The 1,153,433-nt window shown below is 38.9% G+C and overlaps 9 protein-coding genes, 2 long non-coding RNA genes, 1 other non-coding gene and 1 pseudogene across 18 annotated transcripts in view; 6 read left to right on the top strand and 7 right to left on the bottom strand.

Annotated features, from left to right (window-relative positions):
- LMNTD1 (lamin tail domain containing 1) overlaps positions 1-90,909 on the bottom strand; it is a 423,286-nt gene extending 332,377 nt beyond the window's left edge. Inside the window, exons 1-2 of the mRNA XM_057557559.1 lie at positions 90,899-90,909; positions 66,688-66,747 (exon numbers count right to left, since the gene is read on the bottom strand). Of these exons, the coding sequence (XP_057413542.1) occupies positions 66,688-66,690 (3 nt within the window). The 5' untranslated portion in view covers positions 66,691-66,747; positions 90,899-90,909. The remainder of the gene's footprint in view (positions 1-66,687; positions 66,748-90,898) is intronic.
- LOC130709202 (cleavage and polyadenylation specificity factor subunit 6-like) lies at positions 88,409-90,790 on the bottom strand. The gene is made up of 2 exons (XM_057556490.1): positions 89,722-90,790; positions 88,409-88,535 (listed from the first exon to the last, which is right to left on the bottom strand). The coding sequence occupies exon 1, from the start codon at positions 90,477-90,479 to the stop codon at positions 89,943-89,945; it is 537 nt and encodes a 178-aa protein (XP_057412473.1). The 5' UTR covers positions 90,480-90,790; the 3' UTR covers positions 88,409-88,535; positions 89,722-89,942.
- RASSF8 (Ras association domain family member 8) lies at positions 90,649-219,559 on the top strand. 2 transcript variants are annotated; one of them, XM_057556488.1, is made up of 5 exons: positions 90,649-90,789; positions 203,442-203,647; positions 213,628-214,517; positions 216,814-216,958; positions 217,592-219,559. In XM_057556488.1, the coding sequence occupies exons 2-5, from the start codon at positions 203,545-203,547 to the stop codon at positions 217,711-217,713; spliced, it is 1,260 nt and encodes a 419-aa protein (XP_057412471.1). In that variant the 5' UTR covers positions 90,649-90,789; positions 203,442-203,544; the 3' UTR covers positions 217,714-219,559. The 2 variants fall into 2 exon arrangements, with proteins under 2 accessions (XP_057412471.1, XP_057412472.1); XM_057556489.1 differs by lacking the exon at positions 90,649-90,789 and adding an exon at positions 132,072-132,138.
- On the bottom strand, positions 128,452-130,730 carry LOC130709291 (developmental pluripotency-associated protein 3-like). The gene is made up of 3 exons (XM_057557558.1): positions 130,313-130,730; positions 129,827-129,940; positions 128,452-128,591 (listed from the first exon to the last, which is right to left on the bottom strand). The coding sequence occupies exons 1-3, from the start codon at positions 130,728-130,730 to the stop codon at positions 128,452-128,454; spliced, it is 672 nt and encodes a 223-aa protein (XP_057413541.1).
- A 23,023-nt stretch (positions 219,560-242,582) lies between the features above and the next one.
- On the top strand, positions 242,583-342,571 carry LOC103017622 (uncharacterized). Of its 2 annotated transcripts, none has more exons than XR_003621735.2 (4): positions 242,583-242,651; positions 243,702-243,778; positions 247,551-247,617; positions 342,341-342,571. It is a non-coding gene; the product is annotated as an uncharacterized LOC103017622 (long non-coding RNA). The 2 variants fall into 2 exon arrangements; XR_452219.2 differs by lacking the exon at positions 342,341-342,571 and adding an exon at positions 250,266-251,533.
- BHLHE41 (basic helix-loop-helix family member e41) lies at positions 255,878-260,724 on the bottom strand. Its single transcript, XM_057556726.1, has 5 exons — positions 260,284-260,724; positions 260,085-260,148; positions 259,634-259,741; positions 259,197-259,308; positions 255,878-258,733 (listed from the first exon to the last, which is right to left on the bottom strand). Exons 1-5 carry the CDS (start codon positions 260,343-260,345, stop codon positions 257,628-257,630), a joined length of 1,452 nt encoding a protein of 483 aa, XP_057412709.1. The 5' UTR covers positions 260,346-260,724; the 3' UTR covers positions 255,878-257,627.
- On the bottom strand, positions 335,308-348,000 carry LOC130709228 (uncharacterized). The gene is made up of 3 exons (XR_009009733.1): positions 347,802-348,000; positions 338,232-338,348; positions 335,308-335,719 (listed from the first exon to the last, which is right to left on the bottom strand). It is a non-coding gene; the product is annotated as an uncharacterized LOC130709228 (long non-coding RNA).
- Positions 347,183-387,339, top strand: SSPN (sarcospan). The gene is made up of 3 exons (XM_057556727.1): positions 347,183-347,720; positions 377,255-377,341; positions 383,211-387,339. The coding sequence occupies exons 1-3, from the start codon at positions 347,442-347,444 to the stop codon at positions 383,574-383,576; spliced, it is 732 nt and encodes a 243-aa protein (XP_057412710.1). The 5' UTR covers positions 347,183-347,441; the 3' UTR covers positions 383,577-387,339.
- Positions 387,340-460,716: 73,377 nt separating this feature from the next.
- Positions 460,717-460,823, top strand: LOC130709309 (U6 spliceosomal RNA). The gene has a single exon (XR_009009832.1). It is a non-coding gene; the product is annotated as a U6 spliceosomal RNA (small nuclear RNA).
- Positions 460,824-474,697: 13,874 nt separating this feature from the next.
- On the bottom strand, positions 474,698-995,837 carry ITPR2 (inositol 1,4,5-trisphosphate receptor type 2). Of its 3 annotated transcripts, XM_007194867.3 has the most exons (57): positions 995,419-995,835; positions 955,306-955,376; positions 893,501-893,616; positions 892,626-892,712; positions 890,500-890,658; positions 884,712-884,810; positions 884,357-884,440; positions 883,915-884,061; positions 879,616-879,711; positions 866,718-866,762; positions 854,765-854,916; positions 849,305-849,404; positions 848,614-848,774; positions 834,268-834,409; positions 832,019-832,180; positions 827,364-827,536; positions 826,336-826,455; positions 826,034-826,219; positions 824,638-824,889; positions 818,707-818,851; positions 816,986-817,136; positions 790,072-790,265; positions 786,452-786,581; positions 781,325-781,382; positions 779,732-779,897; positions 778,498-778,671; positions 753,071-753,160; positions 752,825-752,950; positions 747,864-747,986; positions 747,017-747,217; positions 744,438-744,689; positions 741,657-741,782; positions 722,219-722,347; positions 720,711-720,831; positions 706,545-706,735; positions 701,121-701,263; positions 696,240-696,348; positions 645,062-645,170; positions 644,117-644,304; positions 639,430-639,613; positions 638,470-638,726; positions 628,749-628,949; positions 626,717-626,827; positions 622,624-622,719; positions 621,027-621,149; positions 588,375-588,482; positions 583,897-584,089; positions 580,983-581,108; positions 573,679-573,854; positions 561,320-561,484; positions 557,915-558,110; positions 553,571-553,663; positions 543,424-543,554; positions 542,158-542,323; positions 531,112-531,272; positions 479,582-479,743; positions 474,698-478,858 (listed from the first exon to the last, which is right to left on the bottom strand). In XM_007194867.3, the coding sequence occupies exons 1-57, from the start codon at positions 995,508-995,510 to the stop codon at positions 478,772-478,774; spliced, it is 8,106 nt and encodes a 2,701-aa protein (XP_007194929.2). In that variant the 5' UTR covers positions 995,511-995,835; the 3' UTR covers positions 474,698-478,771. The 3 variants fall into 3 exon arrangements, with proteins under 3 accessions (XP_007194929.2, XP_057411877.1, XP_007194930.2); XM_057555894.1 differs by lacking the exons at positions 474,698-478,858; positions 479,582-479,743 and adding an exon at positions 527,058-527,857 and having other exon boundaries at positions 995,419-995,837; XM_007194868.3 differs by lacking the exons at positions 474,698-478,858; positions 479,582-479,743 and adding an exon at positions 529,533-530,989 and having other exon boundaries at positions 995,419-995,837.
- A 41,864-nt stretch (positions 995,838-1,037,701) lies between these two features.
- On the top strand, positions 1,037,702-1,038,658 carry LOC103018918 (heterogeneous nuclear ribonucleoprotein A1-like; annotated as a pseudogene).
- Positions 1,038,659-1,085,591: 46,933 nt separating this feature from the next.
- INTS13 (integrator complex subunit 13) lies at positions 1,085,592-1,120,341 on the bottom strand. Its single transcript, XM_007194870.3, has 17 exons — positions 1,119,823-1,120,341; positions 1,118,608-1,118,843; positions 1,115,805-1,115,879; positions 1,109,481-1,109,683; positions 1,109,006-1,109,086; positions 1,107,460-1,107,550; positions 1,105,956-1,106,084; positions 1,104,379-1,104,463; positions 1,100,331-1,100,420; positions 1,100,034-1,100,123; positions 1,098,734-1,098,912; positions 1,097,449-1,097,619; positions 1,097,033-1,097,187; positions 1,096,496-1,096,726; positions 1,093,022-1,093,161; positions 1,087,395-1,087,530; positions 1,085,592-1,086,568 (listed from the first exon to the last, which is right to left on the bottom strand). The coding sequence occupies exons 2-17, from the start codon at positions 1,118,830-1,118,832 to the stop codon at positions 1,086,529-1,086,531; spliced, it is 2,121 nt and encodes a 706-aa protein (XP_007194932.1). The 5' UTR covers positions 1,118,833-1,118,843; positions 1,119,823-1,120,341; the 3' UTR covers positions 1,085,592-1,086,528.
- A 143-nt stretch (positions 1,120,342-1,120,484) lies between these two features.
- On the top strand, positions 1,120,485-1,153,179 carry FGFR1OP2 (FGFR1 oncogene partner 2). 3 transcript variants are annotated; one of them, XM_007194872.2, is made up of 7 exons: positions 1,120,486-1,120,741; positions 1,134,020-1,134,156; positions 1,136,316-1,136,433; positions 1,144,285-1,144,427; positions 1,146,794-1,146,907; positions 1,149,374-1,149,487; positions 1,151,156-1,153,179. In XM_007194872.2, the coding sequence occupies exons 2-7, from the start codon at positions 1,134,022-1,134,024 to the stop codon at positions 1,151,291-1,151,293; spliced, it is 762 nt and encodes a 253-aa protein (XP_007194934.1). In that variant the 5' UTR covers positions 1,120,486-1,120,741; positions 1,134,020-1,134,021; the 3' UTR covers positions 1,151,294-1,153,179. The 3 variants fall into 3 exon arrangements, with proteins under 3 accessions (XP_007194935.1, XP_007194934.1, XP_057413313.1); XM_057557330.1 differs by lacking the exon at positions 1,120,486-1,120,741 and adding an exon at positions 1,120,765-1,120,895; XM_007194873.2 differs by lacking the exon at positions 1,146,794-1,146,907 and having other exon boundaries at positions 1,120,485-1,120,741.
- Positions 1,153,180-1,153,433: the final 254 nt, after the last annotated feature.

Here is a 1,153,433-nt window from a genome sequence, read left to right as displayed (position 1 = left end):
TGGTCTTTAGACTGCCCCCTCAGCCTCCTGGCCAGTGAGACAACACAGCCTGGGAAACAGAACAACCACCTAAGGCAGGGATAGAATGTACACCTTGTCCCTTTCTAAACCTGTGGCCAGCGTGTAGCCTCTTCTCCCAATATCCTCATTCCAGACATGTCTAGTTGGTGTTGCCATGGCAGACACTGCCAGTCAAGCACAGCATTCTTTGTGATGGAACCCAGACACAGCCTGCCATCTTACCCTCAACCCTGGGCTCCAAGCAGCCCCCTGTATTTATTCAGAGTTGGCATATAACGTGTTTGATGCTCCTGGCCTAAGAACACCTCAAAGGTGATGGGACCAAGGCAGAGCCCCAAGCATAGACATACATGGGTGTAGTCGAAAGGAAGGACTCAGGTTCCCGTGCTAGAGAGCCAGGGTCTTTGAGGGCCTATGTGTACCCACCAGATGAGGATCAGATTGCATATTCTATTGGGAAAAAGTGTGCTGACATAGATGCTGACAGAATAAGAAAGGCAGAAAACAAAACCAAGTGTTGGGTTTGGGACTGTCATATGAGAAATGCAGAATAAAACAAACAAAAAAAATTATTAAAAAAAAAGAAAGAAAGAAATTCTGGCCAAAGTAAGGACATGTTAAAGAAATGGGAAAAATTGCCTTAATTCATCTATTATAAGTCCAATTTTAGGAAGAATAAGAAAAGGATATTATTCTTGCGAGTCCCAGAAAAAAAAAAAAAGTCTAAGAAATGAATTTATGAATCAAACTTTTTAAGAAAATAAATTGAGTATGAAAAACTAAGATTTGCTTTGAAGCTTGATCGATTGAATTTTACTGGTGCTCTCTTTTTATAGCAAATTATGTAACTGACATTAAAATACTGAATTAATATCCACCAAAAAAAACTATTAGAACTAATAAATGAATTCAGTAAAGTTGCAGGATACAAAAATAATATACGGATGCAATTGTAAATGGGATTGTTTTCTTCATTTCTCTTTGTGATGGTTCATTATTAGTACATAGAAATGCAACAGTATTGCATTTGGAAGAAACAATATCGTTAAAGTGTCAATATTCCTCAGAGCAATCTACAGATTCAATGCAATCCCTATCAAAACACCAATGGCATTTTTTGCAGAACTAAAACAAATAACCCTAAAATTTGTATGGGTCCACAAAGGACCCCAAATAGCCAAAACAATCTTAAGAAAAAAGAATAAGTCTGGAGATACCACATTCCCTGATTTTGAACTATAATACAAAGTTACAATAATCAAAACATTATGATACTGGCACAAAAACAGACACATGGATCAATGAAACAGAATAGAGAGCTCAGAAATGAATCCACACTTACATGGTCAATTAATTTATGACAATGGAGGTAAGAATATCCAATGGGAAAAAGACAGTCTCTTCAATAAGTGATGTTGGGAAAACTGGATAGCTACATTCAAAAAAATGAAACTGGACTTCTTTCTTACACCATATACAAAAATAAACTCAAAATGGATTAAAGACTGAAATGTTAGACCTGAAACCATAAAACTTCTAGAAGAAAATATAGGCAGTAATCTCTTTGACACTGGTCTTAGCAACATATTTTTGGATATGCCTCTTCAGGCAAGGGAAACAAAAGCAAAATTAAGCACATGGGACTACACCAAACTAAAAAGCTTTCACACAGGGAAGGAAACCAGCAACCAAAATGAAAGGCAATCTACTGAACCAGAGAATATCTGCAAATGATATATCCAGTAAGGGGTTGATATCCAAAATATATAAAGGATTCATACAACTCAATATCAAAAAAACCAAACAACCTGATTTTAAAATGGGTACAGGACCTGAATAGACATTTTTCCAAGGGAAATATACAGATGGCCAACAGACACATGAAAATGTGCTCAGTGTCACTAATCATCAGGGAAATGCAAATCAAAATCACAATGAGATACCACCTCACACCTATCAGGATGGCTATTATCAAAAAGACAAGAAACGACAAGTGTTAGTGAGGATGTGGAGAAAAGGGACCTCTCATGCACTGTTTGTAGGAATATAAATTGGTGCAGTCACTATGGAAAAGGGTATAAAGTTTCCTAAAAAAAAAATTAAAAATAGAACTACTATATGGTCCAGCAATTCCACTACTGGGTTTTCATCTGAAGAAATGAAAACACAATTTGAAAAGATATAGGTACCCCTATGTTCATTGCAAAACTATTTACAATAGCCAAGATATGGAAGCAACTTAAGTGTCCATTGATAGATGAATGGATAAAAATGTGGTATATATATATATATATATATATATATATATATATATATATATATACAATGGACTATTACTCGGTCATTAAAATGATAAAATCTTGCCCTTTGCAGCAATATGGATGGACCTAGAGAGTATTATGTGAAGTGAAATAAGTTAGACAGAGAAAGGCAAACACTGTATAATTTCACTTATACGTGGAATCTAAAAAGCAAAACAAATGAACAATCAAAACAAAACTGAAACAGACTCACATATATAGAGAACAAACAGTTGGTTACCAGAGGGGATTGGGTTCAGGGACAGATGAAATAGGTGAAGGAGATTAAGAGGTACAAACTTCCAGCTATAAAATAAATAAGTCACAGGGATGTGATGCATAGTATAGGGAATATAGTCAATAATATTGTAACAACTTTGGTGACAGGTGGGAACTAGATTTATTATTATCATTTCATAATATTTAAAAATATTGAATCACTATGTAATATACCTGAAACTAATGTAATATGTATATTAATTATAATTCAATTAAAAGTAATAAAATAATTCATATTCACTTGACATTAGTTCAGTCAAATAGCTCTGTTGGTAACTCTTATGATAAAGACAACTAATAATAAAATAATGATAGAATTGAGAAATACATACTGTGGTCCATGTATCATTTTTTCAATACTATAATAAGTGCTAGAGGTAGACTAAGATCCAGGATCCTGGAGCCAAACTGTATAGGTTCAAATACCGACTCTGTCACTTACTAGCTATGTGACCTCAGGCAATTTACCTAACCACTCTGTGTCTCAATTTCCTCATTTTTAAATATGGATAATAATAGTATCTACCCCATAGGGTTTTTATAAAGATTACATTAGTTAATAAATGTAAAAACTTAGAACAATGCCTTCCACATATTTGGCATTATTTAAGTATTTGCTGTTGTTCTTTGAAATTTATATTAGAAAAGATATGTGATTGATCATGACATTCATTTCTGGTTTTAATAATACTTATAAAACTAGGAATAGAAAAAAAGTGTTCTTAACTTGAAGTACTGGTTAAGAATGCTCTGGTGGAAAGTAACAGAAAACTCTGTGAATGGTGGTTTAAGCTATAATAACATTTTTGTATTTATTTTACAGGAATTTCAGAAGCAGACAGTCTCAGAACTGGGTCAGTGAGCTAAAAATATAACTCGGCACTCAGGTTCATTCCAGTCTTGTGTTTTGACCATGCTTAGCTGTCAGCTCTTCATTCTCATGCTGGTTGCTTATTATCAGGAGGGCTGCCACAGCTCTAGGCTTCAAGACTGGATGTAGGAAAAGGAGAACTGCCAACAAGCTCTGCACTCACACACGCACTGATACCTAACCCTTAAGAGGATTCAAATGATCTCTCTCTTAAGATGCCAGCAGACTTCCCCTTAACAGAGGAAGTAAGTAACTGGCTCTCCAGCATCCATAGTTAGAGGTTACAGAATGGCTTTGAGGGTAGCCCACCAGCACTTTCAGTTACTTTGATGAAGACAACCTATCAGAAACCAACAACAAATGTCACACATAAGATGTGACTCTTGAAGAATTCTGATTAAAGCTCAGAACAAGAAAAGTCTGCTTATACACAGCTATTATTCAATGTTTTTATGGATGCCCTAGCCAGTGGTCATAAACCAAGAAAATCAAAGACAATCAATTGAAAATTTTAGATTTAAAATGAAATAAAGGGACTTCCTTGGAAGTCCAGGGGTTAAGAATCCACCTTCCAATGCAGGGGACGCTGGTTCGCTCCCTGGTCAGGGAACTAAGATCCCACCTGCCGTGGGGCAACTAAGCCCACGCACCACAACTACTGAGCTGGCGTGCTCTAGAGCCCGCACGCCACAACTAGAGAGAAGCCTGCGTGCCACAATGAAGAGCCGGTGTGCTGCAACTAAGACCAGATGCAGCCAAACAAATTAAATAAATACTTTTAAAAAATGAAATAAAATTAAAATTCAGTTCCTCAGTTTCACTAACAACATTTCAAGTGACCAATGGCCTCATGTCACTAGTGGTTACCATACTGGACAACACAGAGAACATTTCCATCATCTCCGAAAGTTTGATTTGACATTGCTGCAGTTTAGAGGGAAAGTTGTCAGTACCCACAAACCTTTAAAATGTGAACGTTAGTTGAATGCACAATTGCACTACTGACAATAGTCTGTCCTGCCGAAATACACAATTGCACAAAACTGTGTGTATAAAATTGTAATATTATTAGCAGTACTCCCACACTGGAAGTGATATGTGTCCATCAGCAGAGGGGGGATTTAATAAATTATACTACATTCAGATTATAACATATTATGCAGATATTTGAAAAAATGATACAGATCTATATATACTCACAAGGAAGGATGCTTGCCATATATTGCTGAGTGAATCACGCAAGTTACACCCATACACTACAATCCCATTTTGATTTCAAATATATTGTACGTAAATTTGTATAAAATTGTATACATATAATTGCACATGTTTCCGGATCAGGACTATGGGGAAGTGAGTGAAATGCCTAGGGCATAAAATTCTCAGTATCTCTGTAAATTTTAGACCCTAGATGCCTCACTCACCATAACCTAGTCCTGGCCCTGATATGTTTGCATGTATATAGAAAACTCTTGGAGAATAATCACACATGAATAAAGGAGTATTTTCATTCTAACAGTTTTCACTTCTATATTATTTGATTTTTTAAGGAAGGGTGTGACCTGAAGCAAGTTGTTTATTAAAGCCTATACCTAAGGGAACAGTAGAGACCAAAACAGCAGTGAAAGACCTGCTCTAGTCTGGGGCCCGTTACAGACTAGCAACATGTTAATATTTGAGCTGGTTTTCATGTTGAGTTCCACATAATTTCTGAAGATTTTCATTTGACCCTTTGAACAGAGGAAATACTACCAGCATTTTTATTATGTAAATAATCGTTTGCTTCTATTTGTATTTTTTCATGTTATATTCTCAATGCTTATTAGTAATAGCTCTTCCATACCACAGTTTCTGTATAATTACCATGTAATCAGCCAAGCAAAATTTTAATGACTTTTTAACAACACAGAATGTGGTCAATCATTTGCCGAATTATTACAGTAGCTCAAGTCGCTGGTCTATGTATCAATACCAAAAATGCTGCTAATCATGGAGTTTCCAACATGAATTGAGTGGCTTCAGTCTTTTTCATTCAATGTCTATTTATATTTTCTTCTGATCAATGTTCATGCCTTTGTTGTGTTTTTTCAATTTTTGAGCTTTCAATGATTATTTTAAATGAGACTTGATAATCTTATTTTTTCAGGTGAGCATACTTGCTGTAACCTGTTACCTTTCGTAATTAAAGCTAACAATGGGCTTAGCTTTGTTTTAGTATGTATATTTTTCACAAAAGACAAAGAGTAGGAAGTGTGCCCTGTGTTTATACTGACAATGAATTGACACAATCCTCTCAATATTTATATATTATCTCCATATGGTGTGAAATATTTCCATTGTGTTTTGTTGTTTTTCAAAGATGGGATGAATGGTTCCTTTTCTGTTTTGAAACCTTTCAAATCTGCCCATAAAAAGTCCAACCCATAATTCCACAAACATTCAGATTCACAATTATAAGTTAGTAAATGACTAAAATAAATAACAAAACATATTTCAAAGTACCAGTCACCTGGGTTTTATTTTTCCCCAAGTGTAATTTTAAAAGACAGATGCAGTGTCCTCAAAACCACTGCCATGATGCCAGCATTTCACAACAGTCAATTTATGGAAGAGTTAAAGCTATCTATGTCAGCCAGCTGTTTGGGTTCCATGATGTCCATTTTTCCTAATGACTACATCAACTCTGTAATGGGAAAATACTGATAGTTACTTAGAAATTAAAGTTAATTTATAATTAACTATAATTTTAACCAAAGTTCCACTTCAACAGGGTTAGTGTTTGTTATTTCTTTAAAGAGTAAACAAACTAATTAATATCTTAATATGATATAAACAGACTCATGTATTTGAATGCATATCTGTTTGTAAATTTTAGCTACATTTCCTAGTTGAAGGAAGAGCAAAGACACTTTTAAGGAAAAAGAATTAACTGTTTTTTAAATTAGTAATCATGGGGCTTCCCTGGTGGCACAGTGGTTAAGAATCTGCCTGCCAATGCAGGGGACGTGGGTTCAATCCCTGGTCCAGGAAGATCCCACATGCCAGGGAGCAACTAAGCCTGTGCACCACAACTACTGAGCTTGCTCTCTAGAGCCCACAAGCCACAACTACTGAGCGCGCCTAGAGCCCGTGCTCCACAACAAGAGAAGCCACCACAATGAAAAGCCCATGCACAGCAACGAAGACCCAATGCAGCAAAAAAATAAATAAATAAATAAAAATTAAAAAAAAAAATTAGTAATCACATTCTATTTCACTCCGGAGGTTCTTTTAGGCTAGATTAAACTGCATGAAAAATAGCATTGATTTGGTTCCTAATATTCACAGTTGCCCTTGAGAAATTGAAATCTTTTAAGATCCTTCAGCAGTCCAATATTCACTTCTATTTTTATAATCACATGGAAGCATTGTCAATAACCTTTACCGAACATTTTAGATGTTTCCTTCTGGACCTCAGTTTACATACTTATAAATTTAAAATTAGAAAGTTGAAAGGAGTAATCTCTATAGTCCTAACATTCTATAATCCTATCTAAATTTTGAAATGGTCTAATAAAAACATATTCTTGCTTTGTGTGCTATTTGATGTGCATACACTTTTTTCTTTTAAAATTTCTGCCTAATCATCACATTTCTCTGCCACTTTTAAAATAGCTACTTATTGCTACCACTATCTGAATTACATGTATTAATAAGATAACTTATTTGTAAGGGACAGAACGTACTACCATGTTAGTTGAAGCAAAAGCAAAAATGATGACTCACATATCTGGGAGATTCAAGGGCTTTGGGTAGAACAGAATCCAAGTGTTCAAACATCCTCAGGTATTTGCCTCTCTCCATGTCTAAGTTCTTCTTCGTTTTTGGTTTATTTCCAGGCATATATTTTATGTGTAACATTAAAAATAATTACCATTAGCTTCATTCATCTTTACATCCCATGAATTCAGCAACCCCATTGTTGCAAAAGTGCATATCTTTCCTGGCAGCTCCAGAAGCCCTGAGATGGACTCTAATTGGCCTGACTTGGGTCAGGTAGCCAAATCTGAAGCAATCCCAGTGGTCAAGAGGATTTGTATTCTCATTGGCCAGGCCTGGAACATGTACCCCACCCCTGATGTCAAGTATATAGTCACCTGATTGGAACCATGTGGACTCAGAGTGCAGGGGTGATCCCCAAAAGGACAGACATGTTATATTTAAGAAGAAGGAACACTGAGCAAGCAAAACACCAGGTGTCCACTGTGCTAACTCCTGATAGCATTCCATCAACCTGAGTCCCTAAACAACACACTCTAGTATTCAATCTATTTGTGCAGCTGTTAATGCAGCTGAGTCCAGAATGTTTACTTTATGGCACTGACTTGATATTTTCCATAGTATGGTACATTACATGCAGTGATGAAACATTAAGAAAACAAGTATGGAATTTAATATGATAATAAATAGATCAGCAAACATTATTCTTTTGTTCACTTTCCAAGTTCTAAGATTTGAGTCCCAGTAAATTTCCTACTCATTCTCAACTTGCTTTATTACGAAGCTTTTCAAAGGACAAACACTGTTTAGTATACTTGCTACCATATTCTCTTCAAGGATCTTCTTTATGAAATCTACGTATAGCATCTACCTACTTATAATAAAATCCTTACATTATTATCAACTAAAGAGCCTTGTATAAGGCTCAAGACTCAGCAGCTAGAGTCTAATGTGCTTAGCACTTCTTTAAAAATTGACTTGGGGCAACTGGACCTTCTGAGTAAGTTTCTTTTTAAAATATTTGAAATTGTCAGTAACAAAAACAAATTTAGCACCCTGATTCAAAGTCATACTTGTACTTTCCTAGGCATTTTAATTGTATATAATTGATCATCTTCATGATTTATCCAAAATATTTTTACTATAAGGTAATAAGTTCTTTAGAGAACTCTTCACCTAAGTGGGTCTCCTCAGACAAGATCTACTGCATTTGTGAACAGTATCATTTCAGATGCAAATGAAAATAGATTGGAGTCTAATGTGACTCACAGAGCCAGATATTCTGAGCCTCCAAATAATTTTATGTTGATTAAGCAACACTGGATACCTTTATGCCATTAGGGGACTAATTTACCATGCTTGTCAGCATAAACAACAATTAACATTTTTTTCCCCTCTTTCTTTTTTTAAAGAGCATGACATTTATTTCTCCTGGCAGTTAACCAGGTTCTGAGTGGGTGAATTTTTGCTTCTTAGGGTAAATTATGCAAAGGCATTCAATAAGTCAATGGTTCTAATTTGAAATATTTGTAGTGCTGGATAAAAGCCAGCCACCTCCTTTTCATGGAACTGTAATACTTTTAGGGAAGCAATGGTAACAGCCATCATTTGCTTTTAAATATATAACTTTTTAATATTTGGTTATAAAGATTGCAGGGAGACCTGATCAACTGATTATGGAGAAGGCTCTTGGGGCCTTCCAATGGGAGAAATCGTAGCAGAAGTGTCTAGCTCCATCACATGAGGGAAAATCTAATGGCAATAGCCAGAAAGCAACCATGATCCCTTCTCCGGGGGAATAAGAGGAAATTGTTGCTGAGAGAGACTAAAGTACCGATGGACTCACTATTCAAGCAAAACTACAAGTCGTGGGCAGCGGGCCATGCTTTGATTTTCCAGCCTATCCCTAGTTTATTCCTTTGGTGGGATCTTCCTAGATGCCACATATCCTGGGTGTGGTATCCACGGTCAGGGTGACTGATCCATGTAGTGGGAAGTAAGAAAGGGCAGAAATGTTCCATTTTGCAGACTGGCTAGACAGGATCTGATTCCAGTGGGCAGCAGCTCAGAGTGTGACCTGGGAATCCATCCACAGTGAAAGGATGAAAGAGCAAATATAATGCTTTTGAGATGGACTTCTGGGCCAGACGGACTTAAGCTCCAAGGTTGGCTTTACAACTCACCAACCTAGCTGAGTGACTAGGGAAGTTGTCTTGTGTTTCCACGCCCCTCTTTCCTCATCTAGAAAGCGGAGATAATAATAGTATCATCTTGTAGCAGTATTGTATGTTCCTGGCATATAATTAAGTATTCAGTCTAGAGTAGGGATAGAACAGTAGCCCAGTGGACTGACAATGATGTTGGGAAAGCTGATTGACAGGGGAGGGGAGGAGTAGAAGAAGGAAATGGAGTGTCCCTTTATTGAAGTCAGCCACACTGTCACAGCAGTCAGGGAACGGGCATCTGTCCACACCCACACTGGGCAGCCTGTTAGCCATCTTCCTAAAAATGGAACGTGTGGTTGCAGTACCAGAACCACACGTACCACGGAACCAACTTCAAGAGTCCTACAGCAAAGTTTAATCATCGTTAAAAAATAAAATAAGTAAGCTTTCTTGTTTGAAAATAATTTCCCTAATCATCTGGTCTGTCTCCCTTTCACTAGGCAGAGTTCAATTTAAACATCCCAAACTATATAACATGACTTTAATTTCAAGTATTTGTAGAGAAATAATTTTAATAAATTAAAATTAATAATTTTCTATTAATAAACTCTATGAATAAACTATTTCAGCAGCTCACAATCTTTACATCAAAAAGATGAAAAAATCTGATTGGCTATATACTGACCATTTCCAGTGTGTGATGACTTTCTGTCTCTAATGATCAGTTCTTATTCATTCTGAAGGGTTTACTTCCAGATCAGTACATTGAATCCTTAATGTAAAAAAATATCTAATATTTTGAGAAGTTAAAGAGTTCCACATAAAATATCATATTTAGAGCATTCAGATTTGAAACTGTGGATGTGGATTTCAGTTCCAACTTCCCACTACAGTTCAGATTTACTCTCATAAAAGACAGTCTCCAGTACTCCCCTCCTTTACATCTCTTGCTTTCATTGTCCTCAGCCCGGCTGCACATTAGACTCACCCAGAGAGCATGTTAAAAATTTCTGAGGCTGGGGCCCCACCCCCAGAAATTCTGGGGTGTGACTTGCCATCGGTTTGCTCCTTAAAATTCTCAGGTGATTCTAGCACCGCTGAGAGCCACTGCTCTCTGTGGAATTATATTTGCAAAGGCAGGAAGTACTCTTCTCTCTTTCTTCTGTCCTTAAGTTTCACAACTTAGTCATTTTTCTAAAAGATTATGATATGAACATTATCTCTTTAATTAAGAGTACTTAGATGATTGCATAATGAGTCCGTCTGTTCGTCTGAGTGATTTAGAGATGAATGATAAAGTATCTCCTACAGTTACTATGAAACAGTCTCATAAATTGTATTTTTAAATTATTGAAATTATGTTCACCAGCTAACGAACTTTTTTTTTTTTGCTATAAACTAAGCAGATAAGAATTTCTATAAAAGTAATTAATGAGTCTTTTCACCTTCCATAGAGATATGTCTTCTCTATTTCTAACAAGGTTACCACCAGTCTCCCAGGCATCTATGCCTTGAACCTTGCGTCTCTACTGCAGTGCCTCGTAGAGGGCAAAAAAGGAGCTCCGTTTATTTTCAGTTTATAAATAAAATGTCCCATTTGGTGGTGGAGGTTTGGGTAATTGATGCCTCTTTCTGCTTCACAATGACCTTCACCTGTGATCCTATTTGTGCAACTCTGTCCCTGCCGTCTCTGGGGCTGTCTGGATTCCTGCCTCTCCATGTTGTTCCCTGGCCCTTCATTTAATAAATATTCCTGAGGCACTTAATATGTGCCAGGCACTATTTAAATCTGTGGGCCTGTGGCAGTGAGCAAGGCAGGCCAGAAGAGCCAGTTCTCTTGTGGAGATTACATTCCAGAAGGAGAGACAGAGAATAGAGAACAAATAAATAAATAAGAAAATGTACTCTGTGCAGTACAGAGAATATTGCAATCTCATGTTCCATAGAACACACTTTGGAAAATTCTGGTCTATTATGTGCATCTAAGAAAAGTTTCCCCCTCCCTGGTTATCACAAACTCTAAAATGACTGAGTTATTTTCTCCCAAGAAAACTTTCATTTCCCCTTACCGACAAACTCCTATAGCATTAGGTCTAGCTTAACTGTTTCCAGAATTTCATCTGTTGAAAGCTCACTCTGAGTATTTCATCTTGAAGGTCAGTAGAGGAATGTTGAGAAGCACATGGCCATAACACTTCAGATGAACTTACTCTTGCTTTGGAACTCCTAATATATTGATTTTTTTCCTCTTGTTTCTTTGTCCTTTTCTGTCGGCTTTGACTCTAAATTTTCTTCATATTTTAGCTCTTACAGTGATCAAAGATGAGATTGTCCAGCTCCTTCCATCAACCTGGTTATTCTTTCTCTTAACTCGGCTCCTGAATTTAGTTTTCCCCCGGGGCTGTTTACTCTACTCTTCTCAAGTTTTGTTGACAGGCCTGGTGACTCTCCAGTATCAGGACTAAGCAAAAACATGTGCCACTCTCAACTCTGTTGGCACAGTAATTATTCAACAAACATTTATTGACCATCTACTGTGTTCTAAGATCCATATGATACACAAGGGTTACAAAGATGAACAAGATATGGCCCCTCTTCTAAAGTTAAGGGTCCTGTGGAAGAGTCAGGTACTTAAGCCAACACAGGATAAGGTCTGTGGTCAGTGAGCTAAACAGAAACTATTAAAGTGGAGAATCATAACACATAAAAACCTGAAGTGTATATTTTTAACTTAGACCTTTAAATATACATTCACTCGTCCAACTTTAACACAGAGGGTCAAGTCCTTTTGTTCGATTGCTGATTGGAATTTTGCATTGTCTTTCTTGTGGAGCCATAACACATCATCTATCATTTCTATTTTCAGATTATTTAAAATAGAGTAAAAATGTAACAACACTGTAGAAGTATTGGAGTCCTAAAACCATGTAGACTTTTGTGATTTTTTTCCCTGTCTTTTACAGTTGTCTTGCTCAAAATCTATTCTGACAGCACTTGTTTTAACATCTTATTTTTATAGTCTTTCCAAAGCATTCAAATAAGTTTACAAGAAATAATAACTCTTTCACTCCACACTTAAAATCTCATCAGTTTAGTATTTAATTAAATTACATGTTTTAAAATATCAAGTATAATGGACATAGTCAGGTTTGAATACACACACAACTGAATCTCGTTAAGCACACACCCCACTTGGAGAGAGGCAAAGGCATGAGTACAAGAAAGGGACACCCCCAGCTGGGAGCATCCAGTGCGCCTTCAGTATCAAATAGTATATTTTCCAGACAGCAGGGAATTCTCTGGTTAATCTGGTAAATTGCTTAAGAGGTCTACTCATATTATATGACTGCAATACAATATAAATGGTTTAATAAAAGCTATGCAAAATGTTATGTTTTATCTTAAAAGGGTCCTTCCCTGTTACCCAGAATAAATGTTAATTTGGAACTTTTTCTTTTTAGGGGGTGTCTTTGATTATTTTAATTTATCTTTGGAATAAGCAATAGAATTGCACACTTCAAAATTTCTAAAGTAAAAAAAAAAAAAAAAGTTAAAAGTATCTCTGCTATACCTGTTCCCCAGCCACCAGCCCTCTTTCCCAGAGGCAGCCAATGTTACCAGTTCCTCTTGTGTCCCTATAGAGGTTTTTAAAATAAGTATTAAAATGCATCCAACACATAATCATATACATTTTCTTTCCTTTTTATAAAAATACAAAATGCTAGCATACTGGCTCTGCCACTTCAAGGATGAGTTTTGACATTTTCCTTCACTCTTTGGGAGTCAGAATTTTCAGCAAGCAAGTCAAGAACTTGTCAGATGCTCTGTATTTGGCTGACTAAGGCTTCCAGAAGATGGCCAGATTATATCCCCATTACTACTATATCTTGATTCTCTGCCAGTTTTGTAAAATATATCAAGAACACATCATCTGTTGCCTCTGTAAAGCCAGTTCAACATCATTTCTGCCTCTTTCATCCACTTGTAAGGTATATATTTTGTGGATATCCTTAAAGGTGTATTTTCTTGACATATCAAACTATTATACACTCCCTCCTATCAGATTTTTAGTAATTATTTATTTGGTGCATGAGATAAACTGTTTCATAAAAGTATTTCCAACAAGTCTTAGTACTTCCCATATGTGTATACATTTTGCAACGTGCATTCGTTTTATTTACAATCCATGTGTTTTACATGTGTTTTGGTATTTGAATTTCTAAGTAATATTTTCAGTCTTTTAAAATTATTTTCTCATGTGAATCCCTGAGAAGCTCCCTCAGTCTTGTTTTTCTTTCCATATCCTATCTTTTCTCCTCCAAAGAAATCAGCATCATGGCTTTATCTGGGAATTTATTTTGCTTTCTCTACATTTTCAATGTAGAACCTTCTTGAACAGGTCAGCTAACCTCTGGGAAAACATGTTTGTTCTTCCCCATTTTGCAATATGCATCTCACTCTAGCCAAGAGCCTATCTTTCCAGGATATTAAGTCATGGTCCAGGTATCTAAGCCCATTTCATGAATACTAACTACATTGCCAGTAGTTCCCTTCCCAGAGATTCCTTTATCTTTCACATGTCCTACTCCAATGAAAAAGAAACAATGGAAACATGACCTACACTTCACTAGTTTCCTGCCTAAAAATTCAGTCCCTAAAGATGTTTCCCTCTTCTTTTGCTAGTGTCTTTTTTCTGTTCAAGATTGAACAACTTGCCAACTTGCCAGATTTGTTAATTAATTCATTAATTTACCCAACAAATATTTGTTTAGTAGCCAGGGGCTGAGTTGTTAAAATTTAACTTATTAAAGTTTATAGTAATTTATTACTGTATGGCCATAGTATCTATAATTTTAATTGGTAAGTATTACATAAAGGTATGTTACAAAATATGTGGGAGTATATGGATGGCCCAACAGGCACATGAAAAGATGCTCAACATCACTAATTATGAGAAAAATGCAAATCAAAACTACAGCAAAGTACCACTTCACACCGCTCTTAATGGCCATCATGAAAAAGTCTACAAACAATAAATGCTGGAGAGGGTGTGGAGAAAAGGGAACCCTCTTGCACTGTTGGTAGGAATGTAAATTGGTGCAGCTGCTATGGAGAACAGTATGGAGGCTCCTTAAAAAACTAAAAATAGAGTTACCATAAGATCTAGCAATCCCACTCCTGGGCATATATCTGGAGAAAACTATAATTTGAAAAGATACATGCACCCCAATGTTCATAGCAGCACTATTTACAATAGCCAAGACATGGAAGCAACCTAAATGCCCATCGACAGATGGATGGATAAAGAAGATGTGATATATATATATACATATATATATATATATATATATATATATATACACACACACACACACACAATGGAATATTACTCAACCTTAAAAAAGAATGAAATAATGCCATTTGCAGCAACATGGATGGACCTAGAGATTATCATAGTAAATGAAGACAGAGAAAGACAAATACCATATATCACTTATATGTGGAATCTAAAAAATGATACAAATAAACTTATTTACAGAACAGAAATTGACTCACAGATATAGAAAACAAACTTATGGTTACCAAAGGGGAAGGGGGGAGGGATAATTGGGAATTTGGGATTAACATATACACATTACTATATGTAAAATAGATAACCAACAAGGACTTACTGTATAGCATGGGGAACTATATTAAATACCTTGTAATAACCTATAATAGAAAAGAATCTGAAAAATAGTCATATATATGTATATGTGAACTGAATCACTTTGCTGTACACCTGAAACATTGTAAATCAACAATACTTCAAATTTTAAAAAAGATATGGGAGCAGCAAGGAAGAAGACACTAACTCTGGTGGGTAGCAGAGTAGTAGAAGCAAGTTAGAAGGCTTTACAGAAGAGGATATCTGGAACTTTAGAAATTAGTAGGAGTCTGCCAGGCAGGCAAGGGAGAAAAGTACATAGAGCAGACAGAAGATTTTGTGCAAAAGCAAAGAGGTATGAATACACATGTAAAGCCTAAACTAAGGCAACATCAGTAGTAATGAAGAGGTGAATACAGGGTTGGGAGACAGTTTAGAGTTAAAATCTATAGGGTTCTCTGGCCATTAGGATATGGGAAATAAGAGAAGGGTAGTATTCAAGAATGACTCTCAGTTTGGTTATGGGTAGACTAATGGATGGTGAAGTCTGAGATTAGGAATTCAGGAGATGGGAACAGCTTTGGGGGTTGGATTGATAATAATGAATGCAATTTTGCACAGGTAGGTTTTGAGGTGGCTGTAGGCTATTCAAGCAGAGGTGCCGTATAAGCTATAAAAAGTGTTGGTCTGAGCCCAAGAGAGAAAACTGACTAAAACATAAATATGGGCAATTGTTAAGATCATGGGAGCAAATTTTGCTATGGATTGAGAAATCAATGAGACAAAAATAAGTGGGATGTCAAACACTTTCAAATAAGAGGTAAATTTGGGAACATTTTTTAAAAATCCATTGATCTGTCTTAACAGGCTAATAATGGGAATGTGTATATATATATATATATACACACACACACACACACATATATGGATATATATATATGGAGAGAGATATATTAGTAAATAGAAATAGGTAGTAATAATAACAGAAAAAATATTAGAGCAATAGAAAAAATATATTGTAATGCAATGAAAGTTGTCCTTCAGGCCAAGAACACCAGCTCCAGAACACTTTGCTATTTATGACCCTAGTTCTGAATCATTGTTTTCAACCTTTTTTTGGCAATATCCCCACCAGATTCTCCCTGGAAATTAAAGACTAAAATCAAATTCACTTCATATACCTCCAACTGAATTGACCAAATCTTTGTACCCATTCGCTAATATAACACATGGTCTGTAACTTCCAGTTACTGCTATGGTGATGACCTAGCAACTGCCGACTTTAGTTGGATTTGTACACTGAATATTTATGAATGCCAAAGGAATAATTGGGAAAATGTGACAAACAAGTTCTATTACCATAACAGACTATTCATTTACCCTATAACTCAGTTGCAAAAGTTATAAGTTATTTAGCATTTTGAGTTCCACACTGAATTCAATATTAACTAAGGAAGTTTAATATGTCCTCAATATGTCACTCTACTAGCTGGAAGTATCACTCTCTTTGCAAATATTTTAACACAAATATAGAGTGGCCTAATTCATGAAGATGAAAAATTGTAAAACAAAAAACAAAAAACCAAGAGTTTCTGGAAATTCCAACACAGACACCGAAAACCATATATGGGAGAAGGAATTTAGTCAAAGCAGAATTGCAAAATATTATGTTGAAAGTAAACATGTCTCTGTTTCATGAGAGAAGCACACCCACAGGGTAAACTGGTATGAATGAAAGTTTCCTTTTGTTCAGTTCAGACTTTACAGAATTGCCAGGGGTATGACAGAAAGCTAAGCTTTTAGATTCCTTCCACTTCTCCATTTTCAAGGGCAAACCAGACCTGTTGAATGTTTTGGTCTCACACAATTTCTACCCCCATACTCATTTACAGAATGGAAATGAGAAAAGACATTCTAATACAAGTTACATGACGGTAGCATTGTTTTTAGTTTAAAATTGTATCTCCAGTACGTAGGTCAGCACCTGGTCCATTGCAGCTGGTCAAATATTTGTTAAATTAAATAAATGCATTCTGTTATCTATACCCAACTCCATTTAACTGTCACAGACTTTGACTATCACAAGAAGAAGTACTTTCCCATATCTCCTTCGCAAATCTACTGAAAGATCTTCAATCAATGTAGCAACAGCTATTAGAGGAGCAGTTCTTCCTCTAGTCTAACCTATCAAGAGGCCACTGTGATGCCTTCATATTCTTCGGAATTTTAAGGAAAAAAATTACATTAAAATGTAGATCTAACAGATACATGTATGAATTGTAAAAATCTTCATTTGAAACACTAATGACAATAATAGTAAAGGCAGCTATAACTTGCAAATTCTGCTTCAATATTCTGATTTATTTTAAGTAGCTAATGAACTCTGGGCACGGAACAGTGCTGACCCAGTTTCTTTTGCCTCATATAACTTCAGTCAATTGTTGGCATCTCTACTGCATTTCTCTTTATAATCCAGGACAGAGGTCATGTTTAAATTACATACCAATCTTCCCTCTTTACTTCCTTCATGGTACTTTATCTCCTTCAGAGATCATTTATTTATCATCTGCTACATGTTAGGTCTTGGAAATACAAAAGCAAATAATACTTAGACTCTCCTCTCAAATAGTATATAAACCAATGGAGTAAATCAACAGTTATAATATTTACAAAATGTACTGTGGTTGCCTATAGGAAAGGCAGGTAACCCTGACTTCCCAAAAAGAGGCAGCACATGGCCTGAGTCTTGAATGACAAGTAGAAGTGACCCAAGGAAGTAGCATGTGAAAAGGCATGGAATCAAGGTAAACCATAGCACATTCAGGAAGCTTTAAGTAGTTCTTTAAAGATAACATTGATAGTGTGATACTACACATTAAGCCTCTCTGCCATCCTAAGGAGTTCAGCTTTAACCTGAACCCTCTATATAACCATTGAAAAATTTTAGTTGAGAATAACATTTCCATAATAGAAAAAGTTCTGTGATGACACAATTGAAAGTACTGAAGGCAGAGCAAGAATGCAGGCAGAAAAACAGGTTAGGAAAAGCCATTATAGTACATTAGAAAAGAAATGATATCGGAACTATGGTATTGACAGAAGGGAAGTTTAGTTTAAAGTACGCTAACCAGTTAGGAAGAGATTACCACAATCCTCCAGGGAAGAAATGCTGTTGTCCTGAAACAAGGCTGAGGCAATAGAGATGAAAAAATAAATAAACAAATAAAGATGGATTTAAGAGATTTGATGTCTCTTAATTTCTATACAACATGTCTATTGTTTTGAATTTCTCCTTAGAATCTAAGTATATGTAAGTAAAACCTTTTCACTTTCTTGTTCCATGCACTGGATAAAATCGTCTAATGTTATTTTCATTTGTGGTTATTTGACATTAAGAACTAAATATAAGTATATCTTTAAACATACCTTTTATCTACTCTTCCCTGGAAGTACATGTTGTAAAAGAATTTAATAACCAATCAGAACCCTAGTGAGTTGGCTTCTTAAATGGATGAAAGCAGTTGATAGAAGAAAGAGCTTGAAGAGTGATCCTGTTAAAATGTAAGTTAAATTATCTCACTCTCACTTAAGATCTTTTAGTGTCTTTCTACCTTGCTCTGTTAAAAGTCAGTCTTTATAATGACCCACAAGGCCCTACAAGAGCAGGCTCTCGCCTCTCTGATCTCAGTTCTTCAAGTCCGTTCCCTGCCCTCATTTTTTTTTTTTTAATTTATTTTTGGCTGTGTTGCTGTGGGCGGGCTTTCTCTAGTTGCAGCAAGCGAGGGCTGCTCTTCGTAGCGGTGCGCAGGCTTCTCATTGCGGTGGCTTCTCTTGTTGCGGATCATGAGCTCTAGACACATGGGCTTCAGTAGTTGTGGTGCGCAGGCTCAGTAGTTGTGGCTTGCGGGCTTAGTTGCTCCGTGGCATGTGGGATCTTCCTGGACCAGGGCTTGAACCCGTGTCCCCTGCATTGGCAGGCGGATTCTTAACAACTGAGCCACCAGGGAAGCCCTCCCCACCCCCATTTTGGGGCAGATGTGCTGGCCTTCTCGCTGTTCCTAGGTCTCCAGGTACGCTTGCACATTGAGCACTTGCTCCTCTTGCTTCCCGGTTATCCTCCTGGCTTGTTCCCTCACCTCCTTCAGATATTTTCCTTTCCTTATCATTTTATTTAAAAATAAAATATCCCTCCCACTCAGCACTCTCTGTTCGATCTACATTTCCCATGGCACTCACCACAATCTAATAGACTTTTATTTCACTTATTGTTCAGTATCTGTCTCCCACTTTCCCACAGCTAGAAAATAAGTTCCTCGTGGGCAGGGATTTTTTAATGTTTTTCTGAACCTCCAATGCCTAAAACAGTACCAGGCACATGGTAAAAGACTGAATGGGGCTTCCCTGGTGGCACAGTGGTTGAGAATCTGCCTGCTAATGCAGGGTACACGGGTTCAAGCCCTGGTCTGGGAAGATCCCACATGCCGCGGAGCAACTAAGCCCATGAGCCACAACTACTGAGCCTGCGCATCTGGAGCCTGTGCTCCGCAACAAGAGAGGCCGCGATAATGAGAGGCCCGTGCACCGCGATGAAGAGTGGCCCCCGCTCGCCGCAAGAAGAGAAAGCCCTCGCACAGAAACGAAGACCCAACACAGCCAAAAATAAATAAATAAATTTAAAACAAAAAACAAAAAAACTCTGGCAATAAGATATTTTTAAAAATAAAAAAAAAAAGACTGAATGAATAAACTTCTAGTCTAACATAACTGTCAATCGTGGTGTTCCAAAGACCTAACGGATTGACCAGCAAAATCATTACTATGGAAAGAACCCTGCAGTTAGTTACTGTTTTTTCCATCAGGAAGTCACTAGCAAAGTCAGATATGTCTGAACTGTTTCCATCAACACAGAAGTTCATATAAGGCACTATAATTAGAACTTGGATCATAAGAATAATTAAGTTATAAACAGTTTTCACCTGGCATTTAATGACTATAAAACTGTGTTAAATTCTTTAACATAATATAAAATTTGTGCTTATTCATAATTGTACCTTTCTATTCTATCTGAGAGCAACAAAACACTCATTGTTCACTACTATTGAGGAAGGTTTTTGTTGAAAGTGATTCCACTGCCTTCAGCTTTGTACTTAGACATTGTAGGATCTTCACTTGGAGGTGAACATATCAGCCAAAGCAATCCTCATAATTAACAAAACTAAATTATTGGGTGATGCATACAAAACTGGGTTGTTGTTGTTTTTTTTTTTAATTCATTGTTTGGCTGTGTTGGGTCTTTGTTGCTGAGCGCAGGCTTTCTCTAGTTGCGGCGAGCGGGGGCTCCTCTTTGCTGCGGTGCGCGGGCTTCTCATTGCGGTGGCTTCCCGTGTAGCGGATCACGGGATCCAGGCATGTGGGCTCAGTAGTTGTGCCTCGTGGGCTCTAGAGCGCAGGCTCAGTAGTTGTGGCGCACGGGCCTAGTTGCTCCGCGGCATGTGGGATCTCCCCGGACCAGGGCTCGAACCCGTGTCCCCTGCACTGGCAGGTGGATTCTTATCCACTGCGCCACCAGGGAAGCCTGGGTTTTTTTTTTTAATAGTTAATTTTTGGAAGGTTTTTATTGCTATTTCATTTTATAATTATAAATGATTGCTCACTGTAAAAAAAAAATACACATGTAGATAGAGTTTAAAATAAGTTCACCTTCACTCTTCTTAATTCCATGGTCCTCCCCAGAAGTTAACAAATGTTAGCAGTTTAGTATGTATTTTTCCATGCTTCTTTCTATGCATTTATACAAATATGCACATCCAGAGTTTTAGTTTTGGAAGATTCAAATATATATTCCTTCCTCCCTCCCTCCCTCCCTCCCTCCTTCCTTCCTTTCTTTCTCTCTTTCTCTCTCTCTTTCTTTCTTTCTGTTTTCCTTACCTAACATTGTGTTTTGGACATTTGTCTGGGTTTATCCTATTTTCCTGGATTAACTATTAACAGTGCCCTTTTTCACTATCAAAAGTAGCCTAGTTTGGACAATAAGTTGTATGGTCCTAATATAAAGTTGTCTGATTAATGAATTCATAGCAGTCTATAAAACCATAATTTTTGTCATCATTACCCTATAAATGAACATTTAGTTATCACCTCTTTTGGTATTATGAACAAGGTTGCAATGAAACTCATACACATATAACTTACTGCATGTATATGAATACTTCTATAGGATAAATTCTTTATGTCCAGTTGTGAGATTAGAGGGTATATACATTTACAGGGTTTATATACTGTCAAATTGTTTTCTAAAAAGCTATACTATTCTATACTTCTATCAATAGCAGCCATGTCCCTACACTGTCACCAACCAGCTCTGGATATTAGACATTTTGGGGGCTAGTTCAATGGGCAATATATCATATCGCATTCATTACAGTTGATTACAGTTGAGGTTCAATTTTTTTCAGATTACCTCATATATTTTGCCCATTTTTCAATGGGATTATTTTTCCTTGTATTAATTTGTAGGTATTCTTCTATATTAAGTATGACATAATATATAAGTTGTAAATATATTCTCCCAGTAGTTCACTTATTTTCCCAATAGCATGGAAATAAATTTTTTTTCTACAGCTCTACTCACCAATATTTTGATTCTCCAAAAATGGTTAAAATACATATAACAAAACATAGTGTCAAATTTTCTCATCTTCCAAAGTTAAAAGTATGTGTGTATATCCACACATATATATACATATATATATCCCAACGGTACACAAGTATTGTGAACTATGGACAGGTATGCTCTGCCACTGAATATGTTGTGAGTCATTGTATTTGTATATATTATTTCTCCAAATTTTACATTCTTTATTTTTCCAAAAATAAATACTTTATTTACAATTTTGAGTGCAACAAACACATATGTATTGAATGTAAATCACTTTAGCTCCTACACATAAAATCTCATCTCATTAGAGGAAGCAAAACTTAATCAGATTCTTTGCATTTTTCATGCTTTTACTATATTTCCTAATTTTATTTTCAACAAATTTCATCAGGGTTGAATTAACCTTCAGTTCAAGGTCACAACGAATTGCATTGTATGTCATCCTAGCATAAAGATGACAACTGAAGTGTTACTCATATCATTTTTCTCAATAATTCATGAAGAATTGGAGATAACAGGCTTCCTCACCTAGAGAAAATGTTTAATGGTTTCCAGAGTAACAGAGAACAAGCAATATAAATAAATGAATAAACAAACAAATAAACATATATATACATATATTTATATTTTTATATATAATATATGCATAAACAAACACTCTTTCAATACTTTGTGGGCACAAGATTCCCCCAAACACTTTCTCAGATGCATACATGCTGTTTGCGTGTTGATTGTCAAATAATCCTTCCTTTGTGTTTGTATGAAAAAGCTATTTAATAAGATATTGTCTTTTCTCTAAATAAACACACTGTTCATTAATTAACAAAAATTCAATATAAAAATAGAAATTAGCAGCAGGAATTCTGATTAACATAATATTCAAACTTTAGATATAATAGGCTTTGTGTTTTATCAAAATCCCATTGCAAGTAACAACAGGCATTAAAGTTGGATTCCAGTATTTTTATTATAATCTGATTTATGTCTAACAAGGCCTTATCGTTTCCACATACCACCCCTTTCACCAAGTGACATAAAGGCAAAATCTGGGCTGTTCAAATGATACCACCGAACAGCAACTGGAAATAACTGATCTCTCCCTATTTAGGGTCAACTTAATTAGCTGCGGTAAATTAGTTGAACTGGAATTTTCAGGCCTAATTTATCTATGTGTACAGACATATTCTCAAACAAGACTTCCAAATTATTAGATAAAAATTCTTTTTACAGTAATTGTGCACCTCTGTCCACTTCGCATAAGATCACCTGCAGTAATTTATGACATTCTTCGAACTCTCAAGACTGTCCACAGGGTTTCACTAATGACAGTCTAAATGTGAGGAATAAAACTCGGTTTTCCTGCCATTTGACCCTGTGCAATTGTTATAATCCCCTTGGCTCTGATTCAAGTTGTAATCATTATATTAGATGTGATTGGAAAGGCAGTATCTTGCTGGCTCATTCTGCTGAGTATTTCAAAGCATTGTCATCAGAGTAGAGCTTTAATGGTAATCAGAGTCCATCTTAAAGGGTTTAAGTAAAAATTTTTAAAAAGCAAAAGATCTTTTTTTTATCCCTTAGAATACTGAAGCATTAGTCACATCCAACCCCACCTAAACCCCAATTTGACAGAACTCAGCTTGTTTTCTGCCAGATCTGATCACTTTTTACAGAACGCAGTTCTCACAAAAGAAATCATTCACATGTTTTACAACTAGATATTGATTTGAAGGTTTTTAATAGCCTGCAATTAAGGTGAAGATTTGGCATACTTGATTGATCCTCTCCATCACCACTTATTAATAGTTGTATATTGAAATTGGAATCAGTAGATTGAATGGTTTTTCCTTTATGCCATCTGCTGATACTGAACGAGGAAATGTTCTAATGCTGCCCTTCATTTCTGACAATGAATGAGCCTGTGAATCATTTAAGCAAATCAGCACACTATTGCTGCCCACAGTGAATCCTTGCGAGGGATTTGGAGCTGGAAAACAATGGATTAAATTTCAATTCTACCACTTATTAATTATGTGACCTAGGCAAATTACCTCCATTCTCCAAGTCTCATAAAAATGAAGATCATAATACCTACCTCATTAAGTTGTTATGAGAATAAAATGTTAAATGTTCAGCAGCATGCCTGGCACTTTTTAAGCATTCAAAAAAGTGATATTATTGTTATACCTTTTCTTTGGTGGATTATTTTATAATAAATCACGCTAATCCTTCATATCTTTAAAAACCATGGTAGAAATTTAACTGTCATACCAATTTGCACCTTTAAAATTAGGAAAATTTTAAAGTTGGCTAGGGTATCTTTTGAAATGAGTACTTTTACACATTGCTAGTAAAAGTACATGTGGGTATGTTCCTTCTGGAAAACAATTTGGCAAATGTATCAAAAATTTTAAATATGTTCACATACTTCAGGTCAGTATTTCCTTTCCTAATAATCTATCCTAAGGTTTTAGACATAAAGATGTTCACTGAAGAATCATTTATAACACAAAAAGTCAGAACCAATTTATATATTCACTAGTTATGAATTATGGCTCAAAGATAGGCACAAAAGGAGTTCAACTAAAACTCTAGTCATTATATATAAAGTAAACATAAGAAGACTTTGAAAGGTAGAGGGGAGGCAGACCAGCTCAGGACCTGGGGAAAGACACTGAAGTGAGTTCCCCGGGTTTTCTTTTTGCTAGAGAAGCAGTCACCTGTAAGTGCCAACGGGCACCCACAAGGAGGAGGAAAAAAAGCCCCAAGAAGAGACAATTCTCTCTAACCAAAGGACTAGGAAAGGAGTAGCCAAGCAAGATAGAAAACATTTAGACTATAATTGCCACTACCCCAGCCACCTTGGCCTGAGGGAGAGAGGCGCCTCATTACTGCTCCCCACATGGTCTCTACCATCAGTGCTATGGGGGAGAGGTGCCTTGCTACCACAAAGTGGAGGTGGCAGTCCAAATGGCCTCTGCTGACACCACCCCAGTGGTGACAGAAAAATGTGCAGCCCCACTCCCAACAGTGTCAGCAAAGGCTGAGAGGGGATTATAGATTTGCTGGGCACACCTTCTCCCTTAGTGGAGTCAAGAATCTCATCCCAGCCTGACAATAACGATGCCCCTCCCTCACAATGTCAGTAGAGATCACAGGTGGAGCCTGAATCCTCTGCCCACCTATCAGTTATAGGACTACCCCCGCCCACTCTGTCCCCTGGGTGTCAATAGAGACCAAGTGGGTAATCTAGACATCTACCACCACTTGGCAGTGAGGAGGCAGCTTCCCAACCACTTCCCCTCTGGAACAGTGTCAGATAAAGTCTCCTAAACCAGAAGATTTCAGTAAGATCCAGAGTTTCATAACATAATATTGCAAATGTCTAGGATACAATTGAATGTCACTTGTCATACAAGAAGCAGCAAAATCTCAACTTGAAGGAGAAAAAAACAATAAACAGATGCCAACACTGAGATAACACAGATGTTGGAATTATCTGACAAAGACTTTATAGCAGCCATATAGCTTCAACAATTATGAATATGCTTGAAAAAAATGAAAACAATAGAAACTTGCAGTTTTTATAATGATGATATAAATTAGAAACAAATGGAAATTTTAGAATTGAAAAATGCAATAAACAAAAAAAGAAAAGAAAAACTCAATGGATAAGCCCAACAGGAGAATGGAGAGGACGGAGAAAAAAATCAGTAAACTTGAAGATAGAACAATAGAAATAACCCAATCTGAACAACAGAGAGAAAATGGACTAGAAAAAAACCAAACAAACAAGGACAGAGACTGGGGGACTACAACAAAAGAGCTAACATTTGTGTCATTGGAGTTCCAGAAGGACAGGAGAAAGAAGCAGGGCTGAAAAAGCATTTTTAGATAATGGCTGAAAATTACCCAAATTTGGCACAATGCATACATATTCAAAACACTGAGCAAACTCCAAAGAGAAACTCAAAGAATTCTGCAATAACACACATCTTAGTCAGACTTTTGAAAACCAAAGGCAAAGAAAAAAATCTTCAGAGCAGCAATAGACAAATGATGCCTTACCTACAGGGGAAAAACAATTCAAATGACAGAATTTCTCACCAGAAGCCACGAGGGCTTGTAGGAAGTGGCACAACATTTTTCAGGTGCTGAAAGTAAACACCCATCAACCTAGAATTCTACATCCAACAAAAGTATCCTTCAGTAATGAAGAGGAAATCAAGACATTATAAGAGGAAGTAAAACAAAGAGAATTTGTCTACCAATAGACTTACTCTAAAAGAATGACTAAAGGAAGTTCCTGAAACAGAAAGTAAACAATAAAAGAAGGACTCTTGGAACTTCATTGTACACTTTTGTGTTCTGTCTCCATTTTCCATGAGTATGGATAATTTAACCAAAATTTTTTTTAATGTTAACAATAATAACAACAACAGCACTTATTTTCCTTTTACTATTTCAGTTAATAGCAAATTATTTCATCTATTAAAATATTCATTTGCCCTTTTTCTTCTATTTTTCTGTGTATTTATCTTCTATCTCTTTAACTTGGCAATAGGAGCCCCATGACCAATATTCAATTTTTCATTTCTTTCTCATCTCTCACACAGCATCTGCTAAAGTCATTTGTACCTAGTAAATAAGAAAAAATATTGCTAAATTATTAGACAGCTGACTCTAGTATATTGAGATTTTAGAGATAGGAATCAATACATTCATTTAAGAATAGCATTTCTATTTCCATGACATGGAGTCTGGAAATAGTCAGATTCAACAGTAGACCACTTAGAAAATATACTTTGTTCTATTGTGTTGAATTTTAAGTGTTTTCATTTGTACAATTTCCACCAAATGTTAGATTAGAAGAAAAAAATTATTTGGGAGTATACATGATCTTTTAACCAACTTCTCTCTTTATAATAAAGACATTTGAAGCAATTTGATATTAATCTGAGAGAAGGAAAACTTAGATTGAAAATAATCATAATGGTAACAATAGCTAATATTTATTGAGCATTAACTCTATGTCAGGCATAGTTCCAAGTACTTTATGTTCATTAGTTCATTAAATTATCCCCCAAATCCTAAGAGATAAGTAGTATTGTTGGCCTCCTTTTATAGATTATTAAACAGAGGCTTACAGAGTTTAAGCAACTACCCCCAATTCATAAAGTTAATAAATATCAGACAAAGATTCAAACCCAGGTTTGTTTGATTCCAGATACTGAACTTTAAACCATAAAGCTATATATCTTCAATCTGCCAAGAATATACTGTCTTTGAAAATCATACAGTTCAATCAATTCCCTCTTTCCTGGAATAAAGCTGATTAAAGATTTAGAGCAGTTGATGAGTTATAAAACAAGGAATATTTTCTCCCCCTGTTTTGCAGATGAAAAATGATATATTTTGGAGAGGTGCTTTTCCTAAGCTTCATTACTTCAGTGACTTTGGACCAGGAAAGACAATTCCACTCCATTCCAACCCTTTAGGTAAATTTAACCACCTCACTGAGTCACACTGGTCTCTCCTAAAGAATGACTCCAATATTGGCATTACTCTTCTGGAACTTCTCAGACCAGCATCCACTATATTTAGAGCTCCACTCTCCTGATGCCACCTTGCCCCCCTTATTTTGGGTTCTTATCAAACTCTTTCTCTTAATGGAGTCTTTTGCTTGGTGACTCAATTTAGACTAGGACACACAAGAGTGTGTTCAGTCCTCTGGCCCTATATGCTAATACTTCTGATAAATGACACCTCACTTGCCTCCCATCTCTGGACCCAGGGACCCTACCTTCACCAAACTATCTCCCGTCCTCACAAACACACACACATACAGAGGAGGGAAGGAAGGTGTGGCAAGAGAAGCAGGTTATGCTGATGGAAGCAAGCAACATGTACTTCCCTCCATTTACAGAGATTTAGGCATTATTTAATAGGCATAAATCTTAGATAGAAGAGCCTGAAAGAATTTCCTGACCGCTGCCAAGGGAGTTCAGGGAAATCACGGAACAAAAAGGAGTCTTTAAAAATCCAGTAAAATTCCGCATATTTATCTGAGAAAAAAATCTCCAGGGAAGAAGTTCTTCAACTTCTCTGTGTCACTCATTTAAGGTCTGATAATGTATTTTGCAGAAAGAATAGGCCAAGGGAAGGCAGTTTCCAGTCAACAAAATCATACTGAGACACCAGGGGGCATGGAAATGTGAAGTGGATGAAACCAGAGGAAATAAAATGTAGGATTTGTTGGCAGTGTTTGTTGAAGAAGGAAGAGGAGAAAGAGGAGACACAAGGAAGGAAGGGAGGGGGGGAAAAAAGACCTATTCAGCCTGGTGAGGAAGAAATGAATTTTTTGTCAAAAATATTTTCATTGCTGAAATTCCATTAATTCCATTAATGTCTCTAGCACACTAGAATATTCTTCCTTTCTCTTTTTGCCCAAATATTTTCTTTCTACTCTGTGAATCTCACCTCTTCCTTCAGACTTCAATGATCAGGGCTTTCCTTCACCGTGATATTTACACTCTATATTTATGGCCTTTGACTCTTCCTGCCTAAACTTCAGCAGTTGCCCACTGCCTGGTTCATCACCCCAACCCCACCGCCCATCCACCTCCCGAGCTTGGCTGCCTCTGGCACAGCTCCTGTGGCTCCACTCACCCCGCTCACAAAATGTCATCAAGTCCAAATCTGCCTGGCAGATAAGGCCTTCCACTATTGGGCTTCAGCCCATGCTTCCAACCAACCTTATTTTTCAGTTCTTTGCTTCTTATTAATAAAGTTTTGAGGGCAAACAGGTGGTAATATCCACTGAGTCCCAACTGCAAACATGTATCTTGCTATCAGGAAAGTTATAAAGGAAATAGCAGAGGTAGCCTCTCCCCAGAGAAACTCAAAGCCAAATGAAGACAAAATTAACTTCAGCAATGAACTTAAGAGTTATATTTAAGATGCACTTGCACTTATCAGACACTTTCTAAGGAGGATCTGAAGAAGGGCAGGAGCCAAAACACATAAAGCATTTATGAGGTGACATTAGAAGCATATATATGTGAGGGCTGAGTATAGGTAATACTGTTCATTAAGTTTGTTACAAAATTAATGGGGGAAATAAGATCTTTCAAATATATCTTTATTCATTTACAATCTTCTTTAATTCTGATCAACTCAGGGCTGGACGAATGTGCCCTCTTCTTTAAGGGGCAGATTTGGGTAGACAAGAAATACGAGATTCTGATCATGCTGAACCACGTTATTTGCTGTTATAGAGTTAGACTGCAATTTCCAAATAGACTTTCAAAATAATGAGGGGGGAGGGGCCCATCAAACCAACATTTGCATGAGCCTTGAGGGAACTCAGTTACCAAAGGCCCTGTCAGATCTGTTATTGAACTAGTCAGTCAAAGAAATTTACTCTGATGAACAAAAATAGGCATTTTTCACAATCACCATTACTTAAAGATGCAAATGCTTTGTGAAAAATAGTACCTAAACTCAGCTGTGATTTAACATTACCTACTCCCATAATGAGTGTTCAAAAGGATGACTCAATAGATCCTCCAGTAGAACATGTAATTGCTTTTAATAATCTAGGGGATTCTTTAATTATGTGAATTAAAATCAAAATTGAGAAGTAAAAATTATAGCTTCTTTCGCTGGAGGGCTAACTGTATACCACCAAAGAATGTACTCACAGCAAACAAATTTTCATTGGTTTGCATAAACCAGACATTATATCTGAATCAAAAATGAATAATTCAAGAAAGGAAATACGGACTTGTTTCACATTCAAATGTTGATATATGCTTGTGACATTAAGAAACTGACTATTGGTTTGGCTTATTTTGTATTCATGATAAAATTTTAAAATCCTGTGACAATATAATTTATCCTCTCCCATAAATATTAGATTTTTCAATTTTGGAGCTAAAGCAAGAAAGAATCTCTGCTTTTCATTTGTTTGCTTGCTTTTTACATAACTCTAAAGCAGTTCAAAAAATTTTTTTAATTTTAAAAATATTTTTAAAGATATAAAATTATCTGTTGTCATTTAGATTAAAAAAACATTGTTTGAACTAAAGTCAAACTCATTTGTGTATATATCATTATCTTCATGTGATCTTATATTTCTTTTTTAAAAGCGGGCATTTTCTACTCTTGTAACATGAGTATATTCAACAAGCTACCAAAGAGAGTTGGTTTTATAACTCAGATGGCAATAGCATTGACTGAATTTCATCCCTCCTACCCTAAATCCTTCTGACAGATCATGTGGTTTAATTTAAATCATCTGACAGATCATGTGGTTTCCTTTATCTGTACCCATAGATCACTATGACTTAAAAGAATGGATTCATGGTTTTCTGGGGGTTTTTTTGGGAAGTTGCTAAGCATAATTACAGAGTAGCAAAGAAAACACACCAAGAGCATCACTACAGATTTAGTGACCATCTCTTGAGACACTGATCATATTCTGCCTGGTGTTGCCATTATTTTGCTTAAACAAGCGGTCCCCTACTTCTGGCCCAAAGGCGGTAGAGAGTGGAACTTGGGCTCAGTCTGTGTGCCTCCAATGCTCATAGTGGTTTAGACATCACAACGTCCCTGTGAGCTGCTTATCTATTGGATATTTCACCAAGAAATGCCTCAAGGGATGAGTGGAGATGAGACACCTGGTGCTGCCAATTCCTGAGCCTTCTTGTGGTCATGCAATGTAATTTGATTTGATTCTTGACTTTCTCCACTACCAGCTTAGGATTCAAACTTCTCACGTCTTCCAAGTCCTCCGAATTTCTATGTAAGTTTCAAAATCAGATTGGGATTTTGATTCGGAGAGCACCAAACCTATATAAGAACCGCAGGAGAATAGACATCCTAACCATATTGAATCTTCTGACCCCTGAACAAGCCATGTGGCTGCCAGGGTCTTGGTGCTCCAGCCTGGTGTCAGGCCTGAGCCTCTGAGGTGGGAGAGCTTAGTTCAGGACACTGGACCACCAGAGACCTCCCAGCCCAACGTAATATCAATCAGCAAGAGCTCTCCCAGAGATCTCCATTTCAATGCTAAGACCCAGCTCTACCCAACGGCCAGCAAACTCCAGTGCTGGACACCCCATGCCAAACAACTAGCAAGACAGGAACACAACCCCACCCATTAGCAGACAGACTGCCTAAAATCATACTAAGTTCACAGACAGCCAAAATCATACCACCGGACGTGATCCTGCCCACCAGAAAGACAAGATCCAGACTCATCCACCAGAACACAGGCACCAGTCCCTCCCACAAGAAAGCTGACACAAGCCACTGAACCAACTTCACCCACTGGGGGCAGACACCAAAAACAACGGGAACTATGAACCTGCAGCCCGTGAAAAGGAGACCCCAAACACATTAAGTTAAACAAAATGAGAAGACAGAGAAATATGCAGCAGATGAAGGAGCAAGGTAAAAACCCACGAGACAAAACAAATGAAGAGGAAATAGGCAGTCTACCTGGAAAAGAACTCAGAGTAAAGATAGCAAAGATGATTCAAAATCTTGGAAATAGAATGGAGAATATACAAGAAACATTTAACAAGGACTTAGAAGAACTAAAGAGCAAACAATGATGAACAACACAATAAATGAAACTTAAAATACTCTAGAAAGAATCAGTAGCAGAATAACTGAGGCAGAAGAACGGATAAGTGACCTGGAAGATAAAATAGTGGAAATAACTACCACAGAGCAGAATAAAGAAAAAAGAATGAAAATACTTGAGGACAGTCTCAGAGACCTCTAGGACAACATTAAATGCACCAACATTCGACTTATAGGGGTGACAGAAGAAGAAGAGAAAAAGAAAGGGTCTGAGAAAATATTTGAAGAGATTAGAGTTGAAAATTTCCCTAACATGGGAAAGGAAATAGTCCATCAAGTCCAGGAGGCGCAGAGAGTCCCATACAGGATAAATCCAAGGAGAAACGTGCCAAGACATATATTAATGAAACTATCAAAATTTAAATACAAAGAAAAAGTATTAAACGCAGCAAGGGAAAAGCAACAAATTACATACAAGGGAATCCCCATAAGGTTAACAGCTGATCTTTCAGCAGAAACTCGGCAAGCCAGAAGGGAGTGGCAGGACATATTTAAAATGATGAAAGGGAAAAACCTAAAACCAAGATTTGCTATCCAGCAAAGATCTCATTCAGATTCGATGGGGAAATTAAAACCTTTACAGGCAAGCAAAAGTTAAGAGAATACAGCACCACCAAACCAGCTTTACAACACATGCTAAAGGAACTTCTCTAGGCAGGAAACACATGAGAAGGAGAAGACCTATAAAAACAAACCCAAAACAATTAAGAAAATGGTAATAGGAACATACATATCAATAATTGCCTTAAATGTACATGGATTGAATGCTCCAACCAAAGACACAGACTGGCTGAATGGATACAAAAACAAGACCCATATATATGCTGTCTACAAGAGACCCACTTCAGACCTAGGGACACATACAGACTGAAAGTGAGAGGATGGAAAAAAGATATTTAGTTCAAATGGAAATCAAAAGAAAGCTGGAGTAGCAATTCTCATATCAGACAAAATAGACTTTAAAATAAAAACTATTACAAGAGACAAAGAAGAACACTATATAATGATCAAGGGATCAATCCAAGAAGTAGATATAACAATTGTAAATATTTATGCACCCAACATAGGAGCACCTCAATACATAAGGCAAATGCTAACAGCCATAAAAGGGGAAATCGATAGTAACACAGTAACAGTAGGGGACTTAAACACCCCACTTTCCACAAAGGACAGATCATCCGAAATGAGAATAAATAAGGAAACACAAGCTTTAAATGACACATTAGACAAGATGGACTTAATTGATATTTATAGGACATTCCATCCAAAAACAACAGAATATGCTTTCTTCTCAAGTGCTCATGGAACATTCTGCAGGATAGATCATATCTTGGGTCACAAATTAAGCCTTGGTAAATTTAAGAAAATTGAAGTCGTATCAGGTATCTTTTCCGACCAAAACGCTATGAGACTAGATATCAATTACAGGAAAAAATCTGTAAAAAATACAAACACTTGGAGGCTAAACAATACGCTACTAAATAACCAAGAGATCACTGAAGAAATCAAAGAGGAAATCAAAAAATACCTAGAAACAAATGACAATGAAAACACGATGACCCAAAACCTATGGGATGCAGCAAAAGCAGTTCTAAGGGGGAAGTTTATAGCAATACAATCCTACCTCAAGAAACAAAAATATCTCAAATAAACAACCTAACCTTACACCTAAAGCAATTAGAGAAAAAAAAAAACACCCCAAAGTCAGCAGAAGGAAAGAAATCATAAAGATCAGGTCAGAAATAAATGAAAAAGAAATGAAGGAAATGATAGCAAAGATCAATAAAACTAAAAGCTGGCTCTTTGAGAAGATGAACAAAATTGATAAACCATTAGCTAGACTCATCAAGAAAAAAAGGGAAAAGACTCAAATCAATAGAATTAGAAACGAAAAAGCAGTAACTACTGACACTGCAGAAATACAAAGGATCATGAGAGATTACTACAAGCAACTCTATGCCAATAAAATGGACAACCTGGAAAAAAGGGACAAATGCTTAGAAAAGCAGAACCTTCCAAGACTGAACCAGGAAGAAATAGAAAATATAAACAGACCTATCACAAGCACTGAAATTGAAACTGTGATTAAAAATCTTCCAACAAACAAAAGTCCAGGACCAGATGGCTTCACAGGTGAATTCTATCAAACATTTAGAGAAGAGCTAAGACCTATCCTTCTTAAACTCTTCCAAAATACAGCAGAGGGAGGAACACTCCCAAACTCATTCTATGAGGCCACCAACACCCTGATACCAAAACCAGACAAAGATGTCACAAAGAAAGAAAACTACAGGCCAATATCACTGATGAACATAGATGCAAAAATCCTCAACAAAATACTAGCAAACAGAATCCAACAGCACATTAAAAGGATCATACACCGTGATCAAGTGGGGTTTATCCCAGGAATGCAAGGATTCTTCAATATACTCAAATCAATCAATGTGATACACCATATTAACAAATTGAAGGAGAAAAACCATATGATCATCTCAATAGATGCAGAAAAAGCTTTTGACAAAATTCAACACCCAATTATGATAAAAACTCTCCAGAAAGTAGGCATAGAGGGAACCCTACCTCAACATAATAAAGGCCATATATGACAAACCCACAGCCAACATCATTTTCAATGGTGAAAAACTGAAACCATTTCCTCTAAGATCAGGAAGAAGACAAGGTTGCCCACTCTCAACACTATTATTCAACATAGTTTTGGAAGTTTTAGCCACAGCAATCAGAGAAGAAGTAAAAGGAATCCAAACCGGAAAAGAAGAAGTAAAATTGTAACTGTTTGCAGATGACATGATACTATACATAGAGAATCCTAAAGATGCTACCAGAAAACTACTAGAGCTAATCAATGAATTTGGTAGAGTAACAGGATACAAAATTAATGCACAGAAATCTCTTGCATTCCTATACAGTAATGATGAAAATTCTGAAAGAGAAAGTAGGGAAACACTCCCATCTACCACTGCAACAAAAAGAATAGAATACTTAGGAATAAACCTACCTAAGGAGACAAAAGACCTTATGCAGAAAACTAAAAGACACTGATGAAAGAAATTAAAGACGATACAAACAGGTGGAGAGATATACCATGTTCTTGGATTGGAAGAATCAACACTGTGAAAATGACTATACTACCCAAAGCAACCTACAGATTCAATGCAATCCCTATCAAACTACCAATGGCATTTTTCACAGAACTAGAACAAAAAATTTCACAATTTGTATGGAAACACAAAAGACCCCAAATCGGCAAAGCAACCTTGAGAAAGAAAAACGGAGCTGGAGGAATCAGGGTCCCTGACGTCAGACTATGGTTGAAAGCTACAGTAATCGAGGCAGTATGTTTCTGGCACAAAAACAGAAATATAGATCAATGGAACAAGATAGAAATCCCAGAGATAAACCCACATATATATGGTCACCTTATTTTTGATAAAGGAGGCAAGAATATACAATGGAGAAAAGACAGCCTCTTCAACAAGTGGTGCTGGGAAAAGTGGACAGCTACATGTAAAAGAATGAAATTGGAAAACTTCCTAATGCCATACACAAAAATAAACTCAAAATGGATTAAAGACCTAAATGTAATTAAGGCCAGACACTCTAAAACTCTTAGAGGAAAACATAGGCAGAACACTCTATGACATAAATCACAGCAAGATCCTTTTTGACCCAGCTCCTAGAGAAATGGAAATAAAAACAAAAATAAACAAATGGGACCTAATGAAACTTAAAAGTTTTGCACCACAAAGGAAACCATAAACAAGACGAAAAGACAACCCTCAGAATGGGAGAAAATATTTGCAAATGAATCAATGGACAAAGGATTAATGTCCAAAATATATAAACAGCTCATGCAGCTCAATATTAAAAAAACAAACAACCCAATCAAAATATGGGCAGGAGACCTAAATAGACATTTCTCCAAAGAAGATATACAGATTGCCAACAAACACATGAAAGGATGCTCAACATCATTAATCATTAGAGAAATGCAAATCAAAACTACAATGAGGTATCACCTGACACCGGTCAGAATGGCCATCCTCAAAAAATCTACAAACAATAAATGCTAGAGAGTGTGTGGAAAAAAGGGAACCCTCTTAAACTGCTGGTGGGAATGTAAATTGATACATCCACTATGGAGAACAGTATGGAGGTTCCTTAAAACACTAAAAATAGAACTACCGTATGACCCAGCAACACTACTACTGCATATACCCTGAGAAAACCATAATTCAAAAAGAGTCATGTACCACAATGTTCATTGCAGCACTATTTACAATAGCCGAGGCATGGAAGCAACCTAAGTGTCCATCGACAGATGAATGGATAAAGAAGATGTGGCACATATATACAATGGACTATTACTCAGCCATAAAAAGAAATGAAATTGAGTTATTTGTAGTGAGGTGGACGGCCTAGAGTCTGTCATACAGAGTGAAGTAAGTCAGAAAGAGAAAAACAAATACCGTATGCTAACACATATATATGGAATCTAAAAAAAAAAAAAAAAAAAAAAGTTCTGATGAACCTATGGCCAGGACAGGAATAAAGATGCAGACGTGGAGAATGGACTTGAGGACAAGGGGAGGGGTAAGGGTAAGCTGGGACAAAGTGAGAGAGTAGCACTGATATATTTACACTACCAAATGTAAAATAGATAGCTAGTAGGAAGCAGCTGCATAGCACAGGGAGATCAGCTCTGTGCTCTGTGACTATCTAGAGGGGTGGGATAGGGAGGGTGGGAGGGAGACGCAAGAAGGAGGGGATATGGGGATATATGTATACATATAGCTGATCCACTTTGTTATACAGCAGAAACTAACACAACATTGTAAAGCAATTATACTCCAATAAAGATGTTAAAAAAAACAAAACAAAAACAAAAACAAGGTGTCCCCAACCCCCAGGCCACACAGCAGGAGGCGAGGTGAGCAGCGGGTGAGCGAAGCTTCATCTGTATTTACAGCCGCTCCCCGTCACTCGCATTACCGCCTGAGGTCCGCCTCCTGTCAGATGAGTGGCGGCATTAGATTCTCATAGGAGTGCGAACCCTACTGTGAACCGTGCATGCAAGGGATCTAGGCTGCGCGCTCCTTATGAGAATCTAACGCCTGACGCTCTGAGGTGGAGCTGAGGCGGTGATGCTAGCGCTGGGGAGCAGCTGCAAATACAGATCATCATTAGCAGAGAGGTTTGACTGCACAGAGACCATAATAAATCAACTGCTTGCAGACTCATATCAAAACACTATCAGTGAGTGGTAAGTGAAAACAAGCTCAGGGCTATCACTGATTCTGCATTATGGTGAGTTGTATAATCATTTCATTATATATTACGATGTAATAATAATAGAAATAAAGTGCACAATAAATGTAATGCACTTGAATTATCCCAAAAACATCCCCCTCACCTGGTCTGTGGAAAAATTGTCTTCCACGAAACCAGTCCCTGGTGCCAAAAAGGTTGGGGACCGCTGGTTTAAACACAGGCAAGTTGTGCCTTATTCATCTTTCTATCCTGCACAGTGCCTAGCTATGCAACACTGCAGGATCTCACTAAATATTTGTCAAATTTCTGACCAAATAAATGAATAACTAATGACTGCCGCCTTATTTCTATTCAGAAAAGAGTGAAACAAACCCACCTGTATGCCTTTCCCAGATGAAATGAAGAACTAGATTCTAATGGAAGTAGTTTGGGTCTCAGTATGGCTAACCAAGGTCCTTCTTAATTAACTTTATGCTCAAAATCACACATTGAAAAGAGAAAAAAATATGAGTGTGCCTCTTAAATTTCTTAGAAGCCTTCTATTATCCTGATGAAGAATGAATGACAAAATTTGGAGGATTTTCAGAGTTGAGGGTCTTGGGAAGAGTTGTTTTGTTTTAGCATTAAAGTGCATTCTCTAATCCCTTCTTTACACACACACACATACATACACACGTGCAAAGAAGATGTCACATCTGAAGAAGTTTGGGTACCTCCTAATTACAGCCTAGCCCTTAAATGTTAACGCTTCCTAGAGTTCCGTCGTTGGTTCAACTCTCTTTCTACTCTTCATGCTCTCATTAAAGCCCTTAGTGACCCCAGTGGACCTGTCCCTCTAGCCCCATCCTCTACTATTCTCCTCCTCCTAATATTTACTCATGGTTCATAGATATTCATAGCTCTCCAATTAGCACATCTCATTCTGTGTCTTTCCACCTTTGCTCATGTTATTCCTTCTGCCTGACTTGCCTTCTAAACTCCCCAACCTCACTTCTTTTCCCCTTCCCCACCCCAGTCTCCCTTAGCCTGCAACCTCCTTTTCACACTATAAACACAGTTTAGGCATTATCATCATCCAACAGCATCCATCCACCCATCCATCACTGGGCTAAATGCAGTGCCCTTCGTCTAGATTCCTAGAGCATCCTGAGAACAACTCCATCATAGCCTTTGCCATATTTTTCAAAGTGTCCATTTTATGTTCCTGTCTCCCCCATCAGACCTTGATTTACTTGAACGAAGAGACTGTTTCTTCTTCATCTTGGTATCTCCAGCACCTCATTTGATGCCAGCACCTGTGGATGTTCAGTAATGATGTGCTGAGCTGATCAGAACTGAAATAAACTAAACTGAGGTTTAGTTTAAACCCTAATGCCCTTAATTTTCATTTTGGAGAAAAAAAATAATCCTCTACCTTTGTATTCTTAAACTGGGAAAATTGGTTTTCTCCTTCCTTTTTAAACACTATTTTCCCTTTTAGAATATGATTCTTCAAGACTTAAGACTTTCCAGAGGAGGTAAGAATTTAGTAAAATGTTCTATAGAGGTTTGATATTTCTCTAAATCTGTTTTATTCTCCAAGCCATTTCAAACTAGAAAATGATTCTTGGTATCAGTAACTGGAAAAAAAAGAGCAGTCCAAGTCTTTAACACCAAGCACTTGAGGAGTGTAGTGAAAAACACCAGAGACTATGGGCCATGTGGGTGGACTCAGCATGGCCTGAGTGCTCTGACTCCTGGAGAAGCCCCCTTTAGGGCACTGTCCCACCAGCTCTTGACGAGATAGTTTTGAGCCTTTAGTTAACTGAGTGGAAAAAGACGTCACATTTTTGCGGGGAATGGGGAGAATGCCACCATCAGATTTTTTAGGACCATCTTAGGTGAAGTGTGCTGTGAGAATTCATCTTTGGAAAGCACACAGAGGGTTCTGCCATCAGGCTTTTTAGAACACCCCCAAATCCACTGTAGGTAGCACTTAGGAAATTAGGAAACGGTGGAGACTGTCTATCATTCCCTTGATTGCTCCAGGGAAGATTTATGCTTTTTTTAAAAAATGAAGAAAAGAAAAAGAAAAAGAAGGGTGGGGAGGAGAAGAGACCATTGTTGGCATCCCAGGTTTTTTTTAAAGCTGTATATGGTCTCACTGAGCAAATAAAATAATTCCAGGCAATGTAGTCTTTTATGTAGAGGCCAGCAAACTCAAATGAACCCATGCACAAGGTAGCAGGTAGACTGAGCACTGCGCCATGCATTCCAAGCAAGGAATGTAATGTTCAATGAAACTTGGCTCAAATATCCCTACATTAACTATTTTATTGGGTAGAGTATTTATACACACTCTGGTGAAAAATCTTGTCTTACAGCTTTCCATTGACCTTTTCAGATAATATAATCTCTGGTTCCTCTGAGCCTGGATTAAGAATTTTAATTTTGCAATTCAACCAATCTTAGAATTGCTGTCATCAAAGATACTAAATTTTTTTAATATGGTGGTAGAAAAGAGACATGTTCTGCTTTCACTTCAAGCTACATTACAGAACCAAAAATACACCTTCTCCCTAGTTCAAAGAAAGAGCCCTAGACTAAGTACAAACCCATAACGTGTCCTTGGCTTAGTACCAGTGGAAAGTGTAATACACTAAGCTACATAAATATACTCCACCAATGTGTTAATAAATTAATGACTTGAGAAATACATATTTAGACTTCATATGACTAGGAGTGATTCCAGAGTTTGAAATATCTTATTGAAACATTTGGCTATAAAAAAATAACAGAAAATATTTACTATGAGAACATATTTCTCATCATCTTGTGGATACTTTGGTATTAGATAGAAAGTCTAAAAATTCCTAATCTCTTTTGCTTTCTTATAAAAACCTTATGGTTAGCATATCTTTTTAAGATAGCAGAAAAAGACTTACAATACGCTTATGGCAAAACTAAAACAGCTTATTATCTATTTCAAAAGATACTAGTATAATAAAATACACATACATATAAAACTTCTTTGTCTATTTCCTAAAATCAAAATATTATGAAAGAAAGAGTTCAGGATCTTGAAAATTAGTCAAGGCACTCAACAGCAAAATTCTAAGTGTACAAATGTTCAGCAGGGAAATATGTTCAAAATAGATAAAAAGTAGTTTTCCAGTAATGTTGACAATGCAAGATTATTGTGATATTTGCAAAAGAGAATTTCAACAAAAGAAGACTTGCATATTTAATTCACTAGCTTTAATTTCTCCCTGAATATAATGGAGATTAAATTCATTTGCATCAGATTTTGGTGTTAATGCTGAAGAATTTATTAGCCCCTTTTCCAGCACTGTGTTAGAAGTACTTACTTTCTTTCCTCTAGATGTTCTAAGATTTTAACCTCATGGGAGTCAGGAAGTTTCAACAGAATATCAGTGTAAAATCGCCAATCTCAGGCTTGGATTCCTGGGGCAGCTGCAGCCAGATTTGTTGTGTGTTGTCCTAGGCACCGGCTGTGCTGATAGTTGCAGGGGGAATGTCCTCTATTTATCTAGGCATGGTGAACTGCATTAGGTATGAGTAAATAACAGCCAAGGTCTAATAGCCACTGCATTCAAAACATTTACTGTATGAAAGTTTGTGCTTGACTGGCTCAAGTGTGCTTATTATAATAGACTAAGAAAAAAAAATGCAGATGGTATATGGTTACAAAAACATGGTGGCAATTGAAAAATCTGTAGCCTTTCTTTAGTCTGAAGATCACTACCCACCTCCCTGACTACCATTGTCTTTGTTCTAAGAAGGATGACCATGTTAAGATCAAAGTTCTGGGCCTGTAAGATGCATCATGTAAAAGGCAGTCTTCTTGGTTGTCTATAAAATGACAAAGAAAACACGAATATAAATTAGTCCTTTGTTTCTTATAAGAAAAACAGTAGCTGTCTATAATTAAGGACCATATGTTTTCATTTAAGCTTGAAAAATCTAAATTTATAACTTCTTAATAAAAAAATTCCAGCTTTGGCTAACACCCCTGTTTTAAAACAATTTCATCACATAACTGGCACAATTTTAGATTGGCTAGTTTCTGCCCAGTTTTCTGCAAATATTCAAAAGCAGCAGTAACATTTCCTTTCTTAATGCAAAGGACTCGGTCAAGGTCTTTCATCAAATCATTGAATCTATTTATCCAAATGTATCTGTCCAGATTCTGGTCTCTTAACACATTTGAATCTAAGCCACTCAGAGATCTGACATGTTTTATGTTTGCATATCAGATTATTCTGCTGTGCTGTTAAAAGTACATCTTCAGTGAAATGAAATTGGATGATTTCTAGTCTTTTATGTTCAAACTTTTTATGTTTTAGAATTCTCCAAGGAAATTGGTATCATTTTCAATGGTAGTGCATTTCATGGCTTATAGGCCTCAAGATCTGGAGTTCTTTCTTAATGATTTCTGCAGTAATGACTGAGGCCTTTTACTGTCATGTACACAGGAAACGCAGTTGGTTTGGGGATGGGAGAGAGAACAAGTCATGACAGGTAAAAACAAATTGGAAGAGAAATACTAGCAATGTTGTTAGAAGCAGAAACTTTCTAATTTTCTGTTGTTATTGAGCCGAAAGTGATATGACCTAATGAAAGCAACAAATCTCGGTGCGACATAAACATGGGGACTAAAAACATAAAAGGGGGAAAATAAGAAGTCCTTCTAATGAGGTTGCAATATGATGAGATATCATCATTTTCAAAAGAAGCTGAACTTCTGAAGAAGCACACAGCAGTCCCACCACTGGTGTTCCCATGGGAAGTTGTTTTGGGAAAGAAGGAAAAGGAAAACTGGCAATATTCTAGCAATGTGAGGCTCCTGTGTTATGTACTCAGGAGATTTAACTGAACAGAAGGATGACAGAGTAGAGGTAGAGGTTTTCATATCTACCTTTATTAGCTTAAGAAATTTAACATTTAGATTCACTATCCATGTTTATGTGTTATTTTCACCATGTTATTATAAATATAAATATTATAAATATAAATATAAATATAAATATTATAAATATTATAAATATATTATAAATATAAATATAAATATTATAAATATTATAAATATATTATAAATATAAATATAAATATATTAAATAAATATATTAAATATAAATATATTATTTATTATAAATATAATTATATTTATTATTATATTATTATTATAAATATAAATATATTATAAATATAAATATGAATATTATAAATATAAATATAAATATTATAAATATAAATATAAATATATGAGAGATACATTCTCCGAGATGTACACCAAACTCTTAATGGTGACTATTTCTGAAGAGTGATGTCGTACGGAATGGGATGGGGGAGGACTTTCACTTTTTAATTTGTATGATTCTGCAGTTTAATTTTTTATGTGTGTATTTTTTACCTGTTTCCTTTGTAATTCATAAGCAGAAACTATGATATACCCTATGTTTTAACCCAACCTGTCCTGGCCATCCATGCTAAGAATTAATTTATTCTGAGCTAGACCCTTGTGGTAAGTTTAATAACTAAAACCTCTTAGCTTTAGTTATGTAGTGAGTTTTTCTCTATCACAAATACTTTTAAAGTGAAATTCTAACGTAATATGAACAGGTAATATTGTTTCTAATGTTACTGCCTTTTTTTAGGAATAAAAATGCAGCACACCACTTGACTCAATCACTGCCTGCCAGGGGATACATGATCACAACTCAGGGTTTACCAATTTCCCCAGGAGCATGCCATGAGCAGGGAAACTTGGGGACTTCTTTTGCTTTCCACGTTTGCACTTCCCAGTGGACACAAGTAATGGAAAATACATGTAAGTGGGAACAGAGCCTAAAGGACTCACAACTGACACTACTCAAGGTACAGCATGAGCCAAGGGTTAGAGTTGCATGACCAGCCACTTCTATCTTGGCACCCCCATCTAAATCCTATCACCCCTCAAAAAATCATCATCAACGTATCTTCCATTTTGGTGCCAGCCATACTGGTAGTCATTTCATATGCATGTCATATACATTGTGTCTAAAAACAGGACTTCCCTGGCGGTCCAGTGGTTAGGACACTGCTTTCACTGTGGAAGGCCTGGGTTCAATCCTTGGTCTGGGAAATAAGACTCCCACAAGCTGCGGGGTGGGGCCAAAAAAAACCGTAATTCACCAAACTCTCATCCTTCACAAAATGTTGCAGATTAGATTCTCCAGGAAACAGACCCTAAAACAGAAAGCTGTGCACTGGATGTTACAAGGTGTGTTCTTGGGGTCAATATTTGTACAGATGTTAAGGAATTAGGTAGGATTGGGCAGAGGGAGCAATTGGGCTGCAATGAAGTCCCAACAGAGCCTCACCCAGTCCTACAGGGGAGCTCTGCAGCTGGGATGGCCCTGCAAAGCTGTCCGGAGTTGAAGCAAGGTCCCCCTTGGAAACCAGTGTTTAGATGCAGGCAGGGGCAGCACCTTGGGTAAAGTGGCTCTTTTCAGCCCAGTGCAGTGACCAGAGAGGGACGTTCACTCAGCTGCGAGAAGTCAGCATCATACTGCCAGCAGCAGGAGGCGGGAGTGCTTCCATCCTGAAGGGTGGATGGGAGCAGTGGTCACAGCAATCAGCGTACTAAATACATCAGCCTCTTTCTACAATAGAATGTTGGAACGTATCTGTAAGACTGAGAAGTTGGCACTTATTAACTGAGATTTATTCTGTCTGGCTCATTTGTACACTCTTAATGGGCCACCATGCATAAATATTCTCTAGTTCATTCATTAATTCATTTAATTTCATTCAATTAAAAAACTGTAGGTTGAGTACCTACAGTACGCAAAGCACTGCTTAGCTCTGGTGATACAAGAATGAACAAGGCAAAGTGCAGAAGAATGATAATCACGTTATGAAGTATTTATTGAGTTTTTACCTTGAGGCAGGCTCTGTGCATCTCATTTAATTTTCTAACAACTTTGTAAAATTAAATTCTATTTTCATCTCCATTTTGCTAGTTGGGGAGACTCAAAATTGGAGGGGTTTAGTAACTTTTCCAAGGTCACTCAGCTAATAAGGTGTGGAACAGGGTTTGAGCCCAAAGAGAGTAATTCCAGAACTGGAGCCCCTAGCCTTTCCATGAGGGAAAAGTAACATAGAAAGACTATGTCAGTGTAAAGTGATAAGCGCTGAATGGTAACAGAGGAAGACAATCTCGGTATAAAGTGGTAAGAGCTGAGGAAGAGTGTTAAGCAAGAATGTGCAGGAAAGAGCAGTCCAGCCTGGAGAGCTGGGGTGATGATTAGGATCATCAGAGCGAATAAGGGTTAAAGAGCTTTCCAGGCAGATGGACCACCACAAACAAGACAAGGACTTAAGGTAGAATTACAAGTAGTTCAAGGTTACTAGAGCATAAAAATGCAAAGCGGGGAGCGGCAGTAGGTGAAATGGAGGTGGAAATGGGGCCAGGTCAAGGTGAGTCGGCTGTGCCCTGCTCAAGAATGTCTACTTAGGGACTTCCATGGTGGTCCGGTGGTTAAGACTCCACGCTTCCACTGCAAGGGGCACCGATGGGGGAACGAAGATCCCGCATGTCCACGGCGCGGCCAAAAAACAAAACAAAACAAAAAAAAAGAATGTCTGCTTAATCCTAGAGGACAGAAAGCTATTCAAAGGTTTAAAATAAGGAAGAACAAGGTGGGATTTGTGTTTCAAAAGATCTCTCTACTTAGTGGAGGACGTAGGGTGCAGTGCCATACTGAAGATGGTGAATTAGCTGTGGGGGGAGGGAGGAGAGAGAGAGCACCGATGGCTGGAAGCTGACCGGGTCCTTGGTGGTGTTGCTGACTCACACAAGGAATCAGAAGGAGCCTTCGGTGGGGAGAGGGAGGGTTGCACTGCGATGAGGAAAGGCTAGAGGGCAGATGTTTAATTCAGGTTAGCACTGTGTTTAAGGAGGTTACGGAACATACAAATATATATGTCCAGTGGGCAGCTGGATATTCAAATTGGAAGTGCAGATGAGAGATGGGGGCCGGATGTAGTTGAGAGACTTATTAGAGTGTAAGTGGTAGTTAAAACTGCAGAGCTAAAATGACACTGTGGAGGTTTTCTACACTGAGAGCAGAAGATAAGGACAGTAGTAGACTAAGGACCAAATCTTCGAGAAGGGCAAGAGGAGGAGAGTTTACAAAGGAGGTGAAAGGGTTTGAGAGGGCAGAGGACTGCCCAGTGTCAGAAAGAAAGAGAGAGAGAGCGCTTTCCAACAAAGAGAGTAGTTCCAGTGTCAAAGGCATGTGATAAATCAGTTACGTCAAGTACTGGAAAGTGTTTATGGGGCTTGGCAATATGCCAGCATTGCTGACTTTTCCAAGAGCACTTCCTGGAAGTGGAGACGGTAGGAATCGAGTACCCTGAGGTGGAAAGGTGAATAGGAAGTAAAAGGGGAGAGCTACATGGCATTGACAATTCGTTCAAGAAGGTTGAGGGAAATGAGTGCAAGATGGGAGCTACAGGGAACCCAGTGTAAGAGGGTTCTTGCTTTTCTGTTTTGTTTTGTTTTGTTTTTTTTTTTAACATTTCCTAGCTATCTAATATATGTCAGACACTAGGAAGATAATTTTATCTTGAGATCTGGTTCCTGCCTTCAAGTTACTCATAATCCAGTGCAGGAGACAGAAACATGAATAGCCACAGAAAAATGTGATGAGAGTGGTGATAGCAGTGTGATGGAAGAACCAGGGGAAGAGGGGGGAGAAAGCCCCTGTGTCTGCTTAGAGGTCAGGAAGCAGGTGAATCAGCAGAAGAGCAGCAGATCATCAGCAGAAAGTGGAACAGCTGTGGGACAGCACGGCGCAGTGTAAAAGATGGGAACGTTTGCTGAAATGAATGTTCCGTGTGACTGAGTGCAGGAGAACGGTAGAGGCAAGAGATGACACTAGGAAGGTAAGACTGAGTTCCATTTACCGAGGGCTTTGTTTGCCGCATTAAAGAATTTAACCCTTTTCTAAGTAATGGGGGAGCTGACTGAAGGGCTTTAAGCAGACCAAGTACTATGAACACTAGTGTTTTACAAGACCCTGAGAGAAAAGAGGGTGGCTTGGAGGAAGCAACTCTGGAATTAGGAAGACAAGTTATGAAACCACTGCCGTTTATGCTGGGGGAGTGACTAATGTAGCCAGCACGGAAGTGAAGAGGAGGGACAGATTTGAAGGAAAATAAGAGACAGAATGCACAAAATATGATTATACTTATGTGGGGTGTCAAAAAGGAACAGTAAATGATCCTTCCAGATTTCTGAATTGGTGGCTGGATAGATGTAGAACCTATAATGAGAAAGTTTTAACGTTTATAAAATATAATGAGTTTGATCCTGAGATGCCCGTGTGATAGCCAAGAGCACAAATATCCAAGTACCCACATTATAATGTTGAATTAAAATAAAAGGATAGGCAATTATCTGTAAGCTATGGTTGCAACCACATACACCATGTGGAACTGGGACATGAGTTGTGCAGATGGTGGAAACGTGAGGATTCTCCCCCTCTATTTTCTAAAATGTAATTATATTATTTTTACAGCAAAAAGAAAGTCCATCTGTGCTCGGCACAGCTAAGAAATATATAAAGCACATTCAATAGATATGATTCTATTCCACGGGAGCCTATAAATCTTTTCTACTCTAATGACCTTCACCTCAGTGTACTTTGGAAACCAGGCCCTGAAGCTTTTCCCTCACTCACTGGAACAGCTAAGCCTCTGGAATCTTAAATCCTGTGTTCCACCCTCAGACCACAGCTGCCTATCTTTCTAGCTCCTTCATGCCTATCATTCCCATGATACTTGCTTTTCAACTTCATCAAAAGCTCCAGTTCCTTACAACCTCAACTTGACATCTCCAAATCTTTGACTCCTCTTTTCCAACTAGGATGACTGATATAACTCTTTTTTATATTTCCTTGTCTAAATTCCAAAGCCTTGTTCATTCTCCCCCCCCCCCCGAGATGCATTATATTGGGAGGACATCTAATCTTATAGACATACTAAGATATTAAACCCCAATCAGGAGGCAACTTTGACCACTACTTACGGCAGAGATTGGTAATTGCCTATCCCATATCCTTCTTCCTTCCTATTAGAATCCAATTTTCTTCAGCATGACAATGTGCATAGCCAAAGATTATACTTCTCAGATTCCCTTACAAATAGAGGTAACCAATGAGATATATGCAGTAGTCATCTGGGTAGGGGTCCCAGAAAGATCTTTAAAGGGAGCTGACTCATCTGGGAGGTCTGCTTCCTTTTGTCCTTTCCCCTTTCTTCCCTCTTCATTACTGAGATATAATGGCTGGAACTTCAGCAGCAATTTTACAACCATGAGGAAACCTTTAAAAAGTCTCTGCATGCTAAAGATAGTGGGACAGAAACATAGAAGGAGACTGAGGGCATTGACAATATTGGATAGTTACTATATAGCCCTGGACTTCCTGCTTGCAGACTTTTGTTTGTTTGTTTTATGTCAAAGAAAATAAACACCTATCTTTTAAAGGTCACTATTATCAAGTAATTGTTACTAATGATTCGACAATTCCTAATAGACACACTACTTCATTCATTCATTCATTCATTGACTACCATGCATTTGCTGACTGCCTGTTCTGACTTCAGCATTATTTGAGAAGTTTGGGTAAAAACAGAAAAAAGTATAAGAATAGTCTTAGAGTATAAGTAAATCCCTATTTCTTCTGTTTAAGGGAAGACAGACATATCTTAAAAATCAAGATGAACTTCATGGCAATCTAGATTTTTCAAACACACTAAAAACAATAAGCACTGTGCATTATCAAAGATGGCAGAAGGGAGAAGTGGGACATAGTGATTGAGAAAGAAGGTGATGAGGCTTGCACTGAACCTGAAAGAAAGGAGAAGGAGGGGGTGGTGGGGTAAGGTCAAACCATTCCTTCTCAGGCTGGAAGGAAAATCATGAGCAATGGATCAGGAAGGAAAACATAAAGCATAATTTCAGGAGGTACTAAGAACTACAGTCTGGCTGGACTCATTCCGCTGTGAGCCCTCAGGTAAAACGGCCATCCTCTCTGTTCTGGAGCTTTCCCCCTTGCAAAACCACATGTTTATAACATGCTTAGAGGTTGTTGGGTGAACTTGGTACAACACTGTCCATGGCACAGGGTTTTTATTACTGTACCACACTTACCTTTCTTCATAAGGTTGCTATAAGATTAACAACTTTACACGGGATTAACATTTCACAGACCTTCATGTCTTCATGTCCTAAGTTGTCTGCTAATGCCTATGGGGTTTCTGCTAAACGAAATCACTCTTCAAGGTGTACTTTGTGGGGTCCTCCCTGGTATGGCCTCCTTTGCTCAGTGCGTGTGCCTTACTATGTCTCTGTCCTGTTGCACTGTATTGGCTAATGTATCATGTTGTCACTAAAGGTTTTGTTGTAATCTTTTACCAAACAATGTCATAAGCAGAATACACTCATCTTTCTATGGTCACAGTTCAGAAAGCTACACTGCTATTTAGTCACTTAAGTGACCTGTAGGCAATGTTTAACCATCTGTGTACCACTGATATAAGACAGTACAAAAACCGACTACAGTAAAAACGAATACATTTCCATTTCCTCCTTTTCTCTCCAGTACGGATCCTAACTTGTCTCTAAGTCTTTAGTTAACTGACCCTGCTCCTCAATTCTTTCTCTTCTCGTGACTCAGTTCCTCTCTGTTCAAGTCTTTAATAATATTAAATGGCGTTTTTCAGATTTCTTCTACAGCCATTTAGTATTTCAGCATAAGGCTAATCTTTCAGTAACTCAATGCCTTGAGTAAAGGCCTTAACCTGCACAAACACTTAACCTGCTTCAATTTGACAATCTGACTTCATTTTCTAAAACCTGGTACTGTTTAAGACAAAAGTATCATGGGCTGTGTGCTGGGCATGCCAGAGACCAAACTTACTTAACCTGTGGAAGAATCATCTTTGGGGAGGCTCTTGGGAGATGGGAGAACACAGATCTTCATCCATCCTGGCTCCAAGATAAGGACCGATGTGCCCTCACACTGACCTTTTTTTTTTTTTTTTTTTTTTTTCCTCCTGACCTGGGAGCAAGTGGCAAAGATTAGGGTCCTCCTCTCTAACTGGAAGGCACTAAAGCCGATCTTATTCACCTTGAGGAGCAATCATTTAGGTAATGGCATTCTTTTCAGATGTCCCCCATGAAAAACCAGCATGAAGGGTCTTAAGTTCTTGGATAAGTTTACCAGCTTCAATGTTAGATATGATGGAAAAATCCTGTAGACAACATTTAAAGGCAAACTCTTTTGAGTTTGGATTACAACATTATTCAATTGTATTCCGCATATTCCTATTCAAGTTCCTGCTACAAATGAAAAGTTAACTATTCTATTGTAATGGAAGCCCATACCAGCTGTGAGAGGAAAATTCACCACTTTCTACCAGGAAGATTAGAGGCTGTTTCTAGCAAGGCAAAAACCAGTTATTAAAGTTTTCTGGTTAAAGACTGTGTGTGTTACTGGGGATGTGTAAGCCATTAGCTCCTGCCATCACACACAGGATACATAAAGTGCACTGTAGAAGGTGGGCAGAAGCATAAGTACAGCCCTATTTATCCACCCCTAAATTCATTTCCTTGCCTTTTGTCTTGCTAACATCTACCCCAAGACACCCCAAATGAGGCACAAGGAACTTCAAACCCCTTTTCACAGAGAGGCAATGTGAATTCAGGATCTGCCCAAAGTGCTTCTATCACCTACTGGCTGTGGATCACGAGCAAGTCACATAAACTCTTTGAGCAGCAATTTCTCATTCTACAAAACAGTGTGATTAATACCTACTGTGCAGGTTATTGGGATATTCAGCAATAATATACTTAAAGTATCTGGCACATAGGCAGCTTTCAATACATGATAAACATTGCTGTAAATATATAACAAATCTCCATGTTTTCCCCAAAATACACAAACACACACACACACAAAAACACACACACACAAACACACACACAACAAGGGTGGGGAGAGAAGAGAAGGGGAGAGAAGGGGGCAATAATTCTACGCTGTTGAGAAAGGAGAAGCCTATAGAAACATAGTTTTGTTATTTTATCATTTCACCATTTCAGGTTTAGTATAGAATTTACCTGAGCTATGGATTTTACACTGAGTCGGCTTCCATCCGGAGGGATATATTACTTTAATTTCCCAGAGAGCGGGCGAGAAATTTTCTTCCAGGGAGAGGGAGTGGGAGAGATTGCCCATCCGTCATAACCTCCCAGAGACTGACAAGTCTGAGTCCACCCGACCTCATTTTGCAAGAGCTTTGGTAATCCACCCACAGAATGGAAAGAAGTGGGAGGGGGAGATAACATTCTCTCCCTCGTTCCTCGTTCCTGCTTACCACCCCCCCCCCCCCCCCCCGCCGACCATATATACACATCGTTCTCCATAACACTATCTGCCTTTCCAAGGCAGATGAACACTGCAGGGAAACAGCAGGGAACTCCTTTCTCAAAGTACTACGGCCAACACCTGCCATTTCGCCATGACGCTGAGGGTCTATAGTGGATGCAGATCCCCCTGCAGGCTGGGCCTCTCATTCCCTCCACTGCTGGGACAGTTGTCTGCTGGCTGCTTCACACTCCACTCCCTCCCCAGGAACGGCTCTCAACCAAAAGGAGCTGCCTTGCTCTCCTCGGGCAGCCTGCACCCCGTGACCACTTGAGGTTGGGATACTAAGGCCCTGCACTGTTGCCTCAATCCAGGAAGGGGATCTCAGCTCTAGAACTTCACACGGGGTCTGCTGGGGCCTCTGTTGCAACTGCATCACAGTCTGCCCCCTCCGAGTGGATGCTGACTCTTCCCTGTTCCCTCACTCCCTGATAGGTGTTCCTAGGAGCTCTCGCCAATTAACTCCCTGCACGCATACCTCCATCTCGGAGCCTATGTAAGAAAATCAAGCTACAATGATTTTGTAGACTGTCCATGTCCTTTGACGATGAAGGACAGAATCTGGTAGGACCATCCTGCCGTTGAGGCTCCTGACAATCCACTAAGCACGTGCACAGCTGCTCAGCGAGAACCCAGAGGGTGCAGGGGGGTGCGTGCTCAGAGTACCTGCCCACCAAAGGCTGACTGGAAACCTGCGTTTACCACAGACGCAGCCTGGGGGGGGGGAAGATAAGCACCTGGTTCTAGAGCCAGCTGCCTGGGTAGAATCCCACCTCTTTGCCACTTGCTTGGGCATATGACCTTGAGCAAATTCCTTAATCTCTGTGAAATTTGAATATATAATAGTACCTATAAGTTGAATATATAATAGTATCTACCTCATACAAATATATTTAATATTTATATTATATCATACATATATATATATGAATCAAACAGCGCCTACCTTATAAGGCTGTTTAGGAGGATTAACTGAGTCAACATATGTAAAGAGCTTAAATTAGTCCCGGCACACGGTATATATTCAGTAAATGCTAGCTGTCATAAAACATTTGGATAGTCCATGTGTGTATCTTTATTTAGGAACACCTAGGTTACCAGAGCACTTGCACATTTTTATCTCCATCCTTCAAGACAGTAAATTTCTTGAGAGCCAAGATAATGTATTTAATGATTAAGTAAATACTTATCCACACATTCATACATTTATACACATCTATGTATATGTAAATGCACATGTTTATATGTAGAGTACGTGTATGTGTCAAGCTACCTAAAACTCTATTTGTTTTATGTTTATAAGAATCTGAGATTGTAATGACCTTGGGCAGAGTAGCTAGAAAGGACAAAAGTACAGCTCCATTGAGCTCTCCAGGGGTCCACACTCTCCCCTGGGGCTCTGATCCCTCACTTTGAGAAGGCTTCTCTCTAGCAAATAAAGGAATACATTAGAAGACAGGACCCTAGATCTTGGCCTGAACTGCTCAGGCCCATATCTAAAGATGTACCATGGAGACAAAGGGTTATTCTGCTTATTTGGTGCCTGGAATTGTGATGGTTAATAACCGTTTTGATTTGTAGGGTAGTAACTCTGACAGGTTATACTCATGAAAAGCTTGAAACAGAGATGATAATACCTGTGGGTGTCAAAATTTAATCTTTCTTAAGTTCACTTAAAGCACCCCGAGGTCAACAAGTTGGTGGGTGACACTGAGTTAACAGAAAGTTCTTTAGCCAAACAGTTTCTAAAAACATCAATCCATTCTAAAAATAGGGAATCCCTATTACACATAGCATGCCTATTTGGTGCTATTTTTTAACCATTTAGGGAGACATTACAGTAACATCATAAAAATTCTAAGTTGGAGAAGACGCAGAAGGTATGTAGTTTAACCTCCTTCAGAAGTGAAAAAAAACAAGACTTGGAAAGATTACATGACTTGTCCAAGGTCACAGAATTTTTTTAATGTTTTATGAATTCTGAATATCAAGCAAAAACCAGATAATTAAATACTTAACCACTTGTGTGTATCTTTTTTTTAAAATCAGTTTTATTTATTTATTTATTTATTGTTATGTTGGGTCTTTGTTGCTGCGCGCCGGCTTCCTCTAGTTGCGGAGAGCGGGGGCTACTCTTCATTGTGGTGCACAGGCTTCTTATTGCGGTGGCTTCTCTTGTTGCAGAGCACAGGCTCTAGGCATGTGGGATTCAGTAGCTGCAGCACGCGGGCTTGGTAGTTGTGGCTCGTGGGCTCTAGAGAGCAGGCTCAGTAGTTGTGGCACACAGGCTTAGTTGCTCTGCGGCATGTGGGATCTCCCCAGACCAGGGCTCAAACCTGTGTCCCCTGCAATAGCAGGCAGATTCTTAACCACTGCACCACCAGGGAAGTCCCCACTTGTGTGTATCTTAAGTGATGCAATTGAAGGCAGGGCTAAAAAGAGTCCAAGGGGAATCTGAGCTTACATCAGTGCTGTAGGATGCAAAAGAGAAGCCCACTCTGGCTCTTGAGACAATGATTGGACACCTGCCCAGGGTTCTACACTGTGTGCTTCTGGACCACATGTGCATAGAAAGCAGAGGACAATGATCAACTGACATTCATTGTCCAAACAATTCAGAATCCATCCAGAGGCTAGCTGAAAACTGGCTTAAGAAATAACAATGCCATGAGCATTGTTATCAAATACAAGAAACAATAACAATAATGAACATTAGTAGGGTGTTTTACAGATTACAAAGTATTTTCAAACACAACCCTTTCCATCTTCATAATGGAAAGCCACCAGACGAGTAGCCTTGCTGTTGTTATTATTACTACTACCTCCAAACCAGGAGACTCAGGTTGGTGGAGAGAACTTCTCCTGTCACTCATCTGAGCCAGGACTCACGTGCAGTTTTCACTCCAAGCCCTGGGCACACTCCCCGAGTCAAAGATGCTGATACTCAACAGTTTGATGCTCTCTGCTGAGCTCTTGCATCACACACAGTTGAGTATGTAAGGTAAAAAGTGGACTCAGAGATATGAGCCACTTACTCCATACAGAAGATTACCTCTCTGCCAGAACAAGGACACTCACTCAGTATCAAAAGTGTGTGTGAAGGACCAAATCTCTGATTCTTTAGAGACTACCTGATTTAAGCCGTTGAACTGGAATGCATTCAGTGTGTACCTATGGAACTTTTGTACTCTTATACTTAATAAGTTCAGCCTTTGTTTCCTGTGAGACCAAAACCACTCAGACTCTTTCCTCAAGAACTTTTCTGAACTAAGTATCACACAGACTTCTTCAGTATGTGAAGATGAAGGGATTCAGAGTAACGGGTAGGGCAACTGAATAATGATCCTCTTAGAATTGTGAGCAGGAAAATGGAAGAATTTTATCACCTGTAATTGCTTTCATGATTGAATCTCCTTGTGCCCTACCTTACCCCATGAACATTCACTATTTTTACTGCCTGACCTAAGCACAGATGTATCTGAGAAAGCAGCCATGACCGTGATTTTCAAGTATGTTTTTAAAAAAACCTCACAAATGTGCAGGCTGCTGAAAAAAGAGCTGAAAGGAAGATTGTTATGTTCACCTAAATGTTGCACTGAGGTGTATGAGGACTAAACCAAAGAAAAATGATGGCTATCATATTCCACAAGGGAAATGTGGGTTAAATATTCTTTGTTTAATATTCTACTTAAGTTTTCTTGAACAGATAAAGCCTTTTTCACTGCTTAAACTGCATTACTAGAGCCTACAGGGAGGCTCAAACCTAAATTTGTTAATAGAATATACTCAGAGCTTAAATGGGTGTATATGATTTGGGGAAGCATGTATTTGGTTACTGCTAGATGGATCTCACATTTGCTCCAATTTGATTTGCGAGAGGCTATTCTTAAATTGTTCTACTTATTAGTTATTCTGATCTCTAGGGTGCCCATTTATGGAATGCTGGAGGGGCGCATAACATTAGGAGCAGATTTTTCTTAAAGCAAAGTGGGAAATCTGCATGAACTTTTTAAACATAACTTTGAATGCACTCCAATCTGGAACACATAATTATTTCACGCTGACTGAAATCAAGAAGTAAATATGTGACTATACTCACAGATGTAATTACAGATTACAACCTGTGCCTCATCTTTGCCATCTACTCAAAGATACTCTGCTGGATTTCTTAAAATGATGACTCCTTTTCTCTGTAATTTAATGGAATTTTGAGTATAATGTAACACTCTGCCATTTCTAGGCAATTTATGATGCCTGGCGACATTGGTTAGAAGTTGAGGAACATTTCTAATGACACAAAAATATTTTCACAAGCACACACAAACATTTTTTTCTCTCCTATTTATTTAATTGTCCTTTTAAAACCAGGAGAATAGGAATAGTCTACAGTAACTCCTGGATTCCTTTTCAGAAGTGTGACTAAATACTGAAACTCATCATTTGATAAATACAGTTTGAATTATTTTTCCATAAATGCATGATAACCTATGTTTGTCAGAAAGAAACCCATTTGCCACTTTCCTGTCCATTAACTCAGTCTCTGAGATATTGCTTCAGATTTTCCCTTTGTAGCTGGCATCTTTCCACCTAGAAAAACATCATATCATTTGTGAATTTGAAGTTTTCACTCATTTATAAAAATTTTAAATAAAGCCAATTCTAGTCCTGATCCCAGGTAATCCTACTAATTGTAATTCTATTTATTTAGAAAATACTTATTTATGCTTTTGTTTTAGGTCTCCAAACTAGTCATTTATCCATGACAGAATTTGTTCTTCAATCCTTTGATAACTTTTAAAAAGAAAAGTCTTCCTCAAAAACTTTGCCCTGACCAAATGCTTGCTTATCTCCTTAGAGGAAAATAAACCTTTCCCCCAATAAATTATGTTTCTTGTCATTTAATGAATCTCTACTTAATCTTGGCTTCCAACTGCATTCCAGGTATAGAAATAAAGCATTCTAGGCTGTAGTTTCTATTTCAGTAACCCTTCCAATGAATGGAGGCCATTCTGGAAATCCATCAAGAATGTCCTAGCATCGCACTACAACTGGGAAACCTTTTCTTACCTTTTCTCCATGTACACTAATCCTTACATTTTAACACCCAAATTAACTTTTGTCTCCTCTGTGAAGTTTTCTGTGATTCATTCTATTCCTATTTGAGAAGTAACTCATCCTGCTTGCATGAGCAAAACCAACTATATTTGAGAATCAGTGACTAGAAACACTTTATCCTCAGAGTCCCGAGGGATAGAAAACTGGTTGGATGGGCTCATAGAGACATTTTAAGGTGAGTAAGCGGAATAGTAGGAGAGTTTTTGTTGAACAGCTTTGACCACTTCATTGCACAGTGGCTTTGGAGTCAAACAAATCTAGGATGGACGCAGCTAAATGAATACAAATTTATTACTTCTATCGATATAAGGCTATTCATGTACTCTATTTCTTCTTGAGTGAGGTTTGCTGGTTTGCACCTCTTCAGGAATTTGTCAATTTTATGTGTTGTTTATAATATACCCTCATCATCCTTTAAATGTTGGGGCTGATAAAAAACAAAATTAAGGATAGATTCATTGAATGTGTAAGAAATAAAATTTAATTTGTTGGATTTGTAGTGAGGTTCCCTTTTTCATTTGTAATATTGCTCATTAGTATTTTCTCTCTCTTTTTTTTTTTTCCTATTCTGTCTGGATAAAGTTTTGTCAAGTTTATTAATCTTTTCAAATAACCAGTTTTTAATTTAACTGATTTTTTCCTATTGTTTTTCTGTTTACTCTTTCATTGATTTCTGCTCTGATCTTCATTATTACCTTCCTTCTGCTTATTTTGAGTTAAATTTGCTTCTCTTTTCCTAGTTTTATTGAGATCCTTGTTTTGAGACCTTTCTTCTTATCTAATATAAGCATTTAATGTTATAAATTTGTTTCTAAAACTGCTTTGACTTCATCCCACAAGTTTTTATATATACATTGTATTTTCATTTTCATTCTGTTCAAAACAGTTTCTAAATTTTCTTGTGATTTCTTCTTTTACCCATAGATCTAGAATGTGTCATTTGGGGATATTTGGGGATTTTCCAGATAACTTTGTAATTGATGTGTTGTTTAATTCCTGCTCTCCATCTGGTCCTGAGTTTGAAGTTGTGACTTTATCTCCTCTCTAGGCTATGATGATGAGTCCCTAGTACTATTTGACCCCTGAAATGTGTCCTCCAGCTTTATGCCCCACCCTTTTGCCCTTCAGTAGTCCCCGTGGGGCTCATCTGGATGTGTCTGACTCCTCATCTTCTACATGATGTGATAGAGGAATCACAAGCAATGATAAATTTCATAGGAAGTCAAATGTGGATCAATTAAAAGACTACCAAAGTGCATTAAGGGTTTGGAAAAGATTAGACAAATAATATACAGACTGAATTTCTCAAGAAATACTCATTAACTGAGGAATAGGGCACTGAAAATGTATAATGGGGTTTTACTCAAACTTGAGAATTAACAGAGTTGATAAAATCAAGGTACAAAGGGCTTTCAATCGTTAGTAAGACCCTTCTTTGACATAACTCCACAATTCTGTCAAAATCATCTTCCCATTTTTTCTATTTGCTTCTTAGTACAGATATCAAATGATTGGTGTGAATTAGATACTCTATTTGATACCAGAGTCACAACAGAGAATATTATCAGGTTCAGGAAAGGTGTAACCCTCATTCTTCGTCAATGATTATAATCACAGCTGACATTGGCAATTCCTCTAACATCCAGATAATATCAACTTATTATTTACAATTATAGCTATACAATACAACCTAACCTATTTCCCAACTTTTCAAAACTTAAATTCATGTTACTAATGTTTCAGGTGTGAGAATTATAACAAGGAGAAGGTTTTTTTTTTTTAATTACAAAGAGTTCTTATTTTTTAGAGATACATACTGAAATATCTGCCCATAAAATATTTTTATAAAAATATAAATTTGGAACTACCCTGGTGGCACAGTGGTTAAGAATCCACCTGCCAATGCAGGAGAGACAGGTTCAATCCCTTGTCCAGGAAGATCCCACATGCCGTGGAGCAACTAAGCCTGTGCGCCACAACTACTGAGCCTGCGCTCTAGGGCCCGTGAGCCACAATTACTGAGCCCGTGTGCCACAACTACTGAAGCCCACATGCCTAGAGCCCATGCTCCACAACAAGGGAAGCCACCGCAATGAGAAGCCCGCGCACCTCAACGAAGAGTAGCCCCCGCCCACCACAACTAGAGAAACCCCGTGCGCAGCAACAAAGACCCAACGCAGCCAAAAATAAGTAAATAAAAATAAATAAATCTATTAAAAAATATATATATAAATTTAACTACTTCTTTATTGAAAGAGAATATACCTGAAAATTTTTTCAATTACTCTCAAATGAAGAGTATGTGATAGAATTTTAATATATCAGTACATGTGGAAAAACAGCTCAAACATATAGGATCTCATGTCTATATCCTCTCCATATAAAGTCTTCAGACAGACATCTCAGACAATGATGTACAAACAAACCAATTCATAAAACCAACTCCTCATATTTTGAGGAAAGTCATAATTGATCTCCATGGAAGCCAGGCCCTATAAAGTATACTCTTTTTATGGCGTCTGGAGCAAATCACCAACAAGCAAGGGATATGTTTAAACAGGCAATTTTAAAAACTTGAGGATGTCACTTAATTTGATTACAGACAAAGCTGGGGCCTACCTTAGGTTGGCCCCCCTCAGTGTTTCCTAACTCATGATTCCCCTTTTAAGACGGCCTGAAAAAAGGAAAAATCGACCAGACCTGATTAATAAGGTGTGTCTACATGCACAAATGAAAAAGGTAACTTCTGAGCTGAATTTTGTCTCTCTCTACTCAAAAAGCACAGGGTCCTTACTCATTTGTAAAAGTAATATTTATTTCTATTACTGTGTATTTATTAATATAAATACATCACCAACTGTATTTATAGAGTTTAAACCAGCATAGTTCAAACACTACGAAGGTGCCAGGCATTTCCATCAATACTTTTGTGGTCATTGATTTTTTTAAATCAGCAAATTAGTTTCTGATGCTGCTGAAGGTGACCAATATAATTTGCTTTTTTGGATTAATGCTACGACACTATCTGGTATCACTAACTGAAAGAGGATTGATTACACTATGTTAAACGTTTTTGGATGTAAGTTTTAAAGTTTTATAATCACAAAATATGTCCTAGAGATAAAAAATCAGATTCCATTTTATAATCAACATGCCTTGGGACACTTGGCTGAACCAGAAAAAGGATAAGGCAAAGCAGAAGGAAAAAAGAAAACAAATGGAAGGCTAACATTGAGGTTTTATCTCTCAGGAAGGACAAAAACCAGTCCTATAATCAAAACTTGTGGTTATTTATTATCAACATGGCAGAGAGACTGAATTTAAAAAAATCTTTCCATCTGTCCACACTCTGTGTGCTGCTGCTCTGAGGAAAAATAAATATATCCTAGGTTGACACCAAGAATACTGGGTTTACTATTAGTAATGTTCTCACTAAGGTGCCTCAATCAACCCTTCTGCAGTCTAAAAAAATATAAATATATCCTGGGTTGACACCAAGAATACTGGGTTTACCATTAGTAATGTTCTCACTAAGGTGCCTCAATCAACCCTTTTGCAGTCTAAAAAAATATAAATATATCCTGGGTTGACACCAAGAATACTGGGTTTACCATTAGTAATGTTCTCACTAAGGTGCCTCAATCAACCCTTCTGCAGTCTAAAAAATGTAAATAAATATTGGATGACGGATTGTGAATTGATCAGGAGCTTTGATGTCATGTTTAGCATTTGGGTTTTTGTTTTGTTTTGTTTTGTTTTGTTTGTTTGTTTGGTCCTGTTCTGCAACTCTTAACGGCTAGAATTCCATTTCAATCACAACAGGAACTAAAGATTTCTGAACACTATACAGTCCCAGTTTTTAAAATGAAGCCTGAAATATCACTTAGAACAATGGCTGGGGAAGAAAACAACCATAAAGTTTGTTTTGTTTGACAGTGACTGACAATGATATTATTGTCCACACATATATGTCTGTAAATACTGTTGTGCATCATGCAGCTCTTTCCCCTGGAGTATAATCCAGCCCTGGAAATAGTAGATCAACCCGTCACCATGGATACTGAAAAATCTGGCCAAGTGACCTAAAATGTAGATTGTGAGTAAAATTGTGTTGGTATCTGTTGCTGCAACTGATGTCAGTGCTCTTTCTCATTAGGAAGAGTAGCCCTGAAAAGGGGCCCAGTGTTTCCGGAGATCCCCATCCCCATGGGTCCTGCTCTCATCCTTTACCTGCCTTGGCTCCACAGGTTCTGCTGTTCACCCACACACGAATCCAATGGTACCACTGCTAGTGCCAACTATTTGTCTCTGAGATACTCACATCTGGCCTCTAAAGATTTATTAGTTTCTTTATCTCAACCAAGTGTGAACAATCTCTTTTACATTTGTTTTGGCTGAAACAAAATGCATGATCCAGAAAACTAAGAGGAAAACAATGAATTTAAAAACAAACTTCAATTCGAGTTCTTGTTCTACCTCTAACTCACTACAGACCTTAAGTAGTTACCTGACTCTTCATTATTCATTCAACCAACATTTGCTGAGGGCTTACTGTGCCAGATATGCTTAGGCAACAGGTATGCAAAGAAAAATGGGAAACAATTCTTGTTCTCAAGGAGCTCGCAATGAAAAAGAGAAGACTGACACACACGCCAGTGTTCACAATGCTGGGTGAGACAGATCATGATAGGAGGAAACAGAGGAGAAAGAGGGTCATCTCACCAGACTGGGAAGGTCATGATGGGCTTCCAAGAGGAGTAGAGTCTGAAGAGAGGCCTGAAGGATGAGTGAGAGAAGTCCAGTCCACGGGAGAAGGAGAGGAGAGGAGGGTGCAGAAGGAGGAAAGGGTAAAATGATAATGGACTTGGAAAGGAGAAAATGTTATCCTGGCACACTACTTGACCCAGCATGAAAAAGTGTCATAATAATATAAATGCCTTTAGTTAGCTTTTAAAGCCAAACTGTAGATAAAAGTATTGTCGATGGTTTCAAAAACAGTTAATAACATTTCAGTGTTAACACTATTTAACCGTATAAAAGAAAATTATTACATTTACCTTATGACCTAGTTATTCCACTGCTGGGTATTTACCGGAGAGGACTGAAAATGTATGTCCTCACAGAGACTAAGATAAAGATGTTCTTAGCAGCTTTATTCATATTAGCCCAAACTGGAAACAACTCAAATGTCTATTAACAGTGCAATGAATAAACAAAGTGTGTATATTTATACAATGCAATACTTTTCAGCAGTTAAAAAAAAATGCAGCAACATGGATGAATCTCACAGACGTTATACTAAGAGGAAAGAAGCCAGACACACACACACACACAAAATCCACTTTGATTTTATTTATGTAATTTCTAGAAGAGGAAAATCTATTCCATAATGGAAAAGGTCAGATAAACTGTTGCCTCTGGAAGGGGCAGAGGACTGACTAGGAAGGAGCGCAGGGGTCATTTCTCAGGTGATGAAAATGCTAGAGATGTGGGTTACACAGGTGTAGGCACTGATTAAAACTCATTGAATTGCACAGGTAAGACTTATGGCTTTCACTGTATGTTTTTGATATAAAAAATGAGAACAAACACTAATTAGTAATTTTGCTTTTTTTCAGCGGTATAAATTAGCCATTCTGAGGCTACCTCCTGTATATTCCAGGCTTGAGCAAAATTCTGGGCTTCTGAAAATAATGGGAGCCAGATTTTCCATTGTTGAGGAATGGGATAACCAACACAGAAAGTAAGAAGACTCTGCTGTGCAATACAGCAGCTATTAGCCACATATGGCTCCTGAACCCTTGAAATGTGGCTAAACCAAATTGAAGATGTGCTGTAAGCATCAAATATACACTAGCTTAGGAAGAACTTACTACAAGGGGGAAAAAAGTACAATATCTCACTAATAACGTCTTATTTGATTATAGGTTGAAATGGTAAAAATTAGGATACATTGTGTTAAACAAATACTTTATTAAAATAGATTTAAATTGTTTCTTTACTTTTTTAAACATGGCAACTAGAAAGTTTATAATTACATATGTGGCTCACATTTGTACCCATTGCACAGTACTAAACTATAATGTAGCTTGTGGTGTTGGACTGGAATTGCAGCTATCATATTCCAATATGTGAACTCATAGTTTGATCGATCTATCTATCTATCTATCTATCTATCTATCTATCTACCTATCTTTTTTCCTCTGAAAGGGCCTGGAAATAATGCCATACGAGTAGAAATGAGCACACTTAGCACTCAGGTCTTGGTATCATTCTCTATCAAAACGAAATATAGCTGCTTGGAGAAATGGCTGATGTCAGGGTTGGGGCAGAGAAAGTACAAGATGAGCTTGGAATATCATACTTCACAAAAAAGTAAAGGATTTTTCAAAAAATAATGGGGTATGTAAAAATGACACAGAAGGACTACTGGGGCTTCCCCTAGCCAAATCTAGGATAATTTGAGCATCAAAATAAATGATGATAGTAATGGATCATAACCTATTTAATAAAATAAGAATCTGTGAGTCCCTATCCAAATAAATAAATAAATAAGAAGGGCCAGTGCTTCCTTATAGTAGAATATCAACTAATAAAGAAAAACAATCATGGAGACAGAAGATCAACAATGGATACTAAAACTAGTTGGGTAAAAGTTTTATGAGAAATAACGTTATTTACCTATTTTCAAAGTGTCTCCCCATATATTAATTTCAAAGAAAAAAATATACATTTAGTTTAGAAGAATAATTTTTCAAAAAGACTCATGCACCCCAATGTTCACTGCAGCACTATTTACAATAGCCAGGATGTGGAAGGAACCTAAATGCCCATCGACAGACGAATGGATAAAGAAGATGTGGCACATATATACAAAGGAGTATTAGCCATAAAAAGGAACAAAATTGGGTCATTTGTAGAGACACGGATGTCATACAGAGTGAAGTTAAGTCAGAAAGAGAAAAAAAATCATATATTAACGCATATATGTGGAATCTAGAAAAATGGTACAGCTGAACCGCTTTGCAAGGCAGAAATAGAGACACAGATGTAGGGAACAAACGTATGGACACCAAGGGGGGGAAAGTGGAGGGGGCGTGGTGGGATGAATTGGGAGATTGGGATTGACATATATACACTAATATGTATAAAATAGATAACTAATAAGAACCTGCTGTATAAAAAATAAATAAATAAAATTCAAATAAAAAAGAATAATTTTTGAACTTTACAATTGAAAAAATTATCAAGATAAACCCAGAATTAATTATACAATCTTGCTGCCTTTGAGTTTTTAAATATCACTGAGAGATTAAAACTATCCCCCCACCCCAAATCTGATGAAGGAAAATTAACCTTATCTAAGTGTGGTTTATGACTCACCCTTAGAGTCATCTGAATTCTTTTTACAAAATCTTTATAAGATATAAGAGGCAGAAAGCCTTCAAGCCTTCATATCCCAAGGAACATGGCAGCAGTGGGTGCAACTAAAAATATTATTTACAGAACTAATTAGCAAATTTAATCAGGAAACAAGTGAGAATAAGAATACATAAAATTACAATGTAATTTTTCATAGATATACTTCTTATTGTCATTTTTTAAAATGATATAATTTTAAGTAGTGTCAGAAATCTTTTGTAAACCTTGCACTGACACTTCTAAAAAATACTTCATGTAATTTTGAAAACAATAATGATTACAAGGTTAAAAAAATTTTATAGTGACAGGTCAAAAAATAGGAAATTACCTATAAAATTAGATATTCTATTTTTTTTTTTTTTTTTTGGTCACACAGCATGGCTTGTGGGATCTTAGTTCCCCGACCAGGGATTGAACCTGAACCTGGGCCCCAGGTTTTGCCACAAAGGCATGAAACTAGAAATCAACTACAAGAAAAAAACTGCAAAAAAACACCAACATATGGAGTCTAAACAATATATTACTAAACAACCAATGGGTCATTGACAAAATCAAGAGGAAACAAAAAATCCTGGAGGAAAATGAAAATGGAAACACAATGATCCAAAATCTACGGGGTGCAGCAAAAGCAGTTTTAAGAGGGAAGTTTGCAGCAATACAAGCATACTTCAGGACATAAGAAAAATAGCAAATAAACAATCTAAACTTAAACCTAAAGGAATTAGAAAAAGGAGAACAAACAAAACCCAAAGTTAGAAGAAGGAAAGAAATCATAAAGAGCAGAAACAAGTGAAATAGAGACTAAGATAGGGCCCAAATAGATAAAATCAGAAATGAAAGAGAAGTTACAACTGACACCAGAGAGATACATAGGCTCATAAAAGATTATTATGAACAATTATATGGTAATAAAATGGACAACCTAGAAGAAATGGATTAATTCCTGGAAACATACAATCTCACAAGACTGACTTAGGAAAAAATAGAAAATATGAACAGCATCATAAGAGATTACTATGAACAATTATATGCCAATAAAACAGACAACCTAAAAGAAATGGAGAAATTCCTTGTAGCATACAATATCCCAAGACTGACTTAAGAAAAAATGGAAAATATGAGTAGACCAATTACCAGTAATGAAACTGAATCAGTGATTAAAAAAAACAAAAACAAAAAAACTCCCAACAAAAATGTTCAGGTCCAGATGGCCTTGCAGGTGAATTTACCAAGCATTTAAAAATGAGTTCATACCTATCCTTCTCAAACTACTTCAAAAAAAAAAAAAAATTGAAGAGGAAGGACTGTTTCCAAACTCATTCTATGAGGTCAGCATCACCCTGATACCAAAACAAATACACCACACAAAAAAAGAAAGAAAATTACAAGCCAATAGCACTGATGAATACAGAAGCAAAAAATCCTCAACAAAATACTAGGAAAGTGAATTCAGCAGTACATTAAAATGATCATACACTATGATCAAGTGGGATTTATCCACAAATCAATATCCACAAATCAATCTATGTGATACACCACATTAACAAATTGAAGAATAAAAATCACATGATTATCTCAATAGATGAAGAAAAAGCTTTGGACAAAATTCAACATCAATTTTATGATAAAAACTCTCAACAATGTAGGCATACAAGGAACATACCTCAACATAACAAAGGTCATATATGACAAACCCACTGCCAACATCATACTCAATGACGAAAAGCTGAAATCATTTCCTCTAAGATCAAGAATAAGACAAGGATGCCCACTCTCACCACTTTTACTCAACATAGTATTGGAAGTCCTAGCCACAGCAATCAGACAAGAAAAAGCAATAAAAAGAATCCAAATTGGAAAGGAGGAAGTAAAACTGTCACTGTTTACAGATGACATGATACTATATAGAGAAAATTCTAAAGATGGCACCCCAAAACTAGTAGAACTCATCAATAAATTCAGTAAAGTTGCAGGATACAAAATTAATATACAGAAATCTGTGGCATTTCTATACACTAATAATGAACTATTGGAAAGAGAAATTAAGAAAACAATCTCATTTACAATTGCATCAAAAAGAATAAAATTCCTAGGAGTAAATCTAACCACTGAGGTAAAAGACTTGTACTCTGAAAACTATCAGACATTGATGAAAGAAACTGAAGAGGATACAAACAAATGGAAAGATACACTGTGCTCATGGATTGGAAGAATTAATATTGTTAAAGTGACTATACTACCCTATGTTATCTACAGACTCAACGCAATCCCAATGGCATTTTTCACAGAACTAGAACAAACAATTCTAAAATTTGTGTGGAAACACAAAAGATCTCTAATAGCCAAAGCGACCTTGAGAAAGAACAATGCTGGAGGTATCACAATCCCTGGTTTCAAACTACACTACAAAGTTACAATAATCAAAACAGTATGGTACTGGCAGAAAAACAGACACATAGATCAATGGAAGAGAAGAGAGACCCCAGAAATAAACTGAAGTTCATATGGTCAATTAATCTACAACAAAGGAGGCAACAATATACAACTGGGAAAAGACAGACTCTTAAATAAATGTTGTTGGGAAAACGGGACAGCTACATGCAAAAGCATCAAACTGGGCTACTTTTCACACCATATACAAAAATAAACTCAAGATGGATTAAAGACTTAAATGTAAGACCTGAAACCATAAAAGTCCTTTTAAAAAAAAACCATAGTCAGTAATATCTTTGACATTGGATTTAGCAATGTATTTTTTTTATCTGTCTCCTCAGGCAAGCAAAACAAAAGCAAAAATAAACAAATGGGACAATATCAAACTAAAAGCTTTTGCTTAGTGAAAGTAATCACCAATAAAATGAAAAGGCAGCCTACTGAGTGTAAGAAGATACTTGCAATGATATATGTGATAATGGGTAATATCTGAAATACACAAAGAATCCATACAACTCAATATCAAACAAACCAGCAACCTGATTCAAAAATGGGCAGAGGACCTGACGACATTTTTCCAAAGGAGATATGCAAATGGCCAACAGACATATGAAAAGATGCTCAACGTCTCAAATCATCAGGGAAATACAAGTCAAAACCACAATGAGATACCATCTCACACCTGTCAGAATGGTTATCATCCAAAAAAGACAACAAATAACAAGTGTTGGCGAAGATATGGTGGAAAAGGAATCCTGTGCACTGTAAATTGATGCAGCCACTATGGAAAACAGTATGCAGTTTCCTCAACAAATTAAAAATAAAACTACCATATGATCCAGAAATTTCACTTCTGGGTATTTTCCCAAAGAAAACAAAAACAGTAATTCCAAAAGATATATGCACCCCAATGTTCATTGCAGCATCATTTAAAATAGCCAAGATATGGAAGCAACCTAAGTGTCCATGGATGGATGAATGGATAAAGAAGATGTGATACACACACACACACACACACACACACACACACACACACACACAATGGAATATTACTCAGCCATTAAAAATGAAATCTTGTCATTTGTGACAACATGGATGACTCTAGAGGGCATTTTGCTGAGTGAAATAAATCAGACAGGAAAAGAAAAATACTGTCTGATCTCACTTATATGTGGACGCTAAAAAACAAAACAAACAAACAAAGCAAAATGAAAACAGACACATAGATACAGAGAACAGATGTATGGTTGCTAGAGCAGAGGCAGGTGGAGGGTTGGGTGAAACAGGTGAAGGGAATTAACAGTATAAATCTCTAGTTATAAAATGAATAACCCACAGGGATATAATATACAGCATAAGGAATATGATCAATAATACTGTAGTAACTTTGAATGGGGACAGATGGTACTTGACTTACCGTGGTGTTCATTTTGTAATGTATATGCAAATGTCAAATTACAATGCAGTATACCTGAAACTAACACAATATTTTACATCAACTATATTTAAATTTTTAAAAAGATAACTTCTTTTCAAAAAAGTTTAGTTGCTTACAACAGAGGGCCTACAGAATCTGTATCAAAATGAAATACAAAAACTTACCATGTTAGACCTGTGGCAGGTTCGGCCATGAAGAGGAAGCTGCTTGCTTTCCAGAGTTCTCTGTAAAAGCAAAAGAATGTCCATGATATCTAGTAGTTGACTCCAAGGGAGCTTAAAAAGACAAAAGGAAACTTCTTTATGAAAGGGTTAAGTGCTATCATCAGGAATGCGGGTAGGAGTACAGGAATAAAATTTGAATAAATAAATAAATGGAAAGAAAAACTGGCAGAGACTATGCATCTTTGAACTTCAAATTAACGTTTGTCATAAGCTTCAAAAGAGTCCTAAATTCTTCACTGTCCAAAACCTCTTGGCCATCACTAAAACACTTCATGAGGATGGTGAAGTAATATATTTCACAGGTTCTGTAACCCTTAGAAGACCAAGAAAGAACAAACCATCCTGATCTTTAGGTAAATAGGCCATCATCTGCAAGGAGAACATAATCAGATTTATTTGATTGTCAAACCCTTCAGAGCTGCAAATAATTTACTGTGTTTTATTAAATTTATTTTCCGCATATTTTGAAAAGAAGAAAATAGTACACTGGCATGTGTGTGTTTGTGCTTCTGTGTCTATGTGGAAAATAGCAAGGTTGGCTAAAGAAAGAAGAGCATAAAAGACTTTTTTTTGCAAAATCAACTGAAGGTATCTACAGTGACTACTTTAAAAGTATGACCATCTTTAAAAAAATTTTTTAACAGTTTAAAACATTATGAAAGAGAAAGAAAATTCAGACCAAGGGAAAAAGAGATAATGTAAGCATGCCAACTCTGAGAATTGTCAGAGTTGCCACGGTTATTTCAAATCTGCTTTGAGCTTCCTAGCAGCCAGGACAATGGGCTCACTAAATTACAAAGCTTTGTTACTGGAATAAGGAAATATACTAGTTCCTCAGAAAAAGAAAGGCTTTCCTTGATTTTAAATTCCAAAGGTATTTCTCATGTGAAGAAAAAGAATACGGTATAATGTAGTACATACTGACTTCAATTGGATTTTTATTGTTAACATCAAATGATTGTTTAAAGCACTGCTGCTTAGTGAAGGCATTTCTGGGAGGGCTAAGGAATCCCCACTAAGCATACAGCCCTCCCATGCTCTAGAAATATCACTGTTCTCTGGAGAACACATTAGGATCTTTATGGTACACCTAAATGAATATATTTTTCCACTTGATTGTACCCTGTCATATAAACATAATCAATAGAATCAACTGCCACAAAATTCATTGATTCGTTTTTTAGATGAACACAGGAACTAAGGCTCTGAAAGTTGGAAAGGATTTTAGAGAGCTCTTAGTCCAATAATAAATTATAGCAGCTAATGTCACAAAAGGCATCTCCGACAATCTGTATAGGAACTTGGCATGCACGCTGTCATGGACAGTTGGATCACGCTCTCACAAGACCATCTACTCCACTGCTGTAGACAGTTGTTTTATTATGTTATGCTGAAAACTACTGGGCTGTAATTTCCACCCGCTTTTAAAGTCTGTCCTCCAGATCAACTGAGCAGCTCTCAAGTATCAGAAGACACTTTTGCTTTACCACTTCCATCTTACCTTCCCTAAGCTAAACATCTTCAGTTTATGCTATTCGTCCATTTTAAATGATGCTGATTACTTTAAAAGTCATATAACACTTTAAATTTTTTTCAGTGCTTTGTATACATGACCTCATTTTTACCCTTATGAGATACCTCTGAATGCTCTACAACAGGTATTTTAATCATGAGAACACTAACTGGCCCCTAGATCATACCACTGGTTTATGGCAGAATGTATACTAGAAGCTTGGTCTCTTCATTTTCTTCCTATCTCTGTGTTTAAACGATCATTTATAAACTACACTGAACACTCATTAACCGCAGTGAATATTCAAGAGAAGAAAGTTCTGAAGACATTTTACTCATGTTAAGAAAATAATCAGGAAGACTCATTTATGGTAACTAATACTTGTAAATTTACAATTTTTCCAAGTGTTAAGAATTTTATATAGGTGTTTGGAACTTCTGAAAGAGATATTTTTAAAGTTTTTCTCTCATTTTTAGCTAGAATTTTGACGAAACTATAGGTCTGAGTTCAGGTTCAGGTTTAGGTTTGAGTTCAGGTTTAAGTGTGCTGATCATCCCAACCATAAGATAATAAAACTAATATAAACCCTATGGTTTGCCAAATAAAAATAGAATTCTTTGAGTAATAAAAATGTGTGAAGGTTCTAGGACTTTATGTACTTCAGTCAGCTCAGATACCATTTTCCTGCTTTTTTTTTTCCGATATTCATCTTCATCCACTCAATTATTGAGTTCCTGGGCATCTTCTGCTTCCTCTTTTGTGTTCCTAGCAAGAATTATCGGAATTCAAACATTTTCGCTTAAACAGCAACAACAAAAATCCACTGAACACATAAAACTTCACCTGTTGGGGTAAAATCCTCAAGGGCCCTAGAACTATATATATGGTACTCAATTAAAGACACAGACGCAGCAGTAGTTAATGGTCTGTAATTAAAATCTCAGCTTTAAAATGTGCCTCCAGGGGCATTTCAACAAAGTCCAACTTAAAAAACTTTCACTGTGCCAAGGAGGTGCTCTATTAAGCACGAGCACATTGGAAAGTCACGTGGTGAGAGCCCTCCATGAGGGACAGCCCACCCTCATCCACTGTAGGAGGCCGTGTGCACCGCTGCGGGAACTCCCGGAGCACAAGCTGACACCGCAGCGACAGGGCGGAAGGAGAACTGAAGAGGCTCTGCACGTCTACGGACACGGAGCATAAACCTCTGATGATGTGATGACTTGGGACTCATAGCAGGTTGAACTACTGGAAATATTAGTCTGGTTGCACACTGTTTAAGTAGAATGAGGCTGCTCTTTAGTGCTTTTTTTCCTTTCCAAATGTGTCCAAATGTCAATTTGAGCCATTTTCCTCAGGAACAAACTAAATGGCCAGCAGAATATAGAAAACGAAAACTAGTCAAAATGGCCACAGACAGAAGCAGACTCGGAAGCCACGTGTGAAATTTAGATCAACCAGCCTCTCCTCGGGATACTGACCCGGCCACCAGCCAGGCCCACTTCCAGTGTTTAGTCTTGCAGGCAATCCCCTGTTGCTGGGCACCAGTAATTCAAGTTACCATGCTACCAAAATACGGTATTGGTTCTTTCATCTTGCATCTTCCTGGGATTCTTTACTACTCCCCAGTCTTTGTCATGCTTTCTTTCTAGAAGCAACAAAATCATATATATATATTTGGCCGCGCAGTGTGGCGCGCGGGATCTTAGTTCCCTAACCAGGGATCAAACCCGTGCCCTCTGCAGTGGAAGCGCCAGAGTCTTAACCACCAGACTGCCAGGGAAGTACCAACAGAATCGTTGAAACGGAGCAGGCTTTAGAGGGAAAGAGTCTGCATTTATGCTAGGTTCACCTACCTATAGGGAGAGGATATTTATTCCAGGCTCCTGATGTTTTTCCTTGCATCTAGAGAGACCTCAGTTCATGTAACATTCCCAACCTCTTTACTCTTTCACCACTCTGCCTCAGAGAACGAAAAGCAAATTATTTGAATGGTAAATTTGAAAAGAGTACATAGGGCTTGCAAAGCTCAGCCCCTGCCATGCTCTCCTTCCTTGAGGAATGGCTACCATAATGCCCATACTCATGTCTTATCTTCCATGTTGGAAATTTTCCAAGGGGAGGGCCCCACAGGAGGAAACATGTCCACCTGGCCTGGCCCGATAGACCGGTCTGTTTCGGAGCAGCAGCATTGGGAAGCCCACCGTTGCTGCAACTCCTAAGCCACATCATCCCTCCCAGCCTTAATCAGTAATAAGTATGGTATTCTGATCTCCATCTTTCTCCTTGTCTATCTCTTAAGTGGCTTAGAACTCAGGACCGTTTTTTAACTGTGTTGACCTTGCAAAGCTATTTTACTATAGTCATCATTATCCACTCATATTTGTCAAGTTTTTGAACACCTTGTTCCTCTTCTGGATGTTATTTTACCTACCTGGCAGGAATGTGAATGTAAAGTGCCTAGCACAGGGCTTGGCATTCAATTAAAGTTTACCTTCCTTTGCTTTTCTTAATTTTAATTTAGTCATCACCTGTTGTCTTAATTCCTTCTTCCCTTTAATTTCCTCCAATAAATTGGCTTCTTCTATCTCTCATCATTGTCTTCCACACTTTCGTATTTCTTCTTTCTGTCTTTAGACACTGCCCTAAATCAACCTAAATTTAGTTCTTAAAGTGTGGTCCCAGAACCAGCAGCGTCAGGATCTTTTGGGAATTTGGTGGAAAGGAAACTCTCAGGCCCTATCCCAGATCTACTGAATCAGAAACTGTTGGTGTGGGCTAGAAATTTGTATTTTTATAAGCCCTCCAGGTAATTCTGATGCATGGTCAAGGTTCAGAAGCAGAGGCCAACATTATTCAGTTTCTGCTCAGTTTCATGATTTGTCTCTGCCCAGATACTTTTCTTTTTGTGCCTTACTCTCTTTGTGATTACCAACCATTTTGTTTGGTATCATTATCAATTGTTTCATACCTGAAAGCCCTGATACCCTCCATCTCCATCCAGAAAGGGGGGGGAAAAGGGTGACCATTTGGCCCTCAAATGATTTAAAATTAAGATCTATGGGTCTCTTTTATACAGATTTTTTTTGTCCACCCCAAATTATTATACCTAACTTATTGAAAATTCGGGCAACTCAGTTTGTTTTAATTTAGTTTACCAAGTTTTCATTTTCAAAGCCACTGTATAACATAAACCCACTCACAAATCTGCAAGCCTTTGCTCTGTGTTTTGTTTTTAACGGATAAATAGATAAATCTCCTAGCACAGGAAACTACAGGTAGCACTGAAAAAAACTGGTTTTCACAGCACTGGTTTCCGAACAACTTGAAAAGCATCAAGCAATTCAATTATCCTAAAATTGTCATCCAATTTGCTTCTCTGTGGGAAAGCTAGTATTCTTATGTCATGAAGACCAAGAAATTATTTGCTTTCTGGAATATGTGAATATTTTCCTTCCTACCACTGCCGAATCTTTGAAAGAATATCTAGGGGCAGCAAGGATGGGATGGGGATTGGGACCAGAGGCAAGGGGAGAAGAGGTAAAATGGGAGCTGAGAAAACAAAAGATGTTTTTCATTTCAAATGACCCCCAAATGTCACAATTTAATTTGATGAATAAGTTTTTAAATTATCCTTTAGTAAATTTTAGCTAAGTCTAGGTACTTCAAATAATTGAATGGTTCAGGTACTTATTAACTTCCCTCCTACCATTCCTCAAATGTTGATGCAAATTAATTTTCAATCAACAAAATTTATAGACATTCATGAGTCTATAATAAATTACTGTTAATGTGCAACATTTTGGGGAAATGTCATACTTTCTCATGCCATTCATTATGACGCATTTTGAGGGGAAGCAAGTCATTCACTTAAATTGTAATGAAAAGCATTTAGTATTTATTAGTGTGTAGGAGTCTTGTTCTCAAAGGGGCATTTCACAGCTATTATTCATTCAATCTCAGTTTCCCTGGGAGGGAGGGAAAGGGTGCCCAGTGAGCCAAAGTCAATGAGTTGAGTCATTGTTCAGCTCCATTCCAAAGGACTACTCAGTTTCAACTAAACCCCTTAGGTTCAAGTTAAGATTCTCTGGCTAAGACTTTTCTCTGTGATCTACTCCCACTGGAAACAGCTCAGACATCACTTATCTGGTCTCTGATCACCTTCCACCTACATGACCCTGGGACACATACATGGACAAGAAACCTTGAGGAACAAGAGCCTTCCAGGATAAAGCAGCTGCATCTTCAGATTTCTTCTGAGATTCCCATAGTCCCCATGACAGCCAGATCTTACACCTTATTTTCAATATTCCAAGATCTTTCATTTGGTGATAGTGATGATAGAAGTCCTCCTTTCTGATTTTATCTTCATTGATCTCTATCTTTTGTACTTCCTTCACCTTACAGAAATGACACTTCGGTCTCATTTCTTTCTTAAGTCTTCTTTCTAATCCTAGCTGGTCAAGTTCCCTCTGGTTTCCCTTGCTCTACCAACCAGTCTGGACTCCAGGACAAGTGGTTTCAACACTGTCTTCTTGAACAGTCATTCCACGTGTTACCTTTTCTGGAGTCTTTCATGTTAATCTTAGCTTCTTTCAACTTCTTTTCCATCTCCACACCTAAGCTACCAAACTTTTGGGAAAGACTTCAAAACCATATCAAATACTTTTCCTCAGCAGTCCTTTCAGACTCTCCAGTAGACTTTGTACAGCTTCACGCACGATGGTTACTGGTTTATCCTCCTGAAATGCCCCGTTGTTATTCCAGCTTCCTTATTCTATGTAGTTAACCTTGCCACTTAATGTTATCATGCCCTTTTTGGCCTCAAATTTTCAAATTTTCTTTGTGTGTCCACTCTTACCTTCCTCACTGTTTCAGAGGGAGCTGTGCCCCTTCTATATTCTACTTAGGCATCCCTTCAACCTTTTCTCTATTCCTTTCCTCAGCTCTCTGTCTCCTCTCTTCATCTCCATCTCTTGAATGCTTCTGTTAGGCCTACAAACACTCTCAGTATTCTATGAAAAACAGCAAGCAAGCAAGCAGACAAATGTTGGCCTCCTTTCCAGGGCAAATCTGTTTGCTCCTGGACCTCTTGAAAACTGGCAAATGCCACATTGTTTCCTAGAAATCGCTTTCTCGGGGGCCACCAATGACCTCTAGTCACCAAATCCAGTGAACTGTTTTATCTTCAGTTTACCTGATCTCTCTGACATGTCTGCTGTCACCAACTCACTCCTTGCTTGGCTTTTGGAACACCCACCATGTTCTACCTGTGCCTTCTTTCCTCCCTTCAGGGATTCCTTCCTCTCCCAACTTATCAAAGTCATCTTCCACAGGTGCTTTCTCCAGACCTCTTTTCTCGAATCTCTTCTTGACTTCCTCAACTCCCACATTTTAAACTACTGCTTCTTGTGGACCATTCCAAAAATCTAAATTCCAACTGCCATTGGACATTTCTATCTTGAACATTCTAGAGGAAGGTTTGCAAAACTAATTCTATAAAGGACAGCTAGTAAATGTGTTAGGCTTTGCAGGCTGTACGGTCTCTGTCATGACTGCTGAACTCTCGCTGTTGCGGTGTGAAAGCAGCCACAACACATAAATGGAAGGGCATGTCTGTGTTTCAATAAAACTTTATTTATAGACACTAATATTTGAATTTCATAAAATTTTCATGTATTACGAAATACTCTTCTTCTTCAGAATTTTAAAAAATCATTTAAAAATGGAGAAGTCTTTCTTAGCTCTTAATAAAGCAGGCAGCAGGCTGGATTTGGCCCTCTGACCAGCTGACCCATCCCAGAGGCACTGCCACGGTCACATGCCCCTCAGCCATTTACTCCTCCCTCCCCATCGTTTCCTCTTTAAGGCTGTCTTTATTTTTGCTTTAAGTGAAGAGTTGTGTGCTGTGTAATTTCCTGCAGGTACAGACTTCTTCTAGAGTGGGCTTGGGAAAAACAAATATTAATAAAGTATTCCCATGTCCAGATAAGGAAGTGGAGGCCCAGCTTGGATCTGTCATAGAGTTGAGTAGCACTAAAGCCAGCATTAGAAGACTCTTTGGACCAAGACTCTAGATGAATTGTCACACAGCGGTCAGTTACTATAATGTGGGTTTATATATATATATATATATATTTTTTTTTTTTTTTAAAGCAACTTCAATTTTTTTTATTTATTTATTTAATTTTATTTATTTTTTGGCTGCGTTGGGTCTTCGCTGCTGTGTGTGGGCTTTTCCTAGTTGTGGCGAGCGGGGGCTACTCTTCGTTGTGGTGCATGGGCTTCTCATTGCAGTGGCTTCTCTTGTTGCAGAGCACAGGCTCTAGGTGCGCAGGCTTCAGTAGTTGTGGTGCGTGGGCTCAGTAGTTGTGGCTTGTGGGCTCTACAGCGCAGGCTCAGTAGCTGTGACACATGGGCTTAGTTGCTCCGCGGCATGTTCTTCCCGGGCCAGGGATCTTCCCGGGCCAGGGATCGAACCCGTGTCCCCTGCATTGGCAGGCAGATTCTTAACCACTGCACCACCAGGGAAGTCCCTGTGGGTTTATATTTTTAAACACAGAAACCGAGAAGTAGAAAACCTAAGAACCTTGATTCTTTTCAGACCTATGATCCATATCGCATTTTGTCCCACACTGCATTCTATCCATATTGCATTCTATCCCCCTTACAGAATGCTATAAGCACGTTCTCTCATCTGATGGCTGGTTATGTCAGGCAGCCAGGAACTGGTGGAAGAGGGGAAGGAATGTTTACTAGAGCAAAGTTCCACAGATGTCAGTTTAAGGTTGAAGTAGACATCATCGTATGCATAAAGAAGATCTAGATTACAATTATCATAATCTTGATACTGGCAGACAGAGTTAAAGTCCAGTATTGCATTTAAAGGAAAAAAAAGTGGGACTTCCCTGGCGATCCAGTGGTTAAGACTCCCCGCTTCAACTGCAGGGGGCGCGGGTTTGATCCCTGGTCCAGGAACTAAGATCTTGCAAACTGTGCAGCGTGGCCAAACAAAACAAAAGAAAATTTTTAAAAAATAAAGTGAGATGAATTTGCTACTAGTTAAAAATATGTACAGAGAGAATGGATTATTTTCCTGTAGCTAATGCCTATTTTATCCTCTTAAATGTTTTGTCTCAGAATTCACCCAGAGTTCTGAGTTCTATGAAGAATACTGTAATATTCATTTAGTTTTTTTAATGTTATTAAGGTCGTAGATTCTTTCGTAACCCCTTTTCCTACCTCTCCCGTTTTAGGATTTTGAGGAATGAATTCATCCCTACTTCGTTCAGGGCTTAGATGTTTGTTTTTTTAGCCATGGACCAATTTGGCACTATTTATTTTAACTCTCATATTTTAGATTATCTTGTTAATATATATTCTAATGGAAGAACTTTATGAAAAACCTAAATTACAAATGTTACTTTACTTTGTGAGAAAAACGAAGCCACCAACAAATACACAAAAATATTCAGCAAAGAAGTACCATTAGATACACCAATTGTGGTATAAAAAATAAACCATGAATATGTGTGTGATTCTACCCTCATTCCAATTTATAATTTTTTTTTGAAATTCAATGATGTTAACCTTGCTTTATTCTTCTTTCACTATTGTATTATAACGTGACCCTGGAAGAATTTTGTTTCCTGAGACTGCATTTGATCATAAGCAGAATTTGGCCCTAATTAAAATGGGATTATTATGGGATACTATATCAAACAAATGTGCTTCTGAGGTGGGTATTCTTTTACTTGTTTTCCTTTAATAGATATAATGCAAGCCAGAACATATTACCCCTTTCAAATAACAACTCTTTGGAAAACATGTCTGGCTTTGGTAAACAGACTTTTATGTTTGAATCGAGGATTAAATTAGCCTTATCCATTTCTTAATATATAGAGAAATACACTAGCAGAATCAAAAAAAAATGTCTAGAGTTTTGTTTTTGGAAGAAAATTACTTTTTGCTTATGTAGTTTTTGATTATTCGGTATATTTTGGTAAAATACTTTACAATAGGACATCTTGTAAAATAATTTTTGTAGTAGTTTTATAGAGTAGGCTAAGCTGCTGTAAGATAAAGAGCCCCAAAATGCAGTGGCTCAAAGAACAATGAAGTTCATTTGTCTCCCAGGTAACAGTGCAAGACAAGTGTCCCAGCTTGGTGGGCAGCTCTGCTCCAGCCAGTCACTGGAGACCCAGGCTGGCAATAACTCTGCCATCCACAGTTGGCTTGCAGGGTTGCTCTGGTCCAGGTGGCTACGTGGGGGAAAGAGAGGGAGTCTCAGGCCAGGGAGATCCTCTGAAGCAGATAAGGCAGAAGTTTCTCGAATCACTTGTACTCGTATTCCATTGGCAAGTACCTACTCTCATGGCCACACCTAGCTACAAGGCAGACTGGAAAATACAGTCTCTCCATGTGCCCAGGAAGAGGGGAAAAACAGAAACGGTGTACAACTGCAGTCTCCGCGTATCTCTGGTTATGAAAAATTATGAATTACCAACAATATGCATCTCAAGGTCTCTAGAACGTTATACAAAACACAATAAAATGTAAGAAATAAACAGGTTAATTTTCTTCTATTATGAAAATATTCAACAAGGTAAAAACCAAGTCAGCTCTCTTTGATTTTATGTCACCACGTCAAAAAGATTTTTTTTGTACCAAACACAGAGAGGAAATAATCAACTTAAAATAAATCATGTTCTAAAAGCTGGGAATTCATTTTCTCATAGAAACAATGTTCTAAAAATGGCCAGGTTCCAAAATTACTTCAAAAGGGCTCATTTACCTCCTGTGGTACATCTGCATTGAAAAGGCAGTGGAACGCAACACGGTAGTGTAGCACTCAAAACGTGAGCTAGAAATAATTTTTTTAAATATTTTTAACATGGAAATTAAGTTTAATTAGAGAAGGACGAGGTGAGGGCCGTGGGGAGTGGGAAATGAATACTTTAATGCAAAGTCAAAGCGAACTTTCAGACGTATTCTGGCAGTGGTTCTTTAGTTTGAAAACACACCAAAATGTGTTTTCCTCCTTCGAGGTTAATCATAAGCAAAATGAATATGCTTATCAGCCATGCATTACAGGTAGATTTTTGGAACAAAATGGGAGGGAGAATATAATGAACAGAGGTGTAGGAGGAGAGAAGTCTATAAGGTAACCAAGAAAGAGAAGGGAAGGGAGGAAGAATCTCATATGCTCATGTCTCTAGTCTACAAGGTATAAAGAAAGAGCTAAACAGAGGGAAAGACAAAGATGAGGGTGGAGAAAAGGAACCAAGACTGACATAGGCATGATCTCTCAGGGGGGAAGGATGGGGACAACTTGGGATTGAGTTTTCCCTGACCCCATCTCCAGGAATTTGATTACTGCCTGCAGTGAGGGTCTCAGATTAGAAGAGGCAGCATGCAAGCAACCATGGCTAGAGAAAGAATGTTCGCCATCTAAGAGGAATTTAGGGAGTGACTGACTTCTATTTCACTTTTTGTTAATTGGCACAAGGAGAGTTCGTGGTTTAAAATTAAGAAAAGGAAAACATATCAAAATGAAAATTAGAAGAATCTTCATGGCAGAAAAGATACATCTGAACAGGGCCCTGATGAAGACACTCCTTTGCATCTTTGAAGTACACATTTGTTTTCTTCTTTGTAGCTGTTCTATTTCATTACAACTTAATAGTTCCCCTACTGCGTGCAGCATGACTTCTGAAATGCTTGATCTTGAGTAAAAAGGCAATTTTGAGCAGCTTGATCTGGGGGTAAGTCCTGTGTCTTAAGTACAGTGGAAGGCTGTTCCCGGTGAGCCTGACTGACTGCTCACAGCCCATTGATTGCGGAGCTCACCAAGGGATGTGGTTTCTCTCACTTGACAACCACACGTACTATAATCAGAGAGACATGACATGGGGCTCCTCTGAAATTGCCTCGAATTGCCTTCCAAGCAGTACTTGGTCTAACAGTGGCTCTGGCAATAAGGAACCATCGCCATGGGTATCGAAAGCCCACCCAGCCTTTTTGAAGCCCGAATATGAAAAAATCATTTCTTTAACTTCTGAAAATGGAAGCACCATTTGAAAATAAATACAAATTCTCAAATTGGCTGCAAACTAATCAAATGCCTTTTGTGGTTTCAGAGAATATGAAGACAACCCCAAACATGTTAACACAATTTCACAAATTTCTCTTATCCCAGCTTACTGTTGTCTTAAGTATTTTGCAGAGAGATACAAGTTTATGAGACAAGGAATCGAATGAAGTTTAATAAATATAAGTGTTTGTTTGTATTCCATCTTGAGTCTTAACCCTGAGCCTAATTAGCTGCGTTATCTTGAGCAGGTCCTCAGACATCTCTGGATTTGATTCCTCAACCGGAAATCGAAGGGATTGGATGAGATGAGCTCTAAGACCCCTTCCAGCTCGGCAGGCAGTAATTCAAGTTTTTTCAGCTTCAGTTGTGCCGTGACAGGGGACTTTACTGGGTTTTGGGAAGATGGAGCTACTGCTTCACGCCTATACAATACTGCCCTGAACAGACATGTCACAGCTGCTCTGGTTCCTTCTGACAGAGGCTGCTTGGATGGGCATGAAGCCAGTGAAATTCCAGCAATAAAGACTTTTGGAAAAGCTGCCATGTGACTCTTAAGGTTTTCCACTATAACCTGAAGACCCTCAGCCAACTTTACAAAGTGATGAACAGGCATTCCCAGTCAACACAAAGAAACCCTTCAACCACGGCTCAGCCCCTCCCTGCCACTGGAGCTCTCACTCAGAACGCTAATGCCAAAATACTGGTTTACCAGTATTTTTCATTTGCAGTAATAACCTCTGAGTGAGGAGGTTTATCAGCAGAATGGACCCAAAACAAAAACAAATAAGCGCATGAAGAAACTTTTCTGTCTCATGTTGGCCCACCTGGCACCGGTGCTCATTTCTGAATCGTCACCAGGGCATCAGTGCCCTCCCTCCCGCTCCTGAGAAGCTGGGTTTCTGGTCTCACACTTGACTCCCTGTCCCACCATGAGACAGATTCGGGAAAGCATCTCACTAAAAGATCAGGCCTCTGACATGAAACTTCTGATTTCAATAGTAAGAGTAAGGATAAAGGCTACCTTGAACTGGGGCCTACTCTAGGTCAGATCACTCTATTTGGTAAACATTCTTTTTTTTTTTGAATTTTATTTATTTTTTTATACAGCAAGTTCTTATTAGTTGCCTATTTTATACGTATTAGTGTATGTAGGTCAATCCCAATCTCCCAGTTCATCCCACCACCACCACCACCGTCACCACCACAGGCAGAAACTGAGGCCCAGACAGATAAAATAAATTGCCCAAAGTCAGCCCCACCGGCCCCACCCTAGATGCTAATCCACTCACGTCACAGTTTACCTGGAGCCATCTACAGGGCTCTGTCCTCTGGGGTGGGTGAGAGTAGCCAGGAGGATGAAGAAGGACTGACAACCAGCATCAGAAGACTTCAATATATTTCATTCTCAAAGAGTCTATCCTTTTGATAATTGTCCTCATTCAGGCTCCGGTCTCTGAAGGGAGCTCTGAAAAGTACATTAATTTGCTTTTCATTTATCTAACAAAGACTCACTCAAGCACCTCTTACATGCACGGTAACTACTGAACTGGCTGCTGGAGAGAAGGTCTGAAACGAGAGGAGGGCACGCCAAGATGCTGTGCTCGCCCTAGGAGGATCAGAGTCCTGTACGCAGCCTGTCAGCCCTCCTTTAAAGCCATGTAACCTCCCAACGCATCTTCTCTTCTGCCTGTGTTACCTTCTGCCAACATTAAGAAATTAGAATTATTAAATAATTCTAATTAATAAATAAATAATTAAGAATTATTTTCTCTCAATTTTAGAAATTTGAATTTTAATCTTTCATGTGAATTTTTCACTATCTCTAAAATATACCCTAAGGATGTCCTTGAGTGCTCACAGTAAACTATTTGTTATGTGCAAAGTAGTTCTTCCCCCAAATCACCACTTCTTCCCTTTTCCAACTCCAGCCTATTAGAAAAACAGAAATTAAAATCACCTGCCTTGACTGACACTGCCATGGGGTCTCCAACGTTTTCCTTTTTCTGCATAACACCCAGGCCTGGGGGTTGATTGCCAAGGACTGGAATTTTAGCTCCCATATTTCATTTTGTCTTGCTTGTTTTGCTTTTGTTTTTAATAACTCTTTTTTATCCCCTTATTTGCTTCTACATGAAATGGCCAGACAGAACTAGACCCCTTACCTACATGGACCCCCAGAGTACAATCACAATTATTCTTTTATTACAGGAGTAGGGAAACTGACATGCTACTCATCTTTGATTAAGTTCTGACACTTGGTTCTAATAAACAGTGGTTTTTGTTTTAACCAACACTTCGCTAGGGAACAGCAGGTGCTAAAATTAAAACACAGAACCAGAAAAACATCTCTGCCCTGAGGAGAATCAAAAGATTTCCTTCTTTTGACTTACTCTCTGAAGCTACCCGGGGCTGAATTGATTATCTACTTCTGTCTAGAATCACTGAAGTATTATGCAGTTTTTTCTGCAGTTTGACATGCTGTCGTGACCCCTATTAGTATGTGGACATCCCAGTTTTGAGGGCAACAAGTAACACGAGGCTATTTCTTCAAAGGGCATCCACTCTTCGTCCGTTTATTTGTTATAAAGCTCTAGTGGCCCATACTGCTCACAGGATAATGACTTTTTTGGAAACCAATGCTTAGAAATCAATATATAAATTGAATGCTACGAGTGAAGTCACAGAATAAGGTAAAAAATAACAAAATCATATTCACTGAATATTACGTTCGTGGTACAAATTAAGCCTAACTCAATTTTTTTTTCCTGGATTTTTTAGTTGGATTTTTTTTTTTTAATTTATTTTTGGCTGTGTTGGGTCTTCGTTTCTGTGAGAGGGCTTTCTCTAGTTGCGGCAAGTGGGGGCCACTCTTCATCGCGGTGCGTGGGCCTCTCACTATCGCGGCCTCTCTTGTTGCAGAGCACAGGCTCCAGACACGCAGGCTCAGTCGTTGTGGCTCACGGGCCTAGTTGCTCCGCGGCATGTGGGATCTTCCCGGACCAGGGCTCGAACCCGTGTCCCCTGCATTGGGAGGCAGACTCTCAACCACTGCGTCACCAGGGAAGCCCTTTAGTTGGATTTTTGAACTGCTGTTTGGGTCATTATTAGAAGCTGGAACAAGCCTATTCTGCCATGTCTCTTCTCTTTCAGTGACACCAATTATTTCAATTTATGATGCATACATTCAAAATATTAGAGCTAGATGTGACATATAAGGTAATTCTAGAAGCCCTTGCTGTAAGAACAATGCAGCCCCACCTGGATGTCCGGCCCTCTTGGAATAAACACATGGAGGGTACACAGGGAACAGTGGAAGAGGAAAGACCTCTGTCAGACCACGCTTCCACCTTAGAAAGGCCCAGGAAGGCAAAGGGACTCACCCAGGGTGAAAAAGCTTATTAAGCAGAAGAACTAGCACTCACTGGGCTATTTCCTAGGATGGTCCCTTACCTGGTAAAGGACACGTAAGACCAGGAATGTCCTTGAGAATACACACTGTTGTCTTCGCCATAGTTCACCTGTGGGTTATGTGCCCAATTTGCTTGTAAACTGACTTGGAAACATCAGTCATTCTCAAATAGTAGGTTAACTTATTTTGCTGGGTGAGCAGTCCCTGACGAGGAAGCTGTGACGCTGCTGGGGCTGCCTGATCTTCACTCCGCAGCCCTCACCCTCAGCACGCTCCGGGCACCAGGTGGAAGGAACCCGCCTAACCCAGGCCTCAATTTGCAATTCCATTCTAATCTTTGCACCTGAACCTTTGCCAGTTCTATGCTTCATTCTCTCAGCCCTTTTTGAGTCTTGCCTCACTCTAATTACAGTGGTAAAGAGTACGGATTTTGAAGTCAGACTTCCTGGGTTTGGATCCCAGCTCTGCCGCTATCTAATGATGGACTCGAGTAAATTACTTAATCTCTCTCTGTTTTGGCTTCCTAATCTATAAAATGGGTATAACAGTATACCCGATAGAGTTGTTGTATTTAAAAAGTTATTATATGAGAGGTATTTAGAACAATGTTTGGCACAGAGTATACTGAATCGGAATATTATAATTACTGGCTTTGTTTAAAGTATATTCTCACCTACAAGCCTGTAGATGATGATGATAATAATAGTAATAATAATGGCAACAACAACACTTATGTACCAGGCACTGTGCTGAACGGTTTACACACATTATTCCAGTTAATCACAGTAAGTCTTCACATGCTACTAATATCATCCTCTTCTCTTCTACCCCTTATTTTTTGCAGATAAGGAAACTAAGGTCTCAAGTAGTAAGAAGCAGAGTCAGGACTTGAACAAAAATCTGTCTTGGTATCTTCCCAATCTTTCTGAGAAAAGAGCCTTAGAGTTCTTTTAAAGTTCTTTTACTTAAATGGGTTGCCTTACCTCCCATACAGGTCAGGAAGACTGGAATTCCTACAGAGGCTGAAGGGCAGCAGCAGGAAGGGAAGGGTCTCTCCTGGAAGATGTCAGGCATAAGACGATGACACCATTAATGTCTTAACCAGCCCACCCTGCCTTCCACCGTGTCACACGGCACCCATGTGGGCTGTACTGCTGAGGCCACCCGGACCCCTTACTTATTTGAGTACAGTATTAGAAAATGTTCTGATTCCAGCCAAAGTGGTACTATTTGTAATCTCAATGTCAGTAGTTCTGGGGAGTCATTTATTTCTACCCCAGCCTTAGGGTAAAGGGAACATCTCTTCCTTTCCCAGATTAGAAAAAAAAAAAAAAAAATTATGATTTTCCTCCCTTCCTTCAGAGCCTGTAATAGCCAGTATTTTGCACTCTTGCCTCACACTCACCTATTCTCAGTTGTCAGTGTATCTTCCATTAGTCTAAACTGGTGTCTTCAGCGGAAGGTCTGGGGCTGAAGGACCAGGGGAGAGAGAGAAGGAAAGTGCCCAAGTTTGCTAGAGGAACACCATGCACAGCCTTGTCCCTGCTCCTGTACCACCTGCCCACATGTGTACCTCCTCTGGGGCTCTCTGCCCCCTTCACTCCCACACTGTACCCCAGAGCCTTCACCCAGCACCTCCCAGGACGGCCTTTGGGTGCTCCCCTGAAATGCAGGTGAATCAACAGCATGGCCTCTGTATTTCCCAAAGACCCACCCGTGGCACCCACGCTACACCTGGCTCATGGGGCTACATTTAGGAAGGGGAATAGCATGGGAAGGATTTTTACTCTATTCCCTTTCCCCACACCCACCATCATACTTAGCCGTCAAACTGTTAGAAGGTGTTGCAAAGCTGAAGTTGAATGTTTGTTATATTAAGAGTGGTGGAAAAAAGAATCTGAGAAAGAAAAAAATAATAATATATATATATAAAAAACTGAATCACTTTGCTGTACACCTGAAACTAACACAAAATTGTAAATCAACTATAATTAAAAAAAAAAAAAGAGTGGCGGAAAAGCTATTTGAAGACAGACAAACACAGCTCCAGCGGCCAGGGGAAATAGAAACCCTAGTGGGCAGCTGAGAGACTGACAGAGGAAAGATAAGCAAGCAAGTACATTTCTAGGGCCAGTGGAAGAGGACAAAGGGGGAGGTTAGCAAGTGGCCTCAGACATAAGCATTAACCCAAAGGTCCCCTTGTCCCATCCCAGCCTGTCTGGATCTATCTCAAATTTTCCTAACATCCTTAGTTCCTTCCTTACTGGGCACTTCGCCTCAGTCCCTGAAGCCACCACCAGCTGCCACTGCTTGGCACGAAATGTAGGTGAGGAGAGAGGGAGTTCCCAAGCCTGTGCTGGAAGAAGAGATGGGCTCCTCACATCCCTAGTTGTGTTCTGAGCATACTTTCCTTTAGAGACAAGGCCACACGTGGTGCTTGGTCTCCGCAGTACTTTTAGTAGTATGCTTCGGTTGTTACAGGATCCTTAAGGGTTGGGTGCGGAGCTCTAACCTATCCATATATGATGTGTCATGGGTACTGTCGGTACCCTTCTCAGATCCCTTCCTTGGGCCAGTATTTGCATCCCTAGCTGCTGTGAGTGTTCGCTGCTAAATGCAGCTGCCTCTTTCTCAGAGAACCACCTTTGCCCATGGGGGGAATGGGAGGTGCCTTGCCTTAGGGGTTACCACCAACCTACAGCCAATGAGTGACTGATAATAGGAGTGCAAAAGGCCAGTCTCTTTGCCCCAAGGGACCAACTCTGTGGCCCAATTCCTGCTCTAGAGTTCCCCACAGGATCATGCTAAAGCTGGTCTCCAGCTGAGGCCTTGTCTTGTCTTTGCTTTTATCCCTCGTACCCTATGCTACCTCCCTCGTTCCCCTTCTCCTGAGGCACACCCTCAATAAGTCACTTGCACAAGAATGCCTGTCTCAGGCTCTGCTTCCAGAGAACCTGATCTAAGATACATGCTCATTTCATGTTTATTAGAGGTCCTTTATTGTCACCAGAGCAATATATCTCTGAGGAAACCAAGGCTGAGAAGAGGAGCAGCTTGACAGGACCCTAAGGCAAATTTGGACATACAACACAACTCAATTTATAATATTCCTGGGCCTACGCCTAAATGAAGATTTACTTATTCATACTCTAAGGTAATTTTTCTCTTTCTACAGAATATGAGTTATTATACTTATTAAAAGAATTAAATGTGTAGCATTTATTATTAATCAATACATTTGTTATAATTCTTTCAAATGTGGCTGATGATTCTAAATTATTTTATAATAATTATTCTTACTATGATCATATAAATCTCACATTTTAAATCAGTTGTTGGGTTGTTTTCCCTTCAAGAACTATAAACTCTGTTACTGTGGATGATTGGGTCCCTGATAACGAGGCTGTGGTTAATCCAGCAGTGTTATAAACAGATCAGATTTCCAGTTTGCAATTAATAAAAATATAATTAAACACATAAAGGCAAAGCAGAAGATAATTTAATCTTTCTGCTATGATTCAGGAGTCATATTGGGGACATATTATAAACCTCAATTATAGCATTGGAGAAGTGTAGGGAGATTGGTGAGTGGCATTCAGGTGGAAAGAATGCCAGACAGTCCAGATTTTACTGCACGTATTTACAAAGATGCAACTTCTTAACATCAGGCACCACATTCACTGTTTTTCCCCAGTATTCGGATCCTAGTATAGGCTCTTGTGGAGTCCCCCATAGTTAATCTCAGCTGACTAAATTCATTCTTCTAGCCTACAATTAAAAAACCAAGACTTTCATTTTCATAGGATTATCCTCTCAAAATACGTCTGCCTAAATAAGAAGTCAATCATATTTTAAATCCTATTTCTGAATATATTTGTATTTATTCCTTTTGGTATAACCTGTTATAGTTTCCATTTATAGCTTATGCTTTATTTTCTTTCTATACTGTACTTCGCTATTTAACAAAATAAAATTTTCATCACCCTCCTGCTCCATCAAATTACTGGAGGGTCCTTTAAGGAGTTATTTATGACTTGGTCTCTAAACGTTTTATTATTTTTTTTAACAAGAAACTATCATTAAATTAAAAATTCCTACAGATCTGAGAACTGTTGGTTGTTTCTAAAAAGGCTCTTTATGTGGGTCAAATAAATCACAATATTTATAGATCTTTGCAGTGTTTCAGTATGTGTACAAGATTTTTACTAGGAATGGTGAAGAAAACCACATTTAATTGCTTTCTACACACGTATACTGAAGAGAAGAGGAGAGATGATTTTTTTTTTCCTTCCAAACTTGTCAGTAACAGTGACTAAATGCAGGCTTGGTAAGATAGGCTGAATAACTTTAAATGATCCCATTTGTACAAATTTTAGTACATGACTTCAGGCTTCAAGGTAGCCTTGATATCACAAGATTGTTGCTGTAACTCCAGCTATTACATCTGTGTTTCAGGCAAAAATAGTGCTTGAGTCAGCCCTGCTCATAAATGAGGACACACAAATGAATTTTCCTGAAAGGCCCATATCCACACGGTCAATACTTAGTAACCCCTATCTGCAAGGAAGGTTGTGAAAGAAAACTTCTCACTGGGCACAAAATCAGGTTTCTATTACTAAGAAAGAAGTGGAGAAAGGGAATGAGATAGGTAACTAGCATTATCTACTTAATTTTCTCTTTTAGCATCTCTTTCCTCAGATGGCCTGTGAGGTCATATTAATATTAATTTTGTCATATTAATTCTTGTAAGCCCAGAACTAGCACAATACCATATTTATTATGTTTATAAATTAATGACGAAAATGGAACTCTCAGCTCATTATAGGTTAGAAGGAAGAAGATCCAAGGCAAGTATAACAGATGAGTAGGTGACATGAGTTTACTGCATTTATACTATCATTCATTCATTTAATTGTTATTTCAACTACTATTAATTGAGTTCCCAGTCTGAGCCAGACCCTGTGTCAGGCATGGGGGATATAGCAATAAATACAACAGAGCCCCTGGCTTTAAGAAGGGGGTGGGGGTGGGGCGAAGTTGGAGGAGGATAGCCAGGGCTCCACTGGTAAACAAGCAATTTCAGGGTCACATGGTAAGAGAACTGAGGAGTGGTCCTGAACCACCATTTGAGGTTAGTAAGCTGTAAGTAGTCTGGGTGAAACACAGAGCGGGGAAAGAAGCAGCGAAAGAGAAGGGAAGATAGGTGGGACTAGCCAATAAAGAAATGTGTAAGTTATACTCAGAAGTCCATAATTTACTCCTTCCAGCACACATACCTACTTGTTTCTGACAAAATTTGTTTCTCCCTTGGACTTCCTCATGAACGGATTTCCCGACACGTGGCCCTTAACGGATCTGACCCACTGACAAGCTTCTTCTGGCCTAAACTGTAGTCACAACTGTGTTCCATGGGCCTTATCTGAGCATGGTACAACTGTTCTTCCCAGCATCCCATCTTACAAGGTGGTGTTTCCTGGTGGACCTGTTTGGGAAGTGCTGGTCCAGATACATAGTTCTCAAGCTTAGCAATATGATTCCACTGACACAATAAAGAAAAAGTTGCCAGGGATTTCCAGAGAAAGGAATTTATCCCCAGGTAGAGCAGATGGGAACTTGGTTTCTTAGTGTGTTAACATGTTGGGTTTCAGTTACATGGGTCACCAGAGGGTTATAGGGTTAATTGAACTAATGAGTCACCACTTCAGCAATGACACAGTCAAAAAAGTTATCCAAATGACAATTTCACTAGTAATGAAGACAACATCTTTTCTTCCTGCAAATAATTCAATTCAGTTCATAACATATATGGCTAGAGATGTATCTACATCAATTCCTATTTTCTTCGCCTAGCTTAGAGAAAGAGACATCCTCCTAACAATGAAGCAGAAGTCACAAAGAGAGCGAGAGATTTAAAGATGCTATGCTGTGGCCTTGAAGATGGAAGAAGAGGTCACAAGCCAAGGGATGCAGAAGCTGGAAAAGGCAAGGAAATGGATTCTCCCCTAGAGCCTCCAGAAGGAAAACAGCCCCCACCTTGATTTTAGGATTTCTGATCTCTAAAACTGTTAGATAACACATTCTTATTGTTATTAGCCACTAAGTTTGTGGTAACTTGCTTATAGTTAGCAGTAGGAAACTGATAATACATTCAATATGTCTCTAGGGGCTGATCCCGCTTGTTCATTCTCTTTGCTCTCCATGTATGTCTCTCTCCCTCCGGATTCTCCTCTTTTCTGAATCCATCCTCTCAGATTCTTTTCTTGAAAATCAAATCTGATTACGTTATAGGGCTTGAAGTGCATGAATACTCACTCATCTAGTTAGGTTACTTTCAGGGAATATAATTAGAAAGCAGAAGTAAGGGTTGTTTACAAATCCTGCCAAGGACATTTGGTGTGATCTCAGGAAGGCTTAACAGGGATGTGATTATGGCTAAGAAAGCTCAAAACAAATTATACTATATGCTGAAGAAAGAATGCATTAACCACATGGGGCTGAGGTAGGGAAGAGATTTTTCTGGGTTTATCCGGGCTGGACAGAGGTAACTTCACTGACTTCTGCAGCCACCAGTAAGGCACACTCTGATTTGGAGGTGGGGATACCTCACCAGGTACCTGGATCCTAGTAAGTGCTTCCCCTCAATAGTGGACACAGATATTTAATCATAGCAAATTTCATCTTGATTTAAATGCTGGTGACATGAAAGGTAGCTGTCATGAGTCAGTCAACTTGTTCACCTCCGGATGCATGATAAAGTCGAGGTCAGGACCCTCCTGGTGACCAACAGAAACTAGATTAAGGTTCTTCTACTTGGTAAGATCCTGAGTCCTGGTTTAACAATAGCCACACTCCTTCCTGTTATCACTCATCCCTGTTTCAAGACCTCCATAAAAGAAGGATGACTATGGCTGATTCATTTTGTTGTGCAGTGGAGGCTAACACAACATTGTAAAGCAACCATACTCCAATAAAAATTAATAATAATAATAAAAAAAGAAGGATGACTATCACAGCAAAAAAAGGGAGGAAGGTCCTAAAAAAGACGGAGGGGTCAACATTGGCAAATGCCACAAAGGGCACCAGAAGATGGGTACTGAATTTTTCCATTAGATTTGGCAATTAGGCAGTGACTGATGTTACCCAGTGGAGTTAAAAGTTGACAAGGGAATGAGAACTTAGGAAATGTTAACATTAAGGCTGGAAAACTCCTCAGGGAAGAGGATCCATGCCCTACAGAGTCCCTTAAAAAGTTCCCTCGGGCTTTACACTTGAGTCATAGAGAACTTTTCTTGTCCCCAAATCCTCCAAATGTTGATTAGCCTAAGTTGAGTCTTACCATCCCTCTCCTCAGTTCACCTCTGAGGTAGAGGAACTAATGAGCTGTGCAATAACTAAAGGGCAAAATAAAAAGAGGAAGAAACAAAAAGCCTACAAACCCAAACTCCAAACAAAACAAATCAAGCCCGGAGTAAGACGAGCGGTAACAAGTTGTGCTTCAAATGTAATATTTCCGTTTCGATGATTAAAAAAGCAAAAAAGCAAAAAAAAAAAAAAAACCCCAAAAACCGAGTGTCTGGAGAATCAAAAGGGACATTTTATAATTGGAATGCTTCCTTGCACCTCATCCATTATTCATCCTCATCCCATTTCCCTACAAACTGATAGCTGTTCCTGAGTTGTGGGCTTGTGTGAGCACAAGTCTGGCCCAAAAACTGGATTCTGTCTGGTGGCTAGAGTAATTTTGCATGCCGTAAAAAAGAGGTGGAATGGTGAAAACAACACACACATCTGCGTTTCCACATAAAAGCATTGCTTTCCTTCATTGACAATTTGCTATATTTAAAGGTAGATGCGTGTGCATATGCGTGTGCGTGCGTGTGTGTGCGTGTTGTGTATGTGGTGGAGTGGGGAGCGGTTTTCTGAATCTGAGCCCAGCTCGTTCTAAACTTGGTTACTCACGTCTGATTCATTCGCTGTGTTTTTCGTCTCCTGTCTCTGTCACTGCCTGCTGCTGAGAAGGGGGTCGCTGAATCATTGCCACTCCAGATGAAAAGCAATTCAAACCCAGTCCTGAGGGGATGGAAGGGCCTTTTTTTTTTTTTTTTTTAAGCGTCCGCAGAAAAAGCCTCCTACTTTCCCGGGTGACGGTGGAGGGCAGTTTTGCAAGTCTCATCCCCGGGCTATGGAAGATTTTGCTCTGTGAGAGTCAGCGAGGCACCGGTCATCTCACCATTTCTGGCTTTCGGGTCCACGGGCCTCGGCTGGCTGAGGGTGTGCGACCGGCCGGGCGGCGTGGGGGCAGTGCCAGGGGGTATGGGGCGGGGAACCGAGAGCCCGAGCGGCCGCGCCGCGCTCCCCGCCGCTTTAAAAGCTCCCACAATGCAGCGCTGGCGTCCCAGTTCCGTTACACTGTCTCCCGGCGCGGGCGAACCGGCGAGGCGCGGGCGGGGGAGCAGGGAGGCGGCGGCTGTAACCCGAGCGCCCGGCCGAGGGGGGCGCCCCCGCGCCGCCGCTCTCGCGCGCTCAGCCGGCGGCCCGGCGAAGGGGCGGAGCCGCCAGCCGCCCGGCCCGGCCCCCAGCCCGGCCCCCCGCCCAGAGGCACCGGCCGCGGGAGCGAGCCGGGCACGGACTCCGCCGCCTACGCTCGCCCGGCGTCCCGCACCGCGCCCGGCGCCCCGCTCCTTGCCCAGCCTCGCCTGCCCGCCAGCCCGCGGCATCGGCGCAGCGCTGGAAGCGGCTCCCGCCGGCGGTGCCGCGGCTGCCCGCGCGCTCGCACACCCAGGCACCCCCGCCCGGGGCGTCCGCGCTCACCTAGCGCCGGCCAGGAGGTGCGCGGAGAGGGCGCGCCGGGGAGCTGGGGCCTCCCGCCGGTGCGGGGCGCGCGGCCGGAGGAGCGCCGGGGAGCGAGGCGCGCCGGGCTGCGTGGCCGGGGACCGGCGCTGGGCGGCCGCCGGGCGCCGCCGCGTCCCCAGCGCTCCGGCCGGCCCCGCGGGGCGGCCTGCGGGGGCGGCGCAGTTGCGAAACTGAGTAAGTATTAACTTTACTAGGCGGCCGAGATCTCTGGGCAGCGTCCGGGAGCCCTCCCTCCTCCTCCTGGAGCCTCCGGGCTCCCCCTTCCCCGCCCCTCTCTCTGCACCTCGGATTTCTTCGTCCGATCTGCCCCCGCCCCGCCGCCGCCGCCGCCGCCGCCGCCGCCGCCGCCGCGGGCTCCAGCTTCCTCCAGTTCACCTTTTCCCCGCTGTCTCCCCTTTGCGCGTTCTCCTCGCCGCACACACGCGCTTTGACCGAGAGTACGAGCTTGTTTCCAGCCTCTGTTTCCTCCTAGTGTCCTTGGCCGGGGAGTTTAGAGGCCACTTTTGTTGGAAAGGGAAATGTATGTCTGGCTTCTTTAATATTTTTCGCTCCAAATGGAAATCGGATGCTCGCTTGCCGAGCGACTGCTTGGTGAACGCTGATTTTTTTCCTCTGAAAAGATGATTGGTTTACAGGTTTTAAAATGTTGTTTGAACGATTAACCATCCTCCGTGCCTGTTTCCCCTTGCCGCCAACCCGTCTGGGGAGGGGAGTCCAGAAGAGGGGACTTTCAAAGTAATTCCGTTTAGCAAACTAGAAACTTTGAGAGGGTACGTCGCGGAAAGCTTAGTAAGATTGAAGCCGAAGGGACGTGAGCCTTGAATGTGGGGTCCTCGTGTAGCACAGGATCTTTCACGCCGAGTACCTGGGCTAGTAATCGAGCGTTACGTTGTTATTTTAGCATCCTAGAGCCGCCTGGTTGCTGAACCACTACTTTCTCAGCATCAAACGGCATCTTGAGCAGTGCAAGCGCTGCATATAATTGCGGGTCAGTATTGCCCCTGATCTTTAGGCATTTAGACGGGAAATAGATGCAGGGCATGTTTCATAGCAGACTTAAACCCGTCAGGTTAACCCTGTCAATACATCAAAGCATTGCGTTAAAAAAATTCCTCCAGCCTGGTGACACAGAGGGACGAACATTTATGGATTTTCCAGTGTAATGTGTCTCAGCAATTCTTCGTTAGATCTCTTTTGTCTGCAGGAAGCACCTTTAAATATGGATAGATTTCCAATTTTCTGTCGGTGGGATTAACCACCCATTCTGGTAGGAGGCCCCAGGTAATCTTTTATTTTTATTTATTTATTTATTTTTAGATTTATTTGTTTTATTTATTTATTTTTGGCTGCGTTGGGTCTTCGTTGCTGCCTGCGGGCTTTCTCTAGTTGTGGTGAGTGGGGGGCTACTCTTCGTTGCTGTGCGGGTGCTTCTCATTGCAGTGGCTCCTCTTGTTGAGCTCTGGGCGCACAGGCTTCAGTAGTTGTGGCACGTGGGCTCAGTAGTTGTGGCTCGCGGGCTCTAGAGCGTAGGCTCAGTAGTTGTGGCTCAGGGGCTTAGTTGCTCTGAGGCATGTGGGATCTTACCCAACCAAGGCTCGAACCTGAGTCCCCTGCATTGGCAGGCAGATTCTTAACCACTGTGCCACCAGGGAAGTCCCAGTCCTTTATTTTTTTAATCTTCATTTTTCTTAAGTCTTTCATCTCTGGGTTGCCAGGAGTTGGCAGTCATGTTGTGAAGGAACAGAAAAATGGGAAGCTTTCTTAATGGATTTTCAGCATCCCGTCTTTTGCCTGGGTGAGGCAGTAGTGAATGCCAGCTAGCCCTCTGCAGGGAGAGGTACTGCGTGCACACAGGAATCAGGAGGCAGGACAGAGCAGTATTGTTTTGGAGGATGGTTTGTGTGAGATTTTATCTTTTAGCTGGCATATCAATTGTACTTTTAATTCTATTTATCCCCATGGGGAACTATCCCAAACTATAAATATTATATGTGACCATACCCCACTTAAAGAAGACTGAACATAATTTGATGATTGGACTTTTGAAGGATCAGACCCAACAAAAATATAATTTGTACTGTAGATGGTAAAACCTTTCAAAAATCCTCCCCTTCCTCATTTTCTCTCCTTTTAAGAGTCTTAAGACGGTACTCTCGATACACAGTTGGCAGTAATGCATTGAATTCTTTCTAGGTTCATTGATAAGACCTAATTTGGGGGCTTCAGTAGCTGAGGGGGACATCAGAGAGCTCAGAGAGGGAGGAAATCATGGGACTGTGCAGAGAGGAAAGGCATTTCAGTTTGCTAAAGTGTCAGCATGCTGCAGGGAAAAGCAGTTAAAAAGAAGTGAGAATATTTAGATTGTTTTTAGTGTGCATGTTTCCTGAATTTGGCATTCGGTTGAGATATTTAGGAATTGCAGATTTTAAATTCTGTGAGGTTGTGGTATCATTTCTTTTTGCCTAGTATTTTATTTTTATTAAGGTTTCAATTTTTTAATGTGAATCTCAATGCTTGGCTTTTGTAGCCTCTGTACTGGGTGGCTTGAATAATTTTTGACTTGAATGTCTTGGTCATTTTGAGAAATGATGAGTGTTTCAGAGTTTCTTACTCATTAATTGGTCTGTCTTATGTTGGTGTAGGTAATGAGAGTAAAAATGTTGTTCAGTGTTGAATATTGTTGCTCTTTCCATTATGGTTGATTCCTGGCATAATGGCTTTGCTCATTTATTGTAAACCATTAAGGTCCTAGATATCTTGCTGGTGTTCAAAACATAGCAAAACTCTTTGCGGGTAGCAGTGGAGTGGAGATGGGAGTGGGATAGGAAAACATTGTGCATCATAACTCTGAGGATTGGATTTTAAAAATAATGTATCACCTGTTTTCTCTCCTGCTAGCTTGCTCCAACCCGAAAGAGATTTCAAACTTCAAAGCTTTCTGCAAAATGGGGATATTATTACTAAGAGTGATGCTGTGACAAGTAGAACACCTAACATGGTGCCTGGCCCGTCTTAGCCAGTAAATGGCAGCATCTGTGACTTCTTGAAAAATGAGCTCATGATTACGCAACCTTTCAGACTGTTCCTCCTCAGCTTTTCATCTCATCCATCTAATGAGTGGCTCAGGCCAGAAGGCTGGAGTTATCTTCCATTCCGTGTTCTGTTCTGTCATCCCCCACCCAACCAGTCTGTCACAAAGTCCTGTCTACTTTTCAGGCATAATCTCTTTCAAACCTGATTTTCTTTCAAACCTGATTTTCAGTCTCCACTATGCTCGCATCCTAGTTCAAGCCCCCATCCTCTTTCCCACTGCAGAGGCGTCTGGCTCACGCTCTGCCCCTCCTTCCCGTCCCTCTTCCACCAGCAGCCAGAAGGAGAAAAAAGAAGTCACTTGCTGTTTGAAGTCTTCAGAGTTCTTATTCTTGGGATAAAATACAAAATCTTCAACATTCCCACAAAGTCCTGTATCATTTGGTCCCGTCCCCCATTTTCATCTCTGGCCAGCCACGTGATCCAGCTCTCTAGCAGACTCACCTCAGGGCTCCTGCTGGTGGTCTATTTCAGGACCACCTCCTTGAGTAATTTCTCATCCTTGGGTGCTGGTTCAGGTATCCTCTATAAAAGTCTTCCCTGAGAAGGCCACCCGTATCGTCATGCCACTTAGAACCCCTTGATTGTCTCCCTCATAGCAGTTATCTTTTCCTTTTAAATATTTACCACAGTTTATAATTATGTATTATTTGTTTAATGTTTCTCTCTTGCCCCTGAGGGCAGAAATAATGCCTGGTTTATTCACCAGTCTATACCCAGTGCCTGGTGTGTATATAGTAAATGCTCAATAAATAGTTATTGTTGTAATGAATAAGATAGTAATACGACTTGTGATTTTGTATATTGATTGCCTTCTTTATCACCGTTAAATCTGCTTCTCCTAACACAAAAGCCAGACTGGCTGTCTCCTACACTCTTTCTTTGTTGGTTTTATGTATAACATGAAATATCCTTTGCAGATACCAGGTAAAATGTGAACACATTGGAGCTCTGTGGAAAATTCATAAATAAATTGAGACACCTTTTAATTGGTGTTACCCTTGTGATTTTCTGTTGTAGATAATCCTTTTTCTAAGTACATCATTAAAGGAATTATGGTTTTTTCATCAGCACAGGATTACTGAAAGAAAAAAAAACTTACCATGTCACATTATTTTGCACATGTCATATGATAACATGTTAGTCAGCAGCTGTGGTTGCACCAGTGCTCAAATTCAAAGGAAGAAAGGGCAAACTGGAGTAGAAAAAGGAGAGTTTTAGTTCTAAGGATGTTTAGTACTGTCCAGCTATTGCCGTGACTTGCATAAATAACTAGTGTCGCTTGGCCATTTAGTTAAGGTAGAGAGGTAGTTGCTTAAAAATGGGAGCCACCTAGAGGTCTGGAAGTTCTTTTTCCCTCTCACTAAAGCATTCCTTGCTTTAGCCAAAAAAGTCTCATGACTTTCCAAGGCCAAGGAAGGCTTAAAGCTTTGAGTGTTTTTGTCATGTGGTTGCTCTTTACAAAATACTAGCTTGATGTACTATAACTCTTAAGTACTTGTGTCTTTATTAATGTTTCTGGCCTCTACTTCTTACATAATCACCCACATTTTCTTTTGACTTTAGTTCTTTAGGGCTTTAGTTTCCTCTTAGAACTTTCCCTCACACCCTAGAATGAAGTAATTCCAATTCTTTTCTAGTTTGGTATCTGGTGGGTCACCAAGGGTACAGGGAACTTGGGAGTTGATTGTAGGATTTATTTCTTTGCACTCAACCTCTAGGTTTCCCCAACATGTTACACGTCTTTGTGGTTTGGACCCTGAGTTTTTGCCAGCCAGAAGCTGGATGCCCTTGGGTTGGGAGAGCAGAGCAGGGAGGGTTAGAGCATTTTTAACCCCCTCTTATGTGCCAGGTTCTGGGCTAGGTGCTCTCACAAAAGAGGAGTAGTTCACCTGGTCAACATCATGAAGAGGACTCTTAAGCTTTTCATACATTTGCTTCGCTCAAGGAAGTTGTCCCTGTTGCTTCCTCATTTCCCCACCTTTTATTTGCTAGTCGGGAAGGCATGACAAGTAGAGATGTCCTCTCTAGCCAGACCCTTTGCCTCACCTTGGTACTTATGTAGACCTGATTTTCCTTGTATAAAAATACTGGGAGTGGGGCCGGAGAGGGGTACATCATGTGATTTGCCTTTGTGGGAGGTCTTTGCGCCCCCAGGACGTTTGCATCAGGACTAGCCACCGTATGGCCGAGAAGAAAGTTCTGGTTGGGAGCCCTTGTTATTCTTTCCCTCATGTATACAATGCTTACTGGCTACTTTGGGTGACCTTGAACAAGTTTCCTGGAGCTTTTCAGCACCAATCATATTTATTGCCTATTTATTTCACAGCCTTGCTATAGGATTTAGAAGACTTATTTTGGGCAATTTTTTTTTTTTTTGTCACATTCAGATATATCACAAATCTCATTACAGTTAACTCCAGTGCTGTCCAAGTTTTATGCATTGAGAAAGATATTTTCTTATTCAGCAGTATATGTTTTATTCTTTGTTTTGATAAGAAATCAGATATAAATACAGGTTGTAACAAGAGGAGAATTGTGACAATTTTCTACCAGGTCTTATTCATGTGGGTGATATATTTTGTCACTCTTGTTAACTGTCATAGACTTCTGAGTGCTAAGTCATGTTTATCTTTAATTATAGTAGTTTTATTATTGGAAGATCACTTTAAGTTATTCTTCCAGATATAAGTATATACACTGAAAAAATTAGGGTTCTCCTAATGGGTAGATACTGGACAGAAACGTAAGTTCTTACTTTTTTTTTTTGATTCAGATATTTACTGAGCAGCTAAGGAGATACGAAGGTGATTAAAACATGGTCAAATGGACTTCCCTGGTGGTCCACTGGTTAAGACTCCGCACTTCCAATGCAGGGGGCGCGGGTTGATCCCTTATCGGAGAAGTAAGATCCCGCATGACCCGCAGCACGGCCAAAAAAAAAAATGGTCAAAGGGGTGAGGCAAATGCACAAGTAATAGAAAGCAAGTATAAGGCTCACAGAATCGAAATGGGAGTTTAGTTCCACAACCAGGGATTGAACCCAGGCAGGCCCTGAGCAGTGAGAGCGGAAGTCCTAACTACTGGACCGCCAGGGAATTCCCCAGTAAGCTCTTACTTTTATTTTTGCTTAAAATATTTGAATAGATCTATAATCTCTGAACCTAGCTCGTGCCCTCCATTGTAATTTGTCTAGTCTTGATTACCTGTCTCTTCTCCTGTTATATTCTACTGAGTACGGACATACAGTGCATATTTGAAAGAGTGCACTTAAGTTAAAAGCCTGGCTAGACCTGGGTAGCCTTAGGGAAGTTATGATACCAGCCCAGCCTCATGTTTCCTGATCTTTAAATGGGGCTACTAATTTGTCACTCAGGGCTAGTTTGGAATAAAAGAGGTGTCTGTGTGTGTCTCTGTATGGAAATGAATGTATATGAAGTGTCTCAGTGAGGAGTTAGCACCTTTCCCTCACCCAGCTCCAGTGAGCTCTGTCTGAACTGGGAGTCTGAACAGGCCTCAGGGCTCTTTGTGTGTCCAGACCGATGGGCTGGGAGCACCTGAGTTAGAGAAAGCACTGTCAGTGTAGATCATCCAAGGGTGGGAGTAGAACGCTTGCTGGTTGACATGGAGGACCCTCCCCACTCACCACAGTCTGGAGGTGTCTATCTCCAAGGCCTTTCTCCATTGGTAATGCTTCCTCTCATTGAATTTCAATCTCACCTTCCCTTGGCTCCTGACCCTCAGCGTGGAAAGAACACGCTGAGGTCTCTCTTGACATTGCTGCTCCTTCTAGCTGTCTCCTCTCTCAGCCAACTTCCTACAGGAGCCGTCTACGCTTAATACTTCTGCCACATCACCTGCCAACTCGCTCTCCAAAGGTACCATTTCTTAGAAACACGTCTTGCCACAGGTACCAATACCTTAATTGCCAGAATCAATGGAAGCTTCTCACCCCAATATGACCAAAGCTTTTTTAGCATGTTCATGCTGTTGAGCAATCTCCCTCTGTCTTTTGTTTTTTTTCTTTTTTTTTTTGGCTGCGTAGGGTCTTTGTTGCTGAGCGCGGGCTTTCTCTAGTTGCTCTCTCTAGTTGCGGCGAGCAGGGGCTACTCTTTGTTGCGGTTCACGGGCTTCTCATTGCAGTGGCTTCTCTTGTTGCAGAGCACGGGCTCTAGGCGCACAGGCTTCAGTAGTTGCAGCACGCGGACTCAGTAGTTGTAGCACGCGGGCCCTAGAGCCCGCAGGCTTCAGTAGTTGCAGTGTGAGGGCTCAGTAGTTGTAGCGTGCAGGCTCTAGGGCGTGCAGGCTTCAGTAGTTGCAGCTTGAGGGCTCAGTAGTTGCAGCGTGCAGGCTCTAGGGCGTGCGGGCTTCAGTAGTTGTGGCTCGCAGGCTGTAGGACTCAAGCTCAGTAGTTGTGGTGCACGGGCTTAGTTGCTCTGCAACATGTGGGATCTTTCCGGACCAGGGATCGAACCCATGTCTCCTTCATTGGCAGGCAGATTCTTAACCTTGCGCCACCAGGGAAGTGCCTCCCTCTGTCTTGAAATTTCTCCTTGACTTCCTTGTCACCACTCTTTCTTTGTTCATTCATTCATTCAAAATAAACTGCATGCCCTTCCATGCATGGGGCTGTAACAGCACAAAACACATAGAACTCCTGTTCTCAGGGAAAGCATACTCTATTACGGGGAGTTAGATAATAAATGAATGAGTAATTTTACATTCTTTATCTAATGATAAATGTTTTGGAGGAAAAATATATAGCAAGGTGGAGGAATTGAGAATGCTGGGGGTGGGAGTGGAGGTGTGATTTGGTATTGGATGGGCAGGAAGTCCTCACTGAGGAGAGCACATTTGAGTAGAGATGGTAATGACGCAAAGGAGCCAACTCTGTAGCTGTCTGGAGGAAGACACTCGAGGTCGAGGGGTCAGTGAGTGCAGAGGCCCTGGAGCAGGCGCATACGGGTGTGTGCGCGTCAGAGCAGCCAGACCAGTTGCAGGAGATGAAGTAAAAGAGGTAATGGGGACCCCTACACTAGGGCCTTATTGGCTGTGACAAGGATCTTGGTTTTTACTCTTGAGTGAGAAGGCTGTTAAGGGTCTTGAACAGAGGAATGAATGAATTGGAGAATAACGTGGAGTAGTTGGCAAGAGTATGACTTCTGGAGCTGGCTGTCTGGGTTAAGATCTCAGCTCTACACTTACTGGCTCTGTGACCCTGCAGTAGTCCAGTAACTTCTCTGGGCCTCATCGGTAAAATGGGAGTAGGAACGATACCTATCTCCCAGTGTTGTGAGGTTTCAATGAGTTAATATTTGTAAGGAACAGAGCATGGCAGATCATAAGTATTATAAAAGTGCTTATTAAATAAAATTAGTAAAATTGAAAAGGTTCACATTGCTGTCATGTGGAAAGGGCTTGTCAAGGGAAATTAAGAATAGAAGTTGGAAACCAAAACATGGAAACAGCCTGAGTGCTCATCAGTGGATGAATGGATAAAGGAAATGTAGTATATATATACAGTGGAATATTATTATGCCAGGAAAAAGAAGGAATCCCGTCATTTGCCACAAACATGGATGGACCTTGAGGACATTATGCTAAGTGAAATAAGTTAGAGTAAGACAAATACTGTATGATCTCACTTATATGTGCAGTCTTTAAAAATTGCACAAATGAGGCGTGGGGATGGAGAGGTGGGGGGGTAAAATGGGAGAAGGGGGTCATAAGGTACAAGCTTACATTATAAGTCCTGGGGATGTCATGTACGGTATGGTGACTTAATAAAAAGGGAAGAAAAAAAAAAAGAGTTGAAGCAGGAAGACCAGTTAGGATATGATTGCAATAATTCAGGCAAGGGATGGAGTAGATAAAGTGCTAGTGGTGGAGGTGGGAGAATCGTCACATAGTGGTGTGTTTGGAAATGGGGATGACCTATTGGCTGGAGGGTGAGATCTGCTTTTCCTTCCCTCTCTGCTCTTTCAGACTAAGCCTTCTTTGCTGCCTCCTCTCCCTTTTGACTAGAGGCTCTCAAACACAGGTACCATTTGGAAATAGATTGGTTGTCATAGAGTCTAGGTTGTGGGTATTTCTGGTGGTCAGTGGGCAAGGGCTGAGCCAGGGGTCCTCGGCATCCTTCGTGGTGAAGACTTGTCCCTTGTACTTGGCCAGTAGCATGCTGGTTGAGAAGTGCTGCTTGAGACCTTCCCTCCCTGCCCCCCAGGTCCAGGATTTCTTAACCCATTGTTCTATGTGGGCAGCAGAGGGCCTATAAGCTGCCTGGAATATTTTCCAAAATGTTTTTTGTTTATATGCCCTGTACTCTGACTTCCAGACCCCTCTCCACTGAACCGTACAGCAATCCCTTTGGATCAGCGTGCCTCCTGGCTTCTTCCTTGATTTCCTACCTGGGTTTTTGGCATCATCATCCACTTTATTCCTAATCTTGACCTTCCTGTGCCACCTCACCTTGACTAATTCATCTGGTTGTGATTGTACCTTCTGGATAGCTCAGGAAATCTTTTCCATTTCTCCATCGTTCACTACCCTAATTTAACATCTCTCATTTAGACTGTTGCCGCTTCACTGGTCTCCCCACCCGAGACCCATCTTCTGCATGTGGCCAGATGAGCTTTCAGATACACAAATCTCACTGACTTGCTAAAAACTCAACTCCATCACTGCCTACAAGGTTGAGTTCTGACTCTGTTGCAGCCCACAGGAAATTTGGCTCTGCTCCCCTGCCCTGTGGCTGCCCTCCCTCCCTGCTTGGCTGCCCTCCAGCTCTCCCTCCCTCCCCATCCTCATGTGCCAGGCTCTAGCAGAACTAAATTAATACATTGATGCTGAAACATCTAAACATGCTATTTGATCACACGAAAAAAATGGTTCAACCTCTCCCTTACGTACCAAAATACCCTATAGCTCTAAAACCCAGCCTGGCTAACCTTTATATTTTGGCGTGTTTTCTTCCTGGTGCTTTTTTTTCCTTTTGGTATTCCAAAAGGAAATACCCTATAGCTCTAAAACCCAGCCTGTTCCTGAATGAGGTGGTCACTCCCGTAGGAGTCCATCTTGCTTTCCTTCTCCACCATGTGCATGTATATTTCTCTTCCTTTGCATTGTAATTTCAGATGCTCTCTACTTCAAACAGCTGAGCTTCCGAGAGGCTCTTCTTAAGCTCATTTGTTCACAGGTTCAAAGTGACTAAGAAGACTCTAAGCTTGCAGTTCCCTGATCCAGTTCAAGGAGTCTAAGTTTGTTCTTTGAAGCTTTGCAACCAGTCATGCCTTTGCTGCTGGATGTTTTGTGTGGCATCTCTTTCTAAAGTGGAGCAGCTTTGTCTACATTAAAAATCTCTTGAGACAGGTAGCTCCTTCATGGTCTCTTTGGAGCCCTAGGGACCTCTTTAGTAGCCCTTGGTGTCCAAGGTCACTTGTCACCTCTTCATTTGTAGGAGCCTTCAGTGGGCTCAGTCCTGGCTGTGCTCAGCCTTTCTGTTCTAGAACAGTTTCCTGGCCTCCTGAACTAACTTTGGACCAAGTTTCCACCTTTGGTTCTGATCATCCTGTTGTACTCAGGATGGAAAAACTTTGGAAGATCTCTCTTCTGTTTGGCTAATTGTTATTGCTAGCTTATCATAGGTATAGGTTAGCTTTTCTCACCCTCGCCTCATTCATCCTTTGCTCTCAGGGCTTCTCCCCAGTCTTCATTCCATATGCAAAAGGAAAAAAGAAAAATATTTTTCACCATTCTCAACTATCTTTATTAGCTCTCCTTTTGTGTCTGTCATAATTGTGTCTCTTTTTTTATTAGCACTTTAAACATGTACTGTACTTTTGCATTATCAGATATGATGGGGTTAATAATGTTTGTAAAATTATTTAAAACGTGTTTTAAGTACAGCAAACACCTTCATTCATAGACTAACGAACATGAAGGCACCCACCCAGGCCAAGTTTTCAGAGTTTGGCTCTGGGGCCGGTATTTGTTCCCATCTGTATACTTGTGATTTGAAAGCTTAGGAGTGGAGGAGTTGAGATTTGTTTCACGTCACCTTTCCTGCTAGACTGTGGGTCTCCTGAAAGCAAGATCCGTATTCAATGATCCCCCAACTGTAAGCTCTTTAATGAGAGGAACTTGTCTGATTCTCATTAGATCCTTGGGACTTGGCACTGTTAGTTGTTGGATGAATTCAGTACAGTGGCTAGTATTTATACCCTCAAGGGGAACCGTGCTAAACTGCCTCTAAGCATTTAGCTGTGCAGACTAAATGAAGAGTTGGAATATAGCTGACTGAAACATTCATTTTACATGGGTGATTGAGGTGGTACTGAAATCTAGCTTGGTAAGAATGAAGGTTTTCCTTGGCTTTTGAAAACACTTCAACAAATAATAAGTACCTACTGTGTTCAGAAGTAAGGGTCTGTAGAGGGTACGAGGAAGGGTGATGTGGGTCTGTGGTTTGGGGAATCTTATTATGAACAATGAGGGTATGATAAGTAGGTAAGTGATTACATATGGCAGCGTATGTTGTGAGATAAATATTATCAATATATAAAGCAGAGTAGGAGGAGAGCGTGGCTAAATGACTTAAAGGGTAAAGGTATTCACTACCGCAGTATTTGTAATAATAAACATTGGAAACATCTAAATGGTTGATAGCAGGGCACTGATACAGGCGCCAGGTAGACTGCTATACAGCCATTAAAAGTATTTATGAAGCGTTTATAGTAATTTGGGTAAATGCATATGCTTTTTGTTAGGTGAAATGACAGAATATAAACTTATATATATGGTGTGACCATAATTTAAAAAATAATTTTTAAACAAGAATACCAAAAGGAAAAAAAAGCACCAGGAAGAAAACACGCCAAAATATAAACATTTCATCTGACTTCAAGTATATTATATGTGTGTGTGTGTATACGTGTACAATTGCGTGTACATATATACACATTTACACATCATAAATTATATTTCTTTGAATTTTCATACACTGAGCATACCCATGCAACAAGTGCCCAGATTGAGAAATGGGATATTATCCTCATTTCCACAAGCCCCCTCATGCTCCTGACTTCTAAGGGCATTCCACAGTTCTGACTGCTTTTTGTTCCTTATATAAATGGAATTGTACAACGTGTACTCTTTAGTGTTTGATTTTTCACGCTCAGTATTGTGTGATTCATCCATATTGTGTACAGTTGTAGATTGTTCATTCATATTATTTATTATGGATGACTTTTAATCTTACTCTTTCATCTTTTTATGTTTTCCAGAATTTCCTATAATGAGTATGTATTTTATAATCAGAAAAAGATAGTACTTGTTTTTTTAAAGAGGCAAAGGCAAGTTTACTTATAAAGCGCTTGGGTAGATTAGGTTAGACCATGGGACGTGTGGAGGAGAGTTGAGAACTTGAGAACGTCGGTTGAGGTTGTCCTGAAACAGATGTGGTGCAGTGCAATGTGAAGTGAGCGTCCAGAGGCCCAGATTCTATCTGTTTTGTCATTTAGTGGTCATGGGACTGTGGGCACATCCTTTAATCCCTTTAACCCTCCGTTTGCTCATCCATCAGTCAGCTGGGTGTGATGGTATCTCCCTTACTGGTCATGAGGATTAACTGGAGATCATATGATGAGTCTCTGAGGTGGTCTGCCGGATGGCGAAGTCCTTCATTTAAAATTTGGAGTTAGAGAGGGTGGATGCCTAGGGAGGGAACTCCTGTCCAGTTGCCATTAATTTTCTCTAGGAAGTGAGGGGTGAGGATTATTTGCAAATGAAAGTACGTAGCTTTGAGGTGGGAGTTTGAGCGTAGCAGAGAAGCTTTGGGGTAGCCAAAGCCCCTGAGTCCTCGGTGAGCTGGCGGTTCCAGGGAAAACGGAGGGCGAGCTCAGCAGTGTTGAGGGCCCAGCCACGGTGGGAGCATAAACGTGCATGTAGTGTGTGAGTTTTTCCTCCAGAAGATGTGTTTATCACGTTTTATCTGGGCTAATATTAAAGTGATTCTTCCTGGGGCTTCCCTGGTGGCGCAGTGGTTGGGAGTCTGCCTGCTGGTGCGGGGGACGCGGGTTCGGGCCCTGGTCTGGGAGGATCCCACGTGCCGCGGAGCGGCTGGGCCCGTGAGCCACAATTACTGAGCCTGCGCGTCTGGAGCTGTGCTCCGCAACAGGAGGGGCCGCGATGGTGAGAGGCCCGCGCACCGTGATGAGGAGTGGCCCCCGCTTGCCACAACTAGAGAAGGCCCTAGCACAGAAACGAAGACCCAACATAGCAATCAATCAATCAATCAATTAATCAATAAAAAAATAAACCTTAAAAAAAAAAAAAGAAAAGCACGTTGGCGACTGTTTGAATTATGAGCTGAATTAGCCACTTTAAAAAAAAAAAAAAGTGATTCTTCCTGGTCATACAAGTAGAGGAGGTAGAAAAGAGAAGGAGGAGGAAAGCCCACCTCACACATAAGAAATGCCACGACTGATCCACAGAGAGAGCGCGGTAGAGTCCATGGTGATTTAGGACTTAGGAGATCTTTCTCCGAGGGTATTTACACTAAAAGGGAGGGCTAAGATTTTAGTCTAGCCCGCAAAACAGGCAGGGAACTTTTATTAATACAGGTGTACCTCAGGAATATTGCAGGTTCGGTTCCAGACCACCGCAGTAGAGCAAGTCATACCAGTTTTTTGGTTTCCCAGTGCATTTCAAGTTATGTTTACACTATACTGTAGTCTATTAAGTGTGCAATAGTATATGTCTAAAATGACAGTGTACATACCTTAATTAAAAAATACTTTATTGCTAAAAAAAATGCTAACCATCATATGAGCCTTCAGCGAGTCGTAATCTTTTTGCTGATAGAGGGTCTTGCCTCCATGTTGACGGCTGCTGACTGATCAGGGTGGTGATTGCAAAGGCTGGGGTGGCCGTGGCAGTTCTTAAAATAAGACAACAGTGAAGTCTGCTTCATTGATTGACTCTTCTTTTCACAAATGGTTTCTCTGTGACGTGCAATGCTGTGTGTTAGCATTTTCCCCACTGTAGAACTTCTTTCAGAATTGGAGTCAATCCTCTCACCTTGCTTCTGCTTTATCAACTAAGTTGATATACCAACCTAAACCCTGTGTTGTCATTTCAGCAATCTCCACTGCGTCTTCACCAGGAGGAGATTTCATTTCAAGAAACCACTTTCTTTGCTTGTCCTCAAGAAGCAACTCCCTACCCATTCAAGTTTGGTCATGAGATTGCAGCAATTCAGTTATATCTTCAGGCTCCACTTCTAATTTTAGTTCTCTTGCTATTTCCCCCACATCTGCAGTTATTTCCTTCACTGAAGTTTCGAATCCCTCAAAGTCATTTATGAGGCTTGGAATCAACTTCTTTCAGACTCCTGTGAATGGATATTTTGACCTCTTCCCATGAATCACGAATGTTCTTAGTGGCATCCAGAATGGTAATTCCTTTCCAGAAAGTTTTCAATTTATTTTTCCTAGATTCATCTGAGGAATCACTATCTATGCGATCTGTAGCCATATGAAATGTATTTCTTAAATCATAAAACTTAAAAACCAAAGTTACTCCACGATCCATGGGCTGCAGAACGGACGTTGTGTTAGCAGGCGTGAAAACAACATTAATCTCATTGTCTATCTCCATCAGAGCTCTCAGATGACCAGGTGCACTGTCAATGAACAGTCATATTTTTAAAGTAATCTCTTTTTTTCCTCTGAGCAGTAGGTCTCAAGAGTAGGCTGAAAATACTCAGTAAACCGTGTTGTAAACTGGTTGTGCTGTCATCCAGGCTTTGTTGTTCCCTTTATAGAGCACAGGTAGAGTGGATTTAGTATAATTCCGAAGGGTCCTAGGATTTTCAGAATAGTAAAGGAACATTGGCTTCAACTTAAAGTCACCAGCTGCATTAGCCCCTAACAAGAGGACCAGCCTGTCCTTTGAACCTTTGAAGCCAGGCACTGACTCCTCCTCCTTAGCGATGTGGAAGTCCTCGATGGCATCTTTTTCTAACAGAAGGCTGTTTCATCCACATTGAAAATCTGTTGTTTAGTGAAGCTACTTTCATGAATTATCTGAGCTAGATCTTCTGGATAACTTGCTGCAGCTTCTACATCAGCACTTGCTGCTTCACCTTGCCTTTTTATGTTATGAGGTTCTTTCCTTCAACCTCATGAACCAACCTCTCATAGCTTCCAACTTTTCTTCTGCAGCTTCCTCACCTCTCTCAGCCTTCACTGAATTGAAGAGAGTTAGGGCCTTGCTCTGGATCAGGCTTTGGCTTGATGGAATGTTGTGGCTGGTTTGATCTTCTAACCAGATCACTACAACTTTCTCCATATCAGCAATAAGGCTGTTTCACTTTCTTATCATTTCTCTGTTCACTGGAGTAGCACTTTTAATTTCCTTCAAGAACTTTTCCTTTGCATTCACAACTTGGCTGTTTGGCCTAAGAGGCTTAATTTTTGGCCCATCTCTGCTTTCAGCATACCTTCCTTACTGAGCTTAATCATTTCTAGCTTTGGATTTAAAGTGAGAGACATGCGATTCTTCCTTTCACGTGAACACTTAGAGGCTATTGTATAGTTATCAACTGGCTTAATTTTTTTTTAACATGTTTATTGGAGTATAATTGCTTTACAACGGTGTGTTAGTTTCTGCTTTATAACAGAGTGAATCAGTTATAGATATACATATATCCCCATATCTCTTCCATCTTGCGTCTCCCTCCCTCCCACCCTCCCTATCCCACCCCTCTAGGTGGTCACAAAGCACCAAGCTGATCTCCCTGTGCTATGCGGCTGCTTCCCACTCGCTATCTATTTTGCATTTGGTAGTGTATATATGTCCATGCCACTGTCTCACTTTGTCCCAGCTTACCCTTCCCTCTCCCCGTGTCCTCAAGTCCATTCTCTAGTAGGTCTGCATCTTTATTCCCTTCTTGCCCCTAGGTTCTTCATGACCTTTTTTTTTTTTTTTTTTTTTAGATTCCATATATGTGTTAGCATACGGCGTTTGTTTTTCTTTTTCTGACTTACTTCATTCTGTATGACAGACTCTAGGTCCATCCACCTCACTACAAATAACTCCATTTCGTTTCTTTTTATGGCTGAGTAATATTCCATTGTATATATGTGCCACATCTTCTTTATCCATTCATCTGTCAATGGACACTTAGGTTGCTTCCATGTCCTGGCTATTGTAAATAGAGCTGCAATGAACATTGTGGTACATGACTCTTTTTGAATTATGGTTTTCTCAGGGTATGTGCCCAGTAGTGGGATTGCTGGGTTGTATGGTAGTTCTATTTTTAGTTTTTTAAGGAACCTCCATACTGTTCTCCATAGTGGCTGTATCAATTTACATTCCTACCAACAGTGCAAGAGGGTTCCCTTTCCTCCACACCCTCTCCAGCATTTATTGTTTGCAGATTTTTTTGATGATGGCCATTCTGACTGCTGTGAGGTGATACCTCATTATAGTTTTGATTTGCATTTCTCTAATGATTAGTGATGTTGAGCATCCTTTCATGTGTTTGTTGACAATCTGTATATCTTCTTTGGAGAAATGTCTGTTTAGGTCTTCTGCCTATTTTTGGATTGGGTTGTTTGGTTTTTTGATATTGAGCTGCATGACCTGCTTATAAATTTTGGAGATTAATCTTTTGTCAGTTGCTTCGTTTGCAAATATTTTCTCCCATTCTGATGGTTGTCTTTTCGTCTTCTTTATGGTTTCCTTTGCTGTGCAAAAGCTTTTAAGTTTCATTAGGTCCCATTTGTTTATTTTTGTTTTTATTTCCATTTCTCTAGGAGGTGGGTCAAAAAGGATCTTGCTGTGATTTATGTCATAGAGTGTTCTGCTTATGTTTTCCTCTAAGAGTTTTATAGTGTCTGGTCTTACATTTAAGTCTTTAATCTATTTTGAGTTTATTTTTGTGTATGGTGTTAGGGTATGTTCTAATTTTATTCTTTTACATGTAGCTGTCCAGTTTTCCCAGCACCACTTATTGAAGAGGCTGTCTTTTCTCCATTGTATATTCTTGCCTCCTTTATCAAAGATAAGGTGACCATATGTGCGTGGGTTTATTTCTGGGCTTTCTATCCTGTTCTGTTGATCTATATTTCTGTTTTTGTGCCAGTACCATACTGTCTTGATTACTGTAGCTTTGGAGTATAGTCTTAAGTCAGGGAGCCTGATTCCCCCAGCTCCGTTTTTCTTTCTCAAGATTGCTTTGGCTATTCGGGGTGTTTTGTGTTTCCATATAGATTGTGAAATTTTTTGTTCTAGTTCTGTGAAAAATGAACTGGCTTAATTTTAATATTGTTGTGGCTCAGGAAATAGGGAGACCCAAGGAGAGAGAGAGAAACAGGGGAAAGGCCAGTGGGTGGAGCAGTCAGAACACACACATTTATCTATTAAGTTCTCTGTCTTTTATTAGTGGGGTTCATGGTGCCCCAAAACAATTATAATAGTAACATCAGAGATAGCTAATCAGAGATCACTGTGACAAATATGGTAATAGTGAAAAAGTTTGAAATATTGTGAAAATTATGTAAAAGCGACACAGACACATGAAGCAAGTGCTGTTGGAAAAATGGCACCCATAAGCTTGTTCAACACAAGATTGCCACGTGCCTTCAATTTGTAAAAAATGCATTATCTGTGCAGCTCAATCAAGTGAAGGGCAGTAAGATGAAGTGTGCCTGTATTATGTTTTCTGGCTGTGAGAGTCCTAAAATCACTAGCAAGTTTAGCTATTTTAGATCCCTTCAAGTAGAATGGGGCTTGAAGGGCTAGCCTGGAGCCCTATTCATGGGTGGTATTGTTTCTATGGGAGTGGTACTCAGGTCCGGTGAAAACTTCTGGAGATGCACTCCAGCTTGTCGGCCTCTTCCAAGGAAAGCAGTGGGTGAGCAACTCATCCTGAACCCATTGTAGAAGGTTAGCTATTTGTAGATAAATGAGGTTGGTAGCTTGTGAGACACCTTTACTCATTGTTGATCCCTTCAGATAGTATCTTTTGAATGCCTTCGGGCTGGCTATGCAAAAGTAAAAAAGAACCAGTCTTATCTTTTAGATTCTTTTTATCTGGTCTGGGCATTTAAAGAAGTAATTTTTGGAATGTGATAATGGATGAAATGGAGATGTAGGTTCCTGGGGTGGTGTTGGAAGTGAGTGCCACTGGAAAGGTGTTCCAAAGTCTGCGTTGAGGAAATTGGGGGAGGTTTAAGAGGAAAATTCACTCTTGAGCTAAGACTTGAGGATGAAAAGGCGTTTTCTCCCCTGTATACTCCATACAGATAGAATAGTAGGTATGAAGGCACAGTGTGGGACGGAGAACATGGTCTGTTGGAGAACTGCAAATAGTCTTGGTGTCACTAAAGTTAGATGTGCAGTGTTGGGTGGGGAATGGCAGGAGCTGAGCATAAGAGTAATTTATCCCCCTGGGGAAAGGATATCCCCTTGCCCTAAAGTCTGTTTAGCTTTTTGTTGATGCCAACATTGGTTATGAGAAACACAGTTTTTCCATCTCTGTCCTGAATTAAGAGTTCTACCTCTTCAGACTTTTACATTGGGAAATGTTGAGATTGCTTCATAATTAGCTGGGGCTCAGTGCCTTCCAATTCAGTGTAGAGATCACCTTACTTATATTCAGTCCACAAACATTCATGAAGCACATGTTAAGTCAAAGGAATTCTCCTTGCTGTGGTTGGTAATACAGAGACAGGAAATGGCCTCTGCCTTTCAAGAAACTTATAGTCCAGTTAGCAAAGCAAGACTTGAACTTTCAAAAGCCCTCTTATGATAACAAAGATAATAGCAAAAGGAAAGAGGAAGGGCTGGTTCCTTAAAACAGTGGGAAGCAGAGAAATCTATTTAGAAGACAGTGCACTCTGATCAAGGACTGAAGGACCAAAAGAAAGGTGGTGGGTCGACAGTGGTGTGAAGGTGGGCCTAGGTGATCGGGGACTGGAAAGAGGCCCCCCAGCTAGAGGAGCTCAGTGGAGACCAGCCCAGGAGCACGGGTGTTCGGAGTGCCCTTGGGAGGTGGTGTGCTGTCTGGAGTCACTCAGTGTGGGTGTGTGGCTGGGAGTAAAGAGAAGCGGGGCTGGAAATGTGGCCGGGCCCCAGCAGTGGGGGTCTTACCTAATGCACTGAGGGATCTGGACTTCATTCCAAGCTTTTAGGAACAAGTCTTCTATGGGTCTTCCCTCCGTCCCAGACCATCACTGTCTCTAGTCTCCTTCCACCTGCTGTGTTCAGAACAATACACCTTGGGACTTCCATGGCAGTCCAGTGGTTAAGGCTCCACGTGCTCCCGTGGCAGGGGGCACGGGTTCAGTCCCTGGTTGGGGGCACGGGTTCGGTCCCTGGTTGGGGAGCTAAGATCCCGCACGCCACAGGGCGTGGCCAAAAAAACCCAATACACCTAATCCTGACACCACGTGACAGGGACTCTCCTGGTTTTGCACAGATTACCAGGAAAGTTGTGATTTTGGTTTAGAATCTTAGGATGTTTCCCTGGTCAAAAGCTTAATCCCTCAGTGTTGGTTCTCCTCACCTTAGATTTTTGAAGCCCATAGTTCAGTTTTTCAACCAGTTTTGTGTCCATTATATAATTTGTTAACAGTTATAGGAAATAGTCAGATCAGACCATTTATAGTTAAGGAAATCTGTTCAGAAAGCCTAAATGAGTAGGCCAAGATGATTCAGCAATGAAAGTTCGAGGAGCGATTAGAAACAGCGAGTTCACGGCCCTGTTTGGTCCAGGGTTCCTTCCATTAAGTCATTATGCCATGGCCTTCCACTCCACGATTCTGACTGCTGATGAATACATGCCTGCCGTGTTGTTATGGCATCGCCGAGATGTTTGCATGGATTCATCCCGTTGGGTGTGAGTTAAGTATTTCGAAATTGGCTGAGATAATGGGTTACATCCATAATCATTACACAGACAGAAATCAACTGGCTTATATGGGAGTTTGCCCATAACCTTCTTATTATTTATTTTTTCTCTATTTAAGGAGAAGCCTAACTTCTTAGTAAGCCTCTATCATTCAACTGATAATTTTGATTTTTTTTTTTCTGGAAATAATCCACCCAAATCATCGGAGTTTTTATTCTTAATCTCATATATTTAGCAGGAAAATTGTTTTCCCGTCTTTCAGATATTTAGCAAGCTAACAGACTTAAGTGTGTACTACTTTTGTGAATCATTTTTAAGCAATAGGACTTGCCAAGTTAAGTACACAACTTAAAATATTTGTAAGACAAAAAAAATGGAGAATCTTGCTTTATAAATACACTCTTTGATTTTGTCAAGAGCAACAGGGTTGGCCTCTTAAAAGTCACGATTGAGAACAAATAGGTTGTGAGGCAGCTATGGTATGGGCAAAGATACTAGTTTTTATAATGAAGGACCACTGACATCGAATACTAAATCTGTAGACGTCCTATAGAGATGTGGTGATGTTGACCCTGGGAGAGACTTGGGAGGTCATTGTACCATATTCTCTTTCAGAAGAGCAGCCCCTGAAGAAGAGGCATGAAAGGTCACGTAGTTAGTGGTAGATGTGGGACTAGGATTTGCCACGCTTACCTGTTCAGATCCTCAGTGCTCCCGGTTACCAGGAGGACCAGGCCTAAACTCCCCCGCCTGGCCCTTCTGCCTCTGAAGGGATTGTGGGAGGTGAAGGCATTTCCTCAAGTCTGATAACAAAGGCACAGAAGAGAGAACAGATAAAAGTAAGTACATGTTGATCAGCACTGAGTGAATGCAATTAGATGGCATTATATTAATGACAATAAATTTTCAGGCCTGTCTCGGAAATGAAGATGGAACTCTTCTGACATACTATTAAAATAAAATAAAATAGACTCTAGTTGAGTATGCAGAGGCTTCTGAGCTTCCAATAGAGAGAGCTGATCTGGAACACTTGGTTCGATTCTAAGGTCAAATCAAGTTATTTTTAAGCTCCTAAATGGGATGAGGCCTAAATATAATACCCGTATATGTCTGGCAGCCAGACTGGCCAACCTCTCCTGTCTAGTAAGAGCACCTGCAGTGGTGGTCGCAAAACCTCCAGGCTCCCTCATTCCTATCTTTATGAATTCTTATTTAATATTATATTAATTATATATGTACTATGTATAGTTTTGCTAATAATGATATTAATTGTGTTAATAGACAATAAATATTGCTTATTTCATTTGCAGTCCAGAATGTTTTAGATTTTAGACAGAAACCTGTGTGCCTGCATGTATTTGGTGGGGAGGGGGTTCAAAAGCAACAGGATGAGGGTCTTAAAAAGGCAGGCACGTGGATAAAATCAACATCCAGGAAAGAGGCAGGGCAACGACTAGGCCAGCATCCTTCAGTTTCAAAGTATAATCAATAAGGTTGGAATAATATTGCACACGATTATGGTGCCTTATGGTTTTCAGGTTATTTTCACATCTTTTAAATTATTTGATTGTCACAGCAAACCTGTGAGAATGGTAGGCTAAAACATCGTTCACATTCTCCATGTCAAGTCATAGAAAGACTGTGCGTTGTCCAATATAGCAGCTATCCAAAACATTCTTCCTCAGTCAGTTTGGTCTTGCCCAACTCCGAGGTGTCTTTTTTGAGGGAATAGGTAGGTGATGGTATCTACCAAAGAAGCTTGAAGCAGTGGGAGTTCCCTGTTCTCTTACAACCTCACTATCAGGTAAAAGCAAGTTTTGACTAAACTACTACACATGCAGATGATTTTTAGGTAAACGTTTGCTGCCAAGTGGCACAAAACAGTTGATACAGCCTGGCTTATAAGCTCCGAGCTTTGTGTTTTCAGGTGTTCTTGTACAGCTTTCGAGGAATGCTTACTCAAAGCAGACAACACAGCATGGCAGAGGAGATTCTTGGTCTTTCAGTTACCATCAGAGGCTTAGGCTTTATCAGATTATTATAGCCTGTTCATTCAAGGGTGGAGTGTCTCTAAAATATTTGAGCAAGCTCACTTACTTGAATCCTTTAATTACACCAATGTGATCCTCTTTCTAACACTCATCATGCTAATTAGCAAGCTGCTGATTCCACCAAAGAAAATCCATCCAGTAGGTAATGAGCAAAGTGTCCCCAGAGCATTTGTCTGTTGTAACCACCTCTCACGTATGGGCTTCCTGGTTGGAGCCCACCAGACCTGCCCTGGACAGTGCACTCCTACTCCCATCAAGGTTAGTGCCTAGCCTAAGCACTGTCACAGACTATCACAGGCTGTTCGCTGAAATGGTTCCAAAAGTGTATTATAGATGTTCAGACACATCTAGGCTGTTGAGGTATCTTGGAAGGTTACATTACTATTTGTGTACTCTTTTCAATAAAATAGAGAAATGTGCTTGTTAGCAGGGACATTAATTTGATTAGAGAATAGTCTTGACAAAATGTGGAAAGTGGGTTTTGCCCAAATTAATGCAGCATGTGTAGGACATGTGTGTATTATATCTGCTTAGTGCTTGTTTGCGTTATATCAACTTCATACAGCCTAAAGACAGTGAATCTCAGGTGTAATTTTCTAAGAAAAAATGAGGGCTAAAGATTTAAACATTTCTATTACTACTGAGGTAAAGCTAAGGTTTTCACACCCACCCAAACACTTTAAACAAGGTACAGCCTGGTGAATGCTCTGTGCAAATATTTACACATTCAAGTATGTGGTAGATGCAGTTTGGTAGTTAAACTTGATATAGATGATTTTGGGGGATAGGTTGGATACATTACCTGTGGAATAGATGTGAGACGATGGCATGCATGTATTTTTTTTTCTAAATTTTCATTCAAATTTTGCCTATATGTAGCTATAATCTATAGCTATCCCCCAAACTAAAAGTATATTGAATTTTCCACTCTGCTTACCAACATATGGTGGTAGTTAACACATGTGGTAGTAGCTGAAGAACAATTAATAGATAAGCTTGTCCTGGAAGCAGGTAAAGAAGAGAGTCAGGTGGCGGGGAGCTCTAGCAGCTGGCCCAGGCAGGATGATAAGTCAGAGAGAAAGAATGAGAGCCCTGCCCTCCCAGAAGCGAAGGAGAATGCCTCAAGAACAAAGAGCTGGCCCGCAGTATTGAAGCTGAAGATGGAAGCCAAGTAGGATAAGGGCTTGACTTTTCGCAATGAGGAGATCCTTTGTGATCTTCCCACAGAAGAGCGAGGTAGCATTGAGTTGAGGAGTCTGAGGAAATGTAGGCTGATTTTTAAATAATAATGGTCATTTTATTTATAATGTATCTGATGTGCCTGGTCCTAAGCACTTTGTATGCATTAATTCATTTAAATCTCACAACCACCTTACAGAATCTGTACTTTTCTCCTCCCATTTTAGTCTATGCAAAAATTGAGGCACAGAATAATTTGCCCAAACTCATGTGGGTGGGAAGAGTGGGGCAGAGCTAGGATTTTAACCCAAGTGTGGCTCTGCCACTGTAGATTTTAACCACTGTTCCCTGCTGAAGCTTCGCTGCAGAGGAGAGAGGTCTGTACTTGTGTGTTCTTTGTCCCGTGTTGGGTGATGGTGACACAGAGACAGTCCCTCGCATTGCAGAAATCTTACAAGGCTTGTTGGGAGGATGGGTCAACAACACATGTAGTTTCCATTGCTGTGGTGGAGTCAGGACACAGGAAGGCAGGGGCCAGTTTTCGTTGTTGGAGGTGGGAGAGGAGAATGAGGAAAGGCCTTTTGGAGAAGATGACCCTTAAACTGAGGTTCACACTGGCACACTTCAGAGTGGTGGTTTAAAAAAACCAGGTATGAGAAGCTGGATTTCATTCTTAGGTCTCCTTCTTTGTGTTTTTATCAGATTTTCTAAGTACCCTTCCCCCATGGTTGAAAACCGATTTAAGCAAACATGCCATGTCTTTAAGTCTCCAGCGAGTTTGTCATAACAAGGTATTCAACCCACAAATGTGAACGTTTTGTTGTTGTTATTTGTTTTGGCTAGGTGGGTCAGTATGCTCTATTACTCATAATTATATGCAGCATTCTCTTTAGAGAAAGAAAAACCAAAGACTTCCCTCGCGTATTCTATTTTAAGAAAAAAGCAAACACATATACACTGTAACATGGTCAGTATTTTTGGTTAAAAAATGCAGCAACCGTTATGCTTTCTGTAATGGGTGGGAAAGACTCTTCTTCCATAATCATTTCCATGCTTTCATTAAAAGCACCTTACGAGAAATAAAATTGTTGCCTAAATGAGGAGAATGGGGAAATCAGCAAAAAAATAGTTCTGGAAATCTTGCCGGCCCTTCTGAGTGACTTTCCTTCTGTGCCACAGGTGCCCTCTCTCCATTATGTGGTTATGTGATATAACTGAGTTTATTCTTTCTCATTTATATAGTTTTGTTATCTATTCTTTAAAAGCAAGCAAATTATAACTTTTTTAAACTCAATAAATTCCATAAAACAAAGTTGGGTTTTTTTTTTTAATTTTTTTTTACTGAAGTATGGTTGATTTACAAAAGTTGTTTTACTACGATGGCTCACTATTGTTTTTACTTTAGGGTTTATTGACCTAAATAATAGTAAGAACCATGAACTAAATGGTTATCATATGTGCAGGGTCCTTTACCCACATTTTCATTAATCTTCACAATTCTGCAAGGTAAATTTACTCATTTAACAAATGAGAAAATAGCTTTGGAGAGATTTCTTAAACTACGGAAAGTTAACTAAACGCCCCGTGGGGGAAGCTGGTCTGAGAGAAGGAGGCCAACACATGGAGAAGCAGCAGAGGTGAGGGAGAGCCTGCAGTGGGCGAAGGATGAGAGCTCTGATGGACCGGCTGGCAGACGGGCTGGCTGGCGCTGGGGGCTCTGGGTGCCCGGTGCCCCGGCCTTGCGTAAGTTAGCCTTCTCTATGTGGGTGCGTGTTTATTTGCAGACACTTTATGGCAGGCATTTGCACTCATTACAGCAGTCAGGCAGGTGACATTAAGGGGAAGAGCGGGTTTGGTGTCAAGATGAGTGGTTAGGACCGTGGCAAATTAGAGAGCACGCGACTTACCTGAGGAGGGCGGTTACCCCCTGCCCCAGCTCCAGCTGGTTACTGCCCTTAGGACGTGTGGCGGAACCAGTGTTCGACAGATCTTCAGGTTTTTTTCAGAGAAGCCATATGTCTGGAATTTTGGGGGTGATTTCCATCCTTAAAAAAAGAAAACCACTACTTTGCCCCCCCCCCCAAAAAGCCCCACGAACTAGAAGGTGGCTTTGTGCTTTGCAGGTTTGATCACTGGCCTCCCGTTAGCTGGTGGGAGTGGGGCGGAGGCAGCACTGAGCTCCTAGGCTTGTGCGAGAGGGCTCCTTAGCTACCTGAGGAGCCTTTGCAGCCGCTGCCCGGGCTGAGCCAGGGCAAGGGCGGTACTTATAAATGTCCTCATTTAATTTTTGCACCACAGGGGATGTAAATGTTGGACTGTCAGGATTATCTCGTTGCAAGAATAATTTAAATTCAAGCTAATTTTTAAAAAAGATTCATGGAATGAGATATTTCAATTCAGTGAATTTTTTAGATGACGTAAATTCCTTTAAAACTCATTTTAAGAACGAAGGATATCAAACTGCCTACTTTAACAAACAGTATATTAAACATAATATTTGGGAGGGGGTGTTGAAGGACATTATTAGCATATTATCCTATAAATTTAGATTTTTGTCCAGTAGAAGATAAGCAGTGGATGAGCACTTTTTAATGTCTCTACGGGCAGTATAAGGAAATACTGAGGCAGTTGCTTTATTAAAAGACAAAAGATGTATATTGTTAGGGTGAATTCTGTCCTGGATCAGTCCTGCTTCACTCTTGTTTTGGCATAATAATAGGACCTTTTGTCCTGGATGATAAATTATTTGGTCACCCTATATAACATTAATGTGTTTTTTAGTTGCTGGTCCCTTTCTCATAACGGTGGAATGAGGCAAGGGTGCTGGATGGCTTTGCTGCTTCTTGTAAAATTAATCATTGAAGCAAAGGCGTCTTCACCTCAGAGTGACTCTGTCAGCCTTCCCTGAAGGATCTTTGCTGTTGCTGTCAGGGTTTTACTTGTCAACACCATTTAAAGCATGATTGATTATTTCTACATCGTAGCTTTCAAAGGCATCCTCCTTGTTAACTTTAACCTACTCTCACATCTGTATCACATTTAATTTGTGGTATGTGATGGCCGCATAGTCAAGGATCTATACTAAAAATTCTTCATAATCATCCTTAAAGGACACTTAGCAAAAGATAATAAAACATTGATTTTAGAAAAGCACATTTCTGGGCAAACATCTTTTATTGTATAAAATTGGAGATACTGGGTGCTGCTTTCTGGATGTATCACTTTTTTTCAGAAATCATTTTTATAGTGAATCACATGCTGAATAATATGATATCCCACATCTCTTTCAACTTGGAATAAATATATAGTAAGTATGTTAATCAAGTTTGTGAATGAAAAAGTTTGAAGATGTAGATAAAATCTGAAAATGACAGATTGAGAATTCAGAAAGATTTTAATGGCTTAAAATAAGGGCTGAAACATTAAAAGACTAAATTTAATGGGTCAGAATATGAATTTCTGCATTTAGATTCAAAATAATAGCAGTTATGCAAGTACAGGAATGAGGAAACTTATCTCAGCACAGCTCATATGCAGAAGACCTAAAGGGTTTTTTTGAACATGGGCTCAGTATAAGCTAATAGGAAGTATTGACTGTTTAAAAGCACACTCAGCCATAAAAAGAAATGAAATGGAGGTATTTGTAGTGAGGTGGATGGAGTTAGAGTCTGTCATACAGAGTGAAGTAAGTCAGAAAGAGAAAAACAAATACAGTATGCTAACACATATATATGGAATCTAAGGAAAAGAAAACAAAAAGGTCATGAAGAACCTAGTGGCAAGACGGGAATAAAGACACAGACCTACTAGAGAATGGACTTGAGGATATGGGGAGGGGGAAGGGTAAGCTGTGACAAAGTGAGAGAGTGGCATAGACATATATACACTACCAAACGTAAAATAGATAGCTAGTGGGAAGCAACCGCATAGCACAGGGAGATCAGCTCTGTGCTTTGTGACCACCTAGAGGGGTGGGATAGGGAGGGTGGGAGGGAGGGAGATGCAAGAGGGAAGAGATTGGGAACATATGTATATGTATAACTGATTAACTTTTTTATAAAGCAGAAACTAACACACCATTGTAAAGCAATTATACTCCAATAAAGATGTTAAAAAAATAAAAAATAAAATAAATAAATAAATAAAAAATAAATTAAAAAAATAAAAGTTAGCACAAACTTTCATTTCTGGTGGTTTGTGAGACTAGATCCTCTAAACTACTCTTCCACCACAAACTAAAAATAAAAATGCTAGGTAAATTGTATAAAATATGGCTTTAAATGGCGAGAAAGAAACATTGGCCTGAAAGTGAAAGTGAGAACTCAGAGAGGTAAGCAAAACATCCAATATGAGAACACGTGCTGAATTCAGCAAATGTGTGCTTTGATTTCCTTGGTCTCCTATTGCTTTGGAGACAGGAGACAAAGCGCAGAGTCCGTGCTAGGGAAAAAAGTGTAATAGAAGATGTCTCCACATAAATGCGGGACCACCTAAAGGCTACTTCCATAGTGTAGTGTTAAAACTAGAAATACTACTTTTCCCCTGACGTCCTCCCAGCCCCCAGCAACTCTAAGGAAAACTGCCTATCTGATATTTCATAACCAATAACCAACGTTCATGCAGGTTTACAGTCCTAATTCAGACCTACCTGGATGGGCCAAAAAAGGGGCAAATTCATATAGTTGTAAAGTGGTTCCAGCACAGTACCTCAAGGCAGAAGCAGGTGCAGATTCTTTCCGGAGGAATCTTGCTTTAACCCAGGCGTCAAAGAGTTCAAAATATATCACTACAAGAAAATTTAACTCAGAGTCAAAATCATAAAACAGACAAGTAAAGCAAAGTATCATGAATAGAACGAGCCAAAATAGTAGGAACAGAATTAGACACGTAGTGATCTCAGATAGAGTTGTCAGACAGAGAATGTAGAATAACTTTGTCTTAAAGAAATGAGAAGGTTAAAAATGTGAGTAAATAGCAAGTGAATATAAAAACGACAAAGGAGGTCTGAAAAAACTAAATAGAGCTTTGAGCAATTAAATATATAATTGGAATTTAAAAATCAACGAACAAGCTTAATGGTAAATTTGACATAGGCAAAGAGAGAATTAGTCAACTGTAAGACAGTGCTGAGCTTTTCGACTGTGACCTATAGTAAGGAATTCATTTACTGACGTGCATACATATGACACATGTGTGTAATTTAAGCCAAAGTTTTGAGAAACCGATCATATCCTCCTAAGGGTAGTGTTCTGTGCTATTTTTTTCTTTCTAATTTACTCTTTTTCATTAAAAAAAAAAAAGTTGGATTTAATCTAGGAAATGTTATGAACCACAATGGTCATGACCAAAGTTTTGAAGATAACTGATTTTAATAAAGTTGAAAATATGGATACTCTACAACCTAGCATATGGCCACCACTGTTCATAGACAAAACATCGATTGTATAAAACATAACTATGGTGTGGTGTTTTTTTTTTTTGTTTTTTTTTTTTTGACCTCGTTGCGCGGCTTGTGGGGATCTTAGTTTCCCAACCAGGGACTGAATCCAGGTCCTCAGCAGTGAAAGTGCGGAGTCCTAACCACTGGACCGCCAGGGAATTCCCTACGGTGTGGTTTATACAGTGGAGTACTGTAGGACTGGGGTGATACTGAAAAGGATGAACAACCAGTACAGCATGGGCTCCACCCCATCAGAGTGGATACTGCCGGGAAACAGCCAGCCTCAGCCCACACCTGTGCCTGTCGGCCCTTTGCCCAGCTTTGAAAAATGAATGCATAACTGATTCAGACATCAACATAATGTTGAGTGGAAAAAGCAGGTTGCAAAAAGATCATATATAGTCTGATTCCATTTATATGAGGTTCAGAGATTTGAGCAAACTAAATAGTATATTGTTCAGGGATACAAACATGTGATTAGACTGTTTTTTAAAAGGCAAGTGTACACACAGAATTTAGGAGAGTTATTACCTGTTAGCAGAGGATGAGGGAGTGGATAAGGAAGAGTCAAAAGGAGCTTCAGAGGTATTAGTAATTTAGTTTTTCTTTGTAAAATTGGTTGTGGATACACGAGTGTTCCTTTGTAATTCTTTATATTTTGTACCTGTTTAACATTCAGTGAAAATAATTTAATTTTAAAAAAAGCCAAGGAGGGATCAACACAGGTAATAAATCTTTTGTGCTGATCAGGCCATTTTGGGAAAGGCAGCTTTAGTTTTGGGGGCCAAATTTTATGAACATTAACAAACTGGAATATGTCCAGAGGAAAACATCCACGGTAGTGGTATAAACCTGGTCTTGAGCCTTTCATTTTTCAGATGCAGATCACGTGGGTTCTGAGTGTGAGGAGTTTTGATTTCCCCCAGTCTGTTGGCTGGTAGAAGTGGGACGTGAACTCTGGTCTGTAAACTCTCAGGGTAATGTGCTTTTGCTGCACTGTGCAGAAAGGCGTTCCAAAAAAAAAGTCCCACAGTTGTTCTGTAGTTTGCTAAAGGTTTTGTGTTTTCCTGTCAAATGCTGTAACTGTAGACCCTGTGGCATGTTATAATATACCAAATAACAGCTCAGAAACGGGATCTTTCATTGCTGGGTCAGGCAAGCCCTCTGCCGTCCATAGCTCCTGAGGGCAGCTCTAGACTCAGGTTGTGTCCGTCGCAGGGACACACATGCGGGTAATTTAGTTTGGTGCCTTTTGGGGGAGAGGCAGGCTCAGTCCAGGGGTTGCTCTTTGGCTGTGCAGGGAATCAGTTTGACCAGGGCCTTAGCTAGATTAAAAACATGGAGGGCTGGGCAGATTGTGGCCTTTGTCTAGGTAATGATTACTTGAAGTAAAGGAGTAAATTAGCAATTACTGAGTGTCTGCAATGTGCCAGCTGTTGTTGGGCATTTAAGACAATTTTTTTAGAGCAGTTTTAGGTTTGCAGTAAAACTAAGGGGGAGTTAAGATTTCCCATTTACCCGCTGCCCCCCTCACACGCATTAACCTCCCCATTATCAACATTCCTCACCAGAGTGGTACATTTGTTACAACTGATTAACCTACAATAACACATCTTTATCACCCAAAGCCGGTAGTTTACATTACAGTTCACGTTTGGTATTGTACATTCTGTCTGTTTGGACAGACGTATCCAAATGACATACAAATAATGATATGTATCCACCGTTACAGCCTCATACAAAGTATTTTCACTGCCCTAAAAATCGTCTGTGCTCTGCCTGTTCATCCCTCCCTCTCTCCTAACCCCTGGCATCTCCTAATCTTTTTACTGTCTCCATAGTTTTGCCTTTTCTTCAATGTCATATACTTGGAATTATACAGTGTATAGCCTTTTCAGATTGGCTCTTTCACTTAGTAATAGGCATTTATGTTTCTTCTGTGTCTTTTCATGGCTCATTAGCTCATTTCTTTTTAGTGCTGAATAATATTCCATTGTCTGGATGTCGTTTATTTATCCGTTCATCTATTGGAGGACGTCGTGGTTGCTTTCAAGTTTTGGCAGTTATGAATAAAGCTGCTGCAAATATCCACGTGCAGGTTTTGTGTGGACATAAGTTTTTAACTCCTTTGGGTAAATACCAAGGAGAGCAGTTGCTGGACTGTATGGTAAGAGTATGTCTAGTTTTGAAGAAACCACCAAACTGGCTTCCAGAGTGACTGTGTCACCTTGCATTCCACCAGCAATGAATGAGTTCCTGCTGCTCCACAGTCTTACCATCATCTGGTGTTGTCAGTGTTCCGGATTTGGGCCATTCTAATAGGTGTGTAGTGGATCCCATTGTATTAATTTGCATCTCCCTGATGACATATGCTGTCGAGCATCTTTTCATACGTTTGTTAGTCATTTTCACATAAAAGTATTCTGTTCCATTGGGAAGAAAGTGGCCTTACCCCATCTTATTGATGTGGAACTTAGGGAAGGATGGCTGAAATCGGTATTTGGGGGAGAGAAAGCCTTCCTGTCAGGAGAGCCAGCTGCCAAGTCCTGGCTAGAGGCAGTGTTTGGGGGAGGTTAGGAGCACAGACTGCAGTAGCAGGGCTGGGCACATGTACAGACGCTCTGCTGTTTGCTGGCCGGGGGACCTGGGTCGTAAGTTATCTAACTACCTCAAGTCTCTTGCCTCATCAGAAAACGAGGGATTGTTACGAGAAGTAAATGAATTAATATGCATAAAGTACTTAGAACAGTGGCCTGGCACATAGAAAAGGCTATAAACTGAAGCGTTTAGAGAAATGTTTTCCTAACTCTGGCTTATGGCAAGCAGTTCTGCTGGTCTCTGCGGCCCTGTAGCAGAGCCTGCCCTCAGTCTGAAAGGGGTGAGGTAGCTACATCCAGTCTGGTTTCTCCAGCATCCCATGTTGGGTTCTCCCCGCACCGAGAAGGTAGGAGTGGCCTTGATGATTTACATACGTCAGATCATCCTCCTCCAGGATCCTGCGTCTTCCAGGGCCGATGAGATGTTGCCAATTAAAAGACAACACAGCTGCACTTAGTCCTAAGAGGTTGCTCTGCAGATGAGAAACCGAGGCTCAAGGAGGTTATGACTGCTCCAAAGTCGCTTCAGCAGAGCTGGGATTAGGACGTGGTCTGTGCTACCTCCAGAACGTGTAGAGGACAAGGCCAGTTTTCTCTGTGGAGCCGTGATCCACAGTGCGGATGACCTCATGTTTCTTGGGTCAGCTGGACCATTGAGACTCCTGGGTTCCACATGCCCTTTGGGGCCTACGAGGTGCAGGCTGTGCCGGCTTCTGAGTCACGCCAGGGCAACTTGCCTCCTCTGCGAGTACCTCTGCTGCCCGCTCCTCTTAACCCAGTTTCTTTCTAAATTGTGCGGAGATTAGACATCCATTGGCTTCTTCCGTGAGTTTCCCTCGTGCCTGACCTATCGTATCCTGTGGTCATTGGCTTCTCACGATCCTGATGAAGTTCTTTGTTACTTGCTGCCACTTCTCTTGGCTTTAATAATTTTCCCTTCTTTACTGCCTTTTCCCCCCTTGTGACCCTTGTATGTTTCTGCCATTTTTCCTGTACCTGGGGGTCCATCACTAGGCAGTGAGCTGGTACGAAGTGGAACATGGTATGAACCGAATCAACGATATGTCATGTGATCTGTGCAGTCTTGCCTCTCAGCTTTCTTTTGATGAGCCTGGAGCCAAAGAGGACATTATTAACACAGCATTACAGTCAATACCATATGCTTTCAGCAAGGGGAGAGAGTACACCAGAAATGGACCAAAAACTGTGGGAGACTGTAATTCCAGAAATGATCTAAGGGCATCCCTTCCTTAAAACACTAAGGCAGGAAATGATAAGATTTCAGAAATAGGTAAAGTGTGATCTGAACAAGTGCCTGGCATAAGTAGTGTTTAAACATAAAGATGCTCTTTTCTTCAGCTTAAGGTAGCTTTGTTGCTTATGCTTTTCTTTTCACTGAAATGAATACATTTATTCAAGATTAACATAATATTGAAATAGTGCAATTTAGGAAATTAGATAATTGTTTAAAGCATGCTTGAACATGCCAACATACTACAGTAATTTTCAATTTTAATAGTAGAATATTCCTTGCTCTCTATTTTTTGCCTTTTAAACATATGCTAAAAATTTTCTACCAACTCTCGTTTTAAATGGAGAATGAAAATCATTGTCACTTGAAATTGGTGTTATTTAAAAAAGAAATCCCTCATATTTGAACTCACTCTTCTTTATGGCAGGGTCTCTTTAAAATTAGTTCTTTTGAGACCATTAGGAAAAAAAATGGGAGAAAGTTGAAAACGTCCATGCCGAGAACCTTATAGTCAGAACTGTCGGGTCTTTAAAAGCAGTCTTGGGACTTTTCTTGTTGTTTGGTAACAGTATTGAATAGATGGTTAATTGATAGCAATAAAGCTGGATAATCAAATCTGATAAGCTAAGAAGAGGTTAACTAGAGCAATCTGTAGTATTTAGAAAAATTTCCAGGGTGATTGGGGAGTGGTGGCTGAAATCAACATTTGAGATTTCATTTGTGTTAATACAAAAATAAAAAGCCACAAGTTTGTTTGCTAATTAACAATTGTTTTCTTTCATTTAAAAAATAACCCCCCTCCCGCCTACCCCCCACCCTGATCCAGTCCTTCCTTGTAGGGAGAAAAGGAAGAGAGAAATTTGTCAGCCAGCTGCCTGCATTGCCACCTCAGGAAATAGCATGTCAAATTCCTGCTTTCTCTAGACCCTCCTCCTGGCCTTCCCTTCATCCTCGTTTATTGAGTGTGCCAGATTTGGTGCTAGGTGCTGGGACTATAAAGAAGAAATGAGACATAATTCCATGGTGCAGTAGGGGAGTGGGTCTAACAACACAGAACAGCGTGGAAACATCCGAAGAATCCTTTCAGTACGTTTAGAGAAATTGTATCTGCTGAAGGGCTGTTCACAACCTTATCGGGGTTTTGTTGTGTTTTTTAATCTTTGTAGTTTACTTCATTTAAGTTAAAAGCCAGTTAACTTCTTTGAGTTTTTCCCAATCTCAGAAGGCAGCTCTTTCAGAGGGGTATAGCGATTCCGCCTAAATTCTTCTGCAAACTCACTGTGCCTTTGCAGAGCCTTGTACTTTCTGAGCAGCAGTAAAGACAGCTTTATGATGTCTCCTTTGCAGAAGGAGCCTGCGTCTGCTTCCTTTTCTATTCTTCAGGTCTTTTCCCTTCCTAACATTTCTATCAGTTTGAAGTTTTCTCTTAAAACTTTGGCCCAGCCATGTGCTCTGTCCTAATCACTGGACCACACCAAGGATCATACTGTTCCTTTCTTTAATATGTCCCAGTATCACATTTGTCTGATAAGTGTTCTATAGGGAAACACAGCTTCTGTTGGTGTGGTTATGTTTGTCATTTAATCTATATGCATTTAACAGTGTTTTTGGGTTTTGGCCAACTCCAATTGGAGTAAAAGATCTTCAGTAAAGACACCTAGATAATTTGGTGAATACTTTATCCAAACTCTGTTGTTCATCTTCTGAAAACAACTCTCTGGTGTGTGGGATATGAACATGTTATCCAGGGGAAAGTAATCATTGGATAGCTTGTCTGGTAAAGTTTATAAAATGCATTTCGCAAATTGACCTAAAGAAAAATGATTGCTCGTCTATTTAAAAAAGAATTGATCATGTCCTTTGCTTGTCGTATCCTTCTCCTTTGTTATTCTTCTGAGTTCCTGTATGGCATTTAATAACAAATCAGAAGACTAAAATAACAAGGATGCATTTGAATTCCTGTGGTTTATGGATCAGTTTATTAGGCCAGAAAGGGAAGGGGCAATAGAGTGTGAACACTTATTGGGACCTGCTTGGGTTATGTGAACTAACCTGGGATGGGAGTCTGGTAGGAAAAAGCAGGATCTTTGAAATCAAGTGCACCTGAGTTCAAATCAGGGCTCCACCACTTACTAGCTGTGTGAACCTGGAAAGGTACCAAATCTTTCTGAAATCTTAGTTTCCTCATCTGCCAAATGGGGACTGTAGGATTTACCCTCACAGAGTTGTGAATAGTGGCTGGATTGTACAGTGTGTGGCCAGGCACTTATTTACTGTGTGCCTACTATTACTTCTAAAAAGGCAGGGACTGTGTTCAAATCAAGTCATCTAATCTTTCTGAATCTCAGCTTTGTCATCTGGGGACTTCTAACATATTAATATGAAAAAGCTCAGAAAATTTACAGCATAATACAAGTATAATGACTTATTTCATAAAGGCTCCCTGAATACGCACCAGGATATGAACTCTACTATAGGTTTTCTTTTTCAAGTCTCTTTGGTGCTTCCAAAACATTTATTTGGTATTATTATTACTAGATATTAGTTACATCTCACAAATATTGCACAGTTGATAGAAAGGAATACATATCTTATTTACCTTTATAATTTCTCCTGTGTTTTAAATATAGTAAGGGCTTAGTAAATGTTTATTAAAAGTGAATTTTTTTTTTGTTATTACCATTGCCCTCTGCTTTACAAACTAATGTAGCTGATAGCATCATAATGGATTCATTTCCACTGAAAATCTACCTCATTGTCTCTGTAGTCATTTTATGGTTTTAACATTACATATGGAATATGTAAAACCCAAGATACTTTTCTTATTACCATCGTATGTTGCTCTTAGCAGAGCTGAATTATATTCAGAGATGTACGATATCTGTGAGTTTTGGTATCGAAGAAGAAAAAAAAAACTTTGTTCCTACCCTTCTTTCCAATTTTTGTATTTGTGGTTTTAATTTTTGTGAATACTTATGAAAATGTGCTATCGCATTTTATTTACAGTTGGATATTTAGAGTTGAATATTTAGATGGTTTTCTCTTCTCAATAAGAAAGAAATGTGCTTTTTGAACTTTTCTGGCATCTTGGAGAGTAGAGAGTAGCTTCCTCCAAACCTTTAGGCTTTTTCTTATATCACCCGTGAGACTTGAACAGCCAGAGCAATAAACTCTTTTCTGGTTTCTACAGTAATAAAAATGACCCTATTGTCCATTGATTATCCATCCTGGTGGGCCTAGTTTGGAGGAAGAGAATATATCCAACAATTAATCAGCAGTCATTAAGAGACATCTACAAGCAAATGAAGGGCCTGCATTCTTTACTGATGAAAAAAAAAGAAAGAAAAAAAGGCAACACCTCTTGAAACTGGAATTTACTTTGCTCTTGAGTTGTTCTTAATCATTCTGTTTTTCTTGTGCTCAGTGTATAGGAGTTGCAATAACCTGATATTGTGTTCATTTACGTCACCAGCTTCTGTCTGCATTCTTATAAACTAATTTAAATAAAGGCTGTGTGGGTGACAGTAGAAATATTGTCTATAGCTGCAAACAAGTTGCCCTGAACTTAGGGACTTAAAACAATAAACATTTTTAATCTCACCTAGGTTCTCTGGATTAGAAATCCAGGAATGTCCTAGGTGGCCAGCTCTGGCTCAGGATCTTTCATAAGGTTGCAGCCCAGATTTCCTCCCGTGTTGTAAGTAGTCCACAGGAAGTCTTGACTGGGGCTAGAAGATCCACTCCCAAGGTGGTTTGCTCACAAGCCTGGCAAATTTGAACTGTTTATTGGCAGGAGGCCTCTCTGTTCCTTACCACGTGGATTTCTCCATAGGGCTGCTTGAATGTCTGTATAACATAAATAAGTGATCAAAGAGAGCAACATGGAAGCTGCGTTGTCTTTTATGACCTAGTCTGGAAGTCACACATCATTTCCACAATATCCTACTGGCTCTACAAGTTAACTCCGCTCATGTGGGAGGAGAATACACAAGGATACGAAGACCAGGAGGCAGGGATATTTGGGGGTTATCTGGGAGGCTGGCTACCAAAGTAGGAGAATGTCTGATCCTTACACATATTTAGAGGTGTCCAGTGGATGTTTAAATAACCTTAATTTTAACTTTAACAAAAATAATATAATTATTGGAATGTAGAGGTTTCCAATTTTTATCCCTTTTTCCCCAAATTGCACATGTTGGTATAAGTTGATTATTGGTCCATTTCAATTGCTTATATAATAGATACCTATTTTTCAGAGATGTAGTCATAGAATTATATCTAGGTAAAAGAAATCGTTTAGCTAGGCAGGGCTTTCACTGATGATAAGCTCAGCACCTCTCAACAACCCGTTACCATTCTGTAAAACCCTCTGAATTCCTCAAGCCCTCAGTTGACATTTACTGAGCACCTCTGATGTGCTAGGCAGTATCAGTGCAAAAGGTCTCTGCCCTCAAGCAGAGCCAACAGTTTGTTATAATCTGTGCTAAATATTACAGTAGGGATACATAGTGGAGATGGTGAGGTCGGTTGTTGAAGGTCATGGGCTCTGAAGGTCGGTTTGCCTGAGTTCAGCTCCTGGCTCCCCTACTTACTAGCTGTATGACCTTGGACCAGTTATTGAACCTTTCTATCGAGTTTTCTCTCCTGGTCTTCCCTTCTTACAGCCTGCCCGCCTCATCAGGCTGTGAGGATTTAGGAAGCAGTGCCAGTGAGTAGCGTTAGCCAGCCACTTGGGAGTACCTGGAATGATCAGTTTGGATGGGGGAAGGTTCCAGGCGCTGGGAGACTTTTGGGTAGTCTCTTGGAGGGTGAGTTGGTGGGGCCTCGGCACGGGACACCAGCATGAAGGAGGGCTAGAGGCCGAGAGGCTGAGCCATGGGTGAGGCTGGGCATGTCATGTGGTGGCTTCGGGAGGGTGTCTGGAAATGAGCTAGCGGCATCCTCTGCGAGGACGCAGAGAGGCTCATGTAGAGCACCGGGACGTGGTCCACTCTCTGAGAGCACCCCAGTTTAAATCTCAGCTTTCTTACCGCCTCTGTGAGTACTCTCAACAGTTGCCAGATCTTATGTCTGTATTTGCAGTGAGGAAAATATTGTCACTACAGTTACGGGCCAAACAAAAGAAGTTTGAACTTCTTTGGTGGAGGCTTTTAAAAACAGTAGAATGATAGGATTTGCTCTTTTCTTGTTTGCTTTTTTAAAGTGGTCTGGCTGAAGGGTGGACGATGGGTTGAATAGTTAGGATGGTTGCAGTAATTGGTGGGGAGACGACTGAGACCTCACTGGGGACCAGAGAGGTGAGGAGCGGTCTATCAGAGCTGAGTGCTGAGGACTGAGGCCTTCCTGTCTGGTTTGGCATTTCCCACCTTCCCAGGCCACCGGCAGGACTGGGACACGTGCCATCCTATCCTAAAGAGCCTCGACTCATCCAGAATTTTACAGTTATAAAGATCTGAAAAGGAGAGATTTTAATGTCAGCATATATGTAAGTTAGTGTCATTTTGAACTATATATGAGGGAATAAGCACCGTAATCATCTTGGCCTTTAAGTGTCTGACTCTAGTAGTGATAACGTTATTTTATGGACAAAAGAAGATAACGATTATGTCAATTCCAGAAACTACTTTTCAGGTGCCCACTTCCCATTTCCAAAAAACTTTCTTGAAAACAAAATTAAAAAGAGTGGTGAGGCTTTAAAGAAGAAAAGATGGGTAGGAAAAGAAATTTTGAATTCGATAAATAAGAATCCCTTTGCCAACCAAACTGGATTCCAGATAGCTTCTAGGCCCGAGGTGGGAATCAGCGTGGTTGGTCTATTTCGCCTCTTCTCACATGGTTCTGAATTCGTCACCCAGTCCTCTCTCCCAGCAGAGTTGACCCTTCCTCACGTTTTGGATGATATAATGGTCCGTGGACAGGCTCTTTTACCAAAGGTGCATCAGCTTCAAATGTGTGTCTGTCTTCTAGCTTCTTTAGGAGGTAGGTCTAGTTGAAGCCAGATGGCTCTAACCCATCTGATAGAAGAGGATGAAACAGGAATTCTATGGTATCTAGTTGGCTTAAAGCCTATTCATTTTCATTAGAAAAATATTTTAATGTGACTGCTACTCTCTCTCTTTTAAAACTTGGAAGCACACACTAATGCACTTTTGCACCTGCAGCTATAACACCACAGAAAAAGTAATCTGGAAATGAATGGCATTTTTATAACAACTATTAACTTATATGAAGTACTTGTCTAGTAACCAGATTTGGAAACAGTGTCTCCATCCAGGGCTGTAGAAGCTGAGCAGGGAGAACCCGGCTCTGGAAGGGAAAACTTTGGACTGACTTCCTGCTTCCTCAGTTGTATTTGAAATGTATATATGTATATATTTTTCTTTCTTTTTTTTTTTCCGAAACAGCACATCAAAACTTTTTGTTACAATTCAACATGCTGTTCTAACAGTGCTGTGGCCAAGTCACCCAACGTTTTCTTCACTTTCCTTCCACACAAGTTAATTTGTTTCACAAAGTGAACTAAAGTATATTCAAGTCATTCAAATGCAAGCTACATAGATTCCTTATAAGTTACTGTATTAAGGTAGAAAAGAGATGCAAGAAAAAAAGACATCACAGAATTTATAGGTTATCAAAATATTGGTGCACAGTCTTTCCCAAGCTGCTTCATAATGATCCTAAAATTACCAGCAAGAAAAAATAGTACAAGAATAAGGTTTATGGCTCCTTCAACTCTGTGTCTGTCATAATAATACCTGTAATACTTATTGTTGTAATAATTCTCATAATTATCCTCAGAAGACTTCCCTGGTGACACAGTGGTTAAGAACCCGCCTGCCAATGCAGGGGACATGGGTTTGAGCCCTGGTCCAGGAAGATCCCACATACCACGGAGCAGCTAAGCCCATGCACCACAACTGCTGAGATTGCGCTCTACAACCCACAAGCCACAACTACTGAGCCCGTGCGCCACAACTACTGAAGCCCACGTGCCTAGAGCCCGTGCTCCGCAATAAGAGAAGCCACTGCAATGAGAAGCCCGTGCACCACAATGAAGAGTAGCCCCCTGCTCGCCGCAACTAGAGAAAGCCCGCGCGCAGCAACGAAGGCCCAATGCAACCAAAAATAATTAATTAATTAATTAATTAATTAAAAAAAAATTATCCTCAGAAGGATCTCTACGAAACCGGCAAAAACGACAGCTACATCTAAATCTTTGCTCTCTTGATCGAGTCTCAGTGTCATTCTGCTGTCGTTCTCTTTGAGAGTCAGACCAAGGAACTCCTTTGCCATAGCGTTTTTTAATAGATTGGATCAGCCCCTCCGTCTTATCTCTCCGATCAGTTAACACGGTCCTCACCCCTCTCCTATAGCGTATGTTTTCACCAAGTAACCGCCCAGTTGGTGGAGGTAGACATTCTGGTAGAATGAATGACAATTTGGTACTAGGGTTGAGCGTCAAGTTACAGAGGTTCTTTATTAACACTTCAGACATAGGTTGAGAGGCAACTGGAATTGCCTGGGAGTTTTCATCAATGGACATTTGAGGAGACTCCAGGAGCCAGGTTGGGTTAACCTCAGATGAATCCATTGGGAGTCTTGTCACAGCTTGAAGCTCCTCCTAGACCTTTGGGTTCCAGTGGAAGGTGATGCTTTAGACTCAAATTGCTACAAAGTAGCCTGGAAGAACTATAGAGTTAAGAAAGAGGGAGAAAAATCCAAGCTGACACACCATGGTGAGAGAAGAATCCAACCAATGTATATATTTTCTGATAGCTTGCATCAGATTTGGGGTCCACCAGTTCTTTCTCCTTACATTATTTTTTTTTTTTTTTAGTATTTATTTATTTGATTGTGCCGGGTCTTAGTTGTGGCTCGCAGGCTCCTTAGTTGTGGCATGTGGACTCTTAGTTGTGGCATGCATGTGGGATCTAGTTCCCTGACCGGGGATCAAACCCAGGCCCCCTGCATTGGGAACATGGAGTCTTAACCACTGCGCCACCAGGGAAATCCCCTTATGCTATTTCTGATTTGATATTTCATGTTATTTCATAGCTAAGAACTTAAGGATTGTTAACTTTTGGGGGTGGTATTTCCTATTCATAATAAAAGTAGTTCAGTGTCTTGGTATATTAAAAAAATATGGTTAATGGAAGATGGTCTTGTTACTAAAGTAAACCTTTCTATAAATAAATGCAGAAACATCTGCATTAAGGGCATAGTCTGAATGTGGCAGACATAAGAATTGCGTCAATTCCTGTCTTGTGGCCAAGATTTCTTTCTTCGGCTTTCTTTATAACTAATGTCATGGCAGAGTTTCACATTCTCACAGTATCATGCAATAGAATGGTCAAAAGAACTGGTGCCAAGTTACCCTCTTTCTTAGGTTAGCCAATGGTTGTCAGTTGTACTCACCAAGGAAGAATGCGGCATGTTTTTGTTTTTGTTTTTTAAGACTGAAAACCTGAGTTCTCTTCAACTTCAACTTCATTTTTAGGCCCTGGCTTTAGGCAATTTTCCAAATGTCTAACTGCTAAACTGCTTTCAAGAAATTATTGTGGTATTGCAGGGAACTTTGGTCAGGAGAAAAAGAAGGCACAAAGTCTTTCCTAGAACACCATGGGCCCATCAAATGACCTTTTAAAGAAACAACTGAAATTCCTTTTTCAAAGGCACAAAAATACTAATTCAAACCAAACCAAACAAATCTACCCCACAAGTACTGCAATTCAAATGACTAGCGGAGAGGGCCCAAGAGGGGAGGAAAAATTCTGTTTGGAAAAACCATTTGAAACTAAAAGCTTGTGTATTTTGCTCTTTGATTAGAAGTTAAAATGGGGTGATTTAGCATTTCTAAGATAAAAATTAGCCAGGACTGTAAGGACACTGTGTACCTTTTCAGGTGCCTGTGTAGCTCCTCCTAGAATACCTGTCTGGTGCTCTACCCTTCCTCAAGACTACCTCACACTGCTCCCACCTGGGCACTCCAGCACGGCAAGGTGAGTCTGAAAATTTGTACTCTTCCATACATCCTAGAAGAGTATCACTTACAGTGACGTTTTTAAGAAAACTTTTCAAAGTCTTGGGAGACTTTCAGAGATTGTGTTCACTGTTGAATCATCATTTGTAAACCCTTTATTTAAATAAGTACAAAGTGTAGTTAGCAGTAGTTGCCACTAGGTTACAAATTCAAGATTCAAATTTGGGGTCTGAGGCAAAATTTTGCAAACTGGTTTTATCACCAGTCTTGGGCTTCCTGAGCACTGTTCTACTAATGCTTTAAATCGGCAGCCTCTTTTAAAACAGTGGAGTATTTCTAACAGTGAAAGGTTAGAAGGTCTTGGTAAGTCTGAAATATATCCTGTAGTTTGAGCTTCCGTCTCTGTAACAGTGTCAATAATTGGCTTCATTAAATAAAGGGGGCACAAAATCCCTTGAGGTGGGAATATACAACTAAATTATTCTCCACTTGCTTTTTGTATGCTTGATGTGTATAGTCTCTTGTCTCTTGAACATTAAAGTGACTTATTGGTCTCAGGAGGGGAAATAATTTGACCTTGTTTGCAGTAAGTGAATGACTTATGAATAAACTGTTCACATTTTACAGGTGAATAAACTCTTTAAGGGCACCAACCACTGTGCTGTCACATAAATTCCTTAGTCCCTCACTTGCCAAAGTTATGTGCTTGCATTTTTGCCCAGATGATGAATTTTGAAGGTCTCACATACATTAATTTCCCCTTAGAGCCTTCTAGTAATTGCTAGACTCTGTGGAAGGAGCGGATTCCTAAAAACACAAGTTCATATCCTCACTGGTTCAGTTCTCCTGTGGACTCTGCTACATTGCTCGGGCATTAGGGAAAACCATGACTAAAAGTCTCCAAGTGTTGAGAATAAAAGATAGCCTGATTCTAATAAGGTGATTTCATTACATCCATGTGAGAGCTGAAAACTCCTCGTTGAGCCCTGCTATTTGTAGTGCCCTGCTATTTATAATACAGTCAAAAGAAGAAAAGCATAAGGAAAAAATGTATTATGTAGCTCCATTGACCAAAGTTCTCTCCATGATTGGATAGTCACTTAAATTTTAGTTTTAGCTTCCATTATTGATGAAGCTGTTCTGCAGATCTTTCTTTTACACATTAATTATTTTCTATATAGGAGGCATTATATGTAAGTTACACCAAGAAGGAACTGTGTTTCAGCTTTAAGTGTAGGGATTGTGTACATTTGGATTTGAACACTTCAGTTATTTTGTTTCTCTTGGAACACTAGTACTTATTTACTCATACAGGTAGGAGAGAGAGATATGAGTTACTTGGAGTTTACTGCTGAGGAGTTTTCATTTTTTGCTGTTCTCAAATGCTCAGTAACAGTCTGATTCGTGACTTCAAGGGCAAAGAGACTCCTTTAGCGTTTAGCATACTGCTCTCTTTTTCTTTTTTAAATAAAGCTTTGTTTGAACTTACGAAACTTTTTTGCCTATGCTGGATACTGAGCCGGTTTACTCATACCAACAGGGTATATGAGTTCCCTAAGCCTTTCCAAAGGAAGCATGTAATTTTTAGTTATGTTAACTTTGGTGAGCAGCAAAACCAGCTTTGAAATTCTTAGTATTGCTACATTGTAAAACTACCTTTATTTTTTTTTTAAGGAGCTACTTTAAATTTTTACTGTCTTAAAATCAGAATATCTGTACTAAATCACATTTCTCCATAGTGATGCAATTATTCCCAAGCCATTATTCTCTTAGAGAATGAGGATAGAGAATAATTCGCACTGTTATTTATCACAAGGCATTTTTGTTAGGTTTATAAAATTGAAGCTGTGTGAGAGTATAAAATTGAAGCTGTGTGAGAGCAAACCATAAAGCCCATGTTTTGTGTAAAAGACAGATTAGGTAAAACAAGTTTAAATTTTACAGATTGCTTATTTGTTTCTCTTTCTCTCATAAATAGGACTGCAATATTCTCCCACCCTCCTTTTCTGGTACTTTCCTGTAAAAAGCATTAGTGAGGGGAAAATAATGGTAAACAAGGCTTAGTTCTATAATCTTCTTTGAAAACTGCCTTGCAAGTGATTTCCCATAGTTTCTGTAATGAAGCATATGGTGGTAATACACCCTGTGCCTCTGGTAACGGGGAGTAGTTTCAGAGTACTCTCAACATTTTATATTTTAAGCTTTGTATGTGTATTTTCAGGTTAGGTTTTCTGTCCCGTGTAGATTTAATGGAATTTATTTTTATATGCTTGTTCTTGGTTTTAAGGGTTTAGATGGGGGCATTTCTGAATAAAACTTGTGAAGAGCTGTTTATTGTTGTTATAAGTAATCCATGCATACAGATATTAGGAGGCTTGAAATGGCCTTGTGGAGAAAACAACTTGATAGAAGGGGGGATATTTTCTGTAATTTAAGTTGTCATAGTAACCTGCATCAAGACATGTACTTGGAATCCAGGCCTGAAGAATTTCAGTGACAATAAACATTCCAGTTGCATTCATCATCTTTTTTTTTCTCTCTAAGAAAGAAGCCATCTATTGTGACCTAATTATTTCATTTCTGTTTTTAGAAAATGGGTAGCAGTTTGCATTTTTTAGCGCTTTGAAACTTCCCTGGTAGAGTAAAAATGAAAAATTTAGCTGTTTATATTGGAAGTTGATATATTATATATTAAGTTGATAATGTATCTCAAACTATTTCAGATGGTAAGACAGATTCAGTATAATGGTTACTTAATGAAATATGAAAGAAACAGGATTTGATGAGGACTTGAAGAGATTGCCACAAACATTTATTAACATGCAAGTCTTAATATTAACAGTATTAGAATCTGGTTTTCATGGAGCTCTGATCTGGGAATGTTATGAATTTCCTAATACCAAATTGTTAATATTTTATTTTATGGCATCTTGTACTGTAGTCTTAATAAGCATGAATGTATTTTAATAAAAAGGATGAAGTATCATTTTTATTAGCAGAATAAGTTTACTTTGAGAAATTTGTATCCAGACATTATCTTTAGATCTGCTGTCTTTTACAAGGAACAGTACAATGTTATTTCTAAAGAGAAAACTTTTTAGGGTTTGCTTCTCTCTTGCCTTCTGCAAGATACTGATTGCTAACCAAGATTATTTGGAGTTAAAAATGTTCTCCTGAAGCAAGGAACATTAAGAGAAATAGTGAGTTAAGGATGTGTGCATCCACTCATTTTAGGAAACTTGGAAAATAAATTGGAAGTGTTTGTGGCTAGTCTAATTTTATAAATATATACAAAATTAGCAGTTATGGGATATAACTGTAGTTATCTGTAAATGAAAAGTAATAATACTTTTGTAGATCTTTTCCACATACGTTTGAGAAACTTAATCAAATGGATGATTTTTTTAAAAACATAAATCAATAAAATTTGAATTCTAAAATATAGAAAGGTAGATTTAGAAATCCTAGATAATTACTCTGAAAATGTGAAGGAAAATAAAATCACCCATTATCTCACAGTTTAGAGATATTTACTCTTTCTATTTTATGGGAAGTATCTATAATTTTATAAACAAAATCGGGATCCAGCTATTAATAGCCAAAATACTAATAATGGTGAAACACAAAAATTTTACCTCCTGTTAGAATTAGCAACATACCAGCTGTCGTCACTACTATCTAAAATAGCTTTGAAATATCTAGTTAGTGTATTAAGAAAAGAAAAAGGAGTAAGAGAAAGAACTATTGGAAAGGAGGATAACATTATTTGTAGATAATGAAAAAAATCACAAAGACGGTCAACTAAAAATAATAGAATGCAGTAAAGTTCCATTGTAAATAATGGAAATATCATGATCTATATAGTAATAATAACTAGTTCCAAAATGTGAGAAAGAAGGAGCCCATTCATAGTAGCAACAGAAAGTATGCTGAGGATTAAACTTTGTGAGAAATGCGAATGGTATTTAGGAAGAAAACCATTAAACTTTTCTCTCAGGGTGCAGAGACTCAGTATGGAAGACAATTCATTAATTATTTTCGATCTCTTTATATTGACTTGTAAGTTTAATATAATCAAAATCTCAGCAGGAAATTTTCACAGGTCAGTGATTCTGAATTTCGTATTTATAAAATAATAGCCAAAAAATATTTATATAAAGATAGTAATTAAAATGGGAGATTGGGATGGACATATATACACTAATGTATAAAATGGATAACTAATAAGAACCTACTGTATAAAAAAATGAATAAAATTCAAAAATTCAAAGAAAAAAAAAGGATCCCAAATAAAATAATCCCAAAGAATTCCACAGAAAGATGCATTACAGTCAAGTTATCAGAAGTCAAAGACAGAATTTTTTTATTGAAGTATAGTTGATTTAGAATATTATGTTAGTTTCAGATGTACGATATAGTGATTCAATTTTTTTATAGATTACACTCCATTTAAAGCTATTAAAAAATATTGGCTGTATTCTCCATCGGTAAAAAATAATAATAATAATAAAAATAATATGATGTTGATAAAGTAGACAAATACTTGAAACAGAATAGAAAGCCCAGAAGAATGTTTTATTGATTAAAAATTATATTATAAATATAAAAATGTAGTAATAAATATACTAGAAGAGAATGTTCATAAATATCTGATTTTGGGTTTAGGGAAAGATAAACTAAAATACAGATGCAAAGATTTAAAAAGGAATGATTCATATATGTAATTACATTAAAAATAAAATAATTAAAATTCGCATATGTCAAATCACAAAAAGTATTCTATATACATGTATATATATATTATCATATATATAACTAGAGTTAATACCCATATGTAAAGAACTACTTCAGATCAATAAGAAAATAATCAACACCTAATTTAAAAAATTAGTTTGTAGCTCTGTTTTTAGCTTTTTAAGGAACCTCCATACTGTTCTCCATAGTGGCTGTACAAATTTACATTCCCACCAACAGTGTAGGAGGGTTCCCTTTTCTCCACACCCTCTCCAGCATTTACTGTTTGTAGACTTTTTGATGATGGCAATTCTGACTCGTGTGAAGTGATATCTCACTGTAGTTTTGATTTGCATTTCCCTAATAATTCGCGATGTTGAGCATCTTTTCTTGTGCCTCGTGGCCATCTGTATGTCTTCTTTGGAGTCTGGGATTGACATGTATACACTGCTATATTTAAAATAGGTAACCGACAAGGACCTGCTGTATAGTACAGGGAACTCTGCTCAGTATTCTGTAATAACCTAAATGGGAAAAGAATTTGAAAAAGAACAGATATATGTATATGTATAACTGAATCATTTTGCTGTACACCTGCTACTAACACAACATTGCTAATCAACTATACTCCAGTATAAAAGAAAAAGAAAAAGAAAAATTAGTTAGTAGTTCCTAGTAGTTTAAAAAATAATACAAACAGACGTAGATCTAAAGATTTGTTTAATTTTAATATCATATTTAGTATATCACATTATTAAAGATTAAAAAAAATGTACATGACATATATATGAGTGACCTGTACATAAAATGTAACATAAGCAGACATATGTAATTCGTAACGTTGGCAGTGGGAGAAGTAAGAAAGATCAAAATGCTCATGTAATGCACCTAGAAGGTAGACTAGTACTCTGTAGCCAATAATGGAATCTATCTGTCTGTCTGTCTACCTACTTCTTTATCTGTAGATAGTTTTTTTTTTACTATTTAATGAATGGAAAAATGATAGTAATCTAAAAAGTGACAACATAAGGATGTAATATAAATTATAATCTTGTATTTTTTAACTGTATTTATGCAGAAAATAAACAAGGAGGTAATATACAAAAGTGTTGATGATTATCTCCAAGTGGGTAGAATTATAGGAAAATAATAATTATTATTAATATTACATTATTATTACAGATTCTCTAAAACAAATGTATTTATATTCAGAAATTTGAAAGTAGATTTTTTTTTAAAAATCTAAGATTGACCAGATGTCTAAGATTTCCTCATATGCCTTATTGAAAAAAAATTACCATAAAGATATATTTATTGAGATGGACTATACACAGAATCAAGTAATGAATCAAGATCATCAGTCTCTGGGCAGGGTTGAACAGTCTGCATTCCCAGGCTGCCATTCATATTAGACTGTGGTATATACCTGTGTATCGGGATCGTGTTCCCTGGAAGGGTGGGGTCCAGCATCCCTGGGAATGATAAAGAGCAGGGTGTCCCTAGGTTTAAGTCTTAGCCCTTTCCCTGTGCCTGTTATATCAAGTGTCACAGCTGCTTAAATGTTCAAATATTGATTGCCAGTGACATTGAATCAAAGTCTTTATAGATTAAATGAGAGAATTAGGACATTTATTTTAATTCCATAGATATTTTGATTTATTATTTATCTCTGCTCCACTTCCCCATTGACTCCACTGTTTTGTTTACAATGATTATATCTGGGCAGGAAATTTAAGGAATTTTTAGGAAATAACCAGTCTCCCTTCTATCCCGTCTCCGCTTTCAGAGATACTGTGCCTCTCAAGTCTTAAGTATTATTTTGTTTAATTTACTTGTGCTGTTTTTCCTGAATATGGCTCTTAATGGTGACCTTGTTTTTTTCAGTAATGCTAATGGATTTGTGGGCACCACAGCCCCTTTGTGACTAAGGATTAACGTCTGTATTTAAAACGATTACTAACTTAAAGTAATCCAGTAAGTTTAAAATGTATAGAAAGGTATAAAATGCAAAATAAGGTTACCTCCTTTCATTTTTCAGCCTTCAATCAAAGGTAACCATTGTTAACAGTTTCTTGGGTATCTTCATGTACAAAGAACATGTATTTATGTTTTTTTAAATTTATAGCTCTGTGTGTGTGTGTGTGTGTGTGTGTGTGTGTGTGTGTGTGTGTGTGTGTTACACAAGATTCTTTGCAGGTTGACTCCTTTAATTGCCAGAATAATCTTAAAGGCAGATATGATTATCAGATTACACGTTGAATTGGTCAGAGTTCAGTGAATATTTATTGCTGGTTTGCATTCTTCCATGTGTCTGCGTTTGTAAAAATGAGGTTAGTATGTAATTACGTGAGACTGTGATCACATCTCCTCCTTATTGCACCGGTGACTATCATTTTAGTAGAGTCATTCTCTATGACCTGGTTTCTATCCCAGTAAATTGAGACAGTGCCTACATCTACCTGAATGCAATAGGGAGAATATACAAAATCATTTTTTGTTTTTAAGATCTACTAAGGTAGTAATAATGTTATAACCCTCTTTCTAATTTTGCAAAGGCAGTTTCTTTTATCTAAAGTGGATTTCGTGAAAGTTATAGAAGAGGATGGAGTTCATGGTTTCTGCTTTTAAGGAACATATAGTCTCATCAAGTAAAAAAGGTTCACATCAGATGGGAAAAACAAAGTTTTTACTGCCAAGTAATACCATGTTATATCAACAGCTGAACTTATACACTCCGTCTCTTTCACTCCTCCTCTCTTTCACATTTCAGCTGGAGTGTACTTGCTTCTTAGAAATTTAGGGAAACTTATCCTGAACCTCCAGTTTCAAAACTTATGAAAATCTCCCCGTGATCTTGCTCAGTCTAGAGTCCTGTGTCAAGTGAGTATCCCTTCATCTGTCTGACTTGCCTCTGTGTGTGGTCTTCACTTTTGCCCAGTGTTAAACCTGCTTCTTTTAAAAGTGGTTTCTATTTCAAACACACACACAAAACCCCACTTAGTGGTTCCACTAAAGACCAAAGAGTTAGAGGAAAGAGACTCACTTTGCAAGAAAGGTACCCTTGGTAGTCTTCCTGGCCCCTCACTTCATCCTTATCCCTTCCTTCCAGGATATCCCAAAGAGCTGTGTCTGTAGTTTCAAAAATTGCCACATATCATCAGGATTCATCAATCTGGGTCCCAATCAGCTTAACCCATTGTTAACTGTGTGACCTTGAATTCTCTAAACTGCAGTTTTCTCACTTGAATGTTGGGTAAGAGTAAATTATATACGTAAAGGACTTTGTATGTAAAAAATTCAATGAATGATAGCTGTCATCATTTTTATTAAAATAGTGCCATTTTTCCCAAATGCTTCAGTCTTGTTTCAGACACAGGCTAGATATATTTTTATGTAAGTAGACTTTCACTCTTTTATACTTAAGGAGACTATATAATTGTTCAGACCAGACACTTTGGAGACTGAAACATGGTACTGTTGGTAATTATGCTGTGATAACAATGTAAACCATTGCTGTTCCAGGCAAACCCGGATGAGTGGTCACTCTGGGTATACCTATATCCCTAGTGCCTGATTTGTGGTGCAGGCTCAGAGGACTCGGGCCATTGTCCACGGAGTGAGAGGGGGGACATGGGACAAGTAAGGTCACATTTATCTTTCTGAGCTTATCAGAAATCATTAAATCATTAAATTGAGGTTAACAATAACTATCTCACAGGGTGGCTGTAAAGATGAAATGAAATTGTGATCTCATAAAGCATGGAGTACATCTGGAAATTGGATACCTGTTAAATCCCCTCGCCATCTGTGCAAATTACCTTAGTGGCACTGATGGATAAGTTTTGTGTATAGATGTTTCTGCTGCGTTATGCATTTACCTCTCATACTTCCTTTCTGTTTCTTTTGACCGGACATTGTAGGTGGCAGTCATAACTGACTGCACACATGGTTCCACAGTTTACAGCGGAGGTTTAGTCTATATTGTTTCAATTAAGCACTTTTTGACATTGAAAGGCATGAATTGCGGTGTTCAGTAACCACACCTACTTTCTCTGTGGTATGCTTTTTTTTCTTTTGTGCTTCCTATTTTTTGGATGAATCATAATCTAAATAGGGGAAATTTTTTTTGGTAAATATCTGTTAAGCATGAATGTTTATATGCATTTAATAGGCGTTGTGTGAATCAAAAGCACTTGTTTTGGACATCAAATGTAGAGATGTATTTCTTCTTTTGGGAAAAAATCTGTTAGCTCAACCTTGAAAATTGATAGAATATACATAATATATGTACCAAATTTGATTTTCTTACACTAATTTATAAATAACACAAATCTGGGTACTTTCCTGGTGGTCAGTGGTTAAGAATCTGCCTTCCAATGCAGGGGACGAGGGTTCGATCCCTGGCTGGGGAGCTAAGATTCCACATGCCGCGGGGCAACTAAGCCCGCATGCCGCAACTACTGAGCTGGAGCGCCCTGGAGCCCGCCCACCACAACTAGAGAGAAGCCCAGGAGCTTCAGCGAAAGATCCCATGTGCCACAACTAAGACCGACGCAGCCAAATAAATAATCAATATGCAATAAAAATAAAAATAACACAAATCTGGAGGAAGTCGTAGACCTTAAGGTTTGGATCTTTTGCAGAAGGATAAGAGCCTTTCACCATAATTTTCCATAGTTGTTCATTTCATTAGCAATTCTTTTCGACATGGTACTGCCCAGTCCTTTGGCTTACGGAGAGTCTACTGGGGGATAGACAGGTGGTGAATGGTTATGGTCATGTTATAAATTACACAACAGTGGAATGAAGGAGGTGCTATGGGAGCACATGGGGAAGTACTGTAACTGCAGAGGTTAAGGAGAGATGCTTGTGGAGATCATTTGAGCTGAGTATTTAAAAGTGAGTAGGTCTTTAGGGAGGCAGCAGAAGGCCTTCTAAAATAGCCTGGGAAATAGCATATGCAAAATCTAGAAAGGCACATAAGGAGCATGATGTGTTTGGGGATAAACAAGTACATCTTGGTGTGAATATGAATATGGATGGGAAGGAGATGGCTGATTTTAAAAAATAGATTCATATTCTAGTTTGATAGAAACAAGCTTTTCTTTTAGGGGCTCTGGGCTTTATGGTAGTTGAAAGGATCAAAATTATTTATAAGTAAACAAAGTTCTAGTTGGAGGGTAAGTAGAAATATTGATGGTTTGGAGTAACCTAAACTTCAGATATCTCTGTAAGGAGAAAATTTATTCACACTTTTTATTCTTGATAATTTCTTTATAGTCTCAAGAAATTAAATATTTAATATATCTTTATTCTTCAAAAGGATATTGCTACTTTAAAATATTCTCACTTTAAAAGATAGGTATAAATAGATAACATTCAAAGCTACACTGTTTCCAGGCCATTGATTTAATGTTCCTTTCACTTTAACATTTTCTCCTGTTAGCTGCTCCAGCCACTGGACAGTTTCACTGTGCAGATTCTTTGCGAACTTTGCCTTGTCAGAATGGGAATTGTGTGACGGATGAAACGATTAAAGACTGTACTTTTTTGATACAACAAATAATACTGCTTTCAGAAAATCAGGCTGGTATTAACTGCCGTTTCTATTCCATTTTGCTTTCAAGGATCATTTGAATGTATACTCTCTATCTTTCCATTATATCAAAGAGCAGAAATATAAATAGTGACTTTTACTATTAACCAAGTAGTCATTTCTTGTAGTAGTGTTCTATTTATAGCCTCATGTGGAAAGCAAAACAGTGTCATATGGGTGACTTTACCTTAGTTCTGGCGCCATCTTGCCGGCGTCACTTTGTATTTTCCCTGTGAAGCACCATGGCATCTTGCAAGCGTATACACAAAATCTTAATGTTATTTTTTACTTGGAAGGTACTTTGAAGATTCAGATTTGAGGTTGAAGAAAGGAAGACGCATTTGGGGACTGATCTGCTGCCTCTAGACTTCTTCTCTAGGGTAAAAATTCACTGTTCTTCTCTGTGGTCCCAGTGCTGCCTAGCCGGTAGATAAAGATCGGTCAAATAGGTAAATACATCTCTTTGTTTGCAGAGCCTGAATTACAACCCAGATCATTTGATTCCCAATCAGTCCAGTGTTCTTCCCTGCACACTGGTACTTCCCCATACTGCAAAATGGGTTTACATAGTAGCAGATTCCCAAGGTTTCAAGTTATGTGTCATGTGTAGTTGCCAGCTATTATAATCCCACCGCCATCTCACAAGAAAGCCAAGCTCACCAGCATGTTAGGGCAAGGGGACTATCTGGGCTAAGAACCGATGGATATACTAGGATATTCTTGAATAAATTTTACTCCCTTGCTCAAGATGGATGGCACTTTGTGCTTTTCAGCATGTTGCTCACACTTCTTTTGACCAAACTATGAATCAGCAGATGCTATAGGATTGTAGGCTTTGTTTCTAGAGTAGTGTGTCTAAGCAGGAGAGGTTCCTCTACCAAGAGTGTTTGGGACATTTGCGATGCCATTTGTGAGGACATTCAATCACTGGTTGCTACAGTGATGGAAGAGGTACTACCAGCAGTTAGTGAATGGGTGACAGAGAGGCCAGCCATCCTATCATGCACAGGTCAGTCCCACACAAAAACTTAAAAATGGCCCACTGTGCTTTACCAGTGAAAGTCCACAACTGGACATAACATTTTACACACATACACAAAGCACTTTTGCATTGTCTTAAAATACAATTAGTTTTCCAGGAATGAAACTATTATGCAAATTAAGGGAAAACGTACTTAATGCAGAACTTGTCCCCTGACTTAAAAAACTGTGTCCTAGACAGCAGTGCCCCTTGTAGTATTCGAGTTTCCTATCAACGTACCTGTTAGCAGGTACCTGTTTGATAAGTGCAGGTGCTGCACTTATAACTGTTGCAGTCACGATATAGGTGTGAGTATCATCCCTCAGTGCCCGTGGGGGGTTGGTTGCAGGACACACCTCATATACCAGAATTTGAGGATGTTGGAGTCCCATAGTTGGCCTTCTGTATCCATAGTTCTGCATCCACAGATTCAACCAGCTGTGGATCGTGTAGTACTGTAGTATTTATTGAAAAAAAATCTGCATATAAGTGGACCCACACAGTCAAACTCATGCTGTTCAAGGGTCAACTGTACTATTTATTGAAAAAAAATCTGCATATAAGTGGACCCACACAGTCAAACTCATGCTGTTCAAGGGTCAACTGTACTTCATTATGTCTTGTCATTTACATATTTAAGTTCATGTCTCTGTTTGTTTTCTTTTATTTCTCTTCTTTCTGGCTTCTGTGTTGGGAATGGGAGATTTGGAGGTGGAGGAAGTGCGGGTGGAAGCGGTGAGACTCGTCAGGAGGCTATTGGAGTAACTCAGGAGAGAGTATGGTAGGGTGGGTAGAGGTGGAGCCAGCAGGATTTCCTGACAGATTGGATGATGGGTAGTGAGAGAGAGGAGTCAAGATTAACTGTAGGCCTTTTGGCCTAAGCACCTAAAAGGGTGCATCCTGGGTGGTTTGAACTGAGATGAAAGTGTGTGGGTGCAACAGATTAGGGAGGTAAGATCAAGAGTTCCTTTTGAGGCATGTTGAGTTCAAGTTGCCTACTGGACGTCGAAGTGCCAATGTTGAGTTGGCATCTGAATGTGAGGCTGAGGTGAGCTAAAAATGTAAATGTGGGAATTGTCAAGTATATGGCATTTCAAGTTGTGGTAAGTTGAATGAGATCGCCCAGGGTGTGAATATGGATAGAAAGAGTAGAGGACCAAGGACAGATGTGGGACACTCAGACAGTGGGAAAGCATAGAGAAGAGGAGGTTGAGACGGGACACCAGTGAAGACAGAGGAAAACCAGGAGAGCGCAGTGTCCTAGCTGCCAAAAGCATAAAGTGTATTGGGAGGAGGGGGGTAAACTGACTCTGGATTTAGCGCCATGAAGGTGATCGGTGACCTTGATGAAGGGGTTTGGTGGAGTATGGGGGTAAGAGCCTGACAGTAACGAGCTCAGTAGAGTGGGAGGTAGGAAAATGAAAAGGGACAAGAAATGAAGGATAGGTAGTGGGGAAAGTGGGATCAGAAGAAAGCTGTTTTTGTTTTTTGTTGTTGCTGTTTTTAAGATGGTAAGGTAGCTACTGGTTTATTCTCTGATCCAGTATAAAAATCAATGGACAGAGTGGTGATGTTGGAGCAGAGATGGGCGGGCCGGCACCCTGGTCCCCCACGGGGCTCTTGTGGCTGTAGCGCTCGTTTTCTAGGCAGCTGATTGCCATAACCCTGGAAGAGCTAACTAATACCTAACAGATTTTGAGGCCCAGGGGCCAGAGGCTTTCTCACTCACTAGTGTTTCTTTTTTGTTTAGGAGAGTTGGTCAGCCACCAAACAAGAGCTTAGATTTTCGCCAGAAACTAAATTAGAAATTAGTGGAAAATTAGAAGGGAAGGTAGAACCAGTCGCTTCTCCTTAGGCAGCGACCAGAGAGCAGCTAAAGTTTTTCCTTCCGGTCCACTGGGACCATCTTAACTGTTTCAACTTGCAGGCAGAATGGTGCAAGGTCTTTACAATAAGTAAAGTGAGGCACCTAGGAGGGCACAAAATGTAAGGAGGCAGTCACTCTCAGCGTCGTGCAGGTAGTATTGGCACTTGACAGTGATGCCTCCTTACGTTTTGTGCCTTGCTTGCCACCCCTGAATTCCCCCAGCCCTGAGAATGGGCACTGTGATTTGTTTAAGGGACAGTAGGAAAGCTCTTTGCCCTAATTATCTCTTCTCATACTACCAATTGGAGATGAAGTTAATGTGCTTTAGTTAGTCAGATATTCCTCTTCCCCCTTAATGTCTAGTCGACTTCAACCACTGGAACCAACATAAAGAGAACTTGATGAAGAAGAAGAGTGTTTCTGGGCTGCAAAATTCTATTGTTGGTGATGGCAGAGCAGGAGATAGTTGATTGGAGCCTTTGGATAGACAAGGGGCAACATAAGGGACTGTTGGGTCCCTACGAGGCCAGGGTACAGGGACTGGGAATACAAGGGAGACTGGTTAGAATCAATCCTGTTTATGAAGACTGGAATAGATTAGTCAGATATTTCCCAGATGAGCAATATTATTTTTGATACTGGTAGTTACTCTCCTAGGCCCTTGCTTCCTCCTTACGTCCAATCCCACAAGCATCTGAGTCAAATATATGTGATGACATGATTAATTAACTAATAAATGGAGATGACCCATGAACTTCTGTTTAAATCTAGTGTCTTTAAAGGTTTTGTTGTCATACGTGTAGCAATAGTAGGCCTTTAGGTGATGCTTTTTGAAACAAGTATAGAGTCTGCTTAATTGTTTATTTTATTAGATGGTAGAGTATATATTAATTCAGGGTTGCAGACTGCCTAGATTCAGGTCTTGGCTTTTCCCCTAATGAGGTGTGTGATCTTGGGCAAGTTTTATAACTTCCCTGTGGCATGGTTTCCTCTTCTAAAAAGTAGGGACAATAATAGTACCAGTCTCTTAAGATTATTATGAGAATTAAATAAATTGATACATTCAAAGCACTTAGCACTTGTTAATACTTTAACAAAAGCTGTCAGGCATTTAATATTTTAAAAGTGAGGAAACTCAATCTCCGCTTCTTCCCCAAATAGCATTATAACCGGCAATGAACGCTTGAGTGTTGGCTCTGTGAACTGTAGTTATTTAGCCTTTTTTCAATGGCTGTAAACAGCTTCTTGTATTTCTGAAGATGGAGGAATAGAAGATGTCTTCCCATCTGGCCTCATGTCTATATGTCACTCTTGACACCTAAACATAACTGGGCTCGTATATTATTTTGTTATTTATTTATATCTTTACTAATCACGTGAGTGAGTTGGATTTTTAAAAATTGGTGGGGACTATGTTTAGTATCCAGATTTGTTTCTTCTTGGGCGTTCTTTATCCGTGATACTGCATTTCATGTGAGTTTGTCCATCTTCATGCTCTGTCCCTCCACCCAAATTTATAGAATCAAATTAAAGAAAACTATCTCCAGAATTTAAAAAAAGTTGAGATTTCCGTGCAGTCAGTAGCCTGTTATCCACAGGGCCTGTGTTGGCATAGGCTCGCCCTCAGGGAGCTTGGCAGTTGTGCCCAGTAATGAGAGCAGACTTATTCTTGTGTGGTGTGCCCACGGCACTGCCCTCCCAGCTTCTCTCCTGTTCCCAGTAATCCAAGTCTGTTTCATAAACCCATGGTAAGATGTGGCTTCTCTAGCAGCAGTCACCTGGTGGGGCAGCATTTTAGTGTTCGTATAACACTTTGAAGTAGAAGAGTCTAGTTTGATGCTCACAGCAAACTAAAGAGGGAAATAGTCTTATCAGTATTCTGCAGGTGGAGAAATGAGCATCCATGAGTTTAAGGAAGTTCAGGGTTAAAAGGTTAAAATAAGCAGTGAACCCAGGTCTGCTGACTCTTTAAATCCTATGTCCTTCCATTTTCATTGCTTTCCAATCAGATTCACTCAGGCTCAGTAAAATCATATACTGTAATAAGACCTGGAGTAGTAGCCAACCCTATTAATTAGCAATCATCATCATGGAGTCAGAATTTCAAGCAATATTGTCATATTTGACACTGTTTTTAGCTGTTGAGAACTACTTTTTATAATAAAAGGATCTAGTTTCCTTTTAGTGATATTGTTCATTCTCCTGGTTATATATCATAAGCATTTTCTATCTAGCTTTACATTTTTAAAGGTCTTTTTTTCATATATATATATATATATATATATATATATATATATATATATATATATATACTTTGTCGTTAAAGTAGATTTCATGTTGATTGAAGTCTGTTTTCTTTCACTGCCGCTGGGGTTGAGTAGGCCTAGATTAAGACTCTGAAATTCTTGGAAGAGTGTGATTACCGGTTCCTATCCCGTACTTGGTAGGTAGGTGAGTGGTCCCAGGAAGAGTAAAAAGGTTCTATTTTTGTGACCATTATTTTCCTAAACCTCATTCTGAGTAAATGGCACATGCCTATATTGCGTGGACAGACCTCAGACCTGTAGCGCTGGTCCGGGGAGTATGAGAGGGTGGCCCTGGCCCCTCGCTGCTTCGTGGAGTTGTGTCCCTGTGCCCTGCGTGAGCTGCCGGTGCCTCTGCTCAGCAGGTGCAACCACAGCTGGCTGGAGCCGTAAATCCAGTGACTTGCCGAGTGAGAGCTCACTCACCACAGCAGCGGATCTGGGCAGGGACCTGCCTTTCAAGATCACATTCAGTGATCAGTCACTAATGAGCCCTGAAAGACTCCAAACTCCTGTACTGTTACACATAGTAGCTATTTTAAAGTAATGACTGCATGCCAGGTTGTATTTAAGTCTTCATGTTCATTGTAACTTAGCTCTGACAAATTTAAGGATGATTATTCCCGTGTTAGAGCCAAGGAAGCTAGTCAATCTGTCGAAGGTCATACACCTAATATGTGGAGAGGTCAGGATTTGAACCCAGGGCTGTCTGACCACTAAAATGTGTTCTTAACCCCCAGCTTCCATAGGAGGGGTGGTGAAATATGTCATGTGTGTATGCTGCCTGTGTTCCTAGCAGACATAATTAATTGATTGTGGTATGTGTTTGTGCTGAGCCTGATAATCCTTTTCAGCATTGCATCCTTGGCATCTGTAGTCCAGCAGCCTTAGAAGGCAAGGTAAAACACATGTGCTCTCCTTAACTGCAAATGTGCCTGTATTAACTTTCTCCTAAATTCCAGTGGTGTGTTGAAATTGGGCTGATTTTGCTTTTGGGAAATAATAAATAAGGTAGATAATTGCTGTATTTTATAGGAAGAGCAAACACGCAGTATTTTTCTATAGAAGTCTTGATTGAAGTGGAAAATTGAATTTAATACAGGTTAAATTCCATTTGAAATAACATAAAATCATCTCCATGTCAAAAAAAATGTAAGACAAGTTGATTACTGATTTATGCTTATTTATTTGAAATTTTTCTCAAATGGATATTTGAAATAAAAGAGCAAATTTTGACAGTGTTCATGGAGTTTGTTATCATGAAATTACATTTTTTTTTTTTTTTTTTTACAATCAGCAAAAACTGGCTGTGGAGTCTTCATTAAATTTTAATCATCGATCAAAGTACTAATCCTTTAAGAATTGAATTTAATACTCTGTGTTTCAGTTAAAATTGTGGAAATTATTAGGATTACAGCTTTAGTTAGTTAGTCCTTTTTCCTTTCGACCTTACTACTACTTCAGCTGAAGATAGTGTTTTCTTTTTTAAATTCCACATACGATCAGATAGACATTCCAGTGTCTCTTCTGACCCCTTGATATAAAGGGGCTCCACCCACTGCGGGATTATTGAAGAGCATCTTTTTTTTTTTTTTAATAAATTTATTTTATTTATTTATTTTTGGCTGCGTTGGGTCTTTGTTGCTGTGCGTGGGCTTTCTCTGGTTGCGGCGAGCGGGGGCTACTCTTCTTTGTGGTGCATGGGCTTCTCATTGTGGTGGCTTCTCTTGTGGGGGAGCACGGGCTCTAGGCATGCGGGCTTCAGTAGTTGTGGCACGAGGGCTCAGTAGTTGTGGCTCACGGGCTCTAGAGCGCATGCTCAGTAGTTGTGGCTCATGGACTTAGTTGCCCTGTGGCATGTGAGATCTTCCCGGACCAGGGCTCGAACCCGTGTCCCCTGCATTGGCAGGCGGTTTCTTAACCACTGCGCTACCAGGGAAACCCCTGAAGAGCATCTTGTCACAGGATTTTCAGGGTCAGAGTTTTTGAGCCAAAGACCAGTAATACCTACAATATTAAATTGTCATTCCTGTCTGCTGCTTGGTGTTCACATTTCTAGAAAATGCACTCTTCATTTTTCTCCTCTGAAATCTGAGACACAAAACTGAGAAATAGAAAATAATTTGTCAAAATATGTATTCATAGATAGGCCATTCTACCAGCAAAGAGATTACGGTGAGATTTTATCCAAATTCATGTGTAAGGTCATGGAAAATTGCTTATCTTTTGTGCGTATCTTTAAAGTTAAGTAACATTATACTTTGTTACCGATCTCAGTTTGCAGAGAAATGAAAATTTTCCGTATTTATTTTCATAGTGATGTTGTTAGGAGAAGAGAATATATAATACCTAAAGTTAGATGATCCATTATTGTGTTAATACGAAATGCTGATTTGAATGTGCTTTTTGGAAAAATGAATGAGATTAAGAGAAATAACTCATTAGTTGTGTTTCTTTAGTCACTCTGCTTGTTCTCAGTAATACCATTTCTGGGTTTTTTTTTTTCTTTTTTTTTAAATTTTATTTATTTTTTTGGCTGTGTTGGGTCTTCGTTGCTGTGCGCGGGCTTTCTCTAGTTGCGGTGAGCGGGGGCTACTCTCTGTTGTGGTGCGCGGGCTTCTCATTGCGGTGGCTTCTCTTGTTGCGGAGCACGGGCTCTAGGCGTGTGGGCTTCAGTAGTTGCGGCACGTGGGCTCAGTAGTTGTGGCTCACGGGCTTTAGAGCGCAGGCTCAGTAGTTGTGGTGCACGGTCTTAGTTGCTCCGCGGCATGTGGGATCTTCCCGGACCAGGGATCGAGCCCGTGTCCCCTGCGTTGGCAGGCAGATTCTTATCCACTGTGCCACCAGGGAAGTCCCTACCGTTTCTGTTTTTTCTTTATTGATAAGGTTCTAGCTCTTCATACTTTAAAAACAGAAGATAGTACTTCTCTGTAACACTGTGACCACAGACCCCACTAACTCTAACTAATGGTTACTTTGAAGTGCTGGTGGCCAGTTGGAGTTTATAATTTGTTACCAAATTACTATTATCTTTATTTTCATCCTGTATTTTGCCTGTCAGGCAGTCATACTTTCCAAAATTGTAGAGTCAGAACCTTCAACTGAAGAGTTTGTTTAACTAGAGACTGGAGGAGCCTATTTATCCTTGAAACACATGAGAAATTCATTCATTTTCTTTTGTTTTAAACTTTTAAAAGCCTGGAAGCTATTAAGGGCTGTTTTGGGGTTTGTTTGTTTGATTGACTGGTATTTTTGTTTTGTTTCATTTTGGGATTTTATGACACTCCCTGGTTCTAATGTCTAACCAGTGCTTTTTCTTTGCTTCATGTATAGTGTTCCTTTAGATAAAGAACTAAAGAACTAGTTTCTTGCTAATTTTAACATATCTCAATAATCTTGGACCATGGCTTGCATGTCCAGGATTTTTCATGCAGTGTTACCTTAATTAATCTGCATATTCTTGCTGTCTGTTCCAGAGGGTTGCAGTTTGGGATTTGAGGGGTGGCACAGGGTGGGTGGTTAGAAACGAAGGTGGGCTTTTTTAATGTGTTAATATTTTATTGAGGTATAAGTGACACATAACATTATGTTAGCTTTGGGTGTACAACATAATGATTTGATATTTGTATGTACTGTGAAATAGTCACTATGGTAAGTTAACACCACCTCCTTAACAAAATTTTTTTTTTCTTGAAATGAGGACTTTTTTTTTTTTGAGATGAGGACTTTCAAGGTCTCTCTTAGCAACTTTCAAATATGCCGTACACTATTATTAACTATAGTCACCATACCATACATTATATACCCATGCTTATTTATTTCATAGCTGGAAGTTTGTGCCTTTTGACCCCCTTCACCCATTTTGCCCACCCCTCCACCTCCTGCCTCTGGCAACCACCAATCTGTTCTCTGTATCTATAAACTTGGAGTTTTGTTGTTATTCCACATAAAAGTGAGATCATATGATATGTCTTTTTCTCACTTATTTCACTTAGCAGAATGCCATCGGGTGCCTCCATGTTGTTGCAAATGGCAAGATTTCCTTCCTTTTTATGGCTGAATAATATTCGTGTGTATGTATGGTGTGTGTACATACCACATTTTCTTTACCTATTCATCCATCGGAGGACCTTTAGGTTGTTTCCATTTCTTGGCTATCATAAGTACTGCTACAATGAACATAAGGGTGCGTATATCTTTTTGAGTTAGTGTTTTTTCTTCTTCGGATGAATACCCAGAAGTGGAACTGCTGGATTATATGTACTTCTATTTTTAATTTTTTAAGGAACCTCTGTTTTCCACCAAATTTACATTTCCACCTGCAGTGCACCAGGGTTCCTTTTTTTCCATATCCTCACCAACACTTGTTATTTGTTGTCGTTTTATAATAACCATTCTGACAAGTGTGAGGTGATATTGTGATTTCCATTTGTATTTCCCTGATGATTAGTGCTGTTGAACATCTTTTCATGTGCCTATTGGCAGTCTGCATATTTCTTTGGAAAAGTGCCTACTCATGTCCACTGCACAGTTTTTAATTGGGTTGCTTGGTTTTTTGTTTCCGAATTTTGGTTTTGGTTTTTGGGGGTTTTTTTTTGTTTGTTTTTTGGATATTGAGTTGTATGAGTTCTTTATATATTTTGGATATTAGCCCCTTATCAGAGGCATATCATTTGCAAATATATTCTCACATTCAGTAGGTTGCCTTTTAATTTTGTTGAGTTTCCTTTGCTGTGCAGAAGCTTTTTAGTTTGATGTAGCCTTACTTGTTTATTTTTTGCTCTTGTTTCCTTTGCTTTTGGAGTCAGATTCAAAAAAATTATCATCAAAACCAATGTCAAGGAGCTTACTGCCTATGTTTTCTTCTAGGGATTTTACGGTTTTAGGTCTTTCATTCAAGTCTTTAATCCACTTTTAGTTAATTTTTGTGTATGGTGTGAGATAGTAGTCTGGTTTCATTCTTTTGCATGTGGCTGTCCAGTTTTCCCAAAACCATTTTTTGAACAAACTGTCCTACTTCCATCATATATTCTTGGCTCCTTCATCGTAAATAAATTGACCAATTATGCAAAGGTTTATTTCTGGGCTCTCCCTTCTGCTTCATTGACCTATGTATCTGTTTTTAGTTCAGTACCATACTGTTTCGATTACTATAGCTTTATAGTATAGTTTGAAATCAGGGAGTGTGATGTCTCCAGCTTTGTTCTTCTTTCTCAAGAATGCTTTGACTATGTGGGGTCTTTTGTGGTTTCATACAAATTTTAGGATTGTTTACTTCTATTTCTATGAAAAATACCATTGGGGTTTTGATAAGGATTGCATTTACAGGAATCACTACTAGTATGGAAATTTTAACAATCTTTATTCTTCCAATACAGGAGCACAGAATATCTTTTCATTTATTGTGTCTTCTTCAATTTTTCATCAATGTCATATAGTTTTCAGTGTACAGTCTTTCACCTCCTTGGTTAAATTTATTCCTTTTCTTTTTGATGTAGTTGTAAATGGGATTATTTTCTTAACTTCTCTTTCTGATAGTTCGTTAGGAGAGATCTTTTTTGTTGATATTATTATTATCTACATGTAAGAGTCTTTGAGAAAGACATTTATTAATTTGCTAAGTTCTGTGCATGTTTTATATTGAATGAGAAGATTGTTTTTAGATAATTAAAGTATAAAAATGAGCAAACTTTTTCATAATTTGTTTCTGATAAAGTTATTTGCTAGCAGTTGTTCATGTCAGCCCACTTAATAAGGTGTGAAAATATTTTCTTTTTCCCTTTTTTCTTGCTCTATGCTGTTTGATTTGAATCTGCCCTATTATATAAATGTTTATTTATATTTTTTACTCATATGAACAAGACAGAATAAGTAATGAAAATATTATCTGAAGGTCATTCATTAGATGAGGCCATTTCTTTTTTTATTCCATTTCTAGTGGTTTGTAAAATTGACTTGATTCTTTTATTTCTGTGCTATACACAAACTAGGCAAGTATTTTCTTCATGAAAGTTCTGGCTTCACATTTTTCATATTTTTTACTGGATTTTTTTTTCCTATAGATGAATAGTATTAAATGAGAAAACATCCTTACTTGTTTTTCTTTGGTTTTTCATGTGGTACTGAAAGCTATATAGGATTACATAAATAAAATATATTTTTTTAAAAACAACTTTTTCTAATTTTTAAAAAAATTACATCAGTGTAGCTAATTGTTAGTAGGAATATTTATCCTGAGATACACAAAGAATTGGAAAACAATGCTTTCTATTGCTGGATAAGCCTGGGTCCGGTCAGGAGAGAGGCACCACATGGTCATTTGAACAGGGGAAGTTTAAAAGAAAAGACTGTAAATATAACAGGGGCTTGGAACTGAGAGATAGATGAGGTAAAGAGAACTCTGTAGAATACAGAATAGCAGATAAAATATGATCTTAATAACCACTAGCCCGAAGGCTAAGTTGGACTACCCAGAGGCCCCTTGGGACTGAGGTTCAGACTTTGTTGCAGAGAACCTGGCTGTGGTTCACTGCATGGCAGAAAAGTCACTGTGGTGCCTCGTTGATGGAAGTAAACAGAAATCCTCCCCCGGAACTTGCTGAGGAGGTGTCTTAACAGAGGCGCTCCGCATAAAACCAGCCAACACTGGTGCTGGGGAAGCTGCTGCTTCTACTGGCCTCTCTGCCTGCAAGATCTGGGCACTGGGGAGACTGCATTTGCTGCAGGACTGTACACTGAGGCAGCCACCTGTGCCCCATGCCCTGCCAGAGGAACTGCTGCTGAGCCGGTAGGAAGCAAGGAAAGACTTCTCTCCTAGAACCTTTGGAGGGAGCATGGCTCAGCTGATACGTTGATTTTGGTGCAAAATCAAAACTGATTTTGGACTTCTGACCCCCAGAACTGTAAGAGAAAATTCTTTGTTGTTCACTTAGTGCATGGACTGAGTGTTTGTTTCCCCCTAAAATTGATGTGTTGAGATCTCACCCCAATGTAATGGTATTTGGAGGTGAGACCTTTGGGAGTTAATTAGGTTTAGATGAGGTCATGAGGGTAGAGCTCTTATGATGGATTAGTGGTTGTATAAGAAGAGACCAGAGAGCTAGTTATCTTTCTCTCGGTCATGTGAGGATATAACAAGAACGTGACCATCTACAAACCAGGAAGTGGGCCCTCATTAGACAACAGATCTGCTGGCATCTTGATCTTGGACCTCCCAGCCTCCAGAACTGTGAGAAATAAATGTTTATTGTTTAAGTCATCCAGTCTATGGTATTTTCTTACAGCAGCCTGAACTAAAATACTAAGTAATGAAACAAATGTAAAAATAAAATGTAGATATAAGATAAATCAACCATAAGAGAAAATATTTTACAAAGAGAATGACAATTATATTTTAAAAGACAGTATTGTATTTAGTGATAGGAGATAATGAGACAAGCATTTTCCTACACTGCAAGATGGAACAAGATTATGGAGCTAAATATTAGAAAGTATTTTCAAAGAATGTTTAAGGTAAAAAATATGACTACCACATAATCCTAAGTAAAAACAGGATTGATTTTTTTTAACATTATGAACCAAATTTGAAGTATCTAGTTATCTATTCATAGAAAAAGAAATGTGAAATAAAAAGCAGCCTGTGGAGCAAATTTGCCTTTATTTAATCCTTGCTTTTCCACTTCTTAGCTATGCAACCTTGGGCAAATCAGTGAAACTTCCTGGGCCTCTGTTTCCATCTATAAAATGAGCGTGATAAAGCAACCTATGCAACTTATAGAGGACTAAATGTGCTAATATTTTCTGAGTGCTCAAAACAATGACTAGCGTATTCTAAGTGTGCAGTATACATTACTTAGGTTTTTGTTTGTGTATAATATATAATGGAATAAAAATTTTTTAATCTAGGAGAGTTCTTCACCTGATTACTTCAAAAGCCATTTCCTTCTTCCTGCACTTGAAATATAGATACTGAAGAAAGGCTCCACTTCCAGAATGGCAGACCGGCCCCACAGCAAAACAAGCATAACTGGTAGAAACTATTAAAAAATAAAAATTACACACCATCCAAAGTGAAAATAAATAAAGAAACACAAGCTTTAAATGATACATTAAACAAGATGGACTTAATTGATATTTATAGGATATTCCATCCAAAAACAACAGAATACACTTTCTTCTCAAGTGCTCAAGGAACATTCTCCAGGATAGATCATATCTTGGGTCACAAATCAAGCCTTGGTAAATTTAAAACACTTGAAATTGTATCAAGTATCTTTTCCCACCACAATGCTATGAGACTAGATAATAATGACAGGGAAAAAATCTGTAAAAAATACAAACACGTGGAGGCTAAACAATACACTACTAAATAACCAAGAGATCACTGAAGAAATCAAAGAGGAAATCAAAAAATACCTAGAAACATAATGACAATGAAAACACGACGACCCAAAGCCTATGGGATGCAGCAAAAGCAGTTCTAAGAGAGAAGTTTATAGCAATACAGTCCTACCTCAAGAAATAAGAAACATCTCAAATAAACAACCTAATCTTACACCTAAAGCAATTAAAGAAAGAAGAACCAAAAAACCCCAGAGTTAGCAGAAGGAAAGAAATCATAAAGATCAGATCGGAAATAAATGAAAAAGAAGTGAAGGAAATGATACCAAAGATCAATAAAACTAAAAGCTGGTTCTTTGAGAAGATAAACAAAATTGATAAACCACTAGCCAGACTCATCAAGAAAAAAAGGGAGAAGACTCAAATCAATAGAATTAGAAATGAAAAAGGAGAAGTAACAACTGACACTGCAGAAATACAAAGGATCATGAGAGATTACTACAAGCAATTGTATGCCAATAAAATGGACAACCTGGAAGAAATGGACAAATTCTTAGAAAAGCACAACCTTCTGAGACTGAACCAGGAAGAAATAGAAAATATGAACAGACCCATCACAAGCACTGAAATTGAGACAGTGATAAAAAATCTTCCAACAAACAAAAGCCCAGGACCAGATGGCTTCACAGGTGAATTCTATCAAACATTTAGAGAAGAGCTAAGACCTATCCTTCTCAAACTCTTCCAAAATACAGCAGAGGGAGGAACACTCCCAAACTCATTCTACGAGGCCACCATCACCCTGATACCAAAACCAGACAAAGATGTCACAAAGAGAGACAACTACAGGCCAATATCACTGATGAGCATAGATGCAAAAATCCTCAACAAAATACTAGCAAACAGAATCCAAGAGCACATTAAAAGGATCATACACCATGATCAAGTGGGGTTTATCCCAGGAATGCAAGGATTCTTCAGTATATGCAAATCAATCAATGTGATACACCATATTAACAAATTGAAGGAGAAAAACCGTATGATCATCTCAATAGATGAAGAAAAAGCTTTTGACAAAATTCAACACCTATTTTATGGTAAAAACCCTCCAGAAAGTAGGCATAGAGGGAACTTACCTCAACATAATAAAGGCCATATATGACAGACCCACAGCCAACATTGTTCTCAATGGTGAAAAACTGAAACCACTTCCTCTAAGATCAGGAACAAGACAAGGTTGTCCAGTCTCACCACTATTATTCAACATAGTTTTGGAAGTGTTAGCCACAGCAGTCAGAGAAGAAAAAGAAATAAAAGGGATCCAAATCGGAAAAGAAGAAGTAAAGCTGTCACTGTTTGCAGATGACATGATACTATACATAGAGAATCCTAAAGATGCTACCAGAAAACTACTAGAGCTAATCAATGAATTTGGTAAAGTAGCAGGATACAAAATTAATGAACAGAAATCCCTTGCATTCCTCTACACTAATGATGAAAAATCTGAAAGAGAAATTAAGGAAACACTCCCATTTACTATTGCAACAAAAAGAATAAAATACCTAGGGATAAACCTACCTAAGGAGACAAAAGACCTATATGCAGAAAACTATAAGACACTGATGAAAGAAATTAAAGATGATACAAACAGATAGAGAGATATACCATGTTCTTGGATTGGAAGAATCAACATTGTGAAAATGACTATAGTACCCAAAGCAATCTACAGATTCAGTGCAATCCCTATCAAACTACCAATGGCATTTTTCACATAACCGGAACAAAAAATTTCACAATTTGTATGGAAACACAAAAGACCCCGAATAGCCAAAGCAATCTTGAGAAAGAAAAATGGAACTGGAGGAATCAGGCTCCCAGACTTCAGACTATACTACAAAGCTACAGTAATCAAGACAGTATGGTACTGGCACAAAAACAAAAATATATATCAGTGGAACAGGATAGAAAGCCCAGAGATAAACCCACGCACCTATGGTCACCTTATTTTTGATAAAGGAGGCAAGAATATACAATGGAGAAAAGACAGCCTCTTCAATAAGTGGTCCTGGAAAAACTGGACAGCTACATGTAAAAGAATGAAATTAGAACATTCCCTAACACCATACACAAAAATAATCTCAAAATGGATTAAAGACCTAAGTGTAAGGCCAGACACTATAAAACTCTTAGAGGAAAACATACAAAGAACACTCTGTGACATAAATCACAGCAAGATCCTTTTTGACCCACCTCCTAGAGAAGTGGAAATAAAAACAAAAGTAAACAAATGGGACCTAATGAAACTTAAAAGCTTTTGCATAGCAAAGGAAACCATAAGCAAGACGAAAAGACAACCTTCAGAATGGGAGACAGTATTTGCAAGTGAAGCAAATGACAAAGGATTAATCTCCAAAATTTACAAGCAGCTCATGCAGCTCAATATCAAAACAACAAACAACCCAATACAAAAATGAGCAGAAGACCTAAATAGACATTTCTCCAAAGAAGATATACAGATTGCTAACAAACACATGAAAGAATGCTCAACATCATTAATCATTAGAGGAATGCAAATCAAAACTACAATGAGATATCACCTCACACCAGTCAGAATGGCCATTATCAAAAAATCTACAAACAATAAATGCTGGAGAGGATGTGGAGAAAAGGGAACCCTCTTGCACTGTTGGTGGGGATGTAAATCAATACAGCCACTATGGAGAACAGTATGGAGGTTCCTTAAAAAACTAAAAATAGAACTACCATATGACCCAGCAATCCCACTACTGGGCATATACCCTGAGAAAACCATAATTCAAAAAGAGTCATGTACCACAGTGTTCATTGCAGCTCTATTTACAATAGCCAGGACATGGAAGCAACCTAAATGTCCGTCGACAGATGAATGGATAAAGAAGATGTGGCACATATATACAATGGAATATTACTCAGCCATAAAAAGAAATGAAATGGAGGTATTTGTAATGAGGTGGATGGAGTTAGAGTCTGTCATACAGAGTGAAGTAAGTCAGAAAGAGAAAAACAAATACAGTATGCTAACACATATATACGGAATCTAAGGAAAAAAAAAAAAAAGGCCATGAAGAACCTAGTGGCAAGACGGGAATAAAGGCACAGACCTACTAGAGACTGGACTTGAGGATATGGGGAGGGGGTGGGGTGAGATATGACAGGGTGAGAGAGTGTCATGGACATACATACACTACCAAATGTAAAATAGATAGCTAGTGGGAAGCAGCCACATAGCACAGGGAGATCAGCTCGGTGCTTTGTGACCACCTAGAGGGGTGGGATGGGGAGGGTGGGAGGGAGGGAGATGCAAGAGGGAAGAGATATGGGAACATATTGTATGTGTATAACTGATTAACTTTTTTATAAAGCAGAAGCTAACACACCATTGTAAGGCAATTATACTTCAATAAAGATGTTTAAAAAAAAAGAAAGAAGATGTGGCACATATATACAATGGAATATTACTTAGCCATAAAAAGAAACGAAATTGAGTTATTTGTAGTGAGGTGGATGGACCTAGGGTCTGTCATACAGAGTGAAGTAAGTCAGAAAGAGAAAAACAAATACAGTATGCTAACACATATATATGAAATCTAAAAAAAAAAAATGGTTCTGAAGAACCTAGGGGCAGGACAGGAATAAAGATGCAGACGTAGAGAATGGACTTGAGGACACGGGGAGGGGGAAGGGTAAGCTGGGACGAAGTGAGAGAGTTGCACTGACATATATACACTACTAAGTGTAAAATAGATAGCTAGTGGGAAGCAGCCACATAGCACAAGGAGATCAACTTGGTGCTTTGTGGCCACCTAGAGGGGTGGGATAGGGAGGGTGGGAGAGAGACGCAAGAGGGAGGGGATATGGGGATATATGTATATGTATAAGTATTCACTTTGTTATAAAGCAGAAACTAGCACACCATTGTAAAGCAATTATACTCCAGTAAAGATTTTAAAAAAATAAAGAACTGCCAAATCTCTCCAAAAATAAATAAATAAATAAAATAAAAATTAAAGTCACTGGGTATTGCCCCACAGATATATACCAAATGAAGAAACATTTATCCAAGAAACTCTGCTAACATTTGGTAAGAACACCAGTATGTCAGCAAAGCCTTGACCTGCTCCTACCTTCCACCACTGCCACCAGCTCAGCATTAAAATAGCTCTACTTTCAATAGGTGTGGCTACGAAAATGGGCTCCCTCTCCTTTCATCTCCCAATGAAAGGATACCATGTCTTACCAGGAGGGTAGGCTGCCAGCACCTCTCTTCCCCTCCCACACCGAGTTACAGAGGCTAGATTCCTGGTGAGTGCAGCCAAGAGGTCAGGAGCTCCATCACCCTGCCCCTACTGATAGAATGGAGATTCCATTGCAGGTATGGTGAGCCTAGAATACTGGGGCTCCAGTTGCTCTCACTCTGTCTTGCTTCAAGGGCAGAAGTTCCCCACTGGGAGAGGCAAGCCAAGGAGACCAGAGACTACTGCTTCCACTCAGCCCCTGGAGCAGTGTCTCAGAGATTTTGCCTAGGGGAAGGGGCAGCTATAACAACAGAGAGCTTCAAAGCTCTCCCCAAAGGAACTGATTCGAAACAGCGTGTGGGGAAGTTTAAGTTTCAGGACGCTGTCAAAAACAATGGAAATCTCTGGAGTAAGCAAAAAAAAAAAAAAGGAGCGTGGTAGACCCTCTTAGTAAAAGCAGAATGCTAAACCATAGGCCAGCTACTTCACAAAAGAGAACCAGGGAAAGAGCTAAGAAAAGCCTTCCTGAAGTCAGAAAAAAAACCTCAAAGACTGGCCAAAAAAACTGCTACTACCCACACTTAATTGCATCAGACTGTGAAACAACCTATGCCCCAGAACATTGTTTACAACAGTAGAGCAATCAGCCAGCAATTCCTTAAGCCAAAGAGCTAAGTAGATACCTTAATAGAGATAAGGGAAAGAGGTGGGCAAAGAGAGCCCTGCTAACATGACACTGTCATTCCCTGGTGACTGTGTGCGTGCCCAAGACTGTACCTCTGAGGAGCAGCAGTGGAGGCTTCACACTGCAGGGGAAATGGACTTTCTGAAACAATTTAGTCAAGTCACTAAACAAACAGCAACCAACAACAAAGAAGTCCCAGAGAGAAGGGGACCGAAACCAGAGTTCATACAATATATTATGTCCAGTTTTCAGCAAAAAACTATGAGACATGAAAAGAAATAAGAACTTGTGGTTCATACAGTTGGGGGGGGGTGGGTGGGAAGCAGGTAACAGAAACTGCCTGTGAGAGGACTCAGATGTTGAATTTAACAGGAAAAGACCTCAAAGCAGCTATTGTAAAGTTATTCAAATCAGTAAAGGAAACTATGCTTAAAGAAGTAGAGGAAGCTATGATGACACTGTCTCATTAAATTGAGAGAATGAAGAAATTATCAATATGGAAATTATAAAAGAGAGCCAAATGGAAATTCTAAAGTACGATAAAAAGTACAGTAACCAAAATGAAAAATTCACTAGAGGGGCTCAACAGTTGGTTTGAACTGGCTGAAGCAACTAATGAACTCGAAGATGGATTGACAGAAGATCATGCAATCCAAAAAAAAAATAGAATAAAGAATGAAGAAAAATGGACAGAGTCTCAGAGAATGGCACTATTGGGGCACCAACATAGGTGTAATGGGAGTACTAGAAGGACAGAGGAAAGACAGAAGAGCAGAAAAAAAAATGGAATTAAATAATAGCTGAAAATATCCGAAGTTTGATGAAGAACATTAACCTATACATCCAAAAAGATTGATGAACAAAAAGAGATGCACACTCAGACACATCATTATAAAATGCAGAAAGACAAAGAGAAAATCTAAAAGCAGTGAAAAGAAAAACAACCCCTCACTTAGAATGGAATCTCATTAAGATTAATAGCTTACTTCTCATCAGAAACAATGGGGGTCAGAAGGATGATAAAGAAAAAATTGTCAATCCAGAATCTTATGTCCTGTAGAACTGTCTTTCAAAAATAAAGTTGAAATTGACATTTTCAGATTAACAAAATTCAAGAGAATTTTTGCTTACAGATTCGCCTTGCAAGTAATCCTTGCAAGAATTAAAAAAGGAAGTTCTTTTTTTAAAAAAAATTAGTAATAACATGAGATTTACACTCAACAAACTTCCAAGTGTACATTACAGTATTGTTAACTATAAGTACAATGTTATACAGTAGATCGATAGAATTTTTTCATCTTGCATGACTGAAATTTTATACCTGTTGAACAGCAATTCCACATTGCCCCCCAACCCCATCCCCTGGCAACCACCATTCTCTGCTTCTATTTGACTACTTTACTTCCTCATATAAGTAGAATCCTGCAGAATTTGTCCTTCTGTGACTGCCTCATTTCACTTAATAATGTCCTCCAGGTTCATCCGTGTTGTAACATGACAGGATTTCTTTCTTTTTTTATGGTAGAATAATATTTGGTTGCATGTATATGCTACATTTTCTTTATGCATTCATCCATTCATGGGCATTTAGATTATTCCAGCTCTTGGCTATTGTGAATAGTGTTGCAGTGGATGTAGGGGTACCAATATCTCTTTGGGATCCTGACTTCAGTTATTTTGGATGAATACCCAGAAGTGGGATTGCTGGATCATATGGTAGTTCTATTTTTAATTTTTGGAGGAACCTCCATACTGTTTTTCATAGAGCCTGCACCATTTCACGGCAGTGCACCCGCCAACAGTGTACAACAGTTGCAGTTTCTCCGCGTCCTCACCAACACTTCCTGTTTTTCTTTTGTTTCAATAATCGCCATCCTAAGAGTTGTGAGGTGATGTCTCATTGTGTGAGAGGAAATGTCTCATTTCTATGATTAGTGATGAGCATTTTTTCATGTATCTGTTGGCCATATGTATGTCCTCTTTGGAAAAATATCTATTCAAATTTTTTGCCCAGTTTTAAATTAGATTATTGCATTGTTTTTGTTTTTTGTTTTTGTTTGTTTTTGGTGAGTTGTAAGAGTTCCTTATAAATTATGGACATTAAAATCTTATCACATATATGGTTTACAAATATTTTTTCCCATTCTGTAGGTTGCCCTTTCACTCTGTTGACTTTTTCCTTTATTGTGCAGAGCTTTTTATTTTTATGTACTCCCACTTGTCTGTTTTTGCTTTTGTTGCCTGTGATTTTGGTGCCATATCTAAATTATTGCCAAGCCTAATGTCATGAAACTTCCATCATGTTACCTTCTAAGAATTTTACAGTTTCAGGTCTTACATTTACATCTTTAATTCACTTTGAGTTGATTTTTGTGTATGTTGTAAATTGGGGGTCCAATTTCATTTTTTTACTTGTGGATATATTATACTATGTTTTTAAAATCACAAAGTGTGATGCCTCCATCTTTGTTCTTCTTTCTCAAGATTTTTTTTTGGGGGGGGTGCTATTTTTGGTTATTTGTAGTTCCATATGAATTTTAGGATTTTTTTCTCTATTTCTGTAAAAAATGTCATTGAGATTTTGATAGGGATTGCATTGAATGTATAGATCACTTTTGATAGTTTGGACATTTTAACAATACTAAGTATACCAGTACATGAGCATGGGATGTCTTCCCATTTGTGTATTCTTTAATTTCTTTCATCAGTGTTTTGTCATTTTCAGTATGCAAGTCTTTCACCTCCTTGGTTAGGTTAATTCCTAAATATTTTATTCTTTAATGCTATTGTAAATGGGATTGTTTTCTTAATTTCTTTTTATGGATAGTTTATTGTTAGTATATAGAAAACTGATTTTTGTGTGTTGGTTTTGTATCCTGCAACTTTACTGAATTAATCTGTTAGTTGTTACAGATTTTTTTGTATGTGTGGATTCTTTAGGGTTTTCTACATATAAGATAATAACATCTGCAAACAGATAAGTTTACTTCTTCCCTCCTGATTTGGATGCCTTTTATTTCTTTTTCTTGCCTAATTTCTCTAGCTAGGAATTCCAGTACTATGTTGAATAGAAGTGGCAAGAGTGAGAGTCTGCCTTATTCTCAATCTTAGAGCAAAAGCTTTCAGCTTTTCACTTTTGAGGATGATGATAGATAGGCTTTTCATATATGGCCTTTATAAATTGAGGTAATGTTCTTTACTCCTAGTTTGTTGAGAGTGTTTATTATGAAAGGGTGTTGAATTTTGTCAAATGCTTTTTTACATTTACATTGATTGAGATGATCATGTGATGATGTGGTACATATATACAATGGAATATTACTCAGCCATAAAAAGGAACGAAATTGGGTCATTTGTAGAAACGTGGATGGATCTAGAGACTCATACAGAGTGAAGTAAGTCAGAAAGAGAAAAATATCGTATATTAATGCATATATGTGGAACCTAGAAAAATGGTACAGATGAACCGATTTGCAGGGCAGAAATTGAGACACACATGTAGAGGATAAACGTATGGACACCGAGGGGGTGTGTGTGATGAATTGGGAGATTGGGATTGACATATATACACTATTATATATAAAATGGATAACTAATAAGAACCTGCTGTATAAAAAAATAAATAAAATTCAAAAAAATAAAATAACAAATATATTTTATTTATTTATTTATTTTTGTCTGCTTTGGGTCTTCATTGCTGCGCACAGGCTTTCTCTAGTTGCGGCGAGCAGGGGCTACTCTTCATTGCAGTGCACAGGCTTGTACTGTGGTGGCTTCTCTTATTGCAGAGCACGGGCTCTAGGCATGCGGGCTTCAGTAGTTGTGGCTCACGGGCTCTAGAGTGCAGGCTCAGTAGTTGTGGCGCATGGACTTAGTTGCTCTGCAGCATGAGGGATCTTCCCAGACCAGGGCTCAAATGCGTGTCTCCTGCATTGGCAGGTGGACTCTCAACCACTGCGCCACCAGGGAAGTCCCGATCATGTGATTTTTGTCTTTCACTCTGATAATGTGGGATGTCATATTAATTGGTTTTTGTATTCTGAATCATCCTTGCAAAGATAAATCGCACTTGGTCATAGTGTATGATCCTTTTAATGTGCTTCTGAATTTGGATTGCTTGTATATTATTGAGGATTTTTGCATCTACATTCATCAGGGATATTGGTGTATAATTTTCTTTTCTTATACTATCTTTGTCTGGCTTTGGTATCGGGTGATTCTGGCCTGAAAATAAGTTTGGATGTGTTCCCTCCTCTTCAATTTTTTTGCAAGAGTTTGAGAGGGATTTGCATTAATTCTGCTTTAAATGTTTGGTAGAATTCATCAGTGTAGCCATACTCTGCATGGTTTTTTTTCTTGGGAGATTTTTGATTACTGATTCATCTTCTTATTAATTATTCATCTGCTTGGATTTTCTCTCTTCATGATTCATTCTTGGTAGGTTGTAAATTTCTAGGAATTTTTCCATCTCTTCTAGGTTGTCCAGTTTGTTGGCATATAATTTTTTGTAGTAATCTTTTATCCCTTGCATTTCTTTGGTATCAGTTGTGATTTCTTCCCATAATTTCTAATTTTATTTATTTGAGTCTTCTCTCTTTGCTTAGTCTAGCTAAAGTTTTATTTATTTTGTTAATCTTTAAAAAACCTTTTTATTGATTTTTTTTCTTTTGCTTTTCTGTTCTCTATTTTTTTATTTCTGCTCTAATGTTTATTAATTCCCTCCTTCTGCTAAATTTGCACCTAGTTTATTCTTCTTTTTCTGGTTCCTTGAGATATAAAGTTAGGTTGTTTATTTGAGATTTTTTTTTTTAATATAGGTATTTACTGCTGTAAACAATCCCCTTAGTACTGAGTTTACTGATCCATAAATTTTGCTATATTGTGGTTTTTATTTGTCTCAAGATGTTTTCTAATTTCTCTTTTGCTTTTTGACCCACTGGTTAAACTTCCACATATTTCTGGATTTTCCAGTTTTCCTTCTGCTGTTGATCTCTAATTTCATTACATTGTGGTTAGAAGAGATACTTGTTATGACTTCAGTCTTAAATTTGATAAGATTTTTTGTTGTTGTTACAGAATATTTTATCTATCCTGGAGAATGTTTTATGTGCACTTGAGAAGAATATATATTCTACTGTTGTGGGGTGGAATGTTCTGTATGTCTTTAGGTCCATTTGCTCTGTGGTGTTGTTCAAGTTCTCTGTTTCCTAATTGATCTACTCTGAATGATCCACCCATTGTTGAAAGTGGGGTATTGCCGTCCCCTATTATTATTATTGTATTGCTGTCTGTTTTTCCCTTCAGTTCTGTCAGTGTTTTCTTCATATATTTAGATGTTGTGGTTTTGAGTTCATGTATGTTTATAATTGTTTTGTCTTCCTGGTGGATTTGACCCATTATCATTATATAATGACCTTGACTCTAAAAATATTGGCAGATGATTGTACATGTATTTGATTAATGTCAAATATGTAAAATGTTTGTCATGTTTTATGGTTCACTGCCTAACCCACTTTTACAATTAACCAGCCAATTACCATTCTCAAGTGTAGTAGGTAGGAGGCTTCTGCTGTGGGGTTCTGCCTTGAAGCTAAGAACTTCCTGGAGATTGGGTTTGAAAGTCATTAAATCATTAATAAAATTAAACATTTATTAAGCATCTGTTGTATGTTAGGCCTATCAACATGTATCTCGTAGCTGATACCGTGCCAATGACTTTGGTCACTCAGGGAGAGGGTATAAATGAGTGGCATAGAGGACAGAGCCGGAAGTTCGGTAGTTAACATTAACCTGAAAAAGAGCAGCCCACGATGATGACTAATGGAGAATGACCAAATGGATGGGAGAATCTGTGGAAAGTAGGGTGTAAGAAATCAGGACAAGAGAGTGTTTGCAAAAGAATGGTCAACAGTACTAATGCTGTAGACATGTCAAAGAAGGTACAAGGAAAGAGTAAACTGAGTATGAAAATATGGCCCACAAAGCATGAGATTCTTGGGAAACTTATTGGGAATATTTCATTGGTAAACAGAGGACAGGTTATAGTGGATTTTGTAAGCTGAATGGAAATGAATTATAATTATAAAAACTTGAACCATGTATAAATTTAATATTTTGCATATTTGAAAATGTTTCATTCAGAACTTCGTTCCCTTTCCTCATATTCTATGGGATTATAGGTGATTTTATTTTCTTGGAGCCTTTCTTCATTTTTTGAATATTCTGTAATGAACATATTTTGCCTTTGTAGTTGGGAAAGAAAGTTATGTATCCAAAAGATAAAATGATGTGCAATAGCCTTATTTGCCAATATGTTGGAATATGAAAGAATGTTTTCTAAACAAGTATTTCCCAAACTGCTAAGGACTTCTGGGCTACTAAAGACCCTTTTCTTTGTAATTTCCTTTAGTGCTACATGGAATAAGAAAAATTGTGTTTTGGAAAGTTCTAAACCCCTGGGTAATCATAAGGGTCTATGCTGAATTGCCTCTTGGCTGCTGTAATCCACATACATGAAATTATAGAAAACCTATTCTATCCCTTGAATTTTATTTCTACCTGTAGCTATAGTAGAGTGGCAGCAAATGGAGAGAACGGGGGCCCTTACCTAATGGGATTGAAACAAAAGAGGTTGAAACTTTCTGTTGTCAGCTCTTTCTTGTATTACATGTGAGATGGGGTGTGTGGGGAAGAGTGTTTACTGACCACATATTTTGTGCAAGACACTATGACGAAGCCAGGGTCTTTTTCTCTCCAGTTTGATTGTAAATATATGTTTGTTGAACCCTGAAAGAGCCCTGGCTAATTTGCTTTTTCCTGAAAGCCAGATTTGGTAGATAAAATTTAAGTTTGACATGCAAAACTAGATTTAAAAAACAACATAAATCTTTACTGCAGCCTTTAGCTGAAAATGTTCAGGAATGGTTATAATACACAGTAAAAATTCTTGAAATCTCTTTCATCCAGTTCTGTGCATTTTCTCTCACTAGCATGGTAGCCTTCCACAAATCTTACTTCTCCCAAGAATTGCATCCCCTCCACCCATCCCTCATTGCTTGACTCAACCCTGTTATGTAGATCATGTTAGCCTCTCAGGCTATTTTCACTTCTGTTCTCCAGTACGAGTATGTCTGCATTAAGGGGCAAGGTGGGGGGGGGTGGTTACATCCTCAGATATGGTTCGGGTGGGGAGAGAAGAATGTTGCAAACGTGTGTTTTTTTTTTTTTTTAATTATATCCTTATAACAAATACACAACAAGTGGCAAGTGCTTCACAAACCCTGCTTTTCATCTCTCTGGGGAAGGGTGACCTCTGCTGGCTAAAACAATAAGCCCCAAATTCAAGAGCTAAAGCTTGAGATATCTCATTTCTGCTCAAATTGTGTGCATATGTTCATGTTTTGTCATTTTTTGTAATGTCCCATGTACTCATTCCAAGTAAATCAATGTCTCTGCCACCATTTTTAAATGCTGCATCTTTTGTTACTTATCACCTGTGTTCTGTATTCATGCTTGGCCTTAATTAAAGATCCAAAATATTTCCTTAACAGAATATTTCTTAACAAGACTATCTCCTTGGTACTCTTTTATATAATTAAAACTTAAAACTTTTCTATTAGTTTTAAGTTCTTATTGTTAGTGATGATTCTAATTAGAAAAACAATTTTACCTAATGGTTAAAGAAACTATCAATCTGAAATTATGCTGTCTGATTTATACTCCTGGCTTCTGTTTATCTTTGAATCAACCCTCTAACCAATATTTAATTGGGTTGCTTCCTCAGAGATACTTATCCTTAACTTGTTTAGTCCATCAGTAAATGGGAACCAAATTGTCAATTTTGTTTTCAGGTCAGTCTTCATTGGTTTGGTTATTTTACCTCACTTTGTTTTTTTAAAAAAAAAAAAAGGATTTAGGGTAACAAAGGCCTATTATTAAAAAAGGTAAAAATTATTTTGAAAGAAAAATGAGGCAAAAGAAAAATAAGGCAAAAGAGATAAAAGTATCTTTCTCTTGGGGTACAGATTGTACTACTGTATGTCTAAATTTTCTCAAAGTTAATTTTAACTCATTTGTTTTTTAATAGGTAATTGATAAATGTTATAGTGATTATTATAGTTACAATTAATGATAAAGTAATTCTTGGTAGTTTTTCCCCACGATCAAAAGAATGCTTTATTCGGGAGAAAAGAAAAAGCTGTCTTGTTCAGGAGCCATGATTTTCAGAATTGTTGTGTGACAGTTTAGACCTGCATTGTTTCTCATGCCTTATAACCCTGAGTAATGGGGCTGTAAGAAGCAGAAGTGAATCCATTCCACATAATTTTACTTGTTTTCAAAAAACTTTCTATGAGGCTCTGTAGGACGACTTTTTAAAACCGCTTGTCTAGATAGGATGGATTCTATTCTTTTGTAATCCATTATTGAGTTTTTGTCTATCATACACAGAATTATCAGCCTGTGATCCTCTGCAGAACGGTTACTCACTCCATAGGCATTTTTGCTGAGGTGTTTGGTGTGAAACAAAAAATTCCCATGTTACTCTAAATGTAGTAGAAAAGTGTATTCTAATCGACAATATTTAACCTCTTTTGTAAATTAAATAGCTATCTTTGAATTTCTCTTTTTTCCTAGAATTAGATTTTAATAGATAAGCAACTTCAGATTAACATCTAGAACAAAGTTAGGACTCAAAAAGCGTTTTTTTACACATACTGTACCAGCAAGTGGTTAGTTTTCAAGGTCAATTGTGCATCACAAAATATCAAAACTAGCACAAAGAAAGCAATTAAGTCAAAAGCCAGACTGTGCTTAATTACTACATTTCTTGGACCATTAACCACTACTCTATTGATAATATAAGACATCTTAATTTCACAGATACAAATGATGCACTATTTTAATATATTATTTCCTATAGAAACATAGTATTTCAATGTCCTATAGTAACAAAACAATACAGATACTGTGTAGTTGGTTACAGAAAGAATGTACTAATTACCCAGTATTTGCAAATATGTTTTACAGAGTATCAGTACCATGGAGATGATCTATAAAGTACAAATATACTATAGCATATGTAGAAAGCATACATCCAAGTACTGTGTTTACAGAATTTTAAAATAAACATAATTGTATTTTAATCAGTATTGTTTCCTATCTTTATCAAAAATATTCACTGTTGAAACATACCGTTAGAAAATCCTCAATGCTCCTTAATGTAAAGAAGAAAAAAATAGCTTATTTGCTACCATACCTCTTATGGCTGCACTTCATATCATCAAGGTTATCTTACATTTCATCATCTAGTCAGGGGTCTACAAACTGTTTTTGTAGAGGGCCAGGCAGTAAATATCTTAGGCTTTGCTGGCCATGTGGTAAAACTACTCAACTCCCACACTGTAGCACATCGAAGCCATAGACAGCAGGTAAATGAATGAGCGTGACTCTGTTTCAGTAAAACTTTACTTACAGAAACAAGCAGCAGGCTATACATAGCTTGCCGACCCCTGCAACATGATCATAGAGATAGCAAGTTGAAGCAGTATAAATATCTGATTTCTAACCTGCTTGACTGCTGCTGCTTCCACTATAAATAAAGATTCTTTACAGTGATATAATGCCTGACAAAACAATGCAGTAAACTTTCTTTCATAACCAGTATCTTGACTTGCAAACTTTTTTCTTCTATTTTTTGAGGTATTTGGGAGTTTATGATATTCTGCCACTCCATTAATGAAGCATTTTACAATGCCAGGGTCTCTTTCATATTATTTTTATCTTGCCAGCGTTACAATCTCCATACCTCAGGTGTAGATTTGGGGAGTTTCATTGTGCTAGATTTCTGGGTTACTTTGATTTTGCCAACTGCCAAACCTTTAAAATGTCAGCACTCCAAGGTACTGAAATTTGGTTAGGTTTTTTCCTTTTCCTTTTCCTTTTCAACTGTATCACTTACTTGGGTTCTCAGAGTATATTTTGGCTCTGTGTTACACTTGGGACCCATCGTTACTCATCAAGATGTTGTGAAGTCAATATAGATTTCTTGAGCTGGATTACCCACCTTTTCTTATACCTCTGTCATGGTGCTTAATAGAGGTACAAACCAGATTTGAGCCAGGCTTAGGGAATGGTAGGATTTGATGGCAGTGGGCCAGGTGCACTGGCATGACAAACAATTGATTGAGAAACTTTAAAGTAACAGACTGGAAAACAAGTGTCTGCTTCTAAAGGTGCTTGTTAAGTCTGAGCAATCAGTTGGGGTAGGAGAACTTGAGAGAAGAGGGTTTACTAGAGATTTCAGTATCAGCTATACACGTAAAATTACAGCTATTCCCATCATTATTGAAAATATTTCTTATTTAGCGAAATTCACAAAATATGAAAAAATGCTTTAATGGTTTGATCTGACCTATGTTTTACTTATAAATATGTTCCAGATAAATTTACCAAAATATCTTGTTTCTCATCATCATATGCTATTTTAATGAAATGTATGTGTGTGTGTGTTTAGCTTAAATTTATGTGCATGATACAGCAACCTACAGCACATGAAGGAAACTTCCCATATCCCAGGAGAGCAAGTGACTAAAATATGGTCTTGGGAAACTTGGAAATTTTATATCTGGAAAACTCTGGATTAGAAATTTTTCCATTGAGCTTGCTTCACTGAAAAGATCCTTCCTCTAAGATAGTCTGTAGCACTTTTTTTAGCTCACTTCATCCATTTTTTTCGTGATGATTTACTCATTTACTTTCACATATAAAACTTCTAAATGTCTTTTGGAAAATTTGTGGAAATACTATGTTTGTTGTTGCTTCATTTTTCCTAAAAGGAAGTGGGAGAAATTTGAGTCATTAATATAAAACAGTTCTACTGTGTCTGTACGCTTTTAGATTCACAGCAGGTTGTTCAGAATCATCTAGGTAAAGAACTTTGGAATGTTTATTCAAAACAAACTTCTAGCACTGTTTGTATAGAGAAGTATATCCCAAAGTCAAGTTCGAGGACTCATGGGAAACTTTCACGGCTTAGTCAAAGGTTCCCTTGGGATAGATGAATTTTTAGAAAGAAGAACAATAACAAAAAAGAATTTGGAAATTGCTACACTGGTGTGAAGCAAAGATTTTGAAGAAAATATTTTCTGGCAGTTTTTATATTATATTTACCTGTGTTTATAGCCTAAGAGAATTTTTCATCCATAAAACCTCCAAATCTATTAAAAGTAAAAGGGGCTAGATAGGTTTCATTAGTATGTGCAATGCCAATTTCTTTACTCCTCTATGATTATTTAAAACATGATTAGTAATGGGAATATCAGCTGAGAAGTTCTGATAATGTTTGAAATGCCTGGGGTGCCAAAATAATTAAACAGCATATGTACATACTCTGGCCCTGTTCCAAAACCAGGGATGACGTGTCTAACATTAATCCTGTGTGTGTACAAAAGCTGCTAGAGTAAACATCTGGAATCTTTTACTACCAAAACTAAAATATTACCTAATCAGTTAAAAGAGCTTCTTACCCACAGATGTCCTACAGAGAGCAATTGTTGTGTGTGATCTTATATTAAAACAGACATGTTAGGAACTAAATATATCAGATACTTTAGCCATCCTTGAGATGTGACTTTTCCTCTAAGGTAAAAATAAGGGCAGGTTAAATGTTGCTAAAGAGTTCAGTTCAACCCCCAAATACTCCATAATAAGACAGAACAGGATAAGTTGGAAATCAAATTCTTACCAAAACTGTGTGGCTCAGCTCCCAGGCGGCTACAGAATCTGTTGGAGCTCCTTTGATCGAAAGCGTTTGGTATCTGTTCACATAAATACTGAAGCTCTAAGTAAAACTTGTGATCTTTCAGGTTGCAACAGAAGAACCACAAATTGTTTGTAGCATTTTTTGGCTTTACAACATAAAACAACAAGAATAGTGAGCTTTTCCATATCCTTTTATATTTTTTTCCACTATATTCCTTCTTAACCTAAGGAATGCTTTTAGTAAGTTATTATCACACTCTTTCATCCTAAAGCACATTAAAATTTTCCAGAATACAAATGGTTTCTCTAGAAAAATCACATTAATTATCCAGATTCTTATTTTAGAGGGAAAATGGTTAACAGAAGGAAGGGCTGTTGGTTTTCTTATGGTAGATATAATATGAAAGTGAATATTACCCACCCTCATAGAAATAAACTTAAAGGGTCATTAGGTTTTGTTTTGTTTCGTTTAAGGGTATTTCTTTGTGGAGGTGAAAGCTGTTTCTTTGCCTTTAATATGCAAACCTGCCTGATCCCTGTGGGTTTTGCCACCCTCCAGGTAAAGATTAACAGCAAGGACTGGAGTCAGACTCAGTTTAAATCCCAGCTCCATCTTGTACTAACTGTACTGTATTAATGAATTAACCTTTCAAAGCCTCTACATCCCCGCTTGTAAAATGGACATGATGATAACATTTCCTCGGTGTTCTGAGTTTACATATGTCCTGGCCTAGAGGAAGCGCTCAGCATCTGCTGGTGCTTCTTTGCTACCACCACCTCATCAAGCGGGGACCAGAGGGTTCCTGGCGCTCACCTGGTGAGGTGGGTAGGAAGGAGGAAGATGTGCTAAGCAGAGAAAACCGTACCTGGTGGGGCAGGGAGATACAGCTGCCTCACAAAGGGGAAGTGTAGTTAAGGAAGGGGCTGCAGTGACATTGGCAATGGTAGGAACATGGACTTTATCCTAAAGTCAGTGAGAAACATTCATGGATTTGAGCAAGAGAGGCCCAGGTATATATTCAGAGTGAAGGAAGGAAGGAATCAATGAGGAAATGAACCAGGTTGCTTTTGGATGCATTTTGCCTGAAAAAAGGCTAAAATGAAGAGGTTGTCGTGATAGCTGGTGTTTTTTTTGTTTTTTTGTTTTTTGGCTGTGCCACACAGCATGTGGGATCCTAGTTCCCCAACCAGGGATAGAACCCCTCGCCCCCTGCAGAGGAAGCACAGGGTCTTAACCACTGGACCTCCAGGGAAGTCTGATATCTGCTATTTAGACTGAGATTGAGCCCTTATCATTAGTGGAATGAGGTATGGATGGCTTTATATTTTCATGCTTTCAGTATTTTCTGCTTTTTTCCCCCCTCCCATGACCATTTTTTTTTTTTTTAAAGAAATGTTAAGTATATGAAAAAGCTCTTTTTCAACCCAGGTGATTTATTCTTAAGCAACTGTGAAGATAGGGATGGACTATCATTAAACTGTACAACTTAACTAAGCAAGAGTAAAACTGGCAGACAGTCATGCCCACACAAGAGGGGTCAGTGCCTTGGTACAGCCTAGAAAAGAAGTTCATTAACCTTACCTCTAGAAGTTAATAATTTTTATTAATGATATTGGACAATTGGAAAAATGCCCATTAAAGTTTATAGGGAAACAATGGAGTTATCTCATAAATCTCAAAAATAGGATAAAGTTCATAGCGACTAATGCACATAGAAATTAAAGCCAAACTGTTTCAATAAATAGAAAGTACCTGGAAAGGTAAAAGCAGTCTACAACAAACCAATTAGAACAATTGTATAGCTTGTTGGTGAATCTGCTATATGGTATTTTTAGTTAGATGGACTTTAAAGCAATTCTTAATCCAATATCACAAATTTTAATGGGTACATTATGTAGAAAAGACATAATAAATAATTTGCTGTATTTGGACCTTATCCCACCCTTGTTTGATTTCTCCTCCCTTTCCCCTCTGCATTTTAATAAGGAAGCGGGAAGTTTTTCAGAGTTCCCTGATTTTGAAATACGGACAGTAAATGCTGGAGACAAGGAGTTACTTAGCCTGTCAGAAAAAAATAATGAATAATCTTTTTAAGAAGATTATTTGTTTGATCATTTCCACTCAAAAGTTTTAGTTTTTGAAGTAGTAAGAGTGATAAAAATCCTAGGTAGGGCATGGGGCTATTTCCTCCTGCCCCTGTGGACACATCTCCTCCATCCCCCGCCCCAGCCCTTGGCCACTGTGTGTCCTGGCCCTGTGGTGTAGGGGCTGGAAAACAGACAGAGAAACCCTGACCCAGATGATCTCTAGGTCCTTTCAAGTGCTAGAAGTCTGCATCCTTTCAAATGCATGTAATTGCTACTAAAGAACTACTGTGGGGGAGACTATCCTAAAACAAAAAGGGGAGAAGCAGTTGAGCCTGGTGATGTAGCATGTATGTTTCAGTGAGTTCTGAATATCTCTCTGAAGTGGAGCATGTTAAAGCAGACTAGTTAGGAGATAGGGAATTTGGTGTCGTCTAGCACTGTTTTCCTCAGAGTTTGTTAAATTACCGTCTTTTAATAGGCAGCAAGGAGAAATAGGAAGGAAACAAGGCAAAAAGCCATTTCAGCCTTCAAATTAATTTAATATGGAAAAGAGCAGAACGTTCTGATTTGTATACCTACATTTAACTTGGGTAACATCAGATATCTTCATTAAAAGGTTTCTGTGGTCTCCATGGTGTTTCTTTCTTCTTGCTTCTGTACCCACATTTTGACAAGAGTTAGAAACAACTGGCTTAATGAATTTTTAAATCAGTGGTGATAGAAACCGTCTGAATATTCTTTGTAAATCATACCTCTGTGATTGCAGTGCGTGTCAGAGGGAAATCTATGACTCAGTGTATAGATTCATCTCAAACCTTTTGACAAGGACTTCTCTTTTCTGAAGTGGAAAATTGTAACTGAGGAATTAATAGAAAATTATTTAGCAAAAATTTAAGTTCAGCTGTTATTGGAAACTTGATACTTTCAAGATTTATTATTTTTTAGAAACTTCATATATTTGCTACTTAGAACAACTTTTCTTTTTTTAGAGTAGGAATTCTTAGTTTTATTTTTATTTTAAAAGAGCTAACATGGCTGTGAAACTAGTCTTTAACATAGCCCAGAAGGTTGGTAATTGGAATTTTTAAAACGTGTGTGTATGTGTGTGATTGGGTAGTATCTAATTGATCAGAAGTTGATTTTTTCCCCCTGTATATCTTGGAGTTTATCTAATTTTTCTATCAGCATCATCTATTACTTGTCTAATGATTTTTTTAAATCCCTTTTTAATAAAAATTGTTTGAGAAAGTTTGCCCAGTGACATTACAACTTTATAAACTGAATTTGGACTCTAATTGTTGTGCACCAAGGGCAGGACAGTAGAAGAGGTTGCCGTGGTGCAGGCAGTAGTGCGGTTGTCTAGAGAATTTAGAAACAAACAATAATGAAACTAAGATTCCTAAAAGCCATTCTTCCTTTTATTGTCACCATGTTTCAGAGATTCTAAACAATATCAGTGATGAAATACTCTCCCTCACCTCGGTGAATCACTGCTTCCACCAACCCCACTCCTTACCCTCTTTGGTATGCTCTTAAAAATGTGAGCTCTTTAAAAGCACATTTAAAATTTCATGTAAGTTACTTTGTATAGTTTTTGTATGTTGTATACTTTGGGGGGGTATTTTTAGAAGTAGGGTAGAGTTTATAATTTTTTACTACCAAGATCCTATTTTATTTTCTCTTTTGTCAAAGTCTTCATCCCACTTTTAAACATTACCAAATTGTATTTGATTAGTAAATGTCTTGTTTTTTTTAATTAGACTTATAACCAGCAGTCAGGTTAGCATTGAAATGACAAGTTTAGCACAATAAATTTAGGTAATTGTTTTCAAAAGCAAATCTGTTTCATAGCATGGACAGCGTTTGTATGGCTGGTGGACCTCCATGACTGCTTCAGTGGGCGTCTCTACAACTTGTGCGTGTGTTGGGGGAGTGAGGATGTGTGTGCGTGCACACGTTCATGAACACACATTAAGAGAGAAGGAAACGGGATGCAGGGGGAAGAGCTTCAGAGGAGTGGCTGTGTCCTGAAATCAAGAGCTGCCTCTAAAGGTCACCACTTTCCCAAGAGTCAGAGACTAAAGGAAAGTAATGGCCCAGCCAACCTCAGTGTGAAACAATTTAGTTTTTAAAAGAGAGAGAGAAGCAGGTATGTATTAAACCAAGCCCAGCTCAGTTCTTGACCTGAACTTGAGTGCCTGTGATGTGTGTACACTTACAGTCTCACTTCCTCTTTGGGATATTGTCATTCCACCCTACATGCCTCCACTGTCAGTTAACATACTGAGTTGTGATTGTCTGTAAACAGGCTTTATGTAGTATATGCGCTTGGGATGAACTAATTCCACTGTAATAAAATAGTTTGCTCTCTGAATAATGTCTTCCCTACTGTTATACTTTTATTCTTAGAAGTGAAGTTTTGTTTCAGGATCAGAGTCTCAAAGGAGAACATCCTAAGCCCTTTTGGAAATAGAACTGACTAGAAGTAAAAAAAAAAAAAAAAAAGCAATGAAGACCACAAAGACAAATAAGCTAAAATACGTGGTTTTGACAGTTTCCTGAAAGTATTTAACATTCTCAATTGATTATGAGCACCGCAGATCCTGCATAATTAGTTATGTATTTTTATACTTTGTGTTTAGAACCCCAGCTTCTGAGGCATGTTGTTGGAAAGCCCAAAACTATAGAACTGTATATTTGGCTTTTAAATACATCTTCAGTGTACACTTTCATCATTGTTACCCAGGGCATGTCAGAAAAAAAATTACTAGTATAACCTACTCTTTAATTCCCAAGGTTAATTTGGGAAAATACTTCAAAATGCTTTGTTCTTTAAAAGATTTTTAAAAAAACAAAAAAAAAACACCACCATTTAAAAGGGAACACATTTAATTTGCTTCATTTCCAACCAGATATAATTAGTGCTCAGTGAAGCCTCAGCTCCCAGCACACAAAACTGGGACATTGCTTTGTCTCTTGTTAATTTTATTTAATTTGACTTTCGTGTCTTCACAATGAACTTATTGGCCTGATAAATTACTCCTTTGTTTCCAAAGACAAATCCTTCCCATCACTCAGGTCTCTGTCAGTCTTTCCTACTTAGAGATTTTTGGAACATTCACAGATGTTTATTCTTCCTACATAATTGTAGGACTTCCCCCCCCCCCCACCCTGAGAAAATGTTTACATTCTTCAAGTTTGTTTTTGAGTTGTCTTTTCTTTTAAAAACGACTTTAATGACACTCACTGTGTGAGGCGTTAGAATCACAGGACTGAAAGGGGCATCATGGGTGTTCCTCGTGACTGAGCTGGAAACAGGATCCAAGGCTGGGGGCTCCTGTGAGGCTCCTCCTCTCGTGAAACTGAGCGTCCTGCTCAGGGTCAGGCTCCGAAGGGTCAAGAAGGGGACCTGCACCGCATTTCTGGAAGAATTAGTTTTGCTAAGTGGATAGGTCAGGCTCCAAAGGGTCAAGAAGGGGACCTGCACCGCATTTCTGGAAGAATTAGTTTTGCTAAGTGGATAGGTCAGCCTCCATTCCTTGGGTTTTCTTAGGCAGGTGTGAAGTGGCCTCTTTGTTCATCTGCTGCTTATACTTCCCCTGTGATGAATCTGGGGAGACGATAGGGGTCTGAGTGGATAGCGTTTTATGGTAGATTCCTACTGGGGCCGGAGGCAGAGGACTGAAGATGGGAGACCTGAGTTCTTCACTTATTTAACTTAACTCCTGAGCAGATCAGTTAGCCAGCTGTTTTGTTGTTTTGTTTTGTCTTTGGTGGTAGGAGGGGGTGTAACAAAATGACAGTGATCACTGCCTTGCCTAATTTTATAAATTATCTAACACTTATCAACACTGTTTGAATTTTTCAGGGTAAAAAACAGAAAGTGTTATCTCGGGGTTGTAATGATTCTCACACTGTGGTCAACTGTGGAAAACTTCATGGTCTGTAAGCAGCGCTAGTAATTGATGATTTCCATGTCATCTTCCCCTGGTTTTTGTAATACTGTGATTTTCACGTTAGTGCTCCTAGCCTTCAAAGGAATCTGCCTGTGACCTGGGAGTTGAAGGGGTGACTTTTTCTTTTACTTGTTATTTAGTTCTTGAGTGGATTTATTTAAATAAAAGATTATAACTACTGGCTTAATTTAGAGAAAACACCTGATTTGCCTAGATTTAAGGAGTAACTACAAAAAGAAAAAGAGTATTTGTTGTCTGTGTTTTTTCTGTATAATCGCGTGTTACTGAATGTCTGACCCTGGTGGTATCAGGATTAACAAAGAGCATGAGAATCGCATCGTGTGTTTAAAATTAAATCATTATTTTGTTTCCTTGACTTTGATCATTCTCTCCACAAATTTGAGTATTGGATTCATTTAAACAGTGGCCTTTTTGTTTTGTTTTTGGTAAGAGTCTCATTGTTTTTGCTTTTTTAGTTATTGTTGAATAATAACTTTAAACATATTGGTATTCTTGATTTTAAAAGAAAAGAAATTAAGACATTGTTTCTCTCCATAATGTAAGATTTTTTCGTTCAGTAGCTAAGCACAAATGATTGTTTCCTTGGATTTGAATCAAAATTAGCAACTTCATCGTCATTTTGCCACTACTAGGTAAAGCTTGAGCAGTGGGAAAACTTTCAAAAGGAGTCCAAGTTTATGCTTCTACTAGTGCCTCAGTTGACTGGCTATAGATGCCTCTTGACGGTGAAAACATCTATCCTGTGTTACAATGTGGAAACCTCCTTAATGCCCTCCCCGCCACCTCTTCAGCAGTAAATTCCTTAGGCCTTGAATCCTTGATTCCCATTTTATTAATGAGGTAACTGCTGACTCTTTATTGGACTTTGACTTTTATTGTTTCCTGAGCACTGAATATATAGAACTAACATGTATATTTTATTTCATCTTTTAGACCGTGATTTACATAGTTTTATTCTGTGTGATTTTTTTCATAGTCTAAAATTTTATAATTTACTTAATCTATCTTCTCTCCTGAATATATTGTTATCCATCACATTGAACACAAACCATGAGTTTTCTTGCATTAGTTTTCATAGATACGGCTTTCAGAGTATTTCATTGTTTAGTTTGTTCCTTAGAGGTCTGTACTATTTTGCTTCTTTGGGAACTCAGTTAGATTAATATTATTATAGATTTGTGGGCATTTAGGCAATCAGAAATGCATAAATCTCCTGGCTTTGACATTGGATGATTGTATAATTTGAACAGTTATCTACTGGGTAATTCATTAATTAATGAGCCTGCAGTATGTTCACAAAATTAATAGTTAGAAAGAAGGGGGAACCCTCATTTCTAGGTAAAACTATAGTTAAGGAGAGAGAGAGTGTGTATGTGTGTATGTGGGTGCTTGTGTGTAGGTATATACATATACATAATATAGATACACATACATATACATAAATATATATGCATGCATATGTGTATACACAGATACATATATTAAAATACTAAATTGCAAGTCTAGATCAGTCTTAAAATGGAAGCATAAGACAACCTGATATAAATCTGTACAATAATACTAAAGAGATACTATTTAAGGGCATAATTAGAGTATATATGAGTGAGTTTTACAGCTTTATGCCACCTCTCTGATACTTTGATGTGTTAGATCTGTCTTCTCAGCTTTAGATGCAAATTTCTAATTTTGCTGGATGCTCTACAGAAATATTTATTGCTCTTACAAATTCAAAATATCCAAAACTTAATTAATAACTTTTCATTTATGGCAGAATCATACTAGGAAAATGAACAGTGAATGTTTTGGAACTTTTAGAGTCTAGTGTTAAAAATGAGATGAGGTATATGTTTATTTAATTCTATCATGAAATAATATAATTATAAGTCAAAAAAAGTTTATCTTTTCCCCACCTAAAGAAGCTAAACATAGCAATTTAAGAACTCGTTGACTGAGAAAACAAATAACATAATTGAAGGAAGAATTGGGTAAAGAGCATATGTTGTGTTCACTCTGTATATTCCCAGGCTATGAAGCAGGAGAGGATATTAATACAGTCTACCTATGGGTTTATTTATCTTCATAATCTTAGACAAGTTATTCAGATAGGTAATTTATAAACCAGAATCTGAAAATGGCTTGAGAAATCTGTGCTCTTTACTTTTATCAATTCCTTTGTTTTGATTTCATTAGATTCCTTACATTCTTTTTATTAAAAACCCTCTTAGTTTGTAGGGTGGTGCTTGTGTTTCTTCTTGACTGGTGACATTTGGCCTATTTTGATTAATTTGTTTTTAGAGAGGGAAAAGCTTTGCTTAAGTGATAAGGTGTTGAGAAAGAGCTGTGTCAGGAGAGTTTTATACTACACTGATTTTTTTTCCCATTTCTGAACATTAGACATTATTTTTTGCAATCATTTTTCTATCTACTCTTTCATAAGTATGATTTACTTGCATATTTCCTTTCACTGAGTATTTAAAAATTAATATCCCTAAAATTATTTAAATTAAATGTTTTATTTGAGAAGTCACAAATTGTAGATTAAAACAATAGTATTCCTTCTCTAGGTATTGCCTTGGGATATATTAAAGAATTTTACAATGTGGTTTAATATTCACAGTAGCGTCATTAATGGTAAGGTTTAACCGTTATTCCAGAGTTTAAATCAATAGGGCTTTACTTGGCTTAAAATACTTGAATGCCAATTTTATCACCTCTCAGTTCACACTTACACTTTCTCACTAGAACTGTGCTTTTTCTCCCCAATAAAATGTAAACTGTAGTCTCTGTGCTGTGCAGTTAGCACCTGTGTTGTACAACAAACACATATGTTGCATCCACTATGTGTCAGTCACTGTGCTGAAGTGTTCAAGGGGGTAGAAGGAGAATCAGAGGAGTTAGGCAGATAAGCACTTTGAGAGTTGCCATGGTAAAACCAAAACAGTGATTTGGAAGCACGGGGAAGAGTGGACACCTCCCGGGGCTTCCCTGGTGGCACAGTGGTTGAGAGTCTGCCTGCCAATGCAGGGGACACGGGTTCGGGCCCTGGTCTGGGAGGATCCCACATGCCGCGGAGCAACTGGGCCCGTGGGCCACAATTACTGAGCCTGCGCGTCTGGAGCCTGTGCTCCGCAACAAAAGAGGCCGCGATGGTGAGAAGCCCGCGCACCGCGATGAAGAGTGGTCCCCACTTGCCGCAACTGGAGAAAGCCCTCGCACAGAAACGAAGACTCAACACAGTCATAAATAAATAAATAAATAAATAAAAGAACGTGAATTTCTTTAAAAAAAAGAAAAAAAAGAAAAAGAAGCACAAGAGTGGACACCTCCAGATCAGAACAGGGGCCGAAAGACTGGGGAAAGATGCCTGGAAGGAGATTAAAATGAGCTTCAAGGATATGCAGGAATCAGAAGCATTTTCCAAGGAAGGAGAGCAGCATATGCAGGGCAAAGATACTTGAGAGAATGACGTCTCCAAAGAACTGAAATGTCTTGGCACAAGGGCGAAGGGGAGCTGGGAGAGTTGCGACATGACCAAGAGGCGGTACCCTGAGGGCAGTGACGAGCCATTAGAGGGCTCTAAGCACGAGTATGGAATCAAATTTGTGTTTAAGAAAGATCTTCTGGGTTTTTTAGTTTTGTTTTGTTTTTTATTTCTGAGGTATACATTTTAAAGTAATAACTAGAATTATGACTTATAACATTATACCAGAGCATATAAGATTTTTAGAAATTTCATGTAACGTCTGAAACATTTATATTAACATATTTCCATACAAATAACCCAAAGAAAGTTTAGTATTAGTTGTTTTCTTGTTTGTTTGTTTGTACTACAGGTTCTTATCAAAAAAAAAAAAAGAAAAAAGTAAAAGAATGAAAGAAGATATACCATATAAACTGTAACAAAAAGAAATTCAATATAGCTATAATAATATCAGGCATAGAAGACTTTACTGCAAGAATTATTGAAAAATATGAAAAAGATATTTCATAATGAAAAAGGATCAAACAGGAAGCCAAAACAATCCTAAACATGTATGCCCTTAATGATACAACTTCAAAATATATAAAAATTGACATAATTAATTATGATTGTGGATTTGTCTATTTCTCATTTTAATCCTGTCATTTATATTCTAGATCTTGATCTGGGTAGTAATTGCATTTAACATTTGTGTACTGTATATATGTTATATGTCAATAAAAAAGTTTATTAAAAAAAAAAAAGATCTTCTGTAGCAATAATGTATAAAGTGGATGTGCAGGGGGAGAGACAGGAGGAAGGCAGAGGGGCCATTTGGCAGGCAGTTGCAGACTGGAGCAGCTCCACTCCAAGCTACGCAGCATTGTTTGTAATAGCCCCAAATTGGAAACAACCATCTGTCCATCGACAGAAGACAGATGAATAAATTGTGGTATATTTGTACAACGGGGAATCCCTACTGCAGTGAGAAAGAATGAAGTACGTGCTATGAACAGCAATGTGGATGAAGATCAGCAAGCACACCGTCACCAAAGAAACCAGCCACCACTTCATACGATGGAGTCCATTTACACAAAATCCCAAACCAGGCAGAACTAGTCTGTGACGATAGAGGTCCTTTCAGGGAGGGGTCAGGACTAGGAGAGGGCTTCTTCTTGATCTTGGAAGTGATTAGACAAGTGTGTTTGCCTTGTGAAAATTCATCACACTTAAAATTGCTGAATTTTTCTGTAGTATGTTATACTTTAATTAAACTGCTTCTTCAAAAATCCACTTTTCTCAACTGCAGTACCGTTCCCAGCTCCCTCCTAAGTAGTGACTTATATTACCTTGCTGCTACTTCCCTCCCGCTTTGCATCTCACTGAGGCAGGGGGTGGGTTTTAGTGACTGCTGGAGTAGTCTTTGGCCACATTTTTTTGACCCATTTTGTTCCATGGGGTGATACTTCTGCAAGAGACCTTCACCAGGATAACTGCTGGATTAGCAGTGCTTGAGCTTTGCTCTCTACTCTGAACATGTAGGGCTTGATGAAATATAAACACATTGTGGAAATCAGATATACTAATGAAATGCAAATAAATTTATTTGAACATAAAACACTAGGGGCCTTTTCCCCCTTAAACAAGCAGTTTAACTTGGAAAGTGTACTAGGATTTTAAACAGTTAATTGCTTTAGTTGCTGCACCCTACAGTTGAGCCATTTATATTTATTCATGTGCTCAAGGTTAAATGTATAGCTTTCCTCATTGCATCTGACTGCTGATCGACCAGTCACAGCCATCTTCACCCTGACACTGTAGTTTCAGTAAAGGGCAGGGACTAGACCTAAGCCCAGTTCTCTAAATAGAATATTGTCAAGCAGAGGACCAGCATCACTAATGATGTTTACAATAAATATCAGGTCTTTTGCCCTGAAATTTCACAGTGCATGTCTCAAAATTAGCATCTGTCTTTTCGAATAATATTGAATGCTCATATAGCAACACAACACTTCCTGGATTATTTGAAGCCCAAAACTTCCCCAGCTTAAATGCAAAGCAGCACAGAGTATCTCTTTAAGGAGAGTGGCAGCTAAAGACAATGTGAAGAATAAAGTGTGGAAAATTATGGAATAGCATTATTTGTTTCATTACACAGAATAATTAAACTCTCAATTAGAATTTCGCTACATGGAAAATACCTATTAACAGGCATACCTCGTTTTATTGCCCTTTCTAGATATTGTGTTTTTTTACAAATTGAAGTTTTGTGGCAACCCCAGATCGAGCAAGTCTATTGCCACCATTTTCCCAACAGCATCTGCTTACTTTGTGTCCGTATGTCACATTTTGGTAATTCTCGCAATATTTCAAACTTTTGCATTATTATTATATTTGCTATGGTGGTCGGTGATCTTTGATCTTGCTATTACAAAAAGATTAGACTCACCGAAGGCTCAGATGGTGGTTAGCATTTTTTAGCAATGAACTATTTTTTAAGTAAGGTATGTACATTGTTTTTTTGGAGATAATGCTATTACACACTTAATAGATGACAATATAATAAAACTTTTATATGCACTGGGAAACCAAAAAAATTGGTGAGACTCACTTTATTGAGATATTTACTTTATTGCAGTGGTCTGGAACCAAACCCACAATATCTGTGAGGTATGCCTGTACTTTAAAATATCACCAAAAGATGCAGCAATTTTTGCATATCATCTAGGGATTTCATTATTTAACTGACTTACATTTTCTTCAGGAAATACGTAGAGTAAGCAGAATTATTTTTGGCTCTTAAAGATTAAGGGAAAACTACCTTTTCAAATTGTTTGAATGGATACATTTGAAATTTTCTGTGAGTTGAAGTAGTTCTAGTTTAACAAAGATTCTTAGGGATCATGCATGTTTAATTTTGCCAAATATAATTTCTGCCTTCCATACTCTTAAGGCATTTAGTACTTTAATCAACTGGTCACAGGAGAAGAAGGTACAGAAAAGCCAGGGAGCCATGGGTGGCGTGAGACAGTGGACACTTGGTTGGTACGAAGGGGTGTCATAAAAGTGATGGAAACAAACTAAGACCGACACACAGAAGTGAACAATTCAGTCTAGTCAAGGCCTCCAGCAGCCCCTACAGTCCCTCACTGTCAGCCAGGTCCCGATGGCAGTGAGTGGAGAGCCATTGAAGCGTTCTGAGCAGGAGTGTGGAATCCAATTTGTATTTAAGAAAGACCAACTGTTACCCTTTCTATACTGTGTTAATTAACTCTTAAAACTGAAGTTAGTAGAAAGGTTTATAGTCAAGCAGCCACTTTGACAGTCAGTCAAAGAAAGTTGGGTGCTCACTTTTCCTTAATTTTATATGTTTATTTTATTACTATTTCCTCCCCAAAGTATTTTATTTTGGCTTTGAAATGTTTACATACTAATTTAGCTTAGAAATATATACCTGAAAAGGAACATGTTTGATGTATAAAGTTTGCCTATTTAAAGTCACCCTCGTAGTCATTAGTCAAGACAATGTTTTGTTGAAAAGTTTGTGAGCTTAATTCATCATAACTGTAAAAATGGGCTTGTCAGAATTAATGGGCTTGATATTTATGATATTATGAGTGAGAAGTCTGTAGATGAAAAATACATTTATTTTTATCTTCTGTTAAGTAAAACAGTGGGTTTCATTGTAGAATGCCATAAATACTAAATTAAGGAAATAGATTCCTTATACCTGAATGGAGGCTATAAAGTTTTGAACATAATTTTTTTTTTTTAATTTATTTATGGCTGTGTTGGGTCTTCGTTTCTGTGCGAGGGCTTTCTCTAGTTGCGGCAAGCGGGGGCCACTCTTCATCGCGGTGCGCGGGCCTCTCATTATCGCGGCCTCTCTTGTTGCGGAGCACAGGCTCCAGACGCGCAGGCTCAGTAATTGTGGCTCACGGGCCTAGTTGCTCCGCGGCATGTGGGATCTTCCCAGACCAGGGCTCGAACCCGTGTCCCCTGCATTGGCAGGCAGATTCTCAACCACTGCGCCACCAGGGAAGCCCTTGAACATAATTTAATATCACTTGCCGGCTGAGTGACTCTGGCCGAGTTACTGATTCCTCTATACCCCAGTTTCCTCACTTGTTTCATGATAATTCATGTCACACAGAGCTATAGATGAGTATCAGAAGGATTAAATAAAATTTTATACATACACGTATATTATAATATATAAAATACATATAAATATATATATACACAGTTAACTTTGCATCTGTCACATAGTAGAATTCAGTACGTGTTAGCTGTTTATTATTGTTGTTGCTAGATTAAGTAAAAAAAACATGTTTTCATTTGAAGGGTTTGGTTTACAATCAAGGTACCAAAGTGTATCTGCTCTCGGAGCAATAACACAAATCTATTTGTACTTACATCTATCTTTTAAAATGTCACCAAGTTTTCAGTAATTTTTTTGAGTAGAAATACATTATAACATTATTGCTAACTGGCAGTTTTCCAATGAATTTATTATGAAAGAGAGCCATGAAATAGCATACATAGTAAAAAGCACGATTTAATTGATGCCAGAATTCAGGGTTTTTCACATTAAGACTTGGAGAGTGTGATATCTTTCCCAGTCCTGGGAGCTCAACAGGAGTTAAACCATCACAGAACTTGGCACTACACATATGCCTCCAGCTTTTATGGCTAAAGGGCCATAAGGTAGACTGGGACACCAACAGAAGATGTAATTGCAAAACAGATGGCTTTTTATGTTCCTTTTTTAAAATAATACTGCAGCAAGAAATGGAACCCAATGGTATATTATTTTTGTATTTTTTACTTAGATTTTGTACCAGTAAAATCAAGTTGTAAGGTCCACCTTCCATGAACATTTAAGAGAATTATCAAGAACAAGCAACACATAGTTTTTTCATGCCAGTGTTCCTATGTCAGTGGCAACCCCCATTTTATGGTCCGTTTTCATTAGAGTTCTTTACAAGAGCAGCTCCCTCAACATCTTCTGTACTGGGCATTTAATTAAGTTTAATCATTTAATTTCAGTTTTCAGAATAATCTAAATTAGTATTATTCCAAAGATTGGCTAACATCCATCCATGTGACCTTGATCGAATGATGAAATTTGGCTAGACCTCAGCCTTCTGTTTTCAGTGAAATGATTATACTAGTTGTTGGCCAGCAGGTTGCTAGCTCCGAAAGGAAAGATATCTTATCCATTTGGTGTCAGTGAACTCTATGAAATGAGTGACCTTTATCTGTCTGGAGAAAGTACCATCATGTGCCTGTCCCTCCTTGACATCTCTAGGTGTAAGGAATCCACAGCTTCCTTTGAACTTTCACCACATAGAGCCAAATTATTTTTGAGTGATTTTGGTAGGCTTGTGACTTGGAAAGAAGAATACGGCAAGGCTGGAATAGCAGAAAAAAAGAAGAAAGATGCACGTGTTATGGTTAGTAGCATTCGTGTGGAGTGGTGGCATTCCAGTTAAAGCTGACTCAGGGTTACTACCACTAGAGAGATTTTGACCATCATGAATTGGCTTACAATGAGGGCTGTAGGGGCTTTTGGAGGCCCTGACCTAGACTGAATTGTTCATTTTTATGTGTTGGTCTTGGTTCATTTCCATCACTTTTATGACATCCCTTCAGACCCACCGAGTGGCCATTGTCTCATGCCACCCTCCCCGGCCTCTCCATGCCTTGTTCTCCTGTGACCCTTTTCAAGGTATGAATTTCCAGGTTAAATTCCCAAGCAAAACACTTCCTTTATCAGTGTTCTGTCAGCCAGAACTCAAAGAAGAATTCAATCTAATAACCATGTCCTTGTATTTCCATGGGGTATCAGAATGATTTTACAAATGGTAACCATTTTGAGGGGACTAGGGAATAAATGACTTTTTGGTGGTGTCAGTTAGTATTAGATTAGTAAAAAGAATTATTTCGAAGAAGAACTTGCTTTTGAGATTAGCTTTGGTTACTGGAAATATATCTCTCTATTCTCTAAAATGGGTAACTGTAAAGATTTTGCTTTTTCTTAAGTTATCATTATTACATAGAAATCCTGTATTTCTGCTCAGAGCTTTAATTGACAGGTCAAAATTTACTCAGATTGTTAGTTCAGAAATAAGTACTGTCCTGACGAAGTACTGTACTGCCAAAAGATTTTTGATACTGCTCTGTGACCTGTTGGTTTACACCTCTGGGTTTGGAGGAAGTCTCCATTTCAAAATCATAGATATAGGTTTTACATTATACGTGATTTAGAAAAATATAATTGTCTGTAAGCTATCTGGAGATGAGCTTTGAATAAGAAACTCAACTGAAAGTAATGGCTCTTCTAACACTAAATTTGATGCTAAATAAAAAAACTAAAGTTACTAGTCATATTTATTTTAAAAGTTTACTTTTTTAAAAAAGATGGTTCTTAGTAGAAGGATCAATATTTTCATATCAATAACTTTAACTTGCTTTGTATCACGTTTATACCAGATGCAATTGAAATTTTTTAATACGGGTGCTAATCCCAATGATCATTTCTAATCTCCATTTAAAAACTTTGAGAGTGTTGGCTTCTCTTAGGTACACGGTGTCATAATCTAAAATGTCTTTATTTTCAGGTGCTCTTATTAAAATAAAAATAATGTTTCCAAAGTGTTGCTTTTCTGTTGATTTTTTTTCCTTCAGGAAAAGAAGTTTCTAATTTTTGAGTTATAATTTTTACTTCCATACACAGAGCAAACTTTTATTGAATTTACACTTTGAGCCAAGCCCCGCACTAGGTACCTTTTTTTAAAAGGCATTCTCTTTCTCACACGTGCCACTTGAAAAGTTATGCATCTTAAGTAATAGACTCAGGATTTGAACCTTGGTAAATGCTATGTCCACTAAATCGATGGTCCCTTGGAAAAAATGGCTTATTCCAGGAAGTAGTTTTTAATGATGCGAACTTAAAGAAAATGCCGGAAATCTCTAAGAAGCTTTGCTTAATATTAAAGGCAAGAGTTTAAAATTAACACAAATATGCAAACATATTTTATTTAGGCCTCTGTAAAATAAATATGGACATAATTTTCCAAAACTGGAGGAATAATTTGTTGGCACTGAAAAATGAATCTGACTATGAGACACTCATTTTGCTGGCATGAGCATTTATTTATCATAGGTTCTGTGAATTTAAGCTGTAGTTTCTTAGCACGATTCAGTTGGTTTACCTCTTCTCTTTCTCCTGGAATGGCAAGTTTATACCTACTGTCTGATTGTTGTTTATTAATAGAAATAAATTTCCAGGAGGTGATAGATGAGTTCTCTTAGTATAATTTAGGACATTTTAAAAACACTTATTTAGGTACAGTGAATCCTTTTGGAGAAGCCTGCCTTACTCATTCCTTAGTTTCTTTATTCACCCCAGTTTTGAATATATGCCGCCAAATTGCAAGGTTCGTGACCTTGGGAGAGTTAGTTATTTAAGCTCTCTGAGACTCACTTTTCTCACCTTTAAAATGAGGCCAGTGATACCTAACTCACTGAATTGTGCTGTGAGGAATAAATGAGACACGATACACTGTGCTTGGCAGATGGTCGGTGTTCGTGCCATTCCTCGCCATGGTTGCGGAGTGGTCATGTGCACATGTAATATTTGGGAAATGTTAGATCGTTGCATGTGTTTGAATGCTGTGATCTGAGGACGATGAGTAATAGAGGAAAGAGCATGGGTTTATTGGATTTAATAGTTAATATGCACATACTGCTTAGCTTTGAGAACTTCTAAAAACATACTATTAAAGAAAAATCCTATGATTTAGACAGGTCCCTGAAAAGAAAAATATAAAACCCATTTTTAGAAGAGATGGCTTTATCGTGGCAATGAAGACTTTTTGTATAAGCAAAAGAGAAAGCTAGGGTTCTATTAAATATTCTCATTTGTTCTATATTGTTCCTGCAAGTAAAACTTCAAACAGTGTATCCATCACCACTTCTGAGTGCCTCAAAATACATTAAAGGGTTGGTAGAAATCTTATATTTACATATAGGCAAATTTTCTAAAAGTTAGAAGTTTGCATCCTATAGTATAAAATATATTTTATAGGCATTGTGCCCCCTTCCACTCCCCACCCGCCATGCTAAGTCACTGAGTAAGTTTAACAGAGTTTGACCAGTTTCTCTGCCCTGGGGTATCAGAACCTTTATCTTGCTGCGCATTGTCTCCCAGAGATGACATGTTATGAAATGTTTCTCAAAATTGTTGGACTGGGGAACCTTATTTCCCCATGGTGCATCTCTCAGGACTGCTGTTCTCAAGAATTCATTTTGGGAGGCTCTTATTTTTATTACTAAGGTCATCTTCCTTAGCACCGCTTTTGACATTGTGTACCTTTTTGTAACAACCCATTTCTGTGACACCATTTGCAGAACTGCGTTATAGCAAAATAATGGTCTTGATAAAAGCAACTTAACGTTTAACTGAGTTTCCAAAATACAGAACAAGAGTGTCAAACATGCATAACCTGAACATTGCAGTTCAGGGGCAGGTAACCTATGACTGGCGTCTGAGGCAGTTTTCCAAAAACCATTACCTGTATCTGCCAAATTCTGGTTTCTCATCGCCTCTTTTTTTCCTAATGTGTTTTCACTCTCCCTCTTCTCCTCCCACGTTGTGCTTCATCCTGTCATGCTCTCCAGGTTGTTTTTCATCTTCAGGCAGCAGGTACCCATAGACATTTTTTTCCTTACATCAGTAATATTTAAACATTAAAAAGTTAATACTTTTTTAGTTGGTAGCAGTTATTCTACATAACTTCATTTAATTCCCACATCAAATTAGTTTTAGAATGAGATAATGTAAACTCCCTTTAGTAGTTGTTTTTTTTTTTTTACCAGTTTTCTACACAAAGGATCATTTTAGTGTCTGATTATTAGTAGTTCTAATAAGTACTATTCAGAATGTATCGTGTTCATTGTGTGAATCTCTTTCTCTGTGATGCAGAAAGAACTGGGGCTAGCATTAATATTTGACTTAATTAAAGTAACTAGCTTGATTGTGAAGATTTTATTATAACCCAGTTTATCTGTATACTGTTTTTACAAAGAATTCTTTGATATGCAATAACGTCAGAGCTTGAGCGAAACTAACAATGAAGGAAATGTTAAAATTGGCAATAAGCCACCTGTATGCTTGTGTGTAGCGTCCAGGGAATGATGGGATTTGCTCAGGAGCTTGATGATTGCCATCATAAGGAAGTTATACCATTTAGAGGTACACAGTCAATTCTCGTCATTTGCAAGAGCCTTTGGTCACAACAGTTTCATCAACTGATCAATATATCACTTTGTCTTATGTGTTTTTCCATTTAAAGACACTTCATTTAATATACGTTGTTGATTCACTAACATTGAATTCACAGCCAGCAGCGCTATAACACATGCCTGAACAAAGCTTATTTTTCTCCAAGTCACCTCACAGCCTTCTTGCCCTTAGGAACCCTAGACAGCACTTCAGCACAGTACTTGGGAACTGGTTTTAACAGTGAAGTCACCAACAAAAACTACAAAAATGCAAAGCATGGCACTAAATAGACTGAGGAAAGACACTTGTTGACAGCATGGAAGCTGAAGCAAGACAGAGCACTCATTTTGTCCAGTCTCAGCTGGGAATGTATAGGTCAGGCAACTCCAATTTTTCATGTCTGTGAATGGCCATGAAAGTGCCACAAGTATTGATTTGGGGGTTACAAATAAATTTTAGTGAGTGGGTGAATTCACAAATAAGGAATCCACAAATAATGAGGATTGAATAAATTACTTTACTAAAGCACTGGTCTTGGGGGAACATGTCTCCACAAATTCAGGTGCTTAATTCCAATAGACATTTTTTAAAATTGAAGTATAGTTGATTTACAATATTGTGTTAGTTTAAGGTGGACAGCAAAGTGATTCAGTTATTTTCTTTTCAGATTATATTCCGTTATAGGTTATTATAAGTTACTGAATATAGTTCCTTGCTCTATACAGTAAATCCTTGTTGCTTATCTATTTTATGTATAGTAGTTTGTATCTTTTTTTTTTTTTTTTTTTTGTGACCGCACCACGTTGCATGAGGCATCTTAGTTCCCCGACCAGGGATTGAACCCATGCCCCCTGCAGTGGAAGCGTGGAGTCCTAACCACTGGACCGCCAGGGAATTCCCAGTAGTTTGTATCTGTTAATCCCATACTCCTAATTTGTCCCTCCCTCCCTTCCTCTCCCCTTTGGTAACCATAAGTTTGGTTTCTATGTCTGTGAGTCTGTTTCTATTTTGTATGTAGACTCATTTGTATTATTTTTTAGATTCCACATATAAGTGATATCATATAGTATTTGTCTTTCTCTGTCTGACTTCCTTCACTAAGTATAATATTCTCTAGGTCCATCCATGTTGCTGCAAATGGCAATTTCATTCTTTTTTATGGCTGAGTAATATTCCGTTGTATATATGTATACCATATCTTCTTAAGCCAGTCATCTGTTGATGGGCATTTGGGTTGTTTCTATGTCTTGGTTATTGTAAATAGTGCTGCAGTGAACATTAAGGTGCATGTATCTTTTCGAATTAGCATTTTCATTTTTTCCAGATATATACCCAGAAGTGGGATTGCTGGATCTTATGGTAACTCTATTTTGTTTTTTAAGGAACCTTCGTACTCTTTTCCATAGTGGCTGTACCAATTTACATTCCCACCGACAGTGTATGAGGGTTCCCTTTTTTCCACACCCTCTCCAGCATTTATTATTTATAGACCTTTTGATGATAGCTATCCTGACTGGTGTGAGGCAATACCCTGTTGTGGTTTGGGCTTGCATTTCTCAAATAATTAGCTGTGTTGAACATCTCTTCCTGTGCCTGTGGTCCATCTGTATGCTTTCTTTGGAGAAATAGCTATTTAGGTCTTCTGCCCATTTTTTGATTGTGTTGTTTGTTTTTTTCATATTGAGTTGTACGAGCTGTTTGTACATTTTGGAAATTAACCCCTTGTCGGTTGCATCATTTTCAGATATTTTCTCCCAGTCTGTAGGTTGTCTTTTTCTTTTGTTCATGGTTTCCTTTGCTGTGCAAAAGCTTTTAAAAGTTTGATTAGGGTTCTATTTGTTTATTTTTGCTTTTATTTCTTTTGCCTTGGGAGGCTGATCTAAGAAAATACTGCTACAGTTTGTTGCAGAGAATATTTTGCTTATGTTCTCTTCTAGGAGTTTTATGATGTCATGTCTTATATTTAGGTGTTTAAACCATTTTGAGTTTAGTTTTGTATATGGTGTGAGGGAATGTTCTAATTTCATTGATTTATGTGTAACTGTCTGGCTTTCCCAGCACCACTTGTTGAAGAGACTGTCTTTTCTCCATTGTATATTCTTGCCTCCTTTGTCATAGATTAATTGACTGTAAGTGCATGGGTCCAATAGACTTTTAAGATAATAAATGATTCTTGGCTAAAAGAACACTTGTTCCCCAGTAGCATGTTACTGTATAAACCTAATTCTTCCTTATAAAAATTATTAAAATAATAGTGGTTTGAGTATAGAAACCTCACAATGACAATAACTGAACTCTGTTAATACCCTTGCAGTAGAACCTTACTTCTACCTACAAAATAGGTAGGTTTCCATGGAAAAATGTATTCCAAATTCCAACTGAGATGCCAAAGCCCTTCTGCTTCCTGAGTCCTTAGTTCCAATGATGACCAATCCACCACACGCACCTACAGTGTAGGCCTTGCATTTTCCCCTCTCGTCTAGTTCTGAGGCTGGGAGCAGAGCTTAGGAATCAGACTCGGAGGGTATAAAGGAAAGAACAGGGTCACAGCTTCTAAAAGAGAGTACTAGGGGCTTCTGCTGGGAAGACACATTCTTCAAATGACTTTCATGAATAACCCTGATCATAAGGGAAGGGAGGGATGATTGTCAGTGCAGCCCCAAACTTGACAGAAGCCATATTCTAAACAAAGTGGCCCTCCTATAATAAAATTTTGGACCATGTGGTTCATTGATCTGATCCATGAAGGCATTTCTTACCCTCCTTAAGGATTCAACTTTGAAAGATATTGTTAGTGGTGTTTAAAACGCAGATGCTGATCTTCTCTGTGATGAGCCGTGGTAGGAAGTCTCTGATCAAGAGGATAAATACCCTGCAAGTTTATATTAACTAAGCAGTATTATTCTCAGTGTTTTCCCACAGCATTACTATACTCTAATATTTAACAGATGTATATGTGTTTTATGTTCATTTGTATTCACTTAATGATTAAAAGTTCAAGGTGAAATGGTGATAATGCAGATAGGAAAATATGTGATGGTATACTAAAACCTTAATGGAACTTAATAATGAGCCTCATAAGTTTCTTTGAAATAATAGGTTTCTTGGGGGGTGGGGAGAACTTTTAATGAGATCTGCTGTCTTTTAATAATCTGCTGTGTTAGGTTTCCCAAGTTTAGTATCTTTTTTAAAATAATGGTGTTTACTTTTTTATTTTAATTTTTTAAATTTTTGTACAATTTTAAAGGTTACTTTCCATCCACAGTTATTACAAAATATTGGCTATATTCCCCGTGTTGTACAACACATCCTTGAGCCTATCTTACACTCCATAGTTTGTACTGACCACTCCCCCATTCCTATATTGCCCCCCACCAACTGGTAACCACTAGTTTGTTCTCTGTATCTGTGAGTCTCCTTCTTTTTTTGTTATATTCACTAGTTTATTGTATTTTTTAGATTCCACATATAAGTGATATCATATAGTATTTGTGTTTCTCTGACTTATTTCACTTAGCATAATACCCTCCAAGTCCATCCATGTTGCTGCAAATGCCAGAAGTTCGTTGTTTTTTATGGCTCAGTAGTAGTCCACTGGATATGTATACCACATCTTCTTTATCCATTTATCTGTTGATAGACACTTAGGTTGCTTCCATATCTTGGCTATTGTAAATAATGCTGCTATGAATATTGGGGTGCATGTATCTTTTCGAATTAGTGTTTTTGGTTTTTTTGGATGTATACCCAGAAGTGGAATTGCTGAGTCATATGGTAGTTCTATTTTTAGTTTTTTTGAAAAACCTCCATACCGTTTTCCACCGTGGCTGCACCAGTTTACTTTCCTACCGACAGTGTAGGAGGGTTCCCTTTTCTCCACGTTCTCACCAACAATTTGTTACTTGTGTTCTTTTTGATGATAGACATTCTGACAGGTGTGAGGTGATATCTCATTGTGGTTTTGATTTGCATTTCCCTGATGATTAGTGATGTCGAACATCTTTTCATGGGCCTGTTGGCCATCTGCATTTCCTCTTTGGAAGAATGTCTATTCAGTTCTTCTGCCCACTTTTTAATTGGGTGGTTTGTTTTTTTGATGTTGAGTTGTATGAGCTATTTATATATGTTGGATATTAATCCTTTATGTCATATCATTTGCAAATATTTTCTCCCATTCAGTAAGTTGTCTTTTTGTTTTGTCAGTGGTTTCCTTTGCTGTGTGAAAACTTTTAAGTTGAAAGGTCCAAGTTTAATCTTTTAATGAAACATAAGGGACTATGTATTAAATAAATTTTAATTCAGCTTTAAAAATTCAGCTGTTTTTCTTTTTAATAAAACAATTTAATTTTAATATATTAATTTAACACAATATATTAATGTTTGACCGTTTTTTCATCTTAACTTATCCCAAGGAAGAATAATACATATTCTATTTTTAGTAAATAGAGTGCCTAGCAGAGAAGGAAACAAATCTTATTTTAAGTCAGAACTCTTAATGTTTCCTTTCCTTAAATGTTCTCTAAATGGATTAGGAGCAGTAGCATATAAACCTCTTATTTGACACTTGGAGTGCACACCAGCCTATATAATGCTCGAAGAAGTCTGGCAGCAAAGGAACTTTTTAAACTTTGTTTACTGGATTTCTTACATTTCCTCGGCCTTGGAGCCCTTTTTCCCAGAAATTTAACATCTTACAGTATTTCCTAACTGAGGAACACAGTTTGGGAATCAGCTTGCTGGGGGCAGATGGTCCTTCCTCTGGGCATAAAGGGGGTTAGTGAAGCCGCCTTGGCGCTGCAGTGGAAGCAGAGAGAGCTGAAGCGGCACTCTGGGAAATTACAGCATGACAAAAAGGTTTCTTTTAAGACTTATTTATTATTTATTTGTTTGTTTTATTTATTTTTGGCTGCATCGGGTCTTAGCTGAGGCATGTGGGACCTTTCGTTTTGGCGTGGGAGCTTCTCTCTAGTTGTGACGTGTGGGTTCCAGGGTGCATGGGCTTTGTAGTTTGCAGCATGTAGGCTCTCTAGTTGAGGCGCACAGGCTCAGTAGTTGTGGCATGTGGGCTTAGTTGCCCCACAGCATGCGGGATCTTAGTTCCCCAACCAGGGATCAAACCCATGTCCACTACATTGCAAGGTAGATTCTTTACCACTGGGCCATCAGGGAACTCCCAACAAAAAGTATTTTTGTACCTTCCCTAGAAAAAGTAATTAGGTTTATTCTCGTTCATCTCACATGTGTTCTGACTCATCTACCCAGGTGACCAGGTACCCTAGAACTGTCTTAGGTCCTTTAACAGAATGTAAAAGGACTAACTTACTATTTGTAGTAAATACTATTTTATAGGAAAAGTTTGTATTGTTTTTTAAATAAGTTTTTAAATAATCAATTTATACTGAAATGCCAGTGCCATTGTAAACCGTTAAACAAATTAAATGTTTTCTTTAATTAAATCAATGTTTATTACCTCTCATAAACTTTAACATTATTTTTTAAAAACAGCAAAGAAATAGGAAGATCACAGGACAATGGACAAACAAATCATAGATTGATTAAAGATTTATTAACACAGGAAGTGTTGAGATTTTAAAAACCCACAGAAAAAAGAATTGTGTGTAATTGATTTTTAGTAGGCTAATAATAACATTCTAATCAATAGAAAAAAATCAAGGCATATTGTTTGACCATATGAGAATGCAGAATTTTCTGCTTCACCTATAATGCAGCTAAACAAAATATCAAACACTGGGGAAACACAGCAAGTTAAAAAAAAGTTTATATTATTAGAATAACTCTTAAATTTAAGACAGTTAGAAAATGAATGCATATTTGCAGTGCTGGACACCCTATGCCAAACAACAAGCAAGACAGGAACACAACCCCATCCATTACCAGGGAGGCTGCCTAAAATCATAATAAGGCCACAGACACCCCAAAACACACCACCAGATGTGGACCTGCCCACCAGAAAGACAAGATCCAGCCTTATCCACCAGAACACAGGCACTAGTCCCCTCCACCAGGAAGCCTACACAACCCACTGAACCAACCTTAGCCACTGGGGACAGACACCAAAAACAATGGGAACTACGAACCTGCAGGCTGTGAAAACGAGACCCCAAACACCGTAAAGTAAGATGAATGAGAAGACAGAGAAACACAGCAGATGAAGGAGCAAGGCAAAAACCCACCAGACCTAACAAATGAGGAGGAAATAGGCAGTCTACCTAAAAAAGAATTCAGAATAATGATAGTAAACATGATCCAAAATCTTGCAAACAGAATGGAGAAACTACAAGAAACGTTTAACAACCACCTAGAAAAACTAAAGAGCAAACAAACTGTGATGAACAACACAATAAATGAAATTTAAAATTCTCTACAAGGAATCAATAGGAGAATAACTGAGGCAGAAGAATGGATAAGTGACCTGGAAGATAAAATAGTGGAAATAACTACTGCAGACCAGAATAAAGAAAAAAGAATGAAAAGAATTGAGGACACTCTCAGAGACCTCTGGCACAACATTAAACGCACCAACATTCGAATTATAGGGGTCCCAGAAGAAAAAGAGAAAAAGAAAGGGACTGAGAAAATATTTGAAGAGATTATAGTTGAAAACTTCCCTAATATGGGAAAGGAAATAGTTAATCCAGTCCAGGAAGCAGAGAGTCCCATACAGGATAAATCCAAGGAGAAACACGCCAAGACACATATTAATCCAACTATCAAAAATTCAATACAAAGAAAAAATATTAAAAGCAGCAAGGGGGAAATAACACACAAGGGAATCCCCATAAGGTTAACAGCTGATTTTTCAGCAGAAACTCTGCAAGCCAGAAGGGAGTGGCAGGACATATTTAAAGTGATGAAGGAGAAAAACCTACAACCAAGATTACTGTACCCAGCAAGGATCTCATTCAGATTTGGTGGAGAAATTAAAATCTTTACAGACAAGCAAAACCTAAGAGAATTCAGCACCACCAAACCAGCTTTACAACAAATGCTAAAGGAACTTCTCTAGGCAGGAAACACAAGAGAAGGAAAAGACCTACAATAACAAACCCAAAACAATTAAGAAGATGGTAATAGGAACATACATCTCGATAATTACCTTAAATGTACATGGATTAAATGCTCCAACCAAAAGACATAGACTGGCTGAATAGATACAAAAACAAGACCCGTATATATGCTGTCTACAAGAGACCCACCTCAGACCTAGGGACACATACAGACTGAAAGTGAGGGGATGGAAAAAGATATTCCATGCAAATGTAAATCAAAAGAAAGTGGGAGTAGCAATTGTCATATCAGAGAAAATAGACTTTAAAACAAAGACTATTACAAGAGACAAAGAAGGACACTACATAATGATCAAGGGATCAATCCAAGAAGAAGAGATAACAATTGTAAATATTTATGCAACCAACATAGGAGCACCTCAATACAAAAGGCAAATACTAACAGCCATAAAAAGGGAAATCGACAGTAACACAATCATAGTAGGGAACTTTAACACCCCACTTTCACCAATGGACAGATCATCCAAAATGAAAATAAATAACGAAACACAAGCTTTAAATGATACATTAAACAAGATGGACTTAATTGATATTTATAGGACATTCCATCCAAAAACAACAGAATACACATTCTTCTCAAGTGCTCATGGAACATTCTCCAGGATCATATCTTGGGTCACAAATCAAGCCTTGGTAAATTTAAGAAAATTGAAATCATATCAAGTATCTTTTCCAACCACAACACTGTGAGACTAGGTATCAATTACAGGAAAAAAATCTGTAAAAAATACAAACACATGGAGGCTAAACAATGCACTACTTAATAACCAAGAGGTCACTGAAGAAATCAAAGAGGAAATCAAAAAATACCTAGAAACAAATGACAATGAAAACATGACGACCCAAAACCTATGGGATGCAGCAAAAGCAGTTCTAAGAGGGAAGTTTATAGCATACAATCGTACGTTAAGAGACAAGAAACGTCTCAAATAAACAACCTAACCTTACACCTAAAGCAATTAGACAAAGAATAACAAAAATCCCCAAAGTTAGCAGAAGGAAAGAAATCAAAGATCAGATCAAAAATAAATGAAAAAGAAATGAAGGAAACAGTTGCAAAGATCAATAAAACCAAAAGCTGGTTGTTTGAGAAGATAAACAAAATTGATAAACCATTAGTCAGACTCGTCAAGAAAAAAAGGGAGAAGACTCAAATCAATAGAATTAGAAATGAAAAAGGAGAAGTAACAACTGACACTGCAGAAATACAAAGGATCATGAGAGATTACTACAAGCAACTCTATGCCAATAAAATGGATAACCTGGAAGAAATGGACAAATTCTTAGAAATGCACAACCTTCCGAGGCTGAACCAGGAAGAAATAGAAAATATGACCAGACCAATTACAAGCACTGAAATTGAAACTGTGATTAAAAATCTTCCAACAAACAAAAGCCCAGGACCAGATGGCTTCACAGGCGAATTATATCACACATTTAGAGAAGAGCTAACACCTATCCTTCTCAAACTCTTCCAAAATATAGCAGAGGGAGGAACACTCCCAAACTCATTCTATGAGGCCACCATCACCCTGATACCAAAACCAGAGAAAGATGTCACAAAGAAAGAAAACTAAGGGCCAATATCACTGAGGAACATAGACGCAAAAATCCTCAACAAAATACTAGCAAACAGGATCCAAGAGCATATTAAAAGGATCATACACCATGATCAAGTGGGGTTTATCCCAGGAATGCAAGGATTCTTCAGTATATGCAAATCAATCAGTGTGATACACCATATTAACAAATTGAAGGAGAAAAACCATATGATCATCTCAATAGATGCAGAGAAAGCTTTCGACAAAATTCAACACCCATTTATGATAAAAACCCTCCAGAAAGTAGGCACAGAGGGAACTTTCCTCAACGTAATAAAGGCCATATATGACAAACCCACAGCCAACATTGTTCCCAATGGTGAAAAACTGAAACCATTTCCACTAAGGTCAGGAACAAGACAAGGTTGTCCAGTCTCACCACTATTATTCAACATAGTTTTGGAAGTTTTAGCCACAGCAGTCAGAGAAGAAAAAGAAATAAAAGGGATCCAAATCGGAAAAGAAGAAGTAAAGCTGTCACTGTTTGCAGATGACATGATACTATACATAGAGAATCCTAAAGATGCTACCAGAAAACTACTAGAGCTAATCAATGAATTTGGTAAAGTAGCAGGATACAAAGTTAATGCATAGAAATCTCTTGCATTCCTATACACTAATGATGAAAAATCTGAAAGTGAAATTAAGAAAACACTCCCATTTACCATTGCAACAAAAAGAATAAAATATCTAGGAATAAACCTACCTAAGGAGACAAAAGACCTGTATGCAGAAATTTATAAGACACTAATGAAAGAAATTAAAGATGATACAAACAGATGGAGAGATATACCATGTTCTTGGATTGGAAGAATCAACACTGTGAAAATGACTATACTACCCAAAGCAATCTACAGATTCAATGCAATCCCTATCAAACTACCACTGGCATTTTTCACAGAACTAGAACAAAAAATTTCACAATTTGTATGGAAACACAAAAGACCCCGAATAGCCAAAGCAATCTTGAGAAAGAAAAATAGAGCTGGAGGAATCAGGCTCCCTGACTTCAGACTATACTACGACTTCAGACTATACTACTACAGACTAAAGCTACAGTAATCAAGACAGTATGGTACTGGCACAAAAACAGAAATATAGATCAGTGGAACAGGATAGAAAGCCCAGAGATAAACCCACGCACCTATGGTCACCTTATTTTTGATAAAGAAGACAAGAATATACAATGGAGAAAAGGCAGCCTCTTCAGTAAATGGTGCTGGGAAAACTGGACAGCTACATGTAAAAGAATGAAATTATAACACTCCCTAACACCATACACAAAAATAAACTCAAAATGGATTAAAGACCTAAATGTAAGGCCAGACACTGTCAAACTCTTAGAGGAAAACATAGGCAGAACACTCTATGACATAAATCACAGCAAGATCCTTTTTGACCCACCTCCTAGAGAAATGGAAATAAAAACAAAAATAAACAAATGGAACTTAATGAAACTTAAAAGCTTTTGCACAGCAGAGGAAACCATAAACAAGACGAAAAGACAACCCTCAGAATGGGAGAAAATATTTGCAAATGAAGCAACTGACAAAGGATTAATCTCCAAAATTTACAAGCAGCTCATGGAGCTCAATATCAAAAGAACGAACAACCCAATCCAAAAATGGGCAGGAGACCTAAATAGACATTTCTCCAAAGAAGATATACAGATTGCCAACAGACACATGAAAGAATGCTCAAAATCATTAATCATTAGAGGAATGCAAATCAAAACTACAATGAGATATCATCTCACACCGGTCCGAATGGCCATATCAAAAAATCTACAAACAATAAATGCTGGAGAGGGTGTGGAGGAAAGGGGACCCTCCTGCACTGTTGGTGGAAATGTAAATTGATACAGCCACTATGGAGAACAGTATGGAAGTTCCTTAAAAAACTAAAAATAGAACTACCATACGACCCAGCAATCCCACTACTGGGCATATACCCTGAGAAAACCATAATTCAAAAAGAGTCATGTACCAAAATGTTCATTGCAGCTCTATTTACAATAGCCAGGACATGGTAGCAACCTAAGTGTCCATCAGCAGATGAATGGATAAAGAAGATGTGGCACATATATACAATAGAATATTACTCAGCCATAAAAAGAAACGAGATTGAGTTATTTGTAGTGACGTGGATGGGCCTAGAGTCTGTCATACAGAGTGAAGTAAGTCAGAAAGAGAAAAACAAATACAGTATGCTAACACATATATATGGAATCTAAAAAAAAAAAAATGGTCATGAAGAACCTAGGGGCAGGACAGGAATAAAGACACAGACCTACTAGAGAATGGACTTGAGGATACGGGGAGAGGGAAGGGTAAGCTGGGACAAAGTGAGAGAGTGGCATGGACATATATACACTACCAAACGTAAAATAGATAGCTAGTGGGAAGCAGCCGCAAAGCACAGGGAGATCATCTTGGTGCTGTGTGACCACCTAGAGGGGTGGGATAGGGAAGGTGGGAGGGAGGAAGACGCAAGAGGGAAGAGATATGGGGACATAGGTATATGTATAACTGATTCACTTTGTTATAAAGCAGAAACTAACACACCATTGTAAAGCAGTTATACTCCAATAAAGATGTTTAAAAAAAAAAAAGTTGAAGACAGTTATCAAATTCCAGTTAAATAAATGGGTAGAGGACAAGCAGTTCATAAATGGGGAAGTTGTCAGCCAACGAAAGAATTAATTTCCTTCAGCTAATATTTTCTGCATACCTGTGCCTTATGCTGAATTTGGTGTTGGAGTTTCAGTGGTGAAGACAACACTCTTGGTCCCTTGGCCAAGAGAGCGAGACAAGGGACACGGAACAAACAGATGCTGGCAAGGCTGCGGAAACTGGTTCAATTATTTGTGATTCCTAAAATGACCAAAAAACTTTTTTTCTTTTTTTTAACCTCAGAAATTATCCTAATGAAGTAATTTTTGTAAAAAAATAGTTTGTATGTTGAGCAATAGGGCTTGGTCAAGTAAATAAGATTTCTTTGGTCAATGGAGAGTGACTTTATGATTAATATTCTAATTGTGGAAATAGCAGTACCATGCGGTGTCATGAGAGGTGGCCATGGTTGTATTCACACTGCTAAGTTCAGTTCTGTGAATAAGTAAGCCCATGGTCATTAATGGTAGTAGGACTATGATATATTAAAATTTGTTTCGGTAACATTTACTTACTAGAAGAAATGGTAAGATTTGTTTTATTAAAAATGTTTTTTCCTCTTTTTAGCTGACTACACAGACTCTGCCTTTTCCGTGTTTTCGTGGCCAGAGACATGACCTGACGCCTTGATGACCAGTCTCAGGGCCCTTGGGTGACTGGCTGGGGCACCATGGAACTTAAAGTATGGGTGGACGGAGTTCAGAGGATTGTTTGTGGGGTCACCGAAGTCACAACTTGCCAGGAAGTTGTCATAGCCTTAGCTCAAGCGATAGGTAAGTGAACTCTCGGGGTGTCTGAGATAAAGTGGTTTATGCTTATGCTTCCTGTTGTTTTTGTTTGTTTTAAATATAGATGTCCTGTGGTTTTTGTTCATTTGGTTCCATAATACATCTCTCAGGCACACTTTTACTTATTACTGTCCCCTGCCTCCAGCTTAGGTCAGTCTGTGAAGGTACTTGTTCTCTGCCTCACCGAGATTTTACCGATCTTGAGTCTAGAGTCTGCACTGTCTTCTCCTCACCTGTTGTTTATCCTAAACAATGATTTATGGAACTAAAAATGTTTTCTTGAGCCAAAACATAGATTTCAAGTTCCCAGACTCTTCATTAGGCAAAATCCGATTTTTTATTCTGAATACTTTCAGAAAAGAAATTTGCAACAAATTAAATGACATGGTTCTTCATTAGAAAGATAATGTGTACTTTTTAAATCTTACACAGTGAAGATGAAGTAGTCAAATCCATGCTTACTGGCTCCATCTTATTCACTTATCCCGTTGCAACTTTTCTTATTTACTCTCAGTTTATCTTTATGATATTTTATGCATGCTTGTTAGTTGCCGTAATTCCGTTTGGAACATGATGAGGGCATAAACACCTACATCAGTAAAGCCAGTAATTTGGGCTAAAGTTTGTATTTGCATCTTAAATCCATCACTTAGCAAACATGTGGAGTTGACCCTTGAACAACACAAGTTTTAACTGCGAGGGTCCACTTATATGGGGTTTTTTCCCAATAGTAAATCCTACAGTACTGCACGATTCAAGGTTCATTGAATCCACAAGGAACTGCAGATAGAGAGGGCCGGCTGACCATAAGTTATATGCAGATTTTCAACTGTGTGGAGAGTTGGCGCCCCTAACGCCTGCGTTGTTCAAGGGTCAGCTGTATTGAGGAGGAAACTGTGTGTTCACCATGCTAGGTGCTCAGTGCCTCTTTGTCTTTGAGCTCCTCATCAAAAGTTTGTTTTTATATAGTGCTAGTTTATATTGGAAGCGTGTCAGGTTAGCTCAGGATGGAGACGAGTCACTGTCACGATGGCACCTTAGCATTTTGTAGAGGTGCTTGTGCCCCTGCATTGTGGCAAGTGCACTGTTTGAAGTTGGCAATAGCCCTATACAAAGGCAGAGGCTTTCTTTTAATACTAACATCTTTTGATTTTTCCTGAAATACTATGTAGCACACTCAAATATTAAAACAATGCTGAGAATCCTAGGCTTTCACATCCCATGAAATTTTCTTGCGTTTGGCACTGGTATTATATTTGTGGACTTAAGTTTAATTATTAAAGAGGAGGAAATTAAGGCATTTAATTTTACTTCATATTCTTTGCAACCAACTTATTTAGTCATTGCCCCTTTTGAAAGCCTCACATAATTTATTTGAATTAAAATATTAAGCATTGTTGGGTTTTTTCTGCTTAGTGAAAACTAAAATTAGCAAGTGTCAAATCTAAGATTCTTTGTTATATTTGAGAATCAAGCCATGGACAGTGGTTAAAAAAACGAGTAGTTTTTAGAAAAGTCAAGGTAGTTGAAGAGTGCAGTAAGCTGCATCTGTCCATATGGTAACCATGTTCTCTACACAGAATTTCAAGGAGAAACTGTCCAGATGTACCAGGTGTGTGTTTATCCGTTTGGACTAAAGAGTGTACTTCTTTGTGGCCAAGCTATTGATAAAAAGAAGCTTTAACTGAACCTGCCCCCCCCCCATATTTGCTTTCTCAATAACTCAGTCCAGAACTGCTTTGAAAAGTTGACAACTTGAGTACAGATGCTTTACGATATTTCTCCAAACCTGGCTAAACAACTCTCTTGCTGAATCATAAATACTTCATTGAATTCAGAATTCACCTGAGAGATGATTCAACTGGCAACCAGCGAGCGCTGTTGATCCTTGCTTCTGTTGTGCCGTAAAATTTTCTCAGCCTCAGATTCGTATGCTTCTAATAGACACTTAAATATTTATCTCCATTGTCACGGAAGTTATTGGTATTCCGAGTCTAAACACTAAAGGAAAATGTTCTAGTATTTTGACCTTATTTATACTGTAAGAAATGATAGAGGGTTTATTAATCAGGGAAAATTGCTGCTGTAACAAACACCTGCAGAATCTCTGTGGCTTCACACAGTAAAAGGTTTAGTTACACTAATAGCAGCATATGGACTGACTGAGCGAAACTGCAGATGTTTCTAAAAAATTTGGAGTGACGCAACATATAGAATAGCTTCTTAAGTTAAAGTCCACATATTTGCCCATGGGGGAGGCACTATATATATGATTAGGGATTATTGAGTTTTTCTGGGTAGCTAAAATTGCTTTCAGGAAACCATCAGGATATAAAGACATGTATACATATTGGCAGTCTGCAAATATATATGACAGCTAACATTTTCTGACTCAATGCTACTAATCACTCAAATCAAGTTAGAAAAGAGCTAAAGACAGAACATAATTTGATAAAAGATTTTGAATGTTAGCTACTAGTATAGAAGGAAATCCTTTCTCCTCTGATCTTTGACTACCTTGACAGGTTATATTTAGGTGGTAGAAATAGAACATATTCCCAAATTATAAGAAACAGTAACTAAAAGTGAAACGATGATTGACACACTCAGTTGGCATGAAGTGGTTAAACTGCCCAGCAGGAACGCACTGTTTGGATCCTGTACACCCTGGACTTTCTGAAACATTCCCAATTTTAAATATTCGACCTTGTTTTTCCCATAAACTATCCCAGAAATGCCATTATTTCAAAATAGAGCTCAAACTACTTCTCAAATCTGTATGTGAAACAGAAAGTCTTAAACAATTCATCTGTCTCAAGTTAAGTTGAGAAAATGCGTTTGCTTTTACAAAATCACAAACGAAAAATATGAAAAGAATGTACTTCTGCCCTCAAGTAGCTTAGAACTTAAAGTACAGCTAACAAAAGATTAGAGAGGAAAAAAAGAGGAGGAAGAAATCAAGGAGACTGAGGGAAAGGTTTTCTGATTCACACTGCTTTGTTTCCTGGTGCCATTTAAAGTACTGAAGATTCAGAATTTTTCTCTGTTCCCACTTCTGATGATCTTGTCCCATATCTTTTTCAACCGGGGCCAGAGCTAGCATTTAATACAACAAATTGATTGGGGCTGGGGCCCAAGATGGCGTGGATTGTTCTAAAAAGCCATGTTTCATAGAGTTTGCCCCAACAAAATCAGTTTTCAAACAAACACAGTTTATGCTGATCTCTGGTTTTATTATTTGTTAATATTTCTTTCTCTTCTCTGGAAGTCTCTTCAAAGTAGGGGTCCTGCTTATGTATCTTTTTTATTCCATTGCTTTGCCTAAAGTAGTAGGTACTCTACAAAACATAGTTTCTAGAACAGTGCTTCCCCATAGAACTTTCTGCAAGGATGGTAATGTTCTGTATCTGTGCCGTCCAGTACAGTAGCCACTAGCCACATGTAGCTATTACCTACTTGAAGTGTGGCTAGTGTAACTGAGGAAATGAATTTTTAATTAAAGTTTAAATGTGGCTCGTGGCTAATAGCTATTGTAGTGAACAGCGCAGTTCTAGAAGATAACTAACTGGTATCTCAGACTTAAAACGTCCAAACCCAAGCTTCGTGTCCCAGCTGTTCCCATCCTCAGATTTCCTCCCCCTCATCTGAACAAGTGGGAACTATTGCTTTTAATTGATTAGATCTAAAACTTTTGTGTGATCTTTGGTCCTTTTCTTGCTCTAATACCTTACAACTAATCCATCAGTAAATCCTCCCTGTGCTGTCTTCAGTATATATCCAGAATCTTGTTGCTTGTCTCCACAGCCTCTGTTACGACCTTCATGTAAGCCACCATCGTTTCTCACTTAGATTTTCGCACTGGCCTTCCAACTCCTTTCCCTGTATCATCCTGGTCTCCTGCAGCCTAGTCTCGACAGATGTATGTTGAAGTAATACTTTGAAACTGTGCATCGTCATCACTCTTGTGCTCAAAACCCCTTAGTGGTTTCCGGACTCACTCAGAAAATGTTAAAGTCCATGCGATGGTCTTCAGGCCCCTTAAATGAATCCCTGCTTTACCTCCAACCTCATCTCCTCCCACTCACTTTTGATTGCTTCCTCTTAAATGTGTCGGAGACAGTTCCGCCTTAGTCTTTGCACCTGTTCTTCTGTCTGCTGAGAATACTGTGCGCCCAGCGCTCTTCCAGATTCACTCCCTTGGCTCACTGCTCCCTGACCGCCTGCGCGTGCACACACGCACACATACTCCCCACCCGCCATACTCTGTTTTTCTCTATCGTGCTCCCCCCACACCGCCCCTGCGACGTATTACATACAGGCCACAATCCGTTATCCACATTTTGGAAACCTAAAAAATTTGAAAGCTTAAAGTTTATCATACTTAATTTGTTAGCCGTATCTGGCATGGCTTGAACTCATTTGGTAGTAAAAAACTGATCTGATTTGATGTGAGGCTGAGGCTGCTTTTAATCTATATTTATTCCATTTGGTATGAAATTGATATATTTTACTTTAGAATTTTCAATGTGTTTGACTACAGACCTGCAGGATAGCACTATGCTACCTTCCTATAATCCAAAAAATTCTGAATGTTTAGCATATCTGACCTTAAAGCTGTTGGTTAATGGACAGTAGACATACATTCTTTCCTTAGCGTGTTGTGTATTGCCTGCCACTCTTTTGTTATTGCTTATTCTCGTAGCTTAAAACCATGTCTAGCATGTAGTAGATACTCAATACCTACTTGTGAATAAATGAACGAATTATTTTAAGTTTCTCTGAATTACAGGCTGAACTTGGTGATGTCCCATTCGTCTCTAAGATTAAATGATCCTTTAGAAGATAAAGAAAATAATATATTTTATATTGTCACATTTAACTCTGAATTTCATATATAAATTATCAATTTTAGAAATTTATAAATTGGTTAATTTTGTATCTGTTTACAAGTAGTACTATCCATTGTAGACTATTTTGAAATTTAGCAAAACACAAAGAAGGTAAAAGAATCACTCATGACCTTGCTTCCTAGAAGTAAACACTATAAGCAATGCTTTTTATGTACCTACAGATGAGTTTTTTAAAAAAAGATTTCACTCTAATGCTTCATAGTTTTAAAGTCCCCCTTTTCATTACTGAATTGGGAATTAAATTTTCCACATCATTTAACAGTCTCACAGCAGTCTTATGAGGAAGGTCCTGTTATGATCCCTATTTCAGAGATGATGGAACAGAGGCACAGAGATGTTAAATGACATGCCCAAGCACCCGTAGCTGGTAAGGAGGGTCCTTGGGATTCAAACCAGTAGTCTGATTCAGGAACCCTGCTCTTAACTACTATTATACTATGTTATTTATATCCCCTATAATCTCAATGGACAACTGTTAGAAAATATAGTTACAGACTGAATTACATTGAAACAAAAACTAAAAATCCTTAGTACTAAAATATACTGCTTTTTTATAGCCAAGGTCATCTTTTACAATTTTGATATTTATAGCAGTAGTATAGTATATCATCCATAATTCTAAGTATCATCCATAATTCTAAATATCTTCTATATTTTCCACATCCATTAAAGATTATTTTAATGAATGTGGACACATGTAATTCACAACATGCATCAGTGAGGATGGGTAAGATTATGTTGCATTAATAATCCCCCAAACCTTAGTGGTTTATAATGATGTGTTAGCTATTATTTTGGTTAATATTATTTATGTAAAGTAACCAGCACAAAGCCTAGCAAAGAGTGGGCATATTAAATGTTAATCATTATGAAATCAATAAATGTTTTCATTATTTTTAGTCATAGTAAATTTATAATAAAATCCTAAGTATACTGTGAATGATTTAACTATGAGTTGAATGCACAGCTAGCTGACAGGTTATACTCAAAGATATTCTTGTACCACTGTCATCATAAGATAAATACTCTATGGTAAGAGTTATCTTAATAGCTACACACAGGACTTACAGAAAGTTCATTGACAAATTTTCAGAATAGTTGTACATCATTGGGAAATTGCTTTAAAATATAAATATAAATATATATATATATATATATATATGTATGCATCAAAAGCATTTAACAGACTATAAAATGTTACAATGTAAGTTCTGTTACAGAGAGCAATGTTTATTGTAAGAATTCTAAGTCATTATGGAATGAATTAGTTTTATTCACTAGATTCTGCATAAGATTGCAAAATGTTTGTAGCTCAAGGAGAAAAGTATCTATTATCAGAAAAACTGAGTGGGGTAGGATAGGTTATTCACCATAGATAAAGAATAAGTCAGGTGTTAACTGGCATTATTTACAATATGTCCAGAAACAGGAGGATATGTTAGCATTAAATTCGTGAGAGGTTAATGCCAGCTCTCTGTCATGTCCTTTTGAAGAACATAGAGTGTTCATCTTTGGGGTAAGGAGGATTTCATACTGAAGAAAAGATCAAATGTCAGTTAAAACTAAAATTTCTGAAGAGCATTCATGATCAGGGTGTCTAATAGAATATATTCCCAGGGCCTGACACTATTTCTGACAAATGTTTGTTCATTATATATTTGTTGAATACATAACAAGAAGTTACACTTTTAAATGATGATTTTATTTTTTTGGCTCTAAGGAGAAATTTCCTAAAATTGTAAAAACATGGTTACAGTTTTTTAAATGGTTGAAATAAGAGCATAATGTTTCTGGGTGACTCATATTTGAGTATTCGAGTTTTGGTGTATATTTCTAAAACTTCATATTACTTCACAGTCAAATATTCCACTTTAAGTTAGGTGAAAGTAGTCTGTTATCTCCTTTTTTTTTAATTTTTTTTAACGTCTTTATTGGAGTATAATTTCTTTACAATGGTGTGCTAGTTTCTGCTTTATAACAAAGTGAATCATTTATACATATACATATATCCCCACATCTCCTCCCTCTGGCGTCTCCCTCCCACCCTCCCTATCTCACCCCTCTAGGTGGTCACAAAGCACCGAGCTGATCTCCCTGTGCTATGTGGCTGCTTCCCATTAGCTATGTATTGTACATTTATATCAGTCGTCCAGTGAGATTCCACTGATGCACTAAAATCTCTTTGTGATTTTCCTCATTATATGAAGTTAATGATTCTTGGGATTACACTCAATTGCTTCAGCTCTTCAGAAGTATAGTCAATATTTTATTTATCATTACAAATTGTGGCATACAGGCCTCGGTAGCCAAAACAGTTTAAACTACAAATGCCATAGATAGATAGATAGATAGATAGATAGATAGATAGATAGATAGATGGATGTTCCTTTTTATTAGTCTTAGGGCTACATCAAGATAGTATGCAAGGTAGAACTAAATGTATCCACTTAATAAACTGCAGTAAAAGAAGTTTTGCAGGAGGAATTGGAATCTGTCTAAATGAAGTATTCAGGTTCTGTAGGGCCTTGCCAAGTATAGGCATTCAAATTCCAATGATTGTGGAATTTAACTCTTACATAAGCTATCTAAAACCCAATTTCTGTAATAAAATCAAAGTATTAATTCATTTACTTTTTAAAAAAGCTTTTTTATATTGCTGGATTCTTTTTTTTTCTTTTTTTTGCCTAATTGCACTAAATATGCATTATTTAACAAAAAGGAAACGCTAGCAGTAAAAGCAATCCTAAATAATCTACCAAGACATTCTCATAGAGTAGCAGTACCATTAAGCATTGGAAAAATCAGCTTTATATTTATTATGACTAAATTAGAGTCCTTAAAATTTTTAATTTCACTCATATAATGTAATGATTCAGTTTTCTTTTTAAAGATGCTTCATGGCCTGGTAGGATTAGAGAGGGCTCTACTGGTCTAGTCCAACCCTTCATATTTACTGATGAGGACACAGGGTCCAGGTAGCAGGAGTGAGATCCTAAAAGTAGTTGATAGACAGCAGAGCCAGGAACACAAAGTGCTGTGATCTTTGAAGCAGTGTGTACATCTGGAACGAGTTTAACCTTGAAGATTTGTTGGGTGGTTTTTCTTGGTATAATTACAATAATTTTTAACTTGAAAATCTTAAGAAACATTTTTTTATTCCAAGAAGCCAAATCCAGTGTGCTTAATAAGGCTTTGCATTCCCCTTGTTTGCCCAGGTATTTTGATAATAGCAACAACTAATACTTGTATAGCACTTTTCAATGTTATAAAACATTTTTATATTTTATATCTCACTTAACTCTTACAACATTGTCAGGTAAGAAAATACAAGTCTCACTCTATAGATGAAGAAATCAGAGCTGAAGGAAGTTTAATAATTTGTGCAAATCATGTAAATATATGGCAGAGCCAGATCTGAAAACAGGCCTTCTGACTCCAGAGAGCCCTTATTCTTTCTTTCCACTCTGTCCAGCTTTACGTAGCTGGGAGTTGCTGCAAGTTGATTAAGGATTCCTTTAGTCAGATTGTTGTCGTGTCATGTCACTATTTAAAGCAGGTCTCTGGCCAGCCCTTTTGTCATGTGAATAACAGTGTTTTCAATTAATGATGGCTGCCATGTATTGAAAACCTGCTACGGGCCAGGCAGTGTGGCAGGTGCTTATTAGCCCTGATTCTGACTCTCAGAACCTATGAGGTACTGCCACTCTCCCCACTTTAGAAGTGAAGTTAGGCTACTTATCCAGCAAGTAATTTACCCGAACTTAAAACTCTAGTCTGTTTGCTTTCAAAGCTTCAACTTTTCAGCTGCACCCAAGATTGAGGTTTCCTTAAAGACGAACATACACATATGCTTAGAGCAGTATCACTCTTCATCTGCTACTTTTGAATAGCACAAGTGGGTGTTCATAGTACATATCCAGATTTCCATTTATTGGCCCAGTAATTGAGGAGATACTACTATTGGTTCAGAAGCTCATGAAATTAAAAAAGAAGACAGGGAAGACAAATCAGTAGCTGTATATGCCAATATGATAATTACTAGATGGCAAGGTGAGTTTTTTTCTTTGTAATAATATTAACTACTAATGGACACTTTTTTAAAATTGAGATGTAATTGACATATAACCTTACATTAGTTTCAGATGTCTAGTGGACACTCTTAACAAAATTAATATTTTCCATCTGACCCACACACCTTAAATGGAAATATTTAGGAAGTGTATTCAAGCTAATGACATTATATTGTCTTCTGAATCTTTATCTTCCATAATTCCTGTTAGATTCAGGATATTTTTAACATAAATGTAATTTTATTCTACTTTTGTTTTTTAATAATATCATTTTTGCCTTTTTAATGTTTTTTAAAAGACTCTTTGAAGCTATTACTTATCAAAACTGAACAAGACTTCTCTTCAGGCCCCACTCTTTATATGAGACTATTTTGAGGGTTGTTTTCACTGAGGTGATTTTTATATTTGCCACAGGTATGCAGGAAGGTATGGGCAAGGAAAGGCCTACCCAGCACCTGTAGCTGAGTAGCAGGCCCTCCACTGTCTCCATGTCTCCTTTCAGGAGGAGAGACGGAGGCTCCAACCTTCCCAAGTCCTGATGTGCAGAGAAATCAGAGGGATTCCTCAAGTGGAAGTCTGCTCAAGTTCTGAAGTCCTGCCTGGTTCCTGGGACCAGGCCCTCCTGGCTTCCAGCAGGACACTCTGTGCCCTCCTTAGTTTCAGCTGGAGGTCTTGCCGCAAACAGGGTCTAGGCAGTCAGGCATTTGACAAGAGGGTAGATTAAGATTCCCACTGAGGTTTAAGGTGTAAAGATGAGTTGCTAAGCGAGTCTGAAGAGTGTATGCAGTTCACATCCCATAGTTTTATGTGTTACGTATCTTAAGGAGTTCAGTATCCTCAAGTGAAAGTTTTAAAGACATCATGGGCTGGACTTTGATGCTAATTAAGAAGACACAGTTATCAAATAGTGTCCTATGTCTGGAGGCATTATTTTAGCTGTTGCGTATCCCTTTTTGACAATTTATTCTTATCTTTTTTTATCTAGGTCGAACTGGAAGGTACACGCTTATAGAAAAATGGAGAGATACTGAAAGACACTTAGCACCTCATGAAAATCCTATCATATCCTTAAACAAATGGGGGCAGTACGCTAGTGACGTACAGCTGATTTTACGTCGAACGGGGCCGTCTCTCAGTGAGCGGCCCACGTCGGATGGTGTGGCTCGAGTTCCTGAAAGAACTTTATGCAGGCAGAGTTTGCCCCCCTTAGCTAAACTGAGGCCTCAGATTGACAAAGCAATCAAAAGGAGAGAGCCTAAAAGGAAATCGTTAACATTTACAGGAGGTGCCAAAGGATTAATGGACATTTTTGGAAAAGGTAAAGAAACTGAATTTAAGCAAAAGGTGCTGAATAACTGCAAAACAACAGCAGATGAGTTAAAGAAGCTGATCCGTTTGCAGACAGAGAAGCTCCAATCCATTGAGAAAGAGCTAGAATCAAATGAAATAGAAATACGATTTTGGGAGCAAAAATATAATTCTAGCCTTGAAGAGGAAATTGTCCGCCTGGAGCAAAAGATCAAAAGAAACGATGTAGAAATTGAAGAGGAAGAATTTTGGGAAAATGAATTACAGATTGAACAGGAAAATGAAAAACAGCTGAAAGATCAACTTCAAGAAATAAGACAGAAAATAACAGAATGTGAGAGCAAATTAAAGGACTATTTGGGTCAAATCCAGACTATGGAAAGTGGTCTTGAAGCAGAAAAATTGCAACGGGAAGTTCAAGAGGCACAGGTCAATGAAGAAGAGGTTAAAGGAAAGATCGGTAAGGTCAGAGGGGAAATTGACATTCAAGGCCAGCAGAGTCTGAGGCTGGAAAATGGTATTAAAGCTGTGGAAAGATCTCTTGGACAAGCCACCAAACGATTACAGGTAAGAACACTTTTATTAGAATGTTTCATCTATTTAAAAGAATTAAATATTTGGAATCTAAAAAACTGAACTCTTTTTCTTTCCTCATGAAAGCTTCTTAAACTCTGTATTTCTCCAAATCACTGTAGGTTTGCTCTTAATTTTCCAAAATGATAGTGCCTTTATTTTCATCACTGGTCATGGAAAAGAATCTGAAAATAGAAAATGTTCAATAAAACACAGAAAGTTGACTGGAAATATATATATTAAAAAAAGAATTAAATATATTTTGGCATCTTCTTTACTGATTGTTCATTTTCTCTTACATTTAAAGTTAGAAACTTACTTTGGTTTATCATTTTCTTAGCATTTCTGTGACTTATGACAAAGCTAAGATATGAGACCAAAACAAAGATGAGAGCTGAAGCCACACGGCTCCTTTTCCACGGAAGAAGCTTTCTTACTGTGGCAGTGATAGCATTAGGTAATCAGATACAGGAGATGAGAATCTCAGAGCTGGAATGGACACTAATGATGAGATAGTGAATCTGACCTTCTCCTTTTAGCGATAGGGAAACCAAAGCTGAAAGAGATTACCAAGGACTGGTTCACCGAGGATTGTGCGGCTAGCTGGCTGCTTATCTATCACGTCTCCTTTGTTGCTAACCCCACCTCCTTCCCTCTCCCGTAACTGTCCTTTGCTTCCCTGAGGAGAGGGGCAGGTCCCTCTCTGATTTTTCCCCATCTCTAGTGGGTACGAGAACATTTCTGTTTCACACTTACTCCATGATCACTCAGCTTATATTTCTTGGATACCCATTCTTGAAAAGACAGTGTGGTAATGTTAATGGGAGTCGCAAAGAGCTATCAGTTTCTAACAGCTGAAATGAAAAAGAGACACAATTGATTATAATACGGCTACTTATATTTAAGTAAAGTTAAATAGTATTCAATAAAGCTGTTTAAAAATATTAAATAAATTTAAATTTCTGTTTTAGTCACATGTGGCCATATTTCAGGTGCTCAGTAGCACACATGTGCAGTGGCTGCTGAATTGGACTGTGCTGGTTTAGAAGCTGCGTGATCGTGGATCAAAGAGTAAACCGTGAGGCTCACTGGTTAGAAATTCAGAGTGTACGTAGTAACAGCATCTCCAAATAGTGCCCGTGCGCACTGGAGTTTGAGAAGAGCTGCTGTAGAGTAGGAACAGTTCCACAAGCAGAGAAAGCTGACGTTTCAGGAAGAACTGATGTGACTTCCTTTCTCTGCCACTAACTATAGTGAGAGGTAGAACTACCACCAGAATTTGCAAAGTCAGGAATTTCTCATATAATAGAAGGTTGTTAACGTGTGATTTGTCAGCATTTTACTATTTGGATTCATTTCAACACAAAACGAGTGCAGTTGGAAATTGTATTGCCTTGATATTACAGGAAACACTAATTTGTGACAGTTGTTACTAATAAACCCCGCTACCTGTGAAAAGTATCTAATAGTCAAACTACTAACATATCTCCAAGTACCCCCTACACTCAAGGTAGCGAAAAACCCCTCCTTTCTATTTTCTGTTCCCTAACTTTACCACATCCTCTGACACAACCAGCTTGGATGAGGCCTTGCCACTTTTTCTTATAGTGCCCTAAAGGAGAGAAAGAGAAGAAAGTCCATTTGACAATAGAATGCCTCTCCTTGCTTTTGGAGCTTTCTGGCTGTCCAAACTTGGTCTCCTTACTTTAGCGCTCCTCAGTTCTCAGATCTGCTCATCAAGGATTAAAAAACCCCATAGTGGGAATCTTACTCTCCTTGCTTTCCTTGCTATAATATAAATCTCAATAATGGATCCCATGAAAACTTAAACAGTTTAAAAAAAACAAGAACCCTGAATCTCATGGACCAAATGACTATTAATTTTGCAGTCAGTTATGAAGTAGATAATAAGGAAGTTTAATTGTGAACAGCTTAGCAAGCTTGCTGTAAACACCAGGATGGATGGAATCCAGTGTTTTATTCATGAAAGTTCATAGACATATATTTATTTCATCAGGTGCATAGTATACTCCTAACGGAGGAAAGCATGACATTTAAGAGGACAGACTGAATAAGTTGTTGTCCTTTATTTGCTTAACTTTTGGCCCATGCCACAGAGTGAAAGTGACCTCCTTAGCCCATTACGTCGATATAAACCAGGTTTGTTAAATGCGTTCTTGTGAAAGGTGTCCCACATTCAACCCTTGTAGCAGGTGGGCTGTCACCAGGATGTCTGTAGCTGGCCAATAGTGAATCCTCAAATTTTAGAAAGCATTTTACTCCCATCTAGGACAAAGAACAAGAATTGGAGCAGCTGACCAAGGAGCTGCGGCAAGTCAACCTCCAGCAGTTTATCCAGCAGACAGGGACGAAAGTCACCGTTTTGCCAGCGGAGCCCATCGAAGTGGAGGCCTCGCATGCAGACCTAGAAAGGGGTAAGATTTGAGAAATCGCTTTTTAAAAAACTTTACTCTGTTAACTTGGAATAAACTGCTTACATTCGGTTAAAATGTTCTCCTACCATTCAAAGCTAATTCTTGGGCCACTTAAAAAAATTTTTGATGTACTTACTGTTTCTGGGGAAAATCAATAATATTTAGGTTATTTATTTACTTAGATGACCAGATATCCTATCATTAGTTTTAAACTGCTTCCTTACAAACTTTTCCTGAAATGTGTGAGTCGTAGTCTATTAATTGAGTTTTAGCTTCTCTCTTTTCCTAATACCCCTTCTTCCTCTCCTAAAAGTCTTTGTTATTAATTTGTGCTGATATTAAAAGACACTTCTAAATCTGTATATGCATATAATCTGAACAACCCAGAAAGAGAAGCTAAATGTTCACCTTTTAAGAAAAGATCATGAACTGTTCAAATCACTGAAAACTATTTTATCAACTGAGAGGGTCAAGCCAGACGTAACCTCTCCTCTCACCCAGGACCCACAGGGGGTTGCAATCATTACTGTATATTATTTGGTTCTTGAGAGCAGGAAAAGTTCTAATTTTTCATATTGCTAAGTACTCCAGGTTACTGCGAACATCAAATGACTTTCTCTGTTTCCTGTTTAGAGGCACCATTCCAGTCGGGGTCTCTGAAGCGACCTGGGTCCTCTCGGCAGCTCCCCAGTAATCTTCGTATTCTACAGAATCCTATCTCGTCTGGTTTTAATCCTGAAGGCATATATGTATAACATTATCTGTCTTCAGGGGAGAGACCCAGTAAAGGTACCAAGGACAGTGAAAATTCCTTCTTTGATTTTGTGCCAATGATGAACAGAGGATATATTTCACAAGCCACCGTATCTTTTTTCTGTCCTAAATTGCATACCACTTGGAGCCATACCCTGTGCACTGATGCTAAAGAACAAAGAAACTGTGTTTTCACACATCCACAGTGTTGATGCTTTTGTCCAGCAGCTGTAATGCAAAGCCTTCATTTTTATTTGTAGCATTTTGAGAGCATTAGGAAGGTATTATACTGTGTGTATACATAAATAAAACCGTGACTTCAGAATGAAGAGAAATATGTGACTGGCTTAGTTTATTTATTCCATGTAATCAATTAAGGAGTGAATGTTGATGTTTTAATATTTTTTATTAATACTTATCCTGTGACTGAGTTACATTGCATATTGTGTGATGATGACTTTGTGTGCATGTTGCCAGACTCCACGCGTTGCTGAATTACAGCTACACAAGTGTCATGGGGGCTCCGCCATGGAAACTGACTCCAGAAGAACTGACTTGCATTTACCTTGTGAACCCATCCTAGCCACTGCTTAATTAGGTGAGATAATTCAGGTTTTCTTTTTAATCTGGTGTTTAATCTTTCCTTTACAATATTTCTAGCATATGAATGAACCACATACAAGAACAGAAATATTTTCATGAAGTAAATTACATGTTTAAAAGGTTCGCAGTGCTTCAGACACTGTTGAACAAAAATGTAATTGTTGAATATCTATCCAAACAGGCATGGGGTTTCCTGATACACTACGTGTTTTGTTTCTGCCCTGCCTCATTATTTTAGTCTCGTGGAACCTCAGAGTCGCCATCATACATAAATTAGAGATGTCTTTAAAAAAAAAAAAAAAAAAGAGAGATGTCCAAGGATATCTTCAGGCAGGTTGCTTTAAGTGATATTTTTTTATTTTAAAATAACCCACTTTATATGTATGATCTATTGGTGTAAGCACCCATGGATAAGTTATTGCTTGCACATAATTTACTGTGTACATTATGAACTATTGCAATTTTTCCAGTCACTTAAATAGAAAGTAGATTGGAGTTAGTTACTTTTTACCAAGGAAATAAAGTTAAATTCAGTGTTCGTTTTTATTAATTTTCAGCTTGACTTTTGCAGGACATTAATCTCCATTTGTACATATATTTTCTTGTTTATAAAACCAAAAATGAGTCAGCACCCCTCCCATGAGTACTGACTTAACTAAGATGCACAAGATCATCTAGATGGATGTGGTCAGATACTTCTTAGCCATTTTTACATTCCCTGTGATCAGAATTTGGTACAATATAATTAGGACTTTAATCTAAAATTTAAAGTAGTTTTTTATTCTGAGGAAAACATATTGTCTGTATTATTTACATGCAACAAAATAAAAGTGGATTAGTATATTAATGCCATGGTAACAATAAAAAGGTGTAAGTTATATCCTATGCATGAGGGCAACTTTTGATGTTTTAAATGCATTTGACTTATTCTTGGTTTAATGAATGCTGAGAATGCTGCTATATTTAGGTTTCCAATGAAAATTTTTAAGAATGGCTATGACAATATATAGAAGCTTCTAGAGGACTGAAAGTAATAATGCATAGTTGCCTTTTCTAGTCTAGCTAAATGGCAGACCTCAACTAAAAATATATTCTTTGGGTTCTTGGAATTATCGAGTTGACCTTGCCATTATATTGTTTTGCAAAAAAAAACTTGAGAAATAAATGATTCTTATCTAATAACCACAATCTATACATTTGCTCTCAGTTTATAATAGTTATTTCATATCCATATATATTTAAAAATTAGAATTAAAAAATCAAAATAATTTGTAGATTTTGTGACAATAATGGTTTATGTATGCCTGATATATGCCTTATTTTTAAAGGGTTCCATTCTATACTGGGTCATTTTGTTATTGTTGTTCAGAGAAATTGAGATCTTATTCACAAAGAAGAACATTTTTATAAGTTGATCACATTCTATTTAAATCAAAATGTTAAACCTAGGTATATTAGACTTCGCAATTTTTAATTGCAATGATGCCTGGGCATGCCGTGAAAAACACAAAGTATCCAACTTAATTGTTGTAAATTATTATCAGCATTAACCTAATAACTTTAAAGAAAGACTGGTAGTAGGGTTCTGACAACTTCATCTGAATTTTCAAGCTGCCAAATAATCTTCACAGACCTAACTACAGATAGAAATACTGTTTCCTAGATGAGAAGAGTATATAAATGTGAATTTGATTAATACAATGAGCAGCTGTACTTTTTAATCAGTTATATTATCAACACTTCTGGAAGCACATCTCTAAGAAATATTTTCTAAGTATTTTTTTAAAATAGAGGAAAGAAAACTCATTTCCCTAAACATCTTAAAAATATCTTAGTCTATTTCTGATTATTTTTATCTATTGTGAATACAAATGAGTTAGATTAAGTGCCACATCTCTGGATACATTTCAGAGGGGAAGTGGGCGATGGTACACAAAAATACCAAATAGAAAATTTTGCATCTGGGGGAATATTCAGGTTCTGAATACTAAATTAGATTGTAAGTTTTTACAATTATTATTACACTGAAAGTTGTTTTATTGTGATTTTCTACGAGTATTAAACACATTAGAAGATTTTTTTTTTCTTACCAAGGAATAATTGGAAATAGTATTGGTATATTTGACCCTTTTGAGTGTTTGTCATCCTCAGCGGATGATCCGTAGTGGTGGCTTGCCTCAATCCTTTTGTTGTTCTTATGAGATATTTTGGTTTTTTAGCTTTTTTTTTTTTTTTTTTTTTTCCTGATGCACAGGGTATTTATACGTGAGACTTCGATTGGTGTTAATAGGAGTTACCCATTTAAATCCCTCAGCCATCACTGAGCTAGTCATCAGTTTCTGTAGTTCAAATTAATCAAACTAGAGCTAAAACAAGACTAATACAGTAAAAATGTAAAAGTTACGGTGTGAAATGTGAATTTTAACCATGTTTAAGAAGAACAAATAAGCACTTGCTTCCAGAACATAAATACATTTTGCACCTGTGTTAAAAGAAAATTTTCTTTGTGAATAAGAGCAAAGTGGCCTTTAGGGAAAAGAAACTTCATTTAAAACCATTTCTGTGAACATCTTTCCAAGTTACAACTATAATAATGGATTGAGGAGACAATATGGAAAAAGCAGAAACTCTTGATTTCAGGTGCGCAAAGGGCATGGGCAGATGGACGGTTCCTTGTGTGCATTGCCTTTGAAAAATTGGGCCTTAACTTATATGTAAATAACGATGCTGTGTTCACATCCCTCTTCTACCTAAAGTTGTCTTTATTAGTCCATATTGTATTAAATTTAGCTCATAAGTATTACTTTTATATTATGTCAGTTTTTTTAAGTTGCATGTTTATACTGTTTGCTACAGTATATTTCAGTTTTGGTTGAAGGCCGTCAGCTGCACGGAGAAGACAGAACAATCACTATTTATTCAGTATTGCTGCTTTACATTTCCAGAGTAAGCTTTTGATGCCAGGGCAGTGACTGCTTGAAAGCTGCAGGAGCTCTATTCCAATGCATTTTATATATTTTTAGAAACCAAATAAATGCAGATAACTATTTAGTATACTAATTATATTAAACCAGCAGAAATATAAAGGCAATAAAGTATATACATATATATATGGGGGGAGGGAAAAGATTAAAAATAGGTTTACAGCCAGACATGGTGATAGCCCTAAATGTATTCCTCAATCTGTCTTTCTTTATTGCCCCGAAGAGGATTTGAGTTGCTGCAGCTTTAAACAGAAAAATGCCATGTTCACTAACTGTGGACAAATAAATATGCTTTTAGTACTGCTTTGCTTATGTACAAGTAAAATATCTGTAATCTGTATTATATGTAATTGTTCTTTTCTTTTGACTTTCATTTCAAAATGTATATTTTCTGATTATTATCATGAGCTGTAAAACAAAGGATCAATATCTGATATTCTCCCAAATAATAAATTTTCAGGATTCACTGGGGCATTACAATTGCTGGTTTGTTTCTTACGTATGTAATATTTTTAAATGTAATTTTTTTTCCGTTAAAAGATGCCCAAGAGAAAAGGTCTGCATATCAGTGACACAGAATTACATTTTTCTAAAAGTAATGTTAATTATAAGTAAAGAATTATCTTTTGCTGCCAAGGCAGCTGCTTCATCTGAGTGACACTGAATTAAGAAACTAATATGCCTCCCTTTTATTTCAAAAGTAAAAGAAAAAATTATTTAGTATTGAAGCTCTGTATTCCCAGATCTCTTTAAACCCACAAGCGAGAGGAAGAGCAGGAACAGTTCAGTCCTTCCCACCTGCCGGGCACAATAGGAGGTGCATTCTTCCATCCAGGAACTTCTCCCAAATCACGTAACTGATAAGTAGCCCTTAGGGTCCTTGAATTTAGTCCTTTTGGATACCAAGGTACTGTCCTGTATTCCACAATAAAGCTGAGTAATAAGCTTTACAATGCCCAGCTTCTACATCTTAACCACTTTTCAATGTGGAAGTATATAAATTATCTTTGTATTTTTTACCAGTAGAAGTTCGATCTTGTTCATGAAATTATACATATGAATAATAGGATGTTATAAAAGCGAAGAGAAAATGAGAAACATTAACTCAAAATGTAAATTATTCTATGTCCTAGTTTGGACTTTTAGAATTGTAATTTCCATCCTGTCTTCCTCACCTGCTGCCCATTCCATGTGTTTGTGCTCGCCTCCCTGAAGAAAGACCAACGGCGTTCTATAAAATGGGCATAAACATGCTGGGCACATTCATGCTTTCTGCAGACATTCAGAGAGCCTCTCTTGCTGGCCAGACACTGGACTGAAGTTAATATGATTTGTTTTGCACCTCAGGGAGGTTTACAGTCTAGCGACCACCATTAAAGGAGGGCTTCACCCCAGCCCAGGGTGTTGGCAAGCCCTGGAGAAGGGGATATAAACTGGAGAGGGCTGCCGGCACAGACAAGAAGATAGAAAGATGAAGAGGCTGGGAGGGCTAAAAGAGAAGGTAACCATCGATCATGAAAGGCCTTGGTTGCCATGTAAGAGTCTAGACTTTATCCTTAGAGCCACAGAGGAGTTTTAAGCATGGAAATGAAACGATCAGATTAGCATATTAGGAAGATCCTTCTGACTGGCATCATGAAGAACCGCCTGAAGAAGGGTCAAGACTAGAGGCACGAAGGACAGCGTACAAGGTCTGCGGGAGTCTGGGCCAGAGGTGGTGGTAACCTGAACTAAGTAGGCTGTTGGTGTTTCTTCAGTAACAAGTTCTTATTGAGCACCTACAGTGCGCCCAGAGAAGAGGAGAGCCAAAGAGATCATAGACATCTGAAGCAGACAGTAGCAAAAGGATATGATGTTTAAATGGTGGAGGAGGAAAAAAAGAATCCAAGAAACCCCAGATGTTTGACAGCTCTCCACAGCCTTAAATGAAATGGTGGAAACGGTGCCGTGGGTCTCAATGAGTAGTCACAGATACTCTGTTCTGTGTGCTGGGTGGCAAAAGATTGGGACAGAAGGAAGGGAAGGGAGAGGATAAAGACACAGAAAATATGTATTTGAGAGGGGGGCCTTCAAACGAGTCTCCCCCTTGTAGATAGCCCCTGCAGGCTTTCCTGCAAGAAAACTGTGGTTTGGGGGAAAAGCTCTTTGCAGCACCAAATTTAAACACCCCAGTCTCTTAATCTGGTGTGTTGGAATCCTGTTTTCCCAGCATTATACTTAACTTTGTGTTCTATTGATATATCTGCCACTTTCCTTCATCTGCCATGAGTGTGTGTCCACGATGACAGAAAGGTCTGACTGTGGTCCAGAATGAAAGGAAGCGAAGGGAGAACGGACCATACAGACCCACCTTCGTTTATGCCAAGCCAATATTTACAAGTTTCCTGCAACTGCCCAAAGCGTGAAAATCAAATAAGTGAATTGGAATACTTGTTATCATGCTGGTTTTAAAGAACAACGCAAATCACAGACACTTCAAGCAAAGAACACAATGAGCTAACATGCCGTGCAGCCACAAGCAGCAAGCAGAAGGAGGCTGGGGAGAGCAGGGGCACGTGCAGGATACACCAGGAGCCGCCCTCTCAGCCCAGAGGGCCGCAGCGTGGCAGTCAGTGAGCACCGCCTGACGGCTTCCACACCATCCCCACCAAACCCCAAGGACTGGACCCACACGGGCCACCTCGGGCTAAAAAGGTCTCCCTTTGATTGAGCCAAAATAGATTTCCTTATAATTTCCAACTTTCCTTAAGATCTCACAGAAGAAACAATTTTTCACCAATATGACAGCACTGCAGAAATTTGAAGGCATCTCTTATGCCATCTAGTGTTCTCTTTCCCGGGCTAAATATTCCCAGTTCTTTCAAATAAGTATAATTTCCAGTCTCCACACTTGAGAATGTGTCAGCTAGGACTGATCACGAAACTCCATCTGTGATTTGACCAGGTCAACGTGCAGGAACTTGATTCATTGTTATGAAGCCTAAAACTAAACAGGGTGGGTGGGAGTGTGGGCGGTTGGTTAGTTTTTTGTGGACTCCATCCCGTTATTGGGTCATTGAGCGGATAGTTCACTGAAATCCTGTCTTTTTCACATTTTCTGCTGTTAGTGAAATCGTTCCTAATTTGTATGTGTGGAATTGAGTTTTGGGATGCAGGTGCAGCATCCTAATTGATCAAAATACTTATCATCTCTAAACACTCAAAGTAATAAATCCCAGAAGGAAGAAGTGAGCTTTAACGTCAGATCAATCATGAGGTTACTTTTGTGGAGGGCAGAGTCCTGCCGGAGCACATTGGAGGTGAGCAGGAAAATCAGGACAGGCTCCATGGAGGAAGTAGCTTAGGCTCTGGAAGAGTTAGTAGGCTTTCACTCAGTTGTGTTTATTGAGTTTCTACTATGTGGTGGTCACTGGAGATACAGTAGTGAACAAAAAAGACCAAAATCCCTCCTCACGTGGAACTTGTATTCTAGAGGAAAAGACAGAGGAACAAAGAAGTAAAATATTTAGTATTTTTGATTGTGATAAGATCAAAGGAGGGGAAAAAAAAGCAGCAAAGAGCGATAGGAAGTGCCAAAGGTTGAGAAAAGACTGCAAGTTTATGTAGGTGGCCTCAGAAATCCTCTCTTAAAAGGTGACATTGGGCTTCCCTGGTGGTGCAGTGGTTGACAGTCCGCCTGCCAATGCAGGGGACACGGGTTCGAGCCCTGGTCTGGGAAGATCCCACGTGCCGCGGAGCAACTAGGCCCGTGAGCCACAACTACTGAGCCTGCGCGTCTGGAGCCTGTGCTCCGCAACAAGAGAGGCCACGACAGTGAGAGGCCCGCACACCGCGATGAAGAGCGGCCCCTGCTTGCCGCAACTAGAGAAAGCCCTCGCACAGAAACGAAGACCCAACACAGCCATAAATAAATAAATAAATAAATAAATTTATTTTAAAAAAAGCGACATGCCTGCAGACATGAAAAGGAGGTACCTGGGTCACGCAGCCCACGTTCGGCTCCTGTAAGCGGAGTCCCAGGTGCCCGAAGAGCCTGCGGAGTCCAGCTTTCTGTGTCCAAGCAACTGACTCGGAATATACAGTCCTTTTCTGGCCGTGAGCTGATGGCCCCTTCTCCCAATCATTCATTCGGTCGATCCTCTCAAATCTAATAAAGTGAAGGGAGAAGATATTTTTAAATGTTTAAAATTCAAATTGAATTAACCTTAATCCTTCCCAAATTAAAATTAAATTCATAGACTTCTACGAATAGATTCAAACCCGACCTACTCTTTTTTCCAAATAGTGACTAAAGGAATACCTTTGATCTAAAGAAGCTTTGTTTTGTTAGACATCCTCTCCAAATTTAACGCAGCTTTATAACCTAAAGATATGTGTTTTTCGATGCAAGATCTTACACAAAAACAAGCCATTGTCAGGTGCCCTACCACATATTGATCAGTCTATGTTTATGGACGGCATCTGTAACTTGAGTCCATGGACTCATAGGAAAGGTTTCAGAGGTTCCTTGTACAGAGACTCCTAATATGGACATTTGGGAGGTCGTGGAAAAGTAGAGAGTACGCTGAGTTGAGGTAAGATGAGGAGGGAGTGATAGGAGTTGGGGCCATATTGTGAAGGACATTGAGTCTCATCAGGTAGGCAACGGAGAGCCAAACAGGGTCAAAGGAGCCTTAAGATTAGTTTGCTTTTTAGAGAGCTTACTCTCGCAATCTTGGAGTGATCGGGGTGCAGTGGGAAGAGATTGGTCTTAGGGGAACCTCGTGGAAGGCAGTTGTAATAGACCTGCTTAAATATCTTCTGTGAAAACTGTCCTGAATATCCACCCCCTCCAAACTCCAATAAATAGCATTGACAGTTCTTCACCTTGTGTCACCATTTTGCCCTGAACATAACGCCTACTACAGCCCATGAAAAAATCCCAGGTGGACATAAGTGGGAAATCCCTAGACTCTGCAGTGCAAGGACCGATATGGAGAAATTGCCATTCAAATGACGGCACAGCAAAGATTTCAAGGCCTGGCATCTGGCCCAAGACCCAGTCAAGTTGACCCATAAAAGTAACCATCAGAGTACGTGTGTGTGTGTGTGTGTGCGTGTGTATTTAGATTATAATACATACAATAGCAGCCAAATAAAAACCTTTCTTCTTACTGAATACCACTGTGTACAAACTCTCCAGTATGTCTCAAGTAAACCACTGGACTCGCTATTGCTATTTGACCATATCTCTCTTGCCAAGAGCTCTGACACCAAATAAACGTATAAGATTTAAAGAAAACAGTGTCTCAGTCCTTTACATAGTCCTCCCTAAGCAAACACTCTTGGCGAGCTCCCCTCTGCAGTGTGGTAAATGGAACTTCAAGTGAAGCTACCAAATAGAACTTTAAGCAAATTCTTGAAATCCTGTTTGCTAGGAACCAGTTCTATCTAACCATAAATCTCTTGTTGCCTTGACTGTTTCTTCTTTTATGACACAAGCAAATAAAGATAGAATGCTTCCAAACCAGATTTTCACTTCTTTTCACTTGCTCTTGCCTCAAAATTATATCCTTGATTCTTACAAATCAACAAACAGTGGCATGTTTTTCAGGTCCGTTTAGGGCACTGGGGAGCTGGTAGACATCGTTCTGGAATTCCACTACTTTGTGATATCTTTCACGGGGGTGGGATCCATGGGAAAGGAGCTATTGAGAGGGTGGTGACTCAAGTTTTGTACTTGTCCTGTTGAGATGCTGGTAGAATCCACATTGATGTTTCCAGACAGCATTTGAATATGCAGGTGTGAAGCTTGAGCAGGAAACAAAGCTGAAGATGGACATACAGAAACTATCTGCACTGAGGCAACAGTTGAAAATGCAAGAGACCGCCCCCCTCCCAAAAAAAAATACAAATATATTTTTAAAGGAAGAAGTAAGTTTCTCAAGGAGAAGTGTACATTATCGCTATGCAGTATGGTCAGAGGACCAGCAGCCTCGATGTCTCCTAGGAACTGTTTAGAAATGCAGTCTCCAGCCACACTCCAGACTCCGTGAGTTAGAATTTGTATGTTAGTGAGATCCCCACGTTATTCACATGCACGTCTGCATTGGAGGAGTCCTGGAGTGCACCCAGGAGAGGGCCAAAGGCAGGAGCTGGAGGAACAGCTGCATTTATGAGGCTGACAGACAGAAGGGACTTGAAAGCAAGACCAGGAGAATCAGAAGCTGAAAACATCGAGAGAAAGGTCTAAGAGCAGATGATAGAACACCAGTCTAGACGAATTATACTTGGGTAAGAGGGCGATATGAGGACAAAGTTAACCAGTGCCTTTTAGTTTTTAGTTTCTTTCGTTTTTGTCTTTAGCAACTCCAGATTTTCTAGAGAATATTAACAGCATCACCTTTCTCTGCTCTTCTGGCCTCCATGCCCAGAAAGGATGAAAAGATCACCAAGTATCCAAATATCTGGGCTCTTCTTAACTCTTAGGGTGGCAAATTGCTTTTTGTATGTGGGTGATTTAGGGTAAGTGAAGAGAATTTTGAGATGGGAGTAGACGGCCCTGCAAACAGTATGATTTAAAGGTAACAGGCCAACAAAACAATTAGACTGGCTTGGGCCTGAGGAGCGAGGGTTGAATAGGGAGGAATAACCAACACCTGGAGATGGGATCAACCAAGACGGAGAGGCCATGAGGTTTGCGGGCCGCAGGGCCATCTGCAGGGCTTCTGAGGCTTCAGGGCAGCTGGGACGCGCCCGCGTGGAGGCGGGGAGGGCAGAGCTGCTAGCACAGGCTCCCGCTTTCCAGCACTTCTCCCGCAACGGGGACTGAGGACCAAGCCCCTCACCTCTTCCCCTGAATTGTGTGGTCCAGGGCTTCTTGTGCTATCCAGAGGGGTGGAAAAAAGGAGGGTAGGGAAAATGCCAAAAATTGACTGATATAGTATGTAATTAAGAAAAAGAACAATGTGATATTTATTTAACTTTTACTGTTTTGGAGAAATTTATGCCTGTTTCATTTAGTTTACCCTCTATTGCCACCAGAGTTGCTTTTTTTCTGAGAGACTTTATTGGAAGTGGTTTCTCACAGATTAACAGTCAATAACTCCTAAAACATAAGATGAGGGTCCAGTCTCGCTACTCCGTGTGACTGGACGGAACCTCTCTGGCTAAAACTTAACCCCCTCCCACACCCTCACTGCAGGGTGTCCTTAGACATCAGGCTGCCCACTGTGCTTAAAGACTGACCCTGCATGAAGACCCCTCTGTCTCCAATCGTCACATCTGCCCTACTGGCTTTAGCTAAAAAACTTGACCTAACATACTCCCTTCCTTGTCCCCCCCCATCAATTAGGTTCACCTATTATATGCTAATAGCATCCTTTACTTCCTATCACAGAAGTTATCATAATTAGATAGTGATTTGTCTGATTATTTAATATCTATCTCCTATAGATCATTTAATGTCTATCTTACTATCCTGTAAGCACCACAAGGGCAGGGACCGTGTCTCTTTTGTTACCCCTCTATTTCCAGTACCTATCACAGGCCCCGGCACATGAGATATAGTCAATAAATATTAATGGAATGAAAAGATGAATGAATTTCATCTTGCCTATGAGAAGATGGACTCATTAGCCAAGTCAAATCACTAGCAAGTGAAATACAGAAGCATGGATCTGTTCCCACTGGTCCCACCACCTACCCGTCCTCCACACCAGAAGGCACCTCATCTCGCTCTAGACTTCAGTCTCCTGGCAGTAGCACTGGTGCTGGATGAGGTGGTGAGGGGGAAGCAGGCACAGAGGTAGCTCTGGACTGGTCCCTTCTCACTTGCCCTTTCTCTGTTTGTTCACCAATTTCAGTATATACTCTATGAATATTAACTCGGCACCTACCGAAAATAGTCTGCCTGTTTGCAGAAGGTCTTAGCATATGTGGCCCAATGGCCTTAACCCTCATGTGGAAGGTCATATTGAAATATCCAAAACCATGACCTCTCACTTCTCCTCCACCTTTATCTATATCATGGACTTGTTGACTGGGGGAAAAAAAAAAGCACAACCTAAAATTTGAGAATTATGTTTTATTCGGTGAACTTTCTGAGGACTAAAGCCCGAGAGGCAGCCTCTCAGATAACGCTGAAGGACGGCTCCCAAGAGGTCAGGGAGGAGCCAGGGTGTATAGTTTTTGCAACAAAAACCCAGGTAGTTGGAACATCAAAAGATTACTGTTAAGAAAACCAGACACCTCAAGTTAATGAAGTTAGTACTTTTCTGTGTATGGGAAGGTGCAAGAGTTTGGGCTCATTGAAATCATTCCTTTGATATGCACCTGAACTATCTATCTAGAGAGTATCCTGCTTTGTTCCATCCTGAATCCCCTCAGGGTGCACAGTCGTGGGCGGCTGCAGTGGCTGAAGGCTTGATGGCTGCAACATCGTTTGTTTACTGATACGGCAGGAGACATTCTTCATCCACGGACTCTGGTACATGAACACTCAAGTAAATATATTGTACTCGTACAGTATTTCTCCAATGGACAGGATCACCTCTCATTCCTAATGCAGCAATTCCGTCTCTGTTCCAGATACCTGGGTTATATAACCTGAGGCTGGTCCTTGATCCACCAAGCAAGCTCGAGGTCCATTTCCAAAGCCCAGATGTCCTTTGCCTCAAATTCCTCTCTCTTGCCCAGAGCTACATTCCTCAACATGTCTACTCCGTCTGCTATATCTGCTTACCTCCCCCTCTCTCTTCCATGCCCATGGTTCCCTCTTATTAAAATATTTCATGGGAGTTTGGGATTAGCAGAAGCAAACTATTATATATAGAATAGATGAACAACAAGGTCCTACTGTATATCACAGCGAACTATATTCAATATCCTATGATAAACCATAATGGAAAAGAATATAAAAAAATGCATATATCTGTGTAACTGAACCACTTTGCTGTACAGCAGAAATTAACATAACATTGTAAATCAACTATATTTCAATGAAATAAAATAAAATAAAATATTTGTTCAAAACTCCATTAGGCTTAATATCTCTAAGATAAAGAGAATAAACACATTCTTGCCTAAATGGAAATTAGTTTAACTACATTTCTTCACCTTATAATGTCATTGAAGCAAATTCTCAACGTTTGAATGGCTCGAAGTGCTTTTTAATGATTCTTTTACTTGGTTGTTCTATTTATCACGACTCAGAGAAAATGCATTTTCCATACATTTTCCTTCACCTCTGTTGACTGTTCATTGGGTTAAGAAAAAGACTAACTTTCTCCAAACCAGCCTGCAGCACCGAGAACACGTGTAGAAAGAGTGGGGAATTTTGCCTGCGGGGAGCACGTAGTTAAAGCCTGACACTACGTCTTTCCTGTTCCAGTTGCTCCTGGAGTGTGATGATGGATCACAGCCTGATTTAAGAGGGGCTCCCACCTTCCAGGGGGACGCAGTGCGCCACAGCCGTGCTCTCCCTGCCTGTTCGCCGGTGCCCCCTGCAGGAGGACTCTGTTTTGGCTTTACTGTATCCGAATCTCCCTCAAGTTACGCTCCTGCAGTCTTCACACAACTGGAAGCTTGATCTCGTGTCATTGTGAATATTAGCTGTATTTGCCCCACAAATTCCCATCTGTTTAAGGTTGGGGATTTGTTTTCATGCTGCAAAATTTCACTTAAAAAATTCTACCTACACAGAAACTCTGGTGCTTGGCAGGTTTTCAAATTGGGGGGAAGTCCTGACATGGATATTCATGTTCAGATTTTAATTTATTTTTAAAATCCCTTGGCATATAAAAATAATTACCTTCTTGTTTTCCCTTTGTTCTAGATCTTTACCCCAAGTCTCTATTTTTATTTGGTCTTCCATACTGAAGAGGAAATACTTGGAACAGGCTGAGCTGAAGAGTAGAAAGGGTTGTAGTGAGAGAGAAATTAGGCTCTAGGCCTCATTTTCTGCAAATGACTGTGATGCCTTGAAAAGCCATCTCGCTCCTCTGGACTTTGGCATTATCTTCTGTAAAATTAAAGGACTGACCAGAATGATTCCCATGATTTCTTCCAGCTCTGAAAATTAGTCACCTTATGCTTACTCCTGGATTATGCTTCTCTGTCAATATTCATCACTTTTTTAAAAAGTCATATAATTACTTTTATCTCCTACCTTTTAATGGTCATATTTATGGCTCTGTTGCATTTGCTGTCTTCTCTTAAACAGAGATCAATGATTTTACGTAAAGATCTTTCAAGAAAAACAATGACACAGTCATTGTGGTCATCTTTTTAAATTAAAAAAAAAAAGGTTTTTTTTTCACCATCCCCTTTCCAAATTACGTATTACTTAGCTGTTTCTTTACTCAGTAGATTCTTTAGTATCCAGCATCAGTCTCTGAATCAGGGATAATTTTTAATGATCTTTTATCATCCAACAATAAAAACATTTATTGAGCACCTAATATGAGTCAGACACTCTGCCAGATGCTATGAATACAAAGACAGACTAACCCTGGACCCTGTAAATTAAAGGCTAAGAGGAAATGACCCTGTATGTTTAGAGGTTAATGTGCTGCTATCTACTCTTCATCATTCCTGCTCTATCCCAAAACTCACTTCAAAGATGTGACACTGGAACTACACTCCCTGATGTGGACAGATAATCTCAGGCAGAGAAACACGATCTTCATACATAAAATATGGCTTCTGTCGTATCCATGTGGCAAATGAAAATTCTTACATGATTGCCACAGCTTCTTTATCTCTAAAATACGAAAGTTTTTTGTGTGGACTTAGGGCAGGGATTGGACTCCATGATTCTAAGATTCATTCTAATTCTTATGGGCCTGTGGTTTGGACTTATAGCTTAATTATACAGTGCTTTCAATAATTGATGAGGCAAGACTTTACTTCTTCATAAAGTCTAGCAGAAATGAAGCCAAATCCATGGAATCTTCCACTGTAGGAAAACCAAATACATATCTACAGTGGTGGACCAATTGGTCCAGGTCACAAGATCAGTGAAATAAAAACTTACTCCATTAAAACAGGAGCACATGCATTCAAAAACAAATCTCACATCTGGCTGGTTGTGAAGATCATTATCATCATCTTTAAAAAAAAAAAAAAGGTGAAATAAACAAAGTTGAAGGGATCCATGGCCAAAATACCTGCACTACAAGAAATGTTAAAGGAAGTCCTTTGGGCAGAAAGAAAATGATACCAGTTGGAAATATGGATCTACACAAAGGAATAAAGAGCTCTACTTGGATACCAATTTCATTAGCTGGTATTCAGCCTCTACCATGTGAGAGGCAGCAAATGAAGAAATGGTAGAAACACATAGAAGGTCTGGTAGAAACATACGCTGATCATTCAGAGAAGGAAGAGCTGATAACTCCACACCCAGGGAAGAAAACAGGAGAAAGAAATTTCTTGGAGGAGGAGAAGAAATAATTTAAAAATTCTAATGGGCTAATGCCAATGAGTGTTGGACATCAAGGAAAAAAATCAAACCACATTCAAGATACCCTTGGAGAGGGTAGGGAACCAAGCTATGTCTTTAAGAGATTTTTGTCTAAATTGAGTAAGATAAAATTTCATTACTAGACTAGAAAAAGATTTAAAACTGGCCCTTCTACTGTTTCTTCATAATTTCGTAGCTATTGTTCTGATTTCCAAACCAGATGGGTCTTGGAAGGCAGGAACTTTGCCTTCTACCTCTGGACTCCCTCACCCTCAGCACGGGCTCTAAGCCTGGTACTCAAAGAACAAGTGCATTTTGATTGAATCCTTGATTTCATAAATTTTCAACTAAAATTTGGCCCTGCTACCAGGCATATTTAGTCACATTTTGAAAGGTTACGCTGAAAAAACACTCTTACTAGTCTATTCCTTAATATTATGAAGTTTAAAAAATTAACTTGGGTTTCCCTGGTGGCGCAGTGGTTGAGAATCTGCCTGCCAATGCAGGGGACACGGATTCGAGCCCTGGTCTGGGAAGATCCCACATGCCACGGAGCAACTGGGCCCGTGAGCCACAACTACTGAGCCTGCGTGTCTGGAGCCTGTGCTCCGCAACAAGAGAGGCCCTGATAGTGAGAGGCCCGCACACCACGATGAAGAGTGGCCCCCGCTCACCACAACTAGAGAAAGCCCTTGCACAGAAACGAAGACCCAACACAGCCACAAATAAATAAATAAATAAATAAATAAATAAATAAATAAAGGAATTCCTTTAAAAAAAAAATTAAGTTTGCCTGTTGTCACAATTATTTCTTTACAGCAAATACCCTCCTAGTCTTTTAGAGCATGCCCCAGTCGATGTAGTAAACCTTCTCTCACAATCCCTACAGTAATCATCTTTATCCCCACCTCAGAATGATGGCTCTGAATGAAACCACGGCACCACACCCCGCTCCCCCATCCCACCTTCCCCCCATCCCCCCGGGCCAGGGCCCAGGCACGAGGCTCCAGCCACAGAATCCCACTTCAGCTGTCCCTGCCTCCAAGTGACTGTTGACTGGTGATTGTACACTCAGAAAAGTCTCTCCACATTCTCCCAAAGACCCTGAATTACACATTCCCATTTGGAAATAATGGAAGTCCAAACAAGCAAAACAGATTTTGGGTGTACATTTGTGGAACTGATTCAAGTTACAAGAGGCCAGATTCATGGGCCTGCAACCTGTACAAGGTCCTGAACTCAGAGGGGCCCTCCCTGTGCTTGGTTTAATGCTCTGCTGTCACTGTCATGAAATTCTTGATAATTTGATTTTTGACCTTGTGAATTGTAAGTGAAGTTAGGTGCGACAGTGGAGCGAGCACAGGAGCAGAGGAGATAAAACATGCGTGTCCATCATTCCTTAGCTCCCCATCTGCAGAAAGCATTCTCCACATCCCATGAACACGGAATTCCAGTGGGCCCACAACACCAGGAAGTTCAGGGACATTCAAAGCTAGTAAAAGATAAGTGTACTACATCTTTTTTTTTTTAAGTCTTTATTGAATTTGTTACAATATTGCTTCCGTTTTATGTTTCAGTTTTTTGGCCGCAAGGCATGTGGGATCCTAGCTCCCCTCCCAGGGATTGAACCCGCATCCCCTGCATTGGAAAGTGAAGTCTTAACCACTGGACCTCCAGGGAAGTCCCCAAGTGTTCTACATCTATGATTGAGTAAATGCGGGCACTGAGAGCCCCGAGAGGCCATTCTTTCCTTTGGAACCATAACTTGCTCCTAATGCAAATAGAAGGCAAAAGTGTTTTAAGAAACAGAAATGACCAAGAAACCCTATCATATTCTTTCCTCCTCCTGTTACCTAGCCAAGCACTTATGCTGCGTATTTTGACATAGAAGAAAAGGGAAAGATCGGGCAACCCATAGTCCCTTTTCCATTCAGTCCTTACTTACACATCAGTAAGCCAAAGGCAGAGAATGTTGGTTGAATGTGCATGAATCAGGAAGCGAAATAAAAACATTTGAAGTACTTTTGTTTACCATTTCCATTGGTCTGGGAAGAACAAAATACATAAGTGTGTATGAGCTACAAAATATGAATTGTAAAGTTTCAGTAATTTCACAGTGTGAGTTAATTTGCACTTAATACAATTATATTTGTTCTTATATTTGCACTTAAAATTTGCATTGCGCAATATAAAAATGAATGATAAAATTCATTCAACTAATTAAAAATTTCAAAAAAATTTACATTATTTACATTAAATAGCAAATAAAAACCACCATAACAAGTCGAGGGAGAGGTTGAAAAAGAAAGGAAAAAGTATTTTGGTACATATTTTAGTACTTTTAATGGCTCTCTTGTCCTGTTTTTTAAACAGAGGATCCCACATTTTCATTTATCAGTGGGCGCTGCAAATTATGTAGCCAGCCCTGAAGTGGGAAGAGCAGAAAATGATGATGAGAACGTCAAACTCTAAGCAATGACAGGAAAACATTTAAACGACTTTTTCTTCAAACAATTACAAAAAAGTGTTATAACTACTCGTTCTAATAGAATGATATACTTTAAAAAGTTCTCAATTATCTGCATCATTTAAACACAGCACCTTTGTTTATTTCCTATGCATTTGGCAGCGGGCTTCTGGTTATTCCAACCCAGTGTGTGTAGTAACAAGGAGTTCTACACTAGGGGGCAGCAGCTACCGTCCATCAACCTTCTGGGGCTCCAACGCCGCAGGATTAGGGTAATTCCTTACTTGAAGAGACCCGGAGAAAATGAAGATACTCACTACCGAAGAAGCTGGTTGTTTATCTTTATATTAATTTGCCTTGCTGCATTGGATTTGAAAGCGTATGGGCCTCTTACTCCAAGGACTTAAAGTGTTTCTTTGCCAAAAAAAGAAATAATAGTAAACGTATTTTATTTGCTGACACTCCCTGACTCATTTCTAATGTAACAAAGTAACAGTAGTTTGAAAGTTTTAAACTTAGTTTCTCTGTAAAGCCTAACAGCCATTAGTCATTTTTATCCACTATGGATTTGATCAAAAGGAACAGCTCATTTCACTGAGGCCACTTAGCAGCTGTCAAGTGATAATTTTGTAACTCATGAAGGGTGTGCAGATTTCAGAGGGAAACTGACAAGACAAGGGATTAGTAAACCATTACAAAGTCCACACTCACTCAACTTGCCTTGAATCATTGAAGAATTAGAATGTCCTAAATAGAAACAAGAATCTAAAGTCCATATTTTTGAAGGAAATAATTTGCAAAGATGACTATATTTGCCCGGATATGGAAAGTTATTCAGTTAGCCTGAAGTGAGAGTGGCATTGCCCTACAGATGAGTTGGCTCAAACATATATATTGTATTCAATTGCTCCAACAAGATTTCCCAAATAAAAATTTTATAAAAAGTGGATTGAAAGTTCAATGAAGCAATATACTAGGAAACAACTGTTGGGTATTCCAGACTCTTTGGCAAGACTTAGTAAAAAAAAAAAAAAAAAGGATCCCAGCTTATTACAAACCTCCAGGGAGGTGCTTCTCAAGGAAGGCGGTTCTACCCACAAGGGGCATTTGGAAATTTGCAGGGGTGTTTCCAGTGGTCCCAGTGATCAGAGGCACCATGTAATACAGGGAAGAGCAGGGATGGTAAACCTTCCACACGTACAGAGCAGCTGCAAACAATGAAAAAGTATCATCACATGTGTCTCACAGCTTTTAACACCCTGCCTTAAATTTACTGGTGAAAAAGTTGTGTATAATTTTATGAGCCTAGAAACTAAGTCTCTGAAGATCATGTCACCAGCAGCATCTCGGCTTGTGGAACTGAGTCCTCAATAAAGTGCACTGGCAACAGTTTGTGGCAGTAACTCTTGATTCATGTTGATTCTATGTGTACATTTAAATATACCTTTTCAGTCTTCATTCATAATATCAAATATAAGAAGAATCAACTTGCAGATTTTCCTACATCTCTTAAATTCCAACATTTTATCAGTGTAAGTATCTGACTACTTCATTATGTTTTATAGTAGAGCTATATTTATGTATTTTCATATATATATTTCTTTCCTTTTATTTCTCCTTTATATTACAGTGAAGGTATTATATATTTTTTTAATTATGTGTATTATAGACTATATTTTCTATGGATTTTGTTTCAGGGTAGTAAAGGAGGATAACAAAATATTTGTTATAAAAAAGAGGCTTTGAGTCTCATAGTTTGAGATCCAAGGCTCTAAGGGTTCCCCTTCCATGTGTAGCTACCTCACCATCCCTCCCTCCCTCCCCACCCTACCCTTGATGTTTTCACAGAAGGGAGTAGTCAGTAACAAGAAATGGTTAGTAGCTAGCCCATGAACAGATTTTTTTCTGATTAATAATTTTTTAAACCAACAGTTGTAAATTAAGCATTCTCATATGATATGATATAAATATAGTATTGTGAAAAGTACATATTAATTAATTAATTTTGTTCATTAAGTATTACTAAGTACCTACCAGGTGTTAAGGCATTTTGCTGTTAAACAGATAGTGTCTAAATAGCAACAAAATCATTGCTACCCTAAAGAAAAGCTCTTTCTGGAAAAACAAAACAAAACAAAAAAAATGGATTTAAAAGGATATTACTATAGGTGACAAAACAATTGACTGGGTGAAATTTTCCTCTGGATATTTTGGAAGCATTTAATTTGTATCCTATGCATATCAGGCAGGTTAGATCTCAATAAGCCAAAATCAGAATAGACATGCAAGAAAAAAATAAGGATAAAACTTTAATAAGATTTCACATTAGGGGGATAAAGCAATTTTTAAGGGAAAAAACTCATTAATAAAATGAGGATACATTATTTTTGACACAAATATACGTTTTTTAGAGTCAGAATTACATGACTGTAAAATTAGTCCAGTTTTTAAAGTTCTTTTATATGACTGTTTGGAATCAAATTCTTTATGGTAAATTTAGTGATAGAAAGAAGTAGTCTTCAGCAATTATTAGAGACAAATTAAATGTTACTATGGGGTTTTGTTTTTTTTTTTTTTTTGGTCCCTCTGACTTGTTGCTAAAATCAGGTATGGGCTAGCAAAGGGCAAAACAAGCCTAGGGAAGGGTGGCTGTGTGGCTAGGGGCAAGTTGCTTAACCTCTGGGTTTCCTTATGTGGTAGCACCTACCTCATAAATTTAATAAATTAGTACATGTTACGTGCTTAGCAGAGTGCCCAGCATATATAGTAAGAGACACATAGGAAATAGCCACTGTCATATCTCTTGTCCACACCAGAAACATGAAGACTGTTCGTGGGAACAATTGCCTAACTCAGGAAGAGTCATCATGACCTGACTAGACTCAGGTGACTTGCCTAGCAGCTTAGGGCTCCAGGTATGAGATGTCAATCAGTCTGAATGTAATTAAGGGTGTTTGACAGCCCGGGAGTCCTAGGATGTTCCTGACTAAGCGATATTCAACTGTGCTAGTTAGAAAAATGGAAGATCTGTGTGGATTTTAGATATTGGAGTTTGTTACCCAGCAACAGACTGAAGTTCCAAAGAAATTCTGAATTATCTCGTTAGTGAGGCAACTTCCTGTTAGGTGGCTATTGACTCTGACTGCAGTGAACCCAAGAACTCATGATCCTCTGACCCAGAAAGACACTCACGTGAGAACTGATGAGATGGCAAGACACCAAGAAAACTAGTTTTACAACCTATCCAGTGGCTGCCGGTTGTTCACATTGTCTGGGGAGCAGGAAGAACAGGGCCATTGCACCTCACAGGGCATAGAGTTCACGTGTGGGAATGGGCTGCAGAGCCCTGTGCAGCGCTGTGGACCCACAAAGGGCCCAACGCAGCTGGGTTATGCCGGCCCATCATCCCCAGTGGAGACCACATCTGTCTTCCGTCCTTCCGGGCTTCCCACAGCAGTTCATGGCCACAGAACTCACCCAGAAAGAAATGCAAATACAGGAGGTTTTAGATTATGTCATTTAATCCTTATAGCTATTCTAGCTCATTAAAATCATCCTTTTTACAGGCAAGGAGACACAGGATTAGAGAAGTAACACCTAAGGTCATGATGCTGATAAGTGAGACTCAAACCAGACTGCTTCACTTCAGGGTCCATGCTCTTGACCTCTATGCTAGACTGCCTCCTAAGAACCAACTACAGCTAATGTTTGTTTGGCATTTGAACGTTCACGGAGCTCCAAACACTCGTGGAGCTTATACCATCACCATTTCTTTACACAGATAAGGAAACAGACAGAAAGACGTGTGAGCGATTTTCCCAAGTTTATGCATTTAGGTAGTGGAGCCAGGATTTGCGCCCCAGGCTTCTTGAATCTCAGCAGAATTTACAATTCAAATGCTCAAATGGAAAGGGGTGAGCTATGCCGAGCACCCAGCTTAAGGGGAAAGAGTTCTGAGGCCAAGACCTTAGCCTATTTTTGCCTTTGCTTTGCCTGTCCAGACAACACGTTTACATGGATAGAATTACCTGATGATAATCTGTATCCTGATTACTGCATTTGTACATTCTAGAAACATTACTTTTCTCTAGATGATATGTAGGATTTGTATAATCTGGAAATGTCTTGTCTATTGAAGATGGGTATTGAAGAGAGCACTTTTAGATTTAAGCAATATCCTTAAAGTAACATGTCAGGAATACTCCGCTCCACATGGAAATCCTTCCAGGGTGAGTGAGCAAGTACTATCGGTCCAAGATGCCAAGACTCAGAAGAAGGTCACAAGATGAGACTCTTCCACCGCACCCCCAGGACAAAAATCTCTGAATTGGGGGGGTGGGGGGTGGAAATGCCATTTTCAGACTCATTCCACTACTGTGATCTAATAACCTACTGCTTACTATGGATTTCAGAAGGTCTGGTGAGGGGAGAGTTGCTGAATCCATAGGGGATTGTCCAGCAGGAGAAAGGAAATAACCAGTAGCAATCTCTGTTAAAGTTGACTCCCCTGAGCTGTCCTTGAGCCTCTGTGGTGCCTGGTCTCATAACACTGGCAGACACCACAAGGAAGCTTTGTGAGCTCCAGGAGGTCTGCAATCATAGGGACCTTAGTGCCTAAAGGAAAAAGAGAGTTACGAGCATCAGTTACCTCATACCCATTTCACTACATTTTTCTCCCTACAGGGTACTGAATATATTCATCTGGAGAACTATTTTTTTCAGCTATAAAACATGATACAATGTTTCACCAGTTTATCTCTTTAGGCTCTATTGTAAAACTTATTTAACGTTATCTAGTTAATTTATTATCAACTTATAATAAATGTAGAGTATACTATTCTCTCAAGATAAAACTTCCTCAAAAATATTTTCAACCCATGAAGTAAAAGGTAATGCAATGCTTTTCTCAACTGTGTAATAAATTGTCAATACCACCCAATTTTACCTATTTCCAATATTAGAGACATTAAAACTTTAGAAGGGCCATTCATTTTATGAATGAATGAGTGAATGGACGAATTAACTAATTTAAAAACAATATTTACTGAATGCTAGGCATGGTGCTAGGTACTAGGGATATCCAGATTAATAATGAACCAAAACCCAATAGCCCACCTGGTCAATGTAATCAATATAATTTCATGAGCAGGAATGAGAAAGGTAAGTACATCAGAAGTATTCTAAGTGAAGACATTTGGGGAAAATTCAAAGATAGACTTTAGGAGACATTATTTTTGCCCTATTCTGGTTCCATTACTTTGTTCTCTGTGTGAGCTTGAGAGCACACACTCTCCCACTGTGAGAGGAAAGAGGTGACATGCACTCCAAACCAACCACATGTGCTTTGGGCAGAAAGTGTCAAGGTTAAGACAAAACAACTACAGTTTATTGTAAACCTAGATCCAAACTGAAGGAAAAAGATTTCTGAAACATGCCTTGGATGCTTGATAACAGTGCTTTGGAGCTTGACAGATGTAAAGATGGGCAATTCACTTTTTACCTTTGCCACAGTACATATTCCCCAGCAACCAGAAAGAAAAAATGACTAAAGCCGCAAATGTGCGGAGGGGAGTGAGTATTAAAATTCCAGAGGTCTTGCAGGCTGATGCTAAACCCTGTGATGCTAAACCCTGTGCTACTCTCCATAGGCAGGTGTCAGAGAGTTTGCTGGTTAGAAAGGAATGGAGTCCCACTGACCTTCAAAGTGGCCAGAACCGTGGCAAGCCAACTCATCAACCTGCTAACCCATTCCCTGAAACCGGGTGATCTGGGTTCCAGCCGGGTCAACTGTACGAGAAGAGGCCTTCATCAACAGGTAAAGGGGCCACACAGCGAGGGTGATCCAAACTACTGCTCTGATGAATGGGGCTGGGTAGTGGGGGACAATGGCCTGAGCACCTGATTTCGCAATGTCATAAATTTCTCAGGACTCTAAAATTAGAATAAAGTTGATATATACACACATATCATCCTCATTTCTCTAGAGACAGATGCTACTTAAATTAGGTAGACGGGGGCTTCCCTGGTGGCGCAGTGGTTGAGAATCTGCCTGCCAATGTAGGGGACACGGGTTCGAGCCCTGGTCTGGGAAGATCCCACATGCCGCGGAGCAACTAAGCCCATGAGCCACAATTACTGAGCCTGCGCGTCTGGAGCCTGTGCTCCGCAACGGGAGAGGCCACGATAGTGAGAGGCCCGCGCACCGTGATGAAGAGTGGTCCCCACTTGCCGCAACTAGAGAAAGCCCTCACACAGAAACGAAGACCCAACACAGCCATAAATAAATAAATAAATAAATAAAATTAAAAAAAAAAATTAGGTAGACGTAAATGGAACAGCTAATATTTACCCTATTTGAAAAGGCATTTAAGGAAAAGTGTATTTAAGGATCCCCATTAGTTCTTAATTTGGGTTATAAACCTTGAGTAAGAAAATCTGCTCATCACATAGTATCAGCGGGTACATGACGTCCACATGACTTACAACTGGTGATGTCAACCTTGATCACCTAGTGAAGGTGGTGCTTGCCAGGGTTCTTCACTATAAAGTTACTATTTTTTCTTTCCATACTAACTTTGGACGTGAAGCCTAAGCCCAGTCCGCACTCAAGGGGATGTTTTGTTCACTATTTATTTTGAAAACGTTTCAAGCTTCTAGAAAAGTTAACTAAATAGTGTGATGAATTCCCGTATACACTTCATCTAGATTCTCCCCAATAGCATTTTCCATATATACTTCATCAATCTCTCTCTCTCTCTCGCTCCCTCTACAAATTTACGAATTAATACTATTTGTATTATTATTGTTTTGACCAAACCATTTCAGAGTAAGTTGTAGACAGTTTTATCCCAAGTACTTCCGCATGTATATCCTAAGAACAGGAGTTCTTTCGTAACCACATTATAATGATCAATTTCAGGAAATTTTACATTAATACAATACTATTATCAAATATATACTTCAGCACTTCTGCTTTTGTCTATGATGAAGTATCTGGTACTAACCCTCTTGCTTTAACTATAAAGCTAGACAAAATGTCTAAGGCAAGTGTTTTCAGACATTGGAGAAGCAGCAACACAGGACAGAGCCGGCAATGCAAGACTGCAATCAATCCCTGAAGGCAGGGAAACCTAAGAGGTGAGCCTCATGACTCCTGGCTGTCTGCCTGGGGAAATTCTCCTGACTGCAGTGTAGCAATCTGGAATCCAAGCAGAGAGCGGCAGTCCCTCTGAGCTAAGAAGGAGGAGATCAGGGGTTAGGGCAGCTGAAGCACTGGAATCTGCAAGGCAGGGCCTCAGAGAGGCAGGAGCTGTGCAGTTTATATAAATATCATCATGAGTTCACTCTAATCCCTCTAACTCTGATCTAGTATCACAAGGCTTTCCCTAGTTTTCTAGTCCATACTTCTGGCTGTCTTTTAGAAACCCAGAGCAGACTGGCAAGGTAAGTCACCATTTTCAATGTCAAGTCTCTCAGCTGAAGAAGAGTGTGCCCGGGGTGAGGTGGCAAAAAGCGGGACACGGAGCAACCATCACTTGTGTGAACCCCTGAGAACGAATGATAGAAAACCCAGAAAATAATGGATTTGTTGAGAGAGTGCACCAAACATAAGTAGAAATTTAGGGGGTACACGATAACATGTTTGTCTTCTAGAGCTCCAATTATTATATTATTTAATTAAAATTCCAAGGTATTTAGTTGTAGTTTATTTTTTATTTAATTCAATAATTACTTCAACCCAGCTTCTTCATTTTTGAACTCTTTATTTTGACTCATTTCTTTGTTGTCTGGTGTCCATCTTTCAGTACTTTTTTCAAGACAGGTTCATGGATTTGGTTTTCCTTGATTCAGTGATTTTCAGCCTTAGCTGTATATTGTAATGACATTGGGAGCTTCTGAAAAACTACTGACTTCTGGCCATCCTCCCAGACCAATTCTATCAAGTTCTCTGAGGGTATGATCCATGCAAGTTTTTAAAAAACATCCCTCAAGTGGTTCTAATGTGCAGACAAATATCTCCAATCTCAAAGAAATTACATAAACAGGCTTTCTCAGGAAAAAGAAAAAAAAAAAAGAAGAAGACCAAAGAAAATTGCAAGCAAAGTTCAGAGAAGCAGCCTAGAAAACACCCGAAAACCTGGTCAAACGCAGGTTCTGATTCAACAGCTATGGAATGGCAACTGAAATTCTGCGTTTCTAATAAGCTCCCCGATAATGCCAATGCTGCTGGCTCATGTACCACACTTCTGGGTAGCAATGGTACTCCTCTGTCTTCTGTAGTAAATATTGCTATGGAGGAATCTGGAGCTACTTGAATGTTTTTACCTTTTTTTTTTCCCTTTTGGGTAGCTTGATTCTTATTCCTGGATCTCCATATGATTCTCCTCTTTGAAATTCAGATTTCGTTAGGTTACATGTATTAACAAACAATAGAATGAAAATTCCCACTTTGATATTACATTTGCTTCTGAGTTTTGTTTTGTTTTGTTCTAGTGACCAAATCCACAGCAGTTCCAGCTCTTTCTGAGGATGTCCCATAGGATAGGCATGATGCCTGGCCTACATAGTGGGTGAGATTCCTGCTTCCTCTTTTGCACATTCATTCTTACAATAAAATGCCCATCACTTGAGGTAATTGGAATAAGTTTGTTCCTTGCAACCAAAAGAAATTAATTAAAACAATTAGAAACCATAGATATAAAAATATACAATATGAAACTAAAGATTGCACAGAATGCTGTGTCAAAAAGGCAACATGAATGCAAAAAAAAAAAAAAAAAAGTACTTACAGTAATGGTTGGCAGAAGTGGGGCAGGGGCAGAGAAGTTTTCTTAATTTCAATGTGCTTCTTACAAATAATTAGACTAGACTGATTGACAGATAATAAATAAGAACAAATGTAGAAAAGTTATAGTGTCAAAAAGGAATTGAAGAGAGACTAAAGATTAAAATGTGATGCTAAAAGATTCTGGAAGATTTAAAACCAATTAAAAGCTGAAAACTGAGAAATAAGAAAATCTTAAAGGAATAGTAAGGCAAAATTTTAAAACAGGAAAATTATAAAAACTCATAAAACAGAAGTACAACATGGACTATAAAATATGCTGACTAAAGATGAGAACAAGAAAATAAAGTTTGAAAGGATACTAGAAGGTTAAAATAACTTGTTAAAATAATATAAGAATGAAGTTATTTATGAAATAATTTTAAACAGATGAAATTCAAAATAAGAAAAGGTTGAAGGTGAACAGGGTAATAAGGAAGATGTAAAATAGAATATGAGAGTAGGATTAAAGGTAAGTATAATTAATTTATACAGACTCTAATATACCATCAAAATGTTTTTGTAAAGGTTTAAAGGTTAGAGGAAAAGAAAATAGAAAAATGTCTCAAAATATACAAGGAATAAGAAAGCTTGGTGCCTATCGTCTTTCACCAAGGGACAATCTGCTAATGCAGTGTGGTGTCCTCGGGTGGAACCTGAGGGGACAGAGAGCAATGTGACACCTTGGACGTGAAGGCTTCCCCATTGCTCCCCTCAGCAAGTGCCAGAGGCCAGCCTCACCAGCAGTAATCAGAAAAGACAAATAGGAGGTATTAATATGGCAAACTCACAGCTGGATGGCACTGACCTGACCCAGGAGGAACTCCCTAGCCTGCCAGCCACATTCCCTCCTGGATTATCTCCTCCAAATTTAGCCCACTCTCAGAGTCAGGGGAAACTACTCTCTCTATATCAATAACCCACGAAGCATCAGGTGTCAACAGTTGTCTTATGTCTCTAGACAATTTTTAGGAACTGTGGTACAGCCCCCAGATAAAAAAAAAAAAGCGTTTATTCGATAAATGCTTATTGGGCATCTTGCCTGTCCCTGGCAGTGTACTAGACTCCAGGAATACAATGATGAATGAATAACAGAACTCCCTTAACAGAGATCCAGACCCACTGTGTGGAAAGGATAGTGGAGTTTTAACAGTTATCAGTGGCACAAATAGAAGGACTGGCTCTGAGCAGCAGGGCTACTTTTCCCTCTGCGGTGGCAGGAAGGGAAGCAAGGGTGTGGGAGGAGGGAGGTAGGAAGGGTGAAAGTTAGGGAGATGATGCCCCATGGTTTGAATTCTCCTGATGAAGCAGGGAGACTGGGGAGATAAGCAGAGGTCTTGAGGTAAGTGGCAGAGAGGTCTGGGAGGGTCATAAAAGAAACTTGAGAAGGCGCTAAGGACAAGTAAACAGTCACAGCAGCCAGGGCCAAGTGAGGCTGGAGGTGGTGCCCGTCTGAGCAGCAGCAGTGTTTTGAGTGCCCAGGTGTGGGAGACACACCCAATTAATTACAACATAATGTGAAGAGTCCCAGGCGTGACAGGGTGATTTATTGAGACATTATCGGTGTCTGTTCTCATTGCATTTTTCCCTCCACCCATTTTCAAGAATGACTTCAGGGCTACTTACATCAGGGAAGTTTGGAGTTAAATGCTTGAAGGAAACCTCACATCAGGCCTTTTTCCCCCCCCCTTTCTTTAAGCAGAGGTCTCAAAGTGGGCTTCTCCAGGCTAATACTTTGACAGATATGCTTCATTTATAAGGAATAGTGTTTTGAGGTTTTTAAAAATAGTTGCCAACATTTTGAGAGTAGATTTCACATTAAAATCTAGACTTCAGCTTCTCCTGGAAAAATCCAATGACCTGGCAGTCCCGGGCTACCTTTTCACCTGGCTACAATTAGTTGGAGCTGTGTAAAGTCTGCCCCTTTGAAGGGGGTACAACCTCTGATTCACTGTGGTCCCTGTTGTTCTCTGTGGTCTTATTCTCAGCCAACGTCACTCATTTAGGTTAACTGCCTGGTCCCTATAACCCTCTCCAAAGTTGGAGATTATGTCAGGAGGAAGGAGTAGATGCAGAAGCAATAAGGCAGCAGGGTCACAGGTCTGCGGTTCCTTTGATGTGGCAAAGGCCCAGACGGGAATGGGGACTCAACGGCCCCAAGGCCTGGCTCTTTCCGCCTCAGCAAAGACACCCATCCAGAAAGCGGCCAACTTGGATGCTGACAATTATGTCAGACAGTCTGAGTATGAACAGGTCCTTTCCTTGTGAAAATCCCAGGTCCTTGTAAAATCCTAAGGAGGGTGGGAGCGGGACAGCCCACAATGCCTGAGATTATTTCCCACCAGCCCTTGGGGAGGTGGCTTGAAGTTAGACTTAATGAGAGAAATAAGGACATAATTTCTTGCACACGCATGTTTGTGGAGTGAGAGTTTAAACAGCCAAGTGGAGATTTAAAGAAAGGGCTAAGAAAACACAAAGCAAAGGAGTGGGTGAGGTTACTTTTTGACTCAGAGAGTTTTGGAAATTTTCACAGAGGAGATGTAATTTGGGCTGAGTTTTGACAACTGAGTAGGAGACCTCCAAATAAGGTTATTCTACCCAAGTGCAAACATTTGAGAGTGCAGAGGAATTTGTGGTAGTTCAGTGCAACAAGCGCAATCGATGCCCATCGTCTGGTTGGGGGCAATAGGAGAAGGGACAGAGTAAAGGGAAGTGAAACTAGAAGGGAAGTTGAAGCTTTCATGCCTTCTTCATGTAATGGGTTGTTCCTAACTATTCTTTAGTGCACTACTGGTGTTTAAAAAGTTAACTGAGCTGGGAGTGTGGCCAATGCATGCGAAAGGAAGACGGGACAAAGACCACTGAGCAGGTTCCTGCAATAATCCAGGTGTGAGGTGATAATGCTTGGAACTAGGACAATGATTGTGGGAATGGGGAGGAGAGTTTGGATTTCAATAGCTGTTTACTGAGTGCTTACTGTATGCCAGGCATTGTGTTAGGTGCTGAGCATACACTGATAAACAGATACTGGCTCTTGATAAACAGATACTGGCTCTTGCCTTGAAGAAGCTTATTGCCTAAGGGACAAAGCTTACCACACCTGGCACAGCCAGTGAACAGCAGAAGCGTCTGGGACCTTCAAGCCCTAGTCACATGTGTTGTACATTCCAACAGGGGTGGAATTCAGTTGGTCCCACTGAGTTCCACACAGGTTCAGTGGCCATCTGAGAGCTGAGATACAATCTGTTTTGACACTTACTTCTTCTACAGGTTTGTTCTCTCTGACTCAGGGGATGGAGAAATGATCAGACTCTAATTTTAAATTTCAAAGAAGGTATCTCAGTTAAGTGAACAATTTCTTTTAACATAAGATGTAATCATTTAGACTAAGGGGAAAGTGATATTAACTCTATTGTTAGGGGAACTCAATTAATGCTTAAATACTGTATCTATAATTTTATTGTGACAATAAAATCCAATCAGCTTCCAACTCACTCCGAGTCTTTTCCGATTTGCAGGTATCAGATGTTAACTGCCTTTGACTCCTTACCACTTGTTGATGTCTCTGTGTCACACAGTTGCTCAGTAAGTGTTGGTGAAATGAACTTTAACATGGAAGGGGATGATTTGAGAGGCCAGTGTTGTGTTGTCTTTGGTGAGGTCATCAAGCTCAAGTGCTTGCCAGAGATTCATTCGTTCATCCAGCAAATGTCTATTGAGAATCAATACATGTTTATTTTTAAAAGGCAAATAAAATAAATATTTATTTATTGCCAGGTACCATTCTTGGCATTAGACAAATAGCTGTGAAAAAAGTCCCTGTTCATCCTAATGAGACAGACAAGCAATAAACAAACAATATGTCTGTGTATTCCTATACATCAGTATATACATAATGTCAGGAGTAATACCTGCTATGATGAAAAAACAGATCAAAAATAATGATGGAGGGGTGGCATTTTATATATTGCCTACAGGATGCTCAGGGAGGGCCTCTCTGAAAAAGTGGCATTTGAGCAGAGACCTAAAAAAAAGGTAGGGGTGGGCTTCCCTGGCGGTCCAGTGGTTAGGATGCTGCGTTTTTCACTGCAGGGGGCGCGGGTTCGATCCCAGGTCTGGGAAATATGATCCCCGCATGCCCAGTGGTATGGCAAAAAAAAAAAAAAAAAAAAACGGTGCGGGTGCAGTTGTAATCAGCTATCCCCCATCTGGGGACTGAGTGTTGCAGGCAGATGGATGAGCAAGTGCAAATATTCTGAGAAAGACCAAGCTTGTCCTGTTGGAAGAGGAGCAGGGAGGCTAGTATGGGTCCAGAGAGTTAAGGGAAGGGAGAGGGGACAGGAGGGAGGGATGAAAATTGATGCCTTTTGCCTGGCATCTTCCTAAGCTCCAAGTGAAAAAAATCCAGTGCAGAGGGATATAATTGCTAGTTGTCATAAACAATAATTGGTTAGCAAATACTTGGGAGGCGTTATTGCAAGTTTTGAGCACCATGATGGGTGATGAATTTGTCTGTATAGGTCACTGCTGTATCCCCAATGCCTGGCACATAGTAAGAGCTCGATATATATTTGTTGACTAAATGTTGGAAGTCTACCTTTGCTTTTTCAACTTGCAGAGTGTTATTAATAACTAAGCTGTTTCGTACAAACGGTTTGGGTGGTAGGGAAGTGGTATTCAAACTCAACCTATAGGACATTATGCACACATATCATTACCAGGCAAACAACAAACAATGAATTCGTTTTGCGCTTTGTGAACGTCTGTTAGCTCATACCAGTCTGCCTCCAGGGTGGCACTCACTGTGCCCTTTACGCTGGAGAGTTTACAACCACTCTAGGATGTCTTAGCAAATACTGGCACCTGACTTGTCCAAATATTACTGGCAACCCCCGAGATCGCTTTCCGTCACATGACCCAAACTAAATTTGCAGAGGGGTAGCGGTGCTTCCCTATCTTTTTAACACTGCTGTGTGCACCCGGTTATCCAAAGGGTATCATGAACCCCCAATTCCTCCAAAGGATTTACTCATTTCACATCCTTTATAAACATGCACGATTCCAGACGTGTTACAAAATCAGCCTGTGATCACTTCAAAAAGTGAAAGTGTGAGACTTGATCATCTTTCCTAAGAGAAAGTGTTTCTACATATTTTTTAAAAAATATAACTTAAAAAACCCATCCCTCAGCCCCTGACTACATTAATTTCCTTCACTTCACGCCACCATGCGGAATCCATCAGGGCCATAAAATCACTTCTTTTCCTTTACACCTTCCCCGGGAAGTCCCAGTATATTGATCACAGTTAACTACATCCCCTAGCGCTTAATTAGTGGGAATTCAATTTGCAAAACTGAGACCAATAAAAGATACTTCACCACACCCACACCCACTGCCAGGGGTTTCTCCAGCAAGACGAGCCCAGGTCAGGCCAGGGTCTGGCCCACTTCCCGGCGCCGCTGGGTGTGTCACGGTGTGTCACCCCCCAGCCTGTCACTTCCCCGGGCTGCGGCCGGCCCAGGCTTGAAGTTCCCGCCCCAAGGCCCTCCGAGGCGCTTGTCGACCTTCCGCGCCGGGAGGGCTGCTCGGAAACTGCTGTGTCAGAATGGTTCGAGGAGCACCAAGTCACAGCCGGCTTTAATTCGGGATGAATGACTACCTCGGGCCGGCCCGCTAGGACTCGGCGCGGCAGGGTGCGGCGCAGCTGTCGGGAGGGCGCGTCCCCGTCCCCGCCCCGCCCTGCCCTGCCCTACCCTGCCTTACCCTGCCCTGCCCTGGCTTACCCTGCCCTGCCCTGCCTTTCCCTGCTCTGCCCTGCCCTGCTCTCGGCCCTAGGCCCTCTGCCCTCCACCTGGCCGCCCTCCACTCGGCAGCTCGCCGACTCCCCGGAGCCCGTTTCAGGGTAAAGGCGGGGGCAGGGGCCAGTGCGCACGCGCAGAAGGCGGTGCGCCAGCGCCTCCCAGCCCCCGCCCCGCCCCCTCTCACGTGCCGCGCAGCGTGCGCCCAGGCATGTGCGGGTGCATGTGACAGCGCCGAGTCCGGCTCAGGCTCCCTCACCCCGCGCCGCTGTACTTTGAACCCGGGCGTGGGAGGGGGGCGAGGAGGGAGAGTCGGGAGGGAGGAAGGACAGCCGGGCGGGGACAGGCGGGGGAGGCCGGCCTCCCCGAGAATGATATCATCGGCAGATTTATCGCTAGGCAACCTAAGAATGCTTCTCTCTTTCCAATCCTAGAGCTCCTTGAAGATCTCCAGGCTGGTGACATTATTCCCCTCGGCTTTAATTCCCTCACTGTGCAGCGCTCGAGCGGCGATTTCAGAGCTAGGGTTGGTTTTCCAGTTTTTAAATGAGTACGCTTCAAACACAGAGCTCAGAACTAGATCCTTTATCGCGCCCACTTGTGTCTGCAGAGCTCAGCAGGGTGTGGGCATATAGTCAGGTTTCTTCACCTGTGCGGTCACGTGCGGATCGCACAGCTACTTTATAGCGATGCAGATAAGCCCTGTTAACGCAATATATACTCGAAAACCAAACCCTGCTTAAGGTGTCACAGAAAGAGACGCTGGTATCTTTAAAATGTCCTATCAGAGGGAATTTTCTGATTAAGTAACTGAGGTCTTCAGGAATTGGATCCAGGGTGAAGTCCCCCTGTCAAAACTGGTTTTTGAAACACTGCTGAACCTGTAAAGCCGTATATGAAAGCGAAGTTTATTACCGAGTTATGTGGCGGATACTCAGTGTGTCTGCTGTGAGGCATTTGATATTCTATGTATACACATGAGCAAACACATATGTAAAAGACTTCAAATTGAAACCGTAGCTGAAGTTTACAACACCCTAAAAATACCCCATATAAAAACTGTAGCAGATCGCCCTCTTTCCTACTTCCTCAATTCTAAAGGTTCCCTCTGTCCAGATTCATGGCTTGCTTTGATCCCTTCTTTCGTGGAGAACCTTTAGAGTTCAATAGACCCACTAGGTACAGAGGGGTAGAGGCAGAGATGGAAAGCTCACCAGATCATGTGGGGACTTCCAAACCAAGGAGGACACATTTCTGGATGTCTCCAAATTGAGTAGACAACAAAATTGTTTGGCTCTTTCTGTGGATGTTGAAAATTGTTTTTCCAGAATTTCTCCATCGTAATTTTTGCATGCTGTATGCCATAATTTGGAAAGGCTATTACCGTGATAATCTTTCCTTGTCCACCAAAAACGTATACTCTGCCTCTTAAGACGGCGAATGGACTAGCTTTACTCGTTTCATGAGAAAATAGCCTATCACCTTCCTAACTACTACACTGTGGGTAAAGCGCAGTGGACTCAAAAACCAAAAAATCTTGTTCCAATCTTGGTTCTGCTACTTCCTGAGCTATGTAACCTTGGACTAGTTGCCTGCTTCAGCTTCCTCCCAGAGGTTTCAAAAAACAGGCTTTAGGATTCCTTGTTTCCCTCTAGGGCTCCTCTCTCTCATTTCCCCTTTGGGTACTGAGTGGAGAACATGAATCATCATGCCCCTACTTAAGGAGAGGAAGTCACCCTTAGTGTTTTTTTTTTTTTTTTTTTTTTTGTAAGACAGATGGATGAGGTGAGACAGAGCTGCTTGTGAGGTACTGTTTTTCCCCCCGCTACTTCATTAGATATTATCAGGCTATGAATGCTATTCTTTGCAGTAGGAAATATCATGACCCCTCACTCCCACCTTATGGTGCAGATCCTCAGGAGGAGATGATGGTGAGAGTCAGTACGGCAGTCAAGTTATAAAGAGACTGAGAAGTTAGGAAGTACTTGCTCAGACCTCAAGTCGAGTATAGCCAGTTAAACTGTCCTGGCGCTTAGCACAGGGCCAGAGTGTGCCAGAGCCTTCCCTTTGGAGATGGACTCACTCTCCTGTTCCTTCTGTAAACCCCAGCTACTTCTCAAGGTCTTCTCTGACCCACCCAGATGAAGTTAGCAACCTTCACCCCCAAGTATTGTAATCACCCCTGCGTAGCACATACTGTTTCATTGTAATTTATTTTAGTGTGGGTCTGCCACCCGCAATAGACTTTGAGATCCTCAGAGATTGTTAATCTTTGATTAGCCAGCACTTACACAGCACCTCACATATAGTAGGAGCGAAGCAAATGCCTGAACCCCCATACCCACTATTTCTTCAAACTGTAGGCTCAAGGAGAAAGGAATGTGTTGCAATCCACAGGGAGTCTGAAACCTCTCACCAGAGGATCGCCAATGGCTGCGTCTAAATTCAGAGGCAGCGTCAGGGCCTACACGTCCTCCCTGCCAGTTCCCCAGAATGCTTTAGCTGGACCTGCCACCCAAGATGTCCAAAACCCAGAGGCAGAGATATCACACCAGAAGCAGGGTCCAGGGTCATCCAGGAATCAAAATGCAGTACCAGTTTTCACTGAAGGCTCTTGGTCCCCTGTTCCTATCATCATCAGAGAAAGAAGTGCTCATCAAATCAAAAAATCTGCTTCTGGCACGGGAATTTCCTTATTTTGAAGTTACTGTAGGATAAAACCACTTTTTTGTGTAATAAAAATGATTAAAAATATATAAAGTATCTGAAGGCTTTTGCATAAGTGTTCTGATATGGAACCTTGCTGAGAATGTGAAAGTTAAATGGAGAAAAGAAGTTGGCGGGATCAACATGTCACTGCCTCTACAAGCTCACACAATTTAGAGAAGTGCCCCTCAGGTACTCTGTTAAAACCTATTTACTCTAATTTTAGACGCATTTCAAATGGGTGTGGTTTGGGTTAAATGGTTTCCCAGCCCACAGTAAGTCAGAAGTAGCAAATTAGATAAGACTTAGGCAGGCGCTCTGACACATCACGAAGTGATAGCTGGCAGCCTGACCCTGAGTAAAGAGACTGAAAAACCTATAAAAAGCAGGTATAAGAACTCAAAAAGAATTCTGTGCAGGTGCCAGTACTCCCAGATGACGTGTGTAGTGCAAAAGTGATGTTTATAATCATGACCCTGAATTACTGAGAAAGGTTAACTTTCTCAGTAGGGTATTTTTTTTCTAAGACATGTGTAACATATTTTACTAAGCTTTTCACTAAAAATAAATAGGTAATAAAGGTAAACAATGTTGGCACCTGAACATAGAAGCTTCCGTTTTCTCAACCATTGTTTCATGGGGGCACATATTCCCTGAAGCCACATAAATTGGGCATCACTGAATTCAGGATTTTAAAACATCAACTTTTTAAAAGGTTTAGTTTTACATTTGTTTGGAGTTTTGAATACAGAATCACTGAACAAGTGCAAGAAACCCAATTTAAAACAAGTGTCCGACTCTTCCTGGAGCATTTTTATTTTTATTCATTTTATTTTATTTTTATTATTTGGCTGTGTTGGGTCTCTGTTGCTGCGAACGGGCTTTCTCTAGTTGCGGCGGGCGGGGGCTACTCTTCATTGTGGCGCGCAGGCTTCTCACTGTGGTGGCTTCTCTTGTTGCGGAGCACGGGCTCTAGGCACGTGGGCTTCAGTAGTTGTGGCATGCGGGCTCAGTAGTTGTGGCACACGGGCTTAGTGGCTCCGAGGCATGTGGGATCTTCCCAGACCAGGGCTCGAACCCGTGTCCCCTGCATTGGCAGGAGGATTTTTAACCACTGTGCCACCATGGAGGTCCCTGGAGCATTTTTTAAAAGTACATGCTGCACATGTTTTTTAGTATAAATCCCATCTTAATCTCAGAAAATATGTGATAATTTTCCATGTCAATCCCCTATTAAATTCTATGAAAAACTGGAACTTACACTGGACTTAGGCATGCACTGTATATTCATTTTGAACTTATTTAAAACAGCACAGTTAGAGCAATGGGTGGGCCTAAATATGTTGATCTGAGGGTCCAATAGATTAAGAATTTTTGTTTAATGAAAAACATCAGATTGCTCTCTGAAATAAAATACTATGATCACAACAGTACAGCCAGCTTTTAGCGTTATAATGGGCTTAACTCGTTCACGAGGGCTCTGTTCATTTCTGTCTAAAGTAAAAGCCCCGAGTCTGCCCAGCCTTGTCTTCCCAGAACCTCAAATGGCAATCGCCTCCCGTGGAGAGGTTCAGAATCGACCTGTGACATAGACAGGAACAGCCTGAGGCTTCTTTGACATACTTTTGAACAAATCTCAAGTAATGGGCAGTAACAAAATTTATGGCCTGTATGGCTAGTAACAGAGAACTAAATGAAAAATAGTTTTCACAATGATAGGAACTAAAACTCCAGTCATATTTTAAAGAGCTATTAAAATGTAGTTTCTAGTGCCTTAAAAGTGGCCTTAGCTCTTTGCGGGAGGAAAGGATGTTTATCAGTTCAATATAAACTTTGCTAAGAGATATGTGTGTGTAAAATTAATTCATATAATACTATATGTGTAAAACATTATTGACTCAAGATTCATATTTGTTGTATATTGAAAAACCACATATAATACAAAGGGTTTAGGCTAAACTTGACCGCTGTAGGTATAGAATCCTCCTTAGCAAATTATAATGACTCCAGTCTTTTGGTTCATTAAAATAAATCTATGACCAAAATAACATTTTTCAGATGCAATATAGACAATATTATTTTGCAGTTCTATCCTCACTAACTTTATCCTATTACCATGCTAGTATAGAGGCATTTGGACTAAACAACTAATCTATAAAATCTGGTCCAACCCTAAGGTTTTTTGTTTTATTATACCAAAATTATACAAATGCTAAAACATTTTTATTATCCTCTGACTTACTTTGCATCTTTTTTGGCTATGAAACACATGATTACAATATGACATTAACATGTAACTCAAAATATTTAAAATGCTACTTTTTTCCATTATTCTGGTTCGGACAGAATATTTTTTTAAAGTTCAATAACTTACCATGCTCAAAATCCTACATGGTTTTGTAATGTTAATTTTTATTTCCTTTTCCTGTGATTTATTCATGATGTTTCATGAATGCTGCCCAAATTCGGTTTATTTGGTTCAAGATGCTGCAGTGGGAAGTAGGTCACTGACTGGGGGATACAACAGATCTGGCCTCTAGTGCTGGCTCCAGGTAGCTTTGTGGCCTTGAGAAGATATCTGATATCTCTGGGCTTCATTTCTCTCATATTTAAAAGGCAGGGGCTGGACAGCTGATCTCCGAGGTTCCTTCCGGCTCCACTTTCTATGACTTGCAGTTTGGTTGCCATGAAGTCAGCAGAGGGAGCACTTTTTCTACATCTCATAAATTTTGACTATTATTTCAACACCTTTCAAAAATCAAGGGGTTTGTGAAGAACATTATTGAAACTAAATACTGACAATCTTTTGCACAGTTGGTATCAAATCACACATTTGATTATAAACTTGAGAGAAGTCTAGAAATAATTATTTCTGTTCCTTGAATTCCATGATAAAGTTCCACAAGAGAATTATTTTATAAAGGTTAAGAAGCTAAAATATACCGAGAAATTAACCACCCCTAAGTGATAGAGTATTTATACGGGATCCAGTGAAAGAGAAGCACCAGACCACACAACAGAGGCTACCTGGTGTCAAAGATGAAAAGCGAAACATCCGTCAGTCATAAAAACATTAGCAAACTGGGTCTTACGTACACCATGGAAGTGACTGGTAGGTTTTCCTTTTGCACTTTTCATGTAGATACATTGGGAACAAGCAAGTAGACACAGCCAGAGCCTGGAGGCTTGCAAGAGATTACAAATGTGTGATATCAAGCCAGTGACAAATAAAGTTGTGTATCTGAGAACCTAAATGACTTTTATCCCTATATTCATAGATTATCTTAAAACTATCCAAGCATCCATTATGTCTTTTTAATTATTAGACAATCTCATAGCATACGTATATTAAAGTTTTTATTCCTTAGTAAGAATTTTAAAATCACAAAATAGCGTGGCAATATTTATTTTAGGTAATAGAATTTGTGGAGTGCTGAAAATACTAGAATATAAAGATAATTTCTAGTTTATCTTCACATACTAAACTTTTCTAAACCAGCTGGTTTCTTGCAGACAGTGTTTATTTTTTTTTAATAATTTAAGACAGCATAAGCTTGTACCAAGCATAAGCATTGTAACAAAAGTGCAACTTTTCAGCAAATCCTCCCCCAAAGATATTTTAACTCAAAATATCATTAGCACATATTTTCTCCCTACAAAAATAGCATGTCAGACATCATTAATTGGATGTATTAACAACTATGTACATAAGAGCCACCTTGTAGGCTAAGAGTTTAACGTTGTTTAAACACAGCGTTTGAGGCAAACAGTAGCAACAGCAGCAGCAAATGCACCAAACTGACTAAAAGACCCAGATATTTTCTTCACTCATAGTCAGACTGTTGTGTCTCACCCCTTACATAACATTCAAGTGAGATTTCTCACAGTGCTACCTTGGCAACAAACTAAAAATATCTAGACAAGGTCTTGGTTTAAGCCTTATTAAAAAAGCTTTCTTTGTGATTATCTGGTATCTGGTTTGGTCTCCAGAAAATACATAGACTTGGAGATAGGAAGGCCTCACAGGGCTTCATTCCACATCTTTACAGCATTTCCAACCCAAACGGACCAGTTTAATGCTTTCCTCCTCCACTCTTGTGAATTAACAGAATACAGGATAAATCAGTTCGGACTTGTTTTCTTTTCTTTTTTTTTCTTTACAGTTCAGTGCACATTCTTTTTTTTTTTTGTTTTTTAACACCAAGATGATACAAACTTAGAAACATGATGGATTAAATAATGACAGGGTGAAAATAGATGCACTCAATTTCATATATATATATATGAAATTAAGATGAGTTAATTCATTCATGGTCAATTTCTCAATAAAGTGCTAGCAAATGTACTGAGAATGACTCTGGCCTTCCTCATCCATCTCCTTCCCTGACTTAGTTCTGACGTTGGCCCAACTCCGCATCTCTTTAAACAAGCGCAAGTTACTAAGAGACACCATTCAAACCACTTCAGAATAGGCTGCAAAGTGAGCGACTGCATCCTCACCTCTTCCTCTTTGAAAAATATACGCCTTTCGAAAAGCTGAACATTATAAAATAGTGAAGACTAAGTTGAATTCTAAAAGGTCCTCCTTCTAGTTGTGGAAATCTTCCTAAAGCAAGCAGGACAGCTTTGAGACGCAGGCAGACAGCCGCTACCTGCGGTTCCACGTCAGCTCCGCCGCCACCTTTCCCTTACCCTGGTTCAGCGAGCTCACTCGCAGAGCAGACCCTTCTCACTTCCTCGAGAATTCGGTTCTATATTTTATATTTTAAAAGACAATGGAACGTGGCCTAAAAGAAGGCAAAACTTACTATGGGGAGCTCTTTAAAGAAAAAAGAATACCTATGAGGTTCTTTTACAGCTGGTGGGAGAAGAAAGGGATGTTAGTGTGTGGAGGTTGGTGGGCGGTGAGGGATGAGCAAAACAGGAACTCCAAACGTACACAAAACACCTGTGGGTTTTTTTTTTGCTTGTTTTGTTTTGTTTTCTTTTAAGCCCGTCGTGCATCTCTTACATTTCCTCCCTTTAAAACGTTAAGGGTGTTTTATTATGATTCCGCGTGAACCCGGGTCCCTTCTAAGGGGAGCAAGGATTCAGGGGGTTTCCTTTCCTGCCTGCGAGGGATCTTCCTGAGCGGAGCTCTCCGGGTTCCCCGGCTCGCAGCGGCCGGCGAAGGGCAGGTGGGTGCGGCCGTGCGGGGGTGGGGGGTGCAGCGCCCCAGGGGGCGCCACCTCGTGCGGCAGGAGGGTCGCGGCGGCGGCGGCTGCCGCCTTCTCGGGAGGGGGCGACAACACGGAGGACAGGCAGGGGAAGGCGGCGGCGGCGGCGGCGGCAGCGGCGGCGGCGGCGGCGGCGGCGGCCGGGGCGGGGATGCCGGGGTACAGCAGTGGGAACGGGGCGGCGGCCGCCGCCGGGTACAGGTACTTCTCCAGGCCGCTCTTGTCCAGGAAGGGCTGCACGTAGGCGGCGGCCGCCGAAGGCGAGAGGAAGTAGAAGGGCAGGCAGAAGGGGGCCGCGGCGGCCGCAGGCTGCGCGAAGGGCGCGCCCCCGCCTCCGCCGAACGCCACCAGCGAGCTGAGCAGGGCAGCGTCGGGTCTCAGCAGCGCGGCCGGGGCGGCCGGGTCGGGCCCCAGGAGCGCGGCCGCCGCCGCCGCCGCGCCGCCCCCCAGGCCGCCGCCGCTGCGGGAATCCAGCTTCATCCTCTTGGGCGCCGGCGAGTCCTCCCCGGGGGGCTCCTGCTTGATGGTGACGCGGCTCGCCCCCGCGCCTTTGCCCTTCTCGCGGTCCGGCCGGGCCTCGGCCTCGCCGCCGTAGCCGCTGTCGGTGTCCGTGTCGTTCTCGGCGGCGAGCTCGGCGCTGGGCTGAGTCCGCTGGATGACCGGCACGCAGTGGGCGAGGGGCTCCAGCTTCTGCCCGGCGCGCTCCAGGCAGGGGGCGGCCCCGGACCCGGCGGGGGCGGCGGCCGAGGGCACGCCGGTGCCTTTGCTCAGAGGAACCTGTTGAGTCAACAGCTGGGGGGTGGGCAAGAACTGGGTGGCCACGGCGTGCAAGTGGTTGATCAGCTGGACACACCGCGGCTCCCTGGGCGTCCAGCTCTCAAACCGGGCGAGGTATTGCAAGACTTCTTTGGCGCATGTTTGAAATCCCGAATGGAACGCATCCAAGTCGGACTGAATGGGCGATTTCAGAGATCGCTCCCCTAGGATGAGGAAGGGGTGAGGGGCGGGGGTGCGAAACAGAGGAATGGAGGCAAGAAGAAAAATACCGACGTTAAAACATCTGCTTATCACGTGGGCCCTGCATTGACTAAAGTGATCTCGGTTTTTCCTCCGTATTCGAGTGATATAAGCCACCGGTTGCCCAGAGGTGGGAGGAGTGGGGAGGGGGGGAGGCGCTCTACTCCCCGCTGAAAAACCGAAGTGGAGAAGGCGCAGCCGCCACTTTAAATACAAATCTGACTCCTCTGAGTTCGGCTGAAAGCCTTTAGGATGCTTCGGGAAATGGGCACTTTCCAGTGAAGGGAAAGTGTAAGCAATTTAACAAATGAAAGTGAGCCCGTGGGCCCCAGGAAGGAGGTGGGGCTGGGGGAAGAGTCCTAACACTGCTCCTCTGTGGGCTGCCCGGCTTCCTCGGGGTGGGCTGGCCTCCCTGAACTGACTTACCATTCTGTAAAGCAATTATCTTCTGATGCTGCTGCTCTGTTAAGGCTGTTAAAGCTTTTAAGTGTTTCAAAGTTAATTCCAAGACCACCGCTTTCTCCAGGTGCCCCAGAGTCTGCAGTGCAAAAAAAAGAAGGGGGCACTTGGTGACTTAAAAACACACATTTGGCTTCACTGGCTCTCCAGTCAGCACAGCAACTTAAGCAAACACTTTGAAAGAAGTACTATTCCTATACTTCTTGAGCTTTCCACAATACAGGTTATAAATGATTTCTTGCCTTCAGTTGTGAACACCTACTCTTGAGTTTGCAGGAAACTCTACCCTATAGCACAGGTTGTAAGGAATCTGATATTTACATTTATCCTTATATGTCTGGGAGTAGTACCAGGCTATTAACACGCCCTTGGAGAGCGGCAAAGAATAAAAATCTGCATCTTACTGTCAACTTTAGATGTTCAGGCAGTAAGTCTTTCAGCTGAGCGATGCATTCATTAATTCGGTCTCTTCTTTTCTTTTCTATTAATCTGTGCGGTAATTTGTAGGTATCCTTAATATATGAGAGTCATGGAAGAGAGAAAACAATAAGCTAAACATTCATTTACTGGATATTACAATACCGCCGCCCCACCACCACCACCAAAAAAAAAAAAAACACTATGTGAGAAACTATGCCCAAGACAACTCTTTCCTCTGGACTGTTCTGAAATGCAATTTAAATTCAGGTATGATGTTTAATCTCCCCTTGAGAGTATCCCGCAAACCACTTAAAATTCACAGTCGGGGAAGCTCAGGGGCTGGAATATATTTGCGGGCAGAGCTTCGCTGTGAAATCAATGGCCCTAATTAACTGTCCAGGCAGGTTATGGGGAACATCAGAAACTTACACTTACCTTGCTATCGTCTCGCTTCATGCTCCTTTTGGGTTTACACATATACAAAGAGGGATAATCCAGTCTGCAAAACAGAAATCAGCATCAGGCATCCATTCGGGGAGGGGCTCTGCCCTCGCCCGCTCCATACCACTTTCTGGAGAAGAAAAAAATCAAACTGAAGCCTAGACAGATATTCGCAAGGGTGCGTGCACCTTACCCTATAAAATCTCTATGTTCCAGTAACTGTCTCTCTTGCAAATGAGGAATTCCTTCGTCCATGTTCCACCGCTGTCCGTTTCCTCTGTTTCGATTTTTGGGGTTCTGTTCTATAATCTGTGGGACGGTAGCTTTGGGAGATCTTGGGGGGATCTGTACGTCTCCAGTCTCTCTCTCTCTCTCTCTCTCCCTCTTCAGTGCAGTGTTGAAAGTGTGAAGCGGTTGGTCCCCTCCTCCCACCGTGCTCGCTCTCTCGCACACACACGCACACACACGCACGCACACTCGCGCCGGCCCCACTGCGCTGGTAGTTTGCTCTCACTCCGGGCAGTGTTTGGCCACAGGGCACGCGCGTCGCCGGCCAGACCAGCACCCAGCTCACGTGCGGAACGTACCATCCGCGGTCCAGCCCGGAGGGGGGCGGGGGAGGAGGGGCCGGGCCGGGAGGGGGCGTCTGGAGAAAGCTGCGAGGGAGGGCAAACGGCGGGAGGGGGCGGGGACACCTGATCAGGGCCACCGGAAAGGAAAAACAACTTCAGCCAAGCTATTCATCTTCCCGAGGGCGGTGCAGTCAGCTGGGGGAGTGTGGGGGGGGGGGGGCGCCGGGGGGTGCAGGGCAGCCAGGGCTTCCTCGGCTCGGAAGTGCGACTGTCTCAATCCGTCCGTCATTGCGGTTCGGGAACGTGAACGTGGCTTTTTGCTTTTCCACCGACTGTGCTATTGGTTTGGACCAGAAAAAGGAAAGAGAAAGAGAATTCGCGGTGGGTCAACTTCAGTCCCAAAGGACAATTTGGAGACTTGTTTGCTCACCGCTCGGTGGCCGGCGGGGACCCCTTAGCCCTGATTGGAGGTTGCCCCGAAAGGGGACAACTTGAAATCCGCTCCCTGAAGGATTTAAAATAAACGAATATGTAGCCAGTGGGTCAGAATGTCGCAATCCAAGTGTCTTTCGGCCACACAGTGTCCCTGGGCCACCCAAACTTCCCGCAGCAGTCGGAATTGCGGTGCCACTAATCACAGCCGCAGATGACGACGTTTGGGGCCTCAGGCGCTCCCCGAGGAACGCGGCAGGGAGGGAGGGGGAGAGCATGGGGTGGCACGAGAGGGGCTACCGCGGAAAGCGATGCAGCATTATCATTCGCTGGCTAAACTCCGCCGCGCCTCGGGTGGCGCTGCGTGCCTTCCCCGCCCCCTCCCCCCTCGTGTGATAAGCGACTCCGGGAGTGTGCAGAGCCCACGTTTACTACCGCTGGCACCTCCAAAGCCTCCCTCCTTAATCTTGTCTCAAACGGGTACCAGCACAGGGCCAGCAACGTGATCCGACCTGCAGCTGCTGCCACATCACTGCGCGGGGAACCCGTGCGCGCGCGCGCTCGCCCTGCAGCCGCGGCGCCCGGCGCGGGGAAAGCACAGGCCGGCACCAGCCGGGCTACCTTTCCCCAGAGCCACCCCGGGAGCATGACTCACTGCTAGTGAGAGTTACCGGGAGGTGCCCGCAGTTGCGCACTGCCCCTGCCGCTTGGAACAGCGGACGGCAAGGGGCCTTGGAGGCCGCGGGGAAAGCGCGTCCTGCGGGACTCCCGGGTCTCCGGTCCCGCTGCCGCCGCTCGGGTCTGCCAGGGCGGGGATGGAGAGAATAGATATTAATCTCTCTATATACAGGTAGATAGACGGCAAACCAAATGTCTTTCCTTCCTGCATTCTCCCGGGTGATCCCCGAAACATTCTTTATTGCCAGTGGCGCGTGAACCAAGGGGAGAATTACGCCGAATGCACGCGCACCGGGGCGCAGCAGGGACTGGGGCCGTCGCTACGTGTCCCACGGCCCGCCCCGCCGAGCGCGGGTTCCGGGGACGGATCTGGGTCGCGGGAAGCGGCGGCTGGGAGGAGGTCACGTGTCTGCAGGAGTCGCGTCTCTTCCCAGCCTCCGGGAGCCGCCGGGGCCGCGGTCGCGGCCGCGCTGCTGCAGTCTCCCGAGTCCTGGGCGGAGACGCGCCGCGTCTGGCTTCGTGACTCCGGCGGCGGCGGCGGCGGCGGCGGCGGCCCAAGCTCACCCCCGCGTGAGGAGACGCTCGCGGTCCGTCCACTTCATCTGCTTAGAGGGCCCTTTAAGGTCTCTCGACTTTCTCCAAGAGGGAGGCTTATTTGCACCAAGTAGGCAATTTAATAATGATAATACTTAAAAGAAAAAGTATTTTTAAAAAAATCCTAATTCTACTTTATACCTAGAGCCAGCCTCTCTCTTGTTTTCAAGTGATTGTGTGATTAATTCCCTTTGGTAGGGAGGACAATTTGTAGTCCTAAAAGCGGCATACCCCTGCAGCACTGTATCGTTTTGTCCTCTCGTTCTAAATTGACACCCCCTCCCCCCCAAAAAAGCAGAGGAGGCGGGGGGAGGGATGTCGTCACGGTGAATAATTTTTAAAAATGAAATACCGGCTCCCCTTATAGGTTTCTGACAGTTTGGAGAAGGAAGAGGGTGTAAATGAATATAAGTATGGCTGGAGTATTTAGGGAAAATGAAGTGAAGACTAGATCACTGCATCTTGGCTCTGTCGGTAGAGCGGACCAGACAGAAGTCAGACGGCTCATCAGGGCAAACCTTAGGGGGCAAGTCTGGGGCAGACTCGAAGGCAATAGGAGAAATTGGGAAGGAAGTCTAGAAGATCAGAGGTGTTAATTTTGGATGTAAGCTTCCCCTAATTCAAAGGCAAAGAGGCCTTGCTGCAAATGAAGCCTTTCCTGTTACCACTCTTATCTCCCCTCTCCCCATCTCTTCTGTTCCAACATTTCTGTTTTCTCTTTCACTCCTTTCTTTTTCTGATACTCAGCTCAAGCTGTAAGTGGAGTCTTTTCTAATGTTTGGTCTCCTTTGTTATTCTCAGTCCTTTTCTTCTTCTTCCCTTTTTCATGCCCACCTTTTTATTCTTGTTTCCCTTTTACTTTTCTTTTTTTTCACCTTATATTTTTCTCTTTCTACCTTTTCCTCCATTAAATGTCTGCTTTTACTCTTTCCCTGTAGCTTTTGTTCTCTTATTTGCTTTTTGTCTTTTTAAATTTCTCACCTTGATCACTCTTCTTGCTATTCACTCCCCTTAAACTTGAGTCCTACTCTTTTCTTTCTCAGACTTTTGCCTTCTGGAACATCGAGGCTCTGAATGTCCCTTTGCTGCAAGGAGGACGTAACAATAGCTAACAAATATATAGCATTTAAGATTAGAGTCCAGACACCATTCTAAGGGCTTTTAATATAGTAACTCATGAATCCTTTCCACAATCTTATAAGGTAGATACTATTATTGTCTCCATTCCTCAGATGAGAAAACAGACACATAGGGAGATTACAAAATATGCCCATGGTCCCAGACCCAGGATTTAAGCACAGACAGTAGGCTCCAGTGTCTGTGCCCTTCACTATTACTGCCTGATGTGAATAGTGAGGCCCAAGATCTAAATGTTAACTAGCTGTTTCAGGAGTGTTTTTTAATTTACCAGTGTGACTGTGCACATTTGTTGTAGTGTGTATGTGTGTTCAAATGTATTGGAGCTCATGGTAGAGAAAGAAAAAGATATGAAAAAAAGAAGGGTGGCAGTGTTTTGTCAGTAATTCCATTGGCATCTAGCTCCAAATGTATTGATTTAAACCCAAATATCTTGATTAATTGTTATAATTTCATACATATGGACAGATGGAAGTACAGTTTAGAAAAAGGCTAATGATGACCAGCAGTTCATTTCCACTGAGCAAACTAAGCCAAACTCTAATGTGAAGGCTCAGGTTAGTAATAGGAAAGTTCACCTGTGGTGAGGTTAGAAAGGGAAAAAACTCCCCTGTCTAACAAAGGAACAGAAGACTAGAATGTCCTCTTTGGGTATGTTTAAAAATAGGTTGAGTCTTATCTTTTCAGGAAGGTTTAATACCGTCCTGCTGAAAGCCAAGGAGCTGCAAGAGGAGTTCAAAACCCCTTTGAGCCTATAATTAAAGAATTCTGTGATGCTTTGATTTCAATTAAAGATACCCATCTTTCTCCTTTTAAGGGTGGGGGGGGGAGCTGCTTCCATTGCTTTTTTTTGGTTAAGTAGGGAAATCACTACCTATAGAGACTCTAATTAAAGGAAACACCCCAGGTCCCACCCCTCTCTCCTCACCCCTGCCTAAGTATTCTAAGCCCGACACTCATTCTAGTCACCTTGTGACTTTGCAAGGTCTTATCATGTTTGCTTGCAAAGTCTTGAATTTCCTACAGAAAGCGAACTTTCCTGGGAGCATTAACGTTTCCATGGAGAAGAGGTTTTCTGCCTTTTTAGGGTTCTACAAGCCTTGCCACTCTCCTGGAGAGGTGACTAGGGTGTTTGGGACAAACTACCTGTGCATCTCTAATGGCTTTAAAGGCCCTGGATCTGCCCAGGGGTGTGGAGCCTCCTGCCTTTACTGTTGCAAAGATGTACCATCAGGTGTGCAGATGCCTTTCTTAATCACCTCTGTTTTGGGTAGTGGACAAGAATTTAGTCATTCTACATTATTTTACATCGAAAACGTCATCAATCAGTGTAAGAAAATCTAAAAGAAAAAGTTTAGGGTTGATGCTAAAATCAAGGTGGGGACCATGGGGGGCGGGGACCGGAGTGGGATGATAGATCAGGGATGTGTGAAGCCCCTCGGAATCCCTCCTTTGGGCGTGCACACTGCTCTCAGGGGGGAAAAGTTAGTGTTTTCAGGCACACCGCTGGAGGAAGGTACATTGCCTCACAGGAGGATCTTAGGAGAAGAGAAACCCCACTGCTATTCACCAGAAGCCAAATATGACTTTAAATCATTGATAATGCTATTTGCTAAAGGCACCAGATTTAAAATCCCAGAATAGAAAGCTGGGTTTTCTAGTTGCATCCTCAGCAAATTAGCACAAGTATCCCTATTTATAATCCCTTTCTTTTTCTTTCTTTCCCTTCCTTCCTTCCTCCCTCCCTCCCTCCCTTCCTCCCTTCCTCCCTTCCTTCCTTCCTTCCTTCCTTCCTGGCTGAGTTGTGTCCGGGTCTTTGTTGCTGCACATGGGCTTTCTCTAGTTACGGCGAGCAGGGGCTACTCTTCGTTGTGGTGCGCGGGCTTCTCATTGTGGTGGCTTCTCTTGCTGCGGAGCACAGGCTCTAGGCGCGCGGGCTTCAGTAGTTGTGGCTCGTGGGCTCTAGAGCGCAGGCTCAGTAGTTGTGGCGCACGGGCTTAGTTGCTCCGCAGCATGTGGGATCTTCCCGGACCTGGGCTCAAACCCGTGTCCCCTGCATTGGTAGGTGGATCGTTAACCACTGTGCCACCAGGGAAGCGCCCTGTTTAATTTGTAAAAGAATTTCAGTCTTTCTGTAGACTATCAATTAATGTGTTTTTGTGGTTGTAAACATACACATGAATCACATTTTATGTTTATGTAACATTGCTCAAGAAGTTTATACACTTATTAGTCTTTGCATAGCATCACAGAGCAGGTAATATTAAGTATAGGAAATGAATTTTATTACTGCTGAAATTATCTGTAGTTTTGTGATTATCATAAACACTCATGCATGTGGTCCCGAATTTAACATATGCTCAATGTTCCTGGAGTTCTTACATACAAAAGACAGCTAGGGGAGAGCCAAGTCTAAGACCACTGTAGGGGGATCTCCCTGGCTCTTCTCTTCGTAAGCATTTGCCTGGTCCCTCCCATGCCCAGGTGCTTCTCATACTGATTGAGGTTGATCCAGAATGAGACCGGAAAAGTAGAGTGAGGAGCAGATGACAAATCCATAAGGATTTCCGCAAAGTGATCCCTGCCTTTTTCTGGGTTCTCCTGGCCTAGCTGTATAGTGGAAACAAGAGAGGCTGCATGAAGAGGGGGCCTTTTAATTCCTGTGTTTCCCTTGTCACTGCTGATGAAAATCCTTAGAAATGCTTCAGAGAGATACATGTTTGCGTTATTGTGTGAAACACAAATAGGAATAAGATATGCTAAACAGCCACTTACCTCACCTGCCCGTTAGGGACATGGTCCTTCAATCCATTTTCAGATGGTTTCCACCCAGTGCAGAGAGCTATCTGTAATAGAGACTGGCACTTTATAAAGGCAACAAAAAAACTAGATTTAACCTACACTTAGAACTATTGGTATAAATTTTATTCAATAGTTAAATTAAAACAAGAATTCATATATAATTACCAAAAAAGTATTATGTTCCTGATATTAACTTATAATCCTCATTCACAAGGAAACTAATGGAAACCTACGCTAGGTGTGAGTATCAGTTAAGAACTGCATTTGAGCCAAAATGACAGCAGCTTAAACAAATTAGGAATTTCTTTTTTGGTCCCATAAAAGAAGTCTAGAGGAAAGGAGTCCAGGGGTGATGTGAAGTAGTAATAGTGCCATCACTATCCCAGACTTATGCTCCATTCTACACCAGCTTCCATCCATCCTCAAGATTGCCTCATAGTCATAAGATGGCTGCTGGAGCTCCTGCAGGGAAGGATAAAAGAGTGTCTACCAGCTGAGCAAGTCTCCTTTAAAGAGCTTTTCTTATAAGCTCTACCCAATGACTTCTGCTTTGTCCAATCCTATCACAAGGGACTAGAAATACAGTTTTTTATTTAAGGCTCCTCCAATAATGTAGAGAGTTCTTTAGTAAAGAGGGAACAGAGAATGGATATTGGGTTGGCACTTGCCATCGCTGTGGTGGTCCAACTAAAGGAAATAACTTGTTCGGGTTCTCTTTTTTTTTTTCTTCAGTGGGTCGGTTTTTCTCCACTATGCCATATGTGTTGGCAGTGTTCCTTTATTGTATGAGGGTATTTAATACCAATTTCAGAAAATTTTCAGTCTTTCCATCTGCAATTGCGCATATTTAACTAACTCCTTAAGCCATGGTCTTTAACATCTGTATTTTTAAGTTCTAATAATTGCAGAAATCTGCTTAGGGAGGGAACTTAAAAGGCTTTGCTCTACTTCCAGTAGAATGCAAATTGCAGCTGCGTGTTTTCTGGGAAATGGTTGTCTTCCTTTTAATGTAGTGGCATCTGTCCTCTAGCTATGCCTTCTGCCCCCGACATTTGAATTGAAGAGAGCAGCTTCCAGCAAAAATGCACCTTCTGATAGTTCCCACCTGAAGGGAGTTGGATTTTGCTCTTCATCTACTTCGAGACACGTTGATATAGGATACAGTGGCTTTGGGGTCAGGAGATTAGGAGAAGAGCTTTGTGACTGTGTTGGGTTCTGGAGCAAATGGGGGAGGAGAGAAGAGGTATGTGAGTACAGTAGAATGGGAGCAGCGGAGCCAGTCTCTAAGGCTGGAATTGGGAGGTGAATTCTGGAAGAGAATGCAGCTTTGGAACATTTTAGTGGACAGGTATTAAGGCAGGTGTCTTACAAACATTAGTTAGTTCTCTCCATTCTTTGAATGAGGCACCACTAACTCCACTTTATAGATAGACAAACTCAGGTTTAGAGACTTCAGATAACTCGTCTTGTCTGTGTACTAAGTAGCAAAGCCAGGCAATAGGGAACCGAGGCCTGAGGTGTGCTCCTGGGGTTGTCACCGGCAGGAGTCTAGGGTTCTAACAGCCACCTTCTCCCTTCAGCCCCCAAGGGGATCCCCCAGCCAAGACTTTCACCTCCCTTGGTAAAGCCCCTTCTCCAGGCTTTGGGAGCCATCCCCAGAGGCTGTTTCGAGGAGTTGCTGAGAAATGAAGAAAGTGGTGAGAGGGGCCGTTCTTGATCCCATTCTAGTTGTGGAGTGGTGTTCCTGACATTTGAGTGGGAATTCTGGGTGTATTTCCCCACAGATAGACACATGGATAAAGGTTGTGGTTAGCCCACTGGATAAAGCTGCCCAATGTCTTGGAATCTGCTATTCTATCTTCATCTGTTAAACTGATATTTATTGTACACTGTGAGGGGCATTAGGGATTCAATATGGAACCTTGTCTGCAACAACCTTAGGATCTAATGGATCATAATTTCTTAAAGAAGGGCAATCACTGAGGAAGCTGAGTAGTTATCCTAAAGCCTTCACGTATTCCAAAGGCAGTACTCAGATACCTCCTCTTTGGTGCATTTGAGAATCACTTACAGCTATGCTTCTCAAGAATGCACTTTAGAAATCATTCCAGAAGGTGTAGTCAGTGACCTCAGTCTATGGATAAGCCTTGTCCTCCTGTAATCAAAACATCCCTGAATGGAAAGATGGACAAGGAAAATACTATCTGCGCCGCTCCCATAAGCTGTCGAGACCATCATTACCCTCCCCCCATTTGCCCTGACTTTCTGATGTTGGTGGGAACGCCCCCTTACCCACCCCCTCCAAGCATATACAGCTTTATATGCTCTTGATCTGCTCTGTCTCTGATTCTGCCATCTCCCATGACATATACTGTGATCTTCTCTTCTCATAGCTTAGCGTTTGAACTTTCTCTCTTTGGTATTTGAATCTAAACTTTGCCCTGTGGCTTTTAAACTGGTTTGCCTTCTTGGTGTTCCGCATCCTCTGTCGTCTCCTGTAAGAAGCTCCTGCTCCATCCCAGTCACTCAGCCCTCACCCTGACCCCAGCTGCCTGGTCGTTTCCCTAGCAGCCTCCTTTTAGGGGGAGATTTGGACAGAACTTGGCTTAACTGACTTCCTCTGCTCTAGAACAGGTTGGAGCAGTTTTGAAAAAGATGATAAGCCATTACAATGGCTCTGAGCATCTAGGGCACAGATTTTTACATCCAGCCAAAGGGCACACCTTCCTCACCATCATACTGTTGACTTCCTTACTTCTTCTTTGGCCTCAGTGCTTCAATCTGGAAAGGAGCCCTGGTAGGGCTGGCCGCTCGGGGCAGCCTGAGGGCCACAACCCCTTCCAGCTACGTGGAATGTATGGTAAATTTAACAAGATGGCTTGACCTTAAAGCCAAAAACTTGGTGGTCATTTTTGACCCCTTCATCTCCCTTATTCCCCCCGTCCAATTAATAACAATGTCCTGTAGATGCCACTTCTTTGTTTTTTTTAAATTCATTCATTCATTCATTCATTTTTGGCTGTGTTGGGTCTTCGTTTCTGTGCGAGGGCTTTCTCTAGTTGCGGCGAGCGGGGGCCACTCTTCATCGCGGTGCGCGGGCCTCTCACTGTCGCGGCCTCTCTTGTTGCGGAGCACAGGCTCCAGACGCGCAGGCTCAGTAGTTGTGGCTCACGGGCCTAGTTGCTCCGTGGCATGTGGGATCTTCCCAGACCAGGGCTCGAACCCGTGTCCGCTGCATTGGCAGGCAGATTCTCAACCACTGCGCCACCAGGGAAGCCCTAGATGCCGCTTCTTAAATGTACATTAAATCCATCCTATTTTTTCCATCCTCACTGCCTATACCCTAGAGCAAGCCCCCATAATTTCTCACCCCCAATACTGCGAGAACTTCTTAACCTCCTTTAACCCTTGAACAGTTGGGGTTTAGTAAGGAAAACAGAAACCATTCTAGATATTTCAAGTGGGAGGGATTTAACAGAGGGGATTAGAAGCATTCGTAACCTTTGGATACATAAGCTAAGGCAATCAAGGTTGGGAAAACCAGCTACTAACTTTAAGGAAATCTTGACAGCCAGATATTTTAGGGTAACCTGAATGCCATTGAGCTCAGCTGCCTGCCTTGCTGAAGAGGCTGAGTTGCAGGAGCTTGCCTGGAAGCCAGTGTGAACCTCACATCTGCACACAGCTGCTGACACCGCTGGAGAAACATGGTGTGTCTCTTCCACTTTCCACCTCTTGCACAAGGGCCTCTCACTGGCATCATCTAAACTCCCCTGTGGGCAAGGGGGAGTGCAAAATGTCATTCCCAACTTCCCACCTGTGATGAGAGCCCACGGAGAAGGCAGTGGATCTGGGGTGGAGTTGACAACAGACATCTCACCCCCACATCCACTGTGTAGGCATGCCTTCTCCCTCCACCACACCTAATTCAGTTCAACACTGTGACCGGAGAGGTCTTTCTGTCCATGTCATTCCCTTCATCAAAACCATTTGTTTCCCATTTCCATCAGGTTAAAATAAAAATAAAAACTCTGGGTGGCCTGAGAAACACTGTATGACTTGCCTCTATACATCCTCTGTGTCATCTCTCATTTCTCTGCCTCTTTTCTATACCCCAGCATGCCTACTTCCTTTCAATTTTTCTTTTTTTAATGTACCCTGAACTTTCAGGTCCTTCACTAAGTTGTCCTGACTTCCCAACTGATTGGAATGCTTTTTCCCACGTCCCCAACTCCCTTCAACTCTCTTCCTCCTACTCATCCTTCAGGTGTCACCTGAACTGAAGCCTTGTTCCAGTAAAAGGCTTGAAGGACAAGTCATAACCCAGCCACATAGCATCTGAAGGGTCCTCATAGGTGCAGGAGGTGGAGAATGTCGTCTTGGCTCCCACCCTCCCATCCTCCTGCTGGGACTTCCCCATACTGGTGCGGCTCTGTTGAGCTGGGGCACCCTCACTGCACTTGGGGTGCTGCATATTTCTTTCTTGGCCTCACCAGGCATGTGAAGATCAGGAAGTAGGTAGCACAGAGGATTGAAAGGTGCTCCTGATATAGTGGGAACCCCAGGAGCCTGGCAGGGTCTTTAGTGGAGTGGTGGGCAGTTCTGCTGGGGTGTAGGGCCCGTGCCTCTGGAATGGCTGTTGTCACTGTGCCAGGATGGACATGTTCTGTGCCCAGAAGGCAGTAAACTCTGCCAGTGTGCTCCCTACAAGTCTTGGTAAGTTGGCGTTTCTGACTCACAGAATTTTACTTCCGTTCACAGTGTGCATGGGCAAGGCAGAGACTTCAGGGGCTGGAACTAGCCCAGCTGAATCCCACAGGTGCTCTAGAGACCGTGGGCTGGTGAAGTGACACCCAGGGCACGGCTCTGCGAGGCCAGAGGTGGGGAGGGGGTGCAAAGTTTGGCATGGCAAGCTGTGTTTACAGGTCTGCTGGGCTGAGTGGATCACGGGACGGCGTCATGGGGCAGTGCCAGGGAGCTCCGTTACCAGGAGTGCAGAAAGAGACAATCGCCGGGCCAGGATGAAGGAGTCAAGCCTCAGACTGTGGAACAAAGTGGGAGGGTGGGGAGCCAGTGAAGCAAACCCAACAGAATGCCAAACTGGTAGGCACAGAGGAGACAAGCAGTGAGGGGTCAGTGCAGACAAAAGAGAGCTGGAGCAAGTCGCGGGAGGCAGGACTCCGGTCGGCATAAGATGCTGCTGATGCAGGGGGATTCTCCCCGGGGTGGTCAGTCATGCTCCCGAGAGTCTGGAAATAGGGGCAGGACCACTTCCACCCTCACATCCCCAAACCAACTTTGCATTTACTCCTGGCGCTCACACTTGCAGAAACACAGAGGTCCCATTTCCCTAATTATGTATTCAGACAGACAGCATGGATTTTCCTGGTCACGAGGTTGCAAAATGAAGACTACGCCCATCAAACCCAGCCCGGGGATGGCGAGCCGTCAGCAGGCCTGGGCCTGAGTTCACACCCGCTCAACAGTCCTGCGTTGTCCTTGGTGATCCAGCCCATAAACTTCTGAGCCTACTGTGATTTTGGATAGTAATGCTAATGATTTTTCTGGGATCTGTGGTGTTTTAATATTTTAGAAATTCTGCCTCAGACATACTGAGAGTAATGAAATAGACACATCACATGTTTCTCTCCTGTTTCATATTATTTCATATTCCTGCTTACGGTGGCAGAGTGATGTAGGCTCTGGCTTTAAGACCAAGGAGACCTGCGTTCAAATGTTGTTTTCCCCTGACTAGCTGACCTTGGGCAAGTTATTAATGCATCAGTTTTCTCAAATGTAGCACAGGGGTACCGATGCCTACCTCTGCCTGGCTTTTGTGCAGGCTGGTGACAATGCATTCAGAACCCCTACAGCATGGTAGGTGAGCAGTAAATGGTAGCTATTATTGTCCTCTTTTAGCTGCCTGGTTAAAATTATGGGTATCATAGAGTATGGTTTGAAAATAATTGATAGATTAAGTAACATATTTTAAGTTCAAGAGGTAAACCTATCGCTTTCAATTATCCTTTCCTTTACTAATAGGTGAATAACAATAAAATAGAGGGCCAGACCTGTCACTGTGATTTTCCATTAATGAGATGTAGTTTTATTTCATGTGCTGGTTGAAAATAGGCAATACCGGCCACAACCTTATGATTTTTGAATCATACTTTTCAGAGTGCTCTTCTGAGAGGTCACACAGCTCCATATTTGTGCACGAATGTGGGGAGATGCTGTCAGCCCATGCTTTGTCATAAATTAAAGTCTTGTTCAGGTCTTAAACGAATGACATGCCTAAATTCAGTTTCAAGTTTTGTTATCCGGCCATGGAAGATACAGTGACTGATTTCTTTTTTATGCCATCTACCCTAAGAATATTAGCAAGCACTTTTGTAGCAGTTATTTGGTGCCGTGCTCTGTTTCAGTGTTTTACAAATATTAATTCATTTAATTGCTCAATGGTCCTTTGAGATGGGAACTGTGATGATGCCATTCAGAAAAGGGGGAAACTGAGGCACATGATGCAGCAATTTGCCCACGTCACGCAGCTAGTAAATGGCAGAGCCAGGGTTCCACAGTCTCTTGTTTTACAGCCTCTCTGCACAGCGGCCTCCCCAGTATCCAAAGGAAAATGGAACATTTCTATTCACCATCCATGACTTTTGTTTAGAGAAGAGAGGTTCATGGTGCCAGAAGGAACATGGGCTTTGGAGTCTGAAACTCTGGGCAGAAGGTTAAACTTTGCCACCCCTTGTTTGCCTGACCATGAAAGGCAACGCATCGAACTTCTGCAAACCCCAGCGTCCTCACTGTTTACAAAGTGGAGATATTATATACCTATTGTGAGCGTGACTAATATTATGTCTAACACATAGGAGATGCCCAAGAAGTATGTCCCTACCTTGTTTACTTAATATCTAAATATATCCAAATATGCAGTTATTGGTGGTTTCTTTTCTCCTGAAAATTAAATTCTTGACTTCTTTTAACTTTTTCAGCTTAAAAAAATAGGGTAAAATTGGATCACTCAGTTAATAATGTAGAGCATCTATGTGGAAAGCATCTTCTACATCGGTGCTGTTCAGTAGAACTTCTTGTGACGACGGAAATGTTCTATAACCTGTGCTGCCCTGTATGGTGGCCCCTGGCCTCATGTGGCTATTGAGCTTTTGAAATGTGGTTAGTTTAACTAAGGCACTGATTTTTCAATTTTATTTCATTTTAACAAATCGGAATTTGAGTTTAAACAGCCAGATGTGGTTAGTGGGTATTGTATTGCCTAGTGAAAGTGTAGATGCTTTAATCAGGTCCAAATAGTTGATCAGCAGATAAGTCTTTTAAGAAAGCCAAGTAAGTTTCTTTCTTTTCATTTGAATTTTGTTTTATTTTATTTTATTTTTTATACAGCAGGTTCTTATTAGTTATCCATTTTATACATGTTGGTGTGTATACGTCAATTCCAGTCTCCCAGTTCATCCCACCACCACCACCCCACCCCACCTACTTTCCCCCCTGGTGTCCATACGTTTGTTCTCTACATCTGTTTCTCGACCAAGTAAGTTTCTTAGCCTGTTCTTTTTCTAAGGTGTCTAAGACCTCCGTGTAGGAAAGAAAAAATATCAATTATCAAGCACAAATTCAGGCAAATAAACAGAAGATATAGCCCTCAGTCTCTAGGTTTTATGATATTTGACAGATCCATTTTAATTTTACTGGAACTCAAATGACATAACTTATCAACATTTTGATCATGAATTTGCTGTGAATATTTTAGTCACTTCCCATAAATAGATAGTAATATAATAATTTTAATACTGCAAACAATACCATATGCCTATTGGGTTTGTATGTAAGCAGTGGTATGTTGGTAAACGATTAACTGGTTCTCTAGGGAAAATGTGTGCATACAAAATGTTTGTGTGTATGCGTATAGTTTATTGTACGTTTTACTGTTATGAAGGATATGAAGCAAAGACTACTCCTTTAAACTCCAAGTAGCCAATTGATTCTCACTGAATGCTTTTATTGATTTTTGCCAAACTCTTTATCCCTTGCCAACCTATGGTTGCAATTAATTCACAACTGTAATGCCTACATGAATGTTCGTTGATTTTTTATTTGTTATGAGTTGCTATGTAAATGTTATGTCATTATGTTCATGAGTAAGGTGAAAGTGAAACAATGAAGACATTTGTTAGAACCTCACTCACTCATATCAGTGATATGAGCAACTTCTTTACTAAACCAGATAATTTTCACATTCTGGAAAAATATTTCCTGAAATTTTTGTGCTATTCACAAGCTGATGACTATAGACATGACACAATTTTAGGTTCAATCTGCATGATTAACATTTTCTCCTTCACTTTCTTGAGTCTAACAATTGACAAAATAATAACCCAAGCCCTAATTTGTAGCCCTTGCCAATTTCCACGGCATGCACATTCCCACCACTAGCAATTTCAAGCTACCAATGCAACATCACTGAACGCAGGGTTGGGAAGCTACAATAGACATAATTAATCTCAAGAGCATAGAGAATAGTAAAATGTAGTAAAACAATTAGGAAGTGATGAGTTTTGAGTATTTATTACTTTCATTCTTTTTTTCCCTTTTTAAAAAATTTAAAAAATTTTTTTAAATTTTTATTTATTTTTTTAACATGTTTATTGGCGTATAATTGCTTTACAATGGTGTTACTTTCATTCTTAATATGATTTATTGAGTTATGTTTATATAACCTAATTTCTAATAATGGCTAGCCCAGAATTAGTCTTGTGTTCATCAGCAATCTATTGAGGGGCCGCTCTGTGCCAGGGCTAAGTGCTAGGGCTATAAATATGAGCAAGGCCTGCCCAGGATATGCTCTTGCCCTCTTCTCTACCTACTTTTTCTCCCTGGATGATCTCAGCTAGGCTCATGGCTTTAATATCGTCTTTATGTTGATGACTTCCAGATTTATGTTTCTACCTCCATTTTCAACTGCAAGCTCCAGACTCATAAATCCAGCTGCCTACTTGATGACTCCCCTTGGATATCTTAAACTAGTTATCTTAAGCTTGACTATCTCAGCCGGAGACATCTTAATGTCCACCTTCTGCCCCAAATCCAACCACTCTTCCTCTATTCTTCACAATTCTTAGTCAGTGATTCTACAGTACACTAGTTGATTGAGCCCCAAATTTAAGACACATCCTTGGCCCTTCACTTTCTTTCCTTTCTGTATCCAATCCAACAACAAGTTCTGTTTTTTCTGTACCAAAATATTTCCTGAATGTGGACCGTCTTCACCATCTTCAGTGCTGTCAGCCTCGTCAGTTTCACTCTCTCCCCTTGGGACTAGGAAGAGACTCTCATTTGATCTTCTTGCTCCACTTTTTCCCTTATCTAACTTTACACACACTATGGAGAATTAACTCTTAAAAATATAACCCAGCTCATGTCACTCTTTTGCTTAAGATCTATCCAGTGGCTATTTATTACAATTAGAATAAAGTCCAAATTTCTTTCTGTGTCTGTGGTAGGCAGAATCATGGGCCCCCAAAGATGTCCATGTCCTAATCCTTGGAACCTGTGAATAAATATTTCCTTACACAGCAAAAAGAACTTTGCAGATGTAATTAAATTAAGGACCTTGAGATGGGGAGATAATCCAGGTGGTCCCAGCGTAATCACAAGGGTCCTTAAAAGTGGGAAAAGGCGGTAGAAGAGAGTCAAAGGGAGATGTAACTACAGAACGATCAGGGAGATGCAACACTGCTGGCTTTGAAGATGGAGGAAGGGGGGCAAGAACCAAGGAATATGGGCAGCCTCTGGAAGCTGGAAAAGGTGAGGGCATGGCTTCTTCTCTAGAACCTCCCAAAAGGAATGCTGCCCTGAGAACCCCTTGATTTTAAACCAGTGAGAACCATGTCAGTCTTCTAAATTACAGGACTGTAAGATAAGTTTGCATTATTTGAGCTGCTAAGTTTCTGACGATTTGTTACATACAGCAACAATAGGAAACAAATACAATAGCCTATAAGACTCTACAAGATCTGCTTCCTGTCAATCTGATCTCATCTGCTGTCATTCTTTCCACTTGTTCACCATGCTCTAGCCATCTGCACTTCCATCTTGTCTACATAACAAGTGGATTCTTTCTTAGGGCTTTTGTACCAGCTATTCCTTTGCCTATAACTTTCTTCCCCAGATCTTCACATAGGTGGCTTTCCATCATTTGGATTATTGAAACCTCCTCAGAAAGGCACCATCCCCTAGTCACTTTTTAATCTGCATTTTATTTTCTATATAGCTTTAATCCAGATCTGAAATTGTCTTAGTAATACGTTTATTGTCTTTGTAACCCCCTACCAGACACGCACCGTTAAAATAGAAACTTCACGAAATCAGGGATCTAGTCTACCATGTTCACCTAGTAAGCACTCCGTGAATATTTGTTGAAAAAATGAATGACAACATGGTGCCTTGCCTGAGGATATGCACAGTCTACGGGCGAGAAGATGAATGAAACAATGATTACAGAACAGTGTAATGAACGCTATGAGCGGGGTTCATATGGGGTGTTCTAGGCATCCATCAGAAAAGCGCCTTGGCAGGCTTTCCAGAGGAATGACTACTGGGAAGAATCTTGAAAAGAAAGTGGGAAAGTAAAGCCAGGTTAAAAGAAAAAAAGAGCAGGTAGATTTTCCAGCAGAGGTTGTTGGCAGGGCAAGGGCACAGAGGTGTGAAATAGGAAGTTATTATGGGCACTGCAGGTGGTTTGGTTACCTGGGAGCCTAAAGTGAAAGGTAAGAAAATGCCTCTTCACAGAGCACTTTGTATGACCTACAAAGAGATTGTAAATTTGTCTAGGTGGCAGTTAGGGGCCCTTGAAGGGCTGTAAGCTGTGTCAGTTTTGAATTAAAAAATTTACTCTGATGATACTGTTGAGAATAGACTGAAGGGAAGGGGTGCTGGAGCAGGACATTAGTTGGGTGGATGTGGCCGTTGTCAACATAAAAGACCTTACGGAAGTAGCAATGAAGATGGAGAATGATAGGGAGATCTGAGAAATATTTTTGAAGTAGATTTTATGGGATTGGAGACCAATTTATTGTGTGGAATGAAGGAGAAGAAGGATTAGGAATGACTCTTGGGGTTTTGGCTTGGGTGACTGGGCAGAGAGTGGTACCACCAACAAGAATAGGGAGTGCAGGAGGAGGATATGAGACAGACTTCACTATGACATGTTTGAGGTGCCAGGAAGGTGGAGGAGACATCTCAGAGGCACTTGGATAATTGGATCTGAAGCTTGGGGGAAGGATCAGCCTAGAGATTTAGATTTGAGAGTCAATGGCATACATGATGTGAGCGGTTGAGATAGTTCTGCAGACATAGAGATTAGAAGAGAAGTGGATCGAGGGTGGAACACTGCAGAATACCAATTTTTATGCATTGGATGGAAGAAGATTAATCCAAGAATGGAAACAAGATGGAATAATCAGAGAGGAAGGAAAAGAATCAGGAATGTGCTCTCATGGCCAGAGATGACTGGCTTTTTTGTCTGCACCTGTGATTTAGCACCCATTTCAAATGTTGCCTCTTCCAGGTCCTCTCAAATGGGTGCCGTTACTTTTCATTGAATCACTTCCATTCCTTACATGTACCAATTTTATGGCGATTGTTATACTGTAAATTTTTTTGTACTCTGGTCTAATTATCTCCCTCCTAAATTGTATATTTCTTGAAAGCAGAAACTATGACTTACTTAGTTTTCATGTCTTGTAGTTCTCAGTAGAATATCTTACACATACACACTTATGACAAATATGACCACTGAATGTAACAAATATTTTGGAAAGCAACATTTATTCATATTTTAAAGAAAATAGTAATCATTTGAATAAATATAGATGATACCAAACAGTTAAGCAAAGTATTTCTTCAAGATGACTGGAGTATATCATGTTGATACACTTGATCATTCTGAGTTCTCATGTAGCCATAATAGAGAAGTATTTATTGAATGCTTATGGTCACAGACATTCTGTCAAGAACTTTATACATATGGTTTCATTTAATCTTCATGATAACCTATGGGGCTGGCATTATTATTATTCCTATTTCACAGATGGAGGATAGGAATCTCAGAGAGGTTAAGTTCCCCAAGATCACACAGCCACTAAAAGGCTAAGATTTAAAGCTGGAAAGCCTGTCTCTATCTCTCTAGTGCCTTTCAGGTGACATTGTAGGAAATCCTGAGCCAAGGCAAGTAGGGTACAGGAGGGGCACTTCAGGGACCTGCCAAAGGATTTTGCTACTTTAATTGTCCATAATCAGGTATGCATTTTGAATGGTTAGAAATAAAAATCTGATATATTTGCACGTGAAACAAATAGTTGCATTTTTTTTTCGATGTACCTTAAAACAAAGACTTGCTGATTGAAACAAATACTAGAATAAGATCAAGTCATTTAATAAGAGATTTAGGATGCAGAATTTTGCCACGGTATACGAGAGCACAAAAATCACATCCTGGCCACCTTGCTCTAAGGCAAGTGAATATAATGGAGTAAAAGACCCAAAGAGGCTTTAGTGCCCAAATTATGTGAGCTTTAAGAGAGATTGTTGCTCCAGCCCTAGTAGTAATAACCAGTCCTCCTGGCTCTTTACTCTTTAACAGCGAGGCGGGGAATGGTCTTTGTTCCCACTGGCCTGTTAAAATTGTAACCTATAACGTATAAATTGTATCTCCCTCAGACTGTGAGCCTGTCAAGAACAGAGCTCCGGTTTCCCATTATTCTGTAACAAATACAAAACAAGAGCTAGCAATGAATAGGATACAACCTGTAGCAATTTTTGCAATATGAGGCAGGTATAAGCTCTAGGATGTAAGGGCTTTGCCATTTTTGTTTACCACTGACCTTCAAGACAGATCTGGAACTCATTCTGACCTCTGTTGGGACCATTTCAATTTAAGAGGTGTAAGGGACATTTATGCTGTTAAATTGTATCCCCCAGGAATGATTCTTTGATACCAGTTGATTTAGTCATCTGCATAATTTCTCAAAATACAGATTCACATTAACTTTAGTAGTAATAGGAGCCCTCCACCCTCCACACATAACTATTAATATTTTAAAACATGCAGACAGTGAGTTAAGGCAAACTTACTGTTTGTAAATTTTTTAATAACAGTTTTATTGAGATATAATTCACATACTGTAAAATCCACCCATTTAAAGTATGCAGTTAGTTTTCAGTATATTCACAGAGTTGTGCAACCTTTACCATAATCAACTTTAGGCCATTTTCATCAGCCCAAAAAAGAAACCCCTTATCCATTATCAGTCACTCCCCATTTCCCCCCTCCTCTCTCCCTAGCCCTAATGCAGCCACCCATGTACTTTCTCTCTCCATGGATTTGCCTATTCTGGAAAACACACATAAATGGAAACATATAACATGTTGTCCTTTGCCACTGGCTTCTTTCACTTAACATAATGTTTTCAAGGTTCCTTGATGTTGTAGCATGTATAAATACTTCATTCCTTTTTATGGCTGAATAGCATTTCATCAAATGGATATACCACATTTTATTTATCTATTTATCAGTTGATGGACATTTGGGCTATTTCCACTTTTGGCTATTATGAATTATCTACTGTTAACATTCACATAAAAGTTTTTTTTTAAGCAGTTTTATTGGAGTATAGTTGCTTAACAATATTGTGTTAGTTTCTGCTGTAAAACAAAGTGAATCAGCTATACGTATACATATATCCCCATATCCCCTCCCTCTTGTGTATTTCTCCCACCCCTCTAGGTGGTCACAAACACCGAGCTGATCACCCTGTGCGATGCAGCTGCTTCCCACCAGCTATCTATTTTACATGTGGTACTGTACATATGTCAATGCTACTCTCTCATTTCGTCCCAGCTTACCCTTCCCTCACCGTGTCCTCAAGTCCATTCTCTAAGTCTGCGTCTTTATTCCTGTCCTGCCCTAGGTTCATCAGAACCATTTTTCTTTTTTTTGGATTCCATATATATGTGTTAGCATACGGTATTTGTTTTCCTCCTTCTGACTTACTTCACTCTGTATGACAGACTCTAGGTCCATCCACCTCACTACAAAAAACTCAATTTTGTTTCTTCTTATGGCTGAGTAATATTCCATTGTATATATGTGCCACATCTTCTTTATCCATTCATCTGTTGATGGACACTTAGATTGCTTCAATGTCCTGGCTATTGTAAATAGAGCTGCAATGAACACTGTGGTACATGACTCTTTTCGAATTATGGTTTTCTCAGGGTATATGCCCAGTAGTGGGATTGTTGTGTCGTATGGTAGTTCTATTTTTAGTTTTTTAAGGAACCTCCATACTGTTCTCCATAGTGGCTGTATCAATTTACATTCCCACTAGCAGTGCAAGAGGGTTCCCATTCCTCCACACCGTCCCCGGCATTTATTGTTTGTAGATTTTTTGGTAATGGCCATTCTGACCGGTGTGAGGTGATATCTCATTGTAGTTTTGATTTGCATTTCTCTAATGATTAATGATGTTGAGCATTCTTTCATGTGTCTGTTGGCAATCTGTATATCTTCTTTGGAGAAATGTCTATTTAGGTCTTCTGCCCATTTTTGGATTGGGTTGTTTGCTTTTTGTTATTGAGCTGCATGAGCTGCTTGTAAATCTTGGAGATTAATCCTTTGTCAGCTGCTTCAATTGCAAATATTTTCTCCCATTCTGAGGGTTGTCTTTTGGTCTTGTTTATGGTTTCCTTTGCTGTGCAAAAGCTTTTAAGTTTCATTAAGTTCCATTTGTTTATTTTTGTTTTTATTTCCATTTCTCTAGGAGATGGGTCAAAAAAGATCTTGCTGTGATTTTTGTCATAGAGTGTTCTGCCTATGTTTTCCTCTAAGAGTTTTATAGTGTCTGGCCTTACACTTAGGTCTTTAATCCATTTTGAGTTTATTTTTGTGTTTGGTGTTAGGAAGTGTTCTAATTTCATTCTTTTACATGTAGCTGTCCAGTTTTCCCAGCACCACTTATTGAAGAGTGTGTCTTTTCTCCATTGTATATTCTTGCCTCCTTTAGCAAAGATGAGGTGATCATATGTGCATGGGTTTATCTCTGGGCTTTCTATCCTGTTCCATTGATCTATATTTCTGTTTTTGTGCCAGTACCACACTGTCTTGATTACTGTAGCTTTGTAGTAGAGTCTGAAGTCCAGGAGCCTGATTCCTCCAGCTCTGTTTTTCTTTCTCAAGATTGCTTTGGCTATTCGGGGTCTTTTGTGTTTCCATACAAATTGTGAAATTTTTTGTTCCAGTTATGTGAAAAATGCCATTGGTAGTTTGATAGGGATTGCACTGAATCTGTAGATTGCTTTGCGTAGTAGAGTCATTTTCACAATGTTGATTTTTCCAATCCAAGGACATGGTATATCTCTCCATTTGTTTGTATCATCTTTAATTCCATTTTTAAGTGTCTTATGGTTTTCTGCATAGAGGTCTTTTGCTTCCTTAGGGAAGTTTATCCCTAGGTATTTTATTCTTTTTATTGCAATGGTAAATGGGAGTGTTTCCTCATTTTCTCTTTCAGATTTTTTGTTGTTAGTGTATAGGAATGCAAGGGATTTCTGTGCTTTAATTTTGTATCCTGCTACTTTACCAAATTCATTGATTAGCTCTAGTAGTTTTCTGGTAGCATCTTTAGAATTCTCTTTGTATAGTATCGTATCATCTGCAAACAGTGACAGTTTCACTTCTTCTTTTCTGATTTGGATTCCTTTTATTTCTTTTTCTTCTCTGATTGCCATGGCTAAAACTTCCAGAACTATGTTGAATAATAGTGGTGAGAGGTGGCAACCTTGTCTTATTCCTGATCTTAGTGGAAATGGGTTCAGTTTTTCACCATTGAGAACAATGTTGGCTGTGGGTTTGTCATTTATGGCCTTTATTATGTTGAGGTAGGTTCCCTCTATACCTACTTTCTGTAGAGTTTTTATCATGAATGGGTGTTGAATTTTGTCGAAAACTTTTTCTGCATCTATTGAGATGATCATATGGTTTTTCTCCTTCAGTTTGTTAATATGGTGTATCCCATTGATTGATTTGAGTATATTGAAGAATCCTAGCATTCCTGGGATAAACCCCACTTAATCATGGTGTATGATCCTTTTAATGTGCTGTTGGATTCTGTTTGCTAGTATTTTGTTGAGGATTTTTGCATCTATGTTCATCAGTGATATTGGACTGTAGGTTTCTTTTTTTGTGACATCTTTGTCCGGTTTTGGTATCAGGGTGACGGTGGCCTTGTAGAATGAGTTGGGGATTGTTCCTTTCTCTGCTATATTTTGGAAGAGTTTGAGAAGGATGGGTGTTAGCTGTTCTCTAAATGTTTGATAGAATTCGCCTGTGAAGACATCTGATCCTGGGCTTTTGTTTGTTGGAAGATTTTAAATCACTGTCTCAATTTCAATGCTTGTGATGGGTGTGTTTGTATTTTCTATTTCTTCCTGGTTCAGTCTTGGTAGGTTGTGCTTTTCTAAGAATCTGTCCATTTCTTCCAGGTTGTCCATTTTATTGGCATAGAGTTGCTTGTAGTAATTTCTCATGATCCTTTGTATTTCTGCAGTGTCAGGTGTTATTTCTCCTTTTTCATTTCTAATTCTCTTGATTTGAGTCTTCTCCCTTTTTTTCCTGATGAGTCTGGCTAATGGTTTATCAATTTCGTTTATATTCTCCAAGAACTAGCTTTTAGTTTTATTGATCTTTGTTATTGTTTCTTTCATTTCTTTTTCATTTATTTCTGATCTGATCTTTATGATTTCTTTTCTTCTGCTAACTTTGGGGTTTTTTTTTTTGGTTGTTGTTGTTCTTCTTTCTCTAATTGCTTTAGGTGTAAGATTAGGTTGTTTATTTGAGATTTTTCTTGTTTCTTGAGGTAGGATTGTATTGCTATAAACTTCCCTCTTAGAACTGATTTTGCTGCATCCCATAGGTTTTGGGTCATCGTGTTTTCATTGTCATTTGTTTCTAAGTATTTTTTGATTTCCTCTTTGATTTCTTCAGTGATCTCTTAGTTATTTAGTAGCATATTGTTTAGCCTCCAAGTGTTTGTATTTTTTACAGTTTTTTTCCTGTAATTGATATCTAGTCTCATAGTGTTTTGGTCGGAAAAGATACTTGATACGATTTCAATTTTCTTAAATTTACCAAGGCTTGATTTCTGACCCAATATATGATCTATCCTGGAGAATGTTCCATGATCACTTGAGAAGAAAGTATATTCTATTGTTTTTGGTTGGAATGTCCTATAAATATCAATTAAGTCCATCTTGTGTAGTGTGTCATTTGAAGCTTGTGTTTCCTTACTTATTTCCATTTTGGATGAACGGTCCATTGGTGAAAGTGGGGTGTTTATGTCCCCTACTATTATTTTGTTTCTGTAGATTTCCCCTTTTATGGCTGCTAGCATTTGCCATATGTATTGAGGTGCTCCTACGTTGGGTGCATAAATATTACAATTGTTATATCTTCTTCTTGGATTGATCCCTTGATCATTATGTAGTGTCCTTCTTTGTCTCTTGTAATAGTCTTTATTTTAAAGTCTATTTTGTCTGATATGAGAATTGCTACTCCAGCTTTCTTTTGATTTACATTTGCATAGATTATCTTTTTCCATCCCTTCACTTTCAGTCTGTATGTGTCCCTAGGTTGGAAGTGGGTCTCTTGTAGACAGCATTTATCTGGGTCTTGTTTTTATATCCTTTCACCCACTCTATGTCTTTTGTTTGGAGCATTTAATCCACTTACATTTAAGGTAATTATCCATATGTATGTTCCTATTACCATTTTCTTAATTGTTTTGGGTTTGTTACTGTAGGTCTTTTCCTTCTCTTGAGTTTCCTGCCTAGAGAAGTTCCTTTAGCATTTGCTGTAAAGCTGGTTTGGTGGTGCTGAAATCTCTTAACTTTTGCTTGTCTGTACAGCATTTAATTTCTCTGTCAACTCTGAATGAGTTCCTTGCTGGGTAGAGTAATCTTGGTTGTAGGTTTTTCCCTTTCATCACTTTAAATATGTCCTGCCACTCCCTTCTAGCTTGCAGAGTTTCTGCTGAAAGATCAGCTGTTAACCTTATGGGGATTCCCTTGTATGTTATTTGTTGTTTTGCCCTTGCTGCTTTTAATATTTTTTCTTTGCATTTAATTTTTGATAGTTTGATTAATATGTGTCTTGGCGTGTTTCTCCTTGATTTATCCTGTATGGGACTCTCTGTGCTTCCTGGGCTTGACTGACTATTTCCATTCCCATATTAGGGAAGTTTTCAACTACAATCTCTTCAAATATTTTCTCAGTCTCTTTCTTTTTCTCTTCTTCTTCTGAGACCCCTAAAATTCGAATGTTGGTGCATTTAATGTTGTCCCAGAGGTCTCTGATGCTGTCCTCAAGTCTTTTAATTCTTTTCTCTTTATTCTGGTCTGCAGTAGTTATTTCCACTATTTTATCTTCCAGGTCACTTGTCTGTTCGTCTGCCTCAGTTATTCTGCTATTGATGCCTTCTAGAGAATTTTAAATTTCATTTATTGTGTTGTTCATCATTGTTTGTTTGCTCTTTAGTTCTTCTAGTTCATTGTTCAACGTTTCTTGTATTTTCTCCATTCTATTTCCAAGATTTTAGATCATCTTTACTATCATTACTCTGAATTCTTTTTCAGGTAGACTGCCTATTTCCTCTTCATTTGTTTGGTCTGGTGGGTTTTTACTTTGCTTCTTCATCTGCTGTGTGTTTCTCTGTCTTCTCATTTTGCCTAACTTACTGTGTTTGGGGTCTCCTTTTCGCAGGCTGCAGGTTCATAGTTCCCATTGTTCTTGGTGTCTGCCCCCAGTGGGTAAGGTTGGTTCAGTTGGTTGTGTAGGCTTGCTTGTGGAGGCGACTGATGCCTGTGTTCTGATGGATGAGGCTGGATCTTGTCTTTCTGGTGGGTAGGACCATGTCTGGTGGTGTGTTTTGGGGTGTCTGTGACCTTATTATGATTGTAGGCAGCCTCTCTGTTAATGGGCGGGGTTGTGTTCCTGTCTTGCTAGTTGTTTGGCATATGGTGTCCAGCACTGGAGCTTGAAGGTCATTGAGTGTAGCTGGGTCTTAGCATTGAGACAGACATTTCTGGGAGAGCTCTTGCCGATTGATCTTACGTGGGGCTGGGAGGTCTCTGGTGGTCCAATGTCCTGAACTTGGCTCTCGCACCTCAGAGGCTCAGGCCTGACACCAGGCTGGAGCACCAAGACTCTGTCAGCCACACAGCTCAGAAGAAAAGGGAGAAAAAAATAACTTAAAAAAATTAAAATATTTTAAAAAATTATTAACATAAAAAATAAGAATTAAAAAAAAGAGAGAGCAACCAAAGCAATAAACTAATCCATGAATGATAACAAGCACAATAAACTAAATTAAGATAAACATAAATATCAGAAACAAATCAGTCACAGACAGCAAACCCCAAGTCTACAGTTGTTCCTAAAGTCCACCGCCTCAATTTTGGGACGATTTGTTGTCTCTTCAGATATTCCACAGACGCAGGGTACATCAAGTTGATTGTGGGGATTTAAGCCGCTGCTTCTGAGGCTGCTGGGAGAGATTTCCCTTTCTCTTCTTTGTTCACTCAGCTCCTGGGGTTCAGCTTTGGTTTTGGCCCCACCTCTGCTTGTAAGTCGCCCTCAGGCATCTTTTGGGATGTCTGAGGTCTTCTGCCAGCATTCAGTTGGTGTTCTGTAGGAGTTGTTCCACTTGTAGATGTATTTTTGATGTATCTGTAGGGAGGAAGGTGATCTCCACGTCTTACTCCTCCACCACCTTGAATGTCACATCTCATGTACAAGTTTTTGTGTAGACAAATGCTTCCAGTTCTCTCGGGTGTGCACCTAGGAGTTGAATTGCTGGGTCATAGGGTAACTGAACTGCCAGACTGCTTTCCAAAATGGCCGCATCATTCACTCCCTCCAGAATTATATGAGGGTCTTAATTTCTCCACATCATAAGGGATATTTTAATAAGTGACATGATAAATGTCAAAGTGAAGCATGTGAAGTCATGATCTCTCTTAATTTACTGGCCATAAGCTCAAGTAACTTTAAACTCTTAAGACTTGATTGATTTAACCTAAAAAGTAGTATTTAAAATACATGTCTATATTGTATCTAAGAGAACTTTTTGGAGTTTAGAATACATCTTAATATTTATATAATGAAGTAAGAGCTTCACTTCATAAAGAGAAATGGCCAAGGATTATAAGATAATGAATAGATTTTATTTTGTGGTTTCGAATTCTATTACGTGAATTTCTGTTAAGGGAGGGACTCAAAGATCTCATCTGTGGATAATAACCCATAAATTAATATGGTCTACTTCTTACAGACCTGTATTGATCTGGCCCTGGCTCCTTTTCCATTCTTCAACTACCCTTCTTTTTATTCACTGAATGTCAGGTTATCTCTGTGGCTTTGTGTGTCTCAGCCTTACTTTGAGGAGTCACCAGCCTTCTTCCCCAGATTCCAATTAGGTGGAATGGCCTAGGTTTATGCTATCGTGGAGTAAATAAAATAAGATACTGCCTAGTTTGTGTTTTTGTTTTGGGCACTGATAGGGAGGAAACCCTAAATCGTTCTGAATAAAATCAAGACAGTGAGTAATCCTGTTGAATGCTTTAGAACTGACTTTGTGAGATAAATATGAACACTGTAGGCTTGTGTGATGATAAAAAATAGACCAACGTGATGTGCTGCTTTGTAGAGTTTAGGTAAGTGAAAAAGTGAGGGGTTGAAGCAAGCTATAGTTCCTCTACTTCTGGTTTTATGTTTTTGGCCTCTCATATTCTATAACATTTCAAATCAATTCCACCTTGTTTCAAGCATGACTTTCTAAAACTGTGTGTACATGAAGTGAACACATGAACCCAACGGATTGTAACATGGTGAATTTTTCTTTTTAAAAAAGCTTACTTTATCTTATGAGATTCTCTCAGTTGTGCTCTTAGGTGACATTTGCATTCAGAAATGTCTTGAAAATAAATGAAGACTTTACAGGAATCACAGTGGACAAAATGCTGTGTCTGTCCTTTCATTACTGGCTGATCTTAGTGCAATTACCATTCTCATCTGTATTATTACACACTCAGACCTGCTGGGTGCCCCACGCAAATGCCTGAATTTTTTTTTAAATCAGAAATTCTCTCGGTTCCCCATCAAGCGTTATTCCTGTTTAAGGTTTGCAATTAGAACACCGTCAAGCTATCTTGTATTTTAAAGTACTGGTAGAGGTTGAATGCCCTTCCAGTTTTCCAAGGACCCAGGGCGGGGAGAAAAGTAAAGACTCCTCTGCTGCTCTCTTCATCCCTGCAGGGAAGGTGAGAAAGCAGAGCTGCAGAGAGGGTAAGAAACCTGTACCATGTCATTCAGCTGTTCTCATGATGTCCCACAGAGACACAGTTGACACTGACCATCGATGCAGACCCCAGCCTTGGACCACGACTCCCTGCAAAGACAGAGAGGCCCCTTGTGCCTCACTGCACACAGCTGGTCAAGTGCACGCTGATATGCCGTGTGGCTGACAGGGTCTTGGTGCTCCAGCTGCGTGTCAGGCCTGTGCCTCTGAGGTGGGAGAGCCGAGTTCAGGACATTGGTCCACCAGAGACCTCCCAGCTCCAAGTAATATCAAATGGTGAAAGCTCTCGCAGAGATCTCCAACTCCACGCTAAGACCCAGCTCCACTCAACAACCGCAAGCTACAGTGCTAGACACCCCATGCCAAACAACTAGCAAGACAGGAACACAACTCCGCCCATTAGCAGAGAGGCTGCCTAAAATCAAAATAAGGTCACAGACACCCCAAAACACACCACCGGACACGGTCCTGCCCACAAGAAAGACAAGATCCAGCCTCATCCACCAGAACACAGGCACCAGTCACCTCCACGAGGAAGCCTACACAACCAACTGAACCAACCTCACCCACTGGGGGCAGACGGCAAAAACAATGGTAACTACGAACCTGCAGCCTGCGAAAAGGAGACCCCAAACACAGTAAGTTAGGCAAAATGAGAAGACAGAGAAACACACAGCAGATGAAGAAGCAAAGTAAAAACCCACCAGACCAAACAAATGAAGAGGAAATAGGCAGTCTACCTGAAAAAGAATTCAGAGTAATGATAGTAAAGATGATCCAAAATCTTGGAAATAGAATGGAGAAAATACAAGAAACGTTGAACAATGAACTAGAAGAACTAAAGAGCAAACAAACAATGATGAACAACACAATAAATGAAATTTAAAATTCTCTAGAAGGAATCAACAGCAGAATAACTGAGGCAGAAGAACGGATAAGTGACCTGGAAGATAAAATAGTGGAAATAACTTCTGCAGAACAGAATAAAGAAAAAAGAATGAAAAGACTTGAGGACAGCCTCAGAGACCTCTGGGACAACCATAAATGTAACAACATTCGAATTATAGGGGTCCAGGAGAAGAAGAGAAAGAAAAAGGGACTGAGAAAATACTTGAAGAGATTGTAGTTGAAAACTTCCCTTATATGGGAAAGGAAATAATCAATCAAGTCCAGGAAGCGCAGCGAGTCCCATACAGGATAAATCCAAGGAGAAACATGCCAAGACACATATTAATCAAATTTTCAAGAATTAAATACAAAGAAAAAATATTAAAAGCAGCAAGGGCAACACAACAAATTACATACAAGGGAATCCCCATAAGGTTAACAGCTGATCTTTCAGCAGAAACTCTGCAAGCTAGAAGGGAGTGGCAGGACATATTTAAAGTGATGAAAGGGAAAAAGCAACAACCAAGATTACTCTACCCAGCAAGGATCTCATTCAGAGTTGATGGAGAAATTAAAAGCTTTACAGACAAGCAAAAGTTAAGAGATTTCAGCACCACCAAACCAGCTTTACAGCAAATGCTAAAGGAACTTCTCTAGGCAGGAAACACAAGAGAAGGAAAAGACCTACAGTAACAAACCCAAAACAATTACGAAAATGGTAATAGGAACAGTACCAAACATATCAATAACTACCTTAAAGGTAAGTGGATTAAATGCTCCAACCAAGAGACATAGACTGGCTGAATGGATACAAAAACAAGACCCATAAATATGCTGTCTATGAGACCCACTTCAGACCTAAGGACACATACAGACTGAAAGTGAAGGGATGAAAAATGATAATCCATGCAAATGGAAATCAAAAGAAAGCTGAAGTAGCATTCTCATATCAGACAAAATAGACTTTAAAATAAAGACTATTACAAGAGACAAAGAAAGACACTACATATGATCAAGGGATCACTCCAAGAAGAATATATAACAATTGTAAATATTTATGCACCCCACACAGGAGCACCTCAATACCTAAGGCAAATGCTAGCAGCCATAAAAGGGGAAATCGACACTAAAACAATCATAGTAGGGGACATAAACACCCCACTTTCACCAATGGACCGTTCATCCAAAATGGAAATAAGTAAGGAAACACAAGCTTCAAATGACACACTACACAAGATGGACTTAATTGATATTTATAGGACATTCCAACCAAAAACAATAGAATATACTTTCTTCTCAAGTGATCATGGAACATTCTCCAGGATAGATCATATATTGGGTCAGAAATCAAGCCTTGGTAAATTTAAGAAAATTGAAATCATATCAAGTATCTTTTCCGACCAAAACGCTATGAGACTATATATCAATTACAGGAAAAAAACTGTAAAAAATACAAACACTTGGAGGCTAAACAATGTGCTACAAATAACCAAGAGATCACTGAAGAAATCAAAGAGGAAATCAAAAAATACTTAGAAACAAATGACAATGAAAACACGATGACCCAAAACCTATGGGATGCAGCAAAAGCAGTTTTAAGAGGGAAGTTTATAGCAATACAATCCTACCTCAAGAAACAAGAAAAATCTGAAATAAACAACCTAATCTTACACCTAAAGCAATTAGAGGAAGAAGAACAAAAAAACCCAGTCAGCAGAAGGAAAGAAATCATAAAGATCAGAGCAGAAATAAATGAAAAAGAAATGAAAGAAACAATAGCAAAGATCAATAAAACTAAAAGCTGGTTCTTTGAGAAGATAAACAAAATTGATAAACCATTAGCCAGACTCATCTTGAAAAAAAGGGAGAAGACTCAAATCAAGAGAATTAGAAATGAAAAAGGAGAAGTAACACCTGGCACTGCAGAAATACAAAGGATCATGAGAGACTACTACAAGCAACTCTATGCCAATAAAATGGACAACCTGGAAGAAATGGACAGATTCTTAGAAAAGCACAACCTTTCAAGACTGAACCAGGAAGAAATAGAAAATACAAACACACCCATCACAAGCATTGAAATTGAGACAGTGATTTAAAATCTTCCAACAAACAAAAGCCCAGGACCAGATGTCTTCACAGGCGAATTCTATCAAACATTTAGAGAAGAGTTAACACCTATCCTTCTCAAACTCTTCCAAAATATAGCAGAGAAAGGAACACTCCCCAACTCATTCTACGAGGCCACCATCACCCTGATACCAAAACCAGACAAAGATGTCACAAAAAAAGAAACCTACAGGGCAATATCACTGATGAACATAGATGCAAAAATCCTCAACAAAATACTAGCAAACAGAATCCAACAGCACATTAAAAGGATCACACACCATTATCAAGTGGGGTTTATTCCAGGGATGCAAGGATTCTTCAATATATGCAAATCAATCAATGTGATACACCATATTAACAAACTGATGGAGAAAAACCATATGATCATTTCAATAGATGCAGAAAAAGCTTTCGACAAAATTCAACACCCATTTATGATAAAAACTCTCCAGAAAGTAGGCATAGAGGGAACTTACCTCAACATAATAAATGCCATATATGACAAACCCACAGCCAACATCGTTCCGAATGGTGAAAAACTGATATCATTTTCTCTAATGTCAGGAACAAGACAAAGTTGCCCACTCTCACCACTATTATTCAACAAAGTTTTGGAAGTTTTAGCCACAGCAATCAGATAAGAAAAAAGGAATCCAAATCAAAAAAGAAGTAAAACTGTAACTATTTGCAGATGACATGATACTATACATAGAGAATCCTAAAGATGCTACCAGAAAACTACTAGAGCTAATCAATGAATTTGGTAAAGTAGCAGGATACAAAATTAAGGCACAGAAATCTCTTGCATTCCTCTACACTAATGATGAAAATCTGAAAGAGAAATTAAGGAAACACTCCCATTTACCATTGCAACAAAAAGAATAAAATACCTAGGAATAAACCTACCTAAGGAGGTAAAAGACCTGTATGCAGAAAACTATAAGACACTTATAAATGAAATTAAAGATGATACAAACAGATGGAGAGATATACTATCTTCTTGGATTGGAAGAATCAACCTTGTGAAAATGACTATACTACCCAAAGCAATCTATAGATTCAATGCAATCCCTATTAAACCACCAATGGCATTTTAACTGAACTAGAACAAAAAATTTCACAATTTGTATGGAAACACAAAAGACCCCGAATAGCCAAAACAATCTAGAGAAAGAAAAACGGAGCTGGAGGAATCAGGTTCCCGGACTTCAGACTCTACTACAAAGCTACAGTAATCAAGACAGTATGGTACTGGCACAAAAACAGAAATATAGATCAATGGAACAGGATAGAAAGCCCAGAGATAAACCCACACACCTATGGTCACCTTATTTTTGATAAAGGAGGCAAGAATATAAATGGAGAAAAGACATGCTCTTCATTAAGTGGTGCTGGGAAAACTGGACAGCTACTTGTAAAAGAATGAAATTAGAACACTCCCTAATGCCATACACAAAAACAAACTCAAAATGGATTAAAGACCTAAGTGTAAGGCCAGACACTATAAAACTAGTGCAGAACACAGAAAACATAGGCAGAACCCTCTATGACATAAATCACAGCAAGATCCTTTTTGACCCATCTCCTAGAGAAATGGAAATAAAACCAAAAATGAACAAATGGGACCTAATGAAGCTTAACAGCTGTTACACAGCAAAGGAGACCATAAACAAGGCAAAAAAACCACCCTCAGAATGGGAGAAAATAATTGCAAATGAAGCAACTGACAAAAGATTAATCTCTAATATTTACAAGCAGCTCATGCACTCAATATCAAAAAAACCAACAACCCAATCCAAAAATGGGCAGAAGACCCAAATAGACATTTCTCCAAAGAAGATACACAGATTGGCAACAAACACTTGAAAGGATGCTCAACATCACTAATCATTAGAGAAATGCAAATCAAAACTACAATGAGGTATCACCTCACACCAGTCAGAATGGCCATCATCAAAAAATCTACAAACAATAAATGCTGGAGAGGGTATGGAGAAAAGGGAACCCTCTTGCACTGTTGGTGGGAATGTAAATTGATACAGCCACTATGGAGCACATTATGGAGGTTCCTTAAAAAACTAAAAATAGAACTACCATACGACCCAGCAATCCCACTACTGGGCATATACCCTGAGAAAACCATAATTCCAAAATAGTCATGTACCATAATATTCATTGCAGTTCTATTTACAGTAGCCAGTACATGGAAGCAACCTAAGTGTCCAATGACAGATGAATGGATAAAGATGTGGCACATATATACAATGGAATATTACTCAGCCATAAAAAGAAATGAAATTGAGTTATTTGTAGTGAGGTGGATGGCCTTAGAGTCTGTCATACAGAGTGAAGTAAGTCAGAGAGAGAAAAACAAATACTGTATGCTAACACATATATATGGAATCTAAATTTTAAAAAAGGTTCTGATGAACCTAGGGACAGGACAGGAATAAAGACGCAGACGTAGAGAATGGACTTGAGCATACGGGGAATGGGAAGGGGAAGCTGGGACGAAGAGAGAGTGGCATGGACATATATACAGTACCAAATGCAAAATAGATAGCTAGCGGGAAGCAGCCACATAGCACAGGGAGATCAGCTTGGTGCTTTGTGACCACCTAGACGGGTGGGATAGGGAGGGTGGGAGGGGCACGCAAGAGGGAGGAGATATGGGGATATATGTATATGTATAGCTGATTCACTTTGTTATAAAGCAGAAACTGACACACCATTGTAAAGAAATTATACTCCAATAAAATGTTAAATAAATAAATAAAGTAGTGGTAGATTTTCCTTCTGGAACATTTATCTTTTGTGGAGAATCACTTACTATAAATTGATGAATACAGGGCTTACTACTTTACTTGGCGTATAAAAACTATTTTAAAATTAGCTATAAATGTGATGCTGTTTATAAATTCCACCTCAAAAGTACTATTTCTGTTCGCTTGTGTTGCTGTATTCATAAGCATCCAGTAGAAGTTTACTCATTTGTAATTCTCAGGATTGGAAATCCTAATGCTTTCTATTTTTTATGCGGTTACTGTATGTGGTAATTTGTGACCAAATTTGGTGATTCAGAGGCACTGGGACAATAGGGCTTTTTAAAAAATCATCAAAGAAAGAATAAATTTTGTTCCTAATGAATTCATTTTATTTTAGCATAAAAAAAAAAAGGCTTTGGAGAAGCCAAACATCAGACTTGAAGCCCAGCTTCATCTTTTTCTAGTTCTGACCTTGGGCAAGTTATTTCACCTCTCAGCCTCATTTTCCTCCTCTCTGTTTCACTGATAATCACATATAGCTCATAAGTTTCTTGTGAGAATTAAGCAAGCCAACACATAATGGCTTTTCTGGCACATAATTTGTACTCAGTAAATGTTGCCTCTTGCTATTGTCAACAACAGCAATGGCAATAATAATAATACTTTGGAAATATGTGTTATTCTATGTGGGGCGTTTGTTGTAATCTTTATTAACCAACTAATGTGATACCCTATGACTCAATTACTATACCTTTTATTCTGCAGGTTATATAGTAGCTATGCACACAGGTACAGGTGCGTGTACACACACACACACACACACACACACACACAAGTCCATACGTACTGCACCTGAAGTTTTTAAGGAGAGGTCCTAGAATCTAAATCCTCCTATATTGGGATACATATATTCTCAAGGTCAATACTGTCTCAGGTCTTCTCAAATGTAGGAAGAAACATGGGCACATAACTATGCTATATGGTACACTGTCTCAAACTTGAAGACAATTCTAGCTGACTGAACACCGTCTTAACCTAGGGCACCCATGGTTTATAGCTCCCTCTTTATTGTGTCAGGAGGGCTCAAGGCCAAGCTCGCATTAGCCCAAAGAAAGAAAGCACTTTGCAGAGAGCAAAATGTGGATTTGACTCTGGGGCAGCACAGGGGTGCTGTGATTGTCCCACCCATCTCACACACAGTACACTTCACACAAAGCACTGTGGCAACATCACAGAGCTAAATATTCTGACACTGAACAACACGTTTCTGTGAAAGCTTTTGTTAATGTCCACATGACACTCTCCCCAAAATGTCACCCTCGCATTTTAGTCTATTGACCAGTTATAGTTTTACATACTGATGCTATAAAACTGGTTTAATTATTTTTTCACTTAAGCTACTGATTTTATTTTCCCAGGAATGACTAACTTGTTTCTTTCTCCTAGGCATAGAGTTTAAATCTGCTTCAAAAAGGACTTGTTTATGTGTCCTTTAAAAAAATAAAGTCAAGTGAAAAGTCATATTTTTTCTTTTTGTGCAAATCCCTGTATATTTTTTTTTCCTTTTTTTTTTTTTTTTTTTAATTTTTATTTATTTATTTATGGCTGTGTTGGGTCTTCGTTTCTGTGCAAGGGCTTTCTCTAGTTGCGGCAAGCGGGGGCCACTCTTCATCGCGGTGCGCGGGCCTCTCACTATCGTGGCCTCTCTTGTTGTGGAGCACAGGCTCCAGACGCGCAGGCTCAGTAATTGTGGCTCACAGGCCCAGTTGCTCTGCGGCATGTGGGATCTTCCCAGACCAGGGCTTGAACCCGTGTCCCCTGCATTGGCAGGCGGATTCTCAACCACTGTGCCACCAGGGAAGCCCAATCCCTGTATATTTTTAATTTGGAGAGTCATCGAAGTCATTATAATCTCCTTGCCTACTAAAAAAAAAGTATTAAGGGAGACCCTTGAGACCCCTGAGCCCAGGACACTTTGTAATCAATGAGCATAAGGCCCAGTGCTACGAATGCGAGTGGATTTTGGAAGGTGGCATAGGGCTTTTGTTTTTTCAGACCCTTCTTAAAACCTGGAAAGAGAGTCGTCATTGGGATTTGTGATGTATTCTGCATGAGGATAATTTTGCCTCTGGGAAAGTCAGAGTCAGACCAAAATCACTCCTGGGATTCTCAAGTCTGAAGTCACTTGTTTGGCTCTGCTCACTAGAGAACTCAAGAATGCTATTCATTGGCCAGTGTGGACAGTGGTTGAGAAATGATTTGCTGTAACAATCATCTCCACAATTTGTTAAGATACAGAAATTCTTCTTCATTGCTTTTCAAGCCCTGGAAAGACAAATCTTGGTGGAGTTTTCAGGTGGGACTTGGAAATAAAGGGCTAGTATATGTTTAAAAATCTCCATGAGCGTTCTTTCTCTCAGAGAACTTTGAAGTGCCTGTTAGTCTTTTGAACAGGTTTTTTTGGAAAAACAATCATGTTTTAACGCCAGCATGAGATCAGCTTTTGTTAAAATACCCAAGTGAAACCATCAAACTTTACCAAATCCTTTTGGAGATGTAAGACGAGAGCAAGGAGAGAAAGTAAAGGAAATAAAGTTAATTCTGGTATATTCAGATTAGTATTGGCATTATTTTCCTATTTAGATCTCTTCTCAACCATGAAAAAAATAGTCACATACATTGTGTTAATTTTTTTCTTGCTGTTACCCAGCATGACTGCTTCTTAAAATCCTCAGCTGAGTCTCTAAACTTCTGTTTGGAGGCACTTTTTCATATAAAGTTTCACTATCACAATTAAAAAATTCAACACATATTTATTAAATGCCTAGTGTGTATTGGGAGCTGTTCGAAGTTCTCAGGATACATCCATGGACAGACAAATCTCCCTGCCCTCATGGACCTTGCAATTTATCTCACACAGAGCCTCTAACATATCTGTGCATGACAAGACCCAGACTTCAACATGCTTAAAGGATCCCTGTGGCCCAAAGGGGTCGATTACAAATTGCTTGTAGTGTGCCTGCAAATTCACTAACACATTACACTCAGACATGGAGAAAATAAATATTTTAAAAAATTTGTCTATACCTGATCTAATCTTCCTTATGTGCCCCTGCCCGGTAGAAAACGAAAATGAAAACAAAACAAAAAAAACAGCTAGATTTTTTTCTCCTCCAGTGCAACAATTTAACTATTGTTTTTGGGTAATGCTTAGTCTCTAGATTGAAAGAAGAAGTGCTGCATCAGATAATACTTCTGGATGCTGGAAGACTATTTTCTCAATATTTTGTGCTATTCATAATTCAATACTACAGATACAACACACTTTTAAGTCTAATTGGCATTACTAACACTTTCCCCATTATTTTCGTAAGTTTAGACAATCAACAAAACAGCAAGTCAAGATCTGATTACAGAATTTATGATTTCCATGGTGTAAATACTCTGACCGTGGTTGATTTCAAGCTACCATTGTGATGTCACTGAATGTAGAAAAGATGTGCAGTAGCTCATCATTACGTACTCTTTCCACCAAACAGATATGTAGCCATAGATGACTTCAAGATCCTAGATAAGTAAACATGTAGTAGAAATAAAACAATTAGGAAGTGATGAATTTTGAGAGTTTATTACCTTTTAAAAATTTAATATAATTTAATTATAAATTTATATAATTTAATTTTTAATAATGGCTATGTTTAACAACTGGCTTACAGGATTCCTGAAAATTTAACCATTGACTCTCACAAGTCACTATGTCAGGCCAAAACCATAGTAAATCATAAATAATCTCTTTAATTTCCTTATCACTCTCCTTCAGTCCAACAGCAGATCATGTTGACTCTCCCTCTAAAACATACCTTGAATCGCTCCCTTCCCTGCTCCCATTACAGTTCTCATCACCAGCATGTCTCACCTGTGTTCCTGCAAAACCTCCTGACTGCTCTCTCTGCCACCACTTCTAACACACCCGCAGTCCATTCTCCTTACAGTAGCCAGTCATATTTCTTAAATGTACATCACATTGTATCAGTATCACTTCCCATCTTCAACTCTTTAACATTTCCCCGTTGTCCTTAGAAGAAAACCCAAGCTCTTATGACTCCCAGTAAGACCCTACATCATCTGGCTACAGCCTGCCTTACAACTTCATCTTGCCCATCGTCCTACTCAAGCACTACATGCCAGCCACACTGGCCTTTCCTTTTCTAAAACGTGCCAATCTCAGGGCTTTGGCACTTGTTTCCTCTGCTGGGAATGCTCTTCTTCCTTCACAGCATTCCAGTCCTGGCTCCTTCTCATTAGGTTTCCGTGAAATCACTCTGCGATGGTTAATTTTATGTGTCAACTTGACTGGATCATAGGATGCCCAGATATCTGGCTAAACATTATTTCTGGGTGTATATATGAGGGTTTTCCCAAAGAAATTAGCATCTGAATTGATTGACTGAGTAAAGTCAATTGCCCTCCCCAATGTGAGTGGGCATCATGCAGTCCATTGAGAGCCTGAATAGAATAAAAAGGCCATAAAGGATTAATTTACTCTCTTCCTGACTGCTGGAGCTGAGACATCAGGTTCCTCCTGCCTTTGGTGCTCCGGTTCTCAGGCCTTCAGACTCAGACTAGAATCTCTGCTTCCCTGGTTGTTGAAGTATAGTACCACTGGCTTCCCTGAGTCTCCAGCTTGCAGGTGGTAGATTGTGAGATTTCTCAGCCTCCATAATTCTATAAGCCAATACTTTATAATAAATCTTTTTGTTGTTGTTGTTGTTTTCTGGTTTTTTTCTGGCCATGCTGTGCGGCATGTGGGATCTTAGTTCCCCAACAAGGGATCGAACCCATGCCTCCTGTGATGGATGTGCAGAGTCTTAACCACTGGACCACCAGGGAAGTCCTGATAATAAATAAATAAATAAATAAATAAATATATATAAACATATAAATATATTTATATATTTATATTATATTATTATAGTATATAATATATTATAAATATATTAATATAATATTTATATATTTATATAAACATATTTATATATTTTATTTATATATATATATATATATATATATATATATATATATATATATATATATATGTATCTCCTGTTGGTTTCCTTTCTCTGGAGAACCCTGACTAATACAGATTTGGGTACTGAATGGTTCTAGGGGAATAGCATTTTATGGATGAGTTTTCTGAGTTGGTTCTGGGGTTTCTGAAATTGGCCTTCTCATCTATTTAGATTTAAAGACCCTAATGACTTTATTTCCAATAGTAAAGAAAACACTGGTAGTTAATGGAGTGGACTTCATAATAGAGGTATGCAAATACCTGCCCTGGATACTCCTAATCAACAACTTATAAGAAGCAAAGAGCTGAATGACTGTGTATGTAATGCTTTTGAACATTTTTGGAAAACTAACAAATATAATGACATTGGTGGGCAGTTCCTAATGTCTTTGGACAAAGTGGTAAAAGAAGAGGATGAGCTCAGGGATTTGAATTCCCAGCTCAAATGCTGTACCAATGACCCGAAAGCTTCTCTGTGTGCCTTTATGAGACCCTTAGAGATGCAGAGCTGAGATTGCTGAAAATCAAATGCAGAATCTCCTCCTGTGACTGGCTGAATTCCAACGTACGTTGAACTTCCACCCTTGCAAGGTGTCTACCATAAAAGTAAGGGCATTGATCGGGAAAGAATTGGATCCTCTAAGCTGGGATGGGGACATGCGGGAAAACACTGATGAAGCTGGGAGAGACCCTTATGAAGCTGGAGACACTGAGCTCCTAGATTCTGATTAGTCCCCTTTGCCAGTGGAAGAGCTCTCCCCACTCCGAGTATAAGTGATCTGCCCACCCTGGTGGGAGTAACCTTCTCGCCCCCAGTAGAAGTGCTGTCCTCATCCCCACTGGCAACGGCATCCCCGCCCCCAGTGGTATTGGCCTTTCTACTCCCATCTGAGGGGGTTAACCCTGTATTGCCTGAGAATTTGTAAAGGCATCTCCTGAAGCAGCTGCCATGCAAGACAATGTTGCTTCTCCTCAGGACCCACCCCTACCACCTGCTTTGCTTCTAGACCTATAACTAGACTTGGGTCCCAGCAGGCCCCTAAATGTTAGGTACAAAGTGTGACCCACAGGGAAGTACGCTGTAGTCCAAAAGAACTAGTTGAGTTTTCTGATTTATACAGATAAAAACCCAGAGAACATGTGTTGGAACGGATACTAAGAATGTGGGATAATGGAGAAAGGAACACAAGGTTGCATCAGACTGAAATTATTGATATGGACCACTAAGCAGAGACTGTGCAATTAATGTTATAGCTCAGGAAGTTAGAAAGTTTGGTTGGTTGGCTGAAACATAGGTGAAAAAGTGACCCAAGTGAATGAATTGAAAATGCCCAACTTGCCTTGGTTTTTTTTTTTTTAAATTACTTTATTTATTTATTTATTTTTGGCTGTGTTGGGTCTTCGTTTCTGTGCGAGGGCTTTCTCTAGGTGCGGCAAGCAGGGGCCACTCATCATTGCGGTACGTGGGCCTCTCAGTATCGCGGCCTCTCTTGTTGCGGAGCACAGGCTCCAGACGCGCAGGCTCAGTAATTGTGGCTCAGGGGCTTAGCTGCTCTGCGGCATGTGGGATCTTCCAAGACCAGGGCTCGAACCCGTGTCCTCTGCATTGGCAGGCAGATTCTTAACCACTGTGCCACCAGGGAAGCCCCCTTGCTTTGGTTTAAAGTAGAGGAAGGGATTGAAAGGCTTAGGGATACTGAAATGTTAGAGTGGATTTGTCATTTAAGACCCACTCACCCATACTGGGAGAATCCAGAAGACATACCTTTCACCAATACCGTGAGAAATCAATTTGTGAGGGGAACCCTGACATCCTTAAAGAGCCCTGTGATTGTTCTCTGCAGGCCAGTCCTCACAGTGAGAACTGTAGTCACTGAACTGGGAAACTGAAATGCAGTGGGATCTATTGGATCCCATGGTGGCCGGGGCCAAGTGGCGGCACTCAACACCAATGGCACGGTGAGCGTGGTCACTGTAATGAGTAGTAGAATCAATCAGAATAGACTGACTCATGCAGACCTATGGAGTTGGCTATGGTGTTGATCATGGTGTTTCTAGAAATCAATAGATAGGACGCCTACTAAATTCTTTTTTATAAGCAAGAAAGTTCTAGGTCAAGTGAGCTGAAGTCTAACCTGAACAGGGTCATGGCCCTTTAATCAAATCCCAGACTTGAGCCAGTTTACAGACCCAAAGCCTCTTGAATGAAGCGGAGGCTGGGTTCCCTTGAGGAATGCTATGGACTGAATGTTTCTGTCCCACTCAAATTTGTATGTTGAACCCTAATCTCTAATGTAATGGTATTTTGAGATGGGGCCTTTGGGAGATAATTAGCCTTCATGAATGGGATTAGTGTCCTTACAAGACGAGATACAAGATAGTTTGCTCCCTCTCTCTGCTCTTCAGCATGTGAGGATACAGAGAGAAGACAGCCATCTGCAAACCGCTGGAATGCCTCAGGAGGCACAGGATTTTCTGACACCTTACTCTTGGACTTCCTAGACTCCAGAATTGTGAGAAATAGATGTTTGTTGTTTAAGCCACCCAGTCTGCGGTATTCTTGTTATAGCAGCCCAAACTGACTAAGGCAAGGAAGGACCCCAGTACACTACCAAAAATTTATTGTGTTAATCTTTCTCCTAGCCTTCCCCAAAAGGACCTATGGCCTTTTACCAAGGTAACTGTGCATTGGGGGAAAGGAAATAATCAGACCTTTCAGGACCTTTGGACATTGGCTCTCAACTGACACTAATTCCAGGAGACCCAAAAAGTTTATTGTGGTCCTAGTCAGAATAGGGACTGATGAAGTTCAGGAGACCAGTGGATTTTTAGCTCAGGTCCTTCCCACAGTGGGAAATGACCTGAACTAGGGTCATTTCCCTAGTTCCACAATACATAATTGGAATAGATATACTCAGAGGCTGGTGGAATTCCCACATTGGTTCCCTGACCTGTGGAGTGAGAGCTATGATGGTGGGAAAGGCCATGTGCCACTAAAACTAAAAACTAAAAACTCCCCCTATCTAGGAAAAAAGTAAGCTGAAAGCAATACTTGGAGGGATTGCCGAGATTAGTGCCACCATCAAGGACTTGAAGGATGCAAGGGTGTTAATTCCCACTACCTCTCCATTAAATTCACCAATGTGGTCTGTGCAGAAGGCAGATGAAACTTGAGGAACGACAGTGGATTGCTGTAAACTTAACCAGGTGGTGATGCCAATTGTAGCTGCTTTACCAGATGAAGTTTCATTGCTTGAGCAAATTAACACCTTCCCTTTGGCCTGGTATGCAGCTATTGATCTGGCAAATGCCTTTTTCTCCACCCTTGTCCATAAGATCCACCAAAAGCAGTTTACTTTCAGCTGGCAAGGTCAGCAATATACCTTCACTGTCCTACCTCAGGGGTGTATCAATTCTCCAGCCATACATCTTAATTTAATTTGGGTGAATCTGTATCACCTTTCTCTTCCACAAGATATCATACTGGTCCATTAAATTGAGGACATTATGTTGATTGGACCTAGTGAGCAAGAAGCAGCAACTACTCTAAACTTATTAGTAAGACATTTGCATGCCAGAGGGTAGGAAATAAATCTGACAAAAATTCAGACAAATTTTTTCAGTGAAATTTCTAGGGGTCCAGTGGTGTGGGGCATGTCAAGATATCCCTTCTAAGGTGAAGGATAAGTTGTTGCATCTGGCCCCTCCTACAAGTGAAAAAGAGGCACAGCGCCTAGTGGGTCTCTTCAGATTTTGGAGACGGCATATGCCTCATCTGAGGTGTGTTACTGTGGCCCATTTACTGAGTGATCTGAAAAGCTGCTAGTTTTGAAGTGGGACCCGGAACGAGAGAAGACTCTGCCACTGGTCCAGGCTGCTATGCAAGCTGCTTGGGCCATATGATCCAGCAGATCCAGTGGTCCTTGAAGTGTCAGTGGCAGATAGGGATGCTCTTTGGGGCATTTAGCAGCCGCTATAGGAGAATCATAGTGCGGGCCCTTTAGAGCAAAACCCTGCCATTCTCTGTAGATAATTACTCTCCTTTTGAAAAATGGTTGTTGACCTGCTCCTGGGTCTTAGTAGAGACTGAACATTTAGCCATGGGCCACCAAGTTACCAGGCAGCCTGAGCTGCCCATCATGAACTGGGTGTTGTCTGACCCACCAAGCCGTACAGCAGCACTCCATCCTCAAATGGAAGTTGAGTATCTCTGATCAGGCCCGTGCAGGCTCTGAAGACACAAGTAAGTTGCATGAAGAAGTGGCCCAAATGCCCATGGTCCCCATTCCTGTTGCACTGGCTTCTCTCTCCCAGACTGTACCTGAGGCCTCATGGGGAGTTCCCTAAGATCGGTTCACAGAAGAAGAGAGGAGACTCAGGCCTGTTATATAGATGGTTTTGCATGATATGCTGGCAGCACCAGAAAGTGGAGAGCTGCAGCACTACAACCCCTTTCTGGGACATCCCTGAAGGACAGTGGTGAAGGGAAATCCTCTCAGGGGACAGAACTTCGAGCGGTGCTTCTGGTTGTTACTTTGCTTGGTGCTTACTGAAGGCAAGGGGGATATGGAGTGAGTAGCGGAAGCAGGTAGTTATAAATACACTGTGACCAGTCACAGAAATGAGGGCTGTTATTATAATGAGCATTTCCTCCTTAGTTAGTTATGAATACGTGTGTGCATCAAGTATCTTCGTTTATTTTCCTCTCTTATTCCCTTATCGTGTAACATAAGATGTATTGATTTTATATCATAGTATTTAAGTACTGTTAATTTTACATCATAGTATTTAAGTTATGAGAAATCAAGGAGAAGAGTCAACATCACTCAATGACTTTCCCTCTTCTTCTGAGGAAGAGGCTAGAAAGTTTTGGGTTGTACGCAGGATAGGTTGATCACGTTAGGTGGAGTTATGACTTTGTTATTGTCTTTATTCGGAGATTAAGTATGGCTGAAGATGTGTATGCTGCCAGATTGACAAGGGGTGGACTTGTGATAGTTAATATTATGTGTCAACTTGACTGGACCGTAGGATGCCCAGATATCTGGTTAAACATTATTTCTGGCTGTGTCTGTGAGAGTGTTTCTGGAAGAGATTAGCATTCGAAATCGGTGGACTAAGTGAGGCAGATGGCCCTCCCCAGTGTGGGTGCTGCTCATCTAATCCTTTGAGGGCCTGAGTGGAATGAAAAGGCAGAGAAATTCAGTCTTCACCTGCCTGCTGGAGCTAGGACATGGATCTTCTCCTGATCCTTGGCTCCTGGTTTCAGGCCTTCAGACTTGGACTCGCTCTCTGGCTCTCAGGCTTTGAACTATACCATTGGCTTTCTTGGGTCTCCAGCTTGCACAAGGCAGATGGTGAGATTTCTCAGCCTTCATAATCACACGAGTCAATACCTTATAATAAATCTTTCACTCTTCATCTTTCATCTATCTATCTATCTATCTATCTATCTATCTATCTATCTATCTATCTCCTGTATTGGCTTTGTTTCTTTGGAGAACTCTGACTAATATCATGTCCTAGGAGAGTCTTCCCTGATGATTTTATCTAAAGTAGCTCCCACTCCCTATATCACCACTCTCTGTCACATTACCTCATTCCCATGAACTCAAGCAAATTACTTAGCCTTTTTAGGCCTCAACTTTGTAATTTGTTAAATGGAAGGAACTGTAATACTTTCCTCATAGGGTGTTAAACTCTCTGAGTTTTCTAATCTGTAAAATAGGAATAAAAATGGTACCTATGAGGATTAACTGAGAAAGAGTATGGAAACATTTTAGCCCAGAATTTGGTACCTACTATGAGTTCAATTACTAGAAGCTGTAGAGTGTTGTTCATTTGCATATTATCAGCAAGCAGATTAAGGGGCAGGGGTATGTCTAGAGCGCCATAGAACTGGGTCCAGTAACACAGAGTCATAGCAGATCCTGGGCCAGAATTGTGTTAGGAAGAAGTGGAGTTTGGGCCTGGAGATTGGGGCACCATGATGGTAGGTGTGAGTGAGAAGGTTGCTCATGACAATAGAATGACAGAGAAAACCCAGGAATAGTTCAATTTTCATAGATGGAAAATTTTATTAGGAATGGTATCTGGATATCTATCAAACTACTGGAGAATCTCTATTCTTCACTGAATATCTATTTTTTTAGAGAAAAAAAAAAGCAAAACCATGTTCTAAGACCATTGAATTAGAACAACTTGGCAGTTGGCTGTTTTTAAATGAATGACTAGTGTATTCATCATATAAAGCCAGGCCACTGGATGACTTCTGTTTCTTCTAATATTGGGTAGGTCAAATAATAGAGAGTGAATCATGAGTTAAAGTTACTGGTTCAGATTGATCAAGGAGAGGTGAATCACTAGATAAGTGGGGAAAAATTAAAGAAAAAATAATTGTGAACACAGAAGAGGGCCACAGAAAAGGGGAATAGGAGCAGGTATCTGAAATAGAAGGACATGATTGGGGGTAGAGGGGAAAAATGAGAGAGAAGCAAGCCTTCAAAATGTAAAGATGACCCAGGCTTTATCCCTAAATGGCTAGAGCATACAATTTTAAGACCTCAAAGCAAAAATACCTTAACATTTAAGAAAGTGTCTCCTGGCCCAGTAATAGACTGATGCCCCTTGAATGGTTTTGGAATAGGTGTGTAGGCAAGAGAGTGATTTGGCAGAAAGGGGAAGAGTTCATCTGAAAGAGGAAATCTGAGGTTAGAAGAACAGGAAAGCAGATCATTCATGATGAATGTAAAGGAAAGAGCAAGGTTTAATAATGAATCAGGGGGACAAAGATTAGAGCTAACACTACTGTAGTAACCGTGTACTTACCACACTTGAAACCCACCATGGCAAGCTTTTTACATGTACCACCGCCATGAATCACAACGACCCATAAGATAAGTCCTTGGTTAGCCCCATTTAACACGGTAACTTGGTAACTTTGTGGAGATGGATCTGGGAGGCAGGAGATCTGAGTTTTACATCTAGGGTCTCCGAGACAAAAGTTCCTCCACAGCACCCAAAGAGCTGAGAGAAGATGATGAAGATTGGGAAAGGACCAGGAAGAGAGTTACAAAGAACTTTTTTTTAAAAAATTTTATTTATTTTTTATTTATTTATTTTTGGCTGCGTTGGGTCTTTGTTGCTGCACACGGGCTTTCTCTAGTTGCGGTGAGCGGGGGCTACTCTTCGTTGTGGAGCACAGGCTCTAGGTACATGGGCTTCAGTAGTTGTAGCACGCAGGTTCAGCAGTTGTGGCTCACGGGCTCTAGAGCACAGGCTCAGTAGTTGTGGCACATGGGCTTAGTTGCTCCGTGGCATGTGGGATCTTCCCAGACCAGGGCTCAAACCTGTGTCCCCTGCATTGGTAGTTGGAGTCTTAACAACTGCACCACCAGGGAAGCCCCAAGAACTTCGATGCTAAAGAATTTTAGAATGAAAGTAAGACACAGCAAAGAAGAAAACATTTAATTCATATTTATTGATCACCTTGTGGACTCAGGAGCACATATACAATCTCCCTTCATCACCCAAGAACTCTTGAAATAGACATGATTTCCGTTTACACAGATGAGGGGATCGAAGTGCAGAGAAGTCACCGTTAATCACTGAGTTCTTAAATACCAGAGCCAGGATTAGAACTGCTGTCGGCAGCGTTAGAAAGCCCACAGTATTTCCATTCGAACAGCTGCCTTGGGAAAGGAAGTGCTGAGGCTGGGTGTGAGAGAGCAGAAATGGCATCTCCTTCGAATGGTGGGGCAAAAAATGCAAATAAAGCATGACTAGAAAGACAAAAAAAGGAAATGAGAAAGGGAGGACCACAGGGTGATAATTAAGCTCACACCACCTGTTTTTCCTTTGGCCAAAGAGGTCTCTTTTCAAGGCTCTGAGTGACAAACAAAGCAACCGAGTGGCTCAGAAGGGCCAACGTGGGTCATCGCATGAAACGTTAAGAGTTGTTAAACATGTGATTTGGAGAAACCCCAAACTGTGACAAGAAAGATTCCAGACGTTGGACATACTGACTGACATACTGCCGACTGCAACAGATGCTTCAGAGAAAACAAAAATTTTAAAAAGGGATAAACACAGAGGGGAGCTCAGGAAGACACACTCTGTAGAGGTGGTTGGCAGGAAGTGTGGTTACCATATAGGATAGAGAGCCACATAGCTGGGGATGAAAAACAACCCTACAAAGCTGGTAAGGTAGGTTTTATTATCACCATTTTGCATAGAAGGAAACTGTGGCCCACAGAGTTTGAGGACTTGCCCGAGGTGCCTAAGTTTTAGACTGTAGATGTCAGACTCTAAATCAAGTGTGCCTAATACTGAACCATTTGTAATTTAAAGAAATATGTTTCTAATGGTGAATTTGGAGATTCAGATAATGGGGGAAATATTCTTGAGCAGGACTCTTTACTTTCTGCTATACCGGTAGCTCTTTTTAAAAAATGATCTGGTTCTTAATACAAACAACCTTGTTTTCCAGATGAAAATGACATTCAGCTCAGTCTTGTTAGTGCCGTGTTTGGTTGTGGTAGTGTTTTCCAGGTGCAGGTTCATATAGAACCTTAACCTTGTATGGGCTAATAATTAACAAAGGTGGACGCTGACTTCACAAAGTGATTGAGGATTGGACTGCAGGTCCTTTTGTTTGCAGCCGTCCAGGATACAGTGATCCTCTGAAAGCAATTCTTTGATGGCCAGCTGAATGTTATTCACAGAAGTAAACTGACAGCTGGGAAATACACCACACACACCCCCCCCCCCACCGACCTGCATCCCCTCCCCGACCCTGGAGTCTTTGTTTCACACTTAAGCATGTGTGAGTAAAATGGACTGAATTAACTCTGGCCCATTTAGAATAGAATCAACTCATTTTGGCCCACAAAACTTTATATTGGATATAGTCACAATTATCAATGCATGCTGACACTCTTGGCTGTTCAGATTACTATTTTTGCTCCTTCTTCAAGGAAATCTGGGAGAATGCCCAGCTTTCCTGCCCCAGTTTCTGTACTAGGATGAGTAGGAGACGCTAGAAATTGTAGTCAAAGTGATTTTAAAGTTTACTGTTGAATGTTTCTAGACGCTTCATGCCTATATCCTACACCCCTGCTTTATTCCATTTGGATAAAATAAATATTCTCTGGTATCAATAAGATTAAGTGGCTCATTGGCAGCATGTCAACTCCAAATCAGGGGACAAAAATCAATGCCTTGACCACTAGCCAGCCTCTTCATGAAGAATCAGCTATCTCCTGAGTCCAGATGGGTGATGTGCTTGATTATTTCTCCTTTTGACACGGTTTGTTCAGGATTTAAAGTATTTTTACAAGAAAAAGCACGCAAATCTCATTATCTACCTTCTGAGCTGTGGTAAAGTCATCTTAAAGGGGTAGTTACTTTATCTTTTTTCTTTGCTCAAAATCTCAAATCCAAGGCAACTAGAAATGGAGAATAAGTTTTGTTTTAGAAGGTAGAAAACATGTTTGTTTTAATATAACAAAAGACAGAGGTGGGATATTGATCAGTGTAGATTGATGTGGGAGAAGATTAAGTGCTAATCCCTATTCACCGTTCAGTCTCTTCCTCACCTGGCTGTATTTCCTCCCTCCCTCCCTCCCTCCCTTTTGTCGTTTCTTTCCTACTCTCTCTTTTCCCCTCTTTCCCTCCTTCCCTTCCCCCCTCTCTCTTTCTTCCCTCCTCCCTTCTTCCTTTCCCTCCTCTCACTCTGTCTCCTTTCTTCCTTTTGTTTTTAGTTTTTCTGTATTTGTACATCCTTACCTGTTTCCCGTTCTAGACCTCCTCTTTCCCAGGACATGACCGTGTATGAGGCCATGCTGTCCGGGTTCTGTAACTTCCTGGCCACATCTAACATCCCCAGGCAACAAACTGGTCAGGATGGAGACGGTTTAACAGCTTAGTTGTAGCACCTTCAGGCTCTGAATGACAGAGCTCCTTACCACCTGCATCACAGATCTGCAGGAAGTTCCTCTGACTGTGCTCATTGACTCTGAAGGGCCCTGGCAATTCTTGCTGTAACCAGAAGAGGCAGATAAGGTCCTAGCTGAGGGAAGCTGGATGGAAGGTAGCTAAACAAAGAGAGCTGAGGAGCCCCAGCAGGAAGGGCTGCTGCCAAAGCAGACCATTAGGATCCCATTTAGTTTTAATGTCTAGGACGTTCTGATTTGCTCACTGTCACGTAGTGGCCCCTTTAAAGCCAGGTGCTGTGAATCCCAGCTGAATGCTGTCGCAAGACTGTTCTCAAATTGTATGTATATAATTTTATTTATGTAAGTATATGTAAAAGATACTCTGTATACTTGAGCATAGGAGAGAGCTGGAACTGTAGAAGCCAAAATGTTCAAAGTGATTATTAGTGGGACTTTTGCTGATTTGTATTATTTGGGTTTCCCCCGATCTTATCTGTATTATCTAATTGTTCACAGTAAATGGTTTTACTTTGTTCTCATTTTTCTCATCTCATTTTGGGTAGTGGAGAAAAAGAGAACACAATACAAGCACCGACATTTTTGATAAATCATGAAATTAAAAAAGAAAGGAAGATTGTTCTCATACCATGGGCATGACATTGACCACCCCCTCCTGCCAATATAGTGTATAATACAAATGGACACTCATTTTATATTTCTCATTTTCCCCTGCCCCCCAATGGCTTTCTACTTTCAAATTTATTTTTTATTTTTATTTCCAATTTATTTTTAAGTCAGTATACTTTGTTTGCAGGCCCAAGTAATCACTGCCACCTAAACACAAATAACATCGGTGTTTTAGGTTGTAAGAGAAATTACTCTGCTATTCTACGATAACTGCCAGAGCAAGCCCATCTTTACATCAAATGCTGTCAGTCATTTTGCGAAATTATGCAAGCAGCAACATTTCAACGTAAACATACAGTGGTTTATTTTGTCTCCTTGATAAAAGAAAGGAATGTGTGAATTTTTCCTTTATAGGTACAACTTGTCGATGGCAGCTCTTGGGCCATTTTTCTTCCTTCTTTCTAACCTGCTATCACGTTAGTTCCCCCTCACTTATCGGAGCCACTGCCACCTGTGGTCTTGCTGCCAGAGCCTCGGGAAGGTCACTCTGCTTCTGCCTGTTCCCAACACAGCAGTCTGAGTGAGCATTTTTAAGTAAAGTCACATCCTGTCACTCTGCTTAAAACCTTGCCATGGCTCCTGTTTCACTCACAGTAAAATTCAAAGCATTGAGCAAGGTCTACAGAGCCCTTCATGAGATGTTTTCACCCCTCTTACTTCTAACCTTCTCTTTTTTCTATTCTCTCACTCCCTTCCAGTCTCGTAGCCTCCATACTGTCCCTGGAAGCCCTCAAGTGCTTTGTGCCTTAAAACCCTTGCGTTAGCTCTTCCCTCAGCCTGGGACAGTCTTCCCCAATGACAGACATTGGGCTCACTCCCTCTCTCCTGCAAATCTTTACTCAAATCTTTGTTCTCAGCGAGGCCTGCCCTGACCTCTCTAATTCTGCAACTTAGCACGCACCTCTCCACACCTGATCCTGTAACCTAGCAGGACACTATGGGGCCTTCTCAGGACAGACCCCTCTTCCAAATCCTCTGCTTTAGCTCCTCTCTGGAGCACCTAGATAATAGTATCTGATGCACATTTTCTGTGTTGTTTTACAGATGCTAAAACCACCACCAAGTGGAACAAATTAACTACTCGATGACCCTAAGCGCATAGCCCCCAGACTGATTGGTGCCTAGGGATTGATAATGTGAACCCCTGTGACACCGCCCTGTTACCTCACCATCAACCAATCAGAGAATTGTGCACGAGCTGATCGCATGCCCTGGGGACTCCTCCTCCCTCACCTTGCCTTTAAAAATGCTTTCCTGAAAGCCATTGTGCAGTTCAGGTGTTTTAAGCACTAGCTGCCCTGGATTCCTTGTTTGGCACCCTGCAATAAATGCTGCACTTTCCTTCACCATAACCCCAAGTCAGTAGATTGACTTGACTGTGCTTGGGCAAGTTGGACCCAAGTTTGGTTTAGCAACAATTCACCTTAACCTGCTCTACTTTTTCCTTTCTTTCTTGTCTTAACGTACCTTATGATTTACTTATGTATTATATTTATTACTTACTTTTAGTGTCCCTCTAATAGCATGTAAACTGCACAAAGTCAGGGATCTATATTTTGTTCAAGTGCCTAGAACAATATTTGTCATGTAGTAGGTACCCAGTACATATTGTGGAATGAATGAGTGAGCAAATGAATATTGTGGTGCACGTTAGTTTGTTCAAACCTTTGTCATCCTTCTGTGTAACATGTCACTGGCCAGTCCTTTCAGTCATCACCCCATTTGTCCTTTGGGTACCTGTTGCTATCTCATTTGATCATCTTGCATGCAATGGTATCAAATTCTCCTTTTTTTTTGTTTTAAGTTGAGAAAAATCATTTCCATATTCACCCATGTAGTTGTGCTTTCTTTTTATCATTCATCCAGTTCCATAAGGCTTCAAGAGAGCTTCTCAGCCAGGTCCTGCTTTTAGGCAAATGAAAATCCAATGAGTTTGCTGTTCTCAGTTGACTGCTGCAGCTGAGTTCCTCCTGCTGTTAAACTTGTGGCTCTCTTGCTTTAACTTAAGCCCTGAATTTCTTCTTTATTCTCTCCATACATGGAAAACTAGTCACCAGACATCTCTTCCCAAGAAGCCCTTCATGTAGCTGAAGAAAGTAAATCTAACCCTCAGCATTCTAGTCTACAGAACAATATCATTAATCTTTCTCCAGGGGACATAATTTTTTTCTGAAAACATGCCACTTTAACAAGTATATTTCACAATGATTTACTGACTACAACAGTTGACTAAAGCTCAGACTTCAGTGGTGAGCAAGGATGCCTTTATGAGAAAACCACAGTATAACTTGTCTTAAAAGAGTTTTGTTTGGTTTAAACACTAAAATATTCATGGTAGGAGAAATCCCATTAAGATACAACTTTAGGGACTTCCCTGGCTGTCCAGTGGTTAAAACTCCATGCTCCCAGTGCAGGGGACGTGGGTTCCTTTTCTGGTCGGGGAACTAAGATCCCACGTGCCAGTGTGGCACGGGGAGGGGGAAAAAGAAAGATACAACTTCATAATGATCTGAAAACTTGGGAAGATGAGTTAATATGTTATCTGAAAACAAGTTATACAGAATGACACCCAAATGAAGTTGGTAAGTGGGTAGGAGGAAGTTTAACTAGAGTGGACAAGAGAGGTTAGACAAAGAAGATTAACCAGAATCAAACACTGTATGTTTCAACGTGTGCGGGGGCGTGGGGTGGGGAGGAGGGAGTGCTAATCAACAGAACAAGAAAGCATGAGGTCTGGGACCTTGGAACTTGGAATACAAATATAACCACAGCATCACAGCGTGAAGAAATTGAAAGCAGTCTTTTCTTTCTTTCTCTCTTTCTTCCTTTCTTCCTTCCTTCCTTCCTCCCTTCCTTCCTTCCTTCCTTCTTTTTCAAATTGAGGTATAATGACATATAACATTATATTACTTTCAGGTGTACAACAATGATTTGTCTAGTTTCCTCCTGTCACCATACAAAGTTACAAAATATGTAATACAATATTATTGACTCTAATCACCATGCTGCACATTATATCCTGACTTTTTTTATGACTGGAAGTTTGTACCTCTTGACCCTTTCACCCATTTTTCCCACACTCCAACCTCCTCCCTTCTGGCAACCACCAGTCTTTTCTCTGTACCTATTATGAGTTTTGTTTGTTTTGATTGTTTGATTGTTTTGTATTTTTAGATTTCACATATAAGTGAAATCATATGGTGTTTGTCTTTTGTTGTCCGACTTAGTGTAATGCCCTCAAGGTCCACCCATGTTGTTGGAAACAGCAAGGTTTCATTCTTTTTTAGGGCTGAGTAATATTTAATTGTATATATATATACCACATCTTCTTTGTCCATTCATCTGTTGATGGACCTGTGGGTTGCTTCCATATCTTGGCTATTATAAATAGTGCTGTTATGAACATTGGGGTGCATGTATCTTTTCAAATTAGTGTTTTCATTTTCTTTGGCTATATACTTAGGAGTGGAATTGCTGGATCAGATGGTACTCCTATTTTTAGTTTTTTGAGGAACCTCCATACTGTTTTCAGTAGTGGCTGCACTAATTTACATTCCCACCAATAGTGCACAAGGATTCTCTTTTCTCCACATCCTTGCCATTCTAACAGGTGTGATGCGGTATCTTATTGTGGTTTTGATTTGCATTTCCCTAATGATTAGTGATGTTGAGCACCTTTTCATGTGTCTGTTGGCCATCTGTATGTCTTCTTTGGAAAAATGTCTATTCATACCCTCTATCCGTTTTTTAATCACATTGTTTGTATTTTTGTTATTGAGTTGTATGAGTTCTTTATATGTTTTGGATATTAACCCCTTATCACATATATGATTTGTAATGTTCTATATATATGTGTGTGTGTTTGTGCATGTGCGTGTGGGTGGTTATATATATAAAGTCCATCTGGTCTAATGTGTCATTTAAGGCCAATGTTTCCTTATTGATTTTCTGTTGGATGATCTATCCATTGATTAAGTGGAGTATTAAAGCCTCCTATTATTATTGTATTTTTGTGAATTTCTTTCTTTAGGTCTGTTAATATTTGCTTTATATATTTAGGTGATTTTATGTTGGGTGCATAAATATTTACAAATATTATATCTTCTTGTTGGATTGACCCTTTATCATTTATGTAGTGCCCATCTTTGTCTTTTATTACAATTTTTGTTTTAAAATCTATTTTGTCTGATATATGTATAGCTACCCCAGCTTTTTTTGGCTTCCTTTTGCATGAAACATTTTTTCCAGCACTTCACTTTCTGTCTGTGTGTGTTCTTACATCTGAAGTGAATCTCTTTAGGCAGCATATTTTAAACATTCAGCTACTCTATGTCTTTTGATTGGAGAATTTCACCCATTTACATTTAAATTAATTATAGATAGGTCTATACTTATTACCATTTACATTTAAAGTAATTGTAGATAGCGATGTACTTATTGCCATTTTGTTAATTGTTTTCTGGCTGTTTTTGTGGTTTCTCTCTGTTTCTTTCTTCTTCTCTTGTTCTCTTTCCTTGTGGTTTGATGGCTTTCTTTAGTGTTATGTTTAGATTCCATCCTCATTATTGTTTTTTGTAGCTACTATAGGCTTTTGCTTTGTGGCTACCATGAGGCATATATATATATATATATATATATATATATATATATATATATACACCAGTTTAGTTTAAGTTGATATTAAGTTACATTTGAGTATATTTTAAAAAATAAATTTATTTATTTTTTTGGGCTGCGTTGGGTCTTCATTGCTGTGCATGGGCTTTCTCTAGTTGCGGTGAGTGGGGGCTACTCCTTGTTGCAGTGTGCAGGCTTCTCATTGTGGTGGCTTCTCTTGTTGTGGAGCATGGGCTCTAGGTGCGCAGACTTCAGTAGTTGTGGCACACAGGCTCAGTAGTTGTGGTTCACAGGCTCAGTAGTTGTGGCTTGTGAGCTCTAGAGCTCAGGCTCAGTAGTTGTGGCAAAGGGGCTTAGTTGCTCCACGGCATGTGGGATCTTCCTGGACCAGGGCTCGAACCCATGTTCCCTGCATTGGCAGGCAGATTCTTAACCACTGTGCCACCAGGGAAGTCCCTTGAGTGCATTTTAAAACTCTACATTTTTACTCCCTCCACCACATGTTATAAGTTTTTGATGTCACATTTTATATCTTTTTTATTTTGTGGATCCTTTAACTAATTATTGTAGTTATGGTTATTTTTACTACTTCTGTCTTTTAACCTTCGTACTCACTTTATAAGTGATTACTCCACTACCTTTACTATATATTTACTTTGACTAGTGAGATTTTTCCTTTCATATGTTTTCTTGTTACTAACTAGTACCCTTTCTTTTCATCTTAAAGAAGTTCCTTTAACATTTCTTGTAAGACCAGTTTAGTGGTGGTGAACTCCTTTAGCTTTTGCTCATCTGGAGGACTCTTTATCTCTCCTTCAGTTCTGAATGATAACCTTGCAGGGTAGAGTATTCTTGGTTGGAAGTTATTTTGCTTTCAGCACTTGAATATATCATGCGACTCCCATCTGGTCTGCAAAGTCTCTGCTGAAAAATCTGGGGGTTCCCTTGTATGTAACAAGTTGTTTCTTTCTTGCTGCTTTTAGGATTCTCTCTTTAACTTTTAGACATTTTACCTATCATGTGTCTTGGTGAGGATCTCTTTGGGTTCAACTTATTTGGAACTCAGTGAGACTTTTGAATCGAGATATCTGTTTCCTTCTCCAGGTTAATGAAGTTTTCAGCCAATATTTCTTCAAATAGCTTTTCTGTCCCTTTTCTCTCTCTTCTTCTGGGATCCCGTAATACAAATGTTGGTCTGCTTGATGTTGTCCCATAGGTCCCTTAAGGAGATTTAGAAAAATTTTCTTTTCTTCTTGATGCTGTGTTTGCATGAGTTCCGCTGCCCTGTCTTCCAGATCACTGATCCTTTCTCCAATTTCATCTGGTCTCTTCTGTTGAACTCCTCTAGTGTACTTTTCAGTTCAGTTATTATATTCTTCAGCTCTATGATTTCTGTTTGGTATTTTCTTATATTTTCTGTCTCTTTGTTAAAGTTCTCTCTGTGTTCACCCATTCTTCTCCCAAGATTGGTAAGTATCTTAATGACCATTACTTTGAACTCTTTATCAGGTAAATTACTTACCTCTATTTCACTAAGATCCCCCCCGCCCCCCAGGATTTTGTCTTGTTCTTTCCTTTGGAACATATTCTTGACTCTCATTTTTCTTGACTCTCTGTTTGTTTCTATGTATTAGGTGAAGCAGCTACCTCTTCCCGTCTTGAAGGAGTGGTCACATGAACACTGGTGTTGTGTTTCAGTCTGCTGTCTGTGCAGTGCCCTGGGGTGGCAGTCTGCCAAGAATTGTCTCTCTGATTGCTTCAGCCCTGTGGGGCCCAGAAATGCAAGTTCCCTGGTCACCAGAGCCAGATGTTCAAGGGGTGTCCCCTATGTGCACTGCACGCCTTCTGGGTTTGGCAGGGCAGGGCTGTGGGGGAGTGCCAGGCCAGGCCAAGCCCACCCGCAGGGCAAGGAAAGAAGTTTTTCTTGAGAGGGCAGGTTTAGACCTGAATGGACTGAGAATTAATTGTAGGGAGGCTAGTGAGACACAGTGTTTTTCTTAAGAAGGCATTCAATACCTTTTTATGATAAATTATAATCAGTTGTTAAGGTAATCTAAAACAGCTCTGAAGCCCTCAGCCAGAGCTGGAGAAATGAGTGAATGTGGAGTACAAGAATAAGTGAGAAAAAGTTTTCTATTCATAGTGATAAAGCTTGAATATAAGTGGCAACCTCTTTTACTCTGTTAAAGATTTATATTTCTTTAATACTGATATGTTATATATCATATAGCATATCTTATAACATTAATAAATCAATACCATTGTGCTTAACATTCTACAAAAAATATAATTGAACTCCACTGTGCTAAGCACTAACGCCACCAGGGTGAACAAAAACAGTCCCTGCTTTCAAGAAGCTCAGAGGACAGAGGAATATTCTGATCATAGTGTATATCATTTGAGCAGTTGTTTTAATAAAGAGTTGTGTTTTAAAAAAATAAAAAAACAGAAGTGGATCGCTTGTAGATAGCCTTAATTCTCAGGTCTGTACAAAGCCCAGTAAGCAGATCACTCAACTGAAAGTCACATCAGCACCACATACCAAGGGTAGATACCTGAACTGCAGGCAGAGTGACTAAAAAAGAATTGATCACCCTCTAGAGTAATGCTTCTCAAAGCCTTGTCCAGAGACTAACCTGCATACGAATCATGTTTCAAGCTTGTTTAAAATACAGTTTCTTGAGACCCTTCTCAAGAACTTACCATGTCATATTTGCAGTGTTGGGTGCTGGAGTCTTTGTTTTAAAGAATCTCCAGGTAGTTCTCAGGCATTGTTTCAGAATCATGCTATTTGGGTTTAACACAGAATGATTTTTACACATCTGAACTTATGACATGGTGACAAACATCAAAATATCCTAAATTTATATTGGCTTATCTCCTAATGACACTCTATTATTAATTTCATTCAGTTCATTGTCAAATATGAGCCCGAGTTCTTTTCTGTCATGTGGAGACTTAACCAGTTCTTTCCTATATTGCATTTGTATTCTTGGTTGACTTTTATTGCCCTGTAGGTATATCCTTTTATATTTGTTCCTATTGGATTTCATCCTATTAAATGTCCCTATTAAGTTTCATCATTTTGATCTTTAAAAATATCTAATCAAAGCTATTTATTTTTTTAAAGCTATTTTGAAATTACCTCTTTTCTCTGTAGTATTTATCACCAGTTCAATATGATTTACTACCAGTAACATATTTACTAAGCTCACATTTGATTTCTTCTTTTATTTGTAAAGATACAGATAAGCAAACCCCCTCCTAACTCTTCTCTTCAAACTGATTTCTGTGGAATACCACTCTACCCATGAGTGATCCTCAGCCATGAGTAACTTTGGTCTTAACTTTTGTGACATTCCCATAAAGAGAAATGCTGTTTTCTTTGTATGTAGTTTATGGCCTGGTTTATACAAACATCTCATAAAAAAAAATACTTAGAGCATGGGGGGGTGGTTATATAAAGAAGAGTTCTTGAATGAGTATTTTTATTTGAAAGATTCTTAATTTCTAGTTGGAATAAGAATAAATACCTTCTTCATATCTTTAAGAAATAACTTAAAAAAGCTCTGGAAGATAAGCCATCACAAATCTTGGGCCCCAAATTCCATCTATAGAGAACTCTGGGGAAAGGTTTTCCTCTTTGTAAAGAGTTCACTGTCTTTCTTGGTCTGACCAAGTCCTTTGGCCCTCAGGACATCTTGTAAATCTGCCCCTTCTGGATTTTGAGAATAGTAACTGTCAAGCTGATATTTTAATGCACCAGGTTTTAACTGCTGCTGCTTTGTTATATGCGTCCTAATTAAATATTTTCAATTTTGTACTTATGGCCTGAAGCAATCTAATCATCCAGGATACAATTTAATAAATTGAAAAAACTGAAAAAATGTACTGTAATGATTGGGACTAATTGGCATTTTGCCTCACACAATGGAATGTAAGCAGTAGATGCTTAATAAATTTTAATTTATGGCCATGACAGTTAGCCCTAGAAGCAGGGAATGTGGTTTTCCTTTTCTCTGAATCACCATGCAATCAGAAAACGGGTACTTTTATACTTCAGTTTCACAATCCAGAAAAGGAAATAGTTCTTGTTCATCATTATCAACTCAGGATAGAGAAAGAAATGCAGAGGGATTATTAAGTTAATAATTGTCTTAGTGTTTGAAGGTGGCAGCTGGCCAGGTGTTCTCAGGTTCAACTGAAGAATTAGAATGAAATGTGTTTGAACTGGGAAGGTTAAGGTTAGTTGCTGAAATTCTGGAATGCTCCTGCTGGGCATCCTTTAACTAGGGCTTTTCTTGCTTCAGATGGCCACTGCAGAAGGTTGGACCAGATGATCTCTCATACAATCTCATCACTCTAAGTCAATTTCAAGAAAATGGTTACTGGCTAGAGGTAACAGACTGCAAGGATGGCTCTTTTGCATAGTCTCTTAATAATTATGTGGTCCAGGATGAAAACACTGACTATTTATTTAAATACCTAAACTTGGAAGTTTAACAACCAAGAAATATGGTTGAAGGTAGCCATCAAAATTACCAGCAAGGACCTGGCTGGTTGTGTATCCTTTGACTCAGTATCCCTGGACTCTAGAGCAAACTATAGGCCATCTGGCCATATCTAGCCTGCTGCCTATTTTTGTACAGCTTGTGGACTAAGAATGTTTTTTACAGTTTTTACATGGTTGAAGCAAAATTTTAAAACTCTAATATTTCATGACCCATTGAAAACTAAATAAATTCAAATTTCATTGCACATGTATAAAGTTTTATCTGAACACAGACATGCTCATTCATTTATGTATTATTTATGACTGCTTTTGCATTATATCAGCAGAGCTGAGTGGCTGAGACAGAGACCATACGGCCTAGAAAGCCAAACAAATTTACTATCTGGCCCTTTACAAGAAAAGTTTGCCTACTCCTGATCTAGAGAATCTATCCAGAAGAAGTGGCCCACAAAATGTGGAATACTCTTGTCATCATAGTGTTATCTATAATAGAAAAACTGAGAAAAAATGCAAATGTTCCCCAAGTATATAGAAATTATTAAGTAAATTGTGTCATATCCACTCAAAGGAAGGCAATGACTAACAGTGTTGAAAAATAAAATGGTTATGTTAATTAAAGTGGAAAAAAAAATCAGAGCACCAACTTGTATAACTGTATGATTATAGCCTTTAGTCATTCAATTAATTTAGTTATCCAACAAACGTTTATTGGAGGCTAGAATATTATTGAGGTATATACATGAGAGGAAAAAAACCTGGAAAGCATTTATATGTAGAAAAAGTTGTATTTGTTGATTTTTTTTTTCTCATCTCTATTTTGATTTTTTTCTGTATGATGTTTATGTTACTTACATATTAAAAATCTTATCAAAAAAGATTGGGAAAAGCATCAGAATACACAAAGGGACAATGAACAGCTCTCTGTAAGACTGAAACTGCCTGGTGGGGTTTGCAGGGGACCCTTAATATTGGTGTCTGTGGCTTGTTGTGCTCCAACAACTTCTCAGTCTTTATCTCCTCATTTACCATATTTCTCTTTATTAAAGAAAAGAGCAGGCTTTCCTTTAAAAAATCTCTGCTTTCTACCCCCACCAACCCAAGGAGCCAATAGGCATGAAAGACCTTCCCTCCATTCAAAAAAGATAAGCTTATTTACCAACAGTTGTACCATCTGAGAAAACTGCAAGTTTTTCTCTGAAGAGATGTAGTGGTATTCTGTGTTTTTCATGATGATCTAAGAACTCACACGGGAGCAAGGGGAAGTGGGAGTTTTTCTGAAGTAGAAGTGGTTCTGGAATCTAGATACCAAACACCCTGCTCTTTCCCCTCTTTCCCCAGTGACGAACATAGCCATTAATCACATTACATTGCAGTCTTTAAGACAATAGTATCACCATTCCTTAACACTGCAGTTCAATATTCTGAGACAGTAAGAATGAAATGATAGCAAGGAAAACATATTCATAGGATTAAATTTGTGGCTGACACAAAACACTGAAGAAAGAGGCACTAAGAAATTATTATGCAATAAGGCATCCATAGAAAGACGAAGAAAAGAAGTTCAAAACATGCCAGAATGATCCAAAGAGGAATCCATCTGACCCAGTATCCTGAGGCAGTAGTGGACCACCCAGTGGGAGGAGGGGGCAAGCATGGATGGTTGCTCCATATGAATGAAATCACATTGACATTACAGACCATCCTCTCTCCTTACCTCTGGATAAGGTAAGGTTCTTATGCTGGTCAGAGTCATCTATGTGCAGATTGGAAAACTGAATTAAATCTAAGAAGTATTTATTGAGCACCAACAACAGTGAGGTTAAGAAGTATCAGAAGATGATGTGTTCTGGGCGGCAAGACAAAGGTGGTGTGGAGGGGGTGGCCATCAAACTGCCCTGGCTGTGATTCAGATGTGAGGACATGGTGACAGTAGAAAAGAGAGACAAGAGGAAACATGAGATGCATTTCCAAGGAAAAATCTGTATGACTTAATGATTGATTAGATAGAGGACATTATATAGAAGTTTCCCTGAGGGTGGAGTTTGTGCCCTAGACAAACCACAGTGGCTAACATGGTACCTGCCATTCAAATGTGGTGTTTTTTTTTTTTTTTTGATTTATTATTATTTTTTTAAACATCTTTATTGGAGTATAATTGCTTTACAATGGTGTGTTAGTTTCTGCTTTATAACAAAGTGAATCAGTTATGTATATGTATAACTGATTCAAATGTGGTTTGAATGAAATGCGCTGAAGATGATTGTCAGGTTGGGAGAAATGTGGTACCATTAACAAGATTAAAAGATAAAGAAAGCAGGCTAGATTTTTTAAAAGAAAGATTCTGAGCCTAGTTTTAGAAAAAATAATTCAAGATAATGGTGAGTCATCCAACATCAAATGTCTCGTTAGCTGACAGGAATTAGGGAATTCTAGGGGAACTTTTGAAAAGTATTCCTATATTCAGCAAGCATTAGTTTTGAAACTCCCAAAGAATTGATTCTGCTTTCTACTAACAATTTTGGCTGTTTCAGCCTTTCAAAAGCAGTTGGAAAGCTCTCAGTTAATATGCAAATTAATGTTGTCCAATAATATTGCCTGGATTCGGAGTAATGACAATCACTCATAATGGGGGATATTTTTGAAATATATTAATTAGATTTTCTCATATATTTTCCTATTTCTTCCAGAAACATCCATTTGCCTTGAGAGGATTTAAGAATGTTATGGAAGGAATGAATGCGAAGGGCTTTCCTAGGGTTAGAATTTAGCCTCTGACATTAAAATAGGATTTTCAAAAAGACAATAGTCATTTAAGCCAGATTTTGCCCAGAAAGAAAGAACTTTCTAAATTTCTTTAACTATCAAGACTAAGCCATGATAATTCAAATCATAGATTTTCTTCCATAGTGCAGAGAGGATAGCTCTTCCCCCTTAAGAGAGTTAAGCTATGAGGATGGCTGAGGGAGGAGAAAAGAGGATATGACACAGCGGAAGCAGAAAGGCTGAATCCTGCCCTTTCTGGTCCAAGGCAAGGAAGACAAGAAGTTTGATGGATGTCAGATAATCAAACTCACACTCCTATCTCCCACGTGAGGTTGAAGGCTTAGTAAGTAAGGTTTTAGAAACACCCAGATAGGTATATGGAAGCTGAAGGACATTTGGACTAATGTCTTACTTTTCTGAGGTTAGTGTAGAAGAGGCTGTGGCCCCTAGATAAAGCTCCAGCCTGTGGCTTGATACACATCAAAGACGGCGTGAAGGAGATGGCATCGGGGCAGAGGACAACACGGGTCAAGAGGTGAGCAACTGCTTCCTCCTGCTCACATATGTGACCTTAAAGGGGACTCTCCTTGAAGGGTCCCAAGGGTGCAGAAAGAGCCTATAGACCAGCAGAGGCTTAGGTACAGAGAGGGGAAGCTAAAGAGTTGAAGACTTAGAGGCAAATAATCTGAACCAGATTCCAGTGTTGGGAACTAAGTTTTCACCTTCAAAAGTCAGACAGCATCTGTCACACCTCAGCAGTCACCAGTCCAAGGATCAGTGCCCCTTGCATCTCCCCTAAGCTCCTCCTATAAGGTTGCAAAGCCTCAGCCCCCTTTTCTACACCCAGAAGCTTTCAAAGAGAAGAACAGAGGAGGGAGGCGACTTCTGAATGGCTGAGCACTTACCTGAAGTCATCCAAGCAGAAGCTGAGTTATCTGAAGAGATAGTGCAAATGTTTGGATAGCATTAACATCTACAGATTAAACAAAATACGTACCCACTGGCCACCCTCACACTCTCCAACCCCCCAAAGATGTGGGGACTTAAGAAATCTGAAAAGTTATAATGAAATAAAGAAACTGCATTTTTTGGTACATCTGAGTGTACACCATGTAAGTGAACATTCAGCGCTACTACACATCATTAAAATTAGGAGTTAAATGAGGATTGACTGCAATAAATTATTCTCAGTGTGACTCAATAAGTATAGGATAAAGCTGAACTAAGAAACTTGCCTTCAAAATGTATGGCATTATTTCCAATTGCTCTAAGTAAGAACTGTCCTAAGCCATTATCAGACCATCTTCCTCCAATGACCTTAAAGGAGACTTCAGAATATAGACCTAACTTGAGTTTTCATGTATTTACTAGGATCCAAACAAGTGGACTGATTACCACTATTGAAATCCTTTCAAAGTAACAAAGTGCTATGAAAAATCTATACAAACATCCATGAATTGTATGTCTCACCTCTTATTCTCTAATCATCTATTGTCATTACTCTAATTTTCCCCTGTGGTCTATGATTTGCTAATTCCAAGTAAGCTAGAGGAAATTTGCTTCAGTTCAAAATCTGATATTTTATATTTTGAAATTCATTGAATAAATAGTCATTGAGCAAGATCTTCTTCCCAGTGAGGTATTTTTCCCCCTTTTTTGCCCCACTTATTAGTCAAAGGGTGGAGATAGAGTGCCAGCTTTGCCCGTTCAGTGATAGACGTAATAATAAATGTAAAAGTGCTCATAATTTTTCAGGCATTATAAAGATAATAACTTTACATAAATTATCACATGTCACCATCACAATAGCTTTACAAGTCGGAATTATTTTTATCCTTATTTTACAGATGAGGAAACTGAGATGTACTATCTTGCTCAAAAGTCAGACAGCTAGTAAGTGGCAGAGATGCAAATCAAACCCATTCATTTAACTTGCTAGCTCTTCTTAACAATGCCACTGTATTCTAGCTTGGTTGCCCTACTTCTCTACCGGGACACTCTAGCTCATACTATTGTGGTATTTTGGTACATTGTGTTGGGCTTCGTTTATTTATTTATCCCACAGTGGTTATTTCCTACTATATCTCCCTGTATTAGGCACTAAGTGGGGACCGAACCAGAGATGAGTTCACAGCTTAGTAAAGGATGTGGATTTGTCAACAACTATTATACAAACATTAGGACTAACTTGAGGCTCAAGGGATGAACTGTGGGAACAACACTGAAGCTGATTGAATTCTTCCTGGGGAGACCAAGGAAAACTTCCTGAAAAAGTGGAATCCCAAGTAGAGTCTGGAGGTCCTGGAGGTCCATGAAGCCTTTTCAGGGGTGTTATAAACTCAAAACTATTTTCTTAATTATACTAAGACATTATTTGCCCTTTTTATCTGTACAGTGGAGTCTTCCCAGAAGCTACTTGATGCGTGCTATCACAACACAGTGAGTGCAGAGCAGTTATGAGAACCCAGCTGTCTTCCATAAATCCAGAGATTTACAAATATTTAAAAACATGTCCCCATTTTGACTATGTTTTGTTTTGGAAATTATAGTTATATTTATTAAAATATATATGTTACTATATGGGTGTTTATTTTGTTTTTAAATGGATTAATAAATAAATATTTTAAAAGATCTCAGTTTGAACTTTTAATACAGTAAACATCAATAGGTGTGATCCACTTAAACAAAATGTCCTTGGGCTTCTTAATAATTTTTAAGAGTATAAAGTTCAAGTGGGGTTTATCCCAGGAATGCAAGGATTCTACAATACACGGAAATCTATCAACGTGATACACCATATTAACAAATTGAAGGAGAAAACCATATGATCATCTCAATAGATGCAGAAAAAGCTTTCGACAAAATTCAACACCCATTATGATAAAAACTCTCCAGAAAGTAGGCATAGAGGGAACTTACCTCAACATAATAAAGGCCATATATGACAAACCCACAGCCAACATCGTTCTCAATGGTGAAAAACTGAAACCATTTTCTCTAAAATCAGGAACAAGACAAGGTTGTCCCACTCTCACCACTGTTATTCAATATAGTTTTGGAAGTTTTAGCCACAGCAACCAGAGAAGAAAAAGATATAAAAGAAATCCAAATCAGAAAAGAAGAAGTAAAGCTGTCACTGTTTGCAGATGACATGATACTATACAAAGAGAATCCTAAAGATGCTACCAGAAAACTACTAGAGCTAATCAATGAATTTGGTAAAGTAACAGGATACAAAATTAATGCACAGAAATCTCTTGCATTCCTATAGACTAATGATGAAAAATCTGAAAGAGAAATTCAGGAAACACTCTCATTTACCATTGCAACAAGAAGAATAAAATACATAGGAATAAACCTACCTAAGGAGGTAAAAGACCTGTATGCAGAAAACAATAAGACACTGATGAAAGAAATTAAAGATGATACCAACAGATGGAGAGATATACCGTGTTCTTGGATTGGAAGAATCAACCTTGTGAAAATGACTATACTTACCCAAAGCAATCTACAGATTCAATGCAATCCCTATTAAACCACCAATGGCATTTTTCACAGAACTAGAACAAAAAAATTCACAATTTGTATGGAAACACAAAAGACCCCAAATAGCCAAAACAATCTTGAGAAAAAAAACAGAGCTGGAGGAATCAGGCTCCCTGACTTCAGACTCTACTACAAAGCTACAGTAATCAAGACAATATGGTACTGGCACAAAAACAGAAATATAGATCAATGGAAAAGGATAGAAAGCCCAGAGATAAACCCACGCACCTATGGTCACCTTATTTTTTGATAAAGGAGGCAAGAATATACAATGGAGAAAAGACAGCCTCTTCAATAAGTGGTGCTGGGAAAACTGGACAGCTACATGTAAAAGAATGAAATTAGAACACTCCCTAATGCCATACACAAAAACAAACTCAAGATGGATTAAAGACCTAAATGTAAGGAAGGACACTATAGAACTCTTAGAGGAAAACATAGGCAGAACACTCTATGACATATATCGCAGCAAGGTCCTTTTTGACCCACCTCCTAGAGAAATGGAAATAAAAACAAAAATAAACAAATGGGACCTAATGAAACTTAAAAGCTTTTGCACAACAAAGGAAACCATAAACAAGACTAGAAGACAACCCTCAGAATGGGAGAAAATATTTGCAAAGGAAGAAACTGGCAAAGGATTAATTTCCAAAATTTACAAGCAGCTCATGCAGCTCAATATCAAAAACCAAAAAACCCAATCCAAAAATGGGCAGAAGACCTAAACAGACATTTCTCCAAAGAAGATTTACAGATTGCCAACAAATGCATGAAAGGATGCTCAACATCACTAATCATTAGAGAAATACAAATCAAAACTACAATGAGATATCACCTCACACCAGTCAGAATGGCCATCATCAAAAAATCTACAAACAGTAAATGCTGGAGAGGGTGTGGAGAAAAGGGAACCCTCTTGCACTGTTGGTGGGAATGTAAACTGATACAGCCACTATGGAGATCAGTATGGAGGTTCCTTAAAAAACTAAAAATAGAACTACCATATGACCCAGCAATCCCACTACTGGGCATATACTCTGAGAAAACCATACTTCAAAAAGAGTCATTTACCACAATGTTCATTGCAGCTCTATTTACAATAGCCAGGACATGGAAGCAACCTAAGTATCCATCAACAGATGAATGGATAAAGGAGATGTGGCACATATATACAATGGAATATTACTCAGCCATAAAAAGAAACGAAACTGAGTTATTTGTAGTGAGGTGGATGGACCTAGAGTCTGTCATACTAAGTGAAGTTAAGTCAGAAAGAGAAAAGCAAATACTGTATGTTAACACATATATATGGAATCTAAAAAAAAAAAAAAAGGTTCTGATGAACCTAGGGACAGGACAGGAATAAAGACTCAGACGTAGAGAATAGACTTGAGGACACGGGGAGGGGGTAGGGTAAGCTGGGACGAAGTGAGAGAGTGGCTTGGACATATATACACTACCAAATGTAAAATAGATAGCTAGTGGGAAGCAGCCACATAGCACAGGGAGATCAACTCCTTGCTTTGTGACCACCTAGAGGGGTGGGATACGGAGGGTGGGAGGGAGACGCAAGAGGGAGAAGATATGGGGATATATGTATATGTATAGCTGATTCACTTTGTTATGCAGAAGAAACTAACACACCATTGTAAAGCAATTATACTCCAATAAAGATGTTAAAAAAATTAAAAAAAAAAGAAAAGTCAGCAAGGTTCTATACTGATTAACTGCCATGACACTAGTTTGTTCATTGTTTCATATTCAGGTTTAATACATGAGTTTACACCCTAGTATATGATTTCATAGATCTAATTTACATTGAGCATATACACTTAAATGTTTTCATCCTTATTTTATATTATATATTTGATTTTAAAATTTGGTAAATATAAATCTTAGGAATATTGCAAAAAAAAAAAAAAAGTATAAAGGAATGCGGAAACCAAACGTTTGAGGACCACTGGTACAGAAGAAAGAATATTGAAGGTAGCATCAGAGGACTTCAGCTCAGGCTTTACCTCTGCCACTTATCACCTCGGTGCATGGGGGGAGCCAACTAAATGTACCAAGTCTTGGTTTCTCCCTGCTACAAGAAAGCAGCACCTCCTTCCTCACTAGTTATAGATCAAATAAGATAAAGTATGTGAAATTGCCCCAGATCCCATGAGTCACTCATAATATTTGATGGGCAGTAGATCCTTCATATTTCAGTGTGAAGTCTATACACACACTTCAGAATTTTTAAAATATGTGTGAAAATAATTCAAGAACATGGTAAAAAATCCAAATATTCCAGAAGGATTGTTGTGGGCAAAATATCTCCTGGTCTTATCACTCCCACTCTCCAGAGGTAAATATCTGCTCTTATCCGTTGCTGTTTCCAGTTCCAGGGGTAGTTCCCATCAGAACTCTAAATAACAGGGTTACGCCCCTACTTTGATTGGAAATGTTAGGCAGTATCTAAAAGGTCCCTGCTGTGAAAGATGGGGCTATAGCTCAGTGTATTGTATTATCCCTAATTAGATGCTAATATAGTATTTTAAATATAAATAAGATAATTAGGGCTCTACTTGCTCCCCCACTACCTCTTTTCCCTCTTTTACTCCATTACCTTTTTAGACAGTCTCATGACTCTACCCTATGAAAGAAGGTACAACTTTCTTAGCCTTACCTCAATCTTTATCCTTCTCTTCTGCTTCCCTATTTCTGACAGTGTATATTTCACATTGTCAAAGCTGATAGCATTTTTGTCCTGTATCAAGTTATTCTTCCTACATTGTGTCTGTTTATTGATTGAACTGTCACTAAACAGCTGAAGGTTTGGAGAACGTTTCCAGCCTAAAAGGCAAATGTGCTTTCAGCATATACTCAAAAATATCCTGATTTTTAATCATTAGTTATAAGAAATCTACTACCTTTACAGAGATCTCTCTCATTTTCTCTCTGAATCATCTGACCTCTTTTTTTTTTTTTTTTTTTTTTTTTTAATTATGTATTTATTTATTTATTTTGGCTGTGTTGGTACTTCGTTTCTGTGCGAGGGCTTTCTCTAGTTGTGGCAAGCGGGGGCCACTCTTCATCGCCGTGCGCGGACCTCTCACTATCGCGGCCTCTCTTGTTGCGGAGCACAGGCTCCAGACGCGCAGGCTCAGCAGCTGTGGCTCACGGGCCTAGTTGCTCCGCGGCATGTGGGATCCTCCCAGACCAGGGCTCGAACCCGTGTCCCCTGCATTGGCAGGCAGATTCTCAACCACTGCGCCACCAGGGAAGCCCTATCTGACCTCTTGTTCCCATCTGCTATTTTGGTAGCTTCCAATTCTTATTTTATGGATGCAATATCTTCATTGATAGCCTGAGGATACTGATGAAAAATTTTAACTAGTCCTCTTCTGTTTCTCCAATTCTCCCTGTTCTTTTTGAGGGCTGTTCATTTTGATCCTTCTGTTTTGTGCTGTTGATTTTATTTACACATTCTGTGATCCTTGGTTGCCTGTTCATGCTTAGACAAAGGGATATGATATAATGACTGGCAGGTGACTTCTAATTTCCAGAACTGGGGAGACTTTACTCTGGGGCATGACCTGCTAACTAGGAATCTCAATTTATTTCATTTCTTTAGAAAAGAGCATGAGGGTAAATGTCAGGGTGGTGTGTAAGGGTGCAGTTCTGCATTGAAGAGTGGAGGTGGAGATAGGGATGATGAGTGCAGCTGTTCTCTAAAGAGATTTTTAATTAGGTCCCCAGTTTTCAGGTCCTCCTCTGAGCTTTGCCTTCTATTCCTGAAGATTCAGAGCCCAGAGCCTCCCTAGGGCTCTCCTGAGAATGCTGACTCTGGAACCCTTCTTTTGGGGGATAATCAGGGATGCTTCTCCTGTCAACATGCTCCCTTCCTCTTCCCAATGTCCAGATATTTGTTGATCTCCTTTGTATGCTGATGACTCCTTCCCTTCCTCTTTACTCTTATATCCTTATTCTTTTCTTCTCCTTCTCCTCCTCCTCCTTCTTCTTCTCCTTCTTCTACTTCTTCTCCTTCTCCTCCTCCCCTCCTTCCCCTCCTCCTCCTCCTCCTCCTTCTTCTTCTCCTTCTTCTTCTCCCCCTCCCCTCCCCACCCCTCCCCTCCCCCTCCCCCTCCTCCTCCTCCTCCTCCTTGTCCTTCTCCTCTCCTTCTCCCTCTTCCCCTTCTCCCTTCTCCCTCTCCTCCTCCTTCTTCTTCCTCTTCTCCTTCTCCTTCTTCTTCCTCTTTTTCTTCTCCTTCTCCTTCTTCTTCCTCTTCTTCTTCTCCTTCTCCTCCTTCTTCTCCTCCTTCTCCTTCTTCTTCTTCTTCTTCTCATTGTAGTTTTGATTTGCATTTCTCTAATAATTAGTGATGTTGAGCATCTTTTCATGTGTTTGTTGGCTATGTGTATGTCTTCTTTGGACAAATGTCTATTTAGGTCTTCCACCCATTTTTTTGGAATTAGGTTGTTTGTTTTTTGATATTGAGCTGCATGAGCTGTGTGTATATTTTGGAGATTAATCCTTTGTCAGTTGCTTTGTTTGCAAATATTTTCTCCCATTCTGAGCATTGTCTTCATACTATTTTTCTTTCTTTTTTTTTTTTTAGAAATTCACGTTCTTTTATTTATTTATTTATTTATTTATGACTGTGTTGGGTCTTCGTTTCTGTGCGAGGGCTTTCTCTAGTTGTGGCAAGTGGGGACAACTCTTCATCACGGTGCTCAGGCCTCTCACCATCGCAGCCTCTCTTGTTGCGGAGCACAGGCTCCAGATGCGCAGGCTCAGTAATTGTGGCTCACGGGCCCAGTTGCTCCGTGGCATGTGGGATCTTCCCAGACCAGGGCTCAAACCCGTGTCCCCTGCATTAGCAGGCAGATTCTCAACCACTGCGCCACCAGGGAAGCCCCATACTATTTTTCTTAAAAAGCTATTTTAAGGATTGATGGACTAGTCATTATACCTTCAAATCTTATGTTTCAAGAAATGTGGAAGCTAAATCCCAGTACATTAAAATATATTGCCCTGATCATTTTTCTTATTTCTTTTTGTTATTATGTTGACTGTGGCCCATGTATGTGGATAATTAAGCTTAAATAGTGCCTTCAAGGATGAATGATGAAGTGGAGATTTATTTAATATCATAAAACTGGTAGATAAGGAAACTTTCATTTGCAACTATCAAAAACTCAAATGAAATATGTGACACATAAAATTTCTGTATTAAGTTCATAAATTTTAGTGGAACATCCTAAAACATGGAAGGCAGAACTCTCATGGTTAAAAGTACCCTAGGGAGGAAATGGCCAGGGTTTCATTGATCACCAAGAAAATAAATACACCTTGTTTACAACCTAGTAAAGATGAAGTAAAAATAAATCAGGAAACTTCCTCACAGTAGCCACAAAAAAATGTTAGACATTTGAAGGTCAAACTCACACTCCAGGGCATCTTCACTAACTTATTTACACACCTGATCTTCAAATACTATCTTGGTTAAACATTGATTTTTCTTCAGGTTCTACTTAGACCACAAATACTGACCACATGTATTTTTTTTTCCATTTTTAACAGCTTTATTGAGGTTTGACTGACATATAATAAATTGCACATATTTAAAATGTACAATTTAATAAGTTTGGACATATGTATACACCCATAAAATCATCAGAATAAAAGTAGATATTCCTTCAAAAGTAATGGAAGTTGTGTGATTTAGATATTGTTTGGACGTCACTTAATCCTCTATCATGGAAACACCATCCCCACCTTGCTTAAGTCAGATACTTGGGCACTTTTCTTTCCGCCCTCATACCCAGTTCTCTACCTCGTCCAAGCCACCGGTGTCTCTCTGCTGGGTGCTTGCAGCAGCCTTGCTGCCGACGTGCCTGCTTCCATTCTTCCCCTCCATTAGTCCATTATCCACGCTGCAGCCCCGTGATGCATTCAAAATATAAATCTAAACACATTACTGTCCTGCTCAAATCTTGGCCAGAGCTTTACATTACCTTAAGAATAAAGTTCAGAATTCTTAGCGTGACTTTGCAAGGCTCTTCACATTGAACTTTATTCTTAAGGAAATAAGAATAGAAGAACAGAGGGAGACAGAATCAGAGGGAGACAGAATCAAAGGAAGTTCAGAATATAAAATTAGCAAAGCTCAGTGACCGAATAGATGGAGGATTGCGGCAAGAATCCAATGAGGTGATTTAAGTAAAAGGGTTTCGTGAAACATAAAACGTATTTCAATGCCATCATTATATTAGTATTATTCCTTTCTGTCTCTCAGTGAATCTTTGGCATTACTGAATACCAGAACTTCATTTTTTTTTTTTTAAATTTCATCACTTTTTAAATTATTTATATTTATTTATTTATTTATTTATGGCTGTGTTGGGTCTTCGTTTCTGTGCGAGGGCTTTCTCCAGTTGCGGCAAGTGGGGGCCACTCTTCATTGCGGTGCGTGGGCCTCTCTCTATCGCCGCCTCTCTTGTTGCAGAGCACAGGCTCCAGAGGCGCAGGCTCAGTAGTTGTGGCTCACGGGCCTAGTTGCTCCGCGGCATGTGGGATCTTCCCAGACCAGGGCTCGAACCCATGTCCCCTGCATTAGCAGGCAGATTCTCAACCACTGTGCCACCAGGGAAGCCCCCAGAACTTCACTTTTAAGGGGCTTGCTATTCCAGCCTCGACTCGTGAAACCCTGGCATATGGGGTTGGTTGCTACATGGCTCTGAACACTCAGATCAAAGCTGTACCACTGGGCACCTTTGCTTGCATCCCCAGTCATTAGAGGTGCTCAGCTTTGAGCAGTCATGCTGCCATGTGGGTACTCAGTCAGGGTCATCCCCGGGGAGGGACTGTGGAGGTAACAGAAGCCCCCCAGGGATCAGCACCACCTGTTGCTTCCCCTCCCACCAAAGGGAGGAGGCAACAGGTGTTGCTTGTTTTTCCTCTTGGGTTCACCTGGAAGGACTAACTGGGGTCCTTGGGGCCTAGAAATCTTGAGGCAACGGGTTCTAATCACAAATCCTTTGGTTACAAGGAACAGAAATCCCAGAAACTGGGAACTAGAAAAATCAGGAGCTGGAATTGGTCTCTCTCAGTCTTAAATGACACCTGGTCTCTCTCACGTCTGTTTCTGACTATATGTTCTGCTCTTCTGCTTCAAGCAGCTCTCTACTTTAGTAGCCATACAAGACCCCACACGGCCCCATCCAATTCTCTATATATCATGTATATCAGGACTGGCTATCTCTGACATCCACTAATGATGGGACTAATGCTCATATCCCAATTCCAGACTTTCCAGAGAGGAATCTGATTGGCCCATATTGTCATTTGAACAAGGCCCCAAGTCTCAGTTCACTGTTGGCCTGTGGATCAAATCTCCTGTGTCAGCTATTTAGCAGTTGTCCAATTACTTTACGCCATGAAATGCAAGGTCACATGCTTTGATGCACATTGAGGAGGGACTAAGAAAGAGGGCTCCTGCAGAAATTGATGTGGTCAGGGCAATAGGTTTCCCTTACACATGGGAAACAATAAAGTGTAGTTAAGAGCACGGCAGATATTTACTTGGCACTTGCTGTGGGCCATGCTCTGTGCTGGGACTGCAGCAGTACACACGTAAGAGCTCAGACACTCACAGGCTGACAACTGAGGAGGGAACACAACATGACATGAAAGACCAACCCTGACATGGGGACTTTCAAAGGAGAAGCACGGGTAATCTAGGAAAGGGTTTGAGGGGCAGAGCTGAGCAAGGCTGCAGGGTCAAGGCCGGCTTCCTGGGAGATGGCTGGGGGAGCAGGAAGGAGAGTGTTCCTGGCGTGGAGAACAGAGTGTTCAAAGGCCCAGCAGCAAGAAGGGAGCAGAGCTTGTGGAAGGAAAGGACCCTCGTGTGGCTGGAGACGAGACGGAGAAGAGAAGGGGAGGGCGGAGCGGGCAGCGAGGGAGTCAGGCTGAGAGGTCTGCACTTTTATACTGAGGGTAATGCGAAGGCGTGGACGAGATTAAGCTTGTCACTTACGGACTGGATCTCACTCGTCCTGATGGATCGCCCTCCCCTGTTTGGCTGGGGACAGGAGCCAGGCACTATGACAGGGGGCGGGGGTGAGGGGTGGTACCATCAGGACACAGGAGGATTCAAAAGAGAGGCAGGCCTGTGTCAAGAGAAGTCCCCTCGACTTCACAATTTTGCTTGTGGGCTCTGTATTCCTCAAACCATCACCAATAAACAAAAGCTCTGCATGGGCGTACTTTCAGTTTCTCATGACTGTACCCGTAAGGGCATCAGAAACACTGGCTGTCCTGTGTATGGCCTTAGTTCCAAATGCCTCCTAAGAGGCCTTACCAAATGGTGCCAGCAAACTATATGAAAGTCATCAAGAAAAAACGAAATCTCATGCCTCTTAGTTTAAGGCTACCTGTGGAAGGAGGCAACAGAGCCAATCCGTTTTCAGCTGCGTACACTCTGTATGTGTCACACACACGCATGCGCACACACACACACACACACACACACATGGTGCTGCAGTCTCTCTGCTCAGGTCAGCACTTGGGTAATTGAAACCTTCAGATGGTTGGATCCTGGGTTTAGCCAGGCTTTTTTTTTTTTTTTTTCCTTTCAGTGCCATAGTCAAATATTAACTTTGGATGCTGTCTTTCTGTTTGAAGAGGATTCAGTTGGTCCTGATGTGAGGAAGTGTGCCCTGTGTTACATTTTTGTTAGCACAGCAAAAGATTGCTCCCCCAACTGTTCTGTGCTCTCCCACAAGCCCTCTTGGAACCAGAGAAGTTTGGCAATGAGGATGTAGTTGAAAAAAGTTGATGAATTTACGTTTCATCTTCTTTCTCCACTTCTTCTCCTGGAGGTGTGAACAAATAATGAAACTACTAAAAAAAGAAAGGCAGCATGCAAGAAGGAGGCCACACAATCGGCCCTTGAAAATTCAGAATCTAGATCATTAGCCGTGAATCTGAGTTGGAGGTGCTGAATATTCATTCACACGATCGTGCACAGAGCGGTGAGGTTTCTTTTCTTGACACAATGAACTGAGTGTCCCGACGCCTTTAGACACTAGGGTGCTTGCAGAACCTTGTCAGAGGCAACAACAAGGGAAGGCACTTTCTACTTCATCTCCCACGCCACCTCAGATAGCCCCACCGTCATACAACATGACATACACGATCTCATGCTACAAAATATAAACTGCCCCTCTAAACTTAAGAAATTCGATTCCTCCCATTTAACTGTCCCCTGGATGTTCTGGGTACACAGCATATTCTTCCCGGATCTAAAATTTAACTTTAAAGTTCATGGTTTAATAACTAAACAGTTTTAGTCCAGAGAGATATTCTGGGGTGAAAGAAACACTATTTTAAGATACAAGAAAACTTGAAAGGCGTTTGAGATCTTTTGAGAGGAATGGAGAGGAAATTAGATTTGTTTTGTCTTTTCATTTTCTCCTGAATCATATAGCATCTCATACAAGTAAGGGACTCAAATGTTGAGTTCAGCTCTAAGCTAAACATCTATCAAGGATTGTTTGCACACATAAAGCATCCTGATGGTAAGAATAAAAGTGGAGGGATATGCAGCAGAATTTGTAGGTTTCGAAGGAAGGATTAAAACTTTCCGAGAGGCAAACAATCTCTATTGTCCGCCAGTCCTTTCAGATGTACGCACTGATGTACCCACCATAATCCTTGCTGGTTTGGCTGTGCTCCAGGGAAGATACTGTTTGAAGACAAGAAGCAGGCTTAACAAAAACCAGAATGATTCTCTTACACTGCACAGAATCTCATGCACGTTTTACTTTTGCTTAATGAGGATCTATTTTCTTTCTCACTTTGGTCATATCAGTAAAAAACTGTGATCTTTGTGAAAATCTTTTTCCTTTCCTAGACTTTAATACTCACTCCCACCCCCCCCCTTTTTATCCAAAGAAGCTGTTCTCATTATAGTTGGGGCAACTTTAATTTTATCCACTTCTCTGTTTATCCGAATTCTGTGTTACCTTCTGTTTGAAGACATGATAGCAGCAAAAATTATGTTGTAAAACAAAAGTTATTATTTAAGACCAAAGTCCTACTCCAACATTCTTATTATTGGAGGGAGATTGGTCAACAATGGTAGCCCTCTTGTCCTGTCTTATTGTTATAATTTTTTTCTCCAATGGTGGCTTAAAAAAGGGGTATAGTGAAAATGCATTAAAAAAAAAACCCTACAGTTTCTTTTGGTTCTACAGGACAGTTTACACAAGCCAATTAGGGAGGCAATCTGGCAGTCTTATCTAAAAATGTACAGTTGTGAAAACAGAGGCACCAATTAATTACAGATCAAAGTTTAGCTTTTTTTTTTGGTAAGGTGATCTGAGCCAATTTTTTCCAGTGAGATACTGACCTGAAGGAAACTAATAACTAAACCTGGCACATTGATGCCCCTCATTGGAACAATATATAAGTGGAGGGTACATTGTGCAACTTAGAAATCAAAGACTGAGGGGTTTTTTTTTGTTTTTTTAACATCTTTATTGGAGTATAATTGCTTTACAATGGTGTGTTAGTTTCTGCTTTATAACAAAGTGAATCAGTTATACATATACATATGTTCCCATATCTCTTCCCTCTTGCATCTCCCTCCCTCCCACCCTCCCTATCCCACCCCTCTAGGTGGTCACAAAGCACAGAACTGATCTCCCTGTGCTATGCGGTTGCTTCCCACTAGCTATCTATTTTACGAGTTTTAAGAACCAGAACTTATATGTAGAAATCGTGTCTCTTTCGAAGTAGTCACTTTGGAAGGCATTCCACTCACATGGTGTTACTGCTGCTCTAAGTATTTTTGTCAATTATGTTTATAGAATTGTGGTACATTATTTGTAATGCTCTCTATGGAAGCTAATAGCATTCTTGAAGGATGGATTTAACTTTTGGGAAAATCAACAGTTGTTTGGAGGTGAGTAAAGCATGTGGCAGCATGGGAGGACTCGAGCCCTGAGAATGGGCTTTCTTGATTTTTGAGTCCCAGCACTGCCATCAACTAGTAGTGAGTCCGTGGGCAAGTGGCACGACTGCTCGAAGGCTCATCTGTGAAAATGAGGAAGAAGAACCATTCATTCATTCATTCATCAGAGGCTAATCGAGCATTCACTGGGGGTAGCAGATAATGGGAATGGAGGGATAAGGTGATTACCTCTGCCTTTACATTTCTGTCCCAAGCTGGTAATCAATCTTTAATAAAATAAAATTAGCAGGCTAGGTTTACACAAGCATTAAGTAATAAGGATGATTATCTTGGGCGGCTCTTAAATCATCTTTGATGAAATTTCCCAAAGAAAAATTCCAAGTGTTTGAGCAACTATAGCTTTACTAAATAAAAGTTTAACTTCTTTTAATTGACAAAGTTGAAGGACCCAGGTCATTTCAGATGCATTAGTTGGTGCCTGGATTGATTGATTCACTTCATTTGGAATAACGGCTTACAATCCTACCATCTGCATCAAGATTATCTACGGAGCCTTTGAAAAGTGCAGATGCTGTATGTCAACCCACTTCCTGAATTAGAGTTTCTAGAGGAAGGTCTAGGTCACAGACATTTAAAAAGAGTATCATGGGTGATTCTGATACACAGTCAGGGATAAGAACCACTGGCTTATTATAATCCCTCATACTTTCAGAAATTTTTGCCTTTACCTTAGTATATTATACTTATCTCTTCTTTTCACAAACTTTCTTTTAAAAATATTATCTTAGCAGCATCTCATTATTGAAACTAAATTCAATTAATATATGAAGATTCAATCCAGAGAGAACTTCTCAATCTACCAAGTGTAATATCTTTTTAATTGAGCATCCATTATGTACCTAATTCTCCATTGTTTAGGTGACTCTAAAATAAATCTAAGACCCAATCTCTACTGAAGTGAGTTTCTTTTGAAAACTAAGGGTTTTGGGGGGTGTTTGTTTTGTTTTGTTTAGTGTTTTGTTTTGGTTACATCATAATATAATGTGCCCGTTCGAGGACAACAGAAAAATAGGAAGAAGAGGAAAACATTTTCCATGTCCCACTGCCCCCAAGCAACTGCTTTTAGCATCTTGATGAGTTTTTTCTAGGTGCTAGTTTCATTCTTATTAAACCTCAAGCAACTTCCTTCAATAAGCATTTCACATGCTTCCCCTACTCTCTCTAAACAGGATGCACAAGAAAATTAAATTATTTTTTATTTAAAATATGGATTGTTTAGGCTTTTAGGAATAGAACAAAAAATAATGCATGACATTGAAAAAATGCCCTTTCCCAAAATCTGCATGGTGTACTACATGTTTATTACAGATTGCTTAGGGATAAAAAAATATGACTAAGTAAAAAAATAGATGTTGAAGAAAGTTGAAAATGATTGACAGGCATGGGGTTCATGAACTCCAGCAAGACCTTGGTTCTTCAGTCTTCAGGGGAGTTGAGAGAGGGCTACCCTCCTAGGGGCCAGCAATATGCTTGGGTATTGAGAGTCGGTCAGCTCCTCTCGCCTTGCCCTGGTCTGATTATACCTTTACTACCCTGAGGTGGAGGAGCAAAAAAGTGAAACTAGGAAGGTTTGTCTCCAAGGATTAGGCACAGGGAAGGAGCTGTTGGCTGGGAGACATGGTGCTGTAAGTCTGAACCAGTAGGTCCAAGCTGACACACTCCAGAGTCACCCCATAGATAAAAACCCACAAGGCATGAATAATTACTCTGCTATGCCACATGTTTCCCAGGAATGCAGGCAAATGACACTGATTGTGACACTCTCTAGTAGAGTCACGGTGCCTTCATGCCTTGCTGTACCTCACACACAATTCTGTCCTCGCACACGTAACACTTTATTACACTTCCCTGTTTATGTGTCTGTCTCCCTCCAGTTGAATGTGGGCTCCTTGAGAGCAGGAACCTGCTGCCTTTTTACCATCAGTGCCTGCTGGCTTACTTGGCCATCTTAGGCACTCATTAAATGTTTATTGAATGAACTCAAGAAAGAATGCTGTACAGGCACTCACTCCTGAGAAAAAGGTACCAAGAAGAAATAAAATGATAAAGTTACAGTCAGTCTTTGACAAAGGAATGTTTCTTACTGCCTTAGGGGATGGGGAGGGTGTTGAGCTTAGCTGGGAGTGTGTCCTGGGCAGGTTTTCAGAGTGGGACTTAATCACAGGGGTACATCCCAAACGTACTAACTGCCTAGACCCCACCTAAAATATAACTAAGTCAGACATTAAAAACAAACACATGTATCAAATACTCTACAGGTGATTCTGACCTGCAACCCTGGCTTAAAAAGCAGTGCATACAAGTATCTGCTAACCTACTACTTAATTTTATGATTTAGGCTAGTAAAAGAGCAACAAAATTTCCAGGTATAATTAGCTAGTTGAGCATAATATGGAGCTCATACAAATACACCTAAGCTGAAAGTGGTGTGGATTATAAAATAGCACTTGGCATTTCCTTATATGCTACATTGCAAAAGTATTGTAAATAGAAACTTTATAAAAATCTATCCTGCCCTACAGTGGCTTCATATCTTCTGATACAATTTGACAGAAAAAAAAAGAAACCACTCACCACTCACTTGTCACTCCTATATGGTTTTCTTAGACAACAGCAGGTCTATTGTTGCAGAGACGAGGATGCCCGTGGCAGTGCTGAGATTCACCTGGGCGGGAGCATCAGTCAGGGTACCTTCAGTTTCAAGGGATAGAAGTAATTAAACAAAAGGAGTATCTGTTGACTTGTTTATTTATTTAACCATTCAGAAAATACTGATTGAGCCCCTTGTGTAGGCCAAGAATGATAAGCTAGGATAATAGCTTAACAGTTACTGATTACTTATCCATGCTAGGAAATGTCCTCCATGTTTTCATGAACTACTGTATTTATATTTCATAGAGACCTTCTGAGATAAGTACTTTTAATAGTCACATTTCACAGATAGGAAATCAAGGCTTAGAGAGGTGAGGGAACATGACCACATCATACAGCTGGTAAGAATTGGAGCCGGGATTGGAACTCAGGCGGGCTGAGTCCGATGTTTGCACTCACTGATGCACTAAAAATGAGAGAGAGTTTATAGAAAAATGGTAGGAGGACAAGAACACAGCCTATAAAGATTTGTCTTAGAGCCAAAGATGTCTTTAAAGGAGGTGATGACTGGATATGGAACCAAATGCAGGGAGTTGTAAGTCTATGGAAACCTGCATATTATGAAAATGAAAAAAGATGTCAGTCTGGCTTGGAGTCAGACAGTGACTCACTTACTGTAAAGAGGAAGAGTAGTGGTCAAATTGAAAATCGTATAGTTTGCTTATAACACATAGGATATTTAAAATGACTTTATGGTGTTTTCAATGTTATTATTTAGAAAACCTGGTTATAATTCATCCAAAGTGTCTCGATTGAGTTATTCCTAAAGACAACTCTTAAAAGAAAAAGAAAAATGGACGAACAAAATAGGCATTCAAGGATTTTAAAGATATATTGTTTATATCAGAAATATCTGGGGCTTCCCTGGTGGCGCAGTGGTTGAGAATCTGCCTGCCAATACAGGGGACACGGGTTTGAGGCCTGGTCTGGGAAGATCCCACATGCCACGGAGCAACTGGGCCCGTGAGCCACAATTACTGAGCCTGCGCGTCTGGAGCCTGTGCTCCGCAACAAGAGAGGCCGCGATGGTGAGAGGCCCGCGCACCGCGATGAAGAGTGGTCCCCACTTGCCGCAACTAGAGAAAGCCCTCGCACAGAAACGAAGACTCAACACAGTCATAAATAAATAAATAAATAAATAAATAAAAGAACGTGAATTTCAAAAAAAAAAAAAAAAGAAATATCTGAATCCAGATGAATCTTGTGTGTAACTTGTATGACTATTTAGGATCTATAAATATTTATTAAAGCCATGCAATGTTCTTTGCACTGTGCTGGGTACTGTGGAAACAATGATGATTAAGAAAAGCAAGATGTCTGTCCTCACGGTGCTTATGGTCCAGATTCTACACAGCATCTGTTCTCACTACCCTGGGACTCGGCAGGGATATCTATGCACCAAGCACTTATGCCCTTGTGATATTGTGATTTATAACAAAAGATATATATTTGGTCTTTGTCCCCATTTCTGGAACAGACCTCCTAAAATCCTTGGAATTTCCTAAGTGAGGAAAGTGACAAAAGTGTCTTCTGTTATGCTAACGAGATGACTTTTGGAACACACCTAAGGATGTGGGCTGGCCGCCAGGAGAACCAACCGAGTGATTAGAGGGTTGCAATTCTCAGTCCCACCCTCCAGACACCCAGGGAGGAGAGAGCCTCCACCCCAGGCTGAACCAATCACCAATGGTCATTGATTTAATCAATCATGCCTATGTAATGAAGCCTCCATAAAAACCAAAAACAAAAAACTGAATTCGGAGAGCTTCCAGGTTGGTGAACCAGAACACTTCCACATGCCACCGTGCACAGCCCCAAGCTCCATGAGGACAGAAGCTCCTTTGTTTGGGACCTTGCCCTATGTATCTCTTTCTCTGGCTGTTGATTCGTATCTGTTAACATCCTTTGTAATAAACAGGCAATTTAGTGAGTAAAATAGTTTCCTGAGTCCTAAGTTAAGCCCAAGGAAAGGGTTGCAGAAACCTCTGATTTATAACCAATGGGTCAGGAGCACAGATAACCATCTGGACTCGCGATTTATATCTGAAGTAGGGGCAGTCTTGTGGCACCAAGCCCTCAACACCTAGAATCTGATGCTGTCTCTGGCTAGATAGTGTCAGAATTGAGTTGAATTGTAGGACACCCAGCTGGTGTTGGAGAACTGCTTGGTGGTGTGGGGAGAAAACCCACACATCGGAATTGAGAGCATAGCCCTAAACATGCATGTTTAACATATATGTTAACACGTTTAACGTGTATATTAGCACACATTTGCCTTTACCACGCATGTCTGCTTATGCGTGCAATGTATTAATGCCATGTCTCTATGCAATAAAAATCCAACTCATCAAGATATATACAGTAAATTTGTGCAATTTTTGTGTGGTGTACCAATCATCGCAATAAAGCTAAAAAATCCAAGTCATTCAGCTAAAATATAAATGGCAAGAGCAGAGAACTTAGAGCTTAGGTCTTGTAGCCTTCAAAAGGGATAGTGGGGGTAGGGGGAGATAAATTAGGAGTTTGGGATGAACATATACATACGATTGAATATAAAACAGATAAACAACAAGGACCTACTGTATAGCACAGGGAACTATAGTCAATATCCTGTAATAACCGTTAATGGAAAAGAATCTGAAGAAGAATATATATATATATACATACATATATATATAATATATATATAAAACAGAATCACTTTGCTGTACACCTGAAACTAACAACATTGTAAATTAACTATACTTCAATTTTTAAAAATGGTTAAAAAATGTAGCCTTGATCAAGTCACTTAACCACTGAAGAAATTTCGACTTCATAGGGTTTTGGTTAGATTTAGAGAGTAATAATTTGAGTACTTTGTAACCTATAAAATATATGTATGTATGTGTGTATATATATACATATACAAATACACATTCCAGATATCATTATTAGTGTAATTTACAGAAAATCATGTTTTTGTTATTTTAGAGAAATTTTTCAGAAAATGATATAGTTTCATTAAATCTATACTTATGAGATACAGCAATAAAATGTGCTGTGGGATAGGCTATGGAAGTAGACTGGCTCTGTATCTAAAATCTGCATCATTTAGGAGAATGTTGGTACTATATTTGTTGTGTATACATCCTAGAGGAGGCCAGAAAATTCCCTCAACTGCCTTCCTCACACACCTGCAAACTTAACTGTGTTTTATCTTATCTTACATTCCTTCCTTCTATCTCAGCCTGTGAAGGGACTTTCCTTCTGACTAATTCTCCCACCTCAAGGAATTTATCTGATCAATTGTCCAAAAAAAGAGAGGCACACTTTTCCTCAACTTTATATTATCCCTTTAGCTATAGCTTTTCCTCTTTCTTTCCCTTCACAGCTAAGCTTTTCCATAGACAATTTTCTCCCCCCTTCATCACCTCCCACTCACTCTTAAACTCACTGGAATCTTGAAACTCTATATGGATTGCTCTTGGCAAGGGCAACCAATGACCACCTTGCCACTAAAGTCTATGTACACTTTGTGTTTATCTTACTTGATTTCTCTGTGGAGTTCAAGGATAGGGTGAATTTGAGGTACATTTGGGATATTCAAATGGAGTTGTAAGTAGGTATTTACATTTTCAGATCTAGAGCTGAGGAAAGAAGTCTGGATTCCTTAGATTTTGGAGTCTTTGATGAAGCCATGGAATGTGTAGCATACATGCCCTTTCCCTATGCAATAAAAAATCCAATTCATCAAGATATATACATTAAATTTGTGCAATTTTTTGTATATCAGTCATATCTCAATGTGGTGATACCTAAATGTGGTGGTTTTAAAATATGCTTTTGATCCTCTTTGATTCTTTAATACTCTTTCTTTCAATACTCGGATCTTAATTCTTTTCCCCTTGAATGTGGGCTGGATTTAGTGACTCGCTTCTAAAGAATAGAGTGTGGCTCAAGTGTTGCTAAGTGACTTCTGAGGCTGCGTCATTAAAAGGATAGCTTTTGTCTTGTTCTCTCAATCCCTGAATCTCTTGTTCTTGTTGAAGTCAGCCATCATGTTGTGAGAACACTCAAACAAGCCTGTGGAGAGGCCAATGCACGGACAGGCCACATGGAAAGGAGCCAGCCTACCAGCCAGATGAGTGAGCCACCTTGAAAGCAAATCTTTCTGCCTCAGTCAAAACTTCAGATGGTTCCAGACCCCAGTCTTTAAGTCTTTCAGCTGAGACCCCAGAAAATGTGAAGAAACAAATGATCCCTGCTATACTCTATTTGAATATCTGACCCACAGAAATTATGAAATAATAAAGAACTACTGTTATTCCAAACTGCTAAGCTTTGGGTGATTTATTATGCAGCAATAGATAATTACTACAGAGGAATCAGAATGGCAGGAGAGAAATGAAGAGAGTTTAGTAAGATAATTTAGATTAAAAAAAAGAAACTTTACTTTTTCTATTGTTAATAACTGATGGATATACAATGACGTCCTGTATTTCTCCTCTTATTACATTTCAAAAATTGAGATATCGTTACAAAGAATAATAGGCACAGATCTTAAGTGTTGTTCAATGAGTCTTTCACAGTCGTTTATACCACGTAACCACCACCCAAACCAAGATATATAAGACTTCCATCACCCCAGAGAATCCTGTCTTGCTCCTTTCTGGTCAATTCTCTCATCCCAACTCTACAACCTCTTTTTAAATTCAGGTATCATAGATTTTTACCTTTTTATTTTTATTTTTACATAAATGGAATTATGCAGTATTTATTTTTTGTGTCTAATTTCTTTCACTCATTCAAGTCATTGACTATATCAATGGTTCATTCCTTCTTATTAGCAAGTAGTATTCCCTGTATGAATATACCACAATTTTTTATCCATTCTTCTCCCTATATTTCTTAATTATAATAAGTTTGGTTATTTCTACCTTATCATATGCAGTGCACACATCGAAATTATATAGACAAAAATACATGTACAAATTGCATGTAGAAAAATTTGATATTATAAATAACATCATATAAATAGGTGGAATGCATTAGGAAAGGATTCATAGTTAGCATTGCTATGGACACTCTATAGAATGAGAAAGTTATAAGCCCTATGTGAACCATAGAGAGTACACTGCACATATGACATTTAACTTGAAAAGACAAACTGCCATACAAAGATCATAAATGGGTCAGATCTTTGGAGAAAAACTTGAGCCAAAAGAAATATTTAGAATTAATGATATATAAATAAAGAAAATACAAAAAAATTAGATTTTCTTTTATTTGTTGTACACACACGCATGTCAGCAATATCTCTAGAGTTATTTTAGATATGGAGACCAATGGTGCTGCATATCATAAATGAGCTCTCAATTGTTCTCTGTAGAATATTTGATACTTCCTTAAATCAAATCTAATTGAACATTTAAAATATATGTCATTACATATTAAAGAGACTTGACACAGACCTTGAAACTGTAATAATTTTTCCTATGAAATCTTTTTTGTTCTTGGTGAATCTAAGATCATGTGTTCAAAAATAAGTTGGTTTAGAGATTATTTCTAGTCGTATTTCCAAAGGACATCTTGTTAATGACACTAATTTTTTTCCCCAGTTCTGAATTTCTGAAGCACAAATACGTCCAAATAATGTTGAATTTGAAATGCAGCAAACACAGAAATACTAAGCTTATTTTTGTTATTTTCCTCACAGGATCAAAATAATCTCAAACCTTTTATTAACTACTCTCCTATAATTTCTAAGTTACCATCTCTGTCAGTTTTGAGTTATGGGAGCAGCCAGTAGAGTATCTGAAAACACTTCGTTTCTACTTTGCCTTTTTTCCCGGTAATATAAATATCTGAAGAGGTTATTGCTTAACCTATAAAACAGAGACATTATAACTTATGAATACTAAAAAAATCCTGTTCATTTCTGTTAAACTATGTGGTGAGCTGGAAATGGTGATTTTTCCTGTGGAAAGGACATATTAAAGGAAGACCTTTTTTGTTGTTGTTCTTAAAGACCCTTTGATACCATTTTAGCCTTGATTACTCTTCATCACTAACCTTCTGACAACTTCTGTCATCCTCTTCTTTGTTTCTACTTCCTCACATTAAGTAAGTGAGACTACCATCCTCATCACTATCACCTTGTGGTGTTGCCAAAGACCAGGCCCCCTCGGACACAGATTCACGTGTGTGGTTGGGAATCTGAGCAGGTGTAAGGCTCCCCATACTACTACTGCCTTCCTTTGCTGGAAGCTGAAAATTGTAATCAGACTAGAAGGATTACAATTTATCTGGGCTGTTGTTCACTGCTACTGGTTTCATTTGTAACTTGTCTCACCTAGGCAGTTAAAAGTAAGCCTTCATTACAAGAATTTATGTGCAACTGTAAGCCACACTAGTTCTGAAACTTAGAAGACAAACCTACAGGAATACCCTATTATTTTGTTTACCTATTCTAACTTAACATCTAATTTAAGATATTGAGGGAAAGGCTAAGAATATTTTATTCTTAACTAACTGACAGCCCAGCAGTATGGTCAGAAAATAGAGCTTGTATCTAGCTATAAATCATTAACAGAAATAACAGTCTCAGTCAACTATCACATACATTATGGTGGTGGATCAAGATATTTTTGTAAAGTACTCAAATACTCTTAGAGTCAAGGCTAATAGCTAATTCTGTGATAGATGAAGTACTACCTATGATCATTAAATTGTTTAAAATCACAAATGATTTAAATCAGTCCATCCACTTATTTGCCTACAAGAAGTGATTAACAAAACAGGTAATCCACAAGAGTTTACATTTGGTTCCCCTCACTCATCCCTAACTAGGCGAGTGGCCCAGTAATCTGGCTACTTATTGATTCTGCTACTCCATTTTTTCATCTTTAAAAGAAGAAACTATAATTACAACGAGTAACTGTCAAGAATGTAAAGTACCTAGCATGTGCTTGTTACAGAATAGATAGATACTCAGTAACTGGTAGCTATATTATTCGTAAGAACAAATAATTACTTCCATGTACTCAGCTTCCTAAAAATGTTTTCTTGGTTTATGTAGAAAAACCAAGTATTGTTCTCTTTTGTCATTTGGGTTGTTCTCAATCAGGCACAAGTCACATGGGTACCTTGATGTAACACCAGCTATTATTTGTTCTCACTAGAAATCCTAATGGTGTAATGGTCCCAAAGCTGACAATGACCTTTCCTCAGCCCCTCTGCTCCTCTCGTGAGAGTGAGCGCCGTTTCTACTGCTTCTAGGGGGAGCGCTGGGATGTGCAGTTTGGTTTCTGCTTTTTAAGCTACTGCATTGGTTCCATGGACCATATTTTTCTCCCTGATCCAGAAGGAAGGTATAAGGAAAACACTGAAGTTCATAAAAGAAGAATATATTTTATACCTTCAAAGGTACCCAGGGAGAGCTGATGATGATTAGTTTCTAATTCTTTGGAGACAAAGCAGGAAGTTAGATTTTCTTTAAATTAGCTGATAGCAAACAATCTAGGAGTAGGCTTTATCCTAGCATCTTGGCAACATCTTTTTTTTTTTTTAAATAAAGCTTTCTGAATGCTAAAATGACCATACCAAAGTAGATATAAATACTGTAAAGTGATGGGATCATTTCTGAGTGGTTTCACTTAAATTTGCTGTAAGTGCTACTGAGGAGAGGTATGTGGGAATAAGAATAATCGGTTTTATTGATTTGTTCGGTGACTTTTGGCAGGGACCAAATCTACCTTGAGCATCCTTATTTTCTAGCACGCTGTAGGTGCATTAAAAATATCTCAAACGTGGACTGAGTTAAATCCTCCACGTCCAAAGTGTGTAATAATCCCCGTAGGCACCATTGTGGAGATTAGCGAAGACTGGCTAGGGACTTTATATAAACGATTAAAAGAGCTTTTAAAAACAAATAGGGTCCATCAACAGATGAATGGATAAAGAAGATGTGGCACATATACAAAATGGAATATTACTCAGCCATTAAAAAACGAAATTGAGTTATTTGTAGTGAGGTGGATGGACCTAGAGTCTGTCATACAGAGTGAAGTAAGTCAGAAAGAGAAAAACAAACACCGTATGCTAACACATATATATGGAATCGAAAAAAAAAAAGGTTCTGATGAACCTAGGGGCAGGACAGGAATGAAGACGCACACGTAGAGAATGGACTTGAGGACACGGGGAGGGGGAAGGGTAAGCTGGGACGAAGTGAGAGAGTAGCATTGACATATATACACTACCAAATGTAAAATAGATGCTTGTGGGAAGCAGCTGCATAGCACAGGGAGATCAGCTCCTTACTTTGTGACCACCTAGGGGGGTGGGATAGGGAGGGTGGGAGGGAGGCGCAAGAGGGAGGGGATATGGGGATGTATGTATACATATAGCTGATTCACTTTGTTATACAGCAGAAACACACCATTGTAAAGCAGTTATACTCCAATAAAGATGTTTAAAAAAAAAATGTGAGAGAGTTCCCAATTAGCCCAGCATCTGTATAAATAGTAATTTCAAAAGCAAATACCTCAGTGGGAAAAATGCCTTGATTTGTCAGCAGGATTGCAGAATTTAAAAAGAAAGAGCCCATGCCTTTTTTTGGAAAATAAAGAACAATTTAACTTCTGGAACTTCACAGCTTGGAGCCTAGCAACGCCTCTTTCGGATTAAATTTTCTACTAATTAAACTCAAATGATTTAAACATTCATCACCTTGCACTGCACCTCTCAGAAAACAAAAACAAAACCGAAAAAATCCTGGGGTTTGGAGTGGGAGACATACACCACACACACACACACACACACACACACACACACACACACGGCCGCGTACACAGACGTGCGCGCACACATACACACACACGCGCGCGCACACGCAGCCTGTCCAAAGTGCGCTGGGGTTTAGGAGGCGCGGGGCCACCCTGCCCGAGCCGGCGGGCGCTGTGTCCCGCCCGGCGAGTTGGCAGTTGGCGACCCCCCTCGACTCCCCCGCCGCCGCGGGCTCCCCGTGGCCTTCGGAGGCTCGGCGAGTCGCTCCAAATGTTTGCCATATTTGTTCAGCCTCCGTAACTCGCCGAGCAGGGCCAGCGCGGCCCGCCCCGCGCCGCCCTCGCCGTCGCCCCCGCAGCCGCCATGGGCAGGGAGCGGCCGGGCCGCGGCGCGCGGAGCCAGGGGGGAGCGCCGGCCGCCGACGCCGCGGGGCCCGAGGACATGGGGCCGAAGAGGGGCGCGGGGGCCCCCAAGGAGTGCGGGGAGGAGGAGGCCCGGACGTGCTGCGGCTGCCGGTTCCCGCTGCTGCTCGCGCTGCTGCAGCTGGCGCTGGGCGTCGCCGTGACCGTGGTGGGCTTTCTCATGGCCGGCATCAGCTCCTCCCTGCTAGTCAGAGACACTCCATTTTGGGCTGGGATCATTGTAAGCATCGAGTCTGTTTTGCCTGAGCGCGTTTGCCAGACAGGAATGCCACGCCGCATGGTCGAGTTACCACTAACCCACCTGCATGCGCCCTTCCCCGGCTCCACGCCTCTAACTCGCCGCCTGCTTGGTGACCGATGCCCGCCGCCCCGGGTCTGCTCGGGCCGGGCGCGGCGGGGCTCGTGCCCTTGTCCTGCTTGTGGCTCCGAACGCCTCCGCCTCCGACAGGCCTGACCCTCACGCGCTGGAGCTGGGGAGGCGAGGCACAGGCTGCTTACTTTGGTCACACTGAACAGCCTCAGTAACAACAGCAGATTCACTTCGGTTTTTTTCCTTCTCCTCGCCCGCGGACCCCACCCTCGTCCCTGCAGAAGTAGCAAAAAAGTGAATAAGTTCATCCTGTAAAAGCAAGTTAGGAAAAATCCTGTACTTGGAGTGGCCACATTGGGTAGAATTGATTTTATTTTTTAAATCTGAGGTTCCGGTAGTAAGTTTATAAAACAGTGGTTGAAGGCAGGAAATGTGAATACAGCAAGCACAGCCTTAATCCACTGGAATCTAAAGTGGGATAAGCCCAGGGTGCTGGCCGTGGCAGGAGTCTTATTTGGGACTCTGCTAATGAATGTACTGGTCTAAGCAGAACACCGCTCAGCTGTTGTGAGTGAGTGTTTGGACACAGCATACTTGGCTTAATTAAACGGATTCTCTGGTATGAAATGCGTGCCATTTATTGAGCACCTACTGTGGGCCTGTCCTGCTAGAGGCCTTACACGTATTATTTCTAATCCCCACATCAGCCTTATGGGATAGTTATTATCCTTCCATTTCTCAAATGAGAGAACCAAGGGCAAACCCACTGAAGGTCATGAGTTGGCAAAGTTGGCAAATCAACCAAGTTGATTCCTTTTAGCACCAGACTACATCTGCGTTTTCCTCACTGGGCCATGCTGCTCCCACATTTAGTTTGTAATTTCATTATTATAGTGCCTCGGGCTTACTAAAATCTCTTTCACGTGCATTATTTCATTTGGTCCCTGAAACAACACTTTCAGGTGGGTACTGTTATTCATCTGTGGACACGAGGAAACAGGCTAAGAGAAGTTAAATGGCATTCTCAAAGCCCAGAGGTGAAAAGTGGTGGAGTCAGGTGAGACCAGAATCGACACCTCTGGCTCCTAGTCTCACATTGCATCATTACTGCTATTACTGACCACAAGAACTGAACCTTATAAAACAACCCTCAAAATAATTTTGGATCAGGGACAGATGTTAAAAACACCTGATTAAGTATGCATTGATGCAGGTATTTTCTATTTAAGATTATTCAAACTCCAAATTCTTGCAGAGTAATTTAAAACTTTTGTGTACTGAGAATTCCCATGAAATTATCATGATCGGAGTTTTCTAAATCAAGTGATTTTAAAAATAGCTTTTCACTAAGATATACTGGGTATTTTAGTCACTTCAATGACTTCAACATACTCAGAGGGAAAAAAACTGTCTGTTCTTCAAGGCTAGGTGAATTCAAAGAAGAAAGGAACGAAACTTCTCATTCAGTGGTTTTGAATATCATTTACAAATGTGTTTTCTAACCTTTCTTTATTTCAACTTTAGAAAGTCCAGTACGAAAAAAGCAAATTAGGTGGGGAAAATTTGTCTTAATGTTTAAGACAGGAACGTACAAACCTTGCAGCTCTGAAATTTCATGAGCTCCTTGTAGGAACAGCCCATGCTCCTAGTTGCCCTTGGAAACTCCCTGGATATGGTGCAAAGAGCATTATCTGCAGCCAGTTCTCTGTTTTTTCCAGTTTTCTCAGTTATAATCTGGGATCCACTCGAAGTTTTCTTGTAGTAACATCTGTATTGATGATATCTGTAATCTTGTCTTTCAACAGAGAGCATATGCAGAGCAGAGCAGTTAGTGGGGATGGCCTGAGACAAGTGAGGAGGGGCCCTGAGGAGCCAGGCAAGGAAAATCTCATCCCAGCTGGGCCAGAGCTGCAGGCAGCTAGCCCCCGTCTCCCACAGACTCCGTGCTTGTTGTTCTCCTCAGGCTGTCTGTGGTTGGTCCTGGGGCGCTCTTCCAAGCTTTCAAGGAAGGGAAGAGGCAGGGAGGCCGGGTGGTGAAGTACAGAAGCGGAAACACTGCACCTGGTGTTGAGCTCCCGCCCGGCCATTATTCATTGAATAACTTGGGGCAAGTTACTTAACTTCTCTAGGCTTCTGTGTCTTCGTTGATGACATCAGAATGGTAATGATAATTCCTATCTCTTAGGGTTGTCCTGCGGAATAAATAAATGAATACATGTTCTAATACTTAGAACAGTGCTGGCTCACGGTAAGCGTTCAGTGAGTTCGCCCTTTTTCTTAGTGATGAGTGGAGCAGTCATTGGTAGTGGCGCTCTTCGAAGTAGCAGTGGCTCTATTTTATCTCTAATCACGCAGAACAGTCACTTTGGACTTACTGCATTTCCCAAACCAGTTTGAACCCTGAAGAAGCTATCAGTTCGGCCATCTCACCTTTCTCTGATGCCAGCCAAGTTACTGTTAGCAGTATCAGCGGTATAAGATGAGTCCAGTACTTTCTGAATCTTTCTGGAGGATTATAAAAATTAACTTGGGGGAAAAGGGCCTCCTCAGGGTCATTTTCCCTAGGGACGTGGAATGATTCTAGTCTGGTATATTCCCCAGGGAATACTGGAAAGTTTGCCCTATTTAGCAGACCTGTTAGACCAAAGCAGTACAGGTCAATCCCTGAGGCTGAGGCAGAGTCAAACCTGTTTCCGGAATTTACACTGAATTCAAGCAGGGCCCCCAGACTGAGGCACCCGCCCCATCGACAGTTTGGCCTGCTTCACTCTTCTATTTCTGTTTATACTGGCTGCCTCTGATCATGTGACACCTACTTCATTTTACAAGGTTTGCTATCGCATTACTTTGGGATTTGGGTATCACCATTCCCATGATAGAATCTAGGTATATGGATAAATTCACTTAGGCAACTTCTTCTTGACCAATATCTGGGTGGCTTGATGAATATTCAGTGAAATTCTAGTTATAAAAAAAGCCATTGGTAATCTCCAATCAGAGATTTATGTCCAGAGGAATTTTAGAAAAACAAATAGGTTATTTCTTACCTACCTGTAAATATGACTCCTCTCACTCTCCGTCAGAGACATGACTGAAGTCTTTTTACTTCAATTACAAAAGATTCCCGTACAGGAAAAAAAAAAAAGAATGGAGCTGCTCTGGACACCACGTACCTGTAAAAGTGCCATTCTTCTCTCAAAATTCTTTCTACATGGCTTGAGGGTTGCAAGTCACTCCACAAGGACAATACAAAGTGAAACAGGGTCTTTGAGGATGAACTTGGCTAGGGGCAAGGGATCCTAGGAAACAGAAGTTTGCATTTTATTCCGTTAATGGCTTGAGTAGCTGGGTCCAATAGACATTCAAGTTTGCACGTCATTCCAGAATTCTTATTGATGAAAAAATGTGTAAGGATTGAAGAAATCTAAGAACTTTGGGGCCTTTACTTACTTCTTACTCAAATTAATACAATTTAATTGGTTTAGGTGAAGCATAACATGTTTGAACTTTGGCTTATTTTTTTCATTTGGCAACATTTGTTGGGGATGTCTGACAAGCTAGGCATTGGTCTAAAAATAATGAATCATATACAAGGAGGAGATCTCCAGAGATCCTGATGGACATGTGGCCTTATCTTATCTGACAGTAATGAATACTTCCGATTAAAAAATTTAACCTACGCAAATATTTTTAAAGTCCATTTACCTTTCAAAGTGTTTCACTTGCCGTGATTTATTTGCTTTGGCATCTCTATCTGAAGTCAATTTAAGAGCAAACTCTTGCTTCTCTTCCCCAATGGGGATGTTTAGTGTTTGTTAGTTTCTTGGCCCTTGTAGGGATATTCCCATGGAAAGTGGGAATTTATTTGCCTTATTGTGCTTTGTTAGTTTTCCTCACTCTTGCTCCATTGCCTCCCATCCCCCATCCCCCTGGAATAAAATCCCTGAGAAATATACTACAGTAGTCACATTAGAAAGTTTAAGGAAAGAGCTTAAAGGGAAGAATATTTCCTTTCCTTAATGTCATTCATAAAACTTATCGTATGAATCTGTAATGATTAAGAGTACTGTCAAGAATTTCAATTAGTTTTCATATGTTAACTTACTCTAAGGAATTCAAAATGCAGGTGTATTCAGATTTTTAAAATCTATTTTTAATCTTGACTTAATGGAAGGGAAAATTGGGTGGTTATTTATTTTAAAAAAGAATACACCCTGAAATTCACAAGTAGATATATGACATATAGCAAGTAAGGAACAGATATTATTATTATCCGCAATTTATAAGTGGAGAGACTGCAACATGATGGTTTGCCTAAATGATTTGATCATGGTTATGAAGAAAAACTGGAAGTGAGAAAGATTTGGCACTGGGGTTTTGGATAGACCCTAAACAAGTCAAGAAGCAAAAAAATGATGCCAATTTTCTATATATGTATATTGACATTTGAGAATTTAATCTGGAATTATATTTTTAGGAACACATTGCATAGTAGTACATTATTTTTCATATTGGGGCTTTAATATGCTTCCAAAACTTAAAATTGCATCTCTAGCACCGCTGGGAAATAATTTTGATTATAGCAACTGTCACAGGATAGTTAGGAACTGAGGAGTGATAATCCCATGGCCTAACTCAGTCTCCACTGAGTACGTATAATAAGTAATGAGAGGATAATTATCTTATAGGTACATGAAGTTGTTGTAGTAAGTCTAGAAATGGAATGTAATTGGATTAATTTGGGAAAAAAATAATTTTAATAAGTGAACACAAAAGGCAATATTCAAGAATTTGGTGACATGCTCTCTGAAAGAATTTTAGGAATACTGAATAAAGAATAAGTAAAGTTAATAATAAAACAACAAAAAAAATTTAAAAAGAATAAGTAAAGTTGGAACAAAATAATTAGATGCTTAGAATCATTAGGAGAATGTATTTTCACTTCTATTGCTAGCTTCATACTAAGCCAGATATGCAAAGGCCAAGGGAATGCTTATACAATGAGGAAATTATCCCTGAACTTCCTTTCTCTTTTTAAAAAAGGAGGAGAAGGGACAGCTTCTGATATTTTTCAACCTGTATTATGGATATATTCAGTCTCTAGAAACTTTTAATATTGACAATTATCATTTTGGTTTTATTTTTTTATGGTAGAAAGAGTAGTGCATAGAATTTGGGGATAATCAAATAAAAAGTAAAGCAATTAATTCTCTTTAAGTATATTATGCGTCCATGGGGCCATTATTTATCCCTGACACATAACGGTATCCAATGTGTTAAACCAAACTCTATTCCATATTTGCCATTATTAGAGTTTCTGTTTGAACTTATGTATACCCATTTTTAAACTATGGTTTGAGAAATGACATACAATTGTATTTTCTGATATAGAAAATTTTAAGTTTATTGATAATGTTGAAAAGAACTAAGAGGTGATAATAAGGAGTGTGTTATTACTCCATTGTGGGCCCTTGGGTTCCAGAAATATTCAGAACATGTTAACTTAGCATTATTGAGATATTTTATTTCATGTTATAAAATGACTGCAGGATCTAAAAAAGAAAGAAGTCACGTGACTTATTTTGCATTCCCCTAACTTGAATAAATTAGGACAAATCAGGATTGATGGGGCTGAATGCTAGATGCCAATATTACCATCCTTACCTTCTACAAAGAAAGCAATGGCATAGGTTTCCCTAATATTTGGTCCAATAGTTTTATAGATTGCCGTTATGATGTCCACTTTCAGTTTGATCTGAGGAAATGGATATTTTCTGGACTTTTTCTTCCCATTAACCTTGTCCATGACATTTCTATTAAGGGTGTTCTTTAACTGGGTCCACTTGCCCGTGTTGTACCCTGAAGGGTTGGCATAAACATTAAAGGATACACACAAGATAATGTGAAGAGTTCAGTGTGCATATTTCTATGTTGCTGTAGGATAGGAATGGAATCTAGTCATTAAACTTTAATTAGATACCATTTCACTGCAAAGTACAGTTCATTTTTAGGACTTAGATCCTGGCAAACTAGAGAAATGCTGCTCAGAAGAGCCCATTAAAATCCAGGGTTGGATTCAAGTCTGGATTTATTCAAGTCTAGGTTTATTACAATGAGTTCATAAGCTGAAGGTGATCTTCTTTTAAAAAATTGATGTTGGGAACAGTATTTGTAGCATAAACTATATAAAAGCCTATTTCAGAGGCATGTCGTCTTTCAGATGGTTTGGATGCTACCTCAGATCTCAGTGTATTGAGATAAAATTTGGCAGGAGTAACTGTTAGATGACTGAGCGAGGCAGCTCACTCCATCACCCTGGTAGATTTTAAAATTCATATGTCTACGCTTCCACATACGGCAATAACTAAAATACATTTTCCTTTCTGTCTTAGCCTGCTCCAGTACGGTGGGTTCTGGTGAGGGGCTCTCTTCCTGGCTTGCAGATGACCACCTTCTCACTATGTGCTCACGTGGTCCTTCCTTGGTGCATGTGCCTGGAGAGAGGGAGGGATCTCACTCTCTTCCTCTACTTCTAAAGTCACCAGTCTTGTAGGATTAGGACCTCCCCCTTACAACCTCATTTAACCTTAATTACCTCCTAAAAGCCCTGTCTCCAAACACAGTCACATTGAGCGTTAAGGCTTTAACATATGAATTGGGGGCGGGTGTGCAAAATTCAATCCATAGCCTTTTCAGTGAGGAATATCAGTTTGTACAGCCACCTCAGTGATTCTTAAGTGTGTTTCTCAGCTTCTTCAGGAAGGCCCTGTGGCTTTCATGGAACAGCTAGAAGTCTGAATGTTTCTGATGAGGGTTCTGAACCAGTAAGCTGACACTTGGCAGTGCGGCGGGGTGGCGTGGCTCAGTCTCATGCCAGTAGTGGAACATATGGAGGAGGGTGTTTTCAATGCATTCACGGATTGCTTCTTTTGTCAAATTTCAGTAAAAATAAAATCAAGTAGATGTAGCCGGTGCCTACAATTCTAAGGGTAGCTTAGGCGTTTCATTTGTTGCCTTAGCTTTAAGGCTTAGGACCCACCATTTAGTAAATCTCTGCCTTTCTTGGCTGGTCCGGGAGTGAGTCGCTATCAGGATCTAGCTACATGACACGTTGGCCTCTGAGGCAAGAAAATGAGGGTGGCTGACTGAGCCCTGCTGGTGGCGGATGCTCAGATTTTCAGCAATTAGATGAGCCCTCTGGCCTCTGGGAGCGGTGATCTCAGGCTTGGTCTTTCTAGAACTCAAGGGAAGCCCGCTCTCAGGTCTTCTGTGTAATATGCAGCTGATGCTTTCATTTTTGATGATGATTCTGAAAATTAGATGAACACTCCTTGTTCTGTGGAATGGGTCAAAATAAAACCCTGAGGGTGCTGCCACCTGGGGCCTGATGCTGTCACAGCCTCCAGGACGAGCGTGCAGCTCCTGATGGATCCTCCTTAGGTACACTGTCAGGGCTTCTCGTTTGATCCTGTTTGTCCAGCTTAAAAACCCTAAACATTCTAAGGGTCTCTGCTTTACTTTAACAAGTGCTGCACAAATCCAAACCATCCCAGAGGGAAAAACTAGAGAAGACCGAGTAGAACCATCCAATATGCCACCTTTTGGTCTAATCCGAGTTCAAAATGAGTAGCAAACAAAAGGCGAGGCCATGGTTCCAGACACATGCTGGAATATCGCTGGTTTGGTTTTTGTGCATATTTAAAGTTGATGCTCTCTGATCTAAGGTTGCTAAGCAACGTGCACTGCCTAACACAGTCCTGAATGTGAGTGTTTCAGTGCTGTGTTTCCTCACTCTGGCAAAAGGCTGGTAAGTGCCTGCATGTTAGAAAGCAAATGGTTTGTTCACAAATAAGCATTCTCACGTTCTGCTGAAGAAGTTCGGTTGGGGCTGCTTCTGTTGTTGCAGAAAATGAGCAACTCCCCCTGGCTGGGAGAGGCTGCAGAAACCTCGAGGATGCTGTTTTATCAGCATCCCACTCAACTGTTGTTGTGAAAGTGTTGGATTCAGCATTCACTGTAATAAGCCATTAAAATCCCATTAAGATAGGTTGTTATCAAGACCTCTCTCTTGCGTGGAAGATAATGACAGGTGAGGAGAAAAGAGGGGGACTTGCTAATGTGTTAACTAGACCCTAACTAGGGAGAGAAGTTTCGCTTTATTGCTAGGGAAAAACAGAACACTTACCAGCTTCCTTCTAAAGTATCAGGTGTGGCACACCTATCAGGCCATTACCTGCGCCATTTAGCTGTGCCAGGAAAGCTATAAAAGGGGCCTTTTCCAAGATAAGGGAAACAGCATTTCAGCCTTCATCCTTTCTGTTGGAGGGTGGAGGTTGCTCAGCTGTGGAGACGAACACAGGGCGACTATCCCGGTCTCAGGGAAGGGGTGGAGCTTCAGAGGCAGCAAGAGGGCAAACGAGGTCTCCGTAAGGTGGACACGCTTTATAACCAATGCAAAATCACTTCTCCATGACTGCATACTGATGAAGGACAGAATTCAACCATTTTAGTGCACATGTTCCACGTTCAGTAAGTTTACGCATGTCTCTCATGCGCTCGCTACTCAGATTCTGAAACAGAAGGATCAAACCCACGCAGGTTGGCTTTGTCGCATAATCTTTTCATGAACAAGTGGTTTGGGATGCCTATGAAAGAGTTTCCCTCTGAGTTAAGGGCTCTGAGACCAAACATAATTTTAAAAATGAACATAGGGTGACCGTAACTATTGTGTTCGAGAACCCTCGATAAATACTCATTCAGTCACCGAATCTAGTGCGTCACAAACTTTTCCACCTGGAGACCTCCCTGAAGCCTCGCTCCCCTTCTCCCCGTCCTCACACACACATCACAAAAAGCTCAGTGTCTAGCTAACCCATGTTGCCATGGAAGGGAAGAGAGGAAATGCGGGAGAGGCTGCAGGCTGCCTGGGGACACTAACCTCATGATGAAAAGGACAAAAAACTTTTTAAAGAAGTAATGTTACTATATATTACTTAATGTTCCATTATATCCTGTGTGTGTGTGTGTCTGTGTGTGTGTGGTGTTTTTTTTTTTTTTTTGTAAAAAGTGCTCTTAATTAGAAAAGCCACTTGATAATATTTTTTAAAGATTGAACAGGATGGTTCTCTCATTTACGCTCCTGCTATTATTGAATTTATATTGATTTACTGTATAATTTCTATATACTGTACCATTTCATCAAATTCTATTTATTGTACTGTTTCAGATAGATGGACCCAGGCGTATTAACGTAGAATTATCTGCACAATCATTTCTGAAGTGGGACCTAATTTGAGAACCTACTTAATTATGCCTGAATCATAAAATTCAGCCTATCTCTATACCTCTGGAGTAGGCTAAATCCACATTTATAAGATTCCTTTCCCTTCTGTGGATTTGAAAATTTTTTAAGTGAAACAAATGAATTGTAGTAGTTTATTTTTCCCACAAATAGGTAGCACTTCTACCCCTCGTGTCGATTCATGAGAAATGCTGAAACACAATTTTGTTTCTCTTATATTCTTTGAAAATGGATTATTTTGCAAAAGTAGGTACTTATAGAACCTACTGATGATTAGTTTCTGATAAGTTACCACAAGAGTGAGTTAGGTGGTTGATAAGCAACAGAACAGAAGCCTATCAACGAAAGAGTACCTACTTGTAAAACAGAAACCTTTCACATCTAGCCATTCTCCCTGTGTCTTTGCAAATGCCAAGTGCGTTACCCCCAGGAGCTGTGTCTGGGAGAGGGCACACACACACACACAACCAGCTACGATACAGTCGAAAAACCAAGTGTTAAGTTGGTGCTCTAAAGAAGGTGGCAGAGAGGAGGGTGTGATTCATCCTTTCCGGGGAGGATCAGAAAAGGCAAGGAGAGGGGGCCTGAAACTGCAGGAGGGGCTTCAACTTTGGAATAAAACACATGTGGGTAGAATCCCAGATCTACCATTTTCAAAAAATTTAGGTTATGATTTTTATTTTTATTTTTGTGTGAGTTTGAACACGTATGGGCAATTCTATACAATCCTATGATTTTAATTATGAAAATTTCTAAGTATATAATAGCATAGACAGAATAATAAAGCAGCCTCAGGTTCATCAAGTTTTAATATTTTGTCATAAGTGTTTTCATTTTTTTAAGAAAGAAAACATTGCAATATATTGAAGTCACCTGTTTCCTTTCTTAATCATATTCTCCTACCCCATCCTCCTTCTCCAGAGGTATCTACTATCCTGAATTTGATATCTGTCATGCCTATGAATGTTTTCATACTTTTTATATGTATATATCCATAACCAATAATTAATGTTGTTTACAATATTTTAAATTTTTTATAAATGGTAGCATAATATCTTTTTTCAATATTGTTTTTGAGATTTATTTATAATAGTTCATGGATATCATTCATTCATTTTTGCTATACTATATTTCATTATAGGAATATACAACAATTAATTTATTCATTTTCCTGTTGATGAAAATTTAGGTTGTTTTCAAAAGATTATTTTTTTCTTGCAATTACAAACAGTGATACAATGGACATTCTATTCCATGGCTCTCTATGCATGTATTTCAAAGTTTTTAAAGGAACATTCCTAGGAATTGAATGATTGGGTCTTAAGATATAGGCATTTTCAACTTATTAGATATTGCCAAATCAGTACCGCAGACCCAAAGTTGTACAAATCTACACTCCAGCAAGTCAGAATTTCCACTGATCTACATATATGCCAACTTTTGTTACTGTCAGACAATTTTAATTTTTAAAAAATCTTTTATTTTTTTAATTAACAAATTTTAATACAATTTTAAAAGGTTACTTTCCATTTACAGTTATTACAAAATACAGGCTATATTCCCCGCGTTGTACAATACATCCTGGAGCCTATCTTACACCTAACAGTTTGTGCCTCCCAACCCCCTCCCATATTGCCCCTCGACCCACACTGGTAACCACTAGTTTGTTCTATCTGTGACTCTGCTTCTTTTTTGTTATATTCATTAGTTTGTTGTATTTTTTAGATTCCACATATAAGTGATATCATACAGTATTTGTCTTTTGTCTTTCTCTGTTTGACTTATTTCACTTAGCATAATGCCCTTCAAGTCCATCCATGTTGCTGCAAGTGGCAAAATTTCATTATTTCTTATGGCCAAGTAGCAGACAATTTTAGTTTTTGCCTATCTTATTTGTATGCAATGATATCTTATTTTAATTTATATTTTTCTGATTACTGCTGGAGTTGAACATATATGTTTATTGACCATTTAATTATGTTTTCTATCCTTTATTTATTCAACAAATGTTTTCTATGAGTTGTTTCTCTCCTACTTATTGATTTATAAGATTTATTATCTTTGTTACTTAGCCTTTGTGGTTTTAGGTACTGCAAATATCTTCTCCTAGTTGGTATCATGTCTTTTACTTTTGTTTATGGTGGCTTTGTTGAGGAAAAGATTTAATTTTAATGTATTTACCTATATGAATATTTTTATGGTATATGCTTTGCTATATTTTAAAGAAATCTCCCCATACTCCGAGGTCAAAAAGATATTTTTCTATATTGTTTTCTGAAAATGTTGAAGGTTTGCTTTTGTATTTATATCTTTAATCTAAGTGGTCTACTTTTTGCATATGGATGTGAGATAATGTCCAGATTTTATTTTTGGAGTGTTAATTGTCTTAGTACTGTAAATACTCAGTACTTTCACACTGATCTGCTATTTCCATTTATCATCTATCAAGTTTCCATATTAGATTTGAGGAGTGTGTCTGTGATCCTCTCCAATCCCATTGTTTTGTCTGTCACTCTGCTGATATCACACTGTCCGCATTAAAATAGCACTATAATGCATCTTGTTATAAAGGTGATGGCATAAGCAGCTCGCCCCCCCGAGCCCCATCTTCCCCGTACCCCCTACACTGGAAGGCAAAGTCTTAACCACTAGACCGCCAGGGAAGAATATAAATTCTATATATTTTAGAACTGGCTTCTCAAGTTCCAAGAAAAATACTTCTGGTATTTTCATTCAGTTTGTACTTTCTATGCAAGCAAAGAATACCTCACCAGTTATTTGGGTTTTCTCTAATGTCTTATTTGCTTATCTTTTTTTTTTTTAATTTATTTATTTATTTATTTTTGCTGTGTTGGGTCTTCGTTTCTGTGCGAGGGCTTTCTCTAGTTGCGGCGAGCGGGGGCCACTCTTCATCACGGTGCGCGGGCCTCTCACTGTCGTGGCCTCTCTTGTTGCGGAGCACAGGCTCCAGACGCGCAGGCTCAGTAGTTGTGGCTCACGGGCCTAGTTGCTCCGCGGCATGTGGGATCTTCCTAGACCAGGGCTCGAACCCGTGTCCCCTGCATTGGCAGGCAGATTCTCAACCACTGCGCCACCAGGGAAGCCCTGCTTATCTTTTGATGATTGATTTCAACTGAATTGCTTTGTGCTCAGTTCATGTGCTTTTCATACTATCAATTCTTTGATATTATATGAGACTTACTTTGTGATCTAGTATGTGACTAATTTTTATAAACATTTCACTTATGCTTGGAAAAAAAATGTGGATTCTGTCATTTTGAAATTTACAGTTTTGTATTCAATTTAAAAATCAAGCTTTTTAATCATGTTGTTTAATTTTCTACATCCTTACTAATATTTTTCAGCTTGATCTAAAGATTACTGAGAGATGTGTATTCAGATTTCCCAACATTAGATGAATCTATTTCTCCTTGTTTTCTTCCATTTTCATTAAACATTTTTAATCTACTTAATAACTACATACAAGATAATGATTATAAAATATTTCTTTAGTCTTAGGTTAATAGCTATTTTCTCCCATTAAAAAAATATATCATTCCATTGTCTCCTGACTTCAGTTATTGCTGCTAAGCAGTTTGGTAAATATCTAATTGTTGTTCCTTTATAGATAACATGCCTCTTTCCTCTGGTTGCTTTTCTGATTTTCTTTTTGTTTTTGAGGGTGCTGTAGCTTAGCTACAATGTGCCTACATGGGGATTTGATTATATGTTTCCTGAATCTAAGATTTTTGTGTCTTTCATCAACTTAGAAAAAAATTCAGCCATTATTTATTTTTTCCAATATTGTTTCCCTCTTCTCTTTAGTCACTTTGCCTGGAACTGCTATCAGATGTATGTTTGGACATTCTTGTTTTACTTTCCTTATTTCTCAACTTCTCTATTATGTTTCTTTTCTTTTTTTAAAATATTTATTGTATTTATTTATTTGCTTGTGCTGGGTCTTAGTTGCGGCAGGCGGGCTCCTTAGTTGCGGCTTGCCGGCTCCTCAGTTGTGGCATGCGAACTCTTATTTGCGGCATGCATGTGGGATCTAGTTTCCTGACCAGGGATCTAACCCGGGTCCCCCGCATTGAGAGCGTGAAGTCTTAACCACTGTGCCACCAGGGAAGTCCCTCTATTATGTTTCATCTCCCTGTGTCTCTCTGTGCTGTATTTTAGGTTATTTCTTCAGATATACCTTCTAGTTTACTATTCCCCTTTTCAGTTGACTTTAATCTGCCTGTTACCTGTCCAGGAGTTTTTAATTCCAATGATTTTATTTTTCATTTCTAGAACTCCTATTTTGTTGTTATTGTTGGTTTTTTTTTTTTTTAAGTTTATTTATTTATTTATTTATGGCTGTGTTGGGTCTTCGTTTCTGTGTGAGGGCTTACCCCAGTTGCGGCAAGTGTGGGCCACTCTTCATCGTGGTGCGCGGGCCCCTCATCATCGCGGCCTCTCCTGCTGCGGAGCACAGGCTCCAGACGCGCAGGCTCAGCAGTTGTGGCCCACGGGGCCAGTTGCTCCGCAGCATGTGGGATCCTCCCAGACCAGGGCTCGAACCCGTGTCCCCTGCATCAGCAGGCAGACTCTCAACCACTGCGCCACCAGGGAAGCCCTGTTGGTTTTTTAATATATTCCTGGTGTCTTCAAAAGTGCCCTGCTCTTTATTCGTGTTTTCGATTCCTTCTTTCACATCTGTTTATTTTGAAGGTACTTTTTAATATGTTTAGTTATTTATTCAAATATGTTCACAGTAGATGGTTATGTAAAAAAATAGTTACAAATCACATATATAATATAAAATCATTTTGGAAACAAATAATATAGTTATATATTGAATGTACTTTTATAGGCTCTATTTGTTAGTTCTGCTATTTGAAATTCATGTGGCTTTAATTCTGAGAGAGAGAGAGAGAATGTGTGTGTGTACATGCATACAAACTTATATGCGTGTGAGTGCTGGCCTTCACTAATGAATTGATTTTTCATATGTTTGCTATAATTGGTCTGTGAGTTCATTTTCTAAGAGGCTTTATATGTGATAATTTGGTGTGGGCTATTTGAGGATGTAACCCTTCCAGATGGTTTGTCTTGCCAAGTGTCCCAATGGTATCATGATCCAAGAGCCACCTTTTTTTACTTACCTATTTATTATGGAAAATTTCAAGCATACTCAAAAGTAGATAAAATAGTATAATGAATGCCTATGGTCCCATCACTCAGCTTCGATAATTATTAAGTGATGATCAATGTTGCTTCATTTGTACATTCCTGTACTCCTTCCATACTCACACACCACACACTGGATTATTTTGAAGTAAATCCTGGATATTATATCATTTCATCTATAAATATTTCACTATGTAAGTCAAAAGATGAAGACTAAAAAATAATCAAAATAGCAATCACACCTAACAAGTTAACAATTTCTTAATAGGTTCAAATCAGAGTTCAAATATTCATGATTAACTCATGAATATTTCTTCACAGTTTGCCAAAATAAGGATCCCAATAAGATCCACGAACTGCAATTGGTTCATATATTTCTTATATCTCCTTTTCTCAAAGATTTACGTTTTCTCTCTTCCCTCTCTCTCTTCTTCCCTCCATCCTTCCCTCTCTCTCCCTCTTACAATTTATTTGTTGAAAAAAAACAGTTGTTTTTTTTTTCAGGGTCACTTTCATGTTACTTTCTACTTTCTCATCTTCATAGTTGCCAGGACTGTGCAAGTAGCAGAAAACTCTCAAAACCTCTACCCCACCTCATCAGCTGAGACAGAACAATTTTCTTGATGAATTTTAGTGCTAGTGGATTAATTATTTTCTAGTAGCCATTTAGGGTATAGCAGTTTAAGGGTGTAGCCACTTAGGGGCCTACATTTATGCCATAGTCTTGGTTCCACCCTTAGCCTATAGAAGCTCAGTGCATTTGAAAGTGTTTTTTGGGAGAAGGGTTTCATATAATTTAGTCCTTAACATTATGCAGAAATGGAACCTCTTGATGCTTTAAAAAATCTTCTTTGGATCAACTTGAAAGTTTCTTAACCTCTCTAAGTGACAGTGTTCTATAAAATGAGGTAAATTTTTTTTCCTATTACGCTGTTTTAGGGAATAAATGAGCTAATGTATACAAAGTGGGTAATGCAAAAAGGGTACCCTTTCTGGGTAGAGAAGATCTTTGCGCAGAGTTTGAAGAATGAATATTACTGGATTCAAAATGGTTGAAGGAAGAGTACTATACCAGGATGATCAAGAAGTAAAAGGACATTTTAGCTCAAAGGCACAATTCTTGTCCTATGACTATTACGCCCAATTTGTATCCATAACCAACTTCATTGCTCCACAATTCTTTTGTTTGTGCTAATTCAGTCTTTTGAGGGTGTAACTGCAAAATTCCCAGCAGTTCCTGTAAAATATGTATCTTAGCATAGATACGCAAATCTGCATTGTAATATTAAAGTAAACCCCAAACTAGAGGGATTCTACTTGAATGTCTGCGTGATAAGTCACGCACTAGGGTAGTTGTCGGATTTTTCTCTCTGTTTTCTGTAAGTGATTTGATGAAACACTCAGTTGTGAGATCCACTGGTTTAAAATTATGAGCTATTTGCAGTCGTTTTCAAGCAAGGTTTCTGGAACTTAGGAATTGTAGCAACTTCGTGCGGGCACGTCTCTTGCAGATCTCCTTAGCTTTCCAGCCTTATTTTGGCAGGAACATCAAGGAAAGCACACTATATCCACGGGATTTGAGGGATTCAGGCTCCCTTCATCCAGCCGCTGGTCACAAGTTCCAACTCCTTTTTATCAGTTCCATCAGGATAGTTTTCTAGTATCTTCTAAAGCAACATAGGAGGTATAAGTGAACATCTGCAGAACACAATGTGTGCTAAGAAATAGGGCAGTCACTTTGTCCTTCGCACTCTTTTTGTGTTTGTACAACAGATCTGCCTAAACTACACAGCAATGCAAAGTACGATGCAACATTGGTTAAAAAAAGTTTTTAAATACGTATATAAAGTCTATCTTTCTATATGTCATGCATTATACATATATAATCTTTCTATATGTAAAGATAGATTATATATAAAGATATATAGCTATATTAATATCAAAATAAAGATATAGATAAAAAATTCTGCTTATTGGATAGTTTCAAATCATGATTAAAACCCACCACTTGGAATTAGGAAGGATGTATTTTACCAAACAAAGGACTTCGGTCTGGTATGTAAGTGCTTCTTAACACTCCATACTTCTTGACCAACCAATCAGACCTTTTGTCACAGCAAAGCAGGTGAATCCATTCTCTGCTGCTGGCAATTGCATGAGTAGTAATTTCCTGAAGTTCCTGAAGTTGCCTCATAAGTTCTTAGAAATTTTATTTCTACAATTTATTTTCCAAAGGGATCTAGATTTAAGAAAGTTCTAGGTGATGATAGGCCTGCTTTTGTTTTTTAATTTAATCAATTAGCACATAAATCATTAATTTTGATTCAGTTGGAATGTCTTTGCATACTCATATATGAAAAGTCCATAGAGTTACAGTAATTAGACAGAGATCTGTCAGGTATCAACTCCTCAGGCAAAAGGACAATGATAATAACAAAGGAGAAGAAAAAGATTGAGGGGATGTTGTAGATGAGCTCAACTTAGGTGTGGTTCGGCAAGTGTCTTTTCTCTTTAGACTCTGCAAAGAAATAATTTTCTGTGAGAGAATTCGTCATCTAGAATTACCTTTTTGCTGAGAAATTTTGACCTGGATCTCTACCAGCTTCTTTAGAAAATAATCTTAACTTGCAAACTAAAGATTCCAAATTGTTCCCTCCAAGAAATATGTAGAAATGCACAGATGGGGATGTGTGTCATAACCCAAACTCTTCCTGGGCCAGGCGGAATTTAACCCTTAGATGAAGAGAGTATTTCTGTACTACAGCTCTTCATTGGCAACTTTTACTCTAATGGAAAAATAAAAATAGAAAGAGTAGAGCAATGAAGCTCTGGGATTGTAGATTCCTAAGGCAGATGGAAAGGCATTGAATATCTTCCTAATCTATTATAGGCCAAATAAAACACTCCTTAGCAAAACTTACTATCTATAAAAAGTTGTTGCTAGCTATAGTTTTATTTGTAGAAGAAAAGAAGCTGCTATTTTGAGCTTAGTTTAATAAAAACCAAGAAGAAACATTTTTTCAAAATTATGATTAGTGTTCTAGGTTTTAATGCTTATACTGATGTTTGTAGTGTTTAGAAACAGATAGTTACAGTTCACCCCTCATCTTTTTTTTTCTTGTTGAAATTTATTTTTATTGAAGTATAGGTGATGTACAATAATACGTAAGTTACAGTGTACAAAATAGTGATTCACAACTTTTAAAGGTTATAGTTATTATAAAATATTGGCTATATTCCCTGTGTTGTACAATATATCCTTGTAGCTGATTTTATACATAATAGTGTGTACATCTTAATCCCCTACCCCTAGATTGCCCCCTCCCCGCCTCGCCACTGGTGACCAGTAGTTTGTTCTCTATATCTGTGAGTCTGCTTCCTTTTTGTTATATTCACTAGTTTGTTGTATTTAGATTCCACATGTAAGTGATTATCATATAGTATTTGTCTTTCTCTGTCTGACTTATTTCACCTAGCATAATACCCTCCAAGCCCATCCATGTTGCTGCAAATGACAAAACTTCATTCTTTTTTATGGCTCAGTAGTATTCCATTGTGTGTGTGTGTGTGTGTGTGTGTGTGTGTGTGTATTCTATATCACATCTTCTTTAACCATTCATCTGTTGATGGACACTTAGGTTGCTTCCATATCTTGGCAATTGTATTTAATGCTGCTGTGAACACTAGGGTGCATGTATCTTTTCAAATTAGTGTTTTTGTTTTTTTCATGTATATATACCCAGGAGTGGAATTGCTGGATCATGTGGTAGTTCTATTTTTAGTTTTTTGAGAAACCTCCATACTGTTTTCCACAGTGGCTGCACCAATTTACATTCCCACCAGCAGTATAGGAGAGTTCCCTTTTCTCTACATCCTTGCCAACATTTGTTATCTGTGTTCTCTTTGATGACAGCCATTCTGACAGGTGTGAGGTGATACATCATTGTGGTTTTGATTTGCATTTCCCTGATAATTAGCAATGTTAAGCATCTTCTTATGTGCCTGTTGGCCATCTGCATTTCCTCTTTGGAAAAATGTCTATTCAGGTCTTCTGTCCATTTTTTGATCAGGTTGTTTGTTTTTTTGATGTTAAGTTGTATGAGCTGTTTATGTATTTTGGATATTAACCCCTTATCCACCATATCATTTGCAAATATTTTCTCCCATTAAGCAGGTTGTCTTTTCATTTTGTAAATGGTTTCTTCGTTGTGCAAAAGCTTTTAAGTTTGATTAGGTGCCATTTGTTCATTTTTGCTTTTATTTCCTTTGCTTTAGGAGACAGATCCAAAAAAATATTGCTATGATTTATGCCAAAGAGTATTCTGCCTATGTTTTCCTCTAGGAGTTTTATGGTTTCTTGTCTTACATTTAGGTCTTTAATCCATTTTCAGTTTATTTTTGTATATGGTGTTAGGGAGTGTTCTAATTTCATTCTTTTACATGTAGCTGTCCAGTTTTCCCAGCACCACTTATTGAAGAGACTGTCTTTTCTCCATTGTATATTCTTGCCTCTTTTGTTGTAGATTAATTGACCATAAGTACGTTACTCTCTCATCCTGATGTTCAATTCTGCCATAAACTCTGGTTGATTTGGAACCTTTACTTTTACATGCCTATCACTTTTGGAACTTCCTATTAATATCTGCGCACTAAGTCTGGCTGAAACAATTTCACTTTTTTAAAAAAAGTAATATTAATTTTGGATCTTTTATGGATAGAAAATATTTTTAGCTGAATGGCATTTTGTTTGCAGAAATTAAATGCTTATCTTTGTAAAGCAACAATAGTGTTATCAGAGAAACATATACAGCTTGGTATGTTTACCAAGGTTGGCATTTCCTGAGTAGTAGATAATAAACAGTCTTGTAGCAGAAAGGAAAAGACGCAGAAAAAGAAGTTTTATAACTCTCAGGTGTTTGCAAACTGTTTATGTTAACATTATTAGAGAGATTTTTGAAAAGTGGGTCCTTGCTATGAAAGCAAAAGTAGCCCAAGTCTCTCAGTGAATTGATTCGTTTATTTGACAAATTAGTATTGACTGCTTCATATGTGCTGGTACTATAATAAGCCTTCTACACATGCTGTCTTATATAATCTTCACAGCAATTTATGAAGTAGGCGCTGTGGTTATCACCCCACAGATGATGAAACTGAGGCTCAAAGAGATTAACTTGTCCAAGGCCAAAAGCAAAAAAGTGGTGAAGGTGGGTTCTGAACCTAGGTCTGTCAGATCCAGAGCTAAGATATACTGCCCCAGTTTCTATCCTTTGGATGCAGCCCATTTTGCTGTAAACCTTTTTGTAGTTACCCTCTGTTGCCCCTTCTCTGGGGTCACGGATGTGTTCTCTTTTATAGAGCCTGTGAGGTCTTAGACAGCTTATAGTGGATATGTGTTGTTGGAATAACAATCAACAAGGTTCTCATAAGAAACAATCTTGAGTCTACCGTCTTTTCTTAAGGGGTTGCTAGGATTACCCATTCATTTTTTAGGGAGAACATATCACTTTAAGGATTTATTGTTTGTATTTTGCTATTTACTCTATGTCATGTTTGTGTGAAAAAGAAGCTATGATGGTAAGTGCTATGCTCTCCATAACTCTTCTCAATGACTGATACATTCTATTTCTACTTATTCGTTTGTTTACGGTCTGCCTCTCCACTTTAAAGCATTGGTGCTATCAAGGCAGCGACTTTTGTCTCTTCTGTTAACTGTGGTATCTCCAGAGTCTCAAAGAGTTTCTGGCACATGGTAGATACACAATGAAAACTTGTTAAATGAAGAGAATGAGATTATTTCTAAGATGTGAGAGAGGGCTACATTTATATATATTACTCATTTCAGCTCAAATTTCAGAGTAGGTTGTACTGGCACAGTTTGAGGTCATATGAGATGGAAAAAATAATACCTACTACTGTTCCAGGCACATTACTTATGATCCTTAAATTATAAAGTATTATTTTTTCTATTTTATACATGATGAGACTGAGTCTCAAAGGCTGTATCCCATTCCCTCAGCTTGGACAGTGTCTGGATCTCAAAGACTGGTCTTCGCATGATACCTCAGGACCAGGGCTTCCTGCCACCCCACACAGGAGAGGAGCAGATGATGGAAAGTTATCCAAATTTCTGCAGTTCTCACTTCACTTATAGGGCTGTCCAGATTCCTCCAGGAAGGCGACCGGGATGTGTAATGGTTAAGAGCCAGGCTCTGTACTCGGACACGTACAGCTTAGAGTTCTGTATTTGCTATGTGACCTCGAGCATAAAACCTTTCTGAGCTTTAGTTTCATCATCTATAAAATGGGCTAATAACAGCGACTACGTCAAGGATTTTTATGAAGACCAAATGGGATAATTTACAAAGAGAGCTTAGTTTAATGCCTGGCACATAAAACTGCTCAATATTAGCATTAAAATGTCAAACCATCTAGACTGGTTAATTAGTTTTTCTTACATAAATATAAAGACCACACCAAGTATCCATTGGTGCTAATAAAAAGTAGACTATGCGATATTTGTAACCAAGACAGTATGTGTGTTATCAATTCTAAACCTGCTTAAGTTGGTAATACATTTCTGACCCCTGAAATATACTCTAAATTTGGCCTACTGTAATAAATGTATGAGTGACTCTAATTACAATAATAATTATGGTAGTAATCACTACCAGTTATTCTCCAGCTATTTGTTATGGTATTATACCAGACCCTTTACTTGCATTATCATTACTCCTTGAATTAACCATCAAAAGAAGGCATTACTGTTTCCATTTCATAGATAAGGAAACCAAGGCTAAGAAGAATTAAATTGCTTTGTCCAAGATCATTTAGCTAGTAAAGCAGCAGGTCAAGATTCAGGCTCTAAAACCCACATTTCTTCCACTATGCAACACTGTCTCCTTGATTGTAGTTCTAGACTTGGTTTTAACAAAACTAAAGAAGCAGTAACCACCAGTTGAATGAACTGTTACTTGATGTTTCATGATTTTGAGAGTTATTTTTACCTTTCTTACCTCATCTGATTATTTTTTAATCCTATTATCTTGCTTTTACCTTAAAATGCAATTTAAAATAATAATAATTAATAATAATAATAAATGTGGGGAGGGATGACTTCATCATTCTGCCATATTTAAATCCTATCTGATTAACACCAAACTTTTTGTTGTCTTTAAAAAGTAATGCACAGCAGGGAAAAAAAATCACAGTTGATTCAATGTCCCTTACATTATAGAAAGCACGATAGATTTTGATGAGTGACCAGGAAGGAGGGCTTTGAATGAGCTGCTGTGGGCTGCTCATTTTTACACCTGGCCTAGCCTGGTCAGATGGCATTACCCATGGCAATCAATTTTCCTGTGCTTCAGTTTCTCTGCAAAGTGGGGCTTAAACTGTAAATTTCTAATGAGCAATGACCATATCTTATTCTGCATATTCCTAGCGCCTACCACAATAAAAGTTGTTGAGCTCGACTCAGCTGGGGAGTGATACCTTCACTGGGGTGGCCGTGAATAACAAGATCTCAAAGATTACGTTGCCACGATTCTTATTCCATTTTCACAAATTAGGAACTGAGTACTAGGATTTCTCCCTGGCTCACTCCCCTGCACCTTTATACTGATTCTGTAGGCTGGTTTCAGGGATTCCAAACAACTAATAAAGAGTAATGTGCCAAACTTTACTCTTTAGTTACAAACTAATCCCACCTGGTAACCAGATGCTTCTAAAATAAGAGGAGGGACTCCAGTGGGCAGACAGTGTGGTAGGGGTGCGAGGTGCCTAGGGCACCTCTGATGGGCTCGTGAAAGCTGATTGTGCACATCTCTTCCCAACCCTGTGCTCAGTGACTTCACATCGGTAGCTTGAAAGCAGCACTGGTAGAAGTATTTATACCATGGAAATTAGCAAGTGCTACAAATAGCAGCTCCCACCCCTACAGCTGGTTGTTAAACGTTTACCAGCACACCGATGGAGAGATGGTCCAGTTTTGGATGATTGCTTTGCTTTGGCTTGCAGTGGAGTGGGCTTTGCCTGTCAACAGTAGCAGAATGCCACATCACACTAAGTGATGATTTAGAGATGCTCCCAAACCATCAACCACACTCGCTGAGGCCACGGGCTCTAGAATGAGGTCATATTTAAGAAGTGATGAAGACGAAGGATTTTTCCCTCCAATTTTAAGGAATTTTGCTACGATAGCCATGACTAAATTTATTTATGGGGAAACTATTGTTGTTACATCCCATTATTACTTATAATAAACAACTCTTCTATAGGAAACTCCACTAGTCAGTGTATAACTCCTAACCCCTACCGTTCAGATAAAACCCATACTAGGCGTCAGCATTTAGAAGACTATGTTTTTAGCTTAGACTAGTGGTTCTCAAAGTGTGGCCTTATTTGTTAGAAATGCAAATTCTTGGTCTCCACCCCAGACCTATTGGATCAAACATTCTGGAGATAAGGGAGTTTTCACCAAGCCCTCCAAGTAACTCTGAACCATTAGCTTAGACATTGTCTTACCAGAGGCAGTGGCAATGAGAATCTAGTAAAAATGCTTAAGTTATGTTAAAATATTCTATCCCATCCTTCTGAAATCTTGATCCAACAAACATCCTTTAATAGATTCTCATGAAATATTCTTTTGTATATTATTTAAATCTCTGATAAACTATGTATTAATAAGCAATTCTCCTGAGACTGCATTCATTTGACATATTGCAATATATCTATCATTTGTTGAAAATTATTTCTAATACTCTACCTTAAATTCTATTAAATAGGTGAAAACCCATAGAAATTCTTTTAAGAAATATCCAGAGAAATACGTACAGTTCTGCTACATCTCGTGTTGATCAACTGGCTGTGCAAATATGAGAGGAGAGTTCATCTTGTTACTATATTGACTGAAATAAAGCACTTTAAATACAAAGGTGAACATTGATTAACTAACAGAAATAGAGTCACATTTCAGGTACACAAATGAAAGGGGGGGATGGAAGGAGAAGAGAAACCTTGAAAGACATTTGACAGGGGAGGTTGTATTCTCCAGATAGCCCTGTCAAGCAGCTCTGTCAACAACAAAAAGAAGAAAACAAATAAATTGGAGGTTGCGTGAATGTCATAAGACCAGAATATAAATATGACATGGAGCGAAGTAAATACCAATAATTCGCATTCTCACAGAATGTTTTAGGGTGATACCTTCTAGCTATGCCAAAATGAAAAGGAAAAAAATGAGATGTAGGTAAATCTCCAAGACCCGGTTCCATCCACCATTCACTTTTTATTCATAATAAGCCAATCCTCAAAAGGTACAACTGCAGGAATAACACAAACAAAGTGTGACAAGACTCAGGACTCGTACATCTAGAAATGGATTTAACATTCAGAGAACATTTCAACTCTGCTTAACTTTCTAACTCTCAAGAGAGAATGCAGTCTTCACTCTGAGCAGACAAAGAACATCTTTAGACAGAATGTGGAGTTTGCGACTTAGGTTTTCTCTTCTTGCTAAACAGCTTGCAGAAACATGCATCCAAAAACAGGTTTAAAATGATGGGATTTTGTTCTTTTTTTCACTAAAAAAATCTTTTCAAGCGTTTCTTATCAACATAATTATCCATCTGTACACGAACTAAATGTTCACAAGCTCTTCAGGGCTAGCTGCCCTTTCAGCACTAGTTTTCCCAGTGCCACCCACGTCTTGTCTGGTTTTGTGTTCAGTGATACCACCTGTCCGCCCCTGGTCCAATGGGTGCCGTCTTGAAAATCTTATGTAACTGCCTTTTTCCTCTTCCATGGGCCTCACCTCACCATATTCAGTGGAAGCCCTGGCCCAGAATCCAAGAATGTTGTCCCAGAGAGGCCTGGCGAGTATCACTACTCATTAACAAGAGCTCCTCCTTCCCCGCCCTGGGAAGCCAGAACACCCTGTCTTCCTGGTGCGCCCACGTCCTGCCCACTCAGAAAACAAGACCCTTAGTCTGGCATGAGAAATCTGGTTTCCTCCCCGTGGCCATAAAGCCTTCAGTTTTAAGTGTTCAATAAATACTACTCTTCTATAAAGTGCTTGCATTCTAAACTCCAATAAACTCTCTGATAAGTATTGTTCCAATACGCAAATCTGTAGGTAAGAAAATGAACTCCCCACGCCCTCCCAGGGCCGATTGAGCCCTATCAGAAGGCCAAGAAATTAAAATATGTTGGATTGGGACTTCCCTGGTGGCGCAGTGGTTAAGACTCTTCGCTCCCAATGCAGGGGGCCCGGGTTTGATCCCTGGTCAGGGAACTAGATGCCACATGCATGCCACAAGTAAGAGTTTGCAAGCCGCAACGAAGGGGCCCACCTGCCAAAACTAAGACCCGGCGCAACCAAATAAATAAATAATAAATATTAAAATAAAATAAAATATGTTGGATTGATCCAGGCTTTATAGCAAATATCCTACACTAGGACCTAGAAGCGAAACTTTCAAAAATCCAGAAGGATGATCAGTTTCATAGTATTTAGACATGTCATGATGTACAACCAAAGTTATATGAAGTGTATTTGAGATGCTTTCTGTTCAAGCTATTCAATGGTTCTTCATAACTGGGTAACTTCCTTGACCTTTTTTTGTTTTCCCTAGACTGTTTCTGGGTGATCCAGCATTTCTGATGGTTTCCATTGCTTTAAGGGCTTATGTTCAGCTAAGACCCCTTTCCTGAGTTCTAGGCCCACGTGTCTGAGATTTGAGTTCATGTGGGCATTATTGGTTTCCATTCCCATTCTGCTCTTCCTCTTGTATCTTGTGCCTTACTAAACGTGAACTCCATCCACCTGGCAGCTCAAGTCAGGTAGCTGAGCACCTTGCTTACTCCTCCCTCTCATTCAGCCCTCACCTCTAATCAGTTCTTAGAGCCTTGGATTCTGCTTCCTTAACATCACTCAAACACACCTACTCTCGGTCCCTACTGCTACCTGAGCTCAGGCACTCATCATTTCTCCATAGATGGAGAACAGCCTCCCAGCTGGTCTTCCCTTCCCAATCCATTCTTCACAGCCGGAAAGACCATTCTAAAAGGCAACGATGATCACATGATTCCCTTGCTTCAAATGTCCTAGACTGAAATAAAAGTTCCTTGTGACCTATTTCCTGCCCATCTCTACAAGCTCACCTTTGGCTTTTTCTTCTCCCATCCTCTGCACCAGAGCTCTGGGAGACTTCAGTGTTTCCTCTGCATTTCTCCATGCTTTTGTACCCACTAGTACTTGCTCTACTCTTCCTAACATCCTTCTGCTTAATTTCTGCTTACCTTTCAAAATCCATCTTCCTCCAGGAAGTTTCTTCAAGTTGCCTTCAGGTTAATCACCCCTTCAGTGTATTACAGCAGACACGGTCCTAAAACTTACATGGTATTGTAACTTCACTCTCCTCTCTTTCCCACTGAACTGAGAGCTCCTTGAATGCTGAGACTGGTTTTTCACCGCTCAGTTCCTGGAGCTGTTAAAAGAGTCTGGCCTCAAAAAGAGTCCTGTCGACTGACTAAGTGAAATACTCTAGAGTGAGGTTATATGTTCTTGTGCAACTTCTTGCTGGAAGCCAGGCTAAATTAAGGCTTCACAGAAGTAGACACTACTGAAGTAGAAAAATTTGTTCAAGGAAGGCAGAGTCAGATTTTTAAGATACTGGTCATTTAGGCTCGATTGTTGGAATGTGTCTCTCATGAAGACAAAGGGGAGAGTTTTGACAATTGCCAACTTCACAATAGCCTCTAGGGACAAAGACAGTTATGTAGGAGAGAGCCTGACCCCGTGCACCTGCAGACAGATGCTAACAAGTGACCCCAGGCACGTACTTAGGGATCTAACCATCCCCACAAGCAAGTTTAGAAGCTTCCATTGGGTTTCTTGCCAATAAACAAAAAAAAAAGGTCTTTCTTCCATTGTTTTAGTTCTGCAAATTCTTTTTTTTAAAGCATTTTTAAAATTTTACTTATTTATTTTCTTTATATTTTTGGCTGCTTCGGGTCTTAGTCGAGGGGTCTTCAATGAGACACGTGGGATCTTTTCGTTGTAGCGTGGACTCTCTGTTGTGGCGTGCAGGCTTCTCTCTAGTTGTGGCAGGCGGGTTTTCTCTCTCTAGTTGTGGCTCGTGGGTTCCAGAGTGCGTGGGCTCTGTAGTTTGCGGCACATGGGCTCTCTCATTGAGGCGTGCAAGCTCAGCAGTCATGGTGTGCGGACTTAGTTGCCCCGCAGCACGTGGGATCTTAGTTCCCTGACCAGGGATCGAACCCGCGTCCCCTGCATTGGAAGGTGGATTCTTTACCACTGGGAAGTCCCTAGTTCCGTAAATTCTTAATTTGAAAATACATAGTAAGCCATTACAGGCCTTATCAAACTTATACCTCAATTAGATATATTGGTTAGATATATTTTTAAAAGAGTTTTGAAAAGGAACTTCATCCCTGCCTTGGAAATATGGCCACGTTGTGGGTTACACAGACAACTTCAGTGTCATTACCTCCACATCTGCCGGTGCTCTGCTGAAAAGCTGTCTCTGTGGGTCCTATCTGCTTTGTTTTCTACCCAGCCCTCTCCAGCCCACGCTGTGTCTCTGGAACTAGGAATGTCATCTCTGCTTTTAACCATCAGCCTGTCCTAATGGTGGAAAACCCTGAAAACAGCCTGTACTCAAGGAAGGCTTGGCTTCTGGCTTCACAGTCCAGTGGAAACCTAAACCTGCAACTTGGGAACCAGTGAGGGCACAAGCCACTTATTGATTTTGTAATCAAGGGGAGAATAGGATAGAGGTGCTACCTTAAAATGTTGTGTTGGCTTTGTAAATAAACAGCTCTACCACCCTAGCAGGTCCGAGGTTCAAAGCTGGCCCTGAGGGTAGGAGTTATGAGTATCACCAAACCAGCCATCTAATGACTTGCTGGGTGACTCTTAGCCACCCTTCCAACATCGTCTCTAGGAAAATTGTGCTTATCAGAAAATGCAATTCTGTTGCTTATGTTTTTCATCGTAAAGTAGAACTTAGCAACCTTTTAAGGTTTCCAAAGTTGAGTGTGACTAGGTATGCTTTGATTAGAAACTCTAAATCACAGTTTAAGAAACTCCAATTCACCACTAAAAAGAAAATCAAATCAAGTAGGTTTTATATACCACATCTTCTTTATCCATTCATCTGTCACTGGACACTTAGGTTGCTTCCATGTCTTGGCCATTGTAAATAGTGCTGCTATGAACATTGGGGTGCATGTATCTTTTCGAACTAGTGTTTTCTCTGGAGATATATATATATATATATATATATATATATATATATATGATGGAACATTATTCAACCATAAAAAGGAATGAAATAATGCCATTTGCAACAATGGATGGACCTAGAGATTATCACATTAAGTGAAGTAAGACAGAGAAAGCAAAATATCATATGATATGACTTATATGTGGACTCTTAAAGATGATATAAATGAACTTATTTACAAACCAGAAATAGACTCACAGACATAGAAAACAAACTTATGGTTACCAGAGGGGATGGCGGGGGGTGGGGGGGTAGATAAACTAGGAGTTTGGGATTAGCAGATACACACTACTGTATATAAAGTAGGTAAACAACAAGGACCTATTGTATCACATAGGGAACTATATTCAATGTCTTGTAATAATCTATAACGGAAAAGAACCTAAATATATATATAAATAACTGAATCACTTTGCTGTACACCTGAAGCTAACGCAACATTGTAAATTAACTACACTTCGATTTAAAAAATTGTTTTAAAAATGGAGTATGTTTTCTCTCAAAGTTGCCATGCCTCCTGCCAGCCTTCTTTGGGTCAGGTGCACCCCCCCACTCTTTCCATCACTGACATTCAAGAACTTGGAGATGGCTTTCTATTTCTCCCACTCCAGTGTCCTCCCACTGGTCATGCAATAGCCAAGATGTATACATTTTACTTTTACTACACCTTTCCTCTCACCTCTTTCTCTGACTTTGTCCACCACCCTCTGAGCTCTGGCTCACCTGATAGATTAATCTTGCTTAGATTAGTAAAATAAGATTCTGATGTTCTCATCGCCAACCCACCCAACACCACTGCTCATTTTCCAGAAACATGTCTTGAATCATGTCATTCCCCTGCTCAGAAATGTTCAAGGGAACCCCACTACTTCCTAAATCAGTTCTACATCCCCAGACTTTCCACCTACATTTTCTGCTCTATATTTTGTTATTTCAACTGTAGATACATGTTTGCTAGTCTTTCCACACACGGTCCTGCGTCCGCCTGCGCTCATACTGTTTCACCCAAGCTACCTGGTTTGAGGGCTGGTTCCATCATTTACTAGCTTTGTGCTTCTGTTTCCTCATTTATAATATGAGGGTCATAATAGCACCTACTTCATAGGGGTTTGTGCTGATTACTTGAAGAAATCCATACAAAGGCCTTAGAAGAGCCGCAGCACAAAGTAAGTATTCAGTAACTGGTAGTGATCATTATTATTATCACCATCCCTTTCAAGGACCATTTCAAATCCACCTCTTTAGTGAAGGCTTTTTTAATTGCCCAATTCAATGTTATTTTTTTCTTCTTTTTGTACTTCTCTGAATAGCATTTGACACAGAATGCCCTGCCTTAGAATAGTGTGTGCACTTATTGTGGCCTGGCCTGGACCATACAGTTACTGAGGTTGAGGAAGTTTTGTTCATCATTGTATGCGCTGAAGGACCTTGTACAGCACCTGGCACATAAAAAGGACTTAATAAATACTGGCTAAATTGAAATAAATTGATTTTCCTAGTTTTAAAACTCTGTTCCACAAGCTGAGGAAAAATAGCACATAAAGATAAGCAAATGAAATGAACACCTTGATAACAAGGACGTTACTGGTGAAAGACACTGAGATTGATGTCATTAGAATGCACAGCTTTCCTTGATAACAACCTTTCATCCCTGTTCTCCATTGCAGGTCTGCTTAGTGGCCTATCTTGGTTTGTTTATGCTTTGTGTCTCCTATCAAGTTGACGAACGGACATGTATCCAGTTTGCCATGAAAGTAAGTTGTCATTTTTCTCTCTCTTTTATCATCACATAGAAGGAAACACGAGTACAAAATTAAGGAGGACTTTTTAAGGGGTTGTATATCTGATTATTCTAGAAATTGCATTTTTAGACGGGCCAAAAAATGTTTTAGGAGGGCATTCATCCAGGCCCCAAAGGTAATGCTGATTTACTTTTTTTTAAGTCTTAATTTCCATGAACTGGATTGGCACGGAGCATATGAAGTGCCCTCCAATGCCCTTAAAAGGAAAATTGAAAATTCATCAGTTCAGCAAAACACTTGGCCAGGGAAAAAGTGTCTATATCAGTGCCCACTTCCCCATATTGGGGTTTTTTTTTAGAATGTTTTAATAATGAAGCAGTCTAAGTGTATTTCCCTTGGTAGGTGGGATCACTGAGACAGAAAAAGTACATTGGGTGCATCCAAATGACCTGTGCCAAGAATCTGAGGGCAAAGGCAGGAGGTTGGGGTATGCTTGGCTTAACAAGTGTGTGTGCCTTTCCTTGAGTGCCTTTTTTTTTTTTAGAGACACTGCGTTTGGTTGGAGCCAATTCAAGTACACAGCATTTTCACTGCACAGTAGAATCTGCTCCAAAGGGAAACACAGACACACCCTTTCAGAGTTTAGGGAGATAAACACCCCACTCAGAAATCAGAGTTAGTAGAAATCAAATTCCTACATTTTCTTTCAACTCCTGTAGCAGAGAACAAAAAGCTTTCTGTAATGTTGGTTTTGTTTTGTTTTGTGTTTGGGGTCTAGTCACATTGTCTCTTTTCTTCTATAAGAAAACACATAAAAACTGGATACTCTTTTGTAAGATGTTAGTATATTCTAGTATATTGATATAAAAGCTATTGACATAAAAAAGCAATGTGCTCATATATACATACATATATATATATATTTAAGTCATGTCATAAAAGAGTAATTAGTGAATAAAATATTCAAATTATTTTAACTAGCAAAAAGAAACTGGCTACACAAAACGTATGCTATGATCCTACGGAAATTAAACAAATAGCTCTTATGTGCATAGAAAAAATAGTTTCTCTGAGTGGTGGGATTATACCTACATTGTGTAGTCTTTTTCTTCAATTTTGAGATGTTCTTCAATAGTTAGATGTAACTCTTCTAATTTAAAAATTTAATGGATGCTATTTTAAAAATTGATAGAGTTACAATTTTGGTGGATATGCCCCCCACCCTGACCTTGGAAATTTTACTTTTTCTGCCTGAGGGTGTCCCTTAAAAGAAGGCCAGATAGAGCAGACATCAGTGCATGTCTACTTTTTTGGTAGAAGTCTGAATAAACTGCAAGGCTTAGTGATGATATTTTTTTTTAAAGCCTAGTAAGAAATGATCTGTTAAATTATGGGAATTTCATTCATTAGGTAAAAAGGGCTCTAAACTAGGTTCACCAGTTTCTGTGAAATGCCCTCATCCCCCTCTCCACCATGATCCCAGCAAACAGCAGAAACATCTTCACAGAGGCCCCTAAAGCCATCTCAACGTCTGTATTTAAAATAAGGAGCAAGGACAAAAAAATTAAAAAATAAAAAAGTCACTGCCAATGTCAGCCAGACTGAGAATTCACCACTAGGAAGATCTCATTAACTATCTTTTTTTTCACCTGTGACAGACACTGACAAATACAGAGGTACTTTTCTCTTCTCCTGAATGTGACCTTTAGTGATGCTTGCTGCCAGCTCTCTAAGGTGCCCGCTATATTAACTTCAGGTCGAAAATGAGCTCCGTCAATCTCCAGGTTTTCCAAAGGCACAACAGGTTACAGCGGACTTCCCTTGTGCTCCTCACATCATTTGGGGGAGAAGGAATAAAATGCATCTTCATGAGGTGTTTCTCACTAGCAAAACCGCATTTTAGTGCTTACGTGTTGATAACCCTGGACCAAGCTTTGGTGGCGAATTTATTTCCTTCTGTTGAACGCCCAGATAGTCAGGACAAGCAATACAGGGGTGATGCCCGCGCTTACTGCAGCCTGCGCTAGCGCGCGCGCGCACACCCACACACCCACACACGCCCACACACGTCCCTTTTCCTTACAGACAGTGGCCACGGGGGCTTGTCTTTTCATCTCAAGCTAGCACAGTCTTCTCTGGCGGCCCTTTGGCAAGCCCTGTAAGCCGCCGGCGCCTTCCATCTTTCTCCCCGGGCTCTGCTCCCAAGTTCTGCTCCTGGGCTCGGCGGGCCATCCGGCCGCTGACTGGGCCTCCTGCCTATCCTCTTGGCCCTGTTTTCTCGGGGCTCACCTTGATGATTTTCAGAAATGTGTCTGGTTCGTGTGCGTGCAAAAACACTCCGGGGCACATTCCCCATGAGGGCATTGCAGGCGCAGTGGCCCGGGGCCCACATCCAGGAGGCCCCCGGGCTACCTCGGCAGCCTCCTCCTGCACATCGAGGAGCAGAGGGGCTTTACCATGCCTGCCACCGGGAAGGTAATTAAATCGAAGCCGAACCGCCCTCCTCCCGAAGCCTCTGAACGTTGAAGCGGCGGCCGGGTACCAATTAGAAGCGGCGAGCGCGGGGCGCGCCCGGGCGCTGGGGTTACATAAGCGCCGGGGGCGCCCGCCTCCGCCCGCTGCGCAGTGCCGGCCGCCCGGACTGACACAGGCAAGACAGATGCGTCCCGAGCCCCGCTGGTATCAAAATATATTTGCTGGCCTTCCCAAGGTCATCGTAAACACTCTTATTGATAGTTATTCGTGCCGTGTAGGTAAAACAAGCCACTTGATTTTAAATTACAGATTCTGACCCAGAAGCTTGTTGCTGTCAGCTGAGTTAAAAGCCGCGAAGGAAAAATGCTACGGCGCTGCAGATGTAGCCCACAGGCTTTGGCCGATCAAGTCTATATTTATGTCTTGAAATGGATAAGAAACTTGATTCTGTGGCTCACTCTTGCTTACTTGGACCGATGCTTTCCTGCAGTGGGAGAGGCAGAATCACAATGTGTGAGCTAATGCACCAATGAAAATGTATTCATATTTAAAGGAGCTGAGGGGCATGGCTTTTGTTTGTGCTCTTGAGGCTTCTAGCATATTTAAGATGCTCAATTAAAAGTGAGCAGTCTCTGTGCTTGTGTAAATGTGCACGTCCTTTCTACAAGCCAAGGGTGTGTTGTTACTCCCACGTGACATAGAATAACACAAAGCCAGTATAGGGTTGATATCCTAAAAGTCCTGAGAACTGGCAGCTCTTTCCAGGGCTACTAATGTGTTTATTCATTTCAAGAATACTTAAATAGTGCTACTGCCTACCAGCCACTGTTCTAAGCCCTTTACATGTATCAATTCTTTTGATCCTTAGAGTAATCCTGTGACTTAGGTGCTAGATGAAGAAACAAAGGTACCCATGCGATTGATTTAATTTGCCCAAGATTCATAGTTATGGAGGGGAGAACCGGGATTCTCACTCAGGCTGTCTGCTCCCCAGTCCATGCCTGTAACCATCACCAGGCACTGCTGTGTACTTGGTAGAAGTTTTGGGCAAATCTTTTGCTCTTTGGGCCCAAAAGTTATCTTTTAAGAAGAGACAAAACTCTCATTTCAGCAAACGGATTATTGTGATGGTTACGAGAGAATATTTTTTGCAGCTATTTGAATAATTTACAGATCGAGAATGAGGGATTATTGTCATTGTTTCAAGATAATGCCCCGGTGGATGTTATAGAAATTCTCTATCTTAAGGATGAGTGTGTGGGAGAGAGTTATGACAGGACCTCCGTAGTCCCATCCACTGATGGCAATAAAGTGTATGAAGAAAACTCCAACTGGGGCCATTCTGCTAAGCAGATGACTCTCAGGTGAAAAATTATCCCTTAATTTGGGCCCTCCCTGCTGGCATAGTCACTCATGTCTCTGTGTTCCCAGAGCAAATAGTTCCCAGTTCCCTGATGCCGGCACTGGAAATGCAGCTGCCATGGGCAGGCACGCACGACACGGCCAGCACAATTTAATTTGGCCCTTGGCATCAAGAGTTTGAAGTCAGTCGTCGCCTGAATATTTCAAAACAACCCAGAATAATTCAAATATTCTGCCCCAATGGCCCCACAAAATAAATCCATACTTTTTAGCCCAAGAACTCCTTTTTTTTTTTTTTTTTTTTTTGCAGAAAATATGGCCACTGAAAATTTGGGTGACAGGCAGCACCAAGGTGATGCATTCAATAGCACAGATTAAATATTTCCTCTTAAATTTTTGAAACGGTGCCACTGTGTGTTTTTCTGGTTCCCTTCCTCCAAGGGAGGCTAAACGTGTTCAGTATAAGTTATCCTTGTTATGTCCCTGAGATAGATGTTTCCATAAACTGTTTCACAGATGAAGAAATGTGGGTTGTATTTAACAATCCTTCGTATGATTTGAAAATGAAAAAGAGAGTGCGTGTTTAAGATATTTTTGATGAGAAGATCCAAAGAACCCCTGCACTCTTTGCTCGTGCAGCCATAGGAAGATGAAACGGGTCCACTCTCTTCCTGTGTCCGCAGTGAAGCTTCCAGGCAAACCAGACACATGCTCAGGGCAACAACACAGACACACACACACACACCAGTCAAGAAAGAAAAAATAAAATTTTAAGTATTCTATATTTAAGGCTTGAAAACATTTGAAATTGTCCCTGTGTGCAAAATCACTCATCTGGAGGACTTATGCACACATATTTTATAATCTTGCATACATGTTTTTATTTTGAGTTGCAATTAGTTGGAGGCGGTGGGAAGGGCATAATCTTTTCAGAGTAACTTTCATCTGAACCTGGACGTGACTAATCTTCCTCTGAAGAGTTCACGTTCAGCAGAATTGCTCTATGAGCAACTTCTGACTATGAGAATGTAAATCTTGCGCTAAGAACTGGGTTCAGTACACCAGTCCCAGCAGCTGGGTACTCTGTTCCTTATCTAGATCCTCAGGAGGTTGGGCCATTAAGAGAAAGGTTTTCAGTAGGGAAGTCCAATCACAAGATTTCTTGTTCTGTAAAATGGTTTACATTGTGGCCATGTCAACAAGCACCCACAATTTTTGATCGAAATATTTCAGGTGTAGGGTAAATGTCTGAGTTGTTCAGGGATTCCATGGTTCTTTAGTAGCAGAGTTAGAACTTTAACCAGACTTTTCCATTCCAAGGCTAACACATAAGCCAACGGTGTTCAGAACCTTGGTGGCCGAGGGACCATTTACAGCTTATTTTTATGCTCAGAAACTACATGGTTATAGGTGGACTTGGGATGAGACTTGTAGGTGATCAAGTCACCTACCTTCTGGAACCATAATTTTTTTTTCTCCCAGCAACCTCTCACTGGGGATCCTGGCCTTCCTGGACATAGTTTGGCAACCACTCCCTTAAATACAGTCTTTTTTATTAACCCATGTTGCTAGTTGACCAATCATTGCCAATTTTGGCCAACACAGTGTTGACATTGAAGAAATTTGTTCTCTCCTTCCTAGTCTTGTTTCAGTCTTTATATCAGCAGCTGTTAAGGTCAAAACAAGCACAGTATGCCTTTCAGGGATGGCTCTTGTGTTTGGGCGTCATCTAAGCTGCCTGCTACATCCATATACAAACATCCCCAAATCAAGCTAATACTGTTGGCTCAATTCATGAAAAACGCCCGACATCTGTACGACGAATGAAAATATGATCAGAGTTTTTCAGATTGTGATCAGATTGCTCACTAACAGTCCATAACGAGCCATTGCCACGTCTTGGGTACCATGTTTCTGAGGAGAGACAGCCCCTCCATCAGGGAACTTCTTGGGAGAGAAGAAGAAGAGCTTTTCTTTTTTAGCTTTGTCAATAGTCATCCAACGCTCTCCGTAACTGGGAAGGTTTTCTTCTGCTTTCTTGCAGCTCTCGTACTTCCTGCTGAGCGCCCTTGGCCTGACGGTCTGTGTGCTGGCCGTGGCGTTCGCCGCTCACCACTATGCACAGCTCACACAGTTTACCTGTGGAACCACGCTCGACGCCTGCCAGTGCAAACTGCCCTCGTCCGAGCCCCTCAGCAGGACCTTTGTGTACCGGGATGTGACTGACTGTACCAGCATCACTGGCACTTTCAAACTGTTCTTACTCATCCAGATGATTCTGAACTTGGTCTGCGGCCTTGTGTGCTTGTTGGCCTGCTTTGTGATGTGGAAACACAGGTACCAGGTCTTTTACGTGGGTGTCAGGATGTGTTCCCTGACAACTTCCGAAGGTCAGCAGCCAAAGGTCTGACATTCTTGCTCTCAGGTGGGAGAGAAAACAGCACCCTGACTAGCTGAGCTTTTTTAAAAAAGGAAAAAAAGGGAAAGAAAATGAAGAAAAAATGAAATTTGACCATAACTAATATTCACTGTTCTAAATGAATATTTTTATATTTTTCAGGAAATGAAAGAGCATTTCTTCAGGTTTCCATAGTATTTTTTTTTTTAATTCTTAAGATCTAAACTGACTTTGGGATATTAAAACAACACGGTACAGGGAAAGAATGGTATAGCTCTATCTTTAAAGTCTGGAGTCTATTCCTAATACTCATTTTATCTATTACTGATATAATCTTCTTTCCTGTTAGTCCAGTTTGATTTGGACAGTTTCAGACCCACTTGCTAAATTTTGTAGGATCTTCCTTCAGGCCTTTCCCCCCTCCCGCCGTGATCCTCAGTACGACTCAGAAAAAGGCAGGGGGCAGGAGGAGGGGGAAAGCTGAACAGCCAGCGTGTCTTTCTCTATTTTCCCTGGTAGAGATGTCTTCAAGGCATGAAACAGCTTAAAAGAGCAGAGTAGAAAAGGAAGAGACTTTGCAAAAGGCTAAATAATTACAAACACCTGGGTTGGGGCCCCTGGCCTTTTTCCTCTGCTCCCTTATTTTGGATCTGTAAATAGATCACTTAGTGAATGCTTTGGGTGATTGTCTGCTTCTCAGTAATTGAAAGCTGGTGGTAGTTGTATTCTTAATGATATAGAAGGTTTAAAAATAATTACATTATGCTTCTATTCTGTCACCTAAAACAAATCATTAAAACTAATTTCTAGCTAATTGTTAATTATAATTATGCTCAGAAGTCTATTTAATGAGCCCTGGCTGTACTTACGTGGCACTGTCGGTATTTGGAGAAATTACTCTCACAAGAGAGAAGGCTTAAAGATTCTTTCTTCTGAAAGCCAAGCTTTACAAGGGAGAAAAAAAAAATTTTTTTTTATTAATAGCTCAGGTTAAAAATACTCATTTAAATGAAAACAAGAGCATTTGTAATGGGAAATGTTTATACAAATAGCACATTTGTGATATGTTGTAAAGTATCTCTCTTGGCAGCTAAGTACTTTTGACGAAGATTGAGTAATGCTGAAGTGTCCCATTCATGAAATTATATTTGATATGTAATCTTATTATTGATTTGTATGCACAGTCAACTAGAGCCTTAAACTAATGTTTTCTGAGGTCCTTATTTGAACATTTGGCCGTTGACTTGGAGGGTAGTTTTTGGTTTTGTTTTGAAGTGACTGCAACTTAAAAGAGCACAGCTACCCTATGGTGGGAGACTTTTCTCTCTAGTTATTGTTATCATTGAATTTGGAACAATATCAATGTTTTAAGGAAGGAGCTCAGAATGCAAATTCATGTAGCATAAATGTTACCAAAAACTTTCTCTATTAGTATGTTCTGTTGAAAGCAGAAATTCAAGATAATTGAGCTTAATTTGCTTCTCCACATTGCCTATTGATATATTTTACTAATCATTAAATCCTACTCTAAAAAAATCATTTCCTTGTTTGCCTTAAGAGGTATATGAATAATTCCATCGATTGTGACAATAGTGTCGATTATTACATGATATGAATATCCAAATAAAAAGGGAAATGTTAAGTTAGTTGGAGAATTGTAAATATATTTTATGCCCTCCAGATAAAACACCTGATTAACAGATGTTAAAACCTTTTTATGTATTGACTTGCTTTAAAAATGGCCTTTCTACACACTAGCTCAGGCCAAAAATGCACATCGGGGGCTTAATGGATGTCTCTGGAGCAGAGGTTTGATACACAAAAATTACATCAACACACACCAAGCCTCCTGATGATGACCTCAAAAAATACTTTGTACCCTGTTAAAAAAATTCCAATAACTGAATCCATTTTGATTTTGACAGTTTCCTACAAAAGAAAATGACTGATAATCTGTGGGCTCTTTTTTAAAGAGTGAGAAACCAGTGCTTTAATGCTAATGACTATGAATAAGGCATCATTGGAATCACATCCTGAATACCTTAAACAATTTTTTATAGCAAACACTACAAATTTTTCTATCAGAAAATTAAATTCTACACAACACTAAGGTGCTCTATGCTTTACAAACGATTCACAGGGTATTTCAAATGGTAGAATAACTCTGGCTTATGTGCTTCCTTTTTCTAAATAATGCAACCAGTAAGAACTGACATGGTGATAAGCTTGGTAATAATCAGGATATATATATATATATATATATATATATACACACACACACACACACACACATATATATAATGTGTATATATATAATGTGTGTATATATATACACATTATATATATATATATATATATATATAAAATATATATAATGGGGATTTTGCTATTGGTGCTTGAATCATTCTTAAATCCCTAAAGAGAGAAAAAATTCATAAGTGAAAGAGAAACAAAAAATAAAATGAAAAAATTAAAAAGGAAAGAAAGAAAATATTTCTGTGCTGCAAACTCACTGTGTATTGATACATGTGAGAATTGTGTTGCATGAATAACAAACTGCTTTGGGCTGGATTTGAAGTATTTTGAGGTTGTGTTTTGCAAATATTGAAGTTACAGTAATGGCAACAGAAAAGGAACAGATACCGAGCTTTACACTTAGCAAAATGTTACATTTAAAATCTGACAAGGTGCCAAGATGGTGACTGTCTCTTCTAAACCATAAAACAGTAAGATTTGCACAATCCTCCTTCTCTTCCACCTCCTTTAGGAGAATTAAATGAATCAAGACTTTGGAAAGAAGGCGAACAGCCGGGACTTGGCAGCACTTGAAATAGGAGGAATACAGCAGCCTAAATGTGCAGACTTTGTAACTGAGCCCACCCAATCGGTCTGTGCCTTCACGTGACCACCATCTGTGCCTCCCTCGCTCCATCCCTGGAGCCATTCCTAAAAATACAGCTACACCAGGCCCTAGAAACTGTAGTCAAGTAACAGGCCTAACTTTTTTCCTTCCTTGAGTTAAATCTCGATAAGATCTCTTTTGAGGGGCTTTCAGCTGCAGACATCAGTGTGTTCTGACAGCGAGAACCCGTTATGTGTTTTCTATTTGTATCCAGGACATTAGAATCTGTTCATATTCTCATACTTCCTCTCTTGCATGCAGTATATCTGCAATATGTTTATAGATTTGTTTAGTAAAGGGTGGGGTAGAGGGTATCCGAGGGAGATTCCAGGGGACAGCGGTGGATCGGTTAATGATGGTCAGAAATGAACTGAAAAGTTGCCCTGAAAAACTAATTGCATCCTATCATGAAGCATACCTTTACATTTTCTAGTGATTGTCGCTGAACCATTGCTGTGCAGCCATACACACAGCCTGTGAATCAGGCTGGCCCTCAGTTCTTACTGTACTCAAAGAACTTGATCATGTTTTTAGATGTACGCTGTGTTTTCAGGGTAGTGTTACAAAGAGCCGATGGCCACATATATTGACTCACAGTGGAAACATTCATTTGGATAAAGGTTCAGTGGTTCAGCCTGTGAAATGAATACCTTGATTGGTTTCTTCTAATTTTCTAGTATTTCATTATCTCAAACAATTATCCCCTTCAAAAATATTGGTCTGTACTTTGGTGTTGCAGTTTTGTTCTTCTGGCATTGAGGGTATAATGAGTAGAAAACAAAGTGTTTCCTACATGTTTAAGGCGGTTGTTTTTAAGGGGGTGTGTATACTGAAGATTTTCTTTGTTAATAAAATTTTCATAATCTCTGAAAACTTGTTTGGATGTGTTTTAAGGTGATGGTACGTTGCACATGAACTGGTCTACATAAAATCTCTCAACTTAGTGTTTACAGCAAAAATCTGGGTTTGGAATAGACAAGGACCAATATGCATTTTGACTCCTTTGTTCCTGGGGCTGTCTCTCTTTTGGTACATTGTCGAAGTCAAGGCTGTAAATGCTCCCCAGGCAAAGGGAGCCTGAGCTGGAAAAAAAATTTTGCAGAAGATGCTTCGAATGCTGATCTTCATTTACACCTATTAATATCAACTAAAGCTTGGCCTAAAGAATGGGATACATGTCGAATGTTATAGGCGCAATCATATTCGACATTGAATTATATGGAAAAACAGACAGCCTATTCCATTTCAAATCTGAAAACAAGGGCTCCTTCTTACCAACTCTGAGACAATTTAAATAGTTGATTATACTGTAAAATGCAGTGGTTCTTTTTCTCTAATTTAGTTAGAAAAGCTTGTAGAGTGCCAAAGGAAAGGGATAACGATTTAGGACACATGCTCTGAGCTGGGCTTCCTATCCTTCGTCCTAAGGCTGCAGGTCCTAGGGTTGGAAATCTGACTGCCACTTTCTAGCTATGTGACTTTGGACAAACCGTTTAGTCTTTAGTTTCCTTATTTGTAGAGTGGAGAAAAGTGTAACTGCCTCACAGCCTCATGGGAAAGGTTAAATGAAATAGCACTTAGCAAAGTGGCTCATAGCAGTGGCTTGATAAATATTTGGTTTCCTCCTTCCAGCTGGGTTCTACATAGCCTTCTCGTTGATGCCGGCTCCAGTCCCCACATCCAACTAGAAAAGTGTCTCTGCATTGCTCTCCCCTTCTGGGACTTCCTTTTTATAAGCCAGAAACTCTATCAAATGGGCCTCAAAGAGAAATTCTGCTTTTAAAATAAGATAGTACCAATCTTACTGACGATATGCATGGACTCATGTGCTGGCTGGATCCCTATTTGTCGGTTTACACATCTGGGTGTTACTTGAATGTGGCCACCTTCTCTCAGCTCTTCTCTCAGGCAGAAGTAGAAGCTGAGACATTTCTCCTGATTTTCATAGCCCTTTGAATTTAATGTAACAGAAGCGTGTTTAACCCCAACTTTTAAAAGTGAAGCTTTATTGAGCTTTGGTACATTATCGGTCTACTGCATGTTAGGTTGTAACATACAATCCCTCATTTGTTTAAAAACCAACCATCAAGCACCTTTAATGTGCTTGACTCTGTGGATCACTGATTCTCATCCAAGAATCATAAAAGGGTTTCCTTTTGAGTATAGTCAGAAAATACCAGCTGGAACTTCATTCTCCAGGCTGGATAGGAAAACACTCATATGAGTTTTTAAATTGCTGGCAAATTTAATTATTAAAACACTACAGCCAGAAATCTACTTTTTCCCTTGACAGGGTCTATCTATCTTTGTAGTTCATGACAAATTATTATAAATTATTTTTTCATTTGACAGATTCATCTTTAATAAGTTAGTATTTATGAAGTGCAGGACTAATATCAGCTATTGCACTTTTAAAATTCAGATTGTAAGCAAATGAAAATAAAACTAATACATTGGGATGATGCCAGCTTGGAGACAAAAATTCATTCTTCTATTTCTTTCCAACAGATATTTATATGTTTATTGATCTCTCCCAAAGCATGGGTTTTAGAGGAAGTCTTTTCTTGTTTAGAAAGGTCATCAGAAAGATCCCGTGGGATGTATACTCAGCTGTTATTCTTGGGGAAAAGCAGATACTAGGGCAAGAATCCAAATACACGATTTCAACTGAGACATGAAGCCTTTTGTTTAACAAGACCCTGTGATTGGGGCGAGGGGTGGGGGGATGGGGGGTGGGGAGGTCTGGAGATTCATTTGTGGGACCTGTGCTGCTTCTTCCTCTTCCACATGGATCTTGCTGGAGAAGGAGGCAGGGGTCCCCCGGAAGCTCCTGCCAGGAATTGCGGAGGAGGCTTGGACAGTGCCTGAGGAGGGGCTAAACAATGAGATGTCAGCGGGCACTTTGGGGTCTCTGAACCTGGACACTTTGGAGATATCTCTCTCTGGGTGGGGTGCACTGTCTACTCTGTTTGCCTTTCTACTCAGACCCTTCTCCCCAGAAACTCAGCGTGTTGTCTTTCTGACCAGGTGTCCTTGTAGAGAGCAAGAGGATGATTCTCAAGGACCACAGGAAGCAGTGGCACTTGTGACCAGAGAAGATGACTGTAATCTCATGAAACCCACCCCCAGCTCTTCTCCCTACATCTTCCTAGGCATGTGTTTAATAGACTATTGGTACCTGGGGCGGGTGTGAAAGTGGCGTGCCAGCCAGGGTGAACTGTCAAGTAGAGGGACCAGAGTCTGAAAATTATGGGATTAAAGTTTTGTCACTCGCCTCAATGGATTATTTTTACTTCTCTTTCAGTCAGGAAAGAATTCACATATTCTTACAAAATAGGCAATGTTCCCACAGATAACTTTATGGGTAAGAGTAGACTTACAATTTTCTATTAAAACTTTTTTCTAGATTGCAACAAAAGTGACCAAAGAATGGTTATACAACTGAAAGGAGAGAGAGAGCTTAGTTATTTTAATATAGAGAAGTTTAGAATGTGGGACATGGAGCTTGGCTATACGTAGCCAGTGGCTGGGAACGTCCCCTTGGACAAATGTAGGGAGAAGTGACATCTTGAGTGTATCTGGGGGTGGATGAGTGGACCACGAGCGAGAACCTGGATTCCGCTTGGCCTAGCTTGGTTTAGAGTAAAAGCAACCATCCTGTTCCAAGCCTCACAGCCGCCGCTGCCAGATTTCCACGTTGCCCAGACAGCTCTGGGTCAAGTGACCTAGAAGGCCACCTCCACTTCTGGGATGTATATCCCTCTCTTCCAGCGAAGAGACTGCTCTCCCCACCACCTCATTCCACAGCCAAACCTCCCCCTCCTTCATGCCCTGGCCCACGTCTATGAGACTCAACTAAGGTGTTGTTAACTCCTGTGCTGGGGGTGAAGACCTTAAATACAGAGACCCCTATAAGCATGGTTTTCATTTCCATAAGTGATTCCTAAAGATCAGAAAACGTCTGTGGTGCAGAGAAAGGAGGTGTGATGCCCGGGAGGGGAGCCTTGCCCAGTTGTCCTCCCAACCTGACCCTGCAGACAGCCATCTACTCTGTCTGGGCAGAGGAAACAGAGTTTCAGAGCTGGCGGGACGTGGACAACATTTGTCCCGGGCCTCGACTCGGGCTGTGGCTTGGGAACCCGCGTGGGTCTGCGGAGGCTCGGGCCGCTGGTTACAGCTGAGCAAACGCCGGCTGAGACTCGTGGAAGGGAAACGCGCAGAGTCTGCGGGAAGGGCTCTCTCCTCCCAGCATCTCAGAGGGCTCTTGATTGTGGAAGGCAGAATGGGGAGGCAAAGGGAAGAATCCATGCAGAACCTCGTTGCCGCCAGGGCCCGGCTCCCTGAGCACCGCCGGTGACAACGCACCCAGGTCGACTGCATTTGCTCGGACCTCCTCCGGGCTCCTCTATTCATCCCACACAGAACACCCTCGGAGCCTGGCTTGGCTTCACACTGCTGCCTGGAGAAGGATGTGTCAGGCAATAAGCAGGGAAAAAATGCTCACGTCTTATTGAAAAAGGCCCAAATTGTAACTTAAAAGGGTGATTTTTTTTTTTTTTTTCATTTCCAAAATGTGCTTTTCCCCCAGAGTCCTTGAGCATAGACCTGCGGTTTTCTCTCTTGGGTTTTACAGTCTCTCTGCCTCAAGCCAAGAGACTTGGCTCTGCTCCCCTTGAGTCAGAGCCCCGGCTGGTAGCTGAACCCAGGAAGCCCTGACCCCACGTCTCCCCCTGGAACCACCAGACCACACAGCCTCCTGTGCTCAACCCTTTGGCTGGGTGTCCCGCCTCCTCTTTGTTTGGAAAGAGATGTCTTACATAACCGCCAGCTTACTAAATGCTCCATTGTCTTCGACTTGGGAGAGCTCAAAATAACCCATTGGTGACTTATGACTTATCACAAAGATGGAATCTATCACCCACATAGCCACATCCCCACAAAGCAAGCCTCACCTGCCTTAGATCAATGATCACCAACGAGACTTCACAACTGTGGTCTTTGGGGAATTATAAGTTCAGGACAAGGTGCAGGAAATACAAAGCCTGGTTCATCTGTAGGTCATGGCTTTTCGCTCAAGCAGCACAAGAAAGTCATTTGTAATTCAAGATCGAGACAGGCATAAACAATTCTGATCTGATGATTCTCTTACTAATCTGATTTTGATAAACAGCTGATGAAAATGGAAGGTGTCTGGTCACCAGAGGAGAGATACCCAGGCAGTGAAATCAGTTTCTCTTATCTCGCTGGGCAGGGATTTATTTCAGGGCTCCTATTAATAGCCCACCATGCCAAGAACTGTGATCCCTGCCCTGGATGGCAAGAACCTTCTGAGCAGAATGACAGAAACCCATTGGGTAAGGTCTTCTCCTCCATCTTTATTTTCTGTGAATCTCTGATTAGCCCTGCTGGGAATTCTAGTAGTTACTTTAAGCTGACACCTCTAGAAAAAAAATATATACCTCGGGATTCAATTAAAAACGAGAAGAACCTCTGCATGGGGTGGCCAAGGAGCTTTCACTGCATAAGGCAGGAGTGTAGACCAGGACAAATAAAACACTCTGCGTTAGGTGAGATTTCCATCTGGTTCTGCTGCCAGAGCAGCCCTGGGGAAAGGAGCTGGAGAGACACGGGAGACAGCCTGCTTCAGCCTGCTCTCTCTTCCCCACGGACCTCACAGTCTTTCAGGGATCCCTCAAGGCTCTTACTCATTTCTTCCTGCAGCAGACATAGTCTCACCTGGGACAAGCTATGTGATTAGTTTCAGATGGAGGCATATTTCTGTCCCTGCTCAGTGACATGTGAGCCCTCAGCCCAGCTTTCAGAAAGGATCCCTCCCTGAACTTGGTGGAGGGTAGCCCTCTCCAACTGCCTCGTGAAGCATACCCGGGCAGCCTGGAGAGAAGAGGTGAGGGGCTGCTTCCCCCTGTGCCAGCTGCCCCCTGCCGTTTCCTCAACGCCTCTGTATCAGGTACCAGTCTACCAAGTGCAATGCGTGGGTCTCTGGACAGCAGCAGCCAATCTAAGCACGTAAGAAATTTTGCTGTGCGGGGTCTCGTGTGCAAATGTGGCTCTAGCTCTCATCACCTTCAGCTCGCTGTGTTAGCAAAAGCTGAGAGTAGAAGGGGGCTTCCCTTCTGGCTTAACACGAGTGATTTCCACAAGGATCTCTGCAGCCCAAGTTCCCACAAGTAGTGGGAGCTACTTGCCTACATTGCAGGGAAAAATTTGAGGGCACATAATTTGAAAATCGCAACCAACCTTAAAATAATAAGAAAAAATATTTTGCTTCTTATGGTTTCTGATTTCCAGGAGACAAAGTGGAGTTCAAGTACGCCTCAAGTAAGAAAACTGGATAGTTTCCATTTTATTTGAACGCAACCTGCATCCAAAAATGGGTGAGGGCTACTTTTACTGCAAGAACAACTCAAAAGGCAACTCATCATAGCTAATGGAAGTGTCATTACAAATCCATCTTCCTTTTTAATGCTACCTGGCTGTGTGGGAAGGATTTAGAATACATATTAGAATGACATTCCTAACTATGAATGTGTAAGATATGGAAGAAATTACCAAAGGAATTACTGTAGAATCCCAATCCCTCCAGAATATTAAATAATCTTATCTGAAGATTATTAATAAAATAGTACACAATTCTTTTTCTAGAATGTCTTCATTCAAATCCTACCCCAAGTTTATAAGAAAAAAATTCCTTCAACTGTAAATCACGGGAATTTACCAAACCAACAGATTTCTAATGTTGTCACTCTCCCTTTTTATTTGTCTCCTGGTCTCTTGTATCTCTAAAAATACTTCTGGCTTGGGGAATTTTGGAGACAGAGTCAAAAGTAGGGAATTTAAGGGACAGGAGACAGGAGTAGATTTGAAATATCAAATTATTATTTTAAGGTAGCCATAAAAATAAAATTTAATGAAAACAATCCTTAAGCTTAGATTACATATTTTAAGTATATACATGAAAATAATATGCAAAAACACAGTTCTGTTTAACTAGATTTGGGAAATCCCAGAATGCTATTTTAACGACTCTTTGAATTCAGTGTGTATATGCATTTGAGAGGCTATATATATATATATATATATATATATATATATATATATTATGGTCATTAAGAACATGGTTCTAGTCTGGATTTGAATTCCAGTGTGTGGCCTTGGGCAAGCCAACTACCCTCTCTGTGCCTCTCTGCCTCAGTTTCCTCATCTGAAGGGTAATTATAGGGCTTTTGTGAAGAATAAACCAGTGAGTAAATGAATGAATGATTATCTGTAATAGATTTAGAACAGTGCCTATGGTCAATGCTGTGTAAGTGATGGTGATGATGTTGATGAGTATAAACTGCAACAAATTGAAATTCAGGGGTGCATCAGGAAAGCAGGAAAACAGTGGTAGCACCTGTAATTCCTATAGCAAAGCACGGTGCAGAAACATACAAATTAATAGTTTCCATCTTCTGGAGCCTAAGTACGAAACAGTGATCTCTCTGCCCCTTGCAAACACTGGAAGTGCAATTCAGATGATATTTTTGTGTTTGTTTCCCAGCCATGATCTCTACTCAGTGGGCAGACTGGATTAAGGCTTTCAAGTCCCAGCACCTGGGAAGCCTGAGTCTCACTGACCTCACTGGATGACATACCAGGGCCAGAGTAAGACTTTTAGAGCCCAGAGCCACCCCGTGGGCCACTCCACTACTCCCATAGATACAGGGGACCCCAGGTGATAAGAAATACCTCATGTAGCCTTTGAGGGAGAAAAAAGTCACAGAGAGCTTCCAACCATGGGCACTACCCACTGGGAAGGGCAACCCACCATCTCTGCTTTGGAGACACTGGTGGGTTTATGAATTAAGTGTTTGCACAGATACATTGACTTCTTTCTTCAAACCTAGCCAGCAGAATTGTTTTCTTCCTACCCATGCATCAGCTCTGAGTCCCTGCCCAGCACCAGGCTCTACACAGGGACAGGACCTTGGCTAAGCCCTAGTAGGGACCTCTGTGTGACAGTAAGATGGCTCATAGCAAACTGGGATCTTTGAACTTTTTGGATCCATGTCTAGATAGCCAAGGTCAGCCCTAGAATCCAAGAGATAAAATCTGCAGAGGACTTTTTCAAAGCTGTTCTTACCAGGCCACCTCGCCTGCCCCAGAGGCCCCAGGGGCTGGTGCCAGAAGTAGGCAGAGTTCTATAAATTGATATCTTGGGTACTCTGAAGAGCTAAGAGAGATGAGATTTAGATTCACAGCATGTCTGTGCATTAAAAATAGAAATTATATACAGACATGAGCAAGCTACCCTGCTGGGGGGACGTACCTCCCTTGCCTTTAGGAGAAATGTGGTGAGATTTCATCTGACCACCAGCAGACACTCCAAGCCACATCCATTACTCCGACAGTTGTAGAACTAGGACACAGCCAATACTACCCTTGACCTCAAACCACCTCCCCTTCTGCCCCAAGTTCACTCTATTCCGCCTGCTTTTCTTTCACACAGAGTAAGATGCAACACAGCGGGGCAGGGCTGGGAGTGGGGATAGGATATTTGCCTGCAGAGTTTTGTATTCTTTCCTCCTGTAACACAAAAGCAGTTCTGGATGGAAAAGAGTTGGAAGGTAAGAGTGAATAAACATGTGAGGGACTCAGAAGCACCAGGATTTTTTATACCATGTTCTATGGAAACCTGGGATTTACTGAAGGTCCATGTACCCTTTTGCAAGAGGATTTAGGCTTCAGGTGTTTTTTATTTTTAATGAAATTATCAGATTTTAAACTGTTTTTTAGAAATAGTATTTCTCTTCTTTGACTCCCAGATTATACTCCCTTCCAAACTCTACATCCTTGTATTTTTCTCCAAGTGCAGTCAGGGCCCTTGACATAAATCAAAAAGGAGAAATGTTTGTCTGCTCTCAAGTTCTAAATATTGTCTTGTTATTTACAGGATCAGTTATTTACTACATTTGTTTTATTTTAATAAGGAAAAAATATGAAAAGGGAAAAGAAAATGTTTTACAATTTCTTTAGTTTACTCCCAAATCTTTCTCCTTAGCATTTACGTCTTATCTTAAAATTGTTGCGTTCATGGGGGAAGGAAGCCTCTCGTCCAACATATTTCCTTTTACAGAAAAGCAAACTGAGGCCAAATGAGGGTGAGTGACTTGCTCAAGTTTACTCGGCTCAATCTCTCTCTCTTTTTCTCTATTTAACATAAGTCTTGGCATAAGTTTCTCTTTCTGTTTTTTTGGTTTTTTGTTTCTTTACTCTTTGCCATATTGGGACCTGCAATAACACACACTCCGACTTCAACAAATTGGAAATCCCTGCTCAATATGCCCAATGAGACTAAGCATGGTTTCGTATTTTTCTGGGACAGGGTGAAAACCCCACCTTCATTTTGCTAATATATTCCAGGACATTTCTTCTAAACTTCTTTTTAGAATCAAATAAGGAATATTACTCAGCCATAAAAAGAAACGAAATTGAGTTATTTGTAGTGAGGTGGATGGAGTTAGAGTCTGTCATACAGAGTGAAGTAAGTCAGAAAGAGAAAAACAAATACAGTATGCTAACACATATATATGGAATCTAAGGGGAAAAAAAAAAAAGGTCATGAAGAACCTAGTGGTAAGACGGGAATAAAGACATAGACCTACTAGAGAATGGACTTGAGGATATGGGGAGGGGGAAGGGTAAGCTGTGACAAAGTGAGAGAGTGGCATGGACATATATACACTACCAAACGTAAAATAGATAGCTAGTGGGAAGCAACCACATAGCACAGGGAGATCGGCTCTGTGCTTTGTGACCACCTAGAGGGGTGGGATGGGGGGGTGGGAAGGAGGGAGACGCAAGAGGGAAGAGATATGGGAACATATGTATATGTATAACTGATTCACTTTGTTATAAAGCAGAAACTAACACACCATTGTAAAGCAATTATACTGCAATAAAGATGTTAAAAAAAAAAGTAATAAAATAAAAGTTTCTCATCTGCTTCCAACCTCAATGACACTGGGTGAGTGGAGGAAAGGAAAGCGTGATTCAGGGGGACCCAAGAGCCCACTTGAAGAGGAGTAGCTCTGAGTGGCTGGGGAATACTGAGGGGCAGACCAAGCAGCCCCTCTGCGATTGTGCACTTGGTACTGATTAGATGACGCTGGTGACTGGAATCCTTGAGGGAGCTGCTGTCGGCCTCAATTAAAGACACAGACTCCAGAGCCAGTCAGATTGCTAAAGGTCCAAGTCTAGGTTTTTCTACCATTTACTAGCTACAGACACTTGGGACAAATTCCTTAACTACTGTATGCCTACATTCCTTCATCCATAAAATGGGAGTAATAACAGCACCTACCTCACAAGGTCATTGTGAAGATTGCAAGAGTTTGCAATGTGCTGGAAACAGTGCCTGGAACATTCTAAGGGCTCAATCTATGCTTATTATTATCATTACCTATTATGAACCCTGTTTCCCAGCCCAACTTTAAATCTGAAAATAAAGGCCAGAGATGGAAGAGGAGAGGAAATGTTTTATTATGTTTAACGAGGTGCTCAGGAAAACAACGCAGTCATATCTTGACTGGACAAGGAGGAACCCTTTCTCCTGTCCCTAAACCCAGCTGTAACCATCAAGGCATACTTGCTCACAATTAACATGCAAAACAGAGAGCAGTTTCCAAAACATGCTTTCTTAGAGAACTTTCTGGTAGGCTCCAAACTTTTAGGTTAAAGTCTGGTCTCTGGTTGGTTTAGCAAGCCTCTCTGTATCTAATATGCACCGGGTTTTCTCAATGTGGAATGAGATCTACAAAGGGAATGACAGTCCCACCAACCTCAAGTCTTCATACGCAGGGTTACTTTTAGACTGCTCCAAATGCTCCTTGTCAATGAGCAGTAGCTGCTTCTTCCGAGTCACCTTCCAGTGCCTTTGGTGATGTCCTTTTCAAAGCTGGACTTCTCCTCTAGGGAGATACCTGCTGATACTTCTAAAAAGCACCAGGATTTTGGAGCCAGCCCTTCTAGATGCATGAAGAGGTTTGGTGTGCAAATAATGAGACATTTCTTTCCTTCATCAAATCATCAATCTTTCCAGTGTTGTGTCAATCCTTTTGCCTTTAGTGGGGTTGCAGTGGACCTCTCAGGATATATCACATAATATGAAAAAAAGTAAGGAGGGGAGGTAAAGAAAATTTCCAATGGCAATTAATTGTCCTGACACCAGAAGATTCTGAAGGCCATTTTATGCTAGGAAGAAAAACAGTGATCTGGGAATCCTTGATGACGCTAATGGAACCATGCTGCTAGAGAACCTTCCACTGTTTCTACTTTTTCATCTATGTCTTGTGTACAACCACCAATGCAAACACACAACATGCCCAATGACTGGAGAAGCTGGTGAATTGTGTAAACTCCTTCCAAAGCACTCAGGATTATCCCTCCCCACTGCATTTGACAGAGAAATCAAATATGCAACTTAAAGCTAAAAAACATTGGACTTTGGAGGCAGTAGGTAAAACAGAAACAAGCACCATCATTGGTCAATGCCACCAGAACAGCTAGAAAGATGCTTCACCTGCTCAACGTGAAAAAATGACCCGGCTCCTGCTTATCTCCTGCCAAGTAAGTGACTAATATGAAATCAGCCACGGGGAAGCCTGCCACAGCCTCTAAACAGGCTACTCCGCTCAGTGCGGTGCCCTTGGCCACACAACAGAAGACTGCGGGAGCTGGGAGAGGCCTGACCAAGGAGAAGGAAAGAATGGCATGAAATACGATGCAGCTGCTGAACTTTCTTTTCATTAACTTTAAATTATATCAATTTCTAGGCTTTTGGATACCTACTGAAGGGAGAAAAAAGGCTGAAAAGACAATCTGTCTGCTTTTAGCCTAACTCAAATTGAGCAAGAATGAAAGTAATTCAGCCTGGGGCAGAAAGACAGGACCACCACTATCCTTGCTGCCTACCCTCCAATTTTATTTAGCTAGACGTTTCCATTCCAGCTCTCCTCCTCTGAGACAAGAAAAGCACAGCTCCAGAAGGAGGCTGTCCCCTCAGCTGGCTCCTCTGCCCCAGCCTTACCCCCACCCAGAGTGACTCAGCCAAGCAGCCACTTGCAGGGTGGGAACAGGGCCGGGAGCTTGTAATGTGGCTGTGGGCGTGTGTGCCATCTTTCCAGCTTGCTTATTCTCGCCCTCCCAAAGCTCATCTACTAGAAATGGCCAGTAGCACCTGGATCATTAAATTATTTTTGTACTCCATATTCCAAGTGTCTTTTGGGGAAGAGGTGACCAGGAGGATACTTCTTGGCTGTGCTAGGCCAGCTGAGATGGGGGTGGATGGATGGGAATGTGGTGGGTAGAAGGGTGGGTATCATCTCTCATCGACAAATCCCCAAGTGTTCAAGATCTTAGCACTCCAAGCCCATAACTGGTCTTCTGCCCCAAGGTGCCTTTTATTTTAACTGGATCCATAGATCTTTGAATGCTCTGAGCTTTTCCAGAACACCTGTGCCTCTTGGTCACAGGATAAAAAAACAAGGTCAAGAGGAAAAGGAAATGTAAAAGATTCAATTCAATACGTGTTTATTGAATACTTACTTTGTGTTAGTCATCATTCTAGGAGCTGGATGTGTAGAGGTTAACAAAGCTTATATTCATGCAGGAGAAATAGTCAATCAAAATATAAACAAATAAATAGAACATTTTTGATAGCAGTAAGTATTATGAAGAACAGAGTCTTATGGGAGAGAGCGAAGGGGCAGGGTAGCACTGAGATGGTAAGGGAAGACCACTTTCAGGACATACCATTTGATCTGGCACCTCAGTAATGAGAAGGAATGAGCCATGCAATGATCTTGGGGGAAAAGCATTCCAGACAGAAGGAACAGCAAGAGTTCATGCCCAGGAATGAGGTTAGGCAGTCAGAGAAAGAGAAAGAAGATGAAGGAAGCTTGATCAGAGTGTCAGAGGGGCAGGCTGCTACCAGATGGGGGTGAGGAGGTAAGTTGGGGTCAGATCTCAGAGGTATTTGTAGGCCAGGGAAAAGAGTTTGGGAGCCACTGGAGTGTTTGTAAGCAGTGTATTCACAGGAACTTTACCTCTCTGTTTCCCATTCCCACATATGACACATACACACGTACACACACACACAGGGAAGATACATAGGGTAGAAACTGAGTTTAGATTTTGAAAATGTTTTCCATATTTATGATTGGATGTTATTTTAGATTTGATATTTAGAACGTTGAATGCTTTCTCAGAAATGCAAGAGGAAGGGCTATGTTGGAAAATAAGGCAAATGTTTCCTTGAGGCCTTTTTATCAAATTAATACCTGAAATGGAATGGAGTCATCCACACACAAGTCATGGGGGACATTAATCTTTCAATGACCACTCTTAAGATATTTTGCTATGACTAGAACAGGGACACAATAGGGAAGAGAAAGCTAGACGGCTCTCTCATTAAGTCCCCAGGGCTTACGTATCCCTTAAGAGAAGGCACGACTTGGTTTAAGAAACCAATAACCGGTAATTTACAAGTGGCGTGGTTTATCCATATTTGCAGAGAGTACCAGGTCTCCGTCTGAGACCCAGACGAGAACCTTCAGCTTTACTCACTTGTTTAACCACAGTGGTTTCTCTTTGTTCCAGGACATTGGCACCAAGCTGGAAGACCCAGTCAATGAAAGGACTTGAACAAGTACAGTAAATGTTTTGGGGTGCTGACCTATGAAACTCCTTCAAATATTCCTTTACTATGTTGCTTTCTTTCTTTCCTCCCTTCTTTTCCTTCCTCCTTCCTTTCTTTTCTTTTTTCTTCCCTCCTTCCTTCCTTCCATCCTTTCTCTTTCTTTCTTTCTTTCTTCTTTCTCTTTCTTTCTTTCTTTCTTTCTTTCTTCCTTTCTTTCTTTCTTTCTTTTTCTTTCTTTCTTTCTTTCTTTCTTCTTTTTCTTTCTTCCTCAAGAACTTTAAGGAAAGGAAAGGAAAATCTGAGAGAAAAGGGAGATGATTTTTATTACGAACTGTGATTATGTCTAATATGGCTAAAATTACATAACGCTATTCTTGTAAAAGGATGAAGTTTTAAACACCTAGTGATTAGAGGCATTTTTCAGACTACAAGTAAGCAGAGACTGCATACCCACAGAATTTCTTGTTGTCTAAAGCAAATATGTACAAAAGTCAAACACATAATTTTTTACATAACAAAGTTAATGTCTGAAGAAAAACTATGATGGACTTGGGCAGAGTAGTTATTAACAAAGAATAAATGAAAACATGAATTACTTGTAGATATATTTTTATCCAGTTCATCACATTAATCCTTTGCCAACTTAAAGACATAATGAAAGACAAAATATTTTAAGAGAGTAAAAAAAGGAGAGTGTACATAAAAGAGTAGGAAAAGCTACTCTAATTAAGCAAAACACTTAACTCTGAAAAATGTGGACACTTTCTGCCATCACATATTTTATTTTCACAGTGATTCGGAGCCCTAAATAAGTTAGATTTTTAAATTTCATTTTTACCTCAGAGATAGTTCCTTCATTTGAATAGACATTGGAAGTTAACTCAATGACTAAAAATCTAAAGAAGTATGGGAGACTGAACATTGGCCCCCCAATAGATATCCATGTTCTAATCCCTGGATCCTCTGAATGTTATCTTATAGGGCAAAAAAGGACTTTGCAGATGTGATTAAGTGAAGGATCTTGAGATGGGGAGGTTATCCTGGATTATCCAGGTGAGCCCTAAACATAATTACACATATTTTTATAAGAGAGAGGAGAGGGGGGGTTGACACAGAGGAGGATAAGACAGTGTGAGCCCTGAGGCAGAGGTTGGTGTGATGTGGTCACAAGCTAAGGAGTGCCAGCAGCCACTGGAGCTGAAAGAGTCAAGGGATGGGTTCTTCCTGAGAGCCTCTGGAGGGGGCTGCAGCCTTGCCCATACCTTGGTTTTGGTAAGGTGAAACTGATTTGGACTTCTGGACTCCCAAACTATGAGAAAATAAATCCTTATTGTTTTAAGCCACCCGGTTTGTGGTAATTTGTTACAGCAGCCATAGGAAACCAACACAAAAAGTCATTCTGAATTAACACACACTGAAATCTTAAAAGGAGTAAAAATAGCTGTGAGGCGGCAAGAGAATTTTTTTTTTAATGAGGCAGCATTGAAAATTATCTGATTTCTGTATCAGAGGAGTAAAGCACAGTACTTATTTCATTGTTTAGTACACACAACTTCTTCGAAGAAAAGTGGATAATATCTAGGTCATATTGGCTGGTACAACTTTAGTACTAACCATATAGAAAGCATTGATTCTTCACTTGCTGAAAAAACTATAAACTCTTAGACATTTTTTATGTCAACATAATACATGCACGTAAGTTAAAAAATCAAATGGTACAGAGAAGTTTAAGCTGAGAGCTAATTCTCTTCCCTGAGAAATTAAAAGGATTAAAAGGGAATTTTATGAATAACTGTATGCCAATAATTTCAACAACTTAGGTGAAGTGGACAAATTCCTAGAAAGACACAAATTACCAAAACTGACTCAGGAAGAAATAGAAAATTGAAATAGATCTACAATAAGTAAAGAAACTGAATTGGTAATTAAAAATCTTCCCACAGAGAAGTTCAGGCCCAGAGAGTTTCACTGGTGAATTCTATCTAATATTTACAGAAGTCATCACAATCCTTCAAAAAATCTTCCAGAAAGTAAAAGTGGAAGCACTTCCCAACTCATTTTAGGAGGCTAGTATTACTCTGATACCAAAGTCAAACAAAGACACCACAGGAAAAGAAAACTACAGACCGATAACCTTTATAAATACAGACACAGTAATAATTAAGACAATTTTAGCTAATTGAATCCAGCAACATAAAAAGTGAAGACAAGGTAGGATTCATTCCAAGAATGCAAAGTTGGTTCAAGATCTGAAAATGAACCTAAAATATGAAGGATAAACACCACATGATCATCTCAATAGATACAGAAAAAACATTTGACAAAACATCATATTCATTCATGATTAAAAACTCGCAACACACAAAGAATAGAAGGGAATTTCTCCAACCTGTGGATGTAGTGATGCTTTCTGAATTCTCTAAATTTACTGCAGTCATCCAATTGTGATAAATTTTATTATACACAAATTATACCTCTGTGTAGCTATTATAAAAAAACAAAAAATGCCTAAGGTGTTTAATTCTTATCAGTAGAAGCTGCTATAGGCCAAAAGCGTACCTTTACTATGTTCTCTTTGGAGCACAGCTCATTAAGTTTGCTCAATCAATCTTTAGTAGTTTACTCAATTGAGATTTTAAAAACTAACCATGTTCCATGGACTATGCAACCTATAGCCTGGCATTCAAGTTATTACATGTCTTTGCTACAACTTATTCTCTACTCTCTACTCTGTTTCCCTCAAAGCAGGTTTTTGTACCCATTTCTCATCTCTGAGCCTTTGCTCATGCTGTGCCTTTCATCCACTAGGTGGTACTTTTGGCACTTGTAGCTTCATTGCTAATCAAAAGACCTCAGGGTAGTTTGAAAGAGGAAAACGCATTATTTAAACAGGCCATTTGTTAGTTAGGTAGTCACAAACTGAAGAGGGCCTTTATCAGGTATGCTTAGACAAATTTAACTCACACTCATAGAATAAATCTTTTTCTTTTCCTCAGCAAATGTTGAATATGAAGGATCTCATGTTTCAGAACTTTTGCAAAATGTGGGTTCCTTGGGCTGTATGCACACAAAAGCCAGTCTTATAAGGGAGCAAGTGGGCAGCTGCACTCGTAATGGGGCTTCATTCATTAATTCCTCAACAAATGTTTATTGAGCAACTGCTTTGTGCCAAGCGCTGTTCTAGATATTGGAAGTGCAGCAGTATACAAAACAAAGTTCCTGCCCTCGTGGGGTCTGCAGTTGGGAGAGAGATAACCACTAAACAAATAATTACTGATGTGTGGCCTGTAAGCGCTTTGGAAAACCCTGAAAAGCAGGAAAGGGAGAAATGGGAATGGTGGAGGTGGCAGTCACCGTTGTATGCGGAGTGGACGCCCAAAGCTTTTCTACCAAGATGACATTTAGTACCTCTGTAGGAAACAAGGGAGAGGGAATCTTGCAGCTCCCTTGGGAAAAAGCAACCCAGGCAGAGAGAAAACACAATATACAAGGGATTGTAGGCAGGAGTACTCTGGGTATATTCATGTAAGAGCAGGAAGGGCACGTGCGTGGGTATGGCACGGAGTGGAGGCGGGTACATGATGGAGATTAGTTCAGAGTGGTAGAGGTGGTGTGGCTTGTAGAGCATGAAGGGCCTTGCGGGGCATTTTAAGACCTTTGGTTTTACTCTGAGTGAAAGGGGAGCTACTGAAGGATTTTGAGCAAAGAAGTGATACTATCTGACTTCTGTTTTAAAGGGATTGCTCTGGCTGCTATGTTGAGATTGACTGTAGTAGGGCAGAAGCAGAAGCTGGGAGACCAGTTAAGACACTATTGCAATAATCCTGGCAAGGGGTGATGGTGGCTTAGATCAGGATATGAGCAATGGGAGAGATGAGAAGAGACCATGTTTCATACATATTTCTAAGGAAGAGACAACACGATTAGCTGATGATTAGATACAGGGTGTGAAAGAAAGAGAAAAGCCAAAGATGATGATTTATTTTAATTATTTAACAGAAGTTTATGTAGTACTAATTATATGCCAGGCACTGTTCCACTTTCTTGACAAATATTGACTCATTTAATCTTTGCAATAGGCTCATGAGATAAGTACTATTTTTGTCCTCCTTTTTCTGCCTTCAAGGTTTTGGCTCTGAGAAGCTGGGAGGATAAAGGGGAAGAGAGGGAAGACTGAGATGTGTAGAGCAGGTTCAAGTTGATGTGTTAAGGTTGAGAAGACTGAAACAACTGTATGAAGATGCCAAGCGGGTGGTTGGTTATGCAAGACTGGAGTTAAGGAGAGTGATCTGGTCTGGAGATACACACTCAGTGTAAAGATGGTATTTAGAACCCCGAAACTTGATGATATCTCTAGGAGAGTAGAGATCCAGCAGAGAAGACGACCAAGCACCAAGCTTGAGGGCATCCAGTATTAATGAGGATATGAGGATGAAGTATCAAAGAAGACAGAGCAATAGCCAAAAAGCTTGGCATCCTGGAAGCCAAGTGAAGACAGCAAAGGAGGAGAGGGTGAGAAACTGTGTTCAGTGCCGCAGCTTGGTCCAGGAAGAGGGAGCTGAGAACTTATCCATTGCTTACTTTGAAAAGAGCTATTTCATTGAGTGGTAGTGATGAAAGTTGTAGTGCAAATGGGGTCAAGAAAAAATAGGAGGAGGAGTAAAGGAAATGATGAATAAACAGAACTCTTTTGAGACGTTTCCTTTAAAGAGGAATAGAGAAATATGGCAACAGTCAGAGAAGAGTATCGATAAAGTCAATAGAGGGTTTTTTTTCGGGGAGGGTTGTTGTTTTCTTTTGTTTTAAAGATAGGTGAAATTATGGCATAGTTGTATGCAGATGGAAACGGTCCAGTAGAAAAGGAAAAAAATGTTGATACAGGAGAGAGGAGATTAAATGATGTTAGTGAGCTGATGAGAGAGGAGGGTAAAGTACAGGGCTTGGATTAGATAGAAGCAGAGACAATTCATCTCTTGGTAAATGGAGGGGAGGCAGGATATACGGTGATAGATGCAATTATGTGGGGCGATGTGGTTGACATTTGTGGAAGTTCTTTTCTGATTGCTTCTCTTTTCTCAGCGAAATAGGAAAAAAGTCATAAGCTGAAAGAGAAGGACAGAAGAAGTACTGGAGCTTTGAGGAGAGCAAAGTTGTGAAATGAACATCTAGGAAAATGAGGACTATTATCCAAAACATTCGCTCAACCACAGGTCAGCCCATCATTAAAGTCCCATTACTGGGATCTAGAAAAGTTTGATTTTCAAGAGGACCCTATTAAAATGCAAAGACTTAGAAGCCCAAGTGCTGTTCAGCGGGCTTTCTTGTGTAACACATTCGTATCAGATGGTGTCTGAGTTGTCAGACCGCTGGGAGTGAGATCCCTCAGGTCACGATGCTTTACTCTCTTTTTCCTGGGAAATCTAAATTTTACTTCATTTTATTTTTCTTCAAGAAAAGTAAGTTGTTAGCGTAGAACTGAGTGTAATTCATTTGAAAATCTTTGCAAGATTTAATATAATTAAATCCACATATTAGAAAAATAATTCCTCAACCCACTTGACCCATTTTTTTTTCCTATAGAAATATGACATAAGTACAGGCCTTCGGCAGGAATCAAAAAGTGGGGTAAGGAAAGACATTTGTTCTTAGAAAGGAGGAAAGCGGCTTCCTACAGGAGGTTAAGTTTTTCCAGACCAATAATTATAGTTAACGATTATGGGGGCCTTCTCTGTGTCTATCAAACCTAAATATATGTCATTTAGTTAATATCCCCTCCAAAATTAATAAATACTGAGCAGGAACATATTTAGTTGTCCTCTTTTGTACAACTGTGGATAATAAATTTTCTAGAATTGTCTTTTTTAAAAATGCACAGATTGGGCCACGTATAGGATGGCAAGAGACTGCTGTACATAAGACACAGAAGCTCTGGCATATACTTTAATCTTGAGTTAGAATCCCAGTTCTACCCTAACTTTGTGATCCCAGGGAAGCCTCTGATCCTCACTGAGCCAGTGTCTCTTTCATAAATCACGGGCTGATGAAGGTTATTGTAAAATCAAATGAAGCAACCTGTCAGAGTAAATGTGCAACACAATGTCTGGCACATAAATGGCTACTGTTATTGTTTGTATGTTGCTAGATACTTAGGCGGTATCTTCCCTTGTACCTGAAGAAACATCTAGAGGATTTCTGTTTATACTCGATCCAAAGAAGCAGATACCACTAAAGAGAGGTAAGTAAATGGAGAAGAGTTGGAAAGTGGGAAATGTGCAGGCTATGTTTTTTTTTGTTTGTTTGTTTTTCTTAGAAACATCTTTATTATAAGTGTTCTTGTAAGGGATAGATCTGGGACTAGATCTCACTTTTTAAAAAATTGAGATATGACTGACATATAACATTACATTAGTTTCAGGTGCACAACATAATGATTTAATATATGCCTGTATTCCAAAATGATGGTCACAATAAGTCTAGTTAACGTCCATCACCACACAAAGTTAAAAATTTCTTTTTTCTTATGATGAGAACTTTTAGAATCTACTCTCTTAACAACCTCCAAATATACCACACAGTATTATTGACCATAGTCACCATGCTGTACATTACATCCCAAGAACTTATTTACTTATTTATCTTATAACGGGAAGTTTGTAGCTTTTGACCACATTCATTTTGCCCACACCCCACTCCTCACCTCTGGCAACCACCAATTTGTTCTTTGAATCCGTGAATTCATTATTTGTTTTTTTTTTTAAGATTCCACACATAAGTGAGATCATACAGTATTTGTCTTTCTTTGTCTGACTTATTTCATTTAGCATAATACCCTCAAGGTCCATCCATGACATTGCAAATGGCAAGATTTCCTCCTTTTTTATGGCTGAATAATGTTCCATTGTGTGTGTGTGTTTCCATATCTTGGCTATTGTAAATAAAGCTGCAATGAACACGGGGATACAGATATTTTTTGGGGTTAGACTTTTCATTTCCTTTGGATGAATACTCCGAAGTGGAATTGCTAGATCATATGGTAGCTCTATTTTTATTTTTTTGAGGAAATAGCCTTTTCAGGCTATGTTTTTAATTGTCTCCTTGGTAATATAAACATGTCACGGACTGCTATATATTTTTTCATCTCTAGCTTGCTTAAGATTCTGGGAATTTTTAGCCAACGGAAGAGCAGGACATCTTCATTTTACCATAATATTTAAGAAATTCCAGAAGGGTGGAGACCATGTGTCTAACTGAACTCAGTGGGGCTACTTAATAACCCATTAAATGAAGAATAATAATCTAACAAAAATGTGTGAATTCCCTGAGCAGTTGAGTTTCAAAGGACTGTGGCCACGAGCTCCATCTCATCCTGGCGTGGCCCTGGGAAGTGAGTGGGTGGGCTGACGGCTGGCCGCAAACCTGGATTTACTGATATCCTCCAACACTGCATCCTTTGCTGGTATAGCTGTTTGAATCTTGCAGCTGTTTTGCTGCTGTGTGTATTCTCTTGTATATTCCAGTTTAAAATGAAGAGAACAGGATAAAATCTTTGGAGCCACATGTAGAACCTCCCTGGGCAGGGTGTCCTCAAGCTGGGGTGCTTATGGAGCAAGAGAACCAAGGTACCGTGTTCCACAAAAAGCCTGTCCTTCTGTGACCTCTGTGTATCAGTCAGCCCAGATTGCAGACAGTCTGGCCTATGGAAAAGGCTAGGGCCCCAGGACAGCCCTAGCAGACAAAACCCAAGTTGATAACTCAAACTGTTATCCATTAACCTGACCAGGTGGGAGACAGTCTGTGCCTGACACACTAGTTTACAGGCCACAGCCATAACTTTTACAACCAGCTGGAGTGTTGGGCTACTCCCACACTTGTCACCCGGCCCTTTTCTTTCCTGGCAGGTAACTATTTGCTCCTTTTCCATTCTTCCAGAAGCTAGGCTGGGGTACTCGGTGAAATTAACAGGTTATGCTATTCAAGGGTTTTTAGCATCTTTATTTAGCTGTGGAACATCTTCTCACAACAAAATCTCACACCAAAGGCAAATATTTAAAACAGTTAATGCTGGAAGTATTTGGCATGAAGTGGAAGTAGATGATCCAAAGCTAGCTGTCTCCACCCCTCCCAAATCCATCACACACACACGCGCGCGCACACACACACACACACACACACACTCCTTGAGGCTCCTCTAAAGAATTCCTAGCACTCTAAGCAGAGAAGTTTGAAAATCCCTGATGGTCTTAGCGTCTTATTTTACAGATGAGAAAAGAGGTCTAGATCCACCCTATCCAATGTGGTAGCCACTAGGAACGTGTGGCCACAGAGCTTTTGAAATGGCTCGTCCAAACTGAAGATGCTGTAAGTGCAACACACACACAAAATGCCAAGGACTTGGTACCAAAACAAAAGAATGTAAAATATCTCATTGATACATTTTTTAAATTGATGGTCCATTAGGATGATATTTAAGATAGATTAGGTCCAATAAAATATATTAAAATGAATCTCAAGACTTCCCTGGTGGTCCAGTGGGTAAGACTCCACGCTTCCAATGCAGGGGGTGCAGATTCGATCCCTGGTCGGGGAACTAGATCCCACATGCATGCCGCAACTAAGAGTCCACATGCCGCAACTAAAAGATCCCGCAACTAAGACCCAGGTGCAACCAAAATAAATATTTTTTAAAAAATAAAATAAAATGAATCTCACCTGTTTCATTTTACTTTTTTTAATGTGACTACTAGAAAATTCAAAATTACACAAGTGGCTCTCCCTTGTGGCTCATGTTATAACTCTGTTGGATAGCACTGATCCAGATTGTTCTGCCCAGATCATAGGAGACAGGTCGGGACTTGTGGTTCTAACTCAGTGTTCTCTCTAAACCACCATTCTCACATTACTCATTTACATGGAGACATAGTGGATAGATAAGAGCTTAACATGACATCCCCGGGCAGTTTCATTTAATGTGATGGGATGAGAGAACTTGCAGGCAAAGGTGAAGGTGGGGTAGGATTAGGCCCACGGATGGCCTCCCCAATCACATATATTTATCTGGCATCTAGGAGGAAGTCTACCCAGGGAAGGAGCATTGATTTAGAAACAAGAAGGCCTGAGTCTTAGACCCTTTTATGATGATGCTCCCTTTTTGTGAAGATCACCAACGTTCTGGGTCTCATTTTCCTTATCTGTAAAGTGAGGGAGTAAGTTTTCAAGGCTCAAAGTCCTCTTCCTTCTATGTAATTCTCTGATTTACCATTTATGTATTCACCTATATGCTTCCCTGACAGCAAATAATTTTTGACGAGGTGTTCCCACATCTCTTTCACTTCCCTTCTTATTTTACTCCTCCTAAAAGCTAACTTCAGCCAAGAGAAGTTGGGTTGAGAAGGTAAGACAACTAACTCCAGGTCACTTCCTTTTACCCTTGACGCTGAGAGCAATGAGAGAGCTGTTGTGCTCTTCACTTCTAGCCCAGTAAAGCAGGACCTGGAGGAGGAAAGGGCAAGGAATGCATGAAGGGGAGGGGGAGGTTAAAGGATAGGGGAAATAAGAAGAGGAAGAAGCAGGTGAAGCAGAAAAAGAAAATGGGTATTAGAAATACGTATCTGCGTGCATGCCTATGTTCATTGCAGTACTATTCACAATAGCCAAAACATGGAAACAACCTAAATGTCCATCGACAGATGAATGGATAAAAGAAGATGTACTATATGTGTGTATATATATATATATATATATATATATATATATATATATGTGTGTGTGTGTGTGTGTGTGTGTGTGTAGGTATATATACACACACACACACACACAATGGAATATTACTCAGCCATAAAAAGAATGAAAGAATGCCATTCGCAGCTGTATGAATGGACCTAGAGATTATCATACTAAGCGAAGTAAGTCAGAAAAAGAAAGACAAATACCATATGATATCACTTATATGTGGAATCTAAAATATGACACAAATGAACTTATCTATGAAACAAACATACTCACAGACATAGAGAACAGACTGGTGGTTGCCAAGGGGAAGGGGGTACAGGGGAGGGATGGATTGGGAGTTTGGGACCAGCAGATGCAAACAGTTATATAGAGAATGGATAAACAACAAGTTCCTAGCACAGGGAATTATATTCAGTATTCTGTAATAAACCATAATGGAAAAGAAAAATAAATTTTTTGAAGAAATGGGCATCTGAAGGGTTGATCAGCCATCTCTCTGGACTCCTTGGTTTATCAACTCCAAGAATGCAGGGACTATGTCCTATTATTTGCGGGTGGAGGTGCTTGTCTTATACGATACCCGAGCACACTGCTACACACTGGGCAGGAGCCATGAAGTAATCTCTTCATTTGCCTCACCGAGTTTTCTAGAGCTCACCTTTTATGGCTGGCGCATCTAACGAACCCGGATGAAGCAATAGGTATGCAGGGTAGGAGAAGTCAAATTAAGCAACACATTTATTAAACTTTTTACCCTCCTTCCAAGCTCCTAGGAAGCAGAAAACACCCAGACATTGTTTTAAGTCAGGGAGTTTCCAGCTTTGCAACTGAACTCCCTGGACGAGGACCAGGTCTGCCGTGAGTGCGTGGGAGAGCACGGCATTCTCAGGGCTGGGTTGGAAGTTCCAAGTTTATGAGGTATTTATGTCGGGATTTAGCTCTTACCTATGGGTCCAGAGTTGCATTTTTCCTCCTAAATACGCTTCATCTCTGAATGGCAGCACTTGCTAAGACATTGGTTTATGCTCCGTTTGCTTCTTAACGCTTCTCTAAATTTTGTCTCAAAGAAAATGATGAGGCTAGAAGCTTCTCTCAGGCCCCACCCACAGTTGCCAGCCCCGAGGGAAGAGCAGTATTAGGGGAAGTGGCTCTGGGGAACCGTCCTGAGACACTGGTGCCCTATTGTCTCTCATCCTCCTGTAGGCGTGGGCGGTGTGGAAGGGGGAAGGGATGGGGGCGGCTTTGAAAGGCAGCTAGGACTCATCCTTTCCTGCCCACTCCAGGGGCACTCACAGTGGAGGTGAGCTTTGCTGGGAGCCAGAGAGCATTTCATTAAAATAGACTTTTAAAAAGGAATAAAGGAAGGAAGGAAGAACGCAAAACCAGAATGTTTAGTTAAAATATCAGATTTAGGGAAGGTGAGAAAAGACTAAAATTGGAATAATTGAGAAGGAGGTGGTGGGAGAACGGGGGAGGGACCCAGTTGTTAATCCTTCGGGCGTTTTATCCTGTTCATGCTGGTGTCCAACCCCTGCCTCTCAGAAGAGAGAACACAAAACTAAGCTCTAGCAAAGCAAACAGCCAGCTGTCTAACCCTGTGTTATCAGGCAGGCTTCCTTCCTGAAGGGTCCATTAAGACCCTCTCAGCCAGAGCCTAGGATTACTTTCCCTTGATATACACGAGGCACATGGATAAACCATTCCTTTGGCAGGTCCTTAACTGAGATGGGGCTGCTGGAGGGCCTGGCCGGGCTCCAGGTACAGGGGTTGTAAAGCGGGGCTCGAGGAGAATGCCCCTGGGTTGAGCACACTGTTGAGACAGTGCTGGTTAGAACACCCTGGAGAAGAAGGCCCACAGAACTGCATTTCCTCACTAGGGCATTTGGAGACTCTTAGACTTCCCTGTACCAGAGTGTATGAGCCTTCGTAATTTTTCTCAAAACGCTCAGGAACCCAGTCTCCACAGCTCCATTTATACTCAGGACTGTAATGGGGGCAGGAAGCCCTCTCTCTCTATCTGCCCTAGCTTATCTTCCGAGAACCACCCATAAAAGGGACAGGTTGTATTTTCACATGGGCTTCCTTCTGCCTGTGTCTATGCCCTAATCGGCTCTTCTTATAAGGAAGCTGGTCATATTGGAGTGGGGCCCACCTATGACCTCAATTTAACTTAATTATCTCTTTAAAGGCCCTGTCTCAAATATAGTCACGTCCTGCGATATTGGGGCAGGGGTGCGGGTGGGTTAGGATTTCAACATATCAATTTGGTGGTGGGGTGGGGACACATAACTCAGCCTGTGGTGCCATGTCTACGCCATGTGTCGTATCACAGTGCGCCATGCTATGGTGCCATGTCTACGCCATAGGTCGTATCACAGTGCGCCATGCTATGGTGCCATGTCTACGCCATAGGTCGTATCACAGTGCGCCATGCTATGGTGCCATGTCTACGCCATGTGTCGTATCACAGTGCGCCATGCTATGGTGCCATGTCTACGCCATAGGTCGTATCACAGTGCGCCATGCTATGGTGCCATGTCTACGCCATGTGTCGTATCACAGTGCGCCATGCTGTGGTGCCATGTCTATGCCATAGGTCGTATCACAGTGCGCCATGCTATGGTGCCATGTCTACGCCATGTGTCGTATCACAGTGCGCCATGCTATGGTGCCATGTCTACGCCATAGGTCGTATCACAGTGCGCCATGCTATGGTGCCATGTCTACGCCATGTGTCGTATCACAGTGCGCCATGCTATGGTGCCATGTCTACGCCATAGGTCGTATCACAGTGCGCCATGCTATGGTGCCATGTCTACGCCATAGGTCGTATCACAGTGCGCCATGCTGTGGTGCCATGTCTATGCCATAGGTCGTATCACTGTGCGCCATACTATGGTGCCATGTCTACGCCATAGGTCGTATCACAGTGCGCCATGCTATGGTGCCATGTCTACGCCATGTGTCGTATCACAGTGCGCCATGCTATGGTGCCATGTCTACGCCATAGGTCGTATCACAGTGCGCCATGCTATGGTGCCATGTCTACGCCATAGGTCGTATCACAGTGCGCCATGCTGTGGTGCCATGTCTACGCCATGTGTCGTATCACAGTGCGCCATGCTATGGTGCCATGTCTACGCCATAGGTCGTATCACTGTGCGCCATGCTATGGTGCCATGTCTACGCCATGTGTCGTATCACAGTGTGCCATGATATGGTGCCATGTCTACGCCATGTGTCATATCACAGTGCGCCATGCTATGGTGCCATGTCTACGCCATAGGTCGTATCACTGTGCGCCATACTATGGTGCCATGTCTACGCCATATATCATATCACAGTATACCATACTATGGTGCCATGTCTACGCCATATATCATATCACAGTATACCATACTATGGTGCCATGTCTACGCCATATATCATATCACAGTATACCATACTATGGTGCCATGTCTACGCCATATATCATATCACAGTATACCATACTATGATGCCATGTCTACACCATATATCATATCACAGTATACCATACTATGGTGCCATGTCTACGCCATATATCATATCACAGTATACCATGCTATGGTGCCATGTCTACGCCATAGGTCGTATCACAGTGCGCCATGCTGTGGTGCCATGTCTACGCCATGTGTCGTATCACAGTGCGTCATGCTATGGTGCCATGTCTACGCCATGTGTCGTATCACAGTGCGCCATGCTATGGTGCCATGTCTACGCCATGTGTCGTATCACAGTGCGCCATGCTATGGTGCCATGTCTACGCCATGTGTCGTATCACAGTGCGCCATGCTATGGTGCCATGTCTACGCCATGTGTCGTATCACAGTATACCATACTATGGTGCCATGTCTACGCCATATATCATATCACAGTATACCATACTATGATGCCATGTCTACACCATATATCATATCATAGTATACCATACTATGGTGCCATGTCTACGCCATATATCATATCATAGTATACCATACTATGATACCATGTCTATGGCTGGGAACCTAAAGGCAGCCCCCCACTCATGGCGACACACCACATTTAGATAACCCAACAATGCCATTCCATCTCTATCTCTTATCAAATGCTCCAGGTTTACTGGCCTTCCTGAGCTCTTTAGGCCAGTCTTCTCCAGGATCTCATTTCTCTGTGTGTCGGGGACGTTTCCTGGAACATTCCTCTTGAGGATGGCAGCCAGGCTGGAGGCCACTGTGTTCCCTCAGCCACCGCCCCTCCCCTGCAGGCCCTGCCCAGCTCTGCTCAAGCAGACAACCACGCCCAGTTAAGGAGAACCGTGGTCTTGTCCAAGAAGCCAGGTATATACACCCGCAAGCCCCTCAGGGATGGCATTCAAAAAGATAGCTTTCCCTTCATCAGCTGGAACTTCCTGTGGTGTCTATAAGCAGGGCTTTCTCTGCGTGTAGCAGGTTCCAGAAATGGATGTTCGGATTTTGTTTTGCTTCCCACCGCTCCTCAAAAGCCATTCCTTGGTAATGCAGGCTGGAAAGGAGGACAGGATTACTGAGCCTAGTGAAGATCTGTCTAACCCCTCTGTATCTTTCGAAGAGCAATTTAAAGTCACTTCTCTTCTCCCTGAACCAGAAAAACAACTGCCTCCTGTACTCTGAGCTTTGCAATTCAACTCTATTTTCTATGATCACAGCGCTGAGCTTATTACACAAAAGCAGCCCTTGCGAATCCTCTCCTTCAGGTGATCCTTCCCGGGTGGTACTTCTTGGTTGGTCCCTGGGCACAGAAGCCCCTCGCCATGCTTCCTCCTCTGTTCAGCGTGCCGGGTAGAGTCTGCCCCACAAAGCTGAGCTCCAGCTTGTCAAGAGATAAGATCAGAGACACTGTGGCAGGGCCCTGTTTTGATAAGGCAGAAAATACCGGCTATGCCAACCATCAGGCCTACTGTGCAAAGAACAACCCCCCCTGCGGTACACCTTGGCTTTGGGGGCCCTCTCCCGGAGAGGTTTCTCCCCTCGTCAAGACTGGTGTCATGGGGTGAGGAAAGAGTCACGTCCCTGCCAATCAGGCTTCCAGTCAGAAGGGCTTCACTTTCAATTACCCAAGAGCAGCCGTACACGGACGGCTGCTTATGTAACCGCCCGGCCCCTCCTTCTCAGGAGGAGGATGTGGAACCATTTGGTGTTTGCTGAATAATGAGTCATGGTCAGATTTAGGGAGTAGAAACAGTGAATTTCTCCCCTGTGTTGCTTCCTCCAGAACTTCTAGTAAAGGAGGACGAGCGGTGAGTCAGTGGCTGGGGACGTCAGCCTTGGGAAGGGAAAGCACCCCAGAGGGCCCTGAAACGCAGGCTCCCACCAGACCTGCATGTGGAGCTGCTGAAGGGACCTGGGGGCATCTGAAGCTCGGCTGGGCACTCTGTGAGCAGATTCACTGTTTATTTAGGCCCGTGGCTGACTTGACAGGGGAGTTCCTATCTTGGGCAGTTGTAGCCTTCTTCCAGGCCCCAGACATGAGGCTTCAAAATGAACAGAGCTTTCTCCAAACCTCGTCTGAACCCTAAGAAATGAACCAAAGCTGAGAGGTGGGAGGAGGGGCATATCTCTATCAACTGAGAAGTTAAAAGCTTTGCTTTCAGCCAGAAAGAAGAAAGAACTAAGATATGCTACTGATGATCACATTCTGAGGTAAAACAAACAAGAACCTGAGGAAACGAAATTAAGCCCTGTAAGAAAATGGACGAAAAATTATTTGTCCCTCTTCATGTTTCTAAGAAATCCAGTCAAACTTTGTAGAGTTTTCGCATCAGGAAATGATTTCTCGTGACCCCTTTCCCCGCCCCCTGAGATGCTTTTTCCCAGGCGCAGGAAGAAGTCACAGCCTTTACTGTGCCTCTTTAGCAAGTCACAACCCAAATCTGCGTGCTTACACAGGGATCCCTTACAGAGTCGGTGGGTCTACCTTATGCTGTGGGGATGCGGCAGGAGCTTCAGGGCATCTGGCTTGATGAATGATGTTGGGAACGTTTTCCTCACTGCACAAAGCTTCAGGAGGCTTCAAGCTCTGCCCTTGGGAAGTCACATGGCACAGAGGTCAAGGTCAAACTGCCTGGGCTTCAATCCCAGCTCTGCTACCTACCACCAGCTAAGTGGCTTTGACATGCCATTAGCTTCTCCGCTGGGTTCCCTCATCTGTAAAATGGAGACAATGAGGGTCTCCACCTTATAGGGCGGTCGTGAGTTCTGAGGCAAAACTTCTAAGGCATTTTTAATGGTTTTTAAACATTCAATAATGATAATGACAGTGATATTATCGTTACCATTATTATCTTTGTTATTTTGTTCCTCTCTAGTGACTTCTACCCCAAAACACAAGTAGAACAGCATGAGCAGACCTTACGGTGAAGCAGATCTGGGCTTTTTACAACTAGTACAATTTTTCTCTAGTATTTTCATCTGTAAAATGGGGGAAATATTGCAGATTTATAGTGGAGATTCACTAGAATAAAGGATATAAAGTTTTTTAGCTTGGAAAGTACTCAATCCATGGTAGATACTTTGGTTATTATTATTAAGTTCGTGAACCTGAATCTCTGCTCAAATAAGTTCCAGATTTCTTTATCCCATGTAACAAAATGAAGTTCCAAGACACAGATCACAGACATCCCTTTAGAGTATTTCTACATATACTTATGATATAAAATTTCCAAAAGGAGGCAAGCGGTAGAATTCTAATTTAACACAAAGGTCAGAAGGGACCTAATCTGATGTGTGGTCAAGAAAAGAAAAGGCGATGTTTTAGATTCTTTAAGAAGGGCTCTTTTGGTTGAGCTATATTGATTGCTTTCTTGGCTTGATTTACTTCATGGTATTTTGACCACAGGAAGCAGATGACACACCTCCTCTGAGACTGGCTCTGAGTGCTCTAAGGATGGGGTTGGGGGACGGCCACAAAACTGACACCATCATCAGCAGCAGCCCATACAGCTCCCACATTTAGGGTGCAAAGGATTTTTATCTCAGTTTTGTTCCTAAGATGACCCTGTCGTTTTAGGATTATTACCTCTATCTAAAGGACGAGAAAACATTGTTCCTTAGAGAACTGCAATCTGGCCATGACCCCACAGCTGTAAGCGGTGCAGCTGGGGTTAGGATCTAGGTTTTGAACTTGGATGCATTGTCTACCAGGCTATATTGCCATTACTGCTGGGGAGGGGATGCTACGTGAAACACCTCCGGCAGCATATAAATGTGGCGTATAAATCATTTGTCCTCACATCCCTGCTGGTCAGCTGTCAGGTGACTCGCCGTCCAGGAAAGCTCGCAGCCGGTCTGTGTTTGAGGGGGGACTGCAGCCTCTGCTGACAGGCTGGAAGAGGCCGTTGCCATCCTTGGGCTCTTGGTGTAACTGAGACGAATTCGACAGACACGATCCAGTTCCACGGGAGAATGAAATTCCCCGCGGCTCTGCCAAGTCATTCTGCGGAGTCAGCGGGAGCGGGAGGGGTACTCCCTCCCCACCCACCCTTTGGTGTGGTGGCCTCACACGAGAGTGACCCACCCCCAGTGTCTTCATGCAGCTATCAGAGCCCTTTGAGAAGGGCAGAGCTGACGGCTTGGACAAGTTTCTTTTCTTGAAACAACACTAATTTGTCCAGTTTTGTGGCTTTTTTATGTGGAACAACATTAACTCATCCAAGCTTGTGGTTTATTTGAAAACGAAATTCCGGTAAATCTTTCGCACCATCTGGCAGTGTGGTGATTGGCCGTGAGTTAGGAACAAGCCATGGAGCACACAGAGAAACAAAGCGAAGGAAACCCACCCCGAACAGAGAGGCTTTCTGTAATGTCTGCGCCCAAGCAACCCCACCAGGCTCTCAGGACCGGGCTGCCCCGTGAGCAGAGCTATAACCTGTCACTCTCAGGGTGGGGATGGCTTTCTCTGGATCTCTGAGGCCCAGCGGAATTTCTCAGCTTCAGCTTTAGCCAAGGTCTTACATTCTTTCTATAGATTAGAAGGGGCCCTCTGAGAACACATACAGAGGATCTAGAAACCAACATGAGCGATCAGGAGAAAAGGGATCTTCCGACATCGGCGGTTGACCCTTGGACTGTGGGAAAATGACTAGTCCTGGGTCCCTGAGGGGTGCAAAAGATGCTATTCTTACTTATATGTTTTCCACACCCACCAGTCCTGTCCCCACCTTCATTATACATACAACAAGTGTTTCCCCAGCAGTGACTATTTGCCTTGAACTGTCTTGGTCACAGGGGACCGAACTGTGAACAAGACAGACATGGCCCTGCCTTTAAAGAGCTTAGAGACTAGTAGGATAGAAGGACTAGAAAACAATCACATAAAATAATACTTTCAAATATAAGTGTTATGCAGGGAACAAATAAGGGGCTGGGAAGGAGAATCAATGCAGGAGGCAAGGGATCAGGACCATTTTTAGCTGGATCTCTCTGGGAGGGCTCTCAGAGAAGGTGACATTTAAGCTGAGACCCTCATGAGGAGATGTTGCTGGCTGTATAAGGTGTGGGAAAGCAGAGGGCGCTGGAGGAACTGAAGGGCCTGTGTAGGCAGTGGAAGAGAGGGAGGGACGCATGAGACAAGGATGGAGGCATAGGCAAGGACTACATCCATTAGGCGTGAGAAGACATTTCCCCCTTTTGCACAGGGGCCAGGTGAGAAGACATGATCTAACTTACATGGAAAGAAGAGCATTTTTGTCACTCGGGAGAATGGACCGTAGGAGGACAAGAATAGGAGCAGAAAAACCATTTAGGAAGTTAGTTCAGTTGTCCAGGCAAGAGGTGTTTGTGACTTGGGCCAAAGGGATGGCAGTGAAAAGGGAGAGAAGAAAGAGATCTGAGGTAGAACCAATAGAATTTGCCAGTGGATTTGACATGGGTGAGGGGGAAGGGGAGAGATCCAGTAAGGATGCTCCTAGGTCTTTAGCTTGAGCAACTGGGTGGATAGTGACACCGTTTACTAAGATGAAAAAGCACGATGGGAGCACAATACTTGGCGGGAAAAAAACCCAAGAAATCTGTTTTAACCATGTTAAGTTTGAGACATCAGATATATCTAACTGGGAATACCAAGTAGATATTCTAGAGTTCAGCAAAGAAAAAATATAAATTAAGATGTCATTAGCATGAAGCTCGTATAACCCATGGGAATTGATGAACTGACCTAGTAGAAGGGGAGTAGAAAATTATTCCAGAAAAGAATATTTGGGGATTTCTTATGCCCTGGCCTGCATGGGCCCCTGGGCAGGAATGCACACAGAGGCTCTAAAGCTACTTCAGGAGGGGCCTCATGTACATATGTGTGGAGACCCCAGCCCCTTGTGTACAACCCCCAATCTCCACCACTCTCTCCATACACAGCACTTATTGTCCACTTGTCAGGGGTGAACCTGGGGGAAAGGCCCAAGGCTGGTCCTGAAAATGGGCCTTGAACTGTTGGAAGGAATTCCAGCGCCCTGGAGAGTGGTCAGAAGGGACAGTATGTGTGCTGGGTGGGACCTGTGGACGCTCACTCATCTGGGTAAGGGTCAGAGCAGGGACCTCTACAGCACAGGATAGAGGCAGGGGTCCAGCTGCCAGATCTAAGGGTGGTTCTGTGCATGTCACATTCATGAGGTCATCAAGGCCATTTCTCCAGGCAGCTGATGTACAGCCCTGGGAAGGGAGCCTACATAACTTACTCTGCCAGGGAGAGGCCATCCCTCAGGCTGGGCTCCCTATGGGAGTCCCAACCCCTGAGTGATGTGCAGGGACGTGAAGAGCAGCATGGCTTGGGCTGGAATGTCCCTTCCAGTCCCAGATCCAGCCAGGTGTTGACTGACTGAAGAACAGAATCCATCCAGCGCCCTTGGATGCCAAGGGCTGGGAGTTAGCGAGAGCCAGCTAAGGGATGTGAGCCTTAGGACTGTCTTCCTGTTTTAGTGGGTTATGAAGGTGCTGGGCAAGACGACTCATTTTCATTTTGTGAACTGGGTCAACATTTTGGGAGAAGCAGGGGTGCTGAGGATGAGATACACTTGCTCATTCACAGTGTGTCACCCGCTCACACCTCCAATATTGGGACTACTGACATCACGAGTTAATTCCCTGCTCTGTAGTAGAGGGCTAAGCTGCCTGCCTTTGACCCAGTTGGCTCAAGCCAAGATAGGCTTGCAGGGAAGGCCCACCGGCATTCCCTTTTCAAAGACTCAAGGCCTGGCAGCCCTCCCGTCAGTTCCAGGACTGGTGACCAGGCCTTATTTGCTGTCTGAATAATGAAATCCTTAGCATTCCTCAGCTACTGAGCAAATTCACAAGGGGCAGATGTCACATACAATAGGACTATAAAAATAATACAGCTGCAGGACTCTTTCTAACTCATTTCTTTTACTCTTCACAGCAACCCCAGTATCCCTGGAGCCAAAAAGAGGTAAGGCTGTCAGGGAAAGGTCCGGAGAGCCAAGAATGATACATCTCATTCCAAAGTCCGCTGGTGGCACATTCTCTGGCCTTGGGCAAGTCATCCAATCTGTCTGCTCCTTCTTTCCAAAATGTGAAACAACCCAAAAAGGAGCAGGGAGAATTCATTAGTTTGGTAGAAAGGTCTGAGCACCTTGGTTCCTTCAGTGCAATAATGACCTCTTTCTATTTATAAGACTTTGGCTCCTCTCCGCATTTCACTTTTGATAGTCAAGAGAATTTGCAAGTAAATGGGAGCTCTCATCAGCAATCTGCAGAGCATTCTAAAAGCTTCTGGTCTGCAGCATCCAGAGAAAATGTCAGGGACTCTTCAGAGTGTTACTTAGAGTGGCGTTCAGAAAGACTTAAGACCATTTTGAAGCAAGTTTTATGTAGGAATGAAATTATGCTATATTCCTTTTTTAAATTAAGGCAACTTGAAATTTGTTTCTTTGAATTGTGGCCTTGAATGTGATATGTTCAGTTACTGCAAACGATGAACTCACATCTAGTGCATGGCTCTGCCTGTGTCACATTTAAATGCTTAACGAATGTTTCTGGCCAGAGAGATGGATGCATGGATGGCTAAATCTTGGTTAGTAGAAAATCACCTGCCGTTAAGTTTCACCCTTGCTCTGGAATTCTCAAGATTTGGGGTTTAGGATCCTCAGGCATACTTGATGTTAACTTACATCCTCTTCAGCAGAGTTCAAGTTTCGCTTGGATTGAGGTGAAACCAAAAGCAGATTCACTATGCTTCCTTGCAGCTGTGGGAAAACACTAAAAAGTACAGTTTGTGTATGGCAAAAACCCTATGGTATGGGTATGATTTACAGAAGAAGAAACTAAGGCTTGGAGACATTGAGCCTTTAATGTGGTCTTATCCCTAGGTAGCTACCTGTGATTTGAGAGCATTGAAAACCCCCCATCCCAAACTTTAGCCTGCCATCTTGTTTACAATTCACTCAATGGTCACAGATTCTCTGTCAGCACAGGAAGTCTATACCATTCACAGTATCTTCACAAGATCAGTTTTTCAGATTTGCTTCTGAAAGTCTGAACACAATCAGGCCCAGAGAAGAGACTAGTTAAACCTTAGTGGTCACCAGTCTGTAGAGCAGCCCAGAGCAGCCACTGCATAACAGAGGCTAGGGATGATCCAGAGGATTCCATGTGGATTCATAGGTACCATTTTCCCATTCCACCATGAGATCTAATGGACCTCTGATGGACCAAGTATTTAATGTAAGAGAGACCAAAGAGCTACATAAGGAGACTATTGAAATTTAATATCAGACTAAGTTTATTGCAGTGTCTAAAAGCCTTACTACCCAAAGTGTGGGCCCCAAATCAACAGCTTCAGCTGGGAGCTCATTAGAAATGTAGAACTCAGGACACCTTTCAGACCTCATGAATCAGAATCTGAATTTTAAGTAGATCCCTAGATAATTCATTTGGATGCACATAAAAGTTTGAGATGCACTGGTCTAAATTACAGAATCCTTCTCTGTCCCTTCCCCATTGTCCAGTAACAGCGACTACAGCAACTACAGCACAATATGAAACTACTTTTTATCTACACATCTCAGTGTACCCTAAGTAAATTTGTAACCCTACCACAGTCGAATGGAAGCAAAGAGCAAACTGCAGAGAAAAGTGGGAACATCTGGCACCCCTCTGAGTGAAAAGGAGCCGGTAAAACCTTGCTGGCAATCAGGTGTCAGTTCATATGTCACTTCTCTCTGTTGACAGCTGCTGTCTTGAGTGCTGTGTTGAGAAGGATTCTGAGTCACCCCAAAGGTCAGTGGGAAAGACAGCCATGCCAGATTAGCTATGACTATCATGGGTGAGGGATGGGAGAGTACCAGCCTACCTTTACCAAGTTTGCCAACTCTGAGGTAGGAGATGCGCTGAGAAGGACCAATTGGGAAAGAGCCTTTGATCCCATCTCTCAAAAGCTTCAGCCGGGGAAATTATAAGTGTTTTCTGATCCGTTTTTTTTTTTTTTTTTTTTTTTTTTTTTGCTGAGCCCACGCAACTTGTGGGATCTTAGTTCCCCGACTGCGCCCCCAGCAGTGAAAGCACAGAGTCCTAACCACTGGACCGCCAGGGAATTCCTGCTTTCTGATTCTTAAAGAAAGTGTGTCAGTGGATCACATGGCCGTATAGCCAGCTTACCTCACCATAGGAGAGGCCATGACCCTCTTTCCTCAGGATCCCACTCATTTGACTTCATTCTCATTAAGACGGGAGTGGCCAGGAGAAAGGGTTTTGCTAAGCACAGTATCAGAAGACCAAATTATCAGGACCAGGCTCACCTTGTTTGTGAAAATGTTGCTTTCTTAAGTTTTAGAAGCACTGATTATACACGATTTAGATCTCTTATGAATTTAACTGGCAAAAATATTTTTTGCAAATATTTTTTGCAAACTGTATTGTTTAAAAGAAATTCCATAGTTAATATTTTAAAGATCAGACATCTTATTTCCTTCCCTTCTTTATGGCGTTATGGTAAGAACACTGGACTGGGAGTTGAGAAGATGTGGCTTCCAGCCCTGATCCTCCTTCGTACCACCTATGCCTACATGGAAGTTCATAAATCTCTCTAAGCCTTAGTCTCATTGGTGCCTGGTATATACTAAGCAATCAATAACTTTTTTTTAAAGAGATCAATCCAAGCTTCCACTAAAAATTTTATTTCGTACATATTATTGTTAATAGAGAGACTCTGATCTGTGAAATTTTCGGGGCGTCTGGCAGATGCTAGAGGTGGGAGGAGGACAAATCTTTGCTGCTAAAAATCATTCCTCGTCTGTCTTGATTTCATGGCAAAGACCTCCCTGGCAGCAAGAGACCCGGCCAGAAGACCCCCGGGAGGTCCCTGATTCCCTAAATAAATGTGGTCACGTTGAAGAATATTAAGAGAATCAAAAGCACAACAAGAATTCGCTACAGTCTGCCCATCCCAAATGGCTAAAAACAAACAAAGAGACAAAACCAGGCTCCTTCAGATGGCCATGCCTGTGCTACATCCCCGGCCATCTGCCCCAGGAGCGCAGACGAGGCTCTCCTGATCTATGAGGGGCTGGTCCTGGAGTCCCCAGACAGATTGTTTACTTCCTTATTTCCAGGGACCCATTCGAACATCATTCACAAGCAATTGCATCTGCTGGGGGTCTCCGGCAGCTACAATGGTCCCACCCCGGACAGCCAGAGAGCAGTAAGGTTAGCGGTCGAGGCCCACCACTTCTGGTGAACGGGGCAGGAGAGAGGGAGAAGGCTGAGATCTCGGACCTCTTCCCAGCTGCCAGCTCTACTTGGAGGTTGAGAGCAGGGGCAGCAGATGGGAGAGTGATGATCTCCTCCTGCTGCAGGTGATTCATAGGGCATCCGGGCACGCGGCCCGCCTCCAACACCAGTGGGAGCAGATTTCATATGGATCCAAGAGCCTCTGCTGGCACATGAGAACTGCATGAGGCTGGGAGGTGGCAGGGGAAGGTGGGATGGGGGGAGGTGAGTTCTCACGCTCAGGCCATCATGGTGCCAAGCTCACAGCATCTTCTTGCTTTTCTTGCCCTCAGAGGCCTTGGTCCATTTCTCCATTAGCCTGCCTAAGGCAGCAGCATTTACAGCCATATTTGTCTTTAACCTGCTCCAGCTGCATTTCCCGCCTCACTTTCACAGGCACCCTCCATCTCTAACTCTTTTGGGGGTGACTTCTATACCCTCTCCACTGACATCCTCACCGAAGGAATCCCAAACCTTCTAGCAGGATGGAGCTACTTTCTCCCCCACAGAAAAGCAACTCTGGCCAGGTCCCCTGGCATCCTATTGCCTGTGAAGTTGTGTGAGGCTTGGGCTCCCTGCCTTAAGTGTGAGGACTCTTAGACTACAGGGAACTCAGCTATTTGGCTTTTCCCCATGAGACAGTCTCCAGTAGGATTTGATCTCTTTCCTCCTCTCCTTTCTCCTTGCCACAGAATGCCTTGGTCAGGATACTTGGCACTGGAGATTCTTCATGTGCCAACCAGGAATTAAGGTGTCCTTTGTCCTCGGGAATCCAGATGCTTCCAGCATCTTCTGGAAGCTTCTGGAGAGAGTGGCTTCTGCCTCCACATTGTCTGAGGGGTTTTCTCCCTTCTCGACACCTTGAAAGTGTTAAATCACTGTGCCCTTTCCTCTCTTGCTCCATCCTTCTCCCAGGGAAGGAAACTGAGAGTTCTCTCCTCATGTGATTTCTAGTCATGGATGTAATCCTGAAGTCAACACTGGTTTACCAGAGCTTGTGTCTGTGCTGCCTGGTGTCCTTCCCTATCCGCCTGGTTGGGCATCACCACAGCAGGAGTCAGGAGCTGCTTCCCAGCTCCCAGCATGTGACCCACACATGCCCAGAAGCATGAGATGCAACATTAACCTTTTAGGGGATTTTCCAGAGCAAATGAGACAGTCCATGGAGTGTTATTTATGTCTCTTCTTCTACACTCCTGCTTTTGGAACTAGCTATTTGGAATGGACAGAATAAAACAGAAGTCAAAGAACTGTCTATACATCCTTTCCCAAGCTATAATTAAGATGGAAGCTCATTTGTCATCCTGAGCAGTGGTGTAATCAAGCATATGACAGAGCAGGATTTTGGAACATTTTTATCAGTTTTGGAACCACAGCTCTTCTGTGGCCAAATTTCCCTTCACGTCTCAGATTTCAGAGCATAGATTAACATTTCCCGCACAGACAGGCCATGCCTCTGCTCTTCTGCTTCGGCTGACCACTGTTCACTGTAGCTGCATGCAAGGGATAGGAGTGGATGCATTCCAGCTTGCTGGGGTTTGGAACGGCACCTCTCATCCCCAGAGAAGGGATTCTCTGTGGGGCTGAGTTGGCAGCACTCGAGCTTGCCTTGTGGTCGGCACGTAGGCCATCAGAAATCATCTGGGTGTCAACCTGCCAAGCTGAGGCCGTCCTGGGGCACAAGGATTGATTGCTAACAGAAGAAAGAAAAGAAGCCATTTCCCTAACACTGCTTTGCTGTCCACTATCATAGAAAGGGACTCCGCCGCTGCCCCAATCGGTTCAATATCTAATTCATCATGGCTCTGTCCCTCCCCAGCAGTTCAGGCCTGTCTGCTACCAGCGACAGGTGCCAAATCGGAGTGTGGAATTTTCCCAGCGGGCCCCAGGGTGTGTTGCTGCCAAGGCAACTGTGGTAGGCTTGAGGAGTAACGAGTGAACCACAAATCCCGAAAAGGAAGAAGAGGCCGCCTTTTTGGCGTGGGCTGACTCAGGTACAGGCTGTCCCTTGAGGAAAGATGTGGGTTCTGAAGACCACCCTCCCCCCCATGCCAAAGCCAGACAAGGCCAGGGCGGGCCGGGCTGGGTCCCACAGAGCAGCTTCCCAGAACTGGGTTAATCAGACGAGGTGAGGACAGCGGAGAGTGGCCACCCGCTAAGGCCACAGCAGGCTCTGCCCAGTAGGAGTAACAGAAAGCAGTGGGTTGCCGGAGAAGTCCTGAGACCTCTCTTCAGTGAGAAAAAGCAGCACCAAGTGAGCATCTGGAGTGAGGTCTGGAGCTAAGTGTGTGCTGGGGAAGAAGCAGAGCTGTGTGCCTCAGAGGGGCAGGCCTGGCCTTCAGAAAAGCAGGAGCAAAGGCAGTGACAGCCAAGGAGGTAAGGTCAAAAGTCCAAGCCAAATGAGTAGAAACAGAGAAGCAAGCTCTTTGGGGCCAATCAGGAGCAAATATGGGTTGGCATCCTTTGATAGAGCCTGCTTCTCCTCATCCTTGAGAAGACACCTCCACCCATGACCAACATAGAACACCTAGACAGACAGAAGACCCGTAACCAGAGCTGCTCACCTGCCTTCACTTGTTCTAGGCTCTGCAACCTTGGCTGCAATTCTGAGACCACATCCAAGGTCAGTAGGAATGAGTGACATGGTGTGATGTCTGCTGTGGGAACAGGAGGGGAGACTGAAGGCACACTGGCCATGGCCATGGTTTCTCCTTCCTGAGGTTTTGCTTCATTAACTTCATGAGACAACTAAATATTTTGCCAAGAATGACTGAGACCATGATTTGAAATGAGACCCTAGTTCTACATTTTACTTTACATTAATTTAAACAAAATTGTCCACAGCAAATTAAGGACCTGGGGTAAGATTTGACATGAATGTTTAGATTTTCATCACTAATCCAATAAACAAAATCAGTGTACCTGATTATTTTGTTCTCACTGAGTTTTGATTCATCTACTTCTGTTGTTCCTCTTCTTTGTACACACTTTTTGGATAGGATTAAGATTTTTCTGGTTTCAAGTTGGAATTGAAATTCCCACTAGGCTGAAACATTGATACCATGACACTCTCTATGTTCCAACATCAAACATCCACTGGCAGTAAAACTTGAGATTCTCCTTTCCAAACACTATTGAATAGGCATAGAAGGGTTGTTCTAACCAATGACCTCTTAGGGAGGTGGAACAAAGCTACTTTTGTTCCCCTTTTTAAAGGGGAAGAGCTATGAATGTCTAATATTTATATGGGGTCTAAAATCTCAGAGTTTGGGCTGGTCTTCTGGTAGGAAGAAGAGTAAACACTTATTGAGTAATCAGGTGTCAAGCACCATGCTGGTGCTTTTTCCTATAGATTGTGTCATTAAATCCTTAGAACAACCCAGAAAGGAGTCTTCGCTTCCATTCTTATATATGAGTATAGGAAAGTTCAGAGAGATTAAGTGCTACAGGTTAATAACTGATAGACCTGATATTTAAATCTAGGTCTGATTCTAAACCCCATGGTGCTGCTGGATTCTATTCTCTTGGTGGGGGAATAATTTGAATGACTTATTTCTTCAAACACTTTATGCTATAGCTTTATAGCTTGAAACATTAGCTGCATTCATAATTACATAAATAAACTGACTAATCAATTTGGAAAAGAGCTTGATGTTCCATCTCCCCAGTACTGTAGTTATTATTGTTTAATATTGTAGCTATAACTTAAATGGGGCAGATGTTCCAACAAAATTTTTGATTCAGAGGCAGATTATTCTGCAAGGTTTATGGTATGAGATAAAAGGCAAAAAAGTACAATATGAGCTGACCTCATTGATTCTTCCATTTTCATTTGGATGTTTTAAAAGTTTTCAGATAATCCATGGGCATCATAATTCTTGCATAGGAATTGGGCTCATTTTCCTCTATCATTTCTTTTTTGTGTTCACCTGCTCATTCTCCCTCAGCTCTCCTGCAGATCTCCTGACTCTGGGATTTTCACTCTATAAGGAACTACATTTTAAAACATGAAGAGTTCTGGTATATCTGATGGAAAGATCTCTGAGGTATACAAAAGTATGGGGGCAAAGAAATTGTTGGCCTGCATCAAAATTGATTGTAAAGAGATGCTCAAAGCCCAGACCTGCCCACAGGAAACCTGGCTGCTGCAGCAAAGAGAAAACAGAGAGGCAGCATTTGAGTCTGAAAACAGAGAAAATCTGAAGCTCTCAGGGAAGAGTCTTTAGAGAATATAAACTCTTGAACAACAACTACAAATTACTTGGGATACAAGTGCTGTTTTTATCACTTAATTCTACTGAGAGTATGGATTTGAGATGAAAGAGAAAGAGCTAAGAGATCAGTGATTGCCTGTCCAGATAGTGTTGATGAACTAGATTTGGATTGGGGGCCCATTGGCTTAAGATACTGGAATACTGGATTCTTGGCCACGGGTGGTTCACGTTTCACAGGCACAGAAAGAATGTGTCTGCCTAGAGGCTAGACTGACAGAACTAGAAGGCTTTTAACTCAATATAGTGGGGGAAGGAGAAAAACAGATAAACCTGGGAAAACAGTTACCATGGAGGGTGGCAGGTAGAAACATGGAAAGAAGAAATCGAGAAGGAAGAGGCATGGTGAGTCACAAGTGTGATGGGGAGTAGCCTTCCATATCAGTGCATAGAGTGTGAGGAGTTCACAAGGGGAGCTGGAGATGATGATGCGGGGATCTGGTCCTCTGTCAAGGGGGTCCGTGAAAACTTCAAAGCAAGGGCACAGCTTAGGTGGGGAGTAAGGCAAGAGGCCAGGAGGCAGCGAGGCAGAAAGAGTTTGTGAATTTGATCCCAGAGTGGGTTGTAGTGACTGGGTTCAAGAAGTAGGCTGGATCTTTTCCAGGTTGCAAAGGGTTATTCAGACTGACTAATGTATATGCTTAGGAGGTGATGAGTGGAGTTTAGCTTGTTAAAAGGCCTATGGCTGTGCCAAAAATACACCTTTGGGCTTAATTTCATACACATTAATAAAACTGGGTAGAGTTTCTTACTGAGTTATTTATTCAACAAATATGAACCGAGTGCCTACTTTATTGGGGAGCTGAGGATAGAGCACTGAATGAAAGAGGCAAGAGCCCTTCAATCATGGAGCTTAACTTAAAAATGGGAGGGAAAGAGACAAAACATAAACAGGATAGTAATTCCGTTAATAAGAGTATTTCACATGGTGATTTGTACTATGAAAAAAAAAGTGATAAGACTGAGAGACTGAGACTTCCCTGGCGGTGCAGTGGTTAAGACTTCACCTTCCATTGCAGGGGGTGCGGTTTGATCCCTGGTCAGGGAGCTTAGATCCCACAAGCCTCGTGGCCAAAAAAACAAAACATAAAACAGAAGCAGTGTTGTAACAGATTCAATAAAGACTTTAAAAATGGTCCATATCAAAAAAAAAAAAAAAAGAAGATTGAAAGACTGCCAGTGGAGATGTAGTGTGGTGGGCAGTCAACCCGGATGGGGAGGTGGTCAGGGTAGCATCTCTGAGGATGTACTATTTGAATGAAGTCCTGAATTATGAGCTGGATCCACAACGTGAAGAAATGGACACAGAATGATCCAAGCAGAAGGAACCACATTCACAATGGCCCCGAAGGAGAACCCTACCTGGAAAGTTTCAAACAGAAAATAAGCCAGAGTAACTGGAGGATCGTAAGAGGTTGGAAAGGTAGACAGGGCCTGATCATGCAAATATTTGAGAGTAATGGTGAGGAATTTGGATTTCTAAGTATAATAGGAAGCTGTTGGACCCCCATAAGACTATCAGTGGATTTCTCAGCAGAAATTTTGCAGGCCGGAAGAAAGTGGGATGACATATTCGAAATATTGAAAGAAAAAATTTGTAAACCAAGAATACTATACCTGGCAAAGTCGTTCTGCAGAAATGAAGGAAACATAAAGACTTTCCCAAACACACAAATGCTGAAAGAGTTCATCACCACTAGACCTGCCTTAAAAGAATGCTAAAGGCATTTTTCAAGCTGAAATGAAAGGATGCTAATCAACATTGTAAAAACATATGAATGTGTAAAACTCACCAGTGAAAGTAAATAGATAGTCAAAGTTAGATTTTCTAATCTTGTAATGGTGATGTGCAAATCACTTACAATTTTAATTGAAAAGTTAAAAAAGAAACACATTAAAAATAAATATAACTATAGTAATCTGTTAGTAGACACACAGTATAGAAATGATTTAAATTGTAACATCAGTAACCTAAAATGTGAGGGGAGGAAAAGTAAAAGCATAGTGTTTCAGTATGCTATCAAAGTTATGTTGCTATCAGCTTAAAATAGAATTTCATAACTATAAGATATTTTATATAAATTTCATGATAACCAAAAAGGAAAAACCTGTAGTAGCTACACAAAGGATTATGATAAGGGAATCCAGCATACTGCCACAAAAAGTCATCAAATCATAAATGAAGAGAGCAAGAAAAGAAGGAAGTAACAAAGGAACTACCAAACAGTCAGAATACAATGAACAAAATGGCAATAGTAAGTCCTTACCTATAAATAACTACTTTAAATGTAAATCAGTTAAATTATTTGATCAAAAGATATACAATGGCTGAATGACTAAAAGGAAAGCAAAAAAACAAGATACAACAATATGCTGCCTACACTTAGCCTTAAAGACACACTTAGGCTGAAGTTGAAGAAATGAAAAACATAGTCAAAGCAAACGATAACCAAAGGAAAGCAGAAGTAGCTATACCTATATGAGTCAAAATAGATTTTAAGCTAAAAATGGTCATGAGAGGGGGCTTCCCTGGTGGCGCAGTGGTTGAGAATCTGCCTGCTAATGCAGGGGACACGGGTTCGAGCCTTGGTCTGGGAAGATCCCACATGCCACGGAGCAGCTGGGCCCGTGAGCCACAACTACTGAGCCTGCGCGTCTGGAGCCTGTGCCCCGCAACGGGAGGGGCCGCGATAGTGAAAGGCCCGCGCACCGCGATGAAGAGCGGTCCCCGCACCGCGATGAAGAGTGGCCCCCACTTGCCGTAACCAGAGAAAGCCCTCGCACGAACCGAAGACCCAACACAGCCAAAAATAAATAAATAAATAAATTTAAAAAAAAAAAAAAAAAAAAAAAAAAAAAAAAAAATGGTCATGAGAGAAAAAGAAGGTCATTATACTATGATAAAGGTGTCAATTCATCCATAAGATATAACAATTGTAAATATTTATGCATGCAACTTGAGCACCTAAATATATAAAGCAGATACTAACAGAAATAAAAGGGTAAATAAACAGCAATGAAATAATAGTTGGAGACTTTACTACCTCACTCTCAACAATCGACAGCTCACCCAGACTGAGAATAAATAAGGAAGCAGTGGGTTTGAACCACACTATAGAACAAATGTACATAACAGACATAAACAGAATATTTCATAAAATAGCAGCAGGATACACATTCTTCTCAAGCACACAGAGAACATTTTCTAGACTAGATCTTATATTAGGCCAAAAAACAAGTCTTAACAAATTCAAGAAAATGATTTGGATGGATGTATGGGAGTGAACACAAAGTGTGAAAATCTTGGTATTACACATTACCTACATACCAGATAGCATCAACCACAAACAAAGCATAAAATATCAAGTAGACAGAATGACTTAACTAGTTGACATCAGCAAACCTCTGTCATTAGTCATTCCAGTGCTGGCACAATGGGTGTGTGAATGGACTACCATGGTAGCATGGTTGGAGGCTATTCGTGGACTCAATAACAGGAACTTCCACTCACCAAGGCTGATATAGATACTCCTACTGCCAAATGTCCAATCTGCTATCAACAGAAACCAATTCTAAGCCCATGAGATGATCTCATCCCTCAAGGAATCAACCAGCCGCTTGATGGCAAGTTGAATACCTTGGGTCCCCTCCACCTGGAAAGGAGAGTGGCATGTATTCTGGGTGTGGGTTTGTCTTTCCCCGGGCTTCAGCTTGCACTGGTATTGAAAAGTTTATAGAATATCTGATCCATTGATTTGGGATCTTACATAACAATACATTGGATCTGCAAACTCATTTTACAGCAGTGGTTCTCAAAGTGTGGTTCCTGGACCAGTAACATCATCATCACCTGGGAACTTATTAGAAATGCAATTTCTTGGATCCCACCCAAGGACTTAAATGAGACTGAGGTAGGGTCCAGAAGTCTGTGTTTTAAAAAGCCCTCCAGGGCTTCCCTGGTGGCGCAGTGGTTGAGAATCTGCCTGCTAATGCAGGAGACACGGGTTCGAGCCCTGGTCTGGGAAGATCCCACATGCCGCGGAGCAGCTGGGCCCGTGAGCCACAGCTGCTGAGCCTGCGCGTCTGGAGCCTGTGCCCCGCAACGGGAGGGGCCGCGATGGTGAGAGGCCCGCGCACCGCGATGAAGAGCGGTCCCCGCACCGCGATGAAGAGTGGCCCCCACTTGCCGCAACTAGAGAAAGCCCTCGCACGAACCGAAGACCCAGCACAACCAAAAATAAATAAATAAATAAATAAAATTAAAAAAAAAAAAAGCCCTCCAAATGACTCTAATGTACACTAATGTTTGAGAACTACTTTTTTAATAGCAAAGAAGATGTGGCATTGGGCATCTGACCATAATATCTACTGGTTGTATCACATACTGTACCACCAAGAAGAAATGGTCTTTTGAAAGTACAGTGCCTGCTTGGAGATACTACCTTGTGTAGATATGCCATCCTCTGGGGTAGAGGACATACCCTCAGTCTTTCTCAATCAGAATTCCATGAGAGATTTAAGCCACACCCAAAATTATTGGACTGACTATTTTCTCAATTTTGTCAAGGATGATCCATAGCTCTTAGGAGGAAAGTTAATTCATAATATATAACGGATGCATTAGGGCTTGATTATCATGGAGAATCCTTGTTAAGAATAGCTGCCATAGGGCTTCCCCGGTGGCGCAGTGGTTGCGAATCTGCCTGCCAATGCAGGGGACACGGGTTCGAGCCCTGGTCTGGGAGGATCCCACATGCCGCGGAGCAACTAGGCCCGTGAGCCACAACTACTGAGCCTGCGCCTCTGGAGCCTGTGCTCCGCAACAAGAGAGGCCGCGATAATGAGAGGCCCGCGCACCACGATGAAGAGTGGCCCCTGCTTGCCGCAACTAGAGAAAGCCCTCGCACAGAAACGAAGACCCAACACAGCCATTAAAAAAAAAAAAGACAAAAAAAGACAAAAAAAAAATGTAGTTCCCAGAGGCTCTCATTAAAAAAAAAAAAAAAAAAAAAAAGCTGCCATAAATCAATGACCATTACATTGTGCTGTGCCTCCAATAGGTAGAATAAATGGGTCTAGAAAATAAGGGGGAAAGTAGGAGTGGTCCTTCTTACCATCATTCCCAGTGACCCATTTGGGAAATGTGTGCTTTCTGTCCCTACAACTCTGGGCTCTATGAGTCTGGAGGCCCTAGTTCCCAGAAGATGTGCTCCAGCACAAAGAACGAGTAAACTGTGAAAGAGCAAAACATGTTATCTAGAAAAGGGTGGATTCAACTTAGGAGATGGTGAAGACTTAGGATAATAACTACACAACCTACGTTGAGAACAATCTGTATAGTTTGAAACGGCAGGATGGGGGGCTTAGGAGACAGGTATCCAAACTCAATAGGGTAGATACTATAGATGGTAACGTGATAGAGCATCCAGAAAAAATTAAGAATATGCATATACAAATTATGAAAGTGAAATTTAAAAAAAATTTTTCAGCTAACAGTAGAGAAAATATGTATATAAAACAATTCAGGTAGAAATAAGTACTATGAAGGAAAAAGAGCATTGGTGATGGAGAGTGCCCTCCTGGCTAATTTGTTTAGGGAAGATCTGAACGAAGACATGAATAAAATGAAGGAGTTAATCATGAAGTTAAGAGGGTCAGGGGAGAAACATTCAAGGCAGGACAACAACAAATACAAATAAACGGAAAGGGCATTAGTATGTAGAAGGTCAGTGGGAGGGAGGAGGGGTGGATGCTGGGTATTTGAGGAGTAAAGAGCTGTATGAAAAAAGTCAACTTAGGAGAGTGACAAATCTACTACTAGAGAAATGATGTGGTGTGGCAAGCAGTGCTGTGTGCCCATTTGAGGTTTGTGGTCAAGAATTTAAGTGAGACTACTCAGCATGGTTCTGTGATTTTTTTCCAGAAACGTTAAGATTTAAGGATGTGGGCGCAATATAGGATGTAGTCAGGACCAGAGTTTAACCAGGTGAGTATGATGAAGGGAAAAAGAGGAAGAGATCTGAGATGCTTGTTCAGTTATTTTAATGATGGAATTTAAGCTCACTAAGGAGGGAAGTGGGGACATGAAGGAGGCTGATGGATAGTGAAATTTTTCTAGGCTCAATAGATTTAAAAAGATATAACCCTATAGGAGGGGATGCAGTTTAGCCGCCTGTCAAGAAGTTGTACACCTCCGTAAAAGTGTAGAAATGTATAAATTTGAGGATGAGGACACCACACAGGCATATGGGTGGTTTCAAGAAGAACATACTTGGGCCCAGCTGGCTGAGAGGATACTTTCCTGACCCAGATCTCAACACAGCTTAGAAGGCTACTCTAACCAAGAGGGCACCTGCAGGGAATCTCATTTGGCTAAAAGTAGAGCATCTGACAAATTCTTGTCTTACTGACAGAATCATCAGTCAGTAAGTGGAGGCAGAGACAGGGACAGCTTCTACTTTAACAAGGAAGAATGTCTTGGTGAAAGTGAAATTGATGGGAATTTAGAGAGAAAGCGGTATGATTCCCTTATCTGCTCTAAATGAGCTCAACTCTCCTGGCTCATGAGATCACTGAATTCAATATTGGTGATTTTTGTGGAACTGTGAAAAAATAAAATAATGTTGGCAATAGGTAAGGGTTCTGACTTCAAGAAAGAAGCTACCTTCTTTCTCTGCAAAATAGCCAAAGAACTACTGGAGAAAAGGATAATTAGATGGAAACATGAATAGTTGCTGACCTTATCCAAAGGATGAAGATTAATCAGAAGATATTTCTGGTGACAACTGACAGAAAGCAGGGGTGACGGGTTAACATAAAGAGGCTATAATCTCCATCCCAAATGGCCTTCAAATGTTGTTACAGTGACCTAAATCTACTAATGGCAATAAATTGGTTTTAAAAAATCTATTTTTTAATTGTGTACTTATATGGACTAGCTTCAATATACCTTATTTCTAACCCTTAAAGAAACTCTTTAGTGGAATCCTTATACTTACTGTTGAGGAAACTGAGATTAGATAAAGTAATTGACTTTCCTGAAGTCTCATAGGATACGATAGAGCCAAGATTCAAACCAGGTCAGTCTCTCTACAAAGATTGTTCCATTATGTCACTTGCATCTGAAAAACAACTCTTGACTTAAAGTGTGTGTCAGAGAGCTTTGCAGTGATGAAGACAGTGGTTTTAGTTGACAGTAAGCCCATTTAGAACCAACAGCATGGTTCAGTGATCACAAAAACTAAAATGATTTTCACTTACATCAACATAGGGTCAGAACCTTGAATGGTAACCACGTGTCTCAGCCATACCTATAGTGTTGTGTCCAACTGTGAGTACCACCCTTGAAAAAGAGATATAGAGAAACCAGATTATATTTGTAAAGGGATGATCAATTTAACGGAAACTCAAAACCTGTTGAAACCTCAGTGAAGAAACTCAGCACTTGGAAAAGGGAATACCTAGAAGTGATACAATACCTTTCCTAAAACACTTGGTAGGCTCCCTTGTAGAAGAAAAAACAGGCTTATTCTGTATGACATCCAAGTGATAGAACAAGGGCTAGTTGATAAAAATCAGAGACTCAAAATAGGGGCTATGTGAAAAATATATTAAGTTTCTCATCCTGGTATGTCTGCCAACTACTGAGCACAGATACTATGTGCTCCAAGCCTCAGATGGGTGATTGTGTTACATGATTTTTATATTCCCCATCCAACCATAAGGTTCTATGATTACATGACTTCTCATTTTTAAAAAGTCAAGTTTCTTTATACACACAACTATATGGTTTTATAATGCATGAATGCTATTATGTCATACCTGCTGTTTGGGTTTTTTTTTTTTTAAGTCTGACGTGTTTCTTTTCCTTTTTTAACCTTGTATTTCCCCTCTTATTCTCCCTACTCCACTCATTTCAGCAGCTCTGCACCCCTAGGGGTTCAAATGTCAGCTCTGCCACTTACTAACTGTCACTAACTGTGACAAGTTACTCAACTTCTCTATGATAATACCTAGTTCATAGGGTTATTATGAGCATCAATGAGTTCATACATGTGAAGCACTTAGAACTGTGCCTAGCATTTAGTAAGCACCAGATAAATCAGGGCCATTATTATTCCTCATGTAATTCTGTCCATGTCAACCGGCAGAGCACTAATTGACTGTAATGGCTGTATAATATTCTATAATTTACTCAGTTCCTCTTCATTTCATGAGTATTCTCTTTGTTCCAGTATTTTCCCCCTCATACAAATAGCACTGAAATATGTATTTATGTGTACTTATGTGTTTTGTATTGCTGCTTTTATGTCTATGAGATTAAAACAGGAGCGGATTGCTGGATTTGAGTCTACATGTAATTTTAATTTTAAGTTGCTGCCATTTTGCCCTCACCAATAAGGCTGTAAGTCATCATATTTCCTGCAGTAATGTATGAGTGCACTTTTCCATACATTCCCACCATCAGTAGTAGTAGAGCTCTTTTTTACTTTTGCCAAAGTAATAGGTATTAGTAAAGTGATATTGCATTTTTTCTTTAATTTGCACTCCCATCATTTTAAGAAATTCAAGCACACTTTCAGGTCGGTTAGCCATTTACTCATTTTTTTACTGGGTTGCTTGTATCTTTCTTGTCAACTTCTAAGAGCTATTTGTATAGCATATATATTAAATCCTCATGAGTTCCCTTAAAACAATCTTGGTTCTAACCATGGGCACAACCATGTTCGGCTCACTTCTGCACTGTCATTTCTACCTGAATCTTCCCTCCTCTTCTTCTCTCCTGAGTACCTGAGTTGGAGATTGGTCTGGGAGGAAGTACAGCATCCCACAAGAACACAGTGGGGTGCCAATGCAGAAGGCACAGTACCCCAGAGTTCATGAGACAGAAGAAACAAAGACTAAATGATGGGGTGAACAGGATGAAAGATTAATCTGCAGAGGTCAAAGGCATAGGATCAAAGTCAGAATCTCAGAGCCACAAGTGTGGAGCCAGAGAAATGAGACCAAAGTATAGGCAGGTCAAGGTGAAGGGGTGGTGGGGTGCGGTGGGCCATTTGCTTAAAACACCCATGAATGTCTGAAACTGTTTTTATGGACTAGCAGGAGTATAATGTGGTGGTAGGTGAACCTGATTTCAAATGCTCAGGCAGGGACAATTTGCTTGTTTAAAAATCTTTATTGTAGCCTTGGTGCCTAAATATCAGAGTCCCTGGTACTTTAACTTGATCTTCAAGGTCTTCTAAAGTCTGATCTGACCTTTCCTTTCTCACTTTGCACCCTCTATTCCTTTATTGCTCTTCAAATTCCTTTCATCTCCTGCTTTTTGCCTGGAAGGTCTTTCTCTGGCCTCTCCTTCTGTACAATTCTATTCATTTTTAAAGGCTCTGTTTCTCTGAATACTGTCCTGACCACTCTGGCCTGATGTGAACTCTCCCCATTCTGAACTCTCACAGTAATTATTATCTGCCCACGCATTTGGCAATTGGTCATTGTCTCCTTGAGATCCTTTTGGAAACAAATCCCCCACCAAGCCAGCTTAAGCAATAAGGAGATTTATTATCTCATGTAGCAGGAAGCCTTGAGTTAAGAGAGGCTCCGAGGTTGATTCAGGGACTCAAATACATCATTGGAGACCCAAATTTTCTCCACTCTGGCATCCCATGGCTGGTTTCTTCGTGGTCATAAGAGGGCTCCCAAATGCAGCTGGGGCTACACTCTCTTCTTTGCTCACATGTAGTGGCAGAGAATGGGAACCCTCTCCCCGAGCAGTGGCTATCAGTTTCCCTCAGTTGGCTTGAGCCAGCGTTGGTCACATGTCCACTGTTGGACCAATAACAGTAGCACAGGGAATGTCACATGTTAATTGTCTTTACTAATTAGGACCTAAACCGGGTCTGGGGAGAAGGTCATCTTCCCCTCTGGCACCTGGGATGAGTGGATACTTGAATAAAGTTGAGCTGCTGGTAGGAATCAAGAAGGGGAAGATGAATGCTGCATAGTCACAGGCTGTCCTGTGACAATGTTCATTATCTTGAATTGACTATTTATCCCTTTTATTGTCACCTTTTCATATTTTTTATATCTTTTCTCCCCAAGTAGATGGCAAACAGCTTGAGAGAAAGCTAATATCTTCCATACTGTAACCCCCAAATGACTCTCTTGTAGATGTCAGTAAATATTTATTGATTGGATTTGACTTCTCTGAGAGTCACTACATTCTCTACTTCATGAGCACAGAAAATGCAATGGAAATTTCTAAGTTTCAGATGATAAAATTAAAAATTATAAGGCTTTGGAGACCCTAAGCCCAGAAAGCTGGAGGTCTGTTTGGAATCATGTGCTCCTTCTCTACCTCTGGCTCAGGACTGCATGTGTATTAGCATCAAACTCTGATCAAAAGAGTAAGACCAAGGAGACAGAAAATTCTGTAATGCAATAGATCTTTTTCTTTGATACTTGCACTTGAGTACAATTCACTGCTGAGAACTACAAAGTTTGTCTCAGAGACAAAGCATGCATTTTATTATAGTCTTCTCAGGAAAGACAGTAATCACAAAATTGATATTTAAGATATTTCCTTCATTCATTTGACATGTTTTTTGAATACTTATTACCAAGCTCTGTGCTAGGCCCAGGAAATAGAAAGTTGGATAAAAAATTATTCCTGCCCTTGACTTGCTCATTAGTAGACATGTTATCACTTCTTCAAATATGGTAGCAGTTATTTCTGTGCAGTCACTGGGTTTAGACCTCAAACAATCCCCTGAAGTGTCTGCTCTAGAAGTCAGTGTTTTGCTGTGGACACTTTGCTAATTTTGATGGTAAGAAGAAGTACAGTTTCAGCCTCTGTTCAATGTCTAGCCTAAGGTGATTCACTTAACTCAGCTTCTACATCATTAAAATAGGAATTAATACTACTAGCCTACTTCTGGTACAAGCTATAAAACCCATTACCCACGTGTGAGGCATAATTCTGACAGCCTGAGCTGCAGAATATCATTAGCTAAAGTATAGTAAGATTGGTGACGTGGTTGTTAAGAGATTTCTGAATGAGTCAGGCCTCTGGCATTAAATGTACTAATGAGTCATTTTCCTTGCCTAGCAGACAAAGTGGCAGAAAGTGAAAGAAGAGGCCATTCAATGTGTGTCTTTTAAAAAGTGTGTTCTGACCCTCAATCCACTAAAGTAGATTTCAACATATTTTTGCATTTTAGACCTAATACTTTTCACCAAAACATTCTTCTGTTTCCTCTCAGTTTGGAAAAAGCAAGTGAGGACTTTTCTTCAGGAATGGGGAAATTGGTTTTCACCTCCTTTCTGGGGTTTCTGATGATAAATTCCTAGTGATTGGACATGGTAACTATTACCTTGCCCTGTGCAGCACCTAACATTCAAATCTGATTATTCCAGCCTTTACTAAAATCTTCTTAATGGCAAGGATGATGACAACTTGTTGACCTCACATTCACCTGCCTTATATGACTTTAGGAGCCTTCATTTCCAGTCCATGCCAACTTTCTACCTGCATAGCTACATCCTGAGTCTCTTCATGAGAAATTTCCCAACCAAGATCTCAAATTGGTCCTTTCATTTCTCTATTGCAACCTCTTCATATAGTCTCTCTTTCATTCACTCACAAGAACTAAAAGTTCTCTTCTACCCTTATGCTAGCTTCAATTACTTATTATTCTTTCTACAACACCAACACCTAGGAGCCCTTCTAACTCCTCTGGATGCTTCACTCAGCTTGGGCTCCATAGTCAGCTATTATAACATTGCCCCCATCATCCTAGATGCCTTTATCCATTTGGCATTTTGCCAAGTCCATCATGCCAACCCCAAACTGTAGTCTACACCCACTATGTTCTCTGGAGCTACTCTTGTCAATCTGAGACCATGCAATAAAGATTCAAACTCTTACAGGATTTGTCTTCTGCAAATTTACACTATAAACTTCACCTGAACTGTAGGGCAATTTAAAAATTCTGTCAGAAGACTTAAAACATTCCTCCCAGTTGATATTTCCAAATGCTCCATCTTCTTCAAATATCCAGCCACACCATCCTTGATCTTCACAAATTAATTTGCCTTTTTAATTTATAGAAAATACTAATTCTGTTTCATAATTCTTCCCCTTCTTCCTTCTTCTCTCTCTTGCTCCCCTTGTGTGTGTGTGTGTGTGTGTGTGTGTGTGTGTGTGTGTGTGTGTCTGAATACATCTATCTATCAATCTATCTATCTAAAACACCTCATGGTATCCATCTTGGCTCAGGTCTTGTGGTAGACTCGGAGATACATTGTTCAGATCCCCCTTGAAGGAATGATTTGCTGCCCAGCTGTGGGCAATGTTATCTGTAACAATCTTCAGTGTCAGCTCCTTCAGAGTCTGTTTCAGCTGCAGAGAGTTGCCTTGCCTGACCTCACATCCTTATAAGAGTGGCCCACATCTATAACTGAGGAAAGCAAAAACAAAGTCCCAGCTAGTTCACCCCCCTGCAGGATGACTGATGAGCAATCCTAGCTCTTGGGCTCCTTACCACATTCAAATTTCTCTCCCTAATCCTGCTCCTTTATACTTCCTTTATAGGTGTTCATCCCTAATGCATATCTTGATGCCAAACTCTGTCTCCATGTCTCTTTCTGGGGAACCCAGTCTAGGAGTGGTCCTATAACATAGGCAGAAATTAGGTTTTGACTGCTGGCTGGCAGTGAGGAGACCATTGATGGTGGAAGGTGAATCACAGATAGCTCTTGGCACAAGTTTGTTATGACATAAGCATATGTTCTAATCCCCATGACGACTCCACTACAATCCCTACCTTGATACCACTAGAAGGATATTTAACCACCACAGTCTGTGCCAATAATTTTGGCCTTGAATCACTACTTTATATCTATATGGTTTACTTATTGGAGAATATGGGTACTGGTTTTTGAATTATCTATAGTATCTGGCAGAATGTTAGGTCCACTGTGATTTGAAAAAGATTTGTTGAAATAATAAATGATTTAAGATAAGGGCTAAATGTCAAATAAGAAAACACTGACTTGGTGATCTTGCATTCTGCTTCCTTCTATTTACTGTGCCCTTTATGGCTTTCTTTTCTCCCTCCCAGGGCACCCAGTCAACATAATCCACTCTGGCTGCCCTAGTGTGAAACCTCAGTCAAAAGGTGAAACCCCACTCGAGAAATGAAAACCACTTTGGGAAATACCTATGTCTTTGACATTTTCTTCTTCATTCTTGGATATGACTTTTTTCCCTGCTCAAAAGTGACTGTCCAGTGGTGCATTCCCGTGAGGTCTTTGCTAGAAAACAGGCAAATCTGAAAAGCTACCTTGAAATAAGGTGCTAATGGCCTGTGGTAGCTTAATAGAATCCTTTGGTTTAAATAGCAACCTTGAATATGCAACTCATTCAGATTAAACATACTCTATTGAGTACCTTCCCTGTTAGATAACACAGGGTGTTGTCTTAGATGTTCCCACAAGTGTAATATCATTTAATGATTATAACAACCATGTAAGGTAGCATCCCTACTTTAAAAAGGAAAATCCAGAGCCTCAGAAAAGGTAATTTATTTGCTGAAAGTCAAAGAAAGCTGAGTTCTAACCCAAGGGAAGTGTCCTGTCCACTCACTAATGGAGAGCTTTCAGCTTCTGCAGAAAACTGATGATGTTTATAGCCAGCGGAACTTGTGGCATCCATTACACTGTCTGTCCTTAATCAGACTATGCATTAGCAAGGCCTAGATGAGCACCATGCTTTTGTCCAACATGAAAGAGGTAGAAGACCACGTTTCTATATGTTTCTACATTATTTGCAAAACTGCCATTCAATTGTATTTTCAAATAAATACAAACAAAACCTGTAGCTACTTTGTTATTCTATAGCTTCAGTCACAAGGAAACAGACTCTGGGAGCAGAATGGGTTCCAAATTCCCTCCTTTAAGGGAGTCAATAGGCAGAAGAGAAAGCTGAACAAGAAAGCTAAACAAGAGAGTCCTTTTCAAGACTATAAGTGCATGGCAACATGTATACAACAGGTGGATATTATTGTTCTATATTCTGCTTTGGAAAATGATTAATTACGACCTCTGATCCTTTTACTAAACCTCAGACTTTTTGCAGTAAGTTGCTTTGTAGTTAAGCTTTTGAAAGAAAAGTTTGTTTGCTTGCTTGATTGCTTGCTTGCTTGCTTTGTCCTTTGCTCATTATCATATAGAACTTGGTCAATTGTAAACGTTAGATTATTTAGAGTGTTAAAAATAGATAAATACTTTTTCCGAATTTCATACAAAATATTAATTTTATTAGCTGTAAAAGAAAAAAATCGATAAATTGGACTTTATAAAGTTAAAACCTGCTTTTCAAAGAAAGAAAATAAAAGGCAAACTGGGAAAAATATTTTCAATACATGTATCTGGAAAATAACTTGAACCCAGAATAATAAAACTCCTGTAACTCAATAGTAAGAAGTAACACAAATAAATATTGGTGAGATGTGAACAGAAAGTTCACAAAAAAAGATCTACGAGAGAGCTACAGATGGCAGCATAGGAAGTTCCTGAAGTCACCTCCTCCCACGAACACAACAAATCTACAACTACATATGGAATAATTCCCTCTGAAAAAGGTTTGAAAATTGAATGAACAGAGTCTCCACAACAAAGGGTAAAAGGACAGCACTGAGATGGATAGGAGAAACACAGATACAGAGACATGATCGTACCAAGGAAAAAGACCACACCCCAGATGTGGTGATCCACAATCAGAAGGATCATAAAGATACAGATCCTCTCTCTGAAGAATGAGGGATTTGGGCTCCACATCAGGGGTCCCAACCCTTAAATAATGCACAGGGGAGATGAGGCCCCAAAACACCTGGTTTTGAAAATCAATGAGGAATATGTCTAGGAAAACTATAGAACTAAGGAGAACAAAAAATCCACTGGTAGAGGCTTGTGTGTAGGCTCACTTGACCTGAAAACCAGCCCAAAAATACCAGATTGAAAAGCTCATGGACAATAGGTGGAGGAGAGCCACTTACTTATCCTGAAGCATCTGCTAGAGAGGCAGGAACCAGTTGGGATGCTCCCTGAGAACTGAGATGCTTGAGGGAATCATCTTTGTGACCTCAGGCTACCTTGCTAATACTGGAGGTATTGGAGGTGCTGGAGGGCACCATTTTGGAAATTTCCATCTAATCTGTCAGTTCCACTGGGCATACCTCACCCCTGAAACTCAGCTGGGCCTCACAGCAGGCTGGGCAATAACCTTCCCTCCAGCACCCAGCAGCCACTGTGGCCAGACCCCACAGCCATTTGTGTGTCAGCCCAACACGCCAGCACACAGCAGCTGCCACATCTAGGCTCTGCTGCCATTCTGGGAGCCAGCTGCACCCGTCAGCATGCCATAGCAACAGCCATGGCCTGGCCACAACTAGATAGTGCACAAATGGTCTACATAGGGGACACCCTTTGAGCACCTGGCTCTGGTGGTCAGGGGGAATTGTGCTTCTGAGCTCCCCAAGACATCTCCTACATAAGGCCACTCCACCAAGAATGGGAGATGTAGATGATTTACCTTATACACAGAAACAAACACAGAGAATTAGGCAAAATGAGGAGTCAGAGGAAAATGTTCTAATCAAAAGAAAAAGTCCAAAACCTCAGAAAAAGAACTGAAGAAACAGAGATAAGCAGCCTACCTGATAAACAATTTAAAATAATGGTCATGCAGATGTAGAGAATGGACTTGAGGACACAGCGAGGGGGAAGAGTAAGCTGGGATGAAGTGAGAGTAGCATTGACATATACACACTATCAAATGTAAAATAGATAGCTAGTGGGAAGCAGCTGCATAGCACAGGGAGATCAGCTCGGTGCTTTGTGACCACCTAGAGGGGTGGGATAGGGAGGGTGGGAGGGAGGCACAAGAGGGAGGGGATATGGGGATATATGTATGTGTATAGCTGATTCACTTTGTTATACAGCAGAAACTAACTAACACAACATTGTAAAGCAATTATGCTCCAATAAAGCAATTATACTCCAAAAAAATAATAAAATAAAATAATGGTCATAAAGATGTTCACTGAACTTGGGAGAAAAATGTATGAAAACAGTGAGAACTTCAACACAGGACAGAAAATATAAGAAAATACCAAACAGAAGTTATAATTGAATTGATCCTACAGCTTGCAGGATCTTGGTTCATGAGCCAGGGGTCAGGCCAGAGCTCCTGCGGTGGAAGCTCCAAGTCCAAACCACTGGACTAACAGAGAACCTCAGACCCCAGGGAATATTCCTCAGAGTGAGGTCTCCCAGAGGTCCTCATTTTGGCACCAAGACCCATCCCTACCCAAAAGCCTACAAATTCCAGTGCTGGAAGCCTCAGGCCAAACAACCAGTAAGACAGGAACACAATCCCACCCACCAGAAAAAAAAAAAAAAAAAGTGGGACAACAAAAAAATATGTCACAGATGAAAGAGCAAGGTGAAAAACTAAAAGACCAAATAAATGAAGAGAAAACAGGTAACTTACCTGAAAAAGGATTCAGAGTAATGATAGTAAAAATGATCCAGAATCTCGGAAAAAGAATGGAGGTACAAATTGAGAAAACACAAGAAACGTTTAACAAAGATCTAGAAGAACTAAAGAACAAACAAACAGAGATGAACAATACAATAACTGAAATGAAAAATACACTAGAAGGAATCAGTAACAGAATAACTGAGGCAGAAGAACGAATAAGTGAGCTGGAAGACAGAATGGTGGAAATAACTGCTGAGAAGCAGAATAAAGAAAAAAGAATGACAAGAATTGAAGACAATCCCAGAGACTTCTGGGACAACACTAAATGCACCACCATTCGAATTATAGGGGGCCCAGAAGAAGAAGAGAAAAAGAAAGGCTCTGAGAACATATTTGAAAAGATTATAGTGGAAAACTTCCCTAACATTGGAAAGGAAATAGTAACCCAAGCCCAGGAAGCACAGAGAGGCACATACAGGATAAACCCCAGGAGAAACACACCAAGACACATGTTAATGAAACTAACAAAAATTAAATTCAAATAAAAAATATTAAAAGCAGCAAGGGAAAAGGAAAAAATAACATACAAAGGCATCCCCATAAGGTTATCAGCTGATTTTTCAGCAGAAACTCTGCAGGCCAGAAGGGAGTAGCAGGACATATTTAAAGTGATAAAAGAGAAAAACCTACAACCAAGATTACTCTACCCAGCAAGGATCTCATTCAGATTCAACAGAGAAATCAAAAGCTTTTCAGACAAGCAAAAGCTAAGAGAATTCAGCATCACCAAACCAGCTTTACAACAAATGTTAAAGGAACTTCTCTAGGCAGGAAACACAAGAGAAGAAAAAGGCCCACAAAAACAAACCCAAAACAATTAAGAAAATGGTAATAGGAACATACATATTGATAATAACCTTGAATGTAAATGGATTAAATGTTCCAACCAAAAGACACAGGCTGACTGAATGGATACAAAAACAAGACCCATATATATACTGTCTACAAGAGACCCACTTCACACCTAAGGACACATACAGACTGAAAGGGAAGGGATGGAAAAAGATATTCCATGCAAATGGAAATCAAAAGAAAGCTGGAGTAGCAATACTCGTATCAGATAAAATAGACTTTAAAATAAAGACTGTTACAAGAGATAAGAAAGGACACTGCCTAATGATCAAGGGACCAATCCAAGAAGAAGATATAACAAGTATAAATATTCATGCACCTAACATAGGAGCACCTCAATATATAAGGCAAATGCTAACAACCATAAAAGGGGAAATCAACACTAACACAATAATAGTAGGGGACTTTAACACCCCACTTACACCAATGGACAGATATCTAAACAGAAAATAAATAAGGAAACACAAGCTTTAAATGACACAATAGACCAGATAGACTTAATTGGTATTTATAGAACATTCTACCTGAAAGTGGCAGAATACACTTTGTTCTCAAGTGCACATCGAACATTCTCCAGGAAAGATCACATCTTGGGTCACAAATTAAGCCTTAGAAAATTTAAGAAAATTGAAATCGTATCAAGCATCTTTTCTGACCGCAAAGCTATGAGATTGGAAATCAATTATGGAAAAAAACTGTAAAAAAAAAAAAATCAAATACATGGAGGCTAAACAATGCATTACTAAATAACCAAGAGATCACTGAAGAAATCAAAGAAGAAATTTAAACATACATAGAAAAAAATGACAATGAAAACACAAAGACCCAAAACCTATGGGACACAGCAAAAGCAGCTCTAAGAGGGAAGTTTATAGCAATTCAATCTCACCTCAAGAAACAAGAAAAATCTCAAAAAAACCTTACGCCTAAAGCAACTAGAGAAAGAAGAACAAAGAAAACCCAAAGTCAGTGGAAGGAAAGAAATCATAAAGATCAGAGAAGAGGGGTTTCCCTGGTGGCGCAGTGGTTGAGAATCTGCCTGCCAATGCAGGGGACATGGGTTCAAGCCCTGGTCTGGGAAGATCCCACATGCCGCGGAGCAACTAGGCCAGTGAGCCACAATTGCTGAGCCTGCGCGTCTGGAGCCTGTTCTCCTCAACAAGAGAGGCCGCAATAGTGAGAGGCCTGCGCACCGCAATGAAGAGTGGCCTCCGCTTGCCGCAACTAGAGAAAGCCCTCACACAGAAATGAAGACCCAACACGGCCATAAATAAATAAATAAATAAATAAATAAATAAATACTAGTTGTATCGATAAATGCAAAAAAATAAAGATCAGAGAAGAAATAAATGAAACAGAAACGAAGAAAACAATAACAAAGGTCAACAAAACTAAAAGTTGGTTCTTTGAGAAGATAAACAAAATGATAAACCTTTAGCCAGACTCATCAAGAAAAAAAGGGAGAGGACGCAAATCAATAAAATTAGAAATGAAAAAGGAGAAATCACACTGACACCACAGAAATACAAAGGATTATAAGAGACTGCTACAAACAACTATATGTCAATAAAATGGACAACCACGAAGAAATGGATAAATTCTTGGAAACGTACAATTTTCCAAGACTGAACCAGGAAGAATTAGAAAATATAAACAGACCTATCACAAGTAATGAAATTGAAACTGTAATTAAAAATCTTCCAACAAACAAAAGTCCAGAACCAGATGGATTCACAGGGGAATTCTATCAAACATTTAGAGAAGAGTTAACATCTATCCTTCTCAAACTCTTCCAAAAAGTTGCAGAGGGAGGAACACTCCCAAATTCATTCTATGAGGCCACCATCACCCTGATACCAAAACCAGACAAAGATATCACAAAGAAAGAAAATTACAGACCAATATCATTGATGAATATGGATGCAAAAATCCTGAACAAAATACAAGCAAACAGAATCTAACAACACATTAAAAGGATCGTACACAATGATCAAGTGGGATTTATCCCAGGAATGCAAAGATTCTTCAATATATGCAAGTCAATCAATGTGATAAACCATATTAACAAATTAAGGAATAAATACCAGATGATCTCAATAGATGCAGAAAAAGCTTTTGACAAAATTCAACATCCATTTAGGATAAAAACTCTCCAGAAAATGGGCATAGAGGGAGCCTACCCCAACATAATAAAGGCCATATATGACAAACCCACAGCAAACATCATACTCAATGGTAAAAAACTGAAAGCATTTCAACTAAGATCAGGAACAAGAAAAGGGTGTCCAATCTCACCACTCTTATTCAACATAGTTTTGGAAGTCCTAGCCACGGCAATCAGAGAAGAAAAAGAAATAAAAGGAATACAAATTGGAAAAGAATAAGTCAAACTGTCACTGTTTTGCAGATGACATGATTCTATACATAGAAAATCCTAAAGATGCCACTAGAAACCTACTAGAACTAATCAAAGAATTTGGTAAGGTTGCAGGATACAAAATTAATGCATAGAAATCTCTTACATTCCCCTAGACTAATAACAAAAAATCAGAAAGAGAAATTAAGGAAACAATCCCATTTACCATAGCAACAAAAAGAATAAAATACCTAGGAATAAACCTACCTAAGGAGGCAAAAGACTTGTACTCAGAAAACTATATATAAAACACTGATGAAAGAAATCAAAGATGACATAAACTGATGGAGAAATATACCATGTTCTTGGATTGGAAGAATCAATATTGTGAAAATGACTATACTACCCAAAGCAATCTACAGATTCAGTGCAATCCCTATCGAACTACCAACAGCATTCTTCACAGAAGTAGAACAAAAAATTTTACAATTTGTATGGAAACACAAAAGACCCCGAATAGCCAAAGCAATCTTGAGAAAGAAAAACAGAGCTGGAGGAATCAGGCTCCCTGACTTCAAACTGTACTACAAAGCTACAGTAATCAAGACAGTATGGTACTGGCACAAAAACAGAAATATATATCAATGGAACAGGATAGAAAGCCCAGAGATAAACTCACGCACCTATGGCCAACTGATCTATGACAAAGGAGGCAAGGATATACAATGGAGAAACGACAGTCTCTTCAATAAGTGGTGCTGAGAAAACTGGACAGCTACATGTAAAAGAATGAAACTAAAACACTACTTAACACTATACACAAAAATAAACTCAAAATGGATTAAAGACCTAAATGTAAGACCAGACACTATAAAACTCTTAGAGGAAACCATAGGAAGAACACTCTTTGACATAAATCACAGCAAGATCTTTTTTGACCTACCTCCTAGAGTAATGAAAATAAGAACAAAAATAAACTAATGGGACCTAATTACCCTTAAAAGCTTTTGCACAGCAAAGGAAACCATAAACAAGACACAGAGACAATCCTCAGAATGGGAGAAAATATTTGCAAATGTAGCAACGGACAAAGAATTAATCTCCAAAATATACAAACAGCTTGTGGAGCTCAATATCAATAAAACAAACAACTTAATCCAAAAATGGGCAGAAGACCTAAATAGACATTTCACCAAAGAAGACATACAGATGGCCAAGGGGCACATGAAAAGATGCTCAACATCACTAATTATTAGAGAAATGCAAATTAAAACTACAATGATGTATCACCTCACACTGGTCAGAATGAAGGCCATAAAGATCTACAAACAATAAATGCTGGAGAGGGTGCAGAGAAAAGGGAACCCTTTTGCACTGTTGGTGGGAATGTAAATTGATACTGCCACTATGGAGAACAGTATGGATATTCCTTAAAAAAATAAAAATAGAACTACCATGTGACCCAACAATCCCACTACTGGGCATATACCCTGAGAAAACCATAATTTGAAAGGACGCATCACCCCAATATTCATTGCAGCACTATTTACAATAGCCAGGGCATGGAAACAACCTAAATGTCCAACGATAGATGAATGGATAAAGAAGATGTGGTACATATATACAATAGAATATTACTCAGCCATAAAAAGGAATGAGATTGGGTCATTTGTAGAGATGTGGATGGGCCTAGAGTCTGTCATACAGAGTGAAGTAAGCCAGAAAGAGAAAAATAAATATCGTATATTAATGCACATATGTGGAACCTAGAAAAATGGTACAGATGAACCTAGTTGTAGGGCAGGAATAGAGACGTAGATGTAGAGAACGGACATGTGGACACAGGGGGGAAGGGGAGGGTGGAATGAATTGGGAGATTAGGTTTGACATAAATACACTACCATGTGTAAAATAGATAGGTAGTGGGAACCTGCTGTATAGCACAGGGAGCTCAGGTCGGTGCTCTCTGACAACCTAGATGGATGGGATGGGGGGTGGGGGTGGGAGAGATCCAAGAGGGAGGGGATATAAGTATACATATAGCTGATTCACTTCATTGTACAGCAGAAACGAACACAACATTGTAAAGCAATTTTACCCCAATAAAAAATAAATAAATAAAAAAGTGAAGATATCTTAAGGGACATTTCAGACATCAAATGGAGTAACATTCACATTATAGGGGTCTCACAAGGAGATGAGAGTGAGAAAGGTCCAGAAAATTTTTTTGAATACTGTCTGAAAATGTCCCTAATCTGGGGAAGCAGAAATCCAGGTCCAGGAAGACCAGAGATTTATAGAAAGATAAAGCCAAAGAGACATACATCAAGACACATTATAATTAAATTATAATTAAAATGGTAAAAGTTAAGGATAAAGAAAGAATCCTAAAACCAGCAAGAAAACAACAACCACCACAACTCATTACATACAAGAGAAACCCCAAAAGACTATCATCAGATTTTTCGGCAGAAACCTTACAGGTCAGAATGGAGTGGAATGACATATTCAAAGTGCTGAAAGTAAAAAACTTCCAACCAAGAATTCTCTACCCGGCAAGGTTATCATTTAGAATGGAAGGAAAGAATAAGAGTTTCCCAGATAAGCAAAAGTTTAAGGAGTTCACCAACACTAAACCAGCCCTATAAGAAATGTTAAAGGGACTTTTTTAAAATAAAAAGAAATAGCATTAATTAATATTAAGAAAAACCTGCAAAAGTAGAAATCTCACAGGAAAGGGTAAATATATAATAAAAGTAGTGGATCAATTACAAATGAAGGACAAGCAAGACGAAGAGCAGAGGCTAAAGGAGGAGGAGGAGGATGAGAAAGAGGAAGAGGAGGAGGAAGATGCTGCCACTGGCCAGGCCAAGGATGAGCTGTAGGGGCCACACCACCACCTCCAGGGCTGGACTGAGGCCTGAGTGCTCCTGCCGCAGAGCCGGCCGCGCCAAATAATGTCTCTATGAGACTGGAGAACTTTCATTTTTTTCCAGGCAGGTTCCAATTTGGGGTAGATTTTGTTTTTGTTCTCCCCCTCCCTTTTTTTTTTAAGTTTTTTTTTTTTTAACTGGTGTTTTGTCTTTGATTCTCCTTCACCCCTCACCCCTGGCCTTCATCTTTCTTGATTTGACATCTTTGCTTTCTGCTGTCCCCTTATCTCCCCAGATCCCTTAGTTCCCCTCCAACTTGGGGACTCAGGGTGGGGTGTGGCATGGAGGAGAAGACCCAGGCCCAAGATTCCATCTGCTCTCCTTCCTGGATCCCACAGGGGGGTAGGAGAAGAGGGTGGCATCACCAGCCCCCCAGCACTGAGAAAGAATGGGGCTCCTAAGGCCTGAGCTCTGACCTCCCTCTCTCCTTTCTCCCCTACCCCCAGGACTGGGCCAGTTCTGAGTGGGGCAGGGGGTTCTAGCTTGGCTCATACTGAGAATGTAAGAACTACAAACGAAATTTCTATCAAATTAAGTTTTGAGTCAAAAAAAAAAAAAGCATGAAGCTTAAAAGACAAAAGTAGTAAAACGAACTAAACTTACAATAATCAGTTAAGGGATATAAAATAAAAAGATACAGCATGTCATTAAAAGTTTAAAATGTGGGGCAGGGGAGTAAAAATTTGGGATGTGTTCAATTTAAGTTGCTACCAACTTAAAACAGACTGTTATTTACATAGAATGTTACATGTGAACCTCACAGTAGCCACAGGAAGAATTTAGTAAACACACAAAAGGAAATGAGAAAGAAATCTAAACACAATGCTAAAGAAAACCACCAAAACACAAGGGAATAGAAAAAAGAGAATAAAGGAGCAGAGAGGAACCACAAAAACATCCAGAAAATAATTAATATAATGGCAATAAGTACATATCTATCAACAATTACTTTAAATGTAAATAAACTATATTAGCCAATGAAAAGACATGGAGTGGCTGAATGGATGACAAAATAAGACCCATCTAAATGCTACCCACAAGAGACTCATTTCAGAAGTAAGGATACACAATGACTGAAGGAAAAGATATTCCAAGCAAATGGAAATGAAAAGAAAGCTGGAATAACTATACTCATATCAGACAAAATAGACTTTAAAATAAAGACTAATAAAATACAAAGAAGAGCATTATAAAATGATAAAAGTGTCAACTTAGCAGATGATATAACATCTATACATGTACATGCACCAAACATCGGAGCACCAAGATATATAAAGCAAATTATTAACTATTTAAAAGGAGAAACTGAAAACAATACAATAATATTCAGACTTTAATACTCCACTTACATCAGTGGATAGATAATCCAGGCAAAAAATCAATAAGGAAACACTGACCTTAAGTAACACATTAAACCAGATGAACTTAATAGATATAAACAGAACACTGCATCCAAAAGCAGCAGAATACATATTCTTCTCAAGTTAACATGGAACATTCTCTAGGATAGATCATATACTAGGCCACAAAACAAGTCTCAATAAATTCAAGAAGACTGAAATCATATCAGGCATCTTCTCTGACCACAGTGGTATGAAACCAGAAATCATGCACAAGGAAAAAAGGGGGGAAAAAAACCCACAAAAACATGGAGATTAAACCACATGCTACTGAATAACCAAAGGGTCATCAAAGAAAACAAAGGGGAAATCAAAAATACCTAGAGACAAATGTGAACAGAAATATAACATACCAAAACGTATAGGATGTAGAAAAAGCAGTCTGAGAGGGGAAGATCATAGCAACACAGGCCTACCTCATGAAACAAGAAAAATCCCAAATAAACAGTCTAAATTTACACCTAAAGGAACTAGAAAAAGAAGAACATATGAAGCCCCAAATCAGTAGAAGGAAACAAATAATAAAGATCAGAGAGGAAATAAATGAAATAGAGACTAAAAAATAAAAATAATCAATGAAACTCAGAGGTGGTTCTTTGAAAAGATAAACAAAAATGACAAGCCATTAACAAGACTAATCAAGAAAAAAGAGAGAAAACTCAAATAAATAAAATCATAACTGAAAGAGAAGAAATTACAAATGATACCACAGAAGTACAAAGGATCATAAGAGACTACTGCACACAATTATATGCCAATATACTGGACAACTTAGAAGAAATGGATAAATTTCTAGAAACATGTAATCTTCCAAGGCTGAATCATGAAGAAATAGAAAATCTGAATAGGCCAATTACTAGTAAGGAGACTGAAACAGTCATCCAACAAATAAAAACCCAGAACCAGACAGCTTCACTGGTGAATTTTACAAAATATTCAAAGAAGAATTAATACCTATCCTTCTAAACTCTTTCAAAAAACTGAGGAGAAGGGAAACAAAGCCAGCATTACCCTGATACCAAAACCAGACAAGGACACCACAAAAAAGAAAATTATAGGCCAATATCCTTGATGAACAAAGATGCAAAAATCCTCAACAAAATATTAGCAAACCAAATTCAACAATACATTTAACAGCTCATACACCACCATCAAGTCAGATTTATTCCAGTGATGCAAGGATGGTTCCACATCTGCAAATCAACAAGTGTGATATATCACATTAACAAAATGAAGGATTAAAAATATGATCATCTCAGTAGATGCAGGAAAAGCATTTGACAAAATTCAACATCAATTTATGATAAAAACTCAACAAAGTTGATACAGAGGGAATGTACTTCAACATGAGAAAGGCCAGATGTGACAAACTCTCAGCTAACATTATACTCAGTAGTGAAAAGCTGAAAACTTTTCCTCTAAAGTCAGGAACAAGACAAAGATACTCACTCTTGCCACTTTTTTAATCAACATAGTATTGGAAGTCCTAGCCACAGCAAGTAGGCAAGAAAGAAAAATAAAAGGCATCCAAATTGGAAAGAAGAAGCAAAACCACCACTATTTGCAGATGACGTGATACTATATATAGAAAACCAAAAAAAAAAACAAAAACAAAAACAAAAAAAAACCGGAGAGAACTAGTAAATGAATTCAGTAAAGTCACAGAATAAAAAAGCAGTAGAGATCTGTGATGTTTCTATACACTAAAAACATACCATCAGAAAGAGAAAGTAAGAAAACAATCCCAATTTCATCAAGGAGGTGAAGACCTTTACACTGAAAACCTTAAGACACTGATGAAAGGAATGGAAGAAAATACCAAAAACAATGCAAAGATATTCTGTGCTTATAAACTGGAAGAATTAATATTGTTATAATGCCCATATGACCCAAAGCAATCTACAGATTCAATGCAATCCCTATCAAAACGCAAATGGTATGTCTCACAGAACTAGAAAAAATAATTCTAAAGTTTGTATGGCACCACAAAAGACTCTGAACAGCCAAAATAATCTTGAGAAAGGTGAACAAAGCTTGAGGTATAATGCTCCCTGATTTCAAACTATACTACAAAGCTACAGTAATCAAAACAGAATGGTACTGGCACAAAAACAGACATATAGCTCAATGGAACAGAATTGAGAGCCCAGAAATAAACCCATATGTATATGGACAATTAATCTAATACAGAGGAGCAAAAAACATACCATGGAGAAAGGACAGTCTCTTCAATAAATTGTGTTGGGAACTCTGGATGGCCACATGCAAAAGAATAATACTTTCCACTATCTTACACTATACACAAAAATTAAATAAAAATGGATTAAAGACTTGAATGTAAGACCCGAAATCATAAAATTCCTAGAAAAAACATGGGCAGTAACCTCATGACGTTGGTTTTAGCAACGTTTTGTGGATCTCACCCTGAAGGCAAGGGAGAAAAAAGCAAAAATAAACAAATGGGATTACATCAAACTAAAAATATTCTGCACAATGAAGGAAACCATCATCAAAACAAAAAGGCAACCCACTGAATGGGAGAAGATATTTGCAAATCATATATTCAAAGAGACGTAATATCCAAAATATATAAATAACTCACACAACTAAACAACAAAAAAACTGAACAACCTGATTAAAGAGTGGGCAGAGGAGCTGAATAGACATTTTCCCAAAGAAGACATACAGATGGCCAACAGGCACATGAAAAGGTGTTCAACATCACTAGTTATCAGGGAAATGCAAATCAAAACCACAGTGAGATAGCAACTCACACCTGTTAGAATGACTATTATCAAAAATACAAGAAATAACAAATTTTGGAAAGGATGTGGAAGAAAGGGAGCCCTGGTAAACTGTTGGTGGGAATGTAAATTGGTGCAGCCACTATGGAAAACAGTATGGAGATTCCTCAAAAAATTTAAAATAGAACTTCCATATGTCCCAGCTATTCCACTTCTGGGTATTTATCTGAAGAACATGAAAACACTAATTTGAAAAGATGTATGCACCCTTATGTCCATTGCAGCATTATTTACAATAGTCAAGATAGGAAACAACCTAAGTGTCCACTGATGGATGAAAGGATAAAGAAGATATGGTATATCTATATACAATGAAATGCGATCAGCCATAAAAAAGAATGAAATTCTGTCATTTGTGACAACATGGATGGACCTTGAGTGTAGTATGCTAAGTGAAATAAGTCAGATGGAGAAAGACAAATACCATATGATTTCACTCATATGTGGAATAAAAAAAAAATAAACTAAACAAAACCAACCAACAAACAAAATAAAAAAGTAAATTCATAGATACAGAGAATAAATTGGTGGTTACCAAAGGGGAAAGGGGTTGAGGTATGGGCAAAATGGATGAAGGGGGTCAATGTATGGTGATGGATGGTAACTAGATTTGTGGGGCTGATCACTCTGCAGTGTATACAGATGTTGAACTATAATGTTGTGCACCTGAAAGGTATAATAATAATTTTAAAAAAGATCTATTAATGGCCAATAAGTACATGAAAAGGTACTTATCAGTAGTCATTGGGGATATGAAAATTAATACCACGATGATATCTCATACCCACTAGAATGGCTAAAATTAAAAGGACTAAAAATTCCAAGTGTTGGTGAAAATGTAGAACAACGGGAACTCTTGGTGGTGGGAGTGCAAAATGGTACAGCAACTTGGAAAACAGTTTGGCAGTTTCTTATTTAAACACAAACTTATCAAACCATCCAGAAATTTCACTCCTAGGTATCTACTCAAGAGAAACAAAGCACATGTCTATAAAAAGACATACTGAAATAATCACAGCAGTTTTATTTGTAAAATCTTGGAAAACAACCCAAATTACCATCTACAGTAAAATGAGTAAATATATTGGAGCATATTCATAAAATGGAATCTTAGCAATGGAAAGGAACACACTGATACAGGCAACAACATGAATAAATCTCAAATACATTACCTTAAGTGACATCATCCAGGTACAAAAGATTATATACTGTATCATTCCATTTCTATGAAATTTTAGAATTGGCAAAATTAATCTATGGTGATAGAAATCACATCAATGATTGTTGGAGAGTCATAAGGAGGGGAGAGAGATTGTAAAGTAGTACAAGGGAATTTTCCAAGGAGATGGAAATATCCTACATCTTGGTTGGGGAGGTTATTACACGTTATATATATTTATAAAAAGTCATCAGATTATATACTTACATATGTGAATAGTACTAACATACAACTTATAACAGGATAAATTTGATTTTAAGTGGATAGGCACAATATTAAATATGTTGTTATATGTATATGAATTTCATCAGAAATACACATAAAAATTTATGTTCGAAGACTGAGATTGTCATAGTGGGTCAAAAGTGAAGACCCAACTATATAACTGCCTATATGAAGCCCACATTAAATATAAAGACACATGCAGATGAAAAGTAAATGGATGGACAAAGATATACTATGCCAAAACTAATCAAAAGAAAGTGGGACTAGCCATACTAATTTCAGACAGAGCACACTTCAGAGCCAGGAAAGTCATCATGGATCAAGAAAGACATTACATAATGATAAAGGTATCAGTTCTTCAAGAATAAAATCCTTAGTGTGTTCTGTGCTTAACAACAGAGCATCAAAATATGTGAGGCAAAATCTGATAGAACTGCAGGGAGAAATAGATGAGTCCACTAATATAGTTGGAGAACTCAAGAACCCTCTATTAGAAATGGACGGATCCAGCAGGCAGAAAATGAGTAAGGACATTCTTGAACTCAACAAATATCATCAATCAACTGGATATAATTGAGTTCTATAGACGACATCATCCAACAATGGCAGAATACACATTCTTCTCAAGTTCACGTGGAACATTGACCAAGATAGGCCACATTCTGGGACATAAACTATACCTTAACAAATTTACAAGATTAGAAATCATACAAGCCTGTTATCAGACCACAATAGAATTAAACTAGAAATCAATAACTGAAAAACAGCTGAAAACTCCAAAATACTCCCTAATGATTAAACAACACATTTCTAAATAAAACATGTGTCAAAGAAGAAATCTTAAGGGAAATTTTTAAAAATTTTTAACTAAATGAAAATGAAACCTCAATTTATCAAAATTTGTGGGATGCAGTGAAAGTGGTGCTTAGAGTGAAATTTATAGCATTGAATGCATATATTAGTAAAGAAAAAAGATCTAAAATCAGCCATCTAGGATTCCATCTTAGTAAGCTAGAAAAAGAAGAGGAAATTAAATCCAAAGAAGCAGAAGAAAAGAAATGGTAAAAAGTGAAGCAAAAATCAATGAAATTGAAAAGAGGAAATCAATAGAGAAAAACAATGAAATCAAAAGCCGGTTCTTTGAAAAGATCGATAAAATCAATAACCCTGTAGCCAGGCTAACTGAGAAAAAAAGAGAGAGGACACAGAAATGAAAAACAGAAATGAAAAAAGGACATCACCACAGATCTCATAGACCTTAAAAGGATAATCAAAAATACCATGAGCAACTCTATGACCACAAGTTTGATAACCTAGATGAAACAGACCAATTCCTTGAAACGTACAATCTGCCAAAACTCACACAAGAAGAAATAGGCAATCTGAATAGGCTTATATCTACTTAAAAAATTGAATTGATGCTTTTCCACTTTCTCTTACCCCTTGTGCAAATGGTGCCAGCAACTAGAGGAACATCTGGGTTTCAACTCCCACCGTCTATGGCTAAGTACTGAATATCAGAACAAAGCACAATGTCCATGGAGGACCCTGAATTCATAGGCGCCATTCCAGGGAGTAATCCAGGGACAGCAAACCATTGGAAGCATGGACCCGTCGTGAATCAGATGCAGTCATCCCTCATGCTGGCCCAATCATCTGCAAAGACTCAGTCTTACTAGGGTTGCTGACTTATGGGTCACCTGAATTTAATCCACCTTAATGGATGAAGGATTAAGTAGACAAGAGGCCTCCATCTTAGGGCCAATCTGTGTCACCAGAGGTTTTCTTATGTTGCTAAGGGTGTTCTGGTGCCTTACTAGGCAGCTTGGGTTTTATGTGTGAGTCATAATGAATCAGAATTTTGTTTTGATCCAGTTCAGCAGTTATGCCTCTGAGTCTGAGAGTTTCAGGTGGACGCCGGGAGACACCCATCGCACAGCTGGACTGCAAATTATGTTGTGGAGGGAAACTCTACAATTCATTCTCTGACTGGTTCCAAAAAGGAAAAGGAAAACAGGATTGTACAGCATTTAGTGTCACCAATTAGCAAAGTCATGGGGCCTGGACCAGTCATTCCCAAACTGAATATCCACAAACTCAAGTGCACGTGGCCTCTTTTAATTATTTGGGAATAATGGGCCTCAGGGAAGCAAGTGCTCTCAACCTTGTGATCTGAGCAAGGTTCAGGAGCTGGAGCGGTTTGGCTGAGTCACCACTGGCTGCATGGCCCCATGCACATCACCTGACCTCCACATGCTTCAGCTGGCCCAGCTGTAGAGATGAATAAATGCAGCCCGGAAGGCCCTGAGGGGCAGAGACAGCCTTCTGCACACTACTTCCCTGGGGCAGCTTCTGGGGGTACAGGTTAGATCCATTAGGGGCAGGGAGACCCTGAGAGGGACTCCCAGGGTAGCCGCCTCTAAAAGCCACCTCTGGAAAGGGGACCCTTGCCTGCTCTGTGAGTAAGAGTATATACTGGCCAAAAACTTTTTGAAGCCTTAAGACCATTCATACGTTTTGATTGTATGATTTTCCTCCAGTGAATTTATTCTTAGAAAATAATCAGAGATGTACACAAACTTTATGTGCAACAATGTTCATCACAGCATTGTCTGTAATAATGGAAAACTGGGGCTTCCCTGGTGGCGCAGTGGTTGAGAGTCTGCCTGCCAATGCAGGGGACACGGGTTCGAGCCCTGGTCTGGGAAGATCCCACATGCCGCGGAGCAACTAGGCCCGTGAGCCACAGCTACTGAGCCTGCGCGTCTGGAGCTTGTGCGCTGCAACAAGAGAGGCCGCGATAGTGAGAGGCCCGCGCACCGCGATGAAGAGTGGCCCCCGCTTGCCGCAACTGGAGAAAGCCCTCGCACAGAAACGAAGACCCAACACAGCCAAAAATAAATAAATAAATAAATAAATTTATTAAAAAAAAAAAATGGAAAACTGGAAATTATCTAAATGTTAAGCCGTAAAGCATTATTAAATAAAATACAGTACGTCTATATGTTGGAATAGTGGACAGCTATTCAAAAAATCACTATAGCAGAATAATTAATGACCTGGGAAAATGTCCACAATAAAATAGTAAGTAGAAAAGGATTATGAAAAAAACGTGAGAATAATCCAACTTATTTAAAACCATACACACTGCCACACATATAATAAATGGCTGGAAGGATATACACTAAATTGTTAACAGTTTAGTTTCTGGGCCTTAGAATTATGAGTCCCTTTTTTATTCATGATGTTTCCTGTAGGTTCCAAATTTTTCACAATGAACATGTGTTCTTTTTGCCATAAACATCCATTCCCTGAGTCTCTATTAACTGGGACTGTCGTGTATGGGGCCAACCTGCACGCATACCTACGGAGCAAATGAATACAGTGACATGTCTGTGAACTGAGGCTTGAGCAATTCCAGCCCTGGAGGCTCTCCGGCCTGGGAACAGAGTGGGATTTTTGTTTGAGGAGCCTGAGCCTGGAAGAATGATGAGTCTGTGGGTGGTTTCACAGACCCTCAGTGCACGTGGCTTCCAGCCCGGACTGCCTAAAATTTTGGCTTGCTGACCAAAACTGAAGAGTGGGTTTGCCTAAGCAGTTAATTACCCTGCATAAGCCCATGGTTTACTCTGTATCCATTTCATATATATTAAGCAACACCTGATCCTGTTCACCAGGAAGTTATGTTCCAAAGGAAACCTTTCTTTCAAAGTTAAGCAAACATTCTTGGTCAGGGGCCTTAACAGCTGGGAATCATGCAGCTAACTTCTTAAGCATCAAATCTACACGAAATGTCCTGAGTCACAATTCCACGGTTGGCTGGATGGTAATCTCATTGTGATGCACCCTGCGTGGGAAGAAAACTTTTCAAATGGCACAACTTCCTTTGAGAAGAAAGCTGTCTCCTCCATAACTCATGCTGGGAAGAAAACAGGTAATTTATGGGACAATCAGAGCCCATGATCCGTAGAGTTTTTTTTTTTTTTTTTTTTGATCCGTAGAGTTTTGAAGATGATATTCTGAACCAACACCATCATTCTCAATCCCCTTTACCAAAGCCAAGAGGCCGGGGCAGTAGATAACCTCACCATTCCTGATACCTGGCTTGGGATGTGTTGCTTAGGGCAGCAGTGAGCATGTGCTTTCCCTAAGCAAACTTGTTGAAGATGGCCCAGGGGCATGCCCAGTAAAGAGGGAAGGCAGTCGGAAGTATATTTTAACATTGTTACGGATAAATCACAGTGTGAAATAGGAATAATATTATCTCCATTTCACGTAAAAGAAATCAAATAATCGATCAGAATACTAATTTATTTAGCATTTGCTCTGTGTCAGGTACCGTTTTAGGCACTGGGGAAACAGCAGTGAACATAAACAGGTAAAGTTCTTGCCCTCAAAAAGCTTACATTCTGTGCTCGCTTCGGCAGCACATATACTAAAATTGGAACGATACAGAGAAGATTAGCATGGCCCCTGCGCAAGGATGACACGCAAATTCGTGAAGCGTTCCATATTTTAAAAAAAAAAAAAAAAAAAAAAGCTTACATTCTATTGAGAGGAAACATTAAACAGATATATAATATATTGAGTGATAATTGATATGAAGAAAAATCAGGCGGGGAAAGGAGAGAGAGATTGAGGAAGGTGCAACTCTACATGGAGTAGTACCGAGGGGAGCTTTCTCTGATAAGCTGACATTTGAGGAGAGACACAAAGGCGGCGAGGAAGTGAGACATGTGAATCCTTGCAGGACGAATGTTTGAAGAAAAGAGAGAAAGTGCAAGGTTTTAAGGGGCGTGCATGTCATGATGTGTTAGAGGATCAAGAGAGGTAACAGTGTAGCTGAAAGCCATGGTGAGGACTTTGGCCTTTGCTCTGAATAAGAAGAGAAACCATTGGAAGGTTCTCAGTGGAGGAATGACACGATCTGACTTACCTGAATGTGAAGGGTGGGCATGGTGATGGATGGGAACAGGGTAACCAATTAGGATGCTATTGCCATCATCATAGTGATCATGGTTTGGACCAGGCTTGAAAGAATGAAGGTGTAAGAAGTGGAGCAATTTCAAAGGAAGATATGAAAGGACTGGCTGATTGCATGTTGGAGGCAAGAGGAAAAGAGGAACAAAGGTAACTGATTGGCCCAAGCAGCTAGAGGAATGAAGTTATTTTCAGAGATTAAGAATGGGGTGGGAGGAATTCACAGATAAGCTTTGGATATACAACGGATTGTCATTCACAATAGCTATATTCTACAAATTCATCATGAACACTGAATTAATGAATACTGAACCCTTGCTCCTAGGGGGAATATAGAGTTGGGTTCCAGTGAGCCCCTGATTACAATATTTTTGTCAACTGATCAAAACATGACCTTGATTACAATCTTTTTGTCAACGGACCAATATATGACCTATGCTTCTGTTTAAAGACACCTCATGTTGTGCACCATTCTTCCCTTTCATTTCACAGTATTCTCTGGCATCAACTCTATCTTAAATTGGAAACCACTCCCACTAAAGGCACTAAAATCTCTTATTTCCCATACTCAGTGATCTCTGTTCACTCGTGGTTCTACCACAGCATTCGTTTTGCCAGTTGGTGCTGCATTTCATTATGTCCTTGTGTCTTTTGTCTCTTTATGTCCACAACACTCAACTCTCCTGTCTCCTTTCTGCTTCTCTGATCACTCTGCCCAGTATATCCTTCTGGTCTCTCCCTTATATCGCTTTGGTTAAAGCCAGGGCACTTGTTTGTAACAGAATATTAGTCAGTTGCATGGAAAGTGACAATAACATAGAAAGTCCAGGGAGATTGGAGGAATCAGCTGAAAAATGGGCGGGAATAGAAGAAAGCAATACAGTGAGACAACAGGCAAAATCAAATCCCTACACTTGCTCAAAATGAGCTCCTATCACTGCTGCTGAACTTTGGATGCCACAGCTCACAGTCACAATGCAGTTGGTGCAGATACAGGATACATTTGCTGCAGTCTTGATATGGCTGCCTTGGCTGACTTTGCAACCTAAATTCTTTTTTCCCTGCCCCTTTGTTTCCACTCCATATTACAAATTCAGTGTTGCTGAGCTTGAAAGCTCAAACCTAGTTCAAGTCCCCTCACTCTAGGTGCAAAGGGGATGGGAAAGTGAGTTTCTGGATCTTTTGATTTCTAGAGTAAGTGGTAGCCTTTGCCTGATACCAAGACTCATGCAGTAGAAAAGCAGATCACTTTTTAGCTATCTAAAATGACATGTATCTACTTCAAAACTTCTTTAATTTCCTCAAGTTAAAAAAAAAAGAGATACCTTACTTAATATATGTTGTTTATTCATTATCATTGAACTCATTGCCAACAGCATGATCACTCATTCCTGAATGAAGCTTATGTAACACATGTATTTTCTCCATAGAGCTCATCACCACATTCTTGCGGAACAGAGCAATGCTAGACAGTGCTTCAGCACAGTGCTTAGGAATCATTTTAAACAGTGAAATTACCAAGAAAAGCCCACAAATTTTAAAAATGTGGTATTAAAGAGATCACTAAAGGATGCTTATTTGCATTGTGGGAGGTGATACAAGAAGCCAGAGTGTTGCCATGTGACCTTAGTTGGAACGTGCATGTTGGATGACTCAAATTTTTTGCAGCTTTGCACATGTCTACAAATGATTGAGAAGGCACCATGACGATTGATTTGGGGAGTCACAAATAAATGTTAGCAAATAGATAAATTTGCAAATATGGAATCCTCGAACAAGGAGGGTTGACTGAACTAAGATTAAGAGACCTATTGTTCATCCACGTGGAGATGTGAAAAAAGAGTTGGATTCTGGGGGATTCCAGGGGAAACACTGGGGCTGCAGGTATTGATTTGGGAGTCATTGCCATGTATTTAAATCTATATCTGTAGTTAGTGTGAGACTGAATGAAATCATTCAGGGAGCATAGAAAAAGGACAGAGAAGTTCCAGAGACTGACCCCTGGGGCAGTCCAGTGAGGAAGTGCCTGCAAAGAAGACTAAGGAAGAGTGGCCAAGTGGAGTAAGAAAAGAACCAAGAAAGAGTTGTGTTGCAGAACGAGGGAATCCAGGATGGGTCAAATGCTGCTGAACGTTGTATCCCATGAGAGAACCTTTAGAATTGACCTTCAGATTAGGCAAGATGGAGGTCACCGGTGATTCTAATGAACAATTTCATTGGAATAGTAAAGATAAACATCTGAATGGAATGGATCAAAGAGCAAGTGTACAATCCTTTCCAGGAGTTTTTATGTGAATGAGAGAAAAGAAATAAGGTCAAAACTAGAGAAGGATGTAAGATCAAGGATTCTCTTTCAAGGGAGCTATTACAGTAGATGTGTTGCTGAGGGGACTTAACCAATGGAGAGGGAATTGTCGATGATAAGAGAAGGGACAATCGCAGGTGGTCCTCTCTGTAATTGTAGTAACTCATTTAACATCACATTAACTGTATGTGATCAGTACTACTACTATCTTCATCTACGGATGAGAAAAATGAGGCACAGAAAGGCCAGAAACTTGTTCATGGTCAGCCAGTGAATAAGAGGCAGAACCAGGAGGCCAATCAGGGCCTTCTAGAATGGGGGCCCGTGCTTTTAGCTGCTGTGCTGTACTTCTGCAAGTTTACATTTCAGTCAATTCAGATGTGTTGATTACCTTGTATCTAGCAGCCACCAACCAAGGTCGAATGGGGAGAGGAAGAAAGAGTGAAGTCCCAGACTTCTGCCTCTCAGCTTCCCGCACTTTTGGCAACATCACGCTTTGTCCTCAGAGGTGAGCCAGGAAAATGCTGCTGCTGCAGTTTGAGGAAAACCCATGAAGTCTGGGTCAGTGCTCATACCTGATGCTTCTAGAATGTGTCTCACCTTCAGAGATGCTACGAGGTCAATTTTGCAGCACATGGGAAATAAAATTCATTCCTTGGGGTCATTCCCAAATCAAGAATTTAATTAATTTTCTCACAAACTTCTCTGGCTCTTATTTTGGTCCCATATGAGAGATTTCTGAGGAAACAGCTCAGCTCTTCCCCAAATGTATGCAGCTTGGCATCCCTTGGACCCTGTCTACTGCCGTTAAATAAATCACTTGTTGCTAAATAGAGCAATTTATTCCCCTGACATCAACATGGCCCTCTTGGTTTATTTTAAAATATATCAACTAACTTGCCACAACTGCCATTGCTTTTAATGTGTCTGACACATCCAATTTCGATAGCTCAATGAAAATGTCCTGTAATAAAATAGAGAGAGGCAGGCAGAGAAGACAAGAAGTTGGTGTATAAGCACACCCTTGGAAAGACAGCAATGAAAAGGCTTGTTCAGGTGGGATTCAGGAAAGGGTCTTCCTGCCAGCAGCATGGGAAATGAATTAGATTATATGGAAATATCTCTTTCTATATATTCTCTTTATAATATTACCCCCTCCCACAGTTTTATTTTACCTAATGGAATCTACCCTTTCTCCCAAACTTTGTCACAAGAAGTAACACCTGCCTAATATCTTTAATTTTTCATTTCCAAGAAAATATTTACTCAGGAATGCAATCGTGTTATTTTAACAAAGTAAAGAATTCTAGAATGTTAGATGTGTGTCATCCATATCTTCATTCCACAAACGAATAAATCCAGTGATTCGGTGCTACCATATTCTGGGCATTGTGATAAACATCAGAAGCATAAGAATTAACAAGACCAGTTCTGACCTCAGTGGCTTTGCAGTCCCATGAGGATGGTTTCTCTCTATAGGCAAAGGTAGAAGGAGGTGGTCCAATTGTAGTTCCACTGCTAACTAACTGTGTGATCACTAACACAACTAACTTCAATTCCTCAAAATTGAAAAGATATTAAATATTACCTTGGAAGGATATTAAATACCTACCTTTAGGATTACTAGGGGGATTAAAAGTAATACCATATGTTAAAGCATTGTAAAACTTGATGCAAATCTTGGTCCTTCTTAACTAAACTCAAAATACACTGCGATTATTGCATCTCCATCTATAGCTTTCAGGCAACTGATTCGGTTGCCAACCATCTACAATCCGTTACTAATGTTTTTATAGGGAAGCTATCGGCATTGAAAATAAGGTGTTAGGAGATCACAATGATGATATTATTTTGCCTCAACAATTATAGAGTCTACTATAATATTCATCTGGATGCCTGGTAGTTTCCTCAAACTTGACAGGTCACAAACATAGTCACTGTGAAGAATTTTCCCTCCGTGCTAATGGACATCTACCCTCTCTTCCAAATTAGAATCTTGAGATAATCCTTAATAACTCTCCCTCTATTGGTCTAAAATCCTGGACCTCTAACTCAGTTATGTCTCTTGGGCTGTCCATGCTTCTTTGTAGACCACCAGTGCCCTGACACAGGCCTTCTCTTGGGTGGATATTTGCAGCAACCTAACTGAACTGGCCTTCCTGTTGATAACTTCTTCCTCTCCAATCCAGCCCTCACTCTGCCTCTAGTTACTTTTCTGAAACTAAACATGACCATGTTCTGCTTCCTGTTAAAGCTTTTGCTGGCCTCTCTCCCATTGCTCTTAAGATAATAACATGGACAGTTTCATGGCCTGGCTCTTACTACTCCTCCGGGACACACCAGCCACTGCAACTTTGGCCATTCCATGAACACAGTTCCTTTTTTCTTGTCTCTCTTTGTTTGCCTTCACTCTGCCTGAGATTTCAAATGCCTATTCTCCCTGAGCCCTTTCCTCGGCCACTTCTAACTTCCCATTCAGTTCTTCAATGCCATTTCCTCTGTGCAACCTCTTTCCACACTTTGGACATGGAACCTTCCATACTTTAGTATTTACTACATTGTGTTGAAATATACATTGGTCCATCTCACTCTGGAAGTGTGAGCTTCTCAAGAATAGTGGTTATATTTTGTCTTTGTATCTCCAGTGCCCAGCTCAGTGCTTGAAACAGTGTGTGACCTTGACAGATGTTTTATGGATAAATAAATGTAGGAAGAGGCAGAGCTTGTCTTCATTTTCTCCCATCCTTCAGGCATTTGTCCTAGATCTTCATCTTCTGAGAGCTGCCTAGCTTTCCTCCTGCCTCTGCCTCTCCTACTTCTACTTTAATTATTTAATGACACTGCTACATTTCCATCTCTCCTCCAGCATGACTTGTCCTACATCTTCTGTTTGTTTTTCAGTGCACAGGATAGCCCATGGGCTGAGAGGATGGCTTTTAGAATCAGACTGTGTTGGTTCAGATCGTATAAGCTGTGGGATTTGGAGCAAATTGCTTAACTTTTTCATGCCTCAGTTTCCTCATCTTTAAACTAGAGATAATTAAAATATATCATAGCGTTACAGGAAGATTAAAAGTTAAAACATGTGCAGCATGTAGTATCCCTTGGTGCACATTCAGGGAATGTTAGATGCTACTAGTATTAGCTCAGCTGTGAGTGCTCCAACTGTGGACTCCTCTCCTTTCTCCTCCAAGCTCCTTCTTCTGGACTCCATAGAATACCTCTCTTAGCTAACCCTTCCCCTCCCATGAGTTCTTTTTTTACAGAGCATGTTCCACTTTATCTCCCATCCTCCATACACAGCACAATTATTTTCTTAATTAAAAAAAAATTTTTACAATTTTTATTTTGTTTTTATTTTTAAATTTATTTTTTACAATTAGTTTTAATTTAAAGAAGTGATTATTGAGTCACGGGCAGTTTAAATCAGATAGACAATGGAGTCTGGACAATCACGGATGGGCATGGCCTTCACAGAATAGGCCATCACACTGTGTTGGATTGGCTGCCCGCATAGCTCACTCACTGAGCCAGCCCAGGGTCTTTAAAGGTGACACTAGAGGAACAAGATTGTGCAGGGCACAAAGTCAGTCTCAACTTCATAGTATAGTACATCCAATATTTGTGTGTTTGTCTATATGCATCTCCACACATTGCTGGATTATTTTAAACCAAGAGAAGGCACATACCACAAGGTACAGGTCAAACCAATAGCACAATGTTGAAACTATTGAAAAGCAGGTAAATTGTCATGTGTTGGGTATCTTGAAGCCAGAAAACTGGGCCCTGCAATTATGAAGTGAGTTTGAACTGGTGATAGAAATATGCTTCTCATTTAAAATTTCCTGAGCTTACACTTGTCTGTAATTCTTCATGTAACCAAATTAAGGAGGGGTTTCGGGGAGGGATGGAGTGGGAGTTTGGGGTTAGCAGATGTAGCTATTATACATAGAATGGATAAACAACAAGGTCCTACTGCATAGCACAGAGAACTGTGTTCAATATCCTATGATAAACCATAATGGAAAAGAATATTAGAAAAAGAATATATATATGTGTATAATTGATTCACTTTGCTGTACAGCAGAAATGATCACAACACTGTAAATCAACTAGACTTCAATTTAAAAACTTCAGATGCAGAGAAGGCTCTGCTGCCACGTCCTTTTTAATTCAGCATTCAGTTATATCTCTACCCTGTGAAGGTTGACTTGAAAGGGAGGCCAGGACTTGGTTCCGTAGGGTGTCCTGTGCTACACTGAGCCTATTTGGTGCTACCCTCCTAGCTGCCCTCAATCAGCCATGCTGGAGGAAGGAGAACATGGAGCTCCCTTTGGAAGAAGAAGACCATTTTCTTCATTCCCACTTTACTTCTCTTGCTCAAGCAGGTTGATATGCATGCTAGCAGCCCAAATTGCAGTGCCTAGCAAGCAATTTTTGTAGAAGTGTGTTCTTTCTTCACTAATTCTAGATTCTCTAGATGCAGCAATATATGTATTACTCCCAGCAACCTTCCTGTCCAGTCTCACAACAGTTTTCCTCCACTGAGTAGACATGCCAAGATGAACCTTGCTTCTCGCCTGCCCCATTCTACTTCCTGTAGAGTTATATACAGGACGTTTACCTATAGAGGTAGAATGAGAAGATTTGATGGGAACAGAAGGGAGAAGAGGAAGGTTGACATGGGTACTGACTGACTCAGAGCATAGCTCTCATGTAAAAGGGGATGGTCACCCATTTTCCAGATGAGAGCAGCCCATATCTTGGTGTAAGGACAAACTGTGAGACTGAGTCAAAATTTTCCCCTAGTTTCTTACGTTAGGCTGTCCACAAACTGATTCTGAGAGTGGTATGTCAAGGGAGTGGCCCAGATGCAGTTAGAAAAATTCCTTAATAGACTTTTCTTTGCTTTAATAATGGTATTATCTAGTTTATGTGTGATGATGGAATTTTGTTTCTATATTGTATTATTAGGTATGGTATTACTCTCTAGTTTTTATGTTTACAAATATAAAGTTAGGGGGTATATGAGGCTCTGACAGTCTACTAACATATTTGATAGGAAATTCTGTACCTGTTTGAATCTCTCTCCTCTCTTGACTTCTGATACATCATTCCTTTTTTGTTCTCACATTAGCTCTCTGATTTTTCTTTCTCACTTTTTTTTGGCTTCTCTTGCTAGATGTTCTTTGGGGCTCTACCCTTGATCTTCTTCTCTTCTTAATGTCTATTCTCTGTCTTTCAGCATTTATTTACTTCTTTGGTCTCTCTGTCATGTTATGTCTTGATGACTCTTACATCTTCTATCTCTAGCCCTGACATCTTTCATGGACTCTAGACCCTTATATCCAACTGTCTAACAGATACTCTTTCCCAGATGTCTCTTAAAGAACTAAAACTCAGTATGTCCAAGAATAAACTTATCTTTTACTTCCCCCCTATAGCCTACTCCTTCAGTATTCCCCAGCTCAATGAACAGCACCACTATTTCCCCATTCATGCACTGGGAGTGTGGAGTCTTAACCACTGGACCATCAGGGAAGTCCCTCCAAGAATCATTCTGGATTCCTCCTTCTTGAGTATGCAGTTGGGCACCACCTTCTGTACATTCTCCCTTTTGAATATTTCTTGTATTCAACCAACCTGTCTTTCTATCCTCAATGCATACTCTTTGAGATAAAACCCTCATCATATCTTGCCTGGACTTCTGCAATATTCCTTAAATATAATAGACACTAAATAAACATATGTTGAAGTAAATGAATATATAAGTATAGAGCTATAAGTTATTAAAAATCTCAAGGTCTGTTTGATTTTTACATGAATGTTTGTCTTCTCTACCCTATATTTATGTAACTGAGCTCTTTAGAGCTAAACTTTACATTTCTCCCAGTTAAAGTTCATCACAATAGCTTTGTTCACTATTCTAGTTTTCTGACCGTATTGTTACTTTGTCATCATTTTATGTCATCTCCACATTTTATAATTTTGCTATTTTTTTATTCCAGACATTGGAATAAATGTTGGTCAGGAAAAGGCCAAGGACAGAGAACTAACAACAGGCCAAGGATATTTTACCCTAATCTCATGTTAGGTAAAATTGTTCACTTGCATGCATATTTGTAGAACTCTACTCTAATCAAGGACAAATTTGCTATCTTGTCCAAAGGAATATCATGCAGCTTTTCTTAAATGTCTTGTTGAAATCAGTATAAACTGTGGCTATTGTATTTATTTAATCTACAATTCCAATGATCCTATACAAATGTAAATGAGTTTGGGAAAACTTGTTCCTAGAAAACACTTGCTGGATTTAATACAACTTTCATTTCTTTTTAAAAAATGTTATTATACTATAAAAGCAATTTTTAAAACTATAGAAAGCTTAGAAAATAAAAAAGGAAAATACTGTATAATCCTATAGCTGTTTTAAAACAAATACCATTATAGTGTATTTTGTTTAAGTCTTTTTGAGAAACATGCTTTTCTATAGTTAATAGTGTACATATAATTTGTAGGCATTTTTAAAGTTTATCCTGACGGTTTTCCAATGCTGCCTCAGTTTACATACTTCTCATAGATTCATAACATTCCATCCTATGATTGAACCATAAATTTTAAAACACACCCCAAATTACTGGACCTTTGGACTACATTCAGTTTTTAAATGATAAATAATTCGATTTTGCCTACATAGATTTTTCTTTATATTTTTCTTGCACACCTCCCAGAAGTTGTATATTTGGGTCAATTTTCTGGTGCCTAATACATATGTCTGGATTAGTCAGGTAGGCTGGGTTATGCTACAGCAACAATCACACATACCCCAATCTCATTTATTTAACAAAAAACAAAAAACCCTTAAATTTCAATGACTTAACACACAAAAGTTTATTTCTCACTCATATCAATTCTGCTGTGTGTATCAAGGATCTCCAGGGTAGTTCCCTTCAAAGCAGTGACTTGGGGATTCAGGCTGGTTCCATCTTGGCCTCCATGATTAATGTGGTGGGGAAAGAACTTGAGGTTGTACAGGGACCTTTTTCTACAGCCCCTGCTTGTCAACTGCACTCACAATCCACTAATCAGAACTAGTCATATCAACCATATGTGAAAAAATGAAACTTAGGACCACTGTCTCACACCATACACAAAATTCAACTCAAAATGGATTAAAGACTTGAATGTAAGGTCTGAAACTATAAAACTCCTAGAAGAAAACATAGGCAGTATGCACTTTGACACTGGTCTAAGCAATATCTTTCTAGATATATCCCCTCAGGCAAGAAAAACCAAAGCAAAAATAAACAAATGGGACTTCATCAAACTAGAGAGCTTCTGCACAGCAAAGAAAACCATCATCAAAATGAAAAGACAACTTACTGAATGGGAGAAGATATTTGCAAATCCTATATCCGATAAGAGGTTAAGATCCAAAATATATAAAGAACTCATATCAACTCAACAACAAAAAAACAAACAACCCGATTAAAAATGTTTCTAGGGCTTCCCTGGTGGCGCAGTGGTTGAGAGTCTGCCTGCCAATGCAGGGGACACGGGTTCGTGCCCTGGTCTGGGAGGATCCCACATGCCGCGGAGCAACTGGGCCTGTGAGCCACAACTACTGAGCCTGAGCGTCCGGAGCCTCTGCTCCGCAACAAGAGAGGCTGCGATAGTGACAGGCCCGCGCACCGCGATGAAGAGTGGCCCCCACTCGCCGCAACTGGAGAAAGCCCTCACACAGAAACGAAGACCCAACACATTCAAAAATAAACATAATAAATAAAAATTAAAAAAAAAATGTTTCTAAAGAAATACAAATGGTCAATAGGCACATGAAAAGGTGTTCAACATCACTAGTTATCAGGGAAATGCAAATCAAAACTGCAATGAGATATCACCTCACACCTGTTAGAATGGCTATCATCAAAATACAAGGAATAACAAATGTTGGAAACAATGTGAAGGAAAGGGAACCCTGGTACACTGTTGGTGGGACTGTAAATTGGTGCAGCCACTGTGGAAAACAGTATGGAGATTCCTCAATAAGTTAAGACTAGAGCTACCATATGATCCAGCCATCCTACTTCTGGGCATTTATCCAAAGAATATGAATATACTAATTTGAAAAGATATATGCACCCTTATGTTCATCATGGCATTATTTACAATAGCCAAGATATGGAAACAACCTAAGTGCCCATCAATGGATGAATGGATAAAGAAAATGTGGTATATATAGATACACAATGGAATACTAATGACCATAAAAAAGATGAAATCTTGCCACTTGTGACAACATGGATGGACCCTGAGGGTACTATACTAAGTGAAATAAGTCATATGGAGAAAGACAAATATAGTATGATTTTACTGATTTGTGGAATATAAAAAACAAACAAACAGAATAAATGGACAAACCAAACCAAACAAAAACAAACATGTAGATACAGAGAACAGAGTAGTGGTTACCAGAGGAGCGAAATGGGTAAAAGGGATCAACTGCATGGTGATGGACGGAAACTAAATTTTTGGTGGTGGGTAGGCTGTAGGGTACACAGAAATAGAAATATAATGTTGTACACATGAAACGTATATAATGTTATAACCAAAGTTACCTCAATAATAAATAAATCTAGGGAATTCCCTGGTGGTCCAGTGGTTAAGATTCCGCACTTCCACCGCAGGCGGCACGGGTTCGATCCCTCGTCATGGAACTAAGATCTCGCATGCCGCACGGCACGGCCAACAAACAAACAAACAGAAAAAACCCTTAAAAAAATACAAACCCTTAAAAAAATCTAAAAAAAAAAGAACTAGTTGTGTGTTTCCACCAAACTGCAATGGGCGCTGGGAAATGTGTCCTTTGTGTGTCCAGTACAAGGAGGAGCGTCACTATTGGGGAGCATTAAGTTCTACTCCAGTGGAGTGGCTTTGCACTACGTCAGTTTAGCTTAGCTGGAAATATGTTTCTCAGAATCCCCTCTCTCATAGGATTATAGGTTAATTTTGACCACAGGAGATATTTTCATGAGATTTGGAAGGTGGGAGTGAAGCAACAGTCATTAAGTTCAGGAGTAGGCAACAGGTACCACTGAAGCCTGATCTCCTGCTCACCATGCTGGTGTGGGCAGCGGCAGGTCCACAGTCTTCCATCTTCCAGTTCCCATCAGATCTCCTCTTCAGCTTCGCTGAGTCTTGGGTCAGATGCACATGCATTTCCACGGTGAAGGACACTAGCTTCTTTTTTATGTCACATGAGCTATGGAGTTTGGAGGTAGCAAAAGCTAGTTGCGAATTTTGTTCTCATGGGTCCTAGTTTGTCCTTGCTCTTCCGTGCCTCACACCCAGCTTTCTCTCCTGACCACCAGCCCCACTGACTCGCCGTGACTTCAGACCTACCACCACTGATGCAGAAGCAGCAGCCTTCCATCGAGCTCTTCACCAGCTCTTCACTACAACTGCATGATGTCAAAGCCTTAAAATCCTTGGGTTTCCCTGGTGGCGTAGTGGTTAAGAATCTGCCTGCCGATGCAGGGCACATGGGTTCGAGCCCTGGTCTGGGAAGATCCCACATGCCGCGGAGCAACTGGGCCCGTGAGCCACAACTACTGAGCCTGCGCGTCTGGAGCCTGCGCTCCGCAACAAGAGAGGCCACGATAGTGAGAGGCCCGCACACCGTGATGAAGAGTGGCCCCCCGCTCGCCGCAACTAGAGAAAGCCCTCGCACAGAAACGAAGACCCAACACAGCCAAAGATAAATAAATAAATAAATAAATTAAAAAAAAATCCTTAAAATCCTCTTAGTCCATGTCCCCCAACCTGATTTTTTTTCTCCAATAAAACCCTAAATGATATAAAATACATTAGTATTTTTTATGAAGCAGGGTCTAATTTTAAGGTAATGTGTTCACAAAATTTTTATTTGAATATACTGCTGAGAAGACCAGGATCGCAAAAAATCATTTGATCCATGTTGAAAGAGAGGGAACAGGTTACGGCAGACAGAAAGGCAGATACAACTGTCCACAGTGAAGACAATTATAAAAACAAAACGAAAACCCCAGTTATTAGAACAGGCAGCAGCCTCAGAAGAAGGTTTTTCCTACACAAATAGATTTGAGGGAAGGAGAACTTTGGAAGGAGGTGCTGCAGTGGATTGTAGAGGGAATCCACACCTGTATCCACATTCCCACAGCTGTTAGGAGGGCAATTCTACCTGAAGCTGATTTTACCCCAAGGACCAGAGTGAAAAAGGAACAGGCTAATCTAGGGGGAAATCCACATCGAAGTGTAAAGACCAGAATTTTCTGTTAGACTGAGTCAAACTGAGTTCAACAACTTCTCTCTGTTCTTATAAATTTCCTACTTTGATCAGGTTTGGTCTCTGTGTTTCTTTGTTTGCCATGTGGCACGTTCCATGTGGCGTGCCAGCGCCTCTGCTGTTGGGGAAGGACACAGGAGAGGTTCAAGTACACAGATTTCTGGCCTGCTGTTGTGCTCTGAAGACTAGCCTTCCCAAGACTTCCTCAAAGCACTGCGGTCGACAGTCAAAGGCAGGGTGACGTTCAAATGTCCATCACACTCCCCTCCACGTGTATCCTCCCACCCTTCGTGCTAGTTACTCTCACTGGAAGAGGAACACATTGTCCAATTTCCCTCCCCAAACCTTTCCCCGGATCCCAAACAAAACAAAACAATTCTTGCCACACAGCTTCAAGGACACTAGAAATTGACCATGTGAGCAGAGAATTCTCTTTGTGGTTTGCGTGTGATTCATGCAAGTCATTTTGATTTCAGCTGTCCCATGCTCTGGGGGTTAAGAATCAGGAAATCCTGGATGGCCAAACGGCCTGTACCCACAGAGCCCCTGCTGTGTATTACCAGGATGTAGGTATACCAGTAGGTGTTGGCCAACTGGGAATTTGACCAACTCTCAATAAGCGCTGGACACAATGGTCCACCTGGATTAGCTCACCAGTGTGATTCAAGTCACCAAAATTTTTGTCCCCCATGTCTCATTATGTAAAATAGCAATAATAATGACTTTCATACCAATGGATACATTATTCAGAAACGTTAAGAAATGAATAAAGCACTTAAAGTATCACATGCAAAAAAGCTAAACAAATTCAATTTTATTAATAATAATTTATAAGTTATACTTATCTGGGTTTGACATATATTAGAATCATGTTTTTTGAGGCAAATGTAGCATTCCTCTACAGCAGGAAAAAAAAAAGGCTACTGGTGAAATGAGAAGAACTGGTATGATAATTTTATAAATTAATTCAAGTCTGTGGAAACACTTCAGTTCAGAGGTGACACCTGGATTTGTTTTCAGATTTCTCAAGTTTCACATGCATTTTAGCTCCTCTGCTCCATTTTGGTATAGTGTATTTTCTTCTACTAAATGGGGTAGCTTTATCAACAATGCTTTCAGAGATAACAAATGAGTGACTAGAGGGCCTCAACTGGCCTCAGGCATTTTCTTCAAAGTGGAATTAGGTGTTAAATTTTGCAAACAGAAAGTTCCCCACATTAACAGATGCAAACTATTACATATAGAATGGATAAACAACAAGGTCCTACTGTATAGCACAGGGCACTATATTCAGTATCCTGGGATAAACCATGATGGAAAAAAATATGAAAAAAAGTATATATATATATATTTTTTTTTAAAAAAAGAAGCTCTCCACAGGCTTCCCCCTCCCTTCATACAGTGTGCCCCTCACACTTGCATGCATTTTAGTCACTTGCCTGGTTCCTGTAGGCACCTGTGCTTGTTTTTAAGATGCCTGCTGCACCCCTCTTTGCATTGTATCATGTGTCAGGGCATCCTGGAACAGGTCTGTGGGTCAGAATATGCTGATTTCTTATTCTGTAAAGATTTAAGAACTGCTGGAGGGAACACATCTCTTATGGCTACTCCCCACAAAGCCCTGTTCTTTGCATGTTTAAGGGTTATCTCTTGAGCCTGTAATCTGTCACATCATTATACTTGTGCAATATTTACTTACTTATGTCCCAGTCTACTGGGTCCCTGGAGGGTAAGCCCTGTTCATCCTATTATCTATCCTTTACTCCTTTCTCCTAATCATAGCGAAGTCCCAATCTGCACCTTCCCTCCCCAAGTCTCCAGATCCCCAGCCTCTCTGCTCATTCTCAGCCCTGGGGTGTCAGAGTAGAGGGTGGGCCCTACTGCATGATTGTTTCTAACAAAACAACTATAAACTAAAAAGAGCAGCCAAAACAATGAGTTGCGAGCTGAGAATACGGAAAAAGGAAACAATTAGTTCTGACTTGAATGAAATATCTTCCTGACTTATCAGTAATCCACTAGAAACTGCATCCTCATCACCAACAGAAAAATTTCAGTATGAAAGAAAATAAGCCCTGTCTAACTTTTTTAAGTTAGTTTAAATATGTTTTACATGTATAAAATTTATTTTTTAATATTATAGTCTTAAAACATACTTGCATGAAACTCTTGGACCTCAGAATGGAACATGTAGGGGAATAAAATCCTTTTGAAATTAAAAATTATGTTCAGAGGAAACTTATACTTTTAAACCAATATGGGTTTTAATAACTAAATAGTAAAACATTTTCCTTAACATCAAAATCAAAGATGATCATATTTCTTTTAATATTGCTATATAAATATGAGAATGTTAATTGATACTTGCCTAGGTCAAATATTCCAGTTGCATTAACAAACATATACAAAACAAACATAAATTTATAGCAAATGTCAAATTTCCCCGTGATTATCTTCTCCATCATGAATTTCATAGCCTTGAAACGGCCGTTTTTTGTTTGCTTTTGTTTTTTTCGCTTTATAGTCTTAAAGTATTTAGGCAGGAAAAAAGAGAAACAACTGAGAAATATTTCAATTTTGATTAATTAAGAGTCTGGTTAGTTGTAATCGCTTTTGAATACTTCTCATAGGAGAAAACACACTGTGACACCGTGACCTCCCACTCCACAATGGCTGGGGAGGTTAAGCCATTTCTTGATGGCAGTACCTACCCAATGGCTCATTCTCTATAAAAAAGTGTAAGAAAAGACTAGATAGTTCATCTGAAAGGCAGGTTGCTCTCATCTGTACAAATTAACTTATTTTCTTGATGCTGGAACATCCATCAGAAAAATTTTACTTTGTGCTAAACAGGGATAAGTTCTGACATTGGAATATAGCCAGTGTTCCCCACCTTTCTCTTCTTTTCCCTACCCGTGAAACTCTCTGCCTAATTAAAATACTTTAAAAGGTACTTTTCATCTAATACTGTTATTAACAATAATGGTCTTGGATTTTTTTAAAAAATGGCTGCTTTGGTCTACTTCAGTTTTGGTGATGCCATTTTAAAAAATCAAATATATGATATAAAGTTTCAATGAAGCATTAGGATCGAATGACAGTGTAATTTCTCATACATTTACTGAATGCCTCCTAGGTTCAAAGTTCTGTGTTGCATACAGATATATATCCCAGTTTCTGAGTATCTTTGGATCACGATCCTTCAGCAACTGGTTAGGAAAAATACTATCAGATCAGAGTAAGGAATTCTTAACTTGGGGAGGTATTTGGAGGAGCGGGGGAGGTGTACCAGCAGATTCAGTACAAAAATTCATTGCTCTGGGTTTCAACAGCTTTCCTCCAAGTCTACATTTTAACGGGGTGTGTGGAAAAAGGATTGGTTCAGGCATCCTTTATCATCTACCCAGACCATGATTTGAGAATTTTAGGAGCCAATAGCTTAAAGTATATTAAAATAATCCAAAAGCTTTAAAAATGGTCATAGCAAACACTGTCCTGAACTTAAACCTTGGTGGTAATAACATGAGAGTTTAACAATGCAATTTTTTGTTCTTTTGGGGGCAGCGACCAGGAAAGGTCAGCTTGCAGAGCACCTCCAAGAGTCTGGTGTCACGTGCCTGCTCTCTTGCCACGTGGCAGTTCTCCTAACACTTTCATGATCTGAATTTTGTCTTAACATTCTAAAAGCATAATCGTTAAGAATAATACAAGCATGGCAGGTTAATTTCTCCCTCCACAAATTCTGGTTGCATAATTTAACACACAAACAATTTGAGGAAGAGGTTATTATCTCTTTACATTTTGAAAAGCTCTTACTGATACAGTTTAAAATATGCAATTGAAACGCTGCATTTTCTTGAGTATTCAATATGTTTCTTGGATTTTTTTTCCTAACTGCAAGAATAGGATAAATGAAACCACTCAGTTCTTAAGCACAGCAAACATGAATCAAATAGTTTTTACTCCATATTTATAAAAAGCAATGCCACCATCATAAGTTTCTCAATATTTCCTATCACCTTTAAGCATGTTCATTTATTAATCTCAATGTATTTTAATAGCATACATACGTCCTTGGGGCTTACTGTCAGCTTTTTTGTCCCCAAATCTTTTAAAAGTCTTAGCCTCTACATGACTTTAAGCATGTTTTTAAACACGTTTTATGAAAACCTCTTTTTGTGCTCCACATTGACAGAGCCCCTCTGAATCTGGGAGAGGGAAATCACATTTCAGTCGCGTTGTCAGCCCGAGGGGCATAAGCTCCAAAGCTCTAGTTCCTAGAGCTGTAAATCCATTGTGTTGCACATTATAAATACGGAAATTGGCCTGTGACAGCTACGGTTTGGAAGCATTAACATTTTTCTTTGCAACTCTCATTTTTAATCTTTTCAGTTATTTCCCTTAGTAAAACTTAGCCACCAAAATATGACTTCCTGTATCACTGACCTATATGCCATAATTAAAAGAAAGAAACTCCAACCAACCATGACAAAGGTTGCAGTCAGCATTTAAGACAAAATGGACTCTTATAGATTCAGCCAAAGGTAGTTCTCTCCGCCCTGCATCTCCTTCCACCCCGCCTCCCCCTACCTTCTCCGTCCATTTGAGCAAGGGACCTCTCTTTGCATTAAGAATGCGTGATGTGTGCTTTTTAGTGGCTGCATTTTAAGTTTGGTCTTCTCAACCATGAAATCACAGTTAGAAATTGTTCTCGGAGCTAAACCACTCAACATCTTGGCACTTGGTTGTTTTTAACTTTTCAACAATAGGCACTGTTCACTCCCCTCCATCTCAGTTCTTTATTCAGTGATCAGGCAGTACACTGATGAAAGGCTAGTCACGGCTGCCCCCATGGTATCAGTGTGGTGGCATGTGATGATTCACATGGGGTGTGTTTGATCCGAGAAAGCCCAGTCTCTGCTTATTCTTCCTTTGTTCTGTCATCTGGGGGAAAAGAGAGAAGGCGTTGAGCTGATTTTCTCACTCTTTCTCAGTGCTGGTGGGACACACAATGTTGGGTGAATATTTCCCAAGCACCTATAGTCTGTCCAGCATCATAGAAAATATATTTATCAAAAAAGGGAAAATATTTTTTAAAGTGTATTTCCCTAGGCAGAGAAACAGAGCAAACCCCTCTCTGTGGTTAAGAAAGAGGAACCATGGTTCTTTTAAAGCAGCCCTTGCTTGTCACACACATATAATCATCGCCATCACCTTAGTCATTTTAAAACCTACCACGGTTACTTTTGATATTATTTTTACTAATGCTCACAATTTTACACGATGAAGGGGTTGATTGTAGCATTGAAATGACAGGTACTAAGGACGATCTGCCTTTCTGATGAATTTAGTAATGGCTATGATGGCAGAGAATACGATTTTCTATCAAAAAGTCCAAAGAGGTCCTTGTCTTTCAGCATCTGCTCCTTCCTTCCCTGTTCCATAGACGTGTCGCACAAGATGGGGAGGTGTGATAAGTAGAAGTAGCCTCTGCTTGCAGAGATTTGGTTCTTACAACACAACGTGGGGTTTTTTTAAATTGGAATTTACAATCCATCGTGGATAACAATCTTGCTCCCAGGAGTCTCCAGCCACCCCTCTCTCCCAGTGGTGAATGATTTCACATCCCCCTGCCCACCCCCAGATCCATCTCCCGAGTGCACTCACCTGCTCCTTGAGCTCCGCCAGCTGACCGGACAGCTGTTTGACCAGACTCATGGTCGATTCCAACTTCTCCTGCAGGTTCCGAATCTCATTTTGTTCACTGTCACCTTCATTGCTAACGAGGGACATAGCTCGCATCCGAGGAAACCAGTCCAAATTCTTCTCCTAAAAGCAAATACATGTGCAGGAACAAGGGAATAAATATGGAAGAGGGCCTGAAGTTCTGTAAAGAACGTTTACAAGTGTTCATTATTATTAACATTTAAATCAAAGTTTCTTAGCACCCAAAGCATAAGGTACTCTTTCTGGCCAGGGGTGGGGAGAGGTCCAGGGTGGGAATGAAGTGGAGGTTCAACGCTGGTCTTTGTGAGCTGGGGGAAGATCTTAAATATTGCAACAAACTTCGTAGGGGCTCCCAGGGAGGTCCTGGATAAAGCATTTAGAGTGGCGCCCTGAACACTGTGGGCGATCAGTGAATCTTGATGAATGATGAAGTAAGGTCTGGAGATGCTAAAAGAAATGTTTCAGCTCCAGCCACCCATGCTGGTTTACCTCCCACTTCCCCAAGACAGGCTCCCAGCTCCACTCAGGGAAGAGGGAAGTGGAAGGGCATGGCCCTAGGTTACCCTGTCTGCTCTCTTTGGAAACATTTTATTACAGTAGGAAGGAGGTTTTAGAGTTAGACTTCCCCAGAGGGCAATAGCTGGTGTCACTTCTGTTTTTCCAGGCTGACCGAGTGTAGGGGCGTGAGTGCATACGTGTGTGTGTGTGTGTGTGTGTGTGTGTCCCCTCCGTTGTGGTAAAGACAGATGGTGAAAGAGATACCCACCTCTCTTGAAAACTCTGCCTGATTGCCTACCATCATAGAATCACTGTGAATTACTTATACCCCGTCTTTCAATCCTCAAAAGAGCCTGCAAGGTAAATCACTGTCCCCATTTTACAGATGAGGAATCAAGCGGCCCCAACCATTTAATTACCCTCATCACAAGCTAGAAAATGGCAGAGTTAGGATTTGAAGGCAGGTGAGCCTTTCCACCACTGATTGGATATGTCAGTCTGTATCTCTACCCATTTCTCTAAGTCACCTTCTCCCAATATCCCTAGCCGTGACCTTCCTGCTTAAGATTCTTTCCACTCCAGAAAAGTCCACTGAAGTGACTACAAAGACGTCTGCCTAGCTGATCCCTAGAACATGAGTCAGCAGAGTACGTTCCTCCCCTAAGAGGAAAGGGGAAAGACCCAACCTATGTATCTCTGCACTTCTGCCTAAACCTCATCTGGCCCTTGGATTGGTTGTTTTTTTTTTTTTTTTTTGGTAGTTGTTAGAGAATAACACATTCTTTATAGTCCCCTACCCCCAATGGCAGTGAAAAGGGCTGAGAAAGGATAGGATAAAACGTATTAAAGAGATTTAAGCTGCATTTAAATAGCTGTAGCCAATTAGCATTTCAAAGGAGAATGGTAATTTATGCTGAAGTGCAGAGTGACAGCCAAATTCATTCATTCAATCAATCCTTCAATATCTATCGCCAGGTATTTAGAGATGAAAATCAGGTAAGACAAAATGTCTGCTCTCAAGGAGCTTGCGGCTTAGCAGAGCCCTCCACAAAAAGTGAACTGGACACTCTGCATATCAAAATCCCCTGGGGTTGCTTGTTAAAATAGCAGATTTCAACCCCACTGCCTCTTACGAAATTAGAACCTCTTAGGGGACCTGCACGATTCCTATGTGCACGAAAGTTTAAGAACTCTGATCTATGGAGACATAGAAGATAAACGATAACTGCTGGGGTAGTGGCAGGGTAGGCAGATGGAGTGAAGAGGAAAGATCTGAAATGGCTGGCATGAGGAATGGGAAGAGGAAGCCAAATAGGGGACCATTAAATGCTTGCAGGGGCGGAGTGGGAGACCGTGCCTTGTAATGACTCCAGCAAAGACCACTGTTTACCAACAGCCCAAGTGGGTGTGGAGTTGAGGCAGAGAGTTGGACTGATACAAGATGGTGTGTCCCCTGGAACTGGCCTCAGAAAGACAAAGGTATCAGGACGCTAGGAACGTCAGCAGAGCAGTGGCTGGAGTGAGGAACACTAGTGTTGACCGGTAGGAGGGATGGAGAAGCACAGACCTGTGCTAAATGCGCTGTAAGCACTTAATCCTTTCAACGACCCAATGGACTCCAGTTCTCTTATCTATTTAGTATTTATATTATCTACTGTATTATCTATATCTGAATTTTACAAATGAAGAAACTGAGGCTGGCAGATAGTTTAGCTGGGATCCCAACCCAGACCTGTCTGCATCCAGGCCTCCTGGCAAGAAGGGAGAGACTGTGGATGGAAAGTGGAATAATATTTGTAATTCTGAAGGCAGCACAACTTCAGGAAATAAAAATTCTAGAGTGAGAGGGCCTGAAATCTGATAAAATATCAGGGAATTTGGGGAGTTAGTATCTCATGGGTACAGCGTTTTAGTTGGGGAAGATGAAAAATCTCTGGAGATGGACGGTGGTGATGGCTGCATAACAACGTGAATGTACTGAATGCCATAAAACTCTACACGTAAAAGGGTTAAAATGGCAAAAATTTATGTTATGTATATTTTACTACAGATTTTAAAAATCACAATTTGCAGAGGAGAATCTTTTGAATGAATCATGCACGAAATCCATGAATTCATCCTGAAGGAGGTCAGTAGACGGGGTGGATGAGGAGGGTGCAGGCAGCCGAGGGCTAAAATCTGTGATGAACACACAGCAGTGACCCGGGGGTATTAGAAGACAGTGATGGAAAGGCTTGAAGAATGGGTTTTCACATGAGGGTGAAGATGTGATGATTTCTTGGCGATGGGGAGTTGAGTCAGCTGACCCTCTTCTGGGGCCCTTCGTACTGAGGGGGTAGGGAGATCGGCCGCTGCCACCAGTGGGCTAAAAGACAGGGGATTCCTCTCAGGAGAGCCAAGAAGGCAGCCTTGTAGGAGAGGAGAGTTGGTCTGTATCAGGACAGGGATTCCAGGGAGGCTGATGGAACAGAAGGGTTTGAGAACCTCAGACACCTGGGCCTGGGGTGAGAAGGTACCAGGAGACATGGTGATACCCAAGGTGGGGCTGGCGAAAACATCAGCTTTCAGAAAGTTGCCAAGAGAAAGAGAGACAAAACAGTGTTCTAATGCTTAGCAAAGAGAACATGGGTGAGACGGTGAAATTGCCTCTGAAGAAATGCTCTTGTAGGTGTTGTGGGGGCCAGGTCAGCCCAGCCCACTGTCTCTTGCTTTTGAGGAAACAATGGCAGTTCTCAGGGGACCACTGCCCCAGCTGGTTGGGCCACAGGACTCTTTCCTTACACATTCTTTCTTCACTTGTTCCTTTGTTCATCCATTCATTGACTAATTCTTACAGTGTTGACTATGTCTGTGCTAGGCACTGGGAAAACAATAGAGAGCCAAACCCAGTGCAGTTCTTGTGCTGGTGGAATTGATAGTCTAGGTGGAGAGTAAGACTTCAATCAAAGATGATGAAAACAGCGACAAGCTGGGCTTAAGGGCTGGCTAGGAAAGCCATCCAGCTCCATTGTCCTTTCTCTTAGTCCCTAAAAATCATTCTCTCTTCTAATCCTCTTTTGGTTTTTCTCATCTTTCTTCCTTTCACTGTCTGTATCTTTCTCTGTTTTTGTTTGTTTGCCTGGTTCTCAGCCTTTTCTCTCCTAGTTTTGTGCTTTTTGTTTCATTCCTCTCTTCCTCTGTATATCAACGGACCATAATCTGAAGCTAAAATATAACGTGTCATTAAGATTTTTTTTTCAGTATTGAATGCTTTCTGGTTCCTTTTCTTAATTTTTAGGAACCTGACTAGAATGTTTTGTATCTCACTAAAATGGCAAAAAATAAGCAACCTAAATGTATGGTCTTTTGTCCTCTTTTTCCAAAAAAAGCCACTCTTTTAAAAATAAATTTTCACAACTGATGTTCCTCCAAATTCGCGCAGAAAGTATATTCTTTTCATCAAAATTAACTCAAATCAAGCAGAGTTCTTAGAATAAATGCTGCACAGGCTTGTTCACTGAAAGTTGTTTCCAATGAAATATCCCAAGGCTCCTCTCTCTGCTCCAGTGTCAGAAAGAGTGGCTTCCATGGAAGGCTCAGCCTGAGCCCAGTGAGGAAGGAGAGCCCCGGACTTTAGTCTGAGCCAGAACCGCAGGACAGACACTCAGAACGGTGACTGGTTAACAGGACGCCACTCCCTCACCGCGTCGACTTGTAATGTGTCCGCCATCTAACAAAGCAGTTGGATTTGATTTGTTATTTCTTGGTTACTCACATATGCTACATACATCTCATGATCATGCTCATGATTAGCAGAGTTCCATGGCGACTTTGGTTAGTCAATATGACACCATTTCCTTATTTCATCAGGAATGAACATGTTTAACCACAGGGTAATATAAAGTCAGGGAAGCTGCAGATTAAGTGTTAGATTCTGAGGTTACAGTATACGATCCTAGCTACTTGGTGATGGGAAATCCAGAGCTTCCCAAGCCTTCTAAAATGCAAAGCCCCGAGATGAAGGGACCGAGAGCATGCCAGCCATAACCCTCTTGCTATCCCTAAATTCTAACAATAAAGTGTCTTTCTCGATGACTAGAAGATAGACAGACTTAAGTGTGAAAACCTTTCAAATAGTCCTTTCAACAGTCAGATCAATTTGACTTATGTAATTTTGTAGTTATTCCGTAAACAATTAGGTTGTCAGAGTCAGTCAGAGCTTGGCTGTGCTGTTTTCATATTTGGTTCTTAAATGTGATACCCCATTTGCAGGAAAGAGGCCATGCGATATAAAGGAAAGAGCATTGATCTAGGAGTCAGAACACCTGGGTTCTGGTTTTAGTTCAGCCAAAAACTAGCTATGTGATATAAGGATGGTGGGGAGCCTTATTCTCTGAGTCCCAGTTTCCTCATCTGTAAAACCAGAATGTTACCCTGGGTGGCCTCTATGTCTCTTCCAGCTCATCATTCTGTGAGCTATGAATTCAAAACTTTACAAACCAAATTGCTGAGACAAGCCCCAAGCTCGCCAAGTGAGCAAACAGAAACATAGCATTTAGGCTACAAGCAACCTTGAAACCACATAACCCAAACTCAGCATATTACAAACGCCCAGTCTGAAACCTAGAAAGTTTAGGTTTCCTTGAGGCCTTATAACTGTTTCCCTGAACTTGATTTCCACTTCTGGACAAGTTCTTCCATGTTACGTAGTGGAAAAACTCTTATATAATCTAGCCCTGCTGATGCTTAATTGGTGACAGGCTTGAGAAAATGTAAAGATTGTAAGGATTTCTCTCCGCATCAGAACGAGATTGAAAAGTAGAAGGAGATTGATTTCAGTGAGCCAAACATTGGAGAAACTGTCTTATGTCTTTTTAGCTCTACTAGGTACACATTAAAAGTCACCTGGGATAATTTAGGAGTTTGGGATTAACAGATATACACTACTATATATAAAATAGATAAACAGCAAGGACCTACTGTATAGCACAGGGAACTATATTCAGTATCTTGTAATAACCTATAATGGAAAAGAATCTGAAAAAGAATATATGTATACATATATATATATATATATATATATATATATATATATATATATATATCTATCTGAATCACTTTGCTGTACACCTAAAATGTAAATCAACTATACTTCAATAAAAGAAGGTTTAAAAAAAGATTAAAAATAAGTCACCTGCATGTGAGCTAAAGAGAAAGCAAGCACTGTAGTTCTATAACACAGTAATAACCCCATTTTTTGGCTGCCTGGCAAGTGTCAGGCACTTTAGTCATGCTATGGCCAATACCCAGAATGATTCTATAAGGTTGAGACTGTTACCATTCCCATTTTACAGATGACAACACTGAGGCAGGAAGAGGATTAGTTACTTGCCAAGGCCACATAGGGGTTATAGGGCTGGGCTGGGCCAGGCTTTGGCCTCCACTCTGTGCGACAGGAAATCTTGTGCTCCCTTCACTGCACTGGACTATTTCTCCACGTCCAATGGAGATGTCAATGCTTAGCTTCCGAACTTGCCAGAGAAAACAGAGACTACAGTGAGAATATATTTTATAACTTGAACCCCCTTGATTACTTCTTCTGGGGTATGCTAAAGGTTTATTTATTGAAAATCAGAAATAAACGCTTTAGGTATTGTATCAGAAATGCAGATGCAGATACTGTGGAAATACATTGATCAACGCTTGACACTCACTGCAATTTTGCAGAGTGCTCTAAAAGACTGCTAATGAAGGGTATCACATTGAACATATCATGCGCTGTATTGTGTTGTACTGGAATATCAATAAACCATTTAGTATGTATCCTCATTTCTGCTTCTAGACTCTCTATGCTTAAAATATGCTGTTACAAGACCATTGGCAAAGGTTTTTCTTGGTTACCATCCTCTTCTAAGCCTTAAGTTTATATTTCATTTTCCATTCTAAAATCATACGCAAAGTCTCCTAGGCCGACGAGTATAACCATTTCCCCGAAGCCTCATTGTGACCCACTGCATTCCTCTCTTTGCACTTTTGGTTTGAAGATGTCAGCAGAAATGGCTCTCAAAAGGAACACCAGCAATGCTAATACTACCTACTTACTGGAAGGTCCCTGAGGGAAAGGCAGAATTCCTGCTTTCCTGGAACTTCAGAACAAGGACAATATCTGGAACAGGGATTCTTTCTGAAGTCAAAGTAATCGTGTTGGTTAAGGCGAAGTGCTTCATGTACCCCATCCCAGCCTCTGCTCAATGAAGGAGGGGCATGGCGGGCTTCCCACCCTCAGACCAACATGGCGGCCTTGCTGGCAGGTGAGACATTATCTCAAAAACTTAAGGGAGGGACTTCCCTGGCGGTCCAGTGGTTAAGAATCTGCCTTCCAATGCAGGGGACGCGAGTTCAATCCCTGGTCGGGGAGCTAAGATCCCACATGCCGCGGGGCAACTAAGCCTGCATGCCACAACTACTGAGCCCGCACGTCGCAATGAAGAGCCCATGTGCTGCAGTTGAAAAAAAAAGATCCCGCATGCCGCAACTAAGACCCGATGCAGCCAAAAAAAAAAAAAAAAAAAAAGGAACTTAAGGGACACACACAACACTGGCATCTGGGCTTCTAGCTTTGTTCCTGGTGAACACCTGACCTGCATGTGACAAGTATTGCTCAATACGGACAACAAAAAGGCCGATTCTCACAGGGGTTCGGATGCAGGCCCTGGGGTTTGAGGAAGGAAGGATGAGCTGGAAAACACACTCTTGTCTGACAAACACTGGGGACTGGAGGTGACAGAAAGGATCCAGCTGTGTCCTTTGAAATTAAAACGTTATTCCTGGATTGACAAATAAATGAAAACCATGGCAACTCATTCTAAAGAAAAGGGAGGGAAGAAGAGCAAATTTTACTGCATTAGAAAAATAACACGTTCCAGGACTGGAAGATTCATTTGCCAGCCCTCACATTTTTTTTTTTAATGTTTGTTTATTTATTTATTTATTTATTTATTTATTGGCTGCGTCGGGTCTTAGTTGCAGTGCCTGGGATCTTCTGTTGCAGCACGTGGGCTTAGTTGCCCCGGGGCATGCGGGATTTTAATTCCCTGACCAGGGATCCAACCGGAGTCCCCTGCATTGCAAGACAGATTCTTAACCACTGGACCACCAAGGGAAGTCCCTCAGCCCTTATTAACTGTATCTTCCTTCAGTCTCTCCCTGTTTATTCTGCATCTGTATCTTCCTTCTGCAACTGAGTTCCTGCAAATATAGTAGAGTACCATATTTGTGTGGACTGAGAAATTTAAAACGTGTTAGTTATCCAAGGCAAATCTGTATTGAATGCTTTCGTAAAGTTACAAATCCCTTTAAAATGTCATTGTCAAACCTTGAAATATTTTACCGATCTAAATGCTTGGACGTCAAGTTTGCATTGTGCACGTGAAAGTAGTTTGAACCCCACAAAGCACTGTACAAACTTCAAGGATCCCTGGACGGCTGAGCTGATGGCACAGAGGCTGGAGCCTGCCCCTTAGAGGCACCTAACAGATGCTCAGAAAGCAACAGCCCCTGGCATCACTGCAGTACTCCTGCCCGGCCCCTTTCCACAGCCCCACCTCCAGGGCATCATTGCTGGGAGGGGGACTGCTGGCTGGGGATCCCTCCAGGGACAAGGCCTATTTAATCCAGTCACTGCTCCCAAGGGCAGAGAGAAAAATAGGTCCAGCAAAAGTGCCGATGAAGGAGGAAGTGCTGGGATGAGGACGACGGGGTACTGATCTCAGCAGGACCTCAGGCTGGCAGTCACAAAGTTACAGCTGGGAGGGACTGGACGCTGGTCCAGTTTTACACACAGCACAGCCGTGGGGGAAGCGGCTGACCCGTTCCCAGCACGGGGCGTGCAGGAGGGCATCACAGCCTGGCAGGCTCAGCTTCTGCAGAGCTTAACGCCGGAAGGCCCCGCCTTCTGTGGCTTCCTCACCTAGGAGCCAGAGTGAAACAGGTGAGTGTGGACCCCCCTCGGCTGAAGAGAGGATCAAAACCGTTCAACAAACACTTAAGAGTGTCATAATGCTGGAGAGGGTGTGGAGAGAAGGGAACCCTCTTGCACTGTTGGTGGGAATGTAAATTGATACAGCCACTATGGAGAACAGTATGGAGGTTCCTTAAAAAACTAAAAATAGAACTACCATACGACCCAGCAATCCCACTTCTGGGCATATACCCTGAGGAAACCATAATTCAAAAAGAGTCATGTACCACAATGTTCATTGCAGCACTAGTTACAATAGCCAGGACATGGAAGCAACCTAAGTGTCCATCAACAGATGAATGGATAAAGAAGATGTGGCACATATACACAATGGAATATTACTCAGCCATAAAAAGAAACGAAATTGAGTCATTTGTTGAGACGTGGATGGACCTAGTGTCTGTCATACAGAGTGAAGTAAGTCAGAAAGAGAAAAACAAATACTGTATGCTAACACATATGTATGGAATCTAAAAAAAAAAAAATGGTGATGCCCCTGATGAACCTAAGAGCAGGACAGGAATAAAGACACAGGTGTAGAGAATGGACTTGAGGACACGGGGAGAGGGAAGGGTAAGCTGGGACGAAATGAGAGAGTGGCATGGACATGTATACACTACCAAATGTAAAATGGATAGCTAGTGGGAAGCAGCCGCATAGCACAGGGAGATCAGCTCGGTGCTCTGTGATCACCTAGAGGGGTGGGATGGGGAGGGTGGGAGGGAGACGAAAGAGGGAGGGGATATGGGGATATATGTATACGTATAGCTGATTCACTTTGTTATACAGCAGAAACTAACACGACATTGTAAAGTAATTATACCCCGATAAAGATGTTAAAAAAAAAAAAAAAAGTGTTGGGCTCTGGAGTTTCAGACTCATGGGTCGAGATTTCTGTCCTTAAACATTTCCAGACTGGCGGGGGAGCTAGGTGCTGGTAAAGTCAGGCATTAATGTGGACCTTGGCCTCCTGCAATGGGCAAGAGGCACTTCATGCACTAGGCCCATGGAAAAGTCATTGCCTGAGTGTGGTCTGCGTGCCGGATGGGGGACCCCGGCTATTTGGGGGTTGAGAGAACTGTGATCTTCAAGTCCTACCTATTCCAGCCACCTGAAAATGCACCGATTTTGAAAAGTAGGGCGCTCAGCAGTGACCTGGAATAGGTGATGCCCCCCTGGGGGCGAGCGGCAGCTCTCATCACGGACAGCAGGTTGCACTGTGGGTAGAGACCACAGCCCCGGAGCACCCACCTTGCTCCCTAGCCCTTCCCGCCTTCCCAATGCTCCCTCTTAGCAACGTCCTGTATGTCCACGATGGGAGGGCAATGGCTGCACAGGGAAGTGAAACTGCTTATAGGTTCTCTTTTGGTCTCAGCCTTTTCACCCCTGACGCAGCTAACCGTGTCCCCTGGGTGTCTACACAAAGCATCAGCTACATCAGCAAGTGGAGGGGTTGATCTGCTCCCAGCCCACAGGGCACCCAGGGAGGGAGCTGCACTGAGGAGAGAGAGGGGTCCATGGCTGGGGAGATCTAAGAGGATCCGGACCCAAGAGCAGCTTAGAAGCTGCTGGAAGCTACAGTCCTCTTGTCAATAACTAGCAGGATTGCTAGGCTGGTAACCAGGAACACTAAGGGGCAGAAGGTCTCTGGCTGTGGCGGCAGCTGTGATATGGGGTTGCTGGAGGCTATGGACCCCACCTTGAGCACCGACCAGGGTGGGGAATCGCTCAGAGAGGAGGGGAGTGGAGCCCCGCAGCCAAAGATGCTTTGAGCCACCGGCCAGCTGATTCAAAGATACACAGCAGCCCCAGAGGCAGGGACCGAAACCCAGTCAAAGATCTGATGATGCAGTGATGGGAGGCTTGTCTGCCACCTGGCTGTGAGCGATCAAGGAACCAAAGGGCCTGCCTGACATTCTCCCAGATCCCTATTGCCGTTTTTCCTGGAGAAGTGTTAAGTGGGAAGCACTCTGACCACAAAGGAAAAATAAATAAGTAAAGCTTGCTTAACAGAGGAGACTGCCGGGAACGCCAGGCAGCTCCACGGTCCTACTTGCGGGCCTCCTTAGAGCCGGTCATTTCCCTTCCTGTTTACGGTTTTCTTTTCCTGTCAGTTCATAACTCTACTTAATCTATATTTTTATTCTTGGGGCTTTAACCCTTTCTTAATCTTATTATTTGTTAATTTCCATATTTACTCTCCTAAGTTTCTCTCTTGGCCTCTTTATCAAAGAACAGAAATATTTATTTTCTTCTGCAAATAATCTCAAGTATGAGCATTTGCAAGTCTCATTGGGATAGGAAAAAACTGGAGATTTCTTCATGGTGAGATTGGGGCAAAGTATTTTGAACAGAGTATTGAATATTCAAGTGGGTATCTGTCCAACTTCTGGCTGCCTAACCCCTGATGCCCTCCTGTGCTTGAGGAAACTGCCACTGGGGGTCGTGTGGAAGGCTGGGTCCATTGTCCTGCTGTGGAAGCTGAAAAGTCTGTCCTCCCTGTGGTAGTCAGAGCGCAGTCACATGACCTAAGAGTGGCCCACCGGTTGCCCCTGCTTGAGATTTTGACATGGAACAAGGGCTACCAAGAAGCAGAATTCTTTTTGTTCACAATGATTGAAGCAGTGACCTCTGGTTGTGGTGATGCCACTGGTGCCAGGGCCGGCTTCCAGGACACAGCAGCAGAGGCAGTGGCACCTTGCCTCCAGCCAGCCTTGGCCCCAGGTGGGACTTTCTGGCCAGCTCACTTTGCTTGGATTCTGCCCAGCTGGGCCTGGTGGTCACTTTCCTCTTAATTCTGCGCACCCCTTCCACAAATTCCTTTTCCCCCTAAGATAGCCAGGTTAGTTGCCGTTGTTTAAAGACCCACGACTGGTGCAAGTGTCAAGGGACTAAAGGGGCCAGGTGCTAATTTAACACTGGCCTATTTTGTCCAGCATAAAGGTGATAAAACTTTAAACTAGAATGACTAAGGTCCTTATCTAAGTCATACAGCTAACTAATTATTATATAATAATCATATTTAATACTATAATAATTATGGGATAATTATGACCATACCATAAATCAAATATCACAATCATATCATATCATAAATGTCATACATAATTAATATTATTAATTAATTATGGGGTCATCAATTACACAGAGGAGAAATTTGTGAACTGTTTAGTTTATAAGCCCTTTAGAGGGCAGTATTTCTTTCTGATTTCTTCTTGCATCTTCCATTTCTATGTCGTTGGCACTTGATACATATCATTGGTAAAATGGATGGATGATTAGGAGTTGTTATATACGTTACAAATGTTATATACGGTAAACATGGTAACCTGAGTTTTTCAATAAGACATATCATTACTATGAACAATTCCCCTTTCTTTTTGTTCTTTACTAATCCATAGCAAAAAGACCTCCTTCCTTTCTTTCTTCAGGTATATGTAATGAACACCTACTATGTAGTCGATACTGTTCCAAGCTCTGGCTAAAGCAATGAACAGCTCATAAAGGGTCCTTGCTCTTATAGAGCTTACAGTCTAATGGAAGGTGAATGAAGAGCAGGGAGACGATAACAAATGAAAACAAATGACATAATTTCAGATAAGGGTACATACTATGAAGGAAACGGTGGTTTGAAACATTGTCTTTGGAGGAGAGGGGGCTACTGTAGATTGAAGAGGCCATAAAGGTTACTCTGAGGAGTTGATGCCTGGCTGATGAGAAGGAAATAGCTCTGCACTGAAGTGATGGGACAGAGCTTCAGGCAGAGGGAACAGTCAGGCAAAGGCCCCAAGGCTCGAAGTGAGGTTGGCATATTTGAAGAACAGAAAGAAGGTTGAACTGGAGTGTGGTACTAAGTGAGAGACAGAGAGTGGTAGGAGATAAGGTACCAGAAGCAGAACCAGTTATGGAGAGAACTGGAAGTGGTGGGGGCCAAGGAGGATTTTGGTCCCCAGCAGAGGAATGGCTATTCCTGGTTTACAGCAAATACATACACACATGTACACATAAAAGTAAAATGAAACAGAACACTTTGGCTGCTGCATGAAGAACAGACATGGTAGACTCCCATCTGGAGACCACCATCTCCAGGTGGGCATTCATGGGGACTTCGGCAAGGGTGGCAGGAGTGGGACACAGGGTGTGCTATCACAATAATGTCAGCCCCGGGGGGCTTTGAAGTCAGCAAATGAATGTTTGGAAATGCATACTTGACAGACCACACCTTCTCCTGGAGGATAAGACTGCATTCACAGAGCTCAAAATATTTGGTTGGCATGATTAATGTGAACAGATAGACTGGATAATTGAGCCCCTAAATGGATTATTGGGCCAGAACTCCACAGCTGTTCTCCCACAGAAGAGAGCTGGTTTGTGCCACTGTGTTCCACTTCTGAGTTCAGTGACACCACATTGGCAGCCTGAAATCAGCCACGGTGGGAATATTTACACCGTGGAAATAGGCAATGCGACCATCAGGGCTTTCTCGTTACCGCCAGAACTGGTCGTTAAACATTCGCACACCACTGGAGAATGTCCCTTACTAATAGAGATGGAGGAAGCCTTAAAGATAGTTTAAATTTAACCACTAACCCCTGAGTCACAAATCAGAAGATCACGGCAGAACCAGGATGACAATGGAGGACTCCTGATACATCAAAGACACCCCTGACCTTAAAAGTCTCTTGACCCTAGAAGGTGTCACCAACTGAATTTTTACTATACGGGGTTCACGGCTTAATCTTTGCTCTGAATCTTTCAGTTATCTGGTATTTACATATGTACTTTGGCTATAACTCTCCTCAATTATGAAAATGACAAGCATGTTTAGATCAAGATCATCCTGTTTTTTAAAATCAAAAAAAGTCAATAATGAAAACAAAAAAGGGCAATTTATATTTCAATACTACTGAAAAAGTGCTGAATAGCAAGTGGTGACACCAGCAGTAAAATGTAAATCAAAACATCTTTTTCTGATATTTTGACAGGACTCTCCTGAAATTTCTCTCAAATATCATCATCATATTCATTTCCACTGTAGGTGACTTATTAAGAGGAGAATTAAGAATAATACATCTATTTAAAAAATCATAGTAAATTTATATAGAGAGCTCGAGGAAAAATTTACATACACACACATATAAAATGTCTATACAGAAAACATAGATCTAGAGAAAAAACATTCCAGAACTTTTTTAACACCAGAGTCAAATGTAACACAATAGCAAGTGGAATTAAAATCTGTTTTAGTAACTCCATCTGTTACTGTTTGAACTTCACTGCCTTTTATACCTCACATAGATGTATATGTATGTATATACACAGCACATACAGGTTTGTCTCGAACAAAAAATGAGTAAATCTTCTAAAAGACTACTTAAATTCCTTCTCTGGAACAATAACAACAAAAAGAATGCTTTCCCCCCCCCCCCCCACCCCCCTTGAGAGCAAACTCTTTAATGAATGGTCACCAAATCTCAAAATCACACACAAAAATCAATGAAGGATCCAGCACGTGGTTATCATTGCGGGGCTTTACCTGTAATAATCTGATTAGACTGAATTTGCAGTCAGCCAGCTCACCAGCTGATGTTCTTATACTAGCCCCTGACATTAAGACATTTTATCAAATAGTTCTTCTAACTTGTTTGGTTTATCCTAAAGTCTTTTCCCTTGTCTTCAAAATACTACCCAAGCAGAGGAAAAGAGTTGGTGGTCCTTATAGCAGCATTAACATCAAATGGGAAACAGAAATGCCAATTCTTAGGCCACACCCCAGACCTGCAGAATCAGGAGCTGTAAGGTTGGGGCCCAGTAATCCGTGTTTTAACAAGCCCTCTAGGTGATTCTGATGTATACTAAAGTCTGAGAACAACCATTCTAAATAATTCGAGACCTAACCAGTGATATCTTAACATCACTAACCTTTGGCTGAACCTTAAAGGAAATCCTTAACTGTACTCCTGTTATTAACTATACTCCTGTTACAAATCATCTAATTTGTAGGCTAAATAGGGACACATGTGAGCATGAAAGCAGTGTTATTAAAAATTTTGCAGAGTATGGCTGATTTGCTTTGCCATGTGGCAGAAACTAACACAACGTTGTGGAACAACTATATTCCAATAAAAAAATTCTTTTTCTTTCTCCTAGCAATATTTTGTAGTTTTTTTCTTTTAACAGAGTTTGCACCTATAGTTGGTTAAATCTACTTGTAATTATTCCATGTTTTTGGCATTTAAAATTTTAATTTTCAACAGGTTTTGATTAATATATAGAAATATGATTATTTTGTGTATACGTTATAATTTTGAACCTCTTTAAATTTGCATATTAGTTCTAGTAACTCTTTACGGATTCCTTAGGATGCTCTATCAACACAGTCTTATCATATGCAAATAAAAACATTCTGCTTTCCAAAAACAAATTTTTGCAGAGACAATGGCATAACCAGGATTGTTCCCGTCACAACTATGGTCCCTCTGGTTTCCATTAAAACCTGGACTATCATTTATAGTATCTGGACCAATTAGGAGAATGAAAGAGTTCCATATCTGGGCAGCCTATAGATTAGAAAATTGCATTTATGTACATAAATTGCTGAAAGGATGTTTGTGAGGTACTATCTACTATGAAGTCATATGTATTTTGGTCACTTGTAAATTGCCTATAAAAATGGGTTTTGATATATTTTTCATGGGAGTAGTCTATACCTGCTACTCTTATTTCATTATTTCCTATTCTCTCTTTTTCTCTTATAAAGTGGATGGATATTAATACTTCCCTGAAATTTGTCCTTGATCCCAACGACCTTCTCCTGAAAAAAATCCAAATTTTTTCCTTTAGTTTTTATCGTCACTGGCCTCTCTATCAGTCCCTGAATTGTTTCAAAAATCTATCATGAGGAGCTGGGGCATGGTCACGATCAAGATCTGGAGTGGCTTTTCTTAAGTCACTCTCCCAAGGCAACAGAAATAAAAACAAAAATAAACAAATCGGACCTAATCAAACTTACAAGCTTTTGCACAACAAAGGAAACCATAAACAAAATGAAAAGACAACCTACGGAATGGGAGAAAATATTTGCAAATGATGCGACCGACAAGGGCTTACTCTCCAAAATATACAAACAGCTCATACAGCTCGACAACAAAAAAACAGACAACCCAACTGAAATATGGGTAGAAGACCTTAATATACATTTCTCCAAAGACAACATACAGACGGCCAGTAGGCACATGAAAAGATGCTCAACATCACTCATTGTTAGAGAAATGCAAATCAAAACTACAATGAGGTAGCACTTCACAATGGTCAGAATGGCCATCATTAAAAAGTCTACAAATAACAAATGCTGGAGAGGGTGTGGAGAAAAGGGAACCCTCCTACACTGTTGGTGGGAATGTAAGTTGGTGCAGCCACTATGGAAAACAGTATGGAGGTCCATCAGAAAACTAAAAATAGGATTACCATATGATCCAGCAATCCCATTCTTGGGCATATATCCTGACAAAACTATAATTCAAAAAGATACATGCACCCCTATATTCACAGCAGCACTATTCACTATAGCCAAGACATGGAAACAACCTAAATGTCCATCGACAGATGAGTGGATAAAGATGTTGTACATATATACAACGGAATACTACTCAGTCATAAAAAGAACGAAATAATGCCATTTTCAGCAACATGGATGCAACTAGAGATTATCATACTAAGTGAAGTAAGTCAGAAAGAGAAAGACAAATACCAGACAATATCACTTATATGTGGAATCTAAAATACGGCACAAATGAACCTATGTACAAAACAGAAGCAGACTCACAGACATAGAGAACAGACCTGTGGTTGCCAAGGGGGATGGGAGGAGAGAGAGGGATGGGAGTGGGAGTTTGGGGCTAATAGATGCAAACTATTACATTTAGAATGGATAAACAACAAGGTCCTACTGTATAGCACAGGGAACTATATCCAATCTTCTGGGATAAACCATAATGGAAAAGAATATTAAAAAAAGGATGTATATATGCGTATAACTAAGTCACTTTGCTGTACAGCAGAAATTAGCACAACATTGTAAATCACCTATACTTCAATTTAAAAAATAAAGAATAAAAAAGATCTGGAGTGGCTCTTTGGGGTTAGCACAATACAGAGACCTAAAAATAAATTCAGAATTGGACCAAGATGATGTACCACATTGTACCGAAGAAATCTTACACTCAGGTCAAACTTTTTCATTAGCGTCAACAAGCTAACATTTCTTCACTAAATTTTTCTGCATAGGACATCATGTGGATTGAGGGATGCTGAATAAAAAACTCTGAATTGAGTCCAAACCAATATGTTCTTCTGGCATAGGGGCAAGCAGGGTGTGATGTCAACATGGGACTGAACTCTAAGTTGGATGATAGCTTTGCAGAGTATAGTAGTGACCACTGTCTGGGACTTAGAACAACTGTAGGATGGTGCACAGATTGAAAAGAATTTTACCAAGGCTGCCAATGCATCAACAGCTGGCCAGCTGGGTCCAAAGACGATGTAGTCCTGAACACAAGGAGCCCAGCAGCCGTAGATGATGACACATAACTCTGCCAAGCAGCAGCTGTTAAATGTGAGAAGAAATGAGGTAATCTCAAGTGGGATGAACAAGGGAGACTTCGAAAGACAAAGCAGAGGTATGGGCTGCCCAGTCAGGACACAAGTGAGGCTGGGAGAAGAGTAGGGTGCACCGGAACTCCAGAGCATGGCGGCTCTTCTTGAATAATGACTCCTGGCTGATTATAATAATAAGATGCCAAGTCACAGAAGGCACAGGGTCTTGGTGAACAGGAATTGCAACCATAGGTCATAGAGCAGTTTGACACAAAGGCAATGTGGAAACAGTTGTTGAACATGCAGTAGGTGTTGCCTTTCTAATTTCTGTGCAGCTTCACAAATAAACTCCCCATTTTTCCAACTGAGGCTGTTCGGGTTTTATGCGTTTTATCCATTTTTCCATTTTTGAAACATTTCCCTGATGATTTGTTTTTATGGAATGTCAATCTGACACAAAACTTAAAAAACCTGAAACAGATGCTGAAGCAATGTGTATGTGTAAAACTCATTTCTGACACATGATGGAGCCAGTCGATGTAACACTGCAATGCCTGGTGAGGATTGGCTGCTGCACACAGGTGCTCTGTGTTGATGAGAACTCAGAAGCTGTCCTGAGACGTTTTATAACGAATACTGGCTGACTTTTAATTGTCTCCTCATTTAGGTGGTACACATCTTAAGAGTTGAAACCATGGATAAATCTATACGTATGTGGCCCCCCGAGCAGTATAGGCAATTTCTGATCTCACATTTCTCCTCTGACTTGCTTCTACCCCTATTACCTTCCTTCCCACCGCCAACTGACCACTCCCAGGCCTGTCACTCTCCTTGGCTGGGGCACTGTTGTACAATAAAAAATAAGACTAGTCTTTGCCTGGCTCCTAGGGGGAGACTGTGCATCCTTGGAATTTCCCCAATGATAGAAACATCTTTGTTATTCACAAACCCCCTAGATCACACCTGAGTTTATGCTAATAAGGTGACTCCTGGTGGGCCCCTATAAAGCTTCAAGACAGGGGCGAGGCACCAGAAAGACCAAGCACTCCTGAACAGAGGGTTGGGACTTTGAGCCAGCCTGACCTCCGGAAAGGGGAGAGAGACTGCAGATCAAGTTCAAGTATGTGTCCATGATTCAATCAATCACGCCCATGTAATGAAAGCCTAATAAAAACTCTGGGCATTGAGGCTTGTGGAACTTCCTGGTTGGTAAACACACTGATGTGCGGGGAATGTAACACACCCTATTCCGTGGGGAGAGGGCACGGAAGCTCTGTGTTCCCTCCCAGACTTTGTCCATATGTCTCTTTATTTTGCTGGCCCTCCTGATTTGTAATAAATCCTTTATATTAAAACTGTAATCGTAAGTACAGTGTTTTCCTGAGTTCTGTGAGTTGTTCTAGTGAGTTATTGAGCCTGAGGGGGGTCATGGGAACCCCTGAACTGATATGTAGGCTGTCGGAAGTGTGGGTGGCCTGGGGACACCTGAAGTGCAGTTGGCATCTGAAATCTAGGCAGTCTTGTTGGGGATCATGCTCTCTAACTTATGGGGTTGGTGACAGTTTTGGGTGGTTAATGCCAGAACTGGATTGCAGTGTCCCTAGATGGGATAGCTGGTGTTAGAATAGGCACCAACCCTGTTCACTGCCTCTGGTTGTGGGCCGTGTGGCCATCAGCTGCTGCAGGTGGCCAGAGGGGCAGGGTGCCCTACAAGCAATGGTGAAGAAGCTGTAGGACAAGCAGTCCAGGTAAACTGGGCTAGCTAGGCATCAGTTTTTGCTAAATTGTTGCTGGTCTGAGACATTATATATATATCTATATCTATATCTATCTATATCTATCTATCTATCTATCTATCTATCTATCTATATATATATATATATATAAATATTCGATTGGACTGTTTTAAAGGGAGCTGCAGAAGCACAGAATACACCCAGAAATGTACAGTTATATACATACTTAGGATATGACCATGCAAGGCAGAAAGATTTATCCAGGGTGTGTTTATGGGAAAAGAGTAAAGTGAAAAGGATGCTGTTGGATTGCCATCTTAAGTTCTCTCTTTACCCCTTACCTTCTGCCTGAGGGGTTAGGAGCAATTTGAAATCTACCAGCCTGTGAATGTTCTGTGAGTTGAACTATTTACCCTAGTATGTTCTACTTATTTCCTTGTCAGGAGTGAATTTTGTGTATGAGAAATAATTGATAATGTTGAACCAAAAAGTGAAAGCACTGATAAAGTTTTTAGAATAAATTTTCCTAGCATAAAATGTAAAATCCTTTCCCAGCCCAGGGGCCCTGCATGATCTAGTCTCTGTCCCTCTCCCCTCCCACTTCCTTGGCTGCCATCTGCCTTCCTCACTAGCTCTGGTCACGTGGGCTGCCCTGCTGGTCCTCCCTCATGCCCAGCCCATTGCTGTCAGGGACTAGCTCTTGCTGATCCCTGGAGCTATCCATGGCTTGCTCACTCACTCCAATAGAATATATCTCCATCCCTCTCTACTCCTTTAGCTTACTTTGTTTTTCCTCACCAGTTTAACTAAGTCCCATTTGTTTATTTTTACTTCTATTTCTTTTGCCTTAGGAGACTGATCCAAGAAAATATTGCTACAATTAATGTCAAAGGGTGTTCTGCCTATATTCTTCTCTAGGAGTTTTATGATTTCAGGTCTTACATTTAGGTAAACCATTTTGAGTTTATTTTTGTATATGGTGCGAGGGGATGTTCTAATCTCATTGTTTTACATGTAGCTGTCCAGTTTTCCCAGCACCACTTGTTGATTGTCTTTTCTCCATTATATATTGTCTTTTCTCCATTATATATTCTTACCTCCTTTGTTGTAGATTAATTGCCCATAGGTGCATGGGTTTATTTCTGGGTGCTCTAATCTGTTCCATTGGTCTATGTGTCTGTTTTATACTAATACCATGCTATTTTGGTTACTGTAGCTCTGTAGTATAGTCGGAGGTCTGGGAAGGTCACATCTCCAGCTTTGTTCTTTTTTCTCAGGACTGCTTTGGCAATTTGGGGTTTTGTGGTTCCGTATAAATTTTAGGATTGTTTGTTCTAGTTCTGTGAAAAATGTCCTGGGTATTTTGATAGGAATTGGATTAAATCTGTAGATTGCTTTAGGTTGTATGGCCATTTTAATAATATTAACTCTTCCAATTCAAGAGTGTGGGATATCTTTCCATTTTTTGGAATCATCTTCAATTTCCTTCATCAATGTTTTATAGTTTTCAGAGTGTAGGTCTTTCACCTCTTTGATTAAGTTTATTCCTAGGTATTGTATTTTCTTTGGATGCATTTTTTTTTTATTAATTAATATTTATTTATTTTTGGCTGTGTTGGGTCTTCGTTTCTGTGCGAGGGCTTTCTCTAGTTGTGGCGAGCGGGGGCCACTCTTCATCGCGGTGTGTGGGCCTCTCACTGTTTCGGCCTCTCTTGTTGCGGAGCACAGGCTCCAGACACGCAGGCTCAGTAGTTGTGGCTCACAGGCCTAGTTGCTCTGCAGCATGTGGGATCTTCCCAGACCAGGGCTCGAACCCGTGTCCCCTGCATTGGCAGGCAGACTCTCAACCACTGCACCACCAGGGAAGCCCTGGATGCATTTTTAAACAGGGTTTTTTGTTTTTTTTTAACTTTCTCTTTCTGATATTTCATTATTAGTGTATAGATACAGCCACTATGGAGAACAGTATGGAGGTTCCTTAAAAAACTAAAAATAGATTTACCATATGATCCAGCAATCCCACTACTGGGCGTATACCCAGAGAAAACCATAATTCAAAAAGACACATGCACCCCAATGTTCATTGCAGCACTATTTACAATAGCCAGGTCATGGAAGCAACCTAAATGCCCATCGACAGATGAATGGTTAAAGAAGTTGTAGTACATATATACAATGGAATATTACTCAGCCATAAAAAGGAATGAAATTGAGTCATTTGCTGAGACGTGGATGGATCTAGAGACTGTCATACAGAGTGAAGTCAGAAAGAGAAAAACAAATACCGTATATTAACGTATGTATGTGGGACCTAGAAAAATGGTACAGATGAGCCGGTTTGTAGGGCAGATGTTGAGACACAGATGTAGAGAACAGACATATGGACACCAAGGGGGGAAAACTGCGGTGGGGTGGAGATGGTGGTGTGCTGAATTGGGCGATTGGGATTGACATGTATACACTGATGTGTATAAAATTGATGACTAATAAGAACCTGCAGTATAAAAAAAGCAAACAAAACAACTAATACTAAACTTTCATTGGGTTATTTGTATGGAAATATGTTAATATAAATGTTTCAGACATTACATGAAATTTCTAAAAATCTTAAAAAAAAAAAAAGAAATGCAACATATTTCTGTATATTAATCTTGTGTCCTGCAACCTTGCTGAATTCATTTATTAGTTCTGATAGTTTGGGGATGGAGACTTTAGGGTTGTTTATATAGAGTATCATGTCATCTGCAAATAGTGACAGTTTTACCCTTTCCCTTCCAATTTGGATAGCTTTTATTTCTTTTTCTTGTTTGACTGCTGTGGCTAGGACTTTCAATACTATATTAAATAGAAGCAGTGAGAGTGGGCATTCTTGTCTTGTTCCTGAATTTAGCAGGAAGGCTTTCAGCTTTCCACCATTGAGCATTATGCTGGCTGTGGGTCTGTTGTGAATGGCCTTTATCATGTTGAGAGATGTTCCCTCTACTTTGATGAGAGTTTTTATCATGAACGGATGTTGAATTTTGTCAAATGCTTTTTTTGTGTCTATTGAGATGATCATGTGTTTTTCATCATTCCCTGACATGGCCACCCTTATATAGTTATTTGTCTGTTTCCAGTAACAGAGTGCAAGTTCTAGGAGGGTGGGCATTCTTTCGCTTATTCTTAGAGCCTAGAATAGTGTTTGGCACACAGTAGGCTTTCACTAGATGCTAGCTGAATAAATGTAGAGGCTACAATGAAGGACGCAGAGGAAGAAAAGTCTTCTGCCACTGCTCTGACTTTTTCAAGCACCAGAGGTGAGGAATATTCAGGGAAAAGGTGAAGTGACTTGTTCTGTGCTGGGAAGGTGCAGACTTTGTGTTAGCGCTAACCAAGGTGAAAGCACTCAAGACAGTCCCCAAATGAGAGAATGCTTCGATGAGCAGGGAGCCAGTACAGCAGGATGTGATGGAAAAGGCAGGGGTTCTGGAGACAGTTCACTCTCTGCCTGAATCCCAGCTTTGCCTCCCATTAGGTGTGTGATCAGGGAAGATTACTGCTTAAGTTTCGTCCTCTGAAAATGGGGAAAATAATACCTGTCTTTTAGGATTTGTGTCAGGATTAAGAAATGACGTAGACGAACTGGTGCAACGATTTTGTCTTGTGGGGAACGAGAGATAATATTTATAACAAGTTTCTGGTGGGAGGAGAGTGGAATGGGAGCCAGGCAGGGCAGGGTAGGTGCAGGATGTGGGAGCATAAGGCTGGGGCAAAGCGGATGGGAGAGAGTGGGAGGACTGGTCTGTAACTGGCCTCATGAGATTATGACATCACTGAAATCAACACAGTTTCAGGGACAAGAACAAGGAGTCACCCTGACATTGAGTTTTAACGTTTTCCCATGGCAAACGCTATTTGGGAGTTTCAGCGGGTTTTCCCTCCACTCGGTCCCACCCCACTGTTAGTAACCCTGTGGGAATGAGGAGCCTATTCATTTGTTCCAGATCCCCACATGCAACTTTTGCTTATAGCTGCCCACTTTTTAAAATGTAAATTCCTCAAGTCACCATGGATTTCAAAATCTTCTGTTTGAAAATCACTGACACACAGAGAAGAGGGAGGCCACCTCAGAGTGGAAGAATTCTATTTTTGTTTCCGTTTCTTTGCAAGCCTGTGGTCAGGCTTCTCAGGGAAGGTGCCACACAGAGACCACAACATTGGTGTATCTGGACTCTTACTTTGAAAGAAAGTGAGGAGGCTTTTTTCCAGGGTATTTTAGCCCTTCCACATTTTACAAAACACACTGCTAATTCTCTTCCACTTCCTCCTTCTTTGTCTAACCCAAGGGGGCACAGAGAACCCCTTCCACACATCAAGTTTCTCTCTTCCCTCTCTCACTCTGACCTCCTTGTCACCTCTCTTCAAGGCTCACTGTTTTAGAGAAAGAAGTGAATGTTGACCTTTGGCTTTGCCTGGTCCCAAAGCCCAGGGTGATGCTATGAATTGTGTTAAAGAAGCCTTGCCCTTGGAGCCATATTAGGCTTTGCCTTAACTTTCTGCTTGAAAATTAGATTACAGGAGATGTCTGCACTTTGGCCCGGTCTGTGGTGTCAATATGCTGCCAGTGAATGCGTGCCTACTTAACTTCTGAGCTGACAAGGCTTTTTAGTGCCCTAACAGGATTTAGTTGGATTTAAAATTTATCACCAGGAATGGAAAATTGATGGTCTTGCCAGTGTTAGTGGCCAAGACTTCCAAGGTCCTGCTGAACTCAAATTTATCCTTAGTTCCTAGTAGATGTTCTGTTACATCTTATACATTTCACCAGGCAGATATGAATACATATTTTTCTATGATGATTTTAATGTAATTTGATTACGTCTTCATGTGACAGTTATAAATACTTTTACATGACATTGTAGTTGCCCAAAGTTTAATAAATTAAACTTTGGGGTACTTATTTTGCATATAAAAGAATGTTACCAAATAGCCTCACATTTTTTTTTTCAACATCTTTATTGGAATATAATTGCTTTACAATGGTGTGTTAGTTTCTGCTTTATAACAAAGTGAATCAGCTATACATATACACATATTCCCCATATCTCTTCCCTCTTGCGTCTCCCTCCCTCCCACCCTCCCTATCCCACCCCTCTAGGTGGTCACAAAGCACAGAGCAGATCTCCCTGTGCTATGCGGCTGCTTCCCACAAGCTATCTATTTTACATTTGGTAGTGTATATATGTCCATGCCACTCTCTCACCCTGTCACATCTCACCCCTCCCCCTCCCCATATCCTCAAGTCCATTCTCTAGTAGGTCTGCGTCTTTATTCCCGTCCTGTCCCTAGGTTCTTCATGACCATTTTATTTTTTTAGATTCCATATACATGTGTTAGCATACGGTATTTGTTTTTCTCTTTCTGACTTAACTTCACTCTGTACGACAGACTCTAGGTCCATCCACCTCACTACAAAAAACTCAATTTCGTTTCTTTTTATGGCTGAGTAATATTCCATTGTATATATGTGCCACGTCTTCTTTATCCATTCATCTGTCGATGGACACATAGGTTGCTTCCATGTCCTGGCTACTGTAAATAGAGCTGCAATGAACATTGTGGTAAATGACTCTTTTTGAAGTATGGTTTTCTCAGGGTATATGCCCAGTAGTGGGATTGCTGGGTCACATGATAGTTCTATTTTTAGTTTTTTAAGGAACTTCCATACTGTTTTCCATAGTGGCTGTATCAATTTACATTCCCGCCAGCAGTGCAAGAGGGTTCCCTTTTCTCCACACCCTCTCCAGCATTTATTGTTTGTAGATTTTTTGATGATGGCCATTCTGACTGGTGTGAGGTGATACCTCATTGTAGTTTTGATTTGCATTTCTCTAATGATTAGTGATGTTGAGCATCCTTTCATGTGTTTGTTGGCAATCTGTATATCTTCTTTGGAGAAATGTCTGTTTAGGTCTTCTGCCCATTTTTGGATTGGCTTGTTTGTTTTTTTGATACTGAGCTGCATGAACTGCTTGTAAATTTTGGAAATTAATCCTTGGTCAGTTTCTTCCTTTGCAAATATTTTCTCCCATTCTGAGGGTTGTCTTTTCGTCTTGTTTATGGTTTCCTTTGCTGTGCAAAAGCTTTTAAGTTTCATTAGGTCTCATTTGTTTATTTTTGTTTTTATTTCCATTTCTCTAGGAGGTGGGTCAAAAAGGATCTTGCTGTGATTTATGTCATAGAGTGTTCGGCCTATGTTTTCCTCTAAGAGTTTTATAGTGTCTGGCCTTACATTTAGGTCTTTAATCCATTTTGAGTTTATTTTTGTGTATGGTGTTAGGGAGTGTTCGAATTTCATTCTTTTACATGTAGCTGTCCAGTTTTCCCAGCACCACTTATTGAAGAGGCTGTCTTTTCTCAGCCTCACATTTAATTGTGTTGTGTTGGGTTGGAAATTACATTATCTATTGGAATTACAGCAACATCTATTCAACGTTACTTACGGTATGTGGTTATGATTTATATCCTTGGCCATGGTTTATGTATCATATAAGATTTAGCATAATTTCCCTGCATTTCTGTTCCTCAGAGTAATCCTTGTACTCCTAGCTCCATTGCTTCATGACTCTTTTTTAATCTGCTGAAAAGTGTGCGGAATGATTTGGCAATACAACTATATAATACAGATTGTATTGGTTTAGGTTGTGCACAATGACCAACTACTGGAAAAAAATAATCTATTCTAACCTAAGACACAGGTGTCTTTTAAGTTACTGTGACATATAAAAAACAGATTTACAAAACCAAACCAAATAGATTATTTACTATTCATTTCATAAGGCTTCTTTCCTAAAGGAATAATCACAGGATGTCTTTAAGTATCAACTTCCCCAGGTACATTGCAAGTATGTTTCAATTTTCAACACAAAATACATTTATGTGTATAACCTTCCAATGAAGCGTCTAGGGTAAAAAGTGAGGGAAAGATTTTTTGATGTGTACCATCAGGTTAAGCAGCTAATTTAGCAAATTCTTATTTATATTGACAGCCATGTTATTGCAAAGTCAAATTTTATAGGATGAAAGCAGTCGATGCAATGCGCAGTACAAGCTTTCTACCAGCCAAATCCCACTTTTAATACAGAGTCTCCTGTGCTATTCCCTGAGTCACAGCATCACCACCTTATTGCACAGAATCCCATTGTAATAAATACACTTGTGACAACTGGAGCAAGGCAATGAGGTGTTTCTGATATGCCCCGCTTCCAAGTGGCTTGGGATCCTGCAGCCGAAGGGCACTGCATTCCCTGGCTTCCGGCTTCAGTCAGAGCGCTGAAGCTCCATTAACAGGCTGGCATCACGTGCAGCTGCCTGGGATGGTGCACAGAGCAGGGTGCCTGCCACCTGGTCCAGGTTCATCGACAGCACTGTACAGGCTCTCCCTCACAGCTGGTCACTGGCAATTTATCTCCAGCCTGAGCTGAAGATCACACCCAGAGCTCACAAGGATGTGTTCTTTATTAAAAATAAAACAATTTAACACAGTGCTTCTGGAGCCTATGTTACGTCAACGTGACATTTTAGAAAACGTGTCTTTCCATGCTTTCCTGACGTCATATGCACCTAACAACCACTTAGATTTTTCTCTGCCTAGTGCCTGGCATACAAGCCCAGCAAGCACTCAGATTTTTGGGGCCGGATGCACACATGCAAGAATGTGGATAGATTTTTTTTTACTATCATCATGCCCTCCACCTGCTATTTTTACTTAGTCACTGATTACTTATAATTATATTTTTATTTTGTCTGTCCTCAGACCCTTTTTCTCTACTACAGTGCTGTCAGGACTCCTTTAAACCATCGTAATAAGTTCCTCATCTGCTTAAACACAATCATTTTCTAACCTATCACATTGAAACTTTTCGGTCTCTTGCTATAACATTAAAGCCTAACTACTAGGCAGCTACCCAGCCTCATGTACGGGTATCTTCCCTTGTATCCTGGTCAGCACCTTCACTCTCCCATATCACCTCTTTGTAATGTAGTTGAAAGAATGCTTAACTGGGGGACAAAGATAGGGAACCTACTGGCAACTGATCTTGGATGAGTACTTTTGTTCTCTGATTCCCTCTTGGGAGAGGGATTCCTGACTTGGCCTGGAAGGTTGGACTAGTTATTGCAGCCCTAAGATTATTGAAGCCTATGCTTTATCATCTTAACTCGTACTTAGGATTGTGGGCAAAATACTGGTACTGATGTGATAGGAAAAGTGAAGGAGAAACCACTAAAAACATTATTAAAATTGGTATTACTTCAATCACATAATACTTTAAATAGTTCATTGCTCTAAACAGTTGCTTTAAATAGTTCACATGAACTCTGTGGAGGGCACCCCAAGACACAGGAGAGAAAACCAAGGTTCACAGCTGTCATTGCTTAAGCAGTGTCACACAGATGATGAGAAAGTCAGAACTAGGATACAGGCTTTTGATTCCCAGGTCCCAAAACCCTTTCTCTGGAGATCATGAAGTATTAGAATCCTTTTCATGATCTTATCTTAGAAGAGAGCCTACAAATCGCTCTAAGTATGTAGATGCCTCTAAAATGCTTGAAGTTAGACTTAAAAAACGAACTCATGATAAAAGAAATTTGTATTCTCACAACTTAAGGATAAAATGTCTTCCAGAACAAAGAAAGACCCACTCTTAATTCATCAATGGAATTAACACATCTAAAGGCAACTCTGTCAGTGGGGAGGAAGGTAGTTAGCTTGGGACAAAGGGGGCAGAAGTCAGCAGAACGGGCTTGTGTGCCTAGCACTCTCCTGGGGATATTTGCCTAGGCTCTGTGTGTTCCTCATGGAAGAGAAAATGAGAAGAGCAGTAATAATAATAACTTAGAATGAAAAATATAATGGCCCAAGTGCTGTCATATTTACATTCATTATTTCATTGCATTTAAAAGGAACTCCACTGCCCTGGTTATTTTCCCTTCCCTGCTTTATTTTTCTCGGTAGCATCCATCACCATCTAGCATATTACGTGATTTATTTATGTTGTTGATTGCCTGCTATCAGAACGTAAACTTCATGAAGGTAGGGGTTTTTGTCTCTTTTGTTTACTGCTGCTTCCCCAGTGCCTAAAATAATGCTCAGTTCATTATAAGTACTTTATAAATACTTGGTAATGAATGAATAAATGAATGAGCTTTCACAGTAACCCTAAGGTAGGCAACTAGTCTTATCTCAGTTTACAGCGAAGCAAACTGTTACACAGAGTGATTGTTTCCCAAGGTCACAGAGGGTGTAGGTGGTAAAGCCAGGACTTACCCATGGGATTCAAGTTCTCTTTTACACTCTAGGCTACAGCTGCATGCAGTGACGAGGCTGTATCAGCTTATCTGACCCACTAAACATTCAAATCATGCATCCAACTAACTCCCTTTGCGCCGAACCTCTGCTCATTAAGCAACCTTCTGATTATAATCTGACTTCTCGGGGGAAAAAAATACACCGACCGGCCAGCACGCGAGTCTGTTCTGCTTGGAAATTATAATTTATCTTGTTAAATCAAGGCATAGGCAGTCTGATTTCTCCACAGCTCTGTCTTTTGACTCTGATTAGTGTATTCCCACCCCAATTCATTCTGTGTGTCCTGATGGTATCTAGGATCTGAGCCTGCGAAGTTTAGCACAGGATCTAGAGCTTTGTCACCTGGGAAAGGGCCTGTCTGGAGCTCTGTCCCTGAGACACCACCTGGTGACCTGCTGTAGGTCAACCTCCCCAGGTGGTGGCCCCATGTCACTGCCTTCCCATTTGATCCGGGATAAGGGATAAAGCAGTTTCAGTAAAGCAGTATTCTAACTACAGTCACCTGGTATAATTTGGGAATGACAGCGATGAGGAGTAATCGTGAAAGGACGCTTACTGGCATCACACTAAGAGTACAAAAGCAAGCCACAACTTTATTGCGGGGTTTCCTAGCAAGGTTAAACTGCAAACTCTAAGGAAGTCAGAGAATTTTCATGCTGGAACACAGAGGGCTTGAGGAAAGGAAAATGAACCATGTCACTATATAGAATGTAAATTAAATTTAAAGCTCAGTAATTCCTGTAGCCTGAGTAACTAACAATATTTTTAATATAAGAATAAGGCATTGTGCATTCCCCAAACACGCAGGAAATCAAGAAATGGCTCCCGCAACTTTAATTACATGAATCATTTTTTTATGAAACTGTTATATTTTTCTTGACATATTGTATCCCCGGACTTAAGACATGGGAATTCAGAGGTAAGAGATCAGAATTTTCATTAAGCACACATGACATCCCTGAAACGTAAGATTGTTCATGCTTGTTTACCATTATATATATGAGTTTACAGTTTTAAATCCCAAAATAAATTTGCTCATCTGTGCATTTATTCTAGAATCTGAGAAGCAGAAAAGAAGATGTTCTCTATGGAAAATAAGTTGTGAAAAATATATGTCTTGGCTTCCCTGGTGGCGCAGTGGTTAAGAATCCGCCTGCCAATGCAGGGGACATAGGTTCGAGCCCTGGTCTGGGAAGATTCCACATGCCGCGGAGCAGCTAGGCCTGTGAGCTACAACTACTGAGCCTGCGCGTCTGGAGCTTGTGCTCTGCAATGGGAGAGGCCGCGACAGTGAGAGGCCCGCGCACTGTGATGAAGAGTGGCCCCCGCTCGCCGCAACTGGAGAAAGCCCTCGCACAGAAATGAAGACCCAACACAGCCATAAATAAATAAATATAAATAAATAAATTAAAAAAATATATATATGTCTTCTACTTAAAGGAATAAAATATTTTAATTAAAAGGCAAATCTGTCACCTAAAGAATTTAAATCGGATACTTCTTAGAAAACAATTCCATCTAATTAAGATGATGTCACGTGATGAAGGCAGCTAAGGGGTGTAGGCACAAGAGTGAGTGTGCAAGAGGAAACCTTCCACAGACTCTGGCCCCATAGCTGCTGCCTGCACAGAAACCATTTCTGAGTTGAGTATTTTTAGGTAATAGAGTATTACTCTTGCACATTGTCCAGATTACCATGAAAACTATAAATTATATTAAACTAGAAAATAAAAATAATACAGAGGATTTCTTTAAAAACATACCAGAAGAGACATCTATTTTAAATTAATTAACAGTCAAATATCCTCTTTCTGCTTGCTGACAAGGTTTCAGTATTTATGCAAAAAATATTCTTATTTTCCTACATTAGTTGGACTCTTCATGAAACAGTTTAGTCTGCTTTCCTTGTTCTCTTTGCAAACTTTAAAGACATTGCCCATGTGATGCAGAAAATATAGTTTCTGCTGGTTTAATGGCTAATTACAGGAACAACGGGGAGATAGGAAAATCCAACTAGATTGCAAATTAAGTCATGAATGGCTATGTGAGCTGTAACTACAATTTCACACCCTGCTGCAACTGTTTCACACCCTGTTTTTAAATAATGCCTTTGTCGACAATTCTTTTTGCTAATTTTAGTTTGGTATTTCAATGTTCATTAGGTATCTGTTTTACAGAAAGTGGCTTATGCTTATGTTGGATTACGCTTATGCTGGGTTATGCTTACATTTTTCATTAGCAGGGATGTCTTTATCAGGATCCACTCAACTACAGTCCTATCTCTGCTCTACCTTCAAAATAAAATGCATTCTTCTGTTGTTGGAATAACTCAAATACAATCTACCATGCTCTTCTCCAGTATTGTTTTAGAATATCTTTTAGGCTAAGAACACTAAAGAGAATGCAAGTTTCTATGAGACTATTCTTCCTCCTCTTGTACACCCCTATTTACATTCATGGCAGGAGGGAAGCACCCACTTATCTGGGGGGGATGTACTTTGCTTAAATGTTTCCTTTTGAGAAAAAACAATAAAAACAATCTATTGAGGAGGCACTTCTAAAAAGGATGCCCATATTAATAGTTGCCATAACCGTAAGGAAAGAAAAGTCATTTTGACATTTTGCTCATTTTGGAAGAATACATTTTCTGGTTCTATAAAATCAACACTATGACTTCTTTTTCATAGTGAACAGAAAAGGGCAGAAAATGACACTTCATCCTACAGAAAACCATATGACATTTTAAACTAGGACTGATTAAAAACATTGATAGCTAACTGTGGGCTTTAAGGATTATTTGAAACCACAACTTCCCCCAAATTCCCAAGCTATAATGCAGTTCTTGATCTATTGAACTCTGTGGAGTAACTGTAGAGATGTCTATTATACATAGACTGGATGTGCCCAATTTACAACCTTAGATATAGACTTTTATATCTGAAGGCCCTCAGAGGCAATTGTGTAAAATTCTATATCAAGGATTGTTGGAAATATTGAAAGATTTCATAACGTAAAAACTACATCAATGTCAATTAAATTGAACAAAATGGTTCTTTACTTTTCCATATACATTTTAACCATCTTCTCCACAAACTTCTTCAATAAATACTGCATGAAAAAAGCATTTTGCATTTCGTCGCATAGATGCAATTTGCCAACCGGATTGATTTCTTTCTGTGTAGCTCACCTGACTTCTACATATTATATATTTTCTGCTTTATTAAAGATGATGTAATCTTAGCTTCTATCACATTCGCATCCACAAAACTACTGAAAACAAGAGAGATGTGCAAAGATGAAGATAGGAAAGGATAGGATTTCACAAAGTAGGTTTGCAACCAAATATAGAAATCTGACAAAAACTCATAATGCAGATGAAGATTAATGATACAATGATGTTATACGAAAAGAAGAAATGTGGCAAATAAACCAAACTAAGACACATACCTGGAAAAAACTGAGAATGAGCAATAGGGAACCATTTATGTATTCTGAGAAGACAATGTAACTATGATTTGAAGAGATCAAATAATTTGTGTATTGCCAGATGGAGAAATTGCATTCACATGTGTTAGCCCATGTTTCTATCACTGTTTCTATCTAGACAGTGCCCTTTCACTAATGATATAAACTAATTTCTCTTCCTTCTTAGGTAGTACTTTATCTGAGAAAGAGTAAGAGAGGAAAGAGATGCTGACATGGGCACTGACCTAAATCTGACTCCACCTTCAGCTCCATTTTTGTTGCCATTTCTCTGCACAGACCAGAACTGGCAACCTAATCATAACCAGTGGAACCATGCTTTTCAGTGACTGTTTATGTCTCACAAAGAAAATTTAATTGACACTGTAGGACTACTTGGTGACCATTTGTTAGCAGAACCTTATAAGAAAGAGAGTGCCATTGCTTTTCTTCAAGGTTGGTGTATGATTCTCTGATCCACTTCTGGCTTCCACGTCTGTTCAGATTCGTGGCTTTGGTTATAAAACCACAGAATATCAGGGCTCAAAGCGTCTTTTGATAGTTTAACTCAACTCCCTTGTTTTTCATACAAGGGAGCAAGAGGAGGTTAAGAAACATGGCCAAGCTCTCTCACGTCTCCTAGTCTCTAATTCAGTCTTCTATGTCCATAAGGTTTACTTTAGACTTGTTGGATCCTCTGATCCAAGGCTCCACTTGAATGTGTGCATACTGGAGAGTTATAAGTATTGGGAGGGAGTAGTTTCCTCACTGTTAGAGGTCTTCAAACACAGTTTTAAGTGTTAAGGTAGATAATAGTTTTTTCTTTTCTTTTTTAACAGACGAGTACATTGAGGCAGAGAGGTTAAGCAAATTGCAAAAAGTCACACAGCTAGGAAGCAGCCAAGCTGCGATGTGAGCTCAGATAGTCTAATCCCTGTGCTCTTCTTACTATCCCATTTTGCTCACTAGCTGTCATCTGCATTATTAGGAACCTAAGCTAAGCCCCTAGAGATATATCATTACTTATTTCTTATTCATTTGTTTGTTCACTCAGTCATCCATTCATTCAGCAAGTATTTACTGAGCACCTACTACGTGCCAGCCACTGCTCTGAGTCTTGATGATATAGTAATGAATAAAAAAAAGTTTTTGGGCTTCCCTGGTGGTGCAGTGGTTGAGAGTCTGCCTACCAATGCGGGGGACACGGGTTCGAGCCCTGGTCTGGGAGGATCCCACATGCTGTGGAGCGGCCGGGCCCGTGAGCCACAATTACTGAGCCTGTGCGTCTGGAGCCTCTGCTCTGCAACAAGAGAGGCCGTGATAATGGGAGGCCCACGCACCGTGATGAAGAGTGGCCCCCACTTGCCGCAACTAGAGAAAGCCCTCGCACAGAAACGAACACCCAACACAGCCATTAAAAAAAAAAAAAAAAGTTGTTGCCCTAATGCAGATTATGTTATGTATGTATGAGGAAGACATACAATTAAAAAGTAAATATGCAATATAATGTCAGATTGCAATAAGTGTTTGGGGGAGTCAATAAGAAGGGTAAGAGGATTAAGAATGATACAGACAGGAGAAGGGACTCCTTTTGAAAAGGTGACGAGAGAAAGACTCTCTGAGTTGGCGACGTTTAAGCAGAAACATGCAGGATGTGAAAGAATAAGTAGAGTGCTGCGGGCCAAGAGAAAAACAAATGCAAAGGCCCTCAGGTAGAAACAGGCTTGGGTATTGTGGGAAGAGCAAGGTCGGCGTGGCTGAAGCCAATGAATGAGGATAGAGGAATGAGGAGTCCTAACTTCCAGTTAAGGTTTAAAACTCCTTTCCACTTAACTGCTTAAAAAAAAAAAAAAGAAGCAACAAACGCATGTGCAGAAAATGGGGAATACATCTGCTGTATAATAAAGACTGTGGCTGGTCTTTATCTCTTCTTCCAGACAGGGCGGTTCTAATCTGATAGAAGTGTATTTGTCATTCATGAGCCCCTTGGGTCACACCTCAGTGTCTGTTGAGTGGTGAGATGACTCACGATGGGGCTTGGTTACCGGAAACACCAGCCATGTGATTTAGAGGGTCGGGGCTTTGAGTCAGCCCAGCCTCCAGGGAGGGGAAGGGGGCTGGAGATTGAGTTCAATCATGTGACAAATGTCACAAAAAGTCAACCGTGCCTACCTACTGAAACCCCAACAAAAACTCTGGACACCACAGCTCAGTGAAGCTTCCTGGTTGGTGAACACATCTCTGTGCCAGGAGGAGGATGTACCCTGTTCCAGAGGGAGGGCACAGAGCGCTGTGTTTGAAACCCACCCAGATCTCATTTGGCCGTTTCCAATCTAAATCCTTTATAACAAAACTGTAACTGTAAGTATAGTGCATCTCTGAGTTTTGTGTGTCACTCTAGTGAACTATCAAACATGAAGGGCTCATGGGAAGCTCTGAATTTATGGTCAGAGTGCAGGTGGCCTGGGAACACCCAAAGTGCAGCTGGCATCTGAAGTCAGGGCAGTCTTGTTAGGGACAATGGCCCATAACTTGGGGGATCTGAGCTAACTCTGGGTGGTTACCACCAGAACTGCATTGCTATAACGACTGGTATCAGAATAGCGTCCCAGGTCACCATGGCTGTACAAGACAGAACGGATCTGAGGAGAATGATTTATCCACAGTCAGGTCCTAACGAAAAGGGAGGCCTTTAGTCTCACCACCACTCTGTACTAAACAGTGAGCAAATTCATGTAACTATTACATGTTAACGCTGATTTACCAGGCTAAAAGCTCTTAACATGTTCCTTTAGGTTATTTGAATGAAAAGGTAGGATTTTCATTCAAATATCAATAGCTACACTAATAGTTTTAAATGAATCAATCTTTGTTATTACCACCAGTTAGCAAACACGAATTTCGCATATGAGTTCCATAACCCATCTTCAGTTTTGGTCGGTCTACTCTCCTGGACCCTAGTTTTATTATCATCAGGAACCATGGAATCATTGTCCTCTGGATGGACGGCCCATTGTAATCATACATGGAATGAGGTGGTCACCAAAATTACCGCTTCCCTGCATGATTTGGGGGGGAAAAAAAAAGTATTCTTCTAGTCACCCAAACCTGAAACCTTAGTCTTCTTTTCCTTTCTCTTAAATCCATTGTCAGCTAATAGTTTTCTTCTTTTATCTGTCAGGTAGAATCAGAGAGTGAAAAATCAGGTCTGGAAGGGCCTCAGAGATCAGTGATTTATTCACTTATTCAATAGATATTTGTTGAGACCCTTTTTATTCCAGAAGCTGTTCTAGGTACTGGGAAAACAGTGAGCAGGGCAGTCAAGAGTCCAGTTCCCAGAGAGACAAAGACCAGAAAAAGTTAGCACATTCACAAGGCAAATCATTTCAGATAGTGGTGAGGACTTTGTAAAAATACAACCAAGTGCGGGGCTTCCCTGGTGGCGCAGTGGTTGAGAATCTGCCTGCTAATGCAGGGGACACAGGTTCGAGCCCTGGTCTGGGAAGATCCCACATGCCACGGAGCGACTAGGCCCGTGAGCCACAATTGCTGAGCCTGCACGTCTGGAGCCTGTGCCCCGCAACAAGAGGCCGCGACAGTGAAAGGCCCGCGCACCGTGATGAAGAGTGGCCCCCACTTGCCACAACTAGAGAAAGCCCTTGCACAGAAACAAAGACCCAACACAGCCATTAAAAAAAAAAAAAAAAAAAAAATATATATATATATATATATATATATATATATATATATAACCGGGTGCTCTTATCAAGGGCCTGGGGTCTTAGTGGGCTTGGCCAGGAATGAGGCTCTTAGTTCCTGAAGATAAGCATTCCAGGTGAAGGGAACAGCAGGAGACAAGGTTGGCAGGATTGGAAAGCTCAGGGGAAAAGTCAGGGAGGCTGGGCACAGGGAGAGAGGCAGGTGTGCGGGGCAGGACCGGCCGGTTGCTGGGTGGCGGAACAGGACAACAGCCCATCCTCACTCTTGGTCCAGTCTTCATTCCACCACACCCTTCCTTTTTATTCCAGGTTCCTTCCATCACATTTTCCATCAGAGCGATGCTCACTGGTTTCCCTTCCTCCAGCCTTTGCCCTTTCATTACATCCTACTATGAACTATATGATACTCCATTAAAAAAAAACCCATTTAAAAAAGTCATATAATTCCTCTACTTAAAAATTGCCAACGTCTCTCATTTGTTTGCAAGATCATGCGGAAACTCCTTATCCTGAACAATGAATTACTGCTACCATTTAGCCCAACCTAATCCGGGGATGGGTCCACCTAGGCTTTGATATCATTACTCAAATCTGCTTCTATCCTTTACACACAACATTCTCTCCCTAACTTGCAGGAGAGCTCCTCATCTGCAGCTCATCAAACATTGCTACCTGGTGTTATCAACCAACCTTCAGGACCACACATTATGCTCTCCGAATTAGGTCCAAGCTTCTTGATGGCTGGGAATTCATCTGTCCTTTATTTGTGCTCTCCTATATGATCTAACCCATTGCAACAAACATGGTAGGCACTAAATATAAAAGTTGTTAAATAAATAATAATTTCTTGAGCCTTGAAATGCTATTCTGATCCCCAGACACTCATATATATTTTAAATTTTCATGTAACATTTACTCTGCATCAGATACTGCATAACGATTAACTTGTTTAACCTTATAAAAATCCTAGCGGTAGGGATGATTACCCATTTTTCAGATGAAGAAACTGAGACATAAGAAGGTTAAAATACCTGCATAAGCCCCCAAGTCCGTGTCTAAACACCATGCCATGCTGTGTCTCTCTCACACACAGCCTCCTTCCAGTAACTCCCTTTGAACACTCCACACTCTTATTTCATCCTTGGGTACTTGGGCACAAATGAGTTAGACACTAGAGAACAAAGTGAGGGAAGCAAGATCTTCTTAAGTAACAATACATCTTATCATTCTCCAGTAAAATGAGTTATCTTGCTATATATCTGTTGGCACTATGTCTTTGTCTGCTAAAATGATATTTCAAACTGGGTTTAGTGCTTCCAAATGGTACTAGGCGCTCATTCAGGAAACAGGTATTCTACGAGGCCCTGCAGCACAGGTGCAGCTGAGACAGTGGCAATTTCCCAACCCCCCACCGGAACCACAGTTCAGTTTTCTCCCAGGGGTGAGGCTCCAAGTCTTAGAGGAAAATTCATGGTCTGGTCCTAACCAGTGCTGTCCTCTGGGGAATCCCAGCAGCATGGATGTGGTATCACGTGGACAGTAGACCATCTACCATTTAACAGCCAGACTCCAGCAAGGGTTGGGGGAGGGGTCAGTCCACACACAGTCCTCCCGGTGAATAAAACGGAAACAGTCAAATTCGGACCACTCCAAAATTCCTACCACAACTGCTTCCGGCTTGTAATAGAAAACAAACATTAACATACTCAAAATTTAGTATAAAGAAATATTTTAAATATTAGAGTTGTCAGAATTTTAGAACTAGGATGAAGAGACTTTGGAAGCCACTTAGATTCTCAATGTGAATGGGGAGTTGATGTGCTTGGCAGTCAAGTCTCTTCTCAAAGTCACAGGTAGAACCAGGGCCAAGGGCCTTTCTATCACAGCATGGTACCCAGCCGGCTAGAGAAAATTCCTGGGTAATTATCTCTTTGTCAATTATAAGTACCTCTGCAAATAAACCACCCCTGAATTTGGCTATTTTTGAATTTCAGATCCTGGTGAACTGGTGTTTTTTTTTTTTTTTAATGTCCGCTGTGTTTGAAATGCTAATCAATAATCTCACAGAATGACATAAACAATTTGAATGCTTTCTTAAGAGTTAATAATAACAGTAGGACACCAATGCAGAAGGATATTCTTTCTAAAGTGAAATGTGTGCTTTGTATTGGAACTTTTTCAAATGTTGGGAAAAAATTAAAAAGGTGATTACATGACTGAAAAATGCTGGTAAGTTCTTCACGTGAAGAAGCCTAAAATGTAGCCTTTGGAAATGAAACAGACTTCGTTTGTGGCTCCCTCCACAGGCACAAGATAAGGGCAAAGCTTGCGCCACCCCCCGACCCCAGGGGGAACCTAAAGTAAGCTAGACAAAATCTGTTCTCCCAGCACTTTTGTTCTGACTCAGTGGCAGCTCCTGCGCTCCTTCCACAACAGCCCTGCCCCGTGTCCTCTCTGGGGATGTCCCCGTGTCCACTCTCCTGCTGGCATCACACCATACCTCTTTGTGGCAAGATCTGTCCTAAAATCACTTGTCGAACTCAAATGGTTTCAATGGTTCAAGCCATTCAAATGTTTAAGTGAGCTCCTGACTTTCAGTTTAACAAAGGAACAAATGCAAATGGACTCGAGTTTGAGTCAGGCCACAAGATAGGAAGGTCCCTCTGCCGGGCCTGTCCTGGTGGCAACATTCACTATGTAAAAACCGTGGTGACTTGTTTAGGATCTGCTTTCTGCTCTAAACAGGAAACTCCGTGATAGGCCACGCCTGTCCTGCTCTCCTCTGCCCACCTTTCCAGGGGCTAACGCAGTGCCTACGACACGGTAGGTAGTATTTATTGAACAAATGAAGTTGACCATTGCCTGACCTCTAAGAGAAACATGATGCTGAATCAGAAAAGGGTTTGAACATTAAAAGGCTTAAGAATGCTCTGAATCTGCAAAACAGTATTTAAATGTAGCCATATTATTTTGAGGCCAATATTTTAAGTAGAAGTGGAATGATCAAACATTTCTTGAGCAATGACCAGGAACCAGACACCACGTTAGGCCCAAGGATGGAGGTGGTTTTGTTGAATACATACAGGAATCCCGGCAAAGAGGGGTAGGATCCCCATTTACAGGTGAGGAAACAAGACTCAGAGCTGGGGTGACTTACCTTAGTTGCTATTATTTCAAAACACCTTGATCTTGAAACTCCCTTAAAAGTAGCTGATTCCACAAACATGACATTACGTGACTCATCTTTGAAATACAAGTGCTAAATCATTTTTGTAAAATTCAGCAATTATTTTTCAGTAATTCCCTTAGATAAAACTAGTCCAAAATCCTATGGAAACTAGCTTGCCTGATAACCTTACCTAACACAAGAATAGTGTTTCCGCTTAATTGCCATCTTGACTAATTACTCATGATGTGGCACAGGCTATGCTGGCCTATTAAAAACCATTAGACAGGGGTCTTCCCTGGTGACGCAGTGGTTGAGAATCTGCCTGCCAATGCAGGGGACACGGGTTCGAGTCCTGGTCTGGGAAGATCCCACATGCCACGGAGCAACTGGGCCTGTGAGCCACAATTACTGAGCCTGCGCATCTGGAGCCTGTGCTCCGTAACAAGAGAGGCCGCGATAGTGAGAGGCCCGCGCACCGCGATGAAGAGTGGTCCCCACTTGCCACAACTAGAGAAAGCCCTCGCACAGAAACGAAGACCCAACACAGCCAAAAATAAATAAATAAATAAATAAAAATTTAAAAAAAGAACAAAAAAACCCAAAAACCATTAGACAGAAGCAGTGTGGCTTTACAGTATATAGTTCTCATTCCCACAACTTACATTTTGATGGCATCTGTTACTCTCTGGAAGAAAGCCAGAATTTCTGAGTAAAATGTATCAGTCCTAACAATGTGAACATTATTATTCCAGAGAGCCAACTGAGAATTGAACAAGATCTTACGGTAATGACTAGAACTTTGAAACAAGGATTTTCATTGGCACAGTGGGAAGAAATCTTTTTATCGAGGTTATGAGAATAAGAGATGTGAGCATCCCTTTATAAGCTTCAAATAAATGCCTTAAGATGGGTCACCATTTCAGAGAGGCTTCTATAGACTGAACAAAGCCCAAATCACTTTGCTCTAAACATTTGGGTTTGCGGCATAATTCCACACTAAAGCTTATTAATCAGTGTTGGGTTACAGGATATCCACCTATTGACCAAAACACTTCTAGGTTCGCTGGCTGATGAAAAGTTAAAATCATCTTTCGGAGCCCTCCTATGAAAATTGTTTTTCTCCTTGCTGGTTCTACTTTTCGATGAGTAAAATCTGGGTGGTAGGACCTACACATTATTATTATCATTAGTTGTTATTATCAGTATTAAATAACAGTTACAGTTTCGTGTCCGTCTGTCTAAGAGCATGTTTCTCTGAGTTACTCACTCTGTATAGTTTCCCTTGGAGAGCTTCATCCAAATCTGTGATTTCGCCTATCAAGTATACTCCAGTGGTGTATAAATTTTATGATCATTTAACAAATTTGTATTCAGTATCTACTATATACCAGGCACTGCTCTATGCTCTGGAAATCTTCCCCCTGTGGTAGTTGATGTTTTCTAACTCCTTGTGGGCATTGGAGACCCATCTATTCAGTTTCTTATTGGACATATGCACTTAGACGCGCAAATTGTTCCTGTGCACTTGGACACTGATATCATCACATCTCCTCAGCTGGCCCTTGAGGAACCCCTAGGAGTTGGGTTGGGCCCCCCTGCTCAACCCAGCACCCCCAACTCTCCAAGGCCGGAGACTGAAACCTCGTTCCTCTTGCCTTCGGTGAGTCTTCTGCCTGAATCTTTTCATACCCATCACTTCACCTCAATGCGCAGTGGCATTTCATACCAGCTCTCATCACTGTTGCTAGGAAATGAAATCTGTCTACCCGTTTTCTTCTTTTTTTCCTTGCTCCAGGAAGGCCCCCTTGAATACGTTTCCTACACTGTTATGGAACATACTTTCTAAAATGCACATCTGACCTTGTCTCTTTGGTTTAATATCTCTGAAGGGCTTCCCTTAGCTTTCGGGGTAAAGACTTCCGAGCACACAAGGACCTTGTGATCAGGCTCCTAGTTACATTTCCTCCTGGACAGGCTCACTCTCTCCCTAGGCAGGCTGACCTGCTCCCTCCACCTGCTCCATCCTCATTTACTGACTCACCCAGGCGTCCAGGCCCGACCCCATGAAGCCTCCCTGCCCAGGCTGTCTGCTCTGCAGCAGGCCCCACAGCTGCACTGGGCCATCACCACCCTTTATTTGATTTCTCTGCTGTATTTCACCAATGTTTCCTGAAGGAAGTTACGGTATTTGCCTCAACCTTGAATCCCTAGGCAGCCCGGTGCCTGGAGCACGGTAAGCACTCAGCCTGTGAGCCTGCGTTTATTGGATGAACAAATCTAACTGATGGAGAAAGATTTATTGGTTTGCAGTTTTAAGGCATTCTGGATCATACCTCAACTATTGCAGCTTAAAAACTGAGGATTCCGGGGGCTTCCCTGGTGGTGCAGCGGTTGAGAGTCCGCCTGCCGGTGCAGGGGACATGGGTTCGAGCCCTGGTCTGGGAGGATCCCGCGTGCCGCGGAGCGGCTAGGCCCGTGAGCCACAATTACTGAGCCTGCGCGTCTGGAGCCTGTGCTCCTCAACAGGAGGGGCCGCGATAGTGAGAGGCCTGCGCACCGCGATGAGGGGTGGCCCCCGCTCGCCGCAACTGGAGAAAGCCCTCGCACAGAAATGAGGACCCAACACAGCAAAAATAAATAAATAAATTTATTAAAAACAAAACAAACAAACAAAAAAAACAAACAACTAAGGATTCTAATTCCTTAAAATACGTGTTGGAGAAGCAGAAAGAGATTTCCTCCTTCCAAAGGAGGTCTTTTGGTTGGGGTTTGGGGTTGTTTTCCCTACCTTTTCTCCAACACTGAACTTAACATATATTTGACCATAGTCGTTCTACTTGATTCTTCACTAGGAGATGGAATAACTAAAGGTAAAATCATACACAAAGGTGCCAGAAAAATGTGTGTTTGGATCCTGGTTCAAGCCCTATTTACTGAGAACCTTGGATAAGTAATAAGCTTCTCTGAGCCTCAATTAACATAAAATGGGTATAATTAAATAGGATAACATGCAAAGCTGCTAGCACATAGTATACACTGAATTAGTTTTCTTTCTTTTTCTCTGCTTACACTTTCCCTTAAAGATACGCACTTCACCTGGAATATATTCCTCTCCAACCTTCTGACAAAATCCTCATTTTTTAAGGTCCAACTCTCCTCCTAATCTTCTCTGTGTAGTTGTCCCTGGAGCCTTCAGGCAGAAAGGGCTGTCCTGTCACCTGGGTTCCAGTGCCTCAATGTCTTATTTACTTTGTTCAACAGATCTATGCTGAGTGTCTACTATGTGTTGGGCATTAATTTAGGGGCTGGGAATCAGCAGCGAACAAAACAGGTGTGTAAATGCCTGAGTCGTAGTGGAGAGGAATAAACATGTCAATAAGTATAAAAACAATATTAGGTCAGATGACTGTAAGTGCTCTAATGGGTAATAGGAAAGGAAGTAACCAGAATGGGGGTGTCAGGGAGGGGGCCAGGCATGGAAGGAGCTGGGGGACAACCACTGTAAATGGAAGGCATCCACACGCCAAGGTACTGACCAGGGAAAAGTGTGGAATTTTCGAGAAAAAGAAAAGGGCCACTGTGGTTGAACTGTCGTGGGCTAAGGAAGGGGGGATGGAATGGAATTGGTGAAGTAGGCTGCGGCCAGATGGCATAAGGGGGCCACGGGGAAGAGTCTGAATTTTATTCCAAGTACCACTGAAGGGTTTTAATAAATCAGGGGTGTACTGGTATAATTTAAGATTTCTTCAGCTACTGTGTGTCTGAACGTCTATTATCTCTCTCATGGGAGTTCTGATTTGCACTATAGTTTCTGGTGAATATAGCTGTCTTTTCTATCCCACTGTGGTTCTGTAAGGGCAGTGATGATGTTCTTTTCTTGTTTCCATCAGTGCCTCATGCATAGTCCTCCCAGTAAATGCTTGTCAAATTAAATGGAAACGTCCTGTTGCTTCTTTCTTGCCTGCAACTGTAATAATTGTCATTGTATCCCTTCTAATCTTTGCAGGAAGCTTGCAGTTGCCAGCTAGATCTGAACGAGGACAGTTTTCATATTTGTATTCCTCTCAGGCCTTCCTGCCATTGTAGGCTTCTCCGCTGACTTCCTGTCTCCCAGCCAGGTTACTCCCAGCCCCGGCCTGCAGGGCGCGTTTGTGGTCCCTCTTCTGTAGAGCACGAGGTTTGTGCTGGGCACCCGCCCTCACAGGAAGCACTGCTGCTAGCTTTACACGACTAACAGCATCATCGTAGAACAACAGCACGCGCGCTGGCTACTTGCACGTGACCTGCACGTAACCGACACAGCGTCCCCTTCTGCTGGCTGTGTCCTCCCTAAGCCTCAGTTTCCTCATGTGTAGAATGGGGATAATCACATCAGACTGCCTCCCGGGGTTGATACAAGGCCTTTAAAGAGATCACGCATGTCAAACTGCATAGCATCCAGCAAACAGCGCTCATCGAATGCCAATTTATATTAGTCGTAGTACTGTTGTTTTTTTTTTTAAAGATTTTTTTGATGTGGACCATTTTTTTAAAGTCTTTATTGAATTTGTGACAATATTGTTTCTGTTTTATGTTTTGTTTTTTTGGCCTAGAGGCCATGTGGGATCTTAGCTCCCCGACCAGGGATCAAACCTGCATCCCCTGCATTGGAAGGCGAAGTCTTAACCACTGGACCGCCAGGGAAGTCCCATCAGTCATAGTACTGTTAGTATGCATGATTTGATTTAATCCTGGTAGCAACTCTGCAAGGAAAGTCTTGTTATATACAGGGTCAATAGTCAGCTGGTTTGCATAGATACGGCTATACTAGTTGCTAAAACTGTTGCAGTATTTCCCAGTTGCCAAATTACCTGCTGTCCCAAGACCTCCAAATCCCGCTCCCTGCCCCCATGACCCTGCAGCCTTCTCTGCCCAGGTTCTTTCCCTGGGATCCCTACCTCCCCCTTCTCCCCATGATCTGGCAGCTAATGGGACAGGGTCTGGCACAGCAGGAGGCCTCCAGGTTCCAGACAAGTCATCTTATTCTATTCTGAGTGCTGACTGGCTGATTACACTTTCTTCATTGATGGGTAACGTGAAGTACAGAGGGAATTAAGTCATTGATCTTGTAAATGGGAATCCTACCTAGGAAGTCAAACTGCAGAATCTGATGCCCAGGTTCCTTCCTTGACACTGAGCTTCTCCTTAGACACTGATCAGAAAAACTAACAAGAGCCACTTTAGCTTCTTGAACTTTGAGGACTATTACCTGCACACCAGCAGATTCGGTTTCTGATCAGTTCAGGAAGCAGTCAATGACCTCCGAGAGCCCACGCCTCAAGTGCCTGCCCTCGACCTTATTCCCCATCCCACTTCCATCCGAATCTCATTTAAAACAATTTGGCCCAAATCCTTCCACCCTCACTTCCGGCGCTGAGGACAGTCTTTGAGATGAAGACTCTGTGTACAGCCACACTGTTAAATATTCACCATTTTTATCTCTATTTTCAAAATAAGAAGGGAATTAGAAAGACGTTAACGTGCACAAATATGTGGTAACTCATGGATTATAGTACGAATACTAAATAGGAAATTAGGATAAGGTAGAGGATAGGTCCCACAACAAAAATGAAATACAGAGATGGAACTGAAAAAGATCCCTCTTAAATTGAAGACACATGTCTGGATTTAAAATGTGGACAGTAGAGGTGGCATCTCCTTGAATGTAGACATTTCCTTCTTAATTGTGCATTCTGAAGCTACAACCTCCCGCCCCCAGCTTGCCTTGAAATGTAAGCATTTTAAAAGTGTCTTATTATGTTCTAACGTCTTTTTTAATTTTTAATTTTATTTATTTATTTATTTATGGCTGTGTTGGGTCTTCGTTTCTATGCAAGGGCTTTCTCTAGTTGTGGCAAGTGGGGGCCACTCTTCATCGCGGTGCACGGGCCTCTATCGCGGCCTCTCTTGTTGCGGAGCACAGGCTCCAGACGCGCAGGCTCAGTAGTTGTGGTTCACGGGCCTAGTTGCTCCGCAGCATGTGGGATCTTCCCAGACCAGGGCTCGAACCCATGTCCCCTGCATTGGCAGGCGGATTCTCAACCACTGCGCCACCAGGGAAGCCCCTGTTCTAACGTCTTTAAAATAGGTTTTAAAGATTGAGCAGTTACATAATTGGCTTAATTAGATCAATTAGCAATTGATCTAATTACACAATTAGCGTAAATTGGAAATAATAGGATCAGAACATATAATTTCATAATTATGACACATGACAATAATACAGAAATTAAGTTGGCAAACGGTGCTAATGCAGGAGGGGTACATATAAATCTTAGATGTCTTTCATGAGCCCAAATATATCCCCCCTCCAACAGTTACGCCTCAAAAATACGGTTTAACTAAACAAGATTGATTTTGAGTTCCAGACACAGAAAACAACATCTGGAAAATTCTTAGCTCTTTTCCTTCCTTCTGGGTGACTACATTTCTTTTCTATCTCATTAAAAGGACAATCCCTCTCTTTCTGAGGCCTTAATAGATTATGCAAGGAAGAATTCATTCTGAAGGGTGAATTATGCTGAACAACCCACCAATGTGCATGCCTGCCCCTCTGCTAGGACAGCAGCTTCAGGGGCACTCCTGAGGATTTGTGCATGTATGGGATGGGTCGGGCTTCAGAAATAGTGAGAGAGATGACAGAGGGATTAAATTGCCTGTCTCTCAAATCAGCCATCCAATTTTTAATATTGCATTCATTATACTTGGTTCAGGTGGCATAACGTTCCTGCTGTGTCTTTATCTTCCGATTTTAAAAGAGGGGAAAGATGACATTTGCCTAATGAGAAGTTCATGTTCTCAACTCCTGCAGCTATTTTGGTGTATCTTTCCGTAAATTATGTCCAACTACCAGAGGGCTAAGAATAAACCGTTCATTTGTTAATTCACTCATTATTTTATTTACTCATTCAATAAAGGTTTTGAGCTTCCTGAGGGAAGAGATTACTTCTTATTTATCCTTACGTATCAAACCCACAGCACAGCTGCTAGCATATAAGAGGCACTCAGTGTCTATCGAATTGCTTTTAATATATATTATAGCTATCATCTGCCCTGGTCTTACACAGAACAAAAGCTACTCTATTCCTGGTTGTGGCCTTCAAGAACTTACAATTATTTTTTGGGTCACGACAATTATTATGTTAACAAAAACATGAGTTAATTGGTACAACATTATGGAGAACAGTATGGAGATTCCTTAAAAAACTAAAAAATAGAACTACCATATGATCTAGCAATCCCACTCCTGGGCATATATCCAGAGAAAACTATAATTTGAAAAGATACATGCACCCCCATGTTCATAGCAGCACTATTTACAATAGCCAGGACACGGAAGCAACCTAAATGCCCACCGACAGATGAATGGATAAAGATGTGGTATGTGTGTGTGTGTGTGTGTGTGTGTGTGTGTGTATGTACACACACACACAAAATGGAATATTATTCAGTCATAAAAAGAATGAAATAATGCCATTTGCAGCAACATGGATGGACCTAGAGATTATCATACTAAGTGAAGTAAGTCAGACAAAGACAAATATCATATGATATCACTTATACGTGGAATCTAAAAAAATGATACAAATGAACTTACAAAACAGAAACAGACTCACAGACTTAGAAAACAAACTTATGCTTACCAGGGCGGAAGGGGAGGGGAGGGATAAATTGGGAGATTGGGATTGACACAAACACACTACTATATATAAAATAGATAACTAATAAGGACCTACTGTATAGCACAGGGAACTCTACTCAATACTCTATAATGGCCTATATGGGAAAAGAATCTAAAAAAGAGTGAATATATGTATATGTATAACTGATTCACTTTGCTGTACAGCAGAAACTAACACAACATTGTAAATCAACTATGCTCTAATAAAAATTTTAAAAACAAAAAAAACCCCAAAAAACAAAAAACATGAGTTAAATTGTCCCAGCTGACATCACTATGATGTCCACAAAGAATTTTTAGTCAAGAGTCAAATAAGTAGAAGAGCTTAAAAGTGCCATGTGCTAAAATGAGAAACTGGTCCCCACAAAGCAATGGTCATGGGGCATGGTCAGCCAGGGTCTGGGTCGCAGCCCAGTGCACCAGAACACGTGGGCAGTTCTCTGAACACGCATGGTACCTGTCCTTCCAGGTACCTCTGGTTTCGATCCCACTGTTTGTCAAATTAAGTACTAAATATTCCCAAAGGTCCTTAACATACATCAGCAAACGAACAAATGAAAATGTCTCCAAAATGTTAGCGAAACCTCTAAAAGCCTTGGGCATTTTTTCTAATGATCTCTATTTTGTTTGTTCCTCTTCAATATCATCCTATGAGTAATGGGAGAGGCAAAAGGCTTAGTGATGCTCACAGGCCATTACTAGCACAGGCTGCAGGACTTATCCTCTTAGGCCCTTTCCTCCTAGTTTATTGGATTCTCTTTCATTACTTTTACTTTTCTGCATGATCCTTTCTTTTCTGTCTCTTACTTTCTGTCCCCAATAAACACTAGCTCAAAATATCAATTCTCTCATCAAAAATGAGAGTTTGTTTGCCAGAAGAAAATACATTCCCAAAATACCTTGATCTATTCACATCTCCCCTAACAATATCCCAGAAGAGGTTTTGTGTTAATTCAAAGACTCAGACAGTGGATAGTCCAACAGCTTGGCGTAGGGTTTGAAGGCAGGGGTGAGGAAGTTTTAAGCTTCTGTTAATATTTCAGAGTCTTGATCCTGTCACTAGAGGGATGTAGAGGCACAAATGTATTTCCTGAGATTCTAACCCCTAGAAGCAATATATTAATTTATTTATAATGTATGTTTTAATGCACATTAGTATAAATATTCCTTATGGGACCTGGTAGTAAAGAATAAAGTTGAAGTATTGGAGGCGAAAAAATATACAGAGGGAGAAACATCCACAAACTTGTTATATTCTTGTTTTTCTCATTTCACCAGAAGACAGGAAACATTTTCTAAGGGCCTCTAGGTACAAACCAGGCTTAAAGTGTGTAGAATTCAGATGAGTTGTTTTGTGAACAAATATGAGGAACTTCCTTATTTTATTTTGCATAAATCCTTGAGGGTAAAAGCTACATCAATTATGAAGAATTAAAAACTTCTTCTAAAGCTCTATTGATAAACAAGCACTTAAATCAACTTGGTAAATGCACCTATTTTTAAGGACCAAAAATTAAAGTGGTAGGAAAATGGAAGTTTTCCTACCAAACTGTTAAGAGTAGTTACCTTTGACCTGGAGGGAGAGAAAATGTAGTCTCTGAATTGAGCTGCAGACATGCTTCAACTTGCCATGTGCTCTAAAATCTTCTCTCTCTAGGAGGATCAAGATTAGGAGGCCATAATCTCCAAGGAGCTTGGAGTAACAGATTTTCCAAATTGGGTTCATCAACTACAGATTTTTAGAAGTTTTCCAAAAAGGCTATTTCAGTAAATGAACACTCTTACCGGCAAGTGACTTTTTGTTTCCATCCTTCCAAAGCTTAATATCACTCCTCCTTCTCCTGCCCATTAAAATCCAGGACCAGTGCCTGTTCTCTTGGGTGTGCACTGCTTGGATGAGAATGAGACAGTTCATGTTGGAATAAGCTTGTGGGCTCTCCTCCCTCCTGTCCTGGTTCTGGAGAGAGTTCTGACAGGAGAGGATGGATAGACACACGGATCAGTATGTCTTAAAAATTCAAGCACAAGAGCCCGGCAAAATGCGGGTCTTAATGTGAAAGCTAAAGATGGGTCAACATTTTCGCAGCAGTCTTCTCTCACAGTGAAAGTCACCTGGTGATTTCCTTATCACAAAATCCAAAGGCTTGGGCCTGTCTCCTCTGTGCAGCAATTGATGCTGTGAACTCTGACACGGAAATTCTCATCTCTTGGCTTCTAACACACTCCATTGCCTGGTTCTTCTTCTACCCTTTTCAGTGTCTTCTTTTCTACTTATTTTACTTGTCTTTCTCTTTTTTCCTAAATGGGAGATTCCCCCAGGTACTGTCTCTGGCTTTCTCTTCTCCTCTCTCTGCATTTCTCCCTTCTCCCACCTCTTGCTAACCTGACAGCTTCAACTGTCATTCCATATGGATGATCCCACTGAAAACTGTCAATTACTGAGTATCTTTTATGAGCTGGACACTTTTTTAAAAAAAATATTTATTTATTTTATTTTCTTTATTTTTTTGGCTGCGTCGGGTCTTAGTTGCAGCATACGGGATCTTAGCTGAGGCACACGGGATCTTTGTTGAGGCATGCGGGATCTTTCGTTGCGGCACGCAGGCTCTCTCGTTGAGGCGCACGAGCTCAGTAGTTTTGGTGCACGGGCTTATATGTCCCACGGCATGTGGGATCTTAGCTCCCCGACCAGGGATCGAACCCTCGTCCCCTGCATTGGAAGGTGGATTCTTTACCCCTGGACCACCAGGGAAGTCCCAAGCTGGACACTTTTTACATGTCATCTCACTGATCTCACACCAACTTTCTGCCTTTTAGGTGAGGCGGCAGAGTCTCAGGGAGGTTTGAAGACTCACCCAAGACATCAAGACCACACAGCAGATACGTGCTAGAGCCAGTGTTGGAGTTCAGATCTTTCTGGCTGTAAGGCCCATGCTGTTGTCACTACACCGGCCCTCCCATGATTCGGACTTCGGTCTCATTTCAAAATCCACAAGTCTTCTTCTCTGACTGGTTTCTCCTCCTAACAGAGACTTTCTGAAACCGTTCACCACCTTTCTCCCAATGACCTGGCTCACGGTGTCGGGAGCCTCTGTCTCATCTCGCAGTCCTTCCCTTCCCCTGCTCCTCCACACCCACCTCCTAACCTCACCAACTGCCAAGTACCACCTCTGACTTCATCTTTCCCTTCTCCGAACCAGCCGACACACCACTTCCTGAGCACTGTTCCCCAGGCCACATTCTTCCCTCAGGTAAAATCTTCGGTGGCTTCCCACTGCTGAGAGAAAATAATGTCCAAATACCTACACTTCTTGCTCAAAAGTCTAATCTACTTTTTGGGTCATATCTCTCAGAACTTCCTGACAAGTAAACTGTGTACCAGTGACACTGGGCAACTAACTACCCCCTGAGTGTCTGAATGTCCCATTTCTATGCCTTTGTTCAGGCTGCTCCTTCTTACAGGAACTCACTCTTAATCCAGCAGACACTCCCCATCTGCACAAACTCTACCCTGTCTCATGTAATGCACACACAGACACACACACACACACACACACACACACACACACACACACACACACACACACACAATTCCCCTCCACCACCTTCCAGTTGGATGTCACTTTACATCTTTAAGCCTTCCCAGACTTCCATCTGTTCCACTCCTGGGGAACTTAGCTTGTTCTACTTTGGGTTTATTGCCCCCCTCCTCTTCTTAGTAAGCTCTAAATCCCTTGGCACAGAAGGGACATTTCAGACTCTTCAGCGTATTCCCTGCAATCTTTTATTCCAAGGGACATAATGGATGCCTGCCAAATACATATTAATTCAATTTAGTCAAACTTTGGTAAAATCTAGCAGTGTGAGGTCACATTTTAAATGCAATGTTGTACATGATTCTCCCCTAGCAAGAAGAAACAAAATGTTTCACACAGTCTCCGAGCATCTTGAGATCAAGACTGTATAAATGATGACTGTGAGTGCATAACCTCAAAATGATTACCTTTTTTCCTAATGTAGAAGGGAGAGAGGGCAGAAAAGGATTTGTGGAGAAAAAGAAACAATGTTAGGTTCTGCCCACTGTCACATGAAGAATGGAGAGAAAATAACTTATGGTAGAATGCACGTCAATAAGATAGGATGGAAAATGCTGAATTATAAAAATTCAATTTACATGTAGCTCTCCTGTGACACATAAATATTGTCAGGTAAGGTAAACTACTGCAATATTAACCTGTACTTAGTGAGATGTTAGCCTCTGAAAATGTTCTTTGGTTTTTCCCTATATTGTAGTTTATGTCTTCCTAAGTGGGTGATAAGTTCGCAGAGGGGAAGACATAAGACCCACTGTTACCTGGCTCTTCTGACACTTTGGTGTTTACTAAATGTTATCCTTGGGACTGAGCATCAAAGAGGGTCACGACTCTTCTAAGGTCTCATTCTCAAATAGTTATTAACACAATTTTGGAGGATGATTTTTGAGAAAATATCCAATATATGGCTATGTTTATACACAAGAATTTATATCAGATTCAATGATACTCACTCCCTAATTGTGTATCATGGGTACAAGAAAGTTGTAACTTTGACTTCTCTTTCAGCCTGTTAGTTTTAATCTTCTATGAAGCAGAAGAAAGTTCAAATCATGGACAACCATGCCCTCTGTGCAATGCTACTCATCTTAAGGAGGAGTTACAAGCAACTGCAGCAGGATCAGTGCAAATCCATCACCACCACCAGTCAATCTATCCAAAATGTGTGCTGACAAAAAGCCAGTGCTCTCCCATTGGGATTGAACATTATCCTCTCCCCAAACACACATTTAATTGCTTAAATCCTTAATTTCTGAAATTCAAGGAATTTCCTAAAGTATGAATCTCCTTTTGCCAATGGCAAAGTCCCAGATTTGGGGAATTGAGACATCAGTGATGACAGGAGGCATGAGGTCAGAGGATGACAGACAGGACTGAATTCACTGCACAGAGAATTCTCCAGGAAATACCATCTGCACACCTGAGGCTTAGATTTGGTTTGTATAACCAAGAAGTCCACTAGGAACCAATGATTTAGCCAGGATAGGGTTCTTCAATGACTGCCAGTCCTATTGAAAAGTTAACAAAATGATTGCTAGAAACTTTATGTTCTGGGAGAAAGGTAGGGTAGGGAAGGTGAAATCAGGCAAAATGCAACATAGTCACAGATGCAAACCCTCTTCTCACTCACCACAATCATTTGAGCCACGTAACTTTCAGGTCCGGTGTATTCAGTTGGGTCTTTCACCTTCACCAGGACTAGGAAGTACAAATAATGCCACATATTGTGTTCTGACTTGATGTGCTCCTCAAAAGAAACTGTTTTATTATCAAACTTGTCCCTCTCGAGTCCTGCAAATCACAGGAGACACAATGTGTGTAATTTAATCAGCACTCACTTCTTGGCATAAAAACAAAACATAATAATTATTGTGAAAAAACGCTTTCTGAAAGAGCATGACAATTTAAAATGTTATGATTAAGAACAACGTAGTATATAAGACCTCCAGGAAAAAAGTCAGAGTTTTTAATTTCTTTCCTGTGGATCCTTAGAAATGCAGTCGTATTATAGATGTAAAATTTGCAGACAATTTTAAATATAGCTGTATCAAAATTGTCAAATTAAACTGGACCACAAGTCTAAGAAAAAGAAGTCAAAATGATTGTGCAAGAAAAAGCATGCTTGCTAATCAGGGCAGAAAGAAAATGTCATTTTAACCAGAAACTTGGGTAAAAAGAGAAAAGGCAGCTAACAGTCATCTCTTCAAAACGACTTGTAATCAGTGAAGGGCAAACGAATGTCCACAGAGATCTGGGCTCCGAGAGCAATAAGGACTCACAGGCTCATTCCACCCCTTAGACTACTGTGTTCCAGGCATTTTGGGGAGGGGAAGGTCTGCTCAATTTCCAGGGCATATTTTTAGCCTCTGGAAGAACACTGAGGAGTAATCTTACTGGGTAGTAAGATTCTTTTCTCTCAAAGGTTGAAGGGTAGATGAAAGGAAATGAATGGAGATGAAGAAAAACATCTATGGAAAAATGAATTATACTGCCAAGTAAAATGGGATGTCGGGATTCAGTCTGGTTTTGCAGTTCAGATACTGGAGGAGAAATCTGGAAATTGAATTCCAAACCTGGCTACTCTTTTCCTAAACATATTTTTTTTTTTTTTAAAAAAAAGGTTATTTGGCCATTTAGGCATGAAGAAGACCCTTTAAACAATAAGATGCAAAGTACAATAAGTAAAAAACCTGTCCCCAGTGAAGGCGTGGCCCTTTAAATTATATTATTGGATATTTTTACGGGAAATACCATAAAATTTGGCTGGCTGATGGCTATGCCTCATCTTACTTGACCTATCAACAGCTCAGCATGCTTCAAATAAAATCCAATCCTCTCCCCCAAAGCTGCTCCACCCATGTTCTCTTTTCATTCCATGACAACTCCGTTCTTCCAGTTTTCAAGCCAAAAGTCTAGGAGTCACCCTCGAATCCTCTCTCTCTCTCTCACACATGCCACATCCAATTCATGTTGAAATTCTTTTGGCTCTACCTTCAACATATACCCAGAATCTGATTGCTTCTCACCACCTCCATGGTTACCACTCTGGTCTGAGCCATTATCATGTCTCATCTGGATTACCCAAATAATCTCCAGACCCCTTGTTTCCACCTTTATTCTCTGTGGCCTATTTTCAACACAGCAGCCAGAGTGATCCTTTAAAAACCCGAGTAGGATGGTGTCCCTCCTCTGTGCCAAACCCTGCAGTGGTTCCTTACCTCCTCAGAATAAAGGTCAACGTTCTTACAATGCCCTACAAGTAGGGTTGCCGGGGAAAATACAGGATGCCCAGTTAAGTTCAAAGTTTGGAAAAACATTGAATAATTGTTGAGTTTAACTACATCCCATGCAATATCTTTTTGCTAAGCCCTAAGTGATGTGGCCCTCCAGCCTCTCTAACTTTGTCTCCCGCTATCTTCTCCCTTGCTAACTCTCATCCAGCCACAATGGCTTCCCTGCTGTTCCTCGCACCCAGACCCCTGCCTCAGGGCCTTTGAACTGGCTGTTTCCTCTGCCCATAACCCTCTTCTCTACGGTATCTCTTTGACTAACTCACTTACCTTCCAGTTTTTCTCAAATCTCACCTTCTCAATGTGGCTTAACTTGATCACTTTATTTAATCCTATAGCCTGTCTCTTCCGTTTTGCCGATACTTTTGATCACTCTTTCCTTGTCCCCTTCCTTTTCCTAGAGTGCTTATCACCTCTTAACAGACTGAATATAGCCATATCAAAGGTGTTCTATTAAACTGGACCACAAGTCTCAATTACAGAGGTAAAAATGATTGTGCAAGAAAAATCCAGCCTGCTAATTGGCACAGAAAAACGGAATATCATTTTATCCAGGAAATTAGATATGAGCTTATTATGTTGATTATTTATTGCACATCCATGGGCAGATATATGTGTCTCTTTTCTTCACCAATGGTCCCAGTAGCTTAGAATATTGCCTGCTACATAGTCTGCACTGAATAAAATATTAATTGAATGAATTAAGAATATGTCACTAAGACTATAACAGAATTGAAGAGGTGCAGAAAGAGTAGGATATAAGCAGAAAGCAATGAGGCAGTAGAAGCTGTGAACTGGCAGAAAGCAGGAGGTAGAGCAGCAAGTAGAGAGAGGCAATTAGAATAGGGAAGCCATTCTAGACAGAGAGAAAGGGGAAGCTGAGAAAAAAGTTGTTGGGTAATAGTGTATGGTGGGGCTGAGGGTCTTGCTTTAGTTTCATGAATAGCATCTGGCTCTCCATGACGGCTCTTTGCTTACTGCACCTCTTATCTTAAATTGCTCACGTATTGTTTCAATAAATTCTCATTGCTTTAAGAAAAAAAAGAATATGTCACTCATAAAATATTGTTCCACTAGGATGGCTATAATCAAAAACAGATAATAGCAATGTTGATGACGACATGGATAACTTGGAACCCTCCTACACTACTGATGGAAATGTAAGATAGTGCAACTTTACAAAATAGCTTGGCAGTTCCGCAAAAGGTTGAACATAGAGTTACCACGTGTACCAGCAATTCCACTGCTAGGTATATACACGAAAGAAAAACATATGTCCACACGAAAGCATGTACATGAATATCCAGCATTATTCATAATAGCCAAAAAGTAGAAACAACCCAAATGTTCATCAACTGATAAAAAGATAAACAAAATATGGTATATCCATACAGTGGATATTTTTCTGCAATAAAAAGAAAGGAAGTATTGATACATGCTATAACATGAACCTTGAAAACATACCAAGTGAAAGAAGCAAGTCACAGAAGACCACATATTATATGATTCCATTTACATGAAATGTCCAGGATAGGCAAATCTATAGCAACAGAAAGTAGATCAATGGTTGCCTAGGGCTGAGGAGGAATGGAAGGTTTGGTGGGAAGGAAGGGAGCAGTGATGGCTAAAGGGTATGAGGTTTCTTTTGAGGGCAATGAAAATGTTCTAAAATGTTCTAAAATTGATTGTGATGATGGATGGACAACTCTGAATATACTAAACCCATTGAATTATACACTTTAAGTGGGTGAATCATACAGTAGGTGAATTGTACCTCAACAGAGTTATTACCAAAAAAACGGAGAAAATTTTAAAGTAGCTTTCTCCTAGAATTCAATTCAAACAATTCCCTACCTGTTGCAAGGTACATAGGACTATAAAGATAATGTCTACCATCAATTAACCTATAATATGGGAGAGGAAACAGACAACTTGTTTTATATTCTGAAGTGATATAATCTGCCAAGGAAACATAAAGGAGGACAAAATGAGTTCTGACCAGGTACATTTTAAAAAGTTTCAAAGAGGCATAAAACTTTAAATGTCTGGCCTATGAAACATGATCACGGCAAGTGGAGAAGAGATGAACGGTAAGAAAAGGTACTTAATTTTTATTGAGCACCTATTTATGCTGACAACTATAAAGATGTCCAAATATACTATAATAATTACAATAATCCGATCTGACCTTTTAGCATGTGAGGAAAGAGATTCAGAGGGTTTCAATTAATTGCTCAAGTTAACACCTCTATTTAGCGGAAAAGTCAGCCAGTATTTAAATAAAAATATTCCTGACTCCAAAGCCATGTTCTTTTGCCTCTGGGCTGAGGAAATAGCACAGCAAAGCTAGAGATGAGAGCAAATGCCCTGTTTGGGGGACTGTCAATTCCTCTGGTGTGGCCAGGAGGGAACACTCGGAAATGAAGATGAAATGGTACATTTGGCACAAACCATGAAAAGTATTAAACACAAAGCTAAGGAGTCTGTGCTTTATGCTGAAGATTTTTGAGTGAGCCTAGCATACTGGGAGCTGTGCTTTAAGTAACTCCCTGTGCCAGGATTTAGAGGAAGACTGTGGGAGAAGAGGCTAAGGGTAGGAGTCCGGGGGGCTAGGACAGGGGAGGAGGGCTATAAGGGAGGGAAACTGGTTGTCTTTCATCTTCACTGGGTCTTGCTCTCTAAGCTTGATCATCCATTCCCTTGGTTTCAACCATCATCACGCTGATGAGTTCTCGACCTTTATCCCCAGTACTGACCCTTCTTCTCAACTTTAGATTCTATTTCCTGCTGCCTCCTGGATAACTTATGGGCATCTCAAACTCAACTCATCAAAGATTTGTTTCTTTAGCCCTTCTTCTTCCCCTCTGTTAATGAAGTCCCTGTCCACCAGTGAACTTGAAGTCGCCCTCAGACTCATGCACTGACTATCTACTCTGTGCACATGTCTTGTAGTCACTCTTTCTCACCATTCTCCAAACACACCAACTCCTCTGAAAACTCTATGCCCCCATCCAGTCTCTTTCCCACTTTACAGGAATTCCTTCTCCAAGAGCCAACTCAACCACTGCCACAGCTCTGACTCCCTTGGTTGATCCTCTCTGTGTCTTTGCTATGAAAATTTGTCTGTTTCTATCTTAGGCTCTACTACTTTGTCTGATTTATTCTTGTTTTACCAGCACCTGGCATAGTAGCTGGAAAACAGTAGGCATTCAACTAAAGTTCACAGAATAATTGAATGTATGAATAATAAAGATTGAAGAGGACTCTGGAGTAGAAACTGAAGAGGGCTTGATGTCCGATTAGAGGTACCAATTTAGGAGGAAGCAAGGACGACTCGATATTCTGACTTGAATGACCAAGTTTAAGGTAATATCACTAAATCAAGAGGAAAAAAAATAGAAGGAAGAGATTTTAAAGGGAGGATGTATTTGATTTTGGATGTGTTGAGTTTAAGATGCCTACAGAACAACCAATGTTGGGATGTTAGGTAGGAAGCTGGAAATTCCAAACAGAGCATTCAAGACATAACTCTACTAGTCCAAGGATAAATGACATAAAATGAACAATGAAAGCCAGAGCATCAGATGAAACAACCAAGGGAGAAAGAAAGGAAAGGTAAGAGGAGCTCTGTGTGCTCAATACAAACTTTTTAGGAAAAATGTTAAGACTACACTTATGTTGTGTTTCCCACCCAGTATGACTAAGGTAAGGGAACATACCCACCCACTAGCCAGGCATCCACATTCCTCTTCTCTGCTTTATTTTTCCCCATAGTCATCATTTGACATTCTATGTATGCTGGAAAATAAGTTCCATGATGGAAGTGTTTTTTGTCTGTTTTTGTTCACTGCAATACCCTAGCACTTAGTAGATGCTCAGTAAGTAACGGTTGAACAAATAGGTGAATGAATGATTCATGCATAAGTATAGACAATAAAGATAATAAAATAATGTGCAAAGTATAGAGAAGGGACTAATTACCAAGAGAAGAACATAGATGCCCCACCTCACAATTTAGCCTTTATTTCCTATTAAATCATCTAGAAAGATCTTTAATTCTAGGAACCTGACCCTCCTATGATAGGAGTTCTGACCTATCATCAAATCCTTTCTCCATTTTGTTATTTTGTCACACCTGGTCTGTCGACATCTCCTTTTCACTGGATTTTTCACCTCTAGTAATTCAAAATTAATAGTTAATGTGGACAACAGAGTCAATTTGTTTCCATGCTTACTGCTTCAGCTCTGTCATGTGCTCATCATCACCTCATCATGACTGCCTTCTGGACCACTAGCAACTGTTTTCTGAATCCCAACTCTGAAACATCTGGTTCACTGTCTTCCAGGCTAAGAAAGTCCCATTTGCTCTCACAGCCTGTCACAGTACCCACCTCTTCTGTTGCTACTATGGGCATCCTCGGAATATTCCTGGGGCCAACTCCTACTGCAGAGAATCTCTCCTCTGTTATTTGATACTATATCCCCCTTTGGATCACAATTTAACACCAAACTCCTCCAAGAACCATTTCTAGATTAATCACAACTATTTGATAGCCTACTAATACAACCCCCAAATATCCCAAATGTTTAAATTATTCTTGTAATTAAGTTCTTCTAATATATATGGTATATATTAGATCTTATGTGTGGTAAGTGATTCCAGGAATGAATGCATATCTAGATATACTTTATCACAACACTTCCCACATGTTTCTGCCCTTTGAGGGCAGAGAATAAAGAACCCTTATGTTACTGAGGTCCCAGGGATTAGCAGCTAAAAGAGCTTGAAAACACTTTTCAATATTTAAGTAAGTTTCTATTTTAAATGTTCATACTAAATTTGTTCTACTTTACAAAGTATTTGCTCTAATATAAAAATACTATTTGAATTTGCTCTCAGGTTAACTCACCTAAATGGTCTCTCAAATTTGTTAATAAACGTGAAGCTTCTGAAAAATAGGCCATGTTGATCTAATACCTTCTGATATATCACCCTATATCCCTGTGGACATGTGTATGCCACAGAAACAATACCATACATGTGACAAAACTTGGGATAACTTGGAATTAGTGCATCTAAGTTTTTTGTCTGCAGTATATAGCAATTTAGGACTTACTTGCTTTATCTCCCTTTTATAGGTTATATGTCACATAAGTATAGAGACAATGTTAATTTGGAGGTGGCTAATTAGATAGTCATTCATTAAGCAAATATTTATGAATGATCCCTAATATATACTATGGAAGCATAAAAATGGATAAGATGTAGATGTGGATCTCCTAAAGATGAGAAGTTATCATGTATTGAGAGCTTACTCTCAGTTAAGCATTGAGCTAAGAATTTTTATATACAGGATTTCATTTATACCCACCACAACCCCAAAACATGGCATTATATTCCTCACTTTCAAGGTGAAAGGAAAGTTGACCAAGACCACATAGCCAGGATGTGGAACCAGTGTAGACCCATGTCTACTTGATGGTAAAGTTCATATACTTTCTATAATATGGCAAGGCATAGTATACAACAGACGAGATGAGACATTGAAAAATGTGTACAGTACTATATAGTTAATTCTGATCGACAAATTTAGGAGCAGATGTGTTTGCTTCTGGTTAGTGAGACCAGAGAAAGCTGAATTCATGGAACAATGGCTTTAGATCTGGGTCTCAGAGTCAGGGCAGTAGTTCAACAGCTTAGGAGTTTGGGCATTCCAAACAGAAACACCATAACTGAGAACACATGAGAGAGAGTTAAAGATGAGTAATGCAGTTGAACCAGAACCTGAGCTATAAATGGGAGAACAGTGGATGAAAAGACAGGCAAAAAAGAAGGGGCCCAATTGTGAGGCACCTTATATGCCAGGAAAATCAGAATTTTAGAGTTATAGACTGTACAATGTTACTGATAGGCTTTTGAGTAAGGAAATGAGTTCAAAGTGGAAAATTCTGTCTGGCAGCGCGGAACAGTCCATTTGGGCGGTATGAGCCAGGGTGAGCCTCAAAAACCAAGGTGTGGCTGTGGGAATATGTGGAAGGAAGTGAGACTGTGAAAGCAGATTCATTACCACGTGGTAACTAGTGCACCTGGAAGAGGAAAAAGGAGATGCTTAAAATGATGGAGAAGTTCCCAGCCCAGTGGGGTATCATTAATTGCAATACAGAAGACAAGATAAGTTGCCGGGTTAGAGGAAGGAGATGGAAAGGCATGGTGCACTGGTTTGCAGACATGGTAAAACTGGCCGCCAGGAAGTCATATCTTTTTAAATGTCAATCAATCATGGAAAATAAAGAACAAAAGCCTGGAGAGAGGTTGGAGCCCTGGCTGCATATTTGGCAATAATCTACATAAAGTGGTGTTAAAGAGAAGGGCAGAGGGAAGAGACAAGGAGTCTATGATAAAATCAGAACCTCTGATCCAGGGGTTGGGAGAAGGACTAGGGCCTTGTGATAGACCCAGAGAACGTGCAATCTGAGCTAGAAGAAAAGGTCAGCAGGAAGTTCATGATGAGATTTGAGACAAACATTTCAACTTGGTGATGAAGGTTATTGTGATATTTTAAGGAATTTACAGGTTACAGGCTTTTTGATAACTGTGAAAAGCCAGAGAGAATTTTGACATTGAAGGGAAAGCTCAGAGGAGCAGAAATAGGGGTGAAGTGATGCGCTTCTTTTGCCGTTCATGTTTTTTGTTGTTATAATAGGGGGGACAGGATCATGTCTTAGAATGAGGCTCAGTCTACCGATAGATTTTTCCAAAGAACCCATGTTTCGGAGGTAGCGTGCTGACATAATAGTTATTACGATTGTGAAGAAAAAGGCTTCGAGGAAGCAGTGTAAAGGCAAGACCATGAGACACAGGAAGATCTTCAAAGGTACAATCTTTCTTCCTCTGTGGGACTCACCCTTCTATATAATAACTCTCTTCCCCAAATCCCCCAATTATTGCACAACATCTTTCTGGCGCCATGTCAATCTTGTGTTCCTCCATCTAATCTAGACGTATAAAGAGAAGACTCTTCTTTTTGTGTCATTTCCTTCCAGCAAGTCCCTCCCCAGCACTGTGCAATCTGGTATCTGCCCTTACCTTCCTGGAAACTCCTCTCTAAAAACTCCAAAACCTCCTAAACGAGGAATTCAAAGGCTCTGCTTCAGTTCATGTTACTGCTTTGACACAGTTGACAATCAATTCTTTTGTTCCCAGGGGTATTTTCTCCCCTCGCTTCCACGTGCCACACGTGCCCGGTTGTCCTCACGCCATTCAGACTGGAAAGGTTTTGTGAGTGTGTGATCGCCTTTCTCTTTCAACTTTTCAGTGCTGATGTTTTCCATGTGAACTCCCATCATCTCCTCCTCTCACTTGGAAGCCTTCCTGAACACTCCAGCTTTTTCTATGTCATACGGGCTGAGGATTCCCCAATACTGTCTCCTTCTCTGAGGCTCAGACCCACATGTTGACCTCTGTGCTGAGTGTATCCCACTGGGCTGTTCAGTACATACCTCAGTTTCAGTACTTCCAAAGCCAAATTCAGTATATGCCTATGTAAAATTGTTTTTCTTCTTCTATTCTCAAACTCAACTGTTGGTACTGCCATCCACCCAGGCACCCACGCTCTCTCATATCCATTCCAAACCAAACCATTGAGATTTAAAAATTCTATCTCCCCAATATTTCTTAACTTTGCCCTGTAATCCTGAATACTGCCACCACTACCTCTCCCGGATCAAGGTTTTGTTACCTCTTATGGACTCTGGCAATAACCTTCTACCTAGTTACTCTGTCTCCAATATTGTTCCCTGATGAACAACTTCCCATAGCTGCCACAGTGCTCGAAAATAAAAATTAGACCCTGCATCCTCTACTTAAAATTCTTTAATTGTTCGCCGTCCTCTGTAAGTCCATAGGATGAAGTCCAAGCTTTCTAATATAAAAGGCCACATATGATCTGGCCAATCTCTTTTGCTGGCATTGCCCTGCTCTGAAACTTATACACCAGAAACACTGAACTGTTTACAGGAAATGAAGATTCTACTCATGCTGTTCACCCCTCCACGCCTTTCCTTCTGCTGGCCACTCTGCTTCTGTCCACTTGGATATGGCTCTCTCCCTTCCATCCTTTTTTTTTTTTTTTTTTGTCCGCGCCATGTGGCATGCAGGATATTAGTTCCCCGACCAGGGATCGAACCCGTGCCCCCTACATTGGCAGCGTGGAGTCTTAACCACTGGACTACCAGGAAAGTCCTTCCCTTCCATCTTTTACCATCAGCTCCATCACCATTTCTTCTAAGAAACCTTTCTTGACTCTTCCTCGGCTGCCCCCTACCACAACCCAACGAGATGTTAACAACCCGTAAACTTCTCCATCATTTCCCTTAATGCATTAGATAGCACTGATATTTATTATGTCTGTATTCCACAACAGATTGTGGACACCCCAAAGGGCATGTCTAATTTGTGTTTGTTTCCTCGGAATACAGATCATGATCACAGGTTAATATCTGGCATACTCCCACCTGTTGGAGGGATGTTGGAAAGGCTTGGAAGAACCATTCAGGGAAATGAGACAGTTCATAAAAGGTGAACCAAGGAAGGAAGGGGATTTATTGCAGGTCCAGTTTAAGTTATATAGAATAAACATCGTAGTGAGGCCCTTATGTTTGTTTCGTGACTTTTATCAAAAAGATTCTTCAGCTTGACATGGAAAAATAGATGGTGAGTATCACCAGGAGTTGGTGATTATTCAAGGAGGGGGAAGGATCCTAGGGCGACTAAGCCAGCTACAGAGACGACTAAAGCCAGAAAGGGCTAAGGTCTATGAAGCAGAGGGTAGAGCCAAAGGAAATAATGAGGACAAAGAGAAGGTTGGGTGGGCCTGAGAGAGCTAACAATACAAGAATAGGAGGACAGGGTGTGTGAGAGAGAGGGAGGGAGGGAAGAGAGTGACAGAAACTGAGAGAAAGCACAATTCAGAATCAAAAACAAAGCGCTGCCAGTGAGTAGAAGTTCAAGCTGCTGGGAAAATCATCTGTGGATTCATAACCTAGCAAAATAAAGTAAAAATCATTCTATTGTTTAATCAATATGTTATTGTGATTAAAAATCTGTTTGCCAGTTGGTGGAACCTTTTGGTATTTTGTAACACATACTATAGTCAGAGAATCATACAAATTGCAGAAATAATGACAAGTTACCTTTGGGATGTAATTCTTCTGCTTTTTCTGGAAGCAGAGTATCCCAGTCCAACGCTGTTATATAATCTGAATCTTGTCCAGCTTTCATTTTGAAATAATTTTTCCCAAAGCATGGCAAACAAAAATCATTCTAGTCCCTCCTTTCTACTGGGCAGTTTCTTTCTCTATTATTTTAGTATCTTGAGAACACTTACCACAGATGAAGCAGGTTGTCTTTAGAATTTCTTCTTTTTTCTGTTTTTCACTTCTGAGATCCGCAAAAGTATCAATGATAACCCCAAAAATCAAGTTAAGAACGATGATGATGACAATGAAATAAAAAAGAAGGTCATACACCACTCGGGCAGCAAACAAGGGCTCCTGAAATAAAAAATTTTAAAACATTAAAAAAAACCCCATTGTGTATATATACATATACACACATTTTCGAGGCATGTTGATTTAGCATATCGTCTAGCAGAAAGTATATATTCAATCATTGTTTGCTAAATACGAATAGTATTCCAAGTTGGAAAAATAAGACCCACTTTCTATCTTCGTTTTCTTTAAGTGTTGTGAGGAAAACTTTCCAGTCTGTTCCCAGACCCCTTCCATTCCCTAGGACTTGCACTTTTCCTCTCCAAGGGAGGGACTTACTGTGTATTAAAAACCACTTTACGTGTCATTGTGCTAAATGCATTTTGGTGCAGTGGGCCCCTATCCCAGAAGCTGCACAAAAGGTAGACAAATACCAGTCCCAAAGGTCAGAGATTAGAGATTTGAGGACGATCTAATGATCCGTCCATTTCTGGAGTCGATTTTGTTCTTGGCCTTATAGAGTTAAGTACATTCAACTCAGGCTTATTTCTACTTGACAAATGGTATTAAAATACACATTAGAGATCAGATAGCCTAGATGTTTCATAGATGAGGAAACATGAGATGAATGGACAACGTGATCTGGCTGGCCTGTTGGAGGACTGAGATTATTCAAGCTCCCAGCGTGGCACTTGAGACGTTGTAGCCAATGAGAAATTTTTCAGCCTTGCCATTGGAATATACGAAATCCTGTTAGAATTTGTTCAGATTTGATATTCCTCGTGGATAAATAATAGAGGCTGTTCCTATTCAGAGGCAAAGAGTAAATCTTCATGCCTGAGGAACCTGATAGACAAAAGGCAGCCTGGTTTCTGTGATTTATGTAACAATCAACTCCTCCATAAAGACTGTAGTCGCAATATACAGTTCAAAGGTGGACAGAGTTCGTGACCCTACTGACATACATAGATTTCTAGTACATCAGCTGTTTCTATGTAATCCCAGTATACAACGAATTGGTTTCAATGGCCACCGTGATACTGTTAAAGCGAACAACATAACATACAGTACCCTGAAAACAAAAACCATATTGTAAATGCTGCTAAGAAAGGTTAAAACAAGATCATGTGCTTCTTGAAAAACCATTTTTCTCCAGCTTTTACATCTTTTGAGGGTCTTCTCAGCACATCTCCCACGCCGCCGCCATTCCTGAGGCCCTGGTTCAGGACGGTCACAATGCACATAAGGAGGGTGTCACACGTCCTTTCAATTCCATCTTCATACTCCTCAGCAGCTACAAAAACAAACAAGTCAAACGGTACAGCAACCTCGTGCTTTTAAAGCACACTCTTATGTACTGTCAAAGATCTATTTCTTTATAACTGTGTCAGGACACAGTTTTTTGAAGGGATATAACACGTATTTTCAATGCGGCAGCCCGTGAAGCCCATGACTGACACAGACTCATAAAGCACACATATAATATCCCCAAATCATTTTTTCTTCCATCGGTGGAAAATGACAGAATGAAAAGGACAGAATATAAGAAAGCTAATATTCATTGTGCATTGTCGTGATGTGGGGAGATTTCAGTAAGACCTTCTGAAAAGACAGTCAACTCACCCAGGAAGCAAAAGTATTGTGGGGGGGAAAAGAGCTTGTACAAGGAAGCTAGGTGAAGCCAGCTTTAAATTCTACTCTGTTCCAGAACTGGGACTTGAGCAAGTTACTTAATCTCAACGTCCTCATCTGTAAAATGGGGAGGTCTGTTTAAGGATTAAACCCTTCAGAGGGTTATTTAAGGATTATATTTAAGGTATGTAAAACACTTTGTACAGAGATTGGCATACCCATAGTAAGTTAAGGGCTCACAAATTGGGGCAAATACTATTTCATTTCTTTAGTAAGTGTCTAAGCTTTCTGAATGACCAGCATGGAGCTACAGATAAGAAGCACGATGCATTTATGTAAACAATTTATTTCATGTAAATAATTTATTTTATGTGAATGTGTTTATGTGAAAGTATTTAGGGACAAACGGAGAGGGATAAAAAAATATAATGTGACAGAAAAATTCCTAGTCTTACTTTGTTTAAAGATAAAGTTACCAAATATGGTAGTAATCTCTCAGTCATCTAAAATAATAAAAAATTCACACCAAATTGGATACTAGAATCAGGATTTCCTAAATTAAGTAAGCAGAAATGTACTTTTCTTGTTACAAGATTAAAGAACCATAGTGGCACTGAATTTTGGAATGGTGTAGCCAGTCTGCATGTCACGGCGTGAATGTAAAAACAACAACCACTGGGGCTTCCCTGGTGGCGCAGTGGTTGAGAATCCGCCTGCCAATGCAGGGGACACGGGTTCGAGCCGTGGTCTGGGAAGATCCCACATGCCGCGGAGCAACTGGGCCCGTGAGCCACAACTACTGAGCCTGCGCTCCACAACAAGAGAGGCCACGATAGTGAGAGGCCCGCGCACCGCGATGAAGAGTAGCCCCCGCTCGCCGCAACTAGAGAAAGCCCTCGCACAGAAAATGAAGACCCAACACAGCCAAAAATAAATAAATAAAAAATTTAAAAAAAAAAACAAAAACAACCACCACCAAAGGAAAAAGAAAAAGAACTCTTCTATTGATAAATTTGTGTACCTGATCCACTACAAATAGCCTGTCTGGTACTTTGTCATGAAAAGGTTGATTTTCTTCTTGTAAGCTGACTTTAACATTACATGGACGAGGCATCAAATGCAGCATCAAAGATATCAGCAGAGTCTGTGCTGGACCACTTACCGTAGAGGTGAGCACCAAGGCACATTCTGACTTAGAAAGTAGAAGAAATAAAGCCGCTTTTGGAGACAGGAGAAACGAGGAAGAAGTAAAGCTTGCAGTGCCAGCAGTCAGAACGGCAGAAGAGGCAAGAAAGGCAGAGAAGACAGTGAGAAAGCTCAGTCTGCAAAGTGCTTGGTTAGGTCCCCGACACCTGGTGGTGGTGATGGCTAGGAAGAATGCGAAGAAAATCGTTAGAAATGTGTAAGAGAGTTAAAGGAATTTTTGAAGAGAAATATGGTTTTCCAGCAATGCAGTCATGTGCAGTATGTCTATATACTACTTTGCCATGGTCAGACTTTCGATCAATCTTTTCTATCTAGTGGCAGGATCTGCATTCATTTATTTAATCAGCAACTACCTGGTCCTGTGACACCAATGTTTACTAAAGACTTATTAAGTGCCAGATTAATCAGTTTATGGAAGCTACAGGAAAGTGCTCCCATCTCTCCCCAATAATTCAGAAGTGAGGTTGTTTGCTCTTTCATAAGAGGTGAGCTAGTAAAATCCACACACAATTCACATGATTAGCCATTGTGAAATAAAATAGATTGGCTGCAAATACATAAAGAGAATTGGCTTTCTGTGTGACATGTAAACAGGGGGAGAGTGCCCAGGTCAGGGTCAATGCCAGCCATAGTCAAGTCCACTCACTCCATAACTAGTGCTTGGGCATGCCAGTTTTACACAGTAGCCTCTAGGAGTTTGGTTAATAAGGTTTTACCTTTGTGAGACGGATCTACTCATAATATGTTAAGCCAAGTTCCCAGGCCTTCAGGCTGAGAGCCAGGCCCTGAGTCACGATGAATTCACCTAAATAAATGCCATCTTGTGGAGACCTACCTACATAACCAGCTTTCTCCATTCCAAACCTGCTTCATTTCAATATATCAAGAGCCCTTGCGTTAGGTGCTAGAAATACAAGTGGGAAGATGAAAGTGCTGCAGCCCCCAGGAAACTTATGGTCCTCTAGGAAATGTGGGTAGCAGATGAACAAAGGCAGTGCAGTACCATGGGTACTGAGGAGGCAGGATGGATAAGCATCTCATGGGCTGGGGTGCTGGGGGCAGCATCCTAAAGGAGGGGGAACCTGGGTTGAATATTGAAAGAGGGCATGGTTGGCCAGTAAGATCAGTGAAGACATTCCAGGCACATAAAATGGGATGAGCGAAGGCAAACAGGCATGAAAAAACATCTGGAGTGTCTGGGGAACGGTAGGTGGATTGGGATGCCAGGGCCTCTGGGGTATGCAGATGAGTGCGGGAGCTGTAAGAAGAGAAGTAGGTAGGGGCCAGATTATGGAGAGAATCATACACCAAGCTGAAGAGTTTAAACTTTATCCTGAAAGCTATGGGGAGTCACTGGAGAATTTTAAACAGAAGAAAGGTGATTTAGCATCTAGCTGGCAAAGCAGTATGAGATAAAACATGAACTTAAATAACAAGACAAATTAACACACGATAAAAGCCACAAGAGCGGTGCAAAGAGATCAGAATAGAGAGAGAACTTTTAATACTAATGATAATGAGTGGGGAGTCCCTCTAATTAATGCCGACTCTCAGTTTGCCTTGAATATTCAATGGACTAAGACAGCAGTAGATAGGCATTTCACATGGCACGGGCAGAGAGCCCCAGAGTTTAAAAAATTGCTATATGATGAAGAGCCAATAATACCAGTATGCAGAGGCGTGTAAGATATGGCTGGAGATAAACTGGCAGCTCTCTGAAAAGCTCTAGGGAGTTTGGATTGTTAGTTGGGAGGTAATGGAGCATTGTGGACATCTTGAGTTGGGGGTAGGGAAGGACATATTCAAAGCAGTGATTTCTGACAAGTAGCCTAGTGGTGATATAGTGGGTAAATTGAGGAGGAGAGAATAACTGGAGGTAGAAAGACCACTTAGGAGGCAGTTGCAATAATTCAGGCATGATGTGCTATGCGCCTCAAACAGAGTAATGGCTGTGAGAATGGAAAGGATGAAAGATGGGGAGCTGGCGGGACTTGGTATGAAGGAGACGGCAATGTGAAGTATCAGACTGAAGCTTCCAGCCAGCGGTGACCTGGGAAAGGATGGTCTCACTAAACCACAGAAACAGACCATTTGGAAGGAAGAACTGGATGCCGGGGCTTTGATGAAGACAAGGAAAGAATCTCAGATGATTTTTACGTTTATCGGACAAGAAGACTTTTAAAAGGCTAGAGAGGACGAGGGCTGGGAGAGAACTGTGATCCAAAATTAAGGAAGACAATAATTTAAAGATGAAGAGAGTATCAAAAAAACATCAAAATTACAGAAGGGTCAAAGGCAATGAGAAACAAGAAAAGGTCACTGGATTTAACAATTAGGTCATCAGGAAAAGCATAGGAAGATGTCATAGGAAGATGGCAAATAGTTTAAGAGAAGATGGTTGATTCAGAAATTGAAGGAGAGAGTGTAGGTCAATTGTTTTATAGAAAAATTTAGTACTGAAAGGAAGGAGATTAATAGGATATTAGTTTGGGGGGATAAGAGAATGCAGAAGAAGGTTCAATTAGGACCCAAGAGTGTATATAAGAAGAAAGAGAACAGATGGTAGCAAGGAAAAGATTTCAGGTGCAAGAACTATGATCTAGCTAATGGTGGCAAAGGGGTAATGATGAAAACAGAGGTGGTTATAAAAGAGGTGAGAGGACACGTCCTTGTTGTTTACATGCATAAAGGAAGAATTAGTGGAAATAGACTTTAATGTGGAGACATTTTAAAAGAACTAAGTATATTCATGTAAAGAACTTAGAACATTGCTTGGCATATATTGAGGGTGTAATAAATTCCAAGTATCATAATTAGCATTATTATTGAGAGATGGCTGTCAAATCTCACATAAAGTTATAGTTTTAATATAACCAACAAATTCTACACTTAAACAATATGACGTTAAATTACCCTCATTTTCAGTTTAGGAGTATTAGAAAGGATTTTTTCTTAATTCATAATAGGGATGTTTCATATGAGGAAAGGAATAAAAATATATTCTATTGACTCTGAAATACTTCCCCCTGATCTGAGATGTTAGTCTATAAAGTTTTCTGGACATGCATGAATAAAATTATTTATTAATGCCATTTTTTTCTGCTTTAACAATTAAGTTATTCCTTTTTTTAATGGTTTCTTAAAAGCAATAGATTGTCATTGAGACATATTTGAAATTCTGAGTACAACTGAGAACCTCTTGTTTCTTGGCCTTAACCTTTAATCACAATCACCTCAATATGGAATTGCTGATTTTAAAAAACTTTAGGAAAAAAAAATTTAAAACATGGGGCACCCAGTAGGAAGCCAAAGGTAGAGTGACATAAAGACTGACCGGTTCTGCTATGCATCAATCTTTTTTATTAAAGTAAAATAGCAAACTATATTCAATTTGAGTAACTCATAAAAGTTGGACATCTGTAAACCTCTTTTTTCCTGTACATTCAAATGATTTTTACTTAGAAAATAATTGCAAATAATTTTTTTGCCTCAAAAAAGCCTTATGTTTCTAGAAAATCAGTTTGGCGTTTTTTTTTTTTTTAGGAGAACATTTTTGTCTAGGAAGTCAGGGAGGTCTGCAGCAAATGAAATAAAAGATTTCTGTTTTTTTGTTCAACGGCAGTCAGTTGCCAGTTGCCAGGAGAATCCGCTGCCTCTGGGAGGATGGCTCTACCCGCACCTACGGCGCCTCCTCAGGAGCTGGCCGCTCAGCCTCCCACTCCCCGAGGCTTGTTATCACGCTACTGCGCCTGTCTGGGCCTTTTGTAATGTGGACCTGCTGTCCACTAGGTAACAAACCAAGGCCTTCACAAATGCACGCTAGGGCTTGCAAATTCAAATTTCATCCTGGTCTTAGATGTAGCAAAGTTATTTTTACATCTAAGTGACACACGCTGCCCCACAAACACCAGGTTCTGGCTTTCGTTCTACTTTTGCAGTCAGACACACGTGGCCAAGATTTAAAGGTGGCAGGGGCTACAAGGTCAGATCCGCAGAGTTTTCAATCAAATGGATTTTATCACTTACCATCTCAAATGTAAGAAGGTCACAGAAGAAAGAGCAGATTAATACAGGCTTGCCTGTAGTTTTTAATACTGATTTACAAATCATCCCTAATCGTGAAAAGCTACTGCCACCATCTCTGGATCCCACCAGTGTCTCTGTCACACCCCCCCGTGCTGAAATCCCTCCAGGATTCTTTCCTCCTTACTCTGGGAGCTTTCCCTGCAAAATCATACCCACAGCTCCCAGTTCAGGTCGAGCCTAAAAAAAAATGCAGACTTTGCCCCTGGGGCAATACACCTGGAAGAATTGTCCCCTTTTGTCCACAGGGAAAAGGGAAGTTCTGTTCTTTGTGTAATGTATTAGGTGAAAATGACGGGTGATAGCAGTATTATGGGAAGTCTTTAATGCGTTTGCATTCGGAGGTATAACCCAATACCCAAACAGACTTTGTGACAGAACAGACTTTCTCAGCCTCAACACTGTAGACATTTGGGGCTGGATAATTCTTGGTTGGGGGGCGTTGTCCTCTGCATTGTGAGATGTTTAGATGCTAGTAAAACTCCTCCCAGAATTATGACAACCAAAAATGTCTCCAGACATTGCCAAACGTCCTCAGGGCAGGGGAAGAGGTGAGAGAATCAACTCCAGTTGATAACTACATAATAGAGAAGATTTACTTTTTTTTAAGAAATTGCCTTCAGAAGACAATATGCATAAAGAACATCTATCCAAGCATTCTATGGGGAAGGCAATATTAGGCAGAATTTTAACCATCTCTAAATTTTGGTTAGGAAAGAAATAATTTATAGAGATTAATCCTTTAATTAGGAGGCAATAAGATTTAGAAGGTTGGAGCACAGGCCTTGGAATCAGAGATCTAGATTGATTTAACTAGCTGTGAACTTAATGTCTCTGTCCTTCAGTGTTTTTACCTATAATATGAGGATACTTAGTAGCATCTATCTATTCTTGGACATGCTTCAGGGTCTTCACTCATGCTGTTCTCTGTGCCCAGAACAGCTCCTTCTTTCTCTTGGCCTTTCAGCCTCCAAGTCTCAGTTTAAATAATCTTCCCCAGAAGGGCCTCTCTGTTTATCTACAGCTAGGCTCTCTTGTGATTATCTATCATAGCACCATTTGCAGTACCGTATTTTGTAACTTTTTATGCTTCCCTCACTATTTTATAGTTTCATAATGTCCAGGATTATTTTTTTATTCAACACTGTCTTGAATATGGTAGCTGGCCCATAGTAGAGGCTCAACAAATATTGCTGTATGAATGAATGAATGAATGAATACACAGAGTTTTTATAATTATTAATATCATCATCGTCATCATCATCATCACTGAGGATTTGTACTGATCTGACTTAACTAAACTCCTATTTCACAAAAACACTCACTTCATTCTGTTAAATGCTAAGATCAAAATGTCACAATGAGTAAGACTGTATGAAACAATTACCCTAGAATACCTGGTTGAGCATCTACAACAATGCCTGGGAAACTGTATAAAGCCTAAGCTTTGCAGACTTGCACAGAGTTGGGCGGCAACATCCTGGGATGTGTCCGTACATGTATGACCTAGAGGAGCTCATTCTCGGAGAGGGGCTTCAGCAGCTCCCTCACCATCCCTTCGGGCTTCTGGATGCCGAGGGCTGGCTGAGCGCTGCTGGCTCAGCTGCCGTGCTGGGCCCCTGGCTCAGCCGCCTTTAGAGACTCTGGCAGGAGGAACACTAGCTTTGTTCTTGGTTCACTGGCAAACCAATATTTTGCTCTTAAAATCAAACCACTGTTACAGTGTATTTGGTTTTTAAAAAAAGGAAATAATTTTTAGAAGAGCAAGGCAGAAATAGGGTTACTCTACTTGGGACCATGTTGTTATAAAATGCTCATGCTAACAAGAAAGTAAATTTTTTAACATACTCTTTTTCATGCTCTGTCACGGAGAAAGAATGTTGAATTAAAAAAGCGATAAGTACTTATAACAATAAGTTGATGTTCAAGGTGGCCGATAGATCCTAAGAGCTATTTAATTCTAGCCAGCTAAACTATGTCTGAGTTTTTGAAATGGCTCTCTGTGATTTTTTTGCATCATGGAAAATGGGAAGAAGAGTGAAACATCTGCAGATCTGAATTTGAGGTTATGACAAATTCTGCAAACCGCTGACAAGTGAGATTGATCTGCTCCCCCAGATAAGATACATCATTAAAGGGATAGTGTGGGAAGGAGTCAGGATCAAGAGAAGCCAGTATGGGTTCAGACGAACCTCACATTGGGAATATTGGCAGACATTATGTATCTGGGCTTTGGCAAGGAGGCTTTGAGAAGGAGCCTCATGAGATGTTTTTTAAAAGAAGGAGGAACATGGGATAAATGGTAGTTTATTTAAGGCAGATTTCTTTGTGGGTGAATAATGCACAAAACATGACTATGTTAATCTGAAAGCATGTGTCTGGTGGCCACACGCCAAAGGACTCTGTCCTTAGCACTGTCCCCATGCAGCATTTCTAGCACCTTTAATGAAAATCTTCTGAGGTTGGCAAAATTTTTTTTCTGTTAAGAGCCAGATGGTAAATATTTTAGGCTTTGTGGGTCACATACAGTCTCCATTGCATCTTTTTCATTAAAGAAAAAAAAAACTTAAAAAAAAGCTGCAACCATTCTTAGCCCAAGGGGAGTACAGAAACAGGTGACAGTTCCTGTTTCCCCATGGCCCAAGTTTGCCAACCCGTGTTCTAGAGCTTATCAAACTTGAGGATGACATGAGAGAGAATGAATATTCTGCTTAATAGAATCAGGACCCATAAAGACACCATGAGCCTCATGGCACGTGAGCATTGGAAGGGGCCTGAAACTTAGAGATAATCTGGTCAAGAAGCCCCTCCTCTAGTCACAGGACAAACTGGGACAGCCTGGGATTATGGGTTGGCAGAAATATATAGACATAAATGCATGGTTTTATACTTGAAATCCCAAACTCCCAATTATGTGAGCACAGAATAGGCATTTATGGCCTGACAGCTGAACCAGTGAAGAATGGCGTTTTAGCCAAGAGTCAGTCAAATATGGGTCAAGAGTGTGGTGCGACTGCAAATTGCACGATCCTAAACATGATGACACCGCTCAACTTCTTGCCTTGGAGTGTTACATGAAGAGTCATCGCTGTAATATGTGAGGAAGCTGAAGAAATTGGAGGTGTATAAGCCAGAGGATGCATGTAACGGGATTTTAGAAACTTCAGAGCACAGTAAAGCTACACAAGTAGAGAGGGAGCTGGTTTGTGGTTTATAGGCCTGAACTGGGTACCCAGGAGGTCAGAGGGGAAAGAAGTCTGAGTGGCAGCTGTTTACAGTGCCTGAGCTGCTGGGACGTGGAAATGGAACATATGCATGTGTTTAATTCTCCCTTTAGGTCATAGAGGATGAAACATTTAGTCAGTAGAAGAGACTGTCCATTTTTGTTGGACTTCAAGCAACAGTCCAACATCTTAAGGCAAAAGGCAACTTGGGGAAAAAAGGCTCTATCATTATGACCAAACAATGTGCTTCCAGATGGAAGTGGGGAAATCCATCCTTACGCTGTGCTTAACTCTTGCTCCCCTCACTTTCTCTGAGTCTGATTTTGCCCTTTGTAGACATAAAAGAGACTAAATCTATTCCTTTTTTATATACAGAACTCTTGAAATATCTAAATGCTCCCTAAATCTTTGCTGCTTCTGGAAACAGATCACTAATTCCTTCTACAGTTCATTAAATTTCACACATGCCATCGTTTCCAAATTCCTGCCACATCCTTCGAGAACAGTTTAGAGTTTAAAAAATTCTTTTTACATGCATGGTTCCATTTGTTCCTTTGGAGGCAGGGAAAGTATCATATGCCTTATCTATCTATCTACCTACCTACCTATGTACCTAGATAGATCTCCCTCTCTCCCTCCCTCCCTTCCTTCCTTCCTTCCTCTCTTTCAGGACAAGCCATCTGAACAAAGTCCAGGAAATTTGCATAACATATGCAAGACATAGACCTAGAAAGTGGCAGGTCAGGGATTATAACCAAGCCTTTTGAGTTCTAAACCCATGCTTTTCCATTCTTTGTTAAAGGATGGATTCTTCTGTTAAAGGCAATATATTCTTAGTTAAAGGCTATACAGTGGAAAGGGTCTTGCTTAGTGTGGTATGGTTTTGCAATATGGTAACAGAATTTTTAGCAGCACGTACCACAGGGTAAATTTGATAAATTCTCATGATTAGAAATAACGTAAGGAACAGGGTGAGGATACAAAATGACGGATATGAGAATCCTTTCTCTAGTTTGAAACTTTTAGGTTCTTTTACCCTCCATTCTTCTATTTCAACTCACCATGAAATTTTTAGAGCAACTCTCTAACCTATAATAACTTTAATCAAATAAACATAACTTCAGAAGTATCGAGTTCATGCTGTCCTGGAGCCCTTTTTACAGACCTGTATTTGAAGCTGGTATTGTGGGTGAGCAGTTTTCCTTTTCACATGTTCCCAGGATTGAAGCGAAAGTCATAGCAGAAACTGCATTGCTACCTGAGAACACACAATGGAGACATGGTATAGAGACAAATATGCAAGTGACAAGAAATGAGCAGACAAATTACAAAGGCACATAAATAAAAGGTGCTATTACTCCAAATTAGCTGTGTTCCTAAAGTTTTTAGTTAAGTTAGTGTGGAACTCCGAACACAGTTTTGCCTACTGAATCAATTTTATAAATAGAGAATAGGTTCATGGGCCAACCCACTAAAAGCCTTTTCTATCTTTCTAAAGTGGCTGAGATAAACTACTAGTAATACTGCAGGCCCTAACCACCATGTGTAACAATGTTCCCATGGCCAAATGCATTCAGGGCTCTGGCTTGGAAATGCCAGAAACATGTTCCCCCAGCATAGCTGGTACCCCTGAGCTCTCAGCCACTGGTGCCCATGGCTGAGGTAGAGCGAGCAGGAGGTGGCATCTCTTAATGGTAAATGTGGGTTCCGGGGAACAGGACATCAAACATCTCAGGGAAGCAAGAATCTTCTGCCAGATCCCTGTTCAGAACCTTTTCTTCCTTAGTCCCCAAGGATCCATCTTTACCCCCTATCTCCCTGGTCCCGATAGAAAAGAAAATAGTAACCTTCTTATCTGTGTAAAACAAGCTTCATATAACAAATTTTGTTGTTAGTAACAAATACAACGTGAAGAGGTTCATTCCTCTCAAACCTGTTTTTCACACGGAGCCATCAAGGAAAGTCCAGAAGGTGGAGGGAGAAGATTAAGTTCATTTTTATATACTGAAGAAATATTCAAGTGCATTTCAGGGCAGCACCCACCAAGGTTAGCCTGATTGTTTGGTGAGGTGAAAGCAGAAGTGGAGAAGGGTGGCTGGAGTTAGGACGTGTGATGAGGAGAGGGACCAGGCCTGGAGTTGCCACCAACACAAGCCCTGGAGCTGAGAGAGCTCGGGTCCTCGAGGAAGGGAAGCCGCACACCTTACCTCCCCGCACCCTGACTGGGGCAGCATGGCAGAAAGGACGGGTGTGGAGTGAGCGTCAAGTGGTCAGAGAGGCAGGGTTCCTGAGTGTTCCCCAGGAGCCATTCCCTTCATTAATATTTATGACTTCGTGCTAGGCTCTGAGGAGTCAGAGTCAGGGCCTTGGAGAACGCACAATCAATTAGGGAATACAGAGACAGGTACAGACATAATTATAGTTGAATGGAGGGAGTGGGGTACACGTAAAGTGAGGTAGTGCGTTCAGAAAGGGAGAGGTGAATTCTAGAAAGGAAAAAACAAAGGTTTTTGGAGAAGGATCCATCTAGAGGAGACAGGATTTACACACAGGAAGATGACGTAGAGGGTAAAGGGGGCAATTCCAGGTACAATCCTATGACAAAAGGTACAGAGGCCAGCAAAGGCACAGACAAGGCAGAGCTTCTAGGCTAATGATTTTAAACCAAGCATCCCACAGCCAGCCCAGGGCCCAGCAAAGTTTTCAAACCCGTAAGACACAGAATCAGAACTGTGGTAGGAATGAATGACTTGCACAAGCAGAAGAGAGGCTGAGCCGGGGGGAAGCCACCTGGGAAGTTTCTGCCGTTTTCTGGGGAGAGGAAATGAGGGTAGAAACAGGAGGGCAGCACTGAGGATGGGGAAGAGGGGGCAGCGGGAGAGACACTGGAACCTCCGCTTGTCAACACTACCTTCCCGCCAACTCCTTGGGCTTGTCTAAGACATGGATTCCCCTGAACACCGTCAAGTGCAGGCTCCTGCATCTAGAGTCAGGTTCCACTGGTGCCAGAGGTGGGATATGCATTGTCCTAAACTCCCAAGGCCATTTGCAAATTATTGGTCCTCTGCTCTCATATCCACCTGTGACGCTTCTGCCATTCAGCTCTAGAACCTCAACCTTCTCTCTTTGTTCACTGATTTCTTCACATTCACTGAAGAACTGTGTACTTCTACATTCCCAGTTTCACTTGCTCCCTAGATGTGTTATCTTTGATAATTTCACTCAACTTTGGGAGAAAATCGTTTTCAATAATTGAAAGAATAAACTTTATGCTACATATCCACAGACATAATATATAGTATTAGAAATTAAGTTTAAAATGTTATGAAAATATGAGTGCTTCTTCCAGGGCATGGTACCACATACACTCTCTATGAAACAAAAACTCTCAGTCTATGAAGAACCAAGAGTTTAACTCTGTTAGCTGTTTTTGTATGCCAGATTTTTATAGTATTCACAAATGCTTTCTCTTGTTTAACAACTTTTTATATAAATATGTGTAAATATTTTTAGTGAAGATCTTGACATTTTAGTTTTTGTGCTTCCTATTTTGTAAAAAACAGGAAAGAAGACTTTTTTTATATTTCTAAAGAAAATATATTCATAATATAATGACGCTAACTTACTTTTTTTTATTGGAGTATAGTTGCTTTACAATATTGTGTTAGTTTATTCTGTACAGCAAAGTGAATCAGCTATATGTATACATATATCCCCTCTTTTTTGGATTTCCTTCTCATTTAGGTCACCACAGAGCACGGGGTAGAGTTCCCTGTGCTATACAGTAGGTTCTCATTAGTTATCTATTTTATACATAGTATCAATAGTATATATATGTCAATCTCAATCTCCCAATTCATCCCCCACCCCCGTCCCCCTTGGTATCCATACATTTGTTCTCAACTTCTGTGTCTCTATTTCTGCTTTGTAAAGAAGATTACCTATACCAATTTTTTCAGATTCCACATATATGCGTTAATATACAATATTTGTTTTTCTCTTTCTGACCTACTTCACTCTGTATGACAGTCTCTAGGTCCATCTATATCTCTACAAATGACCCCATTTCGTTCCTTTTTATGGCTGAGTAATATTCTATTGTATATATGTACCACATCTTCTTTATCCATTCCTCTGGACACTAATGTACATTTTAAATAACACAATTAAAATTACTTACTACAAGATTCATAAAACAATAATGACTGTACACATTTGAATTTAGAAATTCTGATGCTTCAGTGTCAGACTCACTCTGTACTGAATAACGCAATGTGATCATGCCTAGTAAATAATTAAGACAAAGAATTTTGAGAACAGATAGTTTATGATTCACAGACAGTTTAGTACAAGTGGAGTTTTGGGGGTATTTATACACATGAGCTTTCCCTCCAAATATTTACACCTATAAAACTCTAGACAAAGTAACATTTAAGGGAGAAAAAGAAAGGCCATAACAGAAAATATACCATGTGTATGTGAATAAAGACTGCTACCTAGGTCTGAAATTCAGTCTCAAGTTTAATAACTTTCAATCTATGTATATGTTATTTCTATTCTGTGCCTTGATCACTTAGACTAAATAATAGATCTGAATGCCACTTAATTATCCCATATTCTAAAAGCACCACTAATTAAATCCTGCTTTTAAATTTGATGGTTTGAAGAAAGAGAGAGTCATTTTGTGGTTTCCCTTCTCTGCAATCCATAGGCGGTGGAATCACCCAGAGAAACTATCAGCAAAGTGCAGAACTGAGATGTCCATCCAGCAAAACAGGAGAGGAGGAAAGAGAGTAAGAACAAAATTTAACCAAAACAACAAAATGTAGGAAAGGGGGAAAGAAGAAACCATTAGGGAGCATAATAAATAAAAAATCCAAAGTAAGATGGAAAGAATCACCCCTCATACCACAAGAATCACAGTGAGTATAAATGGGTGATGTCTAACCAGTCAGACAATAAAAATAAATATCACGCAGAAATTCTGACAGCCACATATTCACGGACAGAGCCCCTTAATGACAATATTTTGAGCATTTTTTCTATAGCAAATTTTCTATCTGATGGTTTCCAAATCAAAGCATTTATACTTTTCAACTATTCAAGTATAATATAATGTACTGTGAGCAAACATGTATGAAATAATGGTTGTGAATGATGCTGGAAGTTCTTGGGGGAGACATCCCCCAAGAGAAAGAATCCCAAAGCTATTACCCTGCACTGAAATTGTCAACTGTCCCCGGGAGTACAGTCAACACTGTTGAAACTTCTGTACTGAGACTGAGCTCAGGTGACGTTTCTTGTATGAAGATTTTCCTATGCACACTGTCAGCTAACATACAGCGTAGGGGTATTTCACACTCGTGAGCTCTTAGTGAACAAGAAAATGTTTTCAAAGGAACGAAAGAAAACATTGCCTCCATCATCGTTCATCTGTGATCCTCTTAGCAAGAGATGTACCAGTCGGAGCCGCCATCAGAGCAAGCTCATTTAGTGGTAACAGCAATACCTGTAAGGGGAGTTCTGTTTTTCAGCCTATCCACCTCCATAGTGAAGTCATCCTTCAGAAAAAGGAATCCAATAATGGAAAACAGGTAGACAAGGATGAGGGCGAGGACTGCAGTTAGAATAATGGAGCGGCCATTCCGTGTGACACTTTTTATGACATTGAGCAGAGTCTCTTCTCTATATACTAAATCAAAAAGCTACAAAAACAAAGAGAATGAAAACAAGGAAAAAAATGCAGTGAAGCAAAGGGTGAATAAATACAAAGGTAATCACAAATACAAATGCAGGCCATTTTAATTTATCTGTGAAAGAATAACAGTAAAAATAACACCTTAAAAAATGAACCAAAATATGTATTTCTTCTCCAGTTTGAATGTGTTAATAAACTGTTTTTCAATAAAGATAACTCTAACACAATATATAATGTGCATCTGTTGGTTTCATAACCAACGTAATATCAATTTTTTAAGACATGGTAATAGCATAGCTTCAAATTTGAATTTAGAAAAATTGTAATACGATACATAACCAACTTAGCTACTTATTCCCTATTTTTAGTCTTTCTGATATTCTGCAGTTGCTTCTAGAATATGTAAAATGGCTAACATGAGAATGCTGAATTAGGGAACTAAGTGATGAATAATTGAAGGATTCATTCAATGGATTGTTTAATCAAGGGATTAGAGGTGAAACGACATGAATTAAATTTTATGAGCCCACTAAAATAGAAAAGGTATGAAATTTAAAAATATTTGAGAAATGCAAACATCTTTCTTACTAAACAGGTAGATTGAGGGCAAAACCTATTACTTTAGTATATACTTTCGGAAACAGAAGTATAAACAGATATATAATTCACAAGTGTTAATTCACTTCCTCTATGGATAATGGGTTATTATCCATTTTGTGTTTAGTAGTAGAAAATCCATATGCACTAGTCAAGAACCTAGGTATGTGTTTGCTATCTGCAGTCAACTTTAAGAACAATTTTATTTATTGCTATATTTAAAGTTGAAATTATACATTCGCAACTACATGTTTCATTATTAAAAGTTGGTTAAAAGCAATATTAACATTTACTTTAACGAAGGCATAAGTATCAGTTTGGAAATGAATAGTACTTTTGATATTGGAATAACTGGGGTTTGTTTTCTGCTATCTATGGGGAGTGATTAAAATTTCTGAGCTGGTTGAAATGATTAATACCAGTGTCCCTCATCCCTTCAGAAACACCAGGGCCTTGTACTCTGTTTTTCAGAGTTTTAAGGCTTATACAGTTACTTTCCAATTTAACTATAGTCTTGCAAATAATTGCTGTAAATATATTAACTTGTTTGCTCACCTTAGGACACTGATATTTTTTGATGGTCAAACACAAAAACATATGTTTAACTATTTTGCTATCTGTTTATCTCCTGGAGGGAGATACAACCTTTAGAAACAAAGTCCTATTCTTCCCTAAAGACAAATTAAGTAATGCAAGTTCAGCTTCCAAATTACTGACCTGGCTTATTTAACTTATTTAAGCATTTTGTTGACAGAAAGGAGATTTTCCCTCAGCTGAACAGTGGCTTAAACAAAAGGTCTGGAAATGGTTCCAGATCATTTCTGGATAGTTTACAAAAGTTTATAGTTTTCAGAAGCCCATAGGATACTTGCTGAAAATGCATATTCCTGGGCCCTATTCCATACCCATGGAATCAGAATCTTGAGAATGCAAAGGTATTGATGTTTGACAGGTGAATGGTTCCTTCCGTTTATTTCTCAAAGGAAAATCTAGAGTGTGGTTTCTATTACTGGTAAAAGGATTGGCATTTGTGGACACAACTGGGAATGCAAATTCATATATTTTTTAAAACATAAAAATATTTAAAAAATACATTTAAATACCATTTTGACATTATGTCCATTAAAATTTTCTTCTAGTCCTCTAAACATGAAAATGGAATACATCCTTTTTATAACCAACCCAATGAAAACAAATTAGCATAAGTGTTGTATGATTTGAAAAAGATGAGAGAAAAATGCAACTGGAAATCAAGGTTAACATAAATTAAAAGTAACATTACTATTAATAGCTCATACAATAATTCAACTACACCTTTATTTTGTCAAAAACCTTTCCTTAAATAACAAAGATTTACATATATCATTTCACATGTTTTTCATATTATTTCTTTAATGGGTCTTGATATTACTAGTCTCTCATATTACCCCTATCCATTTTATAGACAAGGAGGTTGAAGCACAAAAACATTATAATAAATATTACATATTACAGTCAGGGAAAAGTGCTGGGTATAATAGACCTTTACATATCATAGGCAGATTTTTAAAAATGCAATTTTTTGTGGTGAATTAGAGCAAAGAAGGAATTCATTAGGATCCTTGGATCAGAAAAAAAAGTCTACTTTTGATGGCTGAATACTAATGTAACTTAACTGCCTGGAAGATAATTTTGTATCCTTATGTTGATAAGGGACAAATCCGCTCTTCACTGTGGCTCTTTCAAGTGTTTCAGGGTAAACAGAAAATTAGCTTCTTACTTAATCTTCCTACAAGGGTGAGCTAGGTCACAGGGAAGCAGGAGGCAATGAATTTGCCCCTCATGACCCAAGCAAACCAGGTCAGCATAATGTTTTTAGATCTTCAGCTTGTTTTCAGGGATTATTTTATTGGGTAGTGTTCTCCTCTGAATACCAACTGTGAGCTGAAGATATAAATAAATTGCTCCTCTGGCATCATGATGCTAACCTGGTAATGCTCTAAGTTTCAAAACATTACCATATACTTGTATTGACTCCTCTCCTGGTTTATGGCTAGAGAACATATATGTAGGAAGGAAAACTGATAACCCGCAAAAAACCAAAACCAAAACCAAAATGCAACTTTAGAAGAAATCTGAAAATCCACTTAATGAATAGATATATGTAAATAAGCTTAACAACAACGACATATTAAATCTAAAACTACAAGACTGCCCTTAAAACAACTCATCATCTTTTTGCTAAGTTGGCTTTCCCCCTCATTTTATTTATATGCCATTCTAAAGATACACAAAATATTTGCTGCTATAAATAAATACAATGAATTCAGTACCAAGAAAGTATATCCCTTTTCTTGTTGAAGAATCTCTAAGGGAAATGTGACTTGGCTGAAACCCAAAGCAGCCTGCTATGCAAAGTCTGGGTCAAGAGGTGGGTCTCAGAGAGAAAATAAAGAATTGCACCACCTATGTCGTTGCTCAGAAAAAAAGACTAAAAATAATAATAATGCATGATTTTCCTAGGCATGTCTAAAAATAACATAATTTGTCCTAAATGCCAGACCCTGCTTAAAAAATCAAAGGAAGAAGCATAAGAAGCAGCAGCACTATGTATTTTTTTCAGCAGAGAGATGTACTCACCAGGAAGCTATAGAAGAATTCGTGGACAAAGAGGCCCAGCATGCAAACCAGGACATACGCTACGTGGTAGAGAAAGGCCATATCCAGGATGACCGCTCGGTACCCTCGGGTGAACGTGCCACGATTTCCGACAAAACTCACCAGAAATACTATTTTATTACAAAGCTAAAGGGAGGAAAAGATTCGATTTTACTGTCTTATTTGTTCTGAAACTCACAAAAACAGCAGGTCATTGACAAAATCTATTATTCACAAAGTCTGTGGTTTTCTTTTATGATTTCTCATTTTGTAATTTTTCAGCACTGCTTACAAATCTGCATGTAAACACCATACAGACAAACCCTGTATTCTTTGCAGTTCCAGGAAAAGAGAGGAAGAGTGATCAAGAGCCCCAGCTCTGCAATCAAGACAGACGTGAATTTAAATCCTAGTTTTCCCACTACCATTATCTGACCTGGGCCATGCAACTGTAGGCCTTGGTTGTTTCTTCTCAAAAACTGGAATAAAGGAATTCCCACCTCACAGAACTCTTCAAGGAATTAAATAATTCATAATGCATATGAAGCCCTTAGTACAATGACTCTTGAAATATTACTCATTATATTTTCCATATTAAAATTAATAATGCAATGTTTTTATTATTATACTATAAATGAAATAGAAAAATATATTTTCAGAAAACATCCAGAGATTTGTCCTCGATTTTTTTATCCTGGACTTTCTCTACTGAATATTATTTTAAACAAGTAGGCCATTAAAAATTATTTTTGTATTTAATTTACTCTACATTCATAAAGAATATAAATATACTTCTCTACCTAGATTAAAATAAATATAATACTTGCACGTATCTTCTAAGTTCTATGTATGGTAATTATTCAGTAAACATTTTGGAGTGTTTATTTTGCTTGGTACCATGCAGAGCAGGGGTCCCCAACCCCCAGGCTGTGGACCGGTACCGGTCCGCGGCCTGTTAGGAACCGGGCCGCAGAGCAGGAGGTGAGTGGCAGGCGAGTGAGCGAAGCTTCATCTGCTGGTCCCCATCACTCCCATTACCGCCTGAACCATCCCTCCCAACCCTGGTCGGTAGAAAAATCGTCTTCCACAAAACTGGTCCCTGGTGCCAAAAAGGTTGGGGACCGCTGATGTAGAGTATCCAAATTAAAAATACATTTAAATACAGAAATTTAAGTTTAAATTTAAATACGGAAATTTAAATACAGAAATTTAAATACAGAATACAGAAATTTATACTGAGGTTCTTTGGCAACGGTACCATGTTTGTTTTTATATGTCCAAGCCTAACTTTGGGAAGACAGCTTGCTCTTTGCAACATCATAGATTTTTTTCCCTGTATATGAAAGAAACTGCCTTATGGAATGATTTTCAATAACATAAGAAGGAGCACAACACTTTGGGCAGAAGTAAAATTTGAGAGGGTGGAAAAACCTTTTCCTTCTGCTTTCTGAAGTCCAAATCAATACAGATAAAATGAGAAATGGTTTATCATTGCACATTGTGAAGATAACCAAACCAAATCAACAACATAGCAATTAAAAACTTCAAACCTTTCCTAAGTTTGCCCCATGTTAATTAAATAGCCTCTCAATAATAGATATTATCAATTTCATCATCTTGTTAACTTGAATAATGTTAAATAGAAAGTCTTACTTCACTATTTAGTGTTACATCATCATACCTTTACATTACTATTAAATATAGCTACAGTATTATTTATATTTACTATCCAAGGGCAAGTTTAATTCATTCACCCATATCATCAATATGAAATAGAAATAAGAAGTTCTATAAAAAATAAAATTAAAAGTTAAAATTATGACTTTTCAGAAGGATGAATTATATGTTGACAAATTGTTTAAATGTTGTGTCTTTAAATTGAGTCATAAAAAAATTATGCAGGAAAACTATAAGTCCTATATACTTATAGGAAAAGGGATACATTGAATTCAGGTTCTCAAGAGCAATATAGTTCAGTTCTCAAATAATGCAAAAGCAAGGACACACTTCTGCCTAAAAGGGCCTCCGCCATTCTTGCATGAAAAAGAAAGATTCGCCTTTTTGTTTCAGGTAATTTTTTTGAACCTTGACCTAAAGCTTCATATTGATGAATATGCTCCTTTTCTCTTGATGGAGCCAATGCTGGTAGTGGCGGCCACCTATTTCTGCACAGATCAGAAACAAGGAAACTGCTGACTTTTAATTTTGAAGTATTCATACCATGAAGAAATAAGTGTAAGTATAAATAAATGATTTGGGTAGGAAAGAACTTGAACGCTGGTTTTTCCTGCCACATGACCTTGAAATTTGCAAATTAGTTTTATTGAGCATTTTCCATGAAAGCTGGGAATATTTATGGAAATGAAGAAGTTACAAAAACATTCTCCCATTTCATGTCATGACTTACTTGACATTGTCTAACCAGTCCTTCGCTTGTCAATACCATTACGTAGGCAATCATTGCTTCTGTGGTAAGCGTTCATGTGGGCAACAATAAACCGGGGGTGTAGGAACTGAGCAAGGTGGTTAAAAGGCCATCTTCTGAACTGGTGTTGGAAGGACCCTCGAGTCAGCACACAAATACCAATATAAATGATCACAACCATCTCTCATATTATTTTCTTTCTCCATCTATTCTTCAAAGCTGCCCTTGATATATTTTTCATTGAGAATGGGGTAAATTGTGTGAAGGTTGGGGGAAAAAGTGGCAAGTGGGGGAGGGAAACGGCAGCAATGTAAGCTCTCTGTACAGCCTTTTAAAAGTGACACATCATCCAAATGATGGTCTTCTAAAACAGAAAAATGAATGTTCGTTTGTTAATCAATGTATACTAAAACAAATTCATTAATTTTAACTAGGTAACTTAATTATACAGTATAGTAATATTTTCATAGATACTTTATATTTCATTGATATGGCTTTGCAGGACATTTTTTTAAACAGTGCAGCATAGTGGAAAGACCCTGGCTTAGAAGTTGGGCCATCTGGGTTCCAGTCTTGGCTCTGCCACTAATTACTTAGGTAAATCCTCCTGGTCTCTACAGGATGTATACATTCATTTCTAAAATGAAATGACTAGAAGGGAATAAGCCTTAAGGTGCCTCACAGCTCTAGAATTCTATGTGGTGTCCCTTAAAGTTTGCTATTTTATGTGATCACAGAAATTTATAGCTGCCTTTATATAATCCTTTTTGTCTTATTCGGTTCTATGTCCCTGATCAATAATCCTATCCCCATCTTACATTGTTCCTATTTATTTTCCAACAATAATTATAGCAAAAAATGATTGTCTACTATTTATTAAAAAGTAAAATTGAATTTATTGTCTTGAACTGCAGTTTAACTATATTACGATATATTCATCAACCATCAACCTTCTTACTAAAAAATCAGATTATTTAATTCAAAAATCTCCATTTCAGTGATGTTACATCTTGGGCAGGACAAGGTTCTACAGTCAAAGCGTGAGGCAAAATTGTCATGTAGTCAAAATCACCCAAGAAATCTTTTAAATTGCCAGCAAAACAGTACCCAGTAAACAAGGATGGTGTAAACTGTAGTGTCTCTTACTAAATTCAACACATGCTAGTATTCTCCCAGCACTGGGGCAGTTTTCTGTTTCTGCAACTGAATATCAGAAGTGGAAGCATCAGTGACTGTATTATATGAAAAACAGGGAGTGTGTGTGTGTGTGTGTGTATGTGTGTGTGTGTGTATATGTGTGTGTGAGAAAGAAAGGAAGAGAATATGAATGTTTTGACTCAGAATATATATTTCACAGGTGTTTATTGTATTATTTATTATAAAAATCTAAAAATCTAAACAATAAGAATTAATGAAATGGTTAAATGAATTATATAACAGCCATACAACTGGTTAATACTATCATTATTAAAATGAGGTTTACAAATAAGTTTAATGGTATGAAAATATATTAAGTGATCCCAAACTGATAAAATGTGTTTATATTTGCCAAAATAATGTTAATTTTCATTAGCAATAACTAAAAATGTAATGTAGAGGTGGGAAGAAAACTGTACTGAGTTATAAGATATGCTTTTATAACAGAGAAGAACATTTGAATTTTTAAAAACATCTCAAATATTGAGGTAACCCCTGTGACAAGACAGAGAAGCAAGCTGCAAGCTAAATAAAAAATTTTTAGAAACTAGCAAAGATGATAAAGATGAAGCATCATAATAAGCAGAAACTGATAATACTAAGTGCTCAGAATATAGATTGAGGTTTTTCCTCCCACTTGATTCCTTTACCAAAAAAAGGACTTTCTGTATTTGCTTAACACTGTGAAAGACACTGAGTCAGAAACAAACAAGTCCCTGTGAACCAAAATACAAACACTTTTACGATCATGACAGCAATGTTTTACAATTAAATCCTACTTCACGTATAAGGTACCCGGTAAACGGTAGCTTTTATTGCTATTATATCATTATCATGCTATTGTTCTTTTCTAAATCTTCACAGTAATCTTCTGAACTGACCTTCTCAACAACCCGATGAAGACAGACTAGGCTTTAATATCTTCATTTCACTGATGAGAAGAACGAAATTCAGAGGCTTGCTATTTACCTAAGGTCTGGAATTCTGATGCTCATTAAGGCTTAACTGTCAGGTAGACAATTTTTTCCTGTTTCTGATACCTGTAACTTTAGCAATTATAGTTCCACCTGTTACACAATGCAAAGTTTTAAGTGTAAATTAAGTTAATAAATACGTTAAAATCTAAGGGACAAACTTGATTGATTTATGTTTTCTTTTTTTTTCTACCTCTTAGGAAATGGTAAACCATAGACAGTTCTGTAATGAGCCTGTTATGTTAAATGTTAAGGTAAATGATATTTGCTAAAATGTTTTTATTAATCTGTACAGTATCAAAACTATAGATAAAAACTCTTCTATCAATATCTATCATATCAAAATTACAATTATTCCATTCAATCTGTCCCAAATCAAAGCTAATATTTTCTTTGGTCAAAATGCCCTGGACAGGCAGATCATAATGTATCATTTGGGGGCTGTGCAAACGAGTGTTTTATGCTGTGAAGGCTATTAGACTACCCACAGATTCACATATTTAATAAGAAAATTATATCTCCATGTAGATTTCTTCTCAGGAAGAAATTAAAGTATAACACTTGCTGCTCTTATGAAGTAATTTTTTAAAAATTTAATTTTATTTATTTATTTATTTTATATAGCAGGTTCTTATTAGTTATCCATTTTATACATATTAGTGTATACATGTCAATCCCAATCTCCCAATTCATCCCACCACCACCCCCCATCCCGCTTTGCCCTCTTGGTGTCCATACATTTGTTCTCTACATCTGTGTCTCTATTTTTGCCTTGCAAACCGGTTCAGCTGTACCATTTTTCTGGATTCCACATATATGTGTTAATATATGATATTTGTTTTTCTCTTTCTGACTTAACTTCACTCTGTATGACAGTCTCTAGGTCCATCCATGTCTCTAAAAATAACCCAGTTTCGTTCCTTTTTATGGCTGAGAAATATTCCATTGTATATATGTACCATAATTTCTTTATCCATTCATCTGTCGATGGGCATTTAGGTTGCTTCCATGACCTGTCTATTGTAAATAGTGCTGCAGTGAATACTGGGGTGCATGTGTCTTTTTGAATTATGGTCTTCTCAGGGTATATGCCCAGTAGTGGGATTGCTGAGTCGTATGGTAGTTCTATTTTTCGCTTTTTAAGGAACCTCCATACTGCTCTCCATAGTGGCTGTATCAGTTTACATTCCCACCAATAGCACAAGAGGGTTCCCTTTTCTCCACACCCTCTCCAGCATTTGTTGTTTGTAGATTTTCTGATGATGCCCATTGTAACTGGTGTGAGGTGATACCTCATTGGAGTTTTGATTTCCATTTCTCTAATAATCAGTGATATTGAACAGCTTTTCATGTGCCTCTTGGCCATCTGTATGTCTTCTTTGGAGAAATGTCTATTTAGGTCTTTGGCCATTTTTTGATTGGGTTGTTTGTTTTTTTAATATTGAGCTGCATGAGATGTTTATATTTTTTGGAGATTAATCCTTTGTCCATTCCTTTGTTTGCAAATATTTTCTCCCATTCTGAGGGTTGTCTTTTCGTCTTGTTTATGGTTTCCTTTGCTGTGTAAAAGCTTTGAAGTTTCATTAGGTCCAATTTGTTTATTTTTGTTTTTATTTCCATTACTCTAGGAGGTGGGTCAATAAAGATCTTGCTGTGATTTATGTCAAAGAGTGTTCTTCCTATGGTTTCCTCTAAGAGTTTTATAGTGTCCGGTCTTACATTTAGGTCTCTAATCCATTTTGAGTTTATTTTTGTGTATGGTGTTAGGGAGTGTTCTAATTTCATTCTTTTACATGTAGCTGTCCAGTTTTCCCAGCACCACTTATTGAAGAGACTGTCTTTTCTCCATTGTATATCCTTGTCTCCTTTGTCATAGATTAGTTGACCATAGGTGCATGGGTTTATCTCTGGGCTTTCTATCTTGTTCCATTTATCTATATTTCTGTTTTTGTGCCAGTACCATATTGTCTTGATTACTGTAGCTTTATAGTATAGTCTGAAGTCAGGGAGTCTGATTCCTCCAGCTCCATTTTTTTCCCTCAAGATTGCTTTGGCTGTTCAGGGCCTTTTGTGTCTCCATACAAATTTTAAGATTTTTTGTTCTAGTTCTGTAAAAAATGCCATTGGTTATTTGATAGGGATTGCATTGAATCTGTAGATTGCTTTGGGTAGTATAGTCATTTTCACAATATTGTTTCTTCCAATCCATGAAATGGTATATCTCTCCAACTGTTTGTGTCATCTTTGATTTCTTTCATCAGTGTCTTATAGTTTTCTGAGTGTAGGTCTTTTACCTCTTAGGTAGGTTTATTCCTGGGTATTTAATTCTTTTTGTTGCAGTGGTGAAATGGGATTGTTTCCTTAATTTCTCTTTCTGATCTTTTGTTGTTAGAGTATAGGAATGCAAGAGATTTCTGTGCATTAATTTTGTATCCTGCAACTTTACCAAATTCATTGATTAGCTCTAGTAGTTTTCTGATGGCATCTTTAGGATTCTCTATGTATAGTATCATGTCATCTGCAAACAGTGACAGTTTTACTTCTTTTCCAATTTGGATTCCTTTTATTTTTCTTTCTTCTCGGATTGCTGTGGCTAGGACTTCCAAAACTATGTTGAATAACAGTGGCAAGAGTGGACATCCTTGTCTTGTTCCTGGTCTTAGTGGAAATGCTTTCAGTTTTTCACCATTGAGAATGATGTTTGCTGTGGGATTGTCATATATGGCCTTTATTATGTTGAGGTAGGAGGTCCCTCTATCTCACTTTCTGGAGAGTTTTTATCATAAGTGGGTGTTGAATTTTGTCAAAAGCTTTTTCTGCATCTATTGAGATGATCATATGGTTTTTATTCTTAAATTTGTTAATATGGTGTATCACACTGATTGATTTCCGTATATTGAAGAATCTTTGCATCCCTGGGATAAATCCCACTTGATCATGGGGTATGATCCTTTTAATGTGTTGTTGGATTCTGTTTGCTAGTATTTTGTTGAGGATTTTTGCATCTACATTCATCAGTGATATTGGTCCGTAATTTTCTTTTTTTGTAGTATCTTTGTCTGGTTTTGGTATCAGGGTGATGGTGCCTCGTAGAAAGAGTTTGGGAGTGTTCCTTCCTCTGCAATTTTTTGGAAGAGTTTGAGAAGGATGGGTGTGAGCTCTTCTGTAAATGTTTGATAGAATTCACCTGTGAAGCCATCCGGTCCTGGACTTTTGTTTGTTGGAAGATTTTTAGTCACAGTTTCAATTTCATTACTTGTGATTGGTCTGTTCATATTTTCTACTTCTTCCTGGTTCAGTCTTGGAAGCTTATACCTTTCTAAGAATTTGTCCATTTCTTCCAAGTTGTCCATTTTATTGGCATAGTGTTGCTTGTAGTAGTCTCTTAGGATGCTTTGTATTTCTGCAGTGTCCGTTGTAACTTCTCCTTTTTCATTTCTAATTTTATTGATTTGAGTCCTCTCCCTCTTTCTCTTGACGAGTCTGGCTAAAGGTTTATCAATTTTATTTATCTTCTCAAAGAATGAGCTTTTAGTTTTATTGATCTTTGCTATTGTTTTCTTTGTTTCTATTTCATTTATTTCTGTTCTGATCTTTATGATTTCTTTCCTTCTACTAACTTTGGGTTTTGTTTGTTCTTCCTTCTCTAGTTCCTTTAGGTGTAGGGTTAGGTTGTTTATTTGAGATTTTTCTTGTTTCTTGAGGTAGGATTGTGTTGCTATAAACTTCCCTCTTAGAACTGCTTTTCCTCCATCCCACACGTTTTGGATTGTCGTGTTTTCATTGTCATTTGTCTCTAGGTATTTTTTGATTTCCTCTTTGATTTCTTCAGTGATCTCTTGGTTATTTAGTAACATATTGTTTAGCCTTCATGTGTTTGTGTTTTTTTTTACTTTTTTTCCTTGTAATTGCTTTCTAATCTCATAGTGTTGTGGTCAGAAAAGATGCTTGATATGATTTCAATTTTCTTAAATTTACTGAGGCTTGATTTGTGACCCAAGATATGATCTACCCTGGAGCATGTTCCGTGTGCACCTGAGAAGAAAGTGTAATCTGCTGTTTTCAGATGGAATGTCCTATAAATATCAATTAAATCTATATGGTCTATTGTGTCATTTAAAGCTTGTGTTTCCTTATTAATATTCTGTCTGGATGATCTGTCCATTGGTGTAAGTGAGGTGTTAAAGTCCCCCACTATTATTGTGTTACTTTTGATTTTCTCTTTTATAGGTGTTAGCATTTGCCTTATGTATTGAGGTGCTCCTATGTTGGGTACGTATATATTTGTAATTGTTATATCTTCTTCTTGGATTGATCCCTTGATCATTATGTAGTGTCCTTCCTTGTCTCTTGTAACATTCTTTATTTTAAAGTCTATTTTATCTGATATGAGTATTGCTACTCCAGCTTTCTTTTGATTTCCATTTGCATGGAATATCTTTTTCCATCCCCTCAGTTTCAGTCTGTATGTGTCCCTAGGTCTGAAGTGGGTCTCCTGTAGACAGCATATATATGGGTCTTGTTTTTGCATCCATTCAGCAAGCCTGTGTCTTTTGGTTGGAGCATTTAATCCATTCACATTTAAGGTAATTATCGATATGTATGTTCCTATGACCATTTTCTTAATTGTTTTGGGTTTGTTTTTGTACGTCCTTTTCTTCTCTTGTGTTTCCCACTTAGAGAAGTTTCTTTAGCATTTTTTGTAGAGCTGGTTTGGTGGTGCTGAATTCTCTTAGCTTTTGCTTGTCTGTAAAGCTTTTGATTTCTCCATGGAATCTGAATGAGATCCTTGCCGGGTAGAGTAATCTTGGTTGTAGGTTCTTCCCTTTCATCACTTTAACTATATCATGCCACTCCCTTCTGGCTTGTAGAGTTTCTGCTGAGAAATCAGCTGTTAACCTTATGGGAGTTCCTTGTATGTTATTTGTCATTTTTCCCTTGTTGCTTTTAATAATTTGTCTTTGTCTTTAATTTTTGTCAATTTGATTACTATGTGTCTCAGCGTGGTTCTCCTTGGGTTTATGCTGCCTGGGACTCTCTGCGCTTCCCGGACTTGGGTGGCTATTTCGTTTCCGATATTAGGGAAGTTTTCGACTATGATCTCTTCAAATATTTTTTAGGTTCTTTCTCTCTCTCTTCTCCTTCTGGAACCCCTATAATGCGAATGTTGGTGCATTTAATGTTGTCCCAGAGGTCTCTTAGGCTGTTTTCATTTCTTTTCATTCTTTTTTCTTTATTCTGTTCCATGGCAGTGATTTCCACCGTTCTGCCTTCCAGGTCACTTATCCATTCTTCTGCCTCAGTTATTCTGCTATTCTGCTATTCCCTTCTAGTGCATTTTTCATTTCAGTTATTGTATTGTTCATCTCTGTTTGTTTGTTCTTTAATTCTTCTAGGTGTTTGTTCTTTAATTCTTCTAGGTCTTTGTTGAACATTTCTTGCATCTTCTCAATCTTTGCCTCCATTCTTTTTCTTAGGTCCTGGATCATCTTCACTATCATTATTCTGAATTGTTTTTCGGGAAGGTTGCCTATCTCCACTTCATTTAATTGGTTTTCTGGTGTTTTATCTTTTTCCTTCATCTGGTATATATTCCCCTGCCTTTTCATTTTGTCTATCTTTCTGTGAATGTAGTTTTCATTCCACAGGCTGCAGGATTGTAGCTCTTCTTACTTCTGCTGTCTGCCCTCTGGTGATGAATAGCCATTACTTATAGTGGAACTGTTCTCACCAAACCAGGCAGAAGTTATCTTTTTATCCTGTCCCATGAGGGGCAAAAGAAAAATTCTCCCAATGTTTTTGGTTTTCCCAATAGACTTTAAAATGTTATTCCGTACCTCTTTATATATCCTTAAAGCTTCTGGATGGCAAGAACCACAAATCCTCTATTATTATCAGTGTCTATTAGATAACAGAGACCCAATAAATGCTGTTATTTTGGTCTAATTCTGTCTAGCTATTATTTCATTTATCAAATTTGGATTTTCTCACTTGGATTAATGTCTTATTGAGGATCATTTATCAGTTTAGAAATATTATTTGTTTCTTCAAATAATTGGGTTCAATAGTCAATGTATTTTTTAAAGAAAAAATAATAAGCTGGATGAAGTAATAGGCTTAGAAAAAAATCAGATAAATCCATGAAGATTCCTTAATTCACTCGGTTGGAAATTTTGCAAAATTAGCTTATTTCCAAAGCACTGAAAGTACTAGCTCAGTTCGTGTAAACAATTTTTGAATGTTTAAGTGCTAGGCATTAAGGTGGAGAAAAATGGGCTAGCGAGTGAGGTAGACAGGATTATATCTATGAATGTGACAACCCCTGCCATCAAGAAACTTACAGAATAATATATTTGGTACTTTACAGAATTCTTTACTGATAGAACCCTTTGTATGTATAGTAAACTTCCCTTTATTCACAATGATTGAGGAATAATTGGTAATTTGGTGACCTGAATGTAATCATTTTATATATATAAACATATAAATATATCTGTCACATACCTACATGTATATATATATATATGTATCCATCACATATATATGTATATATCTGTCATATATATCATGTCCAGTTTTTGAAGAATTATAATATTATAATGTATAATATTATATATAATATTATAATAGGGGTCAGAAACATAGATTTGGCCATACTAGCTTGGCTTTATAATTCTCAAAAGTTTGGTTGATTATTTCATTTATTCATTTTCAATATATATTTGCCACCTTTTTTTTATGTGCAAGGCACTGTAAATGTATAAGAATACAAAGATAATCTTTCACTCATTCATTAGTTAATTTACTTAAGAAATATTTGTTGAGTACCAATGATGTTCCAGACATTGAATGATCAATCATTAGTCTTAAGAACTGTATAGTGTAGTAGGGGAGATACCAGATACAGATATACAGATACCAGAATATAGGATATTATGTTAGAAACCCAGTAAAAAATATAGAAAGTGCTTAGCTATTCAGCAGACATATTAGCAAGTTTATTTACCTGCAACATGTTCTTTCATCAACCTGGTGATTTACCGTTTCCTAATATCCCTTTATAGCTGTGCCATACAAAAAGTTGTCTAGCCCCTTTAAAATTTTATCTCTTGGGCAAGATTACTGCTATTTGCAACAGTAGTCTGGCTTACTTATTCTAAACTTACCTAGCTCAAGTTGTGAAATGTACTCCCTTGTTCTAATATTTCAAAATTAAAAATAAAAAAATTTAGTGGAAAAAAAAATATCTCATCTATGCCTTTCACAAGTTAATAGGTTTTGTTCTCATAAAAAGAGTCCAACTTCATATTCTCTCTTACAGCAACCCTTTTCCTTTGGTCATTTTATAAAAGGTGTTACTCACTTCTAAAATTCTGCTGAATATAATTTAATCTTTCTTGGATGATTTAGAAGTTACTTTAGGATGTTAACAGTGGCTCAGAATCAATTTTGTCAATAGCTGCCCATATAGTATGCCAAAGGCATTAAACTGGATTGGATTAAATTGACTGCAGAACTGGGTCATGCCCCAAATGCTACCAACTTAAATATATCAAATTTTCACTTGCCATTTTTCCTTTCTCTCAAAAGTCAATAAAAAAGGTACAAGTTAAACTCTGATTAATTCGGATTCACAATGAATTAGAATTTACTGTATATACAGAGTTAAAGCATAGCATTACATTTTTATATTTAGCACACTTTTAATTAATCCAGAACAGTAGAAAGCTAAGTAAAGTACTTACATTAGCTGCACCAAGAAGTATTAACGTAGGCCCAAGACCTATTGTATATATGGATCTGAGCATTACTGACACAAGAAATGGCCGAATACCCACAGGCTTGGAGAAGAAAAACAGCATAGATGTGCAGATTGCAACTGCTATCCAAAGCAGAACTGAGAACAACGGTGAAAGTGTACCTGTAAAATGTGGAAGGAGTTTATTTTTACTAAGAACAAAACTAGAACATGTTAAAATATTTGTCACTCTACTTTATATAATACAGCAAGATAAGCCCTAAGACAGTGAATTTCAAAATAACCCACTCTATACACTGTATACTTAGAGGAAATGTCTTTGTACATATTACTCATTATTACATTTCCAGAAAGTTTGTGATGAATCCCAGGCAGCTTAAATACTCACTAGTCAACGCTCCTTTCATTAAGTCTGAGACTTGTTCATCTTTCTCTCCTATGGGAGTTACATGCTAAATACTTTGGATAGAGATATCTCACTTGGGAGTCTTAATTCAAAATTTATGATTAATGACCACTAAATGTTCAGCTAAATCAAATGGAATCAGGCAGTGAACTCATACCTTGTTCTGTTTTATTATTATCAAGTTTTTATATTATAGATTCCTCTAAAGAATTCAGAATGTAGAATATCCAGTCTTTAATGAAATAGACCTAAGCTTTAACTGTTAAAACACACAAGTGTATTTATGTGTATGAATACATATGTATATGTGTGTATTTAAAAGCCAAATCAACATCTAAAAAAACATGTTCAGCTATTTACATCATCAGAAAACAGGAGTTCCAAATGTTTCAAAACTAAACTCCATTACAACAAAAATTTCTTTAGAAATGGCCCTAAAAGGGGTTCAAAAATACATTTCCTTTTTAAAAAAGGACAATTCATTGACGTTTGCTCTGACGTGGGGATTCAAAGAATCCCCCTCTGAAGGTCATGTGGTGCTATATTTGCAGAAGTAAATTAAAGGGCAACACTCTTGGGTTGATTAGACCTCAAACATGTGTCTTTAGGCTGATGAAGTCAGAGGGGAAACAATAAAACAGAGATTTTCCACTAGTGATTTCTCTGGGCCACACCTCTTTTTATTATTTATAAAATTCACTTCTGAATGCAAACACCACGAGTGCTCTGATGTGCAGAGTTTCTGTATTATCATGGAAACCATGGAATTATCTGGATTCCATCAATGAATTCTGTTCAAGCCTTTAGTTCATAGTGAGTGCTAATGGATCGAAAGTAGGCAGGAAGATCCTGTCAGTCATTAAAAAACAAACAAAAGTCAGATAATGAGCAGCGCTGGTTTAGACAGGTTTACTTTTGCAATGTTGTTCTTATGTTATCTCTTCAAGCAAGCGGTGATGGAAGAAGATTGGGAGGAGAGATCTGATCTGCCCCCTTACCAGATTCATGATCTGATAAGAGTACTTTGAAGATGGTGGAAAAAAAGGGGTAAGTTGCTTGCTCTGGAAATTACCTTCAATTCCTGTCCTCTGGCAACACGAACAAAATGGGTACCCAGCTCATGTTTATTAAGACGCTGGCTTGTGAGCCCTCTATGTCTACCAAAACATAGCCTGACCACCAACTGCCCGGGCTTCACAGATCTGAAAGAGCCATGGAGAGAATGACGCCTTCAACCTTCTCTCACGCTTACTGGGGTGCCATCAGAACGTGAGCTCTGTCAGCGTGAGGACCACCTCTGGGCCTGTCCCAGTGCCTGGCATGCAGTAACAAACAAATATTTGCTGACTAAGTGAATAAACAGAAACATAACCTGTGAGCTCGTTTTGAGTAAGTAACTAAGTCTCCAGTTACCAATTCCCCAAGTTGTGAAGCTTCACTCTTAAGTTTACTAAAACTGCCAACATCTTTGCACACTTAACAACTCTCAGCCACTCACTGGACTCTTCAGTATAATTCATAAGCAATGACTTGGTGTGACATTCTTATTTTAAAAGTCTCAGCTTTGGCACTGATAGTCACACTCTGCACTGTCACTAAGGCCTGATCATCTAACCACATCTTGACCACTCTTTCCCAGACAGTATCTGGCTTGCTGAGATTTCCCCTCGATTAAATATGAAATTATAACCATGAACTTACAACTGGGAATTTGATCCCTTTGTAGAGAGAACTCAAATGGTGTCTAGCCTAGTACCCTGCACAAAGTTTAGTGTTAAATATGTATTTGTGAATAGTAAAGAAATTTACAAGTTACTTAAAATGGCTATTAATTTACAGTTTTGTCATTTGACAATTGACAATAATTTGTAATCATATTCTATAAGAATGATCATACTGTTTTCTAGCTGAAGATTTGATGCTAAAAGAATAAACTGAAACTCTCTGACAAACTTTAGAGAAGACAGTACAGACTGTCAAAGCCATTTTTTATCCATTAAGGGTCGAAAGGGGGGACTGTCTTCTTAATACTTTATATTAATTTTCTATAATGAGCATGTATTACTTTTGTAACAGAAAACATTTTTAGAATTCCCTCTATATATTATTGTTAGAAAGTATAAACTTTGTCCTTAATAAAAAAAATTCAAATAGAAAAATTGGAGACCTCAAGGCAATTCGCCTCTCCTATCTACCTCAACTGACTTGTTTATACGTTTACTTAGAGAGCTTGCTGCTTATTACTCCCCTCTTCATTGCTCTGCCTCTTGCAGAGCCTCAGAAGAATTTCCTGTTTCCCCCACATCAGTCCAGCTAAAGTAGACCAGATAAATCTATGGGTGTTCTTTACTATTGTGCCTCACTCCTTTCTTCATCCCTTAACTAGACTGTAAGTTCCTTGAGGACAAGGACAACCTTCCCAACCTTTGTATCTCTAGGGCCTAGCACAGTGCCTGGCACCCAGCCACACTTCATCAATGGTTGTTATTAAGATGAATGCATTAAAACCACCTTGAAGAACTTATTTCCTTTAACACAAAGCACTTGAGGGAAAAAAGAATTACACCCCAAATTCGAAAACAATATTTTTAAAAAATCATATGCTATCTGGATATAAGAAATTCCCATGGCAGCACTTTTCTCTGCTAACTGGTCTGCCTTTGCCAAACTGGGCAGGGATGGTTGGCATGGCAACGCTCAAGTTCTGAGTGGACATCTCGGAGATTCCCTAGCGTCAACAGCTGTGGCTTCAGCCACAACCAGCATAGCAACTGGTTGGCACAAGTTTCTTTTTTAGAGAAGCACATGTTAAACATATAAACCAATCAACCAAACACGGAAACCCAGACCAAAACCTACAGCCACACGATAAGCCCTGGATTCCTGAAGAAATTCAGAGCTCTGCAAAGCCTGGCAATGAAAGGAGATTATCCGCAGTAGGGGTTGGGAGGGTGGGTGCCTTCTAAGCTGATCCTCTGAGAATCACCTTCCCCACTAAGTATCTCCCTTTAATTACTGTACACTACTACCCTGGTTGAAGGGTGACACTATTCTCTCAGTTAATATTACAACCCAAGTGTAAACCAGAGATCTGGGCACAACTGATTCCCAGTAGCTCATGTGTGGTCAGGCTGGAAAATACCCTTGGAGAAAGCATACTCAGCCCATTCGCCCTGCCACATCAGCCACAGTGACTCCGGAGCAGTTTGCATTAGGATCTGGGGTTGGGAAAGGTGGCCCATTTTGACCACAGGTCTTTTTTTGGCCCAGGATTCACTAGGTGATTTTTGTGATCAACTTCTATACCCAGAAACCAGGAACCTCAGAGTTGGATGGAGTCTTCATATTTACTTCTTTTTTTCTTTTTTAACTTTTTATTTCAAAACTTTCTGACAATGTTACCATTGCAAATATAATACAAAATTCCCATATACCCTTTACCGAGATTCCCCAAATACCTTACATAATCACATTACCATGATCAATATCTGGAAATTAATATGATATACCACTTTAATCTATACACCTTATTCAAAGTTCACGGATTGCCCAAATAATGTCTTTTTTCTGAACCAGGATCACACATTCTTTTTAGCTGTCATGTCTCTTTAGTCTCTTAATTCCTCAATATTTCTTTGACTTACATAAGCTTCAAGAGTATAGGCCAATTATTTTGTAGAATGTTCCTCATTCTGGATTTGCCTGAAATTTCCTCAGTTTATGCATTTTTGGCAAATGATGCCATGTCCTTGTCAGCACATCATGTCAAGAGGCACTCGATGTTGCTGTGTCTCATTACTGGTGACATTAACATTGATCACATAATTAAACTGATTTCTCCACTTTAAAGTCACTCTTCTTTCTTTTATAATAAGTATATTATGGAGAAATACACTTTGACTATGTCAGTATCCTGTTTCTCATTATACTTTTTCATCTAACACTCACCTATTAATTTTAGCATCCACTGATGATTCTTACTACCGTATGATGTTCGCCAAATGGTGACATTCTGTTTCCATTATTCCTTCTACACTGATTAACTGGAATACTTTCTCTTCTATCAATATAGACTGCTGGACTGCTGGATTCTTATTTTATTCTATGGGTTATTACGTATTACTGTCAGTATTTTTTCTCAAAATTTCCACTGATGTGGCCACTGGGAGACCTTTCAAGTTGAATCCTGTGTTCTCTGACATGTCCCCGTCACTTTTTTTAGCACTTTTTGGAAGGAATCTTATGATTAACTAATTCGTCTTTAAATTGCCTCAAAGTGCTCCAGCCATGGAGTCATCTGGCCTATGCTTGACAAAATCCAGGGTTAGAGACTTGCACGTCCAGCACAGAATTTACCTTCTCCAGCCAGTTCTGATGGCCAAGGGTGCTAGTCAGTCTTAACTTTGCTTCCTCAGCCTTCCTAGCTATGCATAGCGTGTAACTGAAGGTTGGCGGCTCAGCTAATCCTGACCAAAATTGTAACCTTATTCATGGAGCTATAATTAAATAACCCATCTAGAACTGTAATCAGATTACCCAAACAATCTGCGGATTCCACATTGCCAAAATGGCAGCTCACGCCTTCCCTCCCCTCTTAGCGCCACACCCACACCCAGATACCTAAGAGTGCGCCTCCATCTTGGCTACTACTGTTAACGTCTATTCAGTCCCTTTTGAAGAGTAAAGTCTGCATCTGACGATGACACAGCATGTTTTCCTGCCTTGTTTGTAGTTCTTTCTGAGGCTGGAGCCTCATTCCAAATTCTACTATGTATGTGGTTTCAAGTTCTTGTTCAAGGACCAGTTGTATTAGCAACACCTTGGGAACTTGTTAAGAAAATACACAGTTCCAGACTCTACTCCCGAATTATTGGGCAAATCTTCCTAAGCCTCTAAGTCTTTATCCGTGAGGATGAAGTACTTACTTTATGGATTGTCAGGAAGATTAAATGAAGTTATGCATGTGACGCGCTTAGCATTTTGCCTGATCCTATCTAAACGGTAAACAATAACAGCTGCTGTTATCCTCATCAGTTTTACTATCATAATTGTTATTAGTCAGGCAAATATGAAAAAATGTAGCGGGTGTTCTACTTTCTCCTGCTGAGTAAATAGATGTCCAGAGGGGTGGCAGTGCCCATCTCCATGATATTTCATGTACAGTTGGTGGCAGCAGAGGCTGTATACTTTGGCTCTGGTGGTCTCGTAAGGGATATCATGGAATGGAACTCAGGGAAGATGATGTCCTGTATAAAGGGACACCGGTTACCTACACACTCCCAACCTAATCATCCATGGAGAAAAGTCCTAGATTGTAAACAAAAGCGTTAACCTTCTACTCTGAGATCTGCCATTCTTCAGCTTCTCTGGGATTCCATCTCTTTATGTGTCAAATGATGATTTGATATTAGATGATTCCAGAACTGCTTCCATATCTAAGATGTTATGCTTCTATTAACCAGGACACTACGATCTACTCTCAGCATTCCGTGTGCAGATGATACTAATTTATCATTTCCGGCTGGACTTCTCCCCTTAACAAGAATTACATTCTTCTACGCCAAGAGGGCTATCATCACTAAATGAGACTAAACACAATGAAGAGAAAGCTGTTTCCACTTCCTGCTGTATTTGCAACTTCCCTACATAGGGCGACCAAATATATGCTATGTTTCCATTGCTATTTAACTCACACATCTACTCCACTGCCAAATATTCTTCTTTTATTAGCACTGGTGTACCTTCTAAAAGAATCAAACTTTTTATGACCACTCAGATTACACCCAAAGGCTAGAACTTTGATATCTGCTGTCTGTAACGGACCTTTGAAATAATAAATTACCACCACACTCCCATTTCCCTTTCTGCTCACCTCCAGTTCATCTGAAATAGGCCTAAACACCTGTTGCTCGTGTCATACCATCCTTTTCACTGAGCTTCCCTTTGTAGTACTATTATTTATCTTGTAACAACAAACAACATCGACAGCTAAGCTTTACGGCGCGCTCACCAGCCGCTATTCTAACCGCTGTACCTATAGCATCTCATTAGATTCTCACATAATCCTATGAACAGATGAGATACAAAAGCACCTTGTGGTGATTGTTTGCTGGCATCTCCCATCTTGTCCTCCAAGCCATTCTTTCAACGCCCATTCCAAAGTTATTGACTGGATTGTATCCCAAGCCTGTGACATATTTTCCCATATGCACTTTTGCCAGATTTAAACAAAATTTAATTCCCACAGTCCCACCCTTTAGCATACCTCTCCTATTATTTCCCATTTCACTTAACATGGGATAATTTCTCTTGTCTTTGCTTTTGCAAAACCTCATGTATTGTTCGTTTAATAATATCAACTTCATAGTCAATATCCTTTATGCTCTATTATCGTATTGTCTTACCCTGTACATTTAAAAACTGCTTTTCAGATTACTTGCCTGCTCCTTGTAGAAACCTCAGACAACACGGAAAGCAAAGAGAAGAGAGTAAAATAGAGATTCTACTTATTTATCTCAGTCAACATTTTGGCATACATCCCTCTCATTTTTCCCATATATTTATGCAATTGAAACAATACAGTATAAAAATGCTTTCAGTCACAAAAATTACATACAAATAATTTTTTCATGCCTTATTTGTCAATATATAATATAGCTCTACTAGCTCTTCTGTATATGAGCTTTTTGAAAAACATTTATATTGACCATCGTTTTTTGCCTACTCTCCTTACCATCATTCTCTATTTCCAATGAATAAAGAAAATCTGTTCAACAAGAATGTAACTGTTGTAATTGGGAAGGTTTAGATAGTTAGGGCATGCATCAAGAGTATTGTTTTTAGACTCAAAAATACTTATCATTTAAAGATAGACAAGCACTTGCCTTCATCTCCATCATCCCCAAATGGGTAGAAGAGAGCCACAGCTAAGTTGATAAACACAGCCAGGTTGAAGGAGATGCTTCCCCAGAGAGAAATGTGCCTTGAGAACCAGAACAGGGCAGGGTTACCTAGCGGGAAAGAAGCGCAGTGGAACAGAACAGAAAATGAATTTTGATTTCATCACAGGACCCCTACTGAAATAACATTTTACTAAATGCATTTTTGTAAACTACTATAAAACTACGACTTATTTTAGAACATTTATAATCGATACCAAAAAGGAGTTTTCTATTTGATTCCTTCTTTCTCCTTTAGCCAGTTTACATCTAAGCCACTGTAGAAGGATGAGTAATTCTGCAATTGCTAAAGGTGGTCAGAAAAGATGATTCTATATGAATTCTCTTTAATTTATCCCTAGAACAGATTAGGGGGGAAGAGAGTTTAGCAGCCGCCTGGGGCCCCTATTAATGGAATGGTATACATTTGCTGTGTAATTTAGTAATATTGATAAATTGGTCTCACTCCCATGTCTTAAAGTAAAATAAAACCCCCACCCCTTGCACAGATTTATCTCTGGCAAAAATTCCAAATCACAGTCACAGCTACCTGAAACTCTGAAACTTAACAGCACGGCATAGCATTGCTTACTGGGAACTAGTGATTTATAACACTAAGTTTTAAACCTTTAGGCTTCCTGAGAACTTGTTGGGTTTGCAACAGCAGAAGTAAATGAAATATACAACAAGAACTACCAATAAGTGGGAGAGGCTTTGCTGAATATTTTCAGAAAAGGGATTCTGTATCTGTCATCAGAAATGAATTAGCAGATGCATCTACTGAATACAACTGCCATTTACATAAACCAAAACTCAGTTCTTTTCACCTCTCCTAAAGAACTGAACAGATAAGTCATGCATATAAGTTTGACACGTGACTTATTCGAGTCTTGTCCATTCTCTAACTCTTAATAGTTTAACATCAGATTTAAAATATTGGAGTCAGTTGAGGGGGAAAGACATCACAATTTTCAAATAGAAATTTTATGCTTTTCAAATTATGTTCTGTGAATTCCAATCTCAAGTCTGTTGCTTACTTATAAACTACACTTCCCTTCAGTACTTCTTGTTTTCCTTCTCTTGGAATGGAGCATTCCAGCACTGGAGTAGGCTATGATTAGCCATGGGATTTAGTTGACTAATGTGTCATAAATTGTAAACATCTGCATCTCTATCATTCCTGAATTAGGAGTCCTCATTTTAAAAAGCAGAATATTAAGACAAAATCAGAAGATGTTGATGCATACATTTGTAATAACAAATCCATGAAATGAATTATATCTGTCTATAACCTGATCATAAGCTGCTTCCAAATTTTAAAAGTAAACTGTATGTTGGAAATTATTTTAAGATTTGGTTTTATAAAAAATATTTATTTATTTATTTGGCTGCACCGGGTCTCAGTTGCGGCATGGCAGGATCTTTCAGTTGTGGCATGTGGGCTCCTTTAGTTGAGGCATGAGGGCTCTTAGTTGCAGCACGCAGGATCTAGTTCCCTGACCAGGGATTGAACCTAGGCCCCCTGCATTGGGAGGGCAAAGTCTTAACCACTGGACCACCAGGGAAGTCCCAAGATTTGTTTTTTGATAAATGACAAAACATTTATCTAAAAAAGCACAGATCCTACAAGCACTGGCTCATTATTCAATTTACTTTTTGTCAAGAACAAAAAGTATGTTTATCAAATTGAGTTTTCATATGTATTCTGGACACCCAAAATTTTCTCTGAATTCCATAAGGTTCTACACAGTAAAATGCTAAGGAAGAGTAATTTCTATTTTTTTTTCAAATATTCTGCTAAGAAAGTGTGACAATGCATGCTACAATCTTTATCCAAAGATGCTATGTCTCAAGCTCAACCAAGTTCATAAACCACAATCACTGAAGTTCCTAGGGAACTAAAATGATGAAGCACTTTTGAGTAGAGGTACTGAGAACATATGCCTGCCAGTCTGGAAAACCTTCCCAAAAGTCAGAAAAGACCTAATCAAAAGTTTTCCCCTATCAATTTTTGTTAAAAACTCATGATATTTCTCATCTGGGAAAATAAAGTTTATTTTAAACTTGAAAATTTTTCAATTTTTTTGTAAACTTTTAAAAAAACTTTTTATTTTATTTTATTTTTTAACTTTTTATTTTATATTGGAGTATAGTTGATTAACAGAGTTGTGTTAGTTTCAGGTGTTCAGCAAAGTGATTCAGTTATCCATATACATGTATCTATTCTTTTCCAAATTCTTTCCCCATTTAGGTTGTTACATAATATTTCCAAATAGACTGGAGACCTGAGAAATAAGTGATGGGAACTGTATTATGGTAACTTTTAACTGTGACATTATAACCCTGCCCTATTTGAATGCAAGTGTCACACAATTTTTACTTTGATTTGGTGAGGTACAGATATGTTGAAAGATAGAATGACTCTCAGAAGAAAACATTAAACAATCTACTCAATCATAAGATCAGAAACACAAGAGGACAAAAGTGCTGGTGCCGACATCTCTCCACCCCATCCACTGACTGTTAAGGCCGGTCAGGGCCTGTTCATGCACTTCAAATCTGCAGCTGTTCCAAGGCTGAAACATACAGCTGCAATCTTGGATGTCATAATATTTATAAAACTATAGGATCAGCACTAAAAGGTGATCTAATTAGTCAGAGTTTTCTGTTTTCCTTAAGCCACAGGTGTTTTGGCTTCAGTTGTAGACTGAGCTTACAATCTTAAGCCTATAAACGATCTCAGTAACATCAGATGGCAAGAAATTAAGAACCAATTGAAATGAATACTGTCAGGTATCCCAAAGTACCAAGGTATCTATCATTATGCTCAAAATGAACCATTTCAGTTTACTGTACTTACTCCTGATTTTCTTCTGCCACTTCATCTCATTGTAGAGATCTTCCGTTTGCTGGAAAAAGTCATTCACTTTACTTCCTTGTTCATCCCTTTCCGTGGTATTGAACACACGGCACTTGGATTCTCGCGTGAGGTATTCACATATGTTGGGGACGGGAAACACTATTTGTTCCATTGTCCTATCATGCCGAACAATCTGAAAACATTAATTTGCATTTCTTTCAGGCTTCGGATGGTCTTAAACTATTTTCTGTTTTTAGCATGACTTTATTAATGATACTTTATGACTTCAGTTATGAAAAAATAGACCAACTTGAAGTATCTGAAACAGTCCTTTACATTTTTCTCTTTAAATGAGAGAAATTAACTGGACTAATGTATTATAAATATTATATTTTGTTATAAATAACAAAAGAAAATCTTTATTCTTTCTGGATTAGCATTAAACTCTTGCCACGCATTTTTATTTTCATGAAGTACATCAGAGAACTAAGAGGGTCTTAACTGGCAAGTGATTGGCTATGTAATCTTAAGCACAGCACTTGGTATATTTTTATCCTGCTGTTAGCCTGTTCTTCCTAAAAAGGGCTGTTGGGGAACAAATGACATATACAACATGATGTGCGCTGAGTTCTACAGAGAAAAATGCTTTATGTCATTAAAATGTGGCAAAACATATTTTTGTAGGTCTAACATCCATTCAAGCATATACCCAGATGTGAATAGTCATTATTTTGTACTTCTCTTATTTGGTATTTGTAAGAATTTAACTTTAAACAACAACAACAACAACAACAAAACCCAGGGTAAATGTTTTCATACAGCTTTCCTATGTCACAAGGGTTTGTGTAGACTAAGTCTCAAGCTTCATATTTATGTACTCTACTTAGCCCTCAAAAATGAATCACAGGATTGGTTTAAGGCAAAAGAGTCATTCTATTTCCGTTTGACTGGTATGGTGATGAGCAAATAGCCTAGCTCTGGGAAATGAGGTATAAGGAGAAATATCCTGGGGTTGCGAGGTGCTTCCAGGAAAGATTTTGCTTCCTGAAAAGACAGAAAGCCACATGAGACAAAGAAAATAACAACAAAAAATCAAATACACAACACAAAAGCTCTTTTTTGCCTGTACCGTCTTTCTTCCTGCTTAGAACAAAAGGTGGTGATGATACTTAAAACGTTGGCAGCCATTTTGCAACCATGAAGTGACATATCACCAGCATAATAAGGAAGACTTAGCAGAAGAGATGGAAAAGGTCTGAGTGTTTGAAGACATCACTGAGTCATTTAATCAATTATAGAACTACTGGTACCTCCAGGCCTCCCATTATGTGGGATAATCAAACATTTTTATCATTTAAAAAATTGTCAGTCTGGTATTCTTTTACTTGTAACTGAAGCTACCTTAAATGATATGTTATATACACAGAACACATACTAGAATACTATCATAAAATAAAGAAGAAATTTGTAGTGGTAAATAAAATTCTTGAACATAGGCTAAAAAAATCAATTGTACAAAAGAAGAATTGGACCTATTTGGTATGGTAAGCAACTATGTGTGGGAAAAAAGGGTTTACTTGATCCAACAGTGTCAAACATTTTTAAAAAAACTCAGGGTGCATTTAAGAAATAATGTTCTGATCACTAAAAGCCAAGCTTTTCAGCCCCTTTAGGACACGTTATGTTTGATCTTGGTTGTTACATTTTACAAGGGGCATTGACAGACTGGAGGGATTACTGAAAGAGATGGGAATGTGTTAACCGTAAAAAGCCAAAAATGTATACTTTTTAAAATATACTTATTCAACAAATGCTTATTCAGTCCTTAGGCGAGGAGTCCTGGGAAATTCAAAGTGAAAAAACAACATGAATCCCTATCTATAAAAGCTTGTACTGCTTACTAATCACAATGGTTCTTCAAATGTTAGAGGCAAGCTGTCGTGTTGACAGGGTAGCAAATATTCGGAACAGTAGGCAAACATAAAAGTGGGCTAGAGTGCATGTTTTATCAAAAAATAACTTTCTAATTATTGGAGTTATTCCAAATTGGATGTTTCCTCCTGAAGTGGTGAGATCACTATCACAGGAAGAATTTAAAGCAGAAACAGGGTCCTTATAAAGCAATTCCTCCTTGGATAGGTGAACAGACTAGGTAACCCACAAGGTCCTTCCTATTTCCCAGGGTCTTTGAGTCTATAACATATAGACAAACTATGATTTTCAACAATACTCATTATTATGCTTAGGCTCCAAGAACAGTGTTCAGTTTTGGAAATAAAAGGATGATCAAGACTAGCTTCTGCCTCAAATAGGGGACAAGTTACCCAGAAGAAGCTAACAGTATTCCCACATGACACATTAACAGAATGATCAAACTGCTGTGGGAGCGTAGTGGGATGAAATTAACGAATGCCTGAAGGAAGGAGGGGAGTCCTCTCTGAATAGGTCATATGAGCTGGTCTTTGAACGAACATGAGGATTGGTCAAAGTGAAGAATTTAGATCATCAACTCAGACTACTCCTTTGAACCCTTAACTTCTATATCCAACTTAATGCATTCCTCAAAGTCACCTCAAATTCAATTTATCCAAGAATCAACAAATGATCTTCCTGTTCATTTTATCTGCCAAAGCTAGGATCCCTATGCATAACACCAATTTCTGTCCATTTATTCAAACCAGAAGCCCCAGGGGCATCATTTTCCCCAGTATTTCCCTCACCTTACATGTGCAATCCAAAATCAAGCATCAAGCCCTTTACATATGTATATGTGTGTGTGTGTTATAATATATGTGTGTCTATTTTCTCTAATCAAGTCATCTTCAGTACCACCATTTCTCCCTTTTCTATCTTCCTATTTCATCTACCTGCATTCTTTGCCTCATTCCCTTTTCCAATCCCTTTTCCAAACAGCAACTTCAGTAATCTTTTGAAGAGAGTCATTCCCCTTCCTATGTTCTTTCACCTTCCCTTCATTTAATTCTACCTGAAATCCCATGCCCAAACTTTAGTAGAGAGGAACCTCTACTTATTCTTTTAATATATACTTTATGACAACCTTCTCTGTGAAATCCATCCTGAAATTCCCCAGGCACAGTTAATCACTATTTTCTCTAAATTTCGCTGGTCTTTGTTTATACAATTACTACACAGAATGACCTTCTCTATGTGTATGTAATTGGTAAAGAGTAAAGGCTCAGTAAACATTTACTGAATATATGTATTTACAGCTAAATCTCTCCTCACTGCTGGGAACCAATAAAAGTCCAGCTTCAATAACAGCCTCTGTCTCTCACACACAAGTATTAACCCAACCTCTACCTCTGGCCCACCTGCTATTCTACCTGCCCATTCTGTCTACCATTCCTGATATTCTCTTCTAATCACTGGCTTTGTACTTTGGCCTCCAGGACCTTCTGCAGAACCTTGGTGGTTTGATGATTTATTCGTATCAATTTCTCCGGCTTCCTGACTTTGCCAGCTTCCCAGTTCCTAAGCACCTGATGTAGTGAGCAATGTTTTTGCTGCTGGTCCGGCTCATGCACTGCACTAAGTCAAGTCTACCACCAAAGCTATTAATGTTTATAAACGTGAGCAAGGGATTCATTTTGAGACACAAAGTAATAATTCTCATGATTGCAAAGGTTTGGCAACAGTAAACAAGAAGGTACAGTGATTATGTACCTAGAGAGTTAATAGCAGTGATGCCATCATGCACTCTGCTGAAAACTAAAAATATCTGCCAAAGTGAATGAATGTGTGAATGTAAATTACGAGTGACAGGCGTCAACTACTCTGCTCACTTCTGCCTGATTAGCTCTGCCAACCAGTGTCAAAATGATACCATAGCTAGTGAATGACAGCCAGATGGGTCTCACAACACAAAATGATTAAGGCCATGTTGACCCACACCTCCTGAACTGCCACCAGCCCTTCAATAAGGTCTCATTTACGGGGGTGGTACTGAATTGCTGCAAAGTGAAATGGACATTGTTAAACCATTTCAAGCTCATGCTATCAACATGAAAACTTTACTAGTGCCTTCCGTTTTTCCCATCCTTCTGAATACTTTCTTACACAGAGATCTCTACTTTAATAAGCTTTCCATAGTTTTTAAAAAGAAACCATTTCTTGAATGATAATATCCACTATAATAATCCTGTCTCTAAAATATCACTGCTCTGCAATGATTTCTTCCAGGACCAAAACAAAACAAACAAAAAAAAACAACCTTATTAATTATAAAAGAGAATTTACATATATTTCTGGTCAAAAAATAAAGACAACTTTGAAAGATGTGCACATGAATTTCTTATAAGTCACTGCTCACATCTCTTCTTTTGGTATATATACTTTTACAGTTTATATCACTCAATTCTACTTCGTTGTTCTAGGAAACAATAATGAAAATGGTCTGAAAGAGAAAGTGCACATATCTTTTCACAGTTGGTCCCATTCAAGAAATAATAGATGGTTACCTCGATCTGTGCGGTGTGGTTGGCATAATACTTTAAGGCTTCATCTCCGTCATCTGGATCGGATCCTGGTTTGAGCATCTGCTGCAAGAGTTTGTTGTGGCGTGCCAACTAGAGGGGAAAAGAGGGAGGAAATGTTTTAGGACTTTTTTTTTCCCCTGTCCTGGGGACAAACTTTGAAAATACTTTGTCCACTTGTATACATAGCTTCACAGTTCTGGGGTTAATGGCAATTAATTCCATTTCAGGAAAGCATGTCTATTTGAAAGGCATAAATAACAACGTCACTATAGCAATCTTACATTTTTATTTGGCGATATAGCTTCTTAGCATGAGAAGACTGTGTCTTGCCCAGAGTAGGTATTCAATTACTATTTGTTGACTAAATACACATCTTCAATAATGTATAATTGTGCCAGGAAGAAGAAAAACCCACAGTGATATATAATTGATACTCCTTATAATAAATAACTTGATGAACACGGTGATAGTTCAGTGGGTAGTGGTACCAGTATAAATGGCAGCTTCCTATATACACATAAATAGGTATCTATGTTTCCTACAGCACCTAATCAAAGCTCTACAGTTAGCAGTTTGTACTAAAATCCTATGCTTCTACATGTTCATATGTCAATATTGGTGCTTTATGAGTACAGATCTCAGTTTTATTGTAATTGAAACTGAACATTTAAAACACAAAACTTTCACCATAAATTATCTTAACCTGCTGTTGATAGAAGTAATCTTTCTCATTTGAAGGTCTATGGAATTTGTTGGTCAGTTCTCTCACTTTGTAGATAACTAATACCTATTGCCTTCAGATATCTCTTTTATGGTTGTCTTGAACAATCTCTAAAACCTCATAATGTCTTTAACCTTTCAGATTTTCTATTAAGCCTCAAGTTCCCTGAGGGCTTCTAGTAACGAAGAATCTGCCATATAATTCTTTTATTCCTAGTACCATTCCTATCTCTTACTCTGTGCCAGGTACTATCCTAAACATTTAAGCACACGAACACATTTGATCCTAGTAAGAAATCCTGGTGTAAGCACTCTTATCCTCATTTTACAGATAGAAAAACTGAGGCACAGAGCATTTAAGGAAATTGTCTGTGAGAATGTAGCTTTCCAGCTAATAATAGAACCAGTACTGAACGCAAGCAGTATGGTTCCAGAGTCAATACTCTCATCAACATTAAAGAGCAATAAATAAGTCTTTGTATTACTCATGAGATGTTACTGTTAATTGTAAGTATAAAGAATGGAGATAAATTTTAAACAATAATCCAGAGCCTATAAAACTAAAACTAAATAAACAGCATCCTTGTTAGTGATAATTTGATAAGTTATTCATTCCATTGATGTTGCTCATTTTTGAAACGATTATTTTAGAATTGGCTTCCAGGAATATTTATAAATCACTCAAGAAAGCCATTTCCGGGGCTTCCCTGGTGGCGCAGTGATTGAGAATCTGCCTGCCAATGCAGGGGACACGGGTTCGAGCCCTGGTCTGGGAAGATCCTACATGCTGCGGAGCAACTGGGCCCGTGAGCCACAACTACTCAGCCTGCGCTTCTGGAGCCTGTGCTCCGCAGCAAGAGAGGCCACGATAGTGAGAGGCCCGTGCACCGCGATGAAGAGTGGCCCCCACTTGCCGCAGCTGTAGAAAGCCCTCGCACAGAAACGAAGACCCAACACAGCCATAAATAAATAAATAAATAAATAAATAAATAAATAAATAAATAAATTTAAAAAAAGAAAGCCATTTCCTGTTTTATATTTACATTTTATTTTTGACTGAAATGCGAATTATACAGATTTTATTACAAACCACAGTCATAAAACTTGTTGTGACTTGTAGGTGTTTCTAAAAATCTAAATGAGTTTCAAAGGATAAAACTATGGTAATCATTTAGGCACATGAGCATATGTTTTAAGAAATGGCCAGTTCTTCAAAGCATGGACTGGCATGATTTGTGTACAGATTGGATCTGGGGCATGAGAGAAAGAGAGGAGTTCAGGGTGCCTCCAAAATTATTGACCTGAGCGACTGAAAGTTTAGAAATGCCACTTACTAAGGAAAAATGCAGGAGGAGCATATTCAGGGGGTGAGTATCTGGATTTTGTTTTAGACACATGAAGCTTTAGACATCATCCAAAGGGAGAAGGTGAACAGGCTGTTGACGTTTGTCAGGAGTTCTGGGCAGAGGCTGGGGCTGGAGCTAAATGTCAGGGGTCATCAGTATACGACTGATATTTGAAACCATGAACCTCAGTGAGATCACCTAAAGTAAGCTTAGACAGAGAAAGGAGATCTAAGGAACTCTGACAGAGGCTAGAAAGATGAGAGGCATCAGCAAAGCAGACTGAGAAAGTTGGGCCAGTGAAGTAGGAGCAAAACCAGTGAAATCAGGTGTCCTGGCAGCCAAGTGAAGAAAGAACTTTAAAAAATGGAGGCAGCGATCATCTGCATCAAATCAGATGAGGAGTGGGAAGTGGTCACTTTTTTACCAACTTGGAAGTCATGGTAACCTTGACAACAGCAGGTCAGGCAGTGGTGGGCACCAACGCCTAGCTGTAGTGAGTTTAAGTAAGAATGAGAGGAGAAGTACAAACGATGAGTGTAGGCAGATCTTGAAGAGTGTTGCTCTAAGTGGGGAGCCAAGAAATAGGGTGGTACCTAGAGAAAGTGACAGGGTAAAAGGGAGGATTTTTTTTAAGATGGCAATTTTAATGTCATGTTTGCTTAAGAGAGATGGAACATTTGCTAAAGCAATGTCTTGACTAGGTGAGAATGGAATGATCTAATATATAAGTGGAAGAACTTGCCTCAGATAGAAACAAGTTCAGCCACAGTGACAGCAGAGAATACGGGTGGGCAGTTGTGGTGGATACACAGAGTAGTTCTTTTCTGGTTACTTTTATTTTCTCAGTGGAGTAAAAAGCTGACAAGGAGGATGAGAGAGGTTTGGGAATTTGAGGAAGAGAAGGTATGGAACAGTCTGCTAGGGAAAGTGAATGGACTTGGAAAATGGGATTGTCAGGAAACCCCAAGGGTCCCCCTTCTGCTATGGTCAAAGTGAGGGCAATAAGCATCTTTGTGTTTTTCTCCCTTGATGTTCATCTGTCAGGGTCCAGACATGGAGTAAGCAGAGTTGTAATTAATGAGGTTGTGGTTTTGCTGGGTGAGGTCAACAATGTACAAAAAAGAGAGAGGTGGAATTTAAGAGTCTATGCAAGGAATGTATATGGGACCATGGAATCCAAGCTGAATAAGGAAGGAAATGAAGCCAGGAGGGACAATGAAAAGGTGACAGGATCAACGAATTATAGCTTCTAACGTGGTTTTTTTTATGACTGTATTGCTCTATTTTTAAATTTATTTATTTATTTATTTATTTTTTTGGCTGTGTTGGGTCTTCGTTTCTGTGCGAGGGCTTTCTGTAGTTGCGGCGAGCGGGGGCCACTCTTCATCGCGGTGCGCGGGCCTCTCACTGTCGCGGCCTCTCTTGTTGCGGAGCAGAGGCTCCAGACGCGCAGGCTCAGCAGTTGTGGCTCACGGGCCTAGTTGCTCCGCGGCATGTGGGACTTTCCCAGACCAGGGCTCGAACCCGTGTCCCCTGCACTGGCAGGCAGATTCTCAACCACTGCGCCACCAGGGAAGCCCTCTAACGTGGTTTTAAAATGTGTTGGGAGTTAGGTGGGAGAAGGAAGGGCCAGTTAGGGAGGGCTAGTCAGAGTGAGCTACTCGGAATGGAGCTTACCGACAGAGTGCAGGGAGCAGTGATCAGCAAAGACCAGGTTTCAGGAGTGTCTATCATCTCATTGCTTCTCACACCTCCACACCACCCTGGTCCCAGTCACCATCTCCTCTCGCCTGGAATTCTGCAATAGCCTCGTACCTGGTCTCCTGGCTCCACCCTTGTCTTCCGGAGTCGCCTTAACCCAGGAGCTGGCGTCATCTTTTCGATCAGATGATGCCTCTTTTCTGCCCCAAACCCTCGGGCGGCTGTCACCTCATTTAGAGCCTGAGCCCCATCCTCACCGTGGCCAAGAAGGACGACAGAATCTGGCCCCGCTCCCTTTCTGGACTCCTCTCCTGCTACCCTCCCCGCAGTCCCAGCCCCACTGGGCTCCTGCCTGTTCCTTCAACCCGAGAAGCACGTTCCCATCTCAGGGATTTCGCAGTTGCGGTTCCCTTGGCCTGGATTCTCTTCCTCCGGATCCCCGCGTGGCTTGCTCCCTAGCCCTACTTCAGGACTCCTTCCAAATATTGTCTTAGCAATAACCATGCTTTCAGAGACCAACTCCCTCACCTCCCCCCGAACATCTAACTCCGTTTCCTGCTTTGTTTTTCTCCATGGCACACACTACAACATACCATATTTTACCATTGGTCTATTAGTTACCTCCCCCTGAAGGAAGTAAGCGTATGCCCTTACAGGACGTGGGTTTTCATCTGGTTTGTTCACTGCTGTTCACTGTTCCACGGCTTAGAACAGTGTCTGGTACATATTAGATGCTCAATACATATTTGTTTAATCGACTGAATGTAAGTCTTTAAATCTTAAATTATGGAGAGCTTCCCAAGGTGAGACATTAATTTGCATAATTTCTTTTAAATTCATTTATTAAAACTTTTATTTCTTTTTTCTTCTTTTTTCTTTGTCAACTGATGTATAGTTAATTTCCAATGTTGTGTTAGTTTCAAGTGTACAACAAAGAGACTGTTAATGTGTGTGTGTATATATTATATGTGTATATATATATATATTCTTTTTCAGATTCTTTGCCGTCGTAAGTTATTACAAGATACTGAGTAGAGTTCCCTGTGCTATGCAGTAGGTCCCTGTTGTTTATCTGTTTTATATATCGTAGTGTGTATCTGTTAATCCCAATCTCCTCATTTATCTCCACCCGCCCCCCCCCACCATCCCCTTTGGTAACCATAAGTTTGTTTCCTATGTCTGTGAGTCTATCTTTGTTTTGTAAATAAGTTCATTTGTAAAAAAAAAAGCTTTTACTTCTTTATAGTCACTTTATAGTGTCAAAATTGCTATAATTATTTTAAGAAACCACTAATGCTATTTTATGTGATATAATTAATAGTACAAACCTATACAAATAATTTTCATTTCATCCTGCTCAACAGAAACATGATAGGGCCTCTCTCTTTCCTTCAGTCTTAATGAAGTGATCTTACATTTGTCTTGGTTGATTGCAGATAAGGGGCACTTTAAAAGGCACTTTAAAAAATGCCTAGGTCTCCCTTCACATGTTCAAACATTTAAAATAATATTTTCATTCAGGATTATATAAGTAATCTATACAAATCTTGGAAAATTTGAAATATATAATTTTTTAAAATAAAAGAAAAGAAGTAATTGTACCATTTTTTTCTACCTGGATGTCTTTTATATTCTTTGTAACTGATGGCCTTTCCTGACTAAAGTCACCTAGTTTCTTTTTCCTTGTTCTGTGTTCAGATAGTGCCCTGTACATATCTAGATAGCATAATTTCTCATACTGTATCTTAGTAACTATTATTTCTCTCCAACAGGCTGTGACATGCTTGAGGAAGAGCACCTGGTCTTACTCACCTCTACATTCTCAGAGTCAAAAACAGAACTTGGTACATCAAATAGACAAAAATAAGTATTTGTCGAATCAGTAAAGAAATGGGTTAATGAATGACATTCATTATGCACTTAAGTGAGCAAGGACCCATAAATCTCAGTAAATTATCTGTTTTCTCCTTGATAAAAGAGAAAGGCCAAATAAATCTGATTAGATATCAGATGATGACAGAATTCCCAGTGTTTTCAGAAATAAATATTTTAATATTTTTTCTTGTCTCATAGCTATTCATGTACTTATATCCCTTCTGCTAGATTGTAAACTATTTGGAGAGGAAGGGACTAGATACTCAAAAAATGCTGAATTGAATTGAATGCTTTATGAAGCAAGGATAGCATTCCTATTATACAGACAAAATACAAAAAAAGTAGAGTATCTCACTGATTCTGAAATGTGTGAAAATGACTGGTATCAGTATAGAGCTCTCTTGGTCCAAATTTATAGTTTACTAAAAAGCACAGTACAAATTCTCAGAGACCAATTAACATATGCCCAATTGTTTTTTAAAGAAAGATTTAGTCCCCTATTTATGCAATTCTATAAAAAAATCATGTAGAATGGCCACACTGCCAACCAGAGATATCAGTTTTTCCTTAGAGATGGGGTCTTCACTCCGGCCACATTTTGTCCGCTATACCTGCCATGTACCTTTTTATATGACATAAAAAAAGAAAAACAACCCCAGCACCCAAAGATGCAATGGCATCATTTAGTATTACATTCTTTGGAAACCAAAGGTGAAAACACTTGATAAGTTTCTGGACAAGTATAGCACATCTGTCGAGAGCCATCACAGTAAGAAATCTAATTTAAATCCTAATGAAAAACTGGAAAACAGCTAATTAAAATAATCAAGGATAGCCATATTACAATATCCAACTGTACTTGACAGAGACCCTCACCACAGTACTCGAAATCAGCTGATGTCACAACACACCATAGTCTGGAAAACCAACCAGCAATCAATATTAGTAATAATGAGAATCTGAACATGGGCAACAGTACTGAATGCGAAAAGGGATAATGTCATAGGTGGGAAATCTCTGGGTTCTAGAAAAACTTGTAATCCACAACAATCTTTGTAAGGCAAAATAGTAGCAATTGTTTTATATATGATGTGGGTTTACATTTGTCATACCTGCTTAGTAAGGGATGCCAAAATGATTTTACCAATAAAGAACTCTCATTAGCTCATTATTACAAACAGAAAAACTAGCCCTGAGATAATTTGTTGTCTATCATAACAGAAAAATTTTAAAACAAAATGCAATGTAATCATGGGCAGATATAAGCATATATATAAGTGAGGAAGGGACCAAAAGCTTTGGTGGATAGTCAGCCTTATAAAAGAATCAAGACATCCCTATGAAGCAAAGGACTACCAAGAAGGGCTAGCGATTCTTTCACTGTATGTTGAAAAGAAAGGTGAAAATCATGTACCTCATTATTAATTATGACATATTTGTAATTTAGTTAAATACATATACAACACTGAATAGAAATTAACATATGTATATGTATATACACATACTTGTAAGTACAAACCTTATACATAAACACATATAACCTACAGCAGGGTCTTTGACTAACATTGTGCAGTTTTTAAAATCCAAGACTGGGGAATAAAGATGACAGACTTAGGCTTTTCATTTTTAGCAGCATCCCTTATTAAACCATTACACATTTGTCTTCTTATCATTAGGATTTTAGTGTTCATTTCAGTTTGGGTCCAAGTAAGGTTGGAGTGAAAAAACCAAGCAATTGCACTTGAACATTATTCAACAATAATTATTCTTTGGCACCTCTCATCTGTGAACTTTTTCATGTAAGCTCCACTTTTATTAATTGGTAAAACTGACACGGCTACCAGCTTTCCAAAGATCACAAAGTGAGCCACAGCCTGAAGTCAGAATAATTGCCTTATCTGCTTAGGTTTGGTACACTGCTTTTATACCAAACACTTTTCTTGTTTGAAGCAGAGAGAAATCAGCAAAAGAGGATATAAACTAAGGTTTTCACCTATTCTAAAAGGCTTAAAATACACAAGTCTTGTACTTTCAAGACATCTATTTTTCTCTGATTTTGTGATTCTGTTATGTGCAAAGCATAGAACTATTGTGGGATTATAGAGATAAGTAGACACTTCTTTTAAGCAACCTACTTTCTAGTTGGAGGAATTAAAACAATTACAGAAATGTAATTAAAAGAGGGAAAACAAGGGCAGAAATACAAGGAATCACATTTGGTTGGTGGTACTAGGAAAGGAATCATGTAAGAAATGCATCCGATAAAGGCTTTAAAGAATAGAGAAAATGATGAAGGGGAAGGAGGATGGCATGAAGAAGCCATTCTAATGTAGAGAGGGATCTGCATGAACCAAGTCATAGAGGGTGGATAGCAGGAGACGGGACTAGAATTTGGAGTCACACTAAATGCCCATGTGAGGAGTTTGAATAGAGAATACTTCTGTGGGTTGAACTGTGTCCACCAAAAAGATACGTTCAAGTTCTAACCCCCAGGACCTGTGAAACTGACCTTATTTGGAAATAAGGTCTTTGCAGGTATAATGAAATCAAGATGAGGTCATACTGGATATTGGTGGGCCCTAATCCAATGACTAGTGTCCTTATAAGAAGAAGGAAATTTGGATACACACACACACACACACACACACACACACACACACGGAGAATGCCAACTGATGACAGGAGAGATGGGAGTGATACAAGCCAAGGAATACCAAGGATTGCCAGCAACCACCAGAAACTAGGACGAAGCAGGGAAGGATCCTACCCTAGAGCATTCAGAGAGAGCTTGGCCCTGCCAACACTTTGATTTAGAACTTCTAGCCCCCAAAACTGTGAGAGAACAAACACCTGCTGTTTTAAGCTATCAAGTTTGCGGTAATTTGTTACAGCAGCCCGAGGAAGCTGTCTTAGTCTGTTCAGGCTGTGATAACAAAAATATCATAGACTGGGTGGCTTATAAACAGAAACTTATTTCTCACATTTCTGGATGCTGGGAAGTCCAAGATCAAAGCACCAGCAGATTCGATGTTTAAGGAGAGCTCACTTCCTCACAGTCAGATGTCTTCTCATTATAACCTCATTGGTGGAAAAGGCAAGGGATCTCTCTCAGGCCTCTTTCATAGGGCACTAATCCCATTCAGAAGGGCTCCACCATCATGACCTAATCACCTCCCAAAGGCCCCACCTCCTAATACCTCCTAATACCATCACATTAGGCATTAGGATTCAACATATGAATTTTGGTGAGACATAAACATTCAATCTATAGCAAAAGCTAATACAAACCATAAAGGAATTTTTCTCATAACTGTGGCAAGATAAACTGAGATCCTTACCTATTCTTTTTGCTTCTGTTGGAAAAGGAATTGGGGGATTAGAGAGAATCCATTTGGGAAAGGTGCCATCTGTCCAGAGCTACTCTCAGGACTGTGAGGCCCTTTATAAAGAAAATAGATCAAAGAAGAAATAACTCTCCTTCTAGCATGTGGTTGCCAGAATTATTATTCTGTTAGGAGTAGGGTCAAAGCCATGTTCAGAAGAAGAAAAGGTTTACTCACATGAGGCAGTTCAGCCCTGCGGTCTTGACAAGAAGACAGTCACCGTGGCAGGCGGTGTTTGCACTAAGATACTTTAGAGGAGAATCAGCTTCAGGCCCCCCAGTAGACAGGAGCACCCCCTTCCCACTTCAGGCAGCAGAGTTCAGGCTGCAGGAAACCCCCATTAATATTCACCTCATGTCTGAGGTTAAGTAGTGAAGGGCTCCTTTCCCAAGGAGGAAATGGTGGCCTTTCCCAAAGAAGGGAGGTGATAATATTAGAGAGTTGGAGGAGGGGTCAGATGAGGATGAGAGGAAGTGGGAAGAGTATTATAGATGGGCTATGGGAAGCAGAGGAAAGTGCTGATTCACCACCAACCAGAGTAATGGAATGGGTTAGCTGGGAAAAGTAACGAATCTCAGTCTTTCTTAAAAAGTCAGTTAAAAAATCCCTTTTTCTCTTTCTCAGGCTTCCCTGTTCCTTAGTCAAACACAGTTAGCCATATTATCTTGAGCAGAATTTGGACTTTAATCAGAATGAGAGAGAAAAAAGGCAATATTCATTTTTCTGGATTTCCAAATAGGCTCTTGAGAATCCAAAGAGAAAGCCCCAAAGAAAGCGTGACCAACCGGGAAGCTGGCAATGGACAGAAGAGAGAACAGGGGGGGTGTTCATTCTGAGAAATACCTTTTGGCACCCTGGGAAAGAGATGGGGCAAACTCCTGAGCACCTTGCCAGGCAGCTGTGGAGGATTCATAAACCACCAGCCCAAAGGACCCCAGACCCGAAGGAAAGCATGAGATCTCAAGACTGTTTTCTCTCATCCCTGCCGCATACACACAACCACAGGGAAGTAAGGAACTGGTCCCTTCCCTCCCCCTGCAGGACTGAAAGAGGGATCCTGGAAAGCCAGCATTACCCTACGTTAGAGTATCGTTATCCAAGGAGTTTAAAAAACATAGCTTTTCCTTAACTAATATCTAAAATAAATTCTTTATGGTTCTTAGAGATCAGTTTATTATTTCCATTTTACAATGGTAGCCAAACTAAGATAAAGATACATGCAAAATGACAAGAAATTTGCAAAAATTTTCAAAACTCCTAATTTCCAGATGATCTAGACTCCTATTCATGAGGGTCTGCCTGAAATTATAGTAAAATCAATAAAAGACCTTTAATGATTATAATAAATATGATAGCTCAACCCCTGAAGCAGGGCAAAGAAGGAGAGGGGAGAAAAAAGGCAAGAAATTATGCATTTTTAAATGATTGAAAATAGTAAGTTTTCTAGGTACTAAGGTTGTGACAGGAAGCATTACAAATTGTTGTGCTGAAGAATCTAGCTTTCCTACTGATGGCTAATATTCATGCTAATACAAAGGTTCTCAGAATGTGGTCCAGGCCAGCGATATCAGTATCACCTGAGAACTCATGAGAAATGTAGTTTCTTAGGTCCCACCTCACCTTCAGGGGGTGAACTCTGGGGGTGAGGCCCAGCAACCTGGTTTAACCAGCCCTCTAGGAGATTCCAATCCTGCTAACAGAATCCTGGTGCTTAATATGTTTTATCACCATGACCAACTTATATTCTTGACAGGAAATCCCCTTTTTTGTAATATAAAATTAAACATAAAAGAAGCAACTTTTTTAAAATAAGTTTTTTCCTTTAAAAACCTATAAGAAAAATGTAAACATTTATTAAATACTCTTAATAACAGTAGTTTACTGAATCCATTTTTCAAAAAAAATTGAAATTGGGATCAGACATATCAAAAGTATTCCATTTAATTAAAAGAAAACTGGTCACTTATCACTCATGGCTTCCAATTTCTGAGCTCACTTTGCTCTTTTAAAAAGATTTCTGTACTCACTATTTACAATAGCCAGGACATGGAAGCAACCTAAATGTCTATCGACAAAAGAATGGATAAAGAAGATGTGGTACAGATATACAATGGAATATTACTCAGCCATTAAGAAAGAAATAATGCCATTTGCAGCAACAAGGATGGACCTAAAGATTGTGATACTGAGTGAAGTAAGTCAGACAGAGAAGGACTAATACCGTGTGATATCACTTACATGTGGAATCTAAAAAAAATGGTACAAATGAACTTATTTACAAAACAGAAATAAGAGTTACAGATGTAGAAAACAATCTTATGGTTACCAGAGAGGAATGAGGGGGGAGGGATAAATTGGGAGATTGGGATTGACATACATACACTACTGTATATAAAGTAGATAACTAATAAGGGCCTACTGTATAGCAACAGGGAACTCTACTCAATACTCTGTAATGACATATGGGAAAAGAATCTAAAAAAGAGTGAATATATGTACACATAGAACTGATTCACTTTGCTGTACAGCAGAAAGTAACACACACTGTAGATCAACTATACTCCAATAAAAATTTAAAAAAATAAATAAAAAGACTTCTATACTAAAATCCCATTCAAATTAAAAAAAAGTTTATTAGAAGGTTTACGTAATTATACTATATAATAAATATATTCGTTTATAAAATTAGTTTATAAGTGTATTTTCATGAGTAGATGAACAAAATTACCTTCTAAAGCAAGCTTTTCCCTACAATTATTTGTCATATTTATTCTTTAGTTTCATTTCTTCAACTAAAACAGGTCACACTTTCTCCTACCTTAATACTTAGAAGCTATATATATTAGTATTTTATTAAGAATTTATCATTTTAAGGGGAAATACCTGCCATTTTACATTGTTTCATGCAAACTTTAGCAAAGTACAAATCTGAACTGCTTCTGATGTCAATGTAAGAATGTATATCAGTATTTTCTGAATGACTAAAAACTAATGAAAATAAACTGTATGTTAAGTAGGTCCTCTTCTCTGAAATCTGTATTTTACAAAAATATTCTATATTAATTATTGTTGGCAGTGTCCTAGTCAAAATAAATAAAATATTTCATGGTGAAAAGCAAGAAAAGAAACCAATTCTACATGTTTAGTGAGCTTACCCGAAATACAGATAAACATTAATATAAGACAAAGAAGGCAGCAGCTGATGTCTAGGAAACCCCAAAATGATGTACATTCAGAGTTTTTGGCTTTTGTTTTGTAGAATTGATGACAGACATTTCTTCAGACTCTATTTCTTTTTGATGTAAATAAAGACACGTCTTTGAAATTTGTGGGTCTTACTATTCCCATAGAGGAAGTAATGCATTTCTTCAGACCCAGAGATAAGAGGATAATAATACTTTAGTATTATTATCTAGAAATAATAATAGAAATAAAGCATCTAGAAATAAATTTGCTGGATATTTACCATCATGTCCCCTCCTTAGTGATTTTTCAAATGTGGCTTGGGAAACACTAGCAGAACAGAAGGATCCTTCTCCATGACAATTAAAATAATGAAATGTGAGTGTGAATTATTATTTATTTGACGTTCGTGTATCTCCCTCACCTAGAATATAAGTCCTGGGAGGACAGGAATTTTGTTTTGTTCACGGTTGTGTCCCATGTAACTAGAACACTGTTTAGCATGGAACAGCTCCTTAATAAATACTTATTGGGTGGATGGATAGCTGCATGCATGGGTGGATGGCAGGCATAGAGTTTTTGTTCAATTTTTAATGGTAAATGTGTTTAATTTTCCAGAAGAGATTGATTTTTAGAAAATATTAAATTACAATTTGTGTATATAAAAGATGTTCTAATTCCTTTCTGGAATAAAGCAGTCGTTTACTTATAACATAAAGAAATTAGGAATTATAGCGTTGCTTACCTCTTCAAAAGTATTCTGATTCTTTCATTGTTTCTAGTGATCTTTTTTTTCCCCCCAAGGAAAGCAACAAGAGGTGAAGAAAGCCGTCGCTTTGAGGGCTTTGACTATATTAAAGTAGGTCTTATGGTTGGCTGGGAAAACTTAGAGAATTCTTGCTCTCAAAGTAATTGTTGGAATAAGTGGGATTATTATTCACACTAAGGGACTATCTCTGGTTCTGTCCCTGACCTTTCATGGGAACACGTACACATCCCTTGACCTTTTTATGTCTAATTTACCGGGCTGTGAAATAACAGTAATACATACAATACCATATCAAAGAGAATTACTGGAGGGTCTGTGCTTCTAATGACCCTGACATTCCTCAACCAACCAGACTTAGTGAAGAGCTCAGTATTACTATTCTACTCTCCTTTATGATAAACCTCTTCTAAGAATGAGTCAATTGCTTTCCTCTTGCTCATAGTCTTGACAAAGCCATTTGAAAGTGGCCTAATTAAAGGCTTGGAATCCTAATGATGATTTTCACAACAGTTCTCACACTGCCAGTGTGCTCAGGAATCCAATCTGAAGTGCACAGATGAGCCAGATGTAAAATCAGGGGTGGAGTGTGGGGAGCTGAGAGGAAGCACTGCGAGATAATTTTCAGGAACCTCAAGCTCAGTTGCTTGAAAGCGTTTCAACCTCCGGTTTCTGCAGCTTTCTATTTCTGAGTTACATCAGACTGAGAAATACCATGCTAGTGCCATCTCTATGTTTAACTGTCTAATCAACAGCTGCTTAAAAAAAAGGTCAGCTTTTGTTAGATAGAGCGGTTCTCAAAAGTGAGAGAATTATTGCTTAAGTGAACTTCTGCATTTCAAAGGCAAACCTAATGAAGGAGGAAATGAGGTGGCAAGGTGAATTTCAGCTCTAAGTCAGGATTCAGATCAGTTGAATCAAACTGAAAAGAGACAAAGAATTGCAAACAGATGTCTTCTGTTACTTGTTCATTCTGTGACACCCAACACCTTTTCAATGTTATCTAGTCACTCAGAAGTTAAATTACCCAGGTTGCACATGAGAAGACAAAGAGAGGGCATGCAAAGAAAAGAGAGAAAAGGAGGAAAGAAAATTTAGAGACAAACTCATTTAGAAAGATATGTTCTCCTTTCTTAAAAAATACACAGCTAATTGGTAGACATCTAAGGAAACACTCATTGAACACAAACATATAGATACTATGGACAAAGCTACTGCCTGCATTTTAAGCTTCTTTGGTATTACATGATGAGGTCATGAATTATCTATAAATATTGTTAGATCCATAAAGCACGTTATATGCAATTTTAACATAACATAAAGACCCACTTATCCCAATCCAAAACAACAACAAAATTCTCTTCATAAGGTAAGCAATCATGAGCTAAATATTATGATTGGTGTATACCTTGTGTGTTCATTCTAAAATACCTCAGGAAACTGTAGTGTGTGCCCAGTAATTCTCTAAGCATAGGGATTACAACAGTGAACAGAACAGACAAAACTCCTGCCCTTACGGAGTGGACTTTCTGGTCATGGGGGAGACATACACAAGCAAATACATGGTCTACCAAAAGGGGAAAGTGCTAAGAAGAAAATAAAGCAGAGGATGGGAGGAATGAGCTCTAGGGGGGATGGAGGTTGCCATTTCAAGTGAAATGGTCAGAACACTGTAACAGAAGTTTAAAAGGCAGAAGAAAGAGTAAATTCAATGACATAAAGCAGGATTATGTTTGCTGGCTTCAAAGCACAGCCATGAGACTCATGTGGCTTAAGCTGGGGAGGAGGAGGGTGGCTAGAGATATAGGTAGAGGGGGCACAGGGGTCAGGTCATACTGAGAAGCTTATGAAGCCAATGCCAAGATTTGACTTTTGTTTAGAAACTAGAAGTATCAGAAGGTTGTAAGCAGAGAGGTGACATAATCTGCATTGCATTTTTAAGGGTTCAGGGCAGCTGCTGTCAGAGAAGACATTGAGGAATGCAGGGGTGAATGGAGCGGGGAGGACAGTTAAGACGCTTATTAAAATAACCCAGGTGAGAGATGGTGGTGATTTGGACTAAGTGGTAGTGAAGGATGTCGGCAGATTCTAGAATATAAAGTGCAAGAGGAAGGATGCTGACAGAGACAGCTAGAGAGTGGGACTGCACGGTGCTTAGCATCAGGGGCTCAGAACAGACCTGGCTTCAAACCCTGTCCAATAACTGTACGTCATTCATATTTAACTCAGAGAGTTATGGTGATGATTACATGAGACACAGCACTTAGTACTTGATAACTATGAGCCAATTTTTTTTTTTTTAAGTAATCAGGCACATGATCATCAAAGGTCTCCCAAGCCCTGCTCCTGAGTGCGTGCCCTGTTCTACTGAAAGCAGTTGAAAAGTTTGGTCAGGAGACAGACACAAGCAGTTGGCATTTTAAAACAATCCCTTTGACCTCCCTGTGGAAAGTGGATTAAAAAGGGACTTGACTGGAGGCAAAGGGAAAGGAAGCTGCTGCAGCCATCCAGGCAGAAGGAGGAAACGGGCAGGAAGAGGAAGAAGACGGGGCAGGTCTGAGGGATGCCCAGAGGCCAGAACTGGTGGGCCTTGCTGTCCGCGTGGGGTGGAGGAAGGGTCAAGATGAATGCCGGCTTTCTAGCTGGGTAACTGCTTAGAGAACCGTGCCACTCACTGAGAGAAGGACCTCAGCGTAGTTCTGGGGAGAGGCTGGTGATGATTTTCAGACTGTTTCCCTGCGCCACAGTAAACGCAGACGGCAACACACAAGAAAGGAGAAGGTCAGGGCCCTCAGGAGAAGCCAGGAGGGTCTGGCTGCCTGTCACCGCCTGCAGCCTCAGCACTGATCTTTTCTTGATATGTGTGTTTAATTGATTACTTTGGAAAACGTCTCCCTTCATTTGTGTCAGTGTTGAACGTGTGGGAGTGATCAACTTTAAAAACGAGTTAAATACGCACTTCTAGAATCAGGGATGCAGTCAATAAAATAGGGGGTGATGGAGGATGTCAAGGAAAACTTGCCCAAAGAAAGTGTTTCCTGTTAATACTGTATAGACAAATGTTTGTTTATTCCTTTCGGAGCTCATTTGTGGGCCCTCTTGCAGCATCCACTTAGGATCTGAACGCGGCAGCTGTCTGAATTCGAGCCCTCCCCAACCCTAATGAGCTTCAGGAAGGCTGACGTGCTTCTCCTTCATGCTTCTGTCTCAGGAATCTGAGCGTGAAGGCCTTGCTGCACCTCCTGAGCCCACTGACATTTAATTAGCACCATTGCCGTGATCCCATAGCGTGCGTTACCAGATGGGAACCGTGGAGCACCACGCGGGCTGGGTACCGGCTGAAACAAATCCCTTGTCTGGCAGCTAAAGATCTGCTTGTGCAATCGGGAACCTGTATTTCCTATTAGCCCTTTATTGGTAGTGCTTTTGGGGAATGTGCTAAGAGCAGAGACAAACATACCTGAGGAGGCTGCGGAAATCTTGGATGGACATTTTAAACAAAATACACACACGCGGACACCCACTTCTTCTGAAGAACAACTGCAGTGTATTGAGGGTGTAAATGAAGTTGCTCGGTGACAGCGAGACAATTTGAGTTGTAACGCCACCAGTGTTTATCTCATCCTCCCTCCCCTCTAAGATTTAGAACTGATATTTCACTTTCATGCTGCTTAGGATAGGGATCAGAAGAGGATACATTGGCTAAGCTGTTTTGATTCACTGCTTCTTTGACTCTAACACGCATCGGGAGTGAATCTGCTTTTTAGGTATTAATCCCACAGCCTCCTTTGCTTCACTGCTGTCTGTTTAGGGCCCCCACTGCTCAGTGTGGATTGCTCTTAGTGAGACTGTTGGTAACCTGCTAAGTGCCAAGTCCTGGGGTCGCGTTTAGGGCTGCAACTTGAGTATGGAGTTCCTTGGAGTCCCTGGTCCCCGGCTCCTTTGTGAGTCTCTTTCCTATCTTGCTTTCATGTCCCATTCGCTCAGATCTCTCATTCTCAACCGATAATGTTTCTCTTTCTCCTCCTTTCCTTTAAAGTGTTCCATTCTCGATCTTTTTCCTCCTCTCATTCCAACTGCTTTTCCTGAGAAATCTCATATACACCCAGCACTTCCAATAGCATCAATATACTAATGTCTCTGCCCATCCATGTTCCAAGCCCAGCTCTCTTTCCTGAGAATCAGGTACCTATAATCAACAGCAGGTGAAACACCTCTGACCCAATATCCCACAAATTCCTCAAACACCAGAGGTCTAGAACCAAGCTTCTTCTCCCCCCACCTCCCAGCCTTCTCTATCTCCAGTCTTGTGAAATGCACCATCATCTAACCAGCCACTGACTCTACACCTGGCAGTTATCCAAGACTCTCCCACATTCTGGCTCTCCTCATGCCATTCCCAGAAATGAAGTGGAGTTTGCATTTATATGACGGTGATGGCTTCTCATTTCTCCAGGGATAAAGGCCAAACCCCTTAGGAGGCTCTACATGCCCTCTGACCTGACCCTGCCCCCCTCCTCAGCCTAACCTCTGGCCCTCTCCCACTTTGTGCCCCAGCCATTCTGGCCTTCTCTTTTGGTTTGGTCCTTAGGAATTTTACATATAAATCAGTGAGAGGCTCAGGATTCTCACACTGCTGTAGGGGAGCAAAGAATACATGCCCAGGCAGGACAGAGTTATGGTTTTCGCTTGTTTTGATGCGAGTTATTTTTTAAAAAGACTCTTTCTGTTGATAAATAGCCCAGATTAATTCCTTTAATTTCACATAAAAGAAAATTAGGTGATAATCAGATTAGTTTGATAGCAGGAAGGTAGAAAGTTCAAAAGAGGCTGGATCTGGGTCAGGTGACCAGCCTCAGGGACAGTTAGGGAAGGAAGCTGATGAGGGCAAACCTCTGCAGCAGCTTCTTTGAAACTGTGACCTGCGGACAACTTGAATAAAAATACCCAGGATGTACGGTAAGAAGCAATTTGGGGTTCCACCCCAGGCCTATGCAATCCAAGTATCTGGGGACGGGGTCCAGGAGTTTGATGCCCACTACAATGTCAGAACCACTGCTTTGACCTCAACTTTAATACACAGCGTTTCCCTAGTTACGTACCAGATGGAAGCAGAATGTTACCTTTTCCCCAGCGAAGTTTCTTTATTCTGACCTCTAACCTCCACCCCTAGATCTGTGTCATTTCAAGTACTTGTGCCTTCATGTTCCACTCTTCTGTTCTGCTTCTGTTCTACTTGATTCATTCACACTCCTGTTTCATACTTGATTAATTCATACTCTCAATCTGACGATTCAACCTACGCTGCCTGGTCAAATAGTTAGTCAACTGTCATTTAGGATCAGGCTTCCACTGTTCACAGAAGACTGAAATCACAGAATCATAGCAATGGAAAGAAAGAACCTCCAGTGAGTTCGTTTTTATCCAGGCAGACACTCTAAGTGTACGTCTCTCTGTTGTGTGTGTACGCATGTGTGTTACACTCATATACAAAGTGAATTGAATGTTATAAATATAAACACGAAAGATACTTGCAAATAAATGACTTATCAATTCTGACTCATATAGGTTTTTCAAATGTGAGAAACTTCTGATTGTGAAGATTCTAAAAATCATCTAAAGCAAGGGTTAGCAAACGATGGCTTGTGGGTCAAATCTGGCCTACCACCTGTTTTCTTAAATGAAGTTTCATTTTAACACGGCCATGCTCATTTCCTTACGTATTGTCTATGGCTGGTTTGGCACTAGAATGGCAAGTTAAGTGTTTGCAGCAGAGACTGCATAACTGGAAAAGCCTAAAATATTTACTATGCGGCCCTTTGCAAAAAGTAACCTATAAAAGTGAAAAGTAAAACACACTTGCAAATATTTTGCAGGTCTCATACAGCTGACAAAATGTTAGATATAGATAGATAGATAGGAAAAAAGATATATTTTGAACCAAACAATTTTATATCTGTAGAAGTGATATTATTTCATTGATAACACGAATCCCAACAAGGGACTTTCCAGAACTTTCCCCTACTTATAATTTCAAATAACTGCTTGGTTGTGATGTAGAAGGGGGACTTTTTTGGTCTGGCTGAGGATAACTATTTCAGTTTCTGAAACCTGACTTTTTAGTTCAAAAGTTTATCTTCAAGCATTATTTTGTCACTATGGTGTCTCACTTTTCTGTGCCTCTGTAAGTAATTCTGAAACTCCAAATGCACCAACAGGCACAAAGCACATCACGTTACTAGTAAGACGCACATACCTACAGAAGTCTCTTGGCTATTAAATCAGAAATATTTTTATTTTAGTGTTTTCATACGCAACCTTAATATTCTACCACTGGATCTATTGACCAAATGAGTAAAGTGGATCCCTATGTCCTGCCATCCCATCCCATCTCATACTTCTACAATGTATCATTGGAATAAAGTGTCAGCTATATAGTTAACCTTTCTTCATTTATGTTTGTGCTAGAAAAACAAGTTAACCAATAAACATAGGCAGATACATGCAAGCACACACACAAACACATACATCCAGAATACTACTTGTGCTTTGATATAAGTGTTTTCATATTGGCTTACATGTTTACTAATTATATTTTCTCTCTTTAAAATTAAAAAAAAAATTTTAACATCTTTATTGGAGTATAATTGCTTTACAATGTTGTGTTAGTTTCTGCTGTATAACAAAGTGAATCAGCTATATGTATACATATATCCCCATATCCCCTCCCTCTTGCGTCTCCCTCCCACCCTCCCTATCCCACCCCTCTAGGTGGTCACAAAGCACTGAGCTGATCTCCCTGTGCGATACAGCTGCTTCCCACTAGCTATCTATTTTACATCTGGTAGTGTATGCTACTCTCTCTCTTCATCCCAGCTTACCCTTCCCTCTCCCCGTGTCCTCAAGTCCATTCTCTACATCTGTGTCTTTATTCCTGTCTTGCCCCTAGGTTCTTCAGAACTTTTTTTTTTTTAGATTCCATATATATCTGTTAGCATACGGTATTTGTTTTTCTCTTTCTGACTGACTTCACTCTGTATGACAGACTCTAGGTCCATCCACCTCACTACAAATAACACAATTTTGTGTCTTTTTATGGCTGAGTAATACTCCATTGTACATATGTGCCACATCTCCTTTATCCATTCATCTGTCGATGGACACTTAGGTTGCTTCCATGTCCTGGCTATTGTAAATAGTGCTGCAGCGAACACTGTGGTACATGACTCTTTTAGAATTATGGTTTTCTCAAGGTATATGCCCAGTAGTGGGATTGCTGAGTCATACGGTAGTTCTATTTTCTCTTGGGTTCCTTTTTAATTGACCTATCTTTAAATACTTGCTTAGTAATGTCAGGTTGTAAATTAGTGCATGAATAAAAGTATAATCATTAAAAGATCTTTTGAAGACTTGTAATAATGCTTTTGAGTTGGTGGATATCTTTAAAGCAGACTTCTGTGCCATTTGCCTGTGTGTTAGTGTGTTTAGTATTCTACCAAATCCTTAACGTCTCATTAACTTTATAGCAACATAAATAAGAACTAAGCACCCTAAGGAACAGCTTAGCAGAAACTTATGCTGTATTTCAATAAATATTTTGACTGAATTGTTTTTTGGCACTTAAAACCCTCCAGAATTTGGTAAGATGTGTCCCTCCATTCTCCCTCCACATCTGCACCATGCTGCTTTCCATATCCCTTGATGCGGCGTCCCAGAGTTCCTCACCTCCATACACATATCACGATGACTATTACCTCTTCCTCTGCTCTTTCCTTCCCTGTGATGGAAATGCCTTCCTCTCTCTTCGCTGCTTATCTAAATCTTATCAATACATAAGGTTCATCTAAAGTGTTAGCCCCTCCGCAAAGCCCTCTACAGTAACACCAATACTAACCTATTTCCTTTCTAGTGATCTACAGCGCCTGTTAACTGTAATAGTCACTCATTTACTCAATCAATCAAAAGTATTTACTGTATCAAACACAGTCCTATGCACTAGGCAACACATTAATGAATAAAACACAACTCCTGTCTTTGCTGAACTTGGAGTCTAGTGGCAACAAACAAGTCAACAGGCCACAGTAATTCAGTGATATATGTTCTGTGATCAGAGTAAGCACAGTGTGTGATGGGAGCACACAGCACAGGCATCAACCCAGCCTTGGGTTAGAGTAATGAGAAGAAACTAAGGTTCTGGAGTCACAGGGTCTGGGTCTGTATCTAAGTTTAAAAGACTGTGGGAGAATCAAGAGTTTCATTACAAATACGTAAAGTGTGAGAGGCCTAAAAAGGCATTCAAATGCAGATCTCAAACAAGCAGCTGGATATACCAGTCTGGTGTTCAGAGGAGAGGCTCATGCTGACGATACAAATTGGGAATTTATTATGGTACAGCTGGTGTTTAAAGTCACGTGACTGAGTGAGACCCTCTAGGGAGGCAGTGTCGATTGAGAAGACGAGAGAGCCGTGGAATGGGTCCTAGAACACTCTGATTAGAACACTTCTGATAGAAGCAGGAGAGGAATGGTAGCCAGTGACAGAAACTGAGAAGGGGCCGGGGAGGAAGCAGAAAATCAATCGTGCTGCATGAAAGCTAATTCTTTCAAGAAGAGAGCAGCTGACAGTGTGAAATATTAGTGACAGGGCAAATAATGATGGAGTCTGAGGACAAGCTGTTCGATTTATCCAGGTGGCGGTCACTGGTGACCTCGTTACGAGCTGTTCTGGTGGCATGGTCAGGATGAAAGGCTGCCAGGGATGAATTTAAGAGAGAACAGAAAGAGGAAATGGAGGTAGCGATTGTATACAACTTTTGATCGTTTTACTAAAAAAGGGAGCTGAGCTATGGGTCAATGGCCTAGGGGTTTTTTAGAGAAGCTGATTTGCCTGTTTGAATGCTGAGCAAATGCTCGAGTACAGGGCAAAGTTATACCTCTGTTCCTCTAACTCCCTCTCTCTCCCTCTCTCTCTCAGCCACACATTCATTTTCCCATGCACACCTCTAACCTGAGATCCCAGAGCATCCCAGGAACACATCTTCCACAGGGCTGCAGAGCTGTGATTGTCTTTATGTCTCCCGGTAATAAAAGGTAAATTCCATGACGGTAGAGACTATATCTCATTTTCACACCCTCGGGATTCCCCATCTGTGGCACAATTGATGTCTGTAACATACCTGCCCCAAAAGGAACAGGCAATGTGATCTCAAGGAGGATGACATCCCCACAAGAATACAGGCTCCTTGAGCAAGGGATTTAGACCTGTTTGCTGAGAACACAGCCAGGTTATAGTATGTGATCAATAAATTTACACTGAATTAAGAATGAATGGAGAATGAATTTAGCTGAGGAAAGTCATGAAAATAAATCTGATTAGCCTTAACACTGATAGAGCACTTCTGATGCACCAGGCTCTGTCCAGGTGCTGGATTGTGTATGTAGGAATATTTGTGGAGACAATTGTCTATATAGCATCATGTTAAAATTTTTATTGAAAATTCAATTGCCTTTTATTATTACAGAGTATGCGCGGCAACAGGATACAGCTAAGCTTTGGTTTTTTTTTTTTAATCTAGTATCTGACAGATATTTTTAAATTACTAAATTGTATTAATCTAAACCTCTATCACATCACCAGTAATTAATACTACTAGTGAGGGTTCCCTCAGTAAATTCCTATTAGCATTAGGTACAAAGAAGTGTTGTGCTTCACTAATAATCAGTATGGGTTTGTTTTTTTGGGGGAGGGATTGGGTTTTGGGTGGGGTTTTTTTGCATTATATATGTATCATGTAACTTAAATATTTCTTTTTTTGCCTTGGTTGCCAAGAAACACGGAATAATTAATGCTCAAAGTAACATTAGTTGGTAATAACCTATTTTATTAATAGTTTGATGCAGTATTACATCAAACTGCCTTTTGATAGCAACACAGAAAATTATCTTTCTTGTAGGGGGAAAATAGCTGATCCTGATTTTTCTATTTCTTTCAAAAAAGAAAACTTGCAGTTATGTTAAGTTTTCAGGCAAAGTTCCTTCAGTTGCTTACATTTCTACATATCTATTTGCCAAGACTAACAGCAGGTTTTTCATGTAGCTGGGCAATTAGGATAAGCCTATTTTCTGCGATTTGATAAAATTATCTCTTGATATTTAAAAAAGTTTTTTTTCAACTAAATTCACATATTGTAAAGTTTCTACATTATGAAAGTCTCTCTATGAAGTGACCTTACATATCTATTTTCAGAATGACTGTTATATCGTACACACTTCATGTTTATTTATATTCAACTCAATTATAATTCAGAAGTGTAGATCATTATTTATCCCTAAGGACTAAAAACAGCTATGTTCATTTTTTTTCTGGTACGTTCTGCAGAACAGTTTAGAAAACATTGTTTACCATGCTGTCCTCTGCCCTTGTATACATTTCTCTGAGAATTAAATACCAGTAATAAGTTGGTCATAAATGAATAGTATAGGTATGACTTGTATTGCCCATTATTTTTTACTCTTGGTTACCAAGAAGCTCAGAGCTACTACCACTGATAAACAGTGAGGATATTGGCCAAGACCCTAAACATACTTAGATTCTTTTCCTTCTCAAGGCTTTGATCTTATATTCTAACAGTCTAATTCTACAAGTACATTTCTTATTCAATCTCAAATTCCTTTTATAAGTAGGTAAGGTATAAATAAATACATAAATATCCAGTAGCTGGTTAGTTACTTTGTTATATTATTTAAAACATAATCGATTCCAGTAAAAGAGCCATCAGGGTCCAACTACCCTCTAGTTAGTGTCCAATAGGTCTCTGAAAGTTTGCTCTGCAAACATAGCTCATGGATACTCATCACATTTTTTTAGAGAAAGCTGAAGTCAGAGAAGTTGAGTGATGTAATCAGCTAATGGAGAAAATACAGGGTTCGGGGTGAATAAGAGTTAAGCTGTTTGTACTATATTCTAGCCAGCAAATTACTGAGCTACAAGTGCCTCTGTGAGCTGAAAACCCAGCTGTGTTTTCTACTCTCTGCACTACAAGCAATAATAAAGATGACGAAATTGTTAGTTAAAACCCTTCAAAGATATTAAAGATGGAAGTTATGTATCCAATTACAAGCCCATCCTTCTACTTCTACAAATAAAGTAAATGAAGCAATGCTGATGACTACATATTAGCATAAGAAAATAGAAGCGGCAAAGAGGTGAAGCAGCCTAAGTCTCTAAGGAAAACATTTTAGGTAGTCTGAGCAATACATACATTTCATATGACTTCAGTATAAATTAAAACTTAGCTAGAGTAATGTATATGCATATCCCTTAAAATGAATATAGCTCAAGCAACAGCAGCTCTGAGACCAAAATTCTAAAAAAAATAACCCAGATTAATGAGGACTATCAGGATATCTAGCAAATTCTGTCAGCATGACAGAAAGCATCCCAGCCCTTGAAACAGGATGGCAGTTCCTACCATCCTCTCTCCCCTGAAAGGAAAGAAAGAGATATTGGCTTTGGCTGGGGACAGGGTAACAAACCAAAGGTCTAAAATATGCTAGGAGATGTATGTATTTCCCTGCATGGAAGAAAAAAATATATAGATGCAGCCCTGCCTGGTATCTCTAGCTCTCCTAGTAGATTTTGAATTCAGTGAATATAGTTGAAATTAGAGCAGACCTAAGGAGGAGCTGAAGAAACCGTGAAGGCCTCTTATGTTGCTAGAATTCAGACTGATGCTCTAATAATTATGTCACTAAGAAATAAATATAAATCTACCAAACATGAAATGTTAAGCAGAAAAATATTTGCTTCCACTGAACTTGGCTTCAAGATCCTCACAGCAGACTAACAATTAGAAGTCCAATTTCGATCCATTTCCTGGACTATATTTTTTTATCGCTCCCACTCACCATGAATCTGAGAGGTCATATAAATGGCTGTAATCCCAAGATTCTCTGTTGCTTGTTGAAAGACATGTAGGTGCCTATCTGAGGATTTAAATACCTAAGCATTTTTCCGTGTGATATTTTTCTTTGTGGGAAGTTTTTGTGTTTTGTTTTGTTTTTTAATGAGGCCTTACGGGTACCCAGATTTTGTGAATCTACTACTAATTATGTAGCCTAGACCTATATATATGAAATAAAGAACAACTCTAGAATTATACACAGCATAAGCTAGTGTGAAAGAATGTATGCAGTTTGGGGTGAACATAATAGATATAAGAACTCAAAATAAAGAAAGATCATTGTTGATTGGAAATGGGGTAAGTAGGCTTCAATTTGAATTTTAGAGGAACTAAGGTAATACTAAATGAATTTTAAGAACAGGAGGAGATATTAGTTCAGCGGAAAGGTGGCATCATGAATGAAAATAAGAAAAGTTCCTGACGAGGGAAGATATCATAGGGTCCTATCTACGTAGGGTTTGCTGACATGATTGGCAAAGAATAAACTACAAAATTAAAAAGAAAGTCCATAGCAGTTGAATAAGATCCTTGACTGTCAGAATGCTAATATCAATTTTGTAGGATTCTATAAATCTTCCAGAGTACCTGCATTATATAAAAATATTCTCAGCACACATGCATTTTTATAAGAAATTATTCCCCAAACTCTTCTTGAGTATCTACCATAGCTAGGTATGTACTTGACACAGGAACAGAAAAAAATAACTGTCTGTGCACAAGGATTTATACCCGAGTGGGGAAAAATGTCATTAATTTTGATTATGATATTTGATGATAATGATGATAACAGTAAAATATCTTTATTCAGTTTTTTATTATAATACTTAAATTATAAAATACTAAATTTTTAAAGTATATCATGTCCTACTCATTCATTCACTCATTCATGCAATATTTGTTAAATGCCTACAATCAGCGTCATTACAGTTATCAAAGACGTTGACTCAATTCAAATGATTTTAATTCATTTCATATAAACACATAAGTAGATACCACACAAAATCCTTAGCAATATTCCCCAAAGAAGTTCCTTTCTCTAAAATATCTATGGTGCATAAGTCATTGCCTCTGCCTGGAATGTTGTCCCCCTTCCCCCTATTCTTCAAGATTTAGTTCAAGTGTCACCTCTTCCATGAATTCTCTCCTGACTCCTCAGGGAAGCGTGTCTTGCACACACCTCCATTTTAACCTAAGTACATTCAGTTACAATGATTTATCTGTCTCCCTCTCCCCCCTCCAACACACACTCAATTGTGAGCTTTTTGATGGCATCTTTATTCATTTTCTATCTTAGCAACTGAAGCAATGCCTGACATAAGAGGTGCTCAATAAATGTTCTTTAATGACCAGCTTATAATAAATGAGCCTCGGGTGCAGTGTTTGTGATTATTATAGTGTTCAAGTGCTGGTGGCTGGTTGAAGGTCCAGCTACACAGGTCTTTTATTCCTGTAAACATGCCAAGCTCACTGCCACTTTCCAGCCATCTGTGGGATGTTCCCCAACTCTGCCCCATTATATACTGTTGACTTTTGCTTTTTCACTTAGATCTAACTTCAGTTTCACCTCCCCAGAGAAAACCCTCTTGATCAGCCAATCTACAACAGCACCTCCTGAGTGTCTTTCATCACACCCACTTCTCATTCACTGCATAGCCTGTGTCACTATCTGCTATCTCTGGTTCGTCTATTTGTCACTGCTCCCAGTCAGAATGTAAATGCCCTGAGAGCTGATCTCTTGTTGGTCTCCTTCACTACTGAATTCCTAGTATCTAGTACAGTGCCTGACATCTGGTAAAGCACTCAAAAGTCCATGCAATTGAATAAAAAAGGAATGAGAACTTTAGATCCTTTACTCTCCAAGTGGCAAACTACGGCTCATGAGCTGCATTTTGCCTGCTGGTGAGTTTTGTTTCGACTGCTCAGTGTTTTTCAAATTTTTGAATGAGTTGTCAATTTTTAAAAATTAGGAGCTTTCACATTTTGTAAAATTTCAAAATTCAGACTTTTTGAAATAGTGAAAGAAGAGGAAATTCAGAGCCTGCAAGCCCAGTTGGAAAGTCAGAAGAGTTAAGCAACAGCTTTACCGTATCACCCCATTGTCCCAGCCTCACCTGCCCCCATATCACTCATTTTTGTTTGGCCCTGAAGGTGGTTTGGATTTTGACCCTGATCTCTTCCAGTAAAGGTCGCACATGCCCTACATCACACTCACATAACTACTACAAACCCTTCCCCCATGGACCGCTGTTACTACTAAACCTTGGACTATGTCTTTAGAGATAAATTAACACAAGAACTTACCTTTTTATTATTCCTGCATTATGACATGGAAAAATTACATAATTAAAAGCAAAAACTGAATTCATTATACACTAGAAGAAAATCTAGGTAAGTGGTTAACAGATCTCAAGGTGGTGGAAGAAAACTATAATTAAAACATTAAAAAGCAAATGAACCAGGATGAAGTAGATCTAACTACTATGACTAAGATTTATTAACCTTAATTAAAGTTCACTAAGACAAAAATGAACCCCAACTGAAGAATGGGTAAACACATTTTCAAGTAATTCAGAGAATAAATAGAAATGACCAAATAACATATTAAAAGACAGTCTATTTTATTAGTAATCCAAAAGATGTGAATTAAAATGAGATCCCTTTTCATCTATCTCATTAATTCATTCAACAAACATGTGTTGAGTGGTCACTATGTTTCTGACACTATCAACTTGGTGAAGCTTTTTTTAAATGGTAATAATTTTAAGATTCAGTAAAATGACTACCATCACACTGTGAAAAACAATTTTATAACGTGCATCAAGAACCATAAAATAGTTAGTTACTACCCTGCAACCTAGTAATTAAACTTCTTGGAATTTATCCTAGGCAAATAGTCAGTGTAGCAGACAAGGATTAATGTATGAGGATGTTAATCATAGCGTAATTTATAATATCAAAAACATTAGAACCCTAAATGTCTAACAATAAAGATTAAATAAATTATGGTACATTCAAATGATGAACAATTATGCAGACATTAAAATTACATTTTCAAAGACTATTTAATGACATGGGGAAATGCTGATGAAAAAATTTAAAGCCTATATTTAAAAAATAATTTCATATATCCAATGAAAAGGATCCATTCTTTCTCGCCTTAAGAGCCAGGAGTTATTTTTGCTTTCCACAGGCTTGCTATATAATATTTCTCCCCATCCTGAAAAGCACATAACACTTCTCCCTATACTTCGTTCTAGTAGGTATTGAAATAAAGGGTGTCATTGCAGCATTATTCACAATAGCCAAGATATGGAAACAACGTAGCTGTCTGTCAATGGATAAATGGATAAAGAAGATGTGGTATAGATATACAATGGAATCTTATTCAGCCATGAGAAAGGAGATCCTTCTGTTTGCAAAAACCTGGATGAAACTTGAGGGCCTTACGCTTAGTGAAATAAGTCAGACAGAGAAAGACAAATCCTGTATAATATCACTTAGATGTGCTATCTAAAAATGACAAACTCAGAGAAACAGCATAGAGTGGTGGTCACCAGGGTTTGGGAGGTGGGGGAAAGAGGGAGATATGGGGGTCAAAGGGTACAAACTACCAGTTATAAGATTAATAAATTCTGAGGATCTAATGTACAGCCCAGTGATTATAGCTAATGAGAGTGTATCATAAACTTGAATGTTGCCAAGAGAGTAGATCTTAAATGTTCTCACCACAAAAGAAAAATGATATTTATGTTACTGAATTGGGTGTTAACTAATGCTATGGTGGTAATCATTTTGCAACATATAAATGTATCAAATCAACATATTATAACACCTTAAACTGATACAATATTATATGTCAATTATATCTCAGCACAACTGAGGAAGAAATGAAAGGAAACTAAAATAAAGTCTCAGAAAAACAGAAATCGCTACATGGAATCAAAGAAACAATATGACTTATATGTTAAACTTAATCTAAAGTACTGAGCAGTGTTCTAGATTGCAGGCAGTGATTGTTCTATAGAAAGACAGGAATAAAGAGAAACAACAGGAAGAAAGCAGAATATAAAAGACCAAAACTAGAGCAGAGAGAGGAGACAGAGACGCATGAGGAGAGCATGTGGAGGACAGAAAGTCTAAAACGGACACACAGCTGAATTTTAAGGAAATTCTCTGCACGACACTATGGTATTAGAACTTAAGAAATTCCCTTTTTGGTGTATTTATAGTTCTATGTAGATCAGACAAGACACTTACAAGAAGCATTATTTTTTTCTTGTAACACCAACCACAGGAAGGGCCAAAAGGATGTCATGGTGGAAAAAGCAGAACTACCTCACTACCATGAAAAGAATAACAACAAAAATTGAAAGTCTGAGGGCACCAAAATAAACTGTCTGTACAAAAGATGATTATAGTAAAACAAGGAGGAAGTTGAACCTCAGTTTTGGAATTACTGAACTGTGCAAAGGCAGAAATCAATCTGCATGGTCATTAGCATGCCGGAGCCAAACGATTCTGCATTCGCAATGAAAACAGCCAAACCTGGATGCAAGAAAACTCTTGGAGCACAGCTACATGGCCACTTCTGAAGCAGTGTTTACAACCACTGTCTTTGGCATTTGTGTCTCAGTATGGGGGCTATTTGGACAACAGGGTCATAGGGAACTCAGCAACCATCTTTGGCCTCCTAAGAAACCAGCACGATATCCTGGCCTAGAGGAAGCCAAAGGAGTCATTTGTGGAAAGATCAAAAGAGCACAGCAGGCTCTCTTCTGGATGAAAACTGAATTTTTCATTAAAATTGGTGGGAGGAGTCACCTCACAGAGAACACATTTATAAAGTGGCAAGGCAACAACTTTCTGTGTCACTGTAAGAAAATGAGCAGACCTTTGCTTAACTACACTGCTGGTTACATATACTGTTCCACATATTTTGCCATTCCTGTCCTTTCCTTGAGTTCCTAGAAGGGACTCCTATGGACTCTCGTTTCATGTTTACACTCTTACAGTTTAACCAGAAGCCCCTAAGTATTCAGCAATTCCGAATCTCCTTCTTCCCCTCACTCAGTCTGACATTCTCCCTCTTCCTGAAGACTGGCTTTATTTATGTACCTCGATATTGTACCATCCCAGCTCTGTAAACTACCACTTTCCTAACATTTTGGTTTTCAGAAATTCAGAAACCTCTAGATAACCATTCAGACCATTTTCACATCCACTGTTTCATCTCTTCATTTCAGTAAGTTGTTTTTAACCCCTTGTTACTTTTTTTTTTTTCATCTGCTTCTGAATTCCCACTCCTTGGACAATTCCACCATCATCGTTGAATTTAATCTGTTCTCTCTTAGCAGCTTCATAAACTCAAATCCATCAAAATCATTGACCTTATGCTGTCTTCATTTTTAACTTCTTTCATATTTTAAATCGTTATCTTTCAATCCATGACTAGCACTTGCATTCTTCATCCTTATTCTCCACTCTTCTCAACATTCACCTTAACCTGTTTTTAAAAATCTGTATTCTCTACTCTTATACTTAATCCGCTTAAAACTGGACTGACCTAACATAGGTCTTTTCTTGACGTTGATATTTTTATTGTTACTTGTATTATAACTAGTAACATGAAACTGCATTTTTAAACGTTTTCTTCATGGGTATGAGGTGATCTGGCTCCAACATCTACTCCTCTATTTGTTCTAGGTTCTGACTTGGCTGGTCTGGTTGTTCATTTCCCACTTAAAAGACACAGGGTCAGGTCGTGCTCGTGTAGCTGGGATAACCTTTCCAGACAGAGCAAGACTAGCTGTCAGTCAAAAGAACATGGGTGGCTGTATTCCCTGACTTCCTTCTTCTAAAATTTATTACTGCTCATTCTGCCCTTCTCTTTTTTGCTGTTTTCCTTCCACAATGCTACAACTTCTGAAATAATTCCTTGATCATGTACCCATGCTGTGTCACTGTATTTCTATATTCATTCTAGAAGCCAATATGATTTTAATTCTCAGTTCGTGCTTTTTTTTCCTCTCTATTCTCATTCAGACTCTGGACAGTCCTTCTCTAGCTTGATTCAATTCCTGTCACCCAATTTCTTTCTCCCTTCCTTCCTTCCTCCCTTCCTTTCTTTCTCTTTCTTTTCTTTCCTTCCTTCCTTTCTTTCCTTCCTTCTTTCTTTCTTTCTCTCTCTTCCTCCCTCTCTTCTTTCTTCCTTTATTTTTCTTTCTTTCTCTCTTTCTTTCTCTTTCTTTCTTTCTCTCTCTCTCTCTCCCTCCCTCCCTCTCTCCCTCTCTCTCTTTTCTTTTTCTTTCTTTCTTTCTTTCTCTCTTTCTTTCTCTCCCTCCCTCCCTCTCTCTCTCTTTTCTTTCTTTCTTTCTCTTTCTTTTCTTTCTTTCTCCCTCTCTCTCTCCCTTCCTCCCTCCCTCTCTCTCTCTCTTTCTCTCTCTCTTTCTTTTCCACATCCTAAATCTCTGTGTTCTACTTCCTTCAGTGTGCCCTTCATCTTAACTTTCAGTTCCTCAATACCTAAAATTCTCTCTTGTCTTCCTAGCTGTAACCCATTTGCCCTCACCTTTTTCTGTTCTATATGTGCATTTCACTATACTGTGAGAGACCTAAAAATCTTCTCAATGGTGCAACTATATTACAAAATGTTACCAGCTTCTTGTATTAGTATCTTTTAGAATTTGACTCCTTCCCTGAATTTTCTGTAAAAATTATATTCAAGGTTACATACATTAGGCAGTTATATAAAGGATAGAGAAGGGCAATAACTGTCTAAAGAGGAAACTTTTAATACCTTAAACTCACAGAGTGCTGTATGTCTATTACATCTCAATAAAACTGGAAAAATTTAAAAACTAAGAGAATTAATCTACTCAGAGTCTTACTTATAGCTACCAATGTTTGTTCAATTATCTGGTAAGATGTACAGGGAAGCAGGAAAAGGAAGAGATTGTCAGTGGGAGAAAAATGACTAGAAAGAGAGATTGGGGAAGTGTAGAAGTTTGGACTTCATCCTGTAAGAAAATGAGAGCTATATAGATAAAATCAAATGGGCATATGTCATTTCAATTTTTTAACTTCTAAAAACTCTGCATTAGAAGATGCAAATTTAAAGTTGATCTTCAGGTTAATGAAATTAAATTTATCAAATAAAATTTATCAAGCACCTGTTTTCACAAGTTACTATAAAACAGAAATGGTTTTCTTCAAAAGACTGTAAATTTAGCCTTATATTTATTAGAAGTCCAATAAAACCCAGTTAGAGGCTGCCACTTTATAGCTTCTGCAGGAAACACGCCAACCTACAATTCAAAGAGGCCAGAAGGCTGTTTTGACCTGAATGCAATCCCTTACTTCATACTCTCTATCTTCTCAGTAGCCTCTTTCCTCTCTCCTTTAAGACTTCCATCTGTTGCCGTGGTTTACCTATTCCTCAGGCTTTGACATGGGATTGTCTCCTCCCTGCTAGCCCAGTTTTTGGTACCAAGTATTGTTTTCTTGTGGACCAGCCCCTAGCACAGCCCTGGAGGCACCATCAGGCATTCTGGGAGCTTTTTCTTCTCCTTGACCCCAGAGCAAGGAAGGCAAGTGCTGAAAAAATGGAGGGACCCGAACTTGAAAATATGATAGTAAGCGTTGACACAAGACATGATTGATAAGATTAGCAAAACAATATAAAGATATAAAATGTGACACCTGATGGGCCAGAATATAGATATTGTGTCCAACATCTTTTGGGGAAACACCATCATCTCCGCCCTCATCATCCCCGTGATCGCATTCCAATCCTTGGTTATAGGCATTCTTCACCACATCCACCTATCAAAAAACAAAGGGGAACAAGAAGGCTTGAAATGCCACAAACAACATGCATTTCCATCATCTATGAGGTGTAATTAAAACTTGGAATGCTTCCTAAGACTTGAAAAGTATAAAAGAATTCTAAATGAAAACAGCCTTGGAAACCATCTGTATTTAAATGAATATGGAAGTATTTTCCTACAATATTCCCTGCTTTCTTTGCAAAATTTGGCTTTGGTTTTTTAATGTTGACTGTCAAAGTTCCCATCAACTGGGAGATGTTGGAACCCTGATAAGCATCCATTATTTATTAAGGGCCCACTAATAACAAGAACACATGGTGTTGGACACCGTTCTCTGCCCTGAGGACCCAACAGTGGATACAACAGAGTATCTGCCCTCAGGGAACTTACTGTCAGCAAATCAAGAGGTCAACGCAACTGTGAGGCACTCAGCAAGCACAGGGCAGGGGCACTAACTCAGGCAAGAAGTTGAGGGTACGTCACAAGGAGGAAGTAGATGATGGGATAAAAATGTTGTAGGCAAATGAAATGGTATTTTCAAAGGGCTATTGTGCAGAGATATTGTCGAATGAATATATAACTCACTGCCCCATTTAACCATAAGGATAAGGAATGCCTTGCTCCTCTTAGCCCACTGCCTTCCATGGATGGAGATTTTTGTTTTTGTTTTTTGCAGGTCCTATGCTCTCATTAAATGTATGTTAAATCAAACTGCATCTTATCTTTCTCTTTATCTGCCTTCTTTGAATCCATCCCTTACTATTAAAGAGAGCAAAAGAGTGCCTTCATAGGTTTCCCCATAGCACCAACAGTGGTGTTTTTAAGACTGGGACTTAGTCATTGGGGCACTGGCTAATATGGTTCAAGAATGTTCTCAATGCTTTTGAAACCCAATGATTTTAAAGCATGACGATATTTCTTCATAATTTCCATGTCGCAAGTGAGGAGGAAAATGTAACTTCTACAATAGGAAGACACACTAATGATCTCTGTGGAATTCCCAGCAGGTCTCCACACAATTTCCTCTAGGCTGAGTACTGCGTAACATTTTACTAATAAGAACAATTACCAAAGATATTTATTTTGTTTTTATTTTCAGAAAGAGGTATAAATAAAATTTTTGAGGAGTACAAACATTTTTATATACCTTCTTCACCTATATTCCAATAAACAAACTAAAGCAAAATTTTTTTCTGGCAAAAAATAATTTGCAGATAGTTTAGGCAAGTGTGAAAATCTAGTTCAGAAAAGCACTTAAAGTGGATAAAGCCGATGAAGAAATAAGGACCCAAATCACACAGGCCTTCGCTATCATGGGGCTTCTGAGGTATTTGTAATAGCAGGTCTTTATGTGCCATCGTGCCTTGGTAGAGCAGTGAAAGCCACTAGACTTTTCCGCTGACATGCATACTATAAATTGTCCCTTTTAGGTTACACATTATTAACACAGCTTTCAAAAGTTTTCTTACCAGTTCTCTGGGTCTCATGTTAAATAGAATTCTTTCTGCATTCTCACTGTCATGTCTACTTTCCATGATGGCCAGCAAAAGCTTGGAGGCATTGTTCTAGAGACACAGATTGAGTTGATACACATGAAAGGTCTATTTCATGGATTAATGGTCCCCTCAATTTGTTTTAATTGAGATTATCAGGACTATTTTCTTTTTTAAACCAAGCAGAATTTTAAACTGCTAATTTTGTTTGGCTTATTAACATTTTAAAATAGAGTATTTTACTTTATTGTTAACACAAAATAAAAATAATGAATATGAGAGATATGTTACAAAGGATATTTTAAATATTGGTGAAAAGGAATTTTAAACACAAAATTGAGTTTATATATAATGCATTAAAATCTAATCATATCTTCCTTGACTATTTCCTAAATAGGCATTTCTATGATGAAACTTTAACAAGACACCAGTATCAGCGACGTATTTCACAAAAATGACATATAATTTACAAAGAATTTGGCATAATTGTTTTAACATGAAACATTAACACATACTAGCAAATCAAAATTTTAAATAAATTTGAGCAATAATTAGTGAAAATTAATCTATAAAATTCTAAATTCATGAGTTTGAAACAAAATATTTATTGATAACAGTTTATTAGTCTCCCTACATGGTAGTATATATGCAACATTTTTACCATCTGGGTTGTAAAAGAATAATATTTTCTATTTCTGTTTAATAGAGAATAAAAACAGCTTATGTTATCTTTGGTGTTTTCTAATTTGGTTTATAAATATGTTGTCTCAAACATGCTTACCTATAGAAATCAAAAATCTTTCTGATACAGCCAATTTATTATCCAAAATGGGTACAATATAGTTACACACCGTCTTGCAACACAAAGTACAATATCCTCAACATTTGGAATGATGTTTCTTTTTTTTTAAGTCTTTATTGAATTTGTTACAATATTGCTTCTGTTTTAAGTTTTGGTTTTTTGGCTGCAAGGCATGTGGGATCTGAGCTCCCCAACCAGGGATCAAACCCGCACCCCCTACGCTGGAAGGTGAAGTCTTAACCACTGGACTGCCAGGGAAATACCTGGAATGATGTTTCTTTATACTGTGTTTTCAATAGCACTGCCCTAGAATTGTGGCAAACTGCAAGATGATAAAAACGACCTGGGAGATATTTCTATAGTGTTTTTGTAATATTCACTTAGATAAAAATCTCAACCTCCACACACGCAGAGCCAAATGGCTCTAAGATGCTTCTTAGTGACTCAAAATTAACATCTTATGGGATGAAAACTTAAATTGAATCAGTTGTTTGGTGATGTAGGCATTCACAATACAAATTTTGTTAAAGTTGTGCAAATTAATTACACTGGATATTTTTAATACCAAATTCTACCCAACTATTTTTCTTTCAGAAATACAGCCTATTGATTAAATGGCTAATATTAGTAACGATGATGATAATGTGATGGTGATGATGATACCAACGTCACTAACCCATCCTAAAAAGATGTTAGGATTTTGTGGGAAAGGTAGCATTATTTTTTCTGTTCCATTTTCAATTTTTACAGATTTGCACTAATCCTAAAATTCCTTTTTTATAACCTAGCATCCCATATAAACAACATACCTAAAAAAATAAGGCTCCAGTGTTAGTGGAGAGCTTAGATCCTTAGAGCAATATTAATTGACCCCATAGAATTGAAAACTAAAATCCTGGCAACGCTAACAGTACTCTCTAATGAACCTCACTCAGCAGGCCCAATACATAATAGCTTAAAAACACATCCAATTTCAGAATGCTATTGGCAATACAGTAATTTTTCTGACCAATCTTTTTCATACTATGTTGCAGGAATAGAAATCTTGTAAATGACTTACTGAAATTTGAATCAATTTGAAAGTACAAGAGCCTATATATGCTAAGAAATCAAATTCATGTGTGTTAATAGAGGATTTTCTTCCAACGGAAGCTGGAGTCCTTAGAAGAAAAAAAAACAAACAAAAAACCAACAATAGTAACAAAAAAACCTACTTATTTATAAATTCAGCACTTTATAGTCCCAGATCAGTTATGAAATATAAATTAAAAGGGACAAGATATATGTATGAGAAAATTCATAAAATGGTATAGTAAATTAGTAAAGTTAAATATACTTAAAATTATAACTTGTTAAGTAATTAAATTTAAGGGTGAACGGTATAAAATAAAACCTTAACATTTTTAATATGGAATTTCTATAATGTTCCGGAGAAGTTATAATTAAAAGCATACCGCCTATACCTTCTAAAATTTGCCAATATACTATATCATTCTGTCTTGCAAACGTTCTCATATTGGCCATTATGTACAAAGCCTCATGGATTGTTTAGACATGTACACTCACCTCTTTCTTTAAGTAGAAAGTTATGAATATTTCAAGTCAAATTCATTCATTTTGTATTTTATACATACCTTGATCTATACAACTGTCATATTGTGAAAAGGTATATATAAATTATGCCTAGAAACATAAATGAAATTTTAAATGATGCTTTTTCAAAAAAGATTTCCATTTGAATAGCCAAGAGTATCTTTGTACTGTTAAGTCATACCCCATCATTTAACTTAGGTTTTTTTACATAGGTCTGGATTTGTAAATAATCTGTATGCCTATACTTTGTTTGACAAATTCTTCAGTATTTTCTCCCATTAAGTTATGTCAATTAAGAGTGAGACTTAGGGACTTCCCTGGAGGACCAGTGGTTAGACTCTGCACTTTCACTGCCGAGGGCCCAGGTTCAATCCTAGCAGTTGGGGAACTAAGATCCCACACGCCAAAAAAAAAAAAGATAGAGAGATTTAAAGGTATAGTCTCTAGGTAAATAAAGGATTTAAAAAGCATGTTTCTTTATGAATTATGGTTAAAAATGAATTCAAGATATAATAATTTTTTTCTAGTAATTCAAATTAAGCTGTCTGTTATACAGGCCTAGGCTGTTTTTACTAAGTGAAGCATGAAGCTAATTAGGAAAAGGACACACGTTCAATCTACATAAGGATCACCTTCTTTCTAATCTATGAAGATAAATACCCAAAGATTATATATATTGCAAATGAAAATAGTGAACTTATCTCTTTGTTTGCTTATTAAGAGCCATTAGCACAATCTCCACGTAAGTAGGATATATATATATATAATATATATTCCATTATATATCTAAATCTATATTTAGAAACATAATTATAGAAATATCATTTCTATTTTTCTTGGCCATAAATTTACCCATCAAAAAGTTAAACTTTATTCTCTCTATGATATTGGATCGACCTGTCTTTACAGAAAAATTTTATTTAACCAATGATTTTTAAACCTGTTTAACACTAAACATGTGGTCTTTAATAATCCATCTCAATTGAATAGCATGCCTTTATATTTGGGATTATATAGTTTCTTGTGTATATTCATTTATCTGTTTCTACTTGAACAAAAAGTTGAAGAAATTTTTTTCAAAATGCCATTGTGCCCCTGATCTCTGATAAATGGAACTGCTGGGAAGTATGCGCATGGTTTAAGCTGAAGCACCTCCTCAAAGGGACTGTGAAAATGGCTTAGATTATTTGGGGAAAAAAATAAGATTCTAATATATAATAAAAAAAAACAACTTTTAGAAAGTAGAGAGACATAAAACTAAAATGCATCCCTCCTCTGACATAGTCTCATTAATCGTGACTTGCTAGATAGAATTCTATAGTCAAGATGAATTAAAAATATATGGGATAGTGAATGTTCAGAACCTTTTGCTCCTCTATATAATGAAAAATAGAAAATAAAAGCAGAAGAAAAGCAACAAAACAAAGTGGCTGCCTAAAAAATCTTCCAGTAAAGTACCCTCCAACTAACATTACCTCAAATCTTATTTGACACTTTATCAGGAATTTAGTGCTCATTGTGCTTTTACTATCCCTTTCTGCCAATTCATTAGTTGAAAATACGATAATACCTTGCTTTTTACAAGACCTACTTGAAGATTTAGAGCGAACTCTGAAAGGGAGTTTTATATAGAGAATGTCACTTCCCCCCCGCCGAATAGTGGATTTACTCTACCTTTAGTTGGAGCACCAGGTCCATTCGATATTTACCAAGAGGGTTTATGTCATTTAGAATCAAAGCAATGATGATATCAATCCCATTAGATTCATGAGTAGCAATACATGTCTAGGAAACAAAATGTTTATAAAATAACACTCTATTTACGACATAAGAGCACTAGAAGCCATGACATAAAATTACAGAATCACCTTAGCGTTTTGACTTTTAAAATATAATTAAAATTTAACTTTGAGATTAAGTCTAAGATAAGTCAAAGGTTTAGCTTTAACTTATTCTTTTGCATAGAGTCTGACTATTAGTTGATTAGTATTAGTTAAATGGCTTTGTATGAAGAACACAGAGACAGACATTGTATGAAACAGGTATCTTTTCAATGAACCATTTTAATAGAATTTCAAAAAACAATGGTTAAGTAAAACACTCAGTCAATATATTTTAATATGCCCTTCATTAGAGGAATTCCTTAAATTTAGAATTTTAAGATCTGATCTATCCAGGCTAAGAGAATATTCCTATTTATAAAAGGAATGCACCCCTTATGCCCAAGGTTTGTAAGTAAACTTTATTGAAAATGATGTAGCAACTTCATTTATCTGCTACTTAATGCTAAATGAGTAACAAGTGATGCTGTTGATCATTCTGGGTGGCAGCAGACAGGGAATACAGGCACCTCCTGATGTTTTGGAGACATCTTGTCAATTATGGTGGTTGAGGGAAAAGGTCAGCAGATTCCTTAAACTTAAGTGATTCACAGAGGAATCTGATTTGAGAAAAGCTTATAAAATATCCTGAGAGATAAATGTCAGTATTTTGAAGGTTAGGGTCTAGTGTGCTAGGACTCCGAATTTAATTCATTTTATAGGACTTGAAAATCAGGAACTTGTGGGTTGGAGTTTGTGGAACATCTTACCACGCAGCACCCACTGTCAAGGTGTCTGAAAAATTGAAACCCATGTAAGATAAATGAGAAAGAGTAAAATCAAGGTGACTCTGAAAGGACTGTTATTTTTCAGAATGGGCTTCATTTCTCCCTTTATACAAGGAAATTTTTACTCCCCTGACACCCAAGAGAGGTGTTTTCCATCCATCTTCTACATCTCCTGAGGTTCTTCTGATTGTTAAAATGTTTGCTAAACTTAGGGGGAATCAATTTGCAGATCGTTTCCAGAATTTGCTAGCCACTTTCTTTCTTTCCACACATTTCCAGAGCACGGGGTTCATAGTAAGTATATTTCTAGAGTATATGGGATTCATGCTATTTTATTATTAATTTCTACTTTTAGAGCTTACCTGATTTAGTAAAAAACCAAGAGTGGAGAATACCTGTTTTCTGTTATAGATATACATGATTTTAACCAACAACAAAACCAAATCTTTGAATTTGCATATATTTCCTTAACTTTAAATCAACAGTTAGGTTTTCTTGTATCGTTGCCCTAGGAGAGGGAAATATAATACAGAGCAAAATCCACAAACTCTTTCACCATGTCACATGCATATTACGGGGGGGAAGAAGTATGCCCCTAACAAATTATTTATGTCAATAATTGTGTTTTTGTTCTACATACCTATGTATTTACATGTATGTGTGTGTGCATTTTTGTACATATACATCATATAATTTGCAATAGAAAAGCAAATTACTTTTTTCACTTTTCTATATTAAGCACTGCAGTGGAGCCAAAGAAACCAATGGGAGTTGATGCCACAAATCCTGAAAAGATTGACTAAAGATGAAAACTGATCAATGATGAAAAAACGTATTTTACTCTTTTTGATAACTCTGATTTTTATCTGGAATATTTTCATGGGAATTTCCTTTTACGGTGAAATTAAATTAAAATATGGCATAGTATTTGTTAGTCCATAATTCAGTCTTTGTATGTTTTGTTAGGAAAGTAAAAATGTCTGGCAAAGCAAGAAGAAAGATCTTTTACATGCACACAAAGCTTGGCTCCTTCACCAATCTGATCCTTTTGTTGACTGGTCAGAATACTTGTGCGTGAAGGACTGCTTTCAGAGTTACCTGATTTTCATGGCATGGGCCCTGGCAATACTCAGTCAAGCTCTCCAGAGTCTGGTTGACCAGCACTACATTCTTCTCATTGATGTAGAGACCCAAGAGGCCCAGGCCACCCGTCGTACTTCCACAAATGCAGTCCAAAAACTGAAGGGTCTCACAGACAAGGTTGTAATTTGTTTTGTTGTTTTGATTCCTCAAGAAATTCTAAAGGCAAAAGAAAGCATACCTGAAGCATTAAAAAAAAAATCACTATGCTAATTGTTTTCAGTTCTCTCCCTATGAGTGTTTTTCTAACTCGAGAGGATCCCCGTGGCAATGTGCGATGGAATTGCTCTTTATATGGAAGCATTTGCATTTATTAAATTTCTCCTGGGTTTAAGAAATAAAAGATGCATTTTTTTCCCAAGCATCTATATTTATCAGTATGGTTCATAACAAATATTTCTCAATGTCATTGTGTTAAAACTGTATACAAAGGGCAAAAACAATAGGTAGTAGGAAAAGGAGAAGGAAAAAGAAACTGGAAAGAAATTCATTAGGGAAAGAAGAAATCAAATATTCAACTAAATGATCCCTTATAAACAGCATAGCCTCAAACAGCAAAAGATACAACTATTATGGAGGGCAACTGGAAGCACCTATCAATATTTTCAGGTAACATACAACTGCAAAGAGGTTCATGGCATACTGCTTATAACAGCCCAAACTGGAAACCACACCATACCCATCACAATGTGACTGATTTAATAAATAAATGTACATCCAAACACTGGAATATTTTGAAGCTATAAGAATGAGGTACTTCAATATGTACTGATATAAACATAAACTAGTAATAAGTAATTTAGTAATAAGATATATTACTAAATGATAAAAGTGAGTGGAAGAGCATTATATTGTGTGTGTATTTTTTAAAAGGTTTACATGTACAGATCAGTGTGCTTATATGTGCATAAAAATTTCTGGAAGGAAACACAACCTGTTAAGAGTGATTTCGAGACCTTGCCCGCTTGCTGACAGATGCGGTCCAGTAGCTGGAGCAGCCGGGGCTCCTCAGGAACTGAATCGGCAGCCGGCAGTGGACCCTCGCTAGAACCAAGTCTATAGAGAGATTATGCATTCTGTCGAGTCAATGCCATGGATAAGCATCCCTACGGTCTCAGTGTTCCTGCTAGAGGTGAGAGGTTACAGCAAACTATATGACAGCAGAGAGGAGTTTCCATACGTATTGCTGAAGGAATAAGAATCTTATCGATCTTCTTTAAAGAACTAACTTCTGCAGAGGGCAGACAGCAGAAGCAAGAACTACAATCCTGCAGCCTGTGGAACAAAAACCACATTCACAGAAACGGAGACAAGATGAAAAATCAGAGGGCTATGTACCAGATGAAGGAACAAGATAAAACCCCAGAAAAACAACTAAATGAAGTGGAGATAGGCAACCTTCCAGAAAAAGAATTCAGAATAATGATAGTAAAGATGATCCAGGACGTCAGAGAAAGAATAGAGGCAAAGATAGAGAAGATGCAAGAAATGTTTAACAAAGACCCAGAAGAATTAAAGAACAAACAAACAGAGATGAACAATACAATAAGTGAAATGACAACTACACTAGAAGGAATCAATAGCAGAATAATTGAGGCAGAAGAACGGATAAGTGACCTGGAAGACAGAATGGTGGAATTCACTGCTGTGGTAACAGAATAAAGAAAAAAGAATGAAAAGAAATGAAGACAGCCTAAGAGACCTCTGGGACAATATTAAGCGCAACAACATTCGCATTATAGGGGTCCAGGAGGAGAAGAGAGAGAGAAAGGACCAGAGAAAATATTTGAAGAGATCATAGTCGAAAACTTCCCTAATATTGGAAATGAAATAGCCACCCAAGTCCAGGAAGCACAGAGAGTCCCAGGCAGCATAAACCCAAGGATAACCACGCCGAGACACATAGTAATCAAACTGGCAAAAATTAAAGACAAAGAAAAATTATTGAAAGCAACAAGGGAAAAATGACAAATAACATACAAGGGAACTCCCATAAGGTTAACAGCTGATTTCTCAGCAGAAACTCTACAAGCCAGAAGGGAGTGGTATGATATACCTAAAGTGATGAAAGGGAAGAACCTACAACCAAGACTATTCTACCCGGCAAGGATCTCATTCAGATTCGATGGAGAAATCAAAAGCTTTACAGACTAGCAAAAGCTAAGAGAATTCAGCACCACCAAACCAGCTCTACAACAAATGCTAAAGGAACTTCTCTAAGTGGGAAACACAGAGAAGAAAAGGACCTACAAAAACAAACACAAAACAATTAAGAAAATGGTAATAGGAACATACATATTGATAATAACCCTAAATGTGAAGGGATTAAATACTCCAACCAAAAGACACAGGCTTGCTGATTGGATACAAAAACAAGACCCATATATATGCTGTCTACAAGAGACCCACTTTAGACCTAGGGAAACACTCAGACTGAAAGTGAGGGGATGGAAAAAAATATTCCATGAAAATGGAAATCAAAAGAAAGCCAGAGTAGCAATACTCACATCAGATAAAACTGACTTTAATATAAAGAATGTTACAAGAGACAAGGAAGGACACTACATAATGATCAGGGGTTCAATCCGAGAGGAAGATATAACAATTATAAATATATCTGCAACCAACACAGGAGCACCTCAATACATAAGGCAACTGCTAACAGCTAAAAAAGAGGAAATCAACAGTAACAAAATAATAGTGGGGGACTATAACACCTCACTTACACCAATGGACAGATCATCTAAAATGAAAATAAATAAGGAAACAGAAGCTTTAAATGACACAATAGACCAGATACATTTAATTTATATTTATAGGACATTCCAACCAAAAACATCAAATTACACTTGCTTCTCAAGTGTGCACGGAACTTTCTACAGGATAGATCACATCTTGGGTCACACATCAAGCCTCAGTAAATTTAAGAAAATTGAAATCATATCAAGCATCTTTTCTGACCACAACGCTATGAGATTAGAAATCAATTACAGGGAAAACAAAGTAAAACACACAAACACATGGAGGCTAAACAATACGTTACTAAATAACCAAGAGATCACTGAAGAAATCAAAGAGGAAATCAAAAAATACCTAGAGACAAATGACAATGAAAACACGACGATCCAAAACCTATGGGATGCAGCAAAAGCAGTTCTAAGAGGGAAGTTTATAGCTATACACGCCTACCTCAAGAAACAAGAAAAATCTCAAATAAACAATCTAACCTTACACCTAAAAGCACTAGAAAAAGAAGAACAAACAAAACCCAAAGTTAGCAGAAGGAAAGAAATCATAAAGGTCAGAGCAGAAATAAGTGAAAGAGAAACAAAGAAAACAATAGCAAAGATCAATAAAACTAAAAGCTGGTTCTTTGAGAAGATAAACAAAATTGATAAACCATTAGCCAGACTCATCAAGAAAAAGAGGGAGAGGACTCAAATCAATAAAATTAGAAATGAAAAAGGAGACGTTACAACAGACACCGCAGAAATACAAAGCATCCTAAGAGACTACTACAAGGAGCTCTATGCCAATAAAATGGATAAACTGGAAGAAATGGACAAATTCTTAGAAAGGTATAACCTTCCAAGACTGAACCACAAAGAAATAGAAAATATGAACAGAGCAATCACAAGTAATGAAATTGAAACTGTGATTAAAATCTTCCAACAAACAGAAGTCCAGGACCAGATGGCTTCACAGGTGAATTCTATCAAACATTTAGAGAAGAGCTAACACCCATCCTTCTCAAACTCTTCCAAAAAATTGCAGAGGAAGGAACACTCCCAAACTCATTCTATGAGGCCACCATCACCCTGATACCAAAACCAGACAAAGATACTACAAACAAGGAAAATTACAGACCAATATCACTGATGAATATAGATGCAAAAATCCTCAACAAAATACTAGCAAACAGAATCCAACAACACATGAAAAGGATCATACACCATGACCAAGTGGGATTTATCCCAAGGATGCAAGGATTCTTCAATATACGCAAATCAATTAATGTGATACACCATATTAACAAATTGAAGAATAAAAACCATATGATCATCTCAATAGATGCAGAAAAAGCTTTTGACAAAATTCAACACCCGTTTATGATAAAAACTCTCCAGAAAGTGGGCATAGAGGGAACCTACCTCAATATAATAAAGGCCATATATGACAATCTCACAGCAAACATCATTCTCAATGGTGAAAAACTGAAAGCATTTCCTCTAAGATCAGGAACAAGACAAGGATGTCCACTCTCACTACTATTATTCAACATAGTTTTGGAAGTCCTAGCCACATCAATCAAAGAAGAAAAAGAAATAAAAGGAATCCAAATCGGAAAAGAAGAAGTAAAACTGTCACTGTTTGCAGATGACATGATACTATACATAGAGAATCCTAAAGATGCCACCAGAAAACTACTAGAGCTAATCAATGAATTTGGTAAAGTTGCAGGATACAAACTTCATGCACAGAAATCTCTTGCATTCCTATACACTAATGATGAAAAATCTGAAAGAGAAATTATGGAGACACTCCCATTTACCATTGCAACAAAAAGAATAAAATACCTAGGAATAAACCTACCTAGGGAGACAAAAGACCTGTATGCAGAAAACTATAATACACTGATGAAAGAAATTAAAGATGATACCAACAGATGGAGAGATATACCATGTTCTTGGACTGGAAGTATCAATATTGTGAAAATGACTATACTACCGAAAGCAATCTACAGATTCAATGCAATCCCTAACAAATTACCAATGGCATTTTTTACGGAACTAGAACAAAAAATCTTAAAATTTGTATGGAGACACAAAAGACCCCGAATAGCCAAAGCAGTCTTGAGGGAAAAAACGGAGCTGGAGGAATCAGACTCCCTGACTTTAGACTATACTACAAAGCTACAGTAATCAAGACAATATGGTACTGGCACAAAAACAGAAACCTAGATCAATGGAACAAGATAGAAAGCCCAGAGATAAACCCACGCACCTATGGTCAACTAATCTATGACACAGGAGGCAAGGATATACAATGGAGAAAAGACAGTCTCTTCAATAAGTGTTGCTGGGAAAACTGGACAGCTACACGTAAAAGAATGAAATTAGAACACTCCCTAACACCATACACAAAAATAAACTCAAAATGGATTACAGGGCTTCCCTGGTGGCGCAGTGGTTGAGAATCTGCCTGCTAATGCAGGAGACACGGGTTCGAGCCCTGGTCTGGGAAGATCCCACATGCCACGGAGCAGCTGGGCCCGTGAGCCACAGCTGCTGAGCCTGCGCGTCTGGAGCCTGTGCCCCGCAACGGGAGGGGCCGCGATAGTGAAAGGCCCGTGCACCGCGATGAAGAGCGGTCCTCGCACCGCGATGAAGAGTGGCCCCCGCTTGCCGCAACTAGAGAAAGCCCTCGCACGAACCGAAGACCCAGCACAGCCAAAAATAAATAAATAAATAAATAAATAAATAATAAATAAAATTAAAAAAAAAAAAAAAAAAGAGCACTGCTAAAACCACTGTTATAAAAAAAAAAAAAAAAAAAATGGATTACAGACCTAAATGTAAGACCGGGCACTATAAAACTCTTAGAGGAAGACATAGGAGACCACACTTTGACATAAATCACAGCAAGATCTTTTTTGATCCACCTCCTAGAGTAATGGAAATAAAAACAAAAATAAACAAATGGGACCTAATGAGACTTCAAAGCTTTCGCACAGCAAAGGAAACCATAAACAAGAAGAAAAGACAACCCTCAGAACGGGAGAAAATATTTGCAAACGAATCAACGGACAAAGGATTAATCTCCAAAATATATAAACAGCTCATGCAGCTCAATATTAAAAAAACAAACAACCCAATCCAAAAATGGGCAGAAGACCTAAATAGACATTTCTCCAAAGAAGACATACAGATGGACCACAGGCACATGAAAAGCTGCTCAACATCACTAATTATTAGAGAAATGCAAATCAAAACTACAATGAGGTATCACCTCACACCAGTTAGAGTGGGCATCATCAGAAAATCTACAAACAACAAATGCTGGAGAGGGTGTGGAGAAAAGGGAACCCTCTTGCACTGTTGGTGGGAATGTAAATTGATACAGCCACTATGGAGAACAGTATGGAGGTTCCTTAAAAAACTAAAAATAGAATTACCATATGACCCAGTAATCCCACTACTGGGCATATACCCAGAGAAAACCATAATTCAAGAAGACACATGCACCCCAACGTTCATTGCAGCACTATTTACAATAGCCAGGTCATGGAAGCAACCTAAATGCCCATCGACGGATGAATGGATAAAGAAGATGTGGTACATATATACAATGGAATATTACTCAGCCATAAAAAGGAACGAAATTGGGCCATTTGTTGAGACGTGGATGGATCTAGAGACTGTCATACAGAGTGAAGTAAGTCAGAAAGAGAAAAACAACTATTGTATATTAATGCATATATGTGGAACCTAGAAAAATGGTACAGATGAATCGGTTTGCAGGGCAGAAATTGAGACACAGCTGTTGAGAACAAACATATGGACACCAAGTGGGGAAAGCAGCGGGGGCGTGGGGGTGGGGTTGTGATGAATTGTGCAATTGGGGTTGACATGTATACACTGATGTGTATAAAATTGATGACTAATAAGAACCTGCTGTATAAAAAAACAAAAAAAGAGTGATTTCATGGGGGAATAAACCTGGTGAAAGGGTAAGCAAAGATGGAAACTTTTATTTTATTTTAATTTATTACTTATTTTCACTAATTTACTATTTAATTCATTTGAATTCATTTCTACCATTTATTCTTTTTCTTTTTAGTTTGCATTTGCGATTTTTCTCCAATTTTTTGTATTGTGGCAAAATATACATAAAATTTACTCTTAACCATTTTTAAGTGTATACAGTCCAGTGGTAGTAAACATATTTATAACGTTTAACTACCATCTCCATCATCCATTTCTAGAACTCCTTTCATCTTTGTAAAACTAAAACTCTACACCTATTAACAACTCCCCATTCTCCCTCTCCCTAGCCCTTGACAACCATCCTTCTACTTTCTGTCTTCATTATTTTGACTACTCTATCTCATACAAGTGGAATCACACAGTATTTGTCTTTTTGTGTCTTATTTCACTTAGCATAATGTCCCCAGGTTCATACATGTTGTAGCACATGTCAGAATTTCCTTCCTTGTTAAGGCTGAATAATATTATATTTTTTGTATACACCCCATTTTGTGTATCCATTCATCTGTTAATGGACACTGGGGCTGCTTCTACATATTAGCTATTGTGAATAATTCTAACACTTATTCGTATTAAAACAAAACTCTTTCATAAGTAGCATTTTCCAAATTGTTTGATCCCACATTCCTATCAGTAAAATGTTTGACCAGATACTACACATCCACTTCCCACATGGACAGACCACATGGGTCAGGATAAGTGCACAGGCACATATTCAACATCTTCCCTCTGCAAATAAAGCTTCTGGTCTTTGCCTGCTGACAGCTCTGCAGCAGCCCTCTCCAAGCTGTGGTGGGGTGGTCCACAAGAGTCATGGCTTCTGCCATTCATTAATTCCTGAGGGTCTCATCTCCTTGGAGGATATTCAATCCAGTTAATATGAATGTACCCTCTCTTACCAATTCAGAACACCTGCACTTTAGATGCTTACTAGAAAACACAGCTTCAAACTCTGCTGACGCTCTAATACTGGATTTGTGCTCTTAGAAATGATGTCACCATTCATGTGGTTTTTCTATGGTGACATAAGCAGCATGTACAAATGATGCCCAAAACAAAGGGGCCAAAATTCCTAGGCACCCCTAAGTTCATCGATTTGACAACAAAAAATGTACCCAAGAAGATGTAAGGCCAGGATTATATTCATTTACAAAGGTATCAACCTTCACTGTTGTAAAAAATCCTCTTCCCCAAGTAAATCAATGAAGTTAGAACACTCCCTCACACCATACACAAAAATCAATTCAAAATGGCTTAAAAACTTAAATATAAGACATAACACCATAAAACTCCTAGAAGAGAACGTAGGCAAAACATTCTCTGACATAAACTGTAGCAATATTTTCTTAGGTCAGTCTTCCTAGGTAAAAGAAATAAAAGCAAAAATAAACAAATGTGATCTAATCAAACTTATAAACTTTTGCACAGCAAAGGAAACCATCAACAAAACGAAAAGACAACCTACAGACTGGGAGAAAATATTTGCAAATGATGCAACCGACAAGAGATTAATTTCCAAAATATATAAACAGCTCATACAACTCACTATCAAAAAAGCAAAGAACTCAATTGAAAAATGGGCAGAAGACCTAAAGAGACATTTCTCCAAAGAAGACATACAGATGGCCAACAGGCATATGAAAAGATGCTCAACATTGCTAATTATTAGAGAAATTCAAATCCAAACTACCTCACACCAGTCAGAATGGCTATCATCAAAAAGTCTACAAATAATAAATGCTGGAAAGGGTGTGAAGAAAAGGGAACCCTCCTACACTATTGGTGGGAATGTAAATTGGTGCAGCCACTATAGAAAACAGTGTGGATGGTCCTTAAAAAATAAACATAGAGTTACCATATGATCCAGCAATCCCACTCCTCGGCATATACCCAGAAAAGACAAAAACTCTAATTCAAAAAGATACACTTACCCCTATATTCACAGCAGCACTATTTACAATAGCCAAGACATGGAAGCGACCTAAGTGTCCATCAACAGACACATGAATAAAGAAGATGTAACACACACACACACACACACACACACACACAATGGAATATTACTCAGCCATAAAAAAGATTGAAACAATGCCATTTGCAGCAACATGGTTGGATGTAGAGAGATACCACTTATATGTGGAATCTAAAAAAATAGTACAAATGAACTTATTTACAAAACAGAAACAGACTCACAGACAGAAAACAAACATATGGTTACCAAAGGGGAAGGGGGGAGGAGGAGGGAAAAATTAGGAGTATGGGATTAACAGATTCACACTACCATGTATAAAATAGATAAATAATAGGGTTTTACTATACAGCATAGGGAACTATTCAATATCTCATAATAAGCTATGATGGAAAAGAATTTAAAAAAGGAAATATATATATATGAATCATTTTGCTGTACTCCTGAAACTAACACAGTATTGTAAATCAACTACACTTCAAAAGCAAAAAAAAAAAAAAATCCTCTTCCATATTAACTCTGTTTCTAATGAAGACATACAAAGATACTCTGTATCCTCACTCAAGAAATATGAACTGAGTTGGGAATGATGAAAGCCTCCACAGTCTTATAAAACTATGAAAGATACAGATGAGGCAAACGTGACCTTACTTAACAAATCCCAGAGTCCTAAGGTTAGACGATACCCACTGAGGCTAAAGAGATGTGAGCTGAAAATGCAAAGAATGATACCGTAGGAGCCTGATTTTTTTTCATGCATAAAGGAATTTTCCTCTCATTTTTCTTCACTTAGATACCAAAGTTTCTTCCATTTCAGAAGAGCACTATTGTTTTTATTATTTCTCCCAAACTCTCTCCAAAACTACTTGTTAGTTTTATTTGAATTTAATTACCTATAATCACAGGCTGTGTGCTCGGCTTTCACACAAAACAGAACAAATACCTGCAGTTCCCGGTTGTGATTCTCACAGAGTAACTGAAGAAATCTCAGAATCGGCTGCATGATGGCAATGGCAGGGCTCACTGTTACTTCCTCCGCAGACTTTTCCTCAGCGTTTCCCGCTTCTGATCCTGTGCACATGATGTCTATTTCTGGATCCATTTCTCTTCTGTATGCACAGTATGCTTTGGAAGTTGCCGAAGAAGCTTCTGTTAATTGCCCTTTCATTCCGTCTTTTAAATGTAATGATGAATCTCTTACTGAAAATAAAGCAGTAGTCTTATATTTATGAATTAACTTCCTTTTGCTAATTAAAAAAAAAGTTACCCAAATTCTCTAACAATTGAATTTAAAATCACCTGACAAGAGGTGCAAGAATTTCCCAAAAAGAATCTGAGGTAGCAACTAAAAAATTAACTTTGCACTGGGATATTAAACAAAAGATCTTAATGCTTAGCCAATTTTAGAAGGGCTCCTGTCTTTCTGATAAATATAAAATGTCAGAGTTCTTGAATACGAGAAGGTGGGAACATAGGGCAAATTTCAAAAATGTTAATATTTAGATGATTTGTATTTACTACACTGATGACTTCGTTATTCCAAATACCAAAAATCTTTCATAGAGTTTAGTGCTATAATTCCTGTGCTTACAGTTTAAATTTCATGAACATTCAGAAGGTTTGGGCAGTTGTTCTTTACCATAAATTTCACGATGAAATCAAACATTTTCATGTCACTTGTTGCTTTGCACTGGTAACTCCTTGCTTGAGCTTGGCCCTACAGAGCTGTTTCAAGGTCAACCCCATGACCACAATAATTCAAGGATGGAGTTCCATAAACAGAGTCACAGCTGGAATAATTAGACTAAGACAAGTGAGATGACAAACATAAGAGAGACCTAAAAACTGTGTTACCCCTCTTTTCTCTCACTCTATTCTCCCAAATACTCAACTATTTCTTTACCTCTCATTCGTGGTCCAGATGTCATCAATTCGTTGTCATCATCCCTTTTTTTGTTACCTAAGTCTATGGTATTAACTGTCACTGTTGATCTTATCTCTTTCTGAGCAGCCTTCATTCGGTCATAGAGAACTTTGAAGAATTTTTCTGACTTTTTTTGTTCATGCAACTGCTGGTAGAAGGAATACTGCAAGAAAACATATTTTAAGACATCTATACCCAAGGGGAGAAAATAATGTTTTTATGTTTGAAATAAACATAAGCATTATGGATAAAAGTCTATATTTAATGTGCTGCCCATGATTATTTCATAAACTGACAGCTTTGTTAGTCTCCCGTACTATTTACTGTGTCCTAATAATAGCTTGTATTTGCTTAGCACTTTCCACTAAAATTCAACATAATTTCATGTTATTGAATTCATCTTTACTGATTATTTGTTTTAAAATTTTTCAAAGGTACTGTAAGAAGTGGTATGCAAAGAGCTCTTTGATTTTTACATTATTATGAAGTCATGTTTTGATTCAACACATATTTATTGAGGGCCTACTATGTGCCGGGTCCCATGCTATGAAGGGATAGAACAAACAGGGAAAACAACTTCAGTCTCTGCCCTTGTGACTTTGTAATCTAGCACGGAAAACAACCACTAATCTGATGGTAAATGTGAGTCTAAAAAGAGTTATTTTTCTCTTTGTCTAAATTATAGTACATTTAATTTAGAATGTGTTACCATGGCAGCTTCACTCACAGGAACCCACTGATAAGTAGGCACTAAATTCTTTTGGTACTTTATTAGATATGTTGCTTTGCATGGGGTCTAGGGCAAGCCCACCATAAAATGTATAAAGTGAATTCTGCTTTAGAGTAAATAATGATGTAGAAAGGATTCAACACCCAAAGTATGATAAAACATATCTCACTGAGAGGTGGAAATACTGAAACTTGAGAATATCTGCCCTAATCATGGTCTGCTTAATGATTTCCAGAAGTAACTGAAGAGGTAGGAGATGGGAAAGGTGATACACTCCAGAGAAGTCAGGATTCACACTGGGTGGGGAAATTGTAAGTTATTAAGACTAAAACCTTGGAATAGATGCAACATAAACAAGAGAAAGTAAAAAAAAATTAATAAAGATAATAATTCCAGGAACTGTACTGATAAAAACGAGTTATATAACCTTGATGAGAGACAATGGGAAGAAAACATCTGAAGAAATAATGACTTCCAGATCAACTAGAATTGACCATAATCCAATATATCTAAACAGTCAATTTGGGGGAGTTTGGCTCCTGCAGATATGCTTTCCTGAGAGAATGCCTGAAACCATGACTCATAGGTCCTGGAACATATAGGTGAGACTCTAATGACATCAGGCCTTGCAATGGACGCCTGTCCTGCAATTTGTGATGTGGGCAGTGCATATTCTCAAAGTGTTTCATGAAGTCTTACAAGTTGGCTTCATACCTACAAGGGGGAAGCTCTAAGCATAGGGCTAGCAACAACTCAAGAAAGCAGGTCCAAAAGCCACAGTAACCATAGCAACCACAGTGAAATAGTCAAGCTGGTTCTGTTAATCCAAAGGATAAATTCAGCATTCAGAGACCTCTATGGTCCCATAAATTAAGCTGATGCTTGAACCCTAATATTTTCAATATAATGGGGTTAGAAAGTAGATAAGGGATTCCTATATATTAATGAGGAAGTTATAGAACTTTGTGGTTCTATTAAAACAAAGTTTTATAATTTATGTTGTTCCTTGACATATATTATCTCATTGATTCTTTCAGTACAACTGTGTGATGAACACGGTATTCTTATTTCCATTCTGTAGATCAATAAAATATGGTTTGGTGAATGTAAACGACTTGCCCAATATTATATAAGTAGTAAGTGGGTAGAGCTAGGATTTAAATCCAGATTCTCTGACTCTAAATCACTAAATTTATAAAATAACCCCTTAAGTTCAAAATAACAGATGATTTACATAGACTTTTAAAAACCAGGGCTCTATAAAGCTGAACAGTATGATTTTAATAAAGATAAACAGTATGTTTTTTATATGTGTATATAATCTCAACAGGTAGCATAACGATTTACCTCACAAAAGATGTGGGCTTTGACTGGGGAAGCACCTCCATGAGTTTCAGAGTATAAGAGGAAACTCTAAGGTTTTGGGGGGAGCCACGGGTGATAGATAAACAGATCTATGTGACAGAGGAAGGACTTTCCCCCAAGAAGGGGGTGGGGGAGACTAGAAATGAGAGGACAGAGAAGAGATATGAAGTGAGGAACCAGAGAGATGAAGTAAGACCAGGGTGTGATGCAGGGTGATCAGCCAATGAAACTTCTTAGGAGTGAGGCGGTAGAAGGATATTTTAGAAAGGAGATGTTTGTAGTGGTTAAGAGCACAGACTCTGGAGTCAGTCTGCACGGGTTCCAATCCTAGCTTGATCTCTAACTAGCTATGCGAGTTCAGGTATATCTCAGATTCTTCTTTGCTAACATGAGATGAGATAGGACACAAGTTCCTGCACAGCTTTTTTGTGAGGATTAACCAAGTTATTACACAGAAAGCACCAAGAATAGCACTTGGTGGAGGTATTATTTTCATTGTTACTATTATTAGCATGCAATTTGAAATTGTAATCTAACCACCTCCTCTATCCTCCCCCTCAACCATTCTCTAGTAAAGTATATTAAACATATAAATTGATTTATGTAGCTAGGAGGATAGAAATTAAGGAAGGGGATCAGATTCCTACCTCAGTACTACAGAAGCTGCATGCCAAGACAGCCCATGAACTAATGAGAAAGCAAGACATTAGTGGCCAGCGAGACTATAAGAATGTAACCCCTCCTGGATTTTGACAGAAGTCTTGGGGAGGGCAAGGATTCAAGTTGACCTCAACTAGACCTCTTAGGGCCAGGAGCACACAGTTGACATCTGGGTTACACAATGATGTAGGTAAGTGAGAAACCCGAATAGTGTAAGGCTGGTAAATGAGACTGTCATAACCCATCTTAAAAGAAGGTTTTCTTATACAAAAATCATTGAATGCTATCCACATCAACAAATATTTGTTGAACGGCTATAAAGCACCATAGATATAAAGAACAAGACATGATCCCCTACTTTAAAGAAGATGACATTTAACTGGAGAGACAGGATGTCATATAAATAATAACCAAAGCTGCACAGGCAAAGTGCCAAGTGAGCATCAAAGAAACAAATGCTATGGGAGCTCAGATGAAGGACTGGTCCCAAAGTCCCCAACCAGACAGGGAAGACTTTGTGAATGAGGTAGAATTTGATTCGGACCATTCATTCATAGAGCCATTCACTCCTGAACATTTATTGAATCCCTAGGCTGGGCCAGCCATGGTGCCAGACACAAGGGATGCAAAGACGGAAAACACGTGGTCAACCTCAACCTCTAAGGAATCATAGTTTACTAGACAGAGCCTGATGAACTCATGAAGAGGCACAATAAAGTGGTAGAAATGCTACTGAAGATGTCTGCAGGATAGAGCAGAAGCGTACAGTACCTAGTGGACAATTCTGCCCAGTGGGACACAGGATCAGAAAAGGCTTCCAAAAGAAGTTCATGAGTTGAGTCCTCGAAGAGGAGAAAGTGACATGAGAAACGGCACAACACATCTAAGGAACTACAAGGGCTTAGTATAGCTGGTGCACAAGAGGGAGGATGGGGGATGGGAGAGATGGAATAAGAAAGGAAAGATGGAAAACTTGAAGAGATTAGATCACGAAGGATCTTACGGACTACGGTAGAGTTTGCCTTTATAGGGAAAGTGACTGATTTTAAGCAGGAGAATAACGTGTGTTTTGGAGAGATATCTTTAGAGGTAACGTGATTTTTTTTTTTAGTGTTTAATTAGATGTGGCTTCTACTTGCCATGAAGAGGGGAAAATGGATTCTGGATTTTCCAATTAGTTTAGGTGTGGGGGAAGTCCAGGCACAGCTTGGCAGGAATTTCAAAGTGAAACGCGTGCCTTCTGGAAGCAGTGGTCTGATCCTGCATGCAAGTGAGCACACTGCTCACTGGAGCAGAGCCCCGAATAGATGAACGACGACTCTCAAGCCACCCCTCCTGAGGTGAACGAGCAAACAGAATGAAGAAGGTTCTTCTCTCCCCACACCAGTGAAAGCTGGGAGAGGCAGCAGGGTAACGAGCACTGGGAGATTTGGGGCAAAAGCGAAAGGGAGAGTTCTGAGCTTCTGAAAAAGCATCTGAGATGGGTGGTGAACCATGTTATGGGAACTTGTTTTAATGCCAAATACTGTGCGAGGCGTTTATATATATTACCTCATTTAATTAATGCACTTAATTCTTTTTCTTCTACATTTAATTCTGTGATGAGTCAAAATGTTGTCCTAATTTGCTGAAAGTAAGCCTAAAGTTTCCCTAAGCAAACCAGAATTTCTGGTATCATGTTAGACAGGATGCTGCTAAGAAATGTTCTGCTTCACCGAATAATTTGTGAAGCTCTGTAGTTACTACAGCAAATCAAATGAATATAAAATGAAAGTGTGGTTGTTTTTGGGTGGGGGGATAGTCATGAGAAGCTTAACGAAAAAACATTACTTTCCCTGGGTTTCTATAACAAGTAAATAAGAAATACAAAATAACAAAATGTAACAAATGGTCATGATGCTAAGCAGGTACCTGAGTTTGTGTATTTCCTCCTTCAAGCAAGGCAATGCCAAGTAAAATGCCTTCCGAAAAAATTCTGTCATTTTTGGTGTTCACTATAACATCGATGACAAGTTCAGATGCACCTTCTTTATCCAGTAGACACTGAATATCTGACATGGATATCCCCATCTTATCTGAATCTTGTCCAGAAAAGCTTCCTGTGATTAGGAAAAACAAATAAATAAACCTTTGTCAGAAGGCAAAATTAATACTGATGTTCAAATCCATTATTTTATGAACCCAAAACTGTGCAAAGGTTTTTAATAGTGCTTTTTAAATTTATTTTTCCACTTTTATTGAGATATAACATTGTATATCAATGATATATAACATTGTGTACGTTTAAGGTGTACGACATAATGCTTTGATATATGATATACTGCAAAATGATCACGACAATAAGATTAATTAAATTCATCAGCTCATACAGTTAATTTATTTTCCTTGTGATGAGAACTTTTAGGACCTATTCTCTTAGCAACTTTCAAATATGCAGTACAGTATTGTTAACTATAGTCATCGTGTTGTATATTACATCTCCTGGATTTATTTATTTTATAGCTGGAAGTTTGTTCCTGTTGACCCCTTTCCCTTGATTCCCCTACTCTCCACTCCCTGCCTCTGGCAAGCACAAATCTGATGCCTGTGTCTAGGAGTTTGGTGTTTTTAGATTACATATGTAAGCGATAGCATGTGGCGCCTGTCTTTGTCTGACTTAGTTCACTTTAGCATAATGCCCTTGAGGTCTATCCTAGTTGGCGCAAATGGCAGGATCTTCTTATTTTTGCTATGGCTGATAATAGTGCTCTTTAAATGATTTTTATATTTGTGCTACGTTAAGTAAAATACTAGAGTAGCACTGCATGCAGACACGCTCTAAAAATCCGAAAATGAGGAAAAAATGATGAGTCTTGCCTCCTCCTTGTGCAGATTTGCAGTAGGCTCCAGAGAGGTGTCCGTTCATACAGATACCATAATCGCCTCTAAAGTACCGATTCAGGAGTATTTTTCTTAATGTAGTACCCTAATAAAAAGGATAAGGAAAGTGTTAGTTATTGTTTCTTTTTCTAGCAAAAGAAAAAATATCAATACATTAAAGTGCCACTTAAAATGCATTTTATCAATGATTTGAGACATGGAAAAAGTAACTTTATACTGCATAATATTTTCTGAGGCAAATATTTCCCAAGAAAATAACAATAGTTTCGCTTCTCCCAGAAATAAAGAATAAAATATAGTATGAAAAAAAAAATAGTATGTTCAATGGACTGTACTAGGAAAATCACAAACACTATACATTTTAAATTGTTTCAAAAGTGTTGGTAAGAATATTTATGGTGGCTAAAGAAAACACAGATTAATAAATACCTTAAGAATTGGAAAGAAAAAGCCTTAGTTAGAGGGGCTCAGTAAAAAGAGCTAGAAAAGTGGTGGGTATACAGCAGGTGCTCAAAAAATTAAGCTTGATCAGACAAAGAGAATTATATTTAAACTCCAAGCGCCTTATTCCGAAGACAGTGGACAAAAGACAGTGTATCAAACATGTAATTCAAAAATTCCTAAATCTTCAATTTTGTACGGATTACAAGACATTTTTTAAATAGTATATTTTGCAATATAGTTGCTTGCATGTACATAAGAAATATAGATAACTCCAAATCTTCCAGTTTACTGGTTATTATTTTAAGAGGCGAGAGTAATTTTTAAAGTATTATTTAAAGACTGTATGTTTAAACTATTTAAATTAACACCACAACTGCCAAGGTAAGGAAATTGTGGTCCAAGAGCTTATGTAATTGGCTGCAGATCGTGCGGCTAACAGGTGATGGAGTAAGACCTGAACTCAACTTTTTTTTTTAATAAATTTATTTATTTATTTATTTTTGGCTGTGTTGGGTCTTCGTTTCTGTGCGAGGGCTTTCTCTAGTTGTGGCGAGCGGGGGCCACTCTTCATCGCGGTGCACGGACCTCTCACCCTCGCGGCCTCTCTTGTTGCGGAGCACAGGCTCCAGACGCGCAGGCTCAGTAGCCGTGGCTCACAGGCCCAGGTGCTGCGCAGCATGTGGGATCTTCCCAGACCAAGGCTCGAACCCGTGTCCCCTGCACTGGCAGGCGGACTCTCAACCACTGCACCACCAGGGAAGCCCTGAACTCAACTCTTGATGGCAAAACCCAGCCACTTCCCCGTGCTGCATTGCACGCCCCCTCCCCAGCAGGCCTCCCTTTTATGCTGAGACAGGTGGCTCTCGTTGCTCCTTCTCTCTCTCTTGCTTTGGTTGTCCTTGTTTCTCCAGCCCTTCACCTTTTGTCCTCAGCTCTTCTCCCCTCAGCTTCCTTCTCCCCATCAGCAACTTCATCTGACCCTTGCTTGCACAATCACCTGTGCAGGTTTCACTGCCAAGTGTGTTTCCTCCAGCCTTGACCTTGTTTTCCTGAGCCTCTCTTCCTGTTTCCACTTACATTTCCTTATCTACATCTGGAGAGTCTACAGGCACCTCAAACTCAACTTCTCAGAAGGGAATATTCCTTCTCTCTTAAACCTGTTTCCCTCTCAAACTGAAGAAATTCAATTTATTTCAAGGAGATCACATCGTTCTGGTCTTTTAGGCTCCAAACTTAAGGGATCATCTATTAACCACCACCCCCCAACTTGACAATGATTTGTGAAATCCCACCTATTCTACTTTTTCAACGGTTGCTTCCAAAAGCGTCTTCACACATTATGTTATAACCAAACTGAACTATGTGATGATTCCTCGACCACAGTTTTCTAAGTCTTTCTCTTTGTTCACAGCATATTCTCTGTCTGAAAAGCTCTTCTTCTGCTTGTTTACGGACATGTCCTATCTTCCCTCCATTCTACAAATATTCGTTAGGTACCAAGTGTGTTTTAGGCACTATCTTAAGTGAATAAGATATAACCCTCCCCTCAAAGAATTTGCAATACCATTGGTTCCATGATAGAGATGTATACTAAGCCCCATGGAAGCACTTAAGGGCAAACAGCTGATTCGGAAGAGGCTTTACATGGCAAACCTCCCCTGCTAATTCAGACGATCATCCCAGCAAAGCTGTCCTGTGCACAGTGTGGAACAAATATGTATGTCCTAAATGTCACAGTGCCAAGAATTTCAACAGGCACCCAGAGCCTTATAGCAACTTTCATTTATTGACACTTAAATGTTTTAGAACACAGACATTTATTATTGCCTCCTATTTCATGTTTTCTTCCTCTAAGACTTTTTCACATAAGGGTGTTGTGAGTAAAGGTGATGATCAATCTTGGAAGAGAGAGATAGTGAGGTGTTAAGAGCTTATTCTACCAGTGAAGAGAACTCAACTCACCCCTGTCAAACCAAAGTGGGGCACTTAGAGAAGACATAAGAAATGAAAATTTCTTTTTTTCTTTTAAAAGAAAGCCTTTTGAGTGAATTAATTTCATCTGGCCAAAGAAGCATCCTTCCAACAGGGGAGGAAAAACAAAATAAGACATTTCTTTGGAATCAAATGGGCTTTTACTGTGTATCTCATTACAGCAGAAGGAGATGCTACGAGAGACCTTTTTAGACCCATCAATTATAAGGCTGAGGTTGTATGCTGGGGAGAAAGACATGAGAACCCATTGACTGAAGTACTTAATTTCTTTAAAGGGGACCTCAGTTTGCTGCACTAATCATGGTTCTCACCTCTACACACGAATGGATTGCTTCTCACTCTAACCCGGTAACATACAGTTGGCCCAGCTGTAATAAGTAAAACTGACAAACGTGAAAACACAGGACTGTTTTTCTTGAAATGGCACAAGTCAGTGTCACTGTCTGGAAGAGAACCTGTCGTGAGTGGAACCCCAGGTCCATGTGAATGAGCTCCCTTTTTATTCTCTGTAAGAGCCTTTTAACCACATTAATCCAAGAACTCAACCAAGAGATAGAAAAGCAATAGTTTAAAGGATAAATATTACAGAAAGCTACACTTTACCCTCTGTTTTTAAAAATGCTCTTTATATTGCTGGAAGAATAAAGCTGCTCAAAACCAATCAGACAGTGGAGGTGTTTCATATCAAATTAAAATAAGCACCATACTTGCCATCATTTCCAAATTCTTTTCGGGCAGATGAAATCACAGGTGCTTATCAGATTCATAAACATCTAAATCAAATGAGCAACACTCTTCTTATCTACTTCCGGCCTAGTCAGAAGCATATGTTTTCTAACTATGTGACATTCAGAATGCCACCGAAAGGGGACGGGGGTTCCCTATATCTCTGTTCTCAACTCTGGAACCACACTGCCAGCATTTCAATCCCCTCCATGCCACATACTACCTGGAATATCTTAAGGTACTTCACTACCCTGTGTCCAGTCCCATGATTGTCAAACGGAATGATCGTAACACTTACTCTCAGAGGGCTTCAGTGATGACTAAATCGGGGAAAATACGTAAAGTACTTAGAACAGTTCCCAGCACATAGTAAGTGCTACATAAGTTGTGGATAATTGATGCTGTCGTTGCTAGTATATTAATATTATTCAGATCACAGAACAGTTTACAGTTGACAAGGTGATTCTGTACCTACTTTCTCACTTTATACCAAACCATCCCACATACTAAGAAAATGGCAAAAATAATAAATGATAAACTACTTGAAAATCCTCATTTGTCCACTATTTTAATTAGTCCTTGGAATTATATACTTGTGAGCTAATGGACCCGGGGCTCACAATGGACCTTCCAACTTCAACTAGGTAGAAAAAATTCTACATTGGTTCAAACTCCATAGTTTTCAAAAAAGGCAAACTTTGGTGCTAAACATGAATGAAGAATGGGCAGAGATGGAACAGGATTCTGTTCTGTTTGTCTTAATCGTCCTCATTTAAGATTGGAAAACTTTAGATATTGCCACATCACAAGTTTAGCAGAACTGATTCCTGTTGTCAAATACTGAGTTCTGACTTGAGGCATGGGAGGCAAGTATTACGTCCCAACCTGTCTTGGCCTTACAGTGGTGACAGCTCAGAGGCAAGTCATTTACACAAATTCCTTTAACTCAAATAAAAGTAATTGTGGAGCCATGGTCAGAATTTCTGGTGCCAGGGTTATAAATAATAGTCTCAGAGCTATAATTGCCATGGCAGAAATTTGGGAAAGAACTAAAAACATATTTGGAAAAGAATTCTACAACAACTGAGAAGTTCAACTTCTGTACTCGTTCTTCAATTCCAAAATGAATTCCTGACTGGGCTTCCCAAGAAGGTGTCTTTGTTAGATTAGGCCAAATAGCAAGGAATGTCCTTCCCAGTCTTTTCAATATCAGAGTCAATTCCAGGCCACAAGACACAGCTTTTAGCCAATGTCTTCATGTGAATGCATCCCAGATGTACTAAATGTAATGTAGCCAACATAACTAACAACCACCTTATGAAATTACAACAAAACATCTCCATAAAAAGAGAAGTCACACTGACAGTTTGTGAAAATCTGAGAGGATGGGTTTTTCCTGGCCATTTCCTGTTGCATCAACTCCAATGGATCAAAAATTAACCACACAGCAGTTGAGAATCTGCCTGCCAATGCAGGGGACATGGGTTCGAGCCCTGGTCTGGGAAGATCCCACATGCCGCGGAGCAACTAGGCCCGTGAGCCACAACTACTGAGCCTGCGCGTCTGGAGCCTGTGCTCCGCAACAAGAGAGGCCGCAACAGTGAGAGGCCAGCACACCGCAATGAAGGGTGGCCCCCGCTTGCCGCAACTAGAGAAAGCCCTCACACAGAAACAAAGACCCAACACAGCCAAAAATTAATTAATTAATTAATTAATTAAAAAAAAAAAGCAGGCTACCATTGTAGTGTTCAATTTAAAAAAAAAAAAAATTACGAAGCTCAGGACTTCCCTGGTGGCGCAGTGGTTAAGAATCTGCCTGCCAATGCAGGGGACACGGGTTTGATCCCCGGTCTGGGAATATCCCACATGCCATGGAGCAACTAAGCCCGTGTGCCACAACTACTGAGCCTGCTCTCTAGAGCCCGCGAGCCACAACTACTAAGCCCACGTGCCACAACTACTGAAGCCCGTGCGCCTGGAGCCTGTATTCCGCAACAAGAAAAGCTACTGCTTGCCACAACTGGAGAAAGTCTGCACACAGCAACGAAAACCCAATGCAGCCAAAAATAAATAAATTAATTAATTTTAAAAAAATTAAGAAGTCAGAAATGATTGTCTTTCATGGATAGAAGGGATAACAAAAATGTATTAGTCTTAGAAAGGACTAAAGATTTTCTTTGATTTTCAAAGAAGCACAGCCCTGTTTGCCTTAATGGGAGTTAATAGCATTAGGAGTGAAGGTTTCAAGGACGTGATGTTTGAGGTACTGATTCCACCTCTGTTCCTGTTCCCTTGGAAATATCATACACTAAAGTAATATTTTTTCACAGTGTGCAATATCATCAAGACATCATGAAAATATGTCACCACAACCAGAATCCTAGAAAACTAAGCCCTCAACTAGAAATTCAAAAGGTACTGAAAATTGCAAACTGAAGATGCTCCAAGACTAACAGTTAGCTGCTAATCAGCTTGGATAAGATCTGTAAGGAGGTGACTGTATGTATCTGTAGTCTCCACACAGTCTTATTTTAACGTTAAACTTGATATTAGTCTAACTGGTGTTCCCCTAACCTCTTCATTAATGATAGCCTGTCTGGGGCTTCCCTGGTGGCGCAGTGGTTGAGAATCTGCCTGCTAATGCAGGGGACATGGGTTCGAGCCCTGGTCTGGGAAGATCCCACATGCTGCAGAGCAACTGGGCCTGTGAGCCACAACTACTGAGCCTGCGCGTCTGGAGCCTGTGCTCTGCCACAAGAGAGGCCGCAATAGTGAGAGGTCCGTGCACCGCGATGAAGAGTGGTCCCCGCTTGCCGCAACTAGAGAAAGCCCTCGCACAGAAACAAAGACCCAACACAGCCAAAAACAAATAAATTAAAAAAAAAAATTCCTATTAAAAAAAAAATGATAGCCTGTCTGATTAGATATTTTTCCTCATTTGAATTCCCAGGGGTTAAAAAGGTATATATCTAATTTCAAATAAATTATTCCAACAGCTGTATCCTAGTGGAATTACATTAGATCCGTCATTATAATCAACTACATCTTCAAGGAACTCCTTTGGCCAATCTCCTATAATCCAACTGGCTAATGGTTTGAATTTCTTGGTCACTGACTCCGAGGAATGTAAGCCAATTCTTTCCCCTGATGATTTTCCCCACTTTCTTAAGATAAGAAACATAAACTTCAATAGGAGCAGTTATTATATACATTCACAAGATGCTCTTCATCAATCCAATGACACAATCATGATAATTTTGAAAAACATACAGATGTTTCAATAATTCTGAAAAGAATTCTGAAATTCTTTTTTTGTAAAGGAGGTTACAAAAAAAAAGAATGTGGAAAAATTTTAAACCAATTATTCATACGCCACAATGGCAATCTACTGCCATCTCCTTTCTTCCCTTTTTCTAATTCACTGTAAAGACATTATATTTCTACTATGTGTCAGGAACTAGGAAAGGGGGTGCAAAAAGCAATTCTGCAGCATATGCTAAAAGAATTTTCAAATATGTAGAGGACATATGGCACTGTTTTTCAACATAAATAATCCTCACTAGACCATTTGATTCCATTTGTGAAATTTAAACATTTACACAGTAAATGATGATATTTAAAACATTTGATGATGATACTGGAGATAAGAGTGACTTATAGTCATCATTCTGGGTTTATCAAATATCCCAGCCTCTAGACAAACAAGGTTGCTGAGAAGGCTTTTCTTAGAGGATGAGTTTGTGCCCCCCTCTAACTAGTGAGAAGTAAAGGAAACTATTTATCTTCTCTGGGGTTTAATAAAAGCCTCTCAGTATTTGGTTTCCAGGAAGCATATGGACTGACATGAAACTCAACAAAATCATACACCTCACCCATTTTAATACAGGGTCTGCTTAAATTCAGAGGTTGAGAACTTATGCAACCCTTCACCCACAGTACTGGAGAATGGATCTTTCTGCTTGTAATTGTTTACCTCTCTGAGTAAGCAGTCTTCATCTCATCTCCAGAACATAAAGTCGAGAGAAGAGTAACTAATAAGACAATAAGCAGATGAGCCTTAGACACAATTTCCCTACTGAAGCAAAACTCCTTGACTCACACATCATAAATCACTACCTCATAAAATTACACTCAAATGGCAGTGCACACAACCACTAAAGTTAAGCCCATAATCCACTGGTTCACAGTATAGAAACTACTTGTTACTGAGAAAAATGGAATCAATATGCTGCCAATGCAAGCATGCACACTCACACCAAAGGCCAGGAAAAATGGAATTTCAAATGGTTAATTTCAAAGCTTCTGCAAGGCTTTGTGTACCTGAAGGATGATATGGAGAGGTATAGATCAAAAAAGATTCAGCTTATGGGAGGTCTCAGAGAACATAAGAGGACAAAGCAAGAAGGGGAGGAGATGGAAATAAATGAGAGAATTGACCTTGATCTGAATAATAATGTGAAGTACAATTGGAGAGTTTCCCTCCTGGACAATGGGAAGAGTGATATCTGTTTTAGATCTCAAGTGCTGTGATTCCTCTTATATTTCCACAATCATTTGGTAAAGATTGATACATAGATACAACTTTGCAAGATGGAGTAACAGTGGTAAGGAATAATATATAAAGTATTGAAATTCAACCTGTATCTCACAGAATCCACAAAAATCAATTCCAGGTAGGTTCAAGATTTAAATGTGAAGGACAAAATTGTAACACTTTCAGAGGTCTATGGAGGAGAGTATATTTATGATACAGGGGTAGGGGAGGATTTTTTAAACAATAAACTAAAATTGCAAACTATAAAAGGCTACAGTAAAATTGAGAGCTTCCATTAATTAAAACACATCATTAAAACCACAAACTGGGAAAAGATATTATATATATGTGTGTGTGTATATATATATAGTGTTTAAGGAATTCCTGCACACCAGAAAAAAAGCATAAATCATCCAAAAGAAAATGAGCAAAAGACTCAAACAGGCACGTCATGGAAGAGAAAAGCCAAGTAGCCAATAAACATAAGAAAATAGATAATCAACCTCACAAGTAATTAGAGAAATGAAAACTTAAACTGCAGTAAGAGATTTCTCACCTACACAACTGGAAAAAATTTTAAATTCTTTCAACATCAAGCTTTTACAAAGATGTGAGCAAACAGAACACTGAGAGTTGGGCAAATTGGTACAGCTACTTTGAAAAACAATTTGACGTTCTCAGTAAAGCTAAAGATGTACAAACAAACAAAAAAAACCAAGACAAAAACAAAACAAAACAAAAAGAAAAAAAGACAGAGAGGTAAGACCAGCACACTCCAGCCCTATATTCACCTTCCTGTTTCTATATTCACCTTCCTGTTTCAGTGTAGTTCATGAGCTCCAAGATGGGAATCTACCACCTACAACCAAGAGGGTCTTGGCCCACGGGGCAGTGAGAGGAGCACAGGACTTGGAAGAGTTATCAAGAAAACAGCATGGTAGAATACCCACCCCCTTACAGAAAGAGAGAGAGAGAAACCTAATCCCTTTTCCCAAAAATACTAGAAAGAAATTGTCCTTGAAAGGGAAGGAGAAAACTAGCACTTGCATTACTTATCAATCAATGCAAATATTTTGACAAAGGAAGTATGAAGGCAAATTTTAATAAGTTCAGAATATATTTAGAATTTCCTCAGATAGAAGTATCTACGGAGTCAATGGAATGAAGAGGAGCTCTGCATAGCACAACTTCAAGGGAAGCTCTTGAGAATTTAATGAGATGATATCTATCTGCACACAGTTTTACACATAATCATGCAATTTATGAAAGGGCTCAGCATTGGAAAGCTGTGCACTTAGTGAAAATGATAATGTTTTAGAGACCACACACGGCAATGAAGACCCAACGCAGCCAAAAATAAAATAAATAAATAATATTTTTTTTTAAAAGCGGCTTGCTCCTTTAAAAAAAACAATGGATTCACAGTGCAAAATGTCAGCAAGGATTATGGAGCAATGGAAATTTTCATACACTGTTGATGAGTGTAAACTGGCGACACCATTTAAAAAAAAATTGGTTTGATCTGAGTTCTACCACTGGCTTTGTGATCTCAAGAATTTTATTTAGCTGCCCTCAGACTCAGTTTCCCCATCTTTGTGTAATAAAGTCCACACTGTGGGACTATTTTAAGAAAAAGAAATTGTATATGGAAAGCTTTTTGTTCTTAGCCCACAATAAGTACTAAATAAACAGCTATTGTAATATTTTGTTTAATGCTTTAAAAAATAAACTTCATTTGAGAAAGACTTGCACAACTGGCATATATATGATATGACAATGCCCAGTGCCATGAAGACACCCACAGCTTTAAGTTCTGACATATATATCCAGTTCCAACTTTCTATAAATTTTTAAGAGAAGGCAAATGAAAAACGGCATTCATTTCGTAGAAGATCACTTTGAAGCCAACTTGATCAGTATGCTATGGTTTCATAAAAATAACACATTCACATGCATAAGTTTCAAGCATCCCTAGTGCATGTACAAAGCAGAACTCTTCAGAAGCCAATTTAGATCAACTTTTCTTAAAGTAGTGTTAGTGGGAAGACCAAGGGTCCAATGTTCTCTTAGAAAAAAAAGAGCAATATTTCTTGCTAATATTTGTTTTTAACATAAGAAATGTAAGAAAAAATATTTAAAAATTATCACACAATGTCCATTAGGAAATATTGTGCTTCCAAACTAGTCTCCGCATATGCACTTGGTGCCCCCCCCAATTCATTCTCTGTCATTCAGAGGGTTGTGAAACAACAGAGGACTAAAACTGAATATATATGAATTCATAAAATGCTTACAAATCAATGAGAAAAAAAATCTGGTGGAAAAGTAGACAAGAGAACTGAACTGGCATTTCTTATAAGAAACACATTTGGCCAATAAACATGAAAACATGCTTGCCTTTATTAGTAATTAGGGAATATTAATTAAGATTATGCTGAAAAAGAATATATATGTAACTGAATCACTATGCTATACACCTGAAACTAACACAACATTTTAAATCAACTATCCTTTAATTAAAAAAAAAAAAAGACTACCATAAGCCACCATCTTACACCCACTAGATTGGCAAAAATTCAGAAGTCTGACAAACTGAAGTGCTGGAGAGGATGTGGACCAGTTGTAGGAATGAAAATTGGTACAACCACTTTAGAAAACATGTTCTCACCCAGCAATTACATTCCCAAGGAAACATGTGCTCCAGGAGACACATAGTACCACATCCTAGACATTTATATTAGCATTGACAGCAAAACAAACAGGCAAAAAATAAACCAAAACACTGGAATCAATCCAAATATCCACTGACAGGAAAAACAGATCAGTAAATTGTAGTATATTCCCAGAGGGTAATAATATCTTTGGTAAATATAAAAAAAACTTGAGCCTCAGCAACACACAACAACCTTGATGAATCTCAGAAACATGATTTTGAGAGAAAAAAAAAAAAGTCCTAGAAGACATGTAGTGTGGTATTAAAACTGAGAGGTACTAGTTGCCCCTGCCTCTGGAAGGGGAGGCCAAAACACATAGGTAGATACAAGCTATTCTTCAGTTGGCTGGGGGATTCATGGGTCTTCATTACATTGTTATGCTTCATAATTTTAAATGATGTTGTATATATTATTTCATATAAATTCAATATTATATTTAAGCATCATGATGGTTGCTTCCTGCATATCATGTTCTGTGGCTTTTGAATACTGACCCAAACCCATAGCATGGCTTAGGTAAGGACTCATGATCCAACATCTACAATCCTGAACCACTGTCATCCTTGTTCTCTGAATCAATCTATATCTTCCTCCTGCCACACAGGCCTTTCAGTGTCTCATCACGTCTCCTCTTCCTCAAGGCGTTAGCAGACGAGGTTTCCTTTTGCCAGCCATACTTTCTGTGCACCCCCATCCCCAAGTACTCCCAACTCTGCTTAGTTAACTCCTACTCAACCTTTAGGTCTGAGCTCAGCCATATCAGAGTCATTCTCTCTAACCTTACTAAGCTAGTTCTCATTCAGTCCTCTCATAATACCCTGCACTTCATTCACCAAGTATTTTAGTTTTATAGCTATTTATATCAGTTTTTGAATGGTTTCTATCTCCTTCTACTAGATTATAAGCACCACCAGGACAGGGGCTGTGCTTTTCTTCCCCTTTTTGGCTGCGCAACAAACAACTCCAACACCTAGTGCAAAACCTGGCACATTACGTACTCAATAAATACTTCTGAATGAATGCCTAAACCAGTGATTCTGAGTGAGAGATCACTATCTACCAAAAAAGATTTGTACTGAGTGCCACCTATTTAAGGACTGCAATATATGATATCTATCATGTCTTACAACTTGGGCAGATATTTGAGATATACTTAATGTTACTTGCATATTAAATGTTTTTAGTGTACAAACTCATTAACTATAGTTTTATGGCTGAAAGAAGGAAGTTATGTTGGAATCCAACAAGCAAAATGTTAGAATACCAAAAAGAAAAAGTAAACAATTCTAACATTCAGTCTGAAAAATTGGAAGGTAAAATATTAATCAATGATTGTGATATGGCCTAATGCAAGAGGATACACTAATACGCCGCAAGTCTAGTCTAAGTTCTTCCCTGTCACCATATGTCTAATGAAATAGGATTTTCATATTTTACTGAAAAACACAGAAACCACCTTGACGCTGTACATCATGCAAGGATCTGACTGAGCAACATAATTCTTAACATTATGTAAATGTATCACTTTAAAAGATACAAAGTTACTATTTTCTTTTAAAAATACTATGTTTGGGTGTGCCATAATTTATAACAAAAGATCAAATTAAAAATAATTCTATTTTATCTCATTTTCCCCTCATCAAACGAAAATCATGTTTTTCTTTAGTGTTTTCTTTAGTGACAATAAAAAATTATGTAGGTCTAATGTTGATGATTTCTACATCAAATTGTCACGAGATGATATATTTTGTCTACTGTAATATAAGCAAGTATCTTCTTATACCTCCCAACTGTGTTCTATATGTTAACCATAATTTTCAAAGAATTCCACAATGAAAAACTGTGAGACAATGATTTAGCACTAGTAGAAACTAGGAATTCCATAAATGTTCGACAACATTTCAAAGCACCAATACAATTATTACCGAAAGAAAACAAGATCTCAATCCAAACCAACCTAAAGATGCCTGAGTTGATTAAAAGACAAAGTGTCAAATGCCTACCTTAGGAAGAAGCTTTTTCAGAAAGTCTTTGACTAGGCTTATTACAGTCTCGTGAACACTATTTTGAAAGTCATTTTGATTCCCTCTGGCATACACCATGGCAGATATTTCACTCCTTTATACATCCTCAACTGTAACTGGAATCCAGGGCACTAAGAAAGTAACACTTTATGTCTAATAATATGCAAAGCACGTTTGCTGTTATGGAAGCAGAGCTGCTTGGTAGTGCTGGGGTGAAAGGTATCTGCATTATAAACATTTTCACAGGCTTGTGAATCACCTGTCCAGTTAGCCTTGGAAAGGAACAAAACAACATTCTCAGACTGAAAAGAAAACACAATCTTGAAAAAATTTGATTTGAGGGAAACAAGCTACTTTCAATTAGTAAATTAAAGAATACAGGGAAAAGAAGAATTTCAGTGAACTATAGGTTGCTAATTTCATACTCCCAAACTGGGTAATAACAAGTTGATGACTCTCCCTCTCTTCTTTATCTGTGTGTGTGTGTGTGTGTGTGTGCATGAGTGTGTGTAATATATCATTTTTATACTCCTGGATATTAATATGTGTAAAAAGGTATTTATCAAATCTTGGAGGTATTAAAAGTCTTGCTTTCTCCTGTGGGTATTGGTAGCATAGATGATTGGGTCCCCTCCCCCCAAAAAAGTGCACTAGCACATCTCCTATTACATTTCAATGATTTTAACAAAATTCTAAAACTTTTCCCAAATTTTAACATTCCTGAATCACAGGTCACTCTAAAATTAATGGTTTATCATAGCTCAACTGGCAACATTCTTTTCTTTTTTTCCAGTGATACAACTGATGGCGTATTAGGACTGATGAGATGCATCACATTGAATGAAAAAATAAGAATATCTTTTAATCTGGCATTGGAACTCAACAAAGCTTCACAGTATCTGGTATTACTATCACACCCATTTTTCACATAAAGCAAGATGAAATTATACCAGAGATTTAAATAATCAAACTATTTGTCTTTAGTGTTTTCCCTTTTTTAATGCTAATGTTGTATATAATACTTCAGTTCACCACTATCTTACGTTTTGATGTCACATGCTCTGAACTGGGCTTACATTAAAATCAGTAAACAAAATGACAATATTGACAGAGACAAGAGGTATATTTTACTTACAAATGAAGAGCCATGGAAAAGTAAATAAATAAGAGAGATACATTTAACTAATTTATGAAGCATAGACAATATGAAATTGCTGTCCTTTAAAATATTCACCCCTAGATACCACTTTACCCCCACTAGGATGGCTAAAATAAAAAAAGACAGACAATAAAAACACTGTTAATGTGGAAAAATTGGGACTCTTATACATTGCTGACCATAATAAAATGGTGCTATCATTCTGGAAAGCTGTTTTGCAGTTCCTAAAAATTAAACATAGAGTTTGCATATGACCCCTTTTGCACAGGGATATGCAAAAGAAAAATAAAAACATATGTCCACACAAACACTTGTACATGAATGTTAATAGCAGCATTATTCATAATAGCTAAAAAGTAGGAACAACCCAAATGTCCATCAATGATAAATGGATAGACAAAATGTGATCTATCCATACAATGGAATATTATTTGGCAATAAAAAGGGAATGAAGTACTGATACAAGTTACAATGTGGATGAGCCTTGAAAACATTATGCTAAGTGAAAGAAGGCAGTTATATAAGACCACATATTTTATGATTGCATTTGTATGAAACATCTAGAAGAGGTAAATCCATTGAGACAGAAAGTAGATTAGTGGTTGACAGGAGGTGGGGGAGGGAATGAAGAGTGACTGCTAATGGGCATGAGGTTTCTTTTGCGGGTAATGAAAATGTTCTAAGATTAGACAGTGGGTGTTGTTTGCAAATCTGTGAATATGCTAAAAACCACTGAACTGTATACTTCAGCAGGGTGAACTTTAGGATGTGTGACTATTTCAATAAAGCTGTTAAAAATATAAAATATATCCATTAGATTAAAGAAATTCACTCCTTAAATGATTTTAAAATCCACATCTTAAAGAAAATAATGTCAGTTCTGTCCAACTTTTTGCTAAGCAGCTGAGCCATTACTGCTATTTGCCACAAAGTTCTTCCATTTAAGTGCATCTGTACTACAGATGCATTATAATGGCGCATGTTTTGAATGTTACATCTGTTAGTAAAATGTAGAGCGGCTCAAACTGCTAATTAAATATAAAACCGTATGTGTCAATTAGGAGCCAATTTCTTTTCAAAACTGTCTAATGTTTAAGGCACAATAAATTGAACTAGTATCTAAGACTGCTTGTGTCTTGACCTGTGTGGGAAGGCAGTCCAGTGCACTGAATACAGGCTGGACAGTTTCCATGGATACCTCACACTACTTGAGGTGGAGAAACTAAAATTTATAAACAACCTCCAGAAAATTATGCTTCACAAGATCTATTAGTTTAAAAAAATACTAATTTTCCTGAAGAAAGATGCTAGAATTTGTTTTGTTGATAAGTGGATAAGGTTTTGGGGGGGGGTCAAGGTTTTTACAAGGATAGTTTTTAAGTTGCATTAGTATTCATAGTAGTGGGAGAGACATATTCAAAAGGCATCTATCATCAAAAGGTTTACAGCAAACCTCTAGAGTTTTAAAGATATTTAGCTTTTACAGAAACCAAATATATCGAATTATTCCAGCTGAGTTTAGTTAATCTGCCCACTGTGTACTAATATGCTGATCTTTCCAAATAAATGTACACTGTGATTGCAACCAGCTTATTACCCCACCCACCATCCTTCTGTTCCTTCCCATGGAATATGACTACACACTTTCCAGATGTAGCATGAAAGCCACAACGTTATTCAACAACCATTGCAGAATTAAACAAAACAAAGCATGAGAAGAACACATGTAGCTTTCATAAGAGAAGGAGACGTTCCCCACTCCACTTGGCTGAGAAGACCTGACCATACACCTGTTTGTTCACACCTTTAAAGGTTAGAGAAGAATGAGAAAGTCATAGCATCAGCTTTTTCCATGTCCCCAGATCACTTTCCCTATTAGGCAACCAAGTCAGGATTCTTTCCCAGAACTCAAGAGAGAACCAGCGTGCATGAAAATATGGTTGTTTTCCTTGGACCACTTAGTCCTGTCATTACATGAGATCCAGCATGAGTGAGGGGAAAGACCACAAACTGTTTTAATAAAGGAGACAAACGAATCAGTACATTTTAATCAGATTAAACCAAGATTTGATGTATATCAGGACAATTTCACAAATATCTCATTCGATGCTGACAGCAAACTGACATAACACCTCACTTAGCAGCAAGAGTCAACTCACTGCATATGCTTGTCCCAAATATTTTTGGAAAGTATGCATCTGTTTAAATTTTATGTTAAAATGAGACATTTTGAAAAATCAGAAAACATTCACTAAAAATGTTGGCGGCAGAAGTTGATAGTAAAAGAACACAAAAAGAACTCTACCCAGAAAAACACTCATATTAAATAGAACTCGGCTCGAATCAAGTTTTCTTGACTGTTGCCAACTCTCTTCCCCTATTTCTTGTTCTCTATCATCTTGATTCCCCCCAATTCTTCCTGTTTTCTCAGTTTCCTTTCACCTGAGCTGTAACCAGTTCCTCCCTCGCAGTCCCTTTTGCTTCTGGGTGTCTAAGTTTTTTAAAGGGAGGCGAGATCTGTACCAGTATCGTCCCATCCAAGGTGCAGTAGCCTTTGAATCTGTTGTTCCCTCTGCCCTGTGCTATTCCACTGCTCCTACTGCCTTCATCAACACCTTGCCATCCTTCTGGTCTCAGCTTAAATGTCACTTTCTTGGAAACACCATTTTCTGGATACCCCTCCCCTCGCCAAACTTGTATCCTCCAGTTACACCCTCTTACAGCACTTGGGACTTTTTCCTCAGAGTCATTAAGTAAAGAAAAAAAATTAATTAATCCCTGCCCAACTATTTCGTTGGTACCTGACTTTCTCACTAAACTCTAAACTCTGAGGATGTAACAGAGATTGCTCATCAACGTATCTTCAGGGATTAGTAGACATTCAGTAATTTTTTTGTAAGTATATACTGTATATATATATATACACAGCTCTATATTTTTTTGTTAGTATTGCCATGATGCTAACATTTCAGCCCTTTGAAAAAAGAATATTAGTTTAGTTGTTCCTTTTGGAAAACATAGAACGTTTTATAAACATCCAGTGTTAAACATACCAGCAGCTATCCCTGCCCTGTAAGTCTGACATTACCAACACAAGAGAGGAAAAGACAAATTCTCTGGTCTACTGCAAGGAGAGGAAGAGGCTGGCCCGCTCTTCACCAATCCTCTCCCTTTTCCTCTGGACACACAACTCGATTATGTTGCCCAGCCTTCCTCTCAGTCTGGTGGGGTCATGTGACAGAGTCTGAGCCAACTGAAGGGGAGCAGAAGGGACAGGGAACCGGCCCATGTGGGCATCTTGCATCCTCTCCTCTATTGTAGCCTGAGGCAAAAAGGCACAGCCGCCTAGGAAGATGCAGAGCCCGGAGAAGGAAGGAACCTAGGGCTCTGGATTGCTGGGAAGCCGCCTGGCCAGAACACTCACCTTAGGATTCTAACTTTCATTATGCGAAAACAGAAGCAAACTTTTATTACACTAAGCTACGGAGGTTTTCAGGTTTATCTGTTCATTAGCTAGTGCCACCTTCAACAACATAGGCCAGTGTGGGTTAGCCTGAATGGAGAACTGCTGGTCTTGTTCCTGGCAGCTCCAGCTGTGACTCTTCCTATGGTATTTTGTCCAGATCCGCCTCTTCCTGGAGAAACTCTGACTCTGAGCGCAAGCTAGGCATGAAGCTGCCATGAAAAGGTATCTGGGAATAAAATTTCATCCACACGAGAGGGCTTACAGGTTTTCCTTAGCTTACCACAGTATTCCCTCTTTCCAGCATCTTTGCCTTCTCTCTCTTATCCAATTTTTCCATTGTCTCCAATTCCCCATTACTACGACTCATAGACACACTCTCACTCTCTTTCTTTCTCTCTCTCTCTCCCTTTCCCATGTGGCTACCCTGAATACAGGGAAATACAGAAGGAAAATCAACTGACTTCAAGCCGCACACCTATCACCAACTGTTTCAAACTCTCTACCATTCAGCTATGTTTCCACCAACTTTGTCATTTGTCTGTTTTCATTTGTCTTGTCTTTGAATCTCTGAAAACATATCCCTTCCACAGTGATAACTTAAGGCTTAATAAGCCTCTGAAGGTATTAGAAATCCCTGTTAAATATGCATTCCAAGAACAATATGATATTTCCAAACAATATGAAGCAAGATTTATTTTTATTTTTTTATTATTTTACCAACTATGGAAGAAGTATGAGCTAAATTTCTTAGCATAATCAGTTCTCATGTAAAAACTTCCAGTTAACTTCATTTTTTAAAAAGAGAGACAGGAAAAAAGCAAGAGTGAGGGAACGGAAATAGGGACAAATGAATTGATGAATCGTACCAGCTGGAATTTGTATCAATTAGTTTGATACACAAAGAATAAAGTGATTACTGCTATTTCTTCTAATGAAGTCCAAAAAAATGATTTACAGGAATATTTACTACAGTCATGATGTTTCTGGGTTTGAAATAAATCCATACAAAAAGATATTCTTCTATACGGGATCAATCAAGTTCCAGCCTGGCTAGAAGTGATGATAATTATTGAAAAGTAAATTGTTATGTTTCTGTCTAACTGCCTGTTACCTTGGCATGTGGTATTATTTCCAATTCTGTCTGTAAATAATAGTACATCAAGCCACCTTGGGTGACTTATATAACCAGCTACTATCACTTGAAAATTGTCAGCTCCAGTAACTTGCTACTGCATGCATAGTTACACTGTTGGAACACTGATTTCAGTTCATTTATTTTCTGTTGCAGAGAACTGTATTTTACAAGGGAAATTAATTCTAAAGCTTCACCTTTAATCTTAATTCAAGCCATTTAAGTTTGGTAACTAACAACAATCAAAACGGGAAAAGATTTAATGAACAGCTGAACTTAACTTTTCTTATTTTAATTTATCAATTAAAACTTGCATTTAAACTATGACTATTCTTCAGACAAAACGTAATTATCCACTGCTGTTTGTATTTATAACAACAGACTAAAAAAATTATCCTTCAAACAGAACAGAATCCGGGTTATTTTCTCATCAACTAAAAGTTATACAGTAGAAAATTATTCTCCTAAACTCTGGACAGTTTAACAAATACACAAAGTAATTTCTACCTCAGTACTCACTAACATATTTTGCACTATCAAAAGAAACAAGACACCTAAAAAACAGTGAAAAACAGGGTCCATAAAATCTTACTCAAATTGGGCCAATTTGGTCCAGTAGCAGCAAAGAGAAGAAGAAAAAGAGCCTACAAATTAGAAAAAGGGAAACCCTAGGGGAAAAGAACCACACAAAAAACCCAGAAGCTTCATATCATTTATTAATGAAAATAATTTTCCTGGACTATCAAAATACTAGCACCAAGTTCCAACACTAAAAGATCTTTTTAAGGAAATGAAAGTCAAGAAAAAGAAAAGCAGCATCTCTCTCATTTTCTACAGTGACTTTCTGGGGGCAGTCTGAACATTATTTTGAACAGCACCTGTTTTAAGTACTATATTACCTGTGTAAACCATCAAAGTCCAATATTAAAATGCTATTCTTTAAAAGCACATAGACTTCCACTATGTGTTGTACTAATTAATTTAACATCATTATACTTCTGTGGAAATCAACAAAAACAACAATGAATAAAATGAAACCCTGAAAACTCCATTTTCAGCAAAAGGAAGAGATAGATATAATCCAAAGACTACAAAGGACATAGAAAGGCTGTCCATATCAGCTGCTGTCTGGCGGAAGCCATGCATGATAAAGTGATAGGAAGAAGCATTAAGAGTGGTAAGATGGCCCTGCAGCAGAGCCAAAAAGGAAAGGCAAAAATATACCCCCTGAAGTTATGAACCAACCCTCCCTGCCCCCCACCCCAAATACAAAAGCTACATTCCACATTGCATCACTAGATGTCAGGATGAGAGTGAGGAAAAGCAATGTGAGAGGTACAGAGTAACTAGAGTCGCCATATTTATAGGATCATTCTGTCTTTGCGGTGGCAGAAAAGGAAAGTGCTTTTGGACCTTTAACACCTCCTGTAAAGTACTTGGTTGTATCAACAGAAAGAATATATAAAAAGGGACATGAAAGGATAAAAAAGGTGAAATGCAGCAGCAAAACTTATCAATAAATGTCACTCTTATGAATTATACATGCAAATTAAAACTGTTACCAAAATATTTCAGTATGCATTTTTTTAAAGTTATGATGAAATCACCTCTATAAAAGAACACAGCAGAGCAAAAAGATAAGAATTCAGAAAAGAGATTGTGGAAAACATAGTAGGAGATGAAACTAAGAAAATATTTCTTCAGGAATGAATAAATAATTGGAAGGGACACTACAGAAAACAGAGAGACACAGAAGACAGATATAAGAAAAACAGATAAAATGGACATTAAGTAATTTCTTCAAAAGTTAAAAGAGAAAGTGAAAAAAAAAAGAAGATAGGGAATGAAAACAACGTACACATAATTGGAGGTATGAGGAAGAAAACCAAAGAAATGGAAGAGAGCAAATACTTAAAAAGATATAACATAATAGAATTTTCCTAAATGCAAAGAAAAATTTAAGAGTATAACATTGATAACAAACAAGAAAACTAGGGATTAGTTTTAAAAATCTGAAAACAAGATCCTCTGCAGCTGGTAAATAATAAACTCTCCTTAAACTTTTGGGCCAGAGAGAAAATTCCAACTAAATTGCAGAATTTCTAGACAACAACAATGAATAAATTCCTATATAGAGACAGATGCTATAGGATATAGGTAAAGCAGTGCCAAGAGAAAAATCCATAGCCTTAAACATTTGCAGCAATAAAAGTAAATTAAATGTCATACTCAAAAATATAAAAGAGCAAAAATTTAAGCCAGATAAAATTTTAAATATAGAAGTACAATGTAATGAGTTAGAAAAGTAAATAGCACTAATAAATAAATTTTTTAAAACTTTCCCTTTGGGAAAAAATGAGAAAGATTAACCATCTGACATAGTAAAGAAAGGAAAAAAATGCTAAAACACTAAGTAATACACTGCAAAGGAGAAATAACTAAACAGAAAAAAACTAAATGATCGTTAAGATTTTCTACGATCAATATAAGTTTTCATCTCCATATAAAAGTTTTCTTCAAAATCTGAATAAAATAAATAACTTTCTAGTAAAATATAATTCAACAAAAAGTTAAACCAAAATGAAACAAAAAAAACTAAAGGTCCATTTCCAATGAAGAAATAGAGAAAACCGTCAAAGAGCTAAACACCCAAAAAGCACCAACCCCAGATAGTTTCACAGGGAAACTCTACCAAACATTAAAGAGATCATTCTAATGTTATCTGTTTCAGGAGAGGAAAACAAGAACGACTTCCAAATTCTTCTTATGAAACAGTAAAACTGATATAAAAACCCAAGGAATAGTGATGGATAATAACAAATACCTATAATGTTTTTATAAGTATCATTGTGTGTGTGTGTGTCTGTTAACAATTCTATGACCCAGTGGGCTCTGTTCCAGGAATACAAAGATGGCCCAATATTAGAAATATTAAGAAATCTATTAACAACATAGGAAGTTAAAGGAAATATATCTAATATATTAATATAAAAAGAAAAGTCACATGGTTGGTCATGCCCTATACATGCTGAAAAGCCATTTCACAAAATTCAACATCATTTCTTATTTTAAAAAATAAGCTCAATAAATGGATAATTCCTTTAACAAAGTAATATATTTATCATATCACCAAATCCAACATCATGCTTAATGGGAAATATTAGAAGCATTCCCAATAAAGCCGGAAAGAGACAAAGATGTTCATTATTACCATCAATATTTAACATTGTGCTGAATGTACAAGCCAAAACAATTAGCAGAGAGAAATGATTTTAGAGACAGAAAGAAAATTTGGAAACTATCAGTATTTGCAGATGATGTCATTTGATCCTGAGAACACCAAAGAGAATAAAATTTGAAACTACTGAAAAGAGAGAATTCATTAAGGTAATGAGATATTAAAACATGATGAAGCCCTTTATGTATGAATACAGCAAAATCAACAAGATATACTGTTAAGTAAAAAGACCAAGATGCCAAAAAGTGGTATGAGAAGTAATATGATAACAAAGATAAGAATATGTACTTGTGACAAAGGATTAACCTCCAAAATTTACAAGCAGCTCATGCAGCTCAATATCAAAAAAACAAACAACCCAATCCAAAAATGGGCAGAAGACCTAAATAGACATTTCTCCAAAGAAGATATACAGGTTGCCAACAAACACAGGAAAGAATGCTCAACATCATTAATCATTAGAGAAATGCAAATCAAAACTACAATGAGGTATCATCTCACACCAGTCAGAATGGCTATCATCAAAAAATCTACAAACAATAAATGCTGGAGAGGGTGTGGAGAAAAGGGAACTCTCTTGCACTGTTGGTGGGAATGTAAATTGATACAGCCACTATGGAGAACAATATGGAGGTTCCTTAAAAAACTAAAAAGAGAACTATCATATGACCCAGCAATCCCACTACTGGGCATATACCCAGTATATGACTCTTTGAATTCATGACTCTTTTTGAATTATGAAAACCATAATTCAAAAAGAGTCATGTACCACAATGTTTACTGCAGCTCTATTTACAATAGCCAGGACATGGAAGCAACCTAAGTGTTCATCGACAGATGAATGGATAAAGAAGATGTGGCACATATATACAATGGAATATTACTCAGCCATAAAAAGAAACGAAATTGAGTTATTTGTACTGAGGTGGATGGACCTAGAGTCTGTCATCCAGAGTGAAGTAAGTCAGAAAGAGAAAAACAAATACCATATGCTAACACATATATATGGAATCTAAAAAAAAAAAAAAATGGTCATGAAGAACCTAGGGGCAAGACGGGAATAAAGACACAGAGCTACTAGAGAATGGACTTGAGGATACAGGGAGGGGGAAGGGTAAGCTGGGACAAAGTGAGAGAGCGGCATGGACATATATACACTACCAAATGTAAAATAGATAGCTAGTGGGAAGCAGCTGCATAGCACAGGGAGATCAGCTCGGTGCTCTATGACCACCTAGAGGGGTGGGATAGGGAGGGTGGGAGGGAGGGAGACGCAAGAGGGAAGAGATATGGGGACATATGTAGATGTATAACTGATTCACTTCGTTATAAAGCAGAAACTAACACACCATTGTAAAGCAATTATACTCCAGTAAAGATGTTTAAAAAAAAAAAGAATATGTACTTGTATACCACATGTTATCACTTATATGTGGAATCTAAAATATGACGCAAATGAACCTATGTATGAAAGAGAAACAGAATCACGGGCATGGAGAACAGACTGGTAGTTGCCAAGGGGGAGGGGTTTGGGGGAGGGATGGAGTGGGAGTTTGGGGTTAGCAGATGTAAACTATTATATAGAGAATGGATAGAGAACAAGGTCCTACTGTATAGCACAGGGAACTATCTTCAATATCCTACGATAAACCATAATAGAATAGAATATTCTTAAAAAAAGGAATGTATATATATATATATATATATATATATATATACACATACATATATATATATATATAAACTGAATCATTGGTGTACAGCAGTAACTAACACAACATTGTAAATCAACTATACTTCAGTAAAAATTAAAGAATTTTGTATTTGCTTATGAACGCATAAAGAAACTCTGAAAGGGTACGTAAGAAACGAACAACAGTGATTATCTAGTTGGAGGTAGATGGGAGGGCAGGAACAGGATACAAGGTGTGTGAAGGTAAGAGAGAAATCATTCTCTCTATATTTTTGTACCACGTGGTATATTACCTGTTCAAAAATTAAATTTCAAATAATTTTTACTTGAGAGAGTTTTCTTAAGTTACTTAAAGTCGAGCGTGCCGGTTTTTAAGCTATTGCTTCTCAGCTCCAAACCGGCCCTGGAGGTGCGGGGGCTAGGATTTTATAAATCTCTTTTCTGCTTTGCTGGCTGGATCCAAACGAGGATCTGCCAGTAGGAGGCAGGAGAGGGAGAGAATGCAGGGCTGAAGGAAGAGGCTTGTTCTTTCCTGTCGGCTTCCTGCGGGCTTCTGGTGGACTTCCTGGTTCTTCTTGTTCCTGTGAGTGGCTTTCAAGCCACACATTATTCTGGCAGGGGTGATTTCTGTCCATAGCTACACCTAACCCAGCATGTAGTTTTTCCATCATGCCTTTCCCCAAAACACATCTGCTCCTGGCCTTTGCCACACGCCTCAGAAGTCTGATCCAGCCACACCGGTCCCCTCTGCTAAGTTTTTAAGTCTTAGTGATTCCAATCTCTTCCCTTTGCTCCAGCCCTAGGGGTGATAGCTGCTTCTTGAAGTTCCTTTCTATATCACACTTTAGTGTTTCTCTTTTAGCCTTTCATTTCTTCAATTCCTAATTAGCAATTCTTTATTTTAAACAATCTGTTAAAATAACTTGTGTCTTTTGCTTTTTCCTGACTCAAACCTGATTAATACACCAAGCAAATCTTTTAAAAAAAATTTTTAAGCACATACTACCTATGAATTTGATTATATATTTGTGGGAATGGATCTTCTATAGGCTGATATAACTTTGAAAAACTATACAGAACAAGTCAGGAACTGGGGAGAAGTCATTTATGAAAGAAATATAATTTCTTTGTAGAGTACCTGAATAAATTATTTCCAGGACCAAGTATCATCACATTAATATAACAATATGAGTCATTGCGAAAGAAAGTACACTAGAGACCCAGATTCTGCCCTTAAGTAGCTTCCTTTCTATGGTATAAATCCTCAAAAAGAGACTCCACCTAACCAGCCTGCATAAGGCTGATTTCATTTATTTTATTACCTGAAGACATTTTTGCGAGACAGTGCATTTTCAACAGTTATGAAAAACTGAAAATATATGGTTCATTTGTAAAGAAAAGTTTATTTGCTCATGACTGAAGTTCAGAAAACCATATCACACTTTATTATTTACTTTCATAAGTACAACACATGAAAAACTATTTCTATTTATAATGTAATGCTAGTATTACGTAAATACTAAAATTTAAGTAAAACAATGCCTAAATAGCTGCCGATCATGTACTTGGCAAATGCGTTATGACAGTTGAACTACTAAGAATGTGTTTCTAGAAAGTATATGTTCTGCAAGGTTGTCTGTACCCTGCCTATTAACTTAGAACTGTCAAAATTTTTCAGGTTCTTTGCAGGCATTCAGAGCCCCCTTCCAAGTCTATCCAAAGCCCAAGCCATGATGCTTGGTCATGAAGCATGTAGGTTCACAGGCTTAATTTGGCCTTTGCAAACATCTCCCTTTAAAACAAACATTTGTGGTACAAAACAAGATGATCTTTGCAAAAAGATAGGGTGGGGCTGCGGGGTGGGCTTAAGGTGGGGAATGAGATGAAGAAAGGAAAGATGCTCATGGAGTCCCAGCCCCAGGAGTGATGGATCACACATCCTCTTTTAAAGATGGAAACAGGAAAGGGAACAAAAAGAATCATGGTAGGGTAAGGGATGCGCTAGTCCCTTTTTATTATTTTGCAAAGATGCAGCAGCAAGTTACATCCACTGATGATAACGAGCCGTCCCTCCAACACCAACTCATTAAACCAACTCTGAATTCCCTTCTTAACAAAGTTACACCAGCTAGCATCAATTTAAGACCTGGAGACTAGCTGGCCTTTTAATAGCAGATGCCATTTATTGAATTACATTTCTCACTGTATTCTTCTGAATATTATAAAATACTACTACGTTAGCCACAAAATAATTTAGGTCCATTTTGGAAAGATATATTCTCTATTAAAATTTTACCAAGAAACAAAAAAAGAATGAACTATGTTTTTACAATTTGGTCTGAATATATATATATATACATATATATACATACATATATAGACACACACACATATCAGAAGGATGAACAGAAAAATATATTTTTGAAGTAGAGCATAAATAGAGATGTTCTACTGCTATCTCTATAGCTCAGAATATTAAACGTGAAGTAGCTACCAACTCTTATCTTGCATCAGAATCACCTGGGAAGCTATTTTAAAATGACAGAATCCCAGACCTTCACTCTAGGCGTAATAAAATAGAATTTCCTTGAAATATGGGCCAGCCTGGCACCAGTCCACGGAACAGCATTTGGGGACCATTAATACACAGTGGGATGAGAATGCTTACGAGCTGTTTTGGAGACCCTATCCAGTCCCTCCTTGCGGTGTCACCCGGGGCAGCTCATTGTACCTCTGTATGCATCGATTTTCCCTTTAGTTAATAAAAGCAATAGTAATAATACCTACTGCAGATAGCTAGAAAAATTAAACCAGTGAGAAAAACCTATGCATGTTAAATCTCACAAAATTTAGATAATCTATCAAAAAAGAAAAATTGTTAAAATCTGGTTTTTACTACATGTTAGAAAACAACCTACTCGTGAATATCCACTTACACTAAAGGCAGGATATAAGGTCACACTGAGCAAATTCGTGTCCTAAGGATTTCAAAGGATAGGAGAGAAATACAAGCCTTTTTCAATAGGGAAAAGACTACGACAGTGGTGGTTTTGCTGCAGTTCAAGACGACCTTACCTTAAACCACAAAGGAACTGTACTCTTAATCCCTGTTGATATAACAAAACAGAAGCTCTCTGCATAGTGTTTCAGGCACCCTAGGTTTCAATTCAGTGTCCCAAACAATTCTAATGAACTATAACTTCTCACCAGGGCTTTTGGTTGACACCTTAAATCCCATTTGGAGGAAAATGGGGGTATAAGAACCTGGGAAAGTCAAGCTCACATCACTGATTTTTGTGGTTTCCCAGTGGCCCTTTAAGTCCTTAGTATGATAATAATCCTCAACTTCATTCCAAGTTTTCAATTTCTTAACATCTACTATTATCTTCCCTCCTCCATCCCAGATCTTCTTTCCTTAAAAGATATCAAGAAGTTTCAGCCAAACAATACGGAGTTAATTTCAGATGGCTCCCAACTTCTTAAATTGGTCAGCTACAATTTCACAAAGAAAGTAAACTTGCTCAGTATAAAAAGGTCATTGAACTCACAATTAAAAATGTTTTCCAATGAAAGTTCCTTCCCCCAACCAAATTATCACTCTATCAATTTCTTTATTCTTATTCACAGATCATGGCATTAAAAAAAAAAACACCACATAGGCAGCTTTTAGGCAGATTCCTCAAAACAATGGCAAAATCTATTTTTAAAAAAGAAAATCTATGGCTAAGTGTCTGTAAGAAAATATTTTTTTTCTAGTCGTGAGGGTTGGGTTTTTTTCCCCCCCGTTATTTATCCAGGTTACATAATGCTTAAATTCTGCTCTTCTGTGGCACAATGATATATATATATAATGCAACTATCCTTGCTGGAATTATAATGGCAGTTTCTCAATTTATGTGGGGTTAATCAACCCATTTGCTTTCTAGTGGAGAGCAGTAAAAGCTTATCTCATGCAGACTCACGGATCATTCAAAGCAATCTAATTGAATTTCGGGGCCAAGAGCATTGCACAACATGTGACGTGTCTCCAGTGGAGCACAGTGCCAGACACTGCAGGCGTTACATAATCCCATGCTGTCGCTGGCAGAGGATGCCTTCCTACCCGCCTCGTGGCTTGGCAGTCCACGTCTCCTCCAATCATGCCCTGCAGCTTTAATCTGCACAGGCTGTTCACATGGACAGTCACATGGTTTGAGACTTTCATAGCAGTTAATAAAACAGGGACCATTTCCCTACTGGTAGAAACAGTTCATTAAAACCAGTCACACAGCACATAAGATTATACCAGGATAGAAGACACATTACAACACTGCAGCTTCTAAGCAAGCGAGAGAAAATATCAAATATTCCACTTTTCATATAATTAAGTGTGAATAATAATAAGTGTGAAATAATAATAGTCTCTGCCCACGGTTTCTGCTAATATTTGGTCTTTGACCCTGGTTCCCGACAAGAAGCTCCTAAAATCCTTGTAATTTCCTGAGTAATAGGAGTGTCTGACACAGAGCTCCTAAATCCCTTGGAACTGCCTGGGTGACAGGAGCATCCTTTGTTCTAATGAGGTAACTCTTGGTGGGCTCCTGGTTGGAGGCTGGTCACCAGAAAGACCAAGTTGCGATCAGAAGTCTGGAACTTTCAGCCCTGACCCCCATTCTCCAGAGAGGGGAGAGGGGCTGGAAATGGAGTTAACAATCGATCATGCCTACATGAGGAAGCTTCCATAAAAATCCCTAAAAGTACGGTGTTGAGGGAGCTTCTGGGTTGGTAAACTCGTGGAGGTGCTGGGAGAGGGCAGGGAAGCACCACAGCCCTTCCCACATATTTGTCCTACACATCTCTTCCATCTGGCTGTTTCTGAGTTGTATCTTTTTATGATAAATTTGTACTTCAGTAAGTAAACTGTTTTTCCTGAGTTCTGTGAGCCACTCTAGCAAATTATCAAACCTGAGGAGGGGGTCATGGGAATCTCGGATTTATAGCCGGTCAGTCAGAAGCACAGGTAAAAACCTGGACTTTGCTTTGGTGTCTGTAGAAGGAAAGCAGTCTTGTGGGACTGAGTCCTTAATCTGTGGAATCTGATGCTGCCTCTAGGTAAACAGTAGTCTCGTCTCTGGTAGTCAGAATTGAGTTAAATTGTAAGACACCTACCTGGTGGTGGAAAATTAGTCAATGGGGGGAGTGAGGGAGGGAAGGACTTATATATTTGGTGGCCAGAAATGAAGTAAGAGAGTAAAGGAAAATATAGTCAGCCCTTATCTGCATCTGTGAATTCAACCAACTGAAGATTGAAAATATCTGGGGAAAAAAGATTCCAGAAAGCTCCAAAAGGCAAAACTTAAATTTGCCACAGGCTGGCAACTATTTACATAGCATTTACATTATATTTACAACTAGCTGCATAGAGTATAACCAATTATCAGACATGAGCTGGTTATTCCTGAAAATGAGCTACAGGGGCTCCTATAAATTCCCAGCCTCATGTATGCCTAAGTTTATTTCCAAGGATTGATTAGAATATGCACAATTTTAAAATATTAAGTATATCTAGTTTTCAAGTAATGTTATTTGATTTGAAAATACTGAGCTAGCATATAAACCTAGACATTTAACCCTTGCCTTCTTTCCATTTTACTGATAATGTTGCACCCTAATGTTAAAAGAATTCTAAAACTGTGAGTGAAATATAATACATACTAAACAAACAAAGAAAACGCCCCAAAGAACAACTACCCATATTTAGTTTAAAAAATTTAAAAACATATCTATGTACAAGATCCTGAACCCAGGCACATGGTGATGTCCGCAGATTTTTTTTTTTTAACAAAAGAGATCAGTTTAGTCTATAGCAGGGCTATCTAATAGAACTTTCTGTGATGGTGGAAATGTTAGATGGAGAGGAAAAAAAAATGAAAATAAAGGAAACAGGAAAATGAAAACAAAGTACACAAACCATATTTTTTCTGCTTCCAAGATGTGTCTATAGCTCTACCAAATATTAAAATATTATTGAAATAAGTAATGTAATACCACAGTAGCTAAAATTAAGTGGACTATCAATTGTTAAAAAGTGTCACAAAACAACAGAACTGTGAATAAAATATGACTGTGTTACTGTAACTAGATTTAGAAAAAATGTGTTGATTTCATGTGACCTGAATAAATATTTATAACTATGAAGTGAGAACTCAAAAGATATATGGGATAAACTAAAACAGTAATTTATTGTATATAATTTAAAGCTCTACATTTGACAAATTCTCAAAGTGGGATAAATCATTTGTGAGATGCTGACACCTACTGATGAGTTGTGACATTGCAGCCCAGCTTTATAGGTTCTTGGTTCATTTATCGTCTTAGCGAAGAGACAGAAAGAGGAAATTACAAGATTTCCGTGCAAAATACGAGTATCACTACCATGAGGAGAGTATGTACACAGAAGAGAAGGAATGGCAAAGAAGAGACACTCATGTTCCTACCAACCTTTCCAGTCCTTTCTAATCCTAAAGCTTCCAAAGTCCAAGTCTTCAAGCCCTTCACTGCATGATAACTCCCTTTGAAGAGTTTTTATTTGGGGATTTATGACAGACATATAAATTCCATCCTTTTCTAGCTGAAAGAGTCATAGAAATACATTTCATAAGCTCTCAGATAGACAACTACAATCCTCTCCTACATGACTTCTCTGCCTACAGCATTTCTCACCAATGATATCACTGCAGGGTTAACTTAATAGAGTCACTCCCTGATCAAAAATATTCTTTCAGTAGCTTCAAGTTGACTGACTGCAAAGTGAATTCTATTCCCACAGCTTTAGCTTTAAGACCTTCTATAAGTTAGTTTTACTTTCCAATTTATATCCAAGTACAATTAAAATAAAACTTTGCACCATATAAACAGTATTACTCCCAAAAAGAACAGTGCTCTGCATAATTTGTTCACAAAACACATCCTGAACTAGTTTGCACTTTCCTCACACTCTCACTCAAGCTGGAATGCCCCTCACTTTCTCCTCTGCTTATATGAGCTGCATTCTTTTTTTTTTTTTAACATCTTTATTGGAGTATAGTTGCTTTACAATGGTGTGTTAGTTTCTGCTTTACAACAAAGTGAATCAGCTATACATATACATGTATCCCCATATCTCCTCCCTCTTGGCATCTCCCCTCCCTCCCATCCTCCCTATCCCACCCCTCTAAGTGGTCACAAAGGACCGAACTGATCTCCCTGTGCTATGCGGCTGCATTCTTAATAATTTTACAAATGTTTACTGAGTAATCCAAGACACTGTGATATGCACTGTGGATACAGTAATAAACACAAAAGACAAGATTCTTGTCCTCATGGAGTTATAGGGTTATAGAGGGAGACAGATAATAAATAAACAATAAAAGAATGGAATTAGACATTCGCATTTTCTAAAATGTGCTATGAAAAAAACGAATAGGATAATATAATAGAAGACAACTGAGGGAAGTTATTTTAGATGGGGTCATCAAAAAAAGGCATTTGAGCTAAGAATGTGACATGTGAGCTGAGACCTAAAGGATGAAAGGAAACAGGTACCCAAACAGCCAAAGGAACAGCATTCCAGGCAGAAGGAACAGCAAATGCAAAGCCTCTAAATGGAAAGAGATTATTTTGTTTGAGGAACAGACAGGATATTATGTGGTTACATTATAGTAACGTAAGGGAAAGAGATCAAAAAGATGGCACAAGCTAGATCGTGTAGAGCCTTATTTATTCTGGTAAGAAATGTGACTTTTAAAGAACAATAGAAAAACATCAAAGGATTTTAGCAGGAGAATGGCATCATCTTACTTATGATTTACAACTATTATTCTATGGAACGAATGGACTGGAGGTTACAAACAATGGAAGCAGGGAGATGAATCAGGACATCATGGGGTAGTCCAGGCAGGAGATGATGATGTCTTAGGTCAGGATAATGGGTCCAGACCAGGGAGGTGCAGGGCAGACAGACAGCTGAGTGTGTTCAAGAAACATTACAGGTAGAATCAGTGGCACTTGCTGATGCATTTGCTGTGTGGATGAGAGGAAAGAGGGATCAAGAATGACACCGAAGGTTTTGATTGAGCAGCTTGGTAGATGGTGATGTTAGTGGTATGCAGGGTGAGAAGGGTACCAACGACTCGGTCCTTGGGATATCAGACGACCAGCTAAAATTCTACCTCCTTCCTGAAATTTCCTAGGACCAAAAATCTCATAATAATCTACTCCTGCGAAGTTAACAGTAACACTCATTTTTTAGTGTCTCAAACTTTATGAATAATTCCTAGGAAATGGCTTGTAGCCATCCCAAACCTGTCAAAAATGTCTTTGGTGCATGGCTTAACATTCTGCCTCTAACACCTATATAATTCACTTAGCAGGAAGCACAGGCTTAAACTCATGTTATTTACTTTTCGCATGTACTTGCCTGGCATGCATTCTACATTAGAGCACAAACTTCTTGTGGGCAGATAATTGATACTTTCTGATGCCCCAGAACTTGGTAGTACTGTACTTTGTAGGAAGCAGGCTTTTGAAAGTGTCTGTTGTTGATGATGAAGAGTATAACGGCTAACAGTAGCACCACATCCTGAGAATTCTAGTAAACAGTGTCCAACCAATCAGAATGGTTCTGACAGAGCTGAAGGCTCAGCATTTGGAGCAATGGAAATCAAATGAATACCTTTCAATTCAGGTTTACCGGTAAACTTACTGAGAAAATCAGTTCCAAATATTCATTTTAGAGACATTTCCTTTAGTCAGTCTAGACTAAAACATACCTATGTTAGGGGTTCTCAAGCTCACAGAGAAAAGATTTAGCATCAGTGAAACTGGCAATTATGCACAGCTTAGCAGTAGCATAGACTGAGGTACCAATATTGATGGCAAGTGATTAATCAATATGTTTCTGTGAAAAAAAGTTAAGACCTAGTACTGCCACTGTCTAAAGCAAGGAGTATACATATACAGTGTTTCTTATAGAATTGTGAACTTAGCAGGGATGAAGGCAATTAAAATTTATTATGTAATTAAATAAAACTCCCAAAGGAGAAAAGTCAGTGGGGAACTTCCTTTTTCCTCACCTCATGAGTCCTGGGCGGAGCAACTCCTAATAGTGACACTTTTGACCTCTCTCTGCCGACTCACTCACTTCCCCCCTAAAAAGGGGAAGTATCTTATCTGATTGGTGAGTTGGAAAGAAGGAATAGGAAGATGCTTAGCAAAGCTTCTCCTGAGTTCTTCCTGACCACAAGAGCAGGTGAATTCTGGGCTGCTCTCTGCCATACTCTAAGAGGCTTGCCTTTTTGGGGAAATCTGGGGTTGTTATTAGGTTGGGGCAAAATATTAGCAAACATACCCACAGATTGAAAGCATGTTTTCCAGTTGGATATTCCAGCTAGTAAACTGACACTCTGATCTCAATCTGAGTGACTCCGACGTCTCTCAATAGTTACAAATCTTGGGAGAATGATGCTATTTAAGGGCCCTTCTCCAACACTAACACTAACAGATAGTTTGAATTAGAACCACACAGGGTACTGAATTTTCATTTGAGGCTACAGAGCTAAACATAAAATCCAATACCCTTAGATCATCTAGGAACACTGCATCTAATCCCAGGAAAACAGCATCTACCTAATTATCCTCTCCCATATTCTCCCTTAGTCACTTGTTATAACAATACCCATCCTTATGAAAACCTGAAGGGGGAAGCTGACTGGAATAACATTTCTTCACAGGTCACTGAAATCTATCTAGTATATCTAGTATATTTGGTAAAATAAATCATTTACAGCAAATTGTTTTTATCTTAAATATCCTTAAGAGTAAGAGAAAAGATAAATGTCTGGGAGCTGAGCAAGTTCACTTCTGTATGTCGTTCCCTAGTAATGCCATCAATAGTCATCGGACTTTCCTGATGTACCTCATTGTATTCTGCCCTCTGAAATATCTAAGGCAAATGTGAAGTACAGACAAGTGTAATACACCACAGCATTATGTAAGACATTTCAATAAACGTACTGAAAATAACAGCAGTGAGCAATGAGACCAGAAAAAAGATTTTCACATTAAAGTCTGTAACCTACTTCTAAACGTTCATTTACTACACAGTGGTCATGTATATTAAACTGGAATGAAAAACCAAACTTAGAGAAATTCAGCAGTGGACAGGTATAAATAGTGGTTTTTAAAAATGCTCCTGGGTTTTTTTAGTCCTTTTAGCTTTGTGATACATCCATAAAAATGCTCTGATGATGGTTGTTCTTATATAGCTCAGACTGGCTCTCCACTTCCAGAATAATGTACCTTAGTCTAGTTTTTAATTATAGGTAATATTTTCTCACATACACCTTTGATTTTCTACTACCATGTTCTATGCCTCATGTTTACTGCTTTATATACATGTATAAACGTTTACCTGAATGATCCAAGAAAATTCCCTTCTCTTGTGCAGTTAGTGAAGTAACCATTTAGAATCCCATGGGAGAGATTACAACAAAAATCAAAACAAAAATGATCAAAAATCTTAATTTAGCTATACAGTCACTTGTTTACGAACAGAAGGAATTATTGTGTGAATGTATCTTGAAGTATTTTTCTGATACTACTTACCTTACATTTGTTAGAATGAGAGACTTGATTGTAAATATACAAAAAGAAAAACTTTACACCTAAGAAAATAAAGTAGCGCTGCTTTAAACTATCAGAAAAATGTTCTATAAACCAGGAGATTTACAAAAGTAATACTATGACTTGAGTCATTTTCTTTCTTTTTATTTATTTATTTATTTATTTATTTTATTTATTTATGGCTGTGTTGGGTCTTCGTTTCTGTGCGAGGGCTTTCTTTAGCTGCGGCAAGCGGGGGCCACTCTTCATCGCGGTACGCGGGCCTCTCACTATCGCGGCCTCTCTTGTTGCAGGGCATAGGCTCCAGACGCGCAGGCTCAGTAGTTGTGGCTCACGGGCCCAGTTGCTCCGCGGCATGTGGGATCCTCCCAGACCAGGGCTCGAACCCGTGTCCCCTGCATTAGCAGGCAGATTCTCAACCACTGCGCCATGAGGGAAGCCCTTCTTTCTTAAAATAAGGAGAACTTATCACTTCCTCCTACATACAAGCACAAGGAATAAGGCATTGAGGCTAGGCTAAAAGTAGTGTTCCTGGTTGTGTTATGTTTTTTAAAATTTACTTTATCTGGGTTTCCCTGGTGGCGCAGTGGTTGAGAATCCACCTGCCAGTGCAGGGAACATGGGTTTGAGCCCCGGCCCGGGAAGATACCACATGCCTCAGATCAACTAAGCCTGTGCGCCACAACTACTGAGCCTGCACTCTAGAGCCCGTGAGCCACAACTACTGAGCCCACGCACCACAACTACTGAAGCCCACCAGCCCTAGAGCCCGTGTGCTACAACTACTGAGTCTGCGAGCCACGACTACTGAGCCTGCGCTCTAGAGCCTGTGAGCCACAACTACTGAGCCTGTGTGCCACAACTACTGAAGCCCGCATGCCTGAAGCCCGTGCTCTGCAACAAGAGAAGCCACCACAATGAGAAGCCTGCGCACCGCAATGAAGAGTAGCCCCCGCTCACCGCAACTAGAGAAAGACCCACAAGCAGCAATGAAGACCCAGTGCAGCCAAAAATAAATAAAATAAAATAAACAAATTTATTTTAAAAAACCTTGCTTTATCTTTATGTGAGTATTAGAAATAACAACTTAAAAAACTGATCACTTATCAAAATAAATAAAATTGTGCATGTGTGGTTTACAAATAGTAGGAAACCCGTCCTCTAGAAAAGGTATATTTTTCAATGAAGGATTTTAAGTGTGTACTTTTTATGAGAGGACCAGAATGATAAATTGCTAAAATGATATTCCAGAATAATTCTTTAATTTAATTTGGAGCAAATAAAGAAACTCCAAAGATCATATCTGAAACTTCCAATTCTTTGTGATTGTACTGAAACACTGTCAAAAGTGCCCAAGAGGGCTTCCCTGGTGGCGCAGTGGTTGGGAGTCTGCCTGCTAATGCAGGGGACACGGGTTCAAGCCCTGGCCTGGGAAGATCCCACATGCCGCAGAGCAACTGGGCCCGTGAGCCACAACTACTGAGCCTGCGCGTCTGGAGCCTGTGCTCCGCCACAAGAGAGGCCGCGATAGTGAGAGGCCCGCGCACCGCGATGAAGAGTGGCCCCCGCTTGCCGCAACTAGAGAAAGCCTTCACAGAAACGAAGACCCAACACAGCCAAAAATAAATAAATTAAAAAAAAAAAAAAAAGTGCCCAAGAAAAAAACTGAACTGTGCTTTTGAAAGTCAGGCCAAGGCTAAAAACTATCACAAACATTAAATTCTATCAAGTTTTAAAATTTTCCCATTTTGTGTTTTCAGAGCCAGTCAGATCTATACAGTGATTCAATTTTATGCTCAAACATCTATCCACGTACTTCCCAGCATCACTGGAATTTTTATGCCAATCAACGGTTTTCTTTCAACATTAATCCAAGATATGAAACAAGAGGAAAGCAAAATCCTTTTTCTATGTTTCTTTGTTGGTTTCGACTGATTTAAATAATGTTTAAAAATAACTTCCTAAATCTCTGCTTGTAGATGCCAGCAATCTGCTCAGTCCATTCTGGCTGCCCTCGACCAAATGAGCAAAAGAGAAGCATACACAGAAAACGTTTATATACATCCTATCTATGAGTAAAGTCCGAGGTGGTAATACAGGCTGCATCACGTCACCCAGAAGTTCATAGTTGGAGTCCTAACTCCCATTACCTTAGAATAGGACCATACTTGGAGGTTCGGGCTTTAAAAAGGTGAGTGAATTAAAACAAGGTCGCTAGGGTGGGCCCTAATCCAATATGACTGGTATCTTTTATAGGAAGAGGAGATTTGGAGACATGACACGTGTACAGAAGGAAGGCCATGTAAAGACGTGAGGGAGAAGACGGTCATCTACAAGCAAGGAGAGAGGTCTGGAAGAGACCTTTCCCTCACAGTCCTCAGAAAGAAACAACTTCCCCAACACCGTGATCTCTGGACATCTCGCGTCCAGAACTCTGAAAAAATTAATTTCTGTTGTTTACCAGTCTGTGGTACTTTGTTATGACAGCCCAAGAAAACTAATGCAGGTGGTATCGTGTCAATCCTTAGTATTTTACCACCGAGTATAATGCAGCTGGTGGCACGTTCTCAGGAGGTGTGGTTATCTGACTAAAACGGTACAAGTGAGGCCAGGCTTTTCTCCAAATAATCCCTTCTCTGGTGCTTAATCCCTGACCCAGAGGAACACCGCTCAACACCCATCCCTCAGCTGCGTGGGACCACTGGCCACCGCGGCAGAGGCCTCCCTGAGGCAGGCCCTTCATCTACTCCTCAGCTTCCTGCCCAAGCCTGGAATAGGTCCCAAGTTGTGTGAGATTTTCTTTTCTCCCTAAAATACAGGCACAGCAGACATATTCAGTATGCTCTTTCCAGAAAGTATCCCTGGCAAGAATCAGCAGGATGGCATGCAACCGTGTGAATCTCGTTTTACTGTCAGGAAACTTCAGAGGTCGAGGAGAGCTGACTCTTGCCAACAGACCTCAGAGGGAACTGTGCTTGATCTCAACTGTGAGATACATTCCCAGACCCTGACACACCCCTTAGGACTGCAAAATGTAAAACTCTCTTCTACTCTAATTTTTACATGATTCTAGATAGAGCTGAAGAAATAATTTCATCGCACATCAGTGAGTTACTATATTTTCCAATTTATTAACTCTGCTTTAATAATAGAGTATTCTGGCTTAAAAAATGAGAAAAAGAAATACTCTTATGAAAACCTGAGAATTCAGTATCCTTCTCAAGATCTTGTAATGAGATCTTGCAAGCTATTTTAAAAAACAGATTAAATTCAATGTTGAACAGGTAGTTTACTAAGGAAGAGAAGATCCCACGGCACTGTGAACAAATAGGTTCCCCTTAAAATAAGTCTCTTGCTGTGTTTGGCATACTGGCTTAACACACAGATAACTCTTTGCTAATAGGCCTTAAGATCAGCTATCTGTATGGAGGCTTTTCATTCTTATGATTAAAAAATGTTTTATTCAGTATGGAGGCTCCTCAAAAAACTAAAAATAGAGTTGCCATATGATCCAGCAATCCCACTCCTGGGCATATATCTGGAGAAAACTATAATTCGAAAAGATACATGCACCCCAGTGCTCATAGCAACACTGTTCACAATAGCTAAGACATGAAAACAACCTAAATGTCCCTTGACAGATGAATGGATAAAGAAGATGTGGTACATATATATTAGGTTGGCCAAGAAGTTCGCTCGAGTTTTTCCGTAACATCTTACGAAAAACCCGAATGAACTTTTTGGCCAACCCAATACAATGGAATTCTACTCAGCCATAAAAAAGAATGAAATGATGCCATTTGCAGCAACATGGATGGACCCAGAGATTATCATACTAAGTGAAGTAAGTCAGAAAGAGAAAGACAAACGTCATGATATCACTTATATATGGAATCTAAAATATGACACAAATGAATGTATCTACGAAACAGAAACAAACTCACAGACATACTTGAGGACAGACTTGTGGTTGCCAAGGGGGAGGGGAGGTAGGTAGGGGAGGGATGGAGTGGGAGTTTGGGGTTAGCAGATGCAAACTATTATATAGAGAATGGATAAACAACAAGGTCCTACTGTATAACACAGGGAACTATATTCAATATCCTGTGATAAACCATAATGGAAAAGAATATGAAAAAGAATATATATATATATATATATATATATATATATATATATATATATATATAAAAAACTGAATCACTTTGCTGTACAGCAGAAATTAATACAACATTGTAAATCAACTATACTCCAATAAAATTTTTTAAAATGTTTTATTAATTGAGGAATAAATGAAACAACTTAAAGTGGACTGAATTACTGATCCCCAGAGTTAACAGTACAATACATCAGGAACTATCATGCGTAATAAAAATGAGCCTAAAAGCTGCATGAAGCATGTACACTGCTTTCCACTTGTTACCTAGAGCACGGTAGAGGCCACCCAGGTCCAGGAAAACCTTATCAACAGTCATTAGATAAGGCCCTAGGGTGGCAGTTGTGCTCACTGTATCTTCCATCACAGCCTTGTCAATTATCTTCTCATGCAAAGGTATGATTAGAAATTAAGACCATTAGTGAACATCTTGAATAGGCTATTTGTAGCCCAGTTCAAAAGCATGATCTGGTTCTCAAGTTCATAGTTTCAGACAAAGAAGGTGTAGTTACCAACCTTGGGACTCAGTCAGATGCATGGGGGATTTGAGTTTCAATGTCTTCCTGAGGGGCTTTCAAGGGCTGAAGTGAAAGGCTACTTTTCGCAAAACTAATGCGGAAGCGTTATTCCAATGGCAATACATTTAGTTAAGTCAAGGAAAAGGAGGGAGAATTCAAATGTAAAAATAAAAAAGAATGTAAGCTACTGAATTAGAACTTTTACCCCTGATTTTAATGTAGGAATTTTTCATAAGAAAAACCTTTTTTTTTGTTGTTATATTGTGACACAATTATTTAAAGATGGTGCATATAAAGAAGAAAAGAATCCAAAAAGAACAACTTAGATGTCAGTCAAGATTTCAAAGATTAATATTTATGAAAACAATTGGCAAACAACAGTCTATGATCCAAGAGCAAAAAAATGTTACAGCAGATGTCTTGTCAAAAGGCTACAGACTACAAGAAGTAGCAAACTCTTGCCCATATGTTTTCTCAGCCTGAGAAAAGATATCCTCAGCCATTTCAATTCTGGAGAACACAGAGTGCCTGTGTATATAGTGAAGTAGAAGCTTTTCTGTCAGGGAACTTTGAGCCAAGAATTCTGGTTTCATTTGGAAAGAAGTGGCATATACAGTTAGGTGGAGCATGAATAGAAAATCAGCCAAACAACTTAAATAATTGAAATTACTCAATCTGTCAAGAAGCAGAAATTGCAGAAGAAACTGGAGTGGTCATCGGTTGTTTTGGCCTTCCTGGCACCCTTCCCCTACCTTTTGGCAACAGTACTCCAATTCTCTCATGGGGAACCACTCTCCAGTCTTCCATGCTGTTTTGTGAGGACTGCTTGTTAGTGGCCCGCCTTAAACGGCTGCTCAACAGTTGGGCTTGTGACTATGAAATCTTGGGTTAACAGGCAGAGGAAGGGAGCAAGCTGGGCAATTGGGAAATTAGAGGGGTCAGTGGCTCTGATTAGGTCAAAGGACAGTCATAATGGGTGTAGTTAAATAAGCAAGCTGAATGGGAAAGAGGAAAGGGCAGCCAACAGGATGTCTGAATTCATTATTGTGGGGAAGAAGCAGTTCCTGGTGATAAAAACTTCCAAAATGTTGCCAAAGAAGTCAGTGATGGGTGTGGAGGGGAGAAGGTCAGGGCAAATGCAGGGGTCAAGGGCCTGAGAGGCCAGAGTGTTGGATGCACGGCCCACGTGGACTGAAGCTGCCCCAGTGATGGCAGGTCTGGGGGTGGGGACACGGAAGGGGAGCCAGGTTCCAAAGTCTCAGAGAGCTGAGAGGGAGGGACTGGAATGCTGGCAGAGCCAGGGTGATCGAGTCAGAGGGCCTCAGATTGTAAAAGACAGCAGAGGAAGTGGTCTAGAAGCAACCAGGAGAAAGAGCAAGAAGACAAAGCCTCTTCACACAGTGGGTGTGAGAGAAAAGCTCTAATCCACAGAGCTGCTGACAAAGAGGGGTGGCCTCAGGGAGAGTGACTCTTCATTTAAAGTAAGAAAGTGGGGGACGGACTGGGAGTTTGGGGTTAGCAGATGCAAACTATTATATAAAGAATGGATAAACAACAAGGTCCTACTGTATAGCACAGGGAACCGTATTCAATATCCTGGGATAAATCATAATGGAAAAGAATATAAAATAGAATGTGTGTATATATATATATATATATATATATATATATATAAAAAACAGAATCACTTTGCTGAACAGCAGAAATTAACACAACATTGTAAATCAACTATACGTCAATAAATAAATTAATTAATTAATTAATTTAAAAAAAGAAGGTGGAGGGAACACATAGAGGAGAAGATAATGACATAGGAGCACCTTCTGAGAGGGACAGAGTGGAGAGGAAGAGCCCGGGAGACCGAGGAGGAGAGAAATAGCAAGGTCAGGGCAAGGAGATGGGCAATGCCATGGAGACAGCAGAGGAACCAGGACCGGAGGAAGGGCTTAGTGTTTACACTTTGTGCCCTGAATGGCAAAAGCGTATGGAATTGACAGGTCTCTTTCCAGAGAGTGGGCAATTGGCCAACAGCCCGAGGTCTTACCTAACTCTGCCACGGGGACAGGGAATCTCAGCCGACTCTACATATGGTGCAGCCCATTTGTTGAATGAATAAATGACTGCATGCACCATGGTGGAAGATGATGAGAAGCCTAAAGAAAGCATCCTTCTCAAAGGTACGCCCAAGTGTGAGATTACTGCTGGTTACCACATACCTTCTGGCAAGCACATCTCTGGTTACCATATGAACATACTCTGGCATTTTGAGAGAAAGGGAAATTGACTCAATACCTGGGATGGAAATTTACAAGTACATGTCTCTGAGTTAGAATCATCAATATTATCCCATCTATCTGATATTAATGACAAGCATTCGATTAGATTTTAACTGTCACATGCCCTCACTTAGATTTTTTTGTGCCACCAGCTCATTAAACCAAGCTGCCAGGATGTGTTCATTAACACATCATGTCTGTTTTCCCTACTCCGCGGCTGCAGAACTAGTCTAGTCTGTAATTTGAGTTTTAATTAAAAACTCAGCCAAAGGCTAAGAACAACTGAGAAAAGATAAACCTAACATCGCACTGAGCAATCTGCAAATATTCAAAATGTTGTATTCTGTTCTGGTGTAAGTAACCAAGATTTATCCAAAAATGCTTGAGAGTTTCAAGTACCAGATGGAATGTGCAAAAACAGAACCTACCCTGAAGAAATCAGCAAATGGTAGCTGTTCAAAATCATTAAACACAAGAAGAAATATCTTAAGGTTGTCTGTGTTACTTGAAACAAGAAAATAGTTTTCCTCTGACAGCTGTGAGTGACATTCTTGTGGCTTTGTAAGTTGATACCAGACTAGAATGCAAGGCAGCCTCCCGCAGTGATTGCAAACATGGGCTCTGGAGCCAGAAGGCCTGAGTTTTCACCCTAGCTCCACCATTTTTTTGCTGTGTGACCTCGGACAAGTTCCGTAACCTTTCTGTGCTGCAGTTTCCTCAGCGTGTTGTTACGGAGGTTAAATGAATTAACACTGTAAAGCATTTATACAAGCACCTGGCTTTTACTATATAGTAAACACCACAGAAGTTGTAGCTATTGCTATTATTTAGAGTATGTACCTAAAAAAGAATGAGAATACATTTCCTTTTTAAATTTTTTTTTCAAGATTGTTTGAACCTTCAGGTTTCTAGAGGTAGTAAAAGAACCGAAAGTCTGAAAGAGGTGGTTTCACAAGGTGAAGTCAAATTTAAATGATCATTTACAGAGTAGATCATATACAGAGTAGAATCAGAACACCTTGATTCATCCCTAGCTCTGCCACTTATGAATCATATGATTGTTACCAGATCATTCCACACTCTGGGCCTCAGTTTTCTTATCTATAAAATGGAGATTAAAAAATATTTTCCTACCTCAGAGAGTTATTGTGAGGCTCCAAATGCCCACAGACACATTGTTACTTTGCAAATGGCTTCTTTAGAGATGCACAATCAACAACAGTTAAATAACAGCAAGGACAATAATGTGGTTTTAGTGCCTCATGTACTAGGTCGGGTGTCTCCTCTGTGAGGACCTGTTCAAATAGTAGTCCAGAGATGAAGGTATCAGACGGAAAAAGTAAAATGTCTCCGGCCCGATCTGCTTCAAGCCTTTACATCCCTCTTCCTCGTTATGGTGGTAACAGCAGAACAGTTCCAAACACCAATTTTGTCCCGTGGCAGGACAGCCTAGTGCTGCTTGAGATCAACAGTTAGTGGCCTCTACAGCTACTTACACTAGCTAACCTGACAAACTCAGTGACCAGTTCAGCAGGGGCTCTCCAGAGCCCCAGTTGCTCTCAGGTACTCCTGGCTTCACAGTGGGTTCTTCCCCCTTCTTGTGTGGCCTAAGGTCCTTCTTTGTTCTTCCCAGTCCCTTCTCGGGGAGCGGGGCCCTTCCTGGGAGAGAAGCCCAGTGGCCGGAACCTTCCTCCCATTTGCTTGCCTCCAGATCCAGTCATCCTGCCTTTGCCGCAGCTTCCCTGAGCTGAGCACCCACGTTACTATGTCTGGGGATTCCCCACTTCTTTCCCTTCCAAGCCAGAGAGCAAGCAAAGACTACACAGCCCATCGGACAAAGAATTTGCTGCAAGATAATCCCCTTCACCAGTGCTCAGTGCTGTATGTAGCTCTCCCTGCAGCTGGCCCAACTCTGCAGGTGTGCCAAGTACCAAGAAACCTACCATGTCCTGGGTTACAAAGAGATGCAAAGTAGAACTGAAGTGATACTTCTAGAACCCACTTCTTGGATATGACTAGTGAAGGGCACTGTGCTGTACTAGCAGACAGTCGCTAACATTTATTGCTACTATGTGTAAATAAGTCAGTCCACAAACACTTATTGAGCAATGATTGTGTGCAGGGCACAGTGCCAGCCATGGGGAACACTGCAGCGAATAAGATTGCCCGTCTCTGCCCTCAGTAGTACAACACTTATGGCGTGTGGAGTGGGACTGGAGAGAAATACAGAACCAGACCTTTACAGAATCTCAGCTCTGAAAGGCCTTCTGTGCATTTCTTCATCGTATGTATCAGACCCATCCTCAAGGAGTTTCTAATTTATTTAAAATAACAACACACACCAAAGAAATCCTTCAGAAGGCAGGATAATAAAAGGTCTTGTTAGTGTACTAACAAGACAGAGATGATTTTATAAGTGCTGAAATGATTACAAACTAGAATAATATGGAGTTAAAAGAAACTAATCATGAATGCATCCTGAAAAAGAGTTTAGGTTAGATTTAGGTAGAAATAATTAACACGATAGTTTAGTAATATATTAATTTTAGTGTTTTTTCTTTTATTCTTTTTTTTTTTTTTTTTAAAGGATTTTCTTATTTATTTATTTATTTATTTATTTTTGGCTGTGTTGGGTCTTCGGTTCGTGCGAGGGCTTTCTCCAGTTGCGGCAAGCGGGGGCCACTCTTCATCGCGGTGCGGGGACCGCTCTTCATCGCGGTGCGGGGACCGCTCTTCATCGCGGTGCGCGGGCCTTTCTCTATCGCGGCCCCTCCCGTCGCGGGGCACAGGCTCCAGACGCGCAGGCTCAGCAATTGTGGCTCACGGGCCCAGCTGCTCCGTGGCATGTGGGATCTTCCCAGACCAGGGCTCGAACCCGTGTCCCCTGCATTAGCAGGCAGATTCTCAACCACTGCGCCACCAGGGAAGCCCTCTTTTATTCTTTTTTCTTTTCTTATACTTTTTTTTTACTTTTTATATTATCCATGTTTATTTTTTAATCACAATACCATTTTTCACCTACAATCATTAACTACCAAGTGTCTTACTGGAGGCAATAAATAGTTGGCTAATTTTTGAGTATTCATAATATTTTCAGCATGATCTTTTAGTCACTGATCTCTACAGAATCAAAGCATATCTCAAAAAATCATTGGGGCAGTGATGTTATTATGTCAGATTTTTAAGTGGGAGAGTAAAGGCAAGATGTAATTAAGAACTTTAAATTTTTGTAATAATGAGGTTACAATGACTTTAATAAATCTGATAAACGTTATCACTTTGATGGCCTAACAAGCGACCAAGCCAGCTCAGCAACTAAAAAGTAAATTTCTAAACATAAGTATTTCCTTTGTGCCCACCTGAATGATCAAAGTCTTTTTGCCCAGATAAAAGTATAAAATAAAAATTCCAAAGTGGAAGAGTATACCAATTATATTTCTAAAACAGATCTCTTACTGTAAGGAGACATCAACATACTTTCATATTTCCAACCATTTTGTTACCTAGTTAAAACACAATACACACATACTTGCACACACACATTCACAATACAGGAATGGTAGCACAAAAGTACAGCAGTTATTGTATCTAGTTTTAAAAAAAAAAATTAGAACATAGGGGAAAAACTGTACTCACCTCTAAAATGTATTTTTTTTTTAAATTCTACAAAATGCAGTTGATGCTAAAACTGAAATTTATTTTCCCTTAGCAAAACAGTTATTATCAAATTCTTAAGCTACAGTGCACTCTGTACAACAATTCTATTTAAATCTGTTTATCTGCCTCCTAAAAAGTGAAATGAGTATATGCATAGAAGGTGAATGATTCTGCATGGACTCTTACAATAAGAGGAGCTTGATACAATTTACAAATTTGCAACAATGTGATTACTGTCCGGACTGAGAAGTCTGCATATTTGATGAAGGAGTTAAGTACCTTGGTACATATCTGACATTCTTTTTGCTGCTCCTCAAAATCAGAAATAAAAGAGTAACTACAGTGATTTCTTTCCTGCTGAGGAAAAAAATAAAATCTAGTTAACTCAGCTGACAGTAAATTTTTGAGTTAAAAGATGGAAGATATTTTAAAAATAACTCAAGGCATCATTTCTTAAAGATCTTTATTCCATATCAATCCACATACCAACTTTCAAATCAAGAAGCCTCTGTCTGCCAGCATTATTCAATGTGTAAATATCACCTATCCCACCTGGGCATTCATAAAGATCACAGCTCTCAATCAGATGCTATGCTGTTTGCTGAATGCCACATTTCCACAAGGGGCTATCTACCATGTCATCTTATAAAGCATTGTTTAGAACTTTTATATATAATATTCAGGCTACTAGCAACTCAGACCATGATCACAGGGTGGGTCTTGGGGAGCTCAGATATTGATCTGTAGGTCTGTAAAAATAAACCTTAAAAATCTGCACAGCTCTTGCATCATATTGTTCCCTAACAGCTCAGTCTAAAATCTTCAAACCTTTCCTTAGCAGCTCACTGAATAAATGGCTTATGCTTTCCAGTACTCATGCATACAAATTTTATCAAGAACAAAACTAAAGAACTTTTCATTTTATTTAGTTGAATATCTGAGAAAACAGAAGAGTTGTGATTGTAAGTCGTATCATCTGTTTGGCTCTAACATGCTAGTTAAGACCTCAGGAGCCAAAATGTTTGGGTGGGATACCAGCTCTCCTCACCTACTAGATGTGTGACCTTAAACTCTATACCTCAGTTTCTTCATCAGTAAAAGAGAGATATAATACTACCTATGACAAAGAGTTAAAGATTAAATAATATAAAGGATCAGGAAGAGTATCTGATTTTCAGGAAGCTCCCAATAAATGCTAGCTATCATTACTTTATAAAAACCAGAGCATAAAACTACACGAGAGTAGAGGTGATTTCTAGATCCCTTTGCAATAATATTCCAAGGATATACGGCACTTCAAACCTGAACATTTTAAGAATACTGAACTTGACTAAATATCTTTGTCGTCCTGTAGATTACATGTATTGTCAGTGTAACTTACGAGTAGACAGGAATATATTTACAGGGGAAATTAAGATTGGCATTCTAAATAGGTCAACTTCTTTGACTGCAATGTAAGGAAAGAGACCGTAAATCACCAGTTCCACAGGCTACCAGGGAATATTTTCAGTACTCATTACCTTTTCCAATTCTACAGTACAGAAACTATGAATTTTATATATTCAGGATCAGATCTTATAGACATCTTTACTATTTATGATTTATGTGTTTCTCCCTTTTTAGGAGAGGGAATAGTTTGTAATGCTCTATAAATCTTAATAGAATTATATACTGAAGAGTATAAGGTGAAGAAAATCGACCAAAAAAAAAAAAAATCCTTAAAACCAAACCAGTCCATTGAACCCAGTCCTTCCTATTTCCTGCTCCACCTTCCATCAGCCCACCTCTATCCAATCCACGCAGCTCCTTCTATCTCCTGACCACCTCAGGGGAACCCTTACTCACACCTGGACCTAAAATACCTCGAAGTACACAAACCTAAGGTGTGATGCTATAATTAAGACACACTGTTGAGCAGCACACACACCCTAACAGGTCTTTCTATTTTGTGGTCGAGAGTCACAGAAATAAGTGTAGAACAGCATGGCGCTGAGGATGGAGAACATGAGAAATCATACTGCCTTGAAGCCATTTTAAAAACATTCCTTCTCTTCTCTTTTCCTGCCCACATTTTCCAACATACATATTTTTTTTAAGTGCAAATAAACATGCCTGCTGTTGTTACCTTAAAGGAGCCTGTCAAACAGAACCCATCCCAAAGGAACACTGAGCGTCCAAGGTAGAGTTATATATATCCTTTGTAACTTTCTGCTTTTCTACCGGAATCACCTCAACAAACAAAACTTTATAAAATTTTTATAAAACTTAGCTGACTTTCCCCCTTCAGGACTTTCAATATACAATTTTCATGTTTTAACCTTCAATAAAAATAAGTACTGTAACTTATAACAAACAGTACAGAGGTGATCACTGGATTTCACACAGGCATACCTAACAGAAAATTCAATTTTCATTTACTTATACTATTCTTTGGAATCTTCAAGATATTGCCACCCACATCTTCTCTCTCATCCTTTTGGTGCAAAGGAACACGAAAGCAAGGAAGAATATTAAGTAAAATTAATTTAGGAATTATAATCAAAGGGATTACAAATTGTAAATGTTTTTAAGGTAGACTAAATGCCAGATAAAACGTAGTTACATGATGATTTTCCTTAATATATCATACATAGAAGCTAACAAAATCAGAAAACTAGGTCTCAAAGTCGCAGATTTCAACATCTGTTTCAACCATGAAGCAAATTTGCTTCATTGCTCTATTTTTAAATTTTCACCAGCTATACACAGACACACACACACACACACACACACACACACACACACACACACACCTTCCAGTATCAGAGACCAAATAAACAAAAATGAAAATGGAGATTTTCTTTTAAGGTAAGATTTTAAATTTAAATAAGTGAAGTCTCAAATGTAGTATTTGGATAGCTTGTGTGAAAAACCCTGGTGTGAGTTTTCTGTTTTAATTCTGAGAGATCTCTTGGGAATGCTTCGATACACAGACAGGAGAAATCCAGTTGATTAAGCGTTAGACAACCAGGTATTAGGTAATGTATGTGACAATGCAATTCAATTCTCTGAGTCCCTCCACGTTACAAACCTGGAGATAACACTGCCTGCTCTATATACTTCCTAGAACTGTTGAAAGGTAGCAAAATATTTTAAAATACTTTGAAAACAGCAAAGTGCTATACATTCAAAGCATTTTTTGTCATATTCATTCACATGTAAACTGCCCTACATTTTAATCAGCCACAGGTAAGCTCTCCATCTACATTCTACATGCCATTTCTCAGTGTCAGTAAAAGGATCATTGTGATAGACTGGATAATAGCCCTCCCCAAAGATGTCTATGCCCTAACCAACCAGAACCTGAGAATGTTACCTTACATATAGCAAGTGAATTTTGCAGATGTGATTCAGTTAAGGACCTTTCGATGGGGAGATTATACGGAATTATCTAGGTGGTGCCAATATATCACAAGTGTCCTCATACCAGGGAGGCAGGAGGGTCAGAGTCAGAGAAGGGGATGTGACAATGGAGTCTGTGTGTGTGTGCGAGAGAGAGAGAGAGAGAGAGAGAGAGAGAGAGCGGGGGGAGTGGGGGTTGAAGATACAACTGCTGCTGGCTTTGAAGATGGAGGGAGAAGCCATGAGCCAAGGAGCACAGGAGGCCTCTAGAAGCTAAAAAAGGCAAAGAAACGAATTTTCTCCTAGAGTCTCCAGAGAGAACGCAATCGACACCTTGATTTTAAACTTCAACCTCCAAAACCGTAAGATAATAAACATGCGGGTTGTAAACCACTAACTTTTTGATAAATAGGAAACTAATATGATCATGAAAACACAACCACCTGTTATCCCAGGACTGATATTCACAATTTTTTTCTGAGAATACACGATAAGTTGTAAAATAATAGCTTTGACCAGTTTCTGAATCTGTTTCCCAAGCCCATTTCCCCCAGACTGGCGAGTCCTTTAGGTCCCCTCCACTGGCATGGATAATGGAACACCAGCTGTGTAAGACGGGCCAACTGACAACATGTAGAGATCGTCCAGGCCTGTCTCTTTCCCAGCATAGGTATTTGAATCATTCTGGATCTAATATGCTTTTTTAAAAAATTTCTTGGGGGGAAAAAAGTCTTCTCGTTCCACTAGTAGGAATGCTTCTCATTCTAAAACACTTAGAAAGAAAAAGTTGTCTAAGATGTAGAATTCTTTCAGCTAAAAATTTTTTTCTTACTCTGTCTTTAGTAAACATGGAAATTAAGATATGAAACTTATAAGTCTCTTTCAGGTTTTTCTTTCTAAGTTAATGACTACACTTCCATATTCTTTAATATTTTCTTAGAGGTTTTCTAAACCTTTATCTATTTTGGATATTATATTCTGCTATGTTCTGCCTGACTATGACTCAAAATCTGGACCCCAAAACATGCTGGACAAAATATATTAACCTTTCTTAATAGTGATATACACCATTCGTAAAAGTTGGCTGTGATCTAATAAATAAGATTAGGCAGAGAGGAAGGAGTTCCAATTTAAGCCCTGGTTCTGACACTGCCGTGTGACCTTGAGCAAATCACATAACCTCTCTGGTCTCACTGACGTCATCTATAAAACAAGGAACTTGAACTAAAACACCCAGGTACAGTGTCTTAAAAGAGAGGTACAAAGTATTTTGCCAATTCTATTGAGAAAGTAGTCACCTCTGGCAAAAACAATTGATAAGTACTCCTCATTTGCTCCTTCACAAAGATAACACTAGGGATACTGAGGCTTGTTTGGATTTTAACAATCCTGATTCCGGATGTAGCAAGGCTCAGTGCAGGGAGAGCCTGAGGGACACTGCAGGTACACTGAGTGGCACAGATTTCTAGAGGCTAATGGATGAGGAAGGCTGGGGGGAAGCATAGGGGGCACCATGGAGAGCCTGGAACACCAAGGCAGTGCAGAGCCCCTGCAGGTTCCTGAAAGGCTCTCGTGATCTCTGCAGATTGCGACAGGAGTCCGCTAGCATGTGAAATGTACCCCGTGGTGGCCCTTAGCAAGCTGTCCCATTCGTCACCTTCTCCCCACTGCCCAGGCACAAGAAGCGGCACTTAAGAGTTGCTCACAGTGTGTGTGAGCTGACTGAGTGAATGAGCCCAAATAGCCTTTCTCATCTGACCCTTTCCCTGAGGACCGTGTCCTAAGGGTGCCGCACATATTATGCGTGATGGGAATGGTGTCCTCGGAGTTATGAAAACAGCAGCCCTGCTTCCCTTCAGGAGGTCTCAGGGAGCTGGGCTATTGGAGTTTTCTAGACAAGAGGAAATGAAAGCCTGAACTAGTGACACCCCTGGGAATGGAAAGGAGAAACAGTTGCCAGCGTGATTTATTTTAGGGTGGTTTGGGAGATTTGCTGAAATACTCTTGACTAGTCAGAGTAAAATTTTACTTGATTTCTTCCCTATTTTCCTTTAGAGAAATTCAATAATAATCTATTATATAAAATTGGAAGGCTTATTATGTATCTCCTGTTAAGCACAAGTTACTGTTATCATAAACCTCACTCTTCTGTCAAAAATTCACATGATCCCATTTTTCTACCTTTAGGATCTAGTATGTCAGCCAAAATCAAACAATCTACAGCAATATTTTGAGGAACCAAAGAAAAACAACAAAAAGTCCGAAGGAACTCTATGTACCATTTTTTTAAAGGATACCATATTCTCAAACTTATAAGCATATTTCTTGAGTCCCATGTCACAGAAACATTTGCTAAAACTGCACTGACCACCTCACCTGTATTTTGATGTTTCTCAAATATAGATTAAATGAACTAACACAAAGCTGAAGTCATTTTGATTACTGAAGAAACATCTGATTCAGATGCTGTATTTTGAAGCTATGCCCCTTCTATTAACATCCAAGATTCCACTGTATTTCTCTTCTACAAGAATACTTTAAAAAAAAACCCTACCACTACAATCTTTTTGGAATTAGATAGCATATACATAAATGAATAAATAAAAATAAAATCCTTCCAATTTTAAACACAGCAGATGATTAGTATTTACAGAAACAGACCAAAAAATTATTAAGGAGCATGGTACAAATTATGTTTGATACCTAGCATAAAAGTAAAGGGTAAAGGTAGCTAGCTAAAAAAACCTACACTAGATATATATTTTATATTTAAGTGTATCACCTTGGGTATTAAACATGCTGCTAGCTATCTCTTAATGAGCAACTGAGCTGTCATTTTTAATAACAGACTGACAATTATTATCTATAAATTGATATTCCCTGAAAAGTCATCTGTACAGTACTTACATTAATACAGTTAAGAATAGAAACTTACAGTTGCATTTATTTAAAAAAGTATTATTTTATAATACTTGGCATAATATTATAGAAAATGACATGAACATATATTTACAATGAAAAATCAACATATTCCAAAATGCACAGACCATTTCAATACGCAGCAGAACTTTATACAGAATCTTAATAACGCATCTCAGTTGCTCATTGTTAAAAAAATTTACTTGGTCTGTTGATGTTATATGAGAAAAATATACATAATCAAGATAAAATATAATAAAAAATAAACCAAATACTTGGGTCATTCTAATCTTAGTTCCTTCTCAAATCAAAGCAGACATGAGAGTTGAACAGCATAAAAACTCAAATTATCTAATTCATCTAAGTATACAACACCATTAATACGTAATGCAAGGAATTATATAATAGCCTATTGTAATTCATTCATTATAATATTCTAGAAATTCTATTTTATTTTCAAATACTAAGAAAAAATTTTAAATACCTCTTCCACAAAGCTGTCTTTCTTCTCTAGCATTTCTCGTAAAGTTTGAAGAATTTTAATGCACAATTTTTCTTCTTTCTCCATCAGTTTCTTTGTATGATTAATCAACCTTAAAAGAAAACATTAAACTTTAATAGGACAGTGGTTTCTCTTCAAGCTATATACTAACATCATATACTAGGGGGAAAAAAATCACACTATTATTTGAGAGTATAAAGCAAACCAGATACATGTTGTTGAAGTTTTAAAATTATACTTCAGCTTATAAACTTTGTATTATAAAACCTTTGTTTTATAGTCAGTTTATCCCAGTGCACACGAATATTTGCAGTATATTACATTTTATTATATTATGTCGTACTATATTATTTTCTATGTACTATATCACAGTAACTGTATAGTACAGTAGCAGTACACAACTTCGGAACCTTAGCATTAATGGGCTGCTTTCCAGTTTCCATTAATAAGAATTGCTATTTTTCACTGCTAGGGCTTGGTAGAAACAGGCAGTTTTTGTGATTAAAATAAAAAAAAAAAAAGGAACATCAAGACAGTCTACCCATTTACTATTTTTGCTATAATTTGGGCAAAGACTCAATTAATTTTACAGTGGTGACTTCTGCACTGGTGCTCTGTCAAGAGAAAAGTTTGCAGATCACAGTTCTATAACATCTCCAAAAACTCAGAATCAAGCAAGACGTTCAGAATCCGAATTTACAGCTTAGCACATATAGCTCATGTTGTTAAAAAGCTGGTTCTCAAAACGACCCTGTGAGATGTGTCCTCCTAGAAAAACAAAACGATGTAGAATATAATGGCATGATCTGATCTCAGTGACATAACAGGAGTCCTGAGGGACAGAGCCCCGAGGAAAAGTGAGCTTTCACTAGATAAAGGCCAATAGTGCTTACCAGCTCTCAGGGCAAAGTATGAGGACTTCCCCTGGATTTTCTCCGTTCATCCTCACAGCAAGCCAGTGTAATAGGTTCTATTATCAGGCTAATTTTGCTAATGAGAAAACAGAGGCCCAAAGAGATAAAGTAACTTGCCTCTGGTTACACAATTGTTCAGTGGTGGGATCTGGAAATAGACCCCAGGACCATCTGACTTCAGAGCCAAAATTCTGAAGCACCACTTTGTGGAGATAGGACAGTTCACTGATGAAGAGTCCTGACACACACTAGGTTGTACACAGCTGCCCCTTATGTGACATGGTAAGTGCTATAGCAGAGGCAGTGGCAAATGCCATAAACTGGACAAAGAAACAATTACGTTCTGTTGGGGGAGCTGCTTGGGGCTGATCAGAGAAGGTTTCGGTGACAAGGTAACACTTAACTATACAGACTTCACCTGGCAGAGAAGAGCGGAGAGAAAAGGCATCCTTGCAAAGGAAATGAACAAAGGGCAGATGCAGAAGGCTGATGGCATGTCCAGGAAATAAGTACTCCAACTGCCAGCTGACACTTAAAGACATGGAAGAGGAGAGTGTAAGAGGTGCAGTCTGAAAAGAAGGAATTGAGAATATCATGCTAAAGAGTCTGGAATTTACTCTGTAGAAAATAGGGAACCACTGTGTTAAAGGACCTGTGTGACCCTGCCTACCTGTGACAAAGATACGTCAGATGGAGGTGGGAACAAGGGCATAGAAGAGTGAGAACAAGCAAGAGATGAACAGGGCATGTGATGGGGTAAGGATACCAGAAGCAATATTGAAACAAAATAGCCAAGACCTGGCAAACGACGACATACAGAAAGTGGAAGAAGAGAGGGAAGGGAGACCACAGATGCCTGAAATGGGTGAGTTGGGTCAGTAGATGGACAATGATACTTTTAAATGACACCTATTTCACACTGTGAAGGAAGAGTGATTTCCTTTTAGACATGTTACATCTGGGCAGGGTGCTACATGTCCATGTGGTCAGGCACAATAATTGTTCTAAAGTTCTCCTGACAAGACAAAAAAACCCTGCCTCTCTAAAACTTCAGCTATTTAGTCTTTTTTTCCCACATGATATAGTCTTTAAAGATATGAAAATCATTTGGTGGACACTGTAAATTTCTTTTGATTTTTTTTCTCTCTTAGGCTATTTCCATTTTCTTTAACTTTTCTTTGGATAAAATATTTAATTCACTAACCATCTGAAAATATCAGTGGGAATGAATGAACACTTGCTCGGGATTTATACAGGTATTCGTCTATCATATAATGTTTGGTTGAGTTAGATCAGGTGACTTTCAAATACTTTTTTCTATGAACCCACCATGCAAATACATGTATGTGAGTGTATTTGTAAAACTAATGCAAAAGTTACCTTTACTCTATAAGATGCACTCTGATATTTTGTATTCTTTCCTAATTCATTTTTTAAAATTAACAGTTGCCTCTTCTCCACAAGCCACATACCACAGTTCGGGAAACATTGAGCTTCTTCCTTCATAAGAGAGGAGTGAGTGCTGATATGAATGAACTATAAGCAGCCGCCATAAACAATGACCTCTTCTCTTCTCTCTTACTCTATGTGAAATCTGGCCCTTTCCTGGGGTTTAGCCCTCACATTCTCCTGCAGACCCATCTGACTCAACAAGTTCCAGGAATTAAATTCATTTGAGGAAGTCAGGAGGCCCATTTAAGGTCTACAGCAATTAATGAAGTTGGACTCTAATTTTAATAGATATCTTTGCATATAAAACTCTTGGTTCTTCCCAGAATTAAGGAAGGAGTAAGTAAACAGATGTCCCTGAGCCTCTGGCCATACTACAATCACACACATACAACAGCACAAAAATCTTTTCTCTAACCACTACACTATGTGTGGCGTCCTCTTCCTCCACCTGAGTGTAGGACCTGTGATATATTCCCATTATCATATCACTCTGCTTGTGTCCTTTGAATTTACCTAATATTGCAACAGATTTGCTTCATCTTCAGCACAGGTCAATATTTTCTTGATATTCTGAGTTACTTTATATTACCTTCTTGTAGACCTATATCTTTAAGTTCTAGACGAGTGCTGTCCAACAGAACTTTTTCTGTGATAATTAAAATATCCTGTATCTGTGCTGCCTTAGTTGTTGGCCACTAGCTACCTATGGCTACTGAGCACTTAAAATGTGGCAAATGTAACTGAGGAACTAAATATTTTATTTTTATTGTAATTAATTTAAACTTTCATTTAAGTAGCCATGGATAGTTAGTAGCTACTGTATTGACACTCTAATTCTTGACACTCAATCAGCAAACTCTTGTTCTAAAGGGCCAAACAGTAAATATTAATAGTTTAGGCTCTGTAGGCCATGCAGACTAGGCAACTAGTGGGTTCTTCTACAGTAGTATGAAAGCAGCCATAGATGACAATATGTAAATAAATGTGTGTGGCTGTGTTTCAACAAAACTTTATTTGCAAAAATGATCAATGACCTGTGAGCCAGAGTTTGCCAATCACTTGTCTAAACTATCAAGTCTCTGGGATATAGCTATAGTATCATATGAATATCCTGGAGTTAAAATTCTCAGGCTTATTACCCACTTTTTAACCTATATTCTGTACATTGATACCTATTCATGGGAGGTTAAGTATATTTGTCAAAGACCCTATTTTTATACTAGGCAATACCTCTACTTAATTTTTTTTTCCCAATGGCTTCCACCATCATCAGTTTTGCAGACACTCTGGACCTCTTCATTTAAAAATTCTTATTAGAAGACTGGCCAATGTCCAGACAAACCCATTCTTCCCAGGCCCCTTAAGATATAGTGATCAAAAGCCAAGAATCCATGATTCTGGCCATAATATAGAAACCCACCTATTCTTCAACATGACCCCTGCAGTCAGTTCTTTGCACCTCATACCTTGTTTTCTCTCCCCGAATCCCAGCTTTAACTGGTAAAAGAAAGAACATACTTCTTGTGTCTCCACAACCTTCAATTTCGGCCTCAGTATGTCAATAGCGGAGGTTTTGAGACCATTTCAGTTGTATCCTCAACCGCACAGGAATAGGCTGTGATGGATAATGGTCAAGAGAGTTGGAAGCCTCTTCTGACTCTCCATCCAGCTACTCTCCCCAAGGTGACCATGCACCTCTGACTGGCCATCTTGAGTCTACATGGGATTACTTGTGCAAATCACTCAGCGAAGGGTCCTCAACATTAAGATCTGTTGTGTTTTTTTTCTGGAGCTACTTACACTTTTTCTCACTACTGCTTTTATTTCCTTAAGAATTGTTCCTTTACCATTGAAACGAAAATAGGCTACGATTAACACATCTACTCTAATAGACCTGACAGTACCACAAAAATGCTGAGAGAAATACGTAAATGAGAAAGCTACAGATGAGGATCATCAAGGCAGCTTGGGAGGTGCTGGGTGGAGACTTAACAGCTTTTCCCCGAAGCATGCCTGGGCCTCAGCTTTCTCATCTCTAAAATGAGGCTCAACCTCGCAGAGCATTTGTACAGATTAGATACCACAGGTAAGCACACACAGGATAACACTGCACATAGGAAGACCTCAATAAATGCTACTACCCTTTCCTTCCTCTCTCTGTTAATGAAAATCAGTGACTTTAAACAGGAATCTTTTAAAAGTTCATACCATACAGTTATAGAAAGGAATCAGAACCAAGATACTCTTTTATGTGATATTTTGTGCCCAATAATGACATTTCATTTTCAGCAAATATTAATAAATATAAGTTGAACGTCACCAAAACAGAATTTCTGTTGAATCAGACTAATTTTTTGGAGGTATATTTTAACACGGATTTTAGACCTTTTACATGCTCTGCGAACTGTCATTAGGCATCAGCAGAGTAAAAAGCAGGGACGTCAGAGGCCATCTCAGTGTAGCAGCACCTGCAGCATCTCAGGCTGTACGCACTTACTTGGACATGAAAGCACCGCATCTTATTCTTGCATCGCTCCCCTCAGGAAACAGTAGCTCTGGACTGTACAGCACATCAACCAACACAGAGAATTCAGCCTGCATCATCGGGCTGAACTGTTGCTCCAAGGACGCCACTACATCCTAAGGAATAAAGCACAAGAGATACCATGTAAAGACCTAACTCAGATTTCATCCTTTGAAGATAGGACAACCTTAAGAATACTAACCAGGAATGAGATATGGGAATTTCAGAGAAGAGGCACCCTACTTCCCATGGTACCAAATGTCTGTGCTTTAAGTATAGGCTGGTTTTCTGTAGGAAAACTGTTTGAGTCTCCTTTTTCATTTATACTATAAGGGAGGGGTGGGTAGCTATATGATTTCTAAGGATATACAGACAAGATGAAAAGTCAGTAAAGCCACTGTTACAAGCACTGCAGTGTCTAAGATTGCAATAGAGAGAACACAGGTATTCATCAAATTGGGGCATGCTCAGCAAACAGCTAAAAAAGACTTCATATATGTCATCGGTCATCCGGAACTAACCATTTCTTCCAATGGGAAAATTCCTTGACATATTACCTGAAGCAGTGGTAGTACTATACAAGGGTTCAGTGGCACTTTGTAGTATTTCAAATTATATTTTTTGATAGACACTATTGGTCACCTGCCAATAGCTTTTCCTCATCCTCTTCCTTGCTAACAGAATCTCCATGTTATTTCTCAGTCAGGTAACAACATTCTCAGGGAGATGAGCTCCCTCAGCCTAAAGACAAGGTTGATTAGTTTAAGCCCGTCATGGTCATTCCATTTCCCCTGCCAGTAATTGATTAGGAATGATTATGTGACATAGTCCTGGCCAATAAGACATCCGGTGAAGTCTGCTGAGTGTGGGGCTGTGTATAGGGGGAGGACGGGGCAGGTCCTTTAGGAACTACCTATGATAGTAGTATTTACAGTATACTTGATACTATAGTATACTTGAGATAGTAGCTATCTCAAGATAGCTCAAGAGTGTGAAAATCCAAAATAAGAGGCAGCCCTCATATGACCTTTGGAGACCAGCCTTAAGCTGAAAGGCAACAGACCAACGGTGTTAAGGCCTGGACCTATCAAGCAACTGAACTAAACACCTCAGGAAGAGCCCCAAATCCAGATTCCTTGCTATGTGAAAGATATATTTTTTATTGTTTAAGCCACTTTTAGCTGAATAGTGTGTTAATTATAGCTGAAAGCACCTGACATGTTTCTAAAACGGACTGTAAGCAATGATAATTTACTGAACATTCTTTAATGATTAAAGCATCCCCTCTTTGTTTTTAAGATAACTAAGTTAGAAAATAAACCAAAAAAACTCACATAAAGCAATACTTTATTCACCCATACCTGTGGCATATTTTGTTAAGCAGAAGACTGACTGCCAATTGCTTATTGTTACTCTCAGCTATAGCAACATGCTTTTTTTTTTTTTAATTTGTTTGGTTGCACCAGGTCTTAGTTGCGGCAGGCGGGCTCCTTAGTTGTGGCAGGCGGGCTCCTTAGTTGTGGCATGTGAACTCTTAGTTTCGGCATGCATGTGGGATCTAGTTCCCTGACCAGGTATTGACCCCAGGCCCCCGGCATTGGGAGCACAGAATCTTAACCACTGTGCCACCAGGGAAGTCTCACAACATGTGCTTTTATGTTATTTTCTTCCTGGTAGTCTCTTGATTTCTTATGGCTAGATCTCAGGGGTTAACTCTTGTTTAACTCTTTCCTCTCTTTGTAGCAAAAGTGATCATTTCTACTTCAATTACTCTAAATAAGCTTTCTGAGAAATTCCTCATGACAGCTAAGAGAGACTACTAGAGAGGAAATCACATAAACGGGAAACTAGATATCATACAAAGGTGGGAAAAGAATATGCTTATCCAATGTGACCATATTTAATAAAACATCACTAAAACATACCTATCTTTCAGATTACCTCTCTTCTTCCTTTCATTTACTAAACAAATTGTGCCCAGGCTTCTGTGATGTGAATTCTGTCTTTATCTCCTATTTTGATCATGGGCCAACTATGTGATCTCTGATTCATTATTTCTCCACGTGAAAACCCAGGATAATGATACTAGCAATTACATGGGTTTAAAGTAAATACATAAAACAGCCTCTACGATGTCTTGTAATAACCTATAATGGAAAAGAATCTTAAAAAGAATCATCGTTAAACACCTGAAGCTAACACAACATTGTAAATTAACTATACTTCAATTTTTTTAAATGGTTAAAAAAAACCCAGGCTCTAACACGTATTGACCACTTAGTATTCCTGAATAAATGTTAGTAATTATTGAGTACCAGTTAGCTGCAATCATCACCCTGTTGCCAGACCTAGCGGTTACTTTTCTGACCTCATGTCACCCAACCATTGCTAAGCATTTTACACACTTGTCCCTACTTTGTCAAACACTTTCTGCGCTTGGCTTCTGTAACATCACACTCACCTTATTTTCCACCTATGTCCTGACCACTCCTTTACCAACTCCTGGTAGCTCCTGGTCCTTTTTCTTTATATCTACAGTTTCTTGTGAGGAATCTCATGCAATTCCATGGTTTTAATATCATACGTATGCTGAAAATCCCCACATTTATATTTCCTGTATGGACATCTTTCCAAACCACTTCAGACTCATATATCCAGCAGCCTATATGACACACTCACAGAGATACTGACATAGACATCCAACACTTAAAATTCTCCATACAGAACACCTGATTCCAACTCTCCCATTCTTCCCTATCTTAGCAAATGATCCAATCATATCATACCCAGGCTCATCCTTGATTTCTCTTTCCAACACCCCACACCTCATCCATCCATCCACCAAGTCCCATTGGCCCTAGGACCAACTATATCCAAAGTTCATCTACTTATCTTCATTGCTACTGCTATCCCCTTAAGCCAAGCCACCGTCACCTTTTGCCTGAATTAATACAATAACTACCTAACTAGACTCACTGCTTCCATGTCTGGACCCTATAATCCATTCACCATTCAAAATCCACAGTGTTTTTTAAAAGGTAAACCAAGTCATGCCTATACTCTGCTAAAAATCTCCAATGATTTTCCATCACATTTGGAATAAATCCAAATGCTTTACCATGGAAGTCTCTACATGATTTGGCTCCTTATTTCATAATACTCTCTTCCTTTGCTCACTCCTGCCCCAATGGGCTTCTCTTGGTTCTTCAAACCCACATCCTCATTCCTGCCTTAACATCTTTGCATTTACTCTTCCCTCCCCATAAAGCTCTCTATCCTCCTATCTTTGAATAGATTATTCCTCTTCATTATTTGGGTCTCAACTCAATGTCTCCTTAATAGAGAGGAGCTCCCTCACTGCAGGATCACTCTCCCAGTGATTCTCCATCATATTGTTGTACTGATTTATTTTATTCATAGCAGTTTTAATGCTCTAACATCATATCATTTACTTAATGCGTCAGGATGCATTTTCTATGAGGGCACAGACCTCACGGTTCTATCTCCAGTACTTAACACAGTGGCTGGAACGGAGTTTTCATCAAATATACATTTATCCAGTGAATGCCAATGACTGTGCTAAAAGAACACGCCCTCTTTATTTCTCCCCTGAAATGTCTACCCCTCTGGCTCTCATGAACCTGACTTCCCTCCTTTCTGACCGTGTCTTTTTTTTCTCATTTATTTGGCCATTCTGCCACTTCTGGCCGCTCACAAAATGTTCTTTGTTTTTCCTATCACTATACTCTCTCTTTCAGCAATACCAACCACTATCCTCACTCCAACTATTATCTCCAAATAGAGACTTACCTTCCAATACATTCAGTAGCCTATAAACCTAATTCACTGTATGTTCAATGATCATAGCCAACATCCTTTTACTGGATTCTCTCCTTCCCTCTTACAATGAAGAGTCTATAACATCACCTAGTCTCCAATCATCAGTGCCTCTTAAACACCCCTCATGTCCCCTCTCTATCTCCATCCAAAAACCACCAGGTCTGTTGACCCTGCCTTCATTATTGTATATAACACTTATTTTTTCATTTCATTGATACCACCACCTGGCTGATATTTTTAGTAATTTCTTATTAATCTGCCTTCCTCTAGTCTCTTCCTGATATTTCCATCCTGCAAACCAATAACTGTTTACTCATTTATAATGACATTTTCCTCAAAACATTTAATGACTTATAATCTTCAAGTTTTCAGACTGAGTCTAACTTGTCTTTTTTTTTTTTTTTTTTTCCGGCTTTGCCACGTGGCATGCAGGATCTTAGTTCCCCGACCAGGAATCAAACCTGTGCCCCTGTGGCACCTGCAGTGGAACCACGGAATCTTAACCACTGGACCACCAGGGAAGTCCCTAACTTGTCTTTATAGTCACGTATAACGCTCATCTATCAAAACTCTGAACCTTCACCATTTAATCTACTCATTACCTCTTACAATATTTATTCCAGTTCATGTCTTGACCATTATCCATGCCAATAACTTTCCTCAAGCCATACCCCAGTTCATCCCATGAAATCTTCCACTAATTATGTGGGAGGGAAGATATCTGTTATGGGCTGAATTGTGTCCCTCTCAAAACTCATATGATAAAGCCCTAACCCCGGTACTTCAATGTGACTATATTTGGAGTTAGGGCCTTTAAAGGGGTAATTCAGTTAAAATAAATTCATATGTATGGCCTCTAGTCCAAAATGACTGGTGTCCTTATAAGAAGAGATTAGGGCACAGATGTGTATGTGCACAGAGGAAAGACCATATGAGGACACAGTGACAAGTAGGCCATCTGCAAGCCAAGGAGAGAGGCCTCAGAAAAAAACAACCTGCTAACACGTTGATCTTGAATTTCTAGCTCCAGAACTGTGAGAAAATAAATTTTTGTTGGTTAAACCACCCAGTCTGTGGTATTTTGTGATGGCAGTCCAAGCAGACTAATACAATGTCTCTCTTTACTCAGTGTCCCAGAATGTCCAGGCCAAAACAGGAGTGGGATACTATACAAATAATTTGGGAGTAAAGGTGCTCACACCATTCTCACCAAAGGAGTATAAAAAGGATACTTAGAGATGAATTGAAGCAAGGTTGTGAATATTTATTACATGAGTCTTTACAGTAAATTATTTTACCTAATGTATTGAAGTTATTAAGACCCATTACTCTACTATCAAAGCACATTAAATAATACATACTCACCAAAAACAACTCACAACAACTTCTACCTAGAAGCTATGCTTTTTAAAAGGATGGTGTTCGTAGGACACTGTAAAGTAAAGCCTGGTCCCCAACTAGAATTTGATATTTTTAACCATATTTTATTTATGTGACTACATATATTAAAAATTATAATTTAGAAAATATTAATGCCATTTCATGCTCTTATTGTACCTGTAACTTTTCAATAATATTTCTATAATCCCAAGAAGGCCCTCCAAGAGCTTCCTTAAAGCGTGGTCCAGAGCGAGCTGATAGTCTCCAACCCATGGCCGCTCTCTGTACCATATTGGAATGACTCTTCATAAAAAGAGTATTAACTTGGCCGTCCAAATCCACTGGAATGGCAATTCCACGATTCTTTGCTGAAAAAGAAAGATTTAAAATATTTTCCTCTTTATTTGACTAAAGCTACTTGCATACTATCAAAATAATTTTATAAAGATAGAACAAATAAAAAAGAAAAATATAAGATAAATAAATTCTGGGATGTAATGTAAAGCATGGTGACTATAGTTAGCCATAGTGTATTATATATTTGAAAGTTACTAAGAGAATAGATCTTAAATGTTCTCATCACAAGAAAAAAATTGTAACTATGTGAGATGATGATTGTTAACTAACTTTATTGTAGTAATCATTTCACAATATATACATATATCAATGACAATATTATATGTCAATTATATCTCAATAAAACTGGGGGGAAAAAGAAAAATGTCAAACCTTCAAATTCTGTCAAATTATTTTATATAACTGCAAAAGTTTTTAACTTGAAAGTATCTCAATTCTTAAGACCAATTATTAAAGTGGGCTCATTAAACATTCAAGAATTTATGTGATTTCTTGATGGTTAATGTTTGAAACGCACTTTACACAGCACCAATATGGCAAAACACTGTATACCAACCATGTAAATTTGTACCTTCCAAGATGCAAAGGAAAATTAAAAAACAGACAGAAAACACATGATAAAATCCTGCCAGTCCATTTTATTAATATAATTCTCGTGTATGTGTCTGTGCACAAACATGCACAAATGCACAAAACTGCATGTGGTAAAACATCTGAGAGAAGACATAAAAAATTGACAAGTATAAAAAAATCTGCATTGGAAGATAGTACACAGTACATGTCCTTCTTTCTTCCCAAGATCCACTGAAATTTATATTTTAATACACTTATATCACAATACTGAAAAATAAGAATGCTTGCTGTAAGGAAAACAGAAATGTTGAGGTATTTTTGCAAGCAGAATGAAGATGGGATTTGTCCATCAGAGAAAGAAGAAACAAGAAATTGCTCTACAAGAGATTAGAGTTAGAACAGGCCTTCCTAGGTTCCCAGACAAACACAAAGTGGTCACGGGGGATGGGAAAGTCATCTGGCAACTCAAGAAGGAATAGCATCTGAGTATCTGGGAAGTGAAGGCCTTCGTCCCTCTGACTAGCATAAACAGAGCAGCTGGCAGCAGAGGTTTTTACCCAGAGGATAAAGTTAGAGAAATGCAGAAATGTTCTCTCAACAAACACGAATACCTGCCTGGAGAGAATGCCAAATGAAGGGGTTAAGAATTGACAGAGAAGCAGAACAGAGCTTGAAGAAACTGCAAAGTCCTCATCAAATAAGCAGTAGCATAGGGGGGAGAGAGAAGGCAGCTCAAAGAAGAAGAGAAAATATACAAAAGATCCCAAGCCCTGACGAAAGCCCTCCTCATTTTAACACTTGTTAGTATTCCCAGCTTACCTTCTGCTTCACACAGACACACACACACACACTCCAAGAAAGCCTGTGTATCATTTATTCAGCCCCTCACCCAGAACTCAGGGTAAGCCCTGTCATTTACATGAGAAAGCTAATAGAGAAACAGAGTCTCAAAACTGCAGTGGAAGCCCGCGCCAGTCGTTATAGATCTTTATGACACACCACCAAGAATCACAGGGAAAACCAAGAACATTAAGAATAACTAGCCCCAGTGAAAACAAATGATTTAGGGAAGAACAAAAAATATTTAAATAATTCTAATTATTGTCCTCAGAAAATGTGAGCATATAGTGCCTCCAAAACGTTAGGAAAAAAGAAAAAGAAAGAAATCTTGGAAATTAAAATATGATTGTGCAAATAAACATTTCAAAATCGGCTGAAAAAAACCCATAGGAATAAGGACCAAGTTGATAATCTGGGAAAGTTAAGGAATCTTGTAGAGCATAAAAGAGTCAAAGGGGGGACTTCCCTGCTGGTGCAGTGGTTAAGGGTCCGCCTGCCAATGCAGGGGACTGGGGTTCCAGCCCTGGTCTGGGAGGATCCCACATGCCGCAGAGCAACTAAGTCCGCGCGCCACAGCTGCTGGGCCTGTGCTCTAGAGCCGGCGAGCCACAACTACTGAGCCTGCGTGCCACAACTACTGAAGCCCGCGTTCCTAGAGCCCGTGCTCTGCAACAAAGAGAAGCCACCGCAATGAGAAGCCCGCGCACAGCAATGAAGAGAAGATCCCACTTGCTGCAACTAGAGAAAGCCCACGCGCAGCAATGAGGACCCAATGCAGCCCAAAAATTAATTAATTAATTAATTAATTTAAAAGAGTCAAAGGGAAAATAAAACAGAGAATATGAAATAGGGAGGGTCATCCAGGAAGTCAAATAACTAATAAATGTAAGCTCTAGAAAGAAATATCAGCGACAATGAAAAGGAAGAAATGATTAAGAAAATATAGAGGACAATTAATCACCTTGAGCTGAAGAAAGATGTGAAGTCCTTAAACTGAGAAGGTCTACTGTGTGTGTTAAATAGGATTAAATAAGCATATTGGCCATATTCTAGTAAACATCTATAATGTTATTATGGATTGAATTGTGCCTCCCAAAAATATATGTTGAAGTCCTAATCCCAAGGAAAACAACAACAGTGGGCAGTACTATTTCTGCCGGTGAAAATTCTCTGAAGCCCAGAGATACTTAAAAACTTCTCTGAAAATAGATAATTTTAGCTACCAACACAAAAAGTTCCCAATTTAAACAAGAGCTCAAGCTGAAGTGTTAAGGAAATAATGACAGCTCTAAGGCAACCCTAACGATCAATTGCACCACTGCCCAAATTTCCATAGTGAATGTTTTCCTAATATTCATTATAAATTTCCCTTTCCAAAGCATACAACGTCTCTGTTTCTGTCCATCACACACAGCAAAGCAACTGCACTCCTGTCCCATCTGAAGGCCCGACAGCCTTGAAAAGGCCAGGCTGCACATATTTTTATAAATACTTAATCCTGCACCATGATCAAATCCCAGCAAGACTTTCATCCTTTTATGGCTGTTTCACATATAAACTGGGTTTGCTCTAAACATTCAAAAGTCAAACAGAAGACAATACTTCTTATATGTTATTTTTTAAGCAACAGAAAATAACAAAAATTGTAAAACTGAAAGTTGCTTAACACATATTACAACAAAGTTTCAGCTCATGTTTAAACGAAGTTGGGGGGGTGGACTTACCTCCCCTTTAGAAACCAGGTACGTTAGATACAACTAACCATCAAGTGAGCATTTGTTGCTATGAACGTCACTTACACAAAGACGTGCTCAAGGAGTATTCTTCTAATGATATCAGTGGAAATGGAATCCAATGGTAGCACCTCTGTTATTCCTAGTAGTGCAGCCCTCCTATCAGTGTGGTCAGGGAAGTCTCACCCCCGCACCCCTACCTCATGCATCTATGAGCTGCTGCCACTATTCCACTACGGCCAGCAGCAGGGACAAACCAGAATGAGAAGACTCCACCATCCCAAACTTTATTGAAAGGGTTTTTTTGGTCCCCCAAACTGTACCACTCTAGGTGGTATTTTCTAGTCTCTTATCTTAGCACAGATTACACGATATAAATTAACTGGCTAAAATAAACCCTACTTTCTCATGTCCAAAGGTAAACTCTAGCCAAAGGCTAAATCACAATTTCTAGGCAATAAAAGAAAATTAACTATGCAACTGGGGAACGGATTTGAGTTAAAATAAGTCAGCTGTGTAGATAATGATGAAACTTTTTCAAGCAATTGTAAAAATATTAATACCATTAAAGACATGGCCTGAAATAGATTCTCTGCACTGTCAAAATATTATAAAGATTAATTTGAAAGCAAAGTTGACAGTGCTAATTTAGCTTTCTATATATTGTTTAAGAATTAAAGCAGAAGATTGTGACTAGGAAAAGAAAGGAATTAATTCATGATCTCACTTACAAGACCATTAATAACTAGAATAATATTTTTCAAATGCAACCAAAAATATGATTCAAACTTAGCTTCCTTTTATTTAGCTAGAAAAAATTCTGATATAAATAGTATATTGCAGTGTGAACTAGGACGTATTCTTGGGGTTAATGGTTATCCCACCTTCCCGCTCCCAATAAGGAAAAACTAATGAATTTACCAACAGTCAGTTATTCTTCGGGCACGTAGCATTAACTCCAACTTCTGTGTTTTAGTGGTCACATTAAAGTTTAAGATGTTTAAAAAATAAATGTTCCTGTTTCACTCCTAAGTTGGACTGCAGCTAAGATACTATCTTGTTAAGGGTATTTTGCCAGAGAATAAGCATATGGAGTTCTTTAAAAACTAATAAGAGAGAGGATGGGTTGTTATTAATGCATTCACCTTTTATAGAGTTCTGCACAGCAATAGTTCTCTAAAATGCGCTATCTTTATTCACAGGTATTGTGATTATTGGGCTAACCAACTAATTAGGCTTACAAATCCTGAAAATTCTCTAGATATGACAAGACTTTGCAGTGATTTTAAGATGTAATTGAAATCTATTTCTAATTATTATTCATTAAGTCTTGCATATTGTGCGAAATTTTTAAATTAGACAAAATTACTGGTGGTAACTGCCAGATCAAAAATCTCTGAGAACACACATACTGCAGTGGTAAGTGCCATGGAAAAAAATGCTTAGATAGATAAACTGACAGGTAGGGGGAAAAGGCAACAGAAAGTGTGAGCAGTAATTATAACACTGCATTTATTGTCAAGCACTCCTGTACAGGTACACAAGAGAAAGGACAGCTGGTGCACAAGGAAGGTATAATGGGGTGGGCAGAGAGTAGTACCTTTTCTGAATCATGTCAAAATATCCAGGATAAATCTGTACTGAAACACTAGTGTTCTTAAATACAAAGAACACTAAAAACACAAAATGTATCTTTCTTGTTTGGTACTCAAACTATACTTAATTAACCCCTAAATTGAATAAAAAAAATAATTGTATTACAAGTGTTAAACAGGACGTGGAGAAAAGGGAATCCTTGTGCACTGTTGGTGGGTATATAAATCGGTGCAGCCACTATGAAAAACAGTATGGAGGTTTCTTAAAAATTAAAAATAGAACTACCATATAATCCACTTATTCTACTTCTGGGTATTTATCCAAAGAAAACGAAGGCACTAACCCCAAAAGATATACACACCCCTATGTTCAGTGCAGCATTATTTACAATAGCCAAGATATGGAAACAACCTAAGTGTTCATCAATTGATGAATGGATAAAGAAGATATGTTTTATATATATATAAAACATATATACACACATACAATGGAATACTACTCAGCCATAAAAAAGGAGGAAATCTTGCCATTTGGAACAACATGGATGGATCTTGAGGTTATTATGCTAAATGAAATAAATCAGACAGAGAAAGACAAATACTGCATGATTTCACTTATACGTGGAATCTAAAAATCGAAACAAATGAACAAACAGATCAAAACAAAACTCATGGATACAGAGAACAGATCAGTGGTTATCAGAGGAGAAGGGGGTTAGGAGGTGGGTGAAAAGAGTGAACGGGGTCGACTGCATGGTGATGGATAGAAACTATACTTACTGTGATGATCATTTTCTAGTGTATACAAATATCAAATTATTATGTTGTACACTTGAAACTAATATATTGTTCTATATCAATTTTACCTCAATAAAAAAAGAATATATAATTTTATGGTTGTGCGAGAACACAACCACACGTGTTGTGTTCACATTGGCACACGTGACTAGTCATCTGGAAAATATTAAGTTAATTCCATATCTTATACCTTACAACTAAATATATTCCAGGTAACTCAAAATTGTAAAGTCACACCAAAAATACAAACAGACAGAGAAACTAAAAACATGAAAATTCTCAATGGGAATTAAGAAACAGCATCTTATACTGATCAAGGCCATTCTGAAGATGAAAGAAAACCTAAAATGCCTAAAAGAAAATAAATTTCTGGGCTTCCCTGGTGGTGCAGTGGTTAAGAATCCGCCTGTCAATGCAGGGGACATGGGTTTGAGCCCTGGTTCAGGAAGATCCCACATGTTGCGGAGCAACTAAGCCCGTGCGCCACAACTACTGAGCCTCTGCTCTACAGCCCACGAGCCACAACTACTGAGCCCCCGTGCTACAACTACTGAAGCCCATGCACCCTAGAGCCCATGCTCCACAACAAGAAAAGCCACTGCAATGAGAAGCCCACGCACCACAACGAAGAGTAGCCCCTGCTTGCCGCAACTAGAGGAAGCCTGCGTGCAGCAACGAAGACCCAATGCAGCCAAAAATAAATGAATAAAATAAATGTTTATAAAAAGAAAATAAATTCCTGCGTGCCAAAAAAAATTGAAATGACAAATGAAAAATTGAGAAAAAATATTGGCTACTTATAGGCAAAGAGCTCATTTTCTTAAGAAATAAAGGGCTATCCAAACTATCGAGAAAAACAAAGCCTTCAGGAAAAGTGAGCAAAACACAAAAAGTGACAGTTCACAGAAAATACCAATGAATCAATCATATGGAAAGGTTTTGTTTTCCCTCACTCATAAGAAGAGAAACACACGTTAAAGCTATAACAATACTTTTATTTATAAGATTTGCAAATATGTAAGAATTTGATAACATAGCACATTATCAAGGAGAAAGATACTCTCCTACATTGCTTGTGGCATATAAATTGAACAACCTCTACGGAGGGCAGTATCTGTCAAAATTAGAATACCCAGAAATTCTACCTTTAGGTGTTTACCTTATTCTTCCTCATGAGCAAAATGACTGGAAACAACATAAATAACCAACAATGGGGTTAAATAAATTAGAATATAGGCACACGATAGGATATTATGCAGTCAATGACAAGAATAGGATATTCACTCATTTCTTTGTATTCACCCAGGTATTTTGTTCATACAATAAATATTCATTGAGTACCTACCATGCTCTAGGCACAGTGTCAGGCTCTAGAAATTTGTAACAGATAAGGTACTTAGTTTTATTCTGCTTTGTGATTTCCATACATGTTACATCTACCCCCAATGTACTAGAAATTCATTGAGGGCAGGAAATATTGTTTGACAGACTGCATTTCCCTAACAACTAGAATAATGCCTTTCAGATAATGATGGTTCATTATAAATAGTTGAATTAATAAATAAGTGAAAACCTTTATAAGATTTTGCCTTATCTTCTGATCATTCATATTTAATTTTTTTAAAGTAATAATGGAGGGACTTCCCTGGCGGTCCAGTGGTTAAGACTGTGCGCTTCCACTGCAGGGGGCACAGGTTCGATCCCTGGTCGGGGATCTAAGATCCCACATGCCGTGCAGCACAGCCATAAATTAATTAATTAGTTAATTAATAATGGAGTTTTTATATTTCCATTATTACTTTAAAACCATAATTACAGGGATGTATTATGTCAAACTCTTTATACTATAAGCCATAACATCTAGATAGATGAAAATAGACATGTTTGTTTTAATAGAGACTGAATTTCTCTTCTCAAAGAATTAATGATTTATACACGTTCAAATTTGGGGGGGAAACAATTGGCTTGAAGATTGATGTTCATTATTCAAACCATTTGTAAAAGATATTTTACAGAATTTCCATGTGGAAAAAATGATTATGTTTCCAACAAAGTACCTAATATTAATCCCCCTAAATCATTTGAAGATTATGAAACACATGGAAAAAAATTCTTTTTTAAGTGAAGTAACATGGGAGTAATCCTTGGATGCTTCTTCTCAAAGTACTTCTAACACGTGCTATTGTATTTTATATAAATGAATAAACTGAGGAACAGTAACTGACCAAGGGCATTAACATCTTGATCAATATTTTGTACCTTAAAGGTATAAAACAATGTTTATTTAAACCGATTTGTGATAGTAGAGCATCACAAATGCCTGCTAGCATGCCAGTCTGGAAGGGGTTCACACCTGCCTGTGTGACCTAGCAAGCTGTCTAACCTTGCTAACCTCATGTCTGCATCTGTAAAATGGGGCTAAGAATTATGTCCACATCACAGGGTTTACCACAATGTCTATCACTAATAAACGCTCTCTACTCCCAGCCAGGTAAGTGCTAATTTAGTAAATACTTTTGCTGTTTTTACTACCTTTTGTGTCCAATGTACAAATATGGAAGAGAATGAAATACTTTTGATGATAGATGAGTTGAACCAATGTACGTGAGAGCACTTTACAAGTTGCAAACTGTTATATAAATGTAACTATAATAGATAATATAATAGCTATTTGCATATATAGGTATATGTTTATTTTATTTTATTTATTTATTTATTTATTTAATTTTATTTTTGGCTGTGTTGGGTCTTCGTTTCTGTGCGAGGGCTTTCTCCAGTTGCGGCAAGCGGGGCCACTCTTCATCGCGGTGCGCGGGCCTCTCACTGTCGCGGTCTCTCCCGCTGCGGAGAATGGGCTCCAGACGCGCAGGCTCAGTAGCTGTGGCTCACGGGCTTAGTTGCTCCGCGGCATGTGGGATCTTCCCAGACCAGGGCTCGAACCCGCGTCCCCTGCATTAGCAGGCAGACTCTCAACCACTGTGCCACCAGGGAAGCCCCAAATATGTTTACCAATTTGTAAATGCACTGAAAATTTGCTTTATAAAAACTAAGTATTCTCCTGACTTGTAATATTTTTCTTTAATATGTATATTATTTGTTTTATAACTATAAATTCTTACATATTTGAATTATAATAATGCCCCTTTGTATTCTTAAAGAGTTGCTGAAACACAAAAATGACCTTGCACCTGAGTTATAAAACTTCAGACAGCTCCCTACCAGCAAGCCAAATTGCCACAGTTCTAGTTTATATGTCAGGGCTTCCTAAGATACGACTTCTGGGGCAACCTGGTAGAGCATAACTTCACACTCAGAGGAACCTGGATTTCAAATCCAAGTCAACTAATTGTTAATCGGGCAAGTTATTTAACCTTTCTATGCCTAAATTTCACTATCTGCGAAATATCTAGCTCATGAATTATTGTCAGTCAAGAACATTCATAAACCGGCTTCATCAGAACCAGACACTTTTAGGCAGTAGTGATCAGTGAATAAAGCAAAGTCCCTGCTTTCATAGATTATACTCTAATAGGAGAAGCTGACAACAAAGAAGCAAACAAACAAACAAACAAGGTGCTTTCAAATAGTGATAAGTGCTAAGACAGTAAGATAGGATGGGGGGAGCTGGAACACTTCACTGAGCACTGAACTTTTGAACATGTGACCAGCTGGGAGATAAGGATCCAAATAGTGGGAACAGCACACGCAAATGCCCTACGATGAGAAAAAGGCTTGTAGATGAGACACAGAAATGAAGGCCAGTGTGGGTGAAGCAGAGCTGAGGGTAGGGAAATGGGGGAAAGCAGTTGTAGACGAAGCTCAGACGATGAAGGGCTTTCTAAGTCATGATAAGGAACAGGAATCTTCAGCGCAATGGAGAGTTCTATATAGGTGAAAGGTATGGTTTAATTTACATTTTAAGATAACTCTAATTATTGTGTAGGGAATGGACTGTAGTGAGACTGGGGTCGAGGTGGGGAGTTCAGTAAGGAGACTCTTCTGTAATCCATGTCAGATTACGGTGTATTTGGACAAGGGTGCCCCACAAGAGAACACAAAAAGATGTATTTTAGAAGTGGAACCAATAGAACTTGCTATTGTATTTAATGCAAGTGAACAAACGGGAAGAATCATATGTGACTCCCAAGGTTTTAAGATTACTAACTGTAAAATAGTTATTCTTTACAATGGGACAAAAATCTGCCTCTTGCAGCTACCATATGTTAATTATAATCCTATTCCTGGGAACCTGTAAAAGAAGTCCATTCGCACCTTGAAATGTTGGAAAATAATTATGTTCCCCCTTGGATTTCTTTTCTTTGTCTAAATATTTCAAATGTTTTCAATCACTACACAGGTGAGATGGGTTTAGATTCCTTTACTACTATGGATGCTCACTTCTGAATGCCTTTCATTTTGGTTATGTGCTTTTCCATAAAGGGCATCCATCAACAAATAAAAAAAGATGTGGTCTACCCATCGCAAAGCAGAATTTGCTTTTCACCTTTTTTATCCTAGACAATAGCTTTTATTAATGTCTTTTTGACAGATACTTCATAGTCACTGTTCCTCAAAATCTAGTAGATTAATACCTATGATGTAAGCTAGGACACAGTAAAGACCATAAGAAAAGTATAAATGGTCAAATGGGGGTGAGTTCAGATCTGGACCTGCGAGTCAGAAATGGCTTTTATGGAGGAATTTGAACAAAGAATTTTTCTGAGTAATGGAAAAGATGCTGAGAGATGGCAATGGTGGAAATTGGAGAAAGAAAGTTATAGTGTGAGCAATGCCTGGGGCATAATAGCTCAGTTTGCTGGGCAGGGGTGAGAAGCAGTGAGCAAGGTCAAAAGAGGAGGGAGGGCTGTGGAGGCCACAAACATTGCGAAGAGGAATCCATCCTTAGTTTGTTAGACAAAGGTATGCTGCTGAAGGCTGAGGGCTTTGTTGTTGATGTTTTTGAACCAACAGAGAGAATTTCACTTCAAGAAGATTATTCTGATAGCAGATTTATTTAAGTGAAGAAAGACAGAAGGAAAGAACATTGAATGCCTACAGTGGTCCAAACAGGAAGCAAAGAGGGGTCAAACTAGGCCATTATGGAGGAGAAGGAGGGGGAAGTACAAATGCGGGGGATAGCGGGAATGGGATCTCCATGGCTTCCTAACTGTTCAGGTGGAAACGACAAACAAGGAAGCAGAAGAAAACACGCTTGCCATTTGCAGCAACATGGACGGACCTAGAGATTATCATACTAAGTGAAGTAAGTCAGACAGGGAGAGACAAATATCATTTGATATCACTTCTATGTGGAATCTAAAATAGGACACAAATGAACTTATTTACAAAACAGAAACAGACTCACAGACAGAGAAAACAAATGTATGTTTACCAAAGGGGAAAGGGGTAACAGAGGGATAAATTAGGAGTTTGGGATTAACAGATACACAGTACTATATATAAAATAGATAACCAACAAGATCCGACTATATAGCACAGGGAACTATATTCAGTATCCTATAATAAACCAGAATGGAAAAGAATATGAAAAAGAATATGTATATTTATGTATAACTGAATCACTTTGCTATATACCTGAAACATTGTAAATCAACTATATTTCAATTAAAAAAAATTCTCACAAACATAAAACAGATTTTATACCAATACATCACTCTTCCAAACCTACCCTGATTGTAGACTTAGATATAATTATTTTTCAAACTTCCTATCACATATGTCTTTTAGCATACAAAGAGACTAAAATTTAGAGACTAAATTATGTTAAATCATAAACAGTCGAGGATATGGTAGAAAACGGAATGAAAGAATCTTTAGACTGATCCAGTTTCAGTGACTGTTTTAAACCCCCAAAGCTCTGCTATCCTGCTCTGCAAGAGCTGATGTGAGTACACAGGGAACACCACTAATGTAGCAACTTGCAACTCGGAGGGAAAGCACGGCATGGAATCTCACTTGTGGCTCAAAGCTCTTCGTCTCTCAATTTGTAAGTGGTGTGAACAGCATGCCCTCTGTGCCCCGGGTGGGGCCGACTGGTGTTTTCCCTCATTGCATTTGCTACGTACTGAGGGAGGAAGAGCAGGAGGAAAAAAGGGGAGGAGGAAGAGGAGCAGGGGAGAGAAAGCAGGAAGAAGATGAAGAAGAGGGAGGACTGCCTTAAAATGTAAAATACAGAAATATACTTGGCAGCAAACACAATGTATTCCTATGTAAAATAAATAGCATCATCATATTTCTTTGCTTTTCCTTCAGATTTTATTTTTTGATGGTTAGTATATTTCCCAGCTGATTTGGTCCAAATGAAGATGCTTTTAGTACTGCTTTATCATAACTTGAAAAGTATATTATTAAGAACTTGGAAGTTACATGAAAGCAAGAACCACAGAACCAGACTTGACTTATAATTCCACCAGCCAGAGATACCAGTGTTATTTCTTTATTGATATCCTGCCGGACATTTTGCTATGTGCAACTTTTTAAAATAAAATGTAGGTTCTCTTCTGTGTCCTTCTTTATTTTTGGCAATGCATATGGTGGCCTCTTCCTTTATCTCTTCCCTTCCCTTCCTGAACTATTGTGTCCTAAACCCTGGAGGAGGAGCAGAGCAAAGTCAAGTGCCAGCGCTGGACAAGGAGCGTTAGGGGCCGAGGTGGTCCAGAGCATTCGAGCCCAGAAAGGAGTGGAAGGCATGTGCACAGGCGGCTGCCGGGAGTGGAGAATCAGACTTGAGTCGGGCGAGGAGGGCGTCCACGGCAGGGGACAGCTTGGCACCATGTCAAAGGTGATAAGGGTATTCATGCAAACGAGTGACCCAGCACAGACTCAGAGGCCACCCGGGAAGAGAGGCCGCCCCTCAGAGCAGCAGGGTGACATGGCCTGTGGCAACCAGTGGGAACTGCAGGAAGGTGGCAAAGGCCAAGCTGCCAGAGGATGCATCTTTGTGGGGTGTGGCCGTACATGGGGTGCCTAAGCCCGACGGGGCCGTGACGAGGGGAGGGTGTGTGCAAAGGAGGGGTCTCGGATGTAAAGCATTAAAATTATAATTTTGAGGAGAACTGGCATCCTTACACGTTGAATTTTTAAATCCAGAAATAGTATAAAACTCTCCATTTATTAAAATCTTTCATATCCCTCAAAATAGCAATATAATTTTATTCTCTTGTGTTTCTTAAGTTTTCTCTTAAGTAATTACTATTTCTATTGCTGTTGTGACATATCTTTTTCACATTTTTTCTCCCTTTTGGATATATAGAAAGTCTACCAAGTTTAATTCTTATTTATAATTAATCACCTAGATGAACTGTATTAATCTATTAGTTCTAATAATTTTCAATTGATCCTCTTGGGTTATAACTGCTTTTGAATGTACTCAAATTAAAATTGCACCATCATTAAAGTTTGTTAATATTCAATTACTTAAACCAAACTGCAGATGGGGAGAAAAGACTAAAAATATTTTACGTGGTCACTAATTAGTTAAACCATTTATTCATTTATCAAATATTTACTGAGCACATATCATAACCCTGGCCAAGTTACCTAATCTAGATAATTCTGTTTCCTCAACTGTAAAATGTAAATAATCAACGAGCCTACCTAAGGATTAAATGAGATAATACGTGTGAATTGCTTAGCATTGCAAATGGTGTGCACTGACAACTGTCAGCAGTGATGATGACCACGATAATGAAACACACTATAAGCTGCCCTTCCCGATGCCTGCAGAACCACCTCTAGTTGAGAGAATGATCCAGCTCCTCTGTTTGTTTTTTGAAGTCCAGCCCAGTCTATATTTCTTTTCCCTCCTCCTTTCTGACAGCCCTAATTAACTTTATTAAAAAAAAAAAAGAGGACTCTATGAGAAATTCTTCCTACAATGTACTAACCTTCCCTTAGCTGTTATCCCCTTGCATTCCATTTTATTTGGAATTTCTGAAGCCTTGTATGCATAACAGAGCCTCAATGAATACTGACGAATTTCACACAAAATTAGAAAACTAAAAACCCCTCAGAAAGTCCTCCTGCTACATGAAGATGTTAATAAATCAGGCTACTTAACAGACAAGACAATTCCATAATGAAATCTGAGATAACAATTAAACTAAACTCATTTGTGTAATATCTTACTGAGCTATATTAAAGCACCATATGCAATATTAAATTTAAGGTTAGAAATATAATAATTTAAAAATAAATAAATATATTTTAAAATATTTAAAAAGAAGAAATATAACAATTATATTCCCCTCCCAAAAAGGATGCAGTTTCAGAGTCATTTGCTGATCACTGATCTTCAGCTTTACAGAAACCACACCTGCTCTCTTTTTAAGTTGAAAACTGGAAAGCTACTTGTATTGCCTATTAGCCAAAAGCCTGATTTCTTTCACAGAATGTGAAAATAAGTAAAATCCGACACTCTGACTTACCCACTTCAGCCAAAGTTCTGATACAGGACTCCACCGAGGCTTTCTGTGCTGGATTGGGCCAGGTGCAATTGTAAATTCTGAAGGCAGACTGGAGCAGCTGAATAAAAACTGGCTGATGTGTCTGAGAACAGAAAGAAAAGAGGCAAACAGGTCACTAAACCATTAACACTCCTGATGCAGTATCTATGCATTATCAAAAAAGGCCCACCAAAATAAAATACAGTCTTGCCTTTTAAGTTTCAGCGCTACTTAATGAACATCTCACTCAACAAATATTTATTTTGTACCCATCTCATGACAGCCACCACACCAGACACTACAGAAAATTGATTATTTTAACTATATTCTTAATCAGGAAAATATGCCATTTCTTCTTTTTTTTTATTTTAATTTTTATTTATTTATTTTTATTTTTTTTCACACACACACACACACACACTGTATTTTATTTTTACAAGAGATAAATAGACTGACACCAAGCATTGTACATGGATGCCCACAACATAAGCAACAATGATTGCAATATGGCATTTCTTGAAACCAATGACATGGATTTAAATATATTTTTACAATCTCTGGTTTATTTCCGAGTATAAATAGAGCAGGCATTTTGGGTTTGTTTGTTTCACTGATTGTATGTTTTGGTTTCATATGATCAGCAAGTAGAGGAGACAACAATTTTGACCTACAAAAACAATTTTACATGATTCTCATAGTTCATTCGAAAGTTTTCCCTAAAAAAAGTATAACTGAAATAATACTTTTATAAGAGCAATACACAATCACTGTAGAATATTTGGCAACCATACAAATGAAAATCACCAATAATCCTAACATGGAGAGATAATAGTATCAACATTTTTAAGATAATTACTTCCTGAGTTTTCTTATGTATATATGCACATATATTCTTTACACGCACAAACCTGGATGATATTATGATGCAATTTTGTGGCCTGTTTCACTTCATATTGCTTCATGATCATTTTCCTTAGGCATCAATTTTTCTTTTAAAACATGATTTTTAATTGTTATATAATAAGCCATCTACAGATATACCATAATTTATTTAGCTATTCCTCTGTTTGTGGACATTTAAGGTTGATGTCAATTTTTAAGTATTATAAACACTTCAGTGAAAATCTTAGTATATAAATCCCTGCTAACTCCTTCAGGATTTACTAAACTGGAATTATTGAGTCAAAATGTCTATCCATTTAAAGAATCATTATCAGTTATTTCGACACTTGGCAGTCGATCTATAGATATGAAAGTTCCTATTTTGCTTAGAGGGAGAGCAAAAATAATTCAGTTTGAAGATGGAGCCTCTTTATTTAAAATAAAGTTTGGGAAACTCAGAAAGGGGCATAATAGTAAATAATAGGAAAGAAAAGTGATCTTGAGAAGTGTAGGAAAGGACTTCCTGGCCTATTAAAGTTTTCTACACTCAAATAAGGTACAGAAATTCTGTGTGACAGACTTCTTTTGTACATGTTTGTTTATATTACCTGCAGGCTGGTACTGTTGTCTGAAAAGGGAGAATTAAAAAAGCCGCTCACAATGTTCATTATTGACTCAGTAACACACTTCTCCAAAAAGGTGTCTGCGTGTTTCCTGTCTGTAGTTGTGTTGCAAACCTGGAGAGAAAAACACAACAACTCAATGTGTTCTAGCACATCTTTGAATTATAAATCAATACTGGAACCTTCTAACAATTGTCCTGAAATGGTTGTTTATAACATTTCTTCTGCTTTTGAAAGTTGCTTTGAATAAAAACATTTCTGGGACTTCCCTGGTGGTCCAGTGGTAAAGAATCCGCCTTCCAATGCAGGGGAGACGGGTTCGATCCCTGGTCGGGGAACTAAGATCTCACATGCCGTGGGGCAACTAAGCCCACGTGCTGCAGCTACTGAGCCCACGTGCTCTGGAGCCCGCACGCCACAACTAGAGAAGAGAAAACCTGCATGCCACAACTAAAGAGAAGCCTGCGCACCAAAATGAAGAGCCCTGCACCGCAATGAAAGATCCCGCATGCCACAACCAAGACCCGATGCAGCCAATAAATAATTAAATAACTAAATAAATATACTTAAAAAAGAATTTCTGCCTGAAATCCATTCAAAGTTTATCATTCTGTAGTAGTTTCACCTTTAAGTTTGGTTGCCATTTCATCCTTGGGCCAGAATTCTTTCACAGACCCCAGCCCCTTCTTCCAGATCTGCTTCTCCCTCCTCCTGCACAGAACCTTCTCCCTCCATCCTCAAGCCTAGCTTTGCTGGAAAATACTTTTCCACTTGATGTGAGGAAATCAAAGAGGAAACAGTCATTATAAGTACCAGAAAGTGGTGAAGGTGATTAATGGTGGCTCATATCTCTATACATTTTCACCTCTAATACCTGGCTCAGATTGGAGGATGCAAACAGAAAATATTTGGAGAGGAAAACAGAAAGATAAGAAGAGGTCAAACCTTTGCCAGCGATTTTGACTTGTTCGTCCCCAGATTATCTGGGAAGCATGGAGGGTGTGTTCGTGCCTTCTTCTCAGAGTTGGCTAAGCAAGAAGACAGGACACTAGAGCAAAGGGAACATCAGCAAAGAACATGGGCTCTGACCTTTATGTGGGATTAAATGAGGCTGTAATTGGTCATTCTGCTAAACAAACTGTAAATTTCCAAACATGTCAGGGTTGACAAATTGCAAAAGCTAAGATACACGATTAAAACCGAATGAAAAAAAGTTGGGTGGTGAAAAAAAAAGAACACGGAGATAAAAAAAGAAGTGAGTGAGGGAGAACATAGGGTGTGAGGAAAGACTCAAGAACTGGGCAGAGTAAGAATGTTTAAATATCCACAAGATTACAGTGGGTCAGTATGGTGGCCAGATGTTCCAGATGTTCTTAGACAATTCGAATTTTTATGTAAGTTTTTTATTCTTTTCAATAGGTGATTAATCAAGAGTAAGGAAACGTAATTTAATCTGACATTGCTTTAAAACCCTGCACGCAAATAAAATCACCAAAAACTCCCTCCTCAAACCATGTGTCCCAATGTTTCAGTTTGGAAAATAACAGTGTTTGCTGAATGGAGAGAGAAGAAAGAGCACAGGGTCTGTTTTGCTTCTAAGTCGCTTCCCGTCAGGGGCAGCTCACTTTTTCCCCATCTATTAAATGACACCTACCTGACAGGGGTGTTATCAGAACTAAAAGGTTTTTAGTGTGTCTAATCCCATAGTTACTGTAGAGGACGATGCAATTAAAGAAAATAAATTATGTCAAGTTATGTTATCTTTTATATTGTTTCAGCACATAACATAATGCGTGGTAAATACAAAATGTTCAATAAATGTGAATAGAATGAACCAATTAATTTTTTTAAAATGAAAGAATAAGAGGGAATAAGAAAGGACTCATTTTATCTTAGTTTAACTAAGGGTTAGACTCTATTTGTGGAATATTAAACCTCAGATTAAAATTTAATGTGGTCCCAGATCTAATATAAAATTGATTTTCCCATGATGGATATTAAGTAGGATTTATTTCATTTAGTATCTTTCAGCACTGGCTTTTATGGTGAATTTTTCTGATACATAGGAAAAAAATATATTAAAGTTGAGTAAGTAGTTGAACAATTCTACCATAACCAGCCCAGGGAAGCTTCTTCCTCATCCAGTGACATTTCACACAATTGAACGGGGCTTTCTGGAGCTACTGTAGAAGAATCACACTACATTACCTGCAACTGATCATTTGCTAAAGAACCCCACAGATTTGCTTTAGTCAGTGGATTAATTAATAAAAGTTATCTATAATACTTCTAGATGAAGGCTTTCCTCAAAATCCTGGTCGTGGAAATTCTGGGTTTACACAACTCCGTGGAACCTATTCCTCAATTCATTTGTACAAGAAATTCAAATAATGTTCAAGATACTTTTTATGCCCCAGATGAATGACAACTTTTTCACCTCTAGAGCCTGTATCTTACACTGTAATATTATGGACAGGCAAGAGATAAGGAAGCCACTTTTTAAATTAAAGTCCTTAAAAACTTTTCAGGAAATAAGGAACCTAATTATTAGCAATATTTCTTTATCTTGTCTTTTATTTATTTTTACTGTTTCTTTCCAATAAAGATTAGAAATGGCTCAAATAAAATTTCATCATATTAAATTAATTTTTATGTGTAATACATGTATTTTTAAAGTTTCTATCTGTTTGCAGATATTATTCACATACCATTATTTCCTATCAAACATTCCCACGTGCCATCATTATTTAAACACTTTTTTCAAAACGCTATATTTATTCCATCACTCTAATGCACCATCATGCTTTAATCCATTTTTGGAATGAGTTTAGGTATACGTAGCTAAAAAATACAAATCATTTTCTTATTTTCTTAGCTATTTCTTTCTTGCAAGTCTTTTATGTGATTCCCCCCCCCCGCCCCCCGATTATTGCTATTATACAGGATTATGCAAAATTATTATTTTTACTTTTCAGATTTTGGGGGTATATTTCACCAAAAGAGGAATCACCAGATGAGGGTGTATAGACAGTTCTGTACTACTTGCTGGGCTCATCCTCTAAAATAATAAATTTACAATGATATCAACAACCTATCTGTGCATACACAGGATGTTCCTTCATTACCATCCACTAGCTCCGGCTTTCGGGCTCTGGTTAGGTTCAGCTGATGCGAGGCACTGACAGGAGATCACAGAGTGGAAGAGAAAGAAGTCAGGTACCTACTCTGCCTCTGCCTCTACCTGCATCCCCATCTCCATTCTCCTCGTTGAGGCTTCAGCAGTGTCTGTGTCTCTGGGTATAGCTTCTGCTGGAGCCCTTCTGCAATGTCTCCAAGTTCTCTCTGGGCTCTGGTAGCACTGGTGCCACCCTTGCCCCTTCAGGCCTGGGGTGGAAATAGCTTTGCATTGTTACCAATTCCTGGATGCTTCCCTGTCACTGCTGGTTCCTTTAACCCTTCCCACACCTCTTGGAGTGTGCCATGTGTTTGCTGCTAGAACTGTTATCTCTGTAAATTATAATTATTTTTGCCAGTTTAATGATACCTAAAAGTTATTTTATCTGGCATTTCTGACATTGCTAACAAGGCAGGGCATTTCTCACATAATAATTTCATGTCTATATTTTGTCACGTAGAGATGATTCAAACCCTCTAAACCACTTTAAAATGAAACATGGATAATGACTCTATATTACGTATCAGTAAACATATTTTACATAATAAACTTTTCAGCAGTCATTTCACATGTATTTTCACATTCTGACTCTTCAGAATATTCCTTTCATTACATTTCATGGTGTAAAATAATTTTTAGCATTCAGGCACTATTTTTTTTTATTTGGGTCATTTCCATTTGTTTAATATAAAGAAGGAAAAATCCCTTCCACAAAAGAAAAGAATATTCTGTACATTTTTGTTCTAGCTTTTTTTTGGGAGTCCTTCTCCCATCTCCATCCACATCTTGACTCCTACTTAACTTTTTAAGCTATCTGAATTTGCTGCTGTAGGTGACCTGATTTATGCATTCTGATTAGTTTTTGTCCATACTGATATCCAACTGTCCTCCAAACACTGATTTAATAGTAATTTCTTGCCTCACTCTCAGGTTACTTGAATTTTATCTTATAGTGTATCACTAATCACTGTTTAAATCTCTCCTCCTATCTCTGGTATACTCCATGTATCATTATTTTTTAAGTATTTTAATTCAATTCTATAAGAATGAAATGATTTTCAATTTGTAATGTGTTTTACACTGGAAAAACAAGTCTACCTTCATTGTCCTTTCCAAGAAAAAAAAAAAAATCACCTTTTGAAATATCTTCCCTTTTCTGCTTCCAGATGAATTTTACTACGTATCTGTAAAATTTCATGGACTATCACTTAGGGACATAAATTGTTAAATTAAAACTATTAGACTAGGAGTTAGAACAGTGAACCAAACCAAACAAAGTCCCTACTCTACTGGAACTCTGATTCTAATTCAAGAGAGACACACCATATACAAATTAACAAACGTATAAGTGGTAAAAATAGAGCAAATAAATAGACTTTCAGAAAAATAAAGAGCAAGTAGTGCAGGCAATACAGCAGGAGGAGTAGGTACGGGGAAGGATTACTATTTTATCTAAATTGCTTGGAGAACTTCTCTGTATAAGGTAACATTTTAACAAAGAACCGAAGGAAGTGAGGAAATAGCCATGGAGGTTTCTGGGGGAAGAGCAAGTAAAAATCTGTCTCCACCATTAGAATATAAGTCCCTAGACACCAGGAGCTGCTCTGTCTTGCTCCCCACTGCACATGCAGTACCTTAGCACATAGTAGGTATTTAAAATTATTGCTTGAACAAATAAACATTAAGCGTAATTTCTAGATATAATTATTTCTGAGATTTCTCCCCTTGTATATATGATGTCCCTTCTCTCTTCTGCTCTAAAAGTGACTGTTACTCTTCCAAAGATGACAGATGGGGTTAAATAAGTTATCATATATACACTGGAGCAGCCCTGTCCAAGAGGACTTTCGGCAATGATGGAAATCTTCTATATCTGGGATGTCCAAGATAGTAACCACTAGACATGTGCTTATTGAGCACTTGAAATGGTTTTTTAAATTTTATTTTATCTAATTAAAATTTAAATTTAAATGTGGCAAGTTGCTACCCTAACGGATAGGGCAGCTCTCGCCAGTAATATACTTTTGATCATACAGACCACGGAATACAAATCTTAAAAATCATTTTTTTATTCCTCATAGGCAGTAAAAATGTTCTTATAAATATCTGAGGTGATACCTCATATTTATTTTAATTTGCATTCCTTTATTTATGAGGCCAAAACTTTTCCAAACATTCGCTTTTAATATCTCCTTTTTATGTGAGTCACCTCTGCCTACACTTTCTTAGAATTTTAAATTCATTTTTTTAAAAGGTAATATATACTGATGTTAAGAAAAATATTAACTGTAGGAACCCTGTGAAAAATAGAAAAATACAAAATGGAAAACAAAAATTATCCATAATCTTAAAATCCAAACAAAACCATGGTTAACATCTTGGAATCTTTTCTTCTAATCTTTTTGCTCCTATATATTTTACATAATGGAAATAATTCTGGATAACCAGTTTTTGATTCCGCTTTTAATACTCATCACTCAATCATTAGCACTTCTCATATCATTAAAAATCTTCAAAAAATAATCAGTGATACTATAACTTCAATCTTATAGATATATCATAATTTGTTGAACCATTTCTCTATTATTAAATATGTAAACTCTTTCCTACTGTATTTTATTATAAAAGTATGTTGAACTTCCTTGCCCATAAATCCTTGATATCATTTCTAATTATTTCCTAAGGACAGATTCTTGGAAGGTAAATTACTTGACACATTAAAAAGGTATGAAGGCTTTTTTTAATGTACTACCAAAATGCTTTTCAAAAAGCATAAATTTACTCTCATCAGCAAGGTATGTGAACCAACATTTAATATTATCGTTTTACTTTTATCTTTTTACTCTTAAACTTTGACAGTTAGAAATTAGATCTTATTTTCCTTTGTATTTTCTTAAAATTATTAACAGTCGACTATTTTCTCAGGGATTTACTTGTATGTCCTCCTCTATAAATCATGAATGCCTGCATTTGGCTCATATTAGCATTAGATTGTTATAGTGCTTTTCTGATCTATCTATCTATCTATTTATATGTTCTTTGTATAAAGGTTATTAGCTTTTTTTTAATGTAGAGTAACTTTTTCTATTTTGATGTTCTTTTATTTTTATGATGTTTTTATATACTTAAGTTTTAAATTTTCAAATAGTGAAACGTTTTTTCCTTAGCTAATTTCATCTATTGCTCTTATGCTTAAAAATAACTCTCATCCAAAGACAGACAAATATCCACCTACACTTCCAACCATTTTTATCATTTCACATTTATCTCTAAAATCTATTGCAATTTACGCTAATGTATGATGTGAGGACATGAACTGAGTTCATTTCACCCCAAATAGCCAGGGTCTTCAAATGTCATTTTGATTTAGTTCAAATCAACAATTTTTATTGAATGCCCATATTCCATGCCAAGGACATTCTGTGTACCTGGGATCCATCAGTGGATGGATCAACAACAAAATATATAAAAATCGCAACCCTAATGGAGTTTATTATTATTAATTTAATAATCAAGGGGTAGGCAAACTATCATGGGTCAAATCTAGCCATATCTATTTATTTATATATTGTCTATGACTCCTTTCCCTTTAGTAATTGTTATAAGAGCTGTGATAGTAGCCTGAAAAACTATCACAATCTTCACAGAAAATGTCTGCTGATCACCGGAAATAACCCATCACTTCCCTACTAATAGGTGATAATTTCTTTATTATATATTAATATTTTACATAAGTAAAAATCTTTTTCTGGCTATTTATTCCATTCCATTGACATGCCCACTTAATTCTATGCTAAAACCACACAATTTGTTTTCAAATTCACTTTTTAAATATTTTTAACTTCAGATGATATTTATTTATTTATTCCACAAATACTGGGAATTCCCCGGTTGGGACTCAGTGCTTTCACTGCCACGGCCCGGGTTCAGTCCCTGGTCGGGAAACTGGGATCCCGCGGGCCACATGGTGCAGCCTAAACAAACACATAAATAATAACACAAATACTGAGTGTCTACTATGTGTGAGACGCTGTTCTAGGTCAGCTATGCAGCAGTGGACCAAACAGACAAAATCTCTGCCCTTGTTTTGTTTCAGTAGAAACAAACACAAATACATATAAAAACATCAGGTGGGGATAAAATGAAGCAAATGAAAGAGGGACAGAAGGAAGACATTGTTACTTTACACCAGGTAGTCAGCCAAGGCCGCTCTGAAGACTTTAGGCAACGACCTGAAAGAAGTCACGAGGATGGAGGGTACCTGGGGGATGCGTGCATCCCAGGCAGGTGCAAAGATGCTGAGATAAGAGTGTGTTTGCCATATCTGAGGAGCAGCAAGAGGCCACCAGATGAAGCAGAGAGCTAGGTAGGGGGAGAACAAGAGGACACTGGGAAGTGAGGGCAGGGATGGGGGTGTTTGTTGGACAGGGGAGAGCCCAATCATGTAGTGGTTTTACTCTGTGAGGAATCTGAGCAGAGGAGTGACCTGAACCAGAGTTCTTCCTCTTTTTTAATCATTATAGCTGCTGTATAGAGAACAGATGATGAAGGGAGGGGGCAAGAGTAGAACCAGGGAAAACAGGTTATGAGGCTACTGAAGTTATCCAGATGAGAGTTAATGGTACCTTCTTGCAGGGTGGCAGTGATCAAAGTATTCAGAGGTAGTCAGATTTTGAATATTTTAAGGTTAAAGCTTGCAGAATTTGCTAAAGGATTAAATTGAAGAGCAAGAAAATAAGATTTACAGATGACACCAAGATTTTTATGCCTGAATGCCTAGACTGAATGATGGAATTGCCGTTTACTGAGATACAAATGACTTGAGAAGGAATTAATTGTAGTGGGCCATGAAAGTGAATGAAGAGTTTGAGCTTCGATAGCCAACTGGAGATGTCACGTGGGCAGTGAGATATGTGAGACTATCAGGGGAAGGACCCAAGCTTCAACCAGCCTGGGATTAAAGTTAGGAGAGTGGATGAGATCAGCAAGCAAGTGACTGTAGACAGAGAAGGGAGCAAGTCTAAGGTTTAAGCCTGGCACATTTCAATATTTAGAAGCTGGGAAGATTTGGAGGAAGCAGCAAAGGAGATTGAAAGGGAGTGGCCAGTGAGGTGGGAGCAAACAGAGAGCAGGGCTGATACCCTGGGGGCCAAGTGAGGACAGGTTTCAAGAAGGAACCGATCGGGTCTTCCCTGGTGGCGCAGTGGTTGAGAATCTGCCTGCCAATGCAGGGGACACAGGTTCGAGCCCTGGTTTGGGAAGATCCCACATGCTGCGGAGCAACTAAGCCCATGTGCCACAACTACTGAGCCTGCACGTCTGGAGCCTGTGCTCCGCAACAAGAGAGGCTGCGATAGTGAGAGGCCCACACACCGCGATGAAGAGTGGCCCCCGCTTGCCGCAACTAGAGAAAGCCCTCGCACAGAAACGAAGACCCAACACAGCCAAAAATAAATAAATATATAAATAAATTAATTAATTAATTAATTAATTTTAAAAAAGTGAAATTCTTAAAAAAAACAAAAAAGAAGGAACCGATTAACTATGATAAATGCTGAAGTTGACTTGAAGAGCAGAACAGGGGCCAACCAATCATCAATCAAAAAGAGCCAAACAAGTGCTCATTCCACCTGGGCACCATCAGTATAATTCAGCATGAAAACTGAGGAGAAAAACAGAATTACAACTGAGGGAAAGGTGCTACACACAAAATAATATTTACAGAATATTTACACTCTTCACTTGCCTACAATGCTAGCTAATAAGGGCATATTCAAAGAAGGCTGTAGAATGAGACTTTTCGACGGCTCGCTCAACTTCAGAAAGTGAAGAAAATAATGGAATCTACTCATCAAGGAAAGAAAACCTATACAATCCTATCAAATTAGAGAATCTAGAAAGTGTGTTTCAAAGTACATATAAATTTATCTTTACTTCCATCTCCTACCTATTTGGTAAGCTAAACAAAGGGAGAGAATGCTCAAGTGATCTATTTGGAAATGAAATACTCTGATTTGTCTTGTTTAGGGATGACTGATGGGGCAATGACATGACACTGTGTTAGGTGTGTCTCTAAGTTATCCCCCAGTCTAATTTCATCTGCCAGTATATCACTTAGGGTATTGCTGGCCACTACAGAATCTTGAAATTGATAGCAAAATTGAGAACACCTTCAAAAGAAAAGGGAGTCTGAGGCTAACACAGACCACAGCCCACCCCCGTCCGAATGCTTTCTAATAATGACTCAAATCCCCTGACTTTGCAACAAGAATCAGTTACGAAGGAAAAGAAAAGCATTTCTGCCCTACAAACACCAATTTTAGCTGCACTGGCACAGAGATCAAAGTGGGCTGTCGTTAAATGCTCTAAAGGACAGTAGAACAACTATTCATGTATCTAACAGCTTTGCTGCCTATCTAAATCTGGTATATTTACAGGACATGGATGCAGTCTCTGTCAGAAAATCAGAATAGAGTAAGTACGTGAAACAATCTAGTGCAAATAAACAAATAAAAATAAATAAAATTAATAAAAATTAAAAATAAACAAATTTAGTTCATTAAAAACAGTCTTTCAGAAAGCTTTTCTTATATGGGTCTTAACAAGATAAAAGACAAGGGGGTACAAACAGGAAAATGAAAGATACTAATTAAGGGGGCTCTTTAGAGAGCTTTACCAAGAGCAAACAAAAAGAACTTGGTGGTGCTGACTCCTGAGAAACATGAGGAGAAAGGTGGAAGGTGGTATGAGGGCCACTGCATATTAATAGTTCATTTGCCTTCTAAATAGGATTGCTTTCCAAATTTTTACTAAAATAACCATCTGCCATGTGCTGGCTGGACCCTGCCTGAAGCACTAGGTTGCATCCCAAATGCCATACGTTTAAAACACTGACAAATTAGAGAGAACTCAAAAGTGTACTGAAAACAAGGAGCCCAGAAGCCTTAACAGAAGAGGAACCACTGAAAGTCATGGAGAAAATAATGGGAGACATGATGGCTGTCGTGACACATTTGAGAAGCTATTGTGGAAAGAGCCCTGCATTAGGCTGCCACAGACCTCCCTGCTCTGTTACTAGCCAGGTGAGTCACTCCATGTTAGCAAATTAATCTCTCCGGAACTCGGGAGCAAAATTATGAGGTCAGCCTAGATGATCTTAAGTTCCTTTAAGTTGAATAATTTTATCATTTCAAACTAGATCACCAGCGAGGAGAATAGTAAACACCCACATTCTTCCTGAACGGAATCATTCTATGCTGCTATAGAAGGAAAGAATAAGTAAAAATTATAATAGATAAAAATCTGGGGCCCTGAACCAAGATGGCAGAGTAGAAGGATGTGCTCTCACCCCCTCTTGTGAGAACACCAGAATCACAACTAGCTGCTGAACAATCATCGACAGGAAGACAATGGAACTCAACAAAATAGATACCCCACATCCAAAGACAAAGGAGAAGCCACAATGAGACGGTACGAGGGGCGCAATCACAGTAAAATCAAATCCCATAACTGCTGGGTGGGTGACTCACAGAAAGGAGAACACTTATACCACAGAAGTCCACCCACTGGAGTGAAGGTTCTGAGCCCCACGTCAGGCTTCGAACCTGGGAATCCGGCAACATGAGGAGGAATTCCTAGAGGATCAGATTTTGAGGGCTAGTGGGATTTGACTGCAGGATTTCGACAGGACTGGGACAAACAGAGATTCCACTCTTGGAGGGCACACACAAAGTAGTGTGCGCATCAGGACCCAGGGGACAGAGCAGTGGCCCCAGGGGAGACTGAACCAGACCAACCTGCTAGTGTTGGAGGGTCTCCTGCAGAGGCAGGGGGTGGCTGTGGCTCACCGTGGGGACAAGGACACTGGCAGCAGAAGTTCTGGGAAGTACTCCTTGGCATGAGCCCTCCCAGAGTCTGCCATTAGCCCCACCAAAGAGGCCACGTAGGCTCCAGTGTTGGGTTGCCTCAGGCCAAACAACCAAGAGGGAGGGAACCCAGCCCCACCCATCAGCAGTCAAGCAGAATAAAGTTTTACTGAACTCTGACCACCAGAGTAACAGTCAGCTCAACCCACCACCAGTCCCTCCCATCAGGAAACTTGCACAAGCCTCTTAGATAGCCTCATCCACCAGAGGGCACACAGCAGAAGCAAGAAGAACTACAATCTGGCAGCCTGTGGAACAAAAGCCACATTCACAGAAATGGAGACAAGAGGAAAAATCAGAGGGCTATGTACCAGATGAAGGAACAAGATAAAACCCCAGAAAAACAACTAAATGAAGTGGAGATAGGCAACCTTCCAGAAAAAGAATTCAGAATAATGATACTGAAGATGATCCAGGACCTCGGAAAAAGAATGGAGGCAAAGATCAAGAAGATGCAGGAAATGTTTAACAAAGACCCAGAAGAATTAAAGAACAAACAAACAGAGATCAACAATACAATAACTGAAATGAAAACTACACTAGAAGGAATCAATAGCAGAATAACTGAGGCAGAAGAATGGATAAGTGACCTGGAAGACAGAATGCTGGAATTCACTGCTGCGGAACAGAATAAAGAAAAAAGAATGAAAAGAAATGAAGACACCCTAAGAGACCTCTGGGACAACATTACAGGCAACAACATTCGCATTATGGGGGTCCCAGAAGGAGAAGAGAGAGAGAAAGGACCAGAGAAAATATTTGAAGAGATTAGAGTCGAAAACTTCCCTAACATGGGAAAGTAAATAGCCACCAAATCCAGGAAGCGCAGAAAGTCCCATACAGAATAAACCCAAGGAGAAACACGTCGAGACACATAGTAATCAAATTGGCAAAAATTAAAGACAAAGAAAAATTATTGAAAGCCGCAAGGGAAAAAAGACAAAAAACATAAAAGGGAACTCCCATAAGGTTAACAGCTGATTTCTCAGCAGAAACTCTACAGGCCAGAAGGGAGTGACATGATATACTTAAAGTGATGAAAGGGAAGAACCTACAATCAAGATTACTCTACCGGGCAAGTATCTCACTCAGATTCAATGGAGAAATCAAAAGCTTTACAGACAAGCAAAAGCTAAGAGAATTCAGCGCCACCAAACCAGCTGTACAACAAATGTTACAGGAACTTCTCTATGTGGGAAACATAAGAGAAGAAAGGACCTACAAAAACAAACCCAAAACAATTAAGAAAATGGTCATAGGAACATACATATCGATAATTACCTTAAATGTGAATGGATTAAATGCTCCAACCAAAAGACACAGGCTCGCTGAATGGATACAAAAACAAGACCCATCTATATGCTGTCCACAACAGACCCACTTCTGACTTAGGGACACATACAGACTGAAAGTGAGGAGATGGAAAAAACTATTCCATGCCAATGGAAATCAAAAGAAAGCTGGAGTACCAATACTCATATCAGATAAAATAGACTTTAAAATAAAGAATGTTACAAGAGACAAGGAAGGACACTACATAATGATCAAGGGATCAATGCAAGAAGATATAACAATTATAAATATATATGCACCCAACATAGGAGCACCTCAGTACATAAGTCAACTGCTCACAGCTGTAAAAGAGGAAACTGACAGTAACACAATAGTAGTGGGGGACTTTAACACCTCACTTACACCAATAGACAGATCATCCAAAATGAAAATAAATAAGGAAACAGAAGCTTTAAATGATACAATAGACCAGATAGATGTAACTGATATTTAAAGGACATTCCATCCAAAAACAGCAGATTACACTTTCTTCTCATGTGCACATGGAACATTCTCCAGGACAGATCACATCTTGGGTCACAAATCAAGCTTCAGTAAATTTAAGAAAATGGAAATCATATCAAGCATCTTTTCTGACCACAACACTATGAGATTAGAAATCAATTACAGGGAAAAAAACGTAAAAAACACAAACACGTGGAGGCTAAACAATACGTTACTAAATAACCAAGAGATCACTGAACAAATCAAAAACTAACTAGAGACAAATGACAATGAAAACACGACGATCCAAAACCTATGGGATGCAGCAAAAGCAGTTCTAAGAGGGAAGTTTAGAGCTATACAAGTCTACCTCAAGAAACAAGAAAAATCTCAAATAAACAATCTAACCTTAGACCTAAAGCAACTAGAGAAAGAAGAACAAACAAAACCCAAAGTTAGCAGAAGGAAAGAAATCATAAAGATCAGAGCAGAAATAAATGAAATAGAAACAAAGAAAACAATAGCAAAGATCAATAAAACTAAAAGCTGGTTCTTTGAGAAGATAAACAAAATTGATAAACCATTAGCCAGACTCATCAAGAAAAAGAGGGAGAGGACTCAAATCAATAAAATTAGAAATGAAAAAGGAGACATTACAACAGACACTGCAGAAATACAAAGCATCCTAAGAGACTACTACAAGCAACTCCATGCCAATAAAATGGACAAACTGGAAGAAATGGACAAATTCTTAGAAAGGTATAACCTTGCAAGACTGAACCACAAAGAAATAGAAAATATGAACACACCAATCACAAGTAATGAAATTGAAACTGTGATTAAAAATCTTCCAACAAACAAAAGTCCAGGACCAGATGGCTTCACAGGTGAATTCTATCAAACATTTAGAGAAGAGCTCACACCCATCCTTCTCAAACTCTTCCAAAAAATTGCAGAGGAAGGAACACTACCAAGCTCATTCTATGAGGCCACCATCACCCTGATACCAAAACCAGACAAAGATACTACAAAAAAAGAAAATTACAGACCAATATCACTTATGAATAGCGATGCAAAAATCCTCAACAAAATACTAGCAAACAGAATCCAACAACACATTAAAAAGATCATACACCATGATCAAGTGGGATTTATCCCAGGGATGCAAGGATTCTTCAATATACACAAATCAGTCAGTGCGATTCTCCAGATTAATAAACTGAAGAATAAAAACCATATGGTCATCTCAATAGAGGCAGAAAAAGTTTTGACAAAATTCAACACCCAGTTATGATAATAACTCTGCAGAAAGTGGGCATAGAGGGAACCTACCTTAACATAATTAAGGCCATATATGACAAACCCACAGCAAACATCATTCTCAATGGTGAAAAACTGAAAGCATTTCCTCTAAGATCAGGAACAAGACAAGGATGTCCACTCTCACCACTATTATTCAACATAGTTTTGGAAGTCCTAGCCATGGCAATCAGAGAAGAAAAAGAAATAAAAGGAATACCAATTGGAAAAGAAGAAGTAAAACTGTCACTGTTTGCAGATGACATGATACTATACATAGAGAATCCTAAAGATGCCACCAGAAAACTACTAGAGCTAATCAATGAATTTGGTAAAGTTGCAGGATACAAAATTCATGCACAGAAATCTCTTGCATTCCTATACACTAATGATGAAAAATCTGAAAGAGAAATTAAGGAAACACTCCCATTTACCATTGCAACAAAAAGAATAAAATACTTAGCAACAAACCTACCTAGGGAGACAAAAGACCTGTATGCAGAAAACTATAATACACTGATGAAAGAAATTAAAGATGATACCAACAGATGGAGAGATATACCATGTTCTTGGATTGGAAGAATCAATATTGTGAAAATGACTATATTACCCAAAGCAATCTACAGATTCAATGCAATCCCTATCAAATTACCAATGGCAGTTTTTACAGAACTAGAACAAAAAATCTTAAAATTTGTATGGAGACACAAAAGACCCCAAATAGCCAAAGCAGTCTTGAGGGAAAAATACGGAGCTGGAGGAATCGGACGCTCTGACTTCAGACTATACTACAAAGCTACAGTAATCAAGACAATATGGTACTGGCACAAAAACAGAAACATAGATCAATGGAACAAGGTAGAAAGCCCAGAGGTAAACCCACGCACCTATGGTCAACTAATCTATGACAAAGGAGGCGAGGATATATAATGGAGAAAAGACAGTCTCTTCAATAAGTGGTGCTGGGAAAACTGGACAGCTACATGTAAAAGAATGAAACTAGAATGCTCCCTAACACCGTACACAAAAATAAACTCAAAATTGATTTGAGACCTAAATGTAAGACCGGACACTATAAAATTCTTAGAGGAAAACATAGGAAGAACACTGTTTGCCATAAATCACAGCAAGATCTTTTTTGATCCAACTCCTAGAGTAATGGCAATAAAAATAAACAAATTGGACCTAATGAAACTTCAAAGCTTTTGCACAGCAAAGGAAACCATAAACAAGACTAAAAGACAACCCTCAGAATGGGAGAAAATATTTGCAAACAAATCAACGGACAAAGGATTGATCTCCAAAATATATAAACAGCTCATGCAGCTCAATATTAAAAAAACAAAACAACCCAATCCAAAAATGGGCAGAAGACCTAGATAGACATTTCTCCAAAGAAGACATACAGATGGCCAAGAAGCACATGAAAAGATGCTCAACATCACTGATTATTAGAGAACTGAAAATCAAAACTACCATGAGGTATCACCTCACACCAGTTAGAATGGGCATCATCAGAAAATCTACAAACAACAAATGCTGGAGAGGGTGTTGAGAAAAGGGAACCCTCTTGCGCTGTTGATGGGAATGTAAATTTTTCAGCCACTATGGAGAACAGTATGGAGGTTCCTTAAAAAACTGAAAATAGAACTACCATATGATCCAGCAATCCTACTACCGGGCATATACTCTGAGAAAACCATAATTCAAAAAGACACACGCACCCCAATGTTCATTGCAGCACTATTTACAATAGCCAGGTCATGGAATCAACCTAAATGCCCATCGACGGACGAATGGATAAAGAAGATATGGTACATATATACAATGGAATATTAGTCAGCCACAAAAAGGAATGAAATTGGGTCATTTGTTGAGATGTGAATGGATCAAGAGACTGTCATACAGATGGAAATAAGTCAGAAAGAGCAAAACAAATATCGTATATTAACGCATATATGTGGAACCTAGAAAAATGGTACAGATGAGCCGGTTTGCAGGGCAGAAATTGCGACATAGATGTAGAGAACAAATGTATGGACACCAAGCGGGGAAAGCGGGGGTGGGGGTGGTGGTGTGATGAACTGGGCGATTGGGATTGACATCAGTGTATACACTGATGTGTATAAAATGGATAACTAATAAGAACCTGCTGTATAAAAAAAAAAAAAAATCTGGCTCAATTTTGGCTTCTAACAAAGTTGCGCAGTAATGAAATCAGTTGTCTCACAAAAAAGTAGTGAGATCATTGTAAATGGAAATATACAGGCAGGTGCTAAAAACTGTGAACTGCAGGACCGCCAGTCTCTTTCAACCCTACGATCCTACGATTCTTTAGGTCCAATGTACCAAATACCTTTCCTCCAGATTGCCTTCACCATGTCTCACTGATGTAAATCAGTTGTTCCAGGATTTCATAACTTTGTTGTAATATCTGAATTTAGTCCATCTCTACATCAAGTCACTATTGTGTGTGTCCAGCTTCACGAACATGGTTTCTGGCTCTTGCCTGTGTAAGACGGTCCCCCTTTAGGTTATCCTCGACATTATTATCGGGTCTTGGGAAAGCTACTTGAAATTGCTTCAAAGGCTACGTATAACCTTGTAATAATACCCGTGATGTTAACCATGATAGGGATAAAATGGATGATGGCGCCAACTCTCCTACTAAGTGCCGAGCACGTGCGAAGAGCTATATACATATTACCTCATTCAATCCTCCCAGTAACGCCATAAGGAATGTGTTATTATTGCATGTATTTGACAAATAAGGAAGCTCAGGGTCAGAGGGGTAAGCACCTTGCCCAGGATAACTGAGCTAGTAAGAGACAGAATCTAAACTTGAACTCTGGCCTGGCTGATGACTCTAAAATGCCTACCGCTAACTACCTTGCTCTACGGCAGTGATTCTCGAAGTGTGGTCGCTGGACCAGCAGCTTCAGCATCACCTGAAAACTTGTTAAAAATGCCAAGTCTCACATCTACTGAATCAGAAACTAGGGGCGTGGGGCCCAGCGACATGTGTTCTAGCAAATCCTCCAGATAATTCTGCTGCGCACTGAAGTTTGAGAGCTACTGTTCTACTGAACTGAAAATTCGCCTCAAAAGCTACATTCTACTTATTTAACCATATTTTTGTTTGTATTTGAATTTGAAAGTGTGTGGTGACTCCTGAATCTGTCTTCACAGGGGGAAAGACAAATCCCAAATATGGAAAAGTCAGGTTTCCTGTCCCTTCCCTGAAGTAGGAAGGGTGAGTCTTTGTCATTCTCGGTGAGGGGATAAGACAGTTGCTGCTTTAAAATATAAATCAGAGGGAAACAAGAAGGAAAGAAAAAAAATGTTTCTGCAGTATATAGTGAAGCTGTTGTGGTTAGACATAATGATTGAATAGACCAAGAAAACTTGAAATTCCCTTAAAGCCTTTATATACTAATAACACTATGTCTACTTAAATATTGAATAGCTAAAATAAAAATCCTCCCTACATGCATACTTTAAAAAAAAAGAATATACACCCTTTAGCCTTATGAATAAACACATCAATGGAAAGACTGTTTCCAAGGTAGCATAATCCATGGCAGTTATCATCAAGCCTTCTTCGGTTTAAAAATAAAAATCCTTTCAGCTTTGCAGATCATGCTGCCTAGAATGTGACCTTGGTCTTTTCAAGCTTATCTTTAGTCCATAGCACTGTGCAACTCTGCAAATCAGTCTGTAATCTCTTTAATGTCTTCCTGCACGTGCAGTTTTAAAGCTCAGCCATCAGCATATAAACCATCGTTTACTCCAAGGTCTCTGGAGATACTTGTGGCCAGTCACTTACAAGGGCTTTCACAAGGTCATGGGGGTAAATGTGAGTGGTATGTAAGTCCTGTGTAAAACAGGATGACTCCTCCACAGGTGCAGGTCTACCTGAGGAAGGTAACGAGTGGCTTTTAAGGTCTACAGAAATGAAGTAAAACAGGATTGCCTTACTTCACACATGCGTGAACACAGCAGAGCTCACTCATACTACCCCATACCAAAGGCGAAATAAGTACATTCCACCTGCACGCCTTGACTAAATAAAAGAGTTCCTGGACTGGAATATGTGATTTATTCTATTATCTAAGATTGCTCTTGGATGTCTGGATCTGCAGCTAATGTTTTATTATATCCCTTTAGCCTTCCTTCCTTCCAGAAAGAATTGCAGGAAGGCAGTGAGCTAATGGATAGCAATCAGCATCGATCCATGTGGACTTCACGACTTCACTAACCCCTCTCCTCCAGTACATCTAAGTGAAGCCCATGTAAACTACCAGCACTCAGGAATGTAGGAAGCCAAAGGACTGGGACAGGCCACCATAAGTCATAATAAGTCTAAGGAGTTAGCTATACACTATCTTCTATTAGTGAAACTCTTATTTGAACATTATGTCCCATAATTTTAATGGGAAAACTGGAGAAGATCCTCCCCCCACAGAAAAACTAAAATAATACACCCTGGACATTATCATTCAGCAGGCAAAAAAGGGGCTAAGATACTAACTAAAATTAAGTGCTATCTATCAAAGATTCCTTCCTTCCTTTCTTCGTTCATTCATTTCCTCAATATTAACAGAGCAAAAACATGCTAGACAGTATCTAGAAAATGCCAGCCAGCTCCATGTGTCCTCCCCAACCCCCCAAAAAGCCAAACATGAGAAAATGGACTCGAAGTAAAAAGCAGACTGTATTTTGACTGACATGAGTGAAAGCAGCAGATGATTCAATTACTGGAGCACATTCCCAAAGAAGACGTGGAATAGGCAACAGTGGGCAGTGCTGGGTCCTAAATAGTCTGCAAATACCTACCTGCCCGAAAGCAGTATCCAAGACCTCATGAGATCTCTTCCATCTATGGTTTATAATTGCATTCATGATACAAGGTCGAATACAAATTGACCTCTGCCAAATATCATCTCTAAACAATGTAAAAAGGCTACTAAAATTCCATTTACTAACAGGCCAACATGGTCAGTTGTAAAAGTGAAAATGAACACCTTGCTGCCATATACACTGTACTGGCATTTTGAGTACATTAACTCATTAAATCTCACAGTCTTATGAAACTCAGTCACAACTTTTTGAATGTAACAGATGACATCTAAACATAGTGGGTTTAATTCTAGGTTTTCATCCAGATGCTTGATACTGTTTAGTCAAAATGTATATCAACAACCTTACTAAACATGAAGTAGTATTTAATGATCAACATGTAACTTACCCTTGCCATATCCACCAAGAAGTTCTCAAATAATTTCCAGATGTGGTTACTTGTGTAGATTTCTTTCATTTCCACTTCAGTGTCAACATAACAGTGATTAACAAAATTCACATAAGCAATTTTAACCTGTGCAAATTTCAAATAGAAAAGAAAGTGAGTTTTTTCTTTATTCTTCATCTTCAAATATCTATTATGAATGGTTATTTGAAACTGTGTTATTTCCTATAGTAAATTATAGTATACTTTGGGTCTACCCAGAGAGCATTCCCATCTCCTTTCTTCTACTAAAACACTCCACCCCCTGATCCAGGGTAAACACATGACCTAGTATTCCATTCCCCTGGGCCCAGTGATTGGTGTGAGAATGTGAACTTCATGTAAACCAAGTCTAACATATTTCCGACACTAGGAGTCAAAAGTGCTCCCTTTCCCTCTCTCCCTCCCTCTCTTCCCTCCTCTCCCCCTCCCCTCCCCACCTCCCCTCCCCTTCTCTGTCTCTGTCATTCATTCATTCATTCATTCATTCATATTCTCTCTCTCTCTCTTTCCCCCTCTCTCATTGTCAAAATGGAACAAGGTCAACCTGGACTCCAAGACCCATCTTCTCCAGGTGTATGGAGGAAAATTATGCTCAGATAAACAGAATGAGGCAAAAACCACAAAGGAAAAGGGAACAAGAGATAGAAGGAATTCTGACATTGTTTGAACCTCTTGAATCACGTGAACAACTATTCTTCAAATTCCCAAATACAAGAGCCAATAAAATTCCCTTTTAAAATTTAAACTAGTTTAAATTAGGTTTCTGTCACTTGCAACCAAGAGAGATCTAATACAATGCTTCAATATGTTGACTAAATAATACTTTATTGCCATTCAAAAACATTTAAATTACTATTTCTGAGAAGAAGCAGGTTTACAGTTTACCAAAAAAAAAAAAAAAATTGAATTATTTTAAGATGTAGTAAAGTTCCTTTCCAGATTTAGCAAAGTTCCTCATAAAAGACTGGCATGAGCCTCACCAACATATACCATTTCTAAAGTGCATAGGGCAATAGTTTTTGTTTTTCCTTTTCTTTCCTCTTCTCTTTTCTCACCTCTTCTTTTCTTTCCTCTCTCTCTCTGTATAAGAATGTGATGAATGCTATAAATTTCCCCAGAAAAATGCACACACATAAAAAAATCATGTAAACAATTTCAGAGGGTTCATAGAATCCAAGTTAGAACCATAAGGAATACAGGGCCAGCTTTCATGCCCTCAGTACTTATCTCTACCTGACTGAGGCCTGAAGCAAATCTTCAATGGCAGGGTGCCTGTGTCACGGAGACATCAGAGCCATTTGGTGCATTATCATAATCATCTTGACAGCAGTTAATATGCATTCAGTGCTTGCTACATGCCAAACACCTTCAGCAGTCTATATGTAATATCTTAATTTAATCCTCCACCAATCCTATCAAGTACATACTATAATTATTTCACTTCAAAATTGTGTAAATTGAAGATTAGAAGGTTAAGTAACCTGTTGGAATCAGTCACACAGCTAGAAAGTAATGGATCCAAGATTCTGACTCATTCTTTAATCCATTTGTTCATTCATTCAGAACATACTTATTAAATGTAGGTTCAGGTTCAGACAATATAATGGTGACTACAAACAGACCCAGGTGTTACTCTCATTTAGCTTATAATCTTGGTAAAGAATGTGAAGGCTACAGATATTTTTTACTAATAAAATTCAAATACCAAATTTCAAATTATAGACTCTTATAGACTCTACTATGGGAAGCCAGGTGGGTCTTCCTTGAAGAAGTAATGCTTGAATCAAGATTTGAAGGATGAAGAGGGGTGAAGTAGGTGAATATAAGAGGTTAGAGTGGTATGTCAGAGAGAACTGCATGGCCAGAATCAGGACCTCAAATAAAGACAGAACCCACAGATTTAATCACTACACTATGCTTCCTTTCTTTGCCGTCTTATTTCAAACCAATCAAGTCATGAAGTACCCTTGGTTTGAGGTATCAACAATTCTACAAAATTTCATAAAAATATACTTTCAAGTCCATCACTATGTAGGACTATTTGGAAGTAGGGAAGTTAACCTAACCTGATGCCTTTTTAAGTTACTGTGATTTAAAATGTTTGGATTTAGTGTATCACATGTTTATAAACTTTGCAACAATACACCACAACGGTAGAAAAGAAAAAAATTATTGCAATGTACATCCCTGGAAGCCTCGTTAATCTTGTTGGCAGACAACCAGTTTCTAATGAGTTTCTTCCCTGCCGTCATGCCAAACAAGGAAGGAGGGTAAACGATGATGTGTGAATAAAGCAAAATGTGTGTCCATATTTCCAAGAATGCATCTACTCCATAAAGCAAAGGTAAACCTAGAGAATCTGATAGTGATCCTGCAGTACCATCCTAGCCTCTCCTATTGATGACTGTGAATTATTTATGAAGCATCTGTTTTATGCTCAGGAACATACTAGAGGTTACAAGTCAATTTTTCAGTTTGATCACAATGCCATACCTAGAAATTCCTATAGTAGCTTCTAGTAAACTAATAGCGGCTATACTTTAAAAAGGTTTATCATCTTTCATAGTTTCTTGTAGAACAAAAGAGTAAACTTTTTATGCTCTTTTAAATTTTCCTAATTGTATAGCTAACTACAATTCCTTCACTAAATATATTCTCATTATAAATAATAGTAGGAGGACTTCTGGCACTTATTAAAAATTAATAACAATTCTATAGCTGCTAAGCTTTTGCCAGGCTTACCTCAGGGATGCAGTCGTCATGGGTCACCACCCTCACTATGTCGTCCAGGGGCAGAAGGGAATTGCACTTGATTTCGGTGTAGACATTTTTCCCCTCTGTGCATGCTGCCAGCAACTCCACAAGGGTGATGTGGTAGGCTAAGGGGCCACTCTCATCCCCTCGGTCTCTCTCTGAACACATCATATGGAGAAGGATGGGAAATGATGCTCTATCATTGTAAAATATCAGCACATCTTCACCCCCATTTATCAACTGAAATGATAATAAGAGAGTTGACATAGCAGTCCAAATGTTCATCCTTGCAGTTATTTCCAAAGGCTTGGTCTATCTGGAAATATGTGCATCTCTTTGTAAAAACATAGATAACACTGCAAATGCAGAACTACACCAAGGCAGGATGGTAAAAAGATTCTAGGCATGTGTCAAGTGATTAGTTATGAATGTTATCAAAACCAGTCGGAGAGACATGGGAGAGGTGGATAGGGGCAAGAATTAATGACACAGATGACAGTAAATTGTTCAGTGAGTCACCCACTGAAATTAAACCTGCAAAATACTCCAATGAAGTTACTTTCTTCTACTTCGAATGGTAGACTCCATTGCCAAGCATGAGAAATCTCGTAAGTATAATTTTACTATAGAATAAAATACCCCCCATCTCCTTCAATAGTGACAGAATAAGTAAGCAAGTACACTGAACCAAATGCAACTCTACGAGAATTTGGAGCTTTCACGTGTCATGGATATTGGTAGAGAATGGAGGTAAAAGCAGAGATGGGAGAAATAAAGAGAAAAAGACAACTTTTAAAAGAGAGAGACAAAGAATGAATATGTAGGGGCTTGTAGGACATAAATTTTCCTCCCTGTTTCGTTTATATAACTTCAATGGAGAATTCCAGCAGGTGGTAATTTTATTGCTCTATCACCATAATGTCTTGTCTATTTTGGGGGGAAACTGTATTATTATTTTACTGAGGAATCCACTTTGACTGTCATGAAGCCCAGGCTGAGTTAACAGTGATGAGTTCTGGAGGTAAGTACACCCCACTCCAGACTTCATAATCACTGTCTTCTCTCTCTACCTCAACTGAAAACCCAGACTCACGAGGTCTCAATCCCTGCCCTACAATTCCTGGAAGATGCCAAGGCCAACTATGTAAGAGGTTTTGACAGAGAAGACTTTTGTCTTCCCAGAAGACAAACCCTCTACTTTGCTTTATGAGGCAGATAGCAACCCCAAACCACAGACAGGTCAGGACCTGCGCAGGCCTCAATTCTTATTGTCTATTACAGTACCAATTTTCTAACCCCAATGTGAAATATTTTGGTAGAGAACGCAGATTATGTAATTTTTTTCTCTATTTTATTTGAATTGATAAAATATTTAAATTGATGACAATTAATTGGCTTACACAGAAAGTTTTGTTGAAAGTGAATGTATATGGGTCAAAAATTTATATATTAACATAATATTATAAATACTTCTTTACACATAGAAATGCTTCACCTAATAAATGCCATAGGACTGGCTTAACTATTTGCTGCTTTCCCATTTTAAGTCTTTCCATGATGATTTTCCAAAATAAAGTTAATTCTCACATTTCTAGGCAATGAAGGGCTAATGTTAATGTAAATACAGATAAGAGGTAAATTTTACAAGTTTAAAATCCTCCTTAAATGTTAATAACAATAATTTATGTTTAAAATTCAAGGCTTCAAGCTGAATTAACTTTAAGATTTCTATGGGGCAAGAGGGACTCATTGTACCAATACAGAAACTACTCCCACTCTCAAATTTAAGGTACATAATTATGAAAATCCCCCCAAATCAATATAATCTATTATATAACTTGTTTGTAGCCATGTTTGAAAGCTGCCTAATCCATACAGGCCTTTAGAGAACCATCAGGTCACAGAGCAATGATTTACCCAAACAGGCTCAAAGTATTCTCCAAAGTATCACTTGGTTCCTAGTGAGTAACTCATTCATTGTATAAATCTTGCTCAATGACAAACATCACATTGAAAAGGGCAAAATAAATGAAGTACTTCATCCATTTGCTTTTCTTAAATTTTTAACTTACTCTAAATAGCTAAGTTTCCCTATATAATGAATCACTGATGGATAATTTCTATTCATTAGTTTCATTCCGTTCAAAGCCCCCTGTAAATAGTAGCAAAGAACACCCATTCTATGTTTCAGGAACCGAGTAATAAGGGCACTCGAAAAGCAGAGTTTAATCCATTTTTGTTACATATTGAAACTTAAAAATATAAAATTTAATCACTTTCCTTCTAAATAATCTATAACGTTTCATAGGATTTTACCCATTATTTAAAATACACAAATTCATTAAGAATCAAAAAGAAAAATAAACTCCTAGAAAATTATAACATCAACTTATGATACGCTACTTCCCTAGGTCTAAGCAAAATACATTTGTGCTTAAGTAGTCGTACTTAATTTATTTTCCAAACCTATGTTGCTGGGGGATTGTTTTTCACTCTAGAATAACAGAAAACCTATATTTGAGCATATTGTTTATGTGAAGTTGATAAAATGCAAACTGAGAACATACCTCGGTCATCACCATATCCTGGCATTTCTTCACATATTTACCATCTGCTTTGACAATCGTCTGCAGAAACCTCAGGTACTCCACGTGGCGGCCGTGCGTCTCAATGCAGTGCACGAAGTGCTGGATAACCCTCTCGCTAATTTCATTGCACAGATGGTAATTGTTCATGAAGATGTGCCGCATGGTTTCTGCTTCAAGGAGCTACACACAGAGGAATGTGCCCTTGTAACTCTGACAAGATCAATTTTCTATTCTACAGTACTTAGACCAATTGCACAGCTTGTGATCAGTTTCCTATTTTACGCAAAACTGTAGTGAGTTTTCTGTGCAAGTCTTCTACAAAGTGCATTGAGATTATTCAGCATTAAAAAAAAAAACTGAGCTCACAAAGGAATTTAGTTGGAAAACGGAGCTCATTATAAAGGTCAACAAGTTGGCAACAGTATTCTTGAGATTAATTTAATTATGTATTATTCAAAAGTAGCTGTTCCTTAGTATTCGCCAACACATGTTTTACAGAGCAGAGCTAACTCCACCTTTGAGTTTTCCAGATTAAACTTACTCATGGCATCACAGAGTTAGTCTTTGTCCTACCACATCTTTTTCCTAACATTAAACTACGTACATATAAATGAAGTTGTCATCTGCAGGTAAGATCTGTGTAATTTTTCACGTTTCTTTAAATGTTTCCTTAATGGAAATAAAAGGTATTCACTTTTAGGAGGAGAACCCCCTACAAGGAAAAAAATGTGGTGATGAAGATGAATAAAATTCCATCCATCAATGTTGCTAAAACGAATGAGATGGACACTTTACTATAAATATTAGAAGCCACTCAAATACTTACACCAGGGGTTAAGAACAAATTCAGATGTTTATGGAGGAGAACTTGATTCTGTGGATTTCCCCGACAGAAATTCTGCAGGAATGTATGGGCCAGATTCATTACTTCATTCATCTTTTCATCATTCTGGAAGTTAAAGAGTAGCACATGATACAGAGAAACACACCAGAGCAAAAATATTATCAAAGAATATATTTTTTCGCACATGCATTTTTTCCTCCATGCCACTATTTTATGCTCCCCTTTCTGCGTCTACACCTCTCCCGGTTACCCCGCTCCATCCACCCTCCCCATTTTGTAGATGTCTCTCCCCTTCTCTTAATTCTCCTCCTATCTGTTCTGCTCCACTCTTTCCTCCTCCTTTTTGTTTCACGGCCCATCTCTCATTCTCCCCAACTTTCCTGCTTGTCCACTACAATTTCCCATCTCCATACAAAGCTGCCTCTTCTGCCCTGCCTCTGTCCCCACACCCCCGCCGTCCCCCCTCCCTCTCTCTCTGGCCCCCTCATTCTCCTGGGTTCCGCTCCCTTCTGGTCTGCACCCTCCAATCCCTCTCTTTCCTCCCCTCTCTTGGATTTCCCATCTTTCCCAGTGTTTCCATGTACCTGGATCTTCCTGTTCCTTTTGTTTTCTGTTTCTCCTCCTTCCCCACCATCTCTATCCCCCTCTTTCTCCAACTCCTCCCTTTCTACTTTTCCAGGAGGCATCTATCCCTCCTCCTCTGGCCCCTTCTGCTCCTTCTCTCCTGCTCTCACTCCCTTGTCCTCCTGCTTTGCCCCCACTCTTTCTTCTCTCTACTCACTTGCCCTCTTTTCCCCACTCTGTAACTTTCTCTCTGTATATATAGTTCTGACCTTACCTCTAGTCTCTCCTCTCCCCTCTTTGTGCACCCTCCTTTGGTGACTTACTTTGTCTATTTTTTCCATCTCATTCTTTTCCTTTTTCTCTTCGCTTTCTGACCTCCTCTTTTCCCCACTCTCTTTGTCCCCCTCTTTCTTAACACACACACTCTTAAGTTGTTTCCTTATTCACTGTCATTTTCCAAAGTCCTACAATAAGGTACTTCATTGCTAATAAGAATCTCAATAAGAAACTTAAGTCTCAAAACTCACAAAGAATGCAAAGTTCTCTTTTTAAAAGTGGTCTTTTAACAATATCACTGAAACAACCTAAAATTTTTCTGGGTAGGTCATGTGGTCAATGTCAGATATACAAAATGGACTCATGTTTTGAGTAATAGTTTATATTCAATGAATTTAATGTTTTCTTTTTTCCTAACCTGAGAGTCTATATTTTATGCCATCTATTAACTAAATAAACTGCTTCGGATCATTAATAGACTCACTTCCTCACATTGAAAATAGGGATGAACTAACCAGACTAATAAATATGTCCAGAAAACTCCATTCCTATCTTGAAAATAGGAAGTTTTTATTTCAAAATCTACTAACATTTTCCTTTATGTGTGTAATCCAGGGATAGTGAAAAGACATCAAAGGAACTTTAGCTGCAGGAACACCCAATTCCCACAGAAAAGCCAGCCACACAGAAGGACATCAGGGCCAGTTCTACTGGAATTGGTGTTTCTTTGAAACTGTCATCTTATGCTTTTGTTTGTTTGTTTCTGAACAATCTAGTTATCAAAACTAAGCAAACCCCAATGGCATTTTTCCCAGAAATAATTCTAACATTTATATGGAACCACAAAAGACCCTGAATAGCCAAAATAATCTTGAGAAAGAAGAGCAAAGCTGGAGATATGCTCCCTGATATCAAACTATACTACAAAGCTACAGTGATCAAAACAGTATGATACCGGCACAAAAACAGACACATATATCAACAGAACAGAACAGAGAGCCCAGAGATAAACCCAAGAACTACGGTCAATTAACCAAGGAATGATCTCTGAGAGAGAGGATGCCACATTGTATGTGATTTTCAGCGATGTGTAGAAAAATTCTTCAACCTTTTATTCAAGCTTTAGGTGATGCAAGTAAAAATCACTTGATTTAGACATTCTGGGCTGGTGAAGAGGGGTGGAAATGCATCAGGAAGGAATGACAAAGGAGGCAAGAATACACAATGGGGAAAAGGCAGCTTCCTCAATAAACAGTGTTGGGAAAACTGGACAGCTCCATGCAAAAGAATCAAACTGGACTACTTTCTCATACCGTATACAAAAATAGACTTAAAGTGGATTAAGGACTTAAATCTAAGACCTGAAACCATAAAACTCTTAGAAGAAAATATGAGAAGTACACTTTTTGACATCGGTCTCAGCAATACTTTTTGGATATGTCTCCTCAGGCAAGGGAAACAAAAGCAAAAATAAACAAATGGGACCTAATCAAACTAAAAAGTTCTTGCACAGCAAAGGAAACTATCAACAAAATGAAAAGGCAACCTACTGAATGGGAGAAGACATTTGCAAATGACATATCCAATAAGGGATTAATATACAAAATATACCAAAAAACTCATACAACTCAACATCAAAAAAACAAACAACCTGATTTAAAAAATGGGCATAGGAACTGAATAGACATTTTTTCAAAGAAGACATACAGATGGCCAACAGACACATGAAAAGATGCTCAACATCACTAATCATCAAGGAAGTACAAATCAAAACCACAGTGAGATATCACCTCACACCTGTCAGAAAGGCTATTATCAAAAACAAATAACAAGTGTTGGTGAGAATGTGGAGAAAGGGGAACCTGTATGCACTGTGGGTGGAAATGTAAATTGGTGTAGCCACTACAGAAGACAGTATATAACGTTTCCTCAAAAATTAAAAATAGAACTATCATATGATCCAGCAATTCCACTTCGAGTACTTTTCTGAAGAAAACAAAAACACTAATTCAAAAAGATATATGCACCCATATGTTCACTACAGCATTATTTACAATAGTCAAGATACAGAAGCAAACTAAGTGTCCACTGACAGATGAATGGAATAAGAAGAAGTGATATACATATACAATGGAATAATACTCAGCCACAAAGGAATGGAATCTTGCCATTTGTGACAACACGGATGGACCTAGAGGGTATTATGCTAAGTGAAATAAATCAGACAGAGACAAATACTGTATGATTTCACTTACATGTGGAATCTAAAAGAGAAAACAAATGACAAACATAACAAAACAGAAACAGACTCATAGATACAGAGAACAAACTAGTGGTTGCTGGCATCGGAGGGAATGAGTGAACTAGGTGGGGGAGATTAAGAGGTACAAACTTTCAGTTATAAAATAAACAAGTCATAGGGATGTAATATACAGCATAGGGAATATAGTCAATAGTATTGTAATAACTTTGTATGGTCACATCATTTTGTGATGTATAGACATATCAAATCACTCTGTTGTACACCGGAAACTAATATAATATTGTAAGTGAATTATACTTCAATAAAAATGTGATTAATAATAAAACAGCAAACCCAAAAACACAAAGTAGTAGTAAAATACTCAACAATACAGTTATACTAAATAGTAGAAAAAGGGACTTGATCACATGTCCAATGCCCATGTTACAATATCAAAGATATAATAATTTGGAAAATAAATACCTTTTTTAAGGTTTAATACCTTTTCCTGCTTTTCAATAATTCTTTTATTGCATTATCTAACCTAGTTTGAATTATACCACCTTATAAATTTACATATTAAAATGTAACTAAGTCAGACAGGGGGCAATCCAGTATGAGAAGTGAAAAGTCCAAGTTGGGAGGGTGTCCACAGAGAGGGGCCTGGCATAGCACATTGGTGCCCAAGAGAGAAGAAGAGGGCATCCACCCTTGTGGAGGGGTCAGAGCCTGCATGAGGTGCAGAGGGCATTCATAAGGAGGAATGGGCAGCAGTGGTGATGGAAGATGAGATGGAGTAAGAGAATAACTATATTCACACACACATATATTCTCTAGATTTGTCTACTTAAAGGGCCTGGAGAGGCAAACCTCCACAGCAATAAGTACATTTAGTTCTCAGAATTTTTCTCCCAAATACCATTCTCCCCCAAATGGAACTGGGGCTTCTTGAATAAATGGCTAATTCCAGAGGTGGAACAAGAAAAATGCAAGGGAGCCTGGAATATTTTAATGTGCAAAAAAGCAAGGAACTACTCGAAGAATGATGGGACCATGTTAGAGGACAGGGCAGCTGGCCTGAAGGAGCTCCATTGGCCAAATCTGGGACAATCAAAATAAACAGTGCTAGAAACCTAATATAACCTATTGAATAAGAGCATCTGTAAGTCCATACTGATAAAAATAAATAAATGAATAAATGGAAAGTTTGATAAAAAAAATGGAATGTTTACTTAGTTTCAAAGAACCACACCACAAAATATTTGTTACAAAGGGAAACTGAGTACTTCACTGATAATCCTGGCAGACACCACCTTAATCAAGTGACCCAAGTAAACATCACCAGTCATGGGGCAAATCAAAATCTCATGCTGCCTGATAGGAAGTGGTGGAAAAAACTTAGTGTTACTTCTGTTACGTTCCTGCCGAAGATGCATAACTGAATCGAATCATGAGGAAACATCAAGTGACCCAAATTAAGGGACAGTCTTCAAAATAGCTGGTCTGTCTTCAAAAGTGTCAATGTCAAAGAGTTCCAGCATGAGGACATTTAAATGCACATGACACCAAACAGCTCCTGTTTCTGAAGTGTATCTTTTTATCAAACAGGACATGATTGAGATGATGGGAGAAATGTGAATGGCATGTGAGGATTAGGTAGCAGTAGAGTGGGATGCTCTTTCCTGATCTGGAAGGTTGTTACTTGGTTATACTTGTAGGGAATATACACTAAAGGGCTCAGGGGTAGGGCATCAGGTTGGCAACTTACCTGCAAATAGTTCAAGGAAAAAAATTCTTTGTAACTTTGCTATATTGAAATTGTATCAAAATTTAAAAAGGAAAACAGTACCTAAGAACTTACCTTTTCATAGGGTATCTGCAGCAGGTCTAACACCACTGAATGGGCTCCCATATTTTTCAGTAATCGTTGATGTTGATTCCGACACTTTTTATTCTGTACACAGAGTTTACTTAGCCTAATCAAAATCTTTCCAAAGAAGAAGAAAAGCATTAAATATAACATATACAATATTAAATATAATAAATGAACAAAATTTCTTTGCCATGCCAGTATAAACTCATATAGAAATATTTCACATCTGCTGACCTCCTTTACAATCCGGTAGTTGTTGCTCTTATTGCTGTCAATCTGAGGTTTCTTTGTTCCATCTTGCACTGGACTTAAAATGTTTGAGTCCTAAAATAAACACAAAGATGTATGTTATGCCCTATATATCTTCGTAATAAATTTATTTCTTTTGTAATAAATAAGAAATACTTCTTGTAATTATTTTGTGATGAATTTATTATTCAACTTAAATGTTTCCTTGGTATTTTTTATCCCATAAAAAGCTCCTTGGCTTAAATGAGTCATGCAAATGACCACATCCCAACAACAACCAATTATAAGATCTATGGCATTACTAATAATTAATGAGTTAAGTTTAAAAGGAAAGGGTATTACAGGTAACACTATCAGTCTATTTCCTTATGCTAAATGTATCAGACATATCATGACTTTATATTGCCTATAGGAAAAGGAATAGTAAAAATAAAGGGCATAGGAGGCATAATTTAATTATCAGGGATGAACTTCAGGGAAAAAAAAAAGACTGAAGGAGCATATCATAACATGATATGTTAAAACACTTCAGAGATGGGAGAAAAAAACACCTTAACCCAAGAATTCTCTGACAGGTTACCATGACATCCTTAAGAGTCATGACTGGGGGCCAACCAACCATGTACAGAATCATGAAAATGAAAAAAAAAATTTCTTTATTTAAAAATAATATTTTAAATTACTAAATTAATAAAGCTTATTAAGAGGACTTGAAACACCAAAAGCATTTCATTATAACAACCATTATCTGTAGCAGTACAATAAAAAAACAAATACAGGGAGTTACATATTTTAAATATCAACTATTGGAGTCACTATATGAAAATAAGACATCACTTACAATTTAATACTTGAACATTTATTAAGACTTAATACATTCCTGGTACTAGGCAATGGTGAATAGATATAAAAGAAATAGAAGATATGGTTCTTCCCACAAGAAAATTACAGTTTACCTAAGAAAACAGGGAGAAATATGAAAATAAAGATTTGAACTGAGCAGAACTCACTATTCAAAGAGAGAGACAGAGGCTAGTTATAGCTTTAGACAGCTTTATGAAGGAGGGGAAATTTAAGCTAAGGTCTTGAAAGATGAAAACTACTTAGTTAAGTATGAGAGAGGTGTGGAAGGGCAGGGGGACACTTGTTAGGCAAAGAAGTCACCTTAGCCAAAGGCACTGGAAAAAGAAAAGCACAACAGTGTGTAGAAAATGACAAGAACTGACAAACCATGTTGCAAAAGTGGACAGTAGATGGAGTGGGGCCTGACCACCTCCCTGATTTACAACAGGTACAAGATTGCACTTGGGACGAATGTCAAGTTCAACGTGGGTTAAAAAACACCCTAAAGTCCTGACTACATTGAAGGTGTTGGACTCACAGTTAAAGGGGACTCCAATCTAAGCTCAGGAAAAAGTAAAAAATATATGAAGCCAACTGATAAATTTTATTTGTCCCTGTTCTTCCTACTGTGTGCCATGAAAAATCACAAAATTAATGCAAACCAAGAAAGAAAAATATATATATTTTCCTTGCTAGTCAAAGAATTCTGATGGAAGGCTTCAAGCAGGTGAGTGACTTGGTCCATGCGGTGTCATCACCACTGCTCAGTAAGCTCCGTGTTCCTCTTTGACTTCTCTCCAGGCAAATATTGTCCAAGACGGAGGCTCCCAATCTGAACTCCATTTAGCAAGTAACTCTCCTCCCATTTTACTGAGCATAAGGAAATTCCCCTACATGACATTGCCTCTTCTCCATCTGAAAATGTCCAGTATCATCTACAAAACCGTCTACCTTCCCTGCTATGTCTCAGAGAAAAAGAACTTTTGAAGCATGGATTTTTAAATTCCATCTCCCCCTGCCTCTTCTCTCTGCTTCATCTCCATTTCTTGTGCACGAACAGTTTCTACTCTCTACTGATTCTTTCTGAACTCTCTGAAAATATGGCCAAGTTGAGGCCAACCAAGCACTTTCTGTGATACCGCCCATTCTGGGAAGTAGTCTTGCATCTCAGATTACTACCCCCACTAAATTCCTCAAAAGAATAATCTACTGTATTAAACTTCTTTTATGTGTCAATGACTCAATTACTAAAACTGTCTTTAGCATCTGATTCTATGGCTCACTACCATTTCCTTTAAATCTCACTTTGTTTTACTATGACAGGATACTCTCCAAGATTTTCTGACCACCTTATCTCTTTCACTCAATGGAACTGGAACTGCAAAAAGTAAAGAATAAAAACACTGCAAGTATTCAAACTGTTACTGTTTCCTTCCAGGGTTGTGTCATCTATGCTAATAAATCCTAGGAAAGAAATGAAAGCAATCCAATCTCCACCCCAGGTAAATAAAAGAGAAAAAAGAATGGGAGATATTGTCTACAAGACAATAAACACTAAGTGAATCTGAAAAAGTTGTAGAAGAAAATGTAAAACTATATATGTAAGTGAAACCAGTGTAGAAGAGGGAAGGGGCCCAAGTGGCTCATGTAAATATAAACTGTTTAGATGGCAGAGGCTGGAGGTCAGAGCATGAGACAAACAGCGTTTCTATTTGATAGCAAAAATAATTTATTGATGAGAAATAGAAATTGCAAAGCTAGAAATATAATTAAATTTCCTTTTTCTGATCACAAAGGTGAAGACTGAATTTAAAAAGGCCATATTCATTTTTTTTCTGGAAGAGAAGAAATATTAAAGAAAACCAAGTTTGTATTCCAAGCCAGGATTAAGATGTTACCGAGTCTAAAGACTGACAAAGCTCCTAAGGTGGAAAGGAGATCTTTCTGACATATGTCAACTTAAAAAAAAATCAGTCAGAAATACAGGCAAAGCTTTGGCAGATATATTTAAGTCTATTTTTCAAACAATGGCCTGCAAAAAAAGCAACTGTCTTGTTTTAAGAAAAGTAATCTCAGGGAAGATGTACTACATTACAAAAAGTTATCTTCTCTAGTTCTGCCCAAGGGAGGATATAGACAATGCTAAACTTTCTAAGTATGGGAATGATGAAGAAAAATTATTTTAATTTAAAATTGCCAGCAGTCAACAAAAGGAGGCAATGCTGGAGAATTCAATAAATGGCCCCCTTTAATTTCAGAAAATAATTCAATGTAATTAAACCGAGCAAAAATATTAACCCACAGAACATCTGGAAGATCCCAAAACAGCGATTGGGGGAATTTAAGAAATATGTAAACTATATAACTACAGTGAGGTTTTGTTTTCTTATGGTGATGCCAAAATTCTCTGAGTAAAGGTGTTCTGAGAGTTCTCCTCCAGAAAGGGAAGAAATTAATTATATTTTTTATATCTTATTCAAATTTGGCCCTACATCAGTGTCCACATCTACAAAGCCCTGGCTTTATCCTAACAACAAAATATTAGTTATGTGTAAAATGTAGAATTATAATTTATGCAGAGTCCCAGAGCTGAGTAGGCTCAGGAAAAAAAAAAATGTGTAACACTGAGAACAATGCCATGCTTATAGTAAATATCCATATTATCCTTTTGACAGCAGTGATGAAGAAAAAATATGGAACTCCAAAAATACTTGCACTTTACTGTAATTGTTTCCTATCATCTGGAAGAACTTGAATTTATTTCCTCTAGTGGAATATGGGAACCACTTAGTTAAGTGATTTTATTGAGGTGGCTAGATTTTTAATTGCAGAGTATATACTGTAACATAAAGCAATACATTCAGAAACAACATAGCAAGGACAGTCTAGAAGGGTCTAGAAATTTAGGGAAGAGTCTAGAAATTAGATAGTCAGCATGGCTCTAGACAGACTCAGAGTGAATACCTAAACAAATAGTGGTTCTGAACACAGCATTGCTCTCAAATTTATTTTGCATCAGGCATGGAAACTCCTTTCAGATCAATAGCAAAAATGATATAAGAAAATAATATTGTATGAACCATATGGTGAACTAAATAAACATGGGCACAAATTAATGAGGATCTGGCTCCTTAACTTAAACAAGGGCAATCACTTTTTTTAAAAAAAAGAACTTTCCAAATCCTACAATGTAGAGCTTCCTGCATCTACTACAGCTGTGATTAAAATAGCTCAGTGCATATTTACAATAGCCAGGACATGGAACCAACCTAAACGTCCATCGACAGAAGAATGGATAAAGAAGATGTGGCACATATATACAATGGAATATTACTCAGCCATAAAAAGAAACGAAATTGAGTTATCTGTAGTGAGGTGGATGGACCTAGAGTCTGTCATACAGAGTGAAGTAAGTCAAAGAGAAAAACAAATACCGTATGCTAACGCATACATATGGAATCTAAAAAAAACAAAAAAAAAAGTGGTACTAATGAACCTAGTTGCAGGGCAGGAATAAAGAGGCAGACATAGAAAATGGTCTTGAGGACATGGGGTGGGAGGGCGAAGCTGGAGCAAAGTGAGAGTAGCATGGACATATATACACTACCGAATGTAAAATAGTTGGCTGGTGGGAAGCAGCATCTTGGTGCTTTGCGATGACCTAGAGGGGTGGGACAGGGAGGATGGGAGGGAGGCTCAAGAGGGAGGGGATATGGGGACATGTATATGCATATGGGTGATTTGCTTTGTTGTGCAACTGAAACTAACACAGTATTGTGAAGCAATTATACTCCAGTAAAGATCTATTAAAAATAAATAGCTCAGTGCATGTCTTCTCTTTGTCCCCATCCCAGTGAAGTGACAGGTGTCCTTCCTCAGCAATGTCATCAAGTCAGCAAGACTGCAAAGCATTCTGCTCACCGTCTGGATTCCTAGCCTTCTCTTCCTGTATCCACTATTTAACTGAATCAGTGGCATCATTTACCAATCACCCTCCTCCCAACTTCAGATGTCAAATGCCATCCTTTTCCCTTCCCACCTCCCTCCGAAACACACACAAAAAATCTAATACTCAGTCTTTTATACTTGACGGACCAACCATATGATAATTTAGTTGAAGCTCTTCCTAGTAAATAGCACCTCCTTCAGAGAACTGAATGATAGCCTCACTGTGGGAGAATGAGGTACTTTCTCTCCCTCCCACCTAAGACTAACATCATACACCACCCATTCGGGATGATATCCAGGGGGATGCAGGAACCCTAACATCAGCCTAGAACTACTTATCTGACCTTGCCTGTAAAGCTAATTCAGACCATCATGGGGTCATGGTCGTTTCTGCTTCCCTGGCTGGCACCTAAGGCTGCTTGAAGACTTGGTCCAAGATCCACAGTGCAGGGAAGAGGCTGTGTCCACCAACACTGGCCGATAACGTCCCTCCAGATTTCCCTCAACCTAGGCACAAATCCCTGCCCTTCTAGAGGGTAAATGCATATTCTTAGTCTTACTCCAAACCTTTGTCCTTTCCTTCCCTTTGTCCTAAGACAAATACAAACATGGCATTTTCAGATTCATTTGATGCCATTTTAATGAGTATTTGATGATGTTTAATCAGACATCCTAGAAAACACTCCAAATCTCTTTGACTATCTATATCTCTGATAAATAAGTAACCAAAAAAGGATGTACCACTGGAGTGCATTCTCTTTGCTTAAAGACATATTCCAGAAAAAAGGGAATGTACTGATGATAGGTATGTTTGATGTAAACTAATAGCTGCTTTCATAGGAGCACAACAGAAACCCACTATAGCACAGCAATGTACAGTACTTTTCCTATAATACTTTCTATAATACTTTATTTATATTATATAATACTTTTTTAATATGCTCCTCACCAGTATTATATGAAATTAGAAAGCATAGACAACCTTTTAGTCAGCAGGGTGACAAAGACTAACAAAGCACTGTGCAGGAAATGAAAACAGTGATATAAATAGAGCCCTTACAGACTATGTCTGGTACCTGATGTTATGTGAAGAAAGCATTCTTAGTCACAGTCACCTCAGAGCACAGCCCAGTGTGACTGTGAGAGGGGGCTGTATGTACAGAAGGTGAGGGGAAGAAATCAGCACCTTCTCTTCGACTCCCTCTTCAGCAAGCAATCATTAAGGAAACGCTGCTGCCTGGCCCAATGACACAGGTGGTTCTGATTTGAATGAATCAACTTCTATAATTTCCTTGCAAGCCACTCGTTGAGGAAAAAAACATATAGGAAGTTAGAATCCACGCTGCCAACTTATATGAAATTGAGAACAAATGGCAAAGTGAAAAAATGAATAAAATAGTAACTGTCCTCTATAACATGAAAGGAAATAATAAGTTTATGCTAAAACGGCATTAATTTTAAATGTAGGCCAGAAGACAAGAGGGAAAAAGATTCTTATCCTGGAAGTAATTGGAAGAAACATACTCAGGAGATATAAGCATTACATTTAAGAATTTGCATTACAAACAAATAGAATGAGAATGTGTATAAGTAGCATTTGGCTCAAAGCCAAAAATTAGTTTTCAGATGCACGTCTTGTGAAAGGACTTTAAGTGACACTCATGTGTAGCAATCACCTTCAGTAACATCAGCTCAGACATAAAGGACAGAGATATGTAATGTGATATAAACAAGTAAAATAAATATACAAGGAGGTTGAGGGCAAAAACAGAAAGTGGAGACAAGAAAACAAATTCCATGAAAGGAAAATTCAGGAAAGCACTCTCCCAAATGAATGGATAAAAGTTCTCCATGCAGTTGTCACAGGGTCCCTCATTGGTCAGATCCTGTAGGAATATTCTGTCTGAAACTCATGTAGTCTTTCTGAACCAAGCAGTGAAGGTTAGACATTCTATCAGTTACTTTTGCCAAGAGTCAGTTAGTCAATCACAAGTTTTGCTGAAGAAACCAAGTCTATATAGAACTATTTCCCTGCTGTGCAGAATCAAAGTACTAACACTTGGGAAAGCACCATTTTCTTTCAAGATATCTTTCTAGAGGGATCAGCCTCCTTGCCTGTTTGCTTCATCAAAGAAAAAAGATCAGAAGTGGTTGGCAAAGAATGGAAACCGAGTTTTGCTTTTAAAGAGTAATGAGATGTGGAGCTAAGAGAAAAACCATCAGACAGGGAAGGGGTGCTGAGAGAGAAGCAGAGAAAAAGCAAAAGAGGGAAGGAAAGGGGGAGGGAGGGAAGGAAGGAAGGAATTCATTCTCTCAGTAAGATAAATCAGCAATCTAAAATTCAAATACCTGTGAGGAAAGTTAATGCTAAGAAAGACAACAACAAAAAAATCAATAATGAGATTATATCATTCCCAGTGAAATGCAATCAAATAATCTGAAAGGACTTTGAAATATAAGTACGTTTAAAATAATCATAGAGATAAAGTGAGGAATAATGTCTCTCACCCCAGGTGGACCCCTCTGTGGTTACCACGGCCCGGGATGACCCCATAGCGTCACTCGGCAGGGATAAGGGAGAGCTCTACTGGGAAAGGGGGAACTACAAGCCAAGGGCCAGCAGAGAAGAGAAGGCGTGTGTGCCCCAGCCTTCCATCACCCCCCAGAGAGGTACGGCTGCTCTGCTGGACACCAGTCTGGGTCTCCACTTCTGAGTAACCACCCCTGTCCCTACCTCGTAGCAACTTCTCGCAGGGCAAGTTTGAGAGTAACGGGTCAATGGACGTACACAAAACGTCTTAGGCTCCAGGCAGTCTGGATTCAGGTGCCTGTCGTTGGTAGGAATTGACCAGGTGCACGAGCTATGAGGCCCACAGAAATGAGAATGCTCCTGCTGAGGGGCAGAAGCCTTAGGTCCCATGAGAAGCCAAATTAGTGCACAGCCTCTTAGGAGAGAAGACGCTGCCCTGCCCCTCACATCACCCCACCCCACCCTGCAAACAAGACAGCCAGTTTGTTGCCCAGGCAACCCAGAGTGAGCCCCCAGGGGCACTTCCCAGTTAATTCTGCCCCATACATCACACACCTGTTAAAAGAATAAAAAGTTATGAAGTGAAAACAGGCAGATATGAATCTAGAATGCATAGATATGAAAAAGAATCAATCAGAAACCCCGAAAAGGAAAAAATAGTCCTTGAAGTAAAAACTAGATAGATGGTTTAAACATCAGACGTCAGTGAAGACTGTAAGGTTTTTTTTTTAGGTATTTTAATTAATTAATTTATTTATTTATTTATATTTTTGGCTGTGTTGGGTCTTCGTTTCTGTGCAAGGGCTTTCTCTAGTTGCGGCGAGCGGGGGCCACTCTTCATCGCGGTGCGCGGGCCTCTCACTATCGTGGCCTCTCTCGCTGCGGAGCACATGCTCCAGACACGCAGGCTCAGTAGTTGTGGCTCACGGGCCCAGTTGCTCCACGGCATGTGGGATCCTCCCAGGCCAGGGCTCGAACCCGTGTCCCCTGCATTGGCAGGCAGATTCTCAACCACTGCGCCACCAGGGAAGCCCTATAAGTTTTTTTAAAAGGAGCAGGCAACCACATATAGGTAGGTAGCTAGATGCAGAGACAAATAAATATAGATATACAGACACAGAAGCACAATCAGTGTGAAGAAAAATTAACAACCACCAAAATATTTAACACGAGTGGGAACTCTGTGTCCTGTGATGCCCACGTGGCCTGCTTCTCAACTCTTTTAAGAGGTGAATGAGCACAGAGGGCAATCCTGACTTAACCCACTCGGATATGGTTTCCTGAGTTAATCCCTCCCCTTCCTATATTTAGAAGTCAACACAACATGTTTGAATGTGAGGCGCTAGTAACACTACTGAGACAGTCAACTTGTTACACCCCAGCCATCAAGCTTTCAGCAGCAATGGTATAATCTTTTAATGTCGTGGAAGGCAAGTTAATAAAGGGAAACCCTGGAAGATATACTAGGTAATAAAGCTCATAGGTACTAGGGACGCAATGGGCTTACTAGAAGACCAAATCCACCCCAACCTCCCCCTGCTTATAGGAGATCAACTTCCATAATGGGATAATTTTGGCTTCTGCTGAGATTTGTTAGTGTTAGTAAATGGCTTATCAATTCACATTTATTGCCCCAAGTACACAGAATTTACCACTGAGGGAAAAAAACACTTTTATGTTATCGGAAACATGTCTTATTACTAAAATGAAGACTTACTTTAATGCTATCTGGTCTTCTGATATCTAAGCAGGCACAAAGACCATTATGAGCTGTTTTAAAACAATGCCAATCATCCTGTGTTTAGAGCCTTTGTAAAGATTTACTAAACAACAAAGGATTATTATCTGATTGGCCTGCCAGAGTACTGCTGCCTGCTACTGGCTGTTTCCATTGATAGTGTGATATATTTCATCCTGTTTACAATAAACTGTCACTATCTCTGGCAGTTGGTTCATTGTATCATGTAGATTATTTGGCTGTGTACAAGTTAGTAACTTTGTAGTTTCTCACTTTTTCTTCTTATGTTAATCTATTATACATGTACCGTTTTCCTGGCTTCTCAATGCACCTACTTGTATACGTTTCTACTGCTGCTTCCCTAGTTCATGCTTACCTAACCTCACACCTGAATTTGGGCAAGAGGCTCTTAATTGGGCCCCTCCTTTAGTCTCTTGTGCTGAACCATCAAATCTTCAAAGGCTCCCGATTTCCCAGCCCCTTCAAATACCAATCACTTATTCCTGTTGAATTTCTGCTTCTCTCGTGACTATTCTTGAATCACTAACTAACGAAATCCTCCCAATCTTTCAAAACACTGAAGCCTTCTCCAAGTAGTCAGGCCCGCACTGACCTCTCCCTTTTCTGTGCTACAACAGTTCAATATTCAATCATACATTTGTCATGCTGTTTTATGTGTGTTAATCTGTGTGTTCGTTCTTTGAGGACAAGAGCCATAGCTCAAATATTAGATTTGATTCTAGATATCAAACTTTAAGAAGGGAAATGAGAAATTCAGGTGTGTACAAAGGTAACGAAGCATGATGGTGAAGGGATGAAATTGTACTTTAAGCAGAATATTCAAAAGAAGGGTTGTTCTCTGGAGAAAAACGACAGCAAATCAAGTAGAGTAGGTTCAGATATGGTCCACATTGCCTCAATACTAACATCAGTAAACAGACATTACAAGGATAAATATATGAGCTCAAAATAGAGTTTTCTACTTTTAAGAACTGTCAAAAATAGAAAATGTTGAAGTAGAAGTGCAGAGGAACCCCTCTGACTACACAACATTCAGAAGTGATAGATAAAATATTTAAACTATCTCTTTTTAGTAAAAAGAAGGAAGCAAATGGAGGCCAGAAACCAGAAAAATACATGAAATGTCCAAGCAGTAATCAAGCATGGACTCATTTGTTGGCCCTGAGGGCATCAGCCCAAGCTGATAACCAACAACTGAGTTTTAACTTGTCTCACACACACACAACAGAAAAGAAGCAAAGCCTGAATCCCAAGGAAGATGGAAGGTCTGACCAGAAACCTGCCTCAGGACCAGGAATACCTACAGGAGACACCCACAGTGACGAGCCAGGGAAAAACGTGGCCCATAGAAGAACAAAGGGGTACCTGTCTTGGCTTGGCTTGGTCAAAGCCAAAAAAGGGAGAAAACTCTCTTGAGCTCCTATATACAAAGACAAGCCCACTTTCACTCAAGATTTGGGGATAGAATTCCCACTAATAAAAGGGCTCCAGAAGTTCCAAGCCAAAAACTTTGTCTAACATGTTTACAAAATGTCGTATCTCAAAGTGTCTCTATGAGGCAAATGAAATCTTCTCTGGATTAAACACAAACTTCAGAGGAATTCACATATTCCAGAGAATTTAAGTCCATAATACATTTTTTTAATTACTAACTATCTAAGTAAACACATTCCCAAGGACTTCTGCAAGAATTGCACACTTAAAACTGCAAATGGCCTTCCTATTAGAAAACCACTAGATCCTAGATACAGAACCTATTTTAAGTACATTTCTGGGCTCACTGGAAATGAAGGACAACTCTGAAAGACCCCACCCACCATCTACAATGGAAAACAAGTAACCTGAAACCAGATCAGAGAGTTCCAAGCTTCAGGGCAACATGGTAAGTTTCCCTGAAGGCAAATGCCAGTAGTACTAGGTCTGCAACCCAGAAAGACAAGCCAGCTCTAAGCAAGTGTCAAGTCTGGGGAGCTAAAGCCGAGACTCCTGCCTTTAGACCCGTGTGTGGGAAGGGAGCAATGTGGTCTCAGGCTCACAGCGCCCCCTGGCCATAGGCCAAGGTAATCACAAATACTCTAAGGAGGAAAACATACCGTCTTTCAACCCCCAAAGCCTAAATCCTAAAGATATGAGCTCAAAAAAAAAAAAAACCTACACCCGAATGTTTACAGCAGCTTTACTCATAATGGCCCCAAACTGGAAACAATCAAGAGGTCTTTCAATAGGTGAATTAGGAGAAGCAAACTGTAGTACATCCAGACAATGGAGTATTATTTAGCGATAAAAAGAAATGTGCTAGCGAGTTACAAAAGGACATAGAAAAACCTCAAATGCATATTGCTAAATGAAAGAAGCCAGTCTGAGAAAGCTATATATGGTACGATTCTACCTATATTCTGGAGAAGGCAAAACTATACATGAGACAGTAAAAAGATCAGGGGTTCCTCAGGGGTTCCCAGGGGCTCAGGGATTCACAAGAGAGGCACAAATAGGTGGAGCAGAGAGGAATTTTAGGGCAATGAAACTATTCTATATGATACTGTACATAGCATTACACATTTGTCAAAACCCACAGAATCATACAACACAAACAGCAAAACCTAAAGTAAATTATGAACTTCAGTTAATAATAATGTATCAATACTGGCTCATCAATTGCAACAAATGTACCACATTAATTAATGTAAGATGTTAATAATAGAAAACTGAAGGGAGGGGAGAAGAGGATATAAGGGCATTGTACTTTCTGTGCAATTTTTCTCTAAACCTAAAACTGCTCTAAAAACAAAGTCTATTAATAAAAGATATGAGCTCATAATCAAAGATGACCAAATATATAATGAAATATGGAATTAGTATTACATACAGGCTATAAAATAGCCATATGGAATCAAAAAATTAGCAAGCAACAAAAGATGATCAAAAATGACCAAGAAGATTTATTTAGTCAAATTGCAGGTGTGAAAAAGTATAATGGCTGAAATTAAAAGTCAAGAGGTGTGAACGTGAAAAAAAAAAAAAAAAAAAAGTCAAGAGGTAAAGTGAACTGCAAATAAGACATGCCTGAAGAGCGACTCAGACGACTCTAAGAAATTATTCAAATTCAGCATAAAGTCACAGGTATGGAAAATATAAAAAGGAAACTAATAGATATGGAGGCAATAATAAGGTTTAACAAACATTTAGTCAGTTTTAAAATCAGAATTAAAGCACCACTATTCAACACACAGCAAACTTCTCAACAGTAGCAACGGCAGCCAGAAGACATGGAACAATATCATCAGAAGTGGGAGAAAATAACTCTCAACTGATAAAAGGTTTTTGTTTCCAGTTAAAAATAATTTTAAATTTATAGGCAGCTAATAAAATAGCCTTAAAACATATAGAGATTAATAGAACTATAGGGGAAACTGATAAACCTACCATTATGGTGGGAAATGTCAACAAACCTCTCTCAATTTTTGATACATCAAAAGAACAAAAATATTTGTGATTAGATAGATGATTTAAATACAATAAACTAGATTTACTAATCACATATAAGGAACCCTACACGCATTCACATTCTTCTTGAGCCCACATTAAATATTTCTAAAACCTGAAGATATAATAGACCAAAAATTGTCTCAATAAATTTTGGATAACTGATATCATCATAACCACATTCTCTTGCTACAAGTTAATTAAGAATTCAATAACCAAAAAAAGGGCAAATTTTGAGAATGCATTTGGAAATTTAAAAACTCATTTCCAAGAAACTATACTGGGCCAAAGAAGAAATCATAATGAAATTATTTAAATATCTAATATTGAACAACAATAAAAATACCATTTGTAAAAAAAAAAAAAATACCATTTGTCAAAATCCGTGGGATGCAGCTCCTTAGAAGGAAATTATATCATTAAATTTTTTAAAAGTCTGAAAAGTATGTCAACATAAAAGGCTATAGTATAGTAGGATAAATATAATGAAATAGCAAACAAACCCAGGAGCTCAACAAAGCCAAAAATAGATTTGTTAAACGGATGAATAAAGTATATCCAGCTCTGGTGAGATTATACCTGACATTATGCATTTGTCAAAATCCATAGAATTGTACAACACAAAGAGTGAAATCTAAAGGGAAAAAGAAGAAGAGAATGAAAAAGGGGTATGAGCTACAGATATAGCAGATATTTTAAAAGATAATGAGGGACTTCCCTGGTGGCGCAGTGGTCAGGAGTCTGCCTGTCAATGTAGGAGACACGGGTTTGATCCCTGCTCCGGGAAGATCCCACATGCCGTGGAGCAGCTAAGCCCGTGTGCCACAACTACTGAAGCCTGCATGCCTTGAGCCTGTGCTCTGCAACGAGAAGCCACCGCAATGAGAAGCCCGCACACCATAACCAAGAGTAGCCCCAGCTCACTGCAACTAGAGAAAGCCTGCACGCAGCAAAGAAGACACAATGCAGCCAAAAATAAATAAATAAATTTATTTTTAAAAAAAGATAATGGGGGCTTCCCTGGTGGCGCAGTGGTTAAGAATCTGCCTGCCAATGCAGGGGACACGGGTTCGAGCCCTGGTCTGGGAAGATCCCACATGCCGCGGAGCAACTAAGCCCGTGAGCCACAACTACTGAGCCTGCGCATCTGGAGCCTGTGCTCCGCAACGGGAGAGGCCGCGACAGTGAGAGGCCCGCGCACCGCGATGAAGAGTGGCCCCCACTCGCCGCAACTGGAGAAAGCCCTCGCACAGAAACGAAGACCCAACACAGCCAAAAATTAAAAACAAACAAACAAACAAAAAAAAAACATTAGATGTTTAAAAAAAAAAAAGATAATGAAATAAGATGAATAAATTTGAAAACTAAAGTATATATAGCCAGAAAAATATACAAGTTGACTCCAAATAGAAAATTTTAATGAATTTATAACCTTTAAAAATTAATTACTAGTTAAAGTCTTCCCACAAACTAAATCCAAGGCCCAGGCAGATTTAGAAAAGTTCTACCAAACATTCACAGAAGAGACAAAGAAAGGGAAAGATTGTGTAACTCACTTTGTTACAGAATTAGTTTAACCTTGATACCAACAATTGACAGGAACAGTACAAGAAAGGAAAATTAGAGGCCAACCTCACTGACAACAAAGATGTAAAATCCTGAACAAAATACTAGCAAACTAGATGTAGTACTGTAAAAAATATCACCAAGATACACTTATTCTAAAATGCAAGGTTACTATGGTAGCAGCTCTATTTATGATTCATGTTATTAAAATTAGCAGATTATAAAGAAAAATAACAATCTTGATAGATGCGTAAACTGCATTTAATAGAAGTCAACAACCATAGTAAAAATTAGCAAACGAAAAACAGAAGGGAATTTCCTCAATTGGTAAAAGGTATCTACAAAAAAACAAAAGTACCATAAAACTATATTCAATAGTGAAATATTAAAATTATTCCCTTTAAAATCAGAAGCAAAACAAGTATACCCATTATCACCACATCTATTCACCACTGTACTGGAAAATCTTACCAACACAGTAAAGCAAGAAAAAAAGGAATAATAGATGAAAAGATAGTGTTCAAGTTTGAATTATAGCATCACCATGACTTTATGTCAAAAATATTTTTAACCTTAGGTAGCTATACATGAATTGGTAGGACCTAACTACCTGCCCACACAGAATTTAGCTTATCTAAACTGGAAGAGGAAGTGAAATGTCCAATAAACATACAAAAACATGCTCAACCTCATAATAATCCAGCAAAATGAAAATCACAATAGGGATAATACACCAAACACACCCAATTATCAAAAATGGAAAAGTGAGAAAACTAGTAGTCATCAGGATCGGGAACCACAGAAACTCTTATATACCCTGGAGGGAGTATCATTTGGTCTTTGGAAAACAACTGGCATTATTTGGTAAAGGTAAACATACCAGATATTAACATCTAAATATATATCCTGAAGGGATGCTTAAACATGTGCATCAGGTGACATTAAAAAGTTTTTTAAGCTCCTTTTGGTAGCAAATTTTCTTTTAAAACATTAGAACTGTAAAGAACAAAAAATGTCCATCAACAGTTTACTAGATAAACATGTGCATAAAATGTAATAATGTATATTAGAGAAAATGAATAAGTCACTGCTATACAACAACAAAGATGGAGGACAAAACATATCTAAAACAGATTAAGTGAAATACTTTTCATTTTGTTAAATGTTTTAAAAATATAGATGTACATGGTAAAACAATTAAGAAAAGCGAGAAAATTATTAACATAAACTCATGATAATGGTTTCCTCTGGGATATAGGGATGGACCACAGAGACTTCTTATTGGTACTATTCTATTTCTTAAGCTAGCTATACATTAAATTCAACAGAATGTTCTACCTCAGGAGGTACTGAATTTCCCATCACAGAAGTTTGTTTTATTTTAAGAAATATCTCACTTAGGTGAGCTATTTAGAGAGAGAACAAATACTACATAGGAAATAGACTTGATAACCCTACAAGTATATTTTAATTTAACAAGTATCTTTTAAGATTTCATAATTCTATATGCATCATAGTAAACAGCACACTGTGTTGCACATGAAAACCAATAATAATTATAACAAGCATTCACTGACTGTGGACTTTTGGCAGACACCGACGTCCTTTCTTCCTTCTTGCCAGCAGATTTTGATTTCGTTTATCCTTCCCCCACGTAACTCGCGGGAGAGTATCCTAGCCTGCAGAGCATCTTTTATTTAGTCTAAGCTCATCTTATAGTCCATTGGTTTAGAGGTAAACATGTGGTCCTGCTTTGGCCAAGGAGACATGAGATAGACTCTACTAAGGGGGGCGCCTGGGAAAGGTTTACTTGCTCCTAAACAGGAGACTTAGAAAAGCACAGATATTCTTTTGTAACAGTGTTGTGCTCTCTAGGATGCTGCTGTCGTGATGCAACCATGAGAAAGATCAGTCTCAGAAGTAAGGCCACTGGTCCATGATGATTGCATTGAGACAATAAACTAATTAAAACTGGAGCCTCACTTCTTGACTTGTTGGTAGATAACATGTCACCTTGTTGTTTATATTTTCCCACTGAAGCCATATTAACTGACACACCACATGCACAGAGTTTGCTCATTTAATCTTCACAGTAATCGTATGAGCTAAGTACCATTATTAAGTCCATTGAAAAGACAATGAAAATAAAACTGAAAGAAATAAAACAAGTTGCCCAAAGTCACACATACAGTTAGTGACTGTATACAGCTTCAGACTCTAAAACCTATACTCTTAATACACTATCCATTCAAGGCCATCTTCCTGTGGCTATGAGGGCTGAAAAGAAAATCCCAATAGATCTGAGGGTTCCATTCTCTGGCCACAGGCTTCTAAGGTATGAGTCAGTGGTGGTGGCAGCAGCAGTGTTGGCAGTAGCCGAAGCAGCTTCTTCATCTCTGAATCATAGCTATGATTGTTTGACACTGAAATCAATAGTCCAGTGGCAGCCTCTAAACTGTATTCCTCCAGACTGCTCAAAAATTTAATTCCTTGTATTAAATCACTTCCTGCTTTAAGTACCGAAAATTATTACCATTTGCTGAACTGATAAATCCTGAAGTCAACAAATAAATAAATACATTTCAGCTTCACTGACTTGTATTCATCTGAAGTCCCTAGAAAAATAGTTTTATAGCCCACATGTAATGTAGTTTTATCTTTAATAAGATGACTATCCTCAGATGACTTATTCATCTTCTTTCTCCCATCAATACAAACTGTTTATTAAACTGCTATGAGGATGCCATTGATATACACTATAAAAGAGGTTCTTTCTCCACTTTCCCTCATGACTGGGAACTTAAACTGCACACCGGTGACTAACATCCTTCATGGAACATCTCACCTCTACTCTTCCGTGATTTTGGGGGGCAAACTTTTACAAACGCATACTGCATTTTCCTGAGGTTTAGACCTATTCTCTATTAAAATAAAAGAATAAAATGTTCTGAAAGGGGAAGCAACATTACATTTATCCTCTAGAATATTTACAAAATATGTATTTGTAAAAGAAAGAGGTATTCTAACTTCGCTCAAGCATGATACATCTCTAAATAACAGAGTATTATATCAGAAAGTGCAATTTTACATTAGAGGGCCTGGAACTTATCATCAAAAAGACCTGAGTTAAAATCACATAGAGCTGCTTGACAATGAGGAAACCCTTGGGTTTTCTGAATTTCAGTTGATTCATGCTCAGAAACGTGATCTTTATAACTATCTCCAAAGTTTATTGTAACATTTTAAAAGATATACCATGCATGACAGTGTCTGCTATAAGAGTCTGTGTACAGCAAATACAAAATAAATGTTGAAATTTCTCTTATTTCTTAAATATACTATGGAAGAACTCTACTTTAACCAAAAAAAAAAAAAAGCTTTAGAAATTCTACATTCTACTAACTTACAATATAAAATCACAGAAAAAGTTCCTAAAGGATTAAGTCAAAACTGTTGTGCAGATCAGTGATAATTAGTCCTGAGACAAGTAGAAAGTAGTTACCCACCGCCGAATTTCCCTTTGGAACATTTTAGCATTTTGATGACTCTAATTACCTCCCCCTCCCACTAATTACCTCCTGCTCATCACCCTGCACTACAAAATATTTTAGGTATTCCAAGAAACAGAAGACTCAGGGTAGGTAAACCTCTCTAAATAGTAATAGTTTATAATCCTGCAGATTAAAATAAGAGCTAAGGAGGACCTTCAAGATGGCGGAGGAGTAAGACGTGGAGATCACCTTCCTCTCCACAAATACATCAGAAATACATCTACACGAGGAACAACTCCTACAGAACACCTACTGAATGCTGGCAGAAGACCTCAGACTTCCCAAAAGGCAAGAAACTCCCCACGTACCTGGGTAGGGCAAAAGAAAAAAGAAAAAACAGAGACAAAAGAATAGGGATGGGACCTGTACCTCTGGGAGGGAGCTGTGAAGGAGGAAAAGCTTCCACACACTAGGAAGCCCCTTCACTGGCGGAGACAGGGGGTGGGTGGAGGGGACGCTTCGGAGCCACAGAGGAGAGCCCAGCAACAGGGGTGCAGAGGGCAAAGCAGAAAGACTCCCACACAGAGGATCGCTGCTGACCAGCACGCACCGGCCTAAGATGCTTGTCTGCTCACCGCCGGGGTGGATGGGGCCTGGGAGCTGAGGCTCGGGCTACGGAGCTCAGATCCCAGGGAGAGGACTGGGGTTGGCTGCGTGAACACAGTCTGAAGGGGGCTAGGGTGCCATAGCTAGCCGGGAGTCCGGAAGAAAGTCTAGAACTGCCTAAGAGGCAAGAGACCACTGTTTCGGGGTGCGCGAGGAGAGGGGATTCAGAGCACCACCTAAACATCTCCAGAGATGGCCGTGAGCCGTTGCTATCAGCTCGGACCCCAGAGATGGGCATGGAATGCTAACACTGCTGCTGCAGGCACCAAGAAGCCTGTGTGCAAGCACAGGTCACTATACACACATCCCCTCCCGGGAGCCTGTGCAGCCCGCCACTGCCAGGGTTCCGTGACCCAGGGACAACTTCCCCGGGAGAACACACAGCGTGCCTCAGGCCATTGCAATATCATGCTGGCCTCTGCCACCACAGGCTCTCCCCACATTCTGTACCCATTTCTCCTGAGTGAGACTGAGTGAGCCAGAGCCCCCTAATCAGCCACTCCTTTAACTCCATCCTGTCTGGGTGGAGACGTACACACAGAGGCGGGGCCAATTCCAAAGCTGAACCCCAGGAGCTGTGCAAACAAAGAAGAGAAAGGGAAATCTCTCCCAGCAGCGTCAGGAGCAGTAGATTAAATCTCCACAATCAACTTGATGTACCTGCATCTGTGGAATACCTGAATACACAACGAATCATCCCAAAACTGAGGCGGTAGACTTTGGGAGCAACTGTAGACTTGCAGTTTGCTGTATGCGACTGACTATTTTCTGATTTACATGCTTATCTTAGTTTAGTTTTTAGTGCTTGTTATCATTGGTGGATTTGTTATTGGTTCCACTGCTCTATTCTTTTTTTGTTTTAAGTACTTCTTTTATTTTTTATTTTAATAATATGTTTTTTAATTTTTTATTTTAATAACTTTATTTTATTTTATTTTTCTTATTTCTTTTTTTTCTCCCTTTTCTTCTGAGCTGTGTGGGTGACAGGGTCTTGGTGCTCTGCTTGGTGTCAGGACTGAGCCTCTGAGGTAGGAGAGCTGAGCTCAGGACATTGGACCACCAGAGACCTCTTGGATCCATGTAATATCAATAGGCGAGAGCTCTTCCAGAGATCTCCGTCTCAATGCTAAGACCCAGCTCCACTCAACAACCAGCAAGCTACAGTGCTGGACACCCCATGCCAAACAAGTAGCAAGACAGGAACACAACCCTACCCATTAGCACAGAGGCTACCTAAAATCATACTAGGCTCACAGACACCCCAAAACACACCACTGGACATGGTCTTGGCCCACCAGAAAGACAGCATCCAGCCTCATCCACGAAAACACAGCCACCAGGCCCCTCCACCAGGAAGCCTACACAACCCATGGAACCTACCTTACCCACTGGGGACAGACACCAAAAACAACGGCAACTACGAACCTGCAGCCTGTGAAAGGGAGACCCCAAACACAGTGAGTTGAGCAAAATGAGAAGACAGAGAAATATGCAGATGAAGAAGCAAGGTAAAAACCAACAAGACCAAACGAATGAAGAGGGAATAGGCAGTCTACCTGAAAAAGAATTCAGAATAATGATAGTAAAGATGTCCCAAAATCTTGGAAATAGAATGGAGAAAATACAAGAAACACTCAACAAGGACCTAACAGAACTAAAGAGCAAACAAACAATGATGAACAACACAATAAATGAAATTAAAATATCTCTAGAAGGAATCAATAGCAGAATAACTGACGCAGAAGACGGAAAAGTGACCTGGAAGATAAAATAGTGGAAATAACTACCACAGAGCAGAATAAAGAAAAAAGAGTGAAAATAATTGAGGATAGTCTCAGAGACCTGTGGGACAACATTAAACACATGGACATTTGAATTACAGGGGTCCCAGAAGAAAAAGAGGAAAAAAACGGGACTGAGAAAATATTTGAAGAGATTATAGTTGAAAACTTCCCTAATATGGGAAAGGAGATAGTCAGTCAAGTCCAGGAACCAAAGAGAGTTCCATATAGGATAAATGCAATGAGAAACACGGCAAGACACATATTGATCAAACTATCAAAAATTAAATACAAAAAAAAATATTAAAAGCAGCAACGGAAAAACAACAAATAAATTACAAGGGAATCCTGATAAGGTTAACAGCTGATCTTTCAGCAGAAACTCTGCAAGCCAGAAGGGAGTGGCAGGACATATTTAAAGTGATGAAAGGGAAAAAACTACAACCAAGATTACTCTACCCAGCAAGGATCTCATTCAGATGCGACAGAGAAATTAAAATCTTTACAGACAAGCAAAAGCTAAGAGAATTCAGCACCATCAAACCAGCTTTACAAAAAATGCTATAAATAGGTTAAATACTCCAACCAAAAGATATACACTGCCTGAATGTATACAAAAACAAGACCATATATATGCTGTCTACAACAGACCCACTTCAGACCTAGGGACATGCACAGACTGAAAGTGAGGGGATGGTAAAAGATATTCCATGCAAATGGAAATCAAAAGAAAGCTGGAGTAGCAATACTCATATCAGATAAAATAGACTTTAAAATAAAGAATGTTATAAGAGACAAGAAAGGACACTACATAATGATCAAGGGATCAATCCAAGAAGAAGATATCACAATTATAAATATATATGCACCCAACAGAGGAGCACCTCAACACATAAGGCAACTGCTAACAGCTGTAAAAGAGGAAATCGACAGTAACACAGTAATAGTGGGGGACTTTTAACACCTCACTTACACCAATGGACAGATCATCCAAAATGAAAATTAATAAGGAAACACAAGCTTTAAATGACACAATAGACCAGAGAGATTTAACTGATATTTATAGGACATTCCATCCAAAAACAGCAGATTACACTTTCTTCTCAAGTGTGCACGGAACATTCTGCAGGATAGATCACATCTTGGGTCACAAATCAAGCCTCAGTAAATTTAAGAAAATGGAAATCATATCAAGCATCTTTTCTGACCACAACACTATGAGATTAGAAATCAATTACAGGGAAAAAAACGTAAAAAACACAAACACATGAAGGCTAAACAGTACGTTACTAAATAACCAAGAGATCACTGAAGAAATCAGAGGAAATCAAAAAATACCTAGAGACAAATGACAATGAAAACACGACGATCCAAAACCTATGTGAGGCAGCAAAAGCAGTTCTAAGACGGAAGTTTATAGCTATAGAAGCCTACCTCAAGAAACAAGAAAAATCTCAAATAAACAATCTAACCTTACACTTAAACGAACTAGAGAAAGAAGAACAAACAAAACCCAAAGTTAGTAGAAGGAAAGAAATCATAAAGATCAGAGCAGAAATAAATGAAATAGAAACAAAGAAAACAATAGCAAAGATCAATGAAACTAAAGCCTGGTCTTTGAGAAGATAAACAAAATGGATAAACCATTAGCCAGACTCATCAAGAAAAAGAGGGAGAGAACTCAAATCAATAAAATTAGAAATGAAAAAGGAGAAGTTACAAAAGATACTTCAGAAATACAAAGCATCCTTAGAGACTACTACAAGCAACTCTATGTCCAATAAATGGACAACCTGGAAGAAATGGACAAATTCTTAGAAAGGTATAACCTTCCAAGACTGAACCAGGAAGAAATAGAAAATATGAACACACCAATCACAAGTAATGAAATTGAAACTGTGATTAAAAATCTTCCAACAAACAAAAGTCCAGGACCAGATGGCTTCACAGGTGAATTCTATCAAACACTTAGAGAAGACCTAACACCCAACCTTCTCAAACTCTTCCAAAACATTGCAGAGGAAGGAACACTCCCAAACTCATTCTATGAGGCCACCATCACCCTGATACCAAAACCAGACAAAGATACTACAAAAAAAGAAAATTACAGACCAATATCACTCATGAATATAGATGCAAAAATCCTAAACAAAATACTAGCAAACAGAATCCAACAACACATTAAAAGGATCATACCCCATGATCAAGTGCGATTTATCCCAGGGATGCAAGGATCCTTCAATGTATGCAAATCAATCAATGTAATACATCATATTAACAAATTGAAGAATAAAAACCATATGATCACCTCAATAGATGCAGAAAAAGCTTTTGACAAGATTCAACACCCATTTATGATAAAAACTCTCCAGAAAGTGGGCATAGAGGGAACCTACCTCAACATAATAAAGGCCATATATGACAAACGCACAGCAAACATCATTCTCAATGGTGAAAACCTGAAAGCATTTCCTCTAAGGTCAGGAACAAGACAAGGATGTCCACTCTCACCGCTATTATTCAACATAGTTTTGGAAGTCCTAGCCACGGCAGTCAGAGAAGAAAAAGAAATAAAAGGAATACAATTTGGAAAAGAAGAAGTAAAACTGTCACTGTTTGCAGATGATATTATACTATACATAGAGAATCCTAAAAATGCCACCAGAAAACTACTAGAGCTAATCAATGAATTTGGTCAAGTTGCAGGATACAAAATTAATGCACAGAAATCTCTTGCATTCCTATACATTAATGATGAAAAATCTGAAAGAGAAATTAAGGAAACACTCCCATTTACCACTGCAACCAAAAGAATAAAATACCTAGGAATAAACCTACCTAGGGAGACAAAAGACCTGTATGCAGAAAACTATAATACCCTGATGAAAGAAATTAAAGATGATACCAACAGATGGAGAGATATACCACGTTCTTGGATTGGAAGAATCAACAATGTGAAAATGACTATACTACCCAAAGCTATCAACAGATTCAATGCAATCCTTATAAAACTACCACTGGCATTTTTCACAGAACTATAACAGAAAATTTCACAATTTGTATGGAAACACAAAAGACCCTGAATAGCCAAAGCAATCTTGAGAAAGAAAAACGGAGCTGGAGGAATCAGGCTCCGGGACCTCAGACTATACTACAACCCTACAGTAATCAGGACAGTATGGTACTGCCACAAAAACAGAAGTATAGATCAACGGAACAGGATAGAAAACCCAGAGATAAATCCACACACATATGGTCACCTTATCTTTAATAAAGGAGGAAAGAATATACAATGGAGTAAAGACAGCCTCTTCAATAAGTGATGCTGGGAAAACTGGACAGCTACATGTAAAAGAAGGAAATTAGAACACTCCCTAACACCATACACAAAAATAAATTCAAAATGGATTACAGACCTAAATGTACGGCCAGACACTATAAAACTCTTAGAGGAAAACATAGGAAGAACACTCTATGACATAAATCACAGCAAGATCCTTTTTGACCCACCTCCTAGAGAAATGGAAACACAGACAAAAATAAACAAATGGGACCTAATGAAACTTCAAAGCTTTTGCACAGCAAAGGAAACCATAAATAAGACCAAAAGATAACCCTCAGAATGGGAGAAAATATTTGCAAATGAAGCAACTCACAAAGAATTAATCTCCAAAATTTACAAGCAGCCCATGCAGCTCAATAACAAAAAAACAAACAACCCAATCCAAAAATGGGCAGAAGACCTAAAGAGACATTTCTCCAAAGAAGATATACAGATTGCCAACAAGCACATGAAAGAATGCTCAACATCATTAATCATTAGAGAAATGCAAATCAAAACTACAATGAGATATCATCTCACATCAGTCAGAATGGCCATCATCAAACAATCTATAAACGATAAATGCTGGAGAGGGTGTGGAGAAAAGGGAACCCTGTTGCACTGTTGGTGGGAATGTAAACTGATACAGCCACTATGGAGAACAGTATGGAGGTTTCTTGAAAAACTAAAAATAGAACTACCATACGTCCCTGCAGTCCCAATATCGGGCATATACCCTGAGAAAACCATAACTCAAAAAGAGTCATGTACTACAATGTTCACTGCAGCACTATTTACAATAGCCAGGATGTGGAAGCAACCTAAGTGTCCATCGACAATGAATGGATAGAGAAGATGTGGCACATATATACAATGGAATATTACTCAGCCATAGAAAGAAACTAAATTGAGCTATTTGTAGTGACGTGGTTGGACCTAGAGTCTGTCACACAGAGTGAAGTAAGTCAGAAAGAGAAAAACAAATACTTTATGCTAACGCCTACATATGGAATCTAAAAAAAAAAAAAATGGGTCTGAAGAACCTAGGGGCAGGACAGGAATAAAGACGCAGATGCAGAGAATGGACTTGAGGACATGGGGAGGGGGAAGGGGAAGCTTGGACGAAGTGAGAGAGTGGCATGGACATATATACACTACTATTTTACACTATGTAAAATAGATAGCTAGTGGGAAGCAGCCGCATAGCACAGGGTGATCAGCATGGTGCTTTGTGACCACCTAGAGGGGTGGGATAGGGAGGGTGGGAGGGAGATGCAAGAGGGTGGGGATATGGGGATTATGTATACATATAGCTGATTCACTTTGTTATACAGCAGCAACTAAGACAACAATGTAAAACAATTATACTCCAATAAAGATGTTAAATAAAATAAAATAACAACTAAATAAAACACTAGAGAGGTATTTAAGAAACTCAATACATTATCAATTATAGTGTTGGCACTAGTCTACTAAAACACTGCTTAAAAATTTTTATGGTTCATTTAGTATTTAGCAAAATCTGAAAGCAGCAACTAATTAACCTACTGAAAATTAAAACCAATATAACAGGATTTATGATCAGCGTCTTACCATTCTGTAGACGAAAACAGATTTGGGGGATTTTCATGTTGGTAATAAAGCATATTGTCCTTCCATTGGATATTTTTACATATTTATAAGGTTATTCAATAATAAAAGGAATGTTTTATAGATTGCCAATAAAAAGCCACCATGAATGGTAGAAACAAAAATTCCCCTCTCTGTACAGGTCTCAGCTTAAGACCTATTCCTCTTTTTCTCCACCTCACTCCCTCCTATTGTCCTGATTCCTGGCTTATAGGATTTACAGTGGGAAGGAGAAAGAGTGAAAAAGTAGTCAGATGAGGTAACAAGTGAGAGCAATTGACAAGAATTAACCAAAGTACAAGTTTATGCAGATATTTGACTTGGCAAATGGAAATTTTATGCTGATTTAAAAGATATTGTTTGGATTATTTCAAAATAGATCTTGAAAACAGACCTCAATTGGCTCTTCACCACCTTTTACTTGATTTTCACCCATTTCTCCATTCTCATAGCTGCTGCTCTTCTCAACCCATAACTCGGATTTTTCTACAGTTAGTCGAAGCTGGTCTAGGTCTGCCTTGATTTGTTTGTAGTTATCTACGTCCTGATTGGACACCAGTAACTGCACCTGGAAACAGAATTGCAAACCTTAGTTGACTTAATTTACTTATGGAATTTCCTTTATTCCTATTTCATTTATTTCAAAAATCCCAAGTCTTTTTAACATATTTGCCCCTCAGTTGAAGTTTAGTATTTCTAGAATATCTATGGATATTTTACATATATTTACATATATTTTACATATTTTAGATGTATATTGATCATGAAAATTCCCCTGAAAGTATCTGTGAACTCTACTCAATATATTCACATGTTATGAAGAATTATACATATAAAAAAGTGAGCCTAAGCAAAGCTTTTTAAAGTGTTAAAGAGTAATTTAAAATAAGAGATACCCTAACTCTAACTTTACTGCTAAAGTTAATTTTTCTGAGACTCTCTCTATTTGAAAAGAGGTAGAAGCATAAAAATAAGTGGAAGAAAACAGTGATACAGTCTAAACCTAAATTTATATGTATTGTGTGACATTTACAAATATATGAATAATTATCTGTATTTATATAATTACTCTTTTAATTATTTCATATTTTAACATAGCCTTGTAAAACTTCCTAATGGAGATCAATGCTCTATTAAATAAATGTTAGTGAAATACATGTAAGCCCTGAGATAGTTCTCATTAATGGTCTCAAGATTGATATCATTCAAAGACGACAAAGAAAAAGATTAGATCCATCACAATTCCCTTCTTTTGGATTTCTACATTTTTTCAATCACGACATTTATTTCAGTGCATTACCCAAATTTATCAGTAAAATCTGGGGTCAAAATAACAGCACTGGCAACAAAATTCCTAATATGGTATTATCTCCCAGTGCCTTCCTAAATCTTAGTGCCTGTCATTTACATTAAAGATATTAACTGAAAAATCACTTGTGGGGATCTCTTTCTAAAATAGACCGTGTCTTGGCCTAAGACAAGGCCATATCTATCTTTAAAAATAGAAAGTGTCCCCAGGAAAAGCTGCACAGTCTCATTAACTCTGCAACCATGAAGTCAGGTTGGATGTTATAAACAATATTTTCAGAGCCTCTGCTGTGGAACCACTGAGGGCTACTGAATCTCACCTGTTTAAATGCCTGTAAAACTTCCGCTCTCTGGCTGAAGTGCTTGAACAGCAGCTGCAGGGCTCCTGATAGCAGAGGAGGGTAGTCATGCATGATTAGATGGATGAGGACCCGTAAAAATGTCCTGCCTCCTTCATCATCAAGTTGAACTGGATTTTTTTCCTTTCTATAAAACCAAAAATTATTCTAAAATAACTTATATTTACATAAAATTTAGTCAGAAGTGGTTAAAATTGTGTGCACATCCCCAGTTATCACCCACCACCCCCAAAAAAAAACAAATTGGAAAGTACAAAGGAAGAAATTTTTACTCTTTTTTGGCCTCAGGTAACTAATGAGGAAACAAAACATAGAGAAAACTTGTTTGTCCATGAAAGTAGGGGTGACCTAAGTCCCAGTTTGTCCAAGACTGAGGGGGTTCCCAAGATAGGCGACTTTCAGTGATTGCACTGGGAAAGTAGCAGGCAAACCGGAATGATTTGGTCATCTAGGCAAAGACAAAAGATAGAATCTGAATCAATCCTGAAGCGTTTATTGAGAAGACATACTTGGCTGGATGTACATCAAGGACTGAACTTCCCCCGAGTCCAAAAACCTCTCCACGACAGGTGGTGAGGCACGGGGAAGGCAGTGCTCATGCGCACAGGCGTCACCAGAGCAACTCTGCGAGTTCGGTGTATCTGGACTCTGAGCACGATTCCCCTGATAAAAAGTCCATTTATCTTAGGGTGAAAATCATACACTGGTTTATTCTCTCTTCTCGGGAATAATGAAATACTTGAACAGGAAAACACAGCAACAATAACAACAGCAAAAACTGGCAAAACAAGATAAAAACAAACCTAAACCAAATGTTCACTAGAGATAAAAATCCTTTTTGGTTCCCCTGATTCCTCATTCTTGTCTTTCTTTCTAACCAAAGAAAATGCAATGCCTTAGTACAGAAATTTGTTTAGGTACTCATGGCAAATCTATAATAAAAATGAATGCCAGGAACTCAATAATTTGTAGCTCAGACATTTTACGGTTTTTACTTTTCTTTTTGACTATTACTTTCATTTATGGGAAAAAAAGAAACAACCTAAAAACAGTGAGTAGCAGGGCACCTGATAGCAAAGGAGAGTAGTCATGGCAGAGATGTTTCATTTTCTTTAATCATGGATATTTCCAATTGGCAGAAAATAGTGCTATTTCTCACTTATAAAGTTAATGATAACGTTGAAAGAAGTTACTTTCTTGCCTCAAATTTCTCAGATTTGGGGAGGCAACGTTTTGCAAGAGGCAGCAATATTTATACCAGGGGACTTAAAGGGCGTTCGTGTGCTGTCATTATTTGAGGAAAGAAAAGCAAAGAATTCAGGGGAAAGTTCAATACAACGAACTCCTCTCTCCTGTCTTTTTTCTACCTGACCTAAAGAAAAGCTATGCTTTCTCTTCTACAGTAAATTAGCAGCTTCATTTCTGGCAGAAATTATGATGGCAACGATAAAGGATCTAAAATTAAATAGATATAGGGAAGTGAACAATAAAGTGTCAATAAAATTCTAAGTAAAATCTTATTCACAAGATAAAGATACATAAATGTTACTGTACCTTCCAGCAAACATAGTTTCTGCCTGAGCTGCAATTTCATCTATGTCAGGAACAACAGCTGCAAAGACAAATGGTAAAATCCATTCTTTATCTTTTTATAATTAGGAGTCCCAATATTTATAATAATATTAGCTTACCTAAAAATATTTTTGTCTTTATTTCTTTATGCCACCAAAAGTCAATTAACACTTTAAAAAGTCACAATACAGTTCCTCTTATCGGTCAATATTTTAAATTGAAGGTTACATTTTAAAATACATATTGTTATAGTCAAAGATACATTTAAAAGATCAGAAAGAACCATTTACAAAGTTTCCTCATCTATATAAGTATGTATGTGTGTGTATATATATATATACATATATATATATATATATATATATATACATCAATTACACACACACCTATATACACACATTTAATTTAAATGGGTAATGACATGGAAGGATAATATTTTTTAAAGAATCACAGTATACCTATAAGGAACCTTGTTACTACATGGTACTTCCAAACAACATGATCTTTTAACCTAAGCTTACTTCTATAAATCCGTCCCTTCTTCTTCTGGGACAGGGTATTTGATTTTTCTTTTTTTAATGTGAACCAATCATGATTCCTCACTCATCCCCAACAATAACATTTTGAAAATATCTATGATAAGTACACAATTCATTTCTCATCTCCAAAAGTATGAAAAGAAAACAGAGCAAGACATAAAAAGGGAAAAAGAATTCTTCCCAGAAAGTTACCTCTAATGAATACAACCAATTTAAGAGATCAGGTAAATCAGAGAGAACTGGTTTTCTGGGGATGCCCCTAGACTTTCCCTCCCACACTTTTATTGACACTTAGAGCTTCTGTTTCCAGAAGTCTGGCTTCTGAGAGCCAATAATTCTTATGCTAGCGTCAATGCAACTGCCAGCAAGACTTTCTGGTTCTGCCCTAACATTCCTGGAAATAGCCCTTTGGAGTTCTACAATTCTGGGAAGCATAAAACCAACACTGTTGCAAATGTTCCAGGGAGACTTCTAGCTCAGGACAGCTTAACCCCTTCCGTAGAGGCATGCTGTCTTTGGATGGTACCGATGAGTCGGACAGCAGGACATTGGGTTGAGCATCTACATTAACTACACACTTATAATCATTGACTCATTCCTAGCAAATCGATTGATGCACAAAGAAGAGGAGGCTTCCTGATGTTGTCACAGTGGTTGTGGTTTAAAAGAAAGTTTCATATCTGTGTACAAATCCTGCCCCAGCAAAAGAATTCTGTTAACTGGCTAATTCTTCAATACAACATAGTTTCCAACTTGCCATGACTGGCCTGATCTATCCAGAAAAATGGTAATTTAATATATCTTAGGTTTTGCAAGGTACTTTCTAGAGTCACAAAATTTTTACAATAAATTTTGTGCTCTTATGTCATTATGCTCCCACACTCACAGATAGAGTGGCTTCATTCTTACATATTTTAAATATGAAAAACTGAAATATAGTACCAATTTACGACCATGCAAGGTAATAAAGAACGAACGCATGCATACACACACACAATAAAACCAACACCCACATCCAGACCATTGTGGGGAATGCCATGTCTTTATTCTTGAGTGGGTGATTCCTACAAAATACCTTTCCTCCTGATAGCTGCATTTCACACTGTTCTCTGATCCAAGTCAAAAAAAAAAAAAAAAAAAACACCTTGGATTTTCACCAAAAGAGCATAATGCTTAAAAGATTCAGACTCTGAAACTAAAAGCTGGTTCTTTGAGAAAATAAACAAAATTGATAAACCATTAGCCAGATTCATCAAGAAAAAAAGGGAGAAGACTCAAATCAATAGAATTAGAAATGAAAAAGGAGATGTAACAACTGACACTGCAGAAATACGAAGGATCATGAGAGATTACTACAAGCAACTTTATGCCAATAAAATGGACAACCTGGGAAAATGGACAAATTCTTAGAAAAGCACAACCTTCCAAGACTGAACCAGGAAGAAACAGAAAACATAAACAGACCAATCAAAAGCACTGAAATTGAGACTGTAATTAAAAATCTTCCAACAAACAAAAGCCCAGGACCAAATGGCTTCACAGGCGAATTCTATCAAACATTTAGAGAAGAGGTAACACCCGTCCTTCTCAAACTCTTCCAAAATATAGCAGAGGAAGGAACACTCCCAAACTCATTCTACGAGGCCACCATCACCCTGATACCAAAACCAGACAAAGCTATCACAAAGTAAGAAAACTACAGGCCAATATCACTGATGAACATAGATGCAAAAATCCTCAACAAAATACTAGCAAACAGAATCCAACAGCCCATTAAAAGGTTCATGCACCATGATCAAGTGGGGTTTATCACAGGGATGCAAGGATTCTTCAGTATATGCAAATCAATGTGATACACCATATTAACAAATTGAAGGAGAAAAACCATATGATCATCTCAATAGATGCAGAAAAAGCTTTCAACAAAATTCAACACACATTTATGATAAAAACCCTCCAGAAAGTAGGCATAGAGGGAACTTACCTCAACAAAATAAAGGCCATATATGACAAACCCACAGCAAACATCATTCTCAATGGTGAAAAACTGAAACCATTTCCACTAAGATCAGGAACAAGACAAGGATGTCCACTCTCACCACTATTATTCAACATAGTTTTGGAAGTCCTAGCCATGGCAATTAGAGAAGAAAAAGAAATAAAAGGAATCCAAATCGGAAAAGAAGAAGAAAACCTGTCACTGTTCGCAGATGACATGATACTATACATAGAGAATCCTAAAGATGCTACCAGAAAACTACTAGAGCTAATCAATGAATTTGGTAAGTAGCAGGATACAAAATTAATGCACAGAAATCTCCTGCATTCCTATACACTAATGATGAAAAATTTGAAAGAGAAATTAAGGAAACACTCCCATCTATCACTGCAACAAAAAGAAGAAAATCCTAGGAATAAACCTACCTAAGGAGACAAAAGACCTGTATGCAGAAAACTTTAAGACACTGATGAAAGAAATTAAAGATGATACCAACAGATGGAGAGAGATATACCATGTTCTTGGATTGGAGGAATCAATATTGTGAAAATGACTATACTACCCAAAGCAATCTACAGATTCAATGCAATCCCTATCAAACTACCACTGGCATTTTTCACAGAACTAGAACAAAAAATTTCACAATTTGTATGGAAACACAAAAGACTCTGAACAGCCAAAGCAATCTTGAGAAAGAAAAACGGAGCTGGAGGAATCAGTCTCCTGGACTTCAGACTATACTACAAAGCTACAGTAAACAAGACAGTATGGTACTGGCACAAAAACAGAAATATAGATCAATGGAACAGGATAGAAAGCCCAGAGATAAACCCACACACATATGGTCAGCTTATCTTTGATAAAGGAGGCAAGAATATACAATGGAGAAAAGACAGCCTCTTCAATAAGTGGTGCTGGGAAAACTGGAGAGCTACATGTAAAAGAAGGAAATTAGAACACTCCCTAATACCATACACAAAAATAAACTCAAAATGGATTAAAGACCTAAATGTAAGGCCAGACACTATCAAACTCTTAGAGGAAAACATAGGCAGAACACTCTATGACATAAATCACAGCAAGATCCTTTCTGACCCACCTCCTAGAGAAATGGAAATACAAACAAAAATAAACAAATGGGACCTAATGAAACTTCAAAGCTTTTGCACAGCAAAGGAAACCATAAACAAGACCAAAAGACAACCATCAGAATGGGAGAAAATATTTGCAAATGAAGCAACTCACAAAGAATTAATCTCCAAAATTTACAAGCAGCTCATGCAGCTCAATATCAAAAAAACAAGCAACCCAATCCAAAAATGGGCAGAAGACTTAAATAGACATTTCTCCAAAGAAGATATACAGATTGCCAACAAGCACATGAAAGAATGCTCAACATCATTAATCATTAGAGAAATGCAAATCAAAACTACAATGAGATATCATCTCACACCAGTCAGAATGGCCATCATCAAAAAATCTACAAACAATAAATGCTGGAGAGGGTGTGGAGAAAAGGGAACCCTGTTGCACTGTTGGTGGGAATGTAAATTGATACAGCCACTATGGAGAACAGTATGGAGGTTCCTTAAAAACTAAAAATAGAACTACCATACGACCCAGCAATCCCACTACCGGGCATATACCCTGAGAAAACCATAATTCAAAAAGCATCATGTACCACAATGTTCATTGCAGCTCTATTTACAATAGCCAGGACATGGAAGCAACCCAAGTGTCCCTCGACAGATGAAAGGATAAAGAAGATGTGGCACATATATACAATGGAATAATATTACTCAGCCATAAAAAGAAATGAAATTGAGTTATTTGTAGTGAGGTGGATGGACCTAGAGTCTGTCATACAGAGTGAAGTTAAGTCAGAAAGAGAAAAACAAATACTGTATGCTAACACATATATATGGAATCTAAAAAAAAAAAGTCATGAAGAACCTAGGGGCAGGACGGGAATAAAGACGCAGACCTACTAGAGAATGGACTTGAGGACACGGGGAGGGGGAAGGGTAAGCTGGGACAAAGTGAGAGAGTGGCATGGACATATATACACTACCAAATGTAAAACCGATAGCTAGTGTGAAGCAGCTGCATAGCAAAGGGAGAACAGTTCGGTGCTTTGTGACCACCTAGAGGGGTGGGATAGGGAGGGAGGGAGGGAGATGCAAGAGGGAAGAGATATGGGAACATATATATATGTATAGCTGATTCACTTTGTTATAAAGCAGAAACTAACACACCATTGTAAAGCAAATATACTCCAACAAAGATGTTAAAAAAACAAAACAAAAAAATCACAGTACCTCGACCTCACAGAGTTTTGAAGTTTACCAGAAATACTGCACTCAAAGGACTGAGCACCCGTAGCAGCAAACATCCTCGCTGCCATTCTAGGCAAGTTATTTCATTTCTGTCTCAGTGCCTTCATTTTATTGGTGGAGAGTATTTAGACATTTTTGTCTCATAGGAATACTTCTTGTTTTAAAACATAAAAGGAACTTTCAAGTTCTCAGGAAAACACCATCCAAAGAGGAAATATTGTCACAGAGGAGATACCTGATGGCAGCAATGTATCGGCAGAGCCATTGGTGGACGTTTCAGCATTTCCATTGTTCTCCCCAAATTCCTTCTTATATATTGACAGCATATATGAGATCCTATAATCCAGTCTGACACTCAGGATAAACTACAAGAAACATTAAAAACAACATAAGCTTCTTTCATCAGCATGGTGTTTAAAAATTCATTACAGGACACCAAGAGCCACATTACTATCAACATGTCACATGAACTGGTTAGAAACTTCATTGGTAAACTCTTATCACTTCTGTTGCTTACATGATAATCAGTCATAACACTAAGAAAAGTGATGCATTTCCATTAGCCGATGTCAGTAAAATCCCTGAACAGTTTTTGGAAAGAAGAAAACCTGACTCTCCATGATTACTCTCAGAATATTCCAAGTAGAGGTATCTCCTGGGTCTGGATGAAGAGGTAACGATGACATAATTTCCCAAGCACTTTGCAGAGCTTTTAACCGGCTCTGCAAGGAAAGTACTGGAGCTGTGACCCTCATTCAGGCACAGAAAGGCGAGATTTCAGCTGCAATAGTGTGGATTCTGGCTACACCGCGATGAATCCTGGATCTAGGCTACAAAAGGACAGCTTAAGTAATAGCATCTAATATACCAGGGGTATGCCTCCTCAGTGCCTGTGTTTCCTTGGGTCTGTGTTTTTGTCCTTGTTCTCCTTAACGGACGTACTGACAAACTAAGTGTCAATAAGGTTCCCGTCTGTGCTCGGCACTGAGAAGAATGCAAATGCCTGAAGCCCAGGGTCCTCAAGATGCCAGTGATTGAGTTGGGAAAACAAGATACAGCATTGTTAAAATAATTAGGAAATTAAGGAGGGCTACCTCACGTGGTATAGAATGCAGTGGAGATCAGGGAAGGAAAAAGTATGTGCCACCGACATGAGTGGAGACGGGAAACAACAGAGAGCTGTACTTACACAGGGTGACCTTCCATCCCAGTTTGCCTGGGAGAGGCCTGGGTAGGCCTTCGCTCCCAGTATAATTATTATCTGTGTCCCTTACACTCTCTTTTAAGAGACTCTCATTGTTCCAGCAAACAGTAATGGTCAGGCAAGTTTCGAGAAAACTTGGTATTTGGTGGTACCATCTCATCCTAGCTCTCACTATCTACGCCACTGTCGTATCAGACCCCACCCCCGCGCTCCCCTCCTGCTGCCCCCTTTCTCTCACTCTCTCTTCCACTCTTCTCAGTCCTGACAGCACAGGCTGGAATGCCTGCAGTTTCTCTCTTGCCTCCTCACATTCATTTCCGTTGTTCACTTTACCTTGAATATTCTTCTCCTCCACCCCATAATAACCAACTTTTGAGATATCCTCCAAGGTTCTATTTAAATCCCTTTTGAAATGAAGCTTTCCCTAGTTCCCCAGTCCGAATCAATTTTTCTCCTCGTTGCTCAGCCAACACATTATTTACACCTACAGGTCCAAAGTTGAATCAACCTCCCTCTCTCTCACTCTCTCTCTCCCTCTCCCTTTCCCCCTTCTCCTCCTCTGCTAGACCTTGGGCAGAAACCATGCTCTATGTTAGCTATGTTCCATCAAGTTCAATAAACTTGTTGAGCCAGGTACTGAGGAAGCTGCCAAGGGTACAGAAAAGGTACCAAGGATATATAAAACCTGCCTTTGAAGAGCATATAATCCAGAAGGAAAAGTAAACACCAGAGAGACTCTTTTATTAACATGCAGTGAGCACTGTAACACATATTGGCTGAACTGATTCCAGTTAATATGGGGATTTTCAAAGCAGGAGACAGATTGTGGGAGAAGAGGGCTGAGAGAGAGCCAGTGGCTTTGGCAGCGCTGAGCAGAGGGTGGGAGCAGAAGCTAGACTGCGGGTGCATAAAAAGAAGGGTGTTTTTTAAAACAAACTTACGTAAAGAACAAATTATGAAAACATGAATTAATGAAACATTTATTAGCTTTTAGTTGAAGATTAGTGTTCAATGAATTATATTTTATAAATAGAGCCAAAATTCAAACTTTCATCTTCTACTATAATTATGAAAAAGAATGGAAGGTAGAAGGGAAGGGGGGGAGGGAAGAATAAAAAGAAAGGCAGAGAAAGAGAGTTGAGAGAGAGCTGAAGACAGATAGAGGGAGAAAGTAAGAGAGAAATAAAAAGACTAAAAGAAATACAAGAAATGATGGGGAAAAGAAAGGAAGAGCCTGAGAGGAGGACGAGATGGCAGAAAGCAGGAGACTTGCTTAAGGAACGTGGCTACAAAGAAATTCTTGAAGGGAAGTTCTAAGAAAGAAACATTCAAGAGCAGCACATGGGAACAGACACAGCGCATCAGACTCAGGCACGGAGGCACAAAAATCAGAGCGAGAACAGAGGTTCAACAAGAAATACATAAAGAACCCAAAAGAGGCAGCAAAAGCGAGTCAGCCCTAGCCTGCCCTGCCATAGTATCTCCATCTCATCGTTTTTTAGCTGTTAGGGACTGTTTTGTAAATGCTGCTTTTCTGAACCGTCACTGGGCTAAAATGAGGACACGTATTTCAGAGGCTCTCCCGTGAGGAGGGCGCTAAGCCGGAGGCCCATTACCCACAGGTCAGGTGCTCAACACCTTCCGCAGGTTAGGAACAGGACAACTGAGTGATTTCTCAGGGTCATGAACACAGGGTTGGGAGGGCTGCCAATATTTCTCGGGATTCAGCCTTTGGAATTCCTGGAGGAACTGTGAAATCTTTTATGATTATAAATCTAATTGCTTTAAATAAAAGTGTACAGACCCTTCCAGGACTACTAACCCACTTCTGGTAGCTCAGTCTACATTAAATTATGATGAAAGACTTAGTAAACTGTTTCCAGAATTTTAATAGATCCTCAAAAACTCCAGGCTCCATTCTTCGAATCTGGAATAAATGCTATAATTAAGGGATCATAAAACTACTTTCCAAACTTAAAAAAAATGCTAAGAATTCATAGCTACAGTAATGGGGAATTTATCCACTAAACCACTGGTCATGAAATAGTAATTTACCCCCTTTAAATTCATAGAGATAGGTATTAGACTAGGTTAATTTTAAAATATATATATTATTCCTAGCCTCTTGAAAACAAAATCATCAAGAGAGATAGTCACTTACATAAAATATTAAAAACAATTAACATTTTTGTCAATAAAAATAAAATTTTATTTGAGTTTCTTACTACGATAAATCTGTATACGTAGAATCATATGTCCAATTCAATTAAAAATAGAAAAACAGTTGGAATTCAATCTTAACTTTGCCTACTCTGAAATCCTTCTTAAATAAAGGTAAAATTTAATCAGGGTCAATGCTAAATGACAAAATACATATGAAAGAAGTTATGTCAACCTCAAAGCACTCCACATTTGTTAGGTATCATCATTAATACATTATATTTAGTGAGAATTCACACATGTACTTAATATGTTAAATAGTGTCAGTGTGAGATTTCTTACCAGGCTTATCATTAACGTAAAAGAAATAAAATTAGATCAATACCATTTCAGAATATGTACACAATGATCTGGAACAAAACGTGTAAGAAGTTTAACCAATAACAGGCACAGTTAGGTGTCCGTCACTTCCCTTCCATTAGGCCCTGTACCTGTAAAATCTCAATAATCTTCAGCTTGGTGTCCATGACAGTGACATCCTCGTGCTCGGCGGGGCTCCCCAGCTTGCTGGGATGCAGGCTGGGCTGGATGTCAGGCACACTCACGGGGAAGATGGAACCTCTGCTGAGCACCATCTGGGTCATCAGTTCCCCCACCCCATGGATGGTTCTCATGACATTGTTTCCTGGCACGAGAAAAGTCCTGAAGTCAACACACACGCCACCTCGGCAGACAGCTGTTATATCCAGTTGGCCGCAACCAGACTGAAAATGTGGCAGGAAGAGTACTAAGGATGGCAATGAATAGCATCAGCCTCGCTCCAGCTATCTCCTTGCAGATAAAGTTAAAATAGTGCAGACACATTTCAAAATGACAGATTTTAGAATTGAAAGTTTACTTTTCTCAGAAAGTGCTTTCAAATGACACACTGCAGGCGAGTTGTTGGTAGCTCTAACAATATCCAAGTCAGGTCCTTCTGGAGCACAGTAAGTCCTACCAACTACCGCACCAATAGGCACTAACTCTCACAATAATGAGGAAGAAAGGTTATCAATGTCTACGATAAAGGGCGTTGCAAGTGAGGATACAAAGACTACGTGAAAACATATAAATTAGTGTCCTAACCCTACTCTCAAACCAAGGACTTTTTAGCTTTGCTTTTTCGTAATGCTTGTGAAAAGAGCTTGGGAGGATGATTTTTACAGCTTCATTTTAAGAAAAACTCTTATCTAGAGAGGAAGCACCATTTTATCCATTCCTTCATCAATTTGAATAGAAAATTGTAATTCAAAATCCACAAAAAGCAGCTACGTTTGAGATAATTAGGGAAACAAATTATTGACAAATGATCATTTTCAACGAGGTGTTACTCCTTTCCTGTGCCTTCTCTTGAGTTCGGCTTCTCATTTAATTTGTCCTCCAATAAAACTGCCCACGCACTCATTCCTCACACTGACCACAAGCAGTTGTACCAAAGGATCCTCCTGCCACTCTTACGATTTACCCTCTCCAGCTTAACTACTGTTTCTCACTTCTAAATCCCTACAACAAGCAACAAGGGTTTGAAAGAACAACTGTCTACTTTCCTTTCAGAACAGTGGTCTTTGCTTCGTGGGTGTTCGTGGAGCTTTGCCTCAAGAAAAGGCCTAAGAATCTGGCAAAGAATTTTCCTTTCTCCCAGTGTCTCAGGGTGTAAACCAAGAAAAGGGAAATGGAAATAAGATGGGATGAGATAAAACTCTCAGCTCTAAGCAAAGAGCATAAACTGTGGGAATACCTACAGGATTGAAAGGCAAACAAATAAAGAAAAGGAAAATATGTAAAGGATGACTCACGAGAATCTTCACGGTCCTACGCGCAGACCACAGTTACCATGGAGCCAGTGGTAACCAATATTATTTGTACATTGTGAAAGGTGAAATGCCTTTTAAAATTCATTATCTTATCCATAGATGAAATTAGTATACGTACAAGAGGGTGGCACTGAAATAGTACATTTTTGAGTAGGCAATGAAGGAACATTTTTTCTAGAGTGGCACCTTCCAGGCAGAAATTCATTTGGGTTTTCATTCTGAGAATCTAGGAACTTTTATTACACTGCTGCTTGCATAAGCCAAAATAAAGGGAGAAGAAAAAAATATATGAAAGATAATTTCCAAGTTTGGACAGGGTTGAGACAAAGGATTTGAGACAGCCCCATTTTCTAACAGAAAAACCTGTAATGCGGCAGAATGCTTCACTGTCTATGGTTCTCATACAATCATAACAGTTGAGTATTTCCAAATCCCCCCACAGATTGCAGGGATACAATCTGGCTGTTGGCAATAGTTTTGGGCCATCAATGTTCAATCAGTACATTTATCCGAGCCTGGATTCTAGTATGTGTATGTGTTAGCCTCCAAGAGATGCTTTCTCACCACCAACAGAGAACAGGCTTCTCTGTTATTCTTACCCTTGATTCACACAAAAATCCTTGGCACCCAGTGTCTGCACCTTATTTAGATTTGCATGGAAAATAATCATTTAATCTAAATGATTGTTACATACAAAACATTCACTCAGACAATTCTTTCCCCCAAATATAGATCTTGTCACCAAGAAATTAAAATCTAGAGGCCAGAACCATAATAATATATAACACATGTTGTCAATGAAATGGGAGGGTTCATTCCAGTGATACCACATCCTTAGATGCCTGTGGCACGTGGTTGCCACAAAACTCGCCTAACATCTCCATATATGGCCAACTCTGAGTTTGCAAATTAAAAGATGCTACATTTTCTAGAGTTGCTTGGTGGTGATGAGAAGTGCTTCAGTTATGAACTACTACAGCTTGGAAAACATAAGTCAAACACCACATAAATCACAGACGTGCAAGGCTCCTGGTATCCATTTTTCCACAGAAAAATTTCTAATTCTAGACTGCTGAGATAAGTCAAAGGTGATCGGTCTTCAGCAATGAAAAAGAAGAAATCTATTTCTCTTCTCAACCGTAATTAGTTAATACTACTGAAAAGGTTTCAGTGAAAGGGCTACTATAACATAATATAAATCCTCTGGATAAATTCACGTTTTCTATGTCTTTTATATTAACTCAGCAACTAGAATTTGGATTTATGTATAAAGTATATTGAAATGGTGTGAAAAATGGAGTCATCTTTGTTAGGTAAAAGTACAGAGGAAGGAATTGCTTAGAGACAAAAGCAGATAGACTGTCCAGGTTCTTTCATCATATGATTGTATAGATATTTATACTAATCCTAATTCCCTCAAGAGAAAAACCCAAAAGTAAGACAAGTACAGTAAATGCATACTAGAAATGGTGACTGGGAATGGGTTGAGAGTTCACTGCTTTATTTCTATTATGGTTCCAGTGAGCCAAGTTTCCATTACCAATTCCAGAGACGTGAAAAGCAATAAGGAATTTACATAACACTAAAGCTGTGCTGACCATGATTTAATTTTTCCTTATTCCAAAGTCATTTTACTGCCGGTAATCACACTATAGGCTTCAACAATCATTAAGAGTTATGTGGATTTATAGACAGTATAAGAGATTTAACAGAATATTACTTGATTGAAATTTACCTTACTTCCCTTAGTGTTTTATTTAAAGTCATCTTTATCTGTTACCTCTTTCTATTAGAAATACTTTTCTCCTATGAACACATAAGAATAAAAATGATAATTTGAATTTTCCAGTTGTTTAGATTTCAGATAGACACTTCTGAAATCTTCTAAACATTTATAAGAGATAATAGACATATTTGATAAGAGTTCTGTGAATAATTGTTCACAGCAATTTTCTTGTTTAGTGACTACCAAAGGCAGTTCTCAATGCTTTATAGTAATAGAAGCCAAAAAATGGATAACCCCAAAACCATTCTTATTTCCCTGAAACATATTTTTATAGTTGGACTTGGAAAAATGTATCTGCTGTTATTATAATTCATTTGAAACAGAATGATGTTAAACCATAAAGACATGTTTCAGGACGTCTTCCTACTTCCCCTCCCTGCTCAGCAGCTCCTTATAAACTTTCACTTGCTGGAAAATGCGTACACTCTCTAGAACTAGAGCAGTTCTTTCTATTTTGAACATTCTCTGGAGCAGTGCTTCCTCCCAGTGGTTAGGGTCTGGGTTATAAAAGGACTTTTCTGATTCAAAAAACCCAAAAATATTAACACAAGATCAAAACCTTAGGTAAGCTAGTGATATAAGCAGAGTAACAGGGAACACGGTATCAACCTGGACTAAAAGAAAGATCAAGATTTAACACCTTAGAAGACAATAAATAACCAGCACTCCCAGTTCAAAGTCAGATCACAGTATTTTGGAGAACTACATATCCAGTGCATATACTTCTTTTTTTTTTTTCCCAATGATATTTTATTTTTTTAATTTATTTTATTGAAGTATAGTTGATTTACAATGTTGTGTTAGTTTCTGGTGTACAGCAAAGTGACTCTGTTATACATAAATATACATATTCTTTTTCATATTCTTTCCCATTATGGCTTATTACAAGATATTGAATATAGTTCCCAGTGCTATACAGTAGGGGCTTGTTTTTTATCCGTCGTATATATAATAGTTCGCATCTACTAATCCCATCCCTCCCCTACCCTCCCTTCCCCTTGGCAACCACAAATCTGTTCTCTATGTCTGTGAGTCTGTTTCTGTTTTGTAGATAATTCATTTGTGTCATATTTTAGATTCTGCATATAAGTGATATCATATGGTATTTGTCTTTCTCTTTCTGACTTACTTCGCTTAGTATAATAATCCATAGGTCCATCCATGTTGATGCAAAGGGCATTATTTCATTTTTTTTATGGGTGAGTAGTATTCCATTGCATATATGTACCACATCTTCTTTATCCATTCATGCAAACAGAGTTTTTAATCCATGAGCTGGAGCTGGAGGGAATTTGGTATTCCTCTGCCTTGAGGTCTCTTACCCAGATGGTCACTTGGCTCACCCCCTCAAAATCCCTTCTGATTTCTGGTTCAATGTCCCCTCCTCAGATCTCTTCCAGCCACCCTCTCTAAAGAAGGATTGCCATCACTCTGGATGCTGCTTTACATTTCAGTCATGGCATTATCACTATCTCACAGCATATTTTATATTTGTTTATGCGGGTATTGTATCCTCCCTCAAAACAGAACATAAACTCCATGAGGATATGGATTCTGCCTAGTTTTTGCTTTATCTCCAACACCAGGAATAGTGCCTGACACACAGCAGCCATTCCGTACATGCTTGTTAGATTATTGCACAAATAAAAAAAAAAAGTTGGATGAACAAACGAATTATTAAAAATGATAATTTTGGGACTTCTCTGGTGGTGCAGTGGTTAAGAATCCACCTACCAAGGGACTTCCCTGGTGGCGCAGTGGTTAAGAATCCACCTGCCAATGCAGGGGACCCGGGTTCGATCCCTGGTCCAGGAAGATTCCACATGCCTGGAGCAACTAAGCCCACATGCCACCACTACTGAGCCTGTGCGCCACAACTACTGAAGCCTGCATGCCTAGAGCCCGTGCTCCACAACAAGAGAAGCCACCACAGTGAGAAGCCTGCACAATGCAACGAAGCATAGTTCCCGCTTGCTACAACTAGAGAAAGCCCGTGCGCAGCAAAGATGACCCAACGCAGCCAAAAATAAATTAATTAATTAATTTTAAAACAAACAAAAAAAGAATCCGCCTGCCAACGCAAGGAACACAGGTTCGATCCCTGGTCCAGGAAGATCCCACATGCCGTGGGGCAACTAAGCCCATGCGCCACAACTACTGAGCCTGAGCGCTAGAGCCCGGGAGCCACAATTACTGAGCCCACGCGCCACAACTACTGAAGCCCACGTGCCTACAGCCCATGCTCCACAACAAGGGAAGCCACCTCAATGAGAAGCCCAGGCACTGCAACGAAGAGTAGCCCCCACTCACCGCAACTAGAGAAAAGCTTGCGTGCAGCAACAAAGACCCAATGCAGCCAAAAAAATAATAATTTTTATAAGGCTTACATAAAAAATTAGATATTATTACACTAAGGGTAAGTTTCATCAAGGTGAGTTTTTGCTTGCTTTCTTTTATACTTTCTGAATTTTCTAATTTTTTTCTAAAAGCATATATAATTTCATGTTACTTAAAAACGTATTTGTTAAAAAGAAAAACATGTTTAATACAATAGATAACAATGAGATAAGGAAAATCATGGAATCTGTCTTTATCAAGGGCATATCACATCCCATGTACTTTGCTAGGCCACATACACTGTTCACAGCAGGTAGGGAGGTGGGGAACTCATCTCATTTTACACAGACAGAAAGTGGCAGAGCCTCAGATTCAGGTCAACTAATGTCAATGTGCATCTTTTCCCCACACCATGTCGCTTCACTAAAGGCTATCACCTTCCAAGTTTCCAAAGATTTTATACTAGAACTCAGAAACCTACCAAATGCAGAAAGAAAATATCCTAGTTAAAACTGTGTACTGAAAACGTAGAATTACTATTAATCATACCATGAATCTGCTCACATTATTCTCAAGTGATCTTATCCAACCAGTTATTATTATATAATGAACCAACACTGCTCGTGACATTATGGTTATATGACACAATTTAATTTTAAGGGCAGCCCCTGTTCAGAAACTATTTATTAGGTAACCAATGTTCATCTGGCTCTTATATTAGGGATATCGAGGATGGGAGGACATAAGAGAAGTAAAGAGTTTATAATAGAGCTAAGAAAACAGAAAACATGTCTCCCCTCTCCCCAATTGAAGATCAAATACAAAGCAAATAAGATAGTAATAGTATAGCACGGACGGTATACAAAATTGTTTAGGATATTTATTTTAATTGGGAAAATTATCTTAGGGTGAGGAGAGTGAAAGGCAGCTTCACTGAAGAGATACAATTTTGAACTAGGCTTTGAATGGTGTGAAGGATTTAGATTACTGTGATCTTTCTCAAATCACTTTGCCATCCGATGCTCAGAATCTTAATCCTAATAAAATAGGTCCCAATTCCTTGTGAGAATAAAATTATATAATGTCTGCAAAAAAATCATGAAGAATGAAAAATACCATATAATTGTAAGGTATTACCTCAAAATGAAAAATGGAGGACACATGCGTGCTTTCACTACACCCATGAAAGACAGCTCTTCTCTGTTTCATTATGTTCTACTATAGTGGTCACCACCTTAGTAATGAGCCTGTGGTCCATCACATAATCATAGCCCATTACCTCTTACACTATGACATGGTTGACACAAAATATCACCTCTAAAAGGAGAAGTCTTGCAGAGGAATGGTTTATAAAGAATACTCAATGGCCGGAGTAGATGATATGACACCTAATTTTCTTCATTCTGAATAAACACTCGTTGAACACAGTATGTTGATAAGCCATTTACAGATTCCAACTTTCCAAGAGCTTAGAGACAGAACAGGGCTTCCCTGGTGGTGCAGTGGTTAAGAATCCGCCTGCCAATGCAGGGGACTCAGGTTTGAGCCCTGGTCTGGGAAGATCTCACATGCCACGGAGCAACTAAGTCCATGCGCCACAACTACTGAGTCTGCGCTCTAGAGCCCACAAGCCACAACTACTGAAGCCCGTGCGCCTAGAGCCCGTGCTCCGCAACAAAGAGAAGCCACTGCAATGAGAAGCCCGTGCACCACAACGAAGAGTAGCCCCCGCTCACCGCAACTAGGGAAAGCCTGCGCACAGCAGCAAAGACCCAACGCAGCCAAAAATAAATAAAAATAAATACATTTATAAAAAGAAAGAAACAGAACAAAGCAAAACCTACTAGAAACATGTTACTAAAGTATAGTAATGTTATTAGCCATCTTTTTCTGAATATCAAGTAGGCTGCTTAGAGGAAAATTATTTCCCATCCCACACCCTAAAGAAGTGTTATTCAAAGGATGAATTGAAAAAGCAATTCATACAAAACACTGGTTGAGTTCTACATCTTATTTTGGATTTCATCACTGTCAAATACTGACTAAGTCATTTCAGTATTCCAATCCTCAAGATTTCATTTTAATTTGCCAAACTGATCTTTAATTTTTAACAGCCGGTAATGCAAGCAATAAGTGGATTTACATACTATTTTTATAATTGAGATGTAAATTAAATACAGTACAATACGCAGATCTTAAATGAAAGGTTTTAGTAGTTTGGACAAGGAAGGACCCATATAAACCACATGGTATCCAGATATTCAGACATTTCCGTTACCCCAGAAAGCTCTTTTGTGCCCTTTCCCAGTTATTGAGCTCTACATTCCCCCTCACCACCACCACCAAAAACAACCACTCCTCTGATTTATCATACCATAGAGATATACACTGAATAGTATACAGTTTCATAGGTATGATTTTAGTTAACTGATTATAGTCAAAGAGTACTATTAAATCAAGCACTGTTAAAGTACAGAAGGGCCTCTAGCTCCTTGCTGCTCTGTTGTTGTCTCGCCCACATAAGTATTTTTGTCAGTGACAGGTGAAGTCAGAAAGAGCATGCTTTGCAAATGCAAAGACAACATGAAACAATGAAGGATAACTAATATAGTAAATGACTCCATCAAATCCCAAAACTACATTGACAGGTTGAAAACTAATGGATTAAAATCAATAAAACCAAGAGCTGGTTCTTTGAAAGGGTAAACAAAATTGACCAACCTCTGGCCAGGCTCACCAAGAAGAAAAGAGAGAGGACCCAAATAAACAAAATAAGAAATGAAAAAGGAGAAATCTCAGTTGACACTGCAGAAATACAGAAAACCATAAGAGAATACTATGAACAATTAATTATATGCCAACAAATTTGACAACCTAGAAGAAACGGACAACTTTCTAGAAACATACAGCCCATCAAAATTGAATCAAGAAGAAATAGATGATTTGAACAGACTGATCACTAGAAGTGAAATAGAATCTGTAATCTAAAAAAATAAAAAATAAAACTCCCTACAAACAAAAGTCTAGGACCAGATGGCTTCACATGCGAATTCTACCAAACATACAAAGAAGAACTTATACTGAGCCTTCTCAAATTCTTCCAAAAGATTGAAGAGGAGGGAAGACTCCCAAAGACATTCTATGAAGCGACCATCACCCTGATACCAAAACCAAAGACACCACCAAAAAAGAAAATTAAAGGCCAATATCTTTGATGAATATAGATGCAAAAATTCTCAACAAAATATTAGCAAACCGAATCCAACAATACATAAAAAAGATCATAGGCCACAACCAAGTGGGATTCATCCCAAGTTCACAAGGATGGCTCAATATGTGCAAATCAGTCAATGCATTAACAAAAGAAAACTAATGGGTTAAGTCCAACAAAGTAAAATCAAAATATAAAATGCCCTGCCATTTAGGTCCAAATAAAACCAACTCAAGTATGTGATGGGAAAGTGTGATGTTAACAGAGCACAAACTAGAACTTCAGTTTCATTCAAGCTCAGTAGAAATCAATACTATGTCATCATTACCAAAAACACTCATTTTCATCTAGACTGTATTACAAAAGTAAAGTGTTCATTATGAATGAGAAAATAACTGTTCTTGCCAAACCAGTGATCAAAAATATTAGAATCATAAGAGGAACTGTTAAAGAAACTGCTGGTGATGACACAGAGAGGAGGAGATATTCAGGTGACATGCCGGCCATCTGCAAACATAGAAAGAACTGATATGTGAAAGTGAGGCTAGATTTCCACATGGCTCCAGGGAACAAAAGTAGGGCTGCTTGTTGGAAGTGAGAGGGAGGTATATTTAGGATAACCTAACAAAAGAGACAATATTTGGAGCTGTTGTAAATAAGAAAGACCTACCTTTTGCAGCAGTAAAATCTTGGTCACTCAGGTGTTCCAAGAGATCCTAGATGACCATTTGCTACAGGTACTATGAAGTTCTGAAGTTCATATAGACGATTTCTACAGTCCCTTTACGTGCTAATGTTCTACAAATCTATGATTAGGTTCCAATAAGGTGCCTTACTGTAGGTCACTGGTGGATGCTCTTGACCAGAAATTGAGGGAACTGAGGAACCTACCCCAGTGTATTAACACCTTGAGGCATTAGATTCTGAGGGTCAAACAGTATTTACAATTGGCGGAAATAACTGAGTAGAAAGAAGGTGAGGACAACCTGGTCCTCTTTAGTCATTCTCATTATTTGTGAGGTCATCTAGGTATTGATTCTGTCCTCTTAACTCAATTTGGTAATGTCAGTAGCTCTTCCTAGCTGCCAGGAATCATTTACACCACTCCTACAGAACTCCAGAGGTTTCAGAGTCACTTTATAGCTTAGAGAATAAGAATAAACTCCACACTAAACTGTGGAAGGTGCTTCATCCATTGTGTGGCTGATACGTTTGGGAAACCAAAACCCAAAGTACTACAGACAATGCCTTTGTTTCCAACACATCCCAGAGAAATACAGATGAACCGACAGAGTCTTCTGCCTCTATTGAGTTAAATTAATTACAAAGTATAACAAAAATATTTTTCTGTATCATAAATTTATGTGAGCAACCCCTGGCTGAGAGAACTAGAAGGAAGTTATATAGAGTTGCTTCCTGACTTAATGTAATATGGAAATTATGCATGCATCACACCCATTAAATCCTCCTGAAATTTATGAACCTACACAGTTAGCAAGGGAATATTTGAACCATATTATTCTGTTAAGATGGTGCACCAAACCTAAATGCTCACAGACGAATGGATAAAAAAGATGTGGTGTATATATATATATATATATATATATATATATATATATATACATACATACATACAATGGAATACTACTCAGCCATAAAAAAAGAATGAAATAATGCCATTTGCATCAGTGTGGATGGACCTAGAGATTATCGTACTAAGTGAAGTAAGTCAGAAAGAGAAAGACAAATACCATATAATATCACTTATATGTGGAATCTAAAATATGATACAAATGAATTTATTTACAAAACTGAAACAGACTCACAGACATAGAAAACAAACTTATGGTTACCAAAGGGGAAAGCCAGGGTCGGGGGAGGAGGGATAAATTAGGAGTTTGGGATTAGTAGATGCAAACTATTATATATAAAGCAGATAAACAACAAGTTCCTACTGTGTAGAACAGGGAACTAATTATATTCAATATCTACCTGTAATAAACCATAATGGAAAAGAATATAAAAAAGAATATATTACATATACGTGGTATGTGTGTGTGTGTGTATATATATATATATATATATATACACATTTATAACTGAATCACTTTGCTGTACACCAGAACCTAACAAAACACTGTAAATCAACTATACATCAATTATAAAAAAGAGATGGTGCAGAGATCATGAAAAGGTATAACATTAATCACTAAAATTGTAGAAACAAAATACCAGGAAGTATTTTAACATGAACCGGCATTTGTCATGTTATCTCCCATTCATTGGAAGTTTCGAAAGCCAAATTAAAATTTCATAAGTAATAAAAGAAAAACAATTATAAATCTGAGATGTCATGATCTAGAATATATTTTTATCATTCAAATACATATTTATATAAAACATGTAGGTTACATACATTCATCAAATGTATGTCACTCAGTAAATATTTTTGAAAGCCAAGTATGCATGTTATGTTAGGCATGGTACAAGTTAGCTACGGAACCAGAAACAGAATGTATTTTCATAGCTTTTCTCCCCACTTCTGGCTCTCTCAGTCAATAAATTTGAATCTTTATTATTGAATTTTCTAGGTAGTAATTCTAAGAGTCATGGAGCCTTTCGTAAGTCTACTAGGAAAAACAGACATAAAAAATTTCAACACCAACAAGAAAAAGTCACCAACATATATTTGGAATATTAGGGTCTCTAAATATTTTTGTCCTTCAAATGCATGCATATTTATATAAGGCATGGCACATAAATTCATCCTAGTGATAAGCGAGTTATGAAAGTATATATGAAATACAGAAGTAGCTCATAGCAAGGTGTCCTAGAGGATAAAATTGTTTCGTATTACTGGGGAAACAGCAAGAGACAGAACTAGAGACGTCTGATGCAGATTATGAAGACCTGTGGGCACCAACTTAGGGAACTGGGTTGTTACTCTCTAAGAGATGATGACAACTAAGTAAGAGGTAGAGTATGTGATTCAGAAGGATCCTTACGTGGGAATGTGGAGAAAAAGCCAAAAACAGAGTCAGGGAGACCAGCAGGGAGTGAAAAGGAACATCCAACTTCAAGATATTTAAGTGGTAACAGTTTTAAGACTTGTGTTTCAAACTTTGTTGCTGAGACAATCCCAACAACGGTTCATGAAGGCGAGATTCTTGGCTTAATTTTTTTTTTTTTTTTGGATCTGACTTGTGAAATCACCTCAAGTTAAATCAAAACTCTTTAATAAACACCCACTGTTTCGTGTTAAAGTTTCTTGGGAAACTTGGAAAAAGTAGAAAGCAGAGTCCCTGCAGACGAAGAAGTCATCTGTACAGAAAGTAGTGTAACAGCAGAAAGCACATCCGTGGCAGGGCTGTTGGTTTTTGTGAAGAACTAGAGAAAAAGAAAAAGAAAGCTGAATTCAAAATTTGGCTCAGCAAGCTACAGGCTGTATGGTCTCAGGGCAAGTATTTACCCTCTGTAAGAGCACATTTCCTGGGCAAAATGTGACCATAATACCTACTTGCTGGATTGTGAGAAGGATTACAGATAAAAATATGCAAGATTTTGATGTGTGTTAGGCGTTAAATGTAAATACTAGATTCCCTTGTGAAGTAATCCTCTGTCAAATGTGTGGCCTAGCAAATGGTGGACACTCACTGTTAACTATATAATAGACATATTACATCGTTATTCTCTGCCTATTTTTATACCTTCATTTGATTTTTTAAAGGGATGTGATGTAGCGTAGATCATGTGTTTGAGAACCTCTTGATATAGAGAGAGGAGACTAAACCCAGAGGGGGAAAACAAGTCCTCCCAGGCACCACTGATAACTAAGAGAAAACCTGACAGTTATAGGCACTTTTTCTAAAACTTCTAAAAGCTTAAGGAGGAAAAAAATATATAATAAAAGTGTAAAAGACACTATACATTAAGCCAGAAAGGACTCAGAGGTACAGTCAGCACAGCACAAAGCTGGTAAGAGAACCAGACTCAGAAGATCAGAATATCACAGAAATCTTCCTTTACATCTGAAGAAAAGGATTCCATAAAACACTTGCTGCCCGGAGTGGATTTCTGATGCCAGTGATTCTGGGGCATTTGGAAGTGGGTAGCCTCTAGAAATTTTTTTCATCTCTAGAACTTTGTTGTGCATTTCAATGTCTTAATGTTGTTTTTATTTGTCTCCCTAACCTCTACCTTCTATAAGATCTGAATCATTTGTATTTTTCTTCCTAATCTGTATTTCCTATGAGATCTTAATCTTGACCTACCGTTTTTCCAATCACGGTACTTTTCTGGAAAATATCTGTGGTGGATGCTGTGACAGTCCTGCCCAGATTCCCTTTCAGGAATGAAGGACTATTGCCTCAGCTGCTGGGAGTGCCACTTGGGGGACAGCCCTCAAAAGTCAGCCCTCTGGGGATCGGCTGGTCTGAAAACAGCTGCCTCAAGCAAGACCACACCCCATTCCAGGGCGGCATGAAAACTCAGCCCCCTCACTCCAATGAGAGGGAACTCTGAAAGGACATCCCAACCTCAGACCACCCAGAGGCTCCCCACCAAGACCGCAACACAACCCAATTTCTCACTTGGCCCAGGCCCGCTTCGTTCCCTTCCCTTCCACCAGGGTTGATGCTAAGAGCTCTCTCTAATAAGCCTCCTGCGTGCTAATCTCTGTTCAGAGTCTGCTTCCTGGGGAACACAACCTGCACTAAGGACCTCCAGAGCTCCTGGGCAGTTGTTGTCAGGAGAAGACTCTCCAGGCGTGATGAGGACAAAACACTCATCGGACACAGGGCACACACACAGAGGACAAGAGAAACCCATCACTGTGGATAGGATTGCGCACGTGTCCCTGCCGCCTCTTTGAGGCTCCAGCTCCCTTTACTAGGAGCATATGATGTGGATGGGGAGAAGGTGTAGGCAGAAGGGAGAAGCAGCAGATGGGAGCAGGCAGGTGTGAGGAACGAGACCCAGAGTGGATGAGATAGATCTGCCTGAAGGCGAGGGACAGGCTGGAAGCAGAGATGAGGCAGGACCATCTAAAAGAAGCATCGCGAGGGGCAGAATGGTGGCGGGAAAAATTAAGTCCCGAAGTCCAGGAAAGAGATGTTCAAATGATGACTGGTCCCTGTGGCATCTTCCTCCGGCAAGCCAACCTGCCTGCCACTTCTGAGCACTGTGAGCTGTGCTGTGAACTTATGCCCTTTATACCGACCTGGAAGGAGCTCAGTCTGATGAAACATTGACAGGAGCTGAAGGGACATTAGAGAGAGTCCTTAAAATGAAGCTGCCTGGACCTTTGCTACCTGCTGTTCGGTGATGGTCACTGTACTAAACCTCATTTCTGTTCTTTCTCATCCTCCATCTCCACATATACACGTCCTCAGAGTCCCAACTTGCACACAGGTAAGCCTTTCTTGCTTGCTTACTTGCTTGCTTTTTTGGATACTCGATATTTTAAGTGAACTAAGGCTCCTGGTTTCAAGGCCTTGTAGCTGGTGTCTTTACAAAGAGCAGTCACAGCTCTCAACCAGGAGTCATGCTTCATGGATATTTGCTAAAAGGAGTGTTTTTGCAACACACATTAAAAAGAACACCATTGAGTGAGCGAATGAGAATTACATACTAATCTTCGAAGAATCACAGTTTTGAACTGAAAGAGACTGTAAAGATCACATTTAGATTAACCTCCTGATTTTATAAAGGAAGAAACTATTTTCTGGCAGACTTTCTGCTGCAAATATTTTCTTCCTTTCCCACCCATATAACACTATTAAAAAATGTCTCTGCTCCACCTCCCATCTCAATTTCCCTTCTCCTTTTAAAAAGCAACTATGCTGCCAGGAAAAGCATTTCAAGGTGGATCATGTGAAGTCCCAGCCAAGGCAAAAAAAAAAAAAAAAAGTTAAATTGAAGAAGCAGCTGGTTCTTTGCCACTAGATGGGGAGTTAGCACGCCCTCACTCTCCTCCCCCGATCTTCTGGGGCAAGGGGTACTACTGGACATTTGTGTATCCAAGGTGCCTCTACTACCCTCCCTCCTTATCTCTTCCTTACCCTGGGTTGGGCCCATAGGGCTACGTGAGTCACCAGTGCAGCTGGAATCCTTTTAGGGCAGGAGGATAATTTCAGGCTGCTGTGGTTACCTGTATTTTATTCTCTAAGACCAAAGGCACTTCAGCTCCCACCCTGAAACCTCAAAGGAAAGGAAATCCTAAAAGTAAATGGAATTTCCATCGATTTTTTTTTTTGGTGATTTCCCTTTTTCAATATTATAACATATATGCCAAAAAAAAAGATTATTTGGTTACCGACTGGGAACAGGCCAACCTTTCAGGGCTTGACTACAGAAACTCCCAAGAACTTGGAGCTGTGAAAAAGCAAAATGGTAGAAGATGAAAAGAAACTATTCGGCTCTTATTTGACATTTTGGCAGTTTTCTGATCTATTGTCTTTTCAAACTGCGGTGAGTTCAAGGGTTGGGGGGCAATTGTGAGAAGAAATGACAGTGGTGACCTAGACACCCGAATGAGCCCAAGTCTTACTCAATGGTTAGACTGTATTGCTCCATTTTGGAGGTTTAAATTTGAACCCCAGTTCCATTCAAACAACAAACAGATAAATGAAAGGATATTGACAGGATAACTAAATAACAAATTAGACTTAAACCATTTCCAGACTGTGTCAAGTTCTATACTCTGCTCAAAAGGAGATGATACTCTCACCTTTCCGAGTTAACACGTTATGTTGCTCTTAGGAGAATGTATAAGTAGGATTCACATTTGTCCCAACCATTTAAATGACTCTCTAGTAGAACAAAATACACCCACACACCTGTAATAAGTGATCTTAATTAATCACATTAGTATAGGCATACCTCAGAGATACTGCAGGTTCAGTTCCAGACCACCACGGCAAATCATATATCGCAATAAAAATGAGTCACAGGAAGTTTTTTTGGTTTCCCAGTGCATATAAAAGTTATGTTTACACCATGGTTTAGTCTATTAAGTGTACAACAGCATTATGTGTAAAAAAAAAAAAACAACAATGTACACACCTTAACTTAAAAAATATTTTAATGCTAAAAATTGCTAACCATCTGGATAGTTTATTTTCTTTTAACGTCAAAGAAGGTCAGTGTCTACCCATGTTCAAACACTGCATGACATGTCTGTCCTAATAATAGTTGAGTCTTTTCACAGAGTGTATTCACAATAACATGTCATTTGATAAATTCATAAATGTAAGAATAAATGAAATTACCTTAATCATAAAAAAAAAATGCTAACCATCATCTGAGCCCTCACTGAATTATAATCTGTTGGCTGGTGGAGGCTCTTGCCTCAGTGTTGATGGCTGCTGACTGATCAGGGTGGGGTTTGGTGGCAGTTCAGGTGGCCGTGGCAGTTTCTCAAAATAAGACAACAGTGAAGTCTGCTGCATCAATCCTCTTTTCATGAACAATTTCTCTGTAGCTGTTTGACAGTATTTTAACCACAGTAGAACTTCTTTCAAATGTGGAGCCAATCCCCTCAAACCCTGCCACTGCTTTACCAACTCAGTTTATATAATATTCTAAATCCTTTGTTGTCATCCCAACAATCTTCACAGCACCTTCACCAGGAGCAGATTCCATCTCAAGAAACCACTTTCTTCGCTCATAAGAAACAACTCCTCAATTGTTCAAGTTTTAACTTGAGATTATAGCAATTCAGTGACATCTTCAGGCTCTACTTCTAATTCTAGTTCTCTTGCTACTTAATACCACATCTGCAGTTACTTCCTCCACTGAAGTTTTGAACCCCTCAAAGTCATCCCTGAGGGCTGGAATCAACTTCTTCCAAACTCCTGTTAATGTTGATATTTTGACCTCTTCTCATGAATCACAAATGTTCTTAATGACATCTAGAATGAGAAGTCTTTCCAGAAGGTTTTCTATTTACTCTGCCCAGGTCCATCAGAAGAATCACTACCTAAGCCAGCTAGAGTCTTATAAAATGTATTTCTTAAATAATAAGACTTGAAAGTCAAAATTATTCCCTGATCCATGGGCTGCAGAATGGATGCTGTGTTAGCAGGCAGGGAAACAACATTAATCTGGCTGTACGTCTCCATCAGAGCTCTTGCGTGACCAGGTGCACTGTCAATGAGCAGTAATATTCTGGAAGAAATCTTTTTGTCTGAGCAGTAGGTTTCAACAGTGGGCTTAAAATATCCAGTAAACCATGTTGTCAACAGATGTGCTGACATCCAGGATTTGTTGTTGCATTTATAGAGCACAGGCAAAGTAGAGTTAGCATAATTCTGAAGGGCCCTAGGATTCTCAGAAGGGTAAATGAGCACTGGCTTCAACTCAAAGTCACCAGCTGCTTTAGCCCCCAACAAGAGTTAGCCTGTCCTTTGAAGCTTTGAAGACAGGCATTGACTTCTCCTCTCCAGCTGTGAAAGTCCTAGATGGCTTCTTCTTCAAATAGAAGGCTGTTTTGTCTACACTGAAAATCTGTTGTTTAGTGTAGTCACCTTCATGAATTATCTGAGCTAGGTCTTTTGGATAATTTGCTGCAGCTTCTACCTTAGCACTTGCTGCTTCACCTTGCACTTTTATGTTATGGAGATGGTTTCTTCCCTTAAACCCCATGAACCAACCTCTGCTAGCTTCAAACTTTTCTCCTGCGGTTTCCTCACCTCTCTCAGCCTTCGGAGAATTGAAGTCAGTTAGGGTTTTGCTCTGGATGAGGCTTTGGCTTAAAGAAATGTTGCGGCTGCTTTGATCTTCTATCCAGATCACTACAACTTTCTCCATATCAGCAGTAAGGCTGTTTCCCTTTCTTACCATTCATAGGTTCACTGGAGTAGCACTTTCAACTTCCTTCAAGAACCTTCCTTTTGCATTCACTGCTTGGCTAACTGGTGCAAGAGGCCTAGCTTTTAGTGTATCTTGGCTTTCAACATGCCTTCCTCACTAAGCTTAATCATTTCTAGCTTTTGATGTAAAGTGAGAGACGTGCAACTCTTCCTTCCACTTGAACACATAGAGGCCACTGTATGGTTATTAACTGGCCTAATTTCAATATTGCTGTGTCTCAGGGAATAAGGGGGCCCAAGGAGAGAAGGAGAGACGGGGAATGGCAGGTTGGTGGAGCAGTCAGAACACACACAACATTTATTGATTAAGTTGGCCGGCTTATGTGGACGTGGCTAGTGGTGGCCAAAAACAATTACAAGAGCAACATCAAAGATCACAGATCATCATGACAAACATATTAATAATGAAAAAGTTTGAAATATTGTGAGAATTACCAAAATGTGACACAGACACACAAAGTGAACAAATGCTGTTGGGAAAATGGCTCCAGCAGACTTGCTGGACTCAGGGGTGACACAAACCTTCCATTTGTAAAAAACGCAATATGTGTGAAATGCAATAAAGCGAAGTGCAATAAAAGGAGGTATGCCTGTAGTCATATCAATCCTTGGATTGTGTATCCTTCAGCAAGCATAAAGAGAGACGCATAATTTTTTAAATGAAATGTACTTTCACAAATATATTGAAAACATCCAGTTTATCAGCCTGTATACGGCATTTGCTTTTAACTTCTAAACATGACAAAGAAGAGCACTGCGTGACATAATCCTTCGACCCAAAAGATCAATTACACTGAATGGCGCCTGTGAATTCTAAATCACTGAGAGTAAACGATAGGTATTAGGCAAAGCACACTGACTGAACAACATAGCCTGCTGGGAGTGAATACATTTGTTTGAAAACAATATTTCTTTTCTTAATTAAGTACATAGTGAATGAAAAGTTGTTGATAGTTCTGAAGACGAGAATCTTCTGCCTCACTACAGTAAAGGCCAGGGCACTGCCAGCTCCTTTTGTCTCCGTGTGAGTGTGCCTGGATAATTTTCTGAACGGACCACCTCTAGGGCACAAAAATGAGAAGCTGCTTCTGAACCTATCAATTTCTGCTGAGCATGCCAACTAAAAAGCCACCGTGACGGTGAGCAGACACAGCCTGGGAGCTAGACCCAGACTCCCAACCAGCTCTAGGATGAGGACGACTCCCAGTGACGCGAAGGGCTGCACTGCGACCAAGGACCCAGAAGAGGAAAACTTCTGTAATTGCCACTTTCCAAGGCAGCCATCCCCATTGCCTCAAACACGAATCACTGGCATCTAAGCCTACAGGATTTCCCAGAAAAACACACGAATGCTGTGTGCACACCCTATTTAAGACAGGCGCCACTGAGGCCAGCGTGGAATTGAACTCCGGGAACCGTAAGCCTTCATCTTCTCCACACACCTCCCTCTTCTTCCACTCCCCTGGGTCTGACCTGCCAAACAATGACCAGACACACTTCTCTCAATGTCCAACCCCAACTGTGCTGGAGCAGAATTCTTAAGTGGTAAGTCGATCAAAAGGATAAAAAAAGACATAGTTCTATTGCACAGGATTTTCCAGACACAGTATGAGAAAAGAAAGCTGTTATCATTTACTTGAAAGAGCTGGCCAGTCTGGCAACAGTGCTTATAAAATTACCTCCTATTTTTAAAAAATTGTGTTTTGCAAATGACTGCCAATAAAAATAGTTTCACTAAAAATAAGAAAATATAATAAAACACTTATAATATAAAAGAGCCAAGATGGTGCTACACTGGGTATCATACTGTGGCAATATTGCTACGGCTCCCTGACTTGTCCTTTAGAATAACAATTCTTTTTTCTCCAGGTACTTCCCGTAATCTGGGATTTCCTCTCTGGCATCAGCCTCAGTCTCACCCTGTACCACAGGAATTTTTCCCAGGCCTCACAATCCTGTCTCCACATTTGGAAATTCCAGAAATGTGTCCTCTCTTGCTTATTTTGCTAAGAATTTATAGAGTCTAATAGGCCTTCTTTAGGAATTTATAGCTTAATAGAACTCAGCTATAATAACACATCTCCTAGAAGAGTTGCAAGATAATGCTGTAAGTCTGAAATGTCATCTTACATATAATAAATCATTTTCCTATTTGGCTAATTACTTAAGTCATTAATTTTTCTGTTTTGAAATACTTTCGAATTTATGGAGTTACAAGAATAGTACAAAGAACACCCATAACACCCCATAACACCCTCTGCCCATATTTATCAGATTCACAAATTCTGCCACATTTACATCCTCTCTCTCTCTGTACACACACACACACACACACACACACACACACACACACCTTTCCCGCACTCTTTGAGAGTTAGTTCCAGACATCATGACCTTTTTAACTCTCAATTCTTCAGCACGTATTTGCTAAAAACAAGTACATTCTCTTACATAACTACAGTACAGTACAATTATAAAATTCAGGAAATCTGATACAACACTACAACCTAATGTACAATCCATATTCAAATTTTACCAATTGTGCCAATAATGTCTTCTGTAGATAATAATTTTCCTGATCCAAAACCACATATTATACTTAGTTGTCATGTCTCTTTAATCTCCTTTATTCTGTAACAGTTTCTCAAACTTTATCTTTCATAACACTGACATTTTCAAAATGTTCAAGCCAGTTGTTCTATAAAATACCCCTGCAATTTGTACCTGTCTGATATTTCTTCATGATTAGATGGAGATTATGAATTTTTGTCAGGAATACTAAATAGGCAATGTTGTGTCCTTCTCAGTACGTCACATCTAGAGGTACATGATGTTGCTTTGACCCAATTTTATTATTTTTTATTTTAAAAATTTATTTTCAACTCTGTATTTTGTGTACTTAGCTTAAAGAATACCTATAAGACTGAGCCCCTACAGAAGTGTTAACTTAAAACAAATTTACGGACCAAAATTCTAACCTCAGTAACAATTTTTCTAAAATATTAGTTCATCAGACTAATAAATAATTGAGTGTTGCAAAAGATAGGAAGACTAATTCCTTGCACTTCAATTCTTAGCAATGCTACTAACTTACTAATGAATCTTAGGCAAATTAATTAATCTCCCTGATTATGGTTTTCTATATTGGTACTTTTTTACAAAACAGTGTGGAATCCAGGCACAATTCCATTACATTCACATACTGGCAATATTTGTGAGCAAACAATGTATCCCTGTGAGGTACATTCTTTCTTTTCTATTTTATATAATGTAAATAAAGCCACATATTCACTTTTTCAACTGTACCTCAAGGCAACATTGACAAAAAGTATAGTACTTTTTTTTTTTTGTCTTGCAAGTATAGTTATGCTCCAAAGAAATCTAAAGAGTGTTTTACTATAAAAGTATTGTCCTCCCATATGTATGCAAGATAATGATATTAAATAAACATTTAGTGCTAGTAAAAGCAAAAATGATTCCTTGAGAAGGACTTTTAGAGTTGAGAGAAATGAAGAAAGCTCACTAAAACAAATTCTCTCAGAGGTATCTTGTGTAGTATAATCATCACTGTTATCAAATTGTGCTTAACAACAAACTATATTTTCTCACAGTTTACATTATGTATGCAATAATAGGAATGTATAAAAGAAATAATTTACCCTCTGATTTGCAAATATCAAGAGAAGGGATCTTAAACTATAGTCCTTAAATTCAAATTAATTTCAATGCACCAAGAACCAGAATAACAGATTTCTAGGGTATTTACTACCAAACATTCTTTCAAATTCCAAAAATCTAGGCAAAATCCACAAACCCTTTCCACAGATTAGGAAAATGCAATTCCCCAAATAAAGAGACACCATTCTACACACCACACGAGTCGAGTCTCAAAAGGAAGAGACCTCTGAGCCTCGGTTCATGCAGGACACATACAGGTATTTCTTACAACACAGCAAGAAGTTTCTTAGAGAATTATAATGGGCTGATAAAAACTATCATGAATCACCTTTTATACTGGAATAGAATTATGGTGTTTCATATTTAATTAATGGAGTAACACTGTGTGTCATGGTTAAGCACAAGTCACTCTACATGGAAAGTAGTCCATGGAAAACCACTCAGCACATACAGTACTCAATGAACAGCAGCTATCTAGGAAATATATCATATAAGCCAACAAACAATTACAATTACTTTTCATTTGGCCTCCAAGACAACGTATTCTCCTGGTTTTCCTCTCTACTCACTGGTTCTCTGTCCCAGTCTCTTTTGCAGGCTCCTCCTCTATCTTGTTGTTCAATATTGGTGCATCCAGGATTCAGTCTTTAGACGTCATTTCTTCCCAATCAACAATCACTCCTTAAGTGATCATATTCATGTCTCCTATGCACCAATTCTCACATTCATATTTCTACCCTGACAATACCCTAAGTTCATCCACATATCCAACTGTCACCATAACGTCCCCAACTGGATGCCTAACAGTCATTTCACACCTGATGTGCTCAAACAGAAATCCTGATTGTCCCTACAACCCCACTTATCCGCTTGTCTTTCTCACCTCAATAAATAGCACCACATTCATCCAACTGCTTTCAAAACCCAGGAATAATCTTGGACTCTCTTTTTTCTTTCCCATTTCACATCCAAGTCCTGTGAGTCAGGACAGTACCATTCCAAATTCATCCACTTCTACCACTTCTATTCTAGTCAACACCATCTTCCAATCCTGCCATAGCCTCCTTTCTATGGTCTTTCTAACATTTATGTCCACATAATGTTATGTTATGTTATGTTATGTTATGTTATGTTCACTACTGTTCACTCAGCAGCCAAAGTTATCAAATCATACTGATCTCTTCTCAAAACCCTCTGAAGTTGCCCATCAAACTTAGAGCACAATTCAAATTCAAGGGTCTATAAATCTCTACAGTCTGAGCTTCTCCAGCCTTTTCTCCTGTATTCTCCCTTCCCTCACTTTACCTCAGCCAAAATGGCCTTCCTGCTGCTCCTCACACATAACAAGCTGACTCTGCCTCAGGGCAGTCTTCCTTGATGCGTGTAGGTCTCTGCTTAGACATCAGAGAGGTTGTTCAATGCAAACAAAAACTAGCTAGAAATGCAAACCAAAACTACAATGAGGTATCACCTCACACCAGTCAGAATGGCCATCATCATAAAGTCTACATATAATAAATGCTGGAGAGGGTGTGGAGAAAAGGGAACCCTCCTACACTGTTGGTGGGAATGTAAATTGATACAGCCACTATGGAGAACAGTATGGAAGTTCCTTAAAAAACTAAAAATAGAACAACCATATGATCCTGCAATCCCACTCCTGGGCATATATCCAGAGAAAACCATAATTCGAAAAGATACATGCACCCCAATGTTCATAGCAGCACTATTTACAATAGCCAGGACATGGAAGCAACCTAAATGCCCATCGACAGATGAACAGATAAAGAAGATGTGGTACATATATACAATGGAATATTACTCAGACATAAAAAAGAACGTAATATTGCCATTTGCAGCAACATGGATGGACCTAAAAATTATCATACTAAGTGAAGTAAGTCAGGCAAAGGCAAATATCATATGATATCACTTATATGTGGACTCTTAAAAAATGATACAAATGAACTTATATACAAACAGAAATAGTTACAGATGTAGAAAATAAACTTATGGTTACCAGGGAGTAAGGGGGGAAGGGATAAATTGGAAGATTAGGATTGACATATACACATTACTATATATAAAATAGATAACCAACAAGGTCCTACTATACACCACAAGGAACTATACTCAATATTTCACAATAACCTATAAGGGAAAAGAATCTGAAAAAAAATAGATATATTTGTACGTATAATGGAATCACTTTGCTGTACACCTGAAACTAACACAACATTGGAAATCAACTATACTTCAATTGAAAAAAATTCACTCTAGCTAAAAATAACTGCCCCTCCCTTCTCCATCACGCTCCATATTGTCTTACTTGATTTTTGCCCATAGTATTATCCAATGTAACAGTGTATATTCATTTGTTTATTATCTGTCTCCCCCAATAGGGAGAGGTGAGGGATGATGCCTATTTATTAATTGTCTGTCCCCCCTAGGGCTAAGGACTCTATCTTGTTCATCATTTTTTTTCCAGTGTCTAGAATAATGTCTGGCATGCAATAGTTGCTCAATAAATTCTTATTGAAAAATTAATTGTTCTCAGATAGCTGAAAGAATGATTAAGGTATCCAGAGGTGAATGGAGTTCATGAGAAAATATGAGAATTATAAAATATTGAAAAGAGTAAAAACCGTGTCTTAGAGGGCAGACACGCACAGGACAGTGGAGAGTATGTACAAGATATCAGCAAATTTTCAGAGGAATAAAATACTCTGTAGGGTGTAACTCTGAAAGCAGACTATAAGCACTGAGAACAAAAGTCAAAATCAATTTCTAAGTTTTTAAAGAATGGTCTAGTGTAAAGTAAACTGGGTATTGTAAAAAGCATCATACCAGGAAGCATCTTTCCTTTCCTTTTTTCTCCATTTGCTTTCATAGTGCCTCCCTGTCCCCCTCACCACCCTGTCTGAATATATACTGTATATAATAGTTTCATTTTTCTACATCTTAATTCTTGGAGATTACCATCCTACATAAATTCACCATGCAGAATTCAGGTTATCTTTTAGTTACAGAATGTTTTCTTGGATTGGAATTTTAAATCTCAGGTCTGTTCCATTGTTTTGTTTTTCTTTTTCAGGGACTCCAATTATTCATATGATGGCTCTTCTTTGCCTTTCTTCCATTTCAACCACTTTCTCACTGACCATTTTTACTTGTTTCTTTAAATCCTTAACATTCTCATCACTGTTCTCCCGCCTTTCTTCAAAGGTGCTTACTATACTTTCATTCAAATGTATTCTTCCTTTGATATCTTGTAATTTGGTCTGTTATTTCTAAAAATAATAATAATAAAGTCTTTTTCTTTCCTGAGTCCAATCAACTTTCTTTTCATTTCTGACTGGTTTGTGTTGGTCCGTTTCTAACCTTAGTTCTTGGATTTATGATTCAAGGTGTATTTCATACGTTCATGTTTCATGTTTGAAGACATTTAATTCAGTTTAGAGTACCATGTTACAATGTTCTTCTCTTTCATGGTTGATGTTCAGAGAAAAATTTCCATCAACTGAAATGTTTTGATCTGCATTCTGTTTTGATCTTACAGTCCTTTCCTAGAGATGAAGATTGATTACATTTCTGCATTTCATGGGCAAGGTGACAACATGAGTTGGTTTACAAGATCTTCAGTTCAGGAGCACCCTCTTCTGTCTGAGTCATGAAGTGCAGTTTCTTTAAAGTCTGGCTTTTGTTGGGGGGCAGTGGAGGAAGAGTTATATTTTCTTCAATTTTTTTTTTAATAGATCCTTATTGGAGTATAATTGCTTCACAATACTGTGTTAGTTTCTTTTATCTGGTATTCTAGATTTCCCCACCTTGCTTCTTTTTGCCTTCACCAACAAGACTCCAAAGGGTGCCTCTTCCTTACTTTTAAACTTGTTCACCCCTAGAAGCATTGCTTTTCCACAACTGCTACCTGTGTACTTTCAAGTTCCTTCCTCCTTACTCAGTGCTCTTATCTACCTGGAATCTCTTTTAATATTTTCACCCTTAGGATAGACAGATTTTCTTTTTCTAAGGATGATTTTCTTTTTTCTTTTCTTTTTTGGCCACACCATGCAACTTGCTGGATCTTAGTTCCCTGACCAGGGATTGAACCTAGGCCCCCGGAAGTGGAAGCAAGGAGTCCTAACCACTGGACTGCCAAGGAATTCTAAGGGTGATTTTCACACAATCCCTTCCTGTCTCTTCCACATGGTTTTTCCAGAACTCCCTAACTGTCCACAGAGGCTCTCAGTAGGAACAGTGAGACAGTGCCACTAAAAACTGACGTTGCTTTTCCACTTATAATAACTGAAGTTCGGACTGTCCTCTGTCTTCTAGTTCTGCTGAAGGTGAGGGATTTATGGGGTTTACTTTGCTTTTTATTGGTCTGTACAGATTTTTGGCAGATGTAGAAGGGATTGAGATTTAGGCATCACAATTAATTACTTCAGCTACTTGTTCATTTATCATTGCTAGTCAGATATTTCTTCCCTATGTCCGAAGTTAGATTTCTGGTTTTACTGTTTGGTCCTGTAGTGGATACTGTAGTGGATACATTGTGCTCCACCCGCATCACCTGTTAGAGCTGAGGCATCTATTTCCTCAGTTGCTGGGCATGATGACCGCTGTCTTCTCGAAGCCATGCTTCTCACTAAGAGTGACCCTTGTCCAGGGGGAACTGCCTTACCCAAGGCTACACACCCCCTCTGTGATGAAGCCAGCAGTCAAGGCGGGCTAATGCGAGGATATAAAGCTCAGGCCCTTTGCCTTAATTTGTGACCACTTTGAAGGGCCAACTCAGCTCCAGAGCTCCCTGTAGGATCAGCAAAGACCTCAATTGTAACCTCACTGTGGCTCAGCTTTTCTGTCTGCCCAATCCTACCTTCCCCACTTCCTTACAGGTGTATATCTTAAATGCACTCTTCAATACACATTCTGCAAACAATTCTATACCACAGGGTATTTTCAGAGCATCCAACTTAAAGACAATCACCATCTGAAAAAAATTTTATTGAGTTATGAGATGGGCACTGTTATAAGTGCTTTGAATATATTGTACACATTCATGTAATTCTCACATGGAGACTGTGAGGAAGATACTAGTATTTTCACCGTCATATCTCAGATAAGAAAAGAAACTCTTGGAGAAGATAAGTACCTTGCCTAAGTTAATAAGTGGTCAAGGCAGGATTTGAACATAGGCACTCTGACTCAAAAGCGCATGCTCTCTTGCCCACTTTACTGTACTGCCTCTTGTGCTAGCCTTGTACTCTCTGCTTCTCTGGTGTGACCCTGAGTGTGCCCATTCTCTGCATTTTTTATGCCATGCTATGAAGCGTAGCCAGCACACGACACACACCAGGATGATCACAAATATTAAGATGTTTTTATTTTTTAACACATAATACTTCACTAGTGGATTGACCGTAACATGAGCTGCTGAAGGTGGAATTCATTGATCTTATGAAGTAGTCTTTTAAAGCTTTTCATTAAAAACAGAGAAGAATGTTTGTAAATCCAGCCTCTGGTCACTCAGTCCTATCACAGGATGACATTCCAATTGCACACATATATTAGCAGGTACATGTTAACAACCACTTCTCTATAGATTTGTTTTCTATCTCACCTCAAAGGAATACCAAAAAGGTTATAACTTTTCTCCAAAATTCTTACCTCCATCTTGAAATTTGCTTAATCTTTCAAAATATGATGACATGGGGGCCTGAACAATATCGAGGATAGCCAGAAGTGTTCTTGTTAGCCTTAGTAACTCACTGAAACTATAAAATCCAAAGTATATAAGATTCCGAGCCAAGTGGACCACCTTAATTTTAAAAAGGCAGGGAGAAGGTGAAAAAGAAAAGAAAAACATTAGGAACGGAAATTAGCACTGACTTTTTATTATCTAAGTTAGCGCAGGTATTTCTAACCTTTCTAATTCTTTAATACCTAGGAATTGAAATACCTGCGAAAGCAACCACTGAACTCCAATTTAATCAAGTTTAGAATTAAATCCAAATAAGACCAGTTCATCAACCCCATCAAAGGCCCATGTGACAAGAAGATGAGGTATCTTGTCAACCGCCAGCAAGGAAGGGACAAGACAAGATTTTAGTTGTATCAGGGTGGTTAAAAGAGGTTTACATTAGAATGATTTACCTCTTATTTAAACATTAACTTACGTCAGTAGGATACCACTTAATAAATAGTTACATTAATGAATTACTTTAATAAATGAATATTATCCATGAAATTTGTCTAGAAATATATGTTCCTTATGCCACTGTGTGGTCTCCTGGACACTATAGGACATACTAGGTGTGAGAGCCAGCTTCCAAGATGGTGCCCAATGTAGGGTCTCCTTCCACACTGCCCCAGGGTTACTCAGGGTCTCCAACAGCATACAGCAGAAGTGATGACATGACAGTTCTAAGATTAGGTTATAGGAGACTGCAACTTCCATCTTGGGCTCTCTCTTTCTCTCTCTCTAATGGTTGCTCTGGGGGAAGCCAGATGCCATACTGTAAGGACACTGAGGCAGCCTATGGAAAGGCCCACACGGCAAGAAGATGAGGTGTCTAGACAATACCTAGCAAGGAAGTATAGCCGCCAGCAACCACACAAGTGAGCTGAGAAGCAGATCATCTAACCCCAGATGACTGCAACCCCAATCAACAGGTTGTGAGACCCTGACCTCATAAGAGACCCTGACCTAGAACCATCCAACTAATAAGCCCTCTCAGATTCCTGACCCACAGAAACTGCAACCCCAATCAACAGCTTGTGAGATCCTGACCTCATGAGAGACCCTGACCTAGAACCACCCAACTAATAAGCCCTGCCAGATTCCTGACCCACAGAAACTGTGAGATAATAACATGCTTGTTGCTTTGGGCTGCTAAGTTTGGGGGTAATCTGTTACACACCAGTAGGTACCTAATACCCCAGATATCATGTAATGGCATCTTCTCTCTAGTTTTGTCACTATATCCCCAAAGTGATATTATAACTGGAGGTATTTCAATTCAGTTTAATGAGGCTAAAAACATTACCTTCAAGGATGAAAAACATGTATCCAAACATTTTATAAACATGCAAAGCTGTCTTTGTTCACTAAATGCAATAAAGCTTCCACAATAAATGAAACCAAAAAAATCAGAGTATCTAACAGATAACTATAAATAAAATATTTAGTATCCTATATCAGGTATAATTAAAGCATCAAATCTATCTTTTAATCAATGGCAGAGTGAATCATATGTCCATGAATTTAACTACCTAATTACTAAAACATCCTAAATATTAGAGGGAAAAAAATCTGTGATGTTCAATGTATCTAATTTTAGACAGGGTAAATTGAAAAACCTCATGGATTAATTGTTTTAAAAAATTACCTCAAATGTCAGTTTGTTTTTTTCTTTATCTCCAAAAGGAAAAGGCTGATTTACAACCTCTTTCAAGTATTCTTCAACAAATTCCATTGTCAGTGCAAATTTCCTCTTCATATCATTTCTGGAAGAGTCTGTTATAGAATCATATCTGGGAAGACAAAGAATTTAAAGGAAGTTAAATTGATTGTAATCATTTAAAATAGGAAAATATATATATTTTGACCTCTTAACTTCTAAACTTGGGTAAATTAATTAACCTTTCTAGATTTTGTACCCTCATCTGTAAAATGGGGCTATTTTGAAATGAAATAATACATGTAAAGCATTTAAATCAGAGTCTACCATTGTTACTCCTTTTATTAATTGTTACTCCTTTTATTAACATGATTTCTGTTTATTGGTTTCCAGAATACCTTTTCTATTACCAAGAGTTGTCATTTTACTTTCCAAAAAGAGTATCTTGTTTGCATTTGGAATATTAACAATCCAAGTCTGAATAAAGAAATACCTTTCCTAATATTTCATTTCAAAATTGAAGACATTTGGGGGAGGGATGGATTGGGAGTTTGGGATTAGTAGATGCAAACTATTATATATAGAATGGATAAACAACTAGGTCCTACTGTATAGAAAAAGGAACTACACCCAATATTCTGTATAAATCGTAATGGAAAAGAATATGAAAAAGAATGTATACGGATGCATAACCAAATCACTTTGCTGTATAGTAGATATTAACACAACACTGTAAATCGAATATACTTCAATAAAATAATTTTTTTTTTAAATTGAAGACATGATCAAAATCATTGAGTTTATCTGCTGAATTTAAAGTCTTCAAGAAATTTTTCCAGAGCAGAAGCAAGAAAAACTACAATCCTGCAGCCTGTGGAACAAATAACACATTCACAGAAAGATAGACAAGATGAAAAGGCAGAGGGCTATGTATCAGATGAATGAACAAGATAAACCCCCAGAAAAACAACTAAATGAAGTGGAGATAGGCAACCTTCTAGAAAAAGAATTCAGAATAATGATGGTGAAGATGATCCAGGACCTCGGAAAAAGAATGGAGGCAAAGATCCAGAAGATGTAAGAAATGCGTAACAAAGACCTAGAAGAATTAAAGAACAAACAAACAGAGATGAACAATACAATAACTGAAATGAAAACAACACTAGAAGAAATCAATAGCAGAATAACTGAAGAAGAAGAAAGGATAAGCGACCTGGAAGAAAGAATGGTGGAATTCACTGCTGCGGAACAGACTAAAGAAAAAAGAATGAAAAGAAATGAAGACAGCCTAAGAGACCTCTGGGACAACATTACAGGCAACAACATTCGCATTATAGGGGTCCCAGAAGGAGAAGAGAGAGAGAAAGGACCACAGAAAATATCTGAAGAGATTATAGTCGAAAATGTCCCTAACATGGAAAAGGAAATAGCCACCCAAGTACAGGAAGCACAGAGAGTCCCATACAGGATAAAACCAAGGAGAAACACACCGAAACACATAGTAATCAAAGTGGCAAAAATTAAAGACAAAGAAAAATTATTGAAAGCAGCAAGGGAAAAACGACAAATAACATACAAGGGAACTCCCATAAGGTTAACAGCTGATTTCTCAGCAGAAACTCTACAAGCCAGAAGGGAGTGGCATGATATACTTAAAGTGATGAAAGGGAAGAACCTACAAGATTACTCTACCCGGCAAGGATCTCATTCAGATTCGAGGGAGAAATCAAAAGCTTTACAGACAAGCAAAAGCTAAGAGAATTCAGCACCACCAAACCAGCTCTACAACAAATGCTACAGAAACTTCTGTAAGTGGGAAACACAAGAAAAGAAAAGGACCTACAAAAACAAACCCAAAACAATTAGGAAAATGGTCATAGGAACATACATATTGATAATTACCTTAAACGTGAATGGATTAAATGCTCCAACCAAAAGACAGGCTTGCTGAATGGATACAAAAACAAGACCCATATATATGCTGTCTACAAGAGACCCACTTCAGACCTAGGGACACATACAGACTGAAAGTTAGGGGATGGAAAAAGATATTCCATGCAAATGGAAATCAAAACCTGGAGTAGCAATACTCATATCAGATAAAATAGACTTTAAAATAAAGAATGTTACAAGAGACAAGGAAGGACACTACATAATGATCAAGGGATCAATCCAAGAAGAAGATATAACAATTATAAATATATATGCACCCAACATACGAGCACCTCAATACATAAGGCAACTGCTAACAGCTATAAAAGAGGAAATTGACAGTAACACAATTAATAGTGGGGGACTTTAACACCTCACTTACACCAATGGACAGACCATGAAAAATGAAAATAAATAAGGAAACAGAAGCTTTAAATGACACAAAAGACCAGATAGATTTAATTGATATTTATAGGACATTCCATCCAAAAACAGGAGGTTACACTTTCTCAAGTGCACACAGAACATTCTCCAGGATAGATCACATCTTGGGCCACAAATCAAGCCTCAGTAAATTTAAGAAAATTGAAATCATATCAAGCACCTTTTCTGATCAAAACCCTATGGGAGTAGAAATCAACTACAGGGAAAAAAACGTAAAAAACACAAACACATGGATGCTAAACAATACGTTACTAAATAACCAAGAGATCACTGAAGAAATCAAAGAGGAAATCAAAAAATACCTAGAGACAAATGACAATGAAAACATGATGATACAAAACCTATGCGATGCGGCAAAAGCAGTTCTAAGGGGGAAGTTTATAGCTATACAAGCCTACCTCAAGAAACAAGAAAAATCTCAAATAAACAATCTAACCTTACACCTAAAGGAACTAGAGAAAGAAGAACAAACAAAACCCAAAGTTAGCAGAAGGAAAGATATCATAAAGATCAGAGCAGAAATAAATGAAATAGAAACAAAGAAAATAATAACAAAGATCAATAACACTAAAACCTGGTTCTTTGAGAAGATAAACAAAATTGATAAACCATTAGCCAGACTCATCAAGAAAAAAAGGGAGAAGACTCAAACCAACAGAATTAGAAATGAAAAAGGAGAAGTTACAACAGACACTGCAGAAATACAAAGCATCCTAAGAGACTATTACAAGCAACTCTAGGCCAATAAAGTGGACAACCTGGAAGAAATGGACAAATTCTTAGAAAGGTAAAACCTTCCAAGACTGAACCACGAAGAAACAGAAAATATGAACAGACCAATCACAAGCACTGAAATTGAAACTGTGATTAAAAATCTTCCAACAAACAAAAGTCCAGGACCAGATGCCTTCACAGGTGAAGTCTGTCAAACATTTAGAGGAGAGCTCACACCCATCCTTCTCAAACTCTTCCAAAAAATTGCGGAGGAAGGAACACTCCCAAATTCATTCTATGAGGCCACCATCACCCTGATACCAAAACCAGACAAAGATACTACAGAAAAAGAAAATTACAGACCAATATCACTGATGAATATAGATGCAAAAATCCTCAACAAAATACTAGCAAACAGAATCCAACAACACATTAAAAGGATCATACACCATGATCAAGTGGGATTTATCCCAGGGATGCAAGGATTCTTCAATATACACAAATCATTCGGTGCGATTCTCCAGATTAATAAACTGAAGAATAAAAACCATATGGTCATCTCAATAGAGGCAGAAAAAGTTTTCACAAAATTCAACACCCAGTTATGATAAAAACTCTCCAGAAAGTGGTCATAGAGGGAACCTACCTCAACATAATAAAGGCCATATATGACAAACCCACAGCAAACATCATTCTCAATGGTGAAAAACTTAAAGAATTTCCTCTAAGATCAGGAACAAGACAAGGATGTCCACTCTCACCACTTATATTCAACATAGCTTTGGAAGTCCTAGCCATGGCAATCAGAGAAGGAAAAGAAATAACAGGAAGACAAATTGGAAAAGAAGAAGTAAAACTGTCACTGTTTGCAGATGACATGATACTATACATAGAGAATCCTAAAGATGCCACCAGAAAACTACTAGAGCTAATCAATGAATTTGGTAAAGTTGCAGGATACAAAATTAATGCACAGAAATCTCTTGCATTCCTATACACTAATGATGAAAAATCTGAAAGAGAAATTAAGGAAACACTCCCATTTACCATTACAACAAAAAGAATAAAATACCTAGGAATAAACCTACCTAGGGAGACAAAAGAACTTTATGCAATAAACTATAAGACACTGATGAAAGAAATTAAAGATGATACCAACAGATGGAGAGAGATATACCATGTTCTTGGATTGGAGGAATCAATATTGTGAAAATGACTATACTACCCAAAGCAATCTACAGATTCAATGCAATCCCTATCAAATTACCATTGGCATTTTTTTTACGGAACTAGAACAAAAAATCTTAAAATTTGTATAGAGACACAAAAGACCCCCAGTAGCCAAAGCAGTCTTGAGGGAAAAAAACAGAGCTGGAAGAATCAGACTCCCTGACTTCAGACTATACTACAAAGCTACAGTAATCAAGACAATATGGTACTGGCACAAAAACAGAAACATAGATCAATGGAACAAGATAGAAAGCCCAGAGATAAACCCACGCACCTATGGTCAACTAATCTATGACAAAGGAGGCAAGGATATACAATGGAGAAAAGACAGTCTCTTCAATAAGTGGTGCTGGGAAAACTGGACAGCTACATGTAAAAGAATGAAATTAGAACACTCCCTAACACCATACACAAAAATAAACTCAAAATGGATTAGAAACCTAAATGTAAGACTGGGCACTATAAAACTCTTAGAGGAAAACATAGGCAGAACACTCTATGACATAAATCACAGCAAGATCTTTTTTGATCCACCTCCTAGAGTAATGGAAATAAAAACAAAAATAAACAAATGGGACCTAATGAAACTTAGAAGCTTTTGCACAGCAAAGGAAACCATAAACAAGACCAAAAGACAACCCTCAGAATGGGAGAAAATATTTGCAAACGAATCAACGGACAAAGGATTAATCTCCAAAATATATAAACAGCTCATGCAGCTCAATATTAAAAAAACAAACAACCCAATCCAAAAATGGGCAAAAGACCTAAATAGACATTTCTCCAAAGAGACATACAGATGGCCAAGAAGCACGTGAAAAGCTGCTCAACATCACTAATTACTAGAGAAATGCAAATCAAAACTACGAGGTATCACCTCACAGCAGTTAGAATAGGCATCATCAGAAAATCTACAAACAACAAATGCTGGAGAGGGTGTGGAGAAAAGGGAACCCTCTTGCACTGTTGGTGGGAATGTAAATGGATACAGCCACTATGGAGAACAGTACAGAGGTTCCTTAAAAAACTAAAAATAGAATGACCATACGATCCTGCAATCCCACTACTGGGCATATACCCAGAGAAAACCATAATTCAAAAAGACACATGCACTCCAATGTTCATTGCAGCACTATTTACAATAGCCAGGTCATGGAAGCAACCTAAATGCCCATCGACAGATGAATGGATGAAGAAGTTGTGTTACATATATACAATGGAATATTACTCAGCCATAAAAAAGAACGAAATTGGGTCACTTGTTGAGACATGGATGGATCTAGAGACTGTCATACAGAGTAAAGTAAGTCAGAAAGAGAAAAACAAATATCGTATATTAACACATGTATGTGGAACCTAGAAAAATGGTACAGATGAACCGGTTTGCAGGGCAGAAGTTGAGACACAGATGTAGAGAACAAACGTATGGACACCAAGGGGGGAAAGCAGCGGGGGGGTGGGGATGGTGGTGTGATAAATTGGGCGATTGGGATTGACGAGTATACACTGATGTGTATAAAATTGATGACTAATAAGAACTTGCTGTATAAAAAAATAAATTAAATTAAATTTAAAAAAGAGAAATTGTTCCAAACATACTCATGAATCGTGATCTTCGTGGGGATTTCTGTCCAGAGCCTGGCATAGCGAACAGGCACCACAGACTCCTGGGGATCCCGGTCAACATGCATGTGCAGCATAAGGCGACAAAAAGATGCTCGGAGGTCAAAGGGCAGGCTCTCATCCGACATACACCGCAGGATCAAATCAACAGAGAGCTGCGTAGAAATCTGGTTTATGGCCAGATACTGGCGATCCAAACACATCCTTGCAAAGAGATTTAGCTGGTACCTTAAAAATATTAAACATATTACATTATTTTTCTTATCTGGATAAAGTTCATAAATACTAGTATCAATCAGCATCTACTTTTATGATTCCAATATTTCCCAGTGTAGGTGATAACTGGAGTCAAACTCTTCTGGTAGTAGGTTAAGTGATCAAATGACAACACACAGATGAAATCACCTCTATGCCCATTCAGTTGCAACTTCTCTTACTTGTTCCAGCAACATGTATCTGGTGGAAAGTGTCATTAGGCTCTCAGTTCTCGGTTTCCTGGGTCTGCAAATACACTAAGCCTGTAGGCTATGGACAACAGCTCACATGAAACCATCTCTCTCTGCCTTGCCCAGGCTCACTCAGCTCCAGGCTCTGGTATCTACACTCCAAGGGTAGACCCACTCAGTTCCCAATCCATATGTGATCAATCCAAAGGCATCAGTACACTTGGATTCATCAGCCTCCGAGATCCAGAAAGTAGCCTTTGGCTTTGTAGCTGTAGCTACAGAAACCAGGGAACACAATGAATTCTCTGCCTTTCTCAGATTCCTGTCATTTGGGCCCAAAGTGGCCCAAGGGCTTCTGCCTTGGGTTTCCAAGCCTTAGACTCAAAAACGCCAGCTAGTTTCTTGCTCCCAGTATACTGACCACCAGCAACTACCATTGAAATTTCGACTGCCATATGCCACCGCTGAACTTTCACAGCTAAAGACACCAGTTTCTCTGAAGCCCTAGGTCTCCACATAATCACAAGTGATATATACATAACTACCGGCTAACTTTCTCTGAGGCCACCCCTACAACCGGATCAGCTTCCCCAACCCCAATTTCACCTCCCTCTCAACTCGATTACCTAGGTCCCAACACGTCTCTCATCTGCACCCACACCAGTCAACAAGAGGAAAAAATCCTTTGCTGCACAACAGTTCCAAACTAGTGGAAAATTAGAAAATTGCAAGTGGTATATGTGGAAAACACAGATGTTTACATTTATTGTGAATATTTTAAATAATACTAAATATTTCAGCTACCCTAGTTCTGACACAACTTCTTAAACTTCTTCTTCATAGATACCTAACTTTTAGAGATGTCAGAGAATCATCTCTCAATGAATATGTGAGACTGAGAATTACGATTCTCTACAATACTTAACCTGTAGTAGGTAAGAACTTCTAAATCAGCCTTGGTGCCTTCTTTTGCTTCCTGAGCAAGGTGTCTGATAGCTTTGCCATGAGGTTCCTTGTTGCTATCAATCCAGTAGAGCCAAACTTCTTCCTCATCAATGTCATCTGAAAGGATGGCGCTCTCCATGGGGTTGTCTCCTTGCATTGAGACCAGCCTTGAAATAAATAACACACACAAAATCTATGAACAAGCTCATTCAGAAACATGATAAGGAACTGTACTGCTTACAAATAATGAACAGAAAAGGATGTCTCCATCATCTGGACTTACTTAGTTTGAATGAGAATATCTGCATTGCCTGGGCTCAACATAAATTTGCAGATGAGTTCTTGAGTTACAGGTATAGCGGTGGTGTTAGACACACAGAGATCTGATAAATAATCCAAAAACCTGACAAGAGAAAAAATTAAATTGATCATTAACAAAAAGCATCTTATAAAATCATCCCCCCAAAGATACTTTGAGATATAATGAAACTGACTTTCTAGATATATTTTTAATATTATTTCCATGCAACATTTTTCTAATGTGTTGCTTATCTACTGTACCATTAGAAACAAATTAAATATCCAATTATTTGTATTTAGGACAAATCTTGTTTCCAAAAATGATATGTTTGCTTTTATTTACTTGGTGATATTTATCCCACAGCACTGTGACTTGTTATATTTACAATATCAAAACAAAGCCAGATCAAAGCTGATGTTGTACTGAGTAAAACAGACATACAGCACATACTTAATCAACGTGAATATGGCCTGGTCAAGTCCGAGGCCCAATCCTACCTTCTAACACTTATTTGCTTGCTAATTAAGAAAATTTTATCAATCTGCTTGACTTTTCTGCATTCATTTCCCCAAGATAAGGCAGCATGGTATAAGAGACAGGGTACTTGACACGGAGTCAGAAACTCTAAATTCTGTTCCTAGTTGGTCTCTAGGCTTCTATTTTCTCATCTTTAAAATGTGGATAATATTATACGACCGGTGTACTTCATGAGAATGTGCAAGGGTTTAAATGAGGCAATGTATTGAATTGAATGAAATATGAATATATTTTGAAAAACTATGGGGTACTATAAAAACATAAGTTATCAGAGTGAAAATCAATTACATTTAAATACGTCTATAAAGGGTTTTGATCTCCTATGAGATAATAACTCTTTATGGTACATATTATAGCAATAAGCCCAACACTGTTTTGTCCATGAAAGAATTCGAACTTTAAAAAAGTTCTAAAAATAAAGCAAAAAGCCACAGTCCCCACAAGAAAAGAATACTGCATGAACCACTTCAAACCTTGGCTCCCGATTTCTCCTGAGTAAACTAACAAATGTTTCTATTTCTTTTGCTGTGATGTGTTTCTCTAGTAGTTTTCTGTTGTTGTGCAACAAAGCTGTGATGGTATCTTCTGCCAAAATATCATAGCCAATCTGGGACTGCATGACACAGAAATTCTTAGCAATATATTCCTACAAAGGAGAAAGACTGTCAGAATGCACTGCCAAAGAGCTTAGAAATAACAGGTTCTATTACGGTCAGCAACATTGATTAATTTATTCATAACAGAAAACTCACTAAAAATTATTGTTAAAGAAGAGCAAATAAATAATTCTTTAGTAAATAGGATATTTGAGGAAGGAAATGGAAATATATTAGTATATACCACATTCAAATTATAACAGAAAATTACGTGCCTAGTAATAATTTTTCATATGGGTGCTTACACTCTTACAAGTGAGAAAAACAAAAATAAACTGAGTTAAAATGACAATTTTTTATGACATGGTAAGTAATGATTTCACCAGTTTAACAGACGCCCTTCTTTGAACACTCACTAAGAGCTATAACCTAGGATTCTGGCATAATTATAGAAACAAAAATGACTCTTTGACATTTGGTTCATGAAGCATGAGCTCTATACCATTATATGACGATCCCAGGTGAACTTAGCTGATTTCTTTTTTGTACATATACCACAATGACCTATTAAATCTCTTTAAAATAATGATAAAACTTCACAGCACTTTTTGTCTTTAAAAAGCTATCCAACAAGATAATGTGATTGATCACTTTATTGATCAGATCCATTCATCCAAGAGATATTTCTGGAAAGCCATTCCAGGTACTGTTTGCGAGACTAGGGATGCGGCAGTAAGACAGATAAGCTCCCATAGAGCTTACATCCTAGTGAGAAGGGGCAGTCAATGAGCTAGTAAATAGAATCATTTTACATGTTGATAAGTGAAATGAAACAGAGGGATGGGAAAAGGTGACAACTTGAGATGGGGTAGACTCGAAGAGGGGACATTTAACCTATGAAAGAAATGATGGAAATGAGAAAAAGGAGGCAGCCATGGGGAGAGAAGCCATCGAGCAGTGGGGGTACCAAGTGGAAGGCTCTGTAATGGTGGAACCCAGTCTTCGGAGTTCTGTAAACACAAGGTGGCCATTGTGGTTGGAGTATAGCGAGTGAGCAGAAAGCAAGAGCTGACGTGGGAGGTGAGGCCCTTGCGAGCCACAGTGAACACAGAAACATTCATTCTTAGAGCAAGAGAAAGCCATTGGCGAGCTTCCCTCATGCATGATTCCATCTGCTTCTTCCCCTTCCCACCACCTGGCCTCTCTTCCAAGCCACATCTCAGCCAACCACAGCACTGGTAAGCTTATCCCTGTCCACAATCCAAAGTTTTCACTTCAATTTCTTGTGGATTCTCCTTGGGGATTTTTTCTATGATGGGAAAATTTATTGATTAGAAAGTGTTTTTGCCTTAAGATTTACTGGAACCTACCTGTTCCTTGAAAATGATACTGGTTGCACAAATCTCATTATATTCTAGGCAGCAATTCTGTGGCCTTTTTCAAAATGATGGTTTTGTATATTGGGTACCAGTTAAGTAAAGTAAATGTCTTCTATTAGTGTATCATTTTAAAAATATGTATTAATTTATACACTTGTATGACTATTGTAATCAGACCCTGCTATAAGGCAAACCTCCAAGATGTTTGATAAATAGATCAAGATGTCCATAAATAATCAAACGAAATTAGATGTGTTTCCAAAGTCTATAAATAACAATAAACAGAAACTCAACATGAAAGACTTGGGTTAGTACTAAATCACAAAAGAATTCCCTATTAGGACTTTATAAAATATAGGTGAGGAAAAAGGAGAACAAGGAATTATGCAAAAAGTAGAAAGTCTTTCTGTTTATGCTTTATTTTTCTTTTTATTGTTATTTCTTTTTGGCTCCGTTGGGTCTTCATTGCTGCACGCGGGCTTTCTCTAGTTGCAGCGAGCTGGGGCTCCTCTTCGTTGCAGTGCACGGGCTTCTCATTGCAGTGGCTTCTCTTGTTCCGGAGCATGGGCTCTAGGCACGCCGGCTTTAGTAGTTGCGGCACGTGGGCTCAGTAGTTGTGGCTAGCGGGCTCTAGAGCGCAGGCTCAGTAGTTGTGGCACACGGGCTTAGTTGCTCCACAGCATGTGGGATCTTCCTGGACCAGGGCTCAAACCCGTGTCCAATGCATTGGCAGGTGGATTCTTAACCACTGTGCCACCAGGGAAGTCCCTCCTCAGGACACCAGGCACGCGAGTCCCCAGCTTAGACAGGGAGGACTGAGAAAGAACTTTGTGCCAGACCTCGAGGGACTGGGAAAAGACACCAACTGAGACGTGCTGCCTGGACAATCTACTAGGTACTAGCAGAACAGCCAAACCAAGGATATCCGGTGCTGAAGCACAGGGCAGTGCTGTGGAAAGCGGGTCCACAGGACCCTCCCAAAGACTGAGTGCAACGGAGGACACGCACATTAGGGGGTCCCGTGGTTCTGAGGGTACCAGGTAAACCCTGCAGACCTATTGATTTTTTCAGTTAATTCAATCTCTCTCATAGACTATTGCATGTAGTGTGGAGTGGAGGCCTGTCTAGCAAAGTAGATCTTTCTAGACCCGAGAAGAGAAATGAGGCCACAGAGTGACCACCAGTCCCACCCCCATCCCTGACCTCCGCTGAATAACGTGGCCCTGGTATCTGGGGCTTCTCGGAAGCTGACTCTCTGAGTGCTTAAAGGTCTGTCATTTGACATTCTGGAACTTAATTTTCCTTGCAATAAAACAACATAACTCTACCTACATTACCTTGCCATCTTAAAGGAATGCAATGAAGTTGGGAAAAATAATTCCAATGACAAGCATTTTCAATTGGGAGGAAAAATGTCTATACCTAGGATTATATTAAAAAGCATTTAAGAATCTGTTTATATTGTCTGCTTCCTCACTCTTGTCCTTGTCAAATTATTTATCTTCTGGTTAATCTGTTTTACATATTCTTTTTAGACTTTTTCTTAATCTTTAAACTGAATTTCAAAAAAAAATGTATTTTCACACTTTTTTAATTTTTTTTATAGCTACTTTATTTATTTATTTATTTATTTTTGGCTGTGTTGGGTCTTCAGTTCGTGCGAGGGCTTTCTCTAGTTACGGCAAGTGGGGGCCACTCTTCATCGCGGTGCAGGGACCTCTCTTCATCGCGGTGCGCGGGCCTCTCACTATCGCGGCCCCTCCCGTTGCGGGGCACAGGCTCCAGACGCGCAGGCTCAGTAGTTGTGGCTCACGGGCCCAGCTGCTCCGTGGCATGTGGGATCTTCCCAGACCAGGGCTCGAACCCGTGTCCCCTGCATTAGCAGGCAGATTCTCAACCACTGCGCCACCAGGGAAGCCCCACACTTTTTTTTAAAGCAATTTTTTTTTTCTTGCCAAATAACTTTTAGACTACTTTAGAGGCAGTACTATGATTATTAAGAGCCTGGGTTTGAATACTGGCTCCAGTCAAAACTGTGTATTCTTTGGCAATTTATTTAACCTCTCTGTGCCTCAGTTCTTCATCTTAACTCAGTATTAACCAAGTTTTGTTGTGAAAAGTGCTTAGAACTGAGCCTGGTAAAATGTAAGCACTCAGTAAATACTACTAACTATTCCCAAATAACCTGCAGCCTCCAGGCCTGACATCCTAGCCCCTCCATGGCTCAGCCCTACCTGCCTTCCCAGCTTTCTCTTACAGAATCCTTCCTCATGGACCAAACTCATCAGTGAAGTTTACAAACTATGTACTCATCTCTCCAACTGGCTAAGAGAAACATGGGACACTAATGTACCAAACGATAATTAACTGAAAGCAATTTTATATCAAGCAAATGTGTATTATTGAGCACATTGCAAAATATTATATATATTTTAAGACAAAAATGAGACTTAAAAGAAACTTCACTTGCAGTTGGGAACTTTTAGCTATATCCCTGGACACACCTGGGTTCCCTGTCCTCCACAGTTAGGAATATCTTGGGATGAAAGTGCCCTTTCTAGGATCCATCATTCTCTTTTCAGAAATATCTCTTCACTAAAATGCTTGTTCCCATACAATTTCTGAAAATGATTTTCATCCAACCCAAATGCTTCTTCTCCAAGTGCTCTTCCTGGGTTCCCCCAGCTGAGCTCTTCTCTCTCCTGAATTCTCACAATGCTCCCCTATCTCTCCTGTCCCCTCTGTGCCTCTACCTTATGTTTCAGATGTACATGTCATATCTTTTCCACCAGACAATGAACTCTTTGGCCTACACACAGCGATTTGGTACCACACATGCTCCTAGAAATGCCAAAAAATGTCTCATTCCTCTTTACATAACATATCCAGCATGCCTCCTGCCCAGCAGGAGCTAATACCATGCACATACAAAAACTTAGACATCCTCCCTTGACAATTCTAATTTTACGTGGAAGAATAAATACATATGTCAGCTCAAATACATTTTCAGGTCATTTTTGTGTGTTGCCAACATAAAACATTGCATTGCAAAGTTGAATTTCCCGTTCCTATTTAAATGTCTTAGAACAGTAACCAAAGAACTTTGCCCATACTTTAGATGTTAAACAGGTAAAAAAGAGAGCCACCCTCCACCTGATTTTTCCGGTAGTCCTGCTGTGAATGTCTCAGCACACGGTAGCACAGCCTCAGCATGTACTTGTAGGGGGCGTATCTTTGATCCCCCAGATCTTCAAGTCTCAGCATTGAGCCTTCTCCTGCTTTCTCCTTAAAGGGTGCTTTCAGAATCCCAAATACCTATCAGGAAAAAAAACCAACGGCTTATTCTGATGAATGGAGGTGCACGTTTTGCAACATTTTGACTTTTTTTTATAAATAAACACACTGACTCGAAAACACTTTTGTAATATTTGAATAGAATTGACATAAAGTAAAAAAAAACAAAAAGATTTTTTTTAGGATACAAGACCAACATATTAAGGGACAGAAAAATACTGCTAAAAGGATTCCCTAAGTTGAATGACAAAAACAATATTTAAATAAAATGCTTAATTTTGTTTAGAAATTCTATTTTATTAAAATAAAAATATAAAGATGTTAGGTTGTACCAAGTTACATGAACATATTCAGATGAACTAAAATATAGTTTGATTTCGATAGGCTTTATAATTCTTTCTATTGTTTTCTATAACTTTCTAAAATCAAAATAATATAAGGAAAATATTTACTTTTCATCTGAAACTGACATCAAAAAACTGCCTCCAAATATTGCTTTTAATCCTCTTCATAAAAGAATTAATTTATTGTTTCTATACATAAAGATGTGGCCAAATCAATAAATGCATAAGCATTCAAAACAAATAGGGAGCCATATGGACAGCTGGTGATACCCAGTGACTCAGATTTTTCTTGTAAGAAGATTAGCAGTTGGGAAGTATTTAAAAATCACTAAGGAACATAATTCTTTTAGGCAGCAAGACAGCAGGTAGGATCACCTGGAGATGAACTAGTAGAATGAGCAAATTGTTTATGAAAGAGCACCTAGGCAAAGATATGAGGAGTCATACAAGAAAGCGAAATGGAATGGAATTATCCTTTGTAGTTCATGAAATATAACATGAATTAAAGTTTCTTCAGTAATTCTATATTCACTAAACCTTGAATTTTATTATGTATAATACTAAAGTAAAATGTTTGACATACGTTGGTTGAAATAATATTAATAAATCATTCAAGGTCCTAAAAGTCCTTGAAGTCAAATGTTTTATACAAAAGAAATGCTGATGTCAGAAAAGGCTTTGTCTCATTAGATTTGCAACCTTTACTTTCTTTGAGAAAAATGTTGATTTTATATACTCAGACAATCAGCTATAGAATATTAATTGACAATACATCTACTGTCTTCCTTTCCCAACTCCACAAGAACAAGTATATTAATAACATAAATTTTATTTAAGTACCTTCCTTCAGTCCACAATTAATGCAGAAGCCCATTACTTTATATAACAATTATCAGAATACAAAGAATGCATGAAGGTAGGCATGTCCAAATGTGCATATTATTAAGGAGTAAATTAATTTACTGGCATGTTATGAACAATTTCAGGAAGACATAGCATAGAAGCAGTTCTAGACCTTCAGGGAAAAAACTAGAATATTGTATAGAGCACTTGTGAGCTGATGAATAGACTGCCCTACTTTTCGAAGGAAGAAAGGGAAAAAAGTAGGAAGCAAATGGGGATGGCAGCTTCCAAGTTCCCCTGGAAATTCTACTTAAAAAAGCATTACAGCATATTTTCTGGAGACAGTCTGACCACGTAGGTTTTTAAAGGGCTGTGATAGGCTGTCTCCAAGATGGCCCCCAATGATCCCTGCCTCCTGGAATTACACTCTTATGGAAAACTGTCTTCTTGACTGTGGGCTGGATTTGTTGACTCACTTCTAACTAAGAAACAAGGTAGAAATGATGAGATGTTACTTTTAAGCTTAGGTTACAAGAAAACTATGGCCTCCATCTGAAGGCCCTCTCTTGCTCTGTCCTGGATCTCTCACTTCTAAGGAAAGCAAGCTGCCAGCTCTTGAGGCAGCGCTGTGCGGAGGCCCATGCCAGTGAGCTGGGAAGTGAATCCTCTCCCATTTGAGCCTCGAGCTGACGCAGCCCAACCAACACCTTCATTGCAGCCTGCAAAACACCCTGAGCAAGAACTGTCCACCTAAACTACCCCCAGATTCCTAATCCGCGGGAACTGTAAGTATCTGCTGGTTTGAGACACTAAGTTTTGGGGTAACTTGTTACACATCAATAGATAACCAATACAAGAACTTTCCTGATACTATAATTCAAAAAGATAAAATATGCAAAATTAGTACATGGAAACATTCACCTGTGCCAATATGTTTTGTTCCCTCATTAATTTCTGACGTTCTCGGTTTGGCTTGGTGATTACCACATCCAGAACGTCTTGTCCATTGTTAGGTACATCAGCAACAAAGAAGATAAGGTCTTCCAATAATTTGGTCACAAACCTATCATAAAACGAAAAGGAAACATGGTGTGCTTAATTTTGTAAATATATTTAAATAAACACTAAGAAAGAAAACACTATGAAAGTGCAAGTATTTTATAATAAAAATTATTTAATTAACAAAATACCTAGTGCAGTTAATATTTACTTAAATCTTTATGAAGAGCATCCCTTCTTCAGTTCTTCCAACCCCACACCACCTCCAGCTCTAATCAAGTATCTGCAAACACAGCTATGAAATAAAACCCTGTGAGTCCCAAAAACAGATATGTTGAGAGCATTTCACCTATCCACAGATGCTTTTCCATGACTAATTAGCAGAAAAGAGTATTTCTGCTTTAAGGGAGAACAGCTAAACTAAATTCTTTTTTTTAATTTTTTATTTATTTATTTATTTTTCTTATTAGTCATCAATTTTATACACATCAGTGCATACATGTCAATCCCAATCACCCAATTCATCCCACCAACACCACCACCACCCCCGCCGCTTTCCCCCCTTGGTGTCCATACGTATTTTCCCTACTTCTGTGTCTCTATTTCTGCCTTGCAAACCCGTTCTTCTGTACCATTTTCTAGGTTCCACATATAGGCGTTAATATATGATGTTTATTTTTCGCTTTTTGACTTACTTCACTCTGTATGACAGTCTCTAGATCCATCCACGTCTCTACAAATTACCTAATTTCGTTCCTTTTTATAGCTGAGTAATATTCCATTGTATATATGTACAACATCTTCTTTATCCATTCGTCTGCTGATGGGCATTTACATTGCTTCCATGACCTGGCTATTGTAATTAGTGCGGAAATGAACATTTTGGGGTGCATGTGTCTTTTTGAATTATGGTTTTCTCTGGGTATATGCCCAGTAGTGGGAAGGCTGGGTCATATGGTAATTCTATTTTTAGTTCTTTAAGGAACATCCAAACTGTTCTCCATAGTGGCTGCATCAGTTTACATTCCCACCAACAGTGCAAGAGGGTTCCCTTTTCTCCACACTCTCTCCAGCAGTTCTTATTTGTAGATTTTCTGATGATGCCCATTCTAACTGGTGTGAGGTGATACCTCATTTTAGTTTTGATTTGCATTTCCCTGATAATTAGTGACGTTGAGCAGCTTTTCATGTGCTTCTTGGCCATCTGTATGTCTTCTTTGGAGAAATGTCTATTTAGGTCTTCTGCCCATTTTTGGATAGAGTTGGTTTTTTTTTAATATTGAGCTGCATGAGCTGTTTATATATTTTGGAGATTAATCTTCTGTCCGATGATTCATTTGCAAATATTTTCTCCCATTCCGAGGGTTGTCTTTTCGTCTCGTTTATGGTTTCCTTTGCTGTGCAAAAGCTTCTAAGTTTCATTAGGTCCCATTTGTTTATTTTTGTTTTTATTTCCATTACTCTAGGAGGTGGATCAAAAAAGATCTTGCTGTGATTTATGTCATAGAGTGCTCTTCCTATGTTTTCCGCTGAGAGTTTTATAGTGCCCGGTCTTACATTTAGGTCTCTAATCCATTTTGAGTTTATTTTTGTGTATGGTGTTAGGGAGTGTTCTAATTTCATTCTTTTACATGTAGCTGTCCAGTTTTCCCAGCACCACTTATTGAAGAGACTGTCTTCTCTCCATTGTATATCCTTGCCTCCTTTGTCATAGATTAGTTGACCATAGGTGTGTGGGTTTATCTCTGGGCTTTCTATCTTGTTCCATTGATCTATGTTTCTGTTTTTGTGCCAGTACCATATTGTCTTGATTACTGTAGCTTTGTAGTATAGTCTGAAGTCAGGGAGTCTGATTCTTCCAGCTCCGTTTTTTTCCCTCAAGACTGCTTTGGCTACTGGGGGTCTTTTGTGCCTCCATACAAATTTTAAGATTTTTTTGTTCTAGTTCTGTAAAAAATGCCAATGGTAATTTGATAGGGATTGCATTGAATCTGTAGATTGCTTTGGGTAGTATAGTCATTTTCACGATATTGATTCTTCCAATCCAAGAACATGGTGTAACTCTCCATCTGTTGGTATCATCTTTGATTTCTTTCATCAGTGTCTTATAGTTTTCTGCATACAGGTCTTTTGTCTCCCTAGGTAGGTTTATTCCTAGGTATTTTATTCTTTTTGTTGCAGTGGTAGATGGGAGTGTTTCCTTAATTTCTCTTTCAGATTTTTCATCATTAGTGTATAGGGATGCAAGAGATTTCTGTGCATTAATTTTGTATCCTGCAACTTGACCAAATTCATTGATTAGCTCTAGTAGTTTTCTGGTGGCATCTTTAGGATTCTCTATGTATAGTATCATGTCATCTGCAAACAGTGACAGTTTTACTTCTTCTTTTCCAATTGGTATTCCTTTTATTTCTTTTTCTTCTCTGATTGCCATGGCTAGGACTTCCAAAACTATGTTGAATAATAGTGGTAAGAGTGGACATCCTTGTCTCGTTCCTGATCTTAGAGGAAATGCTTTTAGTTTTTCACCATGGAGAATGATGCTTGCTGTGGGTTTGTCGTATATGGACTTTATTATGTTGAGGTACGTTCCCTCTATGCCCACTTTCTGGAAAGTTTTTATCAAAAATGGGTGTTGAATTTTGTCAAAAGCTTTTTCTGCATCTATTGAGATGATCATATGGTTTTTATTCTTCAGTTTGTTAATATGGTGTATCACATTGATTGATTTGCGTATACTGAAGAATACCTGCATCCCTGGGATAAATCCCACTTGACCATGGTGCATGATCCTTTTAATGTGTTGTTGGATTCTGTTTGCTAGTATTTTGTTGAGGATTTTTGCATCTATATTCATCAGTGATATTGGTCTGTAATTTTCTTTTTTTGTAGTATCTTTGTCTGGTTTTGGTATCAGGGTGATGGTGGCCTCATAGAATGAGTTTGGGAGTGTTCCTTCCTCCGCGATTTTTTGGAAGAGTTTGAGAAGGATGGGTGTTAGCTCTCCTCTAAATGTTTGACAGACTTCACCTGTGAAACCATCTGGTCCTGGACTTTTGTTTGTTGGAAGATTTTTAATCACAGTTTCAATTTCATTACTTGTGATTGGTGTTTTCATATCTTCTATTTCTTCCTGGTTCAGTCTTGGAAGGTTATACCTTTCTAAGAATTTGTCCATTTCTTCCAGGTTGTCCATTTTATTGGCCTAGAGTTGCTTGTAATAGTCTCTTAGGATGCTTTGTATTTCTGCAGTGTCTGCTGTAACTTCTCCTCTTTCATTTCTAATTTTATTGATTTGAGTCCTCTCCCTCTTTTTCTTAATGAGTTTGGCTAATGGTTTATCAATTTTGTTTATCTTCTCAAAGAACCAGCTTTTAGTTTTGTTGATCTTTGCTATTGTTTTCTTTGTTTCTATTTCATTTATTTCTGCTCTGATCTTTATGATTTTTTTCCTTCTGCTGACTTTGGGTTTTGTTTGTTCTTCTTTCTCTAGTTCCTTTAGGTGTAAGGTTAGATTGTTTATTTGAGATTTTTCTTGTTTCTTGAGGTAGACTTGTATAGCTATAAACTTCCCTCTTAGAACTGCTTTTGCTGCATCCCATAGGTTTTGGATCATCGTGTTTTCATTGTCATTTGTCTCTAGGTATTTTTTGATTTCCTCTTTGATTTCTTCAGTGATCTCTTGGTTGTTCAGTAATGTATTGTTTAGCCTCCATGTGTTTGTGTTTTTTACAGATTTTTTCCCTGTAATTGATTTCTAATCTCATAGTGTTGTGGTCAGAAAACATGCTGGATATGATTTCCATTTTCTTAAATTTACTTGATTTGTGACCCAAATGTGATCTATCCTGGAGAATGTTCCGTGTGCACTTGAGAAGAAAGTGTAATCTGCAGTTTTTGGATGAAATGTCCTATAAATATCAGTTAAATCTATCTGGCCTATTGTGTCATTTAAAGCTTCTGTTTCCTTATTTATTTTCATTTTTGATGGTCCGTCCATTGGTGTAAGTGAGGTGTTAAAGTCTCCCACTATTATTGTGTTATTATTGTGTTGATTTCCTCTTTTATAGCTATTAGCAGTTGCCCTATGTATTGAGGTGCTCGTATGTTGGGTGCATATATATTTATAATTGTTATATCTTCTTCTTGGATTGATCCCTTGATCATTACGTAGTGTCCTTCCTTGTCTCTTGTAACATTCTTTATTTTAAAGTCTATTTTATCTGATATGAGTATTGCTACTCCAGCTTTTTTTGATTTCCTTTTGCATGGAATATCTTTTTCCATCCCCTCGCTTTCAGTCTGTATGTGTCATAGGTCTGAAGTGGGTCTCCTGTAGACAGCATATATATGGGTCTTGTTTTTGTATCCATTCAGCAAGCCTGTGTCTTTTGGTTGGAGCATTTAATCCATTCTCGTTTAAGGTAATTATCGATATGTATGCTCCTATTACCATTTTCTTAATTGTTTTGGGTTTGTTTTTGTAGGTCCTTTTCTTCTCTTGTGTTTCTCACTTAGAGAAGTTCCTTTAGCATTTGTTGTAGAGCTGGTTTGGTGGTGCTGAATTCTCTTAGCTTTTGCTGTAAGACTTTTGATTTCTCCATTGAATCTGAATGAGATCCTTGCTGGGTAGAGTAATCTTGGTTGTAGGTTCTTCCCTTTCATCACTTTAAGTATATCATGCCACTGCCTTCTGGCTTGTAGAGTTTCTGCTGAGAAATCAGCTGTTAACCTTATGGGAGTTCCCTTGTATGTTATTTGTCGTTTTTCCCTTGCTGCTTTCAATAATTTTTCTTTGTCTTTAACTTTTGCCAATTTGATTACTATGTGTCTCGGCGTGCTTCTCCTTGGGTTTATCCTGTATGGGACTTGCAGCACTTCCTGGACTTGGGTGGCTATTTTCTTTCCCATGTTAGGGTAGTTTTTGACTATAATCTCTTCAGATATTTTCTGTGGTCCTTTCTCTCTCTCTTCTCCTTCTGGGACCCCTATAATGCGAATTTTGTTGCATTTAATGTTGTCCCAGAGGTCTCTTAGGCTGTCTTCATTTCTTTTCATTCTTTTTTCTTTATTCTGTTCCACAGCAGTGAATTCCACCATTCTGTCTTCCAGGTCAGTTATCCGTTCTTCTGCCTCAGTTATTCTGCTATTGATTCCTTCCAGTGTAGTTTTCATTTCAGTTATTGTATTGTTCATCTCTGTTTGTTCTTTAATTCTTCTAGATGTTTGTTAAACATTTCTTGCATCTTCTGGATCTTTGCCTCCATTCTTTTTCCGAGGTCCTGGATCATCTTCACTATCATTATTCTGAATTCTTTTTCTGGAAGATTGCCTATCTCCATTTCATTTATTTGTTTTTCTGGGGTTTCATCTTGTTCCTTCACCTGGTACATAGCCCTCTGCCTTTTCATCTTGTTTATCTTTCTGTGAATGTGTTTATTGTTCCACAGGCTGCAGGATTGTAGTTCTTCCTTTTTATTTCTTTTCCTTTGTGCTTCGTCTAGTTTCACGTGCTCACAGGGGGCCGCGTGCAGAGGCCTCACATGCGGCGCTTCAGATTGTGAAAAGGCAGCACCGGTACTTCATGATGGCGGCAGTGGGCTACCTGCGGAGACTCTGCGTGGGACACATGCTCTGAGATCTGAACTAAATTCTTAATTCAGAGTCTTTTCTTTTTCACTATTAACTCAAACTACATTTCTTTTTTTTTTAACATCTTTATTGGAGTATAATTGCTTTACAATGGTGTGTTAGTTTCTGCTGTATAACAATGTGAATCAGCTATACATAAACATATATCCCCATATCTCCTCCCTCTTGCATCCCCTCCCACCCTCCCTATCCCACCCCTCTAGGTGGTCACAAAGCACCAAGCTGATCTCCCTGTGCTATGTGGCTGCTCCCCACTAGCTATCTATTTTACATTTGGTACTGTATATATGTCCATGCCACTCTCTCACTTCACCCTAGCTTACCCTTCCCCCTTCCCGTGTCCTCAATCCATTTTCTACGTCTGCCTCTTTAGTCCTGTCCTGCCCCTAGGTTCTTCAGAACCTTTTTTTTTTAGATTCCATATATATGTGTTAGCATTCGGTATTTGTTTTTCTCTTTCTGACTTACTTCACTCCATATGACAGACTCTAGGTCCATCCACCTCACTACAAATAACTCAATTTCGTTTCTTTTTATGGCTGAGTAATATTCCATTGTATTTATGTGCCACATCTTCTTTAACCATTCATCTGTTGATGGACACATAGGTTGCTTCCATGTCCTGGCTGTTGTAAATAGAGCTGTAGTGAACATTGTGGTACATGACTCTTTTTGAATTATGGTTTTCTCAGGGTATATGCCCAGTAGTGGGATTGCTGGGTCGTATAGTAGTTCTATTTTTATCAAACTACATCTCTTAATCTTCACTACATTTCAATTTCTCCCTGTACAGAAGAGGAAAAACTTAATTGAACTTCAGAGAGAGACTAGAGTAAGCAATCAGATGCTCTAAATTGTTCTGAAAGTATTAACTGATCTATAAAAATCATAATATTCTAAAATCATACACTAATGTTCACCTTTAAATTCTACATTTCAGTTATTATTTTAACAATTACTTGAACTTCAGTGGCATCTAGTACCTAAAATGCCTGGAGAACAGTTCCTCCCTTACCCTTCTTCCTCCTTCCTGCAATTTTTCATTTTCTATATGAATTTTTTATGATCCCAGGCACTAGACCACCAGGGAGCTGTGCCATATGTGAATTTTTTGATACAACAAAAGCTATCCAACAAATATTTAAATATGTTTTATCCAAGAAGATGTGGTATATATATACAATAGAATATTACTCAGCCATAAAAAATAATGAAATAATGCCATTTGCAGCAACATGGATGGACCTATAGATTATCATATTAAGTGAAGTAAGTCAGATAGAGAAAGACAAATACCATATGATATCATTTAACATGTGGAATCTAAAATATGACACAAATGAACTTATTTACAACTTATTTATAGAAACAGACTCAGAGACATAGAAAACAGACTTACGGTTACCAAAGGGGAAAGGGGGCGGAGGATGGATAAATTAGGAGTTTGGGATTAGCAGACACAAACTACTATATATAAAATAGATAAACAACAAGGTCTTATTGTATAGCATAGGGAACGATATTCAGTATCCTGTAATAAACTGGAATGGAAAAGAATATGAAGAAGAATATGTATATTTATGTATAACTGAATCACTTTGCTGTACACTAGAAACTAACACAACATTGTAAATCTACTATACTTCAATAAATAAATAAGCTTTATCCATATACGTTAGCATAATTATTCACCGTTATTAGCATGATCAATCATGATAACATCAATAAGAAAACTACAATTTAAGAGATTCAGCGACTCTAGAAAAGTGTGGAATGTATTCAGTTAGGAAGCATCTTGATCTTATCTCCAGATTTACCTCCTGCAATGGAATGGAGTTAAGTGGACACACCCATAATCCAGAATTTAGCCACAACATCCAAATTTCAGCACCCTTCCAAGGATCATAAACTCCACCCCCAAATTCCAGAGATATTATGTTTTCTTGTGTGCCTATTTAAAATTTTAACCCAATCTATTTCTTTTCAACAACACATCTAACGAATAGGATTCACTCACACAACTTCTGTGGGCAACCACAGAAATGTAAAACATGATTCCTACTCAACAAAATGTGGTGTGAATTTCTTTTGAAATTGTGACTCAATGTCTTCTATATCATTCTGTTATTCTTAAAAGAAATAATAAAACGTTTATTTTGAGCTCAGATTTCTTCAACAAACTGAAATTGAGTTGAACCTTAGTGGCTCAATCTACAAGTCCAGTCCGAGCAGAAATATATCTGCATTTTCTTTTTAAAAGTATTAGTGTTCTTTTTCTCTTGCTGTTTTGAGGATATTGTATTCAGATATTTAGACTCTAAGAAAGGGCAACTTTGGGAGCAACTACAAATGACTCTGCTTCAAACTCCTCCAAATGGCCTAAAAATTGGTCATAGTTAATGGAGTGATGATGAAGAAAATTAACAGTCTTGACTGAGGATCACTGTACATTAACCTTATTTGCAGAGCCCACCTCCCTTGATGTTGAGGCAATGATAGCCAAGAAAACTAGTCTTCTCTTTTGACCTCCGAAACTGTTGAAACCTTATTCTTTTGTCTTTTCACCTCAAGCATCCCACCTGTAGCAGACAAAACTGGGTTTTTTCAGTTTAGATCAAATTACAATTCTATACTGGGAGATGGTTAGGTCCTACTAACTCATTCAATCTTATTAATCTGCTTTTACTAAAAAATTTTTGTGACTTTATCATATGCAGCAATGAGAGACAAAATATATTTTTTAAAAAGACATACCTAAAACCATAATAAAAAGCTTTGTGGATCAGGAATAAAATAAGAAAGACAGTGATGAGCAAGGATAATATTCAGTACTGGCAAGATAATAGGGACTGAAAGCATGTGATAAGGAATTAAACTAAAGACAAGAAAGCAGAGACTAAAGCAGGGCTTCTCCATCTCTTAAAGGAACCTTAAAAATGTGGTGATCCCTGTTTGGGCCTAGTACAGTGAGTGGTAGGAGGAAAGAGAGGAAGCACACAGACAGGACTGGACATACCCACCTGTGATCTCAATGGCTAAAGCCTCAAATTACCATAAGACATGAACTCTCAGCCCTCAATATTAGATCTGGCTCCAGACTTGTTGAGGCAAGCCAGGTGGAGGCAACCATAAAATTAATAAAAAAGATGAGTGAATGTAGAGAGAGGATAAGCAAAAATCACCCATCCAAGAAGAGCCTGCATATTTAAATTCCAAAGCACATGAGAAAAACTGACATTAAGAAGGCCAACCATCATACTAAAAATTCAGGAGGCCAATTCGTTACCAACAAAATGCAAGTAACAGATCAATTTCAAAATAACTTTTAAATAAGTGTTTCCAACCCTCAAAGAGATAAAGAAAATAACTATATACCAAAAAAGACAACATATATAAAAGAGGGCAGATACAAATGAAGAAAAGGTGGCTATGCAAAAGAATCAATAGAAATCTGAGAAATAAAATTATAATCATTTAAATAAAAATATAATTCATGAAGGTAAACTATTATACACACATTCTAAGAAAAAGTAGTGACTTACAATATAGACAGTATTAAAAAAATCGATCCAGAAAGCAGCACAGATTCTAAAAGGCAAATTATAAAAGGAAAGTTAAGAGATAAAGAAGATGAATTAAGAGGATCCAACAAACACCTAATAGGAGTTCCAGAAGAGAGATAAGAGGAAAAGACAAAGAAGTAATACCTGAAGGAAAATGGCTGAAAATTTTCCAGGATTGAAGGAAGACTTAAGTATTCTGATCAAAAGCATACCCTAAATGTCAAGTGGGAAAAACAAATATAAAAGTTACTTGTAAACACATTGTAGTGAAACTTTAGGACATCAAAGACAAAGGAAAATATCTACAAAATTATCAGAAAGTAAAGAAAAATGCCAATAAAGAATAACAATTCTTAATGGCAACAAGAGATAATAAAAAATAATTAAATTATAACTTTAAAATACTAAAAAAAAGAATTGTCAAGCTAGCATTCCATACATAAAGTATCACTTAAGAGAGGAGGAAAAATAAAGACATTCTCACATACATAAAGATTAATAAGATTTATAACCTCATTGAATAGACTAAAGAACAAATTTCAGCAAGAAGAAAAGTGAACCCAGAGAGGAGTGAGATGCAAGAAATAAAAGCAAGCAGAACAAGAGGTAAAATACCTTAAGAAATATAATTAATAACTAAAAGAAATTTTTAGGAACTGGATTTTCAGTAATAAAAAGTGATACATCATAATTTATGTGTCACAAGTAATTTAAAGAATAAACACAGAACTATGGTTCTAGACAACTATTCGAAAAAAAGATGGGAGGTAGAATGTCAGTGTATAATTAAAGCATTCTGAGGCATTTTTCTCCCATGAGAGAAGGAAATATATAATATCTTCAAGTTTTGTAAGAAAGAATATATAGTTGAAATGTATGACAAGAACATAAGGGCACTTGCGAAAGAACAGAAATATGATCTATAGCTTTTAAACCAGTAGAAGAAAAGGAAAAATAGGGAGAAAATAAAAACTTCATCAATCTAACAGAAAGCAAGAAAGAAGTGGAGGAAAAGAAAAAAAAGCTACACCAAAGAAAGAAAATAACAAAATAAGATACCCATAGGTATTAAGTCCAAACACATTATTTAATAAATGCAAAGTAATTAAACTTTAGCAAATTCAAATAGACTATCAGATTAGATTTTAAAAATCCAGCTCTCAGCCGCTCACAAGAGACATTAACAAAACAAAATGACCGGGAAATCTGAAACAAATGGATATTGGATATTGAAAAAAAGACATCTAGTCAAACACTAAACAAAAGTTAGCTGTTGTCAAGATAGTAGTATCAGGCAAATAAAAATTCAAGGGGAGGTGATGCTGCTATAGGAAAATATTAACTTTGAATCAGAAGGACATCTGATCTGGTGATCACATGTTGGATGACCCCTGCTCCAGATCCTGAGCTCCTACCACGAGGAATTCGAACCAGTGCTCAAGCCCCCAAATTGCAGAAAGACTTGGCTGGGGTCTGGGCTGTTCACCACTGCATTGGCACTGTGTGTACACACGCTGCAGTGCCCAGTGCCTGGCATGGACCAGGAGTTCAGTAACACTGAAAGCAAATGGACACTGAACTGTAAAGGCAGCAGAGGAACCCCACCTCTTTTTCTGTACCCTCAGAGGTAAAACGTGGTGCATGTGTCACCGCCTCCAGCTCTGAATGGAGTTACCCCCCCTCCATCCTCTCTCCTCTCCCACCCCAATGTGTTCCCAATACTGTCTATTTTGTTGGTGCAGCTATGCAGAAGAAAATTCCACGAAAAAAATATCTGCGGTTGAGGATCTTGGAGCAGAACACAGGAGCTGTGCCTCCGGAGCCCACTCCTGGGGTGAATGAAAGGGGAGCGGAGGTGGGGGAGGGAGGGTTGCAACAATACAGGCATTTTCAGACAGATCTCCTATATTCTAACATGTTCCCTTTGACCTTGTATCATTCTTCATGGTTTTGAGTAAAAGAATCTCTAATAATAACTTCATTCTCTGGGGAGGGGTGGGGGGAGTCAGAGTTGTGTGGAATTTTCAGAAAGAATTTTATATCAAATTATAAAACTGAGAAAATAATATAAACACATTCAACTAAGCCTGTAAGCTCCCCTGTACAGACAGGCAGCTTTGAATGAGTTTTGATGGGAGGTGGCTTTTCGGAAATTACTAAATGAAGATCAATCATTGCAACTTCCTATTTCTCAGGCAAGACCTTCTTTTTGCTACAATGTTTTTCACTCTAAAATAGCGGGGGAATAAAAATGCAGGATCCCTGGTCAGTCCTGGTCTACCACCTTCCTGAGAATCATCTCGAGAGGTTAAGATTCTCTCTGGCAGTAACTGAAGAAGAGTTACAGTCGGCAATGGTGGAGTGCTCATAATCAATCTTTATTTGTCCTTTTCTTCAAGGAACACCTTAATACTTAGCAAGGGAGACTTTTTAGCGAGGCTGAGGAAATTTCTGTGCGTATGTGACAATGACAGAGACAAAGAAACAGATTCATCAAAAGCAGAGTTAATAGCTAAATAACAGACATAAAAAAAGTGGTATCTACACATGGGATTCCATTGCCTGTCATAATTTAGTTCTGATATTTAATTATCTGTCGTCCAGAACAGGGGAACAGTTGCTTCAGCTTGTGGCCTTTATTCATTTCACCCGACGGGGTTGGAGGTCGATTGCATACACAAGAGTGGTTTTCAAATGCAGGTTTGTTAGGGGGGAAAACAGAGGTAAGAACAGAGGAAGCTGAGAAAAAACTTCCATTTGTTTGCATATTTATGACTTTTTCTATTGATAGGGTTGGAAGGAAGCAACTTGGATTTTTCTGTTCCTTTGTATTGTAAGACAGAGATCTAAAAGTTCATAAAACATATGTGTTTCGTTACGGAATGCTTACCATGTGAACCCTATCAAGCCACCACACAGAGTAGGAAGTGGAACATTGAAAAAGTGTCCACAAATCCCTCCCCCCAAGAACACCATCCTGATTTTTGTGACAATTCTTTCCTTGCGTTTCTTTATAGTTCTGCCAATTTCTTAAACCCCAAAGAGTTTAATTTTGCTTGATTTTGAACTTTACAAATAATCTTATGGTGAATACATTCGTGTCTTGTTCTCACTCAATCGAAAGTTTATTAGATTTATCCATGTAGTTATACATAGATGTAGGTCATGTATTTTCATTGTTTTATATGTATTCCGCCATATGACGATACCAAAACTGTATTCACCTATTCAACTGGTGATGGGCATTTAACAGTTTTCAGTTTGGGGTTATTCAGACTAAGGCTGAACATTCTTAAATGTGTCCTGGTACACACATATAGGAACTTCTTTTGGACAGATGTTCAAGAATGTTCAGCCTAGGAGCAGAATTGGTAAGTCATGGACTATTTGCTTCTGTGTGTTTTTGTGTGTGTGTGTGTGTGTGTGCAGGCATGCATGTGTGTTAGGAACACATGAGATCTACTGTTTTAAATTTTTATGTGCGTAATACAGTACTGTTAACTACAGGCACGATGTTGTACAGCCGATCTTCATCCTGTATAAATGAAACTTCATACCCATTAAACAGGAACTCCTCATTTCTCCCTCCCCCCAGCCCCTGGCAACCCAGTCTAGTCTCTGTTTCTATGAGTTAGACTATTTTGCAACGTTATTAACAACAGCCAAAGAGGGAAACAAAATGTCCATCAATGGATGAATGCATAAAGAAAATGCAATATACACCTATGATAGAATATTATTCAACTTTTTTTCAGTTTTTCTACAATCTATTTTATTATCATCCGAAGATTACATATGCAGTTAAGAAAATGAACCAAATCATGCGGTCGGCCGTTCTCTCGGTTCTGACTCCCCACAGCTGTGATATTAGGAGAACCAAAATGTGGAGGTCAATACTTTAATGTCAGCAATCTGCACCCTCCCTCCCCATCTGTACACACCTATTTCATTCATCATCTTGACAGTCTGCACAACAAAACTGTCCTAAGAATATTATTCAACTTTAAAAAATAAGGAAATCCTGTCACATGTGACAATGTGGATAAAACTGGAGGACATTATGCTTAGTGAAATGAGCCAGTCACAGAAGGGCAAACACTACATGATTCCACTTACATGAGGAGAGATTGCTTCTTTAACTTTGCTCATTACTGTCAAACTATCTCCCAAAGTGCTTACACCAATTATTATCTCACCAGCTGTGTATGAGAGTTCCAACGTATGCATGCCTGGGAAATAGGTAAATAGCTTTTTCTTATTCAAACTGAAAGGTATATAGCAAACCATGAAGTGGAGAAATACAGAGAATGCTTGTGCTCTGGTGTGTTGGAAACCTATGGACTTTAAAACCACACATGATTAAATCCCCCGCTTACTGTATGACCTTACCTAATTTGCTTAACCTTTCAATTTTCCTTTATGTAAGATGGGAGTAATGTCCATCTCAGGGCTGTTTGAAGGACTAGAGAAATATATTTACGGTGCCTAACATGGTACCAACATAAATTAGAGATGAAATGATTGATAGCTATCAGTATCATTCTCTGTCTCACTTATTTCCAAAACCAGAGGTGAAGAATCAAAGATCCAGTTTCTCTGAGGGAGTTACAAGGGCAGAGAGGTACACTTTGCAGATTGTTTGCTGGTATTATATAACATGCTTGTTTTGTGGTACTTGAGCAGAGAAATGTATCTTGAATAAATAAGAACAGAAAAACATAAAACCTCTTTTAGGACCTTTAGAACTCCCAACTCAAATATCAAATCAAGTGCAGCAAAAGGCATCTCTTATGAAACATTTAAAAAGGAAAGACCAGAAAGTAACTAAAAACAACTGTGTTCAAGCCAAGCTAAAATGGAAAAAGTAAATATTCCACCAGATTTTAATGTCACCATTTTCATTCACTCACCGGGGATCTGCTCATTCAGAAGCAGGTGTGCTGCTATGGAGACCATTCTACATATTCCCTTAGAGTCATTCATTCACCTGAGGTCTATTGCAAGAGTTGACAACTGACTCTATGATTTAAAAGTCATTTTAAAAGTCACTAACCTCCTTTCATTCTGAGTTATTGTGCCGTTTTCCAGCTTTTTAACTGTGGTCGCCAGCACTTTATTTGCGTCATTGGCGAAGTCTAAGTCTCGGACCTCAGACAGCGGGACAGACACAATGGCAAAAGCTTCTTTATCTTCTTTTGTTTGGCAAGTTCCAATCTGCAATGCGTTTTTCCACTAAGATTAGTTGTTTTACTAAATATGCAATATTCTTCAACTACTAAGACATCTTAGTACTGTTTAAGAGATACAAAACAGGAGTAGAGAATCCAAACACAGTAATTCCTACATGCATCGTCCACTATGAAAGGCTGTAGGGACACAGATTTTCCGTGCCCATTTCCTGCCTTGTTCTCAAAGCCAGACTAGAAATGTATCCTTTTCACACATGCTCTTTGCTTCAGTTTCAACAGAGGAGAGGAAATGCCCTCCTAGAATCTTCTTCCCTTTCTATTTTCTGCTCCCACTCTTTTGGTATCTCTGCAGCATCTTCCTGAATCACAGCCTGGCTGCCGTCAAGCCTCTAAATTCAGCTACCTAAAGCAACTGGTAGGCACGAGTGCTTTATGAAATTAATTGCAATAATCTCTAATACTGGTGAAGCTCAACTGTATGAACATGTCAGTCACCCCCTAATCCTATTCACACAACATTTGGCTGAAAAGTAAACCATTCTCAGCAACATTTACCTTCAACATAACAGGCCTCTCTTCATCTGTGTCTATGGGGATGCTAGTACTGGTTACCCACGTGTTTGTACATAAATGTCTTAACCGAACGTATGAATTCCTAAAAGCAAAAGAGTATTAAAAACACAGATTATAAAAAATTAGCACACTTGCATATCAACATATTCACCAGTTTCATACATGATATGAATATAAATATATTTTTAGACTAGTAACTGACTCAAGCGTAGATCAGTCTGGTTTAAGGGGAATGTCTGAACTACAGGCTATTTCAAAGCATGCAGCATTATTACATCAACCAGTGGTTCTCAAAATCTGGTCCCTGGACCAGCAACCTCAGCATCACCTGAGAACTAGTTAGAAATGCAAATTCTGAGGCTTCACCCCAGTCCACTGAATCAGAAACTCTGAGGGTGAGATCCAACAGGATTTTACCAGCCTTTCCAGGCAATTGTGATGCATACTAAGGTAAGAAGCACTGACTGTGGAACCATCTGAGTTAAAACTGCCGTCTGATTGTAGTTCCTTTTGTGGTTTAATCATCTGCACGTAAAAGTACACAGCGCGGTCGATCCTCGTTAGTCGCAGATTCCATACCTGTGAATTTGCCTACTCACAAAAATTTATCCGTGACCCCAAAATCAATACTTGGGCCACTTTGGAAGTCATTCTCAGACATGCACGGAGTGGCAAAAAATTTGATTCCCTGCCACTCACATTCCCAGTGAGGCTGAACAAAGCGATGCTCTTCCTTCTTGTTTCTTGTTCTTCCTTCTTGTTTCTTGTTCTTCCTTCTTGTTTCTTGTTTTCTCATACTGTCAACAAGTGTCTTTTTGTGGTCTGTTTGGTGCCATGTTTTTCACCGTCTATTGTCAGTGAATTCATTGTTTAAAACAGTCCTAAGCATAGTGCGGAAGTGCTGTCTTGTGTTCCTATAGAGCAAGGATGTGATGCGCATTACAGAGAAAATAACTCAGAGATGCTTCATTCAGGCATGAGTTATAGTGGTGATGGCCGTGAATTCAACGCTAATGAAACAATATATATTAAATAAGGTGTCTTTAAACAAAAACACATATAAGACAAGGTTGAGTATTGATTGATTGACAAAAATATTGTGCCCAGAGGCTTGCAGGAACCTAACTCTGCATTTCCCTTAGAAGCAATGGGTCAATATTTGCTAATTCATGTTCCAGAAATAATAAGAATCAACTATATGTGAACTGAGAGACAGTGCATAAGAAAGGACAGCTAGAGCTTCATCCAGCTCAAATATTATCATTTTTAGTGAATCTATTATCATTATTTCTTTAACAAAATGGATAAAGTATCTATTAAAAGAAAACCACTGAGGTAAGTTCTCTGCCTTCAAGTTGCTGAAAGTTCAGTAGGAAAGATAAGATAAATAAATCATATAACTTGAGGCAGAAAGCATTAAGGCCAATAAGAGAAAATCAAATAAAACGCCAAGGACTTCAGGGAAAGAGATTCATTCTCAAACATCATGATTCTTCTCATTCATAAAAGTAGATAAAATAGAGATTGAGTTAATGCACTGAATAAAATGTCTTACAAGCAATTTTTGTTAGCAGTAGCTAGAGAATGGGTAACTGACCATTCTGGTGAATGCAGTGGTAGTCCCACACCTGGTCCCTCTCGTGGTATTTCTAAAAGAGCCCCCCGCAAAGATCCACCTTGTCGACTATCAGGTAAAATAAAAGAACATATTCTAGAGGAAATAATACCCACAAGACTAAAAAAAAAGTGCCGCCAGAAAGTATAGAGTCTGCTCTTCCAGGGGAAAGCACTGTGAAACACGGTATGTTTGTAATAGATGTTCTGTTGCCCTGCACAGAGGTGCCTGCTATACCACCTATCACACTTGGAACGAAATATTAGAATGCTTTAGCAAGACGTGAACAAAGTTTCAAATAAATTAAGTGCAAAAAAAGAAAGAGAGATTGTTTCAAAAATCTAAAACAGCAAAGGTCCAATCCTTGTCCAAATAATCAGCAAAGGTCCAAGCCTGAAATACCTCTGTATTACCACTTATCTTCTGCATGGAATTATACAGGAGATGTCATTTGGACTCAGTTATCTTCCCCATTGTGTTGATATTTTAAGCATCTGGAAAGTGGGGCCATAGCTTATTCAGCTCTGTGTCGTTCCCCCTATTCTTACTCCTGGACCTTCTATAGCTGCTTATGGAGTCAACCTAGATGGATGGGTTCCAAACTAAAGAGGCTACACTTGAGCATAATAACCTGCAATTTCCAAGAATTCTGGAAATGAATAACTCTTTAGGACCCACACCACATAAATCCATTGTTACAACCTTGATATAATCTGAATGTCTAAAATATGAAGGCATAGTAGCATAGTGGTTAAGAGTACAGATTTTGAGTTCACACAATCCAGGATCAAATTCCACTTCATGAGCTTGACAAGGATCAATCAACCTAATCACACTGAGCCAGTGGTTCCCCAACTTTGCTACACATTAGAATCACCTGGAAAGCTTTTACAACCCTATTGCCCAAGTTGCACCGCATACCATTTAAATCAGAATGTCTGGGAGTAAGAGGAGGCATCAGTACTTTTTAAAGATCCCCGGATATTCCAGTGTGCACCAAAGACTGGGAACCACTGCTCCAAGCCCTTGATACTTAAAAGTCTAGTCCACAAACCAGGAGCATCAGCATTATCTGAGGGTCTGTTAGAGATGCAGACCTCAGACCCCACCCTAGACCAAGCAGATCACAATCTGAGCTGTCATCAGATCCGCAGGTGGTTCAGTACAGATTAAAGTGTGAGAAGCATTGATTATAGAGTGTAAAGTATGAGAAGTATTTGACCCCGCATTGGAATCACCTGGGTACTGATTTTTAAAAGTAAAGCCTGCATCCTGCCCCCAAGACTCTGATTTCACTGGTCTTGGTGTGGCCAGAGCATGGAGAGGGCGCAATGCTGCCCAGGTGATTCCAGTTTAGAGCCAACTTGAAAAGCACTGCTCTAAGTCCTTAGTTCCTGGTCTGTAAGAGTAGCTGCCAGCATTAAATAAGACATTTATAAAGAAGCTGACATAGTGCTTAGCACACAACAAGCGCTCCAGAGTTATAATAGTAGTCATTATTAAGTGTTAATTAGTGTTAGCTTTAAAACAATTAATGACAAATGAATCTATGTTAATACAAAATTCTGTTCTATACTGAGAAAGGCTTCAGCAGTTCTGAAACAGTAATAGATGAACCCTTCCATAGAAAGTGAGGCTCAGGGGCTTGTCTTGGGTCTAGTCACATTAGAGTAAGATCTTGCTATCATTTCCCTAAGCAAACTTTCTTGGTTAGAGTTCCAGAAGGACTCTATTCTCGCTGAGTTAAAATCTAAAATGAATAGTCAGAGTAAGGATTTATTAAGATGCAATACTCAGAAGAGAAGGTCAAAGACCTGCATCAGCCCAAACCTTCAGAGGGGATTTCTTTACAGGCTTCTATTGGTACAACAGAGTGAGAGATGTCTCATATAAGGCCAAGATTCAGCTACATTTCTCCCATCCAAGTATAAACCAGGTCCGACTCTGCTTAGCTTCCAAGATCAGACAAGATTGGGCACATTCAGGGTGGTATGGCCGTGGACTCAGCTACATTTCTCATGAATGAGAACAGCCATGAAACAGCCCAGGAAGTCCAAGGAGCAGTGTTTCTTGGCAGTGTTAGTACAGCAACTTTTTACCTCCCCTGAAAGTAACCTACACAATAATGTCTGCATTTTGAGCAGGTACCTTCAGCCTAACCACTGCCATCTGCCCAAGGCCAAGACAATCATGCTGGATCAAGGACAATTTAGAACCATTCCACTAGACCTGAACATATGGGCAAAACTCCTCTATGCATCTAGAGATCGCATCAGAGTGCTACTGTTGGAAAGTAGACAGCTCTAGGCAAAACAAAAAAATCTTAATTAAAGTAATCAAATCCAAGTGAAAGAATGTAAAATACTCTCTTACATTAAGTTCTGACTCCCTCATTAACAATCTCCTTTCCCCTCCCTCACTGAGGGCTGACTGGTCTCTTAGCTGGTCCTTCAGCAACCTAGTAAATCTCAAGATTCTTCCACTTTGTGTTCCTGCTGCTTGAAACACTTCTCCCACATGGAGAGGATTTGACCCTTCAAATCATTCAGATCTTTTCTCAAATGTCCTAAATCAAGAGGTCTCATAATAGAACTCCCCATACTCTTAAATTTTTCTTCAAAGCGTTCTTATTACCTCACCTTATATTTTATGTTTATTTGTTTATTGCCTCCCACTCCCATTTGAATTTAAGTTCATAACCAGTTTGCTCATGGTTTTCTTCCCAATGCCAAGGGCAATGCCTGGAATGGAATTGATGTTCAATAAAGGTTTGTTGACGGAAGGACTTCCCTGGTGGTCCAGTGCTTAAGAATCTGCCTTCCAATGCAGGGGACGCGGGTTTGATCCCTGGTCGGGGAACTAAGATCCCATATGCGGTGAGGCAACTAAGCCCACCTGCCGCCAACTACTGAGCCCGCGCTCTGCAGCCCCTGCCACAACTAGAGAGAAGCCCGTGTGCCGCAACAAGGAGCCCGTGCACCACAACAAAAGATCCCACATGCCACAACAAAGATCCGGAGTGCTGAACTAAGAACCAACGCAGCCAAATAAATAAAATAAATAAATTTTTTAAAAAAGATTTGTTGACCGAATGACTAAATAAATGAACAAGTGGATGATGAGTGAATGAAATTTGAAATTTGACATAATAAAAATAAATGCCATGACTATTAATGGAAATGCTTCTAGATCATTTTTTACTTTAGTAACCACAGGCCATATAAGTAATAAGAATAAATAATTTTTATGAATTTTTCAGAATTTCTTTTGTCCTGCACATTTGAATTTTTAAGAATAAAACAAACTATGTTAATCTACTCACAAAAGAGGAATGATTTTTTTTTTTTTTTAAGGATTTTCTTATTTATTTATTTATTTATTTATTTATTTATTTTTGGCTGTGTTGGGTCTTCGGTTCGTGCGAGGGCTTTCTCCAGTTGCGGCAAGCGGGGGCCACTCTTCATCGCGGTGCGGGGACCGCTCTTCATCGCGGTGCGCGGGCCTTTCTCTATCGCGGCCCCTCCCGTCGCGGGGCACAGGCTCCAGACGCGCAGGCTCAGCAATTGTGGCTCACGGGCCCAGCTGCTCCGTGGCATGTGGGATCTTCCCAGACCAGGGCTCGAACCCGTGTCCCCTGCATTAGCAGGCAGATTCTCAACCACTGCGCCACCAGGGAAGCCCGAGGAATGATTTTTTTAACTCTTGTTCTTCACTTATGCTTGCTCTCTTGATATCACAAAAATTATACTAAGATTATGATTTTAATTCCTTACCTGCCAGTAAAATTATTCAGAGAAACACTATTGTTTAACCATATTTTTTTTTACCTTGGGACCAGGCAGTCCGCTCTCTGAAGAGTTGTGGCATCCAGTTCAAAAAGGGATGCAATGTCATTTCCATGTGGGACTGAGACCAAAGTGTACATGATCTTCTCCCCTGCCTGGCGTTTCTTCTTTGGAGTTGGAAGATCTCCATCTCTCTGTGGAGGAAGTACAAGGTTTTTTACTTTTATATGTTTCTTACTAAACTCTCCAATTAATTGGAAGATAAGTTTTAAATTTGCATTTATTTCTTCATTGGATTATAGTGAGGTCCAGTTCACATCATCCAGAAAGAGCAGATCAGGCCTGAGAGCCTTTCAGGTAATTATTATTAACGGTTATAAGTCACACACTCCAGAGGGGTGATTTGACCTGGGCAAGTTATCAAGGCACTAACAGTCACAATAGTTCTGATCCCTTCCCTGGTATTAAACCTATTATCACAGTAGTAATTTTGACCACTCCACATTTAAAACAAACACAGAGAAGAAGCAGTGTGTTGAATCATCTAGAGTTCATAAATTAAAGAGTAAGCATGGAAGTGTTTCAGAGTTCCTGCCTAACTCCCAAAAATCATTGGGATATTAACTTGGAGGGAAGGGGAATCAACAGCAACATTCCCATTCAGTTCATCAGCTCATTCCATTAGATCCCAGAACATACTATAATGGCATATAAAGTGAAATTAAATGGAATAGAAGCCTTCAGGATGATGTGAAATGCAGTCAGTATTTCTAGTACACTCCTACCATTTTAAGCAGAAAACAACACAAGACTGATGATTATGTATTTTCACTCGAACTTCCCCAAGTTCCAGTGTCCCATGGAAGAATCTGATGTATAAGAAAACCAAAACATGATACAGCAAATGTAATATAAGCTTGGTAATAAAGTACATAAATATAATTACTTACATATAATTATTAAATCAAATTAAATTTTAAAATGAGAGAGAAAAATTGTCATTGTACCATCACAGGAAGTTGAAAGAAAATAGGTGGGAAGGGATGCTCAAAGGCAAATGAAAGCCATCCATATCCAAAGACAAGCATTTCTTTAAAGGCTGCCATGACAATGAAATACTACACCTGATCATTCCAAAACATTCACTTGAAGCTCCATCCCAAGACTGTGAAAATCATTTTCCTTGGATCAGTAAACCCTTGCAGTTTCATGCTGGTGTCTTCTGTAAATGGTGCACAAATTGGTAGCACCAGTTAACTGTGAATGGGCAGAGGAACGGCCAGTGTTCTTAAGAAGGAACAGGATTGCTATCTGCTAAATCTCACATAGGCTAGCAGTATCTGGTAGCTCTTGTCATCTTTGATTTATATGTTTTCTGCAGAGATCTAAGTTCAGACTTATATGAAGACAGGGGTCTGGAAAACTCTCCCCAGGTGGTTTAACCCCCATAACAATTGTTTCTTACCAGCAAATATGAACTATGTTCATTCATCAGAAAAAGGTATACTTAACTTACTATACACTAGAAGTGAGTATAGGGAAATAGGAAAGAAGGAAATGAAAAAGCAGTAAGCAAACTCCACTTCTGAATTTATACAAAAGTTCTCACAATACCAAAACAATTCCCTTGACTGTTCTCACTAATCTTACCACAAAAATTTAAGAGAGAGGAAGATGAGCATTATTTCCTTTAAACAAAGACATGAGTGCAGTTACCTACAGGAGATGAAGGATGAGGGAAGGAGAGAAGGGAAGAGGATGGAGGGGGGAGGACCAGAGTAGAAAAAGGGGGAGGGAAGAAGAGGGAGAGGAGGTGGAGAGGAGGGAATAAAAAGGGAAAAAGGAGGGGGGAAGAGGAAGGCAAGGGGAGCAGTGGGTGCTATAGTGAATGCTCAACCCCAAATTCAACTAGCCACGCCTCAGTCCAAATTAACCAAAGCCAGCAGCCTGGTCTGCAGCCCTTAAGCACTGAATGAGACACTCCTCAAAGGGCAGGCATGAACTCATGGTTAAGAACCTCCTTCCCTGGTGGCGCAGTGGTTAAGAATCTGCCTGCCAATGCAGGGGACATGGGTTCAAGCCCTGGTCCAGGAAGATCCCACATGCTGTGGAGCAACTAATCCTGTGTGCCACAACTACTGAGCCTGTGCTCTAGAGCCCTCGGGCCGCAACTACTGAGCCTGCGTGCCACAACTACCAAAGCCCACACGCCTAGAGCCCGTGCTCCACAACATGAGAAGCCACCGCAATGAGAAGCCCACCCATCGCAACGAAGAGTAGTGCCCAGTCACCACAACTGGAGAAAGCCCACGCGCAGCAACGAAGACCCAATGCAGCCAGAAATAAATAAATAAAATAAATAAATTTATTTTTAAAAAAAGAACCTTCTTTAGGTCTTCTGAAAAAATTCTCATGGGTCAGGAGACCCATTTCACAGTGATCTGCGTTGAGGGCATGGAAATCTGTGAACTAAAGACAACAGTCTTTGAAGGGCAAAAACACCATCACGTCCTGAGAAAGGAAAACCTAAATGTCTTTAAATAACCCAATGAGATTAGTCTGGCCAGACAAATAAGTCGGGAAAGAAGGCTGCCTGGGTAACATAACAGCTTAGGCTCATGGAATCTCAAGCTCGGGAAGGATCTTTATAGATCATCTGTGAGCTAAAAAGACTTCTTCCAAATATATCTCTGGCTAGTCTAGTGAAATACTATAACTTGGAATTGATTCCTTTGGGTCTTGAAAACATTAGTCTTTAATTATTCCCTACTGAAATTTAGACAGCCTTTGTACAGTTTTGTTTATTTCCTATATTTCAACTCTCACAGTGGGTTGGGAGAAAGAGTCTAAAGAAAGAGAAATAGCTGGAATGAGAAAGTAGGAATGAGGGAAGGAGAAAGAAAGGGAAATGAGTGTGGACACTAGAAGAAAAATAGTAATGTACAAGAAAAATATGACACCAAAGGCAATTTCCATGAAAGAAATAATTGATAAACTGGTTTTCATGAAAATGGGTTTCTTCTGCTCTGTGAAAGACTCTCTCAAAAGAATGAGAAGATGAACCACAGACTTGGAGAAAACTGTTGCAAAAGACATATTTGATAAAGAACTGGTGTCCAAAATATACAAAGAATTCTTAAAATTCAATAATAATGAAACAAATATTCCAATTTTTAAATGGGCAAAAGACCTGAACAGACACCTCACCAAAGATGACATACAGGTGGTAAATATATACATGAAAAGATGCTCAACATCAAATGTCATTAGGGAATAGCAAATTCTCTAATGAGGTATCACTCAAAACAATGAGATACCACATACACCTATTGAATGGCCAAAATCCAAAACACTGACAACACCAAATGCTGACGAGGATGTGGAGCAACATGAACTCTCATTCATTGCTGGTGGGAATGCAAAATGGTACAGCCACTGTGGAAGACAGTTCAGTGGTTTTACACAAAACAAAACACACTCCATACCATATGATTCAGCAATCATGCTCCTTGTTACTTACCCAGATGAACTGAAAAGCTATGTCCACACAAAAACTTGCACAGCAGCTTTATTCATAACTACCAAAACTTAGAAGCAACCAAGAAATCTTTCAGTAGGTGAGTAGGTAAATAAACTGTGGGACATCCAAACAATGGAATGCTATTCAGCACTAAAAATAAATGAGCCATCAAGTTATGAAAAGACACAAAGAAACCTTAAATGCATCTTGAAAGAAGCCAATGTGAAAAAGCTACATACTGTGTGATTCCAAATATGATATTTGGAAAAAGCAAAATTATGGACACAATAAAAATACACTGTGAATATACTGCCAGGGATTGGGGGAGGGAGGGATGAATAGGAAAAACACAGAGGAATTTAAAGGCAGTGTAACTATTCTGTATGATCCTATAATGGTGGATACATATCATTATACTTTTGTCAAACTGATAGAAGGTACAACACTGAGAGAGAACCCTAATGTAAACTATGAACTTTGGGTGATAATGATGTGTCAAGGCAGGTTTACCAGTGTAACAAATGTACCCCTCTGGTGAGGGATGTTGACAGTAGGCTGTACTTGTGTGCTGGCAGGGGTATGTGGGAACCCTCTGTACCTTCCACTGGATTTTGCTATGGATCTAAAACTCTCTTTAACAAGTGTCTATTAAAAAAAAAACAGCCTGAGAGAAAATATTTGTAAATTATATATCTGATAAGGGACTTGTATCCAGAATATATAAAGAACACTTACAACTGAATAGCTGTAAAGACAAATAACCCAATTAAAAATTGAGGAGGGACTTCGCTGGTGGCGCAGTGCTTAAGAATCTGCCTGCCAATGCAGGGGACGTGGGTTCAATCCCTGCTCCAGGAAGATCCCACATGCCACGGAGCAACTAATCCTGTGTGCCACCACTACTGAGCCTGCACTCTAGAGCCCAAGAACCACAACTACAGAGCCCGCGTGCCACAACTACTGAAGCCCACACACCTACAGCCCGTGCTCTGCAACAAGAGAAGCCACCACAATGAGAAGCCTGTGCACCACAATGAAGAGTAGCCCCCACTCGCTGCAACTAGAGAAAGCCCACGCACAGCAACAAAGACCGACCCAACATGGCCATAAATAAATAAATAAACAAACAAACAAATAAATAAATAAATAAATAAATATTGAGGAAAGGATGTGACAACATTTCTCCATAGAAGACATACAAATGGCCAAGAAGTGCATGCAAAGGTGCTCAATATCATTACTAATTAGGAAAATGTACTAGGATGGTTATAGTCAAAGACACAGACAATAGCAAGCGTTAAGATGTGGAGAAATTGTAGCACTCATACATTGCTAGAGAAACACAAAATGGTATAGCCACTTAGGAAGAGTTTGGCAGTTCCTCAAAATGTTAAACATATAACAAGCAATTCTAATTCTAGGTATCTACCCAGGAGAAATGAAAGTATATGACCCCACAGAAACTTGCACTGAATGTTCATAGCAGCTTTACTTATAAAAGCCAGAAAGTAGAAATAACCATCATCCAAATGATGGATAAACAAAATGTGGTACATGTACCAAATGGAATATTATTTGGCCATGAAAAGGAATGAAGTACAGATACATGGTACAACCTGCATGCACCTTGAAAACATTACGCTAAGTGAAAGAAGCCATAAAAGAAAGGCCATATATTGCATGATTCCACCTATGAAATGTCCAGAAAAGGCAAATTCATAGAGACAGTAGATCCAGGTTGCCAGGGGCTGCTAGTGGATACAGGCTTTCTTTTGGGGATGGAAAAACTGTTCTAAAATTAGATAGTGGTTATGGTTTTACAACTCTGTGAATATACTAAAAACCACTGATTTGTAATTCTAAACATGAGAACTCTTATGGTATGTGAATTATATCTCAATAAAGCTGCTGAAGGAAGGGAGGAAAGAAAAGAAAAGAAAAGAGAGGGGGGAGGGAGCAAAGATGGGAGAGACAGGGAGATAGAGGGGGAGGGAGGGAAGGAACAAATGAATGAACAAACTAACTAAAACAATGAAAAAAAAGTGTGTTGTTGCATTGATCTCTGCCATGCAGCTCAACATGAAAATCCAGGTGTTATACTAAGATATGGATAGCAAAGGAGCAGTTTTCCATGGAGGCTCTGAAATGTAATGGTGACACAGGAATCGCACTTCTGCCTGACCCCAAATAACTGAGTCAAGAAGGTCTTAAGAAGATCTACACAATCTTCGTAGGGCCCAGTAGAATACCATGTGCAACTATGAACTCCTTCCCAATGGTAAAAATGGTGGTGACATCTGTAATTGAAGATAATAGTCACTATGATGAGGAAGAAGGCAGAGAAAGAGGAAGGGGGAGATTTAAGAAGAGGAAGTGCTAATTCTAAAAGAAAGAAAAGGAAGTTTGTTTTTTATTACATCTTAACATGAAAACTTGGGGAGAAATAAACGAGGAGAGTTACAGTCACAAATAAATATTATGAAAGAGCTCTTTTCTGGATTTGGCAATGCTATTGCAGCCAAAAGAAAGAACCACCAACATAATGAGTGTTATTAATACGTGTGAGGGAAGATTGCCTCAGAATGTAAGAATGCAGAAATAATGGACGATATCAGTCAGTTGTAGAAAAAAACTAAAAGGATTTTTGGGAATATGTAGGCACAGGGATTTGAGCACAAGTGGTTTAAATGGAGTATTAGAAAGGCACAATTAAAATATGATTTTAGCTAAGGAAAATAAAATCTAATCAATTACATTGAACCATACTTGAAGAAAGGCTTTATTAACAGAAGATAAGCATGTAACCTAAACAAACGGAGAGTCAATGAACAAGAATTTGACAGTTTCTCTCACCGCAGTCTAGGGTAGATGAAACAAATTAGTATTCCAGTTTTCCTGGAGGAATTCCATATCCCTGAAAGTCATGTGTGTCATCTAATTTCCTGAGCTCTCCACACCAATCTTCTAATCATAAGTTAGCTTTTGATATAGATTTTCCTTCAGGGAAAATGCACTAACTGACCCAAGGATTTAGATCTACTTAGCAACTGACAGTTGGCACTGTGGTTTATACATCAGTCATTTGTGAATTCATTTAGTGGAATCAATCCTCCTGTATGCACTGCCCTTTTCCCCCTTTTGAAAAGCTAATAAAATGAATTTTAGACTTATAAAAGGTGAGCAGATTCAGGTTCCAAGAGATTGCTCTCCTACCCCATCTCCCTTGGTAATATCTCCCTGTGGGATCCTGATAAGAATAGTCAAAGACCTCTCTATTTTGATACTCTTACAGTGAACAATAAAAATCTTTTCCATAGAGAAACCTCACTTATTAGCTAAGTGAGTTAGTCACTTAGTTAGTTAGTCACTTTAGTTAGTTAGTCACTTACTAACTAAAAGAGGTCACTCTAAATTACTCATACTATTTAAGACCTGTGGTTTAATTTTAATTACCTAGGATAAGTGAAATGTACCCCCAAATAATTTGCTTAGGTCTTTGAGGAAAAAAGCTTTAATGAATAGATAAGTTCCATTTATAAATAGCATAACAATTGTTTATGTGTGAATAAGATCTTCTAACACATTTAGAAGTTTTTTAAAACAGGGCTGTAGTCTTAAGCATTCTGCTATTAATCTCTTGTACTCCGTTAATTTGCTTAACAAGCTGTCATAAGCAGTTTGACAGTAAACTTCAAGCCAGCCCCTTGGAATTTTTTAAATAATGAAATATGAATAATGAGTTATAAGTATACAGTTTTTAAATAAATGGATCAAGCTTCAATATCAAGAAAATTCATATTGTATTTCTACAATATGAAGGCAGGTCTGTTCAAAATTGTGCGCTTGTGGCTTTTGTTTATGAACCCACATCTCTTTTTAAGTAAGAAAAAAGACCCCAAAACGCTAGTTCTCTGCAGAGAATTACAGAAGCACACTGCCCTCCCTCTTTGCATCATGAAAAGACATTAAGGTACAACAGAGCTTAAACAGGTGTTAAATGTAACAGCATCTCAGTCTCCAAAACACTCTCAATTTAGGGAATGCAGGGCTGCAGAATGTTAACCTAGTCTGCTGGGCTTTTAGAAAAACTAGCATTTTCACTTGGAAGGAAAGGCACACAGCCTCGCAGATTCTACAACTTGAAAATCCCGTATGAGAAGCCAGAGGATGCTAATGGTTCGCCAGCTTCTCTAGCTCCTGGGGGCCCTGCCCGCGGCGCACGGCAGGGAGCCTCCAGCTACACCGTCTCCGTTGCCTCATTTGTGAGTCATCGCATTTTCAGCAGAGACATCACGTAGCAATTCTGCTGTGAGGAGCCAGAGACATTCGGTAAGAAACAATGCATGCGTTTTCAGGGCTGATTCAGACCTGTGGCCACGGCAGCATAACGATGTGTAGGCATCTGTGTTTTGGTCCAGACCCTCTGGGGCTCTCACTGCAGACTTTCTGGAACAGACACAACCCTGCCATTTAAAGCTGCAAACACTTCTCTTGCCACGGTTCCTTGACAATCGGGTGCTCTCACACTAATTCCCAATATGACCCTTTTTTCTTGCTTTTCCTTATCATCTTACCACTGATGAATACATAGTAAACTCAAAGAAATCTGCGGGTCTTCTTTCAGAATCTGGTACCCTCCCCCAAAAGAAAAATCCTACAGAATAGGATTTTCAAGTCTATTTCAGCAAAGTTTCATGCTTCCTAGAACATTTCTGTTTAATGTATGTTTTTGCACAAAGACGGATGGTTCTCAAAGGGAGAGAGTTTGGCTCCCCAGAGACATTTGGCAATTTCCAGAAACACTTTTAGTTGCCACAACTTGGGCGGGGGATGGGGGATGGAGAACAGGGAGACCACTCCTGGTGTCTAGTGAGTAGAGCCCAGAGATACTGCTAAACATCCTACAATGCAGAGAACAGCCCGACCACAACCAAGAATGATCTGGCCCGAGTATCAATATACCAGTATTGTTGAGGCTGAGGATCCCCAGCACAGACAAAAGACGTTCCCTGGAAAAATCAGATCACATTCCACATAAATAAGGTAATGTTAAAATGGGTGGTGTTATTCCAGAAAAATCTCCTTCAAAGAGCCATTTGAAAAGATGCCGGTTTTCACGGAGAGAAAACTAACGACTTTCAGGTTCCCAGCTGGGCTTGATACAGTTCCAATATTTACAGGGTCCCTGTGGATGCTGTACATTTGTACGATTGGAAATAACAGGCTTCTTTGTAGAATAAATACAGCTATTTGGGTCTTAATGGGAGCTCTGACACACTCCGCCTCATTTCAGCTGCACCATCCATTAACCTCTGAAACTTCAAAAATGGAAGGCAACATTTGATAAAGGTTTCTAAATTACAGGAAAACTATTAACTGGATATTAAATAGACAACATAGGGAAAATGAGGAAAGAAAATAATTAGCATGGTGACAGGGAACTCAGCGTTACTGGAACCCAGATCTGAGGTGAGATAGCATTGTTTTGGGAAACTGATTTCATTTTTCACAGGCTACACTCTAAATGCTCCTCTGTTTTCTTTCTTAGACAGAAACATCATTATTGCTAGGTGGTAAATGGCGTATAGAATGAGAAGCCATATTGTTAGCTTTACTGTTTCATATTCTCAGTTTTATTTACTTTCAAGCTAGGGGTTTCAGAGAGAATGAAATCAGATGTCTCCAGTTGGATATGTCTCTGAGAGGACAGATGAGATCCAGTCATAAAATCCTACAACAGAAGCAAACCCACCTATGTTGTATGCAATTAAAGTATTGCTAGTAACACTGCTTAAACAGAAGAGCGCTCTTTCTCACCTTTAAAGGAGGATAAAGAAACTGTACTTCAGGATACAAAGGAAAAAAATTTAGCAAGTCTAATCAAAAGCTTGATTAACACAAAGAGTAAGTTTCACGATGGATTTATTACTTATTTCTATGCTCTGTGCTGCTCCATAAACCTTCATTCACTATTTTCTCCCCCTCAGCTCTGCCCAGAATCATCAGGAGCATCTCCAAATGGTATGTAGCCAAAAGGAGATGAGCCAGAGATTTAATTCAATTGCACAATTTGAAGCTTTGATATGATGCCCTTTAAATAGAAACAACTTACATTTTTAGCCTACTAACATCTTTTATTCAGAGAGTTTTCCATTTGTCGGCTGGCATTTTATCCCCATGGCATGCAGGGCAAACATCCTTATCCTATCAGACAGGTGAAGAAACTGAGTCTCAGGAAAGCTATCTGACTTGTCCAAGGCTACACAAGTTCACAGTGGTGCTACAGTAGAGCTCCGCTGTCTCTACAGCATGCTCAAGAAGTCACATAGAATATCACAGAAATAAACCTTGACAAAGAGAAAAGCAGTCCCCGACATCCGACAGCTGGCCTGGTGTATGAGCCGGGCCTTGGTGTTGCTAGGAGCTGGCCTGACACTCAAGCTGGGCCATGCTGTTCTCCTGGTGAATATGGACAATTTCACAAAACAGCAACACCAGACAAGGTCACTTCATGACTGGAATGGATCAAGACAAAACACCACCACTCCATAACCATATCTGAACACCGACAGACTGTGAACGTTGTTCAAGCCACAGAAAATGACAATCCTGCTCCTCTCCTCTAGCGAATATGAGCGACTGCTGCTTCTTTAGCAATTATAGATCTAGCCTGCCCTACCCACAGATAAAATGTATTAAGATACCTCCTCTTCCTGACAGCACTCCCATCCACAGCAAAGCCCCGCTTCTTTAAATCGTCCCCAAAATCAATCGCACAAGCCCAGTTCCTATAAGACGTTCTTTCTAACACCTTCTTACTGAGAAGCAGCACAGTTCCCCATAGTGTGCGTGCAGTGAGTTATAAACACCACGTGTATGGGTATTTTCCTGGTGGTCTCTGGCTGGAAACCACTGAGACCATCGACAAGCTTATAGGAAGAACAAAAGAAACTATGATTCACACTTTGCTTTTTAAACATGGCTACTGATAGCATTTTCCTAAATCATAGGAAGGTAAGGACCCAACAATCCTGGTGCAGCTATTTGAAAACCAGGGGGAGAAAGGCCCGCACAGGAGGATAAAATTGAATCATAAATAAAAGATCCAATGGATCTAACAAACCTTCTTCTATATTTAAAGACATTTTGACACAAGTTAAAGTTTTCACTGGGTCAGTGACCTGATGCTTCAGCTTATTTCTATTGTAAACATGATAATCATATGGAGAGAGGAGTCAACCAGGATTGACTCAGGTCTGGAAATTCTTATTTGACCCATCTCCCCCATATCCTCCTAAAACGTAAATCTGTGCGCCAATGTAAAACAGTAGTCATTTGAATGAAACATTCCAACTGTTTCTATCAAAGAGCAGAATGTGGGGTGATGCGGTAATAATACCTACCCATTCCAAAAGGGATGGCAAAATTCCTAACAAAACTGTATTACAGACTGTGTCTATTTTATATCAAAATATCTGGCTAAATTGCTTTTAAAGAAATCCAGCCCTGCTGAGAGTCACACATAGAAAAGGCAGTAGACACCATGGGGCAGCGGACAGTAGCTGTAGGAGTATCAAAAATATTGATATAACAACAATAATAAAAATGATTGATAATAGGAAACACCAAAAAAAAAAAATAGGAAATACCAAATGATAATAGGAAACACCAAAAAAAAAAAAAATCCAGGCTTTATTTGGATCACATCAAAATATCCTGAATTTCTGAATTTTTTAATAAGTTTCAGGTGTACAGCATTAACAATTCGACATCTTATATACTACAAAGTGATCACCGCCACAAGTCTAGTTGCCATCTATCACCATACAGTTTCACCCATAACCCACCCCCATCCCCACTGGTAACTCCCTTCCCCGATGAATTTTTTTATTGAATTAAATCATGTTGTCATTGTTAAGTCATATTTTTTCCAAATTATGATGAGATGAGCAGGATAAATAATAATAAGTATTTTTAGTGAAAACTGGCTTTAAAATAAAATTGCGATTTTTTTTTTGAGTAGCACACTGTAGATTATTAGAAATTAGAATTATCTAGTTACTGAACACTTCAATTTCTCCCCATAAATAGAAACCAAATTATTTTGAATTGAAGAGGATTGTTCTGTTGTCCTATTTTAATATTATGCCACAATTCCATTCCTCCTTCCTAATTTCTATGAACTTCTGAAAACTAAACCTAGACCCACCATACCTCCCAAATCCAGTTGCCTTCAGCAATCTATCATAAGTGGCCTCCAAGTTGCTGGAAATCTCCCTAAACACCCACTTCTGGTCATGTTCTTATAATCTAAGCCAAATCATCATTTACTTTTTATCTTCGATCCACAGCCTCTACTTGGAGAATCTCTCTCAGAGCCCTAGTCTTCAAATTTTCTACTAACTTTTCAATTTGTTCATATAAAATATAAATAACATGCTTGTATTTGATGGGGAAAAAAACAGTTCTACTCACCACATTTTTTCCTTCATTTTGGGCATCTCGATAATCAGGGTTAAGCTAAAAAACAAAAAACAAAGCTACTTTTGAATTGCTATTAAAAGCACATTAACAAGACCAGTGATCTTTAATTCCAGTTCACTACTGTACGCTTAACTAAGTTTAACATAAAAAGAGGCTAAGAAAGAAACGGTTAGTAAATGCCTTCAAACCCTAGTTGCAGGAGACAAGAGTTAAAATGCCAAATTTATGGCCTTTGTTTGTATCAAACATTGACATTTTTGAACAAGTGAGAGCTGACAGTCTCACCACCTCTTAAGAAGCATTCAAGAGAGTTCATTTTGCCCACCACAAAATCTGCTATTGACCAATAATGCAGACACCGATTTCTAAAAATAGACCAAAGGCAAGTTTTAACAATGATTCAAGATCATGCTCCATGTGCTATACACACAAGAAAAGAAAGTCAAGCAAAAGAGGATCTATATATCAGCTATGTCAGCTAATGCATGAGGACTATTTAAACTAACAAACAAGAACACATGTCTCAAACAGATGGAGAGATAGAGAACAGTATGGAGGTTCCTTAAAAAACTAAAAATAGAACTACCATACGACCCAGCAACACCACTACTGGACATATACCCTGCGAAAACCGTAATTCAAAAAGAGGTAATCCATAATACCACAATGTTCATTGCAGCTCTGTTTACAATAGCCAGGACATGGAAGCAACCTAAGTGTCCATCAACAGATGAATGGATAAAGAAGATGTGGCACATATATACAATGGAATATTACTCAGCCATAAAAAGAAACGAAATTGAGTTATGTGTAGTGAGGTGGATGGACCTAGAGTCTCTCATACAGAGTGAAGTAAGTCAGAAAGAGAAAAACAAATATCGTATGCTAACATATATATATATGGAATCTAAAAAATAAAAAAGGTTCTGAAGAACCTAGGGGCAGGACAGGAATAAAGATGCAGACACAGAGAATGGACTTGAGGACACAGGGAGGGGGAAGGGTAAGCTGAGACGAAGTGAGAGAGTGGCATGGACATACATACACTACCAAATGTAAAATAGATAGTGGGAAGCAGCCACATAGCACAGGGAGATCAGCTTGGTGCTTTGTGACCACCTAGAGGGGTGGGATAGGGAGGGTGGGAGGGAGACGCAAGAGGGAGGGGATATGGGGATATATGTATATGTATAGCTGATTCACTTTGTTGTACAGCAGAAACTAACACAACAATGTAAAGCAATTATACTCCAATAAAGATGTTAAAAAAAAAAAAAAAAACACATGTCTCTGGGTTGGACTGTGGAGTTTAGGGGTCATCCCAATGAGAAAGCATGAGTTCTGGACAGGCTGCCTGTTGACCCACACATTTCCAGCTGCTTAGCATCCGTAACTCCTGACTCCCACCTGACTACACAGTTTCAAAAAGATGTCCTCGCTGATCATTTGTAGAGCATCTGGTTTAGAAGGTGTTTTCTCAAAATAACAAGTTGTCCAATTGAATGTAATCCTATTAATGTGAATCAGTTGGTGTATACAATACGCAACCCCAGGGAATTAAAGTCACCATTTAAGATGTAAGGCTGGGAGTCTTTCTCAGAATGACACTTGGCTAGTAGCTCTGAGGAATGCCCCTCCCAACTTATCACTAAATATTAACGACGGTACTGAAAATGATCAAAAACAAAGCAAAACACTCTCAATCTCATTGAACACTAAGGTTGAAAACCATCTAAACCCCAAATCATCAATGAATTGGCAGTCATTATAAAGCCGATAGTGCTGGGGGAGAGGCAATAACTCCCCAGTTGTCATCTCATGGCAAACCTCAACCTGACTTCAAGCTAGTGGCCAGGTGAACACAGTTCAGAAGATACTTGCTGCGGTTCCACTATGTGCCCCCAACCCAGAGACCCCGAGTATTCACCAGCCAAAGACCTACACCGAAGTGCTTCTCCATCACTGAGAAGCTGCTGTTTCCCCCATCCTCCCACCCACTGTCCACTACCTCTCTCTGTCTTCTCATGGCCAGAGAGATACAACAAAGCTCAGAAAGCAAATGGGCAGAAAGCGGAGGGAGCAGGTGATGGCAGAGGGCTTTCTAAGAAGCGCTGTCTGAAGAAAGGGCAAGAAGAGAAAGAACTGTAGCTGCTGTGGGCTGGAATGACACTGTGTGATAAAGGAAAAATAGCAGAGGGGCCGGGGAGAGAAGCAACTGCAAGAGAGCCCAGGGATGCAGAGTTGACACCTGCTGGAACTGGGAAGTACATCAGGACCCTGCAGGCTGCCCTGCAGCTGAAGATTTAGCAAGAGGATTGAGAAAAAAAGAATTGGAACAAAAAGACCGTCCACTCAACCGTTCTGCTTCTGCATAGAGCTCACTTGTCTGAGGACAATAAGGGAGGAAAGCAGGAAAAAACAACATGGGACTGGTTAAAAAGTATGTTAAAACGGGGGGGGGGGGATTCTTTCTCAGAGTCTTTCTGAATATTATCTATGGTATGATACAAAATAAATTTTCAGGAAATGGTTTGGCATATTCAGGAAAGTGCAAGTAAACATTGCCTCCATATGAAGGCAGCAGAAGATGAACAGCAAAAATATAATATAAAAATAATCAGATAAATAATAAAATAATATAAGAAATAATCACAATATAAAAAGAAGTTAAATTAAGGAGGATCTCAATAACAATGAGAACATAAATACAAAATTAAAGTCCATGTCGGCAGCAGGAACAAGCATAGTTGACATTACTGGAAATGAGTGATGCAAAGGATAAAAATGGAACAGCTATCTTTCACCATAGAGGAAAGGTGTAAAGAAATGAAAATTAGGAAAAAGGAAATAGTCATGGAGGACCAGAGAATGGGGTATCAACTAATAAGCAACCAGGATACTAGAAGGAAGAGAAAATCAGTGGAATACAAACAATAATCAAAGATTATGGAAAATAAAGCTCTCCTCAACTAAAGAAAGAACTGTGTATGCAGAGGTAACCATTTTCCAGGAAAATCAACTAAAACAGGCACATTCACTTGAGGATGATGGGAAAGGTGGGGGGAACAATGGTAGGGACATAAAATAGGGCCAGAAATTAGGCTTAGACAAAAATGCATATCATGTAGAAGGAGAATGGATGAACAAAATGTGGCATATTCAAACAGTGGAGTACTACTCAGCGATAAAATGATGGGCTGCCGATGTACACAACAAGGGTGGATCTCAAAAATATATACCATGGAATACTATTCAGCCATAAAAAAGAAGGAAATCCTGACATTTGCAACAACATGGATCGACCTTGAGGGCGCCGTGTTAAGTGAAATAAGTCAGCCAGAGATAGGAAAATACTGTATGATCTCACTTATATGTGGAATCTAAAACAAACAAACAAACAGAAAATGAACTTATAGAAACAGAGATCAGATTTGTGGTTACCAGAGGCAGGGGTGGGAGCGGGAGAGATCGGTGAAGGGGGTCAAAAGGCACGAACTTCCAATTATAAGAAAATAAGTCCTGGTAATGTGACGACGCATGGTGACTACATCTAATAATACTGAATTGCATATTTGAAAGTTGCTAAGAGAGTAGATCTTAAAAATTCTCATCACAAGAAAAAAAATTTATAACTATGTGTGGTGATGGATGTTATCAAGATTTACTGTGGTGATCATGTCAATATAGATATATGTCATATATGCATATCTCAAGTCATTATGTTGTACACCTGAAACTAATACAATGTTATATGTCAATTACATCTCGATTTTAAAGTGAAAGAAGCCAGACATGGTATGACTCCATTTATATGAAATTTAAGAACAGACAAAGCTAAACTGTGGTTAAACAAATCGGAAAGTGACTGTGGGTATAAGGGAGAGGAGTGGCTGGAAGGTAGAACCAAGTCCAAGAGCCACTGGACAGCAGTCTTTCAGTTTTCAGAGCAGACAGACAATGGGGGTGGGGGAGGGATGATAAAACAGGAATCCAGTTACAAGTTGCCTGTTGGTGCTAGGCCAGCAATTGGTGAGATCTGAGGCTGAACTTTATTTTTCTATAGAGATGCGTACCTCAGGCTCCTTAAATTCCCTTGAATTATGAATAAACGAATCAGTTCCAAAATAGTATTATTCCTGCTTTTGGAATCCAGCAGTGAAAGGTAGAAAGTGAAAAGACAGTGAATTAACAGGCCTCCTGTCTACCGATTAATCAAACTCAAAAAGACACACTTTTACTCAGTAGTAATGAAAGGTCAGCATAGTGCACAGAAGGGGTTTATTTAGCTCTTTTAGTCAAGGATCACTGTTTTAGGGAATTCCCTGGTGGTCCACTGGTTAGGAATTGGTGCTTTCACTGCCAGGGCCCAGGTTCGATCCCTTGTCGGGGAACTAAGATTCCCACATGCCATGTGGTGCAGCCAAATAAAAATAAAATAAAGTGACTTTAAAAAAAAAAAAGGATCACTGTGTTATATTCTTTTTTGTTTTCAGTTTGAAGAATTCAGACTTTTCTTTTTAAATTAAAAAATACATACTAAAATTATAGCTAAATTATATTCAAAAGATACGTAACATGTTTAACCAGGATACCTTATGGTCAAAGTTTTCATTCAGCAAGCAGTTAGACTAGTTGGTTAAAGACACTGTAAAGTATATTAACTTCATGCTGGAAGCCATGACATATCCATAACTATAATGTGTACAGAAACAGGAATTAACGTACCTAAGTCAAACAGGAGTCATGTATGCCCTTTAAGACAGAGGTCATATTCTACCTTAAAGACAATGTTACTTTCTAAAATTGTCTTCACACATTTCACCCTTTTAGGATCACCCAGATCAGTTCCTGAGGGATGTGTGTGGAACCGGATTCCAGACTCTGGTCTGGAAGGAAATGCCATGGGCCTTAGGAAAGGTCGCCTAACCTCCATGGAACTCAGGGTCCTCATCTGTAAAAGAGGAAAGTCTATGACTGAAGCCTAATCATACTAATTACATGTCATTAAATTTTATATATTCATGTCTTTGGCAACAATACTAAAGACGGTGCCGATCAGTTAGATTTCGCCTCATCTTGTGTCTCACAGGCTGCAATGTGGTCTTTTTTATATAAAATTATTGCTTCAGGGACTTCCCTCGTGGTCCAGTGGTTAAGAATCTGCCTTCCAATGCAGGGGACGTGGGTTCGATCTCTGGTCGGGGAGCTAAGATCCCACGTGCTGCGGGGCAACTTAGCCCGCGGGCCACAACTAGAGAGAAGCCCGTGCACCGCAATGAAAGATCCCAAGTGCCGCAACTAAGACCTGATGCAGCCAAATAGATAAAATTTTTTAAAATATATTAAAAAATAAATAAAATTATTGCTTCAGTAAATTCATTAAAGTGATAATAATGAGAAGGAGGAGAAGAAGAACAGGAAGACAAGGAAAGAGAAAGAGGAGGAGGAAGCAATCAAACAAATCTATGGCTACATAAATTCACCAATATTAACTAAAGGCCAAGTGAATATACGCTTCACTATATGTTTTAATTATACTGCTGATTTCCTACTCTAACCATAATAACCACAGTAATTAAGTAATTAGACTAAGGATGAATCCAAAAAACACATTTCTAAAGACGGGGAAAAAAGACATAGTGATGTGGAGATTCCTGAATCTTTTAGGGGTTTAAAGGAAATATTTCCTTATGTTAAAAAATAAATTATAAATCTGGCATTGGAGAGAGAGAGCTCTAATATGCTACTCAATCATTTACTCAATAAATATTAATAGAACATCTATAATGGACAAAGCATGGTGGCATATGGTATTTTAGCAAAGACAAAGAGAATATGGTCCCTGACCACAAGACCTTACAATCTAGGAGGGAAGAGAAGACATAAATACAGTTAGCAGTAATACAAAATAGAATGTGACAAGAGATATAAGACAGGAATGCATAATTTATAAATAATATAGGTCAGAAGAAGGAGGGATCTGTGGTGGGCAAATTTATTGAAGAATTATTCATGGAGAAGGTAGCATATGAGCGAAGCCTTGAAGGATAGGTAGAATTATTCAATATGACTGGGAGAGAAGGAAAGATTATCTATATAAAATTGATTCTCAACAAGGACCTACTGGATAGCACAGGGAACTCTGCTCAATGCTCTGTAATAACCTATATGGGAAAATGATCTGAAAAAGAATAGATATAGGTATATGTATAACTAAATCACTTTGCTGTACACCTGAAACTAACACAACATTGTAAATCAGCTACACTCCAATATAAAATAAAAGTTAAAAAAGAAAATAAAAATTAAAACTGCAAAAAAAAAAAAAAAAAAAAGAAGAAGAAGGAAGAGGGGGTAAACAGGACAGGCAGTGCAGGCAGAGCCAATGCCAAATAGGTGAGAAAATGAGCCTTGATGAGAGAAGACCCATAAATGTCATTTACGGAATACTTTTTATATGCTTTTAAAGTTCATTCATTTCCCCATATAATTATCCTATTAGAAGGGACCCTTAGCCCCATTTTCCAGAGGAGGCATCAAGTGAAGTACCCCATGCAAAGTCACACTGCTGGCGAGCGGCAGGGTTATTCAGAAGCACAGGTCTGAGGGCTCCAAAGCTACATCTTTTAGTCCTGATAGCATATAACTTCCCTCCCACCTCCATAACGAGGACTGGTGTGATCCAAGGTAGGAAGAGGCCGGGCCAATGGGGCTTTTTGCCACAGGCTAAAGGGTTTGCATCTTCAGAAAGATTTTGAATATCACTGGGAAAATGTCTGCAGAAACAGTGCATTAAAAATCCTCATTTGGCCATAATTAGTAGGAGACAGAGACAGATGATGAAAGAAGCAAAGTAACCAAGTGTGGGGTTCACGTAAGAGGTGGCAGAGCCCCAACGATATCAATGCTGAAATGGAAAGGAGAAAGTAGGTGCAAAAGATTTTGCGGAGACAGAGTCAGGAGAACCTGAATGCATAAACTGAGAGAGAAAAACACGTTTATCGCGACTCCCAAGTTTTTAACCCAGAGCTAAGAAAATTCACTCTCTGTGGGGAAACAGTTCCATCTTAGATATGATTATTGAGTTTCAATGGCAGTAGGATACCCGAGATCGAAGTCACGACCCACTGCAGCCACAGGAGTGAGTGACAGAGAAGAGAAAGAGCAAACAGTCACCACTAAGCTCTGAAGGGAGTCCTCATTTACGAGGCCAAAGAGGACCAGAATGAAGCCAGGTAGAGAGTGTGACTAAGTCAGAATAGAAAAGCGGCAGAGAGAGAGAGAGAGTAATACCATGAACACCTAGAGAGAGAAAGTCACGGTTGTACCACTTATCAAATTAAAGACAGCTGCAACTGTCCCTCTAACAATAGCAAGAAGCAGACCACAAGTTGTAAGTCCATAATTTTTGTTCATTTTTGTAAAAAAAAATGTTACTTTTTTATAATGAAATGTCTTTTGATCAATTTTTATTATATATATCATTGAAGTTATAAAATCATCACATGTGGATTTGTAAATAATAATATGTTCCTCTTTCGAATGACCAGGCATTTCAGAGCCAACCTATTATGCTGATTGTTAGGTATAGAAAAGAACAGAAGGGAAAAATAACCTTTACTGTATGCTTATATGTGCCAGGCATCATTTCTATTTTGATATATATTTATACATGTGTATAGGGTCTGGTATGTATATTCCTCTATTATATATAAATATTGTATGTCTATGTATATATATGTGTGTGATATGTGTGTGTGTATAGAGAGAGAGAGAGAGAGAGTGAGAGAGAGAGTCCCTTTTCATATATTATGGCTGGTACATTTGATAGAGAACTAAACATTGGGCTACTTAAAGCTACAGCCCTAATATGCATAAGATTCTATGCTAATGTACAGGTTCTTGAGTACAAAGTTTTTACCTAATTAATTAAATCCAAAGACTACTGTATAGTTAGGAAATAAGTGTTTACTGCCATCTGGTGGAAGTCCGGACTATCTACAAACAAATGAGCTAGCAGTCTTTAAAAGGGCAACTATAAAATCTTTAACAAAATTATTTTGCACTAGTCCCTCCATCTTGTTTTGGAAAGGATCATCAAAGGTTATTGCTTTAATAATACCCAAAGAAAGAAAATGCAGCAGATCAGAAATTATGATATTTGATTTATCATTCTCCCCATGGCTGTAGAAGAACTATGTACTAAGGCTCCCATATTATCCTGTTCAAAATATGATAAATTTACTTTCTGCCCCACAGACATGGTTGTGAACTCTCCTGAACCAATAAGGTGATACAAGAAAAAGATCTATAGCAAAATGGCACAGAGTGTGCTGACACTAAAAGCAAAACTGTCCTGTATATTAAAAGCAAAAATACATGACTGTTTACTTTCCCCTCATGTCACCTAATTTCTTGTATGGCCCACAGAAACTGACATTATAGGAAGACAGCCTAATAATACAGTACTGCAATGCATTATCTGATGCATCCACAAATGCCCTGATTACCTAATTCATAATTAAATACTTTTTTCCACATTTTGTCCATGAGTTTCTAGCACTGCATATTACTCAAAAATAAACCTTGAATTCCCTAAGACAATACTGTTGGAGATATTCAAATTGAATAAGGGTCCATTTCTAAATGTTGGTTCACTTTAGTAACTTAGAGAATAAAATCTAAACAGTGTTATATCACTGTCCTAATTCCTAGATGTCTTCCACAATTCACACACATATACACACACAAAATATGGTGCTATTCTTGAATAGCTTGCAATTTATGTGCTTTGTCTCTATAGTTAGACTACAGAATCTTCATCATACGAATGGTCTAATTTTCTTTAGTTAGTTCCCCCTTCATTTCTAAACAAACAATAAGCTTATTACATTTTTCTGAATAACTTAGCCACCCAGTAAGACTGGTTAAACAGAATATCATGTCATGGAAGTGTAAGTAAAAATTTTAGGTGTTTTTTCTCACATATGCTTACACTTAAGGTTGCAGCCCTTTAAACTTACTGTGAGATTTATCATGGTCTTCTATAGATGTTAATAATGTAAACATTACACAAAACCAGTTATCTCAGATGTTTATGTGTGCTGGAAACAATTGCAAAAGAGATGCCCTAGTGATGAGTTAATCTAATTCTCCTCTAGATTGCAAATTCTTAAAGAACAAGGACAAAATGTTAATCATCTTTGGTTTTTTCACAATAACAAAGTAGTGTTTCCACCTAGTAGACTGTCAATAAAAAGTTGTGTAATTTCAGTATAACAGAGATCAGGGTTTCTCAACATTGGCACTACTGGCATTTGGGGCCAGATAATTCTTTGTTGTGGGGTCTGTCCTGCACATTATAGGATGTTTAGCTGCATCCCTAGCCTCTACCCATTAGATACCAGTAGCCACCTCTCCCCAACAGTGACAATAAAAATGTCTCCAGACATTGCCAAATATCCCCTGGGGACAAGATCACCCTCGGCTGAGAACCACTGATAACGGATGAACCAAGGCAAGTGTAGCATTCAGCCTGGATACTATCATTAATCTTGTTTTTTAACTTTGGACAAAATAAATCACCTCTTTGAGCCTGGGTTTCCTTTTCTGTAAAGTGAAATGATTGGATATGCACCTCCTTGTCTCTATGATTCATTCATTAGACTATCCATTATTTACTGAATGTAAATTAAATGTCAGACACTGTTCTAGGCACAAGGTAGCCAGTGGTGAGCCTCTCAACTTTTTTCCCCATTAAGTTATCTGATTGACAAAGAAATGTCAGTTCTGGAAAATAAAAATAAATTTTAAAATAATAATAATAAACACTACTACATATTTTCTGTCTCTTTCCTCCCAGTGGAAGTGAAGGGACTTAACACTTACTGAATACCTTTTATGTACAAGGTGCTGAAAATTCACAAGATATTCCTTAATTCCAAAAAATCCCATGTAATATATATTATCACCTTGTTTACACACAAGGGAACTGAAGTTCAGAGAGGTTAACTATTTGCTTAAAGGCAGAGAGATTGTGAATGGTCTACCTGGGACTTTTCTTCCCACTACTCTAGGCCCTCTTTGCCACACTGGACAATATAAACACCATAAACTCAAAGGCAATCCGAGAATTACATCATCCAATTTACCAGGGGTGCCTCAAGCACATTAAATTAATATTTTAAATTATAAATCAGTGTGCTGAGAGTGGAAAAGCTGGGGGAGAAGAGTAATACAGCGCCAAATCCTGCCCTGTGATAGGTCCTTCCCTTTTAATACAAAAAGAGCTGATCTACCTTACTTTTTCTAAAGTTACTTCATAAAAGTCTGTCTAATTGGACTCTTACTCTCCTTTTATTAATATTTCTCCCCCTTCGCAGTCACTGTATGAAAACTCAGTCAGCACTTCTTTCTGCTTCCTGACTTCCTCATCCCTTCCTCCAACCCCTGCATTCCGGTTTCCATTAAAAATGTTCTCAGTGAAGTCACAGATGACCCCATTCTTGCCAAATATTGTAAAGACATTTTGTTCCTGACCTTTTCGGTAGCGTTCCCCCCCTTGCTGAAACTCTTATCTTCCCTTGCCTGGCATCTGTGACTCAGCCCATTTGATTTTCCAGTTGCTTCTATGACTTCTCAGGCTGCCAGTCTTTCTAATTTTACTTAATTTTAAGGATATTAACTTTAATTTAAATAACCAATGTGTGGCTGGTGGCTACCATATTGGACAGTGCCACTCTGGAGGGGTCTGCTTTGAACACAAATTATTTAGAACACTGCTCTTTAAGTTACATATAAAACCCATTCTCCTTGGCTTAATATCCATGGCCAGAAATAAACAGCTGCCCTACATTTCTGGCCCCAGCACTCCCTTCCCACCTTGTAGCGCCACTTCTAAACTCACACACATCTTACGTGTGATACATGAATTATCCATAGGAAATGTACAATGCCACATACCTCCTCGCCCTCATTGCCTGAACACGCTTCCCACTCTTCCCCGTCTGCCTTCCTCGTCCACCAAGCAGCTGCCCTTCCTTGTACCTCCCTGGCCCCCTCTACCAAAGGTGTGTTGCTATTGAGTGCCTCCCCATCGCCAAAAGAATTTTAATCCTAATTTCTAATCTTTTATAGAACATCCAGTAGACTTTTCTAATTCTTATTTTAGACAAGATTCTCTTACCTTACTGCTTAAATTTTCACAGGGTTACTTTTCCAGAACAGTTACTTCGAAACATTTATGGTACAAGCAGCCCATAAATTGCAAAGCTCTATTTCATTTAGTCGAGCAGACTCATTGAAATTGAGTCAGATATTTATAAAAGCAAGAACAATCTCTACTTATCATATTATAAAATTAATCATGCCGGCATCCCTTCTTGGATGCTTACCATGGTCACACATGATGCCAAGCACTTCACCTCATTTCATTCTCTTAATATTCTTATTATACAAATATTGTGATTATCCCCATTTTCCAGGGGAGGAAATGGGAGTTTAGAGAGATTAATTTGCCCAAATATGGCTCCAAATGCCTCTCAGATACAAATCCCGAAATTTTCTTCTTCCCATTCTCTAAGCTTAGAGAAGCCTGAATAGCTTCTTCATATTCATTCATTCAAAAAATATTCACCAAATGCTTTTGAAGTACCAGGCACTGTCATAGGTGCTGGGTACACAGTGGTGATGTTACAAAAAAAAATCCCTGCCTTCAGGGAGTGTCCATTATGACAGAGAAAGTCAAAAAAATAAAATTTATGATAAGTGAGTTTGTGGGAAGTACTATAAAGAAAATCATCACAGATTAACATGATGGAGAGAGTAATAGGGTTGAGTTCCAGCTTAGACTGGGGTCAGCATGTTTATACAAATTTTTAGTAATACTAAAAATTCCAACACCAAATTTTGGTTTAGAATCCCAGAAGAAACTCTAAATTGAAAAACAGAGTTGAGGAGAGTAGAATGAATGGACATTTTCATACATCTGAAAACGTATTTTCTATACACTACCATATATAAAATAGATAAACAACAAGGATTTACTGTATAGCACAGGGAACTATATTCAATATCTTGTAATAACCTATAATGGATAAGAATTGAAAAAAGAATATAAGTAGATACATATATATATGTATGTATAACTGGTATACGCGAAACTAACACAATATTGTAAATCAACTGTACTTCAATTACAAAAAAGATTTAAGAAAAACTAAATTAAAAAATTAAATCAAATATTTTCAAAATTAGTTTTAAACCAGATAACCAAACTTTAATTAAATCATTGCTAAAACATCTGTACTATTGTATCTACCTACTCTCCATTCTGATTGTCAACATGCATTTAGTGGAGAAAGAAAAGACCCTTCTAAGTTTTTACCATTTTTATTGACAGTTTTAGGACAGTGCAGTATCTCAAGGAAAAAACCCTTTCCTCTCCAATGGTTTGAACAATGAAAGCCACCCACCAGTAAAAGAATACCCACAGAAGATCAACCAGAAACTATCTAGACTACACCACATTGACTATGCGCTGATCATGGCTCCAACGCAGACATTCTGAAAGAGTGAAGCTAAATAGCAAATCTCAGGACGCATCCCACACAGACGCAAATCAGATACCCCCTTCCAGATGCCCGTACAGCAAACTAACCACACGGTTCTGTTGTGGTGGTAGCTGCTGTTTTCATTTTCAAGACAAAAATTACTTTAAGGTTTTAACTAATGTTTACATTTTGAGAACAACTGACATGCCAATCCAGAACACGACAGGCAATAATGAAATGTGCATAATAACTGTTTCTTCAAATACAACATCTTCTGTATTGCCTATTCCACTATTTCAGAATCAGAGATTTAACAGCACTATATCCATTAATCTTACCTCCGCAGCTAAATAGTTCCCGGTTGCAAGATGTTTAAACCTGAACAAGCTGTTCCATTGTCCTGCACCTCCACGGCATGGGTCATGATGAACTACCTACAGACAAAAAGAGAAACGAAAATAATGGCTAAAAGACATGCATGTTCCTGGCCAGCAAATGCCAACAGTTTACATGGGGTGCCCGCCTGTTCATGCTAAACTTGTCAGATCTAATATACGTTTTCAGGAGGACAATGTGGCAGAAAAACAAAATTCCCCATAAATGAGTAATTGCACAGTTAACTCACTGGGCTTGCATGATTCTCCCACCTCACAGGTGCAAATACAGATGCCTTACTTCAAAAGACATGTTTCCCGGGCCAAAACTAGAAATACTGTGGGGTTTCCCCACGTTTGTTATTCATTCATTCTACAGATTATGAATGAATCTGTTGCCTACCACGTGTCAGGTACTCTTCTAGGCAGTAGGGGCCGCAGTAATGAATAAGACCAGAGCTTTCAATGAATAAGATTTGGCAAGTGCCAGGAGGAACTAAATAGAGCGCATGATTGGGTACCTAGAGTAGGCTACTTTCGATCGATACGGCAATCAGCATGGGCACTCTGGTGGATAAGAATGAGACAGTCATGCAGAGAGATTGGGAGAGATCATTCCAGGCAGAGAGAACCATAAACGCCAAGGCCTGGAGGTCTGGATTAACTTACTTCCTGGCCCTTTCCATGTGTTGCCTGTTTACTAACACCATGCCCTTTGATGCCTGTCCTAGAAACCTGTCTTGCCCCAGATGCTGAGCCACTAGGCTCACTGGGAATGAAAGTGGGGTCTGCAACTGTCACTTACGACAGGTGGCTCGGTGTCGTAGCAAAGCTCAGGTTTTCCAGTCCAAAGACGACTGTTTATGAGTCCGAGCTCCACCAGTTACTACGGTATGATCACAGCAAGTAACGTAACATCTTCAAGCCTGCTTCTTCATGTACCAAGTGGGTTTAATTCATAGGATTGTTGTGAAGATTAAATATCATAACGCATATTAGAGTGCTCAGATAAGTTCCCACTATTCTCCAACAGATTAATACTCTTTGCCTCCTTCTTCTCGTTCATACTGTTTGCCTCCAACCCCAGCATCAAATTCTGGGTGCTAACGTACAGGACTTTCTAATGCCTTTTGCTAGACTCCAGCTCCTATGTCTTCCGCTACTCCAAAAGCTCAATGAGGTAATGATGAAAATACTTCAAAGTGGGTGGTCTTACAAAAATGCTCCCCCTGTAGCCAAACACCTGCCCATCCTTCAAAGCTCAGTTCTCACATCGACCTTGTACCACCAATCCTTTGCTAATCCCACCAGCTACTGTGATCCTGTCAATGTTTGAACTCTTACTCCTTTTGCGAGAGGCATAGATATCTTTAAGAATCTGATCAAATCGAGTGGCTGTCTCACATACACACATACGCACACACACCTTTTGTATACCACTGCTAGAGGTTAACAAATAACTTGAAGCTCACCATGAATCACAGACTAAGAACTCCTGTCCTATACACTAGCGGGTCTAGCAACAGTAGTACAGCTCCCTAGGGGACAATTTGCAGATAGGGAAGGGAGGGTGTTTTCATGTATCACAGTGATTTTGGAGGGATGCTAGTGGCATGAATGGGCAGTAGCCAAGGCATTAAATATCCTGCAATTCACAGGAGAGTTCAGCATAGGCTAGATATTGTGTACAACACTCAGGAGCATCCCCGCCCTTCAAAGTGCTCCCCTGTAGCACAGGGGCGGGAAGCAGAGGCTCCTCTTAGGGCTCCAGTAAAGGTGGTGGCAGCTGCCTTGTGAAGGCTCCCACAGGGAGGAGTGGCTTCTGGCACTGCCAGATCTTCAGACAAGACCACATTCCCCGCCCCACTTTCTCCCACCCAGTCCTTCCAACAACGTTGAAACCTAATTTCCTGTATTAAATACCTCTCTGCTTGAAACACCTGATGCTCAGGCTTCCTGAGTGAAGCCTGGCTGATGCAGCGCACAATACAGAAACGTCCCATGGTGTTGCAGAAATAAACCTACCACAAATGTAAACTGGTAATGCTTTAACGTGTCATCATACTAGAAAGCTTTTACATCAAGTTATATGAAAAGGCGAATAATTTTAGAGCAATTCACTATGGAGAAGGAAGCTTAAATGAATCCAAGACATTGCCTCAAAATTATTGAACAATCTATTCACTCTCTCCATTCTGACTGCTCAATGGGACGCAGCATTTCCAACCACGCATTTTGTTGGAAAGGATTTCAGTGCAGAGGTACAATTACAGCAAAAGCTATAAAACTAATGGTAAATATATAAGAGGAGAGATTCAAAACTCCTTTTAACAGACTTAGAACCAAACATTGAATAGACAGAGACACGTGAAATGCAGGGAAGTTGCTATCTGACTTTTTCATCACTGTATTTTGCTAGTAAAGTTTTAAAATAATACTTCACATTATTGCTATCCCTATATTTTGAAAATTTTGGAAGCACAGTGATAAGAAAATGTATATTTTAATTATGTATTTATCTTCTGGTTGCCTGTTAACCTTTCTCTTACCCTGATAAGAGAAGTTGTGGGGTAGGCTTCTAGGAAGAATATCATGTAGTTTTGGTGGTGGCTGTTTTCCCCAGACCTTCTCAATTCCCTTCACTTACTGAAGGATATGGTCTCCAAATATATTGAAGGATATGGTCTCTTCTGAATGCTAGAGACTGAAAGTATGCCTCAACATGAGTGGGGTTTCAAGAAAAAAACTACGCTTTTGTGCTATTTCACCTCTATTCTAAACCATGTCATAACTTAGAGAATTATTTTGACGCTTCACTTATAATTAAGGCTCAGCTCATTTGCATAAACATGATACTTCCTCATTTTCTCTGTTTCAATAGTTTGGAATTTGCCTCATTATCCCTATTTCAATTATAGTGATTTCTTTTTTAAATCATGTACAAATAAGTCTATTTGTTATTACTTCACCTAATACTAGATATTATTTGAGGGCACACATTTACCTCTGCTCTTTCATTTTCCTGTACTTGTATAGAACGTCTTCTGATCCTCTTCTTCTACTTCTCTCAAATCCAAATGTATCCATCAAAGATAGATATAAATATTTTATCTTCTAAAGTAGGTACTTACATGTTGAAATACATATTGTTTTATATAAATTATTTTTCTTTTGTTTCTCCTTTATATTAGAATTTGGGCATTTTATTAACTTTTAATCATGAGACTATAAAATAATATTAAATATGAATTTCATTTTCATACATAGAGGAAGTATAACAAAATATATGCTGTAAAAGAGGGGTGATGAATTTGAAATGGTTGAGAACCACTGCTGTAGGGTCTGGATGTCCATTAAATCAAGATGGAACTTATCAGGTTGTTTGTAGTTAACTACATATATCTTATCTCTTCCATGGTACAGAAAGGTCCTTTAAAGAAAAATCCATACCTTACATTTTCTTAATTACTCTATCATATTGGCACACTTAAGCAAATACCTCTTTTAAATTTTTTGTTTGTTTGTTTATTTATTTATGGCTGTGTTGGGTCTTCGTTTCTGTGCGAGGGCTTTCTCTAGTTGCAGCAAGTGGGGGCCACTCTTCATCGCGGTGCGCGGGCCTCTCACTATCGCGGCCTCTCTTGTTGCGGAGCACAGGCTCCAGACACGCAGGCTCAGTAATTGTGGCTCACGGGTCTAGTTGCTCCGCGGCATGTGGGATCCTCCCAGACCAGGGCTCGAACCCGTGTCCCCTGCACTGGCAGGCAGATTCTCAAGCACTGCACCACCAGGGAAGCCCAAGCAAATAACCTCTTAAAGGATGATGAATTCTTAACTATGGGTCTCCTCACTCCAATAGAAACGGCATCCCCAGAAGACACAAATGTTCTTTTCAGTGACTGTGCACTTCAGATCCTCACTTACAGTGAGTCCTCCTCTCCATTTCAACTCCAGTGCCATTCGAGGCACAAGGCCTATAGTCTGATCAGTCTTGACAACACTTCACAATGGAATTTTAAAACGCTAAATCATATATATGCCCTTATTAAATGAGAGAGAGAGAGAGATGCCCCTGAGAAGATAGATAAAGGAAGTAGCAACATTTCAAACTGGTCACAGCAGTAAAGAGGTACAAGTGGGTTCACCAAAATTATTGTTTTATGGGTCTATCACAAATGACGGTTATAACAGTAAACCAATCAGCCTAGTGACCTTGTCTTATCGATATAAGTATTTATTAAAAGCCAGAAAATATTTACATACCTCTATTTCCCAGAGTGCTTTAGAACTGGTAGCAGAAGTGGCTGATTGACGCAAAGTTGTACGAAGGAAAATGTGCTGTTTTTTCTCATATTCATCACAAGTCAGAAACTTCTCTTGTTCCGCATGAAACAATCGAACAACATCACCCTAGAAAAACAGGTCAAGAAAACTATATTTCCAACAAAAGTTTGAACAAATAGACATAAGAAGTGGGTGTCTCTCTATAGTTTTGATACTCTGGGCCTTCTGCTAACACTTGGCTTTTAATGAGTATGTATAAATATACATTTCCAAATACAGGAGGGAAAACTCAATGTGAGTTTTAAGGTTTATAATCACATTCTAAACTTCAAACCTCAGTGAATACACAGGTTTTGCATCTAGAAGCTCAGTAAGACTACCTTCAATTCTTCCAGTAAATGTCTAGGTAGCACATACTTACCCCTTTTAGTACATCCTCTCGATAGGAACTATATTTCATGAATAAAGTGATTTTCCAGCTAGTGTTGCAATTAACAGCATTCACCTATTAATGAAGAAACATTACGTTATAAGACTGCAGATTCAATTTTATACCAGAAATTATTACTTCAACTAGTAGAAGGAGCAGAAAGAACAACTTCGGTATGTATGTCAAAAAACATCTTCAAAGGACCATCTGAAATCTACATGTACCTCAGGAATATTAACTAGCATAACTGGGCTGATGCTTATGAAAACAATGAAAGAAACTATGGAACTTTTTTTTCCTCTCATGAGAAAATCAACAAATTCATTTCCTTTCCTCCTGAACTTACCTCTTTACACCCTGGATTATCAAGAAGCTCTATGTTGCTGGCATGTAGTGGCTGTCCTGCATTCACGGGCATCAAAACAACTTTATCTCCAACAACGATCTGGGAATCAGAAATAAATTGCAATTGAGACACGGCATGGGTCTGTGGTGCTATATCTGAAGCTAAAAATAACTGCACAGAAGTCCTCGTTATTGACCTAACATTTGACCCATTTATCCTCCATATAAATTTTAATTCAATTCCTTTTCTCTTCGAGGTAAAATATCTTCTGATAAATGATTATATAATCATGTCCCACCATGCCTATCAGTCTGGATTCATAAAGCCGGTGTAGATACTTTTTTTTTTTTTTTGGCCACGTCGCACAGCATGCGGGACCTTAGTCCCCCGACCAGCGATCGAACCCACAACACTTGCAGTGGAAGCATGGAGTCAACCACTGGACCACCAGGGAAGTCCCTAGATCCTTGTCTTATTGGTCTCCTGTTTCAGTTAGAGCTTTCTTAATGTCAATAAATAGGTCAGCATCCCTCCACACCAGGTCTGATGCCATGTATACAGGAGATACAAAGAGTGAATGCACCTACCACAAATAAACCAATCTGCCTAAATATTAGAATCACTTCAAGTGCAAGTAGGAAATCTTATACATTTGTATTATCTCCAGAATTAAAAACAAATCTATTATATTTGATCTTCCCCATAGTCTCAGAAATTTATTAAACATTCTAATGTCATCTGGATTCAGAGAATGCAGAATCAAGTATGACCTTGTAGGAATACGTTTATAGTTTGGGCCTTGGGCAAATGGTTCACTTTTATCTTAAACACCCAACACTAATATTGCTCCTTAAATCTGGTGCTCATTTTTTTATCTCACTTTTTTTATTGGAGTACAGGTGCTTTACAATGTTGTGTTAGTTACTGCTGTATAATGAAGTGAATCAGCTATATGTATACCTATATCCCCTCCTTCTTGGACCTCCCTCCCTCCACCCCCATCCCACCCATCTAGGTCATCACAGAGCACTGAGCTGAGCTCCCTGTGCTATACAGCAGGTTCCCACTAGCTATCTATTTCACACATGGTAGTGTATTTATGTCAAACCCGATCTCACAATTCACCCCACCCTCCCCTGCCCCCCACTGTGTCCACATGTCCATTCTCTACATCTGCATCTTTATTCCTGCCCTGCAAATAGGTTCGTGCTCATTTTTAGATAAAAATTAAAATCAGTTATGGGAAAAGTGCTCTAAAGAAGTAAGTCTAAGTTGATTTTTTATTTATGCTATCATTAACAATGTCTGCTTCATCTTCAAGTATTTTTATTCATATCTCAAATTGTGGGGAAATGAAGTTGTGCTTTCTTAATGATAATAACGAAGTTATTTTATAGTTATTAAAGTTACTTTTGTTGTTAGGTTCTGCTAGAAGACTTATTATGGTAGTTACCTACACTCTCCTTCAGAGAATTGCTCACCATCTCAGAAATGAAAACCAACACCTTCCCTCTGCATATTTCATATCAACTAAATATTAGAATAGATTAGTAGACAACTGAGAAACAAATTAGGATTCAGACAGTAAAAACAGACAGAACTGCTTCTCCCTGGATCTGAACCTAGACCAAGACTTTAAGGAACACAATTTCACACTTTCAATATAAATTAACATTTAATAAATTATACACAGGAGTCTACATTCACCTATAGTGCTGTTGGCACAAACTATATCTGAAGATTCAAATGTGATAGAGAAGCCTCAAGCTCATTAATGGAGCAAAAGAAGGTTATCCTTTAGTTTGCAGGAATAGCTTCTGTTATTTATAGAACTGGTCCCTATTCACCATCCTGCCTTTCAAGTCCATAATCAGGCAGACGCTGTGACTCAAAATATCCATCACAGAAACTCTTTATACGTCCAGATAATTTTTATGATTTTTCATAAAGAAACTGTGTTGAGTGAGAGGATGAGGGGGCAGAACTGGCCTGTATTTGTGTAAAAGAGGGAAAGAGAGTAGGAGTGTATGCATAAGAAATTCTCCCAGTGGTTAACTGTAAAAGAGAGAACTGGGAATTGAGGACATGAAAAAAAAGGTAAGAGAGAGACTTTTCCCGATATATCTTTATATTGTTTTCTATCTTTGAACCATGAATTGGTACCCATTTTAAACAATTAAATTATAAACAAAAAATAAAAGTTAACATGACATAGACATATTTTCAACATCCCCTCAAAAAACAAAAACATGTGTTATTGCACATGACACCAAGGCAGCTCCAAGTCTCAGAATCATGTAGAAGCCTGAGTAGTCTTCCATACTATAAACACTGGGACTTGATACCACATTCTGCCAGTGCTATATCTGGTCTTCCAATTTCTTAAAGAACAATTCGATTTGGTTCACTGTCATTCTTATCTGTACCATACAAATATTAGCCAGTAAGTTGCTAAATATAATGCCATATTTTAGCTATTTCTTTCCAATTAAAAGAATACTTTTGATTGCACCTATATTCACTGCTCTAAGTCTTACTATTTATTATAGCTGTCTGTATGCTTTGGGCCAATCCCAAAGCTAGTTTTACCTCAAAACACCACCTGTAAAGTCTTATATAATTTTAAGAGACTAGCCATATAGCCAAAATGTCACCAACTCCAAGGATTCATAAGAATGGTATTCACAAGGAGAATCTAACATTAATTCACTAACTTCCAGGTCCTAGGTCTTGTTCTTGACAATGGTTACTTTGACTACCCACGCTGAATAAAACTTACAAATGAAATGGACAAGATGCTAATCATAAGATATAAAAAGAACAGTAAGAAGTGCCAGGAATAACACAAAAGTGTGTAATGAATAGTCTCTATTTTCAGGGAATTCACATCTACTTAGATCACTTGGTAAATATGGAACTCGGTCATATTTTCAGAAGAGTACAGGCATGGAGCCTGATCCGCTGGTAGGGTCAGATGCCTTCTGAGAAGTCACATAGTTAATACAGAACTCGAATTTTCTGCCATATCACATTCACCCTAGTGCACAAACATTTTAAAAAACTGCAATTCCAAAAGCACTTCTGTTGATTCTATGTTAACAGCCATGTAAGATTCACATTGGGATTTTACCGAAAGTGAAGAGCAATGTGATGCCACTGGCAGCTACCCTTCTTTTGAAGTGGCACCTGATGTGGTGAAAAGAACATTGCAATAGAAATCAAAACACCAGGGATCGAGTCCACCTTCACTAGAATTCCAAGGGGTCTAGTTTTGCAAAACAGCAAAATCTACTTGCTATTTAAAGAGACTCTTTCCCTAAGGGTTGGTTATTTTTTCTTGATTGAAAGATTATCTGGCCTTTTCTCCCCTTTAAAATCTGCCACCAATGTAAAGAACTAAGGCCTTCTTAGATCAAAGTTTTAAATGAAAAATTAACTACTCAATCAGGGAAAGATAAATGAAAATGAAATATTTATGAATTCTGCTCAAGGCTGTCCCCAGTGACTTTCTAACTGAGCAACAGCAAGTGAGGACTTCTATACAGCTGAGGAATCCATGAATCTATTTTCCCCCAAAACTATCCACCCCGAAATTCTATAAGATAAATGACAAAGGTGTCCTTAAATGGTAGAAACCACTGATTTTTGAGGATACGAGCATTTTTCTCCCCAGACTATCATCAGCCTCATTCTTACATTTCATTTTGGTCACTGAACATCTTGTGGATACATATAACCTAAATCGCAACTTAACTAATTGCTAAATAGTAAAATAGAAACTTTAAAGTCCTTTAAACCTTGCAATTTCCTCCTCTAAGTTTAATATGTTTTTAAAGAAAATCAACAGTAATTAAACCACTTGTTACGAAATAACAGTGTTTCCAATTACCTTCAATAAAATACAGTAGGCTTGTATTTTAGAAAAATGCTACCTATTCCTAGCAAAGAAAATGACCATTACGATACAATTATTTACATGGCAAATATAGGGCTGTGGATATGCTTATGCTTTCACAGCAACCTTAATCACACATAAAAGCTACACAGTGGCTAGCAAAAACAGTGAGCTATTTCAGCAAAAAGCAGTGTGTAAGGTTGCTTTAGCCATGCTTTATAGAGCACATCTATCTATATAAGGAGGATCTCTATATCGCACTTAACAATTACATTGTCCGTTTTAACCAAGATGGAATGTTTGGGTGGTAGGTTGTTACCCACCTCACAATCCAATACAACTAATTATTTGAAATAGTTCATTACATTCAACTCTCTTTGAGCCTGTAAAGGCATTTGGGAGCAGGGAAAGGAATAGATAGAATGAAAAACTAGACAGAATGAATTAATAAAATCCACAGCTAATCTCAAGGCCCCAATTTATCCAATCATTTCATCACATTCCTTTAGAGCTTGAGTTCAGGTTTTATTTGTTTTGAAATTCACTGACCACCTGCCAACAGGGACCGTACTCAGTGGAAGCGAGGCGGGGGGCGGCGCTGGAGAAGGGAACGAGCATTACAAAACAGGGCATCCAAACACACAGGTTGTTCATAAACTGCATAACCAGTCCCTGAATAATTGAGAGTTGATTGTAATTAACTACCTACTGAAATTAAAATATATGTCATGCTCACGGCACACATCACTTGATGCCAAAAGGAAAAAAAAAAAAGAGAACTTATTTTTAAGAAATCCAACACAAGATTTAAAGTGCATTACATTTCTGCATGCCATGCTTCTCCCAAACCTTACCTAAGGAAGATATCATCAGATAACTTATTAACCAAATTAAACCATGAAGCTTGCATCCTGTGGAATTGAATTTGGACTTCAAAATTCACTGGAAAAAATAGATTCACTACAGCAGAAGACATTTCTAAGACAAGAAACAGCCAATACATTTTAAAATGTCATCACAGTATTGATTGAGAAAACTGTCAGAATAATTACACTTTTATATTGCTTTGAATTTTTATGTTCATTTTTTTAATCTCAACTATTTTTCTGGATCACCTCACCCAATATTTGTAAAATCATCTATTTATGAAAGTTATTCTGTATTTGGTGTCAACCAGAATTTATTAAGCATCTTCCATGTGCCAGGGACTGTCACCTGCTACTTCATTTATTACACACAAAAATATCTAACTATTGATCCTACTGAATCATTGCACATAATTTTATTTTCTCTGCTCTATAAAGTAGCAGGAAAATATTTTAGCAACTACTAAAATTCACATGCTACAACATGCTCGCGTTCCACAACGTATTTAAGTATTGTCGTCAATGAGCTACTCCCAATTGATAGCTCCTCATTCATTACACATCTATTAAGATGTACAGACTGCAAACAACTGGCTACAGAGGCAGTAAATGACATATTGTCATGATTTGCTGTGTTGCTCTATTAATTCAAAGGAATAGACTCCATCTTCTGCAACACAGCTCTTTTTCCTTACAGCCATGCTCCCTCCTGAATAGGCCGAGAAGCAAACTCTGCCTCTCTCTCCCTTAGAAGTCTCAGCCAATATTAACGTTACTTAAATTCTTTCACACAAATTCTGGCTGGAAGATGTTTTTAAATTAATCTGATCTTTGTCTTTTTATGATTTCTGAGCACAATTTGTACTATAAGTAAATGCTTTCCACCTATTAAAGAAATTAACATAAAAATAATATGTTGAAGATTGAAAACTATATTTGTTTTCTTTGCACTTTCTGGATTCTCTACTACTAAGAACTACTGTCTTTAAGAATGTGCTGCTTTTCTCTTAATCTTATAGTTACATACATTGTCACCCTCGCTTCTCAGCTTCCAGAAGGGATGAATATAAAACCAAGACCCTTCATTTCCTGCAGCATCCAAGGACACACGCATGGCATTCTTCTCCAGTAAAGCGGGTAATCTCTTGTTGACAGTCAGATACTTGTTGCTTTTTATATGCAGTAGCTGTAGAAGAAAGATATGGATTACCGCCTTTGTTCTTTGATCTCCTCTGCTAATTGCACGTATGTGTTTATACTTATATCATGTGCCCACATAACACGGCTCGGGACAGAGTTTAAACAAAGAAGCTCTTTCCAGACTCCACAGTCACCATCTTTCCAAGCCGACTTTCTTTGGGTTCCTCCTCACCTCCATCCCCAATTCTGTTTCATAATGAAGTGAGCACATAAGGAAAACAAACCAGGGGACACTTCTGAATGATTTTCATCTACTGATAAATAATAGGATAAACCCAAGCTTTCCAAAGGAGACCAGGAGGTCCCCCAAAACTACCTTCTTTCTCAATTCCTGCCTGGCCACAAAAACAGAACATATATTAAAGAATAACCGAGGACCTGTAATAATGCACCAACCCACTTAGAATTATTAAACACCCCTGCCTGCAGACAGCCCTCACCCCCTGGGTGAGGAGACAGCCTGCCCATCCTAAATAAACTCCGCCACTTCCATAAGAGGACGCAATCCCGCTCCTTCTCAGATGAGGGCAGAAGCACCACTGTTCGGGTTATTTGGATTCCATGGGCAAAACCTTTCCAAGACATTACTGAGTAAGAAAACTAAAACAAATAACCTTCCTATTATTACAATCATTTCAAAAAAGAATGGTCATTTTAATATCCACAGTATAAGAAGGAAGTTATCTCAGAAACCAGTGAAAACCCTCATGGGCCAACCCCACTCTTTTTGGAATCTACCCTGTTAGAGAACGTGGCTCAGCCCCTAACTCACCACGCAAACATTTGCACGTCAGGTTATTGACAAGAAACATAAGCTCTGCTCGCTGGCACTTAGTATGGATCAAAACTTGGTTAAGAGAAACTCTAGTTATGGAGGCCTGCCCAAGGGACATGCAGCCACAGGTATCACACATACGTCCAGGGAGCTGCAGACTCAGGGCTCTCCTCTTGTACCATCAGAGAACCGCTTCGCCAGTCCTGTGCTCTGGCACTTTGCCATTGGCCAGTAACAAAACATCAGGGGATGTTATTTTTTGAAACAGCTCTATGAAACACCTCTTTGTAGTATTTACAGTAAGGAAGTTGTTAAGGCCATTGTTTACTATATTAAACAGTGTCCTCTTTATGAGAGCTCATTGGAGAAACAGTTCTCTGGTCTTCTTCCTGGGAATGTTTGTGCTTCCAAACTTCTGACTTAGTTCTCTGTACGGACCTTCTATGTGAATGCTGTAATATTTTACACTGCCCTTATAGCTACTCAAGCGACAAAAAGGCTTCGAGCCAAAGTTTATCAGCCTTTACAACATGGATTTTATAAACATGCCTCACCCTTGACTTCATTTTATGCATGCAATCATTATTTTCCCTTTGATCCAGTTGCCTTATTTATTTCTATTAATATTTTATCTTATGTGGAATGCATTTTTGAAAATGCCTTACATTCTTTTCGGAACAAGGTGGGGCATATATTAACAGCTACCCAAGTAAAAAGCTAAAAGATCTAAGTGAAGCACAAGAAAGAAATGCTGCTGAGATAAATCAGTGTGTGTACTAACTGAAATGGAAGACCTAATAACTCAAGGACAGTTCTCATCTAAATGTACAATTTGAAAACTTTCCTCCCTACAAAACGAAAACATAAAGCTTCATTTGTTACAGGTTAGTCCCATTAATTCTAAAGGGCTCTTTTGTTACAGACTTTCCCCATTTTCTTCCTTTTGATTTAATAATTTGTGCATACATCTGGATAAGCTCACTTCTTTATGTGTATGCACCAGATTTATTCATACAGAATGGTGTGCAGAATATCAACAGAAAATATCACACTGTATAATTCCCACCAAAGAACAAACCACTGTATCCCCCAATTTTAATGCAGGTTGGCATTCCTACCAAATGCAAATTAACCATAAAATATTCACCCCTTTTAAGCAAAAGTAAACAGACACTTACTTGTATAACATTACTATATTTCACAGTTTCTCCCAACAGCTTCTTATTCTCTGATTCATTTTGTTTTTGTTCCAGTTCTGCAGCATGCTATAAATTGATTATCAAATATTTAGTGTGGAAGCATAGAAAACAGAGCACAATAACTGACAAAGAAATAAGGTTTATTTTAGGAACAAAGAATACAACCAAGACTAAAATAGGCGGGTTGCTTTACTCTTGGTGCTTTGGGAGAAGAGGGGCAATAATTAAATACATGATCATAATGTGTGATAAAAATCTCTCAGTTTCATGCTGCAATGTAGCCCAAAATATATTGAGATGCTTTTATGTTGGAAATTTCAGAAAAGTACTAGGCACTTCGGTCTTATAAAATTATTTTCAGAAGGAATACTGCTAGAGAAACCAAACATAGTAGGTAAATCTCAAAAGCCTCAAAATTCAGTTTCAATTCGAAAGTAACAGGAATTTTAATGACACAAAATAAGTTCTATTAAATTTACACAGAGCCCAAATCAGAAACAACAGACTTTCAATTTTTTTCCAATAGTCTTTCAAAAAAGTTAGGTACTATGTCAGGTAAACTATAACTAACTGGACTTGGTATTCCTGCAGAGATTCTGGATTGGTTTTCAGTGTGATGTGAATATCCGAGTTAGTCTGGCACACCCGAATAAACAGCAGAAATGCACTACCTACACTCCAGGAAGTCAGCAGTCACACTCTGTAACTTAAAAGTCCTTTCCACTTTTAACGTGTTGCCACATCTATTCTGAATCTCAGTGTATTTAGTGAAATCACGAAGCTACAGAATAGATCTTTTGTCATTGCTGTACTTGTTCTAGCCTAGACCAGACAGACGGAAGGCTGGCCCTTACCTGTAATTTCTTCAGCAAGGCTGCCTCTGTGTGGTTCCCTTGTTTAGCTTGCTTGGCTTTCCAGTATTGTTTCTGAGCAGAATATCGGTTCATAGGGCACACCTTAAAGAGGCAGTCTATGACAAACCAACAAACAAAAACACTGTAACTAAGGAGACCAGCATTTCTTAGATTTCCCTTATAGCCTAGCATTGGAATCTCGGAATCCCTGAGTATAAATAACATTTAAACATCATCTAGCCCATACTCCAGTCAACTGTTAAATTACCCCTATAACATCCTTTTTAAATAATCATTTAGCCTGTTAAAATACCACCTTCTTCACTAATTTATAGGAAATCATAGCTAGTGTGATTTATAAAGAAATCAAACCAATGTAATCATTATAAAGCACTTCTTAATTATAATAAGGTGCCTGGGCTTAGGAAGTCAATAGAATGAGCTTAGTGTCTTTCACTGCCTTATCTGACCTTGCACAATTAATTACTTATTCATGGTATGTATCTTTGACAGCCAAAGTGATGGAAGAAGTAGAAACAATCACAGTAATCAAGCAGTCGCATTTCAGTCATCTATTCCCCAAGTTTCCACATACCTGGGGTGAACATGGTGTGGACATCTGAGACGCAGTATGTTATAAGGGGAAAACAAAGCAAAACAAAAAAAACAAAAAACTAAACCAAGATTATAGTCCTAACTCTACTACTAAATATCAACTTAGGAAACCATAGTGGAATAATATAGTTAGTGATATCTCTAAGTCAAAAAACAAATTTTTTTTCTGTTTAATGAGAAAAATGAAAGGTTGACTAAACAAAGGCCTTCATACGCTAATGATTTTGTACATTTGTGGAATGGATAACACACAATCTAGAATAAAGGTCAATTCCGAATATTCTATAATAAAGGAGTATTGACATAGAAGATCTAAACATTATTTTCATTTTTCTCACAAAAAATTGTAAGAATTCTATGTAACAAATTTACCTTGTTTTGATTGATGTGTTAATATTTACAATCATTCTCATTTTTCAAGCATGTTTCACAAAAATAAAATTCAGTCAGCTCAAACATACATTTTAGCCACATTCTTGACTATATTATATATGCACTCATTCTATTATTCTCTTTAAAATTAATTATAAAATTAAATGAGACGATCTCTTTTCATATCTCACTTTTTTATGGTTCTAATGGCACACATGACCAAGAAATATGACCATAAATTTTTTAAGGAATTTTTCAAATTCAGAAGAAATAATGACTTTTTTCCTATAGCTTGTAATTATAAACACAAGTTCTACTGATTACCTCCCACCTACACATACAAAGCTATAGAAAACATTATTAACTTCTGGTCTAAAAGTTACTTATGTGGATGAGTAAAGATTTTATAACCAACAGAAAACAGACACCTTCTAACTGCTGAAAGTTGGTTGAGAGACTGGTAGAATTACAGTAGGTTACAGGAATCATCACTTAGCACAAGGGTGTGAAAACCAAATAACTAGACCTGAAAATTGTTTTTCTTGACAACATATTTAATTAGCCCTAGAAAATATTTCCTATATATTAGTATCTACAAAGAGAATACACAATTTTTTCAAGCTCACATATAGAGGTTGTTTACAGTTAGCTCCAAAAGAGTACTCCCAATTTAATACAGCAGGCTATTTTGACTGTCCTATATCAGGCAAGTGGCCAAACTCTACATTGTTTAGTGCAGCAAAAACACAAGTCCATATTCAAGTAGAACTGAACTCTATATAATCTGCGGTCTCTACTTCTAACTTCCTTTATCTATGAAAAGAGAAAAAAAAAATGTGTTCTTCTCCATTACTTCAAATTCCTAATTAAGTTCATTAGGAAATAGTCTTTTTTTTTTTTTTTTTTTTTTGGAGAGGGTTCAAATGCTCAGAGGGGAGGGACGTCCCAACCAGAGCCCATGGCCGGTACAAGGGCAGCGAAGGAGAATGCCCAGGGACCTGCCAACCGTGCCGGAAAACGACAGCCCCAGCCGCGAAATGAAATCGGTGAGGCTGGCCGAAATCAGCCTCTGCAGAGTGCCATGTTCTAGGTTAGAAGTATGCACTTTATCCCAGGGAAAATGCTCAACTCTTATACAGAGTTTTCAGCTCTTACAGCACGTGAAGGATGATGTGAACACGAGGCAAGAAACCCAGCACAAAAGCCAACTGCCAGCATGATGAGAGACAGGGAGGATCTGAATCTGGGCGTATGGGAGTTCTAGGGTAGCTGTAGATTTAAAAAGAAAGCAGCAGAACCAACAGGCTTGGTCTTATCTCTTAGTGTGGGGTGGGGAAGGGTGAGGGAGAGAGAGAGTGAGGATGGCCAAACAGGCTTCCATCCACTCCGTCTGAGACACTAAGGCTTAGATTTCCACAGCCCTTTCCATTTTCACGGCCTCAGTTGTATGGTCCTCCTCAGCAACATTCCCCAGGAGGCATCTCAATTTGTAAATAACCGATCTGTTTCTGCGGGCAACTAATATCACAGGACTATTTTGGTTGATGGGAGGGAACCTAGGGTATGCAGATGTCTGTAAAAATGCTTGTGGTGGTGGTGATTGTGACGGGTGTGTGTGTGTGTGTGTGCATGCGTGTGTGTGTGTGTGTGTAATTCTCTCTCTGCCTCCTTTGGAAAACTTTTTAAAAAATCTACTGGTCTTGGACTAGTCACATATTTTGTCTGATTCTAAATTTACTACATAATAAATGCATTAATAATACCTGCCACGCCTAATTCATAGGGCTGCTGAGATGCGTAAAAAAGAGAATCTGTGAAACTACTCTGTGAACTTGAAAGGCCTATAATAAATGTAAAATGTAAGGTATTATTATCAATATTGCTTCATTCATTCAGTGATAGCTTCACTGAGAGGTGACTAAACCCTTACAGAGCTCTCTCAGCAAAGAGCTTCAATAAGTAGAGTTTTTGGATTAAACCCAAACATAACCCAAAAGTGCCCAATTCATGACAAGGTGTTCGCCCCTTTGTTTTAAGATACCAAGATGTGTTTTTTTATATAGTTCTTGAATTCCCCGAAACAGCACAGCAGGGAGCACAGGGTGAAATCTCCATTACCTTGTAATATCTTTTAAAATATGCAGAAGCAATCACTAGCACCAGCGTGGATGCAGCCTTTGACAAAAAGCCTGTGTTTCTCTGGCATGCAGGAATCCAGAGCTATTCACCCTCCTCACCCTGCTTCTAGAACTAGCTCTCTAGAATCCCTTAGTCTGCTCATTCTCTAAAGTTAGAGATGTATATTCTGCTAGGAAAAAAGGTCTTGGGGGGGTTTGTAATTAGGAACCTGCTCAGTGTCATTTATTAACTAGGTAACAACAATCTTTTCAGCATTTCAAGACTCAAAGAATAATAAAAAAGGAAAGATTTGCTTCATAGAGCAAACACCAAAAGCACAAAGAGAAGGAAGTAATTTGAGTTAAATTTTTTAAAAGCTTAACCTTAAGAACTAAGGCCAGCAATTTCACAGAATCACATAAGTTTAGGAAATGTTAGAAATTTGACAAAATGGGCTATGTTCAGTCAAGCAATATGCGAAAAACAATGTCTCAGAATTAGAACTGTTTTTTTACAACCATGGAAGGAAATCAAGCCTCCCAGAAGTGTTCATGTTAAAAGATCTGCTGGTATCTTTAACCTGCGAATAAATGCTAGTGGAGGGAAGAAATATGAAAGCCATTCAAATGGTGTGGGGCACATAATCCCTGGTATATAACCCAGTAAATCAAAGAACTAACCTTCTCACGCGATTCCATGTATGTCTGGAAAGAACCCCGTCTAAACCTCCACTCACAATACCTCACTAAATAGTTCTGAAATGTTTTGCTTTGTATGTATACAAGTACTTCCTAAAATATTTGTATCTAAGGCAGCTTCTGCACCCCAGAAATTGTCTATAGGACTCCATTCTGGGCTATTATATACGACTGTTCAAGTTACGTAGCTGCTACCAATTTCCTTTGGTAATGGTGGAAAGAAAACTTTGTTTCATTTCTCCTCCCTCCAGATGTTGTAAGATTTTTTTTTTAATTTTTTGATGTGGACTATTTTTAAAGTCTTTATTTAATTTGTTACACTATTGCTTCTGTTTTTATGTTTTTGGTTTTTTGGACCCAAGGCATGTGGGATCTTAGCTCCCTGACCAGGGATCGAACCCGCACCCCTGCTTTGGAAGGCAAAGTCTTAACTACTGGACCGCTAGGGAATTCCCCAGATGTTGTAAGATTTAAATGAGGCAAGACATTAAACCATCAGCAAATGCCTGTCACAAAGCAGGCATTCAACAAATGGCTCTTTCATGGTAGCTTGTAAAACTACCTCATACTGATTACAGGGAACATGGTTGCCAAGGGCTTTATTATCTCCACATGGAGAAAGGTGAGGAGGGAGGAGCTTTTCTTTTTCTCTTTTTCATATAAACAGGATGGAGCAGAATTCCATGAAGACAACAGAGCCTTCCCAATGATGAAATGGAAAGTGGTAACAAAACTCTCCCTAAGGTCAGGGACAGGCAGACAAGGGGCCACTGGACACCAGCAATTAGAATTCAGAGCTGGTCAGGGGAGAGGTACACATTCATTAGCCAAAAATGTAACTGTAGCTCTCTTTTGGTTTTTCAGTTTCTCTAAGAAATGCATCCTGAAATACAGTGTGTGTATAGAACTCTTTATGTTTAGAGTGTGTTTTTAAAAGGAGTCTGTTTTGTTTATGCATGGAAATTTCAAACCAAACATCTACTCCTTTGATCATAGTCAAAAGCAAGTATAGAGAGGGTATCTAAGAGGGAAAGTGTCCTCTAGAATGTTACAAAGGTCGAAGAAAATTTATTGCAGTTGTTAGCAAACATTAAAATTTATCACAATATATGGCTGGACGACCATGGATTATTACAGGATAACTTCCTCTAGGCAAAAGTCAGCTATTTTACTACTCAAGAGGGAGAGAAACGGCCTTTTGTAATTACAGGCTTGTAGACTACGAAGATGTTAGAACTCGAAGGGGCCCGAGATAAAATCCAACCTTTCCCTTCTCTGAGGTAAAGAAGCAAAACCTCAGAGTGAGTTGCCTTAGTCATTCACGACAGACTCCCTAGATTAAAATAATTTATAAATATGAACAAGTTCAACCACACATAGGATGCTTGAAAGCCCTGACAAGTGACTGTCTGGCCCCCTGGTGGCAGGGATGTTAATACCATACTTTGTAAGGACCTACTGTATAGCACAGGGAACTCTACTCAATGCTCTGTACTGGCTTATATGGGAAAAGAATCTTAAAAAGAGTGGATATATGTGTATGTATAACTCCTTCACCTTGCTGTACACCTGAAGCTAACACAAGATTGTAAATCAACTGTACTCCAAAAAAAATTTTAAAGTACAAATAAAAAAAAATTTTTAAATAGCATACTTGGTTTGCTCATTACAGATTACTGCCGTGGAGCACTTTGTGAACTATGAAGAGTACTACATATTGATAATAAAGATCACTGGATCCTCACAACACCCTTGAGATTTAGCCAGGATTATTTTCTCCATATTCCAGAGAAGGAAACTGAGACTCTTCTTAAGTCCACATAGTTGGTAAGGAATTGAGCTGGAATTTGAACTGAGATCCTCTGATATATATCTTTATCTATCTACATCCATAGATACATAAATATCTGATACCTAGATAGATAGATAGATATAAAAGAGTTGTAATACTTCAAAAGAAACATCTATGTTTTCTCATGGGAAATATGCCACATGTGCATGCACAATTAATGGTAAGACATCAACAGGAATGTTATAAAATCTTAGTCTCAAAAACACTAATTATCTGATTCCTAGATTAATGGCTAAATACTCAAAAGCAAATGAAACTTTATATTTTGCTTCCTTTGGAGTGAGGCAGGAAAATAAAATCCAAATGCACCAATGCTAATTTTCATTCTTGTCAAGTTTTAAATTTTATCATTAAGCAAACCATTACATTAGACATAAGTAGAATTCGCTATCAGAACGTCATAATGTATAATTTTTCCATTAATTTTCCCATCCTCAAATTATCATATTAACAGTGATAATCCAAAAAAAGTGTAATAAGCAGACTGATTCCAAAATCAAAATACAAGTCTCCAAATCCCATTACACAAATACCAAGTCTGATAGAAAAGAAATGCAAGTAAATTTATACATACATAAATGTGTGTGTCTATACATATAGACACACACATACACAATATTTACATATATAATATATTTTATATATGTTTACTTGTATTTTCATTTATAAGTATATAATACACTGCTATAGTGTCTCCTACGTATCAGGGGTGGTCACATTCCCTCATTTAATTCTTCTAAAAACCCTCTGAGGTAACCATTAGCTTGATAAATGAAGAAAGAAAAACTCTAAACGTTTTCAAGAACTATCCGAAAGTCTCAGAACTAGTTTTAAGACTTAATCCAGATCAATCTCTGTCCAAAGCCCATCTTCGTAATTTCATAGAAGACACTCCGTATTTATGAAATTAAAACATAAAAAAATACATGTACTTCACATCCATTAGGACAGTTAATTTTTTTAAAAGGGCAGAAAATAACAAGAGTTGGCGTGAATGTGGAGAAACTGGAACACTTGTGCATTGTTGGTGGGGATATAAAATGATGCAGCCTCTATGAAAAACAGTATGGCAACTGCTCAAAAAATAAGGTTTTTTTTTTTTTTCATCCATACATTTTTCTCTTCTTAAAGCTATTTCTTTTATTTATTTATTTATTTATTTATTTATTTATTTATTTATGGCTGTGTTGGGTCTTCGTTTCTGTGCTAGGGCTTTCTCCAGTTGCGGCAAGTGGGGACCACTCCTCATCGCGGTGCGCGGGCCTCTCACCATCGCGGCCTCTCCCGTTGCAGAGCACAGGCTCCAGACACGCAGGCTCAGTAATTGTGGCCCACGGGCCCAGTCGCTCCGCGGCACGCGGGATCCTCCCAGACCAGGGCTCGAACCCGCGTGCCCTGCATTGGCAGGCAGACTCTCAACCACTGCGCCACCAGGGAAGCCCAAAAAATAAGGTTTGATCATAAGATTACCATATGATCCAGCAATTCCACTGCTGAGTATACAACAGAATTGAAAGTTGAGTCTCTTATGTTCATAGCAGCATTATTCACAATAGACAAAAAGTAGAAGCAATCCAAATGTCCATCAAGAGATGAATGGATAAACAAAACGTGGTATACATTTACAATGGAATATTATTCAGCCATAAAAAGAATAAAATTCTGATACATGCTAAAAAAGTGCATTTAGGTACATTCACTGAAATTAAAACACACAACATGACAGTCTAGCTTTCCCTGGTTTCACATTTCTAGAGATGCTGAATTTCTCCTATAAGGGCCCCAAAATGTATGAAAAAGAGACTATCTGAGTATCTGTAACTATGACTTAATAGAAGTAACAAAGCAGCAAGCTAGAAACAGTGGGCAGGGAATTTTATGGCCTCAAGGCCTCCACTTGGTAAGTCCTAATTTTCGAATAGCTGAACAACTAAATTCTTAAGACAGGTAAATTGACTTTATAGAGATAGGCTTTTTAAACCAGTTTTAGCATTGCAATAATAACTCCTGGCCTAAATTTTTTTTTAAGTCGAACACAGGATATTTTATGCCATGTTACAGTTATGTAATGGAGACTTACGTAATATTTAGATTGAAGAATTGCTCACTGTTCGTTGTCTAGCTACTAAATTAATTGTTATTCTCATCTGGAAGAACCAAAACAAAATCAGTTTGTTGTGCTAGGTCCTCTGTGAGCAGATATTTACCCATAAGAACAAAAAAAGATCATAAAGTCCTAATCATCATTATTATTGTAGATTTATGCCCAAGTGAGACTAGCTTTTTGTTGATTATTATAACCGTAAAGCATCTATCTCTACAAATAATTTAGCCGTCAATGGACAGTAACTTTAGAGAAGTGTTTTAAAAACTGTAATTGTGAAAACCAGGTTTCAAGTCAATTTATATTTGGTTCAATCAGCCATTTTTGAATGGAATGAAATGGAATAGAATTGAATGGAACAGGAAGGGAAGGGAAGAGAAATAGAGGACACTGCAATAGCAAGTAATCTTTTCAAGAAACTTGTTTCTGAGAGCCTACTGTAGAGCACAGGGAACTCTGCTCAATACTCTGTAATAACCTAATGGGAAAAGAATTTGAAAAAGAATAGATACATGTATATGTATAACTGAATCACTTCACTGTACACTGAAACTAACACAACATTGTTAATCAACTATGCGCCAATATAAAATAAAAAAATTTTTTAAACGCTGAAAAAAAAAGAAACTTGTTTCTGGGGTATGTGTGTGTGTGTGTGTGTGTACATGCTGGATTACAATGTGAAATGTACAGTATTCCATACTGAGAGTTGCAATAAAAAGTGTTTGAGGACTTCCCTGGTGGCACAGTGGTTAGGAATCCACCTGCTAATGCAGAGGACAGGGGTTCGAGCCCTGGTCCAGGAAGATCCCACATGCCACAGAGCAACTAAGCCCGTGCACCACAACTACTGAGCCTGCGCTCTAGAGCCCACGAGCCACAACTACTGAGCCCGCGTGCCACAACTACTGAAGCCTGCGCGCCTAGAGCCCATGCTCTGCAACAAGAGAAGCCCCCGCGATAAGAAGCCCCCTGCACCGCAACGAAGAGTAGCCCTCACTCACCGCTACTAGAGAAAGCCCGCGTGCAGCAATGAAGACCCAACGCAGCCATAAATAAATAAATAAATAAATAATTTTTTTTTTTTAAAGTGTTTGAAAGTCACTATTCTAGAGGACTATACATGTATACAGGTTAGGGTTAAGGGAACCAAAATATTTTTCAAAAACAAATAAATATAAAGAGAAGAGAAGAGGAGAGGAGGAGGGGGGAGGGGGAGGGAGAAGAGGGAGCAAGGAAGGGAAGGAAGGAAGAAAGGAATGGAAGGAGGGAGAGAGGAAGGAAGGAATCCTGTGGCCAAGAGGAGAGAAAACTGAGACAACCAAGGGAACTTTTTTTTGCTCTATAATTATTTTTGAAGTCCAGCTTTTACTTTGAAATAAAAACCGTCCTTTTATTAATTGCCCCATCAAATTTTTATATAGCCAATTACAGTGAAACAGGAAGATGCCCTTTTAAATATATCTTCCTCCTTTTCACCCCCACTCTAGTTGACCTCTACCTTTACTACAGTACCTATCCATCAAATGGTATCTTTCATTAGTTAATATGTTTGCATGTAACTCTACGTTCACAGCCTATTACCTGGTACATGGAAGATGCTCAGGATCTGCAGAGGAAACACCTGCCAAGTTGCCTGAGAAACAATCATTAGATTTCTGTTCTTTCTGCTCCGAAAGGTTTTAGTCTTTTTTGTATCCTGTTAAAATGCAAATATCTGAGAAGGGAACACACTAAGATCCTGGTTCTCAGTTTAAAACTGGAGATGGGTTGGTGCTGCAGATCTGGGGAAGGCACCTTTTACATCACCAGCGCCTGGGAAGGACGTGCAGGAAAGGTGTGCGTCAAATTTTCCGATGGCGCAGACTGGGGAGGAATAACTAATTTGACAGACAAAAATCTAGATTTTAAACAATCTCTACAGGACAAACATCAACACAATTAAACTTCAAACAAACATACATTCAGAAATGTTGAATTCAGAAAAATCCAACTGCTTAAGTATGTGATAGACTTGAATTCAACTTCACATAATTATAGTGACCATACAGCCCTGTGTGCCCAGGACAATTCTGGTTTATGCCTGTTACCTGAGCCTAATTATTAATTGTGTCCTTTTTCACTCTCAAAAGTGTCCTGGTTTAGATGATAAAGTATGTGCTCACCCCAAATATAATAAATGAATACCGTAATGTGGCAGCTGGAAAACTGATGGAGCCATTTTAGACCTACTCATGGAAGAATGGAGCTCCAACCAAGAAGCAGGGACACATCCAGAATATTAGGCTCAATTATAGACACCTTGGGACTTCCCTGGCAGTCCAGATGTTAAGACTCTGTGCTTCCAATGCAGGGGGAGCAGGTTTGATCCCTGGTTGGGGAACTAAGATCCCACATGCCATGTGGCCAAAAAAAAAAAAAAAATTATAGATGTCTAGAATGTTGGGCTCAATTATAGCTGCCGCATTTTAAGTGGCATCCTGACAAAATAGCCTGTATCCAAAGTTGGGCAAATGGGAAAGCAGGCATAATATAGAAATCACGTTGTTTGAAGAACAATGGTTGGAACTGGAAAACACTGCCCAACAGAGGAAAGAAACAGTAGGCGTAATCTTACTTTATAAAGCTGAAGGTCTACATGTAAAAAGGGGAAGACATTTCTTTCTATACTAATTCACTATCAATTAGTTCAATGTAAGGAAAATCTTGCCAGCAATTGGAAATGCCCAAAAAATACAAATTAATCACAGACAGGTGAACTTTTACAATAGTGTTCAGGCAGAGGCAGATGAGAAATGCTGTAGAAGGGATCTTGCATTGGGAAGACGGCCCCTTCCAAATATTACTTACTACTTTCTGTTTTATGACGGGAATTGTGGCAGAGATGATTGGCATGAAAGGGTAGAGTTCATGTCTAGTATTTACTGATAGAAAGCTCAGACGGCTCACCTGCCCCAGCTGAGTTTATCACATTGTGGATTGGTCTGGCATCTCACTATTACAGAGACCAGAAAATTGCAGCCTTGGATCTTATAAGTCTTCCACTATTAAATATCTGTCAGTACTAGGTTAAAATACTCAAAGTTAAAGCACTACATAAATATCCATTATTATTACTTCCAACTTTACATTCCAGATGAGCAAATACAGTTGTGTTTATTATATCTCAGAGTTTCCGAAGCATGATGCTTGTTGTGATATTTTGTCACTTAAGTTTTTTAATTTCATAAGATACTCCCAGATGAAAAGAAGATGAACAGAAAACTAAAGTTTAAAGAATGATAACCAAGAAATACCCTCTCCCCACAAAACACACACACACACACACACACACACACACACTCTAATAGCAGCTAATACTGAATGATCAAGCACTATGTACCAAGCACTATGATAAGAGCTCCACGTGGATTCTTTAATCTTCACAGAAAAATAAGAGACAGGTCCTACTATCATTCCCATTTTACAGATGGTGAAACTGGAGGCTGAAGGTTAGGTTCTGCCCAGGGTCACAGAGTTAAACAAGCGGCAGAGCTGGGATTCAAACACACACCACTAACTTGAAAGTCTGTGCTTTTATACACTGAAGGTGGTAAGGACACACATAACCCAGCTATGTTGCACGTTTGGAAGTAAGGGCAGTAGATATTGAAGAACTGGGAAGCGGCAGAAAGTAGGCTGGACATGAGCCTGCTTTTCAGAAGAAGGAAACTGAAAGACGGGGTGACAGAGCAGCTGCTGCAGAAGACAGGGCAGGGGAAATCAAAGCATCAGGAGGCATTTTCTTCTCCCTGTATTTTTTTGTCTTCTCCTTTCATTTTTCCTTTTCCCTCCACAACTGTCAATTTTTCTGTTGTCCTCTTCCTTCACTTCCTAGGTTCTCTCTCATTCCATCTCTCTTTTCAGTTTTGTCTAGTTCTTTCTTTTTTCCTAATCATTTTCTTCCTTTCACTCTCATTTTACTCTTTCCCCAATATTTCCTTTATCTCTTCTCTGAACTTTCTCTTTACTTTTCTCTTTCTTTCTCTTCCTTACATGATTACCAAGTTGTGCTTAAGAGGTATTATTATTTTCCTTGGATAAGATTATATCTTTTGTATTTCAAATAAAATATAGATGAATTGGACATTTTCTTATCAAAACTCAACTTAAAATTAACTTGCAAAAGCAAAACATATATCTAACAAGGACTTGGATCCAGAATATAGAAAGTACTTTTACAGTGCAATAAAAGAACACATACAACCCAAAAGATATGAACAGACACTTCACCAAAAAAAGATACATGGAAGGCCAGTAAGCACAGGAAAAGATGCCCAACGTCACTGGTTATTAAGGAAATGCAAATTAAAACCACAGTTACATACCACTACACACCCCCTAGAAAGGCTAAAATAAAAAAGAATGACAATATCACGGTGGTGAGGATGTGGAACAACCGGAAGCCTCGTACGTGGTACATACATACATATACACATACCCTCATTCATGGTATGAAGCAAATGGTTCAGCTACTTGAGAAAACATTTTGGTAATTTCTTGAAAAGTTAAACATATACTGAATATATGATTCAGCAATCCCCATTCCTCGGTATTTACTCAAGAGAATTAAAACACACATCCACACAAAGCCTCGTACACAAATGTGCATATCAACATTATTCATAATAGCCACAGAAAAAGGGAAACAACCCAACTCCAAATGTGGTAGTATATCTATACAACGGAATACTACTGAGCCAAAAAAGAGGACTGAACTACTGATACACACAAGAGCATGAATAAATCTCAAAAACATATACTAAGGGAAAGAAGCCAGACACAAAAAACTATACACCATGTGATGCCACTTATATAAAATTTTAGAAAAGTCAAACCTAGAGCATCCACAAGAAAGTCAGTGGTTCACCTGGCACTGGGCTGGGGACAAGGATTGACTGCAAAGGGGCAAAAAGAATTTTTTTTAGGGGGGAGGGCGGGGCAGTGATAGACGTATGATTATAGTGTTGGCTGCACAACTGTTACCAAAACTTATTGAACTGAGCACTTAAAATGGGTGAATGTGATTGTATGTAAGTTATTGTGCAACAAAACATCAGTAGATTTGTAGACAGCCCTCAACTGCTTACTTTTCTATGCATCAGTGGTGTCCCATAAATATTCTTAAGATCAAAGATAAACTTTGGACTTCCCTGGTGGCGCAGTGGTTAAGTATCCACCTGCCAATGCAGGGGACATGGGTTCCATCCCTGGTCCGGGAAGATCCCACATGCCGCGGAGCAACTAAGCCTGCGAGCCACAACTACTGAGCCCGCGTACCACAACTACTGAAGCCCGCACGCTCTAGGGTCCGTGAGCCACAACTACTGAACCCATGTGCCGCAACTACTGAAACCCGTGCACCTAGAGCCCATGCTCCACAACAAGGGAAGCCGCCACCATGAGAAGCCCATGCACCGCAACCAAAAGTAGCCCCTGCTCACCACAACTAGAGAAAGCCCGCACGTAGCAATGAAGACCCAATGCAGCCAAAAAAACAAATTAACTAATTAATTAAACAATTTTTTTTAAAAGAGATAAACTTTGAGGACATAATAAGGATTTGTTTTTGTTGTTTGGGTTGTGGTTTGCTTGGTCTGGGAGGAAGAGTTAGACGGGGTGACTTGTCGGTTACATAACAGGCTCTAGCTGCCTTCTCTGCACCTGGAGGCTCTCACACATATTTGGTGATTGACTGATAAGGCACACCCAGGGGTGCACCTGGGAGATCTGGTTAAACCTAGTGAGACACATTTTCCTAAACATGCCACACAATAAAATTGAAGCTTATTCCAAACTTTTAATTTTAATTTGGAGGAAAGAACAGCCTGGAATACCTTGTCCCACCTGAAAGTGAGCGACACAGACTGAGTCACATCAAAAGGACTTGAAGAGGGATGAGGCTTGTTGTGAAGTTCTCAAATACTAGCAGAACTGAAAGAATGAGGACTTCACAACAAGCCTCATCCTTGAACAAGAACGAGGCCACCTGTGCATAAGGATTAATGACTAAATTGTATTAAAGCACATCAAATATGTTAAAGTCCATAGTTATAAGAAAAATACTTATTAGTACTCTTTGGAGGTCAGGGTACCAACTCATTGCTCTAAATACGAGGAAGTAAAGGAGACTAAGCATTAAAAAAGAAAGACGAGAAAAGAGGAAAGTAAAACAGCACATATGCAGCGTATACACAGAAGCATGTCTGTGCTACCCTGCAAAGTGGAAGAAGCAAGCTGCACCACACTGCATAATGTGATCTCAGGGTTGTAAAAACAAACAAATCTACACCATGCTTGATAAAAACTCCAGGAAGATAAATTATTAACCTTGAGGAATGGAAATGGGCATTGCAGAGGAAGGAAAATGATTTTCATTTTTGCTCTTTATTACTTTTATAAAAATTTTAAGCCAATAATTTTTTTAAACAAAAAATTTTCATTTTTCCAAGAAAAAGATCTAACTTATTACGGACTACTTAATTGGCCACTTCATTTAGTCCACACACGTTCTTTTCCATGGAACTCTGTGATTGAGTGGCACCCAATTATTCATCCATGAAGAAAATGTGAGACAGGAAAGTCTGCCAGGCTGAGGAGGGGAAGGCTCCTGGTGAGGGAGGAAGCTGGAGGCGTGCACACCCCACTCGGAGGCCAGCTGCACCTGCGGCCAGGGCAGCGCCTTCTCAGCCTGGGAGGGTCCAGTTCAACTGCAATGTATCCTTTTTAATCTCCAGTTAAGGAGCGGAACAGGAGTGGTGAAGGATAAAATTAGAAAAGTTCTCAAATGCTAGCAGAACTTGAAAGAATGAGGACTTCACAACAATAACAATGACTTTGTAAGTGCTAGTAATTCTTACCCCTTTTGCCAACGAGATCAGGATCTCTGTATTAGCCAGTTTTATATCTGTGACTATATGGTCCTTCCTATGTGTACATCAGTTGACAGTGACAGCTTGGAATAGAAGATCTTAAAGAGTAAGGGGAAGGCTGAAGAGGACTGATATTTTTAAGGCATTACAAAATTGAGAAGATTCTTTTTTCAATACTTTATTTTATTTCATTTCATTTCATTTTTTTGGCCATGCCATGAGGCATGTGGGATCTTAGTTCCCCAGCCAACGATTGAACCTGTGCCCCCGGCAGTGGAAGGGTGAAGTCTTAACCACTGGACCGCCAGGGAATTCCCCAAAATTGAGAAGATCCTTAACCTAGGAACCAAGAACACACAGTTGGATGGGATTCACAGAGGTCCACAAATCCCACAAAGGTGTAAGATAAATTGTGCGTGTGTGCGTGTGTACATTTTCTTTGGGAGGGCCTATAGCTCTTATCAGATTCTAAGAGGGATCTAGGCCCCTCAAAACCTGTAGTGACCACTACTGTAAGGTAATGCACCATTATAAATCATCTTCGGCTCTCAAACTGGTGGTAACTGTACAAACATAATGAGCCATAGGCAGGCATGAGCTAAGCTCTGCTTTGTTAATCAACAGGAGGAAAAGTATATAAGGAAGGAGAGGATTGCTACAAGATGCTTTTCAGAGAGACTAGACAGAAGAAAAGTCAGTCCTAAATGTGTGCCCAGGAAGGGAAGGACTCCTGCAGCAGGTCGGCAAGAAGCCAAGGGCATGCCCAGCACCAACGTGAATAAGCACGCTGGAACGATGCAGAAAGACAGATAAAGAAGGATGGCCTAGCAACATCACTTCTGTGTATTTACCCAGGAGAAATGAGTGCTTTTTCCACCAAAAGACATATAAAGAATGTTCACAACAGTATTATTCACCATAGCCTCAAACTGGAAACAACCCAACTGTCCATCAATTGGAGATAGATAAATTGTGGCATGTTCATAGAATAGAATCCTAAAAAGTAATGAAAAAGAATGAACTGTTGCAACATGCAACAACACAAATGAATTAATTACACAGACATAATGTTGATCAGAAGAAACCAGCCACATGAGGATGTGCTTTTCACTCCAAGGTCTATACTCAAGAGAATTGAAAACGTGTGTCCCACACAAAAAACTGTACATGAATGTTCACGGCAACATTATTCATAACAGCCTAAAATTGGAAGCAACCCAAATTTCCATCAACTGAGGACAGATAAACAAAATATGGTATATTCCCGCAATGGGATATTATTCAGGAGTAAAAAGGAACGATTTGCTGATTCATGATACAACATGTATAAACCCTGAAATATTATACTAAGTGAAAGAAGCCAGTAACAAAAGGCCACATGTTATATGTTTCCATTTATATGAAATGTCCAGAATACACAAGTCCATAGGGACAGGAAGTAGATTCGTGGTTGCCAGGGGTAGAAGTGGGGGAGATGGGGGATTGACTACTAATGGCTACGTCTTTTGGGGATGATGAAAAGTTCTGGAATTAGAGAGTGGTGATAGTCGCACAAATTTGTAAATACACTAAATAACACTGAATTGTGCACTTTAAAATGTGAATTTTTAGGGTATATACATTATATCTCAATTTGAAAACTTAATTAAAAAATAGTGTGTATGACATGGTTCCATTTACATAAAGCTCAAAAACAGACAAAACTACTCTATGGTGATGAGGGTAAAAATAGTGGTTACCTTAAACAGACGAACTGATAAGGAGCAGGAAAGGGGATGAGGAAACCTATCCAGGCTGAAGTAGTTTATATAACACTCTTTGATCTAGATGGTAGTTACATGAATAAACAAATATATATGTAGAAATTTATCAAACTTAAACTTGATACACTTAGGCTTACACTGAACATTTATGTGTTTTACTGAATGTAAGTTAAGTATTTCAGCAGAGAACTTTTTGCAGAAAAACAATCTTTTTGCAATCCATAACACTGTGGCTTGTAAATCCCACAGAATAGTATCCAGCACATAGTATGTGCTCAGGGAAGTAATTTCACCTTTTCAGTTGCCTTGATTAAAAACCCTAGAGCCAAAGGGCCAGTGGAGCTTCAAGATGGCGGAAGAGTAAGACGTAGAGATCACCTTCCTCCCCACAAATACATCAGAAATACATCTACATGTGGACCTGCTCCTACAGAACACCTACTGAATGCTGGCAGAAGACCTCAGACCTCCCAAAAGTCAAGAAAGTCCCCACGTACCTGGGTAGGGCAAAAGAACAAAGAAAAAACAGAGACAAAAGAATAGGGACGGGACCTGCACCAGTGGGAGGGAGCTGTGCAGGAGGAAAGGTTTCCACACACTAGGAAGCCCCTTAGCGGGCGGAGACTGCGGGTGGCAGAGGGGGGAAGCTTCGGAGCCACGGAGGAGAGCGCAGCCACAGGGGTGCGGAGGGCAAAGCGGAGAGATTCCCGCACGGAGGCTCGGCGCCGAGCAGCACTCACCAGCCCGAGAGGCTTGTCTGCTCACCCGCCGGGGCGGGCGGGGCTGGGAGCTGAGGCTCGGGCTTTGGTCGAATCCCAGGGAGAGGACTGGGGTTGGCAGCATGAACACAGCCTGAAGGGGTTAGTGCACCACAGCTAGCCGGGAGGGAGTCCGGGAAAAAGTCTGGACCTGCCGAACAGGCAAGAGACTTTTTCTTGCCTCTTTGTTTCCTGGTGCGCGAGGAGAGGGGATTAAGAGCGCCACTTAAAAGAGCTCCAGAGACGGGTGCGAGCCACGGCGATCAGCGCGGACCCCAGAGACGGGCATGAAATGCTAAGGCTGCTGCTGCCGCCACCAAGAAGCCTGTGTACAAACACAGGTCACTCTCCACACCTCCCCTCCTGGGAACCTGTGCAGCCCGCCACTGCCAGGGTCCCACAATCCAGGGACAACTTTCCCGGGAGAAGGCACGGCGCACCTCAGGCTGGTGCAACGCCACTCCGGCCTCTGCCGCCGCAGGCTCACCCCACATCCGTACCCCTCCCTCCCCCCGGCCTGAGTGAGCCAGAGCCCCCGAAGCAGCTGCTCCTTTAACCCCGTCCTGTCTGAGCGAACAAAGAAGAGAAAGGGAAATTTCTCGCAGCAGCCTCAGGAGCAGCGGATTAAAGCTCCACAATCAACTTGATGTACCTGCATCTGTGGAATACCTGAATAGACAACGAATCATCCCAAATTGAGGAGGTGGACTCTGGGAGCAATGATAAATATATTTTTTTCTTTTTCTCTTTTTGGAGTGTGTATGTGTATGCTTCTGTGTGTGATTTTGTCTGTATAGCTTTGCTTTTAGCATGTGTCCTAGGGTTCTGTCTGTCTGTTTTTTGGTTTTTTTTTTTTTTAGTATTGTTTTTAGCAGTTGTTATCATTGCTGGATTTGTTTTTTGGTTTGGTTGCTCTCTTCTTTCTTTCTTTCTTTCTTTTTTATTTCTTTATTTTTTTATTACTTAAAAAACTTTTTTTAATAATTATTTTTTATCTTTTATTTTAATAACTTTATTTTATTTTACTTTACTTTATTTTATTTTATTTTATCTTCCTCTTTCTCTCCTTTTTTTTCCTCCCTTTTACTCTAACTGGTGTGGATGACAGGCTCTTGGTGCTCCAGCCAGGCATCAGGGCTGTGCCTCTGAGGTGGGAGAGCCAACTTCAGGACACTGGTCCACAGGAGACCTCCCAGCTCCACGTAATATCAAATGGTGAAAATCTCTGAGAGATCTCCATCTCAACGCCAAGACCCAGCTCCACTCAAGGACCAGCAAGCTACAGTGCTGGACACCCTATGCCAAACAACTAGCAAGACAGGAACACAGCCCCATCCATTAGCAGAGAGGCTGCCTAAAATCATAATAAGGCCACAGACACCCCAAAACACACCACCAGACGTGGACCTGCACACCAGAAAGACAAGATCCAGCCTCATCCACCAGAACACAGGCACTAGTCCCCTCCACCAGGAAGCCTACACAACCCACTGAACCAAACTTAGCCACTGGGGAGAGGCACCAAAAACAAGGGGAACTACAAACCTGCAGCCTATGAAAAGGAGACCCCACAAACAGTAAGTTAAGCAAAATGAAAGACAGAGAAACACTCAGCAGATGAAGGAGCAAGGCAAAACCCACCATACCAAACAAATGAACAGGAAATAGGCAGTCCACCTGAAAAAGAATTCAGAATAATGATAGTAAAGATGATCCAAAATCTTGGAAATAGAATGGAGAAAATACAAGAAACATTTAACAAGGACCTAGAAGAACTAAAGAGCAAACAAAAAGTGATGAACAACACAGTAAATGAAATAAAAAATTCTCTAGAAGGGATCAATACAAGAATAACTGAGGCAGAAGAATGGATAAGTGACCTGGAAGATAAAATAGTGGAAATAACTACTGCAGAGCAGAATAAAGACAAAAGAATGAAAAGAATTGAGGACAGTCTCAGAGATCTCTGGGACAACATTAAACGCACCAACATTTGAATTATAGGGGTCCCAGAAGAAGAAGAGAAAGAGAAAGGGACTGAGAAAATATTTGAAGACATTATAGTTGAAAACTTCCCTAATGTGGGAAAGGAAATAGTTAACCAAGTCCAGGAAGTGCAGAGAGTCCCATACAGGATAAATCCAAGGAGAAACACACCAAGATGCATATTAATCAAACTATCAAAAATTAAATATAAAGAACAAATATTAAAAGCAGCAAGGGAAAAACAACAAATAACATACAAGAGAATCCCCATAAGGTTAAGAGCTGATCTTTCAGCAGGAACTCTGCAAGCCAGAAGGGAGTAGTAGGACATATTTAAAGTGATGAAGGAGAAAAACCTACAACCAAGATTACTCTACCCAGAAAGGATCTCATTCAGATTTGACAGAGAAAACCTTTACAGACAAGCAAAAGCTAAGAGAATTCAGCATCACCAAACCAGCTTTACAACAAATGCTAAAGGAACTTCTCTGGGCAGGAAACACAAGAGAAGGAAAAGACCTACAATAAAAAACTCCAAAACAATTAAGAAAATGGTCATAGGAACATACAGATCAATAACTACCTTAAACGTAAATGGATTAAATGCTCCAACCAAAAGACATAGACTGGCTGAATGGATACAAAAACAAGACCCATATATACACTGTCTACAAGAGACCCACCTCACACCTAGGGACACATACAGACTGAAAGTGAGGGGATGGAAAAAGATATTCCAAGCAAATGGAAATCAAAAGAAAGCTGGAGTAGCAATTCTCATATCAGACAAAATAGACTTTAAAACAAAGACTATTACAAGAGACAAAGAAGGACACTACATAATGAACAAGGGATCAATCCAAGAAGAAGAAGATATAACAATTGTAAACATTTATGCACCCAACATAGGAGCACCTCAATAAGTGAGGCAAAAACTAACAGTCATAAAAGGGGAAATCGACAGTAACAATCATAGTAGAGGACTTTTAACACCCCACTTTCACCAATGGACAGATCATACAAAATGAAAATAAATAAGGAAACACAAGCTCTAAACGATACATTAAACAAGATGGACTTAAGTGATATTTATAGGGCATTCCATCCAAAAACAACAGAATACACATTGTTCTCAAGTGCTCATGGAACATTCTCCAGTATAGATCATATCTTGGGTCACAAATCAAGCCTTGGTAAATTTAAGAAAATTGAAATCATATCAAGTATCTTTTCCAACAACAACGCTATGAGACTAGATATCAACTACAGGGAAAAAATCAGTAAAATACAAACACATGGAGGCTAAACAATACACGACTTAATAACCAAGAGATCACTGAAGAAATCATAACCAAGAGATCACTGAAGAAATCAAAGAGGAAATCAAAAAATACCTAGAAACAAATGACAATGAAAACACGACGACCCAAAACCTATGGGATGCAGCAAAAGCAGTGCTAAGAGGGAAGTTTATAGCAATACAATCCTACCTTAAGAAACAAGAAGCATCTCAAATAAACAACCTAACCTTACACCTAAAGCAATTAGAGACAGAAGAACAAAAAAACCCCGGAGTTAGCAGAAGGAAAGAAATCATAAAGATCAGATCAGAAATAAATGAGAAAGAAATGAAGGAAACGATGGCAAAGATCAATAAAACTAAAAGCTGGTTATTTGAGAAGATAAACAGAATTGATAAACCATTAGCCAGACTCATCAAGAGAAAAAGGGAGAAGACTCAAATCATTAGAATTAGAAATGAAGAAGAAGTAACAACTGACACTGCAGAAATACAAACGATCATGAGAGATTACTATAAGCAACTCTATGCCAATAAAATGGACAACCTGGAAGAAATGGACAAATTCTTAGAAATGAACATAGATGCAAAAACCCTCAACAAAATACTAGCAAACAGAATCCAACAGCACATTAAAAGGATCATACACCATGATCAAGTGGGGTTTATTCCAGGAATGCAAGGATTCTTCAATATATGCAAATCAATCAACATGATACACCATATTAACAAATTGAAGGAGAAAAACCATATGATCATCTCAATAGATGCAGAGAAAGCTTTCAACAAAATTCAACACCCATTTATGATAAAAACCCTCCAGAAAGTAGTCATAGAGGGAACTTACCTCAACATAATAAAGGCCATATATGACAAACCCACAGCAAACATCGTCCTCAATGATGAAAACCTGAAACCATTTCCACTAAGATCAGGAGCAAGACAAGGTTGCCCACTCTCACCACTATTATTCAACATAGTTTTGGGAGTTTTAGTCACAGCAATCAGAAAAGAAAAAGAAATAAAAGGAATCCAAATCGGAAAAGAAGAAGTAAAGCTGTCACTGTTTGCAGATGACATGATACTATACATAGAGAATCCTAAAGATGCTACCAGAAAACTACTAGAGCTAATCAATGAATTTGGTAAAGTAGCAGGATACAAAATTAATGCACAGAAATCTCTTGCATTCCTATACACTAATGATGAAAAATCTGAAAGTGAAATTAAGAAAACATTTCCATTTACCATTGCTACAAAAAGAATAAAATATCTAGGAACAGACCTACCTAAGGAGACAAGAGACCTGTATGCAGAAAATTATAAGACACTGATGAAAGAAATTAAAGATGATACAAATAGATGGAGAGATATACCATGTTCTTGGATTGGAAGAATCAACATTGTGAAAATGACTCTACTACCCAAAGCAATCTACAGATTCAATGCAATCCCTATCAAACTACCACTGGCATTTTTCACAGAACTAGAACAAAAAATTTCACAATTTGTATGGAAACACAAAAGACCCCAAATAGCCAAAGCAATCTTGAGAAAGAAAAACGGAGCTGGAGGAATCAGGCTCCCTGACTTCAGACTATACTACCAAGCTACAGTAATCAAGACAGTATGGTACTTGCACAAAAAAATATATATAGATCAATGGAACAGGATAGAAAGCCGAGATATAAACCCACGCACATATGGTCACCTTATCTTTGATAAAGGAGGCAAGAATATACAGTGGAGAAAAGACAGCCTCTTCAATAAGTGGTGCTGGGAAAACTGGACAGCTACATGGAAAAGAATGAAATTAGAACACTCCCTAACACCATACACAAAAATAAACTCAAAATGGATTAAAGACCTAAATGTAAGGCCAGACACTATCAAACTCTTAGAGGAAAACATAGGCAGAACACTCTATGACATGTGTTCATAAGATCCTTTTTGACCCACCTCCTAGAGAAATGGAAATGAAAAGAAAAATAAACAAATGGGACCCAATGAAACTTAAAAGCTTTTGCACAGCAAAGGAAACCATAAACAAGATGAAAAGACAACCCTCAGAATGGGAGAAAATATTTGCAAATGAAGCAACTGACAAAGGATTAATCTCCAAAATTTACAAGCAGCTCATGCAGCTCAATATCAAAAAAATAAACAGCCCAATCCAGAAATGGGCAGAAGACCTAAATAGACATCTCTCCAAAGAAGATATACAGATTGCCAACAAACACATGAAAGGATGCTCAACATCACTAATCACTAGAGAAATGCAAATCAAAACTACAATGAGATATCATCTCACACCAGTCAGAATGGCCATCATCAAGAAATCTAGAAACAGTAAATGCTGGAGAGGGTGTGGAGGAAAGGGAACTCTCTTGTACTGTTTGTGGGAATGTAAATTGATACAGCCACTATGGAGAACAGTATGGAGGTTCCTTATAAAACTAAAAATAGAACTACCATACGACCCAGCAATCCCACTACTGGGCATATAACCTGAGAAAACCATAATTCAAAAAGAGTCATGTACCAAAATGTTCATTACAGCTGTATTTACAATAGCCAGGACGTGAAAGCAACTTAAGTGTCCATCAACAGATGAATGGATAAAGAAGATGTAGCACATATATACAATGGAATATTACTCAGCCATAAAAAGAAACGAAATTGAGCTTTTTGTAGTGAGGTGGATGGACCTAGAGTCTGTCATACAGAGTGAAGTAAGTCAGAAAGAGAAAAACAAATACAGTATGCTAACACATATATATGGGAGCTAAAAAGAAGAAGAAAAAATGGTCATGAAGAACCTAGGGGCAAGAAGGGAATAAAGACACAGAACTACTAGAGAATGGACTTGAGGATACAGGGAGAGGGAAGGGTAAGGTGGGACAAAGTGAGAGAGTGGCATGGACATATATACACTACCAAACATAAAATAGATAGCTAGTGGGAAGCAGCTGCATAGCACAGGGAGATCAGCTCGGTGCTTTGTGACCACCTAGAGGGGTGGGATAGGGAGGGTGAGAGGGAAGGAGACGCAAGAGGGAAGAGATATGGGGACATATGTATATGTATAACTGATGCACTTTGTTATAAAGCAGAAACTAACACACCATTGTAAAGCAATTATACTCCAATAAAGATGTTTAAAAGAAAAAAAAAAACTAAGGATAAAAAAAACAAAAAAAAATGATAATAAAAATGTAAAAACCCTAGAGCCATCTTTGACTCCCATCTCTTGTACCTCATGTCCAAAATAATAAAACCCCTATAGGTTCTCTTTTTCTAACCCACTGGAATAGATACAATTTTATTTTTTAATTTATTTTTGTTGTTGAAATATAGTTGATTTATGACGTTGTGTTAGTTTCAGGTGTACAGCAAAGTGATTCAGTTAACATATATATATATGGATACATCTATTCTTTTCCACACTCTTTTCCCTTATAGGTTATTACAAAATATTGAGTAGAGTTCCCTGTGCTATACAGTAGGTCCTTGTTGGTTATCTATTTTATACATAGTAGTGTGTGTGTGTTAATCCCAAACTCCTAATTTATCCCTCCCCCCCTTTCCCGTTAGTAACCATAAATTTGTTTTCTATGTCTGTGGGTCTATTTCTGTTTTGTATATAAATTCATTTGTATCATCTTTTACATTCTACTCATAAGCAATGTCATATGATATTTGTCTTTCTCTGTCTGACTTAACTTTGCTTAGCCTGATAATCTCTAGGTCCATCCACGTTGCTGCAAATGGCATTATTTCATTCTCTAACACCATACACAAAAATAAACCCAAAGTCGATTAAAGACCTAAATGTAAGACCAGATACTATAAAACTCCCAGAGGGAAACACAGGCAGAACACTCTTTGACATAAACTGCAGCAATATCCATTTGGATCCGTCTCCTAGAGTAATCGAAATAAAAACAAAGACAGACAAATGGGACCTAATTAAACTTAAAAGTTTTTGCACAGCAAAGGAAACCATAAACAAAACAAAAAGAAACCTACAGTATAGGTTTTACCTTTAAAATATATCTAGAATCTGCTTTCTTACCAACTCATCAATCCGATCCAAATCACCACAATCTCTCTCCTGGCTACAGCAACACCTTCCTAACAAACGTCCCTCTTTCTGCCCCTCTGACTGTTGAGTCTCCACAAAGCAGGGGGAGTGAATCCACTGAAACACAAGTCAGGTCCCACAGCCTCTGCTCAAAACCCCCCAGTGGCTCCAGGCTTTCGCCTCCACCATCCCCAAGGACTGTCCTGACTTCACCTGCCACCCCCCAGGCCACTCCCGAGGTCCCCACCAGCCACCCTACCTGCTTGCTACTGCTGGCACTTATCCAGGACACCTCCACCTCAGCGCCTTTGACCTTGCTGCTCCCTCTGCCATTGCCCTTTCCCCAGAATTTTCTGCATGGTCAACTCTGCCTCCTGCCTTAGGCCTCTGCTTAAATATCAGTGAGGCCTCCCCTGGCACTGTAAAAATAGCACCCCTTTTCCAGCCTGCATTCTTGGCTGCCCTGCTTTATTTTTCCACCTAGCGTGTCACCACCTGATAAATGCCTGGCACTTAGTAGGTGCTCAATGAATGTTTCCTGAATAAATGAACACACACCCATGAATAAAGGAGTGAAAGAAATGAATAAAAATTAGTGATATTAATCCCTGGATGTTGAATAAAATCCCACAACCTTTGGTACAATCTGAATTTTTTATCCTAAGTATAGATTAATTGGACCATAAACGAAAGACATAAGGCACAACCACAGGAGCCTGCAACTTAACTGGATCCTACCCATGATATGCCTAAAAAGTAAAACAAAAACAAGAAAGCACAAAGAAATGTGCTGTCTTTTCCTGAAAGTGGTTGCTATGATCTTTTAAAAGGAAAATGTGAGCATAGAGGAAATAAATTTGCAGGCAAAATGTTATTATTCATTTAGAGATTGCCCAGAGAAGTTCTCTGTTTAAAAAGTTAGGCAAATGATGGCAGGTGCCACTTTTTTGAGCAAAAATGTTTTTGTGAAAGTGAGAGATCCTTCCCAGGTAGCAGTATCATAAATGTTCTCACAGGTCACAGAGGCCCATCCTGCCCACAGAGTAGTTAGTTGTAGCTTTGCCGGAACGGGCAGACTTTGATGTGATGCAGGAACGGCGAACAACAGACCTCCCGTGCTCCTCGCCTGCCAGATGAAAACATGGTAACAGAAAAGAGATCGGGTGCTTTTGCCTTTTATCCGTGAACAAACACAGACATAAAGCAGCTGTGACTTCGCTAAGTGCAAGCTGGTCCAGCAGAGGCGCGGTTTTGATTGCACTTCTAATGATGACACGTAGCGATGCTCCCATTCTGTGTGACTGAATCCAGGCAAAGGACAGCAGCAACCCTCTGAGCCACAGACATAAAAGTTTATTTGAGGCATAAATTCTGGATGCTCTAACAATACGATAAGTGGTACAGGATTATTTTTCGATAGTCCAAACGGCAACGTTGAACTATCAGCTTGTTAGAACGACTGCTACCGAGAAAGCTGACTCACACTGTCTGCAGTGCCCTTGAACTCCTTCCCAGAGCCACCGCCTCAAGAAAGGAGAAGGAATGCCTTAACAAAATCCTCACTTAGAGAAGTCTATAGGGGAATCACAATTTCACCACACAAAAATTAAGAAACGTTTGGTTTAAAAGAGAGAGAGAGAAATGTGGTTGTCATAATGTTATTTTGTGTAACACAATTCTCAAAAAGTGACTCTACCTAATGTATACAAAGAGAATTACACCAGAGTGGTTATTCATAACTCAAATTTTAGTCCTTACTGAGAACAGAGACTGGCATAGCAGATGTTCAATAAGTACCAATTTAACTGAAATTTCATTCTAAAACATAAACTTCATTCTTCCAAGAAGCTGTCCTGACTACAGAAACTCATAAGAAATCCCCTTCTCAGCTCCCTCCAATACTTACAATCCAACAATGATGATAAACGGTTTTGTTGTTCTTTATTTTATACAAAGAGGCTTATCTCCCCCAACTGACCTCCCAACTCCCTCAAATTCAGAGACTGGGCATTAAATTTCTTTTGAATAACCCAACAGCACCTAACCAGGGGGACACAGAGTGGGATTAAATATAAACCATCTCACCCCATTTATCCCAAGGGAGCACAAACAGCTTGAAATGTAACATTCCTGCAAACCACACAACACAACACACACGCGCGCACACACACACACACACATGCATACACGTTCTTGCATGGCTTTTCATGAGCTGCTTCTTTGAAGACCCAGTAAAATCTGCATGCAAATGGAGGCCACCTAGAGAATGAGCCCATTCTATTTCGCCCCATGTCCCACATTTACTGAGCTAGACAAGACAGGGCTATAGTGTTCTCTGTGGTGTGCAGGAAGCCCTGGACGTGAGTCTGAATAGGAAATGAGCAGAAACAACATGACAACTTGCCACTCTAAACCGTGAACACTTCTTTCCTCAGCTACTGCTCGGTGCTACTTGGGATGGCCTGGCTCCTGGGAGGTGAGGTCTGATGACTCAGGTCTTTTTCAAAGGAGTCGATGGGACATTTCATCCAGAGGCTCACACCACCCCTGGTTTGCTGAGAGCATCACAAATTTAATCTGGCCACACTGTTTTCTTTATTAGTGAAGTACATGTGGGCCACTTATGACTAATTTATACTCACCAATAAGATCCGCATAAAGAAAAGTAGAGGATTATCAAAGTAATTCAGTCAAAGTGGGTATTTCAAAACAGTGCACTGTTGTGTATACACACCTTTTCCTCCAAAGATTTCAAGTGTTCTCTTATCATTTGTGTGTGTGTGTGTGTGTGTGTGTGTCTAAGAGTGTTATTTTGTATAGTTGCTTAATTAACTTGAGCCTAATTCTCTTACTAGCTACATAAGAATGACTGTAGAAGTGAGACAAACATGCTTCCAGACTCCCTTTCCACTTCACAAAAATCCTTTTTCTTGCTAAATATCCAAATAAATCAAAAGTGAGCAACTGCCCAGGTCAGGGTAAAGCTGTCTGAAGAGGTAATCAATCTTCCAAAGTTTCTCTACACTGGTTAAGGACTACTTTGTCCAGTTTCAAAGGCCATATTCTTTTATCTGGACTTACAGTTAGTACCTAAATAGGAACATGTTTAAAATTTCAAAGAAAAATTATTCATGAAATCTGCCTTTATTTATTTATTTTGTTCTCAATTCTACAATTTACTCAGCTCCCAGCTCAGAGCTCTGAAAATACCCACCATCACTTAAAATCACTGTCCTCACTTAACTGGTAGCGTTGTGACCCTTGCAATTCTTGGCTCCTTATTGATGCCATTATCCATTTTTGAGAGTAGTTATCGTCAACCCGGTGTGTATAACAAGGAATCATATAAAACTACCACTTTGGTAGATTTAAAAACTCAAATATTGGTAATTTCGTACAGTTCAAACATAATGTATGATTAAAAGCATCTTCAACTCCTCTCGTCTTAATATTACACATTCAAATATAAATTCTTCTCTAATCGAATTCCATACGGTTTTCCTGATATGTCTCTTGTTCTATTTTTACAGCTACCATTCTCTATTTGCACAACTTCGCCAAAGCTCACAGCTCATCACCTCTCAGCAAGACAACTTTAATGGGCTTCCCTGGTGGCGCAGTGGTTGAGAATCTGCCTGCCAATGCAGGGGATACGGGTTCGAGCCCTGGTCTGGGAAGATCCCACGTGCCACGGAGCAACTGGGCCCGTGAGCCACAACTGCTGAGCCTGCGCGTCTGGAGCATGTGCTCCACAACAAGAGCGGCCGCGATAGTGAAAGGCCTGCGCACCGCGATGAAGAGTGGCCCCCGCTCGCCGCAACTGGAGAAAGCCCTCGCACAGAAACGAAGACCCAACACAACCAAAAATAAATAAATAAATATTTTAAAACTTAAAAAAAAAAAAAAAAAAAGACAACTGTAACTATGTCCTTGCTTGAGTCTCCATCACGAATATCTTCCCTTCCAATCCAGTCTCGAGACCATTGGGTCAATTTCTTCCAACACTGCTTTTTAACGTAGTTTCCTGTTTAAGAATTCTTCCGCATCAAATGCAAATTTATTTACCTCATCTCGAGTGTCCTCCACCAAGTCACCTATCTCAAATCATTACTTCATTAACCTTTTCTCATTATTGTTCAACAGATTCTCTTTTTCAGACAAAAAAAAAAAAAAATTCCCTGCCCCAAACCCATAGCTTGTTTTTCCTTCCTAAGAGGCCTATGTGTGTTGTTTTATCACCTAAATAATTCAGCCTAGGGACTTCTCTGGCGGTCCAGTGGTTAGGACTCCATGCTTCCACTGCAGGGAGTCCGGGTTTGATCTCTGGTCGGGGAACTAAGATCCCACATGCCATGTGGCATGGCCAAATTAAAAAAATTTAAAAATTCAGCCTATCAACTTCCCACCAAGTCAAGTCCCTTCTAACTTCAAAACCCTGAAGAATCACTTTCTCCAGGAAGGCTTCCCTAACTAATTTTGTTAACACTCAACTAATATAATATTACCAAAAAAAAAAAAACCTCATTCTTTCTCATTGTTTTTACAATTGCTCCTCCCTGAATTTCAAACATGTATCTCTAACCCATCCTCTCACAAAGGTTCAGTGCCATGATTTCCCAGTTGTCTGCAGAACATGTCCACTGGGTGTCCCATTTTCCACATGAGATTAGACCTTCCTTTTAGTATTTTTTTTTAACATCTTTATTGGAGTATAATTGCTTTACAATGGTGTGTTAGTTTCTGCTGTATAACAAAGTGAATCAGCTATACATATACATATGTTCTCATATCTCTTCCCTCTTGCGTCTCCCTCCCACCCTCCCTATCCCACCTCTCTAGGTGGTCACAAAGCACAGAGCTGATCTCCCTGTGCTATGCGGCTGCTTGCCACTAGGTATCTATTTTACGTTTGGTACCATATATATGTCCATGCCACTCTCTCACTTTGTCCCAGCTTACCCTTCCTCCTCCCCTTGTCCTCATGTCCATTCTCTACATCTGCGCCTTTTAGTCTTCATGGGAATTACAATGATCATTTCTTGATATTTAAATAAATTTGTTTTTAAATTGTGAAACAGTAGATGGGATTCTAAAATACCACTTCCTTCAGGAAACCCATGGGTGATGAGTCACTAGAGAGGAAAATTATAAGGAACATGAAATATAAATTTTCAAGTCCTTCAGCACAAAGATGGCAATTTATACCACAAGAATAAATGAAATTTTAAAATGGAAGTAAAAGAATTGAGAAGGGAAAAGAGCAAAACCTCAGGAAATCTATACCTTTAGGTATGTGTTGAATGACTAAAACAAGTGAAATTCATTACTGGGATTTGACTGTATGGTACCAAACAGTACTCAAATACCTGCAGCCTTTCTCCAAAAGTATTATCTGGATTCCCTACTAAGTTCTTATGGGTTATCATTCCTACTCTTCAGTAAGTCCAATATGGAAACTAAAGGACAAAACTGAACTCACGAAGGTTGGCACTGACTTGTAAACGTCCAGGTCAGAAAATTAAAAATAGACTGTTACCCAAAGCAGCAATCATTCAGACATATTACTCATATAAATTTCTAAGGGAAAAGTCACTGCTTAGTCTACAATGTAAAATGTCAAGCATTTGTGGAAAAATCTGAATTGTAGCCACATTTAAGTAATAACTGAATTTATAAGTGTACTCATCATACAATTTCAATCCCTGTTTTTTTTTTAATTCCTGGAGAAACAACGAAATGCTGATATGTTCCACTACATTCACCACATGCTCCTGATTCTATGAGAGGAAATAAAGACTTTTGTTTTCAAGTCTTGTGTCAGGGTTGTTAACATTTCAACTCTAAGGATCACAACCAAATATTACGTTCATTTTAGGAAACCAAGCCTATAGATCTCGGGTAATGCAGAAGTTAACTTGTTCATTAGTTTCTTATGTGATCAATTCCCATAAATGTCACTAATGTCAAAATAAATACCAAAAAACTCTTTTTCTTTCTTATGACGTAAGTCCTCTACCTATGATTCCCTAAATAATCTAGTAACCTTAAATACTATGTCTCAGGGACACAGTTATAGGATTATTTGAAAGTGAAAAGGACATGCATGATTTACTAATAATGTATGGTTTTTTCCCCCTAGCACTGGTAGAATAACCTTCACAATTGGTAATTAATATTTGCTGAGTGTCTAACAGGGGTGAAGCATGGAGCCAGAATTGGAGAAGAAAAAAAAAAACCCACAAGACAAGGACCAAAAGTCTTGAGTAAACCATTAGGAGAACAAGAAATTATTCTGCTCCTTCTTGAGAGCCTGAGGAAGAACAAGAAGACCTATTTCTAACTCCTGTTATGAATTTGAGTGTAACCTTACATAATAGCAGCACATTTCGTTCCAAATTGAAAGAACTTTTTCTCAGTTTAGAAAACGTTCACCATGATGTCAAGCTTCAGGTCGCAGATGTAGACTTCCAAGTTCAATACCCAATAAATTCTTGATTTTCATTCTGCAATCTGAGTAGTAAGTCATGAGACCCCTCTCTTCTGGTAACAGATGGGATAAACTAGAGGCTAACAACTCATCAGAAAGTCACCATCTCTCGGCTGTGCAATGCCAAGGAGGTGACCTTCATTCAAGAGGTCTGCCCCCATAGAGGTCCTCTATACTTGCTGGTGACTGATTAATAGGGGGACCATGTCCTTTATTCTAAACCAGGATACCTTTAAAAGTTAAAAGGACCACTGTAATGACACTGGGACAATGGATAACAACCAGGATTGACTCGTAAACTTGGACACATCATTATAACAAATTAGCCTAAACAGATCCTCTCTCTCTGTACACGAGACTCAGGGAAAAGTCAGCAGAAACACACAGAGTGAAACTAGGAAGCTAATATCCCAAGGCAGAAGAGAAGGAAGTGCATATCATGAATGAACAGAAGAGGTGAGATAGAGAGAAATGGCATCAGGAAAAGTAGCTGACATTTCAGACACTGCTAACAACCTGAGATGCCTTAGTGCAATTCCATGAGATCGCTACAATTACCCCCAAATTTACACAAGAGTTAATTGAGGATATCTGCCCAAGATCGGGTAACTAGTTAACGCCACTCAGGCAATGAAAACAGCTGAGTCATCGTAACGGCAAAAATAACAGTGCAGTAGGTTCCCCCAAAGGTATGCACATTCTCAGGGAGTTTCTAAACAGTCTACTAGGGCGTGGAAGAAAATGCTAGAAACTGAATTTGTATTCATATGTATTCCCTATTTTTAAATGTATTTTTGTGTATGTTCAATAATGTATACTACTCAGTATTACAGTAATACACATATAATTTATAAGTAAATATATACCTATTCCCACTTTGTTTCTGATGGGGCATATGATCAAAAAAGCTGAAAGACCACTGCCCTAGAGTTCAAAGCAACGGATGCCCACTTCTAAGGGGATAGTCCTACAGTCACGGTGGCATCATCAGGACCCATCTCACACTACTAGAGACAGTGTTGTAGCCATGAAGCACGTGTGGTGGTGACATAGCTTCACTTCTCTATACCTTCCAACAATACCCTCCCCTCAACCCAAATCAGCTGAGCTTGAACTGTCAAAAAGCATCATTTTGTACCAGAAGCTTTAAAGGTCTTAAACAAACACCACTGAACAACACAAGTTTAAACCCACCTGTAAAATTATTTTTACCACATGACCAAACCCACAGAATTATAGAACTGTGTGTGTATAGTCTTGTTAAAGTATTTAAACAGGAGGCCATCAGATGAGGGAGCGTCTAACGCCTTGGTAGCCTAAGTAAGCAAACCAAAACCTAAGCCAGAATCAATGGACTCAAATCTGAGAAAGTGAAACTTAAGAACAACCCATCATAAACAGCCAACTAGGCTTTCCCAAGGCAACTGATTAAGCTATAACCAATCAAATAATTGCTTTGCTTTACTTCTGCATCTTCTCTATAAAAACCTTGGCCCTAGCTCCTGTTTCTGGAGCGCTCCTAACCACTTTCGATTTGGCACTGTCTGATTAGAATTGATGTTTGCTCACAAAACTCTTCAAAAATGTTAATGTCCCTCAGTTTATCTTTTAAACAGTCATGAGAGGTCAAATGCATATGCAGGATTAATAACAAGCCTTCAGGAGAGAACAATCTCTTTTGTAAAAAAACTTTCACTTGAGACATCTAAAAACCCATCTTAATTTCAACAGGCCTCTTAGTTAGTAATAAAGCTCTTCTTGTCTATGTGAAGTTCCTCAGAACGCTTAAGCCTGTTTCTCCTATTACATCCTCAGTTGAGATAATGACCAGTTAGTTTTCATATTTGCATAACTTTTCAAATACATGAAAACATTTATTTAACTCAACTCTTCTCCTTTCTCTATCTGATTCACATTCATCTCTGTTTGATTTTATTGGACTCTCAGGAAGTACCCTATGTTGTGAGGATGCTTGAGCCAGAATCCTGAGAAAAACACCCTCTTCAGGATGTAGAAGATGGGAAGTAAGGACAGGAGATGACTGCTATGACTCTCCTACTTGAGAATTTGTAGAAAGTCAAAGATAGCTCTCGAAGCATTAAGAATAATTGCTTATGCCTTAGTTAGAATTCCAAAGAACAATAATAGTCAATAATATTTGATTCTAAAAAAACTACCCAAATGAAGAGTCCAGGGTGAGCACCTCTCCTCCTGCCTCCTCTTCCCTCCACATGGCTGGCTCTTCCATCTCCATCTCTTCTGTCAGCTGGGGCCATCTCTTCCTCATCCTGTCTTCCCTCCCACCACTCCCACCCTCCATCTTCCCCTTCTCATCTCTCTTCATTAACTAGACAGAGTATATAAAAGCGTATTTCAGTATCCATTTAATATACACTGATGTCTCCTTTTCTCAGTGTTAAAAGATTAGTTGAACGAGAAAACTGAGAAATAACCAAATACTACCTAGTACATAATAGATGATTATTAATGTTAGCCCTGCCCTCTTTGTTGTTTGCTTTTGCCTTGCAATTGGTCTTTACTTGATTAATTTTGTGAGGATTAATATCCCTTAAGGAAGAAAAAAGGATTCCCCACCTTAACACTAGCCTTTCCCCATAACACAGCCAAAATGGCTCTAAAAAATTCCAACTTTGCAATGTTTCTGTTAAAAGACACAAGTCCAGAATATGAAGGCTCTTATTAGGAAAGAGAATGTCCATGTCTACAGATGAGACACAGAAAGAGAAGCTCCAGGTAGGACATGGCACCTGATTCAGTAGCCTGATTACCCTACTGAGTTTCATTTGCCACCAAGGTATTTCACCTGCTACAACTCACATGCCCATCTCTCAACGGTCTATGGCTTCCCCTTTTGAACTGGGCACATGTATGGAAAGAGGGATTTGTCTATATTCTCCTTAATGCAAAGGAAATGAGCCAACATTTTCTATTAACTTTTCTTATTAAATCCCAAAGGAAATATAAAATGAAGTATTTACAAAACATATGGCTTTTCAAACAAGCTATTGATCCTCTGTGGACCACATCCGACCCCCTATAACCAAAGTCAAGAGGTCAAACTTAAATGTTCTGGGCATCAATGGCCATTTGCACCATGAGGGCAGAAACAGTATCCGTATTAATTACTTTAAGATCTCCAGTGTCTATCAAAGTACCTGATATATACATGTATCAAATCATCACCTTGTACACTTTAAATCTACATAATTTTATTAGTCAATTAACCTCCATAAAGCTGGGAAAAAAATTTTAACTTTTTAAAGTATCTAACACATAAAGAGTCTTCATTAAATACTTTAGAAATAAATGAATGATATATACATATAAATTCTCACCTTGCAAAAGAAACACCCCTCCCCAGAATTAGGTGATGGGCCAAAACCACTGCAAGAGCTAACAGATAAGAATTTCCTTCTCTTAGGAACAAGACAGTTATTCTTTCGAAATTCTCTCATAGGAATCTAACTTGTGTTGCATTTGGAAACGAATTCAAATGACTAGGGTTTTTTTCTTAGTCCATGTAAATCAAACCACAGTAGCAAATCCAGGTATGCCCTAAAATATATTATTCATTTCATCACTGCATAGCTCTTTTGCAAAAGAACAGAAAGAGTAGTTTGTAACTGTCTGCCTTCCCTCAACAGCTGCTATTTAAATTGCAAGGTACCATTCTGTTGTAAACCATATCTTCCCTAAGGAAATTACACAAGCTTTGCAAACACCAAGCAAATCTAGACAAATTAAATACAAAATTACTAATACTATGAGCTGGCACACACAAACCACCTAATGAAAATGAGAAAGATTCCTTCAAAGACTAAAGAGTACTTAGAGGTGGTGGACCAGGACTAAACGACAGAGTGATAAAACACTGAAGGAGCAGATTTGGGCAAGGCCAGGAACAAGGTATGTGACCTCCACGTCATCTTTTCTAGAGCTGCAGTGACTCGTGTTGACACCTCCACTAAGCCCAAGCAAAGTCTGAACTAAAGAAAGTCATAGCAATATGGAGGTCACCAAAATCAAACATGACTGCATTGGAATAATAAAGATGAAATTAAAAACAACTCTCAAAAGACCTGTGGTTGCCAAGGAGGAACGGGTATGAAGGAGGGATGGAGTGGGAGTTTGGGTGTAGCATATGCAAACTAATATATATAGAATGGATAAACAACAAGTTCCTAGCCCAGGGAACTATATTCAATAGCTTGTGATAAACCATAATGGAAAAGGATATAAAAAAGGATGTATGTATATGTATAACTGAATCACTTTGCTGTACAGCAGAAATTAACACAACATTGTAAATCAACTATACTTCAATTAAAATATATACTTTTTAAATTTTCAATTAAGATATATATACATATATACATTTATATACATATATACATATATACGTGTATATATATATGTGTGTGTGTGTATGTATATATATATATATATATATAAAATCCAACTCTTAGCATTTCAAGGAAAAGGTGAAGGAAAGAAGGGAAATTTAACTGTATCTTACCATCTGTATCTTTGATTCCTTATATTATAGGGAATGGAATGGGGGTTAGGAAGAAAACAACCCTTAGTGATCCTACCTTGAGCCAGTAACTGTGCTAGTTACTTTACACAAATTAATTTTCAAAGAACCCCAAGATGTCTATATCACCATCACTTTACAGTGTGTACACTGAGACAGAGTGGGATTAAGTAACCCCTCAAAGTCACATTCCTAGTAAGTGGCAGAGGCAGGGTATAAATCTCAATCAGTCAGACTCCATTATACCCAGTGCAGGAAAAAAGAAGCTCCCAGTAAGCCAACCAAGAATTGAATGCCAACACTGTGGTTCTAGGAGAGAAGTAAGCCCTAATGCCTAAGGAATTCACTATAGATAACAAATCAACTTTTCTCCTACCATGTAATAGAATGGACTGGTTACGTGCCATCCTTTGGAGAACTGAGAAGAGTCCCTCAAATTATTGTCCATGCTCTGTAGTAAATGAGGATTCCTGGCAAGAAGGGCCAGAATGGAGCATCTGCTGTTTCCCAGCAATGCCACTCCTAGGGAAATACCCTAGCAGGAATGTGACATGGGCCTTTGGTCATCCAGCAAAGCCCACGTACCTCTTCTGAGAAAAATGTTTTATTACCTACATTCATAATTGAAGGCAATAAACTAATAAGAAATAGTGAAACTCATGAAAAAAGGTGAGTGAAAAAATGGATGTAATTTTTTCCCATCCAACTTCGTGGACCCAGAAAACAATGAGACATGTATATATTTAATTTAGGGATACATACATACATCATAAATGATAAAACTAAAGAAAGGGATAGGTTAACACTAAAGTCAGGACAGTAGTTATCTCTGCAGGGGAAGAAAGGGCAGGAGACGAAGTAGGGGCACACAGGGTGCTTCCAAAGTACTTGCAGGTTCTAGTTTTAAGCTGGCCGATCAGCATTCATGTTACTGTTGTTTTAACAGTACTATTATTGGGGAGTTTCTTTTCCACTTCCATCGCTTCTTTCTGGTGATGGGAACTTGAATAGTCAAACTATGGCATTTCTCACCCCTTTGCTTCCCCCCACCCAGGGAAATGAAGGGGCTTACCTGATTACCTGAATGCTGCCTATTACTGGGTAAAGACTTCTACTTGATTCTAGATTCACAATCAGCACACCCAACTTGGCCAAAATGCCTAAAGCCAAATCTTCAAACCTAGCCTTTATCTTATAAAAGGTGAAATTTTAGTATCCAACTTCCCCACCTCTCCTCAATTTGTCCTTAATGAAAAAGAGAAGGGCTACTTCAAGACTTACTACAAAACTATAGTAATCAAGACAATGTGCTAATGATGAAAATAGAAAAACAGATCAATGGAACAGAATAGGGAGCCCAGAAGTAGACTCCCATAATTATAGTCAACAGATCTTTGACAAAGAAGCAAAAGCAACACAATGGAGAAAAGATGGTCTTTTCAACAAATGGTGCTGGAACAACTGGACAGCCACATGCAAAAAAAAATGAAGGCCTTATACTCTTCACAAAAATGAACTCAAAATGGATCATAGACCTAGACGTAAAATGCAGAACTATAAAACTCCTAGCAAATAACATAGACGAAAACCTAGATAACCTTGGGTACGGCGATGACTTTTCAGATACAACACCAAAGGCTCAATCCATGAAAGAAATAACTGATAAGCTGGACTTCTTTAAAAGTAAAAACTGGGACTTCTCTGATGGTCCAGTGGTTAAGACTCTGCCTTCCAATGCAGGGGGTGCAGGTTCGATCCCTGGTCAGGGAGCTAAGATCACATATGCCTCGGGGCCAAAAAATCAAAACATAAAAGAAAGAAGCAGTATTGTAACAAATTCAATAAAGACTTTAAAAATGGTCCACATCAAAAAAAAAATCTTTAAAAAAAATTAAATTAAATTAAATACTTCTGCTCTGCAAAAGACACTGTCAAGAGAATGAGAAAATAAGCTACAGACTGAGAGAAAATATTTGCCAAAAAACTTATCCTATAAAGGATTATTATCCAGAATATACAAGGAACACTTAAAACTCAACAACAAGAAAATAAGTGACCCAATTAAAAATCAGGCAAAAGATCTAAACAGATACTTAGCCAAAGAAGATATAGAGATGGTATATAAACAATTGAAACGATGCTCAACATCACATCATTAAGAAATTGCAAATTAAAACAATGAGATACCATTATACACCTGTGAGAATGCCCAAAACTCAAAACACTAACACCATCAAATGCTGGCAAGGATGTGGAACAGGAATTCTCATTCATTGTTGGCGAGAATGCAAAACAGTACATCAACTTTGAAAGACTATTTGGTGGTTTCTTATAAAACTAAACATAATCTTAACATCTGATCCAGCAATCTTGCTCCTTGGTATGTTCCCAAATGAGCTGAAAACTTACGTCCACACAAAACCTGCACTGTCTACAGCAGCTTTATTCATAATACCCAAAATTCAGAAGCAACAAAATGTCCTTCGGTAGGTGAATGGATAAATACACTGTGGGACATCCAGATGACAGAATATAATAATATTCGAAAAAGAAATATTTTAAAAAGAAATGAGCTATCAAAGCCATGAAAAGATAAGGAGGAACAGTAAATGCATAGACTAAGTAAAAGAAGCCAGTCTGAAAAGTCTACATAATGTGTGATTCCAAATATATGACATTCTGGAAAAGGCAAAACTATGGCGAGAGTAAAAGGATCAGAGGTTAGAATGGGAGAATATATTTGTAAAACATAGAACTGATAAGGGATTAATATCCAAAATATATAAGGAATTCAGACAACTCAACAGCAAAATAACAAACAATCCAATTTAAAAATGGACAGAGGATTTGACACCAATAACAAAGGTAACAAAAGCAAAAATAAACAAGTGGGACTACATCAAACTAAAAAGCATCTGAATAGCAAAGGAAACCACCAACAAAATGAAAAAGCAACCTACTAAATGGGAGAAAATATTTGCAAATCGTATATCTGATAAGGGGTTAATATTCAAAATATATAACTCATACAACTTAATGGCAAAAACCCAAACAATATGATTACAAAATGGACAGAAGATCTGAATAGACATTTTTCCAAAGAAGACATCCAGATGGCCAACAGGTACATGAAAAGGTGTTTAACATCACTAATCATCAGACAAATGCAAATATAAACCACAATGAGATATTAGAATGGCTGTCATCAAAAAGATAACAGATAAGATGTGCTGGTGAGGATGTAGAGAAAAGGGAACCTTTGGGCACTGTTGGTGGGAATGTAAAGTGGTGCAGCCACTATGGAAAACAGTTTGGAGATTCCTCAAAAAATTAAAAATAGAACCACCATAAATGATCCAGCAATCCCACTTCTGGGTATATATCTGAAGGAAATGAAATCACTATCTCAAAGAGGTATCTGCACTTCCATGTTTGTTGCATTGTTATTTAAAATAGCTAACACATGGAAACAATCTAAGCATCCATCAATGGATGAATGGATAAAGAAAATGGAATATATACCACATACAATGGAATATTATTGGAATGAAATATTAATGGAATATATACATTGGAATATTATTCAGCCATAAAAAAGGAAAACTCTTGCCATTTATGACAGCATGGATAGAACTTAAGGGCATTATGCTAAGTGAAATAAGTCAGGCAAAGAAAGACAAATACTGTATGATTCCACTTATGTGGAATCTAAAAAAAAAAAAAAACATGAACTCCCAGAAACACAACAGATTAATGGTTGCCAGAGGTGGGGGTTGATGAGGCAGGGGCGGGGGGGGGGGGGGTGTGTGAAGGTGGTCAAAAGGTACAAACTTCCAGTTAAAAGATAAATAAGTTCTGGCGATGTAATGTACAGCATAGTGACGGTAGCTAACAACATTGTATGGCATATTTGAAAGTTGCTAAGAGAGTAGATCTTAAAAGTTCTCATTACAAGAAAAACAAAATTGCAACTATGTCTGGTAACAGATGTTAACTGAACTTATTGTAGTGGTTGCTTCACAATATATACATATATCAAATCATCTTAAACTAGTGCAATATTGTATGTCAATTATACCTCAACAAACTGGAAAAAAGGGCTCAGGGGTTGACAGGGGTCGGGGGGGAAGGAGGAATGAATAGGTGGAGCACACATATGCAGTGAAACTACTCTATGTGTTAATATAACAGTGGATAAATATCATTATACATTCGTCAACTGCCATAGAATGTACACAACCAAGAGTGAACCTTAGTGTAAACGGTGTACTTTGGATGAAATGATGTGTCTACGTAAGTTCATCAATTGTAACAAATGTCTTACTCTGGTGGCGGATGTTGATATGGAAAATCTCTGTACTTTGCCATCAATTTTGCTGTGATGCTAAAACTGCTTTTAAAAATAAGTGTCTAATAAAAAAAGAACAAGGCTAGTTTGGGGCTCTGCCCAGTTAATTCTAGATTAGCCAACCTAAAATTGGCAGTTTTCATCTTTCCTGTTCCCTTTTTCCTCCTCCATCAAGTGGTATTTATCAAGTAAGAGAAGAGTGACCTTTTCCCTCTCCCTTTCTTACTCCTCGGCTTTCTTTTTTTTTTTAATTTTTTTTTTAACATCTTTATTGGAGTATAATTGCTTTACAATGGTGTGTTAGTTTCTGCTTTATAACAAAGTGAATCAGTTATATATATACATATGTTCCCATATCTCTTCCCTCTTGCATCTCCCTCCCTCCCACCCTCCCTATCCCACCCCTCTAGGTGGTCACAAAGCACCGAGCTGATCTCCCTGTGCTATGCGACTGCTTCCCACTAGCTATCTATTTTACGTTTGGTAGTGTATATATGTCCATGCCACTCTCTCACTTTGTCCCAGCTTACCCTTCACCCTCCCCGTATCCTCAAGTCCATTCTCTAGTAGGTCTATGTCTTTATTCCCGTCTTGCCACTAGGTTCTTCATGAAATGGAAATAAAAACAAAAATAAACAAATGGGACCTAATGAAACTTAAAAGCTTTTGCACAGCAAAGGAAACCATAAACAAGACCAAAAGACAACCCTCAGAATGGGAGAAAATATTTGCAAATGAAGCAACTGACAAAGGATTAATCTCCAAAATTTACAAGCAGCTCATGGAGCTCAATAACAAAAAAACAAACAACCCAATCCAAAAATGGGCAGAAGACCTAAATAGACATTTCTCCTCGGGCTTTTTGTTTCCTCTGTAAAATGATCCTGACACTTTATCTTCTCTTCCACTAGAAAGCAGAAGTACTGATAATGGACTCTGAATTTGTGGATTGTGGTGACACTTTGAACAAAGTAGAATCTGCACCAAATAGCAACTCCCAATGTTCTAGGATGACTAAAAGTATGTGTTGCTCTTATTTTTTTAATAATACTTACAATTTTAAAGGAAAATATTTCAAAACATAAAGTAACATATCCTCTTCAAATCTTATTAATAAATAAAAGGTTATATAGTAACAACAGAGGTAGGTACATTATTTTCTTTTGTTTTTAATCTTTCTTAGTTATAAACTACTTCAAATATACAGAAACGCCTAACAAAAAATAAAATTGTCCAGACTCAGTTGTTGGACATTTAATGAGTACCTAGTATGTGCCAAACACTATGGTATTTGCTGTGGATAAAGAAATAAACAAGAAGGTTATACTCGGGACTTCCCTGGTGGCGCAGTGGTTAAGAATCCGCCTGCCAATGCAGGGGACACAAGTTAGAGCCCTCATCCGGGAAGATCCCACATGCCGCGGAGCAACTAAGCCTGTGTGCCACAACTACTGAGCCTGCGCACTAGAACCTGCGAGGCATAACTACTGAGCCCGCACACCTAGAGCCCGTGCTCTGCAACAAGAGAAGCCACCGCAATGAGGAGCCCGCACACCACAATGAAGAGTAGCCCCCGCTCGCCGCAAATAGAGAAAGCCCGCGTGCAGCAACAAAGACCCAACGCAGCCAAAAATAAATAAATAAATAAATAAATATTTTTTAAAAATGGTTATACTCTGTCCCTTTGTAGAGCTTTTACTTTCATGGGGAAATGTATACTCATGAACGTGTAGCAAAAGTGCACATATTTCTTTTTAATGGCATTGATATTTCATGGTTTACTTAGCCATTCCTAAATTGTTGAATATTTTTATTGTTTTCCTTTTCTAGCTATTTTGAGGAACACAGCTTCAAAAAAAAAGAAAATAGTTGTGCAAGTTCTTTGTGCACTTTTTTGCCTACACTAAGACTCAACTGAAACAAAGGCTTTGATAAGATTACCAGGCCCTTCCATCTAGATCTGCTGGCAGATAGGACAGTAAGGAAAGTCTAACTGACATAACCTGGAACATTTCTTTGTCTAAGTGGAACTTAAGCAATACCCTAGAATTTTGTGTGAAAACCCCCAAAAATAGTATTTTCTATGGGACATACAAAACAACTAAAGATACCTTCATTTGTGTTGAACTATAGCCATCCTATTTTGATTCAACAGCCTATGTTAATTATACACTTTATAAGTTAATAATAGATTTTATGAGTTCGTTCATCGTTGAACTTGTATCTTCATGAGTACGTAGAAATGGAACTTTATTATTTAACATTTAAGATCAGAATTCTTTGCTTGCTGATTATTTTATATTTTCCTCCATCAGCCAAAGCCTTGTAAAATAGGCTTGGTTCATCTGACAGCTCTCCAGAAAGTCTTTACCAGTTTATAGTTTCTCCTTGAGTCTAAGAGTACCTATTTCCACACAGCCTCTCTTTTTTTAAGAGGGGGAAGTACATAGCCTCTCTAGAGCTTACAATTTTCACATATTTTGGCTGACTGGACAATCATAATGGTACATCAAGTTGTTTCAACTTGTAACTATGAGTTTTAACATTTATCACATGTTGGCTACATAACATTTTGCTTTTTCATAGCAGTTTTATTAATATATAATTTATATAGCATTAAGTTCACCCCTTTAAAGTGTACAATTCAATGGTTTTAAAAATATTCAGAGCGTTGTGCAAATATCACCATACACTAATTTTAGAACATTTCCATTACCTCAAAAAGAAATTTTGTACTCACAACCCACCCCCGCTATATCCTCTTCCTTCATCCCTAGGCATCACTAATCTAATTTGTGTCTCTGTATGTTTGTCTATTCTGGATATTTCATATAAATGTAATCATACAATATGGAGTCTCTTGTGACTGGCTTTTTTCACTTAGCATAATGGTTTCAAGGTTCATCCATGCTGTAGCATGTATTAGTACTTCATTACTTTGTATGGCTAAATAATGTTCCACTGTAGGGATATATCATGTTGTGTTTATCCATTCATCAGTTGATGGACATTGGGGATTTTTCCACTTTGGGCTATTATAATTATAATCCTGCTATGAACAATTGTATACAAGTTTTAGTGTGGACATATGTTTTCATCTCTTTGAAGTATATACCTAGTGAGGGATTTGCTGGGTCAAATAATAACTTTATCTTTTTGAGGAACTCCTGGATTGTTTTCCAAAATCACACATCATTTTACATTCCCACCAGCAGTGTATGAAGGTTCCAATATCTTCACCAACACTTGTTATTATCTATCTTTTTGAGCACAGCAATCCTAGCAAGTGTGAAGTGATATTCATTGTGGATTTTATTTGCATTTCCTTAATGACTACTGATATTTAGCATCTTTCCATGCTCTTAATTGACCGCTTTATATCTTCTTTTTTTTGAGAAATATCTATTCAGATCCTTTGCCCATTTTTCAATTAGGTCATTTGCCTTTTTATTATTTTTTTAATACATTTATTTATTTATTTATTTATTTATTTATTTTGGCTGCGTTGGGTCTTCGTTGCTGAGTGCGGGCTTTCTCTAGTTGCAGCAAGCAGGGGCTACTCTTCACTGCAGTGTGCAGGGTTCTCGTTGCAGTCGCTTCTCTTTGTCGTGGAGCTCAGGCTATAGGCACGCGGGCTTCAGTAGTTGTGGCTCACGGGCTCTAGAGCACAGGCTCAGTAGTTGTGGTGCACGGGCTTAGTTGCTCCACGGCACGTGGGATCTTCCCGGACCAGGGCTCGAACCCGAGTCCCCTGCATTGGCAGGCAGACTCTTAAACACTGTGCCACCAGGGAAGTCCCTGTCTTTTTATTATTGAGTTGTAAGAGCTCTTTATATTCTAGATACAAGTCCTTTATCAGATATATGATTTGCAAATATTTTTTCCCAGACCATGGGTTGTCTTTACACTTCCTTGACGTTGTCCTTTGAAACACAAAAGTTTTTATCAATAATTTTGATTAAGTCCAGTCTATCCATTTTTTACTTTTGTTACTTGTGCTTCTGGTGTCGTATCTAAGACATCATTACATAACACAAGATCACGAAGATATACTCCTATATTTGCCTCTAATAGTCTTACAGTTTTAACTCTTACATTTAAGTCTATAATCCTTTTTGAGTTAATTTTTCTGTGTGTTCTTTTCACTTTTAAAGTCCAAAGATTTCCTGCTACTATAAAAACAGGAAAGAAGATAAAAGTGAAGCACCAAAGGACAACTTATGCGTTATAGCTAGAAAACTCAAACCACTAAAAACTTTAGCAAGTAGAATATGTGTGTGTAATATGTATTTTTAATTATTATTATTTTTCCTCCTATTATAGGCCTAGTTTTTAGCCCTTCCAGATGGCGAAGGGCAACAAAGCTGGAGATCAACCAGTATTTCTTTCTTCACTTTCCTCTTCTTGCTGCTACAAGCTTTCTTGTCCTTTCTTTGACACCACTGAAGCAGCCAGGCCTCCTTCTGAGCCTGGAGTCTGTTAAAGATCTTCACACGGGGCAGTAAGTATTTCAGGACAAGTTAAAACGACTTCTTGAATTTGAGTCTTCCTTTGGATAAGGGCAGTACTGGCTGCCAGTACTCCCCCCCTCTGCCTGGAATTCCCACCTGCCTCTGCCACCTCCAGACATTCAGGCCAGCTTCACATAGGCAGCCAAGAAATAAAGAAATCCTGAGCCTGAGACAGAAAACGACCTCAATATGAAACAACTCAAATTTTTTTCTAGTGGCTTTAAAAAAGTATGTGTTTATATGTCTGTGTATATAAAAAAAAACTTGGTTCTTTTTTTCTGAATATAAAACTGATTGATATATGATCACAGAAAAACAATTTGGAAAATCTAAAGAATACAAAGAAAAAATAAAGTCCCACCTCTTTTCATGCCCCAAAGTTAACTATGTTTATCATTTTGATATATATCCTTAGAGAGAAAGGCAGACAGATACAGTTACCAAAATATACACTTATACATGCATATATATTTTAGATAACTGAAAATGTAGTATATGTACAGTTTCATGTAAAGCTCTTTTTCCACTTCACATTTTCTTTTTACAGTTTTATTGAGATACAACTGACATACAGCACTGTATAAGGTTAAGGTGTACAGCATAATGATGTGACTTACATACATCATGAAATGATGACCACCACAGGTTTAGTGAGCATCCATCATCTCATATAGATACAACTTTAAAGAACAGGAAAAAAACTATTTTTTTCCCTCCTGCTCAGAACTCTTAGGATTTACCCTCTTAACAGCTTTCATATATAACACACAGCAGGGTTCATTATCTTTATCATGTTGTACTTTACATCCCTAGGGCTTACTTATCTTATAACTGGAAGTTTGTGCCTTTTGACTGCCTTCCTCCAATCTACCCTCTCTCCCCGCCTCCCCCGCACCTCTGAAACCACAAATCTGTTACCTTTTTCTATCAGTTGGTTTGTATGTTTGTTTTTGAAGTATAATTAACCTACAACACTATGTTAGTTCCTGTTATACAACACAGTGACTCAATATTTCTATACATTTCATACAAAGATAATTACATTGTTATTGACTATATTCCCCACACTGGTACATTTCATACCCACGCCTCAATTATTTTGCAAATGGAAGTCTGTACTGCTTAATCTCCCTCCTCTGTTTCTTTCCTCCCCACACCCCTCCCTCTCTGACAACCAACAGTTTGTTCTCTGTATCTACGACTCAGTTTCTATTTTGTTATGTTTGTTCATTTGTTTTGTTTTTTAGATTCCACATATAAGTGAAATGGTACGGTATTTGTCTTTGTCTGACTTGTTTCACCTAGCAAAAGACTCTCTAGGTCCATCTCTGTTGTCGTAAATGGCAAGATTTCATTTTTAATTATGGCTGAGTAATACCCCATTGTACATGTAAAACACTAATTTGTAAAGCTAGATGCACCCCTCTGTTCATCATAGCATTATTTACAACAGTCAAGATATGGAAGTAACCTAAGTGACCACCAACAGAATAAATTAACGAATAAAGAGATGTGGTATATGTACATATATATATATATATACATTTCATATTTTATAGTTATTAAACATTATTTGAAAACATTAAATTCCCACTTAGGACTCATCATGGTGTATATATCCTTTTCCTCCTTTTGTATATTTAAGTTTCCTTCGTCATGAAAAATACTATGATAAACACTGCATCTCAAACATTTCTCAAATTTTTATGCAGTTCTACAATCTTTATACTTAATTCAATCATTCACAAATAGTCATCAAAGGCCCATCCTGCTATTGGCACAATGCTATGGATACAAAGCTGAACTAGAAAAGCTCATGGAAAGTAGCTATTTCTCCTGTCCCCTCATTTTGTCCTGCCTCCTTGGTATATCTGCTGGCTTCCTGACTTCTAATTACTTTTCCTGACCACAGTTCTCACCTATTCCCTGCCCGTTCACTGCTTTTAACACATGCCTTTTCCTATAGCTCAGTTAAGCTGATTCCTAACTCTTGCTACTTGACTGTTTCTCTAGTAAGCTGTTCTCAAATTTTTGGTCTCAAGACCTCGTTACACCCTTAAAAAATTATTGAGGACCCCTAAGAGATTTTCTTTTGTGGGCTGTTTCTGTGGATGTTTACTGTAAAACAGATTAAAACTGAGAAATCTGCAACACCATAAAACATAAGCACATGTTTCATTAGCCAACAGAGAGATGACAGCATCACACTTCACAGAGCCTCTGGAAAACTCCACTGTACAATCAAGAAAGAATGAGAGTGGGAAAGGTAAATAACAAGTTACTGTCATTATGAAAATAATTTGATCTTGTAGACCCTCTCAAAAGGGTCTTGAAGACCCCCAAGCTAGAGAACTATGTCTAGGTCTTTGTCCTACGACTAATTCACACTTTGCATTGACCATCTCTTATGGCCTATGACCACCATGGTGGGGCTGTCTTCGGCTTGCTAGGTTGCTATATAACCATCCCAGTGTGGCTCACAGGGCACAAGTAATAAATGCTCCTGATTGCCTTGTTTCCTCTGCAAAAAAGTGGTCAGTTTCCAAGTCCTAAAGGTTTTATTCAACTAAGTCAATGTTTCTAGGATACTTATGTTCTAGGCTATTTAAGTGATGAAACCTTGAATTCCAGGCTGTTTAATAAATCTTATGTAGGAGGGCAAGGAAGGGACAGGCAGAGCATCCAAAGAAGCCACTAGACCATGTTACCTATCTCTTGTGTTAGGTGAAAATAGGGAACTCGCTTGCTCTCCTGGCTTGTCTACATGGAAGCCAACTAGTGAAGGTACCTGCCTTTAGTTTTATTAACAATGCTGGCCAAATATATATTTTGAAAAAACAAGGGTGAGAAAGAAATAGGAATTAAAGAACTTTCACTGTTATTGCTTTAAGTCAAAATATCCATTACACTCAATCAGTTGCTCTTTGCTTTGTTTGTGCATTTGTCCACTGAACAGCCACACTGTTTTTTTAACATGACGTTTCCGGTATTGGACATTTTTCTTTCGTATTGTCACGTTACAAAACCTAACTCCCAACCTAACCACATAATTAACTTTGTTTTAACTCCTTTCCTGCCAGTATTTATCCACATGGAGGTTTTAATTATGCAGATACAATCAGAATACAAGCTGCATAACTGTGAAGCTTTCTAGAACAATCATAGCTCGCCTTGCGCTTCACGCAGTACATCTAAATGGAACCAGAAGGACAAATTCCGCAGCCCTATTTCTCAACAGAGCTGAAACTTCTGTCGTTTAGAAAGTGCTAGCTTAAAAAGCATTTTTAGGCTACCTATACCTATGATTCCAAGACAGGACACTCTCTGGAGGCGCTTATTATCTTCCGGTTCTTCATGGACCTGGAGAGCCTCTGGAAGTTTAATTTTAACTGGCTCTAAGTTATCCAGAAGAAGATTCACACACACACACACACACACACACACACACACACACACCCACCACCACCACCACCACCACCACCACCACCACCACCACCACCACCACCACCACCACCACCACCACCACCAATCACAGTCATATAGCAAAACAGAGAAGTAGCAAGACTCCGTGAACTCCTGGGGACACAACACTTTCACTTTCAGGGCATAAATCTCTCTTTGCAGGGGTCCCCAGCTAACAAAGGACAATGAGGCTTCAGAAGAACAAGGTGAGAGGGTGGTGCATGACCAGCTGAGGGTGGGTCTCTACTCGGAGGGCTGCTTTGTTCAGTTTTTACCTCTTGTTCTTTAGAAGGCCAAGTTTACGAACTACTTCCAAGCATTTGTAAGACAAACATTGCCACCCGCCAGCAGTTTGCTGTATTCTGAAATTGCTGTATTTACCTTGAAAACCACAAAATGTAAACAAGGGCACCTGATCAGAGAAGATCTTTAAACTGCTCATTCACTAAATCAACACCTGGGAAGAAAAGGCAGTTGACTTGGACTTGAACACACAATGTACAAATCAATCTTTTATCTTAGGGGTAGCTTGAATAAGTTAATGATTAGTAACCTTTAATGGAGATGCACGGAGACTTTCATAAACAAAACGTATTAATACATTTAATACTCAAAAGAGTAAAACAAGTAAGGCCCACCTACTGTAAGCTATAGAAGTATAATCTTAATTCACACATACTTTCACTTAAAATAACAAATATGTGTAAGACACTCTCCCTCCCACTGGAGATACTTTATGCTATACAGCATGTGAAAACTGGGGTGACTGACTTTTTAATATGTCTTTTTAAAATTATTTATTTATTTATTTATTTATTTTTGGCTGCGCCGGGTCTTTGTTGCAACACATGGGATCTTCGCTGTGACATGCAGGATCTTTAGTTGAGGCATGTGGACCCTTAGTTGCAGCGTGCAGGATCTAGTTCCCCAACCAGAAATTGAACCCAGGCCCCCTGCATTGGGAGCATGGAGTCTTATCCACTGGACCACCAGGGAAGTCCCTTAATATGTCTTTTAATATGCCTAATACATGACAAAATACGAGAAGATAGGGAAATAGTTTATTTAAAAATAGCTACTATTTAGTGGGAAGCAGCCCCATAGCACAGGAAGATCAGCTCGGTGCTTTGTGTCCACCTAGAGGGGTGGGATACGGAGGGTGGGAGGGAGACGCAAGAGGGAGGAGATATGGGGATATATGTATACGTATAGCTAATTCACTTTGTTATGCAGCAGAAACTAAACACACCATTGTAAAGCAATTATACTCCAATAAAGACGTTAAAAAAAAAGAAAAAATAAAAATAGCTACTATATAATACATTGAAGAGTTTTTGAGTGAGCCATAGTTTTAGTTTTACAGACAGTCCGTGCTTCTTACCACAATGTGTTTCTGAAAACTATATTACAAAAGCAATGCATTTCTCATAGGAAATTCCACTGGAATAATATAACTGGGAATACTTTCCTAAGGAATACAAAGATAATAATGGATATAGCATAGGTAGAAATACTCTAACCCTCCATATATTTAGAAGAACGAACATCCTGTAAAAGTGATTAAAATGTGCTTAGTTGTACTTTCATAAGGATCATTCTTTTCCCCAAAATTACTACTGTATCATGTAAATATCTGAAGACCTCACCAAGGACCCTCCCATGTATGAGGGCCCAGAGAGGCAAAGAGTCCTGAATGGATAAAGTCTTTCTCCATATCCCCACACAGCTAGACTTAGAAGTTTAAAAAAGTCACAGAAGTGTAGAGTGGGGAGACTTCATTATTTTTCAGTGAAGTCAAGAGATTATTTTTGGGTCAAGTGAACTTCTAACCACCTCAGGGCTATTTTTCCTCTCCGGACTATTCTACCTTGAGTCAGCTAAATTCACCCCTCCTGCCTCAGCCTTTTCCAGAATGCTATATAAATGGAGTCATACGTTGTGCAGCCCTTTGAGACTGGCTTCTTTCACCTAGTATCATGCTTTTGAGATTCATCGGTGTTTTTGGGTGTATCCATGGTTCATTCCTTTTTACTGCAGAGTGGTATTCCACTGCATGTATTGTTTATCCATTCACCAATTGAAACATATTTTTTAACTGTTTCCAGTTTTTGCTGTAAACATTGAGGAACAGATCTTTGTGTGAACTTAAGTTTTCATTGCTTTTGGTAAATATTTAAGAGTGAGATTTAGGGCTCATATGGTATGTGTATGTTTAACTTTATAAGAAACTGCCAAACTCTTTTCCAAAATGGCTGTAGCATTTGGTACACCACTGGCAATATATGAGAGTCCTAGTTGATCTGCATCCTTGTCAACGCTTGATATTGTCAGCATTTTTATTTCAGCCATTTTTGTAGAGGTACTTCATTGTGGCTCTTGATATTGTTGTTTTTAGGGAGGCACCTTAAATGTTGGTATTCCCAGGGATTCCATCTAGGGTACTTTTTTCTTCTCACTCTCACAGCTTTAAATTCTATCTACATGCTATTTAAATTTCAAATCTGTATTTTCCATCTGGATTTCTCTCCTGAGTCTCCAGATTAACATATCCATAAATCTCTTAGATCTTCTCCTCTGGCAGAAAGGATGCCAGAACCAAGTTCATTACTGTGGTAAACTGCAAACAGCCATAAATTCTTCTCATCCCTGTATTCATGTCCCTTTGCAGGTGACTTTGCAGGTACTCCCATCAAAAGACAACATCAGTTTCTCCACTTTTTGCCTCTGAACTTAGCCATATAACATTAGCAAATGTGACACAGAGGTTTGAATAGCACTTGAGCATTGGGGGTTGGCCCTTTCTTGCTGTTCTCACGCTCTCCCTAGGGAAGAATGTGAGCTAGCCTGCCAAATAGTGAGAGACACATGGCCCGGCCACCCCAATCAACAACCTATCCACAGGCAGATACATGAATGAAGCCAACCCAGACCATCCAGCTGCCAACTGACCCCAGATACATGAGCAAGTTCATCAGAGATCAGCCAAGTCAGCTCAGAAGAAAAGAATCCACAAGCAAACCCACAGAGTCATGAGTTAAGTAAATGAATGCTCAGAAAGCCACTCAGTTTGGGGGGTTTTGTTACATAATAATACAGAACTAATATAATTACCCTCCCCTATCAAGCAGTTTGTTTCATATTCCATATCTCAATAAGTGCTACTAATACCTACCACGTTGCCCAAATCTGACACCTGGGGGAATTCTGGGATGCATCCTCTCCCTCACCCCTACCTTCCACCACACTCCCACATACAAGTAGTCATCAATTCCTAATATAGTTAAATATTCTAGCTACTTAGTCCCTTATCATATTCTGAACTTTTTTAACAGTCTCTTAGTTGACATCCCATCCTACATGTTCCATCTCTCCATATAAGAAAATAGTCTTTCAAAATTTCAATTCTGATCACGTCATAGCCCAGCTTAAAAGTCTTCAATTGTGTTCTACTATCTTTGACATAAAAATTAACTGCCTCAGCATACAAGACCATTGGGCATCTGGACTCTCCTCCAAGCTCATCTCTGCCACTCTTCCACATTCTCCTCAGCTTTTAACATTCCTAAAAGCCACAACCACAAATGGGTCATGCTACTCCACACCCCTGTGCCTATTTCTCCCCAACCCTCTCCTTTCCACCGGATTAATAACTGCCCATTCTTCCATAGCTCCAGCTCACCTCCATGCTTCCTCTAAATTCCCAAGGCAATTATAATCCTCTTCTCTTACTTCCACAGCCCTTTGGGACTTAAGACATTATAATTAGTGGTTAAATGACTGGATTTCAATCAATCCTTTGCTTCTAACTAGTTATATGACCGTGGTCAAGTTACTTAACTTCATTGTACCTCAATTTCCTCAATAGAATGGAATGTGACAGAGAATGTTACCCTTCCCTCCACCCTCCAGTATCCATTCTCTTCTTCCTTTTGGTGACAGAACTCCTGAATTCTAGGTAGGCACATGGCCAGCCCACCAACCATCACACTCCTCAGCCTCCTTGCAGCAGATGTAACTACGTGTATGAGTTTCCTGTGGCTGCCGTAACAAATCAGCAAACTTGGTGGCTTAAAACAACGGACATTTATTCTCCTGTAGTTCTCAAAGACCGAAGTCCAAAGTCAAGGTGTCGGCAGGGCCGTGTTCCCTCTGAAGGCTCTAGGAGAGAAACCTCTCTTGCCTCTTCCAGCTTCTGGTGGCTCCTGGTGTTCCTTGGCTTGTGGCCACATAACTCCATTCTCTGTCTCTGTCTTCACAAGGTCTCTCCTCTATGTGTGTGTCTCCCCCTCTTTTGTCTCTTATAAAGTCATTTGTCATTGGATTTGGGGCCCACCTGGGTATTCAAGGGTGATCTCATTTCAAGATCCTTAACTTACATTTGCAAAGTCTCTTTTTCCTATGAAAGTAACATTCACAGTGTCTAGGTGTTAGGACATGGACTTATCTTTTGACAGACAGCCATTCAACCCAGTATACTATGTGACTATGACATATGAGTAGGAGTCATATATGCAATTCCAGAAGTCCTCCTTAAAGAAGAATCCACTTGCTCTGGATTCCTCTTGCTCCCTTTCTACTACTGACTGAGAAGTAGTAACTATTGAAGCAACTTTGGAAACCACATGTTGAAGAGAGTAGAGTGGCAAGACGGTTCTGGATTACTCATCTAGGAACTATTAAGTGAAAGAGAAACAAACTTCTATCTTATATAAGCCATTGGTTTTTGTTGTTGTTGTTTTATTTCTGTTACAGCACCTTATCTAGTACATGCAGCTAATAATAATATCTTAATAAAAATACATACCACTTAGGGTTGCATAAGGATTAAATGGATTAATAGAATGTAAAGCACTGCAGACATCACCTGACATATAGTAAGGACTAAATAAATGTCAGTAATTAGCCTCAGTAGTAGCAGAGTAGCCCTGGTCACATTTAGTTATCATTGCTTTACTTGTCTATCTCCTGCAGAAGACCAAATTTATTGGGGTAATGGCTTGGCACTTTCATCTCAGTATTGTACCTGAAAAAATACCAAACATTCTGTTACTGTTTAAAAGGGAAATGCAATTTAACTCTGCGTACCAATCATTACCCTAGGAGCTACTTTCATGAAAAGGTGAATACTAGGCCTGAAAAGCCTAGATGTGTCTTCCCTGCAGGCACAAATCTTTCAAGTTACAGGTCAATTGCTATCTTAATTAAGAAGCTTTTCTCATCTCTCAAAACAGGAAATTAAAATCTCCATCCTCCCACCATACCTTTACCACAACTTTTTATTTAGCCCTTATCATTGTCTACCTTGGGTTGCAATTATTTATAAACACGTCTTATCTCCCTCAGTAGATTATAAATTCCTTGAGAGCAGCATTCGTTTCTGATTCATTTGAACTTTAGTAACTAGTTCACACACTGCACTGCGGAGTGCAGTTATCACGGAGTTGATAACCAATAAATCTCTACTAAATTTATCAAGATCTTACAGTGTGAAAACACCAGCTTCAAATAAGCCTGCCTCACCACCTACCAGCTGTGTGACCTTGAGCATGTTACTTTACTTCTCTACAGTATGGTTTCCAAATTTGTAAAATGGGGCTATTAAGAATTAAGTAAGGTAACATGGATAAAGGCCATCAAAAGCACTCAAAGTTAAGAATTCCAATATTTAGGACTTTCTATTCTTAGAAAGAGCCATCTTGGTTATTAAGTTAAAGTGTTCACAGACAAAAGGCATTTATTCAGTGCTTGCAAAAAATTTAGACACATATTTAACTTCATACACAATATTAGAAGGGAGATTTTTACACACAAGCCCCCAGCTCAGGAAAATCGGCCCATGGATACACGATCAGTAAGCAAGGGAGTTGTTCTAACACCACTAAACCACATACAACACAAGTGTTAATTTTCTCCCCATTACTTTTCACTCTTCAAGGAGAAAATTAAACTTCACAAGTCAAAGCCACAAATCAATCAAAGTTCATACAGCACATATATATTTTAGATACTCAATTAATTGTGTGAGGGCAGCCCTAAACAGCAGTTGATGAGATTTCCAAAGTAGTCTTATTTGACCATTCATAACCACAGCAACTCCCCTCCAATAGAGACTAAAGTATTTTAAAGTACTAGCCCTTTTACAATCCTGACTAGCTTCAACAGAAGAAGCAAAGAAGCAAAGCAATCAGTTTTCATTTCATCCTTTGGGCCTTCTCTGAAACTTCACTGAAAAGAATAAACTTATTACCCAATTTCCACTGCCACTTAAGAGTTTAATAATAAGCTGTGGAAGGTTCTTAATATGATGACTTACCACAAATACACAGAATCAACACAGCAGTAACATTGAACTGGAGAATTTTAAAGACATTTGTTAATAAATTTTGTAATTTCTGGCTTGGAAATCCACTGCAATTTTCTAAACTTCTCTGAGTAGCAGCAAACCACAAAATGCTACAACCTAAAAGAACTTCACTTAACACATGTAGAAGTTTTCATCTTCTGCCATTCACACTATAGATTTATATGTTGGAATGCACATTTAACACCAACGAGCTGAAATTTAGAGGCCTAGAATATAAAACTAATACTATAACAGGTCTATACATTGCTTTCTCATAAATGAAGTAATCAGCTAACAACTATGTTACATGCTGCGTGTATTAAGACCTCCAAAAAAAGCATGTGACAACAGAACTGAAATTATACTGCCTTTAAGAATTATAATTTTTTTCTAGAAAAACATTTATTTATTAATTCAACAAAAATTAAGTCAGCCCCAATGATATTGAAAACACTGTTCTTGATCTTGGTAATTCAACAGAACACAGTCTTGCCCTCAAACACTTGGCAGTCTAATTGCAGGTCTTTCAACTAAAGAAACGAGTGCAAATTCTGAGCACGCACAGTACTGGGACTGCGTCCTCAGGCCCAAGTTCACTGACACCACAGTGGATCCCAGCCTGTGGGCAGGTTCCAAGCTCAAGCTCCCACATCTCTCCTCTTGTCCTCACGAGGGCTTCCCTGACACTTGAAGAACTTGCTCAGCTGCAAGCAGAAGCAATCCAGATGTCTGTGTGGAAGTGGGTGACAACTCAACCCACAGAGGATGGAAGCTGGCCCCAGCCTTTCCGCCCTTGGGTAGGAGATTCTGAAGCACGTTCCTCCTGGTTTCTCAGACTGCCCTGCAGGACTGAGTTCCAGCTGCCACAGTGGCGGGCCTTATTCACACTTTACTGACTTTCATTCCATCAGGCTGACTCTCCTTCACTCCCTCACTCACGCTTCCCAGGACCACCTCCCAAACTAATTCCCTCCATCCGCATCTTCCTGGGTCGAATGTGTAGATGCTCCAACTAACACAGTCCTAATCTATTTCTCTTCAGATATATCCAATCACACTAGAATAACACATGAAAGGAGAGTGTCACATATATCCCTTTTATCCACTTAAATTTCAAGATGTCACGAGGCTGGGCATTTGAATAAATAACATGAATGACAGTTAAGATCGAAAAAGAGAGAGAGAAAGAGGAAGCTTGGCAGGCTAGAACAATGACCAACGCTAAAAAGATGAAAGTAGCCAATTCTCCGCTTGGTTCCAAAATACCAATTATGCAGCACACGAGGAGGGAAACAAGGGTCCAGAGATGCAAATGAAAAAGCCTCAGGAGTTTGGGTTGACTAACAGCTGCAGGTGAGTTAGGGAGTCCTACTCAGGACTCTTGGGCTGCAAGTGTGGCATCCAAAAAAGAGGGAGAGTCTCATCAGACTGCACCGAAATGTACTATGTTCAGTTCTTTCTACACCGCTGAGAATTAATTTGACAAACAGGAACCTAACCAGAAACCAAACACAGCAGTGTGATGAAGACTAGAGAAATCACTGAAGAATCTGTAGCTGGCAACAGGTGAAAGAATTTTTTTTAATTAAGACCATAGAAGAAAAGATCTACAGGAATATAATCGTTCTAAATAAATACTTAAAGCTCCATTGTGTGGAAGAGGGATTAGATGGAATCTATGTGGCTTTACTGGACCAACCGGTAGAATTTACAGGAGGGCATTATTCAATAGACAGTATGGTATAGTGGTTAAAAACAAACAGCTCTGGAGTCAGACAAACTTGTTTTGACTCCCAATTCTACCACTAATAAGCTCAGCGACCTTAAAACGGTTGTATACTTTCTTTATACTGAACTGTCCAACTGCAAAATTGGGATAGCAACAATTTCTACTTTATAGGGTCATTGTGATGACTAAACATTAATGCACAGGAAGCCCTGAGCCCAGTGTAGCATGTATTAAATGCTCAATAAATGTCAGTGATTTCAAATCTGAAACAGTTTCAGTCTTCATCCCCAAAAATTTACACTAACATCAAATCTGAAGAAATACAATAAAGCAATTGTTAAGCTGGTAGAGGAAGTATTTACAATTGGCTCATACCGGAGAACTACTGTGCTAGACAAGACTGACGTGTTCAACTACCTAAAAAGTCGAAGCTACTACCTAGCTGGATGGCTTTTTCGCAGATGCTTTTAAGTGTATAACCTCCATGAGTAGAGCCAAAAGGTGAGAGTGCCAGCCTTCAAGACGACTTCCCGGAATTATATGCAGAGAAGGAACTGAGTTAAAGAAATGGTCTTGTCAGTGTTCTCCCAATTCCCTGATACTCACTACCTGCTTTCATGTGTCACCGCACAGCAGAGAAAGTCTCTGTTTTAGCTCCTGAAGCATTCTAACTTATTGCCTCAGAATGACTTTTTGCTTTCCAGAAGCAGCCACTTGGTAGGGTTAGCGGATTAGGAAACAGTCACGTGTCAAATGACCACAGAGTCTCAGAGTTGGAAATTTCAAGACCAAATGGCCCAAGGCTGTGAACTATCTAATCAACCAAGAAAAGGGGCTGTCTCCGCTTCCCTCAGCCCACCTGGGGAGTGGCCCCCTGGGTCCTGCGTTACTTCTGTGTTTTATCACCCTGATGGTAACAAAAGGACACACAAACCTCCCTTGTTTTGATTTAGATCAGTTTCTCCTCCTAATAGAAAATGCACACGTATTAATACGCACAAACTTTTGGAAAAATCTACACCAGGGTTTTCTAGTGAACAGGGGGAGACGTACATGCATAAAAGAACTAGGAGAAAAAAAAGAAAAATGAAAAGAATATAAAGTCAACAAAAATAACTGCTATAATTTAGTGTGCGGGAGGAGGGTTAAATTGCATATCAAAAAACAGGACCAGTGATAAATCGTGTTGATAATATGTGCCCCTGTACAAGGCAAGGAGAAGGGCAGTTAACCTCAGTGCTATTCCTTCTCAAAACCTAAGCCCCACTCTAATCATAACAAAAACATCAGCCAGACCCAAACCAAGGGACATTCTACAAAATACCTGGCCAGTACCCTTAAAAGTATCAAGGTCATAAAAAAAACAAGGAAAGACTAAGAAAGTGTCATGGGCCAGAGGAGACTAAGGAGCCATGATGACAAACGGCACGTGGGATCCTGGATGGGATGAGGATGGGGAAAGGACAATGGAAAACTGGTGACATGCGAAGGAAGCCTGGAATTTAGTCAATAGTAATGTACAAATGGTAATTTCTTGGTTTTGACAACTGTACCATGGTTATGTAAGATGCTAAAATAGGGGAAACTGGATGGAAGGGAAGTCTCTATACTACCTTTACGACTCCTCTTACATCTAACTGTATTCCAGGGAGTTCCCTGGTGGTCCAGTGGGTAAGACTGCACACTCCCAATGCAGGGGGCCTAGGTTTGATCCCTGGTCGGGAAACTAGATCCCACATGCATGCCACAACTAAGAAGCCCGCATGCCGCAACTAAGACCCAGCACAGCCACAATAAATAAATTAAATAAATAAATATTTATAAGTAAATAAATAAAAATGTATTCCAAAGTTTAAAGTTCATCTTTAAAAATGAGAGAATATTTGATCATGAAAAGAATTTCGCAGTCACTTAAGAGAAAGCCAATGTGCTTCGGTTAATACCATTCCGATTGTGTGGTTTCTACTGAAAATAGCTGTCCATCTGCCAGGTTTTAAATAACCCTTGGGAAGTTGTTTATTTGTTAAAACTTCATTTCCTCTGTTCATATGAGAGGCAGTGTGACACAGGACACAGTCAAAGGAGCACTTTTCGTACAATTTTGTGTATTGAGGAGACGTTAACCTCTTTCGAACTCTGGCTCCTTATTCAAAAAAGTGGGGAACTGTACTCGATTTACTTTTAATTGCCTAGAAGCTCTAAAATTTTATGATTCACTTGAACAAATCATAAAGTGAGTATGAAAAACTAAAATCTTTTCAAATTAATTTCAGAACATCGCTTGGCTGAGGCAAGAGGAACTGAGGTGCAGCTGAACTATAGTTTCTGATACACTATAGTTTCTTCACATTATCTGAAAAGTAACAAGAAAGGAGGGTGCTCTGGAAATTTATAAATATTTTTAATATTTATAAATATAATTTATAAATATAATAATAATATTTATAAATATAATTTATAAATATTTATTTATTTAATTTATTTATTGTGGCTGCGCTGGGTCTTAGTTGCGGCATGCGGGCTTCTTAGTTGTGGCATGCATGTGGGATCTAGTTTCTAGACTCCAGAGGAGTCTGGAAATGCAGGAGTGGTGATCTTGGAAGGCAAATCTATGAAAAAGTGATGGCTTTTACAGCCAAAGGGAACAGGAGAAATACACTCAGGAAGAGAAGAGTGAAGCTGCAAAAACACAAGGGATGAGAAAGGATACAGCATTTGGGAAAACAAGGTTTGCTTATGGCTGCCGAGCAGTGTGAAGGTCAGGGCAGAGACAAGCCCATCTCAGGGAATCCTCCTCTGGGGCTCTATCAGGGTGGGCTTCCAAGAATCAGAGAAGAGTCGGAGCTTTAAGATAAAAGGGAACCTTGAATCTCCAACAGGAAAATACCCTCCTTCTCCAATGATGAGTGGAGTGAGACAAATGGCTTAAACTAGAGGTAGAAAATGAGAGCAAACTAGCAAGGACAATGACCTAAAGTATTAGATTACAGGAAAAGCCAGCCTTCCAGGGGCGGACGGAGCACCTGAGTGATTCATACTTTGAACCAGTGCCCGCTGAATCATATGACACCAAGTATCTGTGTATAATTACCTACTGGGTACAGAGCTGTTACCGCAGAGTTCCCTCAGATACAGTAAAATATCTAAAAGAAAAAATGCAGCCACAAAACCTGAAGGTTTATCTTTGACAGATTAACCTCCCCTGACTGACAGAGGAATAAGGTTACCCAAGCTTGTGGCTGCAAAGCGTGAAGCACCCCTGGGAACCAAGTTGTTTCACATGATCCCAGGGAAAGTTTGGGTCTCCCACCCACAAGCATCTAATGGCTATTTTTTTTTTTTTTTTGGATGTCTACTATGGGCAAACCTCTGTGCCTGGGAAACACACAAAAAAATAAATAAATAAAATCCTGCCCTTGAAGAGGTTATAATGCAAGAACAGAGTCAACTATGTTTAAAGGAAATATATTATGCCTTTCTATTATAAGTTAGCTACCATTTGTATAATGACTTAAAACACTTTTACATTTATTCTCTGGAAAGATTCCAAGCCTCACAAAGCCTTGTGTGGTAAGATTATTCTTGTTTTTATCCAGCCCTGGTCTCACCAGCCAATGACAGATGTCCTCTGAGACGCTAAGTGGTTGGGTGACCTACTTAAGATGACACAGCCAGAGAAAAGTGCAGTTAAAACCCGAACCCCAAGCTTTTTTCTGTTTCAAATGCCGATCTGTTGTCCCAGTTCGCTTTTAAAACTTTGTATCTTTATCATCCTACAGTTCACAAAGGAGTGTCTGTGGATCTGGATTTGTTTATCACCCCTACTCTGAACTCAACGTGTCTCTTCCACCTGAGGAACAGTGGTTTTCTACAATTTAGGAAGGTTCTCGCCCATATCTCTTTACGTTGCCTCATTCTCATGCGCTCCAGCCTCTCCTTCTAGAATTCGATTAGAGGCTGCTGGATCTTCTCAGTCCCTCCTCCACACTTTTCATGACTTGTTCAAATTTTCCTCTGCACTGCATTCTGGGTAATTTCCTCAGCTCTCTTTTCCATAACACTGTCTCCTCGTCTTTATATAATAGCTAGTTCATGCTGTTTAGAACCTATATGTTCCTTTTCATATTGTCCATTCTTCCATTAGGCTCCTCTAGCCTCTTCTGTCTCTGAAATCATTTCCACACACTTACTGCACAGTGTCTGGCAAGATGTCCTGGAGCACTTCGCGTCTTGTTTGCCACAACTGCTGACCGTCCTTCATGTAGTTCTATTGGGAGTCCATCCTCGGTGGGGACTGTGTATGGTTGAGAACACCTCACGTGCCCAGAACTGGGGGAGTGTCCCCACTGAGCACTGTTATGGGTGCTGCTAATGGGTGGTGTATCTCCCACAGCCTTCTTTCTGCTAATTTCTCCACCTGGGGAGACATCTGGATCACTTACTCAAAGTGACCAATTTCGGGACTTCCCTGGTGGTGCAGTGGCTAAGAATCCACCTGCCAATGCAGGGGACACGGGTTCGAGCCCTGGTCCGGGAAGATCCCACATGCCACGGAGCAACTAAGCCCATGCGCCATAACTACTGAGCCTGCGCTCTAGAGCCCGTAAGCCACAACTACTGAGCCCTCACACCACAACTATTGAGCCCGCGCGCCACAACTACTGAAGCCCGTGCACCTAGAGCCCGTGCTCTGCAACAAGAGAAGCCACCACAATGAAAAGCCCGCGCACCGCAACGAAGAGTAGCCCCCGCTCGCTGCAACTAGAGAAAGCCCACGTGCGGCAACAAAGACCCAACACAGCCAAAAATAAGTAAATTAATTAATTTTTTTTTAAAAAGTGACCAATTTCACTCAAAGGACATTTACTGTCCTCATCACTCTCTCTGCAAGATGAAAATGCAATATTCTTGCATATTCTTATAATAAGAACTGTGTAGAAAGTGCCTATCACAGAAAGTGAAACATGGGAAACATGTACCAAATGTTAGGCATCTCCCTTCCCCAGTGCAGGGAGAGCACATCCTGAGTTGGGTCTGGGGCTCTAGCAAAACCCTTTGACTCTCTCTCCAGATCTGTATCCCTTATTAAACTGCTTTTCATCATTGTGAGGAGGAATGCTTACACTGTATGTTCAAAATGAATGCTGTTTTTAAATTATTATTATTATAAGTATACATAAACTATGAAATTGATTTGCACAAGCTCTTAATTACTGGTTTTAGTTGTCTATGATTCTCTGCGAGTTCCATTAATCCTTCTCTTGTAACAGTCATAATCAGTCTCCTACTATGAACAATTTCTCAGTTGACAGTATGATGTTGTCTCTAAAATTATACCTACAAGGGAGTTCCAAGACAATTGTTAGTTATTATATACCAGCCAAAGTGACATTTTAAAAGCTAAGCTAACACATCAGCGTCACCATCCTGGAGATTTTACAAAGATAAATTAAAGAGCTGATAATGAAACACTAACATTTATAGTACAACTGTCACGGAAATATATAAATACAGATCATTCGGCTGTATTTACTGGTTTGAAAAGTGGCCTCTCACAGTTAATTACCAAGATTTCCTTTCAACACACAGACTATTGTCCAGCAAAATAAAACTTGAAACTATTCTCTCAGTATCAACCCTTCAACGTATAAAAGAAGAAAAATGATGGGGATATTTTTGAAAGAATTTTCAGTGGACATATTTCTATTTGAAAGTTTCACGCTGAATAAAGTGCTAACATTCCTTATTTTAAGACACAAAAGTACCCCCAGTTCGATCACATAATATAAAGTAAGCATCTCTTTCTTACCTCGGAACTTCTTGGGAGGGTTGGCGAGGTCCCCCGCCTCTGGGTGCACCACACATCTGTCATCCACTAGCCTGGAAGGAAAAGCATGTTCACATGTTGACATCGTCGTATTCACAAAGCGCTGACTGCACGTGGATACCGCATAAATATTTACAGAGTGTTAATACCATTCTTCACTCAGAAATGTTTGAAGAGTCATGGATTTGTAAAAAGATTCGGTTACAAGGACATGAATTAAAGCAGGGTTTATGAAATTAAGAAACATTGTTAAGTGGTAGGAAACTGGTTAGAGAAATCATGATATAGACAAACACCATAGAGCTAGTTACAATTCTATTTTTTAAATGCACTGGCCTGCAAAACATGTATAATATATTGTGAAAATAAGGGGGAACCAATCAGTAAGATATTGTATACATTTAACACACACACACACACACACACACACACACACACACACACACACACACCCCTCTACACAGACACACATGATGAGGACTGGAACAGAGACACCAAAACATTAACAGTGGTCAGACTGCCCGTAGTTTTTATGTTCTTGTGTGTGTGCGTGTGTGTTTTGTTTTGTTTTGTTTTGTTTTTATAAGGAATGTGTAAGCTAATGAGATCAGGCTTACAGAATGACCACACAGTGGGGGTAAAAGGCACTCATCCTGTGTTCAACTCTGGCTCGGTCACTTCCCAGCCAGGTGACTTGGAGCCTCCTTCTTTAGAGCTGCCAAACAAGGATAAGAGTACCCACCCCACAGCATTGTTAGGAGGATTAAATGATTTAATATCTGTAAAGTACCTAGTACAGTTTCTGGCATAGAGTAAGCCCTTATACAAGTGCTTAATAGATAAATAAAATCAGGGACCTTCCCTGCCTTATTCCTCACCATACTGTCTGCCTCTAGAAAGGTGCCTACCACATAGTGAGTACTCAGCAAACATTACTCAAATGAATAAAGTACCCTTCTAGTTACAAAAACATGCCCCTATTAAAATATTCACGAGAAGCCAATTTCTAGGACAATTCCGAGGGAAGCTCAATCTCTGACCTGAGAGCCAGGAGGCGTGAATCTCCTGCTCAGAGTAATATCTAACTAGCAAAAGACTCACTAATGTTCATTTTTTCCATTGACTAAGTGATGGAAGTAACTGGGGTTTTCTCCAGAATATTGTGACAATGCATGTGAATTAGTTCCAAATTTGTGAGCTCATCTGAAGAGAGATGGCCCAGTTGTGACTTTGTTTTTTTTAAAAAAACATATTAATCAGACTCACTAGTATGCATTAACTCCAGCACAAAGTAAACCCCGATTCGTGACCAACTGTCCCCTTGAACTAGGATGATTAAACAAATCAAGATGAAACTTTTGGTTCTTGGTTTATCTGGTTACAAAAGCAGACACTTCCTAAATCACTGGATTTTTCTGAGATCCAATTTCCACAAAACAAAAATGCTAATTTGATCAAGCAATATGGTTCTTTCTTTGATTTTTTTAATATACTTCATTCATACTGGTTTACTAAAATGTGGTTTTACAAGAGCTGCCAAGCATGCAAGAAATTCCTTTTAAGAGTCTCTAAAATTGTTTTCTTAGAAACAGGAAGTCACATTGGGTCAAGAGAAAGCAAACCCAAACCTCTACAATATCTGACTTCAGGCTGTAACACTGAAGGTGAAAGGCTCAGAGTCCTGAGAATGTCACAACGTAATATTTAAATTTTTAAAAATGCTGTGAGGGAAAGGTCAGCTTTTCTAATTAGTTAGGACAAGTTAAGAATTCAAAACATAATAATCAAAAAAAAAACACATAGTCTCATTTAGAGCACATAAAAATTATATTAAAAGCAGCATGGGTATTTTACTTATTCTTAGTGCCTGCCAATCCCACAGAAATGCAGGCTCCCCTAGAATGCCCCGAAGAGTCCTCACCTGCATGGGCTAGCCACCAAGAGGAATGGGAAAAACTAAAGCCATCAATCAGGTCACAGTGCATTTATGTAAACATTTATGCCTATCCTCAGATATCTGATAGCCCAGATAAAAACACAGTCATTAAGAGTGACTTCAGTTCTAAGAATTTGTCCTATCCCTTATAAACAAAGGTCTGCGAAAATTACAAAGAAAGTCGTCTCATCATGCAGACTTAAAGAACTGGAGCTGAGTTTAGGGAGAATGGAAGAAAGGGAAGGTTAGGATTAAATGGGTGAGAAAAGAAACAAGGAGTGTGAATCTGTTATAAAGACATACATGATCACTGATGCTAAATGTTAAACAGGATTTTACTGCACAGCTTCTACAATATCTACAAGAGCATCTTCTTGAATACCTCCAGGGCCAGAGTATTCACCACTTACCCTCTTTCTGCCAGTACTAATATTAGAAATCTGTTGTATAGGTCTTTATCCCATCCCAGTGCTTACATTTTCTTATGACCGCTTGCTTAATTGCCTGATTTTCCAATAAATTGCAACTCCATGAAGTCAGAAACTAAATCCAACTTGTTTACCATTATATCCTTGGCATCTACTAGAATGAGTTATAGTAGCCACGTAATAAACATTTGTTAAATAAATCAATGGAAAAATGAGACTTGCTTTCCCAAATATCTTTCCCTTTTTGATCTCAGTTCTTTCTTCTGGAACTATATAGACTAAGTTTTCTTTTTCTGGAATGAACAAGACTATTTCTCTCCAGTTCTTCCTCATATGGATATTTACCAAGGAGCTCAACATCCTTTCATACACCCAAGTGTCAACATCCCCCTTAAATGTGATCCTGGAAGCTATTCACATGAGTTCAGATGTGCCCCCGCCCCCAACAAGTGCAGGGTTCAGGGGACCGTTACCTCCTTCTTTCTGACACTAAGCTTACAGTTATGCAACCTAAGATTGCAGTAGCTTCCGTGGACGTCAAGCCCACCTCCGACATTCATTGGGCTTATAGCTAAACAATTCCAGGTTTTTTTCGTGTGTACTGCTGATAAGCCAGGCTTTCCCATCCACCACTGGGGCAGTTAACTTTTACAACTTAGGAATAAGAATTTACGATTGAATAGGGACAAATATAAAGATCAACCTTTGGCCTAAGAACAGAAATCCTCTGAAAACCACCTATTCCATCCCTAAGTCATTTAAATACCCTCTCATGATTACTGCCCATTTTTCTCACTGATGAACAGTGTTTCCCAAATTCGGCTCATTGGCTGAATCATATATATATAGGAGGTAATAATAATAAGTTTCTTCAGTCCAGATCTAACAAACCAAAATTTCTGGAGATAAGGTCTAAGAATCTGTATTTTTTAAAGGCTCTCCAAACTTTCTTGAATGGATTAGGAGTACCTGCTCTCCCAGAGTACCCGAGGCTCTCCTCTATAAGACAACTTATCACACTCCGTCAAGATTTCTTATATAAGCATATTTCACTAGCACCAAAAATTATAAGTTCCAAGAGAGTCAGTGCATTTCTGTTCTGCTCACCATAATATGCCCAAGTCTAAGTATTAGGCCTCAAACATGGAAGACACTAAATAATTATTAATTGAGTGAATGACTGAGTCACTTTTTGAATAAGTGAGTAAATCAATCATGTTATTTTTGGTAGATCACAAAAACATTAAAAAAAAACTGGAACTAACAAATGGTTACCTAATAGTAGATGGAAGAAAGGGTAGGAAATATTCCCCATCCAGACGTGTCTCAGAAAGTTATCAAAAATGTCAAATCCTGAGAAGGGCCAAGATAGCCTGCTCTAAATAACAATATCTTATATAGCACCTTTCAACCCAATCTATCAGTGCACTTAAATGGGCTAAATTAAATGCAGCTAATGGGCTGCATTTATTTTCCCCTGTCTGAATCAGCAACTAAGCCAAACAGGCAATTCTAGCGATAGCTTAAAATTCTCAATCTGTCACTGAAACTCAACTAACATAAAATCTGTTTTCCTTCATATCTATCTTTTCTTCATAAGGTCATAGCTGTAAATTATTTGGTCACTGCAATTGACAAGAAAAAAATCATTCAACAGTTAGACCTTCCAAGGTATCTATAAGGAGATTTCATTAGCTCCTTTGAAGATTTCATACATAAATATAAATCAAAAATATATGTGAATCAAATTTTAACTGGACAGATATGCCCCCTAGAGAAATCTTGCAAATGTGCATATGGAGACATGTACAAGAGTGATAGCAAACACTGGAAAAACCCAAATGTCCATCAGTAATAGTAGCATGGATAAATAAATTATGACGAATAATTTTATACAAAAGATAACTATTTTTTAATAGATAGCTAGTGGGAAGTAGCCGCAGAGCACAGGGAGATCAGCTCAGTGCTTTGTGTCCTCCTAGAAGGGTGGGAGGGAGACGCAAGAGGGTGGGGATATGGGGATATATGTATACGTATAGCTGATTCACTTTGCTGTACAGCAGAAACTAACACAACATTGTAAAGCAATTATACTCCAATTATACTCCAATTTTTTTTTAATTTTAAAAATTTACTTCTCTAAAAATATGGTTATGCTTTGTACACAACAGCACATTTACTAGATAATACTCATTCCAGAATCACTGTCCAAACCAAACAAATAAATGGGGGTATATGGGCACATAAGGCAGATGACACACAGTTTTTGTTTTTGTTTTTTTTTTTTTAAAGGATTTTCTTATTTATTTATTTATTTATTTATTTTTGGCTGTGTTGGGTCTTCGGTTCGTGCGAGGGCTTTCTCCAGTTGCGGCAAGCGGGGGCCACTCTTCATCGCGGTGCGGGGACCGCTCTTCATCGCGGTGCGCGGGCCTTTCTCTATCGCGGCCCCTCCCGTCGCGGGGCACAGGCTCCAGACGCGCAGGCTCAGCAATTGTGGCTCACGGGCCCAGCTGCTCCGCGGCATGTGGGATCTTCCCAGACCAGGGCTCGAACCCGTGTCCCCTGCATTAGCAGGCAGATTCTCAACCACTGCGCCACCAGGGAAGCCCCGACACACAGTTTTAAAATAATTTTCAGAGCCAGAAATGGTAAGTTGGGCAGAAAAGCAGTAAATCAATCCTTATATGGACACATGAAAATTATATGCAAACTAGAAAACGAGCATGTGTTTTAAATAAATCAGATTAGATTTAATCAGGCACTACAATGAATGGAAATTGATTATATTCCTTTTGATTCCAAATTTCCACTTATTGGAAAATCTAGTAACCTTTACAGTTTCTAGCTGAGGGACAAGAGGACAGACAATCCTTTAACAGCCAATAAAGATGTTAAAAAGAAAGATAACTATTTTTTAAAGTGAATAAATTGCAGCTGCATGCAACAGCACTGAAAATCTCACAGACATAAAGTTGAGCTAAAAAAAAAGGAAGTCCCAAATGTTATATAATTCCATCTATATAGACAGCATAAGTAGGCAAAACTAAACAGCATATATTTTAGGAACACACATGGAGTGTAAATAAATTATTTGTATAAAAATGCATGGCTTTCAGATTTTTTACGTAGATTTCCAAAAGAAAGCAAATTATTCTTTGGTCTCCAGTCTCGCGTCATTCCACCAACTGCAAAGAAAATGTCACGAAATAGGTAAAATATGTTAGTCATATATTTCTCCTCATGAAGCCATAAATGGTATTTCTACCTTGAATACTTTTTAAAATAAGTGTGTTATCTTCCTGCTATATGCCTACCACATATATCTGATATTTGTACAATTAAGTGATATAATTCATTTCTAATATTGATACAATGACACTGAAGCATTATTTAAATAAGACGAATTTGAGGGGAGAGAGAAGGTGGGGAATCCACAGTGGGTATTATTAAAAACTATTGGTAAGAAAGGGGGCTAATATTGTGGCTAGGTTCATAAGTAGGGTGGAATTGCCTTTACAGCACTTTCACGACTCTGTCACAAATCACTTTATCCCTGACTCTGGGATTTTTACCCTGCTGGCCATATGAATTTCTCCCTCAGCTGCAGTCCTCTGACTTCTTAGCAAAACTGTCCCTCCACCGCGCACGACCCTACCACCCACCATCACCACTACCCTAGCACGTCAGTCAAGCCTCCCCTTCACCTTCATCTAGAAGCAGTACTAGAGGAGAAGAAAACAAACAAACAAACAAACAAATTGAGCTCTCTCATCCTTGGTTCGCCACTCCATAACCAGCTGTGTTTATGTTAGCCACTTAACCTCTCTGGGCCTCATTTTCTAAATGGGGCAGCTGTGACCTCACAAATTCCTTCTATTTCTGTGCTTTTGCATTTCTCTGATCCTGTGTTATAATCAAGTTTGGCTTGTGGTATCATCTTCCGACAGCAAATTCTGACTTTATAATATTTTTATACATTGTAGTTTGAAAGGTTAACTGTTTAGAATCAATTTTTTTAAGTTTATTCATTATTTTATCATTCCAAGCAAAGTGCTGGTATGTGCTTTTTGTTCCATTTATCCACCATAGTGACCATAGTCTTAGAACACAGTATTTTAGCATCTTAAGGTCTTGCCATTTAGTAATAGGGACCTTGTTTTTACTGACCAGTACTCAAGCTGCCTAAGTAAGGAGCCAACCTCCAGGCCTGGAGATTCTTGCTTGTAAGCCAATTAATCTGTCTCATAATTCAGAGCAACTTAACAGGAAATGCTAGGTTCTACAAATGTCCAGTTCCATACCTTAGGTCTGGTAGGTCCTGTGGACAGACCCCTGCACAACGTCATAAACAATTCTAATCACACAAAGAGGGAAGTAATTTCATTGTAAAACTTTCTGCCAAAAAGTGTTCTAACTTGTAAATGCAAAACAGATGCAACACAGAAAATTCACTCATAGCTGTACTCATATTTTGCCTATGATGACAAGTAGAGTTAAATTCCCTTTTGCCATTGGAAATGTGAGATTTTTAAAAGTTAAACCAATAAAGTTTAACATTATCTTCTCTTTTTAGATTTCTTATTTCAATAATATATCTTTATTAGAACAAATATTTTAAGTTTAAATATTAAAAGTGTATTTAATTCCATGTGTAAGTTTTTCAACCATGCACAGGTTTGTTGCTGCTAATATTTCTAAAATTGGTTCCTTCCAAAGCTGAAATTGTGCTTGCTCTTAAGTATTTAAAATGCTTCCAGGGCTTCCCTGGTGGCGCAGTGGTTGAGAATCTGCCTGCCAATGCAGGGGACACGGGTTGGAGCCCTGGTCTGGGAAGATCCCACATGCCGCGGAGCAACTAGGCCCGTGAGCCACAATTGCTGAACCTGCGCGTCTGGAGCCTGTGCTCCGCAACAAGAGAGGCCGCGATAATGAGAGGCCCGCGCACCGCGATGAAGAGTGGCCCCCACATGCCGCAACTAGAGAAAGCCCTCGCACAGAAACTAAGACCCAACACAGCCATAAATAAACAAATAAATAAATAAACCCAAAGTTTAAAAAAAAAAATGCTTCCAGTTGTTCTTCCATGAAAGATAAAATTAATCTAAACCACATATAAATTACAGAATAAACACTAAATTTTCAAGTACTACTACATGGAAACCCCTAAAAATAATGAATGAATCCTTACGCTTAAAATTTTTGATCAGTGCTATCGTCTAGACCAAATGACTCAAAGACCTTTAAACAAAATGGGTATCATGAGGACTACAAACGGAATGCTGTCACTCACGTGTTAACTTTTTTAGAAATCACCGCAAGAAGCCATCATTTTGTGAAACAATTATTTTATTTTATTTTATTTATTTATTTATACAGCAGGTTCTTATTAGTTATCTATTTTATACATATTAGTGCATATATGTCAATCTCAATCTCCCAATTCATCCGACCATCACTACCATCACCACCACCCCCCCTTTCCCCCCTTGGTGTCCACACATTTTTTCAATACCTTTGCATCTGTATTATATTCAGAGTATGCTAGTGAAACTTGGGGGAAAAAAGACTAAGAGTTACACATTGCCTTTCAAAGAGAAGCATGTATATCTGACCATAACTTCAGAAAGGATTTGCCTGTATATTTTGAAAGCTTAAAGTCCTAATCCAGCCAAAGAAAGCAATCTGATTTTTTCTTCTCGGATTTTCCTTCTCCATCTAATAACTTCCTTTCCTTGATCCTCTCTACCCTGCTTGCTCAACCTCTTTGAACCCAATACTATTGCAAGTCAGTATGTGCAGCATTTGTTCTAGCTGGTCCATTACTGTTCTCGTGAAAGTCAAAGCATTTGTAAAATGTCTTTCTCAGGATATGAATGGGCATCTATACCAGTTGAGGTCAATTATTTAGTGATGGCTAAGGTGACCTAACTACTACCAGTTCTCAATTATCTGCAGAGAGCTACAAAATTGATGGCACTGGTAATTAAAAGTGACACACTAGGCAAAGTTCAAGTCCAGAACTTTGCTACTACTACTACTACCACCACCAGACTGTCATTCCTATCTGACTTTTTGCCACATGGTTGGCACCAACTTTCTCAGGAAAAAAGGCTATAAAATGGGGAACTCACCTAGGTACACTCTCTTATTCCAAGAATAGACACCTCCCTGGCCCCAGGTTTCTGCCTGGCTTTGGTCACTTCCTCGCATTTCCACATAGTTGTTTTTTATATTGTGTCCAGAATTTATAGTAGTTATACTGAAGATTAAATTCAAGAAATATGAGTTCAAATATTTTAAAAATTACTAATAAGACAACACAACAAACTGCTATGCATGCATCAGCAAAAACAAAAATAAACATATTGTTAATTACCAACTAAAAATATAACTATTATGAATGTTTAAAGACATTAAAGATAATTTTCTTAAAAGAGCAAAGAGTAAGAGCCCATCAAAAATGGGCAGACAGATTTGATAAAGAATTTCTAGAAATGAAAAATAATTGTTTAAGTAGGTGGGTTTAAGACAGTAAATTTGACACAACTAATTAATAATCTCTAGAGCCCGCAAGCTACAACTACTGAAGCCCGTTCGCCTAGAGCCCGTGCTCCGCAACAAGAGAAGCCACCGCAATGAGAAGCCCGCGCACCGCAACGAAGAGTAGCCCCCGCTCACCGCAACTAGAGAAAGCCCGTGTGCAGCAACGAAGACCCAACGCAGCCAAAATTAAATTAATTAATTTAAAAAAAAAAAGAAATGGGAAGGAAAAAACTGTTAAACGTGAATAAATTTAAATAAACTTTGTTGGTATAAAAGAATAATAATGACTAACATGAGTCTTTAAACATACAGCACTACATACCAGACATCTGCATATAAGTAGAAAGGGAGTGATCAGAGTTAAATAGTTCCATGGCTCTGAATTGTACAGGAATGAGTTAAAATATCAATTAACTTTATATTTTGTTGAGTGTACATAGTATAATTTTAAAAGAAAATACTGAAACAACAGAAATAGTATATAAATCAAAGCCAATAGAGAAAGATGAATGGAACAAGAAGAAAAATAAGAAGAACTTCAGTCGATCCAAAAAGAATTAAGAGAGAAGAAAAATCAGGGAAAAATCATGATTAATATAAAGGCACAAAGTAAGAGGGTAGGAATAAGTCAATATTAATCATAATATATTTAATTTTTAACTTATCACTTCAAAGCCAGATTTTTTTTTTAAAAAAAGAGAGATTTCCAGACTGGATGAAAAAATCCAACCATATGCTATTTACTAGAGCCAAACCTATAACATATGGACAGAAAAAAGCACAACAAAAAAATACTGATCAAAAGAAAGTTATGGTAGCAGTGATAATATCAGAAAAATAGACTTTAAGGCAAAAAAAAAACATTATTCAGGACAAATAAGGCCATTAAATATAAGTGTTTCAGTTCTCTAAGAATATATAACAATTCTAAATTTAAATGTAACAGCCTCAAATTATACAAAACAAAATTTATAGAACTACAAGGAGAAATTAACAAAGATATTATCAGAGTAGGAGATTTCAACACACTTCTCAATCACTGATAGGGCAAACAGACAAAAGGTAGTAAGGATACATGCTTTGAAACCCATAATTAACAAGGCTGATCTAACGGACATATATGAAACATATAACTTCTCATGGAAATGTATAAAACTCAACAACTGGAGAAAATATTTTCTTTTTGAGCATATACAGGACATTAATACACCAGTTCCCGCAATTCTTTTCAGATTATATGGTTTCCTTATCCCTACTATATTTCTAAAATATAGCCTAAATTCACAAGGTTTTAAGAAATTCTCTTGGCTCACAGTGCATTTATGTTTAGCTTACAACCCCATACTCATCCCTCCTCTAGAGGTTTAGGGTCTCCTTCTATGATCCCACCATATTTGATATACACCCTTTCAAGCTGTTATCTACTGTATGATCCCTTTAGCTCCATGTCTCTAATAAACAGTGAGCCCCTTGGGGACTGCAGCAGTATATTTTTAATCTTCATATTCTCAATACCTAGCCCAGTGACTGGCATGTAGTCAGTACATAAAAATAATTGTTGAACGAATGAACTTACATACTTCAATGGACCACAAAGGTAAAGAAAACAAATCACAAAAGACAAAATGAGGCTGATGAAGATGCAGCAGGGAGAACATAGGAAGAAAAGATGAATTAAGTAGGTAATAATGATAAGACTGTTCCTCCCTGGCTCATGCCCTCAGCAAGCCATAAAGTAACATTTAACTATATATTCTAGAAGTGAGAACGGCTAAAAGAGACCTCAAAAAATAATCCAGTCAGGAGGAGCTCCTAGGCAGAACAGAACATAATTTAGCCAGAAACATTTCTTTCCTTTGAAATCGCCAGAGTACAATGCAATCGGCGATTAGTTCTATAGCTGTAAGGACCTGCCTTTTCCCTGTTCTTTTAAGTATGCTACCTTCTTCAAAAAGAGATGAATATGAGAACCAAATACCACTTCCTGGCTAATCAGACACAAAAGAGAAACATACCTAGGAGGAAACAGTTGGCAAGAGAAGTTCCCCGGCCAGAAAAACTTCTGGCAACTATAGACCAATTTCCACAATTATTAGCATGAGAAACTAGACTTTTTTTTCCAGGAAGTTGGAAGGTATAAAAGTTACCTCATTAAAGCTATAAGCAGATGACTCTTTCTGAGTCAATAAGAACTGGGACATTTCTAAGATCTACCAGAAAAGGGGAGAGCTAAAAACTCTTGTTAAAAAACAAAACAAAACAAAACGAAAAAACTTCACACTCTCACATAATTGCCTCAGAGACATAGCCTCCAACATTTAATTAACAGTGGCTAAATGTGTATAAGTATGGGTTTAAAAACACAGATGTCATTCTAAAGTCACACCTATAATTGGTATGGATGGAATCAATGGGCATAAAACCCTCTTTTAAGTCATTTCTGTGCACAAAGAGAATAATCCCAGACTTATTTGTGTTATTGGCAAGGGTCTAATTGTAGCTGAAATGACATTTATATCCTCTTCTGCAGTGTTTTAATTAAGGGGCAGAGCCCTCTCTTTCTGGGATGAAGTGAATGAATCCTTACCCGAAAACAATGAAGCAACACACATGATCTCTAAAAGCAGAGCCAACTGAGGGTAAAATCAAAGGTAAACAAAAGCAGAAAAGTCTGATAACTGAAAAGAGCCGCATATATATATGCTAAATTAAATTATTTCTCTTGCTTCCAGATTGGGCAAAATTTTTTTCCAACCCCTGGAAAAAGCAGAAATAGTACTACTATTAAAGTAGAATTTGTAATCAATCCTAGGTAATGAATATATCTACTGATATAAATGCAAGGATACTCCTAGTTCAAATCCCTAACCCTTCAGACAGTGATCATCAAACCACAAATAAATATTCCCAAAGAGACATATTGGCTCCTACTAGATTAGGACAAAAATGGGATAATATAAGTTTAACAATACACGTTTCCTTTTAAGATTCTAATATCACAACTGTATCTACTCCATATAAATGTGTGATGTTGGGAAGTTATTTCTCTGGCCTACCTATAAAATTGAGATAACTCTAGTACTAACTTCATAGAGCTGGTTTGAAAAACAACTGATTTGATAATGCAAAATGCCCAGTACAAAGTTAACATTCAATAAAGGTTAGCCATCATCATCATCAATGTTATTTATTATAAATGCCCAGCACAAAGTACATTCTCAATAATTATTAGGGATCATCATTTTCATCACTGTTATCTATTATTACCACTTAATTGTTGAAAGAAGTTCAGCAGTAAGGTAATCATTTCAGAAAAAATGAATTGAAATCTCTTCATGAGGAAATTCATTCATTTGACAAACAATGACTGCACAGCTATGATATGACAGGCATTGTTCTAAGAGCAAACAAAACCAACACTCCTGCAGGGAGTAGTAAGAAGGAGACAAGAAACAGTAAACATAATAAATCCATAAATTACATAGTGTGCTAAGGGATAAGTGCTATCTAAAAAAAAGGAAACATAAAACATAGCAAAAGACATAAAGGAGGTGAGGGAGCTACCTAAGAGAACTGCATTCCAGGCAGAAGGAACAGCCAGTGCAAAGACCCTACGGTGGAAGCATGTTTGCAGTGCTTGAGCACGTGCAAGGAAGCCAGTACAGCTGACGGGAGTGAGAAGAAGATAAGCGATTGGAAAGGAGGTCAGAAAAGCCAAGGAATGGAAGGCCAGATCCTACAGGACCTCCTACGTATAGTAATGACTCTGGCTTTTAGTATGCATGAGATAGTGTGCGCCCCTGAAAGGCTTGGAGCAGAGAAAAGTCAACATGATCTGGCTTCTATGTAAAAAGCTCCCTCTGGTTGCTGAGCTGAGAATAGTCAGGGAGACAGAGGTAGGGAGCTCACTGTGGAGATGAGCACAGGAACCCAGGTGAGAAAAGTGAGGGTCCACATGTGTCTCGTGCAAACTATCAATATCCTAATGAAGAAGAAGAGAAGGAAACGTCAGGAGAGATGTGAATAGCTATTGTCTCTTTAAGGACCATTATATTGGTTTTCAGGTAGAATTTTACACATTATATATAACTAATATTAGTATAATATATATATTTACCATATAGTGTTACAGCAATTAGTGTTGTAGCAATATAGTATTTACCATAAATAAGTACTTCAGAATCAAAAAACCAGATGATGTCTGACACAGAGTAAATACTTAATAATCACTTACTTAATTCTGTAAATTAACTTATTCAACTTCTTGGTGGAAAATGTTCTTCAAACATGATTTTTAATAGGAAAAAATCTGATTTAGACCTGCTGTTCATGAAGCACACTGTTAAACACTGTTGCACGCTGTTACACATTAATTTACATTTGCTCATCCTTTCATGAAACACAGACAACTAACCACCTACTATGTGTCAGGCACACTAGATTCCAACTGAGTCTCTAAACTAAGACCTCAAGGAAAAAAAAAAGTCTAAAGGTGTGGAAAAATTCCAAATAAGTTCGCATTTACTTTACTAAACATGAAAAGAAGTTCAGGATGAGGATCCGAACATATTAAAAATCTAAGTTTCAAAAGTTAGCACTGCATCAAGGATTTAATAGTCTCCTGCTCAGCATGGGTTCACAATGAACCAAACAGAAAATTAAGAACATTATGCATTTCAAAATTAAACCATCTTAACTTATCAAAATATATCTTAAGATTTTAAATGCATTTGAATCTTCCTCAACAAGTTATTCTCAAACTTGCATGATAATTATAGAAAGAAAACATTCCTCTTCTCCCTAAAATAAAAATGCATTATTGGAAAGTCAATGTTGAACAAAATATATGTCAAAGAAAGAATAATTGAACTTATAATTGAAGCAACTTAAATGTCCATTGACGGATGAATGGATAAAGAAGATGTAGTACATATATACAATGGAATACTAGTCAGCCATAAAAAAGAATGAAATAATGCCATCTGCAGGACATGGATGGACCTAGAGATTGTCATATTGAGTGAAGTAAGTCAGACAGAGAAAAGCAAACATTGTATGATATCACTTCTATGTGGAGTCTAAAAGAAAATGGTACAAATGAACTTATTTACAAAACAGAAGTAGAGTCACAGATGTAGAAAACAAACTTATGGTTACCAAGGGGGAAAGGGGGGGAGGGATAAATTGGGAGATTGGGATTGACATATACACACTACTAGATATAAAATAGATAACTAATAAGGACCTACTATATAGCACAGGAAACACTACTCAATACCCTATATGGGAAAAGAATCTAAAAAAGAATGGATATATGTATATGTATAACTGATTCACTTTGCTGTACAGCAGAAACTAACACAACATTGTAAATCAACTATACTCCAATAAAAATTAATTTTTAAAAAGAAATTATAATTGAAATAAATATATAGAATAGTATTTCAAACAATACCCACATATTCTAAATTTCCTTCCCCACCCAGAGCCAACCTGCACTGGTTCCATTTGTGAGCCCTGCCAAGCACAGTGTGTTCAGCACAGGCTGATACCCTCCTGGAGGCACCAGAGGGCCAATAAGAAGTCAAAGCTAGAACACGATGTCACGTACCGCAATCCAAATCACTGCCTCTGCAATCTGAAGACAGAAGCTCTCTCTGATTTATAACAGGTTTCACAAGGTTCCTATTAATGCTCGCCTAGTTAATGTTGGTATTTATTCTCTTCATTCTTAAAAATTCTGCAAGAAAGATAGGAGTCTTTCCTCTGAGGACGTAAGTGCGTTTGGTGATATCCAGAAAACCAGTTGCTCAGTAAGGGACCCACTGACATCCTAAGACCACAATATCAACCTTAGATTGAGCTAATTATATATAATAGGTGCTTCAGACATATGTTACTTTTTATTCTGCCATTTACCCTTTTAGGAACTTCCATTTCCCCTTAAAACTCTTAGGATAGCTTAAGAACCAAAAGGACCCCTTTGCCACCCAAGGGAGGGTAAGAGGCCTAGGCTGGCGCTTCTTTCTCCCATCCCCCCAGACACAGTACTTGGTCCAGAGAGCGTACACAACCCCAGCAGGGCCAAAGTGCCTTTACAGAAGCAGATATGAACAATGAATGGGAAAGGGAGCGGTCTTAATCTCCTTCTAGGATCAAGCATTGTGAGGGAAAGTGTATGCCTAACACTGCCAGGAATCATTTTTCCCCACCATGGGTGGAAAAAGTCTGCCAGAGAAAACAGCCTAGAAGGAGGAAAAAAGTGAAGAAAAAGACAAAATCCTGGTCTCATCGCCTGAAGCCCTGATTCTAGCTGTACCTGAAGCTAGAACCTACTCTTGGACTTCCCGGTAATGCAAACCAAAAAGCCTCTATTTCATTTAAACAGATTGGGTTTCTGTTCCTTGCAAAAGAAGTAAATGTAGCCATGAAGGTCACACAGCTGGTAAAGAACTGATAAAGAAAGTATAAGCAACCAGAAAATCCAGACTAGCCACATAACCAAAAATAAAATATGTTCAATTTGTCCTTGAGTCATTCATTCAACAAATATCCATTGAGTGCTATTGTGAGCCAGGCATGGTCCTAGGCACTGGGGAAACAGCAGAGTACAAGACAGACCAAACCCAGAGCTTACATCTTAATGTAAGGACCATTATTATATGTTAGTACAAGTGCTCCCAAGCATGGGTGGGAGTGGATTTTAGGGAGTTTTGAACACCCTCAATATATGTAAAATCTTATGTTTGTATATATTCATGGGAAGTTGCAACATAAATTTTCTCTTAGTCTCAAAGGGGAACATGACCCCCCCAAAAAGATAAAGAAAAACTCTCTGAACATAAGCATACCTTAGGATCAAGATGTTTTAAAGTTCTTACGGAAATTCTCGTATCTTAACCTTAGCCTAGTTTTGTTGAAAGAAGACACACTATTCAGCAGGCATTTTACAGAAATATCACTCTCCTTGAAAATATATTATGAGGCTAACTCCTTTCATAATTCCTTTTTCTGTGGAAACACAACTAACAGCTAATAACTGGTTGCCTCAACCCCTAATAAGCTGAAGAGTATCTCAAATATTAGCACCTCAATTAAGGGCTGTATGGAACAGAGGATAAAATAGATCCTCTCCTCAAGATAACATAGTCTCATATTCCTAGGAAGCTGTTCATGGCTAACGTAGAGCTCAATAACTTTTTTTAAAACTGATGGGAAGGGGCTTCCCTGGTGGCGCAGTGGTTGAGAGTCTGCCTGCCAATGCAGGGCACACGGGTTCGAGCCCTGGTCTGGGAGGATCCCACATGTCACAGAGCAACTAGGCCCGTGGGCCACAACTACTGAGCCTGCACATCTGGAGCCTGTGCTCCGCAACAAGAGGGGTCGTGATAGTGAGGGGCCCACGCACCGCGATGAAGAGTGGCCCCCGCTCACCACAACGAGAGAGCCCTCGCACAGAAACGAAGACCCAACACAGCCAAAAATAAATAAATAATTAATTAATTAATTTAAAAAGAAGTCTAGAAAATAAAGCAATAAACATTTTTTTTAAAAAAACTGATGGGAAGCAAAGGAATTACACATCTCTTTTCAAAAGGAAGATTCCATCCCCTCTGCCCACATTGTTTTAAAGGGCCCTGTTTATAAATATTGCTATCATTAATAGCCAGGTTTTTTTTCTTCTCCCTTAGCAACATAATTTGTATTTGGAAGTTTCCATGTGGTAAATTAATACCACACTCAAGAGCAATCAAGTTGCAACAAGCAAAAGTCACAGGGGAAATTACCATTATAGAAGCTTCTCTTGAAGTTCTATGCCTCATCTTTAGAATTTTAAGTGTGAGGAAAATAATTTTACAAAGACAAACTCAAGGAAGGTATCATCTTCTGCATTCTGCCCTTTATTTGAATGGATGGGAATATTCTGCCCTACTTTCTAACTCCTTTTATAGACAGGCTGTCTATGTTTCACACTTGCATTTCCTGGACCCAAAAGAAAAGGTATCTCCTTTCATCTGCAAAATGGTTTTCTTCTAACTGATACTGATCAGATTCCTATCTGACAAAAAGACAAAAAAAAAAAAACACAAGAAACAGGAACCAGGGTCACTGCTTTCCCTTATTCAAAAAAAGGTCTTTAGAGATGTTTAAACAGCAGCTGATTCGTTACAATTATTTTCTCACCAAAACTGTCCCTAAGAATTGGGAGATTGGGATTGACATATATACACTAATATGTATAAAATGGATAACTAATAAGAACCTGCTGTATAAAAAAATAAATAAAATTCTAAAATAAAAAAAAATAAAAAACAAAAAGAATGTGATCTGGTGGCTTTCACTTTGGCTGCTCCTACATCTACGCTACCAAAAGCAGATTCTTTTTCAAGGCAAAACAACTCATTTCTCAACCTCCTGCCATCCTACGGAATGAAACTGAAGACCAAGAAATCAAATGTACACAATGGATTTTTTTATCCTGCCCAAATAATTCACTGATTCATATTCACGAGGGACCCACTACTTTCACTCTTCTCCAAAAGAGGTCTCCCAGGGACAAGCAACAATTGACATTTTGGTAAGATTTCCCAGTTTCCTCCAAGACGGTATGACTCTCTCTCCCCGCTGGAGAGGTAAGAGAAAAACAATGTCGTCAGCAACCACTTTGCTCCATAATAAAACCAACTACAGTCTTTAAGTAACCCACGCTCCCCTTAGTACCCTATCTATATCTGTCTCTCTCATTCTTTCCCTTTCATAATGTCAAGCTTTAAACAGATATTAAGTAAAATTTGTTCAAAGTATTTTTTTAACTGTCTTTTAGAGCAACTGTCTTTAGGGCTCAATTGCCAAACTGATGATTTCAAACCAAACTTCTGATCAAGAAGAAAAAGACAAACCTCCATGGTTACCCTACCTTATTGGACATCCTCTAAGAAACAAACGTAGATTTAGTAACAAAATCTCTCCCACAAACCAATACAACTTTCAGCTTTTTTTTTTTTTAAGTTTTTAGCTTTGCACATTAAGTCACAGACCGTTCGTAACAACAAATTACATGGAAAAAATACATCCATTAGGAGACAAAACGATTCTGCAACTGTGTGTTGGTTCTGGATTGTACACTAAGGGCTTTGTCACTGGAAGGACTCATCCCTGTAGATGCTGACAACTGCTGCCGGGAGGAGTAGAAATTACCCTAAATTGTAAAGGAGTAGAAATTACCCTAATTGTAAATTACCCTTCACCATCGCACTTGGCCCTTGCTTTTGTCCTGTCTGAAGAAAGTCTATGAAAAAGGCACATGATTCACTCACTCTGGACCGAGATTTAGTATTACCAGTAGAATCACCCCATTCCTTTTTTAGTTTCCTCTCTCAAAGTAATTCTGTGGATAGTCCCTACAGTAAAGGGTCCACCAAAAGCCTTATAGTTTTTCCCCTGGAGAGTCCTATATTTCAGTGTTAAATCAGTGAAATGACATCTCTTCAGTTACCTGCTGAATTCAATATTCTAAACCACTGAATTCTCTCTGAATGTAAAAAAGCCATACAGTAGGGACTTGCTGCTTCCCCGGCACCCACCCTTTCTAATTCTTCCCTTCTCTTCAGCACAGCACCACAGGGATGTTCAGTCCTCCCTCCTTTTCACAAACAAATCAAAAGCCTCTTCCCTGACTGCCGAAAATCTAAATTCCAAGAACTTGGCAGTACAGGGGCTGTTACTAGGCCAGACTCATAAGTATTCCATCCATGGCCTACAGAATTGCTAAGTAGCTAAAGTTTTCTCTAAAGAGCCTGTAATTTAAAAACAGGAACAGTAAGGATGTGATAGGAAATGCTTTATTTTCCCTCACTTAATGTTACATTTCCTTTCATTTATGAATATCTTGATGTAGACACATAACTATGCTTAGTATTTCACTCTTTAAACTTCCCTGAACACTGCAATTTTAAGAAATAGCTTGACTAGACTTCTTTTTAAAAATCAACAAATCTTAAATCTATGTCTCACCTCTTCTCTCATGTTTCAAGGTTAAAAAAAAGTAATAAGGTGGGCTACCTTCATGTCACTCCAAATATCATGACTGATCTGCTGAATTGTAATTAGATGATATTTGGAGTGTAGTTTTAAAACCACTGCCTAAAACAGTGGTTTATCCAAAATATCCAAGATATTTAATTATGTATATAACTAGTATAAATTATTTCTCTTTTCCAAATATGTTTCTTTATCAATAAACACAAAATGAATCAAGAAAATCCTGAGTTATGTAACTAATTCAACATTTTCTTTTTATTTGCATCACTGCTACAGGGGAGACATTTTCCTGCCTTTACAGTTATAGCAAATCTGGAAAAATAAACCACTGATATTAAAATGTGTAATATGATTCAACTGTTGCTAATAAATATGTTTAGGTGACCTCTTTATGACTTTATCAATTTTTAAACCCTAAGAATAAATTTAAGCAAGGAGGTGAAAGAGCTGTATATTGAAAACTACAAGACATTAATGAAAGAAATTGAAGACACAAATAAATGGAAAGATATTCTGTGCTCATGGATTGGAAAAATTAATATTGTTAAAATGTCCATACTACCCAAAGCAATCTACAGATTCAGTGCAATCCTTATCAAAATTCCAATGGTATTTTTCACAAAAGTAGAACAAACAATCCGAAAATTTATATGGAACTACAAAAACAAAAAAAAACCCTGAATAACCAAAGCAACCTTGAGAAAGAACAAAGCTGGAGGCATAACACTCCCTGATTTCAAACTCTATTACAAAGCTATAGTAATTAAAACGGTATGGTATTGGGGGGGGGAAACAGACACATAGATCAACAGAACAGCATACAGAGCCCAGAAATAAACCCACACATATATGGTCAATTAATTTATGACAAAGGAACCAAGAATATACAATGGGGAAAGGATAGTCTCTGCAATAAATGGTGTTGTGAAAACTGGACAGCCACATGCAAAAGAATGAAACTGGACCACTTTCTTACACCATACACACAAATTAATTCAAAATGTATTAAAGACTTAACGTAAGACCTGGAACCATAAAACTCTTAGAAGAAAACAAAGGCAGTAAGCTCCTATTTGAAATCACTCTTGACAATGATTTTTTTTTTTTTATTAATTTATTTTATTTTTACTTTTGGCTGTGTTGGGTCTTCGTTTCTGTGCGAGGGCTTTCTCTAGTTGTGGCAAGCGGGGGCCACTCTTCATCGCGGTGCATGGGCCTCTCACTATCGCGGCCTCTCTTGTTGCGGAGCATAGGCTCCAGACGCGCAGGCTCAGTAGTTGTGGCTCACAGGCTTAGTTGCTCCGTGGCATGTGGGATCTTCCCAGACCAGGGCTCGAACCCGTATCCCCTGCATTAGCAGGCAGATTCTCAACCACTGCGCCACCAGGGAAGCCCTTGACAATGATTTTTTGAATCTGACACCAAAAGTAAAAGCAACAAAAGTAAAAATAAACAAGCAGGACTACATCAAACTAAAAAGCTTCTACACAGTAAAGGAAACTATCAACAAATGAAAGGCAACCTGCTGAATAGAAGAAAATATTTGCAAGTCATATATGTAGGGGTTAATATGCAAAGTATCCAAAGAACTCATACAACTCAATAGCAAAAAATAAAAAAACAAACAATCCAATTTTTAAATGGGCAATAGACCCAAATAGACATTTTTCCAAATAAGACATTCAGATGGCCAACAGGTACATGAAAAGATGCTCAATATCACTAATTATCTGGGAAATACAAATCACAACCACAATAAGATATCACCTCTCACCTGTTAGAATGGCTATTATCAAAAAGACAAAGAAATAACAAGTGTTGGCAAGGATGTAGAGAAAAGGGAACCCTCATGCACTGCTGTTGGGAATGTAAATTGGTGCAACCACTATGGAAAACATTACGGAGATTCCTTAAAAATTAAAAATATAACTACTGTACATGATCCAGAAATTCCATTTCTGGGTATATATCTGAATAAAACAAAAACACTAATTTGAAAAGATATATAAGCCCCATTTCATTGCAGCATTATTTACCATAGCCAAGATATGGAAACAACCTAAGTGTCCACTGATAGATGAACAGATAAAGAAACTGTGGAATATACCACATAAAATGGAATATTATCGAAACACAATATTAATGAATATATACAATAGGATATTATTCAGCCATAAAAAAGAATGGAAATCTTTCCTTTGTGACAACATGAATGGACCTTAAGGGCCTTATGCTAAGTGACATAAGTCAGACAGAAAAGGACAAATGCCATATGATGTCGCTTATATATGGATTCTTTAAAAAAAAAAAAAAAGCTCACAGATAGAGAGAACAGATTGGTAGTTGCAAGAGGTGGGGGGTAGGAGGTGGGAGAAATGTGTGAACTTTTTTAGTTTCATTAAACTGAATTTTTAAAATTTTTAAACTCTAACTTTTTAAATATCTAGCATGTACCAGTAGAGCTTTCCAAATACTCACACAAGTATAGCATCATTTCCTACTCCCAAAGGACCACTGAAGATCAGAAGACAAGTATTAGTAGTACTCGCAATTTAAAGATGGGGAACTGAATTCAGAGATTAAATGATTTGTCCAAGTTCTCAACCTCTTCACGGTAGACTAGAATTCAAATCTAAGCACGTAAACAGCTCTTTCCAAAATCAATATTGCCTTTAAAAACTCATTATCAAACATCTTTTTATTCAATGGTTTGACTTCAACCTTGAAATTAAATGTGAGTTCTAGACAGTCATTTCATAACCAACCAGTTTGTTCAATAGTTCAAGATGGACCCAAGTTTTAAATATTTAAGATATGACCAAAAAAAAAAAAAAAAGTTGAAGACACTGACTCTTAAGAGTTAGAAAAATTTACTGTGTTTTCTAAATATTACATAAAGATCTAAATATTACATACATTTCAAATATTACATATTAATTATAATTCAAATCTAACTCTGGCACAGTAAATATTTGTTTTACAGAAGGAATTTTTAATTAAAAGCATTTTAGCTACAAAATTTTCCAATTTTGATATTGGAATTAATAATTTTTCAATTTTAAAATTTGTGTTTTAAATCCTGCTTATATTACAGCCTGCTTTGTACACATCCCCATCATAATAACTAATTCTTGTACACTGTGTACACAGGTGCCACAATCATTCCATAAAGTGGATAAGCTACTTGTGTCTAAACAAAAGCTATTGAAACTAAAAGCAAATACGTTCACAATCAAATTTACTGTGAGAAGAGGTTCAAATCATATACCTTCATGGATGAGATTCATTTATCAAAGCAGGTTTATTCATATACTTATGAATAGTGTACACATTTTGAAAAAGTTTGTTTCCTAAGCTCCTCTCCCTTTTTTATTTTGCATCAACATTACAATAAAATGCTGCCTTCCCTTTCTGACCCTTCACCACGACCCTCACCCCTGATATCCTCAGAATGCTTTTCTTCAGGAGCTGATGCTAAAGAAAAGTTTAGACCAGACCAGACTAACGAGGCTTTACTGCAGCATGTAAAGTACTTAGACAATTCTACTTTTCATCAGGCAGTAGGCTCCGCCTGAAACAGTGTTAGTATAAAGCCCAAAACTAGTAAACTGGAAAGAGAATAGCCTTATATAAGTACCAAAAATAATTAAGGGCTTCATATTTTAAAACCTGATATAAGGACATAGGAAACATGGCTTGTCAAGGCCACGGGGTGATCCTATCTGGCTACAACGGACACGTGTTGTCTTTGTCTTTCCAGCATCCACTGCCTTCCTTCTGGCAACTGAGCCCTGAAAGAGGAATGGGGAAGGGCTCTTCTTCTTCCACTCAGAGCATGATGACGTCTGTCATTAGAGCATCCCCTCCTCTGGCCACAGTGTTTGGCTGAAGATGAGACTGTGAGCCTAGTCACTGCACAGTGATGACTGCAGCACTTTTAGAGTCTGAGGAAATGAGGCACTCTCTATTCAGCTCTGGATGTAAGAGGAGGGGATACGCTAAGGCTGAAGCCTTTGCCACCAAAGGCGGAAGGTCTGCCTGAGGATGGGACTAATATTGATGACAAAACAGAATCAGGGATAAAGAGAGAGAGTCTGTAACAATGTTATGCATAGACTTTTCAGCTACCTCAACCAGAAAGTGCTCTTCTTTGCTGACAGTTGTTCTAATTGGGTTTTCTGTTTCTTGCAACCAAAAAAATCCTGGTTAATAAATGGTCTTCAGATTGACTAATTCACTGTCATAACGAGGAATGTGGCACTTTTCTCTCATGCATTAGTAGTTAGTCCAATATGACTACAAATAACAACTGGCATAAACCGCGCCATAAGGAATTTATGTTAACTGAAAGCAAATAGCTTCTCATAGAGAAATTTTCTAACAAGAGTTTGCAGAGAAAGTGTTCTTTAAGTGTTTTTCAATGCTTTAATTTTAAGAGTTCTTCAATAGTCTGTGTGCATATACGCACTAAGACTGTAGTAAATAGTAAAATCTCCTTTTATGGCATAACCAAAAGAAGGCTACAGCCTGGATAATTTTTGTTCATTAGGTAATGTCTAAGAGGCAGGAGTAAGATACACTCTCTATGCCTTTCATATCCCTACGATTTTGTCTGAAATTCATTAGCATTCTAAAGAGAAGTAACCATTATCATTTGATCAGTCACTGTTTAAAATTTGACAAGACTATCCTAGACCAATTTGTTTACTTGTCAACTGATTCATTATCCAAGTTAGATAAATGTTTTTGCTAATCCCTCTAACAGTCACAGAAGTTTAGTAGGAATTCTTGGCCAATAGGAAACTTGTGCAAAACATCCATTCTAATGGCTCCAAAGCAAACATTTGTTTTGTCTCAATAAATAAAACAAAACTGTTTCCTTTTACCACTATGTTCCAGTAGGGAAGAAATGTTAGCAACTGAAATAACATGTCAGCTTTAAAATTTAACAAGACTTGAAAATTCTAGTCAAGGAAGATATGGTATATATATATATATATATGCCAAGCAATTCTAAGGTTATTACTAATGCTGATACACTTTAGGTGTTTGCATTACATCAAAAAGATAGCATGCATCAAACCACTAAGAAAAGATAATTATAAGTGCCTGCAGTTTAGTAGTATGCATTATCTAAGTAAGGAAGGGGAAAAAAAAGGTCCCAAACCAAAATAAACAATAGATAAGGCGGAGTGCCTTTGAATAGCCTACTAAACAAATACCAGCTGAAAAACTGGTTTACTGCAAATTTTTATAAACATAATACAGCAGAACTTTTAAATCAATGCAATATGAACTTGGCCAAGCCTCCAAAGAGACTCCTGCTGATTTTTCAGATATAATAATAATAACAGTAGTAATAATAATAATAATAATAATGGTTTCCACCTATTTAACACTTAGGTGCCTAATTCTAAGGGCCTGATGCTTACTAAGTGTTTTACATATTTTAACTGCCATTAGTCATCATGGCAATACTATAAACCAGGCAATAATCCCACCTTACAAATAAGGAATTTGAGGTTCTCAATATTAAGTAACTTCCAAGGATCATACCATTAAAAGGAGTAAAGCCGTAATTTGAAACCAGGTTTGTCTGAATCAAACACTCATCCTCTTAACCATTATGCTAAAATGTTATTCATTTGTTCAGTATATTTATTGACTACCTATTATGTGACAGACACTGTGCAAGATATTGGGGACATAATTGTACACAACACGGCTGCTCCCCTTACAGAGTTTAAAGTCTAGTGGGCGAAACATACATAATCCAATAATCTTATAAATAGAAGTACAACTGAAACTACAACTGGGATAAATTTTCTGAAGGAAACGCATATGGTGCTGTATGAGCATATGTGTAGCAAAGGGAGCTCACACAGTCTGGGAGATCAGGAAAAGCTCACTGCAGAAGTGTCACAGAGGAATCTAAAATATGGCACAAATGAACCTATCTACAAAACAGAAACAGACTCAGACATAGAGAACAGACCTGTGGTTGCCAAGGGGAGGGGGGTGGGGGAGGGAAGGACTGGGAGTTTGGGATGAGCAGATGTAAACTATTATATAGAGAATGGATTAACAACAAGGTCCTACTGTATAGCACGGGGAGCTATATTCAATATCCTGTGATAAACCATAATGGAAAAGAATATAAAAAAAAGAATGTCTGTATGTGGATAACTGAGTCACTTTGCTGTGCAGCAGAGATTGCCACAACATTGTAAATCAACTCTACTTCAATAAAAAATAAAATAAAATAAAAAAGAAGCATCACAGAGCCAAAATCTGAATGATAAACAGGCATTAATTAGGTGAAAGGCGTAGGGGGTTAAGAGGGGAAACCAATTGACAGAGGAAACAAACATGTGAAATGGCCCTATGGTAAGAGGGAGCTCAGAATGTTTGTGCAACTAAAAAGGGGGAAAAAAGGGCCTTATGCCTGAAACAGAGCCAGAGGATGGAAATGTGGTACAAGACAAGGCTTGTACCTCCCCCCAGAACCATGGAAAGCCTGAAGTCATACTGGGCTTAATGACATTCTAACCAACTGTAAGCAAATGAAGGGGAAACTTCTTTCAAGTCTATATGTTCCATTTTTTAAAGTAATAAAGCAACAATGAATATTTTAATTCATAAATCTTTTGGGGTCTAAAGGCAAACACTAAACAAAGATACTGCCCCTTCAATGATTCTGATGACAAGCTACTCTTCATTCCCAACTCCAGCTGCTGGATTCAGGCTGCCTTCATGTATCACCTGATTCCTCCCATGCCTGCCATTTGCAGCCTTCTTCTATTTCTCTTTACCACCGTCTGATCTTCCTAGAACAAAACCTGATTATTTCATTCTTCCACTTAACAATCCATCAATGGCCTCACACTGCCTAATAGGGAATACATGATCTGGTCCTTGTCTGCCCATCTAGTTTCATCTTCTGTTCAAATACAGTAGAGCCAGGATTTGAGGTTGTCCAGAGAACAGGTTCATTTCTTGATATTCTATTATCCCTGAAGTATTGGCCTCATCCGCATGGTTCAAGGTGGCTTCTTCCCTGCCACATTACAAATAGCTGAATGGGGATTGGCTAGGGAGGAAAGGAAGGAGGAGAGTAAACCTCTCCTTTAAGAACGTAACCACAAATTATAGTCTGAGGCCACACCTGGCTACAACGGAGGCTAGAGAACGTGGTCTTTATTCCCAGCATCCACAAACTCAAGTACTTCTATCAGTATGGAAGAGGGAAAAATTAATTTGGGGGAATAACTAGCAATCTCTGATACAGAAATAAAAATAAATATGCATTTTTTGCTAAATTAAATACAGTTCAAACTAAATGATTCAGTTGATATTAATTCTTTGAGTTTATTATAACTTCTATTTTGAAAAAAAATGTGCAATACAAATGTTGATCTACTCTTTAGAAAATGTTAAGGGTATAAATTTATGGATATCTTCTTGCCAAAGTAATTACTGCCTCTCAAAACTTGTACATGTCAGTTTACTTAAACAATTCTTTATTCAGATTCTCCAGTAATTAACAAAGTGTTTTTCTACTTGCAATTTGATAATTTTTAAGAGCCAGTTCTGAGAGATTCTTTAGCAGCCAAGACTTCAGAAATAAGTACTTGGTTTCACCCTGACAGATACAATGACTTCATTTGTACTGACCAGGAAAGGAGACTCATTCTTGACATGGATTTAGAATTGGAACTCAATTACTAAATCATGTCCTGCCAGGTAAATAGGGAAGAAAGGTAAATAAAGGCCCTTTATCATTTGTTATTAATCCTAGCAATGGATTAATTTAGTAAAGTTTTAGATAACTAACACTTTCATCAACGAGTCTTGATTTGATTTAAAATGTCATAGTATTTACCATTCCTAGCCACAAGTAGAGTCCTCAATACAACAAAATTCCATCCTTTACCTTCCCTGCCTATTTTAACAAACCAAGACTGAAATTACCCTCTTTAAAAACATGGCTGAAACCAAAAATCTACTTGAAATGCAAATGTTTTAAGTAGTTATGTCCCTAATACTAGCAACGACCTTGAACACTTTAGCCAAACACAAGTAACTAGTCCTTAAATCATTAACTTACTTTGCGTTCCTAACGTAACTGTGTTTGGTGATTTGGGTGAGATTTTTTAAGTCACTGTCTTTACTTGGTATGATACACTTCAAAAGGGTTAATCTGGATGTTATAGAAATGAAGCAAAACTCTGATAACATTTTGCATCTTTCATCTCAAAATTATTTTCTAAAGATATTATATTTTTAAACATCTATCATAGTGGATGTTAGAAATAGAGGGACTAGAACGACCTTGTTTTGCTTTTTTAAATTATTTTGTAATTTTTACATATCTATATTTTTCACTTTATTTCTTTGTCCTATATGCAAATATGCTCTCAGAGAAGCTCTCATTTGTACATTGCTACCAGTGAGGATGCCAAGAATAAGAGTACAACACCAGAGAATTTCAAGTTCTTAAAGAGAATGGCCAAACATGTCTTCTAGAATAAGACTGAGGCAAAGCACATTAAAACAGACTTAGTCAACAGAAAGAATATAAAGTAATGAAAAACAAAAATACCGTTCATTTGTTCTCCTCAACCTATATTTAAATGCCTATCCCTTTCCAGACACTTACTCCTAAATTTCAAAAATAAAAATTGCAAGTTGTTGGGGCTTCCCTGGTGGCGCAGTTGTTGAGAATCTGCCTGCCAATGCAGGGGATACGGGTTCGAGCCCTGGTCTGGGAAGATCCCACATGCCGCGGAGCAACTGGGCCCGTGAGCCACAACTACTGAGCCTGCACGTCTGGAGCCTGTGCTCTGCAACAAGAGAGGCCGCGATAATGAGAGGCCCGCGCACCGCGATGAAGAGTGGCCCCCGCTTGCCGCAACTAGAGAAAGCCCTCGCACAGAAACGAAGACCCAACACAGCCAAAAATAAATAAATAAATAAATGATTAAAAACTTTAAAAAAAAAATTACAAGTTGTTGTATGCTCTCTTCTATTTTTCTAAAGTTCTATAAATTCCCCAATTACTTTCTGATTTCAAATTAGCAAATTATTTCCAACTAAACTTTTCTGCTGATAGCTGTTAAAGTATAAAATATTTCCCTGGATGTATTATATATTATCCACTAAGAGAAAGGGCTGATCGAAATTAAGAAATGGTCTCACAAAATGCTTAAAAATTCAACTCTTTGCACACATTAAAAACAAAATTGAACTTTCATAAATATTAACTTTAATGTGCCTATAACATACAACTCATTAAATAAGGCTATATACATTACTTTTTCCAGGCTGTAAGTTTTATCACATGTTGGACTAGGTAGGTGCAGAGATATGACCCAAGAGATTATAAAAGTACCTATTATAGCAAGATTTAATGGCACTATAAATCCAGTGACAACCTTCATCCATTTTAAAAGAATTATCCATATGAATTCTCAAAATATTTAATAAGAACAATTACACTGACTTTACAATTACATTGACTTTTTTCCAGAAAGGGACTGATATTAACAGCTACTTAAAGATTTGGGAATATGCATATCTTAATTCAACAAATATTCATTCAATAGATATTTATGGAGTCAAGCACTTGAGATGCTCAGTGACAAAACAAAAGATCTCTGCCTTCAAAGAGCTTACGTTCTACCAGTGTAGATAGATGATAAACAATGAACACAATAAATGGTAAATTATACTGTATGTAATAAGATGGTATGCAAAAAGAGGTAAAGCAGGGTAAGGAGCACAGGAAAGGCTGAGGCAAAATGTTAAATACGTTACTATATGACCCAGCAATTCCCCTGCTTAGGTATATTCCCAAAGGAATTAAGAACATATGTCCACATAGAACCTTGTACACAAATATTCATCACAGCATTATTCATAATAGTCAAAAAATACAAACAACACAAATGATAATCAACTGATGAATTGTGATGAAACACAATGTGCTGTATCCTTACAATGGGGTATTATTCAGCAATAAAAAGGAATGGAGTACTGATACATGTTACAATGTGGATGATCCTTGGAAACATTATGCTTAGTAAAATAAGCCAGACACAAAAGGATCAATATTGTATGATTCCACGTATACGAGGCCCCTAGAATAAGTAAATTCATAGACAGAAACTAGACTAGGGATTACGGCGGATGGTGGGGGAGACGATGGGGAGTTATTGTCAAAAGGATAAAGAGTTTCTGTTTGGGATGATGAAAAAGTTTTGAAAATGGGTAATGGTGATGGTTGCCCAATATTGTGAGTGCACTTAACGTCACTGAATTTTACACTTAAAAATGAATAAGATGGTACAGTTTATGTTATGTATATCACCATAATTTATTTTAAAAGGTGCTAAGAAGTTACTATTAAATTACCTACTAAGTGGTAACACCTCAGCTCATGCCCAGGTCCTCTGTGCTTTCCTTCTGCCCTATCACCATGACCCACAAGCAGGCAAAACTCGCAGCCCTGCTCACAGTGATCTCCCTGGTAGTCAGATCTGGCCTCGCGACTTTCTTTTATGGACATAAGTGAATAATCCAAGAGGGGCCAAATTCTATCACTCTGTATTTTCAATGTTAAGAAGAGAGATACTGGGCTTCCCTGGTGGCGCAGTGGTTGAGAATCTGCCTGCCAATGCAGGGGACACGGGTTCGAGCCCTGGTCTGGGAAGATCCCACATGCCGTGGAGCAGCTAGGCCCATGAGCCACAGCTACTGAGCCTGTGCTCTAGAGCCCGTGAACCACAACTACTGAGCCTGCGTGTCTGGAGCTTGTGCTCCGCAACGAGAGGCCACGACAGTGAGAGGCCCGCGCACCGCGATGAAGAGTGGTCCCCGCTCACCGCAACTGGAGAAAGCCCTCGCACAGAAACGAAGACCCAAAGCAGCCAGAAATAAATAAATAAATAAATAAATAAATAATAAAATGAAAAAAGAAAAAAAGAAGAGAGATACAGAGTATAAGAATTGCTGTATCCTAGTCATGTAAATGGCAGGACCCAGAGAGAAGGTTCTGCTACTGAGATGCCCACAGCAGCACTGGGTTTCTCTGCCTTTCTTAATGCTCAGTTGTTGAGCTCATCATTCAATTTCTTGGAGCTCCTCCAGTATTTTTATACTAATAAATTTCCTTCTTTAAGGAAATTTATTAATTAAGCTGGCCAAAAATGGTTTCTGTTCCTTACAAACAATGGAACCTTAGTTCTAATATTCAACTCTTAAGCTTTATCCATATGGGCAAAGGGATATGCAAATGTCCTTTGCTTTCCAAATCTCTGGTGCTTTTGTGACAACACAGTAAGAACTGGTATAGCAAGGGATACCTATAGATTGTTTTTCAAGAGTTCCAAGACAATTCAATATGAGGCTTGCAAATAATTTAACTAAATGTGAGTTGGAGAGCACTTTATTCTCTGAAATTTTTACAAATAATACTTCTATTTGCCGCTAGAAAGTTAATCAAGAATTTCTTAACCCAGTTTCTTTTTGCTGGGTTTTTGTTTGTTTGTTTGAGCTCTTATATTTAGCCTGCTGATCCATAAATTCCTTACACAATTTGCAGAATCCTCTTTAAACAGGAGATATACGGACAGCAGTAGTGTCTGCTCCTAGTGGCTATTTCATAATCAGTCATTACCACAAGGTCTTGGAGAGCTAGATATTATGATATCTATTTCTTTTTTTTTTTTTAAAGATTTGATGAAAGTTCATAATAGTGCAATTGACAAGGAAATTTAGTTTTTTCTGAGATATACATTTTAAAGTAATAACCAGAATTATGACTTATAACACTATACCAGAACATATACGATTTTTAGAAATTTCACGTAATGTCTGAAACATTTATATTAACATATTTCCATACAGATAACCCAATGAAAGTTTAGTATTAGTTGTTTTGTTTGTTTTTTTATACTGCAGGTTCTTATTAGTCATCAATTTTATACAAATCAGTGTATACATGTCAATCCCAATCGCCCAATTCAGCACACCACCATCCCCACCCCACCACAGTTTTCCCCCCTTGGTGTCCATATGTCTGTTCTCTACATCTGTGTCTCAACTTCTGCCCTGCAAACTGGCTCATCTGTACCATTTTTCTAGGTTCCACATACATGTGTTAATATACGATATTTGTTTTTCTCTTTCTGACTTACTTCACTCTGTATGACAGTCTCTAGATCCATCCACGTCTCAACAAATGACTCAATTTCGTTCCTTTTTATGGCTGAGTAATATTCCATTGTATATATGTACCACAACTTCTTTATCCATTCATCTCTTGATGGACATTTAGGTTGCTTCCATGACCTGGCTATTGTAAATAGTGCTGCAATGAACATTGGGGTGCATGTGTCTTTTTGAATTATGGTTTTCTCTGGGTATACGCCCAGTAGTGGGATTGCTGGATCATATGGTAAATCTATTTTTAGTTTTTTAAGGAACCTCCATACTGTTCTCCATAGTGGCTGATGATATCTATTTCATAATCAGTCATTACCACAAGGTCTTGGAGAGCTAGATATCTAGGAATTAATTAAAAACCTAAAAGTTTTTTCTAAGACTCCACTGAGGAATTTTTTTGGATAACCAACATATAAAAGTCCAGCATTTCGTAATTTTCACAGAGATTTTTATGATGACACTTTAACAATGACTCAAACACTTTAATAGATAGAACCTCAGTAACACATGCTTGAATTCTAAGAATTTAGATACGAATATAGATTATGCTTTGTTTTACTTCCTAAGTCTTTCCCGGCATTCATGGGACTCTATCTATGGCCTCTATCGCTTGTTAAACACCAAAAGGAAATGAGGGCATGGTGTACTCCACACATACCAGAAGGGTATTCTATGCCAAGTGGGGGAGAGAGAGAGAGAGAGAGAGAGAGAGAGAGAGAGTGTGTGTGTGTGTGTGTGTGTTGAATAGTCACAGGCACTATGAGACAAAAAAATTTAGAACTATTTTATTACAGATGGAAAGTTGTCCTTAATGCCAAAGCTTCCAGGGATCTAGAAGACTACTGAAGTTCATGATTAATGAAGAAAAACTACGAAACATTGGGGCTAAGGAAAAATAAGGGGGAAAGGAGTGAAAATAGAATATGCAAAGGAGCTGGAAACATTGTAAAATTCCCCCCAAAAATTGCCAAGTTTCTGGGCTTTATATCCTGCCCTCTTTATCTCTGGTCTCAGTAAACTCAGCACACATGACAAGGATTGAAGGCAGTCCAAATAAACTCAGAGGGTCTGAATCAAACTTAAAGCTCTCACATTTGATAAATAAGCACCAAATATGTTTTTTGATTATTTCTTCTATCTTTGCATATCTCAATAATATCAAATTGTTTGCTTCCTTTTTTGGAGCTATTAAAACAAACAATAAAACTTCACCAATTTTTTTAATAAAAGAAAAAAGTACCAAGAATATATGATCAAATTATGGATACAGATTTGAGACAAATATTCATCTTAATGATCCTCCAAAGTTCAGATACATATCACCTCCTCCTTGAAGTCCTCCTCAGGTCATACCAGCCAGAGAAAGAATCCTCTTCTGTTTCCCTATGAATACTGTTTTTAATCATCTTTATTTGAAAAGAATTGCTTTATGTTGTGGTTATTCAATACCAATCTTGTCTCCATTACTAAATAATGACTACATTGATTTCACAAATATTTATTAAATGCCTACCATTTACCAGGAATTGTGTGAGGTGCTGAGCATACAAGGATTATAAAGTCAGAGTCAGTTCCTGATCTTGTGGCATTTACAACTGTGAGAGCAAAACTATCAAATGCCTTTAGTTTCCCATAGATCCTAGTCAAGTGTCATACCACAAATTCTCAAAGGAAGTTTGAGTTTTTGAGATAATAATTTAAAATAGCACAATATCTGGCATCTCTTCATACTGTATCCCTAACACATAGTCAGGGCTCGTTAAATATGCATCAGGTGAACCAATGATTCAGTCTGCAGCACCCTCCAGCATAAACCACATCACCAGGAAAGGTCCATAGACTGGATTCATGATGCGGACACATTTTCAATTTTATGATTAAATTTTTTTCTGAATAAACTGATAATTTATTCTTAATTCAGGGTTGGAGTTCTATAGGTTTGTGTCAGAATAAACTATAAAATAGCATCATTAACCAATCATTGATTTGAATTTTGAGAGGGCTAATCCATCCATTTCAAAGATATTCAATAGAAACACTTAATTGAATGATTTCAGTCACACACACACACACACACACACACACACACACACACACACACACATAGATCCCTCACAAAGTAATGCCTATAGAAACTGACAGACAATAAAAGTTCCATAATGGGTACTAAGATTATTAAAATGAACAAGTCAGCCATGCTGAAGGGCATACTTCTTAAATGTGTAAACAGACTTCTAAAATAAAATAAACTATATATTTACTGCACAAGTTAAACCAACCATTCATAATGGCTCAGCATTACTGGCCAAACATTTTTCCATAATACATTTTAAAATACCAACAATAAATAACTAGGAACAAATATTTTTTATGGTAAACATATGATCATCTATTTCAGCAACATGCAGCCTCCTTGTCTGTGGTTTTCTTCCACTGACCATGACCAGGAAAATGCTTTATTCATGCTTTTTAAAATGAACATTGTTGATGAACAGTAATAAGAAATTGAAGAATCCTTCAAAACATCACTTTCATTTAGTTAACTTTCCTGACTATAATAGCAATAGATGTCTAACTAAAGAAACATATATAGAATCTGGGAAATATAGGAGACACGAAAATAAAAATCATGCACCCATTCACCATGCAGTGTCACCACTGTTAATAAACAAGCTGCTGTATTCTCTTTCACTATTCTCCATGAATCTTATTTTCTATATTATTAAATTAGAATTATGGTTTTCTAAAAGCATATATTAAGAACATACCCATCTAAATCTGCATGAGAGTAGAAAGATAACCACTATGCGTTTGAAAGGCACAATTTTACTCACTAAATAAATGAATGAATGACCATTAAAGTTTCACTTCTCTGATTATAATCTGGTGATCTATTACCAAGCTCTGATGTAAAAAAAGGAGTAAAATTCAATCTATTGTTATGCTAGAAATTTGTCATAGAAGTCCACTGTTACTTCCTTTGTATTCATATATGAAGATACACCTTGTGCCTTGAATTTAAGTTTTAAAGTCTGAATTTAACTTTAAAGTTTTAAAGTAACCTGTCTATATTCTGTAAGTTATATACACGCTATCTATACAAGAACAGTTCCAAAGGGAAAACATGACTGTGAAAATTGCTACCTACGCAAAAAAAAAGTTTTTTAAGCAAAAAAGCTCTGTTAAATCTAGAATGAGGCCAAGCATTTGCTTCTGAATTCTCTTTCTATCAAAGCCAAGGATCAGGGGTACTTAAGGAAGGATGGTTGTTTACCTGACTGAGCTCTCCACCGGAGAGAGTCTAAAAGCTGCAGTGTTGTTTATGGAATGACTTAAGTTTAAGAAATGGTGGACCTTTCAGCTTAAAATAGACTTTATGTTCACCACTTCAGAAACTGTCTTTGTACTCCAGCTGATTTAAAGTTCCATAACATGACACTACTAACCCTTAGACTTTCCAGAACAACTCAATATTCAAGATAATACTGTCTTCTTCCTCCCCACTAAACACATATGCAAATATCCAATGGATTTTTAGACACTTTTATCACAGTAACATACGCCCTAGCCAAAATAAAGCTAAGTTCATATACCTAGTTATAGCAGAAAATAATGCTGTTACTTGGAGGGATTCTGTTTAGAAGAGGCTAAAGATAAATTACAAATTATGCAAATATAAAAATTGGTTATAACCATTCCTTGCTTCATCTATGACTCTCTACTGATCAAACAGTCCTATTAAGGGAAAGATTTTTCAAACCATGATAAGAATAGCAAAATTAAATAAGAAAAATAATAATAAATCAAATCTGCAACCATTTAAATATTAAAACTTTAAGCAGAAAAAAGATCAGGAAGGGAAATTCAAAGGACTATAATCGGTAAAAATAAAACATAAGTCTTATTCATCCATCTAAGGAATTAAGTCTGAATTATAAACTGTGTGACCCTCCATCCCCCTACCTGATGTCTATTGTTGAACATCGAAGCAAAGGAATTAAAAAGCTCATTGAATTGGCCAAAATCATGCAGTAATTAAAAATAAGGGCTCTGATCTTTTCCCACTCTGGTAAAAAACTATCATGATACTTGGCAGTCACTGTACCAATGGGTGGTCACCTGAGTGTTTTCTCAGACCTTAATTAGTGGGTGCTGATTCTTAGTAGATCCCAAAAAGAAACCTCAAGTCAAAGGCAACAATCACTTAAACATATGTATACAGATGTGCATAAACACACACACACACACGTGCACACTTGTCATTCACTAACCTCTCAACCACATGGAGAACAGACAATGAAACAACTGTATACTTTTTATTGATTCTACTGTCCCACCCGTCCTGGGAATTCTGCCATGCTCACTCCCACTGTGTGGTACCTGACCATTGGTCAAGTTGATATACCCAAAATATGAAGTGTCAGAAGTGTCAATGACCAGGGAAGCAAATCTCAGTGTAAAGAAATGGAGGAATGGGGCAGGGACAATTAACACTGCATTTGATACAAATCAAAACTACAATGAGGTAGCACCTCACACCAGTCAGAATGGCCATCATTAAAAAGTCTACAAATAACAAATGCTGGAGAGGGTGTGGAGCAAAGGGAACCCTCCTACACTGTTGATGAGAATGTAAGTTGGTGCAGCTGCTATGGATAACAGTATGGAGCTTCCTCAGAAAACTAAAAAATAGAATTACCATATGACCCAGCATCCTACTCCTGGGCATATAGCCAGACAAAACTCTAGTTCAAAAAGATACATGCACCCCTATGTTCATAGCAGCATTCTTCACAATAGCCAAGACATGGAAACAACCTATATGTCCATCGACAGATGAATGGATAAAGATGTGTGTATACATATATACAATGGAATATTACTCAGCCATAAAAAAAGAATGAAATAATGTCATTTGTAGCAACATGGATGCAACTAGAATTATCATACTAAGTAAAGTAAATGAGAAAGAGAAAGACAAATACCATATGATATCACTTATAAGCGGAATCTAAAATATGACAGAAATGAACAGAAACAGACTCACAGACATAGAGAACAGATCTGTGGTTGCCAAGGGGGAGGGAGTTGGTGGAGGGATGAAGTGGGAGGTTGGGGTGAGCAGATGTAAGCTTTTATACATAGAATGGATAAACAACAAGGTCCTACTGTATAGCACAGGGAACTATATTCAATATCCTGTGGTAAACCACAATGGAAAAGAATATTAAAAAAAGAATGTATATATATGTATAACTGAATCACTTCACTGTATAGCAGAAATTAATGTAACATTGTAAATCAACTATACTTCAATTTAAAAATAAAAATTAAAAAATAAAAAGCAAAAACAAAAGCAACACCGCATCTGAAATTGTACAACATAGCCCAAAAGTCCTCCCTTCTCTTTTAAAAGAAAAATAAAAACCATAACCCTAAAATGTACAGTACAAGAAAAAAATTGTTTATTTAAAATATATTCACCATCTTCATCCAACAGGATTTAAAGTAGTTTTCCTTAAGTCAAGATAAGTGTTTCCTAAATAGATCTTTAGATGAAAAATTAAGTTAGAAAACATAAACCAGGCCCCTTTTGCACCAATACAAGCTGGGAGAACAATACTCTACCTCATTTAGCAATAACTCAGGGTTCAGAAACATCAGGTAAATCCTGGTTAAAGGATAATTGGGGAAAAAAGGGAAATGCAAGTCTTTGCAACCGGAGCAGTCTAATTCCTCAGACGGAGATATCAAACTTAAAAGCTAGGTCACAGAGCCTACAAAAATCTTCCTACATTTCCAGTTGGAAGGGCCTCTAAAATGGCCTACTAAACTCTAATAGAGTGAAACTGTGATTTTTTTCAGGTGAAAAATTCATGACCTTATTACAAAAATTCCCAAAAGCCAATAATAACAACGTGTATCCTCCCAAATTTACACATGAGATACTTAAATCAGACAAAATTTATCTGCAGACAAATAAATATGTATGAATTACCTGTAATGCTGTAAACTCCATTCTCACTAACGACCTCCTAAGGTGAATTTGAAAAACCATCATGCAACCAAAAGCGTCAAGTAGATAAAGAGCAAAGATAGAAATCAGAAACTTTCAGCCTCATTTTTAGCTCTTCCGTTGAGTTTTTAATATTACAGCGGAACAAACTACGCTGGCTAAATAGATACAATGCCAGTGTCTCCAATGGAGCTCTCTGATTCACTTTAACAATTCACAGACCTTTGAAGAAATTTAAGGCCCACAAAAATATAAGCATAATGTGGATTTTCCTAGCAACTCTCTAAAAAAAATGGGCTCTTTCCTTTCTGTCTCTTTCATTCACTTTTATAATACCCCAGGGGCAGGGACATCAAATACTCTTTCTCTTACTCTCCACAAAGACATGCTGACACGAAAAGAGAGTAAGTGATATGAACAAGGTCATAATTAGCAACAGACCTTGGACAACTGACCTCCAACTACAGAAGAGCAAGGAATTCAACTTGAAGTATGTATTCTGTCTTTGATAGAAAAGGTGTATAAATAATGAACCTACAAAAGTATAATGAAAAACTATAATGCTGCTTTGATTTCATGGTCCTAAAACAAACTTGTAAAGTAAAATATCTACCAGTTGTCATCTAAGCTAACAAAGTAGATGATGCTACTTTGCCTAGATAACATTTCATGTGGCATGAACATAGGCTCCTGCCAGCTTTGTAACTACTAAAATTCTCAGGCCAACGTAGTGGCATGAGTTAAAGAAAAAGAATATCTAATCAGAGCACCAAGCTTCACCAGCGGCAGCATTTCCAATGATCCGTCCTCACCTTAGAATCGAGCTGCACAGAGGTCTTGTCATATTAACCTCAACAAGAATCAGTTTGTCAACAGAAAAATAATACTGCACAAACACACTCTAAGGCAACTCAACTTCCAAAACACCAGCAAGAAATGTTGAATACGAATAAATATTTTATACAAACATACGCTACATTAAAGCTTCTTTTTCTCAAGATAATGTGTAACCAAAGAAACACACACTTGGCTGAGAGTCTGGAGACAGGGTTATAGCTCCAGCTTTTGGCACTAATGTCCTCTGCTTCACAGGTAAGTCACTTCATTTCTCTTCCCCTAGGTTTCTCTATCTCCAAAATGAACAGGACGGTCTCGGCAACTGCTAAAGTATGTAGTGACCGAGACACATACCTTTGCTGAATAAGACACTACAAAAACATGGCTTTTTATTTCACTAGGTTTTATACTCTATTCCTAATCCTTTTTATTATTTTGTCCACGACTGTAACTGTCGCTCACAGTCACCTAGGTAGTGACAATTACAATAGCTAACACTTAATACAAGTGCTCATGTGCCACGTACTGTGCTAAGCACCTTATGTTAACTCACTTCTTCCTCAGCACAATCCCACGAGGTAGTAAGCATGAGTGAGGAAACTGAGATGCAATTATGTAACTTGCCCAGGGCCATAAGGTTCACAAGCGGAGAAGCCGGGATTTGACCCCCAAGCCCTTCCTGATCAACCACCAGGTTAAACACACCTAGAGAGTCTACAGAGGGGAAGGGTGAGGTGCAGCAGAGTCCAACTGCAAAATGTTGCAGGAAGCCCAAACACTGACCTTGTACTAAGAACTCTCTGGGAAACAAATGGCAGCTTATGATTTACAAACCCAGCACAAAAGCACCTGTCACGGCTATTTTTTTCTTACATGCTTCAGTTTCACTTAACATTGATCTTAAAGGGATTAAGTTAAATCTACCTCCCTTCTTTCACCCATTAAGGGAGATGCACAAATAACAGAAACTGGGGAAGTTCTGGTGACGTCCACGTCCCCTGTGGGGTAGACACCACTCCATTAATGGCATGGCTCAAAGCCACCGTCCGGACACTGCATGTTAAGTCATCTGCCCTAAAACCTAACGGCAGAAAAAATTGACCAGTCCGAAGTGGAAACACCAGTTTCTCAGCCTGAAATCTCTAAGACTGGGAAGTCTAGCTACTGAGACCAGGCGGTAACAACAACCAAAAAATGTACGCATCAAAATACAATGCAGTCAGTGTGCGTTTAAACTGCGAGCTGGTATTAACAATCAGGACAGAGAGAAAATACTAGTAATCAAGGAAGTCCTCTTTAACCATCTAGCACACGGTTATGTTTATATATCTATTTCCCCCATTCATAAATCAACTCCAATCTCAAGAGCCCTGCACTTGGCCGAGTACCAGGAGAGGTTGAGCATTTCAGTGGGCCAAAGCCCGGGGAGGGGAGAAAGCAGGTGTGAGTTCTAGAACCCAGGAGGCCGTCGGAGCCCCCAGGCTGCCCCCGAGGCGGGGCAAGTCCCCGTTTGGCAAGGCCAAAAGGAAATTACTTCAGCGAAGTGGGACGGTGAGCTCCTCCCGCAGGGCAAAGCCACACTCCCGCTCGCCACATCGCCTGAGTTTTGTGTCCAAGGCCACGGACTTTTATTGACTGGTCTTACAAACCCGGCCCTGAAGGACAAGGGCTTGAGAGCGGTAGCGAGCAAAGATGGGGAAGAGGAGGCATTTTGTTTCACCTCCAAGGGAAAAAAAAAAATTTTTTTAATCAAAACAACCCACGGAGAAGCCAACGAAGACTTCTTCACCGGGCCTGTCTCCGGGCTTTTGAATCACTTCCTCCTTTTCAGATGCGTCTCTGAGCTTGAGATTGCGAAGTTGCAGAGAAAGTCTTGCCTCTATGGGCAGCTTCCTGCGAGCGAGAGAGCCGAGCGCACGGCGCTGTCCGCGGGCGCAGAGCCTGCCCTGCCTCCCGGCCACCCCAGGCGGGAGCGGGCGCCGGGGGACGCGGCGGCGCCAGGAGGGACTGGGATGGGTTCCGAGGGGCCTGAGTACCAGCGCTCCCCAGCCCGCGCCCCGGCTTACCCCAGCGTGTTGATGAAGCCGTTGACCGAGCCCTCCGCGTACAGGGACACGATGTCCCCTATGTAGAGGAAGCTGGACATTTTATCGGACATGCTGCTTCATGCTCCGCAGAAGACGTCCCTCCTCTTCTCTGCGCCCTCGCCGCCCTCTCCGGGGAGCCGCTGCGGCAGAGGCGGAACGGAGCGCCCGCCTGCAGCGCCCAGAGCGGCGGCGGCGGGCACGGCCCGAGGGATCGAGTGTCGGGCTCAGCCCTGCCCCGCGCCGGGGGAGCCGCCAGGAGCGGCGCTGCAGCTCCGGACACCCCGCGACGTGCGCCGCCCGGACGCCCAGAGAGCCGCAGCCGCCGCCGCCTCCCCGGCAAGTTTCCTGTTCCTTTTAGAAGTTTTCTCTCCAACACCTTTTGCTCCTCCTCCCTCCTCCGCTCCCTCCTCCGCCTACCCTCCCCGCTCCGCGCCCCGCCGCAGCGGTCCCCGCAGCCAGGCCAGAGCTGGTGCGTGCAGAGCCCCTCGGTTCCCTCGGGGGAATTTTTGGACCAGGTGGTGGTGCCCATTGGGCGAAGGGGAGGAGAGGAGCCGGGGGACGAGAGGGCGGAAGCCAATCAGGCGGCGGCGGCCCGGGGCGGAGCCGGGCCGGGGCGGGGCGACCGGGGTAGGGGGCGGGGCCCGGCCTCTCGGGAAGCCGTGGCGCGCGCTGACCGAACGCGGGGAGGCGCTGGAGGGGCGGCGGGATCCCCGAACCGGGCAGCGGTCGCCGGAGAGCCGCCCTGGAGAGGCTAGACTTGGGGTGCGACAGTTCCCGCCTGGGAAAGCGAAGGATGGCGGGGCCGAGACCCAGTCCCTTGTCTTAAAGGGGGCGGGGAGGATTGAGAATTGACGATGGGGCGCGCGCGCACGACCGGAGCGGAGTGAGCCGGCGATACGCCTGGAGATGAAAAGAAGGAGCCGGAGCGGCGTGGATGCGTGGGGTGGATAATTTGCTGACACAGGGAGAGGAAGGAAGGTGTTGAAGCAAAGGAAAAAGTAGAAAAATTTTTTAAATACACAATAAAGAAAGAAAATAAGAAGGAGGGGGAAGGGAGGGAAGGGGGAGGGTCTGTCTCTATTTGGACTATGTAGTTTAGGTTTTGTCTCTAGTACAGGGCGTTAGTGAAACTTGACCCGTCAGCAGATGTCCAGGTGGACATGAGGTAAAAGTCACTTGGCCGGGCCAGCAATTTTTTTAGCCAACCATAGGCGGTGAACCTTCTCTTAAGCCTCCTGCACTCTTAATCCCGCGTCCCCTGCTCTTAACCCGGAGCCCAGGTTTAACTTTCCGCTTCCGGAAGCCCGCTGTCACAGTCTCACTGACCGTCTTGGTTTGTTTACTTTTAAAGCTTCTGACTCTGAAAGTTCCAACGGTCATAAATGAAACTGGCAGCGGGACACGTTTCCACACCTTCTCTGTTGCTTTTGTAACCCTCATCATTTTACAAGACTTTTGTCCTACCCTTCCGGAAGACCTGGAGAAGGCAGACTTGGACAGCAGTTAGGACACTAGCCACCCAAAGAATTGTGACCTAAGTAATCCCCCTAGAGCAAGGTTTGCTGAAAGGTGAAGGAACCCAGGACGTGCACAGAGGTGTGTGCCAAATTGTGCAACGGACCAAAATGTAAATTTACAGTTCGAGGCTGTCTTACAGTTTGAAGATGGTTTGGGTTGAGACTTATAATCACATAATGGAATACGAAAGAATAAGCTTAATGTTCAGACATCTGTGTTTAGAAAGCCTGCAGGATAGAGGAGAATAAAGTGTTAGACCCAGAATCCAGGAAATGCCAGCACGAAGCCTGACTGTACTGAGATAAACTGGACCCAGTCATTGTCCTACCCTGCAGCCGACAGATCTCTCTTTACTTCTGGGTTCTCCTTTGGAAATGGTTACTTAGCAACTTAGAAATGCCTGTTATGTGCTAGAAGCCCTCTTCTGTCTACATGATACATGATATTACTGTTGGGAGCCTCCAAGACATTGGACGAGCTATTTAAAAGCTTGAGATGGAGCGAGATGAAGACCCTGAAAATGGAGGTTTCTGCTTATCCAAGAGATCTATGGATTACATTCTGTGGTTTCCCATGTTGCACAGTCCTGTACCATACATCCAAATGGATGCTCCACAATTACTGGCCAAAGTCATGAATGTTTTTCTTTGTTTCCTCTAGGTACAAACTATCAGTGAACAAGACATTACAAAACAAGTGGGTGATTGTTTATGCTAATGAACAGGTACAAACTTCAAGCCACATACCCAAGACCAATGCGTTTCCTCCTCCTCACCCCGTCCTCACCAGCCACCACCCACTGAGGTGTCCTATGTAGTCTGAGGCCTGGATCTGGTCACACTGCTGCGTTAACATGGCAAAGATAGTCAGCCAACCACCAAAGGTTTAGGCTCTCCTTCCATGGCAGCCAAGCCTCCTTAAAAGGGTCTTCCCAGCCTTAGCTGTTCTGGCAACTCTGCCTTTATTTGCTCAGCTCAGAAACCTTGGAATTGTTTTTGACTCCTCTCTCTCACACTCCACATTCAGTCCATCAGCAAATCCTGTCAGCTCTGCCTTCAAAGTATAAACAAAATCCTACAACCCTGGTCCATGCCTCCATCATCTCTCTCCTGGGTCGTAAGACTCCTCACTGATCTCCGCACTTCCACCTTTGCACCTTTATGATCTATTCTCAACCAAGAAGCCAGACGTTTGCTGTTAAAATAGAAGTTAGATCAAGTCTCTGCTCAAAACACTGCAACGACTTCGCATCTCAGAGTGAATTCTGAAGTCACTTCCATGGCCTATATGGCCCTATTCAATGTGCCCCCTGAGCCGACGTATTGTAGTACGTCTGTGCAGGTACGCATGTGTGAGTGGCACTTACACATTAGTGAGCAGTACACACCTGCACCACTGTTCTCAGAGCCCCCCACTGCCCCTCTGACTTCATCTCCTGCCACTGACTTGACCTTCTTCATTCCAACCACCTTGGCCTCCTTGCTCGCCCTCATATATGCCAAGCCTGCTCCCTGTGGAGGGCAGTTAACTTACTGTTCCCTCTGCCTGGCGTGTTCTTCCCATGTGTATCTGCAAGGCTCAGTCCCTCTCTTGCTTCAGAGCTCTGCTCTGATGTCACCCTGTCATGAGGCCTTCCCTGACGACTCTATATAAAATACTGTCCTCAGCCCCATTTGCTATCTCCCTACTCTATTTTTCTTTTTTTAAAAATAAATTTATTTATTTATTTATTTATTTATTTATTTATTTATTTATTTATTTTTGGCTGCATTGGGTCTTCGTTGCTGCACGCGGCTTTCTCTAGTTGCAGCGAGCGGGGGCTACTCTTCATTGTGGTGTGCGGGCTTCTCATTGCGGTGGCTTCTCGTTGCGGAGCACGGGCTCTAGGCACGTGGGCTTCAGTAGTTGTGGTACACAGGCTCAGTAGTTGTGGCACGCGGGCTTAGTTGCTCGGCGTCATGTGGGATCTTCCTGGACCAGGGCTCGAACCCATATTCCCTGTATTGGCAGGCGGATTCTTAACCACTGAGCCCCCAGGGAAGTCCCTCTATTTATTTTTCTTAGATTTTTTTTTATCATAGCATGTTATACATTTATTTGCTTATTTATTTGTCCTGTCTCCTCCCACTAGAATATAGGTTCCATGATGGCAGAGAATTTGTGTGTTTTCATCACTGCTTTATTCCACTCTATAAAAGAGTTCTTGGCACTATCATGTGCCTATTAATAAATATATGTTGAGTGAGTGGGGGGAAAAAAATCACCTAGTGCAACATCTTTATGAGTCTCAGGACCTCTGTGAAACTTGCTCCCTCCAAGAGTAACTATACATCAGTTGGGATGCATGTTCACCCTAATCTCAGATCCCCAAACTTTCTTCATGTTCTATCATTATCTTCTCTTTGAAGCTAATTGTGGGACAGAGACCTCCCCATTTACACCTAATCCTAATTCTAACTCACTCTACACTACATGTCAATAAGTACCATTAACCCACTGTGATTTAGCTAAATCCTACATGAGAGGAGAATGAAGGACAAGGGAGAGTCCTGAATTTACTGAGACTAAAGCTGCAATGACTGAGAAGACCTGAAGTTACTGAATTTATCCAGAACTAGCCAGGTTAAGTTTGCCATCAATAGAGATGAGCACTTAAAACAGATTAAATTATCAAAAAACAGTTTGGCCTCACACCATATAAAAAAATTAACTCAAAATGGACCAAAGACCTAAATATAAAACTTTTATAAGAAAACATAGAGGTAAGTGTTCGTAATAATGAATTTAGCAATGGTCTCTTAAATATGACACCAAAGCCATAAGCAACAAAAAAAAAGATAGATAAATTTGACTTCACCAAAGTTAAAAATTTTTGTGCTTCCAAGGAAACTATAAAAAAAGTGAAAATACAATATACAGAATGGGAAAAAATATTTGCAAATCATGTATCTGATAAGGAACTTGTATCTAGAATATTTTTTAAAAACTCTTACAACTCAATAATAAGACAAATAACTTTTTAAATGAGTAAAGGATGTGAATAGTCATTTCTCCAAAGAAGATATACAAATGGCCAATAAGCATGCAAAAAGATGCTCAACATCATTAATCATCAAGGAAACACAAATTAATACAACAATGAGATTTCATTTCACATCCACTGGGATGGCTACAATAAAAATGACAGATAATAACAAGTGCTGACAAAGATATGGGAAAACTGGAACCCTCTACTGCTGGTAGAAATGTAAAATTGTACAACACTTTCAAAAAGAGTTTGGCAGTCCCTGAACAAGGTGAATGTAGACTCGCCATTTGACCCAGCGATTCCATCTCTTGTATATATCCAAGGGAAATGAAAACATATGTATACAGGAAAACTTGTACAAAAATGTTCATAGTAGCTTTATTCATAGTAGCCAATGTCCATCAACTGATGAATGGATAAATAAACAGTAGAATATAACTTGTTCATAAAAACGAATGAACTATTGATTCAGCTACAGCATAGATGAACCTTGAAAACATTATACTAAGTAAAAGAAACCAGTCACAAAAGATCACATATTATATGATTCCATTCATACAGAATGTCCAGAATAGGCAAATCCATGTAGATAAAAAGTCAATTAGTGGTTACCTAGGGCCTGTAGTGGGTAAGTAAAGGACACAGCGTTTCCTTTTGGGGTGATGAGAAAGTATTCTTCAAACTTACACCTCTGTTCAGCATATATTTCCCTTTAACTTGACCTATGTGTTCTTGGTTCCACCTGACACCTATTCGAGCAAGGGTAACCTCATACCTAGCTGCCAAGAAGGGGGAAAGGGTGCTAGGGTACAACTAAAAAGAATTCAGGGACTTCCCTGGTGTTCCAGTGGTTAAGACTTCACCACCTTTCAATGCAGGGGATGCAGGTTCAATCCCTGGTAAGGGAACCAAGATCCCACATGCCTCTCGGCCAAAAAACCAAAATATAAAACAGAAGCAATATTGTAACAAGTTCAATAAAGACTTTAAAAATGGTCCAAAAAAAAAAAAGACTTTAAAAAAGAAATAAATAAAAATTTTTAAAAATAAAAAGAATTCAGTGAAACTGTAGGTGGGGTAAAACACATTACTTAATTCCTCACTAATCGTCTGACTACACAAACTCAAAAATGTCCCATCTTCCAATGAAAATCACCTTTGTCATCATATGTCATCAGCAACCTCTTAAGAATCCAGGCACAAAGTCTTGGAGTCACTCTTTATTCTTTCCTCTACCTATTTCTTTCTTTCTTTTATCTCAGGAATGTCTCCTCTTTACCTTCTCCACTATCCTTGCTCTGTTCTATACTGTTGCCTACTCACTGGTCTCCACCCTTCCAGTCTCCCCCACTCACCATCCTCAAAGCAAGCCAGAACAGTCTCCTTACAAAGTTGATCTGATCAAAACTGTTCAGACTTACAATGACACCCCCCTGTCTGCAGAAGAAAGTTCAAAGTCTTTAACCTGCTAGTGTGAACATTAGATATTGTGAACATCAGTCCATCTAAATGGATTTCCACCACCATGTCCTAGCATTCCACACTGACCATGACCTGGTCTCCTCCTTTGATATCCTTAGTTTCTACTCTTCCACTCCTAATATCCTCGTGGAAAGCCAGACTTCCCACATATAATCTGACAGTTTTAGTCTCCACACTTCTGAGTGTGATGGTCCCTCTGCCAGAAATTCCCCTTCCTCCTTTCCTTCTCCTGCTTCTACATGCCCAAGCTCCATTTCCCAGTGAAGCTTACCAGATACTGCCAGGGCAAAGTTCTCCTTCCTCCTGAATCCCCATCTCCATATTCATGATGGAGGGTTCTGTGGATTTGTTCCCTAGCAAATATACCTTAGTCATATATATGGCCTGCTGTGACATTTTGGACTAAAAAAAAAATGCTGTGACTTGCCTCTAGGTTCAAGCTGGAAGGAGAAGAGTAGATGATGATATAGGGAAGAATGTAGAAGGACAATCTCATAGTCATCCTCAACTGCTGTTGTGAGGTAGATCCCACAGAGCCGTCCACCTTTCCCCCATGTCTAACAGCCTGAATGGGGTTACCTCCACCCCCCAACTCCGAGCATGGGTCCTCACTAGTCTAAACCAGTGCTTCTCAAACTTTAGTGTAAGAACCATCTTAAAACACAGCTCCCTGGGCCCCATCCCATGAGATTTTTGACTTAGCAGGTCTAGAGTGGGGCTTAGTAGCATTTATGAAGGGGGTGGTTTTGTGTGGGCAAGGGTGGGGGGAGTCGGGGGTGAAACAGACCTTGGTTAGTGGGAACGCTTTGCTGAGAAAATGACTTGTTTTTCATTTTTCTTTCGAAATAATCTCAAACTTACAAAAAAGTTACAGAAGAGTAACTTTTTACAAAGAGTACATCACTTTGACCTAAATTCATCAATTTTTATAATTTGCTATATTTGTTTCATCATTGTCTTTCTCTACAAACACACACATACACACAATTTATTTTTAGAACCATCTGACTATAGGTTGCATAATCATGCCCTTTTACCTAATACTTCGTGTATTCCTAAGAACAAAGATATTCTCTTCTATATCCATAGTACAGCTATCCAGCTCAGAAAATTTAACATTGATCTAAAACTTTAATCTACTGTCCATATTCCAATGTTGTCAATTGTCCAAATAGTATCCTTTATAGCATTTTTTTCCTCCAGGACAAGATCACATATGGCATTTAGTTGTCATATCTCTTCAGTCTCTTTTGATCCGTACCAATTCCTCAGCCATCCTTTGTCTTTAATGACATTGATGTTTTTGAAGAATCAAGCCATTTACTTATAGGATAGTCCTCAATTTGTGTTTGTCTTGCATTTCTTCATAATTAGATTAGGTTAAGCATTTCCAGCTAGAATAATACACAAGTGATGAACTGTACTTCCCCAGGTAACCTTGACTTCAGGCACACAGTGTCCATCTGCCCCCTCGTTTATGACATTAGTTTTGATCACTGTCAAAGTGTTGTCTAGTGGAAAAGAGTTTAGCAATAATCCCAAACCAGCTGTCTTTTCAATGTTTGTTCCACAAGAAACACTCTCTTAGCTTGAGAAAACTCCGGAAATGTAGGCCAATCTCAAAGCAGCAGCAAGTCTGATTTTCCTGCGAAAAATGATGTCCAACCCATCTCCTGACCTTTAACCTCTCTGTTTCCAAAGCTGGAGTTTGACATCAGTCTACCGTGTTTCCCTACCTGCCAGGGACAAACACCAAGCTCCCCCAGTGGTGCCTTTGAAGTTCTTCCCACTAAACTAGATATGAGAGCCAATCATCCCTTCCACACTCTCTCCCCTAACACACACACACACACACACACACACACACACACACACACACGGGTCTTGCCCATGCACTGGGGGTGTGGCAAGACCCACAACACAGCAGCAGCTCACTCCAAAGCACTTCAAAACCATCTCTCATCTCCAACAGCCCAACTCAAATATTTCCCTTCATGATTTGCATCTATTCAATGCCTCCACTGAAACTCACAATTTAACGTCCTATTAAAATATTCTTCTAATCTATCTGATAGTCACAAATCTTAGAGCTATTTACACTACCTGCTCTTAAATTACTTGAATATTTCAATTCCTGATTACTTCAATTTGCAACGATTCTTCCCCAAATATAATTTCATGTTCTCAGCTAGATATCAGGACAGTATTCATCAGTCATAACTATACCAGAATACTTAATACAAGCATCACATAGACCTGGTTTAAATTACTAACTCACTAATTTACCCTCTGCCAATCTTTATGCAAATATTCAACCTCTGATGCCTCATTTTCCTTATCTGTAAAATAAGGACAATAGTACCTTCCTCCTAAGGGCCTTGTGAGATTTAAATTAGAAAAATACACTTGAAGGGTTTGGCATGGTACCTGGCACAAAGTAAGTGCTCAATCATGTTAGCTATTTTTATGATTGTCATTATTTGAGAGAAAAGCAGTATTAAAGGTCATAAGAAAACCAAGCATCAGAGATGCTGCGACCTGTGCAAGAAGACACATTAGTGACTGAGCCAGCACCAGACCTGTCTCCAGAGAGTCTGACTCAATAACTCCTTCATTTACACTTCAGTCCCTTCAGTAAACAGTAGTAAATGCCTGATAACCTCTTTCAGGGATACTGGAATTTTTTAAATTTCTGTAAAAGAAAGAAATCTAATTTTTAACAGGGAAATTTCAGGTATAATAAAGAAAAGAAAACAAGTTTTGAGACAAAAGAAACAGAAGTGGCTAAATTCCCAACCTGGTGCTGTAAAACCACCCCAAAGTGTCCCGTGGGAACTCTGCCTTCCACAAGCTGACAGTTTTTATCTCTTCACAGAAGGGGGCAGGTAAAACCCACGGAGAAAACTGCCATCTAACACCAGAGAAAGCTGTCATGCTTGCGGTCTCTGGCATGATAAACAGGGAAGACGTAATGCAGAACTTTGATGTCCCTCACCTCCTACAGACTTCCGGTACCATAAAAAGTGCAGCTGGGGCAGTTAAGGTCCTACAATGCAAACCAAGAGCAATTTCTCAACTTGTAATTCCATTTCCCAGATCCCCGGGGATTTCTGGGTTGCTCTTAAAGGCTTACTTCAGGAATTTTAACCTTGTCTTAATGAATAGAAACAGGCTACTAAGGCCAAACTCGTCAACTGGTAAATGCCAATGAGAATGAAAGATCTGAGAACAAGTTTGGTAGAGGGGTAAGAGATGGAGGAAAGTAATATATGCTAGTAACATATATCTGAGTCTCTGTGCTGAGCACTTTTCATATATTGATATTATCTGAGAACCTCCAGGAGGTAATTGGTATTATCAATCCCATTTAACAGCTGAAGAAACTTGAGTCTTAGAGAGGTTAAGGAACCTACCCAAGGTCACCCAAGTAGTAAGATACATGGGGAGAAAAGAAAAAATAGCACCATAACTCAGAAAAGGGCAAAAACAGGGAGAATAAATCCAACGAGAACTTCCTGAAGTCTTTTTTCTGACCTCTTGACCCTTCCCCAAATTTGCCTTGGTTTCCTCTCGTTTGTGTACATGGTATGAATTGTTGTACAGTTGTCTCTCAGTATCTGTGGGGGATTGGTTCCTGGAGCCGCCTTGGATGCCAGAATCCCCCGAGCATATAAAATGGTTGGTACAGTCGGCCCTCCCTATCCATGGGCTTTGCAACTGCAGATTCGACCAACGCCCAGGCATTCACACATCCATGTAAAGTTGTACCATGTTGGCAGACCATGGTTGGCTGAAAATTTTAGTTTAGTTCAGGATATCACATGATATCTTAAGGTGAAAATAAATTCAGGGGAATATGTGGTTATTCAATATAAAAACTCAAAAATGGAATTAATATTTAAAATTCTATGAATAAGGGATTTCTTAGCTTAGAAATACATATGCATTAATATAAAAACATAAAGCAAAATATCAAGTAGATTTGATTCCTATAGCCATAAATTTTTATGTCAAAATTCTAATAAACAGAACTTAAAAGAAAACAACCAAATGGGTAAACTATGTACAACAAATGTTATAGGCAAAGGGTTGGATGTAAGCAAGAAATAAAAGTAATATAATAGTGAAATATCATTTTGCATATATCAGACTAGCAAAAAAAATTTTTTTTATTATAATAACCAATGCTGAGAGTGAAACAGCCAATCTCATATCTGTACAACCATTTTAAACAAGAATATGGATCTATGGAGTATATCCTAAGGAAAAATCCTATATATGAAAAATACTCAAAATTATGTTTGTCGTAGTATTAATAATAATAATAAACATTGGAAACAAAGCAAATATTGAACAATAGCAAATTAATGATGTGGAAAAGAAAACATGATATGTACCAATGATTCTTATTAAGAATATGTAATAATATATGAAAAGATTTATATCATGACTTAAAAGTAGGATAAAAGTTCTGTAATGAGTTTGGTCACTAAAATATCAGGGAAAAACAACATACTAGAAAAAAAAGATTTGTATGATAAAACTATGGCTAATTTTCTCTACTTTCCTAATGTTTTAGAGAGTTTATATTATTTTTAAATGACAAAAAACACAGCAATAAGTGACATTTGGTTTTAAACGGAAAAATTTCTAAAGAAGAAACTATGAGAAAGATTTTTTTCAAAGTCTCAGTTGACACAGTAGAGTGAAAGCAGAGCAGGAGAAATTGGAACCAACAGATTCAGTCGTGCAGAAGACATGCTTAGGAAACTGCCTTTTGATTCTGGTGTTTTAATTAATCTTTTCTTATTAATGCATATTTTTAAGAAAGTATTTATCACAGTCTTTACAGTGAAATTACAAACAGAGGACATACAGCTTCACAGCATTTCAGTAATTCAGTTTTGGCTGGCCCAGTGTCTCCTGGCATCTTTCAGAACATCTCAGTAGACAAAGATGCTAAGTGGAAATTCCAGAAGCCTGTAGAATTAGAAGCCACCCTTCTTGGCAAAAAACAGATTTAAGACTGGAATGTAGTTCTCCATGACAACCTTATCAGTGTTTGGGGTCTGGTTATTTCTGGGTACCATGTTCCAGGAAAGTGTTGCAACTAAACCTGTTACCATTTTTGCCTTAGCTCTTGGCCTCGGGCTAAGCAAGGATTTGGCCATGTTCACCATTACAATCTCTGCTTATCAAACTGGGGCAGGCTTGATATTGAATAAGCCTTGCAATAAATGACATAAAAATATTGATAGAGAGATAAAATGCTAAACTCTTTTCAGTAAGAGATTTTGATGGATATTCAAATATATGGGCCAAAACTCAGCTCCCCAAAACTCTCCCAAATCAGATTGCATCTACTCTTAAGAATGCCTAAAGGCTCTTGTATAAATTGAATCCAGTATTTTTCCTATTGAAGTAGGTTTACACTAGAAAAAAAATTTCCTTCAAATATTGCAACCATCACAGCTGCTTCACACAGACTTTCATTTCCCTGAATGGATGGACACCTGCCTCAGACGTCATTTCCTACCCATGTTTGTGTGGGACTAAGATAACACAACACCAGGTTTTGAATACGTGCTCACTTCCTTGTAGTCTGTCTTTTCATAGTAGAATTTCTGAGAGAAGGTGTAAATGGCAGTGGGTGGAACTAGAGGATGGGCAGGGAATGTGGTAGAAGCTTTAAGAAAACTTGCTAGCAGCATCTGTTCTGTTTGCTTCTGATGAACATGCAATTTCTTCATTCCCACAGCATTTGAAATACTCTCCCCTAGAGTCATTCCATAATGGTCCATGTCTCTGATATTAAGATTTCTTAATATATGCCATCTCCCCCAAGATAGGCATACACAACACCATATAAAGTTGCACGATATTGGTTTTTTGGCAGCTACATGACAAATCTACATTAACTTTACTTTGCATCCTTAGAGTTTAAAAATCATTTGTTTTCAAAACAGAAATAGAGTCACAGATGTAGAAAACAAACTTATTGTTACCGGGGGGGACGGGGGGGAGGGATAAATTGGGAGATTGGGATTGACATACACACACTACTATATATAAAATAGATAACTAATAAGGGCCTACTGTATAGCATAGGGAACTCTACTCAATACTCTGTAATGACCTATATGGGAAAAGAATCTAAAAAAGAGTGGTTATATGTACGTGTATAACTGAATCACTTTGCTGTACAGCAGAAATTAACACAACATTGTAAATCAACTATACCCCAATAATATAAATTTGTTTAAAAAGGGAAAAGAAAGCATTTGTTTTTAGTCATTAGTATTTTCTTCCAGCTTAATGTTTGTCTAACTTTTTTTCACAGATTTTCTTACTGTCGGCATATTCTTGGACCAAAAGACAGGGAGATGGAAAGAGAGGAGAGTACTCATTCTCTCTGCTCTCACCACTGCTGCCGCACAGCCCACCAAGCCACGTGGCGTCATACATCAGGCACTATTCATGTTTATTCCTGATACAGCTTTTGACCTTTCCCAAGAGTCCTGTTAAAGTTTGTGTCAGGTTAGATGCTTTCAGGTTGCTCCACTTCTGTATATCCATCCACTTCTTCCACTAACCTGATGGAAGTCTCAGCCTTCTTTTTTTCCCAAACTGAGTCTCCCTGTCTTCTTTTCCTTCATGGCCAGGTCAATTTGCACACAGGCTTTGGAAACATAAAACTAATTGCGTGTCATTCACCTGACAATGTTCTTATAAAGCAAATAGACGTAAACGTTTTAAATGCTTTAAATATAACAGTTTATTCAAAGTTAATGGGACATCCTGGCAGTCATTTTACTCATTCAGCAAATATTCATGGAGCACCTACTGTGTGCCAATATCTATGCTACGTGGTAGTTATACAAGAGTGATAAGGAATTGTTTCTGCCCTCAAGGAGTCTGATCTAAATATCCTTTAGAAAATGCCAACCTATTTTTGTAAGTCATGTAAAATTGGATAGGCATTAAAGAAAAAATTGATATTAAATATTTTTTGAATTATACAGTCCAGTTCCATCTTGCTTGAAGATTGAGTTCTAAAATCAGAATTAATTTGAAAATTGAATAAAGTGAAAAAAAATTACCCTTTAAGCATTTGAATCTCTTCAAGAACTGTCATGAGCTCACACTCCCCAAGGTCCGATGCTGCTGAAACAGAGGAGAACAATTCCCCTCTCCTGCTATCCCCAGGAGCTACACAAAGCGAGAGGCAGCAAAATCTCCTCCACCACTAAAATTGTTATTTTCCTCTTTTTTTTCTGAACAACATATTAAAGTCTAAATTAAATTTGGCTATATTTCAACATCACAATAAGGATTAAACTCCTGAATATGAAGTGTACAGTATCGGGAAATACCGTCAATAACTATGTAATATCTTTGTATGGTGACATATGGTAACTAGACTCATCATGGCGATCAGTTTGAAGTGTATAGAAATGTAGAATCACCATGTTGTGTAACAGAAACTAACATAGAGTTGTAAGTCAATTATATTTCAAAAACGAACACATTCATAGAAATAGAGATCAGAGTCGTGGCTACCAGAGGTGGGAGTGGGGTGTGGGGGGACTGGATGAAGGCAAACTTCCAGTTATAGGATAAATAAGTACCAGGGATGTAAAGTACAACATGATAAATATAACTAACACCGATGTATGTTATATATAAAAGTTGTTGAGAGAGTGATTTCTGAGCATTCTCAACACAACCACCACCAATTTTTTTTTCTATTTCTTTAATTTTGTGCCTATATGAGATGATGGATAGTCACTAAAGTTACTGTGTAATCACTTCATGATGAAGGTAAATCAAATCATTATGCTGCACACCTGAAATGTATACAGTACTGTGTGCCAATTATATCTCAATAAAACTGGAAGAAAAAAAGATTAAGCTCCTGAAATTTTTGGACGGACACTTTCCTCTGATAGGGATGTATTGTTGTGTATATTATTAAGAAAACATCTGGTGGGGGAATGAGAATTTAGAAAACTGGTGCTCTGAGGGGGAAAAAAAAAATGAAACCATATACTGTCACCCATGAGCAATAAGTATATAATGACACATGTCCTTCAAAGAATACATATAAAAAAATTCCAAAATTTTATATTTATAAGATAATTATTATAAAGAGACTCTCAAGGATAAAAAAAGGCAGTTTTGAGTGGTTTGTGTGATAAATGATGTGAAATATTTTCACATTAAAAATATATTAAAATATTAGCTCAATAAAGTTCATCCTCTGTGTGCATAGTATTCTCTTTTTTTTCTTTCTGTTCCATTAATTTTTAAAAATTTTTACTGGAGTATAGTTGATTTACAATGTTGTGTTAGTTTCAGGTGTACAGCAAAGTAAATCAGTTACACATATACATATATCCACTCTTTTCCCATATAGGCCATTACAAGATTCTTTTCCCATATAGGCCATTACAAAGTATTGAGTAGAGTTCCCTGTGCTATACAGTAGGTCCTTGTTGGTTATCTATTTTATATATAGTAGTGGGTATATGGCAATCCCAATCTCCCAATTTACCTCTCCCCCCCTCATCCCCTGGCAACCATAAGTTTGTTTTCTACATCTGTGACTCTACTTCTGTTTTTAAGTTCATTTGTACCATTTTTTTAGATTCCACATATAAGTGATATCATATGATATTTGTCTTTCTGTGTCTGACTTACTTCACTCAGTATGACTATCTCTAGGTCCATCCATGTTGCTGCAAATGGCATTATTTTGTTCTTTTTTATGGCTGAGCAATATTCCATGGTATATATGTACCACTTCTTCTTTATCCATTCCTCTGTTGATGGACAGTTGGGTTGCTTCCACATCCTAGCTATTGTAAATAGTGCTTCAATGAGCATTGGGGTGCATGTATCTTTTCGGATTATGGTTTTCCCGGCGTATATGCCTAGGAGTGAGATTGCTGGGTCATATGGTAGTTCTATTATTAGTTTTTTAAGGTACCTCCATACTGTTCTCCATAGTGTGGTACCAATTTACATTCCCACCAACAGTGTAGGAGGGTTCCCTTTTCTCCATACCCTCTCCAGCATTTATTGTTTGTAGATTTTTTGATGATGGCCATTCTGACCGGTGTGAGGTGATACCTCATTGTAGTTTTGATTTGTATTTCTCTAATAATTAGTGATGTTGAGCAACTTTTCATGTGCTTTTTGGCCATCTGTATGTCTTCTTTGGAGAAATGTCTATTTAGGTCTTCCACCCATTTTTTGATTGGGTTGTTTGTTTTTTTGATGTTGAGCTGCATGAGCTGTTCGTATATTTTGGAGATTAATCCCTTGTTGGTTGCTTCGTTTACAAATATTTTCTCCCATTCTGAGGGTTGTCTTTTTGTCTTGTTTATGGTTTCCTTTGCTGTGCAAAAGCTTTGAAGTTTCATTAGGTCCCATTTGTTTATTTTTGTTTTTATTTCCATTACTCTAGGAGGTGGATCAAACAAGATCTTGCTGTGATTTATGTCAAAGAGTGTTCTATGTTTTCCTCTAAGAGTTTTATAGCATCTGGCCTTACATTTAGGTCTTAAATCCATTTTGAGTTTATTTTTGTGTATGGTGTTAGAGAGTGTTCTAATTTCATTCTTTTACATGCAGCTGTCCCATAGTATTTTCTACTTAAAAAATCAAACACATTTTATTTTTTGTTTCTATAATTTATCCCAAATTGAAATAGATTCATAATGTTTTCTGTCTGTATGTGTGAATTTCTTATAATCAAGTATTATTTTGGTAGTGTATCTTTAACAGCATAATGACACTTACAAATGTGTTTTATCAATTTGAAAGAAGACAAAACTAGGAATTTTTTTAAGTTACACAGAACATATGGAAAGAGAAGGAAAGGAAAGCAAAAGGAATGGAAGGAAAAGGAATGGAGAGGGTAGAAGTGCAGAGGAGGGGTGGAGAAGCAAAGGAGCAATAAAGATAAATATCCCCCTACCCCCGCAATGCGATGCAGAACAAGGTAGCCAGGCTGGGCCAGCAAGAACCAGCCTTCCTAGGATCAGCTTACTTATTAGGATGCATCTATTCTCTGTTTGGATTTTAGAATGTCAGTGCCACAGATGTTTTCACTGAATGTTTTTCAAAGAACAAAAAGATGTATTTTGACTGAAAATAATTGCTTCCCATGTGTAATAATTAAACAGCTAAACACTTACCAATACTGAGAATTTCTGATTTTGCTCTCAAGCTTTTTATTTCTTCTAGGATATAGCTTGTTCCCAAACAACTAATTTTAACAAAAAATTTGCATATTAATTTTGATCAAAACTATAATATATTTTGGATTCATGTCATGTCACATTTGCAAAAATTGCAGTTGAGGGCACATAGCTGACTGCTCTTAGGCCTTTCTTAAGGTCGTATGTATTAACGTGGAAAATAAAGACATGTTTGCAAAGCCAAAGCAAGGCAGGAAATTGTGGTAATCACAAATCAACAAATATCACATACCATCAGCTACCTATTATTCACTGGCAATTTTCAATGAATCTGGACCAGCATCTCTGTGAAGGTCAGGAAGGAAAATCCTCCACATCACAATCCCTCCTCAATAACATGGTCTGCTTATAAAATAGATTTAACTGTCTAAACATTAATATTTAATATGAACTCTCACAACAATATTCTCTTGGCCTAACCATTTGTACAAGGACTGCTTAAAACAACTTTATCACTTAACATATATTTTAACAGTTTTAACAATTTTCAGAATTACTTCTGTATCTAGTTGAGCTGTACTCAAATAGACACAGTGAATAAAAGGAGAAAATTTTTAAAAATTATGTCTGAAAATAGGGAAGGTATTTGTAAATGTGAAAAAACTGTGATGTATATTAATAGATTACCAGAACTTGTTTCTTTGGTAACATTTTCGGCAAAATAAGTTGCATTTTCTCTTTTTTTATCAGTCCCTCAATTTGTAATGAAAAGTACCAAATAGCTTCCAGGCACATACTTCGTTTGTCCACTTTTAGATTTTTCATCTTTATTCTGAGTTAGAGAAATTCTCAAATTGGACTTATTAGCAGAAAATGCATCTATTCTCCATGTGGTACAATCCCAAAGACTGCATTATTAAATTTTATGTAATCTGAAGAAAATTACCATATAAATTTGTGGAGATTGTGTAAGGATTCAATCTATATGCCTGGCATATATTTAACAAGTCACCATTAACCTTAAAATGAAAGTCCTCTTATTTCACTGTAACACTTGCATATTCCAGAAGAATAGGAAATTCCTTATTCATCAGTTTTTTCAACATAATTCATACTCCAAGATGGATCATAGGAACAGAGGGTATGCCTGAGAGAAGTGAAAGGAATCAATGACTGCGAACTTTATATCATTCAATCTGATCATGAGAAATGACTGAATCATCAATATTAATTAATCTTAATATCCCTAAGATAGCAGTAATAAGGTGATTATTTCCATGTATCTCTTTCAGTTAATATTTTTAAATTTCTTAAGATTTTATAGGTGAAGGAGTTAAAACATTTGTGGGTGTTTCTGATGATGTTTACTAACAATGCAAAATGAGGCAGAGACCTAAAGCAATTCTCTGGATAATTCACACTATAATGAGATAGCCAAATACTTGAGTTTAAGCTTAGCTGTATGTTTTTGCTCTCTGTTTTGTTGTTTTGTTTTGAGCTCAGTTTTCCTATTGATTTTGCAAACAGAACACTCCCAGACTTGATAACATCTCCACACCTAGATGAATATCATCTTTTTCTCATTTTACAAGTGACAAAAGCTAGGGACTAAGTAAATCAGGTGACTCGTCCATAAATCAGGAATTAAGTCATAACCTTCTCATTCTCATCTCATTATAGTATCATATTAGAATCTTTTTCTTTATTAATCCTAATAACAGAAACTATGCCTAATTTTTAAAATACTATACAAATAAATCATGCTTATAGTAGTAAAATAGAAAATAAGATTAACAATAGAAAAAGATAGTCCTAGTCAAACCATTTGGAAACTAGCGTTTCTCACTAAACAATAAATCATTATCATACTTCCATTAGGAGTAAATTTTTATTTGCCTTGTTTCTCAAATGCTTATTTCAATTATAAAAAAAATTGAATTTACCTACAGATTATCATATTAAGTGAAGTAAGTCAGAAAGAGAAAGACAAATACCATATGATGTCACTTATATGTGGAATCTAAATTATGGCACAAATGAACTTATCTACAAAACAGAAAGACTCACAGACAGAAAACAAACTTATGGTTACCAAAGGGGAAAGGGGGTTGGAAAGGGATAAATTAGGAGTTTGGGATTAGCATATACAAACCACTATATATAAAATAGATAAATAACAAGGCCCTACTGTTTAGCACAGGGAACTATATTCAATATCCTGTAGTAAGCCATAATGGAAAAGAATATGAAAAAGAATATATATATATGTATAACTGAATCACTTTGCTATACACCAGAAACTGACACAACATTTTAAATCAATTATACTCTCAACAAAATTCAACACCCATTTATGATAAAAACTCTCCAGAAAGTGGGCATAGAGAGAAACTACTCCAACATAATAAAGGCCATATATAACAAACCCACAGCAAACGTTATTCTCAATGGTGAAAAACTGAAAGAATTTCCTCTAAGATCAGGAACAAGACAAGGGTGTCCACTCTCACCACTATTATACAACATAGTTTTGGAAGTCCTAGCCACAGCAATCAGAGGAGAAAAAGAAATAAAAGGAATCCAAATCAGAAAAGAAGAAGTAAAACTGTCACTGTTTGCAGATGACATGATACTGTACATAGAAAATCCTAAAGATGCCACTAGAAAACTACTAGAGCTAATCAATGAATTTAGTAAAGTTGCAGGACACAAAATTAATACACAGAAATCTCTTGCATTCCTATACACTAACAACAAAATATCAGAAAGAGAAATTAAGGAAACAGTCCCATTTACTACTGCAACAAAAAGAATAAAATACCTAGGAATAAACCTACCTAAGGAGGCAAAAGAGCTGTATGCAGAAAACTATAAGATACTGATGAAACAAATCAAAGATGACACAAACCATATGGCAAGATATACCATGTTCTTGGAATGGAAGAATCAATATTGTGAAAATGACTATACTACCCAAAGCAATCTACAGATTCAATGCAATCCTTATCAAACTGCCAATGGCATTTTTCACAGAACTAGAACAAAAAATTTTACAATTTGTATGGAAACACAAAAGACCCTGAATAGCAAAAGCAATCTTGAGAAAGAAAAACGGAGCTGGAGGAATCAGGCTCCCTGACTTCAGACTATACTATAAAGCTACAGTAATCAAGACAATATGGTGGTGGCACAAAAACAGAAATACAGACCAATGGAACAGGATAGAAAGCCCAGAGATAAACCCACGCACCTATGGTCACCTAATTTTTGACAAAAGAGGCAAAAATATACAATAGAGAAAAGACAGCCTCTTCAATAAGTGGTGCTGGGAATACTGGACAGCTACATGTAGAAGAATGAAATTAGAACACTCCCTAACACCGAACACAAAAATAAACTCAAAATGGATTATAGACCTAAATGTAAGGCCAGACACTGTAAAACTCTTAGAGGAAAACATAGACAGAACACTCTCTGACATAAATCGCACCAAGATCTTTTTTGACTCACCTCCTAGAGTAATGAAAATAAAAACAAAAATAAACAAATGGGACCTAATGAAACATAAAAGCTTTTGCACAGCAAAGGAAACCATAATCAAGACGAAAAGATGACCCTCAGAATGGGAGAAAATATTTGCAAACAAAGCAACTGACAAAGGATTAATCTCTAATATATACAAACAGCTCATGCAGCTCAACATCAAAAAAACAAACAACCCAATCAAAAAATGGGTAGAACACCTAAATAGACATTTCTCCAAAGAAGATATACAGATGGCCAAAATGCACATGGAAAGATGCTCAACATCACTAATTATTAGAGAAATGCAAATCAAAACTACAATGAGTTATCACCTCACACCGGTCAGAATGGCCATCATCAAAATATCTACAAACAATAAATGCTGGGGAGGGTGTGGAGAAAAGGGAACCCTCTTGCACTATTGGTGGGAATGTAAATTGATACAGCCACTATGGAGAACAGTATGGAGGTTCCTTAAAAAACTAAAAATAGAACCACCATATGACCCAGCAATCCCACTACTAGGCATATACCCAGAGAAAACCATAATTCAAAAAGACACATGCACCCCAATGTTCATTGCAGCACTATTTACAATAGCCAGGACATGGAAGCAGCCTAGATGTCCATCAACAGAGGAATGGATAAAGAAGATGTGGTACGTATATCCAATGGAATGTTGCTCAGCCATGAAAAGGAATGTAATTGGGTCATTTGTAGAGATGTGGATGGACCTGGAGACTGTCATACAGAGTGAAGTAAGTCAGAAAGAGAAAAACAAATATTGTATATTAACACATATATGTGGAATCTAGAAAAATGGTATAGATGACCTTAATTGCCAAGCAGAAATAAAGACACAGACGTAAAGAACAGAAGTATGGATACCAAGCGGGAAAGGGGTGGGGTGGGAGGAATTGGGAGAGTGGGACTGACACATATACACTATTGATACTATGTATAAAATAGACAACTGATGGGAACATATAGTATACCACAGGGAACTCTACTTAATGCACTGTAGTGTCCTAAATGGAGGGGATATATGTATATGTATGGCTGAGTCATTCTGCTGTGCAGTGGAAGCTGACACAGCATTGCAAAGCAACTATACTCCAATGAAAATTAATTTAAAAAAATTATACTCTAATTAAAAAAATGACTTTAAAGATGGTACAAACTATACAAATACTTTCCAATTTTAGAAAATTAGTTATCATTATTAGCAATTAAAATGTCTTGAAAAACTACTATATGTATGAAACTGTTACCTTCACTATCAGCAATACCTTTATAAAAGTATTTTTTTGCTTTGATATTTTAAATGAGTAACAGGTATCACATTCATTTTGCAACTATTAAACAGGTACATTTTATTTCCCCCCCTAAAATCAGGTTTCAGTGCAGCCTTCATCCCAGAGACCAAGCCCTGGAGCTTTATGGTACTAGGCCTAGGATGGCCTGTTTTGGGTTTGTTGATCAAGACAATAAGCTAGAAATTCAGACTGGTGGAGAAGGAATTTACTAAATTTTTTGTCTCCCTTTCAACAAAGAGCACCTGCCACAGAGTAGGGAAGATGTCTTTGGTGCCATTAATGGACTGAGTCGTGAGGATAAGGAGGAAGGTAGGAGAATGTGAGGGAGGAGAAACAGAGAGATGCAGTATTTTATAGATTCTAAGACAACATTGATTGTAAGATGCACCATTATACCACCAAGAAAGAAAAAATTCTGCTAATTTAACTAGGACATGATACGAATTCTAAGACCCAGTTTCAAAGATGACTATGAAGGGGGTGGTGAACGTTTCTTAGAATGCATGAAGTATGGTAAAAAAAAAAAAAAAAAGACAAGAAAGGAGGCAAGGGAGGTGGGGCGATATGCTCTGATCTCACTCTGGGGCTTTAGAGACAGGAGGATGGAGGAAGGCTCCTAGGCTAGCTTGAGGGCAGTGCTGAGGGCAGAGAAGGGGTCTTGCCCTGCTTCCAGTTAGAGGTCCAAAAGCAGGTTGCCTCTCAGGCAATTCCCACACTAACCAGGGAGGCAGAAGGCCACATCAGAGAAAGACTGGTGAGTCAGTGTAATTGTGCAGAGAGGGAAGTTTGATAGCAGATCCCCAAAGTTTGCTTTTACTCCCATGTGGTAGAGGCAGGAACCAAAGTGCTGACCCGAGAGTTAGAATGTGAAGTCACATGAACTGAGACCCAGTGGGGCTGCCACAGGGCCACTGTAGCACATCCCTCCCCACTCTGGTGAAGGGCTCATAATCCATAATCAACCGGGCCAGTGGCCAGAGAGGGGACAGGGCAGAAACTCAGAGGGAAGCATAGCGAGCAAGGCAATGCCAAGTCCGTGAAAGAGAATTGCTGGGCTCAGATGAATCTCAGTGACCAGACCGTGAGTGACACCAGCTTAGAACTCAGCCAAGAATGTCAGCAGAGTGAACAGCAGCCTGGCAGACAGAGACGTTGCCACAGAGAAGAGAGAAGCCAGAGCACAGGGCAGGGACACCATCCCCCCACGAGCACAAGGTCACAAAACCACATCCCGCCAGGTGAAATCCAAAAGACCAAACATTTCACTCCAAAGAGATTAGATATTTACCTAAAGAGATTGCTTAAATTTACGTAACTAGATCAACACTCAGAGCGGACCGAAGTCAGTTTTTTTCCGGTCATCCAGCTGGTGAGGCCTTCATGAGGATCAGATCCATTTTAGACAATGCAGTTTTAGTTTTCTTTCTAGTTTTATTGAGATATAATTGACATATAACTTTGCATACGTTTATGGTGTACAAAGTGTTGATTTGATACAGCGAAGTTTTAGACAAATGAAGGAACCACGTTTCCTCTGCTCCTCTGACTTGCAGAGTAAGTATGTGACCCAAAAAGTGTGACTTCTTATTATTCAGTATATGGTATTTGACGATGTCAAACTCTGCTGTTTCTAAGAGTATACAGAGAAATAAAGAATACTCTCCACGAACCTTCCTTGAACTCTCCAGCCAGAAGAAATCCCTCCTCATTCTAAATTTTCACAGCACGTTCAATCTTGAAATGTGGCTGCTAGACCATCAGCATCAGTGCCACTGGGAATTTCTTAGAAATGCAAATCACTGGGCCCCATCCCAGACCTACTATATGAGAAACTCTGAGGGGGTGGGGCCCAGCAATCTGTATATTAACAAATCATTTAACAAGTATTCAGATGCTTGATAAAATTTGAAAACCCATGGTCATAACACTTTGTGCTTCCTTTATGAGATCTATTACATTCCAGCATTACTGTTTTAGTTTTACTGCTCTTGGTGCCCAGGTTTGAATATTCTATGTCATTGGACATTAATATACATTAATCATCTTTGTCGCAGTCATCTATAGCAGGGGTCCCCAACCCCCTGTTAGGAACTGGGCCGCACAGCAGGAGGTGAGTGGCAGGCAAGCAAGCGAAGCTTCATCTGTATTTACAGCTGCTCCCCATCGCTCGCATTACCACCTGAGCTCTGTCTCCTGTCAGATCAGCAGCGGCATTAGATTCTCATAGGAGCACAAACCCTACTGTGAACTGCACATGCAAGGGATCTAGGTTGTGCGTTCCTTATAAGAATCTAACGCCTGATGATCTGAGGTGGAGCTGAGGCGGCGATGCTAGCGCTGGGGAGCGGCTGCAGATACAGATTATCATTAGCAGAGAGGTCTGACCACACAGAGACCATAATAAATCAACTGCTTGCAGACTCATATCAAAACGCTATCAGTGAGTGGCAAGTGAAAACAAGCTCAGGGCTCCCACTGATTCTGCATTATGGTGAGTTGTATAATTATTTCATTATATATTACAATGTAATAATAATAGAAATAAAGTGCACAATAAATGTAATGCGCTTGAATCATCTCAAAACCACCCCCACCCCAGGGTCCGTGGAAAAATTGTCTTCCACGAAACGGGGCCCTGGTGCCAAAAAGGTTGGGGACTACTGATCTATAGACCCCTGAGTCATCTTTCTCAATTCCTTGCAGATTTACCTCCTGGCTCACTATTACTGTTGCCAACACTTCAATCATAGCTCATAATACTTTCAGTATCTATATAAATGATCTTTCTCGCATCCTGGTCTCTAACTTAATCAACCCCAATTTTCCCTCTCTGCTTCAGCTGCTCACTCTATGAGCATGTCATCAATCCTGTGGTTACCAATAATTACAAACCATAACATCAGTCTCAAGCAGCTTACTTTCTTACTACCATCTGCTTCCCGTCTTTCTAACTACAGTAACTCCAACATCTTTCAGCTTGCTGAAATCCCACTGACCCACCACTATTATATGGGAAGCCGCTTCTCACAGGCCCTATTTTCCTTCCTTATTCAGCTTGATTAGAGGCCATCGTCATCATCACGCACGACCATTTCAACCCTCTTTGTCCTCTCTCTCTTTGTATTATTCACCTAGACAACTCCTACTCTGGCTAAATCCGATATCCAGCTTGCTGCACACCTGCACCGCTAACTAATATTACTAGAGAAAAATATAAACCTACACTCATCAGTCCCATTCTAATGAGGTCCCATTCTACTGGACCTCAAGGGAGTGCGGCAGTCATAACACATTCGCTTAATCCATTCCCTCTCCCACTCCTCTAGATGACTGCTCACACCTTTTCCTCCCTCCTCAAATGCCGCAGCTACTCTCCAGTTCTGACTCTCATCCTGCTGATGGCGTATTTCCTAGTTCACTGAGGAAATTGAAGCAAATGAAACAGAACTTCCACAAGCACCTGACAAGGGACCTCTGCCATTTCCTGTGCCCTCTACTCTGTTGTTATGAACTCACCCGGACTCCAGCTAATCCCCTTACAGAAAATCTCCTGTGCATACTTGCTGTCTCCAATTTGTCTCCTCCTATTCTCTTTTGAACTCTTTGGCTTTGCCCCCATGAATCCACTGAAACTACTCTTGTCAACAACACCTGTGACCTCCATGATCCTAAATCAATGGTCCCCTGTCTTCATCTTACTTGTCCTATCAACCATCAGCATTTTACACAGTGGTTGACTCCCTCCTCTTTGATACATTTTCTTCAGTTGGCTTCGAGGATACCAACCACCCTCTCTTGGTTTTCCTTGTACTTCACTGACTACTTTCTCACTCTTCTTTGCTGGTGCCTCAGTGTATCCCCAGCATTTAAACAAAGGTGTGCCCCAGTGCTTAGACATTGGACCTCTTCTCTTCTGAGTCTACCTTCACTCACAATTACCACTCCAACTTTAATTCCAAAGTCTATATCTAACTGCCTAGACATTTATACTTGTTTGTCTAATAGACAACTTTCAGTCCTACCAGTCAGCAGCATTTGAAACAAGACGGCTCTGTCTGCTGTGTGAAAAGATTCAAGGAGAGCAAGAAATGATGCAGGGACACTAGTGAGAAAGTTTAATGTAGTAGCCCAGGTAAAAAATAATATTGATTCAAACTCTAGTGGGGGTGGTAGAGATGAAGAGAAGTGGACTTATTTAAAATTATCTGAAAGTTTGAATCGAAAGACATGATGATGGATTGGATGGAGGTGGGGAGAAATCAAAAAATTTTTGTAAAAGACACTATCTCCTCATGTTCACAGTCATCACGAACTGTCAGAAAAATGAACCAAATTGTCCTGTGGGAAGCTGTGTCATAAGGGTAGTAGAATGGTATTATCTTTCTAAGACCAGTCATTTCTCAACAATCTCTTTTTTTGTTGTTCTTGTCTTTTTTTCTTCCAGTTTTATTGATATTATAATTGACATACAGCACTGTATAAGTTTAAGGTGTACAGCATAGTGATTTGAATAACATATATCATGCAATGATGATGACGATAATTTTAGTGAACATCCGTTATCTCATATAGATACAAAATTAAAGAAAGAGAAAAAAATTTTTTCCTTGTGACAAGAACTCTTAGGATTTACTCTTAACAACTTTCATTTACAGAAGTACAGAAGTGTTACTTATCTTTGTCATGTTGTACATTACATCACTAGTACTTATTTAACCTGTAACTGGAAGTTTGTACCTTTTGACCACCTTCATCCAGTTCGCCCTCCCCCCAACACCTGCCTCTGGTAACCACAGATCTGATCTCTTTTTCTGTGAATTTGTTTTGTTTGTTTGCTTTTGTCTGTTTTTGAAGTATAATTGACCAACAACACTATGTTAATTCCTGGTACACAACATAGTGATTCAATATTTCTATACATTTCAAAATGATCACCATGATAAGTCTAGTTACAGTATGTCACTATACAGAGATACTACATAGTTACTGACTATATTCCCACACTGTATATTTCATACCTGTGACTCATTTATTTTCCAACTGTAACTTTGTACCTCTTAATCTCACTCACCTATTTCTTTCCTCTCCCAACTGCCTTCCCCTCTGGCAACCACCCTGTTTGTTCTCACTACCTATAGCTCCATTTCTGTTTTGTTGTTTGTTCATTTGTTTTGTTTTTAGGTTCCACATATAAGTGAAATCATATAGTATTTGTCTTTATCTAACTTATTTCACTAAGCATTAATACCCTCTAGGTCCATCCATGTTGCTGAAAATGGCAATATTACATTCTTTTTTATGGCTGAGTAATATTCCATTGTCTATATATACCACTTCTTTATCCATCCATCTCTTAATGGCCCCTTAGGTTGGTTCCATATCTTGGCTATTGAAAATAATACTGCAATGAACATAAGGGTCCATATACCTTTTCTGATTAGTGTTTTTGTTTTCTTCTGATATATACTGTATGAAGTGGAATTGCTGGATGATATGGTAGTTCTATTTTGAGTTTTTTGAGGAATCTCCATACTGTTTTTTCTATAGTGGTTGCACCAATTTACATTCCCACCAATAGTGCATGAAGGTTTCCTTTTCTCCACACCCTTGCTACCTCTTGTTATTTGCATTCTTTTTTTAAAAAATTTATTTATTTATTTATTTTTGGCTGTGTTGGGTCTTCATTTCTGTGCTAGGGCTTTCTCCAGTTGTGGAGAGCGGGGGCCACTCTTCATCGTGGTGCGCGGGCCTCTCACTGTCGTGGCCTCTCCCGTTGCGGAGCACAGGCTTCAGACGCGCAGGCTCAGTAGTTGTGGCTCATGGGCTTAGTTGCTCCACGGCATGTGGGATCTTCCCAGACCAGGGCTCGAACCAGTGTCCCCTGCATTGGCAGGCAGATTCTTAACTACTGCGCCACCAGGGAAGCCTACATTCTTTTTGATGATAGCCATTCTGACAGCTGTGAGGTGATATCTCATTGTGGTTTTGATTTGCATTTCCCTGATGATTAATGATGTTGAGCATCTTTTCATGTGCCCATTGGCCATCTGTATGTCTTCTTTGGAAAAATGTTTATTGAGGTCCTCTTCCCATTTTTTAATACATCTGCTTCCAAACTTAGAAGTTTACTGTGTATGATGAGGAAAAAGGCAGTAAATGCTTGTGGATTGATTGTCTCAATGTCACCAGCTGAATGCAACCAAATTTTAGGTGGCTCAGCAGGAATTCTGAAATCATTTTATTTTTCTCTTTTTATGGAAACAAAAATAAGCCTCGTTCTCATTTATTGCTCATAAGTGGTCAGTTCTTCTCTACCATGACATCCCCTGACTCTTCACAGACATAGAACTTAGCCTTTCTTTTACCTTCATCAAAAATTGCTTTTAATTTTAAAAAAAGGAGGAACATTTCTTTCATTGAAACAGAAGGAAAGAGGAAGAAAATGGGTGCAGAAATAGGTATGTTCATAGTATCGTTCATGGGATAATCAGAGAGCATGACTCAATGCCTTTTTTTCTCAATGAAATGGGATGAGGAGAGAGAAGAAGTGGGAGAAAGTGAGAAGGTTAAAATAGAGAGGAAAACATGTTAAATAATCAGAAAGAGAGAGGGGAACTTATTAGAAAAATTCTTATTTGTAAGATGGAAAATGAATAGATTAATACAAATAACACTTGCTGTGAAAGGGTGTTAGGAATAAATTTTGTATTTCTGTGTTCAGAAGAAAAGCGTCCATAAAAAGTTTAAGCATTAAGGAAATCATATGCTGTGTAAATAAAGTAAATGTAAACTTTTATCTTAAAATGATAAGACTTTAGGTTTATAACTGAAACAAATAGCTACCTTTTTGCCTGTGATGAAAATAATACAGAAAAAAAATTAATCAGCAGGAATTCTGTTAATTGTCACTTAAGCAAAACCATTTCCTTCCTTTGAAATCCATCTGGAAATGTTCACAGGGCAAGAAGGTTGTTGCAAACTCAAGGTACAAACACTCATTACAGGACAAACAGAGGAAATTATTCCACCATAAATCTATCAGTCATCAAAACAGCCCATTCAGACCATTACAAAGGCTTTATTTGCTCACTGGCTCTTGTGCTCTGGCTATATTTCTCTCTCCTTTCCTCAAGAAGGGACAGATATTTAGTCATTGGAATCATGGAACTTGAAATATGGGAGGGGCATTGAAATTTATCTGGCTCGGTACTCTCCATATGTTTGCATTGCTTTTATATAAATCACAGAGAGTCCATACATGAGTCTCCAGTGAAAGAAAACTCAATAGCTCTCAAGGGAACCCGTTCCAGATCGAATGGCTCTTCCTTCCATTGAACTGAAATGTTTCCCTGATGTGGCCAGCTCTTTCCTTAGTTTGTCCCATTAAAAATTTTCGTAACAACTCTAATGCTTATTCCATATGCTATCGTCTCAAAGAGGGAAGATAGCTATGCTATACTCCCCAACCCTCTTTCTCCAGTAGACATCTCTAATTTCTTATTCTAGTTCCTCATTCTTATATCCTTTCACAATATGTCTTTGATTGTGCCCCTGTTTGACTGTATTTTAATGTATGGTATCAGGAGCTGAACTTAATTTTCTACATATTCTCTGGTAAGGAAGAGTAGAATAAAACTATAACCTCTTTCATTTGAAGTATTATATTATTTTTATAGTTTTCTATATTATCAATGTATTTATTAAATATGATCAAAATAAACTTTTATTCAAAATATTAACACCTCCAATGATCTCATACCTTTTGGCAATAACATCATTGCAAAAGGCTGAATAATGGTTCTCCAAGGATGTCCACATCCTAAACCCCGGAGCCTGTGAATGTATTACCTTACATGGCAAAAAGGACTTTGCAGATACAATTAAGTTAAGGATCTTGAAAAGGGGAAATTGTCCTGGATTACCTTGGTGGGCCCAATGTAATCACAATAAGGGGGCAGGATGACCAGATTCAGAGAAGGAGATGTGACAACAGAAGTAGTGATCCGAGTGATGCAGGGCCACAGGCCAAGCAACATGGGCAGCTTATAGAAGCTGGAAAAGGCATGAAACAAATTCTTCCCTAGAGCCCCCAGAAGAAATGCAGCATTGCTAAACCATTTTAGACTTCTGACCTCTAAAACTGTAAGAGAATAAATTTGTGTTCCTTTAAGCCACTAAATTTTTTTTTAACATCTTTATTGGAGTATAATTGCTTTACAATGGTGTGTTAGTTTCTGCTTTATAACAAAGTGAATCAGTTATACATATACATATGTTCCCATATCTCTTCCCTCTTGCATCTCCCTCCCTCCCACCCTCCCTATCCCACCCCTCTAGGTGGTCACAAAGCACAGAGCTGATCTCCCTGTACTATGCGGTTGCTTCCTACTAGCTATCTATTTTATGTTTGGTAGTGTATATATGTCTATGCCACTCTCTCACTTTGTCACATCTTACCCTTCCCCCTTCCCATATCCTCAAGTCCATTCTCTAGTAGGTCTGTGTCTTTATTCCCTTCTTGCCACTAGGTTCTTCATGACCTTTTTTTTTTCCTTAGATTACATATATATGTGTTAGCATACTGTATTTGTTTTTCTATTTCTGACTTACTTCACTGTGTATGACAGATTCTAACTCCATCCACCTCACTACAAATAACTCAATTTCCTTTCTTTTTATGGCTGAGTAATATTCCATTGTATATCTGTGCCACATCTTCTTTATCCATTCATCCGATGATGGACACATAGGTTGCTTCCATGTCCTGGCTATTGTAAATAGAGCTTAAGCCACTAAATTTGTGATAATTTTTTTTTGATTTATTTTATTTTATTATTATATTTTTTGGCTGTGTTGGGTCTTCGTTTCTGTGAGAGGGCTTTCTCTAGTTGCGGCAAGCAGGGGTCACTCTTCATCGCGGTGCGCGGGCCTCTCACTATCGCGGCCTCTCTTGTTGCGGAGCACAGGCTCCAGACGCGCAGGCTCAGTAGTTGTGGCTCACAGGCCCAGTTGCTCTGCGGCATGTGGGATCTTCCCAGACCAGGGCTCGAACCCGTGTCCCCTGCAATGGCAGGCAGGCTCTCAACCACTGCGCCACCAGGGAAGCCCTGTGATAATTTTTATATAGCAGCAATAGAGAAGCTAATGTACTCATATTTAGCTTAGGCAATATAGGTTTTGCTTATATATATTGTAACAAATCTCCATATCACATTTATATGGTTGATTTTCTGGATGAATGAACAGAACCTTAACAATCATCTACATCAATTTTATTCTGCTTGCTTCATCTCATCCCTTCAACTATCAAGAAATTACTAAAACCTAATTCTGATATCCAAGTTTTATGGAATCTACTGATGTTTTTATGAGGATTTCTTTCTGTATCATTAATCAAATCACCGATAAAATGTGTAATAGCGTAGGACAAAGGGGAAAACCAAGAAAGATGTACCTCCCTCCAGATTCTGGAAACCATTGTTTAACAATGACCTGGTATTTCATTCAACCTATATTTTTCAATTGTATCCAAAAGAATATCATGAGACTTTCACAAAGGGCTTGAACTGGTCCACACTTCCTTGATAGTAATGTTATCAAAGAAGGAGATAAAGTCAATCCAATGAACTTGCTCCTTGTGAATCTGTGCTGGTTTCTGGTGACCACAGCTTTCTTTTCTAGGTGCTCATAAATCCCTACTTTACTAATATAATCTAGAATTTTGGAGCAATGATGCATTCATAGGCTTCAGTCTGATTAGTATTAATGCTTAATAAATTCTTTTACAATATTTAAGAACTATCAGAATATCTGTACATGGCTTACCTTTAAAAATTATATTGACTAACTTTAACTCTCTTTCTTGCAGATTTTCTAAAATATTAGGATACCAATTATGACCTAGAAAATAACAATTATCAATATGGTGTCCAGGTACCTCTTAATGACATTTTTATCCCCCTGAGAATGAAAGGAAACCAAGAAAAGAATTTATAGAATAGTAGAAAAATATCTTAATGTTCTGTATTTTGTTTGATTTGTTTTAGAATAAAAGATTTAGAGACATAGACTTTTATTAAATCAGTCCATAATTCAATATTCAAAAGATCCTGTTTACATCACGAGTTTGGGATAGTAAAGTAACAACAGTAATAGATAACAACTACTGGTGTTTACTAAATACGGATATTATTGACTCAGTCCTTATAAAAACTCTAAGAGATAGATACTATTATTATCCCTTTTTGCAGATTAAGAAACTGAGGTTTCAGATAGTTTAGTAACTTGCTTCAGGTCACATAACTAGTTGATTGTAGAACTAGGACCTGAAAACTAAAAATCTGAAATTAGAAACTGATTTCTTAATCAATGTGCCCTGCTGCATTGTAAAATGGTGTTTTGACTGAATAAATCTGTTTCCTTTTACTTTTTATTTTGAAAATTTTCAAACATACAGAGGAGACATTTCGTAGATTAACAGTTGTTAGAATTTTGTCACTTTCGTTTCAGCTTTTTTAATTTTTATTTTTAAACCAACATAAAACTAACCCATGTATCAAGTCATAAAATCACCACCACAGTCAGGATATAGAATTCTTTATTTACCTCCCCCAAATTCCCTCATGGTATCCCTTTGCAGTCATATCTTCCCCCTGCCTGTAACTCCTGGCAACCACCAGTTTGTTCTCCATCACTACAAATTTGTCTTTTCAAGAATGTCATATAGGGGCTTCCCTGGTGGTGCAGTGGTTGAGAGTCCGCCTGCCGATGCAGGGGACAGGGGTTCGAGCCCTGGCCTGGGAAGATCCTACATGCCGTGGAGCAACTAAGCCCGTGCGCCACAACTACTGAGCCTGCGCGTCTGGAGCCTGTGCTCCACAAGAGAGGCTGGGATAGTGAGAGGCCCGCGCACAGCGATGAAGAGTGGCCCACGCTCGCCGCAACTGGAGAAAGCCCTCACACAGAAACGAAGACCCAACACAGCCAAAAATAAATAAATAAATAAATAAATAAATAAATAAATAAATAAATAAAAAGAATGTCATATAAATGCAATTATATAATATTAACCTATTAAGGCTAGCATCTTGTAACACAGCACAATTTCTTTTAGATTTATCCAGATTGTTGCATAACTAGTATTCCAGTATATGAATGCAGTAGTCTGTTTATCCATTTACTTGTTGAAGGACATTTGTGTTGTTTCCAGTTTTTGGCAATTACGAAATTATATTATACTATGATATAGTAATATTAATTAATATTTTGTTAAATTTTATTTATTTAATTGATTAATTTAATTATTATGATATAAACATTCATGTACAGGTTTTGTGTGAATGTTAGTTTTCAGTTCTCTAGGGCATATGCCCATTAGAGGTATTGCTGTGTCATATAGTAACCATGTTTAACTTTATAAGAAACTGCCAACCGGTTTTCCAGCGTGGTGATACTATGTTAAATTCTCACCAGCAATTTAGAGTTCTAGTTGCTCCACATCTTTGATAGCACTAGCTACTATCAGCATCTTTTGTTTTAGCCATTCTAATACGTGTTTAGTGGTTTCTCATTGCAGCCTTAATTTTCACTTCCCTAATGACTAAAGATGTTGAGCATTTCTCATGTGCTTATTTGCCTTCCATACACCCTCTTAAGTGAAGTGTCTATTCAAGTCTTTTATTCTTTTGGGGTGGAGGGGCTATTTGTTTTCTCATTATTAATTTTGAAAGTTCTTTATCATTTTCTGGATAAAAGTCCTTTATCAAATATGTGATTTACAAAAAGTTCCCTGTCTGTACTTTGTCTTTTCATTCTCTTCCTAATATCTTTCACCGAGCAAAAGTTTTACATTTTAATGAAGTCTAATTGGCAAAGTTTTTCTTCTAAAGATTGTGCCTTTGGGGACTTCCCTGGTGGCACAGTGATTAAGAATCCCCTGCCAATGCAGGGGACACGGGTTTGATCCCTGTTCTGGGAAGATCCCACATGTTGCAGAGCAACTAAGCCCGTGCGCCACAACTACTGAGCCCACTTGCCACAGCTACTGAAGTTCACGCGCCTAGAGCCCGTGCTCCGCAACAAGAGAAGACACTACAATGAGAACCCCGTGCACAGCAACAAAGAGTAGCCCCCGCTCGCCACTAGAGAAAGCCCACGTGCAGCAATGAAGACCCAACGCAGCCAAGAATAAACAAATAAAATATAAATAAATTTATAAAAATAAATAAATAAATAAATAAAGATTGTGCCTTTGGGTTTTATATCTAGAAACTCTTTGTCTCCTTTCCTGTTCCTCGTGCCTGAACTAGAGGCTTCTGGGGCTCTCTCTGTCCACAGTCATGTCCACTTCCATGTTTCAGATGGTCTCGAATCCATGCTGGGCAATGTTAGAATTTTTAAAATATGTAAATTCACTGCCATTTTCATGTTACTTCAAATTCTGTTCTCATTCCCCAATCTGCCTGTCCTAGTTATTTTTCAGAGTCCTCAGATAGCTGCTCCATGCCTGGTTTTCAGGTCTTATAGCTGCACACAGTTGGAGAGACAGGGAGTAGCACGCTTAATCCATCTATCCTGGAACCAGAAGCATGACACCAATTTTTTTTAACATCTAACCCTCAGTGGGTCCATGGAAGTTTGTTCCCTCCTTCTCCTTCTTACCCATCCCCAGCAACTGGAGTTTTAGTTACAGAGGAGATTGGAGAAGTGGCAGCAGGACAATGGTAGCATCTGCTGCAGCTGCCGCTGGCTGAGGTATGGGGCTACTTTTCCACCTGCCCGTCCCGTCTTTTTTGTTGGTGTTAACATTTATTTTAAGATAAATTATAGACATCATGACATATCACCCATAAACACTTCAATATAAGCATCTATAAAGGACATTTTTTCTACACAACTGCAATACCATCATCACACCTAATAAAATTAACAATAATTTCCTAAGGCCTAAACCACATTCAAATTTTTCCAATTGCCCCCACTATGCAACTGACCAAATCTTAATATTTTAAAAGACTATAATAACACTGTAGAGCTAACCTTAGCTAGCATGTATTCAGGAAAGGCCATAATCTCCTTCATGTACAATCAAACACAATTACAACCCCCATATGCCAATCTTTTTTAAATTGAAGTATAGTTGATTTACAATATTATATTAGTTTCAGGTGAACAACATAGTGATTCAATATTTTTATAGGTTAAACTCCATTTAAAGTTATTACAAAACAGTGGCTATATTTCCATCTGCTGTACAATATATCCTTGCTGCTTATTTATTTTATACATAGTAGTTTTTATCTCTTAAACCCCACCCCTATATTGCCCCTCCCTCCTTCCCTTTCCCCTCTGTTAACCCCTAGTTTGTTCTCTATTTTTATGAGTCTGTTTCTGTTCTGTTATACTCATTCTTTTGTTTTATTTTTAGATTCCACATATTAATGACATCATACAATATTTGTCTTTTCTCTCTGACTTATTTCTCTAAGCATAATATACTCTGGGTCCATCCACATTGTTGCAAATGGCAGGATTTTATTCTTTTTTTGGCTGAGTAATACTCCACTGCATATATATATATATATACCACATCTTCTTTATCCATTCGTCTGTTGATGGACACTTAGGTTGCTTCTATACCTTGGCAACTGTAAATAATGTGCTATGAACATTGGGGTGCATGTAACCTTTTGAATTAGTGTCTTCATTTTCTTTGGATATATTCCCAGGAGTGGAATTGATGGATCATATGATAATTCTATTTTGAGTTTCTTGAGGAACTTCTATACTGATTTCCATAGTGACTGCACCAATTTTCATTCCCACCAACAGTGTACAAGGGTTTGCTTTCCTTCACATCCTAGCCAACATTTGTTATTTTTGTAGTTTTTGATGATAACCATTCTGACAGATGTGAAGTGATACCTCACTGTGGTTTTGATTTGCATTTCTCTGATCATTAACAATGTTGAGCATCTTTTCATGTCTCTGTTGGCCATCTGTATGTCTTCTTTGGAAAAATTGTCTATTCAGGTCTTCTGCCCATTTTTTAATTAGGTTGTTTGGTTTTTTGATATGGAGTTGTATGTGCTGTTTATAGATTTTGGATATTAACCCCTTATTGGTCATATCCTTTGCAAATACTCTCTCCCATTCCATAGATTGTCTTTTCATATTATTGGTGGTTTCCTTTGCTGTGCAAAAGCTTTTAAGTTTAATTATGTCCCACTCATTTATTTTTGCTTTTGTTTCTTTTGCCTTAGGAGACAGATCTAAAAAATATTGCTATGATTTATGTCAAAGAACATTCTGCCTGTGTTTTCTTCTAGGAGTTTTATGGTTTCCGGCCTTCCACTTAGGTCTTTAATCCATTTTGAGTTTGTTTTTATATATGGTGTGAAAAAATTGTTCTAATTTTATTCTTTTACATGTAGCTGTCCGGTTTTCCCAGCACCACTTACAGAAGAGCCTGTCTTTTCTCCATTGTATATTCTTGCCTACTTTTGATCATAGGTGCAGGGGTTTATTTCTGGGCTCTGTATTCTGTTCCATTGATCTATGTGTCTGTTTTTGTGCCAGTATCATACTGTTTTGATTACTGTAGCTTTGTAGTATAGTTTGAAGTCAGGGCACGAGATACCTCCAGCTTTGTTCTTTTTTCTCAAGATTGCCTTGCATTTTAAAGATACGTCTAATCTTAAAATCTTTCTCACATGATGCTCCCCGTTACTGGTATTTTGACCTCTGGTAAGCATATGGAACATAGGAAAACACAAATAATTTGCCTAATTTTTCACAGATAATCAAGGCATGAACCATATTTTGGTCTGAATCTATTATTAGTGAAAATTCATTGTATGTTGAGTTAGAAACAATTCTTTATTGTGGTGTGTTTTAATCTACCAGTCAAGGCCCATTAATGGGTTGTGAAATCAATTTACTGGATCTGAACCAGCATCTTTAAAAAAAAATAGAATAGAATAGAAACATTCAGAACACATATCACATAGCAAAGGTAAGTTTTGTCTTATGATGTTTTGTTTCAGTTCTTTGTATGTAAATATATGTGTTGTGAGTTGCAATAGAAATGTATTTCTAATGGTAAGTTGTGGTCAAGAACTTTGAAAGCCGCAACTTTACAGCCAATCTAAAGAGGGCTAGGAACTTATAGGGCTAGCCCCTTTTCCAATATCTATAGAGAATGCTCGAATCCAGGACACCCGGTCTTTCTTTTTTGCTGTATCTCTGGTTGACATGAGATTTCCTACAAGTTCAAATATCTGGAGAGTGGGGTAATCAGCAGTGCACTCACCAGCTTGTTGAGCTTCCCCTCATAGTATGCTCAGAATACTGTGGAATCAGATGGTGTGACCTCAGGAAGAACATAAGGGACACAGACAGGAGTCAGGACACAAAGCAGGAAAGTGAAGAGGACACATGTACGGACTGTTAGGCCATTAGTTACATTTGTAAGTCACCATACATAAAGAGGAAAGATGAGAAGTAGTCAAACCATTTCTATAGTGTAAACCACCAGAGTATGCAGAGACACTTCGGCTTAGTGGCTGAGTGCTTAGACTCTGGAACCTGACCCTCTGAGATCTAAATTCTGTTCTCAGAAACAGACGCACAGACATAGAAAACAAACTTATGGTTATCAAAGGGAAAAGTTGCAGGGTGGAGGGATAAATTAGGAGCTTGGGATTAACATACACACACTACTATATTTTATAGTAGATAATCAACAAAGACCTACTATATAGCACAGGGAGCTCTACTCAATATTCTGTAATAACCTACATGGGAAAAGAATATGAAAAAGAATGGATATATGGGGTTTCCCTGGTGGTGCAGTGGTTGAGAATCTGCCTGCCAATGCAGGGGACACGGGTTCGAGCCCTGGTCTGGGAAGATCCCATATGCCGTGGAGCAACTAGGCCCGTGAGCCACAATTACTGAGCCTGCGCGTCTGGAGCCTGTGCTCCACAACAAGAGAGGCCGCGATAGTGAGAGGCCCACGCACCGCAATGAAGAGTGGCCCCCACTTGCCACAACTAGAGAAAGCCCTCGCACAGAAACGAAGACCCAACACAGCCATAAATAATTTAAAAAAAAAAAAGTAGAGGAATTTAAACAAAAACTCCTAAAGAAACTCAACATTTAAAAAAAAAAAAAAGAATGGATATATGTATATGTATAACTGAATCACTTTGCTGTACACCTGAAACTAACACAACACCATAAATCAACCATACCCCAATATAAAACAAAAATTAAATTAAAAAAAAATCCTGTTCTCCTACTAGTTGTGTGTCCTTGGGAACATTAACCTCTCTGACTCTTGTTCTTATCATCTGTAAACTGGGAGATATTAACACAGGGTTGTTGTGAGCATGAAATATGTTAACACATGTAAAGAACTTACACAGTTTCTGGCAAATAGTAAAGATTCAACAAAAGTAACTTATTTTTTGAGGGGTTTATAGAGATGAAAGGGAGAGTAAGGAGCAATAAGAAAATGACTAGATAAAGCAAAATACAATGACTTTCACAATATAATTACAATATTCTTATTAGATAGATAGGATTCAATATCAAGACAGTCCTGAAACCACTTACATTTTATTCTCTGCTAAATATGTCAGTTTCTCATCACACTGATTTCATTGAATTTGCCTTTGTTGGAATCATGACATGCAGAGATAAATGAAAAATTAGCACTGAACTGAGAAATGCAAATGTTGATTTTCTAATATTAGTGTCTTTTATCTAATCTGAAACGTCCCTACTTTAAAATTGCTCCCTTAGGTGTGTCTCTTACAATTGGAAACATCCATCCCCTATGCTGGGTGTCATCTTCTCCTTAGAGACACTGGTTATTTATGGCAGGGAGGGCCCAGGCAGTTAGAGCAAGGAGAATGCAGGAAAGATTGGGGACTGCAGGGCTGGGAAGACAGCTATCTGTTAAGGATGGGTTGGGGCCTGGGGACATGTCATTCCCAAGGATCATTCCCAAATCCCAGTGAAGGGTGCCTGGGTGAACGGAAAGGGTGGACATGCCTTAGGCATGCCCGCCTTACCAGCAGGTACACAAGTCCTACAAGGGAACGCTATTGTAAATTACAGCCTGTAGATTAGCTGTTATACCACCATTAAGGATAACTTTGCCTTTCCGCTGTTCTGCCGTAAGTCGAGGACAGTTAACAGGTAGATAGTGATGACATATTGTCATAGCTCAACAGACAGATGTTCCTTTCCCTACCTCTTAAACTATGAGAGTAAAGTAGTTGCACAGCATACCTTATATATTTCTCCAGTCCATTAGACAAATCATAGATAAGTCTGGTTGGAAAACAATGTAGATCACACCAGTTACAAACCAGAATCATGGCTACTTGCTCTATGTATCAATTATAAACAAATGTCCTTGGGTTTAAGTAGTATTTTAAATGTGAACCATTTCTAGGACTCTTAAGGACATTACTCAACCCTATCTTCTATTTTATAATTTGGATGATGCTTTAGTTTTTACTTTCAAATGCGAAGGTATAAGTTCCCAACCCTTTGAAGGGTTGGATGCATACACATTAGACTATCTTTTTGACTCTCCTTTCCTGAAATCATTGTTCAAATGGAGTCCCCTCTGACAAGTTTTTATGACCCCTATGGCCCCATGCCCAGTGTCACAGCATCCTAAGAAACCTAGGGTCCAGAGGAAAGAAAGATGGAGAGTGCCTTTTTCATGTCTATTTGACTATTTATATATGTGTCCAGTATTTATGGCTTGAAACAAACCAGCTGTATAATAAATATTATTAATAATCAGCTTTTAGAAATAGCTAAATTCTAGAAAGAATAACAATTAAGGCAATTATATTCCATCTTTATGATAAATAAAGATTGCTTACCTAAGGCCCAACTTCCACATTTCAAATAGCTTAATAGAATTTTACAAGAACAATTTTTGAACAACTAGTAGGAGAGAAAAATGTCTAGTAGGAAAAAGTATTCTCTGGGTCTATAACATTTGGTTTGGTTATAAGCTGAGTACATTTGATTTACTTTTCACAGAGTTCTATCATAGAACTGTTGGGTCTGTAAAGACTGCTTTTCTTTCTCAAATTATAGCGATAATGCCAAGCCATAGTACTCCATTACACGCTACACAATTTTGTTGCTAAATTACATAAGAAAAGCCAGTATTTTTCTTACACTTTTGTGCCTCTAAATGCATCATCCTGGGCCTCTTCCCTCTTTCCCAGCTTCACCCTTTTTCTTCATAGAAACTACTGTCTGGCTCCATTAAAAGTGCACTTCAGCTTGCTGCCGAATTTTACCAAGGAGAAAACAAAAACTTAATTAGAAATCAAATAAACACTAAAAGGCTATCATTAGAGCTTCACTGCTTTAATGTAAAAAGGACTTATTCTAATCACTTCATTTCTCTTGAATTCTCTTTTTCACAAAAGAGTGCTTTTCTGTATCTCCTTTCACAGGAAATGTCTCCACGCGATGCATATATTTTCTACCAGTTGTTCTGCCACCAGCAGGTTCAACCGAGGTGGGTAGCTTTTTTTTTTTTGCAGAAGTTGTTCACATTGAGTACATACTGACTTCTCTCACCCAGAAACCACAAGTCTCAGTTTCTCCTCAGCTGAAGCAAAATGATTCTCCCCAACTTCTCAGCAGTTTTCCGGCAAACTTACTAAATATTTCATGATCTTTCTGTTTCATAAACTTGACCACGTTAGCTATCATTAACCCGCTGAATTGGCCAAGGCCTACCAGTGTCACCCAAACCTGTCATGAAGTAATTTCTGCTCGGGGTCTACTGTGTACAAGGACATTTTAAACAGATGAATGGAGCCCGAGAGCATTTTTGGAACCTGCAAGATGCTATGTTAAGTGTGGGAGAACTCCTCAATGCTACGGCAGACATGGCAGCCTCAGTTCAGAACCTAGTGCTGCCACTTCCTAATTCTGTGACTTTGGGCACATTGTTCAACCTCTCTGTGCTTCAGTTTCTTCATGGACTTGTTTTTCTCTGTCCTTGTGCCCTGTACTGAGCTCCATGATGACCGGTACGTCAAGCCTGTATCACCCAGACGCCCCTGACCTCAGGCTTCTAGTTGTTTCAGCCAATAGGAAATCAGAAGGAGGAAGAGCACTAGTTTCCCCAATGCCTCACCAACCCCCAAGACATTCACCTCCCCTGCTCCCCCCGACCCCAGACCACTGGGGCTCTAGCCTCATCCCTCCACGGCTGCCATCGGCTCCTTAGAGCTGCTCTTTCTGGAATGGCTCCTCATCAGGCCTCACTACACCATTTTCTCGACTGCCATTTTGGCCTAGGAGTAAGAACGGCTTCCTACTACGGCTAGTTTCCTGTGAGCCTCAATATTCCTGATTGATTCCCTTAAATCTGCCTACACATCTGCAAATAGTCCCTTCTTTGAATTCTCTTCAGAATTCCATCTCTGTGTGCCTCCTATTTCTTGCTGGAGCCTTGACTAACATACCTCATAGGACTGTTGTAAGGAGTAAAGAAATTAATATGTATAAAGTACTTAGAACAGTACAGGGCACAGATTAAATACTATATGATTAGCTGTTGTTATCACTAAGGCTGCCCTCTCTTCCTTTCCTATCAGTCCTGGACGACACAGCACTCTGGTTGCCAAAAGAGATAGGGGTCCTACCTCTAGAAAGCCTTGGGTGTCTGGACGGCCTCCCGCCAGCCTCCCTCCATGAGGACATTAGCACAGGCTTGGATAGCAAAGCTGGTGGGAAACTGACTCAGATACAGATGGGAAATCAACAAGCTGGGGCAGGTGGGAGCGGGAGGAGCGTCAGGGAGTCTCAGCAAGTAAACGGGCAGAGGCTGGAGAACTCAGTACTTCTGGCAAGATTTGGGCTCCAGGAAAATTAGAGGAGTCTTTGGTTGACAGGATACTTAGAGGGTATGGCAGAGTGTAGAGGAATATAAAATGCCCAAGACAAACTTCCTCTACTTCACAACTTGGCCAAGGCCCAGCCTGGCTATTTTCCGAGTTTTTGAAGACCAGGTGGACTTAAGTGTTTAGGACGAATAAGATCTTATCTAAAAGAGTGCCAGCTGGCAGAGTTCACGTTCACATATTTATACTGGTGAAATCTTGTTGGGGCAGGAACGAAGACCATTCTTTATTAACAGGACTGAAGACGTAAATAGAGGATTAAGAGGCTGTATATGGCAGTGGTTGAAAATCAGCTCTACCAACTTTTTAACTGGGCAGCACTGGGCAAGTCACTCAGGCCCTCAAAGGCTCAAAATTTTAGTCTGTAAAAATGTTAATGACAGATTCTACCTGAAAGTGCTTATGAGAACTAAATAAGGAAACTCAGGTGCAGCGCTTCACACAGTGCCTGAGACGTAGTAAGTGCTCGGAGATGTTCGCTTTCGTAATTCTCATCATTATCATGATCTCCATCACGGTTCTGAACAGTCAACTGGTAAAAATCTTGCAGGCACAAATTAATGAAAGGGTAACAAGCCTTGTGAGGATATTATAAAAGAAGTGGAAGTTACACTGTATGATGGTATTAAGTCAACCAACTTATTCTTTCTCCTTTTGTCATAGTAGCAGATGCACAAAATCCAGACATGGGAAAATTGAAACCATTAGCCAAACCTCAGAGTGCACCTGTTCTTTAGCATAGTGGTTTAAAAGTCAAATTCTAGGGACTTCCCTGGTGACGCAGTGGTTAAGAATCCGCCTGCCAGTGCAGGGGACACGGGTTTGATCCCTGGTCCGGGAAGATCCTACATGCTGCAGAGCAACTACGTCCGTGCACCACAACTACTGAGCCTGCACTCTAGAGCCCATGAGCCACAACTACTGAGCCCATGCACCACAACTACTGAAGCAACTACTGAAACCCGCCCGCCTAGAACCTGTGCTCCGCAACAAGAGAAGCCACCACAATGAGGAGCCTGCACACCGCAACAAAGAGTAGCCCGCGCTCACCGCAACTAGAGAAAGCCCGCACAGCAACGAAGACCCAGGGCAGACAAAAAATAAATTAATTAATTAATTAATTTAATTAAATTAAAAAAAATAAAATAAAAGTCAAGGTCTAGTCTTTCTGCCCGTGGACACCGCCAAGTAAGCATTGTTAAAGTATCCCCCCACCCCGCCATGACTGAGGTCATGTCTAAGTCAAAGTCTCCCAAAGAGCCTGAACAGCTGTGGAAGCTCTTCATCGGAGGTTTGAGCTTTGAAAGAGAGTCTGAGGAGCTATTCTGAGCAATGAGGAACGCTCACAGACTGTGTGGTAATGAGGAATCCAGACACCAAGTGCTCCAGAGGCTTCAGGTTCGTCATGTATGCTACTGTGGAGGAAGTGGATGCGGCCATGAAGGCAAGGCCACACAGGGTGGATGGAAGAGTTGTGGAGCCAAAGAGGACTGTCTCAAGAGAAGATTCTCAAAGACCTGGTGCCCACTTAACTGTGAAAAAGATTTTTGTTTGTGGCATTAAAGAAGACACTGAAGAACATCACCTAAGAGATTGTTTTGAACAGCAGGGGAAAACTGAAGTGATTGAAATCATGACTGACCGAGGCAGTGGCGAAAAAAGAGGCTTTGCTTTCATAACCTTTGATGACCGTGACTCTGCAGAAAAGACTGTCATTCAGAAATACCACCCTGTGAATGGCCTCAACTGTGAAGTAAGGAAAGCCCTATCTAAGCAAGAGATGGCTAGTGCTTCATCCAGCCAAAGAGGTCGAAGTGGTTCTGGAAACTTTGGTGGTGGTTGTGGAGGTGGTTTTGGAGGGAATGACACCTTTGGCCATGGAGGAAACTTCAGTGGCCAAGGTGGCTTTGGTGGCAGCCATGGTGGTTGTGGATATGGTGGCAGTGGGGATGGCTATAATGGATTCGGTAATGATGGAAGCAATTTTGGAGGTGGCAGAAGCTACAGTGATTTTGGCAATTACAACGATCAATCTTCAAATTTTGGACCCATGATGGAGGAGGCTTTGGAGGCAGAAGATCTGGCCCCTATGGTGGCCGAGGCCAATACTTTGCCAAACCATGAAACCAAGGTGGCTATGGCTGTTCCAGCAGCAGCAGCAATAGCCATGGCAGTGGCAGAAGGTTTTAATTACTGCCAGGAAACAAAGCTTAACAGGAGAAGAGAGCCAGAGAAGTGACAGGGAAGCTACAGGTTATAACAGATTTGTGAACTCAGCCAAGGACAGTGGTGGCAGGGCCTAGCTGCTACAGAGAAGATATGTTTTAGACAATACTCATGTGTATGGGCAAAAAAAACTCAAGGACTGTATTTGTGACTGATTGTATAACACGTTATTTCAGTTTCTGTTCTGTGGAAAGTGTAAAGCATTCCAATGAAGGGTTTTAATGTAGTTTTTTGGGTTAGTTTTGTTTTTGTACCCATGCTGTTGATTGCTAAATGCAATAGTCTGATCATGATGCTGAATAAACGTGTCTTTTTAAAAAAGAAAATAAAAGTTAAGTTCTAGAATCAGGCCCATCTGAGTTCAAATTCCAGCTCTGCCACTTAAGAGCTTTTTGGCCTTTGGGAAACTCACTTTATCTCATTAAGCTTCAGTTTTCTCATCTGTAAAAGGAAAGGAGTAATAGTTCCTACCTCATAGAATAGTTATGGGTATTGAGATGATGCAGCAAATGTTGGCTCTCACTAGTTTACTTCCAACAGATGAAAGTTGTCAGAATTCAAATGCTAAATAAAATAGAAGACATCCCTAAGAACATTTGGGGGCTTTCACAATAAAAATTCTGCCATATTGGCAGGAGAATTGACTGGAAAAGGGTATGAGAGTATTGTGGAGGGAGGTGATAAAAATGTTAAATTCTTGTTTTGGGTGGTAGTTAAATGGGTGTATAGCATTATCAAAAACTCACTGAATTGAACACTTAAGATCTGTTCATTTTATCATATAAAAATTATACTTCGGGCTTCCCTGGTGGCGCAGTGGTTGAGAGTCTGCCTGCTAATGCAGGGGACACGGGTTCGAGCCCTGGTCTGGGAAGATCCCAAATGCCACGGAGCAGCTGGGCCCGTGAGCCACAACTGCTGAGCCTGCGCGTCTGGAGCCTGTGCCCCGCAACGGGAGGGGCCGCGATAGTGAAAGGCCCGCGCACCGCGATGAAGAGCGGTCCCCGCACCGCGATGAAGAGTGGCCCCCACTTGCCGTAACCAGAGAAAGCCCTCGCACGAACCGAAGACCCAACACAGCCAAAAACAAATAAATAAATAAATAAAGTAGCTATAAAAAAAAATAAAAAAAAATTATACTTCACTTAAAAGAGAAAGAATAGTTATGAACTCTGCTCTGGATCTAAGATTTTATCTCATCCAACTCTCTATGTGAAGCCTGGAAAGTATCATTGATAACATTTATTTAGAGAAGAGGTGAGGAGGTACTGTTGTCCATAAGTCACTATTTCTGCTCTAAACTACTTGTTCACTAGAAACCGGTAAGGGCAATGGGGAGGCCCTAGTCGTGAGTGTCGTTCATCAGATCCGTGGGAATAGTGAGTCTAGGGCTTATCTTCACTGATCTTACTTAAGACTTCCATCTAGAGCTGACTAGATAAATGGCTAGGGCAGTCACACCCATCCAACGATCCATTTGTACATATCACAAAAGGTTCATTAACTGTGTCTATAGTCTTGCTATAGAGGAGTAAGGCGTGCATACCTGATGAAAGAAAGGGTGACCACATGAGTGGATAGATGGATGAATGAACAAATAAGAATTTACTGAATGGTTGTCATGAATCACCTTGATTATTTAACATGATTTAATTACCACAGAAAGATTGTGAAGTAGAGGCTATTATCTCCACTTTACAAATGGAAAACTCTATGCTTAGAAAGTAAAGCGATTGATGAAGCCTAGCATTCTACAGCCAGATCATAGCAGAGATGGACTCCATAAATCTAATTGTATTCTAAGTAATTTCTGTTTGTTGCATATAATATTTTTTAAGAGCTCCTATGTATTATAAGAGATCATGTATGCATCATTCATTGTTCATCAAGAGGTTTATTCTGTTTCAGATGCCATTCCAGTCTGTGTTTCAGAACTCTGTTAGGGAATTAATCAGTAGAAAGTTATGAGGTAGGATACAGTTTTGAAGTACTAGCCAATGCTTTCTTCTACTATTTTCTCTACTTCTTCATTCTTACCATCTTCCAAACAGCAGATAAGTTACTTGAATTCTATTACCTTCAGGCAGAATAAGTTAACAGAAAGCAGAAAATAATGAGCTTCTTTTGGATTTTCAGTCTCCAAAATACAGGTCCCAAGGGGAATGGCAAACGTGCAGGGCATAAATAAGATGTAGAAATCTACTCGGTAATTTAGAGGAAAGGCTGCCTCACAAATATTTCCCGGGGCAGGAAGAAGTCATAACACAGATGCTAATATGGCCCTGGGATGGGCCTGCCCCCTCCCCTTCTCCCTCACCCATTCAAGTGTCAGGTGGGAAGGAGGCATTACCAAAGCCCCAGACAGGTTTGTGGATTCCCAGATCAAAGGGAAAGAGCAAGAATAACCTAGCAGAAAAATAACTGTGAGGTGTGCCCAGCAGATAGATACTGAGGGTATGGTCCCTGTGGGAGCTGGAGTGGCAGGAGGTCTTTTACGTTCCTGGTGTTGGCCATCGCAGTGATGCCAGAATGGACAAATGGTGACCAGAGGTCAGATTCAACCTTGTACTCCCACCCGCAACCTCTTGTCACTTGAACATCCTCCAGATATTCAATGCAGCTCTGGGAAGTGTGGGAGGAAATCCTTGAATTCACAGAGATTAATGTCTGCTGCATTGGAAGAATGCTCAAAACAGAAATTAGGTTATAGAAAAACAGACTTCTGGGGACTTCCCCAGTGGTCCAGTGGTTAAGACTCCATGCTTCCCCAGTGGCCCAGTGGTTAAGACTCCATGATTCCACTGCAGGTGTAGGTTCGATCTCTGTTCTAGGAACTAAGATCCCACATGCCACAAGATGCGGCCAAGAAAGAAAGAAAGAAAAAAAGACTTCTGTACTCCCTTCCATAGCTCAGCTGGTAGAGCAGTGGCCTGTAGAAAAACAGACTTCTTGCATGGTTCAGTTTGCTGACTGGCATTCATTTTGCTGCGGTTGTATCTGTATTAGATAGTCATACTTCAGATAGAGTGGAGAAGGGAACAGTACTTGAAACTTACAAACAGAAATCTAGGGGAAAAAAAATTCATTAAAGACAAATCGTCCCTTTCAACTTGACCCCTGCATTTAACACTACCATATTCAGAGGACTTCCCTGGTGGCGCAGTGGTTAAGAATCCGCCTGCCAATTCAGGGGACATGGGTTCGATCCCTGGTTGGGGAAGATCCCACATGCCGCAGAGCAACTAAGCCCCTGTGCCACAACTACTGAAGCCTGTGTGCCTAGAGCCCATGCTCCGAAACAAGAGAAGCCACCACAATGAGAAGCCCGCGCACCACAACCAGGAGTAGCCCCTGCTCGCCGCAACTAGAGAAAGCCCACGCGCAGCAACAAAGAGCCAACACAGACAAAAATTTTAAGAAAATAAGAATAAATGTTATCATATTCACTGAGGTCATCCTATTTTGTGTGTATAGCCCCATGTTTATCTTTGCTTGAAAATTCCTGGACCTTATTCCTCATGAGTTACATGACCTTCTGCTTACTCCCCTCGGAGTCTCTAATTATGTTAAACTTTTGTCCTGGGACTTGTTTATTTTGAAGCAGAAGCTGTTAAGATGGGAGTCATTTATTGGTGCAAAAAATACTCCTGTCCAACATGAACTAGAATATTCTTTTCATGATTCTTTTTTGTGTGCTCTACACTCCATAGCAGCTCCTTATTCTTACTTCTGTAGTAATATCTAGTCTCCCATATGTCACCTGTCAGGGATGAGCCAGGGACGACCATCCAGATAAGGCAAAAACAAACTGCGTGAGGGGTGGGACCACCAAGCCAATTTCCTTGAAAAAATGTTGCCATTTGAACCTCTGGAGACTCAGTGGCCCAACCCGACAGCTGGGTGGGTGGGAAGGTGGTAGAAGGTAGTGGAAGTAAAGAAACCAATTACAACTCTATTTCAGCGGTCCAGGAAATAGTTAATGGTGTTTTGGACTAAGATGTAATGTTGAGACATACTTGATTTAGGAATATACTATATTTTGAAAGTAGAACCAACAGGATTTGGATGTAGGGTATGAGGTAAAGAAAAGGGTCAGGTCTGATGCCCATGCAGGCCACACTTACCTGGAATTTCACATGAATGGATAAAATGTGCCTGAAGGTGAGTTTAAAAACTGAAACTCGCTAACTAGAAGCCAAAGAGGAAAAAGAAAAAGGAAACTTGAATGAAATTTTTTTTTTAACTTAGTGAAAAGTGAACTTTTCATGCACTCAACAACAACAAAAACCTCCAACTAATCAACTAATCAAGTGACTTAAACTACCATTAAAGATCCACGTAAAGGGCTTCCCTGGTGGCGCAGTGGTTGAGAATCTGCCTGCTAATGCAGGGGACACGGGTTCGAGCCCTGGTCTGGGAAGATCCCACATGCCACGGAGCAGCTGGGCCCGTGAGCCACAATTGCTGAGCCTGCGCGTCTGGAGCCTGTGCCCCGCGACGGGAGGGGCCGCGATAGAGAAAGGCCCGCGCACCGCGATGAAGAGCGGTCCCCACACCGCGATGAAGAGTGGCCCCCGCTTGCCGCAACTGGAGAAAGCCCTCGCACGAACCGAAGACCCAACACAGCCAAAAATAGATAAATAAATAAATAAATAAATAAATAAATAAATAAATAAATAAAAAAGAAAAGAAAATCCTTTAAAAAAAAAAAAAAAAAGATCCACGTAAAGCATGAAGTTGCATCTGATTTAAAAGGTATTGGGTTGGCCAAAAAAGTTTGCTCAGGTTTTTCGTAACATCTTCCGAAAAACCCAAGTGAACTTTTTGGCCAACCCAATATATGCAAAACCGAAGTTCCCAAGTTAGTACTGAAAGCCAGCTGGTTTTCCTGCTCCATAAAGAGAGTTCAAAATGCACTCACCTCTCTTTGAGACCACCTAGAGGGGTGGGATAGGGAGGTTGGGAGGGAGGCGCAAGAGGGAGGAGATATGGGGATATATGTATATGTATAGCTGATTCACTTTGTTATAAAGCAGAAACTAACACACCATTGTAAAGCAATTATACTCCAATAAAGATGTTTTAAAAAAAAAAATGCAGTCGCCTGATTATAGTCATCTAGGCCCCCTGGTGGTAAATAGAAAAAGTACCTCTGGGTAAATGTATGCTCAGTGGTCTGTGCTAATTTTGCCCTGAGCAAATGTGAGGTAAGCCAACTTATCTTTTTTATGTTATATCCCTCCTTTCTCTTGATGCCTAACTCACTTCCACCAAGACTATCACCAGCATCCAGGGCTCCCATGCAGCACCCCATCTAAAGTCTATATCCTAAGAAATAACATTGCATTTTCCTGGGACTCTTAATATATATATATACACACACACATACACACATACATATATACACATATATATATGTATATATATATATCTTTACTGGAGTATAATTGCTTTACAATATTGTGTTAGTTTCTGCTGTACAACAAAGTGAATCAGCTATATGTATACATATATCCCCATATCCCCTCCCTCTTGAGCCTCCCTCCCACCCTCTCCTGGGACTCTTGAAAACATCCTTTTATGTCTCATTTGTTAAGACAACTCTTTGTGACAATGTGCAGCAAAGGGTCAAGTACTTTAAATTTGCCTTCTCAATAATGTAGTGTTTTTAAACTAAATACAGATTTTTTTTCTCATGAAGAGAGAATAGTGTAAAAATTTCAGATAGGACTAGTGATGAGAAAGGCATACCGATCAGAAGAATATTGTTGAAGATATGAAAAAAATAAAGATTTCTCATCATGCCAGGCTATCCTGGTAAGCATGGTGCCCACGATATTCCCTATTTAAAACTAGGCTTTTCCACTCCAACACTCCCTTCACTTGCTCCCCCTCAGGGCGAATGGTGGTTGTCCCAATCTCCTGATCTAGAGAAAACAGTGCATGGCGAGTGGGCCAGATGGCCAGGGCCCAAGGGAAAATACGGCTGTTTTGGCTTCTCCAGGGAAGATGCGGAGGACAGCTCGCAGACCTGGAGTCAGGCTTTCACTGCAAACGACACGGGAAGGGTCAATTATATCTTGCAACAGTCACCATGGAGACAGGGAGATCAGCTCGGTGCTTTGTGACCACCTACAGGGGTGGGATAGGGAGGGTGGGAGGGAGACGCCAGAGGGAGGGGATATGGGGATGTATCTTTACATATAGCTGATTCACTTTGTTATGCAGCAGAAACTAACACACTATTGTAAAGCAATTATACTCCAATAAAGATGTTAAAAAAACCCAAAAACTTAACTATCAACTTCACTTTTGTGCCCAGAGCTCAAGCAGAGAGAACAGGGAGAAGCCAGGTGCTGACAAGTAGCAACGACCAAATTAGAAGGCGCATACGGAAGGGGGCGCTGGTGAGTACACCAGCTCTCAGGTTTGACATCTGAAAAAGGAGAGAAAATGGTCTTAATGCTCCAATGGGAGTGCTAAGCTTTATCTATTATTCCTGAGAAAACCCTAACACATACTAGTGCCAGAGCCATTCCTGTTCATTTAAGAGCCTGTGTGTTAATGGGCTTTTTGTTCTGTAATATCTGATTCACTTATGTGGCTGCGTTATAAAGGGGTGTGTTCAGAGCTCCCAACCAAGATGTAAAATATTTTTTTTCAAACAAAACTTTTTTTTAAGAGCAGTTTTAGGTTCACAGCAAAATTGAGTGGAAGGTACAGAGATTTCCCATATACTCCCTGCCGGCACAGATTCATGGCCTCCCCCGTTATCAACAAAAGGGGTACATTTGTTACATTGATGAACCAACATTGACACATCATAATCACCCAAAGTCCCTGGTTTACGTTACAGGTCACTCTTGGTGTTGTATATTCTATGGGTTTGGACAAATGTATAATGACATGCATCCATTATTATAATATCATACAGAGTATTTTCACTGCCCTAAAAAATTGCTTTACATAGGGATTTAATTTTTAAAATAAAGCTATTTTTGTACACGTAGAAAAATACTGAAATTTGATTTTTTAGTTCCAAACTAAAATTTTTCTTCACTTCCTTTTCCCACTCTTGTCTAAGAATTACACATGCCAGGCAAATGTTCCAATGTTTTGTTTATTAAACAGACTTTCTTGATATAATATATTTGAAAGTTTAACCTTCTCTGAAAGGTTAAAAAAAGGTCAAATAATTATAATATTTTCTTCATTATTCCTCGCTCCCTTTCCCACCCCACTCTCCATGTCTCTTTTATTCTAGGGACATAGTTTCTAGATATCATTTTATATGCTGCGTTGTGACGTAGTACAGTTTTGACTGAAAAGGTCCATGTGGAACCATAAGAGTGAACACAGAGGGGGTTAGGTAGCAGCTTCTACCACCCGTATCCTGGCCCTCATTAAACTTTGGTAATGGAATCGTCCCTTGTCTCATCTGCCCTCCATTCAAGGACTGTGCGCTGTAGGAATGGGGTTGTTTTGCTCACTATTGTATTGCTAGCACTTATAACAATGCCAGAGACCACAGTGGACACACAATAAATTTTTTTTTTTCATTCAGCCAAGAAAATTTATTGATCTCTTACCAAATTTCAGGCACCATTCTTCAGTACGATTTGTAGGCATGTTCAGGAAACACAGCAGTGATTAACACAGATGAATATACCCTCTCTCGAGTTCATCTCCAGAACTTCCTCTAAGTGTTTTCTTCTCTCGGCCTGAAGGTTGGTCAAATGAGTTTCCTTCTCTGCCAGTGACTGCTGAGTGCAGGACAGCTTCGCCTTCATGGACTCCAGCTCCTGTTTTACCTTCTCCATGGCCATCAGTAACTCCTCCACCTGTCCGCGGGCGCCAGGCTCCTCGCGGCGGCCCACCCCGGGCTCTGCGTGACTGGCCCCCTGAAGCAGAGGCGGAGGCGGCGGCCCACTGTTTGCTCCACACCGCCTCCTACTACAATAAATATTTTTTAGAATTATGGAATAAGCTGCTGTTTTGTGAGATCTTTGACTCGGGGATTCCTAACTGCTTACCTGTCTCTTTTAGACCAGCTCTCTAGATTGCCGACTTGAACAGGACTTGCAGGGACAGGGCTGGTCTCATCACTGGCCACTCACTCTCCCTACAGCGAGAGCCACATTCAGCTAACTGCTTTCCGAGAGATAGTTTCTATGAATAGTCTGCAGTAAATCAAAGAAACCATAGTATTTTTAAGCTGGAAGAAATCTTGGGTCTATGTGGGCTACAAGAAGCAGTAGCTGAGTATGGAGTTTCCTTCTTTTTGTTATTTGGTTGAGGAACTCTTAAGACAACAGCAGGTTTCACTGTGTCCTGTAGAGGTAGAAATAGGGATACAGCCATTTGCCTTTTTCTAGGAACATGGTGTTTACCAACTTGCTATTGGCATTAAGAGTAGACTGTTCACGTGAATTTCCAAAGTGAACTGTTTTTCAGAATTCTTCTCAGAAAGCAATACCTGTTTCTGACCTCAGGGCAACTGAGCAAGTCAAAAGAAAAAAGAGAAGGCAAGGAGGAATGATTCCTGGGTGTCATCACAACACACCTGGCTATATCCATCAGTGGGAATTTACACTTTCCAGTATCAGGTATGAACCACTCCCAGAGTGGGTCTTGCACTTAAAATAGTATAATTTGTTTATTAATATTAAATTACTAGGAGGGATTCCATCCAAGTCTCTTTTAAAACGTACCTTTCACTTTTTAAAGTCAATAATACAGATTTTGAGTACAGTAAATTCTGAAAGTTGGCAAGTGTCAGGTACTATGTGCCATGGATGTTACAAAAAATAGAACTACTGTCCCATTTACATTGTAATAATTCTCATTTGCTCTTTCTGCTAAGCTTGATCCAAATTGTGTGGCTTTTTAGTCACTGGCATTTTGTGTCAAGAAAGAAATTCTGGTGCCAAAAATAAATTGCATTCAACTTGGAATTTTATAAGATTATTCCATTTCCAGCAGTATGGCAGATTAGACACCCTAAATGACTCTCGCAATAGAAACAAAGTGATGGATAAAAATAGGAAGAAAGTAAGAAATATTCAGATCTTCTAAGCAAGTAAAAGCCCTCTCTGACAGAAATTAACAGCCTGACTTTCACAGGGACTTATAACCTGAATTGTGATTTACAATTTGTCACTGTGATAAAAACAAAACAAAACAAAACTTAAGATGACAATTTTATTCCAAGTGGTGATATTGTCTCCTAAATGGTTGCCAGAAGAGAGTAAAATCCAGGACTCCAAAATTCCCATACATAAAGATCCAAGGAAGAGGAGTAACTCAGCTGAATATCACAAAGCATGAGGAAGCAAGGCACCATGAAAAAGAGATAGCAGAAACAACAGGGGAAAAAGATCCCCAAAGGCTTCTGATGTTGGAATGATTAGACACAGAATATAAAATAACTATATTTAATGTTTAAATAAATAAAAATGAATATCCAAAATATGAGTAAAGAACAACAGACTCGGGAGAGTTCAAGATGGCAGAGGAGTAAGATGTGGAGATCACCTTCCTCCCCACAAATACATCAGAAATACATCTACATGTGGAACAACTCCTACAGAACACCTACTGAACGCTGGCAGAAGACCTCAGACCTCCCAAAAGGCAAGAAACTCCCCACGTACCTGGGTAAGGCAAAAGAAAAAAGAAACAACAGAGACAAAAGAATAGGGACGGGACCTGCACCAGTGGGAGGGAGCTGTGAAGGAGGAAAGGTTTCCACACACTAGGAAGCCCCTTCGCGGGTGGAGACTGGGGGTGGCGGAGGGGGGAAGCTTCAGAGCCACGGAGGAGAGCACGGCCACAGGGGTGCAGAGGGCAAAGTGGAGAGATTCCCGCAGAGAGGATCGGCACCGAGCAGCACTCACCAGCCCGAGAGGCTTGTCTGCTCACCCGCCGGGGCGGGCGGGGGCTGCGAGCTGAGGCTCGGGCTTCGGTCGGATCGCAGGGAGAGGACTGGGGTTGGCGGCGTGAACACAGCCTGAAGGGGGCTAGTGCATCACAGCTAGCCGGGAGGGAGTCTGGGGAAAGGTCTGGACCTGCCGAAGAGGCAAGAGACTTTTTCTTCCCTCTTTGTTTCCTGGTGCACAAGGGGAGGGGAATAAGAGCGCCGCCTAAACGAGCTCCAGAGACGGGCGCGAGCCGCAGCTATCAGCGCGGGCCCCAGAGACGGGCATGAGACGCTAAGGCTGCTGCTGCCGCCACCAAGAAGCCTGTGTGCGAGCACAGGTCACTTTCCACACCACCCCTCCCAGGAGCCTGTGCAGCCCGCCAATGCCAGGGTCCCGTGATCCGGGGACAACTTCCCCGGGAGAACGCATGGCGCGCCTCAGGCCGCTGCAACGTCACGCTGGCCTCTGCCGCCGAAGGCTCGCCCCGCATCCGTACCCCTCCCTCCCCCCGGCCTGAGTGAGCCAGAGCCCCCGAAGCAGCTGCTCCTTTAACCCCGTCCTGTCTGAGGGAAGAACAGATGCCCTCAGGCGACCTACACGCAGAGGAGGGTCCAAATCCAAAGCTGAACCCCAGGAGCTGTGCGAACAAAGAAGAGAAAGGGAAATCTCTCCCAGCAGCCTCAGGAGCAGTGGATTAAAGCTCCAAAATCAACTTTATGTACCTGCATCTCTGGAATACCTGAATAGACAACGAATCATCCCAAAATAGAGGCAGTGAACTTTGGGAGCAACTGTAGACTTGAGGTTTGCTGTACGTGACTGAATGGTTTCTGGTTTTGTGTTTATCTTAGTTTAGTATTTAGAGTTTATGATCACTGGTAGATTAGCTTATTGATTTGGTTGCTCTCTTCTTTTTTATATAGATATATAGATATATTTTTTTTTCCTTTTTCTCTTTTTGTGAGTGTGTATGTGTATGCTTCTTTGTGTGATTTTGTCTGTAAAGCTTTGCTTTTACCACTTGTCCTAGGGTTCTGTCTGTCTGTATTTTGGGGGTTTTTTACATAGTTTTTAGCACTTGTTATAACTGGTGGATTTGTTTTTTGGTTTGGTTGCTCTCTTCTTTCATTCTTTTTTTTTATTACTTTTTAATTTTTTTATTTTTAATAATCTTTTCATTTTTTATTGTAATAACTTTCTTCCTTTTTTCTTTCTTTCTTTCTTTTTTTCTCCCTTTTCTTCTGAGCCATGTGGCTGACTGGGTCTTGGTGCTCCAGCTGAGTGTCAGGCCTGTGTCTCTGGGGTGGGAGAGCCGACTTCAGTACATTGGTCCACCAGAGATGTCCCAGTTCCACATAATATCAAATGGCGAAAATCTCCCAGAGATATCCATCTCAACACCAAGACCCAGGTCCACTCAACAACCAGCAAGCTACAGTGCTGGACACCCTATGCCAAACAACTAGCGAGACAGGAACACAACCCCACCCATTAGCAGAAAGGCTGCCTAAAATCATAATAAGGTCACAGACACCACAAAACACACTACTGGACGTGGACCTGCCCACCAAAAAGATAAGATCCAGCCTGATCCACCAGAACACAGACACTTCCTCCACCAGGAAGCCTACACAACCCACTGAACGAACCTTAGCCACCGGGGGCAGACACCAAAAACAATGGGAACTACAAACCTGCAGCCTGCGAAAAGGAGACCCCAAACACAGTAAGTTAAGCAAAATGAGAAGACAGAGAAACACACAGCAGATGAAGGAGCAACGTAAAAACCCACCAAACCAAACAAATGAAGAAGAAATAGGCAGTCTACCTGAAAAAGAATTCAGAGTAATGTTAGTAAAGATGATCCAAAATCTTATAAATAGAATGGAGAAAATACAAGAAACGTTTAACAAGGAGTAGAAGAACTAAACAGCAAACAAACAATGATGAACAACACAATAAGTGAAATTAAAAATTCTCTAGAAGGAATCAATAGCAGAATAACTGAGGCAGAAGAATGGATAAGTGACCTGGAAGATAAAATAGTGGAAATAACTACAAAGAGAAGAATAAAGAAAAAAGAATGAAAAGAATTGAGGACAGTCTCAGAGACCTCTGGGACAACATTAAACACACCAACATTCGAATTATAGGGGTCCCAGAAGAAGAAGAGAAAAAGACAGGGACTGAGAAACTATTTGAAGACATTATAGTTGAAAAGTTCCCTAATATGGGAAAGGAAACAGTTAATCAAGCCCCAAAAGTGCAGAGAGTCCCATACAGGATAAATCCAAGGAGAAACACACCAAGACACATATTAATCAAACTATCAAAAATTAAATACAAAGAAAAAATATTAAAAGCAGCAAGGGAAAAACAACAAATAACATACAAGGGAATCCCCATAAGGTTAACAGCTGATCTTTCAGCAGAAACTCTGCAAGCCCGAAGGGAGTGGCAAGACATATATAAAGTGATGAAAGGGAAGAACCTACAACCAAGATTACTCTACACAGCAAGGATCTCATTCAGATTCGATGGAGAAATTAAAACCTTTGCAGACAAGCAAAAGCTAGGAGAATTCAGCAACCAAACCAGCATTACAACGAATGGCAAAGGAACTTCTCTAGGCAGGAAACACAAGAGAACGAAAAGATATAAAATAACAAACCCAAAACAATTAAGAAAATGGTAATAGGAACATACATATCGATAATTACCTTATATGTAAATGCATTAAATACCCCACCAAAAGGCATAGACTGGCAGAATGGATACAAAAACAAGACCCATATATATGCTGTCTACAAGAGACCCACTTCAGACCAAGGGACACATACAGACTGAAAGTGAAGGGATGGAAAAAGTTATTCTATGCAAATGGAAATCAAAAGAAAGCTGGAGAAGCAATTTTCATATCAGAAAAAATAGATTTTAAAATAAAGACTATTACAAGAGACAAAGAAGGACACTACATAATGATCAAGGGATCAATCCAAGAAGAAGATATAACAATTGCAAATATTTATGCACCCAGCATAGGAGCACCACAAGACATAAGGCAAATGCTAACAGCCATGAAAGAGGAAATCAACAGTAACAAAATAACAGTAGGGGATTTTAACACCCCACTTTCACCAAAGGACAGATCATCCAAAATGAAAATAAATAAGGAAACACAAGCTTTAAATGATATATTAAACAAGATGGATTTAATTCATATTTATAGGACATTCCATCCCAAAACAACAGAATACACTTTCTTCTCAAGTGCTCATGGAACATTCTCCATGATAGATCATATCTTGGGTCACAAATCAAGCCTCGGTAAATTTAAGAAAATTGAAATCATATCAATTATCTTTTCCGACCACAATGCTATGAGACTAGATATCAGTTACAGGAAAAAAATCTGTAAAAAATACAAACACTTGGAGGCTAAACAATACACTACTTAATAACCAAGAAATCACTGCAGAAATCAAAGAGGAAATCAAAAAATACCTAGAAACAAATGACAGTGAAAACACGATGACCCAAGACCTATGGGATGCAGCAAAAGCAGTTCTAAGAGGGAAGTCTACAGCAATACAATCCTACCTCAAGAAACAAGAAACATCTCAAATTAACAACCTAACCTTACACCTAAAGCAATTAGAGAAAGAAAAACAAAAAAAAACCCCCGAAGTTATCAGAAGGAAAGAAATCATAAAAATCAGATCAGAAATAAATGAAAAAGAAATAAAGGACACAATAGCAAAGATCAATAAAACTAAAAGCTGGTTCTTTGAGAAGATAAACAAAATTTATAAATCATTAGCCAGACTCATCAAGAAAAAAAGGGAGAAGACTCAAATCAACAGAATTAGAAATGAAAAAGGAGAAGTAACAACTGACACTGCAGAAATACAAAGGATCATGAGACATTACTACAAGCAACTCTATGTCAATAAAATGGACAACCTGGAAGAAATGGACAAATTCTTAGAAAAGCACAACCTTCCAAGACTGAACCAGGAAGAAATAAAAAATATAAACAGACCAGTCACAAGCACTAACATTGAGACTGTGATTAAAAATTTTCCAACAAACAAAAGCCCGGGAACAAATGGCTTCACAGGCGAATTCTATCAGACAGTAAGAGAAGAGCTAATATCTATCCTTCTCAAACTCTTCCAAAATAAAGCAGAGGGAGGAACGCTCCCAAACTCATTCTATGAGGCCACCATCACTCTGATATGAAAACCGGACAAAGATGTCACAAAGAAAGAAAATTACAGGCCAATATCACTGATGAACATAGATGCAAAAATCCTCAACAAAACTAACAAACAGAATCCAACAGCACATTAAAAGGATCATACACCATGATCAAGTGGGGTTTATCCCAGGAATGCAAGGATTCTTCAATATACGCAAATCAATCAATGTGATAAACCATATTAACAAATTGAAGGAGAAAAACCATATTATCATCTCAATAGATGCACGAAAATCTTTTGACAAAATTCAACACCCATTTACGATAAAAACCCTCCAGAAATTAGGCATAGAGGGAACTTATCTCAACATAATAAAGGCCATATATGACAAACCCAAAGCCAACATTATTCTCAATGGTGAAACACTGAAACCATTTCCTCTAAGATTGGGAACAAGACAAGGTTGTCCACTCTCACTACTATTATTCAACATAGTTTTGGAAGTTTTAGCCACAGCAATCAGAGAAGAAAAAGAAATAAAAGGAATCCAAATTGGAAAAGAAGAAGTAAAGCTGTCACTGTTTGCAGATGACATGATACTATACATAGACTCCTAAAGGTGCTATAAGAAAATTACTAGAGCTAATCAATGAATTTGGTAAAGTAGCAGGACACTAAATTAATGCACAGAAATCTCTTGCATTCCTATACACGAATGATGAAAAATCTGAAAGAGAAATTAAGGAAACACTCCCATTTACCATTGCAACAAAAAGAATAAAATACCTAGGAATAAACTTACCTAAGGAGAAAAAAGACCTGTATGCAGAAAACTATAAGACACTGATGAAAGAAATTAAAGATAATACAAACAGATGGAGAGATATACCATGTTCTTGGATTGGAAGAATCAACACTGTGAAAATGACTATACTACCCAAAGCAGTCTACAGATTCAGTGCAATCCCTATCAAACTACCACTGGCATTTTTCACAGAACTAGAACAAAAAATTTCACAATTTGTATGGAAACAGAAAAAACCCGAATAGCCAAAGCAATCTTGTGAAAGAAAAATGGAGCTGGAGGAATCAGGCTCCTGGACTTCAGACTATACTACAGAGCTACAGTAATCAAGACAGTATGGTACTGGCACAAAAAGAGAAATATAGATCAATGGAACAGGATAGAAAGCCCAGAGACAAACCCACACACATATGGTCAGCTTATCTTTGATAAAGGAGGCAAGAATATATAATGGAGAAAAGACAGTCTCTTCAATAAGTGGTGCTGGGAAAACTGGACAGCTACATGTAAAACAATGAAGTTACAACACTCCCTAACACCACACACAAAAATAAACTCAAAATGGATTAAAGACCTAAATGTAAGGCCAGACACTATCAAACTCTTAGAGGAAAACATAGGCAGAACACTCTATGACATAAATCACAGCAAGGTCCTTTTTGACCCACCTCCTAGAGAAATGGAAATAAAAACAAAAATAAACAAATGGGACCTAATGAAACTTAAAAACTTTTGCACAGCAAAGGAAACCATAAACAAGATTAAAAGACAACCCTCAGAATGGGAGAAAATATTTGCAAATGAAGCCACTGACAAAGGATTAATCTCCAAAATGTACAAGCAGCTCACGCAGCTCAATGTCAAAAAAACAAACAACCCAATCCAAAAACGGGCAGAAGACCTAAATAGACATTTCTCCAAAGAGGATATACAGATTGCCAACAAACACATGAAAGGATGCTCAAGATCACTAATCATTAGAGAAATGCAAATCAAAACTACAATGAGGTATCACCTCACACCAGTCAGAATGGCCATCATCAAAAAATCTACTAACAATAAATGCTGGAGAGGGTGTGGAGAAAAGGGAACCCTCTTGCACTGTTGGTGGGAATGTAAATTGATACAGCCACTATGGAGAATAGCATGGAGGTTCCTTAAAAAACTAAAAGTAGAACTACCATACGACCCAGCAATCCCACTACTGGGCATATACCCTGAGAAAACCATAATTCAAAAAGAGTCATAAACCACAATGTTCATTGCAGCTCTATTTACAATAGCCAGGACATGGAAGCAACCTAAGTGTCCATAGACAGATGAATGGATAAAGAAGATGTGGCACATATATACAATGGAATATTACTCAGCCATGAAAAGAAACGAAATTGAGTTATTTGCAGTGAGGTGGGTGGACATAGAGAGTGTCAAACAGAGTGAAGTAAGTCAGAAAGAGGAAAACAAATACCGTTTGCTAACACATATATATGGAAGCTAAAGAGAAAAAAAAAGGTTCTGAAGAATCTAGGAGCAGGACAGGAATAAAGACACAGACGTAGAGAATGGACTTGAGGACATGGGGAGGGGGAAGGGTAAGCTGGGACGAAGTGAGAGAGTGGCTTGGACATATATACACTACCAAATGTAAAACCGATAGCTAGTGGGAAGCAGCCGCATAGCACAGGGAGATCAGCTCAGTGCTTTGTGACCACCTAGAGGGGTGGGATAGGCAGGGTGGGAGGGAGGAGACATGGGGATATATGTATATGTATAGTTGATTCACTTTGTTATAAAGCAGAAACTAACACACCAATGTAAAGCAATTAGACTCCAATAAAGATGTTTACAAAAACAACAACAACAACAACAGACTCAAAAGATGAACAAACAGATTTTAAAGAGAACCAAACAACTGACATGTACACACTGCTATATTTAAAATAGATAACCAACAAGGACCTAGTGTATAGCACAGAGAACTCTGCTCAATACTCTGTAATAACCTAAATGGGAAAAGAATTTGAAAAAGAAGAGATACATGTATATGTATAACTGTATCACTTTGCTGTACACCCGAAACTGACACAGCCTTGTTAATCAACTATACTCCGTTATAAAATAAAAATGTTTTAAATAAAATAAAATGCATGAGCAAAACATAAATAAATAAATAAAACCAAACAGAATTTCTAGAGGTCAACAATTGAATTAATAAAATATCAATGGACAGGGATAATCGGTTAGCTACACCTGAGGAGAGAATTTCAGAACTGGAAGAAAGACACAAAGAAGTTCAGGAAATATCCCAGACAGAAATGAACAATATGAAACAGAAGTTAAAAGACATGGAGTGTAGAGTGATGTCTAACTATCATTCCAAAGTGACGTAATAGAATAGGTTAGAAATAATATTTGTCAGGATAATGGCTGGGAATTTCCCAGAATGGTTAAAAGACACAGATCCAGGAAAACCAAACCAAATGAAAACAAAAACAAAAAGCAGGATGGAAAAACATTCCATACCTAATCACAACCGCAAAACATCAAAAGACAAAAAGACTTCAACAGCCCACAGGGAGAAGACGCAGCACCCACAATGGAATAACAATGAGGCTGACCACGGACTTCTCAACAGTAGTGAGACAAGCCAGAGGTAGTAGAATATCTTCAATAGACTGAGATAAAACAATTGACAATCTATTACCTTTAAGAAAATAATTTTTAGACAAATAAAAACTGAGAAACTTTACCACCAAAGAGCTCACTAAAGGAATATTAAAGGAAGGACTCTGTTGCTAAAGAAATGGTGATCAAAGACATTGGTAATATATGGGTAAAATACAGCAACATCGATGGTTTATAATAATTGGCTACATTGAAAAAATCAATGGGAATAATTGACCTAAAAGACCATTATAGTAGCTCATAAATAGTGAGGGGGTGATCAGAATTAAAACACTCTAAGGTCTTTGCAAGTTTTGGAAGGCAAAAATATTGAACAACTATAAACTCTGACAAGCATTCACATTAAAATAATCTGAGGGACTTCCTGGTGGTGCAGTGGTTAAGAATCTGCCTGCTAATGCAGGGAACACGGGTTTGATCCCTGGTCCGGGAAGATCCCTCATGCTGTGGAGCAACTAAGCCCGTGTGCCACAACTACTGAGGCTGCGCTCTAGAGCCTGCGAGCCACAACTACTGAGCCCGCACTGTAGAGCCCGTGAGTCACAACTACTGAGCCCGCATGCCACAACTACTGAAGGCCTTGTGCCTAGAGCCTGTGCTCTGCAACAAAGAGAAGCCACTGCAATGAGAAGCCCGCGCGCAGCAACGGAGACCCAACACAGCCAAAAATAAAATAAATTAATAAAATAAAATAAAATAATCTGAATAACCACCAAAATAAAAGACACAGAGCTTATTATTTCCAAGTTAGTATATGTGAAAGACTCAAATAAGAGGAGGAAGGGAAAACTCAATGAATTTGAAAGACAGCAATAATAAAGAGGGGAGGCAGGAAAGGCAGCACAAAGAGAAAGGACATAATAAGACTTATTTCTACAATCCTAATATTTTAATAACCACAATAAAGGAAAATGTATTAAATTTTCCCACTAAATAAAAAAGCAAACGTCAGTCTGGATTTTTTTTAAAACCCACTGTGTAAAGCTGGTACTTACAGAACGTTTGAAAATCAAACTGATAATCAATGAAATAAATCATTTAGTGTTTGTGTTTTCCCTGAATTTTCTAGTTTTAGAATCAGGCTACAGTGAAGTGGCCCCCAAAGTCACTGTAAATAAGCAGTTACTAGGCAACCGCTGCACACAGCATATCTAACTATGTGCTGCTGAAGTTCTGAGAGAAGAAAAAGAAGCAACCTCGAATCTTTTTAAGATCAAAACTTTATGAATTTTCTAGCCATAGTTTTTTGACTTGTATGATTTTTAGATCTTGCACATGAAATATACTTTTCTTTTGGAAAAGTACGTTAAAATCAAGATTTTAAGAATGAGATCATTCTCTATTGTTTACTTCTTCGATCACCCTGTTCACCAACAAAAGGAACACAGAATCTAAAACTCTGGCAAAGTTATTCTATTATTTATATTCTAATTGTTAGCATTTGTTGCAGAGAATAGAAGAGTCCATTAAGTTCCTACCTATTTAAATGAACAGGACTTCCCTGGTGGCACAGTGGTTAAGAATCCACCTGCCAATGCAGGGGACACAGGTTCGAGCCCCGGTTCGGGAAGATCCCACATGCCGCGGAGCAACTAAGCCCGTGTGCCACAACTACTGAAGCCCGTGCGCCTAGAGCCCATGCTCCGCAACAAGAGAAGCCACCGTGATGAGAAGCCCACACACCGCAATGAAGAGAAGCCCCTGTTCGCCGCAACTAGAGAAAGCCCACGCACAGCAACAAAGACCCAACACAGCCATAGATAAATAAATAAATGAACAGTAGCTTTCTTTTATTTTTTTTATTTATCCATTTATTTATCTATGGCTGTGTTGGGTCTTCGTTTCTATGCGAGGGCTTTCTCTAGCTGTGGCAAGCGGGGGCCACTCTTCATCGCGGTGCGCGGGCCTCTCACTATCGTGGCCTCTCCTGTTGTGGAGCACAGGCTTCAGACGCGCAAGCTCAGCAATTGTGGCTCACGGGCCTAGCTGCTCCGCGGCATGTGGGATCCTCCCAGACCAGGGCTCGAACCCGTGTCCCCTGCATTGGCAGGCAGATTCTCAACCACTGTGCCACCAGGGAAGCCCAACAGTAGCTTTCTGACGGACTCAGTCACATATTCTCAAGCTATCCAGTAAATCTGTTCAGGGTTTCTTTAACAGTGTGCGTCATGAAATGGAATTTGAAGTTCTCAGTCTCTTCGACCCTCTGGAGTCACTGAAGTGCTTCCAACTAAGACAGCCAAGTCAGCAAGGGTAGTTACTTCTGTTAATTCTCTTATGATTGCCACAGGGAGAAGGATTCACTTTAGTAAGTTCCTGAGGCCTATTACTACAAAATCATAAAATGTAAGAATCAAAAGAGACCATAGGGAACTTCTGGTCTGACCCTCTCTAATGGAACAACTGCAAAATCTGAGACCATGAGAAAGGAAGTGATTCTCCCAAAGTGTACTAGCTGATTAATTGTGAAAGGGACAAGAACCCTTTGACTCCCTCCAATTCAAAGAGCTTTCCATTCACTCCCCCACTTTCCATTTATCATTTCTGTTGATAAAGCCTGAAATGCTTAATAAGCAGAGTACAGACTGTTCACTGGAAGGAGCTTTCTGTTCTCAGGACTCATCAGAATGATGGATTCTAACTTTCTTGGGTCACTGATTCCAAGATGCTACAGGGCAACAGCTGGCAGTTTGTCCAGGTCCGCATTCCGTTTCTGAGACATACATGCATTCCCTCCTGGCACCACCATCCTATTCACGGGGAGTTCAAAGGGTGGACCCCAGCAGATGTGGGAAACAGGCGGGGGTGGCAGTCGTGCTCATACAATCAGCTAATTTCCCAAAGGCAGCTTCAAATGTTGCTAGTGCTTTGCCACATTTTCCCGCGGTCATTTTTTAGTGAAATTGTCTTTTTATATTTAGACAAGATGAAACCCTTCCTTGATGTTTACTTTTACTCTCTTCATGTGAAAGAATGCTGGAGATATTAAAGAGGGTCTAAGATAAGTAACTAAAAAGCCTAAAGGACAGGAAGTGGTTTCTTCGCAGGAGTCGAGTGAGCTGGGGATGTTTACCTAAGAAGAGACAGCTAAGTGGTGACTTAAGTGCAGAAAAATACGTTAAGGAGGAATTGCCTCATTAAAAAGCAAAGTGCTAATCTTTAAGGTAACTTCAAATTCCGGGTTCTGAAATGTTATATTGCCACTAGAAATAATAACAAACTGTATATTTGATAAATTCTATAGTCATATGATTAGCTCTATCAATGTGCTTTTCAAAGTGTCTGTGGCATTTTGTAACTCTATTAGCAATGTATGAGAGTTCCAGTTTTCCCACATCATTGCCAGCATTTGATACTGTCAACTTAAAAAAAATTAATCATTTTGGTAATTATGTGCTTTTTATATCCTAAGAATTCTTTGTCTAATCCAAGGTCATAAAGCTTTTCCCCAAGTTTTCTTCTAGAAGTTTTATAAGTTTAACTCTTATATTTAGATATAACCTTGATCTTTCAAACTAAAATTAAGTGCAAGGCACAAGCCAGGGAATGGGCTTAGGAATACTTTGGCCAAAAAAAAAAAAAAAAAGGAAAGCATGTGCAACAGTTATTAAAGTGAGTAGTATTTTATTTTGTTTTTGCAATTTACAAGTAAAACCAATAATCATTTCAATATTTCTCAACATTCTGTGTGTAATACACACAAGCAGGAATTGTGGGCAGGGAAGAATCTCAAGAAGTAGTAGACCCACTGACTTTTTCCTAATGTGTTTCCATTTATTTAAAGAGATGAGACATGAGAATTTAAATAATAGAAAATGTTTTTAAAGCAGCACACATTTCACTGAGAAACATAAGGTATAGACCAGTGATTCTCAACAGGGAAGGAGCCATATCCTTCTGTGGAGACATATCAGAATCACTGGGGAGACTCTTTCAAATTATACATGTCCCCCATACCTACGTGCTGAAATTCTGGCAAAAACCCTCCCTTTTCCCACTGAGAATAATGCATATTGAGGCACTGTTACAAAAGGGCATATTTTAACTCTCAGATAAGTTGCTTTGGGAAAAGCTGTGGATCACTGTTGTAAGTGCTTTGGGAGTTGTCTACTGAAGATTCATAGATGGTTTTAAACTGGGTCTTAAAGCATAGGGTTTGGATAGACAAAGAGGACAAAGATCACTTCAGGTTTGATAATCGGTAGAGAGACAGGAAAATGACCAGGAGTTGTTTACTTTCCCCTGGATCACAGGTTAATGCAGGGAGATAAGTCTGGAAGGATAGATTAGGGTGGAATATAAACTCCATAAACGTAGGGGCTTTGCCTATCCAGTTCACTTCTCTATGCCCGGCACCCACAATAGTACCTTGCACGTTAAACAGGCCCTCGCAAATGTTGAATTAATGAAGTCTTGACTGTCAAATTAAAAATTTAGGACATTATCTTCCAGCATCTAGACAGTGGAGAATAACTGAAGAGAGTCATAGAGACATAAGCCTAGAGCCCCAGCAAGAGATCAAGATGAAGCTATAGGTATGAGAAGCTAAGGTATAGAGAGAAGGCAAAAGTCAAGAACCAACAACCTGGAAACAAGCAGAGAGAGGATGAGACTAAAGAAAATAAGAGAGAAGGGCTGTTAGATAATAAAAACAACGAACATAAAATGTCTCTTTATAATTTACAAACTCTTCCACATGCATGCTAACAGGTAAGACAGGCAAAGCTTCTCCCATTTTACATAGACTTCAGTGGTGGAATAGTAATAATAAAACATTACCAACCTAAAGATAAGAAAAGAACCAAGCCTATCACAGAAACTAAAAGTAATGTTAAGAATAAGGGGTGAATCAGTCTGGACAATCAGGAAACTGGAAACACAGTAGTTTGAACAGGGAAGGTTTTATGTAAAGAATTATTAACTTAAAGTAGGAGAGTAGCTTAAAAAAGGTGTAAAGAAGACTCTAAGGGTACCTAGGGCTGCTGGAGAGTGCCTAAGGAAGAGAAAACTTGGGGGAAGGCCCACTCTCCAATAGTAGGGCTTAGATCTCTTTAGAGAAAAGGATGGTTGCCACCCACGGGATGGCAGGGAAGTTCACTGGCTTGTCTGATGCAGAGCTGGTCCACAGTCACCAGGCAGCAGGAGACAACGTTCCGGGGTACAGATGCGCCGAGGCTGGTGGGAGGATGCACAGACAGGATCTGGGTGCCACTGCTGACACGAGGTCTGGAACACACCAGCGTCCAGGCAGGAGGGTCATGGTTAGTGGCCAACTGGGCCTGGGCTGGACTGCGAGGTCACCACGGGACAGTGTGAGGCTGGTGCAGAGCGCACTGGATGTCCGCTTCCACACACAACCTTGCTGAGCCCTGCAGCAGGAGCTACCGAAAGCAAAACAGCGCCCGGAAACCAGACGCCTCCTTCTTCCTGCAGTGTCTCTCCAGTGCCCTCTACTGGCCAAGCTTAACATCGTGTTCAGCATAAAGAAGAAACGCTACAGACACTAGTCCATTGGGAGCTGAAAAGGAATACATTGCAACTAGGGCCGTGGGTTATTCCACATTTTCCGGAGTGCTTGTACATGACTGGGCTGTTCTATAACAAGTTCCAGAAACGAGAGGAGGCTGGGCGCGGGGTGCTGGGAGAGGACTGAGGTGGGGTGGGGAGGGGAAGGAGTACTGATGAAGCGGCAGGTTAACATGCAACCCTAGAGGAAAGAGAGATTTGATGTCCCAGCACGTCCATGTAAAACCCCAGAAAACAGTAAAAGCCGAGACTGGGTCTCCTCCCCAAACCTGGGCTTTCCCCACAGCAAGAGGCACTGAGGATTTTGACCTACCAGCCCCGAGTTGTTTGCTCACCTCTCTGGCCAGAGAGATGGGAGACTACGATTGGGAGCTCCATCATTTGGTCATGAGGTAGGCGAGGGAAATTCTCCCAAAGGGAGGTTGTTATGACCAAAAGAGGGACAGGGGTGCTGAGAAACCTCTAATGTCTATTATGGGGGCACAGATGAAAATGGGAATAAGGCTATCTCTGCAGAAGGCTTTTTGTTGCTGTTTTTTGTTTTAACTGTCTTCTTACATTAACTCATCCTTTTATGAGCCCCGTATTAATCTCTAGGTACAGCTGGATGGAGATCACTAAAGGAAGCCATGCAAGGCAGACTCTGTCAAAATGCATCAGTTGTCTCCCTCTCTCACTTGTACTTTCACCACAGAGCAGTGATGGTTTTTTGTTTGTTTGTTTGTTTTTTCTTTTTTAAATCCTCATCCTGCTTTACTGCTCTATGGCATTTAACATTTTTTTTTTTAAGTGGGATGAATATCAGGAGTCCCACTTTTTTTTTTTTTTTTTTTAATTTATTTTTGGCTGCGTTGGGTCTTCGTTTCTGTGCGAGGGCTTTCTCCAGTTGCGGTGAGCGGGGGCCACTCTTCATCGCAGTGCGCGGGCCTCTCACTATCGCGGGCTCTCTTGTTGCGGAGCACAGGCTCCAGACGCGCAGGCTCAGTAGTTGTGGCTCACGGGCCTAGTTGCTCCGTGGCATGTGGGGTCTTCCCAGACCAGGGCTCGAACCCGTGTCCCCTGCGTTAGCAGGCAGATTCTCAACCACTGCGCCACCAGGGAAGCCCAGTGATGTTTTGAGATAGTGGGAATCTTTAATTCTCTGTTGATGCAAATGATAGGTGAAAACAAAAGGATTCTAAACCCTAAACACTGCTCTGAAGATAGATAAGAAATACTAATCGGTTGAGCAGTTTGCGGTTCAGTAAGGTGATATCCAGTTACCCCAGTGGAGCTAACTATACAGAAGCCATGGATACCAGTAAGAAACGCACGGGAGCGGACCTCGCCGGCACCCGTCAGTCCCTGGACTGGATCCGAAGAGTTTTAGCAATACCACATCTTGTGCTGGTGCTGACCTCTGTCTCCATGCATGGGCTGGCTGTGACAACTCACTATTCGTGTGCAGACACCCGAGTTCTTCACGGCGTGCCAGATACAGCTGCTATCACTGGAAAATTATTCTATTATCCAGTTTCTCCATATGCCTTCCAAGGGAAAATAAGTCAGTTTCAGGTAAGCATCTAAGTATCTCTAACCAATCTGTTCAGCATCGTGTTTTGTAGATATTAAAAATAAACAGGGTTCAAGCTTTCCAAGTAGTCCCTGTAACCCTGTAATAGTTTATGTGTAGGTGTCTCAGGGCACTATCCAAGAAAATGAAAGCACTTTTAAAGGCTCACAAATAACGAGCTACTATAAGGAACCTAGTCTGAGAGGAAAAGCAATTCAATATATGAATTTAATAGAATTTAGCATTTTTAGACACAAGCCTTAATTGTCAATCATATTAAATAGTTCCTAGGTTTTGTAAACTTCTTTGAATGAAATACTTGACCCAGTATTTTAATGAGTTTAGTGATTATTCTGTGATTTCTACTCAAAGTTTATGTTTTTCAAAAGAACTTTATGAACCTGAGAAGAAAGAAGTATATTCTTAGGGTTTAAAAAAAAACTGGTCTATGATTAAACTTGAAATGTATACCTCAACAGAGATCTTTAACTCTTGTTATCAGTGCTCTGCCACAGGGACAGAGCAAACAAATGTAAAACCTCTTCCTAAAGGCAAGTTCAGACTTTATTTCATGTGTAATTGAACAGGTTACACGGGTTCATAACGTCAGACTGCCAAGATGGCTGGAATATAATCCTTCCATCAAGACCTTGCAAGGACCGCCCTTAGAAGATGAAGGAGGAGATTACCAGATCATGGTGCTAGTGTCTGGGGACTTCTGTTTCCAGCAAACGCGGACAGCCTCCGTCACCTTTACCCTTCATGTGCTGGATAGGGATGAAGTAAAGGAAGCAAGCTTGATTCCTTCTCCAAGTGGGTAAGTGTCCGCATTAAAAAAGTACCAGGACACCTGGGTGTGGTGCTCAGCCTATGAGTTCAGTCAAGAGAGCAAGGGCAGGACATGAAGAAGCAAACCCTTGCACTAGAGAAAGAATAAGGAACAGAAGACCATCCCAAAAGGGAGAAGTAGACACATTTCACAGTGTTGCTAATAAACAGGCTCTTAGAGCAAAGCTTATTATGATAATTCCTTGAACTGGAAAACAACCTCCCCAAATAAATGAACTCTTGGGAACTAAGTTTTTATTTCTCATACCATTTTATTTTACACTCATGGACCATGCACTAACTGAGAACAGTCCTTTTCTCTTTTCTCTTTCAAAAAGCGGCATCCTGAATACACATATGCCTTGTAAGCATAGAATACTTTGGAACATTATGGTAACAGTAAGGGAGGAAAACTGGGAGACTGAGCAACAAGGATGAGGGGGTAAAAAAGGAACACTGTGTATTTTACGTGATTTTCATTTTTGTGCCTTGTGAATCTTACCTTGTGTTCAGGTATTATCTGTTTTAAAATCGATTAAAAGGCAATTCTATATAGTTTAACAATTCACATTTTGAGTATTTTTTATTTTCCTTAAGTTATTTTTCAATATGGAAATAACCATGTTGTTTACTATCCCTCTTAATCTAAAATTTTGAAGTTTTTCTCTAGAAAGTTGCTTTTTAACTTCTAGAATAATTTTTATGTAAAACTATGAAACTTATAGTTCAGGCCAATAATAACAAACTCTTACACAGCAGCTCACAATTTATAAGGTGTTTTCCCGTGTATCATTGCATCTTTTTTCATTTTTTTTTTCATTTACTTACGCATTCATTCATTAAGAATTTAGTGAGTGCCTACTATTTGCCAGATCCCTGAGCTGGGAGTAGGAGATAATATGAATAAATTGCTGCTGAGGAACTTGCTCTAGTAGGGTATGTGGAAATGTAATTTAAAAAATTGTAATATGGTGCAAAGAATGCATTACATATATCTTATATATGTAAGATATAGAGGCTAAATTAGTAGATTAACTCACCTTGGGGGAGGATGTTGGCAAAACTTTTTGGATGAGGTAATGTCCATGATGGATATTTAAAGTTGAAGTCAGCTAGCCAAAACAGGAGGAAAGGCACTATAGGCTCAAAGAAGGACCTGTTGAATGGTTACAAAAACATTAAACAGAATGTTATGTTTGGGAAACCACACAAAATTTGGCATTGCTGAAACACAGGATGAGTTGGGTATCGGCGGGACATGAAGCTGGAGAAGTTAGCAGAGGCTGGGTCTCGAAAAGCCTTATGGGCTCCGTGGCATATTTGAAAGTCTTGGAGATGAAGGGAAGAAATGGAAGCCTTAAAAATGCATTCAAAACAGAATCTAATCATTTCACCCTAAAAATTAATCCTGTTTTCCTTTTCTTAAAAGAACTAAATTTCTTTTTTTTTTTTTTTTTTTTGTATACTTTTTGGTTTAGCATACCTGCTCATTTCAACAGTAAACTAGGGCTATCCTATGCTCACATCCTTTCTGGATCTGTGAGAGTTATTACTTGGGTTTCCATTCAGCAAAGCCATGAGCTTCTAGAGACATTGGCCTCACAACCCCAACTATGGACAAAAGTCAAATCATGGGCTATTACTTAAAAGAGCGCATTTAGTAATTGCAGGGACTACTAACCAGTACTTCCATTTAAGAGGAGATCCACTGTTGGTCTAGATGCAAAAGATGTGAGATAAAGAAGTACAAGAGAGCAAAGCAAAAGGAAGAATGCAAGGAAAAGAGGGATACAGAAGGATGAAAGAACAAAAAGAATGCAAGGAAGGAAAGGACACAAGGTAGGATGAAAGGAAGGACAGAAGGAAGAACACAAGGATGGGAAGGATAGGAAAGGTCACAGGGAAAAGAAGAGAAGGGACACAAAGGAACAGGACAGGCGCAGTAAGAGTGAAAGTCTTATTGTGTGCCAGGTAATAACTTGCGAAGTGCATATATCAATTAATATTCAAAATAGCTCTGCAAGGGAAATTTTTATACCCATTCTCTATTCGAAGAAACAGAAGCTCAGATCAGTTAAATAACTCAAAACTTTCTAACTCCAAAACAACTTTCCCACTGAAATTCTTACCTTCTGATTGAAGTCAGAACACCTGAATTAGGATCAGGTACTTACTCTGTGCCTTTGGACATTTTACTTAGTACTTTGAATCTCAGCTTCTTCAACTATAAATTAGGGATTATAATAATTGTCCTCCCTATCCTAGTTATTGGAGGTAACTATAAACGATGTATGAGAGAATACTATATATACCCTGAAGGCCTACATAAAAATAAGGGATTGCTAGTAAAGCAATAATCCATGCTGTATTTTTCTTTTAAATCTTCAGTATTAGGGCCCACGGAGGCTCAAAGGAGTTTTCCACCATCATAGCTGAAATTACTCTTAAAGCAGCTGCCGAAACTCTTGGTGTTCAAGACCGTCTCTTTCTGGTACACACACTGGCAGACTATTTCCACTTGGATCCTTCTTTAGTGACTATGAGCACATACAGAAGCAAGGTAAACAAGCACCTCTGGAACCTTCCAGTGTTGGCTGAAGATCCTAGGCAAGTCATTCCTTTACAAGGTCACTCTGTACAATTCCACTGGTCTATGGAACATGAGGTTTCTACAGCACTGCCAGAGCTAATGCAAGTTTTTCAACAGCATGCTTCCTCTAAGTATCTTGCCCAAATTTTAGGATATAAGATTGAAGGTTGGAGATTACTTCAAAAATCTCAAAGAAGACCCAGGCAATTAAGGGCTATCCCAGTCCCAACAGTAGGGCCAAATGAAATGACAAGAAAACCAAACAAGCCTTTCTCTGTTTCATTACCCACCTTAGTGACTCCTTGGATCCCTAAAGATGAGGCCTCTTCAATTTCTGGCTTATTTACTGCCTTAAGACAGATCACTCCTATCCTCCATCCTGACTTTATTCCAGGTACTCCAAGGTATACAAAGATGACAAGGCCACTGCATACAGTAGCATCACAGAATTCATTAAAGGAAATGTCCTTGACAACAAACCTTGAATATTCTTTTGCTTTTCCTGAGGTCCTTCCTTCTATGGTATTAACAGCTACTTCATTCACAGATTCTGACTTCCTTCAGAGTAGAACTTCTACAGTATCAATGTTATTAGAAAAACTAGACTTGACAGAGTGGGAGATAAGGGGGCACACCCCAATCCACGGAACAAAAATACAAAAGCGTCCTGTTTTATCTGACCTTGTCTCAGAGTCAGTTAGTCAACCGTGGTATTCACGAGCCTTTCTTGCCTCATCCAAGTACTCTCATTTTCCTGGGTCCTCAGCCTCTGAGGAGGTGATACAGGATGTGGCCACACCTCCCGAGGGACTATCTTCAATGACAACATTCCTCTGCAGATGGAGTGGCTCTCACCCAGCCTACCTGGGAAAGTTTATACAGTCACCTAACAGTCTCCTGATACCTGCAGCCTCAGCGAGGGAGATATTGGCAGTCTCGCATTTTCCCCTTGAGTTCAGCCAGTTGCCCCTGTCAAGCTGGCTGAGGCAGAAGCATCTTCATGAGCATGGTCATGTGTCTGAGACTCCTGAAGTTTCTCAGCGGATTCATTCATTACCCACTCCTACAGAGACAGTTTCGCCTCTTGGCATGAGCCTAAATACAAAATTTGCATGGGATAGTACATTTGACTCAACTCTTTTGCTGTGGGAAACTGCTCATTTCTCCAGCAACCAATCAGAGGAAGACTCATCATCTGATGTGATTTTGAAAACTCAATCTTATTCTAAGGAGACCTCATCATTTACTCATTTACCTGATTTATCGGATTCATCCCTTTCTGAGCTGCCCAAATTTGCAAATGCATTTGAGGTACCTGAAAGCATGGGCTCAAAGACTATAATGCATTTTCTTAGTGACTGGTATTCAGGCATAGAACATTTCGCTTTTAGCAAATTCTCAAGAACTAGTCCAACTTCACCAGGCGACACAATGTTTAACCTGGATCCTACTGGAATGGTGGTAAGTCACCCACATACCTCCCAAAACTTATTGACAAGATATGGGACCATTTCTGACGTTAACAACATGCAAGGTAAGATTGTGGTAGTTGCTTAGTTTTCTATTTGCTATATTTTTCAGTGAATCTTTATACTAACAAGTAGTGACCAAATAATGTTGGTTAAAATATTCAGATTAAAATAGTGTTAAGATTAAAATACAGTGCCTAATGTTTACTGTGATGACGTTATGAGTGCTTGATTTTCTTCTGTCTATATTTTCTGTATTTTCCAATATTTCTACAAGGAGCATAGTGATTTTCAGGAGGAAAAAATTTTAAGAAAATATTATGTAAGAAAAGTCAACAACAAAATGCAGTACCCATTTAATGCCCTCTACACATTAAATACAATTCAGATTTATCAAAGATTCACAAATGTGGAAGGAACTTCAAGCCATCACTTAGACCATACTCTGTCTAGTTACTATTATTCCTTAATTACCTCAGAAAGACACTGATAATCTGTTGCAACCTTATGGTTCATCATAATTAGAAAAAGGCTTGCTAACAAATTCAATCTCTATTGGTAAAATTAAGACCATCTTCCCTCTCACCATATACGCTAAACACAGGCAGTACTGTGATTAAGAATTCAGTATCTATAGTCAGACAAGCGTTCAAAATCTAGCTCTATAACATACTATTTGTGTGACCTTGAGTAGCTACTTAATTTTATTATTTTATTTTCATCATTTGTAAATTGAGGATAATCATTATCCCAATATGTTTGTCATGAAGGTAAAATGAAATATGTACTTAGTGCAGTGCCTGGCATCGGGTGAATGTTCTTTAAATGCAACCTGTTATCATGTCTGCCCATATTCTCTTTTCTGAGCTAGGTAACTCATATCAGAGTGATTCTCTTAGAACTTGTTTCATATTGAAGCATACTTGTATGGTAACTTCCATGGAAAATTTCATGGATGATTTTTAATTCTGGGGGATTTCCTATGTTTCAATTAAACATCTAATTTAAATCGAGGCTCACCATTTTATATGGATTCACTACAGAGTTTCCAGAGACATCATTTAGACAAGGTACAGCTAGTTTGTCTCTCACTAAGTATGAACTGCTTCACGCAACAAAGATTCTGAAGACATGTGCTCTCCATCCTGAATCTCAGAAACCCGAGGACATGTCACCCCCAGGTAAGCAATTCTATCACCAAGGAGGGAAAGCTGATGGAACTTGAGCCTGTTTGAAACTTATCTCCCTGGTAGTTAGAACATACACCGTTAGTCAATCCCATGAAATATGCAACAGTGCTCAGATCTCACTTCAAAATAGTCTTTCCTTCATCAAGTAATTGCCCCATTCTGTCTTCTAGATTCATTGATTTTTCCTAGTATGACACTCTTCTTTCCAACTTTGTGCGACTCACAATATCTAAAGCCACCTGCCTTTGTTATATTTCAGCATATTCCCATTTTTGCGATAGTCACCTACCTCATCGTCTCTCTCAGACAACACCAAACCTTTTCTGTGCAGAGCTTGAATTATTTTCTAGGTGCTTTGGGATTTAAATGTGTTCTTTGAAATTAGAGCACTGGTTCATTACTATGTTTCTGTTCAATTATACAACTGTTATGTCCTGAACTTTAAAAAATGTCCCTGTTGAGCTTTTAAACATAGACATACAGACACACACACACACACACACGCACAAACACACACACAGAAGCAGTTTAGAAATTTGAGCCCACTGCCAAAATATTGTTTTTCTGAAGCCCTCTAACCCAGACTTAGTTACTTGATACTACTAATGAGCTAATCTCAAGATCTTTTTCCATACTATAATTTAAGGCTGAGAGGATTAGGAAATTTGGAAACAAACTCTGTGAATATGTAGAAGTAGCATCAAAGCTATAATGCAAACTCTACCAGTTGATGATAAGGCAGAAGATAAAGAAGGTCAGAGGAGAGGGAGAGGGAAGTGAGAGAAAGAAAACCAAAAGAGAAAGTGCAGACAGAGCTTAAGATGGATGAACCTGACCCTTGAGTAGATGGAGGAAGTGTCCCCAAATCAAAGGCTAAAAACAGAGATGAAAGAAGTCAGTCTCTTTCACTCCTTCCTGGAGCTACTTATGTGGTACCCAAATACAGGATGTCTGTGATTTCTCACGTTCCTATGCAAATCAGGTCCAAAAATGAATATGGGGGGGAAATAAGTCAACCACCAAGACAACCTTAAACATCTAAATAGGAATGGTTTTTGTTGAAATTTGTTTGTTTGCTCCTTCTAGGTCAACCCAACACATCTCCAACAGTTGTTAATCCAATTCAACTGATAACAGCAACTGTCGGGCACAGACTCCATTTCCCAATCCATCCTGACACATTTTATGATCAGGAAGATGGCAGCTCAACTCATTTGACACTTGCAATAAAATCAGTAAATGAATATCCTTCAGGCTCAGAAAGCTGGCTGCAACTTAATTTGACTCATCAAATACTATATGGATATCCCCTAGAACTGGATTTTCAGTATTCCCCTCAGGAATTTATTCTTCGTGCCACAGATTCTGGGGGCCTGGCTGCTCAGATGCTTTTCACCATTGAACTGAAGCTGCCCAGAAGTACACCCTGCCACACTTACACTCTGCGCACTAAAAACAGTTTCTACTCATTTATCAAGAAGAGAGAGAAAATTAGTTTGTTTTTTGCTAAACTCACTGACTATCTAAACTCCAGTAGCCCTGAACAAATTGTATTAACCACCCTGAGACCAGAGTCTACTATTATATCCTGGTATAACAGAACCTTATGTGAAGTCAACGGCAGTTCTCTGAAAAGGTGTCCTAACAGAAAAATTCAGGAAGTGATGTTTAAACTAAGAAGGTCTGATGGGAATGTCCATCCAAATTTTGCATATGCTATGTCACCAGAATACAAAATTGGCACAATTGAGAACATCACATATGGTGGAACCTGCCTTATTCTGGAGCCAGATAATGGGTCGTTAATTGAAAACAGCATTCTTGCCTCATCTAACATAGAAAATACCCACTGGATTAGAAATCTTATTTTGGCTTTGTTGGTAAGTATGTGTATACTGATTGTGGCAATAGCAGCAAGTGTAGCTTACCATTTCTATAGGAACTATAAGACTTTTCTTATTCCTCAGTCCCTGGTGTTTCAAGGGAGAACCTTAATAAGTAATTCAGACCAAGAAATGTATGTGCTAAGGCCGAGAAAGCCCCCTATCCTGGAGTGTGAAGTTCCACCCTCACCTGGATTATGGAGAGGGACACCATTGTCTTCTCAACATCAACCTTACAGAGAAAACGTGACCTCTGCCACAGACACAAGAGTAGTCAATCTTCCAGCCTTCAAAACGTCAACTCCCATTCCATAATGAAATGGATCTCACTAGCCAGAGGAGAAGTGAGTAATACTATCAGAAACCCAAATGTATCAACAACTGTATGAGAAACAGGGATAACTGATCTAGAAAGCAGGTAAAATAAACAATTGCTGAGTCAAATTGTAAAAAGGTAAGCAATAAATAATTCATCCTCCATGTTAACTGTATTAACATACTACCAATTAATTCTAATCACTTATTTCTCCTTAGAAGCCTGATGTTCAATTATAAATTTATGTCACCCAGACCACCACTACCATAAACAAATCATGTAATCAATCATCCATTATGGAAAGAAATTACATCACTGGCAACAGCATTTCCAAATGTAAAAAATGCTGTAAACTGCCAGCCCAAGATACTCATTACAACCTTCAGTATGAAGGCATAAATAATATAACTATAAATAATAAATTCTGCAATAGGTTAAGGTTTGACTGTGTATAGGAAAGAATGATTAAATGTTTACCTCTCCATTGTATTTTTAAAATTTTTGTCCAATTTTATTGTGATATAGTTGACATACAGCTATATAAGCAATGATTATAAGCAATGATTATAAGCTGTATAAGCAATGATTTCACTTACATACATCATTAAATGATTACCACGATTTAGAGAACATCCATCATCTCATATAGATACATTAAATAAATAGAAACAAATATGTGTCGTTGTGATGAGAACTCTTAGGGTTTACTCTCCTAGCAACTTCCAAATATAACACACAGCAATGTTCATTATCTTTATCATGTTGTACGTTACATCCCTAGTAGTTCTATATGTTACAACTGGAAGTTTGTACCTCTTGACTGCCTTCATCTATCCCCCCTCTGGTAGCCACAAATCTAATCTCTTTTTCTATGAGTTTGTTTATCAGTTTGTTTTTGAAGTATAATTGACCTACAACTCTATGTTAGTTCCTGGTGCACAACATAATGATTCAATATTTCTAAAAATTTCAAAATGATCATGAGAAGTCTACTTGTCATCTGTCACCATACAAAGATATTACGTAGTTATTGACTATATTCCTCACACTGTACATTTCATACCCTTCACTCATTTATTTTGTAACTCAAAGTTTGTACCTCTTAATCTCCCTTACCTATTTCTCTCCTCCCCCTACCCACCTCCCTTCTGGCAACCACGTGTTTGTTCTCTGAATCTATAACTCTGTTTCTATTTGATTTTGTTTGCTCATTTGTTTTGTTTTTAGATTCCACATATAAGTGAGATTGTACAGTATTTGTCTTTCTCTGACTTAATTTCACCCAGCATAATACCCTAGAGGTCCATTCTTGTTGTCACAAATGGCAAGATTTCATTCTTTCTTATGTGAATAATATTCTATTTGTGTGTGTGCATATGTGTGTGTGTGTATATATATATATGCCACATATTCTTTATCCATTCATCTACTACGGGTCTCTAGGTGGCTTTTATATCTTGGCTATTGAAAATAATGCTGCAATGAACATAGGGTGCATATATCTTTTCTAATTAGTGTTTTCATTTTCTTTGGATAAATGCCCAGGAGTGGAAGTGCTGGATCATATGGTAGTTCTATATTTAGATTTTTGAGGAATCTCCATACTGCTTTCCACAGTGTCTGCACCAATTTACAATCTCACCACAATGCACAAGGGTTCCCTTTTCTCCACATCCTTGCCAACACTTGTTATTTGTTGATTTTTTGATAATACCCATTCTGATAGGTCTGAGATGATATCTCATTGTGGTTTTGGTTTTCATTTCCCTGATGATTAGTGATGTTGAACATCTTTTCATGTGCCTGTTAGCCATCTGTATGTCTGCTTTGCAGAAATGTTTATTCAGGTCATCTGCCCATTTTTAAAATTGGGTTGTTTGGTTTTTGGATGTTGAGTTGTATAAGTTGTTTGTATATTTTGGATATTAACCCCTTGTCAGATATATCATTTAGAAATATCTTCTCTCATTCGGTAGGTGGCCTTTCATTTTGTTGTTAGTTTCTTTTGCTGTGCAAAAGCTTTTTAGTTTGATGTAGTTTAATTTATTTATTTTTGCTTTTGTTGTCCAGCCTGAGGAGACATATCCAAAAAATATTGCTAAGACTGATGCCAGAGAGAATACTGCCAATATTTTCTTCTAAAAGTTTTATGGTTTCAGGTCTTACATTTGAGTCTTTAATCCATTTTAAGTTGATTTTTGTATATGGTGTGAGAAAGTCGTCCAGTTTGATTCTTTTGCATGTAGCTTTCCAGTTTTCCCAAAACCATTTATGGAAGTGGCTGTCTTTTCACCATTGTATACTCTTGCCCCCTTTGTCATAGATCAATTGCCCATATAAGTGTGAGTTCATTTCTCGGCTCTTTATTCTGTTCCATTGATCTATGTGTCTGTTTTTGTGCCAGTACCATGCTGTTTGATGACTGTAGCTTTGTAGTATAGTTTTAAGTCAGGGATGTGATACATCTGTTTCATTCTTTTTTTTCCTAAGATTGTTTTGGCTATTCAGGATCTGTTGTGTTTCCATACTAATTTTAGAATTATTTGTTCTAGTTTTGTGAATGCCATTGGTATTTTGATAGGGATTGCATTGAATCTGTAGACTGTCCTGGTTAGTATGGTTATTTTTACAATGCTAATTCTTCCCCCAATACTGAATCAGGAAGAAATAGAAAATATGAATGAACCACTTATCAGGAATGAGGTTGAATCAGTGATTTTAAAACTCCTAACAGGGGCTTCCCTGGTGGCGCAGTGGTTGAGAGTCTACCTGCCGATGCGGGGGATGCGGGTTCGAGCCCTGGTCTGGGAGGATCCCACATGCCGCAGAGCGGCTGGGCCCATGAGCCACAACTACTGAGCCTGCGCGTCTGGAGCCTGTGCTCTGCAACAAGAGAGGCCACGGCAGTGAGAGGCCCGCGCACCGCAATGAGGAGTGGCCCCCGCTTGCCACAACTAGAGAAAGCCCTCTCACGAAAATGAAGACCCAACACAGCCAAAAATAAATAAAAAAACAAAACAAAACAAAAAACTCCTAACAAACAAAAGTCCTGGACCAGATGGCTTCACAAATTCTACTACACATTTAGAGAAGAGTTAACACCTATCCTTCTCAAACTATTCCTGAAAATTGCAGAAAAAGGAATGCTTCCAAACTCAGTCTACAAGGCCAGCATCACCCTGATACCAAAACCAGACAAAGATATCACACACACTAAAAGAAAATTATAGGTCATTATCACTGTTAAACATAGATGCAAAAATCTTCAACAAAATATTAGCAAACTGAATTCAGCAATATATTAAAAGGATCATACTCCATGATCAACTGGGATTTATCCCAGGGATGCAGGGCTGGTTCAATATCCACAAATCAATCAATGTGATACACCACATTAACAAACTGAAGAATAAAAATCATACGAGCATCTCAATAGATGCAGAAAAAGCTTTTGACAAAATTAAACATCCATTTATGATTAAAAACTCTCCAGGAAGTGGGCATAGAGGGAACCTACCTCAACATAATAAAGGCCGTAGATGACGAGCCCACAGTTAACATCACACTCAATAGTGGAAAGCTGAAAGCATTTCCTCTAAGAGCAGGAACAAGACAAGGATGCCCACTCTCACAGAGAAGTCCTAGCCATAGCAATCAGACAACTAAAAGAAATATAAGGAAGACATAAAACTGTCACTCTGTGCCATTGACATGATACTATACATAGAAAATTTTAAAGACTCTAGCAAAAAAACTACTAGAACTCATCAATGAATGCAGGATACAAAATTAATATAAAGAAATCTGATGTGTTTCTGTACACTAACAACAAACTATCAGAAAGAGAAATTAAGAATACAATCCCATTTACAATAACAACCAAAAGAATAAAATACCTGAGAATTGGGAGTTCCCTGGTGGTTAGGATTCAGTGATTTCACTGCTGTGGCCCAGCTTCAATCCCTGGTGGGGGAACTGAGATCCCTTAAGCCGCAAGGAGGTGTGGCCTAAAAAAAAACAAAGCCTGTCAATAAATCTAACTAAGGAGGTAAAAAACCTGTACTCGGAAAACTATAAGACACTGATGAAAGAAATTGAAGATGACACAAATAGACATACCGTGCTCATGGATTGGAAGAATTAATATTGTTAAAATGACTTCTCCATTGTATTCTTACCTTTGACTCACAAACAAGCACCTCATACTGATCTTTTAAAAGACTGACAAAAAATAACAACAAACCTTCCCTTGATTCTATTCTTTTATTGAGCTACCATAACAGGCAAGGGTGCTTTGGTCACTACACTTCTGAAAGAGCTGACTCATATCCTCTACTTCTAACTTCATTCAAGTAACATTTTAATCACTACAATTTAGCTTCTACTCCCACTGCTCCATGGAAATGGCTTTTTGGAAGTAATTGCCAGCATCTTGGTTGGCATATCTTTTGGTTGGCCTTGTTTAAGTGTTCAGTCTTCTGAACACCTCTGCAACTTTTGTGGCACTTCTTTATTTTGACCTCTCTGACCTTTACTTTTCCTTCTCTTCTACCCCTTAAAACATATTCCCGGGCTTCCCTGGTGGCGCAGTGGTTGAGGATCTGCCTGCCAATGCAGGGGACACGGGTTTGAGCCCTGGTCTGGGAAGATCCCACATGCCACGGAGCAACTGGGCCCGTGAGCCACAATTACTGAGCCTGCGCGTCTGGAGCCTGTGCTCCACAACAAGAGAGGCCGCGATGGTGAGAGGCCCGTGCACCGCGATGAAGAGTGGTCCCCACTTGCCGCAACTAGAGAAAGCCCTCGCACAGAAATGAAGACCCAACACAGTCATAAATAAATAAATAAATAAATAAAAGAACGTGAATTTCTTTTTTTTTTTTTTTTAATTTTATTTATTATTTATTTATTTATTTATTTATTTATTTATTTTTGGCTGTGCTGGGTCTTCGGTTCGTGCGAGGGCTTTCTCTAGTTGCGGCAAGTGGGGGCCACTCTTCATCGCGGTGCGGGGACCGCTCTTCATCGCGGTGCGCGGGCCTTTCACTATCGCGGCCCCTCCCGTTGCGGGGCACAGGCTCCAGACGCGCAGGCTCAGCAGCTGTGGCTCACGGGCCCAGCTGCTCCGTGGCATGTGGGATCTTCCCAGACCAGGGCTCGAACCCGTGCCTCCTGCATTAGCAGGCAGATTCTCAACCACTGCGCCACCAGGGAAGCCCGTGAATTTCTTTAAGAAAAAAAAAAAAAAACATATTCCCAAGGACTGTCCTTGAACTTGGTATGTACATAAATTTAATGTGATGTCTACTTTTAAATAGGACAATATTTTCTCTCTTCTTTTAATATTCTAATCTAAATAGTTGATTATTACTCCATTCCTTACTAAAAAAGAAATTACAGGGGCATTTTAATTCAAAATGTTTTCTCCTTTGAAGCTTTTCATTTTCAGTTGATTCAGAGCAGTGATGGAATTAATTTAAAATGTTACAAATAAGACAATCCTAATCAGACATTAAGTTTACACATTTCACTAGGAGGAACTTGTTTCAATATACACAACCTGCTAAATTTAGTTTCTATTGAATATTTAGACAGGATATAAAAACAAATCTATAAATTGAACCATATGAAATGGCCAATATTCAATTTCGTTTTGAATATAAAAATGGCAATTTTGTATGGTTCAATCTAATATGCTCATTTTAATCTTGGAAATAGATCTCAATGAAATTAAACCTAATAAGTGTAAATTCAGATCCTGGAGATCTCAAAATTAAGTCTAGTGCTTCAAATCTTTACAATAATATGGAAATTTCTAGATTTGCTCATATTAGCAGCACCTCAATAACAAAGTTAGCATCTGGACACTTTTTTTCTCTACACATTGTGCAATTGTACTGGTGACTTTAATTGAAATATTCCAGAAATAACACAGTGCCTCATAAAACAAGTTGGCCAAAGTACTGTAGATTGTTTTGCCCTCAACTAAGGGCACCTTAGTACTGTAAAGTCAGGAAAACAAGTGCAGTATTCAAGAATTCAAACACTTGGTGACCTTCCTCTAAAACTAAGCTGTGTATTTTTCAGTCTTATTCTTAATACTTACATGATATACCAGTGTCAATCCATATATTAATAAGTCTATGTATTAATGAGGTTTGCACACGTCCGCACAGTGATTCTGAACAATCTCCATATAAACTGGAATTTTTGGAGTAAAATATTACAGTATTTATGACTGTAATAGTTTGTCAAACAAGCCATGCAATTATCAGAGGATTGTGAAAATTTTGCCTTATACTATGATTACAAAAATAAAAGAGCTTTTAGTCAGTAGAATCTTTTCCCCCCAGCTTTATTAAGATATAATTGACATATAACATAGTGTAAGTTTAAGGTGTATACTTGATATACTGCACTTATATATTGCAAAATGATTACCACCATAGGGTTAGCTGTCACCTCCATCACGTCATGTAATTACCATTTCTTTTTTGTGGTGGGAACATTTAAGATCTACTCTCTTAGAAACTTTCTAATATATAATACAGTAATATTAACTAGAATCACAATGCTGTGCTTAGATCCCCAGAACTCATTTGTCTTATAACTGGATTCTGTATTCTATGACCAATATCTCCCTGTTTCCCCCACCCCCAAGCTCCTGGTAACCACCATTCCACTCTTGCTGAGTTTGATTTTGTAGACTACATATATAAGTGATATCATACAGTAATTGTCTTTCTCTGTCTGACTTATTTCACTTAGCATAATACCCTCAAGGTCCATTCATGTTATTGCAAATGGCGGATTTCCTTCTTTCTTATGGCTGAATAATATTCTATTATATGTATATATATTATATATACATATAATATATATATAAAATACAATTTCTTTATCCATTCATTTGTTGAAAGAAACTTAGGTTGTTTCTTGGCAATTATGCATAAAACTGCAATAAACATGGGAGTTTGGGTACATTTTCAATATCCTGTTTCCTTTCCTTTGAATATATACCCAGCAGTGGGATTGCTGAATTATAAGGTTGTTCTATTTTTAATGTTTTGAGGAACCTCAATAATGTTTTCTATAGTGGCTGTACCAATTTACATTCCCACTAGCAGAGCACAAGGGTTCCCTTTTCTCCACATCCTCATCAGCATTTGTTATCTTTTTGATGATAGCCATCCTAACAGATATGAACTGATGTCTCATTGTGGTTTTGATTTGTATTTCCCTGATGGTTAGTGATGTTGAGCACCTTTTCATGAACCTGTTGGCCATTTGTATATCTTCTTTGGAAAAAATGTCTATTCAGTCCCTCTTCTGCTATTGAGCTGTATGAGTTCTTTATATATTTTGGATATTAACCCCTTATCAGATATATAATTTGCAAAATTTTCTCCCATTCCAAAGGTAAGGTTGCCTTTTCATTTTGTTGATTGTTTCTTTTGCTGTGCAGAGGCTTTTTAGCTTGATGTAGTCTCACTTATTAATTTTTGCTTTTGGTGTCATATCCAAAAAATCATTGTTAGGAACTTTTCCCCCTATAGCTTCTTCTAGGAGTTTTATGGTTTCAGGCCTTGTGTTTAAGTTTTAAATCCATTTCAAGTTAATTTTTATGAGATAGGGATCCAGTTTCACATGTGGTTATCCAGTTTTCCCAACACCATTTATTGAAGAGACTATCCATTCCCCATTGAGTATTCTTGGGTCCCTTTTAAAATATCAGTTGACCATATATGCAAGGGTCTATTTCTGGGCTCTCAATTCTGTTCCATTTGTCTATGTGTCTATTTTTATACCAGCACCATACTGTTTTGGTTACTGTAGCTTTGTATTTAGTTTAAAATCAGGGAGTGTGATGACTCCACCTTTGTTCTTCTTTCTCAGGATTGCTTTGTGGTTCCATACAAATTTTAGGACTTTTTTTTTTTTTCTGTGAAAATGCCGTTGGAATTTTGATAGGGATTGCATTGAATCTATAGATGGCTGTTGGTAGTATGGCTATCTTAACAATATCAATTCTTCTGATCCATGAACATGGGGTATCTTTCCATTTGTTTGTGTCTTCTTCAATTTCTTTCATCAGTGTCATAGTTTTTAGTGTGTAGATCTTTCACCTCCTTGGTCAAATTTACTCTTAAGTACTGATATTTTACTTTTTTCGATGCTATGGTAAATGGAATTTTCATTATTTCTTTTTCAGATACTTCATTGTTAGTGTACAGAAATGCAACTGAATTCTATATGTTGATGTTGTATCCTACAACTTTACTGAATTTTTGATTAGTTCTGTCAGTTTTTCTTGTGGCGTCTTTAGGATTTTTCTATATGTAAGATTATGTAATCTGCAAACAAAGTCAGTTATACCTCTTGCTCCAATTTGCATGCCTTTTATTTCTTTTTCTTGCCTGATTACTCTGACTAGGACTTCTAGTACTGTGCTGAGTAAGAGTGGTAAGAGTGGGCACCCTTGTCTTGTTCCTGATCTTACAGGAAAAGTTTTCAACCTGTCATCAATGAGTATGTTGTGAACTGTGAGCATTTTATATACGGCCTTTATTATGTTGAGATGTTACCTCTATACCCAATTAGTTGAGTGTTTTTATCACAAAAGAATGTTGTATTTTATCAAATGCTTTTGTTGCATCTATTGAGGTGATTATATGGTTTTTATCTTCTATTCGACTAATGTGGCACATCACATTTACTGATTTTCATATGTTGAACCATCCTTGCATCACAGGGATAAGTCCCCCTTAATCACTGTACACTTTTTAATTTGCTGTTGAATTTGGTTTACTAACATTTTGTTGAAAATTTTGCATCTTTATCCATAAGATCTAGTTTTATTTTCTTGTAGTATTCTTATCTGGATTTGGTATCAGGGTAATGCTGGCCTCATAGAATGCGTTTGAAAGTGTTTCCTCTTCAGTTTTTTGGAAGAGTTTGAGAAGTGTTGGCATTACTTCTTTAAAAGTTTGGTAGAATTCACCAGTGAAACCATCTGGTCCTGGGCTTTTCCTTTTGGGAAATTTTTTTATTACTGATTCAATCTTCTTACTCATGATTGGTCTGCTCAACTCTTCTATTTCTTCATGATTCAGTCTGGGTAGGTTGTATATTTCTAGGAATTTACTCATTTTTTTCTGGGTTATACAATTTGTTGGCATATAATTATTCATAGTAGTCTCATCATCTTTTGTATTTCTGTATTCTCAATTATAATGTCTCCTCTTTCATTTATAATTTTATTTGAGTCTTTTTTCCTTATTATAGCTAAAGATTTGTCAATTTTATCTTTTCAATAAATCCAGCTCTTAGTTTTATTGATCTCTTCTATTGTTTTTCCAGCCTCTATTTCATTTACCTATGCTCTGATCTTTGTTGTTTCATTCCTTCTGCTAATTTTGGGCTTAGTTTGTTTCTTTTCTAGTTTCATGAGGTGTTAAGTTAGGTTGTTTACTTCAGATCTTTATTTTTTTCCCTAATGTAGGTGTTTATTGCTACAAACTTCCCTCTTTTGCAGCATACCATATGTTTTGATATGTTGTATTTCCATTTCTGTTTCAAGATATTTTAAAATTTCTCTTTTGATTTCTTCTTTGACCCATTGATTGTTCAAGAGAGTGTTAATTTCCACATTTTTGTGAATTTTAAAGTTTTCCTCTTGTTATTGACTTCTAGTTTCATACCATTGTGGGCACAAAAGATACTTGGTATGATTTCAACCTTCTTAAATTTGCTAAGACTTGTTTTGTGACCTATATGAACTATCCTGGAGAACACTCTGTGTGTGCTTAAGAATTGAGTATTCTGTTGCTGTTGGATGGAATGTTTTGTATGTCTGCTAGGTTCATTTGGTCTAAGTAATGTTGGTTACAGTCCAATTTTTTTTTGTTTTATATCTGGATTATTTATCCATTGTTGAAATTAGGGTACTGAAGTCCCCTATTATTGTATTGTTACAATACGATAATATTTATCCTTTCAGATCAGTTAGCATTTTCTTAATATATTAAGGTGCTCAATTATGGATGCATATATATGATTCTTATATCTTCCTGATGAATTGACCCCTTTACCATTATATAACGACCTTCTCTGTCTCTTGTTATCATTTTTGGCTTCAAGTCTATGTTGTCTGATATAAGTATAGCTACCTTGCTCTCTTTCGGTTTCCACTTGCATGGAATGTTTTTCCTCTCTTCATTTTGAGCCAATGTGTGTCCTTAAAGCTGAAGTGAGTCTCCTGTAGGCAGCATATAGTTGTATCTTGTTTTTTGTTTTGTTTTTTTTTAATCCATCCAGCCACTATGTCTTTTAATTGGAGAATTCAATCTATTTACATTTAGAGTACTTATTGATAGGTAAGGACTTAGTAATGTCATCTTTTTTCCTGGCTGTTTTGTATTTCTTGCGTTCCTTTCTTCTCTTGCTACCTTCCTTTGTGAACTGATGATTTTCTGAAGTGGTATGCTTTGATTCCCTGCTCCTTATGTTTTGTGAATCTACTGTAGATTTTTGCTTTGTGGTTACCATGAGGCTTACATAAACTATCTTATACATATATCAGTCTATTTTACACTGATAATAGCTTAACTTCAATCACATACAAAAATTCTACACTTTTACTCCCCCATTCAAGCTTTTGATGTCACAATTTACCTCTTTTATATTGTATATTCATTAACAAATTATTGTAGCTATAGTTATTTTTAATACTCTTGTCCTTTAACCTTTATACTAGAGTTAAGTGGTTAATACTCCACAATATTATAGTATTATTCTGAATTTGACTATACACTTACCTTTACCACTACATTTTCATGTTTCTATGTTACTAATTACTGTCCTTTCAACTCGAAGAATTCTTTCAGCATTTCTCATAAGGCAGGTCTAGCAGTGATAATTCCCTCAGCTTTTGTTTGTCTGGGAAAGTTCTTTCTCTCTCCTTCATTTCTGAAGAACAGCTTTGCCATATAAAATACTCTTGTTTGGCAGCTTTTTCCTTTCAGCAATTTGGATGTATCATCCTACTCTCTCTTGGCCTATAAGGTCTCTGCTAAGAAATCCACTGATAGTCTTTTGGGGGTTCCCTTGTAAGTTATTAGCTTTTTTCCCTCTCTTGCTGCTTTTAAGAGTCTCTGTCTTTGATTTTTGACACTTGTATTACAGTGTATTTTGGAAAGGAGCTTTTTAATTTTGTTTGATGACATATGAACTACATGTACTTGGATATCTGAATCTCCCCCCAGGTTTGGGAAGTTCTGTCATTATTTCTTTAAATAAGTTTTCTGCTCCCTTCCTGCTCTCTTCTTCTTCTGGAACTCCAGTAATTCACAACTTGGCTCTTCTGAGGGCAGCCCATAGAACACATAGGTTTGTTTCACTCCTTTTCGTTCTTTTTTCTTTGTACTCCTCTGACTGGATAATTTCAAAGTTATGTCTTCTGTCTCACAGATTCTTTCTTCTGATTGATCCATTCTGTTTTTGCTGCTCTCTAGTACATTTTCTATTTCATTTCATTCATTGTATTCTTTATCTCAGGAATTTGTATGGTTTATGACTTCCTTTTATTAAACTTCTCATTTTGTTCATGTATTTTTGCCCGATTTTGTTGAATTGTCTTTGTTTTCTTGTAGCTCATTGTGTTTCCTGGTCAACAGCTATTTTAAATTCTTTATTGAGTAAACTGCAGATCTTCATGTTTTGGGGTTACCACTGGAAGATTGTGATCCTTTGGTGGTATCATGTTACCTTGATTTTTCATGTTTCTTGAAGTTTTGTATTGTTTTTGCTTTTGAAGTAGCAGTCACCTCCTCTAGTCTTTACTAACTGCCTGTAGGAGAGAGATACCTTCTGTCAGCCCTGCTAGGTGTTCTGAGGCTATCTCAGACCTTCTGTGAATACACCTGCTCCACGCTCCTTTCTCCCTCTTGTGGCAAAATTCTTAAGCTTATCTGCCTTCTCTGGATTCTACAATACAGCAGGCCAAGTGCTGACAGCGTCTTTGTTTTCCCAAAGGTGGCTAAAGCTCAAGTTTGTAGTTTCGCCCTTGCCTGCAGATTTCAATCCAGCTTTCTGCATGTGCTCACTAGCTGTCTGTCAAAGCTCACTCTCACTGCTGCCATTAGCAGTGCACAAAGGGAGCTGGCCACAGCGTGGTAGGGGTGTCTGGGTGAGGCAGAGCACTGAGGGTTGTCCATGGGCTAGCTGGGCGGATCCAAGGTGAGGTGGTCCCAGCAGCTGGTGGATGGGCTTCTTGATAGAGTCTACAACACAGTTAGTAAGATCCGCTTCCCTTTAATGCCCTCTGAGAGTCCTATCTGCCACTCTCCCAGCATCTTCCCACCCCCTCCCACCAACCCCCTTGTCTTGTAGCTCATAATTCAGTACTCTGGATGGGGCAACAAAGAAATGAGCCCCCTTGGCAACGTTCCACACAGCTGGGGAGGTTGGGTGCTCGCTCACACACTCCCACTTTCCCCCACAGGAGAAATCATGGGCTGAGATCTCTTTTGGCCCTAAGCTGTGTCATCACCTTGGAGGAAGGGTAATGTGGGTAAAGTCAAGCTATTTCTCTTATCTACTCCAGTGCTTCCAGATGCATATTTTTTTTTACTCCAATGGTGTGCTGAAACCTCTCACCTAGAAACCTGGAGTTCCACAAGGCTCTCATGTCCATGGATGAGTGCCTAAGATTGTTTTCCAGGGATTCCCAGACTGTGGCTGAGAGGGTATGGAGTCTCTTCATGGGCCACTGCAGGGTCCACAGCTGAGACCAAGGTTTGTCTGCCTATTTATCAAACACACAGGTGGGTGACACCCTTCCCAGGTCACTTGGCATTGGGTGCTGGATGCCACAGCTCCCTCAAAGGCACTTTTGTCCATGGATGGATGTCAAGTTTTTGTTGTTGCTGGGGAGCAAGGGGACAAAAATGAGAGACATCTTTTGCTACCATGATACTGATATCAGAATTTTATAACTGAAAATGCACTTGTTCTCTCTAGGGTAACTTTCATTCCCACAATCATTAAGTCTGGAAGGGTAATAATTTTTTTTTAATTTAAATTTTGTCCACTTCTCTTGACTAGTAAATCCTCAATATGGATCCTGTTTTAGAAGAGCCAACAACTACCAGTCATTCTTCTATTTCTGTCCTAAAACAGTCACTTCCACCAAAAGGCTGTAATATGTATCTCAAGATAAGACCAAGAATATATAGCTTGATGCTCTGTGGGAGGTGGAGGAGGAGCTCAATTTTAAGTGCTCAAAAGGCATCTAGTTAAGCAGGTAGAATGAGTCTGCTGGACAATCTTAACCACCAACAATATATGGAATGATATAGAAAGCTACTCGTACAGTAGTTCAAAATGCAGTCACAGAAACATTCTACCAGTTGGTAGAACACAGTAACAGCAGTATATATGCAAAAATAATACTTAAAAATGGAGACTGAAATGTAGATAAGACTGTCAACAAGTAGCATGTCCTTAGCACACGGGAAAGGAGGAAGCACAAATTGAGAGTAAAAAAAGGGTCTCTTTGAAATGGGTCATAAAGAAAAGATTTTTGAATCAAGAACTAAACCAGGGACTCCAACTTGGTACAAGCTGAATGGGTATCAAGGATAAGACACAAAAGGTCAGAACTCAACCACAAGTAAATATGATCCAGTAATTCAGTACTGGGTTACAGCTCCTGAAATCTTGCAAGTCTAGGCGCTAATTAGGCCTGGCCATGCTTTTGAGTGGTGTATATCTAAACACAGTGGTAAGGAATAAAAATGGCTCTAGCTTAGGGGAGAGGGCAGATGCAAGGGCTAAGAATGATACAGGAGTTGATAAAGGAGAACAGTGTATATTTCACTGGATTGACAAGCCTGCTGAACCCTTATTTAACCACCAGTTATTTTTTTTAAATAAAAAATACTGAATCTCTATATTTAAACAAAGAGCTTTTCCCCTTCTCTAATAGATACTCAAGGAAAAATGACAAGCCTAGAATTAGCATTTAACATTGAAATAACATGTTTCTTGCAACATGTTATGAGCTTCCAGAAGCAGCACAGGAAGAAGACTCACCAAATATACACCATATAACCATGACATTTCTGAGAGATGAGGAGACCAAGATTCTTTTCTGGGATTAAAACAAGTAACACAGTAACTTTTCTTTCTTCCAAGTCTGCGAAGCAATCTCCTTCATGCTTCTCTTTCAACATGAAAAGTTAATGAACAATAAGTTTTTAGCATAAAAAGTATATATAACATCATCCAATATGGGTAAACATAAATTTACCCCAACTACCTGAAAACTCTGCTTTTAAGTAGGCAACACACACACAAAACAACTTAAATTAAAATACAAAATAAACAAACAAAAAACATTATTTTTTGGAAAAGCACTGCATATGCTGCAGGTTCATAGGCAATATTTTATATTAAACGTAAATCTCACCCAAATTGTTAAAATTTCTTAAAAATTTCTCAAAATTGTCAGCCATTATATGAATATTAGCTTTTTCCTAAAGGAATACTCTGATATTTTGCATTTCAGATATTTTAAGAGTTTTATTTGGCAAAGAGAAGCCTAAGAATTTTTTAAAAAACATTTCCAGAGGGAACACCCTTTACCATAAAATAAATTTGTTTAATTTGGGAGGACAAATGTATATTTCTGACATATGTGCCAATTTTACAATTAATACAAAAAAGATAAAGTTAGTTGAAATATTTTAAAAATGTAAAAACCAGTCCAGGCAACATAACTATACAATCTTGCTGTAAAAGTTCTTATATCAAATTCCATCCAAAATATTTATGCAATATACTAAATTCAGTTGCTCAAGTCACTCTTCACTGCCGGCTGGCTTTTCCATTTTCTGTTGTCTCCATTCTGAAAAATAGGAGGAAAAAAATGAGTTGGTAAAATAAAACATTCATTAACTACCAATATTTTTTCTCCTTATCTAACTTTTAAATGAAATTAAAATTTAATATATTCATAGAACAGAAGCATGTAAGCACTTTAGAAAATGACTAAAGTTAGGGTTCCCCCTGGTTAGTTTAACTTCCTCATTTTGCAAATGAGTGAAAATTGAGGCAGGCCCAGAGAGACTACATGACTTCCCCAAGGTTTTATTTCAAAGGCCACTGGTGTTTTTCACTATACTGCTCCAAGCAAACTAAGGAAAAAAATCTCTTCCATTTTGATAAGGATTTATTTCCTTTTCCACTAAAGAAATTCCTTTATCAATACACTTTTAAGAGAATTTCTTCCAAAAAAGGTTAAAATAACCATTTAAATTATTTTAGATTTATTCTAATAAATCTTCAATTATTTTTAGATTTTAGATTTATTCAATTAAAATCAATATTCCTAATACCATATTACTTACTAGGAAAATATTTTCTCCCTGTTATTTTATACAAGAGTCAATGTTGCATACTACGTTTTCTCTACAATTTTTCCCTCTATGATGTTTAATGAACATTCACGGTTACAATCAATAATATCAGGTCTTTTACAAGTACCAAGAATCAAAGAAGGTAATTTTTTTTCTCTTCATAAGTAACACATATGAGTCCATAATATTATAAGTAGTAAAAGTTATTATAAGTAATAAAAAAATTGCTGAACACAACAAACAAGCAGTGTTTATTTTTTTAAACTTACTATAAGGCAATTAATAAAACTAATTTCTACAATAATGAATACAAACCCATTTTCCTCTTTAAGATGTTGATATAACTCAGCTCTGTTATTAACAGAGTTCAAACGTCCAGCAAACTCCTGATGTTTTCTGGAATTGGCAGTATTGATTCTATTACTCCATAAGGATAATAAGGACACTGGCCCTGGTGTAATATTTGAAAGAGAACAAAGGTAGAATAATTCATTACTTCAAAATTTACAAACTTAACAAATTTACCCCTTAGTCTATTGTTCACTTTATATAATTTAAGCAATACCATCTTCCCTTTATTCTAAAGTTTGTATGTGTTTAGGGGTCCCCAAGACCACCTACTAGAGGTTCAGTGATTTGCTGGAAGGACTCAAATGACTAAACATAAAGTTACAGTCACAGCTAGGAATCATTACAACAGCACAGTAAGGACACATAGCCAAACCAGTGTGGGGAAAAGACACAGTAGTCAAAGACTAGAGAAATCAATTTGCAGGCTTTCCATGCTCTCTCCCTCCCATGAGGGTTCACACAAGAGTGCATACTCCCTCCAGCAGCAAAAATGCAGTGATGTATGTACAATATTTCTGCCAGAAAAGAACATTTAAGACTCCAGACTGGAGTTCCAGGTTTTTCTGGGGGCTGGTCACGTAGGCATTCCCTGCCTAACTACAACTACCAAAATTCCAGACTCCCAGAAGGAAAGCAGGTGTTCAGTTCAGATATAAGGCAAAATAACTTCATCATTTGGGGAATGTTTCAAAAGCCATATTCCCAGATGTCAGCCAAGGGCGAAACTTGAAAGCAGGCTTTTCTAATGATAATAGTCTCAGGCCTGCTATAGTTAACTCTTTTCTACACAATAGAAACGGCAGAAAACATTCTCTAACACCATATACAAAAATAAACTCAAAATGGATTAAAGACCTAAATGTAAGACCATTAACCATAAAACTCCTAGAGGAAAACATAGGCAGAATACTCTTTGACATAAATCATAGCAATTATTTTTTTCTGATCTGTTTCCTAAAGCAAAAATAAACAAATGGAACCTAATTAAACTTAGAAGCTTTTGCACAGCAAAGGAAACCATCAACAAAACAAAATCACAACCTACTAAATGGGATAAAATATTTGCAAATGATATGACTGATAAGGGGTTAACATCCAAAATATATAAACAGCTCTTACAACTCAACATCAAAACAAGCAAACAAACAAACAACTTAATTTAAAAATTGGCAAAAGACCCGAATAGGCATTTTTCCAAAGAGGAAATGCAGATGGTCAACAGGCACATGAAAAGATACTCAAATCAGTAATAATCAGGGAAATGAAAATCAAAACCACAGTGAGATATCACCTCACACCTGTGAGAATGGCTACTGTCAAAAAGAACACAGATAACAAACGCTAGCAAGGATATGGAGAAAAGGGAACCCTTGTGCACTGTTGGTGGGAATGTAAATTGGTGCATCCACTGTGGAAAACAGTACGGAGGTTTCTCAAAAATCTAAAAATAGAACTACCATATGACCCAGCAATTCCACTCCTGGGTATATATCCAAAAAAAAAAAACAAAAACACTAATTAAAAAAGATACATGTACCCCAATGCTCATAGCAACATTATTTACAATTGTCAAAATATGGAAGCAACCTAAGTGTCCATCAACAGATGAATAAAGAAGATGTGGTGTGTGTGTGTGTGTCTGTGTCTGTGTGTGCGTATATGTATGTATACATATATAGACATACATACAATGGGAGACTACCCAGCCACAAAAAGGAATGAAATTTTGCCATTTGCAACAACATAGGTGGACTTGGAGGGTATGATGCTAAGTGAAAGAAGTCAGACAGAAAGACAAATACTGTATATCACTTATATGTGGAATCTCAAAAATACAACAAACCAGTGAATATAACAAAAAAGAAGCAGACTCACAGATATAGAAAACAAACTAGTAATTACCAGTGGGGAGAAGAAAGGGGGGAGGGTTACCAGTGGGAGGAGGGAAGGGGGGAGGGGGTTAAGAGGTATAAACTATTATGCATAAAATTAGCTACAAGGATATACTGTACAACACTGGGAATACAGCTAATATTTTATAATAACTATAAATGGAGTATAACATTTAAAAATTGTGAACTGTACATCTGTAACATATAATATTGTACACCAACTATACTTCAATATAAATAAATATAAATAAACTATAAATAAACTATAAATAAATATAAATAAACTATACTTCAAAAATAAATAAATAAATAGATAGATAAATAAAATTATAGCACTCCTAAAAGAAAACATAGAAATAAATCTTTGTGACTTTGGGTTAGCAAAGATTTCTCACATATAACACCAAAACCATATCATAAAAGAAAAAAATTTATATATTGAACTTCATCAAAATTAGAAACTTCTGCTCTGCAAAAGTCGCCCTCAGGAGAGGGACAATCCACAGACTTGGAGAAAACATTTGCAAATCACATATCCAACATAAGATTTGTACCCAGAATAAATTTAAAATTCTCAAAATTCAACAATAAAAACCCCCCAAACAACCAATTTAAAAATGAGCAAAATATCTGAATGGACCTTCATCAAAGAAGACATACAGCTGGCAAATAAGCAAATGAAATGATGCTCGCCATCAAAGTCGTGAGAGAAAATATAAATTAAAACCACAAGGAAATACTACTACATACTTATTAGAAGAGAAAAAAAATCGTGACAACACCAAGTGCTGTCAAGGGTGCAGAACAACCAGAACTCTCACTAACTCCTGGTGGGAATGCACATGTACAGCCACTTGGAAAAATGAGTTGGAACTTTCTAATAAAGTCAGTCATATACAATGGAATAATAAAAAAAAAACCTAATGATAAACACACAACGCAGATGAATCACAAATGCATTATGTTCTATGAAATAAGCCAACCTCAAAAGGCAGCACACTCTATGATTTTATTTATATGACAGTCTGAGAAAGGCACAATCATAGGGGGAAAAAGACACATCAATGGTTATGAGGGATTGGGGGTAGGGCAGTGTAGGACGAGCAGAACTGTTCTATATCCGACTGTGGTAGTGGCTGTTACACAACTGTATACATGGTCTAAACTCACAGACTGTGCACCAGAGAGAGTTTATATTACTGCATATCAATTTTCCATAATAACTTAACAAAATTAGAAACATTTTTTCTTATTATAAAACTAATACATATTCATTAGATAAAATGTAGAAAACAGCAAGACATATAAAGAGGGGAAATCAACCATAATACTACTGCTCTAACAACTATATTTTTTTTAATGCCAATCTATAGCAATAAAATTACATTTCGGTTTTTCTATTATTGCATTACACAAAGAGAGGTGAACAGATTTTCACCAAATCTATAGGGCATGTTTGGAATAGCCCAACCTTCCATGCAGACTACACAGCAAGCACAAAATTCACTTTGGAGAGTCCTAGGAAGTTATTTTCCAAAGCAGATGAAACTGAGGTACAAGAAAAGACCCATATCAAATTGCTGATCAGAAGAGACATATGACTTAGGTTGTAAAATAGAATGAAAGAAGAAACAAACAAGTTGCAAGTACCAGTCTTGACTGGAAAGTTACAAGGGCAGGCAGTGATTTGCAATCAAGTTGCTTCTCATATGGGCCACTCTATATAGTGTTTCCAGGGTGAAAAGCTTCAGGGATCTATTTAATTGAATTATAGGTGATATTTCATCTAAGTGACATGCTCTAGTGCATATGTGTATAAAAACTTCTTTTAAAACAAAGTGGACATCATGGTATATATGGTTGTGTAAGCTGCATTTTAAATTTAACTTATTATAAATTAATTCATTAACTTTTTCATTTAACAAATAATAACTGAACTTCTACTATGAACCAGGGACTGTAGTGGGTGGTAATGAAAATTTACAACAGTAAATTTTTAAAAGCCCCTGCCTTCGAAATGTTTCAGCCGAATAGTAGAGGCAACATATCAATCAGCAATGTCAATGAAGTACTCTAAGTGCTACCATAGTATTAATCATGGGATGCAATGGAAACACAAAGAAGTACCTGACTTAATTGTGAAAGGAGGTCCTCAGGGAAGTCTTTCCTGAAAAAGTATTTATTTAAGTTAAAATCTGAATGATATACATTAGCGAGAGGAAAGAGTGGGTATTTGTGAAAATAGTTATTCTGAGGCTTTATAAATTCCACCCTACGGGCACACCATCATTTAAGTCATTCTCTTGCTAATTCATGTTTCAGTTGCTTGCAACTTTTTGCTACTATAAATAATAATTTTTAGAGTTCTATTTTCCAAACAGTGTTGAAGCATTGCTTAGATTAAACCTAAATTAACCTCATCGTAATCAGCAGTGGCATGTGAGTAATAGAATAATTTACCAATAGACATTTATTTAAATCCCATTATTTTCCAGGTACCCTGGCAAATGCCTGAAAGACAAATATGATAAGATCGCCCTTACCTCTAATTTCAAAGAAATCAGTGAACTGGACAATATTAACATGTATTACAATATATACTACAACAGTAGTATATAAAAAAACAAACAATCCCACCTTCTCCCTAGGATGAGCCGCCAATAATTGTAACCAGCTCTGAGGTCTTACATAAAGGCACAGTGGTAAGAACTCAGTCCTTTGTCATACCATTTCCCATTTACCCTGAAAGAACTGAATTTAGTTTACCTTCAAGATAACTAAGGCCTACAGTGATTTCAGGCACTCCCAAACCCAAATCCTACCTTTGACTGCTAGAATTCCTCAAGAGGAAATTCAGCTTTTCAGCCTATAACTAAGACATAAAAGGCATTACAATAAAAATATTGTTTGTAATACCTTTACTGAAACCCATTCACAAGACATTTAAATTTATCAATAAATGGGGATATTAGATCCTTCCCTAAGTTCAGTAACAGCTTAGAGAAAAGAGTCTGTCCTCCATAACCTAGCACTTAGTATAGTATTAGAAACACACACAGATTCAAGTTTATGTAATTAAAATTTCTTAAACCACAGACTTTACAGTAGAAGTGTTTATCTTCCAAAGGCTTCATTAATAAAGCTATGACACTATGTTTCCTTTAAAGCTGACAAATGGGACTTCCCTGGTGGCACAGTGGTTAAGAATCCGCCTGCCAATGCAGGTGACACGGGTTCGAGCCCTGGTCCAGGAAGATCCCACATGCCGTGGAGCAACTAAGCCCATGTGCCACAACTACTGAGCCTGCGCTCTAGAGACCGGGAGCCACAACTGCTGAGCCTGCATGCCACAACTGCTGAGGCCCACGCACCTAGAGCCCATGCTCCGCAACAAGAGAAGCCACCGCAATGAGAAGCCTACGCACTGCAACGAAGAGTGGCCCCCGCTCACCGCAACTAGAGAAAGCCCATGCACAGCAACGAAGACCCAACGCAGCCAAAAATAAATTTAAAAAAAAAAAAAAAAAGCTGACAAATGTATTTACTGCCTATATTTTCCAAGGCTGTGAACAAAGGGTCCCCTAAACAACATCAGGAGCAGTGAGTAGCTCTTCCTCACACACAACATAAAAGGACACTGTACAAGAGAACTAAACTGGAAAACTTTTTACAAACATAGTTACCGCAGTTCTACCTTACCTTTTGATTTTTCTACTGGTGGAGTTTCATCCATCTCAACAAGAGGCTTTTTATTTGGAGGTTCTGGGGAATCAGGTGAATCTTTGATAATCTCAGCTTCAGCCAACTCTTCTTTCCCACGTTCTAAGATTCCTTTTAATCTTTCAGAGGGACAAATAATAAAAACTTAAAAGTTTAAATTCTTAGAAATCTGAATGGTTCAATAATTAAACTAGACTTTACATACCAATCAATAAAAGATACCTGGCTCTCACAACATAAGCTTAGGAACAAATCAGAAGCTATACCTCAATTTAAAATCAGGTAAGAGAACTTAACAAATTTAAACACAAGTTTCCCTATTCCTCCCTATAATGCAGTAATTCAGTAATGTAGTCAGCTGTAAAATGGAGCTAAAATTATAAAAGAAAATGAAGAAGAATTTATAAAGGTAAAAATTTAAAGGTCAGAAATAATGTGATCTCTGTTGCAACAAAAAGAATAAAATACCTAGGAATAAACCTACCTAAGGAGACAAAAGACCTGTATGCAGAAAACTGTAAGACACTGATGAAAGAAATTAAAGATGACACAAACAGATGGAGAGATATACTATGTTCTTGGATTGGAAGAATCAATATTGTGAAAATGACTATACTACCCAAAGCAATCTACAGATTCAATGCAATCCTTATCAAATTACCAATGGCATTTTTCACAGAACTAGAACAAAAAATCTTAAAATTTGTATGGAAACACAAAAGACCCCGGATAGTCAAAGCAGTCTTGAGGGAAAAAAACGGAGCTCGAGGAATCAGACTCTCTGACTTCAGACTATACTACAAAGCTACAGTAATCAAGACAATATGGTACTGGCACAAAAACAGAAATATAGATCAATGGAACAGGATAGAAAGCCCAGAGATAAACCCACGCACCTACCGTCAACTAATCTATGACAAAGGAGGCAAGGATATACAATGGAGAAAAGACAGTCTCTTCAGTAAGTGGTGCTGGGGAAACTGGACAGCTACATGTAAAAGAATGAAATTAGAACAGTCCCTAACACCATACACAAAAATAAACTCAAAATGGATTAGAGACTTAAATGTAAGACCAGACACTATAAAACTCTTAAAGGAAAACATAGGAAGAACACTCTTTGACATAAATCACAGCAAGATCTTTTTTGATCCACCTCCTAGAGTAATGGAAATAAAAACAAAAATAAACAAATGGGACCTAATGAAACTTAAAAGCTTTTGCACAGCAAAGGAAACTACAAACAAGATGAAAAGACAACCCTCAGAATGGAGAAAATATTTGCAAATGAATCAATGGACAAAGGATTAATCTCCAAAATATATAAACAGCTCATGCAGCTCAATATTAAAAAAACAAACAACCCAATCCAAAAATGGGCAGAAGACCTAAATAGACATTTCTCCAAAGAAGACATACAGATGGCCAAGAAGCACATGAAAAGCTGCTCAACATCACTAATTATTAGAGAAATGCAAATCAAAACTACAATGAGGTATCACCTTACACCAGTTAGAATGGGCATCATCAGAAAATCTACAAACAACAAATGCTGGAGAGGGTGTGGAGAAAAGGGAACCCTCTTGCACTGTTGGTGGGAATGTAAATTGATACAGCCACTATGGAGAACAGTATGGAGGTTCCTTAAAAAACTGAAAATAGAACTACCATACGACCCAGCAATCCCACTACTGGGCATATACCCAGAGAAAACCATAATTCAAAAAGACACATGCACCCCAATGTTCATTACAGCACTATTTACAATAGCCAGGTCATGGAAGCAACCTAAATGCCCAATGACAGAGGAATGGATAAAGATGTGGTACATATATACAATGGAATATTACTCAGCCATAAAAAGGAACGAAATTGGGTTATTTGTAGAGACATGGATGGATCTAGAGACTGTCATACAGAGTGAAGTAAGTCATAAAGAGAAAAGCAAATATTGTATATTAATGCATGTATGTGGAACCTAGAAAAATGGTACAGATGAACCGGTTTGCAGGGCAGAAATTGAGACACAGATGCAGAGAACAAATGTATGGACACCAAGTGGGGAAAGTGGCAGGGGGTGTTGGTGGTGTGATGAATTGGGAGATTGGAATTGACATATATACACTAATATGTATAAAATAGGTAACTAATAAGAACCTGCTGTATAAAAAATAAATAAAATAAAATTCAAAAAAAAAACAAATAATGTGATCTTTGGAAGATACTTCACAATTTTAATTTCTAAAGATATAGACAAAATACTATGTCAAATTACAAATAAGATTAAGAAATCTACTAGCATTTGTTCCCTAGTTTATGTACTGTGGAAATGTACTTATGTTCCTTAAGTTAGGAACTTAACTCCAAGCTTATTTTGAATTTCATCTACTTGAAGATCAGTGGGATTTGAATGAGAATATTCTTTCCCCCCTCTTCTTAAAGCAAGACAATTCTGTTTCAGAAACTCAGCAGCACTAAGGAAGAAGTGAACCTCTTCATAAAAGTGTCCTACTTATTTATGAATGAAATAATACACTTTCCAGAATTAGCTTCAAAATATTCAGGTGGGGGAGGTGGAGGGTGGTAGTGGTGAGGGGAATGGATGTGAATATATAAGAAATGAGATCTGCCATGAATTGATTAACTTTTAAAAGTAGATAATAGGTAACTCTTTATTCTACTCTTGTATTAAGTTTCCAATTTTCCACAGTAAGTTCTGTTTTTAAGGACTGACTACATTGCCATTGTAATAGTTACCTGGTTCTCTGCCTGATTTCTGGCAAGGGGGTAGAAGATAAAGCCAACTACTGATACTATGTCATGATATTTTTATTTATAGACCTTTATTACATTTTACGGTTTTTTCCAAATTTAACCCTGACATCTCTATATAAATCACGAACTGAGGAAAAGAGTGTACTATTGAGGAAGGTTTTCAGAATAGGACTATGATCTTTCATGCTTTCAAGGGTTTCCTATGCCTGTTTTTATAACAGCATCTTCCACACTTTGCTGTAAATTGCTCATTTACTTGCCTACCTCTACACAACACTGGCCACTCTTCCAGGGCAGGGACTGTATGCCAATTGCCTGGCACATCATGGGCAGTTAAGAAGCATTCACTGAAGAAAAGAAATAAAACTATGCCTTTGATGTTCATAACACATAAAAGCAACTACTGATACCAAAAATCATGTATTATGACTTTCGGAAGTTAATTAGGAAAAAAATTAAACACTATCTTTGCCCCAATAGTAAAAAATACCATACCTCTTTAAGCCCAAGAAAGACCTTCCAGACTTGAAGAATGATAAAATAATAGTTATAAAATACAATAAACACATATTAAATGAAGTACTAATAAATAAGGTCTGAATGTTCAAATGTGCCACATGTAGAATGGGATATGCCAAAAGGCACCACAGTGCTATGTTAATTTAATTAACAAATCACCTCTCTGAATCTTGCCAAGATTTCTCCTGTTCATAATCTTTCACTGCTTTCTCTGATTTGTCCTCTTTGTCCTCCCTTTTTCTTCCTCGTTTCTTTCGTTCTTCTTCTTCTGGGGGTTTGCTCCTACATGCCATTAGACATTCCAAGACTCTTTGATGTTTCTCCGAATTGTTGATATGGGCTCTGACAAGCGTTTCTAATTCATTCCACATGATACGGTACTGTTCATCTCTAAAGTAAAGATTCAAAATAATGTTCTTACAAAATACTCTTTAAATAACATCCAAGTGTCACTTGTTACTGATAAAGTTAAAAGAAATATTAAACATGGGTTTCCTTTCTCTTCCAACGGTGCAATTCTAAGTGATAATGTATCTAATTCTGCTATTTTATATTCTATATCATTTCATCTTAATCATATGTATGTGTATATACACACCCCCAAACATATAATTTACATATGGAATAAGTTAGCTCAAAAAAACAGTAAGTATCTAGAAAATGTGATATACGAGAAAGAAAGAAAAAAAACCCTACCTTTTAGGGCCTTTTCCTCTTGTACCAACTGTGGAAATAGGTAGAGGATCATTTTTTCTTTCCATATCAACTAAGTTGTATATTGTTTTTTGACAGTTTAACACATCTTCTTCTGTCAAAGATTCTTTCACAATAACACTGGCTAATGGAACTACCTGTTAGATTTAAAAAAAAAAAAAAAGAAAGAAAGAAGAAGAAAATCTGTCGTGAAAAATAAGTATCGAAGCATCTAGACAGTACTTGAATTGATTTTAAACATCACCATGGAGAACTAATCTATAACCATCACTTCCATTTTCTATTACTAATTCTTTAACTGTAGCAAACTCTTATATTTCATTCTTTGCTTGATAAATGTTATTTGTAAAGAATATATAACTAATCTAGAAGAAAAACTGAAACTATTTAACACTTACCGCTTGCATGTTAAAGATGGTGGTCTGTGAAATAATCATAGGCCAGTAACGGGTGTGTTTTTCTAACTGATCTTTTGCTCGTTCCAAAGGGATCTCAAGACTTCCATCAATTTTATATCTGGGGTCTAGAAAAGGAGTTAATCTGTTTTCCCTCATAAATTCACCAAAATCCTAATGATAACCAAATAAGATAAAATTAGAAACTATTTTCTAATGTTTCAGCACGGATTACATGTAACAGTCTGTTCCCCTGAGGTCTTCTGTCCTGTGATATGCAACAAAGCATTTTCTCTAACAGCCCGCCCTCCACACACTAATTTCTTCCCTTCTTTATGAACATGAAACTTATCAGCCTTTATTCAATGGAGATGAAGAAAGCTTCACACATTAATACATTCATGGTTCTTTCCACTTTTTAAAAACACTCATTTTTCTTCACCCCTATAATTTAACTCTTTTCTATTATATGCAGATAAAAGAATAAGTTCATCACATTAGAATACCATTTTGCTTACTTAAAAATTACCTTAATACAATACCAAAATGTTAACAGTGGTTATCTTTGAATGATGGAATTACAGGTAATTAATAGTCTTTGTTTTTGCTTTTTTTATAAAAAGAATCTACATTTTCTAAATTTTCTACAATGAATACTTACTAGCTTTCTCCTTATTTAAAAAATTATGTAAAAATAAAAATGAAAAGCCTAATCAAAAACAATTACAGTACAAAACACTTTGTGGTTTACAAAGTATATTCATACACATCATTCACATTTAATTTTTATAACCACCTTGAAAAATAGACAGCCATGAAATATCAAAGAGGGGTGGAAGAGTGAAAAATTCAAATCAGAACAATACAATTTCTACCAAAAATAGATAAAATTTCCTTGTATGTACCTCTCAATACTATAAAAATTTATAAAAATTTATTTTCGAAGTAGCAGAATCCAAACTTTCAAATGTTTATGCTTGGCACTTAAGTTACTAGAAATAAAATTCCACCTAAAATATTAGTTTGAATCAACTTCCATTCTCTCCTATAATTCCAGCGTGTGTCAATGCTATTCAGATACTTCTCAACATACACTGAGTATGTAAGGAAGACAACATAGTGATAAACAGCTCTTTTGAGCAAGTACTGCAGGAAATTCACCTAATTAAAACAATAATAAAAAACCAACTTCTCTAAACTTCTTTTTGCCACAGATCTTAGCATATAATAGGTACTCTATGTACTTGCTGAATGACAGACTCAAAATTTATAGATATTAGAGTCTTACTGTAATCCGGTAGTCTGTAACTCTTCCTCCACATCCTTCACTAATTGAAGGCGGATCTTCTAGAATGGATCGAGAACTGCTAAGGACGTGCAAAAAAATCTCTCCTCCATGGCTACTAAGCATATGACTAATGACTTTGGAACCTGACTTTCGTGGTTGTTCCAATAAAACAGAACGACCTGTCAAAAACAAGATTACTCTATCAGTAATGAAATCCCAAGGGCTCTTAGTTCTTCCCTTAAGATTTATGTCTAGATTTTTCATTTTATTTATTGCTCTTCATATTTTAACCAGCATTGCTAATTGAGTGTATCTGCATATCAAGTCCTAAAAATCTGAATTCTAGCCTTAGCTTTCTCTTTGCTTCTCCAAGCTTACATAGTTACACAGTTTTCCAAAGTAAGTACAGTGGTCTCTGGTATAATGTTTGGTTATATTATTCATTCAATTACAAGTTCATACAAAATTTTTCTCCTGGACATCAAGAAGAAAAGTGGGACAACTCTTAAATAACCCTTAGGTTATCAAAGCTACAAACCATTTGGGGGAGAAAGCAAGTCTCACTTCACTTCTACAATACCTCCGTATTGGCACTGTTACTTTAACTACTTGCTACTTTACATGACCAAATGTTATTTAATCTGAACATTACATAATCTGATAATCAAACTGTGCTTAATATAACAATGAAATTAACCTTATGATAAAGGCAGAGTAACTCTTTACAACAGTGGTTCCAAAACCTAGTTATTATAAGAATCATCAGAGGAGCCATCAGAATTTAGATTTAGCAAATGGAATTCAATAATTTTTAAAAAAATTTTTTACACAAGGAAACCTAGGATTTAAAGTCGTATTTGTAAGAATCATATGGTATATTATTGAAAATAAGATATTTATCTATAATAAAGATATAGTGTTTAAAGAGAAATAATTCCATATATATTTTGTAATTTAAAATTCAATAGGCCAAGATAAACAAGTTTATATTATTCTATCTTCCAAAAAAAATCAACTTAGACTCTAAATGTCAAATTTTTTAAATGAAAATTCTAAAAAATATATTAAGTAAATTTACTTAGATACAATAGTCTGAAAGACAAAGTCAACTTATTTTTAAACATCAGTAAAACTGTTAAAGGGTATTTACCATTATATAAATTTAAAACAGCTTTGGGAAATAAAATGGTTAGACTATATTGAAGAAAACAGCTTTTCGAGAATTCACATTTTCACATATTCTCACTAATGATTTCACTTGTCATAATCTCAGTCAAAACAATTAAATGATGAAAGTTACCATTTAGAAGAAAATTAGTAAGGCAGGAGGAAGGTCTACTATTTACATCTACGGGTGAAATTCGGTAAGCGCCAGTGCAATAGTGTAATTCTGAAATAGAAGAAAACACTGATTTGAAAGAATATAAAGAAATATTTCCACAATTAAAACAGAAAAACAAGCAAAAACAAAAGCTTGTTCCTTGATCCTCTAAAACAATGAAAAACAAAAATTCAAAAAGAAACAAATAATCCCTACACAATACTTAAAGAATCTTTTGATTATTCTTTTCTCTTTCAATTATTTTTAAATACCTACCAATGTTATTTGTCCTTGGTGTGCACCACTTTAACGTTATTGTTTCTTTAAATGAGCCTTCTCTACTGCTTCCACTTAAGTGGTTATCACCTTTAAAAATAAGTTAGAGAAATAATAACATTACTAAATAATCACAAACTTCAAATGTGACAAGATTTCCAAGAGTTTAAGGTCTATAAGAGAAAATACCTCTGGGAGAACATCTTTTTTTAGAAAGTCTCCTAGAAAAATACCAAATTGAGTTTGATATCAGTTATTATTAAAATAAGTACTTTGGGCTTCCCTGGTGGCGCAGGGGTTGAGAATCTGCCTGCCAATGCAGGAGACACGGGTTCGAGCCCTGGTCTGGGAAGATCCCACATGCCGCGGAGCAACTGGGCCCGTGAGCCACAACTACTGAGCCTGTGCGTCTGGAGCCTGTGTGTCTGGAGCCTGTGCTCCGCAACAAGAGAGGCCGCGATAGTGAGAGGCCTGTGCACCGCAATGAAGAGTGGCCCCCGCTCGCCGCAACTAGAGAAAGCCCTCGCACAGAAACGAAGACCCAACACAGCTAAAAATAAATAAATTAATTTAAAAATAAGTACTTTGTTTTCCTCCAAATTTCTCATTAATTAAATCATTTCAGTCACTACACTAAAAATCAACAGCAAATTTTTAAAAATTTTAAGAATCTACAACTGCTACCCTCTGACACCATTAAACGATAAAATAACATGGTTATGTAGAAAGCTTCAGGAATCTAAAATGCACAACTCATTGTACTGAATCCCAATAAATTTATTAGAAGAAACATAAAATGAGGAATCTATAAGGTAAATATATAAGAAGATGTAACAGTGAGCACTTTTTGCCTTAATGGAGTTCAGAGTAAACAGATGTTAAAATAATAATGAACACTGAAGTCTTAAACCCCTCAAGGTCATCCAAGAGGGTTGGAATCAACTTCTTCCAAACCTATGTTAACGTTGATATTTTTACCTCTTCCCATAAAAAACAAATGTTCTTAACAGCATCCAGAACAGTGAATCCTTTCCAGAAGGTTTTCAACTTTCTTTGCCAAGATCCATCAGAGGAATCACTACCTATGGCAGTTATGGCTTTATGAAATATATTTCTTAAATAGTAAGACCTGAAAGTCAAAATTACTCCTTGATCCATGTGCTGTGGAAAGTATGTTGTGTTAGCAGGCAAGAAAACAACATTAATCTCATTGTATGTCTCCATCAGAGCTCTTGAGTGACCAGGTGTACTGTCAATGAGCAGTAATATTTTGAAAGAAACCTTTTTTTCTGAGCAGTAGGGTAAATCGTAGGCTTAAAATAATCAGTAACCCATGTTGTCAACAGATGTGTTGTTATCCAGGCTTTGTTGTTGTACTGATAGAGCACAGGTGGAATAGATTTAGTGTAATTCTTAAGGGCCCTAAGATTTTCAGAAGGGTAAATAAGCTCTGGCTTCAACTTAAAGTTACCAGCTGCATTAGCCCCTAATAAGAGTGTCACCCTGTCCTTTGAAGCTTTGAAGTCAGGCACTGACTTCTCCTTTCTAGCCATCAAAGTCCTAGATGACATCTTCCAATAGAAGGCTGTTTCATCTACACTGAAAATCTGTTTAGTGCAGCCACCTTCATGAATTATCTGACCTAGATCTTCTGGATAACTTGCTGCAGCTTCTATATCAGCACTTGCTGCTTCACCTTGCACTTGTATGTTATGGAGACAGTTTCTTTCCTTAAACATCATGAACCATCCTCTGCTGGCTTCAAACTTTTCTTCTGTACCTTCCTCACCTCTTTCAGCCTTCACAGAATTGAAGAGAGTTAGAGCCTTGTTGTGGATGAGGCTTTGGCTTGAGGGAATGTTGTGGCTGGTTTGATCTTCTACCCAGACCACTATAACTTTCTCCGTATCAGCAATAAGGCTGTTTCACTTTCTTATCATTTGTGTGTTCACTGAAGTAGCACTTTTAATTTCCTTCAAGAATTTTTCAGCTGTTTGGTGCAAGAGGCCTCGCTTTCAGTCTATCCTGGCTTTTCGACATGCCATCCTCACTAAGCTTAATCATTTCTAATTTTTGATTTAAAGTGAGAGACATTTCACAGCAAAGGAAACCATAAACAAAACGAAAAGACAACCAACAGAATGGGAGAAAATATTTGCAAGTAATGCGACCCAACAAGGGATTAGTCTCCAAAATTTACAAACAGCTCATGCAGCTCAATATCAAAAAAAAAAACAACCCAATCAAAAAATGGGCAGAAGACCTAGAGACATTTCTCCAAAGAAGACATACAGATGGCCAAGAAGCACATGAAAAGCTGCTCAACATCACTAATTATTAGAGAAATGCAAATCAAAACCACAATGAGGGGCTTCCCTGGTGGTGCAGTGGTTGAGAATCTGCCTGCTAATGCAGGGGACACGGGTTCGAGCCCTGGCCTGGGAAGATCCCACATGCCGCGGAGCGGCTGGGCCCGTGAGCCACAACTGCTGAGCCTGCGCGTCTGGAGCCTGTGCTCCGCAACGAGAGAGGCCGCGACGGTGAGAGGCCCGCGCATCGCGATGAAGAGTGGCCCCCGCTTGCCACAACTGGAGAAAGCCCTCGCACAGAAACGAAGACCCAACACAGCCAAAATCAATCAATCAATCAATCAATCAAAACATACGCATCTGATTCAAGATCCTCATTAAAAAAAAAAAAAAAAAAAAAAACCACAATGAGGTATCACCTTACACCAGTTAGAATGGGCATCATCAGAAAATCTACAAACAACAAATGCTGGAGAGGGTGTGGAGAAAAGGAAACCCTCTTGCACTGTTGGTAGAAATGTAAATTGATACAGCCACAATGGAGAACAGTATGGAGGTTCCTTAAAGAACTAAAAATTGAGCTACCATATGATCCAGCAATTCCACTCTTGGGCATATATCCAGAGAAAACCGTGGTTCGAAAGGATAAACGCACCCCAATGTTCACTGCAGCGCTGTTTACAGTAGCCAAGACATGGAAGCAACCTAAATGTCCAGTGACAGACGAATGGATAAAGAAGATGTGGTACATATATACCATGGAATATTACTCAGCCATTAAAAAGAATGAAATAATGCCATTTGCAGCAACATGGATGGACCTGGAGATTATCAGACTAAGTGAAGTGAGACAGAGAAAAACAAGTATCATATGATATCACTTACATGTGGAATCTAAAAAAATGATACAAATGAACTTATTTACAAAACAGAAACAGACTCACAGACTTAGAGAATGAACTTATGGTTACCAGGGGGGAAGGGAGAGGGGGAGGGATAGATTGGGAGTTTGGGATTGACATGTACACACTGCTATATTTAAAATAAAATGCCTTTCCATGAAAAAAAAATAAAGTGAGAGATGTGCAACTCTTCCTTTCTTAGAGGCCACTGTAGGGTTATTAACTGGACTAATTTCAATATTGTTGTGTCTCAGGGAATAGGGAGGCCCAAGGAGAGGGAGAGAGATGGGGAATAGCCAGTCAGTGGAGCAGTTAGAACACACACAACATTTATGGAATAAGTTCTCTGTCTTATATGGGTACAGTTTGTGGCACCCCAAAACAATTTACAAGAGCAACATCAAAGATCATTGATCACAGATCACCGTAACAGAAATAATGATGAAAAAGTCTGACATACTGCGAGAATTACCAAAATGTGACACAGAGACATGAAGTGAGCAAGTGCTATTGAAAAAATGTCGCCAAAGATTTGCTCAACCCAGGTTGCCACAAACATTCAATTTGTAAAAAAACGCAACATCCATGAAGCACAATAAAGCAAAGCATGATAAAATGAGGTATGTCTGTATTTGTTCCATTAGCCTAGTCTTTCCCAAAGTAAATTCAATAGAACACTAGTTCCATGGCCATTAATGGGTGATATTGTCAGGTAAGTTTGGAACGGGATGGACTAAAGTCAATCAGGTTTATTTACTCAAGAACTTCTCAAAGCTGTTAGTATGCTTTCATATGTTAGATCTTACAAAATAGTATTTTCCAACGTCTCTTACTTACCACTTTTCAGAAAATCTACATGTGCATCTTTGTGATGAAGTAGCTCCACATCGTAATTGGCAGATGTGTTAGCATGTTGTTCTTCCTTAAAGCAAAATTTAAAATAACTTGGCTTTGTTTTTAAAACAATGAAGTAATTATTCATTTTGCTTAAACAATAATTAGCTATAATAAGGGGATAGTTTGCTCAGTAATTAATCTATTTAAAGATGCAATAATTTTCCACAGCAATATAAACTATATTAAAAAACTACTGGCTACATATCAGTAATAAAGTAGTGATTTTTCTTATGTATGTCAGAATTAACATAGATGGTTCATCTAGAAATTTTAGAAATTTTTTTACTCTGAATGCATTGTCCTACCAATACTTTTTATACACAAATATGATGTAATTGAAATAGTTTACTCAATGTAAAACAGCTGATTAAAGGAGGAAATAGCATCTTTAAATACCTATAGTAAATTAGCAAGCACCAATTATATAAAATAGCAAATACAGACTAATAAACAAGTTTAGTAACTTGTCCTCACTAAATAGTAAATAGAAACTTCAATATTATCTATTTACAAGAAAAAGACAAAGATCGAGGAGTCACACCAGTAGCACACAAATATGGTCAAATTTAAAAAGCAAGGTATCTGTCACTCTCAGGGTATTTTTCTTATAACTCATGAAATTATATTAAAGTACACCTATTATGCTATTTTAGTTGTTCACTGCTGCCTCACCTAAACTGTTCTATTGGTTAAGGCTATAATTTCTATTAAAGAGCCAGCCAGTGGTATAAGGAGGAAATTAATAATGAAAAGATTACATTTCTCATGCAATTTAGTTTTCATCATATGGTGGCAAAAAAAATGAAACTGGACTTATGAGAAAGCTAATTTAAATTTTTAGATATACTGGCTACTTTATATTTGTAAATATAATCAATACAATTAAATGTAACTCCCCTCAGTAAAAATTTATTTGAAGCTTTCTATGGGCCAGGCATTGTGCTGGTTTTAGACAGCTAAATAACATAATGAAAATGACAAGGTAGTAATAGATTCCTAAGAAAATCCGTTAGTAAAATCGTAAGACTCATATGTTTTTCAGCTAGAATCATAAACTTGTTTAAAACTATAAACTATTTTTCCCTAGTTAGACCTATTAGTTACAAACACCTTTATACTGGGTAGGCAAGAACAAAAATATAAGAAAGAAAAGATCTACTAGAACACACAAAGTGAGTAAAATCTAATAACAACTGTCAGGAAAAGAATCACAGAAAAAGTAATCATTTCAGATAGAAATTATATTTTGATGAAAGTAATGAGAACAAAATTAAAAACAAAAAAGCTGATACAGAATGTTCTTATTAGAAAAAAAAAATACAGCACTTTGTTCTGTGATCCTTTCTTGTTGCTTTTCATTATTTACTAACCTGGTCAAAGACACTGAATGTGTGCTAGCAAAACAGAAAATATGATATGGGAAGAAAAAGTTAAGGTTCATTAAAATAAATAATACATATCAAATATTTAAAAAGCAAAGCAGAGCTTTCAAAACAGCAAGAAAAAGAACTGCCTACCTTCATTGGAATATTTGTAATAGTAGTTGAAGCCAAGTCGAAATGCTGCTGTACTAAAATATTTAATTTTGTAGCAAGATGCCGTCCTGCACGAACACTATGAACTTCGCTGGTTAAAACGGGGGACAACTATAGAAAGGTATGAAAAAAAAAACCCCACAAAACTTTAATACGTTTTAACTTAGTGCTAAATATTTTACTTCAACTCATGAAAATTAAGTACTTTTACTTGTGAGAATTTAGGGGGAAAAAGGTCCATAAATTAACCATAATCATTATTTTAGTAATACATGTTTATACATTCATTCATTCAACAGATAGGTATTAAAGAGAACTTACTGTATAAATTGCCAGAAACTGTGTGAGCTACTGGAGGATACAGCAGTGAACAGGCAAAATCCCTGTCCTCTTGAAACTTAGTGTAGAATAGTCTTTGATTTAAATATATATTTTAATTTATAATTTTTACTTCTATTTATCTATATGCAAAATTGATTTGAAGTGCCCCACAGAAATACTGTAGAGAAAATAATTAATTTTGTGGAGAGGACAAACCTCTGCAGATACTACTACTTACTACAAAGAATGAAAATCACTACAATCATCATATTTTGTCACCAAGAAATGTGTAAGGCAGCCAAAAGTTACTTATAACAAGGTAACAAAATTTTACTCATTCCAGGGTAATAGTATTTATTGTAAGTAAATTATTTACTTATCTCAAAGTAAAGCCAATATAATGTCATGTTACCAAGAGTCAGAAAAAAGTTAACAAAAAACGGGCTCATGCTGGAAACCACATAAAACACAATGATAATGACCTAAAAAAAAAATCAGCTATAAAAAAAATCATTATTTAAGTTAATACTTCACATGTTTATATTAAGTAATGCTAAATAAAAACACAAAAATAAGAACATACACATTTAATATAGTTATACAAACACACAAGTCTGTATTTCTAAACACAGACCACCAATGGAGAATATCATGTGATGTGAATCCATTTAACAATCAACAGACTCATCTCTTCCTTTAAAGTTGTTCAGATTTATTTGAAAAGTAAAACCAAAGTTGGAAATTAGTCTTTTACCCCTCTGGATAGGTAAAGTTAATTTCTTTGTTATAGGAGTGTATTTTGATTAAAGAGTGTATTGTTTTCCTAATGAGGAGAAAAAACAGTTCTACAGAGCAAGAAGTCATTAAAGCAACTGAAATCCATTACAGTAATTGAAATTTGAGGAACAATACAAATTGTGTATGGTTTGAGAACACAGTTATTTAAAATAAACATCAACAGGCAAACCAAACAAAATACTTTCAAAATCTACAATTATAACATAAAGAACCAATCTAGGTACTCTGCCATACAGGTTGCTTTCAAAACTCTAAATATTTTTGTATCAGAAAATGTTGGCAACCTGATCATTCTTATGCTAAACCTTCTCAGCATTTATTATTAATAATTAACAATGATCTCTTCTTCCATTACTTCTGCACTTACCTCTTTTTTAGGACGATCAGATACAAGGCTGTCTTCACCAACTGGGTAGGTATGGATCAAGACTAGCTCACACTTCTGAATCTGCATGAGACTTAAAGAGAAACTTTTCACTTAGAACATAAGACTATATACTACGTAAAGAATTCAGGCAGGTAAACTATAAAAAGTTTTATATACTAAAACAGTGTGTCTCTATAATCAGATACTACGGTTAACATAAAAGTTAAATATTGAGAAAGACTGTATAACTGCTGTACTTGTATGAACATTTAATGAATAATTTATATAAATTTAATTCAAATGCAAAAATGATCATTTTGTGTATTCGAAGGATAAAATAAAGGGAAAATTCTTATACTCTGGTATAATTTTCAAAAGATAACTGCCACAGAGAAAATGAATATATTGTGTATTAATTTCCCTTTTACTAGTGTTTTTCAAGAACAAATTATATTACCTATAATTGGTTATTTCCAAGAATACAGAATTTGTAATACTAAAAAGTTACCCCCAACTTTTTATTTATTTTTTGCCCCCTCCATTTTATTTCTTTTTTTAAATTGAGGTACAGCTGATGTACAATAATAAAAGTTTCAGATATACGACAGTGATTCACAATTTTTAAAGGTTATACTCCATTTATAGTTACTATAAAATACTGGCTATACTCCCCATGTTGTACAATATATCCTTATAGCTTATTTATTTTATACATAGTAGTTTGTAACTCTTAATCCCTACCCCTATCTTGCCCCTCTCCCCTTCCCTCTCTCACTGGTAACTACTAGTTTGTTCTCTATATCTGTGAGCCAACTTTTTATTTTAAAATTTCCAAACCTACAGAAAAATTGAAAGAAAAGTACTATTCAATGAACAGCCATAAATCCTTAACATAGATTAGCTAATTAGCTGTTAGCTACATTTGTTTTCACTATAAATGCCTAAATAGATGTACATTCTTTTTTTTTTACTAAGTCATTTGAGAGTAAGTTGCAGAGGAAATGATATTTCATTCCTAAATACCTCAGCATGCTTCCTTCTCCTAGCGAGAATAATCCTACTCGTTGACAATAATACCAGTACTCCACCTAGAAAATTAATAGTAGCTCGATCTAATATAGACTCCTCACAGCAACTGTCCCAAACATATCTTTAGTGGCTTTTATCTTTTTAAAAAGTTCAGGCAATATAATTAGTTATGTTTTGATTTGGTACATACTGAATAATGCCACCAATGATTTGCTCATTTTATAGATTTGTAATACAGAGTATGAGAACAAGCCATCAAAAAAAATATGCATTATAAATTTATGTATTATTTTATCCTTCTGCTCACCTTTCCTGTGAGCAAAAAGTAAAATTTTAAACTTAAAGGGAAAATGGGACAAGAAGTTTCTGATCGAACATACGTTTTTGACTAATTTGTAAAGCCAGTAGAGAATTCAAGGGAATGGTACCAATTACCATTAAAATTATTGGAATAATTATAATGAAAAAAATATGACTATAAAATGGAATATTTATTCCATTTATGGATTATACTCACTGATCTGAATTTGCAGCAAGCTTGTTATGTTCGTGAATTGTTTCCTGGACACAGTCCTCAAGCATTCGCACATGACTATCACTATGGCATAAAAAAGATAAAACCAACTTAAATAAATAAATAGTCAGAGAAAAAACTAAACACACTATTCAGCTGTAGTATCTTGTTACAGGCACTTAAAACTACTTCAATAAGGACTGTCTGTAGTGTGCTCATTCACAATACCAAACAACCAATTGAATGAAAAACTAGTGAGGAAAAAAAAGTCAAATCGACCTACGTGATAACAATCTAAACGGTTTTCACTGAGATGAACTGGATATTTTAGAACTGGATAAACACAGTTTCGATATTAGAAAGGCCACATGTGATATCCTTAAATGCTAACAAGTTGCCCCTGCTTTTTTAAAAATAAAAACTACAATAGGATATTAAAATTCCCTCAGTGAAAGAATTACTGTGATTAATGTCTCACCTTTTTGCATTAGTAATGCAAATTATTCGTCCTCTATTTCCAACACGTTCTGCATTCTCCATTAGTAGAGTACGAGCCTCATGTTGGTATTCGGTAATTTTACAGAGGGTTTCCACTGCTGCAACAAGACCATGCAGAATACTGCAGCATTCTGGATCTGCCCGGGGATTAGGAGGCCCAACAGCTGCTAATGCTGCCATCAGCTAAGTAAAAGGGAAAACAATCATGTTGACAAGAATAAGCACAAGTCAGACAAAGGCATCACAAGAAAATGAAACTACAGACCAATGTATCTTATAAATATGGATACAAATATCCTCAACAAAATACTAGCAAACTGAATCCAGCAACATATAAAAAGAATTATATACCATGACCAAGTTGGACTTATCCCAGGAACACAAAGTTGGTTTAATGTCTAAAAACTAATTAATGCAAACGATATCAATGGAATTTTTAAAAATCACATGATCATCCCCATAAATACAGAAAAAGCATTTGACAAAAATCTAAAACCCTTTCATGATAAAAAACACTCAACAAACTAGAAACAGAAGGGAACTTCCTCAAGCAGATAAAAGGCATCTATGAAAAACCTATACATAATATCATGCTTAATAGTGAAAATTAGATGTGTTCCCTCTAAGATCAGAAACAGAAGGATATCCACTCTCACCACTTCAATTCAATACTATACTAGAGCTTCTAGCCCAAGCATTAGGAAAGAAAAAGAAATAAAAGGAATTCAGATTGGAAAGGAAGAAGTAAAACTATCTCTATGTTGCAGATGACATGATCTTGTATGTAGAATATCCTAAGGAATCCATTAGAAATTTTTTAGAAATAATAAGCAAGTTCAGCAAGGTTGCAGGATACATGATCAACAGACAAAAACCAACTGTATTGCTGTACACTTGCAAAGAGCAATCCAAAAATGAAATTAAGAAAACAATTCCATTTATAATAGCACCAAAAAGAATAAAATGCTTAGGAATAAATTTAACAAAGGAAATGCGTATTTTATACTGAGAATTATGAAATATTATTGAAAGAAACTGAAGATCTAAATGAATAGAAAACATCCTATGTTCATGGACTGGAATACTTATTATTGTTAAGATGACATTACCCAAACTGAACTACAGATTAAACATAATCCCTGTCAGAATCCCAGCTGACTTCTTTGTATTGACAGAAATTGATAAGCTGATTCTAAAATTCATATGGAATTACAAGGGATACAGAATAGCTAAAACACTCTTAAAAAAGAACAAAGTGTGAGGACTTTGCTTTATATATGCATAAAGATACGCTGGAAGGACCCATTAAAAACTAATAGTGGTGGGCTTCCCTGGTGGTGCAGTGGTTGAGAATCTGCCTGCCAATGCAGGGGACACGGGTTCGAGCCCTGGTCTGGGAAGATCCCACATGCTGTGGAGCAACTAGGCCCGTGAGCCACAACTACTGAGCCTGCGTGTCTGGAGCCTGTGCTCCTCAACAAGAGAGGCCGCGAGAGTGAGAGGCCCGCGCACCGCGATGAAGAGTGGTCCCCGCTTGCCGCAACTAGAGAAAGCCCTCGCACAGAAACGAAGACCCAACACAGCCAAAAATAAATAAATAAAATTAATTTAAAAAAAAAACTAATAGTGGTGGGGATAAATAGTGATGTGCTGGTAAACCAGCTCTCCAAAGGGAAAAAAAAACCCTAATTTGTAGTGTTTGCCAGTATCTATGGTTAAGTACTCCCATGATCGCTACTTTCAAGCTTTCACTGAATGTAAAGTTGATAGGAGATGCACACACTCAGCTCTCCCAAGTTGGTATAACCAGGCTCTAGCACACCACTAACTGGAACAGAGGATGAGTGGGAAATTTTTCAAGGCTTAGCTTTTACTTACACACACACACACACACACATATATGTATACGTGCAAGTATATATGTAAAATTTATTTTTAAACTACATAGGTATTACCTATTCATAAAAAGTGATCAAAAATGAAAGAAAAAATACTGTATATATAGGACTATAAAAAGTCCCTGGTACACAGGAGAAAAAATAAAAAGCTGCTTTTTAGGACAGGGGTGTTGTGGTCCTGGGAAAGCAGCAGAAAGCTTAACTTCTGGAGTCAGATAACTATGGACTGAAATTCTGGCTCTGACTTTTAATATTGTGTGACCCTGGTTTATCTCTCCTAGCTTTTTTCCTAATCTGAAAGTGAAACTAATAATAGAACCTGTGCCACATTAGTATGATACTTTCAAACTTTATTTAATTTAGCCAACAAAAACAAGACCAAAACTCCTGAAATCTGATAAATTTTTTGTAATAAGATCTACAATGTAGAGGATAGAGTCACGTGCTGTAACAGAAAGAGCCCTGGACCCAGGTATGCAAGTCAAACTACCTCTGGCACCTGTGGGCTTCAGTTCCTTCACCTGCACAAAGAAGGAGTCTAAGCAAAAGATGTCTACAATCCTTCCAGCCCAAACATTCTTCAATCAATCTACTTCAATTGCTTCTCATGATCAGTCACAATAACTAGAGAAAGGTGTGACACAGACAACCAAAGCTAAACATTAAATGTGTTTACACAGACAAGATTATACATAATTTATGGGCTTCCCTGGTGGCGCAGTGGTTGAGAATCTGCCTGCCAATGCAGGGGACACGGGTTCAAGCCCTGGTCCGGGAAGATCCCACATGCCACGGAGCAACTAGGCCCGTGAGCCACAATTACTGAGCCTGCGCTCCGCAACAAGAGAGGCCGCGATAGTGAGAGGCCCGCGCACCGCGATGAAGAGTGGCCCCTACTTGCCGCAACTAGAGAAAGCCCTCGCACAGAAACGAAGACCCAACACAGCCATAAATAAATAAATAAAATAAAATAAAATAAAAGATTATACATAATTTAGACAAAATGTCAATTATTTTATGTCATCTTAAACACTAGGGATTTGCTATATAGTTGCCTTCACACCTGGAGTTTCCCCTTCTGTTCATAATCTAAAAGCAATACGTGTGATATAATATGCCTTCACCTTCAGAAAGAAGAAGGAAGCAGTAATTCTTGCATCATCAGTATAGCTCCCATTATTAAATGCATACCTCTTACTGCACTGCAGAGGTGCAGTAACGAAAATCTATTCAAATTTGTACTTATTTTTATTTATACACAACTAGAGAAGCTTCAGGCTTCTTTCACAGTACCTCTTGAAAGAACAAAGCAGAATACATGCTATTTCAAAAAGATAGTACAGGGGGAATGTATGGAATCCTTAATATTTTTTCAAGCAATGAAAGAATAAAGAACATTCTGGAGTGATATGAATGCAAAGCCAAGCCAATAAAAGCCCCCCTTCAGTGAGTTACCTCAAAAGAAAAACAGGTTAGTTATGTTTACATATTATAATATTAATCACAACATTTTAAGACCAAACATTGTAAGAAACACATTTTCATTAAAACACATTTGGATGGGATTATTTCCACTAAAGGGCATCCATTAACAGAAAAATTTTAACATGAAATAGTTCAAATAATGTATTCAAATATTTCACTAATGCCTGTCTCTCATGTTCATATTCATCAGTGAAGGACCTAATAGACTGAAGTCTTCTATCCACTTAAAACAACAGAAAAGAACATAATCTACAACAAATTCAATATCCTTAGACACGTTTAAAAAGCATAAACTTGATGAATTGAGCATGGGTTTATTTCTGCTCCCTAAAACTCCACTAAAACTGTAGTAAAGGAATTTAATTTTAAAAAGCAAACACCAAAGGGGGGGAAAAAAACCCCATAAACCCACAAAGATGAAGAGAATGGAGAAGGAGACAAGAGAACAATCAAGAGATGTCAGCAAGAATGTATGAAAATGGATGGAGGAATGGTAATGGACTTAGCAAGACTGAATAAACTGAAATCTAAGCGCCTACAGGGGAAAAAGGCAAGATGATATGCCTTTCAGAATCCAAGAGAAGTTCAGGAACTGGAGGCATCAAGTACCACATAAAGCAAGGATGAGGCAAGATACTGAAAACTGAATGACTTGAAGCCAGTATAAAGAACAGCTTGACTCCCAATCCTACTCACACCCTACCCATGCAAGTGACTCCCTCTTCCTGATCCCCCCCCCCAGATACAGAATCACAGTCGTTGGAGGAAATGAACCAGAGAGGTATCAAGCATGGATACCACAAAGCACAGCAGAGCGCCAGGGGAAGACACTAGACCTGTGCTGCCCAAAAGAACTTTCTCTGATGATGGAAAAGTTCTATAACTGCGCTGTACAGTAGCCACTATCCACTTGTGGCCTACTGAGCGTTTGGAACATGGCTAGTGCTACAGAGAAACTGGATTTTTTAATTGCATTTAATTTTAATTAATTGAAATTTAAATAGTAGCTATTTGATAGCTAATCGTAGCTACATATGGCTAGTAGCTACTATATTGGACAGCACAGTACTAGACCAAAACTGAGTGAAAGTTCACCTACTGGATGGTAGAACCTACCGTCTCCCCTGGCTCCCAGAAGGCTGACAACCAAGTTCACAGCATACAGGTGGAAGAGTGGAAGATCTTCTCTGGAGACCCTGAGAAGTCCCGGAGAGACAATCTGTCTATTCTGACATCTGGAGGCCTCCCAGGGAAAACAACTAGATTAAATCACGATGAAGGCCAGTCAGCAATACCTACTCCACAACATGCAGATCTTCTAACCTGCCGTTTAGTGCCCTGCTTTTAAATAAGGTTGCATAGCTAAGTATCAGTAGGCATTTAAGAAAAGCCTCAACATGAAAAGAACACTGAAAACACAAGGAGATCAAAAGAAAACTTCAAATAAACTAATACCTTTGGATTAAAAAATTACACCCATAAAACAAGAAAAGGATATGACAAAAATGGACATAATTAGAGCGTTAAGTAAAAGTTCTTGGAAATTAAAAATAAGATCAAATAAAAAGTTCCATATAAGGATTAAAAGGAAATAGGTAAAAGGCCCAGAAAGAACAACAATGGTAGGATCAGTGAGAAAAAGAATAAGGAATTTAATCCAAGAGGTCCAACATCCCATTCATAGGGATTCCAGAAAAACACAGAACACAAAGACAAGAACATTATCAAAGAAACAATAGGGGAAATTTTCCTGAAGAATATAAAGCCTAGCACAATGAATGAGAAAAGACCAACACCAAGGCCAATCATTGAGAAATTTCAGAACATAAAGGGGGAAAGAAAAGATTCTAAAAGGTTTCAGAGAGAAATTATGAAGAAAAATGATACTGGACTTCACAATAACACTGGGAGTTATAAAACAGGGGGGTAAGGCCTTCAGAATTTTGAGGAGAAAATTATTTGCATTCTGAAATTTTTATACCTCAAGTATCAATAAACTGTAAGGTAAGTTACAAGAATTCTGGAGGTTATATTTTACCAAAATAAGAGATTACACACACACACACACACACACACACACACAAAAGCAAGGAGGATGAGAGCAGTGCACCAGGCCTAGAAAGCAACCAGTTCAAAGTGCAGCCCAAGACTGCGTTCCAAGAAGTTTTTCAAGGGGGAAAAAAAAAAAAATCAAACTACTAAAATTCTAATACATTAATGATAAGTATATTGAGAAGTTTTACAGAGACATGAGGAAAAGCAGCAATAGATTCTCAGAAAACTAAGCATATTAAAGGGGAAAAAAAGGAAATGATAATTTCCAGGAACACCAAAAAGTTGTACAACAAAGGAAATAACACAGAAGTCAAATCATTGTGCTGTAGACCTTAAACTTATACAGTGCTGTATGTCAACTATATCTCAATAAAACCTTAATAAAACACAAAACAAAGGAAATAATCGCATATACTACTTGGCTTAGCAGTGGATAACACTTTATGTAGACATTATAATGTAAACACGAAATTTTGAATTAACCAAAACTTCTGATATAATACTGAGAAAATCAGGGAAGGGAAGAAGGCAGTGAGAGTGGCATGGGTGAGAGGAAGTATAAAAGGTAAATCCTCATCGACAATAATGATAAATAAGGTTTAAATTGAGAACTCTGTAAATAGCAGTAAAAACATGTTATTTAGAAATAGGAAGTAAATACTAGATGAGCTAAAGAGTTGAAAGCTTGCTTCTAGAAAGTGGGGAAAGACTGGAAGACAGACAGCTGTTTTTCTTTTAGTATTAGTTGGTGTTTTAAAACTATGTGCAAATACTATACCTATTTTAAAAATTAATTATATTTTAAGAAAGTATTACCACATCCAGATAATTTTCAAAAATGGCCACAGCTCAAAATCTAAGCATACCTCCTGCAAATTTTGGTCTTCTTGAGTCCAAGAATTTAAAACATGTGCTCCAGAGTCACTCACAATGAAATTCACCTAATAGAGTTCAAAGAAATAATTAGTATTCAACTCCAAGTCTTCTCAATCACATCATATTTAAAACATTTATTTTATTATAAATACCTTTTAATATATTATATATAACATAAACATAAACAGAGAGTACAGTCTCTAGCTCTGGTTTGCTGATTGATTCATTCATTCATTTTATGGTTACCGAATGCCTAGCACAGGCCAGGTGCTACTCTCAGCACTGGGGATATGGGAATACAGTGATGAATACAACAGTTCTGTTGCTCACAATGTGGGGAAAGCCGGGGTTCCGGGGTGTGGTAAGACAGAGGGTAGTACAGGGAGAATACAAACAGAAATAAATGAACAACATAATTTCAGAGAGTGATAAATGCTATGAAAAAGAAGTTGTTTAGCTTCTTTAGGTTGGGTGATCAGAGAAGGGCTCTCTACAGAAGTGGCAATTGAGGGAAATCCAAAATGACCAAAAGAAACCAGCCAGGGAAAGAGCTGGAGGTAGAGAATTCCAGGTAGAGCAAACAGCAAATGCAAAGACCTCTAGGTGCACACCCTCAGAAGGGTGAAGGTCAGAGTGGACAGAGATGTAGGAGATAAGGTCAGAAAAACAAGCAGTGGCCATATAACCTAGAGCATTGAAAGCTAAAAGAATGGATTTGCACTTTATTCTAAATTTTAAAGTAAAGGGACTTCCCTGGTGGCGCAGTGGTTAAGAATCCGCCTGCCAGTGCAGGGGACAAGGGTTAGATCCCTGGTCCGGGAAGACCCCACATGCTGCGGAGCAACTGAGCCCACGCGCCACAACTACTGAGCCTTTGTACCACAACTACTGAAGCCTGCGTGCCTAGAGCCCATGCTTCGCAACAAGAGAAGTCACCGCAATGAGAAGCTCGCACACGGCAACAAAGAGTAGCCCCTGGGCTTCCCTGATGGCGCAGTGGTTGAGAGTCTGCCTGCCGATGCAGGGGACACGGGTTCGAGCCCTGGTCTGGGAAGATCCCACATGCCGCGGAGCAGCTGGGCCCGTGAGCCACAATTACTGAGCCTGCGCGTCTGGAGCCTGTGCTCCGCAACAAGAGAGGCCGCGCTAGTGAGAGGCCTGCGCACCACGATGAAGAGTGGCCCCCACTTGCCGCAACTGGAGAAAGCCCTCTCACAGAAACGAAGACCCAACACAGCCAAAAAATAAATAAATAAATAAATAAATAAACCCAAAGTTAAAAAAAAAAAAAAAAGAGTAGCCCCTGCTCGCCACAACTAGAGAAAGCCCGTGCGCAGCAGACCCAACGCAGCCAAAAATAAATAAATAAATAAATAAATAAATAAAAAGCATCCTAATTCTTCCACTGTATCTGTCAAATTTCTTAAAAAAAATTTTCTTTAAGTAAAATGCAAACAAAATATAGTATCAGGTAAGATGATAACAGTAAGGATACATTAGAAAATATATCAAATGATGGCTATGTTCCCTTTTGGGAGGAGGGTGAGATTACTTATTTCCCCTGGACTATATGATCTAATTCATGATCTTTTTTCCTATTATCCATGTAATACTCATTTTGCTTCCCCAGTAAGTTTGATAAGCAGCCTTTTCTCCTAAGACTTACCTGACAGGAACATATTTTACTGGCCACTTTACTCACATTACCTCATTGAAATCTTACAACAATCATAGGAAGGAGGTGTTATGCTTACATGGGAGGAAACTGAGGCTTGGAGAGATGAAGCAAAATGATCAAGGTCACACTGCTGGTAGCTTAATGATGCCAAGACCTGAACCGAAACCTGTGCGCTAAATCACTACATTATGCTGCCTCTCATATATACTTTTTTACCTTACATGATACACAATTTACAGAGGGACTAAAACAATTTATATTTTAATTTGGGACATATTTGAATGTATAATATATACTAGCCTCTCTGTGTTCAGCCTTACGGTTACTGCTGTGCCTGTGCCGGTCTATGAACAGGCTAGGTCCCAGCCTACGCTGCTCCAAATGAGACAGAAAGCAAAGCATCCACTTGTGGCTTAACCAAATGACTTTCCCAAAATAAAACAGTTGAGATTCTGAAAACTGAAGATAATTTTCACACTTGGAATTTCTATCAATCTTCAACTTCTCTTCTTACTGATAAAAACAATTTCCCCTTAGCATTCTTAAGAGCATTCTTTACAATATGGCCAAATCCTGCAGCAATTTAGGACACTTTCACTAAAACTGTAAGCAGCCAGGTTCAAATTCTGGTTCTTCCTCTAACTAGCTACATGACTCAGGGCAAATTGCTTCTCTTTACCTCAGTTTCTGCGTCTCCAACAAGGCAGTACTAAACAAGGCTGATATTCAGATGGAACATACCAACACATTCTGACAAAGTGCTTTCAGCCAACATCCCTTCTGCTTAGGCTGGCAACAGTTCTCAGTGGTCAGTGTCTGTTCCATTCTGGTTTTTATACACTTTGAATACTGTCCCAGTAATTACAGTAGCTACCTCATAGGACTGCTGTAAGAGTTAAAGGAGTTAATATGAAGCACATGTAAGTGCTCCATAATTGTCAGCAGCCCCAATTAAATACACATATTAACCCCAAAGGGGAGTTCTATATACTACACTTTTAAAGTAGTAAATAAACAGTTGTAAGTCAAATCTAAAGCAAAGTCATACATAAAAAGTGTAAAAAGCAGTCAAGTACATCCCCCAAATCATGATTTTACTTGTACTTCACACTCACCAGCTTTTTGAAAGGAAATATATCATACATTATTCTACAATATTCCATGGAAGATTCTACTGAGCAAGTCCACAATGATTTAGATATAGGGGCCAAAGGGATGATTCCTTGGGTCCTATTCTTCACCAGCATATCAAACTCGACATGCTGTCTGCATGATTCTGCCATGTAAGGGCAGTGATCCACAACAAATACTGTTTTATGAGATTCAGAAAAAATCTTCATTTTGTTTTAACCTGTCAGGGATAAAATATATTAGCCAAACATCTTATACATAACATTTAATATCTTAAATTATTTCTAACGAATGCTTCTTTTCCTCAAGATTTGATAGGGAACATGAATAATCAGTAGTCAAAGAAATTTATCGAACAAAGGACAAGATTTAATGAGGTCATGACCAGAAAGTAACAATTCAAGGGACGAGCTACACCATATTCACCTGTCATTCTACCAGACACAGGCAGGTTACAATACATGCAGATATTTTTTGCTTTTGGAATGAACTTAAATTTGCCAGAAGAAAACATTTTTACAAATAATCGTACTTGTTTCCCTTACATAATACCAAACAAAATAAACGATAAACACTCTTCAAACACACTTTTGATGATCCTTGCTAATTGACATCAATCAAATATAAACCCCTAAAGTAATATAAGGCAGCATTTGGGGGCTTCCCTCCAAAAAAATCTCTAAGACTTCTGAAAAAGGGTGGGGATTGGGGAGAAAGAATGAACTGGAAAGAGTGACAACAAAAGGGAAGCTCAAAACATAACAAACATCTCCTAAGATAACTGCATATCTGGTCTTCGCATTAGGATAAGGACCTCAAATTCACACTCTCCACCTTAGCTTCTGAAACACCACGGCAATTCATCATGTAGAACAGAAAAACTTAGGTGCTACCATCACACGGTGGGAAGGAGGAACTTTTGAAACTTTTTCTTATAAGAACTCCCTTGCTTCGCTAATAAAATCTTATACTGAATAGACAATCCACTTTCGAAAAGCACAGGGTAAACACAGCAGAAGTGTTCATTAAAACGAACCGACTTTTTACAATCCAGCTATTTTCTTCTCCTGCTTTCAAATGCATTTCCCCTTCACGCAAAACTCTTCTTTGACAAACCTAGACACACTCTGCTGGAAAGTGGGGGGTGGAAAGTACAAGGTGAGTGGATAAGGAAGACCTCAGGATCGAGGTTCGCTTACTTTCGTGCCTGGTCCTGCAGTGAAAACGAACAGAGGCTATGCACCACAGCCTCTCTGGAAAAGGCTGCTGGCTGGGTGGGGAGGGTCAGCGCACAGTCAGGAGTGTCTGGTACCAAAGACAGGGGACTATGCTTTCCCCGCTCATCTCCTAACACACCGGTCCTTCCCAGGCTTCCTAAATGCAGGAGCGCGCGCGCCTGCGCGTGAACACAAACACTCACACACTCGGACTGGCGCGTGCGCAAAGCACTCTTCGGCAGCCCCGCCACGCTGCCCTTCCCCCTCTGCGGGCCAGACGCCCAGGTCTCTAACAGGAAGAGGGCGGAGCCAAGAAAAAAATGCCTCCGACCCTCAAGATTTTCTACCCCCTAATTTTCCCAGTCACCCATTGGGAAAATTGATCCGGGCGACCTAAGAGCCTCCCCAACAGCGAAGTACCAACCACAGCACCGGCTAACGGTGCTACGGTCCCCTAAGCGCAAGACCCGCCCACCAGATCTCCCCTTCTCCGTCTCTCCACCCAGGCCCGTTTCCCCTAGGAAAATTCGCGAGACTTTGCGAGAGGCCGAGAGAAAGCTTGAGTGTGGATTAGTGGGGAGGCCCGCCCCTACCTCTCGCGCATGTCAGCTAGAGGCCTCAAAAAAAATCGCTGGGTTCTGCCTCCACGGTTACGCGAGGAAGGAAATCTCGCGAGGTTAAAGTGTTCGGAGAGCGCTGGTCGGAGGCGGTGAACGGAGGTTTTCGCTTGGCCAGTGATGGGGCTGAGCCCCTCTGATTCCCCCAGGACGCCCCTGTACTGCCTCGCTGAAGAAGCTGAACAGGCAAGAGGAGTCTCTTCCCCTGGGTGCATAGGTCCCCGTTGGCCGAGGCTTTGAGTCCTAACCGCCACAGCTGACGGCTGCGAGGGATTGAGACCAGAGTAAGTGGAATCAATCCAGGGACCAGAGCGGGCATAGGCAGTCGGAAGCTTCCTTCCCCGATGGTGCACCACCTCTTGAACTACCGGCTGCCAGTTCCTGGGCGCGGTACTTCCTCTCCTTGTTCAGCTCTGAGCACCTCTTTCCGGAACTGAGGTGCGGAAAGTTCGATGAAAAGCCTTGGCCCTAACCCTGTGGACACACCTTCCCTCTCTGTTTTCTTCCTGCCTAACCCACCTGGGAGCTCACCGTTGGCGGGGCGGGGTTGGGAGGTGGTCGGCAGGGATGCAAAAGGGGTCCTTTTCAGTTTTCAATTTACCTCTTTGCATATGACACGGAGAACCATTCCCTCTTTCTTGAAACTGCCCTCCAAGAAATATTACTCTTTTCCTAGTACTCTTCATGGATAACCATACTGTCTGGAAACTGCCTTCTGAAGAATCCTACTCTCTTCTTGGTTTTCTTCCTGCCTTTTTTATGTATCCCATCTCAGATAATGGTACCGGTGTCCATCCTGCTGTCCAAACTAGAACCTAAGGCTCATCCTTGACTGTGTATTTCCACTTGCACTGCACGATGCTTTTGCTTTTTCTTTCACCAGATTATTTCCACACCATCATCCTTCCCTAGAGTTACCATTCTGAAATACAAATCTGTTCATATCGATACTTTCTTTAAGCTTTTTGAATAACCGTATTGCTGACAGAATTAAGTCCTAATTGTTAAGCATATCACTTAGGACCTTATACTGTCTGTTCCAATCCATTCTACCTCTTTCGTCTTATTTTGCCTCTCCTCCAAATACCTCAATACCCAGTCATGCCAGACTGCTGGATGTTTCTCCAAACATGCAAGCACTTTCACAGCTTTGTGCCTTTGTATGTGCTGTACCATCTGTCTTGAATGCTTACTCTTCCTTTTTTTTTTAAACCAACTTTCAAGATCCAATTCATAGACCATTGTCTTCTCAGGCTCCCACAGATGACATTGATAGTACCATTGTGTTCCCAAAGCACTTGAAATGGTACTTCTGCAGTATTTTTTAGGTTGTATAACATTAGTTGTTCAAGTATCTGTCTCTTGTGCTAATTTGAGCTTGAGCCTGGGATCACGTCTTATTCATCTTTGTAACAAAAGTTAGACCAGTGCTTGGCACATAGCAGGAGTTATAGTTCTGAAGATTCACCATAGGAGTAGGAGTCCTTAGCATCCTTAAAAGTGTAGAATTTTAGAGCCAGAGGAACCTTGTATATTAGCTTAAAGAACCTTGACCTGTTTTGAATATGAGGCACCCTGTACCACCAACACACAAGTAATTGTACGTTTAGTATCTGTTAGTTGAGATTGTGCATAGTGGCAAAAAGACTATTATGCTTTTAAATGCGTTTGTATTTTATTATTACTAGTCTCTATTAAAAATAGTGGGCTATATATGTGAGAGAAATATTTAGACTACAGACCATGCTTGGTATATGTACATCCGTGCAACCCTTCCAATGATTCCTTGCCCATAGGTTAGAAATAACTGGTTTAGATTAAGTTAGGTCCTTCTTGAATTGTCATACCTGTTTGAACATACTGGTGTATGCAACTTATATTTAGCCACAATTCCAAGGTAACGTATAATTAAAAAAAAAAAATTCTCCTGTGTCCTTACTTTCAAACTGTTTCTTCTAACTTTAAAAATTCATTTTCTTCATAAAGCAGCTTCGTAAAACTCCAAACGTGTGTTCATTCCATCATTTTCAAGGACAGTGAAAATCTTTTGTGCTTTCACATACAGTGCTATGTCTGTATAAGATGCTTTTTAAAAATATGTAATTTATAATTTACATGTTTTCTTTCTTGATCTCTTTATAAGTTTCTAAGAAAGCCATAACCAGGACTTTTTATTTTTATATTTCCATATGTGTCAGTTAATATTATCTACTAATTAACTTTAGAGGCACCTGCCTGAACAATAAAAATTTTTAAACTAGATTGTTGACATTGATAGACACATCTGTGGTATGTCAGCGGTCACAGTATTTCTGTGTAGTTCCAGCTATAGGGTAATGGATTTGTGGATAAAGGAGAAAGAAGAGTGGTTTGAATTTCTTTAAATTTTTCTTAACCAAAATCTAAAACGAACAGCTGGCAGTTTCTGTCCCGGGTGGGTGGTGGTTTCTCTTTCATCAGCAGCACAATGTTCTGAACCCTCTGCCAGGAGTCTGACTGCGAATGTCTTTGGGTGGTAAAGTGGGTGAGAATGTGGCTCATGTGGAGGGCGGGGAGCTGCTTTAAAAAATTTTACCTGTAATATGAACCTACCTATAGAAGATAATGTAAGTAAGTACACTAGTTAAGTGTGACTAGTTAAGACATGCTCTCTAAAAATAGATCAATTGAGAATATCTTTTTTTTTTTAAACTGGAGTCTTTTAAAATTTAAAACTTGTTAGAGGATGTGGAAAACAATCTTCCTCCCACTCCAGTTACCAGCCAAACAGTGAGGGAAAAGCACAATGTTTTTCAAAAAAGGTGGCAAAGTAAATGCTTATTATAAAATATTTTAAACTTTTCTGTGGTTTTACATACAGGAAATGAACATGCAGATTCATAGAAACTTTGTGTCACTGTTTTTCTGAAATGCTAATAAAGGTATGCTTTCAATTACCTGCTATTTATAATTCCTTTCCCTGAACAGGTATGTTTTTATAGTTACAAAACGAATTTCAAATGTAGTTCATTTTGATAGTAGTATTTCATTATGCAATCTAGAGAATGTTTTTTAAAGTGGATGTTAATTCTAGTTTCAGAAAGCCTAATTGGTCTCCTTAAAAAACAAAATTCAACTGAGTAAACTTTAAAAATCTTATTGGCTTTGTTCAACGACTCATGAATCAGGCTGCATCCCATCTAGCAGAAAGGAGTTCCAAGGAGCTGTACAAAATGAAAGACTTTTATAGGAGAAGGGACAAGGAAGTTATACTAACAAAAAGCAGATTGGTTGGGACAAAGTCACTTTCCTTTAAGGGACGGCAGGGGTCTGTCAGACAAATTACCTCACAGTGATTCCTGATCGACGGATTTAAGGTTCCATTTCTGGAAGAGGCCAAAACTGTAAGTTGAGTCTTGGTTTGGTGATGTGGGGCTTAGCATAAGTGACATGGCATTTGGGGGCCTGTTTTCTTGTTTTTAACAGTCTTACATTAACTGTGATGGCTGGTTAAAATAGGTACTAGGCTTTTATTGGTTATGCAGAAAAATATTAAAAATTTGTTATTTTTTCATCTTCATTTACACTTCCATTTATTTTCTATTGCTGGCTTGAAATGCAATTTATATAATATTTTGGAAGTCTCATTGGTGGAGTAGGGTCAAGGAATTTGCTTTGTTTTTCCACCCAGGAGACCAGGATAGTCTTTATATAGGTAAAAGCAAACAGGGCCCTGGAGAGCCATCTTGGCTCATGAATATCCACTAGACTGGGGGTCAGAAGTTCTATTTCTGGTACTAGCTTGGCTCCTTCCTTGCTACCTGGTGCTGTCAGTCAGCTCCTTACCTTTGAAATCCTGAGTCTATTTCCTCATTGATAAAATGGAAATAACAGTTATCCCAATGAGCGAGATTCAGTATAAGGTTGTACTACTCAGGCTCAGAAAGCTACCAACAGTTGGAATTAATTAAAATTATTACCTAGCGGTTTGATTTTACTCTGGAGTGCTCTAGAGGTCCATTTAGATTGAATTAGGTTGGAGAAAAGGCTAACACACTTTTGAAGAAGGAAAAGACGACTTGCCATATCAGATAGCAAGAGTTAGTTTACAACTGTAACAGTTGAGGCAGCATATTGATGTAAAGATAGATGATAGATCCAGAGGTAGAATAGAGAGCTCAGAAACATACCCATACATTTATTGAAAAAACATACAACAGGTGTGGCATTACAATTCAGTGGGGGAAGAATATACTATCCAATAAATGGGAACTGGGGCAACTAGTTGTCCCCATGAGAAAAGGAAAATATAATTAGATATCTTCCTTATACCACGCATGCAGATAAACAGCAGATGAATTAAAGACAAAGGCAAAACCTTGGGGACAGATAATGATTTTTTTTTTAAGTTTTAAAATTAACATATTATGCCCTTTTTTGCAATATAGTTCTATTCATTTTAACATGTATACTGATTCCACCGCAATCAGGATACAGAACTCTCCATTATTTCAGAATACTCTCTTGCGCCACACCTTTCTCCCCCACCCCCATGCCCACTCCCACTCCCACTCCCACTCCCAGCTCCTGACAACCACTGATCTCTTATGTACCCTCTTATCTACCGCTGTGGTTTTGTCCTTTGGGCAGTGCCAGGTAAGTGGAAGCAGTATGTAACCTTTTGAGATTGTCTTCTTTCACTCAGTCAGCATAATATTTTTGAGATTCATCTATGTTGTTGCCTGTATCAGTGCTTCATTCCATATTATTTTTTTATTTTTTTTAAAATTATTTATTTATTTATTTATTTTTGGCTGTGTTGGGTCTTTGTTTCTGTGCGAGGGCTTTCTCCAGCTGCGGCAAGCGGGGGCCACTCTTCATCGCGGTGCGTGGGCCTCTCACTATCGCGGCCTCTCTTGTTGCGGAGCACAGGCTCCAGACGTGCAGGCTCAGCAGTTGTGGCTCACGGGCCTAGTTGCCCCGTGGCACGTGGGATCCTCCCAGACCAGGGCTCGAACCTGTGTCCCCTGCATTGGCAGGCAGATTCTCAACCACTGCGCCACCAGGGAAGCCCCATTCCATATTATTGCTGAGTAGTATTTCATTGTATGGACTGTGTGTACTGCAGTTTGTTTATCCACTCATTTCTCTACAGTAAATACCCAGAATTGGTATTCCTGGGTCATATGGTAGAATACATTTAACTTTTCAGAAACTGCTAAACCATTTTCCAAAATAACTATGTTATTTTGCATTCTCACCCGCATTGTGTGAGAGTTCCGTGCCAGCACTTGGTATGTCAGTGCTTTCTATTTTATCCATTTTAGTAGGGGTGTAGTGGAGCTCATCATGGATTTAATTGCTTTTCTTTAATGGCTAATGATGTTGAATATCTTTTCATGTGCTTTTTTTGCCATCCATATATTTTTTTGGTTAAGTGTTAAAGTCTTTTGCTCATTTTTAAAAATTAGATTATTACCTTATTGTTAGTTTTGAGAGGTTTTCATGTATTCTGAATACAAGTCCTGTGTCAGATATGTGATTTGTATCTTCTTCTAGTCTATAGCTTGTCTTTTCAGACTGTCTTAACAGTGTTTCCCAGAGCAAAACTTTCTAATTTTGATGATGTCCGGTTTATTGAATTTTCCTTTTTTGAATCAAGCTTTTGGTATCATGTCTAAAAAGTGTTTGCTTAACCCCAGGTCACAAAGATTTTTTCCTGTTTTTTCTTCTAGAAGTGTTACCATTTTTCATTTTACATTTAGATCTGTGGTCCATTTGGAGTTAATTTTTGTGAAAATTGTAAGAATTACTTCAGTGTTAATTTGTTGTCATGCAGATGTCCAGTCTCCCAGCACCATTTGCTGAAAAGGCTATCCTTTCTCCTTTGACTTGCCTTTACACCTTCTTCAAAAATCAATTGGTCGTGTTTCTGTGGGCTTATTTCTGGGCTCTGTTCTGTTTTATCTGACCGGCTCTGCCAATACCATGCCATTTTGACTGCTATAGCTTTATAGTAAGTCTTAAAATTTAGAAATGTGATTTCTCCAATTTTGTTTTCAAAATTATTTTGACTATTTGGTTGAATTTGCCATTGAAACCATTTGAGTCTAGAGATTTTTGGCAGAAGATTTTTAACCACGAATACAATGTTTTTAATAGTTATAGGACTATAGAATAGTTACAGGTATTTAATAGTTATAGCTATAATAATTATTACTAATAGTTGCATCTTGTATGACTTTATGTAGTTTGTGGTTTTTAAAGAATTAGTCCATTTCATCCAATTCATGTGTATGAAATTTATTATTGTATTCACTTATCCTATTAATGAATTAGGAGTCTGCAGTGATATCCCTTCTTTCATTCCTGACATTGGTAATTTATGTCTTCTCTCTTTTTTTTCTTGGTCAGTTATGCTAGAGGTTTATCAACTTTTTTTTGCTTTTTCAAAGAACTAGTTTTTGGTTTCATTGGTTTTTTTTCTGTTGTTTTCCTGTTTTCAATTTCATTGATTTCTGCTCTTTTATTATTTCCTTCTTTCTGTTTACTTTGTGTTTATTTTGCTTTTCTTTTCCTTATTTCATAAGGTTGAGGCTTAGATAATTGATTTGATATCTCTCGTTTTCTTATATAAGAATTTAGTGTATAAATTTCCTGCTTTACATGCATGCCAAAATTTTGATATCTTGTATTTAGATCAGAATATTTTCTAATTTCCAAAAAGACTTTCTTTTTGTCTCATGGATTATTTATGTGTGTTGTTTAATTTCCAAATATTTAGAGATTTTCTTGTTGTCTCTTTGTTATTTATTTCAGTTTAATTCCATTATGTTCAGAGAACATAATTTGTATGACTGCAGTTCTTTTAAATTAGTTAAGGTTTGTTTTTTGATCCAGGATATACTCTATCCCAGTGAATGTCCCATGTGTACTTAAAAATAATGTGTATTCTGCTGTTGTTGGGTATAGTGTTTTATAAATATCAATTCAGTCTACTTAGTTGATGGAGTTTGTTCATTTCTTCTATATCGTTGCTGATTTTCTGTGTACTAGTTCCATCAGTTACTGAGATAGAAGTGTTGAAGATTTCAGCAGTAAGTGAAGACATGTCTATTTATTTTTTTCAGTTTTTGTTTGATTTTGAAGCTCTCTAGTTAGGTACATATACATTTAGGATTCTTACGTGTTCTTGGTGAGTGAGACCTTTTATCAACTGTGTATTGCCCCTCTTTTATCCCTGGTAATTTTCTTTTTTCTGAAGTCTAATTCATCTAGTATATTTTTTTAATAAATTTATTTGTTTATTTATTTATTTTTGGCTGCATTGGGTCTTTGTTGCTGTGCGCGGGTTTTCTCTAGTTGCAGTGCGCGGGTTTTCTCTAGTTGCAGCGAGCGGGGGCTACTTTTCATTGTGGTGCGCAGGCTTCTCTTGTTGTGTAGCACAGGCTCTAGGTGTGCAGGCTTCAGTAGTTCTGGCATGCAGGCTCAGTAGTGGTGGCGCATGGGCTTAGTTGCTCCGCAGCATGTGGGATCTTCCCGGACCAGGGCTTGAACCCGTGTCCCCTGCATTGGCAGGTGGATTCTTAACCATTGCGCCACCAGGGAAGTCCCTCATCTAGTATTAATATAGCCACCAGCTCTTTTTTTAAATATAATACCTTTATTGAGATACAATTTCACATACCATAATATTCCATCATTTAATGTGTACAATTTGATGGGTTTTTTGTATATTCACAGATTTGTGCAACCATCACCACAATCAATTTTAGAATATTTTCTTCACTCCAAAAAGCTATGCCCATTAAGTCACTACCCATTCCCCCTATCTTCCCCCTCTCCCTTTGACACTAGACAGATCACTAATGTACTTTCTACCTATATGAATGTGCATCTTGTGGACATTTCATGTAAATGGAATCAAAATATGTGCTCCTTTGTGACCGGCTTCTTTCACTTAGCATAATTTTTCAAGTTTCATCCATTTTGTAGCTTATGTCAGTACATCATTCCTCTTTGTTTTGGGTCAAAAAATATTCACTGTATCGCATTTTATTTATTCATTTTTCAGTTGATGGACATTTGGGCTATTTTTACTTTGAAGCTATTATGAATAGTGTTGCTGTGAACATTCATGTACAATTTTTTGCAAGGACATGTTTTCATTTTCTTGGTGTGTACTTAGGAGTAGAATTGCTAGATCATGTGTTTAACCTTTTGAGGAACTGCCAGACTGGTTTCCAAAGTGGCTGCACCATTTTACATTCCAACTAGCAGCCCATGAAAGCTCTAAATTCTCTGCATCCTAGCCAACACTTACTATCTTTTTTATTATAGCCAGCCTAGTAGATATGAAGTAGAATCTTGTTGTTTTGATTTGCAGTTCCCTGATGGTTAATCATGTTGAGCACCTTTTTGTGTACTTATTATTAGTACACTGGCTTTCTTTTGATTGGTGTTTATATAGTGTGTCTCTTTCCATCCTTTTACTTTTAACCTACCTATATCATATTTGAAGTGAGTTTCATATAGACAACATATAATTGGGTCCTGTTTTAAATCCTAATTAAAGAGTTAGATTATCAGACTGTATGTTCTAATGTGTTTAGAACATTTGTATTTACTGTAGTTATTAATATGTTTGTATTAGATCCACCATCTTATTTGTTTTCTGTTTGTACCCTCAGTGTTTTGTTCCTTCCTTTCCCCTTTTCTCCTTCTTTTGAGTTATTAAAACTTTTAATTCATTTTAATTCATCTGTTATGATTTTGACTCTTATCTCCATACTGCTTTTTTTAGGAATTTCTCTAGTATTACAATATATATGTTTGTTTACAATTGACATTTTGTCATTTCAAGTGAGATGTTGAAACATTATAGTATAGGTCCATTTACCCTCCCCCTTTATGTTGTAGTTATATATTACATCTACATAAATTGAAAATTCTATCACAAAAGTTATAGCTTTTGTTTTCAAATATCAGACATTTTAAAGCACTCAAAAAGAGAATATTATTTTTATCAAGATATTTATGATTTCTCTTGCTCTTCCTTTATTCCTGATACTCTAAGTTTCCTTCTGCTATCATTTTGCTTCCCTCTGAAGAATTTCCTTTAGAACAAATCTACTAGAAATGGGTTCTCTTTTTCTTCATCTGAGAATGATTTTTATTTTACCTTCATATATGAAGGATATTTTCACTGGATATAGAATTATGGGTTGAGAGTTCCATTCTTTAGCACTTTTTTACTGGCCTTCTTGATTTCTGATGAAAAATCTATAGTCATTCAAAATGTTGGTTCTCTATAAATAATATGTTATTTTTCTCTGGCTGCTTTCAGGATTTTTTCTTTGTCTTTCATTTTCAGAAATTTGATTATGATGTGTCTGAGCTTGGACCTTCTTGGATTTATCCTGTTTGGGGTTTGCTGAGTACTGGGAATGATACAAGCAGAAAGATTTCTGAGAAAGAGGCAAAGTGTTGCATAATTTAAATTCATGAATAACTGATCCAGTTAAATGTCTCTATTTTACCTGATTGACAAGTTAGAATATTCTTGGAAGGACACAAAATATAGTAGTATATTAACCATTGTGAGTATTATGGCTTTTCAGTAGGGGACTTTTAAAATCCATCCATAACATAAATAAATATACTGTTATTAATACATTGCTCGTATATTTAGGAATGTTATGTAGTCCTAAACCATAGAGAGAGGCAACCCTATAAAATCCACTTGGAGATGTTCAAAACGTCCTTTAGGAACGGTTTTAGTTCTTGCTTCACCTTTACAATTTTTCCAGATACATTTATTTACAAATAAGGTGTGTACTGGGCCATATCCTCTGCCATCCAAGCAATTTTCCCATCAGTGTTTACTATTTTGGCTAATCTTTTTCTACTGGAATGAGTTTAGTGTTCATTCGAGGTTTTGTCAGGTGCTATCAGGTAGCCCTCCTGATTCTGTCAGCTCTTATACTCATGGATTTTATAACCTGATCATCCCATGTTTCTTTCTGGAATTTGGCAGGCCAGATTTTGTGTGTCTGCGATGGAATCTTTGACTTCTCCATGGATTTCTTATGATTTTATTGTTTTACGTGAAACCCTTGCATAGGACTTTTAGTAAAAGTAATGTTTTTATAACTATGTACTTTAAAGTAGTTCCATAGTATCTGTAATATACGATACTAGCTTTAGAATCTTTTTTTCTTTACTGTGCATCTCTATCTTATTATTTTAGGTAGCATCAAGCCATCAAGTAGTTAATGTATTTGTTGTTTTTTAAAGGATATCTGAGAAACTTCCTTGGAGCATTTAAAGAAGTGAGTTATTCCAAAAACAATTCAGCTATTAGTGTATGTATTTACTCTTTCATTTTAGCGAGTTGCTCTATCTTAGAAGGCCACAGTTAAGTCATTTGATCAGTTTGGCTTCTGGTAAGAAATTGAATTTTATCAGCATGACTGAAGTGCCTGTTATGTATCAAGCCTGATGCACGTCACTTGTCATGTTTGATATAAAACCCATTAACAAACAGTAAAGTCAGGATTTGGTACTAGAGAGTTCAAAAGCTTTGCTTTGGGCTTGGACACTCCTTGAATCATGGGAACACAGTCACAAGATTTTCTTCCAGTAGGTATGATTGTTGGAGTAAGAGTTTTGTACCAGAAGATGGTAATATGAAGTGGAGAAAGTAACAACATTTCATAATTATTCCACTAGTAGATGATTTAGGGTGCTTTCATTTAGCAGTTGGGATTTACTGCATATGGGAACATTAGGTATAAAGACCTAGTATAAACTGTGAAGATGCTTTGACTAATTTAGTTGAGGCCTGTGATTGCTCTGAGGCAAGGAGGGTGAGCCTTAGCTACTGAATCAAAGCACAGGATTTAATAGGCAGTGGGTCTTTGGTGCCATGATGTCAAGTTGATACTCGCAGAACGCAGCTTAACTTTTTCATATTCCTTTTTTTTTTAATATTTATTTATTTATTTACTTATTTATTTGGCTGTGCAGGGTCTTTGTTGTGGCACACGGGGTCTTTGTTGCAGCATGCGGGATCTTTAGTTGTGGCATTGCAGGATCTAGTTCCCTGACCAAGGATTGAACCTGGGCCCCCTGCATTGGGAGCACGGAGTCTTAACAGCTGGACCACCAGGGAAGTTCCAACTTTTTCGTATTTCAAAAAGAAAGATTTATGATTATCTGGAAAGATTCCATCTAGATTCAGGGCTCTGTAGATTCCTTTGCCCAGAGAATTCTGGGAGCATGGCTTCTGGGGAGAGGACAACTTATTGAATTACACACAGTATACGTATTCTCATGTCTAGATCACCTATCATCTGATCATATATAGGAACTTTAGTGCATTTTATTTGGAAATGCATCCTATCTATTGTTTGTAGATGTCATGTTGTTACAAAGCATAAAGAGGTCAATTCTTCTTATGGTAGTCCCAACAGTATCATTTAACAATATCCTAGGTTGGAACCTAGGACTGTCAGGTTCCTCATACTTGACTTGTACTATTAAATCAAGATAAACTTTACTTCTCTCAGATCTTTTATAACTTTCTCTAGACTTTGTTTTTTTTATTTTCTTTCACCATCTGTTACAACCAGTTATTTTTACTGTAAGACAAATATTTTTTCTCTTTAATTTTTTTTTCCACATATAACTTTAAAATTTTACTCTGAAAAATCTGGTGTTCTATAGTAGTGGGATTGATGGGAGATATGGAGATATAGTAACTCCCACATAAATAGGAAAGCCGTACTATTACCTATCTATAATTTTAGATTATTCCCCTTGGAAGTTTAGAGGAAGGGCAAGGCATTATTGGAGGCTAATGTCTCCCTTGGAGCAGCATCTTAGATAGATTTTGAATGGCTGTCCTTTTGTGTTTTAGCCAGTACGAGGCATTGGTTCCTTTAATTGCCCTTTTTGCTTGTTGTATTTTGAAGTACGCTTATCTAAATCTCCTAGATATTAGAGGACAAATCTTTTGGTTGTTTTATCTAGAGAGACAGAAATCGTATTAGTTTCCAGCTTAATTCTTAAAGCTCTCTGGAAATGTCTAGTCATGAATATTTTCTAGATTGGCAGTTTTACATTTTAATTTATTTTGATTAAATCTTTTTATTCAGCTTTAAACCTGTTTATAATAACAGGACAGTATACCCTTTGCTTCAGCTGTTGGGTACAACCAAGAATACTGTTTGAAGGTTTTTTCATCTTTATATAGTTTACAATTTTGAATCTTTGCTATATAACCTTAAATGAAAGCCTGCTAAAATGGCCTGATGTGTTTTCTTTCCTTCTTTTAAAATGTTACACAGTTGGGTTATTTAAATCTCTTTTGTACTTGCTGCATTTTTCTGTATCTGAGGGGCAAATAATTAACTGAACTATAGTCCAGTGCAGTAGGATCTAACTAAGTCCTACATTCTGTAGCAAATTTCTGTCTTCCTAAACTTGATGAAAATCCTTCATTATAGCCCTTAACTTGGTTCTATACCTGAGTTTTAATTTAATATCTATAGACCTGGCTTCTGGCCTAGTAATTTTACAGTGTAATTTTATTTTTTGAGAAAATGTTGAAGAAAGGATAGCTTATATAGAAAGTAAGGTGACACTTAGTACAAAGAGAAAAAATCAAGAATGATAAGTTTCAGAAGGTTAAAGTTTTTGAGAGACATTATTTTAAGATTAAAATTTTGTTTTGAGGTCTCAGCATACCAGTTGAAGAAACTACAATAACTATTGGCTGCTTCATGTTTTGCCTCCTAATTTTTTGAGCTCCTTTTATGCATATTAATTATTGATTTTAACACCTCAAGTTTCCCATAATGGCCAGTGTTGTTCTAAGTTAAAACTTTCTTTGCCATTCACTAAGGAAAGTGCAAGAGTTAGGATTATAATGCAATTTTATATAAGAAGCCAAAGTTCCTCCAGAAGGAGGTTGACACTTGAGCATAGCATGACACATAGAGGCCACTTTGGCTGGTCAGTAGTGTGCATTTGTGAATAGTGTCTCAGGTCACCTGAGCAAGCAGAGGCTAGGAAGGGTCTATGGTCAGAGACCTGACAGTCATTGACTGCAGAATAAAGACTAATAAAGTGACATTTTTTACAAATGACAAGATTGGGATTGCCCTTATGAAGAGCACTATTTCTTTATAACGTAAAATGTATTCATTGGATGTGTACTTTTTTTCCCCGCTATAAATTCAGGGTGTTTTAAATACTTTCTGATTATGTCCGCAAATCATATATGTATGATCACACACACACACATATATATGTGTATATATATATATATATGTAATTATGTAATTATATATATTTATACACATTGTAATTTTTGAATATTATAAATTCACTTTTGAGTTTGTTCCTTAACAGAATCAAAGCCACAGGTGTTCTTAGATTTTTTTTCTTCTGAGACAGTGAGCAATCCAGTAACAAATGTAGCTTAAGCATATCTGTGTTAATGTGAAACTAAAATAAGATGCTATGCCAGCTTTGTTTTGAATCTTGATTTTCATTTTTAATTATACATATTCCTTTAGAAATGAGTTGCACAATTGAGAAGGCACTTGCTGATGCTAAAGCCCTTGTTGAAAGACTGAGAGATCACGACGATGCAGCAGAATCTCTGATTGAGCAAACCACAGCTCTCAACAAGCGAGTAGAAGCTATGAAGCAGGTTTGATGTTTTTCCTTGCTGATTCCATTTTAAAAAAGCAGTCATTGATATTTATGTGTTGCTTGAATTGTAAACTTCTGCTTAATTAGTATTTTATTATTTTTAATGTTCTCTAAAATTTAAAAGTAGCTTGACTTGTGTGTTTCAGTTTACTTTAGACTGAAATGTAATTTTGTCAAGTTCAGCTGGCATGTATATGTGTATATATTCAATATATATTCTAAAACATATAGACTTGAGAACTTTTATGACAGTGATGCACATTTGAGTTTGGAAAATATATGAATTTTTTAGGTCTAGATATATTTGACAAAGACCAGATAATATCTTTTACTATATAATTGACACATATTTTGCTCTGTCTCCTATTTTTATAATGTAGAAATATTTTTCTTTAGAAGAGTATTTAGGTGACACTATTCAACAATAAAATAGTTTTTGAAAATGATGCAAAGCAATATCTGGTTTCCAGCTTTTGCAGTTACTGCATTTGTACTTGCTACCTTATTTTTCATTTAATGCTGCCAGTTAAAGAAGAAAGAAAAAGGGCTTCACTTCTTGTTATCCTTACTGTTGTATGTAAGAACTTTCCAGTGAGCTACTATTTTAAGCCCTCTTTTGATAAAGAATTTCAACTCTAAGAATTATAAAATCTCTGATATTATGATGGAAATCACTGGAGGAAAATATATATTCATAGCTTACTCTCTAGAAATGCATCCCTTTTGTAAAAGGAAGCAACCCAGGGTTACCGCTTTTAACAAAGCTGCTGAAAATAGTGAAGGAAGTTTACTTATTTTGTTTTGCATCTTTGTTGCCCTAAACACATTACATACATCCCTGTCTACCTTGATTCATGCATTCCAGTGAGCATATATATCTGGTATTGAGTTGTAAAAAGGGGGTTTGACAACCAGAGTTAAGAACCGTACCATAAAGTTTACCCTTTTGAAGAGTGCAGTTCATTGGACCTTAGTATATTCACATGCTGTGCAACCATAATTACTGTCTAGTTTGAGAACACTTCATCACCCCAAAAGCCCATATCCATTAGCTGCTACTCCCTAGGTCTCCCTTTCCCTGGCCCCTGGAAACCGCAAATCTGTCCATCTCTACGGATTTGCCTATTTTAGACATTTCATATGAATGGAGTCATACAATATGTGGCTTTTTGTGACTGTTTTTTTAACGTAATGTTTTCAGGTTTCATCCATGTTGTAGCATGTATCAGTACTTCATTCCTTTTTATTGCTAAATAATATTCATTGTAAGGATACAGCACATTGTGTTTATCTGTTCATTGGTTGATGGACATTTGGATGGTTTCTATTTTTTGGCTATTATGTATAATACTGCTATGAATACTTGTGTGTAAGTTTCTATGTGGACATATGTTTTCAGTTTTCTTGGGTATATACCTAGTTCAGTTAGAATGGATGGGTCTTATAACTCTACGTTTAACTTTTAGAGCCTCGGCCTGACTGTTTTCCAAAGCAGGCACGTCATTTTACATTCCCATGAACCGTATATGAGAGCGATTTCTCCATATCCTCTCCAACACTTGTTATTACTTGCTTTTTGATTAAGCTCATCCTAGTGGTTGTGAAGTGGTATCTCCTTGTTACACTGAATTGTATTTCCTGAATGACTAATGATGTTAAGCATCTTTCATGTGTTTATTGGCCATTTGTGTATTTTCTTTAGAGAAATGTCTCTTCAAATCCTTTACCCATTTTTTTCCAGCTTTACTGAGAAATACTTGACATACAACATTGTGTAAGTTTAAGGTGTACAATATATATTGATATATGTATATATTGTGAAAAGATTACCTACCACAATGAGGTTAGTTAATACCTCCATCACCTCACATAATTACCGATGTGTGTGTGTGTGTGTGTGTATATACATTTAAGATGTATTCTCTTGGCAACTTCCAAGTATATAATACAGTATTGTTATCTCTAGACACCATGATGTACATTACATCCTCAGAACTTACTTGTTTGCCCGTTTTTAAATTGACTTATTTTTCCTTTTATTGTTGAGTTGTAAGGGTTCTTTATCAAATATACATATGTGTGTGTGTGTGTGTATATATATCAGATACATATTTTCAAATATTTTCTCTTACATTTTAATAAAAATCTTTTCATTAGTATCAAGAAGAAATTCAAGAACTTAATGAAGTTGCAAGACATCGGCCACGGTCCACATTAGTTATGGGAATCCAGCAAGAAAACAGACAAATCAGAGAACTGCAACAAGAGAACAAAGGCAAGCTATATTATCACTGTGTATAGCAAATCAAAAGAGAGCTCTAATCTGCAATTGTACTGTCAACTTGGGACCAATTAATATTTTTTAAAATGGCAAAATAGGGAATTCCCTGGTGGTCCAGCAGTTATGACTCCACACTTTCACTGCCGTGGCCCCGGGATCAGTACCTGGTTGGGGAACTAAGATTCTGCAACCTGTGCGGCGTGGTCAAAAAACAATAAATAAATAAAATAAAATGGGAAAATAGCCAGTTAAAGTTACTTTTTGACATTTCTAGTCCATTATGCCTAAATCGTACTTATTGCTCTTTTTTTTAAAACATCTTCATTGGAGTATAATTGCTTTACAATGTTGTGTTAGTTTCTGCTGTATAACAGTGAATCAGCTATATGTATACATATATCCCCATAGCCCCTCCCTTTTGCATCTCCCTCCCACCCCTCTAGGTGGTCACAAAGCACCAACCTGATCTCCCTGTACTATGCAGCTGCTTCCCACTGGATATCTGTTTTACATTTGGTAGTGTATATATGTCAATGCCACTCTCTCACTTCATCCCAGCTTCCCCTTCCCCTTCCCCATGTCCTCAAGTCCATCCTCTACGTCTGCGTCTTTATTCCCGTACTGCCCCTGGGTTCGTCAGAACCACTTTTATTTTTTTAGATTCCATACATCTGTGTTAGCATACGGTATTTGTTTTTCTCTTTCTGACTTACTTCACTCTGTGTGACAGACTCTAGGTCCATCCACCTCACTACAAATAACTCAAGTTTCGTTTCTTCTTATGGCTGAGTGATATTCCATTGTATATACGTGCCACATCTTCTTTATCTGTTCATCTGTCATTGGACACTGAGGTTGCTTCCATGTCCTGGCTGTTGTAAATAGTTCTGCAATGAACATTGTGGTTTATGACTCTTTTTGAATTATGGTTTTCTCAGGGTATATGCCCAGTAGTGGGATTGCTGGGTCGTATGGTAGTTCTATTTTTAGTTTTTTAAGGAAACGCCATACTGTTCTCCATAGTGGCTGTATCAATTTACATTCCCACCAACAGTGCAAGAGTGTTCCCTTTTCTCCACACCCTCTCCAGCATTTGTTGTTTGTAGATTTTTTGATGATGGCCATTCTGACCGGTGTGAGGTAACACATCATTGTAGTTTTGATTTGCATTTCTCTAATGATTAGTGATATTGAGCATCCTTTCATGTGTTTGTTGGCAATCTGTATGTCTTCTTTGGAGAAATGTCTGTTTAGGTCTTCCACCCATTTTTGGATTGGGTTGTTTGTTTTTTTCATATTGAGCTGCATGAGCTGCTTGTAAATTTTGGAGATTAATCCTTTGTCAGTTGCTTCATTTGCAAATATTTTCTCCCATTCTGAGGGTTGTCTTTTCATCTTGTTTATGGTTTCCTTTGCTGTGCAAAAGTTTTTAAGGTTCATTAGGTCCCATTTGTTTATTTTTGTTTTTATTTCCATTACTCTAGGAGGTGGGTCAAAAAGGATCTTGCTGTGATTTATGTCAGAGTGTTCTGCCTATGTTTTCCTCTAAGAGTTTGATAGTGTCTGGCCTTACATTTAGGTCTTTAATCCATTTTGAGTTTATTTTTGTGTATGCTGTTAGGGAGTATTCTAATTTCATTCTTTTACGTGTAGCTGTCCAGTTGCCCCAGCACCACTTATTGAAGAGACTGTCTTTTCTCCATTGTATATTCTTGCCTCCTTTATCAAAGATAAGGTGACCATATGTGCATGGGTTTACCTCTTGGCTTTCTATCCTGTTCCATTGATCTATATTTCTGTTTTTGTGCCAGTACCATACTGTCTTCATTACTGTAGCTTTGTAGTGTAGTCTGAAGTCTGGGTGCCTGATTCCTCCAGCTCCGTTTTTCTTTCTCAAGATTGCTTTGGCTATTTGGGGTCTTTTGTGTTTCCATAGAAATAGTGAAATTTTTTGTTCTAGTTCTGTGAAAAATGCCTTTGGTAGTTTGGTAGGGATTGCTTTGAATCTGTAGATAGCTTTGGGTAGTATGGTCATTTTCACAATGTTGATTCTTCCAATCCAGGAACATGGTATCTTTCCATCTGTTTGTATCATCTTTAATTTCTTTCATCAGTGTCTTATAGTTTTCTGCATGCAGGTCTTTTGTCTCCTTAGGTGGGTTTAGTCCTAGGTATTTTATTCTTTTTGTTGCAATGGTGAATGGGAGTGTTTCCTTAATTTCTGTTTCAGATTTTTCATCATTAGTGTATAGGAATGTTAGAGATTTCTGTGCATTAATTTTGTATCCTGCCACTTTACCACATTCATTGATTAGCTCTAGTAGTTTTCTGGTAGCATCTTTAGGATTCTCTATGTATAGTATCATGTCATCTGCAGACAGTGACAGTTTTACTTCTTTTCCGATTTGGATTCCTTTTTCTTGTCTGATTGCTGTAGCTAAAACTTGTAAAACTATGTTGAATAATAGTGGTGAGAGTGGGCAACATTGTCTTGTTCCTGCTCTTAGTGGAAATGGTTTCAGTTTTCACCACTGAGAACGATATTGGCTGTGGTTTTGTCATATATGGCCTTTATTATGTTGAGGTAGGTTCCCTCTATGCCTACTTTCTGGAGAGTTTTTATCATAAATGGGTGTTGAATTTTGTCGAAAGCTTTTTCTGCATCTATTGAGATGATCGTATGGTTTTTCTCCTTCAATTTGTTAATATGGTATATCACATTGATTTGCATATATTGAAGAATCCTTACATTCCTGGGATAAACCCCACTTGATCATGGTGTATTATCCTTTTGATGTGCTGTTGGATTCTGTTTGCTAGTATTTTGTTGAGGATTTTTGCATATGTGTTCATCAGTGATATTGGCCTATAGTTTTCTTTTTTTGTGACATCTTTGTCTGGCTTTGGTATCAGGGTGATGGTGGCCTCGTAGAATGAGTTTGGGAGTGTTCCCCCCTCTGTTATATTTTGGAAGAGTTTGAGAAGGATAGGTGTTAGCTCTTCTCTAAATGTTGGATAGAATTCGCCTGTGAAGCCATCTGGTCCTGGGCTTTTGTTTGTTGGAAGATTTTTGATCAGAGTTTCAATTTCAGTGCTTGTGATCGATCTGTTTATATTTTCTATTTCTTCCTGGTTCAGTCTCAGAAGGTTGTGCTTTTCTAAGAATTTGTCCATTTCTTCCAGGCTGTCCATTTTATTGGCATATAGTTGCTGGTAGTAATCTCTCATGATCCTTTGTATTTCTGCAGTGTCAGTTGTTACTTCTCCGTTTTCATTTCTAATTTTGTTGATTTGAGTCTTCTCCCTTTTTTTCTTGATGAGTCTGGCTAATGGTTTATCAATTTTGTTTACCTTCTTTAAGAACCAGCTTTTAGTTGTATTGATCTTTGCTATTGTTTCCTTCATTTCTTTTTCATTTATTTCTGATCTGATCTTTATGATTTCTTTCCTTCTGCTAACTTTGGGGGGGGGGTTTGTTCTTCCTTCTCTAATTGCTTTCGTTGTAAGGTTAGGTTGTTTATTTGAGATTTTTCTTGTTTCTTGAGGTAGGATTGTATTGCTGTAAACTTCCCTCTTAGAACTGGTTTTGCTGCATCCCATAGGTTTTTGGTCATCATATTTTCATTGTCATTTGTTTCTAGGTAATTTTTAATTTCCTCTTTGATTTCTTTAGGGATCTCTTGGTTATTTATAGCATATCGTTTTGCCCCCATGTGTTTGTATTTTTTACAGTTTTTTTCCTGTAATCAATATCTAGTCTAATAGTGTTATGGTCGGAAAAGATACTTGATATGACTTCAGTTTTCTTAGTTTTACCAAGGCTTGATTTGTGACCCTAGATACGGTCTGTCCTGGAGAATGTTCCATGAACACTTGAGAAGAATGTGTATTCTGTTGTTTTTGGATGGAATGTCCTATAAATATCAATTAAGTCCATCTTGTTTAATGTGTCATTTAAAGCTTGTGTTTCCTTATTTCTTTTCCTTTTGGATGATCTGTCCATTGGTGAAAGTGGGGTGTTAAAGTCCCCTACTATGATTGTGTTGCTGTCGATTTCCCCTTTTATGGCTGTTAGTATTTGCCTTATGTATTGAGGTGCTTCTATGTTGGGTGCATAAATATTTACAATTGTTATACCTTCCTCTTGGATCGATCCCTTGATCATTATATAGTGTCCTTCTTTGTCTCTTGTAATAGTCTTTATTTTAAAGTCTATTTTGTCTGATATGAGAATTGCTACTCCAGCTTTCTTTTGATTTCCATTTGCATGGAATATCTTTTTCCATCCCCTCAGTACACATCAGTCTGTATGTGTTCCTAGGTCTGAAGTGGGTCTCTTGTAGACAGCATATATACGGGTCTTGTTTTTTTATCCATTCTGCCAGTGTATGTCTTTTGGTTGCAGCATTTAATCCATTTACACTTAAGGTAATTATCGATATGTATGTTCCTATTACCATTTTCTTAATTGTTTTGGGTTTGTTATTGGAGGTCTTTTCCTTCTCTTGTGTTTCCTGCCTAGAGAAGTTCCTTTAGCATTTGTTGTAAAGCTGGTTTGGTGATGCTGAGTTCTCGTAGCTTTTGCTTGTCTGTAAAGGCTTTAAGTTCTCTGTCGAATCTGAATGAGATCCTTGCTGGGTAGAGTAATCTTGGTTGTAGGTTTTTCCCTTTCATCAGTTTAAATATGTCCTGCCACTCCCTTCTGGCTTGCAGGGTTTCTGCTGAAGGATCAGCTGTTAACCTTATGGGGATTCCCTTGTATGTTATTTGTTGCTTTTCCCTTGCTGCTTTTAATATTTTTTCTTTGCATTTAATTTCTGATGGCTTGATTAATATGTGTCCTGGCATGTTTCTTCTTGGATTTATCCTGTATGGGACTCTGCACTTCCTGGTCTTGATTGACTATTTCCTTTCCCATGTTAGGAATGTTTTCAGCTATAATCTCTTCAAATCTTTTCTCAGACCCTTTCTTTTTCTCTTCTTCTTCTGGACCCCTATAATTTGAATGTTGTTGTGTTTAATGTTGTCCCAGAGGTCTCTGAGATTGTCCTCAATTCTTTTCATTCTTTCTTCTTTATTCTGCTCTGCGGTAGTTATTTCCACTATTTTATTTTCCGGGTCACTTATCCGTTCTCCTGTCTCAGTTATTCTGCTATTGATTCCTTCCAGAGAATTTTTAATTTCATTTATTGTGTTGCTCATCATTGTTTGTTTGCTCTTTAGTTCTTCCAGGTCCTTGTTAAACATTTCTTGTATTTTCTCCATTCTATTTCCAAGATTTTGGATCGTCTTTACTATCATTACTCTGAATTCTCTTTCAGGTAGAGTGCCTATTTCCTCTTCATTTGTTTGGTCTGGTGGGTTCTTACCTTGCTTCTTCTTCTGCTGCATATTTCTCTGTCTTCTCATTTTGTTTAACTTACTGTGTTTGGGGTCTCCTTTTCGTAGGCTGAGGTTCATAGTTCCTGTCGTTTTTGTTGTCTGCCCCCAGTGGGTGAGGTTGGTTCAGTGGGTTGTGTAGGCTTCCTGGTGGAGGGGACTGGTGCCTGTGTTCTGGTGGGTGGGGCTGGATCTTATCTTTCTGGTGGGCAGGGCCATGTCTGGTGGTGTGTTTTGGGATGTCTGTGAACTTAGTATGATTTTAGGCAGCCTGTCTGCTAATAATGGTGGGTGTGTGTTCCTGTCTTGGTAGTTGTTTGGCGTGGGGTGTCCAGCACTGGAGCTTGCTGGCTGTTGGGTGGAGCTGGGTCTTAGCGTTGAGATGGAGATCTCTGGGAGAGCTCTTGCTGATTGATATTACGTGGGGCTGGGAGGTCTCTGGTGGTCCAGTGTCCTGAACTCAGCTCTCCCGCTTGACACCAGGCCCGAGCACCAAGACCCTGTCAACCACACGGCTGCTGTATTATTTAGGGTTCCACTAGGAAACAGCATGCTTAGCTGAGACTTTGAGGAAAAGGCAGTGAAGGCACTATTTCAGGAGTGTGGAAGGAAACAACAAGGAATGTTGAGGCACCCAAGGACTAGCAGCCATACCTACACATTTCCTGACTCACTCCGTCTTCAGTTCTTCTCCATTCTTGCTGCTATCACACATCTATTTTTTGTTTTTGCTGGGTCACTCGTCACTCTTTTTACAGTTGAATTTTATTAAATTGGAGAAATATTTTATCCTTTGCAGAGTCTCAGTTTCTCCATCCAGATGATGGAATGGATAATATCCTCTTCTCAGATTTGGATGAGGATTAAGATAGCATATTTTTAATGGAACTGACACTCTACATCTCCTCCCTTTTGTCAGCCAGTACTCTCAGTACTGAGTAATAAAACTTTTTTAGCTTAGCTGTGAAAGGCAGTTTCATTTGTGCTATGTAACTCAAGGGTGAAGGCAGAGGTGCACGGTGCTAGCCGGAAGCCAGGCAGAAGCCTGAAGTCAGATGGCTCCCATGTGAAGTCAGTTGGAGCCCACGCAGAACAAGAACCATAGACAGCTGAGGGCAAAAGCCTCTGATGTGGTGATTAAGAGGCGTGTGATCAAGGTAGCTCCCCAGATAGAGAGGATATTTATTTATTTATTTATTTATTTATTTATTTTTATTTTTTTAATAGCTACTTTATTTATTTATTTATTTTTGGCTGTGTTGGGTCTTCGTTTCGTGCGAGGGCTTTCTCTAGTTGCGGCAAGTGGGGGCCACTCTTCATCGCGGTGTGGGGGCCGCTCTTCATTGCGGTGCGCGGGCCTTTCACTATCGCGGCCCCTCCCGTTGCGGGGCACAGGCTCCAGGCACACAGGCTCAGTAGTTGTGGCTCACGGGCCCAGTTGCTCCACGGCATGTGGGATCTTCCCAGACCAGGGCTCGAACCCGTGTCCCCTGCATTAGCAGGCAGATTCTCAACCACTGCACCACCAGGGAAGCCCGAGAGGATATTTATTGCTCTTTATCCTGTCCTACATATGAATGTCTACCTTACTTGGATCTTAGACTCTCACCCTCAATATCCAGTTTGCACCATTGTCATTACCTATGAAATAACTGTCATTCTCTGCAGTCCCACCACTTTGGCCCAGAGCTTAGGTGTTCATAGTCTCTTGCCTGAACTGTCCTCATTGGTCTCCCTGATTTCAGTGTCTTTTCCCTCCAATCCATCTTCAACACAGGCATCAGATTGATTTTTCAAAAATATATCTGATCATGTTATTCTTCTGCTTAAGAACCTTCATTGTGTACTATTTCTTTATCCAGAGGCCTTCAAAGTCGACTCCAAGCTTTTTTTGTATTCTTCCCATACTTCTCTTCTCTATGAAACCTTTGCTCTTGTCACCCTGAACGATTTCCCGAACACACCATCCAGTTTCATGCCTCCCTGCTTAGAATGCCGTCATTTATTTTTCATTTCAAGGAATGCAAGTTGATCTCAGTACTATACTTCTGTGAAGCTTTCACCAATTTTTCCTCACAGACTTTCTATATGTATTTGGATGGAGCTCCACTCTACACTTATCACATTGTATTATAATTATTTATGTTTTGTTTTCTCCACTAGACTCTGAGCTTTATGGCCTTTTGGTATTCCTAATATAGAGCATGATCTGATACTTAATTCCTGTTCAGTAAATATTTGTTAAAATGATTTCTCAAAAAATGAGTTTAAAATGGTCATTTTGAGAACTAATAAAGGACTCCATTTGGTATCCTTTATTTCCATGTGGCTAGATTTTTGTACCTCATGTTTTCTTTTTAAAATACCCCTGTTATAAATTGCTTTTTTGATAAATGTAATGTGGAAGAGAATACTTTGTACATCCTGAACTCAAGTTTGAATAAAATATACTGTTGTTTTTGATAGAATTACGTACATCCCTGGAAGAACATCAGTCTGCTTTGGAACTTATAATGAGCAAGTATCGAGAGCAAATGTTTAGATTGCTAATGGCTAGCAAAAAAGATGATCCAGGGATAATAATGAAGTTAAAAGAGCAGCACACCAAGGTAATCCTTTCTGTAAATATAATTTGAAATAGAAAAGAAGGACAGTTGGTTAACTTGTGTTCAGATTTTTAAAAAAACAATGGAATCTTACTTACATGATATTGAATACTTCTCTTTTTGACATTTTCTTCTCCTTATTTTTGTCATGTTATGTGTCATTTTCTGTTTGATTTACTCTTCTAACTCCCATTCTTCCCTAGTAGCTTTAATATATATTAAAAAGTAAACTTTATTTGGGAAATAAAGGTAAGTCTTCTGTTCAATTCAAAATTATTTTTATAAGGTTATCTGCCTGTAAGAAATACTTCTTTTAATTTGTGTATTGATATCTCTTGCAAAAACGAAAATTAAATGCTTAAAACTTTTTGAAAAATCTGAAAACAGCTAAAGGTAGATTTGTTTTTCTTAAGACTATTTTCTGAATGAGGTTAATTCATCCAGACTATAGATACTCCTGATTATTAATGGAAGTGCCATGGTGGGGGGGAGAGGAAATATATATATCAAATATATGTATATATTTATATATATATAAAATATATTGCCTCCCCACCCCCTCCTCCATCACATATCACTTAATATCATTTCTAGAGACAGAGCTGAACTGGTTAGAAATTAGTGTTTTTCCTGCTGTTCGTCATACTCATTCTGATCCCTGTGTTTGCTAGCACCTGTTTTGAAAACAGGTAGAATAGTCCTTTTCTGTTTATGTTTTATTTTAAACTGATTTTTAACTGCTGGTGTGAAATAAAAATATTAGAATAGATTGTGACTACTAGGCCATTATCTGTATTGGATAATGGTGAACTAACTATTAGTCATAACTAATATTATTTAAGAAATATTCATATAACATTTTTATCTTTCTCGATTATTGAAACACTTTTTAGATTCCTTAAAATGTTATATTTCTTCCATCTTGGTGCTTGTAGGTATTTTTTAATTATGAATTCTATTAAAATTAAATACCTAGTGAATTGCTTTAATATGTAAATTCAACTCTACATATTAAGGAAGTTAGTAATAGACAGCTCTTGTGTCAAATAGTAAAATAATAAAAATAAATGTGGCTTTAATATTATCTAATTATGCTATTCATCTCCTATCCAAAAGGAAACCTTGGATAGTTAAATGGCAATCTTTTGACTATAAACTGTATCTATTGTTAATGAGATCATTATAAAAAATTTAATTTTAAATATATAATTTAAGAGGTCTTTTTAAGGTACAAATATGAACTGACTTAAAATTATTGGTAAGATAAGTATAATCTTGAGACATTCCAAAAGGCCCTTATGTTTAACAACTTAACAGATTTTTTAAGATCTAAAGAGAATGCTCTGGCAAACTAGTGCTTGAGAATAAGATACTGAAGCTAGCTAGTCTCTTGTGGTAGCAGCTATGTCAGAAGCAAATGTTTTCTAAAACACATTAGAGTTTACCACTCATCACAGCTGTTTTATTAATTAGCAAAGTTAAACATTTCTTAAGATAGCTGTAAATCATCCTTTTTCAATTATGTCAATTGAATTCTTCATCTAAGTGCTGATTCTTGCCTTCCATGAAATGACAGTTCAGTTACTTGTTATTAATTCTAACTAATACATATTAATGTTTGTGATTTTGATTTTTCCCAAAAAGGAGACACTTTGATTCAAACAGATATTTATTAACACTTGCACTGGCTTAGTTATTATTAATAATAAGATGAATGAATAAGTTTATTACTCTACCATAGAAGCTTTCAGTGTATTGGGAGATACAGACACAAACATGATTATCTAATATAAGGTAGGATGTGATGAATCCTAAAATAGAGATCTGAATTATTACTGGAATACTAGAGGAAGCAAGATTGGTTCTCATGAGGAGAATCTGGGAAAGTGGCAAGGAAAGGTAGCAAATCCATCTAAATCTAGCCTTGAATTAATTATTGGGGTCAACAGCAGAAGTGGGTGAGTAGAGAAACTTGTATGATAAGTATGAGCTTCCAAGATATGTTTAGGTACTAGTGCTCTGATATGCCTAAACACAAAAATAATTTTATAACACATTTAGGGGTAATAAAGTTACACGTAACGGCATTTTGGAGTAAGAGACCCTTTTGAGACTACTGTAACATAGAATTTTGTCCTCACCTAGAAGTTTTTGAGCACACATTTATTTAAAAACCAATAAAAAGTTTGAGGAGAACTCATTTTCATTCAAATACTCATTTTTACATTATTTTTGAACTGCTGCCTTTTTGGAAATCTTAAAAAAACAAACATTTCAAACAGTTGGCTAACACGCATGAACTAACACTCATTCAGTTTTTAAATTACGGATATTATCCGTATTAACATTATAATGACTCTGTACTACAGATTGACATGGTGCATCGTAACAACTCCGAAGGATTCTTCCTTGATGCATCTCGACACATCCTTGAAGCACCTCAACATGGACTGCAGAGGAGGCACTTGGAAGCAAATCAGAATGTACACTAAATAAAACAGTCAGCTTTTGGGGTGTGGATGGAAGGGGGGGGTCCATTTAAAAAGTTCTTTTACATTGAATTCTCCTCCCAAATTAAATCAGCAAATAAATGAAATTGCTTTTAAAAACGCTGTGCTTTTCATAGCCTTGCAAAAATACTCAGTATAGAAACTTTAAGTCTGTCATCAGTTCTCTGTGTATTGTATTATACATAGCCTGTTAGATAATTGCAGGCTTTAAAGTTTCTTTGGGCCAGACTTTCATGTTATTGTTCTTGTTAGCTATAGATGCAAAATTTTAGTAAGCTTCAAACGGTCATCCTCTTGCTGGACATCAAAGATGTTTTCTTGGTAATAATTTTAATCTGATTTTCTAAAAATTTTGTTCAATTAAACTGTTAAATGAACTGTTTTAATTCAGATTTTCGATAGTTTTAGTCCTTTAGTTTGAGTTCACAATAAAATAAAATTGCTTTTGTTTAGGTGTTATTAAGTATAGTAGTACCCTCTCCATTGTGTCTATTGTGTTTTAACTGCCTTTTTTTCTTGAAAGGCATTTCAAGACAGTGCAGGGTTTATGTTGCTAGCACTTCTTGCCTTTAAGACAGTTTTGAAAGCACAGGTCTTGCCTTGTGCCTATTAAGAGATCTGTGACACTTCCCTGAAGATTTTATTGTAATAAGTGAACCATCCAGGAACCAGACCTATAAAAATACACTTCTGCTTGAAGTATTGGGGTTTTTTTCTTACGATGATTTTATTAAAACAGACTGTCCTGAAAAAATTAGTTTCTTGTTTTCTTTTGTTTTAAAGGCAAGTAATTATCTGCTTCCTTGTAGTTGTTTAACCTAGGTCAGTGCCATAAGACACCAAATCATAAACTGAGAAAGCTGTTGGTATTCAAAATTTTTACTCATTACCCTTATTCAGTTTGCTGCTGCAGTTATCTATACTTAACTTGCTTTTAAACATTAGGCTCCCTTTACAGTGGGAGGGATTGTCATCATTTTTTTTAAACTACTACAGAATATGACAGATGTTTGTCTTGATATCATTCTTGCTATCATAATTTAATCCAGAGCTGTCCAATAGAACTTTCTGCAATGATGGAACTGTCCTTTATCTATGCTGTTCAATATGGAAGCCACCAGCCACATGTGGCTATTAAGTACTTGATGTGTGACTAGTGCAACTGAGGGGCTGAATTGTTAATTTCTTAAAATTGTATTTGACTTCAGGTAACTTAAATTTAAATAGTGCCATACTGGACAGCGTAATCTTTTATTTTGCCTTCTTCCTGCGTACTAGCTTTGTATAGATTGTGTTAAAATAATGTAAGGATCTGTATATTTGTTGGTTAAGAAGATATTAAATGTGTGGTTTGCTAAAGATATTTCTATTTGTTCTCTATTACATTCCTTCCATAGTTTACTAGTTTTGTAGGTTTTGGGGGGTCTCGTTCAAATCCTTTTTACAAACAGAGTATATACAACTATATAAGAAACTTAATGTTTATTTGGGGAGCTATTAACTTTTATATTTAAGTTTTGTCCTTAGTATAACAAAATGACCCTCAATTGCTAGTGAACAATGGTCTATTTAAAAAAGTCATGGTCATTTAAAAAAGTATTATTCTCATGTTTCTGTTGATTATCAACCTTTTGTCTGTCTGTTTCATTGACTGTAAGCTCCTTGAAATCAGGGAACATTTCTTAACAGGCTTCATATTCCTGTCGCCTAGCACAGTGCCTGGCTCATCATAGGTGTGCAAAAAAGAATAAGAGAGTGAGATTGGAAGAAATTTATGCTACTTGCTGTGCCAAACAAATGTGGATGTCTATTTTATACTAAAATTATATTTTGAACAGTTTGCACAGAAGGCCATTTAATATTAAATACTTAAAAGCAGAACTCTGTTCATTTTACTCAATACGTATTATCTATTATGTACCTAATGTTAAATAATAGACAGATATAAGCAATATACAGTTCCTGCTCTCAATGAGGAATATAATCTAGAAAAGCTTCTGGATTGAATTGAGATGAATTTTTAGGCATGGAAAATACAGAAAATATTTTTAAATCATGAAGACTTCAGGGAGGAAAAGAGATTGAATGCTTATCTTTCCCATTACTTTGGTCAATGGGGTATGTAGGTGCAGAAAAAAGTTGCTGATCATTTGTGGTGAGAGGACAGTGAAATGAGTATTTTTCCTGTTTGTGGGTTTAGATATATTGTGCTGCTTATCCTTAATCCTAGTCCTAACAGAAATCTGACTTCAAAAGCACATTCATGGTCAGTCAACTTTCTTGTAAATATCTGTTTGATGTATTACATTTATGTTAAATGGCAATGTAAAGATATTACATTCATATTAAGTGGCAATGCAGATTTTATAAAAAGGGGAGGATCCAAAAATTTTAAAAAAGTATATCACTGATTCACAACTTCCATCTCTTTTTTTTCAGGAATTACAAGCACATGTTGACCAGATAACTGAAATGGCAGCAGTAATGAGGAAAGCCATTGAAATTGACGAGCAACAGGGTTGCAAGGAACAGGAACGAATATTTCAACTTGAGGTAAGTTTTAAATTGCACATGTAGGTGAAAACTGTCCATACAAAGATTTATGCCAGAAAATATATCCCACTTTAAAATATATACCTTCTGGGGACTTGCCTGGCAGTCTAGTGGTTCAGACTTCACCTTCCATGCCGGGGGTGCGGGTTTGATCCCTGGTCAGGGAGCTAAGATCCCACATGCCTTGTGGCCAAAAGAACCAAAACATAAAAAAACAGAAGCAATATTGTAACAAATTCAATAAAGGCTTTAAAAATGGTCCCCAAAAAATCTTTAAAAAAAATACATATATATATGTATATATATACACACACACTTTCTGGGATACTAGTAATGTTCTTTTTCCTAATCTGGATACTGGTTATATGGGTGTATAATGCAAGACCATTTATATAGTAATGCAAGAGTCTAGGATCAATAGTAAACTTAGACCAGTAATTGAGAAAATGGATTTTTTTTTTTGATCCTGGGTCTCTTCTGTTATTAGGTGAATATACTTCTTCAGCTTAGTAATTTTTTTAATATCTTTATTTTATTAGAGATCACAGTGATGCAGGGAGAAATGTTTTCAGTCCACAAATCATATTCTTTGGCCACTTGTATTTTTCTGGGGAGTATAAAAGCTTTTATCTCATCTGTCCTTTATTTTGTGGTAGCAAAAAGCACAAGTCATTGTTGAATAACTGAAATCAGTAGAGTACACCTTTATACTTTTAAAACCTTTATTTTGAAATCATGGTGGAGAAATTGGTTATAGAGGGCCAAAAATGATTTCTCTAAGTATACAAAGTTCTCTCATTCTTTGTAACAAAGGTAAGCAAACTTTTTCAGTAAAAGGCCAGATAGTAAATCTTTTAAGCTTTGCAAACAGGCGATCTCTGTTGTAGCTACTCACCTCTGGCATTGTAATGAAAAAGCAGCTATACACACAAAAAATAAGATTGGACTCAACTGTGTTCCAGTAAAGTTTAATTTACAATAACAGGCCTCAAGCCAGGCCATAGTTTGCTGATCTCTGCTTTATACCATTGAAACTTAGAAAGTAAGACCAAAGACAAAGCAGTAGAGAATAAATTATGAGAGTTATTTTTAAATGTCTAAAAATTTCTTGCAGTAACTAATCTAGAAGAAGAAGGCAAAGTTGTTTACCAGTGCTAGATTTGGTCACTTAACTTTCCTTCTTAAAAAATATCACAATCTATTCAGCCAGCCCTGCTGCTGTTAAATTCCAGTGAGGGATAGCATTCCATGCTATCATGGGAAATAATAAAATTACTAAAGTACTGAGACCTTTTAGCCCCAGGGTATTATTCAGACTTTCTGAGTTTACACAAATATAAATCTAGGTGTTATTTTCTTACTGTGATTTTCTATACTGTGATTATAAAATAAGGCTGTTTCTGAGGTTCTGTCTACAGTTACAGCTGCATAAATAAAAAGGCTTTTCAGTGGTGGAAGACATTGAATACATGATTCCTACCTCTTTAAAAAAGTGTTCTCTGGATTCAAGTTGTCAACTTCAGCTGCATATATCATTTAATACATTTCTGCCAATTACAGTACTTGCTTTTTATTTATCATACCTTCATATGTTTGGCTTTTCTTAAGATGTTTGTACTCTTGTAGCCAGCTTGGTGACTGCTTCTTTGTTTTTGTGCTTTCTTATAGCAAGAAAATAAAGGCTTGAGAGAGATCCTTCAAATAACTCGAGAATCATTTTTGAATCTTAGAAAAGATGATGTGTCGGAAAGTACATCTTTGTCAGCATTAGTGACCAATAGTGATCTGAGTCTGAGGAAGAGCTGAAGAGCTTTTAAGTCTGTGAATGAATTAACAGAAAAATCCATCTCAAGCTGCCCTTTGTTTTATTTTTTTATAATACGTACAGTGCGCTGGCAATGACATTTTTAAAAGATAGCAACAAGAAAATGCATAGTTAATGGTCGTAGATGTTATTCCAAACTATAATTGAAAAATAGAAGCTAAGCCTTTGTTAATTGGTGAACAAGTTAAAGATTTTCACAGTGACTGCTGAATGTATCAAGAGCTTTCAGCAGTGCTGTTGGCTTTCTGGTTGACACTTGGATAAACATGAATATCCCAACAAATGTCTGGGAATTAATAGAAACATCCCAATTTTAAAATACAAATTTTGCCACAGTATTGTGAATGGAAAATCATCATACTAAATTATATCCTCCCTATATGGTGAAAGCTAACAAATAGCTTATGTACCATGAGACTTCAGCTTTAATGATTGCCTATCTACCTTCTCATTAATTTAAATTTTTGTCAAAGAAAGTTCAGTTTGAAAGACTTAGGAATGTTTTATATGCACCATAACTAAAAGAGGTAATTTAATTTTAGCTAATTTATCCTAATACTGAGCTAACAATTGTCCATGATTTGCTTAAGTATATGAAATATTTCAGGGATGAAAGAGAAGGAATACTACTTTCTAAGAAAGAAGAGCTTATAAGAGACATATTTAGTAGGTTAAACTACTTCTTTGAAAGAATAAGTTTTGGTTCTAATCAGTAATGAAGATGAGATTTTTCTCTTCTCTGGTTGATCTTTAAGGATATTATGTAGCTCATTTAGCTAACAGTTGAAATGTTTGATATAGCAAGATAAGTATGGTAATTTCAAAGTAAATTGGGAATTCCTCTGCCTCAAAACCTTTTTTTTTTCTTAAGTAATTACGCTTAAGACATATAGAAACAGTTAAAATTTAAAAAAAATTTTTTTCTAGATCTATTCTTAAGTTCCATCTGGTTCTCATAACCTATAAGATGTTTCTTGTAACCTTTCAGTCAAAGGGCTGGGGGGTGGTGAGGGGGAAATCTGGATTTATAAGTATTTGTTTTATTTTTTACAGAATATATATCCAGTATATAAATTTTTAAAAGCTGCTAGAAATAGAAATGTGCTTTAACATCAGTTGAAATCTAAATATTTCATATTCTGTCATGATTATAGAAGAAAAGGTAAGAGTGTCAAATATGATTATTAAATATACCATACTCATTTATATTAAACATATATTAAAAATAGCACAATAGAAAATTCTACTTTGGAGTATATAATTTGTTAAAGTAATATTTACATGGTAACTTTTATGTATAATTTCATATATTGGTAAAATTCAAAACTACTTTTCACTTTGGAAATTTTTATCTTAAGTTTGGGGTAAGTGGGGTTGATGGGACTGACTGAAATAGAAAAGGGCTAATGGCCCAAACATTAAATAGATTTCTTTTCTCATTCAGAGGCCTTAATTGTTATTTGATAAACAAGTGACAGTTTTTATCTTTAAACTTTCTATTGGTTTTGGGGAAAATATCCTTTAATTTGATGGCACATTCATTCATAGAGTTTTTATCCCAAGTCAGAATTGAAATAAGCTACACAATTGAGAGTAAATCTGAGGCAATTCATTGGGGCAGCTCTATTATAAAACATTACTTGATAAATAATTATTTTTGTAAACAAATAAGTTGAGTTAATTTATTCTTCGTCTTCTTACTTGGATATTATTTTAAGAACTTGGTGTTTAAAGACATTTATGTTATTATATAGCAACTGTGTTCTATCCCATACTTTTTTTTTTTAAGCAGAACCTTAAATTTATGTCTGAGAATATGTACTACTAGGAACCTATTTTATCAATAAAGATGAGCGATTAAAATTGGTATGGTCTCCAAGTTAATTTGAAAACAATGCTTACATTTATTCTTCCATATAGTTTATTTTTAGGGCTTTTTATTTATTTTTTTCTTACCACAAACTTAGTACTTAGCAACAACTTCTATCTGTATTTCTTAGGAATTGGCCAGCAACTTATTGCTAACTCGGCAGACCTTTTGATCATCTGTGGTGGGTTTAATAGTGTCCCCCAGAAGTATGCCCAGGTCCTAACCTGTTGTACGTGTGACTGAGAGCATAT

This window comes from Balaenoptera acutorostrata, chromosome 11 (genome assembly GCF_949987535.1).
Source record: "Balaenoptera acutorostrata chromosome 11, mBalAcu1.1, whole genome shotgun sequence".
NCBI classification, from domain to species: domain Eukaryota; kingdom Metazoa; phylum Chordata; class Mammalia; order Artiodactyla; family Balaenopteridae; genus Balaenoptera; species Balaenoptera acutorostrata.
This window is presented reverse-complemented; position numbering and strand designations above follow the sequence as displayed.

Coding starts and splice junctions, on each gene's coding strand:
- LOC130709202 (XM_057556490.1), bottom strand. CDS start 90,479: ATGCCGCGGGCTGGCGGGCAGGCGAGGCTGGGCAAGGAGCGGGGCGCC.
- LOC130709291 (XM_057557558.1), bottom strand. CDS start 130,730: ATGGATTCATCTGAGGTTAACCCAACCTGGCTCCTGGAGTCTCCTCAA. Junction 129,941..130,312: donor TTGCCGGTTTCGTAGAGATC/CTTCTGAGGATA, acceptor CACCAGGGAAGT/CTTCTGAGGATAATTATGAG. Junction 128,592..129,826: donor TGTACTATTTTTTCTTGCTG/GTAATTTTAGGA, acceptor TCTCCTTTTCAG/ATCTTTATAACTGTAAAATT.
- RASSF8 (XM_057556488.1), top strand. CDS start 203,545: ATGGAACTTAAAGTATGGGTGGACGGAGTTCAGAGGATTGTTTGTGGG. Junction 214,518..216,813: donor AAGCCACCAAACGATTACAG/GTAAGAACACTT, acceptor ACTCCCATCTAG/GACAAAGAACAAGAATTGGA. Junction 216,959..217,591: donor GCATGCAGACCTAGAAAGGG/GTAAGATTTGAG, acceptor TTTCCTGTTTAG/AGGCACCATTCCAGTCGGGG.
- BHLHE41 (XM_057556726.1), bottom strand. CDS start 260,345: ATGGACGAAGGAATTCCTCATTTGCAAGAGAGACAGTTACTGGAACAT. Junction 260,149..260,283: donor GAACATAGAGATTTTATAGG/GTAAGGTGCACG, acceptor TCTGTTTTGCAG/ACTGGATTATCCCTCTTTGT. Junction 259,742..260,084: donor TGAAGCGAGACGATAGCAAG/GTAAGTGTAAGT, acceptor TCATATATTAAG/GATACCTACAAATTACCGCA.
- SSPN (XM_057556727.1), top strand. CDS start 347,442: ATGGGCAGGGAGCGGCCGGGCCGCGGCGCGCGGAGCCAGGGGGGAGCG. Junction 347,721..377,254: donor CATTTTGGGCTGGGATCATT/GTAAGCATCGAG, acceptor TCTCCATTGCAG/GTCTGCTTAGTGGCCTATCT. Junction 377,342..383,210: donor GTATCCAGTTTGCCATGAAA/GTAAGTTGTCAT, acceptor GCTTTCTTGCAG/CTCTCGTACTTCCTGCTGAG.
- ITPR2 (XM_007194867.3), bottom strand. CDS start 995,510: ATGTCCGATAAAATGTCCAGCTTCCTCTACATAGGGGACATCGTGTCC. Junction 786,582..790,071: donor AGATTATTGAGATTTTACAG/GTACAGGGCCTA, acceptor TGTTTCTTGTAG/TTTATCCTGAGTGTCAGACT. Junction 622,720..626,716: donor ACCTGGTGCTCCAACTAAAG/GTAGAGTAAATC, acceptor CTGTGTCTCTAG/AACAATGCCTCCAAGCTTTT.
- INTS13 (XM_007194870.3), bottom strand. CDS start 1,118,832: ATGAAGATTTTTTCTGAATCTCATAAAACAGTATTTGTTGTGGATCAC. Junction 1,098,913..1,100,033: donor TACTAATTTTCTTCTAAATG/GTAACTTTCATC, acceptor TGTTTTTGACAG/GTCGTTCTGTTTTATTGGAA. Junction 1,087,531..1,093,021: donor ACCAGTAGAAAAATCAAAAG/GTAAGGTAGAAC, acceptor ATATTACACCAG/GGCCAGTGTCCTTATTATCC.
- FGFR1OP2 (XM_007194872.2), top strand. CDS start 1,134,022: ATGAGTTGCACAATTGAGAAGGCACTTGCTGATGCTAAAGCCCTTGTT. Junction 1,134,157..1,136,315: donor GAGTAGAAGCTATGAAGCAG/GTTTGATGTTTT, acceptor TCTTTTCATTAG/TATCAAGAAGAAATTCAAGA. Junction 1,144,428..1,146,793: donor TAAAAGAGCAGCACACCAAG/GTAATCCTTTCT, acceptor TCTGTACTACAG/ATTGACATGGTGCATCGTAA.